The following is a 1,137,101-nucleotide window of genomic DNA, read 5'->3' as shown; positions in this document are numbered from 1 at the left end:
ATAGCTTAAAGAAGAAAGTCAAACACTGTTTTATCCTTGACAATTTTTTGTGTATAATTTTAATACATTAAATGTCAAATTTATTTTCTTGGACTTTAAGGGGCTTAATATTTAAAGAGTTAATTAGATTAGAAGAAGGCGTAAGGCCAGGCATGATGGCTTGCCCCTGTAATCTCAGCACTTTGGGAGGCTGAGGTGGGAAGATTGCTTGAGCCCAGGAATTTAAGACCAGCCTGGGCAACATGGGGAAACCTCGTCTCTATAAAAAAAAAAAAAAATTAGCCTAGTGTAGTTGTGCACATCTGTAGTCCCAGCTACCTGGGAGGCTGAGGTGGGAGGATCGCTTAAGCCTGGTACATGGAGGTTGTAGTGAGCCATAATTGTGTCACTGGACTCCAGCCTGGGCGACAGAGTGAGACACTGTCTCAAAAAAAAAGAAAAAAGAAAAAAGGCTTAATTTAAAATTTGACTTTGAAAAGTTTGTCAAGTATTCAAGGCTTAATACTTGGTATTATAAAATAAATAAAATTTTAGGTTATTGTAAGTTATTTAGTTCAAGTGATAAATAAAAAAAATTTAAGGCAAAAATCTCTACTCATTGATAGAGGGAGACTGTTTTTTAAATAGGATCCGATAAAAACAGTATGAGGCCAGCACGTCTCTTTTTTTTCTTCTTTATTTGTTGCTTATTTAAAGGGCAAATAAAAATATTTTATTTTTTTAATATTATATGAAAGTGTTGTTTAAAAGAGAAAGGTACATTTTACTTTTGTGTTAGTATTTTATTAATGTTAAACCCAATTTTTAATAAAACTTTCTATTTATTTCATTATAGTGACTATAAGGTAAATTTTAAATGAACTTTTTATAACTATAATTTTTTGTTAAAAAGTAGATTAATTTTTTGAGAAAACCCTGTTATTTAGACACATGGTCCTTGGATTAGTATATTTTTATTAGTATATTTTTATTTTAATGTTTAACCTATGGAGAAACTAAATAATTTCCTTTAAATTTTAGTCAACTTGTTTATGCTTATAGAACTTTCAAAATAAGATGAACTCTTTACAGATTTTTTATATTTGTTTAAATTTTTAATTTTGTTTTGTTAAGGTAATTTTTAAAACTCTTTGAATTAGACAAAATTATATTTTTTAACAAAAATCTTTTTTTTTTTTTTTTTTTTTTTTTTTTGAGACGGAGTTTTGCTCTTGCTGCCCAGGCTGGAATGCAATGGCATGATCTTGGCTCACTGCAATCTTCGGCTCCCAGGTTCAAGTGATTCTCCTGCCTCAGCCTCCTGAGTAGCTGGGATTACAGGCATCTACCACCACGCCCGGCTAATTTTGTATTTTTAGTAGAAACAGGATTTCTCCATGTTGGTCAGGCTGGTCTTGAACTCCCAACCTTAGGTGATTCACCCGCCTCAGCCTCCCAAAGTGCTGGGATTACAGGTGTGAACCACCACGCCTGGCCCAAAAATCGTATTTTTATACCATTTATAACTTTTTACTAAAAGCAGATTTTATTTTTTTTAATATATTTTTTGTATATTTTGTATGTAACTGTTTTTTAGTAGTTTTAGCTTTTTTTTTTGAGACAGAGTCTTACTCTGTCACCCAGACTGGAGTGCAGTGGCACCATCTCTGTTCACTGCAAACTTAGCCTCCCAGGTTCAAGCGATTCCCCTGCCTCAGCCTCCTGAGTAGCTGGGATTACAGGCATGTGCCACCATGCCTGGCTAATTTTTGTATTTTTAGTAGAGACGGGGTTTCACCATGTTGATCAGGCTGGTCTCGAGCTCCAGACCTCGCGATCTGCCCACCTCGGCCTCCCAAAGTACTGGCATTATAGGTGTGAGCCAACGTGCCCAGCCAACTTTTAGCGTTTTATAACCATTCTACAATTTTGGAATATGTTTTTCATGTAATAATTTTTTTAATTGGAAATAGCACAGACATTTAATAAGCATCTATGATGATTTTAAGATTTTTAATTATATACAAAGTTTACTTATAAGCATTTATCTCATATATACTCAATTTTTTTGTTTTAATTGTTTATTTAGATTACTTTTGAAAACATGTAGGGATGGTCATGATTTAAAGTTATTTTTTTCTTAACTGTTTTAAAGTTTATGAACATAAGGTGTTTAATTAAGAATTTAGAAGTTAAACACATGGACGTTTTGTTGATAATTTAGAAGATTTAGTTGTTGTTACTAAATAATATTAAGTGTTTTATTTATTAAAAATATAAGCAAAAATATTTTGGTTTTGGGTAGATTTATGCTTTTATAATTTTTATGCCAAATTTTGATGCCTAATAATATTTGGCAGAGATGAATATGAAACCATTTAATCAATAAACTCAAACAAAAATGTACATTAATAGATTTTTAAACATTTAAAATGTTATTAATAATTTTAAAGACCGGCTTATTTATCAAAGATGCATGTGAACTTGAAAAGCATTTGGGCTTAATTTTATTTTTTCGAGATAGGATCTCACTCTGTTACCCAGGCTGCAGTACAATGGTGTGATCATGACTCACTGCAGCCTCACCTCCCCAGGCTCAGGTGATCCTCTCACCTCAACCTCCAGAGCAGCTGGGGCTACAGGCATCATCACTATACTCAGCTAGTTTTTATATTTTTTTAAGAGACAGTGTTTCACCCCGTTGCCCAGACTGGTCTCAGACTCCTGGGTTCAAGCAATCTACCTGCCTCAGCCTCCCAAAGTGCTGAGATTACTGGCACGAGCCACTTCACCCAGCTGGGATTAATTTATGAGTATTCATTTACCTACATGTCAATTTGGTAGTATGTTAGACACAAGACAGAACGTAACTATTATTTGTATAATTATGTATCCATAGCTAAACATGTGCACATACATACACAAAGATTCAATAGCTTTTACCTTGGAGCTCTAGTCATGAGACAGCACCACCAACTCAACTGACATATAAAAGATAGCTGACTCTTGTTATTTTTTTTGACAAAATTGGAACCTGTTCACATGGCTAAACTTGCTTTGCCCTGCTAGGTAATCTAAGCAAGTCTGTGAACCAAAACTTGGGGTAAAGTAGTCTTTATGGCAGTTTGGTTTAACAAAACCCTTTAAAAATATATACTTCAAAGGAGTTTTAAAGTTTATATTGTAGTTAGGCCATAAATAATGAGTCTTCTCGCAGTGCTAGTAGTTTAGTAACAGTAGATTTGAAGCAGGCAGGAAAAAGAAAGGAAGATAGAGAGTTTTAGAAGACTCTTTTAACTGTATAGGTTAACTATTTGAGCTTTGAATTTGTTTTTTGTTGTAATTTGTCTATCAGTTTAAAATGTGCAGAGAAATGGGCCATAATATGTAACCACTTGGAGTTTCAAAGAGAACAACAAAATTAGAGGCCAGGATGCTGGAAACTGTTTTTCCCTTTCAAGGCTTGACCCCTAGATTGAACAGAACAAGGGAAAGAGAAAAGAAAGGAATGGAGAGGAAAGAGGTCAAGTTTTACAGGAGGGCTTGTGAGCCTTTCAGCTACTGTAGGTGTGAGGTCATTACTCCCCAAACCTCATTTATCTCCCATCAGGGAGAGCGTTAGCACCCCAGACCTACTTGGTGTGGGACAAATTTCTCCCACCTCCACAAGTCACCAGTCAAGGTGTGCCATTTCCAGACAGAGGGAGTTAAGGGTGCTTTGGGCCCAGAGGAGTAAGGCTGTGGGTAGCTTCCAAGATAATCAGGAGGATGAAGTTGGAAGAAGGGGAAAGAGAGAGAGATCAGGGCCCATACACACACAAATATCACAAAATGGCCCCTCAGGTGCCAGAGTTGGATGTGAGCAAAGCCCTGAGGGTGCCACAAATACAAACAAACACAAATGTATACAAATGGCTTGCTTCCAAACAAATCCCTATAAGGGGCTGGGTAGAGTTCCAAATTTCATGTCTTAATTTTAACTGGTCCTTCTAGATGATTGAGTCGATGTGAGCAAACCCCTGAGTGTGTCACAAATACAAATGCATAAAAATGCCCAAATGGTGATGCCAGCAGCTAAGTCTAAACAGTGCAGAGCCCCAGCAACACTCCAAAAGAGGCAGAAGAACGTTGGGTGCACACCAACTCACTCAGTTCCAAAGTTTGTCAATTTCTTCAAAATGTCACTTTCTTTTTATCAGCGAAGCATTGAAAGCAGCAGATGCCACGGCAGGAAAAGAAAGGGAGGTTCCCTGAAACAAAGATACCTAGGCAGCTGCTGGGAGCTCCCCTAATGTTCTGGCCACAGGGTCAGCTAGCCACGAGCAGCTGGCACTCATAAGAGGCTCCATGCCCTGTCTGACAGGGGATCGGTCTGGCAGGCCCAGGGCCTCCTGGGAACGCACAGTGCTCTCCGTCTTGGCCACCAAAAATTGTATCCGGCAAAAGGGGTCCACAGTTTGTTGTTTGTAAAAAGAAGTCAAAATATTGATGAGGTGTGATACAAAGACAGCAAGACTTTATTATCCATGTTAGCAAGGATAAGAGCAGGTGGGATTCTTTCCAAAAATGTCCACTTTCCCTTGATGGAGGGAGCACAGGAATTTTTTTTTTTTTTTTTTTTTTTTTTTAAGAGAGAGGGATTTGGAATGTGGGAGAAGGGGGCTAGGAATTGCCAGGTGATACAATCTGCTCCAATGGCTTATTTTTAATTATTGTTTTATTTGTTGAAGGGGCCAATGCCATTTTGGGCCCAAATAGGTTATAAATTACTCAATCTTTTGGTCAGTCTCTAGCTGGGAGTGAGTTTCCGCCTTCACTGGAGAGAGATTTCCAAAGGTGTCTGGTCCATATCAGGATTTGGCCCCTGAAGCTTTTAAGGAAATACATGACCAGATATGTGAGTGTGTCATGCACTTAAGAAGCATTTAAGTAAATAAATATGCAGAAGGCATGGGAGTATAGTATAGGAAGAGAAAGGGAGTGGAGGTTTACAGTACATTTTGAGGCTGTATTTTAAGGTGAAAGGAAGCACATATGTATTTTGTCTCAAAGTTATATCTTGAGATTGGGGAGAAGGGAGGAAAGAAAATATTTTGAGGGTATAAAACATATGTGTAGTTTATTTTAGAACTGTATCTTGAGACTGGGGAGGAAAGGAAAAAAGGTTTTAAAACCCGGTTTGAAGCTAAGCTGTTTGGTTTGTAGAGACAGGGGTTTCACCATGTTGCCCAGGCTGGTCTCAAACTCCTAAACTCAAGTGATCGACCCGCCTGAGCTTTCCAAAGTGTTGGGATTACAGGTGTGAGCCACCGCATCTGGCCTATTTGTTTCCATTGCCAAGCAATTTATTTGAAGAGCCATTGCACTAGTTTGATGTATAGTACAGTGGGCTTCTTTGATAAAATGAAATTTACATTTTTCGCTACCATTTCACTGTGTCTCCTACTTCAATCCTTGCCAAAAAAAAACCACATGCAGTAAAATAAAACAATAAAACGCACAAAAATCCTGAATTAGTGAGCTTTGAAAGAGAAGAAGTAGACTACACATCAGTTGAGAATCTTGCTTCTCTATTACTCAAGTTGTCTTGGATCCAGTCTGGAGTAGGGAGAATTTAATGGTTTAAGTCCTGAACCAAAGAAGTGATCTAGCCTAAAAGTTTAGAGAAAAGCATTGCTTCTGAGTCAATTTTTTGATTTTTAAAAAATTCACTAAAATTTAAATCTCCAATGGACAAATTCAAGATCTCGTTAGTGGCTATTATGGTTATTCTTTTTGTTTGTTTGTTGGTTTGGTTTGGTTTTGTTTTTTGAGATAGAGTCTTGCTCTGTCACCCAGGCTGGAGGGCAGTGGCGCGATCACAGTTCACTGCAAACTCCGCCTCCTGAGTTCAAGTGATTCTCCCAAGTAGCTGGGATTACGGGCGCACGCACCCATGCCCAGCTGATTTTTTTGTATTTTTAGTAGAGACAGTTTCACCGTGTTGCCCAGGCTGTTCTAGAACTCCTGAGCTCAGGCAATCCACCCGCCTCATCCTCCCCAAGTGCTGGCAGGCCTGAGCTACTGTGTCCAGCGTTAATGGTTATTCTTAAATGGTTTTTAAAAGTAAAATCTCTGCTTTATAATTAAATAAATTATTTTCTCAGTTAAAAAAAAAAAGGCTGATATGTTAATAGAGAGAAAAGGGCAGTTCTGATTTATGTTTCAGTGTAGACAGCTTCACACTGGAACAGACACAAAATGCTTCCTGTTATATATCATTTATCAACACTGAACTCAATTTAGATACAAAAGGAAGTAAATGCTACATAAGACTAATCTCGAGGAGATTTATTTCCAATTGATGGGAAACAACCAACAGCTAGAGTTGTTCCTGTGATCTCCTCTCTTCTAAACAACTGCTAGAAGGTCTTGGTTAATTTTTAGTGGCACTCTAAATCAAATGTAATTGTGATTCTGTGAAAGGATTTTTTTTTTTTTTTTTTTTTTTAGAGTTAGAAATACATTTGCAGCATATTAGAGAAAATAAGAAAGATTATTTATGTCACAGAGGTACTTCCTTTGGAATATCTACTAGTTTTATTCTCACCTTTGACTTTTAAGATAGTATTATATTATCCATCATCTGGCATTTAAAGATAATAACATTTTCTGATACAAATTGATAAGTGCACTGTCCAGGATTTTCAGACAACTAAAAATACAACTTTATAATGTAAAGCTGGTTATCAGTTTTGACAGAAGGATGCAGAAAAAAGTGCTAGAATTCAGCAAATGCTGCAGTTTGCTTTAAATATAGATGTTGTACTGATGATGACTTACCTATTGCTTTAAAAGGTATTCTGCTTACTGCCAAGTAAGAGTTTTGATTTAAAAAAAAAAAAAGATGTTAAAGAGAAGAGAGAAATTATGAACCCAAAGGATCAGGGACTGGAAAAAATTATGATAAAATGAAGCTGAATAAATAGGAATTTTAATGAAAATAAATGTAATGAAATAGTACTGAGATTTTTTAGCAATGGATATTTTATGCAATGATATTAGTCTATCATTACTACTTATACTGGTAAATGAAGTAGTAAACATATTCCATTCTAGAAAAAATTGTTTAAATAAATTGTGTTTTGCTAGACTAACATCTTTTTGGAAAATGTAAACTTTTCTATGTGACCTAAGAAGAGAAACTGAAGTAAAGTCTCTTTGTATTTAATAAAGAAAGCAATAAAAACTTTGCATCAATTCCTAACAAGTATCAGGGCTTTTGCTATAATGGATGTGGTTATTAACATTTAAGATATGTCACAATCTAGAATTGGTTTAGAGGAAAATGTTTATTGATTGTGTAAATGACTACTTTTAACAGTTAAACCATGTTTTAAAACAAGAGAAAATATTTGCAAAACATATATTTGACAAAAGACTTGTATTCAGAATATGTAATCAGTTCACACAACTCAATAAGAAGACAGAAATCCTGATTTCAAAACATGCAAAATATTTGACCAGGCATATCACCAAAGAAGCTATAGCATGACAAATAAACACATGAAAAGGTGCTCAAAATCATTATTATCAGAGAAAGACAAAGCTACAATGAGATACCACTAAATGTTTCTTAGAATCATTAAAATTTAAGGCCAATCATACTAAGTGTTGATAAAGATATGGGGCAACTGGATCTCCTATACATGGCTGCTAGAAACAGTTTGGTAATTTCTTAAAAAGTTAAACATACGTCTGCAGCCATTCCATTCCTAGGTATTTACCTAAGAGAAATGAAAGCATATGTCCATTCAAAGACAGAGAACATGAATATTCATAACATCTATTTGCCATAATCCCAAACGTTAACAAACTACATGTCTACCAACAGATGAATGGATAAACAAATTGTGATTACTTCAAAGCAATACAGAAGACTGAAGCATGTACACATGGATGCATTTCTTTTTTTCTTTTCTTTTCTTTTTTATTTTTTTTGACAGGGTCTTGCTCTGTCACCCAAGCTGGAGTGCAGTGGCACAATCTCGACTCACTGCAACCTCTGCCTCCTGTGTTCAAGCGAGTCGCCTGCCTTAGCCTCCCAAGTAGCTGAGACTAAAGGCATGCACCACCATGCCTGGCTAAGTTTTGTATTTTTTAGTGGAGATGGAGTTTCACCATGTTGCCCAGGCTGGTCTGGAACTCCTGGGCTCAAAGGATCTGCTCGCCTCAGCCTCCCAAAGTGCTGGGATTACAGGCATGAGCCATCATGCCCACCCAAACATGGATGAATTTCAAAGTCATTCTGAGTGAAAGAAGTCAGGCAAAAAAAGAATAAACAGTAAAAGATATGAGGCTATTTATAAATAATTCTAGGAACTGCAAACTAATCTGTAGAGACACAAAGCACATCGGTGGTCACCTGGGGATGAGGATGGAGAAAGAGGCTCCCAAATAGATTAGAGTGATGGAAATATTTGCTCTTTAATTGTGGTGATGATTTCACTTGTGCGTATGTATGTCAAAACTCATCAATATGTGACCTTTAACTGTGTGCTGCTTATTGGATGTCAATTATACCTCAATAAAGCTTTCAAAATAATAAAAATAGAAACCATTTTTAAATGGTTTAAATACAAATGAACTTATTTAGAACACAAGAGTCAAAGTAAGTTTAGTTTTTTTTTTTTTTTTTTTTTTTTTTTTTTAGTTTCCTCCTAAAATGAGTATTTGGTCTAAGATATAAAAAGAGTAACTCAGTATTGTCATCACTGATGAGCAAGAGATATTTATTATAAAGAAGGAACCAGGGATTGTATAAAATAGAGCATGTCTGTCCCATACAATAATTTTTAGCAACTAGTGATAAGATGTTTATGACACACAAAACTGTTTGTGCTAATGTTCCATTTAAAATTACTTAATAGATATATTTATCAACTATTAAGTACTTAAGCTTATAATTAATCATTTTGCCTGTGCTCTAGACCTATTTCCAACTGCTCTGGCATATTTCTGCTTGGATATTACACAGTCACCTTAAACTCAACATGAGTGGCTGTGGAGCAATTCAGAATGCCAGCTCTCACTCACATAGACCCGGGCTCAAATCCTAATTACACCACTTATGCTGTAATCTCTTAGGCAACTTCTGGGAAATAATATGAATAGTCCCTATTTCATAGGGTTGTATGAGGCTTAAATCAGATCAATATAAAATACTTGGCAGAAGGTAAGTGCTGTATAATATTTCCTGTATTATTAAAAACCGAAATTATTTTTCTCTAGAAAATAAGCCCTCCTTTTTATTGACACATTTTTTCCATAGGTCTACAAATATTTCAATATCCTAGGCTAGAAAATCTTGAGAAAGTATTTGAACATTGTATTTTCTTCATTATCTATATTCACTTAAACACCAACTCTTCATTAAAATATCACTTATATATTTTTTTCTTTCTAATAAATTCAAACTCCAATTGGTCTCTTCAGGCCATTTTCACTTCATTACTCATGTAGTAATTCAGTAAACTTAGCCAAACTGGATACTAGCTGGAAGTCTTAGGGAAGTTACTTAACCTCTCTAAGTCTCAGTTTTCTCCACCACAAATTGGGGATTATAATATCTATCTCACAGAGTTAGTGTGAAGATTAAACAATATGATGCACTAAAAATCCTTTTTACTGTGCATGATACAAGAGTAATTGCCTTATAAGAGTAATTACTTACAAATGAAAGTAAGCTTTTACTATTTCCTAATTTGCTTTTTTTTTTTTTTTTTTTTGAGACAGAGTCTCACTTTGTTGCCCAGGGTGGAGTGCAGTGGCAGTCACTGCAACCTCTGCCTCCTGGGCTCAAGCAATCCTCCTGCTTCAGCCTCCTAAGTAGCTGAGACTGTAGGCGCACACCACCATGCCCGATTAATTTTTGTACTTTTTGTAGAGATGGATTTTGCTATGTTGCCCAGACTTGTCTCAAATTCCTGAGCTCTAGTGATCCACCCGCCTTGGCCTCCCAAAGTGCTGGGATATTACAGGCATGAGCCACCACGCCCGACCTACTATTTCCTAATTTTCTATTTGGTATCTACAACTGAGGATAATTTTATCTTTTTCAGTTGCCACATCTCACAGGATCATTGGTTCATTGATCTTACAATCCCACAGAATCCTTTAAACATTTCTATACATGCATTGGGCTATAGTTATTCCACTTACCACCCTTTCCTCTACTTCCATAGTCAGTGTATTATAGGTGATTCTCCACACTCACTGAACTTGAAATCGTTTGGAATGTGTTTTTAAAATACTGATGCTCAGGTTGCACACCAGGTCAAATAAAAGTCTCCCCAGATAATTTTAATATGCAACTGGCATGAGAACCACAGTTGTGCTTTGTTTGGCTTTTGTTTTGTTGTTCTTGTTTTGCTTTGTTTTGTTTAAGATCTAATTGTATAGTTTTGTTTCAATTTCTGATGATCATTTTGGATCTTGATTTTACCATGAGGTGTTAGCTACTCCTTGCTACTACCGAGTTTCTGCAAATTTGGGCATCATGCCAACAATATCCTGAACCAAATCATTTGGTGAGAAGAAGAGAGAGAGCGAGAGAGAGAGTAACTTACATCTGGAGAATTTTCCATAACATGACATTAATTCATTAATCAGCACTTTGGGGAATATCATTAATAAAGTACTCTTAATTACAAATCAACATAATTGCACTTGATGATACTTCTTAATCTGCAACATTATTCCTTCTATATCTTCTACAAAGGAAGAGAACCTGTCAAAGGACTTCCTAACATCAAGATATATACTATAATTATATCTAAAAATACGAGCTTTTTCTGGCTTGATTAAAAAAAATAAACCTCCTCAGTTTCCTCCTCATCACAAGTTTCCATTCTTAGTGCTTAAAGACTCAATAATTCACCCTGGAGTCTTACTGGGAGTCATATCAAGTTATCAATTCCATAGTTTGCAGCATTCTTTTTAAAAAAAAAAAAAAATTGGAGGTTTGACTTTTCTAACTCTAAATTTTAAGCCCCTCTTCGGTTCTCTCCAAATTCTCAAAGATTATCAATAGCCACTTAGTAACAGTCAATGGCCTTTTGATAGACTGAGATGCCAATCTTTTTGTCATCTTGAGATATTGATCATTCAGGCCTTGAGATAAACTAGAGCAGATGGGTATTTCTTTACTATTTTATTCTCTTGGTCTCTCATTTCTTCGTACTATTATTTATTTTGCTCTTTCTACATAATGATATCTCCACAGAAAAGATAGAACATACTTAAGTCAGCTGAGTTGAAGAGAGTTAAGTAATTCAACTTAATTTCTTCTTTTTGGTAGCATTATGCCATTTACCCTATTCCGTAGCTTTTATGCCATTCTTGTTTCCTTAACTCACAAATAAAACTTTTTTCTTGCTACAAATAATTTTCACAAGCCTGAGAATCTTCTAGATTTTAGCTTCATTGAAATCATTTTTATGAATTCCTTGCTATTTCTCCAAATTATTTCTCATTAAAATTATTATTTATGAGCCTTTCTCTTACATTTCCTTTCAAACTTTCTCAAGACTCTTAAGATATTAACTCACTGGAGAATTCTCCATGCATTCATATTCATCACGTTATGTATCTCCCCTCTTCTCCCTCATGATTGTAGATCAGAGGTTGGCAAACTTTTTCTGTAAGTTGATACAGACAGTAAATATTTTAGGCTTTGTGGGCTATACAGTCTCTGTTGTAACTACTCAACTCTGCCATTGTCACAGAAAAGCAACCACGGAAAATACATAAACAAATGAGTGTAGCTGTGCTTCAACAAAACTATATTTATGGACACTTATTTTTGAGTTTCATATACATTTCACATATTGTAAATGTTATTTTTTAATTTGAGAAAACCATTTAGAAATGTAAAAACTGTTCTTAGTTGATGGGCCTTATAAAAACAGATAGCTGGATGGAATTCCCATGTGGGCTATAGTTCACTAACCTTACTGTAGAGAGGTCAAAGTGTACAACACACACTACACTTAATAAGGAAAAATTGTTTTTTTCTCTTTCTTAGAAAACCTTGAATTGACTTTAAATGATGGATACAACTTTTTCAGCCTCCAAAGAGTAGCTTTAGCTTTAGAAGTCTCTCTACAGGAAATTTAGAACAAGTTCTCAATAGCTACCCTGGAGTGCATTCCAGAAACTCCCTCTGGTTCTATTCTTAAAAGGGTCATTTTCTACCCAAGCTGGCCTCTGAATTCCAAACTCATCTTCCACAATGTGACTTTCTCCTGTCTCAGGAGGAATTTCCTGTCTTCCGAGGCCTCTTCTAATATCTTACAATCTCTTCCACCAGCAATCCCCAAAATCTGGACAGATGGATTTTCACAATTTCTTTTGGGATGCTTCAGTCAAATAGGATTTCTGGGGGCCTATTTGACATCCTAGAATTCTTGAGAAGGGTATGTAAATACTACTGTGCACCAGTGAATTTCCTCTGTAGAATTATTCTATATTTTAATGTGTATCATTAACCATCTACAGTGAATATGGAAAAGTCAAAGGATAACAAAAATTTAAAATATAATATAGATTGCAAAATGAGCATTTTCTCTCAGGTAATGAATTTATTTTCAGCCCAGCATGGTGGCTCATGCCTGTAGCCCAGCACTTTGGGAAGCCAAGATGGGACGATCGCATGAGGCCAGGAGTTAAGGACCAGACTGGCCAACATGGTAAAGCCTCATCTCTACTAAAAAATACAAAAATTAACCTGGCATGGTGCTGCGCACCTGTCGTCTCAGCTACTTGAGAGGCTGAGGAAGGAGAATCTATGGAACCCGGGAGGCAGAGGTTGCAGTGAGCCGAGATCACGCCACTGCACTCCAGACTGGGCAACAGAGTGAAACTGTAAAAAAATTATTTTCTTTTCAGTGGAATTTTCCAACTTAAATAGTATTATATTATCTTGCTTTATAATATTTTACTTCAGAATAACACATTATTATAGTCTACTGGTTTGCTTCCCATATTCCTTTCCTTAAAAAACACAAAAATATGTTTAAAGAACATAATGAATTTTAAGGGACAATAAAATGACCTATTAAATTTATATTAATATATATAATTTGAATATGTATATTCAAAGTAACTGTTTTTGCTTGATGATATGTGGTGTAGAAAGAAACCCACAAAGTAACTGTTTTGCATTTATCATTTCAAATTAACTAATATTTGTGATTACCCATTTTGTACACAGTGCTATGCTAGATGTCGTGACACTATTGATATTATCCCAACCTTTTGCAGATCCCTGTCTAGTTGTTATAACTTACAAAATGCAATATGGAAGAGGGATATTGACTTTGATGTCAGATAGAGTGGAGCTCTTCTTAGCTACCATTTACAAACTATGATCTTGGACAAAGTAGCTGTTATTATTACCAGACTGATGGCGGAAAGTGCCGCAATGTGCAGTATATAAACTACGGGTAAATGACTAGGTCTGACTGTGGTGAGGATAGACTTAAAATACTTGATAAATAAATGGAATTAGAGAGGGACTTTTAAAGATGGGTAGGAGAGCAGAAGGAGAAGCCCTGGCAGGGCCAGAATAAAAGATATTTCTTGATTTTAAAATAAAACACCCCCAATTTTTTCTTTTTTGAGACAGAGCCTCACTCTGTTGCCCAAGCTGGAGCGCAGTGGCACAAACACTGCTCACTGCAGCCTGGACCTCCTGGGCTCAAGTGATCCTCCCACCTCAGCCTCCTGAGTAGCTGGGTCCATAGGCATGTGCCACCATGCCCAGCTAATGTTTATTTTGTAGAGTTGAGCAACATCTCTTGCCCATGTTGCCCAGGCTGGTATACCCCTAATTTAAAAGCATCTATGACTGATTATTTGAGTTAAACATTTAATTAATATAAATGTTATTTTTATTGGTACATGTAAATGTGCCTTTTTTGTTTACATTTTATGAAATACTCAAGTGACTATGTTGTGGCAATGTTACACAATCTAATATATACCAAAATACATATATTTTAAACTCAGTTGCTCTATGGAGTTAATCAAAAATGATTTTTAAAGTAAATAATCAAGGAATTTTACACATAAGACCCACTTTATCCAATAAAAGTTTAAACTTTATATGAAACGTATTAAATTCTTGCAAATCCTTAAGTCTGTTTTGTTGACTCCTCTCAAACTGGGTTTAATTCTGTTTTAAGCATAATACTTCACAATGCAACAAATAGTTTAGATACCTTGGGAAAATTCTTGTTCACCATTGGACACAATCTCTCTAGAAATGTTATTCCTGAATAAACATAGTAATTTTTTCAAATATTCCTTTAACTTGTTTCTAGAAGTTAAATGCATTAAGATTGTTGCCAGTCAGGGGACTCATGTTTTTAAAAGTAAGGCCAGGCCAACTTGTACCAGTCGAGTCTAGACCAGTGGTGCATTCCATGTGTGTGTGTGTATGTTTGCGTGTGCGTGCACACGCACGTGCATATGTGTGTGTGCAAGTGCATGTGTGCATGTGTGTGTGGGGGTGAGAGAGAGAGAGAGACAGAGAGAAGGGGGACATGGAAGGTGTACTCCAGGGGTTGCTCAAGACTATCCACTGAGGTTTAGCAAGAAAATGTAAGAACTTTTGTTTATATTTATTTTAAAATTCTATTTTGTATGTGTACATACTTTGTTAGAATGATAATATATGTATACAATTTACAAATAAATTAAAAATCATATCTTGGGGAATGCACTCAATTATTTTTAACTGTTAGGGTATGCAAGCAATTAAAATATTTGAAAACATTGGTCTGAAAACAAAATCAAGAAATATCCTTTTTCGTCTGGCCCTGCCAGAGCTCCTTTTTCTGCAATTCTATCCATCTTTAAAGGTCCCTCTCTAATTCCATTTCTTTATCAAGTCTATTGAAGTCTATCCTCACCACAGTTAAATATTTTCAAAAGATATTGGAAAACATCAGTCCCACTTTTTCACACATCCCAGAGTGCCAGTATCAGTTCCAAGAGAACCTGAATTTTCTCATTCTGGGCCTTGAGTACCACCTAGTACCCTTGTCAAAAGGCTGCTACAACCCTACAATATTGCACAAGGAGATTCAGTACCCTTTGATTTTTGCACTCTGGGCACTATATCGGGGTTAGTTATAAAGCAGGAATAATCCAAATCCACAATGTCGTTTAGTGTATCTTCCATCACAGAATAGATGCAATTATAAGTCAGATTTGGATTTTATACTTGCTTCACAATTGAAGATTTTTTTTTTTTTAAAGAGCAAAAGTGTTCCATATCCTTTGGCTCCAGTATTATTTTGATTTATCAGCTTGAGATTGACCATAGCAAATAATTAATAGTGACTTCATAATGAAATTAAATGTCATCTATTGAATTATTTCGGATCTCACAGAAAACATAGTGAATAATGGCATAGAGTGCCTGTTATGGCTCTAGAAGATAAAGAACTTATTCTCAAATGTAGAAACTATTAACTTTCTTCATGTGAAGCTCCAGAACCCCCTTGGCCCCTCCGAAAAAAAGGGCTCAATGAGAGAACCTCTCAGTTAAAGGAATGAAGTAGGCTTTGGTTGATTATTTTTATGAGTAAATTTTGTTTAATTTAAAAAACGCTTTTTGTCAAACTTTTATATTAAAAATGACTTTGGATGCTATCGTGCACTTCATTACAGTAAAGATGATTAAATCCCATTTTTTTTCCAAATAAAGGATTTGTATGGACCCAGAGCTATCATTCTTCATACCAACTTTCAATTTCTAGAAGTGTGCAATAGAAGATTAAACAGTGTGTACTGACCTCAAGTAAACACTTGACATTTAGGAATTATCTTCACAAAATACTTAGGTTGGCATCATGTGCTTGCCATCTACCACTTTCTCTGAAAATAGGGCACTGTTAGGCCGTTTTGGTTAAATTGAAGACTCCGGTCAATTGGGGGTTGGGTCATCTATTAATTTTGGTTTTACTTTAAGCACTCCTTTGGGTGGCCAGTGCCTCAAAAATACATCTCAGGAGAATAAGTCATTTAGCCCAATAAAACAGGTAATACTCTTTCTGCTTCTGTTTTCTGACTTTTTCTTTGGAAATTTAGCACTAAAGATTCTGAGGCAATTTTCTCATATTCTTTTTTTTTTTTTTTTAAGTTATACTTTAAGTTCTAGGGTACATGTGCACGACGTACAGGTTTGTTACATATGTATACATGTGCCATGTTGGTGTGCTGCACCCATTAACTCGTCATTTACATTAGGTATATCTCCTAATGCTATCCCCCCCCCGCTCTACAATAGGACCCGGTGTGTGATGATCTCCTTCCTGTGTCCACGTGATCTCATTGTTCAGTTCCCACCTATGAGTGAGAACATGTGGTGGTTGGTTTTCTGTTCTTGCGACAGTTTGCTGAGAATGATGGTTTCCAGCTGCATCCATGTCCCTACAAAGGACACAAACTCATCATTTTTTATGGCTGCATAGTATTCCATGGTGTATATGTGCCACATTTTCTTAATCCAGTCTGTCACTGATGGACATTTGGGTTGATTCCAAGTCTTTGCTATTGTGAATAGTGCCACAATAAACATACGTGTGCATGTGTCTTTATAGCAGCATGACTTATAATCCTTTGGGTATATCCCTAGTAATGAGATGGCTGGGTCAAATGGTATTTCTAGTTCTAGATCCTTGAGGAATCGCCACACTGTTTTTCACAATGGTTGAACTAGTTTACAATCCCACGAACAGTGTAAAAGTGTTCCTATTTCTCCACATCCTCTCCAGCACCTGTTGTTTCCTGATTCATACTCTTTTAACTAGAAAAGATAGGAATTCTCTGATATAAAAAATACGGAATACGCCTACCATCATAAGTGTTTGGAAATTCTAGGGATAAAGGCAACTAATTTTCTTCTTGATTTCAAATTTCTACCAACACATGCTGTCAACTTTGTTTTACATAATAAGCCCACTGCTTGAGTACACATAATCTCAAAGATGAAAGTGTTTATCATCTACTCTTCATCGAGTGAGACACACAGTAATGGTTTACAGTTGGTCCTTAGTAGTGGTGGCCCATGACACTTGCCTCCTGTCTTTTTAGAAAGAAGCATTTGTTCTTTAAAAGGTAAACTTTAAGATTGTAATTTCAATATTGGTTATGGCACTGTTTGAGAGTTGGCTGTCACTAGTCTTTCCTAAAATTTTCTTGAAGAGTAAACCAAACCTCAGCCTGGATAAATCACCTAATAGTATTTTCTTAGAAGAGTGGCACTAGTATGACAACACGAGAATAGCAGTATAAGAATAGAGGTATTTAACAACAATTTTGAGCAATAATATAAAATATTACCCAGGCATAATGGCTCACGCCTGTAATCCCAGCTTGTTGGGAGATGGAGACAGAAAGATCACTTGAAGCCAGAAGTTCAACATCAGCCTGGGCAACATCAGTGAGACTCCATTTCTACCTAAAAACCCTTGTTTTAAATTAAAATATATACATTGCATGTATTTTGTACAGCCTATAAATAATAGCTCTCTGTATAAGATGGACTTCCAACAAAAACATAATTATATGTGACAATTTCATTATTTGGGGATGTAAATATCTTGCCTTTAAGTTAACTTGAAGTTTCTTGTTTTTTGGTAGCACAGAGCATCTTAGTAGTTAGAAGTAAAATGCTGTCAAACTGCAGTGTATGGCAGCGTTAAGGATTTTGAGTGGGATAGAAAGTCCTAAGTTAGAAAACAGGTTTTGGAGTTTCACAAGCCTTGTTTTATTTAAGGATAACAGTCTCTAGTACACAGGTTTGTTGTAAAGACAAAAGGGAAACATGTATGGAAAACTTTGCCCAGCACCTAGCACATCAGTAAGTCCTCTAATGGAAAGGGTAACTAGCGGTGAGGCTGTGCTAAACTGTCAGCAGTGTTAAAACAGGATTGTACTCTCTTCCCGAGAGTAAGAGAAAGATGGTGAGGAATTAGCAGTAGTGTTTGTATCTTGAAAAAAGTACTTAATCTGTCTTTCAAATGTTTACTGTCTTCTTAGTAGTTGTGTTCACCCCCATAGTTCAGAAAGGGAGCAAACCATTCTCAGGGGTTAAAATGTTTTATTATCACCAATGATCCTGTGGAAACTCTGAGGAAAATAAGTCATACCGATGAAGTGTATTTGATTATTTTAGAATCAGTCACAAAATTCAGCTCTTACTACTTTCCAATCTATGTTTGCCGTGTCCAGGATTCAACCAGGCTATTGCATGCTCTTGCATGACTCACTGTGCAATTAGAAAGAGACCTAGACTATTTGTCTTCACAAAGAAAATGTCTTTACTTCTATCTCTACCAAGTCATTTCACAAATCTTCATTCAAAATGTGCATCAATGCTTTTGCACTTGTAGTAAAATAATCAATTAATCAAACTTTTATTTGCATATAATCTGTCAGGGTAGACTTACCTCTGAATACTCCAGAGCCTGTTTGTTCTAATGATAAAAGTTTTTTTCATGTACCCCAAATAATTCAGTATCTAAATAAGGCCATTATGCCAAAAAGAGAAATATTCTGAATTGAGGTAGCTTTATAATCTCTTTCATATATGAAATGAAACTAACTCCTGTCCTATTAGAAACAAAGGTAAACAGAAAACACTGAAACAGAAGGAGTTGCAGTAAACAAGGAGAAATACTCAAACATGAAGCATGTTTTGTCATGAGGCAACTCAGTTGACAACCTCATGCTTTGTCATGAGGCAACTCAGTTGACATTTGTGACTGAAGGTCTATAACCTGATTGGTTCTAAGTCTTTGGTGGCAGCTAGGATGAGTTAGAGGATTAGTCTTCAGTGTGCATTGGCACTGATCAGGGACTCAGTCGTGCTTCACTTTGTTGCCTTTGGACCAGATTTAAAAAACGGTGCAGAATATTAACAGTTGTTTCTTGCTTTAGCTTAATGATGTAACAGAATTTGCTAGCACCTGCTGGTCAGCTGGCTGCCATTTGTTTCTGGGTCACTATCAAGATTCAGATTAATTAGGTCACATGTGATGATAAACCAGTTAACTACCCCAAAATTTCTCTTTGTTCAATCTTAATTATCACAAAAGTGAACACTTGTGTAGGCCTTTCACATAAATCTTATAGAATATAGAAGAAAACAGCACCAAATCAGGCATTTGCAGACTCATTTTTACCAGGTCCCACATTAAGAAAAACATTTTATAACAAAACTTGGTACATGCAAATTTATATATATATATATACACACACACACATACATATGTATGCATGCACACATAAATATGTAATGTGAAACAAATATTTCATGAAACAGTATTCACTCTTACTAGGGGCAATGCACTCCAGTGTTTTCTGATCTGTTTTATTTTTTTCTAAATGGTTGGGACCTACTAACAGATTATGACCTGTAGTTTGAAAAACAAAACCCCTTCTCATGAGAGTCCCTAGAGCTTGCACCCCTACCTGAGAATCTGCTGAGTTTGTCACGGTCAGTGCACAGGGTAAAACCTTTCTGTTCCGCTAGACTTTTGTATAATTTCTGTATGTTAGGAACCAGTAAGAAACACATTTTTATTACTATCACAATGGTAAACATGTTCAGGGAACTAGGCCTAAAGACTGTTTAATTGTATTGAAATAATTACATCAATATTTCTTGACTATTTTCTGATGAACTAGCTAAACATACTGTAAGCAATGGGAAAAAAGGGGGGAACTTCAAATACTTGAAAAATACAATTTTAATATTATTTCTGTTGCTTCCAGAATAACACCTGTGAATACTGTAGTGAGGGCGAAAGGACAGTGCTCGCTGCCTGAAGGAAGGGATGCTAGTTCCCTATCTGATGTCAGCTTAACACAGCAGTAAAAGGTGCGCCATTCCCAGTTTGCGCTATCATGGGCAGGCTCTGTAGTCAAGGCTTTTTTGTTTTTTAGCCTTCAAGTTGCCTTTTAGTCTTGCAAGCTATTTGCAGTCCATGGTTGGAAATAGGTTTTCTATTTAGCTGTGTGTGCAGTTCACGATCAGAATCAGGGGAAGTTCCTGTTTGCCACAGCAGAAACGTGGAAAGGCAGGTGTGGCATGCCTGATGGAGCTTGGACTAAGAAAACCAGTTTGCAGGTTCCACTCCTTGTATAACATGTTGCCTTGTGAAGAAAACCATTTAATATCTCTGATCCCCTGTTTACTATCAAACATATATGGTTCCTATTGAATACCAGGCATGGTGCCAGGTTTTGGAAGATAACAATGACTAAAAAATAGTTCATACCCCTAAAATGGAGATGATAATGCTGTAATATATGATTATGAGAACTGCAGTATTTTTATCAACATTAAAAGAGAAAACAAACAGGAAATACCCAGCACAATGTGTCACCTTCGTTAGAATTACTTCGCTATGTTAGAATTGTTTAATTTTTGGATTTGAAGCTGTTATGAAATATTACATACCTTTTGAAAAGTGCAAAAACATATATGTTCAGCTAAGTGAATTATTAAAAAGCATTCATGTAACTCTTACCTAGATATAGAAATGGAATACTGCCATCACCCCAGAAATCCCCAGATTCTCCACTGAATCACAACCTTTTCCTCCTTAAGGCATTCCCACATTCTTAACCTGCACAGTTTTCACTTTGTTGCTGTTCATATATATATATACACACACACACACACACACACACACTACAAAAGTATGCATCTGAAGCATTCTTGTTTCATTTAGCCTGGTTTTGAACTTCATGTTAATCTATTCTAGCTTGTTTCTTCTACTCATTCTATTTTTTTCAACTATCTACGTTGTAAATATGAGTTGTAGTTAATTACTTTCCATTGCTGTGTAATATTCAGTTAAATAAATATGTCAGAGTTTCTCTTTTTTTTTTTTTTTTTTTTTTTTGAGACGGAGTCTGGCTCTGTCGTCCGGGCTGGAGTGCAGTGGCCGGATCTCAGATCACTGCAAGCTCCGCCTCCCGGATTTACGCCATTCTCCTGCCTCAGCCTCCCGAGTAGCTGGGACTACAGGCGCCCGCCACCTCGCCCGGCTAGTTTTTTGTATTTTTTAGTAGAGACGGGGTTTCACCGTGTTAGCCAGGATGGTCTCGATCTCCTGACCTCGTGATCCGCCCGTCTCGGCCTCCCAAAGTGCTGGGATTACAGGCTTGAGCCACCGCGCCTGGCCGAGTTTCTCTTTTAAATCCACCCTATTATTGATAGACATTTGGCTACTACACAGAATGCTGCTTTGGAAATTCTTATGTATATCTTTTGATACAATTAAGTCTGCATTTCTATAGAGTAGATACTTAGGGAAACAAAATGACTGGGTATTCAACTGGGTCATACGACTTATGTATCTTCATTCCTTCTAGATCATGCCTATTTTCCAAAGTGGTTGTGCCAGTTTACACTCTAATTAGCAATGAATAACAGTTGCTTTTGCACCACTTTCAGCTATTGTCCGACTATTAATTTTAGCTACTCAAGTGGGTATTTAGTAACTCACGTTAGTGTAAATCACATATTCCCCAATTACTAATAAGGTTGAGCACTTTTATCAGCCATTTGCTTTTCCTCCTATGTGAAGGAAGATTTTCTTCTTATGTGTTTAAGATTTTGGACCTCTTATTATTTAGTTGTCTTTTTTATAATGCTCTGGATCTAATCTCTCTGTCAGTATATGTAATATAAATGTTATTCAAATAACTTCTACCCTCCGTATCTTGTCTTTTAGTCTCTTATTAATGTATTTTGATGTACATAAGTTCACAATTTTAATATTAGTACACTGTATTATTCATTTTCTTTACATTAGTGTTTTTCTTTACATTAGTGTTTTTCTTTGTTCCAACAACATTTACTGAAAAAAACATTTCCCTCATTAAACTCCAATGCTGTGTCTGTGATAAATCAAGTGTTCATATACATGTAGGTGTGTGAGTTCTCTTTATGGTTCCAGAGACCTATGTGTCTATCATTGCAACAAACCCACAAATCTTCTATATCCTTACTGATTTTTAGCTGCTAATTTAATAAGTTACTGGAAAATGTATGTTACCATATAATTATGGATTTGTCCATTTCACTTTGTAACTTTATCAATTTTTGCATCCATATATTTTGAAGCTAAGTTACTAGATATACACAATTTTTTTATTTGTTATACATTCTTTGGGAATTGAACTTATCAAAATGAAATGCCTATTTTTATTTCTAGTAATACTATGTCTGAGTATCTACTTTGTTTGATATTAGTGAGGTGAGGCCACCATTTATGAGATTCTTATTCAGTTTATCATTTTATATACATTTGTTTTCATATCTTCTATGTCTTTATTTCTTAGATGTACTTTTTTGTAAGTAGCATCTAGTTGTGATTTCATGAAAATCTTCATCTTTTAAGGGCATCACTTTGTTTATACTTAATGCAGTTACTGATTCATTAGTTTACACCAGTTATATCACCTCAGTTTTAGTGTATTTAGTGTTGCTATAGAGGAATACCTAAGGCTAGGTAGCTTATAAAGAAAAGAGATTTATTTTGCATATGATTCTGCTGGCTGGAAGGTTCAATATTGGGCATCTGGTGAGGGCCTCAGGCTATTTCTACTCGTGGTGGAAGGCAAAAGGGAGCCTGTATGTGCAGAGATCACACAGTGGGAGAGAAAGCAAGAGGAGTATGGGAGGTGCCAGGCTCTTCTTAACAAGCAGCTCTTACAGCAACTAATGGAGTGTGAACCCATCCCCCACTCCCAGGGAAGTCACTAATCTATTTATGAGGGATCTGCTCCCATGGCCCAAACACCACCCACAGGCCCTGTCTCTCAACACTACTACACTGGTGATCAAATTTTAACATGAGATTTGGGGGGACAAGTATCCAAAGCATAGCAGCCTCTCTGCCCTAAAGCCACCCTTCACTGCCATGCTTGTGACATTAGAACATTTTTTCTCTGACCACTGGCAGACAGAGTGCTATGCTTTATCAGTAAAGGCCACTGGAAAGACAAAGGAGGATGAAGAGGACAAAAACATGTAACATCTCTCCATGAATAGCTTTATCTAGGACTTAAGGGGAGGCTTCCCAGTAAGACCTGTCACTGGGGCACCTTACCAAACTGGTCTGCCATCCTGTGGGCCATGCCCACAACCTTTCCAATGAGACTGGATTTAAGCACTAGGGAAAAGGGAGAGTGTCCAGATATTTTTGTATTTTGAATGACCAGCCTCTAGTCCTAGAGGTAAAAGATATTCCCTTCATCTACTCTTCCGACTTTCTTTACGGTTCCCTTTACCCTTCAGTAGGTATTCTCTATTCAATAGTTAAATATTCTTTATAGTAAACCTACCCGGTTCGAAATACGGTGTGGTTCCTTTCTCCTAATTGGATACAGGATTTAATCTTCTATTTTGTTTTCTATTTGCCTATCTTGTTACATCAAATTTTTTGATATGCCATTTCAGCAACTTTATTAGTTTGGTAGTTATACATATTTTTGTTCCTCTTAATGGTGACCCTAATTATTATAACATGCTTCCTTGACTTATAAAACTTGATACTTTTTTCCTTTTCCTGGAAAATATAAGGTCTTTAGAAAAATTTAATTCCATTTATTTTCCTCCAAACTTTCATGTTGATTATTATGTATTTTAATTCTATATAATTTTTAATCATCATAAGATTTCATTATTATGGCCAGGCACAGTGGCTCACTTCTATAATCCCAGCGCTTTGGGAGGCTGAGGTGGGTGGATCACCTGAGGTCAAGAGTTCGAGACCAGCCTGGCCAATATGGTGAAATCCCATCTCTACAAAAAATACAAAAATTAGCCAGGTGTGTTGGCACTTGCCTGTAATCCCAGCTACTTGGGAGGCTAAGGCAGGAGAATCACTTGAACTCAGGAGGAGAGGTTGCAGTGAGCCAAGATCATGCCACTGCACTCCAGCCTGGGAGACAGAGTGAGACTTCGTCTCAGGAAAAAAAAAAAAAAAAAAAAAGGTCATTATTACTATTTTATACTCTCAATGTTCATTTAGATATACCTAGACATTTTCCTTTACATTGTTCTTATTTCTTTCTACACTTTAGAGCATCTGTGGTTATTTTACTCTGGCCTGAAGAACATTTTTGCATTTCTATGAGTGTGGATCTGTTGGTGACAGATGACTCATCCTTCATTTGTCTTAAGGTGATTTGATTTTACCTACATTGCTGAAAGGTATTTTCTTCTGGTAGAGAATTTTAGATTGTTAGTCTTTTTTTTTCTTTTTCTTTTTTAATCTCTTTGATGATACTATTTCATAGTCCTTTGGTTTTCATTGTTTCTCTTGAGTACCCAGCTGTAAGGCTTTTGAGTTGACTATATTTTTTTGCCCTATGACCATTTTAACATTTTTCTTCTTTGGTTCTATGGGGTTTCACCTCAATGTGGCAAAATATGAATTTATTTTAATTTATTTGACTTCAGAGTCATTAAACTTTGTAAATATTTGGCTTGATGTCTTTTGTAAGATGTGGAAACATTCACAGCTAATTTCTCTCCAGATATTGCTCTTGTTCTATTTTCTGTCTTTATTTCTTCTAGGACTCCAATTACATGTATATTAGATATTCTTACTATGTTCCCTGTTTTTCTTACCTTCTCTTTTGTAATTTCCATCCATGCACTTATTTGTGCTTCATTCTAAATATTTGCTCCTGACTGATCATCCAGTTTACTACTCTTTTCTTCAGATTCATCTTGTCTGAAGTTAAACCCATCTAATCTGTCCTTAATTTTAGTTATTATTATTATTTTTTTTTACTTTCTGTTGTAATTTTTCACTTCTCTAACAAAATTCTCAGTCTTGTCTTTTATCTCCTTGAGTATGTTAAGGATAGTTATTCTGAAGCTTATGTTGGATAATGCTATTAACTTCTTCTCCTGTGGTTATGTTTCTATTTTATGTTGTTTGTCTTGTTTTTATTTCTATTTTCTTGTCTCTTTGTGTGTTTGGCTATTTTTGCTTGTGTGCAGAACATTGTATACAAAAAAACTGTAAAAAATAATGTGGCATCTAGAAAAATAATATCTTCCCCCAGAATGGAGATTTGCTTCTGTAGGCAGCTAAAGACACTAGGAATATGGTATCACCTTAGTCCAATTTCAAAAATTTGGATAATTTTAACTTGAACCTTACTTCTATAAACTATCCCTGTGAGGTTGAACCTGAAGTTTCATAGGATAAAGAAACTGTGGTACTTACACACCATGGAATACTATGCAGCCATAAAAAAGAGCAAGATCATGTCTTTTGTGGGAACACAGTTGGAGCTGGAGGCCATTATCCTTAGCAACTACTCCAGGAACAGAAAACCAAATACTGTATATTCTCACGTGTAAGTCAGAGCTAAATGATGAGAACTTATGAACACAAAGAAGGAAACAGACACTGGGGTCTACTTAAGGGTAAAGGGTGAAAGGAGGGAGAGGAGCAGAAAAAATAACAGTTGGGTACTAGGCTTAGTACCTGGGTGACAAAATAATCTGCACAAAAAACCCCCATGACATGAGTTTACCCATATAACAAATCTGCACATGTACCCCTGAACCTAAAATAAAAGTTAAGACCAAAAAATAGAAAATGTCTTTAGTTTGCCAGTGAAAGCACTAGGGTAAGGCAAGCAAGTTGCCTAGTGTGTAAAATATAAAAAGGCACGCACTCACAGGCTTGTGCACTTGCAGGACTGGCTTCTGACAGTGATTTCCTTCTTCAGCTTTGCATGCTGAGTGTCTTGCTTGCCTCACCCGAGTTCTGACCCTATACTTTGCTTTCATTCTTGAGTTGTTATTGCTGGGTATGGAATTCTTACTCAGAAGTTTTGTTCTTTCTATTCATTGAAAGAATATTATTTTATTGTCTTCTGGTTTTTCTTATAGTTGTGAAAAGTATTAGAAACAATCCATATAATTGTTTTCATTGAAGGCAGTATTTCTTCTCTGGCTGCTGTAAGATTTTTCTCTTTGTCTTTGCCACTATATGCACCTTCATTGTTGTATTTCTACATGTGGGTCTAAAAAAATTATGCTGCTTATGGTGCTTTAGACTTGCTAAATCTATAAATCTCTGTTTTTCACCACCAATTTTGAATATTCTGTGCCATTATCTCTTCAAAGTTGCTTCTATCCAATTATCTTTTTTTTTTCTTTCTTTTCTTCTGGGAATTTAACTAAGTAGTCATATATGGCTTAACAACTAGAACACATTCTGAGAAATTCCCCATTAGGCTATTTCATTACTCTACAAATATTATAGAGTGTACTTACACAAACCTAGTTTATGTAAACCTACTACCCAGCTAGGCTATATGGTATAGCTTATTGCTTCTAAGCTATAAAACTGCAAAGCGTGTTACTTTACTGAATACTGTAGGCAATTTTAACACAATGATATTTGTGTATATAAGCATATCTAAACATAGAAAAGGTATAGTGAAAATACACATTATAACCTTATGAGACCACCATTGTATTGGTCCATCCTTAACCAACTGTTGTTATGCAGTTCATGATTATACGTTAGACAGTCTCTCTCCTTTATGTGTGTTGTCATCACTTCCTCTATTTTCCATGATTTTGTTCCCCATGCTTAATTTTGATATTTTTCTGTTCTATTTTCTAGTTCACTAATTTTATTATTTGTTATATCTAATCTGCTTTCTAATTCTTTCAAGTTCTTAATTTTTATTATTGCATGCTTAAATTCTATAATTTTTATTTAATTCTTTCTTAAATCTTTGATATAACTTCTTATAGTTTCTAGTTTTCCGCTGAAATCTTCAAACATGGTCGTTTATATTTGAAATAAACACAAAACGAGCACTGTAGAGATCATGGTTTTTCAGTCTTTATCTGACAATTCTAGCATTTGGAGTCCTCTTGGTTTTCTTTCTGCTGTCTCTTTCACTTATATGACTTGTGACATTACGTGGCTTATTGTCTTTAATGATGTACTAGTCATTCTATTTGAAAATGTGTCTAAAATAAAATTTTGAAGACTTGCATGATTCTATCTTCCTTCAGACAGTTTTTATTCTTTCTGTCACGTGTCTGAAGTCACTCACTATCAATAATACCCTTTATCTTTTTTAAGCCTCAGGATTTGGGAGAACACCTAGATGACCTAAAACCAGGCATTCTTCCATGCGAGGGCCTGTTTATTTTGGTTATATTCTTACACAAAGAGGAATCCCAGAATAAGGAAGGAGTGGTAACAGTCTCCACATCTACTGAGCTCTGGACTCTGAAAAATTGGCATCAAATCCCAGGCTCATAGTTCTGAATTTCTTCCACTACCTAGATATCAGCTTACTAGTTCATCATTATCTGATTAAATCTTCATTCAGTGCTTCCAAGAAGAATGTTTCAAAAATGTCCTCTGGCTTACTTTAGCTATATTCAGTAATAACTTCATCTGTCATTATCAGAAGTAGAATTAGGCTAGTTGGATGGTTGATTTACTTACTTATTTATTTTTAAATGACCTACATAACATACTTTGTTTCAGGCACTCTTACTCTTTGCAAATACTAACTCACTGAATTCTGATAACAACCCTAAAAGACAAGTATTATTATCATTGAAGTTTACAAATGAAGAAACAAGGCTCAGAGAGTTTAAATGAGCTCCCCCAAGGTCCACAGCAAACAACTTGTAACACTAAGATTCTAAGTGAGGCAATCTCTCTCTAGAGCCCACACTCCTAACCACTGTGTTTGGCTTCTTCTCCAGAAATTTATTATCGGTACCCCAAGAGTATCAATTTTATTCCCCAAGAGTTATTCCCCAAGAGTTACTTGAGTCTATGGTCAGCTTATTCCCCAAGAGTTACTTGAGTCTATAGTCAGCTTTTCAAAAGGATGTAGATGCAAAGTATCTTTAAGTACAGAACTCTGTCACTTCTTTTAGACACAACCTCAGCCCTAGAGTATCCCATCTCATTCTCCAACGCTGCTCAGTTTGCTGGTACAACAAGCAGAATTCTTCAGCATATGAGACTTTAATTACTAGAAAGAGGAGCTGTGAAGACAGACTTCACTTGATTTGCAATTTTGCTTGGGTGTATCCTATTTTAGGCTTGGAAAGATAGAAATTTTACAAATACCATGAATGTCTTAGCTGATAAACTCTCAGGAAGGTTCAATGCCTTCTCTATTTCCCAACACTACAGCTTTGTTTTTTTAGACTAAATTAGTATCAGTAGGAGACTTAAAATTTCAATGAAAGGTCATTTGAGTCCAGTGGCATATTTAGAAGTCAGGATACTTTGAAATGTGTATTTTTAGAGAATTATTTGTAAGAAACATTGAATTGAAAACAGTGGAAAAATAATTCCTTGGTTTATACTGAGGAGCTAAATATAACCACAGAGTTGGCAGGACATGCTTTTTGTACATTGTTAGTTCCTAGGACTAATTTCAATTTATGACACTTAATAGTATATGTACACAGTAATAGCTTTCATTTGGTATCAGAATTTTCCCTTCTGTGTTTTAAATGTTGAAAAATAAATATTAATCCCTCCTTATGGTAGCTTACATTAATATTCTTTCTAATTAAAAATTCATTCTTAAATACATCACAATCACTAATTGCTTCCCATTGTCTCTTTTTCACATTTAATGTCCACAGACCACTGAACAGAGAGTAAAGGGAGCTAAGATTTATTGTTTACTCTAAATTTGGCACAATACAGGTTTTGCACTACTGTCCCTAGGCTCTGTCATATTTTAAACACTCCTTTCTCTATGCTATTTCTAGTGCTGAATTTTTCACATTGCATTATAATTTAGCTAGGTATCTTACTGTCTCCACTACTAGGACAAGTTCCTTAAGAGTCGGATCCATGCATTTGGTATCTTGATTCCATAGTGTTGAGTACTAGTAAGTATCATGACCAAAATCTAAACATAGACGTGTCTCTTTCCTCTATTCCAAACTCATTACAGAATGGGTCACGCTAAGGGGGACTGTTATTTTGTTGTTCAGAGTAGAATCCTCTTTTGAACTTGATTTCAATAGCATGAAATAAGGAAGAGTCTTACATCACATGACTACGTGCCAACCACTTTGCATATATTCACTATGCTCATCTTCATAGGATGCACATTATTATGATCATGTTACAGAGAAAGACATTGAAACCCAGAGAGGTTAAGTACAATTTCTCAGGTTATGCAGCTTCTGAGTGGCAGAGACAGAATTCAAACCTCATTGGTCAGGTTCTTGAGTCTATATACTTGACCATTGTCATATTGACTGTTTACATCGTTTAAAAAGGTAAGAAAATACTATAACAGATACCTATAAACCTATCACTCAAAATAAGAAACAAGACATGACTACGTACAGATCACATTCTCCTCCATCCCCTTCCTCTCCCCAGAGGTCACCATTCTCCTGCATTTGGTAGTTATCATGCCTAGGCACAAGATTAGGAATATCCATATGTTTCTAAACAAAATACAAGACTGTTTTCCGTATTGTTGTACTTATATAAATGACATTCCTCAGCAAATATTTAAGTTTCTATTAATCTATAATACTATATGCCAACCACTCTTTTAAGTGCAGAGAAGACAGCAGTGACAAAATAAAACCTCTACTCTCATGAAATTTAGTTCTTTTCTTTTTTTTTTTTTTTTGAGACGGAGTCTCTCTCTGTCGCCTGGGCTGGAGTGCAGTGGCCGGATCTCAGCTCACTGCAAGCTCCCCCTCCCGGGTTTATGCCATTCTCCTGCCTCAGCCTCCGAGTAGCTGGGACTACAGGCGCCTGCCACCTCGCCCGGCTAGTTTTTTGTATTTTTTAGTAGAGACGGGGTTTCACCGTATTAGCCAGGATGGTCTCGATCTCCTGACCTCGTGATCCGCCCGTCTCGGCCTCCCAAAGTGCTGGGATTACAGGCTGAAATTTAGTTCTTGAGTGAGGAGACAGACAACAAAGCATAAATGGAATATATAAGATGATAATAAGTAAAACAAAATAATGTATAGTAGAGGATAAAGGGTGATGGGGTATGGAAGAAAATGAAGACCTCTTTTACCAGAGATCTTTAGGCAGGTATGTGAAAGGAGTGAGAGAACGATATCTTACTTAAACAAAACAAAACAAACAAACAAAAACACTCTTGCCTCTATGAAGAAGAGACAGCACTGGGCCAAGAGCAGAAACAGGGAGATCTGTTGCAAAAGGTTTAGACAAAAGACAATGGTGGCTTGGAATTTAAGGAGGAGGTGACAAGTAGTCGGATTCTGCTTGTATTTTTTGAAGGTAGCATTTATATATAAAATAAATGATCTGTAATTTTCTTTCCTTGTACTGTCCTTACGTTTTTGGAATCAAGATTTCACTGGATGCATAAAATGATCTAGGCAGCTTTTGTTGCACCCTTGGGACCATTTGTATCACATAGGTGCTAATCTTCCCTGATGTGTTAGTGGAATTCACTGTAGAGCTATTCAGGTCTGAGAGAGGTTGACAAGGGTTGACAGTTGGGGGCAAAATGGAGGTTTTTTGCTACCATTTCAATTTTTTAAATTCTTAGTGTTTTCTTCAGATTCTCAAATTTTAATTTCAGCATCTTATTTCTCTTTGAAATTTTTCATCTCATCTAAGTTTTCAAATTAGTCAGTACATACTTGTTTATAATATTATGCCTGCATTACTATTCCTTTTCTCATTCTGCATTTTATTTATTTTCATTTTCTTTTTTGTTTACTAAGTCTTATATGACTATCTTTTATTAAAGTTTTTGAAGAACAAGTTCTGGGGTTTAAAAAATCTTCACTAATTTTATTGTCATTGTCATTTTTTGTTTATTTCATAGTTTTCTGCATGTGGCATGAATAGTATTTTCTTAATTTTTATTTTTCTGGGTGTTCTCTAACACTTCTCCATTCCCCCATAGTTCTGTATTGGATACTTAGCTAATATATTCACATGGTTCAAAAGCCCAAAAGCATAAAACGTTTTACAGTGGAAACTTGTCCTCTCGTATTATTTCCCATATGTTCAGTTCCTACCCATAGATGAGTACTGTTTATGCTTTCATATGCATCATTCCAGAACTTTTTATGTATATACTAATGGATTCAAATGTGGTTTAATTTTCCTACTTTTCTTGTGGAAGGTTGCATATCATAAATGCTCATCTGTACCTTTGTTCTTCACTATTTTATAGATTTTCCATAACAGAACCGAAAATGCTCTGTAACTTTTTTTTACAATTGCATATAATTATGTGTATTTTATTCAATCGTTGTCCTTTTGGTAGTTCTTTGGTTTCTTTTTATCTTTTGTCAATATAAATGATGCTTGTAACAGACGCCACTTAAATCTTTTCAGCCTCACCAGGGCCCTTTTTTATTGCCCTGCCCCCATTCTACCACCACCACCTGCAGCTGTGATGACCAGCCCAGCAGGGTAAGGGCTAAGGTTCACTTCAACCAGACAGTACTTGTTCTTGCCCAAGACATGTGACATTCATTTCCTGCCTTAGGGTGCCTCTGTTGCTACTGAGGCTTGAGAAGTCTCATGCTTGATGCCCACACATTCAACCAGAATTGCAGGAAAGTGCATCTTAGAGAAACAGAGAGCAAATCTTAGAATGATGGGAGCCGGCAGAAAAATGATTCACCCTTTCTTTCTCCCTCCATCCCACAGACTGTCCTGAAATGCAATCGTTCATAGGCTCTTAGAATCCTGCCAGAACAAGCCATGAATTGTACTTGGTAGCAGGTTGTAGCCGTTTCAGTAATATACCTTGTGTTGGCTCCCCCTATTTTCCCGCCTCTTTCCCCTCATTCCTTCACTCCTGCTTTCCTGGGCTTGAACTCGCAGCTAAAGTAGCAAGACATAAATGTGTTTGCCTTAGGCTCTGTACTCTGGAGAACTCAGGCCAAGACAGTTGGAATTAGAGAAAACCTTTGAAAGCAGATGCCTCAGGATAAGATTTTGGAGTTGCGTTTCTCTCCAGCCTGGTGCTAATAAGGACCTTGTTACTAGCGGTAAGTGGGGGTAGTGATAACTCCTGATTGAAATAGTATCAGAATCACTAAGGATTTCATCAGGGGTTAATTGAGATGAGATGCAGGGGGAAACTGAGGCACTGGCATGTACTGTGGCTATAGCACATCTCATGCCTCAGAGGATATGGTGATAATTATAAGCATAGGATGATGGAGGAGACTGAACTGTTAATGACATTGGAAAACTCAAATAAGGTCATATTGAGCCAATTGCCTCTATGATCATCTGAGAGGCACCATGCTGGTTATTCAGCTGTTGTTTCTCTATGTCAACCTCATTTTTCTACTCTTTGCTATATGATGTTCTGCAAGCCTGTTTTGGCAGCTGGCTCCCTGTTATGTTTTCCCAAAAGGAAACACTAGAGGGAGACTGAAAGCCTGAAGGAGAAACAACCAGCTCCTTCCTGATGTATATTCTGCAACTGCCAACATCACCCCTTCAGAGATACCAGCTTCCAGTGCTCCTCCATAGGAGCCTGAGTTCCTGCTACATGGAGTCTCTCCAAGAGTCTAGGTTTCAACGAATTCAACCTCTTCTCTTTGTTTCCCAGCCCTTGGAATGGTAACTTCTTTCTGTCCTATTCTTTCTATGTTATCTTAATGTATTCCTTTTGCCTTTTTAGTCTTTTAATATCTGTTTAGCCAATTCTTTTAATACATTGTTTCTGTTATATGACTGGATTGAGTCTAATATATTGAAATGGACATCCATTCCAGAGATTACAGATGTAATGTGTTATCTTGCACATCTGCAAGTGGTTCCAAGTTTACTTGGTTGGTTGACAGAACTTGGGTTCCATCATGGCCCACATTCATTGAGATGGAGATGGATCTTTCCCCGTGTAAGGCAGAGGAAGAAATTCAAAGGTTTAGAATGGCATGTTGGAATTGATTTATCATAAGTGACTTGTACACTAACCCCATGGCCCATTCTTACTACATCATCCTAGGTACCTCAGAAAACACTTCCTTCACTAGGGCATTAAGAAATACATTAATAAGAGGGCATCAGAATCCTTATTGTCCTCTATAGGCCAGGAAGGTTGCTGCAAGATGCTGGCACTGCAATCAGTCCCCCGATTTCAATGGAGAAGCTAAGATCCTGGCATACCAGAGCCAAGTGGTAACACTTACCTGCCAAAGACAATGAGGACACATTTATAGTAAAGAGTATGAGGGATAAAGGGGTATTCAGAATGTTTGTCCATCAGCTAGGAAAATGAACTAGATAAACATTATAGTAAAATGTTACTTGATCCTTATAACAGGATTTAAAAGAAATCTAGGTCTCATGGCCAGAAAGTGGACTTAAGTCACCACAATGGAGAGTCAAAGCCTCTTGTCTAGCTTGAATATCTAAACCAGTTCACAAACTAAATCCCTTTGATTGAAGAGGAGGGTAGGCCCCTTGAGAAAAGGCCTTGCAATTCAGCCACAAGAATATACTATAAATCTTCTTCCAAGTTTTTACTTAAAGAGACTTTGCTTTCACTTACTATAATGACTGTGCTAAATAGAAAGGAAATACTCAGACCTTGGCTGATACAGCTTGTTGCTCTACTCCTGCAGCCACACGGCAGACTGTGCTGAAAACCAGGCCCTGGATCTGATTTTAAGGGTGGCAGTGCATCAAAGGAAAATGACTGTGCAAACTTGACAGATTTCCTATGTAAAGATAGGACCTTTATATAAAACAAAATAGGGCCCTGAGATCTGGAACTAGGGCATTTTGATAGATGAGCCTGAGAATCTTTAATGCCTAAATTCTTCTAAATCCTCTGGCAAGCAAAAGCAGACCCTTCCACTTGCTGGGGAGAGAGGCCTTCCTGTACTTGGAGACTACGTAATGATCTCAGCTGTAGCAAGTGTCTCATAAAATGATGCCTTTTACTAACATACTGATTCTACCTTTCATTAACCCAGGCTCACCTGGAGTATGACCCCTATAACTAGGGTCAGATTTTAGCCAAAGTTGAATAAGGAAATACCCTGCTCCAAAAAGAAATAGCTTACATGTCAAGGGAATTCAATTATGTGGATCATATGCACAGTCATGAGCCCTAGGAACATGAGAGGGACCACATCTGGAGAACACTGAACTGGGAAGAATGTGAAATATAAGGCTAGATAGGAGAGAATTTACTGATGGGGACACTCATCTATGACTCAGGATTCAGTATTTTGGCAAAGACACCTGGAACCAGTCTTCATAGTCTGCTGGGATGGCCTTTTGAAATTTGGATACAGCAGTAGCTTATAGTAAATGAAGTGAAGATGCCAGAATTTTTTTGGCATAAGACTGGGAAAGAGTTCAGAAGGCTCAAGGATATGGAAATGTTAGAAAGGATTTACTGAATAATACCTGAGGACCCGCCACCCAACTGGTCCCAAAGGATACTCCCTTTCTAAAGGCAACAAACAATGTACCTGTGAAGGTGTCATCAACATCTTCAAGAAGCTTCATGTTGGCTGTCTTGTAGAGGCTGGAGCTGATGGTGTGTGATGCTGCCATGGAGTTGTGATTTTGGGAATTCATGAGTACGAAGGGATTAAGAAGTGGCAGAAGCCAGGTGGCAGCACTGAATCATCAGAGGCAAGCTGAATCTAATTACCGTAACGAGTAAGGTCAACATATGTTATAGTTTGCATGGGACTGTTTTTGCCTATTGTCCCAGCATATTATTACTAGTGCCAGCTTTCACTCTCAAAAGTGTCCTGGTTTTGACAATCAATCTTTGGTTATCCTACTTATAAACAGAAAAAATGGAATGGCAATTAAGGTGCTTTGATCCGTAGGGATTTAGAGTGATGGCCATTAGATCATGGTGTTTCTAGGGTCAAAACAGAAGGACAATGGAGTAAGGTGTTACCTGATTTGTATAACAGTGAAAACAACAATACTTTTAAAAAATGAAAGCTAGTGAGGACTGGGCTAATGTCAACCATTATAATAGAAAATTGCAGTATCTCATTCGCTTTTCAGATCTAAGCCAGTTTATAGTCTGAGAGCCAACTGATTGAAGCACAGGCTGTGTACCCCTGAGGAAGTACCCTGTAATGTCATCATAGGTATATATTTGTTCATTCATTTCCCAAAGGAATCTGTGATTTTTTTTCCAGTATAACTGTCAACTGGAGAAAGGAAAATATACAGGCTTTTGGAGGGCCAGAGAAAAAGTAAAATTTATGCAAGTAGTTGATAAATGGAGTCCTGGCCCAAGCCCATCTTACAGTGGATCCAGTGGGTCCACCGATTCATCTTGTGGTGATTTTCCTGATCCTCAATATATAGCTGAAATAAAAATTCTTGACACAAACAGAACTTTAACATTTGACCTTATAAAGTCAAGTCCAATATGTTAGGAGTACCAAGTGTAAGTCCCTGAAACTGCTACCCATTCTTGGCCAAGATAATAAGTCAGAAGCAATACCAAGTGAGAAGAATTGCAGAGATTAGTGCCAGTGTAAAATATTTAAAGTATGTAGGGATGGTGGTCTCCATCACATCAAGGTTTAATTCTTGCTCCTGCAAAAACCATATAGATAATGAGGGGTAATGTTGGAATACCATAAATATGAACAGGTAGTAGCCCCAATTGCAGCTGCCATGCCAAATGTATCTTTATTGGAACAGATCAACATAGCGAACTATTAATTGGGTAAATGTGTTTTGCTCAATCTCAATCAGTAGAAAGAATCAAAAGCAGTTTCCTTTTGTCTTGACCCAGAGCTGTGTTACATTTCTTGCTCTCTGTCATAATGTGTCTGCATACTATTGATTTTCTTGTTATTTCGTGGAACATCACTGGCTTACTATATTGATAACATCATGTTATTTGGATCTTGTGAGCAAGAAGTGGTAAGTACCCTAGATGATTCCCTGTTACTAAATGATAGGAGATAAGCCCCATGAAGATTCAGAGGCCTGCCATATTATTTTCTGGAGTCACAGGAGTGGACAATACTGGGTTATCTTCCTCTAAGATGAAGAATATATTGTTGCACTTGACACCTCCTGCCACAAGAAAAGAAGCAGTATGCTTAGGAGACCTCTTTGGGCTTCAGAGGAAATATGTACTGCAATACAGAATACTGCTTTAACTCATCTATTTAGTCACTCAGAAGGCTTGCATTTTCGAAGAGACTCACAGCAACAGAGGACTGTGTAACAGGTCCAGGCTAAGATGCAAGCTTCTTTGCCACTCAGGCCATATGATTTAGTCATTTACAGTTTTCACTGTACAAGTCTTTTACATCCTTTGACAGACTTACCTGAAATATTTCAAATTTTTATGTTATTTTGAATGTTATTTTAATTTCAATTTCTAGTTGTACACAACAGATATACAGAAATACAATTTATTTTTACATATTATATGATACTCTGCAATCTTGCTAAATTAACTTTTTTAGTTGATCGGAGCGGAGGTCAGATATCAGAATTTTACCCCTTGTTAGGTGTATATTTTTGTATTGCTATGAATATTCTAGAGATTTATTCTGAGATCCAATTAACTTGCTTGAAAACAATTTGATTCTTTTATGATTTGTTTCACAGATCCAGAGTAGTGCTTAATTGTATTATTCTCAACTACTGAGGCAAGGCTTTCCCGAAGTTATTGCCCATTGCTCTGTGAATTATGTTTTATTCCAGTCTGCCTGGTGCAAACAAGCACTACTGCCAGCCCTCTGTGAGTGCGAGGCACTGTTCTCTAATGCTTTTACTTGGTTTTTACGCTAACCTTGGATAATTCTTCACTCTGATGCACTGATGAGTACTCTGCCAAATGCTTCAAGGGGATTTTGCAGGTGTCCTGTGTTCTGTCTTTGTGCAACTCTCTCATCTCTAGTACTCTGGTCTGCAAACCCTAGAGGTCTCGGTCTACTCAGACAGCTTCATCTCTTCAACTCACAGTATCTACCAACATGTGCCTTGGTTTCCCTCCTGGTGTTATAACATAGAAACTCTCTCAGGGCTGGAAGTTGGGGGCAATCCTAGAGCCACCTCATTTGTGTTCAGTCTTGGAAGTTTTCTGTATATGCTCTGAATAATTGTACTCATATATCTAGTTTGTCAAATTGTCAGAAACCTAAATCAAAACCTAGGAACAAAGCTTGCCAGAGAGAAAATGTTAAGGTAGGGGAAATTTGCTTGTGGTGATTAAGGTCTTGCCATTTGGTATCCTCCCTTTCCCACCATTTCATTTGCTCAGTGCCTTCACACATTTTATCTCCTCGTTATTAAAAATTGCTTTCAAGAAGAGATCCAAAACTCATTAACTAGGGTAATCTTCATGTTAACAAGGATGAGTGCTTTCATCTAAAGAAATAAAGCTCCAGTAGTGGTTTTAAACTTTTTTTTTTAAATCTGGGTTTTTTTAGGGCCCTGCTAAAATTCTATCTGAATAGGAGCCAACCTGCGTTCAAGTGGGAAAGATGGATTCAACTAATTGAGCAGATTTGTTTTTAGATAGATAATATGCAAATATATGGCTCATCAACTTGCCTCCATCTTGAATTTAGAACCATGGAGTAATATCTAGAGGAGATCCTAATGTTTACCTGTAATTTTCCTTCAAGCTCTTCTCTAAAACTGTTCTCTCTCTGTCTCTCTCTTTCTTTCATCTGTTTGGGAAGCTGATAATGTTGCAGTGAATAGATTTGGCTGACCAGAACTCCATGTCCAATTGATTCACTTCCATGTAACCAGTCGAGGTAGAGACACATGGATTATCTAACATGTCTCTCACTCACAAGCTCTTCAATTCCTTCATTTATCCAACTTCTCAATGTCACCTCTACATTTCATTTTAAACATAGTTCTCTGAGCATCTGAGCAAAAAATAATCTATGGAGTGTGGATGTTATTTTTATCAATTTTCTTCTTCTATAGTATTTGCAGCTCTAGCAGCAATTGCTTACTATATGGTAGAGATAAAGTACAGGGATGATAAAATAATCCCTTCCCCCTCCTTGGGGGATTCATATAAGACGATAATTTTGTGCAGTTGGCAGACTCTGTGAGAATTTCTTAGCCCTGAAGATATGTGTAATTCTTAGACCTAGTAAACAAAGTCATTCGTAACTCACATGTACACAATTTAATAGGACTGCCAAGGAGTGTTTGCCTGGTTATGAATTTATGTGTACAAATGACAGATACATAATACAATTTCTTAAAGGAAGAAAATGCACAAAGAATTTTGTATTCTTGCTTGGTAAATGGAGAAAAGCACCTTAAAGGGGAATATCAAAAAAGTTGTAGTGTAGATTGCAATATAAATAGTCATTCAAATATTGTTCACAATGTATATTATTCATTCATTCATTTGTAAAACATACATTCATCAAAGTTTTCAAGACCTTTGCACTTACTTTTCTTTCTCCCTAGCGTACTCCTCTTCAAGTTTTTTGTATAGCTAGTATTCCTTTATGGCAACGCAAGACAGACCAACAGACTGGTATTTTTTAAATACATTTTTAATTTTAAAATACTTCAATGTTTTGGTCTTCTTGTTTATGATTTCTTCCAATGATTTCAGGCTTAAAGGTCCTCTGCATTCAAAGGAGTCAATAAATATTTATTTATATCTTCTTTTCTTTTAAAACATTACATTATAAATACACACTTTATTCTGATATTCCTGGAATTTACTTTGGTATATAGTGGAGTAATATTCAGCTAAACCTTGATTTTCTTCCAAATAGCCAGCTAATTGTTCATGATATTTTTGTTGAATAATCTTTGCCTCCCTGACTAATTTGTGTTGCTTGTTGTATAATATGTTTGCATGCATACTTGTAACTGCTTTTACAAATTAGTAACAGTATAATGACAGAATTAATGGAACTTTGTAATATATATAACTTTGCTGTGGTATAATTTACATGCAATACAATGCACTCATTTAAATGTACAGATTTAAAAAGTTGACAAATGTATACACCCATGAAACCAATATCACAATCAAAATATACAACATTTCTGTCATCCTAAAAGATTCCCTTGTGCTCCTTCCAGTCAATCCCCAGCCTGCACTTCTAATCCTAGGCAATTACTGATTTGCTTTCTATCACTATAAATTAGATTTGCTATTTCTAGAATTTCAAGTAAATGGAATAATACATTGTGTGTATGCTTGCATGCACCTCAATTCAAGAGATTCTTCTATTTTATTGTGAATGTCAGTAATGAATTCCTGGTAATTGTTGAGAAGTTCTATATTGTGTTGATATATAACACATTGTATGAATACATGGTGAATGTTTATCCATTCACCAATCAAAGAAGATCTGGGTTTTTTCCAGCATGAAACTATGATCGATGCACAATCATGAGCACATTTTGTGAACATATATGTTTATTTTGGAAAAATATCTAAGAGTGGAATTGCTGGGTCATATGGTTAACTGTATCTTTAACTTTGGAAGAAACTGCAAAGTGTTTTTCCAATGGTTGTACCATTTTCTATTCCTACCACAAATATGTGAGAGTTCCAGCTTTTTTTCATCCTTGCAAACACTTGACATAGTCAATCTTTTTAATTATACTTACTGTATTGTCATTTTAATTTGTAGGAGTATCTCATTGCTATTTTAATGTGCAGTCCTTTGAAGACTAATGATGTTGAATAACTTTTCATGTGGTTTAGTATCTTTGGTGAAGTGTCAAAATTGTTTACCTTGCTTTCACTAGGTCCTTTGTCTTCTCATTATTATAATGTGTGAGTTATTTATATGCTCTGTTTACGAGCTCTCTATCAGATTCATGTATTGTGAATATTTTTCCCAGTGTATAGTTACCTTTTTGTTTTCTTAATGATGTCTCTTCAACACCAGAAGGTTTTAATTTTGATGAAGTCCAATTTATCAGTTTACTTTTTCTAAGAAGTATTTTTCTGCCATAATATCAAACAAGTTTTCTCTTATTTTCTCCTGTGATTCATTTTGAGTTTCCTTTTTACTATGATGTGATGAAGTACGGGCTACACTTAATTTATTTTTTCTGTATAGATATCTAACTATCCTAACGCTATTGCTTGGGGAAAAAAACCCTACCCTTTTTTCATTGAATTATCTGACATATTAGTTGAAAATCAATTGACGATACATGTAGGCCAATTTCTGGATTCTCACTTCATTTCCATAGATATATATGTTTGTTCTTATGCTTATAACACACTGTCCTGATTAATATGGTTTTACAGTAAGTCTTGAGAACATGTAAGCCCTTCTTAATTTTTTTTCAAAATTGTTTTGGTTCTTCCAGGTTCTTTGGATTTTCATATCAATTTTAACATGATCTCGTCGATTTCTATGTAAAAGTCTGCATGGATTTTGATTGAGTCTGCATTGATCAACAACATCGAATCTTCTGATTCAAGTAGATAGAGGAGTAACCCTACCTAAAATGCGTGTGACCAGCAGTGTTCTGGATTTCAGATATTTTCAGATTTTGGAATATTTGCGTACACATAATGAGATATTTAGGGAATGAGAACCAAGTTTAAACAAGAAATGTGTTTATATTTCATATATGCCTTATACACATAGCCTGATGGTAATTTTATTTAATATTTTAAATAATTGCGTGCATGAAACAACATTTGTTTACATTGGACGATAGAAGGCAAAAGTTTCACTATCTCAGCCACCCATGTAAAAAATCCATGGTTGTTTGACATCACCATCAGTCCTTACTCTGAATGTACATGCTACCAATAAGCAATCATTTTCTTACAATTATTTATACATAGGTACTTACAATAAAAATATGCCATAGCATCCTTACAGTGAAAAAATAATGTGTTCAGGATTACTAAGCAGCACAGAACATCCCCAGAATACCTGTGTTAGCTGGTAAGCAACAGCAGCAAACAACGGCAGCCTTTTCATTTCCACCTATAATGCTGTGTTTTGATTAAAAAGTTACTGTCCACTTTATTTTATTTTAGGGAGTGAGGAGAAATAGCAGAAGCTGTTGAGGGACCAGAAAGTGGGTCCTGTACGTATCAGGAGGCATTTTGCTAAATGACTTTTTAAGATGTTTCCTCCAGAGTTCCTCTGACTCATTAACAACAGGTTTTGACTTAGAAGTCTCCCTTTGATTTTATAAACTGACATGATTTATTGTTCTGTTATGAATACGCACTGCTCTAGTCTTTCAATAAACCCATCACACATTTTCACCATGCCACCTATAGGTACTTTTTTTCTGCAGTGTTAAAGTGTCATCTTCATTCTCTCTAATGTCACAATCATCGCAATCACCTTGACTCAGAACCATTTTGGCTGTTTCACCATCAATGAAATGGCACCAAACAGCCATTTTGGCTGTTTCAACTGAAGCCTCATTACAGACGTTAAAGACTTCTTCCCTCTCTACTTCTCCCAGCTTACTGCTTGACCCTGCAGGGTTTTTTTTGTTTTGTTTTGTTTTGTTTTGTTTTGTTTTGTTTTGTTTGGCATAGTGAAGAAGGTCAGACATCATTTTTTCTCACTTGACATACAGAATCTTTCAAAGTCATCATTTTTTTGGTCATCATTGCTTAATACAGTTGCAGGCCACAGGTTGTGCCTAGCATGCACAAACTGTGTCTTTAGTCATTGTGTTTCAAGTGTTGGCAACAGTATATACAGCATCTTTCATGCCAAACTCCTTTGCAAACCTTCCATACTTCTGCTTCTCTTCACTGCTGGTAGCATGCTGTCCAGGCAAGCTAAAATAAACTATGCATTGTGTGCCTGCGTTTGGACGATAATCCTATCACATGAGGTCAGGTGTAGACTTTTCCACTTGTGGCATCATCTCAGTGCTCAAAAAGTTTTGGATTTCAGAGCATTTTAGATTTTGAATTTTTGGATTAAGTATGCTCAACCTGTAGTATATCTCTCCAGTTGTTTTGTTCTATTTAAGTTTTCCTTGCAATGTTTTGTAGTTTTTAGTGTACACGTTTCTCACACACATTGTTACATTTATTCCCAACTATTTTGCTTTTTTGAGGATACTATAACTGATATTTTTTTCATTTTAATTTGTGTTGCTAGTGTAAAAATACAGTTGATTCTTGCACACTGACCTTGAATCTATGATTATGCTATTACTTCTAGTAGCTTTTCTGTCAATTCCATAGAATTTTCAACATTCACAGTCATTTCATCTGTGAATAAAGACAATTATGTTCTTTCCTTTTCAATCTGTATAGCTTGTTTTTTTCTCTTTCTTTCTCTTTCTTTTTTCTTTTTTTTTTTTTTTTTTTCTTTGTGGCACTGGCTGAGACCTCCAGTACAATGTTGAATAGAAGAGGTGAAAGTGAACATTCTTGCTTTGTTCCCAAGGGTACTACTGCAGCAATGGCTCATAATAATAAAAACAAGAACAACAATGATTATATTTTCAAAATTGTATCGAGGCTTTACACTGTGCCCAGTAGACATTCTTTTATGCACCTCTATATGTATCAGCTCATTAATCCTCACAACAACTCTTTATGTGTCATTATCATTCCCATTTCACAAATAAAGAAATCAGGCTGCAGAGAGGTTAACTAATTTGCTCAAGATTACACAGCCAGTAAGCAGAAGTATCATAATTTGGAAATTAAGGATTCTGAACTGACCCAACACCTGATGTCTACCACTGTATTTCATAGTCACAGGGTAACAGAGCAGAAGATAGAATGGACGTGGATGAATACTTGGCTTTGATTTCCGTCTCTGCATTACTTTGGTTTAGGACCCTCTCCTTTTAAAAAGGTAATACGATTTCTATCACAGGGATATTAGGAAAACAAAGTGAATTTCACATAAGAAAGTATGCTGTACATCATAGATGCTAAGATATTTTTTACTCTATTTTGTCTATTTTAAACTTAATGTTGCTTTTCTCTGGTAGAATTTAAAAACGCACAAGTTTTCTGATGCACGGTTTTGCAAATCTCCCTGACCACCACTGCCTTATTCTGTCTTCTACTTTTGGCCTCTTCCCCTCCCCCAAATAATATCACTTAACACCAATTTGAACAGAAAGCACACACAGCAGAAAGGAACACTGTGAGAAGGGCACAGTCATCAGTTTTGTTATGTCCATGAGAGTTGCAAATAGTGTAAGTGTTTTGTGCAAATTTTGTGCAGGGCACTTTCAAGTCACTTTTATTATTTTGGTAAAGGATTACTTCGATGCTTTTCAAGAATATTTTTAGTAATATTAGATATACTGAATGGAAGAGAGACCAAATGTCAAGCAATTAAAGTGGTGGGCTGTGGAGGCAGAATGTCTGTGTTCAATTCCTTCTGATGTCACATTTGCTAACTATGGAAATTTGGACAAGCTGTTCTGTTCAGTCTGGCTCTATTTTGGTTTCCTTTTCAATAACTGGAGACATTACTGGCTTTTAACTATTTATATTTTTATGAGGATTAATTGTCATACGTAAGTTCTCAGTAAGAGTTAGCTTTTGCAATTTAGGTCCATCTTTTAAAAGTTGTCCTATTACTTAATAGCATCATAATATTTCCAAGTAGACAAATAATATTACTCTGTTAATAGAGCGTTTCCTCCTTGTTTTTTTTTTCTAAGCATGCCTCAGTTTTGCTTGAGTTAATTCTACAGTTTTGTCTAAGACTTTATAATCTTCACGCTGTGAAACAGAAAATTTGCCTACATATTAGAAACAAAAGAAATATAAATCTTGTTATTGTTTACACATGTCTGCACTATAAAACAAGCTGACACCATTTGGGTTGCCAAAAAATTTAGTTCAGCAATGGAAAGAGAGAATCCTTGTTGACTTCACAAAGTTGCAAATCAAGACAATTTAATTGACTCTTTCCTTAAAACAAGTCCATTGACTAGTGTAGTAGGATTAGTATAGTGCACACTTTGCATTCCCATCCCAAAAAGTGTTATCATCTTAATCTTCATTTAAAAACATTTATTTCTTCCTGCAACTTTTCTACGTTAACTCCCTTTTTGCATTTTTCTTTACAATGTAAACGTTTGTTGGTCCAGGTACTGCTAAGTTTTTCTCGATGATTTGACTGTGTCACTACAGGATAAAGAAACAAACATCTTTCAGTTCTGTGAGAGCATGTCAAATTATTTTTAGAAAGCAGATTGAAAATTGGCAAGAGAAAAGAAATGGAATGACAGCAGTATTTTTAAGGCTCAAAACCTCTAGGTAATAGGAAAGCAGAAGGCTGATTCCACTGTATTAGCACCCACCTGGATGTTCTTGATAAATAATTCACAACTAATTTGCCTGTTCAAAAGATTAAAAATGGATTTGAAGGGCCATTTTCACTCAGTCTTCCTGGTGTTGATCTAAGCAATAAAGACAATAATGAAAAATCTCTCAAGAGATTATGCTCCATAGGAGGAATCTGGGGAGCCGGCATGAGGCCAGTATTTGTCCGTTACTATAAAAGCATTTCCAAAACTGAGCGATATAGAGTGTTGCAACTGTTCCCAATTTCCCCCTTGATGTGCTTGGTATAAAATTGCTCTCTGTACTTTCAGCCAAAAGTTGTGTGCATCTGGCTCTCAAAGATTAGACCGTGTCTGTTGACAAGAAATAGGCATTGGGGAAGCATATTGGATGTTAAAGGCATGTTTTCTTTTCATGAGGTGTTAAGGGAATGACATTAAATTAGCATTCTCCTGCTTTGTGTTAAGCCATAGAGTAAATTTTTGCTCTTCAACATCAATCTCAGGAGACAAGACGCCTTGATTAACAGAGGAGGGTGTAAGATCAAAAGAAAAACTGTTCTCCAGGCCCAGTTCCAACCTGGAGCCGTAATAGTCATAAAGCAATACTTGATCCAAAACCATATACTGACACCAAACAATCACGAACTTCCCACTATAGGTATATTCCTCAACAGAGATTTCCATATTTCTTTCCATTCCCAGTTAGCATTCCTATTTAATCTCAATCAAAGAAGACAATTAATGCAGAAGTTTATTAATAAGACATTTCAGTCAATAATTCCTCTTATATTAGGTGTGCTTTTAAATTATTCCAATGATGTAAACTTTTTAATTTGCCCTGACTTCTGATTTTCTTCTACTTTCTAATTATATATCACCTTGGTTTTTTTCTGTATTCTAATTACAGGGGAAAAGAGGAATACTGGGTAAACTATTGTGAATATTTTATTCATATTTCTAAATATAAGAATTGAGAAATAATTATTACATATAAGCATTAATAAAGACAATTTAATATTTAACAAAATCCTTATCTAACGTCCTCCCACTGGGTAAAAGAATGAACAAAATAAATATCAGGTGGTGTTTACAAATTAAAATAAAGCTACTTTTGGGCAAATTCACTGAAATTTTTTAATTACCTGTACGTCAGAATCATGCAGGTGAGAAAAACATTCCTATAATGTATTTATAATATACATAACTCAGTGGGATAATAGAGTATCATGAATGTATATTCTGAAGATAATGTGATCAGGTTGAAGTGTTTTTCAGGTAATACATTTTCTGCTTAATTTTATTAAAATGTATAGGCATTGTGTTAAGGAGCAAGTTTATATATTAATTATTATCGTTTAAAGTGTTATTATTCCTAAAATTATACTTAAAAGCTTAATACCAGTGGTCTAACAAATTAAATTGCATAATTAAATTTGAGATCACAGAGTGGATATGTGGAAGAATACATTTTGGAACATATTGTTCATCTTTTTGTGAATTTTTATTTTGACTAGTATCACATTTTTGACCCAATTAAATGTTCACCAAACTATTCTGTTTTAAAAAATTTATTGACAAATAATATTTATACATATTTATAGGGTACATGTGATATTCTGTAGCATGTACAGAATGTATAATGATTAAGTTAGGGTATTTAGAATATCTATCACCTCAATATTTGTGATTTCTGCATGTTGGGAACATTTCAAGTCCTCTTTTTAAGGTATTTTGAAATATTCAATACATTTCTGTTAGCTATAGTGACCCTACTCTACTATCAAACATTAGAATTTATTCCTTCTAACCATATGTTTGTACCCATTAGGCAATCTCTCTTAATCCCACATCACACTCACACACGTTCTTCCCAGCCTCACGTAACTATTATTTTCCTCTCTGCCTGCATGATATCAACTTTTTAAGCTCCCACATATGAGCAAAAACATGTGATATTTGTCCTTCTATGTCTGTCTTATTTCACTTAACATAATGACTTCTAGTTCCATCTATGTTGCTGCAAATGACAAGATTTTATTCTTTTTATGGCTAAATAATATTCCATTCTGTATATATATCACATTTCTTTATGCATTCATCTGTTGATGGACACTGAGTCGATTACAATCTTTGGTACTGTGAATAGATCTGCAATAAGCACAGGGGTGCAGGTATCTTTTTGATATATTGGTTTCCTTTCCTTTGGATAAATACCCAGTAGTGAAATTGCTGGGTAGTATGGTAGCTTTATTTTTAGGTTTTTGAAATGCCTTCATACTATTTTGCATAATGGATGTACTAATTTACATTCTCACCAACAGTATATAACAGTTCCCTTTTCTCCACATCCTCACCAGCATCTGTTATTTTTTGTCTTTTTAATAACAAGTTATTCTATTTTTATGATTTGAATATTGCTATATAAGGCTTTTTATGTTTCCATTCATCAAAACATACATTATTCGTTTTCATTCATTTTATCCATTTCTGGGTAATTTTGGGAACAGCACATAGATGGATTTATTTTTATCAACGCTGAGCAACTCTTTTAGAAAATAACTTTGATGATTTTTATGATTACTGGCATATTTGTTCTTGTGTTTGCCAAATTATTTTGTGTTTTTTATCTGTCATACTTCTTCTTTGCTTATTTTTTGTTGTTCTCTTTTCTTGTTTTCTCTTCAACGGGTCAAGATTTTGTTCCCTCCTCTGCTCTACTTGTTCAATATAAATTGTGTATTGTATTTCTCTTTTTTACTCTTCTTTTTTGGGGAGACAGGGTCTTACTCTGTTGCCTAGGCTGCAGTGTAGTGCTACGATCACAGCTCTCTGCAGCCTGCTTAAGCTAGTCTCCCACCTCAGCCTCCTGAGTAGCTGGGACCACAGGCACAAGCCACCACTCTCAGCTGATTTTTGCATTTTTGGTAGAGACTGGGTTTTGCCATGTTGCCCAGGCTGGTCTTGAACTCCTGGGCTCAAGCAATCCTCCCGCATTGGCCTCCCAAAGTGCTGGGATTACAGGCATGAGCCACTGCACCGGGCATTACTTTTTCACTCTTGACGCTTTATATTTTAATATTTATGCATATATTTGCATTTTAAAAACAAAGTTCTGGGTTAATCAGTCTCTCTCTTTCTGAAGAAGACAATCGTCTTTGCACACTTTAATATCTTCCAAACTTTCCCCCAACTCCCATATAACTTTTGCCTACAATTATAGACACATCTTGTACTAAATATAAAAATATTATTTTGTTTTTGTTTACAAACAACATCCATTTGCATTTTCCCATATGGTTTCCTGATTCCTTGCTCACTTTGATTCTTGTACATCACTACTTCTGTCTAAGTCTATAAATCTATTTATTTGACTGAAAAATAGATTTTTAAAATTCTTCCAGTTTCTAATTCTGTTCTTTATTTTAGATGTATGTGTGTGCCTACAAACATCTTCATAAATTATAACTTGTCTACGGAGTTATAGTACAGTTATTTATTCTTTTAAAATGTAAAGATACTGATCCATTTCCTAAGGCATTATTTTTGCTGATAAAAATCTACAATTAATCTGATTTCTGTTTTTGTTTTGTAGAATTTTCTCCTTATCCTAATGTTCTGCATTTTTACTACAATATGACTAGATAGGAATTTTTAAACTATATTTATTCCATGTGACACATAATAGAATTTATCAATCTGAAAACTCCTTTCCTTAATATTGAGAAATTCCAGGTATTAATTATCGTGCTTTTGCTTTGCACCCATTTTCCCTATTTCTCATTTTGGAGCTCCTATTAGATTATGCCAGGCCCATGGCTTCAGCTGCTTGCAGATATGTTTTTGTCAGGTTTTGCTTTGTTTTGCCATTTTTGGGATGATATCTTGGTTTTTGGACCATGTATTATTCCCCTTCTTGTTTTTGAATATGACCATGTGCTTTCCAACTTAGAGCATATATTTTACCTCTGATTTATGGGTGTATTTGAACAGAAGATGAGAGTTTAACATTGGCTCAATTTACTATCTTGACCTGGAAGTCATCAGAACTTACTGAAACAGGAAAGAGAAAAAGCAACAGCCTAAGTAGATACATGAAAATACAATATAGTAAACTCTTGTAAACATTTAACGCCAATCCACTTTCTTTCTCTTTTGCCTTAAAATGAGAAGCCAAATTTGAGTTAAGCTACTCTATTAGTTACCTTTGTGTTACGTGAAGGTGATTTCATAGGCTTCCATTTCCTAGCTCTAATTGGAGGAAAAGAGAACCTCCTTCTAATTCTCCCCAAGCATAATACTTTCCATGACTCAACCTCCATTTCCCCTGAGTTTAGAACCCTTCTTAGATCTGCCAAAGAAGAAAAAGAAAATTTTCCCATACCATTGGCCAGTGGAACCAGTGGCTCTGAACAAGACAAATACAGAGTTAAAAAAAAGATCTTTTTGATGCAGCGGAAAGGGGAAATTGGAAGAGTACACAGACCAGGGAAAGAAAATATTTACCACTTCATAAGCCATAGCCAGGTGAAAGACTTTTGAATTGTTTCCTTATTTTTGGACCCTTCCAGGTAGGCTGGTAATAGCAGTAGTTGTTGCCATGACAACCGACAGATTAATATTAGAGTTCTCCAAATCATGAGGCCCTTATATTGTCAATAACAAAGCTTGAAGGAAGTAACTTTTAGTCTTTTAATTATTTTTAAATTTGTTACGTTTTTCTGATATTGTCCCATTGGCATCCTGCTCCCAAATGATTTTTATCTCTATCTGTCACAGTTTACTGAGTCACGCTTAAATAATTAACTGTAAGATAGAAATAAAAATATTTAGATACAAAAAGATTGGGTGACTGGTCTGAATACCAGAGGGAGTTAGTGGTAGATCCCAGAATGAGGCTGATAGCATTTAGACCTTCTCCATTCCCAACATCAGCAGTTCCGCATGTAACATGAATGTGTCATTCTAGTTAAATTCATTTTTTAAAATGACCCCTGCAATCAGCAAAATCAGATTTCTAAAATAGGGTCTTTCTTGGCAGAAGAAAAACATATGATTTGTCACCTGATCTTTTGTTCAGATTATTTGAGCAATAACTAAGTAATGTCCTAGAGTGCACTGCATTAGTAGCTATACATTGAAAATCCTAGCACCATATTCCACGAAAACAATTCTTGTTCAGATGAGGGAAGCCTTAGCATGGAATCTAAAATTTAAGATCTTATTCTAGTCTGATGTCTACCTAGACAAGAAATTGAAGATTAGACATTGTAAATGACTTATTCAAGGTCACACAATTTGTGAGCACTGCCAAGAACAGAAAATCTGTTCTCCTAACTCCCAGTGCAGTGCTTGTTCAGTTGTATCACACTCAATATGATCATTTCTCCCCCTAATACAACTGCCAGAGCTTGACAGATTATTAGATAGGTGAGAGTGAGTAATTTACGGTGGTAGTCATCCTCTTCTTGTTATTGTCATATGTGAAACAGAAAGTATAACTTCTGCTATGCTAAAAGTAGCTTGTAAAATTGAACTTACAGTTAGCAACATTTTACATGGGCCTGGTTCCTTTGTGGCAAGTGATTTCACTATCTTAAAATTCAGATTGTTGAATAAATAGAGAATCAAATATTGGAGTGAATTTAAACATTGTGATAAGGTGAAGTGAAAATCCATGATCACAGCCAAATGATCACCTCTGTCTAAATGACCTTGAATAGCAACAGAATAATCAACCCTACTTGGTAATGGCTTGTTTGGCAGCAGAAGCCCAGGCTTGAAGTCTATGTAGTTGAAGTCTATGGTCTGACTCTGGACCTGGTGATCTTCTCTTACAGATAATATTTTGTTTCCTAAAGACCACCGAAAGGTGAAAGACAGCCACCAGCTATTCATCATTTTAGCAGCTATTGTTTTTTCCATTGCTCACTTTCAGTAAACATTATAAAACAAAAACAATTTGTGTTTTTCATTCCACTGTGATCACCTGATGAGTCATGGCACACTGAGAAAGGAAAGATGTCACGAATGTTTAATCAGCAGTGATTTAAACAAGGGACATGTTTGAGGGAATTAACAAAATCAGCATGCTCATTGCTCCAGGGTGATTTTTCTTGCTGGTAGGACTAAATGAAAATCAGAACTCAAAGCAGTAGAAGTCTTTCAGGTCCAATTCATGCTGCCAGAGTTAAATGGCTGCCAGGATGGAAGGCTGAATCACTCCCTATTCCAGTTACAGCTGTGTTTTTCATACGTATAATGAATTTCTTGATTCCAATGTTTAAAACATTCACTCATCTTCTGGAGCTTTATTCTTATCTCCTATCCTCCATCTCTTTTCTTTCCCCCATCCCTACTTCATCCCTAGGAACTGATTGCAAAGCATTTAAAGGCATTTGGAATCACATCATTTCAGAATGTCCTAATTTAGCCTGATGTAAACGTCCTGAGGTAAAATATTCTGAAGGAGGGCTGAATCAATGAGTGGCAATTCTTCTTAGTGAAGCCATCGAAGACAAGCGGGCCAGAAAAAGTGCTTAAAACTGTTAAGACAAAATGTATTTGGGAAAAACTAGAAAGTTAAAGCATAGGTTTAAAAAAAGTCAATAGTGAAAGTGCAGGCACAGGAGAGCTGAATTAACTACCATTCATGGAAGACAAGGTGTAGGATTTTAATGACTGAAAATTTGGTGTCAATTAAAGGTGTAGTGTTGCAAACTTGGGCTGTGTGATTAGAATGCATGATGCCCAAGACGAGGGTGGAAAAGGTTTGATTCCTCCCTGCAGTAATTATATAATATCTAGATATCATATGTAGTCCTGAGGGTCAAATTCTCATGTAATTAATGTTTCTGACTGGTGTTCTTGGTCCCTTCTATGCTACACTTAATTTTCATAAGGTGTGCCTCAACCCATCTCCCAACAACTGGTAGTACTAAATGCTCATGGAAAAAGTGTTGAATAACATATAAAGGAGAATCTAGTGGCAGAAGAGTAGGCTATGAAGATCCAATTCAAAATTACAGCTGAACAATTGCCTTGCAATTACGTGCCTTCTTCAAACAACACTAAGATTTTGGTGAAGTGAAGTTAATCTTTAGTATTTTGCCTAGGCCTTCAGACATGACTTCAGATCACATGGACACAAAATACGCAATATTCATTTGATTATTATGATGGAAACCAAATGGAACTAACAAAGAGATATGTCACAGTCTATTGACTGGAAGGCTGATTTCTTTTGATATGTGTGGGCAATCTTGACTGTGTATGTACTGCGTTAAATAATTTATGCTCAAATATTTGTCAGAACCACTACGCTGTTCAAGTAAAAGACACTAAGCTCTATGACATTTCTAGACCTGAATGTTTTGGCTTGGGAGAGAGAGGATGGGGTGTCCCCTGGAAGCTGTTGAGAGCTCTTTGCTTCATGTGTGCATACTGCCTGCTTTGTAAAATCCAGGTCCTCTAGGAAGAAAACAGGATTAGTTGAGGTGACTTGACAGCATCCGGATTTAGGTTTGTACCATCTTTTGAGTAGATTTAGAAGGATGGACAAGCTTGTTCACTAGTAGTAGTGAAGCAGTAGTAAAAGAAATCCCCCAACTCCTCAGTTCAGCCTGCTGAAGATTTTCTTCCTAAAGCTAAGGCAATTGTTCTAAAGCAATTTAGTGTAAAGATTAAAGAGCTAGACTTTGGCACCTAATTGGCTTGCATTGAAGCCTGCCTCTGTTACTAGTTAACTCTAGGGACAGTGACCCTTGATGTCTCAGTTTCCTTGTCTGTGAAATAGTCATGATAAATGACCACCCTATCTACTTCTTAGGGCTGTTTTGAAGACTAAAGAGTTAATGTGAGGTGAGCATGGTGCAGTGCACCCATAGTCCAAGCTATTAGGTAGGCTGAGGCAGAAAGATTGCTTCAGACTAGGCATTCGAGGCTGCATCGCACTATGATTGTGCCTGTGAATGGTTACTGCACTCCAGCCTGAGCAACCATAGTAAGACCCCATCCCTAAAAACTAAAACAAAACAAAAAACAAAACAAACAAACAAAAAAGGAATAATGGTAAGGTACATGGTGCATAGTAAATACTACTGAGGTATTTGTCACATAAATATAAATAGGTGGTATCTACATCCAGAACCAGTGATCTTAAAAAATGCAGTTTGTAGCTTTCTATAGAGTTACATTCTAGCAGCGTTAATATGAATACATCAGAAGGAAACCTAATTTATAGGCTCTTTTCTATTAAAGCTGACCTTTTCCAAGGTGAACTGTTAAACTTTGGAAGGGAAGGAGAAGTTGCTTGCAACTGCATAATTCTTAAATGATACTCTGTGTAACTTAGTTAAGGGTGGGAAGAGAGAAATTTCTTAAGGCAGAGTAAAGGCGTGGGGTGGTCACAGAGGCCAAACAGGCAAGAGAAAACATGACATTTGGAGAACTTCAAATCATTCAGATTACAGTAATGAGAAAGTAAGTGGCAAGCGATGAAGCTGGGTGGCAAAGGGGCAGTCTATGAAGAGCTTGTTGGCCTTGCTAAGAAAAATGGATTTATACATTCTGAGGTCTGTGAAAGCCATTTGTATGTTTTAAACAGGTGGACGACTTAAATCAGGTTTGCCTTTCCCTACAATATGGAGAATGGGGGCAGCACTGAGCAAGCAAGCATCATAGTAAAGAGACCAGGAGAGAACAGGAAGCTGTTCCAGTAATTCAGCAAAAATTTGGCAGATGTTGACCAAGTAGTAGCAGCGGTGATAAAAAGAAGTGGAGAGAATCTAGAGATGTTTAAGAGGTAGATCTCAGTTTGACTATTGGGTATGGGAGACACTGAATTAAGGATGACTCCCTAGCGTCTGTCTTGGGCAATGATGCAGGTGGAGATGCATTCAAGAGAGGAGAATATAAGAAGGGAAGGCCCATTTGGGGAGGGGTATAAAGATGTGTTGGGTTTTAGAAATGCTGATTTGAGGTATGGGATATGTAAGTGGAGATGTTTGGTAAAAATATACACCTGGAGGTCTGAGGCACTGGAACTCCAGATCTGGATAGTAATTGGATATATAGATGTTAGTTGGAGCCACTGGTGCAGATGAAGCAGTATACGGAGCATTTGTAGAATGAAAAGAGAAGAAACAATGGAGTAGATCCCCAAGGAACATCAACTTCTAAGAGGTTATCAGAAGAAAAATGGAATTTGGGAAGTACAGCTTGAGACAGGAAAGCTAGCTCTAGCTGAGTATAGAATCACAGAAACCAAGGACACTGTTGCAAGAAGTGGGAACCAGTGACAGACAGCCCCAAGAAGTCAAGCAAGATAAAGGCTAAAACGGGCACATTGTATATAGTGAACATTAAACGGCAGCAATGGCCTGACCCTCAAGTTTCTTACAATTCACATAGAAATGTCTGGGAGCCTGGCATAAAAAATACATGGAAAGACTTAACAGAAGCATATGAACATGTAAATTTTGCTGTAAGCATGTGTACACATTAGAATTAAAATAATCTGGCCAGGCACGGTGGCTCACGCCTGTAATCCCAGCACTTTAGGAGGCCGAGGCAGATGGATCACCTGAGTCAGGAGTTCGAGACCAGCCTGGCCAACATGGTGAAACCCCATCTCTACACAAAATACAAAAATTAGCTGAGCACAGTGGCAGGCACCTGTAATTCCAGCTACTCGGGAGGCTGAGGCAGGAAAATCACTTGAACCCAGGAGGCGGAGGTTGCAGTGAGCTGAGATTGCACCATTGCACTCCAGCCTGGGTGACAGAGCAAGACTCTGTCTCAAAAATAAATAAATAAATAATAAAATTTAAAATAATCTGAGTCATATTCTGTATAATTAGTATAGAAAGGCTTAGAAATAAATTTTTTTGCAGGGTTTTTTGTTCGTTTGATTGTTTTGAGACAGAGTCTCACTATGTTGCCCAGGCTGGCCCTGAACTCCTGGGCTCAAGCAAGCCTTGGCCTCCCAGAACAGCTAGGATTACAGATGCCCTCTACCACATCCCACAAAGTTTTATCAGAGGAAAAATTTGCCTGAGTAGGAGAAACTCCCAGAGGAGAAATGGAAAATCGATCCTGTTTCTATAAAGTTTTGTGGGGTTGCTCTGAATTCTCCTCTCATATTTCATGTATTCAAGGTAAGTTTCAAAACTGTAGCTATTTTATAGTAGCAATATATCATATCTGTGACATTTTATATTCATTGACATATAGTATGCAAGAGTTTTCTCACTATGGTCACTGTTGGTTTCATTTTGTGTATTGCATTTAGGCTTAAGGTTTTTTGTTTTGTGTTTTTTCCACATGGGAAGAATTGGAAAGTAAGATTTACTGAGCTGGGGTCTTAGTCCCACCACATCTTTGTAGAGTAGGCTTTATTATTTCCATTTTACAAGTGAAGAGGGTGAGCTTTATAGAGATAAGTAACTTGCATAAGATCATAATGAAGCCCAACTCTTCCTAACACAGGTTACTATGATGCCTCTTCTCTGTCATTCTTCATATTTGGAAAATTGTCACTAAAATATTAGTGATATTCCTATCGTTTGTTGTTAATAGGTTTCTGATAATATATGTTCATTCAAACGACATCCTATATGTGTAGATTCCAAATCTTTGCATACAATACTTCTCTGAAAGAAAATGAACTTCAAAGTCCTTTACCTGATGACACTCTAAGCAATTAGAATAACTATTATTATTTTCATCACCATCACCACTATCATACTGGCAAGTTTACTCAGATACTCATAAATCATAAAGAAAAGTCCGTTTTAAGTGGCTTAAAAATGAAAAAGGATGACCTTACAAGAAAAAGTACAGTCTTTGTGCTATAATCTCAGTAATCCAAGAAAGCATATTTATTCCTCAAATACTGCCCCCACCCTCATGTGTATTTACTGACATTTAAAATTCTATGAACAAGGAGTAAAGTCTTTCGTTTCACAAGAAAGGTGAGACTTAAAGGACACATACCATTTGAAAGAAGGAAATTTGACAAAATGAACTCCAAGATCAAAATCACTGGTCTAGTTAGATCTGGGTGGCAGAGAATAGATAGAGAACAGAAGTTCCTCTACGGCTTGAGTGTCAGGAGTTAAAGGACACCACAAAAGGGGAAACAATGAGAGGCCAAGGTGACCAAAATTTGCAGCTTCATACCTTTGCTTAAAAGCATCCCCCAGACCCAGCACTTTGGGAGGCCAAGATGGGTGGATCCTGAGGTCAGGAGTTCAAGACCAGCTGGCCAACATGGTGAAACCCCATCTCTACTAAAAATACAAAAACTAGCTGAGTGTGGTGGTGGGTGCCTGTAATCTCAGCTACTTGGCAGGCTAAGGCAGGAGAATTGCTTGAACCCGGGAGGCAGAGATTGCAGTGAGCCAAGATTGCACCAGCAATCTGATTGCACCAGCCTGGGCAACAGAGCAAGACTCTGTCAAAAAAAAAAAAATACCCTAGAAAAGCTAGTATGTTTGTAATTCCTTCTTCCCGCGCTTTCTAAAAAGTAAAGATGGCGTTTCTCTTTAATTCTAAAACTCTAGATACTGTTTTCTTCTTTAGAAACTTGTCTCTGGCTTCTGCTTCTATATTTATTATACAGTTTCTTGCTTGTTGGCATGTGCTTCAGTATGTTTATCTTTATTGATGGTCTTAAATTATAAGTGCTTTGAGGCCAGGATCTAACTACCTTGCTTACCATAGCAGAATACTATTGGTACATGTCTGCTAAAAAAAGAATAAATATCATGTGATGTGGGATGTAAAAATCAGGGGCATTTGTCTTTTAATTACCTCTTAATACGTTTCAAAGGTTGAGAATGTAATGCTACCACTTTAAGCTCCTTGGAGTAAGGGTGTTATCTAAATAAACCTAAGGAGAAAAGAAACACAAAAAAGTGCAGAGGCCAACGAAGAACTCAGATGGCTGGGACAAGTGTTGCTGCGACCCAAATTCCTTCTAAGTAGGAAACATAGAATGTTTTTTTTATTTTAATCTCTTGAACTGACAAGGTATGGGCTTTTTCTATTTAAAGATTTTTGTATTTCTAGAATCTTTGATGCTCACACTTCATGTATTCCCTTCTGAATATTGAACACTTTTATTTATCCTTTTGACATTGTCTTTCTAGTGATTAATTCAAAAAGTTTCATTTGAAAAGTCCCCGAATAAAAGTCATCTGAATATTGTAAGGGGTGATTTTTGATCAGAACATATCAGAACGTATTTTTACTTTTTTTTTTTTTTTTTTTTTGAGACGGAGTCTCGCTCTTTCGCCCAGGCTGGAGTGCAGTGGCGCAATCTCCTCGGCTCACTGCAAGCTCTGCCTTCCGGGTTCACGCCGTTCTCCTGCCTCGGCCTCCCGAGTAGCTGGGACTCCAGGACTACAGGCGCCCACCAACCCACCCGGCTAATTTTTTATTTTTATTTTTATTTTTTATTTTTTAGTAGAGACGGGGTTTCACTATGTTAGCCAGGATGGTCTCGATCTCCTGACCTCGTGATCCACCCGCGTCGGCCTCCCAAAGTGCTGGGGCTACAGGCGTGAGCCACCATGCCCGGCCATATTTTACATTTTTAAAGCCTAGAGACACCTTGGTAGGACATCCTTAGATTTCTGACAAAGTACTGGAGCTATCTTCTTTTATCTTGGTCAGATGAACTCAGTACTACGTTTGATCAGCCGAGAGAGAGAGAGAGAGAGAGAGAGATTTAAGAGAGCGATGAAACAAGATGTTATCTTGTTTAGGGATTGTTTTAATGCTATAAATTTGTCCAAGTAATTTTCTTGGGATAATAATCTCAAATAGGCTGCCAAGGAAACACAGAATACAATGAAGAGCACATAGTGGCCATGTTCTAAGCTTAATGTCAATCTTCCGCTTCCATTTCCCTCCCCTTCTCCACCCTTTCACTCCTTCTCCCATTTTTCCTGACAACACCTTCTCTCTAGTTGGTACAAAAGATCAATGTTGAAAGTGGTCAATAGTAGCACTTGATGGAAAATGATATGAGGGAACAGTTTAAGATCATGTAAGTGGAATGTGAGAGAAAGTCTTCAAAAATTCAAAGATTTAAGATCAATCCAATGTTGTTTGGTACATCTTGGAGGAGAGAGGTCTCTAACAAATTTTTTTTTTTTTTTTTTTGAGACGGAGTTTCCCTCTTGTTGCCCAGGCTGTAGTGCAACGGCTCGATCTTGGCTCACAGCAACCTCTGCCTTCCGGGTTCAAGCAGTTCTCCTGCATCAGCCTCCCGAGTAGCCAGCATGCGCCACGGTGCCTGGCTAATTTTGTATTTTTAATAGAGATGGGGTTTCTCCATGTTAGTCAGGCTGGTCTTGAACTCCTGACCTCAGGTGATCTGCCCACCTCGGTGTTCCAAAGTGCTGGGATGATAGGCATGAGCCAGTGACCCAGTCAACAACTTTTACATTTTTTTAAATTAAATTTTTATTATCAATGTGGCTTACTTTAAGTTAGTCAGGTATTGAACAAGGGTGCTAAAAGTTGTTCTTGTGCATTCAAATTAAATACTTGTTTCCTTCTTTCCCTGTTTTTAGCCATATATTTAATTAGAAATCATCTTGTTGCCTATTTCATGAACCCAGATTTGAACGTAACCTGCAAAACATCTAAGTTAAGACAAGATCATATACTTTAATAAAATTCCAATTAAATTCTCTGAGTTTAAAGGCTCCTGCAACAGTTATAATCTTTAGCACAGAAAAAAGAAATGAAATAGTGGATCTTAGACACAGGCATAGAAATAACTGATCTGACATAAGAAGTATAAATTTTCTAAGGCTAACAAATGTTTTTGATCAAAAATGAGAAAAAGGTTAGGCAAACAGTAGCTCATGCCTGTAATCCCAGCATTTTGGGAGGTCCAAGGGGGAGGATCGCTTGAGGTCAGGAGTTCACAACCAGCCTGGGCAACATACTGAGACCCCATCTCTACACAAATAGAATCAGGAAGAAATAAAAGATGAGAGAAAATAAAATACAGAAGGTCATTTGGGCCATGAAAAGAATAAAATTCCTTTTGAGAAAAACACTCTATTAAGACAGTGCAAAATAAATTCATGAATTGAACAGCTGTGCTTTACTTCTGAAAGATTCCATTGAGAATTTATTAGCATGCATCTCATCTAAAAGCCTGAAGTTTAATTACACAAAATTATTAAAAAGAGAAAACTTGTGTTTTTTCTCTTCTTTTTTAATGAGAGAGAAAAACAAGTGCTTAAGTGGATCTATTCCAAGTCTTCCACAAACTGAACTGGGAACATCATTTTTAAAAATAGTTTTGGGCTATATCTATAGTCTATGCTCAAGAGCCAATCCTTACCTTTGAGGAAAGAAAATATATGGCAGGAAAACATGTTAAAGTATGAGGGTAATCTATAACCCCGTACCTCTACACCACTCATAGTTAACAAAATATTGCCTTCACAGTGCTGAAGTTTCAGTCAGGCCAGAATCCATATTACCCACAGTGGATATAAAAGGTAGATGAAAATTATTCTTTATTACCCTCCCAAAATAAAAGAGCATAAAATAACAAGACCATGACATTGAAACTTCACAGCCTAATCAGAAGCGAAGCCTATGAATGAGATGGGCCATGCTTCCAAAAGCTGTCAATAAGAAAAGTCTCACAGTGGATCTGGATTAGTAGAGCTGTCCAGGGTCCTGACCCCATTCACCACCTTCTCTTGCCCTGCCTGTTTCCCTATTTTTCTGTTTTAAACAGTAATCATCTTGACCTTTAACATTCTTTCATAAATGATGACAACTCTTACCTACTATTTCAGAATGCTTCAAGACCTTCCAATACAACCTTACCTTAGAAAATCTTTGTAGGTGCAGGATGCTGTCTCTACGAACACCCAGAACAGGGAGCCTGGAACACTCTGGTTTAAGTGCATGCATTGTTAACCCTGGAAAGATTTAACATCATTCGTTTTTCCTAAGGACCAATTAATTTATTTACTTTTTTCTTTTGAGACATAGTCTCACTCTGTCGCTCAGGCGGAGTGCAGTGGTGCGATCTCGGCTCACTGCAACCTCTGCCTCCCGGGTTCAAGCAATTCTCCTGCCTCAGCCTCCCAAGAAGCTGGGATTGCAGGTCCACACCACCATGCCTGGCTAATTTTTTGTATTTTTCATAGAGATGGTGACCATGCTGGCCAGTCTGGTCTTGAACCCTGACCTCAAGTGATCCGCCAGCCTTGGCCTCCCAAAGTACTGGAATTACAGGTGTGAGCCACTGCACCCAGCCCAATTTATTTACATTTAAATTATACTTCTCAAATTGGACTTCTTGGTTATAAAAATATCCATGATTTGATAGCCCTATGCCCCTGTGGCTACCAGCACAATTAGTTATTAAAAAATGAGGCAATACAACATACAGAAACAAGACCAAGAGAAAAAGGCCAGTATAGCCATGACCTGGTCAATATTCATCACAAATGTGTTCACACTCTGGAGCACATACTGCTAAAAGGTGAAACTAGTTGGATATTAGTGTTGCACAGTCTGGTTACCAGGAAGTATTACTACAGTGTTCTCTGCTTTAAACAAAGACCTAAAAATATGCCCTGCAACTCTTTGTCAGGTAAAAATATCGATTGTCTGGTGTGATAATATCTATCATTTACAGATTTATTATGTCTTTCTCTTGAAGTCACAAATGCTCAAACACCCTCCTGTTCATGTAATTCATGTAAAATATGAAGGCTTCTGACTGGACACTTTGTTTTTACTCTGAGAAGTTAGATTATTATTGAAAATAATATAAACCCATATAGCTAATTTGCCAAAAGCTGTGTTTTAAATCCAGTAAATGTGTTTTTAAATAATGCAACTTCTGACCTGCTTAGTATTCAAAACCAAAAACTGAAATTCTGCCACCCTCTTTGCAGTCTATTGATTTGAGAACTACAGCTGCTGAAATTAAACTTTATTGTTAGCATAGAGCTTTCAGCTGAGGAAGCAATTTCAAATTGGTTTCTTTTCTAGCCCAGCTTAATATTAAGTAAATATGTGCCTATAAGTGTCTCTAGCTAGATTATTACCTAAAGTGGTGCATGCAACTTTGCAGGTGCAGCTCTGAGAAGCGAAAATATACTTTGGTGATGAATCTTCCTATCCAATGGGTAAACACATGTTTTGAAATTGAATGCATGGTTATCCCCAGAGCACAAGAATGTTTTCAAAGTTAGACCTTTTTTGTTTAACATACTTTTTAATTTAGTGCTCCAAGCTACAGAGATACAGAAATGAAATGGCCACAGTCCCTGTTCTTGAGGAACACCCTATTTAAAAAGAAGATAGAACCAGATATTAGAACATACCATGAAAATAAATAATAGAGATGTGCACAGTGTACAATGGTAAAGGCCTCTTGTTTACGAGTGTGGGGGGCAGTAATTTTAGGGACTAGGGAATGAAAATTACCCCAGAGGAAATCAAATAGGGACCGATGAGACAAATGCCTTTGCTTTATTTTTTTAAAATAGCAAGTTCAATTTCCTGGTTCAAGAAATAGCTTCTATTCTCTAAAAATAATAAAATAATGTTCTCCTGCTGGCATAAACACTAACAGAAGTAGCGGAAATAATAACCCATCATTTTATAGACATTCTGAAAGACAAGGGAAAATGATGAATAGAAGAATACTATGAAAAGCTATGCATTTTGAATAACGAGATCAGTAAAGATATTACCTATTTTGATTTCAAATCTATAGGCAGTGAAATTTTGGAAACTAGAGGAAAGGAACACAATATCTTTTCATGAATGTCTTATCTTTTAAAGAATACTGTGCCTTTCAAAGTTATGCCTTGCAATACGATGAAAAAAACACTTAGAAATTTGTCTCAGAAATCAATAAAACTTGACTTAGTTTGATACTGTGCCAATTTAAGCTTACAACTGAATAGAATCAGATTTCCCTTCCTAATAAAGAAAGCCATAGCTGCTACTCTATGTACAGATACATCTCTACCACAAAATCCCAACCCTCCACATCATGTCAGTTTGCCTACTCTGATGCATTTTTGTGTCATAAAGAGATGAGGCTGAGAGTTTTGAGTGAAACTGTTTGTAGAAACCACTTTTATCAATTGACTATGAAGAATAAGGAAAACCAGTCCAAAGTATATACCCTGTACCTATGTAACACAAACATGAGTGACAATTGGTCACTTTACCTTATGCTTAAACAAAGGAAAAGGAGTTATTTAGATAATTCAGTTCAAATGAATTTGGGAGGCTATGGTTTTGTTCCTGGAAACCAAATATAACACTCAAGAATACAGGATAAGAAAGGAAAACCACTATGCTGCCCACAAGCCAAGGAGACAAAACTGTAAATGGTGACCAAGCTCAGGAACACCTTCAACTCCTAAAAAAGAGTCCATCAGCCAAGACTTATACATATTCTTATATACACAGTGCAACCATCACCACCACCACCACCACCACCACCACGGTTAACACTTACTGGGCATTTACTATGTGCCAGGTATGATTCTAAATGATACATCTTCATTATTTTAGTACATGTCTGCAACAACCCCATATGAGGAATGTGTTTCCATATTTCATCCAATCTAATACACCATTGATGATGAGACATGACTTTTTTTGTATATTGCTAAGAAAGTAAAATCATAAACTATGATTGAATTTCCATTTTAAGGCACATTTAGATTTTAGAGCTAAACTATGAAATTATGTGCACTTAGGATTCAATGAAATTCAATAATATTGCCCTTATTTTACAAAGGAGCACACTAACGCTCAGAGGGGTTACGTTAACTTTCCCAAGGTCACTCACATTGAGGCAAGATAAAGAAAGTGGAGGAGACAGGGTATGAATCTGGGTCCAACAGACCCAGGTCCCTCACCAGTGCCACCCTCTATTTTTATGATCTAGAACAACCAACACTTGCTTTCTCATCTTTTGAAGCAGGAATTTTAGCTTCGAAGTAGATTATTTCTAAGATTCCTTTCAGCTTTCAGTGGTTGAATTCTCAGGTTTTTTATCTTCACAAACAGGCAGTGGTTTGGAATTTAATCAGAAAAAGACATGATAATTCACAGCATAATTTTGTGACTGTGGAAATGAGAACAGGCCCTGCAAAAGAAATCAGACTTGGGGCAGCATAGTGGAAGCAGCAGTGCTTTTTGAATCTGAAAGCCCTGATTTTTAGTACCAATACTAATGCACATTTTTTTTTTAAAGCTATGTGATACTGGGTGAGATGCTTACCATCTTTGAACTGGAGTTTCTTTATGAAAAATTAGAAATGTGCCTATTTCAAAGGGATGTTGTGAAGACGCGCTATTATAGTGAAAGTGAAACTCTTGTCATGGAACAGTTGTTCCATAAAGGCTAGTTGCCCATGTGCCCAAAACATTACTCTAAATTAAAAGTGTGGTCCAGCCGAGGCAGGCAGATCACAAGGTCAAGAGATACAGATCCAGACCATCCTGGCCAACATGGTGAAACCTTGTCTCTACTAAAATACAAAAATTAGCTGGGCATGGTGGAGCGTGTCTGTAATCCCATTTACTTGGGAGGCTGAGGCAGGAGAATCGCTTGAACTAGGGAGTCGGGGGTTGCAGTGTGCCGAGATCGCGCCACTGCACTCCATCCTGGCGACAGAGCAAGACTCTGTCTCAAAAATAAATAAATAAATAAAGTGTAGTCCACTTTTGGGCACTGTATATTTTTGGGCTCTGTGTATTTTCTTCTTACAAATGTCATAGGACAATGATACTGGAAAGTTGAAAAGAATGGGGGAAATTGTGCAAGGCATTATTAAGAGACAGGCATTTTTTATGTAACAGTTGTAGATATTTGTTATTCCCCACCTCACCCAGTATCCATTCCCCCTTCTGGGGAAGTGCCACGGAAAGCACTGTCTTTTCCACTTTGTCCAAAATTCATGGACAAAATCCATTGTCCGTGGATTTTTCAGTTGAGTTGACTGGACACCTAACTCCATAGAGGGGCATGAGATTAGGGCTTGGAAAATCAAATATTTCATCAGATCTCATGAGATTCAATTTGGGAATTTTTGCTGCAACTGTTGAGAGGAAGTATGTGCTCTTTCCCGCTGGACTTGGACCTTGAAATTTGAAGCTGTGGATGGCCATCTTGCTATGAGAGTATGAGAAATAACACAACATGGTTGAGAACAGAGTTGAGAGATGGGAAGAGACAGTGTCCTAATGACATCACCCCATAAGCTAGTAAGTTCCTTTTTTGTGTGTGTGAACTAAGTTCTCCCTTTCTTTCTCTTTCTTTCTTTCTCTTTCTTTCTTTCTTCTTTCTTTCGTTCTTTTTCTTCTTTCTTTTCTTTCTTCTTTCTTTTTCTCTTTCTCTTTCTTCTTTCTTTCTTTTCTTCTCTTTTTCTCTTTCTCTTCTTTCTTTCTTTCTTTCTTTCTTTCTTTCTTTCTTTCTTTCTTTCTTTCTTTCTTTCTTCTAATACTGTAAATTCCTCTCTTGTTTAAATCTATTTGGGTTAGGTCGTCTGTTACTTGCAACCCCAAAATATTCTAGATAACCCCAAATAAGATAATGTCATTTGCTTTCTTGAGGGAATTTGACTTGGGAAGAGAAACTACTACTAATTAGTAGAAGTAGAGTACTACTACTACTACTTACCTAATTCTCTTCCTGAAACTGGGCAGAGTCAAGTCGACTTGCAAAAGTCGCCATTTTGCGAGCTGCCTCATTTGCAAGACTGAGTGACAGAAAGTCGGGTATGACATAAAAGGGCCACCACATCTCTCCTAGTCCTCAAAGTGTGAACAATCCATACCTACATTGCTCCTAAAGTCACTACTTGTTTGCCTTCCTAGACACAATCATTTAATAATCAAAGGCCATATTCATTCTAGAAATTGATTTTAGATTTTTTTCTCTCTAAATCTTTTAGTAGAACCAGTAAAACCTAACTCATTAAATAGATTGGTGTAAGTTCCATTTCCTCTCTTCTTTGTAATTGCACTGATGAAGGGGTCAATGCAAATGAAAAGCAGGCTGCAAGAGAAGGAAGGGAAGCCATGAGGCCTGAGCCAGCTAACTGCAGATCAGAGAAAGAATTCCAGGGTGGAGAAAATTGGGTATGCAGAACACAAATTACTTAGACTTGGAGTTACTCCTTTTAAGTCAGGACATTCATTAAGTGCTGCTCTAAATCCTATATGCAATTTGGATAAAGTTCAAATGTATATCTAATTCATATTCCTTAGATGGCATTTATGGCTTTCCATCATCTGAAGCAAAACCAGTTTTCTAGCCTCCCTCTTCCCTTTTTTCCCATACAAATCAATGATTTCAGCTAGACCCATCCACTCCAATCTCTTGAACATATTCAGTAGTTTCCATTGCTATGGCTTTGATCTTGCCATTTCCTCTCCTAAGGAAACCTTTCATCTCCTTTCAACTTTCCTAAGTCCCACAGGAATCAAATCCATTTCCTCTTGTCTTACAAAGCTTTCCCTAACCTCTTTAGCCAAAAAGGATTTTTCCTTACTCTTAACACTGAGAGCATTTACTGTCTATCCCTCATTTGACCTGCATTTATATACTGCCTTGCACCATTAGCTGTCCTTTAATGTATATGCATTTCATTTCTCTAATTAGATTGAGGTTAAGCATGATTATCCTTATGTTTCATAGTAAACCCGTTAGTACCTGGTAAGTGATTTGTACAAAGTAAGTGTTCAAAAAATGACTTGTTTGTAGGTTGAGGATTGAGTCTAGGCAAAATGTTGCCCTGTGCATGTTTTTGCTCACAATTTCTCTTGAGAACAGTGTTAGTAACTGGGTGACAAATCTGAAAGAGGCAAAAATGTGGTGGTTTGGGAAGAAATGACAAATGGATAAATGTTAAATGGGAAGAGATGAAGAGACCAGATCAGTAGAGCTGAAATGAAACACATATGATAGAAGACATGGAGACTGTACAGAAGCTTCATTCCCAAGACTTCTACAAATGGTACCTACACAAACTTCCATCAACTTCAGCAAGATCAACCCCAATACATACATGTGGGAAGTTGTTTAGTTCAAGTTCCCTGTCTTTTTAATGATACTGAAGCATCTCTTTGCAGCTAGGCAGTGATAATAAAATTCCAAGAGAAGAATAATAATTCAGCATGCACAAAAGAAAGCATGAGATCAACACTACAGAAAGAAAGCCTAGAATTTCAGGCACAAGCAGTGTGCAGAGTGGTGAATAGAGCTGGATTTAAAACATAGCTGTGTGACTTGGGATCATTTACTTAGTACTTTTGAGGATAGTTCCCTTTGGTGCAAAATGGCAGTAAGCTTACTCTGACAGAGACTGCTAGCAGCCTAGCCAATGTACATTCTCGCCACTGCCCCTCTCCTTTCCTGCTAGCAGAATCACTGTATTGTTGGGAGCAACAACGCACTAAAAGGGCGTTTCCTATCCTTACCTACAGATAATGGTGAGATCACAGTTCAGAAGTCACTGTAGTGAGCTTTTTGGAAATCTCTTTAAAAGACAGCTGACCCAGCTAGGAGGTGTGACTTTCTGTATTTCACCTTCCTTTTTCCTCCTTCCACCTGGAACATGGATATGATGGCTGGAGCTATAGTGGCCATCCTGCCACCATAAGGCAATCATGAGGCTAGAAGCCATTCACTAAGTCTAATAAACAGAGAGATGAAAGAAACCTGGGTAACTGATGGCTGTGGATCAGTTACCCAGTCAATCAGATGGCTGGGATTGACTAACTTTGGATTTTTTCTAATGTGAGAGAAAAATAAATTTCTTTCTTGTTTAGTCTACTATTCTTCTGTTTCTTTTACCAATAACCAAATGCAATTCCTACTTCCTAGACTTGCTATGTACATTACATGAAACGATATTTATGAAGGGTCCATATATGTGCTATTATCCTTTCTTCATATCATTTATAAAAGACTTAATCATAGAGTAAATAAGTAATGTTTGGAATAGCAATTCAGATTAAAACACTGTCATTTTAGCTCATTTTTTTGCCTGCATATAAAGTGGATAAATATCTCAAGATATTATTATTCCATATGTGCATATCATGAATTATTGAAAACTCTCTTCTTGTTCTACTTGTCAGCTACCCACTCTCTTTGGATCAGGTGTGTATGGACTTACTGTTCTTCTACTCTGCACCTTTTATCCTGTTACTTTTCACACACAAAAAGTCCTCACTCTATTCTCTGTCTACCCAAAGCCTGTTCATTCTTCAAAGTTCATCTGATTTCCTCAGTCCATAGTAACCACTCCCCATAAATGCCGCTTACAGCGGTTCTTCCCCACTTGAACTCCCTTATCAATTATTTGTACTAAATTATTTGGCACTGAATAATTTCCTTCTTGTCTTCCTTTTAGTTGTCTGGTATGCGTAAGCCTTATCCTCTGTACAAAACTGTTACCTCCTTGAGATAACTAACATATTATTCAAGGAACATTCAGTAATATCAACAGACATGAGACAGATAAAGATATCCTTTTTGTTGGTTTAAACTCAGCATAACTGAGGATCCGTCTCCTGTCCTCCAACCTCCGATAGAATCTAGCACAGAACGGGGCACAGAGAAGATGCCTAATTAGTACACGCTTCACGTAATTGAAAACTCTTGCCATGTTTAGGTCATGATGCCAGCATAAAAAATATTCAACTGATATTTAATCAAGAATTTTCATCTGAAAATTTAAAGTGCATGCCCAATGAACCTAATGTTCTGGGACAAACCAGTACAACAGAAAAGAACACACAGCTAGCCAGAGACAAAATGGAAAAATACCAGGCTGGTCAAGAACCATTTCCAAGTTCTCTGTTTCCTTCCCTGACCAAAGAATTTATTCAATCTAATCAAAGCAGCACTTCAGCTGAATGCCAGTGAGTTTCTTTCCACCCGAGAGAGGAAAAAACTGAGTTTACCACCTTAGAAGAAGCCTATATTGACATGTTTTAAATTGCCCTTTAGAATATCTCGCACAGAACAATTATCATTTCCACCTGTCACTTCTTTGGAGGTGATATTTTCATGTTAAGTCGGAGGTTAAATATAACAATTAATTTAATTTATAATTTCCCATTTCTTTTAGAGCCTTGAAACACAAATTGCTTTTATTAAAGTATGAGTTGAAAATCATAGCAAAATCAAGTGGCAGAGGTTGAAACTCAAGTGTACAAAAGATAAAAAGAAAGGGTCAAAAGGTTAGAAACTCATTTCTACATTTGAGAATTAAAGCAAGTTGCCAGAAAACTAAAATACAACTGGTAATAATTTCATAAGTATTTTAAGGGAGTATAGCAACTGCCCATTAATAAAGGTGGAGCATCCAGAGAAGCATCTTTATTTTTTTAATTATACAATGAATGTGTGCTTACTGTAGAAAAACGAGAAAACATAGATGAGGAAAGAGAAAACAGGGAAGAAATATTTTTAAATCACCCAAGAGCCCAGCACCCTGGAAGAGGAAAGCAACTATTGACCTCTGGGAGAATAACCATTAAGAATGTGTATCTTGTTAACAGGATAATGAGTTTGATTCTTCTTTTTCTGCCACAGTTGAGGCAAAGGCCAGTTGAGGACAAAGTGGACTAATTACTTCACACTCTGACTTTCAGTCCCTGGGGCCAGACTTCTTCCTGCAGGCCTGCTGGGAAGTACCAGTACTGCAGTACTGCTGGGAAGTATCAGGCACTAATGCCACTTCCACCCCACCCATCAGTTTACATGGGATGAAGGGGAAAGGCAAAAGGATGTTGACTATTGTTGGGAATATACGGTTTCGGTTCTTCCTCCTCTTCTTCCTCTTCTTCCTCTTCTTCTTTCTTCTTCTTGGAGTAGAGCAGGAGGTTTCTTTCTCTTCCCCAAAGCAGAATGAGAGGACTTCAAAAAAATCCTCCCTAAATATTAGGATGCCTGTAAGGCAGGGTACCAGCATCTTTTTCTCCAGTTGGATGCTGGCTTGGGGCAGATTCTTGTACATGCATCCTATATAGTAGCAGAGCACAGCGAGAGAGTTCTTGGGAAGAGTGTTGCGGCTCTGAGAATCTGGGACTATGGGAGTGTAATTTTAAGCACTTCTTTATGTCTATGAGGGTAAGAACGTTTGCTCTTTCTTATGTCCCCCAAGGCTTGGGCATGTATAGCAGCAGGGCATGGTGAGAGAGTTCTTAGGAAGGGATGTGCGGCTCTGAGAATCTAGGGACATGGTAGTGTGATTTTAAGCACTTCTTTGTGTCTGTGGAGAAAAGAATGTTTGCCTCTTCTATGTGACCCCTGAGATTGGGGGACGTACTTGTTCTGGAGAGTTATAAAAGTAGGAGACCCTCTTTGGAAGGCCCTGTCAGCAACGCTTGAGTGTAAGGTACTTGGGAAGAATAGTGATCCAATTCCTACCCCATTCCTGTTTTCTAGATGCCTTGTAAGGCATAAAAGACCCTCACAATTTTCCTGACTCCGCATAAATGAGCATGGGAATTAAAAGATGGGAATCTTGAAACTGCCCAGATGTGTATATGTGTGTTCTGATAACATGTAGGTTATTCACACCAACTCTCCCGTTGAAAAAACACTAGGAATACTGGATAAAACATTTTTTAAAAAAACCTCAAGAGCACATAAAAGCCAATAAGATACAAATAGTTACCAGGTTAAAATTTAAGTACATGAAGCAACTGACTAGAAAGCCAAAAACAAAATATTTTGTCTTGAGGACATTTGCTTAAGCAGAAGAAAATGAGCTGCAGCTATCACTGCCTGAATGCCACAGGGAAGCAGTTGGGGCACCTAGAACCTATCCATCTCTCTACAAAACTGGAATCCCAAAGTGCTACACACTTATCATAAAGATAAATTAGAAAAGATTATCAAACAACTATGCCTACTATAGTTAAAGGAATTAAAAACAAACTTGAAAATACCGGCAAGAAACAGATAATTAAAGTGAACCAGCAGATTTGAAAAAAAAAAAAAATTGGTTTATTTAATAGGAGACCAGACACAGTTGAGGAGAGAATTACTAAACTAGAAGATGGGTCTTAGAAGTTATTCAAAATGCAGAGCAGAGACAGCAAAAGATGGAGAATATAGAGGAGAGGTAAAGAGTCATAGGAAATAAAGAGAGATGGCTAAATATGTATTTAATTGGAGTTCTGAAGGACAGAGAATGAGACAAAGGCAATTTGGATAGATAGCCTCTGAAATTTTTCTGGAGATGAAAGATACCAATCAATCCACTCTAGAAGTCCAGTGATTCCTAAGTGGACTAAATAAAAAGAAAATTATCTCTAAACACACAAGAGTAAAATTGCAGAAACCCAAGCAAGGTAAATCTTAAAACAGACAAATTTTAAAAAGCAAAATTACTGACGAACTTCTCAAGAATCAAAGTGAAAACCAGAAGACAGGAGAATGACCTATCCAATGTGCTACAAGAAAGTAACTATCAACAGATTTTACACACAGCAAAATGATCTTTCAAGAATGAAGGTAAAATAAAGACATTTTCGGTCCAACGAAAACTGAGAGAGTGTGTGACTAGTAGACCCTGTCAAAAGAAAATTCTGAAGGATAATTTAAGGCAGAAGGAAAATAATCCCAGAGAAAGAGTCTGTAATCCAAGAAGAAATGAAGAGCAAAGAAAGTGTTTAATATGGGATTGATCTAAATGACCACTGAATGTTATAAATGACAGTAATAATGTTATGAAGTATGAATAAAATGATATCATTAAAATACATGAAAACAATCAAATAAAATTATAGGAGGGCTAAATGTGATTAAAGTATTTTAAGATCATGACAAAAGTAAAGGTATTTATTAGCTTAATATTTGTATAATTAAAGTACACATGATACAGCAATCTAGAGTAACAAGTAAATGAATAGAAACAAAGTAAATAACATTACAAATTTGTAGAAGAAAAATCAAGTCCATATAAGGCAATACAGAAAGAAAAATAGACTAGGTGGGACAAATTGTTTAAAACAATGAAGTAGATATAAAACTAAATACATCAGTAAATGCTTTAAATAAAGGATAAAGATAGCCAAAAAAAAATTTTAATTATATGCTGTTTACTAGGTATAGAGCTAACACACAAAAGTATAGAAAGGTTAAAAGGATTGAAAAAAAAAAAAAATGTAGTTGGCCGGGCGCGGTGGCTCAAGCCTGTAATCCCAGCACTTTGGGAGGCCGAGACGGGCGGATCACGAGGTCAGGAGATCGAGACCATCCTGGCTAACACGGTGAAACCCCGTCTCTACTAAAATACAAAAAAAATTAGCCGGGCGAGGTGGCGGGCGCCTGTACTCCCAGCTACTCGGGAGGCTGAGGCAGGAGAATGGCGTGAACCCGGGAGGCGGGGCTTGCAGTGAGCTGAGATCCGGCCACTGCACTCCAGCCTGGGCAACAGAGCTAGACTCCGTCTCAAAAAAAAAAAAAAAAAAAAAAAAAAAAAAAAAGAAAAAAAAATGTAGTTAAATACTATAACTCCCCCATCAAAAGCTGCTATAACAAGATAATATTACACAAAATGGATTTCAAGACAAAAAATACTAGAGATTGAGATAATTATATAAAAATATAACTATTCCAAATTTGTATAAAATATATAATATTGTATCAAAAATCATGAATTAAAAATTGATAAACCTATAAGAAAAATAGATAAATTTATGACTGTAGTGGAAGTTTTCTAATGCTCTTTAAAATTTTCTTTTCAACAAAGAGACAAGAGTTCAGCATAGAAATAGAAAAGTTGAACAATACAATTTACACCCTTAACCTAATGGTTATATACAGGACACAGCATCAATATCTGCTGAATACACGTTCCTTTTAAAACACAGGATACTTTATGAAATTGATTCCTGAGCCATCAAGTTTCAAAGGATTGAAATCATATAGTATATATTCTCTGTCTATCTTGCAATTCAGTTAGAAGTAAAAATCAAGAAGATAACTATAAAATCCCCGTATGTTTGGAAATTTTAAAAAATATGTGTCTAAAACAACTATATTGTTTAAACAGGAAATCATAATGAAAATTAGAAAATATTTCAGACTAAGTGACAATAAAAATATTACATATCAAAAATTATAGAATATAACCAAAGCAGTACTAAGAGGAAATTTGTACTCTTACAAGCAAATATTAGAGAAGAAAAATTGGCGAACGCTGAGCTAAATATCCAGCGGAAGATGTTTAGAAAAGATCAAAATAAAACCGAAAGGGAGCAGAAAGCAGAAATAGAATGAAGAGCGGCAATTTATGAGATTGTAAATAAACGTACAGTACAGAGGAACAATGAAGCCAAAGATATTTTCTGAGAATAATAGATTATAAAACTGTGAAAATGATCAAGAAATTAATAGTGAAGGTACTGTTAATCATATCAGGAACAATCTCAGGAATGAAAAGGTGAGTATCACTACAGACGCCTTAGACATCTTTAAAAGATAGTAAATTGAATTCAACAGGCAACTCTGTGACAAAATTGATAAGTTCCCACACAAAAATAGAACTAGCCAAAACAGACTCAAGAAGACATAGAAATCTCAAATAGTTCTGTAACTATTAAACGAATTGAATCTGTAGTTAAATTTCCTACACAGACCAACAAAAATTTGTCAGGGCCAGATAGTTTCATTGGTGAGTTCTTTCAAATACTAAAAGAATAAATAGCCCATTTTTCTATAAACACTAACAGAGAACAGAAAAAGAAGGAACACCTTCCAACTCATTTTGTCAGGCCAGTAAAACCTTGATACTAGAATCTAAAAGAACAAGAAAAAATTACAGACCAATTTCACTCATGAACAATACGCAAAACTCCTAAGCAAAATACAGGTGTTAGCAAAACAAATCTGGCACTATGTAAAACAATATTATACCATCATACCAAGAAACAAGAAAATGATTTAATAATATTTAACATTATTTCATGATGAAAATTCTTAGCAATCTAAAAACACAAGGGGACTTTGTCAGTCGAATGAAGGTTATCTACAAAAATGCCTACTGAATATATCATACTTAAGAGCAACACATGAAAAGCTTTTCTTTGACATTAGAAATGAGACAGAGATGCACACTATCACTACTTCCATCCTACATTATAATAAAGGTCTTCAATATCACAGTAAAAATGAAAATTATGTAATAGTGAAAAGACTAGGAGAGATAATAAAAATGGTCATTTTCGCAGATGAAATTTCTGTGTACCTAGGAAATGTAAAGAATCTATAAGTAAACTCTTAGAATTCCTAATAGAATTTAACAAGGTTGCTGTATATACAATATGCAAAACTAAATTGTTGTAAGCAATAATACTTAAGATTGATATTAAGAACAAAAAGTAAAATTTTCCAAATTTTTGAGTACTCAGAAATAAGCTCAACTAAAAGACATCTAACTCCTCTAAAGCCTTAACCACTTAAGAGATAGGAGAATATCTTTATGTCTTTGGAAGAAGGGAGAACTTATTTAACTATATATAAATAGCAACAACTATAAAGGAAAATAATTTGAATACAACTATATTAAAAGAATTTATATCATCAAGATGCTATAAAAACAATGACAAGATGAGTGCAGCATAGGAAAATATGATTACAACACAGATCACTGACAAAGGTACAGGTAAAAGTGTAGTGTTCATATAAACAATTGATTCAAAAGTTTAATTTCTTTTTTAATAGAGATAGAGATATGGTTATGTTGCCCAGGCTGGTTTTGAAATCCTGGCTTCAAGTGATCCTCTTGTCTTGGCCTCACAAAGTGGTGGGATTACAGGTGGGACTCAAAATTTTTAATCAGGCATGTACTATGTGCCAAGCACTAGTGTAGGCAATGGGAAAATATTCCAGTAGGGACATGGACAATAAAGCAGATAAATGGCAGTAAAATATGTGTAGCATGTTAAAAAAGCACCTAGGAGAAAAACAACAAAGACATATCCTGCTAGCCATCAATCAGCTTGCATGCTGTTTATATCCCTTATAGCCACCCAATCCATCGACTGCTGTTTGTTATGGCATCCCAAACAGTCTGAGACATGCCACCATCCAGCAACAATTTCTTTCCCACCGCTCTTTTTCACGTCCTCCTTTCAGATCGTCTCAGAGTAAACTTGGACACCCTGCTTCAGCGTCAGGCTCAATCCCAGCCACAGCATGGACACCTCACATTTCCAGAAAGGATACACACATTTACTTGCTGAGTATCTACAACTTGTAAGAGAAGTGCATGAGAATTTGCCTTCCACAACCCCCCTAATTCAGCACCCTCCACTGCTGATGGCAACACCAAAAATCAGTTCTTATCTCTTTCCATATAATCTCAGGAATGAAGTCTAAGGTGAGGAATGGCATTATCTTTACATTTTATTTTCAGTCCACTGCAGAGGGGCTCTATGCAACCCATTCATGCATCATATCTAGGAGAACTCCAGACTTACCTTCTGCCATGAGCTCACAGATACCACTGTGATGACTTGGACCAGAGTCATAGCCTCAATAATGACGTTGCCATAATCCAGAGCAGGTCCAGCTGGGTTTGGGACTGGTGAGTCTCTGACATGAGACTGGGAATAACACCTTTATTTTCAACCTTTGTTCAATATTTTGAATACAATACTGCTTTCATAAGTAAAACAGACTTTTGTGTATGTGGATCCCTCCACTTTCTTGGTAAACCGGAACAAACAATTTGATAATAAAAAAAATGGGGTCAGGGTGGCAGGGAAGACCAAAGAATGAGCACAAATACTGCAGAAGCCTGAAAGGAGGGGCCAGATATTATTGAGGCAAGAAAATGTTCAGTAGAGAAAGCCTGGGGGCTTGAAGTTAAACTTTGCTTAATACACATCTCCCCTGGGTCCCGGCAATGTTCTCCATTTTTCTAGCTAGAAGTCGCTCTTTCCCCTCCACAATATTTTCCAAACAGCTTCAACTCAAACTTCAAAACGAAGGCAAATGAGAGAGGTGGGTAGCATGGAAAGTTGAAATAATTGGGAACATCTCGTGTTCCCTTTCATTGCTCCCAAATACAGATCTCATTCTACTTCATGGACAGTATCGAAGTCACTGCAGTAGACGCTGGCATCTTCCAGGCTGAATATTCTGGATTTCAATAATTTCTCATAACAATTCCAGTATTCCCTGAAGCAAGAAAAGTGAGAATAATTCTGATTCCTGTTTATTTACAAAACTCAAAAAGCTTTGAAACTTTGGTACCCCTCCCTCTTCCATTAATGTAAATACACGCATCAAGGTCATTGAAAGCCTAACACAGCATGTCTATATCTGTTCTTTGGTACCACTGAGCTGATTTTGATTTGTTTTCATCTGTCTGCAAGATCATTACTGTCCTGCTGTATAATTAAATTGCTGCAGATTAGCATCAGGCCTTCTCACAATGATTCACCAACAGGGAGTGGACATTCAGCAGTAACAATTATTGGCGTGCATTTCTCCTTAACTTCTGCGGAATGTTTTACTTATTTTGGAAAGTGTAGTCTCGTCTTGATAACTTTTATTAAATCCTCCTTTTAAATCTCTTTCTGCCCGTTTATCATAGGTACCAAAAATAAAAACCCAATTTTTGGAATGAATAAGCTAGCTTATGGCAATCTTTCTCTGTATAATTGTCCCAAATCTTTGATCTCTGCAGTCCTTTCATTTGGAGTTTTTATATAAAACTGTCATTGACCTTGGAAGTGCCAGCTGTCCTCTTGAAATATGAGGCTGGTAATGATGAAACACAGCATTGATAATAACAAATGGTAGTTCATATTTCAGCTGAGTTGGGTTTTTATGCTCTGCTATTAGACTCAAAGTATTCAGTATGGATAGAAAATATTAAAATGTGATTCAGCTGGCTGATCTCTCTTTTTTGCTACCAAGCAGGATATCTGGAATTGAAACCTATATCTAGTCTGCTCATGAATTAGGTCAGTTCTGGCATTGGAAGTAGGCAATACTTTTAAACTGAAGATTTGGAAGTTCTTATTTGGGGAGATTAGATTTCTATCTATGATGGAGATAATTTTATCATGACTCTCAGTTCTGTCATAGACTGTAGGGTAAATGCACAAAAACCTGGAGTTTTCATAGTTTGGGATGAAAATTAAGCCAAATCAGGGCCCTAGGAATAGCAAACCAGGTATTATACAGAATAATAGAAGACACTAGGACTTAAATTAAGTCAAATCATTTCACCTCTAAAAGGGAACAATTCTTCCTACAATTTTGAAATTCTGGTCTTTGGTCAATTTTTGCCTTTTTAAAGCACATCCTTATGTAAGCCTCTCCCCACCTCCCCGCCCCTAGTCATTAAGAGATCTTCATACTTCCTTGAAAAGAATTTTTATGGCATGGATATAAAGAGAAATTATAAATGTTTAATTTTTCTTTTTTAACTTTCTGAAAGAGAGTATTGAGAATCAAAGAAGTCCCTAAAAGCAGGACACAGCCTTTAAACCATAACCACTGTGGTGGACATGACAGCACCCCCACAGCTCCCTCCAGTGCAGACTTGTTGCCCCAGCAGACAGAGATGCTGTTGGCAGAGATTCATCGGCTGTCAGTTTCTTCAGAGACAGCCTAGCTGCAGAGAGCTAGCAGCCTCACCCAAGGTTGCGATATTTACAAGATGACCCACATCCAATGGCTGATAAAGGAGGGAGTGTAAAAACCTGGCCCCTTTGGCCCAACTCAGTACCACTACACAGGATCATTTTAGTTCCAGAGCTCCCTGTGTGGTCAGCCAAGCTGTGGTCAGGCTGCATCACAGTTAGACTTCTCTTTCTGCCCAAATCCTACCTCCTTCCCTTCTTGCCACGGGTATGGATCCCAAGGGAGCACCCCTAATAAACATTCTGCCCACTAACTCAGTTTTAAACCTCAACTGCAAAAGTAATAAAATTGAGAAGAGTAGATGATACTGGCCCTGGAAATTTCTGATGAGACTATCTTGGTCAGGAAAAGAGAGGAAAGCCTGGTGTGTGTGTGTGTGTGTGTGTGTGTGTGTGTGTAGGTGTGTGTGTTGGCAGGGGGGATGAAGGAATGCCGTGGTTAATTGTGTGTCAACTTGGCTGAGTCATGAGATATCTGAATATTTGGTAAAACATTCTGGGTGTTTTGAATGAGAAAACGTTAAATTGTTAGACCAACTTCAGCAGATTACCCTCTCTAACATGGGTGACCTCAAGCAATCAATTAGAGGCCTGAATAGAACAAAATGATTGATTCTCCTCCAAAAAAGAGAGAATTTATTCTGTTTGACTGCATTTATACTGACATTGGCTTTTTATTGCCTTTGAACTCAAACTGAAACATCAGTTCTTCCTGGGCCTCCAACCTGCAGGTCTTTAAAGAACTACATCATTGGCTCTTTCAGTTCTCCAGCCTTCAGGCTTGGACTAGGACTAAATCACTGGCTCTCCTGGCTCTCCAGCTTGCTGACTCACCCTGCAGAGCTTGAGACCAAGTTCTCAAGCCTTCAGACTTGGACTAGAACTAAATCATTGGCTCTTCTGGGTCTCCAGCTTGCTGACTCACCCTGCAGAGCTTGAGACCAAGTTCTCAAGCCTTCAGACTTGGACTAGAACTAAATCATTGGCTCTCCTGGGTCTCCAGCTTGCTGACTCACCCTGCAGAGCTTGAGACTTGAGACTTGCCAGTCTCAAATGAGCCAATTCCTTCCAATAAGTTGTAAAAATATATATATATGTGTGTGTATACACACACACACACACACACACACACACACACACAGACACACATCTTATTGGCTCTGTTCCTCTGGAGAACCCTAACTAATACAGGGAAAGATACTCTTAGATAACCTTGGAGGAGGTGAAATTACAAAGACCCAAAACTAGACAGCCAGATGGAAAAAGAAGTCAACATCCATAGATACTTGAGCACCTATGGGTCATCGGTGGGAAGTCCCATGATGCAGAGCCATGCCTATGAACCATTCCTTTTGCCTTTGAATGACCTCTCTTCTCTTTTGTGTACAGGAGCTTTGTGAATTATATTTCTCATTGCATTCAGGAGAGAGACCTTCATTGATACCTCCTTTGGAGCATCCTCTCTGTTCACCCACAGGTATCCCCTTTCCAATAGTCTAAGTCTTCAATACGTTCTCCCCATCAGAGAAGAGTTTTCAACAGTAGTAGTGTGGGAGTGACTTAAAAATGGGGAAACCCACCTCTTGTTAGGCTTCTGTCTCTGTCTCTTCCTTAAAAATAAATCGCCTCCTGCTTCAGTCTGCTTTGTGCTGCTATAGCAGAATGCCACAGATTGGGTAATTTATAAAGAAAAGAAATGAACTTCTCACAGTTCTGGAAGTTGGGAAGTCCAATATCAAGATGCTCATATTGATGAGGGCCTTTGTGCTGCACCATCCCATGGCAAAAGGAAGATAGGCAAGAGAGAGTTACAGTGAGAGAGCAAGAGGGAGCCAAATTTACTTTTATAACAAGACGCTGTTGCCTTATCTAGCCCACTTCTGCAATAATGACACTAATTCATTCATGAGGTCAGAACCCTCATGACCTAATCACCTCTTATTAGGCCCCACCTCCCAGCACTGCTGCTGGGGATTAAGTTTCCAACACATGAACCTCGGGGACACATTTAAACCATAGTGCCTCCTTACCACAGGATCAAATGACTCGCTTGCTCCAAAGACTAACACTAATGTGTTAGCATTAGACTAACACTAATGTTTAGTGCTTGCTCCAAATAAAACAGTAATGTTTTCCCCAGAGGTACTCTTATCCAGGGAAAAAAGCTACATAGCTTTGGTCTGAAATAGGCAATGAAATTATTATGCTGGTTTCTGATACCCAGAACAAGGAAAACAGAAAGAAAAATGTGTATTTCTCTTCCTTGTGTATTAGTATGCCTATTGACTTTGAGCCAGAATACCTAAACATTAATAAGACAGCTGTCTTAGAAATGGCTCAAGAAATAGGAACACTTTACAGAGTAACAGGGAGCAGGGAGGGAATGAACTTTTCTATCAGAAAGTCCTATTAAGTCCTGAAGTTTGCATTGAAGATATATTAGGTTACATTACACAATGTTCCCCCAAGAAGAAAATTGCTTCTGAAAGAAAGAAGCAGCGGAAAAGGAAAAATTTAGAGACAAATCCTTTTAATTTCAGCAAACAAATGAAACAGATGGAGAAAGACTTTGTAAAGAGAATTTCTCCTTACAAAAATTTTATTTAGACTTTTTGTTCTTGTTGTGAATCCCAAATCCAAGCTCAACCATACTTGCTGTTGAAACAACGAATAATCAGCTAATGTATTGATGCTCTCATTATGTTTTTGGTGGTGATGATAACAATGATAGCAAACTTTTTTTTAATGATAACTAATGTTTTTTATGTGTCAGGCATTATTCTAACTGAATAAGAAGCATGACATGCCTTCCTTACATTTGTTCATGAAGCAGAAGTAGAATGCAATTTTTTTTCAGCACTTAAGGTACAATGGTAGACAAATGAACAAACTGATTTTATATTTCATTAAGGTCACCTTAAATTTTACCAATTCCTCTGTGCTACATCTGCTATACCTATCTTTTATGGCACTTACTATAGAATAAAATTTAGTAATTGCTCAGAGAATCCAGTCCATTTATTAAATATGCCCATATTTTTCTTCTGGCAGCTTGCTAGTTGTTTAAATTCAATTCAACAGGCAATTATTTGTACCTGTGATAGACAGATGCTGTGAACAGAAAAAAAGGCACAGGAAAGGCAATCCTTCATCAAGAGATTTGTAGTCTATTTTAGAGGGACAGGACATGATCCTTTGGGTAGTGAGTGATCCAAGAGAGGATATTGTTAAATGTCACAGTGCCCTAGGAGTTCTGCTAAGGGGAAAGACCAACAAGGACTGAAGCCAAGAGAAGAGAATAGGGGATGAGACTTGATTAGCACCAAGAATGGGTACATGGAAGAAAGGTGACTGGATAGGCCATCAGGAGAAACCATTTGCAATGAGCCCTGTGTAGTTGGAGCACAGAATTTGCCCTTTCTGTGAGAATTAAGGAAACCTTTTTTGGGGAATTCCAACTTCAAAACTCAAGACTTCAGATCATTAAAAATAACAATTGACATAACAATTACTTATAATTCAAAACAACAAGAAAAAATACAGTGTGAATTATCCCCCATATTTAAGGGAAAACATATCAACTCAGATTAACCTTTTGTGTTGGAATAACCCACTAATAGTTTAATTAGTGAAGATGTAGAAATACATTTTTAAAAGTTATTTTTAGTTTCTGCTGTTGTTTAATCAAGGGTTGAAGAAACCTGGAATCATAGGCAGTTAATTGCTTCCTCCCTTCAGTTTTCATAGCATTTTGTACTTACATTTTTTTCATACTCATTACATTTTGCAATAGAAGTTTGTTTTTAACTGGCCTCCATTTAACCACATTGCCAAAATAGATGATGCTCTCCATTCCTTCTATAAAACATACTGACTGATGCTCACGGCACTTACTGCTTAAGGATTCTACTCTTCAATGTGCCCTCATACTACTCATACCAGTTAAGCTGTTTGCTGAGCAAGAGTCACTTGGGCTGGTCCCCAAACTCCTTGAATCCAACTGTACTTGTTATCATACTTATGTATTTGAAATATTATATTATCTAATAAAATAAAGATAAAAAGGAAACCATTTCTATGAAAAAAGATTGCATGATTTAGAAACTACTAATGAAACCAAGCCACTAAAAAACCGTGTTGAAATAGATATAAGTAACACAATTGTAAAAAACTGAGAAACAAAATCAAACAGGATTCTGCACTCAGATTGATGGCACATGCCTTACTCCTGTCTGCTTTAAAGAACTTGAAACTGAATGTGGTTTAAACACCAATTGATGGGTCTATACTTTTGTGACTCTCCATCAAAATATTGATGAATATACATTCATTTATATTAGGTGAGAAAAAATAATTATGGCTTTAAGATTCCCTGTTTTAGTCTATTTTGTTTCTATTCACTGAGCAATGAGTTCCAATTACAAATAAGAAGGAATTTATGATATGGTTTGATTGTATCCTCACCCAAATCACATCTTGAATTGTAGTTCCCATAATCCCCACGTGTCGTGGGAAAGACCAGATGGAGATAATTGAATCATGGGGGCTGTTTCCCCATCCTTTTCTCATGACAATGAGTGAATTCTCACGAGATCTGATGGCTTTATAAGGAGTTCCCCTGACTTCGCTGGGCACTCATTCTTCTCTTTGCTGTCTCCATGTGAAGAAGAGTGTATTTGTTTCCCCTTCCACCATGATTGTAAGTTTCCTGAGGCCTCCCCAGCCCTGCAGAACTGTGAGTCAATTACACCTCTTTCCTTTATAAATTACTCAGTCTCAGATATGTCCTCATAGCTGTGGGAGAATGAGCTAATACAATTTATTATCTTGTTATTATTGGTTTACAAGCTTCTGTGTGGCCCACAAGCACCTGAGGCTGCAAGTTCTGAAATGTCAGTGGTTTCAGTGCCAGAACACTAGTGACAAAAAGCTAGAGATTTCCTTCACTAGGACTATGATAGTCAGCAGCTTATAGTTTTGGAATGTCATGAAAAATTTTACAATAAAATTTTTGTCAAGTAAAAGCATTAAATAAGCCTACCATATGTTATCATTGACATTTTATAGGACAATGATAGCTCTCTAAAAAACTAGAATAGTTAGTTAATAGACATTCCTTTAAATGTAGTGTTATTTATTAGCATCAAAAACTCACTACATTGTCCTTATTTTGCCCATTTTGTCTTGAGTACATCAAGTCTTCATTAGCAGTCTGTGCTAATTCAAAGACTAGAACTTCTGAGTTCTTGAGAATGATAGCTGTTTCATGTAGTATTTCTACAGCTTGAGTAATGCATATTCTCATTTTAAAGTAAAGGCACTCTCACAGAGATTCCCGTCCCCCGGCCTGTGTTGTCTTACACCATTTTATTATAACATAAAATAAATATGCACATATTTTATTTGAATGTAAAAGAAGTGTATGCTTCTATTGAACTAAAAAGCAAATTTACAAATTAAATACTAACAATGTTGCAAAACCATTAAAATTCAAATTAACAGCATTAATTTAATGTGATACATGATGTTTACTGGAACTACATTACTGATGTCGGGTTTAATACATAAGGATGCAGCCTCAGATCAAAGTCTATAAATAGTTTTCATAGTTTCATTTTGATAACAGTAATGTAAGAAAAAAATGTGTTCCCTAAGTATGATTTTGTTTACTAGTTTAGAATAAATAGCTTTCCAATAGAATCAAAAGTCTTCCAGTGAATAATAATCCTAGAGATTTTCTTGAAGTGACAACTTTGTAAATTGTTTAAAAATAATTCACAAAATTGATACTGTGGCCTTTAAAATATGTGTATGGATATTTAATTTAATTATTAAAATAATGAATACTTCATAGTATGCTTATTGTTAATGAATTATTCCTACTTAGTAGCTGAACAGTAGGCTTACTTGCAAAATAAGGATGATACCAGATGCAACAGATAGATTGCCTTCTCCTTTTTTAAGTCTACACCATCATATTCCATGTGATGACCCAATTCTTCCACTACTTTTCTCTGTTCTTATAACTTTGAAACCTTTGGCCACTCAGCGCTCCACAATGTCATTTGATGCAAACACAATCATAAATACAAACACAAGCTCAAGCATTAGGATTACAATGCATAATCAATTATAAGGTAATAAATCTGATACACTGGAATATGTTTACATTAACTTTTAAGTTTATCAATGAAATAAAAACATAAAGTTAAAAAGCTTTTGCAAAATATTAAAATTCTGTAGAACACCCTTGTGCACTTCCAGACCCCCACACACTAGTTTTTGAAACTGTAGTCCAGGGCCTAGTGAAGGGAAGAAGAGTAATGAAATACAAAGGATTTGAGGTATTAATTTATTAAAAAAAAATTTCACACATTTGTAGCAGGATTTGAGGTGTTCAGAAACTTCCTAGAATAAAACATCAATTGTCAGTCACTTTTAATTTCTTTTAAAAATAAGAACAAAGTTGTGAGAGGGGTGTGGTATAAGCATGGAAAATAAATATAGGGAGAAAGAGAGTTTTCTATGGCAAAGACTTTAAATGAAGAGGAAGTCCAGAGTCAAAGATCAAACATATATTTCAAAAGAATGCACAAATAATGTATTTTAAAGACCCAACTGATGGGAGAAGTTAACAGGTATGCCCAGCAGGGTCTAGGTGCTTAGCAGTTCAGGTTGAAGGTTGTCAGACAGGAAAGAATTGCCATGGCTCACAGCTCTCTGTGAATATCTCTAGGTCAGTGTTTCCACTCCCAGGTATTAAGGTTAGTCATTGATGCCACATCTATTTTCCTCTTTGGGCCATTTCATCAATGGCTGGAATATGGCCTCAAATGGCCTCATTGCCTCATTCTTCTCTGTGACTCTACTACCGTGCACAGTTTCAGGTACAAAAGGGGACCAAGTAAAAGATACAGAATGAAGTAAGTATTTCTGAGGTGGAAAGATCTTAAGGACCTTCTAGGCCAGTGTTTTGCAACTTCCAAGCTATAGATAAGGAAGGTAAATTTTTACCTGTCTAACAAGAGCTTCTACTGTATTGCAGAGGGAAGAACATATTAATAACATCTATTGAGCGTCTACTTTTAAGGTCTTTCTTAATCATAAAGAACCAGGTCTTTATGATTCTTGAGACTGAATTGTTAACCATTTTGATATAATATCTTCAAACAGGTCTTAAAGTCATTAGTCAAGTTACTAACTCTTAAAAGTCTAACTTTTTTAAAAAAACCTACAAGATGGGCATTATGGCAGAGATTAATAGCTGTCCACCAAATTCTTACTCCCCTTTGCATAATATAGAGTTGTTGGAAAGTAGCAAAGGGCCTGCCTGACAACAAACTGCATTTCTCACCCCACCTTGTATTTAGGTGAGGCTATGTGAGAGAGGAATGTGCATGGAAGTCTGTGTGATACTTATGGACCAGGGCTTTAAAGAGCATTGAACCTTCTCCAGGCTCTCTTTCTCCTTTTCCCAACTAAATTCAAATGGTGATAATTAGATCCTAGGGCGGATGTCTCCAAACTTCTTCTGTAAAAGGCAAGTGGTAAATAGTTCAGGCTTTGCAGCTCATAATATCTCTATTGCAACTATTCAAATATACCATTGTAATGCAATAGCAGCATAGATCATACGTAAATTCATGGCCATTGCTATGTTCCCATAAGATTTTTTTTTTTTTCCACAAAAATAGGCCACAGGCCAGATTTGGCCACAAGCTATAATTTGCCAATCTATGCAGTAAAGGATGATGGAGCCACCATATTGAAGGAAGCAAAATCTCTGTATTACTGCATGGAAGAGAGGCTCCTGACAAACAGGAAATCCACTTTGGATAGCTACTTCCATAAGAAATACATTTCTATTTAGTTTGAGTTAATATATGTTTCTTAAAAGAAAAGCTATTTGTTGCAGCACCTAGTGTCATCCTATCTAACAAAAATTGGCAAGTTGAAGTGTGATGCCGCCATTATGTTGAAACTAAAATATATGGTACTGGCTTAGAGGGAGGATTGTAGGCACTAAGGAAATATATCTAATGCTAGAATAACAGATATTCAATGACAAAACATTTAGCAAAACCATCACCTGCAATCTCTTGGAAGGAAGATGAAATGCTTACGGGGTCTGTAGCACTTGGTGTGGGGGATCTGGGGAGAAAGAGGGTTGAAAAAAGTCAGAATCTTAGTGTGTGTTGGCAATTGCTTGGCTGCTGCATTTAGTAAGATATTGCAAGAAAGTGATGCGCTCAGGAAAAGATTGTCGATCAGAGAGCAAGAAGTAAAAGGGAATGGAACGAGTCCAGAAATGTAAAGCTTTCCAGTGTTGAAAACTGCTTCTGGACTTTAAATAACAGGAAATAACCTGGGCATTGTGGCTCATACATGTAATCCCAACACTAGGAGGCGGAAGCAGGAGGGTAGCTTGAGTCCAAGAGTTCAAGGCCAGCCTGGGCAACATAGTGAGACCCAATGTCTACAAAAAAATAAAAAAATTAGTTAGGCATGGTGGTGAGTGCTTTTAGTCCCAGCTACTCGAGAGGCTGAGATGGGAGGATCGTTTGAGCCCAGGAGGTCGAAGCTGCGGTGAGCCTTGATCGAGCCACTGCACTCCAACCTGGGTGGCAGAGTGAGACCTCATCAAAAAATATAATAAAAAAAAATTCAAAGAGACCTTTAATGACAAAAGTCCAGTCGTGAGACTGCTCAAATAAGGTGATTCAACCCTAGAGCAAAGGTACAATTGAGAGCGTTGCCCTTTCACCTTAACCTGTGGCTTTTGAGAGTCTCATTAAATTGGGAGATAAATGCCTATGGGAAAGAGAGCAAAGAAACAAAGTGGAATTGAGAGCTATCTATAGGAAAAAACTCAGGTGTGATTACACATGGAAATAATTGGAAGCAAATAAACTAAGGTCTAAGTTTTGGAGAGGCCTGTATTGTCAAAGGTAGATTGTATTATTATTCCCCTCCTTTTAAACCTCTATCTACTGCCTTAAGATTTGCAATGTTTCCTTGAGGGAGAATCTACTTCCCTGCTCCACTGATATCAGACTTTTGCCAATGGACTGCAAGAAGCAGCAATGAATGTCACCCTGTTCTTTCATACATCCTGGAAGCCATTACATGGCTCTGCTAAGTCCAACAGGAGTTGATCTTTCAGTCTTGACCCTAGAATGAAGAAGTCGCCTAGAACAAAATGCTGACAAGCTACAGCTATTTAGTGTGAGCAAGAAATTAAGCCTTTATTTTGTAAGCCACTGAGATTTCAGTGTTATTTATTAACACAGTAAAACTTAGAAAGAGCTAACTCGTATCTAAAGAGATGATACCCCGACCCGAAACTGATTGTTTGAGCTTAAAAAAAAGTCAAACCCCTAAATTGCATGGACAGGAAGAGGGCCATGAAAGCTGAACAACCCCCAAGGATGGCATATTCCCCAGCTGTTATTTCAAATGTGACCCCGGAAGGTAAGAGGCAGAGAAAGAGCCTGGAAGAGATCCAAAGGTGAACATGGGAGTTCTTCCTGGAGAGCAGAACTGGGGTCTAATTAAGGAACTTTCATCATTTCCAAGGTACATATTCTTGACAATGCCTTCCCAGCAGGATTTCATCCCTGCTGTTGTGCTGCGTCTGCTATGTGTTTCCCATTCCTTCTTCATCTGAATGAGATCTGTCCCTGCTCTGTCATTCCATATTTTCTTTTTCAGTTAATTTGTGGCCAGACCAAAAGAAGACCTTTTGGCCTGGGTGAAGACGACAATAATCATCAAGAGATCATAGAGGATGAGCTGGTTGCAGAAAGCACATGGTACTTATGCTTAATTCCCTTAAGGAGGAGTGAGTGTGTCTTTTGGGTGCAAAGAAGGGTGAACACATATGTAGTGCTAGAGGGGCAGGCTGTGCAGAGAGCTCGCTGAAGACAGAGTCTGTGCTCCCTTTTCCAGAGTACGGATATATCCCCAGGAAGGCACACGATTTTCTCAGCCCTTCGTACATCAAGGTGTGTTGAGCGCCTAGTTATCACCAAAGAAATGTTTGTGAAAATCATGTGTGTCATTTCTGGGCCAGGGTTGTAAGAAATAGATGTGTCTTGTTTTCCTCTTCTTTTCCTTCTATTGCCTAGATGCAGAGAATAATTATAAGGACTTGGAGGATGATGGGACTGAAGGATAGATGAGCTGTCTGCTAATCAGGAACTCTGCCTTACACTGATACATGGGAGAGAAATAAACTTCTATTGTATTTAAGCCAATTTTCATTTTAAGTCTATTTTTATAGTACCTGATGTTACTGTAACTAATACAGAGATTATAGTAGTTCTAAGCTTCTATATTAGCTGAAGGATTAAATGAGCTAAAGCACTTAGTTCAGTCAAGGCATATATGAATTATGCAATAAATATACATTCATTTGATCTCTCAGTGCAGTAATTGAATACTGTTTTATTTTCTGCTACCTTACTTCTGCTTGCTTTTATTTCTAGTATATGTGTCAGAAAGTATGTGCTCCATTTTGGCTGCCTTACAGGGATCCTCCCTGCCCAAGTAAGAATGCACTAAAAGCATATAAAAATTAGCCTTGGCTATTTGCTTTTGTCTCTGGCATTCATCCAGAATATACCCTAGTGTATTCATTTCCACGCACAAATCTTTATTGTCATCTTCCTTCACAACCCCCGCTGGGTACTCACAGCTCCACTCTTGATTTTTACTTCCAATTCTGATCTTTCATGCTGGATATGTATTACGGCTCTTGGACACAGTGATGATATTGGCTTTCTGGCACCATGCACCTCCACTCTGGCTCTGTCCAACACTATACCCTGCTTCCCATATCCATATTGAATCCCTTGGAAAAAGGAGATTTTTTTTTTTCAATTGATTTTAAACTAGCTCCCTCCTACCTTCAGGTAAAAACTGATAAATTCAGGGACATTATGTAGCTTCATGGATCATGCCCTTGTTCAGGCAACTTGGGTGCACACTTGCCCTAGTGCCACTACTGTACAAATGAATAACCACTCTCTGCTGGGCTTTATATTAGAAAGCCTGTCAAGATATCAAGAGACTAATGGAGTTCTTTATTCATTACCTTTATTCATTCTCCTCAGCTTTTTCCACTTAAAAATATTAGCCACTTGAGAGCAGAGACTTCGACTTGTTTTTACTTAGCTTCTAGAAAAGAGTCTGTCACATAAATATTTGTAAAATATGTCACTGAAGAGCCATGTATCCCATATTCTCTCTCCATGAAATTATGCCACCAGCCCTGCTTAGACTTTCTTCAAGTCTCCACTTTACCCCTCTCCTATTCCCTAAAAGCTATGTAAATTTGCAACAAAGAGGCAGGGGACTGCTTCTCTGTAGTGAAATGAAGTAGGCAGCTGAACTCACCTGATTTAGCACCTGGGTCTTAGCAGCAGACATAGTCGCATTTATTGCTCAGAACCAAGGCCTTCTGCAAGTTCAAAGGGACTACCACATTGTGTTGGTAGTTCCTCCAGCCCTCTACAATCTCCCACAGCACCTTAGGGTTCTGTGGAAATTACTGTGGTCTAACATGCTTACCATTCAAGGTAACTAGATACTCTTACTAATCCCTATTATGGACCAGTTCCGTAAAATTTAGGCTTGATGAAGTAAGACTTTCAGAAAATCTACAACTTTGGGCAAAACAAAAAGGGTAATAAGTAACAATGGCTTCAGAGAAACATCTCAACCAGTTCAAGTATTTAATGATAATTTTCAGCTTGTCCAATATCCCTGCCATCATTTAATGAGTCATAAACGGATGTTCCATGACTTGATAACTTTCTAGATGGGAACGTTTCTTTTTCTTTTTTTTCCTTTATTTATTATTATTTTTTTTTGAGACAGGGTCTCGCACTGTCACCCAGACTGGAGTGCAGTGGTGCAGCCACGGCTCACTGCAGTCTTTTGCTTCCAGTCTCAAGCGATCCTTGCACCACAGCCCCCTAAATAGCAGCTGGGACGACAGGTGCACGCCAGCGCATCTGGTTAACTTCTTGATTTTTGTAGAGACGGCAGGGGGTTGGCTCATGTTGCTCAGGCTGCTCTCAAACCCCTGGGCTTAGGCAATCCTCCTACCTTGGCCTCCCAAAATGCTAAGATTATAGGCATGAGCCACCGTGTGAGGCCGGAAAGGTTTCCTTATACATAATGACCTCCAATAAACTCTTGGTTCAAGGGCTGCTTATTGTAGTGCCACCTCCTGGCCAAATCTGAGAATGTGGAAGACAATCCAATGATGTCAAAGAAAGTGACTACAATTTTGTTTTGTTTTGTTTTGTTTTTTAGCAGCTTTATTGAGCTATAATCCCCAAACCAAACAATTCGTCCACTGACAGTGTTAAATTGAATGTTTTTTACTATATTCACAGAGTTGCACTACCATCACCAATTTTAGAACATTATTTAACTGTTTTAATATTTTACATGTGCAAAAGTTTTTTTCAGTTTTGTGCAATCAAATATCTCCATATTTATACTTTATGTAATATGCATATACCATCTTTCATCTCATCAATTTTATTTTTATTTTTTAATTTTTTTTGAGATGAAGTCTTACTCTGTTACCCAGGCCAGAGTGCAGTGGTGCCATCTCAGCTCACTGCAACCTCCGCCTCCCGGGTTCAGGCGATTCTTGCGCCTCAGCCTCCCGAGTATCTGGGATTACTGACTACAATTTTAATGGGAAAGTGCCCTACAAAATCAAGAACTCCAAATTATTCCAAAACTGTTCTAGTTACAGGTGGTTTCTGGAGTTTTCTGGTCATTTATCTTTCATTTCCCTAACCCAGTGATTCTCAAAGTGTATTCCACAGACCAGCATCATTATCTAGGAGCACGTTATAAAATCACATTTTGGGGCCCCACCACAAACCTACTGAATCAGAAATCCTGGTGGCAGGGGACAGTAATCTGAGCTTTTAAAGCCCTCCATGTGATTCTTATACATGATCAAGTTTCAGAACCAGTGTTATAACCAGACTATTCTTAAAATCTTTATGTGGGAAAAGGGTTTTCCTGGCACACAGACATCACAGTTTTTGAAAATCTCATTCATCTCAGCTCCAAACCCTACCTACTCAGACCCAACCTGGTTCTTCAGTAACGTTGATGATACCTCAAACATCATTGTAGGAAAGCATATTCTTTCAGAAGCAGACCCAAGTTTGGGTAGCCTTTGTGTTTTTATGATTTTTCTAGAAGGCAATCGCAGCCTAGGCCAATTACTCTGTATGAGAACAAGTGGCATTAAGCATCACAGCCACCTTTGAAACATGTGGTGATCTTCCTAAGTGACCCTGCATGGTGCTCCTAGGCAACCATGAATAGCCAAGGGAAACCTATACACTCAGTTCATGGCAGCTGAAATGGACCACTTAAGCTAATACGTGTATTACATGCTGGACAAAGACCTGCATGACCTTTCTCTGAAAACCAGAATGTCTCGGGACAGAAGAAACCTGAAACCCCAGGAAATCCTCTGACACCAGCGTAGCTTGGGAAGATGATATGCCGTAGCAGTAGTGCCCAGCAGAACTCCAGTTCTACAGAGGGATAGTCATTGAGTCACGGAGTGTTGATGAGCTCTACAGCCAGACCAAATAGGCCTAATGCATAAAAACCATTTCGGTGGCCACTCGTTTGATTTGAAATCCTCCAGCGCAGCCCTCTCTGCTATATCCGTTATGGATCATGGAACCACTGAACTTGCTCACCAATGCAAATGTGTCTGCAACATCATCGCCCTTCATTTTTAGCCTTAGTTTTTTTTTTCCCTAGCCACAACTGCCTCTCATAGGTGAGAACCCCTCTTTCAGCAATGACACATTTATTTTTCTGCCTTACCTCTGCCATTCCTGGTCCAACACAACACCAACCCTTGTTATTTTGTCCACATTCTATCTCTTGGTGCTTAATTACCTGAATCACATCTATGGACCTTTGTTCATAGTCTTAGTACTAATTTATTTTTCAAATATTGATTGGATACCTAGAATGTATCAGGCATTGAGAACACAGCAATACACAAAGGTAATCCTCCCTGCTTACTGCCCCATCCCAGTTTTGAGCCCACTTATTGAGCATTTACTATGTGCCAGGGAGAAAGGTGATAGATTTCTATATACATATATACATTTTCTCACTTAACATAAGAGATATATAAAAGTAATATTCCACTTTACAGGTAAAGCTATAAAGACTCGAATGCGCATTTTTTTCTAAGGTCACACAGCTGGTAATATGAGGATGTTGGATTTGAACCAAGGTCAGTGTTTATAAATGCCATAAAATATTTTGTTGGCTGTTCTAACAGAGCCATTCTACTCCTTGGTGATGAGAATGAAGTTGTGTTTCTTTCTCCAAAGTAGTTATTTCATCCTATCATGAGGCCTTTAAATGGGCTTAAGTTAGCTGTGTAACCAGACATTAGATGAACAAAAGCCCATTGGCTTATATGACTGAAATTTTTTAGGCTTAGTCTTATGTCATTCATTCTGATCAGCAACTCAGTTAATTTTGTTCTCTAGCTTCTGTTTAAATATATATCCTCCGACAACCCCTTTGAATAACATAATTTGTCTAGACCAGCATTTACTCTGAGATCTTGACATTTGTCCTTAGGCATCATGTACCTGATGGTGGCTAAGTCGCATTGTCAGACCCTCAGTATTGTGGGAATGACTAGCTTGACCAATTCTTTGAACAGCTTCCCCACCAAGGAAGGTGCCGATCAAATGAAAGATTTGTACAGTTTACCATTTCGAAAAAAAAAGTAGCTGTGTTGAAAAACTCTGAAGCAGTTCAACTTTGCTTGGATTTCTTCTATGACAGTCACATCAGATAGTCCTCTGAGACAGGCTTTCACATGACCAGTACGGAGATGTCAGTCATTCCATCTCCCAACCACTCTTCTTTATACAAATTCTACTAAATCATGCGTGTGTGTGTGTGTGTGTATGTGTGTTTTTTAACTCTTTGTGGTCACATAGAACAATTCTACTCCTTCTCGCATATCACCGTTACCAAAATAGTTTTGTCATCTGGTTCTTGCTGTGCAAAATTACCCCCTTCACCTCCAAGTCTTCTCTGGCTAAACCTCTGGAGAGATTCATTCGACTTTTTCTTTTATCAGGGTTTCCAGGCTCATAAGTATTTAGGTCTTTAACTTTTAAATACTCTCTAGTTTGTCTAAATATCTCCTCAAGTAAGTATGATGTCCGGAATAGCACACACTCTTATTGGACTTCAAAATGCTTCTTTCTTTTAAAAATGATTATGAAACACTCCAGACAAAATACATAAAGAATATTACAACAAACACCTATGTACCTATTAACAAGGTCAAACAGAATATTATCAAATAAATAAAGTTTTCTATATGCCCTCCCCTTTAGCCTCCTCTTCCGGTCCTCCAGAGGTAATCACTGTAGAATACTACTGTTATCATGAACAGAATGATAATCACTGTTTACCATTCCAATATATTTTTATGCCACCAAATACCAGTTTTAATTATCCTTTATGGTACCATGCTATCTGAAGCTGATAACTATTAATCTTGTTTTATAAACATTCCAGAAGGGAGTTAGTGTAAGTAGTAGATCTTAATCTTTGTTTTCCAGCTTTTCACTATCAATCGTCTAAATGATTTCTTAATGTTTAACTTAGGTTCTAACTAGTATCAACTAATTCAATTAAATCTAGGGGTGACATTTGTGGAAATAGAGAACACTTCATATCTGATGTGGCCCCTTCAATATAATTTGAAGACTTGTTAAAATCTGTGAGAATATCTCTTCACTAGTGTGGATAGGTATACGATTACTTTATATTTTCTTTGCAAAATGTTTGAGCCATAAGAACTGTAATCACTTCTTATATCAGAGGTGATATTTGTTTGGTAGTCTGAGCCTCTCTCAGGAAGATTAAATTTATTTCCTCATATCTCTGTGGTTCTGAAAGTCTATTAATAGATTAATCTCCAAGTGGGATCTCACTGATATTTATGTCAGTTTTCCTGAGGAACCTTAAGTGATTGCACATGTAACATATTGTTTGTTACAAAGCTAGTTGGCATTGACTAAATTTTCTCCATATTAGAGACTGTCAATCCTACTGAAATGTGAAATTCTTCAAAGAACTTGATCATCAAAATAGAATACCTGGGGAGGTGGTAAGTATCTCAACATCTGTCTTTAACACTGCAGCTTCAAGGACATTCTGAACACATGTTTTAGAAGCAAATATTCTCCATTTCTGCTGCTTAAAATAAATCCTTCGATGAAATAATGTTTAGTTTCAGTACTCTTGTAATTGAAATAAAAGTAATTCTAAAAGTGTTTTTTCTTCCATTCATTAAAGAAAAACGGTTTTACTCTCTGCTGCCAGGTGAATTCTATCTTCATTAGCCAGAAGGCAACAGGTAACTCACTTTTGGCAAATTACACAAAGAACAAAGAGTTAAATATAGATTATACCATCAAGAAAGATTATATCAGAACCTTTAATATTAAATATCCTGGAAAATGCTCAAATCTCTGTAGTCAGCAAAATGGGATGCTACTTAAATGAATTATATAGCTTCAGTATTAATAAAAAAAAAAAAAGTTGTGCTCTTTACTTGTCCAAAAGAGGAGACTATGAAACAGAATAAAATAGTTCTGGAAAAATTGGACTAAAATATCTGGAACCCAAAACTCAAATAATATAGTTGAATAACCATGATTTTTCCCTTTTTAAAGAAAATCATAAATATACAGAAAATTAACCATCTTCCATATACTCATCATCAAAACTCAACAAATGCTGTTGACATTTTAACATTTTTGCTTCCGTCTTTTAAATTTAATAAAAGAATAATTTTTTTTTTTTTTTTTTTGAGATGGAGTCTCCCTCTGTCGCCCAGGCTGGAGTGCAGTGGCACAGTCTCGGCTCACTGCAAGCTCCGCCTCCCAGGTTCATGCCATTCTCCTGCCTCAGCCTCCCAAGTAGCTGGGACTACAGGCGCCTGCCACCGCGGCTGGCTAATTTTTTGTATTTTTAGTAGAGACGAGGTTTCACCGTGTTAGCCAGGATGGTCTCGATCTCCTGACCTCGTGATTCGCCCACCTTGGCCTTCCAAAGTGCTGGGATTACAGCCGTGAGCCACCACGCCCGGCCATGGAAATAAAATACTTCAAATGAAGTTAAAACTTCCTTTTCTTCCTTCCCAGTCCCAATCTTCTCTCTTTCTTCCCAGAGGCAACTCCTACATCAATGAGCGTAAATGTGATGTGTCATTTACGTGCTCTTTTTGTTTGTTTTTGATTGACATAAATACTCTCATATGGTATCTCTCATTTCTGAATCATTTTTATTCACCATCATGTTATTAAGGACAACCATATTCTACGTCATTCACTTTAACTGCTATAAAATATTTCATTTCATAACACAATTTACATATTCACTGATGGGAAGTTAGGTCATTTCTAATAGTATGCTATTTTAAACACTGCTGCAGTTGGCATCTTTTACATATTTTCTTGTGCACATGTGTTGGAGTTTCTCTAGAAATACATACTGTAAGGTGGGAATGTTTTAAGTTGTACTAGATATTACCAAAATACTTTCCACATTAGCTGTATCAATTACTAAAAATAAAATCCTAAGTCCCCCCACCGAGCCATCAGAATAGACCCCCTCTTTGCCAAGGGAACCCCAGAGAAACCTTAAAAACTGAGTTCCCAGCCATGATGGGACAGGAGGTCCAACATGCCTCAATATCCCCTCCATTTTGCAATTTAGACACAACAGCTGACCAGCATTAATATTAAAATAGAGATTATAAAACTGATAGAACAGACTCTATGGCAATAAGATACCAAATTATACAACTCCTAAAGCCACATTGGGCAACCCAACCCCACACTTAAAGAATACACTGTGTTCTAATTGCCACAAGGTTTTTCTTTTTCTCTAGCAGCTAAACAAGCACTGGCCTTGAGATAAGCAATATTAAAACAATTGCATGGGTGGACATGATGACTCATGCCTGTAATCCCAGTACTTTGGAAGGCTTAGGTGGGAGGATTGCTTGAGGCCAGGAGTTTGAGGCTGTAGTGAGCTATGATCAAGTCCCTGCACTCCAGCCTGGTGACAGAGTTAAGATATTGTCTCTAAAAACAAGAAGAAAAAAAAAAAACCCAAAAAACAAACAAACAAAAAACCATTGCAGCTCATCCACTGCTGCCAGGCACTGACTAATGGACTTCCTGTTCCACAACGTATAGCTACAACTTTGATTGGATAAGAGACTGGTTTCAGTAACTTTCTCCTGATAGGAAGCCACTGACCATGGACTGGTTCTGGTTGGTTTACAGAGTCTGTTCACTTGAGTGCCATTGTGTCCCTGCTTCCCCTTTTGACATATAGGACCTAATCGTAATGCATTTTAATGTTCAGCCTCCACCCAAAAATGAACATAGGACTCATGTAACATGCATATTGGTTCAGTACATGTGTGTCAGGCTCCCCTTTGTGAATGTTCATTGCTCCTCCTATAATCTGTTGAATATGTATGTTTAGCCAACCTGCTTGGCATAAAGCTCCAGCAAATCCCTCCTCCTTTGAAGTGCCTTCTAACAATCTCTGTCAGAGGCTACACTTCCCAGACTGTCAGAATGGCTACCCTGCAGGCTGTAGCCCTTTATTAAAAAAAATTAAGTATTGGGCTGGGCTCAGCGGCTCTTGTCTGTAATCCCAGCACTTTTAAGGAACAAGGCAGGATGTCAGGAGTCCAAGACCAGCCTGGGCAACATAGCAAGACCTGTGTCCCTAAAAAATTTTTTTTTAAGTATCCAGGTGTGGTGGCCTATGCCTGTAGTCCCAGTGACTCAAGAGGCTGAGGTGGAAGGATCACTTGAGCCCAGGAGTTTGAGGCTGCAGTGAGCTAGGATGGTACCGCTGCACTCCAGCATGGGTGACAAAGTGAGATCTTGTCTTTTAAAACAAAAAAGAAAAAAAAAAGGAAGAAAGTCTCCTTTCTAAATTTATAAATTGTGTAATTTTTCAGTAGACAATTACATAACACAATTTACTTACTCACCAATGGGAAGTTAGGTCGCCTCTAATAGTATGCTATTTTAAACACTGCTGCAGTTGGCATCTTTTACATATCTTCTTATGCACATGTGCTGGAGTTTTTCTAGAAATACATACTGTGAGGCGGGTACATTTTAAGTTGTACTAGTTATCACCAAAATACTCTGTGCATCAGCTCTGCCACTTACAGCTCTACCACAGGGTTCTTTTCTTTCTGCCTCTTGTTCAGCATGTAGCATGGTCAGTGTAGTAAATATTTGTCATTTGTTTTGGCTACCCAGCACTCTGACCATGCTTTCCATATTTGGAGAATCTCTAATTATGAGCCCCCACCTTCCACTACAGACTTGAGATATTCTCTTTCCCACCCTCCCTAGGCCTCACCAATCAGATCCACCCAAATCAGATCATGAATGGAAAGCCAGTGACTTAACAGGAAGCAGGTGCTCCTTGGAAGCCACTCTTGGCAGTAGCTACATCCATTTTTCAGAGGCCTCAGAGATGAGAGATTCCAGAAGCAACATTCTGGTATTGGTGCTGGTACCGGTGACACAAATAGTGGTCGTTAGTCAGGATTTCTGACAGTTGTGGAGTTTCAGAGTTTCAGTGGTGTTGAATGATGTTAATTGGGGTGTGTTTCCTGGTCTTCCCATAGACTCTGTGAGTTTTCTAATAGAGAGTTGAGTGCAGCTCTAAAGAGGGAGAATTCTGGAAATGGGTTGCCTATGTTAAAGCCACTGTTTCTTGACAAATTAGCTCCATAACCTTGGGCAAATTAACCTCTCAGAAACTCTGCTTCCTCCTCTATTACAAGTGAGAAATAATTGCACCTGTCTTATATGCTTTTGTGAGGAGTAAATGAGGAAATACCTGTAAAGCACTTGAAACTGTGGCTGGCACATAGTCTAACTGTTAGCAGGTAGAATTTCATACATTCATTTTCTGTTTAAACTAACTGTGGTTGGTTTCTGTAGTTTGCAATGTCCAGTCCATTCAGATATTTTTATTTTTCCTGATTTGATGGATGAGAAGTGGTATCTTATGACTTTTATTGCATTTCTCTCAATACTAGTGAATCTAGTCACTTTTTCATAGGTCTACGGGTCATTTGAATTTTGTGTTCTGTGAATTGCTTGCTAACTGCCTTTGTGCATTTTCTTTTATTATACTTTAGGTTCTGGGATACATGTGCAGAAAGTGCCAGTTTGTTACATAGGCATACACGTGCCATGGTGGCTTGCTGCACCCATCGTCTACCTTAGCTATTTCTCCTAATGCTATATCTCTCCCCTAGCCCCCCACCCCTGACAGGCCCTGGTGTGTGATGTTCCCCCCCAATACTATGCAGCCATAAAAAAAGGATGAGTTTATGTACTTTGCAGGGACATGGATAAAGCTGGAAACCATCATTCTCAGCAAACTAACACAGGAACAGAAAACCAAACACGGCATGTCCTCACTCATAAGTGGGAGTTGAACAATGAGAACGCCTTTGTGCATTTTCTATTGGGTTCTTTCTCTTTTTCTTATTGAATTGTATGCTGTCTCTGCATATTCTGCATACTAAACCTTTGTATTATGTGTCACAAATATCTTCTCCCAACCTGTCACTTGCCTTTAACTTTGTTTATAGTGTCTTTTATCATGTTGAAGTTTTAAATTTTGATAGGATCTAATTTATTAGGCTTTTCCTTTATCAGACTTTTTGTGCCTCATTGAAATTCCTTTCGATTCTGAAGTCATAAATATATTATCTTATTTTTTTTCCTAAGAGGTTTAAAGTATTCTCTTACATATTTCAGTGTTTATACTATATAGGCCATGATTAAAAATAAATTAAGAAAAATATTACAGCAAATAGTAGCTTTCCATTATTTCCTGGCTGCTAGCTTACCAACAATGAATGTACCAGAGTTGTCTATTTAGAAATTGCAGAGCTGGCCAGGCGTGGTGGCTCATGACTGTAATCCTAGCACTTTGGGAAGCTGAGGAGGGCAGATCACCTGAGGTCAGGAATTCGAGACCAGCCTGGCCAATGTGGTGAAATCCTGTCTCTACTAAAAATACAAAAATTAGCCAGGCATGGTGGCACATGCCTATAAGCCCAGCTACTCAGGAGGCTGAGGCAGGAGAATCACTTGAACCTGGGAGGTGGAGGTTGCAGTGAGCTGAGATTGTGCCACTGCACTCCAGCCTGGGTGACAGAGCGAGACTCCATCTCAAACAAACAAAAAAAGAAATTGCAGAGCCACATCACCAAGACACCAGAAGCAAAGAGGCAGATTATCAAAAAAGACCAATAACACAAAGTAACTAGCCTAGATTTTTAGAGTCTGAAGAAAGTACCTACTAGACACATTATCTTGCCTTTATTAAAGCCTTTCCAATCACATGCAAACACTCCCCACATATATTTTGGACATATTTATTTAACTAGAGGTCGGCAGTGCAGGAGATAGCCCTTATGTTATGCTAAGATTAGTTTTAATTTCCCTTAAAAGAATTCTAGGCTCATGGCGTTAAACACAGAATGAAGGAGCAATGTAGAAAACTCTTTGGGAGCTCAAAGCTGACAAAAGCCTTGCTCCAGCCCTACTCATGCTCAGTGTGATGATGCTCTCCAGCCACTCCATCAGTGCTCTCAGCTGAGACTCGAAACGGATGTATCATTTTAAATTAATCACTTCCAAATTTCTTTCTCTATCTGTTTTGGACTAGAATAGAAGTCGGTCTTGCAGATCCTTTCTACCTCTCAAATATTAAGGACTATTTTCACTTTCTTCGACATCTGTCCCCATATACAGTTGAATTTTATGCATATATTAGATAAATATTCATTTACTTAAAACTAGGTTAGTTTTGCTTGATGTTGAAATTGGTGGTGGCACCGTAGTGTAGTCGGAGTGGCACAGCTGAAACTCTTAGAGACCTCTGCAATTACATTGTGCCCATCTGACCTTGGCTTGAAGTCCATAGATATTTGAGATTTATATTTATGAGTTAAAGCTTTGGTTTTCAAACTCTAAGGTCCATAAGAACTAACTGGGGAGAGCTTGTAAAAGCTTAGATTTGGAGCCTCATTTCAAGAGATTCTGATTCAGTAGATCTGGCATGAAGCCCAGACATGGGCATTTTTACATGCACTCCTTAAGAAAATGGTCCATGAATCTTTCCTTGAGAAAATATAGGTTATGGTATTTCATCTCTAGGAATCTTCTGTTGCATTCTAAACAGCCAGAGCAACATATACGTATTAATGTATAATGTGTAACACATTATATTAATACATTAGGTGAATCAATTACTAGTTTCGCTTGCCACCTAAGATCCTTGGGGGAGAGAGATCTGGGGAAAAAAAGTATCTTGTGTTGAAATGCAAGGCAGAGGTAGGGATATATTTAAGTTTAAAGCAAGCATCATCCAGAAACAAAAAGCCCTGGTGGATCAGAAAGGTGAATATACCAGGAAGTGCACAAGAAACATGGACTCTGCACATAACAGCAGGAATGTGTTGCTAATTCAGCCTTCCAAGATATGCCTGTGACTGTGGCTTGTTCCTAGACCCTTTTCTCAACCTATATTCTCCCACTAGCTGATTTAACTTCAAATGGGTGAATTTTATGGTATGTGAATTGTATCTCAATAAAGTTGTTTGTTGTGTTTTATTTTAATATAGAGTATATAGCAAATGACAAAATTAGTGAACTCACCAAGACAGGTTAATAGAAAATATTCAAAATAGAGCACAAGGGGATTTTTAAAAAAATAACACGGTATCAGAAGAGAGTACAAGAATTACATGAGAGTAAGCCAGAAACCCTAACATAAATGTAATTGGAGTCCCATAAGGAGGGAAGAGAGGGACTGTGGCAGTAGTAATATATAGAGAAATAACCATTGCACAATTTCTGGAACTGGTAAAAAGTATTAGTCCACAGATTTAAGAATCTCAGTAATGAATAAGACCTTGTATTTACTTGCACAACAGGGTGACAATGATAAAAAATAATTCAATTGCACATTTAAAAATAACTAAAAGAGTGTAACTGGATTGTTTGTAACACATAGGATAAGTGCTTGAGGTGATCGATACATCACATACCCTGATGTGATTGTTACGCATTGCATGCCTGTATCAAATATCTCATGGAATTCACAAATACATATACCTTCTACATACCCATACAATTTTTTTAATTAAGAAAAAGATGGAATCTCAGTGAATCCAAACCAATAAGAATACAAAGAAAACTACATCTTTGTATTCATCATTATGCATACATCATTATCCAACTGCTTGCCTGGATTTTGCACATTGGTTTGAGAAGCAATGGAAGGGAGAAGAAATAGTGTTGAGAGAGGCTAGACCAAGTGTTGGCATTGCTCTCAAGACTAGTGACAGACGTAGTATCCACTAAATTTAAATAGGGATTAGAGAAGTTAGAGCTGAATTGCAGAGCACTTGCAAAGCCAGATTGGCACCTGTCTACATGTCCTCTAGCACTGCCCAGCCTCAAAAACCTTGTGGATAGGTGTTCACCCTGATTGCATTTTAACAATGTTAGAATCTGTACTCATTGATTTGAATCAATCACGGAGGCTTCCAGTAATAGGATGATAAGTCAAGGTGGGGAAGAACGACCGCCTCAGGAATGTTACCTGACACAAAATAATGAAATAAAAAGCTTCCTTAGCACTGGAAGGCAATGTGATTTCGAACCACACACAGCGGGGTTTGGCTTCTAGCTCGATCACTGACTGGTGGTCATGTGACCCTGGGGCTTTCAAGCTTTAGTTGGTAATAATATAATCTTACAAAATCCTTAAGAAGATTTCAGAGTACATACATATATAGTAAATGAAAATATACATACTCCTGGCATATTGGGGTGGTTTACATTAGTTTGCCTTAAACTAGAAAGTGAGGAGATTCAAATTCCTAGGCCCTATTTTCTGCCACCATAGCATGATGCCAGAGGTCTTAATATACCATCCCAAAGTTAATTAAAATCATCATTATTTTAAAAGAGAAATTTATAGTTGCTTATTTGGCATTCATCTAACTCTCCAGAGATAGAACCTTTTTTTTCCAGTTAATTCAATATTGTTAACGCTATCACTATAGTCTTGCTTAATAGTGTTATTTCAAAGGAAAATTTTAGCTTTGGGCACACCCAGCAAAATAGAACAAATGCATGTTGAAAAATTATTTCCAAGGACCTTTTTTCAAAGGAGCAAAAAGAAATGCTGAAAACAGGTAATGTAGAATGGATTGACTCCTTCAGTTTTCATAAACACAATAGAACTTGATCATCACTTATTACCCCTTCAGTTTGTGGCATGAATTTGTTTCAGTTTGTTCCCCATGACTTTTGCTTCTAAAATCAGATTTAAGGAATAATGATTTTCCATATTCAGCAGAAATTCAAATATGCTGCTCATGATAGTTGAACCCTTTCATTATAAATAATTTTCAGGTGTTTCTTTCAGAGTTCTGAATATTTCGGCGTGTATTTTGCACTTCCTTACAAGGGAATTCAAATCTGAATAAATTTATTTTTAGTCTTGTTATAAAGATGACTCAAAGACAGCTTCAGGTGGAATTATTCTTGTGACATTTCCTGTTAGATGCAGTCACTCTCCTATGGATATACTGCTGTAGTTGAGAATGTGTTTCCCACAATGCAAATTTCCTTCTATATATTTCTGTTAATAAGGTTATCAACAATTTAAAAGATTGTTAGAGGTAAATATATATGTGTATCTAAATATGTATGTATCTCTAAATATATATCTATCTCTCTAAGAGGAGCTTTTTTGGCAAATATATATAAATATATGCATATCTTTGTTAAATATATAGAGAGAGGAGCTTTCATTTTTTCTAGATTTAGGAAAGCATTGAGTCCTTAAGCTCAATCAAACAATTATTTTCTCAAATCTCCTTGGTATTATTTGATTCAAAAATTCTCACTTTATTGACTTCATTGTGTATTATTACAACCGGTCGTATTATTTAATCTATGACAGTATTCTCTCTCTCTCTTTTTTTTTTCTTGATATGGGGACTTAACGGGAACTTAACATTGCTCTCTTGCGCAGGCTGAAGTACAGTGGTGCAATCGCAGCTTACTGCAGCCTTGACGTTCTGGGCTCAAGCGATTCTTTTGCCCCAGCCTCCCAAGTAGCTGTGACACAGCCTTCCAAATAGTTGGGATGAGCTAATTTTTTAATTTTTTTGCAGAGTCAGAGTTTCACCCTCTTGCCCAGGCTGGTCTTGAACTCCTGAGCTCAAGTCATCTACCCACCTCAGCATCCCAAAGTGCTAGAATTACAGGTGTGAGCCACTGCGCCTGGCCAGCAGTATTTTCTATAGTGAACAAACATTTAAAAATGCAGTTCTTATCTAGTTGGGTGACTTTTAAGATTCTTAATATTGAAAGAATAAGGATCACCTTTTTTCTTTGTGATCAACATGGAAGATTCCATTATAATGTGTGATTCAGCAAACATATTAACCATAATGATGCTTAATAGTCTCAGTACCTTCCTTCGGGGAAGATTCCAACCACTTTAGAAAGTTAAAAGAAGTGATAAACAAACCTCAGAGATCCCAGCCTTCACTCCTCAAGTGCCACTGCCCCTAGGGTGAAATTGCCATTGCTTAATAGTGCAGAGTGATGTTTCATGCATTTAGAGGAAGTAAGCAAGAAGGAAGAGGCCAAGTCACATTTCCAGCAACTGAATAAAAATTCCTTATATTTCAGAAGCGTACCCAAAATCTCTGGACTACCTCTTGCTATGACTCAGGACTCTGTCCTTTGTGTCCAATTAAAATGGCATGGATACTTGAGCTGGCAGAATTTTAAACCTTTATGTAAGCTAGACTTTATCTAGGACCGGAAGGCTGAAACCTGGACTTTGGGCCCATATCCACACTAGTGAAGCAAAATGGTGGGAATTTAATTCACAAGATGGAGGAAAAATAATTTGAATATTTCAGAATAAATTTCCTAAGTAAACAGCATTTTCCTCTTTGATTAGTTATGAAGAAAAAATGGGCTTTCAATATAAATTGAAATTACAATGCAATACCACAATATGCTCACTGTGGCAGACAGAATCCAAGATGACCCCAAATGAACCCTGCCTCCCATGCCTTTGCGTAATTGCCTCGCCTTGACTACAGGCAGGACTTGTGATGTGCCTCTAACTAATAGAATATGACAAAGATGATGGGATGTCACTCCTATTTAACGTAATCTTATATAAGACTCTGTATTAGCATACTGAAGCTAGAGACTCTTGTGAGCTTGATGAAGTGAGCAGCCATTTAAAAGGAGCCCATGTGGGAAGGAGTTGAATGTGGCATCTAGAAACTGTGGACAGCTTCTGGGAACTGAACTCAGCTTCTTGCCAATGGCCCGCCCCCACACACACAAAAAACCACTAGGGCCATCAGTCATACAGCAGGAAGGAAATAAATTCTCTCAGCAACCTGAATAAACCTGGAAGCAGATTCTGGCCCAGTCAAGCCTCCAGATGAGAACCCAGCCCAGCCAACATCTTTATGGTAGCCTTGGAAGACTGTGAGCAGAGGACCCAGTTAGATTGTACTCTTAATGCACAGAAGCTGTGGTATAATAAATGTGTATTGTTTTAAGCCTCTAAGTTTGTGGTAATTTATTATATAGCTATAGAAAAGTAATACACCCACTAAAATGGCAAAAAAGGAACAGACAATACCAAGTGTCAGGAAGGACGTAAAATAATTGGAATTTTCACACACTGTGAAAGAGGGTAGAAATTGGTTTAGCTACTTCAGAAAACTATTTGGCAACATCATCAAAAAATAATACACATGCATGCACGCACACACACACACACATAGTAAATGCTCACTTAACATCACTGATAGGTTCTTAGAAATTGACTTTAAGTGAAATGACACATAACAAAACCAATTTCACCACAGGCTACTTGATATAAGCAAGAGTTAAGTTCCTGCCACATATTTCTGGTCAGAAAAACATCATTAAATTTCTAAACAAAGACCCAAGACATTTTCAATATTAAACATTGAAATAAATGGGAGCTATACATACATTTAAGAAAGATTAATAGAAACAAGTAAGAGAATTATTTACCTAACTTTTGGTGAATCAGTGACTGATGCCAGTATTAGTGGTGGTGGGTCAAATCAAGCACCCATCACCTCTTTGCAAAGTAAAAATAGTAATTGCACATCCATGTAGTTCAAAAACAAACAATAACAAACATGGCAGGCTCACTGAGCATTTTTATACCACATCCTTTATTGCCATGCATTTGTATGATTACCATAAACTTGACAAATTTTTATTAGACAACAATTTGTATTCATTCAATTCACTCATTCATTTTCCAATCACTACTCCAGGTCAGGGTCATGGCTGGCTAGAGCCCATCCCTGCAACTCAGGGTGCAGGTGGGAGCCAACCCTGGACAGAACACCATTCCATAGCAGGGCACACACACACACACACACATGCTTACTTAGACTGGGATTGTGTAGAAACACTGGTTCACCAAATGTGCACATCTTTGGGATGTGGGAGGAAATCAGAGTACCTGGAGAACACCCAGACAGATATAAAGAGAACATGCAGACTTTACACAGACAGTCGCCCCAACCAGGAATCTACTTTTTTCCTCATCAACATTATAACAAAATGCCTGTAATCCCAACACTGGGAGGCTGAAGTGGGCGGAGCACTTGAGGTCAGGAATTCAAGACCAGCCTGGACAACATGGTGAAACCCCATCTCTACTAAAAATACAAAAATTAGTCGGGCATGATGGCATGCTGGTATGCGCCTGTAATCCCAGCTACGCAGGAGGTTGAGGCAGGAGAATCGCTTGAACCCGGGAGGTGGAGGTTGTAGTGAGCCAAGGTCATGCCACTGCACTCCAGCCTGGGTGACAGAGAGAGACTGCGTCAAAAAAAAAATTATAACAAAATGATGTAGAATGAAACAACATCATTCAAGAACCCACTCGTGTGTGTATGTGTTTGTGTGTATGTCCATCCTATGACTCAGCATTTTTTGCCTAGGTATAGGACTAAAATAAATGCCCATGTTTACCAAAAGACATGTCCAAAAATGTCTTTAGTTACACTATTTGCAATAGTCCCAGACTGGAAACAACCCAATATCCATCATCAGTGAAATGAAGAACAAATTGTAGTTTATGTATAAACACAATGCTGTGCAGCAAAGAAATAAATGAGCCACAAGTCACACAACGTGGAACTTACAAACATAATGTGGAGAGAAAGAAGTTGGTAGTTTATATAAAGTTCATAAATAGGCAATACTAACCTATCCTGTTAGAAGTGAGGATGGTAGTTATTCTTGTCGGGGCAGTGATTGGATGAGTGCACAAGAGGGGTTTCTGGGAAACCGGTGATGTTACCTACTATTTCTTGATGTGGATGCTGTGACACATGGGTGGTTTACTTTTTGATAATTAGTCAAGTTATACACTTATTGTGTGTGTACTTTTATGTATGAATATTATACTTTAAAGGTTTACCTAGGCCGAGCACTGTGGCTCACGCATGCAATCCCAGCACCTTGGGAAGCCAAGGTGGGTAGATCACCTGAGGTCGGGAGTTCGAGACCAGCCTGACCAACATGCAGAAACCTCATCTCTACTAAAAATACAAAATTAGCTGGGTGTGGTGGCACATGCCTGTAATCCCAGCTACCTGGGAGGCTGAGGCAGGAGAATCATATATATATATATATGCACATACATGTGAACTGATAGAGAGTAGGTTGTATAAACCATGCCTTTTAACCCTCAATGCTTCAGTGTTTTTCCTCAGAAAATATATTCTTACATAATCACAGTACAATTAACAAATTCCAGAAACTTAACATGAATGTAATAATTTAATCTGCAATTCATATTCTAATTTTGTCGATTTTCTCAATAATGGGCTTTATAGCATGTTTTCCTTCTTCCCCTTTATCTATGTATTATCATTATGAACGAATGGTTTTTCAATGGCTGATAGTACGTTATTTTCTTTAATTATTTTATTATTATTTTGATGATCAACTTCCCCAAATTTGGCTAGTGGAAGTCCCTTCAAGATACCTCTGTGTCCTTTTGACAAGGCTCATAATTACTTACTTACCTTCTCACATAAGATGTACCAGGCTTACATTTTATTTTCTCTGCCCTCGTCCTGAAATCAGCCATCTCTCCAAAGTACCCTGGTTCCTTTTAGTGGAAAATGATATTAGAAACTAAAAATGAGTATACTTTAGGTATACTCATTGTTCCTGGGGTATCTTGAGTCTAGACTTTTCAAAGAACAGAGTCTAGACTTTTCAAAGAATATATTCAAAAATATATAATATATATATTATATATATAAATATATATAAAAATATATATTATATTTTATATATATATATGCGCTATGGTTTGAATGTCCAAAATTCATGTTGAAGCTTAATCCCCAGTGCAACAGTATTAAGAGGGAGGGTCTTCACAAGATGATTAGGCCATGAGGGCACTACCCTAATGGATGATATTCATGCTCTTATAAAAAGGCTTGAGGGAGCAAGCTTGTACCTGTTGCCCTCTTTGCCCTTCTGCCATGTGAAGATACCCCATTCCTCGCTTCCTTCCGGTGAGGATGCAGCAAGAAGGCGCCATCTTGGAAAAGAGAGCAAGCCCTCACCAGACACCAGGTCTGCCGGAGACCTAATCTTGGACTTCCTAGCCTCCAGAACTGTGAGAAAGAAATTTCTATTATTCATAAATTGCCCAGTTTAAGATATTTCTGTTATAACAGCCCAAACAGACTAAGACATTTTACATATATATATATACATATAATTCTGAAAGAGCAGAATTAAACAAACACAGAGGGCTCCCTGTCAGTTATACTGAAAGTTGTCTGAATTCTTAACCTTACCCCGGTATACCCAGCCAGGTCTTTCTTTCATACCAAAATACATTTATATAGTAATTTGTAGTTTATGAAGCACCTTCATGGATGTTAGCCCCTTTGATACTTATAACAACCTTCTGAGAGAGCCAGAGCGTTATCATTATCATCAATATACTTAGAAGTTAAATGACTATTTCAGGCTGCCATTGCTAATAAGGATCTAAAATTCCATGCCTGGTGTTGTTGATGTTGCTTCTCACTTTCTTCTCAAAAAAGTGCGCTGGTGTCCTTGAATGCAGCTGGACATTTCTCTCAGTACTGACAATATAGAGTGAAGTAAGGGGTTCCCTCCACATCCATATGATGACCAAATTCCCAGCTTACCCCACACCTATACATGTACTGTTTGAGAGAACTAAGCTATCTATTTCCAAGCTTCTATTGAATAATATAACCTCTCCTCCTTAATTTCTGTCCAAAATACTGTGGTAAGCAAGTAACACTTTGAAATTTATCATTTTGAAGACAGTCGTCTCACTCTAGAGCTAATGAAAGTATGGCAAAAATGTAAATGCAGTCTCCATCTTTACAAAATAATATAAAAAAGATTCCATGTTTAATAATTTATGAACTTAAAAAAAAATCCTGCCAAAAATGCAAGTTATGAGATTGTTACTTCTTGAAGGTAGTTTGAGGTACTTGCAAACAGTAATTTTAGAGCATAGAGTTCTTACAGAGTACATATATCTATCTTATCTAATAGCATCCTCTCTACACAAGTCAAGTTGAATGAATTCAGTCCTATATCCATGTTTAGCTATAGTTTTATAACTCTGACATGCATATAAAAGACACAATTTTATGTGACGGTTGTGAAAAATCATGGCTTTTTCCATTTGCATCACATTTCTCCTAGGAGGAGATCATCCATGAGAATTGAAAATTGATTTGATTTACCTAAATAAATGGGCAACGACAAAAACCCTCAAAGCTTCTCACACAGGATAGCTTTGCTATAGGAGGCTTACAGCTCTCCTCCTCTGAAGAAAAATCCCATACCCTTTATAATTGTAATGCCTTTCTCCATTAGGGTTTCCTGATTTATGATATTATAAGCTGCTGGACATTCTTCCTCTCTTCTAGACTACAGTTAGTGTGTATCACCATTTCTTGATTCTGCGCTTGTGGCAGACATTGCTAATCATTTGTTTTTTTCTGACTTTCTTCTACCATCTGTCATCCTTTCCATCATTGTTAGTTGGTATGTAGTCTCTTAGTTTATAAAGGGAGTTTAGTTCAATAGAAAAAGCATGGTATTGGAAGTCCAGAAACCTGGATTATGTCTCAACTTCAGCTGAAAATATCTGTGTCAATTTGAACTACTGACTTCACTCCTCTGGGTTTCAGTTATTTATCATCATCATTATCATCACTGTCATCATCATCATCTTCATGATTCTTGAAGTTCTTCAAGCTCTGAAATTCTGGCTTCTATTTCAGGTACAAAGGTATGTACTAGTTAAATAGTAACTAGTTTAGCAAAAGGAGTCCCTTTACTCTGCCTGCTTCTTATATGTATGCACATAATATGGGGCTCAAATAAAGCCAACTATTACAATGCCAACTTAAAAAGGACAGATAGTCTAAGTAGCAACTTCATTCATTCATTTATTTAACAAATATTTATTGAGCTCTTCTCATGAGCCAGCTACTCTTCTAGGCACTGCAGATCCGGCAGTAAACACTATCAAAGGACCTTGTTCTTCTTATGTTTTTATTTTAGAATGTGTAGAGGGACAAGCAATAAATACATACATGAATTAAAAGAAAAATACTATCTCAAATGGCGAAAAATTCTATGAAAAAAGTCAAACAATAATGGAATGGAGAGTTGTCTGGAAGGTGGACAGGTACTTTAGGATGAATCATCAAGGAAGACTTCTTTGGGGAGGTGACAGCTAAGCTGAAACCTCTAGCCTGTCATCCAAAGACTTGGTGGCAGAGCTTTCAGACAAAGGAACCGCATGTATAGAGAAAGGTTTACCAGGACGGCTTTGTTGGAGGAAGAGAGCAAATGCCAGTGTCTTTGGAGCACAGTGAATGGTGGAAGGCTTATTGCAGATGAGGTCAGAGAGACCAGACAGGCAGATGAGGATCCGTCTGGATAGGAGAATGCCTTTTCATCAGGAGGAGGGAATGGAGCTCACAGGGCAGGGATCAAATGATGCTAATAGTCTGACAGACTGGGCCAATCATTGATTTAGTTTTCTTTCCCCAGAAATCCTCAATCCAGTTGAAAATTCCTGTTTCAGTCCGAGACAGTGACTATATTTTTCCTCGGAAAAGATCAATTGCATTCAGCAGAGGAAACTTCATCCTTTCCCAGAAGATTGGATCCTGAAAGACAGTAATCGAGAGAGAGAGAATACCAACATGATAGATGATAAAGAATTAAATCATGCAGCTAACTTACTGGGAGTGTGGGAAAGGCACTTTACCTCTCTTGACATCTGTTTTGACAACTGTAAAATGAAGGCTTTGAAGAGATAATCTTGGTAGTTTTTTACCCCCTCTAAAGTGGAGTTGTTTATTTATAGCTCTAAAATATATTTTTAAAATCACTTTTCCTGCTATTTAAATAATCTATGCCATATTAGACCTAACGTACATTTTTCTAAGCATTCTACACTTACCCTTCTATCCCCAGTCCTGTAAATAAGCAGTTTATATAATTTGGACAATTTATTTCCATTATTTCCATATGATTTTCATATGACTTATTTTCAGTTGAGCACATATGTTCTCATTAAATTTTATTGTGTTCGTTGCAAACTATATTATGAACAGGATAAACCGAGAGCCTATTCCTGTAGTACTCCACCAGACTCCAGTATTGGGGGTCACTTATCTAATCAGATGAGACTCTACATATCTCGTTTAGCACTGGTGTCTTAAATTATGCAAATTCTACTTTTTTTTATTTTATAAAACTCAAGGTAATAGTTACCAGTTTCCAAATATTTAGGAACTCTCATATTTTGCAAGATTCCTTAAAGATCAGCTATCTAATCCATAGTACTAGTACTTTTGAGAATTAATTCCATGAGTACCACAGGGTTAAACTTACTTGAAAGTAAGGTCTCTCTGATAACTCTTAATCTAGGTAGGATTTCAGTTCTTTCCAATCAATGTCTAATCTATATATCCAGTCTGGTTGTCAATATCCATCACAGAGAATATAAAGTAAAATCAATCTATTCTTATTCTTCTCCTTTAGCTAGCTTCAATGCGTGCCCTGTATTATTTTTTATAAGCCTCCATTATTTCTGGCCGTTTGCCTTTCTGGTAATGTAATTTGGTCTATGCTGTTCTTTTCTTTTTTTTCTGTTTTTCTTTTTTTTTGAGATGGAGTCTCACTCTGTCCCCAGGCTGGAGTACAGTGGCGCAATGTCAACTCACTGCAAGTTCCGCCTCCCGGGTTCATGCCAGTCTCCTGCCTCAGCCTCCTGAATAGCTGGGACTACAGGCACCTGCTACCAAATACGGCTAACGTTTTTGTATTTTTAGTAGAGATGGGGTTTCACCGTGTTAGCCAGGATGGTCTTGATCTCTTGACCTCGTGATCCGCCTGCCTCGGCCTCCCAAAGTGCTGGGATTACAGGCATGAGCCACTGTGCCCGGCTCTATGCTGTTCTTTAATGTGTCTTAAATAATGTGTTCTTCCTTTCGTATTTTGTTTGTTTGCATTACAATGCCATTGTATTTAGGAGGCAAAGAATATTGAATAAGCAACCCACAAAAGGAGAAATACAAATGTTGTTAAAACATAGGAACACATAGTTCACCTCATTGGTAGTCAATGTAGTAAAAAAATTGAAGCAATGAAAAGATACATTTTGCCTATCAAATTGGAAAAATTCAATAGCTAGTATAGGTAAGGGTGATATTATCCCAATCTGGTGGTGGGAAAGTAATCCTGTATAACCTTGCTATAGGGAAATACTTGATCTACACCTTTGATCCTGTTTTTCTTCTTTAAATAATTTATCTTAAGGAAACAATTAGTGATGTGCACACAGCTATGTCTAGAAGGATATTTATCATTCAGCTGTCAATAATTCATAGCAATTTAAGTGTTCAACATCAAGATTATAAGTTATGTTAAATGAATTATGATACATCTATTCAATAGAATGCTATAAACCTATTAAATTTAAACTGTTGGAACATATTTAGTGATGGAGGAAATATTTACAACATACTAAAAACGCAGATTTCAAACCTGTGTTTATACTATGATCCAATTTTCACAGAAATTTTTATATACATATAAGTAATTTAGTTATTTAGACCCTCATCACCCAGGACTGGACACTAAAGATAGATATAGACAACTATATAGAAGTCACGGCCTCAATAGCAGACAATGCTGTTTGCCTGCCTAATAGCCATTTTCCTCTTTTTCTTCTTGAGTTCCAATTTAGTTCAGTTGTCAATTCCTTCCCACTTGAATCTGGAGTAAATCCTAAATTTAAGCCAAATATAATGGTCCTGCAGTGCTGGCCACTGTGACTTAAGGGAAGGTCCACAGATATTTATGGGAGTTGCTTATGGGAAAAGATTTCTGCCCTTGAAGTAATATGCCAGAAAAGATGGACATCTTTACTTTGGCTAGACTTTTATCTTGTCTAAATGTGATATAAAGAGCTGTTCTAGCAATTTTTGTCCATGAGGATAATTAACAATTTTGAGCACTCTTCATTCCATTGTGTAAATCCGTGTTTCTGCACAGAATTATTTACCTTCTGGCCTGAAGTACTTTCTTTAACATTTCTTGTAGATAGGGACTGATGCGGATTAAAGCTTTTAATCTTATCTTCATTATTGACAGGTATGTTTGCTGAATAGAGGAGTCTAGATTGAAAGGTTTTCTTTCTACTTTAAAGATTTTTATCCTCTGTCCTCTCACATATGCTGTCTCTAACAAGAAATCTGCTGTCATCCTTATCTGTTTTCCTCTGTACATAATATGTCTCTTTCAGGTTGTTTTTAAACTTTTTCTTTTTACCACTGGTTTTGAGAAAATTAATTATAATGTGCCACATTTTCCTATGTAACAAACCTGCACATCCTGCGCATGTACCCCCAAACTTAAAACAAAATAAAATAAAAATAAAAATCAGATTATTATTATCATTTTTTTTTTGAGACGTAGTTTCGCTTTTGTTGCCCAGGCTAGAATGCAATGGCGCGCAATCTTGGCCCACCGCAACCTCTGCCTCCCAGGTTCAAGCGATTCTCCTGCCTCAGCCTCCCAAGTAGCTGGGATTACAGGCATGTGCCACCACACTCAGCTAATTTTGTATTTTTAGTAGAGATGGGGTTTCTCCATGTTGATCAGGTTGGTCTTGAACTCCTGACCTTAGGTGATCCACCCGCCTAGGCCTCCCAAAGTGCTGGGATTACAAGCATGAGCCACCACGCCCGGTCCAGATTATTATTTAAAAATAATAATTATTATAATGTGCCAGGGTATAGCTATCATTATGGCTCTTGTGTTTGTGGTTTACTTAGCTTTTGGATTTATGGGTTTACAGTTTTCATGAAATTTGGAAAGTTTCCTACCATTTTTTTCAAATATTTCTTCTTTCCTCCATCTGCTTAACTTTGGAGACTAGTGATACATATATTAAGTTGCTTAAAGTTGTCCCACAATACAATGACGCCATGTTCACTTTTTAAACTTCTTTCTGTGTTTTTCACTTCGAATAGTTTCCATTGTTTTATATTTTTAAATTCATTAAACTTTTCCTTTGCAGTGTCTGATCTACCATTAATTAATCCCATCCAGGGCATTTTTTATTTCAGACATTGTATTTTTATCTCTAGAAACTTGATTTGGGTCTTTTTTATACCTTGCCTGTGTCTACTTAATGTCTTGAACACAAGGGATACTGTTGCATTAACTTTTAATGTCCTCGTCTGCTAATTCTAACATCTGTGTCAGTACTGGTTCAGTTTCAGTTATTAATTTTCCTCCTCACTATGGGTTATATTTTCCCGCTTTTTCATGCCTAGTAATTTTTTTATTATTTATTTATGTATTTATTCATTGATTTATTTTTGAGACAGAGCCTTGCTGTGTCGCCCAGGCTAGAGTGCACTGGTGTGATCTCAGCTCACCGCAAGCTCCGCCTCCTGGGTTCAAGCAATTCTCCTGCCTCAGCCTCCTAAGTAGCTGGGACTATAGGCGCATGCCACCATGCCCACCTTATTTTTTGTATTTTTAGTACAGACAAAGTTTCACCATGTTAGCCAGGATGGTCTCAATCTCCTGACCTTGTGATCCACTCACCTCGGCCTCCCAAAGTGCTGGGATTACAGGTGTGAGCCACCGCACCCGGCCCATGCCTCATAATTATTTATTGACTGCCAGACATTAAGAATTTTATCTTGTTTTGTAGCTGGATATTTTTGTATACTTATAACTATTTCTTGAGCCTGATTCTGGGATGCAGCTAAGTTACTTGTAAAGAGTTTGATCCCTTGGGTCTGGTTTTTAAGATTTGTTAGACAGCACCAATATCTTTTAATCCAGAGCTGATTATTTCTCATTACAGAAGCAAACCTTCCTGAGTATTCTACTAACACCCTGTGAATTGTAAAGTTTTCCATTGTGGCTGATGGGAATAGGCACTATTCGCAGCCCAATGTTAGCACTGGGCAGTATTACCTCTAATCCTTTTGAATGGTTCTTTCCTCAGCCTCCAATAATGTCATCACAAATATGTGCTGATCAGTACTCTGCTGCGTGCTAGAGGGGGGCTCTCTGCAGACCTCTAGAGTTCAATCTCTGTGCAGATCTGTCTCATCTGGTATTGTGTCTTATGAACTCCAGGCATCTTCTGTCTCCCAGATCCTGCAATCTGTTTCCTCAGTTCAGAGTTGACCTGCTTTCCCCTTCCCTGCGCTGGAGACTGGAAACTTTCTCAAGGCAATAATCTGGAGCAATTATATGGCTTGGCTCATGTTTTACCTATCTCTCTTGAATTACTGTCATTAGCTGCCTGATGTCCAATTTCTCAAAAACAGCTTTTTCATTGATTTTGCCCATTCGTTGGGTTTTGTTAAAGGGATAGAGTAATTCCAGTCCCTGTACTCCATCCTTTCTCTCATACTTTAAAAATGTGCTTTTCACATTTTAGCTAATTAGAGGAATTTCTCCATAGTCACATTGGTCTTTTTTAGATGCCTCCCACTTGTCTTCCTCCTTTACAGTAAAACATTTGTGCAAATGCTCATTCTAACATTTACTCTAACTTCGTTGTAAATCTCAGTATTATACCCCTCAACCATCTTCCGTTTAGATTCACGGGCATTTTGGCAGTATTTACTGTCCTCTGAATTTTCATTTGCTTGACCACATATCGTTGTAGTCAGGCAGGGCCACATGACTAGCTCTAATGAATAGGCTATGAATGGAAGTGACATTGTTGCTTTTGGGTCAAAGAGTTTCAAAAAAAGAGTAAGTTCTCCATTCACTCCCTCTGCTGTTAAAGGGAAGGCTAAAATCACAAGTTCAGATAGCAGCATCAAGCGATTTTGGACGTTCCCTCAATCTGAGTCCTAGAGTAGAGCTTCCTACCAACCTGCCATTCAACATGTAGTGTAACTATGAATAAACATTTGTTGTGTGAAAACCACTGAGATTTGGGGATTAATGTGTTAACCTGCTTCATCTGATGAACACATTCCAAAATAACATACATATTTTCTACAAACAAATACATTTTCTTAATATTTAAGTTGTAGTAACAATATTTCAGACAAATGTCAACCACTTGGAAATAGCAATAATTTCTTAAAACCTCTCCAAAATAACTTTGGAGCAAAGAAAACAATGTTATTACTAACTATTTAGAAAATAGAGTAGTCCCCCACCCCACCTTATCCATAGTTGTACATGGTTTCAGCTACCCACAGTCAACCTAAGTCTGAAAATATTAAATGAAAAATCTCAGAAATAAACAATGAATGTTACAAATTGTGCTCCATTATGAGCAGTGTGATGAAATCCTGGACCATCTCACTAAGTCCTGCCCAGGATGTGAATCATCCTTTGTCTGGAACATCCACACTGTAGGCGCTACCTGCCCCTTAGTTACTTAGTAGCCCTCTCAGTTATTAGATTGACTTTCAGTATTGGAGTGTTGTGTTCAAGTAACCTTTATTTTACTTAATACTGGCTCCAAAGTACAAGAGTAGTGATGCTAACATATTGCTATAATGGTTCTGTTTTATTATTAGTTATTGTTGTTAATCTCTTATTGTGCCTAATTTATAAATTAAAGTTTATCCTAGGCATGTATACAAAAAAGAAACATAGTATATATATGTTCAGTATATATAAGGTGTAGCTATATATGGTTTGGTACTGTCTGCAGTTTTAGGCATCGCTAGGGGTTTTGGGACATATCCCCCGCAGATAAGGGAATGCGGCTGTAATGACAATTAGAACACTTCATATAATAAATATGGGATGCTGCAAGATCTGTATGCAAAAGATTAATGTGGCTGATTGAATCTAATACCAGAAAATGCACCAAGACCAAATAGAGCTTATTCCAAGTATGACTTAATGTTAGGACATCTACTAATATAAAACATTTACACCAAAAGCTTAAAGAAGAAAAATAATCTCCGCAGATGCTAAAAAGAAGGTTTGATCTGTTTTTCTTTCTAAAAAAAAGACTCTTAGCAAGTAAGGACTAGGAAGGTGCTTCTTTAAAATTATAATGAAAGTGTATCTCAAACGAACTACCAATATCGTGCTTTAATGGCTAAACACAGAGCTTTGTCGTTTGCAGTAATGAGAAGACAAACACTTCCTCTATCAGCACTCTTATTTACAATTTTTCCTGTGAATTTTGCTTTGGCCAATATAAGACAATAAAAAGTAAAAAAGCAAAACTGTCATCATTTGGATCATCTGTTACCTAGAAAACTCAAAAGAGTCATCTGAAAACATTTTACAAGCAATAAAAAGTTCAAGAATGTGACTATAAATAAATACAAATTAGATTTTTATATGGCAGAGAAGTCTGACTTTGAGCAACAAAGGCAAATTGCCAGATCACATACAAACAGACTTCTGGGACAGAATTTATTGAGGAGACTCATAGAGACTGAAGCGGTAGCATGACGGCTGAGTTTTATGTTGCACTATCACATTCTGAAAAAGCACATAGAGATTTAGCTTGGCCAGGAGTCAACACTAGGAGAGGTATCGTGGCCCTAGGGAAGACCCGTTGCTCACCAAGCATGATCAAGATTATGACAGAAAGACTATTCTTCATCCCTTTGCTATCACCTCAGTATTCATGGGTTGAGGAGCATCAGTCCTTCCGTTGATATTTTTGGGGACTATGACAGAGTCTATTTCCAAGAAACTGTTAACAGGAACATTTCTGATTCCATATGTTCTTCTAGAAACTTAACATACCTCATCAAGTGTAGAGTCTTGAACTACGCTGTACTTGTGACTTCTCCAACCAATAGAATACAGACGGAGTACTGCCATGTGATTTTCAAGGCGAGTTCATAAATAGAACACAGCTTCCATCTGGCTCTTCCTTTTTGGGAGGCTTGCATTGGGGAAACCAGCCATCAGGCTGTGAGGAAACCTAGACTAGCCCATGTGGAGAGACGACATGTAAAGGCCAATGTGGAGAAGAACTCAGGCCCCTTAGCTAACTGCAAATGTGAACCGCCACGCATGAAAGTTAATGAGGTTTCAGATGATTTCAGTTTCCAGCCTTTGAATCTTCCAGCTTAGCACCAGGCATCAAGGAGCAGACAGAAGCTATGTCCTACCGAAATTCCTGGTTCATGGGCATAATAAATGGTTGTTTTATGCCACTAAGTGTTGGGGTTAATTTGTTATGCAATCATAGAAACTGGAACCGAGACACAAGTTTAAGTCTTGCATTTGTAGCTTATATTACCAGTGGCCTGATCCGCCACCTCAATATTATGCCAGGATTGATTTTAATGCTTGGCTTTATCCAAGTTCCATGGAGTTCTGCAGAAGACCAATCCTCTTACAGTCAGACTGCAGGAGAACAGTCAAATTAACCTTTGCTTCTGAACCAAATAGAAAATATAATGGAAAAGATTACATTCACAAAAAGAGCCAACAAAATATCTGGGATTAACAAGAAATGTATAGGACCTAGATAAGGAAAGTGAATTTTTTTTTCCTGAAGAACATAAAAGAAGGCTGGTCTAGAAGGAAATGTTCAATATTGAAAATATGTCAATTTTCACATATTAATATATAGGATTAATGAGATTCTAATGAAAAATCTAAAAGATTTTTTAAAAATTATACTTTAAGTCATAGGATACATGTGCAGAACGTGCAGGTTTGTTACATAGGTATACATGTGCCATGGTGGTTTGCTGCACCCATCAACCCGTCATCTAGGTTTTAAGCCCCTCATGCATTAGGTATTTCTCCTAATGCTCTCCCTTCCCTTGCTCCCTACCCACCGACAGGCCCTGGTGCATGATGTTCCCCTCCCTGTGTCCATGTGTTCTCATTGTTCAACTCCCACTTATGAGTGGGAACATGAGGTGTTTGGTTTTCTGTTCCTGTGTTAGTTTGCTGAGAATGATGGTTTCCACTTACATATTAATTGTAAAATTCATCTGGAAAAATAAAAAGATTTTATAAAATTTTTGAAAAAGATTCAGAGTTCAATCAGGACACAGAAACAAAACAATAATTTAAACAACAAAAGTTTAATACTAAGAATTATTAGTCCAGGCACAGTGGTTTCTGCCTGTAATCTCAGTCAGTACTTTAGGAGGCTGAGGTGGAAGGACTGCTTGAGGCCAGGAGTTCCAGACCAACCTGGGGAACATAGTGAGACCTCATCTCTACAAAAAAAAAATGTTTTTTAATTATCTGGGTGTGGTGGCATGTGCCTGTGGTCGCAGCTACTCAGGAGGTTGAGGTGGGAGGATCACTTGAGCTCAGGAGGTTGAGGCTACAGTGAACTGTGATCATGCCTCTGCACTCCAGCCTTGACAAGAGTGAGAACCTGTCTCACAAAAGTTACAACAACAACAAAAAGAATTATTAACCATATAGGGGGATTGGAGTAATGAGGGGTTAGCTAGTAAGAAGTAAAGCAAGCTAGATAATATAAGAATAGTATACATAGGACGGGCGCTGTGGCTTACACTTGTAATCTCAGAATTTTGGGAGGCTGAGGTGGGTGGATCACCTGAGGTCAGGAGTTTGAGACCAGCTTGGCCAACATGGTGAAACCCTGTCTTTACTAAAATACACAAAAAATTACCCGGGCGTGGTGGCGCATGCCTGTAATCTCAGCTACTTGGGAGGCTGAGGCAGGAGAATCGCTTGGACCCAGGAGGGAGAGGCTGCAGTGAACTGAGATTGCGTTGCTGCACTCCAGCCTGGGTGACAGAGTGAGACTTCATCTCAACAACAACAAAAAGCAAGCACGTATAATAAGCAGCCATGGATTCTAAAGCTGCTAGAAGAAAGAGCTCCCTCCACTCCCCAATTTACCCCAGATTCAGACCTTGTGGATGGCACGATTGTGGCTAACTGAATGACAGAGAAATCACTGTGGTACTGCACGAGTGGACTTGCTTGAAATGTGCATTCCATAGTGCTGGGGGAAAGTGCTGGCCATTGGGTGCTGCTGACCACTGTGCACTGCAAGAGGCAGGCTGGAGAAGCCATGCAGAGACAGCCATGCTGGCACACCAGAACCAGGAAAGAAGGCACTTTCCTCTTGCAATTACTCTTTATTGTCTTTTATGGACAAAAATTAACATCATACCCAGCTGGTAAAGAAAAATATTTAAAGGACTCAGCTCAATTTTCCCAGAGCATTCAGTGAAGGGTAAATTTGAAGTTGAGGGACAATAAATTGATTACTTGTGCAGAAGATGATTTGAATCACTACTAATATTAAAATAAACTTTAAAACAATATTAAAAAAAACAACATGGGAGTAGCATAAGACTAAAGAAACTGATAAATAGAATGAGAGACTAAAAAGATATGTAAAATCTACAGAATGTGTACACACATATGTATACATATATATACCCATACACATACATAAATTTAATGTATGAAAGAAGTAGCACTTGTAATCCCAGCATTTTGGGAGGCTGAGTTGGGTGGATTATGAGGTCAGGAGCTCGAGACCATCCTGACCAACATGGTGAAACCCTGTCTCTACTAAAAATACAGAAATTAGCCAGGCATGGTGGCATACACCTGTAATCCCAGCTACTTGGGAGGCTGAGGCAGAAGAATTGTCTGAACCCGGGAGGTGGAGGTTGCAGTTAGCCAAGATCTTGCCACTGCACTCCAGCCTAGGCAACAGAGAAAGACTCCGTCTTGGCGGGGGGGGGGGGGGGGGAAAAGAAGCAGCACTTGAAATCACTGAGAAAGTAAATCATCACTTTTTAAGCAAATTAATATACAGTTAGACTCTCACTTCACATCAAACACCAAAACAAATTTCAGATTTATTAAAAAATTAAATTTCAGAAAGCATGATCTTCCAATTATTGTTGCATCAGTTTTCCTGGTCTCACTAGTTCAGCACAGACACCGGTACCATCCCACTTGTTGACATCTATGACAACAAGTAAAACTCTGATGGAGAAAAGAGTCCTCTTTCAATTCATTTGAAGGAACTTACTCTGAAAATCAAGGAGCTTAACCTGGAAATTAACAGCTCTTAGTCTGGAAATCAAGTCAGCTCTGGAAACTGGAAGAAAGTTCCAACAAGACACATCCAGGTTGATAGGGATACAAGAAAGATACAGAGAAGGGATATCATAGGATAACCGCGGTGCTGGGCTGTAATATCAGCAAACCACTGCAGAGAAGTAGGTGCTTTGTGGCTTATAATAATGCTAGATATATCATATATGAGAATATAGAATGGTAGCTGAAAGAAAGAAAAGATCATGCCAATAGAAACACCGTAATGTTTGTGAATAATAGGAATTATTTACTTCCTCTCAAGGCAATCCCAGTAGATAAAGCAAGAGATTTTGCAAGAGAAAATGGTCTGTCACTCATTGAGATAACCACTCTAAACTGCAGACGGTTAGGGCTGCTTCACAGGAAATCCTTTCGGGTTTGTATCATATTTTTTCTCAGAAACAAATGAAAGATGTTTAAATGACCGGTATCTAAACAATACTACCCTAATTATGTTTCACCATCCACTAGTAACATGTCAAATATGCAATAAGATCATAACATATAAAGCAATTTTCATCTAGCCCAGAATGCTGAGTATGGTCTGATTTGCAGATCGTATACTTAGATACGTGACGTACAAATCAGACGAGGTCTCGTATTTATGTGAGTTTCTTTAGTGAATTGAATTCATTTTTAAGCTATTCACATGGCTTTAAAAATCAATTCAGTTTACCTAAGAAACTCATTAAGAACTGCTCAAAAATAGGATTCAATATTTGTGCAAACTCAGAGAACACAAAGCCATCAAGTCTTCCTAAACGTAACAGCAAATAAAAAAAAATTAAAGATTGATCTATTACCAAAAAAATTTAAATCCTTATATGAAAAGACACCATAAATAGAATTTAAGGGCAAATTTTAGAAGAAAAATTTGCAAAATCATGATAAATTGTGACAACTATGAGTATATAAAGAATTCTTGGCTACGTGTGGTGGCTCACACCTGCAATCCCAGCACTTTGGGAGACCAAGACAGGCAGATCACTGGAGCCCGGGAGTTCAAGACCACCCTGAGCAACATGGTAAAACTCTGTCTCTATAAAAAATACAATAGTCAGTCAGGCATGGTGGTTCATGCCTGTGGCCCCAGCTCCTCAGGAGCATGAGGTGGGAGGATCACCTGAGCCCTTGGAGGTAAAGGCTGCAGTGAGTTGTGATTGCGCCACTGCACTCCAATCCGGGCAACAGAGTGAAACCCTGTCTCAAGAAATAAGAGAAATGAAAAAACAAAATATATTGGATAAAAGTATATCAGAGATTTCAAAAATAAATCTGAGTAGGCAATAAATATTTTGTTAATATATCATTAATACAATAATGATTAACACAAATCTAAAAAACTTTTTCTATCAAATTGGCTAATGTATTTTTAAGCAAATTGAATGTCTCAGAATTATGTATACCTTTTCAAGTAGCAATTTCACTTCTATAACTTTATCTTAAGGCAGTGACAATGGATATTCACAAAAGTGTATAGCCAAAATTGTTGAATTATGTTGTGTTAAGTAGAATTATTAACTACTATTAATATTATATTGTGCTAAGTGTTATAACATTATATTGTGTTATATTGTGTTAAGTAGAATTATGTTGTCCTAATTCTAATGACAGAATTATTTGTAATAGCTTATAAATGGAAACACCTTAGAAGTTCAACAATAGGGAATTGGTGAAGTAAATTTTTGCAAATTCCTACAAAAACAGAAATACTGTAAGGTAATAGTTGAAAACACAGACTCTAGTTTTAAATTATCTGGATTCAAATCTGAATATTTTAATTCTAACCTTTAGAGCCTTGGCCAAGTTATTTCCCCTAAATCTCCATACAAATGGGGATCCTAATAGTACTTAGCATGGAGATTGTCATGAACATTAAATGAGATAATCCAACCGTGCACTTATTATATAGTGTCTAGCACATAGTGCCAGTGAAAATTAGCTATCAGTATTTTTATTTAATAGAGTATCACATAAACACTAAAATAATGTCTTAGTAGACCATGTAATAAAATGTAAAAATGTTTATGATCTATGGTGAATGGGAGAAAGCAGAGTATAAAATTTTATGTAAAGTATAATATAAATTACATAATAAGAGAAACACAATACATGTATTTAAAAGCCAGGAAGATATACATCAAAATGTTAACATTGTTGTCTCTGGATTATTTTCTCCTTTGAAAGTTTCTCAGTTTTCTACTTTTCTAAACAAAGAACAGCTATTTTGTAATAAAAAGCAATTAGCACATAAAAAAGTAATCATGGCAGATTATGTCCAGTTTTCTCCTCCTTGGCTATCACAAAATATTGGACATCATTTTATTCTTCCAAAATTGTAGTGCTTGTACTTTTCAGCACATTTTTTTCTTATAGGCCGTGAGTAGATCCAAAGTAGCATTTTCCCTTCTCTGCTTTCCTTGCCTTTGGCAGATAGAATTATCAGGAAGGCTTGTCAAGAATGTATTTTTCTGGTGATAGCTGATTTAATGCCAGTATCACATTTAAAGTAATGTTTTAATTTTTTTCTTGGGTCACTGATAGGATTAAGGGTGCAGACATATTGGCCCTCTGTTGATTTACCAATATCCAGAAGAAACTTTTCTCCTCTGTTAGAAATGAGAAGTTGACATAGCGTTTATTGGTGTGTTATTGGTTAGAGTATTAACTATTGTAAGTTGCTTAGGCAATGAATACATAATAATAATAATTTGTTGTAGAGGAAATTTACAACTAAAAAACCAAAAAATATAATACTGATAATGATAAAATGGTAATATTTTAATTGCCAAACACATAAAAGATGATCAATAAATATTTGTCCAATAAAATGGAACTGAAAGAGGTACCAGGCACAATGTACAAAATTTTTGTATTGAACTTAAGTTGTTTTTAAATATCAGAAATATTTTTTATTTCTTTACTTCTGAAAGAAAGGTTTTAATAAGGTTTTTGCCTAGGGGATTTGGGAACCCATATTTTAACTGTCACTGGGGCTAGTGTTATGCAGGCCATCTTTTACAATAGTTGTTAGTGACAGGTTTTTTTTTTTTTGGAGACGGAATCTTGCTCTGTCGCCCAGGCTGGAGTGCAATGACGCGATCTCAGCTCACTGCAACCTCCGCCTCCCAGGTTCAAGCGATTCTCCTGCCTCAGCCTCCTGAGTAGCTGGGACTACAGGCGTGTGCCACCACTCCCAGCTAATTTTTGTATTTTTAGTAGAGACGGGATTTCACCATGTTGGCCAGGCTGGTCTCGAACTCCTGACTTCAGGTGATCCACCTGCCTTGGCCTCTGAAAGTGCTGGGATTACAAGCGAGAGCTATTGCACCTGGCCTTTTTCTTCTTTTTACAGTAAATACCCCTGCATCTGTTGCTCATCCTGCAAGAGACCCAGTCTCCACCATTCATTCTCATACAGCCTGATTCACACTCCCTTTCACTGGTAGAATCCCTGTTTCTTTCACTATCCACCTATATCAGTCAGGATTAGGTTTGCTTCAATATATCAAATGGCAAAAACCACAATGACTTTTGCACTGACCTAATACCAGAAAGCAATAACACTGGCCATTTCGGGGAAGTTTAGGTTAAGGAATCTGAAGGTAGACAGTCCATGACCCGTAAAGGAATCCCACATGGTCTTCAGAAAGATTAAGGTCCTTCTAACTCAAAACTCTGCCACCCCTAGAGGGTGTCCTTGACTTTGTGATCCAAGATGACTGTGATCCAAGCTCAACCAGCACAGCCATGTGCATAATGGCTCTGTTGTCTTCTTCCTCTCTGGAAACTTTCTGGAGGTGCCTCATAGCACTTCCTTTATATCTGTGTTAATTATCTATTGCTGTGTAACAAATTACACCCAAACTTAGCAGCTTAAAACAACAAATGCTCATTATCTCACTGTTTCTGTGGTCCAGGAATTCAGGCACAAGTTAGTTGGGTGCTCTTGGCTCAGGGTATCCCACACAGTTGCAATCAAAGTGTTGACAGGTTCTACAGTCATCTAAAAGCTCACCCGGGAAGGATATGTTTCTGAGATCACACACAAAGCTGTTGGCAGGCCTCCGATCCTCACTGGCTCTTGCGTGGAGACATCAATTTCTTGCCATGTAGGTTTCTCCATGGAGCAGATCACAACATGGCAGCTGGCTATCCTCGGAACAAGAATAAAAGAAAGTACCCAAGACGGAGCCAAAGTCTCTTTGTAACCTAATCTTGGAAATGACATCCCCTCACTTTAGTCCTATTCTATTCATTAGAAATGAGTCACTAGGTCCAGTCCATATTTCAAAAAGAGGATTTGCCCACACAGGTGAGTATCAGGAGAGAGAGGTCATTGGGGACCATTTCAGAAGCTGCCTGTAATGAAATCTCATTACACAAAACATAGCCGCATATACTGAAGGGAGCCTGAGAAATATAGTTTTCTGTTATGCAGTAATCTGCTTAGCTAAAACTCAGAATTCTTTTACTAAAAGAGAAAGAAGGAATAACTATTTGGTGGCAATTAGCATTTTAATGTCATCCTCACTGATGTTTTACTCTTCACCCCACCATCTCCCATTTTTCTCCTGCCCTTCTTTCTGTTCTTTGTACTAGAGTCTTCATCCTAAACCCTTTGTTCAACACACAGATCCATGTTTACCATTGTTATGTAAGAATATCGGATCAAAACCATCATTTTCATGACTCACAGTTAGCAGATGCTATGGAATTAGGAGTTTCACTCATTTTACTCACTAAGACTCTCTTCTTCTAAGTCTAACCTAATGTCAAAACAATAAGCTCTTTCTAAACTGGGCATGGTGTCTCACACCTGTAATCCCAGCACTTTGAGAGGTTGAAGCAGGTCTACCAAAAATACAAAACATTTAGCTGGATGTGGTGGTGTGTGCCTGTGATCTCTACTACTCAGAAAGCTGAGGTGGGAGGATTGCTTGGGCCTGGCTGGTGGAGGTTGCAGTGAGCTGAGATCACACCACTGCACTCCAACCTGGGTGACAGAGCAAGACCCAATCTCAAAAAAAGTTGCAGAAAGGCATATAAAGAAGTATTCTTGGGTAGGAATTGGGGAACTTGAACTCTAGTCAGCTTTGGTCCTTACAAACTACCATGGAACCTCACAAAAACCACACAGTCCCCTGAGACTCAATTTCTCAACTGTGAATTTTAAGGCCAAGTCATGACATGATCACAATGAAGTTCCTCAGTGGTGGAAGAGATGGAAGGAGCATGCCTGGCAGCTCTCTTAAGTGACAAGCACTGACAATTCAGTAGCTTGAATTCAGGTGAGAGACACTTCTAGCACAGTAGCTGATAAAGTTAAGGAGCAGCAAACTCCTGAATCTTATTGCCTAGGTTGGCTGCATCTCACTGCCATATGATTCTTTTAAACCATAGGCCTCACCAACTTAGTGGCCATTATTAAGTTGCCATTATTAGTGGCCTCGTCAACTTAGTGGCTTCCCATTATTCATTCATTCACTTATTTCACAAGTATGTACTGAGCACTTGCCATGTACCAGAGTCTTTGCTGGGAGCCTAGGGAGAGGAAGGTGAACAAGACTGACATAGTTCCTGCCTCACAGAATTTGAATTTAATGGGGAAATCACACAATTGAAGAAGCAATAACAACAATAAACATGATACATGTTTGATAAAGGATATCATGTGAGCACTTAATAGAATTGTCTAAGCTGCTCTGGGAGGATCAGAGGAAAATTACTAGAGGAAATAAAGTCCAAACTTCTTCTTTCCTTCCAAACCCTCCATGTTTTTAGCTCACCTACATTTTTTTTTTACTGTATATTTTCTCCTCCTCCTTAAATACCTTGCCCTCTGACCGAAATGCATTCCATTCTGTGCTGAATACACTCTACATGGTTATAAAAATCACTATCTTCCTTCAGATTAGGAAGACGCATACCCTGGAACCCTTCTCTCTTTCCTATTGCAGAGCCATAGATAAATATTTCCAAATATTTCAACACTGAGAACTTTTCACATTCCCTATCAATGAAATTTTGGGGCCAACTGGCTTGTCTCCTTTAAACCCATTTCAAGTTCTCTTGTTCAACCACCACTGCACAGCAGTCTATAATCTACGAAGTAACTTATTGGACTTGTTCAAAGGTACAACCATTTGCTCCAAGGAAGTTCATCAGTGGCCCCCTCAAGAATTCTGGAGATGTTTAAAATCCATTGAGATAGAAAAGTATGCTGGAGAGTTTGAAACATATTCTAATAATAGTATCTAGGTCTCTTGTAGTGTCAGGCATGGATGCATAAAATAGATTGAGTCCAACTGTGCCCATTATGCACTTGTGCTACACACCATTAATGACGGGAAAGAACTCAAACCAAGCATTTTCAGCACTACCTCAACAAGCCATTCCACCAGGAAATAATCTCCTTCAGTCACTGTGAAGTCATTTCAAGTATTTCCATCACTCCTATTTCAGCCAAATGTTTTATATTCTTCCAACAGTACAATCCTTTCTGACAAGAGCTTCAGATATAAATTGACATTTGGAGGATTAGACAGGACAGTGGTTGAACTCTGTTCCTAGATTGGATTCTGCAAGCTATTTGCTACATGACCTATCACAAGTCACCTGCCCATCCACACCTGCTTTCCCCATTATGAACTAGAAATTGATAACTCAAGGAATGTGTGTGGCCAAAAGAGTGTCTGTGAAATCCATGCAATGCCTTGAAGAGGTTGTTACATAATTCAAGTTCATTACTAATGATATTAATCAGTCCCTTTTCCTGTTACATTTTTCATGCCAACTAAATAATATAATTAGTAGTACTTAACAATTTTGTCTTTCAAAATGAGCACAGCATCTCTTCTGTCTTTATTCCTTTTTTTTCTTACTTGTATTTAGACTTTTACTTAGTGATAATCAGTCGCATATACTTAATTCATGGGAAAAGCAACACATTAATCATCACCAGTGGCCAGGTGCAGTGGCTCATGCCTGTAATCCCAGCACTTTGGGAGACCAAGGTGGGCAGATCACTCGAGGTCAGGAGTTCGAGACCAGCCTGGCCAACATGGTGAAACCCCGTCTCTACCAAAAATACAAAAATTAGCCTAGAGTGGTGATGCACAACTGTAATCTCAGCTACTCAGGAGGCTGAGGCATGAGAATTGCTTGAACCTGGAAGGCAGAGGTTGCAGTGAGCCAAGATTGCACTGCTGCACTCCAGCCTGGGCAACAGAGTTAGACTCCATCTCAAAAAAAAAAAAAAAAAAAAAATCATCACCAGTTATTAAATGAATTATTTATTTTGGGAAAAAAAAATCCTCCCCAAACAATCTGTACTCTCTGCCATGCCTTAATGTATTGGCTGTTGATAATTGTTGCTATTTTTGTTTATAAAAAGCTGAGCATTTGGAAGCCAACAACATTTGATCATCCTTTCCATGCCTTACGCTACAATTCATTCACCTTGAAATCATTAGGATTAGTCGCAGTGATGGACTGAAAATTCTCTAGTGCAAGACTGAGGCACAGACATAGCCTGAGGCAGTTTCAAAATCTGACATGAAATTTATATCAAACTGTGGCACTATCAGTTAGCTGGGAGTTAGAAAAATATTCAGCCAGCCTAAGATAAAAATCATATGGAAGGTAAAACCTACTTTGAATGCCACCCTTCTTGCTGCTGCTGCTTTTTTTTTTTTTTTTAAAGAGAGACGGGGTCTTGCATTGTCACCCAGGCTGGAGTACAGTGGTGTAATCATAACTCACTGCAGCCTCAAACTCCTGGGATTGAGGGATCTTCCTGCCTCAGCTCCCAAGTAGCGGGACTACATGTGTGCACCACTACACCCAGCTAATTTTTAAAACATTGTTTTTGTAGAGATGGAGTTTCACCATCTTGCCCAGGCTGCTCTCAAACTACTGGGCTCACGTAATCCTCCCTGTCTCGGCCTCCCAAAGTGCTAGGATTACAGGTGTGAGCCACCACACGCAGCCTTTTTTTTAAGAGGGCAATTTGTTTAAAATGTTATTCTATTATTTTTAGAGACAGAGTCTTTCTCTGTTACCTAGGCTGGAGTGCAATCCTAGCTCACTGGGAACTCAAACTCCTGGGCTCAAGCAATTTCAAGGCCTCACCTCCTCAGTAGTTGGGACTACAGGTCTGCACCACCACACCTGGTTTCTATCCTCTACTTTTATCATATCCCAGTATTCTCATGCTGTCCAAAGTTCCAAATTTCTCCCCAGCTCTATCCCTGAGTTGCCCTTTTCTCTTTCCCTGTGGAAGATATTATATTTCAATATTACCTAGAATCCTAGAATCTCAGAGTTGAAAGGGAACTCATGGGAGTTTTTCTCCAGTACATCAATTCTGCCTGCAACATTTGTCAGAGTATTTTCTAGCTTGAAATATTATAACATGAGAAATTCATGACCTTTGGAAGTAGTTCATTTCATTGTAAAAGATTTAATCAATTAAAATAATGTTTTATATTGAATCAATATCTTTTAACTATCAATTTCCACTTGTGGCATTTTATTCATTTGTGGGTCTATTGAGGAGGGAACAATTTGGAGGAATCTTTCATGGTAACTCTAAGGCTTTCCAGAAGAGAGGGTGGGGTGACCAACCCCATGTGAACAGAGAAAGCAGGAAGAGCAGTGCATGAAAACACACAGAAAGCCTAGTTGCAAGTAGTTCAGGGTAGATAGGTTTACCCCTCTGCTGTGGTATAAAAGTTTATGTCCTCCCAAGTTCATAAGTCAAAATTCTAACCCCCAGGGTAATGGTGCTGGAAAGTGGCGGCCTTTGGGAGATGATTAAATTCTTAGGGCAGAACCCTCATGAGGGTATTAGTGCCCTTATAAAAGAGGCCCAAGGGAGCTCATTTTCACCTTCCACCATGTGAGGACACACCAAGAAGGTGCCATCTACGAAGCAGAAAGTTAGCCTTCACCAGAAACAGAATCTGCCAGTACCTTGATCTTGGACTTCCCAGCCCCCAGAACCATAAGAAATGCATTTCTGTTGAGTATAAGCCACCCAGTCTACGTTATTTTGTTAAAACAGCCTGAATGGACTAAGACACTGCAATTGCCTGTCTTTGTTCTGTTCTGGGGAATCCTTCCTCCTTTACCAACCACCCTGTTCTCTGGGGTTTTGAGTTACCAGATATCAGCTCTTACGTCTTCTGTCTGTCATCCCTCCCATATCCTTTCAGTCATGCTTGAGTCTTCCCCAGTATAGATGCCTTCCATCAACTCTCCCTGGCCTCAAGTTGCCACCCTCCTTTTCCATCCTTTCATAAATAGTTCATGAAAGAATAGTGGCTCCTTAAGGTGTGGTTCATTAACAACTCACACTACAGTCCTCGTTCAAAATGCAGCCTTCTGAACTTCGACTCCAGCATTAATTAATCAAAATCTGTGTGGCAATCTGTACTTTTTTTCTTTTAAAACAACATTGCTTGAATGTTTGAGAAACACTGAGGCACCCAATATTCCCACTCTTGTCAGGTCACTTTAAATAAGCTCCTGCACCCTCTCTTTACTAAAACTAGTCTCAAAGGGCATCAATGAACTCCACAGTGATAAATCCCACAGCCCTTTATCTGCAGCAGTCTCCCCTTCTTAAAGTTCCACCCTCTTCTTTCCTGAAATCACCACCCTTTGGAGATTTCCCTCCTTACTTTTGTCTCTTCTTTCTCTGTCCTTTTCTCTGACACTCGTTTGTTCATGCTTTAAAATAAGTTGCTTCCCGGGCATTATCCATGACCCCTTTCCCAGCCTGTGTGTGCTTCCTGAGGAGTTCCTCCAAATCATGACTCCAACTACTATCTATATATCTGTGTTCCTCAAACACCCATATTCTGCACCACCTCTATTTCAAGTTTTCTACTTGTCATAACAAATAATCAAAGTTGACATTTTAGAAATAAATTATTTTCTGGATCCCTTTCCCAAATGGATTTTCCATTTTTTGGTTAATAACATAGTGAGGATGCTTTCCACCCTCACAGAAAACCCAGACTCAATTGGTTTGAACAATAAAGAAAATGTATTACTTCACATAACCAGCATTCTGGAAATAAGCCAGTGCCTTGATTATTTGATTCAGAGGATAAGTGACATCAGGCAAGATGCAGCAGCTTTTTCTTTTCACTTTCTGCCGTTTTCAGCCCATTGGTTTGCCCTCAGCCTAGCCTCTCATGAGACGGCTGCTGCAGTTCCAGGCATCACATCCAGACAAGGCAGTGTCCACTGGAAGAAGAGAGGGGCTATTTCTTTTCTTGTGTCTCTTCATATCAGCAAAGAAAACCTTCCCCAGGAACCCTCTAGAAGACTTCTCCTCTCATTCCATTGGCCACAATTGTGTTAAGTGCACTTTGCCAAACCATCTACTGTAAAATGGAAAAGCTTATTCACTGTGATAAGCCTGCCTCTCTTGCACCATATAGTTTCCCTGAGAAAGGAGGGTGTCTTAGTAGAATCAGGGTTCTGTTAGAAAAGAGAGAAGGTAGTTGAATCCATTATGATTAGATGTGGCTGATATTAACAAAGACCCAATTCAATCGTGGATTATATATACAAAGAAATTCTGAGGCAGACAATCTGGGACAATTGTCTTAGCTCCATGAATAAAGACAGGACCGTGCTCCTTATCAGTTTTCTGCTCTTCAATATGAGGCTTCCATGTCACAGTCCAGCCCATTACACCTGCTAGGCTGTGACATGAAAGTAGGATTAAGGAAATGAGAGAGAATGGCTCAAATTATTTATTTTAAGGAGGCTTCCTGGATGTCCCTGGCAAGATTTCTGCTTATATTGCAAAAGAGGCTGGTTTTTGCCATTTTTCGCTTGATACATTGTACAGGGCCTTATTCCCAAGGAACAAGGTCTGTTGGGAGATAACCAGCAAATCTGCTATGGGGTGAATGATTGTACAGGTAGCTAATAATGTCTGCTACTCTCACAATTCCCCCAAGCCATCCAAGCTGGAAACCAAATGCCTTTAATTGTTTCCTCATATCATTTGACATATTCAGTAGGAGACTGAGCCCCAATGATTTAGTCTGCAAAAGATTTAACAAGCCTTTTCTTTTATCTCAATTCCCACTGCTCCTGCCTTAGATCAGATCTTTTGATATCTGGACTCTTATAGCAGCATCTGACCAGTCTTCTGCCTCTAGACATTTATGATTTCACTCTATTCTTCACATTACCTTTGGGTTCTTTCTGAGACACAACCCTGATTTACTTAAATAACTGCAAAAACACTCTATTGTTCACGGAATAAAGTTAAACTGCTTTGTATGTCAATCAAAACTCTCAATACTCTGACCTCAACCAACCTCCCACTGTTCCCCACACTTTAGTCACACCAGGTGAAATCCTTTTAGACCCATCCATGTAACAATGATTTGTTTAGTGACTTTTGTTTTTATTATATATTACAGTATGCTGTTAATATATCATTTTCCTTTGCTGCAAATGCTGCCAAGTGCTTTCAGTCAATGAGATTTCAATGTACTTTCCCAAGTTGTGTCTATTCTGCAATGTGTATGGTTTATGCCATCATGGCCTCTCTTGTCATTTATTTTCATGATCTGGCAAAGAGTTTGGACCTGTGATGGCTAACTGAAGGTATACACATTAAATTCTTGGACTAAACTCAAAGGAACAAAGGGAAAAATGACAACCTGAACTTGAAATGAAGTTTCCAAGGAGGGTCAAGGCAACTTCAAGGAGATAATGGAAAAAAAAGAGTAGCAACCATCGGATAATTAGGGAGAATAGATGAAAGTCCCTTGACATTTGAAAAGCATTATAAATGTTACTGCAGATCAAAATAATTAACCAGCTAGTATTTAAGTTAGAAGATGTTTAGTCTGGACACACATCATAACTCCAGGGATTGAAGACAATTAAGAAGAACTAGCAAGAGCATGACACTGAAAACATAGTTCCCCAAATTTCTAATATCCCGTTCGTACTGATTTAGATAGTACTTTCATTTCCAGAAATACATCTCATCTTCATGTACTTACAGGCAGAAAAAGATTTGTCATGAAGCTAATCAAGCTTAAGGATAAGGACCCCTATCAGGACAGGTCCTCTCAGAGGTTCATGGAGGGGCTATAGCTATACTTCGATGTGGCTGTATAGATTTTTTTTTCTTTAGAAAAAATAATTTTAAAGTGACAGAAAATTATAAAAATAGATGCATTATTACTGTGTAATCCAGAGAACCAAACAGTTTTGACAATTATCCCAATAATGTGCTTATAGCAAGGTGATTCCATTTAGGGTCATGTGCTGCATTTATTTTTTGGTCTCTCTACATTCCTTCAATCTGGAACAGTGTTTTAGTCTCCCCTTGACTTTTATGACCGCAATGTTTTTGAAAATTACAGGCTGGTTATTTTTAAAATGTCCCTCAATTTGGGTTCATCTGCTGTTTCCTCAGGATTAGATTCAGCTTATGCATTTTTAGCAGGATCACAGAAGTAATGCTGTGGTCTCATTGCATTTTTCTCGGGTGGTACATAATTTTCATTTGTCCTGTTAATGGTTATATTAACTTTGACTGTGATTGAGGTGGTGTTTGTTGGGTTTCTGTAGTTTAAAGTTTTTCTTTCTCCCTTTGTAATTTATGTACTTTGTGAGGAGATTCTTTTGTTGTTTAAATATTTTGGGTTTGTTTGTTTGTTTTGAGACTGGGTCTCGCCCTGTCACCCAGGCTGGAATGCAGTGGCACCATCTCAGCTCATTGTAACCTTGAACTCCTGAGTAACTGGGACTAGAGGTGCATGTCACCATGCCCAGCTAATTTTTTTGCTTTTTAGAGATGGGGGTCTCACTATGTTGCCCAGGCTGGCCTTGAACTGTGAGGAGGTATCTCGAGATGAACTGAATATTCCAATCCCTATCAAACTTTTACCCACTAGTTTTAGCATTCACTAATGACTTGAATTATTACTGTAATGGTTGCCAAAAGATGATTTGCTAATTCCCTCATTCCATCTACATTTATTGTTTGATATTCTATTGTAAGTAAAAGATTTTCCTTCTCTGAATTTATTTATGCATTTATTAACATATCAGTGTGAATTCATGATTCTTATTCAATGAGTGATAATGTGCTATTGTCATTTTTTATTTTGATCTCAAATTGTCCCAGATTTGGCTAGCATGAACCTTTTCAAGTTGGCTTCTCTGAATTTTGTCGTGCCCCCATCTTCTTTGATCACATTTTGCTTTCCAAAATAACACAGTCTCCAGGCTTGTTTCCCTGCTTCAAAGCTGAAATGTCATTGAGAAACCAAGAGCTGGGCATAAAGTGTGCTCATTCCTCTGGCCCTCTTGTTGCTATTCTCAGGCCCTCTCATATATTCTCCAGAGAATATTTGCATCTATACATATGTATATCTGTATTTGTGTTCATACTTTTCTACATATGAATTCACACTGATCCCTCCAATTCCAATTCAATACTGCAAGGTTCATTTTAGTTGTCTCCTTAGCATATTATAACTCCACTCTCTGACAGCAAGAAACTCGCCTACCAAAACCTCAATTTATTTACCTGTTAGATCAATTCTCCCTTTATCTTGTCAATCTTCTCCCCCACCCTCACCCCAGCTACCTAGATGCCCACCTCGGCCCATGCCAAGACACACTTCACCCATGAATTGGCTTTCTTCTGACCTTACTTGGGCTCTGACACCCTACTCTGGGCAACCACTACCACCACCCCAGCCCATCCTACCCCGAGCACAAACTTCCTCTTTACCACTCTTGACTCCAACACTGTGCATTGGGCCTCATGGATAAACTTTTCATCCTTCTTGAGTTCAACATCCCACATCTAAGAATTTCCCCTCCCCCATTCTCCTTCCCCACAGATACCCTCTTCTTTCTCCCCATTTGGACTTGTTATCCCATGCTAGTCATCTGCTGCCACCACTACCCCCTAATAAACACACGCCTTGCTGGGTCCTGACTAATGGTTTTTGGACTAAATTATATAGGAAATAGGAGAGGGAGGGACAGAATTAGGGAAGGAAGGAAGGAAGGAAGGAAGGAAGGAAGGGATTTTTATGCTTTTATAAATAAGGGTATTGGTGGTGTCTTAAATTTGGAAAAGCAAGATATTTTTAACCGTAAGATTATTAAGGATACTGTTTCTTCCCACTTCCGCCTCCCCTCTGTCACATGAGCCCTTGTGTTGGGTGACATTGGAGTGACCATAAGCATTTTGGTGATGCAGATAAAAAGTTGGGTTAGAGTTATAGTTTGGATACAGTGGAATACATTTGTATGGAATACATATAATATTCATATTTATTTTGCTGAATGAAAAGCATTCATGTGTGATTTTAACAACATGAAACAAATCTATTCAACTGTAACCTGCACAACGCAACATTTTCCATGGAAGGTTGTGACAACGCAACTCTTAGAAAAGTGAAGACCAACATCTTATTAAGTTCGCAGACTGTGAGCCATGTACAGCTCATTCCTTAATCTTCCTGGAGATTAATCCTGCCCCATGGTTCCTGAGGTTGTGGATTACTCTGATATTTTGTGAGAGATGTATGTTTTCTGGCTCATCTCCCAAGTGGATTATTTAAACACATATACCAACCTGGATTTTTTTTTTCTAGATGTAACATTCTGATTGGCCCATATATAGAGCTATTCAAGGTTTGCAACAAAGATGCAAAGATGATGCAAAAAGTTTATTGAAAAGTTAATGAAGCTCAAAAATCATATTTAACCATAATTTCTCAGTCACTTATAAATATTTCAATAGAACAAATGATAATTTATAGACTCCTGATTTAGATGTGCATGAACATAATCCAGCATATAAACAGAACCAAAGACAAGAACCACATGATTATCTCAATAGATGCAGAAAAGGCTTTTGACAAAATTCACCTCCTTTTAGCATGTCTATTTATTAAAGAAGTATTAAAAAATTCAGATAATGAAAAAAGAAATCAGGAATGATTGCTTCAAAGAGAATAAAATACCTAGGAATCCAACTTACAAGGGATGTAAAGGACCTCTTCAAGGAGAAACTACAAACCACTGTGATTTAAAAAGAATGCCATTAAACCAACGAGTTTCTTCAAATTGGAAAAAAAAAACTGCTTTAAAGTTCAAAAAAGAGCCCGCATCTCCAAGACAATCCTAAGTCAAAAGAACAAAGCTGGAGGCATCACGTGATGTGATTTCTTTGAAAAGAGAAACAAGAAATGGGGAAAGGATTCCCTATTTAATAAAATATAGGAATTACTCTGACACTGACAAGTAATTCATTCATAAGAGATAAATTTTGAATAAAAGTAATAAAAAGGCTTGTGGATATTGTTTGATAACCCAATTAATGAAGAAGAGTAAAGCATGTGAATATAATGGAAAAATATTAAATTTCTTGCTGATTTGACACAAAATAACTGACATCAAGGTAGATACAATAAAACGCATGATATGCCACCATAATGAAAACATTAATGACAACAGGCTAATGATGTCATTAATTCAAAGAGAATTGAAATTAATCACTGCCAAAAGAAAAACCTGTAATGGCGTGAAATCTTATCGCTCATGTATAAAAGACACTTGATGGATGTTTCCCCAAATTAATAACACTCCTAAAAATTTACATGGCATTGCTAACAAAGAGTTTGAAATTGATATACATTTTTTCCAAACACGTAGTAATAAACATCAATTTTTACTAATCATAATAGAGAAATCAATGTTATCTTTCTTTTTAAATACATATTATATGGTAAAACTGTTGCCATATAAAGAGGCTAGGAAAGAGTAAAAGCCCCCGAAAACTGTTGGGAAAAAAATATTATAGAGTTTTGTTAGGTAGATAATTAATTCAATATTATTTTATTTTTCTGGATTTTGTGAAGTTTCTGATATTTGTCAGCTTTTACATTTGTAAATTGTTGTGTTCTTCTAAAACCTTCACTTTAATATTTAATGTTATATTTATATTTTTTATTGTTTTTATTAATGAAGTCCCCCCCAAAACAGAATCTCCAGGCCCTACATTGTCTGGATTTGCCCCTTATGCTATTTATAGTATTTAAACAGGTTTCCAAGCTTTAACTCATGCTGTTCCCTGTGTCAGGATCTGCTGCTACCCCCTTTTGTTACTTATTATTTAAGATGTAATTCACAGATAGCCTCCTCTGTGAAAATTTTCAGCCCCATTCCCACCCATCCTCTCGACAGGGCTTTCAGAGAGTTTTTCTTTTTCTTTCTTTCTCTCTCTCTCTTTCTTTCTTTCTCTCTCTCTCTCTTTCTTTCTTTCTTTCTCTTTCTTTCTTTTTCTTTCTTTCTTTCTTTCTCTCTCTCTCTCTTTCTTTCTTTGTTTCCCCTTCCTTCCCTCCTTCCTTCCTTCCTTCCTTCTTCCTTTCTTTCCTTCCTTCCTTCCTTCCTTCCTTCCTTCCTTCCTTCCTTCCTTCCTTCCTTCCTTCCTTCCTTCCTTCCTTCCTTCCTTCCTTCCTCTCTCTCTCTCTTTCTCTCTTTCTCTCTTTCTCTCTTTCTCTCTTTCTTTCTTTCTTTCTTTCTTTCTTGATGGAGTCTCGCTCTGTCTCTCAGGCTGGAGTACAGTGGCGCGATCTCCGCTCACTGCAACCTCCACCTCCCAAGTTCAAGCGATTCTCCTACCTCAGCCTACCAGGTAGCTGGGATTACAGGCACATGCCACCAGACCTGGCTAATTTTTATATTTTCAGTAGAGACGGGGTTTCACCATGTTGGCCAGGCTGGTTTCGAACTCCTGACCTCACGTGATCTGCCAGCCTCAGCCTCTCAAAGTCCGGGGATTACAGGTGTGAGCCACCATGCCCAGCCTATATATCTTATTTCTAATAGGATATGTAATTATATCCCTTTTATCCCCCAAAGAATGTGAACTCCTTGAAGGCAGGACAGTGCAACATCGTCCCCAGCTCCCGGTTTTTTGTCTGTTGGTAAGATTTGCTAAATACTGGTGACTGAATGAATTTGTAAATGAGTTGCAATGTTACAAAATAGGGTGAAATTTTATGACTCACAACTGTCAATTACCGGAGATAATATGGTCCTTTCTTTTTTATCGTGTTACTTAGATTTCTGGGTTTTTTTCCTGAGCTCTTTTGTGCATGTAATCAAACTCTTATGGCAGGTCTTCTGTTGGTGGAGAGACACTTGTGCCTTCTAAAGCTGTTGTTAGAGTGTCTTTTACAAAAAAGAAATTTACAGGTTGAGGGGGTGCAGAGAGAAAGCAGGGTCCACAATGCTCAGGAGAGCTTATCCTTGTGGACAGAGGAACAGAAGCTTCTGAAAAGAATTTATTTTTGTTTCCTGATCTGTACAACAATCTATTAACTTTTCTTCATATACAATGAGCTTTTTTTTCTGCTTACGTTTCCCAGTCTTTCCCAGTTTTGTGGTTAGAGAGACACCCATTTCCATGTGCAGAACTGCAAGCCTAATGTATTGAGTACTTTCCATATGCCAGATGCCTTCTACATGTATGTGTATATACACTGGGATATTTCATTTCCCATACTCTGGGATATTTCATTTCCTCTCTAATATTTAGCATGTTCCCTTTGCCTATTTCAGCTCACTTGCACTGTTTAATATCCATGTGGGTGTAACTGCAGAAGCCACTTGTCAGGCTGGCCTGCCACTGATATTCCTGTTTGTTCTCATCACAGGCTCATGTCCAAGCAGACTCAGGCAAAGACATACCTGTTTTTGCTCAGGCCTTTGATGCATATTGTGTCCTAGATTGGATGTGTCATCACACCCAGGGACTCACCTGTCCATCACCTTCTGCTGCACATTGCAAAATTAATTGGAGCCTCCATCATTCATAAACAACATGCTGTCTGCATCTGAACTTTGTTTGTCAAAATGGGGCAGCCCTATTATCATTGTGTAGTTTTATTAGTTCCTTGTGCTTGCACTCAGTATTCATTCATGCATTCATTTATTCATCAATTATAATTGGACACTTTGTATGTGTTAGCAACTATTAAGATATTAGGGATACAAAAATTCATAAGATTAGGTCTTTCTCCTCAAGAGCTTCATCTATGATTATAGAGGTATGGAAAGCAGAGGGGTTTTGGAGTCAGAAAATCTTGGGATTGTATCCTGACTGTGCCCTCAACTAGCTGTGAAAGAGTTTAATCTGTTTCATCTTAAGTTTTGTCATATGTACAATGGGGAAAATAATATCCACATTCCAGTGTTGTCGTTTGGATTAAATGATATAATTTTCAAAGCATGATTAAATGGTAGATTAGAGAATTAAATGGTAGATTAAGCCATGCAGACATTCCAGGGTTTTCTCTATTTCAGTTGGAAACACACATTTTTCCTTTCGAAAAAGTGTAAGGACTGGAGCTACCAAGAAGCACCAGAGACAAGAGAAGGTGTCAGAGTGCCAGACCCCAGCCCAGCACCAAGAGAGGCGAGCCCAGCACAGGGTGGAAGCACCTCCTTCTTTCTTCCTAACCCTGCCTGGCGTCAGTCCCCAGGCCCAGACTGGCAGCAGTAGTGGCCAGTACTCAATAGTAACCCTGACTGGGAGAAGCATCAAAGACAGAGAAGCAGTGACGGCAGCCCCCAGCCCCAGAGCAGCAGCAGTGTTGACAGCACCCAAGAAGGGACAATTCTGGAAGTAGAGGTTCCTCAGATTCCTGGCTTCCAGGCACTTAGCTCAGCAAAACTGACCTTGACATCAGCTCTTGACTGCAATGATCTATCCCTTGATTAAAAAAAAAAAAAAAGAGTCCAGGGTTGGAAAACAGGTGGGAACCTGGATTCCACAATGATTCTTCTGGGTCCAGCCAGGAACTTTGGGTTTCACTGAATTTTTATGTTTCCTGTAACCACACACCACTGTCTTTCCCAGTTTTGTGGTTAGAGAGACACCCATTTCCATGTGCAGAACTGCAAGCCTAATGTATTGAGTGCTTTCCATATGCCAGATGTCTTCTGCATGTATGTGTATATACACTGCATCCTCACAATTCTTTAGGTGAGTGTTATTATCCCCATTTTACGGATTAGAAACCCATGATCAGAGAAAATGTAAGAGCTTTCTTCATGACCACACAGGGGAAGACTTGGTTTTCAACCTGAATGCCTTACTTACCCAGCCAGGTTGCTTCCATTTCCCACTTTATAGGTGCTCAGCTCTTATGGAATGAATTTTGAATGTATTTTGGGTCTCTTTCCCTCTTCACAGTGCCCAGGAGATTCAAATATGGGCACTTAAGGTTTTCATGGCTATTACTTACTTTGTCATCTTGCAAGGAGGGCAGTAGAACTGTGGATTGTGCCCTGGGGAATTGTTGAAAGTGCTGTTCAATGACCTTGCTTCACTTCAGATAACTTTCTCTTTTATTGTGTGTGTGAACGTCTGTGCACACATCTATATGTGCATCTGACTTGCTGCCTGAAGTAACGTTTCACAGAGGGGACTGGGATTTCTTCATCACAAGTGGAAACAGTGAAACATTCCTCTCAATGTTTTCATCAAGAACCTTTCCTGAATGAACCCACTAAGTTGTTCATTGTAACACAATGGCTATATAGAATGCTTTATTTATTTATTTACTTATTGAGACAGGGTCTTGCTCTGTCACCCAGGCTGGGGTGCAGTGGCACAATCACTGCTCACTGCAGCCTCAACCTTCCAGGCTCAAGCAATCCTTCCACCTCAGCCTCCTGAGTAGCTAGGACTACAGGTGCACACCACCACACCCAACTAATTTTTGTAGAGACAAGGTTTAGGCGAGGTGCAGTGGCTCATGCCTGTAATCTCAGCACTTTGGGAGGCTGAGGTGGGTGGATTACCTGAGGTCAGGAGTTCGAGACCAGCCTGGCCAACCAACTTGGTGAAATCCCATCTCTACTAAAAATACAAAAATTAGCTACACGTGGTGGCATATGCCTGTAATCCCAGCTACTCGGGAGGCTGAGACAAGAGAATTGCCTGAACCCAGGAGGTGGAGGTTGCAGTGAGCACTCCAGCCTGGGCCACAAGAGCGAAACTCCATCTCCGAAAAAAAAAAAAAAGAAGGTTTCACCATGTTGCCCAGGCTGGTCTTGAACTCCTTGGGGTCAAGTGATCCACCCACCTTGGCCTCCCAAAGTGCTGGGATTACAGGCGTGAGCCATCATGCCTGGCCTAGAATACTTTATTTTAATGTGTATTTCATGTTTCATTCTGCTTTACATTTTTAAACATATGCTGTTTCCCTAACTAGATTAAATAGTTCTATAATAAGAACCATTCTTTCGGTGCTATTGGTACCCATACTGAATCCTGCAGGTGCTCATTAAATATTATTGCTTTTGAAGCACCACGTGTGTTGAAGTGGGGTGGGGGATGGAGGAGAGGAAGCAGTAAGAGGAGCTGGGCTTTTAAAATAAAAGTCACTTGGAAATCTAACCTGTAAATCCCAGGGCCACATCAGCCTTGGGGAGGCTAGGCAGGCAACGGACCAAGAGATTTTTCACAAGAATGTCTGATCCGGCTCCTCTTAGGAAGCTCCAGCCCCCTACCAGGCCTTTGGCAGTCACTGAGGAAATCCTCAGAAGGCTCCCAGAATTAATCCTCCTGGCTGTGACATGGGAGTCTTTCCCCTCCCCTCCTCCCACAGTACTTGTTCAGATATCAGGTGGTTGTGTAGATATCCAGCAACCAGGTGACCACAGTCTTACCTCTGTCACACATATCACACTGGCCAAGGGAATCCCAGGTGGCTGATCTCAATGACATTTCCAGTGTGTAACTATTGCAACATATACTGACTGCCTTCAAGCTGAACTGAGGAATTTACCCCACTCACCACTTGGGTTATGTTCCGTTATAGGCCACGGAGCCACCCTGCCTTACCTGTGTCTTACAATACTGATGATCAGCTTCTTATTGAACATGTTCCTCCCTGGGTAAGACCAGGCCCATTTGAAACCTGAGCATATAAACCTTGTTAGCCACAGAATTACTCCTCCCCTCTGACAATGACCCATTGTCCTTGGACCAAGCTTACACACTTCAACCTTCTTTGGGTCAATTCCCTCCCATAAAGTTCCACGATTCTTCTTGCAAATAACTCCTTAACAGGCAGGACTGCCCTGCTGATCCTCTAGACATGTTAGTGGAAGATTAGGATTTGCAGTGGCCTACTTGACCCTAGTCTCACTCTACAGTACTGCTATGCATTGCTTTACATCGGCTCCCTTTGGTCATTTTGAACAGTGTTCTAATGAATTTCTGTGTACCCCATCATCCCCACCCTGAACTCCCTTTAGCCACATCAGAGTTATAAGTGGGTTTGGAATCTTTTCAGGTTGTATCAAAGAGTTTGGAAAGCTAGTTCATTTCTAAGCTTTTATTTTCTAAAGTAGTCCTTAAGTTATTTATTTAAATAAAATAATTTCAAGTAGTCTGCACATTAAATTATTTAAGCCACTAATCCTTGATAGTAAATCCATTAAACTATTTTATCCTAAGTACAAGTGAAATTAGTTATTAGTAAGGGTTATCCCATTTAAGAAAAAGTTACTGAAGAGTTGGAGACTTGGCAGTCAGCCAGGATGAAGTAGTACTTTTTTTTTTTTTTTTTTTTTTTGGAGACAGAGTCTCACTCTGCTGCCCAGGCTGGAATGCAGTGGTGCGATCTTGGCTCACCACAACCTCCACCTCTTGGGTTCAAGTAATTCTTCTGCCTCAGCCTCCTGTGTAGCTGGGATTACAGGTGCCTGCCATCATGCCCGGCTAATTTTTGTATTTTTAGTAGAGATGGGGATTCACCATGTTGGCTAGGCTGGTCTCAAACTCCTGGCCTCAAGTGATCCGCCTGCCTCGGCCTCCCAAAGTGCTGGGATTACAGCATGAGCCACTGTGCCCGGCCCAAGCAGTACATTTTAAAACTCTTACACTTTTTTTCTTTTAGAATAGAGTCTAGGTTACCCTTTTCTAAAGTCTTCAGATTTCTCAAAGGTCCTCCTAAGGGATTGGTGATATTCTCATTGAGGCCAAAATGAAAATTTGAGGGACATAATTGCCTTTGAATATTTTGAAAATGTCTACATCAGGAACTCTACTGGGAGACAAACTAAATTTTTGTCGCTTTTTCTATACCTTTTATACCCTTACCCACCAAAGAAAGAAGAAAAAAAAAACCATAATTATGTTTAATTGATTCAAGCTTGTTTGTTAATTTGGGAAATTTGAGAAATTTGCTTCAATTTTTGACATTTAAATTATGAAACTGGAATCTTGAATGTATAATCTTAGTTGTTATAACACAGCTAATCTTGGTTAAGCTGGTAATGTGTTGCTTAGACAAAGACAACTTAATCTTCTTATTCTTTATCCCCAAGGAGATTATGCATATGTAATCAGAAAAAGCCTGTCTAAAAATTGAACTAGAAGTCTTCAAGCTTTATGATATTATGAACTTTCCCTAAACTCTGACACTGTCTGTAGCAGCTCTCTTAATTTGGATTTTGTCTATATGTAGTAAGTGTATAGAAGTGAATTGTGATATTCTTTGTAAGTTTTTCTTTAACTAATTTGACTTTTTATTTAACGAAATGAAACAAACCAAGAATACTCAGGTGACAGTCCTTGTTTCAGCAGCTTAGAAGAGATAACCCTATTGGACAGAAAATAAGAGTGATTGTCACATGGTCCTGAACTTGGGTGACTTTGTGAAGCTCCTAAACTTTGGTGACTGTTCATAGCAGTAGAAAGCAGGCAATTCGACCAGGCATGGTCGCTCACGCCTATAATCCCAGCACTTTGGGAGGCCAAGGCAGGCGGATCATCAGAGGTCAGGAGTTCGAGACCAGCCTGGGCAACATGGTGAAACCCTGTTTCCACTAAATATACAAAAATTAGCTGAGTGTGGTGGTGCATGCCTGTAATCCCAGCTACTTGGAAGGCTGAGGCACGAGAATCACGTGAACCTGGGAGGCAGCGGTTGCAGTGAGCTGAGATTGCACTACTGCCCTCCAGCCTGGGCGACAAAGTGAGACTCTATCTCAAAAAAAAAAAAAAAAAGAAAAAAAAGAAAGAAAACAAGCAAATGAAGGTCAGATGGTCACTCAGTGAGTCAGACAGAGGGAGATGGAGGCTCACTGACAGCACTAATAAACACAGAACTGAGGCTGCTTGGTAGAGGGTGTCATTGCATTAAATAATTATTTTAAATAATTCATGCAAATTAAACTATACCTGTTTTTTAGATAAACCAAGAGATGCTAAAATAGCACTCGCCTGCCATCCGCATCAATGATTATCCTCCCCAGACTGAGACAAGAGACGGGAATCTGCCATGACCCAAGTCTGTCTCAGATCCCTTGTGAGCACCTAGCCATATTTAAAAGTTCACTATGACTCCTGCAGTGCTAATAAGTTATTTTATCTGCTGCTCAACCAAAGAAAACCTGGGCAGTGTCGAGGTTTGTAAGAGATGGTTGGCTAATCTCCATCAGGTGCCTTCCTGGGGAATTTTCAAAGGTTATTTTGAACACCTCCATTTTGTCTTGAGTTGATTTTAGAATACCGTTCCTGAGTAATTTGCTATCCCAGTATACAATCATCACTACTATTTACATCTGTCCCTTTCATCTCTAAGAAAAAAAAATTCAGTGACATCACTTCTCTGTTCCATACATTCTTGTTTTAAAATGTTGGACTACAAGATGACTGCTTAGAAGCATTTCGAGCATGCTTCATTCACCTAGAACCAAAAGAGTTTATAGACAAACATACTTTGAATACATTATCCGAAAGGGAACACCAGAGTTCAACAGAAAAGTGAAAGGAAACTCTAAAACTGAGAAAAGAGAAGGAAACGTCAGCTTGTGTGGCCAGGACTGACCAGGAGCCAGAAGTAAGTCCCCAATATTTATGTGGTCCACTTTCCCACTGGAGAATCATACAATCCAGGCCACAGGTGTGTGCCTTGACCCTCTGTGGACTGGGAAGTAAGTGTGGCACGAGCTCCAGCCACCAGCGCTAGAACTTGGCACCACACTAGGATCTGAGCAGGATGAGAGTTGCCGTGGAGGCTTGGTCTTGAGCTGGGCATGGCCGCTTACACCCCAGGGCTGAGATATGGACTAGGCAGGAACTTCCTGGTCTGGTTGAATAGCTGAACAACTGGGATAGGGAAGGGATTCCCCATGGGACTAAAGCATAAGAGGAACATAAGTCCCCCACCTGTCAGCCGAAGCTGTGGCCACTGAGACGACCCCCACAATCCCTGAGGTAGGACTTCAGTGTGGCAGCAGTCACTTCTCAGCCAAGCACTCTTCAGTCAAACATTTATGCCTGACCTCTGGCCTCCTGGGTGACAGAGGTTAGGCATAAACCCCCTACCACCACCATCTCGTCTGGCTCCTGCCTACCAGCACCACCTACTGAGGCCAGCCCATACAGCTAATTGCAACCCCTGCCAATACAAGAACACAGCACTTGGAGACTAAAAGAGCATCTCACCACCACTGCTACTGCCATCACCCATGCAGGAGTTGGTGATGGTTGCCAGGAGCTCAAGAACCTGCTCACTCACCCAATATATCACTAGTACAACCAACATCCAAAAAAGCCATGCCAACGCTCAAGAATTGACCTGCCTAAAACTACCAGCACAGGTGCCAGCATATGCCAGGTCACAAAGATAGACATGCTTAATCCACCACCATTACCACTGAAACCTAAAGAAGGGTTCACTGACAGCACCACTTCCAGTCCCCAGCACAACTTCACCACAGTGTCCACCAGTAGCTTCACCCTAATACACAGAGGAAACCACAGATACCACTAACATTATTTATAGCCAAAGAAATCATACAGAGTCTCCAACATTTCACACACCCAGAAGCAAAACCAAAGGGCCCTACCCAACCATCATCATAATCATATCTTCAGGGAAAAAGTCCTCCCCAACCAACTAAATCCAAAAATAAGAAGAAGCGACTGTTACACCAGATGCTCAGAAATCAATATAAAGACACAGAAACATGAAAAACCAAAGTAAAATGATGCTTTCAAAGGAACACAATAATTCTTCAACAATAGCTCAAAACCAAAAATAAATCCTCAAAATCTCAGATAAAGAATTTGAAATATGGTTTTAAAGACACTCCATGAAATGCAAGAAAAATCTGAAAACCGGTACAAAGAACTCAGAAAACCAATACAGGATATGAATGAGAGAATTACCAAAGAGATAGGTGTCTTAAACAAACAAACAAGCAAACAAACAAAACAGAAATTCTGAAACTGAAAAATTCATTGTGGAAATACAAAATACATCTCAAAGTGTCAACAATACAATAGACCAAGCAGAAGAAATAATTCAGAACTTGAAGAAAGTTCTTTTGAAATAATCCAGTCAGACAACAATAAAAAAGAATGAACAAAGCCTTTAAGACATTTTGGACTGCATAAAGTAATTGACCTTATGAATTACCAGTATTCCCAAAGGCGAAGAGGGATTTAAAACAAAACAAAGAAAACTTAGAAAAGCTATTTAACAAAATGTAAGATACAAATTTCCAAAGTCTAGCATGTTATTTAGACATCCAGGTACAGAAGTTTAGCAATCCATAGGAAAATGCAATGCAAAAAGGACTTAGCCATGACATACTAAAAACAGACAGTCTAAAGTCAAAGTGAAAGGACAAATTCAGCAAAAGAAATAATCAACAGAGTGAACAGACCACCTATGAGATGAGATAAAATATCTGCAAACTGTGCATCTGATAGAGGGCTAATATCTAGAACATACAAATAACTCAAACAACTCAACAGCAACAACAAAACCTCCACAAATGATTCCATTAAAAAGTGGGTAAAGGACATGAATAGACATTTTTCAGAAGAACACATGCAAATCACCAACAGGTATATGAAAAAATGCTCAACATCACTAATCATCAGAGAATTGCAAATTGGAACCATAATGAGATATCATCTTACCCAAGTCAGAATTGCTGTTATTAAAAAGTCAAAAAATAACAGATGTTGGCAAGGATGTGGAGAAAAGAGAACTCGTATACACTGTTGGTGGGAATGTAAATTTGTACAACCTCTATGGCAAACAATATGAAGATTTATTAAATAACTAAAAGTAGAACCATCATATCTGCAGTGAAACTACTGCATATCCACAGTAGAACTATCAGATCCAGCAATCCCACTGCTAGGTATCTATCCAAAGGAAAATAAATCAATGTATCAAAAATATACCTGCACAGGTATGTTTATTACAGCACTATTCACAATAGGAAAGATATGGAATTAACCTAAGTGTCCATCAACAGATGATTGGATATATCATTCATCACTATATACACACAAAGGAATACTATTCAGCCATAAAAAGAACAAAATCACGTCCTTTGTAGCAACATGGCTGGAATTATAGGTTATTATCTTAAGTGGAACAAATGAGACGCAGAAATACAAATATTGAACATTCTCGCTCATAGGTAGGAGCTAAAAAATGTGTACACATGGATGCAGAGAGTAGAATGATGGACAATGGAGACTTGGAAGGGTGGGGGGGTTGATAATGAGAAATTACTTAACAGGCACAATGTGTATTATTTGGATAATGGATACCCTAAAAGCCTTGAGTTGACCACTATGCAATCTATGCATGTAACAAAATTGCACTTGTACCCCTTAGATTTATACAAATAAATATAAATAAGTAAAATAAAGTGTGGGGCTAAGTTGGAGGGAGGGAGAAAGTGGGACGTGTTTTTTCTTCAGAACTCTTTTTGCTGGACTTTGGCTCTATCACCCCATTGGTACCCAGACCCCTGTTTACATGCACTATACGTTTCATGGTCCCGCTCAATTTCATGTAGTTGAAAACTGAATTCCACTTTCTCTAGGCTGAGGCTCTGTTGTCACCTTCACAGTGACACCTGCCTTGACCATGCTATTTAAAATTGTACTGTCAGCCGGGCATGGTGGCTCATGCCTGTAATTCCAGCACCTTGGGAGGCCGAGGCAGGCAGAAGGTCAGGAGTTCGAGACCAGCCTGGCCAGCATGGTGAAACCCCATCTGTACTAAAAATACAAAAAAACTAGCTGGGCATGGTGGTGGGTGCCTGTAATTCCAGCTACATGAGAGGCTGAGGCAGGAGAATTAGTTGAACCCAGAGGCAGAGGTTGCAGTGAGCTGAGGTTGTGCCTTTGCACTAGAGCCTGGGTGACAGAGCAAGACTCTGTCTCAACACATACATACATGCATGCATATATACATATATACATACATAAAATAAAATAAAATGGTACTATCACCTGCCAATATTCCCAATGCCTCTAGCCTGGCTCTCCTTTTTTCTTTTTCTCATAGCACAACCACCTTCTCACTTTTTTGGACTGTTTTATTCTGACACATCTGACTTTTTAATTATGTTTATTGTTCATTGCCTATTACTTCCTTTTAGAAGGTAAACTCCACAATGCAGGCATCTTTATCAGTCTGTCTAGAGATGTGTCTTAATCACCTCAACAGTGCCTGGACCATGGTGTGTTTAATACATAATTGCTGAATGAACATGTGAGGCTTCTGCATCTGAATGCCCTGGGGAGAAACAGTTTGAGGAACAATTACTGGGTTAAAGCAGATCTTACATCTGTCTAAATTCCCTCACTTTATCATCATTAAAAACAGGCCATGGGTAATTAGTAGAATTTCCAAAAACTGCTCATCATTTACTAGACCTGCATGAAAAAAAGCACAATGTCCAAAACAATTGACCATTTGACAACAGATCAAAACCTGTTACTGCAAATAGATATGGAACAGAAATTTGTGTGACAGAAATGTCTAAATCTAGCCAATGGCCCATTTATTTTAAATTAGTTCCTTATCCACAAAATCCTATTACAGCAAAGTGATTTAAAGAGATTCTTCGTCTTCTCTTTAATGTGACTTAACCTGGGTATTAAGAAGATTTCAATTAAATAGTTTGATGAGGAATCTACATTTTCTAGACCACAAGAGTCATTTAAAACACATGACACTTAAAAAAAAACTCTACTATTATCAAAATCTCAATAACGTCTACCTTTTCCTAAAGTGTGTTTAGTATTGATGCAGACAAGGCTCGAATTTTTTGCTCCCTTAATTTTATCTGCAATTGCCCCCAAAGGGCAAAAATACACATTTTAAAAGTCTTAAAGAGTTATTTAAAACATCGACCCATGTTTTTCTTAACAACATTTGAAACTTACCACTGCCTACTCACTTCAGGTGTAACCGTGATGTACCTGAAGGAATTGAACATTAGCAAATCAATGAAGTGCCATTTCAGCACTGTGGGTCACATTTTTCTCTTTTTATTAAAATTCTGGTTTGTCCAGAGTCTCATTTTTTCATGTACAGCCATTGCAATTTCAGCCACAAAGGTACGAAGATTATGTTTTTCTGAGACAAAAAATGCACCACATGCCGTAACAGTTTTGGGAATCAGACATACATTGATTAAAATCCTGGATCCATCCCTCCCCAGCTGAGCTTGACTTTAGGTATGGTCTCTAACTATCCTGAGACTCAGTCTCTTCATCCATAAAATGAGCCTATTAACACCTACTTAGCATTATCGCCATGGCTAAACTTCCAATACAATGTCTGGCATGTAGAGGCTATATATCCACTTTCTTTATAGGTATTGATTCTTGCTTAAGATCCTGAAAGTAATCTTAACACTTCAGGAGGCCCAAAGATCACTATTGCGTCTTTGCTTAATCAAAGGGACATATATACCAGTTCCTAACTGTTATGAGTTGAAGTGTGTCCCTTAAAAAGATGTTGAAGTCTTAACTCGTAGTACCTGTGAACGTGATCTTTTTTGGATATAGGGTCTTTGCAGATGATCAAGTTAAGATGAGGTGATTAGGATGGCCCCTAATCCAATATGGTTATGTCCTAATACAAAGGAGCAATTAGATACATACACACTCCCAGGGAGGGCATGGTGTGAAGATGAAGGTAGAGATTAGGGTGATGCACCCACTCATCAAGGAATGCCAAAGACTGCCAGAAAACCACCAGAAGCTAAGACAGAGCATGAAACAGATTCTCCCTCACAGCACCTTGATCTTGGACTTCCAGCCTCAAAAACCATGAGACACTAAATTTCTGTTGTTTAAGCTACCCAGTTTGTGCTTTGTTATGGCAACCCTAGCAAACAAATCCAGAGATTCAGGTCATACATTGGATGTTTAGGGAGGAGGGAAACAGCTTGTATGTAGCTCTTGCATTGTTGCCACATCAGTGTGTCCAACTTCTAGGTCTGGGAAGGGAAAGCAGAATCTGGAATGTGTATTTCACTTGACAATCTAAACATACCTGGTTGCCTGGCCTCAGGGTGGAGAGAGGGAGAGGCAGCGAGATGCAGAGGGAGGGAGGGGTAGAGTGAAGAATAAGGAAAGGAGCAAGGAGGAGGACAGGGAGGGGGAGAAAGAAAAAGTAAGCTGAAGATCAGCAAACTTGTCAAAATGTTGCCAAGAAGAGGGTGGTGGCAAAGACGTTTTAAAGTTCTTTCCCCTCCTCAGCTTCAGGCAAATAAGTCTTGCCATCATCAGGGCAGGGTTTTTTTTTTATTTTTTTCTAATTTAATTTAATTTTTATTTTTCCTCTTTACTCAAAGAAAGCAAGCTTTAAGCATTCACCCTTCCCACTAGCTGTGTTAACTGAGCTGCACAAGCTGCAGCTGAGCAATTGTTACAGAGCTAGCTCCTCCTGGCCAGCCTTAGCCTGCAAAGCACCAAGGGTGGCTAGAAGGAGATTGATATGGTTTGGCTATGTCCCCACCCAAGTCTCATCTTGATTTGTAGCTCCTACAATTCCCATGTATCGTGGGAGGGACCCGATGGGAGATAACTGAATCATGGGGCGTTTTCCCCCATACTGTTCTCATAGTCGTAAATAAGTCTCACGAGATCTGACACTTTTGTAAGTGGTTTCCCCATTCACTTGGCTCTCATTCTGTCTTGCCTGCTGCCATGTAAGATGTGCCTTTTGCCTTCTGCCATGATTGTGAGGCCTCCCCAGCCATGTGAAACTGTGAGTCCATTAAACCTCTTTTTCTTTATAAATTACCCAGTCTCAGGTATGTCTTTATCAGCAGCGTGAAAACGGACTAATACGGAGATTGTCACTTCCCACCTCTCCACCCCAGAGCAGGCCCCACTCAAGCTTTTCTGTGTCCAATAGGGCAGTAGAACAATTAACTGTTAGTGCTTATTCTTGAATCAACCAAAGTAGTGCTGGAATGCTTCCATGTGCCACGTACACACACACACAAATTTGGGGTCTTTAAACAATGTAGTTACCAGTAGTCATCATTTATTGACTACCTAGTGTGTGCCAAGCACTGTGGAAAACATTTAGCACATGCATTATTTCACAGGCATTCATTCAACAATAAATAAAAGCCTACTGGCCAGACACAGTGGTTCACGCCTGTAATCCCAGCATTTTGGGGAGGCTGAAACAGGAGGATTACTTGAGCCTAGGAGTTTGAGATCAGTGTAGGCAGTATAGTGAGACCTCGTCTCTGCAAAAAATTAAAAAATTAGCTGGGCATGGTGACATGCAGCTATAATCCCAGCTACTGCTTGAGAAGCTGAGGTGAGAGGACTGCTTGAGCCCAGGAGGTGGAGGCTGCAGTGAGCCATCCACGTACCACTGCACTCCAGTCTGGGTGACAGAGTGAGACCTTGGTCTCAAAAAAGTAAAATAAAATAAAAGCCTATTTTGTAGAAGTCACTAAACTGGATGCTGGAAATGCAATGATGAACAAGACAGATACAATCCCTGCCTATGATAGACACTATTTTTTACTTACCAAATACCTTCCCTACCTTTTTTCCCCCAATTATATTGTGCAAAATCTCACTCTCCCAGCTTCCCCTGCAGCTTGAAATTCTAAGCAACACATTTATGTCCACAGATACATGAATGCTTTCCTGCTAAAATTAGAGAGATATGGTTATTTTAATCCCTTTCCCTTTCTTCCAGCTTGATTTAGATGTGATGGCTGGAGCTGCAGTAGCCATCTTGAACCCATGAAGTAAAGAAAGATCAAAAGAGTCAAAGAGACATCCTAATACGGTTGAGCTTCTGAGACATCGCCAGCAACCAAGACTTCTGAACTTTTTGTTTAGAGGGGGAAGGTGAATGTTTGTATGTTTAAGCCACTGTTAGCCAGGCTTTCTGTTGTATGTAGCTGAATGTACTTCAAAGTTGATACAACTGTCTTGATGAAGTTTATATCTATCTGGGGAGACAAACATGACCAATTTACTTCAGAATAATTATTTAATTAGGATTGTGACAAGTGATGCAAAGAAGTACAGGACAGTAGGAGCATGGACAACAAGTATGTCCAACTCCAAAGTCCATGCTGCCTAGAAACAGACTTGGATATAATCAAGATTCTGCCACTTACTTGTTATATGACTTTGGCCAAATAACTTTACTAAGCCTCAGTTACCCCTGTCTTCTGTGAAATAGGAACTATGATTATCTCTCATAGATTTGTCATGAGGATTAAATCATCACATGCAGATAAAATGGTTTGTGGGTTCCTACCACATAGTAAGCACTCATCATAAGTCATCATTGTTGCGCTATTATATTATGTATCACGTGTGTTAATATCACATATGTGTATTAACATATGATTGTGGTATCGGAATTCTAAAATGACCCCAGGAATCCCACTCCCTCATGTACAAGCCTTGTATAATCTTCTCCCCTGAGTGTTTGCAGAACTTGTGAATATGACAGTAGATCTCTCCTGTGATTATATTACCTAATATGGCAAGTGAAAGGTTATTCACAGAGGGCCTGACCTAATCAGGTGGGTCTAATAATATCTCCAGATATTTACAGAGAAAAAAAGCCAGAGATGTGCTCCTATTGGCTTGAAAGAAGTAGTACTATGTTGTGAATTACTTACGGTGGCCACTTGACAAAGAACTGAATACAGCCATCAGGAACCTAGAGTGGTCGCTGGCCTACAGCTAGCAAGAAAATAGGTAACTTATCTCACTCTGTAGCAGGAAGGACGTTATGTGCTAACAATATGAGAGCTTGTCAGAGGACCTGAACCTTAAATGACACAGTCGACACCTTAATTTCAGCCTGGAGAGACCCTGAGCAGAGAATCCACCTGAGTTTGATCTACAGAACACAGGAGATAACCAGTTTGTCTTGTTTTATGGCACTGTGTGTGGTAATTTGTGATACAGTTATATAAAATGAATGTGTGTATATATATATATATATATATTATTATAGTACGTGGACTGATACATAGTCATGTAGCACCTATTGACAGGGATACTTTCTGAGAAGTGCATCATTAGGCTACTTCATCATTGTGTGGACATCACAGAGTGTACTGGCACAGAACTAGATGGTATAGCCTGCTACACACCTAATCTATATTGCTTGGGCTGTGGCTCCTAGGCTATAAACCTGTGCAGCATATTACTGTACTGAATACTATAAGCAATCATAAAATAATGGTAAGTATTTGTATATTTAAACATATCTCTACATTAAAAAGGTACAGTAAAAATATGGTATAAGAGTTAAAAAAAAATAGTACTGTAGAGGCAAAGGAAAAGCTTTCTGCCCTCTGAAGTTTCACTGAAAATCAACTGACAAAAGGCGGATTCCTATGAGAAAAGGGCATACAAATGTATTCTAATGTGCATAGTACAGGGGAATTGCATGAGAATGATTATCCAATAACCCAAGAAGATTCAGATCTTTATATAAACTTCTTCATAAAGAAGGAGAGATGGGGGAAATGTAGTAATTGAGGGATTATAAATGATTTTTAGGGGGAAGTGAATAGACTTGGAGAACATACAATGGTCTGGGGCAAAGTCTGTCAGGCTTGGAGAGCAGATCATGGTTTGTGAAAAATGTCTGTCCAGATGTGTTGACAGACTTTAGTCTTTCTTCCTGCAGCATGAGCTAAGTTAATGAGAACTCAGGGAAGGAAACACAGTTAATTGTTTTCTTCTTTAGTGGAGCTGGACTTTAGGCAGATAAGGGAGTATCAGAGTAAAGCTTTTTCCAGTGCCTGCCAGTCTCCAGTGGCTTTTAATTTAAAATAATCAGCATACCAGGGTGCCATATTTTGAGGTGAAAATCTCTGGTCTTCAGTACACCTGAATAGGGCGCTGACTATGAATGAAGCTTGCCAGGCTGGAAGCCACTCTGGGTGAGTCAGCGAGTGAGTGAGTGGTAAGAGTTTATAAACACGGCACATTTAGGCTACAGTTAATTTATTTTTAATTTCTTTCTTCAATAATAACCGTAGCCTACTGTAACTTCATAGACTTTAATTTTATAAACTTTAATTTATTAATTTTTTTTACTTTTTTGTAATAACACTTAGCTGAAAACATGTATAGCTATATAAACATGTATAGCTATACAAAAATATTTTGTTCTTCGTATATGTTATTGTGTAAACTTTTTCTAGTTAACAATATTTTTTAACTTTTAAATTGTTGTTAAAAACAAAGACCACAAACACACATTATCTTAAGCTCACAAAGGGTCAGGATCATCAATCTCACTGTCTTCTCTCTCCCCATCTTATGCCACTGGAAGGTCTTCAGGGGCAGTAACATGCATGGAGATATCATCCCCTATAATATCAATGCCCTCTTCTGGAATACCTTCTGAAGGACCTGCCTGAGACTGTTTTACTGTTGACTTTTTAATGTAAGTAGAAAGAGTACACTCTAAAATAACAGTAAAAAGTATAGTAAATACATAAGCCAGTAACATTCATTTATTATTATCAAATATTATGCACTGCACATAATTTTATGTTATACCTTTTTTGTTTGTTTGTTTTTGAGATGGAGTCTTGCTCTGTCACCCAAGCTGGGGTGCAATGGTGCCATCTCGGCTCACTGCAACTCCCGCCTCCCAGGTTCAAGTGATTCATTCTCCTGCCTCAGCCTCCCGAGTAGCTGGGATTACAGATGCCACCACCATGCCTGGCTACTTTTTTTGTATTTTTTAGTAGAGATGGGGTTTCACCCTGTTGGCCAGGCTGGTCTCAAACTCCTGACCTCATGATTCACCCTTCTTGGCTTCCCAAAGTGCTGGGATTACAGGTGTGAGCCACCGTGCGCGGCCTGTGTTCTACCTTTATGTGACTGGCAGCACAGTAGGTTTGTTTACAAAGCATCACCATAAACCCATGAGCAATGTGTTGCACTACAACATTATGATGGTTACAGTGTCACTAGGCAATAGGAATTTTTCAGCTCCATTATAATGTTACAGGACTATCATAGTTTATGTGATCCATCACTGAGCAAAAAGTTGTTCTTCAGGGCATGACTGTATTACATAAAAATATATTGTATCAGGGTAAAGTCAAAGACGCTTTCTCAAAGAGGTTCAAAAATAGAGAGAATTAGAGAAAACTCAATGCATGAGAAATGTATTTCCCTCCTGAATTACAGTCCTTAAGTGAGCACGGCAGGTTCAGGGGTGGCTTGAATTTACACGGACATTCAAGCACTCTTGTTTCTCTTATTTTGTTACCCTGGCAACCCCCCAGAAGGAGCCTTGTCCTCATCTGTGTGGTCAAAAATGAATCCTGGATATATCAGGGTGGAAGAGAAACCAGATTCAGAGCATCAGTTTCATTTTAAGCAAAGGATACAGGAGTTGTACTGTATTCACATTTCATTTCTGAGAATATAGTCACTTGACTGTACCTAGTCTCAAAGGAATTAGGAAAATGCAATCTTAAGGTGGCATGTGGCATATGCCCAGAAGAAAAGCAGAGAAGATTTTGGTCGACAATTAGCAGTTTCCACCACAAGGATTATGAAAGAGTGGTAATCGCTATGATATCCTGTCAAATTATTCTCCAACCTTGCTTTCCTACTGGGGACTTTGTTTTCATTACTTCAGAGAAGGCCAAATTTAACTGCAGAGGAGACACTTCACTATTTTGTAATGCTGAGTCACTCATTCATGAGGCAATGTTGACCTCTGCCTAGAACAGAGGTAACATTAACAATGAGTGTAATGCTTGCTGCTAATTATTGCAATTCATGATCAAAATGTACTTTTCTTAATGCTTTGCAAACAGGTACAGATATGTTCCAATTAACAGATTTTTGTCCACCTACTCATCTTCACCTGTGACATGGTACTGGGGAGTTGAGGGATGATTAAAAAACATAATAAAGATCTCTTCCTACATACAGCCCAACATTTCCCTATCCATCATCTCTTCCCCTTTAGAGGATTGCAGGAGAAGGCAATATAGAAGGATATGGGCCACTTTTGCTGTGATTTAGTCATCAGGCCAAGAGGGATGTATGCTGCTAGACAGTGCCTTTCTTGTGGCAAGAAAGTACATGAGGGCAGCTTCAGATTTTCTCTGAGGATGAAGTTGAGGAAAATGCCCCTCTGCTGAGATTCCCCCAGAGACTGCAAGAGGATGAGTGTTTTATAGGGATACAGATAGGAGAGTACATTTATTTTGTTGACTAAGTGGTCACTCAATAAATGTTTACTGAAGTCAGCAATAGTATATACACACAAGGTCATCCATGTTAAGAGAAAAGGAAAATATTCTCACAACTCTTCAGAATTCCTTTCATAGAATCTTACTCATTGTTGGTTTCTTCTCTTAAGCCGGAGCTCAGCTTCAGGAGTACTTTTCAAAATATCATGTATTTTGCAAACTCTATATAACTCCATGTGTCATTTCATCCAGAAAACTTGTTTGTAATGCTTTTTTCTCTGGACTCTAAGCTGCTTGATGCCACCAGGCCTTGGGAAAAAGCTGGCCTTCTGGTAGGATTGCTATTGAGTAACAAAAATTCTTGGATTCTGATAACATCTTTCATGCAGAAACTCAAAGCATCTCCCAAATTATAAGCCCATTCTTTTACTCTGTTCTACACTCTCACAGTGAGTGGAATGTTTGGGGTTTTTTTTTTCCTTCCAAGAATATTTCTCAAGTAGCAGAATCCACTTCGTTTGAAATTAAACCACCCAAATTAATGGTCCAATTCCCCATATAATACTAGGTTTAATCTCTGCACAGGCAGAAAGCTGGTCTTTGTAACTCCTGACTAGGACAATCTAGGTTTTTAGTGCCAGTTCTATCATTTAGATTATGTAAGAACAGGCATCATAAATCTATGGAATGACTTAAAGTGTAGCTAATCAACTGGCCAGAGAACCTAAGAGGGGTAGGTTCTAAGGTAAAATAAGGAAGAAGTAAGGAATATGACTCTCTTACTCCTCTCTCCTTTCCAGCATTTCTCAGTTTCAAGGGTGAGGAATGGATCTGTGCTTTATTGAAATAATTGGCAATGATTCCGGCTAGGGGCATGGCTGCCAGCAGCATTAGGTTCACCTCACCAGACACATGCAAAGAAGAAATAACTTTTGGAAACACAAGTTGCAGGTACTACCAGGATTATAGAAGGCATATCTTTCTCAATACCGTTTGCAATTTCATCCAGATCTCCGGTGAGCTACCAAGGTAGGTCTACTGGAAAACTAAACAAACCAGCAACACCTTGAATTTGTGTGGCCATTTGTGTTCTTCACAGCATGTTCACATCTTTTATCTCAGGTGTTCTCACAGCAGATCATGGGAGTAATAATAAGAGCTCGATTATTGAGCATTTACTATGTGCCAAGTGTACACATATTCACTTACTGACTCTTCACAACAATCCTGAGAGTTAGGTTCTATTGCTAGCCCCATTTTACAGATGATGCTTAGAGAGGTTGAGCTTCCTGAGTTCACACAGTGGTAAATGATAGAACCAGCACTAGAAACCTAGATTATCCAGAGCCCAGATGCTAAATCACTATATTATATGGGCTCAATGGCTTTTAGAGAATTTAAGTGACTAGGATCCAGTAGCGCTGGAGTTAAGACTTATTTGTCCTGCTTTTTCCTTATTTCAGCATTCTACTGTTTGGGGGAGCTCTTAGGCTTTGTGTTTAGATGACATTCTTTGCCTGAGTCCACTGTGGCTGTGATTTTCCCTCCTGTACTTGCTCAGGAATCAACCTTTTCCAAGGTCAAGATTTGAAATGTTTAATTTTCTGCAAGTTGACATTTTACCATTTCATTTTACCATTCATAGTCCCAAAGCCTCCTGCAGCTTTTAAAGGAGTAATTTCAGATATCCACTCCCATAGCTCTAAGAACAACTCGTTTCAATCTTGGGACCTTGACCAGAATTCAGGGAAACTAGCATGATCCTTTCAGTCTGACGTTTCATTCCATCTACTATCCAAAGCTGTTTCTACAAGGCATCACCTACGAGGTAAGAGGTGGGGAAAATTTTAGTTTTCCAGATGAAACCCTTTACCTGATGTTTTGTACTGGGAAAACAAAATACCCAGATGACTAATGTTTCTTTTCTTTTCTTTTTTTTTTTTTTTTTGAGACGGAGTTTTGCTCTTGTCACCCAGTTGGAAGTACAATGGCATGAACCTCTGCCTCCTGGGTTCAGGCGATTCTCCTGGCCCAGCCTCCAAGTACTGGAATTACAGGCGCCCCCCCACCACTCCCAGCTAATTTTTGTATTTTTAGTAGAGACTGGGTTTTACCATGTTGGCCAGGCTGGTCTCAAACTCCTGACCTCAGGCGATCCACCCGTCTCAGTCTCCCACCCGTCTCGGCCTCATCTTGGAATTACAGGCATGAGCCACCATGCCCGACCAACTAATGTTTCTTTATTCATTGGGCTATTTGGGGATCATGCAATTAGTGGAAAAATATGTTGCATAAGGTTTTGTCACTAAGGAATAGTAGTGCAAACCCATCCAATCTAATCATAATACAAATTATTCAGTAGATCTGAAATAAATCCCATAAGCCCAGGAAAAAGAGAAGTCTTAATGGCTTTGGAAGATTAATGTTAGAGGAGGGCCTAATATGGGTTTTTGATAACACACAAGTATTTATGAAGTAAAAAACAACAGAGCGGGTGCAGTGGCTCATGCCCGTAATCCTAACACTTTGGGAGGCCAAGGTGGGCAGATCACTGAGGTCAGGAGTTTGAGACCAGCCTGGCCAACATGCTAAAATCCCATCTCTACTAAAACAAAACAAAACAATACAATACAAATAAACAAAAATTAGCCAGGTGTGGTGGTGTACACCTGTAATCCCAGCTACTTGGGAGGCTGGGGCAGAAGAATTGCTTTAACCCAGGAAGTGGAGTTTGCAGTGAGCCAGGATGACCCCACTGCACTCCAGCCTGGATAACAGAGTGAAAACTCTGTCTCCAACAAAAACAAAGAAACAAACAAACAAAACAAATACAGGAGAAATATTTTTAGCAACTTAACTTGAAAGTCAACAAAATCATAGCAAGCTTCTAGAGACTTGTTCTTCAAAAAAATTTTTTAATATTTGTGAGTACATAGGATGCATATGTATTTATGTGGTACATGAGATATTTTGGTACAGGCATGCAATGTGTAATAATCACATATGGAAAATGGGGTATCCATCCCCTCAAGCATTTATCCTTTGTGCTACAATTTTATTACACTCTTTTAGTTATTTTTAAATGTACAATTAAATTTTTATCGACTATAATTATCCTGTTGTGCTATTCAATACTAGATCTCATTTATTCTTTTTATTTTTTGGTACCCATTAACCAGTCCCACTTCCCCCATCCCCCCCTCCCAGCCTCTAGTAACCACCCTTGTATTCTCCATCTGCGTGAGTTCAATTGTTTTGATTTTTAGCTCCCACAAATAAATGAGAACATGTAATGTTTGTCTTTCTGTGCCTGGCTTATTTTGCTTAACATAATGACCTCCAGTTCTATGCATGTTGTTGCAAATGACAGGATCTCATTCTTGTTTATGGCAGAATAGTGCTCCATTGTGTATATGTACCACATTTTCTTCATCCATTCATCTGCTGATGAAGACTTAGGTTGTTTCCAAGTCTTGGCTATTGTGAACAATGCTGCAATAAACATGGGAGTGCAGATACTTCCTCTATATACTGATTTCTTTTCGTTTGGGTATATTATATACCCAGTACTGGGATTGCTGGATCATATGGTAGTTCTATTTTTAGTTTTATGAGGAACCTCCAAACTGTTAGAGACTTTTTCTTGGTGACTGTTGATTCAAGACCATCTTGAAAGGATGTTAAAGGGGTTACTGGGCTGAATATTTATTTTTCCTAGTTTCTTAAATTCTGTATCTTTACCTATTGGTGATTTAGTTTTGAACTGGCCAAAATCTAGAGTTTTCAAGAGCTAATCTAGTACAAGATATTTAAAATTAAATGTAATGATGTTGATCTATTCTGTTAAACACGAGTGCAGTGATTCCCCTTTAAAAAATATGCATAAAACCCATGAGTCAAGGCCAATAAGAAGTCTAGAGACTATTCTAGAGAAAAGTAAGGCTACTTTTTTTTTTATGGTGGCAAAGTGTAAAGCATTATTGGCACATTTAATTTTCTTTAGTTACTTCATAAAATTATCAGTAGTTAGCCATCTTCAATATACTCGATATAGAATGGGATGGAAAGAAGAAAAAAGTTAAGATTTAGTGAGCAATGTCTGTATATTGAGAAATCATATTAAGAAGCATAAAGAGCTTTATGATAGATGAGCAAAAGATTTTAAAATCTGTTGCCTTCCCCCATTGTCTACTGTTATCTCCAGATACTACAACTCACATAGAGCAGAACCATCCCTCAACCTGTACTGTTCACTTATGGACTACAGTGTATGAGAGAAATTAAACTCCTCACACATTACCCTATTCTCTAATCCTCTGTAATTTTTGATCTCTTTGAAAAAACACCTTAGACTTTCCTTGATGTAATGCTTCAGCTAATTGATTTAGATTGACATCCTTGCCCTAGCCCAAAGGAATCAGCTGTTTTGGTGTGCATCACTCAGGCAGCTTGCTTCTTGGAAGTCTGATGTCCAATCTATTGGTAGTATTGAAAATCATAGAATAAAAAAACAAATAAATCCTTTGGACAAGAAAGCATCAGCAGGAAACTCCTTTCCAGCTCCCTTACTCCTGTGATGATGGGATGGGGCTACTGCTGTGAAGAGACTGGACAATTTATAGTAATATTTTGAGTCAGAAGGTTTTCATGAAAACCACTCTTCCTTGGTCAAGTTTAGACAGGTTCAGCATCTGGGAGCGCCAAATACTATTAAAGTCTCCTAAGATTCTCCTGTCCCTTAGTCCTTGTTGCCATTTTTCCTAGGACCCCAAGTGGCCATAACAAGTTTATAAAGGAGGTGATATTCCTGTTTACTTTAATATTATGTTTCATAGCCCCTTTTACATTTACTTTTCCGACAATACTCCAAAATAGATAATTCTCTGCTTATTTTACAGACAATAAAACAAACCCTCTGAAAACAGGAAATCTGCCAGAAGCTGACAAGCTGGGAAGAAATAAAATCAGGATTTAAGCCAGGTGAGTTTGCCTCCGGAGTCCAAGACTTTCCCACTGGCTCTTACCTCTTCTTCCTTCTGTGTCATGTTGGCTCTCTTCTGCTGCTGCCTAAGCAAAGGATTAGCATTTAACAGGGGTTGGGAGGGATGCCAAGAAGAGAACACCACCAAGTGGAGAGAACAGAGCTGCTTGCTCAAGGACTCTCCCATATGCCAAGTCAGCTCAATGAGCTGGGAGGCAGAGTGTGCAATGGAAAAGCAACAGGTCTTCACCACTAAGCAGCATACAAATTCCATCTCCACCATTACTGAGTGGTATCTACTGCCAGGATCAGTGTGGTTGCATGTGACATCAGACTCCTAGAAGACCACATCATCCGTGGATCACAGCCTCTCCACTAAATCACTAACTTTCTCCAAAGTGTGTGTTCCTGACTCCTGGTCTACACTCTATCTTAGAGCTGAACCCTTTTCTGCAACCAAGGCTGGTTGTCAGATGGCCCTGACCCTCTTCTCCTAGTCCTGATGGGCCTGAGAAATCTTCATGGTAGCATCTTACCACCAATCTACTTCGTTTTCATTTTTGGTCAAGATTAGAACTGTACTTTCCATGTCTTGAACTTCCTGATTTAGACTGCAGATTATTCTTAGTTTCCTCTAACCTTGCTCCTATAGCAGTAGCTTACTCCAGTCCAGCAAGAAACTACCAGCCTATGATATGGCTGTGACTCCAAGGTCATTTCACAGGTAGCCCTAGGGCACTTGCTAGCTTCACTGGCTATTAAAAGGGGCTTGAACTCACCTGGGTGGATCACCACTTTCCTCTCTAGAGTGGTGAGGGCAAAGTGGGGATTCTCCAAAACAAATAGATAAACCACCACTCTCCTAGGAAACACCTTTCTTCCCAACCAGTGGTCATTCAATGCCTACATTTTAACAGGCAGTACCAGATTTTCTGAAGGTTTGGGGAGAAAAGGAGAAAAGCGGGTAGATTGAGAGTATCACTACAATCCCATAGAATAGATTCCACATCACAGGCTATGATTTCTGGAATCAGCTTCTCTCTTGACAGCAGAGTTCCTATTATATCTTCAAAGAAATATATTAGTTACTAAATCCTTTAAAACACTTTATTATGAAAAATTTTAAACATATACAAAAGTGGATAGAATAGTATAATGAAGCATCATGTAGCCATCACCAGCTTTGACAATTGAAAATTCATGGCTAATCTTCTTTTGTATATACCCCATTTGCTTCTCCCATGTCCTGGATTATTTTTATACAAATTCCAGAGTTTATATCACTTTATCCATGAATATTTGATATATATCTTTTAAATATAAGGATTCTTTTTTCAAAAAAAACCACAATGCCATTATCACACCCTCACATTAATAATAATTCAATATTATCAAATACTCAGTCTTCATATTTTCCTGTTTCCCAAGAGATCATTGTTTTTTACAATCGATTTCTTCAAATCAGAAACCAAAATGCACACATTACACATTAATATGTCATTAAAGTCCCATTGATATATATGCATCTTTTTCTTCTTTTTCTCGTAATTAGTTGAAAAAAGTAGATAATCTGTCCTGTAAAATTTCCCACATTCTGAATTTTTCTGATTGCCTTCCTGTGATATCCTGTCTCCTGTATTTCCTGTAAAATTGATAGAGGGCTCAATAAGAATCTTGCTCAATCCTCTTTTTTTTTTTTTTTTTTTTTAAGAGACTGGGTCACTCTGTGTTTCCTAGGATGGAGTACAGTGGCTATTTACAGGTGTGATCATTTATAGCTCACTGCGGCCTTGAACTCCTCCTGGCCTCAAGCAATCCTGCCTCAGCTTCCTGTGTAGCCAATTTTCTGTAAAAATATTTAATAGTTTGTGTTGTATATTTTCTTTTGCATTATATGATGAGGCATAGAGTGTATGATTGTTTCCCTACTTGTAATGTTAAATTTGATCAGTGTGTTCTGGTATTGTCAGCTTGATCCTTTCTTTATATAATTCCTCATTAAGTTTTTTATCTAATGGTTTAGAAGTCATTGAGGGTCTTTGCCCAAATTCTTTATTTCATTAGGGATTGCAAAATGGTGACATGTAAATTCTGTTATGCCTTCTGCATTTATTAGCTGCAACTTATTAAAACAAAAACAAGCCAAAAAGCCTTCCCTTATCAACTATTTGGTGATGCTGAGATATGGTTCTTATGGAAAAAGTATGATGAATGCTTGGTTCTGTCTCCCCCACACTCTTTTTTGTTACCAGTTTCCAAAAGGTGACTAGTGAGCATTTTTAAGTATCATTATAAACACATGTATTTTAAAACATATTTAATTTCTTTTATCATACTGAATGCTAATATTTCTGTATAGATAGCATTCTTTAAATTGTAGGTATGGATATGCAAATACAAGCAATGGAAGGCCAGCGCAGTGGCTCACGCCTTGTAATCCCAGCACTTTAGGGGGCCAAGGTGGGAGGATCACTTGAGCCCAGGAGTTCCAGGCTGCAGTGAGCTAGGATTGTGTCACTGCACTCCAGCCTGGGTGACAAAGCAAGACCCTACCTCTAAAAAAAATAAATAAAAAGCTAAACATTGAACAGAGCCAAAAGGACTGTTTAGAGCTGTCCAGGAAGAAGGAGACCCATTTAGGGAGCAGTGGAAGGTTAATGAGTAATGGACAGACTAAAGAGAATACAGAACCACGGAGCCAGCATTGGGCAACTGCAGTAAGAGTACTTTTAGTTGGAACTAAACAGGTAGCTCTGGGAGCTGGTGAGGAAGGCAGAGTGAACCCAGGATCAAAGGGAGAAATATGAGCCAGCAAACCCAGCAGGGAACTTGAGAGACAGCTTTTGAATCAGAGTAAGGAGTTAAACTAAACAGCAACCTAATTTAAGCAAAAACTGCTGTGCATCTGTACATTGGCAAACTACATTAGTATAAATGCAAAGATAGTCTCATCTCTATTGTTATGCAGTCCTGCTGGTCTTGTATTACACTTCAGAGATTCAGAAGAGCGAAGCAGCACAAAGATGGGGAAGAAGGAGGAGGAAGGGCCTTGGGTTCAAGAATGTAATCTCTGGAGAAGTCTTTCAGTGCTCCCTTTTTCTCAGGCAGCAACTCAAAGACACTAGAAAACTTCTTTGGAGACTGTCTGAGATCTGTACTATCCTTACAGAAAGCCATAGTTGATGTAAATATTTTTGTATTCTGTCTTAGGCTAATATAACAATGTATATTACTTAAGAATGATTGTTAAGATTTTTATCATTAATTTTAAGGGAAGGTATAGTAAAATCATCAGAGATTATAAAGTAAGAGAGGATCTTAAAGGTCATATAGTTGTAGTCTTAAATGAAAATATTAAGACAAAATCCTCATTCCATTTTTAAAAAGTTGACATTTAGATGAACAAATTCAACAGAATGCCAAGCTGTTTTGCCTCCTGGGCATAAAAGAAATACTAGCTTGGTGAAAGAGTTTTAGCAATAAAAAGTAACAAGAAAAACAAACATAACTCAGAACCATTATAAATTTTCCTTGAAAGGGGCATTCTTGTATTTTATGAAATTAGAGATTGCTTAAACTATTTCCATTTTTAGAATTGGTAGTTTCAAGTCAGTCTGTAAAATATTAGCACTGAGGCCAGGATTTAGCATGAATACAGAAGTATTTTTTAACTGAGATAGAAACTCAAATGTAAATTTGGGTAAGATCATATTTTCTTGATATTTTATTTTTCTTTATTAAACATAGCTTCACTTACCTATCCTCAAATAGAAGATAAAAATTTTGTGCTTTTAAAAACTGCTACTTTTTGGGCTTCTATTATTCTTTCTTTTATTGTAAAAGTAATACAAAGACCTCTAAAAAACAGAAAGATTACCAAACATAGTATATTTCCACTTAAAATGCTGTGACCATGTGTGGCCTGCATTATGACAAATGGTCATAGCCTTAATTTCAGCCTGTGTTTTCCACTTTCAGCTGCTAAAGAAAGCACGTTTTTCAAAATTGTCCCCCAAAAGTCACATTAATTGTTAAAAATATTACTTTTGAAAGTATTTTTCACTTTCTTAAGGTAAACTTCATCAGAAAGACTGAGTATTTTAGGGCAAGTTCATGCATGATGTTGGAGCTTACTCCTCATCAATGTTTCTTTCTGGATATGTGATCCATGTTCTTTAAGGAAAGGCTAGATAAGCATCAATAAATTCAAATGTAAATCTGAAAATGAACATTTAAACATAACACATTATTCAAAAGAATGTATATGGGACAACTATTTTAAGGAATATCTCTTAGGGAAATATCATCTACTTAAAATTTGTGTATATGTGTGTTCATCCCTAGATGATACCAGAATAACCATTAAAGTGTCATCTTTTTTTGTTTGTTTTCTTGAGATGGGATCTTGCTCTGTCACCCAGGCTGTAATGCAGTGGCATGATCACTGCAGCTTTGACCTCTTGGGCTTAAGCTATCCTTCTACCTCAGCCTCTCAAGTAGCTGGGACTATATGGGTACAACACCATGCCCAGCTAATTTTTTTAATTTTCTTTGCAGAGACGGGGTTTCTCTGTGTTGCCCAGGCTGGTGTTGAACTTCTGACCTCAAGTAATCTTTCCACCTCAGCTTCTCCAAAGTGCTGGAATTACAGGCATGAGCCACCATGCCTGATTGTGTGTCATCTTCTGAGGTATTATTTTGAGGACATAAATAAAGAATTCCACAATCAGTTTCTGTAAAAAATTTTGGATTTAAGATCCTCTTCTCCCCTACAATAATTTAAAAATATAATTATAATATGCTGTACAGATACTTATGGGTTAAAATGAACCAGATGCTATGTCCTTGCATTGTATGTCAGAACACTAAACCAATAATATAAAATGTTTATTCAAACAGCAGTAAGATACAAATTCTGAATGCATCATTGTTTTTATTTTAGCAGAAATAATATTTTAACTATTTCATTGGAACAGTGCACATCAATGACCAATAATTTTGAAGTCATTATCACATCAAATAAATATGACTTATCTACATACGAAATATCTTAAAGATATGACATATAAATAGAAGATCTCACTCCAAAAATAGTTACTGAAATTTCATCAGCTAGGCTTAAAAACATGTCTTATTATGTAGTCACGCTTCTGAAGACCTGAGTTATTCTGTAACCAACACCCACCTCCCTACACTGTCCTAACAGAAGGAGCCAGCAGTCGTTGGAAATTGTTTACTCTTGGAAAAGACTGTTACATTCTTTGTCAAAGTAAAAACACGTGGAAAAATTGACTAACCTGATTTACATAAGAATTATTGATTGTTTTAAATTACCCTCCCCTCTTTACTTTTGTGGAGTGAAGCAAAATATGTAGACAAAGATAGAGTAACAGGTGTGTGTGTGTGTGTGTGTGTGTGTGTGTGTGTTCCTAAAAGGTTACTTTAAACTGTAGATAAGGTTAACTTTCTAAAGAGAGTATCTCTGTGCTTCTCCATGGATCAGTGATGTGGTCATTTTTGACCTCTTGCAGCACAGCTCCAATAATAAAAAATTTCAAGTTAAGCTTGCCATTCATTCCAAAGCAAAACTCACTTTCAGATGATTATCAGAACAAAAGCTCAGTAAACAAACTTTTGAACCGTGAAACAAATAACTCCCAGGTGGTCAGGCAATTCCAGCATTCATTTTGGAAAAAGGAAAATGTTGCCATAGAAGTAAGCCTGTGTCAACATCCAGTTCTATTAGCTCGTTTCCCTCCTCACCTTAGAAGTCCTAGGATAACCAAGGGAGTTCCTAGATGCCAACAAACATTAGTTGTTGTTGTTTATAATGTAGTAATAATTACTTCCAAGTAGATGTTGAATATCATCATATAACTAAGTATGGCTTGAGGAATGTGACAGGAAGAGAAGCAGAGGAAATGTGTTTCTGTTGTCTACGTTGTAGGAGTGGAACATGGGGTTTTGTCTAGTTGCACATTTTAACTCCAATCAGCTGGCAGAATTGCCTTCTCCCAGTCTGGCCATGCTTGTGGGTTTCTGTCCAAGAGTGAGGATTTAGCTGACATAGAAAGCGTGGAAATGAGTTCATCCCTTCCAGCCTGGATTCACTGCATCACAGGGACAGCTCTTCAGTTACCCGTTACAGAGGTTCAGATGGTACTCCATCAGCTGGTGCAATGAAGAAAGTAAAATCAGGAAATGCAAAATGGAATGGGCTACCGCTTTACAAAATTTCTGACTTTGTTTTATAGGTTATTTTATTACCATCTTTACTTGTTTCGAGGCATTGGAAAACTAAGTACTGTGTTCATAACCATTTACATGTGATTTGATGATGAAGATGGAGCTGTTAAATAAATACTGCAGTGTTTTGTTTTTAATACCACCTGTGTATGCTAATGATTATATATTTATAAGTTAGTCTTTCAGGCCAGGCATGGTGGCTCATGCCTGTATTCCCAGCACTTTGAGAGGCCAAGGTGGATGGATAGCTTGAGCTCAGGAGTTTGAGATCAGCCTGGGCAACACGGTAAAACCCCATCTCTACCAAAAATACAAAAAATTTAGCTGGGCATGGTGGTGTGCGCCTGTGGTCCCAGCTACTCGGGAGGCTGAAGTGAGAGGATCACTTGAACTTGGGAGGTGGAGGTTGCAGTGAGCTGAGATCATGCCAGTGCGCTCCAGCCTGGGCTACAGAGCAAGATCCCATCTCAAAAAAAAAAAAAAAAGTCTTTTCTCCATAAAAGCTAGAATTTATAATTCTTTTGTATTCATAAAGCACCTGTTCCAACACTGGATAACTTATAATCCTACGGTTCCTTGATTACTTGATTACAATGTATTTGTTTAACATTTTGAATGGTAGCTATCTTTATAATTATATTATTAGAAAACTTGTATATCTCAGAAGTAGATTCTAGTAGAACAATATTTAATTTAAAAACTAATAACAGTTAATGTATGGCACACTTATTATGTTCCACAAAGTAATTACTATTATTATCCCCATTTTACAGACAAGAAAACTGAGGCTCAACAAGATTGCTTGAATTTGCACAGATGATAAGTGATGAAACTGGGGCTCCAGCACAGTTCTGTGTGATTCTATGCTGCTAACCACTACACTGTGTTGTCTCTCATATTTATACATTTGATGCGAGCCTTCCATACTTAAGTTTCTAATCCCCAACTTTAAGTTTTTCCAATTTAAAAAAGGGGGTGGCCGGGGGCGGTGGCTCAAGCCTGTAATCCCAGCACTTTGGGAGGCCGAGACGGGCGGATCACGAGGTCAGAAGATCGAGACCATCCTGGCTAACACGGTGAAACCCCGTCTCTACTAAAACAAACAAACACACAAACAAACAAAAACAAAACTAGCCGGGCGAGGTGGCGGGCGCCTGTAGTCCCAGCTACTCGGGAGGCTGAGGCAGGAGAATGGCGTAAACCCAGGAGGCAGAGCTTGCAGTGAGCTGAGATTGCGCCACTGCACTCCAGCCTGGGCGACAGAGCGAGACTCCGTCTCAAAAAAAAAAAAAAAAAAAAAAAAAAAAGGGGGTGATGTGTTGCAGGAAAGGATTTCGTATGGGAAAGAAATGAGGTTGTCCTTGATTCCTTGAATTTATTTGCTCGCCAATGAGGGCTGGAGTGTTTTCTGTCTTTGTTACTGTCTGCATTTTCAAGGAAAAGAAAGTCTTCTCATCAGTGATATCAGAGTGTACCAAGAAAGATCAGTTGCTGATTTTTGGAATAATACAGATCCCTGTAAATACCAATGATTTTTATCAGATTAAGAAGTCAGGCAGTCTCAGAATCAAATCCAATTCCAAGGTTGCAAATAGAGCTGTAAGAAAGAAAAAGAAAAATGTAATATTGTGGCTGGTAATTTTTGTCCTTTTTCACTGCGGACATGAATATTTTGTTTAAAGATTTAGTTGGGCAACAGCAGCTTCAGAGAATTCTGCGAGATGGAGTTTGTCTCTAGAGACCCCTTCAGTATTAGCTGGCTCCGTACTTGCTGGTTGGGCAGTGTCTTCCTGCTGCCTGTCCAGGGATCCTCCCATTCCCTCCTTTTGAGTCTGTCTTCTGAAAAACAACTGCATATCTGATTTCTACCATCTTTCTAGTCTCCTGGCAATTTTTACCTGCTGAGCTGGTTATTAGTTGGTTACAATGCAATGACCCAATCTCTGATTATGTCATGACCGATGCTAACATGTTAACATGTTACATACTCCAGGTATGGTTTAATGTGGATTTCATGGACACCATGTCTTGAATCAAAGATTCTCTTTCTAGGAGAGAGAAGTGTAATCATAATAGAAAGTGTATTTGATTATAAAATAGAATAAAAAACAATACCACAGTGGATTAATACCCTGGGATACTGGGGTATTTAATTTAGAGACAGGACAAAAATTATTGCTCAGAAAAGAACATGTCAAATAATTGGGATTATTAAAGAGATTACATGCAAAAACCATAATAACACTTAAGTCTCCTGACTCTAATCTGTACTTTAGTTAACAGATCCCCCCCGCCCCGTGTGAAGAATATATGCAGTTGGACGCAGTGGCTCACGCCTGGCTGAGCCCAGCACCCTGGGAGGCTGAGGCAGGTGGATCACGAGGTCAAGAGTTTGAGACCAGCCTGACCAACATGGTGAAACCCCATCTCTACTAAAAATATAAAAATTAGCCGAGGGTGGTGGCACATGCCTGTAATCCCAGTTACTCAGGAGTCTGAGGCAGGAGAATCGCTTGAATCCGGGAGGTGGCGGTTGCAGTGAGCCAAGATTGCTCCAGTGCACTCCAGCCTCAGTGACAAAGTGAGACTGAGTCTCAAAAAAAAAAAAAAAAAAAAAAAAAAAAAAAAAAAAAAATGCTGGCCAGGCACAGTGGCTCATACCTGTAATCCCAGCACTTTGGGAGGCTGAGGAGGATGAATATCTTGAGCTCAGGAGTTCAGGACCAGTCTGGGCAACGTGGCAAAACTTTGTCTCTAACAAAGATACAAAAAAAATTGCTGGGAGTGGTGGCACACGCCTGTGGTCCTAGCTACTCGGAGGATCTCTTGAGCCTGAGAGACGGAGGTTGCAGTGAGCTGAGATTGTGCCACTGCACTCCAGCCTGAGTGACAGAGTGAGACCCCATGTCAAAAAAAAAAATAAAATAAAATAAAAAATAAAAGAATATATGCTACAGTATAAAAGGTTATCCTCCCCCCTTTGTGTCTCAATAAATCTAGAGCTGTAGCATAATCATGAACAAGACATTTTTATTCTTGGTTTAGTAGATATAGCTTAATAAATTATATTCTTTTGAACAACTATTGGAGCAGTGAAAATTGCTAGTCATCTTCCATTTCAACTGAAAGCCTTCCTCTGAACAAGTTGTTAGGACATGTTCAGAGATGCCTATCATGAGAACTTATAATAGGATAAATTAACTGTGGGAGAAGAAGGCAGGGATTAGTCACTCACAGGTTGGCAGCATAAAGACAAGGTAAAGGGCTGCACACCAGGCTGACAACCATAAGATGAACTAGCATCCTGCCTTGGTTTGAGTGGGTGCTTATTTCTTAATGACTTTATGAATTTTCCAGACTTTGATAATAATGCTGCAAAAGCGAAGAAAGAGGTTAAGTACATAAGTTGTAAAAGAGATTTAAAGAGTTTCTCTATTTGTGGTATATTCCTTTAGGATTAGTTTCCCAATAGAGAGAACAATGGTTAATTGGATAAAATATAAAACTACAGGCAAGTAAATACAAACATGTCAAGTATCAAATGCTAACTCAATGAGCACACTCTTGTCTTGTTATGTAACTGCTTGAATATCTCAAAAATACCTGCTCTAGGGTAAATTCTTATTAGATAACTATCCTGAGTTTTAAAGTATCCAATGATAACCAATAAATCTGTTACCTATAGGGTTACATGATTTACTTAGTGCTTCTGAGACAAATCTCATACTAACAAGTATTTTATCACTAACAATCTCACCAGTCTCCCAGAATATCCCATGCTTGCATGGGCTACTGTGGGTATGACTTTGTAGGAAGTTGAGTGAATTAGAAGTGATGTTAGCTACACAAGAAAGGAAAGAGTCAGTCTGACGCTGAACGAGTTTGGAAGCAACAATGAATATTCAAAAAGGAAAATATCATTTTCTCTCTGGAATAGAGATAGTAGAAGTTGACAAATGCAGAAGTGGCTACTCTTAAAATCCCAATCCATTCAGGCTTTGCAAAATCTGAATAAGGTAAAATCCCCCCAGGATTACTGATGTGTATAATCAGAAGAGGGGATGGTCAGAGAGGACATATTCAGAGGACTAAGTAAAGATAAATTACATGATGATCTTTTCTGTTACAGTCCTTCTTTCTTTTTCTGTTCTTATCCTTGTTTAACATAACGGAGTGGGCTCCTAAGTCTCGCTGGTGGCACCAGCCAGTATCCAATTCATTGCCCATTATTTGCAGAAGGCATGATTATTTTTTCCATAATACATGTAAGCCCAATATATAGAATCCTTGAAGTATTTCTCGTTGCTCCTAACATGTTAGCCTAATTACAACTTTCTTGTTAAGGGTTGTTTCAAAATATACAGACCTATCTGAATATTCCTGATATTTTGTTTTGTTTTTTTTTTTTTTTAAATGGAGACGGGGTCTTGCTATATTACCCAGACCGGTCTTGAACCGGGCTCAAGTGATCTGCTCACCTCGGCCTCCCAAAGTACTGGGATTACAGGTGTGAGCCACCATGCCCAGACTATTTCTGGTATTTTATATTATGTCCTTAATACCTTTTCGAAATTAACAGAAAAGTTTCTAAAATGCAGTGGTTCATCTCTCAGACCTCATTATTCTGTCCCCATAATGTGTATCACAATAAAAATGACTGACAAAGGACTTTGAATACAAGTAAATATAGAAGCTCTATGCAAATATGCCTGTGGAATCAAGAGAAAGAAAGAAAAAGCTCTTGGAATTGTTTATGCTTTCTTTCATCTGAAGTGCGATTTTCTCTGTACATCAGATAACATATTGATTTTAGTGTACTTCAATTCTCAATTTTCCATAAACCATAAAAACCTTAATGACTTCTCCAAAGCTCAAGTGAGAAACAATCAATTAATTTTCCCAGCAGTTCAACTCTGTCAAAATTAAAGTGCTGTTTTAATGAATTTTTCAGACATTTAGGCTCTACACAGCAGCAGTTTAATGCCAAAAAGTCTTTCTTTGACCATTTCAGGAAAAGTTTAAATATATACCAATTAAACAGAAAGTTCAAATGTTTTAACCTTTATAATAGACATGAAAATGCAAGTCACTTTACATGGCATATTTCTAGAGCTTAACCTAATGCTAAGTCTACAGCAGCTCTGAATAGAACTGTTGCAGAAGCATCCATAATATAACAGTGAAATGCATCAGCTACTACACATGTGATGCCATTCCTCCATGTTGTGATTTGAGGGAACACACACACACACACACACACACACACACACACACACACACACACACGATTGTCCTACTTCCCTCCATAGGTCTGATATCTAAAAATTCCCACTGCCAATACTACCTCTTTGAAATGAGCCATTTTTTAAAAGGCCATAGTAAAATAGTAAAAATTCTCAGAAGGGAAAAGAGGATAGGAAATTAACATGCTTTCATTTGCACGATAATGACCAATAATACATTAGCACACATTAATTTATCGGATTACTTAACTTTCACTTAGAAAGCAGGGATTACAATTGGGACAGGTGCAGTTTGGAATGGTGGAAAGCAGGTGGCAACAGTGAAGTCTCCAGGGAGACAGAACAAATAGCAGTGATGGAAAAGAAGGTTCTGAGAAGGGTAAGGATTTGCAAAGGCTGGAAGTAGCTTCAAAGTAAGGTTTATTTCAGGCTGCTCTGAATATGACGAAGAAGAATAAAACACTGGAATATTAATTGAGCTGTGAAATGAGTTAAAAATAGAACTAAATTACAGACAGATAGGAAACTCTAAGTTTCATTTGTAGAAGAATATGGATTGCGCTTTCAATAAAAGTTGTGATGTTGCTTGCTTGATACAATCTGCTTCATCTGGGGCATAAGAGAATCCACAGTGATTCTAAGAGGAGACCTTCATGGCATTTCATTTAGGGCCTGTTCAGGTTTTTCTGGTCTGTTTTTGGTTTGTATTTGATTTTTCTGGTTTGTTTGTTTTTTTCACTTGGATTATAATGTAAAATTTACCTAATGACTTAGTGAATTTAGGGAAGATATCTCGAAGCTTCTTTATCTTGTTTATAATATTCTCTTTGCACAAGACTGGATCTGTTACAGTTCCTTTACGAGGAGGAGGCACTTTCACACACAACCATTAAACAGTCTAATTTGCCATTTGGCCTGTTTCCTGTTAGATTTCAAGGTGGTTGTAGACAGTCACATTTCTTAGTGCTCATCTAATCTACTCTTTCTTACAATTTTGAGTTAATTCCTTTGTCTGCCTGTTAATCATTTATAGGCATTTCCATAGGATAGGTCTTTTCGAATCTCCCACAGGACTGACTGCAAAGTGCAGTGCTAGAGGACCTTGTGAGTCAAGCCCTGGGACTTCTTCACCTACAGAAAGCAGGTTGGTATTATTTCCTGGAAGCTGACCTGCCTCACGGTTGCTGTAATAGAAGGAGAGGGCTATTATCGTTTGAACTGAGTGCAGTTATTCCTCCCCCACCATCATTTCCAGCCACACCTAAAGCTCAGGCAACTGTGTGGGTGGGCAAACAGAAGGAGCTTATTATCGTTCATGACATAAATAAAAACCAAGAGGCAACCCAGTCACCAAGTGCAGGAAAGAAAATCATATCATAAATCTCATAAATTATTTTCCATTTACATAACCAGTAGCAAATATCACTTGTAGTGCTTAAATAATGTAAATATAAACTAGGAGTGACTATTTTCATGGATCTTAATGAAACATCGTATATAATAAGTATGGAATAAAAAGGCTCATTGAACAGATTTTAAAAAGTCAAAGATAATATAAACAAATGCTCATACATGCATAATACATATGTGTCAGGCACTTTATGTTGATTGCCGAGACTGAAGTTTTGCAGGTTGTAAAAATAAATAAGCTTACAAATCCCTAAGGGGTATTAAGAAAAATCTTTTGGTACATCAGACAAACTGATCTCAGGTTGATGTTCCTGGGGATTTCAATAGATTGGCTGGTCTGACCCCACAACTAGTGTGGAGATGAATATTACTTAGTGATAAGTTAAAGGGAAAATAGATTTGTCTTTACAAAATGCTTTTGTTCATACTCTTTACTGAGAAGCCCTGTAATTATGATATAATCTATTTGCTTCATTCCAGATGTTTAGTCACTGTTACTTTGAAATAGGCTGGTGAACATTATTGTGTGTTTCTTACCCATGGACAAAGGAAAATTTTAGAAAACCACATCATTTGTAAATGGTTACATTGACAGAAGCAAGAATGAAACTCAAACTTCTCTACTTCAATTTCTTAGCCTATTTACTACAGAATCGCTGATAGATATACCAATTCCTAGAGTAGTCTAGAAAAATCTCAAGTTTGCATTTGTTTTCTCTATTGTTTTTAAAAACAATATTTACTAAAATTTTTGTATTAAAATGTAATATTGCTTTTTAAGAAAAATATTAGAATGTATTAAAACAGAAGAATAAAACTCACAGATACTGTTAATAGACAGGACACATTTTGATGCATCTCTTGCCTTCTAAGAAAAGTTTGATTCATACTATATATACATACTGGTTTTCATTAATCTAGGAGGTCACCTTTATTAACATCCGTCAATACTTTATGCACTATTACAAAATAAACAAAAAATTATGCCAGTACTATGATGCAATGCTTAACTACTAAGAATTATTATTTTATACCTGTTGAAAGAAATCCTTTAGACATAGGTTTTATCAAATATCTTTACTTACATAATAAAAAATAAGTGAAACTAATTGTCTAGGTATTACTAAAACTTTTTCACGTTCAAACTTCAGTTCTTATGATTCACTCTATGATTCAGACTTTTCAATGTTTGTGGTTTTCCACACAATATCTTCTGTTTCAGCTAGGGTATTGGCAAGACAGCATTTCCTGAAAGAGTGTTCTGTTATTGTTTCTAGAACTTGGCTTCAAGCTGACCTCACCCCACCTGCAAGTCTTAATACACTTGGACGTGCCATGAAATGACAAGAAATATTAAGATTTTAGATATGTAAAAATATTAAAATTTTGCCTCTTAAAATCTGTGAAGTATGGTATATGTAATCCATTTTTGTGGTAAATGTTATAACATGAGATTTACTACTATCTTTTAAATTATGATGGTTAAAGGCTCTACAATAGCCAATTTAACTTATTTAAGCAATCCTCTATTATTGAACATTTGGAATCTTTCCCACTTTTTGCTGTTATAAATAAAGGTATGATAGTCATCTGCAAGCATAAACCTTTGGTCACATCTTTTATTCTTTCTCTCTTTCCCCCTTCCTTCCTTCCTTCCTTCCTTCCTTCCTTCCTTCCTTCCTTCCTTCCTTTTTTGAGATGGAGTCTCAGTCTGTCACCAGGCTGGAGTGCAGTGGTGTGATCTCTGCTCACTGCAACCTCCGCCTCGGGTTCAAGCAATTCTTCTGCCTTAGCCTCCCAAGTGGCTGGGACTACAGGCGTGCACCACCACGCCCAGTCATTTTTTTGTATTTTTAGTAGAGACAGGGCTTCACCATGTTGGCCAGGATGATCTCAATCTCCTGACCTCGTGATCCGCCTGGTTCAGCCTAGGTAAAATGATATGTGGTTTGCAATTTCTATATATTGCCAGATTGCTAACTGAAATGTTTGAATCAACCAATGACTGGTAGACTATGTAGGCACACAATATTTTCTAACCAGTAGTTTTCACTACTCCTCAGCATATATACAAATTAAATCTTGCCTCTTGACCAGCTTACACTTTCCTTTCATTTCTTCCTTTATTTTTATCACCTCCAACATGATAAATAATTCCTTTCCCTGTTTGGTATTTACTTCTTTAATGATCCTATGAATTTCCACCAAGAAAGCTCTTAGTCATTGCTTCCTCAGTCTATACTAGATATAGCCAGCCACCTTAATTTTCCTCTGAAGTCAGTTTTCTTAATCACTTCATTGCTCTAATTTTTTTAGATACTCAAGGGACTAAACCTGAATTTATTATTAGCAGCTTTTTGTCATGAAGGTAGGCGCCTTCTATTTAATTTTCCTGATGAAATGCTTATTTATGTCTAGTCTTCTATTCAATTAGTCATTTTTGCTCTTGTTGAGGATAATGAAGTCATTGCTCTCCATTCTGACCTAAAACGTTTCTTTTAGAAATATTGTCAGGCCTTGGTGTAATAAGCAAGATTTCCATCTCTTGTATATTTATGGGCCAAGTCTTTCTGATCACAGGTTTATGTAGGAAATTAAAACTATTTTTAATATTCATCCTTTCAGCAAGCATGCACTGGGCACACACTATGTATAAGGTGCAATGCTTAATGCCTGTGATAATACCAAGGTACATAAGGCACATTCCTGGCCCTATAATAATATGTCAAATTTATTGGATTCTCTTTATGCATCAGACTTGGGTCTAAATGTTGGCATGCACTAACTCATCTAATCCACCCAAAATGATATGAGATTGGTCCTATTACTAGCCCCATTTTACAGATAAGGAGACAAAGGCAGGGAGAAGCCCAGGATCACTCAGATGGAGAATTTGAGATTTGAACCTAGGCTGTCTGAATCCAGAATCAGGTTACTTACTACATACTTTCCTATAGAGCTTAGAGAATAGTAAGATAGACCAGATTTATGCATAAGATTCGCTCAGATGCTATAAACAAGGACATGGTAGTGCAGGGGGTAGGGGAAACGGGTGAAATCAAGATGCAAAGAAGAGGTAGAATAAGTTTGTTGTGTAGAAATAAAAGTTTGTTGGGGAGAAATGCAAGTGAGTAGTTCAATGTGGGGTGGAAAGACAAACTTTAGAGTCCAACACCCTGGACTCAAATTCTGGCTCCAGCACGTATTAGTTGTAAGGCAATTTCTCTTAGCCTCAGGCACTCAACTTATTTTAGTCCTAATGAGCAAAGGTATAAAGTGTAGAAACACATGATATGTTTAGGGAATGGAAGTAATACTGGGTAGAGTATTTAAGGGGATATTAGGGACAGTTCAAGGAAGGAAGGAAGGACATGTGTGTGCTCGTCCACAATAATTGTGGCAGAAGACAGAATAGGTATGAGGAATTCTTGGAAGACTTGAAGACAGCAGAAAATGGATGGTCATTTTACCTAAAGGAAAACAAGTACAACAACAATAAGATTGACTGCAGTGCACTTTGGAGTAAGAATAGACTGAAGAAGTGAACCTGGAGGAGGCCATCAGGATTGTCCAAGAAAGATAAGGTCAATAATCAGGGCAATGCCTGGAAAAGAAGGAGAGAGATTCCAAAATTATTTTAAAAGTAGATTTGAAAGAATTGATAGCCAACTGGGGATGTGGGACTGAGTCAAAATGTTCCTCAGGTTTTTGCCCCAGGGACCTGCAATGATGACAATTCCTTTGCAGAGAGAAACTGCAGTTAGTTTAGGTGTGAATCAAGAGTTGAAAACTTGGATGTCAGGGGTATAGTTGACTTTCTGAAAAGTTTGAATGCAAAGGCAAAGAGACAGTGGAGAGTTTGAGTGTCAGTAATCCTAAGGTTCAATTAGGAATGTGAATTTCTTTAGGATTAATCCTTTTCTTTCTTTAGCAGAACCCAAAGTTAATTGTATATTATGGAGTCTTCCTCTCATGCTTACCAGAAACCTTCACTTTTTTTTTTTTCTGGATTAAGTATTTCTTTGAGAACTTGATGAAAGCTATGAATTTCTTTTATCCCCAAGTTTGTGTGTGTGTGTGTGTGTTCATATTGGGGGGATCATAAAAAGACACAGAAAATTTTGCATACAATTTTAGGGAGTTCTTGTATTTTTAGAAGCTCATGAATCCCAAGAATCTACTCTGCATAACTTTTTTAAAACAATGTGTTAATTTTTGTCTATCTATAATTAGCTGCACATCAGGTGCTGTGCTAAGTACCCCACTTATATTAGCTCATTTAATCCTTCCCACAGCATTTCCATGTAGGTATTACATTTCGAACACGGGTGACATGGAGTTAGACTTGCCCAGGGTCACAAAGCTAGTGTGTGGTATAACCAAGATTTGAACTTAGGTCTCCATATTATGGTTATCCAAAGAAACAGAACCCAAAGGATGCATATAAATATGGAAAGGAATTTATTATAAGGAATTGGCCCACATGATTAGGGAGGCTGACAAACCTCAAGCTCTGCAGGGTGAGTGGGCAAGCTAAAGACCCAGGAGAGCTGATACTGCATTTCCAGTCTGATCCCAAAGGACTGAGAACCAAGAGTGCCAATGGAGTAGCTCCAGTCCAAAGGCAACAGGTGTGAGATCCGGGAAAAACCGATGTGTCAGTTCATGTCTGAATGCATGATAAAGCATATGACCCTATCAGGCAGGAGGAATCCTCTTTTACTTGGAGGAGGGTCAGTCCTTTTGTTCTACTTAGGCCTTCAACTGATTGGATGAGGCCCACTGCCCATCCAACATTGGGTAGGGCCATCTATTTTACTCCGTCTACTGATGTGACTGATACGTTTACCCCAAACACCCACACAGACCCACGAAAAATAATGTTTGACCAAATCCCTGGGTGTCTGCTGGATCAGTGAAGTTGACATATGAAATCAACCATCACAATCTCTCTGGCCCCAGTTGCAGTGCCCTATATTGTCATTTTAAAAAATACACTCTAATATTTTTCCTAGGTGAACTTCCTGTTTGCTTTCAAACACACCTTACTTAAATTATCCATGTTAGAGCTGCTGCTTTTCCCATGTTTCGTCTCTCTCCCATTACGTTCTCCTAAGTGAAGATTTTAAAGTAAAAACAACTTGAATTCATTCTCTTTGTTTTATCCTCTCTGTATTTTTTCCCCAAGATGATAAACTATCCAAGGAAGTTTCTTTCATTTTGAATGTTGAAAGAGGATTTGTCAGGTAAAAGTGAATCCACAGATACCCACTAGGAGTGCATATCAGGTGTTAAAAGAGTTTTCAAATTCACTGTATGCAATGGAAAATAAGTGCTGTTTTTTGGTAGCACTATTGAAAATTTCAGGTGCCTGCTTAGTATGCAGTGTGTGTGTTCATAAAAAGTCAATGCACGATTTTAAAAAATATATTGTGGATGTTTTTAGGCCATGGAGCAAATCCAAAATAACAGCTGGGATTTTACTTCTGCTGTGGGACTCCTCAAACTCATGAAATTCAGTCCCAAGAAGTCATAACACTCTGTTAGTATGAAAGCCCTGTGAGCAGGAGATTGGAAGCTCAGTTGTCAGAGTACAAAGGAAATGAAAGGGAAGTTGCTCTTTCTCTCCATCACACACATTTTCAGCTCTTCAATAGACTGAACGTATCCATGCAAGCTTGAAAAAGATGATCAAACAATAAAATTAAAGCTTTTAGTTTACAGGGTTTTTTTTTTTTTCTTTTCTTTCCTACCAGGTGAGGGAGGTACTAGGAGTAAGAGATTATGTCTTCTTGCCCCTTTATTTTGAAAATTTTACATTGAAAAGGAGATCAAGTGAGGCCACATTTAAGAGTAGGTCTCTTGGCCTACACAATCAACTATGCACACTGGTTAAGGTAAAAGAAGTTAAACTAAATTTTGAATTCTATAAACCCAGGCCGCAAAACCTTTCGAGCTACACAAATAACTAGGAAGAATTTATGTTCAAATAAGGACCACAAATTCTTAATATAAGTGAGATGATGTCTATAAACAGTGGCTGTAGTTGTAGCTTCAGTCTTTAAAGGACATTGATTTTCAAATTTAGTAAAGGAGAAAAATAATATATCTTATGTCCTACTGGCTGGTAGATATCTTCCTCATAAAGCTCCAAATAGTGCTATAATTTCCTTGGAATAGATTTTTATAAATGGTGCTTTGAACATAAGATGATTTTAGACAATGAAACCAAGTATTTCAGACTAAGTTCTTTTTTCTTTTTTTATTATAAAGTTCTGGGGTACATGTGCAGAATGTGCAGTTTTGTCACATAGGTATACATGTGGCATGGTGGTTTGCTGCACCCATCAACCCATCACCTACATTAGGTATTTCTCCTAATGTTATCCATCCCCTAGGCCCCCATCCCCAACAGGCCCCAGTGTGTGGTGCTCCCCTCATGTCCATGTGTTCTCATTGTTCAACTCCCACTTACGAGTGAGAACATGAGGTGCTTGGTTTTCTGTTCTTGTGATAGTTTGCTGAGAATGATGGTTTCCAGCTTCATCCATTTCCCTGCAAAGGACATGAACTCATCCTTTTTTATGACTGCATAGTATTCCATGGGGTATATGTGCCACATTTCCTTTATCCAGTCTGTTATTGATGGACATTTGAGTTGGTTCCAAGTCTTTTCTATTGTGAATAGTGCCGTAATAAACATATGTGTGCATGTGTCTTTACAGTAGAATGAGTTATAATCCTTTGGGTACATACCCAGTAATGGGATTACTGGGTCAAATGGCATTTTTAGTTCAGTGATTTCATTCTTTTTTCTGGTCTGATATTATAAAGTGATCTCAACAGTATCATGAAAAGGATTCATTAAGGGGCTATTTCCCTGTGGTGATGTGCTATGTGTAGCTCAAGCGAGGTTAAATACCATCATCATCAACTAACAATGATTGCTTACTGTCCCTGGCTCTGGGGATGCAGAGGGGTAAGCCATGGTTCCCCTTGAGAGAGCTCAGGGCCTAGTTGATAACTTAGGCATATGTACAATGATGATACAAGACACTGGATGTTGGTGAACAAGTGTTTAGACAATAAGTATTTCGTGGTGGGAAGGATACGAATCTATCCTTAAGAGGTTCTTTAACTAATCTCACTTGTATAATCCATATAATAATATCTGACTCTTACACACAGAAGAATGCATTAACTTGATCTTCCCTATTAAACTATAATTTTTTTTTTTTTTTTTAAGAGAGGGTCCAGCTTTATTGCCCAGGCTGGAATGCAATAGTACAATCACAGCTCACCGGGCCCGAGTGATCCTCCCACCTCAGCCTCTTGAGTAGCTGGGATCACAGATGTGCATCACCATGCCTGGCTAATTAATTATTATTTTTTCTTTTTCTTTTGGTAGAGATAGGATCTCACCATGTTGCTCAGGCTGATCTCAAACTCCTGGATTTCAGTGATTGTCCTGCCTTGGCCCCCCAAAGTGTTGGGATTACAGGCATGAGCCACCACACTGGGCCTAATTTTCTTTTTGTATCCTTAGCTTTTAGCCCAGAGTCTATCACATCATAGGAATTTTGCCTATGTGACTTAAAATACTATTAACAGGTGTAAGCTGGAACTTCCTCTCCACTATAATCCATCACTCATCTTGGCAGGACAAGTGCTGATTGCACTGTAACTGTATGAGTATGATTTGGTCCACACAAGGCGTTTATTGCGTGGCTTTTCCAGAATGATGCTTGTTAGACCCACTACGGACATATAAATGTTATATAAGCTGCTGTAAAATGTTGTGGTCATTTCTTTGTTGTCAAAAGCTAGGTCTTTGCTTGTATACATACATCAAATGTCTTGGTTATGGGCTGATTGGCCTTGTCCCTTGGGGGAATCAATGGCAAATGCCTTTCTCTACATAAAATTGGCAGGACTAGACCTTGAAACGAGGTTAGGAGCAGACTAAAGCACCCAAGGAGTCTTGTTCATTTTAGGATGAAGGGTGGGCCATTTAAAGGCGACAGGTGTGATGTTCATATTGATTTTCTGGATTTTACTTTTCAAAGAGTCTGGAAAGAAGATTTGAACAGCTCAGACGGGATTTCTACTGATAACCCCCTGGGATGGTTTGACTCTGCCCTTCATTTAGCCCTTCAGTTCCTCTATCCTTGAAGCTTCTGGACCCGAGTCTCTCCATTGCTTAGGAGAGATAGCCATTTGCTTTGGCAGCTGGGCAGTTCTGTAATGACAGACAGCCACCCAGGCCAGCAGCAGAGGCAAACGTCCTCACCCGATAAGACCGCTTATGCAGTGGCAGAGGAAAAGAAGATTCTTTCAGCCTTTTCTAGTTAATGCATTTCTCTGGCAGTATTACTATGTTTCCAAGAGGAGAGGGAGAGAAGGCCAGTGTGAGCCAATGTCCTCAATTCGGGAGAGCAAACTGCAGTTCCTTCAGAGGCCAAAATAAACTGCAGGACACCGAGTCATTCATAGCAGTGCAGTGGTTGGGCCCCAACAACCACAAACCAGTAGTTCAGCCCCAGGGGCCCTAAATTCTTCGGTCCACATCAGATACTCTGGAGGGAGAGACAGGTATTTTCTAGCCAGCCCCCAGGCTTGAGGCAGAGGCAGATGTCATACTCCACAGGACAGTCACCGAGTGACACCTGGAACACTGTCAGGAACCCCTCCTAGCATTACCGTTTTGAAAGCACAAGCAAGAGCCCCATGTCTGGGCAGAATCTTCCAGGCTGTATCACAAAGCGGGCTCCCTCCCACCTGACTCATTTTTCCACCGATTTTCTATGAACCTATGACAAGGGGAAGAAACTAATCATAAAACCTGATCATAAAACCCTTCCTATGCTTGAAGACAGCGATTACATATTCACTCAGCCAAGGTCTCCCTGCATCATTTAAAACAAAAGAGAGTATCCATTCACGCTCTTCCCACCCTGCCAGGAAACGTATTCCTGGGACCAGCGCTGACCATCCCAAAAGTTGCTATTTCCCTCAGTTGAGGGCGAAGTTAGCAAATCCGTAGCTGCAAGTCTCAACTTGGGGGAGGGGGCGACAGCCAGGGCGTAGGGAGAGCGGCGCGGAGGAGGGACTAGAGGGAAGGACACTGCCCCTTACTCCATCGAGGTCGTCGCCTAAGCCAGAGGAGCCGCCAGTTTGGGCTCTGGGAGGAAGGCGGGGAGGGAGTGGCGGCCGCGGTGGAGCGGCGTGGGCTCCGCAACAGCGGCTCGGTGCCAGGCTCGGTACCTGGCAGGCCGGGCGCGCCTCGCAAGCCGCCTGGGGCGCGGAGGGTGTGAGCGCGCGCGCCCCCTCCGTGCCCGCTCAGCCTCGCGCGCGTCTCGGGGGAGGCTCCGCCGAGAGGCGCCCAGGGAGCCCGCAACCTCAGTCCTGCTGCCGGAGGAGCTTTGTGCGGCGGCGGCTCCGAGTCCCACCTGCTGGCGGCGGAGAGACAAGGAAGGGGAAGAAGGAGGAGGAGGGGAAAGAGGCGGCGGCGCCAGCCCACTCCTCTCGCCGGCGCCCACTCCCGGGGGCTCCGCAGCCCCCAGCTCTCGGCCTGCACCGGCCCTCCGCCCCCGGCCCGGCCCAACCTCCCGGCCACACAGCGGCAGCCGCCGCTGCAGCCCCCAGACCTGCCCGGCGGGGCCCGGCCAGGCCCGGCCGCCGCCGCCGCCGCCGCCCGGAGCCGCCGGCGAGTTTGAGGGGAGCGCTGGGCGCACGGCGCCGCCTCGATGTGCCCGGGAGCCGCCTCGGCGCCCCAGCTCCGCTGAACAGCCCCGGCGCAGCAACCCAAGAGGACGAGCGAGGAGGCGCGGCGAGCCCCGGAGAAAGGGAGCCAGCGAGAGAGAGCAAGCCCAAGAGCGAGCGCAGGGAGCGACACCATGCCCGGCTGGAAGAAGAATATCCCCATCTGCTTGCAGGCAGAGGAGCAGGAGAGAGGTGAGCTAGGCGGCGGGGCCGGGGAGGGAGGGAAGGGGTCCGGGCCGGGGCCGCCCGGTGCCTCCCTCTCCCCGGCTCCCTCCCGACCCGTCCACCCGCCAACGGGGGAGGGGCGCCGCTCCTTCAGGGCCCGCGGGCGAATCCAGGTGGCGTCTTGCGAACTCTGATTCTTTTTGTTTGTTTGTTTGTTTTTTGTTTTGGTGGGGGGGTGGGTTGGGGCGGGCTGGAGGGGCAGGGGGAGAGGGGTGGTGCTGCAGCAGGGAACTTTTCGCTTGGGGAAAGATTTTTTTCTGGCGAGGATGTAGGGGAAACTCCAGCTTCTGCAGGGCCCGCTCGCACGTGGAGCTCCGAGCCGCCGTCTGTGGGGTGGGTGCTTGGGGGTGATGGTGGACAGGGAGGGGGGTTCCTGCAGTGCTTTAAGTGACTTTTCAAACTTTCCTCCACCTCCTGCGGCCACCCTCGCGCTGTCCCCGACTCTGGCTGGGCTGCGACGGCATTGCCAACCCAAAGTTGCTGGAGATTCATAAAGAAGGAGGAGGAGGAGAAGGAAAAGCGTGGGGGAGGCAAGGGGGGCGCTGCCGCAGGTCTGTGGAGGGGGAGAGAAGAGGGAAAAGGTTGTCCCCTCGCTCAGGGTCTGGGGCTGGGAGTGACTGCTTGGAGATGAGTTATGCCCCAGCGCAGTCCCCTCTGTCAGTTTAATACCGCAGGACTGCGGGCTTTTCGTAATTACTGTCTATTTTCTTTGCAAAAGGCGGCTCTCTGTGCCTGGTGCCTTGCAGACCTTTTGTGCTTCAGCTTGACAAGTGTGCTGTACACTTTGCTTTTAAGTGACTTGCGGAGAGGAAAGTTGAAGAGCCTTTCGCACCTTAAAGGTTTGGTTCTGTTGAGGTCATTTCATGGTGTTTGGATTGTGCAGAGGTTGGCCAGGGAGTTCAGCTTGGTAACCTGGATATGATGTACTGAGTGCACCAGAATTTCCCATACAGGCCCCATGGGGCTAGAGGGGTGTGTGCACGGTGGCTCTGCTAGCATCCAGAGGAACGCTGGCTGGCAAGGTCCACCAGGGTTTATCCCTTTGCTTTTTCTACCCTGTCCTGTCCTGGCTTCGAGGAAGGTGCTTTAGAATTGGATAGGTTTCAGGATGCAGGGGCTGCATGAGCTGTGGCAAACAGCCAGTGCTGAGGTTAAGTGGCGCAGCGTGGGTAGGTGGGCGAGGAAAGCAGGAGGAGGCCAGTCTGGTGTGTGGAGAAGGCAGAGTTGTCAAGGGGGTTTAATCCAGCAGTTTGGTGAGCTGGTATGGACGGTGGCTTGGTTATTGGGCATACTAAAAGTTTCAAGCGTTTGAATAACACTTACTACTGAAGAACCAATGTACAATTTCCAGTTTTTCTCTAGGTGGCACAACCTGTCTTTGGTTTGTATCCTGTTTAATGACTCAGGGAATTCATCCCTTTTTAAGCACTTCCTTATTAGATATGTGCATTCATTTTCCAGCACACTTTCTGGCAGGTGACCTTACGTTTACCCATTCAAAAGGCACCCCTGCTTTGGGAATGCTTCTGCTTCTCCCTTTAGTAAATCATATCTTTAAACTTGCAAATAGCAGTACCAATAATTTATAACCAGGTAAAAGCACTCACTACATGAAAGCATTCTGCCAAGCATGGAGTGACTGTCCTATCAACTAAATGTCACAATGTACTTGGCATTAAATGTATCAGTTTGCTTAAAAAAAAATCACCATGCTTCCGACAAGTTTTATCAGAATGCCGAAGTGGGTAGATTTTCGGATTGTGACAAAATGTACTTGTATGTCTTTTGGAAATATATGGTAACATTGAAATATGATTGTCTAATCTGCTTGGTGGAGATAAGACTGAAATTCCTCAGAGCATAAAAATCTGAGTAAGAAATTGAGTGTTCTGCCTTATCTCCCCCAATAGGAGAAAACAGGAAATGTTTCTTACTTTTTGCTTTTTTCACTTTAAAGGTTTCTTCTTTCTCACTTTAGTTATGAGATGCTTTTCTAAATAATTAGTATTTATTTTTGTTTGTTTGGTTGTAGCATTTCTTTTTGAAGTCCTGCTTCTTTTGGAATGGACAAATATATGATTTTGTTTCTTTCACAATTTCCTGTCCAACTGGTGTTTTTGTTTCAATCGTGTGTGTGTGTGTGTATATATACACACACACACATATATATATATACATATATTAAATATATATTTAAATAAACTGAGCTGCCTATGTGACTTTTAATGCATATATCAGAGGACATTGTTTGAGCTTGGCTTATCCTTTTGGATGAATTTAGTGTAAAGAGATGAGGGATGTTTTCTATTTGTATTTCAGGTCAGATTGTGTTAAGCTTTTCCCTTGACCCTTGAAATTCTAAGTGATTCAAATAACGTTGAATTGGATTCTTCTAAATATACACAAAAAGATTAAACTGTCAGGTTGGTCAGGAAGATAATGAACATGGAACAAATACATTTTAAATTTTGTCTTGGGTTAACATTAACCAAAAGGTCAATTTCTAATATCTTACTATTAAATTCTAAGGTTGGTTGTGCTCATCTAAACCACTGCTCTTTCCACATTCCCCACAACCCCAATCTACATGTAAACATTCTAAAACCCATTATGGAGACTACTCTAGCGTAACATTTTTTTCATGTAGATTTTATTTAGTAAAATCTCTTCTTGAGGTGTAATGCAAATTAATACAAGATGCTAGCTTCTTTGAGGACCACATATTTGAAGGAGTATGTATCTTAACCTTATTCCCAAAAAAGAAAAAAAATACCAATCTCAATTCACATACAAAAAGAGGCTTGGCTGTTCTATATAATTTCATGCCATATCTACATAAACCATTCATAACTTGGGTTCATCTTGAAGGCCTGTGTCAAAATGATATTAAGTAAGTTATTGCTATGGCATGCAATGCTGAGCAGAGAAACTGTAACATATGGCTTGTTGCAGTAAATGCAGTCACTTCGAAAATGACATGTTAAGACTTACTGATGTACGCTGACATACTATTAAAATTCAGAACACATTTCTCCATCCTCCCCACTACCCCTGATTTTCTGCCTGATCTGCTAAACCCAATCCATTTAGAAGCCACTTAATACACTTTGGGGTAAATGTTTTAGGAGAAGAGAAATGTTTCTGAAAACTGTCCTGTTTAATATCTCTTCCAATCAAATTAAATTAAGTAACGTATTCGTCGTTTTACATCTGCTTATTAGCTGATCATGTGTAATAGGAATGCGGTTGTTGAGAAAATTCTTAGTATAAAGAGATAAATGCTTCTGTAATTAAGGATGCTTTTCTTTTGCCTGTACCATACCTTTCTTACTTGTGTGGCTTTGATTAGTAAACGTTTATTGTGTTTAATAATGTATAGTTAGGATAGAAAATCAAACATAATGCCTGGAAAGATTATTTATCTGTTTCTGCAAACATACTTCTTGATATTTTTATTATTGAGGAAAAGAGAAAAATATTAATTTGTATTTTCTCATTTCCTTTGCTTTTATATTTAGATTTAACACATATATATAAAAAACTTAATTATATAGATGTGTTAAGGGCATTTCACACTAGCATATACATTCACCAGGGGAAAACACATGCATTTTTTATAGCACTTCACCCCTTTGCCTTTTTGTTCTTCTTACAAGTTTTGGAGGTCTGCAGAGGAAACTGAGAACTTCTCTTTGGATTTCTCTTTTAGAAATTATTATTTCTTGTCAGGGTCTCGCTCTGTCACCCAGGCTGGAGTGCAGTGGTGCAATCACTGCACACCGTAGCCTGTACCTCCTGGGCTCAAGAGATCCTCCTGCCTCAGCCTCCCAAGTAGCTGGGACTACAGGCATGTACCACCATGGCTGGCTAGTTTTTTCTTATTTTATTTTTTGTGGATATTTGGATCACTTTAGATATAAATAAAGAGCTTTTATAAAATATCTATGAGAAAGCACAGGGAACTTAAGGAGTAGACCTTTACTACAACCTTGGCCTGGTTCATTTCCCATACCACCCATATCATGAGGAGATCTGGTGACCCTACCCACAACCTCCTTAACAAAAAGTCCAATTTGGAATTTGACTTTTGCGTAAGGAACAAAGTAGGGAAAAGACAAGAAAGCAAAGACATCTAGGGCCTGCTTTGTTTCAGGCACCGTGTTAGATGTTTCCCATGCATTATTTGGTGCAATCCTTATAACATGCCTGTAAGCTAAGTGTTATTATTCGTCACCCTGTCAGATGGGGAAACTGAGGTTCAGAGAGCTAATGAATTTGCCAGAACTTATAAAGCCAAGACTTAGGGCATTCATTTCTAAAGAGATATTTAAAAAGAAGTCAAGTTATATTTCCTGAGGTGAAGTTTGTAGAATTTTATTAACATTATAACATTTTTCCCTTTTGAGCAAAATTCTAATAAACTGCCATCAAATCTTTCATTAGGAATTCATTAGAGAGTTTTCTTAGTTATGTATACTGGGAAAACACTTCTACAGTATATTTTGGACTTTTGACAACGATTTTGCAAGGTAGGTGTGTTAATTAACAATAAGGATTGGAACCTCAACATATTTCTAAGTTGAATTATTTGACTACACTTGAAGTAACTCATTTAAGTGAATGGGTTTTTTCCACCAAAGACTTGCCATTATTGCATATTTTTCCTTTGTTTTTCAAAGCGTATTTGCCATGAAGGCAGGAATTAACAAGAATTAAGTGTTCTTCCTTACTGTGAAAAACTGGGAAATGATTGTATTCTTAATAGCCATTGCATATTTGTCCTTTGCCAACATTTTATTTAATTAAAGCCAAAATCTGAACTCTGGCTACCTAACAGATGGCCCAGTGGTCAAATAAAGAGGCATCAGATAGTGCTTTCTTCTACAGCAACCTGATTGCTTTCGTTCGTGAAGAAAAAGAAATTTCAACTGATATTAGTAAAAGAATTTGAGAATTGACTCTTATGGATTTCAAAACTGTTACATTAAATGCTGCAGATGGCTGACTATTAAAGGCATTTAGGATTTGATTCATTTATTTTCAATTAAATTATAATAGTAGCTAGTAATACAAAATACAAGAGTGATAGTAATACAAAGTAACATGTCTATCAGAGAGAACGATTCAAATGCAAAGCCAAACGCTGGATTTGAATCTCTTGTTTTATCTTTTATTGAAGTTTATTTCTTCTGAAATTGAAAAGATTCTTAAATATAAATATAAAAAATCTATTCATACAAATTTTCTTATTCAAGAAATAAGAATACCTACTTGTTTAGGTATGTCAGTGGCCAAAGGGTGCTATCAGCTTTATGGGAAAATTAGTGATCTTCAAGTATATCTGCATATTAAAAGCACCTGATTTAATTTCTTACCACCTTTCATTTCAACAGTGACTAAACTTTAAGCACCAAGTGAGGTCATGAATAGAATGCAGAGAAGATATGGCTTGTATCCTAGATAGATTCCTTAAGTGCCAGCACAGTGGTTGATTAGGTATTTGAGGTCCAAATGGCATTGGGTTTAAATTCAGTCTGGCACTTATTAACTCTAGGGGCTTTTTAACTTTTCAGAGCCCTTGTTTTCTCTACTTTAAGTTGAGGACAAGAAACATCTATGTTATGTGAGGATTAAATGAAATTAACAAATGTGGAGGAATGATAGTACCTTGCAGACGGTTTGGAGTTCAGTAATGGCAACTACTATTTTAATGGTATATTGATATAGGTCTGTTAACACCTTAGGAAATCCTGATGATGAAACAATCAATCAATAATTTTTATTCTTTAGAAACCTCATAAAGCATTTTTAAAAAGTCTAATGTTTTGTGAAAAGCTACACTGAAACACAGAACTTGATGCAGCCAAGGTCTTTGATGTATTCTAGCCCAGCTCTCATGAAAACAAAGCATCTAGTGTAGAGAGAGAAATGTACCCAAGACCACACTTCATACACCTAGCAAATGTTAGTATTGAGTACCAACTGCCAAAGTGCCATGATGGGATGAGAAAATAATGGTTTCCATTTTAAAGGAGATTGTTAAGTATAGTTATAGAGTCATGGGCTATGACAGATAACTCCAGGACAGCTTCTCTACTCTTGTACAGATTAATGCAGAGGAAACAGAGAAGAGGGGTTGATTGTGCTGGGGTGGGTGGGAAGAAAGAAGTTTCTGAAGACATCTGTCAGAGGAGGTGGCATAGAGAAAGTGTTAAAAGACTTGAAGGAAGGGGAGGAGATTAGAGAGTTGGGAGGGGATAGAAGGAAAGGTATTTCAGGCAAGGAGCATGGTGTGTTCCAAAGCATTGTGAAATGAGACATTCTGGGAACCATGACTGGTTTCTTAAAGGGGATGGAGTGTAGAGTATGAACATACTTATGAGCATAGAATATGAATATTCATTTCCCCCATGGGACGAGGAATGGAGCTGGATGGGAGCATTAGACTAGAAAGGGCCAGATTGGAAAGGGCTTCATATGCCAGATTAAAGAGTTTGATTGTATCTGGCAGGCGATAAAGAATTGATAGGCTTCCAACAGAGGAGTGTCGGGATCAGATTTTTGTTTTAGAAAGCTCATCTTGGCAGCATAGAGGAAACATCTGAAAAGGGAAGGACTTGTAAGGGAGGGAAGCAGGTGGGAGGCTACTGCCCTGTTTCAGGCCATGCAGAGATACTCAGGAGATGGACTTGGTGACCAGGTAAATGTAGGAAATATGAAGAGTGTAGATCTCTGGTTCAGGTACTGGTTAGAATCAGAATTGTATCTTGAGACCCAGTATCTTGATACAGAGCCTGGTATTTTTTTCTATCACATATTGCCTTTTTTATTGCCTCACTCCCCCCATCAATTTAGGGGAGAAAGTAAACATAATGTGGTAGAATAATATAAAAATAAAGAACCACCGAAGTGATGGACTACCAGACTGTGCCATGATGATAGCTTATTGTGCAATAGCTTTCTTCTTTTATTTATATACAATTTATATTACCTACTCCTAAAGGAAAAATAATTATCCTGTACATTTATCTCCTAAAACTAATTTAGAATTTTACCTGAGTTTTTAAGCTGAAAGAGAGGGAATGGTTGTACTGCATTTATTTTTTAGATTTATCTTCCCTGGTAATGCAATTGGGTAGGTTTTTAAATTTATTATTTTCTGAAAACAACTAAGTACTCTGTGAATAAAGTTTTAATATACTTCTTATACTATACTCAAAATCAGAAAGCTGGAGTTTTTTTAAGTACTCTCAGCCATTTCCTCTGGCTATTTGGCCTAGGTATAGACCGACCATCTTGACTTTGACTTTCTCATCTCTAAAGTAAGGATGATTCTTGGCATACTGACCTTCCGGGGTTATACTTGGAGGTAAAAGCTATTAATGTAACGTTATTATAGTTATTATATCACAAAGGTTAGAAGTTGGTGAAAGACAGAGGGTCTTCAGGTACATTTGTCTATTAGCAGGCCATCTCTGGATGGGGGCATTATTTGGGTAACTCCTGTTTCATAAATTAGAAATTTTTATTAAAAAATTTCAATCCCTAGTCTTCCAAAATGAAGTTCAAACATGAGGTTCCCCTTTGGACTCCCATTTATAACAAAATAACTCAAGTGATGCAACAAAGTTACAATGCATGCAATGTTGCAGTTACCCAAGGCAGCCTCATTTCTGGCTGCAGCTGGAAAAGTCCAGCTCAAATACCGAGTGGGCTCTGCCACTCCCTGGTGTTACTTATCTGCTTCTTTCAGTCCAGGCTTCTGACAACCCAGATTCCAAAAGATCATTATTCTCAATTAAAATGATGTTTGGAACCTTTTGAAGGGAGAAAAATATCTTGCAGATCTCCACTGCCAACATCATTTTTTTTTTGAGACGGAGTTTCGTTCTTGTTGCCCAGGCTGGAGTGCAATGGTGAGATTCCTAGCTCACTGCAACCTCCACCTCCTGGGTTCAAGAAGTTCTCCTGCCTCAGCCTCCTGTGTAGCTGGGATTACAGCTTTGTACCATCACACCTGACTAACTTTTTTGTATTTGTAGTAGAGACGGGGTTTCACCATGTTGGCCAGGCTGGTCTTGAACTCCTGACCTCAGGTGATCTGCCTACCTTGGCTTCCCAAAGTGCTAAGATTACAGATGTGAGCCACTACGCCTGGCTAACGTCATTTGTTTTTATTATACTACTGAAATATGTACTAACATATAACTACATGTAAACTCCTGATGCTTATAGCTCTCATACAACTATAAAGCCAAAACAGATTTTACAGAAGAAAAATAAACAAAGCTACCCCCCAAAATCAGTTATATGCAAATCAACAACATTGATTTCATATGACTTGATGTTATTTGCCTGAGACTAAATTCTCTCTTGCAGTGTGAATATGGTACTTGCTGCTGTGGAAAGTAATAACATCACTTTTTTCTAGTCAAACTCTGATGGAATCTTAGTTTAACAGTCTGATATCACTTTGTCTTTCCTAGGCATGAACACATCATTTACATGTGAAGTCTTCTATTCTCATTGGTTTATTACAAACCATTGTGATCCTAAATACAAAACCCAGTATTAGCACTGAAAGTGGTGGTGGTATTAGGCTACATGCAGATCTGCATTTGTTCTTCTTATACTCTTTGTAATGAAGGGCTGTTTTTTTCCTGTCACAGGCAGATACGGGGTCCCATAGCACCATGCACTTGGTGAAACTCACTACCTAAGTTTGACTGCTCCTGTTCTTATCCTCTTCAATGAGATGAACTCGCTAGTCACAGACTTGGATATGGCAATGTCAAATTGCTATAGTGTTTGTAAACACCCACCCTCATTTTCAGTACTTATGTAACCTTGGGCAGGTAATAAACAGTTTCTTGACTGGCATGGTCCATAGAGCACATTTCGAATAGTACTGGTTTAGAGTATACTTATGTAACTGAGGTTGTACATAATGGTTCAGAAGGGTGGGTATGTGTGTATGTGTGTCTACAAATTTACACACTACTTTTAAGATATACAAATGAAACAATGTTTCCCATAACTGCTTTTACCTTGCCTTCAAGTTTCCCTTCCCACTGAAAAGGAAAACATTTGATCTTGTCAATTAACACCTTAGTCTCTAGTTTAAAAACTCATTTTGGGTTCTCTAATTTCTCAAGGGTTTTCCCTTCCTTTGTTCCCAAGATGACATGTGAGTGAAGGGGAAAGGTTAGTATCCTCATTGCCCTTGGTGAAGGGCATTTCATTCATTGTGTGACCCTCACTGTGTCTACTGCTCTGGACTTGGCACATTTGGTGACTGGGTGTTGTGCCCTGGTATCCACTGAAATGAGACTGCTCCTATTTGATCTTTTGAATGTCATCTTGGCGGCTCATTTGGACTTCCTGAACCTCGCCATTGTGTCTAGTTGTGAGATCCTTGTGGTTTGCGATCTTCTACCCAGGCCTTTTCTAGGTACTTGTCCTATCAGTATTTCTGTATCTGTCCTGGTAGCCAGAGAGTACTTAACTGTTTTCTCTGAATCATGATGGAGTTTGTGGGATCTTGGGAGGTGTGCTCAACCCCACCTGTCTTAGTCACCTTCTGCAGATATTACCACTCTATGGTCCAATACCATGTTGACTGTGGCATGTGCCACATAGGGGACCTTCATGCTAGGTGATAAGGGTCATTGGCCACAGTGTTCTCTAAATCCCTCAAAGATACACAGATGTTAGTTTTTCTTTCCTTTTGTACTCATCAAGGAGTTTTGAATCCTTGAAGAGTATCAGACACTTACATCTGATCTTTTGCTCCTCCTTCCCTTTTTTCTCTTTCTCTGCTGTTCCATATCTGAAGTGGTTTAAGTTTCTTGAAAACTTAAAACTGTAAGGAGCAGGGATAAGGAGGATGAGTGTATGATAAAGCAGAAGAATCCTGTTCCTTTGCCAGGTGGACTCTTCTCCATATGATTTGAACATCAGCAAAGAAAGAAATAGAAATGGTCAAACAGCTTAGAGATGACATCGCTTGAGGCTGGCAAGTAGTTTTGAACAGCACCTTCTACTAGCCTTCCTTGCATATAAACTTTTCTCACTTAATAGTTTTACTAGAAATCTGCCCTTTGTATTTCATTGGCAAACGTATGAACACAAGAACCGACATATTTCTTCTCATAGTCAGTAGTGTAATTGCAGTGTGAATTTACTGTTAGGTGTTGATGTATTGATAAAGTGTACTCTGTATTTTGAATAAAAATGTTTAGAATAGATCACTACATATACTCAAGACTTCTTGTGTGAATTTATGTTAGAATTAATAATTCTCTTCCTTTTACTGTTGCAGTGTTTCTTTTTCACTTTCATTTATTTTCTGAATATAGACAATTGAAAATCTGATATACAGTTTGACATCACAAATGACTAGGATTTATGTCTTTTTAAGGCACAGTTCATCATTTGAGAAAGGTACTGATTGTAGTTTTCACCTGTTGGTACATTAAAAATGCAATGATGATAAAACAGTAGAAAATAACATAGGAAGGTGATAGGTATTTATTTGTTTATTCTGGTTATATAATCTGTGAGTTTTTTCCTTCCTTCATATCTTATGATGTCTAATATTTATATCTACTATTACTGTTACTCACAAATTCCGTTGCAAACCACTGAGGGGAATACGCTAATATCCTCATGAAATCAAACTTAGATAGTTATAGATAGTCATAAGGATTTTCACATTGTCCTCTTCGTGTCAGGATTGTTAACTAAAAAGAAAGTGCCTTTTAGAATTACATTTTACAGATGAAATCAAGTGTTTCTTTTTACATGTATAATTTTCTAGTATGTGCAGAGCACATTTTCATTAAACGAAAACCTTGAACAAGGCAATATAAATTTAGTTTCTTTGTTACCATTTCACATTTTCTCCCTATAATTTTAGTTATGAGAATGAAAATTTGCCAGGCTAGAATCAGACACCTGTAGTGCTGCATCTGCTGCGAAAGCACCTCATCTGGCTTTGTTAGTGAGCCTGAATGCTGATATACATATAAGATACCTGCCACCAAAGGGTAGCCCTGTTTTTTTTTGTTGTTGTTATTGCTCACAGTCATATAAAATGATGAGAGTAGCATTGGCTCTATACTCAGTAAATGCATTTACTCAGACCCCTACCTTCCCAGACCCTAATGATCATACTGAGAAAATAACGAAGGACTGTGTACTAGTCTTCCCAGGTTTCCACAGTAAAATACTATATGCTTAAACAACAGAAGTTTTTTTTTTTTTTTTTTTTTTTTTTTTTTTTTACATTCTTGGAGGCTAGAAATTCATTATCAAGGGGCCAGCTTCCTAGAGGGCTTTACCTTTGGGTTGCAGATGACCATCTTCCTGCTGTGTGCTCACACGGCCTTTTCTTGGTAGGTGTAGTGCAGAGAGAGTGGGGAGGGGAGTGAAAGCCCTCTGGTGTCTCTTCTTCTAAGGACACTAATCCTATCAGATCAGGGCGCAGCCTTATGACTTCATTTAGCCTTCATTACTTCCTTAGAGACGTTTAATCTTCAAATGCAACCACACAGGTGGTTAGGGATTCAATGTATGAATTTGGGGGCCACATAAACATTCAGTCCAGCCAGGCACAGTGGCTCACGCCTGTAATTCCAGCACTTTGGGAGGCCGAGGCGGGCATATCACTTGAGGTCAGGAGTTCGAAACCAGCCTGGCCAACATGGTGAAACCCCATCTCTACTAAACGTACAAACAATTTGCCAGGCATGATGGTGGGCACCTGTAATCCCAGCTATTCAGGAGATTAAGGCAGGAGAATCGCCTGAACCAGGGAGGTGGAGGTTGCAGTGAGCCGAGAACATGCCATTACATTCCAGCCTTGGTGACAGTGTGAGACTTCATCTCAAACAAGCAAACAAACAAACAAAGAAAACAGAACAAACCATTCAGTCCATAGCAGGCAGATTATTCAGTAGTGTATGTAATGCTCTTATAAATTTCATCTCTCATTGTTTAGAAATTGATCCTTTTGAACGGATGTTGATGGGCTGGTTTTAAAATATGGCTTTCAAAATTTTGGGGAGAGTTTTCCCCTTGAGTGTCTATGTCTCCTTCATTTGAACTGGGCAGGCTTGTGGCTGATTAACAGGTAGAAAATGCTGGAGGTGACACTGTATGACTTCTGAGGCTGGTATGCAAAAGTCAAAGCAGCTTCCCCCTTGCTAGCTGGAACACTTGTTCCTGGAATCCTGAGCTACCATGCGGCTCTGATACTTCCAACTACACTGAAGCCGCAGTGCTGTGAGGAAGCCAGTTCACATGGAGAGGACATGTGTGGGTGCTCTGGTTGACAGTCCTGGTCTTCCAGTTTTCCTAGCCCAGGCACCAGGCAAGTGGTTAAATGAGCCTTCAGATGATTTTAAGCCCTGGTTGTTGAACCACCCCAAGCTTTGAGTCTTCATAGCTAAGGCCCCAGACATCATGCAATAGATGCTAGATATGTTCACTGTGTCCTGTCTGAATTCATGACCATGGAATTTATATGCAAAATGAAATCATTCTTAAAAGGAAGCTATGTTTTGGGATAATTTGTTACACAGCAAGAGTAACTGGAATAGACATGGTATGGCTCCTTTTTGGATCCCTTATCCCCCTCTTCTACTATACTGTCAAGAACTCATTGTCTATTATCAGCAAAATCCCTTATATCCTCAGCCTCTTCCATTAACTTCCCCTTCACCTTCTTGCCGTAATTGAAACTTAGCTCCCCATTAGAGAGATCGTTCTTGGTGATTTCAATATTCATATGAATTTTCCTCCCAATTTCTTGGTTTCTCAGTTCTGTGTTGTCCTGTCATTCAGTTGTTATATCTGGCTGTACCTGGGGTCCTCACTCCTGTAGACACACGCTAGACCAACTGTCCTCTAAGTGTGGTCCAGTGGCTTCTGGGGGTCTCTAAATACTTTCAGAAGGTCTATGAGACCAAAACTATTCTCCTAATCATATAAAAACATTATTTGCCTTTTGGACTTTTATTCTGTTATGAGTGCACACTAGTTTTTCAGAGGCCACTAAAGGAATTTGTTCTTGTATATTCTTGCATTTTAAACTTTTCTGTTTTAATTTCTAATATGGTAAATATTGAGAGGCATGACCAAAAACTTTTGGGCATCCTCAGTAACTTTTAACAATGTAAAGCAGTCCTGAGACCCAAATGTCTGAGAGCTGCTGCCCTAGACTTTGCCATTACCAATAACTACAACCCTGTCTTGTGTCATTTTCAAGCATCCTGTTCTTATGTCATTTAGAAAGTAGAAGAAATTAGAAGACAACTTCTGCTTCACCTGTGGCCATATAGTCTGTCTTCACTGCTGTGAAGCCGAATGGTGTACCCTTACCCAAGGTTAACCCTCCACTTGTACACCACATCCCATTCCCTCCGGCCCACTCCAGGAGCAGCTCCAGCATATTTTCCCCTCTCTTCAGCATGACCAGGGTCTCCTTCTCTACTGGATTATTTCCAGCATACAAACATGAAGTTATTTCACCTACTTTAAAAAACAGGGGTCTCTTTATCCACAATTTTCCTAGTTACTGCTTCAGTTTTCTGCTTCCCTTAATAGCAAAATTCCATGAGAGATTTGCCTGTATTAACTCCATAGTAGTTCTTATTCTCTCTTGAACCTACTCCAATCAGGTTTTTGTGCCCTGTTCTGTTTCCTATGAAGAGAACCAATGACCTCTACATTGGTAAACCTAATAGCCAATTTCCAATCACGTATTACTTGACTAGTAGGCAGCATTTGAGATAATTAGTCTCCTACTGTCAGTACTTTATTCAGTTGGCCTCTGGTCTATCATACTATCCCGCTTTTCCTCCTTCTTACTGGCCACTCCCTCTTGGTCTCTGTTGGTGTTTTTTCCCTCATGCCCCTGATTTCTACATATTGGAGTACTACAGGGTTTGACTTTTTTTTTTTTTTATACGAAGTCTTGCTCTGTCACCCAGTCTGGAGTATGGTGGTGTGATCTTGGCTCACTGCAACCTCTGCCTCCTGGGTTCAAGCAATTGTCCTGTCTCAGCCTCCTGAGTACCTGGGATTACAGGTGCAGGTGTGTGCCACCATGGCTAATTTTTATATTTTTAGTACAAACGGGGTTTTGCCATGTTGGTCAGGCTGGTCTTGAACTGCTGGCCTCAATCTGCCCACTTCGGCCTCCTAAAGTGCTGGAATTACAGGTGTGAGCCACTGCGCCTGGCCCCCAGCTCTAGTGTTTTTTTTTTTTTTTAGCAGCACCTGACAAACTATTTACTCATTTATTTGTATACTGTATATGCCTGCTGTTTATTGTTAATGGAAGCCATTTGAAGGCAGGAATTTTTATCTGTTTTGTTACTGCTGTATCCCCAACACACAGAAGAGTGCTTGGCTCGTAGTAGGTGCTTAGTAAATATCTGTTAAATAAATTAAGTCTCTTAGGTTGTGTTACTAAGAGGGTGAGAGAAATGATTTGCAGATGATGATATAGTTGTGTTCACTTTTAAGATTTCCATTGCTTTTAAGGTTTACGTTTGAGCTTTAAGCATCTTGATTTCAGAGGAAGAAGAATCAGGAACAATTTATATTCCATATCTTGCCTGGTCTTCCCATTGTGGATGAAGAATTGGGGACCTAAATAAACTTTATCTCCTCTCCTGCCACAAATAGGTAGCTGGCTGGTAAGCAGTGAATTTCTCTTTCACCACTGGCAATCAATAGAGTGGTCCTTGAAGACTATCTTTTAATGTCTAAATTTTCAAATTATTTCTGCTAAAATATACCTCTGTTGAGGATACACATGATTTTTAAAATTTTTTTAATTTTAATTTTTTTAATTTATCTTTTTGAGATGGAGTCTCTGTCTGTCTCCTAGGCTGGAGTGCAGTGGCACGATCTCGGCTTACTGCAGCCTCTGCTTCCCAGGTTCAAGCGATTCTCCTGCCTCAGACTCCTGAGTAGCTGGGATTACAGGTGCACACCACCACACCTGGGTAGTTTTTTGTATTTTTTTTGTTAGTAGAGATGGGGTTTTGCCATGTTGGTCTTCAGCTACTGACCTCAGGTGATACACCCACATCGGCCTCCCAAAGTGCTGGGATTACAGGCATGAGCTACCACACCCGGCCCGAGGATACACATGATGTTTTAAAGTGGAAAAACAGTAGAGGAATGTTTTGCAGTGAAAATCTTTGTCTCAATATTTATTCTGACATACGATTTTTGTGTTAGCAATTGTGTCATAATCTTATTTGTGTCCACATTGCCTGCTATGGGGCAAGACATGGTGTAGATGTTTAATATTTGTTAAGTTAATGAATAAATGGGATAAAATGAGTTCACATTTTAAAAAATAAGGTAGGAAAGAAATATTCTATACTTCTATATTCCCAAGGTATCTGCTTGGTTTCTCTCCTTATCCCCCAGCTTTGGAATATCAGAATAACAATTTTATGACTCTACTATATTTTTAAAAATGCCTGGCACAGCATTCCTCAGGCATTCATTCAATACTTGTTGACTGAGTGATCTACCCTTCCTCCTGCAGACTATTTAACCTGAGGGAGACTCCTGAATGAATCAAAGGCCCCTCATGGATTCCTCATCATGGAACTAGTCAGTTAGATCTGGGATATATGCAGTGGATGAAGAATGAATATTCACTGTTATAATTTTTTCCTTCTGTTATGGGAAAACAATCTAGGAAACTTGATTTTAGGATAGAGATTTGGGCTTTAAGAATCTGAGTTGGATTCTAAGTCTCAACTCCTACACTAAGTGGTTCTGTAGATTTGAACATTCTATTTGACTTCTCAAGTTCTTCCTTTGTAAAATAACCATAGTAATACCTACTCTTCAGCGTTGTTGTAAAGATTCTTTTCTTTTCTGTTTCCTTCCTTCCTTCCTTCTTTTTTTTTTTTTTTTTTTTTTTTTGATAGAGTCTCGCTCTCTCGCCCAGGCTGGAGTGCAGTGGCATGATCTCTCGCTCTGTCCCCTGGGTTCATGCCATTCTCTTGCCTTAGCCTCCTGAGTAACTGGGACTCCAGGCACCCACCACCATGCCTGGCTAATTGTTTTGTATTTGTAGTAGAGATGGGGTTTCGCTGTGTTAGCCAGGATGGTCTCAATCTCCTGACCTTGTGATCTGTCTGCCTTTGCCTCCCAAGGTGCTGGGATTACAGGCGTGAGTCACTTCGCCCGGCCTGTTGTAAAGATTTTAAGACTATCTGTAAAAATACCTGTCAAGAGTGGGCCACCAGTAATGATAGCTAAATATAGAATAGTAAAATTTAGACAATAATGTAGTAATTACAAGATCCTATACAAAACAATGTCCAGGTTTTCATGTTATTACGGATGATGCAGTTACCTGAGGGTCATTTTACAAGGTGAGTTCCAGGATGTTTGGGGATCCCTGTGTCTCATGAAGATGGTTGGGGAGGGGGGGACGTTTGCTGGTTTCTCATGCTAAAACAAATATTTGGTAACACAATAACTTCTTGTTAAAAATATTTGAAAAAATGATTATGAATATAACCCAGAAATTTATCTAGGCTAAGCTGTGTCAGACTTAAGGCCTCCAAACATGTCATAGAATAATATGTACCTGGATAGAAGGATTGATTTTAAAGAATATGCCTCTATTTGTTTTGTTGCCGATATGTGATTCAGCCTGACATCAGACTCTTAGGTCACAATTTTCCAGTTCTCTTCCTGTCAGTGACGTCATTTGATGAATAGCTTTGTGCAATGTGAGGCTTTCAATATATGTTAAACCAAGACAATAGAGATACTAACTAAACTGTTTTCTTTCAGTATAGAGAACCTGCAAAGATGTGATGATTTGGATTTTGTTTCAACAGTTCAACTAATAGCTGATGAATAAAAACAAAACAAAACAAAAAACAGCAAAGCTTCTTTCTGATCTGAGGTTGTGGCAAACCTAACCTGGGATCTGAGGGGATGTGTTTTACCAGCTCAGATCTCCTCTGCTGCTGGAACCTTGCGTTATTTACAGCCATTAGGAGCTCTCTGGCTTCCACTCCACTCATGACTAGCTTTTCCTCTTTGACCCTGCTGTATTATTGTCTAGCCCAGTTCAGCTGAATATTTAAACACAAAGCGTAGAGGGAACCCCTTCCTGGGGAACTTGCTTTGTTACTGAGGTCTCTGCTGATGGTTCCTTCCATTTGATATTCAGTCTCAGTCACAGTAGGATTACAGAATCTGTTGGCAGAGTATCAATCTACATGGGTGCTACACATTGCTGAAAAAATCAGGAACATGGTGCTAGTTAATTCAAGTCTTCATGTAAAACTACTTCTACCATAGTGGACATAAAAAAAAAAATCCCTCTGCAAAGTGCATTGGCCCTGCTTCTGGTAGATGCATGTTGAACAAGTAGCCTATCTAGGAAGCAAGTTATTAGCATCCATGGACATCCCACAGGTTATAGTCCAGCCCCAATCTTGGTGGTTGGGACTGATGTTGCTGCCAAGTCCCTCTGTTTCATGTTCAGGCTCTGCCTATGTTCCTGGTGTCTGGTACATGATTTTTCAGGATGCTGACATTTACTTCTTGCCCACAATATCAGATAGGCTAAGTCTTGCCAAAATCTTTGAATGTCTTCTGCTGGTCTGTCTCTCCCCCATTGTTCTTTTACTATGTCCCAAGTGCATGCTTTGTCCAGTATCTGCCTAGGTCTCAGGATACTGATTTTAGCTTTTCACTAGGTCCTGACATTCCCCTAGTTTCCTCTTACGTTTCTGGACATGCCAGACAAACTCTGACCTTAGCTTCCGTGAAAACTGGTACCTGCAGAATTCCTCAGTGTGTGTTTATATGAAAGTTCATTGTGCCTCTGGATTGTGGGTGAGTTGAGGAAAAGGGGCAAAGCAGTGGGCAGAGGTTGCAGCATTTATTTGATTATAGGACACCTTTGCTATTGGAGCATCATGCAGGGTGATGTAGTTCGGAACACTCATGGAGAAATGCTGCCAAATAGAGTAGTAGTGATATTTGGGACTTGAAAGAAATCTTAAGAGCAGGTATAATTCCCTCAACAACAGAAGAACATCAGTGCTTTAGAATGTTTGATTTTGAACTTCCTTGATGTTTTCTCTGCTGTTCTGTAGTGTTATTCTAATTAAAACCTTTCCTCTCAACTCCACTCTTTTTTCTCCAGTTGAGCAAATTCAGCATTTATTGAGGCCCTACTACATGTCATATGCTGTTCTAGTTGCTGGAAACACAAATATGAATATGGTAGGCCTGCCCTTAAACAATGAATTACAGTATAAAATGAACCTTTTATAAAGCTGGTCCTATATCAACCCAATTATTTTGTTTTTTTTCATTTCAGGCCTAAGAGGGCTTTATTCTCTTTCCACTCCAAATAATAAAGTATCCCCTTAGGGTAAAGAAGGAATTTCTGAGCATGTTATAAAAAATAGAAAATAGGATAAGTTGTAAGTTACATGAAAATTTAATATTTCTATACATCAAAACCTACCATAAACAAAATTAAAAGGCAAATAGTAAGCTTGGAAGAACATTTGTAACATGAAAGACAAAAGTGTAATATCATAATAAAATAAGCACATAGTAGCTTTTAGTAAATCATTGATGAATGAATGAATACATATATGAATTCAAAGCAATGAAAAAATCACCTCAGGAAAAAAGTGTAAACATTTGACATAGGACAAGTCACCACCACCACCAATAACAACAACAAAAAAAAAAAAAAAAAAAAAGAAAAAAAAGAAAAAAAGAAATTCAAATGCACAAAAAAGCAAAGAAATGCCAATTAAAACAAAACAACTTTTTTAAAACCAATTATTTATTAATTTGACAAACACTAAGCATCCATTTTCACCATACTGTTGTTTTATAAATTATGTTATTTCACTTAGTTTAAGCAACAATTCATCTCAAATAGGTATTTTTATCCTCATTTTATCAATGAGCAAAGGGCTTAAAGAAGCTAAGTCTTTTTTTTTTTTTTTTTTTTAATTGTACTTTAAGTTCTGGGATACATGTGCAGAACATGCAGGTTTGTTACATAGGAATGCATGTGCCATGGTGGTTTGCTGCATCTATCAACCCATCATCTAGGTTTTAAGCCCCATTTGCATAAGGTATTTGTCCTAATGCTTTCCTTCCCCTTGCCCCCCAACCCCCAACAGGCCCTGGTATGTGATGTTCCCCTCCCTGTGTCCATGTGTTCTCATTGTTCAACTCCCACTTGTGAGTGAGAACATGCAGTGTTTGATTTTCTGTTCCTGTGTTAGTTTGCAGAGATGATGGCTTCCATCTTCATCCATGGCCCTGCAAAGGATATGAACTCATTCTTTTTTATGGCTGCATAGTATTCCATGGTGTATATGTGCCAAAATAAGCTAAGTCTTATAGTTAAGATGTTGGAGGCAAGATTTGGGCTTAGACCTGTCTTCAAACTCTATGGTTTTACCTCCTATGGTATTCTCTGAGCATGAAAAATATCATGAAGGATATTTGATGACATGGGAAATTGTTTATGAAACAGAATTAAGTAAAAACAATTACAAAACAGTATGCATATATGACCCCACATATGTTCTAAGAATGGTATATGGTTCTAAGTGCAATGGCTCATGTCTGTAAACCCAGCACTGTATAAGGCTGAGGTGGGAGGATTGCTTGAGGCCAGGAGTTGAGACCAGCCTGGGCAACATAGCGAGACCCTGTCTTCACAAAAAATGAAAAAAAGTTAGCTAGGTGTAAGGGTACATGCCTGTATTAGTCTATTTCATGCTGCTGATAAAGACATACCCAAGACTAAGAAGAAAAAAAGGTTTAATAGACTTACAGTTCCACATGGCTGGGGAGGCCTCACAATCATGGTGGAAGGCAAGGAGGAACCAGTCACGTCTTACATGGATGGTGGCAGGCAAAGAGAGAACTTGTGTGGGGAAACTTTCATTTTAAAGACTGTTAGGTATCATGAGATTTATTCACTGTCACGAGAACAGCACAGGAAAGACCCACCCCCGTGATTCAATTACCTCCCTCTGAAGTTCTCCCATGACACATGGGAATTGTGGGAGTTACAAGTCAGGATGAAATTTGGGTGGGGACACAGCCAAACCGTATCAGTGCCTTTAGTCCCAGCTATTCAGGAGCTGAGGTGGAAGGATTGCTTAAGTCTAGGAGGCCGAGGATGCAGTGAGCCATGATTGAGCAACTGCACTCTAGCCTTCATGGCAGAGCAGTATTTCATCTCTAAAAAAAAAAAAGAGAGAGTGTGTGTGTGTATATATATATATATTTTACATGTATATATTTACATATATAAAATTTTTTAAAAAGGCATATGCATAGAGCAAATTTGCAAAGATGTGTACTAAAGTGTGAATGATGCATATCTGTGACTTTTGAGAGTTTGGCTGACTTTTCTTTCTTCCTAATCTGTACTTCCTAATGTTTCTACAATGTATATGTTATTATAAGCAACAATATTTTTAAAATCTTTTCACGTGTGTGTGTGTGTGTGTGTGTGTGTGTGTGATCTGAGTGTATGTAAACATGACAGTATTTTGAAATCTATATGAAAGAGTTAACAAGAATAACTTTTTCCCCCCCCAAATGAGACTAGAGGAAGCGCATGCAGGGAATAGAACAGTGTATTCTGTGGGTCCAGGGAATACAGAGTGAATAAATAAATTGATAAATGATATGACCAGGTGACTAAGAACCACAAATATAAGTGTCTAATACATATTTGGGAAATAATATTAGCAATTAAAGACTTACAAATAAAGCCGTATGAGATAACTGTTTTTTACTTATGTGATTAGAAAAGCTTTGTAAAAAAAGAGACTGTCCAGTGCTTTCACAAGGTGTGCTGAAACAGGTAGTGCTTTGGAGGAAGCAATTTGATGATAGGTATAGGATGTCTTAAAATGGTTTATACAAACCATGACTCAGTAATTCAACTTCTGGAACTTGATCCCAAGTAAATAATCATAAATACTGAAAAAGCTTTTCCACAAAGATATAATATGGCATTGCCCATAACTGTGAAAAATTGAAAGCAACCTAAATGTGCAGTGCTTCGGTAATGGGGTAATGGCAATCAGTAATCAATTACAGAATTTATTAATTATTCAACAAATATTAATTGAGTGCCTAAACTGTGGAGGCATTGTTTGGATGCTGAGGAGACAGTAGTGAACAAAATAGACAAAATTTCTTCCCCAAATGATTTTTTAAAAGAAGACTTGCGTAACATGGGAAAAGCTGACTTTAAATTTTGGGTATAAGAAGTAGAATGTTAAATTGTATATATATTGACCTCAACTGTGTGAAATAGAAAAAAGCTTGAAAGGGAATACATGAAAATATTAAGTTATCTTGCAATTGGATTGTGGATAAATTTTTTAAAAAACATTTTTTTTTTTTTGCTGTGTCCCAAATTTTCTATAATAAGAATGTGTTTTTTAAGTTGGTAAAGTGAACATTAAACTTAATTGTCATTATTTATTATATGTTTGCAACATTCTCTTTAAATAGGAAAATTGGAACTTATATCCAAGCAACCATGACAATTTAATGTAATTAAAACTACCAGAATTTGTTATTTTATTGAGCTTCTAAAACATCTTTGGTTTTACTGATATGTTTAAAACTGTTAAGACGCTGCTTTCATTAAAACACTTCTTTAGTAAATGGTAATTGTGTATTGAACAGATAAAAACTTACACTCAACAGATCAAAAAGTCCAACACAATGTCAGTTTGATTAGGTAAATGCAAATTTAATAGCCTAGAAATCCTTTCGACTTATTTTACATGCCATAAAGAGTACAGTAGTATATAATTCAAGTTCTAAAAATGGCTATGTAGGATAATAGTGCTTTTTTCCCTTTTCCTCTTTTAAAGTAGGAGGAGGAAATTTAAATTTCCATTGAAGCACTGTTTTCTAGAGCGAAGGATTCCACTACTGTGATTCTAAGTCAACTTTAATTATGTTCCATACTTACGTGTAAATTTATTTTGTGTAATTGGCTTGTGTTTTGAAATGTTTTAGATAGATTCTTGTAAGTTTAGGGATTGTTTTTATATTTTGTGCTTGAAAATTGGTTTGAAGTAAAAATAAAGATATTTTAAATTTAATTTTAAATTAGAAAAGATTTCAGTAACAGCTTAAAATGTTGAACATAGGTCAGAAAGTTTTGTTTTGATTATATCAGAGATTATTATTATGTTCTATGTAAATATACTATAAGATTTAAAATCCAGGGCTCAAAATTATTCAAATTAACATGAAATTCAGTCATGTCAGAGTTACTAGTAGAGCAAAAAGCCCAACTAGAGAACTGAAGCAATGTCAGGAATCTTGTATGGAAGGGAATCGCTGTGAATTAGGTACTATCAGAATCCTTTTTTTTTCACATGAGATTTGATCATGGAGATCTTTGGAGTGTCTTAAGGTCACGTGGCAGGCAGAGAGGAGGGCTCCTCCTGCCTCTAGCAGCTGCTGCCCTTTGCTTCAGATGACCCAGGCTTCTGCCCGCTCCATAGGGGCAGAAGGTGAAGAATTATTGGCTTTGACTTTGAGGCTGAACTCAGTTGGGAAGTGGAGGTCAACTGAAGAGGGCTCAGGCTGTTTTCTTTCCAGTGTTATCAGAAAATAAAACGGCAGCTGTAGTCTCTGTGAGATGCTCTTCTCTTTAAGGTGCTTAGTAAAGCCAGTCTCATCTCACTATTTTGATGATGTGCTTCAGACATCAAACTTTGCACCCCTAAATTGTGAAGGTGTGTTCTATGTGTTTCAGGTGAATTTTCCCTTTCTAAGGAATCCGCCTCTTCAGGCCCAGCCAGTGCAGGTGCAGTCAGTCTCTTTAACTGTTGTGGGTCTGATCACCCTCATGGCATGTGGTCGAAGTGTTGACAGCCCCGGCCCTGTCACCAGCATTTGGCTGGTGTTGGTGATCATGGACAAAACACCTAAGTCAGTTTGAGGTTTACCGTGTGCTGGCCCAGCTTCCAGAGTGGTCTGGACTGCCCCACTGCCACTCCGAGCATCTTTTTGTTCAGTCTTTTTCTTAAGGTAGCTACAGCTGTGAGTTGAAACTTGAGACTAATTCCTCAGTGTGCTCATAATCCCATTAAGTCTCACACTGGCTTACTCAGGTATTTCCTCCTGGTGTATCATTTGCCTTTCTCAGGCCCAGACAGTATGCAAGTGACTTTCTTTCCCATCCATGAACTAAATGGAAAGACATGTCCTTTGTTATGGCCCTTACAGGAAAGTTGCCTCCTGTAACAGACATGCTATAGGGTTGGAGGAGCAACACAGCGCAGCTTTTCTTGAGTAATAAATACAGGATTTCCAGCTAATTTATTTGAGCTCTAAGTAGCAGCGTGATCAGGATTTTCCTGCTTTCTTAAAACTCACCAAAAGTTCATGTGGAATTTCTCTCTGTCTCTGTGTCTCCCTCCCTCCCTCTCCTTATCCCTATTTCTTTACCTGACACTGAATCAACGGGATTTTGCTAATTACTTCATTGAAAAAATCAGAGAATAAAGTTACCTACTCTTCTCAGTTTAAACACATCTTGATTTTCTTTTTCTAAACATGATTTTGAATCCCATCTCCAATGTGCTGTATTACATTTTATGCAGCTTAGCTCAAGTAGGGTTGTGCGCATACACTCTGGAGATGGTCTGCTTCCATTCAAATCTTGGCTCTGCCATTTATTAGCTGTGTGAACTTAAGTGCATCTATTACTGCCTCTGTGCCTCAGTTTGCTAATGCGTAAAATGGAGATTAGTGATCATACCTTCTTTGGGTTATTGTGAGGAATAAATAAACTAACATACATAAAGCATTCTGTGCATAGTTAAGTACTCGATAAGAATTACTACAGTGCTGGCCATTTCAGTCTCTCCTTCTGGATTAGTACATTGCAAAAGCATTCAAAAACATGTTCCCAGAGCATAGATTTTGTACAATTCTTTTATTTTTATTTTTTTGATGTAGAACAGTATATGACAGGACTCTGGATTAGAATGTGTTTAAATTCTAAAAGAGAAACATTATGACAGTCACTAGAGGAGAATTAGAAGTAGCTGGTGTCAGCTTGAGTGCAGCAGAATGAGATAAAAAGCAATTGTTATACATAATACTCCCTGGGAATCAACAGGAATTTTACAGTAATTATGATTATGACAACAGTTGTACTAGATTTTCACAGGAGCTTTTTCTTTCAAAGATTTTTAAGGGAAATGTACAGCCACTTAGAAAAATCTGTAAGAAAAACATTTTAGCACTTTTATTTTTTTATAGAAGGTGAGAGTGAGCAAGAAAATGTTTGAGTAGTTTCCCCAGGGAATAATACCAGATCAATAACTGGTAAATCCAAGCAGCTTAATTTCTGATTTGCTTCTTTAGTATCTACAAATCCTAGTTCTCTCAAGATGGGAGCAATTTGCATATTAAATTTAGGGGAAAAAGTTCTTGGGATTAAATCCCTTAGGTGAATGTAACATGATTTTCTTTTGCAAAGATATTTAACTGGAGGAAGAAATGCCCCTACTCCTCTCTATCCGCCCCAGGAATGAGCTGGCGGAAATAGCTCTTGGGAGAAACTGAAAGCATTATTAGCTTTTCTCTAAGCATTAGTGTGGTTTTCTAGTTCTTTTAGAACTGAATATTCAGAATTAATAGGCACATACCTTAAGATTAAAACTCATGGCTCTATTATAAAAGGTTCTCTCAGGGTCAGCTTTACCCATGGGTGGAATGGGCCCTAGATAAGTTATTTCAATTCAGCAGCTGAGAAATGCCTTTGGATTTCCTCCAAATAGCTTCTTTATCTATTCACTGTTTGAAATTCCACGTTAGAGATTCTCCTTTAAAAAAACAAAACAAAACAAAGAAAAACCTTCAAGTTTCAAATCTTCTGTACAAATGCAAATATCCCAGCATAACTAAGTAATAAATATATTGAGTAACATGTTAGTAATGTGCAGTAGCTTATAGTAATGTGTTAGTGAGTTTATAAACTTTTTTGTGTGGATTATGGGGTTTTTCTCTGGCCTTAAATAGTACTGATAAGGGAGAGAGCGACATGATTCTTGGTTATTGGGAGAAGGGCTGGGAGAATAAGAAGATGATGATGCCCCAACTGGGAGAATGGGGGGTGTAGAAGAAAAGCTGGGTGATGGAAGTCAAACGCCTCTTAATTATCTCTTTTGCTCTAGGCTAAGCCTTCTTTCTTGATCTTTGAGAAAATGGGGAAAAAGATCGTTGACTTTATGCCTGAAGACTTTTGGTTGTATCTTTAGGAGGGACTGATTGATATATTTTGCTTTTGGTTAAGAGCTGTAGATCACTTTTGCGGTCTCAGAAGAAAAATGATATTTGGGAGCTGGACGGTTATAGGTTTAATGAAACCGGGAAGACTTTCAGATCCTTCACAAGTCCTAATAACAGACTTTAGGACTTTTTCCAGAGTTTAGCGATTCCTCCTATCAGCAGGCTCCGTAAGAGAATTCTGTGTAATAAAGATGAATACTTAATTGATGGCTTTCAGGATGATGAAAACCAAAGGAAGAGTAGGTGCTACATCAATTTCAATGATGGCAATAGAACTGCAAGGGCTCCCCAGAGGACCTCACTCTCGCCTGCAGTCCCTCGCACCTGCAGAGCCAGCCTTGGCCTTTGTCAGTGAACAGCACACACCTGCCAGCCCTTATCTACTCACACTCTCCAGGCCATTTAGAGCCAGGGCTGCAGGCAGATGGCACCACCCTGGGATCCTTTGTCATTCCAAATTGTGCTGTCATGTGGACAAGTCCATTTGTCCCATGTGAAGCTCCTCTCTGCTTACTCGGTTGCAAGTTGCACGGAAGATGTATTATGCTCCTGTTCCTCTGGACACTCATACTTAAAGTCTAACCCTTGTGCTTAACTCCATCCTGGCTCCCACTGCTCTGGCTTTGCTCTTATCTTGATGACTCACAGTCATGATACACACCCATCCCTCAGAGCTGTCCCTTCAGTCTCTACTTGTAATCTGGTACTGTTCTAATTGTTCTCACCACTAAATTGTCCTCAGTCCTGGCCTCTTGATGACTGGCAACCTGGCCATCTCATGGAGCTTTGTTTCTGAAGATTAAAAATGTAGAGCTAATTTAAATTCAAATACCAGGTAAGAGACTGAAAATTTAGGACACATAAGCCATGTGACATGAACAAGTTAAGAAAAAAAATGCCTGGCAGAGAAATAAGGATATTTGTATCCTGTGAGTTGAAATAGAATGAAATTACAGGGATTTTGGATATCCTTTGACCTTCTGCTGAAGAAAATATGAAAAGTGATTGTGGAAAATTTCATACTTCAAAGGTATGAAGTTGCTTTATTACCTTATATAGAAAAAGGGGTTTCATTTTTTTTTTTTTTTTTGAGATGGAGTCTCGCTCTGTTGCCCAGTGTGGAGTGCAGTGGCACGATCTTGGCTCACTGCAAGCTCCGCCTCCCTGGTTCATGCCATTCTCCTGCCTCAGCCTCCTGAGTAGCTGGGACTACAGGCGCCCATCACCACGCCTGGCTAATTTTTTGTATTTTTAGTAGAGATTGGGTTTCACTGTGTTAGCCAGGATGGTCTCGATCTCCTGACCTCGTGATCCGCCTGCCTCGGCCTCCCATAGTGCTGGGATTACAGGCATGAGCCACTGCGCACGGCCCTACGGGTTTCATTTTATGATGGCTTCATGAGCAAAACCCGGTCTCATAAGCATATGCCTACAAAATCAGTAGGCAGTTGTCTCAGTTCGTTTTCTGTTGCTGTAACAGAATCCCCAACATGAGTAATTTATAAAGAAAAGAGATGTATTTGGCTCACAGTTCTGGAGACTGGGATGTTCAAGATGAAGAGGCTGCATCTGGTGAGAGTCATCTCATGGGAGAAGGCATCACGTGGCGACACTGCACTAGATGGGAGGGGGAAGGGGGCTGAACGCATCCTTTCTATCAGGAAGCCACCCCTGCAATAACTCAGTCCTGCTGTAACAGCATTAATTCATTCATGAGAGTGAGGCCCTCATGGGCTAATCTCCCCTTAAAGACTCCACCTCTTAATACTGTTACAATGGGGATTAAGTCTCTAACACATGAAATTTGGGGGAGACATTCCCAAATTCTCAAACCATAGCAGCAATAAATGAATAATTATGTGGTTAACATTACTATGGGTTTGTATATGCCATCAAGGAACTTACAGCCTATACAAATGCAGCATTAAAACATATGAAACAATTTCTAATTACAAGTTTTTTTTTTTCTGCTGTGGCTTTTCTTTCATAAAATTTCTTCTAAAAAAGAGCTCCCGCCTCCAAAAAAAAGTTGTCAGATTTATTTACAATACTTAGGAATGGGTCTAGAGTGACACCAAGACATACTTATCTGCTAGATGAACTACTTTGAGGCATTTACTGATGTCTGATTTTGCTGAGGATCACCCACTCCTTTTTTGATTAAAAAAGGAAATTTGAGGAAATTATGTCTTCCTTTCTGTCTCCTTTGTAGTTGAAATTAGAGGAAGTCAAGTGCATTGGATTTAATAGTGTAGTAATGATGATGATTATAAATAATAATAAAAGTAACTATAGTAGAGTTCTCTAGAGAAACAGAACCATCTCTCTCTTCTCTCTCTCCATATATATGTGTATATACACACATAAATATATATGTGTATATACACGCATAAATATATATGTGTATATACACGCATAAATATTTGTGCGTATATATGTGTGTGTATATACATATATATATGTATATATGTGTGTGTATATATATAGAGAGAGAAGGAGGGAGAGAGAGAGAGAGAGAGATTGATTTTAAGGAAGTAGTTTACAGGGTGGATTATGGAGATGAGTCCAAAAATCCAATAGGGCAGGCCTGCAGGGTGGACACTCAGGGAAGAGTTGAAATCTGAGTCCAAAGGCAGTCTGCTGGTGGAATTCTCCCTTGCTTTTCGGGGAGGTCAGTTTTTGTTCCATTAAGACCTTTAACTGATTGGGTGAGGCCCACCTACATCAGGGAGGATAATCTGCTTTACTCAGTGCACCAATTTAAATGCAAATCTGAGCCCCTGCCAAAAAACACCTTCATAAAAACATCCAGAAATGTGTTTGACTGAGTATCTGGGCACTGTGGTCCAGCCAAATTGACTCAGAGCTAACCATGACAGTAAACAACCTTTATTGAGCACATTCTGACTGCCAGGCCCTGTGCAACATTCTTTCCAAACATAATTTCATTCAATTGTTTTATTATCTCTGTCAGTTGGGTATCTCCATTCCCCAGCTGAGGAAACCTTAGGAATGAAGTGGATTTGTTACACGCTCAAGGTCACACAGGAAGGAAATGTGGGGCTGGGATTCGTGTTTCTTACCTCCCTGTCTAAACATGTAAACGACAAATTAGGTGTCCCATGAAGGGACACCTAAGTCGAGTCTCAAAGAACTCTCTGTGACTGCAAGTTGTTTATTTACTGAACTCGTGGCTTCTTTCCACTACACTGATTTTATGAGGGATTTACATCTTTGTGGGAAGAATTCTAGGACAAGGCTCAGAAAGGTCACTTGAAAATGTTATTGTTAGACTAAGAAACAGAAATTAAAACATATGCACCTGTGTCTGAGTTTGAGACAGATACTTTCTCTTATTGAGTGGAGGATTACTTCAGCAAGTTGCTGGAGTAGGACCTGCCCACACACTGCCAGAGCTCACCCATGACACTTTGCTGGGGGGGTGGGGGTGGGCAGTGCGAGGGATCTACAGGCACTATAATTATCTCTCAACTCTCTGAAACTCAGCTAATAACCAGAAAGTATGTGAAAAAGGCATAGAGGCCTTTGTGCTCTTACTTGAAACACTGGTTTCTAAGATGAGAGCAGTGTAGAGGCTATCAGTTAGAAAGTGGGGCTGGAGGAGAGATTTTTCAATTAGAAAGGGAGAGGAGAGTGAACAGCTTGAAAGTAGTTAGAGGTAATACCTGGTTGACTAGACTAGGTGGAAAAGAAGCTTAATAAAAGCAAACACAAACCTAAAATATGCCACAACTGAGGTCCATTTAGTATAAATTTAAAACATCTCTTCCTACCAAAGACCATTTCACACAATATGATAATTGTTATTTATAATGAGTCGCCAGGAGTACAAATCAGGTTTTGAGCACTCAAGAAGGCCTAGAACTGTGCAATGCAAGGATCCCTTGGAAAATCAGTAAGATGCTTTAGTGCTTAAAGGTTTTCATGTATCTAGAAAGAAGTCTCCTCATAATGTTTCAGGCAGCTGGGGTTCTGGACAGGCGTCTGTATGAAGCAGTCATTATTATTATGAGACTCTTTTGAATTACACCTGATGGTACAGAACCAATGTGGCAGTACTCTTTCTGGAAATGGAGCTTTTGGCCTTAATTGACTTTTGACTAGCACCCATACTGGGTATAGTTTAAATAGAGTTAGAGAGCCCAGCTATGCAGAATTCATTTCCAGTGTTAGAACCAAAATTCCTACTGACTGTGTGGCTAGTCTGACTGCCTTTTATCCTATCTGAAACAAATTTATTTTCATCTCATATACTTTTAATGGAAGAGTCACTATTTAGATTTTTTGTGTGTGTGTGTGTGCCCATTTCTGATAGTACGTGGAATGTGAAAAAGACTCAGGGCCTGTTTTCTTTTACCTAAACATGTTCCTCAGATGTCTGAGGATAAGCATGGTATTTAAACAGTAATTGAATTCAAACGGTGTGTTTGCCAGCTTTGCTTTGGTGAAATTCCCAAATAGTCAAAAATATAATATTCCCCCTGACCCCAAATATAAATCTGTCTCACTCCTGGTTTTCAGTATGTTTATTTATAACTTAGATTTTCAGGACCTCTGTTTTTTTTCATTTTAAAATTGTTTTGGGAATAAATGCTGTGTGTGTGTGTGTATTATTTGTGACTATTTGTTATTACATATAGGGATTTGGGAATGAGTTTGGTCCTATTGCTATGGTACATATTTAGGACTTGCCTAGTACTTTAGGGCATGTGTATAGTATTGATCTGCAGTGAGTACAGAGTCATGCTACACTAAGTTATTGATTGATCATATTTTTAAAAGTCAATTGTAGATCATCTAAGATAAAATGTGTATTTGTGGCTATTGAACTAATTATGAGGGGAAACATTCCCTTTTGATTTGTACAGAATCTGCCTTTGCTCGGATGGAATGGGCAGATGCCTGAGTGATAAAATTTCTGGAATTTCTTCCTCAAATCTTTTCTTTCACAATCATGTTTTGAGGTTAAATTGGAAATGTTTTAGTTGAGAAAGCACATGTTAAGCTTATACAAATGTAAACATCATTAGTTTTTAAAAGGCGCTCTGAGCACTAACTGAAAGGCAGTTAGTAGACATTAGGCAAACAAACAAACAAACAAAAAATAAGTCTCAAAACTCCTGTGGTGTATTAAGTCTCAAAACTCCTGTGGAAGTTCTCAGATGATTTTCTTTAATGTATATTGTGAAACTCTGAGGAGGGGGTGTACTTTTTTAGTAGTCGAGGGTTTTTATAGCAAGCCACAAACACCAGTTGGAATTCAGTTTAAAAGAGAGAATTTATTATAAAAATTCAGAGATACCTTGTGGAATGTGGCAGTGGGAATGGAGCTGGCTCACAAGAATGGATGGGCTGGAAAACTGTCAGGATCCTGCCCACGTCCTTATTGGGGCTTCTTCCAGTGTTTCTGCTCAATTTCTTCCTTTTCTCCACTGTCTGCCTTCTGTGGACTCTCCTTGGAAGTCCTTCTGCTTTTAGTAACAACATAGGAAGCTTTAAAAGTCATTGGTTAGTCCTTCACAAGCTGATTCAGTATTGGATAGTCAGACAACAGCTATAGACATCAGATAGCCGGTGTAGATCATATGGATAACTTATGTATGTCATCAGCTTGAATATTTGAAGTTGATAAGTAGTTTTCACCAATTTCAGTATGTTTAGGATAATGCATAGTTTAAAGTAGTTTTAGTCCTATTAATCACACCCCCCTCCCTGGGATTAAAAGTTTTTTAAAAGAAAATTCTGTGTTAAGTTGAAGCTGGTCTACTTTCAAGTAATCTAGACCAAACACACTGTAGTCTAGGTTAATGTCCCACTGACAGACTAAATATAATACAGAATAAAGTTTATAACCTTAACATTTTGCTTGAGAACAAATGATTGAATAAACTTTTCTGGTTATAACCCATGACAAATGGAATTATGCTTTTAATGATTTAGGATCTAGATTTAGTTCTTTTTTAATATAAAGAAATGATAAATACCTAATTTAACTGTTTTTGCTTGAAATACAGCTCATTTTCTTTATGTCTGCTTTTGCTTCAGTATGATGAATATCATAACTCCTCTTCGTCAAAATGCTATGAAGTTCTATTTATTCAAAATCTAAAAGCTTAAATAATGTATTTTTTTTTATAGCAATGTATGTAGAATTTGAAATGCTTTAGTTGAGAAAGCATTTTCAAACAATGCCCTCCAGGCACTTCAAGAATTGGCTTCTGAATCTCCAAAGGAAGATTACGTTATGTTAGTATAGCCTTAGTATTTGAGTATTATATTTTTATTCAGAAATCATTGGTGCAGTATTTAAATATACATGCGTATTCCCCAAACCATACTGACTTAGACACTTGTCAGAGACTCACACAGGGTGTTCATGCTTCAAGAAATATATGTAATGTTTCTTGGTATGTTTATATCTTTGAATTCATATTTTTATAATTTGGAAGAAATATAGCGGCAGGAGGTGGTTGAGAGGCAACTTGGAGATGTTGTGAAGTCAGGTCTTCAGTACTTGATGTGATAAATAGAAAGAGTCCTAGAAGCCCTGAATGGATAGGTTTAGTAATTTGAAGCTTTCAGGGGCCAGCAGTGTATTAAAGAGACTTAATTGTGAAGCCACAACAAGGAGGGCTATGAAGGTATAAAAGTGTTGACATCCTTATTCTGGCTGGGCGCAGTGGCTCACGCCTGTAATCCCAGCACTTTGGGAGGCGGAGGCAGGCGGATCACTTGAGGTCAGGAGTTCGAAGCCAGCCTGGCCAACATGATGAAATCCCGTCTCTACTAAAAATACAAAAAAAAAAAAAAAAAAAAAAAAAAAGGCCAGGCATAGTGGTGGGCACCTGTAATCCCAGCTACTTGGGAGGCTGAGGTAGGAGAATCTCTTGAGCTCAGGAGGCAGAGGTTGCAGTGAGCCGAGATCTCATTGCACTCCAGCCTGGAGATCACCATTGCACTCCAGCCTGGGTGACAGAGTGAGATTCTGTCTAAAAAAAAAAAAAAAGACATCCTTATTCTGTATTATTATTTATGATTATGCTCATGTAGAAGTAGTTAAGGTAAGTAAGAAAGAACTGTGATCTGTTCTCAGAATGGTTACCCTCATAGAAGTAAAAGTTATCATGAAATGCAACCCAAACCTCTGGTTGCAATGATGAAACAATGGTGATGAACCTGATGTCATCCCACTGTAAATATGAAACAATGTTAATGTAAATTTTAGATGAAGAGAAGTCATATTTACATCAGCCTTCCAGTGCATGTTGCAACTGATTTATTTATTCAGCGATACTTTTTTTAGAATTTATTCTTTGGTGGAACTGGGTGCTGCTCCTAGTGCTGAGGGTGTAGCATTGTTCCTCATTTTTTAGAGCTTACTCTGTTGGGAAGGAGGTACAACACTAAGAAGTTAAAAATGCATGTGTATAGATAATTTGTCAGGATGAGATAAATGATGTGTAGAATATAAAGGCTAGGTTAGGGAATAATAATGGAGGATAGGCTATTTTAGATATGGTGGTTAGAGAAGTTAGTTTCCAATTTCCAAGTGGAATCTAATTTATTCACTCTCTCTTTTGTTTTTATGTATTTTTGATGTCCCCTTGGCAGCCTCATATCATTGCTAACCTCTCCACTCCATGTGATCACATTTTCCTGCAAACGCATCATGGGCACGTATTTAAATGCCTAATCATTGGCAGAAATGCAGCTGTGTTCATCATTGTCAATTCTGATTTGTATGATGTTCCCATCCAAACATACCTCAGGGTATATTTGCACATCTAATTACAACATTAAAACTAATAATAGCCTGATAAAATACTACTCAGACAAATGTCTAAGTAAACAGCTGGCAGTTTCATTGTGTCCTGAAGGACAGGCAGATTCAGACTTTGTTCCCTAACTTGAAGGACTGAATTCCAAACAGCGAACTCTCCTCCATGCACACCCTGCTGAGGGGGGCTAAGGCATGGGGTGTCTAATTCAAAGGGATATCCTCAGATAAAAGATCTTCTGCGAAGTCTGAGCTTTATGGAACTGCATGGAGGAAACACATTTTTTTCCATTTTATCCAGCAGTAGACTGGGACTAAATTCAAATCAGACAAAAGTACAACAGAATACTTGTAGGAGGTGTTTTTAAATTCCAACTTTCCACATTACCCAGAAACTTAATACCTAAACTTTCCAAGGAAATCAGGCTGAGGAATAATTTAATGATGCTTTTCAGATATTTGAAGGGGTCATGTTGTTATCACATGGAAAGTAATGGCAAGCTGTATTTGCTGGAGTGAATGGATTTGTGCTTTTTTTGAGAAAGTTCAAATTTGGAAAAATTGTTTTTTTAATCTTATTGGCACATTAGGCCTTCCTATTACCCAAACCAGTAAAGGTGGAATGCAGTCATGTGCCGCATAATGAGGTTTTGGTCAATGACAGACCGTATAAACAATGGTGGTCCCACAGGTCATAATAGAGCTGAAAAATTACTGTCGTCTAGGGCTGTTGTAGCTGTCAGAGCATCATAGCACAGTGGATTACTCATGTGTTTGTTGTGATGCTGGTATAAACAAACCTACTGCTCTGCCAGTTGTGTGAAAAATGTACAGTCATGTTCTAGGCCTTCACATTCACTCATCATTTACTTACTGAGTCACCTGGCTTAAGGCCCAGTCCTGCAAGCTCCATTCATGGTAAGTGCCCTACACAGGTGTTCCATTTTTTCTTTTATATTCTATTTGTATTATACTTTTTCTATGTGTAGATACACAAATACTTAGCGTTATGTTATGGCTGCTTACAGTATTCTATACAGTAATAGGCTGTATGGGTTTGGAGCCTAGGTGTGTAGCAGGCCATACCATCTAGTTTTATGTAAATACACTCTATGATGTTTGCACAACAATGCATTTCTTAGAACATATTCCTGTCGTTAAGCCATGCAAACTATGATTAGGAAATAGAAGTCATTCATTCATCCCCTGGTGAGTTTCAGTGCAGGAAGCAGGCTATGACTCCAACCCAGTTCTAGGTAAAGGGAATTTTTCCTTTAAGATTGACATGTGCCCTCCAGCAGGTTCCTTTTGCCCAGGTGGTTTGAAGCTAATAATTAAGTTCTTTGTTGGTTCTTGAAACATTGACTGAAAAGTTTGACTTGACTGAAAACATATATTGAGAGGGGTCTTACAATCTTTTCTTTACAGCCTTTAAATAATGATTTGAATTTTTCATCAGCCTTGATAGATTAGGCTTAGAACTCCTAAGGGATAAGCACAGATTAAAATAAATCTCCACGTTGCTTTCTATCTTCTCCTGGTTCTATTATGTGTTAGTCTTTTCAGATTCAACAAACATTTAGGATGACAGGAACACTGCCTGATATTTTTTACATATATTAATTCAGTTAAGGTAATTCTCACAACATATGAAGCAGATATCATTGTTTCTGTTGTAGATATGAGACAACCAATGGTTCAAGAGGTGAAGTTACTCTTTGAAAGTTGCACAGCTAGGATGGGGTGGGTGAGAGAACTTGGTACCAGGACTTGGAGAACTTGGATTCTGTCTTAGAATTCCATTGATGAGCTCTAAATCTCAGGCCAGTTTTCAGTCTTGTTTTAGACTCCAGTTTCGTCATTTGTAGAGTGCAGGGGCTAGAATGAGAAGATTGGAATACACTTCTCTGCCACTTCTGTGATGTGTGACCCAGGGGAAACTTGAGAGAGGTCCATACTTAACATTACTTTGTTTTTGTGCACACTGTGAGAACTCCTTTTGTAGGTATATAGATGTATATTATTACTGGGGTGAGAATTTCGGGTGTCAACAGAAAGTAAAACCTGACATCTCTATATGACCTAATGATCAAATATGCAGAGCAAGTGGAGTAGAATTATGTTACAGCTATTTCTTAATTTGTCTTTTTAAAAAAAATATACATGTACCCTTTGATCCCAGATCTCCTACCACCCTTCCCATTGGAAATTTCTGGGTTTATGTCTCCTCCTGAATCTCACTAAGTTTGATTATAGCTAGGAATAATTAGGGGGCAAGAAAGAGGTTTCTTTATTTTTCTTGAAAAGTGAGTTCTCAGCCTAGGAAAAACTGTCTGGATCTGAGCTGTCCAACCCATACCCATAGCTACTAGCCACATTTTGCTATTAAGAAATTGAAATGTGACTAGTTTGAACTGACATGTGCTGTACACATAAAATGCACATTGGATTTCAAAGACTAGTAAAATAATGTAAATTATTTAAATAATCATTTTTATATCAGTTACCTGTTGAAATGATAATATTTTGGAAATGTTAAATAAAGTATTAAAACTAATCTGCTTCGTATCTTTTTAATGTAGCTCCTGAAATATTTAAAATTACACATGTTGCTTCCATTTGAACCTTTCATTTTATTTCTGTGTGACAGTTCTGGTTGAGATCTGTGCTTTTCAACCAGAGGCAATTCCCTGACATCCTGCACACCTCCAAGGTGTATTTGGTAATGTCTAGAGACATTTTTGGTTGTCGCAACTGAGCATGTGATTGCATTTAGTGGGTAGCAGCCAGAGATGTTGTTAAGTGTCCTATAATGCAAAGGAAAGTCCCTTTCCCCATCAACAAAGAATTATCTGGTCCAAAATGTCAGTAGTGTTGAGGTTGAGAATTCCTGGTATAGATGTTCAGAAAGAAGTAAGGGAAAAGATTAGGAATGAAAACTCCTTTTAGGTTAATTTGATTTGAAATATTAGAATGAATAAGTATTTAACAACATTAAGGAGGGTCTATTATTGTAGGTGAGAGTAAGGAAATTGGAGACAGTTAGCGTAGAAGCATAAAGGCCATAGATTTTCCTAGGCATTTTAACAAATATTTGTTGAGTGACTACACATCCTTTCTGGAACAAGATGAGGGGAGAATAAATGTATATATACAAACATACACAAATATTGAATTCTGTTCATGTGCAAAGTTCTACAGGGAAAAGAAAAATAAATAAATATGATTTTCTGTCTTCAAAAATCCTGCAGGATAGTAGGAGATGGCATGAGAAATATACTATCTTCTAAGACAACAAAAAGTCTATAGATTTCAAAGGAAAATATACCATGTCTGGTGGGGAAAATTAGGAAAGGCTTTATGGAGAGCATCCTATCTGAAGTGTATCCCTAAACGTGGACAGGACAGCAGTCCATGGAGATGTTGGAAGGGCATACAAAACAAAGGGAACAGCATGGCCCAAGGCATGGAGGAAGGAAGATACAGGGTATGTTTGGAGTCTTTAATAATCAAGTTGATGAAAGGGTAGAATCTCAATGGGAAGCAGTTGGAGATAGACTAAAAAATGAAAACCCCAAACAAAAGAAGACAAAAGCAAGTAAGATTGAGATAATTTATAATAGATGGGGAGATTAAAAAAAAAGGAGAGACGAGAGAGGCAAAGTGCACAGGAATAGACATTTGATTTGATGTAGGTAAATAAAAAGAGGGAGGAATAAAAGATAATCCCGAGGTTTTCAATATGGGTGTCTGAAGACCTTGATAGGGATAGAGAGAGGGGTCAGGTGAATGGAAAGATAATGGGTTCAGGATTGCCTTGTGGAGTGTGCGGTCATAGTACATTATCAAGGTAGTAAAGAGGCGGAGAAAGTCCCTGAGAATTGGATCTGGAGGTCAAGAGAGTGATAAGGATTAGAGATATTGGAGTCATCTGAAGAAGAGCGATTTCTGACTTTTTGAGAATGGGTAATAGTGGAAGATGGTGTCTTGTGAAGAAGGCCAGGATATACCCTTAGGTGTGACTGTCTTCGGGTGATAAAATAGAGGAAGATAAGTCCGTGAAAGTATGAGGATGTGGCAGAAGATACAGGAACAGGATTTTGTGTAGTTCAGCATCACAGAAGTTAAGAGAAGTTTGCTTTGAGAAGGCTTCTACAGTGTAGAGGATGAGTCTGAAACAGTGTTTAGTCTTTGGCTTTCACCATTAGAAGCTTGTAGTAACTGGGATGCAGTGCAGATCATAAGAAATGAGGGAGTGGACAAGCAGCTTCCTGTCAACGCAGACCGTCCCAGAAACCTCTGTTGGGAGACTAAGCACTGATTTTGTGACATTCTTTCTCTTGAATCATTCATTCCTTCAAGAAACGTTCCTTGAGCATGTGTCTATTACTTTACCTGTTGTGAGGTTGGTGGATATATATGTACAAAGAAATTGAGATTATAATCCCTGTCAGCTCCAGCTCTGGGCTTCAGAAAACAGCTAACCAAGCAGTTGCTTGAGAAAAATGACAGGAAGAAATTTTTAGTAATTAGACATCTACCTAACTTTGTTAGTTGTCCATATTTCTTCTCCTTCAAACCTCTGAGAATCTAAAAGCTGACACCCTAAGTACTTGCCCCACTTGCCCTTATGCAACTTGGGCTAAAGAGAATGTTTTTGGTAAAACAAATAAACTAGAAATGATAGGGGGTTAAAATTAAATAAACTCATCCTTGCACTTTTTCACGGTTAGAAGCAGGTAATTTAAATTTATTTTATCTGCTGTTTTCAGAAGGTTTGGTGAAACCTGAGGCTTAACTGCTTCATTTTAATATTTATTATTGAGGGAGTATGGGAAATAGTGGAACAGATTTTTATGAATCAGAGAGAGAAAATAATACTTTAAAAGTACAATTCCAAACTGGAAACTTTTTTCTATCTGATTATGAAAAGCTGTGTTAAATGGCTATTTTTGGTCTTTCTTGTACAGGCCTCATTGCGCGAGTTATGGTACCACAAAGAGATGGGTGCATCTCAATCTGTGCTGGACGGGGATGTATCTGTATTTTGCCTTAAAATTTACCTCCCTGTGCATGTCTCTATTGATAATAACTTATATTTCCCTATGGCAATTATCTTTTGATGTCTTAGAGAATGTTTATAGTAAGATCCTAGGTAGATTTTGATTTTTTCAATATTATTTTTATTGGAAATTAGTAGATAAAAACATCTAAGCAGTTCCTGTTTGAAGAATTTTAATGTCTTCAAATACAAAAATACTAAAATAGAAACACCATTGCTAGATATTGCCTGCAGTATCACTAGTTAAGGTTTCCATCAATATGACTAGCACATGTCCGTTATTGCTTTTGAGGGATTTTTATTCCAAAAATAGTTGGAAAAGTCATAGTAATGTTATATCATTGCCAAGATTTTGGTTTAATAATAAAAATATATCAGCTTTACTTCTGGATTTACCAAAAGTTCACTATTTGACTTTTTTTTTTTTTTTTTTGGAGTCAGGATCTTACTCTGTTGCCTAGGCTAGAAGGCAATAGCACAGTCATAGCTTACTGCAACCTCAAACTCCTGGGCTCAAACTCCCACCTCAGCCTCCAAAGTACCTGGGACTACAGGCATGCGCCACCATGCTTGACCAGTTTAAAAATTTTTTTTGGCCAGGCGCAATGGCTCATGCCTGTAATCCTGGCACTTTGGGAAACTGAGGCAGGTGGATCACTGAGCCCAGGAGTTCAAGACTAGCCTGGGCAACGAGGCAAAACCTCATCTCTGCCAAACAACAATAACAACAACAATAAAACTCCAAAAAATTAGCTGGGCATGCTAGCTACTCGGGAGGCTGAGGTGGGAAGGTTGCTTGAGCTTGAGAGGCGGAGGTTGCAGTGAGCTGAGATTATGCCTCTGCACTCCAGCCTGGGTGACAGAGCAAGACCCTATCTAAAAAAATTTTTAATTTTTTTTTTGTAGAGACAGTCTTACTATTTTGCCCAGGCTAGTCTCGAACCCCTGGCCTCAAGTGATTCTCCAGCCTTAGCTTCATCTCTATCAAACTTTATGTAAACCTATTAAGTATTAAAGCCCAGTATTTCATGTTTATAAAATTATAATACTGATGAATCTCATTGTTGACTTCAGGGTGGCAAAGTCTCTAGTGCTTAGATGCTGCAATAAATAACAACTATAAAAATTTGAGAAATTTTATAACCAATGTTCTCCACAAATGTTCTTGACTAATTAATTTAAAAATTGATTTGTAAAGTGCTGGTATGATAAAATGTAAAATAGTACATTTCCTAGGACTGTAGTATACAGTTACCATAGAGATTCCCCTGAGTGCTCCTTGCTGTCTGATTTTGAGATCTATTACTTCTTAAATCATTGCCACTAAAAACATAGAGAAAAAGGGAGAGGGAATCACAGCATTTAATCTTATTAGTAAAAGATATTGAAGAGGCAGAAGCTATTGAATATAAAGGATTCTTAAAACTATTCATAAACGTCTATAGGACATGCTAGCTATAATCTGCATTATACTAAATAATATGGGCACGGATGCTGTTTCCTTTTCCAGCAATCTTTTCACAATTTCTACTTATATGAATGCTGAAAATTGCTAATATAATTACAGGTATCCATTCAATCCAAAATATGCTCGTGAAGAAACTACTAAAAATACATCTATTTAAAAGTCCTTCTATTCAAACACTGTTCTTTAATTTTAATGTTCAGTTTTTAAAAAGCAATATTTGAAACCTCTGGGCTTGGTGGATGATGTGAGCACAAACCCCAGTTCTCCCCAAATTACCACTGGAATTACTAAAAGGATATAATAGGAGGGGAAATCAGTATTAATAAGAGAAACCAGGGATGGAGATAGTCCCTTCGAAAGCTGAAAGTGAGGGGAATTTTGGATAGGGGTTCCTCAGTGGATCCAGATTGAAGGACATCTGAGAATGCCTCCCCCTGGAAGATAACGTTGGGTCCAGAAAATATCCAGGTGACCAGAGAGACACAGTGGAGGTGAGGGTGGATTGAGGGTCAGCTGGTGAGTATGCTACCTACACATCTGGAGATTGAGTTGCCTCCTGGATCCACCCACATCCATCTGCCCTCTTCCAATTCCTTCTCCTCACTAGACTTCAATGATCTTTTCAAGAGGCATATCTGGTCATGTGATTCCTTTGCTTAAATGCTTCTAGGGGTTTCAACGGTTTTTTTTTTAAGGTCGAGGCAGATGTCCAGAACATGGACCCCTCTCTCTCTCCAGACTCTTGTCATGCCATGCCTTCTGGGTGGCCGCCACAGTGACCTTATGTGCACCACTGGCCCTGAACTGGTTCTATTGCCTTGACATTCTTCTTGCCCCTCTTTTCTAGTTAATTCCTAATTGTTATGAAGACTTTGACTCCTTCTTTATTTGCTTAGGGATCATCAAAGATCTATGCTTTCATGCACTCTGTACTTCTAATCATACAGTCAGTTTGATGCTGATTTATTTAGTATTTGTCTTGCCTGTTAGACTATGAACTCTACAGGGACAGGATGGTATCTGGTTTTGCACATCATTATAGCCTTAGTATTTTGCATGGCATTTTGTCCATGTTAGACACTCAGTAGGTAATATTTATGGAGTGAATGAATGGATGGATGGACTGGTAGGTGGCTGGCTGCATTTGGATTTCAACAGCTACATAAGGTGCCTCTGACATTTGCTTCCTGCACAGACAACTATCACAAGCTAAGGACCAGGTGTGATGATAGGAAAGCGCTGCAGGTTGCTCTCGGTGTGGGTGCCACATCAGGCAGAGGTTTTGGAAAACAGCATTTCCCAAGGAATAGTATCCACGTTGGAAGTTGAGGTGCTCACTGGTCCCTGCAAGCTGTTGGATGTCCTTACTGATATCTTCCCCTCCTCTCTGCTCTCCTTTCAGTCCAGACAAGAATGTTTGTTTAAGAAAGATCTGTTGCCTTTTGTGGTGGTGTGTGCCTATAGTCCCATCTACTCAGGTGGCTGAGGCGGGAGGATCACTTGAGCCCTGGAGGTCGAGGCTGTAGTGAGCTGTGATTGCGCCACTGCACTCCAGGCTGAATGATAGAGTGAGACCAAGTTTTAAACAACAACAACAACAAACTACAAACAAACAAACCAAGATCCGGATGGGAATTCACAGCACATTCTGCACAATTCTATTAGGGAATTATTTTGTCATAAAATAAGGGTCTCTCATGGGTACTTAAAGAGATTATGTTATTCAAAAGAAAGGGATCACCATCTTTCTGGGGCTTCTGAGGAGTTGTTTCCTCTGTAATAGATTGACCATGAGATATGAGATCATCTTCGAAAATATTTTTTTCTGCTTTCAACAGCACTTGAGGGCATGTTAACATGTGGGAGACTGCAGTCAGCTAAATAGGCCATCAGGATAATGAAGAAGAAGAAGGATTACAGACAGCCAAAAAGCTGGAAAGCTAGCTTCAATAGAAATAATGACAGGAGCTAATATTTATTGATTACTTACTAGGTAATAGGCATTGTTCTAAGGGCCTACATGTTTTAACTCACTTAATCCTTAGGACAACCTTATGAGGGAGGAGATACTGTTATTAACCTCATTTAGAAAACCTTTGTAGAGGAGTGAATAGAAAATGGGACACTGTGGAAGGTCAAAATAATGAAGTAGAAAACAAGCTTGAGAAAAAATTTTCCCAACAAAAGGATGAAAATATAGAACATGAGAACTATGGGGAAAATTATAGGAGCTTTTAATGGTGTTATCTTTGAAAAGTGAGATTAGGCATGGCATTTATTTTCTTCTTTATGTTTTTCAATGTTTTAAAATAAGAACTTTTTTAAAAAACGCTTTTTTTAAACAAAGAGCATAGTTGACAGAGAGCATCTAAGGTTTTCAATAAATAATCTTAAGTAATTCAATGAAAATTAAATTGCATTATAGGCAGTATTCAGGGAGTAGACAAGAGTGAAGCAGCCCCGGTAGAGAGTTAACCTCCTAATTGGGAAAATAGAGCAGAGAGATTCATGCTGCTGAAGAAGCACTGTGACTATGCACTTTCACTCCTCCAACTCGAAAAAAAGAAAAAAAAAAAACCCCGAGGAAAATGAACACCACTGGCTAGTTAGGAGTATTTTGAGAATTCACTTTAAAGTGCTGAGAAAGCACTGTTATACATGATAATTAAGAGTTTGTTAAAAATTTATGCTTTTAATTTTAATAAATTATTTATTTATTTTAAATATATTGTGCTTTGTTGCCTGGATCCTGTTATCTTCCATTTATCCACACTTGGGGTAAATCTAGCTGACGACCCTTGCCATCATGACCCAAGATACCACCTTGTGGCAGGTGTAGGAATTGTGAGTTAAACCCTGGGGAGATACAAACGTGTGACAATAGAAATTCAAGTCCTTAGAAATTCAAGTCCATGAGGTGATACTAAAAGTAGTGAATATACGAAAGGACTGACTCTGTAATGCATATTTATTTATTCTATCTCATATTTCTATGGAAACAGAAGGCCAAAGTGTAAACCTGCCTAGAAGACAAAATAATTATAAATTCAAACAGAGAATTTTAAGTTTCCTGTTATCTTAGTTTTTAATAATGTTCCTGTTTTCCACATTGCAGTTTTTTTCACAGGCTGTGTGATTGTTCTTTTTGCTTATTCTCTGTGTGTGTGTGTGGGTTTTTTTTTTTTTTTTTTTTTTTTTTTTTTTGAGACGGTGTCTCACTCTGTCACTCAGGCTGGAGTGCAGTGGTGGGATCTCAGCTTACTGCAACCTCCACCTCCCAGGTTCAAGCAATTCTTCTGCCTCAGCCTCACAAGTAGCTGGGATTACAGGCACCTGCCGCCACAGCTGACTAATTTTTTCGTATTTTTAGTAGAGATGAAGTTTCACCATGTTGGCCAGGCTGGTCTCCAACTCCTGACCTCAAGTGATCTGCCTGCCTCGGCCTCCCAAAGTGCTGGTATTACAGGCGTGAGCTACTGTGCCTGGCCCTTTTTGCTTATTCCTACAGAGAGGATTTTATGCTAATAGTTGAGTAGAGATGAACTCTTTCAAAAATTGGCATAAGTTTTCAGCCAAATCTTTTGAAGGGATCTCCTGGACTAAATGAAAGAAAAACAAATGGCAGTGAGAAAAATGTCATGATTTCTTTAAATTAAGTTTTTAAACATTATTAGTGGGGGAATTACTGACTAGGAATAATTATGACAAACATATTATTGTAAAGATCTTTTGACTAAAATACATGTGTATATATCATTTTTTGTCATTGTACCAGGAATTAAATAAAATTAAATGTGGAAGAGTAGCCATTTGTATTAATGATCTTTTGTAAGTTTCTAAGAGAGTTTAGAATTCCGTATGTGAAATGACTATGGTCATAATACTTCTCCTGTCTACAATTTATAATTTAGACTTTGCATTTGGAATGCAAATAAGATGGTAGGTTTCTTTTTTTTTTTTTTTTTTTTTTAAATAGTCATTTTATTACACAGGCAGGCCTTTAGGATCAGAAAACCAGCAAGTCCTATTTCAGACATGCTGCCTTTGCCCAGATTTCCACGCCCGCCCCGCCTCCCACCCCCTTTCTCCTTAATTTTCTTTCATAGGTCTGGTTTAAAACGCTCTCGCTCTTCTTACTCAATTGATTTTGTTGCGTTTCCCCCAGTGTCTATCGCTGCAGGTCTGTCCTCCCTCCTTAGATTCTTGCCTTTGTTCTTCCTAACATGGACCCAGCCAGAACTCCTTAGGGTCAGTTCCTCTTCAGAAATGCACACGAATCTGCAGTCCGTTGGGCATCATGATTATTTGTTTGTGTTTCATCTTTCTCAAGAGTCATAGAAGGTAAAGAAAAAGAGGGTGGTAAGTGATGGAAGGAAAACATTTTTATTTTTGCTAACTTGTAACTTCTTGTTAAAAAAGGATCCAAAGATCCCCAAGTGTGAACAGTCTCAAAAGGGCTTTTTGCTTGCTACAGGGACCTGAGAATTGAGAAACAGCTGTGAAACTTTGAACCTTGGCTGGAAGGTCCTGGTATTGACTGTGGCAAGAAAACAGGGGAGCTAATCTGTAATATTCTTAGATGGAACGAAGGAAAGAAAGAGAAAAGAGAAAAAAAAATCAAAGAAAAGCAAAGAAAAGGAAGAGAAAATGTAAAAGAGGGAACTAGCTTTGGATCCCCATGGAGACATATACTGGCAGGAGATACCGTGCCCCTGATTTGATCTTACCCTCTAGCTTCTGGTCCATTGGAGCCTGGGGTATTGGAATCTACCACTATTAGTGTGAAGGTGACAGGGAGGGAGGAAAGAGTGAGAGTAGAAGTTTTGGATTCTACTGCTTAATGTGTAGATTCAATGTAATCCCAATAAAATCCCAGCATACTTTTTTTTTAGTAGAAATTGACAAAATGATGATAAATTTCATATGGAAATGCAAACGACTTAGCAAAAACAACTGAAAAAAAATAAAGAACAGAGGTAACTGATTTAGCATGTATTATGAAGCTGCAATAATCAACACAGTGTGGTATCAAGAAGACAAATAAATTGAGGTAACAGAATGGAGAATCCGGAAATAAACCCACACATTTATGGGTAACTTCTTTTTGATAAAAGTGCAAAGGTAATTTAGTGGAGAAAGAATTATCTTTTTAACAAACAGTGTGGAAACAAATTAGAGATCCCTACGGAAAGTACGTGCTTCCATTTATCTTTTATATCATATTAAAAAGTTAACTCAAAGTGACTTAAATGTAAAACCTAAAACTGTAATTCTTCTGTAATAAAACTAGAGAACTCCTTTATGACTTTGGGTTAGGCAAAGATTTCTTAGTAAGTTACCCCAAAACATAATCTAAACATGCAGAAATAATAAATTACTTTCTCAACACGAAAAGTGTTGACTTTTTGAAAGATATGCCACCGCCTGAGAGGAAATAATTGTGAAACATATATCTGATCGTGTATCTAGATGTATAAAGAACTCTCAAAACTCAGTAATAATAAATCAACCAAAATTTTATTATTCATTTATTTATTTATTTATTTTTTGTAGTGAGATAGTTTATTTGGAGAAAGATTCCAGGGAGCTGAAGTGAGAGATTGTATTAGTCCATTTTCATGCTGCTGATAAAGACAACCTGAGATTGGGCACTTTACAAAAGAAAGAGGTTTAACGGACTTACAGTTCCATGTGGCTGGGGAGGCCTCACAATAATGGTGGAAGGCAAGAAAAAGCAAGTCACATCTTACATGGATGACAGCAGGAAAAGAGAGAGCTTGTGCAGGGAAACTCCTGTTTTTAAAACTATCAGATCTCATGAGACTTATTTACTATCATGAGAAAAGCATGGGAAATACCCACCCCCATGATTCAGTTATCTCCCATCAGGTCCCTCCCACAACACGTGGAAATTATGGGAGCTACAGGATGAGACTTGGGTGGGGACACAGCCAAACCATATCATTCCACTCTGGGCCCCTCCCAAATCTCATATCCTCACATTTCAAAACAAATCATGCCTTCCCAACAGTCCCCCAAAGTCTTAACTCATTGCAGCATTAACTCAAAAGTCCACAGTCCAAAGTCTCATCTGAGACAAGGCAAGTCCCTTCCACCTATGATTCTGTAAAATCAAAGTCAAGTTAGTTACTTCGTAGATACAATGGGGGCACAGGCATTGTGGAAACACAGCCATTCCGAATGGGAGAAATGACTTTTGGGCTATAGTCCCCATGCAAGTCCAAAATCCAGTGGGGCAGTCAAACCTTAAAGCTCCAAAATGATCTCCTTTGACTCCATGTCTCACATCCAGGTCACGCTGATACAAGAGGTGGGTTCCCATGGTCTCGGGCAGCTCTGCCCTGTGGTTTTGCAAAATCAACCAAAATTTTAAAAGTGGGCAAAAGATTTGAACAGACACTTAAGCAAAGAATATATATGGGTAACAAACATAAAAAAAGATGCTCAACACACATGAACATAAATATGGGAACAACAGACACTATAAACTACTAGAGGTGGGAGGGAGGGAGGGGAGCGTGGGTGGGAAAACTACCTATTGGGTACTGTGCTCACTACCTGGATGACAGGATCCATACCTCAGACCTCAGCACCATGTGGCATACCCATGTAACAAACCTGCACCTGTACCCCTTGTATCTAAAATAAATGTCGAAATAAAAAAAAGATACTCAACATTATTTGTCATTAGGGAAATGCAAGTTAAACTCAAAATGAGCTACCTATACACATCTATTCAAATTGTTAAAATTAAAATGATTGACCTCACTAGGGGTTTGCAAGGACAGGAAGGAACTAGAATTCCCAAACATTGTAGATGGGAATGTAAAATAGTACAAGCACTGTGTAAAACAATGTGGTAGTTTCTGGAATAGTGGAAATTTTACCTACTAAATCATCAAACCATTGCACTCATAGGTATATAAAAGGAAAATAAAAGCATGTGTACATAAAAATACATGTACATAAATATTAATATCAGCCTTATTTGTAGGAGTCAAAACTGCAAACAACCCACATGTCTAGCAATAAGTGAATGGATAAATAAACTGTGGTGTAACTGTTGATAGGATGTAAACTTGTACAGCCACTATAAAGAACGGTATGGAGGTTCCTCAGAAAATTGCAAAAACAACTACCATATGACCCAGCAACCCCACTATTGGATATATGTCCAAAGGAGAGGAAATCGGTATATGGAAGAGGAGATAGCTATAGAGTATAGAGAAGAGATCAGTATATGAGAGAACACTCCCATGTTGATTGCAGCATTATTCACAATAGCCAAGATAGGGAATCAATCTAAGTATGATGGATGAAGAAACTGTGGTACATATACACCATGGAATACTATTGAGCCATAAAACAAATAAAATGTTGTCTTTCACAGCAACATGGATGAGTCTGGAGGATATCATGTTGAGTGAAATAAGCCAGGACCAGAAAAATAAGTACAGCATGTTCTCACTCATATGCAGAAACTAAAAAAGTTGATCTCATAGAAGTAGATACTAGAATAGTTGTTATTAGAGGTTGGGAAGGAAAAGGGAATGGGGGGATAGGGAGAGATTGGTTAAAGGATATAAAATTACAGCTAGGAGAAGGTATAAATAGGAGGAATAAATTCTAGTGTTTTGTAGCGCATTAGGATGAATATAATTGACAATAGTTTATTATATATTTTTGGCTAACTAGAAGAGAGGATTTGGAATGTTTCCTGCACAAGAAAATAAGTGTTTGAGGTGATGGATATTAATTGCTCTGATTTGATCATTATACTTGTATGTATCAAGACATTACTATGTACCCCATATGTACAATTATGTGTCAATTAACTTAAAAAATAAATTGTAGTATATTCATACAACAAACACTACTCAGTAATTAAAAAATTAACTATTGATATATGATACCACAGAGATGAATCTGAAAATAATTATGCTGAATTAAACAAAGTTGACCTCCTCAAAAAGAATGTTTATTGCATGATCTCATTTGTATAAAATTTGAAGAAATGCAAACAGATCTTTTTGTTGATGTTGTTGGGGGACAGGAAGAAGGAGGGATGGAAGATGGAACGTGATAGGAGAAAAGAGACCAACAAAAAGTACAATGGGGAAATTTTTGAGAGTGATGAAGCACATTTTTTACATATGGATATCCAATTCCATCTTGATTGCGGTGATGGTTTCTTGGGTATATGTATGTCAAAGAGCTTATCAAATTTTATATTTTGTTTCATATTTTTTTGAGACACGGTCTTGTTCTGTCATCCAGACTGGAGTGCAGTGGTGCCATCATAGCTCACTGCAGCCTTGAACTCCTGTCTCGGCTCCCAGAGTATCTGGGACTACAAGTGCATACCACCATGCCCGGCTAAATTTTTAGTTTTTTGTAGAGATGGGGTTTCACCATGCTGCCCAGGCTGGTCTCGAACTCCTGGACTAAAGTGATCCTCCCACCTTGGTTTCCCAAAGTACTGGGATTATAGGTGTGAGCTACTGCACTGGGTCCAAATTATGTATTTTAAATATGTGGTGTTTATTTTATGTCACCAATACTTTATATAGTTGAAAAATAAAATACCTTATGTTATGTTTAAATCACTAGTATGGGCTTACTCTTACTGGTTTAAAATGTGCTTTTCTTGCCTATAATCCTAGCACTTTGGGAGGCCACGCTGGGAGGATCGCTTGAGACCAGGAGTTCAAGACCAGCCTGGGTAACTTAGAGAGATCCCATCTCTACAAAACATTTTTAAAAATTTGCCAGACCACCCGTACCTTTAGTCCCAGCTGCTCAGGAGGCTGAGGTGGGAGAATCACTTGAGCCCAGGAATCTAAGGCTGCAGTGAGCTATCATTGTACCACTGCACTCCAGCCAGGGCAAGAGAGCAAGACCTTGTCTCTGAATGAATGAATGAGTGCTTTTCTTAAGTGTCTGTTTTTCAGTTAACACTTTGTGACAGTTTAAGTTAACAGTTCCTTTAGTGTTAGTGATATTTAAATGTTTTTAGACATTAAATGTTTGTTATCCCAGCACTTTGGGAGGCCGAGACGGGCGGATTATGAGGTCAGGAGATCAAGACCATCCTGGCTAACACGGTGAAACCCCGTCTCTACTAAAAACTACAAAAAACTAGCTGGGCATCGTGGCGGGCTCCTGTAGGCCCAGCTACAGGAGGCTGAGGTAGGAGAATGGCATGAACCCGGGAGGCAGAGCTTGCAGTGAGCCGAGATCGCACTACTGCACTCCAGCCTGGGCGACAGAACTAGACTCCATCTCAAAAAAAAAAAGTTTGTTATATGGAGGCTTAAAAAATGATGCAAATGTTGAAGGACCAAAATTTCATGAGACAGACTGTGAAATAAAGCAAGATCAATGATTCATTAAATCAAAACTTTCTCTGCACAACATCATAAAAAGTGGAGTATGATGTTATGCTTTGTGGTAGTACTGAAAACTCTGTTTTCTACATTTATTCATTTGTTCCTCAAGTATATATTAAGTACCTCTTTTCACTTAATATTTAAAGTGCAAAAAAAGAAATTACTAAAAAAACAGACTTCTAGAGGGGTTCATATTTTGATTACAAAGCTGAGATTTATGTACATAATTAACAACTAAAGGAAGTCTTTAACTGAGTTCAAGAGTATGGTTGTTAATTTTTCTTTCTTACAAGTCTTAACTTTTGAGGTATTAATTGAGAGGTCCAAATTCCTTCTTCAGAAAATAATGATTTCTTTTATTTCGGGTTTTTATGTTAATCTTGTGTGTGTGTGTGTGTGTGTGCGCGTGCATGTGTGTGTGCGTGTGTGTGTATATTATAAATCCACTGTCTATTTTAGTAATTAATTATAGGGATTATAGGATAAATTCCACATCTATTCTCCTTTTTAACATGTTTATCTAAGACTTGATTTGAAAGTTGCTAATGCTGTTTCTGGCCTAGTCAACCTCATTTGAAATTATAGCAGTAACGTTCAGTAATATTAACAATTTTTCTAGATATTACCTCTCTGGCTGGGAAGGTTTTCCTTCAGTGATTCATGTAAAGCTTAGAAATGGAAGGTACTTTCTGAAGAAGCATTTACCTTTTCTACTCCTCTTATTTTGAGTGACTTTACAGTGACCATTTTTTACGATGTACATCTCTAACATACTTACCTTCTTTCCTTCATATTACATCCTTTTGTGTTACAGTTCTGTGTAGTCAGGGCCAGCCGTGGGGCTGAGCCTCTGTGCACCTACAACTCCCAGGCGAGCTGGTTGAGAAGGAAGCATCCGTATTTACATCTTGTCACCACGCAGGCCTCCTGAGGTCCTAACTATGGCTGTTTGCATTGTGCAGCTGCTAAGCAGATTCTTGGACTGCCTGTTTCTCCTGTAGAGACATATTCGTGCATGTGTATTGTGCCAGCTGTGGGTAAAATTGTGAAGTAGGAAGTTTGCCTTTTGCGCCTGAATGATCATTTTGGCAGTCATTTCTATCTCCAACTCAAGGCTTCTTTTTACTCCTTTCTCAATCCACAGTTTTTGTGTTCTGTTGTTCTTATTAAAACCTGCTTTGTGAAAAAACCTGTTATCAGCCCCATTTAATAATGTGAATTTAAGTCAACTTTCCCTTGAAGTATATGCATTTTAAACTTTATCCCTGAGTGTGGTGTGAAAAGCTTTTCTTTCCCAGCTGGATTTTAGGCTTTGGGAAACAAATAGAGAGGAAGAGGGTGGGGGAAGGGAGTACTTACTTGATGCATCTGAAATCATGCTGTGGGTCCGTGTTTTTCCCACTGTTTTTAGTCACATTTCCCGTTATGCTGAAGCTCAGTATCTAAAATTGGTTTTACAAAATGGAACTGACTGGCTGAGACAGAAATGGAGTGTTCAGAGGCCCATTTATTCACCCTCCCTTTTCCTGGGGGCTCCCCACCAGAGACCATCCAAGAGACCTCTGTGGACCACAGTTTAAAAGCCAACTCTGGACTTCTGGTTTCTGCCTGGCTTGTAGGAACCTGACACAAGAAGTAATATCCGACATTTTAACTTTTCTTGAACCCATCAGAGAGCTGATGTTTCAGGGAAACAAACTAGCCTAAAATCCAAGGAAAACCAGGCACCTCCAAAGAAAGACTGAATGCAGGCCTGGGCTCTCTGTTGCAGAACTCAAGAGGAAGGCAGAGCTGCCACAGACATAGGTAAATTGAATTCAGATAAAATTGTAACAGATTGCTAAAGGCCGCATGTGCGACAGGGTGAGTGTGTAGGACCAAAGGGAGTCTCAGACACAAGGGATATTAGTGCCCACTTGGAGGCTCTCCTCCGTGGGCTTCCCTGGGAGCTCACAAGAAAGGCTGGAGGATAGAGAGGGAGATCTGGGAAAGCCTCTCTTGCTGGTGTAGGCTTGGAGGAGGGGAGGAAACACTCTTGGGCCCAGACTTTTGGGGGTCTCCTACCACCACACAAGGGACAGAACCCACTGAGAAAGCCCCCCAGCCCTGAGATACAGGGAGCCAGGGCTTTTCTAAAGCTGAGGTGAGATCAGGACAGCAGAGGACACTAATCAACCACACCTCGGCCAAACTTAAATCCTCATGTTCAACTCACTCAGTATTTCAGGTATCTGTTGCAGTGTAACAAACCACCTCAGAATTTAGTAGCCTAACATATAAGCAATTATAACCTCTCAGAATTCTGCAACCGGAGCCATTCGGGATGTTCTGTGATTCTACGTGGTATCTGGGATGTTCTGTGATCCTACGTGGTATCTGCTGGTGCCAAAAAATCCCAATGGCTTCTCTGTTCATATAACGGGCACCCCAGTGGGGCTGGCTGGAGCAGCTGCAGGCTGTTTTGGGGATGCTTTTTCCCTGCCTCTGTCTTTGACTTTCTTGGTTGCTTCTTCCAAGAGCAAAAGCAGAAGCTCCCTAGCCTCTTAAGGGCCAGACCTGGAGCTGGCCACCACATTACTTCCAGTGCATTCTGTTGGTCAAGACAAATTACAGGGCCAGCCCAGATACAAGGGAAAGAGAGTCCACCTCTTGACTGGTAGAACAGCATGTACATATAGGAAAGGGGAAACTCATTTGTAACCACCTTTGTAGATTATCTACCATATTTAATTTGCCACACTTTATTTTTCCTGCCTCTGTCTTTGGCTATCTTGTTCTCCTCTATCTATTAATAGTCTCTTCCTAATTCCCCACCCATTAAAATACACGTAATTCTTCAGGGCCCAACCTAATGCCACTACCTTCACGAAAAGGCTGGTTATATAATTTATCATTTAAAAGGAGATGCTTTAAGAGTAAAAACGGCCACCAAAAGGACAACAGGCAATAAACTCGGATGGTTCCTGGCAAATGGGGACATATAATAACTATTCATGAGCCTCTCCCTGATTCTTCTATTCAGGAACAATCTTTCCCTTCTGCTGAATTTGTTCTTATCTCTGATGGTACACATTTTATTCTTCCTAGTATTTTGAGAGCAAATAACTGTCAAAGCTCTCCTAGAATGTAAATTCCTAGAAAGCAGATTCACTGTCTTATTTGCCTTTCCCAGAGCCCTTGGCATAGTGCAATTGACTAAGCGCTCAATTGTGAATTGGAGAAGAAAGTGGAAGACAGAAGCACCAGCACTGATGTTCTTAGGTTATTAAAAATGTCTTATAGAATTGAATAGCTCCATTGGATTTAAGTACTAGTAATTATGCATCTTTTACTAACCTTTGATTGAACATCTAGGCATTGTAGTTCCTTCATCTCAAACAGGAGGATGTCATACTTGTGTTACATATGTTATAGGGATATTGTAAATGGCAAAGGAAATGATGTATGCCCAAACATTTTGAAATATTATGTAAAAATACTTCTACAGATACAAGATGATATTATTTCAGTTTATTTATTTTTTTCTAAAATTGGCTCCAATTGAGCAGTCCAGATAATTTCTTCGTCCATTGTTTTTTTAGTGGAAGTTCAGACTTTAATTCTCCTTCTCCAAAATTCTTAACTCTAGTTAAGATAAGGTGGGGGGACAGTAGGTCGGAAGTAACTAGATACAAGTCTCAACCCAGCCATTTCCATCGACTGCTGAGCACGTGAGCACTGAGCTTCTTCGAGTCTGTTTTCATATCTTTAAAGTGAAATAACACCTACTCAGTCCAAGGGGTTAGTGTGAGACTCGAATACATATGAAAAATCCTTCTAAAATAAGAATAAAGGGTCTTATTTATTCTTATAAAGGTCATGATATTAATGATTATTTCAGAATTATCTGTTCTACGATTTTTTGCCTGATATTTGGTTGTCTGTCTATCTATCTGTCTGTCTATCTATCTATCTATCTATCTATCTATCTATCTATCTATCTATCTATCTATTGTTGTGTGTGTTTATATGAATTTAGAGCTGGAATTTTTGTGTCTCAGGGCTTTAAATTCTCAAGTGTTTGGAATTTCTGTCTTTTTTTAGAGAAAGGAACCATTTTATTTCTTACATTTTACACAAGCACGGGCTACGAAGCAGAGTGTTGTTTCTCCTTCTCTGTCAAAGAACAGTGTCAGTGCATCTTAAGCAAATATATAGACAGCTAAAACTACTGCAGTACAAATGACATGAAGGACTTTAGACATCCCCATAACCCAGAGTTACATGGTTTCAGATTAAGTAAATGCTATTGTGTTCTTAAATCCTTGCTTCAGCCACCTGAGAGGACTGCAGAAGCAGATGACAGTGATGGTGCTGGAGGCGGGGCCAAGAATAAACCACAGCTGGGCTCATGGTAGCCAGGACTTGTAATTCACCAACAGGGCCATTTCTACTTCACAGTCTATTCTAATGCTACTTTCTTGTTGCCTCTCATGTGGGGACAATATTTCTGAGGCCCAGCAGCATTTTCTGATTTTATGCCAACTGCTCTGTTGTCAGCTGCTGAGGATTCTCCTGAATGATGCATCATGTATCCCTCCTCCTGTAGAAATTCATTGGAAATTGCTCTCTCACCATCACAACACGGTTGAAGCCCTTAAGCTGGATTGTTTACACTCTGCCTCCATCCCAGGATTATTTGTTTCCTTCTTTGCGTGGCTTTGGGTATTTGATACTCTATTCGAATCATTCATTTTCCCTCCCTCCTCACTCTCTCCATTTCAGATGCTCAACATGGAATTCCTGTCAGAAGTCTTTTTAGAGTGCTTCTCCAAAGCTCTGAGGACTTCCTGAATTATAAGAGTTCACCAGGCCCAAGTTGTAGTGAAGATGCCAGTCTGTCTGCTATAGCAGGATTTATTTTAAGGCATCTCTGAAGCTTTTTGTTTTATTCCATTCAGAGTCAAGAGAACCCCTCTTGGGGACAGTGAAATATACCCTGGCACATTTCTCCTGAGCACATGTTTATATTTTAGTATGAAAGAGCCTGCTAAGCTTGCTAAGAATTTATATAGCAAAGATTGCAATTTCTCAAGCCCCTTGTAAAGTCATTATGGTTCATATGACCTCTGGGATAATGCACATCTTAATGCGCTGCAGAATATCAGCGTACACATTTCTTGATCAGAGTAGAACTCTACTTAGAATTTCTGGTGTGTATGTGTGCATGTCTTCCTAGCTTTTTTTCTTTCTTAGGTAATAGGACCTATACCCTTCAAAAAGTCATGGTGTCTTAGAAGGTGCTATTTTGGTTGTGTAGTAGAGATTCTTTCTGCTATTCACTAGGAAAAGTGAGTATTTGTTTTTCCATTTATTTATTTCTTCAATTATTTTACACTTAAAACATTTAACCTTTCTGGAAGGAAATCTTTCTAGAATAAATATTTTTCTACTTTTTAAATGGACTAAAAGTGGTTTGATTTTTTTGATGACTCAATTATTAATTTCTGACTGCAGCTTTTCTGAAATTGATGTCAGCAGAATAGTTGTATACTGCATATTAATAGGTATCTTTAGAAAAACAGTTTTCTGTGATCAAGTAAATTGGATAAATACTAGGTAAACAAGATTAGGCAGCTTTCTTTTTTTTCCAGATTGTTCTGAACCTTTACCGTGTGAATGTGTATTTTGAGTCTCTGCAGGGGGTTATGGAATGGAAGTTTTCTCAAATATAATGAACCACGGAACCCCCTTTGTGCTACATTTGTTATAGTTCCTAAAGAAAATCTTTAGAACTTTTTGGGAAAAAGTTGCTTTAGTGTGATAGCCTCTCAGGCTCTCAATATGTATGGGATTATTTGCCTCTATTTTGAATTACCCCAGACTGCTGCTGAATTTTTGTCTTCTTTTAAAATACATTCTCTACATATTCTTGTTTTCTACAGTTTTCATTTGTCATTGTGAGTGCTTTGGTTTTTCCTAACTGCCTGATACCATCCCCTTAGCCCACACGAGTTATGATACAGGTGCTCATATAATTTATCATTCAAACCAGAATACTTTTGGAAGTGAAAGAGAACTTTGTTAATAGTTATGCTGGAGTAGTAGCTGTAAACTGTGACTCTCCAGGGCAAACCGAAATTGTCATGGCTAATATAAAATCTAATTCAATACCGACTAACATAAATAGTAGAAGCATTTTATTGGTTCACGTACCAGAAAAGTTTAGAGGCTGACTGGGTGCTGTTGTGGCTTGATCAGGATTCATTTACCTGTCTCCATGTGTACGGATTATCTTGGGGCTGGTCTGCATCATGGTGCAAAATAATTGCAGTATTTTTAAGTTTTACATCTTGCCAGCCAGTTTGCATAGTTTGTCATCAGAAAAGAGAGCATCCTTGTCCCAGAATTCTTAGTAGAAATCTTGAGCTTGTGTTGGTTGGACAAACTCCTAAACCGATCGCCAAGTCCTGAAGAATTCCAAGTACTTATTGGTTTAAATATATTGCAGCAATTAGTGGGGAATGGAGATGGGATTACTCTGCTATTACCATGGTTGACAGAAAATATCCCTGGAGGTGGGACTCCATCCCATCCAGAAAAAATGGCTGCTACATGTTGGAGGCTGGATAGAATGGATATTGGGCAGACAACCACATTCTCTAATATACATACCTTCTTTATTTGTTTCCTCAGCTCTGTAGGAGACTTGGCAACCAGCTATCCAAGTTAATTAGAACTCCCTGTAAAGTAACAACAAGTGTTCAAAAGGCCCTCCTGTAATGAATGTGCATGAATACTGGATTTGTCACATCTATTTGGGATATTCAGAGGTTTTCTGCTTTCTTCCTAATTTTCAATTGTGTTCTAGATAGATGATGCCAAATGACTGAGCAGTAGATAGATGAAGTAATTAAGAAGGATTTGGCCAATAAATTACTGAGAAAATATTAAGAAATACATCTTCTAATCAGATTGTTTTTGAACATTTTATTACACAAGTTATATATGTTCATTGTTTAAAAAATAGAAAAGATAGATAACCTATTTGAAGATAGTGAAGAGCATTTGTAATCTTATAGCTCTAACTTAAAACCCAGATTAATTTTTAACTCCCTTCTGAAGTAAAAATTGCCTATTTTTATGTAAGTATTTCTGTATGGAAATGACAAGTCTGTTGTGTCTTTGAAAATTAGAAACAGCAATATTTTGCGCTGCACCTGATATTTTCTTTCCTCAACAAATGTTACCCAAATTATGTGATTTGGTAATTTATAATATTGCTTGACTGATACTTCAGCTACCTGTTTTTTCCTTTTATGAAATGCAGATTGAAGAATAATAGGTTTTTTCAAAAAAGGTGAAAATGTTTCTTTTAGACACAAATTATTTTCTATTTACGAAGCTGTTATATTTATTCAGCATATCTCAGAGGAAAATTGTTTTCAAAAATGACTGTTTTGAGAGACACATTTCTTCATCATTCCATCAGAACCTTATAATGAATTTGATGCAAATTGCTTTTGAGGGGTTTATCTCTCAGTCATAAATATATAGGGGCATGTTAGGAATTGCATGTCTGTAAATTTGGGGTTCTAGGTGTGATACCTGAAAAGGGACTGATATAGCTGAGCATGACTATGCAGTCTGTGATAAGAAAACAATTCAGAGTCCTTTCTGGCTTCTGCTTCTGGTTCTGTCTCTTTACCTTAGCAATTCTGAGTCTCACCTTGCTCATCTGCAAACTGAGGATAATACCATTTAAAGTTGAGGGTTTGTTTCAAGAATTAAATAAATCGTGGCATATGAAGCTCTTGTCACAAGATAGGGAGTTAATAAATATGCTGTTGCTCTTAATGGGCAAGTCCTAACTGATGGCTTAGAAACCTAAGATTGGAAGGCATCTTGGAGATCTTCTGGCTTAACCTCCTAACAATGCAAACGTTTGTCCTGGAACACTCCTGGAAGATGGATCTTAAGGGTCTCATTAGATATCCTAGGGATCCCACTGTCTCAGAAGGCAGTCTGTGCATATTTTTGGTCAGTTCTAATTATTAATGATAATAACACACATTTTATTTGTGGTTTACGAAATGCTTTTACAGTCATTATTTTAACTGATCTGTATCATAATTCTGTAGGGTTGGTAGAACTTTTGGAAGCTTTCCTTATGATGAATACAAGTCTTCTCTCCTATACTTTGTACTTATTGATTCACAGAGATACATGGAACAAATTTCACTGACAGTACTTCAGATTTTATCCATTCAACAACTATTTATTGTACGACTGCTATATGCCAGGCACTTTTTTAGGCAACAGACATAGAGTGGTGAGGGTAAAACAGTCTTGTCCCTGTCTTCTTGCAACTTATAGTCTAGTACGGAGATCTGTAAACTATAGCCTTCAGTTCAAATCCAGCTCACTGTCTGTTTTTGTAAATAAAGTTTTATTCGAACATAGCCAGGCCTCTTCTTTTGCTTTTGTACTACAACAGCAGAGTTGAGTAGTTGCAACAGAGACCTTAAAGCCTAAAATATTTGCTGTCTGGCCCTTTAAAGAAAAATGTTGCTGACCCCTTGCCTGGTGGATAAGGTAGATACTAAATTCTCAAATATGTGAATAAATATGTGATTTCACATTTCTGTAATGCAACATGCTATGAAAGAATGAGAAGGAGAACCTCATTTAGACTAGGCAGTAAATGAAACCTTCTTGAGAAAGTAGGATTTAAGTTGGGCCCTGAAGGACAAAAAAAAAAAAAAAAAAAAAGCTAGAGGATGTGGATGTGAGGATTAAATATGTAGAGGGACGACCTGTATGGAGGTCTGCAGAAGGAAAAAATCTTGGTGTATCTGAATAAATAAAGGAAGGCCAGTGGAACTGGAACCAATGGAGGAGTGAAGGTGAGTGGTTTGAGGTTCAGGTAGAGAGGTAGCAGGAGCCAGGTCAGGCATGGCTTTCTAAAAACAGTGTTTTCTTCTTAGGGTCACTAGGACAATACTGAAGTGTTTTAAGTAGATTCACGTTTTGAATCAATTATGTGGAGATAGGGAGGAGTGGTTGCATTAGCTATTTGTTAGACTGGTTGCTTCCATGTGTTGAGTCAAGAAGGCATGGAATCTGGGATGACTTCCAGTCATCTAGTTTAAGCAGTGGGGTGAATGGAGATGTCGTTTATGAGATGGAAACTCCGGAGGAGAAGCAGGATTCATAGGTGATGATGATGATTTCAGTTTTGGAGATGTGGAGTTTGAGGTGCCAATGAGATAGCTAAGTACAAATGTCAAGAAGACAGTTGGATGTGCAAATCTGGAGCTTGGAGGAAAGATATGGGTAGTAGGTATAATTTAAAAGTCATCAGCATTTACAGTTCTTTGAAGCCATGTTGGTAAGTGAGATTGCCTAGGGAGACGGGTACAGGGAGGAAGGTACAAGGCCCCAGTCCTGAGAACTCAAGCATTTATAGTTTGGGAGGAGGAGGAGTGGAAGCCTCCAAAGGAGACTGAGAAGGAGCAGCCAGAGGAGTAGGCAGAAACCTAGGAGAGTTGGGTGTTCCTGCGCTCGGGGGAGACAGTGTTTCAGGAAGGAGGGCTGGTTTTATATGCCCATGCTGCTGCTCAGGACTTGTGTGGGGCTCGGTGTCCCGGCTTTCTGCACTCAGATTTTGTTGACAGGTCTTGGGTTAGCTATGATTAGGAAGTGAACACAACCTCACCGGCCTATTCTTTCGAAGTTTTTTCTTCTGGCTAATCATCTTGATTTCTTTCTGTTCTTTCTCATATCTAGTTTTGAAAGTCCCTAACATTCTTGTTACTCTCCCCAAGTATATTCTAGCATGTCAGTGGCCTTCTTAGACATGGCACCTAAAACTGAACTCATTAATTCCTGGTATAGTCATAGTTGTACGTAATAGAAAACGACTAGTGTGTTTTCTTGCCATAGTCATTGTTATTTTTTTTAAATGTGAGTTCAGATTGCTTTGGCTTTTGGGAGAAGCTGTATATAATACTGTTAACTCAGATTTAGCTTGAAGGCAAGTAAAACACCTATGTCCTTTTTCTAAACACGAATTGCTATTAGGTCAGATCTCATACTTGTGCAGTCAGTTGTTTGAACACAGAAACAGAGAATTCAGTTTAATCCACTATGTGTTGGCTCATTCATTTAAATTTTTTTTTCTTTTATATTACCTATCCTCTTAGCTTTGTATTCCTCATGAACTTCATAAATATATATCCTTTTATCTTCATCTGAATCACTGATTAAAACCTATAGAAAATTAGAATTTGGAGACAGTCCCATGGTGTACCTACGGAAACCTTATCTAGATTGACACCAAATCATTAATAAACACCCTCTTAGGATAGTGGTTCAGCTGCCTAGAAATACGTCCTTGCATTCATTACACCTCTCTCTTTAGTAAAAGCTTAATGTGAAGATGTTATTTGAAAGTCAAAAGAGAAGTAATTGGGATGAGAACTGTTGAAATGAGGCTCTATATGATGGGCCCTGATATTTGTTATATTAGCTAGAATTTCTTCAGTATGGACTCCAAGTGCAGCTTATACTATCTTGAAGAGGGTAGCCATTGGTTTCCCACACTCATATATCTGTCCTTTTACTAGGTGCTATTTAAAAATGCACAGACTTTATTGAGTGGCCCTCATTGAGTCCTATGATTAGTCTTGGATGAGGATTAACAGGTTGTAGTCTATTTCAATAATATGTTCAGGAGCAATGAAGGACTTTCACAATGTTGAGCAGTCTATGGTCAGTCTTTGAATCCACAAACATAAACCATTTTGGGGTCAACTATAATTCAGCATGGACTGCAGGTGTTAATACTTCTTTGAAGTCTGCGTCATGCTAAATCACTCTGAGAATAATAGTGGGTAAAAATGTGCTCTTTGTAGATAAAATTTTATTCCTAAATAATAAAAGATAGTACTGCTTCCTAGCTGTTTTGCTTTTTAACAGCACCAAATAACTCTATACAGCCTTCAGATGAGCTGCATGCGTGGCCTCTGTCAAAGTTAATTGAAAGATAAGCATCTTCCTCCATATTGTTAGCAAAACAGGTGAAACCAGTGGCTGATTACCCTAAAAAAAAAAGCTAAATAATCCCCTTTTAAAATCTTCAGCAATTACATATACAATATCGAATACCTTACTTTTTTTGCTTGATTCCTAGGGGAAACAATTTATAGCTAATTCAGTCTGGGGACACAAGAAGATGCGGTTTTCTAAAATAAAAATCATGATTAAAATAGCCAGCTGGTCTTAATCCTGCACTTAAAATATTTCAGACAAAAGTCATTGCTATCCTATTTTGATATAAAACTCCAGTGTCTCAATTTCTTAGGCCCTTGAAACAAATATAAGATTAATTATTGAAACACATTTTATCTCACATTTGCAGGTTTTCTTATAGTGTACTTTTGTATCAAGGTGAAATGACTTTTTTTTTCCTGGAGAAGGGAAGGGATCAGGTACTTTAATTTTTATAACTATAATGGGCACATATTGTTAGTGAAAGCATATGGATTTTTAAAAAAATCATTACTAAGGATAATCTACATTTATAGATTCTTCTAGAATCTTTTACTGTTATTAGTTACAAAATTAATAGCACCTATAGTTTCTTTAGCACTTACTGTTTGAACACTGTGCTAGCACTTCCTTTGTATCACACAGTCCCTTAAAAAGAAGACATTATCATTTCAGTTTTCCAGTTGAGAAACCTGAGGGATAGGGATGTTAAGTAACTTGCTCAAGGTCACCTATCTAGTACATTGTATCGATGGAATTCAGATCCTATCCTCTCTACTTCCAGAGTCTGGGTTCATAACCACTGTGCCCGACTGCTATTTTATAATCTCTAATTTGATGTGTCTTGTTGTACATTAAATAACATTTTTTTGAGAGTAAGCAGAATGTAAATAATGATGTATTGAGTGGCCTTCTGTTAAAGTGAATGCATAGCCTTATTGTTGGAAGTCTTTAAGATAAACCTTTACATGCAATATGGTGGATGGAATTGAGACTTGCTTATCCAAACTCCACATTTTTCCCCCAAAGAATCAGCTATTTCTGCAGATTTTCTTTTAGTTTTTAATTCATTTTTCTGGGTATAAACTGTACTTTGAGCGTGAATGGGGCAGTACCCCCTTTTCCTCCTATCTCCTATGCACATATGAAAGTTGTTAGCATTTAGACTGGCACTAACTTTTCAATGAATAGAGTGGGATTTGATGGTATTCTGTCATTTGTCAAAAAGAAAAGTTTAACTACATGTATATTATCCTATGTCATAGAAGCTTTTATTATGATTGATTCCTTCTGAAGCAGTATACTGTGCAGATGTTTTATTCATGAGTTGTTATTTCTGCGAAAACTCTGTGGGTTCCTATTTCATTTTCCTCAGCTGAATATGCCATGATTGTTTTTTTGTTGTTATTGTTGTTAAACTTATCCTTATATAGGCAATATTATTTCAGAGATGTTGATGCACATTGTAGGCCTAGAACACAGCTGTTTGTAAAATTTAATGATTGTGGACTGCAGTTAAATTCCCACAAGTCGATAGTATAGATATCGAAGGCATTGATTGTGCAAGAAAATTATCTTTGATTTGTGTGGCAAGACTGCTGTCACACCATGACCATGATTTTCCTGTGGTGGCAGGGATGTTGGTGGGGATGGCATTGGAAATAAGTGACATATGACTGATAATAGTAACAAGAGGAACAACAGATGTGTAGTGAACTCATCTGTCTAACAAACTCTTAGACATTGTATATTTATTAAAACAACAATTACATGTGAGAGTCTCAATACCAACATCGTGTTTGCCCATCACTCTTCTTTTTTCTTCCTTTTTCTTTGATTTGTCTTTGTTTTTCTGGGGGGGATGAGGGGAGTTTTTTTTGCATTACCTTTCTGTCCGTATTAGAAATGCAATGGATTATTAAAAATTATTGAAGAGAAAGGCAGATTGTATCTATTCATAACACATATTGTGGATATTACTTTTCTGAATAAATGCTGAGTTAGAGTCCTTTATCCCCCCCATATGAATCTTGTTGCCCTGAATTTTGGGAGATATCATATTGAACACTGGTACAGAATGTTCTTTTGTACTTCTTGTGTATTTGAGTGGTTGTGTATGTGTGACAACAGGAAGAAAATCATAATGATGTAATGAGTTGTTTAAGGCATTTTTTATCCCTCTACCCCCTGCCCATCACCACTGTGCTCTCCTCTCTAGTGAAAGTTGTTAGCATTTAGACTGGCACCAACTTTTCAATGAATAGAGTGGGATTTGATGGTATTTTGTCTTTTGTCAAAAAGAAAAGTTTAAATACATGTATATTATCCTATGTTATAGAAGTTTTATTATGACTGATTTTGTTCTGTAGTTTTATATCGCATTCTTGACATTCAAGGGAAACTGAAGGTGAGCAGTGATTGGCCAAACTCTACTTAAGCTCTGAATTCATCAGAACTAGAGGAAACATTGCCCATGTATGTATTTGCTGTACAAACCAAGGCAACAGATTGTCTTTATGACTTTGTACATGGGTAAACGGGAAAGCCACACACACACCACGATCAAACAAAAGCCCTTTTTTGTTGCTTATCTCTGCCTTGGGCCAAATTATTTCCTCCGTCCCTCCCTTCGGAGCCTGGTCCCTTCTGTCCTTAGGTTTGTGCCAGCCAGTAGCCTCATAGATGCGCTTGAAATTACCCTCAGATGAAGGCTGTCAATGTGGCTTTTAAAATTTTTATTTTTTATTTTTTTGAGACAAGATCTCTCTTTGTTGCCCAGGCTGGAGTGCAGTGGCGTGATCACAGCTCACTGTAGCCTCGACTTCCCAGACTTAAGCGATCTCTCACTTCAACCCCTCTCCCCCACACCTTTATACCACTCTGGTAGCTGGGACTACAGATGTGCACCACCATACCCAGCTAATGTTTTTAATTTTTTGTAGAGACACGGTCTCACTGTGTTGCCCAGACTGGTCTTAAACTCCAGGGCTCAAGTGATCCTCCTGCCTCAGCCTCACAAAGTACTGATACTACAGGCTCCAGCCACCACACCTTGCCTGGCTTTTTTGTTTAATGTTAGTGCCTAGCAGCCTACTTGACTGAGACACAGGCAGCTGTTGGGAAAGTAGTTTTCACTTGCCTTTGGTGCTTGTATTTTTTTCTGACTTGTTTCTGGATGTCTCTTTCTATCCCTTTCCCTGTATATTTATTTACCCTTAGTGTGTCAGGTCCTTAAGAAAACTGGTACTGTCTGTCCCATTAAGATGTATTAAAAGCATTGATGCTGCCTAATCCAATCCTCACCTTTGAAAAGCCGAGGAGCTGGAATATGGATATTATGCTTGGAAGTCCAAGGCAATGGAGGTTTAAGGTTTAAGGTTTCACGGGCAGATTAGATGACTGGATTCCTTTTCTGTACTTGGTCAGTCTTATTTAAATGTGATGTAAGTCACTAGTCTTTACCATTGGTGTAGTTGTTAGCCATATTTTCAGGTCTTCCTTGTTCTGTTTTAATGCTGATCTACCATTTACTAACTCTGTGACTCTAGGCAAGGTGGATAATCTTTTTGTGTGGCAGTTTTCTTAGCTGGGTTTAATAATGATACCTACCTCCCAGGAAGGTTGTGAGGAATCTCTTCTTCCACGTGTGAGAATACCTAGCGCAGTGCCTGGCACTCAGTGAGCACTCACTAACAACAAGTGTGATCACACAGCAGTGGCAGTGGATGGTTTTCCACAGGCTGCCTGTGTTTGAATCTCGGCTCTGATACTTCTACTCCTGGTAGCTTGCCTTCATTTTTCTCTTACTATAAAATTTATATGCAAATAGTACCTTCCTCATAAGATTTTTGTGAGTTGTAAAGAGATCACCCAAGTTAAGTACTTAGCACAATGCCTGGCCAAGCATAAGCACACGATGAATGCCAGATGATATTATCATTGTAGTGGATTTCCTTACCATCTTTGTATTTCAGAACTTTGCTAGTGACATAGTTTTTGACATATCAACAACATATCTATGATGGATGGAAGATGTTATCACTATATTATTCCTTTTCTAAGCTCCAAATTTAGATTAGCTATGGAAGAAGGGATGGAAAATTAGTTTCTAAAATATTTGAGGTTGTTTTGAAAGGTATTTGAATTTTATGAAGGGGAGAGGGCAGCAAGTTGTACATTTTCCATGTGGTCTGAAGACTACTTTCTGTCTCCTACTTATGACTGCTTTGGTCAGATCCTTATAGAACGGTAAAAGTTCTTTCATATTTCCTGTCCACATTGACAAAAGTTGGTATTTTATTTTTGTCTTTTTTTTTAAGTTAATGCAGCAAAGTTCATCTTATGACTTTTGAAAAATGCTCTCATGGTTGCACTGGAAGATGGATTCCCCCGTTGCTTCTATTTCTTTTATAGTGTATTAAATTTTTTTCTTTTTCTGTTATGCATACATTTCAGTATTTGTTCATGATTGTGCCCTATCTTAGATAAGCTTGACCAAATAAGTCCAGTTTTCTCAAAATGAATTCCATTCCCAACTTTATAATACTTTTATTTCCCTTTAAACTTAAAGTAAAAGTTATTTGTAATGAGTTTTGCTGTCATGTGGTGCTCAACGTTTAACTCACGTTTTTTTTTTCTGTGTGGTGTCCCAATAAGGTAGCTTATTATAGTAGCATCAGGAAATTAATGCATGTCTATTTTCTTTCTTCTGATAATTTCATTTAAAAATGGATGGGAGAAAGAGGGAAAATGGTAGGAATAATTTTTTTTTTTTTTTTTGGGAGATGGAATCTCGCTCTGTCGCCCAGGTTGGAGTGCAATGGCATACTCTTGGCTCACTGCAACCTCCGCCTCCTGGGTTCAGGCAATTCTCCTGCCTCAGCTTCCCGAGTAGCTGGGACTACAGGTGCACACTGCCACGCCTGGCTAATTTTTTGTATTTTTAATAGAGATGGGATTTCACCGTGTTGCTCAGGCTGGTCTCGAACTCCTGAGCTCAGGCAATCTGCCTGCTTCAGCCTCCCAAAGTGCTGGAATTACAGGCATGAGCCACCACGCCTGGCCAGAATGATCATTTTTAAGATGTCAAAATGTATTACAGAATTAACAGTGTAGAATTACGTAATCAGGAAATTAATTGGAAAAGCATTAATACTATAAGTGACAAAACATAGTAGTCTAAGTACAATTTATCCATTCCTTTAGCAATAGTTGGACACTTTAAATGTAAAACTGTTCAAACAAATTGGTATATTGGAGTCTGGGTGGAAAGAAGGATGGTGGAAGAGGAGGAGAAGAGGGTGAGATGGTATATTAATATAAATTACTGAAAAGTGGTGTTCACATTTATAATTTTTTTTTAAGTTGTATGTTTAGGATTTTAGTGCTCAGGAGGAAAGAAGGCCGGTGTTGCCCTTCCAGACCATCGCTGCCATTTCCCTGTAATACGTCGTGTATAGAGGAACCTAATACCTGCCGTTACTCAGCCAGGGGAAACAGAAGGCATAAAGCAAGGAAAATCCAAGGTGCTGCTGGGCAGGGGAGAGGCATGAGTGGTGGTTGACTCTTCTCCAAATACCCTTCCCTTGTGGCAAAAAGCCAACTGTGATTCTCATTTCACCTGAAAAGTACAAAGGACTTCTTTACTTAGAGAAGTCTCTGAAGTTAAATATTAAAAGCAAAGGAAAGAAAGGAAAGAAAAAAAAAGTAGATAAAGAAAAGGAAATAAGAAAATCATGGTGTAATTCTACTGGATATATCTGGGTTCTCTTCGAAATGATTGCCTGACTCTCTAAAAATGAGAAAAGAAAATAGATGTCCTGAATCATGGACTCAATTAATCATATGTGGTTGTTATAAGAAAAGGAAATAATTGTTTTTGTTTCTTTAAATGGATTAGAGAATTTTAATGTGCTTTGTTGTGTGAATTGCCTTGTGGAAAAGGCCAGTATTATCTCCTATTTAGCATAACAGAACCTTTGTGAGAAGCTGGGGAAGTTTGCGGAATAAATGTGAGATAATGCACTACACCAACATTCTGTGTTCCAGTCTGTTCCATTACCAATGTGCAGTGTTTACCACCTATTCTATTGGTATAATTTGTGGCAGTGTGTCATTTACATCCTTTGATTTTTAGGTCAGTGAATTTCAACACAAGGATTTGCCAATTTAAATGTGTTGCTTCAGGTTGTCTTCAGTTTTTGACAGATTGTACAGTTCACAAACACTGTGTTTTGAGTGGGAAAAAATAGTTGTGTTACAATTCTTTTGAATAAGAATCAGTTGCATTTATCATTGCTCTAATAATAGCGTAAGTACTGCATTTGTTACAATTGAGTTTGAATCTAATATTGTTTATTCAATATACAGTACTTTCAGGACTCTAATCCTCACATTTTTCTCTGGTTTTACAACTGGGTGCATATTTTCTTCAGGATATATGTATTTTTCCTTTTTCCATGTGCAAAGCTCTCTATGTTGTGTTGTATTCAGCTTGGTTTTATATCTGGGTGAACATACCCTTCCTCTTCAGGATGGAACAATGTATAAATGACTGGCAAGTGCAATGGAAGGTTGGGACCTGTCAGGTGTGATATGCTAGACACGCTTATGAAATCTCTGCAGATAGAAAGGAGGAACTGGGCTGGCTGCTTGTGTGAACTTGTGGAAAGCCAAGAGTGTCTATGAGAGAGTCACAGACTCCAAGACTGCTATATGTTCAGTGGGATGCAGGTGAGACAAGAGTGAGTGGTGGGGTCTTGAGAGAACATGCACGTATCCCATTCTGTGACAGCTGCTGTTTAGCTCCAGTCTCTAGTTACCATGTAGGGATGCAGGCACAGAGTTGCTGGGTCTTCCTTTTCAAGGCAAAACACAGAGAGAGCCTTTAGGTAGTATCCTGATTATTATGTTTGGATAATTAATTGAAAACATTAAAAAAGACTACAGAGGATCACATGATGTGAGCCAAATAATGCATGTCTGGGTCTGTCAGCTTGTGACCTCTGGTCTACACTGGTTGAATGTACTGATAAATGTTCTCTAACACTGGGGTCTCACAGAAAATATTTATTGTCTTGCATCCGTTGCCTTCTTCTCAGTGATTGTGCATGGATCTTAATGCTTTTTCCCCCTCTTTCTTTTACTCCCGGAGCCTATGAACAGAATTTAGATACCCCACAAGCTCTCAGTATAATTTATGTGAGGAAACACTGGTGGAGGGTTGGCCCTTTTAAGGCAAAGAGCTGAGCTAGAGCAAATCTGGAGAGACAATCAGAACTCTTTTCAAAAATATCTGGTAGGACCAGAGCTAGTATAAGCAAGCATAGTAAGACAGGGTTAGGTTGAACTGGCCTGGAAGCATTTTACAAAATCACAGGTTCAGACAGTCTGACATAATTGCTAAGTGAAGATGGTTGCAGAAATATAGGTGATATCATTTCTACCCACTAGGGTAAGTTGCCAGATAAAATACAGGATACTCAGTTAAATTAGAATTTCAGATAAATAACAAATAATGTTTTAGGATAAGGATATCTTATGGAAGATGTTACCCAAATATTGCATGGGGCATCCTTATCCTGGAACATTATTGTTTATGTAAAATTCAAATTGAACCTGACATCTTATGTTTTCTTGTATTTGCTAAATCTGACAACCCTATATCATGAACTTGGGTAAAATTCAGAGTCAAGCCAGAATATCCAAAATCTATATGCCAGAAAACAGAGAAGAATTGTAACAGCTCCTTTCAACAGTGTTTGCACTGGTTGTCTGTTGATGTTGAAGTATCCTCATGAACTTGCTGAATTTTAAAATCCTCTTTACTAGAACTGCTGCAGGTGAGGAGACAGAACAACCTAAAGTAGAGTGCAAAGCTAACATGGAAGTTTATAGAGTACAGTTCAATTGCTTGTCCATAATTAATTGAAAGCTCTCCAAAGGAATGGCATTTGAAAGATGCTTTGGAGGCAGATAGACATTGTTGGTTAGACACATTAGCAGACACACAATAAGAGAAAATGATTAGGTAGTAGTAGTGGCTAATATTATTCCTGTTATTTTGCTAGAAATAAATGAAGATTTGGAGAAATATAGCTAATTTTTAACATGATCTGTTTCATAGAAACATGGTATTCTTTGATTTTTATGTGATATGGTCCTAGATATTATGTGATATGGTCCCATTAGATTGAACACATGTGGTATTCCTTTTGCCCTGTGATACTTACCTAATTTATTTATAAAATACTATGCTAGACCCTGAGAAGAGAAAGAGATGTACAAGACAGAGTTAGAGTTGCTTCCCTCGAGAGGTCCTTGCCTAGTTCAAGGTGACAGTAAACATGTGAAAAGAGTAATGCCTGATAGAAATTTGTGCTCTCATGTGATCTGTCACTCTGTGAGCTGTAGCAAAGATTTTGAAATCAAGAAAGAGAAATCTTTGAGCTCCTGAATGTGGAACAACTTAATGGGAGGGAAGAAGAAAAATTGGGGGCTTTGAAAGGAGAACAGCATGAGAAAAATTATGGGTGCAGGAAGGTGTAAGACAAATGAACAGGGGAATGAGTGTTCAGTGTAGCAGGTGTGATCATCTGTTACCAAAATATATCACACTATGACCAAGGATTAACAAAAATTATAAGTAGATGGAACCATGATATATAATTATATCTTCTTTCTCTGTTTTTCTTTTTGGTTATCTTTACTGTGAATCCTCTTTTGCATTTTTAGGCACTCCTTGTGCTCTCATATGTACATTAATTATTTAGATAGTCCTGTATTATACTTTTCCTTGGTGATGGTTAGTACCCTTTGCCATTATCTTTATGACTTCTAGTTGGTTTTAATATTCACTTCCTTAATCTTCTCTTTCTTGCGTTACAATTTTGCTTTGTTTCTTCATAACTTGGTCAAAATTTTCTTTCAGTTAACAAAAAGTGTGTTTGAATACCGTTTGTTATACAGAGACAGGAAAGTATAGTTGTTGAGTGCATGGGCTTTGGAGATTGTCTACTTGGGTTTCATCCTGGCTCTACCCCCACTAGTAAGGCCCTACCCCCAGGGTTTGCTAACCTTCAGACAGAAATTCCAACTTCCCTATGTTTGTGGCCTTGGGCAAGTTGCATAATTTCCCTGGGTCTTAGTTTTTTGGGCTATACAATAAGATATTAATCTTATGTTTCTCAATGCTGTGAAAACTGAATGAGATAACCCAGTTTGGACTACAGCACGTTAAAACTCTTATTATTTTTTATTATTGTTTGCTCCATTGAGATGTAGGTATGAACAAGACAGACGGGATCTCCTCAGTCTTGGAACTGTTTTTTCCTGATGTTATCATTGTTATGAAGAAAACATCTGAATGTGGTAGAGAATTGTGGGCATGTGAAGTGTGGGCAGCTTCGGATGGGGTGGTCAGCAAAGCGTACTTTGAGGAGGGGGGTCCTTTTGAGCTTAGACTCAAATGAGGGGAGAAGAAAAATGAGATCATTATAGTTTAAGGGCACTTAGGCCCAAATACTCCTTTTTAAAAGAAGGCATTGGAGCATGTTTCAATGCTAGTGGGCACAACTCAGTGAAGAGGAAGATATTAATGCAGCCAGGAAGGGAGGAAATAATGGCAGAAGTATTGTTTCTGAAATGGACAGAGGGCCAAGGCAGCTAAAAAGGTTGGTGTTTGTAGAAGCTGAGACTCTTCATTTGTAAGGAGAGAAGACAGAATATAGGCCTCATCTGAGGCAGATAGATTCCTGTCCTGTTTTATTTTCTCTTTGAAGAATGAGATGAGGTCTTTGGTGATTAGGAGTGGGATGATGGGCAAGTGTGTGTGTGGGGAGGCTAGTTTGAAAGTTTGGCAAGAAAAAAGAATATGTAAAATGAACTTATCAGGGATCTGCAGTGGGATTCCAGTCTATTCTTAGTGCCCGTTTGTGATTTGTGGTCATGAATTTAAAATGAGACTAGCCAGGAGGGTTGTATGTATAAACAAACTTTATTTATTATTATTTTTTTTAATCAGAAAAGTACCTGGGTAGTATACTTTCTATAGTTTGTACATAACTGAAAAGTATTTTTTCTAACTTTGAAACAGAAATTCCAACTTCCCTATGAAATTATTTAGTCAAGATCTTTTATTCAAAACTCTGTGGTCCAGCCTTTCTAATAGAACTTTCTGCAATGACATAAGTATCTTGCATCTCTCTAATACGGTCACCAGTAGCCACATGTGGCTTTTGAACCCTTGAAATATGACTAGTGTCACTGAGGAATCAAAATTTTTATTTTATTTTATTTTCATTGCTTAAATAGCCACATATGGATAGCAGCAACTATTTTGGATATCATTACAGTTATAGACATTACCCCACTGGCTTCTGGCATTTATTATTACAGGGGAAAATCCAAACTCAGTTTGTCTTGGTTTTAGAAATTTGAAATTTTGCAAATTATGGATATTGCTTTTAGATTTTTATTTAATGAAACTTTTTGAACACATGAAAATCAGCAGCCCTTTCCCAGGTTTTGCAAGTTTTCTTTTAGTGTATCTTTTGAAAGCTGTGTGATGTGATTAATAAAAACATACATTTAGAGGCCATAGAGACGTAGGTTTGTATCTCAGCTCTGCAAATTATAAGTTGTGTGACCTTTGGATACGTTTTTAACTTTTCTCAGAATTATTTTCCTGCTAGATTGTCATCAGGTCAAAATAGAGGATCCATTCATAGCCAGGACTTCTGATCAGACCTTCATATTGACTAGCTTTGGGCTTCTTATCCTTTTCCTCTCTTTATTTCTTCTTTAGGGTGTTTTCTCAGGTTTTTTCTTCATTCTTACTCATTTTCTGTTGTGTAAAGTCTATTTTATATTGTTGTTGGTGAGAACTTAATTTCTTTTAAAGCATTTTTTAATTTTACTATCCACTTTTCTTATTCTCTTGTTATTCTTCTTATTTTTTGAGATACAGCTTCATTGTGTTTGTTTCCCTGGCTGGTCTTTAACTCCTGGGCTCAAGTGATCCTCCCACCTCAGCCTTCCAAGCAGCCAGAATTACAGACACGTGCCACGGCCCAGCTTTCCTGTCCTTATTTAATGGAGACAATGTGTTCTTGAATCTTGGTGGGAGCAGCAAACGCATATGCTCTATGTATGACATGCCTCGTTGTAAAAATACTCAAGAGAAGGATTTTGTAATTTCGTATTAAATTCTTAGGGAAATGTCACTCTTATGCTGCAGATTTGGTCAGAGGTTTCATTTTTTTAAATTGTTCATTAAACGTAGAACTCACCAGGTCCGGTGTTGGAGAATAGCCGAAACTTAAGCATGACCCTTTTCTCTATCAGTCTTTCTGTCCAGTGGTTGCCAAATGCATCTTCTGAGATCGTCAGCTGGATGCTGTGTGGGGAACTCATGCCCCAGTTCCTGGGAAATGACAAGTCAGTGCTGGTTCTCCCTTCTTCCTTTTAAGTGAGCAGCCTCTAATAGATCTTTCTGGAAGTGTAGAAGGTTTTTCTCAGGTTTAGATTGAGATGTGGGGGTGGTAAGAACTTCTTTCAGTAGGTAGATTTTAATGTGAATAAGTGAAAGGATGAGGGGAATCCACCTAATTCCTAAATATTCAGGAAAGTGGAAACAATGGGGTATGGTTTTTGGTGAAATTCCTATCTCACGTCACTCTGTCTTCCAGGATGGGTCAATCTCTAGCTTCCTGGCACTAGTTGCTCTATTTTCTCTACCTGCCATTTTTACTCCTGTGGTCTGGGAGAGGGGATTCAATGGGTTTGGCCTGGGTTTCTCTATTCCCTTGTGTAGCAAAGGAGCAATTGATGAAGTGAAGATAATTTTGATGTAGATGAGGTGATTCTCTGGGGCTGCTCTTTAGACTCCAAGGCCATTAGGCAACAGAGACAGAGTGTCTCAGTTCTGCTGTGTCGGCTCAGATGGTGGCTGCCTCTAGAACTTCTTTGTGCAGTCAGGTACTTTGTCTTTTTCTTTTAATTGTGGAAGAGTTTCAAATTGTTAGTTCGCATTTTTAATAGCTTTGTTGAAGTATAATCTACATAACACACAATTCAGTCATTTAAAGTGTATAAGCCAATGACTTAATCATATTCACAGAATTGTGTAATCATTATCACATCAATTTTAGAACATTTTCATAATTCTAAAAAGAAAACTTTGTATCCATTAAGTAGTCACTCCTTATTCTTCCCTCCCTACTCTAAAAGTCTCTACCCCTAGACAACCACTGATCTACTTTCTGTCTTGGTAGATGTGCCTATTCTGGGCATGTCATATAAATGGAGTCATACAATATGTGGTCTTTTGTAAGTGGCTTCTTTCACTAGTATTATGTTTCATTTGTATTGCCAAAGAATATTCCATTGTATGTATATACCACATTTTATATTTTATTTATCCATTCATCAGTTGATGGACATTTGGGTTGTTCCTACATTTTTGCTATTAATAATTATGCAGGTATAGATATTCATGTATGAGATTTTATGTGGACATATGTTTTCATTTCTCTTGGGTTGTATACTTAGGAGTGAAATTGCAGTGTCATATGGTAGCTGTATTTAACCTCATGAAGAACAGCCAAACTGTTTTCCAAAGCAGCTGGACCCCTTTACATTCTTACCAGCAATGTATGAGTTTCTTCATGTCCAACACTTGTGTTATGTTTTTATCATCCACCATTCTAGTAGATGTGAACTGGTACTTCACTGTGGCTTTGATTTGCATTTCCTTGATAAATAATGATACTAAGCATCTTTTCATGTCCCCATTTGCCATTTATGAATTTTCTTTGGAGAAATGTCTGTTGAGATTATTTACCCATTTTTATTATTTGTCTTCTTGTTATTGAGTGTTAATAGTTCTTTGTACATTCTAGATATAAGTCCCATATCAGATACATGGTTTCAAATTTTTTCTCCTATTCTTTGAATGTTATTTTCACCTTACTGATGGTATCCTTTGAAAAATGAGTTTTAAATTTTGATGGAATTCATTTTATTTATTGTTTCTTTTGTCACTTGTATTTTTGGTGTCATATCTGATAAGGTTTTGCCTAACCCAGTGTCACAATGATTTATTGTTATAATTTCTACCATGAGTTATAGTTTTAGCTCTTACATCTAGATATAATCCATTTTGAGTCAATTTTTTTTTTTTTGTAGATGGCATGAAAAGGGGTAGGTCAAACTTTATTCTTGCATATGAATATCCAGCTGTACTAGAACCATTGGTGAAATTACTGTTTTTTCCCCAATGAGATGTCTTGGCATCCTTGTTGAAAATAAATTTATCATAAACCTAAGGGTTTATTTCTGGACTCGTAATTCTACTCCATTAATCTATATGTCTATCCTTATGTCAGCACTCCACTCTCTTAATTATTGTAGATTTGCAGTATGTTTTGAAATCAGGAAGACTAAATCCTCCAACTTTTTTCTTTGTTTTGAAGATTATTTTGGCTATTTTGAGTCCCTTGTAATTCCATATAAATTTTAAAATCAGCTTGTCATTTTCTACAAAATACAGAGATGAAATTTTGATAGCGATTGTTTTAAATCTGTAGATTAATTTTGAGACTACTATCATCTTAAGAATATTAAGTCTTCTGATTCATGAACAGAAGACTTTGTTTTTTAGATCTTTGTTCATTTCGTTCAACAACATTTTATAGTATTCAGAATGTAAATTTTGCACATTTTGTTAAATTTATTTCTAAGTAATTTATTCATTTAGAGGCTATAGTAAATGGAATTGTTTTCTTCATTCCATTTTCAGATTCCTTATTGCAACTATATAGTCTTCCATCATGTATGATGTTAGCCATGAGTTTTTCATAGATGTCCTCTATTAGGTTGAGAAATTCTTCTGTATTCCTGGTTTATTGAGTGTTTTTTATCGTGAAAGGTGTTTTATGTTGTCAGATACTTTTTCTGCATCTATTGACATTATCGTGGTTTTTGTCCTTTATTTTATTGATATCGTATATTACCTTAATTGATTTTCAGATATTGAATCAACTTTGCATTTCTATGATAAATTTCCCTTGGTCATGGTGTAATAATTTTTACGTGGTCTTAGAGTCTTTTTGCTAGTGTTTTGTTACAGAGTTTTGCATAAGGGATAATTGTCTGTAGCTTTTTTTTTTTTTCACTTGTCTAGTTTTGATATCAGGACAATACTGGCCTCATGAAATGTATTGTGAAGTGTTCCTTCCTTTTCTATTCTTTGTGAAAGTTAGTGAATAATTAGTATTAACTCCTCTTTAAATGTTTGGTAAAACTCACTGGTGAAGCCATTTAAGCTTGGGCTTTTCTTTGTGGGAGGTTTAAAAATTACTAATTTAATTGCTTTAGTTGTTATAGATGTATTCAGATTTTCTATTCCTTCTTGGATCAGTTTTGGTAGTTTGTATCTTTCTAAGAATTTGTCCATTTGATCTAAATTATCCAATTTGTTGGCATAGTATTTTTATAGTATTCCTTTATGGTCCTTTTTATTCTGTAAGGTTGGTAGAAATGTCTCCTTGTTCAGTCCTGATTTTTTTTTTTTTTTTTAGACAGTCTCACACTGTCGTCCAGGCTGGGGTGCAGTGGCATGATCTCAGCTGACTGCAACCTCTGCCTCCAGGGTTCAAGTGATTCTCCTGCCTCAGCCTCCCAAGTAGCTGGGATTACGGGCATGCACCACCATGCCTGGCTAATCTTTGTATTTTTAGTAGTGATGGGGTTACACCATGTTGGCCAGGCTGGTCTCAAACTCCTGACCTCAGGTGATCCACCTGCCTCAGCCTCTTAAAGTGCTGGGATTACATGCGTGAGCCACTGTGCCTGGCCTGTTCAGTCCTGATTTTAGAAATTTGAGTCTTTTTTTTTTTTTTCTTGGTCAGTGTAGCCTAAAATTCATAAATTTTGTTGGTGTTTTCAAAGCTCAGACTTTTAGCTTTTTGTTTTTTTCTCCTTTTAAAATTATTTTAATTTTATTAATTTATGTTCTAATTTTTATAATTTTCTTCCTTCTGATTATTGCAGGTTTAGTTTCCTTTTCTTTTTCCAGTGTCTTAAAGTAGAACAGTAGGTTATTGATTTGAAATAAAATCTCCTTTCTGATATAGGTGTTGTCAGCTATAAATTTCCCTCTAAGCCCTGGTTTTGCTATATCTCATAATTTTTGGTATGTTATATTTTAATTTTCATTAATTTCAAGGTATTTCCTAATTTTCCTTGTTTATTTTATTATTATTATTTTTTTGAGACAGGGTCTTGCTCTGTTGCCCAGGCTGAGTACAGTAACACCATCTCAGCTCACTGCAATGTCTGCCTCCTGGGCTTAAGAGATCCCCCCAACTCAGCCTTCAGAGTAGCTGGGACCACAGGCGCATGCCACCATACCCTACTAATTTTTTGTAGTTTTGGAGTACACAAGGTTTCACCATGTTGCCCAGTGCGGTCTGAAACCCCTGAGCTAAAGCAACCTGCCTACCTTGGCCTCCCGAAGTGCTGGGATTATAGGTGTGAGCCACTATACCTGGCCTTTTTTTTGACCCATTGGTTATTTGGAAGTATGTTTTTAAAATTTCCACATATTAGTGAATTCCCCAAATTTCTTTCTGTTATTGATTTCTAATTTAGTTCCTCTATGGTCAGAAAATATGCTTTGTATAATTTCAATTCTTCAAAATATATTTTTAGGATTGTTTTATGGCCTACCATATGGTCTAGCTTGGAGAATGCTCTGTGTACACTTCAGAAGAATGTAACTCTGTAATTGTTGGGCAGAGTATTCAATAGATATATGTTAGGTCTAATTAGTTTATAGCACATGTCTTATCTTTTTAAATAGATTTACCAAGCTTTGTAATCAGGACTTGTTGATATTTAAACACTTCTGAAAGAGCCACCTACCTATTTGGCTCTATACTTTCTTCCTGAATTGACGTTGTTCCAAACACACTGACATTGGAATTGTATTTAAAATATATATGTATATTTAAACCTTCACATTGTTTTTCTAGGGTACAGGTACTTAGCTTCCAGTGGGAGATGTGATTGCCAAATGCAGCCTGCTTCTTCATGTTCTGTTACTGAATTATCTTAAAATCAATATAATTACTGCTTCTCTAAGAATTGTGCTGCACATGGAGGATAAATTCACAGTTTCAGAGGAGATTCACAAATTTCGACGTTAATAAATTATGCTTTAATTTTTTGCAATTGTTTCTGGATATCTCCATTTGGAGGCTGTAGCCCTTCCTCTGAATGGGATTCGAGATTCGACAGAGTGCAATCTATGCCTATTAAGAAAACATACCCAGAAAATTCTTGGAAATGTGAAGATTGTAAAAGTATCTCAGCACTACCATGAAATGCCTGTCTATTTAAGTCATATTTTGAATGGTGTTTCAATGTGTCCTGTTCTGTGAAAGCATCTTCTCTTTTATGAAACTACTGAAATTGAAGCCATTAGTGTTATAAATCTGGAATCCAAGTTGCGATGGCATCTGTCTGAATTCACTCTAGAGGATTAAAAAATTGTTCAGTTTGACAAATGCCAGGGTTTTCACTCATATAGTTTACTATTGATTAAAATATACTTATTGCTAATTATATTTTTGGGTGGGCTAAAATTTTTTTTACACCGCTTTTATATCACCATTAAATATCCAGCTGTCTCTATTTCAACACTGTTATTAATAAATCATTTGGTTTTCATGATGTACATGTGTGAATATGTTGCACATTATTGAAAACTTGGCTGTGCCCAAGTTTTCTTTATGTTTTCTTGTATTCTTTTACTCAGAAATAATGGATGTTTGCAGAACTGAATAAAGTATTTTGATGATTCTATATTTTACTTTGACCACTGTCATACTTATGTATAACTACTTGATTTTTCCTTACTCAGCTATAGGGAAGAAATATTTCTTTCCTTTCCTGCCTGCTGTGGCAATGCCTTATTCCCCTGAATTTGCAAATGATGCCGTGTCTCTGATTATTACTAATTTGATTTTTTCCTATTTTAGGTTATTATGTTGAGGTTACATAAGAAAAGCTGATTATTCATTAAATAGTTTGTCCTTTTTTTTTTTTTTTTTTTTTTTTTTTTTGAGGCAGAGTTTCACTCTTGTTGCCCAGGCTGGAGCGCAATGACGTCATCTCGGCTCACCACAACCTCTGCCTCCTGGGTTCCAGACTCCCAAGTAGCTGGGATTACAGGCGTGTGCCAACATGCCCGGCTAATTTTGTATTTTTAGGAGAGACAGGGTTTCTCCATGTTGGTCAGACTGGTCTTGAATTCCTGACCTCAGGTGATCCACTCACCTCAGCCTCCCAAAGTGCTGGGATTATAGGCCTGAGCCACCGCACCCTGCCAAGTAGTTTGTCCTTTAAGCAGACCTCCCTCCTAGACTGTTGTATGTTACAGTTAGATACATTTGATTGCTTAGTGAGAAGAACGGGGATGTGTATGTAAAATGGGAATAAAGCTGCCTTCTCCAGGTTGTTATGAGCATTACATGAGCCTCACGGCTAGAAAGCGACAAATAATGTGCTTGGTACACAGAGTAGTCAACACTTGTTTGCTTCCTTCTTCCCTCTTTTCTCTCCTTTCCACTGATAGATGAGTGCCTTAATATCAGTAGCTTTATATTAATTACCTATGTATTTTTCAAATCAGCCAGAGCTGGAACCTAGTCAGTGTTAAATACATTAAATACAGTACTACTTAATTAAATGTCTCTTGAATAACTGGATAAATGAACAAACCGTACTATTTATCAGAATTTGAAACAAGAACCAAAAATTTCTAAAACATAGAACCAAACTCAAGCAGATACCGTTTAAAAATACAAGTTCTAGAACATCAGAGAAGTAGCAGAAGGCTATGCATATAGTGAGTGCCTAGTAACAACCTTTCTCTGATACTCAGAAAAAATCCCACCTCCCTAGTTGGAATTTGAGACAGTATTTTCTTCATCCTTCTTATGGACCATCCCTTTTAATGAATTGTATTTAATATGTTGCTAGTCAGGAATATCCACCTTATAGGAATCTTAGAACTAGCATTAACACTTCCATTTATTTTAATTCTGTGAAATCTTAAGCAACACTGAATTGTCTATTTGTAGTATTATCATTTTTCCTTGGAATTTATAATTCCTTTTAAATCATTTTACACTTTTCTTCCCTGCCTCCCACTTTGCATCAATCAATAGAACTGATTGTATTTATTTCTGCAGTTGTAACTCAAATTCCATTAAAGGTTTCAGTGCCGTCAGCCAGATCATGTTGGAGCCAGGGATTCCATTTCCCATAAACAAGTTAATATCTTCCATTATTTTTCTTCCTTGTGTAGTGACAGTGTTTATTGTTGTTCCAAAGCCAATTTGAAGCTTAACTTTAGAAACATTATATATTAATCTGACCATATTTGGCTTTTAAAAAGTCTCTAAGAGTGAGATAAAGATTTTCTGTTTAATGATGATTAATATCCTATTCGGATGGATTCATCTGAGGAACTGAAGATAATTTTGCCATCAGGCCACTTGTATAAAGGCACAAACAGATGGGTCTTACTCCAAACCCTGAAGGCACAGACCAGACACCCCCTTAATTGCTTAGGGAAGAAGAATTGTACAGCCATGGCTTCTTCCCAAGGACACAGTGATCTTCACTGTGATAACTCCCAAATTTGATGCTTTTCAACAAGGCAAGAAACCTCACCACATTCATTCAGTAAAAACTTCCTATGCTCTGCTACAACTGGCTACCCAGAGTAGCAACAAAGAAGAAGGTCTCCAGTGAATAAGCTTGGATTTTAATTGTGAAGCTGCAGCAAGTTTACACACAAGAGTATCAGATTAACACAGAAATTTGGAAATGTTAGAACTTTGGTTGGAAATTGCCTGTGACCCTTGGGAATGACTGCTTTAGAGCCAGGATTGTGTGATTCACAGTATAGTCTTCCACAATCTCCTGTCTCTTTTGTAAGGTGTCCTATGAGACTAATAATATCTTTCTTAGGGGACTGTTGAGAAGGTGGAATTTTGCTCTGGTACAAGTAAATGCTCAGCAAGTAGTAATTAAGAAGAAATTAAGTTTCTGGAAATATTTGTAGATGAAAGTTATGATCAGCATTTTGCTTGCCTATCTATTGTTTTGGTTCAAAGAGTTTTGCATGTTAGCTGATCTCAAAACTAAACATCTTCCATTATAAAGCCATCAAATCATTCTTTCTTTATTGAGAGTTTATCAATAAGCATTTAACTTAATTAACTGTCCCTTGAATAACTAGATAAATGAACGAACCATATTATATTTCAGAATTTGAAACAAGAACTGAAAACTCCTAAAACATGGAACCAAAGTCAACTAGGTATCATTTAAAAATATAGGTTCTTAGCCGGGTGCAGTGGCTCACACCTGTAATCCCAGTACTTTGGGAGGCTGAGGCGGGGATCACTTGAGTCCAGGAGTTCAAGGCCAGTCTATGCAACATGGGAAACCCCGTCTCTACAAAAAATTCAAAAATTACCCAGGTGTGGTGGTGCGTGCCTGTAGTCCTAGCTACTCTGGAGGCTGAAGTGAGAGAATCACTTGAGCCCGGGAGGCAGAGGTTGCAGTGAGCCAAGATTGTGCCACTGCACTCTAGCCTGGATGACAGAGTGAAACTCCCGTCTGAAAAAAAAAGAAAAAGAAAAAGAAAAAAGAATTTCTAGAACATCAGAGAAGTAGCACAAGGCTATGTGAGTGCCTAGTAAATATTTACATGTTTATCTGTTTATTTATTATTATTATTTTTGAGACAGGGTTTCACTCATATCACCCAGGCGGGATATTTGCATATGTATTGATCAAGGAATAAGTGGCACCATTAGATTAAAAGAAAGAATTAACTAGCACCATTATTTTACACTATCAAGAAAGATTATTGTTTGGAGTCCTTTCTTAATTACTTATTGATTTGAAGAATTTGCTACTAGAAGAAACTCTTAAGTTTATTTATTGTTTCTTTTGTCACTTGTTTCTTTTGTCCTGACATCTAATTTTATAAATGAGGAAACAGAGACCTTGGGGGCTAAACGACTTGACCTTAGGTAACTACCTATTGACTGAGGCAGACCTGGAAATCAGGCTACATTTACTGAGGGCACAAAGGAAGGGGAAGTGTTCATCCTGTGGCCTTCCCAGGCTTTTGCACATATTCTTGTGGTGCTGTTGACTTGGCATTCCTGAAAGCAGTGGTTGATAAAAGAGGCAGAGAAAAGAGGGGCTGAGAGGGGATGTTTTCTAACTTGCTAATTTTCACTGGGTTCAGGGAGAATCGGAGATGAGTGAGTACTACTCTTTGGTGACTCTGTGGCCTTATGACCCTCTTAATGAAAGGTCAGCTTAGCAAGCTGTTGAAAAAACCAGGCTCAAGTAATGTTCCTTTAGAGAAGATATCGATTGGGGTGGAATACTTGCAGCTGGACTCCAAAGATGACCTGTGGTGTTGATGTGGGTAGATTTCCTCTCTGGCAGACATATCTCTGTTCCTTTACATTTGTAAGGGGAGACACTACTCTGCACTCTCGCTCTCCAGACAGCAGAGAAGCTCAGCATTCTACTCTGGCTGAGACTTGTGTGGAAGGAGAGAGAATGAGTAGATTGATAAGAAGGCAAGGTCTAAAGGACAGTCTCTGGTGTCAGAAAAGTAAAAGCCTGGATTCCCATCTCTCATTGTACTTTATCTCAAGAATTATTACCATCTGTCAGTATCATTGGTTCTTTCAACAAGTACTGGTTGAGTATTCACTGCCAATCAGGCACTGTTTTAGGTGTTGGGGGTATCACAGTGAACAAACAAACAGTAACCCTTGTCTTCATAGAACTTACATTCTGGTAGCAAGAGACAATGAATTATATTTCACTCTCCCAACCTGCTCCCTTGATATCCTCTCTCTAGGTTCTTATTCCTCACCCTTTCCTAGAAACCTCCAGAAGTTCAACTCTATTCCCACGTATTCCACCTTCTTCTGACCCATTTAGGCTTTACTGTAAGCCAGAAGGCACACATACTCTTGCTGAATCCTTTATTTGTCCAACGGACCCTAAACAGGTGAAGCTCTTATGGACTGTCTCTTTAGATTTATATGATATCTCTGAGCTTCTTAGACTTTCTATTAGGAATTCCAAATGTCTCCAAATGATTTTTAGGTAAGAATTTTGCCACACAAGTGTATCACTTGCTTAATTGTGATGTGCATTCAGAATGAGTATAGGAATCAAGATTTGTGATTAAGTTAAGTAATGTATTAGATTTAGGTCCATTAAGGGCAGGGCATTCTAGGCTGGAGAACAGCATATCTCAAGGGCGAAAATCAGGATGAGAAAAAGTAAGCAGCACATTTTAAAAAAGATGATCCTGAATTATAGACACAATACTACTAAGTACTTTTAATCAGAATGAAATCAATAACTGTTACTGCCCGTTGACCAAAGGCACATGAATTACAGTGATGGAGTTGTTTTTCAGTGTCCTCAGTGAAGGATCTACAAATGACATGCCATCTTGATAAAACAAACCAAGATTTTGATTTACAGTGCTGTTTTAGGGCAGGATGAGATATCTCAGAGGTAGTAGGTGTTACTGAAAATGTCATTTTATCTTTGAAAACCTGAGTGGCAGTGCTCATTTTTCCACTTTAACATGATGAGAGAAAAATCTAATCTTTAATGATATCAGTCCTTATTTCTCTAACTGTTCCCAATAGAAAGGTGATTTAGCTTCAAATCTGGCACAAGGAAGTTGAAATTGAATCAGATACAATTAAATTGTAAATCAAAATGTCTTAGAGCTCTATGATAGAAGGAAATTTAAACAGTAAAAATTTTATTTTAAAAATAATTCCTGAGGTGGTTAATAATAGTAGGATATTGCCGATATCATTTATTTAATTTATTTATTTGTTGTGTAGGTTCATTATATTTAGGTTTTGAACAGCTTTAATTGCCTTCTTGTGACATATTTTCCAATGGTGGCTGCTACAATATATCTCATACTGCAAGCTCGTCTTACAATATAAATTCACATTTTTTTCATCGGTTGGTTGGGCCTATGCCTTTTCTCTTTGAACCTGGGCTGCCTTTCTGACTGCCTTGACCAATAGTTGGAAGTGATGCTATGTGACTTCTAAAGCTAAGTCATAAAAATGCCATGTACTTCTTCCCCCTTATTCTTTAGGCATGCTGCTTGGAAACCAGCCAGCATGCTGTGAGAAAATGTGTATGCATACTGGCTGATGTCCCAAACCGAGGTCCTACCTAGCAGCAAGCATCAACTCAAAGAGTGAGTAAGCTTTCAGATGATTCTAAGGCATAGAACCACCTCCTCCCCACTGTCTTTTAGCCACCCCAGCTGATAATATGTGAATCAGAGAGGAGCCTTGCCTAGATTGCAGATTTATGAGTAAAATAAAATGATTGCTGTAGTTTGAAACCAAGTTTGGGATAGTTTATTTCACAGCTGTAGGTAACCAGAATGCATGGCTAGCATACCCAGACATAAATAAGCCTTATTAATAACATCTCTATAAGAGGGGCTACTTACTTTGACTGAGCACACTAGGGAAGAATATCTTGACTCTAATAGCCAGACAAAGTTCATGGGATCTAGTCAATAGATAATACGATCTGGATGGGTTTTTAGTGTGGTCAAGAATTAGACTATCTACACAACTCTCTCACCTTCTAGTTCCTGGGCACCTTAGTTAGTTTTTTCATCTGTAAAATGGGGATAATCATAATTACCTCACAGAGTTTTTGTGAGGATTAAATGAGTTAGTACACGTAAAGCTCTTAGAAGAATACCTGGCACACAGTAAGCACTCAATAAATGTAAGATACTTCAGCATCATTATGCCTCTGATGTTTTATGAAGACAGTCTAAAGATTTGTTGAGAGCAATCAACCCACAACTGATTATGATTACCTCGTAGCTTTCTACATGTTCTTACATATGATAAATTGGACAGGCTGTACAGCATGGCTTTTGAGACTAGTTCCAGATTTATCTTCGTCAGATGCTCTGATGAGAGTCTTTAATCAGTGGGGTCAGGGAAATAATTATGGTCCAGACTGGATTTTCTCTGTGCTTTTGCAGTTTCTGGGATGTCTAGGTTTTGCTGTAGGCTCATTATTATGTCTTCCTCTTTGCTTATGCTCTTGAAATACAGTCTTTAAGTATAGACTAGAGGCTTAATTTGTCTGTGGATTTCTAAGTGTGACTTTGCTTCTCTCGGGTTTGTTCTGCAAATTGCTGGCTGTGATCATGAAATACTGTATCTCTAGCCTGAACATCCCCATCTTTGTTTTCTTTGGTATAATCGACAATTTCTGTGTGCTGCAAAGATAGGAATCGGGTTTTAAATCTCCCTTGGTGGGAAGAGGTGCTTCCTGCCTGGAGTCAGATTTGAAAATAGATATGCCATTGTGCAAAAACAGACACCAGGATACTTCCTGGGCAACACTATTAAGTATACCCTCAGTCTCAGCAGCCAAAGGCAATACTGTTTAATCACTTCATGCACAGTACCCTGTAGGTTACACAGATGATACTGGCTGATGAAGTGTATGCATAAAATTTAACTTATTGGGCTTTTATTTCAGGTGTTTTCTGAATTATTTCAAAAACATAGATACAACTATCAAATCTGTATAAAACACAGGGAAGATATTTGAAACTTTATATTGGTTTTATTATTAAGTTACAGTAACTAAAAAAGCTTTATCAAGATGCAGTTATTAAAATAATTACCTAAAGTACTTTATTTTAGTGAAGAAAACTTACTAGTAAATTGGATTTTAAAAAAAATATTGCTAAGAGTTAAAATTACTTAAACATGTCCATTCATTGTCAGTAAGATTACAACTGGTCTTGTCATTAAATGTTAATAATATTTTGATTTCTTAAAATAATAATAATACCTTATATTTACATGGCATTTTATAAGAACAGAGCACTTCAACACACCTGAGGAGGAAAATTGTAGTTTTTGTTATTAATCTATTAATTTATAGAGAAAACTGCTCCAGCCAAAGCTGGAAAAGGAGTAAATTAGTTAGAATTCCACTTGGCTGTAAATAACAGAACTCAAAGAAGGTTTCTTTTTCTTTTGTAACAAAATGTCAAGAGAAAGGGAGTCCTGTGTTGGGGTGGCACTGCCATGATGCCATAAGGACCCAAGTTCATATAGGTTTTGTGCTCATGGATATAAGATGATGGTTCCAACTTCAGGCATGACATCTACATTTCAGGAAGGAAAAAGGTGGAGGGAAAAGTGCCTGAAGCTAATGAAAACTGTTTTTGTCCCTTTTATCAAGAAAACAGCTTTTCTAGTAGCCCTATTCATTAAACTTCTGCTTACATCTTATAAGTTATATGGCCCCTACTAACTTCAAGGGAATTATGTTAGGAATTGTTGCATAACCTATTATCCTACCTTAGCAGCTTAAAACCACCAACATTTATTGTTTAAAAGTTCCTGTGAGTTGGAAATCCAGTAACAGCTTAGCTGGGTGCCTGTGTCTCAGGGTCTGTCACAAGACTACAGTCAGGCGTCAGTTGGGTCTGCAGTTTCATTTGAAGACTTGACAGGGGACGAACCCACTTCTAAGCTCGCTCATGTCGTTGTTGGAATAATTCAATTTCTAAAGCGTTGTTGGACTGAGAGCTTCAGTTTCTCACTTGCTGTTGGGTAATGTTCCCTATTTCTTGCCATGTGGGCGTCTTCCACAGGGCAGATCATAACATGGTAGATGACTTCCCTCCCAATGAGCAACAGAATGAGAGAGAGCAGACTAAATGGAAATCAGTTTATTTCAGCCTAAGTGCGGAAGTAACGTTACAACACTTTTGCCCTGTTCTATTTGTTATAGGTGTCAGTAGGTCCAGCCCACACTCAACCAGAGGGGAATATATAAGGACATGAATATCAGGAGGTAGGGAACATTAAGAGCCATTCTAGAAGTTGCCTACCACAGGAGTCTAGGAAAGTGAATGATTTTAATTTTTATGTTCCCATCACACACAAAATCAAGAAAGAGACATTGGATATTGAGTACGCAGTTAGCCTTTGCTATCTCAGAGCGTGAATAAAGAATACAGAGTTTGGAGACAGAAATAACTGGATTTCAGTGCTAGCTCTGCTACCTATTAAATGAGTTAATTAACATCTTTGACCTTCTGTTTTCTCAACAAAGTCACAGAGTTACTATCCAAATTAAATGAGATAAGTTAGTATAACAGTGTTCTTTGTAAGTTCTCAATGAAAGGTGGCTCTCCCATTACTATGCAGTGGAGCTGCAACTAGAATTCAGTTTCCCCAAAGATAACAGCAGTGATTTTTCTCAGAATAACACAATGTAGCCCAGACATATGAATTCTAAGATGGAGAGTATAGAAGCCTAACATCTAGGCATTTTACTTTCTCATTTAGAAACTGCTTTCTTTTCCAGTAGGCCGTCTCACCATGTAGGCAAATGTGAAGGACTCATGTACAGCAAAGCTGAGTCCTCCTGCAACAGTGCTGTTGGAATACCTACACCAATTGAATAGTGTGACTTCCTTTATTTTTGAAAAATTGTAGTTTTTGTTTATCCTTTTAAGTAGAGGCATTACCTTTTTAAACTGTCTTTGGGTTAGATAAAGGTATATCAGAACCTTGCTGTAAAGCTAACTTTTTTCTTTTCTACTTTTCAACCTTAAGTCTAAGTTACAGTTTTGGTAATACATAGGAACTTATTCTTTAGGTTAAATTCCTTTATGTCGCGTTGAGTACACTGAATAATCTATCTCTAGAATTCAGCATATTATTACAACAGGATCAGTTGTTTAATATTATAGTCATTTATATTTGTCCAGTTATTATTTCAAAAAATATATTTTGAGCACTTGCTTTATGCAAGGAACCAAGGAAGTTGCTCTGAGGGAGACAGACATAAAAACGTAGTTTTGAAATAAAGGAATTTACAATGTGAAAAGAGAAGTAACATGTGAACACAAATAATTATTAGATAGTTCTTTAAAAAGCCGTAATAAGCATTAAGTATTAAGGAGAATTCGAGAGAGGAAGGGATCACTTCCAGCTTGTGGATCATAGGGAAGATTGCTCTACTGCACGGCCAACTCCTGATTAGAGATTATGCACATTAAGCACTTGAAAGAGACTTGCTGACATTGTCACCTTCTCTGCTTAAGTGCTTGGTTGACATAAATAGGAGCTTTGATTACTATAATTCAATTGGAATAGAAGGCCTTTTAAATCAAAATACTTAACCTCTCTGCCCTAGGAAAAGTAGGAAAGAGCACATTTGCAGAAGGGATTCGGCTCTGTTATACATGGGTCCTTTATGTTATCTAGTGGTAATTTGGCCAGTGCTCAAAACATGGAAATGGAGAACAAGTCACAAGAGCAGAGGAAGATGAAAGACACTGAGTAGACACAGTAACATGGATAAACTGAATAATCAAAAGTTCATCCAGTGTGGATTTGTAATAGAGGCACTATGGCATGCTGGTGAAGAAGCTGGCTCTGGAGTCAGCCTGCCTGGGGTCATCAAACTGTGGTTCTGATGCTTTCTAATTATGTGACTTTGGCCAAGTTAGGTTCTTCTTGTCTCAATTTTCTAATTTATATAATAAGGATAATATTTTATTTCACATTAAGAATTTAATGAGGTAATACATATGAATCCTTTTTTTTTTTTTCTTTTTTTTTTTTTTTTGAGACAGAGTCTTGCTCTGTCGCCAGGCTGAAGTGCAGTGGCGTGATCTCGGCTCACTGCAACCTCCGCCTCCTGAGTTCAAGCGATTCTTCATCCTCAGCCTCCCAAGTAGCTGGGACTACAGGCATGCACTACCACACCTAGCTAATTTTTGTATTTTTAGTAGAGACGGAGTTTCACCATGTTGGCCAGGATGGTCTCGATCTCTTGACCTTGTGATTTGCCTACCTCAGCCTCTCAAAGTGCTGGGATTACAGGCGTGAACCACCGTGCCTGGCCACATGTGAATTCTTAAAAGAGCATCTGGTGAGTGGTGAGCTCTCAATATATGTAAGCTATCATTATTGTTTGAAGTGTAGTAAATTTCCAGAATGCTAGTCATTCACATACAAATAGAAGTACAAAATACTTTTTCAGAGGCAAAGAGATGAACTGTTTGTAGCATTTCATGTCCTCATAGATAACTGAGAATTGCACAGACTTAGTGCGTGGTACCAGATTGTGAGTCTTCTGATCTGGTGGTCTGAAGTCTTATGAAAGAGGAGTGCTGTAGAAGCCTTACTGGCATTCTTCTAACATAATCATCCTAGTGTGTATTTGCTTCCTAGGGCTATACAAAGTGGGTGGCCTAAAACAACAGACATTTATTCTCCTTCAGTTCTGGAGGCTAGAAGTCCAAAGTCAAGGTGACAGCAGGGCCAGGTTCCCTCTGAGACTCTGAGTAGAGTCATATCTTGCCGCTTCCTAGCTTCTAAGGTTAGCCATTCACCCCTCATGGTCCTTGGCTTGCAGCTGAATCGCTGCACTTTCTGCGTCTCATCACATGGCACTCTCTCTGTGTGTCTGTTTCCATATGTCATTTTCCTCTTTTAAAGACACCTGTCATGTTGGATTAGGGCTTATTAATGACTTCATCTTAACTTGATTACGTCTGCAAAGACTCTATTTCCAAATGAAGTTACATTCACATCATAGATACAGGTACGCATCTTTCTGGGGGATACAGCTTGACCCATAACATAGTGCCCTCAAAACTGAGGTTTGTTCAATATGGATTCATTGCCATAATATGAAAAACAATAGCAACAACAAAACACTGAGGTTTGGAGCCCTCGGAGGGATTGAGAGGTGTGTTGATGGGTTCATGAAGACAGCAGCTGTAGTGCTCTAACTTTTTCATGGTGGCTTATATGGGCTATTACCATATAAACTAGGGTAGCCAACTCATTTTCACTCCTGCATTCACTCATTGAGTTTTTTTTTTTCCACCTTGCCAAAATGTGTGAATTCATGTAAGAGCAAAAGTAATTTCAGAATTATCTAGTGGTAATGGTACCTGCAGGATGACAGGTGGCTTTTTTTTTTTTTTTTAAAGAAGAGAAGTTTTGTGGCTTGGGGATATTATATAAATCCTCAAGTGGGGTCATGGGGATCAAAATGTTTGGGATTTATTGCTATGCAGGAAGAAAAGTGTATTTTCTGTTTAATTCTTTGGAAAGGTCACACATGGGATCCCAGCGGGTTTAGTAAATCGTATATCCTGGGGGAGGAACCCAGATGGTGTAGAGCTACTGACCTAGCACGGAGACTGAGGCATGCTGCTGGAGGCGTAAAGCTTGGCTGGCCTCTGTGGGCTTGGGCTGTGGCTGTGTCACGGTCTACCACTTTGCCATTTGTCCCCGTGGATCCTGAAAGCTGCAGATAAAAATTTTAAAGGCTTAGCTGCCTGTAATTTAAGAAAGAACTTGGTTAGAAGTCAGATCAAGTGAAAGAAAATGAAATGTCAGTGCACAGAGGAAAATGACCAATCTGGTGGAAAGGGAGCATTTTGTAAAATAGTTTTTTTTATTTTTGGTTTTCCATTAGTTATTTTTATCTACTTCTTGTCTTAGCTTTTGAAGCCAATACTTCTTTTTTTTTTTTTTTAATTTTGGCTGAAATCTAGTAACTTTTAATGTTTGGGACAAAAAGAAGACAGCTAATCTGAGACCAATGAGAGAAAGGAATGCAGAAGCCTGATGCCTGGGCACTCTGAGCTATGCAGTAGCATTTCCTCCTTGGGAAAGATACGGGCAGTTTGAGGGAGACTTGAGATGTTAACATAATTACTTAAGACAGAGGCTGAGCAGGGAGAGAGTGGTCATTTCAGATCACATGGTCAAAAATAGTTAAATCAAAGTTACATGCTTTCAATTTGATGTATGTGCTTTTCATTTTGGTTTATGATTCAGACCACTTATGTTGATCTCTGCAGAAGTGCTTTTAAATCAAACTTTAAATAATGTTAGGGAATAGTGCTTTTTAATTATTTTTTAGTATAATAAAAAACCATTCCTTGCTTCTATGTGTGAATATGCACTTTACATATCAAAAAGTAATCTTAAACATTCCCAGAGTTGAGTCTATTTATTAACTCTTGTTGAGATAGTTTCTGGGTTTGGATTTAAAGTCTACAGTGTAAAACTTTATGAAAAGTAGAGCCCAGGGCCAGGTGTGGTGGTTCAGAACTGTAATCCAAGCACTTAGGAAGACCAAGGCGGGAGCTTTGCTTGAGCTCAAGAGTTTGAGACCACTCTGGGCAACATAGTGAGAATCCATCTCGACAAAAAATAAATATGAAAAAACAAATTAGCCAGTTATAGTAGTGTGCACGTGTATTCTTAGCCACTTGGGAGGCTGGGGTGGGAGGATCACTTGAGCCTAGGAGTTCAAGGCTGTAGTGAGCTATGATTGTGCCACTGTACCCCAGCCTGGGTGAAAGAGCAAGATCCTTAAAATAAAATAAAATAAAATAAAATAAAATAAAATAAAGGCTCAGCTCTAGAACTGACAATAGTAATAAAAAGAAGACATTCTTTAGTGACATAAAACTTGGGTGTTATGTCTCACATTGGCTATTATTCTTACATGTGACAACATAACAATGAGAAAAGCCAGATGCAAAAAAGCATGTATTGTATAATTCCCATTTATATAAACTTAAAAATGGGCAAAACTAATGTATGGTGTTAAAAGTCAGAATTGTGGTGTACCTCAGGGAGAGGTAAACAGTGAGAAGGGGCACCATGGGGTCTGCCAGCTTCTGGCAGTGTGCCAGTTCCTAATCTAGGGACTGATAACTTGAGTGTGTTCATCAAACTCTTCACCTAATCATTTGTACACTTTTCTGTGATGTTTACGTTACATTTTAAAAGAAGTTAAAGAAATATATTATAGAACTTAATGTACATTCTTTAGAACAATTTTATCCTAAAGAAATGTAAATTTATAGTCCGTTCTAGAGCTTATGATGTGTCTTTTTGAAAGTTTGACCTAATCTTAATCATGACAGATTTGGGAATGCTAATGTTTATATATATACTTCATAATTACACCAAAATTGATGAATCTTTCTCTGGGAGCTGTCCATTGATGTTCCTTGTAATTAGCAACCTGCTTCTGTTTCTGAAATTGTATTTTCAGTCATATAAATGTGTTCAAAGGCCTCAGTGGGGACCAGAATTAGCTACAATTTATATTCAGTTCAGAACATAGAATTTGTTTCTCAAATTTCTCATTAGCTTGGCAGTTTATAAACTTGGATGTGTGTATGTAAGTTTTAGGAATCCAAGGATTGGACAAAAGAGAGAGACAAAGAGAATATTAAGGCAGTGAAGAAGAGTTTGGAAGATTAGAGATAAGTAGAAATAATGGCATTAGAAGGCACAAGTCTTCAGATAGTCATTCAGAAGCAGGACGATGAAATATTCTTTTGGCCAGACACATCATACTTATTCACCCTTTGTATTTAACTTCAATTGTTGGTTGAATGGACTCAGCTGTTCACACTATAGAAGTAGTGGTAGTGATAGTAGCATGAGGAGTATAGATTTTGCTTTAAATATCACTCATTTAAAACACTTTTGTTCTTTGCTAGGTGACATGATATGATATACATGTCACATTTCTTGTTATGCATGAACCTACCCTTTAGTTGGAGAAACAAGACATTTAGAAGTGAAATGTTTAAATGAAAATACATGTGCAAGGTAAGTGGTGTAAATACACACACAGTAAACAGTAGCAATATTTGATACATTTTGCATTTGTTTGTATGCCAGTCAAATAATAAAGACCAGCTTTCTAATAGAAAAATGACAGAGGACTGGATTGGACAGTCTGTGAGGGGAGATACATAAATCACCAATACCTACATGAAAACATGTTTAGTATCACTGGTAATCGAAGGATCACAAATTAAAATGTCACCTATCAAATTGGCCAAATTGAGAAAAACTAATAATAGCCAATGCTAGTTAAGTTTTAAGGAAATCAGGAGTGGCAATGGGCATAATCTTTCCAACGGAAAATTAAGTGATGCATATCAAAATTTAAAATGTACATACTCTGTGACCAAAGGCAGATACAGGGTTTGTGGAGCCCAAGCCTATGCAACTGAGGAAGGGAGAGAGTTCTTTTAAAAACGGATTCCAAAGTTATAAATACAAAATTAGGTATAACATTAAATATTTATTTGAATGAGGAAAACATCACAACAAATTTTTATGAAATTGGTAAATACTATAAACATCACAAAATCCGTCTCTATGAGGCAAACTTGAATCAGTCTGGCTCCAGGGCATGGCTCTTAACAGCTGTGCTCTGACTGCCTCAGAATGCATCATTCATCTATGTCCGTTGACTACTAAAGACCAAAACACATTTGCAACTTCTTGCTACCTCTGCTGCTAGTGCCCTGGTCCAAACCTCCATCGTGTCTCTCTTGGATCATGGGAATACTCTCCTAACTGGTCTCTGTATTTTGCCCTTGAACAGAATACATGTATTATGTTTTTAACATTTTTAGTAATCAACTTTCTGACACTCCTCTATTTTATTTATTACATTATTTTCGTTACTCTTTGATTGCCTTTTCATGTGACAATGATTTTGTACTATTTTCTACAAAGAGACAGGAAAGATAAGTCCTCTAGCACGGTAGGTGGAAATTTGTTTTTTTATTGTTAATAGTTGCATAAAACCTGAAAATTCTCATGCACACAAATTTGCTATTTGTAGCACTGCCACAGGTCTGTTGCATTTGTAATTGCATATCCTGCATTATTGAATATGTTTCTGACAGGAGAGAGCTTTCATTTAGTCTAGCCACTGATGAAAACTGAATCCTTTGTTTACAATTTTAGATACGTGGTGATTGGAAGAATTCTCTACAGACTAGCTTGTGGCTCTATACATTTTACATTTTACGTCCTGTTTCTCCTTCACTACTCATATATTTCTGGTGCCAGGCTTGGCAAGAAGTGTTTTCATTGTGTTGTGACCTCTGGCCTTGGAGGGTGAGATGGAATGAGGGGTAGTAGGAATATTCCTGCCTTTTCTTCTAGTCTGGAACAGCTATCAATACCTATCCCTGGAAGTGACCCCAAATCTATATTAAAAAACCCACTAAACCAAAATAAAGTATAATTCCAAAGTCAGTTTGAACCACCAGATTCCAAAAATGTCCATGGCTCCTTCAGTGCAGTCAGTTCAAGGGGAAGTCTGATGAGAGGAAAATTGCAGTAGATGGCAACAGCCGTCATAACAGATCCAGTTAAAATATTTTATTTTCACAAATTTTACAAAAACAGGGCCATTGAACACATTTTGAGGATCCCTTTTATGTATCAGAAGAAGCTTTAGGAAATGAGGGACCCTGAAAATTAAACTTAATTAGGCACTTAATGTATGTGCCTCTGTCTATGACCAGGAAACTTCTAAGAATTTATCATAAGAAAAATATGCAGTAAAAATCAATAATAGCAAACATTTATTGAATGCTTACTGTACGCCAGACACCTTGCTAAGACTTCATTTTGAGTTTTTATAATGAGCATTTTATTTTTATATTAAAAAATTCCAGAGAACAATATCTATGTTTAAATGAGAATTTTAGTTTAGACAGTGTCAAAATTATGATCATTTTTACTTCATCTTTTCACTTCAACTTTTATATGGATTTATTCAGTTTATACAACAACTACATAGTGAATGCTAGGCAGTGTTCTAGATGTTGAAACTCCTGCCTTCATGAAGCTTACACTCTAGTTGGACAAGATACTCAGTAAATAAGTTAACAAGATAAATAAATGAAGTCTATTATCACATGTTGGATGGTTATAAGTACTAAGGAGAAACAAAACAGCAAGCAAGGAGGTAAGAAATATGTATGTGTATGGAGCGGAGGTTGAGATTTTAGATGGATCACTTCACCGAGAAGGTAATACTTAAGTAAAGACCAGGCCAGGCACGGTGGCTCATGCCTGTAATCCCAGCACTTTGGGAGGCCAAGATGGGATGATCACCTGAGGTCAGGGGTTCGAGGCCAGTCTGGCCAGCATGGTGAAACCTCATTTCTACTAAAAATACAAAAATTAGTTGGGGGTGGTGGCAGGTGCCTATAATCCCAGCTACTCGGGAGGCTGAGGCAAGGAGAATTGCTCGAATCTGGGAGGTGGAGGTTGCAGTGAGCCAAGATCACGCCATTGCACCACTCTAGCTGGGCGACAGAGTGAGACTCTGACTCAAAAAAAAAAAAAAAAAAAAAAAAAAAACAACCAAAAATCTTCTAACTGTGTAATCTAGGAAAACTCTAGAGTTCAATATTCAATATGCCAAAGGGTCTTCTTATATAATTTTAATGCCTGGATTACATTAGGGTGATAGTAAAGAGAAGCTACAACAATCACATAGCTGATGCACTTTTACTTGATATATGTACTCTTGGTAAAGGCAATATGGTACCTACAAAATTACTTCAGGGTCGTGTTATATGTGGTCTTTTACTGGATGGCATTGGAATGAATTACCATTTGAGGTAACAGAATTATCTTTCCTGGAGTTCTTTTAAAATAGGATAAACACTGGCAGAACTATGATGCTTTGATTTAGGCAAATAGAGGTCAGTTTTTTTTGGTATACCATAGGTCTTTTGATTTAGTAAGATGAATTTATTCAGAATTCAAAAATCTTTTCAAAAGACCTCTCCTATGTGGAGGCGGTAGGATCTGAACTGGGGAAATTACAAATGGCTTTAACAGACTGAAAGACGGGTTTTGAAGTACATTTTCCTTCCAAAAAAAAGAAAGAAAAAGGAAAAAAGGGAAAAAAATAACCATTGTCGTGTCAAAGGAGAAAAAAGGTAAAGAAAAAAAACCTACCCCAAACCCCTGAATAACCTACATAATGTGGGTATTTTTTTGTATTAAGGAATGTTTTTAATATTTTAAAAATACTTTTCAACCATGGTTCTACTGAAAAATAACAGTTTTACATGACATACAGATTTATAAAAATTACATGTTACTGTGTTTATAGAAAAAAATGGTAGCTGTGTTTTAAAAAGATACTGAAGCAACTCTTGTGTGAAAATACACAGGTGGTGTTGAAATAGAAACAAGCCTAGGCACTAGGGTTCCTAAGGTCTGCTTTCATCTCAGCCTCTCATTTGTTAGGTTACATTTCAGGGCTAGCATTAATAACTGCCATTGTATCCCGGTTTTCTTTCATCTTCTCTTCTCACCCCAGGCCCCATTTGGGGGCCAGGAATTCCTTTGAGAATCTGAAGGCAGCCATGAAAGCTCTCCTGTAAATAATGTGCATATACACAACAGATTTGCATGTAAGTTTAGGGGTTTCATGGTTTCTTGAAAGCATCTTTGAACCTTAGCTGAGTGTGCATGAATTAGAATACATCAGTAAGAACATGGGACTGCAAAATATACCATAGGAACAATGGTTAGTGCATCTCACTGTGATGAGCTAGAAAAAGAAAGACTTGAGGACAAGTCGTTAATGAACTGTCACACATATCTGAAGAGGTGTTATGTGGAAGGAAGAAGTTTATTTGGGGTTGTTTTAGAGTTAGGTGGTCCACCACTGTAGCCACTGGTCCCATGTGACTATTTAAATGAAAATTAAATAAAATAAAAAAATTTTCAGCTTTCCGTTCATAGTAGCCACATTTGAAGTGCTCGGTGGTCACATGGCTGCTGAATTGGGCTGTTTCATCTTTGTAGGGAGTTCTTTTGGACACAGCTGCTCTAAAGTTTTGAACTTTCAACAGAGTGAATTATGGCAAGGCAGATTTCAGCTCGTTTCTAACAAAACTGTCCTATTAATTTTAACTGTTCAGTGCCTGTGCTGTTGAATCGGCTGCCTCAAAGAATAGTAAGCTTTCTGTCATTTGAAGTACTCAGACGGAGACTGGATTCCTACTTTTTGGAGTGATGTAGAAGAATTTTCTACCCAGAACCTTAGGATGTTTAAGTGGGAAGAAGACTCAGCAATTCAACGTTTCTTTTACTACAGATGAAGACACAGACTCAGAGTCAGTTTTGCCCAAAGATCCACAACTGATTAATGGCAAATGCTAGGTGTCCTCATGAATCCTAGTTTAGTACTTTTCCACTTACTGTCTCCCACTCTTCTGCAGTGAAAACTACAGTGCAGCCAAACTGAATTTGTTATATTGAAACACGTTGTTCTCATTCCTGCCTCTGAGTCTTTGCTGTTTCTATGCCTTTTATCAAAGTGACATTTCTTCACAAACTTAATTCTACTTATTTTCTAACTTCTACTCAGGTCTCAGAATATTCAAACCCATACCATCTCTTCTCTTTGCTAAACTACCTTGTAACAATGTACTCAAGCGTTTATACTCTCTGTGATTATTATATCTTATCTTATCACTTTGATGAGCTTCTTAAAGACTGTGATTACTATTTTCATGCGTGTATCCTTTTTCTGTCTTCCTCACTAGAATATAAGTTCCTCGAGGGCAGGGACTATAGCTGTCTTTTTCACCATTCCTTACTATGCAGTTACTATCCAGCACATGTCTTAGCACCATAATAGGTACTCAACAAATATACTCAACAAATATTTGTTGAATGAGTGAATCAATTTTTCTCTTCTAAAACATGTGATATTATGCTAAGCTTTCCATGAATTCTCAATAAATACTTTTCTAAGCAAACATTTCTGTTTCTATAAAATAAGTATTAAAAATAGGAATATGAAAAAAACAAAGTAAGGCATTCCAGCATGTAAAGTGCTTGGGAGTCCTCACTCCCTTCCAAACCTGAGCAAACTAAAACTTGGTAAGTTTTCCTGGACCTATCAGCAGTCTCAGGGCAGATCGCTTGCCACCTGAAAATCTGAAGAAACAGGTACATTCAGACAGTCACAGCTAAAGTTTGCTTACCTACAGCAGAAGCAACTGGAACCATAGACTAGAAGGGCCATTTAAATAGTAGTTTTGATGAATTGCTGGAGGCTAAGTGTTGACTAGCTTGAGTGTGGAACTCCTAGGCACAGGAGTCTTAGAGAGGGTCTCACGCTTACATGGATTTTACCTCCCGGAACCCCATCAGGTTTTCACAACAAAGAGCCAAGATAGACCCTGTCCTGGCTCTGGCGAGGGGAAGGGGAAAGTAATGACTTTGAAGTGCGCTCAGAATGTTCTCTATGATAAAGACCTACTCTCCAAGGAAAAGGGCTTTACCAGAGTCTTATCCCATCTGGGGAGAAGATAGTTCTTTGACTCAGAGCCCCTCTAAATTCCTGTGCCAACTAAGGAAGGAGGAGAAAGGTTAAGAAACATTTGTAAAGGTCACAGTACAGCAACATAGACCCACCAAAAGATTGAGATGTAATCCTAAGAAAATGGAATGCTTCCTTTCCCCACTCTTTACCACCACAGCAACAGGGCTTCTTATAATAGCAGTGGATTACTGCTGGAAGAGCTGCAAGATGCAGACAGACACTGGCCAAGGAGAGGGGGTCTCAGGAAAGCCCAAAGACAACAGGAGAGATGAAAACCAAAAAAAGACACTAGAGGACTTTGAAACCTCTGACAACCACATTTATAGCAAACATTATATACAGCCCAATCTTACACAGATAAATCTCAAGCTGAAGTCATTTTTGCCTCATTTCCTGTTATCTGATACATCATGTCTAGCTTTCAAGAGAAAATTACACAGATGAGGCTGGGCATATGGCTCATGCCTGTAATTCTAGCACTTTGGGAAGCTGAGGCGGACAGATCGCTTGAGCCTAGGAGTTCAAGAGCAGCCTGGGCAACATGGTGAAACCCCATCTATACAAAAAATACAAAAATGAGCCTGGCATGGTGGTGCATGGCTGGGCTGTAGTCCCAGCTACTTAGGAGGCTGAGGTGGGAGGATCACTTGAGCCCAGGAGGTCAAGGCTGCAGTGGGCTGTGATCACATGATTACATTCCAGCTTGCGCAACAGTAAGTAAGACCCTGTCTCAGCAAAGCATGCTAACAGGCAAGGAAAAGTAGAGTCTGTAGATACAAAACAAGCATCAGGACCAGACTCAGATGTGACGCAGATTTTGGAATTATCACACAGGGAATTTCAGTAGCTATGATTCATATGTTAAGGGCTCTAATAGGAAAAAGTAGATAACATGAAGGAACAGAGGGGTGATGTAAGCAGAGCGATGAAAGAGCTAAGAAAAGATCAAAAGGAAAAGCTAGAAATTAGAAACACAGAAACAGAATGAAGAATGCCTCTGAAGGGTCACTCAGAAGACTTAACATGATTTTTAAAAGTCTCAGTGATCTTGAAGATACGTCAATAGAAACTTCCCAAACTCAAATACAAAAATAAAAGAGAATGGGGAAAAAAAAAGAGCCAGGCATGGTGGCTTATGCCTGTGATCCCAGCACTTTGACAGGCTGAGGCAGGAGGACTGTTGGAGTCCAAGAGTTCCAGACCAGCCTGGGCAACATAGTGACACGCCGTTTCTAAAAAAAAAAAAAAAAAAAAAAATTAGCCAGGCATGGTGGCATATGCCTGTGGTGCCAGCTACTTGACAGGCTAAAGGCTAAGGTGGGAGGATTGGGAGGATCACTTGAGCCCGGGAGGTGGAGGCTGCAGTTAGCTATTAATGTGCCACTGCACTCTGGCTTGCTTGATAGAGTGAGACTGTGTCTCAAAAAACAAACAAATGAACAAAAAACAGAAGATGCAAGAACTCAGAACTTTGGTACAATGTCAAAAGGTGAAACATACACGTACAGGTAATTAGAAGATCAGAAGGAGAAATAAGAGAGAATGGAACAAGAGAAAATATTTGAAGTACTAATGACTGATAATTTTCCAAAATTAATGACAGATATCTAATCTAAATTCAGATCCAGGAAGCTCAGAGAACACAAAGTAGAATAAATTCCACAAAAGTCAGCCGCGCACGGTGGCTCACGCCTGTAATCCCAGCACTTTGGGAGGCCGAGGTGGGTGGATCACGAGGTCAGGAGATCGAGACCATCCTGGCTAACAGAGTGAAACCCCGTCTCTACTAAAAGTACAAAAAATTAACTGGGCATGGTGGCGGGCGCCTTTAGTCCCAGCTACTTGGGAGGCTGAGGCAGGAGAATGGAGTGAACCCAGGAGGTGGAGTTTGCAGTGAGTGGAGATTGCACCACTGCACTCCAGCCTGGACAACAGTGCAAGACTCCTTCTCAAAAAAAAAAAAAAATTCACAGAGTCTATACTTAGATATATGATATTCAACTTTGGAATATGAAAAGACAATCTTGAAAGAAGCCCTGGGGTTGGGGGGATCACCTTACCTATAGAGAAATAAGAATAAGAATTACAGTGGACTTCCCATCATAAACTATGCAAGTGAAGGAAAATACTTAAAGAGTTTAAAGAAAAATAAACCCTCACCAACCTTGAATTCTAAATCCATAAAAATTATCCTTCACGTGTGAAGGAGAAATAAAGACTTTTTCACATAAGCAAAACTGCGGGGATTTATTACTAGCACAGCATACCTACTCCTTATAAAATGTTAAAAGAAATTCTTCAGAGAAAAGAATAATGATAGTTCAGCAACTTAGATCAACATTAAGGAAAGAAGAACATCAGAGAAGGAATAAATTAAGGTAAAGTAAAATCTTTTGCTTTTCTCAATAATTGAGCTAAAAGAAAAATTTGTTTAAACTGATAATTGTAACAATGTATTAGATAATTATAGCATATGGTTAAGTGAAATGAATGACAACAATGTCATAAGAGGTTGGAGGGAGGAATTGGAAATATACTGTTATAAGTTACCTGAACTACACATGAGATGGTATAGTATGAGTTGCAACTGAACTTCGATTAGTTTAAAATGCATATTGCAAACTCTAGAACCACCACTAAAAAAATTAAAAGAAGTATAATTGAGATGCTCAGAGAGTAGATAAAATGTTATATAAAATGCTCAATTAAAACAGGAGAAAGAAGAACAAGAGGGGAGAATTAAAGCAAGAGAAAGCAAAATAAGAAAAAGTATATAATTCATAGGAAACCTAGAGCCGTAGGCAAATCCTTATTGTCTACAAGAAGCCCCCTTTAAATATAAAGCATCAGGTTAAGAGAAAAGGGATGGAGAATTATACACTGTGTTAATACCAGTCAAAAGAAAGCTGGAATCACTATCTTAATTTTAGACAAGGCAGACTTCAGTACAAGGGAAATATCAGGGATAAATAGGGACATTAAGAATGATAAAAGTGTCAGTTCTCTAGGAAGATATAACAATCCTAAAAACATGTGCACCAAACAACAGAGAATCAGAATACATGAGGCAAAAACTGATGGACCTGCAAAGAGGCACAATTTCAGAAGGACAAATTCACAATTGTAGCTGCAGACTTCAACACCCCTCTTTCACTAGTTGATAGATCAAGCTAGCAGAAAATCAGTAAGGACATAGTTGAGTTGAATAGCATTATCAGTCAGCTTGATCTAATTGACATTTATAAAACACTGCATCCAACAATAGCAGAATCCATATTTTCAAGCTTGCATGGAAATTTACCAAGATAGATCACATCCTGGGCCATAAAACATACCTTAACAAATTTAAAAGAGTAGAAATTATACAAAGTATGTACTCAGGCTGCAATGAAATTAAACCATAAATCAATAACAGAAAGATATTTGGAAAATCCCCAAATATTTACAGATTAAACAGCACCCTTCGCAATAACACATGAATTGAAGAGGTCACAAGATAAATTTAACAGTATTTTGAATAGCCTGTAGTCTCAGCTACTTGGGAGGCTGAGGCAGGAGGCTTTCTTGAGCCCAGGAGTATGAGTCTAGCCTGAACAACATAGTGAGACCCAGTCACTTAAACATTTTTTTTGAATAAGATAAAATTTAGAATATGACTTATAAAAACTTGTGAGTTTAACTCCTGTCTCTCCATATACTAGCAGTAGCAGTGCAACTGTGAATAACATACTTAAATGGCTGTTCTTATTTTCTTAAAATAATTTTAGTATTTAAAACTTCACCTAAAATAAGTTCTAATGTTCTATAGCATAGTAGGGTGAGTAGAGTTAACAATAACATGTTGCATATATTTTGAAGTAGCTAGAAAAGAGGATTTTGAAAGTTCTCATCACAAAGAAATGATACATATTTGAGGTGATGGATATACTAATTGCCCTGGTTTTATTATTACACAATGTATACATGTATCAAAACATCACACTGTACCACATAAATATGTACAGTTACTATTTGTCAATCAAAAGCAAAATAAAACAAAAACACAAAAAATTGTGGGATGAAAAGAAAATAGCGCTTAGAGAACAATTTATAGCACTGAATACTTACGTTAGAAAAGAAGAAACAATGAAATAACAAAAATATCTTTCATTAGCTAAATGAATAAACAAATTGTGGTATATCTATAAAAAAAATAAATAGATGGAGGAGAAGAAACAGTCTCTCCTACAGAATTCCAAACAATTGATGTGGATACTTCACCCTCAAGAAAGTGGAACATAATTTTCCACTCTATAAGTGTAGGTGCTGTATAGTGACTTTGTTTCAGAGTATAGTGTGGAAAGGGTAAGGAAGCGACTTTATGGTAGTTACTCACAGCAGTTGCTTCTAGTAGTTATAAACACATTTCAGCCAGATGATCAAGATTGACATCATCAGTGATAAGTACTATTGCTGTTATGTATGATGTGATAAAAATAATACCTCAAATCTGTGATCTTCCTTCCCAAAATTCATAACTCCAGTCTCATCATGAGAAAAATATCAGACAAATCTTAATTGATGGCGTTTTACAAAAATGAATGCTCCTCAAAGCTGTTAAGGTCACCAAAACCAAGGGAAATCTCAGAAATTGTTAGAGCCAAGAAGACCCTAAGGAAACTTGACAGCTAATGAAATATGCTTTCTTGGATGGGGTCCTAGAACAGAAAATAATATTAGGTAAAATGAAGACAATTGAATAAAGTATGGACTTTAGTTAATAATGATGTATCAATATTGGTCCTTTAGTTGTAGCAAATGTGCACTTAGAACATGTAGTAATAGGGGAAACTCTCTGGGGTTATGGGAACTCACTGTACTATCTTTGTAATTTTTCTATAAATCTAAAACTATGCTAAAATACATTTTATTTTAGAAAAATCAGCGTAAGGATACCTACTCATGTGTTCATTTGTAGAATTCTTAGCCAAACCATTTCTTCCAGTTTCAATAATTTCTGCTGAATAAAACTTTTGGTATTGATGCTACTCACTTTATTTTTGGAATACAGCACTTTATTTCTGGAATATAGCAATTCTTTGATTTTTCCATATAAATATATGCAAGAACAAAAGTGTCCTTTAGTTGTTACAATCCTATATAGTCCATATATTCTTCAGCACCCACGTTATTCATTGTCACTTTACAACCTGCTATTTAAGGACAAAATACATAGAGTCACAAATGGAGAGTAAAGAAGAGCCATCTCTTTCATCTCCTCATTTTATCGTCACAGTATGAAGTGTCAGTATGGAAAAGGCATCACTTTGAAAGCAGACTGTCTGGCAGAAACTGCAAAACTGCATTTTGCAATGGTGTCATCCAAACTCTGGGGAATTCTGTTATTCAGAAGCCTCTGTGGTTCATTCATGCATTAAGAGGACGAGCCTTGCTGCTTTCTCATCTGACAGAGGAGAATGTTGCCATGACAGCTGTTAGGAGATGAGGAGATGTGTAAAGGGCATCCATAATGAAAAGAGAAAATAGCCTGGCTTCTTAGGTCTCACTGATGATGCATGGAGTGGCATGTGTGGATTCTCAAAATGAACCTTGAAAATCTGTTAGTCCCGTTTTAGTAATAATGTTACACACACACACACACACACACACACACACACACACAAACAATATGTTTCTTTTCCAGTAGTCTAAGAAGCATGTAGAAAAATTAAACCTCAACTAAAACCACTCACAGATACCTCTTTTTCCGTCTTTGGAGTGTAGACTGAAGATCTACCATATTGAAAATTTAAAACATTTGTTAGTGATTAATATAAGGGAAAATATTTTCCAAAAAGGCAGAATCTTTTTTGAAAAGGTCCTAAAACCAGAAAAGATGTTAGAGAGTAATCAGAGAGCTTAAGTAGATTTCATCTCTTTAGTCCCAGAGAGTAAAATATATTTTCTTTATCTAAAGATGTTGAAGGAATATTTACTGATTGAAGGATATAATATGTTACCTTTTCTTCAAAATAATATGGGAATGGGGAGTTGTTTAGGGCCATAGGCAATACAAGATTGGTAATGAGTCGATTATAGAATATTATTACGGACTGAATTGTACCCCCTGCCCCTGCTCCAAAAATTCATCTGTTAAAGCCCCCCCAGTACCTCAGAATGTGACTGTATTGGAAGACAGGATCTTTGAAGAGGTGCTTAAGTTAAAAATGAGGCCTTTAGAGTATTCTTTAATTTGGCCTGTTATCCTCATGAGAGGAGGAAATTTGGATACACAAAGAGACACCAGGAACATCCATGTAAAGAGGAAAGACCATATGAGGACATTTTGAGAAGACATTCATCTGCACACCAAGAAAAGAGACCTCGGAATAAACCACCCCCGCCTGCCAATCCCTTAATCTTAGGCTTATAGTCTCCAGAACTGTGAGAAAGTAATTTTCTGTGGTTTAAGCCATCAGTTTGTGGTAATTTATTATGGCAACCAGAACAAACTCATACAAATACCTATCACATAATCGGAGTATGTGTTATCTAATCTCTGGGGAAGGTTAAGTTGCTTTGGGAGCCTCATGATGGACAGCAAAATCAGAACTGGGGGGATCAGGGAAAACTGGCTGGAAGAGGGTGGACATTAGCCTGGTGAAAAGCCAGTGGGAAGAGAATTTTAAGTAGAAGAAGGAGCATATACAGAGGTCTGGATATAGGGGCATGGCATGTTTGGGAAAGTAAAAATAGCTCAACAGGGATGAATTCTAGGTTGTGCGTGAATGAGGGACTAGTACGATTAGGCATTAGGGCAGTAAGCTTTTATTCATCTCATACGCACACCCACACATCACACATCTACACACACGCATGTGTTTATACTCATTTTGTTTACTGTCGGTGTCTCTTCTCTAGAACATAAGTTCTTTGATGCCCTTTGTGTCTCTTTTGTTAACTGGTGTATTTCTCGCTACTTAGAATAGTACCTGGCACACAGAAGATATTCAACAAGATAATTGCTGAATAAATAAATGAGTAAATTGCATGATTTGTTCTTTAGAAAAGTTACTTTGGCAGCACTGTGGGAAACATTTAGAATGTGGCCTCAAGCAGGGCTGTTAGGAGACTGTTGTAATAGTCCTGCTGAAGTTGATAGTGGAGGTGTAGATGAGAAGACTCAGCTAACGGGTGAGTTACTCAGGAGGTAGAACTAAGAGAACTTGTAATGTGATTGTCTATAAGGCTTAAAGAAGAATGGTCCCTCCCAGGTTCCTGGTGTAGGCACTGAAAGAAAGATAGGTTTGTTTTCTGAGGTAAGAAACATACAAAGAAAAGTAGACTTTGGATGTGGGTTGGAGGTACTGAGTTCAGTGTTGGTCATGTTTAGCTTCAGGTAGCAGAATGACATCCAAATCAAGATGTCTACTTGGTGGTGACTGAGAGGGGGCTGTCTAGGCTGGATCCAGAGTGAGGAAACTTCAACTTAGAGGTGAACCTAAAGCCATAGAAATGGATGCCATTGTTCAAATAGAAGGTGTAGACGTGGAAGATGAGAACACAGAGTATTGAGAAGAAAATAGAAACAGGAAATCAAAATAAGCAGTGAGAAGTTTAGTGCACTTCCAAAAAACTCTTGAATTCCTTATTGTTATGTTTGTCATTACATTATAGAACTTTAAAACAAATACGTAGTTCAGATTCTAGCTCTGAAGCTGTAGTCTTGGTAACTTAACCTCCTTATTCCTTCTTTTCCTTCATCTCTAAGATGGGTCCAATTATAATACCTACCTTTATTATAGATTTGTTGTGAGGGCTAGATGAAATATATGTAAAGCCTCTAGAATTATAATGTGCATTCAATAATTGTTCACTCATTATTTTTACTTGTTAAGTTTAAACTTTCATTATTTTTATTTATTTATTTTTTTGAGACAGCGTCTCACTCTTGCTCAGGCTGGAGCGCAGTGATGCAATCATGGCTCACTGCAGCCTTGACTTCCTGGGCTCAGGTGATCCTTCCATCTCAGCCTCCCAAGTAGCTGGGACTACAGGTACATGCCACCACACCTGGCTAATGTTTTTTTTTTGTTTTGTTTTATAGATGAGGTCCCACCATGTTGCTCACACTGATCTCAAACTCTGGGCTCAAGCAGTTCGCCACCTTGACCTCCCAAGTGCTAGGATCACATGTGTGAGCTACTGCGCTTGGCCTAAATATTTATTATTAAGTTTGATTATAAACTTAGTAAGTTTCCAGTTACGAACATTTGTGCTTACAGCTTACTAGATCAACCATGGATCTCTAGGTGTGAATTGTTAAGTGTGACAGAGAACTTTTTAATGCTATGTTTGTGAATGTGTACGTATATAATTATTAAAATACACATTCAACTTTAATTAATATTAAGTTATTAATATACCTACATATTACTGATTACAAACTTAAGGCAACACTTAAAAACTTCAGAGTAAAATTAAGTGTGCTATTGACTGTTATTTATTGCTTAATCAGGATCTTGCCCCTTTCTTTTTTCTGTTTTCAGATGGATCTTTATTTAGCACCTTGAATATGTAAAAGTCCCGGACCCCTACACATTTACTGGCTCATTAAAGTGTGTTTGCACTTTTTTAATCTGTCGTCTTCTTTAACTGACGTCTTAATGCCATGGCTTCATAGGGGGTGCCCAGTTCTTTCTGCTTCCTGCCTGTTTTTTTTTTGTAGAGAGGCCACTTTCGCTTTTTAATATTATTTGGTCTAAGTGGCACCGTTTAACAGTAAGACAGGCACGTTGCAAAGGCCTCATGCTTGAGTCAGGATCTGTAAAATGCTCCCCACTTACTATCTTCTCCTAATCAGAAAGGTCCTCTCCACTTGACCCATTTTTCCTGTCTCAATTCCTTTCCCCTTTGAAGTTCAATGTGGAAGTTTCTTTGCATAAAATTGTTTACGATAATATATTAATCCTCTTAGTAGGTTTCCATCCATTTCAAAAACTTCCCTCTCCTGAAGATTTCCTCTTATTATTAAAGAAAATAGTCTGTTTTCTTTCTAAATTTTAAACTGTTATCTTGGGCTATGCTTGCATCACCACTACCACAGCTACAGCAAAGATAGAATTTAATATCCCAAAGGGAGGAAGAAATATAGAACTATAAATATATATATATGCTATTTGAGTAAGGCTGACTTCAAGGGTAGGCTCTCAGGCAAAACTGGCCTATTTATGGATGACCTTTCTGATTCAAAACATCATTCTCTACACTACTAGGCTACTTTCTGAAAAGTTTTTATGACAACTCTGCATAGAAATCCACCCTTTTGAAATACGTTAGAGTAAACAAACAACGTTTTTTAGCAATGCATTTGTTCATTTGATCAATATTCAGCTGTTAATCAGTGATTATTTTCCGGATGCCAGGCACTAATGGCAGTAGTGGTAGCATTCAGAAATGCACAGAGTAAACCCGCACTTGCCGTCATGGAGCTTAGAATTTAGTGGGGACACAGACACGAAACAAATACCTATGTAAGTATTCAATGAATATTTGATGAACAAATGAGCTTTAAAAAAATTGAGGCCAAGAGTATTCCCAAGAGAAAGAGAAAGGCAGCTGATTAAAACAAACAGACAAAAAATCCTTCTAAACTTCCTAAACTCGTGACCTTCTATAACTTGGTCTGTAACATCAACAGATACAGGTTTAACCTATTTTTGTAGTTTTTCCTTAAACTTAACTACTTCTCATATCATTGTTTCTGGAGCAAGCTGCTTATAAAATTCCAAATAACAAACTCTAAATGGTCATTTGGAAACATATTTGCAGGTGGGGCTTGCATTTTTCCATGTAAAGTCATTCATCCTTTTTTTTTCCTACCCAAATTCCCTGCCTCCTACTTCCCTAGCACTGTTTGTTGCTCATTTTTTCTTTGAAAACTCTGTTTTCTTGGTGTTGCTGACACCCATCTCCCCTGGTGTTCCTCCCTGTTCTGTGTTTGCTCCTCCTCCATCTCTGCTCTTCAGGAACATGAGCAACAAACAGTGCCAAATGCTGGTATTGCAAAAGGAAGTATTGTATATGCTGGTTCAGAGTTTAGTTTGTATGGAAAATACTTTTTATAAATTCTCCTAAAATATTCATAAACCTGTTATTTTTGAACAGATCACAAAATAGGTATATCTTGTGGACACACAGATGGAATTTTGTACCACTTCTCAGTTAACTCCAACCTTGATCACTTTTCTAGATTTCTCTTATTTCTCAGGCCCTTTCCTTACAGGGGAGGGAGCTGACTACTGATTAAGAGGGAGTCAGAGTAGCCAGGGAAGGAGGAGGGAGGAAGACTTCAGGTGAAGTTCCTAAAAGCTCACATTTCATTTGCAGTCTCTACTAGGGTTTCTCAGCCTTGGCACTGCTGACATCTTGGTCTGGGTAATCTTGGCTGTGGGGCTGGTCTGAGTATTATAGGATGTTTAGCAGCTTCCCTGGCCTTTCTTCACTAGATGCCCCCATTTGTGTCAACTAAAAATGTCTGAAGACATTGTCAGATATCCCCTGAGGGGCAAAATAACTCCCCAAGTTGTAGCTGAGGACCCTTGCTTCATACTCCTTCCCTAAGCAATCCCATCCACAATCTTTGAATTAATTATGACCTATATGTTAACATACTCATGACTCCAGTTTAGACCTAATTTCTGAGCACCAGCGGTATGTCTTCTTGGATATTTCAAAGAGATTGCAAAGCCAAAAAAAGTCCAAATGCTGATCTTCTTACCACACTGCTGCTCTCGATGTTTCCTATCTCTTGAGAAGGCACCTCCATCTACCCATCTCCCTCACTCCATGTTTCTAGTCAATTGCTAAGTGCTGTTGATTTTGCATTCCAACCCTACCCCAGATTCCTTCCCTTCTCTCCGTATTTACAGCTCCCACCACTTCAGGTCAGACCATCATCATCTAATGCCTGGACAACTGGTGAGCCCCACCCTAAACTTCAGGAACTTTTGCTTCTGTACAATTCATTCCCCACATGACTCAGAGAGTCTTGTCAAACAGTAAATGTCAACAAGCCACTTGCATGTGCTTCTATCTGTTTTCAGGTTAAGGACCCAAATCCTTAACAAGACTAGTAACCTGTGTGATGTGGCTGCTTACCTTTCTTCTGTTTCCTAAACATACCATGTATTTCTTGCTACCTCTATGTCTCTGCACATGACTAGAATATTCCCAGTTACCTCCTTCCGATCACCATCTGAGCTATTTTCCACACTTAAGGATGTATATATATATTTTTTCTCTCTCCTTATTTGAAATTTTACATTATAATGCTACTATAATGAAGATGGTGATATCAGCTTCATATTTTTGTGTATACATGCTTATATGAAGCTAATTAAACATGACATCATGAATATCTATGTACATACTTTTCTAAAAATGATCATGTATTTGTAAAAATATTAAACTAGCCTAAAATATTTTTAAAAATTAAAAATTAAACTAGCCTAAAAAATGAGAAAGTGGAGAGAGATACATATATATTTGAAGCTGCTTTTTAAAATGATATTTTCTATTTATCAATTTTTAATGCAGTTTTCTGGGTTTTGTTGTTGTTTTTCTTCACAGTGCATCAAGATATTTGAAAAAATACTCTGGCAAGAAAATGTACTGTATCATAAAGATTCAAATGGAGATAATTTGTGGCTACCGAGCCAGGAATGTGTATGAGTCATAAATTAAACCTGACAAACCTGTCATAAAATATAAGTTTTAATAGATGCATAATCTGTGCTTTCATGACTGTGTCAGAATCAATAATACATCATCTGCTTTTTTTTAGATTGGCTCACATAAAGCAAAACTGTGAAAGTAAACACATTTTTTTAGTTCATGAGCAAAATTGTAAAATGTGAATGTGGCTTAAGCAAAAAAACCAACCAAACTATATATTAAATTATAGAATATGGAATATGAAAGTGGTTGTTTAAAAAAGAAATAGCCCATAAAAAATTAGGAGATAAATGACACATTGGAGAAAGATGGTTAAATATATAACAGGCAAAGAGTTAATTTCTTTAATATACAGGCGCTCCTACATATAAATAGTTTTAAAAGCTTACCAATTTAAAACGGGAAAGAACATAGACCAACATTTTTAAAAGGGGATTCAAATGGTAAAGACCTATTGAAGACATTGTTCATCCATCTAGGAATAAATTGTAACTACAAATAAAGTTTTATGTATTACGTGGGAAATTATTTTAAAAAGTAACAATAACAATAGATACCTGATGCTGGAGAGTGTATGGGGTACTGGGCACTCATTCTCTGTGGATGGGACTCTGGAAGCCCCTTTCATAATATGCATCAAAAGCCCTAAACTCTATTTCCCATTCTAGCAATTTATCCTAAGGAAATAACCAGTTACCAGGATGATGATTTCGACACCAGAAAGTTTATCTCAGTATTGTTTATAATACCTAAATACATAGAAGCAATATGAGTATCCATTAATAGATATTATAGTTTATCCACACAGTAGAATATTATTCACTTCTAAAAATGATACCTTAAATTTATTCACATGAAGAAAGTATTTATGATAGATACTTTCTTCATAGTATCTATCATAATGTAGAATGTAGAATATACCTAGGTCAAAATTGTAGGTCAAAATGTAGAATATACCTAGGACCCAAATCTTGGTTCCTGATACCATTCTCCAATAATAGAAACCAGGGCTCCTTGGAGAAATAGCTGATTCTAGTACTGGCACAGGAAACATAAAGGATGAAGAGCATTTTTTGTATTCCCAGAAAGTATGAAAGTCTTCAAAATCGAAAAATGCTGGGTATGCTGGCCCACGCTTCTAATCTCAGCACTCAGGGAGGCCAAGATGGGAGGATTGCTTGGGTCAGGAGTTCAAGACCAGCCTGGGCCACATAGTGGTACTCCATCTCTATAAAAAAAATTAGCCAGGTGTGGTGGTGTTTGCCTGTATTCCTAGCTACTCAGGAGGCTGAGGTGGGAGGATCACTTGAGGCCAGAAGTTCCAGGCTGTAATGAGCCATGATTGTGGCCACTGCACTCTAGCATGGGTGACAGAGTGAGACGTGTCTGTAAGTAAATAAATAAATAAGCAAAATCCATATATTTCATTCAAAGAGACACAAGAACCAACTGAAGAGCTCCCAGTGACCAACGATGGGACAATCTGAGCAATGAAACAATTTTGTATTATAGTCATAATCCAAAATATATAATAAATATTTATGAGTGTGTACTAAAGTACATAATTGAATAAACAAATAAATGAGGACTAGAGACAAATCACCCAAGCAGAAAGGTTCCAGATAATTTATGCAGATACTGAACCCTCAAGGAGATGGAATATAAATCTCCACTTCTTAAGTGTGGTTTACACATAGTGACTTCCTTCCAAAGAATATAGTATGGAAAGAGGAGAAAAATAAGTTTACAGTGAAGAAATCTGACATATACTACCTCAGTCATGTGATTGAGGTCAATATCAACATAGATAATTAATGTTGATAGTAGGCGCTCTTAATATGATGTGATGAAAATGGCACTTTACCTCTGTGGTCTTACTCTTCAGAACCTATGACCACAGTCTGAACACGAGACAAACATCTGACAAGTCCCAACGGAGGGACATTTGCAAAATGCCTGACCTGTAACCCTCAAAACTGTCAAGGTCTTCAAGTCATCAAGAACAAGAGAGGTCTAAGAAACTGCCATAGCCAAGAGTCGCATAAGGAGACGTGATGACTAAGTACAGAGTGTAAAGCTGTAATATATATAATCTAATATATATATATTAGATTAAAACTAAGAAAATCTGAATAAAGTATGGCCTCTGGTTAACAATAATGTATCAATATTGATTATTTAATTATAATTGCGACAAGTCTGAGATCAAGGTATTTGGCAGGGTTGGTTCCTTCTGAGAACCACGAAGAAAGCCTATGTTCCAGGCCTGTCTCCTTGGCTTATAGGTGGCTGTCTTCTCCTTGTGTCTTCATGTATCTTCCCTCCACATGTGTCTGTATTGATATCCTCTTTTTAGGACACCAGTCATATTGGATTGGGGACTTTCCTAATGACTGTATTTTAATTGAATTACCTCTTTAAAGACCCTGTCTCAAATATGGTTATAGTCTGAGGTCCTGCGGACTAGGGTTTCAACATATGAATTTTGTAGGGGACACAGTTCAGCCCTTGGCACCAGGTTTCTTACTATCAGAGAAAGAAGTTAAAAATAAGCAAGAGAGGAGGGCTAGAGTGAACCCTGTGTTGATTGAGTCAGCGGTATTGGTGGGGACTCTTGTTTAGTTTGTGTGTGTGTATACACACACACACACACACACGCACACAGAGATAGATAATAGAAATAAATATAGATATGTTATGTCAGCTAATATATATACACATATTGCACAGCTCTGTATGCTGAGGGGACCTTGATGCAGTGACTCCCCAGTAGTAGTGACAAGCATGCCTGGTGCCCAGATCGTTTCTAAATACCATTCCCTAATAAAAGGAGAAATAGCTGCTTCTAGCACTGGGACAGGGAAAATAGGACATTATCCTGGGAGAAAATTTAAGGAGAAATGGTATATGTACATAGCCTCAATGTATCTTCTTCTCCTAAACATTTATGAATTGTGTGGTGGTTTTAACATCTGTCTACACTCATTTATATGCCTCTCTCCAAGAGGTGGAGCTCAATTCTCTGTCACTTAAGTGTGTACTTAGTGATTCACTATTCTAGAAAGAGAAACAGAGGAACGGTACAGTGGAGAAACCTGGGAGACACCACCTTAACCAACTGCTCTAGTTTAACATCTCCAGTGATAAATCCTGCTGATATCATCTACTCCTGTTATGTTGAAGTGAGAGGGTGATTTACCTCACCACTCTCCAAAGTCTATAACCCCAGCCTGTTAATGAAAATAGCAACAGCAAAAACCCCAAATGGAGGGACCTCCAATGGAATACCTGATCAGTTTGCTTCAAAAGTTTCAAGGTCATAACAAAAAAGGAAAGACCAGAAGACACTAAATTGGCTTGATGACTAATGCGACATGCTGTCCAGGAGTGGAAAAGGACATTAGTGGGAAAATTGGCAAAATCCAAAAAAAGCCTAATGTTTGGTTAATAGTATTATAGCAATGTTAATTTCTTAGCTTTGATAACTGTTACTTAAAATGGTAATATTAGAGGAAGGTGCTTGAAGGGCATATGGAAACTCTTTGTACTATTTGCACAACTAACTCTTTTGTAAATCCAAAATTATTGTGAAATAAATAGGTTTTAAAATATAGCATACATAATAGCATTAATTCACTCAAAAGCTCTTCCATGTGCTAAGAATACTCAATGAATAAAACAGGTAATTATGCTTGCTCTTGTAGAGCTTTCATTTTTATCACCAATCGATCCTTTTTTGTTAAAAAATGTAGTATAGGACGGGCGCAGTGGCTCACGCCTGTAATCCCAGCACTTTGGGAGGCCGAGGCAGGTGGATCACTTGAGGTCAGGAGTTCGAGACCAACCTGGCTAACATGGAGGAACCCCGTCTCTACTAAAAATACAAATTTAGCGAGGCATGGTGATTGCACGTCTGTAATCCCAGCTATTGGAGAAGCTGAGGCAGGAGAATCTCTTGAACCTGGGACGTGGAGGTTGCAGTGAGAGGAGATTGCGCCACTGCACTCCAGCCTGGGTGACGAGAGTGAGACTCTGACTCAAAAAAACAAAACAACAAAAAAAGTAATATATACTATCATATCTATTTTGTTTATAAGTTTCAGTTGGATGATAAATGGAAATATTTGGATGAAGGTGCTATTATTTGAAAGAGGAAGTATGTAATTTAGACCAGAATATGGAGTTTTAGAGATAGAAAGGTCTTGCAGAGATTATCTCTTTTAAATCAGTGGTTCTCCATGTGCGCTCCAGGGCCAAGCAGCAGCAGGGCCTACGAACTGGTTAGAGATGCAAATTCTCAGGCTGAAACCCAGTTTTAGCAAATTAAAAACTTTGGTGATCAGGCTCAGCAATCTGTATTTTAACAACCCCTCAAGGTGATTCCACTGCTCCAGTCCCAGTATCCTCATAGGTGAAACAATAATAATACCAACCTCTGATAGTTTATGTATAATGTGTGTAATGCAAACCGATTTAGCAATTTACATGACACATTGTAAGTTGTTCATGAAAAGATATCAGTTAAGACTAGATATCACCACCCCCTTAAATGTCTTCATGGCTAACTCCTTTACCTCCTCTGGGGCTTTGCTCGAGTGGCACTTTATCCATGAGGCCTTCTGTGGCCACCTTCTTTGCAAATGCCCCATGACTTTCTTCCTTTAGTCCTTCTTCCTGGAACTTGCAATCTCCTTTTCTCCTTCCCTCATCCCATGCCCCCCTGCCTCCCCCATAGCACGTATCTCCTTCTAATAAATTATATATATTTTACATATTCATTATGTGCTTTTTAAATGTCTGTCTTCCTCTGCCAGATTGTAACTTATCACGGGAAGGGAATCTCTGCATTCACTGATGCAGGTCAAGTGCTAAAATCAGTGCCTGGCACATAGTAGGCACTTAACAAATGTTTGTTCCACATTGAATGGTTGATGTTACTGTCTGATGAAAGTGGATTACAAATTATTCTTTAGGCACCTCTGGGGTTCTGCATATTTAATTTGACTTAGGATAAGTTTCTTTAATTAGGCTGTGTTTTTGGTACTGACTGATGGTCTCCCCACCCCAGAACCACCAGCTTACTGGTGTGGTTGAGGCAGGGATGGGGTGTCCCAGGATACTTGGCCACAACGAGACATTTATCTTTCTCCTAGGGATCTAGTCCTAAGTGGCTGGATTCTGGGAGAAATTTCACGCACAAAAGGACTGTGTAGCTAAAAGAGTTTGAAACTCATTTCTCTGTACCATTTAGTACAAATGAGTTTGTTTTCCCAAATATTGCTGAACTGGGCAGCAATTTTTTATTGGTGAGAGTGATAGTTAAGATTTACAAAGTTGTTCTTAGAAGATGGAACCTAATAGCGATGTCATGAGGAAAGAATTAGGAAAAGGGAAGAGATGAGACAGAAGGGATTTAGATGGACCAGGCAGATCCACTGATAGTGGAAAATAAAAGTAGGAGAGGTGATAAAGGCAAAGTCCACATGAAGAGACGGCCTTGAAACCCAGTATGAGAAACGCAAACTCTGTGCAGAGGAGTCCGTGGAGAATTCTCAGAGAAGTACTGTGACAGCTGCAAACAAGATGGGTTTTGGCAATACTTTTTAACAGTTTTGGGGTTCGGAAAGAACTGTTGAAATCTGCTAAACAAGAGACCAGATTTTGAGTGTGAAGTTTTACTAGAGGAGCGGAGAAAGACCATATCCTTATTATTTAGGTTATCGATGCTGTGTGTGTGTGTCTGACACACACTTTTTCTTTGACTTGTCATTTAGTGACTGATACAGAGTTACTCAGTGTTATTCAGTTTTGTCTACTTTTTTTTTTTTTTACATTTTTTCTAATCTTTTATAGTGCTGCCTCTTTAATCTGTCATCTTTGGTGAGAACAGGAGTCCTCATAAGAAACCACTAATACCCGTGAGCATCAGAGCAGTAACAGAATTATATCCATACTTTGGTGATAGCATTTCTAAAAGCCTGCCTTCTCTATTATTTTGCTGAGCAGAATTTAAATTTTCCAGATGTCTCAAGGATAATCATTGTGAGCATTGTGATTTACGCTAAAAACAAACAAAAAACAACATGTCTCTCTAAGCTTTAGTTTCCTTGTCTTAAAATGGAGATGATGACGTTGCCACCCAATTCACAGGTTGCTGCTAGGATCAAGTGAGATAATCCTTATGGGGTGCTTCCTCTGTGCCTGGCTAAGTAGTAAGTCCTGAATGAATGACAGCTGCTAGAGTCACCATTAACATCATCATCCTCTGGCCTCTCCAGCTCTTTACCTCTGCCTGCCTTGTCCTTTTCCTTCATAGCCTTTGCATAATCATAGTTTTTGTCTCACCTGGGTTATGTCTGTCCTTTTCACACTTGTAACAAATGGTACACACTCAATAAATGTTGATAAAATGAATCCTTGAACATATGACTTTTTTTTTTTTGGTTTTAAATGAAAAGGCATTCTCCATTTGTTGCTGGCTAAATGATTTCTTTGGAGATATGGTACAATTTCTATGTTTAAAAAATTTACTTCAGTATAACATTTCCCTTCTGATTTGGGTTGCAGCTATACACAACAAACTTTGGAATTTAAATATCTATGTGTGGCATAGTCAAGCTCTATAGCATATTTTTAAAAGTCCTCATGTAGCTCTAATCGTAAACTTGAATAATTTTGCAAGTGTGCACAATAAAAATGGACTAAAAACAGAATCTGTTTACTCATCAGAATCATGTTCCTTTCAGTATTCTAGGCCTGGATCATGTATGCAATTTGTGAAATCATTCATCCAGCAGCAAATAGAGAATGTTTTTAATGAGATGTCAAATCAGATTGAATTGTGGTCATGAAAGATGTTGAATATATTGAGTCATAGAAATTTGAACTCTATTGAGATGAAATATCATGTTTTGTGTTAAAAACAGTAAATGTTTTCTGCCATTCATATTTTGTTCTTAAGTCCTATTTTACCATAGCTAAGCGCAAGGTGATATAATCAATAAGGGGAAAAATGAGCAAATTCTGGTGGTGGTGTTTATACTTTTGTTATAAAAAGAGATTATTGTTTACACTTTAATTGGGTCTCAAGCCATTTGTAAACAATACTGCATGTGATTTTTATTTATGATCTCAAGTTTTGAAACTCTTGACAGTTATAACGGAGAAACTTAGTGCTTTAATGGCATAATCTATTTATATTTATTTATATTTTACCAGGATCTCTGATAACCTCACTATATAAGATCTGAAGAATACTTTTCAGTCTTCCTCTTGTTTAGTCTCTCACCAGGATTCCATCTGATGGCCACTCCCTTCTTGAAACTGTCTCTTGACTTCAGCACATGGTTTTCCCTCAAATGTTCTGGCTGCTCCTTCTCTGACTGCTCTGCTCAGCTGTTCATCTGGCAGTCCCTCAAGGCTCAATCCCGGTGCTTCTTTCTTTTCCCCATTCCTCCTCTGACCTTCCTTTCCTTCCCTGCTTCTTCCCTGTCCTCTCCTCTTCTCACTTTACACTCTTTTTCTAAAGCATCTTGTCTATGCCTCAGTCTATCATAAATTTCCTGTAGTATGCTATTAATTTCAAAATTAGGATCTTCAGCTCGGATATATTCTCTGAATACCAAACTTGACTATCCAAATGTCTTCCCTTTGCCTCTAGGGCACCTCCGTTGCCAATTTAAAACCCTCTTCCTCATCACCACTGTCCATCAGGTCTATAACCTAGAAACCTAGGAGATAACCTGATGTCACCTCTCTTTTACTTACCCTTCAAGTCTACCCAGTCACCAGTTTATGTTACTCCCTGATGGCTGTCAGATCTGTCCAAGTCTCTTCTTCACTCCTGTACCTCTCCATATACGCAAGGCTAAGCCAGCAGAGTCGTGCAAGTGGACTACAACAAGGATTGCTGTTAGGGACTAGAATAATCTCCAGACTAGTTTTTCACATCCTCACTTAACCATTGTCCACATTGCAGCCAGAGCAATCTTTTTAAAACAGACATTTGATTGTGTACTCTTCCCCTTTTTAAGTAAAACTCCTTAACAAGGCCACACGTTCCTGTAGGGTCTGGCTCCCACTGACCCCTCCAACCTCATGTCACAAGATGCTTCTCCCCATGGTCTCTGTTACAGCCACATGTTCATTCTTTCCGTTCTCGGAAATGTGTCCTGTTGCCTCCTGCCACAGAACCTTTATGTTGCTATTTCCTCTGCCTGTAATGTTCTTCTCATTCCCCAGCCCATACTTCACTCCACTTAGTTAACTGCTTCTCATCCTTAACTTCTCCGTTTAAATCCTCAAAGAAATTAATACCACTTAAATATTGTTAATATCAGTGAAATATTACTATATCACAAGATTTTATATTTTGTTATTAATATAGTTGAGTCTTCATTATGTTTTTATCACACTTCATAGCATTTAACACAGCTCAAATTCAGCCTTATTTATACGTTTATTTGACTAAGATTTGCTGAACTATAAGCTCTTTGACAGCAGGATCATGACTTTTTGTTCATCGTTTTCCTCCCATTGCCTAACGTGGTGCTTGTATAAAGTAGGTCTAGATAAATGAAGTCACATGACTAAATGAAAGGCAAAAATACTAAAATATTTGCAGATTTGTCTTCCAGATGGCAGATTTGAGCTGGTTGATCTTTCGTGGCAACACATCATAGCAATTTCTTCAGAAGCAGCTTTTATCCTATAGGATGAATGTAATGACCAACCTACACATTGGCCATTGTCTCAAATATATAGAAATGAATGACCATGTACTTTTTAATATTCAATAGTTTTTTCTTAATAAGTGTAAGAAAATTGAATGTTAATGTGTCAAAGTTTTGGCTATAACTTGGCTTAACTTGTGATCTAGTATTGACACACACAGACACACGCACACACACACAAACTTTAGGAATTAATATTTTCCATTGCTATGTGCGGTATATTCTACTGCTTTCTATTCTGTTGTCTTCTGATCTTTTCTATTTTATGCTATTCTATTTTATTTATTAATATTGGTTAGAACTCATTTAGTTTCACAGCGGTGAAAAATTTATTTTAGAAAGTATTTTAGAGCTATGACTTTTAATAGATATAAATGTTAAAACTGAGTAATAAATTGATTAAAAGTAGATATAGGTTTTGTAATTTAAGCATATTATTTTGACTACAAAAACTATGTTTTTGAGGGGCTAGAATACATTTTTATTTAGAATTTAGGAAAGTTAATACACTAAATTGTATTACAATTGTAAATTGTACATTAGTGTAAACTGTACACTAGCTAGCATTTTGAAATACTAATTCTGAGAACTATTAGCTGTTTTGGATTTCCCTTTATTTTTGCATCTAAAATCATGGAGTGCAACATGGTCTTTAAATTTGGCTTTCAGTCTATAAGTCAGAAAGATCACAAAGTTTTTGATAATGATTTGATGGAGTTTTGAATAGACAAAGACAAATATGAGAGTGGGAACATTGAAAGGAAGTAGTGGCCAGGCGCAGTGGCTCATGCCTGTAATCCCAGCACTATGGGAGGCTGAGATGGGAAGATCACGAGGTCAAGAGATTGAGACCATCCAGGCTAACATGGTGAAACCCTGTCTCTACTAAAAATACAAAAATTAGCCAGGCGTGGTGGTGGGCACCTGTAGTCCCAGCTAGTTGGGAGACTGAGGCAGGAGAATGGCATGAACCGAGGAGGCGGAGCTTACAGCCAGCCAAGATCATACCACTGCATTCCAGCCTGGGCGACTGAGCGAGCGAGACTCGGTCTCAAAAAAAAAAAAAAAAAAAAAAAAGGAAGGAAGGAAGTAAGTAGCGTGCAATGTTAAGTTCATAATCTTAGATTTGTAGCCAACTTTTGAGGGGTACTTTAAACACCAAATCAGTGATATGCCATGGCCCATCAGAAAGAAAAGGGTGATTAGCTTTAGTGCACTTTTATGTCTATTTTTAAAAATAAGACAATTTGTCATCAAGACAGTTTAATAAGACAAATCATTCTTTTAGAAAAAATTTTAAAAGAAAGAGAAAATAGATACATTTTTTATTCATCTTTAATTCATCCTTTATCTATTTCCTGTGACCATTAGTTGTTGGGCCTGCCAAGTCACATCTTAGCCACAGATTTGTATTCACATCATGCAGGCTATAGGAGCTAATTATACACAGACCTCTCATTTGACTTCTCAGCTTAGTTTTTCAGAGTAAAAGTGCAGAATAATGGCTTTCTCCCAATCAGAAGAATGAAACCTTTATAGAAAACTCTCAACATTTTTTCTCTAGGAATCAGGTACAACTAGGTTAATATACATACTCCCTCTGCCCAACAGCTTCTTTTTTTATATAGTGAATAATTGAAAATTATTATATAGGATTCCCCTATGTCTTCAAGTTATTTTCTTAAAGATCCAAAGCCTCATATACAAAACATTCTCAACGAAATTTAAGTGATTGCTTGCTTTTTGATTAGTTTAAATTAGTTTTATTAGGTAATTTGGTAGGAAAAATGGGAAATAATGGCAATTTGGAGGTAAGGTTCTTTTGCTCCTTAATTTCCTCTCCCTGTCAGCTCCACTATATGCTTTTAGTTAGACTTTTAGCTGTAGCACATCTTTAGTAATTTATAACCAAGATTCTCTAATAATTGGGTTAAAATGAGAGTGAAAGTAGGTGTAAAATGAAACTCTACAATTTATTAGACATACAACAAATTTCATAAAATAAAATTTTACAACTTCATTTTTCTGTGGTAAGAAGTTAGGAATTTGTTCCTAATGCAAATCGAAGAAAAGATAGAATCTCTATAGGGGTCTTTCTCTTTCTTTCTCTTCTTCCATTTATCTATGTATCCTTCAGAACCCAGTTCAAAGCCTCCATTTGAAGTTTTCTTCATTTTCCCAGGCAAAGTTAGTCCTTCCTTGCCTCATGTTTCCCATGTGCCATATTTATTCCTCTGTTCCTGAATCCTGCTTTACAGTAGCTCATCTTGCCATGTATCTGTCTCCCCTCCTTGGACTATGAGCTTCTTCAAGACAAAAGAAGCAGCTCATAATCTTTCTATGAGCCAGCCCATGAGCTTCTTCATCACTCATTCATCTTGAGTATCCTTTTGTATAACACAGTCCTTAAGATACAGTATCTTCCCGATAACATCTGATGACTGAATAATAAATTTCCATGTCAAGAATTCTGAAGCATATTCATGCCTCAGATCATTTAGCTAAGTGAAGTGGAGAAGAATGAACAGAAGAAAGAACAAAGGGATATCTAACAAACCCAGTGTCTGAGAAGATGGCTAAAACATTTTTAAGGACGGGCTCTAAAAGTCCATGCTCCTCCAGAAGGATATAAAATGGCAGTTTAAAGTATTAAAATATTTCTAGTAAATTAAAATAAAATCAGTTTTCTAAATCATTCTTTGAATATAAACTTTATTTAAACCCTGGCCTTGGGAATAAACACATCATCCAACTTTAGGTTTTCAGCTTTCTCTGCTACAGTGGGAACAGCTTGTATATCTTGATGTGATCTGACATGCTGAACAGATGAACCCACTTTATAAAGGAGTCTGATAAGCAGCGAGGTCCTGCATCCTCAAGGATGGCTCTGAAAATAACTAAATATGTGATGGAGGAGGCAGGAAAAAGATAGTGCAGGAGCAACTCCCCTTCGTGCACTGGAACATGAAGATAGTTCCTTCATTTCAGCTGCAAATGTTGCTTAAAGAGCCTGTCACTATCTGTGGTTTTGTGTCTTGGGTACTTGGTTATCGATCAGGTTGGTAAATCTAAGAAATCCTGCAGAAATAGCCTGTCGCAGGAGAATTTTTACTGTTGAAAAGATGCTGAACAGTGGCTAAAATTTTGGTTAGAATTCTTGTTCACAATGCCTTGTTGATGGTATTGCGGAAGCAGCCATCAAATCAGAGCATTAATCTTTTCTTTGCCAGAAGTCACCCATCTGCCACCTGCTCAGAAGAGTACAAAAATTATTGTCACATCCACAAGCTAAGCACATGAAGCAGCATGTACCGTATCAACTGTTTTCATCTCCTTCAAAGTTCTTACTCTTTTTACATATTCTCTCCCACCAGCACTCGGGATTAATCAGCAACAATCACAGTGATTAAGGAGAAACCAAGGGACTGGAAAATGAGCGTCATCTTCTAAATAGTTTCACATTTATAATGTAAGGCCTGAGCATATCCTTATGGCTACTATGATGACAGGGGTCTGGAAAGGATGATTAATATGCAGACCACACCAGTCCTCGTTCAGTAGATCTTACAGGAAGTAGAAGTAGAATCTCTGGGAACAGGATGATTCATCACCATATGTGGGCTGAAAGGGGACAGGTGAAAGTATTTGCTACCTACACTTTCAGCAGAAAACTCAAGCCATTATATGATGAAAGTGAGGAGATGAGCTTCCTGTCTGCCTCCCTCTAAAAGTGCGGAGATGAGCTTCCTGCCTCCCTCAGGTGATGGGGATACGGGGATGAGAACTTCTGCTAAGCATGTTTTTTTTTTTTTTTTTTGAGATGGAGTTTTGTTCTTGTTGCCCAGGCTGGAGTGCAGTGGTGCGATCTCAGCTTACTGCAACCTCTGCCTCCTGGTGTCAAGCAATTCTCCTGCCTCAGCCTCCCAAGTATCTGGGATTACAGGTGCCAACCACCATATCTGGCTATTTTTTTTTTTTTTTTTACTTTTAGTAGAGATGGCGTTTCATCATGTTGGCCAGCTGGTCTTGAACTCCTGACTTCAAGTGATCCACCCACCTCTGCCTGCCAAAGTACTGGGATCACAGGCGTAAACCACCACTACTGGCCCAAGCATTGGTTTTTAAAGGGACATACTGACAACACCTGGGATGTGTGTGCAGTGCAGCCTTCCAAACCTACTGACACAGAAGCTCTGGCAAGGGGGCCCTGCAATCTGTGTTTTAGCCAGTCTTCCATTCTGATGCTAGCTAAAATTTGAGACTAACTATATTAAAGTATATGAGGAATAATACACTCCTGGTACCACTGTTTGAAATTCATTGAAATATATTTAGCCTAAATCTTGTTTAAAATTGATGTTCATCATTTAGGGAATATATTTGAATATATTTGTAATAGAAAAATGTCAATATTTAGAACCACAACTGCTATCTAGGGATTGTTGATCATTTTGAAGGAAGTCTGTAATCTCAGGCCCTCTACTGGGTTTAGGTTATCTAAAGCCAGGCCTGGAATTGATTTGATAAGACAGGCCAGGAGAGAACTGAATTGCTCTAAATAAGAAAGTAAAATAATTTAGAATTTTCTTGCACATTGTGGGAAGTGGAAGGGGAGAGAAGAGCAAGCAAATAGTGAGGGACCCAGGTGGAATGGCCTTGTGAGAATTCTTGAAAAGGAAAGAAATAGAAAGGTCTTTTAAGAAAGCATTAAGTTGTTGACTGGGCAATGCTGGGCAGTAACCTCTCCTGCTCACCACCAAGCTTTGTGCTAAGGGCAAGAGCTATAAATAACTGTGTAGCAGGAAGAAGGAAGGGGAGGAATTGAGGAATTGTGCATCTGGGCCTTTGCTGAGGTTCATGAAAAGAATAGCTGCTCAGTGTTGAGCTATGGATGAGAATTTAGCAGAAGTGAGAAATAGAGGCCACAGCACCTAAAACTCCAACATTTGCTAAAATATTGAGGAGGATATTGGATTTTTTCATAGGATGCAGAATGGAGGTTTGAGCCAAACTTCTCTTTTAAAGGATTCCATGGTTGACGGGGACACCTGGGCTCAGAGATAGTCTAGATATTTGTCTTCCCAAATCTGATGTTGAAATGTAATCCCCAGTGTGAGAAGTGGGAACTGATGGGCGGTGTGTGGGTCACGGGGGCAGATACCTCATGGCTTGGCAGTCCTTGCAATAGTAAGTGAGTTCTCACAAGATGTGGTTTTTTCAAAGTATGTGGCACCTCCCACTCCTTCCACTCTCTTGCTCCCATTCTTGCCATGTGAGAAGACTTCTCCCCTTGCTATGATTGTAAGCTTCCTGAGGCCTCCCCAGAAGCTGAGCAGATGCCAGCACCATGCTTCCTGCACAACCTGCCAAATCGTGAGCCAGTTAAACACTCTTTTCTTTATAAATTACCCAACCTCAGATAATTCTTTATAGCAACACAAGAACAAGTTAGTGCAGGCTCCATGTTCATTACAGCAGTTACATAAATGTTTTATTAGTGAAACTAAAAAACTACCTATTGGGTACTGTGCTTATTAACGGAGTGACAAAATAATCTGTACACCAAACCGCCATGACACACAATTTACCTATATAACAAACCTGCACATGGACCCCTGAACCTAACATAAAATTTTTTTAAAAAAGTAAATAAAATATTGAAAAAGAAAATAAAAAAGAATGGCAATTCCATATTAAAAACCTGCATAATTGAGGCTGGGTGCGGTGGCTCACACCTGTAATCCCAGCACTTTGGGAGGCCAAGGCAGGTGGGTCACATGAGACTAGGAGTTCGAGACCAGCCTGGCCGATGAGACAAAACCCTGTCTCTACTAAAAATAAAAAAATTAACTGGGCATGGTGGCACATGCCTGTAATCCCAGCTACTTGGGAGGCTGAGGCACGAGAATTGCCTGAACCTGGGTGGCAGAAGTTGCAGTGAACCAAGACCGTGCCACTGTACTCTAGCCTGGGCAACAAAGTAAGACTCTTCTCAAAAAACACAACAAAACAAACAAACAAAACACCTGTATAATTTGCCTTTTAAACTTTTGATGAGGAAAGGGTGTGAAATGACCCAGTAGCAGTTCTCTGAGTGACTTCTTGGGCCCTGCATTACATCAGGCTGTTTCCTTTCCCTTTCAGACCTTATGTGTTACCTTCCTGTTATCACCCCTACCCCCTTTTCATCAGTTCCCCAGGCTGCAGGACTTACTTTCTCACACATCTCAGAGTTCCTTACGTGCTTTCTTTCCCTCAGAACTGCACCCCTCCCCCTCAACTTTTTCTTCACGGCTGCAGTGAATATACTGGCACTCTGTTCAGCAAAGTGCCCTGTCAAAAATGTAAAATGCTCTAACTAAGGTGGATCAGTATTCCATCAACTTGAATTTGAAGCCATATGTCACATTTACTTAAAAGGACATCGCCTTTTACACCGATAAGATAAACTTTTTGTAGCAGCCTCAGGGTCAGGCTATTAGTCACGCTCTAACTCTGTAAAGGAGGAAACCAAGTCATGCACAAGTCACAGAATCATAGCACATGAGAACTGGGAGGACCTATGAGATTACTGAGTCCTTTTATTAGCACATCAAAAGCCTGAAGGGTAAATGAGATGCCCCAGCTGAAATGAGTACTGTTTCACAACACAACAGCCTCTGAAAGTCCTTTCTGTCAGCAACATTAGAGAAAGGCATCAGATCCTGTACCCACTGAAGTTTTATTTGGAAAAGTCCATGCTAATGTAAGTAAGTCATTATAGTAAACTTTGCAAACCCTGGCAGTTACAATTATTGATTATTTCAGGACATCAGTGAAAGACTGGAGATGATAGATTTAAAGAATATTGGTTTTTTTCTTACCTGGGTCAATGTGAATCTTAAGAAAATACTTAACCTGCGAGAATGTTATATAGGACTTTGCTGCCTGCTTCTAACTGATACAGAGGGAACTTAGCAACTAAGAATATATTGAGTCAAATATTTTGAATCAAATGTTTAGTACATTTTTAGTTACATTGCATTTTTAGGGACCACAGGACATCCTTTTTAATTAAAAAACAAACACACCTGAAAACTTTCCAACTATTCTGTGGTCCAGAGATTTAAAAGATTATTGGAATACCTATCAAATGAAATTTCACAAGCAGAATGATCTGTAAATGTACTTACTGCAATGCTGCTTTCCTTGAAAAAATTGAATCAGAGGCATGCATACTACCTTTCTTTCCTTTTTTGTTTGTTATCAACTGAAGCAATTTCACAGAAAAGAGAAACATGAAACTGTATTTTTAATGCTGTCTTTTAAATAAAGATGTCTTTAATGCCTATATACATTTAAATAAAAAATAATTTTTAAATATCAGTTATATTGTTACATACACTGTTGTTGCTCACATCACTCAAATATCCTCTCAACAGAAATTTCTTCCTTGACAGTGCTCTCTCTCCTCACCCCAAGCAGGCATTTGTTCCTAGAATTTCCCAAGCTTTCCCATCTCTGGCTCTTTGGAGAAGTGCTAGGCCCTGTGCTGTCAAGGCCCTTACTACATGTAAGCTGCACCATTCTCTCTTTGGGTTAACCCCTTCAGATGAGAAGTTAACCAGAAAAATTCAAGATTAGTTCATTAGAAGATGAATATTAGAAGATGAATAGATTCTAGATAAGATTAGAAGACAAAATTGGCGACACAGGAATCTCCTAAATTTTTACATTTGTGCCTCTTTTAGTCCACTGGGGCTATTATAACAGAATACTGCACACTGGGTGGCTTAAACAACCAATATTTAATTCTCAACAGTTCTGGAGCCTGGAAAGTCCAAGATCAAGGTGGCAGCAGATCCAGTGTCTGGTGAGGACCCACCTTCTGGTTTGCAGATGGCTGTCTTCTCTTATCTTCACACAGTAGAGACTGGAGAGAGAAGCAGCAAGCTCTCTGTTGTTTCTTCTTATAAGGGCACAGTCCTGTTCATGAGGGTTCTACTCTCATGACCTGATCACCTCCCCAAAGCTCCACCTCCTAATAACCATCCCATTAGGGGTTAGGATTTCAACATAGGATTTTGGGGGGACACAAATATGCAGTCCATAATGCTGCCCCCTCTTTACCAAGTCACATGCTCACAATGCACCACTTACAATTGAAGTCTTCAGTATCATAACACACGTTGCTTATTCTGAAACACCCTTCCACCCAACTAACCAGTGCTACATGAAATGAAGGATGTCAGGTGTGATTAGTAACAGATGATCTGAGATATCACACCCACAGACTATTTAAAATATACCTTATTGTTCAGTTCGTGTGTCAAGTCAAAGTTAGGGTGCCCCTTTACTGACCTTGGTAATTTGTATATATGGGAGGGGAAATGGATCAAAGAAAGTGGAAAGAAGAACAGAAGTAGCAATGCTATGCTTGGCAGTCATCTACACACGAATGTAGTTTTGTGAATGAAGAAAACCTCACATTGCTTAGCATAAATAAAGGCACTGGGCAGCCAGGAAAAAAAAACAATAAGAACAGACAAATTGAAAAGGGATGGGAGAGGAAAGAAAAACCACTTAATTTGGAATTCATCCCTGATCCGCTAGTGGCAGCCACAACTAGCTTGGAGACCTTGCATAAATTCCTCAACCTTGATGGAATGCATTTATCTTATCAGAAAATAACACAACAGAACCTATCTATAGTCACTGTGAGGATTAAATGAATTAGTGCATGCAAAGCACCTAGAACTGTACCTGTAAGTGCTCTATGAAAGCTGGCAGGTATAATAACATTACCTGCGTTCAGAGTAGAAACTCTGTTTTACTGATTCCTCTATGGGTAGTGCCTGCAACAGGGCCTAGGTTAAGGCGTGGCATGTAGTTTATTTTCAATAAATGTTTGCTGTGCGATTGGATGAATGTCAAAGCTGAAGAGATCTGATAAATGTATAGATTTAGATTGTAAACAATCCTCCACTGAATAGTGCTAGATATTTCAGAACAATGAATAATTCAGGAGGATCATGATTATGTTACTGGCTGCCATTTAATTGTACATCCTTTTAATTGTCAGTATATTTATGATCCTGTTTTGGATATCTCGGGGGTGGTATGAAATGAAAATCAAAAGGTGGGAAGATGTAATGGGAAGGAAGAAATGAGCAAGGGTTTTCAAGCATCAAATGACACCTGTAGCAGTTCCTCATGGTAAAGCCACAGGAGTTGAAGGAAGGTGTAGCTTTGAAGGAGAGAAAGTTTTAGGGGACCAGCTCTTTTGTGGATTAGATTTATGCTGTGTAGCTCAGGACCAAAGCACAACACTAACTGGAGACAAGATATAGATTCATTGTAAAGAAGACATTTCAGAAATGGCAACAGTGACCTTATAAAAGGGGTGAATCATTGGAACTGTTAAACAGAGACTAAATAACCACATGTCATTCATGCTATTGATAAGATTCCAGTGTGGCCTAGAAGACTGAAACTATAACTTCCATGGGGTGTTTCAATACTGATTTTTAAGGTGGGGAAATGAATCTACAGATTTGGGTTCCAGTCTAGGCTCTGCCACTTAGGGAGTGTGACCCTGGGCAAGTCACTTACTTTCTCAGGGCCTCTTAAACCACCTGCCCTGAGTGGAGTTTTTTTAAATCACATGAATTAACGTACAGTCTCGTTGAACGTGTTGTTAAGGCCTACTTGCTTTTACTATTTTTCATTTCCTGCACATTCATCAAGTGCTCTATTCATTGGAGGTTGTGCTTAGCATTGTGATTTATTTTAGTAAAATGCATATTTTCTTTGGGAGCTTTTTTCGTGGAAATTCTACTTATTCAACGAAAAAAACCTGATATCAGAAATGGAAAATTTTACTAAATAAAATATATTAAATTTATAGCTCACTTTTTTTTCCACAAAGAATTTAAAGCAGGTTATTTTTCTGATGAAAACACACCCTGTATGGTTGTTAGAAGACATTCTCCTGTTGAATTTTAGATTGTTGGAATTTAGTGGGTGAAATTTATGAACCTTTACTCATGCTGATAAGGACAAGATTCTCATCAAAACTTTCTATAATTTGCTTTTTAACTTTGTAGAACATGAATCAATAGTCTGTGATGACCCTGATGATTTTCCAGCTTTCAAGGACCATTCAGGTAGCTTGGATTAATTTTGCTAGAAAATCCTCAAGCAGTTAATTTTTAATGGAAACTAATGAGAATTTTATCCTGAAAACCATGTTCTTTCATTTTAATACATAGTATAGGGTTGGCTGCCTTCACTGATACACCGCCACCTTTAGGAGAATAATATCAAGAAGCAGTCTACAAGGTGCTGATTGATATAATTTTGTCATTCTTTTGGGCATAGGTGGCCGTAACTAGGTTGGGAGTGCAGTGGGGTTTGGAGGAAAGGAAAGGGATCAGATCGTAACACTCACTGAGCACACCTACTAGATGCCAGAATTCTCATTTAATTTCACAGTGCATATTATCCCTATTATCTTGGTGATGGGACTGAAGTTCTAAGAAGTTGATTGACATGCCCAAGATCCCAAATTTAATAAGCGATAGGAGTGTGATGTGTATCTTCATTTCTGTTATTTTAATGACCAGTGCCTCTTGCTGGCATGGGCCTCCTCTCACCATGATGAACTCCAAACACACACATATACACAGGTTGTTATCATTGTTATCCTCACCTTTGTTGTGGTGCCACTGAAGAGATGATTTAAAAAAAAAAAAAACCCAAAAGGTATACATAGTCTGATTTTTTTTCTATTCATGAGATTTTGCTGTTTCATATTATACCTTTTAGAAATTAATTATACTAAATAAGTTATATTGTAGTTTTTGAAAGATATCAATAAAACAAAATAAATATTAGTCTCTTGTAACCATATGGCATCTTGTTTCACTTTATCATAGTGAAAGGAGGTAGTGTTATATGCACATTTTGTTTTATATAAAGGCATCTAAAAATAACATTGGAGAAGGTATACTGGTATTTTTGAAGTTTTTGAATGAAGTATAGTTACAGTTTTAAGGAGAGATAGTGGAATATATTTGTGAACTCTAAGTTATTTCCCTTGATACCTACAGAACTCCACATTTTCATGGGAAATACTTTTTTTTTTGTGCAGACAAAAGCTTTAATGTTTTTAAGTAAAAGATGGCATGACTCTTCTGTAGCTAGAATGAAAATTATGCTGAATGGACTATTTCTACAGCCCATGCCTCAGTTGGAATGATAGCATACAGGATGTAAAGTGTGTATGTCTCACTCTTGGCTCTGACCTCAGGGCCTAACTTTTACTGAGTTACTGTGTTTGCCAGGATATGTATTGGATTTATCTAGTTTTATATACTTACTTCTCCTGCTACTTTGAGAACAATTTGAGGGCAGGAACATACTCATTTTTAGATCCCTAGAGCCTAGGATGTACAGAGTCTCTAATAAACAGTTCATTAACTGTTTTTGTTTTTGAGATAGGGTCTTGCTCTGTCGCGCAGACTAGTGTGCTGTGATGTGATCGTAGCTCACTGCAGCCCTGAACTCCTGGTCTCGATTCTCCCAAAGTGCCAAGATTACAGGCACAAGCCACCATGCCCAGCCAATTAACTGTATCACACCTGATGACTTATTCATCCACCCCATTTTCCCAGATAAAGTTGGTCTTAGCTAAGGGAACTGCTCTCAGTTTTGGAACCAGCATAGGGCAGATGAATTTCAAAGTCTCTACGTCTCCTGTGGTTTGATCTACCAACTTGCCTCTGAAACTTCAACTATACTCCTTTTTTCCTTCAGCCATTTTACCTGCTCCCTGGTGTTGAAACTCTGCTTTCTCTCTCTCTCTCTCTTTTTTTTTCTTTTGAGACAGAGTCTTGCTCTGTTACCAGGCGGGAGTGCAATGGGGCCATCTTGGCTCACTGCAGCCTCCACCTCCTGGGTTCAAGCAATTCTCCTGCCTCAGCCTCCTGAGTAGCTGGGACTACAGGCGTGTGCCGCCATGCCTAGCTAATTTTTGTATTTTTAGTAGAAGTGGGGTTTCACCATGTTGGCCAGGCTGGTCTTGATCTCCTGACTTCGTGATCTGCCCGCCTTGGCTTCCCAAAGTGCTGGGATTACAGACATGAGCCACCACGCCTGACCTGAAAGTTTGCTTTCTCTTGAAGATAGTGCTTCTCTGGCAAACTTTACTAGTGGAGGCCCTGCCTTCTCTTATTTGTCTGGGTTCATGGGGGCTGATATCAAATCTGCAGAATCCCTTACATACCCTTTGAACCCTTCTAGGTCAGTGCTGCCAACAGAAATAAAATTCTGGCCTCCGTATGTTGCTTAAAATTTTCTATTGGCTGTATTAAAACATAAAAAGAAACAGGTGAAATTAATTTTAATTATGTGTTTTATTTAGCCTCACATCAAAAATTATTATTATTACTGAAATGGAGTCCTCACTCTGTCACCAGGCTGGATTGCAGTGGCATGATCTTGGCTCACTGCAATCCCCGCCTCCCGGGTTCAAGCGATTCTCCTGCCTCAGCCTCCCAAGTAGCTGGGATTACAGGTGTGTGCCACCATGCCCAGCTAATTTTTGTATTTTTAGTAGAGATGGGGTTTCACCATGTTGGCCAGGATGGTCTTGATCTCTTGACCTTGTAATCCACCCGCCTTGGCCTCCCAAAGTGCTGGGATTACAGGCATGAGCCACCATGCCCGGCCAAAAATTATTTTAACATGAAACGAATATAAAAATTATTTTAACATGAAACGAATATAAAAATTATTTTAACATGAAACGAATATAAAAATTATGAACAGGTTGTGTTTTATTCTTTTATTTGTACTAAATCTTTGAAATCTGGTATTTATTTTATACTTTAACAATATGTCTCAATTCATACTAGCTATAGTTCAAGTGCTCGATTGTCCCGTATGTCTAATTGTTACTGTATTGGACACCTGGTTTAGATCATGTTTCCTCTGCAGTTTCTCAATATTTCAGAGCCTTTTCTTTATACCACCTGTTTGTTGTAATCTTTGCTATGACCAATAAGATAATTTTTCACTTTTGTCAATTATTGTACCATCAACTGCCCCTTTCTCTGCTATCATCTTTGAAAACTCTAACATCTATTGAGAGATAGTGATCTCTCAATATCTTATCACATCTCCACTTTACCCATCACCATCATATCATCTCTACTCTAAAATCTCTTAAGCCCCATAATTCTTTCCTCTGATTTTGATTAATAGCATTCTGTTATTATCTATTCTCACACCCTTTCTCCAACTTTTTTTGAATTTGGGGAGAATCATTTTTACAGTTATTTTAGGTATGAGCTTGTGTATTACTTAATTAAATTGTTGTGCCTACCAGATCTCAGAAAAACTATCATTGATCCATATGTCAAATATTTATTAAACATCAGCTATTTATTTGTTATGCACTTTTCTAGGTGCTGAGGATAAAGCAGTGAACACACAGCACAGACCCTTGCTTTCATGGAGCTTACGTTCTCCTGGCAGAGCAGATGAGAAAAGCCATTGTCACATGTAGGATGTCAGTCAGTAATAAATGTCATGGAGTAAAAGAAAGCTGAGAAAGGTGGCCAAGTGTCAGGGGTAGAGTTTAAAATTAGATAACATGGCCAACAAGGATCAGTAGAGAAATGACATTTATGCACAGCACTGGAGGAAGTTAGGCAGTGAGCCACTCAGGCATCTCAGGGAGGTGTGTTTCAGGTAGAGGGAACAGCAAGTGCAAAGGCCTCAAACCTACGTTCAAGCTTTTGCTAATATGAGAAGCCAATAGAGAAAAATCGTCGAGAGAAAAATGTGATAATTGGTTTTTCCTCCAAATAGATGACTAATGGAAGCAGTAATAAAACAGGAAATGGCGGAAGCCACCAAGTCCAGCCCCACTCACTGATGAGAAAATTGACACTCAGAACAGTTTTGTGGCTTTCCCAGGATCAAGCTCTAAAATGGGAGGTTTGACCCTGGACCCAGGTATCCTGGCTCTAGGCCTGCCATTTTTTTGTTCATGCTGAATACGCATGCTAATTTTGTGGTTACCCTGGTGGCATGGTGTAATGGTTTAATGCAGTTCTAATGCTAAACTCCCCTAAGAGTTAGACAGATTTCCCAGGTTAAGTACAGAGTCCCCAGCAAGAACAACCTTACTACAGATACCAGTCACAAGTTTAGGGGTGCCCAGGCCAACTGCATTTCTGACCAGCTACAACTTTGGGTTTTCCCTCAGGTTTGATAATTCACTAGAATGACTGACAGAACTCGGGAAAGCACTGTGCTTAAGGCTACATTTTTATTATAAAGCATACAAATCAGAACCAATAAAATGAAGAGACATACAGGACCAGGTCTGGAAGAGTCTAGAACACAGAACTTTCATGTATTCTCCCCAATCTTTTTTTTTTTTTGGAGACAGGGTCTTACTCTTTTACCCAAGCCGGAACACAGTGGTATGATCAGGCTCACTGCAGCCTCTACCTCCTGGGCTCAAGTAATCCTCCTGCCTCAGCCTCCTGAATAGCTGGGACTACAGGTGAATGCCACCATGCTCGGCTGATTTTGTTTTTCTGTTTTTTGTAGAGACAAGGTCTCACTATGTTGTCCAGGCTGATCTCAAACTTCTGGGCTCAAGTGATCCTCTCACCCTGGCCTCCTGAAGTTCTGAGATTTCAGGCCTGAGCCAAGGGGCCCGGCTTATTCTCCCTTAAGGATCAGGACACACTGTCCCCTGGGCACATCAGTGTGTTCACCTACCTACCAGAGAGCTCACTGGAGTCGTGGTGTTCAGAGTTTTTGTTGTTGTTGTTGTTTGTTTGTTTCATTACATGGTGTTAAAGCAAACTAAATATGGCCTGAGAAGGCCTCCGTATTTCTATGTTTGAGTCCTTGTGGATGCATTGTAACCTATCTTAATAGTCAGACAAAATTGAAAACCTAAGTTAATAGTGTGCACCTTTAACAATAGCTGAGTGTTGGCCAATCCCAGCGGCCATACTTCAGCCACTCATAGACTGCTGAATGTTTAAACTGTGTTCAAATAAGGCAAACGCAGAGCTGTAACCAATCTCACTGTTTCTGTACCTCACTTCCAATTCCTGTACGTCACTTTACCTTTTTTGTCTATAAATTTGTTCTGACCACAAGGCACCCCTGGAGTCTCTGTGACTCTGCCGTGATTCTGAGGGCTGCCCAATTTGCGAATCGTTCATTGCTCAATTAAACTCCTTTAAATTTAATTTGGCTGAAATTCTTCTTTTATCAATGGGCATGATTGATTGAATCATTAGCTACACGATTGAATTCAATCATTAGACCTCTTCTTCTCCCCAGAAGTAGGGCTAATATCACCTGACTCAAAGCCCCAACCCTTTAATCACATAATTGGTCTTTCTAGCTTGGCAGCCCCCCTCCTGAAATTATCTAGGGGCCCACCATGAGTAGCTTCATTAGCTACTCATTTAGCTACTCATATTGTGGAACCTATGTGTGGTCTGAGAATCCACCAGAAATAATGGAGACTTCTATCAGTTTGGAAATTCCAAGGGCTTAAAAGCTTTCATCACAGGAACCTGGCACGAGGACCAGACACATTCTTTATTTATGCAACAAACAGAAATTTAAAAACTGTTTGGCTTATAAATTTTATTATAGCAAAGCTGGCCCAGAGATAGGAAAATAGAACTAATTGAGGCCAAAAATTCCTATGAAGAGAATTTTCATGGTCAAAACTCAAGTTCCTCTCTTTGTTAGAGAGGTAGCTACTAAGGATATAAGAGAACAATAAATGAAACGTGTTTAACTCATGTTTCTGATTCAAGCCTCTTCTGGAGGACATGGCATTGTAGACACATTTAAATCACTGAGGATAAAGTTGATGTCACCCATTCCTTGGCTTGAGGGCTTTGGCAATTCCCCTTTCATTACCTCATAGAAGAAGGAAGATCTTTGCTAATGAAGTTCTTTCTGGTGTCTCCTGGGCAGAGGGTAAATCTCACAACAGATATTTGTTCAGTTGCTTACTGTGTCTCCTCCATCATCGTCCATGATCCCTGTAGGATTTTTCAAGTTTAAACAAGCACTTACTTGTGTTTGATATCTAGTTTAAAAGCTAAATAAATAGCTTGGTTGGAAAAGAAGAAAAACATTGCACAGAGAGTTAAATATTCTGTGGTAGACAGAACTTGATCATTTCACAAGTATTTTTCACTTGCTATTTTTACTGTTAAAAATGTATTGAAGTATTTTAAAAATTCATTCAAGTGTTTGTTCAGCAAATCTGCTTTTTGCATATTTGGCATGTGAAGGACCCTGTGTGAAACCATGCTAACAAACAGGACTAGGACTGCATTGCCCCTTTCAGATCTGCAGCTAAATGATTGCAGTACAGTGTGGTAAGTTTAATTGATGTAGTTATTTCTCATGTGTTGTAGAAGCACAGAAGAGAGCTTAAACGAATCCCAGGGAGTAGAGATACTGGGTCAGGGAAAGCTTCTTGGAGGAGTTAATGTCTGAACTAAACTGTTTAAGGATGAATAGACGTTTTTCTGGGCAAGGGCATAATGAAAGATTTTTCTGGGCAGTCAGTAAGACGTGAGCAGAGACCTGGAGGTGAGACGTTGCATGACGTGCTTGAGAAACAAAAGTAGTTCTGTGGAATGTCAAGTGAGTTGTAAGAAACGACCTGAAAAAAAGAAGTGATCACATCATGTGCCATGTTAGTAGACCATGGAGGTCTTTTCAGAAAGATCAAGAACAACAAGAAAGTACCATTAAAACAAGGTGCTCTCATGTGAGAATATGAATTGTGAGAGAACATGTTTTGTACACCTTAGGAGAATGAGTAATGCTGCTGTGGGAGGATGGTAGAGTTAGGAAATAAAAGAAGAGATTCTGTTAGAGATAACAAGGTAAAGGTTATGCAAAAGACAACTTATTCTAGGAAAAAAGGGTTCACTGAGTACTATTATGTAAATCTGAATACTTGGATCTAGGCTATAGCTTAATATTGTGCAGAATAGAGGCTGCTTAGTGACATGTTTAGATCTCTATTCAAATATTTCCAAGTTTAGAAGGGAAGCAAATTCTAGCTTGGGATGAATAAATATTATTGTACTATATATGTAGGTGGTTTATTTATGGGTATGAATGTACATTTATATATCTATTCACTAAAATATAAGCTCCCTGAGGGCAGAAATGTGGCTTTTTTCATTTCATTTCATTGTTGTGTCCTTAGAGCCTAGAAAAATGACTGGTATATAGTAGCCCCTCAATTAAATTTTGTTGGATGAACTGAATGTGAATAAACTAAGATGTATACCCTGGTTAAACTGTAGGGAAGAAAGCTTAATAATAGATATTCAGCATTTAATATAGTAAATTCAAAATCAACAAAATGTTAAGCTAATATTACCCAAAGACTAGAGTTATGTTTGGGAAAAATGTCAGCAGTGGTTTCCATATAAGACAATTTATTTTTAGCTTAATTGTACAGAAGTGATCTCATCTTTATTGTAGATTTCTCTGGAGAATTGATGTGTTGATGATCCTGAACCTCTGTGCAGCTCCTTTGGGAAGAGGTACATACTTAGTCATGCCTTTATATTGGGATAAAACTTGGAAAAGTGGTGCCAGCCTCAGTTTGTGTTGACTGTATTCAAGAAAGAAGTTACATTACATCAGCAAGAGTTAGTTTGCTTTGGAAATTTCTGCTCAGCAAGTAAGTCCAGTATCCAGAAGAAGCATTAGGCTAAAGGCTGAAAGATGTTACACATATGAAAGGTTGTTAATAAAATGGAACTTGTTACCTGTAGGAATAATATCATTCCTTGCTAGTTTCATTGCCATTAAAATACACTGATATTGGGCCGGATGCGGTGGCTCATGCCTGCAATCCCAGCACTTTGGGAGGTCGAAGCGGGTGGATCACAAGGTCAGGAATTCAAGACTAGTCTGGCCAAGATGGTGAAACCCCATCTCTACTACAAATACAAAAATTAGCTGGATGCGGTGGCAGGCCTCTGTAATCCTAGCTGTTTGGGAGGCTGAGGCAGGAGAATTGCTTGAACCCGGATGGCAGAGGTTGCAGTGAGCCGAGATCACGCCACTACACTCAGCCTGGGCAACAGAGTGACACTCCATCTCAAAAAAACAACAAAAAAACCCCAGAAAACATTTTTCCCTCTGATTTTAGCTCCTTGGATAATTTTTATGTGTGTGTGTGTGTGTGTGTGTGTGTGTGTGTGTGTGTGTGTATACACATAAATAAAATATCCAATTAAGTGACCTATTTGCTTAAGTATCAGAGCCTGGCACAGAGGAGCCCTCAACAAATACTTCTTTCAGTGAATCCCTTGTGTAACGCTAAAATATTGAAGCAGTTGGCATATGATCATGATAATTCGTTTGCAGGTTAGGAATTAGTTCTTAGAGTGGTAGGATTTCTAATTTATTAACTTTCTCAAATGACTAATGGAGTAAAATCAGTTAGGTATTAATAAACAGGTTTATTATATATATTTTTTTACAGGTAAGAAGTCATTAAATATTTCCTTTCATATCTCCATCAAAGATCTATTCTTATTAACTACACCCAGCAAGATTAAATAAATATAAAGGCTCCTGGCCACAAACATAAAGGCTCCTGGCTACAAACAAATTGAAAAAGGTGCTAGGACCCACAAATTAAGTGTATCGTGTATCTCAGTTATGAGCTACAACCCCAAAGAAAGCCTCATGGTGTTCACCCTTCCAGGAGCAACAAAAATTGCAACTACAGACATCCATCCCATTAATACCTAAACTCAAAAAGGGCAATTATGCCTATTATTTTTGCTTAGAGATTTAAATAGTACATGCAGATTTTAACATCTCTCGTATTTATTAGATGACTCCAATCTATTTCTCCCTTGTTTTTTTCTGTCGATCTTCCTCAACAAGCATGCCCTAGTTTCCCTTTCTTCATTATTCTACTCATTGCTTAATCACCTGCCAGAGTGATATTCTTTGTTATTCTTCTTCTGATAATTCCAAAGATGTCAGGGGCCTCCTAATCACGCAGTGTTCATTCTTTTTTCCTTGATGAGATCATTGGCACTGATGGTCGTCCCTCTGCAGTATTTCAATGCTCCCTCTGCTTCAGGGCATCCCTGTGACAGGTTAGTCAGCATCATGCTCTCTGACTGCTTCTCCTTTCCCTCTCTTCCTCCAGTTCGCAATTTTAAGATTCAATTCTTAGCCTTTTGCTTTTCCCTTTTATTTTCTTTCTTGTGAAGAGGCTTTAATTCTGTCCTCTTGTCAGTCAATATCTATTTCAAGGCAGTAAGTTTGGAAAACAACTGGGCAAAACAAAGTGTAGAGAGAGCTGGGAAGTGCATTGCGTTTTAAAAAGTATTTTACTCTGTGATGAGTTAGGAGAGGATCCCACCTAACTATCTAAACTGCTCTATATTAGACTAGAGTCCTGGAGCCAGGATAGATCCGGCACACCTACCTTCCCTTTGCTTTAAGTCTGGGATTCAATCTGCTCCCTGGTAAACAGAGAGTGAGGCTAAGAGCTCTCTAAATCATGTGTTTGCTCAACACATGAGTCTGAAGAGAACTCTCCTCCCTCTAGGATGAAAACAGAGTGAATCCTAAATTCGGGGCTTATAAAATAACAGTGCAGGTTAAGGGAAAGAGTCATCAAACTTAAGGATTAGAAAAAGATCGTACTTCTGAACATACATATTCTTTTGCAGGAAATAACATGCTATTTTAGGTAAACTTCAGACATTCTAAATTGACTACTGAGGAGAGAGTCTCCATGAAAGATTGTAAATGTCAAAAGAAAGTATGCATTCAGGTAAAAAAACAAAAAAAAAGAGAGAGAGAGAGAACCTGGATAACTGGACATGAGCAAAAGATGGCAAGGGAAAAAAATAAGCCAACCAAAATGAAATGGCGAATTAAAATTTACATTGGAATGTTTAAGGAACAGAATTGGCATAATGAAAAATATAGTCAATCATAAGTAGGATTCTCATAAAACAGGCTTCTGGAACACAGAGAAAAAGGGCATTGAGGTGAGGAAGGCAGATGAGCAGGTGACAAAAGTGAAGGACTGAGCTCGAAGTCCACTTATGTCAGGATGTAGGAATACAAATGTGAATAAGACAAGTTTCTTGTTTTCAGTATCCTCGTAAGGTAGTCAGATACACGGATGTAGAGGAGGCTTCCTGGTAGACATAAGATTTCAGTTGTGCTTAGAATAGGTATTACTTGAGCAGGCAAATATGCAGGAGGAAAGGCATTCTAGGAGAGTGGCAGGTTGGATCAGGACAGAGAGATATGAGACTGTAGGGTATTCATTTATGATTCAAAAATATTTTGCATCATCTTCCATGTGTGAACCTCCAATTTTGGTTTGAACAGTGAGCAAGACAGAAATGATCTGTTCCTTCACTGAGCTTATATTCAAGAGGGAGGAAGCCAGACAATATACAGGGGAATGAATACATACATAAGGTAATTTTACATCATGATATGTCTTGTGAAGGAACCAAGTCAAATATGGTAGAGAGAAACTGGAGTTGGGGGATTCCCCAGTTAGGCAGGGTGGTCAGGGTGGCTTCCCTGAAATGATCTTTGAGGTGAGACATGAATGATAGGATGAAACTAGCCATGCAGAGTTAGAAGAGCCTTTAGAGAGAAACAAGCACAAAGGCACTGAGGTGCAGGGCATGTTCAGGAAGTGATTTGTAGCCTCACGTATGTGGTTAGAGCTGTAGCTAAACTTCTAATCTGGGTTCTTATTTTCACACAAAGACTGGAAGAAGCATTTGGAGAGGGTACTAGTCTTGGGAGTTAGAGTGAGACTTGGTTCTGTTCTCAGCTCTGCCAATAACTATCTTGAGAACTTTGGGGAAGTTATTTAACCTTTCTTGACTTCAGTTCTCTGGTTCATGACATGAGAGTAATGGTCTGGAGATGTACACTTGCACTTGGGTAAACATACTATCTTTCCCTGGGGATACACAGTGGTGTCCCAGTAGATGTCAACCCAGAGCCACAGTATAGATAGTGTGCAGCTTCCTGGACTATTAATTTCACTAAGGGTTTGGGAAAATGTATATGTAAATAATATTCCACACTAGAATACAAATTCCTCTTGCATTTTTTATATTAAAAAGTCAAATGCAAAGATATTTCATGCTTTTGACAAGCTACTTCAGACACTATTTCTACAGTCATAAAAACACTTCCTACATGAATTTCAGTGGAAAACTTTCAAAAGCATTAATGTAGACAATCTCTAAGGTATTTTTTAGCCATGGACTTGTGATCCATGATTCTCTTAAAGGCTCTTCATTCTTGAATTATTTATTGTTAACCTTTTTTTTTTTTTAAATGAATGACTGAATTATCCAAAGTGGATTATTTTATGTTGCTTTTAATTCAAGGAAACTCCTTGTCAATTCAAAGAAAGGACTTTAAAAGTAAAGTACTTTTAAGCGTTCTGGAGGGTATTAAACACAAAGGTTAGAGAGAGGGAAAAGAATCTTATAAATTACTTGTGATAAATATTGCTTTCCTTTCCCAACAATAATCACAGATGCTTGACTCTCTGACTGGGTCTTAGAGGAGATATGCTCTCCTTCTGATCAGAATTTACATTTTAATATATACCTATGTTTAAAGCACATTTTCTTTTCTGCTAATTTGGAGTTCAAGCAATATTTTCCGGAGGTTTACATGGGGATACTTTAACTGTAAGTAAGAGAAAACACCACTTAAAGCGGCATAAACAATCAACAGAGATGTGATTGTTAGAGATCACTGTAAGTAAGAAAGCAGCTCTGTAAGTAAGAAATCTGAGGTCAATTAATTCCTTCTCACTTGGAGGGTATGGACAAGTAATAAAGGATTTTTGATGTCAGAAAACAGAATTGAAGTCTGGTGCGCAGACAGTGCCTTGCTCCATTTCTTTGGGACCTCAGCTCTGCTGTGTTCTGTGTCTCCATTTTTCTTAAATTGGCTTCCACTCTGATCACAAGATAATTGCTACCAGCAGCAGCAATTGTCCCTAATTGCAGTGGGAGAAAGAACATCTTCTTCAATCAGAGACTAAAAATCTTTTCTTTCCTTCAGTCTGACTAACTTAGGTCATGTACTTACTTCTGAACCATTATCACCAAGGCTAATGAAATGATCATGATAAAAGTAGGCTATCTGGACTTAGCATTGGGTTTGGAAATAGGATTGTTCCCCCTGGGAATGATAGGCTGCGCTGGAGAGGGGAAGCCTGAACTAAATCATGTCTCCATTAGGAAAGAGGAAGAGGAAGGGTGGATACGAGGTGGGCAACCCCTCTTATAAGTAAAGTCTATAGAAACTACTAGAGATATTTTACTCATGAGTCCTAATTTGTTCCTTACTGGCTGCACCCAAGTTCTTTGGAGTGGCAGTTTCCTTCTTGTGGCTGGAAATAGAGAGGGACTGAAATTTTTCACTCAGAAAATATTGACGGTATTCCTACTGTGTTTCAAAGACTGAAACCCATAGGCTGGTCACAGAAATGAATGATAATGCAGGGATGACGAAGAACATAGGGACATGTCTTACTGATCTTATATATCTTCAATCAATATGTGTTCTATTATAAGCTCTAGAGGAATGAGGACATTTTTTGCTGCTTTGTTGGCTGTGTATCTCTAACATCTGACACATTGCCTGATACGTACTGAGCATACCACACGTATTTATTGAAGTAATATTTCTTGGAGCCAAAATCATTAATGATTCTTGAAAGGACAATGCAGTAATAAAGGGATGTATAACAGTAGCTCACAGGTTTGAATACTTGGATGGCTCTGTAGGGTAAGAAATCTGAGGAGGTCAATTAATTCCTTCTCACTTGGAGGGTATGGACAAGTAATAAAGGATTTTTGATGTCAGAAATGCTATGAAACCATGATATAAGGTAACAAGTTGGAGTGGTGTCTATGTCATAGAAGCCATTTCATTCACTAAGAATACTTAGCATAGCACCTAACGCATAGTACACATTTAATAAATCACTGATGGATGAATGGTGAGCTTTCTAATTAGATGTGGGAGAATATTGTGATTAGATTAAGTAGTTCATATCCTACTGTGCCTGCATGCTTTTATTTTTTTCTTTGCTCTTAGTGGTGTGATTTGTGGTATTATTAGTGCTTTGTTATTTTAATAGAGAGTTACATTTCTAGTGGAAAAGTGTGGCCTAGTGAAATGTGCTTTGTCTCACTATTCCATGCAGAATGGGAGTCAGCTTGTGTGTAGCACACGGCATAGACTGGGTGCCTCACAAAATTGCCTTCTTAGTGTCTGAAGGAAAATAACTTGAAGGCCTACCAACCAAATATGCAAATTGAAGACTAAAATCACATAGCACAACTTGACAGCACATTTAGAAAGGACTTGAAAGACCATCCAGCCTAACCCTTCTGTTCCGTAGCTGGGGAAACCTGCAGCCACACTTGTGCGGCGGTGGTCTGTCATTTGAGTGAAGGCAAATGATAGAGGCAGAACTCGAACTCAGGTTTCTCAGCTTTACTGCAGTACTTCCACCAGGCGAGGAATTAAGGATAATTGAGAACAGCAGGCTTATTTTAAAAGTTTGATTTTAGGCAGTCGCTAGCTTCGAGCTATGGGGGTATTGTAAGCCCTGAATTGGCCTTTATTTCGCTAATGGGCTATTTGGAATAGGGAGAAAAAATTTCAAGTAACAATGTCTCCTTAGGTGGTGGTGAACATTATTACATGTAAAAAACTGAAGTTATTGTCAGAGGAACTGGTAACATTGACTGTAGAACACTGAGAATTTTAAACAAAAGCCTCCTCAGTGACTGCTAACATTGCTGACATTGAGGAAAGAAGCACTCCTTACAGAATGTTTCAGTCGCCTGTGTTGAGGAAAGTCTGTACATTCACCTCTTAGTACATCTATTATCATTAGTCTTGCTTTACAATATCTAATAAACAGCTTGTTTATTAATTTATCAGAATCCATTCTTTCATACTGTTTCTTTTTATTTTTCAGAAATTTTCTTAAACAGGTATTACTGGCCAGGCGCAGTGGCTCATGCCTGTAATCCCAGCACTTTGGAAGGCCAGGGCAGGTGGATCACCTGAGGTCAGGAGTTTGAGACCAGCCTGACCAACGTGGAGAAACCCCGTCTCTACTAAAAATAGAAAAGTAGCTGGGTGTGGTGGTGCATGTCTGTAATCCCAGCTACTCAGGAGGCTGAGGTAGGAGAATCGTTTGAACCTGGGAGGCGGAGGTTGTGGTGAGCCGAGATCGCGCCATTGCACTCCAGCCTGGGCAACAAGAGCGAAACTCCGTCTAAAAAAACAAACAAATAAGCAAACAAACAAAAAAACAGGTATTACTATAATCTAGTATAGTATAATCTATATTCGTAGTATATTCTCCAGGTTTGGAAATTTGTTTTACTTTACTGATAGACAAGATATGGTAGAAATTCCTGACATTCTATATTCCTCTACATGACTTCAGACAAATGAGAACTACATTTGTGTTCATTCCCTCCAGTTGTATTGTACTTCTCATAGGTCATACATACTTGAGCATGTGTTTTTATGCCCTTTTGCCTTTTTCAGCATACTTGTCAATTGCCCAGCTTAACTCCTGGAAGAGTTGGGGAGTGCATGCTGCTTTGCAGTCTGCCTGAACCCCGTTTCATTGGTACTTCCACATTCTCTTTCACTTCTGGGCATGAGTATGGTGTATAGATCTTTATCTTCGCTGACTCTGTGTATGGGATGGTGATTTTAAAAATTCTTTTGGTGTTGTTTCTTGAACCTCATCTGCAGAGTCCTGTGGAATTACTTACTTACACTGTCTTCCTATGAATCTTATCTCAAGTGCCCCAACTCTGTTAGAAGAGCCAGAGTCTCCTCATTTCTTTTAAAAGTGATATGTCACTCATGTAATTTATTTATATTTTGAGTGAAGAAATTCTTGTCTTGCTCTATTAATTTTTATCTGGCTTCTTTTATGAGTGAGGCATCGTTTGTTTTGTGGTACTTCTCAATGTTCTCTTAATTAGCCAGTTCAGAACAGGATAACTCTTAAAATCAGCTAATCAGTGCATTTCCATACTAAGTTTTAAGGAATTATACTATAATATGTTGATATGCCCAGAGAAGACAACAGGAATTCAGAGAATGTGATTGCCTCTTTCGGCTAATGATGTGACTCTGAGGAAGTTGCACAGACACATCTCTGTCTCTACCTGCAGCATGGGCCCCACCATATGTATCAACAGTGTTTCCTAGCATTTCCCCTAGATTTTAAATGGAATTTGTTTAATGTATAGTGCATTCAGCAGATAGATGTCATGTGCCCACTGTGTGCCAGGCTCTTTGCATTGTGGTGATATTGACAGATATGATGATATAGACTTAAATATAGTATGATATGATGTAGACTTAAATAAATATTAGTGTGAATTAACATGGTTTCAGCGCTTTCTGTGTTCCAGGCATTGTGTTAAAATATGCTGAAAAATTGGCTGGGTGCGGTGGCTTATGCCTGTAATCCCAGCACTTTGGGAGGCCGAGGCGGGTGAATCACCTGTCATCAGGAGTTCGAGACCAGCCTGGCCAACATGGCGAAACCCCATCTCTACTAACAATGTAAAAATTAGCTGGGTGTGGTGGCACATGCCTGTAATCCCAGCTACTCGGGAGGCTGAGGCAGGAGAATCACTTGAACCTGGGAGGCAGAGAGCGGAGATCGCACCATTGCACTCCAGCCTGGGCAAGAATAACAAAACTCTGTCTCAAAAAAGAAAAACAAATGCTGAAAAATTATCTCATTTAATCCTTTTGAAAGCTCAGGGAGTATAAATACAACAGTTGCTCCCATTTTCTAGATGAGGAATTGAAACTTAGGGTAAAGGATCTTCCCAAGATTTCTCAGCAAGCAGATAGTAGAGCTGGGATTCCAACCAGGTCTTTCTGAATCTGGAACTAGGTTCTTACTCTGTACTGACTCAAAAGTACAAGTGCGTTTGAGAATCTGCTGGAGGGGGCTGTGGCAGCCTTTATCTGATGACTTCTTTCTTTTTTCTGAGATCTTCTGCTTAGAGTTGAGTGGGGGTATATAAAGGGGATAGAAGTTTGTGAAGAGTTGAGAACTCTTGTTGAGTAGGAGGGTAAGGTGATGGTGGAGAGTGAACAGGTGTGTTGAGCATTCCCAAGGAATCAGTTGATGCTGTGGACCATGACTTAGTGAGATATCTAACTGCCAAATAATGTGCAGTATGGCAAGACAAGTTTTTTGTCTGTTTGTTTTTGAGACAGGGTCTCACTCTGTTGCCCAGATGGAGTGCAGTGGTATGATCTCAGCTCACTGCAGCCTCGACTTTCCCAGCTCGAGTGATCCTCCCACTTTGGCTTCCTCAAATTCTGGGATTACAGGAATGTGCCACCGTGTCAGCCTAAGACAAGTTTTTTTAAAAGGAAGTCACACAACCTGATAACTATTGGTATCAATTGGAATTAGGTTCAGCTGCTTGTAAACCCAAGCTACTAGTCATTGAAGATAGAGGTGCATTTTTCTCTCATAGAAAATAAATTTTGAGGTAGGTAGCGAAGGGCTTGATATTCATGCAGTCATCAGTGGCTCAGCTTTACCTGCAGCATGGGTTTAATCATATGTATCAATATTTTTTTCTAGGGATTTTCCCTAGACCTTGAATGGAATTTGTTTAATATATAGTGCATTCAGCACATATGTATTATATGCCCCCTGTGTGCCAGGCTCAGAGGGAGATCCTGTCTTTTTGATCTACTCTTCTTAGGCCAGGCTTTCTATCCTCAAGGCCACCTCATATTCACAAGGTAACTGCTGGAGTTCTGGCCATCGTGCCCACATTCCAGATAGCCAGAGGGAGAAAAGGAGGAAGGGCAAAAGCTGTTAACTGAGTCAGTTCCCTTTGAAGTAGTTTTGCAGAAGCCTGTCAATGACTTTTGCTTAAATCTGTTTGGATACTCTTAAGCACAAAGGAATTCAGGAATTATAGGTTTGGTTTTTATTTTCTTAACTCAGGCACATTGCTGCCTATAACTACATAGGGGCCTGCTTTTTAAGAAAAAGAATGGATATTTTGTAAATACTTGCAGTCTGCAACACTTTCCTACTCAGAAATCTGTTGTACACCCAACATTTGGAAAGCTTAGCTGAAAATTTGACAATGTATGGGTACATTGTGAAACTTTCTTACAAGCTTAGACTGTAAATAGCTGCCACTGATTTCTCTTTAAGATGACAGAGAGCACAGAGTCCTGGTTTTATAGAAGGCGGGTGAAAGGCAATGATGCTTCCTCTCTACCTCCCCACCCCCACCCCAGGGCAAGCCTTGCACCATGTAAATTGCTTTGGGGGTTACTGATGGGTTCTAGAGCCAGGGAAGCTGGATATATTAAAAAAGTGTTTACTGCTGATTGTTTTGTGTATTTATTAATTGGTTTTCCTCATTCTTTCCCAAAGAGAATTTCACAGTTGTTGGCTCTTCTTATAAACCGTTGGTTTCTAAATGAAATGCAAACCAGCTACATCCTTTAAAAACAGATAAGGTAAAATAAACACTTTTGAAACAAGCATGATTTATTTCATATTAATAATTTTTCATGTCTCTGTTTATGGAAGCAGCGGTCCCCTTTTTCTAATCCTCTTTCCTTGCAGACAGCAGGCAGGTGGGAAAATGAGCAGTAGCCTCTGTAGCTACTTTTTAGTGACGATTGGGAGAAGTTAAAGATGGCCTGAATTCATAAGGTCATGTAAAAGAGGAACATTCAGAGTGGAGGGAAAAATAATGCCTTTAGATCTATAGAACTTATTCTTCAGTCACTTAAGTGCCTCCTATTGGAGATTCCAGTTTCTCTGGATGGTTTTAAGCAGGTTCAGATGGAACCATTCTTTCTGATTTGTGCATTCAGTCCTAGCTCTTTGCTAGTTCATGTTTAACTTAGTGTTATGTTCTACCCCCAGTGTACAAATGAGTGATTGGGTGCAGTCAGTGATGTCAGGCCACCTGTGGGTGCCCCATCCCTACTACGCTCTGAGTTCAAAAGCAGGAGCCTGCAGTACTAGGAGAAATCCATGCATGGGGCGCAGAAATGGGAAGGTGGATTCACCTGGGAATTATTTTAATAGAAGTAAAGAACAAGGCCAAGAAATTGCTCGGAAGCCTGGCTGGGAGGTAGCCCAGACACCTTTCAATGATCCAGATAAGGTTTTTGTTCTTGTGTACTGATCTTATATATTGACATGTCAGGAGCCATGAGCAGGCCCTTTCCTGTGTATTTTGTGTGGAATCTTGCATGGGGCTTTAGGCAGTTGACACACATTGGATTTATGGAAAATAGTTTTCTCTGCTATTTTGTGTCTGCCAGGACAACATATCAGGTCGGAGGCTGTCATAGCATTTTCTTTGCTGTTGTAAACAGTTCTCTGAGCCAAAGGGCTTCTGAAGTCATCTATTATGTCCCTCTAGGTGAGACGTGCTGTCTCATTACTGGTAACAATGGTTCACCTGCCTCTAATGGTAGCATCAGGACATCTCATTTCTCAGTAGTGACTTTAATTTCCTCTCACCATTTCCTAGATGGTTGTGTTCAGAGGCTAGGTTGTGCCATGGCACATGAAAGAGAATGACAGGATGCATCCTCATTTCATGTTACAATTTGCCGGGAGATCATTAGAGGAGTCCATTTATGCCTTACTGCAGATGAACGGATCACATGATTGCATTCCCATTATTTGGTACTGGGATTGAGGTATTAGGGAGGTGGGGAGTATTACACTCAAAATAAGTAGAAGTCTTAGTGGGGCAGCAGTGGTCCTCATGGACACTGATAAGAAGCTGAATAGAGATTCCCCCAGTATGATAAAGTTTTAAGGAAAGGCTTTTGGGGTATGGGCCTGATTTATGCCTGAGTTGCATAACTTTCTTTCCTAGACACATAAAAATATTAAAAGTAATCAGTGACCTGGTGGGGGAGAGGTTATTCTTCACCAGACATCAAAATGTCTCCTTAGTTCTTGGGTTCCTTCCATAACTTCCTTGATGGTCCTTTTCCCTCTAGTCACTGGACAGTGCTTAGTGCTCTTTGAGCTTTTGGGACATGAATGTGACATGTGCCTTGTCATCGTGTCTCTCACAACATCCAGCTGCTTGAAGGAGATAGAAGGCATGTGTGTGGGTATAATCAGGTGGTTGTTTTTTAATCAGGTTCATGGCAAGGACCAGGGGTGACTGCAAAGGAGCAATTATACCAGTGGGCCAGGAGACATTAAGCTGGGTAGGCGGGAGAGTAAAAGTACAAGGAGGTACAGAGAAAGTCACTGGCATACTCTGTTAATTAGGTGGAAGAGAACCTTGCTCAACAATGCTGGACAGCTGAGGTTTTATTATTTGATACAGGTTCATCAAAGTCTGGCATTTTTTGGGTAGTTTTTTTTTTTTACTCATTCTAATTCTTGATTATCTTTATGTGTTTTATTATTCAAATTGACTTATTGACAAAACTAAATTTATTAACAACCTATTCTTTACATACATTTTCTTGATATGCCTTTATTCTATTGGATTTATATTATTGATAATTATTTGTTTTTTTAATATTTCTAGTTAATCTGCTCTTCTCAGCCCTTCTTACATGAATTGATTATATATTATATTCAATGTACAAATAAGTACATCTAGAAATATTTTAACTTTACTAAGGTAAAAATTTGCTTCAGGCATTTTGTATATAAGACATTTAACAAAAATTTATAATATTGCCTTAACATATCTCCAGCTCTTTCATTTATTTGAGTGTCTACTTTATCCTACTTTAGTGAAGGTGCAAGTGAACATTTTACATTGTGACACATTTTTCTGGCTTACCTCACTTCCTTATCCCTCTCATTGGAATGGATAATTGAGGTAATTATCTGGGGTAAAAAAAGTCAAGCCCTAAACCAAATTCTTGCTTCATTTCACTAGTGTCATTGAGGTGCCTCCCTTTATGTCATTAGGAAGCAGACAACAGTCTGTTTATGTAAGCCAAAAATAAGGGAGAATGATGTAATGATGCATGCAAACAAGTCCCTGTGTAGTCTAGAAAAGGAAATGGAGTCGCAGAGAAAGAATTTGCAGTTTTTCCCCAGCACTGCTCAGAGGGCAGATGTTTTGATTATTAATGAATCACCTTGCTCTTTACCTAAAACATCACCAAGGTAGAGAAGGGCAGTTCCTTGGGGTATCTTGTTCAGATTCCCTAAGGAGTATAATAAATTTAGCTCTGTTCTGTTCTCACCAAGCAAGCTGCCAGTTGCTAACTCTGCTTTCAGGTGAACACCCTCCCCCTTCCCCAACCCTAAGGAAGGACACGTCCCATGCAGATGTGTCCCTAGTTCTTGCATCAAAAACTATCTTCCACTTAAAAAATTGATAATTTGGGATTTACATAGATTTCCTTCTTATTAGACCGTAGTAAATCCATTCTTTCATACCTGCTACAGCCTGGGGGAACCTAACAAAACTGCTTTTCTGAAACTGCAAAAAGTCATGGTGATTATAAAATGACAGCTCTTTGTGGGAATGAAGCTCAAATCACCTCTGGCCCCCGCTCGTTTCTGAACCATTCGTGATGAATGTTCAATACTTGTGCATTAATTTTTTCATATTCATTTTAAGGTTATTTCAAGGCATAAAGAAATCTTAAATGAAAATACAATTTTTTTCCTGTATTCTTAGTTTTCATTTTATATTTTCATAAAATGTTTTTAATGTTGTAGAATTAATGATATTCTCGGAGTTTTGGAGAAAGTTGCCAGATGAAGATTGGTGTTTGAACTTAGGCTTGACGTTTTCTTTTAGTTTATTTTGATGATATTACTCTTTCATGGGGGCAGCTAACATAAATAACAGGGAACCATTGTAAATGTGAGAAAGAAGGATAATTTTTCTTCTGGAGAAGAAAATTTCCTGTTTGTGTTTTTTTTTTTTTTTTTGAATACAGGTTGTTTGAAAATATTTTAATGTTCTAAAACTTTGGGATTTGGGAGACTTAGGGAAGTACAGAACAAAAGGGAGTACATTTGGGAATATCATTGGTTGGGGTGATTATTAGTTTTATATGTCAGCCTGCCTGGCCACAGCGTGCTGAGTTATCTGGTCACACATTATTCTAGTGTTCTCATGAGGGTGTTTTGGATGAGGTTAACATTTGAGTTGGCTGACTGAATAAATAAGATGGCCCTCCCTAATGTGATGGGCTTCATTTAATCAGTTGAGGGCCTCAGTAGAATAAAAAGGTTGAGTTTTCTAAAGTAAAAGAGAATACCCCTTGCCTAACTGCCTTCAAGCTAGAACATCACCTTCTTTTTTCTACCTTTGGACTCCATTGGCTCCTCTTGGGTCTCAAGCCTGCAGGCCTTTAAACTTGAACTATACCATTGGTTCTCCTGGATCTCAGGCTTTTGAACTCAAACTGTAATGAGTCATTGGCTCCTCTAGGTCTGCAGCTCACCAGCGTACCTTGCAGATCTTGGGACTTGTCAGCCTCTCTATAACTGTGTTAGCCAATTTCTTATAAGTCTCTCTTTCTCTCTCTTGCTCTCGCTGTCTCTGTGTGTGTGTGTGTGTGTGCACGCACGCAAGTGTGTGTGTTTGTACATCTCTTATTGGTTCTCTTTCTTGGGAAAACTCTGATAACTAGGACTCAGTAGTTTTGGTTCAGAGATATAAAGAGATAGATGGTGGAGTGTAATTATTTTGAAAATTATAAACGCTAGAGGGAACATTATATAAAATGGCTTAATTTGTCCAGTTTAATGTTCTCTAGAATATCTGATTTAAAAAGAATGATGCTGAGAAAACAGAGGAAATTAAAATAATGTTTTTAAAGTGTCTCAGAACATTCTTTAAATGTCTAGTGATTGAAATTAATGCAGTAAATTTCCCCTCTGGCATATTTTAGGTGTTGGATAAATAATCATGAAAATGAAGCACTACACTTGGCATATGATAAAAGGAAATTATTTCTTTACCTTCTGTTTATCAATTAATGTCATACACAAATTGTAACATCATGAAAAATATACAGTTTTAAACTCTGATTTATTCTTTATACACATTGCGCCATAGTTTTCCCATAAACAATTAAGAACAGATGCTCTTTGATGAGGCTTTTTCTCCCTGTCTCTGCTAATCAGCAGTTCACTCCTGGATTGAGGGAAGCACCCTCACAATGTGTGGAAAACAACTCTTTTCGTTGCTATGTAAGATGGACTGTATTTGAAATAAATGTATTAGGCAAGTGTAGAGATTATTGGCTACTGAGTTTTGTTGTTTTTGTTGATTAGAGTGGCAGCATGTGAACATATTCTAAATTAGGGCTATGCTGATAAAAGTATAGGAAGGTTAAAAACAAGCATAGATACAACATGCAGTGAAGAACTTAAAATACTCTTTAAATATATGGGATGCAATTTTAAGATTATGGTAGACTGAGGAAACCCTCTTTACATTAAATTTAGTAAATCTGAGAAATGTGTTGGAGATTACCAGAAAATAGATAATAAAATTTGGAACATTTGTAAGGAAACAAGTATTTTCTAGCTTAACCAGACAAACAAGAAAGTCTAATCTCATTTATTTTATAAAGATATATTCCTAGTGCTATGTGATGTTTATCTTATATGAACATAGTTAATTTTAATAAAGCAATGGAAATACAAGTGATTTTGTTTTAGAATATCAGGCCCCTAGGCAGGGTAAATGCCTTTCAATCCTAGGCAAAAGAGTACAAGAACTTTGTTTTGTATCAAGGTGTTTTTTTTTTTTTTTTTTTTTTTTTTTTTTTTTTTTTTTCCTATTGGCGGCTTCAGTTCCTGGACTTTCTTGGCTGTTTTTCTTTTTCTTACTGTGCCTCCTTTAACATTTTTGCAAAAAGTGGAGAAGAAAAAATATTTAAATAATCATTTTTTAAAACCCCCTGAGAAACCTGTTAGAATGTGAGATTTTGAAGTAATGGTATATACATTTTGCATTTTAAAAAACAATGCTTCTAATATTTTTTACTTGGAGGTTTTATTTGGGTTTTCTTTTTTTAAACATGAAAGGCACTTTACAGCACCCTAGAAGCTTCTGAAGGGGGTTGCTGGAAGGCGAAGTGCGAGACTGTTGTCTGTACAAAGTCAGGACTTCCCAGGAGAGCTGAGTTCTACGTGCCTAAACCTGATTAGGCATAAACTGTGTGGGCGGAAGGGAGCATGAACACCAGCTTATTCTCTCAAATCTCCAGATAGGAACATCTCAGCCCGTTAGGGCTTGGCATCCCTGCTGTACTCCAGCCTCAGAAAGTTGATGTACAGATACCTCTGTGTTATTTGCAGCGGCCACAACCTAAAATAGCATGTGAGACTTTTTGCCCATTAATTTTGAATTTTTTAAAAAATACCATTTTCCTTTTCATTAGGCTTTCCGATACAATCCTTTTATATTTACAGCAGAGGTGGGCATACTTAGGACCCATAGGCTCTACAATATCCACCATTCTGTGTGTGCCCACTCATGCATACATGCATGCACATGCTCAGAGTGCCACTAGCCCACCCGCCCTTGCCCCCAACAAAATCATTCTCCAGCCCCTCTCAAGGACCAGCCAGGTGCCTTCTGGCCTGATCAGTTTCTCACAAAGACCTCCTGTGAGAAGAATATTCTGAATGCACTTCCTCTCCCTTTGCTTCCAATTTTGGCTGAGTGTTAATAGGTGCTCAGCACCTATTTTCTTCCTCGTCTCATCCCCAGTGTCTAACTCAGTGTCTGGCTGTCACTCATTAGATTTGTTTAGGCAGCAGCAGGAAGTAATCCTGAAAGCAATTCTGAAAAGTCAGGCTTGAGGCCTCACAAGTTCATTACCCAGCATACAAGACCTAGGCCCCACCCTGTTTAATATCTTTCTTCTCAACAGATAGCCTCATGTGCAGAAGCTGCACAGTTGGTAGATCTGTGCCAAATCTGGAATTTGCAGTGGCTGATGACAGACAGCAGTGTCGATTCCGTCACTCTGCTTGATTCCCACCCACGTCTGATGCCTGCTGAGAACACACTCTGTATGTGATTCCACCCTGTTTCCGTCTCACTCGCCTTTGTCATGATACACTCTTCTTTTCTAAAGCTAGCTGGCTCTTTGTCTAGACAGCTCCCTCCCCCATCTCCAGATGGCTTTGTCTGGGAAGCCTACAGACTTTTCCACTACCACCCCAAGATGCGGAGGCAATTAAGTCAGGCTAACTCTCATGGTGTTATGCCAGTTAATAGGCATTTAGCAAACAGGTCAGCATTTTCTACAAAGAAAATGACAACATTTTCCTCACTTAGTGAATTCTCTGGGACATTTATTCCTTTCAGTAGTTAAAACTCATCACTTGGAACATGTCAGAAGGGGCATCTCAAAAGCAAGATTCCAGTCTGCTAAGTTTTCTTTTGGACTTTCTGTCCAATACATGGACTTCATTTGTCTGCAGAAGACTGGGATTTTAGGAAATGAATTCTCTCAAGATCAGGTACATTGGGAGACACAAAACTGGGCCATCCAGAGACATGATTTATGTCTCATAAAATAGAGAAGCTTGTTGCTTTCCAAGGTTTAATCTTTTTTGCAGGGGGAGATGGGGTTGCTCTGTGTTGCCCATGCTGGACTCAAACTCCTGGACTCAAGTGATCCTCTTGCTTCAGCCTCCTGAGGTAGCTGGGACTATAGGAATGCACCACCGTGCCTGGCTTAGTCTGATTTCATTCAGCTCCCTGATTAGACTCATCTACAGTGTCTTGATATTTGTTTTTCTCCTGCCAAGGTACATGCAGATTCTTTGGTTTTCAGGTTTTGGATTCTTGATCTTTAAAACTTTATGTACTCTGAACCACCAAACCCCTCACCAGAGAAACGCCGAACAGGGAAGGCCAAGAGCCAGTTTTTCCTTTTTTATGTAAAGTAGACTCAAATGTATCCTGTAATAATGCTTATTTCTTTCTGATATGCTTTCTTAAAACCTGAGAGAATGAGATAGAATTGAAACTAACATACTAGGAATGGCTAATCCACTGTAGTCATTACTGATGTGCTAGTCAAAGTTTTGGCAGTTTTTAATTATGGTAATATCTACATCACAGTTATGATTAGCAAAATGAAGCAGAAAAGATGATGCAAGTAAAATTTGCAATAACACAATTCATATCAATTACATGTTTTTTTCTAGACAACCTGAATGAATAAAAGATGTAAATGCCCAAATGAAGAGTATTTATAAACTTTACCTATATTGTTAACAACAACAAAATAGGTAGCAAACCTGGAAGAATTTCTCTTAGTCCTGGGGCTGGCATTATTGATTATGTGCCTACCCCCATATTTTGACTTAGATATCTTAGGTCAAATTAAAAACAATTACTTTCCTAGAATTTCCTATTTGCACATGAGAAAAGTGGTTAAAATTTAGAGATAAAGAAAATGTCTCCTTATTTCTCGTAGTATCCTTCTGTAGTCTATAGAGCGTTCCTCATTGGTTAAACAGGGATAGTGTAATTCTGATCTCATGGGATTGTTATAAGAATTTAATGACTTTAACAAGAATATACTATTACACATAGTACAGTAATTATTGGCTATTATCAAGTCCAGGCTTGTGATGATACTTCAAAATCAGTATTTAAATACTTCTTTGATGACAGGAATGAGAAGGAATTATCGACTAACAGACTATTTTCAACATTAAATGATATAAACAGTATAATATTTTGATGTCTTTCCATTTTCATTTATCTTAAGTTAGAAGTTTCAGATTTATGGCTTGATTGACCTCCTGATATAATTGAATAGAAAAACATTCCTCTTTAGACTGAAGACATTGAATTTCTATCTCCAGCTCCAGGAAGCAGCTGATTATGTTGTCACGTTATTATTTTAAAGAGCAGCTTAATATAAAGTATGCCAGAGCTGTTGTTATTTTAACAAAATAACAAAATAATTCTCCAACAATGACAAACAATGCCTTCCTGAAGCCCAGTTCATTTAGTTGTGTATGTGGGAGAATGTTTTAAGGTTAATTTCAGTTAGAAGATCTTTGATGCATTATTGCTGCTAAAAACCAGATGTTTTACTGGAACATCACTGAGAGTTTTTTTGTTGTTGTTTTGGTTTTTTCTGAGGTTGCTAAGATATTCAGGCTTATATCATCTCTGGTGGTATTTTCTAAACTATATTCCATAAGACATTAATCTTGCAAAATGCTGCAATAAACTGGGACCTTGTGATTAGGTAAGTTTACTGCACATTCTGTGCCCACTTTGGGAGGTCCACCTTGCATGTGAGCTAATTAAAAGCTTTGAGAAGTTTTGGAATGAAGAAATACATGGATAAAGGGTATTATTTGTTATGGTGTTTTGGAGTTTCAAGCACTTGTTTCGGGTACTAAAGCAGATCCAAAGCTGCTTTTTGAGGCCAATTTTTGCCCTAGATGCTGTGGCTGCCGACTTGTATGGCAACCTTTTACCCAGGTGAAGATTGTAGGCAGTTTTTCAGCTTCTATAATGAAGTGTTACTTTTGCACGTTCATGTTTGGTATTTGAAGTTCTTTCAGGCATGACATGGTACCTGCATTATGGGTTTTTTCATTAGATTTTAAACTTGAGGTAACTTCCATCTATATCCTGTAACAGCCACAGCTGAGTACAGAAAGAAAATAGTAGTCATGCCTTTTCTATTAATTTAGATTCCGCTCATAAATTAATGATCATGGTTTGTGAGAGAGAGATATTCCTTGACTTTTTCAGTTGTAGCCCCCACAAAAATACCCTCACTAAATGACATTAATGTTATTTTTAAAAATTTTATTGAGGATATAAATAATACATAACATTGTTAGGATTTTTTTTCAGTCTTCTGTTGCATATTTTTGTTGAAGACATTGCTAAATGTGCCTTATTTAAATTCCCCTTATTAATACTTCTTGATAAAATCTGTTTGAGACATAGTAATAAAATTTTGTTTTTCCCGTAAAAATTATTTTATCTTATCAGATATGAATGAAAAATAATTGAATATTTTTTCATGTTTCTTCTTTTTGCCTAGGCTGCCAGGAAAATCAAAGTCACATTTAATACACATCATACATCATAGTAATATCTACACATTTTTTTTTAGAAAACAAGCTTCTATATTTCTTCAATTCCTTTGGCACTTAAATTTTATAGTGAAAGTGAAATACTTCATATGCAAAGCCTGTATCCAGAAAATTAATCTTGAAACCATTTGAATGGATACATTTTTTCATAGATAAAACGTTATATGTGTGTTAGATTTCACACTGGCCTTCAGAGCTTCCTAATCCATTTATAGCTTTGTAATCTATACATGGAAATTATGGTTAAAAAAAGAAATACTCTTATGTTTTATAAAATTAAGTATGCCAACATGTTGGAATGTTATTTAAGCTGATCATTTTTTTAAAAGTTGTAATCATTACAAAGTAAAACTAAAATTTAATGAAACATAGATGCTCGCTATGAAATCTAGAGATGTAGGTAACATTATTTTATTTTTAAAATGTAGGTTGATTTTATTACTTTTTCTAGAGTAAGCTAAAGGTGGAGGTTTATTCAGTGAAAACCAGAGATGTAGTTATTGTAGGCAACATATCTCAGATGCTGGTGCCAGGAATTGATGGCAGCTGGTTGCACACTGTGTTCACGCTAATGTTGCTCAATGTGTTGAACTATGCATTGTTAATGAGGGATGACACATTGAACATGCCAACAATGTTACATCAGTAAAACATTTTTATATATTTTCTTGTATGTTTTTGGATACCCTCTATATTTTCATTAATTTTGCATGATAATAAATGAAGGAAAATGAGCTATAATGATCTGTGGTTACTTTTTATTATATCCAATTCCATCTACATACTATTTTCTTGATTCTAGGAGAGCACCAGGAACTGCTCTTACAATTATCCCAAATAAAGTTCTCACATAGTTGGAGTCATTTCTTTAAACCTTCTCTCTCCCAAAATATACCCCTTTTTTTCTTAGTTACACGAAGTCATAATATAATAATTATAAACAAAGGCTGTATGCCTAGAGAGTAGAGTGCCAGGGGAAGAGAATGATGACTGAACTCCAATCTTAAAAGGCATCTTGTGGAAAGGGTTAGTGGACTGCCTCTGTGTATACTTTGCAATAGAACTAGATCCAATGGGTTGAAGCCTTCAGAACACAGATTTCCGCCTTTAAAAATTTTTTCTGAGAGTATAAGTGTTAAAAGCATAATCAACCATTTTGTAGAATTTCCCACCAGTGGATGTATTTAAGTAGAGCTTCAAAGCCAATTTCCAGATGTTAAAACACCTGTTTTATGGGATCTCAAAGCTCCAGTTTCTCCCCCTGTTGTATCTCACCTGATAAATCACCATGCTCTGAGTTTTGCGTCATTTGCTTATCTACCCATCTCCAGGAAGAACCCCTTGAGGGTAACAATGAAAACGATATATTACTTATTTTTATATCCCCATCCGTTAGCACAATGCTTGGCACATAGTAGATGCTCAATAAATGTTTATTGAATAGATGAAGATATAAATGGCTGCAGTTGAAATAATGGTTGAAAAATGTTTTCTTCATGTTGTAGAACCTGTCCTTCAAATTGAAGTCTGACCTGGAGATCCAGTATGTAAAAGTGACAAAGATGGAGCTGTTCTGGTTAAGTGGAATTCTAGTGCCTGGGGACCTACCCTCTGAGTCCTTGAAGCACCTTTGAAGAACTTCTAGGGACATAGTTTCAGAATCACTGGTTTACAAAGTCAAGCTTAGAAAACGTTTTTGATTCGCTTTTTGATTTCTAATTTTTTGATTCTCAGTCTCTTCATTTCAAGTTTCCTGGGTTTCATTTTTCACACTCACTATTGCTTTTCCTTGTCCTCAAAATGTTTTTGAGGTTAAGAGAAGGTGTGCTAAATAGGAAGTGCCTGTGCTTACGTTCACTCCCAGACCCAACTTCATAGGTTCTTAAGCTGGAAAGGTTGTATGACTGACACATTCTGCGGCTCTTGCTTAAAGATTTCTGCTGTAGCCTTTTGGTTTTAATACAGTTTTGGTGGTCATACCATGGCTTCAGTGTCCTGGCTTCGGGTCCTGACTGTGGGTGAACTGGAAGTTTTGCAAGCCCATAGTCACTACTCAAAGGTGGAATTACATTTTATAGAATGCAGGAGAAGAAAGTAAAGGGAAGGCCCATCCCTGAAGATAGATATAGGCCCTCAGCCCTGCTTCATCTTTTGTACTTAGGCAGAGAGAGAATGGGAACTGGGGAGAAAGGCTAGTGATGAAGTAGTCATTAAACTGGCCAGGAAGGTAGAAGGAAGGAGAATAATGAATGCTAGGAAGAGATGTGTCCTAAGCCTAAGTCTTGCTTCCAAACAAGGGAAATTCATATTTCATGTGTTTCTATGTCTGAAATTGCATGTACTACCTATATTGTCGTCCTAGTGATAGTGCTCTTCAACCTTGAAAGTCCATTAAAAGAAGACTTTGATTAAATGCACTGACCAGAGACAGAAGAGTATTGTGATTGATTATAATCTGCTTAGATGAGATAAAAACTTAAGTTGCTTAAGTTGTGGGAATGAGATAGTTTGGATGCTATCCAAAATAGCATGAAAGGCCTTTGATCCAGTTTTCAGTAGATTTGACATTATTATGACAGTAACTTGGAACTATTTTATTGTGTTCAGCCAGTTAACTAAAGATAATATTTTAGACATATTAGAAGAGAAATAGCTAGGGTAAAGAGAAAGAGAAGGTAGGGGAGGGGCCAAAGAGAAAGGAAAGGAGCCAAAAGATGTTTTAGAAGATCATCTAAACCTTGTTCTCATACACCCTGTCTACACCTCCATTTCAGCGGCTTTCATATTACTTATATAACTCAATGAGGACATTCTTCAGGCACTTAGTAAATTCTAATTGGCTGTAAGTAGGAAAGAAGTAGAAGAGTAGAGGGTGAAGGCAGCAAGGTCAGGGAAGAAGCCTTAAACTGACCATGTGAGCTGATAATGCAAACATCTTTGTCGAAATGTTCTATATATAGGATTTAGGTTGAAACTAGTTTTGTATATGGAATGATTTTTCAAAACCCTTATCGGTCTTGTACAGCTAAATAACCTATTTGTTTGAGCCATCCTGAATTTAGCATTCACCTCAAGCTCTCTGCTCTATCTGCGTTGCTTGGTCTTTGGCATATGACCTTCTCTCATTATTCATAGAGAACGTTGGAAGGGTATGATGACTGGTGTGAGGCCATTTGAGATAGAGGTGAAGAAAGTATAGGAGCTCATGTCACTAGGATCTAATGCATCGTAATGTACTAACATGGCAAAATAGCACAACAAAGACATGAATGATAACAAGGATAGAAGAAATGAGATTTTTCAAAAAGATTAAAAACAGTGAATTAGCAAGAAAAAAATTTAAAATAAGTAATAAATGGTATTATCGCAAATGTAAAGAGAGCATAATAACAAAAATATTGAGGAATGTGCTGAAAAGCAGGAAAGAGGTGTTTGATGCTGGGTGCAGTGTGAAGTCTAAGCATCTCTATTGAGGGATAGAGTTACTATATCTGAGGCAGTCTTGGTGGCAGTGCAGGCTCCCTGTGGCTCCTCTTAAATCCAAGGGTTGTTTTCAGATCAGAAGTTCAAGGTAGTCATTCTCCAGGCAGACATCTTGCTTCCACTACTCCTAGACCTGCAATGAAGACATTTTTATGGCTAAAAATTATTGCAGCTACCATCATCAAAAGAGTATCTCTGAAGATATACAGACCTCTTCCAGCAAAAAGCTCCATATCATTCCTTCCCCCTTGTCTAGGAATATAACATCCTCCATTAAAATATCTCTTATATCCTGTATACCATACACTCCAATCTCACTCCTCATAGACAAACTCTCTGCAAGAGGGTGTTTAATATGCAACACTGTTTCTTCAGATCATATTTGTTCATCAGTTTATTTTAATACGGTGTCTACCCCATTACCATTCTGAAACCATTCTAACAAAGGTCACCCATGACAGCTAACCTGTTCAGGGCCAGATTTTACATGAATCATTTTCAGCACTTATCCTTTTTCACCTCTCTGTGGAAAGGGGTGCCTCCTTCTTGAAATCCTCTCCTTCCCTGATTTCTGTGATGGAGACTTTCCTGGACGTTTTGCTGTTCCCTGGTAGGCCTGCGTCAGATCGTCATTGGCTTTCAGCCTGCCACCTACACCTTGCCTGGTCTTCTGCCCTCCTGCCAAGCTGTGTTCTCCACTCCCTTATTCATCTCATCTTGTTGGTTTTGCAATGGAAACTCATCAACATCTGTATTTTCAGCCAAGACTAGGACATTTAGAAGCCATAAAAATGGAAATCATATCTTCCATTTGATGTAATTCAAAATAAAAACAATATGGAGCCATTAAAATGAATTTAAGAAAGTTTAACAAAGTTCTTAAAATTTCCATGATGCTGATGCTTCTTTGGAAAAATAATACCTTTACTAATTTTTTTTCACTTTGGGTAACCCAATTTTGCTAATGCCCTAATCTCTGTCATCTTGAAGGGCAATCCAACACTGTTCTTGTCACTTGGCATATCTTCTTCTTAGGTTGGCATGACCCTTTCTCCTTGTTCCAGCCACCCTCCCCTCAAATAATTCAGAAAAACGAATGGAATTTGTTGCTGTGCAATTGATGTAGGAATCTCCTTCTGTTTTACTTTTCTACCTGTTTTCTCCCCTTTCTTTGTTGTTATTTGAAGTTTCTCATCATATTTCCAACCTCATCTAGTCTTTCCTCACACTACCCCTTTCTATCATCATCTCAGTGGTACAGCATTTGAAATTACTGGAATATGACAAGTGCTGCTGACCCTGTGTCTTTGGAATGCTGACCCCCCACTTCCTGGAACACTCTTGCTCCTCCCTTTACCTGACTAACCCCTGGTCACCACACAGATCTCAGCTTGCCTCCATTTCCTCCTGGGAACCTTTTCTGGCCCTTTAGATAAGGTAAGATTCATTTGCTGAATGTTACCCAGTCCTTATCTCTTCCTTGTTATGCTTAATGTACCTGTTGTGGCTTATTTAATATTCATAAAATACATATGAGCAGAGGCCATTTATGTCTTGTTCAATGCTATATTTCCAATGTCTAATGTTTTATTACCACAAGTAATGTTGAGTTGAACAGATGAGATAAAAGTACTAAATTGGCAAAATCTTACTTTATTTTCCCCGACCCAGTTCAAACGTCATCTTTCCTTAAAGTTCTCCTCCCCACCAGCAAAAATGTGCTTCTCTCGTAGAACTTACACATTCCATCATGATTGTTTAAAAGTCAACTAGCAAAAACTGACAAGGTTTTGAAAGAGAAGGAAAGACTGAGGAACTGTCCCAGAATGGAGGCAATTAAAGAGACATGATGACAAAATGCAATGTGGGATCCCTGGAGTGAATCCTGGAACAGACAGACCATAGTAGAAAAACTAGTGAAACAAAGTTTGCAGTTTAGTTAATAGTATTGTACCAAGGTCAATTCCTTATTTGTGGTCATTGGCATGAAGGTTATGTGAGATACTGACATTAAGGCAAGCCGGGGGGAAAGTTCTACGGGAACCGTTTCTACAATTTTCAATTTTTTTCTCAAGATTTAAAATTACTTTAAAATAAAAAGTTAAAAAGAAAAGCCAACTAGGAACTTTCTATAGACAAAGTATATCTTAGGAATGTAGATTTCTAGCCCCTAACATTGTCCAGTCTAGTAGGTGCTCAATAAACACCAAAGTAATTTACCCTTGCTTGCTCCCATTTTGGTTATTTGCAGTCTGTGTTTGCGCCTTCCCGTTCTGGCCTTACCTAGCAACAGCTTGACTCCTTTAGGGATGACCTAGTCCCAGAGTCCGTATGCTTGAGAGGCCAGTATCCTGCCTTTCTGTGACAATGATGCTGTACTACATACATTCTATATATTGGTAACTTGCTTTCATCAGTACTGAGGCTAATAAGGAAGATATATAAAATAATAAGAGAAAATGGGAAATCTGGTCTCTTTTCTACCTTATTTTATTTTTTTGAGACAGGGTCTCACTAGTTTGCCCAGGTTGAGTGCAATCACAACTCACTGCAGCCTCAACTTCCTGGGCTCAGGTGATTCTCCCACCTCAGCCTCCCAAGTAGCTGGGACTACAAGTGTGCACCACCATGCCCAGCTAATTTTTTTTTTTTGTTTGTTTGTTTGTTTTTGTGGAGATGAGGTCTTGCCATGTTGCCCAGGCTGGTCTTGAATTCCTGGCCTCAAGCCTAGCCTCAAGTGATCTTCCCACCTCAGCCTCTGAAAGTGCTGGGATTACAGGTATGAGCCGTTGCACCAGCCCTACCTTGATTTTAAATGGTACAAGTTTTGCCTTTGAAGTTAAAATTTTTAATATTTGCATGCCTAGATAGTCCAGTCAGATTTTCAATTGAGCATCCTTTTTTATTATGATTTAATATATTCCTTTTTTTGTTTTACACATGGAGAACTGACCACCTTTTTACTAGTAGCATCTCTTCTCAAATTTTGTACAGGAAACGTTCCTCTAAAATGTCTCAAAGATATAAAAGGATATAGTTCTCCTATCACATTGTGGTAGAAATCAGAAACACTATGGTTTTTATTAAGACAACTTGCAAAAGTTGAAAAAATCATTTAAAAACCTGAGAAACTCTTGTAAAATCCTCACTGAGCATTGCCAAGAGCATTCTAAACTTAGTCTGTCACTTGAAAATGACTATATAATAACACATGTAATTAATAAGAGCTATAATAAGACCTTCTAATCAGCTGAAAATTCAAGAAAGGTTTTTTAAAGGTTGAATCCTTTATATAAATTTTGAGTCGACGTGTAGTTATTTTCCCCTTGCTCATAAAACCTTTGATTTGCAATTATTTCCTATTGAAAACACAGAATATTTCATTTCAGTCATACCTGAATTGTCATTTGCTCTCATAAACCATGTACTCCTAACAACAGAGTTAAGATTATCTTAGCAAAGAAAAGTCCCTCTTCTCTGTTTCTGGGGCTCTCTGCCCTGGCCAACTACTGACCTATGTAATTCCATGGCATCTATCATCTTTGTATCTAGGCACTAGGCACTCACAGCTCACAAACACAAACATCCACATATGGAAAGTGTGGAGCTTGGAGCAGAGATTTCCTACAGTGAACATTTTTACAAAGCAAGAACCAGGCAAATTGCCACATTCATGTTCCTTCAACTTATAGTAATGGGTAACTGGATGTGGCAATTTGAACTAGAATTTAAAGAAAAAAGGAAACACAAAGAGCCTCCATTTGTTTATATATTGCAATTTTGAAAATGTTTACTAAACACCCAAATGCTATCTACTTTGTGAGGTATCACAAATGTTTTTTCAGGATCAACACGCATAGAGACTTGGCAATATTTCTTGTATCTAAGGACTTGGGATGGTGAAATCTCCTTTGGTGAGGACACCACAGCACCACAGAAGTAGCCAATCTTTTAAACTCTCTTTTGCTTTACCAATAAAAAGACAAACAAAAAGCAGTGTTACTTGTTTTGGGGACGGAGTCTCGTTCCGTTGCCAGGCTGGAGTGCAGCGGTGCGATCTTGGTTCACTGCAACCTCTGCCTCCCAGGTTCAAGTGATTCTCCTGCCTCAGTCCCCTGAGTAGCTGGGATTACAGGCCTCCGCCACCATGCCCAGCTAATTTTTGTATTTTTAATAGACGATGGGGTTTCACCATGTTGGCCAGGATGGTCGCGATCACTTGACCTCTTGATCTGCCCGCCTGGGCCCAATCTTACATTTTAACAAGCTTTCTATTTAAAGGAATGGGGCTTTCATAAGCAAAGAACTAATATATGATGAACTCCCTAATTAGTCTTTTAGACACAGTCTCAGAATATAAATTCCCAGAATTTCATACACTTTTCTAACCTTTATTGTTTTAACTCATAATTGAACACACCACCAGCCAACTCTCAGATCAATTGATTTTCCATTGGTGATCCTTGCTCCTTATCATTGGGACTAATTAATACTTTCATTGCTTCCATTTTTCCATGCAGTTCTTGGCCAGTGGGATGGGCATCATCACCATGCAGGGGTTTGAAATATTTGTTCAATAACTGATGTGCAAAAGTCTGGGTTATAGAAAGGTTGAAAACGTCTCTGCTAAGATTATACTACAGTGCCCTCTAGCCTATATTGCAGGGAGAAAAATGTTTCCCCTTCTGCTGTTCATTTCTAGTGGCACATTACAGTATTTGTTATATAAAGGGTATGAACCGTCTATTAAATACCATACTGCCTAAAATGCAGACATAAAGTTGCTTTCTAATAGCAGACATAAAGTTGCTCTCTTAAAGAGTCAGTGCCTTCTTACGGAAGAAATATCCAGTATCCTAAAGTGTCAACAGGTGCAGAAACACTGCACTGCTCTGTCTAGGGACTATCTGTTGAAAACCTTTGCTTGGTTAAGTAAAAGTAGAGAAGAGTTTAACTTCCACCTCTCTTCCTCATCCCCCATCAGAAGGCAGCAATCCATAAACCCTATTCTTGAGTGTGGCAAGTGCAGATGCCTTTGGTGATACCTGATTATCCTTGATCTCTTAGTCTTTCTTGCCATATCATTTTGGGAAAGAACAATATCTATAGATTCAAGCCTTCCTGTGTCTATGTTGTTTTACATTCAACAAATAGACTTTAAAGAGAAAATTTAGTATTTCCTAAAATCTTTCTTCAATTACTTGATGTCTGTGGTTTTCTTTCCTACCTACCCTTCAAACAGAAGCCTTGAAATACTAAAAACTTAACCTCAAGAATTTCATTAAGCAAAGCCCACAATATTTTTTATGGAGATTTTCTTTAAAAAATAGTTTATCTTTCTTCAAAATCTTCAAATTGTAAAAGTAGGTGAAGAGTAGGACATAATTTATTCTACTGTATCACTAAATAACCTTGAAAGTTTTCTTAAAAGGCAGTATCTTTCCTGATTATACAAAGCATTTAATGGGAGGAAAAAAGTGCTCTTGAAGTATTGCAGTACACAGACTTTTAAACTTACAAAAAAAAAATACTGCAGCACGTTTACACTCTGCCATAAAGTACTATAGTGAATAATTAAAACAACTAGAATTGTCAAAATAAATAACTATGGATTGTGGTGCAGTGCTCTAAATTTTTTTAATGCTTTTTTGCATGTTGATTTGCATAGCATAGTAATAAGCAAAGGATTTCCCAGTCATTAAATGTGAATTAACAAGAAAGTATTTTAATGGGTATTTTGGTCTTATTTCAGAATTTGGCTGGTTATTTAATTCTATACCCTTCTCTTGCATTTACTCTAAAAAAACTTTATTTGTATAAATAATGTATTTAAAAGTAAACAAATCAGAACTCCATAGTCTGAAAAACAGAATTTAGCAATTAATTTGTTACATAGATGTGAAGCTTTCCCTAGTACCTCACTTCCAAGCATTGAAGAAATGAGCATTTCACACAGAACATGTATCTTTACTATTCAGTAATTCAAAAGCACTAACAACAATATACATTTAAGGGTCTTTATATTTCATTTTGAAATATAAACTCTTAAAACAACAACATCAGTATTTCTGTGTCTATATCCAAATATATTAAATGATTTCTAAGTGAATTTTTCCAGAAGATTGTCACTATTTCCCATATTAAGTCATTGATATGAAAAATTCCAGTTCATTTTCATCTCTCCATGTATCTCTTTTGCAATATTCCAAAGTGGCCTTACTTGGTAACTTCAACTTTGAGCTGATGGATGAAACTGGCAGTTATCATGAATTGTCTCCTAGTCCTGGAACAGAGGACTGAGTATAGGAGGAAGACTGCTGAATGACATCTGGGAGACTGCTCAACTGATCTGAGATTTGAAGCTGGTGGTGTTCACATACTTCTGCACCATCCCAGAATCTTTGCCTGAAATCATACCTCAGGCCACCTGTTTCTTGGAGTTCTATGACTAATGTCACACTGTGAAGGAGCAAAAGTTTATATCCATGTTTGTGATATGACTGGCATTCTCATTTAACCTCATAATATATTAATATGATCGAATTTTGCTAAATACATGAACCTAAATCCAAAACAGTGAATTGTTGAGAGTGGGAAAGAAGGCTGGGGAGGTGGGAGAGAGGGAGAGAGTCGATAACACTTGTTGAATACCTACTAAGTGCCAGGTGCTTGCTGTGTATCATCTCACTGAATCATTGCAACACCATTGTAAAGAACTAGTTCCCCAGTTTTGCATGTGAAAAATATTAATTGCTGTCCCAGTGTTACCCTTGCCCAGTGAATCATGGGTCTTAATTCCCAACCAAGTATTTCTGACTCCAAACCTCATGCTTTCTGCCCATATGCACATAATCTGAAGGATCATCTCAGCAAGAAATACTTAAAGTTTTTTGTTGCTGAATGCATTATAACTTTGAGAAGGCTTTCTGTATGCCATTCCTTCTCAAACATTACAATACACTTGTGGAACACTCGATGGAAGTTTAGTTCATTATGGCAGTGATAAGGTAACAAGGAAATAAGAACAGTTCTTTGCCCTTCTTATTGCTCCCTGTCTCTTGCCTGATGCCATGTTACCCTCAGACCAGATATAAGACTTGGACCTGTGGTGTAGGTGTCATTTGCAGAACAGTAAGTCTCAGGTATAATCTTAGTTCCTGATTGTAAAGGTCAATCCAAGTTTATTAAGGCTACTGTACATCCCAGCTTTCCTGACATAGCCTTGAATTGAAGGGCTTTTATTCTTCATCATAAAGACGATCTCTGAATGTGCCATCTTCCCTTATAAGACTATTTGATACCTTTGCAAAAAAGAAAGTCTCTTGTCAAAACATATAATGACTTTTCTATTTGGAGGGTCTCAGGAAGCATAAGCAGAACTGAGTGAAATATGGAGGGCCTCCCTTTCCACCAGATGTGTCCACACGGAGTGATTGAGTGGTATGCCCTGTGGCAGCAAGAGTGACAAGTCTTAGGCCTACTTCTGCTTTCACTTTTTCTTTTGTCCATTGCTTAAAATAACTGAGCTTTATATTTTGTTCCCCTTGTCATGTGAAATTGCAGATGTTTGCTGGTTTCATTCTTTTCTTTTGTTGAACTAACTCCCCCTCTAATGGATGGTTTTTGTTTTCAAAACAACGCTCTACATTTCAGTTTGAATAGCTCCCTCTGAAATAATAAAGTTGTTCTTTTACCCATGTAATCAAAATTTCCTTTCATTTTAAACTTAAAAATAATTTAGAAGATGTGAGTGATAAATTTCCATGCAGCCGATTTAAATATTCTGGTTCATTTTCATTCATGTATCTCTACTCCCATGGGAGAAATGTCGAATTAGGGAAATAGCAGTGCATTCCATTCCTACTTTCAGAAAAGTACATTCCCTTCCTACTTTGAAAAAACATGTGGGATTTAAGAGCCAAGATCAAAAGTATTTTATCCTAGCTTTTAGCATAGAACTGCTACTTGCCTACCCAATATCCATTCTCCATTTAGTCCTAGAAACCTGATTTTTTCCAGTTGGCAATGTACCCAGATACACACTCTTATTTCCTAGCTTCCCATGGGTGGTCAATGAGATTAGGTAGAAGTCCTTGGGTATGCTTTTGGGAAGGCTATGTGAAACAGGCTAACTTACTTGAGAGGGAAATCTTTTTGGCCCTTTCCTTCTTCCTCCTCTTTTTGCCTGGAATGTAATATCTGAAGCACTATAGCTACCTTAGGCTTTGCAGATAGAAACTATGTAGAAAGATAGGCTCCAGAGTTCCTGATGACTTTGGACCTGCTATAGCAGCATATGTATCTGTTTTAGTCAGTTCAGGCTAAGACTGGGTGGCTTAAGCAAAAGATACTTACTTTTCACAGTTCCAGAGGCTAGGAAGTCCAAGATCAAGATGCTGGCATATTTGGTGTCCAGTGAGGGCTATTTCCTGCTTCATAGATGTGATGGCAGTGTTTGCCCTGTGTCCTAACATAGTAGAAGGCGAGAGTGAGCTCTCTGGGGTCTCTTTTATAAGGGTGGGTGTTAGGATTTCAACTTTTGCATTTTGGAGGGGTACAGACATTCATAACAAATGCTTACATCTCTACTTCCTTTGTCTGAGGAGGAAACAAACCTGTCTTGTTTAAGCCACATATTGGGAGTTTCTATTATATACAGACAAGCCTAATCATACCTGATCTATTTTCTTTACCTTTCCCATGGCTGTAATACAAAAATATCTATTCCTCCTTCACCAATCTCTTTACTGCTCCCAACTCTAATTTCCTCCTTTTCCCCTTATTTGTAACATTCAGGAGGACATTTTCAGGCAGGAAGTGCCTGCCTAAAAATCACATATGCTATCCTGCCCAAGAATGGAGAATGTATTCACAGCTATTTCTGCTAGCGCTCAAGAGGACATTTTCAGGCAGGAAGTGCCTGCCTGAAAATCACATATATAGACTGGTCCTGCCCAAGAATGGAGAATGTATTCACAGCTATTTCTGCTGTCCCTTTCTTTGTTCTCCTATGAATATGGAGATTTTCAAAGAGGCCCAGAGACATTTCACAGCAGTACTCATTACAATAGTTGTGGGATAGAGAAGTATAGGACCGAGTAGTTCTTCTGCATGCATGAGCAATTGAAGTCTAGTATCTACCCCATAGCAAAAGATGAGTTGTATGAAGTTAGAATCTCACAAGGGTTGGATGCGTGGCTCATGCTTGTAATTCCAGTGCTTTGGGAGGTGAAGGTGGGAGGATTGCATTAGGCCAGGAGTTTTCAGCCAACCTGGACAATATAGCAAGACCTCATCTCTATAAAAAAAAAAATCAGATATGGTGGTATGAATTTGTAATCCTAGCTACTCAGGAGGCTGAGGTTGGAGGATCACTTCAGTTCAGGAGTTCGAGGATGTACTGAGCTACGACTGTGCCACTGCATTCCTATCTGGGTGACATAGCAGGACCCTGACTCAAAAAAAAAATTTTTTTTTTCACATGGGACAGGAACACAGTTTCTTTCCAATGATGTCTACAGGAAGTATGTTCTGTCCTGCCAGCAGCATTTCACTGAAAGAGTGTTTCACTGACTAGTGAATGAGAGAGCTCCCTTTAAGCCTTTATTGGACCTGGGTATTCTTACCTGCCTTCCTGCAACTTTCTATGAGATTGCTAATGTCAAAGAAGATAGAGATCAAGTTCAGTCTGGGGTAACTTAAAAGAGTGATCCAAGAAGCAGTGTGGACAAAAATTGAGAAATTAGAGTGAGTTACTCAGGCAGAAACACAAAGAGAAGTGCCAGGAATACAACATCAGTAAAACAAGATCTGATCCCTTTCTATGCTGCAAGCCCCTGCTGTAAGAAGATACTGATGCTGTCACATGCATGCTCTGTCATAATGCTCTGTTTCTCCTGGCTATTGCCAGGATCCTTGGTGTTGAGGCCTTACATAAACTTTCCTGTTCAACAACTCAATCCCTATCAGCACAGGCTGCTATCCCTCTAGGCATCAAAGCACTTGGCATGTTTTTAGAGAGTAATTTCAAGGTAGTTATAATTGTTGCTAATAAACACACTACATTGGGCACAAGCTGGACTAGGAAAGAGTATCATAAAAAGAAATCTGTAATGATAAGGGATTGTAAATTGCTAACAGATATCCTAACAAAATAGAGCTTTTATTAAAATTAAGAATCTCTTTCTCATATGAAAGAACTGGGAAGGATTATTTTAGCTTTACTTGGCATAGGTTCTTCATGATAAGAGGAGTGTATATATATGCATTTTGAGGGCAACATCCAGAGCTTGGAAAAGATCCAGAGAAGAGCAAATGCAATTATCAATAGGTTGGAAAATTGGCCCTTTAACAAAAGGTTGAAAGAGTTGGATGCATTTAGCCTGGAGTAGAAGCAATTTAATAACTGTTAAAGAGCTGTTATTAAGGAGGACACTGACCAATGTTCTCTCTCCCCATCGAGGACACAAATAAAAGGAATTGTTTAAACTGGAAGAGAAGAGAGGGATTTAGATTAAATATTAGGAAACATTTCTTAAGAGTGAGCATCATTAAAGAAAAAAATGCCATAAGCTATAACCAGTTCCTGAGGAAGGCGAAGGACTCTGTGTCTCGGGATATTAGTGTAGTGGGCACAACACAGGCTTTGAACCTAGACAGAACTGCTTTTGAATCTCAGTTCTTGCCTCAGCTAACATAAATAAAAGGATCTTAAAAATTCCTCCACTTTGTAGATTTTTTGGGGAATGTGGAACATAGTATTTGGACATGCATTTAGGTGATAAAGATCATAAATAAACATTATTTTTCCCTTTAACTACTCTACTGTTGTTGAGATTTTACAGTACACAGGTTAGGCAATGCATTCTTGTCAGTACTGATTATTTTTCTTTGCTTTGCAAGGATTTGGCTTCTGTTTTTTCTTGAAAAAATGGATCCTAGCAATTTGTGGCAGATTATTATTACTTGGTTTTACAAAGTCATTACTGGTGTGTATGCGTGTGTTTGGATTCACACTTACATCTTGAACAGGGAAACATTAGAAAGGTATTTCAAACTCAAAGTAAAAAGATACATATTAGAATTCACAAAAAGAAACCATTGGACTAAACATGGTATGCTGAAGCATAGCATTAATTTCCCCTCTTTTGCCATAATTGGATCTGTTACCTGGTATACTGTCATTTCATCCACTGTTTGTGAAAATCTCTATTTAGAGAAAACCTTGTCTGTTTAGCTCATCCGCCACTGTCATGACTGCCTCCCATGCATTCGTAGGTTGGTCTTTGAAGCACATGTTCTGAAGCGGCTGATTGCCTTCCTCGGCTGTAACCTCTGGGTCTTAATTAAGGGAACTGTGTATTTTTCTGACATAAGTGGTATTATAGCATGTGCAGTTGTTAAACTAGTGGAGTTTTCTCTATTTTCAGAAGCTAATAAGGAGGCAGAAACTCTGACAATTGCTCTGTCTTGATTCTCACCTTCATGGAAGACTCCAAAACTGTGACCTTAAGCTTTCTCCCTAAGTGGGGGAGTGTGATTCTTAGCTCTTGGGGCAGGGCTTTAGGGCACTTTCAGTGAGCACTTATAGCTCTTTCATGAAAAGAGTGTTGACACATACTGAGTGCCTCCTGGGTGCTGGGTGCCCATCTAAGTCCTTCCCATGCATTAATTCATGCCATCTTCCCAACAGCACTATGAATTTCTAACTGTTTATTATTGCTCGCATTTTATAGATAAGAAAATGGAATCACAGCAAATATAAGCAACATGCCCAGGAGCACGCAGCTGGCAAATAGCTGAGCTAGCACTTGGACTCAGGCAAACCGGCTCCTGAGCCTGCACGTGTAACCACTGTGCGACACTGCCTCTCAGAGCAGCTTCCTGTTGCCTTTGGAGCAGGTCTTCGGAAGAGTGTCTGGAAAATGCCTTGACACATTCTAATTATTTGTTCCTTTATCATGGGAATGTTTCTGAAATCTTGGAACCAGAAAACTGCCAAGCTATCTTCTTAATTCTAGTTTCGTGACTCTTAACTTCGAATACAGAATTTATTATGGCTGGTTAACTTAGAACTCTCTTGATTCTAAAAACAGCTTCCTGACTTATTCTTCAGTCTGCCAGAGCTGTTCTTTGCAGCAGTATGTTAACCCCTTCACATCTTTCTTTATGTCACCACGACATTAACTTATACCACAACCATGCCTCTGGAAGGGGTAGCCATTCACATGCAAAAGCATATCACAGATGACACCTTAGAAGCCCTTCTTGACTGGATTCACAAAACACTGACAAAAAACCTCTATTCTACATCTAATGGTGCATCCAGACCCACCAAAGATTTTTTTTTTTCCTCCAAATTCCTCAGAGGTAATATTCTCATAGTCACTCTGGCTTTGACTTTCAGTTCCCATTGAAGTGTTGATCTCCCTTGCCCTTTGCTTCCCTATGCTCCATAGTGACCCATTCCTGGCTTCCTTCTCCCCCTAGACTTCCCTGCGATTGCACACACACAAGGCGTTTTTAGGTATAACAGACTTTATTGAACGTTTGGGGCAACAGGGATCAGTTAGCAGTTACATCAACACAACACAACCTCAAACTGAATTTAGAATTTTCTGTTTCTAAATGTCCTCCAGCCATCCCATCACAGAATTCCCTTAGGTCACCCTTGTAGCAAGCTCCAGTCTCTTGCAGCTTCACCCTACTCCCTTTCTAACTATACTTTAAATACAGTTTTTCTTGCATTTTATGCACGGTTGTCTAGTTGACAACTCCTTATTTGGCTTCATGCCTGCCTTTGTCTAAAAATTGGTTAATATCTTGCTAAACAAAATGACCATTGGTTATTTACCAATATAGCAGAACAGGCAATGACTTTTTTCTCAATGACAGGAATTTTTACTTTCCCCTCTGATTATAAGAAGTGGCCATAGTCAGTTTGAGTTTTAAACACATTTATTCTTTAGGCTAAACTAGTAACAAAAATGTATTAGTGTTGTATTTTAAACTATGATAAGAAACACAGTGTGCTATACAGTGTATATAACTTCCTCATCTTCTGGTAAATGAACATTAATATGAAAGTAAACCAGTACCACTGGTTACATTAACTGCAGGAGGTAGTGTTAGCTCTGGGGCCGGCTTTACCTTTGGGGAGAAATTCTTGAATAAGGCAATGATTGCTAATCAAATCTCATTTCTGCTTATTAATGGTGCCCAGTAGAGAACTTTACCCATACCTCAGGGCTCAGGTAGAAACAAGGGGAGAGAATGGATCCAGACCAAGTGAGGCTGTGACTGTTGACTACTATAAGGGTGAATTAGTATGTTCTCACACTGCTATAAGAGATACCCGAGGCTGGGTAGTTGATAAAGAAAAAGAAGTTTGATGGACTGACAGTTTCACATGGCTGGGAGGCCTCGCAATCATGGTAGAAGGTGAAGGAGGAGCAAAGGTATATCTTACATGCCAGCAGGCAAGAGAGCATGTGCAGGGGAACCACCCTTTATGAAACCGTCAGCTCTTGTGAGACTTATTCACTGTCATGAGAACAGCATGGGAAAAACCCACCCCTATGATTCAATTACCTCCCACCAGGTCCTTTCCATGACACATGGGGACTATAGGAGCTACAATTCAAGATGAGATTTGGGTGGGGACACAGCCAAACCATATCAAAGGGCATCTGAGCAATCCACAGACCTATCGCAAGAATGGGTATGGTGAAGGCACTTCATGGTACCAGAGGCTGACAATCTGGCACATGGGGGTTCCAGGTGGGGCACAGAGTGCAAAGTCAGGCACAGCTAATCCATAGCAGAAGCACCTGCTTCTTCACAGCAGCATGGCAAACACTGACTGGAGGATGACAGCAAGACCCTGAGAGAGGGGCTTAGATGGGTCTGTGGCTAGGGTTCTAGTCCTACAAGGAGCCAAAGTTATTGGTCATCATATCTATGAAGGTTATGGGAAAAAAATTGTTTCAACACAGTAACTGGAAAAATTGCCATCAGAAGGCCTCAGGGACCTCTACTGCTTGTCCCTTGCAGGATCTGATTGACAACACAATTTAATTCCCACGTCTGTGTATGGGAGGCAGTTTGTGTCTTCTGATCTAATTCTTGCCATTTTCATGATTAGCTCAGGAGCCTTGGCAGTCCTGGGCATATGAGGACCTTGGAAGGCAAAGTCAGGGAAATGTGGCAGGGCCAGTGGTCATAGAACATCATTCAGCATACACTGGGATACAGAAGACCCTAGCTTTCCTCCTGGGGCATAGGCAGCAGAAAGAGCATTGTTTCTGTTCTTATAAGGCAAAAATTTAAAAGTGTGTCAAGCTACAATTTATGAATTGTCTGGAACTCATGGAGGACCTTGGTTGTAGGATAACCAACTGACTCAAAATCTAAGAAGAGAGTGGGGCCTCCTGAAAGAGACAAGACATACATGCTGGCTTGGTAGGGGGCAGACACTGGTTGGTAAATTGATGGAGGCTGAGAGTGAACTGTTAGGAAACTGAAGAACCTGAGGAGAGACAGAATTGTGGGAATGCATAGACTCTCTAGGGCTTTCCTCCATGAACCCCAGTGGGTACTTACAGGAGATATTGGAGCAAGACTTTTAAATGTGTCCTTTCTGGATAAAATAAAGCAGGAAAGGGAGGTACTTTAATTGAAAGGCTGGGCCTTATGGATGAGGAAGCAAGGACATGGACTTTTGAGGAGTGAACATTCCAGGCAGAAGGAGCAGCAAGTACACAGGCCTTGAGTTGGGAGTGGCCTGGCTGGTGAGAGGAGTAGCAAGGAGACCAGTGTGGCTGGAGCCGAATGATCAGGGAGGAGAGGAATAGGGATGAAGCTAGAGCGGAATCAGGGGCCAGGTTGTGTAGGGTCTTTGGGATGACTGAATGACAGACTTTGGCTTTTGATTTGAGTAAGATGCTGAAACCATTGGAGGGTTTTGAATAAGAGGTGATTTAACATGACCTTTGATTTAAAATGATCTTAAAACTATTTGGCAATTTCCAATGACGTTCAACGTACATTAACCTTTTGACTCTGCAGTCACATTGCTGGGTATTTATCCTAGAGAAATGAAATGTATGTTTGCACAAAATCTTATGTATTCATGTTCATAACAGCTTTATTTGCAATAGTCCAAAATCAGAAATAACCCCAAATGTCTTTCAGTGCTCAATGGGTAAATGGAAAAACAAACTTTGGTATATCAGTACGATGGAAAACTACTCAAGAATAAAAACAGCCGTGAGCAGTGGCTCATACCTGTATTCCCAGTGCTTTGGGAGGCCAATGCAGAAGGATTGCTCGAGCCTAGGAGTTCTAGATTAGCGTGGGCAACACATTGAGACCCCATCTCTACCAGGAAAAAAAAAAATTAGTCGGGTGTGGTGTTATATACCTGTAGTTCCAGCTACTTGGGAGGCTGAGGTGGGAGGATCTCTTGAGCCTGGGAGGCTGTGTGAGCCACAGTCGCACCACCGTACTCAGCCTGGGCAAAAGAGCAAGACTGTGTCTCAAACAGTAATAAAAATAAAGAAATATAAAATACATTTAACAGTTTGCATGGATCTCAAGGACATTATGCTAACCGGAAAAAAAAAAAAAAAAACAAACAGCCAACTCCAAAAGGTTTTATACTGTATGGTTCCACTTACATAATATGTTCAAAATGGAAAAATCATAGTGATGGAGAAGAGATCAGTGGTTGTTGGGGTTTAGAGTTGGGGAAGGGTATACCTATAAATGAGTGGCATAGGATGTTTCTTTGTGGTGATGGAACAGTTCTGCATCCATTTTGTTTTTTGTTTTTGTCTTTGTTTTGTTTTATTTATGAGGCAGCGTCTTGCTGTATCACCTAGGCTGGACTGCAGTGGTGCTATTTGGCTCCTGTAGCCTTGACCTCCCAGGCTCAAGCGATCCTCCTGACTCAGCCTCCCAAGTAGCTCAGACCACAGGTGTGCACCACCATGCCTGGCTTGTTTAAAAAAAAATAATTTTTGTAGAGATGGGGTCTCATTATGTTGCCTAGGCTTGCCTCAAACTCATGGGCTCAAGCAATCCTCCTGCCTTGGCCTCCCAAAATGGAGGGATTGCAGGTGTGAGCTACCACATCCATTCCAGTTTTGTGTCCTGATTGTAATAACGATTGCATAAATCTATATGTGTGATAACATTTCATAGCCAAAATGTGTATATATGTGTATTTATATAAGTGAGTACACGAAAAGAGTGGTAGAGTCTTAAAAAGGTCTCTCGTTTAGTTAAAGTATTGTACCAATGCCAGTTTCCTTGTTGTGTGATGTGCTATGATTATGTAACTTGCTCTCATTGGTGAGAACTGGGAGAAAGATACACACAATTTCTCTGTATTGTTTTTGCAGTTTTTTTGTGAGTCTAAAATTATTTCTAAATAAAACATTTTTTAAAAAAGGATCTCTCTGGAAGTTATGTTGAATCAACACTGAAGGGACAAAGGGGAAACAGGGAGACCAATGAGGAGGCTACTGTAGTCATCCAGGTAAGAGATGATGGTGGCTGGGACCAAGGTGGAATTGGTGGTGGAATTCCTACCTGTCCCTTCCAGGCTGTGCAATGGGACAACTTTAAGAAGAGCCAGACTCTCCAGCTGTCACTACCCCGTCACCATCTCTACTATCATCTCTGGACCCCATCTTTCACCTATGCTCACCCTGACACCACTTCTGCCCTTGTGACTCCTCACAGCAAGTGTGGGTGCTACTTCCCCTGAGATGCCATGAGTTTCTTTTTCCTTGTTGCCAGGATTGCCCTGAGCCATCACAGGCCCTTGATTTTTACTATCTAAGCTGTATTTCCTCTGCCCATCCATTAGGAAGAAGATTGCTGTCTGGTTTGAACTGGAATTTCTCGCTGTGTCCCACTGGAGGTATATCATAGTCTGCTCTTCTTACTCCTCTGTCTCAGGAAACATGGTGGCATTCTCTTAGGAGGCTTCAAATTCCTTTTCCTCCTTATAGGGGAAGAATTTGCCTCAGTCATATTTTCTATTGGTGTCTCCTCATCTCTCAGCTCTTTCCCAAGGTACTTTCCCATGTGAGAGAAGGAAGGAAATCTCCATGTCAAAGCATTTTTCTTCCTACTGATTCAGTTTTATGGTGTTTATCCTTGTCATCTTTAAGGAGCATGGCTACCTCAATGCTCTGTGGGGGAAACACCAAACAGAGGCTCAATCCTCCCAGTATTTAGCCCCTATGACAAAGAGGATGCTACTCCTCTTCTACTTTTGATGATCCACCCCTTCGGTCATCTTTCTAAAATCACCACACCAGCCCACATCCTTCTGGTGCAACCTTCAGATGGGAGAGAAATCCCTTCTTACTTCCTGACTGCAGCCAGGCCTTCCACTATCCCATCCTTCTGAAAGTATGTGCTTTGTGGCCACTCAGATGTGAACATTTTCCCAGGGGTAGCTGCTCTGCTAGGTTCTTGATACATAAAACTTGAGCCCTTGAGAGGTCCTGGACCATTGAGTCCCAACTGCAACCTACTTAATATTTCATAGTAAGGCTTTGCAAGGCCTTGTATGAATTTTAGTCATCCTTGACATTATCTCCAAAATGGTTGGGACTTTTGCTCTTGGTTTTCTAAATATGGACTAAATCTTCATGGTGGAAAAAAATATAAAAGCTTTACCTTGCTTTGAGATCTTTTCACTTTTACTTCATTAAAACAAATTCCTTATCGAAGTATACATGACTTCTAGTTACTTTATAACAATTATAAAATTGCTGTTTAAATGAACTATATAATTTTAGAACAACACTAAAGTATAGCAACACTTTACCACTTTCCCCATTTCCCTCTCAAATCCGTATGTTCTCTGTGATGTTAAGTTTCTGAGGAAGACCTCATAAAGTCATTGAGCATCCACTGGTGATCCTGCAAGATAAAAGATCCACAGCCTGTGTTTCAATTCTGGCACTGATGAAGTTCTTTCTAGACACAGCACACCTGTTACCCTGTCACATTCTCTGCCCTCTTGCTAAAATTTTTCCTTAGGCAGATAATTTCTTTTTCAGATCTACAGATGGTTAACCCATCAATATGTATAATAAACTCATTTGTATTCCAGTTATAATTATTTACATTTATTAAAATTTTATCTATTCTTTTTTCCCCAATTTTATATTCCCTAGTGCTAACTATCTGATACTGAGCAGAGAATAATACTTAGTTGCAGGTGTAGTACTTCCAAATGTTGTGTCATCTTTCTCTGATACGCAGACTAACAAGTAAGTTCTTTAACAGCATTATTCAGCATTATCCAGTTTTGACTTGTGTTCATCTCTGTTTATGTTAATAGCATCAGTGTTTTCACAGGCAATTGTTTTTTTTTTAACCTAAATTATAGTTAAAATATAGTTTTACCTAAAAGTTTTAATTTGAGTTGGGTTTGCATTCAATAAGATTAAACTTAGATTTCTAATCGTCATAAGGTAAAATATATTTGTGGATCAAGCGTTGCCTTTGGAGCAAAACTGACCTGGATTGGAAATTTACTTTGCCACCAAATGGTTATGTTCATGAGCATTTTAAGTTCTTTGAGCTGGCCGGGTGTGTGGCTCACAACTGTAATCCCAACATTTTGGAAGGCATAGGTGGGTACATTGCTTGAGCCCAGGAGTTCAAGACCAGACTGAGTAACATAGTAAGACCCTGTCTCTACTAAAAATGTAAATATCAGCCAGGCATGGTGGCACACACCTGTAGTCCCAGCTATTGGGAGGCTGTTGGGAGGACAGTTTGAGCCTAGGAGGTCAAGGCTACATTGAGCCGTGATTACACCACCGCACTCCATCCTGGGTGACAAAGTGAGACCCTGTAAGAAAAACAAACAAACAAACAAACAGAAAACAGTAGCTGAGCCTCCGTTTACCTCTCTATGAAATTTAATCTAAAGGCCATCTATGTAAAATAGTACAATGCATGGCATATATTAGGCACTCAATAAGTGGCAGTTATTATTACTATTAGAAATATAGCTCCAAATTCAATGATGCGAAATATAGCAGGTTAGTACAGTGTAACACATGATGACATTTGTGTTACACATTTAGGCCTTAAAATTATGCAAATAAAATAAACTACGAGCTTAAGAAAATTAATATTACTTAACTTTGATCAAAATTTGGTAGTCAATTAACTTTATCCTGATCAAAGAATGAATTTTACCTTACACCATTGATTATTTAGTATACTTTGACTTTTATAAACATGTCTTAAAATATTCAACATATATAACCTTAATAATGTGCAATGTTGGATCACAGTTCTCAAAAAGTCTTTGAAATTATTATTATTTTGTTGTTTTTGAGACAGAATTTCACTCTTGTTCCCCGGGCTGGAGTGCAATGGCATGATCTTGGCTCACTGCAACCTCTGCCTCCCAGGTTCAAGCAATTCTCCTGCCTCAGCCTCCCGAGTAGCTGGGATTACAGGCGTGTACCACCATGCCCGGCTAATTTTTTGTATTTTTGTAGAGATGGGGTTTCACTATGTTGGCCAGACTGGTCTCAAGCTCCTGACCTCAGGTGAGCCACCTGCCTCGGCCTCCCAAGGTGCTGGGATTACAGGCGTGAGCCACCGTACCTGGCCTGAAATTATTTTTAAAAAGGAATGTGTGTACCACATCCATGCACAGACAAACTAGACTTACAATAGAGAAAGGTGGCAGATAGGAAAAATAAGTTTGAGACTGGACTCTGGCACTGACTTTATTTCTTTGGACAAATCATGTAACTTCTTAGAGCTTCAGTTTTTTGTAGATCAACTCTGTCTTCTAGCATTGCTTCTTTATTAATGGCCCATTATGATTATAAAAGACCAAAATGTATGTTTAAATGTAGTCTTCAAATATTTTTTAGGGTACTCTTACTCAGATTTGAATTTATTTATTTTTATTTATTCAATGATATTTGATTTATTTAAATGTAGCTTTTCACATTTGATGATAGCAACTGTGTTCAGTAGAAAAACATAAACTCGCAATATTTTAGCTCCTATTAGCAAAAATAGGAACTTGGAATTCTTTAGATTTGTGGTTCCTAACCCTGAGTACACATTCCTATAACCTAAACAGGCTTCAAAAATGTCAGTTCTGGCAGGGTAAGGTGGCTCACGCCTGTAATTCCAGCACTTTTGGAGGCCGAGGCGGGCAGATCATCTGAGGTCAGGAGTTTGAGACCAGCCTGGCCAACATGGCAAAACCCCGTCTCTACTAAAAATAATATGAAAATTAGCTGGGCGTAGTGGCGCATGTCTGTAGTCCCAGCTACTCGGGAGCCTGAGGCAAAAGAATTGCTTGAACCCAGGAGGCGGAGGTTACAGGGAACAGAGATCGCTCCACTGCACTCCAGCCTGGGCAACAGAGAGACTCTGTCTTAATAAAAGTCTGTTATTGTCTAGGCCCTGTGGCTCATGCCTGTAATCCTAGCACTTTGGGAGGCCGAGGTAAGCCGATTGCTTAAGTCTAAGAGTTTGAGACCAGCTGGGGCAACATATTGAAACCCCATCTCTACAAAAAAAAAAAAAAAAAGAAAAAAAAGATTAGCTGGGTGTGGTGGTGTGCGCCTGTGGTTCCAGCTACTCAGGAGACTGAGGTGAGAGGATCACTTGAGCCCCAGGTTGAGGTTGCAGTAAGTGGTGATTGCACTACTGCACTCCAGCCTGGGCAACAGAGCGAGACCCTGTCTCAAAAAAAAAAAAAAAAAAAAAAAAAAGGTCATTTCTTAGGTTTGTGCCCCTGACCAGTTGAATCAGAATCAACAGGGGGTAGAACTTGATCTCTGTTTGTTAAAAGCTTTTTGAAGCCTAGATGATTTTGATGCACACCAAGGACAGACAGCTGCTGATCTGGGTCTTTTGTTATCTAAATTTATATTTAACTACAGTAGCATTTTTTTCTCTTTTGGTGGAGGGTGCATCTAGAAATAAATATCTTCTCTGGCTAAGGAAAAGCACGTTTAACATGGGATCCACCTCTCTGTTTCTTTTAGTATATTGAACTTCAAAGTTTTTAAAGAAAAGTATAAGCTTATAGTTATTTCTTAGAGGTTAGTTTCTTAACAGATTTTGTATTTTAGAATAGAAATACATAAGACATACTCTAAACACTGTCAAAACATGTATAGAATGTTCAAGTTACTTAAAAGGCAAATAAATATCTGATGTAAATATTCTTGACTTCTAGAAAAGAAAACACAATGATGGAGATACCTAGTTTATGATTATGTCATTAGAAATGATAACAGTACTAACTAACATTAATGGGCTCCTTATATGCCAGGCAATATTTTAAGTGCCTTAGGGCAGACACTCATTCAATCCTCATAACAATCTGTAAAGTGGGCACATTATTAATCCCATTTTACCCCTGAGGACATTGAGGCACGGGGAGAAATTTTGCATTTATAAATATTTGGTAAATATTATAATTAGGCATTATGATTTGAACATTAATCCTTCTTTTTCTAACATTTCTATGCTTCAGCAGTCTTTCTTATTTGCAAGTACTGCTATATTTTGAAATGCTAACTTTCATTAAAATATGTTTTACTCCTAAGGCAAAACCAGAAGGAGAAGTCTTCAAATGACTTTATCTCCTAAAGTGACAGTTAGCAAAGCCAGAAAAACAAAGCATAAGATCAAATGGTTCATGCACCACAGTTTTAATTGCTTTACTTTCTCGATTCCCCAGCTTTCCAGATTTGAAATTCATTTATCTAAAGAGTGATACTGGGAGATAGTGAGATAGAGTGAAAAGGGCACCTGGAGACATAGACCTCTAGTGTAGCTCTCACTTAGGTGTGTGATCTTGCAAAAATCCCCATACCCATTGAGACTTCATTTATATGCTATAAAATAGGGGTAGCAATAGTAATAACAGTAATTAACAACAGCAACATCAGTGTCTGCCATCGCTTCTTCATGGTATTGTTGTCATGGTCAAATAAGGTATTTGTTAGAGAGTGCTTTTTGTGGTGTGATGATATGTAAATATTAATCTTTAAAATTAATCTTATCTTGCTCTTATTGTTGCTGTTATTATCTTATTTTTGCTTAGTATTATCACCAACTAAAAGTGGTTCCACATGTCCAAGTAGGTAGAGGTTGGATGAATGGGTGCTGGATATGGGAGCCCAGCTCAGGTGTCTCCTCTTGTGGGTCGTTAGGAGATTTTACATTTGGGAATATGAGAGCAGTTTCAACAGGGAAACCTCTCAGATTTGCTTTTGAAAAAAAAAAGTTGACTGCAGAGAGAGAAGAGATGGGGCAGGTTGTAACTGGGCTTCGGGGATAAGCAGAAATTGAAATCTAGGAACATTCCAAGATATGAGATCATTGTTAATTTATCAATTATAATGCACAGTTTTTCACGTTTAAAATTAGTCATTCTATTTCTCATGAGCATTTTTACCTGAAAAAGCTTCTATTATATAGGATTTGGGGATAATCTTTTTGTTTGTTTTGTTTTTTGACATGGTATCACTCTGTCGCCCAGGCTGAAGTGCAGTGGCATGATCTCTGCTCACTGCAACCTCTGACTCCTGGGTTCAAATGATCCTGCCGCCCCAGCCTCCCAAGTAGCTGGGACTACAGGTGTACCCCACCATGCCCAGCTAATTTTTTTGTATTTTTAGTGGAGATGGGGTGTCACCATATTGGCCAGGCTGGTTTCGAACTCCTGACCTCAAGTGATAAACCCAACTTGGTTTCCTAAAGTGCTGAGATTACAGGCGTGAGCCACTGCGTCCATAAATTTTCCATAGCTTGGGTATACTGTATAATGCATTGGAGGATTTTTAACTTAGAGTCGCATATGATAACTAATTTTTATGTAACTGAATTCCAGGTAGCTCTTGAATCTCCATTTTCCCATTTCCTTGTAATTTGCCCATTCAAGGTAACAAGGTCAGTTTCAGGCTGACTCACTCTTCTTTCACAGAAAGATAGAGACTTTCAGAGTTCTTCTTCCTCCTAGGTGGCTAGGCGGCTTGGTGATTATGCAGCCTGAGGCTTTGGAGGAGAGACATTGGCAGGCTCACCAGCTGTATCTGGTTCTTCCGGCTTTTGCTGCGCTATCTCATCCCACCTGGTGTTCAGGCACGAGCCCCTGCCTTCAGGCACGAGGCCTTCACTGCATCTGCTACTTAAGTGTCCGTGATCTGTGATCTGATCTTAGTATAGGCTTGTCTCTGCTGACTTCACCGCCACGTTGGCTTTTTCCTGGTGCTGTTTTCTCTCTGAGAGTCAGGTATGCCCTCCATCTACTCCTGGCTTTGTTCTACTCACAGCCTTTGCTACAGATTTTTTGTCTTAGACCACCCTGAGAGAATAGCACATTGGCCGGCAGCCCTCAGCCCCTTTCCAGGCCTCTCTTAAGGGGCCATGGGACATTCCAGCTCCCCTCCCTGCTCTGCAGGTGCCAAGGGGAACTGGTGTGAAGCGCACTACGGGCAGCTTGTCTTCTCTGCTGAGGCTCGCCCGCTGGCATTTCTTCTCTGTGGCAGCCTTCTTTCGTGGGTGTGAGGCACCGTTGAGAGTTTCAGTTGAACAGGGATCATGAGTCTCCTCAGCTTATGGGTGCTGAGTCTCTCTGGAAAGTTTCTGCCTCCCCCTCTGGGGTTTTGATCTCAGTTTGTAAGATCCACAAGGCTAATTGGAGAAATGGATAGTCAATTCTTCAGGCTTGTTTTGCTATTTTAATAATTTCTTTGGAGTTCAGCAGAAAACCTCCTTCTAAGTACCCAGCTCTTACAAGGGAAAAATCAAGGTTTTCATAGTCTTTTAAAAAACAGTTCTACTTTGAAGTCCAAAGTGGGGAAAAGCATCTTTTTTTTCTTTCCTGGCCCTGTCCTCTCCTTTAAGAAATGGATGCCTCAGCTTCAGAGAGTGGAGAATTTTGAGACAGAATTGCCAGGAATTATGTATATTTTAGATGACATTTCAAAATGTTATTCTACACGAATATAAGTAATATTACTTTTTGTTCTTTTCTGTTTTATATCTTGTTTCTTTCTGCTTTGCCTTTCTACCCAAGAAATTGTATGTGGGTAATCATTGGGTAGGTGTTGTATCCAAGACTAAACTTTATGTGAAACTTGCAACTTCTCTGTTTATAATCCATTTACATTTTTTTCTGTTAAAGCTTTTGTTTCTTATAACTTCTATATTTCATTATTGTTCATTTCCAATTGGTGTCAGTTCTGCTGAAGAGTATCGTTTTCAGCTGTATCCCCCATTCAAGGAAGTTTCTTTCCTTTACATCCTGTTCCTGCGTATTACAATTCTCTTTCCTTTAAGATAAATGTATCATTTATCCTAAGACGATTCTAGAGAGTAATAGTCTCATTTTCCAGCATTAGCCTTTTGTATCAATTACAGGTTCTCAATGATACGCTTTACATAATTATCAGAGGCTGGAGAGAGGCAATTTCTCAAATAGCTCTCTATTCCCTTGTGGCTGGCAAGAGTTCTAACACAGCAGCGGGAGGTGCGGATCTCAGTTCCCTGTTAGCAAAAGCACTAAGTGGTCTCACTGAAATCATTAACAAAATATATAGGTTAAGCATGCAGCCTTTTGCACTGCATTTCCCCATTTCTGTGCTCTAAAACTGCTATTGTAATGTTACACAAAAGGCACTCACATATGACTTGAGTAAAAACCTGATCAATTTGTTGCCAGAATGCCTTGGAGAGCTAACATTCAGTAAGTGTAATTTTTTTTTTGCTCACACTTGCATGTGCACTGGCATGATCACCCTCTCTGATTCAGTGATAGTAATAGTAGCTAATATTTTTGAACAGTGTGTCAGGCATTTTGCTAATGACTTTGCATGCATTATCTCATTTGATCTTTATAATGATCTTTATATTGCTGTGAAGTAGATAGCCATTTTGCAGATGTAAAAACAGAAATTTAGAGAAGTTGAACAACTTGACCAAGGTCACATAGCTGGAAAGCAACAGAGCTGAAACCTGATCTGCCCTCTTCCCCACTATGTAGTATAGTGTCCAAACTGGATGTCTTTAAGAGTAAAATGGGACACTGTTGCTATTTACACCGGGATGACAGTTATAAATCAGGGCTTTTCTATGCAAACCAGGACGTGTGTTCACCCTAACTATGAACCCTCTCAATGGAGAGCTTTTGATCATCGAGACACTAAAGGAAGAACCTGGGGGTCCTTTTTAGGTCCTTTCCTCAAGTTTGGAAAGTCCTTAGTCTCTAATCAGATTGTTTTTACTCAGAAGAGGCAGCCTTCCATGAATGTGTCTACTGATGTAATACAGTGTAAACATGGTCAGGGCTGTACCCCAGTCCCTCTCTATTTATATTATAGAATTTTCATTTGTTTGTTCAATATGGATTTATTGAGCACCATGGGTTGGGTATTTTGATGGGTACTGTGAAAATAAAGATGAATAAACATGACACATGCCCTCAAATAATTTATAATCTAGTGTGAAGACTAAGACCAAAAATTAAGGAATGAGCAGTTCTAAGGGGAAAGGGGTGCACAGTTGCAATGGGATCACGACTGGAGAAGTGTGAAAGGGGAAGATGAGGGAACCCCCAAAGGAGAGTGGCATTATGGGTTTTCATGTGGGAAGAGAGCAGAGAGACATTAACTGGTAGTTGCAGTTGTCCTATGATAAGGGCTGTTGCTGTGAGGATGAAGTGAATAGAAATGAACAAAGCAGAGTGGGTAGTAGACTCATAACTTGGTGATGGATGGAATGTGAGGGGTGGGAGGGAAAGACCTTTCCTCCCAGTTTTGTTTCTTACTTTGCTTGTGTGGTTTTTCTTCCCCATTTCTGGAGCCAGAATCCACCAGAGGTGTCTCTTTGGTTATAAACCTTGCAAAGAATGGCAGAGTAGACCAAGTATTTAAAGCAGCCTTGGCTGACTTGTCTGTGAAGAGGAGATAATAATCCTTCTGGCCTACAGGGCTATTGTGAAGCTAAAAGGAGACTATGGGGAAGGCGCTTTTGGAACTGAAAGGCAAAATATGAAATAAGCAGAATGCTCTTGTGATTAATATTAATGCTTATAATATTTGGTTTGGACTTGTCTTGAAATAAAACAATGATGATGGCAGTGGTGGTAGTACTCAGAGATGATACTTTATTTGTATGACTGCATATCCCTTAATATGTTCCTATCACTGCTTCTGATGTACTGATTAATTTAATTCTCACAATAGTCTCATTTTACAGATAAGGAAACTGAGGCACAAAGAAATTAAGCAGTTACTCAAGATCACAGCTATTTAATTGGCTGAAATCAGCTTCAGTTCAGCTCTGCTGGCTCCTCTTACCTCTTTTTTCTCCTATTCCACACTTGTCAGATCTCAAGTACAAAATAAATATTAGTTTGCATGCAGTTTTTCTCTGGTGATCTTGAGGTCTTCTGTCTGTGTACACTGTTCCGTCTACCAGCTTTCTAGGCAAAGTCCCCTTTAAAAATTATCCCTAGCGTTGCATTGGCTCAGATGCTGTAACATCGTGTTGATGGAAGAGTGGTCTTTTTTTTGTGATAGCACACTATGTGTTTATATGGGGCACAGGCAATAGGGCTCAAGGGTTTAGTCTCTGTTGAATGTTCAATGACAGAGGAACTAAGTGGTTGCCTATTCATGTGATAGAAGACATAAGAAGAGGAAGATGGGGGTGGGAGGGAAGAGAAAGGAGCAAGTACATAGTAGAGAGGAACATACAGAACAGGGGACAGGAAAAAGTGAAATAATAAGAACTAGAAATAGGAATTAGATGCCACCTCTCTGAATGACTGAAAGGAAATTTTCAAGTACTTGGTTTGTACCAGGAATTCTATTAAACTCTTTAATATTAATTATCTCAGTTATTTTCACAACTACTCCATTCGTTGTGGAAGAAAATGCAGTCTGGCCATTTTTTTTTTTTTTCATTCTAGCAATAGCATGAATTTATTTTCCTTTCTCTGTGAGATGCTCTTATGTTACCATGGAAGTAATCCTTTTTTTTTTTTTTTTAAATAAGTTCTAGGGTACATGTGCACAATGTGCAGGTTTGTTACATATGTATACATGTGTCATGTTGGTGTGCTGCACCCATTAACTTGTCATTTACATTAGGTATATCTCCTAATGCTATCCCTCCCCACAATAGGACCCCTCCCCACAATAGGACCCGGTGTGTGATGTTCCCCTTCCTGTGTCCAAGTGATCTCATTGTTCAATTCCCACCTATGAGTGAGAACATGCAGTGTTTGGTTTTCTGTTCTTGTGATAGTTTGCTGAGAATTATGGTTTCCAACTGCATCCATGTCCCTACAAAGGACACGAACTCATCCTTTTTTATGGCTGCATAGTATTCCATGGTGTATATGTGCCATGTTTTCTTAATCCAGTCTGTCACTGATGGACATTTGGGTTGATTCCAAGTCTTTGCTGTTGTGAATAGTGCCACATGTGTCTTTATAGCAGCATGACTTATACTCCTTTGGGTATATCCTCAGTAATGGGATGGCTGGGTCAAATGATATTCTAGATCCTTGAGGAATCGCCATACTGTTTTCCATAATGGTTGAACTAGTTTACAGTCCCACCAACAGTGTAAAAGTGTTCCTATTTCTCCACATCCTCTCTAGCACCTGTTGTTTCCTGACTTTTTAATGATTGCCATTCTAACTGGTGTGAGATGGTATCTCATTGTGGTTTTGATTTGCGTTTCTCTGATGGCAAGTGATGATGAGCATTTTTTCATGTGTCTGTTGGCTGTATGAATGTCTTCTTTTGAGAAGTGTCTGTTCATATCCTTTGCCCACTTTTTGATGGGGTTGTTTGTTTTTTTATTGTAAATTTGTTTGAGTTCTTTGTAGATTCTGGATATTAGCCCTTTGTCAGATGAGTAGATTGCAAAAATTTTCTCCCATTCTGTAGGTTGCCTGTTCACTCTGATGGCAGTTTCTTTTGCTGTGCAAATGGGGTCTGGCCATTTTGTTATAGCTGAGCTCTTTTTATTCTTTTTATGTGTCTTTTTATTTCTGACAGCCCACAGCCACATATTGTGATTTCAGGTTTTTCTTCTTGCCTAGTCCAAGGGTCTTGGGTAGATAACTTTGCTTGGAATTTTCAAGCTGCTCAGCCTTCCACAGCCTTGAGCTTGACCCTTTCCCCCTCCTTTGTAATAATGTCTTTGGGTTTCATTTCTGCAATCCTTGGATTGTTTTAATAAGACCTTCAAAGGCTGTAAAACTCAATGTTGCATGTGATGGATGAAGCTGGAGCAGTAATAAAAAAAAAAAAAGTTATCCATTCCTAGCAGGTCTCAGGAAAGAAAGAATGTGAATAATGGGTTAAATAGAGCTCTTAAGTTATGAAAGTCATAATTATATATGCAGGTAATTTTTAGTACAGAGATTTATTAATTTGCATTCAGATCATTAGAGCCAATTAGCAGCTTCAGCTTCTCCAGCTATGCTTTAAGCCTTTTACCCTTTCCTTCCCTTGTGAACCTCACATCACATCTTTACAGACTAAGGCTTAAAACTGACCTCTGGTATTAGCGTCCAGAAAAAAAGGAAGCTCTACACTGCCATCCTCCAGTACCATACACAAAACCTTTTTCTGTTTTTCTGTAGTGTTTCTGTCCACTGGGCCTTTGTCTTTAAAGGAACTCTGTTTACCATTCATTAGATAGTTAATCTGGAGCAATATGTGCAGAAATTAATAAATGAAAGGAGAAAAGTGAAAACTCCCTTTAGTCCTCTTTTTATTACTTATCTGAGACACCTGGTATTTGAAAAGAGGAGAACAGAAGAGTAACAAATTCCACTTAAAACTTAAAAACCTGACTTCAAGTATTAAGCTGCTGACTGGTGAGAACTAGAGATATTTTCCTCACTCTCCTCACCACTTACTTGGAAATTGTGTTTGTAGGGAACACAGATTAAGTGAACCTTAGGAAACGTTAACAAAAGTATACTTGATATTTAAGGGTCTGCCTATATAAATGTATAGGTCAGTTAATCAGTTCAGCAGTCTTTGGGGATTCATTTGACTTGTCTTTGGTTAATATTGTTTGTACATATCCTGTCATGTTCCCACTATTTATTTTCCATGGCTGGTGTTTTCCTCCTGTGTCTTTGCTCTATTCCAATTATATTATAAAATCCAATTATAAGTTGGAAACAGTGTAGTCTGTGTTTCTTAGTACTAGCCATTGAATCCTTATAAATAATTTTAAAATAAAGAGTCCATCACTCTGTCTTTATCCTGTGGTTATGCCTGCAATCTCTCTGCTCCCATACCCACATGTTGAGAATGGACAGGGATCTCCCAATCATGATATTGACCAATGTGAGTGTTGACCAATGAACTCAACGTCAAGGTATTTTACTTCCACTGCATCCTCCATTTAGCATGGTGTATTTCTTTTGAATCCATGTTAATTTCCTGTCACTTTAATTAACATGGCTGTATCTGACATTATCCTAAAGTTTTCACCCACCCCCCCACCTCCCTTTTTTTAGCAGATGATCTTACCACCCACAATCCTAGTGAGGTTCTTGGGCTCCATCTGCTCCTTCCCTTATGCACTCATTTGTCTTAAACACATCAGTCCTTTGTGCCTTCCCTTCATTGCATGGCTGGTCATTCTACATCTGGCTGTCATGGGCTGACCTCTGCTGAACCTCAAGCTGTCTGGCCTTGTACACATTACCTAGTCTCTGTGCCTCATCATTAGCTACCCTCATTTCCTTCTCTCCCCTGCACAGTATTAACCACTTGCAATTCTCCAAGTAGGCCTTAGCACAAACACTATGAACACTGCCTACTGTGTTTAGACACCTCAACCTCTGCTTAATTGGGTTCACTCCTTCTTACACTGCAGTTGACTCTGGCATCTGGACCTTAGACATGCCTGCCATAGGCTCCTATACCCTCCATGCATACCTTTATTATAGTACTAGTTATACTGTATTTCAATTGCCCATAAGCTCTGCCTTATCTACTCTTACACTGTTGTACCTACAGCAGTGCCTGGCACATATGCTTTAAGAAATTTAAGAAATAGGCACTGAAAGTAATGAGGAGTGAAAGAATGAATCTTGTAACTAGTTGCCATTCAGTTCATTCTGCCTTGACAGTGCCTCTTAACTCTGTTACTATCTTGCCTTCTCTCCTTTGCTGTTCAGCTTTCTCCAGCTGAAGCTTTTGTTTATTTTTGGAGAGGCGATTTTGAGTGCTGTTTGGAGAGCAGTTTCACATATGGTCTTTGGAGTCTTGCTGCCTTGGTTTGTAGCCTGTGTGGCTTGGTTTGCTCACTGTGTGGCCTTGTGCAAATTATGTAGTCTCTGTGCCATATGTATTTATTTAACCTATAAATGAACGATAGAAATAATACCCCCTTTCACAGGGTTGTTGTGTGGATTCATTGAGGGAGTTCATGTGTGGCACTATGCACCTGGTATGTAGTAAATGATAATTATATATAAACTATTTAAACTATTTGTTGCCTCTACTTTATTTTTCCTTTTTGCAAACTACTTCAGACGTGCAAATAAAAATAGAGATTAACATAGCAAACACCTATGAGTGCAGCCCCAGTTTAAGAACGAAAATAACAAGATAGTAAAAGCCACCTGAGGGGACACTTCCCTATATTACCTTTTTCACTTTCCTTCCCTCCTTTCATGGTATTTATCATCCATATACATATTGTATACATTTCCTGTGTAGCTGGGAATCATAAACATTATATAGTACACAATGCATTATGCTGCTTCTTCATCTCCCTGCCCCTAGCTACCCATCCCTCAATGCCCCCCTCAAATCAGTGTCCATATCATCTCTGTTTCTGTAAGTTGTTCACCATCTGTTCCTGAATCCCTGTTACATAGATTCTCACCTCCTACAAGCTGTTGTTCAAATGTTACCTTCTCAGTAAGGCCTTCTCTGGACATTCTAAAATTGCATCACCTCTATTCCTCTTCCCTTCTTCATTTTTCTCCATGATACTTCTTCCTCTACAACATATTATATATTCTTTCTTGTTTATCTTATTCTGTAGTTTTCCCGCTAACAATATAAGCTCCGTGAAGTCAGGGATTTTTATCTGCATTGTTTTCTGCTGTTTCCCTGCTGCCTAAAATGGAGTCTGATACACAGTAGATGCTTTGTAGCATTGGCTTAATGAATATTGAATATGTAGAATATGTCCCAACTCCTCAGTGTGGCTTTCACATTGACCTTTATTTTCTCCCCTACCTGTCCCCTGCCTCTGCAGTCTCACTTCTCCACCCTAACATTATCACTCCAATTTGCCCTCCATTTTCTCCTCTCCCAGGCTTTAGTTCCAGTTATTTCTTCTTCCTGGAGCACCTCCCCTCTCACACTCATTTCTGTTTATCAAAGCTCTTCTTTTTCTTCAAGCTTAGCTCAAATCCTACCTCTTCCAAAAAGCCTTCTCGGTTCCTCTAGTTGAAATAAGTCTTCTTCCCTCTTCCAGATTTCTTTAGCACTTACTATCTCTCTTGTAACTTGTTTCATAGTCATCCTTATTTCAGGTTTATTTATGTGTGTGTGTGTCCTGCAGGAACATGGAGTGTAGGAATCTCACTTCCATCCCACGTTATAGTACCCAGCCCAGTCCTCAGCCCATCTATTCAGTGGGTGCTCAGTCTATCTTTGTTGAATGGGTTGAATCTGAATGTGAGAAGGGACTTCAGAACAGCCATTCATATCCCTTTGTGAAGAGTTCTGAACTCTTGCTTAATCATTGTTGAATGACTTCTCTACATGGCAAAGCTCCAAGGAAACCTTAAGTCTTTCTTGAGTTAAAAATTACCATACCTTGTTATAATTCTCTGAATATTTCTGTAATGTTGGCCCACAGTACAGAATGATCAAATTATTTTAATTCTGTATCACTTCTCTCATTTTCCATCCATTGTTTCTGTTGTGACTCCCTTCACTCATGTTTTAATTTTATTTTTAACTTAAAATGAATTTATAAGCCTAGTCCCATTCCATTTTCCAATCTGCCTTTCTGCCAGATATGTTTTATGTGTGGGTTAAGAGGAAAGAATGAATATGTGGGGTGTATGTGGAATGCTATTTTCTGCCTCACAGACTTGGAAAGACATTTCCCATTATAAAAATGTGCAAATTAGAGAATTTCCAGAAATATAAGTGTGTGTTCTGTGAGCAATAATGCTAAGTAAGAGGTAATGTGTAATTAACTTTTGATTTTTGGCTGCAATCACTTTTGTAGAGAAAGATCACTGATTGTGGCTGTGTTTAATAAGGTGAAATAGAATCTTAAAATTGTATGAGATATTAGATATTACCTATTCCAGAATTTCTTTATTGTTTGAGGACCATTATACCCTTTTCTGACAAAAATTTAATAACATTGCCTTTTAGTGGCTTAAAATACTTTTTACCAACAATATCAACATACATGGATTTTCAAAAATCAATAGTTTAACACCCTGATGGAAATACAAAAGATATATAAAAATATACATGTCAGTATCAATATATAAATGCTTAAAGCATGACTTCTTTGGAAGACCTAATAAAGTAGTCGGATGTGTGCACGTGTGTGTGGAATCTTCATGAATGGGGCAGCCTCAAATGCTGTCAGTTACAGGTGTGTTGTATTGGCCACTCAGATACCGTAATTGACCTTATGATCAGTGCTATGATTTTCCTAGATGGTAACCCATCATTGATAAAGTTCCAAATGAAGCCATCTCACTCATACACAGTTACACACACAGATGTGCATATTGAGGCTGCATTCCTGGAAAAAATCAATGTATATTAAAATAGCACAAAACAAAAAAATACTTGGAGTTTACATGTACAAAGGCTGTTAATATGTAGGCTGAGATAATTTTAGAAGGAGTTTAATACCTGAATGAATGGTAGAACATTTGGTAAATCATGCAGAACATGGAAAAGTTCTTTGATGGAATTGTCCTACTCATTTCCACCTCTGTGACTGCACTTTGCCTGCCAAATGCCCACAATAGTGGTCCACAGTCATTGTGATCCCGCCTCCTCATAAATGGCCACATTGCTCCCCAGTGGGGAGCTACCCCAGTTGGGAATCTCTGTCATAGTCCTACCACCTCCTTAAGGAATTTGAGAACCAGAAAAATTTTAGTTACTTGAAACTAGTCACTCAACTAGTTAAGATTCATGCAACTCATGAGCTGCATGACAGCTTTGCTATGTCTGCAGCTGCTATATTCATTAGATCTATTGTCAGAAAAATCTAGACAGATGATAATTATAAGGAAGTGTGGAATAAGACTGCCTGGGGTTTTAACCTATCTTTTAATAGGTTTAGGCCAGTAATGTGTGCTAGTTAACCTTTCTTAGCCTCAGTTTCTCCACTAACGAGTAGTAGTACCTAACTCATAGGGTTGTTTCGATGATTAAATTAGCAAATGTGTATAAAGTGGTTGGAATAGAATAAGCATTTGTTAAAGGACAGCTATGATAACAGTAATCATGACAACCATGAATGACAGTAAAGAATTATACTTGAGATAAAATTCAAGTTCCTTATTTTAAATTTTATTTTTAACTTAACTATAAATTTTTTTCCTTCAGGCTGCCAGATTTCCTAGTTTTCATTTCAGTTTGATCCTCATTATCACCCCTGCAGATTTTTTTTTGTTTTAAGTGCTCATACTTTTCCTGTTGTCTAATACTAAAATTTAAATTGCCTAACAGTTGAAATCTTTTCTTCACTCTGAAGATTTGCATATGTAGCTTTAAATGAAGTTATACTAATAAAATCCTTTTTACATTGGTAAAGGATAAATAACTAAATTTGATTGTACCACTAGTTTTGAATAAGACATTTCCTTTACTTTTGCAGAGGCTGTATTCCCAGAATTCAGCTGCTTTAATGATTTCTTTAGTAGCACACAAATTCTATATTAATCTCTCAGCAGTTTTCTGAGTTAAGTGCATTTTTATGCTTGGCAGGATTAGGGTAGTCTAGGAAAATTGGTTTTCTTTTCTTATTACTTTTTCTGTTTAATTTGTAACTAGTTAAAGCACCACAATATGCTGGATGATTGATCTTAGTAAAACTGCAAAGTGTTAAGGGATAATTGGCAGATATTGGTTAAGCACTGAAGTCTTCCACCACCTTTCAACAGCCTTGAAGACAATCTCATTATTAAAATGTACATATAAGCAAAATTCTGGATGTGCATGGAATTTAATTACTGACTGAGTAGCAGCGATACCAGGCTTTATTTTTATGGTGGATGTTTGTGAAGCAGCCTGTGGAATGATGGAGCCCTAGCAACCACAAAGGAACTTGTATGAAGATGGGATTTTGCAGCTGTATAATCTCATCCAGGTCACTTTCTCCTCACTTAACAGGGAACATCAGTGCAGAACATCCAGTTGTTCAATACAATACAATCAAGAGTCATTTCTGGAAACCTAGCTCAAATTTACATATTTTGATGGTGAAAGGGACTTTTTTTCTGATGATGGCAGTGCAGGATGTGAACCAGTTATTTCCTAAAGAAACTGAGGTCCCATTTTGTAACAATGTGTTTATTAGCAACTTTATTTTTAAGATAAGACTGTTAAAGTTCATGAGGTAATGAACGAATAAGACAAGGTGACCTAACAATGATATATTATCACTAATTGTATCATTTTACAAATACTTATTAAATGCCTACATTGTATGAGGCACTGCGCTAGGTAAGAAAATAATAAGACATGGTTCCTGTCTTTATGTGTCTTACTACCAATTCTGATGGGTTTAATTTTTATAGCACACATACAGGGTATGTATACATGAAATGTAAGATATCTTAGAATGTACAAAAACTGCTAATGTGTAAGCTCAGATAATTTTAGGAAGAGTTTAACACCTGAATGAATGGTGGAACATTTGGTAAATCATGCAGAGCATGGAACAGTTTTTCCCACTGGGAAACAGTAATCCCCAGGTTTGGAGGTGGGGCCTGGGTGGGAGGTGATTGGATCATGGGGGAAAAATTCTCATGAATGGTTTAGCACCATCTCAGTGCTATTCCATGATAGTGAGTGAGTGAATTATCACAAGATCTGGTTGTTTAAAAGTGTGTAGAACCTGCTGCCTTTCTCTCTCTTCCTTTTGCTCCTGCCATGTGAAGTGCTGGCTTCCCCTTTGCCTTCTTCCATGATTGTAAGTTTCCTGAGACCTCCTCAGAAGCAGAAGCTGCTATGCTTTCTGTACATCCTGTATAACCATAAGCCAGTTAAACCTCTTTTCTTTATAAATTACTCAGTCTCAGCAAGAATGAACTAATACACCATCTCATGAAACATAAACCTTCAGAAGTTAAAGAAAAGTCTAAAAACCTGCCAGATATAAAAGAATCCAGCACTGTGGTACATGAACTATATATAAATGGAAGCAATGCGTAATCATAAGATTCTCGTCAACAGACGTTTGTTGTGCAACAGTTATGTAAATGTACTGGGGCAGAATCTATGGATAAGTCCAAAGCCCTGGCCTGAGAAACAAATACACGTTCCATTTTAAAAGATGCTGGATATATTTTCTACTGGAAAGGATTGGTACTTTAATAGCTCTCAGGTCTTACTTTGCAGTCACACAGTAATAGCATTTAAATTTGCCAAATGAATAACTGATGAACCTGCATCTTAAAACAGCACGTATCTCCACCAGATCACATGCTGATGAAGACAGATGTCCTTCAAGAATCTTAAGAGATCCTTTGTAGCAGAACTTGTTTTTGCCAGAAGGGAGTTAGGAAAGATTTCAGTACATCTTTTGGCAGTGGTGATAAGATGTAGAGAAGTGTAATTGAATTTTTCAATGGAAAACTCAGCTGCAATGATCTGCTCAGTGGGAAAGATCAAAATTATGCCATTATCAACACCATCTTTCATCTATAAAACCATAGGAAATACATGAACATGATAAAAATCCCTTTACCAAAAGGATTTTATATTTATGACAGTGCTTTGAAAGTGAATGCAAGATTTTTCAAGAGATCCCTATTTTGCAGAGGAGTCATAGCACCAGGGACTTGTGGTAAGCTGGAGGAAAATACAAACTATATATTAACTTTGACTATAACTAAAAGACGTTAGTATTCAGAATATAAATAGTCACCAGATTTTTCTAGATGGGTATTCCATAGTCAAATTGTATACCGATGGGTGAAAAATAGAATGCAAATTGAGAAAGTCTGCATACCCTTTCGAGATCTATAGGAGATACACAGTATTATGATAGTATCAAGACTTAAACTACTCCAACTGTTTGAACTTCTGCAACTCCTAGACATCTTTAGGATGAATATTTGAATTCTAAGTCAATTTTACCAGCATCACTATGGCAGACTTTACCAAAGATGGATGGAACAGTATCTCTCACCTCACATGCTCTTCTACAGTGTGGTTTTGCCACTTCCCCATCAGGAGGTAGAATCTAATTCCTTTCCTTTTGAATCCCCTCCTGTTGTGACTGCCTTGACAAATAGAAGTATGCTGGAATTATTACTGCGTGGCTTCCTAGGTGGGTCAAAATGGTAATGTATCTTCCACTTTCTTTATTGGAATACTTACCCTAGGCCTTGAGCTACCAGGTAACAAATCTGATTGCCTTGCGGCCGCCATATTGTAAGGGAAACCAAGACAGGAGGAGAGGCCACCTGTAGGTACTCTATTGAGTGGGCCAAGTCTTTGAGTCCTATCAGCGCAGGCAACAGACATGATTTAGTGAGAAGGATTGCCACATAATTCCAACTCAGCCATAAGTCACCCTTCAATTCTTCCCTGATGAACTCTCGGATCTTGGAACAGAAAGAATACATCTCCTCTGTGCCCTGTCCAATTTCCTGATCCATTGTGTCTGTGTGCATAATAATGTTGTTATTAAATGTTGGGATAGTTTATTTCACAGCATAGTTAACTGGAAAAATTATTGATAAGGTAAACTTGACATTATAATGACAGAGCATTATTGTCAGCTGCAAAGGCCTGAACAAAGCCTTTCCTTTTCTGTAGAAGCAGTATTTATTGAAAAATTTAGAGAATAAATGTGCACATTTAGAGTAGGCATCATTATAGCAACTGCCATTTTGAAGCACCAGATGTTTTATATATATTTTACTGCTTGGTGCCTGTACCCCCTTTTGTAGTAGATACAAATCCCTGGCTTCCTGGAATATATCCAGATTTTTAGCTGGAAGAAACACAAACCTTGCCTGATTGGCCAGGAAGATATTCTATTATAAGATAAATTAATTCTGTAGCTCACAGAATTGTGGGGGAGGGTTAGAATTTAAATATATAGGAACAGTTGAGTATAAACTTACAGGAACAATCCTAGAACCATGCATTAGAACTGGTCTGATGAGGAAAACTGCAACCTGTGCTGTTGCCTGATGAACATAAAGGAAATCCCTGTACTGCCTGTCCCTGATTGTTGGATGCCTCTGCTGCCACCAACGCCAGCAAAATACTTAGGACTCCCCCTAAAGCTTGTCTTCTCAGATTTCTTGCTTCCAAACCAAAGATTCAGGAGCAAGTGACTAAATGGCAAAACCTCGTGCAAGTGCTTGTATTCTAGCTGGAAGGGAGTCTTGGAACTTGAGTTTTCTAGATTCTGCTCTTAGGAAGCCAGATCAAGAAGGCTGCAAATTTCCCAAATATAGCAAGGGTGGGAAAAAGTGCTGGGTACCTTGAAAACTTGACATTTATGTATGAGCTGGGATGTATTAAAAGAAGACAAACAGAAGTCTGGCTGGCCACAACAATGAAGATGGTGCCCTAAAGCAAAACTAGAGTCAGCTGATAGAGTATTCAGGTCTGCCTCCAGGCTGAGATGTTAAACTCTGTACCAATTTATATAGGTCAAGAAAAACCACTTGCCCCAGCACAACCTTACTCAATCTTATTTTAGTTTCAAGTCTCTCTCAACAAAATCCCTACCTGGTATAATATGGAGATCGGGGAACACATTATCAGAAGAGATTAAATACATCAGCTTAACTCTGCAGTCTTTACCCTTTAGACTGAGGGTGGGGTAGGCATTCCCTGCCCATCAGTTCCTGTCTCTTGGCCTAGTATGATCTGGAACTGATAATGATGAAGATGAAGAAGATGATGATGATACCAACATTTATTGAGTTTTTATTGTATGCCAGGTATTTCTTTAAGCACTTTATAGGTATTATTTTATAATCTTACACATCCCTATAAGGTAGGTAGTATTAATATCCTGTTTTACAGATGAGGAAACTGAGGCATAAACTGCCCATAAAACTAATAAATCACAGTACTGGAATGTGGATCTAGGTAGTCTGACACTAGATCTTCTTTCCTATGCACTGATAGAGATTTTAGTAGGTTTCTTGGTATTTGTGCTGTTCTCCTATGTCTGAGTAAATGCTAGAAATTTATAACTTGGAGAAAAATAGTGTTCTAAGACAATTATCACATATTTCCATCACGTGATTCTGTTTGAAAAAGGAGAAACAGGCAAGAAAATCACAACATTGCCTAATCCTTCAACAGTCTGCACTCAAGACCCTAATGCCTAAGCAAAGAGCCAGAAGACCCCTCTTCCAAACCTACAACAATTCCAATAGTAGGTTTCCAACCTCTAAGTTTGTTTAATCCTCGCATCAGTGCCGAGAGATTCATTATTAACACTTCCATTTACTCATGGAAAAAAATAAGTCTCTGAAGGGTCATACACTATGGTCAAGTATATAAATGGTAAAAATTAGGCTATAAATGGTAAAAATTAGGCTTTGAGTGCAAATCCCACATTCTCAACTACTGCGAGTGCTATAAAGTTTCCAGTGCAGTGCAGTAGTTCAGCACAGTGAGATAAGGCCATAAAGCAGCAGGAAGACCAAATTGGCACGTAGCCTTTGAAATGGAGTGGCCCTTTAATGAAGTAGTAACATACAAAGGCCATGACTCTAAATTCTAGCATTGATGAACAGTTTACATCCTGTTCATGTGCCAGTCTTTCCAGTAGGATAGTACTTGTTACCAATAATCCTGTCAGAAGCATGAACCCAGTCTCTACCTCCTTTTCATTTTCATGTCCATGCTCAAATTTGGCGAAGTTCACATAAGAAATAATTTCTGTATTTAGATAAGATGCATTCAGAATGAATAGAAATAACACTTCAAAACTAGAACTAAAGAATACAACTGACCTCAGTCTAACAGTTTAAACTTTTATACTACATTAGACTAGACTGATATTCTCTCTCTTTGCACCAAGGGATGTTCTGTGAAGAAACAGCATTGCTCTCTAAGAGATTACATTTAAAAAACTGGGGAGTCTGTCCACACATAACATTGCCAAACATTTCTTCAGCCTATTTTTTTAACCCTGATTTACATCTTGGGATAAAATTAAATTCACAAATTTTCATTCTGTATGGTAATAACTTTATCATTTTTCTCTTAAAAATGCTCCCTTCAACTATACCCATAGACCTGGAATTTGGCAAGTATATGCATATTTGCACCAGCTGTCTCATGGTATGCTTATTTCTGTCATATGCTTATTGATACCTTTTCCAGTTGCAGAGTCTGCTGATCATTTTAAAGTGATGGTTCTCAAACCAGATGCTTTTGTCACCCAGAGGACGTTTGACAATGTCTGGAGATATTTTTGGTTGTCACAATGGGGAAGGTGTTACTGGCATCTAATGGGTAGAGGTCAGGGATGATGCTGAATGTTCTGCAACACACCAGACAGTCCCCAACATCCAAGAATTATCTGGCCCATAATGTCAGACCATGGAGGTTGAGAACCCTGCCTTTAGATGTGTCTCTGCATCTTGTCTTACTGTGTGTGTCGTCATCAGCCACAGTTAAAGAACTTGGATTTGGTGCGAAGGGAAAATTATACCTTTTGTTTTTCTAAACACTGCCTCATGATACTTGGAGGTTTTTGTCTTGTATCTTTACAAGATACCTGAGTTTTAAGTGCCTTAGTCACTGCCCCAAATTGTTACTAATGGTGCACGGTCCATCATCCTATATGGTGCTTTTGTATTTTAATAATTTTTTGTTAAAATTATTTAATAATAATTTGTTTGTACTTGTCTTCAATGACACATATCTGTCACTTTTCATTTCACTCAACTCTTTGCCATTTTCTTTGCCTTTATGCTCATCAGCTTGACACCCATAGTCTGGAGTACTTTATGACTTCCTCAGCCAGATTATTTACATGTTAAAAATGTTAATTAAGGTCAGCTGCAACAGAGACCTGTTAACTCCTTTTCGTTTAGAAGAATTATACTTTTATCTTTGATTCTTGTTTGTTCTTTGATTTTCTTCCCTTGACAAAACATTTCACCAATCACCATGCAATTCACTTGGAAAGGTATGTCACAAGTTCCTCTTGGCCATAAACTGATTTCAGCCTCTTGAATTCTAGTAGACCATTGAAGCAGTATTTCCCCCAACAGAAGCCACAGTTGCCTTTCTACCCAGCAGTAGTGTTTACTTATGTGATCAGGGGTTGATTCAATTCAAGAAATGTTGAGTACCTATTAAGCACAGGTCAGTATACCAGGCTGTCAGAGAATACTAGATCAATAGAAATAGCCCTTGCTAAACATCTTAAAATCTACTTAGGGGTGATAAGATATGTACATACATAACTGCAATCCACTGTAGAAAGATTTACGAGAGATGCAGAGTTTCTATGATGTGTCTAGAGCACTATACTTGTAGAGCCTGTTTGCCTGCCATGCATGAAAGTTCAGGTTACTGACCTAGGCCTCTGCAGCCATATTCTGTATTAGAATTATTCTAAACATCTTCCAGACTCCTTGTGAAAGATAGCTTTGTAAATGACAAGTTGTACATTTTGGCCTCATGTTTTGCTGTGTTATCCTAAAGTTCTTCGAGACTCTCAAGTGTATTCCAACCACTCCTGGTGATTTATTTATGTCCAGTATGTCAATTAGACCCAGAACATCATGGATTCTTCACATTAGTTTGCCCTCTCTGCTTATTTTAGCCTTCAGATTTCCTTAATAACTGCCACAGTAAGGACTCAAATACAAATTTTAATCTTTGTATTCTGTAGTTTTACCATTTTGCGGGGCAGATGACTGCCTTCTCTTCCCTCCACCCCAACTATATTTTGTAGATTTTTCTATTCTTGGAATGACATGGTAGAAAAATTAGAGGCTTTGGAGTAAAAAATCTCTGGATTTGAATCTCTGCTATCATTTTGTGTCTCTGTGGGTAACATTCCTAAGTTCGTGGAGCTACAGTTTCCTCATCCGTCCATATAGGATAATAACATCTACATTTTGTAGTTTTGAGAGGATTCCTTGAGATGACGCATAAAATGCCTGCCAAAAGATGCCTCATTGAGTCTTCCCCCTACCTGTTTATCTTCCTCACTTAGATAATATTTCTAAGGGGACTGTTTTTCCTCTCTATCTCAGTGGTGGCTTCTGTTGCTCCCCTGTTTGCCAGTACAGATTTTCCCTGTCACTCTCTGTTTTATCTGGTCAACAGTATACATTTCCCCCTTGGTCTTCTGATAATGTATGTTTAATGTAAAATTTTAATTAGTGGTTCTGTATTTTACCAGCTCCTTTTGCTTAAATTTGAGTGAACTGTGTGTTGAATTTTTAAGCAGCTTTCCTTCTATAGCCCATAAGTGAGATTAAGTATGTGATACTTACTGTTATTCCATCTTTTATCAATGGTTACTTCCCAATTGCTATTCCCATATTTATGTCAGAATAAAGTATTGTATTTTTCCCTTATAGAATTGAAGATTTAGTGTTTAATACCAAACAAACACTTTTCTGCACATCTTCTATGGAAGATTTTTGTCCCTGCCTAACAATCTGTATTTGGCTGCAAGGACATTCACTGAGTACCTGTCGTATATGACTTGCTCATCACCCTACAGAAAGTTGTGAAGTATCTTTATCAGAAATAAAGTTCTTTCAAGCTACATGTAGTTTTCTGGTGCATTTATTTTTAGAAAATAAATGGCACCTTAGAAAAATGGGTGTTTTTTTAAATGCCATTTTCCAAAGAGATAACATTATCAATCACAATTATTTTTGAAGAATAGGATTTAATAATTTTGTTTTTATTATATATTAGATGTTGACAAGATAATTATAACATATGTAAGATTTAAAGAATAAAATAGCACTGTGTATCCATTAGTCAGTTAAGAAACAAACATAACAAGTATATTTGAAATATTTCGTAGGACCCTCACCCACACTTTGCCTGTCCTAACCCTGCCTAGTGACAACCCCTTATGCTGAAATTATAGATTTTTAAATTTTAAAGTGAAAACGATGCTAATTTAAAGTTTCATGCTTTTCTGGTATTAAGTCATTTCAGTCAAGAGTCACCAGTTTCTGTCCAGGAACACCAAATTTCGGTCATGGGCTTTTAATAAAATATGAGACTGGGCACTATGGCTCACGCCTATAATCCCAACACTTTGGGAGACCAAGATGGGTGGATCAACTGAGGTCAGGAGTTCGAGACCAGCCTGGCCAACATGGTTAAACACCGTCTCTACTAAAAATACAAAAATTAGCCGGGTGTGGTGGCTCGCACCTACAGTCCCGGCTACTCAAAGCTGAAGCAGGAGAATCGCTTGAACCTGGGAGGCGGAGGTTGCAGGGAGCTGAGATTGTGCCACTGCACTCCAGCCTGGGTGTCAGAGTGAGAGTCTGTCTCAATATAAAAAAATAAATAAAATGAAATATACAATGTGAAATAACTGCCCTATTCTCTTTAAAATTGACAGATAAAATTGTGTATTCTTACTGTGTATGCCGTGATATTTTGAAGTATATATACATTGTGGGATGACTAAATCTAGCTAATATATGTATTACATCACATTATTGTTTTTGTGGTGAGAACACTTTACATCTTACTCTTACTTATTTTTCAGGAGTCCAGTATATATATTTTTAAATTTTTGTGGCTACACGATAGGTATATATATTTATGTGGTACATGAGATGTCTTGATACAGGCATGCAATGCATAATAATCACATCATGGAGAACGGCATATTCATACCTTCAAGCATTTATCCTTTCAGTTCCAAACAACTCAGTTACACTCTAAGTTACTTGAAAATGTTCATTTAGGTTATTATTGACTGTAGTCACCCTGTTGTGATATCAATTAGTAGGTCTTATTCATTCTTTCTGACTATAAGAGTAGAATATATTATTAACTATAGTCACCATGTTGTACAGTTGACCTGACAGTTGACCCTGTCTGTCACCCACACTGGAGTGCAGTGGTGTGATCATAGCTCACTGCAGTCTTGAACTTCTGGGCTCAAGTGATTCTCTTGCCTTAGCCTCCCAAGTAAGTGGGAGTACAGGCATGCACCACTACACTTGGCTAATTTTTTATTTTTATTTTTTTATTTTTTTTAAGATAGAGTGTCACTATGCCACCGAGGCTGTTCATGAACACCTGGCTTCAAGCAATTCTCCCATCCTGACCTCTCAAAGTGCTTTGATTATAGGCATGAGCCACTGTGCCCAGCATGCCCTTAAAAAGTAAATCATTTAAGAATAGATGTTTTTCTAATTTGTTATAGACTTTTTTTAAATATGATGATATGTTTTTAAATCTGTGTTTCAAAGCCATCAAATTGGGGACATCAGTAAGGGTCGCAGTTGTGGGGTGGGTGGTCGAGAAAGACCAGGAAAAGTAAGGTTTTGGTTCTTTGTCTTCTTGCTTTACACAGACCCCTGGGTGAAAAGTATGAGGTTAATCTCAATTTTCTTCTGTAGGTTGACTGAAAGAAATGGAGAGTTACATATAGAAGGAAAAGATTAAATTTAGGAAAAGGAGAAAAGTGAGTTTGGAAAATAAGCAGAAATAGGAAAATTATGGGAGATAGATAATCTAAAAATATAGGAAGAAAAGCATACAGATTTGTATTTGTATGTTTTGCTTTAAAACATTAAATCATGGGGGGAAAAGATTATTTGTTTCACTCTGAAGATTACAGGAAGATAGAGATAGAAAAAGTTGAGGCGGAGATAATGAGAATTTGGGTAGATAGATGGTTGGATGACTGGCTGGATTGGATGGATGGAGTAATGAACAGAATGTGTTGTTGACCTTTTAAAACAGTACATGTCAAAATTTTGGAGGTCCCTTTGCAGCTGGAAAAGAACATATTTCTATCCATGCAAAAAAAAAACAAAAAAAAAACAAAAAACTACCACAAAGATCTGCTAGCTCTATTTAGACAGTCTGTCTTATTGTCTTCATACTCTTAAGGAAAGCATTTTCTTCTTTGTCTAAATAAAAAAGTTATAATCTTGAGAAAAAGAATAAGATTCTGTGATTAGTGACTATTCTTTTTTACATCAGGAATTTCATCACAGTAAATCTTGATTTAGTCCAAAGATACAAATACTTAAGAATGGACAGCCAGCTCTGTTTCTGCTAGTAAAAATAGAGGTAGAATCAACATGAACTTTTTCATATTGGATTTTGGAGCAATAATCTTCTTGCCATGCTTCCTTGAGCTAAAATATTGAAAGTCAGATTTTCAACTTGCTGCTGGGCTTTCATCTCATAGTTCCCTAATCCAGATGTTTAATTATTCTCTTACTCATTTAACACAGCAGATCGTTACCTCTAATTTAAAAATTAACTATAGGTCTGGGACATATACAAACAATGCTGCTTCTTGGTCACTGACTTTTTAAGGGAACATTTAAATTTTTCAGTTCTACAGTTCAAACTGCATCCTAACACATTTCATTAGAAGAGAGATCTGTATAGCACTAAGATGGTCAACAGTTCCAGCCAGTGGACTGTGTATTTCAAGAAATATGCCAGAAATAAGATACTTGAACTACAAAAGCCTTTGAGGCAGCAATAATTTTCTGGATTTGATCTGCAGAGTAACCGGGAGCTTGATAAAGGTCAGCATTTTGTAAAATGCTATAAACAGGTCTTATATTTTATGTTTTAGAGACAGGGTCTCTCTCAGTCACCCAGGCTGGAGTACAGTGGTGTGATCATAGCTCACTGCAACCTTGAGCTACTAAACTTAAGTGATCCTTCTGCCTCAGCCTCCCAAGTGGCTGGGACCACAGACCCACACCACCATACCTAGCTAATTTTTTTTTTTTTTTTTAATAGAAATGAGGTCTCACTGTGTTGCCCAGGCTGGTCTCAAACTTACAGGCTCAAGCAATCCTACTGCCTCAGCCTCCTGAAATGTTGGGATTACAGGTGTGAGCCACCACACCAAGCCCTAAACAGACCTTTAAAAATTATTTTATATGGTCTGATCATATTATTGATGACTGATCTTTGTGGACCTAGTGTAGAGCTCAATTCAAGAACATTTATGGAGTGTCAAGTTAATAACGATTTATAAAATAGTCTCTGATATTTGGAGTTTATAGACTGGGTGGATGGGACATGTACTCAAAAATCATGGTGTAGATAGAGGACGTAAAGAGTATTTTAAAGAAGAAAAAAGGAAAAAAAAATTGAGCGTCATTACTTTTGGCAGAGATAGAAGAGAAGCCATGAGATCTGCTTGGGATCCGTGCATGTGAAGTGCTTAGAGGGCTCCTGGTTGAAGATACTCTCTGTCAGTGGTGGAGATGGTTCATCTGATTAAACAAGATCTTGCCAAGTGTTGGAGACAGAAGGGCATGCCAGTCGAAAGGAACAGCAGTTTCTGCTCAACACCTTCTAGTGGTGGTACAGCTCCTTCACAATAAAATTCAGAGGACTTACCCTGGCTTACTGGGCTCCTCAGTACAATTCAGTGTGATCCTTGGATCTCTGCTACTCTGAGAACTGCTACGGGTCTGTGAGGAGACAGGTTCAGAAGCTTTTTGTAGCAGTAGTTATTGCACTGACATTTTAATTGCATTTTATAAAATTATCCATCTGCAGTGGATCCTGAAAAAACAGCCAGTTCTTTAACACAGAGCATATGAGGAAGACTGCCCTATATGATATTCCCACTGCATCTTCTGCTCTCCTTGCCATCCTTATTCCCACTCATGCACCACCTGGCCTCTTAGTTATTCTTTGAACACTCCAAGCATACACTTCTCAGAACATTTGCACCGACATTTTCCTTTGCTTCTCTGCTAGGAATGCACTTCCTCCATATAAATGCACCTTTCTCTCCCTTCCTCCAGATCTCTGTTTAAATGTCATCTTAGCAGAAATACTTTCTCTGATGACTATAAACGCACTTACCTCACCACTCCTCTTTGCTTTATCTTGCTTCTTACAAGTTATTAAGTAGTAATATATTTATAGATTTATTTATTTATTGCCTGTCTTACCCTATTAGAAATCAACTTCAAAAGAACAGGAACTTATTTATCTTCGATGTTCTATATTCTTAGCACCTAGAACAGTGTGTGACACATAGCTGGCTTTAATGGGTATTCGCTCTATGCCTGCATGCCTGCATGAATGAATAAATGGAAGGAACAATTCCAATGGGGCTCAAAAATGTCGGTACACTTTAGGGAATCATAAGTAAATTGACTTAGAAAAAGAGATAAGGAGTTTCCGTCAGCTTTAGTTTCAGTTAGTTTAAGTGGGCAAAGCCATATTTTGGTCCTAGACTTCAACGTATATGAGCCAAGAACATTCTTCCTTTTTTTGAACCTAATCACATGTTATATTACCATCACACTTTATATATACTTGTTTTGTCTCGGTGTTTCAATCGTAGTACAACATTTCATATTTTAAGTTTCATCGTTATATCATTTAAGAGTTTGCTCACAATACTGTGGTTCAATTCCCCTGAAACTGCAGCACATTGGAAATTCTCATGGATATGGGAAGAGAAGAGTAATGCTGCCTTAACCACCTAGAGAGATGGAATCCAGACTGCATTCTCTCTGCCAGTACAGCAGAGCCCTTAGGCATGGAAATTTATAGATGGGAATCATCCCTCCGAGGGTGATAAAGCTCTGTGGGGGAGGGACTGTGACAGCTGGACAGGTCGATTTTCCTAGACTACTGAGAGATCCTACAAAATGAGACAAGACAGCCAGAAGATAAATCTGTGTCTCCCCCCGGCACCCCCACCATGCTCTTTGCCCTTTGGGCACTGCGCTGTTTCCTTACTAGGGGCTTCCAGAGCACCTTGGTGTCACAAAGAAGAAAACAGTCCCATTCATGGGTAGCAAGGAAGCTATTTTCTCCTTTTGTAGTGGCCTAGTGTACAGAGAGCTTACATAATTAATGTGCCCCAGAAAGCTGTTTAAATTAATTATGAAACTGGCCCCCAAGAAATATTCCATGGGAGGAAGTACTTTAGGTGTTTTAAGCTAGGGGTTGGGAGTCCCGGGTTCTTTTTTTCCTCACCATTAGGATTTTGTGACCTAAGGCAATTCACTTAATGTTCCTCTAAAGTACCTATAAGATACTTTATTGATCCATATTTTATTCATACTTTCCACTTCAGAATCTTGGGAAAACCTCAGTAGAGCCACTCTAGGAGTCATTGAGTGAACACTAATAATGCCCTTTGTGATCCTCCATAGAAAATTACTTAACAGGACCTGGTTACATATATTTGTTCTAACATCCCAAGGTAGATATTTTGTAGCACTAATTGTTATTCTTTAATGTGTTCAGTTAAATCCACACATCTGCTTACTTTTTTTTAATTGAAGACTGCATGAGACCTAAATGATCAGTTCTTGTGACTAGACTGAGTACTAATTCAGGTAGGAAATTGTCAAATCATTTCCAAGTTACAGCATTACCATGGTAGAACAAGTTGTGTTTTCCATGAAAGATATCAATAAGGACTTACACAGGACTTGTATCTTTTCCACGTATTCTTTTCTTATTTGTGCTAAAGAATTTTGACCAACTTTAGGATTCAAGAGGAACCTGTTTTCAGAAGTGAACTAGATTAGGAAATTATAGTTTTTATTTTATTATTATCAATTTGTTGTGAGAGGTGCTGCAAAATAGTATGAACTATTATTTTATTGATGAAGACAATACTCATGTAAACTTCAGTGGTAGCCAGAAAACTAGATTTTTCTTTAGAAGAAACAGTCCTTTGTTCTTCATGACCATGTGGGATTTCTGTATTCAGCTTTTAGCCCCACATCAATAGGCACATCTCTATAAAACTGTTCAAAACTGTTCTACTTTTCTAAGCAAAAGAGCATAGGGGCTATACAATCTTCTTTCTGAACAAGGCAGTGCAGAACTGTGTAAGTTGCCTTCGTTTGTTTAAATCTCATTGAAAAGCTGCAGAAAATTTATTATTATTCCCGGACAGCATGTTGCATTTTTTTCCTGCACATCAGCAGCTGTCCAGCAGATGGCACTGTGTGGTAACCAGATGACAGTTGCCTTTGCAAATATGGCTGTTTGCATTTCTGGCATGTATATTTATAAATACTCATCCTGTTAACATTACAGCAGAGGGTATGACACTTTTTTGAAATACAAGGTATTAAATGCCAATGATTTATAAATTCGTATCATATACCAGAATATTATTATGTATCATTACCCTCTAGAAGAAGTATAGTAAAATTGTTAATGTTTCCTTAAGGACTTTTTTATTTTTCTGACTATAAATATTGGTGTTCACTTAATAGCTTGTCCTAATAAGGTAGAGATATATCAGCAAATAGTCTGCACACTGATATTATCCTGGGTAGCCCTCCCCTTTTTTTGTGTGTTGAGGAAGGGACATGGTTGAGCATAGTGTAATAGCCCTGAATGAAATGTCCACAAACTGCTTTCTGTTGCCACGATGTGGAATACTGTGGCAGTGAAAGGTAAAGAAAGAAAACTAGCACGTAGTTCACTCAAATTGTGGTTCTGGAAGCATGGGTCTATCTGGTGCTTATAAAAAATGGAGTATCTTGGGGCCCACTCTAGACATTATGTATCACAATATGCATTTTAATAAGATTCTCTGGTGATTCATATACACATTGAGTTTGAGATGCATTGACCATAAGTCCTCCACATCTTTAATGTAAAGCAGGCGTTGAGAGCCTAATCTGCACCAAGCAGTGGACTCGGGCTTGTGTTGCAGATATGGTCAAGTCAGGATACCCACCACCAGGGAGCTTACACTCTGGGAATGGGCAGCATGTTACAAAAAGTACACTTCAGCAAAAAAGTACAATCCAGCAAAAAGGATTTTCTTTTAAATGTGAAGAGAATAGAGGTGAGGTGATAGTAACTCTGAAAGAAGCTTATTATAAATTGTATCGGATTATTGTCTCAACACACTTTCAAAAAGGGGCTAAGAGACGAATGCTCCAAGTGCTCTTCTGTGTTTGGTACATATTATGCTGAGGTTCATATTTCATCTTTATAACAACTCTAAGAGATAGATACCCCACTGTCCTGAAAGGAAACTATGCAAAGCATTCACACAGCAAGCACATGATCACTTAAAGCTTCCGCCTAGTTGGGTCAGACTTGAAAGCCCAAGCTTCTTCAAGAAGCTGCCTCCTAGAAGCCCAGGCTTTTCTGATAAGTTATCTATCCTTATAGCCCCTGCTATAGATAACAAACGAAACAGTTGATTTCCAGACCAAGGATCTGAGCATCTTATGTTACAATGTAAATTTGGGAAAGTTTGTAAGTTAAGCACTTAAGGTGACTTCCTGCCTGAAGGTGGTGATCACTTATATCTTTCATGTGTGTCATCTGAGTTTCTACATATAGAGAATATATAGAGCCCTGCCATCTTAGGAAAGTAGAAACTGACTGCAGATATAGAGGACCTTCAGATGAAGAATTAGTAATAAGACAGGAACTATCTATTAATGCTGAGCTAAGGAGGACTAAGAAGCCAAGTATTTTCCCCTAAATGAAACTGGTGCTGCCTGCTGGTCAGCGTTCATCAGGAGGTTAAATAACACAGCCTTCCAGCATCCACCAAGCACTATTTTTAGGAATTGGCCAGATTGACAGTGATCTCTCTTCAAAACCATTTCCTGAGGTTAATATAGTTGTAATTACCTACACTTATATGATCCTGCTTGTTTTGTCTAAGTTCATTTGCTGCGTCTCCCACAGAGAATGGAATTAGACATTCCAGTAAGATAAGGGATTGCAACTACTTTTTGTTCCTGTAGATCAGGAGGATTGTTGCTCAGTCTGAGAAAATTATTTTATTCAGAGTCATTTTTTTTCTATTTGTATTATTTATTTATGTAGTGTAACTATCTGAAAGCATAAATTACTATTAGAGTTTGAATAATGATTTAGAAGCAGAATCATATGCAGTTGGCAAAAATGAAACTTGCTTCTTGTAAGGAACTTATGGACCATACACCAATGCTAAAGGAAGTAAATAGCTTCTATTTCTGTGATGGCTAATACTGGTATTTTCTTCAGAAAATGTGGAGAATATGCTAGTTTTTTAGGCCTCGTTTTGCTATTTCCTGACAATTTGTTGCGTTTAGTATTTTAGAGTCAAAAATGGTTTTACTGCTAGCTTATTTGGCTGATATCAATGGTGAATTCACATTCCTTCATATGGCTCATATTCCCAAATGTGCAAAGTGTGGTGTAGGGTATGGTAGGAATTGTTAGGAAAAAATACCTAGGCCGGGCGCAGTGGCTCAAGCCTGTAATCCCAGCACTTTGGGAGGCCGAGACGGGTGGATCACGAGGTCAGGAGATCGAGACCATCCTGGCTAACACAGTGAAACCCCGTCTCTACTAAAAAATACAAAAAAAACTAGCCGGGCGAGGTGGCGGGCGCCTGTAGTCCCAGCTACTCGGGAGGCTGAGGCAGGAGAATGGCCTGAACCCAGGAGGCGGAGCTTGCAGTGAGCTGAGATCCGGCCACTGCACTCCAGCAAGGGGGACAGAGTGAGACTCCGTCTCAAAAAAAAAAAAAAAAAAAAAAAAAAAAAAAAGGAAAAAATACCTGGACAGATTCACAGGGGTTATGTAATAGGAAAACTAAGCCAAAATGGTTAGTCATGATGGGTATAGTGACCATTTGTCTATGGGCAAATTTATCTCATTCTTGAACACAATAGCTCTGATACATCAAAGTTTTCCCATAACCAACAACCACAAAAAAAGACACCGAATTAATGCTAAAAATACTAGATCTTTTTTTCAAGGATGATCTTTTTCTCCACTTCAATTAGTATTTCCCTCTCCCCCCATACCACTAGCTTATCTTTAATTCTTAGTATTTCTTAATTTTGCTTCACTTCCATGTCTCCTTGGAGGAGAGGATTTTCTTTTAAATGTGAAGAGGATCGAGGTGAGGTCATAGCAACTCTGAAAGAAGCCTGTTATAAATTCTATTGGATTATTGTCTCAACACACTTTCAAAACTGGACTCTTGACCAGTTAGTTTTACCCTTATCTTTCTTTATAGGAAAATGCAATGTTTCCCAGAGAAACAGTAGACACTATTACCTAGTATTGCATCTGGGGGAGAGTTTTAGTAGCTAGAATCTGCAAAAAAAAAAAAAAAAAAAGTCAAAAAATACCAAGAAACACAAGTCAATTTGAGTGATTCTGAGTAATTTATATTTTTAAGAGTAGTTCCAGGATATATCGTACAGTAGATTAACTTTCGTCTTAATTTCTTAAGCATACAAACTCAGTTATGAAACTTATGGTGTTGAAAGTATATTCTTGCAAAGAAGCAGTAAGAGTGCCATATATTATATATATAATTTTCTATACTTTTATAGCTTTGTTTTAGTAAAGAGCATACAGACCATTTTGAAAATTAGAATAAAAATGATCTCTTGTATATACAGTAACTTTCTAACCATATTATTAAATTATGCAGAATATCTATTCCTTTACCATGCTGAATAACTTCATAGTACTGAAAGTGAAGACATACATTGACACCCCACCCCCAAAACAAAAAACACATGATGAACGTTGTTGAGAGACTTGCCCTGGAAAGCATGATCAAAGGAAAGATAGGCAGTGTTTCCTCTATAAACCTCACGCTCCTGAGAAACTGAGCTACCAAAAGCCTCCAAGGTGCTGCACCAGTTCACACTTCTGTGCTCGACATTAATATTGGCTTTACCTGTAGTTTCAGACACTCCATCACCTCTGCACACTTGATCAACTTGTACTTATCCTTCAAGACTCAGCTCAAGTGTCCTCCAGTCTTTGAAGCTCGCTGATCACACCTTTTTTCCTCTTTCTATTATAGCTTACTACTCTTATTCTTGTCTCCCTATTTTGAATTTATATGATGATATGCCTTACCTCCCAGCACCCCAAAATGAGCTCCTTGAAGTCAGGAACCACATTTTATTCATTTATATGTCCTCAGTGCTTAGAGCATAGGTGGAAAATACTCAGCACTTATGCCTCCACGCTTCAATTCTGTGTTTGGGGCAAACATTGCAAATTGTTCATTTTTTTTTTTTTCTGAGACTAGCCAGAGCCCCATAGTGTTTCTGAACTCCACACTTCAGACAGCTGCTTACTATAGATTCATTGTGAGTGACACACTAGTTTCAACTTCCTTGCTACCACTGGCCTAACAAAACACCTGGCTCACAATAGTTAATCATTACTATTTTTTAATGTGAAAATGATATTAAAATAATAAAATCCATGCTTTGATTTCCCTTTTGATTTGAGTATTCTGTTGGAGTTGAATCTAGAAATGCTATAAAATTTTCTGGGCTCACAATCCCTGAGATTCAACTACCCCTTTTTTTAACTTTTATTATTTAGAAAACTCTGATTTAAATAAGGTTAAACAGGTCTTTTGCATTACAAGATGTATCAAAACTTTTATATGTCAGAGAGGTTAGAAGTCTGCATGAAGAGAATAAAATATTTAGTGTTTCACAAACTTATAGGAACAGTAAAAGAATATCTTATGGGATTAGTGTTCCCCAGAACCCACTTTGGAGAACACTGTTGTAACAGAATCTTGGTAGTTCTGTTCATGTCTCCAGCATGCTGTGTTATTAATATGTTTATATTTAGTTATTAGCATTGGGGATAATGAGAACCACAGGCTTTTCTTTTCTGCTATCTTAGAAAGTTATAAGATCTACAATGTCCTTGTAAACACGTGGAAAAAATGGCTTCCTCTGTTTCCTTGTTGATTTGTAAATGCTTTGATCTTTGAGAATATACTCTAAATTATTGTTTTTATATTCCTAAAGCATAGAGAGAAAGGATTAAGTGATATGAACCAACAGGTTTGGATGCAAGGACCCCAAGTCTGAGATTCACACACTCCGTGAAAGTGTACTTGTCATTCCTCTTCATGACCCTAAGTTTTCTCATCTGTAAAGTGGGAATATTGAATCCCTGAAGTGGGGATACAGACACAAAACAAACAGTGCAAAGATGTATTCTTGCTCTGCATAGTTCCAGCTATAACACTCTGAAGACTATTTTTTTTTTCTAACCAACTTGCTTAGAGGGTAGTTTGATTTTCAGAAAATAGAGATGTCCTTCAAAGTGACTAATAGCATTTGATTGGTTATATAATGTGCCTCATGTGTACAATAGCAGCTGGTAAAGCCTAACACTTCCAACTTAGGCTTAATGACCTGGTAATGTAGTTTGAGACATTTGATTACCCGTGTGGTTTTTCCCCTAGACAGCTCCCCACTCCTCACACACACCAATAAATAAATAAATAGCAGACGGAAAAGGAAGAATAACCTGAAAACATCAGTTCAAATAGTAGTGATGTTGACAAAGATGGACACTGTAATTTAAAACTAGTTTCTCTTTACAAAGAGCCATGGGATATGAAGTCAATAGTGAAAGTATTTGGGGTTTCTCTATGTTATTTGCTGTGTTGGGTAGTGTGGATTGTAATGTTGGCCCCATTTTACATATTCCTCTCGAATCAACACTGACTTCTATCTTAATTTATGAGAGCATCCATGTATTAGTCATGAAGCACGGGTTGTACACATCCCAGTTTACGTTTCATTTTGGATTTTGTGCAACATGTTGATATAGTTGGAAAAATTGGGGTTTGCATACCAGTCAACATTTTAATTCCAGTCTTACTATTATACTTACCAACTGTGTAATCTTGCTAAATCACTTAATTACTCTTAGTCTCTATTCCTCAGCCATGAAATGGAGATAATGAAGTCTAAGATTATTGTGAGGATTTAATGAGATAATATAAGAACCTGGCATATAATAGCTGCTTATTAAATTCTAGTTCCTGCAAAGTCCCCCTCCACACCATTCCTAGAGTAACTAACTTAAAATATTTATCTAAATTATGCTGAAAATCCTTCAGAAGCTCTCATTTTCCTAGGATCAATCCAAAACTCCTTATGGAGGCATACAAGGCTCTCAGTGAGCTGGTTTAATTTAGTCCCTCACCACCATTCTCATCTCTACACTTTGTAGTCACCCTAAACTTAGCTCTCCTTTGACCTTTATGCCTTTGCTTGCTCTATCCTGCATCTCCTTTCCTCTCCAGGAGGCCTTCCCTGTCTCTTCCTCGCCCTTGCCTGCGTGTCCTCTGTCTTGTCGCACTTTTTCATTTTAATACAATCTGTTTATCTGTCTGTCCTCTCCCAAGATTGCACATTAAAGGTGCAAACTGTACCTTATTTATATTTATATTCCTAGTATTTAACAATTGGAATCTAGAAAGTGCTCCATAAATCTCTGGCTCACAAATTCTCCCTTACCTTATTTTTTTCCTTATGCCCATCAACCCAAAGAGAGTGAAAATATTCATTATTAACCTTAATAGAGTCAGACATATTTCAGTGATCTTGTGAATCAGAAAAATAACCTATTTTTAGTATCTATTCTTTAAAAAGATAATTGTGTATAGGTTTGAAAAATTCAACGATAGGAACCAATCATATTCATGAATTCTCAAATTATATCTTTATAAAATTGGTGTAACTGAACTTCAGATATTTATATCTTGCTACAGGCTCAATATAGTGTTTACTCATATTAATTTGCTAAGAGTTCTGTTATTAGAATGCATGCCAGTAATTGTTGGTACACACTTGATTTGGGATTTAACTTTGGCTCATGATTTATACATGTATAAGTGAGAAAAAGACATTTCAAACTTTTGTATCTTTATGAACGTGGTGTTCGAGCTGCTGGGGAGCAGGTTGGATTCTTTAGAATGGGGTTGACATATATAAAGACGCAGAACTCCTGTGCGGCAGCAGATTTAATTATTACTTAAGAGCAGAGTTGTTAAAATGGCTCCCTTGGATACTTGAGCTTTTGATTATGTAAGGAGAAAAAAAGATAAATTTTCAAAAATGAAGTTCAGTCAAACAGTTTGCCCTGCTAGTTTCTCTATAATTCATTTTGGGTATGTCTTTTACATTTGTTCTATAAATGAAGCCATATATCAAATGCATCAGTGGCTGCTGACAGATAATGATAAAGGCTTAGGGGAAAAAAACTTGCCCCACATGAGAAAGATTTGGGTGTATTTAAGTAACTGTTGGAGCATCCTGAAAATTCACAAGCTCCATGCAACTTAGGATTTAAAATCTCCCTTTTCTGGTGTTCATATAAAGAACCCTCTCCTGCTTGAGAATTATAGTCGGAAGAAAAAGCTCCTCACTTTTGGTTTATGAGACTTGCACTCCAAGCTTATAACATCTTGGTTGTCTGTTACTTTTCATGCTTATTAAGGGGAACTTAAACAAGGAGAATAATTGCCTGAGAGGGTTAAGATGGGTTCTGCTAGCTTGGCATGTTTTACTTATTCTTATGCTTGCAATAAATAGAAGCTGGTCTGTGTTAGAATGTGAATCTGTTCTCCAAGGCGTATATGCTGATAGCACTAATGATTTGCAATATTTAACAGTAAAATTGTTTTACTTGCCGTGACTCCAGGCTCTGAATTATAAATGGAATCATTTTATATCTTTTGGCATTAGGAGAAATACATGGGAATTGACCCAGATTTCCCATTAATAATGTAACAAGTAAATGTTTCAAAATCATTAGAGTTGACATCTCTATTTAATTGGCATTTGGAAAATACATTTTATTTATCAAAATATATATTTATAAAATATATGTAAGTTCATACTGAATTGAAAAAATCCAGATTTATTTTAATTGACAGAATATTATACATGTATACATATACATGTATACACATATATATGTCTATATATACACACTTAGTGTGTCTAATCATTTTTTTGTTTATTTTTTGGGGTGATTAAAAATCTTTCCTAACTAAACTCAGGTGGTACTAAGAGATTGTATTCTACTCAGATCTCATTCTAAATGACATTTTTAAAAAGTTTGACCTCAGATTGAACTTCTTGGGAGGGCTGCTAACTGAGCACATCGAGTAAATCTTGGCCTCTTTCCGAATTTAAAGCAAATCATGCAATTTTGGAAAGATATCAAATTTATCTGTGAAAAAAAATTCCCTGGCTCAGTTAATGTAAGATATAATTTTTATGATTAAAGTAGGTACAAAAAGATTTCCAGAAATGGAAGAATGAATTTGTATTTTTATAGACATCCTTCTTTACAGCCTCAACTCAGTTCCTCTTCTATAAAAGCTCTATTTATAGAAGACTATATACCCCTAAATTTCAATCGGATTTTTTAGTTGAGATTTTATCCCATTGATTTATAGATTACAACAATAATGGATGATGATGTGATGAGGAAAAGGAATATTAATTGTGCCAGAGTCTGAATTGTAAATAGTGTGAACTATCATGACAGGTTGGCTTTTGATAAAGTTTTGTGACCTATCAAAATGACAGAACTTAAAAAATTGCAGGTGATTTGGGATAAAAGAAAAGATGCTCAACCTTTTTAACACTTTGCTTATTTACTAATAAGAAGAAACACCTTTAAAACTCAGAGAATGAAGAAATGAGGATCCAAGATCCTGCTTAGCCATACACTATTAGAGGCTTGGTTAAGTTACCCAGTTTCCATGGCTAAGAAAATGGAATTGTGGGATTTCAGAGCTGACAGGACACTTAAATTAGCTAATTGGTAAAACGGAGAAACTGAGTTCAGAGAGGTAAAGTTGGCATGCCCAGGTCACTGAACTGATTAGTGACTATGCCTTCTGATTTCCATGGCATATTTGCTTCTAGAAAGGTCCAACTGGTAAAATCTTACAAATCAGCAGTGAAACCTGCATGATGAAGATTTGGTTAGCTCTTTGCAGTATAAAAAGGCTATATAAATTTCAAATGTAATCACAATAAAACTATATTTTGGCTTTGGGCTGCTGAGCTCTTGGATAGACAGCTGCTCTACCTGTGATAGCATTTTCCTGCCTCTAACTTCCTCTTTTATAGCAGAGCAATGCATTTGCCAATATTCGTACTTTTACTGTGCAGTCCCCTGTCTCCGCTTTCCAGATGTCCTGTGTAGGTGGTAATAGTCTTGTGAAGGATGCTGTCTTTCAGATAGTGAAGCTTTTAAAAAGGAACAACTAATGCTTACTAATATGTTACCTCCATGGCCTCTATTCCCAAATTTCCCTTGCCTTTCAGCTTATCTGTTCTTCTCAAGAAAAGTAGGGGTGATTTAAGTAAAGGAAGAAGGGGAAGAAAACTGACGTTTACTCAGTACCTACTATTTGCTGAGTATTTACCTCAAATCGCTTTTGGAATGAAGTCCATATAAATCAATCAATAAAAGATCCCAGATATCATACTAGATACCTTAGCTGCACTATTAATTATTGGGATAAGAAAGTCAAGGTTCAGAGATATTAAATGAGGGAGCGAAATTTAAAAGCCAAGAAACCCAAAAGAGGAGACATTACCAGGAGAGAGATCACATTCATATTAATAAAAACAAAGCTAATCTATCAGTTGATAGATATATTAGCTGTTTGTATATGTGGTTACATGCTGGCTGATACCTATCTGAAAATAGTAAATGAATATATTTACTTTTTTATCAGAAAGATATACTTTTGAGAAAATGTGCTCTGAATTTCTTTGTTGGTCAACTCTAGTGCCCCTTGCAGGAATGTATCTCGTGTCCTACACATCTAAGAGGCACCTCTTGATGTTCCTAAGAATATCCTATAGTTTCAATGAAAATGTTCAGTTACTTTCTATTACATGGCTTTCCCATTTAAGGCCAATATTGCATCAAGATCCGCGACTTCAAGATAGAAAATGTGAGGTCCATTCTTATAAAGTGTTAAAACCAAACAACATAAAAACTTTACAACCTGAAAACACAGTAAGTTGATGGTTTACTAAGTCTTACAATACGGTTTCATCATTCAACAGAGGAACATTTTAATCCAGAAGTATTTCAAGATCTTGAAAATGATGTACTCACCTCAAGAACCTACATCTGTATTCATAAGAAGCTCTGTATAAAAGAACTAAAGTTTAACTTGCGTCATGATTGCCCAAGGGTATAGGTAGCTTCTTAGAGGAATAATGTATTCAGTGGATAAGGTGTTACCTTACCCTTAAAATAGTTTTCTGAAATCTTTTTTGACTCTTAGATTTGTAATATAACTCATCTCCCCTTTTGTCTCATGTTGCCTTTCTCTTTAACCAGTTACACCTCTGTTTAGCTATGTGTGTCCTGGGTTATAAAGTGTAAGTATTTCCATAAGTCTAACATGGAAAAGGGACTTAAAAAATATTTTCTGAACCAATATCCTTCATTTCATAGATGAGGAAAGAGGAAACTGTGGCACAGAAAGACTGAGAACCTGGGTTGGAGCTCTCCAGCTGCAGACCGACAGAGCCAGAAATTGAACTGGGCTCCTAGTCAAGTGCTTTCTCCACTAGACTATGTTCACCAGCCAAAGGGTAGCTGGTCCTCAAAAGTTAAGAAGAGGGACAGATTGAAGATGTAGGAAATATTTTGTTTCTTTCAGGTCAGGTCTCTTTACTCTTGGGCTAGCCGACATGCTTTTTAGAAACCAGGTAAACATTTATGTATTTATTTCATTTGATTCAGCAAATAGTATGGGCTTCACATTGCTATTGAGGTGGGGGTGAGGAAGGAAGGTAAATAAAAGGATTTTTTGTTTTTGTTTTTTGAGACAGGGTCATGCTCTGTCACCCAGGCTGCAGTGTAGTGGCGTGAACACAGCTCACTGCAAGTCTTGATCTCCTGAATTCAGGTAATGCTTCTGCCTCAGCCTCTCGAGTAGGTTGGATTACAGGAATGAGCCACTGTACCCAACCAAAAGGATTTTTAAGATCTAACAGAATTTGCAATATCATTAGGTAATGAAAGATTGCAGTGTTAGATAATAAAAAGGACGTTTCAAAATAAGTGACGAAGTAGATGTTAGAAGGAAAGGAATTGAGCCAGCCTGTGTAGGCTTCATGGAGGAGGTTTGGATGTGAGATGAGCCTTGTAGGAGATGTAAGAAATGGCCACGGCCAGATGGGAGAAGAGGCCAAGGTCTCCTTAGCAGGAAGGAGCAGGTGTGAGTGAGTCCAGCACGGAGGTATGAATTATAGCTGTCCAAGGTAGAAAGCTTATGCCAGGGAGAAGAGATGCTGCAGAAAGAGTTCAGATTTTTGTCTTGCAGGCTGTTAATATGCTGGATACAAAGAAGTGACAGAACTGTGCTTTAGGAGGATGAACCTGGCAGCAATCAATGTGCAGGGTGGAGTGCAGTTGGGAGAACCTAGGTGGGCAAAATGCAAGAGGTAGTGAAGACTGGACCTAGAAAGTTTCAGAGACTTACAATGAGAATCCTATCCCTGAAAGCAGTCCATCAGTTGTCATCCTCTCATTTATAAATTTGGGACTGAGACCAAGGAAGTTGATGTGACTTCCTCAGTATGACACAGAGGTTGGTGAAGGAACTGGGTAGAGTCAGAATACCCATAATTTTACTCTCAATCAGTGTTTCCTATTTTTTCATTTAAAGAAATACAAAATTTTGAACCTAGGGGAAAAAGTGCCTTTGAAATGAATTTTAAAAGTTGGGTAGGAATTTGTAATTTGAGAATGCAGTGAATTCGGTTTTACTGTTTAAAGTTTTGACTAAATAAATAGAAATGTCCGTATAGCTCATTGTTTTATGCCATAGTTTAGAGGTTGTTTCTCCCAGGAAGCCTTCCGTGATCCATGGATTCAGGTTATTTTCCCCTCCTATGTGTTTTCAGAGCACCCTACACTTTCCCTACCATAGATTTTCCATGCTGGGTTGTAATTGTTGGGTGGTCAGTCACTCCTTTGGACTGTCAGCTCCCCACAGATAGGACTATTTTCTGTCTTATTCAGTGTTTTATTCCTAGGGCCCTGTATAGTGTCCATCATAGATGAAATGTGCAGTAACTTCTTGTTGAAGTACTGAATGGCTGACTCACTTTAACAATGCATTCATGTTAGGAGAAAGAAGAGACACAAGAGGAGTGGGAAGAGAGAGGGAGACAGAGAAAGAGCCAGGGAGAGAGAGAGAAAAAGAAAGGGGAGGAGGGAAGAAAGGAAAAATGATTACAGATTTATAAATGAAAGAACTGAGGATTATTACAAAAGAACTTTGTTTTCAACTTGGCTTTATGTGTTATTCCACAAAGCCCACTATTATTGATTTAATATGATAGCATTATGACATTTGAAAGTCAGATATGATGTAAATCATATTACTTAGGACTGGTCCTATCCCCTAGTAACATAAATCAAAATGTTCAAGTTAATGAGAGAAATTATGACAAATGCAAGAATGAAAATCACTTGCTACCTCTTAAATAAATGTTTTATCGAAAACAATGATAATGTGCCAACAAAAAGAAAATTAAAATACATACTCATATCCCATATCTGCAATTTAAATGCTGTGGGAAGAATTTCATCTTGAAACGAGTTTTTTAGCTACCATTTTATCAGGGGTCTTGAGGGTGTTTTTGAGTCTAATGTGTGTGTCAGGCACATTCTAAAGCAGAAATTGTGGCTATATTCACTAACAAAGTCCCTAGGAACAAGGGTTTTTTTGAACAGAAAATTTTTATTACAAGACTCAATAATCAAATTTAAGATAGCTACCTGAAACCTACTCTTCATATAATATTGGCCATTTTACCTTCAGAGTTCACATTAATGATATACATAAGTACTATATGTATAATGGATAGCAACATCTGATTAATATAAGTTAAATAACACTATTTAATTTGCCAAATAAAATTAAAGCATATAGTTGGAATTGATTAAAGATGTTCATCAAGCCCCTTGCAACTAATATCTTCTCAGCATGAAGTACCTTTTTGTGAAGCAAATAACAAATTGTGTACACGTGTAGACAAGACCTAAGGTCTGTGGCTAGAGGAAGCAAGGTGCCGCTGTGCCTGGGAAAGTAGGAAGGGGCCAGATCATTCAGGGGTTTGTAGCCATGTTAGAAAATGTTATCTTTAAGGAAACAGGAAATCCCTAAAGGATTTGAGGCAGGGTGAAGGAGTTGACAGTAGGAGAGAATGACAGCTGGGACAATTTTAAGAGGCTATCGAAGTCAACAGTGCAGGTTGAGATGGCTTGCAATACAGTTTTTAAAATGCTGTTTTGCCTTAGTTTTGAGGCAGTGACTAGAGGTCTGTGGTTTCCCCTTATGGAGTGGCTGATTAATTCCACACCTCCATCCTTCTCCCTTATCGGGCTTTCCTATCCTGGACTACTATCCACCTACCCTATTTATGCCAGGGCCAGATGCCAGACAACCAGGAAAGTGACTATGCCCCAGAGTCCACTGATGTTATTCAAACTAGCCAGGCCTAAGCCTCTTTAGCCTGCCTCCCTCATCCTTTCCCCGTGGAAACCACAGTAAAGGCTCCTGCCTACAGGTCTGCCCTCTTCCTGTGTCCCGTGGCTGACCCTGGTATTTCCCCACATGGTCCCCTGTGGTGTGACGTGTGCTCCTTTCTTGAGAATCATAAGTAGAAAAAATCGTCTTTTAAAAGCTACAACGTTATTGAGGTAGAATTGATAGACAAAGTCTGCACACGTTTAATGTATACTGTTGGATGAGTTTGGCCATGTGCACACACCCGTGATACTATCACTACAATCAAGGTAAGAAACATATTCATAGCCTCCAAAATAAACTATATTTTCAGTGTCGATCATCTCCTGATCTGTTGGCTTTGCCATACCTAAATAATCATAAAGTCTATCAAAACAATGCTGGACCAGGTTGGTGATGAAACAGCAAGAAACTGGTGAATGGAGAAATATTTTTTCCTTATTTATTCATTTATTATTATACTTTAAGTTCTAGGGTACATGTGTACAATGTGCAGGTTTGTTACATATGTGCACATGTGTCATGTTGGTGTGCTGTACCCATTAGCTCATCATTTACATTACGTATATCTCCTAATGCTATCCCTCCCTCTTCCCTCTCCCCCACCCCACGACAGGCCCCGGTGTGTGATGTTCCCCTTCCTGTGTCCAAGTGTTCTCATTGTTTGCTTCCCACCTATGAGTGAGAACATGCGGTGTCTGGTTTTCTGTTCTTGCGATAGTTTGCTGAGAGTGATGGTTTCCAGCTGGGATGCAGAAATATTTAGGAGATAAAATCAACAGAATTTCTATGACAGATATTGGGGATAAGAGAAATGTGGGGATGAAGATGACTCATATATTTCTGGCTTGTCTAATAGGGTCCATTCACCAAGACAGAAAACTGGAAGAGGCCCCGGATTATGGGATAATTTCAGTTCGGAGCATGTTGACATTAGGGTGACTTTGAGATGTTCGAGAGAAAATGTCAAGGAGACAGTCAAATGTACAATTTAGAACTGGTGACTAGATCTTGTTGAAGAAGGAGGGCATATAGTAGACTTTAAAAAATCTTAGCAAGTGAGAATTATAAATGGTAGTAATCACCAAAGATGGCAGTCTCCAAAGCCTCTTGATGAGGAATACCTTTTGCAGGGAGGGAGATGTGAGCATTGTTGGATTGAAGCAAGAGAATAGCAGGCCTGAGAAATAGTGTGAATCAAGATTCAGAAGCACAACGGGTGATGCAAATTTGGACAATGATGAATATTTTAGTTTAATGGAAGCCGACAGTTTTTCTGGGAGAGGTGTAGGAGTAGAGGTTTAGACTACCTAGATAACAAATTATTCCACCCTCGAAGGACTGGTAGGTAAGGAGTTTATTACATGCCAGTAGTCCTTTGCGCACTTCATTTAAGAGAATTAAATAGAGGCCGGGCGCGGTGGCTCAAGCCTGTAATCCCAGCACTTTGGGAGGCCGAGACGGGCGGATCACTAGGTCAGGAGATCGAGACCATCCTGGCTAACACGGTGAAACCCCGTCTCTACTAAAAAATACAAAAAACTAGCCGGGCGAGGTGGCGGGCGCCTGTAGTCCCAGCTACTCAGGAGGCTGAGACAGGAGAATGGCCCGAACCCGGGAGGCGGAGCTTGCAGTGAGCTGAGATCTGGCCACTGCACTCCAGCCTGGGCGACAGAGTGAGACTCCGTCTCAAAAAAAAAAAAAAAAAAAGAAAAAAAAAAGAATTAAATAGAGTCCTCTTGTTCAGGCTTTTCTGTCTTTCAGAATAGATGTTCCTGCAGGATAGAGATTCTCCTTGACCTACTGAGTATACTCAGCTAGTATAAAGACTATTAATGTTTGAGCTCAAAAGAAGATTAATCCAACATTATTATGTTAATTTTATTTCAGTTAGCTATCAAAGACACATTGTAAGTCTGCAGTGTACCCAGATCATAGGACCCAGTCCCTCATCCCACAAAAATTACAGTTTTTTGGGGAAGACAGAACTTTATTTAAATAAAAGTGGAATGCAAAAATTAATACCAGAAAGCATGAATTATCAAATGTTCCTATGTTTATCTTTTGTTTTGTTTTGTTTGAGACAGAGGAGTCTCACTCTGTCACCCAGGCTGTAGTACACTGGCCTGATCTCGGCTCACTGCAACCTCCGCCTCCCAGGTTCAAGTGATTCTCCTGCCTTAGCCTCCCGAGTAGTTGGGACTACAGGCATGCACCACCACGCCTGGCTAGTTGGGGTTTTACCATGTTGGCCAGGTAGGTCTCGAACTCCTGACCTCAAGTGGTCCACCCACCTTGACCTCTCAAAGTGCTGGGATTATATGTGTGAGCCACCACGCCCAGACCCTATATTTATCTTTAAACATTTTTATTGTGCATTTTTTCTTATTTTTAATTGTTGTAAAATACATAATATGAAATTTGCTATATCTTAACCATTTTTAAGTGTACAGTTCAATAGTGTTAAATATATTCACATTGTTGTACAACCAATCTCTAGAACACTTCATCTTTCAAAACTGAAAGTCGATGTCCATTAAGCACTAACTCATCATTCCCATCACTTCTTAGCCACTGGCAACTGCCATTCTATTTTCTGTCTCTATGAATTTGACTATTCTAGATACCTCATATAAGTGGAATCATGTGATATTTCTTTTTTGTGACTGGTTTATTTCACTTGGCATAATGTTCTCAGGGTTCACCCATGTTACAGCATCTGTCAGAGTTTTCTTCCTTCTTAAGGCTGAATAATATTTCATCATATCTAAGTACGTACACATTTTGTTTGGCAGTTCATCCATTGATGGACACTTGGGTTGCGTCCATCTTTTGGCCATTGTGAATAATGCTACTGTGAACATGGGAACAGATACCTCTTTAAGACTTTGCATTCAATTGTTTTGAGAATAGACCCAGAAGTGGAATTGTGGAGCACATAATAAGTTTACTTTTAAGTTTTCGAGGAGCAGTCCTATTGTTTTCCATAGCGGCTGTACCATTTTACACTACCACCAGCACTTCATAAAGCTTCCAATTTCTCCACATCGTCAGCAACACTTGTTATTTTCTGTCTCTTTGTTGTTGTTGTTGTTCTTGTTGACAGTAGCCATCCTAATGGGTCCAAGGTGGTATCTCATGGTTTTGATTTGCATATTTCTAATAAGTAGTGATGTTGAGCATGTTTTTGTGTGCTCATTGGCTATTGGTTTATCTTTGGAGGAATGTCTATTCAAGTCTTTTGCCCATTTAAAATCAGGTTGTTTGATTTTTTTGTTGTTGAGTTGTAGGATTCTTTATATATTCTGGGTAATAAGTAGTGATGTTGAGCATATTTTTGTGTGCTAATTGGCCATTTGTATATCTTTGGAGGAATGTCTATTCAAGTATTTCACCCGTTTAAAATCAGGTTGATTTTTGTTATTGTTGAATTGTAGGGTTCTTTATATATTCTGGATATTAACCCCTTATTAGATATATGATTTACAAATATTTTCTCCCATTCCATAGGCTGACTTTTCAATATGTTGAAGCTTTTAATTATGATGTAGTCAATGTTATCTATTTTTACTTTTATTGCTTATGTTTTTGGTGGCATATCCAAGAAGTCATTGTCAAATTTAATGTCATAAAACTTTTTCTCTAAGTTTTCTTGTAAGAGTTTTATAGTTTTTGCTGTTATGTTTAAATATTCTATGCATTTTGAGTTAATTTTTATATATGGTGTAAGGTAAGAGTTCAACTTCATTCCTTTACATGTAGATATTGTTTTCCCAATGTTATTTGTTTAAAAATGTTTTTCCTTTCCCCATGAAATGGTCTTGACACCCTTGTTGAAATCATTTGGTCATATATATGAGGGTTTATTTGGGGGTTCCTTATTCTATTTTATTGACCTCTATGTCTTTATGCCAGCACGGTTTTGATTACTGTAGCTTTGTAATACGTTTTGAAACCAGAAAGTGTGAGATCTTCAGATTTGTTAGTCTTTTCATGATTGATTGTATTTAATGCAATCCCTATTAAAATCTCAACAGTGCTTTCTGCAGAATTTGACCAAAAAATCCATGCTAAAATTCATGTGGAATATCAAAGAACCCAAAATAGTCAAAATGATCATGAATAAGGAGCCCCTAAATAAACCCTCACGTTCAATTTCATTCTCATATTCAATTCATGAATATGAGATATCTTGCCATTTGTTTGTGTCTTCTGTAATTTTTTCTAGCAATGTTTTTTAGTTTTCAGTGTACAAATGGTTACATTTATTTCTAAACATTTTATTCTTGATGCTATTATAAATAGAATTGTTTTCTTTATCCTTAAGCTTTTGTTGTTAATTGAGGAATGGTAGTATACTCTTCAGGAACTGGCTTAGGAGGTTTGAGCTCTAGTCTTTTTTGCTATTGTTTTCTCTACACTATTACTAGATACTTTCTCAGGTTCTTTTAAAGTGTTTTCTTGACAATTTTAGTTTAAAGCTCTTTTAAACAGGTGAGTTAATCTCTTTTCATATACACATGTATATGATATTTTGACAACTTTAACAACCTTCATTCTATTATATCAAGGGGTCCTACAGACTGTATCTTTTCTTTGATCCTAAAAACATAAGCAGCTGATGGCTTCCGGTATTTTATTGTTTCAGTTTCCAGAGACATACCTTACACATGGAAATAAATAAAAATGCATCTATGACCCTAAACTAAAAAACATCGGTTTATTGATTCATTAATTAATTCATTCAACAGCATCAATTTAGTATCCATTATATACTCAACACTGGAAACTTGTACAAACTGTTATTTCTTATAGTATCAGAGAAATCCCTATCAGTCCCATTGGACATTTTTGTTTTATCTTTTGTTTTTTAACTTTTGTTATGACTTTTTTAAACTTTTGTTATGACTTTTCTAGCTTCTTATCCCCAAAAGATATACAAAATAATGTTTTCATAATAGCAAAAATACTAATAGCAAACATTGAGCATTCATAATATGTCAGGCACTATATAAGTGTTAATACTTACTATTAACTCATTTAAAATTCATAACAACACCCAAAGGAAACTGAGGCAGGGAGTGCTAAAGGCCACACAACAGTGAGTGGAGATGCTGGGATCCAGCACAGACAGTCTGCTCCAGAAACAGATCTTACTAAAATGAACAAATTTGATTAACCAAATCATGAGATATCCTTCCAATATACAATTGTATGGGTAACATTTATTCTATATTGTATATATAAAATGTTATACGGGATATAAAATTATACATACAATAAGATCTTGATTATATAAGTTATGTATATAAGAGAACTAGTAGGAAATATGAAAATGTTAACAGCAGGTATTATAGATGTTTGCTTTTATTCAGGTTAATTTTATTCATTGAAAATGTTTTTCTATCCTGGGCATATACTTGTAGTTTTTAGAAAAAGAATTTATACAATATGTGTATCCTCAATAAGGGCACTGACATCGAAGTGCTGGAAATCTGTCTCTGTGATGGGAGGGACTAGGGGCAAGGGTAGAGACATCATTGCTGATCTTACTTTGGGAAGGGAAAATCGCCAGGATTATGAAGCTTATAGAACACTTTTGCCCTCTATATGTTTTTAAAATAAAACCTGTATTTTTATTATGCGTGTCTTTAAGTATTTTGCCTGCTTTGCCTTTGTAAATGTGATTTGCAGAATAGGCAAATATAAGCCTTGTGCTAGGCATTTGTGGAGGAGGATGTTTACCCCAAGATGCTCCCCCGAAGCGATAAAGGCTTCTTTAGGTTCTAACTATGTCTCCTCAATTTCTCTGGTGGTGTTGCTTTGTTTTGTCAGCTAACTGTGGCCACCTTTATGGTCACACCTTTATATTTCATGAAACCCCACTTGAGATTCGAGATTTGAGCCCAACTTTCAAAGGCAGGAGACTGAGCTAGTACCTATAGAAAATAACCTAGGGAATTGAAGAGCATGCCTCAAAAAGATGTATTGAAGAATGCCTTGAATAATCAAAAAGTGCTGTGCAGTGCCTTGCTTCATCTCACATCTTTGTGTTTTAGAATTACTTTAAAGAATGTTTACTTATTAGATAGTGATATATGTTTAATTATACTTAATCTCTCTCTCTCTTTATAGAAAATTACTCCTGGCCTCTTCTTCAATACTAGCACATATCATCTTTTATTACATGACTGTATTTGTTTTATTAATGGTATGCTCTCTGTGGAGAAGGACATACACTTCTTGGTATTCCTTTAAGGCCTAACAGAGGCACAAGAAAAGAGAGGAGGAGAAAGGGAAGAGGAAACAAACACATGGGAAGGGTCTGCATTACGCCAGTTGCTCAGAACTTCAGTTTTCATTCATTTTTGCTTCCCACTTCCACCCTGAGGATTTTCCTTGTATCTTTGTGAGCTCAGCTATACCAGATTTTGCAGATAAACCTATGGGGTGTTTAGTTAAATTTGAATTTCAGAAAACAACAAATAATTTTTAATGGAAGTATACCCTATTTAGTATTTGAAATAACCTTATACTAAAAAATTATTCCTTGTTACCTGAAATTCACATTTAAATGAGTGTCTTTTACTTGGCAACTCTTTCAGTTTCAAAAGGATTTTAAAAATATGTTAGCCAGTTAGAAAATAGTAGTTGAATGACCTGCCCTTTAAAAAAATAAAAATAAAAAGAGGCCCACTGGGCTGTCTGTGCATGTTTGACTTTGTCAGTCAGGCAATAGAGGACCAGAGGCTGATATAGCTCCTACCCTTTTCTGCCTCTCAGGCAGCCCAAATGACCAGAGAGTATGGGGACTTTTGTTCTATCAAGCTTGGCACATAGTAGGAGTTCAGTAGGTTTAAGTCTAAACATATTGCTCAGTAGTGTGAAAATCTTAGGTATTTCAGAGTTAATATTATGCCCTGATGTAAAATGAATTCACTTTACAAGGTGAATAATAACATCACTGGCAAGAAAAATGTCAACCAATCAGCTAGGAAAATTTTTACATATGCCTCATTAACAGTGCAGCCCTTACTGTCATTGTCTAATGATCTTGTTCCTTCCCTGCTCTTGTCTAGGACAAATATTTCTTCTTTAAAAGCTGCCTCTTACGTTGTTTTGTAGCCATTCCCCAGTAGATTAACATTAGAAATATGTTGAGTTTTCACAATTTTATTAGTGATTAAAAGCCACCACCCCAAACTGGTAGCTCATTATTGTTCCTTAATAAGAACAGCCTCCACTGCTTCATACTTGAGATAATAACTTTGGAGATGGAAATCCTCAAGTTTGCTTCAGTTGGCAATCAATACCAGATGCCTATTATGATTATTATTTTAAATCCCCAAGTAGTAGAGATTTTCCTTTAATTATATGTTGATGGGACATTTTATCTTCTGTGCTTGAGGTAGCTGTAGCTGCAGCTTGAGGCACTTATGGGCTTGAATGGGGAGAATTTATAAGCCTAAACCATGAAACAGCAGTGCAGGACCAAAGCCTGAGAATACAAATATCCAAGTTAAAATAATTTACCATTTGGATCGTGGATGAAATTATTGAATTTGCAACCTTATTGATTATAATGGCTACCCATGGTATCTATCGAACACACTTATCAAATATAAATGGTGACAATATGAAGATAAGAGAGATTGGTACAGAGGGGCAATGAATGGGAATCCATCTGGCTCTCTTAATCTGAAGCACTTAGCAGAGTGCCTTGCACAGAGTAAGTGCCATTAATATTTGTTGAGCTGCATGGCACAAGTATACATATGTAACAAACCTGCACGTTATGCACATGTACCCTACAACTTAAAGTATAATAATAATAAATAAATTAAAAAAAAATATTTGTTGAGCTGAACTCTTTGTCCCCCCTCCCAAACTGACCAGGTAGGATACCTGTTCTCATAAATAAGATGTCACTTAGCAGACTGTTACCTATGCTTTTCTGGATTCCACTGTGCTATGAATTCCTATTTTCTTTTTTGGCCTTTGAGGCCCAAGCTTATCCCTTTGGGGATATATCTCTTCATTGTTTTTCATGCTACACAGCTGCCAAAATTCAGTTGCCTGGGTGGAATTTTTCAGGTGTTTCTTAATACTATTGTGAGTCTTCATATCATACATATTAACATGTGCATACACTGAGGCAGTATTGTGTGTAGGCAAATATATATTTAAAATAAACTCACAGATGAATATTGCATGCAATTAACTTGCAGAATTAAATCATTTTGAAAATTCTCGTAATTCTCAAAGAATTATGTCTATTGCAGTTTGACCTCATAAATAGGTGAGATAGACATCATCTGCACCTGTATACTCATTTTCCCGTAATGGTCCCTAATAGATCATTAGGGACTCCAGAATCACAGGGCAATTTTGCTTGCTAAATTATTTCAAATGTCCATTTTTTTACTGACACCAAATGGCAGGATTTTTTTTCTGTTCAAGAAATGCGGGATTTTTTCATTTTTCTCTCTTTCCTTTTGCATTTTTATCTCAAATATGAATCTGTTGAGAATGAAATTCAAATTAGTCTTTTTTCATAGTTATAGTCATCATGATAATACTCGGTATTGCAGTGAGGAACCCTTAGTGTCTTGATTTCATTGCTGTTTGCTATAAAACATTCAAGTCTGTGGTAGAGATCTTGTAGTATTTGTGATCGAGGCAGCTCATTGTTTCTGCCCCTACTCTGACTTGCCCTTTAAAATATCTTTTTTGGTGCTAAGTTTAAAATTGGCTACATAGAAGTCTGCCTTTATCTACAACCCCAATATTTCACTCTGACAATTCTGTGATCCTTGTGCCTATTCTGTCATCCTTTCTTACTTGGTGGGCTTTTCTTGTTTTTAACCTCTTTCATTTTCAATCTTGCCCAGTCACCACTGCTACCAAACCAAAAAGAATTACCTGAATCACTCACCTATTTTTATCAGTCCAAATGAAAGTACATCGTGCCCCCTTATCGGGTGATGCTCTGTCCTTGTACTTTTTCTCTCCTATTATTTTAACCCAGTCACTGATCCCAAACATTCCTCATCAGATTCTTTGGCTTTATTATGTCTAAGTCGATTTGTTCACATGCATGAATGAGTGTGTTGTGCCTCTGCTGCTGGCAAGATTCTTGTCTGATCAGAGTTTGGCGTCTCCTGTGTTCACTCTAGGGAAGAGTGTCCTGTCTTATTAGTGTAATCTTGATGTTCCAACCTCATCTTGCTATTTGGTAACTCTTTTACCAATCACCTGCTAACTTTTTCGCTTTGAAACACTTGAAATATTTTTAAAGTTATTAGAATTGGTGCTCTAAAAAGCATAGAAACATAAATGGTGCCCAGTGATAGAGTAATGGAGACTATAACTCACCTACTGCCATTCTGGAAAGAATGAACTCATTACCCCAAAACTGGTTCTCCTGCTGGATTTTTTTTTTTTTTTTTTTTAAAGATGGAGTCTTGCTCTGTCGCCCGGGCTGGAGTGCAGTGCTGCGATCTCGGCTAACTGCAACCTCCGCCTCCCAGGTTCAAGAGATTCTCCTGCCTCAGCCTCCAGAGTAGCTGGGATTACAGGCATGCACCACCATGCCCAGCTCATTTGTGTGTGTGTGTGTGTGTGTGTGTGTGTGTGTGTGTGTGTGTGTGTGTGCGCGCATTTTTAGTAGAGACAGGGTTTCACCATGTTGGCCAGGCTGGTCTCAAACTCCTGATCTCAGGTGATCCGCCTGCCTCAGCCTCCCAAAGTTCTGAGATTATAGGCATGAGCCACCGCACCCGGTCTCCTGCTGGATTTTTTTAACCACCATTCTGAAATAGCCCAAGCAAAGTCTACAAACTTATCCCCGACACCTTCCTCTTTATTCTGTAACTAAGACTTAAACATTTGACCTTTCTCCTTTACCCTCCCACTACCGTATTTGCTCACATTCTCATTCAACTATGCCTGGACCATTGCAATAGGCTTCTAACTATCTCCCTACAACCTTTCTTCAGCCTATTCTCTATGCCACCAACAGAGTGATGTTCCTAAAGGTCATATAGATTTGTGTTATTTTTTTTTAGAAACTTTTCAATGGCCTTTCATTGCTTGCAAGGTAAAATATAAATTCCTTAATATGCCTTTTCATTACTTTGCCCTTGCCAACTTCCCCAGTCTCATTTCACTTTTGCTGCACACATACCACACTGAGCTAATTACAGTAGGCCTGTGGGCATTGTTGCATGTTGCTGTGTCTGGAGAAATGCCCTCCTTTTCTGAAAGTATACCAAGTGCACATCAATGATTTGCTGAGACACCTTCTCCCCTCTGAAGTCTTCTTTTTTTTTTTTTTTTGACACGGAGTCTCACGCTGTTGCCCAGGCTGGAGTGCAGTGGTGCGATCTCGGCTCACTGCAAGCTCCGCCTCCCGGGTTCCCGCCATTCTCCTGCCTCAGCCTCCTGAGTAGCTGGGACTACAGGCGCCCGCCACCGCGCCCGGCTAATTTTTTGTATTTTTAGTAGAGACGGGGTTTCACTGTGGTCTCGATCTCCTGACCTTGTGATCCGCCCGCCTCGGCCTCCCAAAGTGCTGGGATTACAGGCTTGAGCCACCGCGCCCGGCCGAAGTCTTCTTGACTTACCTAAACGAGTCAATCAGTTGCTTCGTTGTTCTGTCTCTGTATGTTTTAGATACTTTTGTTAATGCAACTCTTCTCTAAATCTGTCTCTCCTTTACTCTAATGTGAGGGCATTAAAGATTAGAAAGATTAGAACAGTGTCTTATTTATGTGTGCATCTCACAGGCCCGTTATGGCTCATAGTGGGTACTCAGTAAATTTGAGTTAAATTAATTTGAATGAGTAATAAAGACTTCTAACTTTTTCTTAGAAAGAGAAAAGTCATGAGCAGTAAGTTCAGGGGAAAAATAAAAATGACAGATCTCCTGTGATGACTCAGTGCATAATGAAAATGATTTCAGACTAGGTTGTTTGACAGCAATTATCATTTGGATTAAAAGCATGCATTCCCTTCTCTCCAACCTCCAGTTGAAAGACAAGCTTTGAAGAGGGGGAAAAAAACAACATGAATGTACCTTTCCTTTCTTTGAAAGAGAGGTGTGCTGCTTTGATGGTCCAGCTTTCTGTGAGCTCTAAACATCCTCCTCTTCAAATGAACTAATCATCACTTCTGCTTTTAGTGGGGCAACCTGCTGCCAGCCTGTAAATGAGGCCTTTTCTTGATAGTACTCATTTCAAGTTCATAAATGTGAAACTAGGGAAGGAGGACACCAAGTACTGCTGCTGGCCATTAATCCATGTTATTAATGGAAGCATTTTTTTTAATATCAATGCCAGTCTTTCATCCTTCTAGTGAAGGTATTCTCATTATTTTATTGTTTACAAGTTAAAAGATATGTGTAAGCCTAGAGAGTCACAAGCAGAAAAAATATATCACACTTGTGTATTTTCTCTCTAAATTTAGTGAAATCAATTTAAGGGAGAGTGGTCGGGGGAATTCTTTTAATGACCTTTCTACTCCAAGAGCTATGGCCTATTTTAAAAGATGTATAGAAGAGCATGCTAATGCAAATTGCCATTATGTCACTGCTTGAAAGCTCCCATGAACTAAGTAGCTGGCTTATGTAAAAGGGCTGTGGATAAAGGCCCAGGAAGTGTGGGAGCCATTTAAGGCCTCGGGGAAGCAGGCATCTTCTTGAGGGAGATGAGGTTGTGAGGTTCCTGGGCTTGGACTCTTCTCGGAGCATTTAGAGATGCCGAGTTTTGAGCAACATTATCCATAAAGAAGGCTTACTTATTATGTCATAGATGAGTTTTGTTTATGATTATATGGTCGATCCTGAAACCCAGCAGGAGGGTAAAACAATCATGTCATATTTGCTACTTTATTAGAGCCTTAACTTCTTACCAACAGTAGTCATAGACTGATGTAAAATAGCTGTTCTTTTAAAAATAGGATTTATTTTTAGACCAGTTTTAGGTTCATAGTAAAATCAAGTGGAAGGTATAGAGAGTTTTATATGTCCCCTCCCCCCATACACACACAGCCTCCCCCATTATAAACATCTCCCACCAGAGTGGCACATTTGTTACAATTGATGAACCTAAATTAATAGTTTACATCATGGTTCACCCTTGGTGTTGTACATTCTGTAGGTTTGGGTAGATATATGATGACATCTGTCCACCACTGGGGTATCACACAAAATGATTTCACTGCCTTAAAGGTCTTCTGTGTTCCACCTGTCCATTCCCCAACACCCAACAATCACTGTTCGTTTTACTGTCCCTAGTTTTGCTTTTTCCAAATGTCATGCAGTTTGAATCATATAGTATGCAGCCTTTTGGGATTGGCTTTTTTCACTTAGTAATATGCATTTAAGTTCCCTCCATTGTTTTCCATGGCTTAATACTTCATTTCTTGGTGCTGAATAATATTCTAGTATCTAGATGTATTACAGTTTATTAATCCAGTCACCTACTGAGGGGCGCCTTGGTTGCCTCTAAGTTTTGGCAATTGGCAATGATATAAACATTTCATTTATATAAACAATGATATAAACATTCCAAGTTTTGGCAATTGGCAATGATATAAACATATGGCAATGATACAAACATCCATGTGCAGGTTTTACTGTGAACATAAGTTTTCAACTTTTTTTTCATACTAATGACTGGGATTGCTATGTCAAATGGTAAGAGTATGTTTAGTTTTGTAAGAAATATCCAGACTTCTTCCAGAGTGGCTGTACTGTATTACATTCTCATCAGCAATGAATCGATAGTTCCTGTTACTCTGTATCTTCTTTGTTGAGGTATCTGTTTTTTTTTTTTTTTAATTTGGTTGTTTGTTTTCTTCTTGAGTTTTAAAAATTCTTTATGTATTTTAGATAATAATCCTTTATCAGATATGTCTTTTGGAATTATTTTTTCCCAGTCTGTGGCTTGTCCTTTCATTCTCAGTGCCTTTCTCAGAACAGAAATTTTTACTTTTAATAAAGTATAGCTCATCAATTCTTTCTCTCCCCTACTCCTGATCCCACCCCCCTTTTTTTAAGAGACGAGTCTTGTCATGCTGTGTTACCCAGGCTGGCGTACAGTTATGTGAGCATAGCTCACACAGCCTTGAACTCCAGAGCTCAAGCAATCCTCCTGCCTCAGCCTCCCAAGGCAATTCTATAGGCAATTCTTTCTTTTATGGACTATAGGCAATTCTTTTATGGATCATGCCTTTGGTATTGTATCTAAAAATCACCACAGAAGGGCTGTTTTTAACTGTCCACACACTCCAGCCAATTGCATGCCTCTACTACAATGATGTAAGTCATTGTCAAACATCAGACACTTTAAAGTACATTTGAAGCAGATGCAATGGAAATACATACAAAAATGGTAACATAATGGCTTTTAACTGTACTATTTATCAATCACTATTTAAGTAAAATTTGTATTTTCTTTGATCCTAAGGAAGATCCTTAATTTCATTTTCCCGTAGAGATTTTAAGCCTTTATGGTACTTTATTTTGTATCTGTATTAGTTGAGTCACTGTTTTCTCATGCACATACTAAGCTATCAGCGAGGACTGAAAGACCATTGCTTGATTGCTTGATTTTGTCACAGAGGCAGTACAATATAAAGCTTTGAGTCCTGGTTTTGCCACTCAGTAACTGTGTAACATGTGGGAAGGTAATGTCTCAAAGCTTCAGTGTAATCACTTGTTATAATACCTAACTCATTAGTCTGTATGGAGGATCAAATGACATAATCCTCCGACTTTTTTTTCTTTTTTTTTTTTTTTTTCCAAGATGAAGTCTTACTCTGTTGCACAGGTTGGAGTGCAGTGGCATGATCTGGGCTCACTGCAACTTCCATCTCCTGGGTTCAAACGATTCTCCTGCCTCAGCCTCCAGAGTAGCTGGGATTATAGGCGCGCACCACCATGCCCAGCTAATTTGTTTGTATTTTTAGTAGAGACAGGATTTCACCATGTTGGTCAGCCTGGTCTCGAACTCCTGACCTCAAGTGATCCATCTGCCTCAGCCTTCCTAAGTGCCAGGATTACAGGCATGAACCACAGTGCATGGCCAACATAATCCTTTTAATTTTTGTTTAATAGCTAGCACATTGTAAGCCTTTGATGTATTTTGTCCTGTCTATTAAAGCTTTTCCCTCTACTTTCAATTCTTACACTTTCTTTTTTAATGTAAGAGATAGATAAATAATGTTGTGACTTGTTTTAGTTGGCTACACACAGTACCCAAATTCATGCTGATTTTAAAATTCCAATATTAATGATGACAAGAATCAAAATAAGTCAGTTTGAAGTTGGTGATAAGGGTCCAGTGTTGCGTGAGGAAGGGGTACAAGTCTGAAGGTTATGAGTGAACTCAGGATGGTGAGGGGAGAAGGAGAAGAGAGTCACATTTCCCCTGGAGAAAGGCAGACCCCATGAGTGGCCATTGGTTTCCTCAGTCCAGGGCTAAATAAGAGAAATGAAGCAGAATGCCTGAGTAATGTGAGGAGACCTGGATCCTTATGCTGGGGAATGATGGGGACTTTCCCACTTGGAGCCCAGGGAAGAGTGGCTAAAAATATGGGAGCGCTTCTGAAGAAAAGTAAATTCAACCTCACTCTTATGCCAGAATAAACAGAGTGGCGGGAGCTGGATGTTCCAGAAGGGCCACTGTAGAGTACACACCCTGTTTCACAACCGTAGCCGGGGGCCCCTGTAAACTAGACAACCTATGCACCACTCCAGACTGAATCAAACACCTTTCTTGACACCATGTCTTGTGACAGCAGCCAGGGAAGTGGCTGCATCCTGCAGAGATGGGCTTCAGGTTTACAGGGGAAATTGATTTCATGAAATTGGGAATTCTAGGATTAGATTCTGCCCTAAGTTGGTAGGTTCCATCATCGAGTCTCTGTAAGCCAGTTGCTCATTCAAAGAGCCACCAGGAGGAACACATCTCAACGCAAACTCCATGCTGCCGGGCTGAAAAGAACTCAGAAAGTTTAGCTGTCTGTGTTCATGTTGCTAGGATCATGGGTCAGAGACTTTAACTTTGGTAGCATCAAAGATCGTCCCCTGGGAGCCACCTGTTACACAGTATTTTACAGTCACTGATGCACTTTACTTACCAAGATATCACTTGATTGTCATCATATGACTGTCCAATAAACAGGTTAGTTGTTAGCTTTCCATTTTTATAGATTTGCCTAAGGCCAGATAAACAGAAAATAAAGAAGTGTTTGTAGAATCTGTTTCTCTGTATTTATAGTTTGAATATTTTCTTAAATACCTCACTATAACCAGCTTAGTACCCCTCCTCCCGACTTACTGCATTACCGGGGATCACTTTGTAGTAAATCACTAAATCACTTCCTAAGTTGTGCAGTTCTAAAAGCAAAATAATTTTTTTTCTCATAAACAGATGATCCAGTTTTTAAGTTGAGATTTTCATTGGTTCCCAGGAAGGATGGAATGAACACAATATTAAGCATTGATTTAGAAGGATGAATGTCAGCTAAAATTTAAGAAACCCCTTTGTAAATAGCCCAGGTCTCTATAGGAGGGTCGTAGATAGCATTTTATATCTTTCTGAGCTCCAACCTGTAAGTGAAACATAAGGCATTGTGCTCATGACTTTTAATATCTCCAAGTCTGACATTCGAATCAGTTACCATAGGAAGCTATAAAATATTTTTCTCTAGAGGTATTTCAAACTAAGGTAAGAATTTCAGAAGGAAACCAGGCCACAACTTGAGGATGAACTTAATGACCTTTTGATATTTTCTAAGCATGAAACTAATTTAGTAGCAAGGTACAGGTCTTAGTGTACCTAGAGCAAGTCTCAGAAGTAACTTGTCTCAATTCACAACTTGTCTTGATCTTTTGCAGAACCTAAAATTTTTCCAAATGTGAGTCTGGATAGAACATGAGGTAGTGCAGAATGATTGAGGAAAGTCTAACTTGTAAGTCAAATCTATAATAAAAATGGTTAAAAACACATACTAAAATAAATACCTTACTTTATTCCAGAGATTTTGCCAAGCACTTTACATGTGTAACTCAATTAGTTTTTACTGCTTGATAAATAGTTTTCATAATTTTATAAAATTTTATAATAAACTCAATTAGTTTTTATTCTAGGTGGTAGATACTATTGTTATCCTGGTTTTATACATACAAGGCATCAGGAGGTTAAGTAACTTAGAAAGTAAGAGGAAAATCTGGGTTTTGTACCATGCTCATCCCAAAGGGAAACATCACTTCTTGGTGTGAAATCTAGAAAGAGCATATTATACATCTCAGTGATATATGATTCTGCCATTTCCATTTTCCAGCGGTGTGACCACAGCCAAGTTATTTAACCTCTCAGAGTTTCAGTTTTTAAATCTGTAAATGGAAGATGAAATACCTGCTTTGAAGTGCGGTTTGTGAGGACACACATAAAGCATATACTTATTAGCTGTTATAATTTTGAAATATGTCCAGGGAACTTGATTGGGCCAACACATGACATCTGTAGAAGAGCTTCATGACTCTTACCTTCAATCTTGGGCTGACAAGAGTCAAATCATTCATTCTTTTGTCATTCTTGAGAGAAGTTGCTAATGTAAGATATCTCTAAGTATATAAAAATATCAATGACATTAACATAATGCTAATGTGAATAAATCAGCATGAACTAATCAGCATTCCTGAAAAAACAGAGCCCAGTGTCACCTTGCAGAGTTAAAACAGCAGATTATTGTGCATTTCTACGTAGCCATGTAGTTGGTGGCAATGAAATTCAGATATTACTTTTTTGGAGCAATAGTTTCAGATGGTTCCTGAGGAAGCCGGGTGCAGTAGCTCACACCTATAATACCAGCACTTTGGGAGGCCGAGGCAAGAGGATTGCTTTAGCCCAAGAGTTCGAGACCAGTCTGGGTGTCATAGAACACAGTGAGACCCCATGTCTATAACAAATAAAAAATTACCCAAGTGTGGTGGCACATGCTTGTAGTCCCAGCAACTCGGGAGGCTGAGGTGGGAGGATTGCTTGAGCCCAGGAGGCCAAGGCTGCAGTGAGCCGTGATCACACCACTGTACTCCACTCTGGGGTGACAGAGTGAGACCCTGTCTCACAAAATAAAAACAAAACAGAAAAAAAAAAAAAGCAGGCATTGAAATACCAACACCAGGGTCTGGAGTTGGTTACCTGGATTTGAATCCTAGAGCTGCCATTTAGCTGCTGTGTGACCTTAGAGCAAGTTAACTTCTCTGTGCTTCTGTTTTCTCATTTGGAAAATGGGGATGATAATGATACTGGTTTCCTATTCCCATTGTAACAAATTGCCGCAAACTTAGTGACTTTATGAAAACAACACAAATTTATTATCTCACCATTCTAGAGGTCAGAAGTCTGAAAGCGGTTTCATCATACCAAAATCAAGGTATCAGCACAGCCTCACTCCCTCTGGAGGTGCCACAAGAGACCTTGCCTTTTTCAGCTTTTGCAGGCTGCCTGCCATGCCTCCTCCTTTGGCCCCTCATCTGTCTGCAGGCCAGCGTGTAAGATCTTCAAGGCTCACTCTGTCTCTGACCCTCTCCTTCCATGGTCACCTCTCTTAACTTTGACCTTCTTACCTCCCTCATGTAAACTTTTGTGATTACCTTGGGCCCATCTGGATAATCCAGGATATTCTCCCCTTCTCAAGATCCTTGATTTAAGGACATCCACAAGTCCCTTTTACCATGTAAGGTAACATATTCACAGGTTCTGGGCATCGCGGGGCAGTGGATCATTCAGTATACTACAATAACTAATAGTCCCACCTCATAGGTTGTTGCAGGGACTAATAAATTAATGGATATGACACATTTAACATGGTATCTGATGTGTTATAAGGGCCAAGCACATACTAGCTATGTGATTATTGTTCTAGTGTATTTTCATTATGGCAATAACCTGGTTGTATTCTAGCCTGCAGCATGGTATGTGGAAAGCTCATGGGCTTGGGAAATAGACCCAGGTACCCCTTTACTTACTGCCTGTTTTACTTTGGACAAGTAACTTGCCATCTCTGAGGCCCAGTTTCCACATCTGTAAAACAGTGAACTCTGCCTCACAATGTTGGGATGAGATTGTGGCTGCCTCAGAAGTCTTAGTTTCCTTTCCTAACCAGCTCTGTGAGCTTAGGGTGACTTATTCTCTCAGCAGGCTTTCCTAACCTGACACTGAGAGGTAACAGTACTTGCCCTGTTTACCTCACAATATGATTGAAGGATCAAATGGTTTAGGAAAGTGCTTGAGCTATAAAATGCCATGCAAATGGGAATCTACTACAAAGATTTTTTTTTCTTATTGGACAGAAACATTCATCCTGGAGACAAAATTTAACTAGATTTGGGGGCAAGTGGGGAGTGGAGGAAGAGACACAGTGTCTTTTACTGTTTTGGGAGAAAGGAAGGATCAAGGGTTAGGGGCTTGTATTAGTTTCCTGTGGCTGTTCTGTTATTACCACAAGCTTGGTGGCTTAAAATAACATAAATTTTATTGTTTTTCTTAGAGTCCTGGGATGTCAGAAATCCAAACTCAGTTTTATGGAGCTGACCTCAAAGTGTCAGCAGGGTCCCGTTCCCTGTGGGGCTCTAGGGAAGAATCTGTCCCTTGCCCTTCCCAGCTTTTGATGGCTGCTGGCATTCCCTGACTTGTGACCATGTCACTCCAATGTCTACCCTCATGTACAGATTTTCTCCTCCTCTTTTGTGTGTCTGTGCTTCAGAACTTCCTCTGCCACTTTCTCACAAGAATATGTGTGGTTGCATTTTAGGGTCTACTTGGATAGTTCAAGATAAGCTCCTTTTCTCAACATCATGTCCTTAGCCATAAGAGGTAATAGTCACTCGTTTGCCATAAAAAATAATATTTACGGGTTCTGGGGATTAAGAAGTGAATTCATCGTGGGGAGGTGGGCATTTTTTTGGTCTGCCACTGGGATATAAAGTAAGAGAAGTCTCTCAGAAATGATAAAGATCCTTCAATCAATGGCTAAATGTCAGACCATTGGTTGTCCTTGTTGAATGCTTCTATGAACAACAGCATTTATGAGGCATTACAGGAGCAATACCAAACAAAAATAGACATAAGTTAAATACCTTCTGTTAATGAGATTCTCATCAAGCAAATGAAAGGTAAGACACACTTGAAAAGAACTAAGTCTGCAGAGGGATATGGCAGACAGTATAGTGCCACTCTCAGGAGGCCTCCTCACCTGACCAGGGAGTTGGAGCTGAGTTTTTAAGGGAAGGTGTTAATATTAATATGTCTATTGCAAAAGAAAGACAAAACTTTCTTTATAAGAAAGACTGAAAAATGATGAGGGTAAATCATGCTTGATTTTATTTTTACTTACCTAAAACATCTATTGAAAAATGGGGGTTAATCATACTTGATTCTATTTTTACTTATCTAAAATGAGATAACAGTTGTAAATGTGTTTTGAAAATGTAAAAGTGATGGGGATGTGAGGTGTTATTAATACTACTAGTAATCTTCAAATCATATTATTTAAATACTGTATGGCAGTAGGGTAGAAAATAAATGGATGATGTGGCCTTAAATTTTGAAAGGTGAACTCAGTGTCAGCAATTCCAAGTATCATGCCTATTTATTAGTTTTATTTTTTTTAGTATAGCCTTTGGCAGTGTCTTGCTGTCTTTAACCTAATACTATCACATATGGCATCATCTATAATTATGATTATATCTACAATTCACAAGGCCTACAATTCTATAATTTATTAAAGCCTGTAGAAAAGGTAGTGTGTGAATGTTAAACTAAGATAAAATAATTGCCTCACCACAAAACTGGTAATTTATGTCATCTTGGGACTAAGATTTCATCCACTTTGGACCCTGAGGCATAGGAGTCCCAGAATTAGGGCAAGTCCAGGGTTTGACAGTGACGTATTTGCTTCCTGTGGGAGGCTGCAGTGAAAGAACCATGGAAAGACAGTGTCGTACCTTCTTCTCAGCAGCTTCTGACCACCAATGAAGCACTAAGAAAACTAGAACTTGACACACTTATTTGGTAGTGGCCCTATTAGCAAGATATGTTTTTATGAAAAGGAATTTAAGTTTGAATTATAGACACATGTTTATCTAATTTTCACAGTAATTTCAAAATGGTACCTCAAAAGAGCCAGTGCTTGTTTACTGAGGTGGGGAAAAAAGGCAGATGTGGAAGGGAGACTTTTTTTTCAGGTTTTTCAAATCTACATTGTCATTCTTCCGCTAAAGCTGAATCTTCTAAGCATTAAAATAGGTTAGTGTTGCATAGACTTTTAAGGTGGCCTGGAACCTGTCTCCTGGCATTCATGCTCTTGTGTGATCCCCTCCGCTTGAGTGTGGATAGCACCTGTGACTTGCTTCCAACCAATGGAACAGGACAAAGATGACAGGATATATGTGATTACATCTACCTACTTATGTGATTAGTATATAAGTTAAGTTTGTAGTGTCTGTCCTTTTGGCTCTCTCTCTCTCTCTCACACACACACAGAGCTGGTTTTGAGTAAGTGAGCAACCTCTACAAACTAAGGGCAAGCCCAAGCCGATAGCCAGTAGGAAACCGAAGCCCTGCAAACATCCTGAGTATGCTTAGAGGTAGACCCTTTCCCTAGTTGAGTTTCAGATGAGAACTCAGCCTGGGTGATCCCTTGATGGCAGCCTTGAGAGATCTGATGAACAGAACCTTGCTGAGCTTTGTCAAGACTCCAGACCCACAGAAACTGGGAGAAAATTCATGTGTATAGTTTTAAGCCACTAAATTTTAGTAATATTTTTATGTGACAAAAGATGCTAATACAATGATTTGAATTTTTCTTTCTACCTCCAAAAGTTGACTTCAAGGAAGAGAGAGAGAGAAATCCAGGCCTTAGGCATTAAGCAAGTTGCTAACTGCTTTTGAAAATATTAAATATTCTCATATTTAGGATGTATATTATTGATTTCCCTCTACCTATACTCTCTTTGATGCATTAAAAAAAACCACACACACAGAATATACCTAGTGAGTGTTTAGAAAAGAAGAGGAGTTGACCCTGTGATCTGTTTAGTATGTGGAAATTCTTCCTATCTTCACTGCAATTTTAATTCAGCTTAATGGCATTTAGAATTTTGTACTTCGGAGGAAAGTTACTCCTTTTTCACTGTTACTTTTTCATTAACTAGAATTTAATACATTGTTTATTTTCTTTTCCATGAGTTTATTTTCATCTAATTTATGCAGAATGGAGATTTCTGTAGATGATGTGTGAATCTCTAATTCCAGCAGCATTTGAAGTAGAAATAGAACTGAGGACTTAGATTCAATTACCATAAAATAACATTTTGCTGACTTTTCAATTCAATCTGCCTAATTCTTTGTAAGTACCTTGGGATCATAGAAACTCTGAATATTAGTTGAAGGTTTGGTTTCTTTCTTTCTTTCTTTTTTTTAATTATACTTAAATTCTGGGATACATGTGCAGAATGTGCAGGTTTGTTACATAGGTATACACGTGCCATGGTGGTTTGCTGCACCCATCAACCCGTCATCTACATTAGGTATTTCTTCTAATGCTATCCCTTCCCTATCCCTGCACCCCTCGACAGACCCCAGTGTGTGATATTCCCCTATGTGTCCGTGTGTTCTCATTGTTCAGCTCCCACTTATGAGTGACAACATGTGGTGTTCAGTTTTCTGTTCTTGCATTAGTTTGCTGAGAATGATGGTTTCCAGCTTCATTCATGTCCCTGCATGAACTCATCCTTTTTTATGGCTTGAACTCATCTTTTTTATGGCTGCATAGTATTCCATGGTGTATATGTGCCACATTTTCTTTGTCCTTTCTATCATTGATGGACATTTCAGTTGGTTCCAAGTCTTTGCTATTGGGAACAGTGCTGCAATAAACATATGTGTGCATCAGTCTTTATAGTAGAATGATTTATCCTTTGGGTATATATCCAGTAATGAGATTGCTGGGTCAAATGGTATTTCCGGTTCTAGATCCTTGAGGAATCACCACACTGTCTTCCACAATGGTTGAACCTAATTTACACTCCCAACAACAGTGTAAAAACATTCCAGTCCTTAATCAAAAATTGTATTCCATTGATATAGGGTGCATTCAGCATTTTAAAACGTAGTTTTATGCCCTGAAAAGGAAGAACTATTAGTCATTCAAAGGGTACTCTAATCATTCTATTACAATAAGAGCAGCAGCAGAAGAAAAGCTGACATTTGTTAGGTGCTGATTACTTGCCAGGCACTATACATTCATTTAATCCTGGAAGCAGCTGGTGATGAAGGTACTATATTATGCCCATTTTACAGATAAGGGAACTGTTGGATAAACAGGTTAAGTGCCTTGCCTGAAGTCGCAGATATAGTCATTGGGCAAAGTAGGATGGCAACCAAAGAGAACCTAAGATTTTATACTTACTAATCCTTAAGGATAAGGATAGAGGCATATCTATATCAAACTACTTTCCCTGGTGAAAAGGCAGCTAATGCCCTTTGTATGAAATAATGTGATCATGCGTGATATTGGCAGACTTTGTATTTAACCTCTCATGCTTTGTGTGTAAAGTCATACAGAGAAAGGTAATGATGATGTGGAAATCTCTATTAAATGAATAACAAAGCAAAAATTGTTATGGCATGAAAAAAATTGCTTATGAACTAACTACTTTAAAATTTGACCCTATGAATTGCTAGGAAAGGCCATAAATACATGCTGTTACTCATTACTCTTCTTGGCAATGAAGAATAGTGTAAATTGAAAATCTTGTAGAAAGGTTCAGTTTCATGAGATTGATAGATGTGGACAGACTGCTCAAATATAAAGATAGAATTGGACTAGTTAAAAGCTGAAGATGAAAAGTAGACAATAGTGGTAATATAAGCATGTCAAAAGAGAATGATTTATTTATCAAGGGATTAAGAGAGGCCTTTGGGGAAAAAAAGCTCTTGAAAACTTTAACCAAAATGGCCTCTTTTAGACTAAGCTAATGAAAGTCCAATATGAAGTAAAGGATGTTAAGTTTTGCTATTATATAATTTTGTGCTATCATATACATTTCCAGTAATTAAAAAAATATGCCCCCTCTTAAAAAAAGATAAAAGTCAATATTGTACTCATTTTTGTTCATTTTTCCAGCCTTCTTATTTCCGCTCTGAACTATGAAATTTAGCTTCTAAGTGAATTCACTTCGAGTGGCCTTTTCTTGGTTATAATTATCCTTGAATCATGAGTCTCCCTGTGCTTCCTCTATGTAAATCACAGTTATTTAAATGTGTGACCTTCTCATCAATAGACACATTGAAGGAGAAATGGACAACCACTTGTCCAGGTTATGCAAAGGGCATTCGGCTTGGTGGGGAGGGAAGTGATGTTTGGGCTTCATAATGGGTAGGCCACTTGCATTGCCAAAGCCCTTTACAATCCTCTGAGCTATGTCAAATCAAAAAGACCCAGTAAAATGCTTCAGGAATGCAGTAATTGTCCAGTGCCATTGCAAGGAATGACTCATCACATGAGGCAGTCCTAGTGTAGAGGCATGACCTGGGCCTAGAGCTTCAACAGCACAGGCTGTCTTTATTCACATATATCTGAAACCACCCACCTTTCAACCAGTAACTTGCTTCTTTGCACTCCACCTTGATGGGGAGGGTTGTTAGTATGTCTGATTTTTTTTGGTTAAATGATTAAAATGCCTTATCCCAAACCATTAGCTGTTTAGGGATTGTGCCCCACCCACCTTTTCAAAAATCCTGGCAGACTCAGGCTACCTCTGCCATGGTTACATCACGTCATTGCTAACGCTATTAAACTTGAAAACTTGTCAGGCTTGTACAAAGAATGAAACATTAGTGCCTTATGGCAGCTGCAGCCTGTTTCTGTGTACTCTCCTGGAAAGGATAGAGCTATTAGTAGAATTAGAACTGGTTACACTTCGGAATCATCAGGCTTTCTGTTTCAGAGTTTGAGGATGGCATTGGATTTTCTATTTTACATCTTGTTCAGTTGATAAGAATTTTAGCCCAAACATGACAGTAAAAAGCGTGTGGTTATCTGTTGGTATCATATTGTGGGAGAGAAAGGCAAAGAGGATGATGATCTCACCCCAAATCAGAACTCGTTCTTTCATTGAATTCTATGCCCCGTGAGTGTTGTAAGTGCTAGGATTCTCAGGCCTGGGAAATCATTTGTATAGAGAAATGATTTCTTGGTATTACAGGTGGTGTTTACTGAGTAAATTCTTGATTTCCAATATTGCTTCTATTAAGTGTCTGATTTTTTTGATCAAAGTACAAAATCTTAATTTTTCTGCTATAGAGAGAGATACATGTGGTGTATTAGGTGCCAGAGTATGTACTAAATACCGATGAAGGAGAAAGATGAATCTTAATTTTTTTTAATAAACCAAGGAAGCTGTAAATGATCATTGATCATTTTTATCATGAAAATGTTAATGTGCAAAACACTTTACTAGATAATATTGGGTAATTAACCAAATAGAAATATAGAAATTTCTATCCTCAAGGAATTTTAATCTCCCAAAACAAATACAAAGGCAGCAACTTGAGAACCATTACCAACATGTACCAAATAACACATAATTATAAAAAACAGTTCTTTACAGTGCTGTCTTAATTTCCTAGGAAATTTTGATATTCAAGATATTTACATGTCTGAGGATTATATAATCAGATAATTATAGAATTTTAGAGCTTCCAAACACATAAGCTATCATATTGTGCAGTTCCCTCATTTTACAGATGAGAAAACAAGTCTAGAGAGGTTAAGTTGCACAAGGTCATGCAGTTAGTAGGGTTTGCTGGAACTAATTACTAGGCCTGTTTTTTGTTGAAGACGTATTTCTGTGTTACTAGCTTTGGCTTTATTTTAATTAATTTATTTTTATAATTTTAACTTTTATTTTAGATTCAGGGGATGCATGTGCAAGCTTGTTACCTGGGCATATCGTGTGATGCTGAGGTTTGGGGTATGATTGATCCCATCAGCCAGGTATGAGGATAGTACACAAGTTTTTTGATCTTTGTTCCCTTCCCTTTCTCCTCCCTTGTTTCCATCCTTATGTCCACGTGTACCCAATGATCAGCTTCCACTTATAAGTGAGAACATAACAGTATTTGGTGTTCTGATCCTGTGTTATTTTGCTTAAGATAATGGCCTCCATCTGTATCCATGTTGCTGCAAAGGACATTGTTTTGGTTTTTTTATGACTGCATAGTATTCCATGGTGTATAGGTACCACATTTTCTTTATCCAGTCTATTGTTAATGGGTACCTAGGTTGATTCCTTGTCTTTGCTATTGTTAATAAGTGCTGTGACAAACATATGAGTGCATGTGTATTTTTGGTAGAAAAATTTATTTTCTTTTGGATATATACTAAGTAATGGGACTGCTGGGTCAAAAGGTAGTTTTGTTTTAAGTTCTTTGAGAAATCTCCAAACTGCTTCCAATGGTGGCTGAACTAATGTGCAATCCCACCAGCAGTGAATAAATGTTCCCTTTTCTCTGCAGCCTTGCCAGCATATGTTGTTTTTCTGACTTTTTAATAATCTGGTTTTGGCTTTATAAAAGGAATGGCATGCTGAGTTTTGGAATTTTTCACAAGTATACTGAGAAAGTATATGGTTCTGTTAGTCATAAAACATAGGTGAAAATAAGAAAACAAATTGGCGAAGCCACTTTCTACCAGGTATTCTGCTTCTAAGTGTGTTGCAATATAGCTTCGGGGCTTTTATAAGCTTCTCACTATCAGCTTTTTCCTTTCTTCCTAGCTCACCTGAATGTTTCAACTGCATGATGCTTTCTGAATACCAGATAATTGAAAAGAAAGAGAGGCACATTTATGGGATGTTATGCGCGCGCGCGCACACACACACACACACACACACACACACACACACACACACACAAAAACAAGATGGAAGTGTCTCCATCACTTGGCCCCTATTCTATTTCTGGTCCAAGGTATGCTCATCATTTAGGAGCTCTTCCTGGGAAAATGTAGTCAGCCAAGGATGTGACACTCAAAACCCCTATTAGATATGACTTGATTGCAGTAGGGCCTGTACTTTTTGTTGTGTGATGAAATGCATACAGATTTGCCACCCGTATTCTGATGAAGGTCCAAATCTTGTATTCAGTTCTACTCCTTTTCCTCCTAAGTCACTTCCTTCCACAAGACTACTTAAGAAAGGAGTTGCTGATGATCTCAATGGTTTGTTTCCAAAACCCAGAAGTGTGAGTATGTATAAGAGAGATTTATAATTACTATTGGCTCAATTTCTTTAGGGAGACTAGTTAATGCCACTAAAAATTAAAATATAAACTTTAACTAAATTGCATTGACAAGGATTTTTTTTATCTTTGCAGCCTGACATCTGTTTAACCTTTTGTCAACCTAAGCTAGAAATCTAAAGAAGTATTCTTTATTTCTTACGTCACAAAGCAAGATGTTAGGGGGAAACCACAACTATGCATGTCATGGTGTTTTGGACTTGAGTACTCATGGTAACATAAAGATATAACAGTTATGAAGATCTTTAGTCATCCATAGATTTCCACATTTTTGCTGAGATGCAAAATATTTAGCCCCATTTTCATAGCACTCATTATCTTAATGGTAAATCTACAAACCAATGTTAAATAAAATTTTCTAAATTTGCCAACTTGTCTCTAACAAGTTTATAATTTTACTATATGTACTAGAAGAGGGCTAGGTTTATTTTTTCTTTAGAGTTTATATTTTAGACTAGCTTTGGTTCATAATGACATTGATCAGAAAGCACAGAGTTCCCATATATCCCTAATCTCTCTATAGACATAAAACCTTCTCTATTATCAACATCCTCCACCAAAGTGGTACATTTGTTACAACTGAGAAACATATACTGACATACCATTATCTCCCAAAGTCCATTGTTTACATTAAGGTTCACTTTTGGTGTTGTATGTTCTATAGATTTTGAGAAATGTATAAGGACATGTAGGTATCTTTATGGTATCATAAAGAATAATCCCAGTGTCCTAAAATCCTTTGTGCTTCACTTATTTATCCACTCCTCCTTCTGATTACTGGCAACCACTGTTTTTTTTTTTAATAGTCTCCCTAGTTTTTCCTTTTCCCAAATGTCATACAGTTGGCATCATACCATGTAGTCTTTTTGGATTGGCTTCTTTTACTTAGCAATAGCATTGAATTTTCCTTCATTCCTTTTCATGGCTTGGTAGCTCATTTCTTTTTGGTGCTAAATAATATTCCAGTGTCTGAATGTACCATAGTTTAGTTATCTACTCACCTACTGAAAGACATCTTGGTTGCTTCCAAATTTTGGCAATTATGAATAAAGCTGACATAAATATCCATGTGCAGGTTTGTACGTGGACATAGTTGTAGAGGACTACGTGCTCACAAACAGGGTGTTCCCAATAAGTCCTGCTCTCGCAAACGAAGCAGGGTGTTCCCAATAAGTCCTGCTCTTGCAAACGAAGCAGGGTGTTCCCGATAAGTCCTGCCCTTGCAAACGAAGCTGGGCATTGGGGGCTTGTTTATGTGTAAACATCTTGAAAATCCAGAAAGTCAGGGAAAGGTCAGAAAAACAACAATGTGTCTTGTGACTTGGCAACATTCCACAAACGACTGTATAAAATAAAGCAGAGCGCGCCATTCGAGGCGGCCACCATGTTTGTCTTGTCATGTGTTGTCTTGTGTGTTCATTCCTTTGTTTAGGAAACATGCGGACCCCAACACATAGTTTTTAATACCTTTAGGTAAATACCAAGGAGCATAATTGCTGGATTGAATACTAAGAGAGAATATTTAGTTGTCTAAGAAACTGCCAAATTGTCTTCCCAAGTGGCTGTACCATTTTGCATTCCCATCAACAGTGAATGAGAGTTCCTGTTGCTCCACATCCTCACCAGTGTTTGGTATTGCCAGTGTTGTGGACACTAGACATTTTAATAGGTGTGTAGTACTTTCTCATTGCTGTTTTAATTTGCATTTCTCTAATCAGATATGATTTGGAGCATGTTTTCACATGCTTATTTACCATCAGTATATCTTGTTTGATGAGGTCATCTCTTCAGGGTTTTTGCCATTTTTAAAATTGAGTTGTTTTCTTGTTGAATTTTAAGAATTCCTTAGGTAACTAGGAATTCTTTGGGGCTTGTTTTTTGACCCATTCCGACAGTCTCTCTTTTGATTGTATTTAGACCATTGATGTTTAAAGTGATAACTGATCTAGATGGATTAAAATGTACCATATTTTTACTGTTCTCTATTTGTTACCCTGTTCTTTATTTGTGTTTGTTTGTGGTTTTAACCGAACATTTTACATAATTCTACTTTCTCTGCTCTCTTAGCATATCAATTATACTTCTTTTTGGTTTGCTTGCTATTTTTAGTGGTTGCCATAGAGTTTTCAATGTACATTTATAACTAATCCATGCCCACTTTCAAATAGCACTACATCAGTTTGCTAGTAGTGCAAGTACTTAGTAACATTTTACTAATTCTTTCCTCCTACCCCTTGTATCATTGCTATCATTCATTTCACTTATATGTAAGCACACATAACCATACATAGGCATCCATGATTGAATACATTGTTGCTGTTATTAGAACAAACTGTTATGTTAAATCAGTTAAGAAAAATACTATTTTATTTACCTTCACTTATTCCTTAACTAATGTTCTTTCTTTTTTTATGTTGACTGAATTTCTCACCTATGTCAATTTTCTTCTTTCTAAAGAACTTTTTAAACAATCCTTGCAAGGCAAGTCTAGTGGCAACAAATTTTCTCAATGTTTGCTTCTCTGAGAAAGTGATTCTCATTTACTTTTGAAGAATAATTTCACAGGAGACAGAATTCTAGGTTGGTGGTGGTTTTCTCTCAATCCTTTAAATATCCCACATCATTTTCTTCTTCCTTGCATGGCTTCTGAGAAGTCAGATGTAATTCTTATCTCTGCTCCTCTGAGGGTAGGGCATTTTTTCCCTTCTGATTTGTTTTAATAATTTTATTTACTTTAGGTTTTCTGAAGTGTGAATAGGTATGTCTTGGTATGGTTTTCACTGTATCATGATGGTATTCTCTGAGATTCCTGAATCTATGGTTTGGTGTCTGACTTTTATTTGGAGGAAATTCTGTCATTATTTCTTCAAATATTTCTTCTGTTTCTTTCTTTGTTTTCCTTGTGGTATTCCCATTATGTATATCTTATAGCTTTTGTAGTTTGTCTCAGTTCTTCCATATTCTAGTCTACTATTATTTTTTATTTTCTGCTTTTCTGTGTTCCTACTGATGTATCCTCAAGCTCAGAGATTCTTTCTTCAGCTATGTCTAGTCTACTAATGAGTCCATCAAAGGCATTCTTCATTTCTGTTACAGTGTTTTTGACCTCTAGTATTTTTTTCTTAGAATTTCCATCTCATTGCTTACATTGTCTTTTCTTACATGTTATCTACTTTTTTCATTAGAGCTTTTAGCATATTAGTAATAGTTGCTTTAAATTCAGCCTGATAAATCCAACATTCTTGCCATATCTGAGTCTAGTTCTGACGATTATTCTGTCTCAAACTGTATTTTTTGGTTTTTTTCTGTCTTATAATTTTTGTTGAAAGCTGGCTATGATGTACTGGGCAAGAGGAACTCTAGCAAATAGGCTTTTATTGACGTGGCAGTAAGTTTTGTGGGGAAATGATGCATTCTATAGTCATTTCTATGATTAGGTCTCCATCTTTTAGTGAGCCTGTACCTCTGGGTTGTGAACTTTACAAGTGCTTCTCAATTCCTCACCCTCCCTACTACCTCGTGTGGAACAGGATGTCTATAGAGGGCTAGTGTTACATATTTCACTTCTCCCATGTGGAAGGACAAAGCTGGCTGAAGTTGGGTATTTCCTTTACCCAGGTCTGTCAGGTTAAAATCTGCTAAGATAGTTAAGATAGTTTCTTCTGAGGGCAGGACTTGTTAAGAAGAACAGAATTCTGTGGCATATTTCTTTTTTTTTTTTTTTTTTTTTTTTGAGACGGAGTCTCGCTCTGTCGCCCAGGTTGGAGTGCAGTGGCGCGATCTCAGCTCACTGCAAGCTCCGCCTCCCGGGTTCACGCCATTCTCCTGCCTCAGCCTCCCGAGTAGCTGGGACTACAGGCGCCCACAACCGCCCCGGCTAATTTTTTGTATTTTTAGTAGAGACGGGGTTTCACCGTGGTCTCGATCTCCTGACCTTGTGATCCGCCCGCCTCGGCCTCCCAAAGTGCTGGGATTACAGGCATGAGCCACCGCGCCCGGCCCATATTTCTTTTCTTTTCTTTTTTTTTTTTTGAGACGGAGTCTGGCTCTGTTGCCCAGGCTGGAGTGCAGTGGTGCAATCTCAGCTCACTGCAAGCTCGGCCTCCTGGGTTCACGCCATTCTCCTGCCTCAGCCTCCCGAGTAGCTGGTAGGACAGGCGCCCGCCACCGTGCCCGGCTAATTTTTTTTTGTATTTTTAGTAGAGACGGGATTTCAGCGTGTTAGCCAGGATGATCTCGATCTCCTGACCTCGTGATCCACCCACATCGGCCTCCCAAAGTGCTGGGATAACAGGCGTGAGCCACGGCGCCCGGCCCAGCATATTTCAAAATGGTTATTTTTCCCTCTTCCTGCCAAAAGCAGGAGGAGATATTTCTTCAGTATTCACTGTGAGAACCTCATCAGGTTTCAGGAGGTAAAGCTCACTAAAGTAAGGTGCCTCCAGGTGACTGAGTCTTCCTGGAGTTCTTATCTTCCAGGCTTATTCACATTATAGAAATTCATCAGTTACAGCACAGGCTTTCCTAGCCCCGCACCAGTTCCCACAGAAGTTTATGCTTTGCTTTCCATTCTAGTAAGAGGAGTGATTCTCTGATTCACCTGTTTGTGTCTTCACTTTTGTGGGCAGTGGTTTTGCCCTATGACCATCACATCTCTGATGGGTTCATGAAGGGTCGTTGATTCAGTTTGTTAGCCTTTCACTTGTTACTAGGATAGAGTAGTGATGCTCATGCTCCTTAGATGCTGAACTGGAAACTGGAACTCTTAGTTTGAATGTTGGCAGTAAATATTCAAAATTATCCGTTTAGTTTGACCTTTTGACATGTAAAACTAAAAACCACCTTGTACTGGCATTATAAAAGTGGTTTCAATGTAGCAATGCATATTATTTAAAAATTTTACACTGTTTTGCTGTGCCTAGCCCAATTCCTGGTACATAATAGTAGTTCAATAAATATTTATTAACTTTAGGCAGATGGTGTAATTCATGTATTTGTATCATGATTTCCTGTAACACCAGTAACCTAAGAATAATATATTGTAATTACTTACAGAAAACAACATTGGAAAATTGATTAACATTTTAAAACATTAATATTGCTTATTACAGTTCAACGTAACTACCATCTCGTGTGATTATATTACTGTAGTTGATTTTCAAACTTTGTAAAAATTTCCATCTACTGAGCTTATTAGCTTAAAGGATTGAATTCATTATTCTAGCTTTAAAGTCAACAAAAGTAAAAGGTTTTGATATGTACATCAGTTTGGATATTACCTACCAAAAGTGTAATAGAGGCAGATCAGGTGACTGAGGTCACCAGGCAGAGGGCTTCTTTGCCAATCCATTTGGGAATAGTGGAAAACAAAATTGTTAAACTAAAATTTTTTTATTATTATTATTATACTTTAAGTTCTAAATTTTATCCTCCCAAATGCACTAAACTAAATACACATAAAAGACATTTAACTACGTTGCTAGTATGTGTACTTCTGAAATTATTAAAGTTTTAAATTGCATTAAGATTTTTTGGGACATCTTTTATTAGAATTTGCAGAAAATAACAGTAAACCAAGGCTTTTCTCTATTTTTACCCATTAGTGGTTCTGTACAGCAGTGGTTCTCAAAGTATAGTCTGTGGACCCCTGGGGGTCCATGTTATTTGAGGTTACACAATAGTGGGTAACACCTCTGGAGCTTTAGTACCCAAGCAGTGGCACCAAGGTTTACTAGTAGTAGTCAGTATATTATTTGCCACCACACACATGCAATTAAAAGTAAAAAACAGGTTTCACCTATGAATGCCTTTAAAGAAGTAATAAATATATTTTTAATATTCTGTGTTAACAAAATGGGAAGGACTTTTAAAGCACTCTATTGCATACCAAAGTACTATGGCTGTATCCAAAAAAACACTTAATGAAATGTTTGAGTTGTGAACGGAATTAGCTACTTTTTCCGTGGAATAATATTTTTGTTGAAAGAATGGACAGGCAAATTGTAGTTATTCAGACTTGGGTACTTGACAGACATTTTCTCAAAAATGAACAAGATGAATTCATTTGTTACTTCAAGGATAACATTTGTTGCCAATAATAAAATACAATTTTTTAAGTGAAAATTGGAACTTTGGAAAACTTGTATCTACCATTAGGAACTTGACAGCTTCCTAATATACTTACTGACTTTTTGGATGAGATTTGTGGTGATAATGAATGTGATGTTTTGATATTGTATAATGAAACATGAAATGTATTAACATTTGGAAGACCTGTATAACTCAGTGAAGCAATATTTTCCAACTAACACATGCATGATGCACAAAATTATGTGTAAAGATACATTCTAGATGTAAGAAAGAACAATTAATATTAATGTGATACAAACAGTTAATGTGAGTACAAACAGTTCATTGACATAGTTTCAGATTCCACATTGTAACTAATATTTAAGAAACTACCTCTTGTTGAATCCTGGTGTATTACCAAAGAATATCCAAAATTATCTCAAAAGGCTGTTAAAATACTCCTTCCTTTTCCAACTACATTTCTGTGTGAGGTGGGATTTTCTTTGTATACTCTGTTCAAATAACATATTGCAACAGATTGAATGTAGAATCTGACATTAAAATGTAGCGTCTTCCTATTAAGCTACATTTTGAACAGATTAAGTAAAAATATAAAAAAATGCCTGTCTTAGGTATTTTTTTATTTGAGAAATGTAGTTATTTTTCATACAATATTTTACTTATGTTAACACGTGATGGATTTATTGCTTAATAAATTAGTAATAAACATATTTTAAAATTCTCAGGCTGGGCGTGGTGGCTCATGCCTGTAATCCCAGCACTTTGGGAGGCCAAGGCATGTGGATCACCCAAGGTTGGGAGTTCAAGACCAGCCAGCCTGACCAACATGGTGAAACTCCATCTCTACTGAAAATACAAAATCAGCTAGGTGTGGTGGCAGGTGCCTGTAATCCCAGCTACTCAGGAGGCTGAGACAAAAGAACTGCTTGAACCTGGGAGGCAGAGGTTACAGTGAGCTGAGATCGTGTCACTGCACTCCAGCCTGGGTGACAAGAGAAAGACTCCATCCCAAAAAGTAAAAATTAAAATAAAATAGTCAGTTTTAATGTCAAATATGGTACATATCAGTAGATAAAATTCATATAAACAAAAGCTCTTTGATGTCCTCAGTAATTTTTAAAAGAGGTAGATGGGTCTTTGAGACTAAATAACTTAAAATTTACCACTTTAAAATGAAATAGTCTATGGGAAATATATATACACACACATATATACATATACATATATATGTATATATGTAGAAAATTATGTCTCTACTGTGATGAAACAAGTTTGCTGCCTGTCAGGAGTCAGACTGGCATAGGAGTGTCATAAAAGCACTTAGAAGTCTTACAGTTGAAAAACAGGCTTAATTTTGTTTGACTTGGTATTTCTCAGATTCTTGGATAAAATCTTACTTGTTTTCTGAGGAAAGGATGTTCATGAGGAATCATCTTTTGCAAATACTGCTTTACTTACACTTTGTTTTAAAGATCTAGTGTCTTGAGTAGGTTAAAATGTTATAAACCTCACAGTTCTCTAGTATAAAATATAGAGGGGGCAACCTTAATCATGAAGCAAATATATGAACGTATTTCATGAGCAAATGGGACTGAGGATGTAGTTTTGTTTTTTTCAAAATGCCTTTAAGATTCTGTAAGAAGGTCAAAGTCTGTACTATTAGAATTCTTGTTTCTTGTCATTCAGAAAATTTTCACTGCTTTAGGATAAGAAGGAGGCTATTAGTCATCTGAAAATTCTAACACTTCTTTAAGGTTTTGAGGCTATATTTTTAAATGGTAGTCTCAAGTTTTTGTGGTTTTTTTTTTTTTTAAATGCACCAGTGTGGTTTAATGGAAGAGTGAGGACTTCGAGGACTTACGTAAGGTTGGTTACAAATACTGTGTCCAAAATTTATTGAATCTTTAATGAATAAGTTTATAAACATCAGCACCTGTAAAATGAGATTATTATGACTACCTTACTAGGTTGTTGTAAGAAGAAAATTAAATTTTTATAGAGCCTTTAGTACAACCAATACACAGCAATTGAGTGCCTATCAGAGGCCAAGCTGTGCCAGGTACCAGGGAAACAAACATGAATAAAATACTGGCTCTTTCCTGAGCAAGCTTTGAGATCAGTTTCAGGGAAAGTCAATATGGTCTTAATCACAACAGACAATAATAGTGCTGCAATAAAGTAAGTGAGGGGAGACAGATAGTTGTCCTCCACATTTTCCTTCTTCCAATGCAGTAGGGTGGAGCCAAAAGACAATGACATCTACACAGAAGTGACAGATGCAACTTACTGATCCTGTTCTCAGATGAAAACTTTACTGTTTTTTCTCTTCCTTTGTGCTAGACCTTGGCCGTGACAATATTGAGTCACACTCATGAATATAAGGACAATATTTCGGGTTATAATGTTTCAGACAGAAGGAACCCAGATCCCTGGAAGACCTCATGTAATAGTTCAGCCTCCTCTCTCCCACCACTCAGACCTTAATATGAGAGAGAGAGAGAGAGAGAGAGAGAGAGAGAGAAAGAAATCTTTCATCTTGTTTAAGCCACTCCCACCCTTTTTTTTTTTTTTTTTTTTTTTTTGAGACGGGGACTTGTTCTGTTGCCCAGGCTGGAGTGCAGCAGCCTGATCTTGGCTTATTGCAGCCTCTACTTCCCGAGCTGAAGCAATCCTTCCACTTTAGCTTCCCAAGTAGCTAGAACCACAGACATGTGCCTCAAAGCCCGGCTAATTTTCCTTTTATTTTTTGTAGAGATGGGGTCTCACTATGTTGTGCAGGCTGGTCTTGAACTCCTGGGCTCAATCCACCAACCCCAGCCTCACAAATTGCTGGGATTACAGGCATGAGCCACTGTGCCCAGCCTAAGCCACTCTTACTAATTTGTTAAAGCACCTGAACTAGTATCCAAACTAACAGAGTAATCCTGGGATGCTCTAAGTCTCAGGCCTAGACCCCTTGGAAGGGATGGGGGAAGTGAGCATCAGGGAGAGCTTTCTGGAAAATGGAGTTCCTAAGCTAGGTTTTGGAGGATCATTGTGATTTGGAAAAAACTCTTCCCCAGGTGATTCTGACTCTATCCTCTTATAATACCACCCTCATCCATGAGAATCACTAATGTGCTGCCTCGTCATGAGATTTGACTTGTCCTTTGTTAGTAATATTCCAGTAGAAGAAGATCTAATTACATACTAATTGCTTTATTCCTAAAACAAAACACATTTGTATGGAATGTTTACTATATGCATATAAATAAAGGATATAAATATCCAATATGGATCTGCTGATATGGTTTGGCTATTCCCCACCCAAAATCTCATCTTGAATTGTAATCCCCATAATCTCTATTTGTCAATGGCAGGACCAGGTGGAGGTAATTGGATCGTGGGAGTGGTTTCCCCATGCTGTTCTTGTGACAGTGAATTTACATGAGATCTGATGGTTTTGTAAGTGACTGGCATTTCCCCTGCTTACACTCACTCCATCCTGCTGCCCTGTGAAGAAGGTCCCTGCTTCTCCATTGCTTTTTGCCATGATTGAAAATTTCCTGAGGCCTCCCCAGCAATGCAGAACCGAGTCAAACCTCTCTCTTTTTAAAAAAAATATAAACTATAGTCTTGGGTATTTCTTCATAGCAGTGTGACAGAGCTAATACATGTACCTTATTTATATATTTATTTAATTTTTCTATAAACTCATTCTCCCCCCAGAATATAAACTTCATTAAGACATGGTCATTGATTTTTTTTTTTAATGGTATCACTAGTACTTAGTGCAGCTGGACACATAATAAGTATTCAGTAAATTATTTGTTGAATTAATAAAGGGACAAATACATGTTAGACTATTGGAATGCAACCATAAAAAGGACAGTTCTACCTTGAACTCACAGTTAAATAAGCAGATAATTACAAGGTTGTATAAGAAGCAGCTATAATAAAGTGAATGAAAATGAAAAGAAGGCTCCTTTCAGTTAATTAACCTTTATTATCAACAACGATACATTTAAATTTTTCTTGCTATGTACCGGTCTCCAAGAGCTTCATGTACTCATTTAATACAGCAATCCTATGAACATGGTACTATTGTTTATCCTCATTTGTAGATGAGGAAATGGGGTACAGAGAGTTTAAGTAACTTGCTCCAGTTGCACAGCTGAGGGTGGCACATTTACTTCTAAAATAAAATTCATAGATTTATAACTATATATGAAGCATATAACTATATATAAAATTTATAACTATATATCACATAATATAGATAATATTTTAAGGCACAGCCCTCAAACATGTATCTCCACCATTATTCCTATCATAGTAATACTATCATGGTACTATCCTTCCAGTTACACCAAAATCAAAGAATCATCCTTGATTTCTTAGAACCCTATTTCCACTCTTGCCCATTTTCCATAAACAACCAGAATATTCATCTTAAAGGTAGATCATGTCACTTCCCTATTTAACACTGTGCAGTGAGTTCTATGTGCTCCTAATGCATGTAGAATAGAAGTCCACAATTTTTATCTGGGCCTGGAAAGCCTGAGGTGAGCTGGCCCCTCCCTGCCTCTTTAGTTTCCTCTCCTATTATTCTCCACAGTGGTCACCTTGCTGTGCCTGGCACAATGCCAACTCAGTGTTGTCATCCTTCCTGTTCATGCTGTATCAAAGGTACTGCCCCCACACCTTTGCTTGGATGGATCTTCTTGTATTTTTTAGGTCTTTGCTCAAGTTGTATCTCCTCCGGGTAAAGCTTTCTCAGCTCTCCCCATTCTAATATAGCCTTCAGAGTCACTTATATTGCATCACCTTGTCACTTCTCACTATTGGAAATTACTTTGTTTGATGATGTACTTGTACGTTATCTGTTTCCTCTGATATCCTCCAAACTTCATGTTGAAATGTGATCCCTGATGTTGGAGGTGGGGCCTAGTGTGAGGTCCGTGGATCTGTCTTGAACGGCTTAGTGTCGATGAGTGAGTTCTCGCTCTATGAGTTCACCTGAGAGCTGGTTATTTACAAGTAGCCTGGCACCTTTTTCTCTCTCTTGCTTCCTCTTTCTCTGTGTGATATACTTGCTTCCCCTTCACCTTCTGCCATAATCGTAAGCTCCCTGAGGCCTTCACCAGAAGCAGATGTCTTTACCACACTTCCTGTACAGCCTAGGGAACTGTGAACCGAAATAATCCTCTTTTCTTTATAAATTACCCAGTCTCAGGTATTCCTTTATAGTAACACAAGCAGACTAACACACCTCCTCATCTATATTATACCTTCATGAGAGGAGTGTTACCCTCATGTGCACTGTTCTATCTTTAGAGTGTGAATAGTGTCTGGCACTAGAGACACACAGGAAGCATTTGTCGAATAAATGAATCAGATTTAGTGTGAGACAAGCACATATTCTTCATGGTTCATGGAAACATGCTGTTTAAATTATTCAAGGGCCTTTAATGTTTTCCTCCTAAAAAGTATGTCAAACACCAAAAATCAACCAGCAAGAATGTGAAATAGGACCAGTTCTAAAAGTTGGTCAAGGCCGTCATGGATTAAACATCTAGCATGTGACTGGCACTAAATACATTTTATAGGGTGAAAAACTGAATCCTTAGAGCCATAGACATTCTAAAAGTGTAATTTAAGCTAATAGTTTTAAACTCTTTACTTGAACTTGCAACTAAAGCTACTGTCAAGGAGAATGATGACTTAGAATTTTCCCTTCAAATTCTGTTCCACACCCACTGCATAATAAATATTGAACATGTGTGTGAAGAACAATTGAGTAAATGAGCAAACAGACTAATGAACCAGACAAATGCTCAATAATAAAAGTAAAGAGGAGGCCAGGGACAGTGGCTCACACCTATAATCCCAGCACTTTGGGAGGCCGAGGCAGGTGGATCACTTGAGGTCAGGAGTTCAAGACCAGCTGGACCAACATGGTAAAACCCCATCTCTACTAAAAATACAAAAAATTAGCCAGGCGTGGTGGTGGGCACCTGTAATCCCAGCTACTCAGGAGGCTGAGGCTGGAGAATCGCTTGAACCTGGGAGGCAGAGGTTGCAGTGAGCCAAGACTGCACCACTGTTCTCCAGCCTGAGTGACAGAGTGATACTCCATCACAAAATGAATAAATAAATAAATAAATAAAAGTAAAGAGGAGAGGCAGGAATAATGGGTAATTCAAATTGGATAAATGGCTGTTAAAAAATCTAAAACTCACAAGTGCTTTAAAATATTTGCTATTAACCCGAACAAGTTTGCTTGTAAATCATAGCTAGGATTGGGAGCCAAAAAAATGGCTTTAAGAGAAAAAGGCCGAGAAGGCAGGAGAAATGAATCACATGGCAGTGCATTTAGAGGATGGAAAAAAAGAGAAATTTAAATTAGATTATTTATGACAACTTAGAAGTGAGACCACGAGAACAAATTTAAATACCAAGAAAATGTTCCTGTAGCCAAATGAATAAATAAAAAATCTCAGCTTTTAGAAATTCAGTACTTGGGTAAAACCAACCAACCAAGAAACAAATATAAATAAATAAATGTGCGTAACTTAAAATAAATAGACTTTTCTTGATCTCCAAGTAGCTTGAAAAGAACAAGTTGGTGAAGAGGAAAGGGAAGGAGGAAGAAAGGAGGAAGAGAGGAGAGAGAGAAAATGAAATGAATTCCAGGAAATAGAAGGCATTAGGTAATATATTCTTCAGAATCGTCAAATATGGAGCTTAAATAGATTCCATGAAGTCTCACAGTTACCTTAAAAGACACTATAATCAGCACTGTATTTTTCATCACTTCAAAGCATCTAGCTGCATAAAAATAATAACATCTTGTAGCTAGAAGAGATTTTCTAGTCCAAATCTTTCCTCCTAAGACACATATACCTTCAGGAAAAAATGAGTTCTGATACAATGAGCATTTTTGAAACCCTTATAATAGACAGCACACTTAGCATTTTACATTCAGAAATTATTTTTTATGCTTTTGCACTTTTATGCTCATTCTACACTTATTGAATGAACATATTCTATATGGTAGAAAAAACATTAGAAAAATCTTTGAAAACTCAGTAACTTCAGTTATCTGAGCCCTTTGAAGCCTAATATATTTGCAGTCTCAGAATGACTGCTTGACATTTCATTTTGCAAGAAGTCTAAACAACCACAATAAATTTACAAATGCAGACATGCCACAGTTAAATTTCATTTCACGCTCAGTGAGCAAACATTATCAAACTATAAGCACTGTCCTCCACTGTCTTTTTAACTCAAAATCTTGTAGCCAATGGAGAGTCGACCTTGAAATAGTTCACAGATGGATGAATTGGCTTAGTTTATTCACCAATTTGCAGATGAACAAACTTAGGGTATATTATTACTGTTTAGGCAGGTGGCTCTATGCTTTATTTAATAAACAACACAAATAAGTAGTAATTGGACAGAATCAAATTAGAGGCCCAATTGAGAATTATTTGTGGAAAAAGTGTTTTAAACACAATGATTTTTTTTTTTGTATATTTTGGGTTATCACAATGCTGTGGGTTGGGGATCGTTGCTAGCATTTCATGGATGGTGGCTGAAGGTGCTAGAAGTATTAAAATGAGGGAGACATGGTTACACATGGAAAATTTATTTTGCATACTGTACAACCCTCACATAACTACTATTAATAAAAACCTTTTTTCCCTTTGAGACAGAGTTTCACTCTTGTTGCCAAGGCTGGAGTGCAATGGCGCGATCTGTGCTCACGGTAACCACTGCCTCCCAGGTTCAAGCGATTATCCTGCCTAAGCCTCCCGAGTAGCTGGGATTACAGGCACGTACCACCACACCCAGCTAATTTTTGTATTTTTAGTAGAGATGGGATTTCACCATGTTGTCCAGGCTGGTCTCAAACTCCTGAACTCAGGTGACCCACCTGCCTTGGCCTCCCAAAGTGCTGACATTACAGGCGTGAGCCACCATGCCTGGCCAATAAAAACTCTTATAAATGAAAATCTATTTATAATTATTTGAGCATGGAAACAAATACTGTTATATAGACATAAAGTATTTTTCAGTTTTAGTGTACAGTGAATATACTGGTGTCTACCTGTCTACCTTTTTATTTTCTGTATGTTGTATGGAAGGGCTTCTGATCCCATCTCAAATTCAGAATTATTCATTACAAGTGGTTGCAAGGATTTAACTGTATTTTCTGTTGTAGCAATGCCCTCAGATCCACTTATTTGAAATATGTATTATTAAATATATGTCAGCATTAATACATTTTGTGTTTAGGCTAGGCGTGGTGGCTCATGCCTGTAATCCCAGCACTTTGGGAGGCTGAGGTGGGCATATTGCTGGAGCTCCGGAGTTCAAGATCAGCCAGATGGTGAAACCCTGTCTGTCTCAAAACAAAACAAAAATTAGCTGTATATGGTGGTACATGCCTGTAGTCCGAGCTACTCAGGAGGGTGAGGTAGGAGGACTGCTTGACCCTGAGAGGTGGAGGCTGTACTGAGCTGTGATTGCACCGCTGGACTCCAGCCTGGGCAACACACCAAGATCCTGTGTCAAAAAAAAGAGGCATTTTGTGTTTAAATTATGTGCTCATGAGTTACATGATCTATGAATTTCAGTTAGTAAAGAGGGATATTACCAATCATTTGCTACAATGAAATAGTAGTGGGTCTGATGAGAATACCGTTAGTGCCAGAGGACAGAGTGTTTTTTTTCTTTCCCATTCTCATCCTCAGTAGGTCAGGGTATCTCTCCCAAGGCCACGTGAAGGCGGCAGCAATTATTGGCATCGCATGCAGATGCTCTGACATCTAAAAGGGCCAGATTAATTTAATGTCTTAAAGATTTCTCTTATAGACTATATGTTTCATACTGTTACTAAAAAATAATACTGTAACCATTACTCAATCTAATTATGCATTGAAGGGAACTCTCTAATCACTGATCTAGGGAAGTTTGTAAATTGAAGATTTAATCTCAATAGTTGGTCCATTTCTTTTTTCCTAAAAGGGGATGAAGAATCTAATTCAGAAGAGTACGGAAATCATGTAAATGCTATATAGGCAATTGCCTACTTCCCCAAAATGAAAATAATTAGTACTTGAAAAATACGTATTTGTTAACATATATTTGCCATTGCTGGTTGAAATGCATTTTGTTGAATAATTCAACCTGCTTTATTGTCTCATGTGAACAAATTTTTCTAATAAATTTAATATTATGGTTTAGTGAACATTTAGCTCAACTGATAACCAATTTGTTATAATAGCCTGCTTTCTTTACATCAAAATATAGGGGTGCTGGAATTTCTTTTAAAGTAATTAGTGTTTTGAGACTGGCTAGTCAGGATAGTACTTCAACCATTGTTCACAAGCATTTATGCCTACAGGGACCAGGTGGTAACTGAATGATTGAATTGTGCCCAGGGGAGGGACTGTAGCTAAATGGAAAGCACATGTTTATTTATGGGTGGCAGGCAGCCACCACTCAGCTCTAATCAATAGTTGCCATATTGGAATCAGGCTCAAGGTTACCAGATCTTTTGCTATTTCAAGAAAAAAAAAAAAGTTTGATTTATTTATGAAATCTCTTGACTTTTAGATATTTGTCCAATTTAAAAAAAAAAAAAAGGCCAGGCACAGTGGCTCATGCTTATAATCCCAGCACTTTTGGAGGCTGAGGTGGGCAGATCACAAAGTCAGGAGTTTGAGATCAGCCTGGCCAACACAGTGAAAACCCATCTCTATTTAAAAAAAAAAAAAAAAAAAAAAAAAAGCCGGGTGTGGTGGCAGGCGCCTGTAATCCTAGCTGCTCGGGAGGCTGAGGCAGGAGACTCGCTGGAACCTGGGAGGCAGAGGTTGCAGTGAGCCGAGATCACGCTACTGCACTCCACCCTGGGTGACAGAGCTAGACTCCGTCTCCAAAAAAACAAAAAACCAAGAACAAAACTACAAACATTCATGTGAGCCAAACCAAACATGTTTGTGGCATTCTGTGAACTGCCATTTGCAACGTCTCAACTGACCCATCAGTTTAGACTGTAGAGCTCAATAACTGATAAATAGCACCTCTTACTGGAGGTTGTGCTATGGAGTGAAAGGGCCATTCTCTCTGCATAAAGAGTGGTAAACCTAATTGAATGGACTTGAACTACACTACTATTCTGTCAGCCCTTGGTTGTATTATAATAGCTAACTGTTAATCAATTGTTAAACAACAGTTAGCTATTATAATACAACCAAGAGCTGACAGAGATTTTAGGTTGGCCCTTTATTGCTAAACATGGATCATTTTAGTGTAGAAGATGGGAAAAAATTCAGAAGTGTATTAGTCCGTTCTCACATTGCTATAAAGAAGTAACAGACTGGGTAATGTATAAAAAAAAAAAAAAAGGTTTAATTGGCTCAGAGTTCTACAGGCTATAAAGGAAGCATAGCGGCATCTGTTTCTGGGGAGGCCTCGGGAAGCTTCCAGTCATGGTGGAAGGCAAAGGCAGAGTGAGCATCTCACTTGACCAGAGCAGGAGCAAGAGAGAGAGGGGGAAGGCGCCACACCTTTTTTTATTTTTATTTTTATTTTTATTTTTTTTGAGATGGAGTCTTGCTCTGTCGCCCAGGGGCTGGAGTGCAGTGACACAATCTCAGCTCACTGCAAGTTCTGCCTCCCTGTTTCACACCATTCTTCTGCCTCAGCCTCCCGAGTAGCTGGGACTACAGGTGCCCGCCACCACACCCAGCTAATTTTTTTGTATTTTTAGTAGAGACAGGGTTTCACCGTGTTAGCCAGGATGGTCTCAATCTCCTGACTTCATGATCCACCCGCCTCAGCCTCCCAGAGTGCTGAGATTACAGGCGTGAGCCACTGTGCCTGGACAGGTGCTACACATTTTTAACGGGCCACATCTCATGAGAACTCACTGCTGAGAGTGTAATACCAAGGGGATAGTACTAAACCATTCATGGAAAATCCACCTCCATGATCCAGTTACCTCTCACCAGACCCCACCTCCAATGCCGGGGGTTACAGTTTGACATGAGATTTGGTGGCGACACAGATACAAACCATATCAAGAAGGATGAGCCAGGAAAATTGAATAAAATGATCTCGTTTACCTCCGCCACCCCTCAGGCAGAGCACCAAGTGTCTAGCCTTCCATCTTTTAGATTGTGGCCCATATACTCATGCTTTCCCTCCTTTACATCATCTATTGCAACATCCTTTCGTTCTTTGTGACCCAAGTGGACCTCCTCTAAATAACAGCTTCCTTATCCTGGCTTCCCAAGCATGTCTGATTATTTTAGTAAGCTTTTATACCTTCTGCTGTATGCCTTCAAATATATGGCTAAACTCTTAAACTCCTCCCCAACACCACCAAACCACATCTCATATAAAAATTCTGTCATTACAGATACTGAAATGTTAACAAATGTAATCCTTCAGATGTAAACAAATAATAGGTGGTTATGTACAATTTCTGTTTATTTCTGAATACAGAGTTTGGTATATAGATAATTTTACTTTGTCTGCATTAGTTCTTGTGCAAAAATAGTTGCTTACCACTGCTTGATAAAATCAGTCCCTAAATACCAAAATTAAAAAATCAAACTCTAGTGAAATGTTTTAAGCTGTTCTATGCAAATGGGATCTTCTTTCTATTAAAGAGTAAAGCACCATCTTTTCTGTGAGTTAGTCCTTTTAGATTGAACTGGGAGCTTAAAACTACAAAACTTAATATGGACTCTACTAATTTAAGAGTTAAAATTCAAGTGTAGCGTAAAATTCATTGCCTGCATTATCTCTGGGAGACACATATACTTGAATTAATCACATAAACCAAGATATATGTTTGATCCATTAATAATGAAAGTTGACAATTATATTCAAATTCCACTTCAAGATAAAATATTCATAGAAAAGAATGAACTTTAATGCATGTAATTGTTAGGTAGACAAAATAATCTCTGAACCGGTGTGAAAAATACCTGCTATTACCTGCCGTGATAGTGTTAGCTTCGTGATCTTGGACAAACCACTGAAACACCTTTGAACCTGTTTTTGCTCATGCATAGAAGTATAATGACATTCACCTCATTATTAGGACTGTTAGGTTAAATTAAAAGATTGTGTATTATTATTGTCATATATTTAGTGACTACTCAGGTCTAAACTCCAGATCTTCAAATTTCTCATTCACTATTTGTTAATTGTTCTAGTTTGTTTCGGTTGAGGGAATCAGAATAATAAAGGATTTGAAACCCAAGGACAAGTGATTTTTTAATTTAAAGATGTTCATAAAACATTTTATAGCATCTTTTTGTCAGCATCATTAAATTAGTATTTCTTTTCACAGACTCACTCCTAAGGCATACAAAATGGAAACTTCTGGGAGTAAAGGAACTTCACAGAACCATTGAAAGTAACTACACATTTTAGACATGAAATGTTCTTGGCTGATGAATATTTGCCTTTCTAAGTAAATTTCTCCCTGCTCCATCATTATCAATTTATATCTGAAAATAGGGAACTGTGTAAATCTAGAAGACAGACAAATTGCTTGTGAATCTAACAGAGAGTGCAAAGTGCAGTCAGTTCCCTCTGGGATGATCCTACAAACTTGACATTACACAGATATTGAACAACCTTTATTCAGTAAGAAGCCTTTTAAAAAATTATATTTCTGGAAACATGGAGCTGCAGAATATCATTAGTTTCATTGGTAATATACTGACATGCTTGATTAATTATATTGTAAACAAATCAGATTTTTCCTGGTGTTAAAAATTATCTTTCACTTAAAGACCTGAAGAAAAAAGAAGCTATAGAGGAAAAAAAATTGTTCATGATTAACGCTGACTTCTCTAGACTTTAGAGTACCTCTCTTGTCTAGTATGAAGTGTTGCTGATTGTTGTACTTAAAAATAATTTTTTAAAGCTTGTGATTTTTAGAGATAAAGGATGAACAGCATGTGAGCATATTATGAAATTTCTCTCTTTCCACTGTCTTCACCAAGAAGAATTAAGTTTTGTTTGCTGTTTAGCCCATTTACTTTCATATTTTTTAAAAAATGTGACAATTGAGCTAGGTTTATATTTGAATTCAAGTGTAAGTTGAGTTGGATTATTTGTATTTCTTTTCCCTTAAACCAGGCAGTTTGCTTTATTTGCTGATTATGGTATGCTGTTACTAAGCCTATGAGAAGCTTCTCTGTGAAGTGCATTTTAATATTTAGATCAAACAGTGATTGGAATACATTAATGCCCAGTGGGTAAACGTGTCATTTGAAAGCAGCTGCTGAGCCTTCTCCCTGCTGCTCCAATTAACACATACTGCACACTCCTGTCAGCAAGAGGGCTGTGCATATGGATGAAACCACTTTGCTGCTTATTAATATGATATGCAATAGAGCACAAAGGGTTAATCAGTCCGCCCATTGCAAAACAATAGCTTTTCAAGAGGTTTCCCAAGCACATGTTTTGAGATAATGTGGGCTAGGATTAGGGTGTGGGATTAGCAGGTAGGAAAGTCAGTTCAGTCTCTAACTTTGGTTCAGTCCATTGACTAATATGTTTCCCCGCCCCTCTCTTCTCCTATACCCCCGCCCCGATGATGGGATGGTGGAGATATTGGATAGTGAAATTCTAGTGCTGGGACTCCTCTTGCCTCAGCTGAATCTCTTGAACTTTGTTTTGTTTTGTTTTGAAGCTATTTAAAGTCAAAAGCTTTGCCGTTTGTTTTTTCTCTTAGTCTTTTATTACCATTTCACTTTCTTTCTCTTCCCCCCCCCCTTTTTTTTAAATTACAGATTTGACAATTTATTGAGCTAAATGAGAAATATTGTCAAGGTAAAGCCATATCACTATTATTTTCTTTCCCCTCCTATGGCCAAAGTCACCGTGTTGATGGTAGCCCAGAAGCAGATAGAAGGGTAGCTGTCCTGGTCCAGGTTTGGTATTGGTCATTCATGCTCCACCGACTCGCAGAGCAGCTGGGCTGTTGCTGTGCTCTTGTGCTAGCTGTGCCGTGCTGCACGGTAAGTGAGAGATGGACCGCTTCCTGGGTTTTGTCAAGGCGATAAGAAGATCTAGGAGAAGAAAGGGGAAAAAGTACCGACCAGAAGAGGATTACCACGAGGGCTATGAGGATGTCTATTATTACGCTTCAGAGCATTTTCGAAGTAAGCGCTTCTCTCCATCCTCCGGTTCCTTCTCGCATGCTGGGGCTAACAATAAACCTTGTGTGGAGCCTTAATCTTAAATGCAAAAGGTTTCTCAGATGGTGTTCTCTGTGAGCAGTCTGTAAGTATTGAAGTGCTATGTTTTGCTAGATTTGTTGCAAGAACAGCCATTAGATAATAGCATCTAGACAGTATCACCAGCCAAGGTCTGTACACATTGTTAATATTTTAGGTGGAATTAATTATGTTATTTTAATAAGCCATTCAAAAAAGTTGCAAGCCAACATAGTAGGTGGCCAGAATATGCTCTGTTGTAGTTGTTGCTTTCCTTTTTCTTTCAGAATAGGGAAAGCTAGCTCATTTGGAAGAAATAATTGTTCATGTTCAAGTTGATGTTAATGCTTAATGCTCCTGATACAGACTTCTAGACAGTTATCTGTGATTAATCTGAGATGTTGTTTGTACAAGGAAGTTCAAGTACCTTTCTCTGATGCATGTTTACAATTTTGTTATTAAATAAGGTTCATTCTTATTTGCTGTCAGCTAGAAGCAGTGATACCTGTGGTATCTGTAATATGTCTATATTGAGACATTTGTAAATTAGCTTTTAAATAGAAGAGAACTAGCGTTTTTCTTTTATCTGTCAGTGCTTTAAGTTTCTGGTAAGGTTTAGACTTGTCCCACTAGATTTAAAAGGCCCAGAAATGCCTAAGGGTGCAGAGAGAAAGCAGCTATGCACAGAGATCACTGAGTTTATGATGTGCCCCAAATGGGGGAAGATGACAGTTACATATGATCTACATTTTTAAAAAGGTAAAAATTGTTTATTTGTCTTCTTGAATAAGGATCTTTATAAACTTGTATTTCAATCCTAATTAGTTCTGGTCTTTTGATGTCTGATCATGAATGCATCCCACTTATAACCTCTGAGCATTAACTAATAAATAATTTAAATCTTAATTTCTGTGGTATTGAAAGCCATGAGAATTCCTTCTAAATGCTAGCAGTTCTGTTGTGATTGATGAAGGCTGAGGGTTGAAAATTCATGTGGTGGCGATAATACAAGAATGTAAAATTGTAATTATTTGATATTTGCTTGAGTAATGTGGCTGTATTGCTTTTACCTGAGTAACCTCTGAGTTTTAGAGATGTTTCTCTTTTAAATGTGTGTACATGAATAATGTGTTCTAACAGAGTGACACTCTGTTTCCTAAATTTTGTTTCCATAATATATCCTAGAATTTAACTAAAATTTATGTCACATCAAAAAATATTGTCAGATTGCATGTGTAATTCTGAAAACTTGGAAACTGAAAAAAAAAGCAGCTTATGAACTTTTAATTAGACTGGTAGTCATTGTACAAATTTTTTGCAGTCAATATATACTGAGTCAAATTCATACCGTCTCAGGTTTGTACTGTGATATATGTTTGTAGAAATAGAACTGAACAATATTTCTCAAATGTCTGCATACTGCTAGCTTTGGTAAGAATTTAAAAACAATAGAATTACTCTGTAAGTTTATAAAATGTCCTGACAAGAAGAACTATTTATGGAGGTATCTAAGAAATATTCCCAAACTAGAGTTAGGACAATGATATAATGAAGATAGTAAGTAGTCTTTATACATTAAATGAAATAACTCAAAGAGAATCACGTTTTATCTCATTTGTCAAGGCCATGCTATGGATAAGATGTTAAATAGCAAAAGTCATTTCCTTTAGCTACAAAACTGACATGTTTTTCCTGTGATTTATCAAAAGACACCCATTATGTAATATATAAATTGTGGAGTTAGTTGCAAATTGAGTCCCCAACTTGAAACTACTACATAATAAACAGAATGTGTCAGAGTGGACTCAGGCACTTGGGATTTGGCATTTCATCAAATGTCAAATAGCCAGGGGTTTTAAAGAAGATAAGTCATATAACACAATGACTTCTCAGTGCATCTTTTGGCTTCGGTTTCAGGGCTTCTCTGAATTGGGTAGGGGAGACATTCACTTACATCTTAGTGCTGTAGAAAAGCATTAAAGAGCGGAGACTGACCTTAAAACCAGTCCTCTCAAATGGGTAATATGGTTGAATTCAATTACATCTACAACATATCTGTTTTAATTAGTTTTTGTCATAATTTAAAAGTTTATACTCTATGTGTTTCTCTAGATGGCTTAGAAAAACTATTTACATTAAGGCTGAAAACGTGGTGGAATTTGCTGATGATGTTCACATCTTAGTTAATGGTGCTATCGATGAACCAGAAGTGTCATTCTTATTTTTCTTCTTAGAGTGTTTCTTGAAAGAAACTTAACTCTCTGTCTTGTCAGTTTTTCCTTTGGAGCAGATTGCCACAAGAACTTTATATGTGTAACAATGAAATATTGAGCTATAAAGAACCTCCCAGAAAATTCTCCAAGTTTGCCCTCCCTGTAGTACATTTTCCAGTTCTGATATTTAATTTTATCCTAATTAATGTCTATTCTACTGTGGGTTCTGATACAGAGTTTCACCACCCTTTCCTTCATCTTAAATACAGCATCAGTTATAATCTCATTAAATGCCAGAGTCTGAATTAAAATGTCCATAGGGTCAGATGCTATGAAAGAGAAGTTATTTTAATAATGGATGACTTTTCTGAAATTCCATCAAAACTCAGTTTTAGCAGTGACAATGGTGATAAAATGATTTTAAATCTCCTCTGACTTTATATTGACTTGATGTATGTCAATGTACATGAGATGGTCATGTTTGATTTTTTAAAAAACTGCTTTCATCACTCATCTGTCCTTCATAATTCTAGAGTTAGAGTTGAAATAAACAAGACAGATGCATGCTTTGGGTAAGTCACCAAACATTTCTGGGCTTTTAAAATGTAATACAAGGTGGCTTTGTCTCTAAAGATTTTCCCAGTTATAGAGCTATATTATATACATTTTGAACTTTGCTAGATTTCCAAAACAATTCAGGTAAAGGTATTGACTAGAGAATTTTCATTGGTATTTAAGGCAAAAAGAAATCATCTAAATATCCTGAGGGAATTGTCTTTCTGGCAGGAATGCTCAGTAGGAAGAATTCCTGTTACTTTAGGGTCATAATCTATCACTTAATATTAAGTAGTGTTGGAGAATTTTGATAAACCTTTGAAATTATGAAGATGTTTGTAAATTTGAGACTGCATTTTTTATTTAATCATATCCACCAAGAAGCATCATTTACTTTCTGAAATTCTCACATAGATGATTCATTTGGTATTTTTCCTTGAGAAAAACTTGCTTTGATTACAAAACTGTCATAAACTTGAATGTAGTCAACAGCTAGAAAAGGACCCTAACATTCCATTTCATTATGTTTGGTGTTTTTGTTTTTCACAAAATACTGTGTTATGGTAATGTCTTTTTATAGACTCTGGCAGGTCATATGTTAATTCATCTGTCATAGAAAAATAAAAGGTCTGATTCTATTGTCATGTGTATTTAACCACACTGGATAATATTCAAGCTGTAAGACAGATAATGTATACTATACAAGCAATCTCTTAACACTGTTCTTATACATAACAATCCTGACCTCTTGCTGTCCATGCAGCTGAATTACTTGAGAAGGAAAAATTTGTCTCTTATGAACAGAGGTATGTGAGTCACTCTCATGTACAGTGCTAGTATCTTATACACACGTGTAATGGTATGGAATTAGGTGTAGGGCTCCTCCATAACTGCTGTTCTTGATCTTCTTCCTGACTCACCTAGATTGAAGAAAAGCTGTGTGGTAAAGCTCTCAAGGCAGTCATTAGTGACCAATTAACTTTTCTTACTGAGGTCATTTCAGGGAAACTGGAGAAAGGGAGGAACATGAATATGGTTTAGACCTTCTGAGTAAAAGGGTCATTTGTATGTACAAATTATTTCATTTGTTGTTTTGTTGTTGTTGTTTGCCTATTTTAATAGATATTCAGCAGTAATTGTGATGTGTGTGTATGAAATCATTGTTAGCTAAGTTGTTTTATGATGCATTGTATGCATTTACAATTCCTAGTTAGGCAATTCAGGCTTTAAAGTGTCTTAGATATTCAAATTGCATTTTAAAAGGGTGCTTCACTTTCTTTCATGTCATTGAAAAACACTATGCATTGTTCTTCTTAGAAAAAAAAACAATATTGGTGGGTGTTTGTAGAATGATAATTTTTAGGCTGTGGTGTGGGTGATTAGGTAAGTAATTTATTCTTTAGAGTTTTCCCCCTTTGGTAAATTCATGTAACCACACCCTCTCTGCTTCAGGAAACTGACATCTAATTAGGACTTTCTTTCTTGATAAGTGTACCACAAGGCTAGAGTGAGAACTCTGACATATACTTTGGAAAGATGCCTGATTTGTGCAGAAATATGTGCAAGAGCTGAACATATAATCAAAGGGATTGTTGCCTTCCTCAGCCTGTGGGGGATGACAGGGAAGAGGAAGGAAATGGGGAGGGGAAAAGGAAGGAGAGAGGGAAGCACATTTCATAGACTGTCCTTACTTTTCTAGTGCTTACAAGCATAGAAGCCATTTATTTCTATGTTAAAAATAGTGGGATCATCAAACTGACAGGTCTTGGATGTGAAATCCCGGATGATTCAAGCCTTAGCTGTATTTAGTTTAACTCAAGAAATCCCAGATGAATTAGAAGAAACATCAATTATAAAGAAATAGGGCAAACTTGCTTGTTTTATGACTATACTGCTTATTTTTCTTCCCTAAGAATTGCTTTCCATCTATAGTATATTTGTCTTGTTGAAAATTGATTGGCTAGCATGTTCCATTTGTTGGTTATTTTGTATTACCAACTTTCTTGTCTCAAGCTATATTTTTTTCTACATGGAATAAAGAAATATTAAAGTTGAAAGGGACCTTAGAATCTACTTTGTCAACTTGAGTATTTTTTTAGACAAAATAACTAATATATAAACAAGTTAATCGACTTACGGAGTCCCCACTGATCATCGTGGAACTGGGAATAGCAGCCAGACTCCCTTATTGGGTCTGGTCCTTCACCTCTTATCCCCACTCTGTTTTAGCTCACTGATGAGCCTTCTGGTGATATTTAAGCTCCAGGATCATCTACATATAAATATAACTGCTTAGTTCCCTGATATGTGGCTTTATTTTTTTTTGAACAGTAGGCTATCTTATCTTAAACTCTTGAACAAAAACGAACTCCTAATTAAATATTGCAAGTCAAATTAACATGCTATTATATTTACAGATGATGTTAATTTACGTGATTGTCAGTGGCTCAAAAACCAGAGGTGATTTTCTGTATCACTTCTTATTTGCTCTATGGTTCGCAAATATAACTACCTTCATCCATGAATATTCTTTCAAGGGACTTAATTTGGCATAATTATTTCAGACAGTATTAGGGTTAGGAGGGACTTTGGAGTCCAGTTGGTAAAGGCATACTATCTGAAATAGAAAGTCCTTCTTCGATATCCCAGCTATATGGACATCTAGCTTTCATTTAAATCCTTCCAATGTGAACACGTTCATTTCCAGACAAGGCAAGTTACTGAATAAACCTATGCCTCCTTTAAATAAATTGTAAGTTATATGTTAAGTTGCTGGCTTATTCTAAGAAATACAATATGTGTTCAAAATCTATATCTTGACCCAAATAAACATAGACTATTTAATGTGCAATAAAATTTCATGCTTGCTTTTTATTCACATTACTCTTTCACGGATGTAACATATGGCATGTGGAGGTGAGTAATTCCTTCAATGCTATTTCTGTTTTAACTATACAAACTCAGAAGAGCTCTGTATTGGGCCCACATCCATGTGGTAATTTTTATTTCTTGTTTTCTTCTTTTTTGTTGATTTCCACAAGATCACCAAAGCTTCTATTTATTTAATAAAAAGCATATTCTAGTGCTTTCTGTTTGCATGATGTAGTGGTCATCTATTTGTCTGCCTTAAAACTCTTTTCATTCCCCTTGGAAGAGCAGTGTTCATGTTTAAAATACTCCTGTTTCTCCGTCAGTTCTGTCATTATTGATTGATCAAAACTGTGATCATTTGGGTTACAATTATAGAAAATTACCACGTTTTAGTCTTTAGTGATTTGTCTGTTAATGAGCTCATAAACTGAGCTGAGTCAATCAGTATGCTCCTGTGGGACTTTGCAAATTCAACCCAGTGCACTGTGCTCATGGAGAAACCATTCTGGAGTGGGAGGGAATCGAGCACACATCCAAAGGAGATGGACATGAAGGATCAAGAGGCTCCCCTCAGGACTGTAGTCACTAATTCCAGTCCTTAAAGTCTCTAGTTTAGAGAATTAGAAAGGACCAGAACCCGGATTGGAACTCAGATCAGCTAGTTTCAAGTTTGATAGTCTTGGTAAGCTCTTATTTGGAAAATATGATTCTTTAGTTATTTTCATTTGATCGAAATAAATACTACAGATGGATACTGTATTCCTTCCATAAAAGTTCCCATTCTCCCAAAATATAATTCTCTTAATGGGACTAAAAACTATGTGACTTTGGATGAATCATGTGGGTCAGTATGCTTCTTCAGTTTTCTGTTTGTAAAATGGGATACTAAATCCCAGTGGAGAGTGCTGAAGACCCAAGAGAGAGGAATCACTGGCAGGTCTAGTCAGTAGAGCTGTGCCTCCCCAGAGCAGCATACATCCCAAACAGCTGGAAGAAGGGGATAGCTAGTAGGCAAATTTAAACAGACGACGTTCCACTTAGCAGCATAACTGCAGTGCATTTAACATTCTTTGCCCTTACTTTTCATTTAGAGAGTTAAGTCTTGTTTTAGAGGGGAACACACAACTTCCCCATGTACCTTTCACCAGATCATTCACCATGATGCCAGATGGAAACATGCCTAGTGGTATATTAGAATATAATAGAACTTCTAATCTGCTTTTTAAAATTTGAAGTGTTGGAATTCTACCCACTATCTCACTAACTATTAAATAAGCTTAAACAACCAAAAAACTTTTCTGAAACATCCATCTGTGGAACTGAATTATTTGGATCTGTAGATATAAACTAAACATCAGCAACTAGGTTTATAGATATGTAGAAACTGAGTTGAATTTCAATTGATATACCAAACCTTTGAAGATCTCTGTTTTAGAAATTATTTGAACTGGCTCCAAAATAGTATGAGATTGTGATTAAATAAGTTATTCATAATTAATAATATTGTAAATAAGATATAATGCTTTAATTTTCTTCTTACCATCTTTATTTCAAGAAGATTGTATTTGTGGTAAGCATCCCACCATTTTTATTCATTCAGCAATTACTTGATGATGCACATGTCAAGTGTCATTCTCCATGCTGGAGATACCGTGGTACAGAAGACAGAGGAGGCCCTTGCCCTACTGGAGTTAGCAAGCTAAAAAGAAAACAGAAAAACTAGTGGCAAGTGCAATGAAGAAAACCAGATTGAAGTTTTGGGATGGAGTGCTGGAGGTGGTGAGAAGGGTGAGCGTTTGAGATAGAGTGTTCGTTCTTGGAGAACAGGATGTTGGGATGCCCCTGATTGAAGAGACAGAGTCATTGTGTAATCTGAGTAGGAGGCTGGGGCATAAAGCCTCCAGAGATAAAAGTGTATTCATTCTAATACAGTACTTCCCTTCCATCTTCTGGTTGGCTTGTTTCCTTGACGTTCATTTGTTAAACCAGTTTTTGTTTTTGTTTTTGTTTTAAATTCAGAATCCATTTTTTCCTAGGAAAAATGTAGATTTAAAACCAGGCCTAATCATGAAGTCTTTTTGCAATATTTCATTAACAGGTAAAGGATGACTGTGGCCAAAGGGGGCATAGTTGCTGGAGAAAACCTATTTTGCTGAGAAAGACAGGGCTGCTGTTGCTATTTACATAGAGGAGTCTTCTGTTAATATACTGTTGCAAAGTTAGGCATTGTGTAAAGTGGGGGTGGTGATTTGGGGATATGAGAAGATGGTTTGCTCTGTCTGTAGAATAGTTGTCAATAATCTTCTCTGTATTTGGATCCTAAACATCCACTGAGCATGATTCTTAAGCTAAAAGTATACTTACCATGTCATCAGAGGATACTAAAATGTATGACTGCTTTATAGTTTGTTGTTTTTTGTAGAACAAAATTATTTTATGCTTCTCCCTGGTCTTTCAAGTACACTCCATTATAAAGATTCTCAATGGCTTTTGTACGCCCAAGGAAAGATTATATGTCAAAGAAATTATTTCCAGAAAGTGCACAAAGTTGTACAGGGTCTTTCAGGTTACAGCCCACAGCATCACCATCTTCTGTGCTTTGTGGAGAATTAGACCCTTTATATTACTATTGTAGATTATGTTACTATCAGTAGATAAATAGGGAATTGTATATTGCTTGTTGGAATAAGTTATTTTCTACATAACTTACTATTTGTTAAATATGATTTAGAGGATTGGTCTTTTATGTTTAAAAATTTAATGTAAGATGAAATACCTGTTTTCTGATAATTAATCTGAACTGCTTTTCAGGATGCAGTCTAGCCAACAAACTTAAAATTTATGTGTAGTTTCAGAACAGTGGCAAACATTTTGTGAAAACAGGTGCTTTTGATTACTGCTGAGCTGGTCTTATGTTTTCACATTGTGCTTCTGCTGTCAGTGGTATGTGGTTCATGAATTTTCAGGTGCAGAAAATAACATTTGATTTGTGAAGCCCCATTTTTGAGATAAAACTAGGCACATGTCAAATGTAAGCAATATGGAATGTGAAGCCAACAATGGCATCCTTGCTGATTCTAAAAATTGGATATAGGTTAACAAATAGCTGTAGTGGAAAGTTTTACAAATGATTACAGCTCTGGTTAATACTTGTTTTTGTAAACTGTAATCTGCATGCAAAAAAATTAAGTTCTGCAAGTATTTTGAAGACATGAATATGAACTTATTATACCTTGAAAAATTTTGCTGAGTACATTTCACCCTGCTTATAATCGTGATCACTTTTAGGGGAACAGCTGTTAAAATTTAGGGTGAGATGTACGGGTACTCAGCAGTTGGTTGCAAATTTCCACTTTATGGATTTACAGTGGTCTTCCATTGGGGAATCCCCAACACCTTAAAACTGTTATTTACGGCTGGTTTCATCTGCCAATGCCAAGTTTTCATGATTTATAGGAACAAACACCTCTCTCTTTTATTCTTAAAAATTGCAAATCTTTTGCGTTATGGTGTTTTTAGCACTATTTGGAAGATGATCAGGCATAAAAGGAATTGTAAAGCTAAGAACTGTTGGGATCTTCCAATCCAGCCCTCTGATTTTGCATAAGTTTAGTATCTCTAACAACAGAGTAATTTGCTCAGTAATTGTTTAAGGCTTAAAGAGAGAAAATATCTAACTCAAGATTACACAGCTCAGAATAGAAGTAACGTAAGTATTTAAGTCTCTGAACTTGGTGTATTTTTAATCGTATCCTCCCGCATACCTCCCATTGCTTCAAACACTGCCTTCATGTGTGAAGTTTCCCACAGCCCTGCTCACTCTCCCAAGGGTTAGCCCTGGAGCCTCTGTGTATGTGACTGGCACCCCACTTACTCCATTGTGTTGTGATTACTTACATACCGTGTCCTTTTGTGAGTGCCATATCCTCATCTTTGTATTCCAGCATCTAGGACAGTGCCTGGGCCATCTATAGATGTTTCTGTCTTAAAAACCTGTGAGGAAGACTGATTCCCATAAGTCACCCACAGAAACCTATCTCATTACTTTGTACTCACTATTCATGTGTTTGAAATGATTAGGAAGTTTAGAAAACCATACTGTGGCTGTAAGAATCTTAGTTTGCCATATCCATGATTCTGATACTATTCCTCTCCATCTACTATTCTGTGTAGCATAGGAAAACACAGCTCTTGCAGCAAATGTTTTGAAAATCCAAATGCAAGGAAAATAGAAGGGAAAGCAGTGGTTATACTTTATAAGATTCTTATAGACCTACCTTTTCCTTTTCAACACACACTTGCTACGAAGTTTATTATGCTTGATCTCCTGAGATCAGTGCATGCTAGGCCCTGTGCTTACTAATTTATGTGCATTAGCTCATTTAATCCATACAACTCCATGAGATTAATACTATTATCTTTATTTTCCAGACAAAACTTGAGCCAAATGAGCTTAATTAATTTTCCAAATGTTACACAATTGTCGGTATGTTAGCTATTATCAGCAAATATGCATTAAGCAGTACTATGTGCTGAGAGCCATGGCAGGAGTGTCCCAGCTCCCAACTGCAGTGCTGAGTGCCATCCTTCCCCATGTTGCTGGTCAACTGTGCCTTCGTGATGGCAGCCTCAATCCTCATGATGGATTGATAAACTCATGAGTCAGCCTGGATATAATTCTATGTCTCCAAAAGGAGAAAAAGCAGCAAATGCAACATGCTGTTGTGACTAACCATTTTTGTAACTTCTCAGTACGTTCATTCAATTATTTTGTATTCAGTTGTACTTTGAATAGGAGAATTTACCTTACACTCTAGTGTGACTTTGTTGTTATTGTTTTTTTCCCACTGAATCTGAAATTAGCGACTGATGTATGTGATTCACAGCATACTTGGACTGGAAGAAAACTTATCACCAAGGTAAGCAAACAGATCTACTTCGGAGTTGGGACCTTGACTCAGGTTTGTGTATAATCCCTCAGCGACGTAGAACAAGAGCAGGAGGGCTGTGACATTGTCCTGTGTCACATCCAGCCATCAGAATATTTGAATATGAATGCATTTTGTGTCTGTAATACCTAGAACTCAAATTATGAAAAGCTAAACAGTCCAAAAGCAATGCATCTATATAAACAAAAATATGAATGTGGGTATAAAACTTTCATAAGAGCAGAGAGTTCTCTGAGGGATTCCAAATAAATCCTAGAATTCATGAGAATTGGAAGGCTATATCGGAACTAGTTTTATTTATTTATATTTTTATTACTAAGTCACACATGAATCATATTCTCCTCTTCCATGAATAAAGTAAATACCCACATATCAAATTTACTGATAGGAAATATTTTTCAAATAGAGTGAAATTATTCACTATAAAACACATGCGTTTTTAGTGAATATTATTTGGATTATTGGCAGCAATGGTCAGGGAACTCTTAGTGTCAGGTTGTGTAATTTATGTTATCTAGTTTGAACTTGGCTTTGTTAAAGTGTTCTACTTGGAGTGTTGTAATTGTCTCAGACAATTAGCTATGTGTTCTTTTCATTTGAAAGGTTTGGTTTTTTATTTTTTAGTTTTTACTTCATAAAATTGAGTGTTCCTCAATCAGAACTTGCAATATTTCATTTCAATGAGACAGAGATCTCTTGGTTTGAGTTGTAATAGCAAACCTCAGAGATAGTCCCATATAGCTTGGGCAACATAAGGAGACCCTGTCTCTATAAAAAATTGACTTTTTAAATTATTTTATTTTGTCGATATGGGGTTTTGTCATATTGCCCAGGCTGTTCTTGAACTCCTGAGCTCAAGCTCGCCCCTTGGCCTCTCAAAGTGCTGGGTTACAGGTCTGAGCCACCATGCCCAGCTTCTCAAAAAAATTTAACATCAGCCAGTCACAGTGGTGCGTGCCTGTAATCCCAGCTACTTGGGAGAAGGGGGTAGGGACACTGAGGCAGAGGGATCACTTGGGCCCAGTAGGTCAAGGCTATAGTGAGCCATGATCATGCTACTGCACTGCAAAAAAGAAAAAAGAAAGAAATGGTCTGATATGATTTGGAGCTATTTGATGTTATGTACAAGTGCAAATATTAAGCTTTGTAGAGAAAAGTCATAGTACAGTGTATCATTTCTAAGAGTTTCAAATCAGTTCTTTTGCTTTGTTAAGGTATTTGGTAGCTCTTACATTTATCAGGTTCTTCTCTACTTTTGTATCTATTTTTTTCCTCAAAAGTTTCATAAAATCTCATTTTCCCACCTCTTTCTCATGAGGAAACTGGAATGTTAAACTTTCCAGGCACTTCAATCCCCTACCAGTCATCCCCACATGTGAGAATGTTGTTGACTTCTCTAACTCAGGAATGGAAAATCAAATGCTGCGTGTTCACATTTTTAAGTGGAAGCTAAGCAAAGACATACAGAGTGGTATTAATGGACACTGGAGGCTCAGAAGAGGGGAGGGTAAGGGGGATGAGGGTTAAAAAGCTACATATTGGGTACAATGTACACTATTCGGGTGACAGGTGCAGTAAAATCTCAGCACCAGTATACAACTCATCTGTGTAACTAAAAACCACTTGTACCCCTAAAGCTACTGAAATTATACATATCTAATATTATGAATATCAAAAAGGAGTATTGTTGAGTTATTCTTCGATTAGGTATTCAGTTCCCTGATAAATCACCAGGCCCCTCAAGTATTTGTTTCTTCTCGAGATTTCATCCTAACAGCCCTGCCAATGCTGAACCTTAGCTCCATCAAACCATCTGTGGTCTTCACTCCTGCTACTGACATTACTGGAAGAAAAAAACTGTATAACCATAGTGGTTGGCTACATTACAGATTTATGAGTTCCAGCCTCAGCTGGGTTCTCAACACTAGTCATCAATCTTTTGTCTTTATCTCCAGCCACTCTCTTTCCCTTTCCCTTTCCCTAAGCAATCATTCCCAAATCGCATCTCTCTTCTGAAGTCCCAGCCTGCTCCTCCCATCCTGAAACATACTGTCAACTAAAGATAGGGGCTACTTCTTAGTTTACTTGACTCTGCTTCTTCCACCTTCTAAATATCTTTTACGAAAACTTCCACTATGCAGCATGCACTTTCCTGTCCCCAAAACACAAAGCAGATGCCTGGTTCACTTAGAGTGATTGAGTGATGCCTTGTGGCCCTCTGGATTCTGCACCTGCCATTCTACTGAAAAGGATTCATCAGAGATCACCAGTGATCTCCTTATTCCAAATTTGGTGGTCTTTGAGACTTTCTTAATTTCGTTGAGCTTCCTGTAGCAACTGTACCAGTCATCATTTTGGTCTTTGAGTCTTTCCTGTCTTGGCTTCTATGACCCATCTTCTTTCCAGTCCTCCAGCCTCTCTTTGATATCTTCTCCTTCCTCCCGCTCTTTCCCCTTGACTGTGGGGTACAGCACTGGCCCTTCTCCCTTCTCACTCTTTGAATTCTTCCTGGGCAATCTCTGCCTCCCTCTTTTTGTAATTTAGATGTCACAAATGAGCTCTGGATTTATGTTGCCAACTGTCATCTGGGTGGTCCATTACCAGAGATTTCAACTTTTCCTAAACTGAACTCAATACCTTAGCTCTCCTACCCAAAATGTTCCCTCTACCTTTCTTCTCTCTTTTAGCTATAAAGGCACTGTCCTCTAAAAACTAGGAACCTTGAGTTCATTTCTCATTCCTTACATTATCTAAATTTTCTATTATATTTTATCTACTTCATCTACTTTATACTTCATCTTTGTATTCCCTCTACACCCGGGGTAGTCCATAGTTAGAGCTTAATAAATGTTTAATTTTATTTTATTTCACACCAAACTGTAGATAACTAGAATAGTGGATTTCAAGGGACAGATCTATCTCCAACTTTAAAGTATATATTAATATTTAGGCCTACTGGAAAGATACTTGGCAGTTTACAATGCCTCAAGGCTAAAATTTTTTGAGATAAAGTATTCCGTTCATGTCACAGTACTTAAATTCATGATTCTGACCTTGTTTATTAAAAGCAAAGTGGGCAACTTGAGTCCGAAGGACCTATGTAGCTGGAAATATTAGCTTGGAGTCCAGAATTCAATAACCATTGATTGTGCAGTCCAAAGCAGTTTATTGTTGATATCTTTTCCCTAAAATGAAATCAATTATTCTTGCCTGTGCATTTTTATTAAGGGATCTGCTGTTTGGACTAGAATGATGAATTTAAGTCCAGTGGCATATTGAAAATAAAGTGTTTTTCAGTGACCTCAAAATGTTGATCTAATGAATCACAAATTATATTAAAGAAAGTTTAGTGGAGAAGGCAATAGAAGTAATGAGAACGTTTAATGGATTCTAAATGGTAGCTCTAAACACTTTACATTTAACATCAAATAACATTTTTTCTCTTTTTTGTAAGATAGGAACTTTTCTGCTTATAAAAGTTATTAATTGGTCTAATCAAAATGATTAGAATTTGCATGTTCCTTGTATTTTTCACTCAGTTTTTCTGTAAACAATCACTGTAACTATCTTTTCACAGAGAATAAATTAAGATGAAAGTATGAGTTTTATATTCAAGGGAGAAGTAATTCAGATTGCATGGTTTTGAAAAGAGTGATCAAAACAACTATGTTTAGAATACAAATTTCAAATTTAAGGACATGTTTAAATAGTTAATGGAAAAAATTTTTGCATGCCGGTAAACAGCAAATTAATTATGGACCATTCTTATCTATTTCTATAGTAAAGCTTGTGTATTATAGTTTTGGTAATAACCATTGCAATAATTATGATTTTATATTATTTAAAAATTTTACAATGCTATAACATACATTGTCCTTTTTGGTCTTTCTAGCCATCTTATAAGTTCATAAATCAGCTATTGTTACTGTTATTCCTCATTTTATAGATGAGAAAGCAAAAGCACTGAAAATTTAAATCGCTTATCCAGTGTCACACAACTAGTGAGTAGTGGCACTCCTCCTGATTCACTTATTTCCAAATCTTATGGGATTTTCTCCTCTCCTAAATGGACTTAGAGCTCTTTGAAACAAGCTGCCCATCCGACTTAATTCTCCTGTGCCTGGAACATAGCAGGTTCTCAGTGTGTATTTGTAAAACAGATTCATGTAAACTAGAATGGAATTTCAAGTGTGAGCCTTTTTGTAAAGAATTTTACTACTCAAATACCATATTTTGTCAACATAATAGAATTATGCGGTACCTTGAATATATTGAAATTGCATTTTAAAGTTCTAAAAATAGAGTAATTGAGAGTTGTCTTGGAAAACGTAACAAAAAGGCAAAGGATGAGTATTTTATTGTTAATCTATTTAATTCCTTTCTATCAGTTATCTATTATCTATTGCTGCATGACAAATTGCCCCCAAATTTGGCAGCTTAAAAAAACAAACATTTCTTCTCTCATAGTTTCTGTGGATCGGGAATATTGGTGCAGCTTAGCTGGATCCTCAGGTTCATGGTCTCTCAGAAAGCTGTGACCAAAGTAGGCTGGGGTACAATCATCTCTCGGCTGGAATGGGGTGGGATCCCGTCTAAGTACACCAACATAGCTGCAGGCAGGTCTCAAGTTCTAGATGGCTATTGTATGGAGATACCAGTTTTGTGGGGGGTTTTTTCTCCCCACAAATACCCCTCTCCATTGAGCAGCTCAAACAAGACAACTGGTCACTATTAGAGCAGGTGTGCCAGAGAGAGCAAGAAAGGGTGTGCAAGACAAAAACCACAGTTTTTTTTTTTTTTTTTAATCTCAGAAGTGACATCTCATCACTGTAGCCTTCTGTTTATTAGAAGAGAGTCACTAGATCCAGCCTATACTCAAGAGGAAGGGATTACATCTCCCTAGTATGCAATACTAGGAGGATACTAGGAGGTCTCAATCATTTGGGCCATCTGAATACTACCTATCTTATTCATGTTAATATTATTTTTCAACCATTGTAAACTGAAAAATAAAATTCCAGCAGACTGAGCTCTACCGTGTCCAGACTTTTTAAGGGAAAGCTACAGAAGTTCAGCTCAAACTGGCTTTAGCTAAAAAAAAGTAATTTATTTTTGTATGTTTTGTATTTAAGAAAAAAGTCTCAGTGTTGTCCTGACAGTAGGTGCAGCAGAGTTCTGTTCTGTTCTGCATTGGCACTCAACTTTGCTTTCTAAATAGTTTTGAATGGATTCTATCAATCTGTCTTGTGCTCCCTGACTACCCCTATGGCAGGGGTGTGTGAAATACTCCAGTTGACCAATCCTGGGTCACTTGCCCACCCCTGGAACCCGGGGAAAGTGACAGAAGCCGACATGTAAATCATATGAACTCAGAGTGGAGGAAAGAAACCTTGAGGTGCTGTGACCTCAATAAGGCCCCTTGGCTGATGGTAGGCAGATCCCTTCGGCCCACAGCACCCGTCGGTCACGCTTTAAGTCCCTACCTGTTCTAACTCATGCAGTTTACTTTTGGGGGTATCTTAGTTCATTCAGGCTGCTGTAACAAAATACTGTAGACTGGGTACCTTATAGACAACAGAAATGTATTTCTCATAGTTCTGGAACTTGGAAATTCCAAGATCAAGGCACAGGTAGATTCAGTGTTGGGTAAGGGTCAGTTGCTCATAGATGATGCCTTCTAGCTGTGTCCTTACATGGCAGAAGGAACAAGGCAACTCTCTGGGATCTCTTTTATAAGGGCAGTGATTCCATCTGTGAAGCTCTGCCCTGCCCTCATGATCTAATCACCTCTCCGAGGCTTCACTTCTTAATACCATCAACACCTCAGGGTTTAGGATTTCAGCATATGAATTTGCAGGGGAGGGGACATGGTGGAAGACACAGACAATTCAGATCATAGCACTGGTGGACTTAAAGATGTACAGGATAACATATCTTTTTTTGGTGGCAGAAATGGGAAGAGAATTATTCTTCTCAATAAAAGAATGTGTGCTAAATAATGTTTAAAATCAATAGCAAAAGCTAAGCCACAGTTTTGCAATATGAATGTGTCTTCTGGAAACAAAATGTCCTAAACTTTCTGTGTAACCTTTAATTGTTAGTAGAGCACATCCCCAGCACTGAATTCAGTTCATCTGTCTGGAGCTTTAGAATGAAAACAAAGCCTTATTACTGTGTTGACTTACAGAAAACACAGGTGTGTGTGCACAGATAGTAATTGGGCTCAGCTGGGGCCATTTAGGGGTCAAATACTAGGTATCCAAGGTTGCTCGTGTGTAAAATTAAACCTCATAAGCTGTAGTCACAGCTTTATAGCAGCTGGCTTATTGTTTTGCTTTAGATTTCTTCTTCCTCTTTAGAGCCCACTCTGCACCCCCACTTTCAGGTATCGAAAGGATTAGATCTGAGGGTCAGCTGCGGCTCTTTTTCAGAGACAAAATAGAATTGTTACATAGTTCTTAAGACTAAATTATACTGTATTAGGTCAATGGCAAAAGCAAAGATCATTTGTTAAGCCTTAGTGCTGTTTTCTACTCTGCGGTTCCATATAAACGGGGTGTTGCTCAAGGCTCCTTCTCTCAATAATGACTGTTGGCTTCTCTGCTTCCTAGTCCTGTGAGAACCCTTGGGAGTCAGTATGTCTGGACAGCCAATAGACCAAGGAGGCTCTCATCCTCCTTCCAGCTGCAGCACCTCCCAGGCAGAGTATTTGGTGTTCCACCAACATTCACCCTTGAGTGCTCACCAGTAGATATTGGGTAAAGCACTGGGGGCTGCTGGGAAAAGCAGAACATAGTCAGTGTCTGAGGATGAAACCAGAGATAAATGATTTGGGTTGGGGAGGAAGAGAAAGCAACAGCCTAACTAGTCTCAGGTTGAATGGACATGAAGGTGAAGTTGCCTCCTGAAGCTGTCCCCAGCCCTGCTGCTGTCTTGCAGGTTGCCGTAAGACACAGTGCTATTCCCTCCAGGTCTGTCCACCAACAAAGTTCTATGGCCTCCATACATCTCATGTGTGTGGCCGCTATGCCAATCCAAATTCCTCTTTCCTCTATCCGACCATGTGTATTGATTTTTATTTTGCAAAATGTGGTTGTCATATCCATCTACCAGAATGGGTTTTGGTTTTCTACCCCCCAACTCCAAATTCCTAGTCGTCTTCTCCTCCTCCTTAACCCTTATTCCATTCAAAAAGCTATAATTTCAATACAAAAACTTAGTGTCATTTGTTAAACCAAATTGCTTTATTTTTATTTTTTTGTGTGACAGGGTCTTGCTTTGTCACCCAGGCTAGAGTGCAGTGGTGCAGTCATATCTCACTGTAACCTCCATCTCCTGGGCTTGAGCAATCCTCCCACCTCAGCCTCCTGAGTAGCTGGGACTATTGGTGCATACCTCCATGCCCGGCTAATTTTTAAATTTTTTTGTAGAGTTAAAGTCTTTCTGTTTTGCCCAGGCTGGTCTCAAACTCCTGGCCTCAAGCAATCCTCCTACCTCAGCCTCCCAAAGTGCTGAGATTATAGGTGTGAGCCACCATGCCCAGTCCTGCTTTTGTTTTACAAGTCAGTTAAGTATGTGATTATCTGATAATCCAGGTTAGTATTAACGAAGTTTTTGTTTTGTTTGGCTTTTGTTTTTGTTTTTGCTTATTAACCCAAATGAATCTCTAAATGATGGAATTTCAGGCAGAGTAAGAGAGAATTTTGGGTTGGGTCACTTTAGTACATTTGACTAAGTATATTCCACTTAAATAAAAGGTCACATTTTGATATGGGGAACTTGCAGCCTCTCCCACCAGAAATATTTCCATCTCCTCAACCTTTTTCTTTTTGAGGCAGGGTCTTGCTGTGTTGCCAAGGCTGGAGTGCAGTGGCACAATCACAGCTCACCACAGCCTCCACCCTCCAGGCTGAAGTCATCCTCCCCCGTCAGCCTCGTGAGCAACTGGGACTATAGGAACGTGCCACCATGCCCAGCTAACTTTTTTTTTTTTTTTTTAAATTCTTGGAAGAGTCAGGGTTTCACCATGTTTTGCCCAGGCCAGTCTTGAACTCCTGAGCTCAAGCAATCTGCCCACCTCGGCCTCCCAAAGTGCTGGGATTACAGGCATGAGCCACCGTGCCTGGCCCTCAACCTTTTTTCTTCAACTAGCTCTTGACTTTTTCCTACTTTCCTCTTCTTATATCCACCTTTTTTATTTGGAGTTCAAGGCCTATGCTGATCTAGTAAAATATTATTCAGTACAAGTCAGTAGAGTATGAAACTCATTTTAAAATAAGCTTTCAGATGTGATAAGAAAGACAGCCAGAACATGGAAGGTAGTGGTAGTCCTACTATACTCTGGGCTGCTCAGACCTCATGGGCAATGTGTTATTTGCTTCAGGGAGATGTGGACAAACTGAAGCACTGCCAGAGAAGAATGACTAGACATATGAAAGGTGCATATGGCTTGACTGAAAGAACAGAAGGTGCCTATTCTGGTCAAGACAAGACTTCACAGAAAAATAACAGAGAGGAGGTTGGAGGTACAATAGTGCTAACTTGCATAACCCATGAATATGCTCTGTGTGACTCTTAAAAACAAAGCTAAGACCAGGGAGTAGTTTTTCAGAAAGATTTTATTTTCCTGAAAACAGTAACATCTTTCCTATGACCATGGTTAGTGATGCTATAGAAGGAATGTATACATAAGAATTAGGATAGCAAATAGATTATGTGCTAACTGCAGTCAACTGGTGGAAGCTGGCTGTAGAGGATAGTCATTATGAGCATGGACATTGGATTAAAATGAGTCTGGCTTTCAGTGCCAGCTCAGCCCCTGCCAACTGTTAAGCTAACCCCTGATTCTCAGTGTCCACATCTCTAAAAGACAATATAATATTACGTACCTCATTAGGATATCGTGACGTTATAAAAATGAAATGATGCATGTGAAGAGGTTAGTACAGTGCTGTGCAAATAATAGATAATCAATGTTACTATTGGGAAAGATAGTGAAGGTCAGAGGAATCTGTGTTTGGTGGGAAAGCAGGCCCTATCAATTAGTGATGTCTGCTGTGAGTGAAAGTAGGCCACATATTTATCATCCTTGGGGTAGAGCTGGATAAAGTGATCATTTATGCTCAATCCTCCTATTTTACTTTTCATGTAACATAGTTATCTACTTACAACTTAAAAAAATTAGACAAAATATTGGCTTAAATTAGAGGCCTTCTCTTTCCATTTTCCCTGCTGTCCCTGTGTTCTTAATTATATAAGTTTGAAATTATGACAATTATATGGAAAGTAAATACCATTTTTGTTCTTCTGTTAACCTTGGTAGTCTTACAACATAAATGAGTCGAAAGGAAATGTACTTTGCAATGCATAATGAATGAGCCTGCACTTCTTAAATATCTCAGTTCTACTACAGGTTAGATATTTAGAAAGAATGTGAGGAAAATCAAATCTTAATGCAAACTATCTTTTGCCAAATATAATTTCTTATCTGAATTTTAAAAAATATTTGTATTGATCTCAAACCTGAGTTCAATACTTTAAATAGTATTGAAAAAATACTAGCAGTTTTTTTTTTTTTTTTAGCACTTTAAGGTATAAGTGGTTACCTAGACTCTATTTAGAATTCCTTATCTTAAATATCCATGGATACTTAAGAAAACTGTAAAATTGATGTGTTGGCCATGAATTTTTAACCCTGCTTATTGAATGTTGTTAAGAACATTGCCCAGAAAATAAAGATGTATCATTAAAGCATGTCATGTTTGCAAGGTCATCGCTCTGAGTGTTAATTAACTCCTAGACCTCTAAGCACAGCCACCTCACTTATAAGTTGCTGCCAAGAGGAAAACGCGGGTGCCACTGGTTGGCCATCGTCCAATGGATGTATTTTTCTCAGATGTGAATAAATGAGAACTGGACTAAAACAGAAACAAGCTATGCACTTTTTATTTTTCCGTGACAATAATCAAGAAACAATGTGGCCAGGCATGGTGGCTCACGCCTGCAATCCAAACACTTGGGAGGCTGAGGTGGGCCAATCACATGAGGCCAGGAGTTCAAGACTAGCCTGGCCAACGTGGCAAAACATGTGTCTCTACTAAATCAGTACAAAAAGTAGCCAAGTGTGGTAATCATGCCTGTAATCCTAGCTACTCAGGTAGCTGAGGCGTAAGAATTGGTTGAACCGGGGAGGCAGAGGTTGCAGCGGGCCAAGATTGTGCCACTGCACTCCAGCCTGGGTGACAGAGTATCTGCCCCCCACCCCCAAAAAGGTACCTTTACTCATTTGTCCTTCAACTGAGAAATATAGCAATGTACCATTATTTCAAAGAAGCAGTATTGCCCCTTGGTTAAAATCTCAGACTCCACAGTGAGAAGGGATCAGAATCCTGGCATCTCTACTTAACTGATTTTTAACTTTGTCAAAGTATATTAACTTCTCGAAGCATCTACAGTTTTCCCCTCTGTAAAATGGGGATAAGTGTTATACCTATCTATCATCTCTTGTGGAGATGAGAGCAATAGGAAAACTTATGGCAGAGATTGTTACATAGCAAGCAGTAAGACTAATTACCATTATAAATAGGAAAAGTCGTTCATGAGTCAAGAGTACTGGGTTCTGATCCCAGCTTTGTCACTAACTAGCTATGCAATTTGGGGCTATCATATCCGTTCTCTGAATCTTAGTTTCCATAACTAGAAGTGAAAGAAATTGATTGCATGATCTTGAAAATTGCTTCCAACTCTAAAATACTATTCTGGTTAGCAGAAACATTTAAAAACGCTAACTAAAACAAAAAGCCTCCTCCATTTCTAATTGGTAGTTAATTATTTCAGTCTTTACTTAAACATTCCTTTATGTCAGGGAAAGACCTTTTGTTTTTCACCACTTCTGTTTCCCCAGGAACTTCATTGCCTCCAGTTCCAGAGAAAGGTGTTAAGAAGAAAATTAACAACCACTTGCTACTGTGTGAACACTAACTGCTCTTAATTGCTTTCTTTAAGATAGCTTTCTGTTAATGGGGAGGGCTTGAAAATCCCTCAATCCAAATTCCTAATATCTCTTTATCAAACACAAACCTGTTCATTTCTATGTAGGATTTTTATTGAAGTCTAACATTCATATAAAAAGTACACAGATTCTAAGTGTACAACTTAATTTTTAGGAAGTGAACATAACCATGCACCAGCATCCAGATCAAGAAGTAGAACATTAGCCAGCACCTCAAAATTCCCCTTATGCCTCTCCTTCTAGTCACTAATTCCTATCCAAGGTTAACCACCATCCTGATCTGGAATGTAATGTTATAGATTACTTTTGTGTGTTTTTGAAGTTTATATAAATGAAATCATCATATGGTTAGTAGTCATTTCCATTGGTATATTTTGGAGTGGAATTGCTGGGTCGTATAGTACATGCATATGTTCAGCTTTAATAGGTATTGCCAAATAGTTTTCAAAAATGGCTATACCAATTTATACACCTTTCCCCTACCCTAAGAAGGAAATGGAGTTTCATTTCTGATTATCTGTTTTAAAACCTTCTTCATGCAGCCTCCTGTTTTGAATTAAGTTATACAGCTTTCTCTCCAATACCTGTGTCTTCTACCTCAGTGATGCTTTGCTTTAGTTTGCCTTGGACAGACTCTGGATATACCAAATTCATACCTGTTGTTCTTGCATAATTATGATTAGTGCTCCTTTCATTTTCAATTTGTCCTAGGGTAGAGGGAGATGAAAAAACTTCTAAAATTAGATTGTGGAGATGTTTGCAGAACTCTATGAGTGTAATAAGAAAACATTGTGTACACTTTCCTTGGGTAAATTTTTTGATATATGAACTATATCTCAATAAAGCTGTTTTAATGATTTTTTCCAGTTTGGATGATAAGTTATGTGGTCATTCTACGTAATCAGTTTCTGCCAACTGCAAATAAGTTATTTTTAAAAGGACAGACACCTAAATAGCTTTGGCTGCTTCATTTGGATAAACAAAAAACAGACTTCCCCTGGCATAGTTTTTGAAGCATTTGCTAGCAAGAGATGCCATTCAAAGCCAAGGAAAATTGATTGTGCTACCCCAATCAATTAAGCTACTCTTTTGAAAGGGGAACTCTTCCACTGGCATTGAGTTTGTTTTATAATTTACCAAAAATTAAGACAACTTTTAAAGTAAATATACCTTATAAATGTTACCACGAGACAGAATATTTTAATTAAAACTATGGTATCGCTGGGTAACAAACTTCCCTAGAACTCAGTGGTGAACAATAATCATTTTATCGTGCTCTTGGCTTTTATGGGTTAGGGATTCAGATGGAGCACAGCAGACAGTTTGCCAGCTCCACACTGTATTCTAGTTGAGCTAGAATACCTATATGTGGCTTCTCTGCATGGACTAGTTTGGGCTTTCTCACAGTATGACAGCTGGGTTCCAAGACAGAGCATTCCAAAAGAGCAAAGTGGCAGTGCATGGCATTTCATGATCTGGCCTTGAAAGTCACATAAAGACACTTTTGCCATCCTCTGTTGATCAAGTCCCAAAATTCGGCCCAGATTCAAAGGAAGAGGATATAGACCTCATCACTCAATGGGAGGGGTTTCAAGATGACACTGTAAACAGTACATGGGAGACATTGTGGGATGCTGCTTTGGAAAGTATGCCTTTCCTTTCATCTGGATTTTCTCTTTCCTCCATTGCTGCTGTTCCTGTCCTGATTAATTTTGATTCCACTCCAAGCAGTTTCTTCTCAGTATGGGGTCCTGTCCTGAAAGGGAGCCCGCCTGGTCAGATTCAAGAATTCACAAGGGCAAGACTGCTACAGACATGGCCCCTTGGGCCTTGCTGTGAGCCCATGGCCTTCACTGGCTTTGACTTGGGTATTTTCAACCACTGTTACCAAACTGGCATGTGGCACTCTCTAGTGAACACCTGCTGACTATTTGGAGGTTCTCCTGTTCTCACATCCATCAGATGCCTGTTGGCTTCTCTCTGCTTTCTCTTGCACAAACACTGATATTGCTCTTCTTGATAGCTTGTCCTCACTTGCTTATAGTTTGGAGTTTGTGAGATACATCATCTCCTGGTTTGATGTATGTGTTGTCCTTAGGGTTCTGACCACCTAGTTGCTCTGTTTTTATGTGGGGACTTGGGAAAACCTCAAATTATGCTGCCACCACCACCACCACCACCACCATCTTACCCAAGTATACCCGGAATAAAGTCCCACTCCACATCTCCTGCTCCTTCCCTGCCTCCTGACGCATTCACCACACTAATTTTTGTGTTCTTTAACTTTGCTTTAGGGCCTTTCAACTAGAATGTACTTCTTGAATATAGTCATATGGCTGACTGCTTCTTAGTATGCAAATATCATTTTAAATGCCATGTCCTCAGACTTGACCTTCCTGTCTACAGTAGCTTTCCCGTCATTCTCTACCACATTGTTCCATTTTATTTTCACTACTGCACGTATTTATGTGATATTACTTATTTACTGGGTCCCCCCAAAACACTATTATGTATGGAATGTTGTCTGTCTCGTTCAACACTGTATTCTCAGTACCTGTTACATAGATGTTCAATAAATGTTAGTAGGTTGAATGAAGGAATGAAAAGTGAATTGACTAATCAAGGTTTCCTGATTGTATAACTATCATTATGATCTCTAAGTTGCTTTGTCTTGTGAACCTCAGCTTACTAAGAAATGTTTCCATATTTAATATGCTTTGATATGGTAAACTTGTGACATTCATGAGGAATATGCCCAGAAGGTCTTCTTGTATCCACAAATTCACCAGTATTATAACAAAATCTCCCATATAAAATGCAGTAAAGTGTAGCTGAAACATATAAGTGACTCTTAATGTTTTTTGTTAATACAGAACTAAAATCATTTCTAAAGCCATTAAAATAAATTCAGCCACTAAAATAAATGCTACACTACATTACACATGATTTTTATTTTCAAGAGGTTCTTATTATTCTCTTTGATGTCCTATGCTTTGGCAGATAGTAAAGTCCAGCTTAATTTGAAAACCTACCATATTGACCTGGAATAGGAAAGACAGACTGTCCTTGGGCAACTTAAATCTGATTTCACTTTTTCTCCTTGAAATTATATGTTAACAAAGACATTTTCCTGACATATAGCACTTCATCTTTATTGAACAGGTTTTCTGGTTTCTCCATCTTTTCTTTGAATTTCTCTTTTTGGGGAAAAATGCTCCCAAAGCTATGTGGCCAGCTAATGTGTTCTCCTCTTAATCTCACATTAACGGGATAGAGTTGTTCCTCACATTTTCAAATTGACTTTGGCTAGAGGTGAGGTCAGTTCAGGCTTCTCCTTCATATCTTGATCACCTGTCACATCTGGACCTTGTTGGTACAAGCTCCACAGCTTTCCATTGATTTCCCCCTTTCCCTTTCCTATCTCTACTAAAATTTTCACTACTGAGCAATTTTGCACCTATTGAATATATTGGACTGTTTACATATAGAGATATGGTGTCTTAGTTGGAACACCCCCAGCACTGCACTGAAAATTAAATTATTCATTTCTTCATTTGACTCCAGTTTGTGTTTTTCTGTGCAAAGTTTGTTTCTTTATAGGATGTTTTTACTTTTTTTTTTTTTGTCATAGGTAGCACAGGCTGCACAAACATGCAGAAAAACTACACTGTCTTACTGCTTGCTTGGTGGTAGGGCTCATGGTTTAATAGTAGCTTTATACACTATTTCCTCTGGAAACAAATCCAGCACTGTACCATTATATGGTATACGTTTATGTACGAAGTATCTTATATGCATTTATCTCCTTTAATTTCCACTATAATCTCATAGGGGATCATATCCCCGTTTACTGGCAAAGGAAACTAAGACTCAGAGAAGTTAAGTAAAAGCAAAGCTGGTTTTTAGTTCATGACTGCCTGTCTATCTAACTTCAGAGTCTTTTTGACACTTTTAATATTATGTCTATGTGTGTATGTAAACTTTATTTTTGGAGAGATAGTGTTATTGTCCAATAGAAATATGATACAAATCACAAATTCAAGCTGCATATATGATTTTATATTCTACTGTAGCCGCATTTTAAAAAGCCAAAAGAAACAGGTGAAATTAACATTAATTATGTATTTTGTTATACCAGTATATTGCAATTAGTACAATTTTACTATGCAATCAACATAAAAATTATTAGGTGTTTTGCTTTCTTTATACTATTCTTCAAAATTTGGTGTATATTTTACATTTACAGTTCATTTTGATGTGGACTAGCATGTTTCAAGTGCTCATTAGCTATGAGTAGCTAGTGGCTACTATAATGGATTACACTGAGAGAGGGCGGGAAGGAGGGAGAAAGAAAGCAGTAACATACAATAGGGTAAACACTGGCAAATAAGACTTCCTGTATGTCTGTATGCTTCTGATCTTCCCTTCCTTAGTCTTTCTTCTCAAAGTCAAACACAATTTTTTACATACGTTTTGGAGTTATTCTATACGCAGGTAAAGTGTGTGTTCATGTTTGTGTGTATGTACGCATACATGTGCATCTGCATGTATGTGTACGTGTATGTGTGGTCCATTCAATTCAACAAATGCTATTGACAACCTACTATGTGCCACACACTTTTCTTGGGACTTGGTTGCATCAGTAAACGGAACTGTTCAACACCCCTGCCTTCAAAGACTATATTTTAGAGGCAAGAGATAGATGATAAACATCTAAGTAAGTAAATTATAGCAAGTGTATTAGAAAGTCATAGGTACTGTGAATAAAAAGAAAAAGAAAAATTATGTGTTGGGGGGGGCAGTGTCCATCGCAAGTAGGGTGCTCAGAGTAGACCTCATTAAGAAGATGAGATTTGCTCAATGTCTTGAAGGAGGCAAGGGGGTTAGTTACAGTTAAATCTCAGGGGGAAGGGTGTTCCAAGCAGGAGGAGGGCAGTGCCAAGGCCAAGTTGGGAGGGTACCTGGCACATTTGAGGAGCAGAAGACCAGTGTGGCTGGAGTAAGGCAAGAGAGGGGAACACAGCGTGAGTGAGGTCAGGGTGGGGAGTGCGGCAGATCCTGTGTAGCTTTGTCACTTTGTTGCACTTTCAAGGCTCCTCCCACGGCTGAGGCTTTTATTCTGAGTGTAAGAAGGTCTGCTTTGTTCTGATTAGCAGCCACAAAGCATCCTGTGGTACCGAGGATGTATTTACCAGTCTTCTCTTGAGATGGATACTTACGTTGTTTCTGACCTGTTTTTATCAGAACTACAAGACCGTGTATATATCCTGGAATCAGCATATCTTGGCACAAGTGTGTGATCTTATGTGCAGGATAAATTCCTAGTAATGACAGCTAGGATGTCTGTTTTTAATTTTTCTAGATAATGCCAAGTTGCCTCTGAAAAAGCTGTACAAATGTATGTGATCCACAGTGTTTGAGAGCGATTGTTTTCCTGTTATCACTATGGCATTTGGTCAACAATTTTACTTTTGCCAATCTAATAAGTAAAAGTATTCTCCTATTGGCATACTTTGAGCAATCTCTCTGCACTCTAAATTATAAATAATGTGGATTCTACCCCACTCTTCCTTTTCTCTGGGATGTCAAATGGATTTGCACTTTACGGCAGTTATAGCAAATATTGCTCTGTATTTACTTGTGCATGTCCTTGTGTTCCACTCTTTATTATAAGCTTCTCGAGAGCAAGGCTAACCTCTTATTTTTTTACACCCTCCCCCTTTGACTAGAACTTTGCTTAATTCTGTTTGAATTATGCTATATAATCCTATGTCATGACTTTACTAATTAAAGTTATTGTTTTTCAGTGGTTATTCAACTGTCAGCGAAAGTCTTTGATTTATTGTATTACCCACTCTTGACTGCTAGCTGAGAACAAGTACGTATTCTATCTTTAGTGTTCAGGATAGAAATAGTCAATTTGTTCTCTTATTTCTAATCCCTAAAGTAAGCATTTCTTTAAATATACAAAAACCTGAGTAGGACTGAATTGGATACCTATGTAGGTGACAGTAAATACAGTTAAACCAGGATCCTGTCGCTTTATTTGCTTCTATTTGTTTTGTCATCTTGAAACTGAGCAGCAGTTTTTGGCCTGTAGCCTTGGGCATCTGGCTGCTGAGGCCATTAGGCCATTGACTATACCATCACTTAGTTTTCAGAATCTTTGAAATGTGATTTGAAAATGGATTTGGACAGAGGAGTGTGTGCTGGGTCAGAAGGCTGAGCAGCCTTTCCTAGGCTGTGTTTCCCAGAACATGTGGGTCCCTGGAGATAGTGACAAATGTTCCATTTTGGAAATGCTATACTGCATCTCCCTCCTCCTTGCACATAAGCATATTAAGGGTTTTGAGAAGCCCTGCGGGAAAGAAAACTCTTTATTCCAGTGTTTCTCAAATTGATTTGACCACAGAAAACCTTTTTTCCCCCCTAGTAACACCTATCAGTATATCACAGAATATCAATTTTCTGTACAGTAGAGTTGGAGAAAAGAGCAGTTGTTTTTTCTCTGCTTTTTATACCAATAGAGGTAAATTATATAACTTTATCAATATTATTAAATATATTTAAAATTTTTACCTTCATCAAATGAAAGGTCGCTGTCCAGTTACAGGCTAGTTTATAGCTGATTGACCGCAGAAATAGGTCACAGATGAAGTGAACATTTTTGTTTAGGGATCTATTTTGTAATAGATTCCATCCTAGAACTAGTTAGGTTAAAGCTAACATGAGAGTTTAGGAACAAGTTTAAGCCTGAAAATTGACAAATGAAGATAATTTTAAAAAACCAGACCCAGCTATTAATTTCCTCTAGCTATATAACATTTTCAGATACCTGAAACATGGCCAGGGGAGTATGTCTACAACTTCTATCTGTGTTGTCAAAGATGCCAACTGATGACTTTTCTTACGTGTAAAATTATGGAGATGTACTTAACAGACACTGTCAACTTTAATCTGCACATAGAAATTCTTAATTGTCCCAACCCCTTTTTTCAGCTTGTTTTTCAGGCTTTCTAATGCATTCACCTTCTTCCTCTTCTCTCTCTTCCCTCTCTGTGCTCCTTAAAAACATCCACTAGGCTGGCAATTAGGGGCTGAGCACAGATGCATCCTTTAATTTAATTTCACATTCCATCATCTGAAACATGACCAAGTGTGTCTGCTTATGGCCTTCAGAGTGCTGGGAAATCAATATGTTAATTTACCTCCATCTTTCCAAATCATCTTTGCGAGAGAGCAAGCACCTGTGAAATGAGAGGCTTGCACTGGGGAGGGGGTGATTCTGTGTAAGAGACATAGCCCCAAGTATTCTCACCCTCCCCCTCTTTGTTAATAAGCTGTATTCTAAAGTATATTATCCAATTGACTATTCAGAACTTTGAATACTTTGTTTTCCTGATGAAAACTTGTTTATGGTCATTAGTATTCTAAGCCAGCCCTTAAAACCCCATGGACTTCAGTGTATCGAAAGCATTCTCCAAACAGTACACTGAGGCTGCAGTAGTACAAGTGTATCTCCAGTCCCACTCTATCTTACTGGAATGATATTTCCATTAGTGCAGCCTATGGTTGCATTTCTTTTTATCATCCAGGTCATATTGTTGACTCATAGTTCGCTTGTGGTAAAATGAAATCTCCAAAGTTTTTTCTATATCAAAGGCTCCAAAGTTAGGGCTACACCTCCCCACTTTCTTAGGCCTGTGCTTATTAATAATGTTTTACATTATTAATACAAGTGTGTCCCTGTTACATTCCATTCTTTTGGATTTTGTCTTACTGTTCATGCAAGTTGAGTGCTTTATTAATCTTCATTAAGTCACTGTGTAACACATTAACTTTAATTCAGTTATGTCACATTCATATTGGGTTGAGTTTATTTCTGTCTTTATATAAACTGTAGATAGAACTATTGGGCGTGACAACTTTAAGAGCTTTGGTTTTCAGAGCATTTTCATAAGAAAACATGGTCTTGGTTGAGCCTCCCTCAGACCTTGGGAGGTAGAGTGAGCCTGTTAATGATGTTAATGAATTCCATTTCTATGTGTGGCAAACTAGAGGCAGTAAGATTGTTCTCTAGTCACATACTGAGTATATGGTGGCCCTGAAAGCCACTTTTCAAGCATTTGGCTTTGTCCTTTTTCTACTACAGGTCAATATCTCATTGAATTTATTCTCAAATATACTGTTCCCATTTTTGAACTTTGATACATTTTTTTTAACTCCCATCTTCTAGCACCATTCAGGTTTACCATGACTGTGCAGAGATTAACCACAGCAGTTCTTGGATCTTCATCATTTGTATCTTTTGATGTAAACCATTGGGTCTGAAGTCTTGAGTCCACTTAAACTAAAGCACTAAGAGCTGCCTCATAGTATAGTTTTGCGTATTATGCTTTCTTTGATAAAGAAAAGACATGCCAAAAAGTTTAGTACTTCTGTTTGCTTTTGATATTTTCTTAACATTACAGCAGTTAACCCCCATCCCCACAAAACAAAAGCAGTGATTTGGTTATTTTCTTTTCTTTTTGTTTTTATTATTGTACTTTAAGTTCTGAGATACATGTGCAGAATGTGCAGGTTTGTTACATAGGTATACATGCACCATGGTGGTTTGCTGCACCGATCAACCTGTCGTCTACATTAGGTATTTCTCCTAATGCTGTCACTCCCCTAGCCCCCTACCCCTGACAGGCTCTGGTGTGTGATGATCCCCTCCCTGTGTCCATGTTTCTCATTGTTCAACTTCCACTTATGAGTAAGAACATGTGGTGTTTGGTTTTCTGTTCCTGTGTTAGTTTGCTAAGAATGATGGTTTCCAGCTTCACACAGTGTGGCAATTCCTCAAGGACCTAGAACCAGAAATACCATCTGACCCATCAATCCCATTACTGGGTATATACCCACCCAAAGGATTATAAATCATTCTACTGTAAAGACACATGCGCAGGTATGTTTATTGCAGCACTGTTCACAATAGCAAAGACTTGGAACCAACCCAAGTGCCCATCAATGATTTGGTTGTTTTCTTTGTTCTTGCAAAGACCAGACATAACATCATTAACCTCAACTTCCAGAGTTCCCACTGACCTGAAGGTAAACGGGGACCTCAGCAACTACCAAAATGTCATTTCTCAGGTCTGCCTCCCGTTACCCATTCCATTTTGTGGACCCCTACCCACCACTGACAGAATTGCAGAATTCTTCCTCCTCTTGAATTTCCTTAACAGACAAGCACTCCAGCTTGTTTTGGAAGTCCTTTGTCCACTTGGTGTAGGAAGTTTCATTTTCCCAGCTGCCACATTTGGGGGAAGGTTTCCTCTCTTATATCTTGCCACTCTTGATTGTCTGAGGCATGGCTACCAACTTGTGCTCAGGCCTAATTTGGGCCTCCAGTGGGTTTCAATAATCAGTCTAAATGATAAAAGCTCTTTCCCTCCCATTTGTGCTACACTTTGCCTATAGTGCTATACTTTGCCTATATTGTGCTATACTTTGCCTATACTTTGTGCTCACCAAAGCCTAAGGGGCTTTAAAGAAGGAATGCTTTTCTATCTCCAATCCCCAGAATTATGCACAAGCCTGGATGGTGGGGGTAACACATACCAGTGAACCCAAAATTAGGTGCCCCTCTAACCTGAGGCCTTTACCTTTTCAAGTCTTTTAGTGATAGCAGGTTTTTCCCTCAGCATGTGTTATTTTGGTGGTGGTTTCTCACCCCTCTGTTAAAGACATACCCCAAAAACCCTTCAAAATGCCCAGCTGTGGCTGAAGCTTGGCACCAACAGGATTGATGCTCTCAATCATGGACCCCACCAATAAAATGTGTTGCTTTCAGGAATTTTCCAAAGAATATGGGTTATTTGGGGTTTTAGCTCCCTGCACTGTCCTTTGGGATTACATTTTAGTATTTTTTCTTGATTATATGACAATTCCTCTGTGTTTTATAACTTCTCATTTAAGATCTAAACACACCCAGGAGTCCCTTCCTTAATTACTGTCTATTGAAAGTCAGATGAGGATGGGATGGAGAGCTCTAGCTCTGGACATCACAGGACCACGTTTACATTCTGGCACTGCCATCTATGAGCACATGACCATGGACAAATAACTGAAATCACTAAGCCTTAATTCCCTAAACTATAAAATGGGGATATCTTACCTATCTCATGGGGCTGTTAGAGGACCAAATGAGATAACCATGTAGAATACCTGCACAGCATCTAGAATACAAGTTCTCCATAAGTCTTGGCTATTTGCTTATCGCCATTATTATCACCATATTTATAATAATTTTCCTGTGGCCACTCGGTCCTTTTTATGAACCATTTGTATGTGCAGATCCTATTTTAATACGTTGAAAGCTTTTCCAGAGACCATGGCACTTGCAGTGAGCCTCCACAGATGTAGCCTCATTTAGATCTGAGACTTTTGGCTCTATGTGGCCCAAACCCTAAGGACTTAGACGCTTGTCAGAGTTAGTAAAATAACATTTCTTATTCACTACAGGCTTAAAGAACTTTCTTTCTTTCTAAACCAACAGCAGGAGACTCTCTGGCCTTGGGGTGGTAGGCTCTGAAAAGCCAGGTCATTTGTGTAACTCTGCGGATTTGAGTGAGCCTAAGAAGTGATTCGTTCCTGGGGACCTCTCTATGCTGGGATTGACCAAAAGTAAATTATCTCCAAGTCTCTTTGGACTGAAATGAACCCCAAATTTAATTCAGCCTTAATATATACCCTGTGGATCTATAGCAATAAACAATATATGGGCATTACTTTATGATGTACTCAGTGATTTGATTTTAATTTTATCATTGGCTTTATAAGAGTTGCTACATTTGTGTGTGTTATGTCTGTGTGCAAGGTCTTGTATGATTATGGCTCAAGATATACATTTAAATATAGTTGAGACTTAATGGTGCATTGTATTACTGTATTACAATTGAGTATTAGGTTGGAAAAATATAATAATGAGAATAAGAGTATCATCATTAAAAACGAATTTCCTTTAAGAATTTTCTGAATTTAAGTGGGAGATTAAGCCTCCAAAAGGTAAAATGTGCTGTCTGAGTCTTTGACATGTCTCTGAATAATAAACTACAACACACAGGCCAACTGCTGAGGGTTTTTTTTCTTTTTTCTTTTCTTTTCTTTTCTTTTTTTGTTTTTTTTGAGGCAGAATCTTACCCTGTAGCCCAGGTTGGAATGCAATGGCATGATCTCGGCTCACTGCAACCTCCGCCTCCTGGGTTCAAGGGATTCTCCTACCTCAGCCTCTCGAGTAGCTGGGGTTACAGGCACACCACCACACCTGGCTAACATGTTGTATCTTTAGTAGAGATGGAGTTTCATTATGTTGGCCAGGCTGGTCTCGAACTCCTGACCTCATGATCCACCTGCCTCGGCCTCCCAAAGTGCTGGGATTACAGGTATGAGCCACTGCGCCCAGCCAGCTGCTAAGTTTTTACTTTGGGCTTGTCTGATAAAATAAGTGGAGGTTGCTGGTAGCATGAAATGGGGAGTATGCCTTATTTTATTTATAAATAAAAATGGGAGAAAATCCCCATGACAGTAAAGTTAAACAGATCCCTGACCCATTTGGCTTACCTGTTCAAGCTTCATTGCCCGTGTGGTCTTCAGTCCCCTGCTTGTGTCTGGCCACTTTACGGGCCTCTAATATTGGCCTGCCCCAGCTTCCCCAGGTGCTGACCCAGTGGTGACCATCAATCTGCTATTTCCCATAGTCATTTTTGAAAAGATAAAGTCTGTCCCATGATGTGCAAGACCTGAATCCTTCTTTTCTTTTTATTGACAGAAATAACCCTCACAGAATAATCTTGGTCTTGATCAATCTACAAAAAATAAATTATTTGGGAGCACTTTTGTTGGTGAACTTCATACTGAATTATACTCTCTGTCCATGCACTCTTGAATTTTAGGTTCCCTGAACAGTAACTTAGTCTGAATTTGAAGTTTGACAGTCCTAAAGGACTGCTTTTGATATTGTTCATTTGGCTAGTTTTTTTTTTATTTATTTCATTCTTTATTCGGCATTTGCTGTGTCCACTATGTAATAATGAAAACAAAAACTCACATTTATCAAACGCTTGCTATATGCTAGGCACTGTGCCAATTGCTTTATATGTTTTAGTTCATTTCAATAATCCTTGAGGTAGGCTTTATTACTCCCATTTTATAGATGAGGAAATGGGGGTACAGGTGGTTAAATAATTTCCCCCAAAGCCACAACCTGGTGAGTGGCAGATCTGGGATAAAATGACATATTTGAATAGCTCCGACGCTTGTCCTTCAAACAAGTTACTAATTTTTAAATTATAAACTCATAAAATATTGTTCAGTTCCCTTATTATCTAGTTCTTATTAAACCTGAGAGTGTCAGCAAGGTGGGATGGGAAAGGAAACATCATCCTTTTCTAAAACTCTGTTATTTTTCGTGAGTTCAAGAGGTGTAGAGGTAGAAGTAGGTACAGCCAAAAAGACATTAAAAATATTGCAAAAAGACCATTGGTTGTTATAGTGAACTTGCTGGAAAGGGAGATTTTTTTCCCTCCTATATTCAGAACATTTGCAGCAATAAGAGAGATAACGAAGGGTGTGTTCTCAAAATACAGAGACTTTTCTCCATGACTGAGTTAATTTCTCAGACATGTGTTCTGAAAATGGTACCTGTGCCCTTGTCCCCTGGCCCACAGAATAATGCAGTGAAGATGCTTCACCACAGGGAATTCACTGTTTCTCACTTCTCATGTTGGGATCTGGTGGCCTTTTAATGCTTGAGTCATTTTGGTTATTAGGGGAGAATTGTTTCATAAGCATGCAGAAAGAGGAGGGAAAGCAGTGGTTCTCAAACTTCAGGGAGCATAATCACAGGGGGAGGAGGGTGGTGACATGAAGTTTAAAAGGCCTCACGTGGAGTGGGCCTCAGAGTCTCCATTTTCTCCAGGGGATGCCAATGGCAGTTGTCCAAGAAACACACTTTCAGAAAGGCTAAAGTTAAAAAAAAATTTCAGTTGGAGAAAGATTCATACAGTGAATACCTTTGATGGAGGCAGTGATCCTCAAATATGGTCCCTCCACAGCATCCGTGTCACCTGGGAACTTGTTAGAAACACCAATCCAAACCTACTGCATCAGAAACTCTGGGGGTGGAGCCCACCCAGCTGCTCTTTAACAGAGCATGCAAGCTCATGCACAAGACCTGCTGGATTAGGGGAAGGCGAAGTGCTGTTGTAGAATCCCATACCATTGGTTCTCAAGAGTGGCTGCATATTGGAATTACCTGGGGAGGTTTAAACACTGGGTCACATGCTCAGAGATTCTGATGGAGTTGATCTGGGGTGTAGGCTGAGTACAGGAATTCTTTTAGAGGTCTCCCAGTTACTCTAATGTGCAGCAGTGTCCTCTGGGTCAGGTTACCTGAGTTTTTTTCACTCTGTTAGGTGAAAAATTATTTAAGCATTGCTTTTGTCCTCAGTCACCATTAATAAAATGCTACTGTATCAAGAAAAGGATAGATGTTATTGTGTATAACCAGTGTCTAGCTGACATGTTTATTTTACATGGTATATCCTTACCCTATGACCTGTGCATGGAAAAGGTAAATAATTTCCTCCATGCCATTGGGAAAATCAGAAAGGAAGTTGTAATAAGGACACATTGTCCCTGCCTTCACTCCTTCAGCCCGCTGGTGAGCCCATTGGGTCACACGCACTCTCACACGTTAACTTCCTCAATTCACTGAGGTGAATCATCTGTATTGGTAATTCTAGTCTTTATTGCCACGGAAGCAATTCGCAAGGTTGCAAGTTCCAGACAACAAGATCTGTAGCATCTCCAGCTGCATGTGTTTGTATGTGAGCCTGCATTTGTAGGCAGATACTTCAGTGATCTACAATTATATAACTTGGGAAAGTGGTTGCCTGCTACACTGAGATTATATAAAATATTAATTTCAGTGAAGTTCATCAGAAAGTACCAGTAATTCTCCAATGGCATATGCTGGTGGGAGACATGCCTACTCATTTTCCCAGTGTTCCTCCTCTAAGCAGGAGCAAACAATATTAATCTGCTGCCCCGCCTCCATCTTCAATAAAATATAGACCAAGTAGAGCATTTAATCAGTGTCACTGAATGTATAGTTCTGTGACTCTAGCATTTCTCAAAGTGCTTCTTCAAGGACATAGAAGTTTTTACTCATTGCTGGAGTGAATTGATTCTCCCTTTTATAAGCCTGCAGAATATACACATTTGACAGGAATTGCTTTGATTCTTAACCCTCCCCTCTTCCTATGAGGACTGTGGTTGTTTTAACAAGGCACCTTACAAATGAGTTGTTGTACCTTGATGTTGTTCAAAAGGGGAAGAACTAGAGACTATTATCTTGTTATAAGATACTGCCTTATTATGGCACCAAAACATGTATGTTATGTCCCTGGTGGACAAAGCTAAGGAGAGGCACACCAGCATCCTGGCAGGGCCCTACATCTCAATTGAGTCATGTGTAAATAATTTGCTTGTCTTCTGCTTCAGTGATTATGTAATTTTATCTCGTGTTGGTTGCAGTTTTTCAGCCTACTGTGAGAAATTAGCCTGGTAGCCTATTAATACCGTCAAAAGTCAGTTATACTAATAAAAGCCTTTTTTTTTTTAAAACACAGAGACAACCACTTGCTGGGAAGGCAAAATGATATGACTAACATTCTTCTTCAGCTTTTATTGGTTAGTTAGATCTATCAGAGAACACTAGTGCCTTTAATCCTATCTCAGACCTTTCAGTTGAAATAACTCTTTAAACATCCCAGCAAAGAGGGTATTGGTAATGAAAGTGGTTTTCTTTGTGGCTTTGTTTTTTCCCAAGCCTCTTGTCCTCCTTAGATGCTTCTTTTGAGAACTCCCTGCTTTCTCCCCTCCTCCCCTCCTCCTCACTCTTCATCCCTCAGAGGAGACATCTTGTTAAAGTACCTTTATTGAAAAACAATCTGAAATTTAAAGGTGCTTCTCTGTGGCAAAAAAAAAAAAAAAAAATAGTATTTTAAACTGAGTTTCCAAAGTAAATAAAATAAAAGCATTTATATTCAAAAGCTATCCAGTGGCTTTCTGAGATTTAAAGCTGATTAGATTGGTAGCAAGATTAAGGAAATTAATCCAGAAAATGACAAAAAATTCATTTCAGCTTTTATATAAATGCATTAAAACATTGTAGTATAGAGTTTTGAGTCTCCTGTTACTTAAAGACAAACCTAATTTATTTGTAATGGGTAGAAAATTCCAGTGGAAAAGGGGAAGTAGCAGTGAATCCCTTATCCATTTGTTCATTCTCTTATCCATAGGGAATGTTTGCTTAATGATGAATGGATTCTTCAGTAGGTATTACTGAAAACTTCACTTGCTGGGAATGTGTTTGTATCAACACTGAAGTGGAAAAAGCACGTTGGAATTCCAGTAAATAAAATCCGCAAATACGTTACTAACAAATTTATAATTTAATGAAAAGATTAGCTAGCCTTGGCCCTGACTGTTGATCTTTAAGTCAAGGTCTTGCTCGTAATGTGAGAACCTCCTGTACTGTTACTGAATGTCCCTACATGGAGGGCCACCCATGCAGAGCTCTTGCGAGTGTGTTTGGTTCCTCACAGGGCAGCCATGTGGAAGGAATCGGGGACCATGTAGGCCTGATACGAAGTGCTGAGAACATAAAGATCACCAAGGGCCAGTGTCTGCTCCCCAAGAGCTCACAGTCTGGTGGGGACATAGTCATGTGACTTCAAAGTACGGTATGACAAATGCTTTAATGAAGGTGTGTGTGCCGTGTGCTGGCAAAGAGCAAGGAAGGGAATGCCAGCTGTCCCTGGAATACCAGCCACCTTCTAGAACAGTGATCACATGCACAGATCTGGAAGACCTGGGTGTGCGTTTATAGCAAGGCCAGGGGAGCCCCTGGAATGGAGGCCAGTCCTGGAAGGGACTTGTGACTCCCCAGATATCTCTCTGCCATTCCTGGTCAATATACGAAATTCAAGACCTGGAGCTTCAGCCCTTTGATTTGATATTTCAATTCTTGTTAAAAATATACTTTTCATGGGGCTAGTGTTTCAAGTTGTCAACAGTCACTTATATCACAGTGTGGATGAGCTTCAGATGTTTCCTCTGACCTTAATTTCATAGTGTAAGGAAAAAAACAAGAGCCACAGTGTAGTGAGTCCTAGAGGAGGATGGATTATAGGTGTAGAAAGTTAGATGGTGGTACCAGAATAGTCTTGAGCGGTCTACAAGTTCTGAAGATCAGCTGTGCCCACACACTGTTTACTAAGGACATCCTATGTCTGCAGTCATTTCCACCTGGTTCATTCTCCTCCCAACTTCTTCCTACCTCCCCACCTTTTCTATTTCTGCCTCTTCCTCCAAATCCAGTCTATATTTCTTTCACTGAAATAGAGCAAGGATGGTGAGTTTTCACATCATTTATAAAAGAAAAATACTCCTTCAGCTTTACTTCTCAAGAGCTTCCTGCTCAACATCAATTCTACAAATTATTTGTTTCTAGTGGTTTTCCCTAAGGCAACATGAGAAAAAGTCAGCATGTTCCACAGTGGAGAAGCCATGTGAAGCTACCATGGAGTGTGAAGCAAGGAGCGGATGACCACTAGGAATGAGGATTAGCTGTCCCAACCCACAGATGAGAATTAGTCCCTCTTCATTCCCTTATGTGGAAGTCCACCATATCACACCCTTGGTTTTAAGTAAGATCTAATTTAAAAAAATAAAAACTGTGACAATTCCCCTGTTTCACTTGCATAGAGTAATACTTCAAAGGAAGAAGATCTTTTCTTCTAAAGAGGAGTCATTTCAAAGATTGTCATGAGTGTGAAGGATGATGAGAGCTTTGGCATCCAGAGCTCTCCATCCACAAGAGAGGCTGGAGGTGTTCAAATGAAGGCTAGAAACTCATTCAAAAAATATGCTTCCTGCAGTGGGTGCAGCATTGCCCTAAATGACTCCAAGGTTGTCTTCAACTTTGAGAGTTTCAGAATCTAGGAAATATCATCACCAGGCAGATGAACAGGCTGTGACTAAGGGCCTGTCCCATCATTGAGGAAGACCAAATGTGATTTCAATGAAGGGTACATATTTGGTGAGATAAGGAAATCTATCTCCTTTCTAGTTCTGCATTCTGTTGAAGCTGCAAGTAAATAAACTTATGAGAAAAAATATATATATATCTCTAAACTTTCTCATCTATCTAGTAAGGGTAATAATAGAGCCTACTTCATAAAGTTTTATAAGGATTCAATGAGCTAATTCACAAAAAGCGCTTAGAACAATGTCTGAAACATAGGAAGCACAAAATAAGAATTAGCTGTGATTAGTAATATTGTTGTTATTCTTATATTTTTTTTACAGACTGCTTAAGCTGCCCTCCTTATCTGTAGGAAAACACAGCAGTAGCCTTGCAAAACACACAAGAGATAGGGGGCTTTGCTCAAATGCAGGTGACATTCTTTATGCCTGGTTACACTTTATCCCAACAGGAAAAAATATAAGAAAAAGAAAAAACACAAACTCCCTTTCCACCTCTTGTCCTTACAAATAACTGAATTTTAATAGGTCTTAATAAATATAAAACCTTCTAGAATGTAGCCATGATTTACAAATCATAGATGGGGGTTTCAGTAATTGTAACCCATTAATTTGCTGTCAACTATTGGTGAACATCTTGCTATGAAGTAAACACCTTCCTGAAAAGTTGAGCGTAAATTTTGGTCAAAGGTCTTAGTATAAGTAAAATAATAACTTTTCCTCAGTAATGCTTTTCCTCATGGAAAGCTTCGTAAATGAAAAAGCAGTTTTCTGGCAGTTCAGTTGCCCTGAGGTTGCACTTGGCTGATATGAAACATGACGATCCAGTAGCTAAACCACATTAAGACTATTAATTAATAGACGGCTGTGGCCTAGAGCCAAGGTAAAATAATGCTAGTTTCCTCTGTCTCTGGTATTCAAACTGGAGTTTACATTCTTTATGTTGATCAGCTATTGGCCTCAGATTCTTTCTCATTGTTTTTCACTCTCTGGGCAGTTTTCTGTGACCAGGAACACAAATGGAACCTATTTTTCCAAATGATTGTTTATATCTAGTTTTGATTTGGACAGCCAAATGGCCCCTCTGCATGGTCCACATCACTCTTGCTACTCTCGTTCACAGCTGTACAGCTTTCTTGTTCACAGCTCGCTCTTGGCACTTGGACTATGGACACAATGTCCCATGGCTGTCCATGGCAGGCTGCATTTGCCTTGTTAGGCAATGTCAGTGCTTGCTGTACCACTTTGTAATTTGTGTCACTTGAATACAAGTGGGAAGACTTCAGGAGAATTTTGAGAGAAAAATACAAAACAAACTCTTTGAAAATGTGTGAGCATAATACATGCTTAGCAGATAGCATTGTCGTTGGTGATTTGTATATAATTACTACCCGGTTTTAGGTGGTACTTAAGTTCTTTGTCCAGGATGAGAAGATTCATTTGTATACATCATCATTATCCCTCCTGACATGTGCTTTGGTGACATTAATCTGTGTTTTATTTCCTGCAGCTGTAATGATGGGGTTGTCTTCCGTGGCTTTATTATGTTGTCACGTTTTTTTTCAGTGATCATCCTCACAGTACAAAAGAAATATCTCATATGGGGATAAACTCCAAAATAGCTGACATTTAACAGTCATACTGGCAAGCATCTAGTTTTCTTTCCCTTCATTCTTTGTCCCTGTCAAGCTGAGTCCTGGGGAATTATCATTGACTGTGGTCAGACCGGTAGTTGTTTGTAATTTTACATGGAAAACATGTCTGAGGTGGAGCTTATTTCTTAAGACTAGATAACATGTACAGGGGTAGGCTAGATGGAACATCAATTCAAACTGGCAAATGACTAGCTGATTTTGAGGGAAGCTTGGGAGAAAGAATGGATTGCCAGGGTATCTGATTTCTAGTTGGAGTTGCAGCCAGTGGCCTTTGTAGTTTAGAGGGTCAGAATCTGAATCTGATAGTGGAAGTTCAAAGGAAAACAAATGCACCTGGTCCTTGCTTTAAGGACAGCAAGGATTAGCTTAGCAGTAGAGCTCTAATAATTCAATTTTAAATTAGAAAATTTTTTTAAAAATTTATAACTTTTAAAATTTATAATTGTATCACTTTCATTTGCATTTTTCAGTAACAGAACAAATTATGTGGGCATGGTTTCTGTAAACAGAATATCAAGACTGTGATGATCAATGACTTCTCTGTACTTCAGCTCAACAACCCCTGCTAACAGCCTCATATGCAAAACACATTAAGCACAGAGAATGATGAAATGAAATCAACCAGTATTGTTTATTAATTTGTTAGATGTTTTAATAAAGCCAATCCCCAGGGCAGAATCAATCTGCGTAACCACTGCACATTGTATATGCTCCGATTAAAGCATTTAATACATTGCCTTGCAGTTGTGTGTGTTCATGTCTGTCTCCTTTAAATAAACATGAGTTTCCTGGAGGGCAGGGACCTTGGCTCATTTCTTTTTGATTTCCCAGCATAAGCACAGTGCCTTGTGCAGAATGGTGCTAGTGGTGTTTGTAGAATTGAATTGAACCAACTATTGCATCTATGCACCGAAGAATTTAAGCAGATGTTTAGCCACATATTTTAAGTTTTATAGCATATATTAAGTTGTACAGCATATATGAAGTTGTACAGCATGTATTATTGAAATTAACAATAAAGAGAAAATAAGAAAAGTATTAACAGTGGTGACAGGAAAATGAGAGAGGGAAAGGAAGACTAACAAGAAGACTAAGAAGCTCCATCCCCTTGTTTTTCATTGTAGGCTCCTCTGATCAGGGATTGGGGTCCTCCTAGCCTCCTCTGACCAGGAGCAAATGAAACTGTTAATGCAGTTGTGGAGTAGGAATCTTCCTTGGGGCCAGGTAAATTGTCTTCAGTCTAGGATCTCCTTGTTGACAGTTATGCCTTGACACTTACTATTGAGGAAAGTTCATACTGAGCAAGTATAAATCACCAGAAAGTGTCTCCAAGTTCAAAATGCCTGTATCTCAAAATTGAATATCATAATCATGGGAAGAGCAAAACCATGGAGACCTACTTTTCGTATTATTTTAGTTTATTATGTGCCAGGCTCTGAGTTAAGTGCTATACAAATATTAAGTGATTTTTCTTAACAACTCTGAAGGATAGGAAATGGTAACTCTCCTCATTTTACAGGTGAAGAAACCAAGGCTGAGAGAAATAAGTAACCTGCCCACGTTCACATCATAGCTGGCATGGGGTAGAGCCAGGACTTACCCCAGGCTACATGGCTGCAGAACCCATGCTTTTCCTTGCTCCACCACATTTGTTGCTTCTGTCTTGTTTAGTTGCTTGATGAAACACAGAGACTTGAGAAAGCTGGGGTTTGATTCCTCTAGATCTAGGATTCCCTCAGCACTCAGCTTATTAACACCATAAGTCCTCGAGACTGCTGTCTTGAAGCTTCTACTTCCTTTAAAAGTATATTTAATGGGTCCTTCTGTGAGCTAGACTCCAAAGGAAAGGCACAGTTCGATATGAAATATCTGTCCTTGAGAAGCTTTCAGTTGAGTAGGGAGATGATGCATGGCAGAGTTAACTGGGTGCCATAGGAGAGGCACAATTCCAATGTGGTGGGGAACAAGGAAAAGAAGAGATTACATTTAATGGAGGAAGGAAATGAGACTTTGTGGGAACATTAGAGAAGGGCTCTGAAGGATTGGAAAGGCTGGGGATGAGGCAGTACAGGCTTCCTTTTAGGTAAGGAAACAATAAGCAAATATGTAGAAATAAGCTGGAGCAAAAAGCATCATGGAAGACTTGCATCCAGCTCTGGCTGGAGGACATGGCAGATGTGTGAGCTTGGATGACAGACGAAGATGCATATATTTAATTTGGAAGACACAAGGGAGAATCCATGGAAATTTTTGAGTGGAGAAAAGACTTGTACTTGAGAAAGGTTTGTCTGTAGTGATGCTTGGGATAGAGGAAAGGCAAGAGTTAGCTAAGAATCTGTTACATTGGAGTCAAGCAGGAAGGGGTAGGGAGATCTGAAAAGGAAAGAATGGGATAGAAGTAAATGTCTGATTGTGCTCATTATGTACAAAGGCAAGAAGGCAGAGACCATTTTGCAAAGTCAGTTGAAGGGCATGGACTAATTTGAATAAATCGTAATATACTATGCTATCTTACACTGCGTGGTAATTTGGGGGTTCTGTAGAGCTCAAAGCTTTCACTGCATTCTAGTACCTATCTGACACACTGGGTCATTTTAACGGACAAAGGTGCCCCAGGCTACTTTTGGGGAATTAAAAAAAAATGCTCATTAATAGGATTTGAAGTTTGATCTGAGAAAAGTTCCAGATCAAATTGAGATGTGTGGAATATTCATATTGTATAATCTTCATTGTGCAGGCATTTTTATCTCTAGTTAAATTCATAATACTTTTTTGTTTTCAGAAGTATTTCTCGTGATATGGTTTGGCTATGTCCCCACCCAAATCTCAGCTTGAATTGTATCTCCCAGAATTCCCACACATTGTGGGAGGAACCCACAGGAAGGTAATTGAATCATGGGGTTTGGTATTTCTTGTGTTGTTCTCATGATAGTGAATAAGTCTCATGAGATCTGATGGGTTTATCAAGGGCTTCTGCTTTTGCTTCTTCTTCATTGTTCTCTTGCCACCACCATGTAAGAAGTGCTTTTTGCCTCCCACCATGATTCTGAGGCCTCCCTAGCTATGTGGAACTGTAAGTCCAATTAAACCTCCTTCCCCCACAAAGGGTATGCATTGGGTAGGTTTTTATCAGCAGTGCGAAAGCAAACTAATATGGTAAATTGGTACCAGGAGTAGGGCATTGCTGAAAAGGTACTTGAAAATATGGAAGCAACTTTGGGACTGGGTAACAGGCAGAGTTTGGAACAGTTTAGAGGGCTCAGAAGAAGACAGGAAAATGTGGGAAAGTTGGGAACCTCCTAGAGACTTGTTGAATGGCTTTAATAAAAATGCTGATAGTGTGCTGGGCAAGGTGGCTCACACCTGTAATCCCAGCACTTTGGGAGACCAAGGTGGACAGATCACGAGGTGAGGAGATCGAGACTATCCTGGCTAACACGGTGAAACCCCATCTCTACTAAAAACACAAAAACTTAGCCGGTCGTGGTGGCGGGTGCCTTTAGTCCCAGCTACTCTGGAGGCTGAGACAGGAGAATGGTGTGAACTGGGAGGGGGAGCTTGCAGTGAGCTGAGATTGCACCACTGCACTCCAGCCTGGGTGACAGAGTGAGACTCCATCTCAAAAAAAAAAAGAAAAAAATGCTGATAGTGTTATGAACAATAAGGTCCAAGCTTAGGTGGTCTCAGATGGAGATGAGGTATTTGTTGGGAACTGGAGCAAAGGTGATTATTGTTATGTTTTAGCAAAGAGACTGGCGGCATTTTGCCCCTGCCCTAGAGATTTGTGGAACTTTGAACTTAAGAGAGATGATTTAGGGTATCTGGTGGAAGAAACTTCAAAGCAGCAAAGCATTCAAAAGTGACTTGGGTGCTGTTTAAAGCATTTCATTTTAAAAGGGAAACAGCATAATAGTTCAGAAAATTTGCAGCCTGATGCAGTAGAAAAGAGAAACCCATTTTTTTTTTTAGGAGAAATTCAAGCTGGATGCAGAAATTTGCATAAGTAGCATGGAGCCTAATGTTAATCCCCAAGACCATGGGGAGGATGCCTCCAGGCCATGTCAGAGACCTTCATGGCAGCTTCTCCCATCACAGGCCCAGAGGTCCAGGAGGAAAAAGTGGTTTTGTGGGCTGGGCCCAGGGTTGCTGTGCTGTGTGCAGCCTGGGGACTTGGTGCCCTGCAGCTCCAGCCATGGCTGAAAGGGGCCAATGTAGAGCTCAGGCTGTGGCTTCAGAGGATGGAAGCCCCAAGCCTTGGCAGCTTCCACATGGTGTTGAGCCTGTGGGTGCACAGAAGTAAAAAATTAAGGTTTGGGAACCTCTGCCTAGGTTTCAGAAGATGTATGCTCCTGGATGCCCAGGCAAAAGTTTGCTGCAGGGGCGGGGCCCTCATGGAGAACTTCTACTAGGGCAGTGCAGAAGGGAAATGTGGGGTGGGAGCACCCATACAGAGTCCCTACTGGGGGTGGAGCTGTGGGAAGAGGGCCACTGTTCTCCAGACCCCAGAATGGTAGATCCACTGACAACTTGAACCGTGTGCCTGGAAAAGCTGCAGATACTCAATGCCAACCCATGAAAGCAGCCAGGAGGGAGGCTGTACCCTGAAAAGCCACAGGAGCCGAGCTGCCCAAGACCATGGGAACCTGCCTCTTGTATTAACATGACCTGGATGTGAGACCTGGAGTCAAAGGAGATCATTTTGTAGCTTTAAAATTCGACTGCCGTTCTGGATTTTGGACTTGCATGGGCCCTGTATCCCCTTTGTTTAGGCCAATTTCTCCCATTTGGAATGGCTGTGTTTACCCAATACCTGTACCTCCATTGTATCTTGGAAGTAACTAGCTTGCTTTTGATTTTGCAGGCTCATGGGCAGAAGGGACTTGCCTTGTCTCGGATGAGACTTTGGACTGTGGACTTTTGGGTTAATGCTGAGATGAGTTAAGACTTTGGGGGACTGTTGGGAAAGCATGATTGGTTTTGAAATGTGAGGACATGAGATTTAGAGGGGCTAGGGACAGAATGATCTGATTTGGTTTTGTCCCTACCCAAATCTCAACTTGAATTGTGTCTCCCAGAATTCCCATGTATTGTAGGAGGAACCCGGGGGTGGGGATAATTGAATCATGGGGGCCAGTCTTTCCTGTGCTATTCTTGTGATAGTGAGTAAGTCTCACAAGATCTGATGGGTTTATCAGGGGTTTCTGCTTTTGCTTGTTCCTCATTTTACTCTTGCTGCCACCATGTAAGAAATGCCTTTCACCTCCCACCATGATTCTGAGGCCTCCCCAGCCATGTGGAACTGTAAGTCCAATTAAACCTCTTTTTATTCCCAGTTTCGGATATATCTTTATCACCAGCATGAAAACAAACTAATACATCTTGCTTTTTAAAAATATTTCTAAACCAGCTACATTTTATAAATATATGCTGTTTTTCACAGATTTTGTAATTTTTTCTGTTTTTTTTTTTTTTTTTTTTTTTTTTTTTTGAGACGGAGTCTCGCTCTGCCGCCCAGGCTGGAGTGCAGTGGCCAGATCTCGGCTCACTGCAAGCTCCACATCCCGGGTTCACGCCATTCTCCTGCCTCAGCCTCCCGAGTATCTGGGACTACAGGCGCCCGCCACCTCGCCCGGCTAGTTTTTTGTATTTTTTAGTAGAGACGGGGTTTCACCGTGTCAGCCAGGATGGTCTCGATCTCCTGACCTCATGATCCGCCCGTCTCGGCCTCCCAAAGTGCTGGGATTACAGGCTTGAGCCACCGCGCCCGGCCTTCTGTTTTATTTTTATAGTAAAATATATGGGAGCTTTATTTTCTTCCTAGATTTATTTGGGTAAAAATAATAAGACTTTTTATGCATCAGTGAGGCTTTTTCATTTCATAGAATTGTGTTGGGGATTTGACAACAACCAAAAAGATGAATGTAAAGCAATGAGCAAAGTTCCTGAAAGGTGCTCCCCATCATTGATCATCAGAGAAATGCAAATCAAAACTACAGTGAGATATCATCTTACTCCAGTTAAAATGACTTTTATCCAAAAGACAGGCAATAGCAAATGTTGATGAGGATGCAGAGAAAAGGGAACCCTTGTACACTGTTGTGGGAATACAAATTAGTACAACCACTATGGAGAACAATTTGGAGGTCCCTTAAAAATCTGAAAATGGAGCTACCATATGGTCCTGCAATCTGACTGCTAGGTATATACCCAAAAGAAAGGAAAGTAGTATATCGAGGAAGTATTTGCAATACTCCTATACATACTGAAGCACTATTCACAGTAGCCAAGATTTGGAAGCAACCTAATTGTTAATCAGCAGATGAATGAATAAAGGAAATGTGGTACTTATACAGAATTGACTATTATATGCCCAAAAAATGAGATCTTATCATTTGCAATAACATGGATGGAACTAAAGGTCATTATGTTAAGTGAAATAGGCCAAACACAGAAAGACAAACTTCACATATTCTCACTTATTTGTGGGTGCTAAAAATGAAAACAATTCAACTCACGTGAGGTGGTTACCAGAGGCTGGGAAGGGTAGTGTGGGAGGGAAGAGAGGAGGGATGGCTAATGGGTAAAAAAATATAGTTAAACAGATGAATAAGGTCTAGTATTTGATAGCACAACAGGGTGATGACAGTCAACAATAATTTATTGTACATTTAAAATTAAAAGAATAATTAGATCATTTATAACATAAAGAAATGATAAGTACCAGAAGTGATGGATACCTCATTTACCCTCATGTGATAATGATGTCCCTATATGCCTTTATATATACACCTACTGTGTACTCACAAAAATTAAAAATTAAGTTTCTGGCACATAGGGTTTAGATGGATTTGACTGAGATAGAGGCAGTTATCTGTAGCATCACATAGTTAATGGCAGTCTCTGAGGGCAGAAGAGCTTAGATTCAAACCCCAGTTTTGCCATTCATTGACTTTGTGGTCTCAGACAAGTTCTTGATTAACCTTGATATTCTCAGTTGTCAACTGGTAATGATGGTATGTATCATATGGCAATAATGAAATTTACCTCATTGCAGGCAGGATTAAATGAGATAATACATGGTGCCTGGCTCAAAGAGCTTAATGCTAGTTAACTGCCTCTTCTACCACCCACTGCCACCACCACCTTCATTAGCACTCCTTCATTCCCACCATTATTGAGGCTCTATGAAATGAGAACCAGGTGTTCATCAGAAAAAGGGTTCTTATGAAATGGAACATTATTATATGATACAAGTTTTAGACTAGTTTTGATATCCAAGTCAAGGATCTATTTTCATGAGACAGGTTCACTGCTCCAATGAGTTAATGCTCAGTTATACAGAACATGGCGTCCCAGTCAGAATTTTCTAGAGACTACCCTGAAGCAAGGATCGAAATACTAATGCTTCATTCGGGATATACAAATTCAGGCCGGTGAGATGAGGGAAAAGGGAAGGGAGTCACCAAAAGACAAATACGATATGATTGAACTCTTGTGAGGTGTCTAAAGTAGTCAAACTCATAGAAACAGAAAGTAGACTGGTGGCTGCCAGGGTCTGGGGCAGGGGAAACGGGGAGTCGGTGCTCAGTGGGTGTGGGGTTTCAGTTTTGCAAGATGAAAGAGTTCTAGAGATTTGTTGCCCAACAATTTAAATATACTTAACACTCCTGGACTGTACACTTAAATAAGGTTAAGATGGTAACATTTATGTGCTTTTTACCATAACTTTTAAAGGGGAGGGAGGCCAGGGAGGAAGTAAAGCAACAGAAAGCAGTGGTTCCAGGGCTGGTTACTGCTTCTCAAGGCCACCAAGGGACACAGCCATTGGCCATGCAACTGCACCCACTTGGCACGTGGAACTCTACTGGATAGGCTGGAGAAAAGAACTATGCTTCACAACAGTGAAAAAGAGAGATGAGGACATTTATCTGCCCTGCTGTCTCCCCATTCTCATTGGGCAGAGTTCACCCCTCGGGGAGTGAATTCCTTCACATTTCCAGGTTGCATTGGCCTCTCCAGCTGTAGTGTGGGCTGCCAGCTCCCACATCTGTGAGTGGCCAGAGAATCCAGAAACTTCAGCTGGGTAACTGAGAGGTCCCACTGCCCAGCCACAGCCACAAGAGAACATTCAACACTCCTAGAGCAGGTGATGCTGGTGGTGGAAACGTAGCTCCCCAGGTGGGAGGAAGCATAACCAAGGGAATATGAAGTTGTGCATGAGATTTGTGTTTGATACACACTGCTGTCCTTTTTTGTGCTAATGAATTAATTGCTACTATATCTTTCTTTCATTCTTTCTTTTTTAACAATGTAAAAGGCTTTAATGTTAGGGTGCCTCATATTAGAAACCACTGGTGGTGACCACCTGGCCAGATGTAGAGCATGAGTGTAAAATTGTTTGCCACATTCTTTGCCCTCTTTGCCTTTGGAAGGAAAAATAAAGTGAGTCCTAGTTAGTTATCACAAAATGCAATGAAAGAGAGCAGTTTTAAGAGATTTCACATTTCTAAAAAATATTAAAGTCTTGTTTTTTCATTGCCTTTTTAATGTTTTAAATATTAGCAGGCATCGCTGTCAAAATGTGTTCTCAATTCCTACTCTGGAATTTTTTTAATAGGAAAATTTTCCGATAAAGATCACAGGTTTCCTGATGTTTTCTTTTGGCCCACTTTCTTTTGTTTTACCAGAATAATTATTATGTTTGGGAAGTTATATCCATCAGTATTTCCTAGCAAAAAAGATATAATGGCATTTTAGAAAATGTGAAAATCATACTTGTTTGCTTCTTCCTAAAGGGTGGCATAGTTTTGTGTGTAGTAAGATGAATTTTTGATCATTGCTTTCAGACCAAATTCATATGACAGCCAACTAGATGAAAGGGTATCAGAATGAAGCAGGCAGACTCAGGGAAATGGGCTTCCCAAAATGCTGACATGCAGTTATTTTTAGAGGCATCTGGGCTTTCTACCCTCTTATTACTTTCTATCCTCCAGTTTTCATTTCTCCTACATGAAAATTGGGCCTTCCTCAGGCTGATTTTGGCTTGAGAATCAAGAGAACTCCATGTTAGTTTACTTCTTCTGGAATAGTGATATCAGCCCTGAGTTTTGTTAAAGGGCAGTGGTTTAGAAAAAATTGTGCTTTTAGATCCTGTGAGATCCTACCTTGAGCAGACAGTGTAGCGACGGCTCTCTGCCCTTGCTAGGAGTCACAATGGCTCATAGGAGCTGCAGGAGATAGAATATGTTGTCTCTGTTGTTATTTAAGCCCATGACTTAATCTAATTTTATCCTGTGTGTGCATGTGTGTGGGTGTGCACGTGTGCTTGCTTTGTTCCACCTATAATCCCCAAGAAACCCTGTGCTGTGTGATGCAGCTTTGGGAGGGAAGTAGGTACATAAGACTTACAAACGCCTTGGAAAGGTATGGGTTTTGTTTCAATTCTTGGTAACATAGACTATAAACCTTTGCAAATTTTCAGTTTTATGTTAACATTTGTTCAGCAGACCTTTTTTCAATTACTTGTGGCTAGATTATTATTGAATGAATACCATATGTATACATCTATCATCTATTTTCCTTTGTCAAAAGGAAAAATAAAACCATTCTGGAAAATCACAACAGATCATAATTATTTACCAGCAGGTTGTCACTTAACCCCTAAGGGGCAACTAAGAGGAGATGCGTTTATTGTGGCTGGATTTGATGATTCACATTGCTAAGTAGTAAAAGGGGAGGAAAAAAATAAGCCATGTTTATCCAAGGAAATGCTGTTTAAGCATGACATTCAAGTGTGAATTGAATACATTGCTGGATCTAGCAGTGACGTTTTCTCACCAACCATGAAAAATCTTTTTTTTAAAATTTCTGTTGTGTTCTAAGTCAAACTCATATATAAGCTTTCTGTTAGATTAATGCAGTTTTCTCAGATACTATCAATCATTTAACCACTTTCAGTAAACATTCATTGAGTGTCTACTATGGGTTAGGTGTTAAGAATTCAAAGTTAAATAAAATAGTATCTGCTTTCAAGGATCTCACAAGCTGATTCAGACAGCAATAAATAATAAATATACATAATAAATGCTCTGGGAACAAAATGCAGAGGGTGATTAATTCTGCAGAGGGAAAGACTTTGAGTGGAGGAAACTTTGATCTATGATGAAAAGATAAATGAATATATTGGTTAAGGTGGATAATGCTAGCTGCTACAACAGAGAAACTCCTGCATCTCAGTGGCATAACATCATAGGTGATTTATTTTTCACTCAGGTCACAGGCCAACAGCTCAAAGCGGGTCAGCAGTGGTGGAAGGTGGCTGCGTGCCACAGAATGATTTGGGGACATTGGATTCTTCCTACTGTTGCTTTACCATCTCCCAGCTCCTTAGAATAAGTGGTCTACAGATGGAAGTCAAAAAGTGGCCCCTTTCCTTCTATTCACATTTTACTTTCTGTGATTCATATATGTATTCACATTTTACTTTCTGTGATTCATATATGTAGCCACATCTAAGTACAAGAAGGGTTGGAAAATATATTTTAGCCATATGCCCAAATAGAAGAGGGGAACGCAGATATTAGTAAATACTAGTAATTTTGCCATAGTTAGATTATTTTACATTGAGAAATGGGGTCGGATAGCCGTATAAATAGGATATAAGAGCGTTAAAGAGTTTGGGAAGAGAGGAAGGTTCTATTTTGGCTAGAATATACAGCATTGGTGGGTAGGGGCTAGGAAGTCGAAGAGAAATACCACTACAAAGGTAGTTCAGGGCTGGATTATAAAAGATCCTAAATGCCCTACTGAGAAGTTTCCACTAGTGTTTGAGCTATAGTTCTCCATTGTTGTCTTATTTCCTTGGCTAAAATTTATTTTTGAAATAGATGTTATATTTATTCTATTATTTGAGGCATTATGTTTTGGTAATGTAATTTTTAAAAACTGAAGCCTTATTTTTTCAGTAAGATTATAATTTTGAAGGCAAGGGTCACATTAATGCTTTATATATTTCCCTACAGTTTAGATCATGAAGCACAAAGGTATCCAGTGTTTAACCAGGTGATAATTTACTAACAGCTTCATAGAAATGGCTTTTATTTAAATAGGTATAGGTAAGCAATGCCTCTAGCCCATGGTACTATAGCTAAATAATTCAGTTCGTACTGACCAGCAACTAAGGGGTCTCTGTATTATGCCATCAAATCACATGTATCAATTGCCTATATGTACAAGACTCTGAGATGGATATAATAGTGAGAAGAAGTCCTTATTCTCTAGGTATTTAAGACCTCAAATAAACAAAATGTATGACCGTCCTTGGAAAATATGATATTTTGAGGAGTACTCTATTCAGTTCTGTATCAGAATGTGCTTGATTTACTATAAAACTAAATGTTATTTTATGCTTCAAACTAGAAAACACTTTAAATATACATGTGAATTTAGTATCTTTGAAAACAGAAGGTTAATGAAACTCTCAGCTGGAGGACTACGTAGGTATTTGATAAAAATGCTTGACACTCCAACCAGTGCACTTCATTCATTCCAAGCTATGATCCTAACCAGAGCCTCCATTGTGTCTTAAATGGAAGCTTATTACCATAATAAATTGTTATGTTATACTTTGTTATGACTGTTGTTATAAATATATCCTTTTATAATATGGACAAATATTTTCTCTCTACAATAAGCATTTTCATGAGTGATTTGTGGAACCATTGAGGGTCCTGCCAGTGAGAATGCTAATCTAGTATTCTCCCTCTCCATGCCTGTTACATTGGTCCCTTAGATTTGTGGCATGCTCATCTTATTGACAGTGACTCATTATGGCTTTGTGCTTTGCTTTTATTAGAAATTGCAGCAAGGTGATATAAGTCACTTTAGATTTCGCTTCCCACCATTGGATCATAATGTAGACATTAGCTTGTGACACATGTTGTCAGCACTTTCAGATTATATGTGAAACTTAAAAGCAGATTTGCCAAGTTTATAAGTGAGATAAATTTGATACAAAACCTAAATCTATTTATTTTAGCTAAACAAACCATGAAATGTTTCTCATTGAGGGTAATGAAAGCACCACCCTAAATCTATATTCTTATTTAATTCAGTGCCCATTTATGGAGCATCTGCCTAAGAGCCAGTCATGAATACCAAGAAGACCTAACTTCTGCCTTGAGATGTTCACACCAGTGGAGACAGAAGCCTTCATGGAGAAGGTGGCTTTTTAGCCAGGTTAGAAATGAAATAAACTAAGCATTCAGTAGTTGCACCCTGGACTCCACCCTACCCTTCTGTCAGAAACCTGAATATTTTTACCTCTAATTTCTGAAGTGTGTGCAAGAGGTTTGGGGTTTGGGTGGGTACAGAATGCAGAATATGAGAAGAGAGAATAGCTGGTTACCCCTTTTCTGCCTGTACTTTGAGCAGTCCGTTAAGAGCCACATCCCTCTTAGCTTCTCTACTCACTGAACTCCTCTATACACCTTAGTTTTCCTAGTATTTTATTCTTTTGTTCTCCTTTTCCTTTTCGTTACATTTAGAGTTGGAGATACAATTGTTCAATGATGGAATGTAAAGTACTTTTGGGGGCTTTCACTCCGATGTTCTTACCTTAGGGTCTAAAATAAGAACCCTGGAGAGTTCCACAAGCTGCATTTACAATTCTTTCTCAGTTTCTCACTTGGACACTAATTTTATTTTATTATTATTTTTTTTATTTTTTATTTTTTTTTTTTTTGAGACGGAGTCTCGCTCTGTCACCCAGGCTGGAGTGCAGTGGCCGGATCTCAGCTCACTGCAAGCTCCGCCTCCCGGGTTCACGCCATTCTCCTGCCTCAGCCTCCCGAGTAGCTGGGACTACAGGCGCCCGCCACCTCGCCCGGCTAGTTTTTTGTATTTTTTTAGTAGAGACGGGGGTTTCACCGTGTTAACCAGGATGGTCTCGATCTCCTGACCTCGTGATCCGCCCGTCTCGGCCTCCCAAAGTGCTGGGTAATTTTATTTTAACTTAAAACTTTTCCTTTTAAAAAAATGAATGTTATCCTCCCAAAAGCAGTCTATTATAATAAATATATGAACATGAAAAAAGAATAAAGTTGAGCAACCTTAGAATATTTTAGTCTTTATTGGTTTAAAGCAATCTTCCTATTACTTTAGGAGATGAATTACTGTTCATTGCCTATGCTGTTTTAATGATCACATGTAAATAATTTATTTTAAATTCTCTTTGATATCTGTCATTTGGTGACTTAACCCCTATTTTCACAGGTCTTTTGCTTATTTTGGGAAACTCTATTGCTGTTAGAATGTATCATTTAAATCTGATTTTATGGTGGTATTCTCTTTGTGATCTGTACAGACTTTGGCACTCTTCTGATGTAACAGACGTATTTAAAATTGTTATTCAAAAGCAGCTCTCTGTCCTTAAAACTGCACGTGTCAAACCTGGATTGACCCTGTTGCCTCTGGGATTAAACTGGTGGGACAAGGTGAGGGAGAATGGGTTGCCTCCTTCATCCAGTGTGTGAGTTTGTACGTATGCTCAGTTTCCCACAGGACCTGTGACCTCCTCCCCTTGGCAGGTAGATTAAAATAGCCAGGGGCTTGTCTTTCTCTGACAGTTCATAAAAACAGCTGGCACACTATATTGAGGCTCTCAGGTACCAAGCACTGACAACTGCTTCGCCTGCTTTACCTATAAAAAGGGGACACATGAAAGAGCAGGATTTCTTCACTGAGACTCAGACTTAAACTGTGGCAACAGCAGCACCCTGCCACAGCATGCTTCTCTTTGGGATGATGAAAGGATCAAGGGACTCTTGGCATGCATAAATTTCCTAATAAAGCCTGATTTTAAAACTCATGCCATGGATATCTTAGAATTCTCCCCAAACCCAAGTGCTTGACAGGTGGAATTTGCCTGTTATGACAGTATTGGGTAAAGGAAAGTAAGCTAATATAATCTCTGCTCATTAGAGAGAAGAAAAATGTGTGAACACATCCTGTGGTGCACACCGTAGGTATACACACATTGGAATGCCCTGTCTGCAGTTTGTTGGAGTTGACTTTGGGGAGGTAGCAGAATCAGTGTAGATTACCTCAAGCAGTACTTCGTTTTCAACCTGAGAAATGAGAAGACTATGGTATGAAATAATCTGCTTTTATATTAGGCAAGGCATTAATTAAGAGAAATTTATTTCTCTCTCTGTATCCATGTGGACATAAGCAGTCCACCATAACAGAGAGCCAGGCTCCTTCTATGCTGCTGCTCTGACACCTCCGGGGAATTTTCTTCATCCAAGATGCCTCACCACCATTATATCTGCATTTCAGTCAGCAGGATGGGTAAAAGGGTTGGTGGTGGCAGTAGGGAGGGGGGCATCTGGAAGATGCACACATGAATTCTGCTCACATGCAGTTGCTGCAGAGGATACTGGGAAATGAAGTCGTCCCCACTTATTCCCAAGTGGCAAAACTGCCATATTACCTCCACAGGAAGTCTAACTACTGCATACCGGTTAGAAAAAAGGATTACAGTTTTACAAAATCAGCATTTAAGAAGAGTCAGTATAACACTGCAGAAAATATACAAATTACTTACAGAAAATTCATTTAGAGAACAGAAATAGCCACATCAGTTTGCTCATAGCCATTGTTTGCTTATGAGCCATTGCCTGGTACACAGCTGAGAAAAGTCAAGTTAACTGGGGTGAATAAAGTAGGGGCCATTGAGAATTGAGTTGGTGTCTTTCCCAAATTACACTGAGTAAACAATACAGAAAAACAGGTGGATCAAGAAGTGGTGTCATCCATTCAACATTTCTTTTATGCCTAGTTGGTGTCAGATGTTGTGCTCGGAATTATGAAAATGAGATTGGATTAGACAGTTTTTGTTCTTGAGTAGTTCACATTCTAATGAAGAAGCTATAGATGTACTAATTAAAACATTTTAATAAAAACACCTAGCTAAAATCAGGGGTTCTATAAAAGAAGAGTAGAATAGGAAGAATGGATGCTTGTGGGCAACTAGCAGTCTCTGATACAGTTTGCATGTTAATGCATGCACTCAACAAATGTTTATTAAGTGTCTGCTGTGCATTATCCCTGCCTAGGTAGTGATCTGGCTGTCTGTCTATTGTGTATATAGAGAAGTCTGGGATTTAAACATGTAAAGTCTATAAGAATGGTTACCTCTAGGTATGGATACACTTAGGTATAGTACAAATATTTTATAGAATGCATGTTTTATCCCTGTTATTTAAACAATTGCTTTAAAAATGGTAGCAGCAAACAGAATAGAATCTGAAAAGATAAACTCAATCTTTTCAGACTCAATGAAATAGAAAAAAAAGACCATATAGAAAGTCCACACAGCCAAGAAATCATAGACCATGTGTAGATTCAGGGCTGGCCACTCACCATTGTGAAGGAAAGAAGCTTTAATTGTTTGCACAACAAACATAGAATTGGACCTTGCAGTCTCTCTAGATCCTTAAACCACATGATCCTAAGACTGCTAGACACTACAGCGTTCTCAGTACAGCTTGGGGTTAGTTGGAACTTATGATAGATACATGCCACTAACACTGGTACTGAAAGTTAAAAGGCAACCTGGCAAGAACAAGTACCATGGGAACCATGTGAGATTAGGGATTACTATTACCCTTATTTTAAAATTGAGGAATCTGAGCTAAAGAGAGTTAAATATGACTTCTAAGATTATACAACTATGTATGGTGATGCCAGGATTTGCACCCAGACGCTAAAATTCTTATATAAGTAACTGAGGCCAGGCATGGTGGCTCACGCATGCAATCCCAGCATTTTGGGAGGCCGAGGTGGGTGGATCACTTGAGGTCAGGAGTTTGAGACCAGTCTGGTGACCATGGTGAAACCCCGTCTCTACTAAAAATACAGAAATTAGTCAGACATGGTGGTGTGCCCTGTAGTCCCAGATACTTGGGAGGCTGAGGCAGGAGAATCGCTTAAACCCAGAAGGTAGAAATTGCAGTGAGCCAAGATTGTGCCACTACACTCCAGCCTGGACAACAGAGCGAGACTTCATCTCAAAAAAAATATATACACACACACATACACTGCCAATAAATAAATATATATTTATATCCACATTTGTAATATATATGCATAAATGATGTATTCTCTCCTTATAATCTCTGAGTTCATATTATGTGAATTATAGTTTATTGTATTCAATGTATTATGTAACTCATCTTTTATTCCATTTGGAGTTAAATAAAAGATCAAATATTTATTTTTATTTTTATTGAGCCAGACACTCTACTTTTCACAGAGTTCACAAGACAACCCTGGGGGAAAAATAATATTGGTATTGTTAAACCCATTTTGTAGATTAAGAGGTTGAGTTTCAGAAAGGTCAAATACTTTAGCTCTTGCTGGGTATATGCTTTTGCTCAAATCTGGATACAGACTTATCCCTCATCCCCAAATAAGCTTTTCTTATTTTGTGTGCTATTATGCCCATTTTCCATTCCCTATTGGCCTGAAATAAAATTACTTTTTAACCCATTTTATTTTTCTCTTAAGCGTTATCTATGTGTTTAATCACAATCAGAAGGCACAGAAAGAAATGCTTCTTTTGCTTCATGTTTAACAGAGGTAACTTAAATTTTGAGTCTCTGTCAAGAATGTGTAGCTTGCTTGATTTTCAGAAGCTTCTGCTGGAAGATATTCTTTTCATGTACACAATTGCTTCTTGGATTTTGTAGGCAGCAGTGCTATGGTTAATAGTCAAGTTATTTAATATCCTCTTTGTTAGCTTAGTTTTCAATTTTTAAGTAGTTTATACAGCCAAGGAATCTAGATATAACTTTTATTTACTCAGTTTTTTAAATCCCTTATATTCTTTCTAGAAATCTAGTTTTACTTCAGAGTATATATGTTCATTTCCTTCTCAGTTCACTTTTTTTCTACATCCAACTAGACTCTTTCAGTGTTTCTAATCCTAAATCCAAAACTGTCCCTATTTATGCTCTATTTTTATTATAATATGTAACTTAATCTTAGCTAATCAGCTCAACCTCTCATCACCATTATTGCCATAACTCAAATGAATGTGGCTTAATTTATTTTAATGCTATTTTGCCATAAATGGATTCTAACAATTTATTGTTCTGCTCGAAGTGGCCTGCAGTGGGCAGGGACAATAGATACCTGGAAGCCTTCCCAGCTGAAGAATAACTCTTTCCTGTAAACTGTCAATTAGAAATCCATTTGGATTAGCAAATTCCCTTAAAATGTCAGTGCTTGCTGGGAATGTTAATCCAATCAACCTTTCACACCTTAGTGCCTGAGATCTTATTTTAATGAGATAATCATATTCTTTTCCTCTTAGTACCTAATTAAGCTCAGTCATAGGGAGGTAGCTACCCTGTGGGTAATGTAGGTATTCTAAGGCATTCCAGGGGGCATCTGGTAGACCAGCATGATTTCAATTGAGAGAGCAACAAGAGGGTACCAAAGGTGGAGAAGGACATGTTCCTACTTAGTGTCTTAACAACAGCTTTCTTGCTCTTTTTGTAGCACGCACAATTTCCGCGATTCTATAAAAAGGTGCCTCTCAAACGTCAATGTGCATGTGATTTATATAGGGCTCTTAATGAACTGCAGATTCTGAATGAACGGGTCTGAAGCGCCACCTAAGATTCTGCATTTCTAACAAACTTCCAGAGATGCCAGTGCTGCTGGGCTGAGAACCACATTTTCAGGCTTCAAGCCTATGAAATAGCCAATGTGTCCATGAAGAAGTTATGGAAATAAGTGGCTCACTGGATGTTCTTTCATTTCTAAATTTTCTTTTATCCCTTCTTATAGACATTCATTTCTCTTCTAAGTTCTCCCAGTCAGTTCAGCAGCTTTGTTTTATTTTTCAACCAACAAGATTTCTGATCGGTTTCCTTCCCTTTTCACGATTTGTATATTCAATCAATGTGGCAGCCAGCAAATCCTGCCAATGCAGAATTTGTCTTTTTTTCTGCCTGGACTGGTCCTTCCTATGGTGTTTATTTTGTGAAATATCCTAAGCTAATATATTTGAGAACTAACTTGAAGCACACCAACTTATCCTTTTCAAATTTGAAGCTTTCAGTATCCTCCACAGCAGCCAAAGTACCACCCATCTCAGATTGGGTGTTGCTGAACAGCAGGGCCCTTGCACTTCAGTGACCTGGCTTCACCGCTTCCGACCTTGCAGACTACACTCTGATCACTGAACATCTCTCCTCTCATGGCTTCTGGGACACCTCTGTGCCCTGCTTCTAAAAGGTCTTTTTCAGTACACCGTGTTATCTTTACCTCTTTCCTTTGGTGTTTCTGACCTATTCTTACATTTTGAAATATCCCTAGCCCTCTCCCTCTGCATGCCAAGTCTTATCCTTTTTATGATATTCCTCTAAGTTTACTTCTACTTGCTCTATGAAATTGGTCGTTTCTCTCTGCTCTGTGAAGTGCTTTGCATAATTCTACAGCATTTATCTTCTATTGCAGTCTTTTATGCATGTATTTGCTTTATCCACTAGAAGGTAAGCTGCTCAAGAACAAAAGCATTGTCTTGCTTATCTTTATGTTTAGAACTCCAAGTGCAATATTTGGGACCTAGTAGGCATAGAATAAATGTTGAATGAATGACTACATTTATTAATCAGCCTGTTTCTCCTTATTATTTACTCTATGTGAGTTCTAATTTGCTCTATGTACCTTGTCTTTCTTCAGCTTTGATTCATCTAGTCTTGACCAAACATAAGAAGTCTTTCTGTTCTCTACATGAATAATCTATAAGTCATTTGTGTATTTTCTTCAGGGTTTTACTGACCATTCCTAAATGCTGATTCTGTAAAGCTGCAGTCCTTTTTACTGACTAGTTTATATATGATGGAGTCTGACTTCCTATTGAGGTAATTTGGCAGCTTTACCACCAAGGAGCCATAGAAATATCCACGTTGCTTGTTATCTATGGACCTTATCTGATGAAGCAGTCCTTTCAGTTATGGCCATCAGGTGATATGTAAAATGTTTGTCCCTGAAATTCAAGTGACCCCTGCAAAGCAATACTCCTCAGTTTGCCTTTTATAGGACCAGAATGATTGTTAAAACCAGAAGCCAAATTCATTAATTTCTTGCTGTGATATATAACAGCCATACAATACTACGCATTTGGTAAATGTCAGCAGTATTAATAGAATTGTCTGTAATATAGTTGGGTAAGATTTCTGCGTATAAAACTAAATTATGATGGATGAGTTACTTAAAGGATGAAGGAAAATAACCTTTAAGTAGTGTTAAAAGCTGGGTGGCACTGGGTGGTATACAGAGAATGAGGTCCTGAGACTGAAGCAGTAGTGGCTGGGCTAATGCACAAAGACAGGAGATATGTGGGCTGATGGGCCAGGCCTCTAGGGGAACCAGGCAATGAAAGGTTAACATGAGGTCTGCAATGAGTTTAGCAGTCCAGAGCAGATTGCTTCACAATCAGGAACTATTATTCAAACAAATCTTAGTGGTCAGAATGCACTGTAGGACCCAAACCCAGGAAGACAGACCCAGCAGCAGTAATCTAGCTGAGGATTCATGGAGAAAGAGGAACCAGAAGCTCATCAGAAATATCTGTGTAGGAGAGATAGGGCATTACGTTTATTATCTCCCAGGCACCAATACCCTAAAAAGAGCAGGCTAATAATTGCAGGAAAAAAATTTAATGACTAGAGAAAGTGTGAAAGGGAAGAGAAAGCCTATCCTTGTAGGAATGAACCTTTTTTTTCAGGAATAGAAGACCATCTTGATAAATGTACTGGTGTGGCATGATGGGGAAACAGTATTATAAATTAAATTAGATTTAGGCAATGTTTCGTTACTTTCATTTTCATGTATTTATGTATGTACTCATTTGCTTGTTTATTAACTTACTCTCCTACTTGCTTTGGTAACTTTCCACTGGTGCACCTGGAAGAACGAGAGCTAGGTAGCTCTCTAGAGAGCATGCTCATACTATGAAGATAATATTTTAATTAAGACACAGGAAGCAATGGAAAAGCACTGAAGGAACCTGAAAAAGAAATCACTATTATCAGAGGTAGGAACAAGGAATTCTGTACAACTGTAGGGTCTGTATTTTTGAGTGGAAGGTAGAGAAGCTACTGTCAATGAAAACTGCCTCCTTTCACTTAAATATGTAATGGAGGAAAGGTCCTCTACAAAGATTTCAGTCTTTCCATAGCTGTGGCCCTTGTGGCAATCCACTGGTAACTGATGATTTTGAATAGAAGATTGATTAATTTACCCTCATACCAATTTTAACACTATTAACTTTGGCTTTATTGGATAATGCTGGCTTTCCTCCTCCTCCTTGTTATCTTATACTCTGGGGACTTGCACAGTATCCTAGACACTCCAGGACAGGATCTTGGTAAATATCGAGTGCATGGCCACACACACACAAAGTCTATTTACATTATGGACATCATTGATTCAACTTGCCTCTTGGAAAGTATGATCACTATTCTATTCTGGCTGGTATATTGACTTCTTCCAGGTCCCTGGCTCCTGATCTGTGGATCTAATTGGATCTGCCATACCTTGGCTTCTGAAAGCGTTCCTCCTCATGACCCCTACTCTCTTTAGGATTCATAATAAAGTTTCCCTGGTTACTCCACCAGCTTAGATAATAGCAAGACTCCTGCTACCACCCAGACTTAATCTTTCCACTTTGGGGGAGGTTGCCACTAGCCCAGTGGTTCTCAACATTGTTTCTACCCCAACATATTTGGGAATAGAAATATACCTACTAGTAACCTACAGCTAGAACCATTCCCCAAAAAATATTTTCGGCAAATATTTAATGAGTACCTGCTACATGCCATCTAAGCCCTGGGGTAGATGCTAGGTGAGTAAATGCAGTCCTTGCATTCTAGCTAGCTGGAGAATGGTTCTCTTATATTTATTTTTCGTGTGTATTATTGTTACCATGGGTTTTTGAGGGCTACTTGTTTGTCTTAGGAAGGTAGACATCTCTTCCAATCAGGAAAGGCTGCTGTTTCTGTGGTACATTAAAAAGTTTCATTTTCTAAATGCTACCTGTTCTTATGACAGAGAGGTATGTACTGTTCTTTTTTTCAATATGAATTTAATTCTTACATTGACTATTTTACCTCCTACTGTTGCTAGTCATTAACTGCCTCCAATTAACTATTGGTTTTAATTGTCAAAATATAGATAATAAATTTGACTGACATTCTCTATTTTTTATTACCTCATAATGTTTCATTTGCCCTTTCTTCTCTCAGCTTGCCATTTCATATGATCATCTGGGGAAGGAGCAACCACTTCCTCAAATGTTGTTTTCTATTTCCTGTTCTATCTCTCACTTGAAACAACTTTGCAATGCACTTTTTTTTTAAACATTTTCTGAGTAAATGAGTGTAATGTCATATACCAGAAATAGCCATAGATCCTTCTTATCCAAATAGTGTAAATCTGTTTATCACTTCATTTCTAATTAACCTTTCTTCAAGTTGATGCTGGAAGTGCTGTTGTTGTTTTTCCTTGAGTTTCTAATCACCTTCCTGTAGTGATGCATTCTCCTTCTTGAGATGCTGGTAGTCTTGTCAGGATGGCCTTGTGGGTGGCCTAACTCCGTGTGGAAATTTATACTGGTTCCTTGAAGATTATAAGCAAATATTTCTGTCTGAGATCAGTTTCTCTCTTTCTGTTTTCCTAAGGAAACCATTTTATTACTAGTTCATTTGTAACAAAATATCCCAACTTATTTGAAAGAAAAGATGAGTTGAGGTGACTTCCAGTAAAAATGCAAATATAACAGCACAGTTAATGTCAGAAAGAAACACCAGACCTCTCCGAGAGAAAACTCTTTATGGAGTTTTCAGTACTAAACCTCAGAGAAGCTGGCAGCCCCTATAAATCAAAGGCAAGAGGTATGAAAATAAAATAATACCAGAGCAGGGATATAACCTAGATACTGTATAAAGCAGAGAAGAAAAAGGTACAGTGGTGTATAATTCTACATTTCAGTATTATGAGCTGTTGACAGAAAATTGTTTCCTCTCGTATGAGTTGAGTAAAGAATTGGTAGAGAGGTTGGGAAACAATGAAAAGAAACGGTGCTAGGCAAAAAAAAAAGCATAAGGAAAGAGCTGGCTATTTTCTAAAGATAGGAAGCCATTATGTTTAGAAACTTGAAGAATATTCACAGATCAGTGATGGTCTAGTCTGTCCTATCTGATAATGCCATAGCCACTAGCTGCATGTGGCTGGCTATGGGGCATTTGAAATGTAGCTAGTCCAAACTGAGATGTGCTGTAAGTACAGAATATATACCAGATTTCGAATCTTAGCACCCCCGCAATATGAAACCTTAATAACTTTTAGATTGATTACATGTTGAAATGGGAACTTTTTCCCATTAAATAAATATTAAAATTAATTTCACATTTTTTTATATTTGCTTACATGTAACTACAGAAAATTTAAAATTACATATGTGGCACACATTATATTTCTACTGGATAGTGCTGGCCTAGCCCCATACCCTGCTGGTGGGACTGTCTTTTATCTCTATGGCAAGTTAACTTTCTAAATGTCGATCTTACTTTATCCCCACATTTTCCCTCTGAGTTGGTTAATTTCTTTTTAGGTAGTTTTATCTATTTTGGAAAGTTTATTTTTAATGTAGGAGGTGGATATGAGTAAAGAAAATGTATAGCATAATTGGAGAATTATTTTCATGGACAAGCCCTAGAGATAATCCCTTTGAAGTAAAGGGTTTTAAAGTACTTTTTTAAAAAGTAAGAACTGCTATCAAATGTTGATTATGGATAGATACCCTATACAAAAAGCACCTAGGAGAAGAAATCGCTTCAGAACAATTCTCTTTTATTTGTATTAGTAGGAGTAGATGTTGCATCTTCTTTGAAAAAGAGAGCTGGGAACAATTGTTAGAGAAAGGGGAGCTGTTTTTCTGAACCTCATTCTCCACAACCAAGCCCCTTTCCAGGAGGCTTAGTCAAATTGGACATTTTTTTCTTTAATTGCATTTCTAGCATTGAAAATTAAATGTGCATACATTGAAAGCATATGTGCTCATATCACCTATGCATCTGGCTATGCTGAGAGAGAATATGAACATCTCCACCCAGAGTTGAGAAAGAGGACTTTGGTTGGCTCCTGCTTCCAGCATGTCCTAGCTCTTTAATCTTAGTTCTTTCATCTCTCCAAACCTAATTTTCTCAAATATAACATTTAAATAATCTTAATGTATATTCATGAGTCGTTGTGAGGATTGCGTGAGATAATTATCCAAGGCATCTAGCACAGTGTCTGGCACATTGGTGCTCCATAAATATTAACTGGACTTATAGATATAAGTTTGATTCTAAAAACAGTCTTCATTTACCTCCCTATAGTTTGGCTTGTATTCTTCTAATGGGATGAATCAACAGAAGGCTAAGTGGTTTTTCCAACATCTTTAATGATTTAAAAGCACTTTTGGCATTAGAACTCAAGTTTCAAACCATCTATGCCCTGGGCCAGGAGCCAGAAATTATTTCTGGCCACAGTTCAGATTCTAGGAGAAAAACAGGACTGACTGCAGTCTTAACATCCTTTGTTGAAGTCAAGAGCTATACACTGATGCTGATGCAGACATTTGTATCACTTATGCCTCATAGTCACGGACAGGGGTGAGGATGGTTCAGTTAAATTCGGATGGCCAGATCCAGCTGAGGGAGGCATGACCTGAAATTAGATCTTTTCCATCTAGGGTAGAAGTGGGGATAGGAAGGCCAGACAGAATGAAAAATCGGTGATTTTTGGCCACAAAAAGATGTATATTCATCATCAGCGATCTAACAGACGTGGCATAGCAACAAGGACATCTGATTGCCAGATCACACCCAGTCACCAGGTTTCCTGGCACAGCTCTATCTGAGGCTCTCCTTAGTTCACATTAAGAGCATCTGTCAGAAGAACTTGGATAAAAATGACAGGGGAGAGCTGCAAGGGGAGGATCTCAGTCTTGAGGCTGCTGGGCTGCAGATTTGGGGAGAGACTCAGCTTCCTAATCCATTTCCTATAATTCATGTGTGAGGAAGATGGGTAGAGCCTAGTATTGAGGACTGAGCTTCAACAGAGTTATAGCAAGATTGGCATGATGCTGATTTTTCCTTATTCAGTATACCTTATTTTCAGAACATGAAAGGAAGCTGGGTTTCAGGTTAGAAAGAGGGGGCTGGGTGGAGGACGGTTTTTTGTTTTTTTTTTTTAATTTTAGGTTCTGGGATGTACGTGCAGGATGTGCAGGTTTGTTTCATAGGTAAACGTGAGCCATGGTGGTTTGCTGCACCTGTCAACCCATCACCAAGGTATTATGCCCAGCATACATTAGCTGTTTATCCTGATGCTCTCTTTCTCCCGTCACTTTCCTGCCCCCACACCATGGAGGACTATTAAATGCTCCCCTCCCTAAGGGAATCATAATCTCAATAATAAGTTTGACAAATATGGCTATCACTGAGACTGTAAGATATCTCAGCAATGCCTTTAACTGGTGCATGGGGCCTGGAGCCAAAGATTCTTTCAGAGAAGATAAAGCTTCTGCTTGTGAGATGTGTATTACCTTATCAGATAAGTCAGTCAGTTGCAGAGTAAGACTGCCAGCTCCACCATACACTCTTTGTGCAAATTACTTTGGCTTTCTAAGCCTCAGTCTTTTCTTCTATAAAATGGAGATAAATTATAGGATGTAAGAGTTCTGTGAGGTTTACATTCATCATCAAACTAGAAAACCTGGTATATTCATAAGTACTCAGTAGATGTTAATCATAATGATTATCTCCTCTCTTAGTTGTCCTGTTGGTATGAATTACAGTAGACAAGGTACTTCTTTGATGACTTTTTAGCCCAGAATTTTATCGTGACCAGAGCACATTATAGACCCGGTGTTTGTGGTCACTGGAGAATGTACTGACTTATTAATCATGTTAATCTATGAACAAATATATAAGGCTCTCCAAGTCAAGGATCAAAGTTCCTGGGGAACCTCTGAACAAAGTGAAGGACAGAAGAGCCCTGAGTATGTAAAGGAGGAATTGGGTAGAATGGCTTCTGGCCTGAGTGGAGAGGCAATGTAGAAAAGTCAGCTTCCATCCTGGAAACAGATATACACCTTCATGTCATTGCACTAGGAGAATATCAAGGGCATTTATGAGTCACCTTTATTCTCCATATTTAACTCTCTTACGCCCACCCATTTCCATTCCTTCTCACAGCTGGCATGCTAATGTAAGCCCCCATCAGCTCTTCCCTGGACTATCATTGGGGCCTTGAGCTCATCTCCCTGTGTCCCCTTTTGCTCCTTCTGACCCATCTTCTTCACGTCACAGGGACAATCTTTCTCAAAACTGGCAATGGGCCTTACCTCTTTTTCTTGAAATCCTCTGATGGTTTCATATGGTTCTTGCAATAAAAAAAAGAAATATGTGGCTGGGTGTGGTGGTTCACGCCTGTGATCCCAGCCCTTCGGGAGGCCAAGGTGGGCAGATCACAAGGTCAGGAGATTGAGACCATCCTAGCTAACACAGTGAAACCCTGTCTCTACTAAAAAAAAAATACAAAAAATTAGCCAGGCATGGTGGCGGGCGCCTGTGGTCCCAGCTACTCGGGAGGCTGAGGCAGGAGAATGGCGTGAACCCGGGAAGCGGAGCTTGCAGTGAGACTAGATGGCACCACTGCACTCCAGCCTGGGTGACAGAGTGAGACTCCATCTCAAAAAAAAAAAAAAAAAAAAAGAAAGAAATATATAACATCACTTGCCAGGCTCCCACGTTCTGACCTCTGCCTGCCTTGCCAGCTCTCCTCCTGCTCTGCCTTCTCTCAGCTCATCTCTGAACTTCTTCCCAGTCCTTCAGCACCTGTGCCCCCAGGCCTCTCTCTCTGCCCCCAGGCCTTCCAGCCAGGGGGTCCCAGGCACCAGAAGTGAATGTCCCTCAACCCCCTCCTGTCTGCCCTTCTTCCCATGTGAAACCTTCCTTGATTCCTTTCATCTGGCCAACTCCCTTAGTATGCTCTCTTTGCAGCCTGCCCTTCCTCTTTTCTCAGTGCATGATCACAACTGTATTAGGCAATCACCTGTCTAATGTCTGCCTTATTAATTACAACTTCAAATTCACGTGGGCATAACATCGGTCCGCCTTTTTCCTTGTGGTATCCTGGATGTTGAACATGACACCTGGCACCTGTTGGGCAATGATTAAATATTTGTGGAAAGAATGGGCAAAAGAAAAGAGTAAAAAAAAAAAAATGGGTGCAAGATACAGCAGTGATGTGGCAGTATTGTTAACTTTTAAAAATATTATCAAAGAGATACTGAGTTCAAGGCAGAGGAGGAGGAAGATAGAAGTTATGCTGGAAATGCTGGAGAGAGAAGGAGTAATGAGATGCCTTTCTGAGGTGAGCTCACGCCTGTAATCCCAGCACTTTGGGAGGCCGAGGCATGCGGATCATGAGGTCAGGATTTCAAGATCAGCCTGACCAACATGGTGGAACTCCTTCTCTACTAAAAATACAAAAATTATCTGGGCATGGTGGCACACTCCTGTAATCCCAGCTACTCAGGAGGCTGAGGCAGGAGAATTTCTTGAACCCGAGAGGCGGAGGTTGCAGTGAGCTGAGATTGCGCCACTGCACTCCAGCCTGGGTGACAGAGTGAGACTCCATCTCAAATTAAAAATAAAAAGAGAGAGTAGCCTGGAAATCACTAGAGGTGAAACAGAGGACGATTTGCAGAACATAGAAAGAAAAAAGCAGTCAGTCACAGTGAACTGCAACCTAAGCAAACAAGCATCTTGTGCAGCTGAAGGGAATAACATAGTAACCCCCATATCCAAGGGAAGGAAACTGACCCTTGTTTAGCCCCATAATTTATTCAACCTACCCAGATGCACACATGATCATGGCCAACTCTTCTAACGTTAGTATTTTTTGCCACTTTGCAGCTGTACCTGAAAATCCCTGATGAATAGTTGTCAGTCTGCTGAGCCCACGGAATGTTAGGATGTAAGGGCTTTAACACAATTTCAAAAAAAAAAAAAATGACTTGCAAACTGTATTCCAAAGCAAACACTGATGTATATTCAATTTGCAGACTACTTTTCTAGAAAATGTCATAGTGGATCTTGTTTAGTTCCAATGTATCTTTATGGTATCAATTTATCTACCTAGTGGAATTCTTTCCAAATAGCTTTTTAAATTTTTCATGTAACTTTTTTCTTTTTTTTCAGGGACTTTTAGTAGCAGATGAATATCAATTCAAATATTTAAAATATAGATGACCCTTGAATTGCATGGGTCCACTTGTGTGCAGATTTTCTTCCACCTCTGCCACCCCTGAGACAGCAAGACCAACCCCTTCTTTTCCTCCTGCTCCTCAGCCTACTGAACATAAAGACAAGGAGGATGAAAACCCTTATGATGACACACTTGTACTCAATGAACAGTAAATGTATTTTCTCTTCCTTATGATTTTCTTAATATTTTCTTTCTAGCTTTAAGAATACAGTATATAATACACATACAAAAATATGTTAATTGAAGAGTTTGAGACCAACCTAGAAAACATAGCAAGACACTATATCTTTAAAAAAAAAAAAAAAAATTAGCCAGGCATGGTCGTGCACACCTGTAATCCTAACAATTTGGGAGGCTGAGGTAAGAGGATTGCTGGAGCCCAGGATTTGGAGGTTACAGTGAGCTATGATTGGTGTGCTATGATCGTGCCACTATACTCCAGCCCAGGCAACAGAACAAGACCCTGTCTCTGAAGAAAAATATAATACTTGACTATTTATGTTACCAGAAAGGCTTCTGGTCAACAGTAGGCTCTTAGTGAAGTTTGGGGGGAATCAAAAGTTATACACAGATTTTCGACTGCAGGAGTCCACCCCCCAACCCCTTGGCATTGTTTAAGGGTGAACTGTTTATGTTCACCTTCTCTGTTCTTCTCCTGGGTGCCACATCTCATATGTGTCTCAAGATCTCTCTTCTTATTCAGCTGCATGATATCCTAAGGGCCATCTTTGCCTACTAGTCAGGGGGGAGTGGAGGGAGTGCCTGTAGCTACAGTTTAATGTTGAGGCATACTGCCTTTGGGATAGAGTCATGCTGAAAATGATAAGACCCAGGATTATGGAGAGATTTGTCTTAGTAATGGCAGCTTTTGTATCTGGAAGTCCCTCCACTTATGATCGATTGCCCTGCTTATTTGGCCTATTTTCTCAGACTACTTCTTGATGGTCTCTTTCCCCTGACACCTTACTCTCCCCTTCCTGCCACCTTTGTTCTCAGGTTTTCTCCTCTCTTGTCACCTCCATTTCTTTTTTTTTTTTTTTCTCCTGCTGCCACTTAAACTTTTTATCTTCCTACCAAGTTTGATCAGATTTTCCCTTTTGTCATAAAGCCATCTTAGAATGACTCCAGGCAGTATGAAGTGAGTCAGAAATTTATGTCCAGACTGTAGGCTTGTTATCCTGTTGGATTCCCCTGCCACCACTGTCACTGGGCTAGGGAGCATGTTTATTATTGACTCCACAGTCTCTTTTATTGACTTTGTTCGTATAACTTTTCTTTACTCCAGAATTACTCTTTCTCTTTTGCAGTCTTTTTCCTATGCCTAAGAAAATTCTTCTTCTTATTTATTTCAACATTATAAGCATATTTTTGCTTTCTCTAGGAGTATCTTAAAACTCAGCCTTTCATAGAACCGTGGAAGTCTGTTACAATAAAACTTACTATTCCATAGATTTGCACACAATCCAGAATAATCACACTCTTTTAAACCATATTGAGAAGAACAACAGGGACTCCACTTTTTACTTCCCATCACTGCTGTGAGGACAAGCATTTGAGCATTTCTTTGTCCCAGTTTCTACTGGAGAAACTGTGCAAGGACATCATAGAAGTACCCACCTCACGGGATTGTCATTCATGTTAAATGAATTCATACATGTAAAAATATTATCAAAAGACCTGTCCACACTTAATGCTCAATAAATTTTAGTTATTATATTACTTAGACTTAATATTATTACCATAATTGAGGCTTGACATGGTTTGCAGGCTTTAATATAAAATCACTCTTATAAGAGATTCCACTCTTCTTTAAGCCTTAATTAGTCTAGTGATGTTTCTTTTTAAGAATGAATCTCCTAACGTTGCCTTTTTTGCTGCATTTTTATAATACTCTTCCTATCATTCACAAAACAAATGTTTATTCCTGTTCATCTATGGAGGGAAGTTATCTTTTTCTGAAGTTATCTTCTTCTCACACTAATCTAATTCTTTCCCTTTTTTTTTTTTTTTTTTTTTTTTTGAGACGGAGTCTCGCTCTGTCGCCCAGGCTGGAGTGCAGTGGCCGGATCTCAGCTCACTGCAAGCTCCGCCTCCTGGGTTCACGATTCTTTCCCTTTTTAAAATATCTTGTTTATTTTGTTCTTCACAAATCATTCCATCATAGATCTGTATACCAAGAAAATGAATACCTCTATATTTTGACTCTTATTTCCTTCTTTAAAGTACAGTTCAGAGAGGTGATTTTAATTTTTAAGCACTAATCAATCTGAGCTGTTGTTACCGTAGAAACCACATTTTTCATCCTGAAACATGACAGCGGTGATCGCCCCTGACAGTTCACAGACCTGAATTTCAGACAATCAAAGGTAAAGCAATTTGGAGGTCTGATCATTTAGAATTTTCTCTTTCACAGTTTCAAGGAAGCACAGTACAGGTTCTCTTCCGATTTGTCAGAAACAAGGAAAAGCGTGTAGATGGAGAGCTGAGTGCCAACTTTCAGCCCTAGGTATCAGTGCCAAACACATCTTTATTATTCTCTGGAAAATAAGGTTGTAAAAAAGTAATTGCTGACACAACCTTAATGATAGCACTTTAAGAATGCTGCTGTAATTAAAATAGGAATTTTATTATACTGGACCTCTGAGAGCCTAACATACATTCCATTCCGATCTCAGGATTTACAAAGCAAGCAACTTTGATTCCTGCTGCTTTTGCTATGTGGGCCCCACGTTTCCTTTGTGCCTCTCCTAGTGGCAGCATACATAGAAAACCACCTCTCTCCTGACAAAAAGCAATAAGCATCCGTGTTTAGAATAATGCCCTATGGTGATGGTACCACGGCTTTAGCACACTTACCTCTGAAATGTCATGAAAGGAGCTCCTCCTTTGATTTCCCTTGAAATAAAACTGTTATGTATTATGCAGTGAGGTTAAAATCCTACAAGATGTTTTGGTTAAAATTTGAAGAAGGCTGTCTTACTTCAGTGGGATGTCATATCCATTTTATTCCTATTTTACTGATGGATGGGTTAGATATTGTACACAACTGCTAGTTATAAAGACCCAAAGATAGTGGCTTTAAAAAGTTGGTTGATTATTTTTCATCTGTGATGAGAATTTTAGAGATTGGTGGCCCACGTGTAGTGATGCTACAGTCACCAGTGGGACCCAGGAGCCTTCCATTTTTCCTACTTGGATATCCTTAACACGTGGTTGTTGCCTCAGGCCCCAAGATGGCTGCCTGAGCTGTAGCCATCTCATCCAAGTTCCAGGGAGGAAGAAGGGCAAGTGAAAGAGTCACATCCCAGCTACCTCAGCCCTCTGCTTTAAGGCACTTTCCTCAGAAGTCCCATTCAGAAACATCCACTCACGTCTTATTAGCCATAACTTAGTCATGTAGAAAATGTATAGTTTATCAGCTGAGTGTATTGCCATCACTCTGAAAAATCAGTGTTCCATATTAGAAAAAAAGAAAAGGGATATTAGCTCACCAATTAGCAGTCTTTACCACAACTGACAACATATAAAAACAAGTATAAGCAACAGAACCCCCTCTCTCCACCTCATTATTTTCCTACAGTAAATATTTATTCAGCATATAATTAGAGTCTGGCATGGTGGCTACATGGATGCTTCTCAGGAGGCTACGGTGGGAGGATCACTTTAGCCCAGTAGTTTGAGTCCAACCTGGACAACATAGCAAGACCCCATCTCTTCTTAAAAAACATAGAAAGTCATCCTAAAGCTGCGATTGTTTTCCTGTTGATAGCAAAATTACTCTGTATCATGATAAAATTTGGGCCAGCACAATCCTTAATGACTTTTCTGAATCGTCAAATCTTCTGTTAAGTATCCTTCTCATGTTACTTTAGTGTTTTACATTGCAAATGATCATTGAACAAAGCAGGGGTTAGGGGCACTGACCTCTTGCCTAGTCAGAAAATCTGCATATAACTTGACTCCCTAAAAACTTAACTACTAATAGCCTAATGTTGCCCAGAAGCCTTACTGATAACATCAATAGTCAGTTGACACTGACTATTTTGTTATTTTATGTTATGTATATTATATATTATATTCTTATAATAAAGTAAGCTAGAGAAAAAATGTTAAGAAAATTATAAGCAAGAGAAAATATATTTCCTTTTCATTAAGTGGAAGAGCATCATCAAAAAGGTCTTCATTCTTTTTTTTTTTTTTTTTTTTTTTTTTTTTGAGACAGGGTGTCTGTTGCCCAGTCTGGAGTGCGGTAATAAAATCACAGCTCACTGCAGCCTCAACTTTCCAGGCTCAAATGATCCTCCCACCTCTGCCTCCCAGGTTCTTGGGACTACAGGTGTGCACCACCATGCTCAGCTAATTTTGTAATTGTTTTATAGAGACAGGGTCTCACTATGTTGCTCTGGCTGGTCTTGAACTCCTGGCCTTAAGTGATACTTTGGCCTCGGCCCCCTCGAAGTACTGAGATTACAGGCATGAGCCACCATACCTAACCTAACCTAGAAAGGTCTTTATTCTTATCATCTTTATCTTGAGTAGGCTGAGTAGGAGAAGGAACAAGAGGGATTGGTGTTGCTGTCTCAGGAATTGCAGAGACAGAAGAGGTAGAGAAGGTGTAAGGGGAGGCAGGAGGAGCAGGTATAACTTTTAGTGAAAAAAGTGGACCCACACAGTTCAAACCCATGTTATTCAAGGGTCAATTGTATTTCATATAGAGGCATTTGGATACAAGGCTTTGGGTACCAACTTAGAAGAATGAATTTCATCAACATTATATTTCTCAATTTTTTGAATTAATGCAAGTTTCTTATAAATCTAAAATCTACTACAAATATACTTGAAAATTTAAAAGTCATGTCCTCAACATATTTTATGTATCAATACAAATAGGCCCTGCCTCTATTGTTAGCCTGCCATAGTCCATTGAAGAATGGGCTACCATGAAGAATTCTCTCAAGATTTTTTAAAATTGTGATTAAATATACATAACATAAAATTTACCATTTTAAGTACTTTTAGTATACAGTTCAGTGGTGTTAAGTACCTTCACATTGTTGCACATCTCCCATAGTTTTAAAATTTCTTTATTATGACCTAATTCTTTTCTTGTCTACCATAGTATTTGACACCAACTAGTACTCTAGCAATGTTTGTGCAGTCAGATAGATTTTCAGGTAACAAGTAGTCATTTTCCCACCATGTTTATTTATAGTTTCAATGATTAAATAAGGCAGATACTGTATAAAAGGTTTTAAACCGGTCTCATTGGACAACTAGGTAACATCTTACTTAACAGTAAATGCTCTTATCCAAAACATTGCACAGTGATCTTGTGTGGTTATAGCACCTTCATCCCATAGTCCCTAAAACTAAATGTAAGACATGTAAAAAGTCAAATGTCAAAGATCATTTTATGACATAAATAATTTAATATCTCTTCTCAGCCCAATGTGTTATAATACCAGCTTAATGATAGTCCAAAAGTGGTTTTCATCTTTAATCTCTTTTAATGGTGCTTATAACAAAGACTTATTTTCTTTTTATATTTTATTTCATTCTGCTTTGTTTGAATCCATGAAACCTATTTTTTTCTTCTTTAGTAATCCAATGATTCTCCTTAAAATAATAAAATCCACTGGCAGAGAAAATATCTAATGAGATCTCTCTAAGAATAAATATGTGTGTCTAGAAAACTTGATGGGCTCTATTATTGCGGGATCCAGCCAGCAGCCCACAATGCAACAGGGCTCTCTCTTTGTTCCCAGGTGGATCAGCAGGTCGAGAAATAATAGACACACACAAGATAGTGAAAGCTGGGTCCAGGGGGTCACTGCCTTCTGGTCCCGCAGTGCCAACAATGCACTAGATATACCAGCATTTATTATTGAGTTTAGTGAGGACGGGGGTAGGTTAGTGAGGGATTTAGGGTCATTTGATTATGAGGTGAGATGGTCACATGGGGATGAAATAATTCTTTAACATAACATCTGTATGCAGAAGTACAGTATACAGAGATAAGAATTCACAATATCGTGTGTGCATCAGTAATTTCTAACAGAGCCTTAAAACAGAAACACAGTCTTTCCATAACCTATGATTAGCCAGATATTAATCAGCAGTAACAGTTGCAGCAAAACCTGGTTACAGGCAATCCATATAAACAGGACATGAAGCTAGACAACCGGTTAGACCAGAAATTCTCAGAAGGGAGTATGCCTTAACCCTAAAAAGGCCTAGAAGAGCCGTGGCAAGATGAGGGCATTTATAGCCCTATCTTATCCATATGGACAGGCACCGCCCCCCCCACCATGTATCCATTTATGGGCTCTCCACAAGGGTCACATTCCATTCCCAGAGCTATGAACATCTGCTTTTCTGGGATAGGAATCTTCGTGATGTGAAACCTCCCTGACTGCATGTCCATTCATAGGCTCTCTGCAGGGGGAAGCACGTCACGCGCTGTTGGCTCATTCTGGCAGTCCAACCTGGCATTGTCTTTACACAGTCCTGCATGCAATTTTGTATTGAAAATAATCGGGAGCATTTCATCTTTTATTCTGTAGCAATAGTTTCAGGGGGCCTCCCTACACTCTATGACTCCAAAGCCAGAAGAGTAGGCATAGTCTCCCTTTGTTATTTAACCAACAGTGATAAGAACAGCTTTAATTTTAAGATTAATAACTATGCTTTACACACTTGCTTAGTGTCTTTTCTTCCCAAGAATACAGAATATTCTATTGATAGAATGCCATTAAAGTTTCAGTGATAGGGCAGCCAAAGGCACATAAAAAGAGGGAGAGGTAATATACATTTTTTTTTCAAATTTGAAATAAGTATTTTCCCTGCATAACAGCTCAGTCCTGTACTCCGACACCTTCTTCCTAGCACACTGGGCGTGGGAAATATCATGTATGAGTGTTTTGTTTTTGTTTTGTTTTGTTTTGTTTTGTAGATGACCCTCCTGCTATCTTATTTTTGGACTAGTATCCAGTTAGGCTTTTGGCTTGTACTTAAGAGCAAGTGTATTTTAGGTTAACAATTTGTATCTTATGTGGATGACTTACCTTTAAGAAAAGGATGTATATTTCACATATATTTTTGAAATCTGAGCTTTTTTGGACAGATAATTGTAACTGTTATAAACTAGAGATTGCTATGGATCTTTAGTAACAGAAATTGTAAATATAAACTTAAGCAATAAACGATGCATTTTTCAACCATTGTTCCTGCTCCTAGAGTGTTTAAGTAAGCTACATACACACAATTCAGATATTAAGACATTTGCAATTATAGCTATTTATGAAACAATTTGCAGTATTCTAGAACCAGTACTAGTCATTAGTGATAGATACTATTTTATAGTAGAAATTCAGAGTGGTGGAACTGTTTATGATGCTAGGAAATGTTTGTGCTTTTTAAATGTTATGGTAAAATAAAAACCATTAGTCTGGCATAAATTTGGAAAGTAGATTAAAATAGAACTAATAGGTGTCATAATTTCATAGTTTATTCAGTCATTTTACAGCTATCAAGTGGCTACTATGTATGAGTCAGTCTGCTGTACACTGGTTTTGTGAAGCATTGGAGATAGAGTTTTCTGAATATTCACTTAAATAGAAGATGATAAGACAAGGAAGAATTATAAAAATAAAGACAAATATGTAATTTTCTACTTATCGCTATGATTCATACAATTTTCTTTAAGATATGTGCTACAATAAAGCAGTGGTTAAGCTTGACTCTTACAGTCAGAGAGGCTTAAATATGTATCCTGGTGTTACCTTCCATCATTGAGTAGCATGTGACCATGAACAAATTACTTACCCATTCAAGTCTCTATTCTGTAAATCGGAAGATCTAATAGTCCTTCCTTCTACATTTACTTTTGAAAAAGGAGTTAAGTGAAATATGTAATATTAAGTGCATAACATGATGCCTGGCACATATGTATTATGCTCACTATTTGCCTTTATATTTTCATTACAAATAAGTCAATATTTTTATTTGGAATAAAACTGAATATATTAATGTCAATATGATTTTTCTTAATACTAGCCAAAAACCTAAAATTAAATACCAGAAAGCAACAGATAATGTGTGCCTTTTTCATGAAATTTAGGCCTTTAATGCCAGCAGTCAAGATTAGCATGTTTTAGTTGGGCTCAGTGGTGCATGTCTATAGTCCCAGCTACCCTGGAGGCCAAAGTCTAGGAGTTTAAGTCCAGCCGGGGCAACATAGCGAGAACCCATCTCTCTCTCTCTTTTTTTTTTTTTTTTTTTGAGAACCCATCTCTTTAAAAAAAAAAAAAAAAGAGTGAACATATTTTGTCTAAAGAAAGTATCCTTAACTTAGTTAAGCCACAACTCCTTTTTTATTTGACTGATAGGATGTTTTAGATCATTTTAGTCACTACTAGACTTTCTATTTTAACCAATACCAATAAAGGAAGGAAGGGAGGGAGGGAGGGGAGGTGGAGATTTATAGACATCACCTTAGTTTTATGTATGCTGTGATTCTATGGGCTTAGTGTTGTTAGAATTTTATTTAGATCTCAAAACGAAATGCTATTTTTCTATTTCTGTAAAGTTCTTGTCTTGGTGTACCACAGTGAATTAGAGCAGGCTGTGAGACTATAGCCTATGGTCTTACTGCTTGCCTATAGGTTACACTCTCAACACAGTAAGAATTGTGTCAGAGGCTATTGGTGCCCTATATCCATTCATTCCTTCTTAGTTAATAAAATAATTATAAGTTTCTTTTCTAGGTATAATGGTTTAAAAGTACCTATGAACCTAAGTTCTGGCCAATATGGCATAAACCAAAATATCACATGAGATGTCTGGGAAGTGCCCTTCCACAGAAAGGACATGACCTTCTTTATCTTTTCCTCTATTCTGTCCCTGAATATGGATGTGATGGCTGGATGTCAGGAGGCCATCTTAGAGTTTGACTGCAGGGGTGACTGTGCGGAGAATTGTGGAGCAACAACATGGAAAATCCTGGGCCTGTGGCATCGTCATGAGCCATTGCAGCCCTGCATTTATGGCCTCTAAATTTTGAGATCCGAACTCATATTTTGTAAGAGATAAGAAATCCTACTGTGTTTAAACCATCATTAATTTGGATAATCTGTCACTTATAGCCAAATCTAATCCTAAAAAGTAACATAAGGAAATTTTTATAGATTGTAGAATATGAGCTACATTAAAATCTGAATTATCTTTCTCCATTTCATTTTTGTAACATGTCAGTTCCCAAGGTGGCTCTTTTATCTTTGGTAATGTGTCTGTTGTGGGGCTTTTCTCTTTTGAGCATCTGGTCTTTTTTATAAAATTCTATCAACACTTATAAATTTTAATTAACATTTTTGAATTCAAGGACTTAGGTCAAGATGAACATCATCAAGGATAGCACTGTAAAAATATTGAAATTCTTTCTTGCTCATGTTCTTGGGCAAATTAAAACCTTTCTCAATGTAGAATTTTTCCAACAGAAGGCTGGAATAGCAGCAGCTCCTCTGATCTTATATGCATATTTCTATACCCATTTCATCTATTTTAACTCCTACAGTTTATCTTATGTTAATAGATCCTCATAGGTCTACCTTCCTTAATTTCCATGGCGTTTCTAGTCTTTTTCTACCTTCTTTCAAAAGGCTATGTGTTCAAAGAATGGAGAATTTGCAGTGGCATTGAAAGTAAGTAAGAAGATTCTATTTCTGCATTTTTCCCTTTTGTGTCAGTTAGATTTGTTCCATTAATGCAGCACAACAGACAACCACAAAATCTTAGTACTTACGCAGCCTCCGTTTGTTGTTCTCATTCCTGGGTCTGTGGGATGGCTGGGGCAGCTTTGCTTCAGATGCAGGTTGGGTTCCACTCTGCTCCACAGGTCTCTCTTTCTGCAACCAGCAGCTACCCAGTTCCTATTCCTCCACTGGCTGATGGCACAAGAGCAAGAGGACTGAGCAGAAGCATGTGATACGTTTTAAGACCTCACCTCAGAACTGTCTTTCTGTCACTTATACCAGAATCCACTGGCCAAAGTCAACAAGGCAGGGATATTTGCCCCCACCTATTCCACTGAGAGGCATTGCACAGTTACACGGTATGGGTACAGAGCTGTTATCCTATTACAGGAAACTGAAAAATGTGCAGCAGTAGTGAGTTCTACCATACCATTATGCATAAATATATGCTTTCTTTTAATACCATACACACATGTGCACATACATATGACACACATAGAATCATCTAATGGTGACTTTAAACTCCAGATGGAGTATATGTTCTTTGAGAAATTTGAGCTGTATTTTAGAGAAATTTTTATTTTCATAGTATTTAGAAGAAGAGATTTTGTATTTTGTACTACTACAATATAAATGATTTGGTCAGTTAACTGAACTACATACTGCATGTGTTTAACTAATTCTAAATGCCAAGGCTACCAGCTAATATCCTGAAGGGCACATTGGTCTCTTGAGGAAATTTGCTTTGCCTCTGATAACTGGTGTCACTTCATTTTAGGATCCAGCTGATCTTACTTAATGGGCAGAATGAAGATAGTGTCTAACTTTACTGCCTCAAATTCTTCCAGCTCAGTGATGCTTTGAGAACTGTGCTAAAAATACCCTGCTCAACCGAGTGTAGTTTCTATGTATGATTGCAGTATACTTTGGGGTCTCTGTGGACATAAAATATTGCAACTGCATGACAGGCAGCTTCATTGGTTCATAGAGGTCAGATCAATTATAAACAGGTGCTTAAGCTTTTAAAAAGGTATTGTTCATGCTCCCAGATCACAATCTGAAAAACAGAAACACTAATTATGCTGATATATTGGATGCTACAGCTTTACTAGAGAAGCTGAGAAATGTGCACTAATATAGTTCATTACAGTTAGTTCATTTCTAATAATTTTGGCACCATTTGCTATGGGAGAGACATTTATTGCTCATGACATTTCCTGAGGGTACCCCACGTTTTCTGGTTCCTTGAAATTGGGTAGGGCTAGTTACTAGATCTGGACAATGAGCTGTGAATAGGCATTTTTGTGATGCTGCCTGGCCAAGGCATTTAAGTGCCAACATGCCACCCTCCAGCTCTCTTTCTCTCCTGCTGTGTTGACCTGGAAGCCACATAAGAGATGGTGGTACCATGAGGTTGAAGCAGCCTGGGACATGGAGTCACCACATGGAGTGCCGCCAACCTGGATTCCCACACAGCCTCTACTGGAATGGGCGAAAAAAGAATTAAAGTTGTTTGGGGTTTTGTTGTTGTTGTTGTTGTTGTTGTTTTTCTTTTGTGGTTGGTTTTTATTTTTATTTTTTGGAGTTATGCCCTATATTCTTTCTGGCATCTAGGGCAGTCATTTCCATTTTATAGATAAGGAAAGCAATTGAAGGTCATAAATTCAATGTATTTATCCAACTCATAGAGTGATAATTTTACATGTTCTACAGTTTTGTAATACAAAGTTATTCAAACTAGTGACTTGTGTCTTTAATAGTTTGATCTTTATTCATTTGAAGAAATTGCTGGACCTGTTGCCTTACAATATTGTAAAGCAGTGTGAGAAAATTAACTCCTGGATCATAAAACAGCTATTAATTTATTTTTCTCATGGAAAATGTTGAGCATTTTTCTTTATATTTGGGGATGCTATATATTTTGAGGTGCCATTACCACCACCACCATACACACACACACACACACACACACACACCTCTCTACCAATAATTAGTGATTCATTGAGGCTAGGGGATACAGAGATGGCATGGGCTGAGAACAAGTAGATTTGTTCCTGGTTTTGACAATGCTATTTATTCACTTCGTGATCATGAGAAATCACTTAATGTCTCTGAGCATGTTTTCTTTTTAAAAGAAGGGGTTTAATTGAATTTGTTTTTCAAAAACTATGGATCACAACTCAGTAGTGAGTTATGAATTTGTGGAAGAGCTTTACCGACATTAAAGAAATCAAAGTAAAATGGAAATTATTAAAATATTTCTTACATGGTAAGAGTAAGTATTGTTACATGAAACTGTGTGTGTGTGTATGATTAATATAAATGTGTGTACTAGAGTGCAATGTAAAATTTATTTTTTAGTGTAGGTGTAGTCAAAAGTTTAGAAACACTGGAATAGATGATTGCTTACATCTTTTCTAGCTCTAATATTTGATTCTGTGAATTTTCACACATACACACACACATGATTTAATGATTTTAAAAGATATTCTTAATATACCAAGTGAAAAAAATCTCATTTTGTAAAAGCAATATATATACCTACTTATTTTATGTATATGTATACATATGGTCTAAAATATGTATATTTATATATAAAACAACAAAAAAACTCTAAAGTTAATACCAACATTAGCTCTAGATGATGTATTCTTAAAATTTTGTTAGTTTTTATATTATGTAATGTTCATCTATTACTTTTATTTTTGTTTGTTTTTGATTTTTGAGTTTTTTCGAGATAGGCTCTCACTCTGTCACCTAGACTGGAGTACAGTGGTGTGATCATGGCTCACTGCAACCTTGACCTCCCTGAGCTCAAGTGATCCTCCTACCTCAGCCCCCTGAGTAGCTAGGACTGCAGGAATACACCACCATGTCCAGCTGTTTTTGTTTTTGTTTTTGTTTTTAATTTGTTGTAGAGCCAAGGTTTCATCATGTTGCCCAGGCTAGTCTTGAACTCCTGAGCTTAAGTAACCCATCTGCCTTTGCCTCCAAAAGCTCTGGGATTACAGGCATGGGCCATTATGCCTGGCCTACTTCTATTTTTTTAAATGTATTTTTTAAAGGCTCTCTTGTTTTAAAAAGAATCCCTAATGGATGGGCTTTTTGTGTGGGTGTCCAAGTGGAGAGAGATCCCGTGGGCAGGCTGAGAGAAGTCGCCTGCAGTCAGGATAGACAAGCCTGCTCCTCGAGCTAGCATGTCTGACATGGGGTTAGCGCTCAGGCAGATTGTCCCTTCCACTTCTGCAGGCAAAGGTTCTCTGAACTCCCTGGGTTTTTTCACGGAGCGGCGAATGGTGATGTGGTCAACTGTTAGCGGGAGTTGCTTTATTAATGTGCCCAAGACAAAAGGGCACAGAAACAGGGAGTAATTTCTAAAGGAGGGGTTGTATGGTACAGCATACTGCATGGTCATCAGATGAAGGCCATAAGATGACCTGTTGTTAGCACTGTCTCTGCAGTCTGTTTTGTACATCACATAAGCAAAGCCCCCTAACTGAAGCAAAAGGAGGTCCGTTTTTAAGGTAAACACAGCTGAAGCTGACTGACTTTTCACCAAAATATTGTATGCTTCTATGATGTATTTGGTGAAATAAGGAGCTGTGATACAGTGAAATTTTCTGTGCCTCAGTTAGCCGAAACATGCAGCATGATGCTCATTGCAGCTCAGCACCGCTGAGCCCTTCTGCCCTGGCTTTAACCAAGAAGTCACACTAGTGGTCTGCCCCTATTGGTATCAGTGGCACCCCATCTGCTTCTCTCTTATGAAAGTACCTCAGAGGCAATTTGCTGAAAAGCATGCTGATATGTGTAAAGAAATGACTGCCAGCCCTGTTCAAATATGCCAGGAACTTCTCACTCTGGGACACCAGAACAGGCTTTCCAAAAAGCTATTTCTAACTTAGCAGACCTATATACAAACCATCTTCTCTCATTACTCAAGTGTGAATTCCCAAAGTCTCCTAAATGTAATTGGGTACTTAATTCAACTCTCAAACTATTATTTTGGACTAGAGTCATGTCAAGATGTTATGGCACAAGGGCATGATGCTTTCCTAACCTATCATTTCTACAGAGCACCATTTCTGTGTTTTATTCTGTTATTATTTCCTAACTCATCTTTCCCACTACCACTGACCTAATCAAAGAAATACCCGTTTCATTGAAACACCATGCTCCGTTCGTCAGGCGTGTGTTCACAAAATGATCCCCTAATCTGGTAGTTGTGCTTGAATTCCTCGTATAGAATCTCCCTCAGACAATTTTTAATTCTGTATTCGTCCCACTTTTTCTTGGCATGAAGCATCTCATATTGTTTTACGTGTAGATACCTTGCTATTGTGTTGCTTTACAGTGTCTCAGAGAGCTCCATGGTGAAGCCATGTGTGGGTGCAGAACTCCTTGTTTGCATTCTCAAGCCAAAAAGAAAATGAGGCCGGGCGTGGTGGCTCATGCCTGTGATCCTAGCACTCTGGGAGGCCGAGGTGGGCGGATCACCTGAGGTCAGGAGTTTGAGACCAACCTGGCCAACATAGTGAAACCCCATCTCTACTAAAAATACAAAAGTTAGCTGGGCATGGTGGTGCACGCCTGTAGTCCCAGCTACTCGGGAGGCTGAGGCAGGAGAATTGCTTGAACTCGGGAGGTGGAGGTTGTAGTGAGCTGCTATCGCACCACTGCACTCCAGCCCGGGCGACAGAGCAAGACTCCGTCTCAAAAAACAAAGGAAAAAAAAGAAAATGAAAAACTCTAGATGGAAGATTACTATGTGTATAAATGTAACCGATTTTTTTCTTTCATTTGTTCTTTTTTTTTTTTTTTTTCCAAAAATTATTTGGTGAATGCTGCCCAGAGGCTGGGCGTTGAGCCAGTTGCTCTGGTGGATTGGTATAGGGTGAATAAAGGCCTGAGGACAAACGGATCCACTGATGTAGAGTTTTCTGTTTTGTTTTACTTTATTGATTTGATGAAAAGGTTTCAATACTATGAAATATCAAAAATAGCTTTGGCAAAATAAAATTATAGGAGACAGGCAAGCATAATAGAAATACTACTGTACTTTCAAGTAACTTGACTGGGGTCAGAATTCTAGTTCTACCATTTTAGTTTATTATCTTCATATCATTTACCTTCTCATCTGTAAAATGGGAAATTCATTAACAAAGAACATTAAAGCTAAAAAGATTAATTAATTCTGTATTATCTGTATTTTGAGTTGTCTTTTCCAGGAGCTGTAAGGATTAGAGATTTATTCCAGAAACTACATACAGGCATCCCTCATCTTATTGGCCTCACTTTATTGTGCTTCACAGATAATGTGTTTTTTATCAATTGATGGTTGAGCTCATTTGTCAACACCATTTTTCCAACAGCATGTGTTCACTTCATGTCTCTCTGTCACATTTTGGCAATCCTCACGATATTTTACACTTTATTATTATTATATCTGTTACAGTGATCTGTGGTTAGTTATCTTTGATCTACTATTTTAATTGTTTTGGGGCACCATGACTTGCACCCATAGAAGACAGCAAAATTAATCAATGTTGTGTGTGTTCTGATTATGCCACCGGCCAACTGTTTCCCTGTCTGTCTTCCTCTCCTGGGGCCTTCCTATCCCTGAGACACAACAATATTGAAATTAGGTCAATTAATAATCCTACAATGACCTCTAAGTGTTCAACTGAATGCAGGATTTACATGTCTCTCACTTTACATCAAAAACTGAAAATGATTCAGCTTAGGGAGGAAGGCATGTTGTAAGCCAAGATAGGCTGAAAGCTAGGTCTCTTACGCCAAATAGTTAGCCAAGTTGTGAATGCAAAGGAAAACTCCTTGAAAGAAATTAGAAGTGCTACACCAATGAACACACTAATTATAAGAAAGCAAAACAGGCTTACTGCAATACGGAGAAAGTTTTAATGGTTTGGAGAGAACAAATCAGCCACAACATTCCCTTAAATCAAAGCCTAATCCAGAGCAATACCCTAACCCTCTTCAATTCTGTGAAAGCTGAGAGAGGTAAAAAAGCTACAGAAGGAAAGTTTGAAGCTAGAAGAGGTTGGTTCATGAGATTTAAGGAAAAGAGGTGTCTCCATAACACAAAAGTACAAGGGGAAGCAGCAAGTGCTGATGTGGAAACTGCAAGTTATCTAGAAGATCTAGCTCAGAAAATTGATGAAAGTGGCCACTATAAACAACAGACTTTAATTGTAGGCTAAGCAGCCTTATATCAGAAGACGACGACATTTGGGACTTTCATAGCTAGAGAGAAGTCGATGGTTGACTTCAAAGTTTTACAGATTGGGTTGATTCTCTTGTTAGGGGATAATGCACTTGTGATTTTAAGTTGAAGCCAATGCTTATTTACCATTCCAAAAAATCATAGAGTCCTTAAGAATTATGCTAAATCCCAGCACTTTGGAAGGCTGAGGTGGACGGATCACCTGAGTGCAGGAGTTTGAGACCAGCCTTGCCAACAAAACGCTTCTCTACTGAAAATACAAAAATTAGCCAGGTGTGGTGGCACATGCCTGTAATCCCAGATACTCAGGAGGCTGAGGCACAAGAATTGCTTGAACCTGGGTGGTGGAGGTTGCAGTGACCGGAGATCCCACCACTGCACTCCAGCAGTGACAGAGTGAGACTCTGTCTCAATTAAAAAAAAAAGAAAGAAAGAATTATGCTAACTCGGCTCTTCCTACTAAATGCTAAATCTACTCTGAATATCTTAAGATTATTGTCGAGATCTGCTCAGAAAAAAATTACTGTTCATTGACAATGCACTGTGATGCAAGAGCTCTGATTGGAAATATACAAGGAGATTAATGTTGTTTTCATGCCTGCTAACACAGCATACATTCTGTAGCCCATGGATCAAGGAGTAATTTTGACTTTCAGGTCTTATTATTTAAGAAATATATTTTGTAAGGTTATAGCTGTCATCAATAGTAATTCCTCTGATGGATCTGGGCAAAGTAAATTGAAAACCTTCTGAAAAGGAGTCAGCATTCTAGATGGCAGTCAGAACATTTGTGATTCATATGAGGTGGTCAAAATATCAACATTAACAGGAATTTGGAAGAAGTTGATTTTTACTCTCATGAATGACTTCGAGGGGTTCAAGACTTCAGTGGAGGAGGTAATTGCAGATGTGGTGGAAATAACAAGAGAATAAGATTCAGAAGTGAAGCCTAAAGATGTGACCTAATTGTTGCAATCTCATGATAAAACTTGAACAGATAATGACTTGCTTCTTATGGATGAACAAAGAAAGTGGTTTCTTGAGATGGAATCTACTCCTAGTGAAGATGCTGTGAACATTGTTGAAATGACAACAAAAGATATATAATATAATGTTACTTAAACTTTATGGGCAGTGCAAGGTTTGAGAGAATTTACTCTAATTTTGAAAGAAGTTCTACTGTGGGTAAAATACTATCATTGCATGCTACAGAGAAACCTTTCCTGAAAGGAAGAATCAATTGATGCAGCAAACTTTATTACTGTCTTATTTCAAGCAATTGCCACAACCATCCCAACCTTCATCAGCCACCACCCTAATTATTAACATCAAGGCAAGACCCTATACCAGCAAAAAGATTATAACTTGCTGAAGGCTCAGATGATGGTTAGCATTTTTTGTTTAGCAATGAAATATTTTTTAATTAGGGTATGTACATTGCTTTTTAGATATAATGTTATTGCACACTTAATAGACTACAGTGTTGTGTAAGCATAACTTTTATATGCACTGGGAAACCCCAAAATTCTTGAGACTTGGTTTATTCCAAAATTTGCAGTAAGTAGGGGTCTAGAGCCAAATCTGCAATATCTCCAAGGTATGCCTGTATCTACCTATTCTGATAAAATTAGATAAATCAGCATTTATAATGCCTGAAATTAATCTTAATTTGTTTATAGGTGCTATTTTTGTATATGAGAATAGGCAAAATAATTTCAACGTTCTCTATGTGTCCCACTCAGATTAATACCTGCTCCAAACTCATTGTGTGATATTGGGGAGAATACTTTATATCCGTTGGCCTGTGTCTGTTGAAAAATGAACAAACTTAATTAGAATGACCCCAAGGTTTCCTCCACTGTTTAACCTTTGTCCAAATATAAAGTGTACGTAAGCCTGAACTTTCCAATTGTTTAATTCTTGCATCACTGCCCCTGTGCATTTTCAGAGCACTAATTTTTACATAAATCTAATGGCCTCCTTAGAGACCAAGGCCTCATGGCCAAAAGTGTTCAGTATTATTTCACTTATGTGAAGCTCAGTTACTCAAATTTAATGAGTTTCATTTGTTTGGTAGTGCGTTTTTCATGCAGTTTTTCATCAAATGGTAAATTGGATGAAGATGAGTTATAAGATACTTTTGAGTCCTCCCCTGAAACAATCTTGTTATTTGGATTGAAATCTGGTAACATCTCAGGGATTTACAATAAGTTCCTATTAGTCAAGTGATACAATCGTTAGAAATCAGTTGGTTCTTAGAAGTCATTTACTCCTAGCTCATAAACCATCACTCATTGGTTAACGTCGATCCCTGAGGAGGGATGGAAGATCTCTCATCTCCTCAGCAGAACCCATTCCCTTTTCAGACAAATGTAATTGCTAAAAAGTTCTTTTCACATTGTGCAAAATTCTTCCTCCATGTTAATTTTCTCCCATTGTTATTATTATTGCCTTCTAGAGCAAAATAGAATAGTACCCGTCATTCTTGTATATTATAGCCTTCAAGTTGAGGATCAGAATTATGACTGCTCTTCTATTATCTTTAGCTTTCAAAATGTTTTCTTTTGTATTGTTTTTTGCCACACACCCCATCCAGGACAGTCCCAGCTTCTGCCTGTTTCCCAGTCATAGGTATTAATGGTACTTCCTTTCATTCTAAAAAATTTCTTAGTTGGGCAATAGGTGATATAGTCACTTTTGTTCTGCGGGTGTCTAGATCTCAAAGTTGCTCTATGAGAAAAAAACAAAAATATGTAGGAAACATTTATATGTACCACAACTCTTCCCATAAGTTTACAAAGAATATTTTGTTTATATTTTATTTTATTTTTTGGGATGGAGTTTCACTCTTTTTGCCCAGGCTAGAGTGCAATGGTGTAATCTTGGCTCACTGGAACCTCCACCCCCTGACTTCAAGCGATTCTCCTGCCCCAACCTCCAGAGTAGCTGGGATTACAGGCGCCTGCTACTATACGCAGCTAATTTTTTGTATTTTTAGTAGAGGTAGGGTTTCACCATGTTGGTCAGGCTGGTCTCAAACTCCTGACCTCAGATGATCCACCCACCTCAGCCTCCCAAAGTGCTGGGATTACAGGCGTGAGCCACTGCACCCAGCCTACAAAGAACATGTAGAGAACATTTCTGCAAGAAGGAAATCTGCTTACCTTTGGCTATCCAACTGCTTCTCAAACTTAATTGATCATGGAAATACCTATTGTTCTGAGAACTACAGCTTGGATTTCTCTTTTTTAGAAAACTAGCTTAGAATAATTTTAATTTTATTTCTAATTGTTAATATTTTTGAAATTGTTAGAAACATTACCCTGAATGTTAATCAAACTGGCTGTCTCGTTTTCTGTCTGTAAAATAAGGGAGTTAGAGGAGGTTTTTAGGCTCAACAAGTGGAGCATACCTTGGCTATCATTGTAGCAGAAGCTCCCTCAACTTATGTGTCCAGTGGTGACATAGAGTCAGCAGGACATTAGTGGTGGCAGGAATCCCTGAGCATTAATGAATGACATCATTGCTGCCTGGGAGGACTGACCAGCTGTTATGTGAATGTAGTGGGAAGAGGCTACAGATGAAGACTAGTTAGGGGATTTGAAGGAAGTTGAAGGACAATCTCCAGAGTATAATACCGGAGATAGATCTCCATGGAAACTGTGTTGTGATGACCCTGCACAGCACTGATTTGATCAGTGTTCCTATGTCCAGGAACACGTCTTTCCTGGCACACCCAGGAAACAAGATGTGCCATCTACCCATTGTCTCCTGCAGAGGAAAACTACTGATTTCTTATCTTCTAGTACTAGAGTAGTTGCATTAACCAAAACACAGAAATGAGAAAAAGACTTCCTCTAGAACACCAGATAAGATTTAAATCAATTTTTTTAAACACCACTAATTTAATTTTGTTTATCAATTGGGTACATTGAATTGAAGTGCAATCTCATTTATAATTAAAGAAAAGACCAACACAATTACTGTTCAATATGCATCACCATTTTAAGGCCTAAGCAGCCAGAGAGAGTCAATCTTACAATGATATGCTGAAGATTACATTTTTAATTCTCTTTTCAACTGCACTAATAGAAATCACTTTGGCAATAGATTTCTTGGATTTCCATAATGACAGAGCATGACAAGATTAGTTATCATTTTTAACTACTGAGTTTTCTGGCATGATGCTTGTCATTGCATCTGTTTATACACCCTTTGCAAAGCCATGGTGACATCAGATGCATACATTTTCTAAACCAAAGAAATAAACACCTTCCTGGGCCATGTGGTGACTTTTTTTTTTTTTTTTAAAGTGAGCAAAAATTCAAGCCCATTATAAATGACTAAACAATATTTTGATATGTAAAAGGGCCATTACACAAAGATGTCTTAAAGCAAGCATTTGCTTTAAAATTGGCATATAGGTTTTTACTTATACAGTTGGCATGTACATACTGCCCTCTGTCTACAAAATTCAAGAAAAATAATTTTCTACCATAAGTTGTTGTTCTTCTGTGATAAGAACAGGCTGTTATAAATATGTATGTTCTATAACGTATTGGACTTTTCTTTCTAGGGTAACAGAAGAGAGAGTTTTCCATCTAAGAATAAGTTTTGTTTCTAAAGATCACTCCTGCCTAGGGTTTTTGGCACTCGGAACATATTCTGTTATAAAAGCAGAGTTATATAAATAGTAATCAGGTTCTCAGCAATTTTATTGATTTCTTGCCTGGGCTATGTGTTTGGTTGTGAGAAGGATGAAGAGGGGAGACCATTTAAATAGCAGAACTAGAATACTCAGGACAAACCTGAGTTTCCTGTCTTAAGAGTTGGGGACCATGAAGTTGATGAGGGTGTCAAAAAATTAAAGCGTTTCAAAACATGGGATTTAAGCCTCCCACCTGCCACCTCAATTTTCTTCCCTAGTGCCTCCCACCTGTGGTGACACACCTGGTTGTGACTGTCACTACAGTCATGGTGAGTGGGAGGGGGATGTTAACCATCTAGATCTTAATTCAGTCTATTGGGGCCCAAACGTCTGTATTCTTAACCCATGCCTCCACTTTAAGGAAATCCTTAAAGGATACGAAACCTAAAGTAATAGTTTTCAACCTAGCTAATTATCATGGACTCTTGGGGAACTTTTAACACAGAAATCCCCAGGGCTTCTCTCCTGGAGGTCTTAATTTCCCTGGGCTGCAGTGGGGCCTTGACATTTGTCTGTCCCCAGGAGCCTCTAATAAATGGTCAGGTGAAGAAAGCAATCATCAAAACAGTTGAATCTCTTTACTGCTAATTAAAAATTCTGTTTGCTCAAATCAGTTAAACTTGACTAAGGAAAAAATGCAAATTAAATGTGTTCACATACGTTGGGAATAAAAGTAATAAATCTTTTTTTAATGCTTCTCAAAGTAGTTACACTTTATCACATTTGATCTTCCTCACAGAGGAAAGTTAGGTGGGGGTATTATAATCTTTTTAAGGGAAACTGACCTCAGAAAACGAAGAATACTTCATTTTTCATAAGAGAATACCTGTTATCCTAAATATATCACCAACAGCAAATCTTCCTTAGCAGAAATGGGTATAAATAAATCTCCAAAGAATCATCTGTGAGAAGAATCATAGATAGGTGAGTGAAATATTTATGCTGGGTGAGTGATGCTGCTTTTGGTCAAAGGGGTACCTACAGACTAGCTGGCCTGATGAATGTTCCTCTGAGGGAAAACCCTCTTAAATGGTTTCAAATAGTCACCATTTCTTCCCTTCTTAAACTTCTAAATCTAAAATGTCTTTATCAAAGCTCCCACTGTAAAATCAGGGAGGATAGGAGACAAGGAGAAAGAGTGGAATGAGGGCAACAGCAGTAAATCCTGTATTTTAATTAAGCTGCTTATAACTAAGCCTATATTCCCAATTACTATATATTTTAATGTTTTTATTGTTTCTGGAACAGGTCTGAGCAGGACCAGTCTTAGGCATAGGCGAAGTGGACAACCACTGATTTATTCAGTCGGTATTTACTGGCTATCTTCCTTATGCCAGGCTCTCCTTTTGGTACAGGGACGACAAAGATGAAAAGCAATGCTCCTGCCCACAGTGTTTAATCTAGAGGGGAGACAGACAGTTTCTCTCTCTCTCTCTCTCTCTCTCTATTTCTCTGACACACACACACACAGACACACACAGACACACACACAGACACACACACATCAAGCTACAATTAATTGCTGTGGCAAAATTATCCTTAACCTCAGATCTGGTGGCTAAAATAGGAATTTGTTCATCCAGTAAGTGAGGAACTTCTCCTCATAAGGTTCTAGGGACAGGGCAGCATGAGCACTTTCTGGGGAGAGCAGGACCATGTGACAGGCTCCAGAAAGCACAAGTAGTGTATCAAATACTATCCGAGGGGCCAGGGCCAAATATAAAGTTAACCTGGGAAGCAGGTCATGAAACACCCTGTAGACCTTGCTGAAGAGTTTAAATGTTTATGCCCTTGGCAACAGAAAATAGTTGAAGATTTTTCAGCTGAGAAGTTAGAGGGATCCATGGCCGTCACTGAAGAAGGAAGAGAAAAAGCAGACATGAAAGCCTATGCTAGAGCAATGGAAGTGGGCATAGGAAGGAGAAGGGAGTTGTAAGAGATCATTATGGAGTACAATTTATAGAACCTTGATTTGACTGATGGGTTGGATGGATGTATAAATGGAATGGATTGGATTGGATTGGATTGGATGGATGGATGGATGGATGGATGAGTTGGCAGCGGGGTGGATTGGATGGATGGATTGGATAGATAGTGAGGATGAATCAAGGCTGACTCCCCATTTTCTAGCTTGACTACCTGGAACATTTGAACACCATTCACCAAATATACAGAATGGATAATGCTTTTGAAGAGGTCATCATAATAAATACTCATCAAATAAGACAATGACATATCATTTTCTTGTAGCATACTGAAGAAGGTAATGTTCATTGTAAACTGTGCATGAAAATGCCATGATTATTTAATGATTATGTTTTGATATCCAAAAGCTATAAAAGGAGTAAACATTTTGTGCTGATCTCCTTAAAGAGGCCATTTAGTATAATTACGAACAAATTGAGATTATGCAATGTATTTATTTTGAATAGATTCTGACACAAACTTTTACAGAAGCAGAATAGAAAGTGAAAGACTTAAAAGACATATCTGGCAACCAAATTGATCATTATGCCAGTTTATATTTTTCACTGATCTTTTCTGCATTTCCATTAATTCTTACAGTCTTTTGTGCTTAGAGTGTTTCAAAAGTTAAATCATCATTTTCAATGAAATAAAAAATGTGAATAGAAAATTTTTACTTCAAATATATGCTAAATACACCACTCCTTAAGTTGTAAATTGGATTGTAGTTTCATTTTCTAAAAAAAGTCCTCAGTAGGTTTAAATCAGACCAAACTGAAATCATGGGTGGATTTAAAAAGTAAAACAGAGATAATATTTCACATTGGTTTAGAATACCAAGTTGTGGACTTAGAAATTACAAATTAAGACATCTGGTAAGAAATTTTAAAATAATAATGAATTGATATGTCTTGTTAAAACAATCCTTCAGTGTAGGGAATTTGACTATGTTAGGTCACAGAGTAAGCAATAGGGTGAATTTAAATGAATTTTTTTGCCCTTGCCTATCTCTAAGGAAATTCCCAACTTTGTCTATCAAGGAGCTTTTAAAATGTTTCCATTTATAATTTAGTAAATGTTTGCTGACCATCCACTGCATGCAGGCTGTGTGCTAGGTATTAGATACTGAGGTGAAAAGGACCTAGTTTCTGTTTACAGAGCTGCTAGGCCAGTAAGGGAAGCAGATGTATAAGTCAATAGATTATACAACAACATGGTAAGTTTCTGATCAACAAAAACAGGTATAAAGTAAACAGTCTAAGAAGGAAGGAATTAACTCTATGAGAGAGAAGGAATGGTTGGTAAAGGTTCCTAGAAGAGGTAGCACTGGAGTTGAGTAACGAAGGATGCGTCTGGAGGGTGATGGACAGTGGAGGATATTTCAGATAAGCTGCACAGAATGGGAAGCAGCACCAAGAGTAGGGGTTCAAGAGATAAATATCTTGACTTTTGGTCCCTACTGCTGCAGATTCTGCTGCTACTGTTCTGAGGGGGACCACAAGAATCTGCATTTTTGACAAGCACCCTGGGTGGCTTTCAGGCAGAGCTTAGTCTAGCTGAGTGCAGTCATTCTTAAATTTTAAATTCCTTGAGTAGAGACTGTTGTGCTTATCACTATTCTTAATACCTTGCACACTACCTGGGCACATGGTAGTTGATCAATAAATGAATGTTGAGGAAGAAAATCACCGGCTAGACATTTGAATCATAAGAGATGCTCTATTTCTTAAGTACTTTCTGCTTTGGCTCTCAGTAAACAAGTTTACTGTCTCCCTAGTCTTCTATTTTGAGAAAGCAGAAGAATTGACTGTCATAAAGACAAAAAATTAAGAAATAACATTTTTGATGGAAGGATACTAGGTTATTTTAGTGGAAGAAAAATAGTCAGCTGGTCTATTTCTATCTTTTCTGGCTCAAAAGTTTATAACAAGGATAAGAGAAGTGATAATGAAAGTAATTTCAATTTTTTGAGTATGTAATGTTCACTCATTATGCTGTAGACATCATTTGTTCTAGACTTAATAATCTGTTGATATAGTCCTAGGAATATAGAGATGAAAAAGATGTAGCCCCTGCCCTCAGTGAGTTCACCACCTAGAAGTGAAGACACGCAAGCAAAACTCATTATTCTACATGGTGATAAGTACTCAGAATTCAGAATAAGTGCTGAACCTTGGGCGAAGCCCTTTCCAAATGTTATTGTCTCATTTAATTCTAACAGCTTATAAGACAAATATTTTACAGATAATGAAGCGTGATTTAGGAAGAAAGTGATTTACCCCAGGTCACGTAGTAGCAAAGGATGAGCCTATAATTTGACCTCAATTCTATAAAGTTCCAGCCACGAACACTGTTATTACTCACTGCATTTCATCCGCATGTTCTCCATTTGCTTATGTTTGGCTTCATTTAATGTTTATGCCAAAAATTATGAAATTTAATTTATATATATGTTTATATATATAGTATAAATATATATTTATATTTAAAACCATTTTTATATAAATATATATATTTATAACTACATATAAATATATATTTAGTTATAAATATAAATATATATAATATTTATAAAATTTATATTTATATTTATATAAAATTTTTATATTTATATATAATTTATATTTATAAAATATAAAATATATATATAATATATAAATATATATAAAACTATTTATATATATATATAGTGTGTGTGTGTGTGTGTGAGATTCACTAAGATCTATACGAAGATGCACTAACGTCTTCAATTCCCTGAAAATGAAGCTCAAAATTGAAAGATATTTCAGAGGAAGCAGAAAACTTGTGCCATGTGAACATGCTATCTGGCTGCACAAGCCATTTAACATTCCTATATATACATCCTAACTTGTTTCATGCTGAAAATCAGGGTTTTCCATTTTCCCAATTCTTATGAGTCTTGAGAATATTATGTTTTATGCATAAATTATATCTATTACTTTTGACCAAAAGTACCATACTTTTGTATAATGATTTACTAATATAAAATATTTTCCAGCTGGTACATACCAAGCTTAACTTAAAATCTGGAAGTATAAATTGTGATAGGAATTCAAACTTCTTGGAAACAATGCATTTCATTGAATGTTAAGAAATGTATATGATTATATTAAATTTTAAGATTTGATGGCACCCATGTTTTTTAAAAATGTCACTTTTTTACAACTTGTCACTACATAAAAAGTAAACTGTAGTTCTTGGGTAGCTAAATTCAGTTCATTTTTCACGTGTGGTAGTTTTGCATGAATATATATTTTTTAATGAGAGTCCTAAATCATTTGAGATTCTTTTCCTACCAACTAAATGATCTAGATTTGATTTACTCATTTAGGATCTATGACCCATAGTGTTCACGCAGCTTGGCAAGTAATTGTTTGGGTGTTCTCAAACTCAGTCTAGTGGTATTATTAATCCTACTTTCTCATGTAGATGTAATTGTGGCAGACCCAGATAGGCCAATTTTGAGTTCCAAAAGAATATTGTTGGTAGGTAGATTTTTACTCATTTAGGATCTATGACCCATAGTGTTCACGCAGCTTGGCAAGTAATTGTTTGGGTGTTCTCAAACTCAGTCTAGTGGTATTATTAATCCTACTTTCTCATGTAGATCTAATTGTGGCAGACCCAGATAGGCCAATTTTGAGTTCCAAAAGAATATTGTTGGTAGGTAGATTTTTAGTTTATCCATTACTTGTGCACTCATGCCCTTGGATTTACAGTTATTTCCTTTGTAAGACACATAAATTTATCAAGGATTGGATCAGTGTGCACTCAATTATTCTACCAAGAAAAATCCCAAAGTTGAGTATAAATATATGTTATACCTGTCATATTTTAGTCTTTTTAATATCTAAGAGCACAGTGAATTTTGCTTTATTGATATATGTCATGGCTTAGGCAAAATTTAATTTTCTTATGTCAAAACCTTTTGTTGATCTATGGTGAGATAAAATTGACCATGTTCAGAAAACTTTCTCGATGATTTAATTATGCTCATAAATTTTTAAAAAATCTTTAATTTTTGGTATAAATTTACAAAATTATATTTCCCAGAGACATGTATTTACTAATGACAACTGACATGCGTCAATTATGAATTCGTTTTTAAGAAGTTTTTCCTTTTTAAATGGGTGCTTTTAGGGATACCCTTTGTTAAAATCCCACAGTCTCATTATTTTGGTATTAAGTAGATTTTTTAACCAAACATTTTGAAAAGTCTTTTCTAATAGCAAGAATCTGAGCAAGCAAGCTCTAAATCAGGTTATCCATCTGAGCTCTAAATCAATACCAAAAGCTATATCTATATTGCTGTAGTAAATTATATCACCATATATGAAAAATGAAGGAAAAGATACCCTCTATAAAGTCACAACAGATTGCCTGAAGACAAATCTACCATATCTGAGCCAACACACCATATTATCTAGTATTTTTAAAAACACTATGCTTTGTGCTACTATCATATACTATGTGAAGTGATCCAGAAAGGCAGAAGCCTGTGGAAGATTCCTCTCTAAAAGCATTTCAGAGATATTCAAACTCATTCATATATTGTATCTCTTCCCCCTGAGAGGCCTTAGCCTGAATTGCAATATGTGGTTGCATTTTTTTAAAGAATTGCATGAATATTTTAAATGCAATTTGGCTTACTATGTTATCGATCTTGCATTATTTATGTTAAGATTCTCCTTAATCATAAAGGTCTTGCAAAGTGCATGATGGGCAGGGGAGTTGAATTTCTTCTTTGCATTTAGGGTCATTAACTCAGGGGTTATAGCAACAGTAAATTCTCAAGAAAAGTGCATTGGTTTCCTGTATTTTGTTTATGGATGTGAGAAAGTTAATACAAATATTTGAAGTGAATCAATCGAGTTTGTAAATACTAGATTCAAATATTTTAGCAAATAAATATTACCTCAAGAATAAGACATTTTCAAGATGTGAAAGAAGCACAATGGCTGACCTGCTTGTTTCCAATAAAAGGGATAACCATAGAGTACTTCTCAGTTGAAAATGGTTTAAACAATGGAGCTCCACTTACTTTTTTTAAGAGACTATTTATTATTGTAAGAGTTCCCACAGGTAGTTCATAATCTCCCAAAGGGCAGGGTACATTTTGTTTATTTTATTGAACCATTTCTCTTCTTTCAAGATGTAATTCAGCCCTCTTCTACTTTTAAAAACACTCTGGAGAGGTAGAACATAAATCCTCACTTCTTATGTGTGGGTTACACGTAGTAGCTCCTCTCCAGTGACTACAGTATGAAAGCAGAAAGGAAGAGGAACTTTACTGCAGAGGAACCTGGCAAACATTGCCTCAGCCAGATGATCACTCGCAGTGAAAGGTCAGGTTTATAGTATGCATCCTTGATATGATGTGATGAGAATGGCGTTTCCTTAGTTTCCTTCCTAATAACATATAATTCCGGTCTAATCATGAGTAAAACATCAGACGAATCCCAGTTAAGGGATATTCTACAAAATACCTGACTAGCAAAGGTCGGGGTAAATAGTAAGTGTTCAAAAAATAACAGCTTCCTATAAACTTCCTATAAACGAATCCCCTTTTATTAAATATTCTGTTCATCTAAGTCTTTTGCTCCTGCACTTGTGCTGCTAAATTGTTAGGTGAGTACTGACATTTACTTTTTTAGTTTCATGTTTTTATATGTTCACAATCTCTTATCAGAAATCCTTAAAGCACATGTGTTGTCTTGGACTATGAGCCTTTGAAAGGCAACACAGTGCCCTTTCCCCGGTGTTCCCTGTATGTTACATACATGGGCTCCCCCCGCCCAACCCTATCATCAAACTTAACATGAATGCAGTGAAACAGATAAATATTCACACTAAGTAGGACAAATAAAGACTTCACAACCTCTTGTCAGCTCAGATCAGGTTTTGCCACGAAAAGGATGAAAAACAACTTTGAGCTTTTGGTGCTTTGGGTTTAGAACCCATGGATAAGAGATTCTCTTTAGTCCATCCATATGCCACTCTGTTGAGATCATTTTGAATTCTGAGTCTGTTAACCCAACGGTACATGAGTGTTCCCTTTTCATAAGTGTGCTTTTGAAGTGTTCTTTGAAGTTACTGATAAAAACACACTGAGCAAAAACATTTTCCTTCTCATAGATCTCGGACCACATCCTAAGATGTTGTTTTTCATTCATTTAAAAAGTTATTTGTCCCTGAATAGGATGAACAACCACTTGGATGAGCACTAAAATTTGTTTCAAAATGCCTTATTTTGAATATTTCTTTTTCTATGCTGTATAGTAAATGCTCTGGGAACTTTTATCTTTTCATTGTTTTTTCTAATTCATGATGGTCTACTGTCTTTTATATTAATTTCCTCTGGTTATAAAAATCATGTCACATGGTAATATTCATCAGAGATAATATATCTGATAGCTTACAAATTATGTGTCAACATCTTGACCAAATTTTTTTTTCAAAAAATATCATTTTTTGCCAGTAGAGGGAGTCAACCACAACTAAATGTACTTTAGGGCATTCAAAGAAAAAGTAAATGTAAACTTTAGTTTGTGGATTTTAAAATGTAGGTAATGGGTTGATGGGTGCATGTGTATACACCATGGCACATGTATACCTATGTAACAAAACTGCATTCTGCACATGTACCCCAGAACTTAAAGTACGATAAAAAAAGTATATGCATATAATTTTTAAGTATATACATATAATTTAAACACAAATATAACCTGATTTCATATATTTTCATCATAGATGACCACAAAATTAGTCTGGTTGCATAAACATATTCATCATATTCTTCTCTTTTTCTACCTGACATACTGTTAATTTTCTACCTAGGCCTGAACTAAGAAAATAAGATATAAATTAAAATTTCCTAATAGATCTTAAAAGTGAACTAACGAAATATAATTCTAGCATGGTAAACTTTACCATCACCTTGAATTAACAACCTTAAAGACACTCTTCATTAGATAGCTCAAGTTTAAACAAATAAAATTTTAGACAGGGGTTAGGATTTTTTTTTTCTTTCAGTTTTTATTACCTGTAATTTGCTACATCTGATTCCTTGGGGAGCTGTGTCTACTTCTGTTTATCAATTATTGATGTAAAAAAGCATTATGAGCAACCTCATTTCCTTCTCCCTACTGTGTGCATATACTGTGCAACCCATGTGTCCCAGGAGACATTCCAGTTATGTTGGAGACCATTGAGATTTTATGGTCTCCAGTTCACTGAGAATATTCAAAAGATGTTAATAGGGGATTCTGAAAAGATGTCCTTTTAGACTATTAACAGCATTATTAGAATAGAGACTATTATGCAAACGCCTATTTCTTCTGTTTCTTTTAAACAATTGTTAATAACCTCTCCCACGCAAGATGGACCCTTGACTAACTTTCACTACCATTCATAATTAGAATAGTCCTGCCTTTCTTATATTTTTTAACATCCAGATCGTATATCATGTCAAATATACTTTTAATGACACTAATAATTTCTTTTTTATTCAGGAAAGCAGTAATATGTAACATTTTAAAACTGATGGAAGGTTCTAGCAAAACATGGGTTTTCAGTACACAGCATTACAGGGCATTGAAAATAATTCTAGGAATGGTTTAATTATGAAGACTTTAACCAATATCCAACTTTGTAAAAGAGGAATATGCAGGAAGGATGTGGAGCGAAGGGGTTGCTACCATCTTTTCCCCCACTTGCAAAAATTCTTACCTCTTTTAAAAAGAAGTGTTACTTGAAGTGCTGGGAGAGACTGAGGACATTAAGTGTCTCTAAATAGCCCAGCACAGGTTTTCCACATTTTTTTTTTTCCCAATGATTGGCGCAGACAGTTAAATCACAAGGTCTATCACTGCTACTCAGAGAAGAAGGATTGTGTTTATAATTTTAAATCATACTTTAGAGACTGAATGTAAGCAAGGTTTTATTCTGTTGCTTACTTACATGGTATGTTTTAACCTGTCAAAATAAGTGTGTAAATCAGCAGTAATAATAAATAATTCCTTAGATCTTACTATCTAAGGGCCAATTATGGGAAGTGCTCAGAGAAACAACTACAGGTTAGAAGACTTGAAGTTTCTAATTTTGGAAATCTCTAAGAGCATGTGGACTTTGGGGACAGAGTAGAAGGTTACAGAGTAGAAGGATGAACATAACTTGGACAGCTTTATGCATGGGGAGCCAGCTTGCAAGTTGAAAGGTGGCTAAGTTTGTTTTTATTTTTCCCCGACTAAAGAACATTTTTAAAAAATCTTAAATAGATTTTTGTTTGTTCAAACTTAGGTGGTAGTAATTATTTTCTTTTTATTTCTTTATGTCTTCTAAAAAAAAAAGATACATGGGCAGAACGTGCAGGTTTGTTAAATAGATATCCATGTGCCATGGTGGTTTGCTGCACCTATTGACCTATCTTCTAAGTTCCCTCCCCTCAGACCCCACCCATCAATAGGTCCAAGTGTGTGTTCTTCCCCTCTCTGTGTCCATGTGTTCTCAATGTTCAACTCCTACTTTTGAGTGAGAGCATGTGGTGTTTGGTTTTCTGTTCTTGTGTTAGTTTGCTGAGGATGATGATTCCAGCTTCATCCATGTCCCTGCAAAGGGCATGATCCCCTTCCTTTTTTATGGCTGCATAGTATTCCATGGTGTATATGTACCACATTTTCTTTATCCAGTCTATTATTGATTGGCATTTGGGTTGGTCTCATGTCTTTGGTATTGTAAATAGTGCTGCAATAAGCATACGTGTGCATGTGTCTTTATAGTAGAATGATTTATATTCCTTTGGGTGTATACTCAGTAATGGGATTGCTGGGTCAAATGGTATTTCTGATTCTAGATCCTTAAGGAATCGCCATACTGTCTTCCACAATGGTTGAACTAATTTACATTCCCACCAACAGTGTAAAAGTGTTTCTATTTCTCCACAGCCTCACCAGCATCTATTGTTTCCTGACTTCGTATCTTATTGCGGTTTTGATTTGCATTTCTCTGATTATCAGTGATATTGAGCATTTTTAATATGTTTCTTGGTCACGTAAATGTCTTCTTTTGAGAAGTGTCTGTTCATATTCTTTGCCCAATTTTTGATGGGGTTGTCTTTTTCTTGTAAATATGTTTAAGTTCCTTGTAAATTCTGGATATTAGCCCTTTGTCAGATGGGTAGATTGCAAGAATTTTCTCCCATTCTGTAGGTTGCCTGTTCTCTCTGATGCTAGCTTCTTTTGCTGTGCAGGAGCTCTTTGGTTTAATTAGATCCCACTTGCCAATTTTGGCTTTTGTTGCAGTTGCTTTTAGTGTTTTTGTCATGAAGTCTTTGCCTATGCCTGTGTCCTCAGTGGTATTGCCTAGGTTTTCTTGTAGAGTTTTTATGGTTTTGGGTTTTACATTTAAGTCTTTTATTCACCTTGAGTTAATTTTTATGTAAGGTGTAGGAAACGGGTCCAGTTTCAGTTTTCTGCATATGGCTAGCCAGTTTTCCCAGCACCATTTACTGAAGAGGAGATCCTTTCCCCTTTGCTTGTTTTTGTCAGATTTGTAGAAGATCAGATGACTGTAGATGTTTGGTGTTATTTCTGAGGTATCTGTTCTGCTCCATTGGTCTATATGTCTGTTTTGGTACCAGTACCATGCTGTTTTGGTTACTGCAGCCTTGTAGTATAGTTTGAAATCAGGTAATGTGATGCCTCCAGCTTTGTTCTTTTTGCTTAAGATTGTCTTGGCTATACAGGGTCTTCTTTGATTTCATATAAAATTTAAAACAGTTTTTTCTAATTCTGTGAATAATGTCAATGGTAGTTTGATGGGAATAGCATTGAATCTATAAATTAATTTGGGCAGTATGGCCATTTTCATGATATTGATTCTTCCTGTCCATGAGGATGGAATGTTTTTCCATTTGTTTGTGTCCTCTCTTATATCCTTGAGCAGTGGTTTGTAGTTGTTTTTGAAGAGGTCCCTCATATCCTTGTTAGATGTATTCCTAGGTATTTTATTCTCTTTGTAGCATTAAATAGTTTTATTAGTTTTACCTACGTAGTAACTATTTCATAGTTGAGAGTGTTGACTTTTAGTTCAGTGGGTGAACTGTATGAAAGGATGCTGTTTTGAATGGCTTCCATTGCTGTTATTCTTAATAGAAAAGTCCCATAAAATTGTCATGGAATCTTAGGGAAAAAAGAAAAGTAAAAATGATTGCAGTCTTACTTCTTACTAATCATTAATGCATTCCTTCATTCAACAAGTACTTTGTAGTAAGAATTCTGTTAATTGATGGTTATATTATAATAGAGCAGAAGACCTTCATGGAGCTTACTGCCTAGGTAAGACATCTAGACAAGAGAAAGACAAACTATTGTCAGAACAAGCATAATGAGATGTATGAAGGGGACTGCAGGATGCTATGGCAGCGTACAAGACAGATAGCAATGCCATCAAGGTTCAAAGACAGGCTAAGAGTTGAATGAAATGGAGGAATTACCTAGGGGAATAATGGGAGGAAGGGATCAACAAGTGCTTTTATTTTTAAGCAAGAAGAAAAATGCTATGGAAAAATCTTGGCTATATTTCTTTAGGATAAATCATTCCAATGTAATTAATGGGTGAGAGAAAAGAAACATTTTTTAAGGTTCTTAAACTCTCTGGAAAAGTGGTACTCTGTTGACCTCTCTCCTGCCACCTGTAGGTGTACACATTTTGCAGAGGGCTTGGGAACACTTAATAGATGAAAACCACATCTCAGTGTTCTGTTTCACAATTCTGTGATTACTTGTGATGCTCAAGAGTTTTTCATATATGTATTTGTTATTTGTGTTGATTCTTTACCCCACTGTTTCTTCACATCTTTTGTCCATTTTTTCCATTTGCATCTTAGTGATCTTTTTACTGACCCACATGTGTTCTTTATAGAATAATATTAACCTTTTTCTTATTTATATAAAATTCTTTACAATTTGATTACATTTTAATTTTTAACGTTAGCTCTTTTAATTACAAAAATCTGCTTTTTCATAATTTCTTCCATTGCTTTAATACTTTGAAAATGTTTCTCATCTAAAGATGGTATGTTCACCTAAATGTTTTTCTAGATATTTTGTTCTTTTTGTTTACATGTTATGCTTATCAAACTAAAATTTATTTTGATGTTTGTGTGATGTATGTAAATTGATATTTTGGAGGAGTTAGTCAATTTTACCATCTATGTCTGTGATATAAATATATTCTTTTATTGTCATCTACTATGTTCTTTTGTATTCTGGGATCTGCTTTAGGTCTATCTATTCTTTTTTATTGACACATGGGTACCTTCTTATACCTTTGTCACTTGTGTTTTTTTCTTTCCCTTTTTCTTATTTTTACCATTTGAACCATTTTAAGTGTATAATTCAGTGACATCTATTACATTCACAGTGATGTGCAATCATCAATACTAACTCCTCATTTCCCTTTACCCACCCCACACACATGGTTTTCATTACTATGGATTTGTAATATATTTTAATGTCTAGTGGGCATAATATCACCCAACCCATGGCTCTTCTTTAAAGTTGACACTCTTAATTTTACATATCTGTGGTGTAGTTTTAGCCACTTCTGCTTGCTTATCTCTCGTTCTGTGCATGAGTGTTCCACCCTTCACCAGTCACCCAAGCATCAAGTTTGGGCATCATCCTAAACTCTTTTTCTTCCTCTCCTCACACCCATCAGTGTCAGTTGCCCTGTTGATCCTCTGTCATTCATATTCTTTGGATCTCCACTTTCTTTCCACCCATGATGAGCCCTGCCCCTTTTCAGGTCCTCATCACCTACAGCAGGAATGATTGCCTCCACCTCCTAGCTGATCTTCCCTCCTCTCCTTTTGCCCTCTCCCATGCATCCTCCACACTTGCTACCTGATTGTCTTTTTAATCATCATGCCTCTTCTTTGGCTTAAAATCTTTCTAAAGTTCATGGCTTTTGGGATGAAGTTCAGATTCTTTGGCAAGGTCTTAGAAATCCACTACTCTTTCACCTTAATTCCACTCTCCCCGCTGCATGTGCACACGTGCGTGCCTGCACACACAGACACACATACAGACACTGCAAGCAAACTTAAGCCTTGCTAGATCACATTCATACTCCAGGAGGGTCAGTCCCTTTCAAGGCACCATATCTTTGCTGATGCCTAGAAACCTCATCTGCTGTACTCCTTTTCTCCAGGCTATTAGATCTCCTCTCTGTGCTTCAAGCAATGTTGCAAACTCTATCCTGGAAGTCACAACACTGCAGTGACTTACATGTCCATCCTCCAAAGGTCCCGTAAAGGTAGGAGCTCAGTCTATCATCAGCACAGTGAAGATTGCACAATACATCTGCTTGCTTTTAGCTCATGGTGTTTCTTTAAAACTATTTAAAATTACCAAGTATTGCCTAAAATAATTTTTCACAAGGTTACTGTATTGTTTTCTTTCTTGAATTCTAACTGCTCCTTTCTGTTCATTACAGAAAAGACCCTTACCATTTTCTAGACCTCCTCTTGTTAAGTAAAATGATTCATTAACTTGTACCAAAGAGACGTTTCCTTTTTCTGTCACCCACTCTGTGTTTAGGTATTGAGTAAGCCATTAATGTGCATTGCATTGTGTCTCTTTTTTGCTTTGTTAGGGAGACTTTTAATTGAGGTTGTCTTTTTTACACTGCTTCTATGGCCACTTTGTTGTAACTCATTTCCTAGTAATTGGATATGTACCTTCTCTGAAGTGTAATTTTCTTTGGGCTTATAAAATACACAGAGCAAGCCATATACATGAACTCTTTCCTAGAACTTTTGCTTTCATTAAAAATAAAGATCAAAAAGCTATTACCCTGAAAGCAGAACTCTAAGTATTTAAACTGACTGAAAACTGTCAAGAGAACAAAAGCAGAGAATTTAGCATAAGAGATCCCAAATTAGGGGAGGAAAATGTAATTCTAGAGCACTATTAAATGGAAACATCATTGCATCACAGTGAAAAGAAGCATTTGGTCCTTCTCTGACAGATTATCTGAGATTCATACCCCTGAAGAGTAAATTAAATGCATCTGGTGCTTGCCTTTTAATGGAATATCATGAATATGATAAAGCCAATATTTAAAATTTAGCCCAAGAGGTTATATAGCCTAGTGTAAACAGATTAAAATGGCAGAAATAATACTATTCTTCGGGTAATACAGGAAGGATTTTTACTCCCTTTTTCTCATCATTTATGACGAGACTTCTCAGAGTGGCATTGGAATTTGTGTTGCATGACCAGCTCTATGATACTTGAATGTGTTAGATTTCTGAATGACTGTATTCACTATAACATCAGCATCCATAAAAAAAAATCACTCTTTCAACTGCTTGTACAGTTGGAGTTCTAAAAAGAGACTGATGACCAATTAAGTATACAGCTACTGCAAAAGTAACCATTGTCAAGTCTGTGTGAATGGGTTCAGCTAAAAGTTTTCATGAAATATGCCATTTAAGCAAGCGTAGGGTTAACTCAAGGAGGCTTAATTAATCAGCAGGTATTTATTGAACACTTACTGTGTGTCTAATGCTCAGATTAGTAAGTAAGAGCCATTGCTGTTAAGGAGACATGGCTTATATTTATGAAACAACTTGAGGTTAATTGTGTGCTGGATTCTGGGGCACTGCACTATGGATAATAGGAGGAATCCAGAGGAGGAAAAAAGCAGTGAAGTTAGAAGTTGGAGAAGTCTTTCTATGGGCAGCTGAAAGAGCTTGCAGTTATTTATTCTGATATGTTTCTTGTACATCTTTCCAGATATGTTTCATAAACTGATAACAGTAGTTGCTTCTGGAGAAAGGATCTGGGAGAGGACTTACTTTTCTTTTACTATATTTCCAGTTACATTATTTATATCTTGTACCTTGTACATATATTTCCTATTGACAAAAAATGCATTTTTGGGTTATTGAAGTAATTCTACTAAAGTAGTTGATCTAAAGTACTTGTGCAGCTTGGAGCTACTCAAAGGAAAAGCACCAGTGTAAGCAATGGCTAAAAGGCAGCTATGAAGAAGAGGAAGGAGTAACGTGAGGCAGAGGAGTCCTGGAGGAACACTTTGGAACTCAAGTTATGGGGGAAAGTAGTAGAGGAGTAGGACTATATGGATGTGTGTAGAAAAGGGAGGGTTTGTGTTTATTAGTTGCACAGGTTTTGGAGTCAGACTACCTAGATACGAATTCAAACCCAATCACCTACTCACTAGGTCTTCTTAGATTTCCCTTTTCTGAACCTGTTTCCTCCTCTGCCAGACAAGAGTTATTAATGAGGTTAGCCCACCTGATAAGGTTAGTCTGAGGATGAACATGAAGGTCAAGCACATAGCATAGTGGCTGACCCATGGCAGGACCTTAGGCAGGCTGTGGGGGATTCAGAATGGGTTGGAAAGAGAACACCTTGGAGCCAGAAAGCCTCAGACAGCAATAAAGTATTTCCTGATTTCTGTCAGTCATACCTCCAAAGTATTTCTCAAATCCCTCCTGTCTCGTTGCTCCCTGACACCAGCATCATGGTTCAGGCCCCTGTCATCTCTTGCAAGCAGTACTAGAATATCCTCCAAGCTAACTTGATATTCTCTCCCCAGCCTATCCTTAGCAGCCACCAGAGCAATGTATCTAAAATACAGTCTCTGGGTAAAAACTTTCACTGAGTTGGGCACAGTGGCATGCACCTGTCATCCTAGCTACTCAGGAGCCTGAGATGGGAGGATCACTTGAGCCAAGGAGTTTGAGGCTCCAGTGAACTATGATCACGCCCATGACTAGCTACTGCACTCCAACTTGGGCAATGTGGTGAAACCCCAAATCTTAATAATAATTAAAAAAAAAGGCTGGCACTGGCACTGGTTCCCATCACCTGTGATAAAGCCCAGACTCTCTAACATGCCACTCTCTATGTGCTCCGCAGCCCATCCTTTTCCTGCCTACCTCTCCAGCCTCATACTTTGCAACTCCCAGGCTGAACATAAAACCCCAGAAATGTCAAAGCACCCATTGCTCCAGCTTACACCACACCATGCCTCAGATCCATTCTTTGACTGATGCTTTTCCCTCTGCCTGGAACATCTTTCCCCTTTTCTCTAACTTTATTTTCCTAACGTCTGCTTATCCTTTGAGACTCCCCCAGGAGTTCCTTCTCTGGTTTGCCCCAGCCCCCACCACAATATGGGTTGTATACTCACTTCTGCTGCTACAATACTCTGAATCTCTAATGATTGGGCAGAAGGAGAGAAGCTCTCCTTGCCTTGCTGCATGATGCTAGTCCCTGACTTGCCCCTCCCAGGAGGTGGACTCAGGTGTCTAATACGTTCCTTTGTGATGCTCAGCTCCTCCCTCTCTCCTCCCTTTGGGAGCTGGTACTCCTTAACTCCTTCCCGCCCTGCATTCTACAGGGCGGGCCTCAGGCAGGTTGCTGTGGTTGTTCAGCACTGCTAGCGACATTAGTAGTTTAAGTCCCTGTGAGTAAAGATGTGCCAGTCAGCCCTTTGAACTCTCATACTAAGCCACTTTCTTCAATATCAGCTTTATTAGTAACAAAGGAGGTATTTTGCTTGCCATCTGCCTGATTCCATTATATACCTCTCTGTATTAGTCTCTTCTCATACTGACAATAAAGACATTCCCAAGACTGAAAGAGGCTTAATGAACTCACAGTTCCACACAGCTGAGGAGGCTTCACAATCATGGTGGAAGGTGCATGAGAAGCAAAGTCACGTCTTATATGGTGGCAGGCAAGAGCAAATGGAAGAGTAAAAGGGGAAACCCCTTATAAATCCATCAGATCTCCTGAGACTTATTCACTACCATGAGAACAGTATGAGGGAAACCGCCCCCATGATTCAATTATCTCCCACCAGCTCCCTCCCACAACACATGGGAATTATGGGAGCTACAATTCAAGATGAGATTTGGGTGGGGACACAGCCAAGCCATGGCACTCTCTGTTGTTTCTGACCTTTGATAAGAAAGAAGAAATGTTAGTTATTGAATCACAGAAACCTCACCAGGTACTAACTTACTGCATTTTTGCTTTTAATCATCTATGTATGTCTGTCTGGGACACTAGACTTACCCTCCTTAAGAGTAAAGGCTGTTCCTTATCTTTGTGTATCTAGTATCCAGTACTCCAATGGAAAGATGGTGTTTAGTCATGAGTATCTGCTTGTGGGACACATGTGGTAACCTAGTGTGAAGTGGGCGTGGATGAGGGCTGGATGAGGTGAGAAGAGAATAGACAGGCGATGATGGTAATGGTAGCAACAGCTGGCATTTACTGAGCCTGCTGCATGTCTGAGAACTTAAGCCTCCCAACAACACTGCAAGAGTAGAGGCTGCTGTTTTCCCCACTTATGAAAATCTGAGTTTGCCCACAATCACAGTAGGAACCGTTTTTCTTACTCTAGAAACTGTGCTTTAAAAAGTCAAAGAAGGAAATAACCAAGTTTGTTATGGTAACATTGGTAGAGGACTTGAGTGGTGCCTCCACCTACTGGGCTTCCTGAGCAGCTAGATAAGTTAGGTAGATTCATATTAACTTCTGGAGGGGATGGGGTGGGAGGACCACCCTAGAGCCAACAAAGGAGGTGGGGCCAGGCTATTATTATCTTCACCAAACAAACAAGAAACAGGGAAGGAGGAAAGCAAGAAGAGAGAAAATAACTCTGCTAAGATTTCTAGCCTAGGAGACGTGCAGGTTGGTGGCCAAACTGACAAATAGGAAATAGTTGAAAGAGAGCTGACAAATAGGAAATAGTTGAAATTTTTGGATTACTGTCAACACAAGCTTTGTTATAGTCATCTAAGAACTTAGAGGGATTCCATGATCCTTCCTGTCTTTAGATGCATATTGATTGAAGAGAAGAATTTTGAGACAAATCTCATGAACCTGCGTATCTGGTGGCACAAGTCCCATTTAGCAATGTGCTCCATTCTTTTTCAAGCTCCTAATATCTGATTGTTTTAAATATTGTAGAAAGCGTATTGCTTTCAATATTCTTTTCTGTATTGAATTCTGCATACTGAAGATTTTTTCTAGTTCTAGAATACAGATAAATCTAGATATATGGTCTAGATCGATAACAAAAGGATCAATAAACTTTTATTCTTGTTGCATTTCACTTTGTTGAGGGGGTCTTGATTTGCATTTGTCTTCCTACAAAGAGAGTAACCCACTTAAAATACTTTCGAATCTGTTGCTTTTCACTTCCTTTCACCTTCTCTCCTGGAATTTAGTTCAGATTTGGAGCTCTCTATGGACAGAGAAAGAGACATCAGTTTCATCCCCATGCCTGACTCAGCTCAGTGTAGCCAGTTAGCACGCTTCTCCGCCCTTCACCACAAAACCAAAAGTAGCTTAAAAAGTAGTCTTAAATGTGTGACTGCCCCAAACTGAGCCCCAGGTGAGTCTGGAGCTGAGGGCCAGGTACATTTATGTTGCCAGCCATTTCCCTATGGTTACCTAGCCCATTCCGCCTTCTGTTTGAAGATAACTGAAATATTATCAAAATATGGTTTGTTTAAAGGTGTAACAGCTGTGTTTTTGCAAGAAGCTTATAATAATTAAATTAATACCTGTAGTGGCTCTCTCTAAGGAAGTCTGGAAGCTTTGCACATATTAACATATTTATTCTTCCTACCTCTCTCTGATGTGAGGGAAAGGTCATTGTCATTTTATATTTTTCTTGATTCAAAAGGAAATAAGTTACAACAAGGATGGAGTTTGAGATAGGTCAGGAGAGAAAGAAAATTGGTCTTTTTTCCCTTTAGATTTTAGTCCTTTTGTTCATGGTTGTTAAAGTTCAAACGATTCCATTCCTCTATCCATTAATACATTTGCTTGTTCCTTCATTCATTCTCTACCAAATGTTGATAAAGCACCTGCTATATGTGAGACACTGGGATCACACTTGTCTTCATAGTAGTTTGAAACTTCATTGTTGTACAGAAATTACTTTGCGCTTTACAGAACCCAGAACCACCTCTGGGAAGCACAGTTTATAAACCACTGAAGTAGAACATTCAGTCATTTATTCAACAAGCAACGTTTTAGCATTTACCAAATTCTATTAGGTGTAGGCTGCCTAACATCCCTCTTGGATCACAAATTCTGTAACAGTAATTTTTTTCTTTTTTTTTTTTTTTGAGACAGAGTCTCACTCTGTCACCCAGGCTGGAGTGCAGTGGCAGGATCTTGGCTTACTTCAAGCTCCTCCTCCCGGGTTCATGCCATTCTCCTCCTGCCTCAGCCTCCTGAGTAGCTGGGACTACAGGCGCCCGCCACCATGCCTGGCTAATTTTTTTTTTTTTTTTTAAATAGAGACAGGATTTCACCATGTTGGCCAGGATGGTCTCAATCTCCTGACCTCATGATCCACCCGCCTTGGCCTCCCAAAGTGCTGGGATTACAGGCGTGAGCCACTGCACCTGGCCTAACCATAATTCTTTTTAAAATTTCTTTTTCATGCTGAGTATGTTCCATCTTTCTCTAACTCGTGTTCTTTGTCGCCTTTTTATGACTATCAGGATTAAAGAATTTGTAGAATGTCTTCTTGGTTACACTGTCCTTAATAATGTTTAGATTGGTATTTTTCTTTAGGCTGGCAACTTACTCATCAGGAAACAAATTCTTCAAATGACAAGGAGCATGCAGACCTAGACTTTTCTGTAGATTGAGATAAATGAATAGGTTGACTTGTATTTCTGTATGTCTACTGGGTTGAAGGACCATTCTTGAGATGTGAAAGTACCCTAAAGAGTAGCACAGCTGGGAAGTTGTCCTTTAAAAAAAAATGGAGTTTTGAGATAATAGTAACTTTGCTAATCATTAGCTTATTCTCTCTTCCCCCCTTCATTTAGTTCTTTCACTTTCTTTCACTTTCTTTCAAGCTTCATTCCCATTTGCCCATGCTGCCTGCTCTTTCTTCTCCTGGAATATTTGCCTGCTTCACCATGGGCAGACTCTTAGTTATTCTTCACAATCCACCTCCAGTCCTACCTCCGCTGTGAACCTTTCCCACTGCCTCATTTATCCATTCTTCTCACTAATGTGTTCTCTCCCTTTTGCATCCATACATCCTAGTGACAGTATCAATAAAGCTGATATTCCACTGAATTATTGTTACCTGTTTAAAGATACCATGCATATGTAAATCACATTGCAGAAAAGATATTCATTAAATGATATTTTTATTCCATTCTGTCACCTTCACCAATGCCCTCCCCATGAAGCTCCTTAAAAATGAAGATCATCAAGCTCAATTTTGTACCTCTAGTTCCCTCCCCAGTGCTTGAAACATTTGCTTTCAGCTAGCAGCAACACTGTAGCAGTTTTGGATAAGATAACCTCCTACATGCCTAGCAAGGGCTTTCAGATTTATTCCCATGGATCAATCCTGTCAGTGGTAGACATGGACTAGAGCCAAGAGGAGGAGTGGAGCCAACCACCAACAAGACACAGGATCTCCTCCTCGCGTGCGGCCCCTAGCTCGTGCTGTGTATCCCAACCTTGAGCTAATCAGTCCACTTCTGGAACAGGTGTTCCAGCATACTGTGGCTGAGAGGAGAGGGGAAGAATTTGCCACCTGGTCAGAATTTGTGTAAATTTGTGTAAACAGATGCCATAAAAAAAAAACCCAAAAAACAAAACAAAACAAAAAACAACAAAAAAAAACAGCTTAGATTGCATGCTGGGTCAGCAGTTGAAGAGTGCTTTGAGAAAAGTGTCTTCCCACTATGAGCAAGGCTCCTCCTCACACATGGCCAGCCCCACTTCTCCACCCAGAGGAATTACAGCCTGTTCTAGGAACTCCTGCTGAATATCTAACACATTGTACTGCACTGGCAACCTGATGGTCTTTGTGACGTGGTCAGAGACAGATGATTTGGAAGTGGGAATAAAAAGCTTTCTTCCTTATTTTAAAAAGATTTGCCTTTGTTTTGTGAAAGTATAACAACAACAACAACAACAACAACAACAACAGTTATCAGTAAGACTTTAGTGCTTCAGAGAGATGTCAGCCCTCAGATAAGACACAAAAGGAGATCTCATTTAGCCATACCCTCAGACTGGAACTAGCTCTGCCCTTAGGCTCTGGGTATTTCCTGGTCTTTGGGATGTCTACTGTGGTCATCTGGGAACTGGTTACCAGCATCTGTCCCATGGGATATGGAAGCATCTCGGGAGTAGTAATCACTTACGATTTTATACTTAGAAAACCAGGATGTCAGTGTACTAGGTGACTGTGGGTTGGGGAAGAATATTAGACATCAGAAATAATAAGTTAATATCACCACCAATATCAATAATAGTATTACTGTTTATCAAGAACTATGTTAAATACTTTGCTAATAATTTAATATAATCCTCACACTAGGTATTTTTATTACTTCATTTATAGTTAAGAAAAGTGATGCTAGTAGATGATAACGACATATAATAACACGTACTGAGCAGTTACTATGAGCTGGCACTGTGCCCATCTGCCAAGATCCTGTCAGAATCATGATTCAAACCCTCATTTTTATGATTATAGGATGAAATCTCCTTGGGGAAGAGGTGAAGGATATGTGGAAACTCTCTGTTTCTACAGTTTTTTGCAACTTTTCATTAAGTCTAAAAGCAATGCAAAATAAAAAAGTTTTTTAAAAACTCAAAGCTGCAAAGCTCGTAATGGCCACTTTCAGCTGCCACCTCTGGATAATGGCCTCAAATAGAAATGCTTAGCCCATGTCAGGGATGCTCACGACTCAAACCATGCTGGAAACTGTTCTGCAGGTGTGCACTTCTCAAGGACCCCGGTCTAGTGTGTGGCATTCTCATCATAGACATGATGAATCTATGTAGTTAGTATGACACATTTTCCCCAGCAGATGGCAGTAAAATGTCTTGAGGAAGAGATGCTTTTTCTGATGCTCATAATAGTACCATCTGGGCTGGCAGTGGCCCTGACAGTGCTAAGAGATCTGGAGAAGAGGTAGCAGAATTGAGAAGTGTTTAGGAGGTGAAATTAGATAGCAAGTCGGTGTGGTGTTTTGTTATAAAGATACCAAATTTGAGTGCAATCAAATCAACCACTAAATTTATCATCAGTTCAAATGATTTACTCTTCCTGAGCATAGTCCTTCATTTTATGTATATGTATAATTTGTATTTTTAAAATCATGGGATTCCCCTTGTAACAATGTGAGATACAATAGTGATCTAATAAAGAATGAAGATTAATGGAATTTTCTTGTCCATGAATAAACCCTTAAAACAGGAAGTTTTTTCATGAGTGGGCTTTAGGGAGTCCGTGGTCCACTTGAAATTGTCATGTGAGCATATAACTTCGTGTGCATTTTACTGGGGAGAGCTCCAGTAAAATCATATTCTCAGATGGGCCCAGAATGTGTTAAAAAAATTCTGAGAACATATCACCCCAGGAGGCCTGAAATAGATTCAAGGGAGAAGGACAGCAAACTCAGGTGCCTACAAGGGCCAGGCAGATAATAGTGAATGAAGGAACCCTAGTGGGGACTGGGGTGACCTGGAGAATGTATGCTCCAAATATCCAAAGAGGCCGCCACTGTCCAGCCCCAGCTGAGAGTCGCATGCAGGAGTGCAGACCCAGTGTGAAATGAGCTCTTGATTTTTAAAGAGAAGCCACAAACCAGTAACTTTAAATAAACTATAGACATTTCTAAAGTGTGCAAATAACTTAAAACATTTCTAAACATAGCTCAGGCAAAACGAGTGTACTTACAGGTCATGTGTGGCCCTGGAGCTGCCAGTTTGATAACCTGAGCTTAGACATCAGCCTGTCATTCATAAGCTCATGACCTGGCTCTCTTGGGACATGCTATGGTAAGGAACTCTAGTACTACTAATTATTGGTTACTATTATAACAACATTCATAATAACAATGACTAACCCCCTAGCACTTTTTATGTATCAAACACTATCCTAAACACTTGATTCATAACTCCTGTAACATTCTCAACATCCTGTGAAGTCAGGTTACTAGTGGTTTCCAGCATTTGTTATATGTTAGATACTGTTCTAGGTCAGGACTCCTCAGCACAAGTCATGACTCATGAAATCTGTAACAATCCTATAAGTAGCTAGAGAAACTGAGGCACAGGAATATTTAGTAATTTGTTGTAGCTCATTTCCTAGATTCCAACCCAGGCAGGCTGGTCCCAGAGCCCACACTCTTATCAGTATGCTGTACTGACTGCCTCTGGGATACTCTGGGTACTGGTTGCTTTCAAATAACTATCAGCTGTGGTGTTTAGTGGTCCCAGACAGATCCCCCCTTCTCTGGCATGGCAGTGTGGCACTTCTGAGCAAATGCAGTCAGCCCCAGGTCTTCCGTAAAATCCATCTCATTTTCATGTATCGCCAGACACACTTTATTCAATCTTTGTTTTTTTTAATCTCCTCCAAAATGAACAGATCATAAATCCTTTGCTAGATGAGATTTCCAAATAATGGTGATAGATGGCCTTGTCTTTTGTTTCCCAACTAGTTTGGCCCTGCCTGTCATCACAGCAATCAAAGAGTTGTATTATAGTAAGATGCCATGTAGATGCAGTGCCAAAAAAGGAAGGGACAGCTTAATTCTCCACTCAAATTTCTGTTTCATTTGAACTCCCTCAAATGAGTGAGACTTCCTACAGGGTTACACAATAGAAACTCCTGAAATATGTGAGAAATTATGGTTGTAATGTTAGAGAATTGACTTTAATCTGCAGCTGCAACCTAGAATCTGTGTCTGAGGAATGAGTGAGATTACGATATGGGAGCATGCAGTGATTTGCAGAATTCACTTGTTTCCACTTCTGTCTATTGGTGCCAATGCTGAAATCCAAACCCTGCTGAGAGATTGATAATGGAAAACTGAGGGAGGGAGAAAAAAAGCAGGGTATAAATCTACTGCAAAGCTGTCATATGCCATGAATTATATCAAATGGTTCTCTAATTTTCTACTTGGAAGATACTTTGTATTTTTTTTAAAAAAAAGATAAATTTGGCTGTTATTTTATAGCTTTGCACTTCCATCAGCTCACCAGTTTTATGATGCTTCCTGTGAGCAGTGGGTCTTAGCGGTTGGTGCATTTCCATTAGCATATGCTTCTGCAAAATAGTTCATCCTTCTGTGAGTCCCTTGTGATCAATTAAGTGCCCATATTTCCCTCCCCAAACAGGTTAAGAGAGAGAATCTATGGAAGGACTCTCTTCCTAGGGACTATTTTTAATGTCATTTCTAAAAATAAAGTATTATATGTAAAGGCAAAAGAAAGGTAGCTTTAGAATAAAAAATGTTTGTAAAGAGGACGCTTTCATTCACCACTGGGACTTACAACCAAAATTTCGGGAGAATGAGTGGGCAAGGGCATGCCGGGAGCGTTGTCGAATTCCAGGCTTGATAACATACGCAGCCATTAAGAACCATTCAGAGATCTGTATAACAAGAAAGGTAAAAGTTGAAAAGTATATGTATTTTTTAATTCTTTGTAAAAACTTGAAAGTAAATTTCTCCCTGTTGTATTTTTCATGACATATTTAGACTTTTCCCCTTGCTTTGTGGAAGAAACCTCTAGTGTATTCATTTGATAGTTTTCCTTATTCGGCCTAAGCACTTGAGCAAACCTAATATTTCTAATAGTTTGTGCTTTTGCTCTCAGCCAGGACCACAGATATAAATGACTGACGGCGTGTTGCTTAAAGAAAACCTTGACTATGAGAAGTGACAAATAAGGTTTGGTTTAGAAGGTCATTGAATTTAGTAGTGGTTGCACTGGAGTTGAGTTGTGGAGATTAGTTTTAAAGTTAAAGCGTGAGGCAAAAATCTCATAAAACGAAAATTACCTTTGACTAATTCTTGTATTTCTTGGGTTGAGCAAATAGCACAGCTGGCTGGCGTGGAGAAAAGGGAACCTATTTACACTGTTGGTGGAAATGTAAATTAGTGCAACCATTATGGAGGTTCTTTTTAAAAAAAGTGTTTTTGTTTTGTTTTGTTTTGTTTTTGACACTGGGTCTTGCTCTGTTGCCCAGGCTGGACTGCAGTGGCAGGATCATAGTTCACTGCAGCTTCAAACTCCTGAGCTCAAGCAATCCTCCTGCCTTAGCCTCCCAAATACCTGGGACTACAGGCACACACTACAATGCCTGGCTAATTTTTTCAAAAAATTTTTTAAATTTTTATTCGAGGCAAGGTCTCACTCTGTTGCTTAGGCTGGTCATAAACTCCTGAGCTCAACTGGTTCTCCTGACTTGGCCTCCCCGAGTATTGGGGTTATAGACATGAGCCATCATGCTTGGTCTAAAAAATTAAAATAATACTATACAATCCAGTAATCCCACTTCTGGGTATATATCCAAAAGAAATGAAATCAGTATCTTGAAAAGATACCTGTACCCTCCATGTTCATTGCACAGTAGCCAACATGTGGAAACAATCTAAGTTTCCATCCGAAATGAGTGAAGAAAATATGGTGTACGGGGTGTGTGTATGTGTGTAATATTATTGAGCAATGAAAAGAAGGAAATCCTGCCATTTACTACAGTATAGATGAGCCTGGAGGATATTATGTTAAGTGAAATAAGCCAGACACAGAAAGACCAATATTATATAATCTCACTTGTATGTGGAATCTAAAAAAGTCAAATTTGGCTGAATGTGGTGGTTCATGCCTGTAATCCTAGCACTTTAGGAGACCAAGGCAGGAGAATCACTTGAGCCCAGGAGTTCGAAACCAGCCTGGACAACATAGGGAGAGCCCTTCTCTACAGAAAATAGAAGAAATTAGCCATGCCTAGTGGCATGTGCTTGTGGTCCCAGCTACTCGGGAGGCTGAGGCAGGAGAGTCATCTGAACCCTGGAGGTTGAAGCTACAGCAAACCATGATCACATCCCTGCACTCTAGCCTGGGTAAGAAAGCAAAGCCCTGTCTCAAAAAAATAAATTATTAATAATAAATAATTTTAAAATTAAAATACATTAAAATGTCCAATTCATAAAAGAGTAAAATGGTGGCTGCCAGGGGTCTGGGAGGGGGGGAAATGGGGAGATGCTGATCAAAGGGTACAAACTTTCAATTATGAAAGAATAAGTTCTGGAGATCTAAGGTACAGCATGGTGACTGTAGTTAATAATACTGTATTGTTTACTTGGCATTTGGTAAGAGAGTAGATCTTAAGTACCCTCATGGCCCCCACCACACCCACATCAATGCTGAGTGGTGATGAATGTGTTAATTGGTTGTGGTCATTTCAATATATATACATATATACACACACACATATATATATATAAAATCATCATGTTGTATACCTTGAATATATACAATTTTTATTTTATGCCAAATATACCTCAGTAAAGCAAGGTAAAAATATTTCTCCTGCATATGCCTTTTGAAATGTATATATAGACTTAATCCATGGCTAGCACACAGAGAAGTGAGTGCTAGCCATGTTGGTGATGATCGTGATGACAATGACAATGAGTGACCAGAATTCTGATCAGAAGCCAGGTTCCCCTAACCCTCCTCCTGCTTTTCCTGAACTTCGGCTCCCCCTTGGCTTTCCCATGTGCTTCTGGTTTCTTGACAACTCAGCCTCGTCTCCTGTCACTGGATACTGTGCTAAATTTTTGGATTACTGTCAACACAAGCTTTGTTATAGTCATCTAAGAACTTAGAGGGATTCCATGATCCTTCCTGTCTTTTAATGGGAAACTGGATCAAGGTTGTCTTCAAGTATCTGGCCTCAATTTGGTCGTCTGGTCAGTTCCCAGCCAGCATGCCTGAGCCCTGCACTCCCATTTCTGATCCTTTGCTGCCCTCTAGTAGCTGCTGGCCTGACTGTGTAGCTGTGCAGACCTGAAAGGGAAGGTGTACTTGCTAGATTGCAGGGGGCTTGTGCACCTGAATGTTAAGGAGGTGTCTGATGAGAGGAAGAGACCCAGTGAAGAATGTTCCTCAGTGCTGACTTCTTTTATTTTTTTCCCTGGTTTTTCACTCCGTCCATTTTTATGGAGCTCCTTTTCCCCTTTAGACATTATTAGAGGGTTGTTTCCACCTTTGAAGGAAAACAAAATGCCTTGCCTTTTTTTTTTTTTTTTTTTTTTTTTTTTTTTTTGAGTCAGTGGTCGGTGATTGAAAGTGTTTGCAAAACATCCCCAAGGAGCACTTTAATGTCATTTTTATGGAAATAAAGTGGAAAATAATAGGCACTATTTTTTTAAGTGAAAGAAAAAGGCCCTTCTGGGTTTTGGTAATGACTTAGGAAGACAAGATATGGTGAGCAGAAACCTTTGAGATTTAGTAAAATGTGAATTTCCTAAGAGAGAAGCACAAGAGTGAGACCTTTTTCTTTCATGTTTTCTGAGTCTATGCTTCTTATATAACTGTATGACAAATGGAATGGATTCTGGATCCTCCTAATTTTTCAGTGTACACATAAATACACATATATTTGAATATTATTTTCATAACCATTCCTACTCTTTGTAAGCACTTGAAAATCGACAAAGTGCTTTCTTATTTATTATCTAGTTTGATCATTGCAGCAACCCAGTAAAATTGGTAAATTCAGTATTGTAATAGAATGGTAGAACTGTAAGGAATTTAAGAGACACAACTGCCTTATTTTACAGATCAAGAATCTAAAGCTTAAAAAAAAATTATTAGACAAGACTCTTTGATCCCAAGTGACAGAAATCCAACTCAAACTAAATTAGCAAAATGGAGACCATCCTGACCCAAGTAACTAAGTCCAGTGTATTAGTGATTTAGAAATGGATGAATCCGGATGTTTCAACGACATCTCCAGGAATCTGTCACTCTCCATCCCTTGACTCTATTTTCCTCTGTCTTGATATGATTCAAAGTCCGCTTTTCCCACGTGGTGATATGATAGCAACTCCAAGTACATAGCCTACCATTCCCAGTGGAATGAAGACTGTCTTCTTTGCAGTAGTTCTAACAAAAGTCCTGGGATTACATCTCATTAACATGGCTTGTGTGACTGCCTATTTCTGGACCAGTCCCTGCGACTAAGTGATCGTATGTTCCACTTAGTCAACCTTGATACCCATTCCTGGAGGGGTAGAGGTAGGGGAATGACAGCCCCATGCACACCACATGGACCGAGTGTGGGTCTGCAAGAGAAAATCAAGGTGTTATTATTCCCTGAAGAGGAAGGAGCTCTTGATGCTGTTTAAGCATAAACAATTCATGTGGATTAACTGACCTTTTGTATACATGGGTTCTGTAGCTTGTAAGTTAGAATTCAGAACTACATGTTTAGTATTGTGAGTTAGAAATTTGCCTGTGAATATACTTTTCTAGCAAAGGAATTGTACTTTTTTCACCTTTTTACATCCAGGGCCCATCATGGTGGCTGGCATAAGGGATGTGCCCAGTCACTTTTACCCAAGATGAAACAGCCAATAGGTAACTGCATTAGAATTTTAACCTGAGGCTTCTGACTCCTTAGACATCTTTCAACTCCGCCGCCCTATTTCCCATGTTTAATTTCCCTTTTCCTTACTTTCCACCATTATTACAGTTAGTGATAGTTGATTAAAATATTCTAGGTGTTAGTATTTGTCACCTACTTGCATGTGTTTTGGTGACTCATAGTACACATTGCTTGAAGGAGTGATAGAATTTTTCCACTTCATTGTATCAGAAAAGATAATTATGTCAATATATACTCGATAGGCTACCTTCACATATTGTCAGTACAGTTTTATTTGAAGGAGTAGCATGTCTTATAATTGAGGAGGCTTTACTGTAGTGTTTTTGTTTTTGTTTGTTTGTTTGTTTGTTTGTTTGTTTTGAGATAGGGTCTTGCTGTCTCACCCAGGCTGGAGTGCAGTGACGCAATCATGGTTCACTACAGTTCAACCTCCTGGGCTCAAACAATCCTCCCACCTCAGCCTCCTGAGTAGCCGGGACCACAGGTGTGTACCATCACATGAGCCTGCTGAGTTTTAAAATATTTTTGTAGAGACGAAGTCTCACTATATTGCCCATGTTGATTTCAAACTCCTGGGCTCAAGTGATCCTCCTGCCTCAGCTTCCCAGAGTGCTGAGATTACAGGTGTGAGTCACTGTGCCTGGCCTTATAGTTTGTTTTTAATACATGCATTCTTACTATGGAAAACTTAACTCCTTCCTATACTACAAAAAGAAAGTCATCAAAATAGCAGCTGGAACAGCAAGAAGGTTTGGAGGTTGTTACAGTACAAAGCCTTGTTGAAGATGGAATTACAGAGTTTTTAGCAATGTATTACTAGAGCTTCCAAAAACAGACACATGAATTACTTTAGAGATATGTCCTTGATAGGCTATAATTATGCATGTTAGACCAGAATCTACTATCACGATGAATGTGTATTTTGTACTTCCTTCATACACAGAACCAAGACACGTTTTTAATTTTAGCATCTTTTACTTTGCCTTTTTCTTTGTTGCTCTTGCTGCGTCTGACTTCAGTGAAAAACTAGCTGGGCTGTATGTTTCTTCATATCTGGAGAACAACAGGGTCCTCATGATCTTGTCAGAAGCACCAGGAATGAATCTGAGGTGTGCTCTGGAAAGGCGGACACAGAACACATCCCTTTTCCTTTTTCTTCTCTGCAAACAGTTAACATTCAAGAATCATGTTATTTGGAAGAATTTTCTCTTAAAGTGGCAGAGCTATTGTTGTTTTTTTAAAGTAATTTATGAGCAGCCTCTTTTCCATAAGCGTTTCATAAACAGTATTGCATATAAAATAAATCCACTAGAAGGGAAATCCTTTCACATTTATTTATTCGACAAAAGTTTATTGAACATTGGCTATGTACTAGGTACTGTTCTAACCAATGAACAAAATAGACCAAAAAATCCTGCCCTCATTTTTTAAAAAAAAGCCATGGGCAGGGAGCAGCAGACAATAAACAGAAAAATAATTAAAACAGGTAGTGTGTTAGATGGTGATTCGTGATATGGGAATAAAATAAAACAAGAAAGGGTAATAAGCTGGGTATGGAGGGAGTACTGTCAACAAACCACTTCATCCAACCTGTTTTAAAAATCTCATTTCTTCCCTTGATCTAACCTAGCTGCTGTGCACACATCACTACTCCTTATGGTTGGGGTTGGATTTTTGAAGTAGCTGTGTTTCTTTCCTTCCTGGTAGCACGTAAGCCCACCACCGCTATATCCTGGGAGTGTAGAAAATGAATGTTCTTTTAAGACAGCTTTAGTCTATGTATTGAAAATTCATCTTTTTAATTTGAATATAGAACCTCTCCCTATTGAGTTTTCCACTTTTCTTTATTATTCAAATAATGTGCTTATCTTCCAGGTTATCTGCAAATTGTTGGTCAGAGTATCTGACATAACTTAGCTGTATGATATCCTAAATCCATGAGATTATTTATATTAAAGTATTTATTAATTTAGCCCTAAAAAAAGAACAAAATTTGACTAGCACTACAAAATTTGAAGAGTAATAGCTCCCCCTGCCCCAAAAGAACTACCCAGACATTCATAAAAATAAAAGCAAGCGTTGGTCACTGATTCTGGGATGAGTTAGGAGGAAGAACCCCTGTGTGGGGCACAGAACCTCAGTACCTAGAACAAGGTAATCAGTAAATGTCTGTAGGAGAAAACGCCTGTGCACAGTAACCGTGAAGGTCTGGACTAGGATGCTGAAAATCAGGTGTCAGGAGGACTAGGATGCTGGCAGGAGGGTGTTAAGAGGCATTTTAAAGGTGAACTTGAGAAAGAGGGTGATGATGCAGCGAGCTTATGGAAGAGAAACGTGTGTCTTGCTGGGGAGAAAATGGAGCTTGATTCAGTTCAAATCTAGTTGGAGATAGTCATGAAGGCTGCCCACAGATGTTGGACTCAAGGATGAGGGAAGGTTGTTTTGCTTTGTTTTGTTTTATTGTTAAATGGGTTCTGTAGCTTGTAAGTTTTTGACAGACTCTTGCTCTGTCATGTAGGCTAGAGTGCAGTGGTGGGATCTCGGCTCACTGAAACTTCTGCCTCTTGGGTTCAAGTGATTCTCCTGCCTCAGCGTCCTGAGTAGCTGGGATTACAAGTGCACACCACTGTGCCTAGCTAATTTTTGTGTTTTTAGTAGACACAGGGTTTCACCATGTTGGCCAGGCTGGTCTTGAACTCCTGACTTCAAGTGATCTGCCCACCTCGGCCTCCCAACGTGCTGGCATTACACGTGTGAGCCACCATCCACCACCAGGGGAAGGGAGTGTTAAATGAGGGAGCAAATTTGGGCTGACAGTGGAGATATGGGAGTCAAAGCAGAGAGGCCATTGCTGGAGCCCTGGGAGAGGATAAAATGCTGAAGAAGGTGACCAACATGCTGTGACAGAGCTTGGGCGAATTCCAACATTTAGGGGCAGAGAAAGAAGAGGCATGAAAGAAGGAAGAGGTTGCAGGAGTTAAAGGAGAGAAACCACTTTGTGCCGTTGTAATCACAGAAAATTTTGTGGAAAAGGGTGTGTTTTAGTTGTTAATCCCAACTCCACCTGCTTATGATTTCTCTGACCAAACCAATCCATACTAATCACATGGAGCTAGTTTAAGGAAGAGTCTGGACTCTGTAAGCAAGTGTCAAATTGTAAAATTGTATTTCCTACCAAATACACAGTGGCTAACGAAAGCTTTTACTGCTCTCTGTCCTAGGCACGTTACACAGATAAACTCAGTTTACCATTCAAACAAGCCTAGAAATGATTTTTACCGTTTTGAAAATGAAGAACAGAAAGGTTAAGAAACTTACTCAAGGTCACACAGCCATTTAGTGGCAAAAGCAAGATTCAAAGTCAGGCAATTTGATTCTAAACTGTGCTTTTGGCCATTACACCATTCTCTCCTACATAATGCCTCCGTAAACAGTTGGACATACCTAGGCCGTTAGGAGGATTATTTCTGGTAGTTTTTTTCCTCTTGTACAAGCATTCCTCAATTTCTATATATTCTATCTTTAACATTTTCCACCAGATGCTTTTAGCTGATGGATTTCTAAGGCTGTTACCTTCACAGGAGCTTTTCTGGCTTCCTCATGTTCAGTGGAGGCAACCTTCTTTCCTTGGCACTGTGATGGCCATCAGAGCCCTGCCTAGATAAGCAAATAACACGTGAAGTGTGCATTATACCCGCCCTTTTATATCACAACACACCAGAGGCTCTGAGCTACTAAGTGCTTTTTAATCACCCCAGATTTGCAAGAGCATGTCCTAATGACACTTCCTAAATGGCATCATTACTTCTCCAAAAATGTTTTCTCATAAAATATTTGCTTTAAAAAATGCCTGATAAATTCTGTCTTGGGCAATTATACCAACTTTTCACACCCTTAGAACCTGTGTCAGCACACTGGGTCTTGCTTTTTTAATAGTCCTCCATGACAGCTCATCACTGGCAAGTTCTGTTCAGTGTACATCTCCCTTGTCTGATCCTAATGTTTGGTCTCATGTTGACACACTGGTTGAACTAAGTAGCAGACAGTGGTCACAAGAATTATAACATGTGTGAGCTCATGGTTGTTTTTGGCGTCTTTGAAAAGAGAAATAAAAATGGCCGATTATAATAAGCTAAGAATGAGTCAATGCGGTTGTCTGTAGGGAGCTGAAAAAGTGGGTAAGAGTCACGTTTTAAGATCTCTGAGAACACTGTGTTTTAAAATACCCAGAAGATTTGGAAAATGCACAACATTTAATAACTGTATATGTGTTGCAGGGTAGGGGGTGTGGGGATCAGTATATTCAATGCTAGCCAAGTCAGGATGTTCCATGCTGTTTAAATAATGAGCTAAGCATGTTAAGCATTTTAAAGCAATTGCATGCAAAGAAAAAGAAATGTAATAGTTAAATAAGCAAATAAATGGGATCTATCAGGTGTATTTTGTATCAGAAAGATTTATGAAGTTGAAATGAAGAAGAAAGTGCAAATTATTTTAGTACTTTAATCAAATTGACTCTAATGATATAAAATGTTGAGTATTTGTGGGATTAACCTCATTGTTTTAGTTTTTTGCAAAACGAATTTCCAGGTTTAGGTATATGGCAGAACATTTTTGGTTTATGATGATTCTTTGTTGTTAAGAATCAGAAGAACCTCCAAACAGCACTGTTTATTTTTGGGATAGAGATGTTATATAAAAGAATGAATACAATGGCAGAGAATCAAGGAAATGAGAAAATTGGAATAAGATTATGGGGCTATGTGTGCCACCCGCTGATGAAGCTCTGAAATGCTTTGGTTTTGAGAATATATTGGAACTTTTGAGCCAATCTTAAGGTTTTGTTTGTCCATACACCACGACCCACCCCCTTCTTATGATAAAATTAGTACCATATTGTTAGTGGAGGTGATATTCCAAATATTTCAAAACCAGCATGACACAGGCCAGTCAGAATGGGCAAACCACGCAGCGAGAAGGGATTCCTGGTAAACACTTGATACATAATGGTCTTTCACTAGACGGTACCTGTCTTAACTGTCACCTGTTTCTGGTTCCTTCTGGTCAGGGTGGTCCTAGAACGATCATCTGTGCTTCAGAGGGGAGAAGGTGATAGGCACTAGTTTTGCCCTCTGTCGAAATATAACTGCACTTAAAGATTCTTTGTTAATTGACTTTGTCCCCCTGTAAACTAGATGACATTTTATATCCGTGGCACAGAAACCGTGAGAAAGAAGAGGAGAAAGAATGATTAGCCAGGGGTGAGAAGCTCTGGTTCTTTCCTGTTCTTTACCACTTACTAGCTGAATGACTTTGATGAAAAACACTTTCTCTGAAACCACTTTTCCTTTTCTGGATCAAAAACCTACAATAGAGTTGCTCCATGAGACATTATGTGTGACAGTGCTTTCTAATTCATTAAATTCTATATAAACATGGTACACTTGTATTACACCTTAACAAAACTAATGTTTTAAAGAAACCCTGAAATAAGAATTATCTTAAGGGATTAGTCTGCCCTGAATCCAGCAAACCCATATTTTCATATATTGAGGTGTTTGTGTTTTTAAGAGGGGTAAACCTCTTGAACTAGCTCACTCACTCTTCTTCAGATCATATCGGAGCTTAATCAATCTATATTTTATACAATTTTACTGCCTTCTTTTTCCATAGCCCCTACTTGGTAACCCTCACAGAGCATGTTGTAAAATTTGAACTGTCTAGACAGCTGAACCACCATAATTAACATGTTTGTGACAGGTCCCAAAGACACATGCTTACATTGATCTGGTAGCCAAGAAATGTAGGTCACTCTCTCTAGTGGTAGCTCATGTTAGGAGCCTGTGGTCCAGATTCCACTGGTTGCCTTGGCCACTTGAGACCTTCATCCTACAAGTCGATACATTTTGAATAGAAAGTTTGCGTTGTTGGAAGGCATTTTACCAGTGCTAGAGTTTAGGATGGGAGGCTAACCTTGCATTAGGCAAAGGGAGGACAAAGGGCTTAGAGCAAAAAGGTTGACCTAGGAGTGGCTCCCTGGGAAATCTCTGAGCATTAGTGAGGCCAGAAATGGAAGAAGATGGGAATACTTGGTGGATTCCTTCATTTTTTGGAAAAGAGTTACTCCAGGAGGCTCCATTTCTATAAGATTTCTGGGGCTGCGCCTGGGCAGGCTAATAGGATAGATATGGATTGGCAGCCACAGTATTCAAATAGAGAAAAAAAAAATCCCCTAGTTTGGGCTCTCAGAAACCTTTCAAAGAGCTCCACGATGGGTTATTTCCCCTGCCAAAGAAATAAGACATTTTAGTAGTTCTGAAGACCTTTCTTGGGACCAGAGGACAGAGCTTTAAAAAAAAAAAATAAACGTGTTAGGAAAAGGGGAAAATATTTGATCATTTTAGTCATAAGGAAAAGGCAAATTGGATCTGAGTCTGCACAATAGCAGAGGTGCAAGAGATTCCTGTATGGTTTTGAGTTTTATTTGAATAGACTGGGCTGGGGTGGTGGTGTTCCACAGGCAAGATTCTACTAATAGTAATTGGCAGCTGCGTATTCTGAGTGCCTGAATTTTAGGAAATATGTTAGATTTGGAGAAGAATCTTGGAAAGAGCTAACTGTAAATATTTATCTCACTTTAGCTAATAACTCAGTTCTCTATTACTAAGGTATATTTCTATTTAAAGCAAAAAATATATATATCAAGGAGGCTAAACTATTTCTAGGGATAGCCTAATAGAGAAGAACATAATATGGGTTGAAATTCAAAGAAAGATTTATGCTAATCAGAACAATTATAAAAATTTGATTTTGTACTACAGTCCATTTAATATAGTATTTTCTATTGATTAGTGGTTGCTTTAGCTAGACCATCCTTGGTAAAAGAATTCTGTTCTTTTCAAAAACCTTTAAAGCAGATGCTTACGATATTCAGATGTTTTTCACACACAAATTATTCTTCTGTTGGACTCAAAATACAAACCATATGCATTTCAGTGGTAATGGATTGAAATTGTTTTGAGTTCATATTGAATTTATGAATGAAGAAGAGAAAGTTTTACCACTAAATTTGGAATACTGAAAGTTATTTTAGAAACCAGCTTGAAAGGTTTTTCACAGCCTGAAGCGTAGAGAATAAAACTGTATGAATCATTCATAAAGTCCTAGAAATATTAATCAGGTAGTTTAGAGAGTGATATATCTTTTCATTTTGACTAATTGATTTTTTTTTTTACTTAAACTTCCTGGCCAACTGTCTAATTTTTTTGTCCTGAATGTTTATGTTAACTCCTGTGGGAGAATTCTGGATTTTGATTAAAATTCCCTACCAAATGTTAGTTTGTATTGACTATATAGTGAGCAAGCTCCTGCTGGCAGATGAGGAGGTGTGCTCCGCCTTCTTGTCACTTTGTGAATGGATTGTGAAGGGTTTGTTAATTTGCTCTTCACTCCATTGGAGCAGATACTCACAAATATCTGCTATGTCGCAAGACTGTTTTATTTGCATAATGAGAAGAATGGTTTGGGGGACGGTTGTTTGGGAAATAGTATAATAAAGTATATTAAAAATAGAAATACTTGGCCTTGTTTGCTTTTATTTCTGGTATCTTTAGAAACAGTCTTGACTGTGTTGCTTTCCAGCCAAGTCCTTTTTTTGGAAGGGTGATTAAAGGGGCTGGGACTCCATCTGCCTGATTGTCTGCCTAGCCCAAACCCTTTCTTGTATTCACTTTATGAACATACACCGCCTTAACTCTCATAGGTTCAGAAAGTACCAAAGAGGTCTCTGTCCTAGAGCTGCTTCCCTGCTATAGGCAAAACTATGATTCTTTCCTCAATCCCAAATATAAACGGCCCTCCCTCTTTTTCTTTCCTTTTTTTTTCTTTTTGTTGTTGTTTAAAGAACATAGTATATGATCCATGCATTTCTTCCTAAAGTAAGAGTGCAAGCATTTCACTTGCATTTCCCATTAAATGAGACATATAAAGGACACTGACTTGATGCTGAGAAGGAAAGGGGCTGATGGTGGCTGAACTGACTGGATACATAGCCTTTTGCCTTAAACAGAATGCACTGCTCAGTGCTTAGTGTTAGATTTATGGAATGGCTCCTCTCCCAGCATCGTCCCTGCTTTATACAATTTGGTGCTTTGTTGCTATCGAAACAGCATTACTTTCTAAGCCATTGTGATTGTGAAGGGGGAGGAGGCTGTGGCGGGCAGGGGTGGTGGTAGTAGTGAATGACACAGATTTACCAGATGACATGTAGCGGACCTCTGCATCAGCCAAGAGGAATTAAGCTTTGTCACTCCCCACTGGGACTACCTTTCTCCTGGTATGTGCGCAAGGAATTCATATGCTGCTGCTGCTGCAGCCACCAGAGCAGAGCCCTGAGTACACTTTGCCACAGAAGGCAGTGAGCAAGAATGATAGCTGTCTCTTTTAAATGCCGTTGTCAGATTCTAAGGCGACTTACTAAAGGTATCGTGCTTTCCTTGTTATTCCCTCAGTGAGTCTGTTGCAGTATTCTATAAACACAGTTTAATGGTTTTTACTTTCAAATATGACTGCCTTTACAATTTATTGTCAGGCAACAAAGAACTCAGTGAAATATGTATAGATACATATGTAGACGTAGACTCGGCTTTGCTTTCTGTCCTTACATCCTGGTTGTGTTTGTGCTGAAATCATGAAAGCAGCTTGCGTGATTTTTTTTTTTTTTTTTTTTTTAATGACTTCATTCTTTGCTGAAAAGAGAATGTGTTTGGGTCCGGTGCTGAAGTTATTGTGGGAAACCGTCATTTTGCATGCTGATTAACTGGTCAAGAGAAGTCAAGTGTGTGTTACTGTCCTTTCTGTGATACATATACTAAATGCAGCTGGCAGATTCAGGACTCGCACAGCTGGTGGATCCACAGAATAATTGTTTGTTCTATTAATTTCCAACATCTTTTTCCCTGGACAGCTTTAATTTCTTTATGTGTTAGAATTGCATGTCCAGAAAAGTATGTCATTCCAAATACTTTGGTCCTATGTAATATTAGAAGTTTATTTGCAAGTAAAAATCATTGCTTGGAATCTTATCAAGAATTAATAGCTTCAGATTGTCACTCTTAGAACTCTAAAATAGTAATTAAATTTCTCTGTAATATTTAAGGCATTATTGTATTTGAACCATTCTGGATGTGCCGTCTCATTTACTTTGTGAGCATTCTATTGAAAAGTTAGTAAATGGATGCCTTAAAATCTTGTCTTGTGTCCATATAGATATGTGAGCTCTCTTGCCTTATTTCCTTTAGATAGAACCTTCCTTAGAGAAAATTTATTATTTAAAAAAACTTCATTCTGAGTAAATGTATTTCATTGCAAATGCCTTTCTTTTTCAGCCTGTAATATAGAGTACTGTTGAGTAATTAATTAATGGATATAATTATGTTCTAGAAGCTCCGAACCTATAAATATGTTAATGGATGCTATTTCTATCAGTTTAGCTTGACATATCAGAGTTCTTTGATCACCAGCAGTGCAGCTAAAAATGCAATTAATATTTTATTTGGCAGAAGAATGAACACAAAGCAAATAGTGAGAAATAGATATTGAGTCAATAACAGGAAAGAGAATAAATACTATAGACCAACTTCCCGAATGCATTTGCAAGTTGTTTGGATAGCAGAGTGAGTCCTTTAAAAGGTACTTTGGGGGAAATATGGGGAAGATTATCCATTTTAAATTAGGCTGTTAGCCCGAGGCTGTAAATTCTGTTTTGACTTTATCCTCTACAATTGGTACAAAGGCACAATTTCTGTTTGTAAATCATGACTAAGAGACTATCCTTTCTGTTACGGTTTTAGCTAAGACTTTTAAAGACAGGCCTCTTATTCTGAAAAGTTCTTTTCAGACCTAATTTTGGCATTTACTTATCTTGATGTTGAGAATTTAATGCTCTTCTTACATCATAAACATGAAACAATCATTATTTTCTATTTATCTATATCAGTTCTTTTATAAGTCCTACATACTAGGAAGAGAGTGAACCCAAGCAATTTATGCTTCTTACAAATATTTTTTACTTTCCCAGTTTTCTGAATTTTATGGAATCATTGATCTCCTGCATTGAAAGGAGATTTAAGTGTTTGTTAATATAGTTGCTAAAAATCTAGATAATTGAGGAAAGTATCGGTACCTGCTTTAGAGTTGCTACCTGACACTTTTTTCCAAAATCTTTATATCTGCTCTATTTGGTATTTAACTTAAGACTGCCAGTTGATCATTAAAATAAAATCTCTATGCAGAATCAATTTTGCCATAATTGGGCTCTTCTTTGTGTTTGACTGGCTGTCCAAATACTTACAATAATGCGCCTGAGTAACACGGTACCTTGCCTTGCCACCTGCTCCAGTCTTGTCCAACAAAGTTCAAGTTCCACCATGCTTCTTGTTCCAAAGTGGATTCATTGAGTTCTAGCACCCTACCCATGCTTGTGGTGCTGTTTTCTTAAGCTGTAATAATAAAACTAGGAAACATATGTAATTACAATATTAAAATGACCTTTCTTTTAGGGTCAGGAGTGTTCTTGGGGACAGGGGTGGATGTACACTTGAAGTTTCTTGTCCCCTTCTCCCTATTCACACAACTCCCACACCCTCACCCTCAATTCCCAAGCATACATATTTCTTTATACCTATTGAGGGCCCCATCTAACACTCACTCTTCCAGACATTTAGCACAAGGCCTTACACTTAGTAGGCACTTCGAAACTGTTTGTTAAAATGAATTGGATTTGTCTAGTTGAAAGTAATAGGGCCTTTGAATCTTCTGTGAGCTCCTAGGAAGTGCTTTGAGAGCTTTATTAGACCTCTTTTGGCTAAAACCTTACCCAGATCTTAGCAGGGGGAAGTTTGCTTCATGACTCCAAAACTACCTTGCTATTTGTGGTTGATATCACCCACAAGAAAAAGCAATATGACAATTGCGATTTCTTCTTAGTTTTCTTAAGGAGAAAATGATGGAATAAAAGGGAAACAATTTTCTACAAACACTCACATTATTGATATTTTTACTTGATTCTTACATTCTACATATATCTAATATATATTTAACAAATATCGATTAAGTACCTACCGTGTGCCTGACACTGACCTTTTTGCACTTAGAATTCTGGGCTGGTGTAAGAAGCATTTTTAAAATCAATATGTTATTGAACAATAAATATTTTTTCTTTAGGTCAGATGTAATTTTAAAAGATGTATAAACCATATATTTCTAGACAAGTCCTTGGATCACGCCACATAGACACTGACCCACAGTATTATAGTAGAATATATTTCAGGTGAACTTAGCACTTCTCTGACTTGGGAATTGAGTCATTTTCTTATTAACGTTTCAAGCTGCTATTTCAATCATTTTGCCTTATCAGGTACCTACCAATGTAGAACAAGAGCAAGAAAATAACCTTTACCCAAAAGGCCCATGCCTGCCATTATGAGAGGACCTTTGGTTCACAGAAACACCAAGCACCACCAAAAGCATTCCCTTTCCCGTCTACTATTGAAATCTAAAGAAGCAATGCTGTTCTTCTTTTCTTCCTCCAGAATGAGAGTCTACTGATTACCTAACCTTAGAGCCAAATCCCAAAATAACATTTTCTGAGGTTTCCAGAGACATCTGACAATAGGATTTTCTGGAGCAGGTAAATCTAGGCTTCTTGGCACCTGCCTTCACAGCTGTTTACCTGGGACAGCCCTGGTTTCTCAGCTAGGGGCTACCATACCTCAAGAGAAGGGAGTATGTTCTCAGAGAAGTGGAGATATTTTCATAGCTCCTGTAGACTTTGTTCTTTTTCTCTTGTCATGATTGTGTGATTACTCTTCCTTGAGACAGGTTGGCCTCATATGCAGAGAATCACTTTCTGTGGTGATACTGGGTGTGACTCTGCTGCTTGCTCAGGTGCTGCCGTTTCCAGCTCAGAGATCTGAACTTTGGTGCTCCACTGGCAATGGCATTTTTCTTTCACAAGCTTCACTCTGCCTACCAACGCCAACATCAGCCAATTAATATTTACTGACATTCCACAGGGAGCACGGCTCTGGGCACCTTTCATTGTGTTGCTGCCACCCACCCTCTCTCTCTGTCTTCTCTCTACTGGCTCAAAGCTCACGTCGGAAATCTCTGCCTTCACTTTAGTATAGACTTCAACATTGTTTATCATAGCTGGCCTAAGTGTCATTTTATTTTCTACTTATCTTCACTTTCTCTCTCTTCCCAAATACACATATGGCCTAAAATAGAATTAACTCTCCCTGTCCCTTTCCCACTAACAAACTATAAGCAGCCCCGTTGACCTTCATCCCAATGGGGTGTCTGAGTGAGACATCTGTGGCTGGCAGGGAACTTCTCCCTGCTGTGCATTCTATTTTCTTTCACCCTCCCTCTCTTCTTCCGGGTTTCTCCTCCCAACCTCAATATCTTTTCTCCTTTTCTGCTGCCTGGACGTGGATGGGTATTGCTCTCCACTGGCACTGAGCAAGATTAAGAGGCTGGGTTGTGATCACACTCACACTCATTTTTTTCAGTCATTGTTCCCTACATTTGCCCCAGTCATGGAATCATTACGCTTGAAAGGGAAGGTCAGACATTCGTCTAGGACTTGTTTCCAGAGAGAACTGAAACTCGACCATCCCAGACAACCAGCAAACTTATTCTCAATTCTCTCCAACAAGAACAGTCTTAAAGTTTGTCTGATAAACTTTTAATGGATTATTCAGGTGACATATAAATCCCTTTAAACTCTGACACTCATCCTGTGTTTAAAAGTTCTTCTATTTAAGAAACTAATTTCCTAAGTGTAATCTTAATTAAAGAAACACATTTAAATGTTTTGTCTTAATGGAAGAGGAAAAATATTTCCCATCTTTTCTCATCTGCAGAATCTTTTAATCCAAGGAATTCTGAATCCACCACAGAGCTCAGTATCAGTGTTCTGAACATGATGGCTCCTTTGCTGATGGCCTTGGATTTTCAGTTCTGGTTGCTCTGCTCTTTCCCATCTGTCTGTGTCTAGCCTTGTGGCTCCTTCAGCAGTCTTCTCTAATGGTTCCTCATCCACTCTGTGATATGATTCAGAATTGATAATCATCTGGGTTGAGAATGCTCTCTCTGCTAGATCTCATTTCTCCTGTCTCCCCATCCTCATCCCTTCTGCTAACCCTCACTGGCCTCCTCTGTCAGATCCTGCCATCTGGAACAACTTAACTGTATCCTCCACCTCATTAACTTTCCACCCTTTTCCAAATCTTACCTGCAAACATGTTCTTTCTCCTTTGCCTCCACCCCTTCATTTCATATCATCACAGCTAGTGCATTTAACATATTTATCTTTCTAGCCTATCTATCAACTTTTAAAAATAATATGCACTTACTAGATATTTCACAAAGTTAAGTCTGCCTTGTTTTATTGGAGTGTCATTTGTTGCTAGGGCATGGGGCATATTTCTCTCACAAATAGAGAGATACCACTTAAACAGGAGAGTGCTGCATCTGGGTCCCAGGCAGGTCTTGTTCTCGCACAAGTTCTGCTCATGGTCAGGATTGTGATGGATTTCTTGCTGTGCTTCTAGTCCACTGCTTTGAGGGGGTTTACCACTTTACTCTCCAGTGGACTGAAGCTTTTCTTTTATGTAACTGGTTAGACTTATCATAACAGCACATTTATTTCTCCCCTGTCTTCCGAATGGGAATTGGTTGCTAGAGTACTTTACCTCCTTCCAGGAGGTACCCATCCTCCAGAGGGAATGTTTGGCTATGCTTCATATGACTCCCTATGAACAAGAAGGAGTCTATACCCTTCTTATAAGATTATGGCAGGTTAGGAATAAATATCTGGTTCGTTACTAGGAAAAGGAAGGCCAATGTAGGATAGGCATTCTAATCTATTAACTTATATACTTTTGGGAAATGTTTAGGAGGAAGAATGGAAATAAGGATAGCTAATGTTTATTGAGCACTTACTTTCTGCCAGGTACTTTTCTAAACATTTTACATGTGCTAACTCATTTAAATCTTGCAATACTATCATCATTATCCTTGCCATACAGATGAAAAAGAAGAGGTTCAGAGAAGTTAAGGATCATTCCTAAGATCACAAAGTTTGGAGGACAGGAGGAACCCCAATGTTTCATTTTTGCCATTGTTTTTTCTATTCTAGAAAGGGATAGAAACCACAGACCTGCCCATCTAGAATAATAAAGAGAAATCAACCAACTCAACACCTCACTAATCTCTCAGCATTCCTTATGGTAGGGGAAATAGAATAGACTTAGAAATCAGAAGATGTGTCAGCCTTTCCTAGCTTTCCTGTTTTTACTTGTGTGGCAAAAACAAACAAAAAAACTCAATTTCCCGCACTAAATCTCAGTTTCTTAATCTGTAAATTAAAAATTACTTGTGAAAACTATTTTATACTCATGTTAGCTATAACAAAATGATTTAATTTTCTACTACAGTTGATTTATTTGAAATTCTTATCTTAGTAAATTCACGTTATTCTGGCAAAAAATATAATCTGATAACTTCCCACTATTTGAGAGGAGGCAAAATACTATTTTCTAGGAATAGACAAGCAGTCAGTGTTTGGATCCCAACTTTTTCTCTCTTTTAGTTTCTTACCATTATTTTGCCCATATACATGAGAATTATGTTAAATTTAAAATTAGTAACTGCTGCTTTATTAAATATACAGAAGAAAATATTATTTACAGATTTTTAAAACAATTATTTAAGTTTCAGTATCGCATATATCCAAAAGAAAAATGCACCCAGATATTTATTACATGTAGCTCCTTAAAGAATGTTACTACACCCTTCAAACCAAGGAAACTTTGACCTTGCCATTACAAAAAGCAATAAAAACAGTGGTCTTGGATGTCTCAGTCAGTGATGACTACCTAAATTCAGACAAAGCTTGGGGTATTAGAAAATGAAAAAGAACTTCTTACTAATAATTCCAACTAGATTATTAAATAGCTGAATATATGAAGAATACAATAAGTTACATTTGTACTAAGGAAATTTCTATTCATTTTCAAAACAGATGTATTAGGAGAAAAGGTAAAACTAAATATCACTAAGGATATGTTGTCATCATAATAATGGAAACCAATGGAAGGAAACAAATTGGTTTACAAATTATTATTATGCTTTTTTAATAAGTTGAAGTTATACTATATGTGTAATACATAGTTTGTCTTACATCTTCTTGCTAATATTCTGCCCATTTGTGCACATTAGCACACACTTGTCGTAGGAAACTGTTACTGTCTCTGTAGTATTTCCTTATGTGGATTATATATCTCTAGTTTGTTTCCCAGTTTTCAGTCTAATATGTGATACTGTATTGTCTTTAAAGAATTTATTTTGTGCTTTACATTGTTGCTTTCATGTATCTTCACTTTCAAGTCTTCTGATACATATTTTCTGAGAAATGTGTTTAGGATACACATCCCACACATTTTTCCCAAGGCTTTCTTAAGCTAATAGATGTGGCAGAGAGAAAAACAGTGAGAGAAACAGCATTTGGATACCATAATATCCAAAAACCAAAGCAAAGATGAGAGAAGGAAAGGCGAGAAGCAGCCTTTCTGTTTTGTAAGTGGGTCATTGCTGACCTTTGAGAGAACAGTTTTCACAGAGTATTGATGTCCAAACCAGATTATAAGGATTCTCTGCATTAAAGGCAACAAGGGCAGACCACTCTTCTAAGAAGGTCTGAAGGTGAAGGTTAGGCTATAGATGGGCAGCAGCCCGTGGGGGTGGAGGGTGGGGCCAAAGGGGATAAGGAAGCCTATTATAGGATGGGAGAAATCTGAGCATTTTTTTAAAGGATAGAACCAGTAGGGAGGCAAAATTTCAAGATGCAAACTGGAAGAGGGATGAACTCTAGAACCAGGCAAGACAGGGTGAGTGTGAGACCAGGATACAGATGGTAGCCAGCTAGGGTGAGCAAGAGGGACAGTCCTGTCACAGAGACAAGAAAGCGTAGGAAGAAAGACTTTGAGGTGGGCATTAAGGAAATTAATCAAACTTGGCTTTCTTAGTAAATCAGAAGATGACTCTAAAATCTCCTATTTTTATGAGCACCCAGTCCAGGGGTTTCTAAATTTTTCTCTGCATTGGAATTACCTTGTGACCTTAAGAAAATAGTGTTGCCTGAATTCAACCCCAGAGATTGTGATTTAATTGCCTGGAAGTGTGGCCTGTTCTTTGGAATTTTAACACATTCCCCAGGTGACTTTACTGTGTTAACTGAGTTTGGGAGCCATGGACCTCATCTATTGGCAGCTTCATAGAGATGCCACAATTAGACATGTTTCAACCAGAGACAGCCCAGGAATTTTACTCAGCTGCTGGAAGGGAGAAGCTGAGCAGATATAAGGGCTATGTAACTGCTATAGCCTTCCTGTGACTTTGAGGGCAGAGCCTATCTGAAAATGGTAGTGGATCCAAAAGATAAAGAGACATCATATCTGAGTGTCATCACTTCAGCCTCTGGTCAAGAACTACCTTAAGGGAGCTCTCCCCTAGACTTCTTCAATTAAGTTACCCATTAAATGTCTTTAACACCTAAGCCCATTAAAGCCAGGTCTTTCTGTTATTTGCAATCAAAAGAGGCCTGATACAGGATATAGCGTATTTGTGTGTAGACATTTTGGTGAGAGTTTTGAAGACATGGTTTAAAAATGACAGTTGACTCAACCATTTGCTGAGTCCACTCCTGAGTTGCTCGCATTCCACAGAACTGTTTGAACACCCCTGCAGATCTGAGCCTGCAGCCCTGTGTGAAGTTATGAGTGCCACTGCTAACGTAGGATTTCCAGTGGATCATTTTGTTAAGTCCTCGACTCTGCCCTCCTTGGCAGTCCACATCAGCATAGACTGGAAGGAATGTTCCATGGGGATGGAAATTAATATTATAATTTTCATGTGATTTTTCTGTCCTTACTATTTAGGGAGCTAAGGGCTAACTGATTTTTCCCTTCCTTCTCCCTTTATGCAGAAGGTTTTTGTGTGGAGAGAATAGTTGAAAGGCAGGGTTTTAAAGTTTTCTGCTGATATAAGGTGCAATGTTCTGAGCATCTCCAGTCTTCTCATTGCTCTCTCTTCTCTTCTGTTACTTTTCTTCTTCCAATGCTAATGGACATAGATCTACTTATGCAAAGGATGAGTAAGGTGCAGAAAGTCTGTTGCCCTAGCCCACAATGAAGAGTAGACTTCATTGGTTGAAGTCTTCTATGGAGCCAGTTGTTGAATGTTGAAGAATTTTTTGAACTAGCTTTTAAACACAATTATTTAAAATTATATAAATTTTCATTGATATTGATATTAAAAACAGAGGTAATGAATACTAACAGTTCATCACTTTCTAATCATTACTATATTTTATGTTCTATGCTCTCGAAGTCTACTGTGTCTATGTGGGAGAGCTACTCTATAATGGTGTGCCACACATCTCTTAGCAACTCCACATTCAATGACATCAAGTTGGTAGATTGAAATTGGCCATACTGGGAGTATTTACACCAGAGAAATTGGTGAATGCTATAAATCAGGGCGTGCCCTTACCCCTGACAAAGCAGCTTGTTAAACATTTACCAGCACACCACTGAATAGGTACTCCTGCTCTGTGTATTCATAAACCTGTGTAGATGGCTTTCATTATGCTTTCTAAATTTGATGATAATTCTATGTTTATCTGTATACAACCATCAGACTATGAATTCCTTGAAAATTAGTATCCATGCTTTACTTATCATTATGTCACTGGCAAGTACGAAGTATTTGGTGCAAAGAAAATACCCAATAAGTATCTGTTGAATGGATAATGTTAATATTTATTTATTTATTTATTTGTTGAGACAGAGTCTCAGCACCGGCTAATTTTTTTGTATTTTGGCCAGGCTGGTCTCAAACTCCTGATCTCAAGTGATCTGCCCGCCTTGACCTTCCAAAGTGCTGGGATTACAGGCATGAGCCACCATGCCCAGCCGAATGATGTTAATTTTTAAAGATCTCCTCGCTTAACCAATCCCACACATTTGTTTTGGGCTTGGAGTGTTTCAGATAATGACTTTCCTTTTCATCAGAGTTCTTGATTTTTCACATCACACGAGGAAAGAAAGTTCCAGGAATATTCTGAGGATCTTTTTATTGTTTGCTTATTTGTTTATTTTGAGACAGGGTCTCTCTGTTGCCCAGGCTGGAGTGCAGTGGTGCAATCTTGGCTTACAGAAGCCTCAGCCTCCCAGGCCCAAGCAATCCTCCCGTCTTGGCAGCCTCCCCACCACTGCCCCCACTCCCAAGTAGCTAGGACCCCACCACACTGGTATTCTTCTTCTTCTTCTTCTTTTTTCAATTTTTATTTTTATTTTTTTGGTAGTGATGAGGTCTCCCTGTGTCCCTATGTTTGCCCAGGCTGATCTTGAACTCCTGGACTCAGGCTATCCTCCCACCTTGGCCTCCCAAGGTGCTAAGATTACATGCATGAGCTACTCGTGCACTCGGCCTTTTCTGAGGATCTTTAGTATCCTCTAACATCTGCTGATTTCCCAATTTCCCTTTTAACTAGAGGGGTGTTCCGTACCTTCCTCCTTTCCCTCCTCCTCCCAAAGCCTGCTCAAGGCTGTCTGGAGGAAAATACTGGCAGGGGACCAGAAACAGCACCAGGCAGCTGGAGGCTGAAGGACAAACTATTGTTAAATTCTGCATGACAGAATTCCCAATTGAATTCAATCTGGGGAATATCTAGGACCCCACAGAGTTTCTGATTGAATTGAGTCTTTCCTAATCTATAAAGCTAGGTGACTTCATACAGATCAAAAATGAATTTCATTTATTGCCTTTGTTTTTCTAAATGGTTTCTTGATAAATTTGGTTTACAAGCTATGAAGACTTAGAAAGTATCAGACTAAAGATAGTTTCCAAGACTGATTAATTCCTTGTGATATTTTATATAGATGATATTTATTTATTTTAAATGTATGCCTTCCAAATGTTAAAATCTATATCAGGATTAGTGAGTGACTCAAGGCACACTGACAACAAACTTTTGCCTCAGCTACATCCCAAATATCAGCATAAGTAAAAAGTATAGTTCTAAAAATAGGAGAAAAGGGTATCAAGAAACATGAGATTTTCAGAAATGTCTGGAAGATGGAAAGTGGATAAACCAAGCAGACATTACAATCCAGAGCAAATACAAAAAAAGTAGAGGGAGGAGCCACACTTCCTGGCCATGGAACCACAGACGGGCTTCAAACTTGGGTTGTTTTTGCAAAGCAGGCAGAGGAAGGAGACAGAGAACAAGATGATTTTTTGAAGGATGGAACAGCTGAGAAAATTGAACACCTCCTTCACCTTCATCACCTTCCCTATCGTTCCCTAATCTAAAATTAGAAAGCCAATCTCTTAAGAAATTCATGGATCTGTAGTGATGACCCCCCAAGAAAGCCCTCCCCATTTTGGTGTGGAGTTGAGGAGTAGCCTAGTGTACCGCCTGCTCGCCCTGCTGCCTGTCCCCCACCCGAGGCCTTGGGTGAAGTCTGCCAGTGATGCTGCCCTGTTATCCTGGGGAAAAAGTGGTTAAGAAAACATAGTGCTATAACTCACACCAGCTACTTGTCTTAGGCAACCTAGTTCTTTATTAATAAATGTAAACTGATAACTTTTAGGGGTCATTGACATTTTTTGGACTAACAACTGACCTGAAGAAAGAAAAGGTGATTCAAGAACAAAAGAGAGATTTTTAAAAATTCTAATGAGTGTCCTCAGAAGCATTCAAGTAAATATTGCATTCAAGAAGGTATCACACAAAACATGACCAGCTATATGACAAGGGAGCAAAAGAGAAATATACAGAATTCACAGAATATGAAAAACTGTGACTGCTAAAGTTAATATTCACTAAAAGAAACAGTTGACAAAGTTAAGGCAAATAGTTGAAAAACATAGGTACATAGAAGATCAATTGGATAGATACAACATCAACCTAAAAATAATTTGGAGAACAGAGGAGAAAAAGGGAAAGAAATTATAATGGAAATGATTGGTGTAAATTCTCCAAATTCAAACATGTTTTCAGATTGAAAGGGCCCTTTGAGCTCTAAGCAAAATTACTAAACAAAGACATAAGCGAATCCTCTTCCAGGACATCATGGAAAGAGAGACGATCCTAAGAACTTCTCAAGAGAAATAAAAATAGGTTTCCTATAAAGGAATTAGAATCAACTTTGTGTCAGATTTTTATCAATACCAGATTTTTTAAAAAGCTTTCAATATTTGGGAATAAATGCTTCAAACCTAAAAATGTCTATCAAGGGTGAGCATAAAATAAATACATTTTTAGGTATGCAATGATTCAGAAAATTTAAATCTAACACATGCTTTCAGAAAAAAAATGACTGGAGATTATACTTAAGCAAAAATGTAAATAGAAGTAATCTAGGAAAGAGGAAAGCGTTAAAGTCTAGAAGCTGTGGATCTAATTTAAGAGTGCAGTGGAATGATATCCCAGAATGGCAGTTATATAGTAGAGTACAGTCAATGCAAATGAGAACCAATCGTCAGAGTCAAGGCGGAAGGCCTGATGAAGAATGTGGATTTCTTAATAATGACTAATTAATCATAATATGATAGAATTTTAATAACATATACAATTAATGATAAAGTGAAGATATAATGTTTTCTTTTGTCAACAAGAAAAAGAAAGGCAAATAGAAATCCTAAGGGGGACAAAAGTTGGACAAGAAGGTAAAAATCCAAATATGAAGCAATGCAAAATGTGTCATGTTTTTGAAAAACTTTTGGCAAATGAACTTGACCTTTATACTTGGAAGATTCTCCATTGAGTAGCACAGATTTAGGAACATAGAATGCATCTCCTGCTTTAGGGATTTCATCACATTATTTGATTCTCCAATGAAAAATATGTACATAATCATCATTTTATAATTGTTATTCATATTTAAAATTTTACATTATATCTGTACAGAGAAAGCACAAAACTCAGTTATAACTAGGAAAGGGACATAAATGTTATTAACATAAATTTTTATAATATAAAGATAGTTACATACCTGACTAGCTTTATGTTTGTGGAGGAAAGACAAGTGCAGGGAAGTATAGGGCTAACTGCATTAACGTACATAGAATATGTTGTAAAATACCATGTGAAGTTGACATGGTAAGAAAAAAAGACTACAATTAAAAAGACTGACAGTATGAAAAGTTGGCCTAGATATAAGTAATTGGAGCTTTCATATACCGCTCATAGAAGTATAATTTGATACTACTACTTTTGGAAAACTGGTAGTATCTGCAACAGAACGTATGCATATCATATGGTCCAGCATTCCCACTCCTAGTTTTATACCTAACAGAAATACGTGCTACATGACTCAAAAGACTTGTACAAGAATGGTCCTAGCAGCACTGTTTGTAATAGCACAAAACTGGAAACAACCCAAATATCGCTTAACAGTAGAATGGACAAATACACGTGGTAATTATTGGCATACTGTGCACCACTCTGCCATGCAATAAAATGGATGATTGTCACAAACATAATGTTGAGTCAAAGAAGCTAAACAGGAAAAATGTATATGATGTCATTTATGACAGGGCTCAAAACGATTCCAAATCTCTCTATCAGGGTAGAAGTCAGGATAGTGGTTGACTTCAGGGAGGACATGCACACTTACGGGGATACCAGAGCTGTGCTTTTTCGTATTCTAAGTTGTGATTATATGGGTATGTTCACTTTCGGAAAACTCATCTAGTTGTTCGTCTTTGAATTGTGTGCTTTTCTTTGTGTATGCTATATTGTAATAAAAAGTTTATTTTGGCTGGGTGTGTTAGCTCACGCTTACAATCTCAGCATTTTGGGAGGCTGCAATGGGGCGATTGCTTGAGAACAGGAGTTCAGGACGAGCCCAGGCAACATGGCAAGACCTTGTCTCTACACAAAATTACAAAATTAGCCAGATGTAATGGTGCATGCCAGCTACCTGGGAGACTGAGGTGGGAGGTTCTCTTCACCCAGGGAGGTCAAGACTACACTGGTGAGCAGTGATCACTGTAGCCTGGGTGACACAGCAAGACCCTGTCTAAAAAGAAAAAGGAAAAAAGAAAAGAAAAGAAAAGAAAACCTAGTAAGCCAAGAAATTGCAACATTTATTTTGGCATTTTCAGAAGTTTGGAAACTGAAGCAGTAAAAAGAAAAAAAAAAATCCTATTGAGGAAGGGGAATGAGGGAGAGAAAGAATGGAGGAAGAAAACTTTTACTTTTTATCATTTACTCTCCTATACCATTAACATTAAAAAGAAAACAAAACAATTTAAAGTAATATTAACATTACTAATAACAATAGCTACCATTTATTTCATGCTTATCATAACTGAGATACTGAACTGGGTATATTATGTAAGTATGTCAATTAAATTTTCATACCTTACATTCTTCACCACAATTATTAAGGTGAAATTTATTAACCCAGCTTAATGATAAGGAAGCTAAACATCAAGATACCCAATTATAATATAAAAGACACAAAATATTATTTAGGAAGAAAATTTTTCAGCAACCCAAAATATGTTTCTTGTTATATTAAGGCACATTTTAGTTCTTTAGCGTTTGAGGGTTAGGCAGGGGAAGCTCTTACTGTGTTTGTAAATCTCATTGCCCATTAGTGAACCTGGAGAGATAATCATACCTGGCAACAAATTCTAGAAGGAATATATACTATGAATGTTTATCTAATGTATGTTAGAGACTATAACTATGGTATGGCAAAAAGATGAAGTTATTTTTAAAACTCTTTCTCTGTTGACTCACTACAAAAGCCAAGGACACAATATGACGTCATAATGCAGGGAAGTAATTTCTTCAGGAAATGCAGGTAGTAGAGTCTGAGCATATTGATTTTTGGAGCTCTAGCTCAGCATTTCCCAACCTTTGTTCTTCATAAAACTAACTGCTAGATGTTAATAGTTACTCCATCAGAAATGGATTCGAGTTAAATTATCTTGGAAATGCAAAAAAAATATGTAATCTCCCTTTTGTAGATTCAAAACCGTATTAGCATATTAAAGACCCTTAGAAGTTTGATAGAAAATAAATCCCATTAATTTTGTTTAACTCAGTATTTTCCCAATTTATTTGGTGATAGGACCTTTCTTCAAGTAGCACTAACACTGCAGAAACCAGACTTTGGAAAGCATTCATTTATCTCAACACAGGTTGGAGCATAGATGCACCAGCCATTCTTAGATCCTTAGACAGTGGCTTTCAAATGCAAGTTGTTTCAAGTGCACACTTGGCAGGTGCAAAGGGAAAATGTCTCAATGAATTTTGAGAATTGCCTCCTGTGCCAGTATTCTCTGGTATTGTTTACCAAATTAGACACACATACTTTAAAGTTCAGATGTGTGGAAGGCAAAGTTTTCACTTTGTTACAAAAATTTAGGAGCCTAACAAGTTCTTTCCTAAACAGAGTCTCCCCACTCACTTCTGCAAAGAAATAAACTACAGACATGTTTGTAGTTGAATCGGACTCCTTCACCCACCCCACACATACCTCCAAAGTGCAGAGATGTCTGCATTTTAAATCTATCAAATCATTTCAAGTCAATTCTATCAAACCATTAAGCTCTATGTCGTGAAGCAAAAAGAGATGATTTGAACTCATAACATTTAAAAGGCAGCTATTACTGATTGGCCCCCCAGATGGTGAAAGAGGCAGATGACCTTCATACACTCTACTTTTGAATACAGCTTCTTCCTGGGAAGCCTGAAGCCTGGCAAGTTAAATTCTCTACACAATGTACCTTCCACCCCTATAGATGAATAAGTAAACTTTTGGGAAGAGGTTCAGTTTTTCATTTATACATTAGAGAATGTTCACAAAATATAAGCATTTTATCATTATTGTATCTATGCTAAGCTCTTTATGACAATAATCAATACAACTTCATAACAAAACAATGACATAAAGGATGATAGTCATCTTTCAATTTGGTAGAGCTTGTGGGCATAATTCCAATTGATCTCAGAACATTATCAAGTTGCTGTGATAAAGGTTAATGAGAAAGGGGATGCTATACCATTTAGAATTAGAATTTGATCTGTCAAACAAGCATTCTTATCCAAACTGATTCTGACAGTAGTATTATGGCACACCCTTTGAAAAAGCATTGATAGCCTGGGCTTTAATCCAAGATTGTACAGCTTGACTCATAGATGGTTCCTGTTTATGGAATCAAAGGCAGAAAAGATCAATGAACACGACAAAATGTCTAACCTCTTCTCAGTGAGATAAGGAAGGGTAGAGCAGTAATCAACAGTGGAAAACTAGCTCCTTAATGCAAGAGATTAGATTGAGTGGTTCAAGCTTACCAATGCTTTGTTTTTATGAAGAGAAACAGGATAGAATATCAAGTATTCTAGTAGGAAGAGGTTATTTTCATGAGATCTTTTTCAACATTTAGGTGAGCAATAGAAATTTTTTAAAACGGTTCTTATCGAATCCTAGGAAGGGACAGGCTTGTATACCACAAAATATGGAAAATGCATCATGAAATAATTCACCCAGTCATCCAAAGGAAGGTGTGCTTCTATGCTTCCCTTTGGAGAAATTGTATAATATGAACAAGAATCTTGACTCATCAGCTGCTAGCAGAAATGTATTAAAGTCCCCTTTTTTTGCCCTCAAGGGAATATGATACTATGAAAAGATGTGAAGTTAAACAGTTTAGGCGTGATTTCCACCATACTGTGTTTAACTTGTATAGACTTTTGAGGGCCAGGGGTGTAGAATGGGGAAGTGGAGAGAGAAACTTGAGAGGAAGGAGAGGAAAGAAGCAGAATTTTTAACTACAGCAGGCAATGAACTGGGAAAATAACAAGGGGGCAGTCAGGATTTGTAGATATTAGCCACAGTTAGAGGGAAAACCTCTCTAGAAGGGCATTTTGAAGGGAGTAAATATCAGTCTTTCTCAATCTGGGTTCCTCATCTGAACCGCAGAACACTGAAAATGCTTTGATTGAATATTTTCTTAATTCTTCCAAGGTTAGTACACAGTTAATATCATTCTACCTGCACAAGAATATGGATACTTTAGAATAATAGGGCTCCATTCTCTCACTGATCCCAGGGTGCTAATGGCTACAGTGTTACATGTGAGAAGGAAAAGACCTTTGTTCTATATAAATCATTTCTGGCCAAAACTTTACCTTTCCAAATGGCATACAGTGAAATCTTGAAATGATTATATTAAGTGCCAAAGACTTTTCTGGATGAATTAATCATTTGGCTTAAAATGTCTTAAGGATAGAGATGGAAAGAAGAATGGGTTGATAACTATAAAGATAGAATACTGGCCATTGTACAGGCTTGAGATGATACTACAGTAATGCTAAATGTAAAACTAGACAAAAACTCAGAAAAATATTTGCTTGAGGAAAAGAAAAATGTATAATTTATCTGATCTTTCCTATAACTCCAGGGAAATTTTAGACAATACCAAGGGTAAAGTATGTGTTATATGGTGTTTAATATTCATATGGAAGCCCTCTGAGGTTTTGAAAAAGATTATGCTAAATTCTCTAGACAGGACTTCCCCCACATCAAATTGAAAATAGTAGTAAGTATGGTGGGGTTTTTTTTTTTTCCCCTATCTCCCCCCACCCCCAATTTTTTTTTTTTTTTTTTTGGCAAACTCTAACCAAGCTTTCATTTTCATACAATCTTGCTTTCAGAACCAGCTTTCTGTTGTTTGATGGAAGTAGTCCCTTTCTTGAGAAATTAACTCCTAGGGATTTTGATTGTTTCGGTCCTCCAAAGACTTGGCCTTTTTCACTGGAAACTTCAGATGGCTTAAACCTCCCAAGGAAGAACTGTACACTCTTCGGCCAGTCGATATTCAGCATAGGAAGCTCTTCCTGGAATTTCTCAAATTGGCAATGGAAGTTGCTTCTTAATCTGAAGGACAGTTCTACTTTCAGATTACTGTACAGGAGCCATTTTTTTCAAGTACTTCTCAATTTCTAGGTGCATCACAGCTGGAAACTTAAGCATGTTTCTGTCGTTTCCAGGAAAGCCATTATTTATCTGTATATTATGCTTTTATCTTCCTAAAATGATAACATTCATTCCAACTTCAATATTTATGTGTTCAGAGTATAACTATATCCTAGAGAGATAAGATGATATATTTGTATAATATATATTTGTATACGTGTAATACATATGTATACATATATACAGAAATATATACACACATATAAACATGCACACAAATTTCTTGGATGCTCTGCATAAACAGCCACTACTCTAATGGGCATAGCCCATGTCCTATTCCTCTCAGTATCCTCAATACCTAGCACATAGCAGGCAATCAATAATATAAATATAAATATCTAAATAAAAGCAAATTGACAAACTAATAACTTAGCCTTCTTTTCAAACATCACTTCATACAGCAGAAATATGTTATGTGCTGCCATATGAAACAGTGGGCTGAAAATGGTTTATGAGAAATGTGTATGTGAAATTTGCTTTGTAAAATTTTGTACAATTATTAGGTAGTCTTATGGTTTCATGAAATATAAATGTTTAAAATGTTGTAATTATACAATACGAATCTTGTTTAACAGACCTTGATTAATAATAACTAATTGATACTTTGTTATTAGCTGATGGATAAGTTCTTGATTTAAATATCAATTAGAGAATAATTCATTAATTTAATCATTTTTCCTCAGTGCCTCAAACAGCATTGGATGTTTACCCATGACATAAGAAAAATCTGATAAGTATTCTAGTACAAAGATACAGTCATTCATTTGAACATGTAGATGCATTATTACAATAAGAGATATGATATTGATTTTGATATTTAATATTTACCTATTCTTTTAGGGTATGAATTTTATAGACCATTTTAATAGCCAAATTAAGGTTTGAAGATAGTCAAAAATTCTGGCGTGAACACAATATTGATTATTACTTCAGAGACAGCTAACAGTTCACCAGAGAATAGTTGGGCTGAGGCCGTCACATTTTATGCATTTAGGCATCAACATGAGAATCATAGAAAACAATAGATACTTTAGTTTTTCTCTCTAAAGAAGCATGAACATTGATTTATTTTGATGCTGTCTTGGTACAGCAAATAGAATCATTTTAATAGAAAAACAACCCTTTGTTTATTTTGTGTGTTGAACCTGTGTGTTAACTCTATGCGTTTTGGGAGTTTATACTATATAAGACCATTTTTGTGGTCTAAAAGCAAGGTAGAACTCCTTTTTCTTTTCCACTAGAGAGAGTTTACAAGAGAATTGCATGGCAGCAACTCACCAAGAGTTAATAGTTATTGAGTCATCAGTGAGTATATGGTACAAAACTGGGCCCTTCAAGAAATATATCTTCAAAATGTCCATGTTTAGAAAACATACAAAATGCACTGTCAGAATGAACAGCAATTTTAAATGTAAAAGAATTGTTCTGTTAGATTGTGTACATATAGAGGTTATATTAAATTGGAATCAATACAGAGACTGGTGCATATGTTGTTTTTTAGGAGCTTATAAAATGGAAACACATTAATATTCACATCCTGAAGGATTATGTGACACTGTATTAATGCATGTGGAAATGTAACTTTTAAGTATTTTATTATGAAACAAATAGAGCAAAGTTGTTTGCAAAAAGGAATGCATAACGAGAGCTTCATTTTTGCATTCACAAATATTTATTGAGCACCTATGTATGAAGTAAAACTCTGGGTGGTGGGGGTTTACACAGCAGCAAATAAAATGGGCCTTGTCTCTGCATCCCTGGAGCTTCACTTCTGATGGCAGAGTAAAACAATAAATATTCAAATAAATGCACACTCAGTGTTACGCAGAAAGTTAACATGGGGTATGGGGTTACAGAGTGAGGGGGAAAGTGCTATTTGAAATGAAGTAGTCAGGAACAGCCTCTGATTAGATGATACTTGAGCCAAGACATGAAAGCCACATGACTATCTGGGGTAGAGTATTCTACTCAGAGAGAAGAGCAAGTACAAAAGCCATGCAGCAGGAATGAGCTTGGCATGTAAGGATCATCACGGGGGACAGTATTGCTAGAGCAGGGTAAGCAAGGCAAGGAGTTCAGGAGCTGCTTTTTATTTTTATCCTTTTATGTTTTTCTTTTTGTTGTTGTTGCTGTTTTTGAGACAAGATCTCACTGTGTTGCTCACACTGGAGTGCAGTGGCATGATCACGGCTCACTGAAGCCTCGACTTCCCAGGCTCAAGCAATCCTCCCCACTCAGCCTCCCAGGTAGTTGGGACCGCAGGTGCATGCCACCACACCTGGCTATTTTATTTTATTTTATCTTATTTTTAGAGACAGGATCTCCCTGTGTTGCCCAGGTCTCAAATTCCTGGGCTGAAACAGTCCTCCTGCCTTGGCCTCCCAAAATGCTGGGATTACAGGCATGAGGCACCATGCCTGGCCAGGAGCTGCTTTTTAGCCGAAGGATTTTTCTTTTTTTCTTTTTTTATTTTTTGAGATGGAGTCTCGCTCTGTCACCCACGCTGAAGTGCAGTGTAGTGATCTTGGCTCACTACAAGCTCCGCCTCCCACGTTCACACCATTCTCCTGCCTCAGCTAGATGAAGGATTTTAAGTTGGTTGCTTATCATATCCACATGCAGTCATGCCCCCAAAAGGATGCTCCCAAAAGGAATGGATTAAAAGAATACAAGACTACAATTTTAATTACTACCATACTTTACTTACTAGGCATTTCTTCACATTTACAAGGATTTTTTCTAGCTGCAAAGAGAGTCCTCATCCCAGACCTATGGTTAGCATAGGTTGCATTAAGTTCTCAAAGTAATTTTCTAATCAATAGTGGCAAGAATCTTGTGTATTATTTGTATCATTCTTATTGATTTCTTTTGTCTTTATTTTTCAGAGGTTTTTTTGCATTAACAAGTCAGTTGTATAAATATTCTTATATGTTTGTGTTTATTAACTTTTGAAATGATTTCGTACCATTACTTTCACTAATAAGTACAGTTTCAACGTAGAGAATTTCCCTTTAAGGGTTTATCAGGAAGAACTTACCCTCTTAGGGTATGAGAAAACTGTAAACTACTGACTAATAAAGTTTAAAATACCTTTTATGTTTCTGTAAGAACCCAAATTTAAGTTAAATTCTTAAACCATGACTTTTTCAGACATTTAAGAGCAAACTTTAAAATCCCCTAAAATAGAATCCCTCCTGTCTCCTTGGAGACATTACGGCCATCGTGCTTTGTCTGTTGTTTCTATCTTATCCATCTAGGAAGAGTCATACATTTTCATGGCCATTAGGTTCATGCTAGATGTAGGGGAATAGCTTTAAAATGCAGTGGAAAGGAAACCCATCGAGGCTGGGAATTAAGTGTCTGAATTCATACAAACATGGGATAAGGGATGATGTGGCTTTTAGAGTCTGCTTCTCCAGCAAGGGTCCAGATGTCCCCTATTTTTAATTCTAATAACATTACTTTCTAACAGAAGACCATGTTTTCAATAAAAATAAACTTCTGTTAATGTGACAGACCTGAAAGATCTATTTCATCTAAGCTGATGATTGGACTAAAGTTTGAATAGAGGCTCATTTTCGGACAGAAGGACACCCTACTTGAGACATAAAGCCAGCCAGTCCTCGCCACCTTTTTTGACACTCTATTCTGTCCAGTTATGAGGACTGGGTGCTAAAGCCACTGCCTTCCCATCCCAAAGTCAGAAGTGGTTCAACCTCACTTGGGCAGTGGCACGGCGGCGAGTGGGGTGGGACGGGGAGGTGCAGGGGTCCTCCTTCAGTACAGGCTAACAGCTACTTCTCATCATCATCTTCCTTTCAGGACCCTTGCTGATGATTATCCTTGATTGAGAAATTGTCATTTAGAGAGCTGTCTTACATCATTTAAAGATGACAATTTGGTGAGGCAAATCTAACCTTTTGATTAATTTCCTGTAACTGGCAATCCTAGAGTTACAATTAAAATGAATTGCTCCCATTTTTTTTCTTATTTACATCAAAATCAAACTGATTTCAATTTTTAGAAATATTTGCTGATAGTGAGTTACACCAGAATCATGGCTGGTTCTACTGGATCAATGTAGTAGAGAAAATTGAGATTAGCAAGGTTTCCAGGTTATTAGAGAGAATTTTCTATTGGGATAAAAACCAAGTGAGACTACATACTAAAAAGCCAAAGAGAAAGTTCATTTTCTTTAAAGTTCATGTAAATACTGCATTCCTTAAAAGTATCTGAGAAGAGGAGGTTGGCTTGCAAACAGAAATACCTACAAGAGCCAGGCATTTAATATTTATTTAATTAATAAATAAGTGCCATTCCCCATGACCTAGATACATTGTTTGCATATTAAACACCAAAGAATCCAGACTTTACTTTTGCAAAGAAATACGTTCTTTCCAGTTTTGCATGAAGCACTGGGACCTTTCAGTCCATTTTAATTTTTTCCCTCTTTCTTAGAAGCTAGGATACAGTGAAATATGCCCTACCTTAAGAAAAACAACAGTGCAAGCAATAATCCGTGGTAAGAGACCATTGGTCTTGGTGTCAGAGAGGCACTGGGAAGTTGTAGTGTCATGCTGGAAACTTACAGTCTGTTTAAGGAGGGCTGCAGCTACTCACCTTGATTATTGCCAGGCTGAAGTACAAGCCAGGTATTGTCAGATATTTAGATTTTGCAATAAAGCACAGGATCTGATTTTTTTTTTTTAATGGGAAATCTCCCAATCTTAAAAGGTTTATTCTATTTTAAAAAATACGCTGTTGCCAAACAAAATTCACTTATAGTTCAAATTTTGCCTGTGGCTGCCAGTTTCCAAGCTGTGTTGCATATTCTACAGAAGGAGAAAAAGTTGTTCATTTATTCATTTGACAATCATTTATTGAGTATCACACCATGACTGGCACAATGCAGCTTTCACAGATAAATGAGACAGGCTCAATGCTCTCAAAAACCTGAGTCTATTGGATGCCTGGAGAACAAATTTATACTCAGAGTTCAATTATTCCCTGTATGTTTATAGGCATCAAATCAATACTTACAGTTCCAGTTCTTCACCTGACCTTCAGTGTATCTAATTTCCCTTAAATATGATATATCAATACACTAGCTCTCCTTGTATTAACATGTATACATGTTCAAAGCATAAAAGTACAAAAAAACTGCAAAAAATGTTAGTGCAACGTGGATACATATCATTATATATTTGTCCAAACTCCTAGAATGAAAGGTAGTTAAGAGTGAGCCCTGGCCGGGCGCGGTGGCTCAAGCCTGTAATCCCAGCACTTTGGGAGGCCGAGACGGGCGGATCACGAGGTCAGGAGATCGAGACCATCCTGGCTAACACAATGAAACCCCGTCTCCACTAAAAAATACAAAAAAATTAGCCGGGCGTGGTGGCGGCGCCTGTAGTCCCAGCTACTCGGGAGGCTGAGGCAGGAGAATGGCGGGAACCCGGGAGGCGGAGCTTGCAGTGAGCCGAGATCGCGCCACTGCACTCCAGCCTGGGCGACAGAGCGAGACTCCGCCTCAAAAAAAAAAAAAAAAAAAAAAAAAAAAAAAAGAGTGAGCCCTAACGTAAACTGTGGACTTTGGGTGATAATGGGGCATCAGTGTAGATTCAGCTGTGACAAATGTACCACACTGGTGTGGGATGTTGATAGTGGGGGAGGCTGTGCATGTGGGAGGGCAGGAGGCATGTGGGAAATCTTGGTACCCTCCTCTCAATTTTGCTGAGAACCTAAAGCCACCATCAAAAAGTCTTTAAAACAAAACAGAAAGATGTGCAGCATGATTTTATATGAATTGTTAAAGCACACAAAGCAATACTATATATTATAAGAACATCCAAATGTGAGAAAAGCATAAAAGTACACAGCAGGAGGATAACAGTCCCCATTTGGGGATAGTGGTTGCCTCTTGGGCGAACGGGGAGGGATATGAGTTGGAGAAGTTGATCCAGAGTAGTATCTGCATCATTTTGTTTCTTTAAAAATATCTGATACAATTTTAACAAAAGATACACATTTGTGAAATCTTGATGAGTATTTAGGCATCTCATGTCTTCTTCATGTTCCTGCTTACAATATGTTAAAGAGGTAATGAAAATAAAATAAGAATGTAAAAAACAGCATGACTAAGTTAGGTTTTTTTTCTTTATTCCTAGGGGAATGCCTTTTCTAATTTTCACCATTGCTTTAGTGGCACCAGCCTCCCAGACTTAAACTGTTTAAATTTTCCCTCTTGTTTATCCCCAGTGGCTAACGCAATCTGTTCCTTATGAATTCTACCTTCAAAACATCTCTTTCCATCTTCATTGTACATAATGGCACAGACATCCTCATGTCATATCTTAACCACTCTCATCACCTCCCCAAATGTCTGAGGACCCCACAGTCCTCCTCTCCTCCTTCCAGTAAATGCTACCACCTTGCTTATCACATCTTTGTCCTGCTGCCGTTATTTAGAAATCAAGTTCAACTTCTCTTCCTGGTATTTACATACCAGCATAGCTTGGTCCCATGTCAATTTATAAAGCACATTTTGCTCTCCCACTACTCCTAACTCCTCTTTTCTTAGTGCGCTGATACTTAACCAGGGACCAAGAAACATTCCACGTTCAACTTCCACGATTTTGCATACGGTGTTTCGTTTTCACAAAATTTTCCTTCCTTTTTTACCTTTCCCAAAATCCTTTCTACAAGCCTCTACTGTAGGACTTGACCTATATTTGTTTTCCTTATCATATTTTTGGCACAGATTGTATTCACTTAGATACTTTATTTTACCTTTTATTTGCAAGTTCATCTTGAATAGTTTTGGTTTGGTTTGACTTTTTTTTTTTTTAGTCGTTTTGTGATTTTTTTCTTTAAGATCACTTCTTGTCCAAATTTTTTGTAGTTGTCTCCTTCTGGTTTCTAGGGGTCAACCATTGAGAAGCAGGCTTTCTTGTCACTGCTAGGGATTCTATTCCTATGCTGGAAAAGTTTCAGTCTATCACCTGTGTTCGATGCCTGGTAGCTTTGTTCTTTCCCTCTACCCCAATCAATCAGTGGTTACAGTGCTGAGTGCTGACCACAGCATTTTCAACCTCTGTAGCAAGGATGTCCTGCCTCAGCCACTGGTTCCTGCAGTGATCTTGAGTCCATTGACTTTTGCATGTGAAAAGCTTTTAGTCTCTGTTCTGTATCGATGTGAACATCAGGTCATTACAGACTCTGTCCAGTCCTGACACAGTGGGACTGGACACCTCTGGTCTCCCCGCAGTTGTGTATATTTCAGTTCAAAGTTTGGTCCACAGAGGTATAAATCTTGTTTTTGAGTATAGATATGCCCCCTACATTTTGTTTTAAATTTCAGTGCTATGAGTTTAGTGTAAGCAGCAGGAGTTCCATGTGCCCTCAAGCTGTAGTCTTTACTGGAGGTATCCACTGACTTGTGTTGATATTTCAGGCAGTTGATTCTCTTAGGTGGGGTTTACAGTGCATCTGCCAAATGCTTATAGCAAATAGTTTCTTCCTAGTCTAGTGTGCCTCAACAGTTTCTTGTGTTCAATATCCTTCCACAGTGACATAAATGCTAAACTGCCAAATTTAAGTATGTAAAGAAAGTAAAGATAAGGCAATACTGGGCTAAAGCTTCTATTCTATTACATCAGATTAGGAAGCGGAAGAATGGCTAATACAGAGGTGTGAGATTGTTCACTGATTCTGTTTACCAAATCGTTCTCACTTTAGGTGATACTTCCAGGGGATAAGTTGGCAAGTACAAAATGCCTGAATATTCTGCAAACATGTGAGTTGTTCAGCTTACAGGGCACCTGACATTTATAAAAGCCCTGGTTTCAACCATTTGGTATTTTACATAAAAAGAGATATTTGGAAAGTTATAATGGGGTAATTATACTGATTATATATTAATACTTGTAGGAAAGAGATCTTTTTTTTTCTTTTAAATTTAGAAATTCAGTGAAAATTGTAGAAACAGAGAGCCTGAGATCTAGAAATCAATACCAAGAAATCCAAGAATTCAACTCTTACCAAGAGCAACAAAGCCATCACACCTGGAACAACCATGACTTTTCTGACAAAATCTAGTTGAAGCAAATAGAATTTATCCCAGAACAACCAATTTAAAACTCTTTACTCTTGTACTCTTTTAAGATAGTCTTCTCTACCTCTGGAATCTTTCAAGTACAGCAACTGGCATTCTTACTTTACAGATCAAACAAGGTAGGGATGGAAAGCTGTAGTCTGTTTCATAACCCTCATCTGGCTCTCCACCATATGCAAGGCATACACAGGCCCTAATGGAAGCCCAAGAGTGTCTGGAGTGGAAACTTTTTATTGAATTCTAAAAGGCCAGACCAGACTTCTTGTTACTGAAATCAGCTTTGGTCACAGAGGGGGAAAAGCACCTGGAGTGTGGGGACATGGCCACTGAGATCAGCAGGGAGATGCTTTCTAGTACCTGCTGTGCAGAGCCTCTACCTATTGACTTGTCGGCTCTAGTCATTAGCAGACTAATATGACCTGTTGATTTGTAACTTTCAAACACATTTTTTTTTTCTCTCCCACAGCATTAGAATCTCCATGAAGGCAAAGCACTATCTCCTGTATTTCCTTGTTTTCTCCCTGTGTTAGTCCATTTTCACACTGCTATAAAGAAATACTCAAGACTGGGTAATTTATAAAGGAAAGAGGTTTAATTGACTCACAGTTCCATGTGGCTGGAGAGGCCTCAGGAAACTTACAATCATGGGGAAGCAGGCAAATCTTACATGGCAGCAGGTGAGAAAGAAAAGCCTAGGGGAAACTACCATGTATAAAATCATCAGATCTCATGAGAACTCACTCACTATCATGAGAATAGCATGGGGGAAACCACCCCCATGATCCAATCACTTCCTAAGAGGTCCCTCCCTCGACATGTGGGGATTATAGGGATTACAATTTGAGATGAGATTTGGGTAGGGACACAGCCAACCCATTTCACTCCCATAGCTTCTACTATAGGACTTTGCCTAGAGATGTAGTGAAATAAGAATTTGTTTCAAGTCATTTGATTTTTCATTAAGAAAAATCACCCTTCCCAAAAGGCAGAATACTTTTCTTCCGTTAAATTTCAACATACTCTTCAGAACCCCTTTGCTTCATAGTATTTAAATTTTTCTTACAAGTATTTCCAGATGCCACTACCTCCACTGAGAAAACTCTCAAAATACGGTGTACATTACGGTAGGAAATGGATCTGGGCAGCCTGTGTGGTCCCTTCTTCATTCTAGTATTTTTTTCCTTAATTAAAAAAACATATTTAGAAGTGATGGATGATATTATTTAGTTTAGAAAAAAATGAATAAATGCTCCCCTCCCTCCTCCTCAAAATTAGGTCCATAGAGATTTTCACCAAGCAAATGATTTTTTTTTCCTCATTACCCAGTATTGTAAAATTCTACTTAACGTGTTGCCAGTGTGCTGGTAAACAGTTATAGGCCTACAGATATAATCCTAATGTGCTTGTTTGCTCTTTTCCCCAATTAGTCATGGTGTTTTAAAGTGAATAAAATCTTTTAAAGTCTTTCAGCAGCTATTTTTGCGGAAGTGCACATATCCACGTTAAAAGAACAACAATCGTTGAGTATTCTCTGATTTGGAAATAAAGAGGAATTGAGAATGCTGGAGGGAAAGCTAAATGACATCAGGAGAAAAGCAGTCCCTACAGTAGAATACAATATCTCTCAAAGCTTAAGATTTGGGAAATAGTTTAAATTTTGCTGATGCCTCTCCTCCAGCCTCAGGCTTTCCTGAGCTTTACAGATGATTCCAGCATGTGAAATAAACCAAGTATCGATCCTGCTTGAAGGGTAATCCCTTCAACTATGGAATGTAAATTTAAGGAGATAAATGGATATAGGGAATGAAATTCTAACTTTCTTTTCTTGGCGTTTAATATTCCAGGGTTGCTATACCACCTGTTGACTAGGCAGGCTGGAATCCCCTAAAACTAAAAACTATATGCATCATGATAGGAAACAAATGTTCTACTGGGAGGAGCTAGCACATCATTTGGGTCATAGCAGGCAATAATAATTACTGTGTACATTAGTACTATGTACATATTGTCTTAAATGTTTTACTCATATTAACCCTTTTAGTCCTTACAGCAGTGCTATAAATTGGGTATTTTTACTACGCTCATTTTGGAGATGAAACAATTTAGGGAGAGAGAAGTTAAGTAGTTTGCCCAAGGTTATGCTGCTAGATTTGAAGCTGGTCAGTGTGGTGGCAGAGCCAGACTCCTAACCTCTGCTGTGTATTACCTTTCTACATTGACAATAGAGATTTCTTGAATAAACAAGAGGTAGTAGTTTGAGGGAAGAGTTGAACCCTCAAGATTATAGGGGTTTGCCCGTCCTATGCTCTATGTGTTTCAAACACTGGTTTCTTCTATATTCCTCATTCGTGACCATTAAGATCAGCTAATGGTCTAAATGCTGATAGTTAATCATAGTGACCAGCATGTGTAAGTTATCTCTCAAAGAAGGTATTATTGATCACAGTGTCTGGTGATGGAGAGAATGTGTGACATATTTCCGTTAGTTCTATTCTACTGAGAAAACTTATGCAACTCATCTTACTACATTCTACTAAACTTCAAATTCCACAACACAGGGTACTCACAGCTTAATTTTTGAGGGCTTATAATTTCTTGAGTCAGACTGAGAATATTTAAGATAGTATCTATTTCATAAAACATGCTTTATTTGCTTACCAAGTTCTTTGGAAAAAGTTCACAAGATTAACAAATAAATCTGTCATGGTGCTTCTTGTCTCCCCCAAGCAGCCTGAGATACAGGTGGCATAGATAGACTTGGGCCCATGAGAACTTTTAAGAATACTTTTAAAAGTATTCTTCTATCAGTGGCTTAAACTGAGGTAGAGATTTCTAAGAACTGCACAGGTGGGGTGGGATGCCCTCACTTGGATGTGGAGCTACCCACTGTTGGGCACTTGGAAGGAAATGGTCAGTGGAGGCGGTGCTGGCTTCCTTCACCTGCCGTTGGGAAAGACAGGCAAAGTGGACACTGTGGTGTAGTGGAAATAATATGAACTCTATAACTCACTAGACACATTCTCCCAGAGCCTTTAAAAACTTTCTGAGGCTTGGTTTACCCTTTCTGTAAAATAGGTAAAATACCTAGCCCTAAAACGCACCACTTTGGTTCATAACATAGAATTTCCAGCCCCCTCTTCCACAGAAGGAAAGGAACCCAAGGAAATCTGATATATTCCTACATCTGTATGTTTGTGATTTTACTCCTTAATGTCTTTGACTATGTTTCTTCTTCCTGACATATCGATTTTCCTCATTTCCATGTATCTGAAACCTACGTCTTTTTCGTGTCCTGGTTTAACTACCCTGTCTAAAATGAAACTTTCCCAATTTCCATCAAAAAGAAGTAATTTCTCTCTTCTCTGTGTTTCAGCCACTCTTGGGATGCTTGATGGCATTTAGCATGCCTTTCCTTGGGTTGCATTCATTTATGTGCTGCTTTTATCTTTCCTACTGGGCTACAAGCTCCTTGTGAGGGAAATAATGCCTGGCCCATCATTGTATCCCTATACGGTGCTTAGCATGGTTCCTTGCACATTGTCAGTCAATAATTGTGTGTTTAATTGAATTGAATGAGAGAGAGAAACTGAACTTAGTACAAATTTCTGGACCTTTTTCTCTGCCCAGACTTGAGGAACTCAGCTTACTTGACTGAGTTTGACTTAGCCTAATGTGATAAGGAATACAGAGCTAATGGCTTTCTTTAGTCCCTCTACTTGAAATATTGTATATTCTTCAGGAATTGGGTTGCCTTCTTGTAGATGCATGTACCCTGAGGATTTCATAGGATGAATACATTTTTAAAAATACTATCAAAGAGAATCGAGCCAGACCAACTTCAAACATGAAATTGCTAGGGAAAATATCCAAACAATCTGCGATTTTACTTGATATACAGTTAAGAAATATATGGATTCTTTTTTTAAGCTATTGCATATGGTTCTCTTGCTTTTTAAACTACAAGAATGTTCACTTTCTTCTTTGCTTAGCCCACTGTGAGCCTATATAGTGAAAAACCAAGAGAATGAATTTGCACTTTCCCACATATATGATACAATGAAAGTCACAAAATAAACTTGTTTATAAGTAGTGTTCAATTATCAGGATCACTAGCATATCTTACACATTGATTTTCTAGATTGTTATAGAAATATTTATCAACTTTCCTTTACAATGTTATTCATGCAACTAAGTGGACATAGAAAACGTCTTTAAATCTCCAATTAAAATTGGACTTTGAGCTGTGGAAGCATACTGGACAGTCTGGTGTTAAAGATTTGCCATAAGTGAACCTCAAAAATATTACTAACATGTATGATAATTTCTGACTCTCTCAACAACTTCTTGCTTACTGTGCATTCAGCCATTGTCTGATTAAATTGGTGACTTGAATACATTACTCTATTTGCCTGTTTTGTTGTTTCTCAGCAGCTACCAATAAACCCAGCAGACTCCATCTTTCAGAACATATTTACCCGCTGCACCAGTCACACTGGCATGCTTTATGGTGAATGGAGTATTTTGGCTGAAGTTCAATTCAGCAAACATTTATTGAGCAACTGCTGTAAGTTGGAAACTACAAATACCCATCCATTCCTTATTTTTTTGGAACTTAGAGAAGGAAGAAGCCATATTCTCAGTGATCACTTGGTCAAATCATGATACATATGCAGAACAGAGAAAGGCAAAGCACTAAAGGATGAGGAAGGGAAAAACACTAACACGTACTGCATACCACGGCCCCTCCGGGGTGATATTCAAAACATTTAACAATCTGTATGGCCAGGCACCAACCAGACAGAATGGACCTGAGCCATAGCCAGGAGCAGGATCTGTGGAGCCAGATGGTGCCCCTTAAGTTGCTGGGTCATGAGCAGGTCTGAAGGCTTCTAGGTGAAGTGGGCCAGGGCCTGGGTAGCAAGAAGGCACTGGTGGCGGGAAAGGGGAGGAGTGGGTGGAGGGAAACGGCTTTTAGCAACTATTTTCAAAGTATTTCAACATCTTACCCCTGAAATGGCTATGCTAGTGCAAAGCAGCTGGAAATCAAACACAGGCAGCTACTCTACAAGGTCTAAAGATTATTAAGCAGAATTTAAAATAAAGGAATCACATGTTAGGGAGGGGATTAAGACACACAGCTGGTAAAGATAAACTGAATTTAACCCAGGTCTCTTTAGTTCCAAAGCCCATCATCTTTGATCTGTAATAGTAATTAATTCATACTGACAAATCCAGAGAAGGAGGAGGAAGAAGACGATCATGATTTACAAAGTACCTTTTGAGTAGGGCCTCTAAAGTCAAAAGATTTTTTACCATCATATCTCTAAGAATATGTGATGTTGGATTTGTTTGTTCCATCCCTAATAAGGATCTTATTTTTCTTTTCCTGGTTAGCCTTCTTTCTCTTCCTTTCTCTTCACTTCTACCAATTTTTTTAGACAAAAGTTCTTAATCTAGAATTCAGATGCAGGGGGACCATGAGCAAGCCTCAGGAATCCTGGAACCCATTGTCTCTGTGTCTGCTAAAGTGCCTTTTTGTGGGAAGGTGATTCATAGTTTTCTTCTGATTCTCAAAAGCCTCTGTGTACGTTAGAGGAAACTAAAATATATTCCACAGATGCAAAATTTAGGTATTATGATGTCGTATAATGTAACATTCTGAAAGTACAACATGTCCACCTAAATTTCAAAGGACTGAAAAAGTAAGTATTTAATCTTTGGTACTGATGTGTATATTATTGTCACATGAATGGCATTTCACCCCCCACATACCAGTGAATAAGCATATTGGAAAAATTAGAGACCACAGAACCTTGGCACCCAATTTTGGCAGACATTGATGCATGTAACTTGTGGTGAACATTTAGAGGGTCACAGGTCATCTGGGCAGTTCCTGCACACATAAGGTGGGAATCTAGCACAATGGTTAAGTTCAGACTCGGAATCCACAGCTGGAGTTCAGCCTGGCTGTTGCTTCCCTAGTCTACAGCTTTGGACAAGTTACTTAATCTCTGTGTACCACCGTTTTCTCATCTGGATAATGAGGGTACTAATTGTACCAACCTTTTGTAGTTTTTGCAAAGAGTAAGTGATTGACGTAAGGTAAGAATAAAGAGGTCTACAGCTGCTGAACTCCTGTACCAAAGCCAGAGTAGCACATCAGAGGACACCCACTCCCCTGAATTCTACTCCTTTCAGCACTCATCTCTTGTTGCTACCTGGTTTCTACTTGCCGTCACTATTATGCCAGGGCCCTCTGTTGCTTTCATCTTGAACTTATATGTGACTTTCCTTATCCCATCAATGGGATGGGGACAGGTGAAGGGAATGAAAACTAGAATATGATACTGGAGGATTGCCCTCTTTTAATGTAGCAAATAAAAATATCTCAAGATTCCAAAACACTTATTTAATCAAGTGAAACTGAAAACAAAGGAAAGCAGTACCTCTCTTATATGGTCACCTAGCAAAGCTTATGTTCCAGGTTCTAGCAGTTCTCCTGCTTCAGCCTCCCAAGTCACTGGGACTGCAGGTGCGTGCCACCACGCCTAGCTTATTTTTGTATTTTTCATAGAGATGGAGTTTTGCCATGTTGGCCAGGCCAGTCTTGAACTCTATACCTCAAATTTTCCACCCGCCTTGGCCTCTCCAAGTGCTAGAATTATAGCCATGAGCCACCGTGCCTGCCCTTCCCCGAAATATATTTCTGAAACATGGTTTATATTTGCAGTCATGCCGATGAAAGTAATCATCTATCAATCAATGAACATTGCTTGAAAGTTAAGTAAACACAAAGGGAGATAAAGAGTAATTTCTTTTTTAATAAGTAATTACACATGAAAGATTAGCAAGGATTCCATGAGTAGTAGTATCCATTCCTACTTAACTGAAAACTTAACGTACCTTTTTTTGTGTTTAGAATTTCTTGAAAGACGAATGGACATTGTGGCCCATTGTGAGAAAGCCATGGCAGAGTCAGTTAAGAAACATCAGTTTAGCACTTCTGAATCTTATCTTCCAGCAACTTTAATACTGAACAGCATATCCTTTAATACTGATGGCTCCATACAGTATAAAGAAAACCTGTATCTGTCTGCCTCCGAAGCCCTAGATGCTTACATTGATGATTTTCACTTAAACTATGAGCCTCCTGATATTAATGATACAAAGGTTAACCTGGATCAGAGTCCTCTTGAATTTCTTGCTAAGTCAAATAGTGGTAAGCTTTCATTATTCTCTGAGTTCGATTTTTAATTATCTATAGAAAGCTGATGCTTTGAGAAGATACATACTCTAAAAGATTTTTTTCTTGGAAAATAATTATCTTGAAATTTATGAATCTTTTTATAAGATTATTATATAATTTTACACTTCCAAAACTTTTCCAGCAATGAATTGCTTTTAATGGGAGTTAATTACAGAAAACACATCCCAGCATTGATTTGAGTGGCAAAGCTCTGGCTTTGGAATCTAAAGCATTGGACTTCATGACTGAAAGTGTTACAAAGTCACTTAAACTCTCCAAGCCAAAGTTAATCCCTTTGTAAAATGAGAATAATAATAGTAATAGTAACATGGTTATCATGGGAGCTCAATGAATGAGAGAACATTCTGTAAATTGTTGCATGTATAAGGTCCTCAGACTTTCTGTAGCACAGTGACGAAAACACTATAATAGAGGACAGGCAACCTAAGGTCTGTTTTCCAATCTGTTAATGACTGTTGAGATATGAGAAGAACTGCTTACTTTCTCTGGGCTTTAGTTTCCTTGTCAATAAGATGAGGAGATTGAACTATATGAGCTCCATAATTTAAAAACTCTATACAATGCAGATGGCAGAAAAATTCAATTAGCCCACTCCAGTATTTCAGTATTTCTCATTTAAAAATTGTTATCTGTAGAAGTTGAAAAAATACCATTATAAAACTAAAACTGGGTGTGAATCTGAATTTGTGGCTGATTGACCATAAAGCCATTGGGGAAATAAATTCCTCTAATAATAACTCATTTGTATTAGTGGAAGTACTATTATCACCAGTAAAAATGCCTGTTCTTCCACTAAACATGGTCTTTTAAAGACTGTATGCTAATGTAAACAAGAGTATTCAAAAATTATACATTACAAAACTAAGGTGGCATTTATTGCTACTGATTTTAGACTATTATGAAAACATTTACCATAGTATTGTATGCTGTACTTGATATGCAAAATTAAAATAGATGAAACAGCTTTTTATTCTTTCATAATTACAAAAATAGAATTAAATGAGTAAATGAGAATTCTTGTAAGTCAAACGGAGTCCTACATAAGATAAAACCATGTTTCTTTATGCTAAGTTATCTGGTTATAATATTTGACATGGTTTGATAAATGCAGAGATGTGATATGGGGATTGAGAGTGAAAGTGGTGTATAAGTGTCTACATTACCTGTGCAACTGAAGTGCAAAATATTTTGTAATTTATTCAATAATACTGCTGGTTTTCCTGATAAGGATTTTCAATCCTCTTTTGAGGTTTGGTGGTAGAAAGTTTTTCTGTGTCGGTTTTTCTTTTGAATCCACAGAGAAGAGGCTGTGGAGCAGGCACTTGTTAATGACTTGAAATGTGATACAGGCAATTGCTCTTTCCCTGGTTTCTCTCGAGTTGTTAACTCCACCATCAATGTTATTCTTGGCACTTCTTCACAAAAAAGAAAAATGAACACTATATGTTTTTTCTGATCATAAGAGTGATATGTACTCATGGTGATATGGTTTGGCCTTGTGTCCCCACCCAGATCTCATCTTGAATTGTACTCCCATAATTACCACGTGTTGTGGTAGAGAATAAGTCTCACAAGATCTGATGGGTTTATCAGGGGTTTCTGCGTTTCCATCTTCCTCATTTTCTCTTGCCGCTGCCGTGTAAGAAGTACCTTTCTCCTCCCACCATGATTCTGAGGCCTCCCCAGCCATGTGGGACTGTAAGTCAAATTAAAGCTCTTTTTCTTCCCGGTCTCTGGTATGTCTTTATCAACAGTGTGAAAATGGACTAATACATATGGCAAGAAAATTTCAGAAAATACGTAAGGATAAAGCAGAAACCAGGCCAGGCATAGTGGCTCATGCCTGTAATCCCAGCACTTTGGAAGGATGAGGCAGGAAGATTGCTTGAGCCCAGGAGTTCGAGACCAGCCTGGGCAATATAGTGAGGCCCTATTTCTACAAAACATTTAAAAATTAACTGGGCATGGTGGTGCACACTTGTAATCCCAGCTACTGGGTAGGCTGAGGTGGGAGGATCGCTTGAGCCAGGGAGGTGGAGGCTGCAGTAAACTAAGAGCCTGGGTGACAAAGCAAGAGTCTGCTTCAAAATAATAATAATAATAATAATACCAAAACAAATCATAATTCTAACACTAAACTATTATTAATAATTCTATCTAAATTTCCATTTTTTCTAGGCAAATATGTATTTCAGAATTGTACTATCCCCACCATGCTATAACCTCGTTTATTCATGTACTGATACTTGTGACTATCATTTCATGTCATTAAAATAGTTCTGTATCTTTACATTAAGTGGTTCTATAATATTTCATTGTTTCTGTCAAGACATTTTGGTTGTCCCTAATATATTTATTATTCAGAATGTTACTATTGCTACATACATGTTTGGGTGGCTGTCTAGTTATTTCCTTAGGATGCATTTCTAGGAATAGAGTTTCTGGGTGAAACAGAATGCACATTTTAAAAGTTTTGGTTCATTTTGTTAAACTGTCTTCCAGAAAGGATGTGCCTATTTAAACACTCCTACCAATGTAGGGAAGGGTCCTTGTTTCCCCATAATCTCAGTGCCCCTGGATTATGAACTGGGTTATGAACTTCTTTAATCCTTGCCAATCTGCTGGGTAATAATTGGTATCTGTGTTTATTTTTCATCTGCTTGTCTTCTTTTATGAACTGCCTTTACTTTGTTTTGTGTATTTGAATCTTTGTCTAGAATATATTTTGTTACTACATATGGTCAAAGCCTAATTTATTTTAAAAAACAATTCCACTTGCCTCCCTTATAATAACCTGAGTTCTCATATATACTTAGGTTTACTTCTTGACTTTTTGTTCCATTGATTCATCTGCATTATTTCTGTACTATTATCACTGCATTTTAATTACATTAGTCTTAAAATAAGTTTAATATCTTAGATGGGATGGGGTAGAGGGTTAGGAAGGAGGTAGGCCTATTCTTACTCATTTATCCTTCCAAATGGATTTTAGAATCATTGTTCACAATTTGCAAACGTTAGTCTTTGGATTACTTAGATCAGATTCTTAACTGCCCTTCTGGGCCCTCCCTGATCCCTTTCAACCCATTCTCCACCCTGCATCCATAGGGTTCTTCCTAAAGCAGGAATCTGCTTCTGTCATTTGTGTGCTGAAGACACTATGATGGCTCCCCATCATCCTGGGGATAAGGCTCTGACTCTTTAATATAGTCTTATTGGTGACCTGGCTCTTACTTAACAGTCAGCTTCAATTTCTCATCTCTGCCCTACCACACACACACACACACACCCTCTTTCCCCTTCCACTGTACTCCTTTCTAGCAGTCCTGACCTGCTGCTAGCCCATGGAATTCACCAGGCACATGGTGCCTCCCTGCCTTTCACATGCTGTTCCCTCTAGCTGGAGTGCTCTCCTCTACATCCCCCTTTTCTTCTGTAAACCCTTCTTTGCAGCCTTGATTTAGATGTCACTTTCCCAGCACCACCCTCCTCCCTGCAAAGTCTGGTTTAGTTGTTCCTGTTGTGTTTTCTTGGCACCTGTAACATCCCCTAGGATGGCATGTAACACTATATTGTAAGAACCTGTCCACTGGCTTCTCTCCCCCACGAGATTGATAAGGTCATCCAAGCTCTGTGTCTTGTTTAGCGTTGTAATTCATGTTGTAACTTGGCACTGAGGGCACACAGTCAATTCTGTTGAAGAATAAAGCATCTACAACACTATGATCTTTACTTTTTCCATTCAAGATACCCTTTCTATTGGCAGTATGGCTGTTATAAAAACTGTTACTCCGTCCTTCACTTTTAAGGTGATGCTTATTTCTACTTTGCACATGTTCAGTAGGAATATGATCTGAACAATGCTAGGTGATGGTAGCACTGCGATCCTTATAAGGCATGGTGAAGGTAAGAGAGGTGACCCACAGAATTAATGCCCTTGGGAATCCCTCCAGGTCTTTACAAGATTCTCAGGGTTATTTTGAATTAACTTATATTAATTCAAAGAAATAACGTTTCCTCAGAGTTTGTCTCAGCTTCCATTTTAGTTTTACTAGTGTAACTGTGCTTGCACTAAATTCATCCAGTTGCTCATGTGTCATGAAAGAATAGCTTTTGCTCATTTTCATGTGTGATAATTTTGAATAGAAAAATGGCAAAGAGGATATTTGAAGCAGGTGTGTTTTACAACTTTTATCTCTGAAATTTTAGACTTTTATACTAGAAAATTCAAAAATTTAAAAACTAAATAAGAATATGATCAGGGATCCAGGCCCACCACTCCCCAAGGATCCCCCCCTCCCAGGCTGACTTATTTAGGCTCATCCCTTAAAGCTCCCCTTGGATGTCCTACATGGTTTTGTCAAATCCCCCACTGGCTGACTTAGCTTCTCTTGCCCCTGGGTAGTGGTAGCACCTGTGCAGATCTTTGTGCTCACCACATTTGACTGCAGACATCTGTTTCTGTGAGTTCTGTGAGTCATCAACAGTGTCTGGGTTATTTCCACAGAGCCTGGCATACTTAAGTGAATGGAACTAAATTGACAAATTATCCTAAAGGATTACTACCTCAGCATGTCAGATAAAGCCATGTTTGTCTAAAATGAGGAAAAATATGACTATACTATGTGTACTTAATATTCAGCCTACTCTAGCATAGAATTTTGCACAGAAATTTGGGCGATCCTCTGGGGAGAAAAAGTTATTGGCACTCTTGCATTGGATTTTGTCATTGTCTAATTCACTGTAGTGTTGTTCTATTCTTGTTGTATAAGAAATTTTCCCCCAATGGGGTTTACGAACTATTTCCAGACACATATTTTGTCTGTTTTTGCTTTAAAAGTCAAGTGATTTTTCTTTGTACAGTCAGTGTGCTTTGGGAGAACTAGAGAGAAAATTCCCTTGAAAGATTATGACAAAACCCAGAATGGCTTTTGCTTGAAACATTAATTCTTAGAATATTTCTCTTTTAGTTTTTTTATGCTTGTGTGTGGAGAAAATGACCCAGTAATGCTATAATGGCCTATTTTGTGGATGTGAGAGTTGTTCTTCTTTCTCAATAATGAAAAATCACAACTATTGATTTGAAGGTGGACTGTTCTGGAAACCAAAGGAGTTTTAATGGACATAAGAAGGAAAACATCCTCACCACTCTCAAAATCAACTTTGAGAGATGTTGTTTGAGTCTTTTCTTCTAGCTTGAGTATCTCTGGGATATTTTGCCATATAATCCATTTGTAGTTTTGAGATGGAAAAATCAGGAATCTGTTTAAAAGGCATCTTGTTATTCTAGGGATGACCAATTTATTTTTCAGTCTATGTTTGTCTGATGTTGAACCGACAAATTGCATATTTTTATTCAACGACTAATATGTGCTAAGTAATGTGCTTGGAATTAGAGGGATAGAGTCAGGCCTGGTATCTATTCTGAATAACTGTGATCTCTGTCTTCAAAAACTTCATAGTTTAGTAGTAATTCAAATAAGCATAACAGCAATAATTAAACTACAGTGTAGAAAGTGCTGAGATGGAAGTATGCATGAGGTGCTTTGAGACCAAGAGAATAAGCACCTGAAGCTGGTTGGAAGGTTAGTGGAGGGTTTCGGAGAAGTGACCCTTCAGCTGAATTTTGAAGGCCAAGTAGAAAATATCAGGTCAAAAAGAAAGGAGTGAAGGACATTCTAGAGAGAGGTGTGGGTATGTGGAAAGGCACAGCATATGTTCAAGGGGTTGCTGGTCATTCAGGATGGATAGAGAATGATGTTTAATTCTGCTTCCTCAGAGCTTGTCTCAGTTTCTATTTTAACTCTACTAGTATAACTGTGCTTGTACTAAGTTCATCCAGTTGCTCACATGTGTCATGAAAGAATAGTTTTTGCTCATTTTCATGTGTGGTAAGTTTTAATGGAAAAATGGCAATGAGGATATTTGAAGCAGTTGTTTTTTACAACTTTTATCTCTGAAATTTTAGACTTTTATACTAGAAAATTCAAAAATTTGAAAACTAAGAATGCGATGATAGTTCAAATGGACATTTTATGCTGGATTATTTATCATTCTTTTCTGTGGTTCTTTCTAACTCCTGGAATAACTGTTTAATCTCTTCACAACCCACGTACCTGAATGAGTCATTTTCCACTAGCTATCCAGTCCTTAATGGATCCACCTAAATTTGATCTCTGCTCCTCCCACTGTGCTGTAATTGGTCCCTGATTTTCTCCCTCACACATCCAACCTGTTCATTGTGCTGTTCTATGCTGTGTGCTTTCACAAATGCCATTCCCTCTTTCCTGGAATGCCCTCCCCCGATACACACATCTTCTTCCTTTGGCTAACTTCTGCTCACCCTTTGAAACATAACTCAAGCTTAGTCTCTTCCAGAAGATCTCCCTAATCCTTTTCTGCCTCAGTGCTCACCTCTCCCCACCCTACATGGCACCTCAGTTCACTAGTAGTAGCATACTCTGTGATTAGTAATACTATTAGTACCCTACTAACAGTCGTATACTAATAGTAATAGGAATACCTAACATTTATTAGGCATATATTACAAAATATATAATATTTACACATGTATATATGTATATCTGCTACTAATAGTAATGCCAAACATTTATTAACCTCTTGTTATATGCCAGGATTGACTACATGCTTTAGCTGTTAAACCACAATTAGGTTTGCACCAACCTAATACATTCTATTGTTTAATCCTCATAGCCAAGCCAATCCCCATTTCACAAAGAAACTGAAACACAAGGAGGTTGTGTAAAATGCCCAAAGCACCAGAGCTGTTGAGTATTGTCCCTGGGTTTTTACCCAGGCACTGTCACCTCACAACTCTGGCTGTAGGCCAGCACTATATCATATGCACTTTGTGTGTGTTACAAGTAAAGCTACGGGATGTAAAGCTGAGACCAAAACAAAAAGAAAAAGAGAGAGAGAGAGAGAGAGATCCCAAGACTCACCTTAGACGTGATGATCTGACCTCTAAAGAAGGACCTAAATTGACAAAATTGATTTCGTATTTCTTGGTTTACTTACTAAAAACTAATGAGTAGGAGGAATATAGCCAAAAAGGTAAGAGAAGCCCTTAAACTAGGGAGAGAATCAAGGAGCCTGGCTGATTAGCTCTTGACTTGTTAACTATTTTGTCTGTCATTATAAAAACTATTTTGTGGGGCAGTAAGAAACAGTACAGTGGCCAAAGTACTGGAGTTTGATTAAGAAGAACTAGGTTTGAATTTTAACACTCACTTGCTCACACTGTAACCCTGGGCAGGTTATTTAACCTCTTTCTCTTTTTTTAATGTACAAAATGGGAGAAGTAATACCTATTAAGGGTATATATTGTAGATTAAATAAAGTGATAAATGTGAGTACACCTAAAATAGTTATATGTAACATCGTCAGAACCCTCAAAATAATTTGTGGAATAAAATGCAAAATATGGTATTTCTTAGGGGTTTCAACATTCATAACCTTTTACTCTCACTCTTTCTAACAACTCGCCATCGCTCTCACCCCAAGCCGTAACAAAAATAACTGTTTTCGTAAGAATGACTATATTCTCATTCTGAGAGGGGAAAGTTATTCTTGATCATTGTGTATAGAAGCCTGTGGCATATATCTAAATGGCCCTCAGACTTTACATACACCATGTGGAGTCTTGGCTGACAGCATACAAAAGAGTTTTTAGTGTTCACAGTGCATTTGGTAGCCAGCATAGATTTTGTAGCACTTCTGGTAAAATTGTGATTTATGTAGCTGACTCTTTCAGGCAGTTCAAGTAATTTATTAGGTCAGAATTTTGCTTGCTTAGTTATCTGTCCCAGTTATGCCCTGAAACTTGAAGTTTTACACTGTTTATTTATGATCTTCCATTTCTCTCTCTCCTGCATTATCATATGATAGACACATGTGCTGAAAAATTGTGTAACAGAGCTGAGCAAGACTAGGAGAACTTGGGAGATCAGTAGAGGATTCTACAGTCTTTAAGGAAAATTGGCTCCAAGGGGACTCAGATTTTGAATGAATAAAATAAGAAGTTGAAATTTTAAAGTTGAGCTTACTTACTTTAACTGTTTATCTTCTGTAATTTTTTTTAAAATCATATGAAAATAAGAGAGATATGAAATTATTAACAAAAAATTCTGGACCAAGATTAACAAAATTAAGCCATATACTTTGGGTTTTGCATATTTTTATTCGTTTAGTTTAATTGTTAATATGTATACTAGATGTGTGAAATAAGAGTATGTAGATGGACATACATGTTTAAAAAAGAAGACAAAAGAAGACATTCACATGCCCATCACACAGCTTAAAATACAGAATATTGGTAACCATGTTAAGCCCCTCTATACCCCTCAAAGATTTCATCATCCTTTATCTTCCTAAATGCAAGGTTGTCCTGTGTTTTTTAAAGTTATTATTTACCTTTTTTTTTTTTTTTTTTTTTTTTTACAGTTTCTACTCTCCTGTCAGTGTACATTTTGGTGGTTCCTAGATTTTGCCAATACAAATGATGCCCCAGTTAACTTCCCTGTACTTGTCTCATGTTACACACACGCTAAGTTCCCTAGAATGCACACCATGTAGCGGCCTGACTGGGCTATGGGCCTGCACCAGTGCAGCTGTGCTAGATCAGGCCAGGCTGTTCTGTGTCCCCTGCCATCAGCAGCATGTGACACCCATTGCTCCACTGTTGTTTAGTTTGCTCAGGCTGTCATAACAATAGGTCATAGACTGCGCAGCTTAGACAGCAGAAATTTATTTTCTCACAGTTCTGGAGGCTGGAAAGTCTGAGATCAAGGTTCCAGCAAGATTTGATTTTCTGGTGAGGGCTCTTTTCCTGGCTTGCAGATGGCCACCTTCTCTTCATGTCCTCACATGGCACAGAGAGACAGAGAGAGATAAGAGAGAGAGAATGAGACACACACACACAGAGAGAGAGAGAGAGAGAGAGATCTAATGTCTCTCCTTGTTTTATAAAGACACCAGCTCTGTTGGATCAGGGCTTCATGATTATGACCTCATTTTAACCTTAATCAGCTCCTTAAAGGCCCTATCTTCAATACAGTCATATTGTGAAATGGTCAAGGTGGAGGGAGGTTAGGGTTCAACATATGAATTTAGGGTGGATAGGAGACACAATTCAGTCCACAGCAATTAACAGATGCTCGCTATTGTTGGAAGTTAGATTTTTGGTTTTTTGGTTTTCAATCTAGTGGATATAAAATGATATCTCATTGTGGTTGTTGGTAAACATTCACAACAAACTTTACAATTTTAACCATATTTAAGTGCATAGTTCAGAGGCATTAAGTACATTCATATGGTTGTGCAACCGTTAACACAATCTATTTCCAGACCTTTTTTTCATCATCTCAAGCTGAAACTCTACATATTAAAAAATAATTCCCCATTCCCTCTCCTGTCAGCCCCTGGTAATCACCTGTTCTTTTTCAGTCTCTATGAATTTGACTACTCTGGATGCCTCATAGAAATGGACCCATACAGTATTTGTCCCTTTGTGCCTGGCTTATTTCACTTAGCATAATGTCATCAAAGTTCAGCTATGTTATAGAATGTGACAAGACTTTCTTCCTTTTTTAAGGCCAATATTCCATTGTAAGTTATTTGTAAACAGAATATTTTGTTTATCCGTTCATCCATCTCTCGGCAGTAGGATTGCTTCCGCCATCGAGCTGTTGTGAAGAATGCTTCTATGAACACGGGTGTACAAATGTCTCTTTCAGTTCCTGCTTTAAATTAGACTGTATATATGATGGTGGCTTTTAGTTTGCATTTCCCTGATTACCAAAGAGGTGAAATAGTTGATCTTACTTTTATTGGTCATTAATGGCCATTAGTGATTTGTGTTTTCTCTTCTTTAAAATAGATGTTTATATCTTTTACCCTTTTTAATGGGTAACTGGTATTTATTTTCCTTACTGATTTTTAGAAGTTATTTATGTATTTTGGATACTAATCCTTTGTTTCTTCTATGTGTTGCAATTTTCTTCTCTTGATTTCTGGTATTTACAATCTCTTTATGGTGGCTTTCTGTTGCGTAGAAGCCCTTGATGTAATGGAATTTACCATGTTTTTGTTTGATGATTCCTTATCTTGTTGAATAATTATTCTTCCCTGAAGACATTCAGACATTAATTATTTAAAATTCCAGTCAAAGCAAACATGGTTATTTTAGGAAGTAAAATGTAATGTATAAATTTTATTTCTTTTTTCTTTTTTTCTTTTTTTTTAGAGACAGGGTCTCACTCTGTCATCCATGCTAGAGTGCAGTGGTATGATCACAGTTTGCTCTAACCTTGAACTCCTGGGCTCAAGTGATCCTCTTGCTTCAGCCACCCCCTGCAAGTAGCTAGGACTACAAGCATATATCACCATGCCCAGCTAATTTTTAATTTTTTTTAATAAAGATGGGGTCTCGCTATGTTGCCCAGGCTGGTCTTGAACCCCTGGCCTCAACCATCTTCCCACCTCAGCCTCCCAAAGTGCTGGAATTACAGGCATGAGCCACTGCACCTGGCCCAGACTATATATTTTAAACAAGAATGTTTAAGGTTAAATTTGAAATTCCATTTAACAAGTTATTTATTGAGTCCTACTATGTGCCAGACACCATTAAAAGTCACAGATTATTTGTCTTCATGGAGTTTATATTCTTTGAAGGAGAAAAACAATAGCCAAATGAACAAATAATATGATGCCAGGTTGTCTAGATGTTATAAAGAAAGACTAAAAGAAATTCCTGTTATTGGAGCCAGAGATCTCTCCCACCCATGTGGGTTATGTAGAAAGCACAAGAAGGGTTCAACATTGGAAGCAGAGTGTGGCTTAAATGGTACAAATGATGCCCCATAGGCAGGGGTTCTAGTCCTGGCTCTATCACTAGTTCTGTAAATTGGGTGAAACTCACATTCAGTTAAATGTGTAGATTGAATTAGGTAATCTATATGACTTCTTTTGCCTTGAAACATTTTCTTAAGTACCTGAAAATCAAAGAGATTTTACTGTGTTAAACCTCTTTGGGATAAACTGTTTAGAAGGGAAGAATATGATCAATTTAAATTTTTTTCTAAATCTAAAAGAACTTAGTTCATTTCCAATTCTGATTCTTAACTCTGTGTCTCAGGAAGAGTAATTTTTTATCATTTCCAATAAAACCAACTTTAGATTCTAGCTGAAGCACTGTAAATGGAAAGCCATTTGTAAAGGGATTTCCCTATAATTAAGATGACTCTGCAGAGAAAGCTATAAAAGCAAGTCTTCCATGATTGGCTGCAAAAAGTAAAGCACTAAAATTGCCAAGTAATACTATAGATTTCAAAATTTATATGTATCTTTAGAGCTAGTCTCATAAAAGGAATGATTATTTAACAGTCTAAATTCCTGAAAATGGTTTTCATAGTGAAAAAAAAGTAACACATACTGCTATACTTCTTTATCTATGGACATTAACATTTAAATTTCACATTGGAAATGTATGGAAAATCTTTTCATGGAATGAATGCTAAGTTAAATGTGACAAGTGATTGTGATAAATCACTACTTATTACCTGGAGGGGAAGAAAAGAAGCCTTCCTTGTCTAATGAAATATAACACAACACACAAAGAAAATACAAAGATAGACCATTCTTGAAGTCGAACATAAACCATTTTATGTCTCTGAAAAACTGAAGGAAAGGATATGAATCATATGCCTCTCATCCACCTGAGGGTTATCCTGGACTCTGACTCTTTTGAACTTGAAGTTTTAGTGTTTTTGCACAATCACACTCTCAAGTCTGCTTAAAGAATGTTATTTGACTGCCTTTGGCAACTTCAGTTAAGACCTTGCCAATAGAGATGAGTGAAGTGAGAAATTGCTTAGGCTGTGGCCAGAGGTCACATAGCAGAGGGGGTAAGAGCACAGCTTATGAAATACAACTTCTTAGTTTCCTACTTCAAATTCTAGTTCTGTCACTTAAAGAAATCTGGGCAAGTTATTTAACCTTGGGAAATTTCTATTCTTCTGTAAAATGCAGATAGTGGCAAGTTAATCCATGTCTTTACTGACTAAAAGAAAAAAAATGTGGCCATCTTCAGGGACTCAAAAGTCACAAATGCCATTTCCCTTTCTCTCTACTTTCTCTTTCTGGATTTTTTGAATTTGTGATGAAATTTTTATTTTTAAAGAGTGATCTTAAAAGTTACAGACATTTGGCTGGGCACATTAGCCCATGCCTGTAATCCCAGCACTTTGGGAGGCCGAGGTGGGAGGATTGCTAGAGCGCAGGAGTTCAAGACCAGCCTGGGCAACGTGGTAAAACCCCATCTCTACTGTATGTGTGTGTGTGTGTGTGTGTATACATATATGTAGTAGATATATATATATATGTAGTAGATACATATATATATGCACACACACATATATATTACTCTAATATATATTATATATAATACTCATAATACTTTAATATATATAATATATATAAAATATATATATACACACACACACATATATATACATACACACACAAAAATTAGCCGGGCATGGCGGCACACACATGTAGTTCCAGCCACTTGGGAGGCTGAAGTGGGAGGATCACGTGAGCCCTGGAGGTCAAGGCTTCAGTGAGCCAAGATTGTGTCACTGCACTCTAGCCTGAACAACAGTGCGAGATGCTGCTCAAAAAAAGAAAAAAGTTACAGATATCCTTATATCTTCTATAGAGACTGATATATTCTGTATTCTGCCCTCACTGGGCCTTAAGCAAGTCACTTATACCCTGAGCTTCAATTTTCTTCTTTGTAAAATAGAATCAATCCCAGTTCATAAGGATTATAGGTCCCTCATAGATGCTGATACACCTTATCACTACATTAATGGATAAGAGCAGGAATATGCACAGTTACCTTAAGCAATGGTCTTAAAACTTGGATTCCAGTATGAGTTTCTAAGAATCTTGAAATCCCTCAAAATTATATGTATTTGAATTTATATATGTCTTTGTATTTCAATACATTCTTAAAAGAGTTTATGACCCCAAAGAGATTAAGAACCATTTCCTCAACATGAGACTGAAGAACTTTAAAAAGCAAGACCTGACTGTAACCTGACCAGATGTGTCTATACAAATCGATAAGGAAAGTGCTCATTAGAATGGAATTTGGTTCTCACTGGAAAAATGGAAGAACCTTTCCTTTTTGGGGAAGGAAGCATGGGAAAAAGGAGGATCACAGAAGGAAACATTGGCACCATCCAGAGAAGAGGGGGTACCTTAGTTAGTGGTCTTCAAGTGTTCCAAGCCCAATAGCTAGATCATCCCTGATGTAAAGGTAGAGAGGGGTTGTTGCTGAGGGCTCCAAGGGCTCCAATTACAATGGCTTTGCCGTCTCTTTGGATAAAGCTTATTTTGTTTCCATTCCCTACTTGCCTTGTGACCTTCTGGTTTTATTGAGTCTCCCATGCAGTTCTGTTTATAGCAAGTGTTCTATACTTGTGACAACAAATGTCTTATTACACATCCACCAGTCTCATACTCCAGTCCCCTCAGTTTGGTGATGCATTTCTCACCACTGAGAAATGGGGCCATTCTTGACTTGCTGACAATGCAAGTTTCTACACCTACAAGGGAGAGGCCCAAAGATGAGAACCATGGTAAAATAACCAAGGAGCTGAACACCACCTTGGGAAGCCCTGGTAGGAGACAGGCTCCTGAGACTCTCAGTATTCTCACCTCCCCTTCACAATCCCACATATGTTATTTTCCATTATGAGCTTGTGTAGGAAGGAATACCTACCCCATAGGGATATACGAGACTTAAATAAAATAATGCATATAAAATATGCAGCCAGTCCTTGGCACATATTCAGTGTTACATGTTCTGCTCTAGTTCTGTCACATTAAAATACTCACCTTGTGACAATCCTCCGCTTAAATAGAAATTTCTATATCAACTGACTCACATGGTAGGACCACTATGCTGTAATTTGTCATCAGTCTCCCATAATAATAAGCATAGTATCACTTGTCTTTTTCCCTTTGTTACACAGAAAGTCAGATGATGACAGTAGACGGGCATTATATTGAGAGAGAGAGAAAGAAATCTCGCCTCTTCTTAATGCTTGCTACATGGAGGAAAATGGCAGCAATGAAAACAGGGGTACACTCTATATCTATATGACTTTAGTAGTGCTATTAAACTCATTGAAACAGTTAGGTATAGATAGTATTGTTGTATTAGTAGGTTTTCATGTTCTATTTGAATACCACCTTTAAGATCTCTTTTATCAGAGCAGTAAGCAGAGCCAATGAACAAGTATTTATCAAGTGCCTATAATGTACAAGATGCTAAGTGGGAAACAAAAATGAATAAGAAATAACCCCAGCTTCAATGATTTTTTTCAATCAAGCCCATGCCCAAGAAAATATTAGCTTTCCTGATTTGCTTACTGTCATTAGAGTAATAGAAAGTTTTAGCCAGCTGTGATGGCTCATACCTGTAATCCTAGCACTTTGGGAGGCCAAGGCAGGTGGCTCACTTGACGTCAGGAGTTCAAGACCAACCTGGCCAACATGGTGAAACCCCTTCTCTACTAAAAATACAAAAATTAGTCAGGCATGGTGGCTGACACCTGTAATCCCAGCTACTCTCAGTTGGCTGAGGCAGGAGAATCGTTTGAACCTGGGAGGCGGAGGTTGCAGTGAGCGTAGATTGTGTCACTGCACTCCAGCCTGGGGGACAAGAGCAAAACTCCGTCTCAAAAAAAAAAGTGTTATTTTTCTCATCTATTATTGCTAAAATTATCCCAATGAATATAACCAATAAACATGGAGATTTGGTTTTGCAGAAATGCTTTCTGACCATTTCTTCTCTACAGTATAATCTCAGTAAAATCCTAAGAATAGACAGTTCTTCAATAGAGCATCTTTTATTGCACTGAAAATGCAATGAGATGCAGAATCAGGCTATTGCTTTGATTCATAGGAGAGTAACTGAACCACTCTGAGTCTCTGCTCACTGCCCTCATGTCCAAGCCCTCAAGCACCTTAAGGCACCCAGGAAGATAGCCTCCATTTTAAACTGTTTTCAACTAACTTCTCCAAGCCTTACTCTTCTCACCTGTCAAATGCAATTCATTCTTTCACTCAAAAAAAATTTTTATACAAATCAAGCTCTAAAGTCCATGGTTTTTGCCCCATAAGAACTTAAGCTCCTTGAGGGAAGAGACCAGAGGAAAAAGTCCAAATTCAGGGAGACTGATAGTTGGGATTTGAGGACAGGGATTCTGATTTTTTTTTCCCCTTGACACAGAGTCTTACTCTGTTGCCCAGGCTGGAGTGTGGTGGCACGATCTTGGCTCAACCTCTGACTCCCAGGTTCAAGGAGTCTCGTGCCTCAGCCTCCTAAGTACCTAGGATTACAGGCATGCACCCAGATAATTTTTGTGTTTTTAGTAGAGACAGGGTTTCACCATGTTGCGCAGGCTGGCCTTGAACTCCTGGCCTCATGTGATCCGCCTGCCTCAGCCTCCCAAAGTGCTGAGATTACAGGCGTGAGCCACCACACCCAGCTCTGAATTTTATATATTCTCTTCAATACCTAGTAGAAAGAGCCTTGGATATTGTAGCTGCAAAATTTAAAAAAAAAAAAAAAAAAAAAAAAAAAAAAAAAAGTGTCTAAAGGCCCCCAAGGCCTGGCCTATACTTAGTAGAGTGAAAACCAGAGATTCAAAGACTTTCAAGAAAAACAACAAGAATCAAAACTGGCTTGTGGGTCTTTTTAAGGTAAAATTAAGCTGTATGAAACTAAAATCTTGATGTATTTTCTCACACAAAATTTCAACATAGGAATTTAATAGACGAATGGGTTGGTATTCTTTCAAATGAAGGTTCTATGTATATTTAAAGAATTCACTCCCTCATGGAGAAAGCAAACATTTCTGGATGAAAGTAGGTCCAGTGTGGTTTGTAACATGCTTTTAATGTTACTTTAGTACATTGTTTCAGATTTGGTTTAATAATTAACCATATTCTTTTGCCTGTGTTTTTACATTGTATCTCTTCCAGAAATTGACTTCTATGGAAAAATTACATTTGAATGTTCATTTGAGTTAAAGCTTTCAAGCAAATATTATGACTCAAGATTATAATTAGAGGCTTTAGAACTACCAGTCTTCAAAGACATGGCTCAGTAGAATCCAAGCTTATTGTTGTTATTAGGGAGCAGAGATGAAGTATAGGAACTTGTATCACCTTTTGCTTCGGGAATGTAATGATGCCATTCTGATAACTCTATGAAATGCTGGTCATCACATGTGTTAGGCTTCATGCCATTTATGTCGTTAAGGCTTGTCAGCACGACGTGCTGCAAAGTGTGAGTGACTGCTTCATTCAGGCTCATTCATTTTAATATGTCTTGTCAACTTCCCAAGAATGTCCTAATGTACTAAAACAAATATTTTCTTATGGAATAGAGCCTCCTCAATTAAACCAAAATCCAGCCATGCAATTCAAAACTTTTGTTTCTAGAATATGATAAATGAAACCAGAGAATTAAATTTTGCATGCTTTATATGCATACTTGCAATAAAGAAGGAAAAATTACCTGAATGGTGTATTCTGTTTCAGAGAATAGATTTAACATTCCTTTAATGATAGCATTTAAAAATAATTGTTGAGTACCTACTACTTATGAGTCTTTGGGAATACAATGATGCAAAACAGTCTTAGTCCCTGCCCTTTTGGAATTCATAGTTTAGTGGAGTAAAAAATAGATGCGTAACTCTAAACTGTGATGATTTATATAAGGGGTGCTTAACTTCAGCCCTATTGACATTTTGGGCCAGATCATTCTTTGTTGTGGGAGCTGTCTTGGGCATTGCAGGGTGCTTAGCAGCATCCCTGGCCTCTAACCACTAGATGCCAACAGCAACCTCTTCCCCAGTTGTGACAATCAAAAATATCTCTAGATGTTGTCACATAATCTCAGGAAAGGAGCAAATTCACCCCTGGTTGAGAGGTGCCCTCATTTATATGAAGGGAAATTACAAGGCATTTTGAGAATACACAACAAGGAAAACTAGGCCTAAATTGGCAAAGCTTTCTGATAAGTGGCATGGTGATGTTTGCATTAAACTCTGATGAGGGGTTAACAAGACTAAAAGGGCTGGGGGCAGCAGGAGAGGAGGAGGGAAAATGAGAAAAGGAACAAATTATTTTAGATTTCCTGCTGAAGGCTGGTTCCTTGTACATGTTAGTTATGGGGAATCCCTTGAAAGCAGGGCAGCGTTAGGGTCCTGTTCAGACCCCTGCTTTCACCGGAGGCCTAGGTACACAGGGGCACTCAAGGAATTTTTATTGGAGGCATAAGGTATATTCCCTCTAACAGGCACAGTGATGAGCACTAGGAGATATAATATTACCAAGCCGTGTTCTCTGGTATCTGTGAGCTCACTGTCTATTTAGGACAAATAAGGGATCTAGAGAAAGCCTGCTCTGAAGAGATGACATTTGAAGAATAGTGAAGGATGGGCAGGTGCCAGGTGGCTACGGCTTTCCCCAGCTGCTCCAAGCAGAGTTGGGGGATTTCTCCTCGATGCTCATTTTGTGGTTTGTTAGTGCTTCTGTCATTGTCCTTACAGCTGTGGGCACAACTAGATCTAAATGATCAAGTATTGGAATTCACAAACAAATCTCTCTTTCCTTTCTACCTCCCTCCCCTAGCCTCCTCCCCACACTCCTGCTTTCCAGCCCTTTCAGACTCTCCCTTTCTCTCACCCTCATTCCCAGGCAGGCAGGCTTCTTCCCATGGAGTCCTTACAGGCTCCCAGCTCCAAGACTAGCAGAAGGAGATTTTCTTCCTTTGTAAAATTTTAACAAAGGGCCTCAAAGTGAGTCCTGCTGTGTCTGAGGGAATGACTCCCCAACTCTGAACCAGTCACTACACCCAGGGGATCCAGTGCTCTGATTGGCTAGAACTAGGTCTCTGCAACCCCTTCTTCAAATCTGCAGGGAAAATCAGCTCCACTCAAATGGCATGATGTCAGACTTGGGGAAAGACATATCCTCAGATAAATCCAGATACTATTAGGAGAAAAGGGAGAAATGGCTGCTAATTAGACAAGAATATTACTCATCCACTGCAGTAACTTACTTACACCCTCCCCAACTACACTGTGAGAACTGCTGCAGTCAGCTTTGACACTTGTCAGACATATACTTGACACATGGAAAATATTCAATACATTCTGTGGATATTTGCTGAATTAATGAGTGAATGAGAAAATGAACTGATATTTTCACTTTGTTTTGCTTACTGAGATCTGATGAAATGAAGAAGAATCAGGAAAATCAACTAGGAGTCTGTTTGGTAGTCCTGCCAGAGATTTGGTAGACTTGGTTGTTGTGTTGAATTTCAGGATTGTAGTCTCCTTAGCAGTGCAGAAACATCTTAAGGATAGGCACCAGAATCTACCACAAAGAAATCACCTGATGAAGGGCCAATAGTAATATAATCTTTGTAAAGTGAGTGTGAGCTACCTTGACTGATGAGAAAGAACATCTAAGTATTCTTCATCGAAGGAAGGAGTACAGCTGTCATAATGCTCTGTGGGACAGATGATGGCCCAGCAGCCAGTGGCAGCTTAAGCAAGAGCCTAATCTGTAAGCACCTGTGGTTAGAAAATGGGAAGGCACGGTTTACAGTGACATTTGGAGCTTAATGTCCATGCAAATGAATTACTTGGACCATGCAGGGATGGTCAGAGAGCACGAGAGCATGAATCTTGGCAAAATAGCATCAGTGTCAAGTTCTCATTTGTCCTGGCTCAGTGCCCTTCCTTCTTGACACCTGCAGAGTCATTTCTGCAGAAAGAAGCAGAACTCTTTCTCATCAGGATTCTATGCGTGTATCCAGAACTGTGAAGTGTGGAGTGGTGACGCTGACTATACCTCTTTTTAATTGAGACAGTAAGGCTTTCTCACCTTCTCCAGCTGACTGGGGATGGGAACAGAACATGAGACACTGGCAGAAAGAAAGGCCAAGAGAATATAAGGACAGAGCACATTTATCAGGGCAAACTGTAAGCAAATGCTTTCAGAATATAGGATATCCAGATACTCCTAGCTATGGCTGGTTTATATTCAAAACATTTAAGAAATATTTCCTCAGTTTTCTCTAGAGAAATACTATACTATTTGTTGTGCACACATATTTAGTATTTATATTCAGAAGATAATATATACTTTATAAATATATTGATTTTTAATTGAACTTTTGTTTGACTCTTTTAGCATTTGGTTTTAAAAAATAAATATACTTTTTTTTTGGCGATGGGATCTTAATCTGTCTCCTAGGCTGGAGTGCAGTGGTGCGATCTCAGCTCACTGCAACCTCTGCCTCCTATGCTCAAGCAATTCACCCACCTCAGCCTCCCGAGTAGCTGGGAGCACAAGTGCACACCACCATAGGCAGCTAATTTTTTTTTTTTTTTTTTTTTTTTGTATTTTTGGTACACATGGGGTTTCACCATGTTGCCCAGACTGGTCTCGAACTCCTGAGCTCAGGTGATCTGCCCACATCAGCCTCCCAAAGTGAAAAATAAATATACTTTTAATGTGTTTTTGAGACTGATAAACTTGTTCTTCCCTCTGCCTGGAACATCTCCTCTCCAGAGGTGGGCTGGTTCCTTCTTCTCCTTTGAGTGTCAGCCCATGTCATGTCCACAGAGAGGCATTCTCTTTCTGATGCTGCTTCCTCTCTCCCACTCCGGAACTCTCAGTCCCCGAAATTCTTAGTAGGTATACAATAAATATTTTATTAAATGCTATTTGGGAGACACTTACAAATGTCTCTATATACTCTTTATTCTATTTATGTTTTTATCAAACTTCTCATCTAAGGAATCCCAACCCCTTACATTTGCAAGACTATCTTAAAATTATTCCTTTTTGGAAGCTCCATTTAAAATTTATATTTGCATAATTTTTCCACCTCAGTGACATTTCTCATTAAACTCTTAACACTTTAAAACTGCTTATATTGGTTCAAATTTCAAGGTTAATTCCATCATTTTGAATTTCTTCATTTTATACCTACTGTCAGAAGGTAATTACAATAAAAAATCACTTATACTCATTATAGTTTTTATATAATATAAATGACTGTATTTCAATGTAAATGTGTAAATATTTTATTACTTTATTGAGTCCCTTTAAAAATTGACGTAACTTAAAGCACCATAAATTCTCAGAAAAATGTGTTATAAGATCTACTGGTCATCTATTTATATGGGCAAGTACATATGTGAAAATGTGTCTGTATGCAAGTAGGATGCATAAACAAGATCAAGGAGTCAGTTCACTTTGGGGAAAACATAATGTACACCATCCATAATGGAAGCAAGACAATAATGTAAATGATAAGATGTGAGTTACATTGGTTAAGAAATAAATGAAGCTATTATAATATATGCAACTTAAATAACATGGCAGTCCATCTGGTCACTTGAAGACCTGTCTCCAAATCGGTCCCCAGATTCATAAGTATAAGGTCATGACAGATAATAACATATGTCTCTTCCTTCCTGAGACCTTTCTGCCTTGTGTTTTATAGAAAGAATGACATTACAAGCTTACCACCTACACCAAACCTATTTAAAAAAAAAAAAAAAAGGAACTGAAATACATGATCCAAAAGTAAAAGATAGTCTTGCCTTGGTTTTCATTTGCATTTGGCATTTTAAAACATGACAAAAACCAGTAATGGATTTTTACTTTGAGCCATTTCTAAATGTTTTGCTGGAAATTAGCTGTAAATATTACAATCTCTGGAGCAAGTTAAATTGGAAATGTTGCTCATGCTAAATGAAATAATTAACTATGAATGAAAATCCTGATAGAAAAATGTACTTTTCACACATCTTTTACAGATGTGCTATACTGCACGGGAAATTTCACATGGAGAAAGCAAAATAACCACTGTCTTTCCTCAGAGATACTTTTAAAAGGGGTAAGAGATATGAAAATGAATGTATATGCTATTATCCATCAGCCTAGTACTTGCTGCAGAGAATAATTTTGATTCTTTGCTGTATGTACTTAGCCTAAATGATTGTTTTACATGCTTTATTTCTCTAATGCATTCAGAGAGAATCAATAAATTATATTTATTATTCAGAGGCAGGAGACATTTTGTAATCTATCCAATGATGAATTTCTAATATATCTATTTTACTTTAAAATGTTACTTTACTTCTAATTTTTTTCTCTCTTTAAGGATTAATCACAATCATAGCAACCTATTACACATTTTGACATGAAATTGTAAATCATCTTGTTACATATTTTTGTACTTTCCAAAATGAGACATTTTGTTTATTTATTCAAACCAAAATAATGGTGCTGATCTCTGTGCAACATAATCTAGACCTTTGAGAAGGCAAACATGCATATGGAAACAGAGGAACCAATTGAAATAATGTATGTTCTTACAAAGTTTTTAAATATTCAAAATCAGAGGAATGTTTAACTTCTATGTTATTGTAGAAATCTGTTTAGGTGGGAAAGACACTGACTCCGAGAGGATAAAATTGTATTCCCATCATCTATCACAGTGCCTTGCACCCTACATTACTGAATAAATATATGAACAAATGAATGAATGAATTATAAAGGAGCTGTGTTTCAAAAAATGCTTCCCTGCAATAATAATAATAGTGTAGCTGAAGATTGGTTTTATTGAAGGAAACCAAAAGATAATAAATTTAAAAGGAAAAATTCATATATTCCTATAAAATGTTATGTGGAGCTACTACCAGCTAAAATGTCCTATGGTTATTTTAAGTAGTTGTTTGAGTGCATCGATCAAATTGAAACCAAAGAGACATCAAAAACCAAATAGGAAATGTCTTTAATCCTAAAAATAAATATGGTCCAATTGCACTTGAAATGCCCAGTGCTTCCAGCAGCTGAGCCTACAGAAGGAATGAGGAAGTGGCTCAGGTTCTGAGAAGAAACAGAAAGAGGGAAGGGATGACTGGTATGTGAGCCCCAGTTAGGAAACTTGGGGCTTCCAGGAGGAAAATTAGACAAGAAATCTGAGGGTGATGTGAGCCAAGTTTAGAAAAATTATAAATTCCATGAACTTGACCATCCTTGTAAGGCTGAAATGTTCAAGTACATATTGTTTCCCATTTAGTTGGAACTCATACCAAGAGATGATACAGGCTGACCAGCTTTAAGTAGGCCCAGTCCCAGTGAGCAGCTGTGTGACAATGGGCAAGCTACTTAATGTCTCTGTGCTTCTGTTTCATTTCCTGAATATTGCAGATAAGAATGCCTCATCAAGCTGTTGTAAAGTTTAAATGAATTAATACTTTTAAAGTGCTTATGACACTACTTTGATTAAAGGTTTGTGAAATAAACTTCGTCGAAGATAAATTATTAAGAAAAGCAGAGAGATTTAGGCTATATCTCTAAATGTTATGCCTCTCCATGAAAATATTTCTTGTAACTACTTCTAGAAACCGAAAACTGTTTTGGCAAGGCTATTAGTCTGGTTCATTCATTCATTCGGCAGTTACCTACTGAGCATCTACTGTTTGTCAGGAAGTATTCTAGATACTGAGGATACAGTAATAAAAATAAACTAAAATCATGTTCAGTGTCCTAATGGAATTCATAATATACAGGGGGAGACAGCTAAATAAACAGTAATTCTGTATAGTAAATCTTGTAGTAAACAACATATGGGGTGCCACAGGAGCTCAAGCTATCACATCAACCCTTTCACTGCATGAATAGTAGGTGGAAATAGGGACATATCATGTGAAACATCCTGAAAGAAGGGATGACTGGGTTGAGACTTGAAGGATGAGTGTGGGTAAGGCAGGTATAGGGAAAATGAAGGGTACTTTAGAGCACAGAGAATTCAAGATCATTGAAGTTAGATGGCAAGGGGGAAATGAAACTTAAAAAGTAGGCAGGGACCAGGTAACAGAGAAAACCATGTGCCATGTTTTCTGGACCTTAAGACCAATTGGAAACAGTGTTCAGTTGCCCAGCATGCTTGCTCTTTAGTCTCTCATATTGTACATATATATTTTTGTTTTGATGTGTACATAGTATGTATTCATGGGGTATATGAGATATTTTAATACCAGTATATAATGTATAATAATTGCATTAGGGTAAATGGGGTATCCATCACCTCAATCATTTATCTTTTTTTTTGTGTTGCAAACAAACCAAATACATTTCTTTATTTTTAAATGCACAATAAATGATTTTTGACTGTAGTCACCCTGTTGTGCTATCAAATACTAGATCTTATTAGATCTTATTCATTCTATCTATATTTTTGTACCCATTACCCATCCCCACTTCCCCTCCCTCCTCCATCACATTGTATTTGTTTGGAATTTATTTGGGGCAAAAGTGACTTGTAGCATAACTCAAGGGTCCTGCTTAGAAATTAATTGTATTATAGGTTAATCAAAGTGGAATCAGTACAGTGATTTCTTGGATATGACACCAAAAGCACAGCCAACAGAAGAAAAAAAATGGATAAACTGGACTTCTCCAAATTAAAACCTTTTGACATCAAAGTACATTATAGACAGAATGAAAAGGCGACCCATGGAATGGGAGAAAATATTTGCAGATCATATATCTGACAGAGAATATCCAAAATACATAAGGCAGTTTACAACTCAACAGCATAAACAAACAACCCCACTCAAAGATGGGCAAAGGACTAGAAAAGACGTTTCTCGAAAGAAGATATACAAATGGGCCCTAAGCACAAGATCAGACACTCAGCAATACTAGACATTAAGGAGATGCAAATCAAAACCATGATAAGATAGCACTTTATATCCATTGGGATGGCTATTAAAAAACAGAAAATAGCAAGTATTAGCAGGAATGTGGTGGAATTGTAACCTTTTGCATTACTAGAGGGAATATAAAATAGTGTAGCTGCTGTGGAAAATAGTTTGGGGGTTCCTCAAAAACTTAAACATAGAATTACCATATGATCCACAATTCCATGCCTACATATATACCCCAAAGAATTGAAAGCAGGGACTCAAACAGATACTTGTACTTCACTGTTCAGAGCAGCATTATTCACAATAGCCAAAAGGTGGATGCGAGCTAAAAGTCCATCGACAGATTGAGTGAATAAACAAAATGTAGTATATACACCAAGGAATATTATTCAGCAATGAAAGGTAATGCAGTTTGATACATCTTGTAATGTGGATACACTTGGAAGACATTATGCCAAGTGAAAAAGCCAGACACAAAAGGACACACATTATGTCACTGCCCTATGTGAGGTGCCTAGAATAGGCAAATTCATAGAGACAGAAAGTAGAATAGAGGTTACCAGAAGCTGTGGGGGGACAATGGGAGGTTATGGTTTAATCAATACAAGGTTTCAGTTTGGGATGATTTAAAAAAAAGTTCTGAAGATGGGGGCACAACACTGTGAATGTACTTAAAGTTGTTTAACTGTATACTTAAAAATTGTTAAAATGAACAATTTGTGTTATGCCTATTTCACCACAACATAAAAAAAGTAAATGAAATCGCTCTGCTTTGCAATTTATAAAATGCTTTTGCAAAAATATGTTAAAACTTTTCTAAATACAGTAATTTCTGAAAACTTAATTTATTCATTATCTTTTGCATCTGGGATTTGGGAGAGTATAAACCTGAGTGAATTAGAGAAGTTTGGGCAGGAAACAGCGTGAATCATCACACTGCAGCCTCCAGACTTCAAAAAAATTTCTACAACCAGCCCTTAATTTATGATGAGGAAGAAGCAACTTATGCACCACTCTTTCCCCCACTCCACTGGCCATTAAAAGTCGGGGGTAGGGGGCGCGGGAGGGTGGGAAGAGTGTCATAAGAAGAGAAAAGAGCGCGTGCGTGAGAGAGAGAAAGGGTAGGGAAGGAGGAAGGAAGGAGAAAGAAAGAGAAAAGATAGAAAGAAAGGAAAGAAAAGAAAAAGAAAGAATGAGAAAGAACGTACTCATCAGCAGCTTTGTCAAGGCACAGTGTCCTCGGAGAGCTATTACCTGGAGTATAAGATCAATCCCACCAGCTTCTTAGCCATGTTTATTGTTCTTTGAACATCTCTTATTGTTAACATCGGCCTGATAATGAAGTAGAATGTCCAGAAGGTGAGAGTGGAAGCTTTCCCATGGTTCTAAAGCAGCCTACTCAGGAATGTGAATCAGAGGAAAATCAATTCATTGCTCCACTCATGGCAGAAAATTATATTGTCCTTTTGGGTGCAGGGAGTCGAAGGTCCTGGATGGTGGCAATGCATCCATGTGTCTTCATAAATAACACTGAACCTAATTTTGAGAGCTCCCTCAGCAGATCATTGGCAGAAATCATCAAAATACCTTTAGGCCCTAGCCAGTCACTCTTGAGAGGAACTGAATGACTCGTTTTAATTTAAGACCACCAAGGTACCATTACTTGCACATATTCATATTCTTCAGGATGTGTGGAGCACACAATCTGTGAAGTCACGAACTGAGTTTGAATCTCTGCTCCACTACTTTCTACCTATGTAAACTTGAGTGGTAGCTTAATGCCTCTGAGCTTTAATCTCTGTATATTATTTGTATTATATGGATGATAGCAACTCATCAAATGAAGTAATGGATGTAAAGTCTCACTGAAATTACAAAATGTTTTCTAAAGAAGAGTTGTTCTTACTAGAGGTTTTTAAGAGGCAGTAAGTTCAACCCCCAATGATCAATTACTTTTACTTCCCTTTTAACAATTAAAAACAATATAATAGTAACTGGTATTTTAAAACAGCATAGTAGTAACTGGTATTTTAAAATCTTACCCTTTTTAACCCTCTGTACATGCAGAATTTCCTTGACTGTTTCACTGGAGAACAAAATTAGATGAATAATATATAGTCATCTGTTTTTTGTAACCACTTTTAGAAGGTCTTCGCTTCATAATTGCCCTCAAATTTTTTATTTCCTCCTTTTGGTTTTCTTGCACAAGGCAGATAGAAATTTAAAAGTTTGATAAATTGGCCATTGTGTAACCTTCATTGATTTTATTTCCGTGTTCATGTATGGCTCTTTTTCTTTTACTTCTGGTACATGACAACGCTGGAAGCTTACTGTGCTAGTTTTTGAAGTGGGCCTCGAGTGCAAATTTTGTGGGCTGCTATTTTTGTCAAAGATGCCACTAAGAAGAAAGAAAATAGTCCGTAAGTGTGGCTGATTTGTGGAGGACAAGGAAATCTACCCACAATGGCTCTCTTTCCTTATGTCCATTTTTTTCTACTCTAGAATACTCATTAGGCCCTATGATCTAGTACCTAGTTCTTATGTGTCATTTTAAAATTATAAATTATGAACATAATGTGCCCATCCAAAAGTACCTTTTATAGGCTTTGTACTCCATTTTAAAAGAGAAATAGCACTCTTATATTTTAGTGCTGCTTGCCCTATGGATCCTGAACTATTTCTCTATTCCCAGGGTTTACTTTGACTTTAATCTGTATGTTCTAGTTTATCTTATTTTGTCTTATCTTGATCTTCATTCCTTGGGTTCTTTTTTTCATTTTTAATTACACAAAGAAGACCTCAAACAACTGTAACAACAACAAAAAAACCTGAAGGAAATGTTGTTTATACTTTTATCTGAGTATTTTCAATGCTTTGCTTCATATCTGCCTCAACATCCTTTTTAACAGAAACAGAGTAATATGAGTTGGAATTTCTCAGTATTCAAAACCTGCGATAAATAAATAAACATATTCTTTATTTATCCTACCAAGATGACGTGATAGCTACTGAACATCTCATTTTTTGTTTTTTACTATAGATGATGTTGGTACTTGCCTTTTTTCAGCAGTCTCCATCCAATAAGCTTTAATTCCTAATTGTTTTACAAGTATGAAGTGAAGGAAAGTTCATTCACAACATGCATCAGTGGATATTGATAAATATTTCATTATGTGCATGTATTAATAAAATGTCTTTCAATGTTAATCTTTTTATATTTACTAGACTTTCTTGACAAAGAAAGTTGCAAAAGATATTTTAAGTATATTCAGTAATATATATGCAATATGTTTTTAGAAAATTCGGAAATTATGACATCCTAATCAATCATGCTTTATTTTTACTTATTTTTTTAATAAGTAGATTCAAAGCAGGTAGTTTCTAGTACAGCCTTATGATTCAAAGCTCAAAACATATAAGAAGATATATGGTGAAAAGATTCACTCTCCTCTATATTCCTCAGCCAGCCAGTTTCTACTTCATACACAAAATGAAAAACACTTTTACTGGTTTCTTAGAATTCTTCCAGATGTTCTTTATGCAAATAGAAGCATCTATAAATTTATATTCATAATTTTCTGTTTTTAAAACAAATATAGCATATGCACACTGTTCTGCACTTTGCTGCTTTCACTGAAAATATATCTTGGAGATCTCTGCATGTTGGCACAACAGGTGCCTGTCACTATACCTACTGATTTTTTGTTGTTGTAATACTCTGTTATTCTTTATTTAGAAATATTTGAGTTGTTTCCAGTCTTTATGAAGTTTTGAGCTATTTCAAATAGTGTGTTATTATTAAATTGCTATAATGAATATATTATGTACATGGGAAGACATATCTGTAAGATAAATCACAGTTGTAGAATTCTGGGTCAAATGGTATAGGCATGTATAATGTTGATAAATACTGCCAAAGTGCCTTCTTTAAAGGTTATATCAGATCATATTCCCACATGAAACGTGTGACAGTAAGTTTCCCCACAGCCTGAAAAGCATGTGTGTTGATAAACTTGCAAGTTTTTGCTAGTCTGAGAAGTGAAAAAGATTATAATTCATGTGGCTTTAATTTGCATTTCTTATGAGTGAAGTTGAACATCTTTTCTTTCATGAGCCAGTAGTATTTCTTTTTCTGTGAATTTCTGTTAATATCACAAGCCCATTTCATAATGTTTTTTGGTTATGTGCTAAAATCAAGAATAAGTAAATATCCCAGATTTGGAATATCTTAAAAACTGACCTCTAATCAAAGCCAGTCTCTCTGTGGCCAGACTCTTGGAATATGTCCACTGTGGGTAGTAAAGTGGGATATGCAGACCATCCCTGGAACTTCCACTTTCTTTGGAAAATGGTTCTAATTAATATTGAGAGAAATAAAGAGATAATGTGATGAAGCATTCATATTGCTAAATTAATTCATGTGGTGATTCAAGTTTGCTGATATCATTAGCTTCGATTAAACATCATTCTTGTAAAAACAATTAAGAACTAAAGCCTGTTAGATGGATAATGTCACTAAAGAAGACTAATAAGACCACCACTGCAGTGACTTACAAGCATCTTTTTTTTTTTTTTTTTCTTGTTGGCTGTGTGGAGGAAACAGGCAGACCTGAGATGGATTCTTTCTGGATAATTAAAGCAAAGTTGTCTCGTGGCCTCAATACAGAGGTTATTTTCTGAAATGGAAAGGGACCTGCGGCTATACCTCTCTTCACCTCCCCCAGCTACACACATGCAGACACACACATACAGACACACACACACACACACACACACACACACACACACACACACACACACGCGCGCGCCTGTTGCTTATCAAGTCGTTCCCTAACTCTTGGGGGAACAACCTTTGTTTCCTTTCTCCTGTGCCTTCCCTCTCAGGAACAGATAGACCTTTCAGAGCATGCATCTGCACACCCGAGGCCCTGTGATTTATGCTAGTAGATGGGTATTTTGATTTGGTTTCCATTCACATCTGGAAGATGCATGTCAGGATTTGGCTGTGGTCACAGCAGGTGGTCCTTGTTCTGGGTTAAGCCACAGTCACTGTGAATCTCAAACAGCCCCTTGGTTTTCCCTGAGGAACAGAGAGGCAGTGCTCAGAGAAGATGAAGGAGGTCCCATCAGTTATCAGTTGGTTTTGCTTAGGTTGGTTTTAAAGTTCTGAGACTGGGAAGGTTCTGTCCCTCCCTCACCTTTTGTATACTTAGTTTTTGTTGGCTTTTTGAGGCTAAGATCTTCCCATCCTCCACCAACCTCTCCCCACACTGCTTGCTTGCAGCTGGATGGAGGTAAAAAACAAAAACAAACAGATACAGAAGGCCTGTCATGAGTACTGAGGACCACTTGACCAGGTCTCTTCTTCAAAAGTCTCAAACTTAGACTGTTGCCATTATTTGCATGCACATGTCACAGAGACTCACAGAGGTATGAGGAGTAGGTGTTCCTCTTAAATCGTACAATGTGTTCCTGCAGTAGATCACAGAGGCTCTAGTGCACTAAGAATAAGCAGTTTTAAAACAGCCTATAATTATAAAATACTGTTTTGGGGGTTAACATGTTAATTTGTTAAATACATATATTTTAGATATTTTGTGATTTTGGTAACACCATTTCAGTATTTTTTCATTTAAAAAAAAGAATACCAAGAATCCCACAAATTTATTGTGGCCCAGGCCTCTCTTGATTTTCAGGAATGCCCTAGGTACTCAAGGGGGCTGCATTATATACATCATTATGTCACTTAGTTAAAGCCACCCAAATAATAAGACACAGCTATACAGATTTTAGGGGTGTTTATGAAGAGAAACTGTAAGCATCAGTTAAAATTTTCCTGATTATATTTTTAAGAGATATGTATCATTTAATTGTCCACAAAAAGGCCTTCTATGTTTGAATGCAGGTATAGTGGTTAATTCAAAGTTTGCCATTTAAGGCCGGATGCAGTGGCTCATGCCTGTAATCCCAGCACTTTGAGAGGCTGAGGCAGGTGGATCACCTGAGGTCAGGAATTCGAAACCAGCCTGGCCAACATGGTGAAACCCTGTCTCTACCCAAAATACAAAAGTTAGCTAGGCGTGATGGTGGATACCTGTAATCCCAGGTACTCGGGAGACTGAGGCAGGGGAATTGCTTGAACCCAGGAGGTGGAGGTTGCGGTGAACCAAGATCATACCACTGCACACTTCAGTCTGGGTGACAAGAGTGAAACTCCGTCTCAAAAATTAAAAATAAAATTAGTTTTAAAGTTTGCCATTTTTTAGGAACACCAGTGAATTCATTTAATATAGATGAAATTTATGATTCAAAGTCCTATTTTTACTTGCTATGTAGAGTGGATATACACTTTGGTGCTGAAATGGAGTTACTCTGTGCTGTATAATCAGTGAGTTCTAACAGTCACCCAGTGTAATATACGATAAGGAGCAGCCAGCTCTACTTGAAGCTGCAGTGGGGATCTGGTCAGCCTGATTCCACCTCTTTCTTGCTTTGTGAACTGCTAGCGGCTCCCCTCCTGTGAGCATCAGAGCATTGTAAAAAAGGGGGTTACACTATAACTTCTAAGACCCTTCCCAGTGCTTGAACTCTATGACCAGAAACATGATTTTTTTATTTTAAATTACTATAAAGGATCTTATTTGTCATGTTTGGCTTATTTTATAGGATTTCTGTACATCATTATATGTGTATGCAGGTTAGGAATGCATTCAAAATATTCAGCCAATATTTACTGAATATCAACTCTGTGCAAGACACATAGACAATATACAAGACTCCTGCTCTCGTGGAGTTTATACTCTAGTAAGGAAGACAGACATTAAACAGATAAATACATAGACATTTCAGATAGTTCTAAGTGTTGAGAAGAAAGTAAGTTAATGGATAGAGAGGAACTTGGGAGAAGAGAAGCAGCTTGGAAAAGGATGATCAAAGGTTAAGAGATAACATTTAAGTAAGATTAGAATAATTGAGAAGAGGCTGGTCATGCCAAGGCCTAAGGGAATAATATTCCAGGCAGAAGGAGTAGCAAGGTTTAGTCAAAGTTCTAAGGTGAGAATGAATTTGACACGTTGAAGGAGTGGGAGGAAGGCCGGTGTAGCTGCAAGGCAGTGAATGAAGAGGAGAAAGATACAAGACGAGGTCAAGATGATGGGTTGGGGCCAGATTACAGGCAGCCTTGTAGACCATGGTCAGGTGTCTGGATATTATTCTAAGTATAATGGGAAGCCCCTGGGGAACTTTAAACTGGGAAGTACTGTGATTTTTTTTTTTTAGTTTTTAAAAGATAACTTCAGCAGTCATGCACACATAGTAGATAGACAAGTTTCAGGGGTTGTCTCAAATGGTGCAGGCAAGAGGTGATGGTGGCATCGACCAGGGTGGTAACAGTATAGGTGGTGAGAAGGAATGGATCTGCGATACGTTCTAAGGAAGAGCCTACGGAACTTACATATGGGCTTAGGGCAGAATGTAAGGGCAAGAGAGGATCCAGATGTTTTTGGTGTGATTATCTGATGAGATGAGGATGCCATAGTGTGGGGGAGGGCTGTTAGGGAATCAATAGTTCTGTTTGGGACATGTTAAGATTAAAATACCTTTTAGATGTTCAAGCAGAGATGCCAGATAAACAGCTGTATGTCCTGAGTCTGGAAGTTCATTGGGGAGGTCATGGCTGCAGATACAAACACGAGCGCACTTAGCATTTAAAGGCATGGAAATAAGATGTGATAGAAAGGAAAGAAGGGGCATGGATAAAAGAAGGGGGCTGAATCCTAGGGCATATCCTTCTTTATAGGTCTGAAAAAGGAAGAGGAGAAGGGGAAGGAGGCACCAACAGAGGTTGAGAAGGTGTGGTCAGTGAGGCAGGTGGGAAGCCAGAACCACATGGTGTATTCAAAGTCAGGTGGAATATTGCTGTAATGCTGCTGAAATGTCAAGAATGAAAAGATCCGTGAATGCTTTAAAATAGCATTAATGCTGATGTGTCTTCAAACATGATTTCTAAGAGTACCTTCTCACCAGAAGTAGATGCTACCTAATACTGTGTTTTAAGTGTTTTAAACTCCAGGATGCAAAAGCATTTTATTTCATCCTTGCACAGAAGAAACCTAAGTCCAATAAAAAGTGACTGCACCCTAATAGTCATTCAGAGAAAGAGAACAAATTGGTGTGCCCTGGGCAGCTCTCCAAGTAGAACTCTCTTCCTAGCTGGGAGATGATTTATAATACCCAAGAGTACTCGTCTTTTGCCATATTTCATTTTTTAAATAAAATTTTACAGAAAGAAATTGGAAAGTTCTTTTTTTTTTTCATCGTTGTTGCCAAACTGGATAATGATACTACCCTGTCCTTTGTCATCATTTATTATGTAGAGCAAGGAGACCAGTGCATACTCATTATGCAAAGATTGTAGATGCCTTGTTTTTCAATTGTTTCTCATTTTATTTAATTAAAATTCTGAACTGAACTGTAACATACAGGAAACTTTCTGTGCCTAGACAGAAAGTACATCTCAGAGTTGGGCTGCAGACAAAGTGACATCATTGGAGGTACTTAATGGAATAAATACAAGCCAGATTTGCATAGTTAGTGGTAATTATGCATAAAGGATCAGGTGAGCAAATCTTCCCCCTGATTCTAACTTAAACCTTTACAAGGAGCATTAGTTCTAGGGCCACCAGGGCCCTATTAAAGTAGTAATTTAATAAATGATATCCTCATGCTATGAAAGAATTGGCATTTGCCCACCTGATGTGTCTGGTTTAGGGGACTAAGTTATGCCTCTGGGAGGATTTACCATATTATATTTTAAAGGTAAGTTTTATACTTAATAGGTTTCTTGTGTATTTAGGGGATTATTTAACTATGCTTTTAAGGAGCCATTTTTAGCCCTGCAGAACTCAGCTCTAATTAATTCAAATCATTGCATGTGAACAGCAGTGTTCTGATTCTCTGTTGTTTGGATTCTGTCTTTCCCCGATAATAAAATAGAAACATACGAAGAAGAAAATTCTTTTAAAAGTCTTCATTTGCATACGTTTTTTCTACCAAACTTTATGTGATCATTTAATGTTTATCAGATTCCCTAGGGGTCCATGGAACCACACCAGGCCAAAGTGGCATGGCGAAGATCATATAGTAGTATGCTGCATAACAAGGTTTCTGTAAGCAGCAAGTTGTTTATATGATGGTGGCTCCATAAGATTATAATGTCATATTTGTACCTTTTCTATATTTAGACATTTGATAATTTTTTATTTTTGTTTTGTGCTTTGTTTGTTTTGAGACAGGGTCTTACTCTGTCACCGAGGCTGGAGGGCAGTGGCAGTCACAGCTCACTGCAGCCTCAACCTCCCAGGCTCAAGCGAGCCTCCCACCACAGCTTCCCAAGTAACTGAGACTACAGGCACTTCAAAAACATTTTAAACTTGGGGTCCCCCTATGTTACCCAGGCTTGTCTGGAACTCCTGCGCTTAAGCATCTAGGCCTCCCAAAGTGTTGGAATTACACCCGGAACCACTGAACCCAGCCTAGATATGAGATATACAGATACTATTGTGTTACAGTTGCCTACAGTATTCAGCACAGTCACACCCTGTACAGGTTTACAGCCTAGGAGCAATAGGCTCTACTATGTAGCCTAGGTGTGTAGTAGACTATACCATCTGGGACTATGTAAGTACACTCTGATGTTTGCACAAGGAAGAAATCACCTAATGATACACTTCTCAGAAAGTGTCTTCATCACTAAGCAACACATGGCTGTATTTATTCAGCCTATGCTATAGACCAAGGTCATTATATGCATTATATTAGTTAATTTCCACAAGTTTGAAAAATAAATATTGGTATTACTATTTGAGAGATGAAAAAATTGAAACTTAGAGGATTTATGTAAGTTGCCCAAAATAAATGGAGAAACTAGGTTTTAAATATTTTATGATATAAAGCCTGTCTGCTTCCACTTGCCATGTTCTTTCTCTACAAAAAAAAAAAAAAAAATCTCCCATTCTTATGTTCAAACTGTTTGCAGAAAGACTAGCTTGAGATAAGCCTGGAAACATTAGGCATTCCGTGAATGTTGTGTAATACATATATGCACTCTGTTGGTATAAACTGTAGAAGAAAAATAAAGAACTGCCTTCTCTCACATTTCCAACCAGCTTATCTTTGCTGATGGCGGAAAAAATAAATGTGATAAATATATGCTTTCTTTATATTTATAAAATTTATAATAGGTTTACATAATTCACAGTCTAAATAAGAAGAGATCATTTAGTGGCTATACATCAATCTTTAATTTTTATAGATATTAGTCATAGAACAGCTATTCCTCAAATGTTTCTGAGGGCTTACAGAATGAGAATTCAGCCTTTGCATGATATTTCATCTTTTTTTGATATTTCATCTTAATTATGCACAAGTATGAAATGCAAAAAGGAAATTCTAGGGTCAAAATAAAAAAGGTAAAGGCAATGGGAAAAGATGGTCTAATTATGCAAATTGCTTAAGGCTTTCTGGTCTTTCTCCACTAAATTTAACATCTTTTTTCAGTTAAGTCTGTAGATATTTAACAACGAAGGCAAAGCTTTCTATTTAGTCTAACAAAAAGAATTTTTTGACCTAGTAGATTTTTAGCTAATGTCTCTCATAATTGGAAAGAAAAAATGTCATTTGAAATCATCTCCTAGAGGGAAGATGCTGACAGGAGTGGCATCGGTGGCACTTACATATTTCAGTTTTATGATCTCTGTTTACATAAATATGATATTCAAGTAATGCACAAATGCTTTTACTTATTTTGAGCAATGCATCCCTAATTGTTAAAGAAGTAAACATCTGACCCTTATTGTACTCATGATAGCCATTGTGTTATTTACTCTATCACGATAAATGTCAAATGTTTTGTTAAGCTTGTCTTAAGCAAAAGAGAAGCCAATAAAGGCTATAGTTATACAGTGGAGAAATGTGAAGGCAGGCTGGGCTTAAAATCCGTACCCAAATTACTCAGTAGATCTGCACACAAATGCATAACCTTTCTAAGCTACTTCTCTATGCAGTGGATGTATGAATAGTACACATTATAAATGGTATTCATTCCCACCTCTGCAATGTCTGTTGGGCTGAGCTTGAGTTATCACTTGTGACTACTGAGATAAACTAATTTTTCACATAGCTATTCTTCTGTTCTTTTACAAGCTGTGAACCTGGCATTGCATATGTTTCCTTTTTTTTTTTTTTTTTTTTGAGACGGAGTCTCGCTCTGTTGCCCAGGCTGGAGTTCAGTAGCCGGATCTCAGCTCACTGCAAACTCCGCCTCCTGGGTTTATGCCATTCTCCTGCCTCAGCCTCCCGAGTAGCTGGGACTACAGGCGCCCGCCACCTCGTCCGGCTAGTTTTTTGTATTTTTTTTGGTAGAGACGGGGTTTCACCGTGTTAGCCAGGATGCGATCTCCTGACCTCGTGATCCGCCCGTCTTGGCCTCTGAAAGTGCTGGGATTACAGGCTTGAGCCACCGCGCCCGGCCTGCATATGTTTCATATTTGTAGACTGTCTCTAAGCTGAATTACAATTTCTCTGAAAGCATCTCTGGATGTCATATGGCAATCTCAAATGTAGAAATCCAAAGTCTATGAATTATATAAAGGACAAATTTGGCATACATTTTCTGAAATTTCAAAGTCCCTAGAATAGTACAGAAGCTCTGTACTATCTTGGTTCTTACCATTGGCTCTAAGTTCCTGGTCATTCTACCACAGGGCTCCATAGGTCACTGAGATAGAGATGGTGGTTTCCGACTTTTGCCAATTGTATTTTGCCCTGCAGGATAGGAGACGAGGGGTGTCTTAGGACTGAGGAGTCCTTTTGGATCTACTGTTTATATGTATATTTGTTCTTGGCAGTGCTTATAAATAGATACATATGTAGATGTCTACATCTGTTAAATATATATGAATATATGTGTATGTGTGTATCTATGTATCTATATATGTATTTATATATATACATATATATGGATGTGTGTATATATGTATATATTCCTTCCTGCTTTTCTCATAAGGCATTGGTATTCAACTGATATAGAAACTTTAAACAATATTAACATGGAAAAATTCTGACTGATTTGCCTATCAATATATTTCATAAAAATTCTCTGTTTCAAAATATACTGTGGTTCAGCTAAGGCCTTAGGAGTATACTTCTAAAACTTTGACTTTGTGATTTTCAAAATACCTTAAGGCAAAATACATGGCTGATGAGACTGAGTCAGAGAAAATTTCAGTTATCATAAATGAACCTCCTCTAAGGTATTATTGCTAATAGAATGCAATATAGTTTTACATGGTTACTTTCATGATTGAAGTGTCCCAAAGCAGATTCAATAACGAAATTGACAATGATGGAAGGAATGTTTTCTTTTATTCTAGATGTTTGTAAATGTCAGTAACTCGTTTACCTCAAAATTGGAAGAGTCCTGAGTATAATGCTACAAAATCAGTTCCAAATTAAACAATCACATTTTGTGGAATTGAATTGTGTTTTCCTTGTTTATCCAAATTAACTATAAAAGCTGAATATTTGTTCAGGGAAGATTTATGGAAGGAAGTAGTGAAATTGATGAGGTAGACATAACCCAAGGAGAGTTAGACAAACAAGTAATTTGTGAGGAAATTATATGTCTGAATAATTTGTCTTAGAAGCAAATGAAGATGATTTGGTCATCTTTGGACTATTAAATCTAAGCATCTGGGTTTTAATTTTTGTTTTCCATTGACGAATCATAATAGACCATTTAATGTCAATGAATTTCTCCATAAAAACTCAGGTATGATAGCCCATAGCTTAAATAAAAAACCAAAAATATATCAAGTATCTGCATCCTTATTGTGGTAGAAAGTTAGGTATAGGTTTTGGCTGCATGAAGATTAGTTTGTAATGATCAGGTCCCAGTTTTCTCTCCTTTCCACTAATGATTGTGTGTTGTGCAAACCCCCTCTATTGAAGCAGTGCTGAGACATTGGGAAAGGATGGTCTTTTGTGTCAGCCAGACCTTAGTTAGAATCCTGTCTCTGATTTTTATTAGCTTTTGATAGCCTTAGACAGATTTGTAACTGAGATTCAGTTTTACTATCTGTAAAAATTGGGGTAATAATACCCATGATTGTAAAAGTAAATCCCCCACTCAAAGGCGTACACAGCGTAGCAATAAGCAGGTTGATGATTTTAAGGTAGTATGGTAAGTGCTGTTAAAAAAAAAAAAAAACAAACCATACTGTGGGATTCCTACTGGTTCTTGTCTATCACTCAGCTGCCTTATCTATTACAAATAAAGGAACAGAGCCAGACTTCCTGAACTCAGACCACTCTGGGTGCTTTATTTACACTGTTTTGTTCAATCCTCACAGCAATCCTATGTGATCATTACTATTTCCATTTTATAGGTGATGAAACTGAACCCGTCCAAGGTCACATGGCTAGAAAGTGGTAGATGGTATGAACTATGCAGTACAGTAAAATTCTAGCGAATTGAAAATGGTGTTGGTGTTGTCCATACGAAAACTATGGGCTGGGCGTGGTGGCTTATGCCTGAAATCCCAGCACTTTGGGAGGGTGAGGCTGGCTGATCACTGAGGTCAGGAGTTTGAGACCAGCCTGGCCAACATGGTGAAACCCCATCTCTACTAAAAATACAAAAATTAGCCAGGCATGGTGGTGTGCACCTGTAGTCCCAGCTACTCAGGAGGCTGAGGCAGCAGAATCTCTTGAACCCCAGGAGGTGGAGTTGCAGTGAGCCGAGCCAAGATCACACCACTGCACTCCAGCCTGGGTGACAGAGCAAGACTCTGTCAAAAAAAATTTTTTAAAAACCACATCTCTCTGGTCTAACACTTTTGTGGGGTTTCGTGTGTATAATCACTGTCTCACTGTAAAACCAGAAAGTATCCAAACAACTACGGCTTTAAATAACAAACAGCACAGACTCCCTGGATTCTGACAGCCATGATAAATCCTACTTTAATCGTGCATTAAAAACACATATCATGTGTTTGATAAGCAGTCATCTGCTATTGCTTGACCCAGCAATGAATTAATAAAGCAAAATATGTGATAATTCAAGGCATGTGTGTGAAATATGTTATTCCCAGGACTTCCAAATGTGATATCTGCCCCTGCCTCCCTCCCCACCTGCTGCCTACACTAGATAAGAAGGTGTTGGTTCTAAGACGCTATATAATGACAGTGGCCTGCTCTTAGGACTTGAGCTTAAATTTGGGAATTTTCAAAACTAAAGTCTACAAAAAAAGTGTGTTCTGAGATAGGTCCTGAAATGATCCAAGGCCAGGAGAGATGACAGTCTTGGAAATAATGGCTAGTGGGTTACTTACCTTGGTTTCAAAAGCTCCTCAGAAAATTCTGAAGTCTAGCAAAAAATTATTGCCTGTCTGCCCAGTGACTCTGCTGCATGAGCCACTCCTGAGTCTGAGAATTGAGGTGGCAGCACATCTGCCCTGGAGCTTGGCTCTTTGTAGAGATGAGCCTGGAGAGCCAGAGGGTAAGGAAAGGCAGACTCAGCGATCTCCTTGCCAGCTACACAAGTCATACCACCATTTTCTTCATTGTGTTGCTAGATATGGTCTGGTCCAAGATTTATTCCCCACTCTGGCTACATGAACACTCATAAAAGGTTTGAAATATTGTAAGCAGCAGGCCATGAACTTGTCTAGAATACTAAAGGAGAAAAGAGAGTGTCCCAGTATTTATTCATTTTAAAATGATAAACCATTTATAGGAACCAGTTCATAAATGCTCTATCTGTAGAGAATGGTTGGCTCAGAGTGGGAGTTAGAGAGATAAATTCAGCCAGATTTCATCTTCTAAAATGCTTGGAGCTTCTTGGCTAAAATGCATTCATTCAAGTGATTTGTTTATGTGCTGGAAAGAATCTTGAATCTTGTATCATAAATTAAACCAAGAATTCATGATGAAGAAGTGATGTCTAAAAATTGGGTGAGGTGATATATTCTTTTCTAAACTGCAATTTCAGAAGATCTTCAAATGCAGCCCCAAGTCCCTATATCAGTGACATTTAGTCATGCAAGATATACACAGTAGTGGCTACTATGTGAAGGAGTGCCTTTACACACACACACACACACACACACACACACACACGCTGTCTCTCTTGCTCTCTCTCGCGCTCTCTCTCGCGCTCTCTCTCTCTCTCTCTCTCTCTCCAAGTAAGGATGTGAATCAAAATTTGGTAAACAGTGTATCATGGTGGCTAACAGCAGACTCTCTAAAGATATGTATGTTAAAGCTTCATTTTTGCATGTTGCTTTCAGGGTAAAATTAGGCACATAATTTCATCTCTATAAGCCTCTGTATCCCCATACTTCAAATCATGTAACTGTTCCTGTGAAATTACATTGATGTGAGTACTGATAATGTATGTGAGGTACCAAGCAGAGTGCTGGGCATGTAATATGCTACCCTGCCCTAGGCTTTAATATAATAGCAGCTCCATTTCAGATTTGCCATACAACCTATTTAGATGAAGACAAATTCTTTCTTGAAACCAGTACTCCTTTTGTAAAATGAAATTATCTGTTTTGTTATTTTACATTTTATTGAGTTATTGTGAGAAGAGATAAGATTATAGCTATAAAGGATTTAGACTCATGTTGGCATCTTATGAATGCTCTATAAGTATTAACTCTATTTATAAAGTTATTGGTATCATTTACATTAAAAAGGCTTCTGGTTGACTGAAGTATACTCAAACTGAACTCAGAATGAATAACAGATCTCTAAGAAATTATTTAGATTACTTATAGAGGAAACCAGTGGCATTGCTGTTTAATGAAAGAGGCATCTAAAAGTACATGATTATAATTAAACTCTCATTTTTCTTCATGTAACTTATACCCCTTACATACAACCCGGGACTTCAACATGAGGTTTACTTTTCCTGCCATCAACTTTGCACTCTGATAAGTTCTGACTTAATGCATTTTCCCCATTCCCACAGAGTCCCATCACCTATTTCACTGTTTTGAAAATTAATGAAAATTGATGCCTGGAAAAAGTCTTGGTTTCCCTTGGCTTATTGGGAACATCCTTTGGACCATTGTTGCTAAGACCACTACACACTTAAGACATGAGAGAGGGAGTTGAGAATCACACAGTGATTTTTGCACATATAGGCAGTCACATGTAACCCTTGTTCCTTAAATCAGTGACCCTGGGAAGAATCATCTGTGCTCTTAGCTCCAAAATGTTACCCAAGGTTATAAATATATACTACACATTGTCCCCTTATTATTCCAGAATGCTAGATATAGAGGCATTTTCATTTTGTGTATTGGAAACTGAGCTAAACAGTGGTGATAATACTTTTATTTCCATTTTATGTAGAAATTTCTCAGCAGTGGTGACTATCTGATCACTTATTTAGATAATTTGCCTGCAGTTGACGTGTATCAATTTATACTACACTTGATTAACAGAAAAGAAGAAGGAAAGATCATAGTGAGCCACTGAACCAGGTTTTAAAGTTACCAAAGTTATAAAATTTTATCGTGTCACTGATTGTCAGAGCAACAGGTGAGAACATTAAAGGCTAATTTCTCAATAATCAAACCTACACGGGAATGCTCCACCCCACAGATATATGTGGCTCATTTTCCTAGACATCAGTGTTCATTCACACACTGGCACAAGATTTAGACCACTTCAAATGAAGTCATCCTGATTGCATTTTGCTGCTGCTTGTTTTCCCATCAGTCTTGACTTCATTCTAGCAGCTATCATACTGAAAATTTCTAAATATGGAAACCTTCGCAGTAATGTCACGTAAAAGAAGGACTCTTGGAGAACCCTGATTTGACAGAAAGCTCCCTCTTTTTCTCCGCAGTTTACATTAGAAATCCAAAAACATTCCAAACAAGGGGCAAAAAAAGAAGCAGTTTAAATAGTAAAGCGATATAATCATTTAAATGATTCAGTTTTGAAACTATGATCGTTCTTATTTGAGTGTTTAAAAATCACTTCCAGTCTTTTCCATGAGAACATTTTAAACATTTTGTGTCTTGAATTATCTAAGGAAAACCTATGTACTGTTTTACATTTTTCCCTAAATTTAATCCAGTCCAAATTGTATATATATATGAAAGTGACTTAGAATTTCATATTCGTTAGTTAAAAAAATGGAGAAACCTTAATTACTCCAAATGTATTATTTATTTCTATTAATCCTACCACTCAATTGCCATTACACTAAATCAAACACTGGTTCTTTGGCCCTCCAGGAATACTTGGATGTGGTCTAGCCAGTTTATACCTGTTAATGCATACTTTTTCCCTGAAGAATGGTGTGCTTTTTAAATAAGAATTTAAAATGTGGTTTTAAATAGCCAGTACTCATTACTGTGAAGTAATCCAAATTTTGCACCAAATTGTCATTCTAAAGTTAGTCATTTATTGAACCTATGAGAGACTGAAAATGTCAGCTGAGGTAGTTCAAATTTTGCACCAAATTGTCATTCTGAGGCTAAGCCTTTATTGAACCTATGAGAGACTGAAAATGTCAGCTGGCATAATCTAATGGCTAAACCAAAGCTTTAAAGCACATAGCCCTCTCCACAAAGAGAAAATGTGAAAGATATAATGAATTTAAGATGTTAATGTTTTTAATTGGGATCTGATATGGTCATGAAAATGAACTTTATGGCATGGATTCCAGCCCTTGACAAATTTTGATTCTTCGGTGATGAGGCGGGTCTGTGACTGCCATTAACAGACTGGTTCAGCTGTCCTTGCTGGAAACAATATTAGGAAGAAGCATAGGAGTTATCATCTGTGATTCAGACACATTAGCAATAGGAATGCCAGAGGCAGAAAAGGTGCAATTTCATGCTCATTAATTTCAGAGAGGATTACAAATTAACCTGACTAAAGATACTACTTTCCCAAAAGGCCTGCAGGCATCACTGAGCAGCCCAGCTAGCACAGACCACTTCCACAAGGTTGTCCAGATGCTCCGGGGCCACCGCAGTTCTGTTTGTCCCTGCATGCAGATCAGAGGCCAGGTTCTGTGCTGGAGACCTTCCTGGTTGCAGGAGAACTGTGCAGATGTAAGGAAGCAAATGTGTATCTGAGGAGAAAGAATTTAAGGAGACAGCGTCATGGAAGATTCTTCCCTCATGTCCCTGCCGTGAGGCAGAACATAACTTTTTATTTTCATTTGACCTTTACTAGCTAGGGGATAGTAATTCAATACCATTTCCTCTCTCCACCTTCAAATGTAAATTGACTAATAGATTATTATTACAATCAGTCACTTGCTCCACTGAATCTGACCTTAGATAGCTCTAGTTACTCCTATAATTCAGCCATTTCAGGATTTGTTGAGAGGTTTAAAATGGATCAAGGGAAGATTGAATTCACTCAAAACCATACCATTACAACAGTTTCCTTTACATTTGAAGAAACCAGTCCATGAGCAATTTGATGATTGCAGGCCTGGGGATACTCTTGGAGTTTGCTGATATGACTGGCATTCTGCCACCTACTTTGTAGGCTGCCCCTGATGCAACCAGGTGAGACATTGGAACAGGTATATCCTCACTACCCGTGCAGTTGCTGTTGGTCATATCAATTGGAGCAGGGCTTTCCAAACATTAATGTGCATACAAATCACCTGGAGATTTTGTTAAATGCAGACTCTGATTCCATGGGTTGGGGTGGAGGCTGAGATTCCACATTTTTTGACAATTCCCAGGTATGCTCCTGCTGCTCATCCATGGTCCACATTTTGAGAAGCAAGAATTAGATAATAGAGCAGTAAGGGAGAGAAATGATCTTATAACACAGGCCTACGATAATGTGAGCTATATTGTTGCCATTCTTTTTAGCTGCGATATTTAATCCCTGAAATGGTTATCAGATTATGGTTAGTTACAAGATATTCTATCACTGTGAGGAAACCAAAAAACCACTGTATATTTGTTCTTAAAATGAAATTGTGCTCTGTTTGGGTGTTTTGTTTTTTTTCCCCAAAGTTCAAAAGTAAAAGAAAGCCAGGTGTGGCGGTTCATGCCTGTAATCCAGCATTATGGAAGACTGAGGTGGGAGGATCACTTGATGCCAGGAGTTTGAGACCAGTCTGGGCAACATAGCAAAACCTAGCCTCTATAAAAAATAATTTAAAAAGTCAGGCTTGGTGGCATGCACCTGCAATCCCAGCTGCTCAGAGGCTGAGGTGGGAGGAGCACTTGAGCTCAGGATTTTGAGGCTGCAGTGAGCCATGATCATACCACTGCATTCTAGGCAGGGTGACACAGTGAGACCCTATCTCAAAAAAAAAAGAAAAAAAAAAAAAAGGCAAAAGATCTGGTCCCTTTAGGAATATAGAGCACATCTGTGTCTGAATTATGACACTATAAGGAAACCTGCAGAGTCAAGGATAGACATTAATGCCATGCAGATGCAAAACAAATAACAAAAGGGAGGAGGGAAAGTAGATGGGGGAAATCATCTTTTCATAGGAAAGAGACTATCACAGGGCAGCACACTGCCTCTGCTTCTTGTCATCAAGCTCAGATCATTCCCCAATCTTCTGGTGTAAACTTAGCTGTATGGACCCCTCTATCAGATTAGGGAAGGAAATGAAATTGATGCATTCTCGGTAAGTTGTAAGCAACTCTCCATGTTACAGCCTCCACATACCAAAGCTGTAGAGCCGAAGCCTGTGTAGGACTTGGCAGCCTTCTGACTCTAGGAGAGATCATGAGTGCACTTTTTGCTTGACCGTAGAAAAATAGGGTTATTTGAATCAGGAATTATGAACAATTTAATTTCTTTAAATTATGTGGGGCCCTGTGATTGTAGTTATGCATCATTTTAACAAGAAGAGAAAGATATAATTAAGCTCTGTTGTCAAAAAGCCTTAACAGTTATCCTTCAGGAAATCTTGCTTAAATTTCAAAGTGTGCCATCAAACCACCAGGGAAGCAAATGGGACTGGAAGGCTAGTGTCTATGGGAGAGAAGCAACCATGTTATGTTCATGCTAACTGGGATAAAATGTTCACAGGACCCAATTACTGAAACGATTATGGCTCCCCACCACACAAAACTACCATGTTATCGGAAAGCCTAAAATGACTTGTTTCTTGATTTTTCTGATTGAAAAATTACGGATAAATTCCTAGTGGTGGATCTCCCTTTCTCATCCTGTGCTTCACCTCCACCTAACCTTAAGCCCATTCTCATTCTCCCCGTCAGGTAATCCAGTACCATGTTCTAGTCTCAAATGTAGGGAGTAGTGATTCTGCCATCACCACTCCACTGAAAGTGTCATTATCTTTTGTGTACTTTGAGTCTTAGTTTGCTCATAGTAGGTACTAAATTGTGTGACATTTAATTGAATTCAAGGGACAGACTGTTTCATCCACAGTGGATTTTATTTTGTTCATTCATGGAAACCAGGCTTTTACTTCAAGTTTGTAAGGACATGCATGAGCACTGTGGCATGCCCTGCCTGTCTCCTCGCTACTGGGAAATGGTCATAATATTTAACTGCACCAAATGCCTTCTTTTTTCCTAATCAAGATGTTAAGGGGGTCTGCTGGCTTAGCAGGTGCCTCAGTTGTGCATAATTAGTTGCTAAGAATTGTTTAGCATACGCTGATTAGTCTCAGCCAAAGGAAATTAAATTTCCTTTCTTCAGCAAAGCTTTGAACACAGCTAGAGATTCCTGAAACCATATTCATATCGGGTTCCTCTGCATAGCCCAGAGTGAGAAATGAGAGTCTCAGGAAATGGAGAAACAGGAACCAGCCTGGTGACACAAGGATGCTGTTTGATACCAAGCAAACGTTGGAGGATTTGAGAGCATGAGGGGACCTGAGTCCCTTCCTCATGATGTGACTCTCCCAGCTCCAGCACAGGCGGTTTGTGATGCATAGTGAAGCATTGCTCCTTAGGTGCCCGCTGGTGGCTTTCCAAGTTTATAAACACCAGCTTCATGTGATCAAAACAAATGATCTGTGTTTGCCCCTCCTGTGTTTGGCACATGAGGAAACTGGCCAAACTGGGGGGAATGAGAGGGACAGATGGTCCCCCTTTTTGTTCTTCTTCTGCTTTAAGTATATGCTTGACTAACGCTTTTGGTGCCTTTGTCACCATGCCAATTCTCCCTGTTAATGGAGTGCATTTTTCCCTAGCCTCATGAGATGTCACTCTAAAGGGACCCATGTTCTTTATTGTGACCAACAGGTAAGCCCCTGTGAAGGGCCATCATGTGTGACGGTGATTACCTAGCTGCTAAGATGTTGTTAGGAAAGGCTGGCAGTGTTGATACCCTGAGATGCCCTTAATGATTGCTTGAAACATTCATTTCAGTGAGCAAGTAGCTCACTAACTGAATGTCTGCTTTCCCCTGTAGTGACTTTTAGTGAGAATCCCTGGTTAATATGATCATCCAAGTCTGGGCTGAGAGTCTGCTATGAAAATCATAATTCTTTTGTTTAAAGACATTATTTTAAAGGTTGATCAATCATTCTACAGTCTGAATGAAAATGAAAGGAAATATATGTTGATAACCTTTTTATAAAGGGTCAGATTTTTCACATTACGTCAATATTTAATAGCTGTTGGATGATAATGTGACTTTAAAAGGAATAGGCTATCAACCTAGAAAAAGAAAAGCAGAAGTAGGAGGGAATATAGCTTATAACAAATGTTTGACTTTCTTCATGTTCTTTGTTTACAACAAATGCTCTTGTTTGAAAAAGTGAATATAATTAATTCACATATTCTATCAGCAAACATTTAGTGAAAGCCTACGATGTGCTAGGTACTATTCTGATTGATTTCTTTCCTTGTCATTTGACCTTTTTTTCTTTATTGATATATCTGGATTTAACTTGAAAGCCTATTTAGTATCTCTTCAATGAAACAAAGAAAAGTATTAACATAAATCTTATAATTCAGTGACTCTTTTAAGGCTCATCCTGGGGAACAATGAGCTATATTGATGTTGCTTTTAAATTTAATCTTCAAAGAAATGAACTGAAAAGCATAAATTAGTTCGGTAGTACCATTTGTAACTGTTGTTTGCTTTAGGCAACAAATATGTGGAGGAGGGAAGAATGGGATGTATATATACACAAAAATAATTGGCTATGTGGCTCAGGTTCATTTTCAAAGGCTTCACTGTAGCAATTAACTTACACCATACAAGGTCTCTGCTGGTACAGTGTGCCCAATCACTCACTCCTGTGACACAGCAACATGTGGACCCAATGGCCTATGAAATCTTATCGTCTATCTAAAAGGAAATGAAGAAAGAACATGGGACTAAGAATATAAGAAATTCCATCTAGACTCAATTTAGATGTGTGTCCTCCTGTAAATTTATCTTTCTGGGCCTCAGTTCTATTTACAATGAAAGAATGGTCTAGATTATCCCTTATAACCGGGCGTGGTGGCTCAAGCCTGTAATCCCAGCACTTTGGGAGGCCGAGATGGGCGGATCATGAGGTCAGGAGATCGAGACCATCCTGGCTAACCCAGTGAAACCCCGTCTCTACTAAAAAATACAAAAAATTATCCGGGCGAGGTGGCGGGCGCCTATAGTCCCAGCTACTCGGGAGGCTGAGGCAGGAGAATGGCATGAACCCGGGAGGCGGAGCTTGCAGTGAGCTGAGATCCGGCCACTGCACTCCAGCCTGGGCGACGCAGCGAGACTCCGTCTCAAAAAAAAAAAAAAAAAAAAAAAAAAATAGATTATCCCTTATAAGCATGAAATTCTAGGGATATATCTATAAAGCTGCATTTAGGGACACAAGAGAAGATAGAAGCCTCCGTAGTTCTCCATGACTTTATGCTCAAGGATTAGAAATGCACTCTGGACACTCTGGTCCTTTAATATCCTACTGTGGAGCCATCAGCCACAGATTCATTCAGTGTGTTTTATCCATTTCTATTTTCAAACAAGTTTAAATCTAGAGCTGACTTTCAGTAAATCACGTCAAGAGAGCTGGTGTTCATTCTGTGATAGGCAGCTTTTTATAAAAGGCCATGGTGCCTCTAAGGTATTTAAAATAAAAAGACACTCTTCAGGAAAGTCTTCTAAAAACCAAGTTATATTGTGCCATGCTGCTCTGCTGCTATGCCCTCCTTAGCTCTGATGATCAATGTTGCCAAGCCTCTGCCTCCCTTCCATTAGGAATTATTGCTTTCACACTGATAGGCTTTGGCGTGATTGGCTTTGGCAATCAGGGTGAAAGCAATAATGCCGCTTAGACAACATTAGATAGCACTGAACTTTTTCATTCTGGTCCTTTAACCAATACAAGATTTCGCTTCTAGATAATTATTTACTTTCGCCTGTGCTCAGTAAGGTCACTCTCTTGATATTGGGAGCAGTTGGGGGTGGTGATGGAGAGGCTGGCCAGGTGGTCATCTATAATTCAGTTTCAACCTTTTAAGGATGTGCTCAACTAGACTATCTCAGTTCTAAATCAAGGAAGTTGTTTTCAAATATAAATGAGAAAACCATTTTACCAGGGTTGACTACTTCTGAAATGCAAACTGGGTACATTTCTAAAGAAATAGCTCCTTAAAATAGAGCATCAAGTGCAGATAACCCCAGAGTCTCCTGGGTAAATCTCTTATTGCCCTTTATAAAAAGCCAACACTGGATTCAACTCAAGACTTTAATTGGCTGGAATCTTGACAAATAGAACACTGAGGAAAGCTTTTAGGCTTCCAAGATGCCGTACCTAAGCCTGGTTGTTGTGATTATTTCCTGGCTTAGTGCTCTATGCTCATAAATACACCGTTTCAAGGTTTTGGACAATGAAAGGAAATACATTTTTAAAGCAGTCTTATAAAGAATCCCCGGCTTTAATACATAGTACATTTGTTTTAAAAGGTACTAAATGAAGCATATTGCCTTCTTATTAACACTGTGAGAAAAACACTCAAATATTCAAGTGACAATGGTGGGGCAAAGGGAGACTTTTATAGTGTGATGTTTACATTTTGTATTTTTTTTTGTGGGTTTTAATTATACTCAAAATGGTGTTTGCAAAGAGAAGAGTCGAAGACCTAAGATACCACTTCTAAAGCAAAAATGGTGTTGATTGAATTGTTATCTGAAAGTTGGTAGTTTATCTTTATGGTTGGAAGAATATAAAAAATTGTGTGACAAATTAAATATAAACGTGAAACAGCATGACTTCTATTTTTTAAGTTAATTGCCACTTACAGCAGTGTTAATCTTTTCCTTTTGTCATTGCGTATAAAGACCTTGTTAGTTTTATGAAGAAATCATGAATCATTTCAAACCAGAAGTTCATCCTAGAGAGGAAATGAGTTCCTCAATTTTGAAACACAAGCCATTCAGTTGGGAGAATTAATGTTCTCAGATGATAAAGCCTTGTTCTGAATAAATCCTTGTTATGTGTAATAGTTTGTCATGTACAATATGGCTTCTTTAAGTTCTTTAATGATTTCCTGCTATTATAAAATGGTTACAACAACAATAATACATCTTACAGTGTGGCCAGCAGTGACATTTAGGTTATCTAGCTGGACTGAATATGCTAGATAATTATTTTACATTCTATTTACTCAAGCCATGTACATCTTATTCTTGAAATTTTTAAGGTTGTTATTCACATTTCTTTTACTTTTTATAAATGCTCCCATCCCAATTAGGAAGAATTGTCCTTTATTTTAGCCTTAGTATTTGCCATCCTAGATCACTGCTCCTTTATTCCTAGTCAGGTAAAATCATTTTCAAAGTTAAAAAAAAAATCACCTTACTTAGAACTGGATGGACCCATTGTCTCCATGATCTTGTCACCTACTGTTTTAATCATTCACCTTCTTGCCTAACTCTCACAGATCCATTAAGCTTTAGACCTTCTGTCTTCTCAGTTGCTCTTTTAATAATTCTGCAAGTTATTTTCATCTCTTTCTAAAAGAGCACAAACAAGCTCATTGCAATATATGTCTTCTTTTGCCAAACCATCATTCCTTCCCTATTCTCAACCTAGCTCCTCTGGTCTTCCCTCTGAACATCTCTATCCCTCTGCTTTGCACTGGCTGCCAGTTCACACTCCCAGGAGGAACCTACTAACTCTGAGTAGCTTTATTTCCCTTGCAATACTAACTCTGTCATCTGCTTATCTGAAATATTGCCTTTCTTTTTACTTTCTTTGTTCTTCTACCTGATTATTCTTAGTGCCCATTGAGCCATTTTATTTCTTCTTTGTCTTTGTTACACCTATTCACTGGTACTTACTTATCAATGAATGTAGGTGACAAATTATTTGTATACTCTATTTGCATACTTCTTACCATTTCATAAACATCTTCATGAGCACTATAGCTTTTGATCCTGACAACCCTAAGAAGTAGATGAGAATTTTCTCTCTCTTTTATAAGGGAAGAAACATATTCACAACATTTTCAAAGATTGATCACACAGCTAACCCAAGTATAGGACCCAGGCCTACCAACACTTTCCACTGTACTGTACCACTTCTCTCTCGCAGAAGGATTGCAATCCGTTAAAAATCTTCACTGCATTAGAAACTGGATGGAAATTAACCAAACGCTTCATTGTACCTTTGCAGATGAGAGTCCCTACACTAAATCCGCCAGCCAGACAAAGCCGCCTGATGGAGCGTTGGCTGTGAGGAGACAGAGCATCCCAGGTTAGACCAGACTGTTGGATTTTTCAGCTGTTTTACTTTTGAATCCTGTTATTTGGTGATTCTAAACAATTCCAACTTGGTAAAAATAATAATAATAATAAATCATGTTATTTCACAGAGCATAGAATGAATTCTACACCACTTGTTCAAACAATATTCATAAAAGCTAGACTTTAGAAAACCTTGCCAACCTGTGAGAATTCATCTTGTAATCCATCAATGTAAAATCCTTTGCAAAATGACTTGAATTTGTATCAACTCTACTCATTTACTTACTCTCATCTCTGTTTTCAGGGGATGACTTTCACAATAGCATCCATTTCTTTACTGAGCTATAGCTGGCAGAAATAAGGAATTCACAGTTGCCGCAACAGATCATATATGCTGAATGCAAAATCACTCTTTTCTTCTCATCTCTTTGAACCTGAATTTGCTTCCATTGGACAGCTCTTGTGAAATTTGTGATTTTGTTTCCTTAGGAAAGTGTGAATTGTATTGTAATACAATGAGTGATATCTATGTTTTTCCAACAAAACATTTTGAAGAAATATCTTTAAATGTCTTTACCCCAAAACTTCAATATTTTGAAGCTTTGATTTGTGAATGACACAAAAACATGTAAGTTCTGAAATTAAAGAGGAAAGGAAATTCAAAATGCTATTCAAACAATCTGAACTAGATAATTCACGGAAAAATTCCTTGTGGAAGCAATTGTACTTAGAAGGGTTAAAAGCATTAATACATTTAAATGTTGATTTAAAATGATGTATTGTATATTTTATACAAGCAAATTGAGTACAGCTAAACCTCAGCTACAGGATTTTAGAGTACAATAGTTTTAGCAATTCAGAAGAAACAAAGTGGTGTTTCCTACATTAAATGGAATGGTTTGGCAAACGTGTCAGTGAAAGGAAGAATTTTCCACTTGAATAAAGAGCAAGATGAATCCCATTTGTGAGTAACCCTCTTCATGATTATTCTTTATTTTTATAAAAATTTCAGGTGGTTATTTTTACTCTTATTCCAAAGGCTTAGATTCATTTTGAAAGTACAGGACTTATGAAGACACATATTATGAATATGTTTTACATCCTTGTTTTGGTGCTTCAAAGATTCTAAAGCAATTTGAACTCTGCAATTAGATGGCATCACCCAGTGCCAAGATGTCTTCTATTTTATCCTATAGAACATCATTCTTCATGCTGGTTGCATTTAGAAAAACTACTACAGTCAGTTCTGGACTGTGTTATCTGTTTTCTCCTTGTCAGCATTAAAGAAATATTCCGTTTGAAGTTCAAGAATATCAGTTACCCATCAATTCTTTCTTGGCTGCTCTACATTCACCGGTACTGAGTATTCTACTGCTGGGAAGAAGGAGACTTCCCAGTGTCCTCATAACTCTATGGGATACTAAGCAAATATGCTATTATCAATGTTTTCTTTTCATGGGTTCTCTAGTGCCACATTCTAATGACAACACGTTTGAAGGCCTTCCTTTTTCTTAAAGTCATTAAGTAGTTTTTTAAGTTACACGTTAAATACACAGAATTGGTTCATCATAATCCCTAGTTTGTGGCACATATTATTCTTCATCATGAATTTTGTCTTTTCCTTGTCTTTATGTTAGATATAAAAGTCACTGGAATCATTAACTGTTGGTAAGCTTTATGAGATGTTTTCCTGGAGCTTGACCATTGATAGACCCCTTTTTGTTCATCTCAAGGTAGGGGCCGGAGGTTATTAGGAGTGTTCAGAATCTTCTTAGTTATTTAGAACAGTTCAAGAAAAAAGATTGCACCAGCCAGAGGGCTAAGAAATCAAAGTGGTTAACAGCAGACTATTACTTAATAGTATTTTAAGGAGAGAATTAAAAAACTTCTTGGAAACTGCCTCCTGACTGACTAATGACTCATGGAGTTCTAATCCCTTACTGTCTTACTTAAAAGTACCCATGAACTCTTGTTCTGGCAAAAAGAAGAGAGTATTCTCAGATGTTTGGCCAAGAAATAACTCAAACAGAAGTGAAACCCAACATCCAGAAGTCTTGAGCAATCACCTACTGTGTCCACTTTTGCCCCCACTAAGTCCATGAGAGAGAGAAAAACGCACAGAGGAAAAGGCCAAGTAAGTGTATCCTCTTTATTATTTACCAGAGCTTCAACTGAAAAATCCTGAAGTGTTCTCCTGATGGACTAAGTTGGACCATACAGAGCTATAAGAGCCAGAATTCAGGAGAGTCCAATCTTTTGGCTTCCCTGGACCACATTGGAAGAAGAATAATTGTCTTGGGCCACACATAAAATACACTAATGATAGCTGATGAACTAAAGCAAGTAATAATAAAAATAAAAAAGAATCACACAAAAAAAATCTCAAAATGTTTTTAAAACATTTACGAATTTGTGTTGGGTCACATTCAAAGCCATCCTGGGCTGTATTACAGCCTGTGGGCTGTGGGTTGGACAAGGCTTGAGCTAGATGGACATTTACAGCCTTAGTCTCCTTTTCCTATGCTCACTCCCAATCCTATTTCCCTCAAGATATTTTTAACACCCCGGCAGCATGGAAAGATGCCTCTAGAGAAAAGCGCACCAATGAAAAGAAGCCCTAAAGGAGAGTTTGGCTAATGTACTAGTTTCTGACCTTCTCAATGCAGAGGCCCCTCCCAAGTAAGATGCAGCTCCAGGGCCATTGATCTGCCCCAGCTGCTGGGGAGTAAGTAAACACAAGGAGGCTAAAATCTTAACAGAGCTATGGCTTTTGCCTACATCTCCCCGTAAAGCTCCACTCCCAGTGGTCCAAAGATGGTGACGGGATTTGACCATTCATATTAGCACTTTCTCTGATGAATGGGGTGGAATATAGTGGAAAAAGAGTATAAAGTAGCAGAAGGCACCTTAAGTTTCTCTAAGTTTTATGATATTTTAAGCTGTTCTTTGAAACTTATTCTATAAATGTAGATCTGGTGCTTCCTGAAGTAAACATTTATATACATACACAGAAATAAGGTTTCTTAATACGGACTCTACTATTTCCATGACTAAAACAGAGTAACTTTAAACAATTCTGTCCCAAAGAGGTAAATATGAATGTTAACAGAATCATAATTTGCTTTTATTAATGTCAAAATCTATGACTCCTGTCTAAACTCAGAATAACTACAGCAGTTATTTTACAATCACAAGCCAAATATGTGCCTTTCATTAAATACCCGTTCTAACCATAAATCCTTTTATCGCCCTCCTTTCCTCTTCCTGAAAAAGAAAATGGATTAAACACTCTTAGGAGCAAAATGCACTTGCTTTGGATAAAGGGGAAATACATTATTCATGTTATTTGGGAACTTGTCATTTTAATCGTGTCTCATATGGCATAAAATGTAAAACTAAAAGGATCTTTTAGTCTTCCATAAGGTTTAATGAAATTTTTAATACTGATGATAGTAAAGAATGACATGAGTGTCCTATGATACCAAACTTTAAGTTTGTATTAGAGACTTAATATTCAATTAAAAATATTAGGGAGATGTATTTTCAATCTCATTTCTCCCCATTAGTTTTCAAAAATAAGATAAATTCCAAGGACAAAGGTATTTAGAACTAACAGATTTTACCATATATCAATGTCTATTAAAAAGAATCTGTTGATTCTCCTTTATTTGACAGATTGCTGGTGAAATGAAGTTCGACCACTTGAAGGGTTTGTCGAAATCGTTAGAGAAAATCTGTACAGACTTTGAGTTTGGCATATTTTGCAATAATCTGTGACCTTGCCCACTTAGAGATGAGGCATTTAATCATGTCTGTCTCATATTTGTGAAGGAAAGACAGGATACTACACTTGACCTCAAAACCTAGAGTTAGTATATTACTTATTTGACTTGCCTCCTCTTTCTATATAGGACATCTTTCTTTGCTTATATGAGTCTTGACTAATTGCCCAAAGAATTCTGGACAATTGACAAATGCAGGAAGATGTCAAATATTCATATCTATTACATTTCTAAACTTTGGTGCACCCAGGAAAATTTTCTTCAATCTGTACCCAGAATAATGCCATAAACGTTTGTGTGGGATTTTTTTTCCCAGCCTAAAATGTAAGAAAATATACTTATCAATTAGGTCTTAAGGGAGTAAAGTATACATCAGTCTTTCTTGCTGCTCACATTTAGGTACTTGGGAGTGGGTAGTAAAAAATGAAGCTGAGAATCTGAAATGTCCAGTAGCCCAAGATGTGTACAGTCAAGCTGATTAGAATACATCCAGGAAAAGTCAGTATCTATTGAACAATCAAAGTCTGGAAGATAATCCCCATAATACCATACCCTTGACACCAGGGAGGAGCTGGTAACCTTAAATTAAGAGGCTACAATAGGAATTTGAAGGTTCTGCCCTCTCTGATCCAAATTTTTCCTGTCTTTGTTATTCATATCATTAGATGCTTCATTTATGTAAATTTGTATTATTACAGAAGATATATAGTGTGACTTTTACACTAGGACTTTACAGCTATACCACTGTTCAAGTGTGTAAATGCCTGGTTCTGCTTCATCTGGTTAGTTCTACTATTGAGCCCCTGCAAAAAAATGAGTGAGGCTGGACACAGTGGCTCATACCTATAATCCCAGAACTTTGGGAGGTCAAGGCAGCCGGATCTCTTAAGCCTGAGAGTTCCAGCCTGGGCAACATGGTGAAACACTGTCTCTACAAAAAATACAAAAATCAGCTGGGCATGGCGGCATGCACCTGTGGTCCCAGCTACTCAGGACATTGAGGTGAGAGGATTGCCTGAGCCCAGGAAATCAAGGCTGCAGTGAGTCATGATGGCACCACTGTTCTCCAGAGTGAGACCCTCTCTCAAAAAGTAAAAAATAAAAAAAAAAAATTTAAAAAGAATGTATCTCAGGGATGAGAAACCAAAGTCAGTTGAATCAAGCAAGTGTGAAATGTCCTAAAAGTACACAGTTGCTGTCCAAAGAAACTAAGGCAGAATCTACTATTAATGAGGACATGACCAACATGGGAAAAAAATACCAAGAGATAAGTACCTTTGCTTCTCAGTCCAGCTGTCCCTGCATCCTCGCAAGTGTCCCAGTGGGCCAAAGTGAGGACAATGAGAACTAAGGGCCAGGGTGTACTCTGCCAAATCCATCCAGTGTCAGCCTTAAGAAAGAACCTAAAATTATGTGTACAAGTGTTAAAATTACTGAATATTTAAGAAAGTAGCTAAATTACATTACTTCTTTAGAGAGAAGTTTCTACGATTATAAAGTCAAGACTGTTAGCACTGCAAATATACCTGAGATTCTGGCTTCTCCCATGTCTTGTTTTGTTTTCCATAGTAGTTATCGCTATAGGAAATTAACTTACAAATTTATTATTTTTTTGTTTCTCAGTCCCTAGCTAAAATGTAAGCTACACGAGGGCAGATCCTCTATATGTCTAGTTCACCTGTTATCTCCAGTGCATGCAACAGTCCTTAGCAAATGTTAGGTATTTGATCAATACTTGTGGAATCAATGAATAAGCAAAAGTCAGCAGGTAGATTTTCTGTGTGAGGAATCTGTGACCCTAAGACCAGCATACTTTCCTACAGAAAAAGTGCAACAAGTTCTCTGTTGACCATGTGTCTCATTGTATGCTGCAGCAAATACTCACATTTGGCCTTGAAGTTCCACCCAACATGACATTTCCAAGAAAGTGCCTGCTGCCCAAGACTAATGAATGAAATATAGGTCAGCCAGAAGCTAGAGACTTTGAAAGGCCAGAGGTTCCCCCCAGCCTCATTTGTTTCTATTTGACCAGAAAATGTCTGTGCGGTCCTAAAACACCCGAGGAAAAAGTTGAGCACCATTTAATAATAAAAGTGAGAAGATAAGAGTGATTCATTCATGTGTTCTGCTTGTAGAAAAGTACTAAAAAATATGAGGAAGAAACGCTGGTCTATAAATAGAGCAATGCAGAGCCAAACATATTACTTATTATGGCAGGTACACATTAAGTATCTCCTCCAGAGAACTGATCCAGTTTGCTATGTGGCTGTGAGTACATACTGAGTGCTCCTCAAGTAGCACAAGGCAAAACCAGCACCTTGATTTGTGTGTTCAGAACCATAGCTTTCATTAGTGATTTGGAGAAACGACAGTCTATTATGTTTGAACTTCTCTCATGCCTTAGTAAACATTGGCTGAAATACAATAAAGTGGTGCATATGCAGCAAGTGATTTTGAAACAATAATTCTTCCAGCATGCAATTTAGGGGAAATTTTTTTTGTGGTAACTGTGCTTTGGTATTTCCTGAACCCCCTGTTTGGGAATTCCTGTGTTATAGGAGAGATGGCACTTGGTCAATGTTGTGCTCCAGGTACATGTAGGAGTGACTCTGATGTCAGCTAGCAACAGCCTCCAGTGTCAGAAAAATTTTACAGGCTGACTGAGGATATAGCCATAAGAGCTATAAGGAAAAAGTCTTTTCCCTCTATTACTTTTGCCCTGAAAAAAATTAATTCTCCCATTCCTGGGTTTGGTAGACCATTGACCCTAGGGTTTTAGGTGACTTTAGAAAATTAGGCTAGGTAGAAGTTGTATGGCTTGATTGGCATTGAAGAAAGTGAAGAAACATCTTACATAGTTTACTTTTGAATAGAGTAGTTGGGCCTATTAATATTTTCTTATCTATTGACCTTATATGACTCAGAACAGCTTCCCAAATTTCAGTTACTCATATGTCATCTTCATTACTTTTGTTATATATTTGTGTTCCACCTCTACTATAATTAATATGATTTTAAGTAAGTTTAAATTGGTATACTTTTTTACTTAGGTTTATCATAGGCTTTACTATCTGTAATTTTATATGCTAATAATATTTTTCTAATATAAATTTTTTCTAACTCTGAAAATTAAAAACAAAGGTTTCTGTGTCATCTTAAATCATCTCGCATCCAGCAATATCTATACACACCTACTTTGGGAAACACTGACTTGGAATGAGATTCTTCTCAGAAGACATGACTTTGACAACCACAAAACTTCACTTTGTTGGTAGTCAGTAAGTAGTTGTTGATTTGTAGTGCAGAAACATCATTTGAATGACAGTGAAAGGCTTTGGGGGCTTCTGTTAACAAATGAAAAGAAACAAGAAAAGAGAAAGAGGAGGTTGAACAATATTACGCCAAAGCTTGGGGAATAACGAGAATGAAATGATCATTGGAGTAACCTAACCCAGAGCGAGAGTAAGAGAGAGACAGAGAGAGAGAGAGAGAGAGAAGGTGGGGAAAGGGGAATGATTATACAAGTACTAGTTACCATTTATTTCATGCCAGTGCCAAGTATTGGACTGGTCATCTTCATGAATATCATCTCATTTCTTCCTCAGAAACATCACCAGGGGGAAAATAAGTTTTATTCCCCTCTTACACATGAGCAAACTGAAGTTCTTTTATTTATTTATTTATTTATTTTATTATTATTATTATTATTATTATTATTATTATTTATTGGTGGTGGTGGGGGACACAGTCTTGCTCTGTCACCCAGGCTGGAATACAGTGGCATGATCTCAGCTCACTGCAACCTCCACCTCCCAGGTTCAAGCGATTCTCCTGCCTCAGCTTCCTGAGTAGCGCCACCATGACGTGCACCACTATGCCCAGCTAATTTTTGTATTTTTAGTAGAGATGGGGGTTTCATTATGTTGGCCAGGCTGGTCTTGAACTCCTGACCTCATGATCTGCCTGCCTCAGCCTGCCAACGTGCTGGGATTACAAGTGTGAGCCACTGCACCCCGCCAGCAAACTGAAGTTCTGAGAGCTGAAGTCGCTTGTCTAAAATCACAGGGCTAGAAAACAGTGGACCTTGGATAAACCCTAGTTAAATATAAATTTTGACCAGATTCCTGAGTAGTGAGGGAAGGGAGAAGGTGGTGGAGAGAATCCTCACTTAGAACAAAATGTGAAGACTGACTTCTCGAGCCAGTTGAGCCTCTGGTCGGAAGTATCCAGAAGGTGTGAGTTGAGCAGAAGCCTCTGAATATGGGTGATCTCTGTCCATCCAAGTCACAGACTCCATCTCAGTCCTCATTGACTAGAGCCCTAAATTAGAGGGGGTTAATGAGTAATGGCTTGGGGTCATAGGGCTCATGCCATTATCTCTCTTAAGTAACGGAGTACTAGGAGAAACTGAGGAGGCGAACTACTAGGGCTTCGGGTCGTGTTATTCCATGCACTTATACCTTTCAGAGCTTTCCAGTCAAGGAAAAAAATTAAAATTGGTCAAGCAGGCTTTTAACTACTTACTCTGAAACTGGTAACATCATAACTATGCTTTATGTTTCCCCTTTAAAACCACGGAAGAATAGAAAGCGGTAAGATAACACTGAGAAAATGAAACGAGTCACTGTGTTCTGTAGCATCATAGTCAGTCTTGACTCACTGACTCTGATCATATCTATATATAAATATATAAAATATATAAGAGATACACAAATTCTTTTAAAATCAAATATTCTTATACATTTCTAAAACCTATGACTGGGCTACACATTAAACAGATGTTATGAACATTTCCCCTTCAAAATGTGGGTGGAAATACTTTACAGCACCTGGCAAAGCTCTTTGATCTCTTCAGGAGTTTGACTGCACCTCTGGAACCCCCCTGCCTTCTGCATGGAATGTAAACCACTGACACATTGATCCCTTGCCCTTCACCTGTGCACACTCACTTCATTCTCCTTTTTTCCTCTGGCCCATCCTTTACTTCCTCGCTACATCCATTATAACTAAAATGATCTCTCACTTTTTGATTCTGAGTGTTCCTCTAAACTGACCCTTATACATTCATTCAACACATAATTATCCAACAGTAACTCGTTGAGCAGTCACTGTGTGCCAGGTACTGTTCCAGGTGCTAGGAATATAGATGTGAACCCAGCCTATTAGCCTCTGTCCTCATGGAGCTGACAGGCTAGCAGGGGAAACAGGCATTCAGCAAACATTGAATACCTGGTCTAAGGTCAGGCTATGCTGTGTACAAAAAAGGGAAATGAACTAGTGTAAGTAGTAGAGTAGTGGGGGCAGAAAGTTATGGGGTCCATGCTCAGACAGAAAATCTGAGGCCTCCATGGCCTCCAAAGGCCAAGGTTGGCCCCCATGAGCTGGTGACTTTGGAGTAGCCTGAAATGAGTGGTGAACCATGTAATGATCTGGAGGAAGAGGATTCTAGGCCAAAAGAAGAGCAAATGCAAAGTTCCGAAGTCAGAACAAGCTTGGCTTTTAAAGAAACTGAGAGAAAGAAACTTCTGCTAACAACTAAAAAGAAACAAGGAAAGAGAAAGAGGTGGTTGAACAATACTACGCCAAATTGAATGGCTAAGCATGGCCAGAAAGGGGGAAGCAAGGCTGGGGGTGTAAGGGATGAGTCTGGAGAAGAGACAAGACTGTGTCCTGTAGAGCTTTTAGGCCATGGTAAGAGTTTGGATATTATTCTGAGCAGTACAGGAAGCCATTGTAGGGGTTAAGGTATTGATGTAATTTCTTTTTTGTTTATTTTAATTTCTCTAGCTGCTATATGGAAAATAGGCTTTTAAGGAGGCAAAAGTGGAAAAAGAAGACCAGTTAGCAGGCTGCTATGGTATTTCAGGCAAGAAATGATGGTGGCTTGGACTAGGAGGTGGAGGTGGGGGTAGTAAAAAATGGTCAAATTTTGAAGAAAGAACCTAAAGGACCTACTGACAAATTGGATGTGGGATGAGAGAGGAAGAGAGAAGTCTGGGATAATTTCAGGGTTTTTGCTCTTAACAATTGGGTAAATACTGATGCCATTTACTGAAACAGAAAATAACCCAGGAAGAAATGGATCAGTGGAACAGGAGAGTGGGGAACTCAGAGAAGAGCTTAGGTGGAGATAGAAATTTTGAAGCTCTCAGTTTGTCAGCGGTATTTATACCCATGGGGGTGGGTGACAGGTCTTCTAGGTAGCACAGACAGAGGAAGATTCAGCAGAAGATATGAAGAAACAAAAGCAGTGGTCATGAGGATCAGGAGAATGTAGTACCCTGGAATCCAAGTTATGAGCCATGTGACTAAAGAGTGAGAGAAAAACTAGGTCAAAGATTGATGATGAGATGAATGAGAATTGGCCATAAGATTCTATAAGAAGGGAGGTTTGGTGACCCTGACAAAAATAGATTCAGTGAAAAGGCAGGAGTAAAAGCCTGATTTGAATGGCTTGAGGTGAGAATAGGACTTGAGTAACAGGCAGAGAATGTGGACAACTCTAATCAGAGTTTCTCTATCAAAGTGAGCAGAGAAATGGGAGAGTGGCCACAGGGAGCATGTGGTCTACGGAGGACTTTAAAATATATACGTAAGAGAGGATGCAGCGTGTTTGTGTGCTGATGTGACTGATCTAGTGGAATGAGAGAAAATCGTGCAGGAGGGAGAGGGGATAAAAGCAAAACCAGTCTTTGAAGAGGCAGGGGTGCCTCCAGTGTGCACCACCGGTTCAGCGGGAGGAAAGGCAGCGTGCAGGGGCACAGAGGCAGGAGGGTGCTACAGTCCCTGCTGAGAAGATCTGTGAGTCATCTTCTGATTGCTCTATTTCCTTAGTGACATAAGAGGTGAGGTCATCCACAGAGGGTATGGAGGGGAAGGAGATGTTCAAGGCTTAGAGAGAGAGAGGAGGTATCATTTCAAAGACTGGGACAGTGGATTACCTAGGACACTGTCCGAGGATTACCCTGCAGTGCAGTATAGCCCTAACTAATAGACCCCTCTTCCTTCTTAAAAACCCTGCCTCCTCAAATTAAAAAAGGACAAATTAAACTAACCCTTCTGCCGGGCGCGGTGGCTCAAGCCTGTAATCCCAGCACTTTGGGAGGCCCAGACGGGCGGATCACGAGGTCAGGAGATCCAGACCATGCTGGCTAACACGGTGAAATCCCGTCTCTACTAAAAAATACAAAAAACTAGCCGGGCGAGGTGGTGGGCGCCTGTAGTCCCAGCTACTCGGGAGGCTGAGGCAGGAGAATGGCGTGAACCCGGGAGGCGGAGCTTGCAGTGAGCTGAGATCCGGCCACTGCACTCCAGCCTGGGCGACAGAGCGAGACTCCGTCTCCAAAAAAAAAAAAAAAAAAAAAAAAAAAAACCCTAACCCTTCTAATGCTGATGCCTGTGACATTCCCATATAGCGTATTCCATTCCTCTGGGTTCTCTCCTCTTACTTCTCCCTTCCATAATCATTTTTTGTAACACCCAGAGTATTTTATTTTATTTGTTTCCCCAGCTGGAGTGCAATGGCGTGACCTCGGCTCATTGCAACCTCTGCCTCCTGGGTTCAAATGATTCTCCTGCCCCAGCCTCCCTAGTGGCTGGGATTACAGAGATGTGCCACCATGCCTGGCTAATTTTGTATTTTTACAAAATGTGTTTAAGAAAGAAAAGAAAAACGGGATTTCACCTTATTGGTGAGTCTGGTCTTGAAATCCTGACTTCAGTTGATCCACCTACCTCGGCTTCCCAAAATGCTGGGATTACAGGCATGAGCCACTGTGCCCGGCCCAGAATATTTTATATTTTTATTGAAGCTTTCAGCAGTTTCACTCATCCTGTTTCAAGTTGCTCTGCAATTGTTTTCCTGGATTGTAGACTTACATTTAATTTAAGGTTATAGTCCCTTAAATTCAAGAAAATGTTTGTTTATTTTGTTGATTGGTTGATTGGTTTTGAAGCAGGGTCTTGCTCTGTCAGCCAGGTTGGAGTGCAGAGGCACGATCATGGCTCACTACAGTCTTGACCTCCTGGGCTCGAGTCATCCTCTCACTTCAGCACCTGAGTAGCAGATACCACAGGCACATGCCACTATGCCCAGCTAATTTTTTAAAAATGTTTTGTAGATACAGGGTCTTGCCATGTTGCCCAGGATGGTCTTGAATTCCTGGGCTCAAGCAATCCTCCCATCTCAGTGTCCCAAAGTACTGGAATTACAGGCGTGAGCCACTGCACCCAGCTGAAAATGTATCCTTATTAAAAATTCTCCCACAAAGTTTTGCCCAGTAGGGTTCATAGCAGGGTGCAGCCCATGTTTATCAAATTAAAGAGTCTCCTTTCATCACCTGCCTTAGGATCTCATCAATATTATAAATCAACCTTTACACAATGATGAAATAGAATGATAGAGTGGAACTCGCAGTGCTCTTACTGATCTTTCTCTAATAAACACCTAAAAAAATATGTGCATGCATCACATACACATATTTTCCCCTTTGTGTTCTACTTTCACTATTGGAAACTCCACATCTACTTTCTTCTGCTTCAACATTTTTAGGCATAGGAAACTTACTATCTTACAAAGTAACCCCTGCTTTTTTACATCTCTCTTAAACATTCCTTATCCTGATGGACTGAAGTTTCTTATCGTGAACCCACTGGCTCTTCTAATCTTTCTGAACTTCCCCAAAGTCAGTCATTCAGATACTTGAATATATCTATCATCTCTTCCTTGAGTTGCTGTTGTTGTTTAAACCAGATAAAATATGCTCCTTCCTTGGTTCTGTCCTATGTGACATGTTTTCCATATCCTGCTAGTCTTTCTTTAGTTTGTCAATGGTCTTTAGCATGGAGCAGTCAAAACTAGACACTTCGCCACGCTGTTGGTCTGAAAAGAACAGTTCAAGAAAACCATTAGCTCCCCTGATCTGGATGTAATACTCAATGCAGATTATTATTGTATTTTTAAATGAAATAATGATGTTTGTTTATATTGAACTTGCCATCAACTAAAATATATAGGTCTTATTCTTATGAATTGCCCTTAAGAGCTAGGTTTCCTCCCTTGAGGGGTAGGACTCTGTGTAATTCTGTGCAACTCTGTACCCTTCATTCAGTTGTCTGCACATTTATTTCTCTTCTATTCAGCCAGTAATGTTTGAGAAGAGGAGAGGAGGAAGAGTGCTTACTAGTGAGCATCTGTTATGTACCAAAAGTCATGTTGGTCTTATATATTTAAAAAACAGAGGTGTTATCCCTCTTTTGTGGATGAAGAAGTTAAGGCTCACAGAGGCTAAGGTAACTTGTCCAAGTCTACCCAACAACGGCGCTGATATTTGAGTTTAGAATCACCTTAATTCGAAGGCTGTCTTCTTTCAGCTATGTACACAGCTCTCGAGTGAGTCAGCCTCTCTTTCCAACTTGGTGAAATAGTCTCTATTCCTGATCATCACATATATCTACTACTCTTCTTAGCAATGAATTAGCTGCAAATTTGATAAGTATCAAATAGTGTTAAGAATATTGAGCATAGCAATGCCAAGGACAGAGCTCTGCAGCATCCCTGGCAGAGATCTTGCCTTTTACCCATGCATGCTGATTTACGGGCTTTGGGTATCATTTTCACTCAGTTCATGATAGTCCATCCATCTGCAGGTTATTATGAGAGATCTTTCTAAAAGTCCCACTGAAATACTAAAATATCATACCTAGTATATATTATCTTTCTATATGGTGGTGGTTTACCTCCCTTATTCTTCAGTGGTATAATAATCCTTTCTAAAATGTTACCAGGACATATCTCAGAGGTCTAAGATTTCTAGCATCCTTCAATATAGAAATTGAGATGCTTGCTCATTCCAGCCTTTCAGCTATCTTTGATTTTTTATCTTCATTTCATAGTCATGTTTATACGTTATTTTAATTTTCTGGCTTAACTTTATCTGACTCTAGAAAGTTGAATATATTCTAAACATCTAGGGCATTCTTTTAATACATTTTGCCTACCTTTGGCATACATTTTCTTTTAACCTTAAAGTCAATTCTTTTTACTTTAAGATTTTTCTCCTTTGAAGCTACTGGAGATACAACTTTGGAGTTGAGTAGCTCAGTATTTCAGCTAAATGCTAAAAGTAACTTTATACCAACTTCTACAAGCAGAGACTTCTTGCCTATGTTCTTCTCGTTTGAGACTATAGAACTTGGAAAAATTTTCTAGTTGTCCTGAATACCTTTTAGCTACCATTCTTGCAGGATAACATTGCCTATAAACCAATAAAGCCTATCCAGGATCTTTTCTTTCTAGGAGGCCAAATGAAGGTGGTTGTCATTTTGGTGGCAAGAACTCTTCTTCTCCTCTTCAGACACAAGGAATGAAGGAAAGAGAGTTTATAATAAATAAAGTGGCAAATCTTTAAAATGCTGATTATTTCAAGTGTTATCTAGGATACCAAAAAATAAACACTTCTGATTGTTCATAGGAATATAAACTTTTTGGAAGACACAGTGGTATCATCAATAAAAATGTTTAAAAATGTATGTTTTTCTGAACATTTCTGGGAATATATCCTATAATAATACTCACACCTGTGCATGAAGATGTAACTGTACTTGCTACTCATAAAATCTGATGATTTTTAGAATCATCCCAATCTGATAAAGGAGTGCTTCAAAAAAATATATAAGTAGACTTGACAACCACTGTTATCATCAGTCACTGCCTCTGAGGGAGAATGTCAGTTAGTTTGGAAGAGGGTGGCACCAGGAATAGGAAGGGACCTCTCCCAACTCTGATTCACTGTTGAAAAGTGGGAATGGAGGCCGGGCACAGTGGCTAATGCCTGTAATCCCAACACTTTTGGAGGCTAAGGCGGGCAGATCACCTGAGGTCAGAAGTTCGGGATGATCCTGGCCAACATGGTGAAATCCCATCTCTACTAAAAACAGAAAAAGAAAATAGCTGGGCATGGTGGCTGGTGCCTGTAATCCCAGCTATTCAGGAGGATGAGGCACAAGAATCGCTTGAATCCAGAAGGCGGAGATTGCTGTGAGCCAAAATCACACCACTGCACTCCAGCCTGGGTGGCGACAGAGCGAGATTCCATCTAAAAAAAATAAAAAAAGGAAAGAAAAAAAAGGAAAAGAAAAGTGGGAACAGAGAGTTCCTTCAGTCAGCTGCAAGAGGACAAGTAGAGTGGAGCTGACCATGAAAGTGGGCAGGACTGGGTATAAAATATAACAGCAAGTCAGTCTGTACAGAGATGTTGAAGTATGTTAATAAAATATTGTAAGCAACTGAAAATATCTATCAATAGAGGAATGGTCAAACAAATTAGGATGTCATTATTCTAGGAATGTTTACAAGACTGTTAAAAGTATGAGGTAGACCTATAGGCCATGTCATGAAAAGATCTCCAAGACATATTGGTATAAAATATAACAGCAAGTCATTTCATGTTGTTCAATCCAATTTAGGTGAAATGTTAGTGTTTTAAAAGAGAGAGTGAAAGGTTGGCACAAATTTTGACAGTGGCTTCCTCTGAGATGGGAGGAGTAGAAGGAGAGTGCAGAGGAGTGCCCTCAGGCTTTGCCCAAATCCTTCTGCCTCATTGGAATCTTATACTAAAACACATTTGTTTATTACCTGGATAATTTTTTTAAACTGCTATGACAGGAAAGAATATCGGTGAATTGAAGCTGCCTATCAGAACCATATCTTGGGTGGGTGGAGGGCATCCCTGACCTTGCCCTGCTGATGAGGAAGAAGATGAGGCATCTCTGCCAGCTGAAAGCACACAGAGCCAACAACCATATAAATATTTCTGCATGTGTCAAGAAGGCCATTTGCAAAAGAGAACACCAAAAACAACTCACTATTTATGTGAGTAAGAGAAAATAGAGCATTTGGGGGGGGGGGAAGATCAATAGTTTGGAATATTTCAACTCATATGGAAAAAGGATTATCACGTCTTTCATGATCTTAGAGGCAGAACTAGAACTCATAGGCCAGAGGGCACCAAACAGCATGACACCCTCTCAGCAGTCACCATCTAAACACAGATGCATCTCGTCTGGCTGGTGAATACTGGGAGGCAACACTTGTTGCTCTTCACCCTATTTCGCATCCGTAGCCTGTACATGTGTGTCCTGCACAGCTTGCTTCTTTCAGTTTCTCTGACTAGCACCTGTGTTTGGATGTTTGACTCGTGCTATGAGGGCAAGCTATAGGGAATCAGATTTGGAAGCAGCTTAAGGTAGAACTTTCTAAGCACAGGAAGGCAGCACACCTGCCTAGTTAGGAACGCAGGCTCTGGAGCTAGCCTGCCTCATTTGAATGCTGGCCCTGCCGCCTACTACTGTGTGGAATTAAGCTGGTTGCTTCAGTTTCATGCTTCAGTTTTCCCATTGTGTGAAATGAGAGTGTAATGAGAATTATACGAGTTAATACACATAAAGCATTAACATTAGTTATCTCTCACCATGTAACAATATTAATACAAATTTAGCAGCTTAAAACAATACACATTTATTATCTGATGGTTTCTGTGGGTCAGGATTCTAGGCACGGCTTATCTGGTCCTTTTTAGGGTCCCACAAAGCTACAATCAAGATGTCAAATAGAATAGCAGTCTCCACTGAGTCTTGACTCAGGGAGGATCTACTCCCAGGCTCGCCCAGGTTGTTGGCAGAATTCAGTTCAGGGCTTTGGTTTCTTGCTGGCTGTCAGCCCCAGAGGCCACCTTCAGCCCCAGCCTCAGAGCCCACAAGGGAGACAAGACTGTGAGCATGATGGGTGCTACCGTCTTATGTGCATATTCAGCATATATGTAACAACATGCATCTGGAAGCTTCGCCATATCTGCTGGTTAGAGGTAAGCCACAGGTCATGCTCACACTCAAAGGAAGAGGACATCTAAAGGTGGTGAACATCAGGAGTTAGGGATCATAGAGAACTGCCATAGACACCGTCCTCCATGCATACCAAGTCAGGCCTACTACATATAAAGTTCTTAATAAATGTGAGGTATTATTCATGGAAGCTATCTGAAGAAGGCATAGGTGACTTTCTGAGAGGATTAGTTTCTCACACTGGGGGTATCCAGACCGTTACTGGGTGGAGACTGTAGACACATAGCAAAGAAAACCAAATGGAAATAGGCGTTGAGCCAGATAGCTCCTGAAGGTCACCTGAGATTATTCTGTCACCAGACAAGGTGAACCAACTGCCCCCTCCTCCTTCAGCACTGTCCTGAGTTCATTGCTACTTTCTTTTTGCATGCTGTCTTTTTTCACTTTTGTCTGATTTCACCTGTGTAAAAATGGAAACTAGAACATCCCATGATATGATTTTCTCTGAGAATTCCTGAGAGTTGCCCTGTTCCCTCATAGAACAGTCATGCTTGGGGGTGGGGTGGGAGGAAGGAAATACGCTTTACCTTTACTACAATCTATGGGTTTGTTTCTTCCTAAGGAAAAGGGACCCAGGCCCTGTTTACTTTTACAGTGTCTCTCAAAATTCTAACCAGATAGGTGTGCCTAGACTGTACTCAATAAACACCATCTAACATCTCCTGGAAAAGGGAGAGATAATGAATTGGACTGCTGGGCTCTTTCTAGATCTTGCTGCTGATATATGAGGGTTTTTACCTGTTTGATTCACTCCCCAGTTTGTTCATGTGCCTCCGCTGTCTCTGTGGAAGGCCTGGTAAATATAAACTCTCTGTTGAGTACCCCAGCCCTGAAAGAGGACTGATAAGGCAGTTCCATGGGAGGCAGCACAGAATCCAGAAGTGTGGGGTTTTTTATGCCTGAAAAGTTGATTTAAAACATATGTATCCTTACATATTGATTTCATAAGTGCATACGCCAGCCCTGCTTCTGCATTCAGCCTCTGAAACATGTGACTGAAGAACCATATGTGCCTAATATGCAAACACCCAAATACACCCTCCGCCATGCCCATGCCTAACTCCGAGCCCTGTTGTGCTGGGGAAAGTAAATGGAAATGACTGAGGACAGTTATGTTAGTAACTAAACATTAGAAATACAATAACCATGCAGCATCTCTGTTATTTCTTTAATTCAGGCAATTTCCCAGTAGAGTATTAAGGTGTTAATTGCTTCTGCACTTTTCTATTTGACAGATATGTCCTTTTTCACCTAGGTAAGGAAAGCAATTATTGTAATGCTCTCATGGGCTTTGTGAGATATTCTTTAATGACTTTTAAAGGCATCAATAGGGCATTGTGCTTTTAAAGGGAAACTGTCCTCTTTTCTGTTTGTGCTTGATAACAAGAGTGGGTATTATATTCAGACTACATGATGAATCTGTGAAAGGAAAATATGCAATGAAAAAAAATAAAGGAGTAGTAATACATTTTCAGGAAATATGTATCCAGATTTCAGATATGAGAAAAATATGTTCTTATATGTGCATGTATCACTGAGCTTAACAAAGATTAAACACAATAAAAAGATACTCAGCAGGCATATTTCTCTGGAATTTTAACACAAAGTTGTTATTCTCTGGAACTGGTGTGGCCTCCCAAGTGAGGGTTTGGCAGGTCGTTTACTCAATACAAATCAGTAAATATTCTTTTACACATTGTGTGAAAGTGACTTTCACAGGCTACTTGAGCTACAATTGATTTTACAGTTTCATGTTTGCATTCAAAATAAAAGAAAAATAGTCTTAGAACTTTTAATTAGAATTCAGAACTCTTTTTTGATAAGAGTCACTTTGGCAACCTGGTCAAGCCAACACAACCCATGTTAACTAAAGTGATAGTGTAGAAAGAAGACTGAATGTGGAGTGAGAACTGAAGTTAGAGTTTTAAGTCCTCACAAAAGGATTTGTTTGATACCTGTCCTCAGGCAAGTTGTCTAACCTTGAAAGCTTCAGATTTTTCATTTGTAGGATCCTGGGTTTCTGTGAGAATCAAATGTATGTGACTCTTCTGGCCAACTTAAGTGCTCTCTGGATATACAATTGTATGATCAAAGAAAGATCTAGGTTTTGTGCCACCTCAAGTTTATACAATTTGAGGGGAGGGGGTTCTTTAAGAAAAAAAATACAAAAATATAATTTTTCGAATTTGACAAAACCGTATGATGCTGTGAATACATTGCTAGGATGCCTCCCAAGACTTTGGAATAAACCTGTGCCAGTTAAGGTCCCAGAAATTAAAGACTCAGTCACTTAGCCTGTGCAGCATTATTAGAGATGTACAGAATGCTAAAGCTGGAAATGGCCATACCTCCCACCTGACAGGGGTTCACACTTGTTTTTTTAGCAGTAGAAACCTCTTTTCAAAATCTTATGTGGAGGAATAAGAGGGAAAAACTGACTAGTGTAGCTGAAGATGGGACCTAGGACTTAGAGATATGCCCGTTTGGTCTTTTATCTTCCCTGGAAGAATTTCAGTTGAGGCCCGGTGTGGTGGCTCATGCCTCTAATCCTAGCACTTTCAGAGGCTGAGTCAGGAGGATCACTTGAGGCCAGGAGTTTGAGACTGGCCTGAGCAAATAACAAGACTCTATCTGTACAAAAAATTTAAAAATTAGCCAGGGGTAGTGGCATGCACCTGCAATCCCAGCTACTCAGGAGGCTGAGGTTGGAGGATCACTTGAGTCCAGGAATTCAAGGTTGCAGTGAGCTAGATCATACCAGTGCACTCCAGGCTGGGTGACAGAGTAAGACCCTGTCTCTAATACATACATACATACATACATACATACATACATACATGCATACATGCATACATTGCCTACAAACTACCCCCCAACATACACATTTTAACAACCGTGAAACTGGGATGCATTTTATAGTTGCTCTTAGACAAGTGATAATCATAATATTATTATTATTGCTTGTGCATGCACTTACTTGGTTGCAGTTCCTGGTGATATCATTGGATAAATATAACTCCTTGAAGTTTCAGGAAATAAACCTGAAAACGAATAAAACCTGAAAACGAATAAAACCTGAAATAAACCTGAGGAGGGAATATATACTGTTGTCTAAAATGTTCTCTTGACACTTTTCCATAAGTTCAAGAAGCAAAAGTATCAAAACTTGCCAAATGAGGATTCAATCAAGTGGGGAAGGAAAAGGGGTGCTCAGAAGCACCCCTCTCCTGGAGGCACAGAGTGTGGGGGTCTTGCAAATGACTTTCTTGCTCGACATTTGTGGGGTGAGTATAACCTGAGGGTCTGGGAGAGGGCCAACCTCCGCCCCTGAGTCTCACAGTCCCTGGTGCCCGCCCAAGGCCAGGTTATGGGCTCAGATGTCACGCTTTCCTTGCCTCCTTCCTGTCACCTCCAGAGATTTGGATTCAGGATTTGTTCCTAGTGTCCAAAACTTTGACAGGAAACTTACTTTTTTTTTTTTTTTTCATATGGAGTCTCACTTTGTTACCCAGGCTGGAGTGCAGTGGTGCAATCTCAGCTCACTGCAACCTCCATCCCCTGGGTTCAAGCAATTCTCCTGCCTCAGCCTCCCCAGTAGCTGGGATTACAGGTGCCTGCCACCACATCCAGCTAATTTTTGTATTTTTAGTAGAGACAGGGTTTCACCACCTTGGCCAGGCTGGTCTTGAACTCCTGACCTCGTGATCCAACCACCTCGGACTCCCAAAGTGCTGGGATTACAGGCATGAACCACCGCGCCAGAGGCTGATGCTTACCTACAAATCTTGATAGAACAATTAAAGTTTTTTGATCACAAGCTTCAAAACTGCAAAGATAATAAACAGAGAAAGAAAATTGAAACTCTTAAAGAGAAGCAAATAGCATGGTAGAATCACTTAAACACTGCACTGTGTTGATGCAGATTGCTAAAGACCAGAATAATGCTGAGAAGCACACAGGTAGAATTATAAGTACTATTAATCTTGTAGATGCAATGTATCAACCTAGTCCCTTGGAACCCATGATCAGCACAATGCCTTCTCAGACTGTCTCACCTCCGGAACCTACTCAGCTGCATAAGACAGAGCAGAGTTCATCTTCCTGACCAGTTGGACCTGTACTAGTTACCTTGGGACACCATTAGAGTCCAACACCAAATAGTAGAGGCAGTGACCATTCACCACCTAGTAGCAGTCAACTTCTCCAAGCCATGTCAATGGCTTCTCTAAATACAGTCCCAGAGTTCTCTTATTCCAGCAGTGAAGACGAATTCTACAATGCTGATGAATGTCATCAACATGGCTCAATTCCAAAGCACTTAATAGATTCTTCTGAATCTGCCTCAGTCTTGACACATGGCAGTGCAGAAAACAGACTAAAGTGCCCAGATAGCACAGAATCACTTAATTCTTTCACATCCAATGGAACAAGTGATACTGACTCATTTGATTCACCTCATGAGAGAGCTGACGAGGAGGAGGCAGGGTCCGTGGAGGAGCATAAGAGCATTATCACATACCTCTAGTCATAGGTTAGGGTTAGTATGGATCTTTCTAAAGTAGTTCTTCCAACATTTTTTTTTCTTGAAAGAGGATCTCTTTTAGAAGCATATGTAGACGTTTTTTGCATATCCAACCTTTTTGCGAGCATTGGTGACCAGGGATTGAATGGTTCAGAACATGAAATGGTACCTCTCAGCCTTTCATGCAAGGAGGAAAGAATCGATTACCAAAAAGCCATTTTAGCAAGATCTTTCAGTGTCACTGGACATTACCAAATGATACCAAAGAGAACAAAGGGCTAGTTTTAGAAGGACCAGTTCCCTGGGTTTCCAAAAACAATGTAAAATTTGTGGCTGAACAGATTTCCCATCATCTACCTACTTCAGCCTTTTATGCTGAGTGTTTATCAAAAAGATTCAATTCATTGCTGATATCTGGACCTAATCAAAATTCCTTAGGATGTCAATTGGGATAAACAACATAGGGTGGGGCCACAAGCCCTGTGTCTTGTGTTTAAATTGTGAGAAACATTACATCCTCACATTCCCCAGTGTTTAAGGATGGTCTATCCTCACAGTGCTCTGAATGGAACTAGGAGGAGAAGCAATATTAATTATTCCAAAAGTGGTGATAATGCAAATATCATCTTCCACACTGAACCTTTCTCTGGGGACAGGAAGCACAGAATTACCACTGTGATTTTTTTTCTCCAAATGATGAGAAGCCTTTTGCTCAATTCAAGGGGAATGGAATGGTGTAATGTATGCAAAATATGCAACAGGGGAAAATGCAGTCTTTTTAGATACCAAGAAGATGTCTATAATCAAGAAGATAGGAAGTTGAAAGATCAGAAAAAATATGAATCCCACTGCCTTTAGAAGGATGTCACTTTCAACTTAAGAATCAGAGACATTCAGTTGCCATGTAGTTGTGCAGTTTTGAGTGAGTTTCTTAATCCTGGGTTCTAATTTGATTGGACTGTGGTCTGAGAGACAGTTTGTTATAATTTCTGTTCTTTTATATTTGCTGAAGAGTGCTTTACTTTCAACTATGTGGTCAATTTTGGATGACTATGGGGTAAATAATGAAGGCAGAAATAAAGATGTTCTTTGAAATCAGTGAGAACAAAGACACAACATACCAGAATCTCTGGGACACATTTAAAGCAGTGTGTAGAGGGAAATTTATCGCATTAAATGCCCACAAGAGAAAGCAGGAAATATCTAAAATTGACACCCTAACATCACAATTAAAAGAACCAGAGAGGCAAGAGCAAGCACATTCAAAAGCTAGCAAACGGCAAGAAATAACCAAGATCAGAGCAGAAATGAAGGAGATAGAGACACAAAAAAACCCTTCAAAAAATCAATGAATCCAGGAGCTGGTTTTAATTGATAGACAGCTAGCAAGACTAATAAAGAAAAGAAAGAAGAATCAAATAGATGCAATAAAAAATGATAAAGGGGATATCACCACCGATCCCACAGAAATACAAACTACCATCAGAGAATACTATAAGCATCTCTACACAAATAAACTAGAAAATCTAGAAGAAATGAATAAATTCCTGGACACATACACCCTCCCAACACTAAACTAGGAGGAAGTTGAATCCCTGAATAAACCAATAACAGGCTCTGAAACTGAGGCAATAATTAATAGCCTACCAACCAAAAAAAGTCAAGGACCAGATGGATTCCCAGCCAAATTCTACCAGAGGTACAAAAAGGAGCTAGTACCATTCCTTCTGAAACTATTCCATCAATAGAAAAAGAGGAAATCCTCCCTAACTCATTTTATGAGGTCAGCATCATCCTGATACCAAAGCCTGGCAGAGAACACAACAAACAAAGAGAATTTTAGACCAATATCCCTGATGAACATCGATGCAAAGATCCTCAATAAAATACTGGCAAACCGAATCCAGCAGCACATCAAAAAGCTTATCCACCATAATCAAGTCGGTTTCATCCCTGGGATGCAAGGCTGGTTCAACATATGCAAATCAATAAACACAGTCCATCATATAAACAGAACTAAAGACAAAAACACATGATTCTCTCAATAGATGCAGAAAAGGCCTTTGACAAATTCAACAGCCCTTCATGCTAAAAACTCTCAAGAAACTAGATATTGATGGGACATATCTCAAAATAATAAGAGCTATTTATGACAAACCCATGGCCAGTATCATACTGAATGAGCAAAAACTGGAAGCATTCCCTTTGAAAACTGGCACAAGAGAGGGATGCCCTCTCTCACCACTCCTATTCAACATAGTGTTGGAAGTTCTGGTCAGGGCAATCAGGCAGGAGAAAGAAATAAAGGGTATCAGTTAGGAAAAGAGGAAGTCAGATTGTCCCTGTATGCAGATGATATAACTGTATATTTAGAAAACCCCACTGTCTCAGCCCAAAATCTCCTTAAGCTGATAAGCAACTTCAGCAAAGTCTCAGCATACAAAATCAATGTGCAAAAGTTACAAGCATTCCTCTACACCAATAACAGACAGAGAGCCAAATCATGAGTGAACTCCCATTCACAATTCTTCAAAGAGAATAAAATACCTAGGAATCCAACTTACAAGGGATGTGAAGGACCTCTTCAAGGATAACTACAAGCCACTGCTCAACGAACTAAAAGAGGATACAAACAAATGGAAGAACATTCCATGCTCATGGATAGGAAGAATCAATATCATGAAAATGGCCATACTGCCCAAGGTAATTTATATTCAATGCCATCCCCATCAAGCTACCAATGACTTTCTTCACAGAATTGGAAAAAACTACTTTAAAGTTCATATGGAACCAAAAAAGAGTCCACATTATTTGCCAAGACAATCCTAAGCCAAAAGAACAAAGCTGGAGGCATCATGCTACCTGACTTGAAACTATACTACAAGGCTACAGTAACCAAAACAGCATGGTACTGGTACCAAAACAGAGATATAGACCAATGGAACAGAACAGAGCCCTCAGAAATAATACCACACATCTACAACCATCTGATCTTTGACAAACCTGACAAAAACAAGAAATGGGGAAAGGATTCCTATTTAATAAATGGTGCTGGGAAAACTGGCTAGCCATAAGTAGAAAGCTGAAACTGGATCCCTTCCTTACACCTTGTACAAAAATTAATTCAAGATGGATTAAAGACTTAAATGTTAGACCTAAAACCATAAAAACCCTAGAAGAAAACCTAGGCAATACCATTCAGGACATAGGCATGGGCAAGGACTTCATGACTAAAACACCAAAAGCAACGACAATAAAAACCAAAATAGACAAATAGGATCTAATTAAACTAAAAAGCTTCTGCACAGCAAAAGAAACTACCATTAGAGTGAACAGGCAACCTACAGAATGGGAGAAAATTTTTGCAATCTACCCATCTGACAAAGGGCGAATATCCAGAATCTACAAAGAACTTAAACAAATTTACAAGAAAAAATCAAACAATCCCATCAAAAAGTGGGTGAAGGATATGAACAGACACTTCTCAAAAGAAGACATTTATGCAACCAACAGGCACATGAAAAAATTCTCATCATCACTGGTAATCAGAGAAATGCAAATCAAAACCACAATGAGATACCATCTCACACCAGTTAGAATGGCGATCATTAAAAAGTCAGGAAACAACAGGTGCTGGAGAGGATGTGGAGAAATAGGAACACTTTTACACTGTTGATGGGACTGTAAACTAGTTTAACCATTGTGGAAGACAGTGTGGCGATTTCTCAAGGATCTAGAACTAGAAATACCATTTGACCCAGCCATCCCATTACTGGGTATGTACCCAAAGGGTTATAAATCATGCTGCTATAAAGACACATGCACACGTATGTTTATGGCACCACTATTCACAATAGCAAAGACTTGGAACCAACCCAAATATCCATCAATAATAGACTGGATTAAGAAAATGTGGCACATATACACCATGGAATACTATGCAACCATAAAAAAGGATGAGTACATGTCCTTTGTAGGGACATGGATGAAGCTGGAAACCATCATTCTGAGCAAACTATCGCAAGGACTGAAAACCAAACACTGCATGTTCTCACTCATAGGTGGGAATTGAAGAATAAGAACACTTGGACACAGGGTGGGGAACATCACACACCAGGGCCTGTTGTGGGGTGGAGGGGGGAGGAATATCGTTAGGAGAAATGCCTAATGTAAATGATGAGTTAATGGGTGCAGCGCACAAACATGGCACATGTACACATATGTAACAAAACTGCACGTTGTGCACGTGTACCCTAGAACTTGAAGTATTTAAAAAAAAAAAAAAATCAGAGACATTGATGCGGCAACTGAAGCAAAAACACAAACTTGGAAAAGACAAAGAGAAGAAACCCAAGAAAGGAAGGATAAGGAAATTCAATTGGAGACAAGCTTATTTCATGAAGATGGAAGATGTTGGGTTTATGATGAACCATTACTGAATTATGTTGGTGCTGCCAAGCATTGGGCTAGGAAATGCGAAGTTTACACCTGATAGCCAGGGCAGTAAGCATAATAAGCAACAAACATTCTCCCTTTGGGAGAACCTGTTCATTCCCTTCTTATTGCAATGGTTCCTGTCTCAGGGATATGAGACTTTTTTTTTTTTTTACAATTAAAAATCAATAGTATTTAATTCTATACAATGAAGAATTAGAAATTTAAAAAGCAGTACCATTTGCAGTAACATAAAAAAATCAAATAAATAGAAATTCCTAAACCAATGCTTGGCAGCACCAAGATAATTCAGTAATGGTTCATCATAAATGCAACATCTTCCATCTTCATGAAATAAACTTGTCTCCCATTGGATTTCCTTCTCCATCCTTTCTTCGGTTTCTTTTTCAAGTTTCTGTTTTGCTTCAGTTGCAGCATCAATGTCTCTCTTTGCCATAAATCTAGCAAAATATTTACAAGATCTACACAGAATATGGGACTTTCTGACACAGATGAACAATTACAGTGGGAAAAGCTTCCCTTTTTTCCTCTGTGGCAGTTATGGCCATAAGTCCTGAGAAAAACTTCAGGTTTTGAAAACAAGATGTTTGCTCCTTTTCCAAACCCTACATATTGAAAAGCATTTCTAAATCCAAGCCTCAAACTCTACACTCTAATACTGATGTTAAGGAACACAATTTCTGTTTTCTAGTTCTTATGATGTTGGATTATGTGTGTGTGTGTGTGTGTATGTATACAGCTCATATGTTGGATTATATGTGTGTGTGTGTGTATATATATATATATATATATACACAAACACATACACACAGTATATGCAGTTGACCCTTGAACAACACAGGTTTGAACTGCACAGGTCTACATAAACACATTTTCTACCACCTGTGCCACCCCTGAGATAGCAAGTCCAACCCCCTCTTCCTCCTTCTCAGCCTACCTAACGTGAGGAAGACAAGAATGAAGACCTTTATGATGATCCTCTTCCACTTAATAAATAGTAAATATGTTTTCTTCCTTGTGATCTTCTTAACATTCTTTTTGTTATAAGAATATAGTATATCATACATATAACATACACGATATGTGTTTATGTTGTCAGTAAAGCTTCCAGTCAACAGTAGGCTATTAATAGTTAAGTTTTGGGGTAGTGAAAAGTTACATGTGGATTTTTCAACTATACACCAGGGGGTGGGGGGCGATGGTGCATCTAACGTTGTATTATACGTACATATATATACAATCATGCAACAAAGATACCTAATGCCAGATTTTTCATAAAAACTCCTTCTACTGTAAATATGGGTTCCTCAGAGTTATTTTGAGAAATCAGCACAGTGTCTTAAAATCGTGTTGGGAAATGTTATGGTCTCACCTGCAATAACTTTTCTTTTGGAATTGAACTATTATTAAGTTGTATCTAACCCTAGATTATGGTTTAATTATACTCAATATTTCTTCAGGCTTCATAAAGTAATTTTTCAAAAAAATTGAAACTTGCCAAATAAGCCTCAGCAGCTTGAAAGAAAATCCAAGGGACAGTAACAGAGCACTGTAAAAAATGCAGCATCACAGTGCTCTTGGTGGCCCAAAGGACTAGTGATGAGGACAATATCATATAGAAAATATGGACATCAATGACACTGGTTCAGAGGGTGAATGTGGAAAAGTTGTAGGAGTACCTTGACTGATTTATTTCACTGATATTTTTCTTTTCATGCATGCCCTTTGCATTATTTAATAAGTATAATACTTAACAATCTTAGTGATAAGCATTATGTTGTAGTTTGCTTGACAGCATTTTGTTTTGCAGTTTTGTTTTGTTTTGTTTTGTTTTGTTTGAGACAGGGTTTTGCTCTGACCCAGGCTGGAATGCTGTAGTGCAATCATGGCTCACTGCAGCCTCAACCTCCCAGGCTCAAGCAATCCTCTCACCTCAGCTCCCCGCCATCTCCCACCAGGTAACTGGGACTACAGGAGCACACCACCATGCCTGGGTAATTTTTAAATGTTTTTGTAGAGACAGAGTTTCGCCAAGTTGCCCAGAGTGGTCTCAAACTCTGAGCTCAAGCAGTCCTCCTACCTCAGCCTCCCAAAGTACTAGGATTATAGGCGTGAGCCACACACCCAGCCATATTCTTTCTTAGCAGCAAATAAAGTAACAGTGTGCCTTACAATTGCTGGCACCTTAAAATCAATAAAATATGGTAATTTTTTTAAGCCAAATACTCAGTTCTCTCATTTTGCAGTTCAGAGATTAGGTCACACAAGGATTTAGTGACTTGCCAGAGGCGAGGCAAATAGGGCTGGTTTGTTAGGGCATAATGAACCATTTGCAAATATTTTTCAAGTGACTGTCCCAACTTAGCCCCAGATTAACCCTTTGTTTTTCTAAATAATCATAACTAACCATATTGTTATAATTTTCTATTTCTTTAAGTTGGTATTTCTTTTTTTTAGTTTTTAATTTTTGTGGGTATATAGTAGGTATATATATTTATGGGGTATGTGAGATGTTTTGATACAGCCATGCAATGCATAATAATCACATCATGGTAAATGGGGTATCCATCACCTTAAGCACTTATCCTTTGTTACTACAAACAATCCAATTATACTCTTTTAGTTATTTTAAGATGTACAATTAAGTTATTATTGACTGTAGTCACTTGCTGTGTTATCAAATACCGCATCTTATTCATTCTTTCTAATGTTTTTGTACCCATTAGCCATCCCCACTTTCCTTCCACTCCCCCGCTACCTTCTGAGCTTCTGGTAACCATTATTTTACTCTCTAGCTCCATGAGTTCAATTGTTTTAATTTTTAGCTCCCACAGTCAAGTGACAACATGTGTTTGTCTTTCTGTGCCTGACTTATTTCACTTAACATAATGATCTTCATTTCTATCCGTGTTGTTGCAAAAGACAGGATCTCATTCTTTTTTATGGCTGAATAGTACTTCATTGTGTATATGTATCACATTTTCTTTATCCATTCATCTGTTGATGAACACAGGTTGCTTACAAATCCTGGTTGTTGTACATAGTGCTGCAATAAATATGGGAGTACAGATATTTTTTGATATATCAATTTCCTTTCTTTAGGGCATATACCTAGCAGTATATGGGTATATGCTGCTAGGGAGTGCTGGATCATATGGTAGCTCTCTTTTTAGTTTTGTGAGGAACCACCAAACTGCTCTGCATTGTGATTGTACTAATTTATATTCCCACCAATGGTGTACAAGACTTCCCTTTTCTCCATGTCCTCACCAGCATTTGTTATTCCCTTTCTTTTAACTGGGGTGAGATGTTATTATATTTCATTGTAGTTTTGATTTGGATTTCTCTGCTGATCAATGATGTCAAGCACCATTTCATATACCTGTTTGCCATTTGTCTGTCTTTTTTTGAGAAATGTCTATTCAAATATTTTGCCCATTTTTAAATTGAATTATTATATTAAAATTTTTACTATAGAGTTGTTTGAGCTCCTTATATATTCGGCTTACTAATCCCTTGTCAGATGTATAGTTTACAAATATTTTCTCCCATTCTGTGGGTTGTGTCTTCACTTTGTTGATTGTTTCCTTTGCTGTGCAGAACTTTTTAACTTGATGTGATCCCATTTATCCGTTTTTACTTTGGTTGCCTGTGCTTGTGGAGTATTACTCAAGAAATTTTTGCCCAAATCAATGTCCTGGAGAGTGCCCTTGATGTTTCCTTGTAGTAGTTTCATAATTTGAGGTCTGGGATTTAATTATTTAATCCACTTTGATTTTTGTATATGACAAGTGATGGAGTCTAGTTTCATTCTTCTGCACATGGATATCTAGTTTTCCCAGCATGAGTTATTATTGAAGAAACTGTCTTTTCCCCAGTGTATGTTCTTGGCACCTTTGTTGAAAATGAGTTCTTTGTAGGTGTATGGATTTGTTTCTGGGTTCTCTGTTGTTCCGTTGGTCTGTGTGTCTGTTTTTATGCCAGTACCATGCTGTTTTGGCTACTGTAGCACTGTAGTATATTTTGAAGTCAGGTAATGTGATCCCTCCAGTTTTATTTTTCCTCAGGATACTTTTGGCTATTTTGGGTCTTTTGTGGGTCCATATAAATTTTAGAATTGTTTTTTCTATTTCGGTGAAGAATGTCATTGATATTTCAATGGAGATTGCGTTGAATTGGTAGATTACTTTCAGTAGTATGGACATTGTAACAATATTGATTCTTCCAATTTATGAACATGGAATATTTCTATTTTTTGTGTGTCCTCTTCAATTTCTTTCATCAAGGTTTTAAAGTTTTCATTGTAAAGACCATTTACTTCTTTTAATTCCTAGCTATTTAATTTTCTTTTTAGCTGTTGTAAATGGGATTACTTTTTAAATTTCTTTTTCAGATTGTTCACTGTTGGCATATAGATATGCCACTGATTTTTTATATCGATTTTGTATTCTGCAACTTCACTGAATTTGTCAGTTCTAATACGTTTTTGGTGGAGTCTTAAGGGTTTTCCAAATATAAGATCATGTCATTTGTAAACAAGGATAATTTGACTTCTTCCTTTCCAATTTGGATGCCCTTTGCTTCTTTCTTTTATCCGATTGCTCTAGCTAGGACTTCCAGTACTACGTTAAATAACAGAGTGACACTGAGAATCTTTGTAATGTTACAGATCTTAGAGAAACCACTTTCAGTTTTTCCCCATTCAGCATGATACTAACTGTGGGTCTGCCACATATGGCTTTTGTTATGTTGAGGTATATTCTTGCTATAATCTGTTTCTTGAGGGATTTTTTATGAAGGGATATTGAATTTTATCAAATGCTTTTTCAGCATCCATTGAAAGGATCATGTGGTTTTTGTCCTTCATTCTGTGGATATAATATATCACATTGATTGATCTGTGTAGGTTAAACCATCCTTGCACCCCTGGGATAAGTTTCACTTGGTCATGATGAATGATGTTTTTAATGTGGTCTTGAATTTGGTTTGCTGGTATTTTGTTGAGGATTTAGGAATATTGGCTTGTAGTCTTCTTTTTTCCTGTGTCTTTGTCTGGTTTTGGTATCACGGTAATACTGGCCTTGTGGAGTGAGTTCTGAAGTATTCCCTCCTTCTTTGTTTTTTGGAATAGTTTGAGCAGGATTGGCATTAGTTCTTCTTTAAATGTTTGGTAAAAATCAGCAGTGAAGGCATCAGGTCTTGGACTTTTCTTTGCTGGGAGATTTTATTACAGCTTTAATCTCATTAGCTGTTATTGGTGAGTTCAGGTTTTGGATTTCCGCATGGTTCAATCTTGGTACATTTTATTTATATAGGAATTTATACGTTTCTTCTAGGTTTTCCAATTTACTGGCATATACTTGCCCATAGTAGTCTCTAGTGATCATCATATGTTTTGGATGTTTTCCCACCCAAATCTCATCTTGAATTGTAGCTCCCATAATTCACACATGTTGTGTGAGGGACCCAGTAGGAGATAATTAAATCACAGGGGTGTTTTCCCCATACTTTTCTCGTGGTAATGAGTAAGTCTTACAAGATCTGATGATTTTATAAGAGGTTTCCCTTTTTGCTTGGCTGTCTCATTCTCCCTTGCCTGCTACCATGTAAGAGATGCCTATCGCCTTCTGCCATGATTGTGAGTCTCTCCAGCCACGTGTAACTGTGAGTGCATTAAACCTCTTTTCCTTTATAAATTACCCAGTCTTGTTATGTCTTTATCAGCAGCATGAAAACAGACAAATACAGATCCTTTGAGTTTCTGTAGTATCAGCTGTAATGTCTTCATTTTCATCTTTGATTTTATTTATTTAGGTCTTCTCTCTTTTTCCATAGTCTGGCTAAAGGTTTGTCAATTTTGTTTATTCAAAAAACTAACTTTAAAGAAAAGAAACAACTTTTAATTGATCATTTGTATTGTCTTCATTTCAGTTTCATTTATTTCTGCTCTTTCATGCTACTAATTTTGGGTTTGGTTTGCTCTCACTTTTCTAGTTCTTTAAGATGCATTCTTAGGTTATTTATTTGAAGGTTGTCTTTTTTATTTTTTTTTTTTTTGACGTAGTGTTTATAGCTATAAATTCCCTCTTAGTGCTGCTTTTGCTATATCCCATAGGATTTGGTATGTTTTGTTTCTGATATGATTTGTTTCAAGAAATTTTTTAATTTTCTTAATTTCTTCATTGACCCATTGGTCATTCAGGAGCATACTGTTTAATTTCCATGTGTTTGTTGAATTTCCAAAATTCCTCTTGTTACTGATTTCTAGTTTTATTCCATTCTGGTCAGAGAATTACTTGATACCATTTCAATTTTTTGGAATTTTTAAAAATTTGTTTTGTGCTAACATATGATCTATTCTCAAGGATGATCCACGTGCTAAGGAGAATGTATATGCTGCAACTGTTGAATAAAATGTTCTGTAGATATCAATTAGGTCCATTTGGCCTGTAGTCCAGATTAAGTCCATTGTTTCTTTGTTGATTTTATGTCTGGATGATTTGTCCAATCCTGAAAGTAGGGTCACCAGCTATTACTGTATTGAGTTCTATCTCTCTCTTAAGCTCTAATAATATTTTCTTTGTATCTCTGCATGCGCCGGTGTTGGGTGTACATATATTTACAAAGGTTATATCCTCTTGCTGAATTTACCCTTTTATAATTATATAATGAGCCCTCTTTGTCTCTTCTTACAGTTTTTGTCTTGAAATTTATTTTGTCTGGTAGAAATATAGCTACTCCTGCCCTTTTTTGGTTTCCATTAGCATAGAATGTCTTTTTCCATCCCTTGTTTTCAGTCTATATGAGTCATTATAGGTGAAGTGTGTTTCTTGTAGACAAGAGATAGTTGAGTCTTATTGTTTATCCATTCAGCCGCTCTGTGTCTCTTGATTGGAGAATTTAGACCATTTGCATTCAATGTTATTATTGATAAGTAAGGATTTACTCCTGCCATTTTGTTATTAGTTTTGTGGTTGTTTTGTGGTCTTCTTTTTTTTTCTGTCATTCCTTCCTGTCTTCCTTTTAGTGATAATTTTTCTCTGGTGGTATGTTTTAATCTCTTCCTTTTTATACTTTATGTATCTGTTGTATGTTTTCAATTTGAGGTTACCATAAGGCTTGCAAATACTGTCTTATACCCCATTATTTTAAACTGATGACAACCTAACACTGATTGCATAAACAAATATGCAAAAAGAAAACTAACAAAAACTCTACACTTCAACTTGCCCCCTGCTTTTTAACTTTTTGTTGTTTTTTTAATGTTTTATCATACTGGCTATTTCTTGAAAAGTTGTCATAGTTATTATTTTTGATTGGTTCATCATTTAGTCTTTCTACTTAAGTTTGCATACCACCATGACAGTGTTATACTGTGTTTTTCTCGGCGCTTACTATTACCAGTAATTTTTGAAACTTCAGATGATTTCTTATTGCTCACTAACATCCTTTTCTTTCAGATTGAAGAATTCCCCTTAGCATTTCTTGTAGGACAGGTCTGGTGTTAAAGGAATCCCTCAGCTTTTGTTTGTCTGGGAAGGTCTTTATTTCTCCTTTGTGCTTAAAGCAATTTTTGCCAGATATACTATTCAAGGATAAAAGTTTTTTTTCTTTCAGTACTTTAAATATGTAATGCCACTCTCTCCTGGCCTATAAGATTTCCATTGAAAAGTCAGCTGCTAGATTTACTGGAGCTCCATTCTATGTTATTTGTTTATTTTCTCTTGCTGCCTTTAGGATTCTTTCTTTTTCCTTTACCTTTGAGAGTTTGATTGTTAAATGTCTTGAGGCAGTCTTCTTTGGATTCAGTCTGTTTGGTGTTCTATAACCTTGTGGTACTTAAATATGGATATATTTGTCTAGGTTAGGGAAGTTCTCTGTTATTACCACTTTGAATAAACTTTCCATCCCTATCTGTCTCTACATCCTCATTAAGGCTAATAACTCTTAGGTTTGCCCCTTTGAGGCTATTTTCTGGATCTTACAGGCATGCTTTATTCCTTTTTCATTCTTTTTTCTTTTGTCTCCTCTATTTTCTTTTTTTTTTTTTTTTTTTTTTTTTGGAGACAGAGTCTAGCTCTGTTGCCCAGGCTGGAGTGCAGTGGCCAGATCTCAGCTCACTGCAAGCTCCGCCTCCCAGGGTTTACGCCATTCTCCTGGCTCAGCCTCCCGAGTAGCTGGGACTACAGGCGCCTGCCACCTCGCCCGGCTAGTTTTTTGAATTTTTTAGTAGAGACGGGGTTTCACCGTGTTAACCAGGATGGTCTCGATCTCCTGACCTTGTGATCCGCCCGTCTCGGCCTCCCAAAGTGCTGGGATTACAGGCTTGAGCCACCGCGCCCGGCCGTGTCTCCTCTATTTTCAAATACACTGTCTTCAAGTTCATTAATTCTTCATTCTGCTTGATCACTTCTCCTATTAAGAGACTGTGGTGCATTCTTTAGTATGTCAATTGCATGTTTTCATCTCCAGGATTTCTGCTTAATTCTTTTTAATTATTTGAATCTCTTTATTAAATTTATCCGACAGGATTCTGAATTTCTTCACTGTATTATCTTGAATTTCGAGTTTCCCCCAATCACCTATTTTGCATTTTCTCTCTGAAAGGTTATATAACTCTATTTCTCTGGGTTTGGTCCCTGGTTCCTTATGTTATTCATTTGATGAGGTCATGTTTTTAGATGGTCTTGATGTTTATAGATGTTCATCAGTGTCTGCAGAGCATTGATGAGTTAAGTATTTATTGTAGTCATTGCAGTCTGGGTTTGTTTGTACCCATCCTTCTTGGGAGAGCTCTGCAGGTATTTGAAGGGACTTGGATGTTGGGATCTAATTTTTTGGTCACTGCAGCCATATCTGCATTAGGGGGCACCCCAAGCCCAGTAATGCTATGGCTCTTATAGACTCATAGAGGCACCACCTTGGTGATTTTGGATAAGACCCAGAACAATTATCTGGATTACTAGGTAGAGACTCTTACTCTCTTGCCGTACTTTCTCCCACACACAGTCTCTCTGTGCTGAGCCACCTGGAGATGGGGAAGGAGTGACACATGCACCCCTGTGGTCACTACCACCGGAACTGCACTGGGTCAGACCTGAAGCCAGCACAGCACTAGGTCTCACCCAAGGCCTGCTATAACCACTACTTGGCTACTACCTATGTTTTCTCAAGGCCCTAGAACTCTATAATCAGCAAGTGGCAGAACCAGCCACCCTTCAGGGTAAAGAGTTCCCTTCAGGGTGGAGAGTTCCTCTGGGCCCTGGATGGGTTCAGAGATGGCATTCAGGAGCCAGGTTCTGGAGTCAGGAACCTTAGAAAGCTACCTGGTACTCTATTCTGCTGCATCTGAGCTGGTACCCAAAGCACAATAAAAAGTCCTTCCCGCTCTACCCTCTGCTTTCCACAGGCAGAGTAGCCTCTCCTCATGGCTACCACCTCCAAGGGGCCATGGGGAATACTGCCAAAGTACCACCAGTGCTCACTTAAGGTCCATGGACTCTTCAGTCAGCTTGTAATGAATGCTTCCAGCCCCAGGATTCTCCCTTCAGAGCAGTGGGCCCCCCTCTAGCCCAGATCAGGTCCATAAATGCCATTCATGAGCCAAGACCTGGAATGGGAACCCCAAGGGCCCACTTGGTGCTCTAGCCCCTGTGGCCAAACTGGTACCTAAGATGCAAGACAAAGTCCCCTTTACTCTTCCTCTGTTTTTCTCAAGCAGAAAGAATCTTTCTTCATGACCACCACAGTTGGGAATATGCTAGGTCACACTTGGAGCCAGCATGTCTCAGATTCTCACCCAAGGCCCATAGCATGTACCACCTGGCTGCCACTGCTGATTATTCAGGGCCAAGAGCTCTTAAGCCAGCAGCTGATGAATCCTGCCAGAATTGGGTTCTTCCCTTCAAGGCAGCGAGTTTTGGCCCAGGTTTTATCTAGAAATCTTGTTCAAGAGCCACAGCCTGCAATGGGGTCCTTCCAACTTTGTGTGGTGCCCTATCTGACTGTAGCTGAGTTGGTATCCAAGTTGCAAGACAAAGTCCTCTTTACTCTTCCATCTTCTCTCCTCAAGCAGATGGAAGGGGTCACTTTTGGAACTGCAAACTGTGCTGCCTGGGCTTGGGGGAGGAATGGTGCAAGCACTCCCTTAGCCACCCCAGCTGGTATCTTACTAGGTCACATGCCCACCAAGTGAATGGGCTCTTAGCCCAGCACAGCACTAGGACTTGCCTAGGAGTTGCAGTTCTTGCAGCTTAGACTGCTAAGTTGATTGAAGGCCCCAAACCACTTTAGTCCACCGTGGTGGGGCTTGTCGGAGCTCACATGCCAACTGCTGGGATAGATGATTCCCATCTAGCTAGGGCTGGTCCAAGTGCTTCCTCCCTGGGTGTTGGCTGACTGCTGCCTGGTATTGTTTTCCACTGTGATAGGGAAGCACCAAGTTCCAATGCAAAGTCCCAAAGTCACAGCACTTTTCCTCCCCCAAGCTCACAGATTCTTCATGCCATGAGATATGCGGGATGGGGAATGGGTGGCAAGACTGTTTTTCCTACCCTTGTCAGTGGCTCTTTCAGTGATATGAAGTGAAAACCAGGTACTGTGATCACTCGCCTGACTTTTGGTTCCTACGAAGGTGCTTTTCCTGTGTAGATAGTTGTTAAATTTGGTGTTCCTGCAGGGAGGATGATCTGTGGAGGTTTCTATTCAGCCATCTTGCTCTGCCTCCCAAGGTCTGTATTTTTTAATAGAATATAAATTCCTTGAGATCAGGGACTAAGTCTACATCATTTACCACTAGATAGCAAAGTGCCTAGAATTTAGGCAATTATCAATAGATATTCAATGGAAGGTAGGGAGGGAAGCAAGGGAGGGGAAGGGAAGGAATGAGGGAAGGAGGGAGGAAATGAGGAAGAGAGGGAAGGACTAAAGCATTTCAAACTCAGGGTGAGGCTAGAAGATAGTTATACTTGGGTAAGATAGTGTTACATAAGGTGATTGAGGTACTAATACAAAGGATGGATGGCATCAAAGAGGAAACAGTAGCGACTGCTTTTATCTACTCATTCTCTTTCTGCTTACTCCAAAGGGGAACATTTCCGTGACAAGAAAATGGTTTCCCATGCAGAACAGAAGAAACAAAAGGGACCAGGGGAGGGGCCAGGAGAGAATGGTACCCTCCCTGTTAGGACAGAGGAAGCCAAATACAGGTAGGCAGCACAGCCTCCTCCAGTTCTGAATTCCAGTAGGTCTGCATGGGGCTCTCATGAAGTTCTGACTCACTGCAGCAGGACCATGGCTTCTCCGTGGAAAGTCCACAGGGATCCCCAGATGCTTTGCCTCTTGGTGATCTGCAGTGACTGCACTATTAGTTTTCCATCTGTTCCTTTATTTGAAATGGATCAAGTCCCATGAAACAAGGGAAAGTCAAATAAGTGCCCCTGACATACAGGCATCCATAACAAAACGAGAAGGATTGATTTACTAGTGCCCTTGTGGCTTGGAGTCTGCTTGAGGCTAGCTTTATTTTTCTTCCCTTTTCTCAAAAGTATTTCATCTATACATTCTTTTGGTCCATTGTTTAACAATTACTATATGATGAGTCTGAAACTTTGTAGCATTTAGTTACACGAGGGGGAAATTTCATGTACATAAAACAGACATGAAGTTTGGCCTAATGAAAGGACCCTAATTTTTAAGTCTCAGTGTCCCTCATCTATAAAATGGTAGTATGCCCTTCTTTACAGAGTTTTTCTGAAGGCTAAGTTAGTGAATGGATGTAAGAAGACTTGGAAAAGTATAAACTGCTTTAAAAGAATGGATAATCTTTAAAAGTATCGGGCTGGGCGCGGTGGCTCAAGCCAGTAATCCCAGCACTTTGGGAGGCCCAGACGGGCGGATCACGAGGTCAGGAGATGGAGAACATCCTGGCTAACACGGTAAAACCCCGTCTCTACTACAAATACAAAAAAACTAGCCAGGCGAGGTGGCGGGCGCCTGTAGTCCCAGCTACTCGGGAGGCTGAGGCAGGAGAATGGCGTAAACCCGGAGGCGGAGCTTGCAGTGAGCTGAGATCCAGCCACTGCATTCCAGCCTGGGCGACAGAGCGAGACTCCGCCTCAAAAAAACCAAAAAACAAAAAACAAACAAACAAAAAAAGTATCATGAATTTCTTCATTTTAATCTCTCTATTCAGGCAGGTTCCTAGGTCATGTTAGATTCATGGGTACTTAGACATTCGTGGAAGAAAGAGGCCAAGTGAGTGTAGCTCTTAGTTCTACTTTTCCCTGATTATTTAAGAAGTCTGATTTCTTGTGGAAGTTTATCCTTTCTTCACTTCCCTTTCAGGCACAATGGAACTCAAGCCTTGTCCTCTTAGCTGTCTTTGAAGATGCAACATTTGGCCCCTTATGTTGAACACTAAGCGACCTAACTCAGCGATGACTAGTTCTCACTAGCTGTAGTGCAGCCTTACCTGGTATCTTTCTCAGGGTCGTCTTTCACTTCCATAGTGTTCTTTCCTTTTGCCCACCCAGCTGCCCCATCCCTTGTTGTTCAGCTGGACTCCCAGATCAGAACATCTGATCATTCTAATCCTAGTACAGTAATTCTGGATTTTCATATTTAAATAGTTATTCAACATAAGATACTGCCCTGCCTGGCACCATGGCTCATGCCTGTAGTCCTAGCACTTTGGGAGGCTGAGGCAGGACCATCACTTGAGCCCAGAAGTTCAAGACCAGCCGAGGCAACATAGTGAGACCCCCATCTCTACAACAACAACAACAACAACAACAACAAAAACTGTTTCAAAAAATTAGCTGGGCATTGAGTGACACACACTACTCAGGGGGCTGAGGCAGGAGGATCACTTGAGCCCAAGAAGTTAAGACTATAGTAAGTAAAAAATTGCACCACTGAAGTACAGCCTGGGCAATAGAGTGAGACCTTGTCTCAGAAAACAAGGATTCTAGCCAAAAGGATACCCAAAAATACATGCAAAAATAAAATACTTCCTCCCAAAAATAGCTCATTAATTTGCTAAGCAATACTTGGTATCTTCACTTCTCTATTAAGTGGAAACAATACTGCAAGTAAATATCCTACTTTCATCTAAAGAAGAACTTAAACCTCTAACTAGCCATCTATAGCCTACAGAGGACTTTCTTAGCAGCACAAGTTGAGCTGTTATTCCCTTTCAGGCTCCCAGCCCATGCTATGGACTGATGACATTTCATTGAAATTATTAGATGTTTGTCTCTTAGACATTTAGAATGTGAATTGCAGAAAGGTAGAGGCAGTGATTATTGGTCTTCAAAATACTAGCCTCTACCACATAGTCTGGCAATTATAAATGCTTAAAAATATTTTTAGAACAAAACAGTCCATAAGTAGTTGTAAGAATGTAGTTAACTTATCTAAGAGAACATTGAAAATCAGAGTAATTAAATTCAAAGATAGCCATGCCAATTGCTTCAGTTTTACTTGTAAACGCCAGTTTTCAATCATGTCAACAATGTGATTATAACAGCTTAGAAGTGAAAATTACAGATGGAGAGTTTTCCCAAAGGAAAGTTGCCTGAGGCTTTTGAGGCAAGTGCAATTGCGAGATATCCTGCCCAGTGCTTTTTGCTGGTCCTTATCACCTCTTACTTTTAAATGTCTACCACTCAGGCCATCATGCTTAGGAAGAAAGGCGGTTTCACTGAAGTAAGCCATTTCCTGTTTCTGATATCTTGCATCATGGTTTTATTTAGACTATCAGATGACTGTGTAGGAATACATGACTGATAGATGTGGGTGCTGTTTGCTATTCTACAATCCCCTACCCAACAAACACACAAATTATAAAATGTCACTCCCACGTAAATTGTTCTTTGATTGTCACATTGCTCAAACCTGATCTTCTAGGTCAGAGTTTCTAAAGTAGGATACATGGATAAACCCCAGTGGGGAATTAATGAATTCCCCTGAAATCATGCACACAATTTTTCTGGGACAAGGGTTCACTGCTTTCATTAGATTCTCAAAGTAGTCTGTGATTTCACCAGCAGTTAAATACCACTATTAATTGTTTTGTCTTATATTCATAACAATCAAAATATAGTAGAAAACTGGAAGTTTGCATATCTGGAAATTTCCAATATCCAAATAACAATAATAATGACAACAAGACAACAATAAGACTATGGCTAACATATATTGAACACTTACTGTGTGGCAGTTATTACCATAAGTTCCTTGTAAGAATTGTATTACTTAATTTCACCAAATTCTGTGAGTAGATACCATTGTTATCCCTAAATTAGATGTGAGGAAACTAAGACCCATGAAAGCTAAATAACTTGTTAATAAGTTTGACATTGGAAAGCTTAAGGGCAAATTTTGACAATTAAATAGAACTGATTTTGGGAGAAATAGAAATTGGAACAATTCTAGTATTGCCATATTTTAAAAGCAGGAATTTTTTTTAACTTAATGCTCTAGAAGACATTTGATACCTGAATCAGTTATACCAGAAAAACAGTCAACGTCTCTGTTCAGTCTATTTTTAAAGGAATCCTGACCTATGTATCACATATCTTCAGGGGTCACATATTTTTGTATTTGACAATGCATATTTGTATATAACCTTTCTTTGGAGGTGCTCCAGGAAGCATACAGATATTAATCCAGCCCTCTCATCACTGCATGAGATAAATCCCAATCATAATTTTGTTTCACATGAATATTTGTGCCAGGTAATATTTATGTGCTGTACATCCCTGCCACTGATCAAATTTATGTTCAGACTCCCAAGGGATGAGAAAAATTCTAGTATATCCCTCATGTCACTACACAGAGGTGGAAAATGCCCAATAACCTTTCTCTGCTAGTCTGGGTGGCAAGAACTGAGACTGAAAATGCAGCAGTTCATCACAGAAACCTAGCTTTGATCCCCACAGCTTTGCTGAACCAGGGGATGTTAGGAAGAGCTTGAAATGAGTATTGGAAAAAGCGTCTGTTTATTTCCTGAGGGGAATAAACTTCCTAGTGGCACCACTAAAAGTAATATACAGATAAAACTGTAGTATGAGCAATAATGTTTTTTTCAATAGTAGTACACGGATATAGCTATAGTATTCTGGTGTGTGACCCAATTCCCCTTACCTAGGCATTGGTACAATTAATCAACCAAGTAAGCGTGGGGAAATAACTCTGTCTGCTCCATTCAGATTCTGCTCCTTTATCATTTTGCTTCTGCACCGTCCAGCAATATTTCTGTTTACCACAAGCTGATGCTCACCACCCCATTATAATTCCCGGATTTGGGACTGATGTGCTCGTTCCTCCAGTAGTTATCAGGGAGGACCTGTGAATGTTCCAGGTACTATTCTATATGCTGGAGATACAGCAGGGAACAAAACGCTGTTGTTGACACTAGCATTTCAAAATTTGTGACTTACTTTACAGAGTTTTCGCCAATAGTATTTCTATTGAACTGTTGATGGTATTTTTTAAAATCTCTGCAGTTAATAGAACTTCAAGAAGTAAAGAACTTAACCTGTTTTGCTGAATATGCCTCTAGTGGTTGCTTTTAAATTGTACTTTCTCTTTTTATGCTACAGCCATGGGGTGAGGGTTTTATAGATCATTTTGAGGTGTGACGAAAACTATTTTAAGACCAAATTTTTGTGTGGTATTTCAATGTTAAATTTCTTTTATATGACATTATATAGTGTGCCTGCCCCGCTCCAATCACTCGCAGCAACACAAACTTCCTGTTTTCTGGATTCCCCTTCTCAGCAACAGATGTCAACATCCACCAGTCAGACAAGTTGGAAACCTTGGGGCCTTTTTGATCCTCCCTCACTTCCATGCTTCCATGCTTCCCACATCCTCATTGGTCTCTAACTCAGGAAAACTCCTCTTCATTAATATGTCTGATGTCCATGCCATCCACATAGCCACGGATGTATTTTAGTCTATCATGTGTTGCCTCTGTATGGCATAGTCAGTACCTGTCTCTCCATATCCACCTTACCCTCATTGCGTGGGTCTCTATTTAGACTCTAGTTCTCTGCCTCCTTTGAATTTATGTGTGTACATGGATGGAATAAGTTCTTGCCCTTGGGATGTGAACATAAACAGGCCGGTAATGGCTTTTAAGAGAGCTGTCTTTCCCCTTCCACCAGCTGAATGAAAACAAGATTAAGTCCTAGGGCAGAAGTTTCTAAACTTTCTCAGTCCACAGAGCCCTTAGTGTCTCAGTAATTTTTTACAGCACCTCCAGGCCAAATAAAATACCACTAGTTCAATTTACTAAGTAGTCAGGTTCAAACAACACAGTTCATATTTTATCCTAACAACTTATTAGCCATGTGAAAAAAAGATATTTATAAACTAAAAGAACAACACATGTTCATTTCACTCTTAAGTAACCACAAGTAGTTAATAATGAATGGTATGTGTGTACCTGTTGAACATTGTACAGTTTCTCAAATCCTTAAATTAATGTTGATAATCTCAATTCCTGTTTCACACTGGTTTTCACATGGGAATTGCTTTTTACCACAGTAACTGGAAAAAAAAAAAAAAAACTCAGCTTTGGAAAGCTGTGACATAAACAAAGCACTATAGTGTAAGCTAATGTTTAACTAAACTTCCTAAAGCTAGCAGGTGATGTTGTGTCCAGCAGATATCAAATGTGGCTGTGTGTTTTCTTGAAAATTTAAAACATCCAATGGTAGTCCTGTGAATTCACCATGGATTCATGTGCCTCAATGCACAGTTTGGCAACCAGAGCATTAAGGGATGACAAAGTCACAAAACGGAAAAGAGCATAGCTCCCTAAATCTCTGTGTGAGAGGGAGCTGACTAATGATCAGGAACACCCACCATAAACTTGTATGTGAGCAGAATAAACTCCTGTTGTATTTGAATTCATTTTTTTATTTGTTGACACAACATAGCCTAACTTAATCCATACATTATATGACAGCAGTGGCCTTCTAATGGTTCTCCTTGACCAAAGATTAAGGTCTTTCTCCTCAAGACTTTACACTACCATTACCAAAACCATTGCTAACCTTTTCTAAAACCCAAATCTGAGCACTTTCTTAGGATCCTTCATGGTATAATGTCTGTTGGTATCCCAGTCTCTTCTACCAATCTCTCCTCATGCACCAAACCCTAAGTCTGTCTCTCAATCTTAGCTATATGTTAGAACACCCTGAGGAGCTTTAAAAACTATGCCTAGTTCCCCACTTGCAAAGATTCTGATCTCACTGACATGGACCAATTCTTTGAAAAACACAAACTGAATCAACTCACCCAATATGAAATAGAAAATTTGAATAGCCCTACAACTATTAATAAAATTGAATTTGTAATTTAAAAACTTCCAAAGCCAAAATCTCTAGACCCAAATGGCTTCACTGGAAAATTTCTCCAAATGCTTAAAGGGAATTAAGAACAACTCTGAACAACCTCTTCCAGAAAACAGAAGAGGAAGAAATGTATTTTCCAACTGATTTTATGAAGCTAGTATTATTATCCTGTTACCAAACCAAAGACAATACAAAAAAGAACACAACAGATTAGTATCACTCATGAATGTAGATGAAAAAATTATTAATAAAATATTAGTAAGTAGAATTCAGCAAGATAGTTTTTAAATTATATACCATGACCAAATGGGGTGTATTTCAGAGGTGCAAGGTTGGTTCAATATTACAAAATCAAACAGGGTAATCTACCATATTATCAAGCTAAAGAAGAAAAAATCGCATGATCATGTCAGTCAATGCAAAATAAATTGACAAAATTCAAACCTATTCATTATTAAAACTCTCAGAACAGTGGGAATAGAGAGGAACTTTCTCAACTTGGTAAAAAGTATCTATAAAGGAAACCCACAGCTCACATAGTACTGAGTGATGAAAGACTGAATGGTTTTCCTCTAAGACCATTACAGTAAGGTCTCACCACTCTAAATTAACGTAGTGCTGGAAGTTCAGCCAGTGCTTGAGGCAAGAAAGGGTAATAAATATGTATAGATTAGAAATGAAGAAGTAAAATTGTCCCTATTTGCAGATGACAATTGTCTATATAGAAAACGCTAAGGAATTTACATAAAAACCCACAAAACTTCCAGAACTAATAAGTTCAGCAAGGCCACAGGATACAGGCTAAATATACTACAATCAATTGTATAACTATATGCTAGCAATGAACATATGTACATTAAAAATAATAATAAAATATAATTTAGGCCAGGCATGGTGGCTCACGCCTGTAATCCCAGCACCTTGGGGGGCCAAGTCAGGAGAATTCCTTGAGCCCAGGAGTTTGAGATCAGCCTGAATAACACAGTGAGATTCCCCTCTATAAAAAAAATTTAAAAATATTTATGATTGTTCCAAAAAATGAAATTCTTAGGAACAATTTATAATTGTTTTAAAACAAATTCTTAGTACAAAACATACAGTACTTACATGCTGAAAACTGGAAAGTGCTGATGAAAGAAATTAAAAGTCTAAATAATTGGAGAGTCAAACTATGTGCGTGGATTGGGAGACTCAGCTTAGTAAAGGTGTTAATTCTTTCTAAATTGACATACAGGCTTAATATAAATCCTATCAAAATCTCAGCAAAATATTTTGCAACTATAGACAAGATTATTCTAAAATATAAACTTAACAATATTTAAAATGCCAATAGGATTATTTTTGGCACAAGATGTATTTTATATTATTGCAAAACTAGAACATGTATACTTGTAAAGATTCTGTGAGAAATTATGTTTCAAAGGTATGCTGGCTTGTTGTTTAACTTTTCTGTGAAAGATCAGAGACCCTGCCCATGAAGCCTTCCTGAATGAGGTATGTCATACCACCAATCACATCTCCTTTGAAAGAGATTGTACAAACAACAGACACCCAAAAGCAGGGGGATAGGTGAGGAGGCTGGTAAAGCCCTCAGTGTCAGTCTCTCAAAATTGGTCAGTCGGGATCTGCTTGAACATACAAAAACAAAACAAAACAAAACAAAACAGAAAAGTATCATGGGTATAAGGCATTCAGAACCTGTATCCAACCATCTCATTGTTTTGTAAACTGTTTTGTACAGGATGGAAATCCAGCATAATAATCTTTTGTTCTGTGACACTCTTGTTTCTGGAAATTCTTGTCTCATTGCTTATTTAAAAAATAAAATAGGCTTACACAGAAAAAAGGAGTTACCGGTAAATTTTGGCAAGTCCCTAAAATTCAGGAGCTATATGAACAGGAAATTACAACATGGACAATTGTCACAAGAGTTGCTGAAAGAGGAAAGAAAGCCATATGTGATGATTAAACAACAAGTGGTACAGGCTCTGACAAGAGTAAATAAAGGGTGATCATGGCACAGCGTGGGAGGGCCCCTAATCCATGTGGGCAAACGATGTTCTCAATGGTTCCTCAGAGGAGTCATCCCAGAGCTGCCTTGAAGACATCCTCAGCTAGGGACATGGATGAAGGGGAGGTGTTAAAGGCAGAGAAATAACAAATGGTAGGAGATTACATGAGGTCTGGGGAGAGCATGTCCTGTAGTTCAGTTTGCAGTTTTCCTCAATTCTAGCTGCATGTTAGAATCCCCTGGAGGAAATTTTCAAATACTGAGCACACCCCAGACCAATTGAATCATATACCCACTGATGGGACATTTTAAAAAATTAAACTGCTAATTTTGAGATAATTGTAGATTCATATGCAGTTATAGAAAATAATATAGAGATTCCTTATATCCTTTACCTTGTTTTCCCCAATAGAAACATCTGCAGAACTATAATGTAATATCACAACCAGGATATTGACATGGATGGAGTCAAAATACGGAACATGTCCATTACTACAAGGATCAATCATTTACTCTTTTATGGCTGCATTCACTTCCCTCCTGCCCTTAACCCTGGCAACCTCTAACCCATCCTCTAGTGCTATAATTTTGTCATTTCAAGAATGTTAAATAAATGGAATCATACAATGTGAAATCTTTGGGGTTGACTTTTTGCCTTAGCATAATTCTCTGGTAATTGATCTGGGTTGTTACTTGTAGCACTAGTTTGACCCTTTTGATTGCTGAGAAGTATTCCATGGTATAGACATACCACATTTGTTTAACCATTTACCTGTTGCAGGACATCTTGGTTGTTTCTGTTTCCTGCTATTATGAATAAAGCTGTGATAAGTATTCATTTACAGGTTTTGGTGTGAATGAAGGCATTCATTTCTCTAGGATTAATGCCCAGGAGTATAATTTCTGGCTCATAGGGTGGTTGCATATTTAGTTTTCTAATAAACTGGTAAACTGTTTTCCAGAGTAGTTGTCCTACTTTACATTCCCATCAGTAGCATCAGAGTAATCTAATTTCTGTGCATCCTCACCAGCATTTGGTGTTGTCACTAATTTTTATTTTAGCTTTTCTGATAAGTATGTAATGATATCAATTGTAGTTTTGATTTGTAAGTAATTTGAGCCATTTCCCTAATGGAAAATGTTGAGTATTTTTTCGTGTGTACTTACCTGCCATCTGTATATCCTCTTTAATAAAATATTTCATGTCTTTTTCCTGTTTTCTAAGTATTTGCTTTTTTACTGTTGAGTTTTGAAAGTTGCTTATACATTTGAAATACTATTCTTTTGTCTTTGTCGGATATGTGGTTTGCAGATATTTTTTCCTGGTCTGTAGATGTTCTTTTCATCTTAAGCAGGTCTCGCAGAGAACATTCATTTTTAATCTTGATGAAGTCCAATTTGCTGGATTTTTTTCCTTTTATGGATCATGCTTATGTCAAATCTAGAAACCCTTCGCTAAACCTAGATCTTAAAATTTTATCCTATGTTTTCCTACAGTTTATAAGTATGTCATACAATTTCTATAATATTATGGGGTTTTTTTGACGGTGATTCATTTTGAGTTAAATTTTATACAAGGTGTGAAACTGTGGGCAAGTTGTGGCATTTATTTATTTATTTATTTTGCCTGTGGATGTCAAATTACTGCAGCATCATTTGTTGAATAGGCTACCTTTCCTCTATTGAATTGCATTTGCATCTTGTCAAAAACCAGTATGTCATATTTGTGTGAGTCTATTCCTGGGTCCTCTGTTTTGTTCCAGTGATCTATATGTCTATCTCTCCATCAGTACCACACAGTGGTTTTGCTTATGTTTTTTGATACAGAGTCTCACTCTATCGCCCAGACTGGAGTGCAATGGCATGATCATGGCTTACTGCAGCCTTGACCTCCCAGGTTCAAGTGATCCTACGGCCTCAGCCTCCTGAGTAGCTGGGACTACAGGGGCACACTACCATGCCCAGCTATTTAAAAAAAAATATATGTAGAGATGAGGTCTCACTCTGTTGCTGCTCTTGAATTCCTGGTCTCAAATGACTCTCCCCTCCCAGCCTCTCAAAGTACTGGGATTATAGGCATGAGCCACTGCACCTGGCCTACCACACAGCCTTTATTACTCTAGCTATGAAAGTTTTGAAATTGATACACTAAATTCTCCCATTTTCTTCTTTTTAAAAATTGTTCCTTTCCCTTTCAGATAAATTTTAGAATAATCTTGTCTACAATTACAAAATATTTTGCTGGGATTTTGATAAGGTTTGCATTAAACCTATATATCAGTTTGGAAAGAATTAATGTCTTTGTTATGCTGAGTCTCCCAGTCTATGCGCATGTTTGTCTCTCCAATTATTTAGGCCTTCTTTAATTTCTTTCATTGGCATTTTTTAGTTTTCACCATGTAAGTACTGTATATGTTTTGTTACTTGTACACCTAAGAATTTCATTTTTGGAACAATTATATATGATATTAATTTTAATGTACATATGTTCATTGCTACTATATAGATATAAAATTGATTAAAGAAAATCAACACTTTTTATGTTGACTTATTCTATCCACTGGAATATTAGTTCTTAGATGGCAGGAATAGTATCCATTTTGTTCAGTGTTGTATCTCCAATGCCTCAAACACTATCTGGCACATAGTAAGTGCTCAGTTCTTATTGAATGAGTGAATGGGATGCCTTTTCATTTATTCTAATCTTACATCCTTCAGAAGCACTTTAAAGTTGTCTTCATATAGTTTTTGTGCAGTTTTGTTAAGTTTTTTCCTAGGGATTTTACCTTTTGGCTATTGTAAATGGGGCCTTCTCTTCTATAATAACCTTTTACTGGCTGCTGTTCGTCTACATAAATGATATAGTTTTCTGCATATTAATTGTATAACCATCTATGTTTTTAAATAACCTTATTTGTTTGTAAGAACTTTTCATAATTCTCTTATGTTTGCCAAGCATCACTGTTACTTTTCTTAAAAATTTCTGGAGTTCAGTAATGAAAATGATTGAATTACAAACACAAAGAAAAACAGCAAACAACTAAATTTCATTCTATCAGTGGGATTCTGTTCAGTTATGTTGAGTAAGTAATGGTATAGATGTAAACCTATACCTTTTATTTTCTAAGATAATTAGATATGGTGAGTAAGGAAAAAGTCAAATTGAGAACCATTTCTTTCCTCACTAGTTAGACATCATCTGTTGCCTGTGCTGCTTGCTAATTGAAAGAGATTACAGTGCTCACTACAAGGTCCTCTTAATTGGGGGAGTGATATTTGCAATTTAAATCACAAAAGAAAGAAATCATCTGTACATATTGACTTGCCCAAGTTCCACTGTTTTACAGCAGTGTTTGTTCAGTAAACCTTGATACATAAGTGAACTCATGCAAATGAATGCATCTGTCTTCATTTCTTCTGTCTTCATTAGATCATTATGCAGACATTAAACACCAAAAGGGGTATTAAATGATTAATTAGCCAACTGGAGACTTCAGGTGAGCCAAAAGCAAACTCCAAAAGCAAGTACCTTTCTCTCCAGACCACTTCTTCTCTCCCACCCCCTACAGAAACATCCATAAAGGATTTAGTCAATTATTCTGGGACCACAGATACTTATTGGCAGTTACCATTCTTGCAATTCAGCAAATTTTCTTGCAAGAATGTTCTATCTTTACTCCTGAGTTTTGCCTAATTTATATTCCTTATTTGGTCTGCTCTGCTCAGCTAATCCTGGTCAATAAGTACAGCAGATTGGATAGAAGACAAAATTGTAAAATAGATGGTGCATTTTGAACCTCAGGCCCTTCGCTGTATATTGTTGCCTGGACCATCTTCTCTGTGGCTGCTTCCCTACAACTCACATTGTATGGCACAGTGGTCTGTGATGTTGCCTCTTTGACTAGGCTGTGGCCATCTTGAGGATAATGGCCTTTGCTTTTTCCATCTTCGAGTTTTATTGTCTGGCTCAGGGTAGGCATTCAATATGTGCTTGAATCAATGAATGCACAAATTACTCAATTAACTGGTACAGGAATATTTTCTCAATTTCACATTATTAAAATAAGCTCTTAGGAAGACATTTGAAATGTTTTTAAATGACAAGGTAATTGACTAGTATCAGTTTTAAAAGTAGCCAGATCGATGCATTTATATTTTAATAATGATGAAATTAAACTAAAATAGTTGAGCTTTTCTAGATTTTCAGGATTCAGCCAGAAGCCTGGGAAGCACCTGGGTTCCTTCTGGAGAAAATGACATTGTCCACCTCCCATAAGGCTGTACCCGTGCATCCTATTTTATGCAGGAAGCATGTCCTTGAAAACTTGGAGTAGAAAGAAAATTTTTATGAATAGAAACTTACTTCTCACATGCCTGGTGTTAGTATTTTAGAGTTGCTTCTTCATGAAAATTGGATAGACCTTTAAGATAGGCACTTAAAAAAACTATGCTTCCAACTCTACATGTAAAGTTCTATAATCAAATGTTTAAATATATAGGATCACTGCATATTTAAAGAAGATGCAAAGAATCTTTCTGGTGGCAAAATTGTTGGGCACATTATATCTCTATAATATGAATGGTCATCATCTACTATGTCATTTTGTTTACTTTAATTATTAACTTTATTTAAAAAATTTGTAACTAGCCTTCTGCCAACAAGGGTTTAGAGGGATTGTTTATTAAGGTGATGTCTTCAATATCAGTTGAACCTATGTATGTTTCCATGAGATTTCTGGGGATTTCTTTGTTTTGTTTTAAGGAGTGCAGGGGAAATGCACATAGTGGTAGAATTTTGTTACAGATGCTTCTGGTAAATGATGTAAAAGATCCTGTACTTTCATGCACTTGACAAGAATTTTCATTCTTGAATTTCAAATTTTATTTGGTCTTTCATACCAAATGTAGTAGATGAAGCTGACATCATACACACTCAGACTCCTCCTTGTCTTCTACTTTAAAAGACAATAATGACTTATGTATACAGTGTCATGAGACTGCCATGAAAAGGCAGAATTCCAATGATGGTATGCTGGGATGTTAAAGTCACAGGAGCTGGCAAACTTGAAAGCCCTGCCTTGAAGGACATTCTCTAGGCTGCTGAGGAAATAAGTAGCCTGCTGTCTGCAGCCTTCTTCCCCAAAGTACTCTGTTCTCCTCACTAGATCAGATGAGATACTGTTTCTTTACCTAATGTAATTTCATTTTTTCATTGCCTAGTGGGATAATATACTAGCAGCAGCAATTTAAAAACCTTTATGATACACATTCATAGATATTTTCAATGTTATAATTAACTGTTATTAGGGAAAGGGTTAAGATGTGCAAATAATTTTTTTTTAATTTCACTTTGAAAGAGCGAGTTTGTTTTTGCATTTTAATATGCATCTTTGATGTTCTAGAAGTTCATTACCCCTGAAATGTGTAACTTAATTTAGGAGAAATTGGAAAATTGGACAATTTCCCCATCCCTACCAAGAAAATATATTTGCAGATAGGGGAATAACATCACAGGGAATTTTAAAACAGCATTTATCCTAATTAGCCTCTGGAAGGTAAATATTGACTCTACTTATTTTTATTTTTGAAAGGGAGGATATTCTTACAGTTTTCTTACCTTCTGTTCTGACTAAAATCAAAAGATTTGAGTTCTGTCTTGCTGTATATACATTATCTCCACAAGATCTATGAAATTTTAAAATTTTGTAAGTAGAGAATGAAAGATTTATGGCAGTTACCTGGAAATTCTGAGGATCAATCCTGCCTTGCCATACTGTGACATATTCTGCAAGAATGATATGAGTGTTACATAAGCCATCATACTTCGTTTTTGAAAGACAAAGAAGCTAAAGTCAATATTTTTCTAGAACCTGTAGAAAGCTCTCTTCTCCTTTCAGTTGACTTCCTAACCTGAAACATACCATGAACTTTGAGTCTGCCACTGTGCTATATATGTTCATATTATCATCGAAAATTCTGTTCTAATTCCTTACTTTACAACTTTTAATTGTTCCCACTGGAGTTACAAGGAGAGAAACCAGAGAAAGTCACCCGAGAATGGCAGAAATCAAAGGGTGAATATTATTTGTACATAAGACAATTTGTACTATTTATTGTCAGCCTGGAGTGAATACCCCACCAGTGCCCATTTTCATAGCCTCTAATAGGATATCTGCCTCAGCATTATCTGCATGTGCATCTTTATGAAATATTCTGTAAATTACAATGGAAGGAGGCCATACATATCTTTTCTCATAAAAGAAAAAGTGGAAAGAACTTCTGGGGAGGAGTCACTTAAACATACACAGAATGACATTGGCAATTCTACTCTCATTTTAATACGGCAAATGCTTTTCTTTTAACAGAGGAATTCAAGGGCTCCACAGTCGTCGAGTTGATGAAGAAGGAAGGCACTACCCTGGGTCTGACGGTATCGGGAGGAATTGATAAGGATGGCAAGCCAAGAGTATCTAATCTGCGGCAAGGAGGAATTGCTGCTAGGTAACTGCCTCTTGGGGAAATCTACTGAAAGGAACACAGGGTGTAATTAATTCAAAAATTAAAGCTCCATCAAAAGTGGTCACTAATAAATAAATGACAGCTGCCATCTGCCAGGCAGCACAGGCCAGCAGAAGCACAGTGGGGCACGTTTCAGAAGCTGCTCCCCAGGTCTGCCCGCGTGGCTGTTCTAGCCTAGGCTACAGTCACCAGGGAGGTTCTTGTGTCATCTCAGGAGCTGCCAGGCCCTCATAAGATTTTAATTTCAAAATGACCATGTGCAGCTAGTCTGCAAATGTGCCACTGAACAGCAGACAGGCTGCAGTAGGAAGGAGATGCTCCAGTCATCTAAATGTGAAACAGATGACCCATATAATGTGTATGGGGAAAGTGCCAGAGAGGGACATGGCTACCCTTGAAAGAGTGGGAGACCCAACTCTGAGTTTTCAGTGAAAATTTTATTTATCCCACATCCTCTCTCCTTTTCTACCTGTGTGATTTTCAAGAGTTGGTTTCTGAAAGGACAGAAGGCTTAGAGGAGGAGGTCTCACCTGTCTTTCTTTCCATAACTGCAAATTCCACTCGTTATTGCCAAAGGCAGAATGTCCTGGATACTGGATAGGGGTGGACTTCCTTGAGACACATTCTAAATCTGCCTCAGAAAAAGGGGGTGGAATCAGGTTTCATTAAAAGTGAGGCCAAGCTGGGCAGTGGCTCATGCCTGTAATCCCAGCACTTTGGGAGGCCAAGGCAGGTGGATCACGTGAGGTCAGGAGTTCGAGACCAGCTTGACCAACATGGCGAAACCCATCTCTAGTAAAAATAAAAATAAAAAAATAGCCAGCCGTAGTGGCACATGCCTGTAATCCCAGCTACTTGGGAGGCTGAAGAAGAAGAATCACTTGAACCCAGGAGGCGGAGGTTACAGTGAAAGAAGACTGTGCCATTGCACTCCAGCCTGGACAACAGGAGCGAAACTCCGTCTTAAATAAATACATACATACATACATACATACATATATACATACATACATACATAAAATAAAAGTGAAGCTAAAGTACCTTAAATTCGGGCCACCAATATTCATATCCACATAATTCCAGGTTAAATCTTAGAGTTCTTGCCTCATAAAATGTCATCTGAAGTGGTGATTTCTGTGATTACTTTTAATGATCAACCTGTTTGTACAATTTACAAACTTAATCCAGTGGATTGCTCCATGATCAGAAGGTATTGTTTGTAAGGGAGACTGGTGTGGACACAAGCACCTCAATCTGCTTTCTTTAGGCTTTTAAGAAGCATCCTTCCACACCCAAAACCTCCTTTATTTTATAACAATCATGGCCAGTTCATGATGCTAGGGGTTCATAAGTCTCCAGAGCTTCTTTATATCTCTCCTTTAAGGCAAGTGTGATGGGGGAGAGGGGTAGCATTTTCAGTTGTATTAATGCTGTAATTAAAAGTGTTACTGTGCCAGTTATATTGAGTATTAAAAATCACCAAATAGTCACTATTTAAGGCACTACCATTTTGTAGGTAGTAAATCAAAATAATTAAAGATGAGATCCCTGCCCTAAAGGGGTTCACAATCTATCAGTGCAGATAAGACATAAAAATCATGAAACATTTGGGAGCAAAAATGGCATTGCATGATAGCAAAAAGCAACAGCACAGAAGTTATTACAGAGCACTAGGCGGTTCAGTTGACATAAGTGTCAGGAAAGTGAGGTAAGGGCCATGCACAGACTGCAGATCGGGGCAGATTAGGAGGCTCTTTGAAGGAGGAATGATTGGAGCTGGATTTATATATAAAATAAATGCGTTAGCTATTTCTATTTTGGGAGAAAAATGTTATTGAAGGTCCTTATCAGTGACATGAATTTTAACTCCTATTATTGATCTTGCTACCTTCTCTTGGTTTAGAAACAGAGTTTGACTAAAGTCCAAGAGCAGCCAATATTCTGTTATGGTGGTACAGAGAGACAAGAATGTTACTGAAAGCCAATATTTGCATTGTGATTTCTCCTTCACCAATACTCTTATCAATCCTGCTCTAAGCAATAAATAACAAAATAAGCTGACCCTTTCCTTAGTCCTGGACAAACTCCCAGTGAAGTTATTGAAAGCTGTGAAATGTATAAAAGGCAGGCAGCAAAAATGAGCGGGATTGAGAATAAAAAGATGTGTGTTGTATCTAGGATCTGGATCCCATCCCAGAGAACCAACTGGTTTAGGGCAAAGAACTTAAAAAAAAAAAAAAGGCTTCTCTTGATTTTGTTTTATGGTGCTTTTAAAAATAAAAGAGGCGAAAAGGAAAAAATCAGAGATAGTGGCAGACTCAGAGCAGGACTTCCAAGGTATCACAGGCTGCATGAGTAAAAGCGATCCCTGGTTCTCCTCCGACTTCAGCCCACCATCTCCTAGGAGGCAGGGACTTCTGCTGTCAGCCTTCTAGGCTTGCTTCTACACTGCATGCTTACTCATGAAGGGAAAGTGGAAATATAGTCAGACTGGCCTGCGGAGAGGGTGAGTCTGCTGAAACAACATTGTCTATTTTGCAGAAGTGACCAGCTGGATGTGGGTGACTACATCAAAGCAGTGAATGGAATCAACCTGGCCAAATTCCGCCATGACGAGATCATCAGCTTGCTGAAGAATGTGGGAGAAAGAGTGGTTCTTGAAGTAGAGTATGAGCTTCCGCCGGTCTGTAAGTACAGTAGCCCCCCTTATCCACAGGGGATACATTCCAAGACCCCCAGTGGGTGCCTAAAACTTCTCATAATACCAAACCCTATATACATCGGGGTGTTTTTTTTTTTCTATACATACATACTTAAGATAAAGTTTAATTGATAAATTAGGCACACTAAGACATTAACAACAATAACAACTGGCTGGGAGCAGTGGCTCACGTCTATAATTCCAGCACTTTGGGAGGCCGAGGCAGGAGGATTGCTTGAGTCCGGCAGTTCAAGACCAGCCTAGGCAACATGGCAAAGCCCCACCTCTACAAAAAATAGAAAAATTAGCTGGGCTAATTACTACTACTACTACACACCTGCAGTACCAGTTACTCAAGGCTACTTGAGCATTAGGCGGAGCATCACTTGAGCCCAAGATGTTGAGGCTACAGTGAGACATGATCACGCCACTGCCATCCAGCCTGGGGGACATAGCAAGGCCTTGTCTCAAAAAACACACACACACACAACATTAATAAAGTGAAACAATTATATCAATATGCCAATCTCACTACTCTTGTGCTTTCAGCCATTATTAAGTAAAATAAGGGTTCCTTGAACACACATACTGCAAAGGCTAAGTGCAGTGGCATATGCCTGTAATCCCAGCACTTTGGAAAGCTGAGGCAGGAGGATCACTTGAAGTCAGGAGTTCAAGACCAGCCTGGGCAACAAAATGAGACCTTGTTTCTACCAAAAAAAAAAGATTAGTCGGGCATGGTGGCATATGCCTGTAGTCCCAGCTACTTGAGAGGCTGAGGCAGAAGGATCCCTTGAGCCCAGAAGGTCGAGACTGCAGTGAGCTATGATTGTGTCATGGTACTCCAGCCTAGGTGACAGAGCAAGACCCTGTCTCGGAAAAAAAAAAAAAAAAAAAAAAGTACAACAAGAACACAACAGCCAATCTGATACCAAAGACGGCTGTGGCTGCAAAGTGACTAAGGCAGGTAGTGTAAACAGCGTGAATGTGCCAGACACATCCAGATGGATAGAGCAGACAGTGTGAGATTATCATCACGCTACTCCTAACAGCACACAATTTAAAACTTAGGAATGATTTATTTCTGGAATTGTCTACTTAATATTTTCAGACTGCAGTTAATTGGGGGTAACTGAAACCACAGAAAATAAAACTGCAGATAAGGAGGAATTGCTATAATCATAACCCAGAGGAAGAACAGCTGCACCACAGTTTTTGCTAGGCAAAATCAGCTTCTTAATTTTTTCCCTTTGCCATCAATATCTCATTACAGGAATGGCAAAGCCAACTTTCTTAATATTTAAAAATTATTTGAATTGGAAAACTTACAACCTACCCAGGAAGAATTAACAAAGTCTTCACTAGCAATGAAATTATGAAGGGCCCGTGTTCTGTTTGCCACTTAAGCCATTTTAATTCAACATGTGTGTAAGTTCTGTGCAATAAGTACCATCCAGGCTTTGTACTTAGTGACTAGGTTTAGGAAAAGTATATTTAGTATGTTTTATATTGGTTCTTTATGGATACATTCATTTCTTTTTTAATTTTTAATTTTTGTGGGTACACAGTAGGTATATATATATATATGATATATCCATTTCTGAAGCATGAAAATAGCTTCAGAACACATATTGTCAAGTAGTAATAATAGTAATTATAACAGCAATAGCCAACAGATTTTGATTGTACCAAATGTCTGGCATTATAAAGAACTTGACTTACATTGAATTATTTAATGCTTTCCACAAGGAGTGTCTGCATAGCAGAGATGAACTTTACTATCAAATAGACAACACATTTTACTAGCTACATGCCTTTGAGAAAGTTACTTATGCTTTCTATGTCTTAGTTTCCACATCTGTAAAATGGGAATATTATTAGTTCCTACTCATAGATTTGTTATGAGGATTAACTGAGTTAGTGTTTGGAAAACATTTAGAATAGTGCCTGGCACTATCAAAGTTTTCAATAAAAAGGCAATCAACACTACAAGATAGGCATTTTTTCTCATTTTACAAAGCCTGGCTTCAATATCTGAATCCGGGCTGCCTGACTCCAAAGTCCATATGCATATTAATTGTGAGGTATACTGATGTATGATTGCTGCCCTGCGTTTATGCTGTTCTAGCACCACCTTTCCTATTATTAGCTATGAACATGGATGCTACCCTGAGATAGCTTTTTGCTCTTCCATACTAATGAGAACTCAGGTTGATTATGAAGAGTTGGTAGAATTCATTTGTTCAGCAATGACTTACTGAGCATTTACTATGTTCCAGCCACCACTACGTACTAGGAGCCTGGGGGACATGAGTAGAGTTTATATTATAGCAAAAGACAGGTAACAAAATAAAACCATAATAAATAAATAAATTATATAGTATGAATACTATGAATCCTATGGGAAAAAGCAGTGCAAGGAGAGGGATTGGGAGCGCTGGGATCAGGGTGGGAATGCAATTGCAAATAGGGTGGTTAGGACAGCATCATTGAGAATGTGAGATTAGTCAATGACTTGTGAAGGAGGTGAGGGAGTTAGTTGTACGGATTTCTGGGGGAGAGAGTTCCAGGAAGAATGAAGAGTCATTGCTAAGACCAAAAGGTGGGAATATACTTAGGGTTGTTATAGAAACATTAAGGAGGACAGTGTGGCTATAGCAGAATGAGCAGTAAGAGAATTAGGAAGTGAGGTCAGAAATGTAAGGGGCTGGGGCATCCTTGTAGGTCATTGGGAGGACGTTAAGTTTTTCTCTGAATGATACAGGAAGTCACTATATGGTTTGGGGCAGAGGAGTGACATGATGTGATTTATGTTTTCAGAGGCTCTCTGGATACTGTGTTGACAATAGACTATAAGAGACCAGGGTAGAAGCTGGGAGATGAGCTAGAGGGCAGTTACAGTGATCCATGTAAGAGGTGGCGATGGAGACAGTGAAAAGCAGTCAGATTCCAGATCTATTTTGGAGGGAGAGCCTACAGGATTGCCTAATGGATTTGATGTGAGTTGTGCAGAAAAAGGGAAGTCAAAGTTAACCCCAAGGTTTTGAGCATGAGCAGCTGGAAGGACGGAGTATCCATTAACAGGAGTGGATAAGAATGTGGGTAGAGCTGATTTGTGAGGGAAGGATCAGCAGTTCATTGCTTGAAATACTACATTCGAGGTGCCTATTTGACATGCAAGAGGAAATGTCGAGACCCGAAGATATGATTTGGAGTTTGAGAGAAAGATCTGGACTGTAAATATACATTTGAGAGTAATGAGAATATAGACGGTGTTCGAAGCTTGGGGACCAGATTAGAGGACTCAGGAAGCATGTGCATAATCAGTCACAAGTTCGTATTCTTCACATAAAATCTAACACCAAAGATTTAGTAGTCATTTTGCAACAAAATCAATTTAAGACTATGTTCACAAACCTTGCTACAACATTTTTTCATTTCCAGCAAGGCTAGGCAATAAAATAGAGTGTAAAGGCTTGGACTGTGTCAGTAGTTAAATGGCAGCTTTGCTCATTTCTGTCTTTGTGACCTTGGGCATGTTATTTAAATTCTGTCAGCCTTCGGTTTCTAATCTATAAAATAGCTATAGTAGTTGCAGGATTTTTGTAATGATTCAATGTTATAATCACATAATCATTGTTGAGACCATTTCAAACACTTTGTAAGTAACTAATAATATTAGCCATTATTACCATTATTATACTGAAATGGTATATAATTATACCATTATTATACTGTGTTTTTTTGAACTTTACATGAGTCAGTTTGCTTTGAAATCTCTCTCTCAAACCGTTGCCAAAGACATAAGAGAAACCAGATGTCTAGCTCTAATGCTCTTTGATTATACGTTTATATTCCTCTGGGCCTATCAATAAAAGGCAACCCCTTCCTAAAACAAACTCTAAGTGTAGTTTTTAGGCAAAGGCCAATAGAAGATTTGTCCAGTGTTATGGGTGATTCAGAACTAGGAGTTTCTAGGAAGACTTGAAGAAGGTCGTGCCAGCCAGGTGGAGAGAGGAATATTTCAGACAAAGGGTGCAGCAAGAAGGGAAGATGACAGCCCAGTGCACAGGTTAAACTACAGATAGGGAAAGACAGACAGGGGGCTGGATGTGGTCGCTGACACCTGTAATCCTAGCATTTTGGGAGGCCAAGGCGGGTGGATCACTTGAGGTCAGGAGTTCGAGACCAGCTTGGCCAACATGGAGAAACCCCATCTCTACTAAAAATACAAAAATTAGCCAGGCATGGTGGTGGCTGCCAGTAATCCCAGCTATTTGAGAGGCTGAGGTAGGAGAATTGCTTGAATCTGGGAGGTGGAGGTTGCGGTGAGCCAAGATTGTGCCACTGTACTCTAGCCTGGGCAACAGAGCAAGACTCCATCTCAAAAAAAAAAAAATAAAAGAAGGAAAGAAAGAAAGAGAGGGCTTGGAGATAGATGAGGCCAATGAGGCACACAAGGACCAAACGAGGGCCTTATAAGCCATATTGATGGAGTTTGGCATCCAGTGGGCCATGAGGAGCTCTTAAAGAGGAATGGCATCATAAGATCTGAGTGTTTAGATTTATCATTGTAGGAGGCCAAATAGAGAAAAGACCAGAGGCTACAAGCCCAAAGGCTGTTACAATTTTCCAAAAGAGAAGTGAGATCCTAAATAAACATAGCATTAGTAGAGTTAGAGAAGAAGATGGATATCAGAAATGTTTAGGAGTTAAAACCTGTCGTGACTTGGTGATTACGCAGTACCATCTTTTTCTCCCTGACACAATAAAGTTGATGGAAAAGGGGGGAAATATGTTTAAACACAAAAGTGTGCATTGTTTTGATGGAAATCAAAAGGGGTCTACTCTCCCAGATTAATCTGTCTCTTTCTATTATGTTTGAAGAAAGTAATAAGATACTTGAGTTCAGAGTGGTTGAAGGGATTAATTAGTTCCCCTTTCACTTAGCTGGGACTGCTAGAGCAGAAACAGGCCATCCACAGCTGAAAGTCCGTAAGGAGAACTGACTGCTAAAAGACAAGCCACCCAAGGCCAAGACTGGTAGCTCTGTCAGGATCACAGCAGTTTGAGGCTCAGCCAATCACAGAGTTCAGAAAGAACCAGGAGAGACAGAGAGAGAGAGAGAGTGTGTGTGAGAGAGAGAGAAAGAGTGTGTGTGTGTGTGTGTGTGTGTGTGTGTGTGTGTGTGTGTGTGTGTGTGTGTAATCTGATAGAAGAAAACTGGTTTGACCTTGGCCCTTTCTGAGATTCAGTTTCTTTATGAAAATAAAATGATTGGTTTACATAAGCTCTAAAGCTCTTTCTGACTTTAAAATTATGTGATCCTTCGAGACTGTAGAGAGACTATTACCAACCTGTATCTTAGATATATATGTATTAAAAGTTGGTCTAGGCTGGGTGTGGTGGCTTACACCTGTAATCCTACCTAGCACTTTGGGAGGCGGATGCAGGAGGATCCCTTGAGCCTAGGAGTTCAAGACCACCCTGGGCAACACAGAAAGACCCTGTCTCAATTAAAAATAAATAAATAATAAAAATAAAAAGTTGGTCTAGAGCGGTGCCTTCAAATTTTTTGGTCACTTAACTCTTAAAGAATTTTGAAATGTTACATAATTCTCATCCATTTTTAGTTAACACCTAAAATTATCATAAGCATAAATAGTTAGAAAGGATGCAATTCCTAGCATATTACTTGTTTTATATGTCTTTAAATTCTGTTTTCATGTAAACCTTGGAGCTACAGATTTACCTCATGGGCATTTAATGGAAAACAGTCTGCCTTATAATCTGATTGGCAAAGGCAGTCTTCACTGTTAATTCATTAGCTAACTCAGATGAGCTTTCTATCATAAGGAGTCATTTTAAACTCAAATAAATGTGTAAAACCATGCCCCTGTGACAGTCCTCTGACTTCTCAGTTCTGAAATAGACAGATGGTGGTGGTGGTGGTGGTGGTGGTGGTGAGGAGGAGGAGGAGAGAGGGAGAAAGATAATCTCAGGTCTTCTCCATGTGATTTACTCTGGGATTCAGTCTGAGGGAACAGCAACTACCTGGAGGAAGCTCTTCCTGGGGCAATAGCAGAGGGAAAACAGGGCAAGCGCAGCCATGTAAGTGCAATTCCAGCCTCTGCTTGTGTCTCTTAACAGCCTAGTGGCAAAAGTAAGTCACATGGGCAAGTGCAGCATAATGAGGTAGGAACGTTCACAACTCCTATTCTCCTATTGAGACAGGGAATAGGGAGGCAGGGAAGGAGTTTGTAATTTCAAAAACCTCATCTACCATAGGAAAATAACTGTATAGAAGTAGATGTATATCCACATATAGAAAGAAGGGACAACAGCACAACTGACAGGCCGAGGTGAATGTTTACATTGTGAACTTGGTTTCTACCTACACTTTGATCCACTGGGTAAGCCCCTTAATTGGAACTTTGTGTACACATACATATGTATGAGTCATTAGTAAAATTTACATGGCAATGCAGGATGTCTGGTACTGCACATGAAAACCCAATCACGAAGAGCCAGCCATGCAAATAAAAATGATAAAGACCAAATCTATTTCATTAATTGTATTAAAATGCAGTCAACATTCAAATTTATCTTTGTAAATGATGGAGAACAATAGTGTAGATAATCTAAACCTGTAGAAAATACAGAGCCTTTATACTGACTTTAAATTTGATTGTAAGATTTTGTAGTCAGCAAGATTTAGCTAAAGCAATATCAAAATTGCAGTACTTTGCATTCCCATAACAGATATGCAGCCAACAAGGACAGGTGGCCCAGAATTAGAATTCAGTTGTATATCATTGAAAGCTGATTTACTGAGTAAATGAAATAATATGTGTAAACCATTTTTGCAGAGTTCTGAGCACACAGTAAATTCTTATTAATTATTTCTTTCCATATCCTTTCCTTTCCTCACTTACCTAGAGAACAAAAAAAAATTATGTTCTTAACCAATTTCTTCAAGTGGCTTGTTGAGCCATGGAAATAAGAAAACATTTGGAATGAACTCAATTTTTTTTGTTTAATTAAAACTGTACCTCAACACTTTCATCTGTTTGTGAGTACTGTTCCTAGTTGATTAGTCTAAGCTGAAATTCCCCTGATAGCAAGAATATGACATTTAATTAAATCAGCAGTATACCAAAACATTTTTCAACTGTAGGTTTATGTTGTTTTTCAGCCGATCCAAATTTTTATTGTACTTTATGTCCCAGCCAGATAATGGACAGTTTTATGAATTTAAATGTGTACTTTTCTTAATCATGTTTGTTCCCTTGAGGGTTCAGAATTTCTGATAATTAAAAATAATTGTAATTAAAGCCTAAAACTACTTGCTATTTCTGTAGGAAAAGTTGTTTTAAACAATGCCTTTGGATTCTGCCTGTGTGTGTGTATATATATGTGTGTGTGTGTGTGTGTGTGTGTGTATATATATATATATATATTTTTTTTTTTTTTTTTGAGACAGTCTCACTCTGTCACCCAGGCTGGAGTGCAGTGGCGCGATCTCGGCTCACCGCAGTCTCCGCCTCCGCAGGTTCAAGTGATTCTCCTGCCTCGGCCTCCAAAGTAGCTGGGATTACAGGTGTCTGCCACCACGCCCGGCTGATTTTTGTATTTTTAGTAGAGACGCGGTTTCACCATCTTAGTCAGGCTGGCCTTGAATTCCTGACCTTGTGACCTCCCCGCCTTGGCCTCCCAAAGTGCTGTGATTACAGGCGTGAGCCACCGTGCCTGGCCTGCCTGTATATTTCTTGCTGATAGTTTTATCTAATAAACCCTTCAGGATCTAGTAGGAATGTAAAAACAATGTGTTACTTGATAATGAACATGGCATTAACTAGATACAAATTCAAAATAAAGATCTAAAATTCTCCTACACATTACAAGTCTCTATGAATAAAAACATCCCTCTGTCATAATGATAAAATACCAATTTGTAGAAGTTTTATGGGTTTTTTTAATGCAGAAATAGTGTATAGTACAATCAGCATGACTCAACAGGTTCTCAAAAGCAATCTTACAGAATATTTTCGTAACTATACCTTCATATACCTTATACTGTCATACATGTATGTAATGTGACTAGAGATTGCAGCTTGACAATACAATTCCATTTTGTTAAATGAAAGCGATAATCACGCAAACACAACATAAGCATAGTGTATCAAGTAAAATTAAGTCAATCTGTAGTTTCTTAGATAGTAGTAGTAGTATTCTGAATGTATTTAGAATTTCTTTTGCCCTCCAAGTTTCATCTGGGTTGCTGTGTCTTAGTTTAATAGCTATGTATGTGTCAGAACATCTATTAGCATCAGCCTAATTATTGATAGCAATCTGAGAATGGTAATTTTTCTTCCTCTGCCAGCTGCAAAATTTAAATAAATACAGAAGTTATTTTACAGGTGTTACAAAATATTGTTTTTGCATTTTACAAAAGGAAAACAATTCTACTTGTATAAATACTGTCTCTCTTGTTAGGTAGAGTTTAAACAATGTAAATATCACCCTGTTATCTAGAAACTAACTATATAGAAGGAAATGAACTAGCTATGATTTTGGTTACACTTGTATCTATGAGTCACTTATACAAAAGACTGTTTTATGATATTTTTACATCATTACAGTTTGTAAAACATTTTCTTTGAAAAGGGACTGTTGCTTATTACTCAAAACTTATTTGCAACAGGGATCTGTAATATTTTATGCCACATTGAATGATTTAGAAATGTTATGATGACTTACAAGTTATATTTCCTTCTCTCTTTCCTTTATTCAGCTGTGCAAGGATCAAGTGTTATTTTCCGAACCGTGGAGGTCACATTACATAAAGAAGGCAATACCTTTGGTTTTGTAATACGAGGTAGGTGTTGGTTAGAAAAATCTACTTAAAAAATTATTTCCATAGGTTTTCAGGGAACAGGTGGTATTTGGGTATTTGGTTACATGCGTAAGTTCTTTAGTGGTGATTTGTGAGATTTTGGTGCACCCACCACTCGAGCAGCATACATTGAACCCAATTTGTAGTCTTTTATTCCTCACCTCCTTCCCACTTTTCCCCAAGTCCTAAAAGTCCCTTGTATCATTCTTATGCCTTTGCATCCTCATAGCTTAACTCCTACTTATGAATGAGAACATACAATGTTTGGTTTTCCATTCCTGAGTTACTTCACTTGAAATAATGGTCTCCAGTTCCATCCAGGTTGCTGCAAATTCCATCAATTCATTCCTTTTTATGGCTGAATAGTATTCTATTGTATATGTATACCACAGTTTCTTTATCCACTAGTTGATTGATGGGTATTTGGGCTGGTTCTATATTTTTGCAATTGCAAATCGTGCTGCAATAAATATGCATGTGCAAGTATCTCTTTTATGTAATGACTTCTTTTCCTCTGGGTAAATATCCAGTCGTAGAATTGCTGGATCAAATGATAGTTCTACTTTTTGTTCTTTAAGGATCCCCACACTGTTTTCCATAGTGGTCATACTAGTTTACATTCCCTCCAGCAGTATAGAAGTGTTCCCGTTTCACTGCATCCATGTCAACATCTATTTTCTTATGTGTTTTTGTTTGTTTGTTTGTTTGTTTGTTTAATTATGGCCACTCTTGTGGGAATAAGATGGCACCACATTGTGGTTTTGATTTGCATTTCCCTGATCATTAGTGATGCTGAGCATTTTTTTCATATGTTTGTTGGCCATTTGTATATCTTCTTTTGAGAATTGTCTATTCATGTCCTTAGTGCACTTTTTGATGGAATTGTTTGGTTTTTTTCTTGCTAATTTCTTTGAGTTCCCTGTAGATTCTGGATATTAGTCCTTTGTTGGATGTGTAAGTTGTAAAGATTTTCTCTCACTCTGTGGGTTAGAAAGATCTTCTCTTCTTTAAATAAACACAACAATGAATGGCCATAAAAATGGAAACCAAATGTAGCTCTATTTTTGGTTCATTAATACAGAGCAAGAAGCCACTGTTTATAAACCTTGTCAATTCAGTCATCCTATACTTTTCAACATATCTTTTGTCTTTCCTTTTATATTTTTCTGTATCACTGAATCAAAAATGTTGATTAGTATGCCTTGATTTGATTTAATACACCAGAATTAAGGGACTTTATTTAAATAAATTTCTCCAGAAACACATTTGGTTATTGTAGCTTTCTAAAAATGGTTCAAAGATTCTAATCTCTTGGGTATCTATGTGCTTCAGCTCAAGTCATCATATTATAATATGGCATTGATCATAACAATTTCAGGTGACTCCAACTTGTCATTAAACTACTAATTCTAAAGTATAATTCTATCTTGCATTATGTTTTCTTATTAGTAATTTTATTGCATAAAGACTATGCCTACATTAACAACTCTCAATCTGTAGTGTGACAATGAGGTTCAATAGGGAGCTATATAAACATCAGGGGTTTTTTTTCTTTCCAACTTTTATCTTGGGTTCAAGGGGTACATGTGCAGATTTGTTACATGGGGGAATTGCATGTCATGGGGGCTTGGGGTACAGATAATTTTGTCATGCAAGTAATCATCATCATACTCAATCAGTAGTTTTTCAATCCTCATCCTCCTCCCACCTGCCACCCTCAAATAGGCCCCAGTGTCTGTTGTTCCCTTCTTTGTGTCCACGTGTACTCAATGCTTAGCACCCACTTTATAAGCAAGAACATGCAGTATTTGGTTTTCCACTATCAGGAATATTTTAACAGTTCACATTTCTTGATTGTTTTTGTCTTCACCTATAACATTTTGTACTTCAACAGAGTAAAAATTCTATCAAAATTGTTAAAACATTAATTAAAATTAAACATATTAATAAATATGCATGAAAGAATAAAAGAGATGTGGATACTTGTACAGATTTGTCTTAAGTGATTGAGTTTTAAATAGTAGCTTTCATTTTATCCCAGTCACTCAGCAAATCAATCAGTCAAATGTTTATTAAGCACATGTCAACATGTCAGCATGGAGGGAAGTACTATAGAGTCATAAGACAAGACCCCACTCTACAGGGAATTACAGTCCAGTGAATTTAAGACATAAGTTGATAGAGTGCTCAAGTGAGTAGTAGAGAGAATGAGGAACTAGGAACTCATTGAGAGGTTTAGACTTGTAGTTATCACATTTTTCTGACCAAGGACTATTTTCAGGTGGAGGAACAGAGCCCAAGATCATTTACCCTAACCATTCCTAAATTTCTGTTTAAAATAACCAGATGAATATAGTGAAAAGTCACTGTACAAGTAATTTTTGGCTAAAGGGTGATATATACAAATCTGTTTTGCAATACAGATATGAATGAGAAGGTTCTTCAATCACATGCATACAAGCCTAATTATTGAAACACTATGCCAAAAAATACTGCTGTTGCAGATATTCATTGATAGTGACTGTATGGTTAGTCAATAATGAATCAAATTACTAATAAAGGAGCTAAACCAAGAGTAATGTATTATTAAGAAATAAACAGAATAGAAGCACTTGAAATGTGCAACCACCTCAAGACAACTGATGATATGATGTTAGTAAAACACCCTTCCCACAGTTTGCAGGAATTTCAACTATCTGTGTGTATGCCCAGGAGTTTTATAATATGAGCTTAGAACACTGCCTGGTATGTGGAGGCACTTAATAAGTGAATGATTGAATGTTGCCTAGATTTGTGTGGACATCAGACTTCGTAGTATTATACTGATTTTTAAAAACTTAGTTACAATAAGCCAGTATTGGTTTATGAGTACCACATTTTGATAGGCCTTAATAACTCCCTTAATATGTTGGTTGAACATAAACGTTTTTGGAGTTTTGCATAATTTCTCAATGAGAATCAAATAAAGAATTTCTATTTTTAGATTAGTTTGAGGTCCATCTGGAGGATTTTCCCTGTTCAAAAGGTGGTCACTACCCATCACTTAAGAATCACTGGTTAATCAGAATGAGTAAGTGCTGTGAGTAAATATTAGTATGGCAGATAAGATGTTTTGGCATAGATGGGAGTTGAGCTAAACTTAGATCAGTAGAAAATACCAGGACAGCCAGGAAAGAGAAGTTACTGCAGGTAGAGCATATCTATTTAGTATGGGTGAAGTTCTTCTTAACCTATTAGAATGGAACTTGCAACATTAAGGTTTTAGCTGATGAACGGAATTATATTTCTAATGCTCTAAGTCACAAGTTCTAAAACCTTTATTCCCTAAACAATAGAACCTTGCATCCATAGAGTAAAAATGATGTTCTGGCCTAAACTTTGGAGTGTTAAATTTCAGTTAATGCAAGCAAGCCAGAGGAGATGAGTTGGGCTGATAGGAAAGGCACTCTGCCATGAAGTTGCTTTACACTTTAGACAAGGAAACCTTCTCTAGTCATTGTCAAATGTAAAATTGTAGGTGGGCCTAGTCATTTAACATGTGCTGCTTGATATTCAGATTTGGTCTGCACTGTGTCTCTGGCATTGATATTTTCAAAAAGCATCCCAGTTGATACTAATGTACACCAGGATTGAGAATATCACTGGTCTCTGAGTGGTTCCTGTTTTGCCTTGCTGCTGCAAACTTCTAGAACCTAAGTGAGTCACACAGGAAACTTCGTTCATTACAAATCACAGTAAAATGCCACATATCAAGAAATATACAACTATCTCACACTTTAACAGGCATTCAATGTTACATTTTGAAATTTGTAAATACAAGCCAAAATTATGGAATGATTTCTTGCTATCTTTGGCCCTCATCCTTTTCTCAATCGATTTTCCTTTAGGGAAAAGCAAACCTATTCTTTATGGTCACCTTGCAAAAGAGAAATTATGTAACAGTATTTACATAAATATGGGTAAGCATTTGTAGTAACATTTAAAATTTTCATTTTAAAATTTTTTTCTGAGAAAGTGGTGAATTTCTTATTTCAAAGAGGAATTTCTAAAGAAGCTAAACACAATGAAAGAATAAAATACTGATAAAATGCTGAACGAGAGCTTTTACCAATCAATCACACTAAACAAATCACTTGTCATAGAAGTGAGCACAAAAGAAGCATTTGCCTTCCTAAGGAACTGCAAATGCCTTTTAATTTTTCTCTTAGGCTATTTTCTGTAAGGCGACCTTTTGGCCTATACCAGGTTTGGGAAATGTCCATCTGTTCTAGCACGCAAACATTAAGGGAGAAATAGTTGACAATAGCTTCATATTTATCAGATATTGGCAAACTAGAAAACTCACAGATGGACAGACAGGATGGTGATATGCAAAGAAACCAGGTCACATAAAGAATAGATAAGGAAACTGGCATTGTTCAACATTAAGAAGGTGGGATTTAGCTGGCATATAATCTCTGTTTTCAACTTTCAGAAACATTTTTGTAGAAGAGAGCATACATTTTTATTTTACTGCTCAGGATCATAGAACAAAGACCAGTGAATGAAAGTTGAAGGAGGAGAGATGTCAGTTAAATATTAGGAAGAACTTTGTAACACTCCTTGGTGTCCAAATGTGGAGTGAGCAGCCTCACATCTAGTAAGTAGGCCAGCACCCGTGCATTTCATGCAGATGCTGGGGGAGCACAGATTAAGGAAATTGTACAAAAGGATTATGGATTAAAAAGAGAATTTACAATAAATTACCTTCCATCTTGAAACATCTATGTTTCCATGAATTCTTGTGGAGAATTTTTTCTAACAGAAAATTAAAATTCCCATTCAAGGATTGCAGCTGGTTTGACACAGTCTGAAAAATTTGCCCCAAATTTTTGAACACCTCACTTTTAATGAAAGTCATTTGGTCACTTGAATTTTTTTTTTTGTGCTTTCTTTTTTAATACTAGGATTTTTATTTTACTTTGATTTTTGTTTCCTTTATGTTAGGTTGTAGACCTACTGACCAGTATTTTAGATCAGTTTGATTGGCACAGATATACACATCTGTACTGTATAACTGACAGCTGTTCAAATTGGGCCAGTACTTGATATAATCAGTTGATCCTCTTGCCATACCAGTTGTTAAATACTTTATATATTACCCGGTTACAGCCATGTATTTATTGAAAGATGATGAAATGGTGACTTCAAAAATACATTCTTTATAAAATGAGCAAGACCTTTAAGCCTTTTGTATGCCTCAAGGATAATTTTACATATTTTCCTCCGTACATGAAGTAGGACATTTCTCAGCTGAAATCTTGCAGGTGATTTTTTTAAATGTCAACAATGAAAGCATTTTTAAGCTCTATTCCTTTTCTTTGCTAGGGGGAGCACATGATGATAGAAATAAATCTCGTCCAGTTGTGATAACATGTGTTCGTCCTGGAGGACCTGCTGACAGGTAAACTTTATCTTTCTGTGTCACTATCCAAAACAAAATAAATAAAGCTGGGGACTTTGACATAGAAGTTGATGTATTAGAAATTTTACAGTAAAATGTAGATATTAAGCAAACATGTTACAATGTGAAAACTGAGAGTCTGAGCTATGGAATCAGAAAAAATAAGGTTTGCCTCTAGAGTCTATACTTACTATACTATAGGTTTATCAAGTGACTTAATACTGAGGTCAATTTCCACCACCGTTGGAAATGTGGATACTAATATCTACCTTTCAGAGCTGTTCAGTTTTATCAAAGGTTGGAGATATATAATGCCTTGCAGGGGACTGGCACAGGGGAGGCACTTACAGACTCAGCTGGCTCTTTTAGGCAGGTGCTGGAAATGCATCTTCTCCTCTTGCTAATCTCCCAGGCTGGACAGATAGGTGGTGGTGGTGAGATTCTTACCATTCTCAACATTCTTACTATTAATGTTATCTTTTGATAGTGACTCTGTAGGTCAGAATGGAAGTGACTTTTAGTAAAATGGAAGACATTTCATTGGTCTCTAGAGTTTTCTTTGCATTTCTCTTCCTTGCTAATTTGAACATGTGAAGGGCAAATGCCTTCAACTTTCCTATTGTAAGCCTTGTAGGGCCCCAAATAGGCTCACAACTTAAGTGTCTCTGGAGATACTCACCTCTGTATTAGTTTCCCACAGTAAAAGTTGACTCTATAATGATGGGGGAACACAACTGCTGCCATTAGAGACTGTTGAAGGGGAGGAGGAAAATGTACTGATTCCTCCTGTCTCTCTGTTTGAGAGCAGGATAAACTTAAAAACCTTTGTTAAGAGATAAAGATAACAATATTATTTATTATTAATAAATATTAACCATTAATAACCATTAATTAATTAACCATTTATAACCATTTATTAAGCACTGTCTATGTGCTAGGGACTGTTTTGAGGGCTTGGTGGACATTATCTTATTTTATCCTTACAACCCACCCTCTAAATGAGGTCTTTGTATCCACATTCACAGATGACAAAACTGCCCAGTATGGCAGTAAGTAAGTGAAAGAACTGTGGGAGGAATTCAGGTTTCTTTTCCTTTGAAGCTCATATGATTAGCTCACTTTTAAGAAAGATGATATTTCATATAAAATTAGAAAATAGGAAAACACTGGTGTCTTACTTGTGCTGACGTGTATTTGCATTTGCAGCAGGTAACAAAATGTCCAAGAGTTTCCCCTTTTCCCTTTCCATGTGTCTCTAGTGAATCACTCTTCCTGAAGCGAATTAGAATATTTTCATTTCTTATTAACATTTAGAGTTGGAGTTGACAGAAATGTCAAAACATAGGCTACGAGCTTGTGAGTGGTGTACTTGTATTACCAAATTAATTTAGAACTCAAAAAAATCTGAGAATTTAAGAAAAAAAAATGGAGCCAAAGGACTTAGAAAGTGAACTAGGTGAAAGATGTTTATTTCAAAGGTCATTATTATTCTTTCCAAATCCTCAACATATAATCCCACCATTTGATTTTCTCATTTTTGTGCCCCTCTCTGAGGCAGGGTTATCTGGGGGCCACCCTGGCTGTACTTTCGTGGTGTCACTGAGTCATCTCTCAATGCCTTGAGTGTCTGTGGTCACAGCAGGGAGAATAGCATTTGCCTTCCTCTTCCAGGGAATGTGAGGTTGAATCAATTTCATGATTGCCAAATGGCCTTATAAATCAGTAGGGAAATTTATAGACAAGGGAAATTTCTCACCAGCAATTCCTATCCTGCTTGGATTCACTGGTAATAATTTGAATGAAATTCCCTGGCTTTTCTGTTTACCTGACTTTGGGAAAATAGGTGAATAGTATTTTCTGGCCTCCAATGAATCCATTTTAGACATTCAGGCAAAAACGCAGAAAAGGGAAAATATGCCCTTCTTACTTTTGTACTTCAAGAATTACCTGTGGGTAACTAGGTTTTTTGCTAATGTGTAGTTATTTTCTCATTACTGATTTTCATATTACAGCAATTTTCTGTTCAGAGTTACTTCTTTATACTCTTACTGTCACACTTGATGCTTTAAAAGATTGCAGATGGGATGGATGGCAGAATATGTGTAACAAAATGAATTTGGCTAAGTGACTATTAATACCAAGCCCCTTTGTGGTAAATTAATAAAGACTATTCCTTTATTCTCCCTTCAGAGAGGGCACGATCAAACCTGGTGACAGGTTGCTCAGTGTGGATGGAATTCGGCTTCTTGGAACCACGCATGCTGAAGCCATGAGTATTCTTAAACAATGTGGACAAGAAGCAACACTGCTGATAGAATATGATGTCTCAGTAATGGGTATGTTGGAGTCCTGAGGGTGTGATCTCTAAGCACCAGAACGTCACTATCTGTCCCTGATTTTGGATTAAGTACGTGTTGTTATGCCCTCCTGGAATAGACAGAATTCATAAATACTATATAATGTTACTCTGTTTGAGTTCAGGAAGATGTGAGTGGCTGTACTTTGTAGTGATGTAGAGTTCTCATGTCAATAGGTTCCATAATAAAGTCTCATTCTGTCAGTGTGTCACCCAGCAATCAGCTCTTCTATGTGGATTGCCCTTTGGCAGCAAAGTGTTTTTTCCCCTCCAAATCACAAAAATAGTATTATTAACGTAAGGACTAGTACTCTTTTTTTTTTATTACATAGAGACTGACAGCAGTAGGTGATTCCTTTCCTTCTTGTAACTTCGCAATGTGAAGTCAGCTAATCAAAATAATAGAAATGACCATTTATTTCACCATCAGATTTAGGGATAAGAAAAATAAAGGAGATGTAGGATCATTGATTAAAATAAAAACTTGAGTGCAGTTTTCTTTTTTTAAATTATGATTCTACTAGAAAGAAACTATTTTTACACTCATACCTATAGTAAAACTGGCAAGATATTCTCATGTGGCTTTTAAATGGTAAGAGAGCCAACATCTTGTGTAATGTTGACTAAGGCAGAAAAAATATGAGAGAATGAATTGGAACTTGAAATTGAAACTTAAATCATGCTGTGAGTAAACCTTACAATTATCAGACTCCATTAGGTGACCTGGCTTTACCATCTAGTTTTATGTTGTGAAATGTAGCTGAGAAAAAGAGACTTATTCTATAACTGCATACTCCTTTATTTCTCACTCTGTATGACTCCTCTATAACAATGTTGTATGAGAGTATTCTTAATCTGTTTGCTGGCCTGAAATGTCTGCAGAGTATGAGGTTTCCTAATGGGAAAGTATGAAACTTAAGGAGTTTTTAGAAGGATAAATGATGTGGTATACCCTTGATGTGGAAAGTTCATAAATGAATATTCCCTCCCTTACTTTCCACCTTCCTTTTTCCCTCTCTCCTTTTTTCTTTCCATCCTTCATTCCCTCCTTTCTTTCTGTCTTATTTTTGTTATAGTTTTTTAAATCAGGTGTTGAGTTAGATGATTTGGGTTCCATTTTCAACTCTACTAATTTTTTTTGGAGCATATGATTTGATTTCCCTGTGCCTTATTTGTCAAATGGGGACTAGCATACCTATTTTAAAGGCAATTATGAAGATAAAATCAGATTGCATAAGTAAGGTATATTTTAAATTATGAGACAAGTGGATTGTTAACATTAAAAGTTGAAGCAGATATTTGACATCTAACTCCTTTGTTCAGTCTACAAACATTTATTGAACTAAATGGCAGGGACCAGGAAAAAGATGAACAAAATCGACCTGGTCCCTGACCTTATGAAACTTGCAATGGATAAGAAGAACAGACAGTAAAAAAGGATATTACCAAACAAATAAACTCATAAAATGTGATCATTGCTGTAAAGGACAAGAACAGTCTTCTGTAATAGGGAATAAGGGCAGGCACAGGTGAGGGTTGGCAGGTGATTTAAATAGGGCAGTCAGTGAAGAGTTAAGAATTAAAACCCAAAGGCTTAGAAGGAACCAGCTCCCAGACTGAAGACAATAGTCCCTGTAAGGCTGCAGCATTCCACATCAGAGAGACAAGGTCTCCTCCACTGGGATAGATACTATTTAAGGGAAAAGCCCTCCAAGTTTCACCATTGCCAGGGTCAGGAGGGAATGGGGTGACCCTAGCTGTTTGCCTTCTTTCCAACTCACTCTCACATTCTGAATGAAACCTGATAGTTTTCACACCTAGAATTCCCAGTCAGCTCCTTAATGTAGGAGAAAGTGGACTATCAGGAAGGAAACTCATTTTAAGAGTTCCTCAAGGTTGCTGAATATAAGCTGATTATACAAAAATCAGTTGCCTTTCTGTATATCAGCCAAAACAGAAAGTTAAAATTTTAAGGTGTCCTTTATAATAGCAAAACAATTACAAGGTTCCTGTAAGGAATTAACCTTATAAAAGTTGTATGAACCCATTATAGATATAGATATGCATATGCATATACAGATGCATAAAAGAATACTTAAATACATAAAGACCTATATTATGATCTTGGAGGGGAAACTTTAATAGCTAAAAGATGTCATTTCTCTCAAATGTATCCACAAATTTGATTCTATTTAAAATCTCAAAAAAAGCATCTTTGAGGTTACCTGAATAAGCTGTTTTTTAAATGTACATGAAGTTAGAAAAGGGAGCAAGGAAAAATTGTCAAAATATTTTTGAAACAATCTGAACACAGAGAAGATTGTTCTACCCAATATCAAGACTCATTCTAAAACTGTGGCCTTAAGTCTGTCTAATATTAACATGCGATGATAAAGAGACCAGTAGAAGAGGATAAAATGCCTGAAACAGACCACTGTCCATATGGAACCAGAGGTGTAGTCAAACATCAGTGAAGAAATGTTCAACTGATCAGTAAGTGATGCTGGAACAATTAGCCACTTGGGGAAAATTAAATTCCTACTTCATATTATACCCAAAAATAAATTTTATATTTACTTAACCATTTCCCAGTAGACTGCTATTATAAATAACTAAAAATAATATCTTTCTACCTAAATGTTTGTCTGTATTTCTCATTTCATTGAGACAATGTGTTAAATATATTTGAAACATAATTCCAATTGTCTTCCAGAAAAGTTGCACTATTTTATATTACTACCAGCAATGCCTTAAGTGTACATCTCATCAGAGTTTGTCAATATTGAATATTATTTTTAATATATCTTATTTGTTAGGTAAACATTGCATTACATTTTAATTCAACTCAAAAAATTTCTAGTGCAGGTAAGTATTTTTTCATATGGTCATCTTCATTTTCTATTGTCATTTATGTCCTTTATTCATTTTTCTATTGGAGATGCTTTTAGTTTTTTGTTTATTGGCTTGTACTATTTATATATTAAAGGCATTAGTCATCTGTTTTTCATAAAAACTTTTCTCAGTAGCTTATTTCCCTTCAAAGTTATTTATGGACTTCTATTGTGATAGCTTTCTGTCACTCTTAGATAAAGCTAAATAGATACAACAATTTCAGTTACAAACTTAGATAAGGAACAATAGTTCAGTAGTATATGTACATATCAATATCAGCATTTTGTTCAAAACCATTCAACAAGTCTCTAGGAAGTTCCAAACTTTCCCACATCTTCTATCTTCTTCTGAGCCCTCCAAACTGTTCCAATCTCTGCCCATTATCCAGTTCCAAAGTCACTTCCATATTTTCAAGTATCTTTATAGCAGTGCCCTATTTCCCTCAATACCAATTTTCTATATTAGTCTGTTTTCACTCTGCTCTAAAGAACTACCTGAGACTGGGTAATTTATAAAGAAAAAAAGGTTTAATTGACCCACAGTTCTGCATGGCTGGGGAGGCCTCAGGAAACTTGCAATCATGGAGAAGCAAGGCACATCTTACATGGTGGCGAGAGAGAGATGAACCACCACACACTTTTAAACCATCAGATCTTGTGAGAACTCACTATCATGAGAACAGCATGGGGGAAAACTGTCCCCATGATCCAATCACCTCCCACCAGGTCCCGCCATCAACATGTGGGATTACAATTCAAGATGAGATTTGGGTGGGAACACAGAGCCAAACTATATCAACTAGCCTAAGGAGGGAATTTATTAGCCTACAAAAGTAAAAAGCCCAAGATATATCCTGGCTTTAGAAACAAGTTTAATAATGTCATAGGAGTTTTGTCTCTCAGTTCTCCTTGCCTGAGAAGGGCTCTCCTCTGTCACAGCAAGATGGCCCTACCACCCAAAAGTCTACATTATTTTGAGAGTTTGTGATGCCAGAAAAAGAAACAAGACTGATCTCCTCTAAAAGATTCTTAATGACTTAGCTTGGGGCAAATGCTGATCACTACACTAAGCACTGTGTCTAGGGATATAGTGCACTCTACAACTGTGGTATGGAAGGCAAGAACATATGTTGAATGGCCCAAACAGAATGAGCCAGAGAAATGGCAATTCCCCAAAGTAGATGATGTGGGATTGACAAAGAAAATAATAGGTGCCATTTTAAGATGCAATTAAATGTTAAATATTATATTCCCACTAATAGTATATGAGAGTTTCCTTTGCTTCACATCCTGACTAGTGCTTGGTATTTGTATTAGTCCATTTTCATGCTGCTGATAAAGACATACTCAAGACTAGGCAATTTACAAAAGAAAGAGGTTTAACGGACTCACAGTTCCACATGGCTGGGGAGGCCTCACAATCATGGCAGAAGGTGAAAGGAACGTTTCACATGGTGGCAGACAGGAGAAGAGAACTGTGCAGGGAAACTCCCCTTTATAAAACCATCAGATCTCATGAGACTTATTCGCTATCATGAGAATAGCATGGGAAAGACCTGCCACCATGATTCAATTACCTCCTACCATGCCCCTCCCACAACACATGGGAATTATGAGAGCTACAATTCAAGATGAGATTTGGATGGGGGTACAGCCAAACCATATCAGTAGTCTCTGCCTGTTTCATTCTAACCGTTCTGATCAGCGTGTGGTGGTATCTCATTTTAAGTTTGATATACATTTCCTGGATGAATAACAATGTGGAGCACCTTTCATTGCCAGGAAGACATGCTTATGGCTTTGGTTTTACTTTCATGAATAATACTTTGATTTATTTACATACTACTACAAGTACACACATTATTTCTTAGAAAGTGTGTGTGTGTGGTGTGTGTACAATATAGATATCAATACCTCAACCCTGGAATCAGATATATTTTTTCAGTAAATCTCAAATGATAAATATTAGTAAATTCAGTGCTCTGTTTAGGAAAGCTATTGAAACTGTCAATTTTATTAACTAAAGTTTAATTTAGTCTGTGTCAATTTAGTCTGTGACATTTTAAGGACAATTTTTTGAAATAAGGAAGACAGAAAAATAAGTTTGAAGAAAAATTAAGAGTTCAATTTTAGATATGCTAAGTTTGAGATGTCTGTCCATCATGTAAGTGGAGGTATGAGTTGAAAGTTGAGTATTTTAGGTGGAGTTCAGTAACAGGTCAGAGCAGAAGATATAAATTTTTAAGTCATCATCACTTATATTGCAAGGCTGGATGAGACACGTAGGGGAGAGAGTTTAGGCAGAGAAGAGAGAGGCCCAGAGAATGAGCTCTGAGACCATCCCGTAGTTACATCAGGAATGTATAGAGGACCCTGTAAAATAAATTGAGGAGGCCAATGCACTGATGGAGACAGTGATCCAAGGCCAAGCGTGGAGTCATGGAGGCCAGATTTTTCCTGTGTAAAATGGTGGCAATTACACTACCACACTCACAAGTTGCTATGAGGAGCAAAAGGATTAATGCATATGTGGTGCTTGGCACATCATATATGCTCAATAAATTGTGAACAAATTATTTAAAATGCATATGGGGAAAACCTACACTTCAATATTGTTGAACTATATTACCAAATGATTGGGTCTGAGAGCCCTGTGGTTGGAAAAGTAACATAAAAGTATAAGTATAAGGAAAGCATGAGCATCTTTTTTTTTTCTTCTTCAACTTTTAAGTTCAGGGGTAAATGTGCAGGATGTGCAGGTTTGTTACATAGGTAAACGTGTGCCATGGTGGTTTGCTGCACGGATCAACCCATCACCTAGATATTAAGCCCAGCATCCATTAGCTATTCTTCCTGATGCTCGCCCTTCCCCTGCTCCCCCGACAGGTCCCGGTGTGTGTTGTTCCCCTCCATGTGTCCACATGTTCTCATCATTCAGTTCTCCCTTATAAGTGAGAACATGCAGTGTTTGATTTTCTGTTCCTGCATTAGTTTGCTGAGGAGAATGGCTTCCAGCTCCATCCATGTTCCGTCAAAGGACATGATCTCATTCCTTTTTATGGCTGCATAGTATTCCATAGTGTATATGTATCACATTTTCTTTATCCAGTCTGTCATTGATGGGCAGTTGGGTTGATTCCATGTCTTTGGAAAGCATGAACTTTTAAGGAAATAAGTTCTGAAAGTAATGACTGTAGTAAAATACAGTGCCTTTTAAAGTAAGACAAACTTGGTTTTGGATTTTGGCTCTCTGTTGACCTTGGGCAATATTTAACCTCTCCAAGCTCTAACTTTTCCATCTCTAAAGTAGGGATGATGGTAGTATTTCTTCATAGGGCTGATGAAAAGATGAAGGGAGTGAATACATGTAAAGTGCTCGCCTTAACCAAACTGTTAGTGAATACCAAGAAATTAAATTGGCTGTTTTCATGCTCCACTTCTCTAAAATGAACCTCAAGTCTCCCATTACACTGGATTAAGATGAAACTGATGGTTCACTCTGTGACAACATTGAATTGTTGTTAGAAAGCATATTTGGAAATGACATGTTCTGGATCATTTTATGTTCTAAAAGTTCATCAGAATACTTATTTTGCTTAGACCTTTGCTAAAATATTTCTAAAATATGTTCCTGAGAATATATATTAAGTTAGGTACTTGAGTCTTTGGTAGAGGAGCACACAACTATCCCAAGAACATCGTTCTGAACACCAATCCTTGGGCAGGTGTTATAGAGTCAAGAGGTGTAGAAGATTGTGCCAAATCTGTACTGACTTGTAACTTGCTCTGGATTTTTAAAATTACATGATTCTCTAATATTTGTCTATTTTATAACTTCCTTCCCTGGAAAGAACTACAGATGACAGTCAGTGAACATGAAATTCTTGCTGGCTGAATAAAACAAGGCTCACTGTAGTGTAATTATAACGAGAGACAGTTAATGTCTACAGTGATCTTAGTAGCTTTCCAATGTAACCAACAAACTATTGCAGTTGATAATAAAGATGGAACAATAACTAAAATATTTTTCCCAAATGCCCTGAGCTTTCCCACTGTTGTGCCCAATATCTAGTATTCCTATGCACAAACTTTGCAAAACTATAGTACTGGCCCAGGTCAAATCCGTCTCCCTCATTCATCCTGTTCTTATTTGGATTATTCAATCTCTTATTTTTCCTTTTGAGAGAGGAAGGAGCACTCTCTGTAATACTTTCCTGGTGACTCTTGAAAGTATTTACATTTTAATTTACCTTAATAATCTATGTATTTTTCTATTGTGCCACTAGTTTCTACAGACTCTGTGGGGACACTAACCAATCATCTTTATCTGAGTATTTCCATAACATCTAATGTGGAGCCCTCACACATACATAGAAGGCACTTAAAGACAACTGTGAATTGAACAATGTGTTCACCCATAGATTAGCTGTTCTTATGAATCATCATCATTAAGTGGTATGTGTAGAATGTAGCAGAACATCAGTGTTTATGCTGTAGGTTTAAAATGAAGTTACTACATGATTTTATCTTACATTGCACAATGACATCATGGATCTTTCAATCACAACACCTCCTAATCTACCTATGATATTTTTCTGAATTCCTGTAAATCTCTGTCTTTCCCTTTAGCTGTAACTGTCTTTGGTCAGCTTCAAACCTTTCTTTTTGATCACCTAGATTATGCTAGCATGCAAAACCAAGGATACTGAGAAAAGTTTTATCATTTCCTTAGAAATGCCCAACAGTGTTAGCTAGGCATGGTAGCACCACCTGTAGTCTTAGACACTGAGGATGCAGAGGCTGGAGGATTGCTTCAGCTCAGGAGTTTGAGGCTGCCATGAGTTATGATCACACCACTGCACTCCAGAATGGGTGAGAGAGCAAGATCCCTCTTTTAAAAAAAAAAAAGATAAGAAAGGAAGGAATGCCCTATGGTATTATATCTTTGCCCAGCAGCTACATGGGCAGTCCTTACTTATATGCATTTAATCTCGAGCAAACATAAAATAGCAATTTTTAAAAAATTCCTTTTTATCAAGACTGCTATGAGTCTTCAGAAGAGATTATTAACTCCCTTGCAGTAAAAAACTACAGGTTTATTGGCATTATCACAACTGTATCTTGGCTATATTTTGTATTTTATTTTGGGGAGATATCAAGATATAAAACTTACAACAGTCGCAAGAGTAAGTTAGTCACTATTCATACTTTATAGATTTCTTTTGTTTGTTTCTTTTGTTTTCTTTTTTTGAGACAGAGTCTCGCTCTGTAGCCCAGCCTGGAGTGCAGTGGCGTGATCTTGGCTCACTGCAAGCTCCACCTCCTGGGTTCACGCCATTCTCCTGCCTCAGCCTCCTGAGTAGCTGGGACCACAGGCGCCCGCCACCACGCCCAGCTAATTTTTTGTATTTTTAGTAGAGACGGGGTTTCACCGTGTTGGCCAGGATGGTCTCCATCTCCTGACCTTGTGATCGGCCTGCCTTGGCCTCCCAAAGAGCTGGGATTACAGGCATGAGCCACTGCGCCGGCCCATACTTTATCAGTTTCTTACAGGTGATCTCAGTGAACTGGAAACAGTTTTCCAAGGGCTGCTAAAGTATTTGTAACACGAACACAAGCTTCCTTGTGGGTTACCAGCTTAACTTTCTTTTCATGGAAAATGTCATTAAAGGGACATTCATAGGGTTTCCTACATAAAAGAAGTCTATAAGTTTTAAATGACAGTGGTATTTTAAGATAAAAATTGGATTTTCTTATATGTTCTCTGTTTTCTAGAGAGAAAAAGGTTAATTTTTGCAGAATATTCTGGCTCCCACCTTCCTCATTCCCTTTTACATATTCAAACTCAGAGCTACTTACTATGTTTCTGGAGATAAAACTAGTGGGTGAGAAAAGAGTTACCCTAGTTTAGGAAAGGGTATGAATTTTTAGTTACTTTTATATTACTAAATTAGAATAGAGTATGCTTTAAAATTTACTTTTGTGTTAGTACAACACACAAAGAGGAAAGCACTGAAATCTTAGTTGTACAACTTATTAAATTTTCATTTATGTGTTTTCCATTGAGGTCAAGAAATGAAACATAATTATCATCACCAAAAGCCCCATTGTGCTTTCTCTCATCCCTTCTCCATATGTAACCCCTGTCTTGATTTCCTAGACCAGAAATTCATTTTGCTGGACTTTAAACTTTATATAAATGAAATCATACAGTGTATTTATTTGGTAGCCGAGTTCTTTTGCCCAAATTATGTTTGTGAGATTGCATCATATTGTTGCCTATAGCAATAGTTAGTTCTTTTTAATTGTTGTATAGTATTCCATTGTGTGAATAGATCACAATTTGAATACTTCCTTATTGATTATCATTTGGGTATTTTTCAGCTTGCCACTCCTGTAAATAATACCATTGTGAACATTCTAATATTTGTCTTTTCGAACATATGTATGCATTTCCATCAGATTATACCTAGTAGTGGAATTGCTAGGCCTTAAGTTACATGTCAGTTACATGCTTTGGTAGATACTGCCAACGAGTGTTTCCTAAGTGGCTGCACCAATTACACTCCCACTAACAGTTTCACATCCTTCACATCCTCACCAGTACTTAGTATTGTCAGTCTTTTTCATTTTAACCATTCTGAAAAGAATATAATAATATATCATTGTGGTTTTAATGTCTATATCCCAGATGAATAAGAATGTTGAGTACCTTTCAATATTGGCCATATGGATATTTTTGTGAAATGTCTGCTCAAGTGTTTTGATCCATTTTCTTTCTATTGGATAATTCTGTTCTTCTTATTGGTTTATATGATTTCCTTATATATTGTGTATACAAGCCCTTTTTCAGTTATGTGTTACAAACTAATTCTGGCTACTGAATGCAAAATAAATGCCAAAATTAGTAGATACAAGCTATACATTCCAACAAAATTTTGGGTTACTTTTTGGAATTTTTTTAAAGAATTAGACACAGAAGCTTGAAAGAAGATAAAAAATCATTCTCTAATATTTAGATAGATGTTGCTCTTGGGTTCCCTACACCAACCCCTCCCACCATTACTGTATTATTTTTCTATTACATTGTAGCAAAATGCCACAAAGGTAGTGATTTACAGTTTTATAAGTTAGAAATCCAGGCAGGCGTGGATGAGTTTTTTGCTTAGGATCTCACAAGGCCTAGGTCAAGATGTCAGCAGGCTAAGGTCTTATCTGTAAGGTCTGGGAAATAATCCCTTCCAAGCTAACACAGGTTGTTGGCAGAGTCAATTCCTCGGAGTCAGTCCAAGGTCCTCATTTCCTTGCCAGCTGCTCTCTGGAACCATTTGCTGTTCCTAGAAACCACCCACATTTCTTCTCACATGGCCCCTCCATCTTCAAGCCAGCAATGGTGCATTGAGTCCTCATATTTCATATATCTCTGACTTTCTCCAGTGCCTTCCTCTCATACTACTAGTTGGAGAAAGTCCTCTACTTTTAAGGACTCATTTGATGACCTTGGGACCACCCAGATAATCTCCCCTTTTAAGGTTCACTATGTCAAATGACATAACACAGTAATTGAAGTTATATATTGTATCATGATACTAACAGAATCTGGGGCTTAGGGCATGGAATCTTTGGGGGATAAATCCAGAAATTCTGCCTATCATGGGACTGTACACCAAAATCAAGATGAAGAGGCAGGAACAGACTAGAAAAGAAATGCCAGTAGTTGGAAGTCTAACCAATTGTTTAGAGGTTATCAGCTAGAGCAACTCCAGTGCCTAGCAATGTGCCTGGCATAAAGGACACTCTCAATAATATTTTTCAAACAAATGAATAATTAGCTTTTGAGATTTTTTCTAATCTCCATATTTGACTACAGCATGTTTTATCATCTTTCTCTGGATATTCTTGAACAAATAAATGATAAAGTATCGCAAAACTATATACATTATATATGAGGCTCATCTAGGCCAGGGGGAGCCAATAATCTTCTATTTTTTATGTCATCTCTGATTAACTGATGGTGGCCATCTGAAACACTGCATTGAGAAGGATTTTGCAGTTTGAAGATTGTTGAGGCTTGAAGGATTTTGAAGTTTAAAGGAAAAGAGCACTGTGATTACCTACACCATCTACCTGAGCACTACAGGTACATGTGATTACAAATGCATCTTATTACCATCCCACACCCACTTAGAGACCTAAGTGAGATTCAAGCCACTAGACCAAAGAACGAGTCCATATCTAATTCAGCTTTAGAGGCTTTCTATCTGATAAATCTGAATAATAGAACAGTTTGTTGTCATCTTTTGCTTCTTCCTACAACTGGAAGCTTATGCTTCTTCCTACAACTTCCACACACATTAATCCCCATTTTTTACACCCTCTACAAGAGGCAACAAACTGGAGGGCATGGCTGTGGAACATGTATTTTTCAACCTTCACAATGTTTTTGGGAAGTTGGAATTTGTTTTCAACACCTAAAAAGAGAGACTTTGTATTTAGAATAAATCTAAATATTGGGTTACTCTTAGTAATTTGACATCACCGGGTCAACATTCCTACATGTAACCCTTAGCTTGAGTTGACTCTCAGACTGCCCCTCTTGATGGGGATGTTCTTGCCAGTTTGTCCAAATCATGTCCCTGACAGTACAGCCTTATAGCAAGTCACCATCATGCCTGTCCCTCAGGCACTTGGGTTTGTGATTCCCGCTCTACACAATGACCTTTTTGTTTCAGCCAACCTAGCTCCAAGACAGCCTAACTTGTATAGACTCTCAAAAAGAAGATCCCTATGAGAAGTTCCTGTCCCAAGTGGTCAACAGTCTTCTCTTTCTAACCTCACATTTCCCGGAACAGGTATTTGGGAGGAATGGGAAGTTTCTGGCAGAGTCCCAGTCTCTCTCTTCACAGCCACTGTAGGCTCCCCCAGGCTTTTCTCTCCTGGGCCTGCAGCCTCCTGTTCACCACACTCTGATTGTTTCTTTCAGCTCAGGGGGCACATGTGTATCCTGACAACTCATTCTGTTAGGGGTAGAAGGTATCCGAGTTACCAGTGGCGAATCCGTATGGGTCTGCAGCAACCTTGATTCTTGCCTCCTCAGAAGAAAGAATTCAACTGAGGGGCATAAGGCAGAAAAAGAGACCAAGGCAAGCTTTCAGAGCAGGAGTGGAAGTTTATTTTAAAAAGCTTTAGAACAGGAAAGAAAGGAAAGTACACTTGGAAGAGACCCAAGCAGGCATTTAACCTTGACCCTGGGGCTTGATATGCTGGTCCACCTCCAGCATCTTGCACCCCTTTCCCACGATTTCTCCCTTACGGTGGGCTGCCTGCATGTGCCCTCCTTATGCTTGGGAAGTGAGCATGTGCAGTGTGTTTAGGAAGTTGTACTCATGCCCATCTGAAGGTTTCTTCCCTTTTCTGGTGGAATGCCCCCAAAAGTCATACTCCACCATTTTGTCTCTTAATACACATGCCCGGTTCACTCGCCCAATTCCTGAGACCCTGTTGAAAGCCAATTACCAATTTCAAGTATTTTTATCTGTTTGGGAAGTTGCCTCTCGCTGGTGTCTGCATTCAGTTAACACTTCATTGTGACAGCTGTGGACCGTCAGGAGATTGTCTCTCCCTGGTGCACTGGCTGCTGAATTATTGTTTTTAGAGCAGCAGTGTGATAACTGCCAAACCATCACCTGATAATCACCTGACATTCCTGGTGGGTGGGGAGCAGAGTCGTCTCCTGCTCCGCTCATGCCTGTCTAACTTCATGTAGCAATTCCTAATATGTTAATTGTTCATTTCTGGGCCTCTGAAGTAATTTGGATAGTCTGATTTTAGTGTAGAATATGTTAGGCCATTCTTGCATTGCTATAAAGAAATACCTGAGACTGGGTAATTTATAAAGAAGAGAGGTTTAATTGCCCCACAGTTCTGCAGGCTGTACAAGCATGGTGTCAGCATATACTTGGCTTCTTGGAAGGCCGCAGTGAACTTTTACTCATGGCAGAAGGTGAAGTGGAAGCAGGCACATCACAGGACAAGAGCATAAGCGAGAGAGAGAGAAGGAGAGGATACCACATAATTTTAAACAGCCAAATCTTATGAGAACACACTATAGTGAGGACAGCACCAAGCCATGAGGAATCTGCCCCCATGACCCAAACACCTCCCACCAGGCCCCACCTCCAGCACTGGGAATTACATTTCAACATGAGATTTGGAAGTGACATCCAAACTATATTAGAGGTATTCATAACCACTTTCAAATTCCCGAATAACACAAATGTAAGAATACAAAATACTGTAAAATGTAATTCAGGAGCTCCTTCTAGAAGCTTAGTGTTGTATTAGGTACCATGGTGATGAGCAGTTGATTCCAAGTAGGAGTAACATGGACAAATAATTTAATATATACATTTTCTTTAAGGGCCAAATTGATGATATTTTAGGTAATATACATTGTGATAGAATCAGAAGGGTTTTTTAAAACATCTTTGGGCCACTACTCCTAATTCGTAGCATGAGGAGAACAGACTATATCATCTTAGAGGTTCTTCCAGCTCTACTATTCTATCCCTGGACCTGGCAAATTCTCTTAAAAGATTTCAGAATTTATCATCACTGCTTTTTTCATCTATGTAACCATAAATACAAAACAAAAATGATATAAATAAAAATAGTTTAACCAATTTAAAGTGGTTACAGCTAAAATCACTATCTGAAAAGGAAAGTTGATCATTTCCGTTGTTAATCACATCAAACCCAGTAGTCCCGTTGACAATTACAAATTTTCCAAAGATTACTCCCCAGTATTCTCATAGTAGGCATAAAGCCAGCATGCTGCTGTGAAGCCATTATCTGTGAAGATTTTGATCTTAGCATTCTGGGATATTTACTAAATTAATGGGAAGTTGGTTAAAATTCCCTCCTTTTCGGATTCTATATGATACTTCTAAAATGAAGCATGTCCTTTAGGGAGAAAATTATCCCTTTAATTTTAGCATATTTTAAAAATAGGGAAAACTGACCAAACTCTGTCAGGGGAGGTGATCTCCCTTTGTGTGATGAGTTTCTCTGAGGTCATGTACATGTATTAGTTAGACAAGAATGGCTTTTCCTTTTGAGAAGAGTAGCAGGAAAGCACTTCTATTGATCACAAGGTCAGTCTGAGGCCATCTTTTATAGAGTGCTATTAAGTACTAATTAAGATTACTTTTCTCTGTGATTGTATACTAATTTTATATTCCTCTTAATAAAATGAGCTCCAGTTATTCACTGGGGAAAAAAATTACTCTTCTTTTTTACCTTCCATTAGCCATTATATAATAGTATATAGCTTCAAAAGAAACAGAAGACTACAATATTTCTCGTCAGGCATGATGTAATTTTCTCCATATTTTAGCTATCTTTGTCCAACAGCATTAACTACAGTGCTTGGTATGTAATAAAAAAAATTTTTTAAGAATTATTTCTGGTATACCAATGGGTGTTAAAATACCAGGTTAACTCTGACAGTCATACTGTTAAGGGGATAAACTATTTTACTACTTGTTTCTATGACTTTGACACTGAAAATGACTCCTAGATGCCCCTGTCAGATCACCTAGGAGGGTACAGTTGCTCAATACAGTAATACCCACTGAGTCCCCTGCCTCCTGGCTCTTCTGTATGACACAGGCTTCACAACCATGACAGAAACTGCCCTGAATCTGTCTTGAGGTCAGGAGCTCAGAGAATTTTGGTAAGGACCCTCTGGTTTACTTTTAAGATTAAAGAAGAGTTTCTCTACTGTGAATTCTCAGAAGCAGGTTGAGATCATACTTTTAATGTGAATTTCTTTGAGAGCACACCAATATACAATGTCTTCTTTCTGTATCACCTGAAGTTCTTACCACCTGAAGAAATTGTATTGGTAGCAGTAAAACAGGAAATGGAAGAGCCAGCAAGCTTTCACCTGATCTCTATGGGGGCATCACAGATTAGACTTGTCCTCACTGAAAATCACTGTAGCATCTAATGGACTCATTCATATGGAATATTGAATGATTGACTGTTACACAGATCACCTCTCCTACTGAATTATTTTACTTAAAAACAAGTAGAATGCAAGAGACTCACTGTGAAATTTTTCCCGGAACCTCTTTACCTTTCCTGTCTCTGAAGACTCTCTCTCGTAACATCAACATCTGTTCTCACCATTCCCATTGTCTCTATTTAGACATCTCCTGGTTAGTTATAAAATAAAGGCCACAATTTTTAGTCTAACACTAAGACTCTACCCAGCCTTTCCCTGACCTACCTCTCCTAGATTTGTTTTTTGTTGTGCTTCAGCCACACTGAACACCTCATGATTTGTCACCAAGGATTTACTATGTTTTTCTGTTTCTTCATGACTTTCATCCTATCTGGAGACAATAGAGTATTGTGATTAAAAGGACCCAGATTTGTTTCCTGGCTCTGTAACTTACTGGATGTGTGACCTTTCTAAGTCTTTACAATGGGGATTGGTCATAGCAGCTCCTTCCTGTGGTTATTGTGATGATCAAAGTTGTTAATACATTTAGAGCACTTGACACATTTTTGGCACATATAGAAAATTTTTAAATCTGCTTTATTGTTGTTTTATTATTATTGTTGTTATTAGATGAATTTTCTTACTCTGCTATTACAGTCTTTCAAATTTGTTCCTATTTCTTGGTTTTTGTTTGTTTGTTTGTTTTGTTTTGTTTTGTTTTTGAGATAAGATCTTGGCTCTGTCGCCCAGGCTGTAGTGAAGTGGCAGGATCACAGCAGTCCCGACCCCCTGGGCTCAAGCCATCCTCCCACGTCAGCCTCCTGAGTAGCTGGGACTACAGGCGTGCACAACCATGCCTGGATAATTTTGTATTTTTATTTTTTTGTAGAAACAGGGTCTCCTTGTGTTGCCCAGGCTGGTCTTGAACTCCTGGGCTCAGGAGATCTTCCCGCCTTGACCTCCCAAAAGTGCTGGTATTGCAGGCATGAGCCACTGTACCCGGCCTGTTCTTAGAGTTATCCTGGTAAACCCACCTAAAGAAAATACCTCTATTCTATTAACTCTCATACCATCTTATCTTTTTTTAGATGCTTCCTATATCTCTGCCCCATTCAGTGTAGTTCTATAGTTATCTGTGTGTGTGACTGTCTCTCTTCCCTAACATTATAAACTCCTTGACGACAGGAGCTATTTCTACCCATATCGTATCCTTTCTTGTGCCCTGTACATAAAATATATTATTTGTTTATTGGTCGATGAAACAAACAAATGAACAAATAAATGAAGAATATTTGATTTTGAGCCTTTCTGCCAAACGTAATAATATCCAGAATAATTTCTTATATTTAGAGCACTTTTTACAATCTTCATCATATTTTATCCTCATAATAACCTATTTAAGGAAAACAGGCTACCTCTTGTTTTTTGAGAAAAAGACTGAAAGGGCTGTGTTGACATGGGAGTCTGTCACTTTTTGATTAATGGAAGAATCCACATGACTTCTACAGTAATAGGTCAGTTCACACAAGGCTAGTGAATTCATTTGCAACTTAAATGAACAACAAATCCCATTTTCTAAACAAAAGATACAGAGCTTAATAGGCTTCATGGTCACCATACACTTAATGTTGAAGGCTACATTTCAAAAATATTATGTAGGAACTTTGTAGTTGACATTTGGATGTCCCAGGGAACTTTTTGCTCCTTCTCAGTGATCATGAGACTGATCTTAAATAATACCTTTCCCCCAGTGCACTATTCTCTTTACAACGCTGTTTTTCCCAGAGCTCCTGTGGTCACAGGCTATAAATATTTATAATCTTCTCTTCCTTGTAGCACAAAGACTATTTCACTTCAAGGCCCCTTATCACTTACCAATGGTATAGGTTCAAGACTAAATAAAAAATGTTGGAGTTGTAACTATCATTTTTATATTCTTCATGATGTAGGAAAAGAGGGTAATTTGGCTGGTTTTAAAGATAAGAAATCTCAACTACATTTTTCTTTTTTTGCCTGTATGACACAGTTTCTAAATGTCAAAGTCAAAACTGAGTCTTTTCTCTAACATAATACGTTGCCATTAGCAGATTATAGTAATAGTAATTTTTATTTACTAAGTTCCTATGATGTTTAAGGCATTTTGTAAACATTATCATAGTGCATTTTAACCGTAAGAGATAGACTTAAGAATCCCTATTTGAGAAATCAGAGGAAATAAAATAAGTTGCCTGGGTAGAAAATAACAGAGCCAGAATTCAAACTGTTATGCCTGATTTCAGAACCCTTGCTTAAAAGCAGTTTAACCAGAGAAGCTTTAACACAACGTTTATATGATAATTCTTAAAATTAACTGTTTAGAACTTCTCCCCCTTAGCCTGTTCCTCTCCCATCTTCCCCATCTCAGGGACTAGTGCCTCCGCTTGAGCAATTCTCCTGAACCATCTCTTATTTGTCCCGCCCCACTGACACCAACCCTTACACAGCTCCCTGACTCTCTCCAGTCAGCCTGCTCCTCTCCATTGTTGCTGTCCACACACTTGTCCATACCTCTCACTCACAGATGCTGCCATCTCTCTCCCAAGGAACTGCAGTCACCTCCCAGCTCATGTCTACCTCTGCTCTTCACATTACTTCCATTCAATGCCATTCCACTAAATCTGTGTCATGCCTCTGAATCCTACATGCCCTTTACCCAGAACTGCCACTCCTATCTCAGTGTTGAACTTTCCCAATTGCTTTCTTCCTTTTGATTCCCAATGCTCTTGTTTTAAGCTCTTGTTTTAAGTTCCTCCCCGATGCCAGCTTCATGTCCTCAGGGACTTTCCAAGTTCTGTTTCCTCTGCCTAAGAAGTGATTCTCCAATCCCTCCACACATTCTTTACCAGCTATTTTGCAATGTTCCTTAAAGACTCAGCCTAAATGTCTCTTACCCAGAGAAAACAAACTTCCATAGCATCCTATCTAGATTAGGTCTCCCTGTTTTACTCCCGCAGGGAGCCCTTACTTTTCCTTCATAGTAATTATCACAGTTATAATAGTAATTTGTTGCTAAGCTAAGCTGTTGGTCTCTTTCATTAGACAGTAAGCACCAGAAGGGCAGGGACGGGGGGACAAGGACATTATATATGCATTTTTACCACTATATGCATAGTATGTACCAGACACACCAAAAAAGTGTTAAATATTTGTTATCTGAATGAAATGCAGACAGCTTAAAAGCAGTGTTTCATCTAAATTGACAGTGCACGTTTAGTCTTCCCTGAAGAACTCCAAAGGTAGTAGTAAAAGATGCAGTAACAGCTTAAGTAAGCAATTTGTATTCTTATTCATCCTCTCTTTTCTTCCTTTTTTCTTTTGTTCCTTCTCCTTTCCTCTCTTCCTCTCCTATTCTCTCTCCTTCTTTTCTTTTCCCTTCTCCTCCCTCCCCTTATTGCCCTTCTGTCCCTTTTCTTCCCTTTCCTTACAGAAGCATTTCCTGCAGCTGTAGATAAAAGCATCAGGATGCCTGAATCTCAGAGCACCACATGGAAGGGTTTCAGGCCATTCATTGGCCCACACCAAGAGTTGACTTCCTACCTGAATTTTCATTAGCAATTTCCAGTGATTCAGGAGAACTGTTGCTCCAGAATCTAACAGTAAATCTTAGTCTGGAGATTTAGACTTTGAAGGGCTATAAGAGACATCCCCCCAGAGAAGGTACAGTAGTACATAGTGAACAATCATTTCTCTCCAATTTTTCAAATTTTGGGAAGCACTGGGGTCAGTCTACAGTGGCCTTTATCACCTTGTGTTCATCCCTCCTATTTTAGATAACCCTTGTTGGAGCAAAATAGCAAATATGAGTCTTCATGATAGAAGTCCCTAGTTATATAGCTTTTGAAAGGTGCCCCGCAGTGGTATTTTGGCTGATTGAAAGCTGGGTTTTCTGTAGGTCTTTTAAGGAACGGAAATCTTGGTATCCATATTCGTGGTCCAGCCCCTGCCATATCCCCTATCTTCCACAGAGCCTGAGCCTTGTAGGTACTGGTAAAAGGAGATGCTTTTAGACTACCTTCAGATGTGGCTTCAGATAAACATCATATATTTGAACAAGCTAAGTATCGAGACTACATTTCCAGCTCACTGGAGACTTTCCTTCTGGCACATTTACGTTTGTGGCTCTCAAGAGGTTAGAAAAAGAAACGTACTGAGCCACACACACTCTTTCAGAGAGTGGAAAGGAGTGGTTATCATTAACTCACAAGAATTGGTTCAAGTACTGAAGTCATATTTCAGCTACATTCATGTGAAATCCCGCCGGCCTTCGGCTGGCGCGCTTCGGTTCATCACCATTGCTTGCCCGCCGCCGAGGACTCCTTCGGTTTCACTGCACGGCATCTGAGATGTTTCAGCTGCCTGGAACTGCTTTGTGTGACTCTCGGACCTATGACTTCACAGAGGGGATTTCCTTAACTTCAACTCATCTGTTTAGTTCCTTAAAAGTCGATTTTGTGCTGAGTGGTACATTCGCCTTGTGGAATCTGCTTCCCTTACATTTAACTCTCCAAACAAAATTAGAGCAGGAGCTTGGCAGCCTTTCCTGCAGAATTCTCACACTTGGGAGGGGATGGAGGGGTGAGGCCTCAAGTAGATTTTAGTTTGGTCAGTCACGCTGAAGGTACTATTTGGCAGGAATATTCACTATGCCAGCTGTGAAAAAAAATAAAAATTTCATTTTTGTAATTTGTACAGTCCACATGCTCCACATGTAGATGTTTTTTTAATACCTTGCCCAAGATAGGAATTCATTAGTTATAGATTATAAAACTCAATCCATAACAGTGTAGATAATCTAAAATTGCAGATAGGGTAATAGTGAAATAATTCACAACACTTAAAGCTAAGTAAGTGGAACGGCACATGCAGATGTAACTGATGACACACCGGAAGCTGTCTGGCTCGCTCCTGCTCTCCCTTCTGCTTCTCTCATAACTTTCTTTTAGGAACAACTTCACTGCATCGTACATGGCAGCAACACTAACTTAAAAGTTCTGGGGACATATAAATAAGTAATTTAATTTTTTGGCTTAAGAGCCTTTTCTCCAGCTTTCTCTGGCCAAGTAAAGAAAGTGATTTTTCACATCAACTGGAAAACTAATTAAGCATCATAGATGGCATCGTTATTTATTCCCTAGGATTAACCCAGAAAGAAGTAGAGAAGAAAACTAACATTAATGTATACAGTTCATCTCAAGAAGCATCGTACAGGGACTTTACACATTGTATTAACTCTAATAGTTATAGCAACCCTAGGACACATATATTAAAATTCTTTTTATTTGTTTTTTTTTTTTTTTTTTTGAGATGCTCTGTCTCAAAAGAGCTTCTCTCTTTCTTACTCTTTCTTTCTTTCTGAGATGCTTCTTTCTTGCTTGCTCTGTCACCCTGACTGGAGTGCAGTGGTGCAATCATAGCTCATTGCAGCCTCAAACTCTTGGGCTCAAGCCATCCTCCTATTTCAACCTCCCAAGTAGCTGGGAATACAGGCGTGTGCCACCACACCAGGCTACCTTTTTTTAATTTGTTTTTTTAGAGAAAGACTCTCACTTTGTTACCCAGGCTGGTCTCAAACTCCTGGCTTCAAGCAACCCTCCCACGTCAGCCTCCCAAAGTGCTGGGATTATAGGCATGAGCCACTGCGCTTGACCTAATATCCTTATTTTTAACAGATGAAGTAAACCGTGTCTTCAAGAAGTTAATTTATTCAAATTCACACAGACCATGTAGCGTTAAACCTAGGATTAAACCCAGATGAACCTCACAAATCTGACATTATACTCACAGAAGATTGAAAGAAACTATAGCAGATATACGAAACAATGTTTTAAGTATAGGTAAAAGTTTTGAAGGCAGAACAAATACTGGAATGTGACTTTATGTATTCTAAATTTAAGATTTGAGTTCAAAGTGTAAGACTCAGTTAATATTCTTACAAAAACAAAAGTATTAACAGAGTGTTTAAAAATAAAAGTAGAACCTTATTATTTAAAATATAATAGTTTTAGGTTTAAGTACATTTAAGTACATTTTTGAGCCTTACCCAAAGGAAAATCCCAGAACATCAAATATTTAACATTAAGCACCTAAGAGAGTTCTGAGTAAGAAGGAAGAAAGTGAGACAATGAATTAATTATCTACTGTTGTTTAATCATTCAGGTATTTTTATTGATTCAAGTTATGGTAAAGCTACTCAGCCTAAGGGAGTGAGGCATACTTTTCCTGGAATCCTCCTACCTCTTTTTTTACATATACCCAGAGGCATCTTCACAGATTCCCGGGCACTACACCTGCAGCCCAGATTTTCATAATGAAGTGTTAGAATTCAGCTTTCCTCAGAAGAGGGGAGAGGAATAAGCAGCCGAGGAAAAGGAGCACAGGTTTACTCCCAATTTGGAGTATGTGTTCACTTCTTAACATAATAAAGGTATCACAAGTGATCCTGCAGTGCCATCATTAAAATCAAGTTTCCATAATTAAAGTTTTAAAATGAAACGATCTGTTAACTCTTGCCCTTTAGCTAAGTCTCTCACCTTCCTTAATTCCATGGACATGGGCAAAATGTGCTCTACATGTAATTGGATTCCATAGATCAAGTTCTCCAGGGAACTACTTGGCTCTTCTTTCTGTGTACCACTTTAGGAAAGTTTTCTACCTTGGTCTTTTAAAGCATTTTAGGAGTTCCCTCAATTTCTGTTAGTGGTAGTATATCTTCCAGGGCATAAAGTGCCACTTATCACTTTCAAATACCCTTGCTGTCCAAAACGTAGTCAAAAAAACAGATGTCTATAGAAGACCTATCTCACTGCACAGTTGAAAATATGATGTTCAAAACATGCTTCTGAAGACATATACAGTTCCATGGACATGGTGATCTGCAAAGTTGTTAGCATACCACGATAATTGAATATTAGCACCATTTACTTGGACCACTCTATAATGCTAGGAGGCTTTCAGGATCTCCTTACCAAACTCGATTTGAGACCCCTAATAACAGATGACTCACTGCCGAGCAATCCTGCAGCCTAAAGTAATAATTCTCACCTCTTACTGAACATCAGAATCACCTACAGAACACTTAAAATGCCCAGGTCCATCCCAGAGGGGTTTTGTGAGCAAGAGAATGGAATGATGTATGTGTAAGCACTTTGTAAACTCACTATGAAAATGTAAGGCATATTAAATAGTAATTTGAAAGTAAGTATTCACCCATCATTCCAGCCCATCTAATTTTTTTGTTTTCTTTTTTTTTTTTTTTTTTTTTTTTTTGAGACAGTCTCTGTCACCCAGGCTGTGGCACAGTCTTGGCTCACTGCAACCTCTGCCTTCTGAGTTCAGGCGATTCTCCTGCCTCACTCTCCTGAGTAGCTAGGATTACAGGCGCCTGCCACCATACCCGGCTAATTTTTGTATTTTTAGTAGAGATGGGATTTCACCATATTGGCCAGGCTGGTCTTGAACTCCTGACCTCAAGTGATCCATTCGCGCTGGCCTCCCAAAGTGCTGGGATTACAAGCGTGAGCCACCATGCCTGGCCTAGCCAGTCTAAATTCTTTGATTCTGACATCCAACTTATTTGCTATCCCTTCTAGCTATGTCAAATTCTAGCTATGTCAAATTCTTCTAATTGGAAATTTTATGTATTTTATGATTAATAAATGTGCATTTATTGAGGACTCAATTCAAGATCCTGGACTGTGTACTTATTACTTCTACACAGCGGTCACACTGGTCCCAGCTGGTGCCTCTCAGTGCCTTGGCTCTCTTGATTCCCTGGTCAGGCTTCCCGGTTGACAGGACATTGGTTATTTTCATACGTAATCATCAAATTGTTATTCATTTTTTAAAAAAAAAAAATCTAGTTCTGTCTTAAGGCCGGTATTTTTGTCTAGTAGTGTTTGGTTTTTAATTTTATGTTTACCTCCTATAAAAACCAAGGAGGTTGGTTAGAAATATAGATGCCTTAAATATTTCAAAGTATATTTTTGGCAACTTCCAAGTAAATTGGCTTTTAGGAAATCTGAGTGGTTGGTATTCATTTGTCTCATTTCAGATCTGATCTGGTTCTGAAAGAACTAGGATACTTTTTTTTTTTTTTTTTTTTTTTACGTAAAGCCAACTGTAGCACAAGATGCCAGAGCATTTGCATCTTGCTGTTGAGCCATTAACTCTTCCTTATTGACTGTTCCTTCCCAGTCTTGGGAAGTTAAGAATCTGGGTAGTAGGAATTCTTTTTCAGGCTGGCACACACTTGCTGCTACTTTAACAGTTTCTCCGCCTCAGAGAGCCTGATGGAGATTCATTCCATTTTTCCTGTGAATCACTTATCCAGCCCAGAAAAACCTGACAGTGACTATTTTTAGATTGAGGAGCAATCTGACTTTCTATAGAATGATGATAGAGAATGTGATGATTGGCCGGGCGCGGTGGCTCAAGCCTGTAATCCCAGCACTTTGGGAGGCCGAGACGGGCGGATCACGAGGTCAGGAGATCGAGACCATCCTGGGTAACACAGTGAAACCCCGTCTCTACTAAAAATACAAAAACTTAGCCGGGCGAGGTGGCAGGCGCCTGTAGTCCCAGCTACTCGGGAGGCTGAGGCAGGAGAATGGCGTGAACCCGGGAGGCGGAGCTTGCAGTGAGCTGAGATCCGGCCACTGCACTCCAGCCTGGGTGACAGAGCAAGACTCCGTCTCAAAAAAAAAAAAAAAAAAAAAGAGAATGTGATGATTGTGCAGCCACCACGTGTAATATACTGAATCATTTTAACAGGTAGGGCAAAGAATTTTTTGCCTTGGTGGCAAGTATTTTCATCTTTCCATTGGTAATTGTCACTTTAAATGCTGGATTGGTTTGACTATTTACACCTTTTAAAGTAAATGAGGAACGTAAACTTTGAGTTTCCTGAAAGATTGGTCCTCAAAGAATTATGCCCCCTTTTTTCTTTGTTTTTGTTTTTATTTTTTTCTTCAGCTCTTAAGTTCAGGGGTGCATGTACAGGATGTGTAGTTTTGTTTCATAGGTAAATGTGTGCCATGGTGGTTTGCTGCACAGGTCAACCCATCACCTAGGTATTAAGCCCAGCATCCATAAGCTATTCTTTCTGATGCTCTCCCTTTTCCCCAAGTCCCACCAGTCTGACAGGCCCCAGTATGTGTTGTTCCTCCTTATATGTCCATGTGTAATCATCATTCAGTTCCCACTTATAAATGAGGACATGCAGTATTTGGTTTTCTGTTCCTGTGTTGTTGTGCTGAGGATAATGGCTTCCAACTCCAACCATGTCCCTGCAAAGGACATGATCTTGTTTTTTATGTGGTTGCATAGTATTCTATGGTGTGTGTGGACCACATTTTCTTTATCCATTCTATCATTGATGAGCATTTGGGTTGATTCCATGTCTCTGCTATTGTGAATAGTGCTGCAATGAACATACACATGCATGTATTTTAAAATAGAATAATTCATATTCCTTTGGGTATATACACAGTAACGGGATTGCTGGGTCAAATGGTAATTCTGCCTCTAGGTCTTTGAGGAATTGCCACACTGTCTTCCACAATAGTTGAACTAATTTACACTCCCACCAACAGTGTAAAAGCATTCCTTTTTCTTCGCAACCTTGCCAGCATCTGTTGTTTCTTGACTTTTTAATAATCGCCATTCTGACTGGTGTGAGATGGTATCTCATTGTTGTTTTGATTTGCATTTCTCTAATGATCAGTGATGCGGAGCTTTTTTTCATATGTTTGTTAGCTGCATGAATGTCTTCTTTTATAAATGTCTGTTCATGTCCTTTGCCCACTCTTTAATGGGGCTTTTTTTTTCTTGTGTATTTGTTTTAGCTCCTTGTAGATTTTGGATATTAGACATTTGTCAGATGTATAAATTGCAAAATTTCTCTCCCATTTTGTAGGTTGTCTGTTCACTCTGATGATAGCTTCTTTTGCTGTGGAGAAGGTCTTTAGTTTAATTAGATCACATCTGTCAATTTTTGCTTTTGTTGCCATTGCTTTTGACATTTTCATCATGAAATCTTTGCCCATGCCTATGTCCTGAATGATATTGCCTAGATGTTCTCCTAGGGTTTTTATAGTTTTGGGTCTTACATTTAAGTCTTTAATCCATCTTAAGTTAATTTTTGTATAAGGTGTAAGGAAGGAGTCCAGTTTCAATTTTCTGCCTATGGCTAGCCAGTTCTCCAAGCACCATTTATTAAATAAGGAATCCTTTCCCCATTGCTTATTTTTGTCAGGTTTGTTGAAAATCAGATAGTTATATGTGTGCAGTGTTATTTCTAAGTTCTCTACTATGTTCCATTGGTCTATGTGTCTGTTTTTGTACCAGTACCATGCTGTTTTGGTTACTGTAGCCTTGTAGTATAGTTTGAAGTTGAGTGGTATGATGCCTCCAGCTTTGTTCTTTCAGCTTAGGATTGTTTTGGCAATACAGGCTCTTCTTGGGTCCCATATGGATTTAAAACATTTTTTTCTAATTCTGTGAAGAATGTCAATGGTAGTTTAATGGGAATAACATTGAATATATACCATACCGTGGGCAGTATGGCCATTTTCACAATGTTGATTCTTCCTATCCATGGACATGGAATGTTTTTTCATTTGTTTATGTCCTCTCTGATTTGCTTGTACAGTGGTTTGTAACACTCCTTAAAGAGATCCTTCACTTCCCTTATTAGCTATATTCCTAGGTATTTTATTTTCTTTGTAGCAATTGTGAATGGGAGTTCATTTATGATTTGGCTCTCTACTTGCCAAATCAGAGAGATTTGTTGTTGTTGTATAGGATTGTTAGTAATTTTTGCACATTGATTTTGTATCCTGAGACTTTGCTGAAGTTGCTTATCAGGCTTAAGAAGCTTTTGGGCTGAGGCAATGGAGTATTCTCAATGCAGCATCATATCATCTGCAAACAAAGATAATTTGACTTCTCTCTTCCTATTTGAATACCCTTTATTTCTTTCTCTTTTCTGATTGCCGTGGCCAGAACTTCCAATACTATGTTGATTAGGAGTGGTGAGAGAGGGCATCCTTGTCTTGTGCCAGTTTTTAAGGTGAATGCTTCCAACTTTTGCCCATTCAGTATGATATTGGCCATGGGTTTGTCATATATGGCTCTTATTATTTTGATGTATGTTCTTTCAATACCTAGTTTATTGAGAATTTTTAGCATGAAGAGATGTTGAAGGCCTTTTCTGCATCTGTTGAGAAAATTATGTGGTTTTTGTCTTTAGTGCTATTTATGTGATGAATCACATTTATTGATTTTCATATGTTAAACCAACCTTGCATCCCAGGGATGAAGCCAACATGATCATGGTGGATAAGCCTTTTGGTGTGCTCCTGGATTTGGTTTGCCAGGACTTATTTTATTGAGGATTTTTACATTGATGTTCATCAAGGATATTGGCCTGAAATTTTCTTTTCTTCTTGTATCCCTGCCAGGTTTTGGCATCAGAATGATGCTGGTCTCATAGAATGAGTTAGGAAGGAGACCTTCCTTTTCAATTTTTTGGAATACTTTCAGTAAAAATGGTACCAGCTCTTCTTTGTACCTCTGGTGGAATTCAGCTGTAAATTTGTCTGGTCCTGGGTATTTTTTGGTTGGTAGGCTATTTATTACAGCCCGAATTTCCAAACTTGTTATTGGTCTATTCAGGGAATTAATTTCTTCCTTGTTCAGTCTTAGTAGGGTGTATGCATCCAGGAATTTATATATTTCTTCTAGATTTTCTAGATTGTGTGCATAGAGGTGTTTATTGTATTCTCTGATAGTTATTTGTATTTTTGTGGGGATCAGTGTTGATATCACCCTTATCACTTCTGATTGTGTTTACTTGATTCTTCTCTCTTTTCTTCTTTACTAATCTAGCTAGTGGTCTATCTATTTTATTAATTTTTTTTCAAAAAGCAGCTCCTGGATTCGTTGATTTTTTTGAAGGGCTTTTCACATCTCTATCTCCTTCGGTTCAGCTCTGATCTTGGTTATTTCTTGTCCTCTGCTAGCTTTGGGGTTTGTTTGTTCTTAGTTCTCTAGTTCTTTAGTTATGATGTTAGGTTGTTAACTTGAGATCTTGCTAGGTTTTAGATGTGAGTATTTAGTGCTATAAACTTTCTTCTTAACATTAGCTGCATCCCAAAAATTTTGGTACATTGTCTCTTTGTTCTCACTAGTTTCAAAGAACTTCTTTGTTTCTGCCTCAATTTCATTATATACTCAAGGGTCACTCAGGAGTAGGTTGTTAAATTTTCAGGTAGTTGTGTGATTTTGAGTGAATATCTTAATATTGAGTTCTAATTTGATTGTGCTATGGTCTGAGAGACTGTTATGATTTCAGTTATTTTCCATTTGCTGAGGAGTGTTTTACTTCCAATTATGTGATCAGTTTTAGAGTAAGTATTGTGTGGCAATGAGAAGAATGTATATTCTGTTGTTTTTGTGTGGAGAGTTCTGTAGATATCTATCAGGTCCTCTTGATCCAGAGCTGAGTTCAAATCCTGAATATATGCACTAATTTTCTGTCTCAATGATCTGTCTAATATTGCCTGTCCGGTTTTAAAATCTCCCACTATTACTATGTGGGAGTGTAAGTCTCTCTGTAGGTCTCTAAGAACTTGCTTTATGAATCTGGGTGCTCCTGTATTAGGTGCATATATATTTAAGATAGTTAGCTCTTCTTGTTGAATTGAACCCTTTACCATTATGTCATCCCCTTGTCTTTTTTTATCTTTGTTGGTTTAAAGTCTGTTTTGTCAAAAGCTAGGGTTGCAAACCCTGCTTTTTTCTGTTTTCTATTTGCTTGGTAAATTTTCCTCCATCCCTTTGAGTCTATATGTGTCTTTGCACATGAGATGGGTCTCTTGAAGAGAGCATACCAATGGATTTTGGCTCTTTATTCAGCTTGCCATTCTGTGTCTTTTAACTGGGGCATTATCCTGTTTACATTTAAAGTTAGTATTATTATTTGTTAATCTGATCCTGTCATCATCATGCTAGCTGGTCCTAAAGTTTTTCAAACTTGTTTATGTGGTTGCTTCATAGTATCACTAGTCTGTGTATTTCAGTGTGTTTTTGTAGTGGCTGGTAATAGTTTCTCCTTTCCATATTTAGTGCTTCCATATTTAGGAGCTCTTGCAAGGCAGGCCTGGTGGTGATGAATTCCCTCAGCATTTGCTTGTCTGAAAAAGACCTTATTTCTCCTTTACTTGTGAAGCCTAGTTTGACCAGATATGAAATTCTGGGTTGGAAATTATTTTCTTTAAGAATATTAAATATTGGCCCCCAATCTCTTCTGGCTTGTAGGGTTTCTGCTGAGAGTTTCGCTGATGGGCGTTTCTTTGCAGATGACCTGTATATCCCTTTTTAAAAAGTCTTCACATTAGTACTGACAATGGAGGGAGAGGCTTCCAGAGCTTGTGCAATGAGAGCCATGAAGGTATGTACAAAGTGTGCCCCCAGTCACTATGTCTGAGCTCAGAAAGACCTTTGCGAAATTTTGTGCCAGGCACAGTGACTCACACCTGTAATCCCAGCACTTTGGGAGGCTGAAGTGGGAGGATCACTTGAGATCTGGAGTTTGAGACCAGCCTGGGCAACATAGTGAGACCGTGTTTCTATAAAACAATTAAAAATTAGTTGGGTGTCGTGGCGCACACCTGTGCTGCCAGCTACTTGGTAGGCTGAGGTGGGAGGATCACCTGAGCCCAGGAGTTCAAGGATGCAGTGAGCTAGGATCGCACTACTGCACTATAGCCTGGGTGACAGAATGAAACTCTCACTCAAAAAAAGAAAAAATTGAGACCTGCTTTTTCTTATTGTCTGCTGAATTAGTTTGTTTTCACACTGCTGATGAAGACATACCCAAGACTGGGCAATTTACAAAAGAAAGAGGTTTAACTGGACTTATAGTTCCATGTGGCTGGGTAAGCCTCACAATCATGGTGGAAGGCAAGAAGGAGCAAGTCCAGTCTTACATGGATGGCAACAGGCAAAGAGAGAATGAGTAAGACACAAAAGTGGAAACCCATGATAAAACCCTCAGATCTCATGACACTTATTCACAACCCCGAGAATAGTATGGGGGAAACTGCCCCCATGATTCAATTATCTCCCACCAGGTTCCTCCCACAACATGTGGGAATTATGGGAGTACAATTCAAGATGAGATTTGGGTGGGGACACAGACCCAAACCATATCACCTGCTTTAAAAATTTGAAAACTCTTTGGCTACATGGAACAGCATTGAGACCCTAGAAATTTAAGTTGGAAGACTCTTATTAGTATTCTACAGAGTATATTTAAATATATATATATAAACCATGTTTATATACTGAAACCTGTCACATGAATTCTAACATGATTGTTTCATATATTATTATCCCCGTGGCAAGGGCATAAACTCTCTCACTTATTAGTTACTGAGCTTTACTTTTCCCTGAATTGAATACACAGTAAAACCACACTACGAGGGGTCAAGAAGGTCAGGGCAGTCTTAAAGAACAACAAAAAACTGGAGAACCTATACTGCTAGATATTAAGATCTATTAAAAAGCTGAAGTAATTAAGACATTATGGTACTGACACACGAAGAAAAGACAAACAGGACACAATGTCCAGAAAACACACACACATATATACATATGTATCTATTCATAAATATATGAGTGATACATATGAATATATATATTAATCTGTGTGCAGATTTATATTCACCTGATTTGTGACACAGGTGACATTGTAATGCAATGAGAAAAAAAGTAGTCCTTTCAAAAAATGATGATGGATCAGTTATATCCATGTGGAGAAAATATATTTTGACTTTACCTGACACAACACACAGGAATCAATTTCAGAGGGTTACTGATCTAAATATAAAATTAATAATGAAACCTGTAGAAAAAGCATAGGAGAACATCACCATGACTTTATAGTAAGCAAAGATTTCTTAAACAAAACATATAAAGTTTAACTATAATATAAATAATGTAGAACCTCTCTTCATCAAAAAACACCTTCAAGCATTGAAATGGTAAGTCATAGAGGGAGGAAAGTATATTTGCAAATCACATATCCAATAGTGACTCATACCAGAATATATATTTTTAAATTTTGTTTTAATCTTTAAAACTATTTTAATTATTTTTAAAATTTTATATATATATATATATATATAAATTTTCAAAAAGCAATAAGCCAAACAACCTAATAAAAAATCAGGGAAAAGATCTGAACAGACCCTTCATGAAAGAGATTATTCAAATGGCCAACAAGTGTATGAAAAATTGCCCTACTACATTAGTCATCAGGGAAATGCAAATTGAAAACACAATGTGATACCACTACACACTCAACTGAATGGCTACAGTGGAAAAGACTGACCACAATAAGAGGTGGTAAACATATAGAGCAACTGGAACTCTCATTCCCTTCTGGTGGGACAGCAAATTCATACAACTCTTTAGAAAACCTCTTTGACAGTATCTGCTGAAGCTGAGCATATGCACACCCTGTGACCCAACAATTCCAATCTTAGTTATGGTTCCCACAGAAATGCATATCCATGCTCACCAAAGACAACTAGAATGTTCAAAGCAGCAATATTTTTACTGATAATAATTGTACATAGTTATAGGGTACATGTGATATTTTGATACATGCATAGAGTGTATAATGATCAACTCAGGGTAATAGGTATATCTATCCATCACCTCAAACATTTATAATTTATTTGTGTTGAGAACATTCTAAATCTTCTCTTCTGGCTGTTTTGAAATAGACAATAAAGTGTTGATAACTATAGTCACCCTATTGTGCTATCAAACACTAGAACTTATTCCCTTTATCTAAATGTACTTCGTACCCACTAAGCAACCTCTTTTCACACCCCCTCCCCTTCTCCTCTCCAGTCTCTGGCAACCACCATTCTTCTTTCTCCCTTCACAAGATCAACTTTTTTAGCTCCCACATATAAATGAGAACATCCAATATTTGTCTTTCTGGTGGAAGGCAAGAAGGAACAAGTCCAGTCTTACATGAATGGCAACAGGCAAAGAGAATGAGTAAGACACAAAAGTGGAAACCCCTGATAAAACCCTCAACTGAATGGCTACAGTGGAAAATGGATAGCAGTTACCTTTTGGATGGAGAGCAATGTAAAGGAGTAGGGGGATTATTTGATGCTGGTTATGTTCTATTTCTGGGTCTTGGTGTGGCTACACAGATACATTCAGTTTATGAAAATGTATCAAGTTGTAAACTTGTGATTTATGCATTATCTGCATGTTGATACACTTCCATAAAAAGTTGTTAAAATACTATAACCTAATAAGCAGGGTACCAAAAATATCTGTCATGTAAAATAAGGGATCAAGTTATTCCAAAATTAATACAATTACCAGGGTGAGCCTGCTGCAGAGAGTGAGAGCCAATAATCAAACATGCTTTATCCAAACTCAAGTTAGCATGGGGTGTATTATTGAGTTTCACTTGCTTTGTACTCTTCTTGCAATGCAATAAATATTCATGCTGTGTCTCCTTTAACTCCCTGGGGAAAAGTTAGGATTTAAGATGAAGCTTATTTGAACATTGGAAGGTGCACTTTTGGGCGAGTCTCTCCCAAGCACTCTATTTCAATAGAAAAAAATAAATCAGCAATTTAAAAAATACTTTAAAAAATTTATTGGGGTTTAGTTTATCTGTAAAGGGTTGAAATTATTAGTAGCATTATATGAATAGGTACCATTAATAAAAATACCATTAACTAATGAGTAAGTTGAAAGGCTCCCAAAAGGTACTTTCTTATCTGAAGGGATGTAAGGCAGGCAAAGCTGATATTACCATTCACAGCCTTTCTTACCACCCCTCTCCCCCCTCCCCTCGCCCCGGAGGTTCTAATCAAGCCTTGCACTGTGATTGAAATGCAGAACTCAGAAGTGGGAAAACTGATTAACAAAATAAAAATCCAGAGTGTTTCCCATGCAAACAGTCATCAGCATATCTTCTGTAATTATGTAACCCATAAATCAACCCAGCATGCACTGGCTGCTTCACTCATGGTGTAAATATCTTAATGACTGAGATGTCTTTAACCATGAATAATTTACATCTGTATCATCCATTTTTCTCAACCATGCTTCATTTCAGCAGGATAAACTAATCTTCTGTCTAGGGATGGGCTCTTGATTATTTCTTCCTGATTTTTCCTCTATTTTTCTCATTTTGGCATACTCCAATTTTTCTCTTGCACTTTCTTAAATAAGAGTGCCCCATTTGTCCAGCCTGTCTGCCTGCCTTTACTTTTCCTATGCATCTTGTTAGACATCTTGGAATAAAGCCAGGGCTTTTGGAATCCTACTTTTCATAAATCCCTCTGTGAATGGAATTGGGTGGCAGCTAGGGAAACAGGCTTAATACCACAAGGCAGTATGAGCTGCTTTAATGTTGTTGTGGGGAAACATTTATTATGGAAAGCAATTGCCAGAAAAGGCTAATGATCAATTAAACGTTAACATTTGTAGATCCCCTTCTGTGATGCAGAAAGTAACTGCCACATGGGTAATGCTGGAAAACAGTACTTGCTAAAATAGTTTTGTTGTTCTCCTAGAGCCCACTAAAATAAAGTCAGAGGAGAAACATTCCAATCAAATTCTATCTCATCTATTAAGCTCATCCCAGCCGTGTCAGCTCATCAGGCTCAGCCTCCTCAGATGCCCAGAAGTCTCACTGACACTGCCATTCCCTTGACACTTACTGCTGTAGTTATTTGGTAATAATAATTGTTTTCTATAGCCCTTATGGACAGGGAGCATCAGTCACCTTCTGTGGATCTTTTCACATGCTTGAGTAATTTTTCTAGAAACCTGGAAATCATATCAGATAAATCAATATTTGTTATTATTATTATACTTTAAGTTCTGGGATACATGTACAGAACATACAGGTTTGTTACATAGGTATGCACATACCATGGTGGTTTGCTGCACCTATCAACCTGTCATCTACATTAGGTATTTCTCCTAATGCTATCCCTCCCCTAGCCTCCCACCCACCGACAGGCCCAGGTGTGTGATGTTCCCCTCCCTGTGTCCATGTGTTCTCATTGTTCAATTCCCACCTATGCGTGAGAACATGCGGTGTTTGGTTTTCTGTTCCTGTGTTAGTTTGATGAGAGTTAAGGTTTCCGGCTTCATCCATGTTCCTGCAAAGTACATGAACTCATCCTTTTTTATGGCTACATAGTATTCCATGGTATATATTCACCACATTTTCTTTATCCAGTCTATCACTGATAGATATTTGGGTTGGTTTCAAGTCTTTGCTGTTGTGAACAGTGCTGCAGTAAACATACGTGTGCATGTGTCTCTATAGTAGAATTATTTATAATCCTTTGGGTATGTGCACAGTAATGGGATTGCTGGGTAAAATGGTATTTCTGGTTCAAGATCCTTGAGGAATTGCCACACTGTCTTCCATAATGGTTGAACTAATTTACACTCCCACCAACAGTGTAAAAGCATCCCTATTTCTCCACATACTCTCCAACATCTGTTGTTTCCTAACCTTTTAATGATAGCCATTCTAATTGGCGTGAAATGGTATCTCATTGTGGTTTTGATTTGCATTTCTCTAATGGCCAGTTATGATGAGCTTTTTTTCATATGTTTTTTGGCCAAATAAATGTCTTCTTTTGAGAAGTGTCTGTTCATATCCTTAGCCCACTTTTTGATGGGGTTGCTTTTTTTTTCTTGTGAATTTAAGTTCTTTGTAGATTCTGGATATTAGCCCTTTGTCAGATGGATAGATTGCAAAAATTTTCTCCCATTCTGTAGGTTGCCTCTTCACTCTGATGATCGTTTCTTTTGCTGTGCAGAAGCTCTTTAGTTTAACTACATCCCATTTGTTAATTTTGGCTTTTGTTGCCACTGCTTTTGGTGTTTTAGTCATGAAGTCTTTGCCCATATCTGTGTCCTGAATAATATTGCCTATGTTTTCTTCTAGGTTTTTTATAATTTTAGGTCTTACATTTAAGTCTTTAATCCATCTTGAGTTAATTTTTGTGTAAGGTGTAAGAAAGGGGTCCAGTTTCAGTTTTCTGTGTATGGCTAGCCAGTTTTCCCAATACTGTTTATTAAATAGGGAATCCTTCCTCCATTGCTTGTTTTTGTCAGGTTTGTTAAAGATCAGATGGTTGTAGATGTGTGGTATTATTTCTGAGGCCTCTGTTCTGTTCCATTGTTCTATATATCTGTTTTGGTACTAGTACCATGCTGTTTTGGTTACTGTAGCCTTGTAGTACAGTTTGAAGTCAGGTAGTGTGATGCCTCCAGCTTTGTTCTTTTTGCTTAGGATTGTCTTGGCTATATGGGCTCTTTTTTTGGTTCCATATGAAATTTGAACTAGTTTTTTTCTAATTCTGTGAAGAAAGTCAATGGTAGCTTGATGAGGATAGCACTGAACCTATAAATAACTTTGGGCAGTATGGCCATTTTCAAATATTGAATCTTCCTATCCATGAGAATGGAATGTTTTTCCACTTGTTTGTGTACTCTCTTGTTTTCTTGAGCAGTGGTTTGTAGTTCCTCTTAAAGAGGTCCTTCTCATCCGTTGTAAGTTGCATTCCTAGGTATTTTATTCACTTTGTAGCAATTGTGAATGAGAGTTCACTCATGATTTGGCTCTCTGTCTATTATTAGTGTATAGGAATGCTTGTGATTTTTACACATTGATTTTGTATCCTAAGACTTTGCTGAAGCTGCTTATCAGCTTAAAAAGATTTGGGGCTGAGTCAATGGGGTTTTCTAAATATACAATCATGTCATCTGCAAACAGAGACAATTTGACTTCCTCACTTCCTATTTGAATACCTGTTATTTCTTTCTCTTGCCTGATTGCCCTGGCAAGAACTTCCAATACTATGTTGAACAGGAGTGGTGAGAAAGGGCATCCTTGTCTTGTGCTGGTTTTCAGAGGTAATGCTTCCAGTTTTTGCCCATTGAGTATAATATTGACTGTGGGTTTGAAATAAATAGCTCTTATTATTTTGAGATACGTTCCATCAATACCTAGTTTATTGAGAGTTTTTAGCATGAAGGGATGTTTAATTTTTTTGAAGGCCTTTTCTGCATCTTTTGAGATAATCACGTAGTTTTCATCATTGGTTCTGTTTATGTGATGGATTACATTTATTGATTTGCATATGTTGAACCAGACTTGCATTCCAGGGATGAAGCCGACTTGATCATGGTGGATAAGCTTTTTGATGTGCTGCTGTATTCAGTTTGCCAGAATTTTATTGAGGATTTTTGTCTCAATGTTCATCAGGGATATTGGCCTGAAATTTTCTTTTTTTGTTGTATCTCTGCCAGGTTTTGGTATCAGGATGATGCTGGCCTCATAAAATGAGTTAGGGAGGATTCCCTCTTTTTCTACTGTTTGGAATAGTTTCAGAAGGAGTGGTACCAACTCCTCTTTGTACCTCTAATAGAATTCGGCTGTGAATCCATCTGGTCCTGGGCTTTTTTGGGTTGGTAGGGCTATTAATTATTGCCTCAATTTCAGAACTTGTTATTGGTCTGTTCAGGGACTCGACTTCTTCCTGGTTTAGTCTTGAGAGGATATATATGTCCAGGAAATTATCCATACCTTCTAGATTTTCTAGTTTATTTGTGTAGAGGTGTTTATAGTATTCTCTGATGGTATTTTGTGTTTCTATGGGATCAGTGGTGATATCCCCTTTATCATTTTTTATTGTGTCTATTTGATTCTTCTCTCTTTTCTTCTTTATTAGTCTGGCTAGTGGTCTATCTATTTTGTTAATCTTTTCAAAAAATCAGCTCCTGGATTCATTGATTTTTCAAAGGGTTTTTTGTATCTCTATCTCCTTCAGTTCTGCTCTGATCTTAGTTATTTCTTGTCTTCTGCTAGCTTTTGAATTTGTTTGCTCTTGCTTTTCTAGTTCTTTTAATTGTGATGTTAGGGTGTCAATTTTAGATCTTGCCTGTTTTCTCCTGTGGGCATTTAGTGCTGTAAATCTCCCTCTAAACACTGCTTTAGCTGTGTCCCAGAGATTCTGGTATGTTGTGTCTTTGTTCTTATTGGTTTCAAATAACTTATTTATTTCTGCCTTAATTTCATTATTTATCCACTAGTTATTCAGGAGCAGGTTGTTCAGTTTCCATGTAGTTGTGGTGGTTTTGAGTAAGTTTCTTAATCCTGAGTTCTAATTTGATTGCACTGTTGTCTGAGAGACTGTTTGTTATGATTTCCATTCTTTTGCATTTATTGAGGAGTGCTTTGCTTCCAATTATGTGGTCAATTTTAGAATAAGTGCGATGTGGTGCAGAGAAGAATGTATATTCTGTTGATTTGGGGTGGAGAGTTCTGTAGATATCTATTAGGTCTACTTGGTCCAGAGCTGAGTTCAAGTCCTGAATATCCTTGTTAATTTTCTGTCTCATTGATCTGTCTAATATTGACAGTGGGATGTTAAAGTCTCCTACACTTATTGTGTGGGAGTCTAAATCTCTTTGTAGGTCTCTAAGAACTTGCTTTATGAATCTTGTATTGGGTGCATATATATTTAAGATGGTTAGCTCTTCTTGTTATGTTGATCTTTTTACTATTATGTAATGCCCTTCTTGTCTTTTTTGATCTTTGTTGGTTTAAAGACTGTTTTATCAGAGACTAGGATTGCAACCCCTGCTTTTTTGTTTTCCATTTGCTTGGTAAATCTTCCTTCATTCCTTTATTTGGAGCCTATGTGTGTCTTTGCACATGAGATGGGTCTGCTGAATACAGCACACCAATGGGTCTTAACTCTTTATCCAATTTGCCAGTCTGTGTCTTTTAACTGGGGCATTTAGCCCATTTACATTTAAGGTTAATATTCTTATGTGTGAATTTGATCCTGTCATTATGATGCTAGCTCAATATTTTGTCTGTTAGTTGGTGCATTTTCTTCATAGTGTCAATGGTCTTTACAATTTGGTATGTTTTTGCAGTGATTTGTACTGGTTTTTCCTTTCCATATTTAGTGCTTCCTTCAGGAGCTGGCAGTCCTGGTGATGACAAAAAATCTCTCAGCATTTGCTTGTCTGTACAGATTTTATTTCTTTTTCGCTTATGAAGTTATTTTGGCTGGATATGAAATTCTGGGTTGAAAATTCTTTTCTTTAAGAATATTGAATATTGGCCCCCACTCTCTTCTGGCTTGTAGGGTTTCTGCAGAGAGATCTGCTGTTAGTCTGATGGGCTTCCCTTTGTGGGTAACCCGACCTTTCTCTCTGGCTGGCCTTAACATTTTTTCCTTCATTTCAACCTTGGTGAATCTGACAATTATGTGTCTTGGGGTTGCTCTTCTCGAGGAGTATCTTTACGGTGTTCTCTGTGTTTCCTGAATTTGAATGTTGGCCTGCCTTGCTAGGCTGGGGAAGTTCTACTGGATAATATCCTGAAGAGTGTTTTCCAGCTCAGTTCCGTTCTCTCTGTCACTTTCAGGTACACCAATCAAATGTAGATTTGGTCTTTTCACGTCGTCCCATATTTCTTGGAAGCTTTGTTCATTCCTTTTTATTATTTTTCCTCTAATCTTGTCTTCACACTTTATTTCAGTAAGTTGATCTTCAATCTCTGATATCCTTTCTTCTACTTGATCAATTCAGCTATTGATACTTGTATATGCTTCTCAAAGTTCTCAAGCTGTTTTTCAGCTGCATCAGGTCATTTGTATTCTTCTCTAAACTGGTTATTCTAGTTAGTAATTCGTCTAACCTTTTTTTAATGTTCTTAGCTTCCTTGCATTGGGTTAGAACATGCTCCTTTAGCTCGGAGGAGTTTGTTATTACCCATCTTCTGAAGCCTCCTTCTGTCAATTCATCAAACTCATTCTCCATCCAGTTTTGTTCCCTTGCTGGCAAGGAATTGTGATCCTTTGGAAGAGACATTCTGGTTTTTTGAATTTTTAGCCTTTTTGCACTGGTTTTTCTTAATTTTCATGGATTTATCTACCTTTGATCTTTGATGTTGGTGACCTACGGGTGGGGTTTCTTTGTGGACGTCCTTTTGTTGATGTTGATGCTATTCCTTTCTGTTTGTTAGTTTTCATTCTAACAGTCAGGCCCCTCTGCTGCAGTTCTGCTGGAGTTTCCTGGAGGTCCACTCCAGACCCTGTTTGCCTGGATATCACCAGTAGAAGTTGCAGAACAGCAAAGATTGCTGCCTGTTCCTTCCTCTGGAAGCTTCATCCCAGAGGGGCATCCACCAGATGCCAGCTGGAGCTCTCCTGTAAGAGGTGTCTGTCAACCCCTGCTGCGAGTTGTCTCCCAGTCAGGAGGCACTGTCCCTTCAAGAGCCCACTTGAGGAGACAGTCTGACCCTTAGCAGAGCTCAAGTGCTGTGCTGGGAGATCTGCTGCTCTCTTCAGAGCCAGCAGGCAAGAATGTTTAAGTCTGCTGAAGCTGCACCCATAGCTGACCCTTCCCCCAGGTGCTCTGTCCTAGGGAGATGGGAGTTTTATCTCTCAGCTCCTGACTGGGGCTGCTGCCTTTCTTTAAGAGATGCCCTGCCCAGAGAGGAGGAATATAGAGAGGCAGTCTGGCCACAGCAGCTTTGCCGAGCTGCAGTGGCCTCCACCGAGTTCGAACTTCCCAGTCGCTTTGTTTAGGCTTTGAGGGGAAAACCACCTACTCAAGCCCCAGTATTGGGGGACGCCCCTCCCCCAACCAGCTCAAGCATCCCAGGTAGACTCCAGACTGCTATGCTGGCAGCGAGAATGTCAAGCCAGTGGACATTAGCTTGCTGGGCTCCATGGGGGTGGGGTTTGCTGAGCTCCCTGGCTTCAGCCCCCTTTCCAGGGGAGTAAATGATTCTCTCTCACTGGCATTCCAGGCACCACTGGGGTATGAAAAAAACACTCCTGCAGCTAGCTCAGTGTCTGCCCAAGTGGCCGCCCAGTTTTGTGCTTGAAACCCACAGCCCTGGTGGCCTAGGCACTGGAGAGCATCTCCTTGTCTGCTGGTTGTGAAGGCCACGGGAAAAGCGCAGTATCTGGGCCAGTGTGCACCATTCCTCACAGCACAGTCCCTCACAGCTTCCCTTGGCTAGGGAGGGAGTTCCCCAACCCCTTGTGCTTCCCAGGTGAGGCAATGCCCCACCCTGCTTCAGCTTGCCCTTCATGGGCTGCACCCACTGTCTAATCAGTCCCAATGAGATGAGCCATGTATCTCAGTTAGAAATGCAGAAATCACCTGCCTTCTGTGTTGATCTTGCTGGGAGCTGCAGACCAGAGCTGTTCCTGTTTGACCATCTTGCCAGCCACCAGATAACTCAATATTTTCGTAAGCATTTTGGCCATATTATATTAAAGATTTCATTGGGCAGGAAGAGAGGAATTGCAAACAGTACGTTAAAAAGAAAAAAAGTAACTAGAAACTTAATGAGATTCAACAGAATATATTTCTGTAGTGGAATCCAGCAGTTCAACATTACTCCCCACCTTCTTGGCATGGGATCCCAAGGGGTTACTTGAAGGAAAGAAGGAATAGTGAATGTTCATCTTTGCATCCCCACTACTTTTCAATGTACATGGCATATAGTTGGCAGTCAGTAAATATAGTTTTTAAATTCATGTTGTTGGATGGATGATGACTTAGAAAGTCCACTTCCGTGGAACTATGAGGTGGACAGCCTTCTATCCTAGCAAGAATATAATTAGGCTTCCCCAGCCTCCTGAGAGTACATTAATGCTGCTGCTGATTCATCTGATGCCCAAAGCATATGGATCTGGTCCTAGTCACCTACGTAAAATGCCACCATACAAGTGCCTCATCACAGGGGACTTCCTTGAATTGTCTAGTATCCAGCTTCTTTTCAAAACCTAAGTGAGAGAAAAGATTGACATCTAACAAAGATCCCAAGAGACATTCAGTCTGTTTACCCTGGGATCCACCTTTACATCATGTTGACCAATACATTATCTCGTCCCATTCTAGAGACACCATCATTGATTTGCTTTTTAATCTTATATCTCAACCTTGATCAAGGAACAGCTGTTGGAAACTACCTCTGCATCCTATCATAAAATGTGTTGAGGGCGTTATCCATTATATCATTTGCCACCATCTATATATAAAAGCCCATGAGAGAGATATCTTAAGCGCTTCCTGCTAGAATCATCTTTATTTCCACCACAGGGACTAGTAGACTTCCTCCTTTCCAATAGTGAGAACTGCATAATTGATTATGTTTTCTTTATTATTCAGGTTTCTGGGAAATTGAGTCATTCTTTTTATTGGAGCAAAAGTCACATAACATACAAATAATCATTTTAAAGATACAATTCAGTGGCACTTAGTACATTTACAGAGTTGTGCAAATATCCCCTCTGTCTAACTCCAGCACATTTTTATCATCCCAAAAGGAAACCTTATATCCATTAAGCAGTCATTTTTCCCTCCCCAGCAACCCTGGCAACTACTAATTGTACTTCTACTTTCTGTACCTATGGATTTACTTATAGTTCAGTGTCATGCTTGCAGTGCAGTCAAACTCTATTAACCCTTGTGGTATGGCATTTGTAGACTCTTTCTTCCTGGTTGTTTCCTTATATTACTTATTTTGTTTCAAGCAAACAGCCTCAAGATTTTTGTGTAAAGATGAGTAGAAATATACACAAATAAGAATATCCTCCTTTTTACCTCCAGAGCCACTTGCCACCCTTCTTGCTGCTCTGCCATGACCTATATGGTCTACACTATGGGCTCTCAAGCCCTCTGGCTTCCAGTTGAGTTTGGCTAATAGGGAATGATGGCAGTCGATCAGGGGAAGGGAGGACAATGATGAAAAGTATTACTCTCTCAACTTCTTCCTTGTGGGTTCACTGAAATTGGTCCCTTGACTGAAGGTCCCAGCTCATGTCAAGGAGCCCTCATCACTTAGGTCCTTCCGAATCCTGGTTCTACTAGCAATTCTATTCTTTGCCTTTTCAGGCTTAGTAGGGTACGATCCCTATTATTTCTGGCCCCAGAGTACTGTATCATCCCTTGTAGTTTCCCTATAAGCTTCTCCCACTTTTCTAAGTTGTTCCTTTATTAAACTCTTCTCAAGTTATCCTAATTTGAGTGTGTCATGTGTTTCTTGCTGGGACCTGACTTAAACAGCATACTCTACCCCATGGTTCTGTTCAGCTGTCAGTCAACATAATTTGCTCAGAGTCCTCTGCAGATGAGCAGGTCTGGTAGATTCTCCTAGAGCCAAACAGTGTCCTCTTCCTCATGTCCACTGCATTCACATAGGGTTCTATTAAGGTGTATAACAGGCAGGTTGACATGGTTTGCAGGTCAGGGCCATAATCCCTGAGGATGTGACATTTGAGCAGAGCAGTTTTTTTTTTTTTTTAAAAAAAAAAAAAAGGAGCTGAAGGAAGGGACAGGAAGAGGTGGGGCATTCTGGGTAGAGAGAACAACCTAAATGAAGGCACTGTAGCAGGGATTGACAGCATTTTGAATAACTAAAATAGGAGTTCAGAACTGGAACAGAGAGAAGCAGGGCAGAATGGTGGAAGATAAAACTGGTGAAGGAAGCAGAAGCCAGATCGTACAGGTCCTTGTAGACCATGTTAAGAACCTGTACTCCGTTACCAGAACAGCTGTTTTAAGGTTTTAAGCTTGGGATTAATGCAATGAGATATTCAATTTAAAGGATCACTCTGGATTGGGGAAGGTGAAGGGCATGAGAGGATGTGGGGAAATCAGATGGTGGTAACTTGGGCTAAAATGGTGATCGTGAAGATGGAAAGAAAGGATGAAATTGAGAGCTATTTAGGGGGTAAAATCAAGAGAAATTTATAAGGATCTGGGAGAAGATGGGACCAGGGATGGCTCCTGGGTTTCTGGTTTGTGTGATGGAGTGCAGCATGAACCCACCACTGGAGAAGGAAACATGCAGAAGCAATGGAGTAGGGTGGTCTCACTCTTCAGTTTGGGACATGTGTCGATGTTCCTAGGAGACGTCCAAAAATTGTTCTCAGTGACAAATATGAGCTTGGGGGAATGATGTGTGCTGGATTTAAGAGTGACTGAGGTAAGTGAAACTGTGGGCTACTGAGGTGAGATAATATAAGACTGAGCTTCTGTTAACTATTATCAATAAGCCCTGATTGTCTTTCATGAGATAAGCACGCTTTTTTCTTCATCATTTTTTTCTGGTTAGATTAGGACCTTACTATGATAGAATCTTGCTAGAAAGTTGTAGTTGTGCCCTGGAAACTTCTTAATGTGGAAGCTTCATATTATGTGATGTCTCTTTGAAGGTGGAAGATATCCCTCTAAACTCAGTCTTTAAAGGATGTTATTATTGTCATCCAAATATTTAAAGATCTGAGGATTTTCATCCCACCTTTATAAACATCAGTTATCAGGAATCACTTTTCTATCTAGCAGCTCACCTCTTCTGTTGATTTGTAGTATATTGGGATTTAGATTCTAGCTAGTGTATATTTTCATAAAGTTGGTTAACCTGCCTTAACTTTCTCTGGAGAGCTACTTAACTGGCATCATTATTTCTCTGTAGATTCACAGATTGTCATGACTAGGGAAGTTTTATTCAAATCTCTTCATTTTACAAGTGAAGAAAATTAGGTGTAAGGGAGATGATGGCTCGGGCCACATGCTGAGTTGATGATATAGCAAGAACCACCCTCTAGCTGGTCCTCAGCTCCAGCCTTGAGTACCGTATAATACACACTGCCTCTTCCCTTAACCATGACTTTGAATTAGTCTTATCTCAGAACTGTAAAGCTTTCTACTTTAAGTTTTAAAAGAGATTCATTAATTGCATATTTGCATCTCCCAAATGGAAATATTGCACTTGTTGTTTTTTCAAGCCTTAATGGGGCAAGTTGTACTTGAAGAGAGACTTATTCTAGTTTCCAGTCACAGAAGCTACTGTAGAAGCTGTGGATGCTCTCTCTCTCTCGCCCTCTAATTTAATGATGGCAGAGGATCTGGCATCCTTTTCCTAAGCTTCTTAATATTCCTACTCCTGTCATTTCTTTCTACCAGAACAATTTCATGTTAATTCTTCATGATCATTGGAACATTAAAACCACAAAAAAATATAAGTTTTAATACTTTGACAAATATACAGGCCAGCAGGAAAAAAAAAAAAAAAAAAACTGAAGGGTTTATATTTAAATACCTTTTGAATATCCTGATGACCTCTTTAAAAACTCTCATGTTTAATCATGATTTAGTACTTTTTAGAAAAGTGAATACTTTGTGTGAGTATTGAGTAATGATTGGTTGTAGTTTTATAAAATTTACACGTGCAAATACCTACTTTAAATAGCCACTTCTTATAATAATAGTCCAAGACAGATACATTGGTGCAGTCCTCTCAAATGAAAAGGCCTATTAGAATACCAATTCAGTCATTGTATCAAAGACTCAAACTCACAATGCTCACATAAAGATGATAGAAGTTTCTTTCTCAATCTCTTGAGAAATCTGAAGATTTTAGGAACCTAGGCTTCATCTATCTCATGGCTTGATGCTCTTGTCTGCATGATTGAAGATGGCTTACCAGTTCTGAGCCCACATTTCACCAGCAAGGGGGAAATGAGGGAGAGGGGGGCACAGCCATTCTTTTTAAGAGCACATCCTGAAACATGTCACATCTCACTTCCCATTGGCTGGAACCTGGTCCTATGGCTACACCTTGCTGCAAGGGAGGCTGGGAAATGTGGTTCTTAACTGGGCAGCCATTTGCTCAGCTAAAACTTAGAAACCCTATTACTGACAAAAGAAGAGAAGATGAGATATCAGGGAACACCTAGCAGTTTCTGTCATTTCTAAAAGAGATTAAGTAGTAAGTAATCTAGAAACTTTATCATTTTCACCTGTTAAGCAAAATAAATTTATCTTTAGACATGACAAAACCATGAGGAAGAAAATAAGTGATTGTCACCCCACAAACATACCTGTTAAAATCCAACAAGACCATGGAGAGTGGGTTTGAGAAATCAAAATTAGTCATTCTAAAGTTCTAGAAAGGTAATGTGAGAAAAGGCCCTGGTAGGCCAGAGCTCATGTGGGGTTTGGCTGAGCAGAAAAAGGTTGCTTTGCAGCATGCTTAAGGAACAGAAGGAGGAAGGCCAACTGCTGGGGGTGGAGCCAGAGGCATCACATTGTGTGCACTGAGCTCAACCACAGATCTTCTTTAAAATTGAGAGGTGGGCAAATTAACCACCTTAGTGACAGAAGGACAACTAAAACAGAGGCTGCAGGGACTGACAAGTATTCTTTACTAGGGTCTCCTGACTGAGACGCATGAGGTGCAAACTACCATTGCACATAGGCACGGGGCCCACTCACTGAAAACTCCCAGGTGAGAGTAAGGCAGGACGCACGATGACCAGGTGAGACTCTGGAGAGAAACAAAGCAGCAAATGAGGGAGAAGGAGAGAGAGAAGCCAGGACATTGTCATTGGTCCTAGTCTGATGTCAGGAGATCAGGGAAATTAATACAGCAAGGTGAGTGAGAGCAGAGAGTAGCATCCACCATAGTTAGGTTCATGGGCAAATCAACCGTAGGATCTGGGGTAGTTGTAATACCCCAGAGCCAAAAACTCTTAGTAGATTAAGACCTTTGGCTTCTTGCAGATATTATTAATGAAACTGCTTGCTCTGGAATTGACAGGAAGAGGTATAGGCCCTAATGATCTCTTAACCTTTTTAAGGACTAACATTTCAATCTTACGAGTCAGGAAACATGGTGTTAATACATGCAAGAATCCTTAGCACTGGATATGCATGTTGTTGACCTGGATATTGTCATCTTTACTTTAAGAAATAATTTATCTCAAACTGAAGATGGCTCTCTCCCATGGACCTTTCAGCTTCATGACTCAATGCATATTACCTGAGCTTCAGCAATCGGAATACAGATTTCCTATTTCACTATATCTGAGTGGGGCCTTGATGATAAAGATGTTCTTACAGAAAGGCAAAATTGTATTAATGGAGTGTCAAACATCAGAACAGTCGAAAATTAGAAATGGATTACAGACCCAATATGCAGTCTTGAAAAATGAGATGACTCAAAGGCTTAAGGTCATAATATAGCAATAATGAAAATGTCCTATATGTGTAACAAAGTGCTTTGTTCATTGGTTTGGTTTTAATAAACATTGTGGAAAAGATATCATTTTATAGGTAAGCAAGCAGGCTTAGAAAGTTTTAGTATTGTTAATTGTCAATTTTGTCAAAATACAATAAAAAGACAGTTTTAGTAACTGGTCTTGTCTTAGATACCATGACACAAATATTGTGAAAATGGGAATTGAATCCAGATGTTTTAATTCTATGTCCCAGACTCTTTCCCTTGTGTCGTGTGGCTCTTCTGAGCTTTAAGCAACATCATGAACTTTCTCATTTGTTCATGCATTCATTCTACAACTATTAGTGGCATACCTCCGATGTGCTAATCATTATACCAGGCACTGAGAATGGTGTGATTGACAAGACATAGTATCTGCCTTCAAGCATGCTTACAATCTGGCAAGGAACACAGGCACATCATCCATACTGGCCACTATGAACCGGTGAAATGTATGCTACAACAGCAGGAATACAGCAGACTGTAGAAGCACATGTGAAAGTCATCTCACCAAATTACGACTTAGGCTTCCCAAGGAATTGATGTTGGCATTGAGTCCACGAATGTTAGAAGGAGATGAAGGAACAAATAATGTTCCAAGTCAAAAATAAAGCATATATGAAGTTATGCTTGAGAGGGAGGTGATCCTAAGTGAGTTCCAGAGGAGGGAAAGACCCAAAACCTTTACAAATTCAACTTAGTGGACCATTCCTACTACTTGGCTAGAGACATCATCCATCCATCCATTCTTCCAATCATCTATCTACCCATCCATTCATCCTTCCATCCATCTTGTCATTCTTTTATTTATCCACCCACTCATCCTTCTTTCCTTTCTCCCTCCTTTCCTCCCTCCCTTTCTTTCTTCTTTCCTTCCTTTCTTTTTTATATCCATCCTTTCATCCATTCATTCATCTATCCATCTATTTATTCCTGGTAGGTGCTAAGATATTGATTGAATTAAGTAATTAATTTAAAAAACTTTTACTGAAAAACCTAGTATATGCTAGGCATTGTGCCAAGCACTGTGGAGGGGATAAAGATACAAGAGATATTATACCAAGTGACATGAACCTTAAAATCTCATTGAAGGGATGAACATTACACATACATTAATACAGTACAAGCTGAATGGAACAGGTGTGTTAAGAGGTGCCCTATGAATTTATCATTGGCTGTGGGGATATTATATGGAGGGAAATCTAAGTATCAGTGATAAAACTAACAAGCTAACATCAAACTGAATATTCTTCATCTTTTTCTTTTATGTCTTTGCTTATTTGTTTTATTTTGTTTTGCTTTCTGAAATTTGTTCTTTGACAGATTCTGTGGCAACAGCATCCGGGCCACTACTAGTCGAAGTTGCCAAAACTCCTGGTGCCAGCCTTGGGGTTGCCCTAACTACCTCGATGTGCTGTAACAAACAAGTCATTGTCATAGACAAAATCAAATCTGCAAGTATTGCAGACAGGTAAGTATTGTAGAAAGTGCCTACTTTTCCGCCAGGCGTGGTGGCTCATGCCTGTAATCCCAACACATTGGGAGGCTGAGGCGGGCGGATCACCTGAGGTCAGGAGTTCGAGACCAGCTTGGCCAACAAAGTGAAACCCCATCTACTGAAAATACAAGAAATTAGCCAGTCGTGGTGGCAGACATCTGTAATCCCAGCTGCTCAGGAGGCTGAGGCACGAGAATCACTTAAACTCAAGAGGCAGAGGTTGCAGTGAGCTGAACCATTGCACTCCAGCCTGGGCAACAAGAGCGAAACTCCATCTCAAAAACAAACAAACAAAAAAAAAGTGCCTCTTTTTCAAAAGTGCATGTGTGCAATTTTAAGTATATATAAACACATATGTACACACACTTGTGATACACATATACACATGCATAGACACATATACACAAACACACACACAGTTCTCTTGCCAGTTTATACAGGTTTCACACAGAGAAGCAAGTTACTGTTGTAGGGCTTAAAAATTCACCTATGTGTCAGCCACCCCATAATGTCACTTCACCTCATCCAGATGTTTGGTGGTTTGGTGTGGCCTTTAGCCACCAAAAAAAAAAAAAAAACAAGCAACTAAGCAAGTTTTCTTGCTGTGTCGTAGGGCACTAGCCTGTTCTTGATGTAGGGTAACGGAGTAGATCTTTATTAAACCCCGTGCAGAGCAGTGATGGGTTTTCCTGAATTGTTGACAATTAAATCCTGCTACCATAAAATCTGATTTCTTTGTTTCTTAAATAAATAAAACAATACTTTTTAAAATATTTTTTACAATACTTGAAAAAAGTCCTATACTCTCATAGCATGTAAATCTTAGGATTTTACAACCTTCGAGGGTCTCTTAAAATATTATTCGCTTCAATGTCACAATAAAAATGAAACTTCATGTTTCTAATTAATGTTTTATACTTGCAAGGTAAAAGGGGAAGGAAAAAAAGACTACCTTTCCATCTAATAAATTATTTTACAGCTCCTGGTAAGAAAAACCTCATCTCCCATAGCTAAAGCACTCCAAGTGCAAAAAATGTGGAATTACGTTTTTAGTTGGAAGAGATGACTTGAAATGCTTTTGTCTTGAGAAATAGACTATTCACACTGGGAATTTATAGATATACTGCACCTGAATGACCAGTCTCCCCTGTATGTTTCCAGCCCTCTTCTCTATGTGCCCCTCAACCTGCCTGGAAAACCTCCAGCCATGGTGCAGTGAACTGCAGCAACCCCCAGTAGTGTGGTCAGTCTATAGCTCCACTGTGGTCTTACCTGACATTCAGTCCTTATCAGTGACAGCCATTGATCCAGGGGTGTTCTCCAGTTCAGTGGCGCAGGGTGCTTTAATTTTCTCCCTCTGTTTTTTCGCATTCTGCAGGGGGTAACCAGTTTAAGGAGCTGTTCACTTGACTGGTATGTGGAGATGCTGATGGCTGTGCCAACTTTTCTCAACTCATCCAGTAGCCAGCTCTTGAGCTCAGCAAGATGTAGCAGCCAGCCCCTTCCCTGCCCCCATCTTTCCCCTTGACTCACCATGCAGGCCTGGTTTTATTACTCACTTGACTCCTGCATAATTTCTACCATTATCAAGAGCTTTTACACTAATACATGTTCAACTCCAGAATAATGTAATAATAAAGAACTGGTGATCTTGGAGCTTGTGTGAGGATTCCAAGGAAGTATTACTGAAATCTCCCCAAGTTATTCTTCTTCACACATAAAAGAGACCCTATTCCAATTCTGAGAGTCATGTTTGAGATTCCGAAGATTTACCAACTCATGTTTACAGATAGAAATGCCTAGAACAAACAAACACAGACAAAAGTCCAGGAGAAACATTTTCCTGTTTTTCCCTTTCCTCTTGCTCACTTTCCCTCAATTTTCCACACAAGCACTCCAAAATATGATTTTTTTTTTTTTCAGAGAAGGACAAGAGAAAACATTTCCTTGAATTTTTCTGTATTTTCCACAAGGTTTTACCTCCTTATTCATATTCAAGGTACTTAAAATTTGACAGATGGTGTTTCCTATAACACTCAAACTTTTCTTTCTTTTTTTTTTTTAAGTAATTGAAAACTGTGTGAAAGTTTAACTATGAGATACATGAAAGTCAGATTCCAAAGAGGTAGGCACCACCTCTTACCGAGTATTTCTCCTTTCCGTAGATGTGGCGCATTGCACGTGGGAGATCACATCCTCTCCATCGACGGGACCAGCATGGAGTACTGTACACTTGCAGAAGCAACCCAGTTCCTGGCCAACACCACTGACCAGGTCAAGCTTGAGATCCTTCCCCATCATCAGACACGGCTGGCCCTAAAGGGGCCCGACCATGGTGAGATATCTACCTGGATCAAGCTCTTTGTCTGGCCCTCACAGTGTTGCTCCCTCTAGCAGAGTTAGACTGGGTCTCATTCTGCCTTTTTTTTTTTTTGAGACGGATTCTCACTCTGTCCCCCAGGCTGGAGTGCAGTAGCATGAGCTCAGCTCACTCCAACCTCCGCCTCCTGGGTTCAAGCCATTCTCCTACCTCAGCCTTCCGAGTAGCTGGGATTACAGGCATCCACCACCATGCCCAGCTAATTTTTGTATTTTCAGTAGAGACAGGGTTTCACCATGTTGATCAGACTCATCATTTCTTTTTAAAACAAGGTTGTGTTTGTTTACTCAAATTCATCTTCCAAAGTCTTTTTTCCAAGCCACACATAATTTACTTGAAACCATAACATCAAGGAAAAAATTTTCAGGCTAGTGCTATTTAGTATTTTTTTCTTTACAAAGTCTTTGGTGCAAATTGAATGTGCAGAGAAGGCAAATAATTTGACTTCCTGGTATTCATTTTGAATTTCCAGTCTAGATGAAGGCCAACGAAGGCAAATAGTAAAACTCTCACTTAAAAATAAATAAGCAAAGTGGATTTTGATGGCAGAACCTTCAAATATTTGGCAGGAATCAGAGGGAACCAGTTATGTGAAGCATTAGTTTTCAATATATTTTGTCTTTTGCCAGTGTAGTTTTTTTCTTAGGATAGAGAACAACCTGCGTGACCAAAAATCTTGTCTGGGAGAATCAGAATATTTGACTCCATTTATTCAATAAAAAGTGTCAGCTGAAGGTATCTGCATTTTCACTCCCTTGAAATTCACAGATACATTTGCCGAGTGTTTACACCATCTACCTAGGCATCTTTAGGCAAAACCTGGTACGAGAAAGGGGTCTTTGAGCCCCAAATCAAATGAAGTCAAGTTCTCCAGTAGGATCTTTGTTCCTACTCCTTCTCCTGCCCTGTTCCTTAAACCAAACAGCAATCCTTTGTACTCCTTGAAATTAGAGGCCTCACTAGTATTGTCAGGGTGGCCTGAAGGAGGATAATGCATTTCTGTATGTTTAGACACCGTGCAGTTTTCTCTGAAATTGAAATTTTGCTTATAAGGGGGTCATTTGTATTGTGTCTCCCACCTTCTAAAATGCACTGTACTTCTCCACAGTCTGGAGTGGGGGGAAAGAGGGACCAGATAATTTTCATACTAAATCAGTCAGCTGGATGTAACCTTTTTAATTAAATGGCACTTAGACGGCCCTGAAGCTAATGAAAATCTCTAGTACAACATTACCCTTATCAGATTTTAATTTTACACATTGGAGTAGAGAAATGATGCAGCATAGGCAGGTTATGAAAAGAAAATCAGCATCACAGTATTGGAATAGAAATGCAAACAGCTGTGGGAAGGTGTTGTTCACAAGGATGCACACCATTCCTATCAGGAGGCCCCGTGGGCCCTTCCTGCACTCTGGCAGAGAGGAGAGATTTCTGAAGCTGTTTAAGTTTCTTTAAATTAACTGGCAGTCATCACTGGATTTGAAGCACAGTAGCCATAAGAATGCACACTGTAGTGCTCTCTCAGCATGGGGTTTTGCTTGCTAAATTCTGGTATCAGCGAATCGGAAATGCATACCACACCCTTTTAAAATGTTAGCGTCTTTAACAACTTCTTTTATTTTTCTTTAGTTGGCCCTATATATAATTCATAAATAATTCAAATGTTTTCAACTCATGGAATATTAAACTTTTTAACCTGCCAAGGCAACTTAAGATTAATTTATGTACTAAAATATATGGACTAAGAATGAATTTTGCCTTTATTGTGGAAGACCTGATGTTGTTTGTGTTGCAGGGATAGGAAGCTGATAGAAGTTTAAGTAATTCCAGCTTCCACTTCTGACTCCATCATCTACATTTACTGAAAGTTGTTCCCTGTCTTTCTTATCAAGCAGGCATTTCCTCTGTATTACACATTAAAATCAGACTTGCATTTCCAAGAGGAAATACATTTTGGCTCCTAAACATAATTAAATCATAGTAAAGAAGAAAAACAAACACAAAATTATTATTATGTTTACAATTCTCAAACTTACATTTTTGACTAATGGAGTTTTACATAGTTTTACCCTTTCTCCACAAGAAAGTTCTGATTGTTTTTTTCAAGATCTCTGATGCCTGAACAGTGTGTCTCTCAACACACTTCCCAAATTTCCAGATTTTGTTAGCAGCAAAGCATACACCAAAGAGTTTTCAGGGCAATGTAGAAATGAATATCTCAACTTGGAATAAGAGATTAGCTATGCCTTTCACTAATATATAGCAGCATTAAAGAAGCTGACAAAAAAATGAGTTTTCAGTGACATTAGAAATTGTTCCCACTGAGGGTTTTCAGGAGACATAATTGGATTGAAGGAAACTGACATTTTGGAAAGGAAAATGTGACCAGAGTCACTAGACTCAACACATTTAGTACCAGGAGGACCTTCCATTTGAGAGCTCTAGGGCTACCACTGGAGCCGCTGTGGTCTGCTCTCTGGGACATCCTGAACAGAGCAAGAGGCTGCAATTAGAGAAGAAAGAAAAGTAACTTCTGTGGTCATATATCTCTTGAGACTACAGTAGTGATGTCACCATGAAATGATACACAAACCGTAATATTTTAAATGTGTTGTTTTCTTATCCATAAAAAGGGACTTAGACATACCCATAGGAAGAGGTGGTATGTCTGGTGGCTGAAGTGGGGACTTCAGGATCACATGTCCAGAGCTTCACCTCTGACTCCACCACGTGGGGCCTTAAGCAAGTTACCCAACTTTTCTATACCTCAGTTGCTTCATCTGTAAAATGGGGGTCATAATAATACCTGCCTCAAAGGAATATTCTGAACATTATCTGAGCTAATCGATCAAATAGCACCTAGCACAGTACCCAGTATATAAGTACTCAGTGAAAGTAGGCTATGATTATCGGCAGTATTAAATGAGAGCGTGTCTATAAGTGCTTTTTGCAAGATGATAGGACATGCTAAAAATGTAACATCTTATTATTAAACTCTGGAAATACTTGCCTATCAAGTATACCACTGCAAAACAGAAAACATTTGGAGTGTACATTCAAAATAGGCAGCAGCTGTCTTCTCTGTCCTACATTATTTGTTCAACACCTTTTGCATTCATCATCCATAGCATATAGTTTTGTGCACTATCTTATTTTTGTCTCTTAATTATTTTATACGTGTGAAAATTTAATCCCCAGTAATAATTCAAGATCAAGGTAAAGGGTATGACCTTTAACCTGCCTGCAGCAATTGGCACAGTCTGGGGAAGCAATAGGTGGTAAATAATATCTTCCTTATTGACTTACTAATTGTGCTTGGCAGTCTTAACAAATGCCCAGTAATTTTCAAAGCTCTCAGTGAAGAAGTGGGTCAAAAGGTGGGTGTAGAATCCCAAAGTGCATTCACTGTACCCTGGCTTCATTTGAAACAGATGGTACTTTGTGAAAAGTACGCTAAAGTGTCTGTGGTTGTAAATTGGCCAGACCCAGTAATAACTGCATCTTGCTAAAATGTCTTCCTGTATACCCAAAGTAGAATGAGGATGGTGAGACAAAATCCGTTAGGGACATCCTCTGCAATAAATACTCTTTTATCTCAAGGAAAATGCTGCTGCAGTGTTCACATGGACACTCTGGCTGATATTCCTGTTCATTTATGCATTTGTTCATTCATTCATATATTAATCATTATATACTAGGCACTGTTCTAGTTGCTAGAATATATTTAATGAGCAAGACAGACAAAGTATATCCCTACTCTTATAGAATTCACATTCTAGTATAGACAGACAAACATTAAAAATATATTAAATAAATAAAGCTGTTTGAGACAGCAATAAGTACCATGAAGAATGTAAAACAATAATGAGATAGCACGGGGAGGGCAGCTCCTTCAGCCAGGGAGATCAGCAACAACTTCTCCGAGGAGGTGGCACCTTGGGTGAGACCTGAATGATGAGAAGGAGGCAGTCATACAAACAACTGGGAAAAGAATAGCAAGTGCGAAGGCCTTGAGGCAGGAAGGAACCTGACTTGTTCTAAGAGTAGATATAAGATCAGTATGGCTAAAATATACAAATGTTGGGGAGAGTGATATGGATGAAACTAGCAAGATAGGCAGGGGCTGCATTTGATTCTCTTTGTAATAGTTAGCTATTCAGGCTGGGCGCAGTGGCTCACGCCTGTAATCCCAGCACTTTGGGAGGCCAAGGCGGGCAGATCACCGGAGGTCAGGAGTTCGAGACCAACCTGGTTAACATGGCAAAACCCCATCTCTACTAAAAAATACAAAAATTAGCTGGGTGTGGTGGTGGGTACCTATAATCCCAGCTACTGGGGAGGGTGAGATGGGAGAATCGCTTGAATCTGAGAGGCAGAGTTTGCAGTGAGCTGAGATTGCACCATTGCATTCCAGCCTAGAGTGAAATTCTGTCTCAAAAAAAAAAAAAAAAAAAAAAAAAAAAGTAAGCTATTCAAACAGGAGTAGCATGATCTGACGTACGTATTTAGAAGGCCACCCTAACTGTGTTGTGAAAGGTGGGTATGCAGGAGATGAGTTGCGGAGCCACGTCTGAAGGTGTTACAGTGGTCTAGATGAAGGAGGTGGCAGCTTGAATTAGGAAAGTGGAGAGACGGGGGAATCCAAACCACAAACAAAGCAGTTGAGTAGAAGGAGCAGGCCAGATGGTTTAGGGCAACAAAATTATAGTGGCTATGAAAGTTTCTGCTGCAGATTTCTGAGAAATTCTCTAAACTTAAATGTCCAGTGAGTGAAATTTGTTGAGTGAAAGATAAATTTATTTCCTTTAAAAGATACTTTATTGTTAGCACATAGATGGAAAAGTAGACAAATCAATATACTCTGAATTCATTTGTTTTTCTTCTGTGTACCAGCACCATGCTAAGCACCGTATTTGCCTAATTCTCAGTATCCCTGTGAGGTAGATGATTCCATGATCTCCATTTGACGTTTGAGGAGATCCAGGTTTCGAGTGGCTGAGTAGCTGGCCAAAGTCATACAGAGAGGAAGGGCTGGAGGCAGAGCTGAAACCCAGGTCTGCTTCACCCCACAGTGATCTGTCCATGCTAGTGCTTTTTTTTCATGTACTGTTTCATTCTAGAAAGGATGCGAATTGACCAATTCAACTGGCATCACAGTTGATATAACTTAAGTTCTTTTCTAAATGACCCCTCTTTTCAATGCATAGAGTATTTCACCTCTCTACATATTCACGTGTAAGACACCTAACACCAGAATCATCAAAGTAGAAGGAGATATAAATGCATATGTTAAGCCAGGCCTGGTGGCTCATGCCTGTAATCCCAACAACTCAGAGCTGAGGCGAGAGGATCACTTGAGACCAGCTTGGGCAACATAGGCAGACCCCCATTTCTACACAAATAAAAAATGATAATAAATTAGCTGGGCATGGTGGCATGGGCCTGTAGTGCCAGCTACTCAGGAGGCTGAGGCGGGAGGATTGCCTGAACCCAGGAGTTCAAGATTACAGTGGGCTATGATCACACCACGGCACTCCAGCCTGGGTGACACAGGAAGACCCCACCTCTAGAAAAATAAAATAAGTTCATATGTTATTTTGAGTTCTTTAAGATTATTAAATGAAAAACTTCATATCCGACATAAAAACAAACATTATGTTGCTCATATTTCAGAACACTGGGTGGAATATCAAATCTTAACGTTGAAACTGGAATGGAAACGTGATAAAGATTTTCTAAAACATAAAAGGGATGCCAATTTGAAATTTTAATAAAGTTTATTTCAAACTTATTTAATAAAGTTTGAAATAAACTTTATTAAAATTTTGTGACATCAAGGAAATATAAAAACATGTGAAATATTTTAATAATTATTTCTAATATAAATATGCTTTTTCAAAAAATCATAAAATATAGAGACTTTCATCTTCTCCTTATTAGATGGGATGCAGATAAGATTCTGATACTGATAGATGATTAGAGTGGTTTATTGTTGAGGAAAATGAAGTCCAAGTGATGGATTGTAGTGCGATTAAAATGTCAGAGCAGTAAATTCTGATGTGTGACTAGTAAACCACTTGAATCATGCACTGATGTGATTTATTGCTCCTTCTTTTCTTTTTCTCAAAACAAGTGCTACTAACTGACCAAGATTTGCAAATCTTTAATTACTAATTGTGTGCCATAGATCTTTGAGGGGCTGACTTTTAAGTTAAAAAAAAAAAGTTTTTAATCTCTGCTGCAAAGCAGCGGGGGAGATTAGAAATTGATTCAGTAGTCATCTTAAAAGAAGAAGAAACGAGCTGAGGAAAGATATGCATTATTCTTGGGAAGATGAAAAGTTTACATCCTTTATGTTAATCATCTATTTTGCTGACCACTGAGAAAAGGGCAAAGCCAAATAGATTTGTTTTTATTTGCAAGCAGCTTTGTTTTTTGTTATACTTTTAATTTGGGCAATTCAGTTACTTTTCCTCTTTTTTGGTTCTTTGTTTTTGTTTGTTTGTTTTTATTTCTCATCATCACTTCATATGGGCAGTGAAAATTCAGAGGAGCGACAGGCAACTTACCTGGGATTCCTGGGCCAGCAACCACAGCAGCCTCCACACCAACCATCACTATAACACGCACCACCCTGACCATTGCAGAGCACCAGCCCTGACACTCCCGAAAGCACCTCCTCCAAACAGCCCTCGTAATGTTCCCTGCTTTCTCCTCCTGGTCTTTTATTTCAATTATGTTTTTCTCACTCTTTCCTTTTGGCTTCATGGGTGTTGTTTTTTTCTGTTTCTTATAGCAGCAATGTATCATTTCTGACATCTCCTAGGTTTTTTTCTTTTCCATCAGAAAGCATTTGTTGTTAGCAAAGGATATAAATGTTCAGAATGCTTTATATGTGGCTGAGGAAGTAACAATTCAGAATATTATACAGAGACAATGTTCTCAGGTCTTCTTTGTGTATGTGGAATCACTTATGAAATTCATGTCAGAAAATATCCATGAAAATGAGATTATGTATTTGATGCATTGAGTTGTTCACAGACAAAGTTGTTCTTTTGTTTAAAGCAATTCTCATAGAGTCTCTTTGTGTTCCCATGAGCTTATAAAGATCGTGCTGCCCCTTAGCATTTGTAGGCTCTTCTAAAGCATTGTCTCATGCTCCTGAGGGCTGTCCTCTGTCTGGCTAGAGTCCTTTCTAGCCATTGCCATGCATCATATGTGTCTTTCTGGATCGTTACTGGTTGGCAAGTGTGGCGAGCTCACACTCCACCTGAGAGTGCTCTGTGCAACATCTTCGCTCTCTTGCAGCAGCTTTGGTGTCTTCATCCTTCTCTCCTACCTCCATGAGTGCATACAGCCTGAGTTCCCTGAACATGGGGACTCTACCTCGAAGCCTCTACTCCACCAGCCCACGTGGAACCATGATGAGGAGGAGACTGAAAAAGAAAGACTTCAAAAGCTCATGTAAGTGAAATAACAGCCAATGGCATTTGACCTGGAAAAAACCTGTGGGCATTGGAACCTTGGAAATATTGAAATTGTGGGAAGAGTGTTTCACAGTTGCCTAAGTGATCAGGTAGATGCTGAGCAGCTAACAGCTCTGTGCCAAAGACCATTGGCATGATACCCAGTATCTGTTTGGCAATGACTGCACCCCATTATAACTTCAGACTGAATTCATTCATACTACCTTTGCCCACAACTTTTTATTTGAGATTTGAGATTTTTCTTGCTCTTTTGATGTCATAACATACCCAAAGGTATGATTTTTCCTTTAAGACTCCTTGTGTTATATTCTGGGTAACTTTGGACATGAAACCTTTGTTCTTAGTTTCTTACTCACTCTAAATAAATTTTGTGAAAATGATGCTCCCCTTTTGATAAATATAAGATTCTCATGCATTCATTTAATGTTATCATAAATGTCATACTAAATTATATTTTGTTACCCTCCTCCCCAAAACAATGATAAATATGAACATCCCTTTTTAAACTGTATCTCATTCCCCAAGACTCCAATACATTTTCCAGAAACCTACCCCACTGGTTGTCACTGATCTAACATATATTTCCTTTTTTTTTTTTTTTGAGACGGTGTCTCGCTGTGTCTCCCAGGCTGGAGTGCAGTTGCTCGATCTCGGCTCACTGCAAGATCCGCCTCCCGGGTTCACACCATTCTCCTGCCTCAGCCTCCCGAGTAGCTGGGACTACAGGCGCCTGCCACCACGCCCAGCTAATTTTTTGTATTTTTAGTAGAGACAGGGTTTCACTGTGTTAGCCAGGATGGTCTTGATCTCCTGACCTCGTGATCCACCCGCCTCAGCCTTTTAAAGTGCTAGGATTACAGGCGTGAGCCACCACGCCCGGCCTAACATATATTTCTTATTGCCCACTCCAGTCTGAGGAAGTTTGGAAGGATGCTCAGTTTTACAATAAGCATCCTAAAGTCATGGAATTTCAACCATGAGTCTTGTAAAAATGATCTGGACAGCCAAACACGATATACACTAAGCAAGACTAGGAAGATGTGGTTGGCTACTTGCTTTCGATAGTGGTTGTCTGAACAGAGGGGGAAAAAGGTGATTGAATGCCTTAAAAAGAAATACAAATCACTCCTACATTTATCATTTCTGTTAGAGAAGATCATTCTCTCTCATCATGATCACATAACTTGTGGAAGAAGAAAACACTAACCTTTCTAACTAGACCTAACCATAGTCTAGAGAGTCTGTTTCTTGTCCTGTATCCCTTTTGATGGCCATGATTATGATTCCTACAAAGAAATTTAAAGAAGATGGGATCTCTTCCTGTGCTCACCATGGGAATAAAAATAAGGAACATCCTTAAGTTACCTAAATAAAACCAAAGCCAGTTACTTCACAGCTGGTATGGACTTAACTGGCTTTTCAGCTTGTTTGCAAGAGATTCATCTCCCCAGGAGGATCTCTCTCCAGTCTCACCAGGGCCACCCTAAGTGCCCAAGACCAGCCATCACCCACACTGGGAACTCGTTTCTTCATGACACAGGAACCTGAAGGTTTCCCTACAGTGAACTCCATTCCAAAAGACAGGGTCACCACTGTGGTTTGTACATGATTTAGACTTGCATATATACTTTACATATAAGGACATTTGTCAACTTTGGTATATGAAAATGATAGTAAAATTGAAATGGAAAATGGAAGATTGAATTTAGTCAAAATGAGAACAAAGTGCTCTTAGAGTCCCATATGTTTTTTACTTGACACTAGAGTAAATTATTTACTCTTGGAAGAAACTAGTTGAATGCAATATAGTGAACTGGTTATAAGCCTAGACTCTGGAACCAGGCTACCTGGGTTCCATCCCAGCATCATTACCTTCTAGCTGTAGGACCCTGAGCAAGTTCTATAAACTCTATGCCTCAACTGAAAATAGGGAAAATCACTTCATTGGGTAATTGTGAAGATTGCATGAGGTATGCCTTGACTGAAAATATGAAGAATTACTTCATTGGGCAATTGAGATTACATGAGATTGCATATGTATATGTGTTTTAGAACAACACCTGGTAAATAGTAAGCACAATTTAATTGTTAGCTATTTTGAATAGTTTGTGTTAACTATCATCTGCCTAAATCTGAATTATCACGTAAGAACATCTCTTGACATTGCTCTCAGAGTTTAGTGTTTTTCACGAGAGGTACATTTTGGCCTAATACATAGGTCTTGAGTCTTCCATATAATGCCTTCAGGGTTCATGGTGGTTATTAGTATATGAATTTTTTTTTACAGATAATGACTTTGTGTGTAGTACTCCTCAGTGACAAAAATAGGCTAACAGCCCTCAGCAGGGAAGAGCAATTAAAATGAATTCATTAGTGTTCCTACTTCTGCTTCAAAGACTAGTATTTGTGTTAGGGAAGACTTGCTATGTTGATTAGGGACATTACCGAATACAAACGAATAATGTTTGGCTATCTCAGGTTAATATTTACATATCTTAAATTTTGTAGTAGGAAACAAAGCTGAGGCAGCGCTGTCACTGATATGCATAACCAACTCATAAATTCTTACTTGAATCAGGACATTATTCTTCAACATGTTAGAAATATAAACAGAAACGTGTTTCAATACATTACTAGTTGTTTGTGTTTGCTGTAGACATTAGCCACTAGAGCACCACTCACAATATACATACCAGAATGTTTATAAATGTGTCTCAGGAGATCATACATTTTACATTTTATTCAAACAATAAATTCCAAATGCTATCAACTTTTATTCACACTTCAAAAAGATCTGAAAAAATGATAGCATTGCAAAGGTTTTTGGTTTTTTTTGTTTTGTTTTGTTTTTTGTTTTTTAATGAGGATTTTTTTCTTTTATTGCACAGGTTTGGTATGGTCACATTAGATGTAAAGGTCTTCCCAAATAACTGATAATAAAAGTTTTATTGCCACTCTTACTATACCATGGTTTATTTCCACCACTTTATTTATGTCTTTATCCTTTGCCACCATTTGCTGCCCCCTTTGTAATACTTATGTTTCTATAGCAACCAGGCCAATTGTGTAGATGGTGAATCATGGCAAAAGTCACAAATACAATAAAAAGTCCCTTTGCTGTATTGGTGATGACTTGAGGCCAGAGCTTGCAAAACAGAAAATTCTAATATGTGTTTCCAATGCCAAGGAAGGAGATGCCCAGAAAAAAAATGAAACCTTCTCACGTGAAAATTAAAACATTCTATATCACTGATCAAAGAGGAAATACACGAAGTCTGTATATAGCAATGTGTTATAAGTATTAAAACAGGAAGGTGTCATGTTTGTTTCATAGGGAAAATAATGAATACAGCACACATTAGGCTTTGACGAGTGTCACAAAGCCCTGGAGGCATGGCCAAGCCAAGTCATAGAGGGAGCCCTCTCATCTCCTCTGCTGGAATCTTACTGCCCTTTCCCTGGCTGCCTGTGCTGCCTCTTTTTCTGCCAAAGAGGCCAAGTCTCCTTCCAGAACCTCATCATCTCCCTGTAACAACAGCGTGGCTGAGCAACAGATCTAGCTAGTTTGCCGTGCTTTCTGTTCCCCGCCACTGTACCCTGGGCCAGCGTAGAGACTGTCTCTTCCCAGTCTGCCTGAATTTCAGCAAAGAGTAGAAGTTAGAACACATTTCCAGAATGGTCTTTGCTGCTTTTGTCATCAGCAGTAACTAGAGAGAGTGCCATTGAAAAGAGCTGAAGGAAAGAAAATGAAAAAACCTAACAACTTTTCTGGTCCCTTCCATCGACCTGGGAACAAAGAATGGAAGATAAAGGCAGCTACTGGTAAGCTTTTATAAGTGACCATTCAGGGAGCCCTGGAAGGGGACACCCTAAGAACTGTCCTTACACCCTCATTTGGACAAAGGAGCTGTTGGCCACCTCTACTGCGTTCCTGAACTGGATCACATGATACACATGTGTTGGGTCTATGGCAGGTTGACTATAGTGTGGAACACTTTAGTGAGACAGAAGTCTTAGATTACAGGATCACTAATAAAAACACATTATTCTTTGGGAGGCTGAGGCAGGTGGATCACTTGAGCCCAGGAGTTTGAGACCAGTCTGGACAACATGTTGAAACCCTGTCTCTACAGAAAAAGAAAAAAATACAAAAATCAACCAGGTGTGGTGGCATACACCTATAGTCCCAGGTACCTGGGGGGCTGAGGCGGGAGGATTGCTTGAGCCCAGGAGATGGAGGTTGTCGTGAGCCAAGATTCTGCCACTACACTCCAGCCTGGACAACAGAGTGAGAGCCTATCTCAAAAAAAGAAAAAAAGAAGAAAAAAACAGATTATAGTAATAAATGTTTGGGGTCCTTAGTTCTCTATATTTTTTAAATGCTTCTCATAGCTGATAGAAAATCTTGCAGCCTTCTAAATTAAATAAACATTGGGTAAATTTTTAAACTTTTGGAGGTGTTATTGGCTGCCCCTTCCCTTTACTAGGAAGAATAAGAATTGACAAAAATACAGTCATTCCCTGCAAATCTGAAGAGTTGTGAACAGAACCCTCCATGTGAGAATGGGAATAGGACAGAGCAGGCACGAATCTTGAACACAGCCTCAGCATACACCCGTTAGCAGGATTCAAACATAGGATGTCAGCAATTTAGTCATTTCCATCTTCACCTTGAGGAGTAGACAAGCCTCGGCCAAAGCTGGTAGCTAGTAGCAATGATGACTGAATACCTTGCAGAAGCATCTGCTCCTGGAGAGAGAATTCACCATCCACATTTTCAAATGACAGGGGAATATTCACCTTCATCTTCTTTTGCTGGTTGACCACATTAATGAAGCAGGATAATCAAGCTCATTTTTTTCTCCTCTAAGTTAATATTGATTTTTTTTCCTTTTGGTTCCTTATCTTTAAATCTACAATATATCTTTTTCATATCTGGTAATAATTTTCAAAACTTTTATATATGTAACTAATCAATACATATAATTTCAAATGAAATTTTGCTCTGTCAAATAAAAGATTCCAATATGTCAGAGGACTTTCAGAGTTAATTATAAAATCATAAATTATTTGCTATAATGCTATATGTATAATATAAATTGTAACTATATAATTATAAAACCAATACATAATATGTAAATTTATTTTAAATCCTAAATTCAATTTTCTAATAATTTGTATCATCTCAAATTGCCTCCAGATAGAGCTTATAAATTTAATAATATTCATATTAAATTAGTACTTATTTTCAAAACCTTCTAGAGAATAAAATTATTCAACTATCTTCACTGCTTCAAAAAATATAGCAAGTCTTTCTTTTGAGAAGGCTTCACTATATCTAATATAATCTCACCTGTTACTATTAAACTGACCTCTTTTTTTCTTGGCTCTTTCTTAGTGAAGATGGTAAACAGCTGCCTTAAAGTTTCTTAAATAGCTTTTAACACCAATTAAGTAGTCTGATAATCTATATCAAATTGTGATCTCAAATGAAAAAAAAATTAATGTGAACTTACAAAAGAGTCACAGAAAGTAAAGGATTCCTGATTAAGTCCAAAAAGCTTCACCTAGAAGATAAGTAGAAGTTACCTGCCAAACATGTGATGCTGTAACATGATACTCCCATTTTCTATGAGAAATAACTGGAATGCAACGTACTCTCCAGATCCTTATTGACAGGAAATGGTGTCTCCCAGTGATTTGGTGCCACTGATAGCAAAAATTATGATCTGGAGAGTAATCACGGTACACTCTACATCAGTAAAACCACACCAGAACATGTGATCTAAATTAGTACATGGCAGTCCATGTGTCAGACCTGGCAATTGCAAGCTTCCACCTGTAAGAAGCATAGGGTTGGAGGCTACCTTCACCCCCCACTGCAGGCTATGTTAACCTTAATCCAGCTGCAACAGAATAAGGATGGTGCTTCTTAAGGAAAAGTCAATTTTTTTTTCTTACTCCTGCTAGACAAATGATCTACTTCACCCTCCCTTGCCCCATCAGCTGCAATTACCTGGGTCCTGAAGAATGACTTGTAGTTCCTTACGGTAACTCAGCATCATCTATGAGAAGTATTGTTTCCTAAAAGGAATGTGCAGATGACATCCCAAAACTTGATTCATTCCCCATTTATTCAGCATTGATTGAATGTTCCAGGCACTAAGATTTCAGAGATTAAAAGAGCTGGTTCCAACCTTTCAAGGACTCAGGGTCAGGTGGAGAGAAACAGGCAAATAGAGACCTGATAAATGCTGAAACAGGACCATGTATTAGAAATGTGGAAATATAGAAAAGTAAGTACCTAATTCTGCCTGGATAAAACAGAGAAAGGGACCCAGAGCAAGAGCTGAGTGGCAGAGGGCACAGTATATATGAAGACACAAAAGTGTGTCAAGAGAGCTGAGGCACATGGCACATGAAGGGACCAAGAGAAACAGGAGAGTGGGTTGGCAGGAGAAAGGAACTGATGAAGGGTCCTGTGTACTCTGCTAGAATTGAAAAGTGTGTTCTATAGGAAACAGGGAACTATTGAAAATTCAAAACGGGGCAGGGATTACCTTTGCATGTTAGGAAGGCTACTCTAGCAGCAGTTGGAGGCTGTTATCATAAAACAAGAGGCAGGGTCACTAGTTAGAAGTCTATCCAGTAATGTACACTGGTGATGATGAGGCCTTGCTCTGTAGTAGTGACAATAAGAAAGGGAAGAAGATTCACTCAGTTTTGAAAACATTGAGGAGCCAACGAGACAGTTTGTAGATGGGATACCCATTGAATAGGGAAATCCATCACTGGTGCTTGACAGAAACTAAGGGGAAAGTTGAGAAGATACATGCAGAGTAGATAAGTTGGGGCCTCATTGTATCAGCAAAGTTTATCTGACGGGAGGTTCAGCTGGAAATAATATGTAGGGAATATTGTGCATGTAAGGACCCAGAAATAAGTACATTAGAATAATTCAAATGAAAAATAATGAAAGCCCAAATTGAGGTACTGAAATTAATAAGGGAAAAGAGGATTTTTGTAAGATATATTTCAGTGGCCATCCCGAAAGGATTTAGCAGTGGATAGAATTTGAGACAATGGGGAGTTGTGAGTTAAGGCTACTTTGAGATTTCAAGCCTAGAGAGCCTGTTCACAGAAATAGTAGTGGCAATGAGAGAGGGAAGAGGATTCGCTCAATTTTGAAAACATTGAGTTTGAGGAGCCAATGAGAGAGTGTGTGGATGGGATACCCATCAAGGAGGGAGATCCATTACTGGAGCTTGACAAAAACAAGAGAAAGAGTTGAGAAGATACATGAGGAAGACATATAGGCATGCTGGGAATGAATGAGGGAAAGAATGAGGGTAGAAAAGACTTGGAGGATGGAACTGTGCACTGGAATGCAGAGGGCGGCAAAGCAACTGGCTGGGACTGAAAAAGTAAGACACTCGAAACAAATCTTCATCAAAACCAAGCAAACAATTTTAGAACGCAACGGATGGTCCTAAAGCCAGTCACCAGGTAGAGCAGATGAGGCCACTGATTTTAGCAGTCAGGAAGTCATCGGTGAGAGCAGTTTCGGTAAATGGTGAAGGCAGAAACAAAGTTTTTAGCAGCTTCAGAATCAGTACACATCTATAGACAGAGGTCAGAAAGCTGGGGGAGTGAGTAGAAAAGTTCGGAAAAGAAGCAAGAGAGAAATTTTTTCATGGCACAAAATCATGGGGGGTGGAAAGGGATAGTATTAAAAACACTAACAGGGGGAATTAGCCTTGAAATGGAAGGAAGAATACAACCTCCTGTAGTGGGGAAAAAAGGAAGAGGGAACAAATAATGATAAAGAGAAATTGAGGCTAAACAGAATGTTGTTTAAGGAACTCTGGTCAAAGGGTTGCATCTTTTCAGTCTTATAGGAAATGAGGAGTAACGTTTGACCATGATTTAGGGTAGAAACATATGAGACAGATCCTTTGTGGAATGAAATAAGGTGTCAAAATATCACACAACAACTAATTTAAGGGCCTAATAGGATTGTGAATTTGTAGTGACTTTTCCTTAGTAACAGCAGTGGAGTTGACTGGGCATTACCGAAGAGTATAAAATATTAGAGTATAGAAAAAATCCCAAGAGGTTAAAGAATCTTTGAGCCTAGGAGATGCATTATTAAAATGCTCACTAGAAGTCCATGTGGAGTGTGGCGAAAATGATGCCAGCAAAGCCAGTGGGCAAAGACAATGGCTTTCCACCTGCACTTGCCAGATCCCCACATGAGGCCAGGGAAAAGCCTCAGGGGTCTCCCATTCCCACATCAACTACAGTAGCTGTTTTTATCTGGAATACAAAGGCGGCCCTTATATGTTTTCATTTTAAGGGGGAAAAATCTGTTGCTAAAATATTGTTGGAAAACCAGTAGACTCAGGAGACAAGTGAGAGGGAATGGGACTGGAAGTCATAAAGAGGAGACAGATTGCAGGAAGTGGGAAAGATGGCTAATAAAGGCTATGTGATCAACAAGGGGGATTTGGATATCAGGATCTTGAAGATCTATTCATTTTGAAGGAAGATGGGGACCACCATAGGGTTCTACTGGCAGAGAGTGGAAGTAGGGTGGCATTACTAGAACTGACAGGGAGAGAGTTGAAGAAGCATAAAGCCAGCTTGCTAGAAGGTTATCACCATAATGTCAAAGAGGCAGAGGACAAGGAAAAGCTACAGGTTAGAGGCAGACTAAGAGGTAAGTCCTGAAGTTATGAAGAAAAGGGGGAGAATTTTGAAAAAGTAGATTATGGGCTTGAAAATGAGACAGAGCAGAAATAAGTACAGAATATGGAATTTTAAATAGGAGTAGTTGAATCAATGTACCATATGTGGAGAGCAAGAATTATGAACCTGTCTTCCTGCCATTTGTAGAGAGAGTAAAAAAAAATGGCTTTTGGAGAGGGTTATGAGGTATATGGTGTCATCAGGTTTTAATTAAAGGGGGCCAGACTCTTTCTGGAGGAAGAGGCAGTGCAGCATAGGACCTGCAGGCAGAGACTGCTCACAGAGAGCACAGGTGGCCCAGCTCCAGTGGGCAGGGCTGAGAGAAAGGCATGGAGGAGTGGAGCAGCCCTTTCATGAGTTGGGAATGGAAACAAGATGGAGACATCTGCTGGAAGGTGTAGATGAATATCAGAGAGATAAATGAAATAGGATAAATAATAGGAAATAAATGAAATACAACAACGTAGACTAGAGACCCAGTAGGAAAGAGCAAGGCTGAAGAGAACAAACTCTGAGGGGACAGGAGGAATGTACAGAGTTTAAACAACATCATCGTGCCAATTCAACACTAGATTAAGGAAAAGTACAGCCTCACCACTCCAAGGGTCAAATTTAGATTAATTATTTCTTCAAAGCTGAAGGTAGGATTGTTTAAAAGTCACAAAGCCCAGATGCAAATGGCTAAAGTGGAAAAAAACATGAGACCAGCTAGCTCAACTCCCTTTTTCTTAGGATGTAGACACACAGAGACACAAAATGGCCTACCCCAATGTTCCCCAGCTGGTGTTCAGTGATAGAGCCAGTACTAAAACCCACGTACCCTGACCCTAAGGCCATCCTCTTAAAGCCCCCACAATGATCCCTGGTTTGAGGAGTGGGGAGCCAGGGTACAGGGATACACTGATATTATTATTGAAATGTGATGAATATTGAGAGATTCACTTATCTTTTTCAACTTTTGCTAAACCAGAGGCCATAATTGAACCTCCCACCATTGCCATTAAGTTTTTATGCAGAGACACGATCTATTTTGGAAATGCTGGTATTCCTGGTGCTTGCTCCAACCTAAAGTCAGTATTTTCTGTTTGTTCCTCTAGTGTCCTTAGCCTCTAGCACAGTGGGATTGGCTGGGCAGGTTGTTCACACAGAAACCACAGAGGTTGTGCTGACGGCAGATCCTGTCACAGGATTTGGGATCCAACTGCAGGGCAGTGTGTTTGCCACAGAAACTCTCTCTTCTCCACCTCTGATTTCCTATATCGAAGCTGACAGCCCAGCAGAGAGGTGAGACTCTTTTACAGCATCATTTTCTGCTCTGCATTTCTGGTACCTGCTATCTTTGAATGGCTAGTGAATTATGAAACATTGCTCAATGTAGGAAATGCAAGATGTGATGAACCCTCTTCTGACAATAAAATTCTATGTTCTTGATCAGGTTTGAAAAGAGTAATGAGCATGGATGCCTTTAACTAGTAGATTTTGTCCATCAAGGGACTAGAAGCTATATTAATTAAAAAGGAGAAAAATTCATAAATAAAACATATCCTGAAGTTCAACTTCAGTAGTTTCTGCCATTGGGGAATATACATTCATCATTACTAAATATTGGTTTGGATCAGATTCTAACAATACTATGGTTATGAATTATTAATTACTTCTCTGGGATACTTCAGGATTCCCCTGCTCACAATTATAACCATGAAATGCAACAACATAAGATGTTGAAGTTGACCTATATGATGCCCACAGCATTGAATAAGCAAGACCAAATTATGATGCTATTTTGCAAGGATCAAGCAAGGTAGATTTGACAAGCTCAACTTGGTAATTATTTACTCCATCTACAACCTCTCACATGTGGTTCTAAATTAGATGTGGGGTGCTACAGATTGGAGACAGAGTGATGGCCATCAATGGAATTCCAACAGAAGACAGCACCTTCGAAGAAGCCAATCAGCTCCTCCGAGACTCTTCAATCACGAGCAAGGTCACACTGGAAATCGAGTTTGATGTTGCAGGTATAATCATATCATCGCAAGTCAGTGACAGAGTCAGGAGTGGACTGCATGTGAATTATATTGGTTATGTGGCAGAGAGGAAACTATTGTTTTATATGCTGAACATGCTTTTGTTTAGGAGGTTTGGGGTGTCGTGTCGTTTTGAATTGAGCATTGTTTTCGATTATTCCTTAAAATGTCACCGCATGAACAACTGAAAATAAATGTGACAAATTGAATAATAGCCACAACTACAGAGGCGACAAAAACAAATCATGTGGCCTTCATTCTTTCATTCTTCTGTATACTAGAGAAACCATATTCTTTAGTCAGAGACAAGTAAAGCCTCTCTTTGACCCTTCACACTGCAAAGAACACATGAAACTTCTTTTGAGAGCAATGAAAATTCCCTAAGTGTTTTTAAACAAGCCCAGTTGGCAAATAGTTTTTAATGTTAAAGAGAAATGACAGCAGATACTTGTTAAAAATGACAAGGAAGACTTTATTGGAGACTACTGCAGTAGGGGTCTAGAATATTGCAGTAGGCCAGGAATGGTGGCTCACACCTTTAATCCTAGCACTTTGGGAGGCCGAGGCAAGTGGGTCACCTGAGGTCAGGAGTTTGAGACCAGCCTGGCCAACTTGATGAAACCCTGTCTGTACTAAAAATACAAAAAATTAGCCAGGCATGATGGCAGACACCTGTAGTCCCAGCTACTTGGGAGGCTGAGGCCGGAGAATTGCGTGAACCCGGGAGGCAGAGGTTGCAGTGAGCCAAGATCGCGCCACTGCACTCCAGCCTGGGCAATCTGGGCAATGAAAGCAAAACTCCATCTCAAAAAAAAAAAAAAAAAAGAATATTGTGGTAGGGGAGAGAGATGGAACCCAACTCCAAATATAGCCAGGGCAGTTGGGAGTTTATAGCCAGTAGACAAAGTGAAGATGGGGGAGTCATTGAATGGAAAATTACTAAAAGGAACTTGATTAAATATCAAAGGTGGAGGGCCAAGGGGATTCTCCCTAAACTGACTCAGCAGATTCTTGCTAAAATTGGGCTCCCAGCCCCAAAACAAGGCATAGTCAAGAAGAGGGCTCCAGGGAACCAAACTAAAGTTTGGTTATAGTCAGTCCTGACAGGTGTGTGGATTTTAGAGATTGGTGCTAGTTCCCATTTAAGAAAATTGTCTTCACACAGTGAAAGACTACCTCACAGACCCAATAACCCTTACCAGTTAGTAAAGATATGCTTGTGGACACAGGGATCACATTATTCCAACAAATATTTACTATTTACCATGGGCCAGTTATGCCCCTACACAATGTAGATGTAATAGTAGACAGGAAAGTAAAAAAAAGCTTATATATTTTTAAAAAACTTATATGAAGCTTATATTATAGCAGCATATAGAAAGTTAATTTAAAAATTAACAAATATTGCCAGTGTGGTGGCTTACACCTATAACCCCAGCACTTTCGAGGCCAAGGTGGGAGGATCACTTGAGCCCAGAAGTTCAAAACCAGCCTGGGAAATATAGTAAGACCTCATCTCTTAAAAAAAGAAAAGAAAAAAAAGTTGTTTAAGTTAGCCTGGCATAGTGGTGCATGCCTGTAATCCCAGCTGCTCAGGAGGCTGAGTTGAAAGGATAACTTGAGCCCTGGAGGTCAAGGCTGCAGTGAGCAGTGATTGTACCATTGAACTCCAGCCTGGGTGACAGAGTGAGACCCTGTCTCAAAAAAAATTAAGTAATCAAAATTAACAAATACAAATTTAGAGAATAAGTGCTCTAAGGAAAATACCACAGGATAGAGGGTTAGAGAATGACTTTAGGGGAGCTAATTTTGTAGGCTGATGCTCTAAGGAAGTGACATTTGGGCAGGGATAAGAAGGCTGAGAAGGGTAAGCCTTGTTTTTCTCAGAAGAGGCATTCTAGGGAGAGGGAGTAGGCAGTATAAAGACCCTAAGCCAGAACAATTAGCTTGCTGGAGAAACAACAAAAAGAGCTGTTCCTGGAACAATTAAGGGAGTTGGGTTTGGATTGGGTTTGGATTTGGTGATGGAGTTGGAGAGGTTAGAGAGACCGAGTAATGCAGTGCCTGGTAAGGAATTTAGATCACATTCCAAGTGTAATGAAGCCATGGAGTATTTTATGTGGACGAGCTAATCTGAGGAATGTTTTAGAAAGAGCCTTCTGACATGGGAGGGGAAAATAGCAGAAGCAGGCAAAACCAGTTTGGAGATTGTGGCAGTTGGACAGGTAAGACATGATAGTGGCCTGACACAGTGGTAGTGCTGGAAGTGGTAACAAATAGTGGAATTTAGGACATGGCTTGACACAGAGCTAATAGCACTTGCTTATGGGTTAGATATGGAAGGTGAGAGAGAAGGAAGAGCATGGATGGCTCTTGAGGTGTGAGGGTGAGCAGTCGGGTAGACAGTGATGTCTTTAGCTGAGAAGACTGGAAGAGAGGAAATTTGGAAATAGGAAAAATAATTCTATTTTAGAGATGAGTTGGCAAATCCACTGCCAATACTAGAGAAAAAAGACAAGCATGTCTGTTCCTTAATTCAAATGACAGTTATTGAGCACCCGTTACTAGGTGCTAAGCACTGTGCTGTTTTCAGATCATTGAAAGAGAAAATAGAAAGGATCCATATCCTCAAAGAGTTCAAAGCTAAATAGGAGAGAAAGAGCTGCTGAATGGTAAGAATAGACTTGCCAAATTTGTGTTGCCACTGGAATGCAGAAAGAAGGGCCCAGGAGAGAGTCACGCAGGCATTACCTTTTGGAGCCTAGGATTCGGGGTCTGGGCTGGATAGCAAGACTGAGGAGTAACCAACATGGCAGTGATTGTTAAAGTCATCGGAAAAAAGGAGACCACTAAGGAAAGAGTGGCAGTAAGAAAGGGACTGAGGAGGGGACTCTGCCTGAGGAATACTGAGATTTAAAGGGAAAAAAAATGTGAGTAAAGGTGATGAAGGTGCACCTTGAGAAATGGAAGGAGAACTAAAAGAAGGTGGCATTTTGGAAGCCAAAGAAAGAATTTCAAAGCAGAAGTCACTATTGATAGCTTAAAGGTACTATGGAGAATTCAAGTAACATAAGGTAGGAAATGTCCTTTGGATTTGGCCATTAAGAAGAAAGACATTGCCATAGTATAAAAAGATCTGAGAAGTAGGGGCAGAAGTCACATTGCAGTGAGCTAAGGAATGAGTGGAGAGTGATAAGTACAGAGATGCTCTGCTTGCTGTCTGCTTTAGGAACTGGATTTTGGAAGAGAGTTTGGCTGAAAAAATGCACTGAATGGATGAAAGAGACTGGAGACCACTCTGGGCTCCTCTTTTGAGAACTTCTGCATTTACTTATACACTTGTTGCTCTATTTTATGTTGTATTATAACCTTTATTCGGTAGTTCTCAACTGGGGTCAATTTTGCCCCAGGGGACATTTGGTGAGGTCAAGAAATTTAGCTGTAGAGAAAGAAGAGACAACAGATAGTGGGAGACTCAAAGTTCAGAGGGGTGTTATTTTGTATTGCGACTTTGTTTTGTTAAGATTGGAGAGATTGAGCATGTTTGGGGACTGACATGAATGAGGGAGAGAAGAGATAATAATGGAATCAGATCCACAAAGGAATGAGAAAGAGCAGTCCAGGACAGAAGGTAGAAGACCTCTTCTTATGAGTTTGTAGAAAAGGTTGGGAGACACAGAAAGACAAACATTACCTGTTCTCACTTAACTGTGGGAGCTAAAAATTAAAACAATTGAACTCCCGGAGATAGAGAGTAGAAGGATGGTTACCAGAGGCTGGGAAGAGTAGTGATGATAGTGGGGAGTGGGGATGGTTAATGGGTCCAAAAAAAATTTGGAAAGAATGAATAAGACCTGGTGTTTGCTAGCACCACATGGTGACTGCAGTAAAAAAATAATTTAATCATACATTTAAAAATAGCCAGAAGAGTATAATTGGATTGTTTGAAACTCAAACTATGGGTACTAGAGGGGATGGATACCCCATTTGCCCTGATGTGGTTATTGTGCATTGCATGCTTATATCAAAGTATCCCATGTAACCCATACATATATATGCCTAATATGTACCCACAAAAATTAAAATAACTTTTAAAAAGAAAAGAAAAGGATGTGAGAATGTAAGTACATTTTTAGCTGGCTTTTAGATGGTTCATGTAAGAACTGTCAAGCAAGGGTGAAAAGATCAGCAGCTTGGAGGGTTGAAAAGAATGAAGATTTAGAATAGCAAATGGGAGGAATGCATGAAGAAACCATCCAGAAGCCTGTAAAAGGATATTCAAGCAGAGTCTGGAAGCTTGAAGTTTATAGCAGCATCAACCTACACAGTGGAGTATGTTGTTGTTGTTGTTTATTTTCAGGAGACCTCAGCTGCCAAGTAATAAGAGCAGAGAAAATGAATGATTAGATTGAGCCAGAGATTGAGGTTTCAAGAGAAGGTTCAACAGAAGAACTAGTCAGGGAGGTTTAATATGTTTCTGGGAGAGCAGATGAATAATTATGATAGTAACATCATAATTATTATGGTAATATTTATCAAATGCTTGTTCTGTGGCCTGTCACTTTCTAAACGTGATGTGTGCATCAAATTGCTTAATTCTTATAACAGCAATGGAAGAGATTACTATGATTACATCCTCAGAAAATTGAGGCACACATAGTTGATGGTAGGCTGGAATTTTAACCCAGGCAGTCTGGCTTCAAAGGCCACACTGGCAGCACTACACTACACTACTGTGTTTGAAAGAATCTAAGTGGGAGAGATGGGAATCAGTAATAGATCAGCCCGATAGACTGAGAGAAAAGGGAAGACTTAAGGAACTAGAGATCTTCAGGAAGAAAACGGGATAGTGAGAGAAAGGAATGAGAGAGCTGATGTCTAGGAGATTGAGGCCCAAGTGCTGTATTACAGTTTAGGATTTCAGAGACAGTCAAGCAAGACTTATGGTGGTGATTTGCAAAAGCAGAGTGGAGGTAAAGATCCTCAACCAGGAGAGATCTGAGAACTGGGAACAGTGTAATGGAAGGACCAGTCATGCAGTGAAATCTCACGGAAGGATGGCAGGACTTAGAATTACGAGGGGAATATGAAGTAGCTGCATTGCACATGCCAAGCACAATACCACAGAAGGAGCTTTGCAGTAGCTGCTTTCTGTCATGTTTGGGTGGTTTGACTCACTTCATTCAGGGCTTTGCTCAAATGTCACTTGCTCAGAGAAGCCTTCCTGACCATCTATCACTCTCTATTCTCTTGCCCAGATTTATGGTTCTGCTTAGCCCTTCTCACACTCTGACGTTATATTGTATATTTGTTTATTTTCACTCTCCTCCAGTGGAAAAACCTATGAAATCAGGGACTTTGTGGGTTTTGTTTATGAATGTACACCTAGCACCCAATGTATTGCTTGGAATACAAGAAGCTCTCATTTAGTCAATACTTGGTGAATGAGGCCAGATGTGGTAGCTCACGTCTGTAATCCCACCACTTTGGGAGGCTGAGGTGGGTGAATTATTTGAGGTCAGGAGTTCCTAACCAGCCTGCCCAACATAGTGAAACCCTGTCTCTACTAAAAATATAAAATTTAGCTTGGCGTGGTGGTGTGCGCCTGTGATCCTAGCTACTGGGGAGGCTGAGGCAGGAGAATCGCTTGAACCTGGGAGGCAGAGGTTGCAGTGAGCCAAGATCATGCCACTGTACTCCAGCCTGGGCAACAGAGCAAGACTCCATCTCAAAAAAAAAAAAAAAAAATACTCAGTGAATGAATGGATGGCAAGCAGTTGGCTTTCCTGAGGAACTGGGATCAGGAACTTCAGATTGCATCAGGAGCTGAGATCATCCCCACTGTTTCTCTGGGATTCCTGTTCTCAGTGCTGCTTGTTTCTGCATATCTCCTCCATTTGTCCCTGTAGACAAGTTTTCTCTGACTTTTTATTGTATGTAATTGTCCCATCTTGGCTAAAGTGCCCAGCCAGTTCTAATTTCTCATTCCCAGGAGAAAGAATCTAATTGGCCCAGCTTAGGTTTGGTATCCTACCCTTCTAGTCAGCTGTGACCAAGCAAGAATCAGGTAGGACTTTTTAAGGATGGGTCAGATGGTGGTAATGATACGGTTTTCAAAGAAGGCTGTCCAGCAACCCCAGAATGTACAATAACTACAATAATACAACATTAATTGTTAATTATTGTTGACTACAATAACAGAACATTAGTAGTGAAATGCCTCTTATAATCCAATACCTTTATTCATTATAAATGGGGAAACTGAGGCTCAGTTGGGGAAACCCAAGGTCATACAGCGGGGTGAATGGTAGACCTAGGTCTGTTGACTTGTAGTCTCTCTTCCCCATATCACATTGCACTGACTCTTCCAAGAGATGTTACCAGGATGAAGCAATTAGAGCAGGAGTTCTAAACCTCTGCCCCACTGACATTCTTTGTTGCAGGGAGGTGGTTTGTTGAATATTGTGTGCACTGTAGTACGTTCAGCGGCACCCACTCACTACATTCCAGTTGTGAAATTACCAGCACAATTTACTCTTCTTCATAAGCAGTATCTAAGTATTTACTTATGAATATATATGTGTATATTTTAATATTTGTTGATTGAATACTTTAATGTCTTAAATTTAAGCTCCTAAAAAATTAGGAACTCTGTCTATTAAACCCAGTTTGTTCAGTACCCAGCTTACTTGATAAGGGACAGGAAAAGGAAATGTAAGTTCATCTCCCACTGCCCTTAATTGTTCCGGAAAGTAACCCACTTATAGATGGAAATAATATAGAATAGGGCAAGAAAAGCTATGTTCCCATCTTGTTGTTCCTTCCTCATGACAGACATCACTAGTTGACACTAGTATTCTCCCGCTGAGCCCAGATACAGCATCATGGTCCTCAATAGAACACTCTAGTTAGTCATTACTAACCTACTAGTATCTACTGGAAACTATTGGATTCGGAAGAATCCTTTCTAACCATTCAAGAACTTGGGACATTGGTGGGGAATCTTTATGTGAGTTGTTTCAAGACTGCTCAGTACTTCTGAATCCACTCCCAGTTGTCTGGATATAAGCCATCCATTTCTAAAATTCTGCCTCAGAAATATTTTACAACCAGATATTAATTCCCAAACCTTTGGACCTCAGAGACAAATTATCTCTATTTTATAAATATTTTAAGTGACATAGAGTGGTTAAAAAAGCTTGACTCATTTTTGCCCAAATCTGTCTCCCTTTTCCCCCCCTTTTTTTTTTTTTTTTTTTTTGAGACAGAGTCTTGCTCTCTTACCCAGGCTGAAGTGCAGTGGTGCTATCTTAGTTCACTGCAACCTCCGTCTCCTGGGTTCAAGCGATTCTTGTGCCTCAGTGTCCCAAGTAGCTGGGATTATAGGCATGTGCCACCAAGCCTGGCTAAGTATTTTTGTATTTTTGGTAGAGACAGGGTTTCACCATGTTGGCCAGGCTGGTCTCAAACTCCTGAGTTCAGGCAATCCACCTACCTCAGCCTCCCAAAGTGCTAGAGTTACAGGTGTGAGCCACTGCGCCTGGCCCCAAATCTGTCTCTTTAAATATAGGTACTGTACTGCACAAACAGCAATAGTAACTTTGATGACATGGTTTTAAGTTAAAGGTGCTTATAACCCCATCATGCTAATAAATATGTTTAAATTTTTTATATTTCTTACCAAAATCCTTACCATACATATAATTTTATAAAGCTGTAATCATAATACATGCACAATTTACATTTTGCCTTTTTTGTTACTGTCTTTTAAATACCAATCTCCAACTAATGTCATGAATAATACCTGAAGTTTCTACTTTAAGTCTGAAGTTATTTTGTTGGAAAATATATATATATCTTTGTTCTGGAAAAAAGTCTCAGTGAGAATCCTATCAAAGAATGTTTGCCATTATTATGGAGCCCCCAGTGCCTTTCTCTGCATTGGTGGGAGTTAAACATTCACGTTCCTCACAAAGGGTGTCTGCATTGATAAATAATGATGTAGTTGTTATCTTACTGTGCCAACAATGAATGCTTCAGGCAGAAGAGCCGACCACTTGGAAAGAAGGAGACCTTTGTTTACCCAAATGTGTTTTTAATTATAGTATTAACAAAGATAAAGCAAAATCAGGGAAGTACAAAATAATTACATGTGAGTCTAACAAAATAAATATCATTTGTTCTTAGATTCTATGTACTTCCTCTAAACCTGCTGTTTTTCCAAACATTGGATCTTTCCCTCTTTACTAGTGTTTCTTTAAGAAACCCCAAATTAAATATGCCTTTGCTTTAGCAGCCAAATAATTATATAAAGAAAAAATAACAAATATAAAATAAATCATGTTGGCATTTAAAGATTAAAATGAAGCTGCAGCTTGATCAAAGAGATTCATTAGTTGATATTTGCTCATCATTATGAATATTTCAAATCTCATGTAGTCAGAAGTGATTCATTACTGTTTTCCAGGAAGTGATAATATCTCCTGCAGTGTCATTAACAATGTTAATCTTGGTCAAGGTTCCCTGGATTAAAAATTTATAAAAGCAAAATGTTGCTATAGTAACTATTCTAGAACAGCATTTTCTGGCCCTTGTGTTTCCAAGAACTCACTTACACAAGCTTAGCATCATGGGCAAGATGCTGTATACATATACAGATATACAGACATACATGTACAAATATGTGTATGCTCCCCTCGCCTTTCACAGAGAACTGTTTCTTAAAACAGAAAATATTAAATGGGTAGGACAGGTGCAGTGGCTCCACCTGTAATCACAGCCTTTTAGGAGGCTGAGGTGGACAGATACTTGAGCCCAGGAGTTTGAGACCAGCCTCGGCAACATGGCGGAAACCCCGTCTCTACAAAAAATACAAAAATTATCTGGGCATGGTGGTGGGCACTTGTAGTCCTAGCTACTTGGGAGGCTGAGGCAGGAGGATCACCTGAGCCTGCAGAGGTCAAGGCTGCAGTGAACTGTGATTGTGCCACAGTACGCCGGCCTGGGTGTCAGAGTGAGACCCTGTCTCCTAAAAAAAAAAAAACAAGGAAAGAGAAGAAGGAAAATATTAAATGATCACACGTTTGTGAAATGAGTTCTACAAATAGTGATGCTTCATGTGCATTTACTTATGGGCCATTTGTGTGCTTTATCCAAGTAATCAAATCATTTATTTCTGCTATGCCCGTAAACACTTGTGTGGAGGCTTTCTGCATGCCCTCATCCCATTTCCTCTACCGAATCAATGTGTTCATCAGGGATCTTTCAGTTGCCAGCAAGAAACATGCACTCCATCTAGTTTAATCAAAGAAGAGGCATTCACTGGAAGTGCAATCTGTGTTTCACAGCCAGGAAGGGCTGGAACCTGACTTCAATGGCTGTCAAGGCCAGGCACAGGCTCTCTCCTCATATACACTTGCTTCTTTCTTCCTTCTCTCTGCTGACTGGCTGCTGGTGCATATGGGCAAAACCTGGTCACTTCCAAAGACCCGCTCTGCCCCCAGTCTGCATGCTAATTCCAAATTCTTAAACTGTCACTTTGAGAGTGGAAGGAAGGTGGCAATTAGCCTTTTGTTGTTAAAGCATGGTATGGGGAGGACTCAGGAAAGGCATGGGTTGAAAAAATATTCTGTAAGAAAACTTTTATGATATTTGCAGCTCCTGAAGTCAGGAAGTAAAGCACACCTAAGTGTTTTTTACCTATTTCATTCTCTTTTTCAGATTAGCCAGTCTTTTTCAAATGTCCTGTGGGAAATAATTTTCTCTATCTCAAGTCCTGTTGAGAAATTGAAAGGGTACAAATTCTTAGTGAACGAATAAACAAATAAATATATGTGGATTCATTTCCTGGCCCAAGAGAGTGTTAGCTGAAGACAACCCCGAAGTCGAAGATGTTAACTCAGTCCGTGACACTCACTTGGTCGAGGGAGGAAGTGGGAAAGGCAGTTGATGCCTTCGCTCCCCTCTGAAGTAAATAAAAACCAGAGCGAAGGAGGGAGGCCAGAGAAGGAAGACCCCATAGCACCACTGATGCTGAGAGGGCCAGTTTGGGGATCCTTTTTTTTTTTTTTTTTTGAGACAGAGTCTCGCTCTGCCGCCCAGGCTGGAGTGCAGTGGCGTGATCTAGGCTCACTGCAAGCTCCGCCTCCCGGGTTCACGCCATTCTCCTGCCTCAGCCTCCCGAGTAGCTGGGACTACAGGCGCCCGCCACCTCGCCCGGCTAGTTTTTTTGTATTTTTTAGTAGAGACGGGGTTTCACCGTGTCAGCCAGGATTGTCTCGATCTCCTGACCTCGTGATCCGCCCGTCTCGGCCTCCCAAAGTGCTGGGATTACAGGCTTGAGCCACCGCGCCCGGCCTGGGGATCCTTTTTTATAGGTGGCTTTCTAAAAGCCAAGCGGGCCCAGGGAAATCAAATTTCTGTTGTGTGCTCCAGTTTAACACTGTATAGCGAACCTTCTGAGTTGAAAAATCAGATTCTGCTCTTATGAGACGTTTAATACCTGAATTTCTCCTAGGGAAGGATGAGAGGTCAAGAAGAGCAATTCAAGGCCGAACAAAGAAGGGAGTCCTCTCTGTTTCCATGAATCCAATACTAACCATCACCCCACTTTGCACTGACTCAAATGTGTTAAATATGTGATTAGTAAATTGAGCTAAGGGCCTGAGGGCCTAATAGTTCTGCTGTGGTTAATTGCTTGTGTGCCAGATGGGCACCTGTCTTGAGTCAAGCTGATCAAGCGGGCCGAGTGGATAGCTCACCCGTCCCACAGTCCTCTCCTTATGCTGAAGTTTCCACTGTTCCTGAAGCCTCTCCCCACTTCTTTCCAAAACCATCAGAAAGGATTATAGTCATTAGCAACTTAGCATGAGTAGATGCTATCTCTTCAATGGATATTTCCATTTTAAGCTTATCATTAATTAAAGGTCTTTCTGACTGTTAAAGGAATTTTAAGAAGAGTATATTTAAGAACCTGTAGCAGTTTCCTGCTTTCTCAGACATTAATTAGGTCTGGATAAAATCAGCTTAGCTCTGTCCTGAGTTGAGATTCAGCCAGTGCACACTGGTTCTCTCTCTGTTGCTTTGATATTAGCTTACTTCTGTACCAACTGGTCAGTATCTGAGCCCACTTTCACTCTCTTCCAGTGCCCTGTGATCCTCTCTGGAATCTCTAAAAGCTCCCCATTATACAGAACTGAAGGATCGTTTAATATAGTTGGAATCTCCTGGGTCCCTGTGTTCCAACTCTGTGGTCAGCGTCTAGTCTGATTGGTTATTTTTGTCTTTTTGATTGATAACCAGTACTGTTCTGGTTGTAAAATATTTTGAATGTCACTCCTGATTCTACCTCTTTAATTGTACTTTCACTTTTTACATTAGAAATTAAGGCACCTCTCCACTCACTCTTAATACCCAATCAACAACCATCATACCAAACTGACATCTCTCCTGAAATCTATTTTCCTAGATATCTTCAAACAATAAATAGGGGTGGAACGGGGTTGGGGGAGGAATTACTGAATAGCACACTCTTGGAAAATATGGTTGGGGGTGGAAGGAATATAATAGGACCTAAGGTTCTTAACCCTTTACTACACCTGAGAATCACCTAGAGATCTCTGGGCCTCATCTTTAGAGATTCTGATTCGTAGATTGGAAGTATTCAGGAATCATTATGTGTAACTCCCATTCCAGGTAAATTTGATGTAGATGGTGCGTGCATCACACTTGAGAAATACTGAACTCAACTGTTGCTGTGAATTATGCACAGTTGCCTATGAATAAGAAGTGTATTAATCACCAGGAGCTTAATTTACCAGGATTTTAAAGGCATTCATCTTACTTCAGTTCGTATAGTTTTAGCTACAGTTGATTATGATGCAAGTATTCCTAAAGCATTTTTATTGATGGGTGCTCCAGTCCTCAGTGTTCTATTAACACAGTTTTTTTCGTTTTGATATTAGAGTCTGTGATCCCAAGTAGTGGAACGTTTCATGTAAAGCTCCCTAAGAAGCACAATGTGGAACTTGGAATAACCATAAGTTGTAAGTAGAAGTTATTTCTTCTAAATAATTTTTAAAGACATTAGAAAACTGTGTTGTCAAATGGTTTGCAGGTGTGACAAATGTTTTATATGTCTTTGCCAAGTTTTTGTGTCATGGTACAAAAATGTGGAGTTGGTTACACCTCCAGCACTTACTGGCTGTATGAATGGGTCAGGTTACTCAAACTCTCTCCAATCTTGTGTTTCTTCATCTGCAAAATGAAAATAAAGATAGCTAGAAAATATAGGATTGTTTTAATTATTGAATAAAATTACGTATTTATATGCCTAGTAAAGTGCCTGGCAAGTGATGAGTCAGTGCAAAACGTGTATCTCACACAACTATATAAATAGTTAGATGAGAGATAGATGCATATAGATTATATTTTATATTGTGGATTATTAGTGTATTATATAATACATATTATTAGTATATTATATATTAATTCACATAGTATATTGTGAATTAAGTTTTTATAATAATCTATTTAACAAAAATTACATTTATTTACTTTTAAGGCTATCTTCCCATCTGTCCACTATGCATCTATAATCCTTTTCACAAGACTAAAACAATGTCTCTTACTTTAAGTAAATCTTTGAATTCGTCCATGGTGCACAGTGTCTGGAAAACTGAATCAGAAAGAAAAGTGGAGCATATAAATGTACTCAATTCCCTCCTTTCCTCGGGCTTTAGTTTTATAACTGCCTTGGTAAAAACAACTTTGAAAATGTTAGCTCCAATGGACTTTTATAGAATGGAAATTGAGGGTTTTGGGGGGCTTTTAATATCCATAGACTAAATGCATCCATAAATGTACCAAGAAAATGAAGCAAATGTTAAATGCTTAAAGACCAAAGGAGACATAGAGGTAATGACTGTGACCAAGAGCTGGTTTCTTCAAGAAAGACTGATGAGCCACATAAAAGTGCCTCACTGCACTCTGTCAGATAGCATTTCTGTCAGTGGTTCAGGCCAAAAATAAATAAAAGTTCTCAATTGGGCAGTATGAAATGGTGCTGTCTGATTCAACATGAACGATATAAATTTAATACTGAAAAATGAAATTTTATTTATAACCAATAATCCACACATATCTACTGCAACAGTAAAAAGAATGGTACTGCAATTCAGAATAAATATTAAGAGCAAGAAGCCACATGTATGGAAGAGAGCCTAGATCCCCCCAAACCCTAATGTGACCTAGTGGGAGAAAAGTAGAAAGATGGAATGGAATTTTAGGGACTCCAGCACTATCCTAAGTGCTCCTAAAGTTGTTTTTTCCCTTAATTGGGTCACTTAGCCTCTCAGTTTGTTCACTATGCAGCAAAAATGGTATGTCACTATAGTGTCAACAAATAGGGCTACTGAAATTAAGAAAGCATATCAGAATTTACTGTTCCAAACATATTTAGGGCTCAAGATGGCTTCTGCATGCAAACCCTCATGAAACTTTAAGGTTAGTCTTTTATTTCGTTTATTCCAATCTATTCATTTATTCTGACAGAACTAGCTGTGGGAATGGTGCATCTTGGAGTTGTGCAGTATATAACCTGCCTCTGTACACAGAAACCCTGCCCCCGCTTCCATTCTTTCATTCTTCTGCGTTCCCTCAACAACTGCATTCTGAGTGTCCACCATGCTCTAAGCCCTATGCTAAGTTTTAAGAATATAAACCCTGTCCTTCTAGATGCTTCCTGCTGGTTGGTATTGTGAAGTCATCTATTCCTCAGAAGCTTCTTTCGCCACTGCCACACAGTTATTTTACTCTCAAATTTTAAGTAGGAATATTGTCTTTAAATTTGTTTTATACAGTAGATATATTCTTAATTACAAATTGATATAAATAAAAAATATAATTTAGTCAGAAAGTATCCATCTAAAAATAGCCTATGGTGTATTTCTTATTAAAAAGTAGACATTTGTATGCTAATTTGTTTGAGATGTAGTCTTATACACAAACTACAAAATATTTGTTTTATTCACATGAAGAATCATTTAATATTATGCTTTATGATGGTGTTTTGTTTTGCATGAGTGTTTTACTTCTAAAATGGGTTTTAGTAGCAATAATGGCAACAATGTAAAAACCTCCATAAAGATGGCTTGAATTTTAGCTAGCCACAAGCAAATGCATTCATGGAAGCTGAAAGTGTTATGCTGTTCCGGAACAGAGAAATGATACATGAGCTTGTCAAACATGCCTGTCAGTTATTCTAGAGCTTCAGCTCCATTTACACAAGTAATCATCACCACCATGCTGACTTTTGTGTCTCCTCATGGAAAATACTCGTATTTTGCCAGATGAGAAAGCAGACTTTGCTCTTTAAAAAAAGAAAAATAAATCTCAGAATCCATTTTCATTGTTATGAGTTAGTAAAATCCTGAGGCCTAGCACAGTTCCTGACATACAAGGTGCTTATATAATACTTCTGTTTGCTGAGTGAATAAATAAGGGGCTTTACCTGCAAATGTTTTACTAAGCACTATGTTCTCCAAGAAATGAGCCTCCAAGGGAGATGATGAATGAATATAAATGTTTGTGCAAAGGCTGATGCATGGACGGAAGAAAGATTGACTTGGAAAATGATTAAGAGCAAAGACTCAGAGCCTAGACTGTCTCATGCCCTCATTCCCTCAACCTCTCTGTGCCAAGTTTCTTCATCTAGAAAATGGTGTACATATTACCTTCTTTATAGCATTGTTGACAAGATTAAATGAATTACTACATGTAAAATGCCTTAAACACATTGCGAACCCTAGCAAATATTAGTGATGATGATCTTCATCATTATTTGCTTTACACACAGAGCCTTTTGAAATATTTTATTATTTATTTATGTTTTATTTTTTGAGACAGGATCTCACTCTGTCTCCCAGGCTGGAGTGCAGCAGCACTATTATGGCTCACTGCAGCCTCAACCTCCTAGGCTCAAGCGATCCTCCCACTTTAACCTCCCAAGTATCTGGGACTACAGGCATTAGCCACCATGCCTGGCTCACTTTTAAATTTTTGTAAAGATGAAGTCTCACTATGTTGCCCAGGCTGGTCTTGAACTTCTAAACTCAAGCAATTTTCCTGCCTCAGCCTCTTAAAGTGTTGGGATTACAGGTGTGAGCCACCACGCCTGTTAAAATATTTTAAACACAGCTCCAGCCCACAAAATCTAGTGCCAATATAAGGAGGAAATCTGGGAAGCCTCTTCTCAGACACACACAGGTACTGTTAGTGAAACCAAGGTGCTGCAAAGACTTGATTCTTCTCGCTATCTCTATACCAAGTCCCCTTTCTGTCGTCTTCACCTCGTGCAAGCTCTGAGTATTAAGAAACAGCCCCTCATCTCTGGAAGCATACCAGCAGAGCCTTTACGGCTCACAATTCATACCTAATTGACTGAGAAATGAGTCTGTCTGATTTTAGACACAGTGAGTGAGCATTTTCAGACTAATTTTCTTAAGTTCTGATGACACATTTGCAGCATATTAGCACTAGGCATTTCCTTTATTGATATTATTGCTATAATATAGAGTGATTTATTGTAGCAAATAAAGTGGAACAGCCTAGCAGAAGGATGCAGTTCGGGACTGGAAGTCACATCCTGATGCCTCAACACCTTAGCCAGTCAGAAACCTCAGAGCTCATACCTTCCTGCACAGCCCACCTCTCTTTCAAGTCAGCGAGTCCTGATTGTCTCTGTCACGTCCCATTATCAGTAAAGTCCTTTTTACATGGGTGTTTTCCCTTGAGGTTTTAGTACAGGGGTTTGTGTCTACTTTGTACCAGGCATGGCACTCTGCAATTGTATGTGTTTTCTTAATCCTCAAAGTAGCTCTGTGACATCTATCTCCATTTTACAAAGAGGAAACAACAATTCAGCTGGGTAACCTGCCCAAAGACCAGGGGCTAATAAAAAGTGAAGCAGGGATCCAAACCCATTGTCTCTGACTTAGCACTGGCTTTATTTTCACCACACCACTCATCCCTATCACCATCTGATTGATGAAACTCCCTATATCCTATATCAGAAAAGCAAAAGGCAGTATTTTGCGAGTACAGTGAATTCATTGGCTTTCCTTTTTAGTTCTGACTGAAATGTTTGTAGGAACGAAGCCTTGCTTTATTTTCTTATAAAATCATAAAGCAGCCTTTGTGATGACAAGCACAGCAAATCTGTCATTTTTCCCCTAAGTCTTAAAGTGTATTTAGAAGAGATTGGTTCCTGTTATTTTGCCAACTTTGCAGTAAAAACCTCTACTCACTGCTCCATTTCAAATCAAATAACTTGTTTTACTTACCATATATGATGTATACGGTTGCAATTAAAGTACAGCTGAATGATTAAGAGTTTGTATGTGTGTGTGTATGTATATGTGTGTGTGTGTGTGTGTGATGATGAGTGGTTTTTAAATTTCTGAGGTCAAAATGTCATCAAACCAAACTTGGGTCCACTTGCCCAGCATATAGAAAATGCCAAACACTGACACTAGGATTTTCAGCAAGAGAAAGTGAAGCATTTGTTGCAAGGCACCAAGCAAGGAGAATTAGGCAGCTAATCCTTAAGACTTGAACTCCCTGATGGCCTAGATGGTTTTTAAAGGTAGAAGGTGGAGGTTATAGGCAAAGTTATAAATCAATACATGGAGACTTTACATTGGTTTGGCCCCAAAAGGCGGGTATCTTAAAGTGGGGGTTACAGGTCATAGGTGGATTCAGAGAGATTTTTTTCTTTTTTTTTTTTTTGCAGTTGGTTAAAGAAGCAGGGCTTTGTGTAAAACCTTAGGGTCAGCAAAAAGGAAGGTTAAGGTGTGGCCTTTAGGCGTGACTCTCTCCAGGCCCCTCAGGAAGAAATTTAGAACAAAAAACGGTAGAGTTCAATTCTCACTTCTCCCTTATCTCCATGAGATCTCTGAGGTCTATGTAATGGTGGTCAACATTTTCCATCTGGTGTGGGTCCAGGTTTCTGAAAACCAACTTAAGAACATATGTTAAGATATTATCTTTTAGTTTCTATGGGGAACCAAAATGCTGTGTGATTCTGACTTGTTTGGGAAGCTATTGTTTAAGTTCTCAGTATTGTATCTTCTTGCTTATAGGGTTGTTCATTTACTTTTCAAGCCTACCTAGGTGCCTGGAATTTCCCTTGAAAGGACTGTTTTTTTTTATTTCTATGTTTGGGAGGAGGGTGCCCAGCAGGACCCTAAAAGGGGTCCCTGCTCTGTTTCAAAAAGACAGTAGCTTAAACACAAGCCTTTACTTCTTCTCCCAACCTACACTCCACTTTAAATGACAATATAAGATTTTTCAAAAGGCAAAACCCCATAAGGACAAAAAGAAAAGGAAACTAGACAACAGCAACCAAATTTGGCAAAGAAGATAAAGAAAGGTGAATTTAACTAAAGAAGCAGAGGGGAAGCTGATAATGAGCCTGATTTCTATCCTATACTCCAAAGAGGCTTAGGGACCAGAAACTTCAGGAAGTACATTTGATGGAAAATTCTAAGGCAGAGGATTGGTTGAAAGACTGCTAAGAATGACCTTAGTCTTTAGATGCCTTCCCCAGCTCCCAAGTACCCTTCCCCTACCCTTCCCCTAGAGTTTTATTCTCTGGAAAGCATGCAATAGAGAGTTCTTTGGCCTGAGAGCACACAGCTGAATGCAGCAGTACTGCTTTAAAAATGGAAATTAGGTGAAGGTTTACATACTGCATGTTGAGACTGAGAGCCTTCTTCCCTCAGGAAGCTTAAAGAAACCAGGTAGCCAGGCTTAATAGCCTTCAAGTGGGAAGAAAAATCAGGACCATCTGACCCAAAGAAAAAGCCCAGCCTGAACTTACAGTTAAGACCATAGTCCACAAGCCCCACTTGGGTACACCAAGCTTTTGAACAGCTGTTTAGGGCCACACTCTTTAATATAAACAGACAGCTAAGAGAAAAATGGACACTTAAGGAAGAATCTAATATGTGAGGCTGTCACCAGAAACAAAGAGGGAAATCAGAGTAATAGCTAATGCGGGAAGAAGAAAGCAAACCAAACAAAGAGAAACCTGTCATTGACATCATTAGCAACAAATATATTGCATTCATGAGGTGAGCAGGAAGTGGATGCTTTTACAAAATGACATTCAGAAGGGAAAAAAGAGACCTTGAAAAAATACAAATATTGGAAAATAAAGTTAAGGAAAATGTCCAGAAATTAGAACAAGCAACAAATAAATGAAGAATCTGGAATAGACGAGAAAATTATACAGGTTGAGTCCGAATGACACAACATCCAAGTAATAGGTGTTACAGAAGGACAGAGGAAAGAAACACATCAAAGAAATAATTGTATAAATGTCTTAGAAATTATGGATTTATTTTCAGAATGATAGGTCCATACCTATGGATGGAAATAGCCACAGAAAAGCTTGCCATCAAGAGATCTGAGAACACTGGACAAAGAAGTAATCTTAGAGGGTTGCAGTGCTGGGGCAGCAGGGCATGGTGGGGTGTCATACAATGTGTTAGAATAATACAAACAATAATCAAATAATCAGAATAGCCTCAGGCTTTTTAACCACTACTCTGGAAGCTAGAAAGCAATGGAAAAGTGCCTTCAAATTTCTAAAGGAAGGATTGCCAGCCTAGAATTCTTTACTCAGCGAAGTAGTCAATCAAATATGAAGGTAGAAAATGACATTTTAAGCTATACAAGGTCTCAGTAAACTCTTCTCCCTTGCAGTCTTCCTCGGGAAGCTACTGGAGAATGTGCACCACCAAGAGTGAGAGAAAGTAAAGCCAGAAACAGGGAGAGTTGGGTTTAGGATACAAGGGCTCTAAGGATGCAAGAGAGAAGAGAATCTCTGGGTTCCCAGGGTTTGTGGGAAGGAAGTCCCCAAGATCTGTGTGGCAAACCTAGAAAGCAACCAGTCTAGACAGGTTAGCAAACTCTGATAGAATTCCTAATAAGATTTAACACATTGAGAGAAGATTTATATATCCTGGGAAATATAAGGAGTTGAATTAATAATAAACACGAGAAAACAAAGCAAATAAAAACATCAAGACAACAAATAATTAAAGGAAATACATATTCTGCAGAAAAGGAAATAAATCATGGAATGCTATATGACTTATCTCTGGATGCTGTTGACATAGTCATGCTAAAATAAATATCAAATGTTGATTAATAAATACCAAAAATTATGACAAAATGGTATTGGGAAAATGGAAGGACAAGAAGGGTATATGAGTATGTTAGTGGTCTAGAGGTTGGAGAAACTAACTCTTCATCTTTCATAATATAAAGTAAGTAGAAATGACTAACACCAAAAAATAATTTGGTAGTAATAGTCATATGTTATATAGCAATACGGAAACAGCCAAAAGAATTGAAAGCGGTTGCACCTGGAGAAGCAAGAAATTGAGAATGGCTCTTTCAGAATTCTTGACTCTTTAAATTGTATGTGTGTATATTTTTGGTACAAAGAAAATAAATTTTAAAAAGTAATATAGTAAGTTGTTTCCTTGTGAGTATCAAGAATGTATATCTTAGGCAGAATGAAAAATCTCAATATTGCAATGTTACTAAAATGAATTCTTGTGATCTGGGATAAAATTTCCAATGACATTGTCTTGCTGGATTGCAGAAGAGCTGTAGACACAGATGACAATGATGATTTCTGAACAAGCTTGTAAATGACTCAACGCAAATCTAGTAACAACAGAAACACCTGCATTGGAGATACAAGTGACGAATTTGAATTAAAATCATTTCATAAAATAGGAATGAGAAAGAGGCAGTACTAATATATATTGTATAACAAAGGATTTAGCATCATTGCTCTTTTTTGTCAGATTTTTAGTTGTGTGTTTGACCAGTTAAGTAGAAATTTCAAGGAGTTTGAAATTTCAAAGAGATGTGATTGTTTTTTCTGTTTCAGAACTTAATAAGCTTTTGTTGCCCTTTTCTTCTTAATCACACTCTTGGAAGTATTCAATGTCCTTCCCCATCCCCATATGATGCATTTGTATGGATTTCCCACTTGGAATCACTTCACAGAAGAGAGAAAACTATTTCATGCCCAGTAAGCTCAGGAGATTTAACCAGCTCTGCCTCTCCTTTTTATTCAACTTCTCTGGGGTTTCATAACCAGTGCCCAGAGCAGAGGTGCTTGTCTCGTAGTTGGTGTTCAATAAATATGTACTAAATAAATGAATGGTTCTGTGGAGAACTCCAATCAAATTCCAGGAACTGAGTGAATGCTAGTATATTCTCATTCAAAGGATCACAAACTCAGAAGCCTTCATGGGTGAGGCAACTCAGGGAGTGAGCTCAGCCCAATGAGGATAGAGGCAAATGGGAAATCTAAGGCTCCGTCTAAAGGAGGTAGTGGAAAACTTAGTCCACTGTTGTTAAACAATAATAGCAGCAATAAACATTTATGTAATTCATTATGTGTGCACTCGTCCAGTCTCTTTACATATAATAGCTCACATAATCGTCCCAACAGAAACTACGGTAAGCACTGTTATTCATCAACACCATTTTGCAGATGAGGAAACTAAGGCACTTAAGGACTGTGTGCTCAAGCACATATAGCTAATAAGTGGTAGAGCCAGGATTTTAGATCCGACCATTCTGGCTACCAAGTCCTGTCTCTTAATCATGACACCATATTGCCCATCTATTTTTTTAAAAAGAAGCCATGTATCTATATAAAATCTACTAATTTGTAAGTGTTGGCAACTAAATATTTTTAAAGCACTACTAGCCAAGCAAAGCATGCTTGGTTTGTGACTCCTTCTTAGGTAGTAAAAAATTAAAACATGGGGCTAGGATACACAAACCATGACTGGTCCCCCAAACCATGCATAGCCACATTTAACATGCATGGTGGTGATGGGCAGGTTCTCATACAGATCTGGATGACATACTTCTGGGTTCAACCTCATTATCCCAATGGGCATCCACCCTATTGACTCCATTAAAGGAGAAAGAGAAGAATCTAGTAAATGTGAAAATGGCCACCATACATGTCTGTAGACCATGAGAAGTTTCAGACTCCTCTGCAAAACCGTGTAGGTTTGACCAAGAGCTCATAGTGCTATATTCCTCTTTCAAGGATGACAGATAGGTCTGATGTATTTTGTTGCCTCTACTATTGTTTGGTTTTACAGACCATTTCAGTGGAACATGGATTTTTTAAAAAGCCAAAGGAAACATTGAGTGCTATGTGATGGTTACTACAGCTTGGCAAAATATTGTGTCAATTCATTGGCAGATGCTAGAAAAGCTATTCTTGCTGGTACTAACAAAGTTTTTATTTCTGTGCCCTATGACCAGAACAATTTGCAGTTTTGAAATATGATGTAACTAGAAATCCTAGATGCTTATATGCCTCTAGAGGCATTCTATCAAATCATTGAATGGAGTTTTAAATTATGACTTAATTAAAGTGAAGAGAATGTTTTGCATTCTTTGCTAACAGCTAAGAATAATGATTGAATGAAGCCCCATTAGCATTTACTCTGGACTAATTTAGACAGTGGGTAAGGTATCGGTATATGTGTTTTCTTTTTCTTGAAATGTTGTGTTAAGGTATTAAGCCATCTGTTCTTGTGCATAAACATTTTCCTGGGATTCAGATGGGATTATGGGATATGATATGGCTCTATGATTATTATGGGGTGATCAGACTGTTTATAATAAAATCTTACTTTAGGGGCCTGTTAATGATCTCTAGAAGGAAACCTCTCCAGCCTTCAGGTTGGCAAAATGTCTCCTTTCAGAGGCAAATGGTTTTTCACAAATGTTGGTATGGCTAATTTTAAGGATCAGATTCCTGCATTAAATGTAAACCTCTAAGTCAAGATGATTTTTTGTATTTATATGGACTATAATTAGTTTCTAGGGTTAATTCTAAGTAGGCTCATTTCTAATTTTTTTTTGTTCCCATAAATGGAAATATTCCTAAGAAAATTAGTAAAGCCCAAAACTGATCATTGTGCAGTATAATAGTTTTATCTATAAATGTAATAAAAGTTACATGTACATGTTTAGAATATCAGCATATATAAAAATTTAGTTAACTAGTAACAAAATATTTACTAAAAAAAAAAGAGAGAGAGTCACATTCCAGGAGCTTTCTAAGTATGAATTTGTGAGCAGAATTTAAAGATTTAGAGTCCATCTAGCAAAAGATTTCCTTGTGGAGAAAAAAAAAGAACTTTATTTATTTATTGAGACAGAGTCTTGCTCTGTTGCCCAGGCTAGAGTGAGTGGTGTGATCTCGGCTCACTGCAACCTCTGCCTCCTGGGTAAAAGCAATTCTCCTGCCTCAGCCTCCCATGTAGCTGGGACTATAGGCATGCACCACCACGCCTTTCTAATTTTTGTGTTTTTAGTAGAGATGGGGTTTCACCATGTTGGTCAGGCTGATGTCGAACTTCTGACCCCAGGTGATCCTCCTGCCTCAACCTCTCAAAGTGCTAGGATTACAGGCATGAGCCACTGTGCCTAGCCAAAAAAAAAAAGGAACTTTAAATCAGTGATTCTTATCCACTTTCCCACTCTACACTGGAGTAATATGGCATATTCCCATCAACAGTGGTGTCTCCTCACTGGAAAGGAATAGAAGAAGGGGTAACTAAGGGGAGCCCCCAATTGATTTTAATACTCTCCAACTGAGGTACCCACCCTTCAGGTCCTCTCTTGGGAATTGCTTATTAAAATAGATTTAAATCTAATGGGTACTTATCCAATTGCTTTCTCTAATTACAAATTTAAAGTGGCATTGCTTTAGTTTTTGTTTGTAAATATTTCAACCCAAACATTTGTATAGATATAATGTGCATACTTGCTAATTCATTTGCTGACTATCTTTGTTTTGTATACAAACATTACTTGCATTAAGTTATTATAAAACAGGGGAAATGTACAGTAAAGGGTGAATAATGGATATGAAGATGTGATTATTCTATCTCCATTATTACAGCACCATCTAGTAGAAAACCAGGAGACCCCCTCGTCATTTCGGATATCAAGAAAGGAAGTGTGGCACACAGGTAAGCAAAATAGGTTTTCTGATTCATTTTAAGCCCTCTCTTAATTTAAGTATACATGATACCTTCCACACCCAAAGCAAACCTTTCTAATGGGTCACTGTATTTTCAAAAACTTCCAAGCAGCCACTGTTAATTGATCATATTTGACATCCCTAGTTGCAGTGGCTCCATAGATCTTCTCCTGGTTATCAATTTATTTATACACAGCTGAAAACGTTTCTTAGGGTCTCTCATGAGTCTAGCATAGGCTCTCCTTCACTGATCATCTTCCGTTCATTTTCTGACCAAAAACAAAAACCTGAAAGTAGCCGCACTTATTAGAGGTACCCAAACAGAGGTGATAACTTGTGCAAGAGTTTTGCTGTTACCAGAATATCCCCACTGGGCAAGCAAGATTCTTGAGCGTTAAAATGTTCATGTCACCTATTTGGCCCATATACCATCAAAATCAGGACGTCTCAAATTTTTAATTTCATAAATAAAAATATTTTTAAATGATTGAGGATACTCATATAAGACCATTAACTTTCTTTTTGTTTTCCAATTCAGGACTTAAAAAAATTTCAACCTATTATCACAATTATTTTATTAAATAAATACTTTATTTTATTTTTGAGACAGAGTGTCTCCTCTGTCACCCATGCTGGAGTGCAGCAGTATGATCTCGGCTTACTGAAACCTCTGCCTCCTGGGTTCATGTGATTCTCCTGCCTCAGCCTCCCAAGTAGCTGGGATTACAGGTGTGCACCACCATGCCTGGCTAATGTTTGTATTTTTTTACTAGAGACGGGTTTTCGCCATGTTGGCCAGGCTGGTCTCAAACTCCTGACCTCAGGTGATCCACCCACCTCAGCCTCCCAAAGTGCTGGGATTACAAGTGTGAGCCACCACATCCAGCCCAAGAAATACTTTAACATTAGAAAAGTAGGAAGGACATTGTATGAGTTTAGAAATGTATGTACAGGCTCCACTGCTATGACAAAGAGACATCTAAAGACAGTGGATCAAACAAGACAGAAGTTTCTCTCTTAAAACAGTTGGGAGATAGGCAGGCAATCCAGGGCTGAGGGAGCCATCCCAGCAGCTTGTCAGTTATTACAATTTTTTTTAATTTTTAATTTTTGTGGGTATATAGTTGGTATATATATTTATGGGATACAAGAGATATTTTGATAAGGCATGCAATGCATAGTAATTACATCATGGAGAATAGGGTACCCATCCCCTCAAGCTTTTATCCTTTGTGTTACAAGCAATCCAATTATACTCTTTTAGTTATTTTTAAGTGTGCAGTTAAATTACTACTGACCATAGTCACCCTGTTGTGCCATCAAATACTAGGTCTTATTCATTCTATTTTTTTTGTACCCATTAACCATCCCTACTTTCCCCACCCTGACCCCCCCAGTACCCTTCCTAGCCTCTGGTAACAATCCTTCTACTCTCTATCTCCATGAGTTCAATTATTTTGATTTTTAAATACCATAAATAAGTGAGAACATGTGATGTTTGTATTTCTGTGCCTAGTTTATTCCACTGAACATAATGACCACCAGTTCCATCTAATGCGTTGCAAGTGACAGGATCTTGTTCTTTTTTATGCCTGAATGGAACTCTGTTGTATATATGTATCACATTTCTTTTATCCATTTCTCTCTCAATGGACACTTATGTTGCTTCCAAATCTTGGCTGTTGTGAACAGTGCTGCAGCAAACATAGGAGTTCAGATATCTCTTCAATATTCTGATTTCCTTTCTTTTGGGTATATACCCAGCAGTGGGATTGCTGCATCATATGGTAGCTCTCTTTTTAGTTTTTTGAGGAACCTCCAGCTATTTTTATGGTGGTTGTACTAATTTACATTCCCATCAACAGAGTATACAGGGTTCCCTTTCCTCCACATTCTCTCCAGCATTTGTTATTGCCTGTCTTTTGGATAAAAACCACTTTAACTGGGGTCAGATGATATCTCATTGTAGTTTTGATTTGCATTTCTCTGATGACCACTGATGTTGAGCATCTTTTCATATGCCTGTTAGCCATGTGTATGTCTTCTTTTTAGAAATGACTATTCAAATATTTTGGTCATTTTTTAATAGGATTACTAGATTTTTTTTCCTATAGACTTGTTTGAGCTCCATGTATATTCTGGTGATTAATCCCTTGTCAGATGGATAGTTTGCAAATATTTTATCCTGTTATGTGAGCTGTCTCTTCACTTTGTTGATTTTTTTTCTTTGCTATGAAAAAGCTTTTTCACTTGTTGTGATCCCATTTGTCCATTTTGCTTAGGTTGCCCACGCTTGTGAGGTATTAAGACATATTTGCCCAGACCAATGTCCTGGAGAGTTTCCCCAATGTTTTCTTGTGGTAGTGTCATAGTTTGAAGTCTTAGATTTAAGTTGTTAATCCACTTTGATTTGACTTTTGTATATGACAAGAAATAGCTGTCTAGTTTTATTCTTCTGCATGTTAATATTCCGTTTTCCCAGCACCATTTATTGAAGAGATTATCTTTTCCCCAGTGTATGTTCTAGGCACCTTTGTCAAAAATGAGTTCACTGTAGGTATGTGGATTTGTTTCTGGGTTCTCTGTTCTGTTCCATTGGTCTATGTGTATATTTTTATGTCAGTACCATGGTGTTTGGGTTACTATATGTCTGTAGTATAATTTGAAGTCAGATAATGGGATTCTTCCAATTTTGTTCTTTTTGCTCAGGATGGCATTGGGTATTCTAGGTCTTTTGTGGCTCAGTATAAATTTTAGGATACTTTTATCTATTTCTGTGAAGACTGTCATTGGTATTTTGATACAGATAGCATTGAATATGTAGATTGCTCTGGGTAGTATGGACATTTTAACAATATTGAGTCTTCTGGTTTATAAACATGTATTTTTTTTTTTCTATTCCTTTGCGTGCTCTTCAATTTCTTTCATCAGCGTTTTACAGTTTTCATTGTAGAGCTCTTTCACTTCTTTCATTAAGTTAATTTCTACGTATTTGATTTTATTTGTGGCTCTTGTAAATGGGATTGTGTCTTTAATTTCTCTTTCAGGTTGTTCACTGTTGGCATATAGAAATGCTACTGATTTTTGTATTATTGATTTTGAAGCCTGCAACTTTACTGAATTTTTTTAATCAGCTCTAATAGTTTTTTTTCATGGAGTCTTCAGGTTTTTCCAAATGTAAGATCATGTCATCTGCAAACAAGGATAATTTGACTTCTTCCTTTCCAATGTTGATATGCTTTTTTCTTTCCCTTGTGGGATTGCTCTAGCTAGGACTTCCAGTACCATGTTGAATAACAGTGGTGACAGTGAGCATCCTTGATGTGTACCAGATCTTAGAGGAATGGAATGGCTTTCAGCTTTTCCTCATTCAGTATGATACTAGCAGCAGCTGTGTTGTATATGGCTTTTATTATGTCGAGGTATATTTCTTCTATACCCCAGTTTTTTGAGGATTTTTATCCTGAGGGATGTTAAATTTTTTTCAAATGCTTTTTCAGCATCAATAGAAATGATCATGTGATTTCTGTCCTTTATTCTATTGACATGATGTGTCTCACTGATTGATTTGCATAGCTTGCACCATCTTTGAATCTCGGGGTTGTGATCCAACTTGGTTGTGAATCATCTTTTTAATGTATTTGTGACTTCACTTTGCTAGTATTTTGTTAAGGTTTTTGCATTAATGTTCATTAGAGGTTTTTGGCCCATAGTTTTCATTTTGTTTTTCTTTCTTTTGTGTGTGTGTGTGTGTGTGTGTGTGTGTGTGTGTGTGTGTGTGTGTGTGTGTGTATCTTTGTCTGATTTTGTTATCATGGTAATACTGGCCTCATAGAATGAGTTTGGAAGGATTTCCTCCTCCTCTGTTTTTCAGAATAGTTTCAGCAGGATTGATATTAGTTCTTTAAATGTTTGATAGAATTAGGCAGTGAAGCCATTGGGTCCCAGGTTTTCCTTACTTGGAAGCTTTTTATTATGACTTCAATCTTGTTACTTATTACTGGTCTGTTCAGGTTTTGAATTGCATCATAGTTCAATCTTGGTACATTGTATGAGTCTAGAAATTTATTCATTTCCTCTAGCTTTTCTAATTTATTGGCATATAGTTGCTCATAGTAGCCACTAATGATTCTTTGAATTTCTGTGATATCAGTTCTAATGTCTCCTTTTTCATCTCTGACTTTATTTAGTTGGGTTTTCTCCTTTTTTTTATTTTTGTTATTAGTCTGGCTAAAGCTTTGTCCATTTTGTTCACCTTTTTAAAAACATTTTGTTTCATTGATCTTGGCATTGTTTTCTTCTTTTCAAATTCATTTATTTTTGCTCTGATCTTTGTTATTTATTTTCTACCACTAATTTTGGGTGCAGTTTGCTCTTGTTTTTCTGATTCTTTAAGATGCATTGTTAGTTTATTTATTTGATGTCTTTGTTCTTTTTTGATGTAGGCACTTACAGTTAAACATTTCCTGCTTAGTGCTGCTTTTGCTGTATCCCATTGGCTTTAGTATGTTGTGTTTCCATTATCATTTGTTTCAATACATTTTTTAACTTTCTTACTAATTTCTTCATTGGCCCACAGGTCACTCAGAAGCATGTTGTTTCATTTCCATGTGTTTGTATAGTTTAAAAAATTCCTCGTGGTTTTTTGTTTTCTTCAAATTTTATTTTAAGTTCCAGGGTACATGTGCAGGATGTGCAGGTTTGTTACATTGGTAAACATGTGCCATGGTTTGCTGCACAGATCAACCTATCTTCTAGGTATTAAGCCCAGTACCCATTAACTATTCTTCCCGATGGTCTCCCTCCCATCATCTCACCCATGAGAGGCCCCACTGTGTGTTGTTGCTTCCAGTGTGTCCATGTGTTCCCGTTGTTCAGCTCCCACTTATAAGTGACAACAAGCAGTGTTTGGTTTTCTGTTTCTGTGTTAGTTTGCTGAGAATAAAAGCTTCCAGCTCTATCCATGTACCTGCAAAGGACATGATCTCATTCCTTTTTATGGCTGCATAGTATTCCATAGTGTATATGTATCACATTTGCTTTATCCACTCTATCATTAATGGGCATTTGGGTTGATTCCATGTATTTGCTATTGTGAATAGTGCTGCAATGGACATACACATGCATGTATCTTTATAATAGAATAATTTACATTCCTTTGGATATATACCCAGTAATGGGATTGCTGGGTCAAATGGTATTTCTGCTTCTAGATTTTTGAGGAATTGCCACACTGTCTTTCACAATAGTTGAACTAATTTACGTTCCCACCAACCGTGTAAAAGCATTCCTTTTTCTCTGCAGTCTCACCGACATCTGTTGTTTCTTTACTTCTTCATAATTGCCATTCTGACTGGCATCAGATGATATCTCATTGTGATTTCAATTTGTGTTTCTCTAATGATCAGTGATGATGAGCTTTTTCTCATATATTTGCTGACTGCATGAATATCTTCTTTTGAGAAGCGAAGTTCTTTATAGACTCTGGATATTAGCCCTTTGTCAGATGGATAGATTGGGAAAATTTCCTCCCATTCTGTAGGTTGTCTGTTCACTCTGATGATAGTTTCTTTTGCTGTGCAGAAGCTCTTTAGTTTAATTAGATCCCATTTATCAATGTTTGCTTTTGTGCCATTGCCTTTGGCATTTTTGTCATGAAATCTTTGCCTGTGCCTATGTCCTAAATGGTATTGTCTAGATTTTCTTCTAGGGTTTTTATAGTTTTGGGATTTAGATTTAAGTCTTTAATCCATCTTATTTTATTTTATTTTATTTATTTTATTTTATTTTGTATAAAGTGTAAGGAAGGGGTCCAGTTTCAGTTTTCTTTGTATGGTTAGCCAGTTCTCACAGTGCCATTTATTAAATAGGGAATCCTTTTCCCATTGCTTGTTTCTGTCAGATTTGTTGATGATCAGATAGTTATGGGTGTTTGGTCTTATTTGTGAGTTCTGTATTCTGTTCCTTCGGTCTATATGTCTATTTTTGTGCCAGTACCATGCTGTTTTGGTTACTGTAGCCTTGTACTATAGTTTGAAGTTGGGTAGTATGATGCCTCCAGCTTTGTTCTTTTAGCTTAGGATTGGTTTGGCTATACGAGCTCTTTATTGATTCCACATGAATTTTAAAACAGTTTTTTTTCTAATTCTGTCAAGAATGTCAAAGGTAGTTTAACAAGCATGGCATTAAATCTATAAATTACTTTGGGCAGTGTGGTCATTTTCACGATGTTGATTTTTTCTGTCCATGAACATGGAATGTGTTTCTATTTGTCTGTGTCCTCTCTGATTTCTTTGAACAGTGGTTTGTAGTTCTCCCTGAAGAGGTCCTTCACTTCCCTTATTAGCTGTATTCCTAGGTATTTTATTCTCTTTGTAGCAATTGTGAATGGGAGTTCTTTGATTATTTGGCTCTCTGCTTGCCTGTTGTTGGTGTATAAGAATGCTAGTGATTTTTGCATGGTGATTTTGTATGTTGAGACTTTACTGAAGTTGCTTATCACAGCTTGGGAAGCTTTTGGGCTGAGATGATGGGGTTTTTTAGATATAAGATCATGTCATCTGCAAAGACAATTTGACTTCCTCTCTTCTGATTTGAATACCCTTTATTTTTTTCTCTTGCCTGATTGCCCTGGTCAGAACTTCCAATATACTATGTTGAATAGGAGTGGTGAGAGGGCATCCTTGTCTTGTGCTGGTTTTCAAGGTGAATGCTTCCAGATTTTGCCCATTCAGTATGATATTGGCTGTGGGTTTGTCCTATATGGCTTTTACTATTTTGAAGTATGCTCCTTCAATACCTAGATTATTGAGAGTTTTTAAATGAAGGGATGTTGAATATTATTGAAGGCCATTTCTGCGTCTATTGAGATAATTATGTGGTTTTTGTCTTTAGTTCTGTTTATATGTTGAATCACATTTATTGTTTTGTGTATGTTGAACCAACCTTGCATCCCAGGGATGAAGTCAACTTGATCATGGTGGATAAACTTTTTAACGTGCTGCTGGATTCAGTTTGCCAGCATTTTATTGAGGATTTTTGCATCCATGTTTATCAAGGGCATTAGCCCAAAGTTTTTTCTCATTGTTGAATATCTCTCCCAGGTTTTGGTATCAGCATGATACTGGCCTCATAAAATGGAGTTAGGGACAAATTCCTTATTTTCAATTGTTTGGAATAGTTTCAGAAGAAATAATACCAGCTCATCTTTGTACCTCCGTTAGAATTCAGCTGTAAATCCATGTGGTCCTGTGATTTTTTTGGTTGGTAGACACTATTTATTACTGTCTCAATTTCAGAACTCATTATTGGTCTGTTTGTTCTCATTAGTTTCAAATAATTTCTTGATTTCTGCCTTAATTTTATTATTCACCCGAGGGTCACCTGGGGACAGGCTGTTCAATTTCCAAAGTAGTAGTGTGGTTTAGAGCAAATTTCTTAATCTTGAGTTTAATTTGATTGTGCTGTGATTTGAGAGACTGTTATGATTTCAGTTATTTTGCATGTGCTGAGGAATGTTTTACTTCCAATTATGTGATCGATTTTAGAGTAAGTGTCATGTGTCAATGAGAAGAATATATATTCTGTTGTTTTGGAGTGGAAAGTTCTGTAGCTATCTATCAGGTCCACTTGATCCAGAGCTGAGTTCAAGTCCTGAATATCTTTGTTAATTTTCTGTCTCAATGATCTGTCTAATATTGTCAGTGGGGTGTTACAATCTCCCACTATCACTGTGTAGGAGTATAAGTTTCTCTGTAGGTCTCTAAGAACTCTCTTTATGAATCTGGGTGCTCCTGTATTGGGTACATATGCATTTAGGATACTTAGCTCTTCTTGTTGAATTGAACCTTTTCTTCTGTCTTTGTTGGTTTAAAATCTCTTTTCTCACAAACTAGGAGTGCAGGCTCTTCTTTTTTCAGTTTTTCATTGCTTGGTAAATTTTCCTCCATCACTTTATTTTGAGCCTATGTGTGTCACTGCATATGAGAAAGGTCTCTTGAAGACAGCATACCAATAGGTCTTGGCGCTCTCTTTATCCAGTTTGCCATTCTGTGTCTTTTAACTGGGGCATTTAGCCTGTTTACATTTAAGTTTAGTGTTGATATGTGTTAATTTGATCCTGTCGTCATGATGCTAGCTGGTTATTTTGTAAACTTGTTTATGTGGTTGCTTCTTAGTGTCACTGGTCTGTGTATTTCAGTGTGTTTTTGTAGTGGCTAGTAATGGTTTTTCCTTTCCATATTTAGCACTTCCTTCAAGAGCTCTGGCAAGGTAGGCCTGGTGGTGATGAATTCCCTCAGCATTTAGTTGTCAGAAAAGGATCTTATTTCTCCTTTACTTATGAAGTTTAGTTTGGCCAGATATGAAATTCTGGATTGGAAATTATTTTCTTTTAGAATGTTGAATATTGGCCCCCAAACTCTTCTGGCTTGTAGGTTTCTGTAGAGGTCTGATGTTGGTCTGATGGGCTTCCCTTTGTAGGCATCCTAGCTTTTCTTTCTGGCTCCCCTTAACATTTTTTTCGTTCATTTTGACCTTGGAGAATCCAATGAGTTTGTGTCTTGGGGTTGATCTTCTCATGTAGTATCTTACTGAGGTTCTCTGGATTTCCTATATTTGAATGTTGGCCTATCTTGCTAGGCTTGGGAAGTTCTCCTGGATTATATCCTGAAGTATGTTTTCCAACTTGGTTCTGTTCTCCCCATCTCTTTCAGGTACCCCAATCAGTCATAGATTTGGTCTTTTTACATAATCCCATACTTCTTGGAGGTTTTGTTTATTCCTTTTTATTATTTTTTCTCTATTCTTGTCTGCCTGTCTTATTTCAGAAAGATAGTCTTCAACTCTGAGATTCTTTGTTCCACTTAGTCTGTTTGGCTATGGACACTTGTGATTGCATTGTGAAGTTATCATGTTGTGTTTTTCAGCTCCGTAAGGTCATTTATGTTTCTCACTAAACTGGCTATTCTAGTCATCAGCTTCTGTAATGTTTTATTATGATTCTTAGCTTATTTGCATTGTGTTAGAGTATGCTCCTTTAGTTCAGTGAAGTTCATTATTACCCACCTTTTGAAGCCTACTTCTGCCAATTCAGCCATCTCCGCTTCAGCCCAGTTCTGTGCCCTTGCTGAAGAAGTATTGCAGTTATTTGGAAGAGAAGAGGCACCCTGGCATTTTGAGTTTTCTGCAATTTTATGTTGATTCTTTCTCATCTTTGTGGGCTTATCTGCCTTCAATCTTTGAGGTTGCTGACCTGTGAATGGAGTTTTTGTGGGGTCTTTTTATTGATGATGTTACTGTTGTTGCTTTCTGTTCATTTGTTTTTCTTTTAACAGTCAGGCCCCCCTTCTGTAGTGCTGTTGTGGTTTGCTGGGGGTCCATTCCAGACCCCAAGCCTGGGTCCCTCCTGCACCTGGATGTATCACCAGTGAAGGCTACAAAACAGCAAAGACGGGAGCCTGCTCCTTCCTCTGAGAGCTCTGTTCCAGAGGGGCACTGACCTGATGCCTATCTGGTGACCTGGAGACCCCTGTTGGGAGGTCGCACCCAGTCAGGAGGAACGGTATCAGGAACCTGCTTAAAGAAGCAGTCTGCCTGCTCCTTGACAGAGCAGGTGCTCTGTCCTTTGGGGAACCACCCTCATCCAGACCGCCCAGACTCTTCAGAGCCAGCAGGCAGGAAAGGTTAAGTCAACTGAACCAGAGAGACCATGGCTCCCCCTCCTGCAAGGGGCTCCATCCCAAGAAGATCATAATTCTGTCCATAAAACCTTGGCTTAGAGTGAATTTCTTAACCTTGAGTTTAATTTGATTGTGCTGTGGTCTGAGAGACTGTTATGATTTCAGTTATTTTGCATCTGTAGTTGCTGAAATTCCCATAGGTGGTCTATAAGGTTCTTGTACTTGAATATAGATACCTTTCTCTATGTTTGGGAAGTTCTCTGTTATTATCCCTTTGAATAAAGTTTCTACCCCTATCTGTCTCTCTACTTCATCTTTAAGGCCTGTAATTCTTAGATTTGGCCTTTTGAGGCTATTTTTTAGATCCTGTAGGTGTGCGCCATTGTTTGTTTGTTTGTTTGTTTGTTTTGAGACGGAGTCTCACTTTGATGCCCAGGCTGGAGTGCAGTGGCGCAATCTTGGCCCACTGCAACCTCTGCCTCCTGGGTTCAAGCAATTCTCCTGCCTCAGCCTCCCAAGTAGCTGGGATTACAGCCACACACCACCATGACCAGCTTTGTGTGTGTGTGTGTGTGTGTTTGTACTTTTAGTAGAGACGGGGTTTCGCCATGTTGCCCAGGCTTGTCTCAAACTACTGACCTCAAGTTATCTGCCTACCTCGGCCTCCCAAAGTGCTGGGATTATGGGTGTGAGCCACCATGCCTGACCCAGTTTTTTGTGTTTTTTTGTTGTTGTTGTTTTTTCTTTTTTCTTTTGTCTTCTCTGGCTATGTATTTTTAAATATCCTGTCTTCAAGCTTACTAATTCTTTCTTCTGCTTGATCAATTATGTTGTTAAGAGACTCTGATGCAATTTTTTAATGTGTCAATTGCATTTTTCAACTCCAGAATTTCTGCTGGATTTTTTTTTAATTATTTCAATCTTTTTGTTGAATTTATCTAATAGGATTCTGAATTTGTTATCTGTATTATCACAGACTCAAAACTTCATTGTTTCCTCAAAACAGTAATTTTGAATTCTCTGTATGAAAGACCACATATCTCTATTTCTCTGTGATTGGTTTTTTGTGCCTTATTTAGTTCACTTGGTGAGGTCATGTTTTCCTGGATGGTCTTGATGCTCCTGAATGTTCATTGGTGTCTGAGAACTGAAGAGTTAAGTATTTATTATAGTCTTTGCAGTCTGGGCTTGTTTGTACCTGTCCTTCTTGGGAAGGCTTTCCAAGTATTTGAAGGGACTTGCGTGTTGTGATCTAAGTTTTTGGTCACTTCACCTGTATCTCCATTAGGGGGCGCCCCAGGTCCAGTAACACTATGGCTCTTGCAGACTCAAAAATACTGCATTGGTGGTCTTGGGTAAGATCCAGAAGAATCTGGATTACTAGGCAGAGACTCTTGTTCTCTTCCCTTTCTTCCAAACAGATACAGTCTCTCTCTCTCTGTGCTGAGCTACCTGAAGCTGAGGGGTGAGGGGGTGACACAAGCACCCCTGTGGTCACCACCACTGGGACAATGCTGGTTCAGACCTGAAGCCAATATGATACTGGGTCTCAAATAAGGCTGCCAGTAAACCCTTATCTGGCTACTGCTAGTCCATGTTCACTCAAGGACCAAAGGCTCTATAACCAGCAGGTGGCAAAGCCAGGCAGGATAGTATCCTTCTTTTCAGGGCAGTGAGCTCCCCCCTGGCCCCTTGCAGGTCTAGAGATGCCATCCAGGAGCCTGGTCCTGGAGACCAAAACCTTAGGAATCTACCTGGTGCTCTATTCTACTATAGCTGAGCTGGCACCCAAGCCACAAGACGAAGTCTTTCCCATCCTTTCTACGAGGAAAGAAGTCCCTCCCCATGGCCACCACTGCTCCAGGCCCATGGCAAGTACTGCCTGACTATTGCCGATGTTCACTCAAGGCCCAAAGGCTCTTTAGTCAGCTTGTGGCAAATGCTGCCAGGGCTGGGACTCTTCTTTCAAGGCAGTGGGCTCCCTTCTATCCCAGAGTAGGTCCACAAACATCCAAGAGCTAAGGCCTAGAATCAGGGACCCCAAGAGCCCACTTGGTACTCTACCCCACTGTTGCAGAGCTGGTACCTAAGCTGCAAGTCCTTTTTACTGTTTCCTTTGCTTTTCTCAAGCAGAAACAGCCTCCCCATAGCCACCACAGCTGGGAATGTGCTGGGTCACACCTAAAGCCAGCACAACTCAGTCTCACCTAAGGCCCACAGCAAGTACTACCTGGCTACTGCTGCTGATTTTATTTTTTTATAATATTTGATTTTATTTATTTTTTGAGACAGAGTTTCATTCTGTTGCCTAGGCTGGAGTGCAGTGGTGTGATCTCAGCTCACTGCAACCTCCACCTCCCAGGCTCAAGTGATTCCCCTACCTCAGCCTCCCGAATAGCTGGGGTTACAGGTGTGTGCCACCACGCCTGGCTAATTTTTGTATTTTTTGTAGAGATGGGGTTTCACCATGTTGGCCAGGCTGGTCTTGAACTTCTGGTGTCAAGTGATCCACCCACCTTGGCCTCCCAAAGTGCTGGGATTGCAGGCATGAGCCACTGCACCCAGCCATGCTGCTGATTATTCAGGGCCCAAGGGATATTTAGTCAGGAGGTGATAAATGTTGCCAGGACTGGGTCCTTCCCTTCAAGGCAGCAGGTTCCCTTCTGGCCCTGGGTGTGTCTAGAAATGTTGTCTGGGAGCTAAGGCCTGGAAAAGGGGCCTTAGGACTCTGCCCGGTGCCCTGTCATACTATGGCTGAGCTGATATCAAAGTTGCAAGACAAAGTCTTCTTTAGTCTCTCCTCTCCTCTACTCAGGTAGAGTGAAGATTTCTCCAGGAGTTGTGAGCTATACTGTGTAGGGCTAGGGGAGGGGTGTTGCAAGCACTCACTTAGCCACCCCAGCTAGTTTCTCATTAGGTCACATGCCCCCCAAGTCTACTGGCTCTGAGCTCAGCACAGCATCAGGACTTGTCCAGGAATTGCAGTCCTTGTGGCTTTAAACTGTCTTTTGAGTTTATTTAGTACCCGAGAACACTTTAGCGTGCAGCAGTGAGGCGTGCTGGAACTCAAGTTCTGACCACTGGAATAGGTGATTCCCCTGTGCCTAGGGCTGATCTAAATGTTCCCTCTGTGGATATCAGCTGACTTCTGCCCAGTGTTGCTTTCCGCTGTGACAGGGTAGCACTGAGTTTCAATGCAGTCTCTCCCTCACTGTGTTCTCCCTCCCACAAGTGCACAGTTTTTCTCTCTATGCCATGTGGCTGCTGCAGAAGGGGTGGGGAAGGGGCTGGCATCATCAATTCAAGACCTTCTTTCCTACCCTCTTCAGTGCCTCTTTCAATGATATGAAGTTAAAACCAGGTACTGTGATTGCTCACCTGATTTTTGGTTCTTATAAAGGTGCTTTTCGATATGGATAGTTGTTAAATTTGGTGTTCCTGCAAGGAGGACAGTCAGTGGAGGCTTCTATTCAGCCACCTTGCTCCACCTCCCTCCTGCTACCATTTTCTAGCTATAGGCAGGAGGTGGGGAGAGTCCCCAGAGAGTCTGGGGCATGCATTTTTAGAGGGTAACTTAAAAGAAGGGAAAAGAGAATGGGTGCTGGGAAACAATCAGCAGTCTCTGGCACAGACATAATGCATAAAAGGCTATTCTTACAAATCTGTGTATATATACATATATGCACGTAGAAACATGTACATACTACATTCACATTATTTTTTTCGTTTCATTATGGACCTTAAAAATTTTCAACAGACCTACCCTGGTCCACAGCCAGTTTTAGAGTCCCAGTGGCCACTTTCCAAATAAGCTATGGATTCATCTGTAAATTTTCTTGCTACTTCGGCCATAGTAAGTTTCCAGATGCAAGTGGAAATAGCAGAGGTTCAAGCCTTAGGCTTCCACTAACTCTATTACACCTTGCCTTCTCTCATTCTCTCAGCGCTCTCCTAATAACTGGACTACCAAGGATCAAAAGTAATACAACAATATGGAGAAACACAAGGATACCCGGGTCTATGCAGACCCTCGCCCATTACCTCCCTTCCTAGGAATTGTATGCTTCCTGAGTGACACTTATATATGTTCTTGTTTAATTGAAAAAAGTATAAGAAAAAATGGTTTTAATACTCTGCAATTTAATGTCATGGCAGGCAACCCAAATAAGACTAGAAGAAGGGAGGGAGTTGTCAATAAAGTACAATTTAAAAACAGTTGAACCTCTTTTCCTCTAAAGACTACCACAGTGCTACATTATGCTTAATGCCTCTTTAAATGGCCTAGTTAAGTGCTCATCATTAGTCGTGTGTTACTATGCATTCACTAACAGAACTGGGACCCTGGAACTTGGGGATAAATTGCTCGCAATAGATAATATCCGGCTGGACAACTGTTCCATGGAAGATGCAGTTCAGATCCTCCAGCAATGTGAAGACCTGGTGAAGCTCAAAATCCGCAAAGATGAAGATAATTCAGGTATTGAGAGCATCCTTAGTTAAAACTGATTTTTCGAAATGCCCATCTGTCACCAAAGATATTAGATCTTGATATTTTACATACAACAGCTGGCTAGTGATGTGGCAGCAGTGTTTCACAGCTAGAAGAGTCTTTAAATTTTGTGTTGAGAGTGTAGTACGAATTTTAAATAATGATGCTTGTAAATGATATCATTAAGATAATTTCATTATACAAAACATTATAATTGCATGAAATAATTTTTAAAGATGATATCTAAATCATCGTCTAATCCCACACTAATACAGTGAAACTGGTGGTTTTCTAGTTTTTGTTGATATTCCTATGGCATAACTATAAACAAGTGGATGTTGCATTTTTTACCTAATTTTACATTATAAACATTTGATCATTTTATAAACTCTGAATATCTATCATTTTTATTGACTGCCTGTGATTTACCTTTCTTCTCTTCTTAAATCACTATATTGCTTCCAACTGTTTCATTATTGTAAATAGTACTCTTATAGACATCTTTATACATAGATATCTTTATTCAGCTTTTCAACTTTTTTTTTCTTTTGAATTAGTTCCTGAGAAAATATTCCTAGAAGCAGGATGGCTGAGTAAGAATACAAAGGAAATGTCTATGATTCCTGAGGAGCCAGTCATGCCTTATGTTGCTTTTCAAAAGGGCTATATACATTTTTTAGGCCCTCCAATGAAACTTAGGAGGGCATAGAATCATCTGAAGCGTTTGTTAAAACACAGATCCTGGGCACCACCCCAGGTGGGACCTGAGATTCTGGATTCCTAATAAACATCCAGATGCTGCCACAGCTGTGGTGCAAGGAGCACACTTCGGGTTGCCCTGAAATACGAGACATCCTATCTGATTATGATAAGAATATAGAGCCAATTGAAAAGTGGCCATTCATCAAAAGAGTCAGATAATGTGGGGAATTACAGAATGTGATATGGATCCATAAAGTAAACATTTCATTTACAATTTTGCCAATCTTGTGGGTAAAGTCAAGGCCTTTCCTATGAACATGGTTCTGCTGATTATAGTCACAAGTCTAAATGTTTGCCTAAACCATATCCACAATATGGGTAAAGTCAAGGCCTTTCCTATGAACATGGTTCTGCTGATTATAGTCACAAGTCTTTTTGTTTGTTTGCCTAAACCATATCCACAATATATATTTTATGACTTCCAGTTTTATTTTGGTTTGGTTTGGTTTTTAATGCAGTGAGACTTTAAAGAATTTATAGCAATCTGAATGCCTCCTCCACCTAGATTTTGGTCTTCCCCAGTGTTTTAGAGTTTTTCTGCTAGGTAATTAACAGTAGATTTTATGTTTGTTTGTTTGTCTGTTTTGTGTTTGTTTTGTGTGGCACACCCAGGCTGGAGTGTGCCATGGAGTGCAGTGGTGCCAACTCTGCTCACTGCAACCTCCACCTCCCAGGTTCAAGCAATCCTTGTGCCTCAGCCTCCTGAGTAGCTGGAATTACTGGCATGCATCATCTTTCCTGGCTAATTGTTATATTTTTAGTAGAGATGGAGTTTTGCCATGTTGACCAGGCTGGTCTCAAACTCCTGACCTCAATTGATCTGCCCACCTCGGCCTCCCAAAGTGCTGGGATTTCACGTGTGAGCCACTGCGCCTGGCCATAGATTTTTGCCTAACGAACCCTTATTGAATCTTTCCCAACCGTTGGATTTTATTTTCATAGAACAAGTACATTCATATTTCATAGGTTATATAAGATTAATTAAATTACATAGTTAAAATAACAAGTACAGCTGGCATAAACAGGTTTAGGAATAAACATAATTGCCTCTAAATTTTGAAGTTTACAACTCAAGCAGGAGCAGGAGCAGAAGTGCAGAGGGGCTAGATAAAGAAACATATTGCTCTGGAGCATGCCATGGCATTGATCTGTACATTTTATGATAGAGGATGAACAGCCACAATTAATTCAGTAAATTGGTTAAGTGGAGATTGGTTGAGAGAGCATCTACTGTATATAATTTCATTGCAACCAGTAATGAAGTTGTGGCAATGTTCTGGGATTTCCTTAATCAGGTCATCTAGAACTAGAGTTCATGGTTATGTCAGGCTATGTGTTTATGATTCCTATTCAAAGTAAAAAAAAAAAAAAAAAAAAAAAAAAAAAAAAACTATAGTTGCATCCATCAGTACAATTGATGATGATGATATCCAAATATATTTTATAACCAATGTTTAAAAATATGCACAGGTTTGCACTAATTATTTCCTAAGCAACTGATTTTCTGTGCCAACATTTGCATTTCTCTCCTTACAAGCCTGCTTCAGTTGCACTTTCTTTTGGGGATTTATTTCAAAACAGGGAGTAAGCCTTTAGCATCAGCCTGGGTTCTGTCCTAGTCAAGAGGCAAAGCCCTGTGGAGAAACCTGTTTTGCATGATTTGCCCTGCTCAGCAGATGTCAGCTACCTTCCTTGCAAAGTGAAAAAGCCAAGCCAGAGATGAATGTGTGTAGTGGGCACAGTTGGCAATGCATCCAATTTCAAAGCCAGGCTGTGTCTGCCGGTTGGCAGGAGTTTCCCAAACAACTGAGCACTTGGAGAGCTAGACCTTACTTTCAGTTACTGATTTCCTTTGCCTCATTTTCCCCCTTTATACGCTTCCCCTACAATCCCTATTTTTTAATTTTAAGAGGTTCTGGTTTTAAAATCCTAAACCTTCCATAGAAAAACATACAACCACCCAAAATAAGACTATAGATATTGGCATGAGAGACATACTTACCCAAACCAGATTTTCTCATACTGATATACAGAAATATATACTCATTCAGACATGGTTTTACAAAAGATCACTATTTGCAAATTATTCAGCTATTGATTTTGAAGAATTTATGTGATCCTAGTATTCTCTTCCCTTACAACATTATAATTTGAATACCTGAATTCATTTTTATTCAGAGCAAAGTAAGGGAGGAAAAAAAAACATTATTCAAAATGTAAAGCCTGACCACAGATTATTTAAAGGCAAACTAAATCTTCACAAAGAGCAAATGTTTTAAAATCAGACATGATATGAAGAATGGAAACTCAGAAGAAGAGACGGTAGGAGGGGGATGAGGGACCAAAAAAAACTACTTATTGAGTACAATGTGCAGCACTTGGGTGATGGGTGCACCACAATCTCAGGCTTCACCACTACACAATTCATCCAGGTAATGAAAAACCACTTGTACCCTTAAAGCTATTGAAATAAATTCTTTTAAAAATATCAGACCTCAGTTTAAAGTTCAGCTCTACCACATTTGAGCTGTGAGAGTTTGGGCAACTTGCTAAACTTGTCTGAGATTTGGTCCCATTTTCAGTACCATCTACATAATGATACCCATCTCAGGGAGCTGTTGTAACTTACTGAAAGAAATACTGGCACAGTCCATACTCCACTCAGTAAGTGGGGACTATTTGTATTCTAATTACCTCCTGAAATCCCTTTCTCTGCATTCGTTCTGATCCTTTATCAAGATATGACTGAGTGGAAAATAAGCATTGATCCTTCGGACAGTCACTGATTTTGAAAGTTTGATATTATGCTTAATCTGAAATTATGCTGGTGATCAGAACGATCCCATTAAATAGTTGCCATGCTTTGTCTCAATATTTTTGAATGGTAATATTCAGTGTATATTCTCCACCCCCAGAAATGTTGCTCATACTAATGTAGGCCCTCTGCACTTCAGGAGTTTTCCAGTCCTTTAACGGCTGGCTGCTCTCCTTCCTTCAATGATGATTCTCTCTCCGGTCACAGGAAGTTTATAACTATACTTGATGTAACTTGGTTTCCTAAGCTAGCTTGTACTGCAAATGGGATTTAACAGATACTGCTTCAAAATGTAAGCATTTCTTCCAGCTTCGCACGTCTCACTACCCTGCTGTGTACCTTACCCAAGGAGATGGTAGAACTATTCCCAAATGCTGCTGAAGCCCTCGATTTTCAGTCATGCCATCAGCATTCATTTATTGTCTATGAAGTATCAGGCAATGACTACCGGTTCTTAGATAAAAAGGACACAATCCTGCCCTTAAATCAGTTACCACCAAATAGGAGAAACAAAAGAAAATCAATAATTAACAATATAGTGAATGTCGTAAGGATATGCACAAAATATTCCACAATGGTAAGAGAATGTGAAGGCATCCATTTGAGCCTGAGGACCTCAAGGAAAAGATTCTAACCACCTGGGTCCTGAAGAGGTTTGTGAAGTGGTGCAGAAAGTTAGGGACAGCGTGGCACACTCCAGTAGGCAGATATGGCTCAAGCAGAACATATGTGCAAGGACTTGGTAGTAGGTAAGCTAGAAAGGTATACTGGAGCCAAGTCATTATGGGCCTTGTAAATCATGTTAGTAAATTTGAATTTTATCCCAGAAACCAGTGGGGAGCCATTAAAGGAATTAAAACAGGAATGAGGCCCACTGGACTTGGTTAGTGACCACTGGTTTTAATCACTTTACGAAAGCGCTGAATGAGCCATTCAAGAGAGTCTGAATTAACTCTGCTTCTAGCCCAAGCTGGGGGAAACAGTGGAATGAAAGACGAAGAACGCCAGACTGGCTTCATAACTGACAAGTGGGAAACTTAGGCAAATTAACTTCTCTGAGCATGAGTTTCCTCATCTGTAAATGTCCATTTAATGCTTCCTTTAATTGGCTGTTTTAAGGATTAAAGGAGGAGATACATACATATATATATACACACACACATATATATATTTAAATTAAAGGAGGAGATATGTGTGTGTGTGTGTGTATATATATATATGTTTTTGTTTTGTTTTGTTTTGTTTTGTTTTGTTTTTGAGATGGAGTTTTGCTCCTGTCACCCAGGCTGGAGTGTAATGGCAGGATCTCGGCTCACTGCAACCTCCACCTTCCAGGTTCAACCGATTCTCCTGCCTCAGCCTCCCAAGTAGCTGGGATTACAGGTGCCTGCCACAACCATGCCCAGCTAATTTTTTGTATTTTTAGTAGAGATGGAGTTTTGCCATGTTGGGCAGGCTAGTCTCGAACTCCTGACCTCAGGTGATCCGCCCACCTTGGCCTCCCAAAGTGCTAAGATTATAGGCGTGAGCCACCGCGCCTGGCCTAAAGGAGGTAATATATTTAAGAACTCACCAATAAGTTTGCACTTAGTAAGGCCTAATGAATGCTGACTATCAGTAGTCATTACTGTATTTGGATATTTTAAAAGTGAATTTAAGCTCTATTTAACAATGGCCAAATCTTTTGGAACACTTGGAGTTGTAGGTGTTTTTCTCTCTCATTCTGGATTCAGCCTGGACCATCCTGCCTTCAGGAGCTTCTGCGTTTGTCGTCTTCCATTACTGCAGGAATGTAACTCAGGTAGTGTCCAGTGGTTCTTGTGTGGGTCCAAGGCTCTGGGATTCCTGAGGCTGTGACCCAATCCCCAGGTCCTCAGCAATGCAAATAATCCCCTTGAAAAAAATCTATTGTTTGTCTTGATTGCTTCTGAGTCCAAAGTGAATGAAGAGAGTTGGAAGACCTGGCTAAGGCCTGAGAGGAAACCCTGAAACAAAGCAACAGAGACTTTTGGGGATTTGCAGGAAGAGATAGAGGTTTGCAAATCTATCACATATAGTTTTCAAAACTCGGCTTTGTATTACCACCCTTTTGTCAATCAAATATACAGCTATTAATGATTTCTCACTTGGTTTGGGGAATCTTATTCTAATATATAGCATATTTTTGGAGACCATAAATCAATACTTGACCTTCCTGGGCTCTAATCTGTGTAAAAAAATCATTTTCAGGCTGCAGCTTGTCCTATTCAAAGCAAATTACCTTTATCCAGCCTTATTAGTGATTAAATTAGTCCTTTGAAGACAGATTCATATTTTGGGCTTCAAATATATATAGTTCACCAGTGTTAAGCCAAGCTAAGTAATTTGTGGTAGCTTTTCCCCCTAAACCCAGATTGGAGTATTGGAGTAGCAGAGATGCCCCTTTCCAAGCTCCCAAGAATGATCTCGGCTGTGCTTGGAGCACTGGAAGGAGGTGTGTTGAAAAGAAGCTGGCTGCAAGAAGGACCTATGATAAAAAGTACTTTTCTCTTTTCTTCAGGCTTGATTTCATAAAGGGATGGCTCTCCAGCTTGAGTGTGCATCAGAATCACCGAGAAGATGTTAATCCACAGATGACTAGGCCCCTCTCCCAGAGTTCCCATTCCTATTGGTCTGTGGGGTAGGGATTCTCAGTCAAATGCAAACTTGAGAATTTGTATTTGTAACAAGTTCACAGATGATGCCAAAACTGCTGGTCCTAGAACTACACTTTGAGAAATGCTGTCACAAACAAACCTAGTTTTGAGACTTAAAATTATCACTTACACAAAGAAATTTGAATTCTACTCTGAAAACACTTAGCAATTGCTTGGACGTCTCCTGATATATCATTGTGACATGCCTATATAAAATGACTGTGTAGCAATAAGGGAGCTGTAGACAGTGTTGTTCAAATGGTTTACTTTCTCAGGCCTGTCCAACTCCAAGAAATTTAGCTGTACTCTAAAATTAATTCCATCACTTTTAGTTGAAGTGAACTTTGATTGACCTGCACATGTATGCCTTCCAAAGGCTCTCTCCCAAATCCAAGCCTCCTATTTGGCCACAGAAGCAGCTACCATTATGGATTCAAGCCAGATAGTGTTCATTTTGTTAAACAAGCGGCACTCAAGAAGCCCGAAAATAACATTGCACATAAGTAATGCAGCAATTTTGCATCTGTTCTGTGCTTCCATTAATTTTCTTAACTAGAGCTGAGCAGAACAAACAAGTAGGCTTGCCCCGTTTCCTGTCTTTCACTAATCGTTGTAAACCTTCTGTTGTGATATAAAAGCTGTTTATAATATCATTAACATCTGCTTAGGCTCACTTTGAAACTTACTGGTGATTCTACTTTTTTCTTTCTCAGAAGTTTCTCTTCTAGTTAAACACCGTAGTTGCTCCTTTCTAAGACTTCTACCTGAAGCAACCTCAAGGAGAGTATATTTAGGAACGCTTCAATCTCCAAAATAGTCTGAGTATTCCTTCCTAAATGGCAGTTATTATCCTCCTCCTAAGCTGCTGGGCCTCGCAGATGCCAATTGAGTTAAAGCCCGAGAAGGCAGGTGGAATTGGCAGTTGAACCTGAAGCTGACTCAACACTCCTGGCACAGTGGAGGGAGGAAGTTCTAGGTTTGCTCATCCCCATAATGGCAGCTGAGGTTGTATTCTCAAACTTTGAATGAGATTAGGTTTGCATCACATGTCTTGGAAAAGGAAACTAGACCTTGGCATAGCAGGGAAGCTGACTCGTAAAACTCTCCTGGAGATCTCAGCCTGGGAACCAATGACTACATGCTAATATGCATTCATCCTTCTGCTCACTTGTTCAAGCATTTACTGAGTTCCCTTTGGTACCAGACATAGTTCTAGGCTATGGGGATATGAAGATAAAAATCTCTGTTTTCAAGGTAATCTTATTCTAATGAAGAGCCAAGTAGTGAGATCCTTAAAACATAGAGTGAAAGGTATACGCTAGAACATACATTTCCAAGGGGGGCAAAAATTGGTTCTTAAAATTGGTTCTTGTGGTATCTTGGATATTACATTATGAAAGTTTGTGGCCCTCCAAATCTCAATCATACCTGATTGAATTCCAGTTCTTAATATTTAATTTCTCTCATTAAGGATAATTTAAAAATAATTTCACTCTTCTCGTTATTTGAGAGCAAGAGTGAAAATAAAAGTTTAGAAACATCAGAAGAATGCACAGGAGCTGTGGGTCTCATAGGAAAGCCTCTAGCCCCTCCAGCTAAGCCACCAGGAAGCCTTTCTGAAGGATGAGACTCTGAGCCAAGCTTTAAAGTAAAAGTAGAAATTCTACAGGATAACAAATGAGAGAAAGGTGTTTGTGCATAGGGAGTAACAGGTGCATGGGCTAAAGATGTTAGAAAAGTGCTATTTAAGGAATTGCAGTGGTTCTATGAAGAGAGAATTTAGCAGATTGGATTGGGGTGGGGGAGGATGGTGTGACCCTCTGGGGGCCAGCTCAGCTCTTGCAAAGGGGTTATATTTTATTCTTAAAGAACTGAGGAACCAATAAAAAGCTTTAAGTAAGAGAGTAACATTTCAGATTTATGTTTTGAAAATATTCGGGGGAGGAAAAAGAAGAAATTTATGTTGGCAGCAGTGGTGAAAATAGAAGTGGGGAGGAGGGGCAAAGGCTGGATCCCAAGCAGGAAAACTGTTTAGGAGGAAGCCATTGCTATGAAAAACTGGGCAGAGCCAAGATGGGGTCCTTCTCAAGAGCTGGAGAGCTTGCCTTGTGGGCAGACAGGCCATATGGTCTGGAAAAGACTCTGTGCGGGCAGCCATCACCACCCTCTATGAAAGGAAAGCCAGAGTAATTAAATACCTGTTTACACAAGGCATCCACATAGGGCTTTCTAAGGGAAATGATATTATTTTATTTTTCAAAAGCTTGTTATTAAATTCAAAATACATACAAAAATAAAAATAGCATAATGAATCACCATGCATCACCCAGTGTTAATGGTGATTTGCTTACAACCAGCCTTGCTTCATCTCCCCTCTTAGTCTGGTTTCCCCACCTCACCAGTGGAGTTATGAAGAAATTCCCGGCATCATCTCATCTTTTTACTATTACTAACATATGCCTAAAAAATACTTTTTTAAAACATATAACTAAATAACATCATTAGCAATATTTTTAATATAAAATAGTCGCTCAATGTTCACATTTCCCTGATATATATAAAATCCTAATTAAAACCAACTGTTTTTTTTAAAGCAATCTATCCGAGGAAAAAATAGACAAATAGACAGCTTTTTTTTTTTTTTTTTTTTTTTTTTAAAGGGAGCCTTGCTGTGTCGCTCAGCCTGGAGTGCAGTGGCACAGTCTCAGCTCACTGCAACCTCCACTTCCCAGGCTTAAGCGATTCTCCTGCCTCAGCCTCCTGAGTAGGTGGGACTACAGCACGTGCCACCACACCCAGCTAATTTTTGTATTTTTAGTAGAGACGGGGTTTTGACATGTTGGACAGGCTGGTCTCAAACTCCTGACCTAAGGTCATCCGCCTACTTTGGCCTCCCAAAGTGCTGGGATTACAGCCATGAGCCACTGTGCCCGGCCAATAGATACCTTTTTATAACAGTTGGTTTTAATTAGAATTCCAAATGATCTACTCATTGCTTTTGGTTGTAATATCTCTTAAATCTCCCTTTTCTTTCTTTCTTTCTCTTTCTTTAATTTTCTTTTCTTTCTTTTTTTGAGACAGAGTCTCGCTTCATCACCCAGGCTGGAGAGCAGTGACATGATCTCAGCTCACTGCAACTTCCACTTCCTGGGTCAAGCAATTCTCCTGCTTCAGCCTCCCAAGTAGCTGGGACTACAGGCGCAAGGCACCACGACTGGCTAATTTTTGTACTTTCAGTAAAGACGGGGATTCATCATGTTGGCCAGGCTGGTCTTGAACTCCTGACCTCAGGTGGTCCACCGCCTTGGCCTCCCAAAGCGCTGGGATCACAGGTGTGAGCCACGAAGCCCAACTAAATCTCCTTTCTCTTTTGTGTTTCTCGCAATATTTGTTAAAGAAAACATAAATCAGCTTCCATTTCTGTCATAATTTAAATAGAGCATCACGTCATCCTGTTTCCACCCCAATGTAATCACAGGAATGTGTCCTTCTTGTTAAGATGTACCATTTCCTAGATTCGCATCTCCATCACTATCTAAACTCATTGGGTGCCCTAATAATTGCCTTCTAGTCAGTGAGGACTCAGATGCCAATAAAAAAATGTCCCCAAATAAGGCAACCTGAAACAGACTATCTTAAAGCCATTTACTTCATCTCTGGTATTATTTTGTCATCTTTGTGTCACAAGTTACACTGTCGAAAAATAACATGGAATACTCACTCTGGGTTGCCTGCAGAATGAGCTGAATGGAACCAGGTACCCCCCTTCTCCCAATGAATGGCACTACCCCCAAATCCCCTTCCCATGGACCACTTTTTGTTTTCATCTGAAGTATGGTTTCCATGGATACTCCCACTAGTTATTGGGTCTCCAGGTCCTGGGCAAGCATCCTTCTCCCCAAAACCCATAAAGAGCGGATGCTCCAACCCAAAATGCTTGGCACCCATTGACAAGTTTGTGCTCATGCTTGCCTTATACAGAGAGCAATAAGGGGTCAAGGTCTTTGCTATGGCATACACACCTCCACTGAATGGCCCACACAGAGTGTCCAGCAGTAACTAATGTTTAACTTTGCCAGGGATTACTAATCAAATGACTCATTCAGAATTTCATCCAGAATATAGTTGACGATGAGGGCTGCAAAATACATGCAATCTATCCAATAGTGCTCTGTTCATTTAGGTCAAAGCCAGCTCTGAAATGTGACAAAACATCGTACTGTAGGAAAATTTAGACTTTTGACTTCTGCCCGTTATTCAGTTACCCTCTATCTTGATGCTTCTCTCCAGAGCCCTTAGCAGATAATCACCAACTTACTGGCCACAACTTCAGCATCAGCCCAGAAGAAACTTGTGAACCAGCAAACAGAGCTGTTTTAGGTTTGATATGGGAACTTCTCAGCTGCTAATGTAAATTTGATCCCAATGTTGAAGATTTTGTGCCCTAAAATGTTGACTTAAGCATTGCAGTGTGTGGTGGATGGTCTTTAGTTCTGAATATGTGGAGCAAATACGTTGAGTAGAGTGCTCAGAAAGTGGAGATGGTGGCTGCATTCAAAACTCCCAATCTATGGCCAGAAGTGAAGTAAGTGCTGGCAAGAGAGGACACATTGCTTCCCACATGACTCGATAGACCCTTCATTTTATATTCATCCTAATTCTTCACTGAAAACACAATTAATTGAATTGTTAACTCAAGCCTTGCTTTTCCTCCTTATTTTAGGGTTTCATATAGTAAATGAACAGCTGCTCACTGCAAAAATGTGGCCATGTTAATACTTCACTAGGATGTAGTCTGATTGTAAAAGCTGACTGTTTTGTTAAAGTAGCCACTGAACCATTTCATTGTATCCTCAGGTGCAGAAATGAAACAGTTCCTTAACCATTCACAGCTCCCAGGCCCAAGGAATAAAACAAGAAACGCCCAAGAACTTTAAGCATGTCAGAAGCAAATAAAACCTTTGAATTCTGAGACTTCTTATTTGCAACCCTGACACCATCACAATATCCACCATGTTGAAGGCAGCCCATGATATCTTTCTGGCCAGTGCTTTAGGCAGAGCACATTCACAAGTGTCTTCCACTATAATAATGTTGAATAGCCAAAATTAGTTTATGACAGCGTGGCAGCCTGGTCTATGCTGTTGAAACATAGTTTACAACAGCTTTTACTCCATTGAAAGAGGAGAGATGATCATTCAAACTTCCACTTTAATATCTGTAATTCACTGATAGGACTCACATTAGAAGATAGTAAGTGGAATGATATGTAAGAGATTCTAGATTTCTTGCTGTTGTCTTCAAGTTTACTTATCTAAGTTCCACTTAACCATATATATGTTATCATTTGTTCCAACCCTTAGCAAAATCCACGTTTCTATATCAAAAGTTAGCTTGCATGTAAAGCTTAAAATGGAAACAGCATGACCCGATGTCTTCTTTGTTACTGGGTGACTCTCTCCTCTCAAATTATAATACCTCCTCAGCCATATGTTTATTTCACAGGTATTTACTGCACACTTACCAAATGCTAGATAAGCACTGTCCTAGACATGGACACAGTTGAAAGGTCCTGCAGCCCCAGTTGGGCAGATCTCACACATTTAAAACATAAGTCATTAGGCAGTGTTCCTCTCCCCTGGCACTGACAATGACTATATCTCTGTATTTGAATGTAAGATCCTACTAAGGAAATGCTGTTCCCAAAAATCATTATTTTCTGAGACATGATACTTCGACGAGGATGTTTTGAATTCCTACTTTATGTGTGAATCTATGTGTCTTACTCCTTTGCCTTTTCCAAAGAAATCAATTATGATTCCTTGGCATTTATTGCAGATGAGCAAGAAAGTTCCGGAGCAATTATTTACACCGTGGAGCTGAAACGCTATGGGGGGCCCCTTGGCATCACAATTTCAGGAACTGAAGAGCCGTTTGATCCTATAATCATTTCAAGCCTCACTAAAGGGGGATTAGCTGAAAGGTAAAATTTGAAGTAACTGTTATAATTACCTGTGTCTGAGATGGGCTTCCTTCCTCACAACCACATAAAAACATGCTCCTCTCTCTGTGGTTATCTGTTGGCTTTTAAAAATCTGCACAAAGGATTGATCTTAGAGCTTGAGAACTCTCAGGCAGAGCTCCGACTTGACTCTGAGGGGCATCTTACAGGCGGTAAAAGATATCATGGGCTTAGCATTGATATGACTCTCTGAAATGTATAAAATGACCACAATTGACTGAAGATGGATTTGTATTGTGTCCATTTTGAGAGGAGGAAACTAAAGTTCAGGGAGGTTGAATGGCTTGTCCAATTTCATTCAGCAAACACTTGCTGAGCCTCTGTTACCTGACAGGTGCTGCACTTAGCTGCTGTGTGTTCAGAAGCGGGTGATACAGGCATCATCTTATGGGAACAAAGTGTAGTGACCCATTTTAATAATGTCTTAAAATCTGGAATGTCCATTTTTTACTTTGGCAATGATGTATACACACACACCCACTCCCCACCCTCTGCTAAACTGCATTTCTTTCTGAGATGTGTTGTCAGACATATGACAAACCCTACAGGCAAGTCTGTCCTCCAGATCTGTCCTTCCAACCTAGCTCAGGAATACACAAATGCATTGTTCCTGCTAACAACTGGAAACAGTGGTTAGCAAAATAGAGACACAGCATTGCAGAATGTTGGAGCTGCAGTGTACCTTAGAAATTAGCTCAGACAGGCTGGGTGTGGTGGCTCACACCTGTAATCCCAGCACTTTGGGAGGCCAAGGCAGACGGATCACGAGGTCAGGAGTTCAAGACCAGCCTGGCCATCATGGTGAAACCTCACCTCTACTAAAAATACAAAAATTAGCTGGGCATGGTGGTGCATGCCTGTAATCCCAGCTACTTGGGAGGCTGAGGCTGGAGAATTGCTTGAACCCAGGAGGCGGAGGTTGCAGTGAGACAAGATCGCGCCACTGGACTCCAGCCTGAGTGACAGAGCGAGACTCCATCTCAAAAAAAAAAAAAAAAAAAAAAAAATCTGCAGAAAGAAAGGATGCTGCATGCTATCCACTACATTTGTATTTGGATTTTTAGGGGACTTACCCCATGACTCAGGTTTCTTGGAATTGAAAAAGCACACAAGTTCATTTTAATAACTAATTAAAACAATTTTTAAAATGTTTTTGGAAACTAAAAAGTAATCCACAACATATGCAGTGATCTTACAACATTTCCCAGAAGAAAGCAAGAGGGACTTCTGGAGATCCTTGCCAAGTCTTTATTATGATGAATGTATAAGGTATGTCAGGGAATTTATATTCACTACCACACAGGGATTATTTCTACCTCTCCTATTACTATTTGGTGTTTCAGAACTGGCGCAATCCACATAGGAGACCGAATCCTAGCCATCAATAGCAGCAGCTTGAAAGGGAAGCCTCTGAGTGAAGCCATCCATTTGTTACAGATGGCAGGAGAGACTGTCACCTTGAAAATTAAGAAACAGACAGATGGTGAGTAGTGAGTTGAAAGCCACAATTAAGGATTTCCAGTGCATTTTCTTCCTTGAAAGAATGTGCTAGTGTCTGTGTGATTCTAGGGAAACGAATCTCCAGCAAGAGTATTTTGGTATATTTTTATTTAAATTTACTCTGATACTTAAACTCCTTTCCTGTCTATAAAGCCCAGTCAGCATCGAGCCCCAAGAAGTTCCCCATTTCTAGCCATTTGAGTGACCTGGGGGATGTGGAGGAGGACTCCTCGCCAGCACAGAAGCCAGGCAAGCTGTCCGACATGTACCCTTCCACAGTGCCCAGTGTGGACAGTGCTGTGGATTCATGGGATGGGTCTGCAATAGACACCAGCTATGGAAATCAAGGTACGTCTTTACTTTGTCCCCAGAGGACTTCTCATTGTTGAAGCCCATGCTTCTTCAAGATTCATCCTCTGCTCCATGAGGAGAATATCTTTATTTAACTTGTATCTGCTTTGGTGTAGCCGAACACACTGAATGCTTACACTGAGCTGGCCATGCATTTCCTTCTAGTGCTTATAAGGCATGAACCTTTACCAAACACTAACAGGCCTCCATTAGGTCTACTGATGGCCAAGTATCCCATCCAGAGCTTATCCTTCAAGCTTAGATTAATGTGAGGCAAACCATACAATAAAGTGGCTTGTTCAATACAGGCCCCATTGTCTTATTTTTCAGCAAGCTTTCCACAAAGATGGATTGGGGAGTTCAGAAGAGTTACATAAGAGATTAGCCAATGATTTGTGACTCTATTTATTCCTGCCCACTCCTGACTTTTTTTTTTTCTTTTAGAGACTGGGTCTCACTCTGTCACCCCAGGTAGAATACCCTGGCACCATCACAGTTTATTACAGCCTCAAACTCCTGGACTCAAGAGATCTTGCTGCCTCAGTCTCATCTGCTCAGTAGCTGAGACTATATGCAGACACCACCACACCCAGCTGATTTTTAAATTTTTGTAGATATGGGGTCTTGCCATGTTATCCAGGCTGATATCAAACTTCTGGCCTCCAGCAATCCTCCTATCTTGGCCTCCCAAAGTGCTGCAATTACAGGCATGAGCCACCATGTCCTTTCCCTGAATGTTTATAATTAGAGCGTTATAATCACAATATAGGAAAGTATAGAGTAGATTTTTCTTCATAGGGGTCATTGTCATGTGAAGAAATACTATCTACATTAAAAAGCCTCACTCATGGAATATAAACACATAAAAGGTGTCAGACTGAAAACAGAGCAGAAACTAATAGCTTCTTTTAAAAAATATTTTCTTCCCAGTGATCCATGGCATCAAAAAGAAAAGTATGTCAAAACTTCTTGGTATTTCTCCTCATCTGAGCCTTACCTTCTCCCGTGTTCTATGTAAATTCCAGCCTCTGAATCCCTTGTTTGCTCTGGGTTTCAGTCAGTCAAATAATAAAACACATAAACAGTTTAGAGCACACATTGGCATGAGGGCTGCTTTGTCACGGAGTTAACTGTACTTTTAGGAGAGTCTGTATCCAGTTTGCTCTCTCCTGGTTTTCCTAGTTTCCTTCTCTCAGCCTGCCTATGTTGTGTCACTCTCTGTTAAGTCCTCTGGTGAACAAAAAAAAATATGGAAGGGAGAAAAAACTGGAAAAAAAATGAAAGGAGATGATATTTCAAAGTTGTCAAGTTGTTACTTTCATTAGAGATGATACTGGAGTTGGGTGCGGAAAATACTTTGAACACCTAAATGGAATTGGGGCTTTTATTTATCTGGCAATTAATTTTTGCAAGTCATAATACCTTGTGACAAGTTTGCCTATGCCACCAAATAACAGACCTTCTGATTGCCTGAGAATTGATTGGCCACCAGAAGACACTGAGTAAAGGACAGAAGTCACATTCTATCAGAGTAGACTCAGGTTTATTTATCAATGTATTGTGTATTGGTTATTTATTCATGTATTATTTGTGTGTTGCTTATTAATGTAGAGATATTTTTGTTACACAGATTTTTGTGAGGGTGCTATTGATATTAATGACTTCTTCCCCATAAGGTGATCCGGAAGACCTTAGCTACTCCATTCCTTGAAACTATAGAAAAAGGACCATGAGAAGCAAACTGAATATAGGACCTGCCCCTCATTAGTAAAAGATGAAAAACCATTTGTTATTTGTGAAACATTTTGAAATTTTGAATCATAGTCATAATATTACATTTTGCATCTATAATTTAGACATTTTATGAGGTTGAAGGGAACTAAGGGATAAGTAGAGACAATGGCAATCAGGATAGAATCGAAGTACTCCAAGGTAATGAAAAAGTAGTAATAACCCTTTATATATGTAGAACACTCTAGAGTTTACAAAGCACTTTCGTATAACTAATCCCCATTAATTCTCGTAATGAATATGGAAGCTGAAGGCAGGATTTCAGCTTTAGAAAGGGTTTAGGAGTCAGCTAGTCTGGTGTCCGGTGCAGCCCTTGGTGCCAGGTCCTGCCTCACTGCACGCCAAGACACGCTGCATGGACTTGAGCGCCCAAGTTGACAGGTTGTTCCTTGTGCTGAGGCATCCCCCCATCTCCACATAGCTCTGATGACTCTAAAGCTCTCACTTGTATTGAGCTGCAGTATGCCTATTAGTCCTAGCTATACCCTCAAGGTCATTCTGAACTAGACTAAAGCCTCTTCTCTTGACAGCCCCTTAGATACTCAGAGACAGCTATTGGGTCTCTGTTGAGGCTTTCCTTCTCCAAGCCAAATAGCCCCAGTTCCTTTAACTGTGCCTTCTATAATTTACTGGCAAGTATCTGTATCGTCCTGTGGGCCTCTGTTCTGAATGCGCTTCAGTTTACCTGTATACCTGTTAAATGTAGCATTCAAAAGGAAAATCACACAACAGCCCGACAGCCTGGAGCAAAGCAAGCTTGTCATTGGCATCACTGAAGACAGGAGAACTGATCAATGACGCCTACCACAACATAAGAATTTTAGTGGTCATGGCACATCTGTCACTCATTTTGAGCTTACAGTTTACCAAGATCTCAAAGTCTTGTGAATGTTTTTTTTGTTGTTGTTTAGTTTTTTTTTTTTTTTTTTCCTTTACCTGTGATATTCAGTTAAACTGCATCTCTCCAGATTGTGCTTGTGAGATTGACTTTTTAAAAGCAAGGCACAGCTGGGTACAGTGACTCAGGCCTGTATTCCCAGTACTTTGGGAGGCTGAGGTGGGCAAATCACCTGAGGTTAGGAGTTCAAGACCAGCCTGAGCAGCATGGCAAAACCCCGTCTCTACTAAAAATCCAAAAATTAGCCAGGCATGGTGGCACACACCTAAAATCCCAGCTACTCGGGAGGCTGAGGCAGGAGAATCCCTTGAACCAGGAGGCAGAGATTGCAGTGAACCGAGATCATGCCACTGCACTCCAGTCTGGGCAATAGAACAAGACTACATCTCAAAAAAAAATTAAAACAAAAATAAAAGCAAGACAGAGAACCGCACTTTTACTTTTCCTATTCAATATTATGTTGTGAGATACAGCTTATCTCTCCAACCTGTCCCTCCAGCCCCTCAGCAGGCTCTCTGCCTTGTCCCAGGAAGCCCCTGCACATTCTCTCTGTTCCCTTTAAGGCTGGAATAGTTGCCTCATTCCCAGGAGGCTGTTGCACCTCCATAATGCACATCTTCCTCCTGGGGCTGGAAATCGATGTCTTTGCAGCAACATTCCTTACTGTTCTCTGCTGCTTCTCTAAAATATCAAGCTTGCTCCATTCATTCTTTCAACCAGTATGTAATGACTGGCTCAATATCAGGCCCATAGACCATGTGGATACACTGTTGGACAAAGGAAACATGATCTCTGCTCCCGTGGAAGAGGTTGCGCAGCTGAAGGGACAGTCAGTTAACAAATAAATAAATAGTGGCCCTATCACTTCGTTAGTGGAAAGGGAAATAGAATGGAATGATGAAAACTTGTGGGGAAAGAAGGGATGTGTTTAAGGAAGTCCCACAAGGGGCTGATCCTCAGTTCCACTGTGTGGCTGACTTCTTCCAGTCGGCCTCCGGGTCAGCTTCTTTCACTCCCCATTGTCTTGCCCATTAGATGCCTCATGCCCTTCTGCCTTATCAAAATCTTAGGCATTTGGCCTCCTTGCATCTTCTTAATTCTTCCTTCTAACTCTGAGAAAACCCTATGACTGCTTTACTTGGATTTAGCAAAGGTCAGTACAAGAGGGACTGGCAAATTGGTGGTGGTACATAGACTGCCATTCTCATGTGCTGAATAGCTCTTGTGCTCTCTGTAACTTTTGACTCTCAACTCAGATAGTTACATTTCTATCTTATTTTTCTCTCTTTTGAAGTCATTTTGATCATTTGTATTCTCTCAGAAAATGAAATTATTTCATCCAGATGTCAAATGTATTTTTATATAATCTCTTTTTAAATTTTTTTATTTTCTCAGTTTCTATAATTATATCCACAATATTGTTTCTTAATTGGTATATTTGTGGTTTTATTATTTTCCCCATGATTTGATTAGTAACAGTTTATTTGATTTCTTTGTTGGGTTTTTATTTTTTCCCAGAGAACTGACTCTTGCATTTATTTATTAGTTCTACTCTAGTTTTTTTTTTTACATAAAATTTTACTTTTAATTTGATTAACTCTTTCATTCAGTTCCTTTTGAATTTTATTCCTTTTATGACTTAAGTTGGATGCACAATTTATTTTCATTGTTTTATAAGGATATATTCCTTCTTTGTGTTTTCATAAGGATGATAACTGATCAAGGACACCAACATGTGCAGTCAGAGTCCAACTTTATTTAATGTCATTAAAGAATACAAATACTCCATACAGAGGATAGCACAGAGTAGAAACCCAATGGTATCCTCCTCTACTCATTGGCAGGGTTTTATTTTTCTCTTTCTTTTCTGATCTCTACAAGCTCATGTTTCATCATCATCTTGTCTTGCCCAATTTCTCTTGAGTTCTTATATTTCTGCTTTGATCCCTTGTTTTATAGAGGTGATGACTTTGCTGTGTATTTTTTGAATTTTGTGATTATTTCTGACTGGTCATGTTTATCATTTGCTCTGAACCAGGCTTCTTCTCATGAGTATTCTTCATCTGCTATCACTTTGTTTTTTATGCCTTTGCTCTCATTTGTTTGATATGTACTTGGTATACATGTTATGCCAATTCCTTTTTAATTACTGCTCACCACTGAATGAGATGAGTTCTTCCTGAACTGCAAGCTGCTAGAGGTTCTGAGAAGAGCCCAGGTTGTTTCCAGGCTACCAAACGTACCCTAGTTCCAGCATGGTATATGTGAGTAAACTCTTCCCCAGCTACCAGAGAGCAGCAACAGCAGGCTGCTCACAAGACAGAATTCCTCTCTGCTACCCTGCTTCACTGAGCAATTGCTCCCTTCAGTCTGTGACATGTGTTCTCTTTCCTTGACTTACCTTGATGCCAGATGGGACCACAGGTACTTTCTGCCGCCAGCCATGCAGTGCATACTGGTGTTCCAAACAAAGCATTGGAGTTTTGCCTCACGCCACTGCCCCTGCTTTGGTAGACTGAGTTGTCTACCAAAGAGTAGTTTGGTAGTCCTGGCCATAGGTGCCTTCTCACCACTTCTTACCACCACCACCCCCTTCCCATTTGACTTCCACTGAATTTATGTATTTTTCTTATGTATTATGGTTTGAGATTATACAAACACTCTAGTTTTGATTAAGATGGAGTTGCTTCTGTTATTTATCATTACTTTTTGTCTTGAGGTGATTTCTGAGAGAAGAGAGAACTATCTTTGCATTGACATTTTAAGACCATAGCCTCATCTGAATATATAGAGTATTTCTTGGCAAGATCAATTACAAACAGTTATACAAACATATGATTTGATTTTCTCATCCTTCACAACACTGGGTCTTTAGGAAACAAATTTGGCAGGAAATTAACTGGCTCACTTTCCTGTACTAAACTTGATTTCCAAGAATGAAAGTAATGGCAAGAGCTATAGTCCCAAAATTGTAGAATTCTATTTTTTTCTTTTTTTTTTTTTTTTTTTTTTTTTTTTTTTTTTTTGAGACAGAGGCTCACTCTGTCACCCACGCTGGAGTGCAGTGGTGCAATCTCGGCTCACTGCAAGCTCTGCCTCCTGGGTTCACGCCATTCTCCTGCCTCAGCCTCCCGAGTAGCTGGAACTACAGGCGCCTACCACCACACCTAGCTAATTTTTTGTATTTCTAGTAGATACGGAGTTTCACCGTGTAAGCCAGAATGGTCTCGATCTCCTGACCTTGTGATCCGTCCGCCTCGGTCTCCTAAAGTGCTGGGATTACAGGCATGAGCCACAGTGCCCGGCCCGAAAATTGAATTCTAAACTTTATGATTAAGAACCAACACTGATTAGTTCACTTTTCTAAATTAATGCTGGGTATGAATTAAAAGCTACAAATATTAATCTGCATTAGTACAGAAAACCAAATATTACAAGGTTGGAATGTCAGAATTTTACAAATATCTAAGGCATAGTTACCTAAAAATAAAAATCATCCTATCAAGATTCCATCTACTTTCAGAAATACCTACTTTCCTATTTTCCACTTGTGCAAATAAAGGCCTATTTTTTGTAAAGACCTGTTTTCCATTATGCAAATAAATAAAACTAAACATTAATATCAGTGAAAGGAATCTGGACTAAATTTTATACCTCACATTAGGATACAAAGTGTTAGATCAGATATGGAAACCCAGATGTAAAATAATTAAAGAGAGAAAGAAGAAAAAGAAAAACGTGCCAATTCTAAACCAAAGGAGGCCTGGAACACAGGCCCACATCTGTAATCCCAGCATTTTGGGAGGCCAAGGCAGGCAATCACTTGAAGTCAGGAGTTTGAAACCTGCCTGGCCAACATTGTGAAACCCTGTCTCTACTAAAAATTCAAAAATTAGCTGGGCGTGGTGGCGGGTGCCTGTAATCCCAACTACTCGGGAAGCTGAGGCAGGAGAATCGCTTGAACCCACTAGGCGGAGGTTACACTGAGCCAAGGTCGTGCTGGTGCACTCCAGCCTGGGTGATAGAGTAAGATTCTGTCTCTAAATAAAGAAATAAATAATCCAAAGGAGAAATGACTTAGGACCATACATTTTATTTATTTTTTTATTATTTTATTTTTTGAGACCAAGTGTTGCTTTTATCGCCCAGGCTGGAGTGCAATGGTGTGATCTCGGCTCACTGCAACCTCTGCCTCCCAGGTTCAAGAGGCTCTCCTGCCTCAGCCTCCCAAGTAGCTGGGACTACAGGTGCCCGCCACCGCACCCAGCTAATTTTTGTGTTTTTGGTAGAGATGGTGTTTCACCATGTTGTCCAGGCTGGTCTTGAATTCCTAACCTCAGGTGATCTGCCTGCCTCGGCCTCCCAAAGTGCTGGGATTGCAGGCATGAGCCACTGTGCCCCGCCAGTACATTTAAAAAAATTATTTCTTTTTTCAACTTATTTATTTTATCAATTTTTAATTTAAAATGTAGTTTCCAATATCATATGTATATTTCATGTGCTTACACCATCATTCAACAACAACAAAAAGTTTCATTATCTATCTGGCAGTTGATTTTTTCTTATACCTGGGCTGCCTCATTTATTCTCTGGCTTTTAAGCTTGACTCCTGGTATAAAGGAATAACCCTCAGGGCCTGTTAACTTCTTCTCAGTAATGGGCAACAGGTTTGCCTTTTACCTAAACATAATTTTCCTCAGATATTCCCTCTTTTAAATCATGGTATCACCAGCCAGCTGTATCAGTTAAAGGTCAAGTTTAGTTGACTTAAAGATTTTCTTCTACATACAAAACAAAATTTAAATGATGGCATTTAAGCAACATCAGGATTTATTTTTCCCATGGTGTCATCAGGACCCAGGTATCTCACTCCCTCTACTCAGCATCTCTGATGTCCCTCCATTGCCACTGCCTTTGTTTCAGGCCTGACGAAATACGGTAACTCCTTCCTCATTTATCTTCTTACTTTGAGCATCTTATCCCACATTTGTATCAATAATCTTTAGAAAAACCAAATCTAGTCATGCCACTCCTTTAAACCAAAAAAACCCTCTTTTGTTGGTTATCTGTTGTTATAGGATAAACTCAAATGTCTTCAATTTAAAACACAGGGTTGTTTGTAATCTAGTCCCTGAATACTTTATCAGTCCACCTTCTGACACTTCTTTGCAGTACCTTTTAGTACACATACCCAGAATATCTCACTATTCTCTAAGCAAGTTTTGCATTGTGGTACCTTGATAACACTAAGTATTTTGATATGTTAATTAACCTCTTAATCGGTTTCAAATCCATTGAGAAATAGAAATGAGAGTCAGCTATGGATTAAAATATCAGCATTTCATTTTATTTTATTTTTTGGTAGAAAAAGCTGGATTGGTCCTGCAGCCAGAATCAGGATAATTATTTTCCTACCCTCAACCCAAGTCTAGACATTGAAATTTGAATGAGACGCAAGTCAGATCTACACAGCAAACCATAAGTGAACCGATTACCAGTCAATGAGATTAGGTTCAGCTGAAGAGAACTGCAAACTCTAACAATACATTGACTTACATTATAAAGAAGCAGGCACTTCAAGCTGGTATGTAACTCCACAGTGTCATCAGAGGCCCATGCTTCTAAATATTTCCACTGTGTTATGCTTAGCACCTGACTTTCATCCTTGGGGTCACCTCATAGTCCAAGACAGTTACTGGGGCTCCAGCAATTTCATTTGCATTCCAGACAGCAGTAGCAAAGGTGTAAGGAGCCTTCTCAGAAGTCCCCTTAGCTATATCATGGACCAGAACATTTCACTAAGTTGCACTTAGCTTTGAGAGAAGCTAAGAAGTATAGTTTTAGTCTGAGCAATAATTTGCTCACCCCAAAACGGGTACTCTGGTACTAAGGATAAAGAAGAGAATGAATGTTCTGTTGAGCAACTGGTAGTCTGCCACGGTTATCTAACTGCCCAGTCATGCCTTTTCTTGCCTCTGTCAAGCTCAGAGAGCCCCAAGATTGTGACCCAGGCTTGCTTACCACACAGCACAGCAGCAGTGGGAGAGAAAGGGTCCAGAGAAAGCCAGGAATGGGCTGAGTGACATGCCCAGTGTTCTTTTCCAAAACTCAACAGTTGGGTAAATCACATTCCTTCTATGGGGAGGAATAAGTACACATGGTAAGAGGGCCCAGAATATTCCTGGAATACTTTTCCCTTCTTAGGAGTAGAACAGAGATCCACTGATAGAATCGAGGCCCTGTTTACCCTGACTGCACCTTTACCCGGCTCTCTTCTACTTGGCCAACACTGTCTGTTGTTGTTGTTGTTGTTGTTGTTGTTGTTGTTGTTATTGTTGTTTTTGAGACAGAGTCTCACTCTGTTGCCCAGGCTGGAGTATAATGGTGTGCCCTCGGCTCGCTGCAACCTCCGCCTCTTGGGTTCAAGAGATTCTCTTGCCTCAGCCTCCAGAGTAGCTGGGACAACAGGCATGCATCACAACACCCAGCTAATTTTTGTATTTTTAGTAGAGACGGGTTTTCGCCATGTTGGCCAGGCTGGTCTCGAACTCCTGGCCTCAGGTGGACCACTTGCCTCAGGTTCCCAAAATGCTGGGATTACAGGCATGAGCCACCGTGCCCACCATGCACTGTCTTACTCAACAGTTCCAACTAGTAAATGCTGACCTGCTATCTAACTCTAAGCTTATATGTCATTTTTCCTTTGGCACCCTTCGTGATCCACCTACCAATCCCCAAACTGGTCTCTGTCCTTCCATATTAGTGTATTAAGACTAAAAGTATGACACTTTCACATGCTACTAGAACTCACTTTCTATGCTTCTTTCTTCTCCTTCTCCTATACATATACCAAACAATGCAGTTTTTGAGGACAGGAATCAGTTTTATTTCCCTTTGCATTTTAGTTCCTGATATATAGTATCTGATACTTAAGAGACACCCGAATGTTTACTGCATTAATAATGCTGAGACTTATCTCTTTTCCTTGTCTCCCTACCTTAAAGATAAAGAAACCGAGATCTTGAGAGGTTGAAGGGCTTAGTATATAGTAACAATGGGCATCTGTGTTCATTAAAACCTCCTTGTGTTCTAGGCACTTTCATAAGGTGTGTTTTCATTCTTCTTCATTCTCTTACCAACCTAGTAAAGTACCTATTGTTATCCCCATTGTACCCTGAGGTTAGTTGGCCAGGCTGTGATGTGAGGAAGTGGCTGAGCTAGGATTTCAACCTTGGTCTTTTCTGACTTTGCTTTTATTAAGTTTTATTTATTTATTTATTTTTGAGACAGGGTCTTGCTATGTTGCTCAGACTGGTTGTGAACTCCTGGGCTCAAGGGATCCTCTTATCTCAGCCTCTCAAGTAGCTGGTATTACAGGTATGCATAACCATGCCCAGTTACTTTTCTATTTTTGAAATAGGGTCTCGCTTTGTCACCCAGGCTAGAGTGCAGTGGTGCAAACTTGGCTCACTGCAGCCTCAACGACCAGACTTAAGCGATCTTCCTGCCTCAGCGCCCCAAGTAACTGGCATGTGCCACCATGCCTAGCTAATTTTGGAGGTTTGGGTTTTTGTTTGTTTGTTTTCTTTGTAGAGATGGCTGATTGCCCAGGCTGGTCTTGAACTCCTAAGCTCAAGCCATCTGCCTGTCTTGGCCTCCCAAAGTGCTAGACGTGAGCCACCGCACCTGGTCAACTTCTCTTACTTTAATCTCTGGGTCAGCATAGCACGGACTAGGGAAGAGCTGGGATCAGGTTTTCTGACTTTACATTTCACCCAAAGAGATTTGAATCTTATCCCCTTTTCTTTCTCTGCTTTGTTGTAATGCAATAATCATTTAATAGTGCTTATTAAGACAAGGCATCCTTATTAGAGATACATATGCCTTTCAAGATTAGCAGTTTCCTACTGATGGTGGTGCACATCTGCTCAAGCCCATTCTTGCACTCTTGCCTAAGTCTCCAAGAACTACTTATTATACAAACAACAGTTGGAAAGAAAATCAGTCTAATGTTGAAATTTCACCAGGGAACTCAGTGGTCATTCGGGTTAATGCTTGTCAGAAAAGGATACTCCAGGAAGACACCACCAATTAGCATTGGCTCTTTGAAACGTTGAGGGTTGAAACCAGTTAAAGAAAGTGAGGTACAGGCTTCCCCAAACTCTTCGTATTATAAAAGCTGAGACTTCAGGTATTTGGGGTTGGTTCGGTTGGTTCAGAAGGAGAAAATGGTTAGTCCATCAGAGGGAGCCAGGATGAAATTCACAGCTACTTAGTTCCCCTTCAAGAGAAGACACATCTGTATTTCCTTAAGTCAACACTTTTGACAGAAAACTGCATTCATCACACAAGACTTCTTCCCAGATGGCTAACCATGCTTCTGCAGTTATCTAGGAAAAAGAGAGAGAATGAGATATTGAACTGTAAATATTTCCTCTGCTCCAAGGTCTTCTAATCCTTGGTGTCCTAAAATATAAGGTTCTTAGAGTATTTCCATCATGTGGTGGTAGGCATTGCCCTGGGTTCTTGAGATCAAATCCTTTTGATCAGAGAGTATTATCCTTCAGATACCCTGCTGTCCTTGGGCTTTAAACTAGTAGCAAAAACGGCACTAGAGGCTTCGACAACAGGTAGAGAGAAAGTGAACGGGGAAGAGGAAACAAGATATCATGGAGATAGAATCATCTTACGCGATCAGACCATTTAACTGTACCTGAAAATGCGGGTCCAGGTCTGTTTGCTGTATTAAATGATTTAAGCACAGTAAAAAACACATATCATATTCCAAGCCAATGCATCCATGTAAATACACATGCACACACACGTCACAACCTGAGGTAGTGGATGAAGGAGTATGTGATGATTACAGCACAACCTATGGAGTCAGACCTACAATCGAGCCCCACTTAAACCCCCAAAATAATTTTGAAGAACTATATACCCCATCACCTACTTAAAGTTGTTGTCTAAATGTTTTCCTCACAAAATGTAAATACTTGCAAAGACTGTAATTTCCAGTTTGTTGTAAAAATGCTTTAAAAATATTTCTATCAAAATCTTGGAACTACAGCTTCAGCTCAAATTTGTGGAAAGTGTCCATTATGTAACCTAATAGCCAAAGCCATTCCTCACTGTCTCACCCATCAAGCTAATCAGATATAACTCCTTGGTGGAAAAAAGTCAGCATTTTGCAATTCAAATAAACAATAAATGCAGCAGGCTCCTTATCCCTGACATCCGTTGCCCTTCTGAATTCTCTGAGGCAGCATGAGAGATGGACGAGAGAGAGGGGTGAAAGCCTTGCCGTGAGTTTGTGCCTGGTTGAAATAAGGCCTTGTTCCCAACAGACTTCATCACAGGAACAAGGCTTTCCCAAATTATCCCTTGATTTGGCAGCTGGGAGTCTATATCCCCGGGCCCAGGCGCTTTCAAATACTTGAAATGTGGCCAGCACGATGGCTCACGCCTCTAATCACAGCACTCTCAGAGGCCGAGGTGGGTGGATCACCTGAGGTCAGGAGTTCGAGACCATCCTGGCCAACATGGTAAAACCCTGTCTCTACTAAAAATAAAAAAGATTAACTGGGTGTGGTGGTGCACTTCTGTAATCCTAGCTACTTGGGAGGCTGAGGAAGGAGAATTGTTTGAACACGGGAGGAGGAGGTTGCAGTGAGGCAAGATCGCACCACTGTACTCCATCCTGGACGACAGAGCAAGACTCCATCTCAAAAAAAAAAAAAAAAGATTTGAAATGGATGAGAAATATGTCTTTTGTTTGTAAAGTGGCAGGAGTACAGTTGTGAAGGAGGAAATGAGAAGGGAGAACTAACTGGCAGATCTCAGCTAAGCCAGTTTTGGGGAGAAGTGCATCTAGAACTTGAGGATCTGAAAACTGATTCTCCTAATTGTGACTTGAACTCCCAAGAAAGTTTGCAAGTAGCCTTGGGTACTTGAAACCACTGTTCTAAGCCGTCAGTGTCCTCATCTGTAAAATGCAAATAATGAGTATCTACCTCCAAAGATGGCTCTAAAGAAAAAAGATGGCTCAAAATGAAGTACTTGAAGTCCTTGGTGCACAATAAGCACACACAATGTGTTCACTATTGTCATTGTCATTGCTGTTATTATTCAACTCCTCTACTGGTTAACAATGTAATTTCTCAATGTATTAAGTAATCCTTGGGCCCAGTGCTAACACCTTGTTTATATTTTAGGCACCAGTTTTCAGGCCTCAGGATACAATTTCAACACCTATGACTGGAGGAGTCCAAAACAGAGAGGCAGCTTGTCCCCAGTCACTAAGCCTCGAAGCCAGACTTACCCAGATGTGGGGCTGAGTAATGAAGACTGGGACCGGTCCACAGCCAGTGGGTAAGGTTTTCAACCAATGCTGCCTCATCCAAGATGACTGCATGGTCATGTGGGCAAGATTTGAACTTCTGTACTGCCAGTGGCACATATTGTTAGTATGGGCTTCTTAAAGCCACCATAATCATCCATGCTGGCCACATGGCAGGATTCTAAAAGCTGCCTGACCAGTGGCAGCCTGAGCACCACACAACAGGGCAAGAGCTGGGTTTCCCCTAATGAAAACAGTAGTAGCACCTGGGGAGAAGCTACTTCTGTAAACTTTGCACCCCCTTCCTTATGACAAGTAGGTTCCTCTCCTTTATTTTATTTTATTATTTTTTTGAGACAGAGTCTCACTTTGCTGCCCAGGTTGCAGTGCAATGGCAAGATCTCGGCTCAATGCAACCTCTACCTTCCAGGTTCTAGTGATTCCCATGCCTCAGCCTCCTGAGTAACTGGGATTATAGGCATGTGCCACCACATCTGCCTAATTTTTGTTTTTTAATTTTGTCTTGTATTATTTTTATTTTTTATTTTATTTTATTTTTTGAGATGGAGTATCACTCTATTGCCTAGGCTGGAGTGCAGTGGCGCCATCTCGGCTCACTGCAACCTCCACCTCCTGGGTTCAAGTGATTCTCCTGTCTCAGCCTCCCAAATAGCTGGGATTATTGGCATGCACCACCACGCCTGGCTAATTTTTGTATTTTTACTAGAGACAGGGTTTCATCGTGTTGACCAGGCTGGCATCGAACTCCTGACCCTCATGATCCGCCTGCCTCAGCCTCCCAAAGTGCTGGGATTACACGTGTGAGCCACCATTCCCAGCCTATTTTTTATTTTTGAGACAAGGTCTCACTCTGTCACCCAGGCTGGAGTGCAGTGGCATGATCTCAGCTCACTGCAACCTCTACCTCCCAGGGTCAAGCAATTCTCCTGCCTTAGGCCCCCAATTAGCTGGGACTACAGGCGCCTGCCACCACGCCAGATAATTTTTATGTTTTTAGTTATTTTTAGTAGAGACGAGGTTTCCCCATGTTGGCCAGGCTGGTCTCCTGACCTCAAGTAATCTGCCCACCTAGGCTTCCCAAAGTGCTGGGATTACAGGCGTGAGCCACTGCACTGTGCCCCTCTCCTTTCTTTTAAAAGTTAGTTTCACATTAAGTTACATTTTTTTTTAAGATACCTCATGGATCCATCTTTTCAGCAAAGTATATTTTACCATTTTGTTCCTTACCAAAACATTTTAAGGAAATTTATAAAAAGTGATAGCATTTGGTTTACTTATAGTGATCTTTAAATAAGTGGGAAAAACACATGTTTCTCTCTTAGAGAAAATTTTGATTTCTCTTTCCTTGTAGATAAGCAGCTGAAATACATTTCCAGCATTCCATCCCATTCCAATAGGGTCATCATGTGGCTGCAGCCCATTTAGCAGCAGCCACAAATAGTCTGAAATCTGATAGTAAGACCATGGACCATACTTTCCATCTTCACAACACTGCATTTCCTAAAGCGTTCCTCTGCTGAAGCTCATATACTTGGAAGGCACAGGTGAAAGAAAGCCTCATCCAAAATGTCTGTCTGTCTGTATTTTGTGTGAGATGAAGGAGAGATATTTTGGATACAAAAAAAAAAAGCCGGGTGCGGTGGCTCATGCCTGTAATCCTAGCACTTTGGGAGGCCGAGACAGGCGGATCACGAGGTCAGGAGATCAAGACCATCCTGTCTAAAATGGTGAAACCCCATCTCTACTAAAAATAAAAAATAAAAAAAAAAAAAGGCTGGGCGTGGTGGCAGGCACCTGTAGTCCCAGCTACTCGGGAGGCTGAGGCAGGAGAATGGTGTGAACCCGGGAGGTGGAGCTTTTAGTGAGCTGAGATTGTGCCACTGCACTCCAGCCTGGGCTATAGAGCAAGACTCTGTCTCAAAAAAAAAAAAAAAAAAAAAAAAAAATGTCTGGCAAGGTCCTAACCCAGCCTGTGTTTCTTGACAACAGTTTTGCAGGGGCTGCCGATAGTGCAGAGACAGAACAAGAGGAGAACTTCTGGTCTCAAGCGCTGGAGGATTTGGAGACCTGCGGACAGTCAGGAATTCTGAGAGAACTGGAGGTAGCCTCAGTCCTGCTACTTACTTTTATTGTTTCTACATTCATTTTTTTTGGTCCTTTTAAGTTTGCATTTCTCACACCAGTTCATTTAAAAGCTTTAACCCTTTCCACAGGAGAAAGCTGACAGGCGTGTGTCTTTGAGAAACATGACTCTCTTGGTAGCTACCCTTTATGTTTATATTTTTGCTTGTGAAGCTGCCTTCCCTACCCCCTTGCCCTCTGGACAGCAATTTGATTTTATACAATGCAGTCAAAAGTATTTATTTCCCCATCTCCACCCCTCAAGCTTACTGACTTGTGGCTTCTGCCATTGCTCCCTGCTAACCCTGACTGTATCTGTTTCCCACCAAATCGCTAAAAAGCGAGCTAAGTCTCCCAGCAGCGGCGCATCCCATTCTCTTAGTTGCTTTAGAAAGGTTTCTTTGGCATGTTTTCATTTGTACCTGGTATAGAAATTAATTTGATTGCTAAGAGGAACATAAGAGGAAATTTTATTTTACTTTGTTTTGTCCTTAAAGTAGATGACAATGCAGCTGGTGAAAAAGGCCAGTCTATTTGATAAGCAGCAAAAATATTACATAGTACGTTGCTGTTAATTGCAAATCCTGATTCCATCTGTATTAACTTAGTGTGAATTCAAGGAAGAATGAGATGGAATGTAATGGCTGAACTCCTGGTGAGTTCTTTAATCAAAGCCATGAATTCGCTGATGGTATTCACACTTTAGTCTGGGAAGTCCTGGACTGTTTCCTTTTATGTTCTTTTAAATTTTCTGAGCTGTAAAAAATAAAGTGGCAAAAGTCTCATTTTTATTTTGATGTCTTATGAGGTCCCCAAGTCACCATAAGGAATGTGAATGGCATAATGGGGTGAAACTCTTGCAATTCTAAAATGATTACTCATCTTTATATTATTTTGCTTCTCAATTGCATGTGTGGATATTTTATGTGATTCTAATGTCTGTGAATCTGCAAAGAGAATTATGAAGAAAAATACTAGTTTGAACTTGTAAACGTCATGGTATTACCTGGCATGAACTGCAGCTTCAGAGCACAGTTAAAGGTTCTGGACATGGATAATCCTGTAAAGTCTAAATGAAGTAAGATGTTAGCAGTGATTCCTTTTTACACAACTTTCAAAAAGAACAGAATGCTTAAGTATTGGCCGGCTTATTTAAACCTGTACCACCTTCTGCATGTAGAATGATGAAGAAAAGTAGTCCAAACTGAATAATGAGCACAATTCACAATTCTTGAACATAGCCCTGCTTTTGAAAGCACGTTTTGGCTCATGCTGCTTTTTCCTTGTGCATTTTGATACTTCCCTTTTGAAGAAAAAAGTTGTTTTTCTAACAGCTTGTTTTACATTAGGCAAAAATAAAATGATGTAAAAAGTAATACAATGAGGTTCTGTTTTCACCCAGAAATTGAGTTATCTGATGAAAACAACATCCATCAGCAAGAGTAGACTTTATGTTGCCACAGCCTATGACTTTGCTGTAACATAGCTCCAGACAGGTGTGGCCCTTGACATTATTAATGCAGAAAGCAAATGAGTTGAATTTATAAGCCAAAGGGAAATTAAATCCTCAACTAGGATGAATGATTGGCAAAGTCATAAATTAGTTATATTTAGACTATTATCACAAAGCATATTTATTTATTGGTTTAAATGAACCCCATTCCCTTGATTGGAAATGCAAAAAATATTAGAGCTAGATTCTTGCATATTAAATTCACATCCAGCATTAAAAGTTAAAGCACACTATAATACTAATAAATGTAGAAGGTTAGCTAAGATGAAAGATGATTACAATTGAAATGGAAATGAAAATTAGTTTACTAATCATTTTCCCTATAGCTAGCAATAATTTAGGTTCAACTTTAGCATTGAAAAATGTATAGCTTTAACAAAGGAGAGAAATTTGAATGAGTCTTTGGACAAGTTTTTAACCTCTCTTATCAGATATTTCTTCTATAAAAGATGGAAATTATAATGAGCTAATAATTATGTGGCACTAAACAAGTATTCAACAAAGTATTCAGTAAAAATTAACTATTAGTATTTTTGCCCTTTCTTGATTAATGAACACTGCTTTAACTATTTTGTGTTTAGCATAATATAGGAAGAAGATTTAACTAAATGTCAGATAGAGAACTCTAGGTTGCCTTAGGGATAATATGCAATTATGAATTACGGCAAATGAAAACAGGTAATACATACTCTTGAGACCAAAGCAAATCCTAGGTAATTAAAAATAATTGTTTTTTTAGCTTTTTATTTTAGTTTTTATATTTGTTTTACCTTTTATGTTCCTTCTTAGATGCTACCTAACATTCATTTTAAACAAAGTAATCAAATTTTGATTACTATACAGACTCACATACTTACTTGGAAATGCGAACCAAAGAATTAGTGATAGTATCTTATTTCTTCCATCAGAACCTTTTCTAAATCAATTTGTAATTTCTTCTATGGCAGCTAAGATTCATCAAAGCAAAACTGTGGTCTCCCAGATGTAGTGATTAAGTGTTTTACTTCCAACACATGTCCTGTCATTCTCATGAAAAATGAATATTTAAAAACAGATGTTAACAAAGCAAACAACTAGTCTAAGTAGGTAAAAATAATAAATGGAGGGTCAGCATGGCAAGAAAATAACCACTGAGCACTGTCAGATATACTAGATTAAACACAGAAATGGGGCGGGCACGGTGCCTCAGGCCGGTAATCCCAGCACTTTGGGAGGTTGAGGCAGGCGGATCACCTGAGGTCAGGAGTTTGAGATCAGCCTGGCCAATGTGGAGAAACCTCATATCTACTAAAAATACAAAAATTAGCCAGGCTTGGTGACAAGTACATGTGATCCCAGCTACTTGGGAGGCTGAGGCAAGAGAATCGCTTGAACCCGGGAGGCAGAGGTTGCAGTGAGCTGGGATCGCACCACTGAACTTCAGCCTGGCGACAGAGTGAGACTCTGTTTAAAAATAAATAAATAAATAAATAATAAAATAAAATAAAATATACATGAGTAAGTGCCATAAAATAAAGAATATCCCATGACACCAATGAAGCCAGTAAAGAAAGGTTTCAATCAACTTAAAAAGGGTATTTGTCTGAAATAAACTGTTATATAAACAGCCCACACTTGTTTTTAAATGCTAGGCATCTTTCTACTTACTAAAAAGGAAGTTTTATATGGTTCAACCTAACATTTCACCGAGAAGCACCGAACAGTCAAGAACGAGAGTTCTGGAGTCAGAATGCTAGAGCTCCATGCCCTGGCTCTTGGGCAAGTTGCTTAACTTGTCCATGCATCTCTTTCCTTTACTGAAATGAGGATGTATGGTAATTTTAATATCTATTGTGTAGGGTTACTTATGTATTACATGATATTCTACATACAATCTGTATGGGACTTAGCACATGTTAATGTTCAGTGATCAGCAAGTGTTTTTACAGTTATAATTTTCTTTTTCAAAATTATCAGTATGATAACTGATCTAGCCAAGATGTGAATGGTCTACTTGTTTCATTTCTTTTTCAACAAAGTTGTTAGATATATGCACATGTGTGCCAACACTTGGCTGTTGTTCAAAGATCTTGTTAATAGTGTGTGTATAGCTGAACACCAGGTGAATTTGAGAATCATGAAATCTTAGAGACGTGACAGATGAAAACTCGACTCACTTTGCAGTATTCCCTTATGATCAATAGTTTTATAAAGTGCCCTCGGCTCATTTACTACCAATGTGAGCTTGGGTGAGTCAGCCTCTTTGTGCCTCAGTTGCTTACCTATAAGTTGGGAGGAATGGCCAGGTGTGGTGACTCACACCTGTAATCCCAGCACTTTGGGAGGCTAAGTTGGGTAGGTCACTTGAGACCAGCAGTTCCAGACCAGCCTGGCCAACATGGTGAAATCCATCTCTACTAAAAATACAAAAATTAGCCGAGCATGGTGGTCCTTGCCTGTAGTACCAGCTACTTGGGAGGCTGTGGCACAAGAATTGCTTGAACAAAGAAGGCAGAGGCTACAGTGAGCCAGGATCACACCACTGCACCCCAGCCTGGGTGACAGAGTGAGAGTCTGTCTCAAAAAAGAAAATAAATAAATAAATAAATTGAGAGAAGTAATAGTACCTACCCCATAGAGTTGTTGTGAGGCTTAAATGAGTGACTACATTCAAAAGACTCAACGAGTTAAGCTTCTGTTACTTTTAGCATCAGTATTAACATAAACAACTAAATCACGTGGCAAATGGAACTTGTTTTCTGTCCGCGTGGTTTCAGGCAGATTTATCAATGCTAGTTTACCTTTATACCATTACACCCAGGAGTACAGAGCTGGCTACGGGCATGTTTTCAGAATTTTAGCATTCTCCGACCATGAGAAATGAATATCCACTACTTGATATTGGTTTCAAATCCTTTTTTTTTTTTTTTTCCCCCAGTTCTGAGCCTTGTTCATCTTTGGTATCTAATCTTGTCATTGCTTGTGAAGTATTCAGGGAAGAACATATTTGAAACCAAACAAACTTCCCAATTCACTGGTAACATCCAATTCAAGTCCTACTGCTTGTGAGCAAAAAGTTGAATATAAGAACATAATAAATGATAAAAAATGAAAAGATTCTCTGAGGATCTTATACAAAGGGTATTTCTAAGAAACATTTAATCTGTACCAAATAATATGGAGACTTAGCTGGTCTACAAACTTTGGGGACAGGCCACTTGGCCACAGGAAAGACAATATTCAGTGCTAGACAGACGCCTGGGAAGAACCCCTTGCCTTTATATCAGTCATCCCATTCCAACCCATTGTTAGCTGCCGTTGGAGATAGAGGCAGCATTGCAAGTACAGGCAGCCTGGTGTCCATTGAGAAGTTCTTGGTTCATTTCTGTAAGATATATTCAAGGTGGCCTCATGAATCCCATCTGTTAGAACCCACTCAGTGGAAAGTTAATGCTTAAAATGTAGTTTACAGTAAGCAAATGTTAGAGCATTTCAATTTGCCTCAAAACTGCCAGGGGTGGTATTTGATTAAATAAACTCAACGGCTTAAGTACTTAAATTGGATTTGAGACGTGCATTATAAATGTCACTTGCAAAGCATTTTCCAGACTTTCATAGTTCCATTAGTACATCCATTCTCCAGCCTTTGGTTTTGCCCTGAAGAGACTGTATTTTTACCTCGCAGAAGGATAAATGTGCTTACTGTTGGGCACCAAACCCTTTCCTTAGTCCATGGCTTAACTGTTTCTAAAAATTGTCAATGCCACAGGCAACAATCATGTCGGGGAGCACGATGAGTTTGAATCATGAGGCTCCAACACCTCGCAGTCAGCTGGGGCGACAGGCCAGCTTCCAGGAGCGCAGCAGCTCGCGGCCACACTACAGCCAAACAACTCGGAGCAACACCCTGCCTTCAGATGTGGGTAGGAAGTCAGTAACCCTGAGAAAAATGAAACAAGAAATAAAGGAGATCATGTCTCCAACTCCTGTGGAGCTGCACAAGGTCAGTAAGCTTTCTCTTCTTTCCCTTAGGGTCATATTTGGCAGCCATTCTCCATAGCATGTATGCCTGGATGTAAGCATGGCAATGGTATCCTCCTGTCGGCTCAGCCAAGCAAAGAAGCTTAATGACAGATATTCAGAGACTTTGTTCTCAAAATACAATCCCTGGGAGGTTATCCTGAAAAGCAGGGAAAATTGGCTTTCAAAAAATGTATTTATCAAAAATGTATTTATGATGTCTGGGTGTGGTGGCACACACCTATAATCCCAGCACTTTGGGAGGCCGAGGCAGGCAGATCACTTGAGGTCAGGAGTTCAACACCAGCTTGGCCAACATGGTGAAACCCCGTCTCTACTAAAAATACAAAAATTAGCCAGGCGTGATGGCAGGCACCTGTAATCCCAGCTACTTGGAAGGCTGAGGCAGGAGAATCACTTGAACCCGGGAGGCGGAGGTTGCAGGGAGCCAAGATTGTGCCACTGCACTGCAGCCTCGGTGACAGAGCAACACTCTGTTCCCCCCCCCCCCCCAAAAAAAAATTATTTATGGCCAGAATCTTCTTACAAAAATTTGAGGCTCCAGTGTCACACGGAGCTTGCATAATTAGTCTATTGTTCCAGTCTCATTGGAAGGGGAGAGAATTTTCTAAATGTCATACACTCATAGCTTCACAGAAAAGGGGGTTCAGGTTCAATGTAAGGAGGTTTAATCTTTCATTACAGACTTACAGTAGATAGTTATATTGTTCAGGAGACATGGAGATCTCTCCAAGATGTGTTAGATGGTCTTGGTCCAGGATAAGGCAAGCCCTAGTTATGTTCTGTCTCTGACTGTGATAGTTGCCTCACTTTGCTACATGGAAGAAAACCCACTCTTGCACACAAAGTTGAATTCAAGATTTGCTGGCAAGGTTAACCAAGGTATATGTAAGTAACAGTGTTTGTGGAACCCTGGGCCAAGGAGAGCAGTGGAGATCTAGTGTTCTTTTCTAGAGTGAGTGCTTTATTTTTTGTTAATATATAAGGATGTATAAAATGGTAACAATCTCATGCCATCTTTCTTGAGAACCAAGACATATTTTGTGGTTAATAATCTATTAGCTAGATATTCGTTATCTTATCCAGAAGAGCAAATAAATGTGATTCAGAGGAGGCAATAGGCTAGCTACTCGCTTTTTTCCTCTAAAGACCTCAATTTCCCTAGCCACCTTATTAAACCTAGCTATTTGTTTTGCAATTGACAAGGATATTGTGAGAGAACGGGTAGTATGGGAAGTTGGGTTCTGAACTTTGTGTTCCAATCCTGGGTTCATTCTTTCACCACTCACTCTTCCATTCATTTAATACCCATCCTGTGCATTCATTCACTCAAAGAATGTATTACAAATCCCCAGGGAGTACAGAGTCTAGTGAGGAGACTGCTTGGGAAACAGAGGGATGATAATGGCATCAGTCCAATGACAGAGGCAAGCCTGGGCAGCCTTGAGGGTGGGCCCTAACCCACTATCAATGGACAGAAAAGACTTCCTAGAAGTAGGTGTTGACTATGCAGAGGAAGGTAAAGGATGGGTGGGCATTCCAAGTACAGAGAAAAGCAGGTGCAAAGGGGTGTCAAAGACTGTGGTTCATTGAGAGAGGGGATGCAAATAGTCTAACACGACCAGAGCCTAGAATTGGAAGCTTGTGTGTTAGGAGGAATTACAGACTAAGAGAAAAAACAAAGACATTTCTGACATGTTAGGATGATGACCCAGGTTTAGGCCTCAGCCACAAGTTAGCTTGTTTATCCAGTTACCCTAAATTGATGTGTCTGATTGGTAAGTTACATATCCTAATATACTAATTGACATACACCATTAGGCTGTAGGAAGTCCAATGGTGATTAAATTGCAGAAGCCACATATTCAGTCCTAAGTCTGCTGTACCAAGAAGAGGGCTGGTACCTGCGGGTTCCCTCAGGTACCTGTGAACACTGCCTTCCCCTCTTCTGTACAGTTCTGTTCCCCAGAGAAACAGGAGCCTGCTTGATAACCCACCTTCCTTCACCCCAAAGAGAATCCATATCAACATGTACTGAGTGCCTAGCAAGTGCTATATACTTCACATTTTCAGTCCTCACTTATACAGGATAGACAAATAGCAAGTATAAAATAGAGTCATTTTTTTCCTTTGGAGTGAAACATTCACCTCCAAGGAAGAAGATTATTGATAGCCCAGGAATACAAAAGACCTGTTTTCTCATCCCTCCTTCACTGAAAGCATTTAGCAAAGATAATGACAATGAATTGGATGTGCAAGTGTTGTTATAGCCGAGGTTTAAAATGGCTCTGCTAAAAAATATATAAAAAATAAAAAAAAGTATCATCCACTTACTGGCATAATGAGTGGCTGTGGATGGACTGGTTGGAACATTTGTGTGGCAGTGTGTGAACTGTGAGACCCTGAGATCACAGACACGCATGAGCCAAATTGACCTTATAAGTAGGATGCTTCTTTTTTCCTTCACTTCTGTCATTTTCTCTAAATGGTGACAATGTGTACATATCCCATGAAGCTTCACTTTTTTTTCTGAATTGATCCCCAACAAAATAAGACTCTAAAAAATAAGTGGTGTCCTAGACACTGCAAGCCCCCTAAAATGACCTAGTTAAGTGAAGATGTAGCTGAGATGCCTGTGGCCAGATACTATGGAATTATTGGAGTGATTTATGCTCACATCTTGGGTTTCTATTCTTTTTTAAGGACTTCACTTACTCTGATAGGCCATCCAGGATGTTTGTTAGTAGGCACACCCTCCAGTTTTGAAGGGCTGGAGCGGAGATATGGTCATTACAAAAGCTACTTAGAGCAAAGAGTGGTGATTGCATGTGTGTTGAATGTGGGTGTCTTTTGAACACCGAAAGACTACCTGATGTCATGAAAAGGCACAGTGACTTGTTAAAGGAATGGAGCTCTCTTCCCCTGGGGTACTGCTAGCCTATATTAAACCTTTGTGAACATTAGGAAAAGGTACTCTTTTGTGGTGGTGGCATGGAGAAGGGAGCTAGGGAATGAGAAAAACAGCTTCCTCAAATTGAAGATAACCCAAGCCACAGTGCACAGCTGGTTTTCAGTCCCCTGAGCGTCCTTGGTACTCTTTTCCAAATGGACCTAGTGGAGGAATTCCCAAGGGGCTGGAAAGACCAGAGTGGAGAAGCTGGGAGAGATGAATAGCACACCGGGCTAAACATGCTTGGCATTATTTTCCTGGTGCTGTCTTTCTGGTGGCTCTTTCTCACATGGTTAGGCTGTATGCAGGAGAACAAGTGGTGAGCCTGTTCATATCTAGACCAGCACCTGTGAAACCTTATTATTTTCACTATAAGTTGGATCAAGATAATATGAATGAATGGAAAAGGATCTGTGCCATTGCTGGGAGGAAAAATAGCTAAAAACACTCCAGCTCCTGCAGGTGGGTTACTAACATCATCTCCATACGGAAAGAATAATGCATTGGCTCACCTTCCAGCTTCTGAGGTCTCAAGCTACTCTCCAGAGTTTGCCCCTCATTTTCTACCCTTTCCTTCCTGCCACTTCTCTTCCTCCAGACTTTTGGAAGATCCCCAGGTCGGAATCTAAATGGTTTTCACTCACTTCTCATCATCTGCTACATCTGAGGCTCCACTGGGGTCTTGGCAAGCCTTCCTTCAAGTTGTCCATATTCATTCCTGAAGCCGAAAAGCCGGTTGTCATGCCTGACACTGGAGAACAAAGAAACACAGTCTTATGTCCTTTTTGTAGACATGGGAGGGAAGTGGAGCTGGAGTGATTTGGAACTCAGTGTGGGGATAGAGAAAATGATAAATGGGTCACAGGGAAGTGATCTTCATGTCCTTTTAGGCCACTGTTTCTCCAACTTTCTCAGCTGGGATGCACAGTCTGAAATATATTGTACCTCACAATTCACTGCACATGTATACCCACATTCATATATGTGAATGAATCTAAAAATTGCACAGTATACACTGACATTTTTCTGTTTTTTCTTCTGTTTCTTTTCAAATGCTAATCTCACTAAGCTGACTTCAAGACTTATTAGTAGGTCTTAACCAATAGTCTGAGGATTAAAGCCTTAGACAGTAGTTTGGAGTGTGAACCCCGATGACCTTTTCCATGGGATGCCTGTTAAAATAAGGGTTCCTAAGCCCAGCACAGACTTAACGCATCAGCATTTTCGGGGAGTGTGGGCCAAGAATCTATATTTTAGCAACCTTTTCAGTGGATTCTTTTGCAGAATAGAAATTGAGAATCACTCCCTTAGATTTTGCTAACTGGAGGTGATAACTGTTTCAGTGAAATCATAGGCAACAGCTGGGTGGCAGGGTACAAAGGAAATGAGGCTGCATCTAAGGCCCTGGAGCTTCTGCATTTTATCTTTCAAATGAATTCTGGTTTGTACTGCAGCTTACCACAGATTCTCTCTCTTCGCAGGTAAGGGGCCTGTGATCTCAGCTACTGTTCATTGATAACCTTTCTTTCCCTTCTGAAGCTTAAATATTCTTTGGTGTCCACTTAATCTGTTTCTGAAATGAGTTCTAGCCTCACTTCTTTGCACACCTTAAGGCAGAACGATTTTTTGTAGATGGAAAGTTCTCCACATGCAGAGCATTTGGACTTTTATAAAATTCATATTGAGGCTGGGCATAGTGGCTCACACCTATAATCCCCATACTTTGGAAGGTCAATGCAAGAGGATCGCTTGAGCCCACAAGTTAGAGGCCAGCCTGGGCAACGTAGCAAGACCCTATGTCTACAAAAAATGAAAAAATTAGCCGGGCATGGTGGCTTGCACCTGTAATCTAAACTACTCGAGACGCTGAGGCGAGAGAATCACTTGAGCCTGGAAGGTCGAGGCTTCATTGAGCTGTGATTGAGCCAGTGCACTCAAGCCTGGGTAACAGAGCAATACTCCCTATCATATTGACATTTCCTTTTGCTTTGCCATTCATGCTTTTCAATAAAATTATACTTCTTAATTGTATGCAGCCATTTTACTCTTTTTATAGAAACGCTTTTTAAAAAGGTTGCAGCATCTGCTTTTATTTGTGGCTGCTGGTGGCATGACACTTCGACATTTCAGTCATTCACAAGTAACCTCTTTATTTTTGACAGCTGCTTTTGCTACCATCACCTTTTCCCCCCTCCAAATCCAGTTTGCATTTTGATCATTTTTTAGTTTTCCAAGAGGGGAGCTTTGCTCTGATTGATATGATAAAGTTGTTTTGCTCCTTAGAAGGAGTGTCATTTCCAATGTGTATAATACCAGCTTCTTTTGCAATATCTCTCTGAGTCAGGAATAGGCTCAGCCCTTGGAGGAAATATGGATGGAAATATGTATCTTATTCTTGCACATGCTTCTTCACAAAATATTTGGAGTCAGCTCTCAAAATCAAAGGAATTCTCATGCCAGGCTTCAACTTTCTCCAAATAGCTAGAGTAGAATTGTGTACTGTGGAAATCACTAGAAGCTAAAAGCAACACACTGAATATATGAACTTTTTTTTTTTTTTTTTTTTTTTTTTTTTTTGTCTACCACACTTTGCTAGATCTGCTTCTCTTTCTTCAGGCAAGGAATGATAAATTAGAGAGAACATAGGCTTCCTAGTCAGGCAGACCTCGCTTGCCATGCATTAGCCATGCCACTTCCATGAGCCACAGTTTCCTCACTTACCAAAGAGGGAGCAGGGTCACTTGTTATCAGAAGAGGGAGACTTCACAATATAGCATTCTTTTCTGGCCAAGTCACCATCATTCCATCTTGCTTCAACCTTACAGGGTCAGAAACTCAGACGATGAGATTTCTTCAGCATCCCAGACTTCAGCAAGATCTAGATGACTGCCATAAAGCCATCCTAGACATTCTGTATCCTCATTCTGTATACCAGAAGAAGTGGATATGTGTCTAGTAACCAGTCACTTATCAGTTTGACCAGCAAATTCTCTCCCTGTAGAACCAGGGACAGCAAACAGAACATTATCAGGGGAACACAGAACTGTGGGACAAGGATTGGAGTTGGGCTTGTATGCTTTAAATAAATAATGGCATCCAGTCCTGACCTTCCTCAAAATGTATCATTTCCATTAGCTTCCCTTCTCTATGATTCTGTTAAGACACACATTTTAAATGTATAAAATGTAATCTTTTTTGGGAGGAAGGTGAGGGATGGAGTCTGGCTCTGTTGCCCAGGCTGGAGTGCAGTGGCACAATCTTGGCTCACTGCAACCTCTGCCTCCCAGGTTCAAGCAATTCTCCTGCCTCAGCCTCCTGAGTAGCTGGGATTACAGGTAGGCACCACCATGCCCAGCTAATTTTTTGTATTTTTAGTAGAGACGGGGTTTCATCATGTTGGCCAGACTGGCCTCGAACTCCCAACCTCAGATGATCTGCCTGCCTTGGCCTCCCAAAGTGCTGGGATTACAGGCATGAGCCACCATGCCCTCCCAAAAACCATAATCATTGAAGTTTTATTTTATTTTAAATAGACGCATAAGAATTATATACATTTATGGAGTACAAAGGGATATCTTGATACATGTGTACACTGTAGAATCTATACATGAGTTATTGGCATATTCATGACCTCTGGAAGTCAGACAAAATGACTGAGGCAAGTCTCAGTCATTTTTAATTTCCTTTGCCAAAGTTAAGGACACACCCTGGGGAAAAAGCGACACATACCACAGGACAAATCTGCGATGTGTGCTTTTTCCAGAGAGGGTCTGTGGGCTTCAATACTTAATGGAAAAAGAGTAAAGAAAAAAAGAGAGGGAGAGGGTAGATAAAAGAGGGAAGCAGTTACATTCTGTTGAGCCTTTTGATTAGCTTCACTGAATAAATAATGCCATCCAACCCTGATCATCCTCATTTCATTTTTCATGTGAAAGGAGTGGTTCATTATGCATTTATCTGGAGCTCAGCGAATCTGCATTTTTACATAAATAAAATAATTATAGAGTATAGGTAGGGAGGAGTCAGATATGCATTTTTCTCAGGTGAGCAGAGGGATGACTTTGAGTTCCATCTTTTGTCCCATATTTGTGAAGATAAGCTGTCAATTTACTTTGTCGGGGTGAAATTCAACTGAACTGCTTTAAAGATCTCAGGGCCCACCAGGAATTTCCTTGTGGGCAAAATATGAGAAAGGTATGTAGCTATCTATGTAGGAACAAGATGGGAAGGAGGTTTGTGGGACGCAGTGCCCAGCTTCACTGTTTCCTTTGGCTTAGTGAGTTTGAGGTCCTAAGATTTGAATTTTATTTTCCTTTCACACCTCAACTATTTATCATTTCTTTTTTTTTTTTTCTTTTTTTTTTTTTTAAAGACAGAGTCTTGCTGTGTCACCCAGGCTGGAGTGCAGTGGTGCGATCTTGGCTCACAGCAACCTCCACCTCCTGGGTTCAAGCGATTCTCCTGCCTCAGCCTCCCAAGCAGCTAGGATTACAGGTGCGTGCCACCATGCCCAGCTAATTTTTGTATTTTTAGTGGAGATGAGGTTCCACCATGTTGGCCAGCCTGGTCTCAGACTGGTTGGTCTCAAATTCCTGACCTCATGATCCACCTGCCTTGGCTTCCCAAAGTGCTGGGATTATAGGGGTGAGCCACCACGCCCATCACATTTAAAATTTTCTCTTTTAGTGATTTTGAAATATACATTATTATTAACTGTAGTCAACTTGCAGTTTAGTGGATCACTGGAACTTATTCCTGCCAACTAACCAACTTTGTACCCATTGACCAATGTCTCCTCTTTACCCCAGCCTCTGGTAACCACCATTCTACTTTCTGCTTCTGTGAGTTCAACTTTTTCAGATTCCACACATAGGCGAGATCATACAGTATTTGTCTTTCTGTGCCTGGCTTATTTCATTTAACATTTAACATTTTCATTTAACATAATGTCCTCTAGGTTCATCTACATTGTCACAAATGACAGAATTTCCCAAAAAACACAATTCTTATGTAAATAACTGGCTCATATCAAAAAATGTTTATTTAACTCATTAGCGAGGAATGGTAACAGGATGGCAAAGCTTGTTTAAAGAGGCATAAGGAAGGCCAGGTACAGTGGCTCACACCTGTAATCTCAGTACTTTGGGAGGCTGAGGCAGGAGGATCACTTGAGCCCACAAGTTAAACACCAGCATGGGCAATATAGTGAGACCCTCTGTCTACAAAAAATAATTAAAAAAAGAAAAAGCCAGGTGTGGTGGCACGCACCTGTGGTCCCAGCTAAGGAGGCTGAGGTGGGAGGATCACTTGAGCCTGAAAGGTCAAGCCTGCAGTGAGCCACGACCTCACCACTGCACTCCAGCCTGGGCGACACAGCAAGACCCTGTCTCAAAAAAAAAAAAAAAGAGGGATAAAGAAACTTTATGTATATATATTATATACATATATATATGTATATATATTATATACATATATATGTATATATATTATGTACATATATGTATATATATTATGTACATATATGTATATATATTATGTACATATATGTATATATATTATGTACATTATATATGTATATATATTATGTACATATATATGTATATATGTGTGTGTATATATATATAAGTTAGTGGGACATATGTATATATGATATATGGTGTATCAGTCAGTGGGGAAAAGAAATGTTGGAATAAGGTTTCTAAGTTGGAATCAAAGCTGCCCAATAACTTGTCGGGAAATAAAATCAAAGCCTTTGAGGTTATCTTTTCTGAGGGGAGAAATGTTTTGCATCTCTACCAGACAGAACTCAATTTGTATCTTATCACTTTTCTACAAGTTGCCATCCACTTTTGCAGAGTCTGAGTTCTGAGCAAGAGAAACAATGAGAATTGCCATCCCCTAGACTCAGACACCCCTGTGGCAGGCTCACTAGTGTCTAGTGTGCCCTATTTCTCAGGGCTTGATCATACATCTTATTGCTTCTGTCCTGGACCCACACCACCTCTCTTCAGAAATCTTAATAGCTTCTCTTCAGTCTGATTCTGGCCTGGGACCATTCATCCCACCCTGATATCCTTATCCATCTCTGTTGTGATCAAACATGTTTATTTCTAGCTTGTAAGTTTGTGTATAATCTGTAGGATGTTCACTTATAGACGGTGTACTTTCTGAAGGTCACTCCATTTCCCTCATGCCCAGATTCTTGGAGAACAGTCCTATCGTCCTCCTCCTGCACTGTTGTTCTGCCCTATGACTTGTCAGGCAGGGCTATATAGTAAAGATTAAATTGAAGGCTGGGTGCGGTGACTCACGCCTGTAATCCCAGCATTTTGGTAGGCTGAGGCGGGTGGATCACTTGAGGTCAGGAGTTGGAGACCAACCTGACCAACATGGAGAAACCCCGTCTCTACTAAAAATACAAAATTAGCCAGGCATGGTGGTGCAGGCCCATAATCCCAGCTACTCAGGAAGCAGAGGCAGTCAGGAAGCGGAGGCAGGAGAATTGCTTGAACCCGGGAGGCGGAGGTTGTGGTAAGCTGAGATCACACCACTGGACTCCAGTCTGGGCAAAAAGATTAAATTGGTAACACTCTAGCCCAGGGCATGTATCTTTGTCTCTCTCAGATGGGGTACTTCCTTGTCCCAGGCTCTTCATAATGTCAGGCATCAGCAGTCTCTACAGTGGGGAAAGAAAATCAAGACAGTTAGCATTCAGTGCAGTGGGAGTTTGGTTAGTTGCAACTTGTCATCCTTCCTGAATGACAGTGTGCCTGGCCCTCAGCCCCACAGGCCCCAAGGGCGGGTGGAGGGTGTGCCACCCACCCAGAGCTGCAGGAGGGTCCTGAGCCGAGGAGGCCCACATGGGCCTGAGAGGAACGGAGGTCAATCTGTTGCAGAGGGAATTGGAAAAAGGGTAAAAGCTGGAGACGGGCCAAGCCAGAGCCAAGCTGGGAGCTAGAACACAGAGGCTGAGTCAAGAGGGGTGCTGTTAGCAGGCAGCAGGCAGGCCTGAGCAAACACACCCACAACACAGACTCCGCCGCAGCCGGCCAGCTTGATGGTGGCTGGGGCAAGTGCAAAGGACCAGCAGTGGAGCTGGCAATAACTAGGGGACCAGCTGCTTACTTGCGGCTTGGTTTATCTCCTGGAGAATTTGGAGAATGATCTAGGTCTTTTGTTTTTGTTACTATGTGAACCAATAGATGTGTGAAGGTGCTCTGGGATGAATGAGAAAGGCAGCACCTAAATCTGCCACAGATCTTAAAAACTGTGCGACTTTTTTGGTTGGGACTCAGCTCCTCAAGGGCCAGGGTAGCCCCTGGCTTGCTTACACTTACAGCCAAAATCCCAGCTACTGATTCTCTCCTTGTTGAGCCCTCATTTTTTCCAGCTCTTGGTGCCACATTGTTGCCAGAATGCAGCAGGAGGTGGCATTTGGAGCAGCTGTTCCTTTCTCTCCTCAGCTAAGGAGACTCCCCAGACAGGAGGGCAGCAGCTGCTTTCTGACCCAATTCCTCTCCAAACCCCTGAGTTTCTAATGGTATAAACTGAGATTGTTCTTCTTGGGCTGCAAGCTTCCAGTTTGGAAGACTGTATTCTATTTCGTTTTCTTCCAGCGCCATAGATAGTGTAGGATTGTCCTCAAAACTGACATTACTTAAATTGTCAGAGTTAAAGGAATGGGGCTACCCCAGTGGTATCTGTCACAAGTAAACCAAAATGCCTGGTGATTTACAGGAAAACTATCTCTGAGAAGTAGGTGTCAGTTTGGTCCTTAAGGCCATTGGGACAAGGGAGTGAGCCATAGGGAGCTGTCAGAGCTTGAGGACTCCTTCTGGGATGGCTGTCACTTGCCATGACTTGCTCCAGAGAGCAGATGCAATTGCCCTTCAAAGCCAAGTGGGGCGAGTTGGCTCTGCAGCTAAAGCCTTTCACATGTGTCAAAATCGAAAACGTAAGTATCGGGTTTCTGATCTTGGCCTTCAGGATGTTGTTCAAACATGTCGGTAGACTTGCTTAGAAATATAAAACAAGGCTGAATATGAATCACGGTGAACCCACCCGGCCTCCTGTGAAAGCTTCTGTTCTCAGGAGGGTTCGAAGCAATTGCAGCACATGCTGACAAATAGTTAAAATTGAACTGAGCTTTGTAGAACTATATCCTAGCCCTGAGTGTTATGTTCTAAGAAACTCATTGGCTCTTTTAGAACAGAAAAACCTTGCAACTGTGTTCATAGTCCAGGTTCCCCAGAGGCATCCTATAGTCAGCACAAAAGACAGACCCTACGAGAAAAATTTTGCTTCACATGAGCTAGGGTAGAATGCAAAGCCAACTGACAGGATGGTGAGCCGTAGGAGCATGGAGCAGGACTTTATGCAGATGTTGTTGGAAAGCCACAAAGAGCTCTGATGAGAAGAAACCCAGCGGATATGATTAATTATTCATCTTTAGTTGGTTGGGCCTGACTAGCTAGGAGATTACATGTCCAAAAAAAAAAAAAAAATCATGATTTGGTGGAAAGAACACAGCAATTGAGGTCAGATATTCTAGTCTTGAATCCTGGTGCTTCTGCATTCTAGCTGGACAAGTCAGTCCATCAACTTTTTCAAGGTTCAGTATCCTCATTCGTGGAAAGGCAATGATTTTGCTGCACAGAGGTGTTGGAAGATCAAAAGCAATCATATGTAACAAAGTAACTGGATAAGAGATTCATTTTCAGGGGTAGGGAGAAGTATGAACTTACACCTCAGAATCCTTAGAATTATTTTTGCACAGGAAATAAATCCAAGGTAACCACTATCAAACTCCAGGTAAACAGGGCTGTATGGCACAATTCATTGTTACTGGTGTCAGAACAGCCCCCCGTGCTCCCTATTTTTGTTAATTATTGATTTCTAGAATCTTTTATGTAGTTTTAAAATAATTTTATTTTTGTTAATTTGCCATTACTAGGCTATTTCCAGGAGAACCATAGAGCTGGCTATTAAAATTCAGTATCCTTTAACCTTGGGAGATATCCCTGGAGAAACAGATTACTTTTAGATTTAAACTATTTATTAGCCTCTTATCCTGAAGAGTTTTCCATCAACTCTTCAACTCTGAGGCTCAGAAAAACCAAGGCTCTTTGCCAATAACTGTGACCTTGAAGTTAATGAGCTACTCTGCTAACTGTGGTTGGCACTCATCTCTAATGCTTTGGTTAGTGTACTACCATTGGTTGGTGTTGGTAGTTTTGGGTGCCACTCTTCCTCGTGCCCCTTGTGGGTTCTGGCCTGTGGTGCAAACACCCAGAATCACAGGCCAATAGAGTCATGACGAACTTCACTATTATTCCAGTCTCACACCAAGTGTTTCCTCAAATGCAAGGATTCTGGTTTACTATGTTGGAAAACATGCCTCAGATCTAAGACCACAGTGAGTTTCCTCGCTCCCATTTAAAGCTTAAGATTTAGCACCCTCACATGTGGGTGCATCTCAAGGATATGGCTAGGCCTGCAGAACAGAAGCTGATGCACTTTACCAACCAGCCATAGGCACAGAGTCTGCAGGACTGCACCCCTGAACCTAGTTGCAAGTGGAATGGAGATAGCAAGGAGGATGCCCCACCCTCTAGGAATGGTGGTGACGGTCCCTGCCCCAGGTGTGTTGCTTGCCATGTGGAGAAAACATGGCTAAGAACAAAGACAGAAAAGGGGCAAAAGGGCAAGAGATCCCGCAGATAAAGTCAGAGTGGGACATAAGCAGGAACCTCGGGCAAAGAGATTTCACCCAGTAGTAAACAGGGTCCGAAGAATGTCAGTCTATTACCAATCCTAATAACTACTAGCCTCCTTCTCATGTTTTCCCTTCCCCCACTATTCCTCCTCTTCATCCCTTTGAGAAAGCAGCGTGGAGATAGAAGGAAAAGGACTAGAATAGGCCAGGTGCGGTGGCTCACGCCTGTACTCCCAGCAATTTAGGAGGTCCTGGCAGGAGGTCAGGAGGTCATTTGAGGACAGGAGTTCAAGACCAGCCTGGCTAACATGGCAAAACCCTGTCTCTGCTAAAACTATAAAAATTAGCCAGGCAGGAGTGGCATGCGCCTGTAATCCCAGCTACTCGGGAGACTGAATCAGGAGACATCGCTTGAGCCTGGGAGGTGGAGGTTGTAGTGAGCCGAGATCGCGCCACTGCATTCCAGTCTGGGTGACAGAGTAAGACCCTGTCTCAAAAAAAGAAAAAGAAAAAAAAAAGGACTAGAATAGAATATAAATCAACAATATTTCCTCCAGTGAAGGCTCCTTGGAGGAATGGCTGATTCCAGATCGGAGATAGGAACTATTCATGGTGAGTCATATTTTGTGCCGGAAAGTAAAGAAGTGACCAAAACCAATGGATCCTATCAAAAGGACACAGGAGTCAACATGAAAGACTTCCTGTGGCCAAAGATGAGAACATTTGAGCATCCAAAAGAATAATGATGCAACTCATTGAAATGCATTGAATAGGCCAGGCACAGTGGCTCACACCTATAATTCCAGCACTTTTGGAAGGCCAAGGTGTGCAGATCACTTGAGATCAGGAGTTCAAGACCAGTCTGGCCAACATGGCGAAACCCCATCTCTACTAAAAATATAAAAATTAGCCGGGCGTCGGGGCAGGCGCCTGTAATCCCAGCTACTCAGGAGGCCGAGGCACGAGAATTGCTTGAACCTGGGAGATGGAGGTTTCAGTGAACCAAGATCATGCCACTGCACTCCAGCCTGGCCGACAGAGTGAGACTCAGTATCAAAACAAAAACAAACAAAAAATGCATTGAATATATCAAAATTTATAGGTTCATATTGATCCCATCCCCCGCTTCCCCACACACAAATTCTCGTTGGGCCACCATTCAAAGTATTTAGTGAACAAATTCCCTGTTCTGAAATTGAAAGAAAAGAATTAGCATTCATTCATTCTGCCCTTCTTGTAAAAGATGTATTTCAGAGTAACAAGGCAGCACTAATTGATGAAAGAGAATTCTCCTTTACAAAATCATTTTAGCTAATAAACAGAGAAGATACTAATAGGATTAGAAAAAGATTATCGCTTTACAACCCCTAATAGAATTTTGATTCAGATAGTGATCAATAAATAAAATCATTAGATTAAAGATTGATGAGAACCCTTACAATAGCGGAATGAGGCTGTCATCACCTGAACCCACCCAAAGTAGGACAACTAGACATGATGTGATAGGAAGCACTGTGCCACCTGTGAATTGTTCCTGCCCCCACCCCTACTACAAAGCTAATCTTGACTGAAATCAAGCATCTAGCATTAACTTCCATTCAGAGAAATGTAGGGAGACAGAGGAACATGCTACAGAGCAAATGACACAGTGTCAGCAATAGATCAGCAGCACAAGGGGAAGGACAAGAACCCGCCACAGGTAAGAGGAGATTTAACAGACTTAACACAGATGTAGTGTATGAACTTTGTTGGGATTCTGACTTAAGCAAGCCAACTTAAAAAAATTTTTTTGAGGCCAGGCACAGTGGCTCACACCTGTAACCCTAGCACTTTGGGAGGCCAAAGCAGGCAGATCACTTGAGCTCAGGAGTTCAAGACTAGCCTGGTCAACATGGCGAAACCCTGTCTCTACTAAAAACAGAAAAATTAGCTAGGTGTGGTGGCGCATGCCTGTAACCCCAGATACTCAGGAGGCTGAGACAGGAGAAGTGCTTGAACCCGGGAGGCAGTGAGCCAAGTTGCAGTAAGCCGAGGTCACGCCACTGCACTCCCGCCTGGGTGACAAAGTGAGACCCTGTCTCAAAAAAGTAAAAATAAAATAAAATGAAAAAATCATTTTTGAGACAATTGGGGAAATTATAGTGGCTATCAGGTAAGAAGAGTTGCTGCTGCCAGTAAATTGATGATGTGGAGGTTATGAAAGAAAGTGATCATATTTTTTGGAGGTGTATACTGAAGTATGTAGGAGTGAAATGACATGCAGACTGGTGTTTGCTTGAAAACACTCCCCCGAAGAAGAGAAGGATAGCTGAAGGAAACATGGCAAACTCTTGATGGTTGTTGGATCTGAGTGGTGAATAGATGGGTGTTCCAACCTCTCTACTCTAGAATATGTATGAAATTTTCACCAAGAATATTTTCAGAAATCTCCTATCTGGCCTAAGGCAAAAACATAATTGTGGAGCAGCCTAAATATTCCTCTCTGCAATGAGTATTTATTAAGCAACTGTGTGCTAGGCAAGGAGAGACTGTGCCATGGCAAGATCTAAGCTTTGCCGTCAGAAGCCTTGATTTGAGCCAATTCACTGTTGCCATCAGTTTGATCCTGGGCAAGTTGCTATTTCTCTTTGAACTTTCATTTCCCTGTCTGTGTATGATCTGCTCCACAAACTGGTGGAGACAGTAATATCTCTTCGCTTTCTAAACTGCTTACTCAACTCCCACAGGCCTTACTAGCAAGAAGTCTAGCATCCCCTGTTGGAGGACCTTCCCCCTATCTTCTTCACTGTCTGGGAATCTGGGTCTCCTCAGCCCACAGGTAGGCAGGCCTGGCCGTGGTACCAGAAGTGCCCTCCCTCTCATGGCCACACAGTGTCAACTTTGGAGCTTTGTCCTGCCTAGCTACTCTGTCACGGGACAGCTTTGCTGATTCCCAGCATGGCCTTGGGTGAGGGGTGAGGGGATGGCTGGAACCCCAGAATTAAATCTCTCTTAGTTCACACTCTCTTTCTCTGCAATGACTCATAAAGGGACAGGACATCATGACTGATCCTCAGCCTCATAAATTGCAGGACAAGCCCTTTCTATCCGACAAAATACTAACCCCATTATGTGGCAGGTGCTGCCTTAGGGGCTTGAGATACATCCATGGGCAAAAAGGACCCCTACTCCCCTCAAGGAGCTGGGGAGTGGGGATCTGCCCCAAACCCGAGCCCAGGCCACCAGCAAAGTCTTCCCCTCTCCCCTTGGTGAGTATTGCTTTGGAAGGTAGGGGTGCTCTCAACCACATGGTGTGAACCTAACCTACTTCTCCCCAAGCATCACCAGTGAGCATGTTAGATGAGCGATGGGTGGTGGGGCCAGTGCGGGGGTGCTGGGTGTTACTAGGCTACACACACACACACAACCCCACACACCCTTTATGTAGTAAAATAGGGCTTACTACTCTATCCTTGTATAACTTAGTGCAGACTGAGAAACCTTTATATCTGTCACCTCTTAAAATGAAGACTCTTACCCATCTTACAGAATCATTATGAGGATTAAATCAGATTTCTTCACTGGGCTGTGCTCATAAAGGTTGTGTTTTGCTCACTGCTCTACTTTTTTTTTTCACTCTATCCTGTGAAATATATTCTCAGTCCCTAAAACAGTCCCTGAGGCATAGTGTCCAGTATGTGCGCGCGCGCACACACACACACACTCACATGCACACACAGTGATGGAATGAGCCTGCGAAGAGGGTCGTCTCAGGAAACATCAGCTCTGCAGATTCTCAGTCGGTCTAGGGCGGGTCTGAGACTGCATTTTCACTGGCTCCTGAGGGTGGCTCCTGTCCAGGAGGATGCTGAAAGTGATGAGGCTGAGAGGTGCATGTTGAGTGGCAGGAGAGTGGAACCATTAGGCACTTGGTGTCTGGAGTCTGTCAGATACGTCCCCACCATTCTTACCTTTGTGGCCTTGGGTGGGTTACATAACCCCAGTGAAACTTAATTTCCTCACCTCTAATATGGTAATAACCACTAGGACTGCCTGGTGAATAGTATTGACCCAATCAGCTTGATATTTTAGCTCTCTGTCCAGTAAAATAAAAACCCACACACTGGCCACTTTTGTATTGCCTTCAGAATGCCATAGCCCTCTGAAGTAAAATCACTGGATAGAAACAAAGATCCTTGCTTTAAGAGTTTTAACCTTCACATTTGCCCTGTATAGCTCTGATTTTGTTTTTTTGTTTTTTACTATTTTACAATAATGTTTTCATGCTTTAGTTGGATAAAAAGAAATATATATATTATATATATGTGTATATATATAATATATATATATGTGTGTGTGTGTATATATATATATAATTACAGTAGAAAATTAAGCCTGACCATTGCTTGAAGTCTTTGTGGAGGGCATCTGGCACAACTCGATAAAGCCCGTGGCCCCCTCAAAGCGTTAACTGAGCATCAAGTGCTGAGTGTGCTGCTGGGCGCAATGCCCAGCACAGTGAGAGCTTGGGGACTGCTGCATATTCATGTGTGTGCCTCTTCCTCTTGTTCACTGCTGTTTCTGGCACCCCATGCTGTGCTTACAATATGGTAGGAGCTTAATAAATATTTGATGAATATACAAATGATTAGTTATTTTAGCCTCAGACGAACACTCACAGGTGGTCAGGTGGAGGAGTGAGGGCTGGTGGAGGAGTGAGGCTTTGACCAGCTGTAGTTAGCCTCAGGAGCAGAGAGACCCAGGGCGGCGGGGGGCCCGCAGCACTCAGAGTAGATGCCTTCAGTTACCAAATCAAACCCTAGACAAATGCTGAGGGAGTGAGTTAAGCCAAGGCACAGAGCAAGGGTGTTGTCATAGAAACACATTCAGGTCTTTTACATAGTGTTCTGTGATGGTGCTCATTGGGGGTTCCAGAGCAAATAAAAGGATGAACTTCATGGTACTTGCCCAAAGAGAGGATACGCCGAGCACTGTGCTTAGCAGAGCACTAGGCAGGAGTGGGGAGGAAGGAAAGGCCTTTGGCTTATTCCCTGACATCTCAGCAGTTGTAAAGGGCTGCTGCGGGCAGCTCCTCTGACCAGGGTTTGCCCCAGGAAAATAGTAGAAGTCAACATGCCCTGGGGAAGTTCTCTCCTGTATCCGCCTGATGACGACTGCAAAGGAGGGAGGGAGGACCCCGACATTCCATTTCTCCTCGTTTTTCAGTTCTGGTTGGGACTTCATAAAGTCCAAGGATATTCCTGGAGTGGGAAAAAGAGCTGCAGGATTGGTGCGGGGAGCTGACTGATGCTGATATTACAAATCCATGATGTGACTAAAAGTCGTGTGAAAAGATCGATCATCAAGAAGTTGCAGAAGGAAAAGTCTCCAGCCCAGCTAAATATTCCCATCCCACTTTCTCTCTCTTCAGGTGACCTTGTACAAGGACTCTGACATGGAGGACTTTGGGTTCAGTGTAGCAGATGGCTTGCTGGAGAAAGGAGTGTATGTCAAAAATATTCGCCCAGCTGGGCCAGGAGATCTTGGTGGCTTAAAGCCATATGACAGGCTCTTACAGGTAAGACCTCACGTGGAATTTTAATTCCTTGCAAGTAATTTGTCACTAGGAGCTTCCTCTACATCCTCCTGCATATTTGGGGCCCTTTGCTCTTTTCCCTTTCAGCCTTTGTCATCAAGATTATGGAATCAGTAGAAGCAAACAGCTGAATAAAGAATTTTCAGCACTGGTAAATTCTAACCCAGCCCCCAAAGTTCTGTGGTTTCTTATCAGGTTTTTCAGCACTGAGCTCAGAGCCATCTTTCCCAGTCTCACGCTCATTTCTCAGACTCCACCCAACCACTGGTCACCTCCCACCATCGCACAGTAGTCCCATAAATATGACATAGTTATCCGACTCCAGGCACCCAGTCTAGTCCTTCCTACCACTCGTCTTCTACGTGACCTACAAGGCCTCAGGGATTTGGCCTCTCCTTACCTTGCCAGCATCTTGTCTTACCTCTTCATTCATTCATTCATTCATTCATTCATTCATTCATTCATTTATGAGACAGAGTCTCGCTCTGTCACTGGAGTGGAGTGGCGTGATCTCAGTTCACTGCAACCGCCACCTCCCAGGTTCAAGACATCCTCCTGCCTCAGCCTCGCAAGTAGCTGGGATTACAGGTGCCTTCCACCACACCCAGCAAGAATGCAATTTGCTAACTAATTGGAGGGTTGATGACAGACCTTTCGAAGTTGATGGAAAGTTACAATCTTTTTTCCTTTTTTTTTTTGAGACACAGAGTCTCACTCTGTCTCTCAGGCTGGAGTGCAGTGGCACGATCTCAACTCACTGCAACCTCCACCTCCTGCATTCAAGTGATTCTCCTGCCTCAGCCTCCCAAGTAGCTAGGATTACAGGTGCATGCCACCATGTATGGCTAATTTTTGTATTTTTAGTAGAGACCGTGTTTCACTAGGTTGGCCAGGCTGGTCTCGCACTCCTGACCTCAAGTGATCCACCCCCCTCGGCCTCCCAAAGTGCTGGGATTATAGATGTGAGCCACTGTGCCCAACCTCTTCATTTACTCTCTAGCTTCAGCTGGATTTGTTTCAGGAATGGTATATGCTGCCACCTCCTGGCCTTTGCACCTGCTGTGCCCTGAGCTTGTGGCACTTCTCTGCTAAACATGCACAGGTTCTTTCCCTGCTCCTTCCTTGACTTCAGGTCCCTGCTCACATGCTGCCACTTAAACCTCTCTGTTTAAAAGGGCCCTTCCTGCCTCTCCATTCTTCACAGTGCTTCATTGGTTCGCAGTACAGCCAGAGATGATGCTAGTTATTTGCTTATTCTGTGTTGCCCACTAGAATGTAACTCCATGAAGGTGGCGATTTTACTCTCCACTCTATTCTTAGTTCCAAGAACAATGCTGTCACATAAAAGTGCTCAGTACTGTGCAGCAGAATAGAAGTGCATTGGCTCTGAGCCTTATATATGCTTCCCTTTCTCTGAATGCTCTTCTAATCCCTAGGCCTTACCTACCTCACTCTGACTCAACTTTTTGGTCTCACATAGATCAGTGATTCCCATCCTTGATTGAAAAAATGGAATCACCTAGAGAATGTATCCCAATGTTCAGATCAAATGGCAGACCAATTAAACCAGTGACTCTAGGAGAGAGATACAGCATCGGTGTGTTTTTACACCTCCCCCAGTGATTCCAACGAGCAGCCAAATTGACAATCACTCGTTTAGAGGACTTCCCTTCAAAGCCCAACTTCACCAGACACCACCCAACCTCCTTTACCTCACGTCTGGACTAGGGGCCCCTCCTATACAGAATAGCAGCTTTTTCTTTTGGTAGAATTTACATTATTAAAACTGCCTGTTTGGAGGTTGCAGTGAGCTGAGATCATGCCACTGCACTCCAGCCTGGGCGCAGAGCGAGTCTCAAAAAAAAAACAAAAACAAACAAACAAATGAAAACACCTTCCTGTTTCCTTGCATATACTCCCCAGCAGATTGTAAACTTTTTGAGAACAGGGATAATACCTTATTCTCTCATTTACCGTTATATAGTGTTTGATATCTCAGTATCTCTCACAATATCTGAAACCAAAAAGCTGAACCTTGCTTACTTAATATAGTAACATTGTGGTCAGGTAGAGTTTTATTTAGGAAAGCAGATTTCTGAGCTTATGTGCAGTTTTTGGGAAGGGCATTTTGCAGGAAAATGGAGCAGCTTGAAGTCAGTCTTAGCAGTGTACTCACCTGGAAACAGTCTGTCACCAAACAGCTAACTTTCAAAGCAGGAGGCTGCCACGGATTGGTTAGCTTTCAGAGATGTGTTCACTGAAGCATGTTGTCACTGATCAATTTGATAGTTCTGGACAATTCTGGTGATGATTTTTACTATGGCAACAGAACAATTAGTCTTATCCTAGGAGTTTGGGGACACTTTGTTTTCCATAGACATGCTAATATTTGCTGAATGAATAACTATGGATAAGTTACTTACCCTCTATATGAGTGTCTTCCTAATCCATAAATTAGAGCTAGGCGTACTCTCATGGAAGCTGAGTAAAAGTAGACTACATTCAGATTATAAAGGACCTTGAATGTGATGCTAAAGCTCTTGAACTTTATGCTGAAGGCATATTAATTTCTTAAGCAGGATAATGATATAATTGGTAACATAGAAAGGCAAGACAATATTATTGTGGGTGTATCGGGGATGGGTTAGGGAAGGGAAGATCACAGGCAAGGAGACCAGGTAGGGGTAGGTAAGATAACACACCTGTTTCAGAACTAATGAGTCTTTAATATTTTCAGCACATCGTGATAGAGCAGTCTGGGAAGCATTTGGTGGTTTGGATCTGTTGGTGAGGAGAGATGATAGAGCCAGAGTTAAAGATTTAGGATACTGAAGTGTGGGGTTTAGGACAAGTTGCCCTTGGTGGCTTTATAACAAAGAAGAGAAGAGAACCCAGGATGTATTCTAACAATAACAAAATGTATGTATGTATGTATTTATTTGAGACAGAGATTCTCTCTCGTCACCTAGGCTGGAGTGCAATGGCGTGATCTTGGCTCACTGCAACCTGTGCCTTCCAGGTTCAAGCAATTCTCCTTCCTCAGCCAGCTCCCGAGTAGCTGGGATTACAGGCACCCACCACAATGCCTGGCTAATTTTGTATTTTTAGTAGAGATGGAGTTTCACCATTTTGGGCAGGCTGGTCTCAAACTCCTGACCTCAGGGGATCTGCCCGCCTCAGCCTCCCAAAGTACTGGGATTATAGGCGTGAGCCACCGTGCCTGGCCACAATAACCAAATGTAAAGGACAGGAAGAAATAAAGGCAGGAAAGGACTGAAAGCAAGCAGTTAAAATGGTAAAAGGATCAAAACAAAGTGGGGTTGTAGAATCAAGGAAGGAGAGTTTTAAGGGTGAGGAGCTGTCAGGAGTGGCAAATGCTAAACACCAAGGAGGATGCGAACTCCAGAACATTCCTGGATTTGACAAGTGGGGTCATTTGCCAGAATGACCATGTGTCAGGGGGGACCTGAAAAAACTGAGGAGAGAATGGGAGGTCAAGGAGTAGAACCGGCATGTGGGTGATTGTAAAAACTTTTGTTGGTGAAGAAGGAGAAATGGAAGATGGGTGCATGTATAAGCTGAAGAGGGAATAAGCTCATTTTTTTAAAAAAAAAATTCTTATTCTTAGTAGAGACAGGGTCTCACTATGTTGCCCAGGCTGGTCTCAAACTCCTGGCATCAAGCGATCCTCCCATCTTGGTCTCCTCAAGTGCTGCGATGACAGGTGTGAGCCACTGCACCTAGTGGAGCTCACTTGTAAGAGAGGTAGTTCAGCATCGTGATTCAGAGCACAGGCTTTGAGATCAGCCAGTTGGCCTGGGATTACATCCTATAACCCTTAACAACTACTGATCTAAAGCAAAGCTCTTAACCTCTCTGTGCCTTGCTTTTCTCATCTGTAAATTAGGGATAATATTCAGGACTTGGAGCACCCCCACTGTGGGTGGGGCCACCTGCTTGGCATGAGGATAGGTAGGATGTGTATGTCTTCCTTGCCCTTGAGAGTCTTACGATTTACTGGTAGACAATGACAAGTGAGCCAGTAGCCATGTCACAGCATAGTCAGAGCAAGGATAGACCTCATGGTGCTCATTTTAGCACCTTCATGACTTCAAACAACTTGTTGCACCTGAAATGTTCCTCTGGGTTTTGGGAATTATGGTTACAATGATAATTCAAAATGGCTCTTCTTGACCTTTCAGGTGAACCATGTCCGAACCAGAGACTTTGACTGCTGCCTTGTTGTGCCCCTCATAGCAGAATCCGGGAATAAGCTGGACCTGGTTATTAGTAGAAACCCACTGGCTTCACAGAAGTCTGTAGAACAACAGAGTCTACCAGGAGATTGGAGTGAACAGAACAGTGCTTTTTTCCAGCAGCCTAGCCACGGTGGTAATTTGGAGACACGAGAACCCACTAATACATTATAGCAACGCTTTTTATAAAGCAGGACAAAAGACAATATCTACATGGTGCTAAAAATCCCTTTAAGATTTCTGTGACATTTGAAGCACAGATAATCACGTGGCATTAACTGCAAGCACAGGGGTCTTTTAAATCTCTCTCATGGCTCATGTTCACTTCCCTTTTCAAGTTGAAGAGGTTTCTTTTTTGGTGACCACTATGGTACATGGTGGGCAATGCCCTGCCAGGCCCAATGGTAGAGAAAAATAGGCCGTCCCCCCAACTCTACAATTAACATCAGAGGAAATTTTTTACAAGTTCATCTTACTATCACTTTTTAAAAAGAGAAACATCTGTTTGAAAATATTCTCTATGATGATTTCCTTAATTCACTTTGAAATCAGTTTCTTACTATGAAGTCATTAATGTAAGAACTTGACCAACAAGGCTTTTCTTCTCATAGGCTGGCTCTACTAGGGGAACTAGTGTTTGGTAAACTGCTGGGACTGCCACAATGGGAGGGGTACAGGTATAAAATTAAGTTATCTTAAAATGTTTCAGCAATGATGCACGTAGGAGACCATAATAGGTGGTGGTAAATGTTTTGCCCAAGTATAGGAATGATTTTAACTAAGATGTATGCTATTCCCTATGCAACAAATTATCAAACAGGATATGTCTTGTGACCTGTTTTTTTTTTTAAGGACACATTTTTAATAGCTGAAAATCTCTGATAATGAATTAGAGGGTGTAGTAAACACGAGAATTAGTTATATAATCTTATTTTTAAAATTCAAGACTAAGAACTTAAGAAAGAATGAAGAGTCTATTAAAATGAGGTTCATCTTAATGATAGGCAAACCAAACTCATACTGCTTGACATGTTTTGAAAACTGGTAATATTGAGGGTGTACAGCACATGTACTTAAAAATGACACTGGGCTATCTTTTGTTCTGAGCCATGCCACTTACCGAAATTGTAAATACATTTTTCACAAATGCATTGCCAATTATTACCATCCCTCAAAGCAATAAATTGTGACAGTTGCTTTAAATGTTTGTCAGCAACTGTTTTCATTTGTTCAGATATTTTGAATAGCTACGCTAATAACTGTTATTTGGTGAATATAAAAAACTAGATCTGTATATTGATGGTAGACTCTCCATATTGAAATAATTATTTTCCAAACGTTTTCATTTTGGTCAATAATTCAAACTACCACTTAGGCAAAGCATTCGAACACTGTGTCCTTTGTTTAAGGAAATAAAAATCACCTTTCTTTTTGTGCAAAAAAAAATATTATTTCAATCACATTTCAGAACCGCCAGGGCAAGAAAGTATAAAGCAGAATCATGTTAAGAAAAAAGAAAAAAAGATCATGAGTCACTTAAATATGTATTTTTATTTGTAACAAACAAGTATTAAACTGTAAAGTATTTTTGTACAAATTTAATACTTTAATAGCATGGTATTTATCGTCTATGTATGGTTTTGGGGAATTCAAAATTGTTCAAATATTTGTATGGAAAAAATAAAACCCTCTACCAAATGGAATAAACCGTGATTTTAAAAAGCCAAATAAAGAGGACATGCATTATTGGTGTTTTGAATATATTTCAGTGTTCTAGCCTGAGTCCTACACAATTTGTTTTGTTTGTTTTGAGATGGATTTTCACTCTGTTGCCCAGGCTGGAGTGCAGTGGCACAATCTCAGCTCACTGCAACCCCTGCCTCCTGGGCTCAAGTGATTCTCCTACCTCAGCTTCCCAAGTAGCTGGGATTACAGGTGCCCACCACCACACCTGGCTAGTTTTTGTATTTTTAGTAGACATGGGGTTTCACCACATTGGCCAGGATGGTCTCAAACTCCTGACCTCAAGTGATCCACCTGCCTTGGCCTCCCAAAGTGTTGGGATTACAGGCGTGAGCCACCGCATCTGGCCACAATGTTTATTTTTGTATAATTTTCTAAAGGTGAAAGGTTTTCCTATCAACCCGAGAAGCACCACTAAAGAGTAGGAACCTGGGCATTGAAATTCAGTCCAGGTTTCATTTCAGGCTCCAGGCTCTTGTATGACATTTACTCACCATGAATCAGTGTCTCTACCTGAAACTGAAGGTCATGTCTGTACCACAGGATCATTCGGAAGATGAGGAGTGAAATATATGAGAATGGGCTAAAAACACACACAGAAATACCTCCAAAACCAATGGTACATTTACTGTAGGTGACAAGTATTGATCAAGTATCACAACATCCACCTCAGAGAAAATTACATGTATTCTATGAGATATATTTACATAAACTGTTAAAATGTACAAACTTTAATTATGCTACCTTTAAAAATTCACATTCATTTTTATACAGTTGCATTCAGTGTGCCCAGGTTACATTCTGAAAGGCAGAGTATTTTCTAGCACGAGAGTCTTATGACCCAACTGACAATCTATGATTGCAAAAATCTAAGCAACTGTTCAAATTTTTATTGCACTCGCCTCACTTCTGCATCAAGCGTGATGCTGAAGCCAATGAAATGTGTAGTTAGAAGAGGCTTTGTGAATAAATGCAAATGAGAAGCTATATTTCATGTGAAAGATATTTCAGTTGTAACCAAAACTAAAATGAATCAACAATAGAAAATAGCTGTTAAAAACAAAAAAGCTCTCATGATTTCAGGTAGCACTTTTCAAATATAGTGACCAGGCCAAAGGAAGAGCTAGGGTCAGCCAGTAAGTTCTGAGCACCCTGAGTCCTCTTAAAAAGGGCAGTGACAAACTATGAAATGAAAGGGTTTGGGGCTATGCCACCGGAAGACTGGCAGAAGAAACTGGAGATAAGTAGCCAGATGGGGCAGAAGAGACAAGGTCTGAAATATATGAGACTCAGGACTTACGAGCAGAGGTTCCAATGAGGTAGATTTCAGCTTAATATAAGGAAGTAATTTCCAACACTAGTGTTGCAAAGTGGTTTTCACCAAGCAGTAAAGACCTTTAGCATTGGAAATGTGTGTTCTACTGGTGACTGATGGGTGTTCAGCAAATAGTAAGCTGGGGTAGATGACCCTTGCAATTTTAACATGCTGGGATGAAACATTATTTGCTTCCAATTTACATTTTAAAAAGGATACTAGAAGTATCCTCTTTCACTCAAATATTTTTTTTTCATGACCGGTAATGTGCCGGCACCATAACAAGGTTTGAGGGAGGCACATCTCACACGTGTGTGTGAACACCAATGCATCAGGCTTAGGAACTACAAAAGGATCTTAATGAAATCTGAGAGAATTTTGAATCAGGTCAGTTATTTGTATTTTAGCCAATAGTACATTTATAATATAAGAACTACTGCTTTGGAATATTCAGTTACATAGTATTAGTTTCATTGTGTTTTTATGGAAAAAAGGTATTTTCAAGTTCTTCTTGACAATGTGAAGCTTTACCTGAGTCCTATACCCTGAAATATAGCCAGAGTTAAAGAAATTTTATTTCTATAAGGTTGTAGTAACGCCCCTGCCCATCGCCTGCATGTTCCAGGAACTGGCTTATTATAAAGAACCATCCTTCCCCAGGTGACTTAGATAAGACTCACAGGTGTTCATCTCCCTTCCCCCGTTTACTTATAACAAAATCAGACACAGACTGCCCTGAAAATTACCATTCTTTGCTTCTTAAATGATTAGCTGAATTGCTTGTACTCACTGATCTGGAGAAGATACTAAGCTTCCTTCCCCCAGGCTTTTGAACTTTGACCAACCCTCAATTTAGGCCAGCATACAACACCTCCTTAAGAGGCCCTCCTAAAAGTAATAGGACAAGAGTTAAAATTAATGAAATAGGCAGGGCGCGGTGGCTCAAGCCTGTAATCCCAGCACTTTGGGAGGTCGAGACAGGCGGATCACGAGGTCAGGAGATCGAGACCATCCTGGCTAACGCGGTGAAACCCCGTCTCTACTAAAAAAATACAAAAAACTACCGGGCGAGGTGGCGGGCGCCTGTAGTCCCAGCTACTCAAGAGGCTGAGCCAGGAGAATGGCGTAAACCCGGGAGGCGGAGCTTGCAGTGAGCTGAGATCCGGCCACTGCACTCCAGCCTGGGCGACAGAGCGAGATTCCATCTCAAAAAAAAAAAAAAATTAATGAAATAGAGACTAGAAAGACAGTAAAGAAAATCAATGAAACCAAAAGTTGGTCCTTTAACAAGATTAAAATTCATAAACTTTTAGTTAACCAAGAGAAAAAGAGACTCAAATGACTAAAATCAGGAGTGAAACAGAGGCTTTACTATCAGCCTTACAGAAATTTAAAAAACCATAAAGGAATACTATGATAAACTGTATGTCAGAAAATTAAAAAACATAGATTAAATGAGCAAATTTCTAGAGAAAAACTGTCAAAACTGACTCAAGAAGAAACAGAAAAGCTAAATACACCTATAACAAGTAAAGAGATTCAATCAGTAGCTTTAAAACTTCACATACCAGGCTCAGTGGCTCACGCCTGTAATCCCAGCATTTTGGGAGGCCGAAGCAGCTGGATCACCTGAGGCTGGGATTCGAGACCAGCCTGACCAACACGAAGAAACCCTGTCTCTATTAAAATTAGCTGGGCGTGGTAGTGCATGCATGTAATCCCAGCTACTTGGGATACTGAGGCAGAAGAATCGCTTGAACCTGGGAGGTGGAGGTTGTGGTGAGCCGAGATCGTGCCATTGCACTCCAGCCTGGACAACAAGAGCGAAACTCTGTCTCAAAAAACAAAAACAAAACAAAACAAAACAAAAACTTCGCACAAAGAAAAGTCCAGGGCCAGATTAATTTAAAGAAGAGTTAATACCAATTCTTCACAAACTCTTCCAAAATAGAAGACAAGGGGACACTTCACAACTCATTCTATGTGGTCACTATTACTCTGATACCAAAACCAAACAAAGTCATCACAAGAAAAATAAACTGTAGACTAATATCTGTCATGAATTTCGATGCAAAAGTCCCCAACAAAAAACCAGCAAGCCAAATCCAGCAGCACATAAAAGGATTGTACACTATGACCAAGTGAGATTTACTCCAGGGATGCGTGATTGATTTAACATCCAAAAATTACCACACTGCATCAATAAAGGACAAAACTACATGATTGTCTCAATACATAGAGAAAGGACTTGAGGAAATTCAATGTCCCTTCACAACAACAACCTAGGAATAAAGGAGAATTTCTTCATCTCAATAAAGGACTTAAAAGAAAGATCCACAGCAAACACAGTTAATGGTGGAAGATTTAATGCTTTCTCCCTAATATGATGAACAAGACAAGGATATTCATTCTTGCCACTTCTATTCAACAATATACTAGGGGCTCTAACCAGGGTATTTAGCAAAAAAATGAAATTAAAGGCCTACAGATTAAAAAGGAAGAACTAAAAGCATCTCTATTTGCAGATGATATGATCTCTTATACAGAAAATCCTAAGGAATCCACTAAAAACCTACTGTAACTAATAGTTCAGCAAGGTTGGAAGATACAAGATCAATATATAAAAATCAATTGCATTTCTATGTAGTAGCCGTAATGAACCAAAATAAATTAAAAAAATAGTTCCATTTACAACAGGAAAAAAAAATTAAATATTTTGAAATAAATTTAACAAAAAGCATTGTAAATTTAATAAAAAAATACAAAACTTATACTCTGAAAACTACAAAGAATTAAAGAAGAACCAAGCATGGTGGCTCACACCTGTAATCCCAGCACTTTGGGAGGTCGAGGTGGGCAGATTGCCTGAGTCCAGTTCAAGACCAGCCTGGGCACCATGGTGAACCCCTATCTCTGCAAAAAATACAAAAATTAGCCAAGTGCAGTGGTGCAAGCCTGTAGTCCCAGCTACAAGAGTGACTGAGGTGGGGTGGTTGAGGAGGTTGGACTGCTTGAGCCTAAGAGGTAGAGGCTGCAGTGAGCAATGATTGCACCACTGCACTCCAATCCAGCCTGTCTTTCCCAAGCAAATGGAAAGACATCTGTGTTCATGAATCACAAGACTTAATACTGTTAAAATGGCAATAGTTCCCGAATCTGTAGGTTTAACACACTCCTCAACAAAATTCCAGTTTGCTTCTTTGCAGAAACTGACAAGCAGACCCTAAAATTCCTACAGAAATGTAGGGACCCATAACAGCCAAAACAAACTTGAAAAAGAAAACAAAGTTGAAGGACTCACACTTCTTAATTTCAAAACTTTCTACAAAGCTACAGTAATAAAGACAATATGGTGCTGGCATTAGAACAGACACATGGGCCAGGCGCAGTGGCTCCCGCCTGTAATCCCAGCACTTTGGCAGGCCAAGGTAGGTGGATCATCTGAGGTCAGGAGTTTGAGACCAGCCTGGCCAACGTGGTGAAACCCCATCTCTACTAAAAATACAAACAATTAGCCTGGTGTGGTGGAAGGTGCCTGTAATCCCTGCTACTCGGGAGGCTGAGGCATGAGAATTGCTTGAAACCAGGAGGTGGAGGTTGCAATGAGCTGAGATGGCACCATTGCACTCCAGCCTGGGTGACACAGTGAGACTCCATCTCAAAAAAAAAAGAAAAGAAAAAGAAAAAAGATGCATAAATTGGGTCTGGCATGGTGGCTCACGCCTGTAATCCCAGCACTTTGGGAATCTGAGGCAAGTGGATCATGAGGTCAGGAGATCAAGACCATCCTGGCTAACACGGTGAAACCCCATCTCTACTAAAAATAAAAAAAATTAGTCGGGCATGGTGGTGTGCGCCTGTAGTCCCAGCTACTCGAGAGGCTGAGGCAGGAGAATGGCGTGGAGCTTGCAGTGAGCCGAGATCGCGCCACTGCACTCCAGCCTGGGCGACAGAGTGAGACTCCGTCTCAAAAAAAAAAAAAAAAAAAGAATAATCTCTTCAATAAATGGAGCTGAACAATTGAATTGTCACATGCAAAAGAATAAAGTGGGATCCCTACCTCACACCATATACAAAAATTAACTAAAAGTGAATCGAAGATCTAAGTGTAAGAGCCAAAACTTGTAAGTTATTAGAAGAAAAAATTGTAGTAAATCATCATGACTTTGGATAGGCAATAGTTTCTTGGATATAACACCAAAAGCACAAGCAGCAGCAACAACAAAAATAGATACACTGGTCATCATCAGAATTTAAAACTTGCACCTCAAAGGACACTTATTAGTCCGTTTTTACACTGCTATAAAGAACTACCTGAGACTGAGTAATTTATAAAGAAAAGAGGTTTAATTGACTCACAGTTCCACATGGCTGGGGAGGCCTCAGAAACCACAATCATGGCAAAAGGTAAAGAAGAAGCAAGCACCTTCTTTACAAGGTGGCAGGAGAAGAGGGGTGGGGGGCGGGGAGTGCCATACTTTAAAACCATCAGCTATCATGAGAACTCACTCACCATCACCAGAACAGCATGGGAGAAACCCCCATGATCCAATCACCTCCCACCAGGACCCTTCCTCGACACATGGGGATTACAATTTGAGATGAGATTTGGGTGGCGACAGAGAGCCAAACCATATCAGATACCATCCAGATAATTAAAATAAAATTCACAGAATGGGAGGAAATTTTTGCTAATTATGTTTCTGATAATGGACTTAAATGTTGAAAATATAAAGAATTCTTACATTTTGTGATGGTTAATATTAGGCGTCAACTAGATTGAGAGACACCTGGATGGCTGATGAAGCATTGTTCCCGGGTGTGTCTGTGACGGTGTTGCTGAGGGAGACTGACACTGGAGTCAATGGACTGGGAGAGGAAGACCCACCCTCAGTGTGGCTGGACACTATCCAGTTGGCTGCCAGTGATGCCAGAACACAGCAGGTGGATGAAGGGAGATAAGCAGCGTGCTTGCTGAGTCTGCTCCCTCTCTTCCTGTGCTGTGCAGAATGCTTGACTTCCTCTCCTCCTGCCCTTGGACACCAGACTCCAGGTTTTTCCACCTTTGGACTTTGGGACTTGCACCAATTGCTTCCCAGAGTCTCCTGGGCCTTTGGTCTCAGACTGCAGGCTGCACTGTCAGTGTCCCTGGTTTTGAGGCTTTCAGACTTGGGCTGAGCCATGCTATTAGCTTCTCTCCTTCCCCAGCTTGCAGATGGCCTATCGTGGGACTTTGCTTTATAATCGTGTGAGCCAGTTCTCTCTAATTGTGATGGTTAATACTGAGTGTCAACTTGATTGGATTGAAGGATGCAAAGTGTTGATCCTGGGTGTGTCTGTGAGGGTGCTGCCAAAGGAGATTAACATTTGAGTCAGTGGGCTGGGGAAGGCAGACCCACCCTTAATCTGGTGGGCACAATTTAACCAGCTGCCAGCAAATATAAAGCAGACAGAAAAACATGAAAAGGTGAGACTGGCCTAGCCTCCCAACCTACATCTTTCTCCTGTTCTGGATGCTTCCTGCCCTCAAATATCAAACTCCAAGTTCTTCAGTTTTGAGACTCCAACTGGCTCTCCTTGCTCCTCAGGCTTGCAGACAACCTATTGTGGGACCTTGTGATCATGTAAGTTAATACTTAATAAACCCCCCTGCCTCCACACACACATATATATATATCCTATTAGTTGTGGCCCTCTAGGGTACCCTACCTAATACACTAATAAAGTCCCTTTTATATCCACATATATCCTATTGGTTCCATAACTCTGGAGAACCCTCACTAATACAATTTCAGTGATAAAAAGAAAAAATATCCAATTTAAAAGTGTGCAAAAGATCTGAATATACGTTTCTCTAGGGGACATACAAATGGTCAATACTCACATGAAAGCTGTTCAACATCATTAGCCATAAGAAAAATGCAAATCAAAACCACAATGAAATACTACTTCATATCCACTAGGATGGCTATAATCAAGAAGTCAGATGATAATAAACATTGGAGAGAATAGGGAGAAACTGGAACTCTCATACACTGCTGGTGAGAAGATAATTTGGTGCAGCTGGTTTGGAAAAAGTCTGGCAGCACCTCAAAATGTTAAACATAGAATTAACATATGACCCATCAATTCTACTCCCAGTTATATACCCAAAAGTGAAAGCAGATGTCCACATAAAAATTTACATACAGATGTTCATAGCAGCATTTCATAATAGCCAAAAAGTAGGAAATAACCCAAATAAATGTCCATCAACCGATGAATGTACAAATTCAATGTCCTTTATCCATATACTGGGATATTATTTGGCAATAAAAGAGACGAAGCACTGACATATTACTGGTACAACACGGATGGAGTCTGAAAACATCATGCTAGTCAAATAAGTCAGGAACAAAGAACCACATGTCCGCAATAGGCAAGTCTATTGGGACTAAGAAAACCAGGTTACCTAGGGATGGGGGAAGTCAGGGGAATTATTGCTAAGGAGTGTGAGGTTTCTTTTTTTTTTTTTTTTTTTTTTTTTTTTGAGACAGAGTTTTGCTCTTATTGTCCAGGCTGGAGTGCAAAGGCATGATCTCAGCTCACTGCAACCTCCGTCTCCTGGGTTCAAGCGATTCTCCCGCCTCAGCCTCCCAAGTAGCTGGGATTACAGGCATGTGCCACCATGCCTGGCTAATTTTGTATTTTTAGTAGAGACAGAGTTTCTCCATGTTGGTCAGGTCAGTCTCAAACTCCTGACCTCAGGTGATCTGCTCGCCTTGGCCTCCCAAAGTGCTGGGATTACAGGCATGAACCACCACGCCCAGCCAGAGTGTGAGGTTCTTTGTGGGGTATGAAAATGTTCCAGGTTGGGCACGCTGGCTCACACTTGTAATCCTAACACTTTGGGAGGCCAAGGTGGGAGGATCATTTGAGCTCAGGAGTTCGAGACCAACCTGGGAAACATAGTGAGACCTCGTCTCTATTATTTAAAAAAAAAAAAAAAGTTCTAAAATTGATTACAATGGTAATTGTCCAATTTGATGAATATACTAAAAGTCATTGAATTGTATACTTAAACTGGGGAAATGTATATGAATTATATCTCAATAAAACTATTAACCATTTATGCCTGAGGTTGCAACTTTCTGAATTTTTGCGATCGGACATTGGCGATGACCTTGAGCAGTGGGATATAAATAGCTCTCACATGTTTAGTGTCCCAATAATGGACACTACGCATAAATGGGTTAACAGATACATTTTTCCTCTTGACTTTTTCTTTTACCATTTAACATAGGTAAAAATTTAAAAATCAAATCATTCTGAGAGAGAAAAAAATTCCTAAGTGGAACATATTCAAAATAATGTGCTCCCAACTCAGAAAGCATTTCCAAGGAAAAGTCCCAGGTAGGCTGGGCCCCAGGCGGCAGTGATGGAGTGAGCAGCAGTCTTGTAAAATGACCACAATCCAACATCCTAAGAGGCATGTCAATAATATCTACAGATGCAGTTACAGCTTTTCTTTGCCACTGCTTCAACCCATTGGCAAAGATAACACATGACGATCATCAAAGTTACGAAGGCATTATCCTAAAAATACGACATGTTTTAATGCACATAATTTTTTTTTTTTTTTTTTTTGAGATGAAGTCTCGCTCTGTCATCCAGGCTGGAGTGCAGTGGTGCGATCTCAGCTCACTACAACCTCCGCCTCCCAGGTTCAAGCGATTATCCTGCCTCAACCTCCCGAGTAGCTGGGACTACAGGCGTGTGCTACCATACCCAGATAATTTTTGCATTTTTAGTAGTGATGGGGTTTCACCATGTTGGTCAGGCTGGTCTCAAACTCTTGGCCGCTGGTGATCTGCCTGCCTCAGCCTCCCAAAGTGCTGGGATTACAGGCGTGAGCCACTGCACCCGGCTTGATGTACACAATTGTATAAAAATATATATGTATATAAAATATCTAATCTCTTCACTTATGTCCAGTGCTACCAGTTCTCACAATGACATATGTTGAAATCATTAATATTTTCTTTGATTAAATGGATTTAAAACATTTGCTAACACACAAATACCTTAAAACTCCAGTTATGGGCAACTTTTTTTATCTTGGTACTTTGATGTTACGATGTTCATTTTGTCTCCAAAAGAAAAAATAGTTACTCTGAGCAATTTGAAATAAAACTAAGTTTCTTGATTATCTGTGGGCTTGAAAAGTTGCCTGGGAATTAAATTATTCAGTCTCAAATTCTGAAGTCTGGAAGACACTTGTGGAGATTCTCCCACCTGTTAGAACAATTAAAAGAACAAAGTTAACTTTGTAAAAATGTAGTTAGACTACCCTATGTACTTGTATTCCCTCTGCTTCAGAAAAAGAAATAATGCACCTTCCCCAACCCTTGAAAGGCTTGAGCAACCAAAGCAATTGGCTATCAGCTCCTTGTAGGATCACATCTGCTTTGCTCACTGTGGTATCTCCAGGACCCAGCTCTGGGGCTGGCATTTAGAAGTAACTATGTACTGAATTAGTACATGTGTCTAACTTCTAAAGGTGTAGACAGGGCTCACTACATAATTTGGCAGCCCAGTCCAAAATTAAAATGATGGCCCCTTGTTCAAAATTAAGAATTTCAAGATGGTGATTACAGAACATTTTAAATTTTTTTAAGTGTGGGGCCTGAGTCCTGGAGGACTGCCCATGTTGCCTGCCCATGAAGTCAGTTCTGGATATGTAAGATAAAACATTGCAATGCTACAGTCATATTCTTTGTGCTACTGATGATTCCAAAGTGGGCCAGTATCGTCATGAAGTTTCACCACCATAAAGAAATGAAAAGAGTAAGCACAATTCAATTTTAGGAAAAGGGTCTTTCTTTGGAATTGCCTCTCTTTTCTGCTCATGTCAAAAGCCTTATTTCAGGACTTCTGTAAGAGAAGACAAGTTTAATTTCAGAAAAAAGATGTTTTCCTGAGATGGAAATTCCATCAAAGAGTTGATCTGGGATACAGAATGGAACTTAGCAGGGATTCTACTGTCCAAGAGGGGAAAAAGAAGAAACTTCCCCCTCCACCCTCAACTATGTCCATTTGAATCACTTTTCCCAAAAGATCTGACCCTCTTTTCCCAATCTGGTTAATGGTGCTGGATCTACCTGTATGCCTGAGCCAGAAGCCTTGGAGTTATCCTTAGACCCAACCCCACCTGAATCCAACTGATCATTACGTCCCATCAGCTATATCCTTAGCATCTCTTCTCCATCCCCATTGCTACGTCCTAATGTTAGAGTCTCCTCATTTTACTCAGGTTACTGAAATAATCTTTCGGCTGGGAACTCATTCCCTACTCTCTCCCTAACCATCATCATCCACTAAACCTCAGTCAACATCACCTTCATAAATTTCAATTCACAGAGCACTTAAAATGCTTCTACTGTTCTCCATTGCAATCAGAAGAATGTACGACCTCTTCAGAAGACCCTGTGTCCATCCTCCCTGCCAGTTCCTGTGTCTGCGGCCCATCCTCTCACCGTGCCCTGTGCTCCAGCCACACTGTTTTACACCTGTAGTCTCCTAATGTGCCAGGACTTCACATGCTGTGCCCTGTGTCAGACTGACTCTTAGAGAACCTTTTCCCTGTGCCATATCCATTTGGGGACAAAGGATATAAGTATTTCCCATTTACAGCTCAGCCCGGTTCTGGCAGGTTACATCAGCACTTTTTCCACTGGGTTCCCCCTTCTTACCTTTATTAAGGCCTTGGAAGCTTAAAGACTCACCTGAACAAGTCTACTGCCAGCACTTAAAGCAATTCTTATGCTTCTATTGGAACTACATTTGGAAATTACTTATAATCTCACCTTTTTTTAAAAAAAAACACAAAATCCATTACCCAAATTGGATCCTCTAACTCATAAAACCAGAAAACAAATGCCTTTGGATTATTTCCTAAACTCAGAATAGGTCTCAGTAGAAGTTTGCTCCCCTTATAAACATTCAAAAGGATCTTTTACTGCCTCAAAAGTGATTCCAAAAGGAATTGTCAAAGTAAAGGGGGGCACTACAAGAATAAAAGTATGACTTTCAGTATAACCTGAAAGAACAATATTCTGAAGGTCTGATTTTTTTTTTTAAAGTTTCATTGCCATATATTCATGACTCATATTTTGATCACTAAGTATTTCCGAGGTATTACCATGTGATCAGCAATTGTACCAAATGTTCTAGCAGATCAAAAATGATATACTGTCCTCAAGAAGCTTCATTTACAGAGTCAAGGTTATTGCAAGTGCAGTACAGAAGGGGGGGTGTGTGCCCTCCTACGGGAATTCAGAGAAAGAGAAGCCTTCAGGAACAACACAGAAACTGAGCTGGATGACAACAATGAGAGAGAGAGGATGGTGTGAGGTGATCATCTTCGAACTACTTTATCTTTCTTCTGCTATATATACCCAACGTACTACACCCACTCCTTCTGGTTGCCATGGAAGAAGGGTCCTCTGTCCCTAATCCTGTCTCAGGGCAACCCCTCTACTTATTCTCTTGATTTTTCCCATCTTACCCACATCAGGACTCCAATTCTGCAATTATCCTCTCTCTCTGAATCATGAATTTCTGGTTCTCCATTGGACCATTCTCGCAGCACACTAAGATGCCTTAATGTACTCATCCAAAGTAAACAAACCAATAAGGTTTTCCTTGACCACAAGTCCTCTATTCAGATACAACCACCTTTGCTTTTTTCAGCAGCCCTCTTCAAAACCTGTCTCCACTGCTTCCTCCACCCTTTCGGCTCCCATTCTCTCATCAGCCCCCTCAGTCCAGGCTTTTTTTCCCTCCCCACAACCCTGGTTTTCCTTCTATCTCACTTCCACTCCTTTTTAGTTCCTCCTCCTCTGCTAGATCTCTAAAAGCTGGGAATACCCCAGAATTCTGTCGTCAGGCCCCCTCCTCTATCTGTAGTCTCTTCTGAAATTAACCCACCTAGTCCTTTCAATATCACTACATGCCAATGATTCCCAAGTGGACCTTTCCTACCCTACTCCCTGCTGAGGCTCTAAACTCCTCTACCAACCACTGACTTACTCAACAAGTCCATGTACATTTCCGATTAGTACCTTAAACAACAGCACGCCACAAGAGAACGCTTCATTTCCCCAAATGAGTTCTCCTCACATCTTTCTCATCTCAGGAAATGGCACTGCTATTCCCCAAATTGCTTTAGCCAAAAATCCAGGAATCATCCTGGATTACTTTCTCTTTTACCCCATCAAATCTAATCAGAAAGTCATACAGACTCCATCTCCAAAATGCATCCAGACTCCAACCACAAATTACCAGCCCCGCTCTTTCATTAGGCTCTCCCCACGATGCTCTCCTACTGGTCTCCTCACTCCCCCTTCACTTTCCACAGTTCCCTCTCCACAGAAGCCAGAGGGATTGTTTATTTTTTATGTATGTATGTATGTATTTTTGAGACAGGGTCTCATTCTGTCATCCAGGCTGGAATGCAGTGGCACCATCACAGCTCACCACAGCCTCAACCTCCTGGGGTCAGGTGATCCTCCCACCTCAGTCTCCTAGGCAGCTAAGACAACAGGCACCCAGCACCACCCCCAGCTAATTTTTGTTTGCATTTTTGGTTGAGATGGGTTTCGCCATGTTGCCCAGGCTGGTCTTAAACTTCTGGGCTCAAATGATCTGCCCACCTCAGCCTCCCAAAGTGCTAAGATTACAGGTGTGAGCCACCATGCCCAGCTTTTTTTTTTTTTTTTTTTTTGAGACAGGGTCTTGGTCTGTCACCCAGGCTGCTGGAATGGGATGTCACAATCACAGTTCACCACAGCCTGGAACTCCTGGGATGAAGCAATCCTCCTACCTTAGCTTCCTGGGTAGCTGGGACTACAGATATGCACTACCACGTTCAGCTAATTTTTTACTATTTTTGTAGAGATGGAGTCTCGTTATGTTGCCCAGGCTGGTCTCAAACTCCTGGGCTCAAGCGATCCTCCTGCCTGGCTCCTGAAACTGTTTGAATTACAAGTGTGAGCCACCACACCCAGCAGGGATTGCGGTTTTGTTTTTGAGACAGGCTTTTGCTCTGTCACCCAGGCTGGAGTACCACGATGCAATCACAGCTCAATGCAGCCTCAACCTCTCAGTCTCAAGTGATCCTCCTGCCTCAGCCTCCTGAGTAGCTGGGACTGTAGGTGCATGCCACCATGCCCAGTTAATTTTTGTATTTTTAGTAGAGATGGGGGTTCATCATATTACCCAGGCTGGTCTCAAACTCCTGGGCTCAGGCAATTCTCTCACCTCCGCCTGCCAAAGTGCTGGGATTATAGGTATGAGCCACCATGCTGGGACTATGTTTAAGCAGGTATCAGATGATATCACACCAATGCTTCCAGCCATCCAATGAATTCCCACTGCAAGCAGAATAAAATCCCAACTCATTCCCGTGGCCCTGCCCACTCTCCAACACTAGCACCTGCACCCTCTTCTTCACTCACTAGCCACCTTAGCCTGCCTTCCTCTTTGTCTTTTGTTTTGTTTTGTTTTGTTTTTGAGACGGAGTTTTGCTCTTGTTGTCCAGGCTGGAGTGCAGTGGTGTGATCTCGGCTCACTGCAACCTCTGCCTCCCGGGTTCAAATGACTCTCCTCCCTCAGCCTCTCGAGTAGCTGGGATTACAGGTGCCAGCTACCATGTCTGGCTAATTTTTTGTATTTTTAGTGGAGAAAAGGTTTCCCCATGTTGGCCAGGCTGGTCTCGAACTCCTGATCTCAGGTGATCCACCCTCCTCGGCCTCCCAAAGTGCTGGGATTACAGGTGTGAGCCACTGCACTAGGCCAACCAGCCTTCCTCTTTGAATAAAATCATTCCCTTTCCAGGCTTTGCATTATTTACATCCTCAGAGGCCCCCATGCTGGCTCCTTGGTAACATTCAGTGCTCAGCTCACATGTCACCTTTTTAGGGAGGCATGACCTGGTCAAAATAGCACCTCCTGCCCACCACACCCCCTGCCATTCCCTATGTCCTTGCCTTGGTTTTCATTTTCATAGACTCTTAATCTGAAATGTGACTTTCTCTTGTATTTCTTGCCTATGCTGGAATGTAATATCCACGAAGCCAGTATTGGTGTGCTTTCCTCCCTTAATGTTTAGATCAGTGACTGGCAGGTTTTTATTTTTATTTTTTCAATTTTTTCCTAAATGTATTTTTCCAAATGCTAAATGAGAGGAGACAGAAAAAGGCATTCAAGATGAGGGACACCGCAAGAGTCAAAAGGAGGATGAAAAAGTTTGATTCATTTTAGTGAGCTGAAGACACTAGCTTGACAAAAGCAGAAAAAGCATAGTGGGAAATGAAACGATGTGGAGATACCTGGAATCAAACTGAGAAACGTCTCAAATTCCAAAGCTAAATAGTCTATAATTTATGTTGTAGGCACCTGGGAGACACTGAAGCTTTTGAACAAAGAAGTGAATCTTAATGGACACCTGAAGCCTTGAACACTACCAGACCCAAATGTATTGGTTTTTCCTATACATACATACCTATAAAAAAGGTTAATGTATAAATCAGGAACAGTAAAAGATTAGCAACAATAACATAAAAAATAAAGCAATTCAGTAAAATAAGGATCACTTGACACAGGCACTACAATACTGAGACTTACTCCGATAACTAAGATGGTGGCAAGTGACTAACGGGCGGGGAGTGTCCACAGTGTGGACACACTGGACAAAGGGAGAATTCACATAATGAGATGGTGTGAGATTTCATCACACTGCCCAGAATGGCATACAACTTAAAACTGACGAATTGTTTATTTCTGGAATTTTCCATTTAATATTTTTGGACCACGGTTGACCATAGGTAACTGAAACCATGGAAAGCAAAATCATGGAAAAAGGGGAATGCTACATTATGAGAATGGGAACAAGAAAGGGGAGGGCAGCCAGGTCACCAACCATCCAAGAAGATGGTAGAGAGTGAAAGGAAGGCGAGTCCATGGTGATTCTAAGATTTTAAGCCATGTAACTAGGAAGATGGTGATTGAAACAGAGAAACTGGAAGAGAGAGTAAGATTCTGGGCTGTGGTTCCAGAAAGTCAATCTCTGGGAACAAAGACACAGATTAGGCAGCTGGTTCATTAACCCCTCTTCAGTGCCAGAGCACTCAGCAAATCACCACATTACCGACATAGCCGGCTGTCTCCACCATGACATCAGTGTGAGAGTGCAAACTGTCACTTATCTCTAATTCCTGGTGCCTGAAATGTTACTATAGTCAAAACTTTGTTGGCCAAATCACTGGTGCTAAGGAGAGGGCTGAAACTGTGAGAATGAGGCAGTTCTCAAAGGAAAAAAAAACTGAGCTTTGGGGAGCTGTCTTCAGTTAGAGGCTGTGAAGCAGAAAAGGAGTGAGGAAACGAAGTGGAGATCAGACAGTGAGGTAAAGGAAATTTGACAGAAATGAGAAAAACAAGTGTTTTTAAGTCCAACAGCACAATGCAACACTAATAAAAGCACAGTCATTTATAAGCACACTGAAGTCAGCAATATTTAAATAAAACTTGGGAACATGCAAACATCACTCCTACCATAAGAATTTTGCTTGGACTTTCATCATCATTCACACCACAGGTTCTTTTGGATGCTCGCGATTTTGGTAAATCATCATCTGTATCCACTCCATCAGGTGAAGATAATTGCCATCTTTCAGCAAAGGTGAGTGTCCTCTCATCAGGCGAAGAGGCCTCGCTCCAGGTGACATCATTTGTCATGGCGTGGTCTGTGACTACAGGGAGTGGAGATGCTGACGGTGTGCTGGGTCCTCCACTGTCTCCAGAGCTCTTCCGTGGGGTCTGAAAATCTGCTGGAGGTGCACCGCTAGAGGACAGCTTACTTTGCAAGAAATGTTTCAAACGAGTTTTTCTAGGAAAACTGTTTTTCATAATGGCATTCCGGAGCTGAGACTCCTCTGCAATCACGTACACTCGGCAGCGGCCCCTGGTCACGGCGGTGTAGACATGCTGCCAGTGCTGGCGGCCCGCCTTCCCCACCACATAGACAACCGTTTGCTCCTCGGACCCCTGGGAGGAAAAATATGGTGTGAAGACTAAATGCTATAAAACAGGTTCAGACAGTTTACAGACAAGGAAAGGAGACAACTCCTCAATGCTCTCAAGCACTTCTACCTGGCCAGACTATTATTATGTGTCCATCTTACGGGTTCCATTTTTATTCATCCTCCAGGAACTCTAAACACACTGCTAAACGTGCTGCTAAGTTCAGGTCTCACAGGTCCACAGCTGGCTTGTAGAAACCCAGCAGCAAACTTTAAAGACTGCATGCAGTACTAAATCTTTCCTAATAAAAGACTGAAATGATGGTACAGGCTTCATGTGTAAATGTGTTGACCCATTACTACATATAATGGAAAAATATAAAAACTTCAGTAATAGTAAAACTATAGATATATATATATAAATATATGTATATAAAATGTTACATATAATGATAAAATATGGAAATTTTAAGTAGCAAGTAATAGGTGAATATATATTATATACTTATAAAATATATACACAGTGGCATACTATTTTGTGAATATCAAAGATACTTTAAAACAACATTTTGAAAACCGTATATATATATCTCTCTATATATACATAGATATATAGACACACACACATATAGAATGGTCACAACTGTATAGCAATATAGTTACTCTGATCCAAAACAAGTATATAAAAAAAAGAACATAGCTATATACAATGAAACAAAACAAATCACAAAAACGGAGATAAATTCTACCAAATTTTTTATTAATGTCTCCAAACGGAGGGCCTATGGGTGATTTTTTTTCCTCCTACTTGTCTGTATTTTTCCATTGTTGGGCAACTTATTTCTTTTATCAAGATAAACAAAAAAGAAAACAATGAACCTTTGTCTTTTAACAAAAAATTGGATAGGCAAGAAAAATACTCAATGTCATCCTGTAACTGTAAGAAAACAATTTCAAGTTTGAGGGCTATTCTTAGTCCTATATTCTGAGATCAGTGGATCCAGTGCCAACAGAGACAAAGAAATGGTTTGTAGCATTATCTCCCCCATTGCTCCGACATTGCTCCTGCCAAAGGAAAAATTGTGGGAAGACAACTGACAAGATGGGGCAAGTAAAAAATACACATCCACTGCAAATAAACTCTTGCTCAGCAAGCTCTTCTACCTCCGTAGACAGAGAGTTTGAAGTAGCTTCTTAGATTGTAAAAGTTTGATAACCACATCTTTCCAATGTTGCTGGGTCTCAGAAATTGACATAAATGGTACTTGATTACATACATTTCCACAGATATATGGCACCACTCTTCACCTTAGACTTATATTGTGTATTCTCAAATATGAAAATGTCTACCTAAACTCAACTAACCTAGTTCTTAATTATCAAGCGACACTGAGAAAAATATAGTTATAATAGTAGATATACTATTATTAATACTTAATGCTCTCATTATCAGTCTCCCTGTACCTTCTCTTGCCCAATCCATCATCCTCATGGCAGGCACAGCGATATTTGTAAAATGCAAATCCAATCATATTAGATGCTGCTTAAAACCTCTAATGGCTCGCAGGGACTCCAAATAAAGTCCTAACCCCTTAATGTGTTTGTAAAGCCCTTCGAGAGCCAGCTTGGCCCTGCTCCTCTCCCTCCTTTTTTCCCTTTCTTTTCCATGAACCATGCTCCACCCAGCACAAGGGACTTCCAGGTGGTCCTGTCAGCATTCCTCAGTCCATGGCCTTGATCTGGCCCGTGTCTGGAGTAGCCGCCCCATCTATTACTCTCCAGCACCTGTACTTCCTCTATCACAGGCTGTACCGACCCTAAGCTCCTAAGCTCTGTGAAGGCAGAGCTTCACCTTTACCCCACTCACTGTTCTTTCTCCAGTACCTCACTGAGTGGACGATGATTAAAAATTAAAATGTCGGCCTGGCACAGTGGCTCACGCCTGTAATCCCAATACTTTGGGAGGCCGAGGAGGGTAGATCACGAGGTCAGGAGATCGAGACCATCCTGGCTAACACGGTGAAACCCCGTCTCTACTAAAAATACAAAAAGTTAGCTGGGCGTGGTGGCGGGCGCCTGTAGTCCCAGCCACTCGGGAGACTGAGGCAGGAGAATGGTGTGAACCCGGGAGGCGGAGCTTGCAGTGAGCCGAGATCGCGCCACTGCACTCCAGCCTGGGTGACGGAGCGAGACTGCATCTCAAAAAAAAAAAAAATTAAAACGTCATGCTACAGGAGCCGAAGGACTGCCATCCCTGAAATTCTGTACTCTAGGATGGTACTTAAGTCTACCTCAGAAAGACATAGACACCTAACTTCACCTTGATAACCTGCTATAAATAATTTACCCATTGCTTTAAATCTCCTTGAATCATCAGAACTGTCAAACTTCTTAAGGAGGTAAGTTTCCTATATTTACTTTTAATTATGTATATGTCTATTCTATAAATTGGTTCTACAACTCAACAACTTGTATGAAGAGCCACAAAACCTTCAACAGCTCCCCATTTCACTCAGAGTAAAAGCCAAAGTCCTTAAAATAGTCTAGAATAGCACTGTCTAATACAAATATAAACAAGTCATATATGTAGCTTAAAATTTTCTAGTAGTCTCATTAAAAAAGAAATGGATAGAATTAATGTTAATAATATACCTGTATTTTACTTAAGCTAACATATCCAAAATATTATCATTTTAAAATATAATCAATATTAAATTATTAATAAAAGACTACATCTTTGAAATTCTATATTTTATATACCCAGAACAGTACAATTTGGATACTAAATTTTCATCAGAAATACTTAATCTATTTCTAGAGTTCATAAAATTTGTAGTTGAAAAAGAAGATTCACATACCCAAGTTGTTCCAAACATAGTTTTTCCAACATACAGAAGTTTTCCAATGACTGTATCTAGTAATTTTTGTTTTGTTTATTTGTTTTTGTTTTTGAGACAGGGTCTCACTCTGTCACCTGGGCTGCAATGCAGTGGCGCAATCTCGGCTTATTGCAGCCTCCAGCTCCCAGGCTCTAGTGATCCTCCCACCTCAGCTCCCTGAGTAGCTAGGACTATGGGTTCATGCCACCATGTCTGGCTAATGTTTTGTATTTTTTGTAGAGATGGGGTTTCACTATGTTGCCCGGGCTGGTCTTGAACTCCTGGGCTCAAATGACTCGCCCCCTCAGCACCCCAAAATACTGGGATTACAGGTGTGAGCCACTGTGCCCAGCCTAGTATCCAGTTTTTAAATTAAAATTCAGTTTTTCAGTCACTCTAGCCACATTTCCAGTGCTCAATAGCTATGCGCGGCTAGTGGCTAACATACTAGATAGTGCAGGCCTTCAAATGCTCTAGGAGGTGACCTGGCCCCACCATCCTCCTACCCTCTTTACCTCATATTAATTTTCCTGTCTCATTTCGTGTCAGTCTCCTACAGTGGCTGCCTTGCTATTCCTGCTCCTCAACTATACCAGACAGACTCTCACCTTAGAACCCTGCCCTTGGCTATTCCTCAACCTAGAATGCTCCTGTCCCAGATACTCACATGGCTAACTTCTTTTCCTTCTTTAAGTCTTTGGATAAAATGCTATCTTCTCAATGAGGCTTACACCGACATTCTATTTAAAATCACAATTGCACACACTCCCACCTCTTTTCCACAGGATTTGCTACCTTCTAACATAACAAAGAGTTTTTGTTCTTGTTTTTGTTTTTATTTTCTGTATTTTTATGATCGTGTCTGTCTCTATCTCCTTCCCCACCAAATTTAAGCTTCACAATGGCAAGAATCTTTGTCTGTTGTATTCACTGACCTATACTAAACACCAAGAACAGAGCCTGACTCAGTAAGGGTTTGTTGAACTGAATTGAACTTGGAAGAAACAGTGTGTTGATATAAGATAACAATCATGGGCCAGGCACGGTGGCTCACCCCTGTAATCCCAGCACTTTGGGAGGCCAAGGCGGGTGGATCACGAGGTCAGGAGATCGAGACCATCCTGGCTGACATGGTGAAACCCCGTCTCTACTAAAAATATAAAAAATTAGCCAGGCGTGGTGGTGGGCACCTGTAGTCCCAGCTACTCGGGAGGCTGAGGCAGGAGAATGGTGTGAACCCGGGAGGCGGAGCTTGCAGTGAGCGGAGATTGCCACTGCACTCCAGCCTGGGCGACAGAGCGAGACTCCGTCTCAAAAAAAAAAAAAAGAAAGATAACAATCATGAATCATGAATGCTCTTAGAGCTAAGAGATGCTACTTCAACCATGAAATAAGAACCAGAATATCTACTCCAACCTCAACCCAGTAATAATAAAGACACCTTTACTCTTCATTCGTTCTTACAGAAAAACTGGATTGTAAATTTAAGGAAATCTCTCAGAAAATAGAGCAAAGTTAATGAGAAGGAAAATAGGACAGTTTGATAAGAAATTTAGGTAACAAATTCTGGAAGTCTAATATGCACATATTAGGAATTCTAGAGAGACAGAATGGAAGAAACTGAGAACAAGAAAATTTCCTAAAGGTGAAGGATGGCATCATAGAATCCATGGAAGAAATTTCTTCAGGACCCGAGCCAGGAATATTACTCTGTCTTTACCTGGGGAACTTTGGTCTTAAGGAAACTTAAAGCCAAATCTGCAATCGACATTAGCAAACAGGGAAGCGGGCATGGCTGCATTCCAACCACCCCTGGCAAGAACTGTTTTATCATCCTTAACTTTATTTTTCACTTGACATCCTTTCTATACATACATATATATACGTGTGTGTGTGTGTGTGTGTGTGTGTATATATATATATATATTTTTTTTTTTTTTTTTTGAGATGGAGTCTCCCTCTGTTGCCCAGGCTGGAGTGCAGTGGCACAATATTAGCTTGCTGCAACCTCTGCCTCCCAGGTTCAAGTGATTCTCATGCCTCAGCCTCTCGAGTAGCTGGGTTTAGAGGTGCCCACCACCATGCCCAGTTACTTTTTTTGTATTTTTTAGTAGAGATGGGGTTTTGCCATGTTGGCCAGGGTTGGTCTTGAACTCCCGACCACAGATGATCCACCCACTTTGGCCTCCCAAAGTGCTGGGATTACAAGCATGAGCCACCATACCCCACCCTTTTTTACCTTTAAAAAAAAAAATCAGGTGAATTGTGGGCATTTTTAATAAGCCATTTCAAATTCTTTTTGGAACCCAGATGGGATAAGTTAATAAATAAAGCCCCACCCACTTAAAAAAAAAACTCTATGCTAATTAATGTTTGTTTACTAGTAGAAAATTTGGGCTGACCTAAATTTTTCTGCACAAAAATGAGGGTTGGGCCAGGTGCAGTGCCTCATGCCTGTAATCCCAGCACTTTGGGAGACCGAGACGGGCGGATCACAAGGTCAGGAGTTTGAGACCAGCCTGACCAACATGGTGAAACCTTGTCTCTACTAAGAATACAGAAATTAGCCAGTCGTGGTGGCATGCGCCTATAATTCCAGCTACTCGGGAAGCTGAGGCAGGAGAATCACTTGAACCTGGGAAGTGGAACTTACAGTGAGCCAAGATCACACCACAGTTCTCCAGCCTGGGCGACACAGCTAGACTGTCTCAAAAAAAAGAAAAATGAGGGTTGATGCAACCTTTACATTAAAGCAACATACCAACAGCAGAGAAGGAAGCTCAAAACAGAGATACACAACAGAGTCACTAATAACAGACGAGAATTCAAGCGTTTTAAAATAAAGCATAAAGGCAAGTTGCACTGAACTCAATATGCCGTCCTAGAACAGCAAAAGGACATTAATGGAAAAACTGGTGCAATTTGAATATGCATAGTTTAGTCAGCAGTCTTACAGCAATAGTAATTTCTTAGTTTTGATGAATATGCCATAGTCATAAAATGTTAAACACCAGGGAAAGCTGGGTGAAGGGTGTATGAAAACTCTCTGCCGTATCATTCAACTCTTCTGTAAACCTAACAATATTCCCACGTAAGTTAGGGGGAAAAAAAAGAAGAAAGATTGCCTCACAAAGATGGAGGGAGAGGATACATTTGTCAAAACTCATCCAACTTTATAATAAAACCGTATGTAAATTATACCCCACAAAGCTGATAAGGCCAAAAATAAAAAATAAAAGCTAGTTGCAAAAGTATAGAAACAAGATGATACCATTTACATAAACCTCAGTAACACAGAAAACAATCATATATATTACTCCTATATGAATAGGAGTGATATATACCAAATTCAGGGCAGAAGTCACTTCGGAGGAAGGCGGGAGGCAGGCCCAGGACTAGGGCAAGGCAAGTGAGGAACTCACCTCCAGTACAAAATTTAAGGGGTTGCCAAGAAACTCGGCAATCAAGATAAATCAAGATATTTTAATGTAACAGTTTTGTAAATCAAAATTAAGGCACAAAAGGATTCATGATGAACAAAATATCAGAACTTAACCAAAGATAAGATGAATACAGTGCCATGCCAAGCCATACTGGAGACTCAGGCAAGGAGGGGAAGACCTGCAGGAGGAGACTTTACCTATAATGCCTTCATTTCTAAAAATAAAGAGAGCTCTGGAGCAAAAAAGAGCAAAAGCCTGGTGTCTCTATATTATGTTCTGTACTTTCGTGTATTTTGTTTCCTAATTTTTGTTTGCTAATAAGTGCAACAAAAAATTACGAAAACAATGCAAGGTGCCGTAAGGTTGATAAATTATTTAAAGGGTTTTATAAAAGTCCCCTCTTACCTGAAAAGTGTGAATAGTTCTTGCCCATGCATGTTTTATGCGACAATATTTCATCAGCTTCTTAAAATCCACAGTTACTTCCAGGCCAGCCATATTATTAATGGTCAAAGATCTTCTCATTCCAAAAGTTACATCAGTTACATCCTGTCACCAAGACAAAGAACTATTTTTCATACCTTCAAATATGTTCTACGTTCAAATATGTTCAAAGATATTCTATCTTTGGGTCAAACATAAAATGTAAGAATTACAATTACAATTAAGAATTTCAAAAGGCTTAAAATTTGCATTTCAGCACAAACTGAATATATCTATACCCAAATATTTTAATAAACACAAATATAAGTTTTCAGTCTTTGAAACTTATCTTCAATTTGACTCTGAAGAACAGTCTGTTATTTCTTATTTTGAAATCTATACATTTCATTTCTTATATTGACTACATAAGTCTGAGTAGATTCTTTGCAAAGTTTACTTTTCCTCACAGCTTTCAAGGAGGGTATCTACACTGTGAAAATAAATACAAGGCAACCACTTCTATAGTTTGTACATTTAAGCAGCAACAAAGGAAATGATGCTTTTTAAAATATATGTCTCGTTTATGCCTTGTTTTTTGTTACTCAAGTACTTTAACTTTATTAAAAATGTTTCTTCATAAAATCTTCTAGAAAATATAAGAAGCAGCACTTCCCAACTCACTTTATGAGGCCAGCATTATTCTGATACTAAAGCCAGACGGGACATTACTAGATAACTACCCATATCCTTCATAAAAATGGATGCCCAAAATCCTTAACAAAAAATCATGAAACAAGAATGTCAACTCTGATATCATTAGATTCTGAATCAATCCTAGGACAATAAAATAACCAAATATATCTCTAATTAGTTAAAAGACATTATCTTCTGTTTTCACTTACATTAGTTATGAAAAATATTTCTCCATTGCACAGTCGAACATTACTTTCAAAGTCATGCTTATTTTTAGCAAAATCATGAAGAGTACCAGAAAAGTCTTCACCACTGGTGTCTAGATCATTATTTTGCTGACTTCCAGAGATATTTTCAGGGAGTAAGTCTGAGAGGTATGCATTCCTAGTACAACAAATTTTATCACCAACTCCAAACACAAGTCTGTTCTGATGGTCTCTGGGATAGAAAATGATAATATATAATCAAAGTTTAGAAAGTCTCCATTTCATTTGTTCAAGCATTAACTCCTACTCAGACTCGATTCAATTATCAGAATAATTCCCATATTTTCTTTACAACACTTTCATTCTCCAATGGGCAACAAGAAATCAGGCTCCCATAGCTGTCGTCTGATTATTTATACATACTCTCTGCAGTGCCTCAAACTCAACGACTTCTCCCAGTCAAATTTTTTCAAATTAGAAATTTTGGCTTAAATGCTGATGCCTCTCCTCCCCCTTATATTCTAAAGGTTACCACAAATCTTGATTTTTTTCCTTTAAAATTAATCCTCTGCTCTCCAATCTCTCTTATCATTACGCTATTTGAGGTCTTTTTGAGGTCTTACAGCACTTATACATATTATTATAATAATTATGACACTATATCAGTACAACAGCAGCAAATTGAGGAAGTGGTGGTGATAGGCCAGCTATTGCACTAACTGCTTTAGGTACATTATTTCATTTCATTCTTACTACAACTCTGTAAGGGAAATTCTGTGTCCATACCCGCTTTTATAGACGTGGGAGAGGGAAACGACCTGGCCCATCATCGCAGTTCCTGGGACCCTGGGTATATGGCCTCAAGTCCATGCTTTCTGGCCTCTTGTTGGGCTACCTGACAGATTTTTTGTGTATCTTCCCTCAGAAGACAGGCACTCCACCTGCATCTTATACATATCTAGAATGTCTATACTTAGTGCAAAGCAGGTATTTGTCAATTCAAGAGAAATGAATTAATTTTTCCTATGTATGACCACAGTGGCTTGTCTACACTCATGTTTCTCTGATAGACAGACATTCACTAAGTTGCTCTCTGCAGGCACCCTGTTGCTAAGGTTCTCAGAAACACTACACACATAATTTTTAAAATTCCCCTGAGCTCCCCATGCTTATCTTGGAGAAGCTTAAGGCTGCTAACGTTGAAACCAAAAAAATTTCACTCCTAATTTTTCTTTTTATTCCACTCATTACTAAAATATCAATTCCCAAGGATGTATTCATATATTGTATTTAATTGAAGAGATCATTATATTTCACAAATGGGAAAAAAGCTATTTTTAAATATATGGAAATAGGTGACAAACATCAAAGCGAAGAAAAAAACAGCAAATCAAAGGACTCTCCTTAAAAGTTTTAGTTCTCAAAGACACTCACTTGTTGAGGTGGCCTGTGTAGTGTTTGCAGCAGCAGTCGTTAATTAGATCACAGTCTTGCCTGAAACACACAAAAATGCAGGGGTCACCTTAATGGTACCTGCTACAGGTTTACTTTTGTTATCAGCAATTATGACATACTAGATTGTACAAAAAGTTTCCAAGACTTTCTCCAGGAAATAGTATTTTTGTAGTTTTGTGTTTTGGTTTTTGTTTTTGTTTTTGTTTTGAGACACAGTCTTGCACTGTCACCCAGGCTGCAGTGCAGTGGCACCATCTCGGCTCACTGCAACCTCCAACTCACAGGTTCAAGTGATTCTCCTGCCTCACCCTCTCAAGTAGCTGGGATTACAGGTGTGCACCACGACGTCTAGCTAATTTTTGTATGTTTAGTAGGCAGAGGTTGCTCACCATGTTGGCCAGGCTGGTCTCAAACTCCTGACCTCAAGTGATCCGCCCACCTTGGCCTCTCAAAGTGCTGGGATTACAGGTGTGAGCCACCAAGGCCAGCCTGTAGTTTTTATCTAAATATAAGCTTTTGTTCCATTCAAAGTCCCTATGAACTTCTAAATATAATACTTGGTGGAAAGAGCTCTGTTTAGAAAGTGCCCTCTGCCATGTCTAACAAAGACATACCCCAAAATAAGAAAGAGAATTAACAGTGATGAAATATTGGAATCTCCCATCCAAATAGGATCTATATTAATAAGTTATAAGATTTAAAAGCTAGATTAAAAATATTAAAATATTTTAAATGCTTTACCTTCTAAATGCAATAAATTGTGATGTTTTTGCATTTTGTAAGTCATTTTCTTGCAGTAAAGTTTTAACTGTAGAATATAAACCTAATAATTCAAGAGAAAAAAGTTAACACAGAAAATCACCAAATTATAATACAATTTCTATGAAGAAACTAATTTGGAATTCCTGGTAAGGGGCCCTGGGAAAATATCTCACCAAATGGAATACAAGTTCATCATGGGAATGTCAACCTCATTCCCCACATCAGCCAGGGCAGTAGGAAAGAGAATGAAAAGAAGGGTTCTGAGACAACCCACCCTCAACAGAGAGGTCAACCCCTGGCCAGGACAGTTCCCCATTTGTAATAGACTCACTGTGTATTTGCTGATGGTTTATGAACACTGAATTTAAAAAATAAACAGGAGTACAAAGTGTGTAACAGCATGACTAATGTAAAACATCCTGTTTTAAGTCCTTGTGATCATATTAGTAATGAGTTACAACTTGACAATATACAGGCCTTATATGTTATATCATTTAATATGCAGGACACCCACATGTGGTAGGTGCTATTATATTCAGAGCTGATATTCAACTGGCACGTACTTGTCTAAAACATAGCAATACTTTCGTATTAGCTGGAAAACAGCCACTCCCCTAAAACACAATGCTCTACTCCCCACCCCAACCATCTCTTTCCTTCTCCCCAGACCTCCCCATGATCTAGCAACTAAAAGGTTAACCCTGGCATAGTGGGCGCATCCATTCCAATGATGCTCATGCCCTACAGCCGTTGGGGAGTCTCACTTCTGATGACATCCATATTGTGAATGTGAAAACTCAGGCTCGTGGAAATACAAGCATTTTCCCATGTGTGTTTCCCGAGTAGCAGAAGAATCACAAGGGAATAAAAAAGCCCAGGCCTTGTGATGCCCTGCTCTGGGAAGACAAATTTAGCTGCCTGCTGAGCCCTTCATTGTTCAGATGAAGGAAGGATTACCGCTAGAAAACGGCCAAGACTCAGCTCACCCTCAGCCAACCCCTGGCTTCTGGAGCAGGAATTTCAAAAGGTCACCCAGCATACTGTTATTTTTTACATGTACAGGATGGTGCTGTTCCATACCTTGCTTTTTTCACTTTCTCCAAATCTTACAGATCGATATGTACAATGTATTTTATTAATTCTGAGATATACATTTTTCTCACATTTTAGCATCTCTGAAATTCTAGCCCAAATATGAATCCTGTCTTAGGTCTTAGTACTTTGTAATCATGGGCATAATCTACTTAATAACTTAATTATTAGTGAAAAAGTACTATATGCTTCTCTGAGGAATATTTACTCAATTTCCTTGAAGAAGAGACTAATTTTCCAGCAGAAGTTTTTAATTTAGAAAAGCAGCATCAGTTAAGCTCTGCTACCAGTCTAAATGGACTTTTTAAAAAAGTATATTCTCATTAATGCAAAGAATGGGTAGCAGAAATAAAACCAACAATATTTTAGGTAGAATTAAGTGAAGTGGCAAAGAAAGAGATCTGTTTAACTAAGTCTCATTTTCCTCATCTGTAAATAGGACCTACTATTAAGTAAGCTGTGAGAATAAACATTAGCTATTAATTATTTAACATACATTTATAAGTCACAAAACAATATGCAGCTTACAAACCAATTTATGTAAAACTGAAATAAATATGTTTGTATATGGATATAATAAGGTTAAAAGGATAAACACCAAGCTTTTACTGTGTGTGTGATCTTAATGGGATTGTCCTGGGGGAAGAAGAGAAAGGAAAATTACCAGGGAACATTAATTCTTACTTCAAACATTCCTGTATCATTGACTTTTTTTTTAAGGAGTATTGTTTCTCAAACCATTGGCCCCCACAATTTAAAGCAATCTTGCAACAAATTTCATCAGTCACTAGTAAGTATTCAGTTAGGTCTACTTGATTCTTTGTACTCTGATGTTTGAAAATATATTTATACTTGTTTACTTTTTAATTATCTGTTTCCCACACTAGAATGAAAGCACAATAACCTCAGGGACAATTTTTAAAATCTTTTCCTCTGCTTTATCTATTCTATCTAGTATATAACAGGAGCTCAATAAGTATTTGCTGAATGAAAAATAGAAAGAAAAAAATAGTTTCTACAATAAATTTTTAAAAAGCACATTATAGAACACTATGTATGATCCCATTTATTTAAATACATTGTTGTAACATGTGAATGATCATTAACCCAAGGGAAATGAGACTGGGGACACGCACACACTAAGGGGAAAAGGCTAACAGATAAAGTTGTATGTCATCACTTTCACATACACAGTGAAAGTGGTTAAGTGGGAAGGATATACCTTTGAGAACAGTGGCAACTACAAAAAGTCCTCAATAATAATCATTTAAACCTTTACTAAGTCAATTTTGAGAAAACCATTACACCATTTTTAAAAGGTTTGCTAGGTGAGTTTATAATGAAAATAAAGATCAATAGATAGGTTCAATCTATTTAAATAAATTCACTTGCAATAGCTAATTTAATAACATCTGTTAGTCACATCAAACTGATATTTATAGAGTGTCTCATAACTGATGAATGCCCTCAACCCTCATAATAGCTCCACAGGGAGTTCCACTATGGTTCCCATTTTACAAATGGTTAAGTAACATGACACAGGTCATATACATAAAGGAGAAGACTTCCTGTCCCACATTCGTTCTCAACCCTGTCCTGCTGTCGTCCTAACATCCATAATTAGAAGCCATGCTTCTACTCATTTTATAAAACAGAACTATTAGGAATTAAACTTGACAACAGTTTGAGTCACAATTTTTGTTTCAGAAACAAAATAAAAGTGCTTGCTTTTATTAGCATTGAGTATTTGTATTCAAAATGAATGTATTTCCTTTTCAAATTGCAAGGAAGGAAAAACTTCATTAATTAAGACTTACTTTCTCCTAAATGAACCTGAATTATTGGGGCTTTGCTTTATTTTAAACGAAATCACCTACATCCATTTATTCACTCAACAAAATTTACAGAGCATTTATGTGTCAAGAGCTTACTTCTTTATAAAACTCTAAAGTATTCTGCTTTTGATGATTACTAAGTTAGTTCATTTATTTTCAATGTCTCATTTTTTTGCTAGCAATATTTCTCTTTACCATCAAAGAAAATTATAACTAGTCATTTAATAACTATGTTACAAAACTTAAATACTTATACTTAACCCTACATCTCATAGAAGTTTATACTTACAAGAGTGATGATTAGTTTTAGATGACTGAGAACTGGCATCCTCCTCTGGGAGTCTGACAAAAATAAATGTCTTATCTTGAATTGAGATGGGTAATGTTGGATTATCAGAGATATTTAGTTCTGCATCAAATTTTGGAAACTGGCGTCTTGAGATTCTTGAATAAAGATAACACACACGCACAAAGAACATTATCATCCAAAAATGTCTTCATATATGATCAGAGCTAATGTCCTATAATAATTAGTATCTATTAATAGATAACAGAGAGAAAGGGTCATCCAGGTATGCATTGTAAACAGTACATGAGTTGTATAATAGAAGACAATAAAGTTATAGTACTACATGTTAGCAATCAGTCCTTAGCAAACTAATAGGATCAGGAAAAAAAAAATTATCAGAGGGTTTACTAGGCACCATTCTGAAAACCTGGTCTATTTATCTCCAGACCACAAAAGAACCATGCAAGGAAGGTATTATCCTTATTTCACAGGTAAACAATGTGAGGTTTAGTCAAGTATAGTGGGTTGCCCAAGGCCACAAAAATAGAAAACAGGAGAATTGGGAGGCAAATAGGTCCATTTTACTCCATATCCCTTCCTATTTAAATTAATTTGAACTGGTTCAGGCCTTTTCCACATGTTTACACTATATTCTCCTCTCTTCTCTGTATATTCCACATATAATCCCAGTTTCCCAACTGAACCAAGTATCCACATCTAGTTGCTTCTATTCCTTCCTCATCCTTCTTTCATTCTTATATTTTCCAAGACTAGCAAATCATATCAGAAACCAGAGTAAGGTATGGTTATTTCGAAGAAGACTGACTCCTTGACCAGACCTAACAGCAGCCTGGTCATCAGAGGTGGTGGTACTCTACTGTGCCTTCTTCACCCTTTCCCAAACAAAAGTGGAAAGGAACAGAGAGGGAATGAGGCTATTCTTGCTGGCGATAGCCCAGATTTAATTGGGACCTTAAGAATCATCACAGATTTCCTGTTTTACTTCTGACCCAAGGCATGTAGCACCTTCTATCTCCAGGAGCTTTCCCCTGGTATATAGCAGGGATCCTTCACAGTCAATAAATATTTGAGCATTATGATTAAGACAAAATGATGAAAGGAGCACAGCTAGAACCAAATGATATTGAAAGAGTTACTAAAAAGAACTCCTGAGTTTCAGATAAAATTGAGTTCTGAGACATCTAATATGCTTTAGATTCCTCCAAGTTTCTTGGACTTTAAAATGACTCATCATCTACCAAAAATGGGGTGGCCTTTAGGTAGAAGCAGAAAGATTACAGGAAAAGAATATTCTACATCCAACTCCATTAGTTTTCTTAATGTCTTAATATGAACCCACACTGTCTACCCTATTCCTGTCAATTCCTCCTCTACTCCCACAGTTTTATCCACCAAGGTAGACAGAGGCTTAGAGAAAGTAGGTTTTGAATATTTTAGTTCAAGCTTGTCTGGCCCAGGAGCCACATGAGGCCAAGTATGGCTTTAAATGCAGCCCAACACAAATTCATAAACTTTCTTAAAACATTATGAGATTTTTTTTACGGTTTTTTGAGACGGAGTCACGCTCTATCACCCAGGCTGGAGTGCAATGGCGCGATCTCGGCTCACTGCAACTTCTGCCTCCAGGGTTCAAGTCATTCTCCTGCCTCAACCTCCTGAGTAGCTGGGATCACAGGCGCCCACCACCATGCCCAGCTAATTTTTGTTGTTGTTGTTGTTGTCGTTGAGACGGAGTCTCGCTCTGTTGCCCAGGCTGGAGTGCAGTGGCACGATCTCAGCTCTCTGCAAGCTCTGCCTCCCAGGTTCACACCATTCTCCTGCCTCAACCTCCCAAGTAGCTGGGACTACAGGTGCCGGCCACCACACCCAGCTAATTTAACTTTTTGTATTTTTAATAGAGATGGGGTTTCACTGGGTTGGCCAGGCTGGTCTCAAACTCCTGACCTCAAGGGATCCGCCTGCCTCATCCTCCCAAAGTGCTGGGATTACAGGCATAAGCCACTGTGCCCGGCTTAGGATTTTTTTTTTTTTTTTTTTTTTTTTTTTAGCTTATTAGCTATCATTAGTGTTAGTGTATTTTACGTGGAGCCTAAGACAATTCTTCTCCCAGTGTGGCCCAGGGAAGCCAAAAGACTGGACACCCTTCTTCTAGTTTCTGCTACATCCTACTTAGGAAATGTTCAAGCAACAAAACATTTTGTAAAAAAGAGTAAAAACCAGAGATACATTTTGGCACAATGACTAACATAGACTCAGTATTCAAAGGTCCCATTGTATCTAGAGATTTTAATACAGTCACACCGATTAATGATAGGGATATGTTTTGAGAAATGCATCATTTGGCAATGTTCATCGTTGTGTGAATAGCATAGAGTGTACTTACACAAACCTAGATGGTATAGCCTAGGCTACACATCTAGGCTATATGGTACAGCCTATTGCTCCTAGGGTACAAACCTGCACAGCATGTTACTATACTGAATGTTGTACCCAATTGTAACACAGTGGTAAGTATTCGTGTATGTAAACATATTTAAACACAGAAAAGGTACAGTAAGAGTATAGTTTCATAATCTTATGGCACCACTGTCATAGATACAATCTGTTGTTGATCGAACACTATGTGGCGCATGACTGTATTAAAATAAATGTCATGAAATAATAATGACTGTGATTTTCCTATGTATGGATTATGGAGAAACCAAATGTCTGAGCTGACAGAGGATAACTCCAAAGGCTTATGCAAAGATGAAAGGAAGAGAAGGGTTCTTTTCTATTTAAGGGAAGTAAGATGCCATGGGTGCCTCTAGGATTCATCTAGGAGTGAAATACCACATTCAATTCTTTTGCTTTCAGCTTTCTCCCACAAAAATTAGGGGATATTTCTTCCCCAATTCTCCCTTGCATGTATTTCCAAATCTCCATTCCTCTTGGGCTTATTCTAGTCCTTAAGCTTAATACAATTTTAATTCATATACATACTTTTAAAATCAGGAAACCTCATCCATTTTTAAATTTCAATAATAACTTATGCTGGACCAGTAATGAAAAACATTAACTTTGCTTTTCTAACTGTAGGGCAAAAGGTTTAGAGTTGAAGGATGGAAGAGTTTTGCTAAAAGGTATAGTAAATGTATTGTACTAAATCATTCAAATTCAAATGCCATTTTTTTTTATTTCTAATACAACAGACAGAAAATGCAAACTCTTAGTAATATTATACCTTGTAGCATTGTCCACAATTAGCTGAGATTCTGCTCTATGGTTTGTCTTTAGCTCAATAGCACAATTTCTTGATTTTAGAGTCTCAAAAAGATCTTTCAGCAAGTTACCAGGTTCAATACTGGGTAACTGTCTAATGTCACCTAAAAGAAAAAAAAAAAGATATAGTAGGAAGACTTACTCTGAGAAAAAATACCCCCAAGATTGTTTAAAATTATTTAAGAGTTTAAAGTTAAATATTTTACAAAAAACAACATTTAAACAGTATAATATATAAAAATAGTAATAACACAATAAGGTGACAAAATCTAAATTGAACATCTTTCATACCTATAACCACAGGGAAACTGGGTAGAGGCATATGTTTTAGTCAACATATTAGGGGGAAAAAAAAAACGAGCCTTAGACATTGTAGTTAGTCCCTTTTTCAATCATGTTCAATGTCTTACTGAATGTGGAAGAATCTATAGCCTCAAATAGATAAAATAAGTGTACAAAATATACAACAAATACATGCATTTGATAACAGATACATTCCAGTAATCTTATAGTGATGTTCTGCTCTATCAAAAATATTTTTTGCTTGCAACAAATAAGCCGTAAATATAAGAAAAACATGTACTGGGGGAAGCAGAGAGAAGGCTTAAGCCATTAATAGAATCAACTGCTTAAAATACATCCTCAAGTACCTAAAAAAAAAAATAGTTTTTATATACAACTTGATTCTCCAATTGTGATTTTATTTTTTTCTCCATTAAATCATATGTTCTACAAAGCATGACAACCCAAGAGAATCTAACTGAATCTTATCAGAACTGGAAGAACTTAAGAGGCTGGTGAGGTCTAATTTATTAGCTTAGAATCATAAAATTACTTTTAAGTGGTCTATAATTCAAACTTTTTATTATTTCCAAATGATCCACATTCTGATTTACTCTGAATCTGTGGCACTTCTACTATATTAATAGCCATCATTTATGTGATTAGCAGTAACCCTTCACAACCCTATTTCATTCACATCCCAGCCTGCTAATATCCTGGCCAAAACAGAACAACCCAAGCTGATTAGGAAAGTGGTCAGATTTAACTCAGTGTAGCTTTAGTATCAGTTCTGGTGTAAACAACCAACTAAGTGGTGTACACAACCAACTAACCACAATACTTTGAAATAGACATCAGAATTCCAACAATATTTTAACTTACCAAGGATAATAAGCTTAGAAAGTTTGGAGTGCTCACACAATAAATTTAAGACCGATTTGAAGATTCCTACAGACACCAAACTCCCTTCATCCACAACCAGAACTCTAACCGAAGAAAATTTCCATGGTTTGTTTGTGGTCATCATTGTTTGATTCCATGAATAGAAGCTATAATTGACCTACAAGCAAAGTATGGCATTCCTAAAGTCAGGTTATAAAATCTACAAAACCAATAATTAATAGCAAGTTATTTTAAGGCAAAACTCTTAAATTGGCAGGGGTGGGTGGGAAGTAGAGAAACACAAAAGTTATAGGGTTGAATATGCAGAACAGACAGACCAAATAAACCTAAAAACGAAAAAAAGGTCAGATTGTTCCAAAATCTCAACACTTCTCTCATCGTTCTTAAACACAGAAAGCTCCCTATTCTTTTCCATTCCCAAATAAACCTTGTGGCCATCTGAGACACGCCACTGAAGCCCTCCCCTTCTCCCAACCATAGTACTCCATTCTGAAATAAAAGCAGCGCTTTCTCAATCTAATTATGAAAATACTACTTTTTCTTTTAAGTATTCCAAATTTCCACACCTCAACTTTTTAAAAACTACCACCACACCATCCCCAACAACAAATAAAAAACAACATTCTTCACTACAAATGTAATACTATTTATTATTTTTTAAATATAGATGAGGAAAAAAATGGTTGTAAAATTACAACCAGAGGACATTCAATATTTTAGTGTATGTCATTCCAAAAATGTTTCTATGTCATCAGTATGAACATTTATAGGTTGAGTATCCCTAATCTACAAACTCAAAATTCAAAATCCTTAACTGTTTGAGCACTGACGTAACACTCAAAGAAAACGCTCACTGGAGCATTTCAAATTTTCAATCTGTATTAAGTACAGATTTTCTAAATGGTATCATATCACATCTTCATCTAATTTTTCCACTAAAACTAGATTCAACATGTCTATTAAGTAAAGCCTTCACATTTCCTATCCAAGTGCATCAATTCCCTTCACCAAAACCCCCTGTGCTTGCAGTAGCCATGTCTCACAACATTTGGAATTAGCCATTTCTTTTCTGTTATATAACATATTCAATTTATTATCTTAAAAATGCTGACACTTTTCACTGTATTTCCAGTGTTATCAGCTCAATACAGGCTCCATCTATCAGCACCTTGATGACTCCAATAGCTTTGCAGCCAGGTTCCCCCACACACAATCCCAGGATGGGATTGCCCCATAAAATACAAGGCATTCAGTTAAATTTGAACTTCAAATACACAATAAATGACTTTTTAGTATAAGCAAGTCAATGAATTATTTAATACATACTTATACTAAAAAATTATTCATATTTTTATCTGCTAAATCTGGCAACCCTAGTCCAAGGATGATAAATGGCACTCCAGTGCTCTTTCTGTGCTCTTACACTCTCTCCTGAGCCTAAACATAGCTTCAGAAATATTCTCTCAGCACCCCAAGCAGATACTAAGATACTACCAACTAATCAGAATTGACACATCGGATCAAACTTGGTAATAATCCCTTTCGGGTGTCCCCTTCTAATTCAATCCTTCAGACTAATCAGACATGAAGGCATAGTACAAAAAAAAAAAAAAAAATCATAAACTGATCAGAAAACTCTCCTACCGATAAGCTACACTGAACATCTCTAGGTCTCCATTCATTCATGTGATAAATGGAGGTAATAGGCAAGATATGTAAGTGGCTCATGGCTCTACGACTCTGTAAGATCTTCCTCATTTCACTTTCTTGCTTAGGAACCTAAATGGCTCCCTAGGAGACCAAGTTCAAGTTTCATTGTTATTGTGCAGCATCTGTAATAAATGAGGAAATAATGATGCCATGGAAAGAACAACAAGCTGGAAGGCCATTTCAAGTCCTAGTTCTACACCTAACTGAGATCCTGGGCAAGATGTTTAACATCCCCAAACTTCAACTGGCTCTTCTGTAAATGTGGAGATAACATCACTTTATCAAGCATGTAATGAGATAAGTCAAAATACTTTACAAACTTTAAAGCTCGAATTAACTGTCTAATCCAAGTTTAATTTCCACTATTCTGTCAGACACGGGCTTCATTCCAGTCAATGAAGTCACCCCAAAACCCTCTATGCACACTATGATCATATTCCTCGATGCCTTTGCAAAGGCCTTTCCTGTAAGTCCAATGTCCTTCCCCTCACCTGAGTCTCCATGGTCCTTGGAGTCCAATTCAATGATTACCTTCTTTAGAAATCTTCGAACTACCAAGTTTCTTTATAAAATGGCAGGTCAGGGCTAGGGCTAGAGGAACCTCTCCAACTCTTTACAAGCTTAAACTCCATGATGCTTAATTATAGCCAATACTATTTTTTTTCTCAAGAATGTTAATTTATTTGAAATTTTTATTGTGTGACTACTATTTGTCAGGCACTGTTCTAGGTGGAAGAGATAAAGATTCATACCAGATGAGCAAAGTCCTCACTTTCATCCTACAAAATATAAGCCTTTTACTTCCATTTCCAGTGCTACTCAAAATGTGGTCTATGGACTGTGACATGTTTGTAACCAGCCCCCATGAGAAACAGATATTGTACCAGGATCTAAACTAACTATATCATTACGCCTACCCTCTAGTGGGACTGATTTTTTTGTTGTTGTTTTTAGACAAGGTCTTACCTTGTCACCCAGGCTGGACTGCAGTGGTGTAAACACGGCTCACTGTAGCCTTGACCTCACAGCCTCAAACAATCCTCTCACTTCAGCCTCCTGAGTAGCTGGAACTACAGGTGCATGCCACCATGCCCACCTAATTTTTTAATTTTTTGTAGAGATGGGGATCTCACTATGTTGCCCAAGCAAGTCTCAAACTCCTGAGCTCAAGTGATCCTCCCAGCTTGGCCTCCCAAAGTGCTGGGATTACAGGCAGGAACCGCAGCACTGGACCCGATAGGTTTTTTTGGTTTGTTTTTTTTTTCCATAAGACTTTCTCAAGGAAGGAAGCAGTGCACTGATTTACTTCTACCATTAGCTCCTTTCTCGTGTAAACTGGTAACAATTTACAGACTGGCTGTTTTGAAAAGCATTGATCTAAATGATTAGTTACCGCAAGACAGGGACCCAGGAGACATTCAATAAATACCTACCGATTGATTTAAGAAATAAGTTTGTCTTTAAGGTAAATTTTGTTTGTTTGTTTTTTGAGACGGAGTCTCGCTCTGTTGTCCAGGCTGGAGTGCAGTGGCGCAATCTCGGCTCACTGCAACCTCCACCTGCTGGGTTCAAACAATTCTCCTGACTCAGCCTCCCAAATTGCTGGGACTACAGGTGCGTGCCACCATGCCTGGCTAATTTTTTGTATTTTTAGTAGAGATGGGGTTCCACCGTGTTAGCCAGGATGGTCTCCATCTCCTGACCTTGTGATCTGCCCGCCTCAGCCTCCCAAAGTGCTGGGATTACAGGCGTGAGCCACTGTGCCCAGCCAACAAATGTTTTATCTACAGATGAAATGTCAAAGGTTTTACCTGACACAGTGTGTAGGCATGAAGACCAGTTTTCTGTCTTAGTAAGCCAGCTGCTTTCCCTGTAGGTGCTGTGAGCAAAACTTCTATAGCCTTGCCCGCTTCTAGTTGACTTTGCTCAGTAAAAGTATTCCATTCTTCTGAAGCATTCTGGTCTTGTTCGAAATCTTCACAGGCATTTTTTACTTCTCTTTCTTCCAACTGCTCTATATGCTTAAAAAGACGGCTAACGATTGTGGTCTTCCCACATCCACCTTTCCCACTTATGACTGTCACAGGATTGGAGCAAATCATCTCCAAAGCAGCCACCTGATCCCGATCCAGTGGAACTTCAACCTGATCCTGATCCAGCTGAGCTTCACTTATTTCTGCATTAATTTCATTTTCACCATTAGTCCAAATATGGTCACCACTGTCCTGTGTGTCCACAACATCCACAGGATTTTCTAATCTTGCTTCATCAGGTTTGCTCTCATTCAATGCATCATCACTTGAATTCTCAGGTTTTGTGGTGTGAATAGAAGCAAGCACCTTTTTGACATCGACACATAAACGCCAAGGAGGCCTCTGCATCAGGTCACAAATTGAAAAGGCGATGGCTCTTTCAGCCTGGTAAAGGTCGTAAGGGAAGACACAGGCCTTCTCATACGTCACCACACCAATATCCTTCAAAAACTTCAGAGACTCCGAAGCAGCATGAAATGACATATGATCTGACAATGTCAAAGTTAAGTCATTCACTTCAACATATGTGTGTCCATGTTCTCTACATATCTGCTTCAGTTTGGAATACATTATTAATGCATTCTTCTCCAAATCAGTCATCAGCTGGAGAAGAGACTCGCACTGATAAAATGCTATCCAACTTGCCTCACATCGCAACAGTTTCCACTTTCTGTAGGTTATCTTTAAGAAATAAAGTTCAGGTTGGTTTATAAACATCATAAGTGTTTATGAATACATTCTTTATTAATAATTTTTTAAATCCCAGAAGACATGAACTTCAATGAAATTTGCAGAAAATACCATAGATCACTATTTTTTAACTGGCTGCACTGTAATTAGAGATCTATAAAATTTTTAAATAAAACTTATATTTTATCACACTAACACACAGTTTTAAAAGTGAAATAATACTATAAGGCTTATCACAAAAAATATGAATCCTTTCCTTATCTCTTCACATGCCTTCTAAAGGCAACATCTCCAACACTTTAGTTACTTCTTCCAGAATTTACCTCCATATTTCTAAGTACTGTAGATATTTTTCCTTGATTTTTAAAAGATTTTTAGATATGTATTATTAACTCCTTAATATGGAAAGTCTATCTCTATGGAAGGTCATTCTATTTTATACCATTACCTCCACAGGTGTTTCTTTGGTTCCTATATTTGAAAAATGTCGTAGTATGCATTTTGTTCAATTTTGGTTAAATAGGTATTTATTATGCTTATGCAAATAGGATTCACAGCTGAGTGACAGGATGTACTCTGCTACATTAAGTTTTGTGTTGAACTCAGTGTGTATCATGAAGTTAACATCTGCCTCATTTTCTTGGCTTGTTTAGTTTTCTACATGTCTATCAACAATTCTGCCTAAACTCTACAGAAGAGACAGAACTCCCTTCACTATAATCTACTGAGCATATCATCTATCGGCTCCATTTTTCCTTGATGGAGACATCACTCCTGAGCCCTCCATACCTTTTATGGGCTGAACTGTGTCCCCTGCAAAATTCATATGTTGATGTCCTGTCCTAACCCCCAATATCCTCAGAATGTGACTATATTTGGAGACAGGGTTTTAAAGAGGTAATTAAGGTTAAAGGGGACCATTCACCTCATTGATGAGGTCCTCTGAATGGGCCCTACTCTAATATGACTGGTATTCTTATAAGAAGAAGAGATTAGGACATAGACTAGCAACAAAGGAAGGCCATGTGAAGACATAATGAGAGATAATAACCATCTACAAGCCAAGGAGAGAAGCCTTGGAAGAAATCAACCCAGACTTGTAGCCTCCAGAACTGTAAGACAAAAAGTTTCTGTTGTTTAAGCCATCCAGTCAGCAGTACTTGTTCTGGCAGCCCCAGCAAACTAACACAATACTTGGATAGTGGTTTACATGCTGAATGGTGGGACCTCAGGCCTCCTTTTTTTCTCATGAGTCCCAGAATGCTGCAACTAGGCTTAAACTCTCCATGTACAATTCTTCTCTGAGAAGAGTGACTGGACAGGAGAAAACACTTCCAGATCCTGACATGGGGAGAGGGAAGGGACTGTTCCCTAATGAAAAACCTGAGTCACCACCAGATAATCTCTGCCTTATCCTCACCTGGTATGTCCAAGCCTGGATGCTCTCAGCTGAATGGCATCAGGCAAGAGAAATCTTTATCCTCTTGCTAGGGTGGGAAGCAGTAATCACTTAACGCCCACAATGGGGAGAGAATCTGGGACTTCAACAGCTCCTTAAACAGGTGTTCACTTAATCCAGAAGGCAGAAAATACAGTAGCTGATATGTAATGCTTTAATTTTTTTTTTTTTTTTTTTTTTTTTTTAAGAGGAGGTAGAAGGCCAGGTGCGGTAGCTCACGCCTGTAATCCAGCACTTTGGGAGGCCAAGGTGGGCAGATCACTTGAGGACAGGAGTTCAAGACCAGCCTGGCCAACATGGCGAAACCCTGTGCCTACTAAAAATACAAAAATTATTTGTGTTTTTACAAATACAGGGTGTGGTGGCACACGCCTGTAATCCCAGCTATTCAGGAGCTGAGGCAGGAGAATCACTTGAACCAGGCGGAGACTCAAGTGAGCAGAGATCACACCATGGCACTCCAGCCTGGGTGGGAAAAAAAAAAACAAAAAGAAGAGGTAGAGAGAAAGGGATAGTGGCAGGGAGGGAAGAAGGCTGGCCTTAGGATCTTGATAGATATAGCCTCAAACTCATTTGACCACAAAGAAAAACGTAAAGTCTGTGCTTCACCAGGAAGGCAGTGAGCCTAGCAAGAGTGAGAGTAAGGGCCTGATGGCATCTCCATTCTACACTGGTAAGGTCTCAATAAATGTTTACTCTATTATATTAGCCTAACACAAAGTGTATTGTTAACAAAATGTTATATAATTTATTATTGAAATGCGAACAGGCTCCAAAGACCTCTAAAGAGCTAAAAAACGATTTTCCCTTCTTAATATCTCTATAAAGAACATTGGATTTTACAGGGTCTTTTTAAACAAAAAGGTAAACTATTATTATCTGCCTTTTTCATATCATTGCTCTTCCATTCTTCTCCACTGAATAAATACATATAATAATCTCATGTTCCAGAATCTCATCTTTAAAAGCATACTGAATTTATAGAAATTTTATGTAAGGGAAAAATTCCTTATTCCAGTATTTCTCAAACTCAGCATCTGCAAACATTCTTGAGGTTCCAAGAATTTTCTCAGAGTTTCTCAATTGTATTTTTCTTTGGAAAACCACCTTATAACCAAGAACTACCAAGATTAAGTATCACATTTGGTTTCCAAGACCACTGGAGCCTCAGTGTGTCCCTTTACTACTCATAGTCTCTAATAATAAGAACAGAAGTGGATTCATTTATAAATGATGTTATTGTACAAAATAAAAATCAAATGGCATCATGATATATCACATGAATAATGAAAATTGTCAACAGTTCAAACTGGAAGTGGGACATTGAGTTGCACAGCAGAATGGACTTGCCAAATTTGTAAGAGCTTTTGACCTCAATGAGATCTATACTCAAGTTGCAAATGACAATTTAATTACAGGACATTGGTCACATTCAATTATACAACTAAATTAACACCGATAATTTGAATGTCATCAATTTTTTTTCAATTACAAATGTATGCAACTCTATAAGTTGCATAACTACTTATAAAATGTTCTTATGCTATAGCCATAAGAAGTTTATGTACAGTTGCAACATTTGAATAAAAATAAATCAGTACTGGGGTCCACACAAATTTTTTTCCTTTGAAAGAGAAAGGAAAAACTGCCAACTTTGAAACCAGGCCTTACACAAGATTACTATATGCTGAGCAAACGTTTCACTTACTTTACTAAATCCAAGTTTCCACGGATGTGTACCTAAAATCTCTTCTATCTCTTTCAACATCTCTTTAGAACCTGACTCTATGAGCCATTTAAAGTGTCGAGGCAGAAGAACTGGAAGGAATTCCATTATTTTCGGAAACTGCAAAGCTGTCATTACATTTCTATATGGAACTACAAAATATCAGAAAAGAACAAAGTAAAACATAAATGAATCCAAAGAATGACTGATTTGAAGTACTTTCTCATTTTGCACAACCAATTCAAGAAATCCAAGTCAAAGACAGATTAGTACATTTGCCTTAACCAGTAAGACAATTTTGATCATATTATGACAATTGCTTTTGTACTGAGATGGTTTTCATTGTGTTTAACACCAAAATTTATGTTCTTTAAATGCTTAAATAATGATTTCTTAGCCTTTTGTTTCCTACTGTCTGCACTACAACAGAACAAAAATTCTGACTCAATTATATAAATTTAAAGCTAAGGATATAAAATAAGTAATTTACGTAGTAACCTTTATAATCATTTTCTATAATCATAATCTTTTGTCACTGAAGTCATTCATTGATGTACCATCAAATTTATTTGATACAATTAGGAAATGAAATATTCCATATATATGAATGCCCATATAACAAATCATATTAAAAATTATTTGAAACCATTTTGGACTGAAGTATTTCCTAAATATATTATTCATATCCTTGTTGTTCTTCTCTATCTCTTTAAACAGAATAATTTACAACTGATTTTTTTTTTTTTTTTAACTAAGACAGTGTCTCACTGTCACCTAAGGCTGGAGTATAGTGGTACAATCATGGCTAACTGCAGCCTCCATTTTCTGGGCTCAAGTGATCCTCCTGCCTCAGCCTCCCAAGTAGCTGGGACTACAAGTATGTGTCACCACACCTGGCTAATTTTAAAAAATTTTTTTGTAGAGACAAGGTCTTACTATATTGCTCAGGCTAGTCTCGATCTCCTGCGCTCAAGTGATCCTCCTGCCTCAGTCTCCCAAAGTGCTGGGATTACAGGCATGAGCAGCCACCACATCTGGCCAGCAACTGATTTTGTTTTTTTTTTTATTAATGATTCAAGGTAATCTCTATGAGTACAAAAGTTAGAGAAAGCGATAAAATCACAATTTTAGAGGTGGCAAGGAACTGGAAGGATTTTAAAGATCAGCTCATATAATCCCTTCATGTTACAGATGAGAAACCTGAAATATCAATGGCATACTCCAAAAGCAACATAAACACATTTTTCAACAAATGGATTTTTAAAAGGAATACTATGCTAGTGGTAATATTTTAAACACTGTAGTCATTAAGTATGTCAATTTCACTGAAACTTGATGATAACAATCACACTTACTTTTGTTTTCCAGAGGAAGGCTCATCTCATTGTCTGGGAACAACTCTTCCTGACCATTCTGTGCAGGCTGCTTTTGATCTTTCCTTCCAGTTTCCTTGTGGAAAGTTATTAGTGTTTCCCTAAGATTTTCAAAGTTTAGGTTTTTGTAGTTTGATACCTCATTTACCCATGCTAAAAATTTATTAATAACATCACTGGAGACCTCACACTCTTTAAGAAAGAGAGCACAGATATGTTTTTGATTTGGTGGTGACATATCAGACTGCAAAAAGTAAGACGGAAATCCTTGAACTTGATATTGATAGCTCCTTGATCCCACCACAGGCTTTACTTGTACCTTCACTCTCCACCAAGCACCTGTTATCGGAAAACGTCCCAACACTTTACATGTCTCTTGTGTGTTTTCATCAGGAATTAAAACTAAAAAAAAAACAAACAAAAACCCACAAAAGTTAACTCTGGAGATTATTTAGAAACCATTTCCTCAAAGTTTTACCAAACTTACCACTATCTTTTATCTCCCTACAGCACTCTCTAAAGATGTCTGTTAGGGTGCCTGTAACACTGCATTCTGCCTACCTCTTTTTCTGTCTCCCTCTACTACACTGTAAATACTAAAACAGGACACTGTTTCGTTTGTCTTTGTATTCCAAAAGGCAAGCACAGTACACAGCACGTGTCTGCTGTTCCTCTTCTAAAACCAGTCCCCTCTCTGCTACTCTGACTTCAGCCAATACTGGCCTTCATGCAGTTTCTTGAAAATGCCATGGCCCTTCACTCAAGTTATTCCATCTGCCTTAACTGATCTCCCCCTTACTGTTGAATACATTTACTACAGACCTCAGCTTAATTGTCACTGACTCAGAAAAGTCTTCCCTGAATCTCATGTATAAAACCTGTCAAAGCACTATTTAGCATTCCTTCTAAGCATTTAGTAACATTATAGTTACTTCTGTGATTGAAGAATGTTTGTTTAATACACTAGAAGGTAAGCTTCATTAAGACTGCAACCTTGTTATTATATTTTTCTAGGTTTTCCCAGCACCAAACATGCTAGCCAGTCGATGATACTTTAGAATGAATGACTAAGCCCTCCACAAATACTTGAAACTTTTCTGCCTAAATCTGTACTGTCCACCTACATGTGGCTATTTAAATTAAAATGTAATAAAACTAAAAATTTGTCTCCTCAGTTACACTAGCTGTATTTCAAGTTCTCAACAGTTACATATGGCTAGTGGCTATTATACCAAACAGTGCAGATATAAAACATTGCCATCATCATGGAAAGTGCTACTGAACAGCACTGATCTGCACATTAAGATATTTTAAGTCTCAGTCACAAAGTACACATAACGGGTATAACTTACAGCACAGAAAACTATCTTATAGCACAGGAAACTACTTACACAAGGTTTACCCGAACCACAAGGTTACTAACACTAGTTAATAATCATCTGTGCACTGAGGTGTTCCTTGTGTTTTGTTTTGTTTTTCTTTTCTTTCTTTATTATTACTATTATTATTTTTTTGAGATGGAGTTTCGTTCTTGTTGCACAGGCTGAAGTGCAAAGGCGCAATCTCAGCTCACTGCAACCTCCACCTGCTGGGTTCAGGCAATTTTCCTGCCTCAGCCTCCGAAGTAGCTGGGATTACAGGTGTGCGACATCACGCCCGGCTAATTTTGTAGTTTTGTTGTTGTTGTTGTTTTTCTTTTTTACTAGAGACAGGTTTCATCATTTTGGTCAGGCTGGTCTCGAACTCCTGACCTCAAGTGATCCATCTGCCTCGGCCTTCCAAAGTGCGTGAGCCACTGCACCCCGCCTGTTTTGTTTTTCCAAGAAGCTGCGGAAGAACCACGTATTTGACTCCAGGCAATATAGGATTAATAGTTACAAGTTCTCATTCTATAGAACTTGAGGATAAGCGGTCAGAAAGAAAAATAAAAGTTCAGATTCTGGGTGGAAATAGAGACTCAACATACACTGTTTCCTCGAGGTAGTGTAAAACTACCTCAAAGGACGAATAAGAGAATGAGAATAATTAATACAGCAAGCTTAACACATAGCATGTGCTCAGTTAAAGTCACTGCTACTATTATAGTTAAAACTTTACCCTAAGTAGGATGAAGCAGCTAGACCATTGAGAAGCTAAATCTGTTAGCAGCGACTAGGTGCCTTGCTCAGGGCAAAGCCAGAATGGGACGCGCTACGTTGGACCCTCCAACCCCATCCCCGGGGCAGGGGGCTTCCTCACCGCGGATGCACCCGGGGAGGCTGCCAGCCTTTACGCCCCCACTGCAGAGCTCTTCGGCGTCGACGAACACGGAGTCTTCATCCTCCTGCACGTCGTCGTTTAGGTAGTCTTCGTCCTCCTCCACCAGATCCTTGGGTGGAAGCAGAGGTCCCTGAAGTTGGCGTAGGTACCGACTCGACCTGGCCATGCTTCTCCTGAACTCAACCCAAACAACTCGGAAAAACCTTGGCTAACTGCACGGTCATGATCAGCCAATCAGTTCCACGACTGTAAGGCCATCAACTTCCGGGAACGGCCTGGCGGCCGCCCCCTACGCAAAAACCGGGCGGTAGCGAAGCTCCGCCCCAAGTTTCCAGGAATTGCCGTGAGGAGGGCGTGTGAAAGGGGCGGGGCCAGGAGGATTAGGGGCGGGGAAGGGAGAGCGCGGGGCGGGTAGATGGACCGGGCTTCTGCTCGTTTCGGAGCACTGTGCAGGGAGGTGAAGATCAGGAAGATGCCGGGACGAGATCAGCACTGGGGAGTGACAGGCGTCGCACCTGCAGAACCGCCAGTGCACGGCATCTCCTGCGGAGAAAGAACGCGGAGAAAGTCCGCTTCTGAGCCTGAAGAACCCGGAAAAGCAAACCCCACCCCAACCTCCCCAAAACGAAAGTATAGCAGATGCCCTTCTGGAATCGGATCTAGGGCAAGAACCCAGAATTGTCTTTTTAATGTACATTCCGGGCTGTCCATTTTGACGTTCAGCTAGATTTGGACACCACTGGATTAGATGACATTCAAAGTTCTTTTCATCCTTTCCTCTGTGAGTACGCCCTGGTCTCCCATACTTGTTTAAGTTAGGCTTAAATTTAAGCTGGGCTACCTGTTGACAGTGGGGCAAAAGCATCTCTTTGCAGCCCAGAGTATAGACAGGAAAAGGGGAAGGGAAACAGAAGAGAAAGGAACGTGGTTTTAAAAACTATTCTGGGGCTATGATTCTCTTACTTGATGGGGATAGTACTTGAAAGTCTTGATACTCTTTAAGAAATACCATAAATATATTACTACATTACTGTATTGATACTGTTTATTTTGGGATTATTCTCTTAATAATAATCCTGAAATAACTAAACATACACTATTTACTAAATCCAAAAGCATCTTATGCTATATTTAAATATACATAAACGACAACCAGCACCAAATATTTAAGAAAAATGAATAGGAGAAAATACAAAAAATGATTTTTTTCCCTTTGTGTACCAATTGAAAAATGCCCACTTTTGTTGCTTTTAAAAGAAATACTGTTGCAGCTGACAAAACACCAGTGTTTCCAAGGATTGGCTATATGAGGTTGAATTCCTTTGACGTTCACATGACTACTGTTTCCACCACATTGAATCTCCTCTGACAAATGTCACACTTACTGTCCTCTTCGTTTCAAAAACCAGTGGATACTTTTCAGCCTTTGTTTTACCTGACCTCTCAGCAGTATTTGATACTGATGAGTATTTTCTTCTTGTAGCATTCTGCTGCCTGGGTTTTTGCAGCTTGCCATCTCAGATTTTTCTTCTTCCTCTCTGGCTATTTACAGTCTTGGACCCCTCTTCTTGCCTTGTAAGTACTGGTATTCCCCCAAGGCTCCATCCTAAGCATCTTCTTGCTCTATAATCCTTTCCTCAATCATCCTTCACCTACATGCTAATAACTCAGCCTAATCTGATCTCCAAACCATACAAACAACTGCCTAAACACTGTCAGTCACTACTGGATGCCCCTTGGCTACTTCAGACTCAGCATATCTAAACTGCAACTTATCATTGGCTTCCCAAATCTGGGTCACTTATGTGTATATACATGGGATATTGTTGTTACCAACATGATGCCTTGGGCACAAGAATCGACTCTAGATCTCTAGATGTTAAACTTCTTTTTTCTCTCTTTTTGTTTTTTTTTTGGAGATGAGGTCTCACTGTGTTGCTCAAACTGGTCTTGAACTCCTAAAGTCAAGTGATCCTCTTGCCTCGGCCTACCAAAGTGCTAGAATTACAGATGTGAGACACTACACATAGCACAGGTGTTCAACTCCCCCTCCCCTTTTTTTTTTTTTTTTTCCGAGACAGGTCTATATTGGCACCGTCTCAGTTCGCTGAGGCCTCAACCTCCCAGCAGGCTTAAGTGATGTTCCCATATCAGCCTCTCAAGTAGCTGGGACCACAGGCTCACACCACTAAGCCCGGCTAATTTTTTGTAATTTTTTGTAGAGACGGGGTTTTGCCATGGTGTCCAGGCTGGTCTCGAACTCCTGAACTCAAGTGATCTGCTGGCCTTGGCCTCCCAAAGTGCTGGGATTATAGGCGTGAGCCATTGCACCCAGCCACTATATGTTCAGTTTCTATTCATATAGTTCAATTGCATTTTATTGGATAGCGTAGATAGGAATTTAGAATGATAAGAATCTTCTTTACCTATTGTTTTCTCATTATTTTTTTAAAAAGTTAACAATTCTGGCTTTCTGGATACCATTTTTATCATACATAGTAAGCAGTGGTACTCAAATCTGACTGTGCATCAAAATCACTTGGGATGTCTTCTAAAATTGAGATCCCTGGATCTACCCTGAACCTACACTTCCCAAAACACAAAACAACATAGAGGTAGGTTATCTATTGTGTGATTTTTGTAATAGCAAATTATTGGAAATAGCAGAAATGTTCAACAGCAAGAGACTAATGAAATAAACTGTAGTACATCCATACAATGGCATATTCTTCAGCTATTTTTTTATAAAAAGAAAGAAAAATTGCCACAAATTGGTAGGGAGTAGTTTCCCAAAATACTGTTTTAAATAAGAGAAAGCAAGATGTAAAACAATGCATATCATTTTATTTGTATGTGTCAGTGTTGGGAAAAAAAAAAAGCACACGAAAGTTAAACCAGAAGTTAATGAATGAAAAATGAAAATAGCCAGGAATGGTGGCTCGTGCCTCTAATTCCAGCACTTTGAGAGGCCAGAGTAGGAGGATTGCTTGAGCTCAGGAGTTTCAGACCAGGTTGGGCAACATAGCAAGACCTTGTCTCAAAATAAATAAATAAATAAATTAGCCAGGCACAGTGGTGTGTGCCTGTAGTCCAGCTACCCTGGAGGCTGATGTGAGAGGATTGCATGAGCCCAGGAGGTTGACGCTGTAGTAAGCCAGAAGGTGAAGGAGAAGGAGGAGGAGGAGGAGAAGGGGGAGAAGAGGGGGGAAAAATAGTTACCCACAGAGGGGATGGAAACATGATAGGACAGAAAGGGGATAGGGACAAAATCTCTGAGATTAATTTATTATATAGTTTGACTTCTGAATCATGTAAATGTTTTACACATTCAAAAAATAAATAAAAGAAACAAAAGTAAAACAGAAAATTGAACACAAACAGAAACAAACAAATCTATCAAGTGAATTGCATAATCACTACGAGAAAATAATTATTTCAAGTTATGTTTCAATACTTTGGATAAATATTTTAAGTTACTCTGACTGTACAACCCTAGTAGGTTATACTCTGCAGACAAAAGATCTACAAAATGATCTTAAACTTCACTCATTATGGTTAATGTTTGTTGTAATATTGTTAGTGTAATTTTGAAATTATATATTGTAGGATAAAGAAAATAAGTAAATGTATTCATATTTTATTAAAAGTTTTAAATGTACGTGGAAAGAAATACAAATGTAAAATAAAATAGGTTGAAAAAAAAGGTCCTACAACATTAAACTGGAATTGAAAATATCAATATGGGCTTGTGATTTCTTAAAATGTATTATCTAGTTCTGTGTACTGAAAGGACCTGAAAGCAATGTAACCCCGGTAACTCTGATCACACCCACCATCTCAATTTTGTTTGTTTGTTAGACAGGGTTGTACTAGAATTCAGTCTCACAATCATAGCTCACTGTGACCTTGAACTCCTGGCCTCAAGTGATCTTTCTGCCTCCCCCTGCCCAAAGTGCTGGGACACAGGCCACGGCACCCAGCCTAATCTTGGTTTTTTAATCTGGGTGACTTTTTGTTTTTGAAAGCAAGGACCAGCTGGGCGTGGTGGCTCACGCCTGTAATCCCAGCACTTTGGGAGGCCGAGGTGGGCAGATCATTTGAGGTCAGGAGTTCGAAACGAGTGTGGCTAACATGGTGAAACCCCATCTGTACTAAAAATATAAAAATTAATTGGGCATGGTATTGTGCACCTGTAATCCCAGCTACTTGGGAGGCTAAGGCAGGAGAATTGCTTGAACCGGCGATGTGGAGGTTGCAGTGAGGCAAGGTGGTGCTGCTGCAGCAAAAAAAAAAAAAAAAGGAAAATTATAGTATCAAAAGGAATAATGATTGCACTTGATTATAACATACTGAGTAAATAAAAATTCACATGTTAATTGTGATCGTTTAAAAAAGAGGAAGAGAAATGCCGGTTAATAAGAATTTTTTGAGAAGAAATTATAAAAATAGAAACCAGCATTTTGCAACCCCCGCAATATGATAACTGATTCAAGCAAGTATCACCAAAGGATATGAACATCATTAGGGAACTGATAGTCTCCTGGCAGCAATAGATTACGAATTGTAAAGGGAGAAATGTACCTAAACTGTGAAGATACTTATCACTCACCCTTTAATCAAGTTATCAAACACAGTGTCAATTATGGGACACAACTGATATGTATTTCATGCTATGATGCAATAAGATATACATAAAGTTAGCTATTAGGTATTCTTACTAAAAGTATTTAACCTGATTTTAATCAAGGCTCTAGACCAGTACTGTTCAATAGAAATATCATATGAACCACATATGTAATTTAAAAGTTTCTAAAGGCCACATTGAAAAAAGAAACAGGTGACATTTTAATGATACATTTTATTTAACATATCCAAAATATTATTTCAACATGGTAATCAATATAAAAATTATTAACAAAATATTTTACTTTTTTTTTTATCCTAAGTCTTTAAAATCTGGTCTGTATTTTACCCTTACCACACACTTCGATTTGAACTAGTCACATTTCAAGGGCTTGAAATCCATGTGTCTAGTGACTACTACCATATTAGACAGCACAGTTGTAGACCTAATTTCCAATGTGCCCCAAATCCAAGGAAGTAAGGTACCAACTAAATGACATCATAAGGAAACAGAAAGATCTAGAACAGAGGTGAGAAAACTTTCTTTTGCAAAGGGACAGATAGTAAATATTTCAGGCTTTGCACGCTATATATGGTCTCCATCACATAATACTCCTCCATCTCCTCCTTCCTTCTCTTATTCCTCTTCTTTTTCTATAACCCTTCAAATATGTAAAGACTATTCTTAGCTCTACAGCTGTACAAAAACAGGCTGTAGTTTGCCCACACCTGATCTAGAATATGGGACATTCTACAAGACAACTGACTCGGATATTCCAAAAAGTCAATGTCATAGAGAAAAAAGTTGGGAAAAAGAATTAGAGAGATTCTGGGATTGCTGCTGGCCAGTCAGTGAAGTTGAAGGTATAAGGAATGGGTATGAGAGGAGGCTGGTAGGAAGTGGGTGGCAGCCAGAACTTGCAGTGTTTCAGGAGGCCATGGCAAGGTCAGCAAGATGCCACTAGAGGTTTTAAACAGAAGCTTAACCATTCTCTTCTGAAAACATGACTATTCATCTCCCATAAACTTTCATTGCAATGTCCCCTTGAAAGTTATCCTAGGAAATGGTTATTAAATGAATCAATTAATCTGAATCATGAAGCAATACCTTTCAGTATCTCATACATAATGCTTCTCATTTGGAATATTTTTCTCCTGTGTTCCATGTGTTTTCTAGTCATGTCCGAAATACATTTGTTTTAATGTGCCTGACTGGCATCAAGGCAAGTAACACACTGTGAAGTGATCATTAGTAAAACCTAAACATCGTACTGGGGGAATGGGGAGGGAAAAAGATTTAGTAATCTGTTTAATTACTGTGATGAGGCAAAGGATGTAATTAAGGTGCAGTCGTGATAATGACAGTTTCACAGTTATATTGAAAGTGCTACATATTAATTTATCCTGGTAAATGTTTAAACTAGTATTTTGTCTGTTTTGTTTGTAAAAGTGGGATCCGAAGTGGTATGATAGAGTTAAGACAACAAATGAGTCAATAATACAGTACCTTAGAGACACAATTATATACGGAGTAGAAATTATAATAAAGATATGTTAGATTTCATTCAGTCAACAGACCTACATACAAACAGCATGTAGTGCTAGTATCCACTGATACTGAATTCCCCCTCTTTCTAGACACACAGTATGATTGTACTTCCCCATCTATTTGAAATTCATCATGACCATCTGACTTGCTTTGGCCAATGAAATGAGAGTAACATGTCACTTCAGGATGGGAGCATTTAATTGAGGGTGCCCAATTCTCCACCCTTGATTATTTCCTGCTTTGTGAGGTTCAACAGTGAGTCATTATATAACGAACAACTGCCCTGGAGAGTTATGTGAACCACAGTAGATTTCAAACAAATGAGAATAAATCTTTGTTGTATTAATGCACTGAGGTTGTTTTTTATGTCATCAGAATTGTTTCTTATATCATCAGAACCTAGCCTATCCTTCCTGACACAATAGTGATCACGTAACAGTTACGTTTGGTGGATACAGTTGAAAGACATAGGAAATAGTAATGGCCCTTGCCAAAACGTTTCTATAATTTAATTGAGAAGATATGTATATTGAAAGTTAATGAAACTAGGGACTGGATAACTGCATTGATTCAGAGGAACTTTGAATGCTAACACACTGTGATAGCATTGTACAGTACTCAAAGGGATGTAAGAAGGCAGAAAGCCCTAGCCACAAAAAGCTGATACTACAGAGTCATGTGTGGCTGGGTGTGGTGGCTCATATCTATAATCCCAGCACTTCGGGAGGCTGAAGAGGAAGGATTGCTTGAGCCCAGGAGTTCGAGACCAGCCTGGGCAGCATAGCAAAACCTGTCTCTACAAAAATTAGCCAGGCATGGTGGTGCACACCTATGGTCCCAGTTACTGGGAGGTAAGAGGTGGGAAGTCAAAGGATTGCTTGAGCCCAGGAGGCAGAGATTGCAGTAAGCCAAGATCACACGACTGCACTCCAGCCTGGGTGCCAGAATGAGAACCTGTCTCAACAAAACAAAACAATACAGTCATATGTCACTTAACGATAGGGGTACATTCTCAGAAATGTATCCTTAGGTGATTTCATCATTGTGCAAACACCATACAGTGTACAAACCTAGCTCTATAACCTACTGCATACCTAGGTCATATGGTATAGCCTATCATTCCTGGGCTATAAACCTGTACTGCATGTTACTGTACTGAATCCTGTAGGCAACTGTAGGTCAATTGTATTTGTGTATCCAGATATGAGAAAGCTATGTAAAAATATGTTGTTATAATCTTATGAGACCACCACTATTAATGCAGTCCATCATTGACCAAAACATTGTTATATCTGGTGAATAACTGTTCCATAATTCTCTTACCAGGAATACAGATTCCTAGCAGTAAGTGGTGATATACCAGAAGGAACAAAAGACTCAAGATAAACGCATTCTGGTGTCCAGTTGACTCATATTATATTACTCAACACATTGTTGGTTTTTTATGAGATGGAGTTTCGCTCTTGTCACCCAGACTGGAGTGCAATGGTGCAATCTCGGCTCACTGCAACCTCCATCTCCCAGGTTCAAGCAATTCTCTGCCCTAAGCCTCCTGAGTAGCTGGGATTGCAGGTGCCCACCACCACACCCGGCTAATTATTTTATTTTATTTTATTTTAGTAGAGATGGGGTTTCCCCATGTTGGCCAGGCTGGTCTTGAAGAACTCTTGACCTCAGGTGATCCACCCACCTTGGCCTCCCAGTGTGCTGGGATTACAGGTGTGAGCCACAGCACCCAGCCACTACACTATTTTTATATTAAAACAAGTAAGGATATATTATGTAAAATGAAAAATTGACATGAATAAGGTAAAGAATAAAACTTAAAAGTAAGTCCACCTTTGAGGGGACAGGTTGATTGGGCAATACTTCAAGATTCCATAGGGCATTCATGCCTTCTTCTTGGACATATGTGTGTTTCAGTGGAAATGTTGATATAATTAATTGACACTGTGTTAAGCCTTTGACTTTAAATGTTACAAAGTAATGACCCCAATCACCTCAATTACAATTCAATTTACTTTACATTATTATGCGTGTTTTTATCCATGCTAAAACATTTGTAGGGCTAAATGCATGTCTTTATATTTCTGTTTGAGCATATGAGTTTGTAAGTTGTAGGAAAGTATGTTCATTAAAAATTACTACCTTGGCCAGGTGCAGTGGTTCATGCCTGTAATCCCAGCTACTAGGGAGGCTATGGCAGGAGAATCGCTTGGAGGTAGAGGTTGCAGTGAACTGAGATCGTGCCACTGCATTTCAGTCTGGGCGACAGAGTGACACTCCATCTCAAAAAATAAAAATAAAAATAAAATTAATGCCTCCCAATGAGCATGGTGGCTCACACTAGAAATTCCAGAGCTGTGGGAGGCCAAGGTGGATTGCTTGAGGCCAGGAGTTTGAGACCAGCCTGAGCAACAAAGTGAGACCCCATCACCACACACACACACACACACACACACAAACACACACCCCCCCCCCACACACACACACACAATTAATAATAAGCTGGGCACGGTGGTGCAAACCTATAGTCCCAGCTACTTTGGAGGCTGAGGCAGCAGGATCGCTTGAGGCCAGAAGTTCAAGGCTTCAGTGACCTATGATTGTGCCATTGCACTCCAGCCTGGGTGACATAGTGAGAGCCTAACTCAAAAAATAAATGAAAGAAAGAAAGCAAAGAAAAGAAAAGAAAAAGAAAAAGAACTGCCTTCCTAAATACATTTTCTGGAAGCTCCTTTCGTGCAAACATGCCATGGTTGAAGTGAGCACTAAGACAAAAATGCATCAACTCTGCTACCATAGAGAGATGGAACTGGGGATCAATTTCTGGTTGATCATGTTGGTCTTTGTTAGGCATGTTATGAAAACTCTTTCATCCTATATGATAAGCATAACTTTTTAAAAAGCAAACACTTGCAAAGTATTACTAAGAAGTAGATGACTACAATTCATTTATTCAGTCAATACATATTTTGGGATAGTTACTGTTCTGGGTACTGGAGAATAACAGTAAACAAAACAGACGAAGTCCTTGTACATCCTAAGAAGGAGCAAGGCTCCATCCTAAGAAGGAGCCAGGGAGCAAGTAAAAGTAATATCAAGTGATGATGAGGACTAGAAGCAAAGATCAAAGAGAGAAAGGGAATAGAGAGTGCTATGGTTTGAATATTTGTCTCCTTTTCTGCAAAATTCATGTCGAGGGCGAGGTGGTGTGGCTCACGCTAGTAATCCCAGCACTTTGAGAGGCTGAGACGGGCAGATCACTTGAGGTCAGGAGTTCCAAATCAGCCTGCCCAGCATGATGAAACCCCATCTCTACTAAAAATACAAAAAGTTAGCCAGGTGTGGTGGCACGCACCTATAATCCCAGCTATGGAGAGGCTGAAGCACGAGAATTGCTTGAACCCAGGAGGCGGAGGTTGCAGTGAGCTGAGATGGTGCCACTGAACTCTAGCATGGGTGACAGAGTGAGACTCTATCTCAAGGAGAAAAAAAAAAAAATTCTTGTTGAAATTTAATCCCCAATGTGGCAGCATTGAGAGGTGAGGAGGGTCATGAGGTATATTCATTTCATATCATTGAAGAGGTGATTGGGTCATGAGGTATCTTCCCTGGCGAATAGGTTAATCCATTCATGGATTAATGGATCAATGGATTAATGGGTTGTCATGGGAGTGGGACTGGTGGACCTTGAGAGCTTGTTTGGAGGTTCTAGCAGGGGAGCGCAGCTACCCGTATACCCTTGACCGAAGACCAGTCCTCCTCTCTCGGGGATGGTAATCCTCTTCCATCGAGCACAGCTTTGGGAGGGACACACATGGAATTGTGAGGGAGGAAGAGAACACCCGCCTAGCCAGCCAGATTAGCCGAATCAACTCGGGCAACCAATGGGGTGACAGATGTCACAGACAGATCACCCTCACATCCAGGACTGGTAGCTTTATAAGAAGAGGAGGAGAGATCTGAACTAACATGTTCAGTCCCCTCACCGTGTGATGCCCCCTCTTGCTCCACTAGCAAGGAGGATTTCACCAGATGTGGTCTCTCCACCTCAGACTTTCCAGCCTCCATAACTCTAAATTATAAACAAATTCCTTTTCTTTATAAATTCTCCAGTTTTAAGTATTCTGCTACAAGCAGCAGAAAATGAACTAACACAGAGCATGACTGTAGTGAGGTTTTGCCAATTTCAGATAGAATGATGGATGGAAACCAAGGCAGAGATATTAAAAATTGACAATGAGATATTGTGTTGTATTGGCTATGGAATGAATTATTGAATAGAAGGAATGCAAATCAGGGAACATGTGAAAAGCGCTATGCTTGTGCAATCTATAATCATCAATAGATGAAGACTGACTTTCTGGAATAGAAATATATTTGAGCATTCCACAGAATCACTCTTGTTGCAAAAGATAAACTACATTCAGATCAGCAGGTCTGTTTTCCTGGATTTATTTTAAATGGCTGAAAATTTCCTCCACTTGTGACAAGATTTCATATACAACATCCACTTCTGGCCAAGAAGGGAGAAAATCCTCTGGCATTGGAGAAAAGTGAGATATGAAGAACCAGGTTGGAATAATGATGAGCAAAAAGGGAAAGAATGACTGAAACAGAGACAGGAAGGAGAATGTGGAAAGATAGTGTGATGAAGATATGGAAAGCAGATGCAAGGGAGTTACAAAAGAGTTGGAAAATTCTCCTTTAAAAAACAAAGTCATAATGCAGTTATAACTCATTTTACACAATGCAGAATTCATTGAAGAATACAAAATATCTGAAATTTTATTTTTGATGAAAGAAAACATAGGCCGAGCATGGTGGCTCATGCCTGTAATCCCAGCAATTTGGGAGGCCGAGGCGGGCGGATCACCTGAGATTAGGAGCTTGAGACCAGCCTGGCCAGCATGGTGAAACCCCGTCTCTAACAAAATTACAAAAAATTAGCCGGGCGTGGTGGCAGGCACCTGTAATCCCAGCTGCTCGGGAGGCTGAGGCAGGAGAATCGTTTGAACCTGGGAGGCTGAGGTTGCAGTTAGCAGAGAAGGTGCCACTGCACTCCAGCCTAGGTGACAGAGCAAGACTCTGTTTTTGTTTCTGTTTTTGTTTTTGTTTTTTTAAAGAAAACACAGAGAATTTGGAGAGTACAAAGACAATGCTTTCACACTCAGAAAGCAGAACAATTTTATATATTTAACTTCCTCCCTTAATTATAAACAAAAATTATAATGGTTAAGACTGAGTGTTTACATTGCGCTTTCCACACATCACGAAGTCCTCTCCTTCAATTAACTCATTTACTCTTCACAAAAGCCTCATGAAGTAGTTAACATTAAAGCATCTATCTTACTTATGAGGAAACTTCTACTGAGACATTAGATAACTTGCTTAAAGTTAGGAGTGGCTGAACCATGATTTGAACCTGAGAAGTCAGGCTCCAGTGACCATGCTCTTTGCTGCTACATGTTCAGGCACAGCTCTGTGTTCTAAATATCTCTACATGCACCCAGGAACCAACCTGGAGCTGTGAGGAGGCATACACTGTAGCATAGTATCAGTCTCCTTGATTTGTTGCCTCTCTTTTGTTTGAGATTTGTAAAACAGATAAACACTTCTCTGAGACCTTAGGGCAAATCCACAACAGTTGCAAAGATACCACAACCTCTTGTCATCTCTAAGTGACAAATAACTCTAATTGCAAGAAGGTTACTTGTTTTTTACACCTCTGCTGGATGAACCTGTAAGAACTCTGTACACAGGGGTCTAAGATAAATCGTACATTGATATGGTTTGACTGTGTCCCCACCCAAATCTCATCTTGAATTGTAGCACCTGTAATTCCCACATGTATTGGGAGGAACCCAGTGGGAGGCAACTATATCACGGGGGTGGGTCTTTCCGCACCACTCTCGTGATAGTGAATAAGTCTCGTGAGATCTGATGGTTTTACAAAGGGGAGTTCCCCTACACAAGCTCTCTTGCCTGCCGCCACGTAAGACATCCTTTGCTCTTCCTTTGTCTTCTGCCATGATTGTGAGGCCTCGCTAGCAACGTGGAACTGTGAGTCCGTTAAACCTCTTTCCTTTTAAATTACCTGGTCTCAGGTATGTCTTTATTCATGGCATGAGAACAGACTAATATATGCTACATACAGGATAAATAAATGTTCTTTACCTCTTTCCTGGGTGGCTCTGTTTTGGAGAGATTATTGTTGGCTGACATCTTTCCCATAATATTTAGCCATAAGTTTTTATTTTGAGAGAAACTATTTTTGTGCAACTCTTCAAAAAGCTCCACCTATGGTCTTTGTGCTAAATGATATCATTGTTGAAGTATGGCAGTAAGCACAGGATTTAAGCATTTCTGATTGAAGCACTGCTCCCTGAATTGTGTTTATTTTTCCTGTTTTATCTGAAATATCTATTTGAGGGCCGGGCGTGCTTGCTCACGCCTGTAATCCCAGCACTTTGTGAGGCAAAGGCGGGTGGATCACTTGAGGTCAAGAGTTCGAGACCAGACTTGCCAACATGGTGAAACCCCATCTCTACTAAAAATACAAAACATACAAACATCAGGCAGGCATGGATGGTGGCAGGTGCCTGTAATCCCAGCTACTCAGGAGGCTGAGGCAGAAGAATTGCTTAAACCCAGGAGGTAGAGGTTGCAGTGAGCTGAGATCACACCCCAGCACTATAACCCAGGTGACAGAGCAAGGCTCTGTCTCAAAAAAAAAAAAAAAAGAAAAAGTAAAAGAAATATCTCATATCTCTCTTTGAGTGCCCTTCATTACCATGTCACATTGAGGGCCATCCCTGGAGATATTTTGCAGGTGCTCTGCCATATAAACAGCTTAAGCCACTGCAAATCTATCTGTCGATACCATTTCAGTAGCTCAATTGCACAGAAGCCTTAAAATAAATAAATAAATACAAACATACATACATACATACTGTATTACCTGGTGAGAGTGACTGGCTTGCCAGGTCCCAAAACCTGGGCCTGGCCAGAGAATACCAGAATGACAGTATAGGCAGGAGTCATGGAACTCCTCAGGGTATCTGGTTGACCTCATCCATGGGACAGAGTTAGAGAGCATCCAAAACAGAAGAACAGGGATGGGGGCCCACACGGGGTTCCAATCCAAGTTTGCAACACCCCATCCAGATGGTGCTGCCAATCTCAGCCAGTCGCAAGTACCACAAGAAGTCTTAGAAGATTTGAGGAAAGCACTTCAAAGAATCGAGTCCCCTGAGGCCAGGTTAAGAACCCTGCTTACTCCAGTGTAAGAGTCATACCAACACCCGACTCTATACCTTTCTCCCCTAACTTATTATGATTTTCTCCTGATTGGCTGCACAACTTCTACATTCTTTCTTTTTGTATCAATCCACCTCATAGTATAAATGTATTATTAATATTATTAATATGTTACTATCTTACATTGCACCATGTTCCTTCTTATTGATTTTATCAAACATAACCTCCTCTGTTGTAGTCCTCAATTAGATATGGTCTAGACCCTGTCCCCTCTCATCTACTCAAGGACATCACTTCAGCAATTCTCCCTTCTTTCTTATATCATTTACTTTTCTCTTTTTTGAATTATTTCCATCAGCATACAAAAATACAGTTGCCTTCACCATCTCAAAAAATCCTTGCTTTGGGAGGCCAAGACAGGCGGATCACTTGAAGTCAGGAGTTCAAGACCAGCTGGTCAACATGGTAAAACCCCATTTCTACTAAAAACACAAAAATTAGGCCAGGTGCAGTGGCTCATGCCTGTAATCCCAGCACTTTGAGAGGCCGAGGCAGGCCGATCACCTGAGGTCAGGAGTTTGAGATCAGCCTGGCCAACATGATGAAACCCCATCTCTACCAAAAATACAAAAAATTAGCCAGGCATGGTGGCGTGGGCCTATAGTCCCAGCTACTCTGGAGGCTGAGGCAGGAGAATCGCTTGAACCCAGGAAAGAGAGGTTGCAGTGAACTGAGATTGCACCACTGCACTCCAGCCTGGGTGATAGGGTGAGACTCTCTCAAAAAAATCAATCAATATAAATAAATGAATAAATACAAAAATACACAAAAATTAGCCAGGCATGGTGGTGCACACCTGTAGTCCCAGCTACTTGGGAGGCTAAGGCTGGAAAATCACTTGAACTCAGGAGTGGAGGTTGCAGTGAGCTGAGATCGTGCCACTGCTCTCCAGCCTGAGTGACAAAGCGAGATTCTATTTCAAAAAAAGACATAGAAAAAAAGTTTTCTTTGTCCTCCCCTCCCCATCAGCTACCTTCTCATTTCCTTGCTCCTGTAGCAAAACCACTTGAAAGGGCTATCTGTACATATTGTCTGCTCTCCTCTCCTTCAGCACTGACTCAGCTTGAGTTCTGGTTGTACTCTGCACAGAGGTATTTGGTAGAGAAGGAGGGAACAGATGGAGACTAATATCTACTCCATTCTCTGCTTGCCAGGCAGAAAGCTTGACATAGGACTTTGTCATAGTTGGAGAAGAAACATTTGGAAATTGGTCTATCCAGTAGCACCACCTTTTGCAATTGGCCAGGCTGAAGCAGGCCCCTCTTCTAATTCTAGAAAAGGTCCTGCATGTGTTTAGGATAGACTTGTTCTCCTGCTCTTTGTTAGCCCACTTCAGTGAGGTTTCCAACCCACCACATCCCTGAAATTCCTCTGGTGCAAGGTCACCAGTGACTTCCACATGGCTAAATGCAATGGTTAATACATTAGTTTCCTATTGCTGCTATAACAAATTACCCCAAACCCAGTGGTTTAAAACAACACAAATTTATTATCACACAGTTCTTAGGATCAGAAGTTTAAAATGGGGCAGCAGGGCTGCTTTCCTTCTGGAGGCTCCAGGGGACAATCATTCATTGCCACATCCCTCAGACCTCTGTGTCCACGGTCACATTGCCTTCTCTGACTTCGGCTCTGAATCTTTTGCCTCCCTCTTATAAGGACCTTTGTGATTACATCCGGCCCATATGGACAATCCAGGATAATCTCCCCATCTCCAGATCCTTAACATTAACCACATCTCCAAAGTTCTTCTTGCCGTGTAAGACAATATAGTCACAGGTTCTGGGTATCAGGATGTGGATATCCTTGTGGGGGTGGGAGGACATTACTCAGCCTACCACAGTTAGTTCACAGTTGTTCTCTTATTGACCTGTCAGCATTATTTGATGTCCCTGATCTGTCCTTCTGCCTGAACACATTTTCATCTCTTGGTTTCTGGCATGCCCCGATCTTTTGGTTGTCTCCCTCCCTCGTGGCTTCTCTATCTGAGTAGCCTCCTTGGCCTTCCTTACTTTCTGTGACCACTCGGTCCTTGGTCTTCTCTTCTCTGTCCAGACTCCATTCATCCTTATGGCCTTGAGTATCACCTATATGCTGTGGTTCTTAAATTTGTATCACTGTCTATACATCACTTTTTTCCTTCCTCTATTTATTTATTTATTTTTAGACAGAGTCCCACTTTGTCACTCAGGCTGGAGTGCAATGGCACCATCCCAGCTCACCCCAACCTCTGCCTCAAGGGTTCAAGCGATTCGCCTGCCTCAGCCTCCCGAGTAGCTGGGATTACAGGCGCGTGCCACTGTGCCCAGCTAATTTTTGTATTTTTAGTAGAGACAGGGTTCCACTGTGTTGTCCAGGCTGGTCCTGAACTTCTGACGTCAAGTGATCCACCTGCCTTGGCCTCCCAAAGTGCTGGGATTACAGGCGTGAGCCACTGCACCCGGCCTTATACATCACTTTTAAACTACAGACGTGTACTTCCAACTGCCCGCTTAACATCACCAGTTAGATCTCTTTTAAAACCTGACATGGCCAAACAGAAATTCCTGACCATTCTCCCTCCCCATATCTGTTCTACCTACAGTCTTTCCCATCTCAGTTAATGATAACTTCATCCTTTGGTTGCTCCAGCCAAACTCTTTGGAGTTAATCCTGACTCTTCTCTGTTTCCCACATCCCATGCACAATCCATCACCAAATCCCATTGGCTCTACCTTCGAAACATACCCAGAATCCAACCACTTCTCACCACCTCCGCTGCTCCCACCCTGGTCTCAGCTGCCTCCCTCTCTGTGCTGGCTTATTCCAATAATCTCCTAACTGATCTCCTGCTTCCAATTTTGCTTCCTACAACAATTTTTTTTCCAGTGGAGCTGCTATAATGATTCTTTTGAAACAGGTCAGATTATATTAACTCCTTTGCCCAAAACCCTGCAAGAGCTCCATATCACACTCGCGCTGAAAGCGAACCCTGTTAGGCCCTACATGCTCTGCCCTTCCATCAGTCTCTCTGGCCTTCTTCACTTCCTGCTCTCCCTTTGCCCATTTTGCTTCAGCTACACGGGCCCAGCCCCCTTGTTGTTCCTTGAACACATCAGATGTGCTTCTGCCAGAGAGTCCTTTTGCACTGTCTGTTCTCTTTGTCTAGAATAGTTTTCCCAGGGAAGTGGGTGGCTAACTCCCTCACCATCTTTGTATCTTTGCTTAAGATAAAAGATTATCAGAAGGAATGGTACCAACTCCTCCTTGTACCTCTGGTAGAATTCAGCTGTGAATCCATCTGGTCCTGGACTTTTTTTGGTTGGTAGGCTATTAATTGTTGCCTCAATTTCAGAGCCTGCTATTGGTCTATTCAGGGATTCAACTTCTTCCTGGTTTAGTCTTGGAAGAGTGTAAGTGTCCAGGAAATTATCCATTTCTTCTAGATTTTCCAGTTTATTTGCGTAGAGGTGTTTATAGTATTCTCTGATGGTAGTTTGTATTTCTGTGGGGTCAGTGGTGATATCCCCTTTATCATTTTTAATTGCGTCGATTTGATTCTTCTCTCTTTTCTTCTTTATTAGTCTGGCTAGTGGTCTATCAATCATTCTTAGCAAACTATCACAAGAACAGAAAACCAAACACCGCATGTTCTCACTCATAGGTGGGAACTGAACAATGAGATCACTCGGACTCAGGAAGGGGAACATCACACACCGGGGCCTATCATGGGGAGGGGGGAGGGGGGAGGGGGGGGGGGGGAGGGATTGCATTGGGAGTTATACCTGATGTAAATGAGGGGTTGATGGGTGCAGCACAGCAACATGGCACAAGTATACATATGTAACAAAACTGCACGTTATGCACATGTACCCTACAACTTAAAGTATAATAATAATAAATATTTAAAAAAAAAAAAAAAAAAAAAAAAAAAAGATAAAAGATTATCATCGTCTCAATGGGGCTTACTCTGTCCACAGACCAAAGGCCCTTTGTGGCAATGTGAATTGCTAGAAACTTTTGAAATTAATTGTATAATGTCTTTTTGTTTCTTTGAGACAGACTCTCGCTGTTGGCCAGGCTGGAGTGCAGTGATGCAATCTCGGCTCATTGCAACCTCTGCCTCTCAGGTTCAAGTGATTCTCCTGCCATGGCCTCCCACGTAGCTGGGACTACAGGCACGTGCACCACGCCCAGCTAATTTTTTGTATTTTTTTTATTAGAGACGGGGTTTCACCGTGTTAGCCAAGGATAGTCTCGATTTCCTGACCTTGTGATCCATCCACCTCGGCCTCCCAAAGTGCTGGGATTACAGGCGTGAGCCACCGTGCCCAGCCAATTGTATAATGTCTTTTAAAATCTATCAACACATCCTTTAATATAGCACTTCCATGTTGGAGAATCTCTCCTACAGAAATGAGAGCACCACTGTGCAAGAATATTCATTATACCATTTCTCATAGGCCAAAACTAACTAGAAACAATCTGATTGCTCATCAATAGAAAAATTATTGGGGGCGGAGCAAGATGGCCGAATAGGAGCAGCTCCAGTCTCCAACTCCCAGCGCGAGCGACACAGAAGACCGGTGATTTCTGCATTTTCAACTGAGGTACTGGGTTCATCTCACTGGGGAGTGCCGGACGATCGGAGCTGGTCAGCTGCTGCAGCCCGACCAGCGAGAGCTGAAGCAGGGCGAGGCATTGCCTCACCTGGGAAGCGCAAGGGGGAAGGGAGTCCCTTTTCCTAGCCAGGGGAACTGAGACACACAACACCTGGAAAATCGGGTAACTCCCACCCCAATACTGCGCTTTAGGAAACAGGCACACCAGGAGATCATATCCCACACCTGGCCGGGAGGGTCCCACACCCACGGAGCCTCCCTCGTTGCTAGCGCAGCAGTCTGTGATCTACCGGCAAGGCAGCAGCGAGGCTGGGGGAGGGGCGCCCGCCATTGCTGAGGCTTAAGTAGGTAAACAAAGCTGCTGGGAAGCTCGAACTGGGTGGAGCTCACAGCAGCTCAAGGAAACCTGCCTGTCTCTGTAGACTCCACCTCTGGGGACACGGCACAGTAAACTAAGACACACAGACACCTCTGCACAGACGCAAACGACTCTGTCTGACAGCTTTGAAGAGAGCAGTGGATCTCCCAACACGGAGGCTGAGATCTGAGAAGGGACAGACTCCCTGCTCAAGCGGGTCCCTGACCCCTGAGTAGCCTAACTGGGAGACATCCCCCACTAGGGGTAGTCTGACACCCCACACCTCACAGGGAGGAGTATACCCCTGAGAGGAAGCTTCCAAAGCAAGAATCAGACAGGTACACTTGCTGTTCAGAAATATTCTATCTTCTGCAGCCTCTGCTGCTGATACCCAGGCAAACAGGGTCTGGAGTGGACCTCAAGCAATCTCCAACAGACCTACAGCTGAGGGTCCTGACTGTTAGAAGGAAAACTATCAAACAGGAAGGACACCTACACCAAAACCCCATCAGTACATCACCATCATCAAAGACCAGAGGCAGATAAAACCACAAAGATGGGGAAAAAGCAGGGCAGAAAAGCTGGAAATTCAAAAAATAAGAGCGCATCTCCCCCGGCAAAGGAGCGCAGCTCGTCGCCAGCAACGGATCAAAGCTGGACAGAGAATGACTTTGACGAGATGAGAGAAGAAGGCTTCAGTCCATCAAATTTCTCAGAGCTAAAGGAGGAATTACGTACCCAGCGCAAAGAAACTAAAAATCTTGAAAAAAAAGTGGAAGAATTGATGGCTAGAGTAATTAATGCAGAGAAGGTCCTAAACGAAATGAAAGAGATGAAAACCATGACACGAGAAATACGTGACAAATGCACAAGCTTCAGTAACCGACTCGATCAACTGGAAGAAAGAGTATCAGCGATTGAGGATCAAATGAATGAAATGAAGCGAGAAGAGAAACCAAAAGAAAAAAGAAGACAAAGAAACGAACAAAGCCTGCAAGAAGTATGGGATTATGTAAAAAGACCAAATCTACGTCTGATTGGGGTGCCTGAAAGTGAGGGGGAAAATGGAACCAAGTTGGAAAACACTCTTCAGGATATCATCCAGGAGAACTTCCCCAACCTAGTAGGGCAGGCCAACATTCAAATCCAGGAAATACAGAGAACGCCACAAAGATACTCCTCGAGAAGAGCAACTCCAAGACACATAATTGCCAGATTCACCAAAGTTGAAATGAAGGAAAAAATCTTAAGGGCAGCCAGAGAGAAAGGTCGGGTTACCCACAAAGGGAAGCCCATCAGACTAACAGCAGATCTCTCCGCAGAAACTCTACAAGCCAGAAGAGAGTGGGGGCCAATATTCAACATTCTTAAAGAAAAGAATTTTAAACCCAGAATTTCATATCCAGCCAAACTAAGTTTCATAAGTGAAGGAGAAATAAAATCCTTTACAGATAAGCAAATGCTTAGAGATTTTGTCACCACTAGGCCTGCCTTACAAGAGATCCTGAAGGAAGCACTAAACATGGAAAGGAACAACCGGTACCAGCCATTGCAAAAACATGCCAAAATGTAAAGACCATTGAGGCTAGGAAGAAACTGCATCAACTAATGAGCAAAATAACCAGTTAATATCATAATGGCAGGATCAAGTTCACACATAACAATCTTAACCTTAAATGTAAATGGACTAAATGCTCCAATTAAAAGACACAGACTGGCAAACTGGATAAAGAGTCAAGACCCATCAGTCTGCTGTATTCAGGAGACCCATCTCACACGCAGAGACATACATAGGCTCAAAATAAAGGGATGGAGGAAGATTTACCAAGCAAATGGAGAACAAAAAAAAGCAGGGGTTGCAATACTAGTCTCTGATAAAACAGACTTTAAACCATCAAAGATCAAAAGAGACAAAGAAGGCCATTACATAATGGTAAAGGGATCAATTCAACAGGAAGAGCTAACTATCCTAAATATATATGCACCCAATACAGGAGCACCCAGATTCATAAAGCAAGTCCTTAGAGACTTACAAAGAGACTTAGACTCCCATACAATAATAATGGGAGACTTCAACACTCCACTGTCAACATTAGACAGATCAACGAGACAGAAAGTTAACAAGGATATCCAGGAATTGAACTCATCTCTGCAACAAGCAGACCTAATAGACATCTATAGAACTCTCCACCCCAAATCAACAGAATATACATTCTTCTCAGCACCACATCATACTTACTCCAAAATTGACCACGTAATTGGAAGTAAAGCACTCCTCAGCAAATGTACAAGAACAGAAATTATAACAAACTGTCTCTCAGACCACAGTGCAATCAAACTAGAACTCAGGACTAAGAAACTCACTCAAAACCGCTCAACTACATGGAAACTGAACAACCTGCTCCTGAATGACTACTGGGTACATAACGAAATGAAGGCAGAAATAAAGATGTTCTTTGAAACCAATGAGAACAAAGATACAACATACCAGAATCTCTGGGACACATTTAAAGCAGTGTGTAGAGGGAAATTTATAGCACTAAATGCCCACAAGAGAAAGCAGGAAAGATGTAAAATTGACACTCTAACATCGCAATTAAAAGAACTAGAGAAGCAAGAGCAAACACACTCGAAAGCTAGCAGAAGGCAAGAAATAACTAAGATCAGAGCAGAACTGAAGGAGATAGAGACACAAAAAACCCTCCAAAAAATCAATGAATCCAGGAGTTGGTTTTTTGAAAAGATCAACAAAATTGACAGACCACTAGCCAGACTAATAAAGAAGAAAAGAGAGAAGAATCAAATCGACGCAATTAAAAATGATCAAGGGGATATCACCACCGACCCCACAGAAATACAAACTACCATCAGAGAATACTATAAACACCTCTACACAAATAAACTGGAAAATCTAGAAGAAATGGATAATTTCCTAGACACTTACACTCTTCCAAGACTAAACCAGGAAGAAGTTGAATCCCTGAATAGACCAATAGCAGGCTCTGAAATTGAGGCAACAATTAATAGCCTACCAACCAAAAAAAAGTCCAGGACCAGATGGATTCACAGCTGAATTCTACCAGAGGTACAAAGAGGAGTTGGTACCATTCCTTCTGAAACTATTCCAATCAATAGAAAAAGAGGGAATCCTCCCTAACTCATTTTATGAGGCCAACATCATCCTGATACCAAAGCCTGGCAGAGACACAACAAAAAAAGAGAATTTTAGACCAATATCCCTGATGAACATCGATGCAAAAATCCTCAATAAAATACTGGCAAACCGGATTCAGCAACACATCAAAAAGCTTATCCACCATGATCAAGTGGGCTTCATCCCTGGGATGCAAGGCTGGTTCAACATTCGCAAATCAATAAACATAATCCAGCATATAAACAGAACCAAAGACAAGAACCACATGATTATCTCAATTGATGCAGAAAAGGCTTTTGACAAAATTCAACAGCCCTTCATGCTAAAAACGCTCAATAAATTCGGTATTGATGGAACGTACCTCAAAATCATAAGAGCTATTTATGACAAACCCACAGCCAATATCATACTGAATGGGCAAAAACTGGAAAAATTCCCTTTGAAAACTGGTACAAGACAGGGATGCCCTCTCTCACCACTCCTATTCAACATAGTGTTGGAAGTTCTGGCTAGGGCAATCAGGCAAGAGAAAGAAATCAAGGGTATTCAGTTAGGAAAAGAAGAAGTCAAATTGTCCCTGTTTGCAGATGACATGATTGTATATTTAGAAAACCCCATTGTCTCAGCCCAAAATCTCCTTAAGCTGATAAGCAACTTCAGCAAAGTCTCAGGATACAAAATTAATGTGCAAAAATCACAAGCATTCTTATACACCAGTAATAGACAAACAGAGAGCCAAATCAGGAATAAACTTCCATTCACAATTGCTTCAAAGAGAATAAAATACCTAGGAATCCAACTTACAAGGGATGTAAAGGACCTCTTCAAGGAGAACTACAAACCACTGCTCAGTGAAATCAAAGAGGACACAAACAAATGGAAGAACATACCATGCTCATGGATAGGAAGAATCAATATTGTGAAAATGGCCATACTGCCCAAGGTAATTTATAGATTCAATGCCATCCCCATCAAGCTACCAATGAGTTTCTTCACAGAATTGGAAAAAAAAAACTGCTTTAAAGTTCATATGGAACCAAAAAAGAGCCCGCATCTCCAAGACAATCCTAAGTCAAAAGAACAAAGCTGGAGGCATCACGCTACCTGACTTCAAACTATACTACAAGGCTACAGTAACCAAAACAGCATGGTACTGGTACCAAAACAGAGATATAGACCAATGGAACAGAACAGAGTCCTCAGAAATAATACCACACATCTACAGCCATCTGATCTTTGACAAACCTGAGAGAAACAAGAAATGGGGAAAGGATTCCCTATTTAATAAATGGTGCTGGGAAAATTGGCTAGCCATAAGTAGAAAGCTGAAACTGGATCCTTTCCTTACTCCTTATACGAAAATTAATTCAAGATGGATTAGAGACTTAAATGTTAGACCTAATACCATAAAAATCCTAGAGGAAAACCTAGGTAGTACCATTCAGGACATAGGCATGGGCAAAGATTTCATGTCTAAAACACCAAAAGCAACAGCAGCAAAAGCCAAAATTGACAAATGGGATCTCATTAAACTAAAGAGCTTCTGCACAGCAAAAGACACTACCATCAGAGTGAACAGGCAACCTACAGAATGGGAGAAAATTTTTGCAATCTACTCATCTGACAAAGGGCTAATATCCAGAACCTACAAAGAACTCAAACAAATCTACAAGAAAAAAACAAACAACCCCATCAAAAAGTGGGCAAAGGACATGAACAGACATTTCTCAAAAGAAGACATTCATACAGCCAACAGACACATGAAAAAATGCTCATCATCACTGGCCATCAGAGAAATGCAAATCAAAACCACAATGAGATACCATCTCACACCAGTTAGAATGGCAATCATTAAAAAGTCAGGAAACAACAGGTGCTGGAGAGGATGTGGAGAAATAGGAACACTTTTACACTGTTGGTGGGATTGTAAACTAGTTCAACCATTATGGAAAACAGTATGGCGATTCCTCAAGGATCTAGAACTAGATGTACCGTATGACCCAGCCATCCCATTACTGGGTATATACCCAAAGGATTATAAATTATGCTGCTATAAAGACACATGCACACGTATGTTTATTGCAGCACTATTCACAATAGCAAAGACTTGGAATCAACCCAAATGTCCATCAGTGACAGATTGGATTAAGAAAATGTGGCACATATACACCATGGAATACTATGCAGCCATAAAAAAGGATGAGTTTGAGTCCTTTGTAGGGACTTGGATGCAGCTGGAATCCATCATTCTTAGCAAACTATCACAAGAACAGAAAACCAAACACCGCATGTTCTCACTCATAGGTGGGAACTGAACAATGAGATCACTCGGACTCAGGAAGGGGAACATCACACACCGGGGCCTATCATGGGGAGGGGGGAGGGGGGAGGGGGATTGCATTGGGAGTTATACCTGATGTAAATGACGAGTTGATGGGTGCAGCACAGCAACATGGCACAAGTATACATATGTAACAAACCTGCACGTTATGCACATGTACCCTACAACTTAAAGTATAATAATAATAATAAATAAATTTAAAAAAAAAAAAAAAAGAAAAATTATTGAATTTATTGTGGCAAATCATATTTAAACACATTATATAGCAATTAAAAGGAATTAAGTTAGAAGCTTAAGGATGTCAGTGCTGTCTAATTAAGTAAAATGGCACATTGCAGAGTAACGTGTAAAGTATTATTAGCTTTTTGGAAAACAACGGCAAAACAAAAGTCTGCATAACTCTTTTAAGACCATGGAAGAAGTATAACTGGATACACACTAAGCTGTCAATATCAGTCACCAACACGATATGAGAATAGAATAGAATAAAGTAGGAAATAATTAACTTTTTCGTAAAATAATTTTATTGTTTTCTTCATTAACGTGCACATAATTCAGTAATTATAATTAATTATTTAGTTTAAATAATGATTTTAACATATTTTAATAATATATCAGACCTTTTTTTTTTTGTCTTCTCACCAGTGGTTGCTGAGAAGAATCCTACCTGATAAATGAGAGTCAGGCTACTCTTCTATTTGCCTTTATTTTACACTAAACTCTGGTTGTATCTACAGATTTTTGTACCTTGGTGCTCACCTACTATAGGAATCAACTCTCTCGGAAATTCAAGGAAACATTCCTCTTCAGCTTATATTGAAGATAATCATCTAATCTTCCTTCCTTATCCCTGCTGTCTCCATCCTTTACCCCTCACCCCCATTCCTCAGCTCTAGCCAGAACTGTTTCTGTTGTAAAGGTAATATTTTATAGGCTTGCACACACTCAGTGTGCAAAAATATGATTTTCTTTACTTTGTAAGGCTGAACTTGAGTTTTGTATCAAGCTCCTATTCTTCCTGATTAAAAGAACAAATCTAGACAATTCAAATAACTCAGTAAGTTTAAAGTGGGGTTTTTTTTCCATGTCAGGTTTAATATCTATCAGGATTTTCTTATTCCTGCTCGTTCATTCTGGGGTAGCATCCATGTTCTAGGGATTCATGGCCCTGTAGGAAATATCTGCAATTGTCCTTTTCCCTGTGCCAGCATTTGCTGAGGTGTACAAGTCTTATCCAACCCTGAGCATGGTTGCCTCTCCTCTGTTACCCACTGAGGGCTCCATGGCCCTATCTGGTCCAGGGCTGCAGGGTCCCCACCATTTTTCACTATGGTGCTTCCATGTCACAACAGCATGCCAATTTCAGGGCCCATGTCCTTGTCTCGAACAAACATTGTGTCTTTTCTTGGGTACTCAGGGAAATTTGCACATTCTCAAGGCTGCAGGAAAAGTGATAGGGCTACCTCAAGGCATCTTGCCATTGGCACATCATCCAGCCATCCACAGCCTGAGTTCTCTTGCACCACGGTGCTACAGAGAACTCTCCTGAGGCTGTTGCCTTCCAGCATCCCAGACAGAAAACAGGCTACAAGTCCTCCCTTCTCAAATCCTCAGACTTTTCTGAGGGCCACCCTCCCACCCTGTCTTAGAGCTAAGATCATGGGGGTGAGCCCTGCCTTCCTTCTAGGAAGTTCCGCCAATGCCTAACTCAATTGCTTGCTTTCTTTCTCGTCTTCTACCCCTCTCTCCCACTAAAAAGACTATTTTCTAGTGTTGGAACATTGTGTAAGGGGCACTGCAGAGTGGTGGGGGAGCTTGGTCAGCAGGCTTTCTCATATCTTTCTACACTGATTTTTTTTTTTTCAAACAAAAGCTAAGAATTTGATATTTAACATCAGCTGCCTGGTCTGTCGAAGGGGAGTAGGTCTCAGGGCACTGACTGAGTGAAGAAAGTCAAAGAATTGGAAAGCACAGAAAGTTCACTGGTTAAAACTTCCCATATTATCATGCCCTATGTCTATACTCATTTAGCCTTTCTGACCTTGGCATCTAGCTTGCTTCCTATGACTTTATCAGTCCACTTTTATTCATTTGAGTATTTGTTGATCACATGCTATGTCTCAGGCACTGTGCTAGATGTAGAGCTACAGATGGATAAAGCATGGTCCTTGCCCTCAAGAAGGAGCTCATAGTCTAATGGGGGAACAGCCTTGTAAACTAGTGCAAGGAAGTGTTAGAGGCACTAGGTTAGGTTACAGATACACAATGCTTTCTATTAGCTGAATCTGTAGAAACTAAGTCAGCTGACAAGGTAGAGGAAAGAGCTTTCCAAATAGAGGGAATAGCAGATACAGAGAAAGAAGAAGCAAGTATGATTTTAGCAGCTACAAGTAGTTGGGAAGAGGAAGTTGGAGAGTCAGGTAGCACCTGGATTATGGAGGCTCTCAAATGTCATATTAAGGGGTATTAACTTTGTACTATAGACCAGTGGATTTTAAACTCAGGATCCATGGACCTTTGAGACCATGGAAGAGCTTCATGTGGGTTTATGATTCCCCCAGAAACTGCATATAAAATTTACAAGAATTAGGTATGGATTTTTCTGAGGTCTGCAGTATTTATTAGGGGATAGAGGCTCTACAAAAGATTAAAAACCACTGGATTAGAAAATGGGAGGTCATAGGAAAGGAACAGAGTCGAAAACAGTCATTAAGAGCATAGGCTCTGGAGTTGGAATATCAGCAGGGCTTAACCAATTTCCTACCCTGCAAAATGGCGATCATGATAGTATCTCATGGGGCTCTTTGAAGGATTAAATGAGATAAATATGTCATGGTAACTGACACATAGTGAGTTCTCAAACCATGATTATAATGATCAACATCATTATGTCATTACGTCTGTAGGATGATTACTCTGCCAATAGAGTGGAGTGAGGAAGACTACTTAGGAAACACTTGCAATAGTCCATGCAAGAGAAAATGAGAACCTACACAGAAACTGCAAACTGGCAGCCCAAGGACAGAACCTAGCCCACACTCATTATGTATGTGTGTTGGAGGTAGGGACAGGGTATGTTTGTTTCCTGTTCTATATATAAGTTATTTAAAAATTTGAACTACTTACCCCATCTACAAATCAGAAGATTTCACATTAAAAACATAGGATTCTTTTAAATTTAAAATATCTGGCAATACTTGGCCTTTATTCTCTCAGGAGAGAGTCTGTTTAAACTAAGTACTCTGTGCTCCCTTTAAATAAGGTCTATTGTCTTTTAATTGGTCCTAGTCATAACTGCTCCCTGTTAATGACACATGTCCTGTCTTACTTGTTTTCCATGAATCTATGACTACAGGCCTAAACTAAAGCAGAGGTTGTGGCATGGTGAGGAGGTGATGGGTTCAAGGAATGTTGAAGGACAGAGTTGAGAGGGTTTGATGGCCAACTGCATAATGGGGATAGGGTCAAGGTAATTTGAATGGATCATGATGTCACTACTAATACATAAAATACAAGCAGGGAAACTAGTTTGGAGGAAAGATGGGCAAGATCATAGCTCAGGTGCAGACAGCTTAAGGTAGCTGTGGAACATCTGGAAAGAGACATCTAGATAACAGTTGAATATGTAGATCTTAGAAAAATGATCAGAACTAAAGACAAAGATTTTGAAGTCAAAGATGTAGTTTTTATGGTAACTAAAACAATAATAATTAATGAGATTGTGCAGGGAGAGTGAGAAAGAGTGTGAACTTTAAGGAACATTCCTTTTTAAGGGTAGAATAGGGGAAGACACTAGCAAAGAAGACAGAAGGAACATTCAGGAGGAGCAGGGTATAGCTGGAGGGGAAAAGGTCATAGAAGTCAAGGACCTAAAGAGTTTTCCAGGACAAAATGGTCACTAGCTGATATGGTTTGTCTGTGTCCCCACCCAAATCTCATCTTGAATTGTAACTTCCATAATCCCCATGTGTCATGGGAGGAACCCCGTGGGAGGTAACTGAATAATGGGGGTGAGTTTTTCCCATGCTGTTCTCATGATAGTGAATAAGTCTCATGAGATCTGATGGTTTTATAAAGGGCAGTTCCTCTGCACATGCTCTCTTGCCTGCTGCCATGTAAGACATGCCTTTGCTCCTTCTTCATTTTCCACCATGATTGTGAGGCCTTCCCAACTATTTGGTACTGTGAGTCCATTGAACCTCTTTTTCTTTATAAATCACCCAGTCTCAGATATTTCTTCATAGCAGTATGAAAATTGACTAATACACTAGCCAAATGTCACAGAGGATTATATTTAGTCCTTCAGAATCTAATCTGAGACATATATTAAAAAGTCTCAGATTCACATCCCAGTCCTATCACAAGCTTAGTGTGAGACTTTACGCAAGTCCTTTTAATTCTCGGCTCATACACCACATCCATAAATGAGGAGGTTGGACCAGGTGATTGGTAAACTAAGGTCTTTCAAGTGTTAACATTTTAGGATTCTTAGAAACCTGCCCTCCTCACCAGTTATGACCATTCATTCTTCCTGCAGCCATGCTGCTGCAAGTGGGTCTGTGTGTTTCTTTTTTCTTTCTTTCTTTCTTTCTTCTTTTTTTTTTTTTTTTTTTCTGACAAGGTCTCATCCTGTTGCCCAGGCTGGAGTGCAGGACTGCAGTGGCATGATTACAGCTCACTGCAGCCTTGACTTTCCAGGCTCCTCTATGTCAGCCTCCCAACTAGCTGGGACTACAGGTGTGCACGGCCCTGCCCAGCTAATTTTTTGTAATTTTTTATATATGTTTTTCACCATGTTGCCCAGGATGGTCTCGAACTCCTGACCTCAAGTGATCCACCCACCTTGGCCTCCCAAGTGCTGGAATTACAGGTGAAATCCACCATGCCTGGCTTCTGTTTGTGTTTCTGTGGCTTCTACACACAGCATGTGACTGAGGCTAGACTGAGTCAGCTCAGTTTGCATCCAAAAAGGAAGCAGCCAAGTGTGCTCTGAAAGAGGAAGGAATTTTAAAAATGCCCCAGAGGTAACTTTCCCAATTTCATAGACCAATTGCAACACATTCATGACTTTTCTCACCCTGAGGTGACTTCTGAAGGAATTCATAGGAATTCCCATGATTTATGAAGGGACCAGTTGTTTTCTGGCAACCTGGATTAATGTGCTTCTAAGACAGAGGATCTTCCCTCTGGTTTCTAATAATTTATTAACCAGATTATGAGTTACTTAATGGTGAAGCCTTTCTTTGACACAGTAGGTACTCAGTAAATGGGCATTCAAATAAATTTATGTCTCACATTATTCAATGTTCATGTTTATCCATTGGATTAAGAATGGAGGCCTCCAATTAATTAAAGTCAATTTAAGATGTAGAATTGCAGAAGGTCTGTTAACAAGAACCTTAAGGGAGAGAAAATGTTATTGAAAATTATGTGGAAATGGTAGATTCTGGAATGGAAGAGAATTGTTATGTAAGTTGAAAGACCCCAAGATCAAGGAAAGGAAGTTGGGTTGGGCAAAGTGGCTCATGTCTGTGATCCCAGCTTTTTGGGAGGTTGAGAAGGGAGGATCACTTGAAGTTAGGAGTACAGGACCATGCTGGGCAACATAGGGAAACCTATCTCAACAAAAATAAATTTAAAAAATAAGCCAGGCATGGTAGCATGTGCCTATAGTCCCAGCTGGTTGCACCACTGCACTCCAGCCTGGGGGACAGAGTGAGATCCTGTTTTGTTGTTGTTGTTGTTTTGTTTTGTTTTGTTTTGTTTTGTTTTAAAAAAAGGAAGAAAGATTGATCCAAGTTATCACTGAAGTTATAACAGTCAGGGTGTGGAGTTAAACAATTATTACTCAATCTATGATCACGTGTTGAGATTTTGCCCAGCCTCTTTCATCTGTTTTCATCTGTTGCATTGTTTGCATGAAGGACCACATCTTATATAGGAAATAAGAGAGGAAGGAGATGTCATCCTGATCACTCCAGGTTCCACTGCAAAGTCTTTTTCCCCAGGGCAGCCTTTGATATTGGCTGAACTTAAGTCAGCCAGTTTCCTGTGTGATAAACACTCACATTTGATTTTTGTAAGCTTGCCACGCACCTTCCTTATCAATTTCCTTCCAATATGTTTCTGATAAGGACCATTGCCACTTCTTGAGTATCAGGTTCAGGCGCAGTAGTACTTGTCAGAGTTGCAGGTAAAATATAAGACACTCAGATGATTTGAATTTCAAATAACAATGAATAATTTTTAATATAAGTCTGTCCCAGAGCATCCTGCATTTTTATTTGCTAAATCTAGTACCCTATGTTTTGTATTCTATGTCTCTATTTTTGATGTTTCCTTCTTTGGCTTGGTTCCAACACTTCATCTAGCCCCTCCAGAGCCAGTGCTTTTGCACCTCTGCTGTCCTCTGCTGGTCATGGTTGGTCACTGGCGCTGGAGAGAAAAGCCCAACAGCTTGGGCTTAAAATAATGTTGAGGGAATACGGATAAAGTATGCCCATCCAGCAAACATTCATGGGGCATAGTCCATATTCCGGGTTATGTGATGAGCTAGCGAACATTCCATGTTCTCAAGAAGCTCCCAGGCTAGAAGACAAGAGAGACTTGTACAGAACGTATACTGGACTAGAAGTCAGAAGTCCCAGAAAAAACATTCTGGTCTAAAATCTTTCACAAACAAGCTATGCAACGTTGAAGTCACTTAAGTTTTGGGGATTTCTAGCCTCTCATCAAAATAAAGGATAGATGTCAGGAAGAAAAAAATACTATTGGAAAAATGCAGCAGAATTTATCTTGGAGAGGTAGCTTTTGGGAAGAGTGAAATAGCCCAGAGAGAGCTCCCGAAGTTATGAAAGTATTCCCAAAGTCATGGAGAAGCAAGGAGGTAATGGGCAGAGGGTTAAGTAACAGGAGTGCTGGTGGTTTATAGGTGACAACTGGCTGTGAAAACATCCTCCTTGCAACACTCAAAAATAGCTGGGACTTGATTGTATTTCCTGTAATTACACACTGTATGTTCCTGAGATATTTTGTTTAGGGGGACCACAGAAGGCTGGAGAATTTCATGACTCTTGAAGATCCTATGAAGTGAAGTTGTTGCTAATCTTTGAGATCCCATGCAACTCCAACAGTCCACGGCCCTACTATGTATTATGACAGAAATATAAATGACATACTAATTGAGACCAGAGAAAGGCATGATCCATGTCAACTGCTGGAGTCATGAAGAAACCTTATGACCTATGTGTGGCACCAGTCCCTCCAACAGAGTTCATTAGCCCCTTGAATCATACTCTCCTCCACCTGATTGCTCAGGCTAGAAACTTAGAGGCAACCTCAATTCCTACCTCTCTCTTCCCCACCTGCCCCTTCGATTCCTTTACAGGATTTATACTTCTACAAATTCTACGTATGAAAAATATGCTTGTTGTGTGCACTTCCCTCCATCTCCTGGACTATCCCAGTTTAGGCTGCCATGGCTACTTCCCGAACAGCCTCCTAAAAGGTCTTGCCGATTCCCTTCTTGTGCTTTTCCGACCCATTCTTCACAGTGCAGCCAAGAGTCATCCTAAAAATTAATCCCATCAATGGTTTCTCATGGCCCGTAGCAGAAAACATTATGAAAAGGTCCTTTCTGAGCTGGCTTGTGCCTAACTCCTGAGTTTTTCTTCTCTCTGGCCACTGCCCTCTTTCACATCATGCTAAGCTCCAGCTCTACTGACCTGGTGTGGTTTACCTCATATGTTGGGTTCCTTCTTGCCTTCGGGTCTTTTACAGGTACAAATTTCTCTAAGGACCCTTCCCTAATCCTTTGAGAGGAAAAGTTTTACATTCTGTAGAGAAACTTCTCTTAATAAGAATAATGATGATAAAAATTATAGTGCCCACTGCAAGCCAGGCACTACTCTGAGCTCTTCACATGTAATAACAGATAAATGCTCCTATATAGTTTTTCTATCAAAGTTCTCATAACATTTCATTTAAATTGCTCTCTTGATTATCTAATGCCATTATTATAGTGTAGAGAAGACAGGGACTCTCTGTCTTGCGCACCCTCATAGCCACAACACCTAGCACAGATGAATATTATTTAAGCTCTTTTTAAAAGAGCTTAATATTTATACTAGAAAGCATTGAATTGTAAACTTTAGTGAATTGTCTAGTGTATGAATTGTATCTCAATAAAGCTGCTAAAAATTGAGTTTTTTCTTTTTTAAAAAAGAAATTGGTTATAATAAGAGTCATGTAATGTTTTCCTTTGGGGTGAATCTGGAGATTTTGATTAGAAAGGGACTTGTGGGACTTCTCAGATGTTAACAACATGTTATTTTGGGATCTGAATGGTAGTTACATGGGTGGTTTTTTGTATGTGATAATTTAAGCTGTACCTTCATGCTTAATGCAGCTTCTGTATATATGTTTATTTCACAAGAAAAAATTTATAAAAGTATACCAAAAATACTGACTTTAAAAAAATTTAAATTTAAAACAAATCTAAAGGAATGGGTTAATGATTTTATTTTGTCATTACGTGTCTGCCATTTACCGGTGGCGTGAACTGGGCAAGGCAACCAACCTCTGAAAGCCTCAGTTTCTTCTCCCATTAAACAGGGACCCTATTATGTCTGTGTAATAGGCTGAACCTATAATTGTTAGAAACCAACTTCCTTTTTGCCCAGAACATTATAGGCTTTTGACATGATCTAAAAATGTAAAAAGTTATCTCAGAAAATGTCCATTTTCTGGGCACGAGGTGAACCTCCCCGGTCAGGGTGGCACAAAGAAAGGCTCAGTAACATGGAGGAATGTTAGAAAAATCAAGTTCAGGTAAGCTTGGACACTGTCAGGAAGGCAGCAAAATGGGGACAAGGAAGAACTGTCTCTGGTGGGTATAGGTGTAGAGCCTTTTCAGCTGAGACCAAAGAGAGACCAGATTAGGGCCGGCAGTCAAGCACCAATGGGCATGCATCTACCTCTGAGACAACAGGAGAAATAGGTGTTCCCAAATCCTTGGGCCTTCGGGGATTGACCTATCTGGTAAGATCCAAATAAAATAACTCAGTCCTCCCTCTCGTACAATTGCAGAAAGTCCAGTATCTCTACAATGTTTATCAGGGTACAGGGAGAGGGGGAAGCTTTGTCTTTAGTGCTCATCACCTCCTACTGTGCTCAATTCTCCATCCCCGCAGCTGTCTTGCTTCTTGTCTGCTACTGTCCTTTCTCTTGACCGTAAGCTAAGGCACAGCTCACCCTCTTTCTCAAAGCACTGATAATGTAAACCTGCTCCATCTGGTGGTACCTAAGGCTTTATCAAAGACTTGGGGATAATGGGTCAAAGAAGCTCAAAACAAGAAACTATTTAAATTACCATCAGGGAACACTACCATTAAAATGCCTTTTCCTTCCTCAATGCAGGATAGCATATGAGTAGCCCCTTACTGGATGTGCCTCCTTGAGTGAGTTACTTGACTGATTAGTCTTGGTTTCCTCTTCTGTAAAATGGTGATAATCCTAAATGTGCTTCCTGGGTTTCCTCTGAGGATCACATAAATAGTGTATTTGAACACAGAATGCCTGTTGATGTAGTAAATGATGCCAGTAGTAGTAGAAGAAGGAAAATGAGTAATAGCATTAGATCTCTCACTTGGTGATATATTCTAGAGGCCCATTCCTTCCCACGGAGTCCATTTTCTCATCTATTCTCTTCCCTGCATCTAGAATTCCAAATCACAAGTTTCTTGGCCTGCAAAGGAAAATAGCTAACATTCCTGTTTCTTTATTATGCAGAACATTTTGGCTACCCTTTGCTCAATCCCATCAATCCAGCATAATCCAGGACCTTCTCTTACCGTTCAAAACTTTCCTAAATACAGAACCCTGGGCCAAGCACAGTGACTCACACCTGTAATCCCAGAACCTTGGGAGTCCAAGGCAGGTGGATCACTTGAGCTCAGGAGTTCCAGACCAGCCTGGGCAACATGGAAAAACCCTGTCTCTACTAAAAATACAGAAAATTAGCCAGGCATGGTGGCATGTACCTGTAATCCCACCTACTTGGGAGGCTGAGGTAGGAGGATCACCTGAGCCTGGGAGGTCAAGGCTGCAGTGAGCCAAAATCATGCCACTGCACTCCAGCCTTTGCAATAGGAGTGAGACTCTGTCTAAAAAAACAAACAAAAAACCCTAGACTCTAGACCCTAGAGCTCTGCCTTGAAAGATTTAATAGAAACTGGCTGAGCACAGTGGCTCGTGCCTGTAATCCCAGCACTTTGGGAGGCCAAGGCAGGCGGATCATCTGAGTTCAGGAGTTCAAGACCAGCCTGGCCAACATGGTGAAACCCTTCCTCTACTAAAAATACACAAAAAATTAGCTGGGTCTGGTGATGCACACATGTAATCCCAGCTACTCAGGAGGCTGAGGCAGGAGAATCGCTTGAACCCAGGAGGCAGAGGTTGCAGTGAGCTGAGATCATGTCATTGCACTCTAGCCTGGGCAATAAGAGCAAAACTCCACTTCAAAAAAAAAAAAAAAAGATTTAATAGAAACTGAAGATAGAGTTTTTTCTCAAAGCAGAACTCAAAGTCAGCGGAGCTCTGCTCACCTTCGCCATAAGTCTCATTGGGAAGAAAGGCTGGCATACGTTTGTTCTCTCTTTTGCCATAACAACCCATTGGTGTGGCAGCTCAAATAATTATTTATTCATCCTTTAGGACATTCATATCATATCTGCATTTATTTATTCAACAAATCTTTATTGAATGCTTATTTCATGCCTGACACTCTGCTAGGTACAGGTGAGTAGAGACACACCTGGAGCTCTCTTGGAGCTTTTTATTCAATGATAACCAGAAACGCAATGCAAAGTCCAACAGTGATAAACGCTACAAAGGGGAAGTGTCTAGAGCTAAAAGAGCACCTAAAACAGAGCTTTAACCTAATCTGGGAGGTCAAAGAAAGTTTTCTCGGAGGAAAGGCTAGAGCCCAAACCTGTAGTCACCCTTCTGTTAATGTCCAGAAAAGAGGAAGAGTTCGGTGCATTGTGGGCAGGTAGAGCATTCCAGATAGAGGACACAGAAATGGCTTCCAACTACGTGAGAAAATCCATGCTTTAGGGATTCATCATACAACTCATGCAGACCATGATTGTTCCAAGAATTCTTTCCAGAATTGGCACAGATATGGGCAGAAAACCAAGGTAAAGGCTGAGCGTGGTGGCTCACACCTGTAATCCCAGCACTCCGGGAGGCCAAGGTGGGCAGATCACCTGAGGTCAGGAGTTCGAGACCAGCCTGGCCAACATGGTGAAACCTCCTCTCTGCTAAAAATGCAAAACTTAGCTGGGTGTGGTGGTAGGCGCCTGTAATCCCAGCTACTTGAGAGGCTGAGGCAGGAGAATCGCTTGAACTTGGGAGGCGGAGGTTGCAGTGAGTGGAGATCAAGCCACTGCATTCCAGCCTGGGTGACAGAGTGAAACTCCATCTCAGGAAAAATAATAAAATAAAATAAAACCAAGGTTAAGAAGGAAGGCCCTCCTCCAGTTTAGTGAATGTTGAGGTTGTGCCAAAGTAGTAAGAGTATCTCTAATACCAGAATCTCTATGCAGTATGCTCACACACATTGGGTTCACTTAATGTAGATGGAGTTTCCCTGACATACTCTGGAGAAATGGCCCATGCCTATACACAGTCATTAGAAACGGAGGCTTCTGTTATGTTTCCCAAAGTTTATAGGAAATATCCCTTGCAGCCCATTCTGCCAGGAAACCATCCTTACGTAATTCCTCCCTGTGCTCCAACGGCACCTGTTGCATGTTCTGTCCATACACTTATCTCATGGTAGTTCATCATTTGTTGATATCTCTGTGTGTCTTAAAAGTTTGACAGGAAATATAGCTTAGTGTTTAACCATTTACTATGTTCAATGTTGCTAAGAACAATGTTTTTCCTTAAAAACAGAAACTTAATACCTTGGCTGCTTTGGAGGCCAGTCAAGAAGAATCTTGCATTTAAGGAAGTAACCAAAATATCAGAGCATTATGTCTGTGCTAAATGTCTTTGTATTGCATTTTACTGGCTATTAATTACCAGTAAAATCACTTTCCCTCTCTTCAGCTCCCCTTATTAAAATCTCTGTGATAAAAGGCAGATCAAGATGATCAGTAAGAATACATCATTAATTTTGCAACTGAAATTAAATGAGAATAAGTAGAGAAGAAATAAAAGTTTAGAACAGATATTTGGGATAATTTAGAACCATGTTTGAAATGAACTAATTAAATATTAACCTTATCTAAAGCTATTAAGCTAAAAATAGAAAAGTACCTTTCATATAAATTCAGTGATCTGAATTATTAATATGCAAAATTAAATGCCATGTTCAATTTCAGTTTTTTACACCAACATGAATATTGACATTATCCATAAAACCAGAAAGACCTTGCAATCATATGGTGCTTCGAGGCTTGTACAACATGGAGAATTTCAGTTTCCATTAAATAAACAACAAATTACTTTAAAAATTAAACAAAGCTGAATTTTTCAGAGCGTTGATTTGCTAAGTGCCTGTGCTATTTCTTCCTGGAATGTAGAGAAAGTGACCCCTAGTGGAATTCTGATGAAGCATTTCTCCAGCATTGTTCACTTATTTAGCCAATCGAGAGATGCTGCCTGACTGGGCTCTGGGGACAAAGATATGATTGAAAGTGAAGTTTAGGGTGGTAGTTGAGAAGCAAGCATTTGTAGAAAAGATTGATCAGAGCTGCGAGTTAGAGAGTGGAAGTAGTTAACTTGGCAATGGGCTGAAGGAGAGGTAGTTAGGGCAGCTGGACAGAGGAGGCTAGAAGTGAGAAAGGCCATTCACACAGAGAACTCGAGCAGCTTGGTGCCTCCTGGAAACTGCCAGTGGTTTCATTTGGTGAGGAATGAGCACTTCCAGGAGAATGGATAGGGTTAGAAAAGTAGGCAAGGACCAAGCCATGACACGCGACAGGGTCTGGCCTTTAATCTATTGGATATTGTCCCCCAAACACTGTTCCTTGGATATTAATGGAGGTAACAAATACTGCCCAAACCACATTCAGAATGCTAGTATGAACCAGGCCTCACATAGATCCAAAAGACTGTTTAAAAATGGACTTCTTTAACTATTTGCAGTCCTCTGAAAGACCACGTCAGATAGACTAGAAGATTTTTTAAGTCAGGGAACAAAGATAGAACTGGGAAGTGGCTTAGACATGAGAGGAACTAGAGAATAAGCAACAGTTTAAAATGTTGTGATTATGGATAGAAAGAAGAGCCAGTGGGCCCAAACATCTTTACAGCAAATACTCCCAGCTGATGGGACGCAGCATGTGTGGTGAGATCTTACGAATACCCAGCAGGGCTGGAGTGGCAGTTACCTTTAAATAGCACCTCTGTTGGCAGCAGCGGCAGCATCCCTGCCATTTATTGAGTCATCTGTATGTGCCAGGAGTGTGCTTTCTCTGTACTATTTTCATCTTCCCCCAAAGCCCATCAATATTAGTCCCACTAGACAGGAGAGGAAACTGAGACTTACGAGGTTTCACTGAGTTTCCAAAGTTCACTCTGTTGGCAGGTGGTGTGGCTGATCCACGCTGAACCCACCCTGTGACTCCAGTTCAGTGGGCCAGGAGCCCAGCCTTTTGGGAGTCATAAGAAAACAGAGGGTGGTTAAAGGCACCAGAGTGAGTGAGTTCATCAAGATAGGCTGTGAAGATGAGAAGAGGAGGGAGCGGAGCTATTCGGTTGGTGTAAAAGTAATTGCGGTTTTTGTTATCACCTTATCTTTTAGGTAATGTGGTAAAACCCATTACCTTAACGGCAAAAAATCACAATTACTTCTGCAACAACCTAATAGAAGCCCAGAGAACGGCAGCCTCTGACAAAACAGAGGAGGAAGAAATGAAGAAGGTAGAGGGGGAAGGGACAAAGTGGTAGAAATAGAACCAAGGGAGAGCCACCTCCTGGAAGGAGAGGGAGAGAGAGAGAGACTTTCCAGAAAGTATTCAACAATATCAGATGCCACAGAGAAATCAGGTGAGGCGAAGCCTAAATTTTGATCATTATGATTGGCAGCCAGGAGGCCATGGATTTTCTGAGAGAGAGAAATGGTAATGGGGTGGAGGGCAAACCCTTTATGTAGGAACTGAGGAACAAACAGGAAGTGAAAGAAGGAGCAAGCCAGCGCTTGCTTTATCAAAGAGCCTGGCTAAGAAGAAGCAGAAGTTAGATGAAGATGTATGATGAAAGAAGGGGGTTTCCTCCTAAATATTGAAAAAGCTATGTTTATGTGTTCAGGAGAAGCAGACATGAAAAATAAGTGGCTGAAAATTAAGTAGGAAAGATGATTGATTGAATAAAGGACAGAAAAGGGATCAAGAGCATAGAAGAAAACATTTGGATTAGGCAAGAAGATAAGGACGGGAGGCAGGAGGGAGGAATGCATGTTCTGTTGATCTGTCTATAAGCAAAAGCAGGAGTGAAGAGTTAAGCCCAATACTTGCTATTTTGTTTCTCTGCAGTTGAAAGCAGAGGCAGTGTCTGAGAGCCAGAGGGATAGAAAAGGCAAGGAGGATTGAAGAGAAGCCTTCTAACAACTGCTGTGGAGTAAGGGGTGATGGATGGCCTGGGACAAGCAAAAAGACCCCTAAGCAGCAGAAAGAAACTAACCCAAGGGGAACCCATGAATATGTAGTGGCATGCATCTGCTGAGTGCTGCAGTGACTTTAACAGCGCTCAGGCACAGAAACACAAAAAGCAGATCCCAGGGCCAGCATTTTGCAGATCAGATAAGGCAGAAAAGAAATACGATGCTGCTAAAATTAAAAAATAAACTAAAAATTTAGGGACATAAAGCCTGAGGGTGGAGGTGAGGATGGTGTAATGATAAACTAACAGAAAATGGAGACATGAAAGGGCTGGGGGTCTTGGTGTTGGAGGTCACTTCCGATGAGGGCAAGAGACTGAGAGCCCAGAGACAGGAGTTTGTGATTGAAGAGGAAAGCACTAGCCATCTGTTGAGAACATCTTATGTGCCTGGCACATGCTAAGCACATCATCCATAGAATTTTATTTAATCCTTACAGAAAACCTATGAAGTTAGTATTATTCTCCTTACTTTACAGATGAAGAAACTGAAGCTCCAATACAGCAGCTAACTTGTGTGGTATCACACAGCTGGTTGATTTTCCCAAAACCTTCACATTTCCTTCCAGCGCTAAGGGTGAGAGGTGGAGCTGTTGGGTAATGAAAAGGATAAGGGTGGCTTACGAGAGAGAATTGTTCTTCCAGAGTAGATTTCAAGGTCAGTGAAACAGAGAGCTAGTTTGTTTGTTTGTTTGCTTGTTTTTTGTTTGTTTGTTTGTTGTTTTTTGGTGTTTTTTTTTGCTTGTTTTGCTTTGTTTTGTTTTTAGAGAACTAGTTTTGTACATGTGCTGGCACGCTGATAATGGATGAGTAAACTATGGCAGCTGTGAGTGGGTATAAAGACACTAGCCAAGAGAGTAGATTGTATGTCCAGAAGCAAGGGTACTGAGCAGAGATACAGAGGGTGAAATCGCCAAATTGTATGAGCCCTAAAAGTGGTGACCGTTTTGTATGGGGCTGGGCAGGACTGCCTATGTCATTTGATGGGCACAGTGCAAAACGAAAATGGGGGGTCTAAATATAGTGTCATTAAAGGTACTGAAATATGAAAATGTTTCTGCAGTCTTTCTCTCTCTTGACCTGTCATGGTGTTTTTATTTGATATTTCATTTCTTGTTCGCTCAGACATGGGGATACTTGCAGAGGGAGTGCAGACCCCCTAGAGACACCCAGTGGGGGCTCTGTCCCCCAACTCAGTGCATGGCCCACTGGCTTCTGAGTTCTACTTCCCCTGAAGGGCTGCACCGTGGCTGGAGACAGGGAGATCCACCTCCCCATTCCCACAGTCCACCACAGCAGAAGGGGAAGAACCAAGGAATGGCAACCTCCACATCAGGATGCCCTTAGGACCTGGATCAGGGATGGCAAGAGTCTGTCTGTTTTGAATGAAGTGTTTTTGAGTTTTTCTAGCAACTTGGTTGGTAGATACTGTTTTTAGCAGCCATCAGCGGACCAGACAGCAGCACATCAGTAGGGGATCCACCTGCATGTATCTCCTCGGGCTCACCATCAAGGGTTGCAGGCAAGTTTCAATGACACAACCACCACATGAAAGGTTAAGAGTTTTTAGTGCATACAGACCCTGGGGCGTACACAGCATGCCTGGAGGACGCACACAGACACAAACACACACACACACACACACACACACACACACACACACACGCGGTCAGCAAGCTCAGGCAGAGAGAGAAGGGACCCAGGGGCCAACACCTTTACTGGGTCCAGGGTGTTATCCAAACAGATTTCCTGCAGGGAGTTTTAATTGGTGGGTTTAAAGCAAGCAGGTACCAGTTCCAGGAAGTCACACTGTGATTGAAAGGTGATCACTTTGAGTTTGAGGGCCAATGTCTGAATGGTCTGTCATTTGCAGGAACATGAATAGAACTGGAAATCATTACGTTAAGCGAAATAAGCCAGGCACAGAATGACAAATATTGCATGTTCTCACTTATATGTGGGAGCTAAAATAGTTGATCTCATGGAGGTAGAGAGTAGAATGATGGTTCCCAGAGTCTGGGAAGGGGGTGCATGTGGGGAACAGAGTAGAGGAATAAAGAAAAATTGGTTAATGGGTACAAACATAGAGTTAGATGGAAGGAATGAGTTCTGGTGTTCAATATCACAGTAGGGTAACAACAATATATTGTATATTTCAAAATAGCAAGAAAATAGAGAATGTGGAATATTTGAAATATTCAATAGAGAATATTTGAAATACATGTATACAATGTGTGAATATTTGAACTATATATATACAATGAATCATCACACATTGTATACATGTATTAAAATATTACATGTATTCCATAAAATGTAAAATATTATGTATCAACAAAAAACAGAATGAATGTTTTGTTTAAAGAAAGCAGTGGGAAAGCTAGGAGCCTAGCTTGCTGGGTGAGAGATTCTTCCAAGTTCTTATCTCTGGCCACCAGCTGGAGCCATTTGGGTGAGAAATAGTATTGGAAACTGTGTCAAGCATGACTGAGCCCTACTTCTGGAATGAAAAAGTTAAACTTGTATTTAATAATGGATGCTGAGGCAACATAAAGTTACAAGCACTCACTACACTTAGCCCTGACAAGTAGCCCACAAACGCACTGTGGTACTGCCATCCTGGAGGGGAGATGGTGCTGCCATGCCCCACCCGAAGATACCACCAAAGATGCTCACTTAACCTCTGCTCCACCAGGAGCAGAGGGCAATGGTGGAACACAGAGGGCAATGGTGGAACACAGAGGGCAATGGTGGAACACCGACATGACCTGGTCACTGCCTGAGGATCTGACAGAAAGAGGCAGGCTGGACAGGACCCAGGGGACAGGGAACAGGAGGCCAAGAACCTGACCTGGAGAGGTGGGGAGGCAGCAAGGGGCAGAATGCCACATGAGCCAAGGCTTCGAGCCCCTGGTGAATGCTCCAGAGTCCCATCAGACTTCACTGATAAAACACAAAATAAAAGGTAAAATTGTTGTATTCATATTCTAGGGCCATCATAACAAAGTACCACAGGCTGGGTGACTTAAACAGCAGAAATCTATTTCCGGAAGCTAGACGTCCGAGATCAAGGTTTTGTTTCTCCTGAGGCCTCTATCCTTGGTTTGTAAATGGCCATCACCATCTGTCTTTACATGGTCTTAACTGTGTTTGTCTGTGTCTTAATCTTTTCTTATAAGGATATCAATCCTATTGGATCAGGACCCACCCCAATGACCTTATTTAACCTTAATTGCCTCTCTAAAGGCCCACTCTTCAAGTTAAGTCACTGTATTCTGAGGTACTGAGGGTTAGGACCTTATAAGAATTTTGAAGGAGACATGAATCAGCCTATAACAATTGTTAAGAGTTTCAAGATGGCAACTGCAAAGTATGAAACCCCAAGCATGGGGCATCTGTGCATGAGGCCCTGTGTAACTGCACTGGACGCATGCCCATGAGGCCGGCACTGTGAGATCAGTGATGCAGGAGAAACAGTGTGGAACTAGGAGGATCTGGCCCACTCCTCCCAGACCTAGAGGTGTTGGGCTCATGGAAGAATGAGCACCCTTTGCTGGTCAGGGTGGTAAAGGAAGCCAGGCGGTATCCTTGGATGAAAGTCAGGTTTTGTTAAGACAACAGAAAGTGTAAATGCTGTTGTTCTTTTTGTTTGTTTGTTTGTTTGTTTTGAAATGGAGTCTGGCTCTATTGCCAAGGGTGGAGTACAGTGGTGTGATCTCTGCTTACTGCAACCTCGGCCTCTCAGGTTCAAGTGATTCTCCTGCCTCATTCTCCCAAGTAGCTGGGATTACAGGCAGGCACCAACATGAACTGGTCAATTTTTATATTTTTACTAGAGATGGAGTTTAGCCATGTTGGCCAGGCTGGTCTCGAACTCCTGACCTCAGGTGATCTGCCTGCCTCGGCCTCCCAAAGTGCTGGGATTACAGGCATGAGTCATTGTGCTCGGCCATAAAATTGCCTTTAAACAGCTTGAGAATGATGTGGAGTTTCTTTACAAGCAAGAGAACATTCCACTGAACAGAGTAAAAGGGTCTGGGAGGGAGGTCAGCAGTGAATGAATGAACTCCAAAGGGAAGAGATGTACATGAGGATAAGAATAGGAGATCATACACAGAACCAGTGAACTTTATATTTCATTACTTTTAATCACAGTGGCTTTAAATTCCTTGAACTTAGAAATTAAATTAACAATTAATTGAACTTTAATTAAATGTTAACATTCCTTGATCTAACTGTTCCTGCACTTCACATACAAGCACAGGGTTACTGATTGACCAGGAGAAGGACATTTCATGTTAATCTACCCTTGTTCTCCTGTGGTCTCTGTTCCAATCAATGCAACATTAGGAGAGGATGGACTATGAAGAGGTAGCTTCTGTAGCTTTAGCACACTGCCTGTTCTTCCACATGGGAAACAAAATTATAATTGATATCACATTACAGTAGTACAAATTAAGCTTGGTCCCTTGAATATTTGCATGGCGGTCATTATCTTCAATATCTTGTAATCATCTCTCCCAAAAAACAACAACAAAAGGCTTGTCTGCCTTTATATGAATAGAAATACAGGTGATTTATAAGTTTAAAGAACTCCTGCAGTAGAATATTACTACAGGAAATTGATAACATGTAAAGTAGAGATAAAACAACTTTCTTATACAGAGCTACATAATGAAAATACTGATATATTGTTGCATATAGTTTTTGTTTCCTATTAAAATACCATTAAATAAGATTACAAACTTAATTTTTCATCATACTAATAATAGTAACCATTAAACGATTAAATAAATACATGTTCATTGCAGAAACTTCAGAAAAAAAAAAAAATAGCCTGGCATGGCGGTGCATGCCTGTAGTCCCAGCTACTTGAGAGGCTGAGGTGAGAGGATCCCTTTAGTCCAGCATGTCGTGGCTGCAGTGAGCCATGATCACATTACTGCACTCCAGCCTGGGTGACAGAGAAAGACCTAGTCTCAAGAAAGAAAGAAAGAAAGAGAGAAAGAGAGAAAGAGAGAGAGAGAGAGAGAGAGAGAAAGAAAGAAAGAAAGAAAGAAAGAAAGAAAGAAAGAAAGAAAGAAAGAAAGAAAGAAAGAAAGAAAGAAAGAAAGAAAGAAAGAAAGGAAGGAAGGAAGAAAGAAAGAAGAAAAAAGGAAGGAAGGAAGGAAGAAAGGAAGGAAGGAAGGAAAGAAAGAAAGAAAAGAAAGAAAGAGAAAGAAAGAAGAAAAAGAAAAAAAAGGAAGACATCTCTATAATCCTAACACCACTTTCTTTTAGATATTTTTATTTTTTTCTAGTCTTTTTTCTGTGATTATGTACCCATAAACTTTCTGTCTGCAAAAAGTAGAATCCTATTTTACAGTGTTGATTAATCTGCCTTTTACCACTTAACAATGTATGATAAACAATGTTGTGTAACATCATGTCAGTGACTGATTTTAGTTATAATTTATTTAACAAGTTTCCTGTTGTTAGACCTTTAGGTTTAAAAAAAAAAAAACTATTTACTATCATAATGCAGCAATGGACATCTATCTAGCTATAAACTTTTATACCTCTATGATAACTTTCACAGGATAGATTCATAGAAATGTCATTAGGGTATCAAAGTTTTTAAGCCTTTTGAAAAAAATAATTTTAAACAGATAGAAAAAGTGAAGAACTAGTTTGAATAATTATTAAGCATTTCCATGTAGAACAGTGTAATGGACATAAGACCAGGACAAGTTGATTAGTCACTCAGCCCCTTTCAGCCTTGTCATTAATTAAGGTTGACAATGAGGTGTAAATGTAATTGTTCTTGGAGTTAAATTAGTCAAATTCTTACACAATAAATGTGACTAGAAACAAACCAGGAGAGTGTCCATGAATATATGAATGGGAATAATGGGAATTTAAATATGAATATAACAATCACTAGATATTTAGTGACATTTCTTTGGATCCTGGTTGGGCAGAGAGATGTTGGTTGACCACAACTGCACAGGAAATGGAGTGTGAGCAACCAAGTTGAAGGTGATCCTCTAGGACCTGTCCACGGAATGGTAGTCTTGGCTAAGCAACCTCAAACATTATGGTTTCCTTGGAGGGCTTATTTCTCTAATGCAGGAGGTGGTCTCATGCTCCCTTTATTGAGAAATACTTAAGATCAAGTAATTCTTCTGTCTCATAGCATATCACTTGATATAATAGCTTGCCTACAGGGAAATAATGCACTAGTAGATTGACTTGAGAATTTCAGTTGTCTGAATAGTTATATTTATCATTGGAAAGCAGAAGTGTTAGTCCATTTGTGCTGCTATAACAAAATACCACAGACTGGGTAATATATAAATAATAAAAATTAATTTCTCACAGTTCTAGAGCCTGCAAAGTCCACAGCCAAGGCACCAGCAGATTCAGTGTCTGGTGCAGACTACTCTCTGCTTCCAAGATGGCATCTTGTTGCTCTGTCCTCACATGGTGAAAGGTGGAAGAGCGAAAAGGCTAGCTAGCTTCCTGGAGCCCTTTGATAAGGGCACCTCATCCCATTCATGAGGTTGGAGCCATCATACTTAATCACATCCTAAAGACCCCACCTCTTAATACTATTGTAGTAGGGTTTCAATGTGAATTTTAGGGGCGACACAAACATTCAAACCATAGCAGTAGACAACAGGTATTCTGGTTTTTACCCATTTACGTGAATCTGGTCAATGCAAATCTACCATTGAGAGGTGATCTCATTCCAGTGAAACAGGAATTCTGGCTTCTGAGATAGCAAGTGTAAGATGGACCCCACGAAACTCATCTAGGTGAATGCCACCTTGATAGAAGCCAGTCTGGGATGTCAGTCAGTACCATTGGGTGTGGCCTGCTTTCATGAAACTATAGCAAACAATGAACAAAATATTTCATCATGTTTTCCACTTTATTCAATGGATATTAATGGGTATCTAAGTCCATAGCCTGGAAGAGATAAAACTTTTATCCCTGGAAAGAGACCCATAAATAATATGGTAGCAATAATGAAACTACAGGCTAAATACTGAAGAATCATCAAAATTACTGAGCGAGAACAAGAGAGGGCATGATTAATCACTTGGGGAAGTTTGGGAAGGATTCATGGCGGAAGTGGCATTTTTGCTACATCAAGGATAGATCCATCTGTCTGGAGGTGAGGGTGGGGAGAGGAGGCATTCTAGGTAACTGGAACAGGTATGCTAAGGCAGTGGTCCCCAAACTTTTTCACACCAGGAAACAGTTTCGTGGAAGACAATCCTTCCACAGACCAAGAAGTGAGTGGTATGGTTTCGGGATGAAACTGTTCCACCTCAGGTCATCAGGCATTAGATTCTCATGAGCACACAGCCTAGGTTCCTCGTGTGTGCAGCTCACAATAGGGTTTGCACTCCTATGAGAATCTAATGAAGCAACTGATCTGATAGGAGGCAGAGCTTAGGCGGTCATGCTCGCTCACTAGCTGCTTACTTCCTGCTGTAACAAAATGACACAGACTGGGTAATAAATACAGCCCAGTTCCTACAGGCCATGGACTGGTACTGGTCCACAGCCCAGGTGCTGCTGGCGGCTCCTATATAAGGCATGGAGATGAGGACCATGGCATGCTTTAAGAATCATAACACATTTAGTGAGACTAGAACAAAAGACACGAAGTCTGTGGGAAGGAAGTAGAAAGGAGGTAGTGATGAAATATAAATGTTGGAAAGATTGTTTGGGACCAGTTTTTGAAGGTCTTTATGTGATTTAAAGGAATTTTGATCATGTTTTATATTAAGGATAGAGAAATATATGTTGGAAAATGAGATGAAATCAGAGTTGCTTGAATTTATTTCCAAAGATTTTCTAATAATTGAAAAGATGTAAACCTAATAGAGACTATTTGGTAGAGGACCATGTGGTTCTGAAATTACCTTTATCCTGTACAACACTTTTTAATCAGCAATTTTGTGGATGGTGAAAGCAGCTTTTCCCAAGTGGTCAATGATACAATCTGGAAGAAGGAGCCAAAAAAAAGTTTGGCTGATCAAATTAAGAATTTAAATGACTATTTAATTCATGTACTCAAACAATGATTATTAAGCATCTATTATGTTTCAGGAAACTTTCCAAGTTCTGGAGATCCAGTGGTGAAAAGTTAAAGTCCTTGACTTCACAGGTTTTATATTCTAAGGAAGAAGGCTGATGAAAAATAAGCAAATAAATATCTAATATAATGTCATGTCGTGACAAAAGAAGTGAAGGAAATCGCCATAATGAAAAAGACAATAGAGAGTAATAGCAGAGGGAGACATTCTGTGGGAAGAGAATTCCAGGCAGGGGACCAGCAAGCACAAACGTCCTGAGATGGGAACAAGCTTGGCCTGCGAGAAGGTGAGTGTGGATGGAGCTGACTGGTCAAGAGGAAAGTGGTAGGAAATGGAGAGTTATCCAACTCGAGTTGGATCAATGAGTGAAAACAAACAAGATAGAACTGAACTATGATGCAGATAAAATCGCTTAAAAATAATTGAGTAGTATTAAAACAATAAAAACTTACGAGCTCTGTTTTAGTGTATAAAAATCAATTGCACAAGGAATGGTTGAAGGAGATGTTTTCACATAAACTCGCAGTTTATGTGAAAAGGACCCCAAGGCCTTGGTAGATCCACAAGGTCAGAACTAGTATGGAATGATGACTTCAACACACATATACACACATGTGCATGCGTGCATGCATCTACACTTACACAACCTTAGACTAAATTAACAGAGCCCTACCCAAATTAAATAACATAATAAATGAGGATTTTTTTCATCTGGCATATTTAAGGTTTTACATTGGATTTAGGATGACAAATGTTAAGAGGGTTACTGATGAATTAAAATTAAAAATTTTCCCGCTATTTTCTCAGGATAGAGAAAAATAGAAATAACAACCTTTTAAAATCATTGTAGGAATACACACAGGAGTAAAATTAGGCTTATTCTGAATGCCTAGGAGTGGAAGCAGATTAAGTCCAGTCTGAGAGAACTCTCAGCCAGGTAGAAATAGCTGTTAATGCAGTGGGCTGACTGGGAAAGGTAATCACATCTCATCCACCTGCTTAGATTTCAAAGCAAAAGATAATTGGGAGAGCCAGGAAGAAAGTCTACCACACTGCTGATAAAGGAGAGCAATGAGCTCAGCAGGGACCCATACCTAGACAGGAGGGGAGCTTCCAACAACCTCCCCTCCTGTCCAGGCTGCGCTTTCTACGCTTTCTACGCAGGCAAGGAGGCAGCAGGAAGTGAGGGGCAAGTGATCCCCTGGAGAGAGTCTCAGAGCCTACCTGTGCCCTGGCCCTGCCTCATCAGTATCCTGGTACTAACCCAGTCCCTGAAATGGCAGGTCTTCACCTTCTCACCATGAGGTCACGCCACCCCTCCTTATAAAAGTAGGAAAGAAACTGCAGGAAAGCGGAAAAATGATTTCTTCCTCTCTTCTCAAAATAATGCTCTCCCTGGGATTTTTTACAGCACACCCTGGATGAGAATTCATCAAAAGGCCTTCTAGAGAGGATATCTGCTTTCATCAAAAGGTGTGCAAGGTTACTTTTATGTGCCTATCAATTCCTAATATTTTATTTAATTGATTAAAATGCTTAAGGCCTTCCTCTCAGATAAAGTGCAAATTATTCAACCTGTTATTCAAAGGGCTCTGTGAAATACCAGATTTTACTTCTTCAAATTATTCTGTACTATTTTCTAACTGCTCTCCATCAGTTCAGGCTCATTTACATGCTCGTCTGTGGTTTCTATGCTGTTCCATTCTGCCACAGTCTACTTGGAATTTCCCTTGCCTTTCTTTCCATCCTTTATGCCAGCAATGTAATACCTATTGATTGCTTTGTGTTCATAGACCCCTCCCAAGAGCCGTAAGAAATACGAAGGCGTACAAGACAATATTTTTCAAAACAACTTGGTTCCAGATTCAGTGCCAGAAGCATTAAGTCTGGTGTAGGGGGTATTATGTGGCCATGGCAACAGGAATGAAAGTTATGTGTGGGTTTCTCTGCATTGAAGCTGATGTGGTTATCACTGCAGCCAAGTGCCTGAACTGCCAACAGCAGAAGTCAATGCTGAGCTTTAACTTGGCATCATTCCTTAGGGGAACTGGCCTACTAGTTATCTGGTGACAGGTTGACTGCAGTGGGCCCTTCTAGCATGGAAGGAGCAGTGATTTGTCCTCACCAGATTTGATGCTTAGTCTGGATATGGATTTGCCTTTCCTGCCCACAGGGCCTCTGTCAGGACCTTGGTTGGTAGGTTTATAGTATCTCTTTAAACACAGCTCTGATGCAGAACTCATTTTATAGTAAAATAAGTGAGGCAGCTGGGCTTGGTGGCTCACCCTTGTAATCCCAGCATTTTGAGAGGCCAAAGCAGGTGAATTGCTTGAGCCCAGGAGTTTGAGACCAGCCTGGGCAAGAGTGAGACTCCTGTCTCTGCAAAAAAGTAAAAAATGAAAAAATGAAAAATTAGCTGGGCATGGTGGCATGTGCCTGTAGTCCCAGCTACCCAGGAGGCTAAGGTGGGAGGATCACGTGAACCAAGGAGGCAGAGGTTGCAGTGAGCTGAGATCACATCACTGCACTCTAGCCTGGGTGACAGAGTGAGACCCTGTCTCAGAAAAAAATAAAAAATTAAATTATAAAGTAAAATAATAAGGCAATGGGGCTTGCACTCGTGGAATTCTGCTGGTCTTACTGTGTACTTCATAAAGCAGTTGGCTTTATAGAACTTTGAAATGGCCTACTGAGAGCTCAGCTATGCTGTCAGCTGGAGGACAACACTCTGTGAGGCTGGATGACCACAGGCTTTAAATCAAAGACTGATCCATGGTGCTATTTCATTCACAGCCAGAATACAGAGGTCTGGCAACCAAAGGGTGAAGTCGAAATGGCTCTTCTCACTTTTACTTCTAGGTACCCACTCATGTTTTGTTTTTGTTTTCTGTTTTTGGCTTTCTATCTCTTCAACTCTGAGTTCTGCTAATTGAAAGGTCTTGGAGCTCAAGTGAGAAATGATTCCATGTGGACACAACAGGGCTTACGCACCAGGGAGTGGAGACACTGTCATTTTGTGTTCTTCATGCCACTGAACCAAGAAAGAAAGACGTCATTCTATGGCCCTGGGTATTGATTGCAGTTATCAAGAGGAAATCAGATTCATGAACACAATGAGAGCAGGGAGGCTTAAGTCTGGAATCCAGGGACTTCTGGGTGCTAATGGTTCCGCATCCAGGAGTGAATGTTGATGTAAAATCATAATACTCCAAAAAAGGCAGGATCACTAAGGACTTAGACCCTTCAGGAATGGAGGTGTGGTGCCTGCCATCAGGGAAGGAAGCCTAAACAACTGTGATGGTTAATTTTATATATCAACTTGACTTGGGTAGTAGGTAAACCATCATTTCTGGGTGTTTCCATGAGGGCACCCCTGGAAGAGATTAGCATTTGAATTGGTGCACTGAGTAAAGAAGCCCTCATCATGCAGGTGGCCGTCACCCCAGCTCTTGAGGGCCCAGATAGAACAAAAAGACAGAGGAAGGGATAATTCACTTTCTATCTTAAGCTGGAGCATCCATCTTCTCCTGCCCTTGGACATCAGAGATCTTGATCTCAGGCCTCTGGACTCTGAAACCAGTGCCCCAATACCCCCTTCTCAGACCTTTGGACTTGGACAGAATTACCCCACTGACTTTCCTGGCTCTTCAGTGTGCAGATGGCAGATTATGAAACTTCTTAGCCTCTATAATCATGGGAGCCAATTCCCATAATAAGTCTCCTCTTACCCATCTACATATATCCTATTGACTCTGTTTCTTTGGAGAACACTGACAGATCAGATAATAGGATCTTCATGAGGTCACAAAACATAACATTTTTGTTTATGGAAAAATATTATGATTCCTGATATGTAGCAGTTGCAGGTGGTGATAGGGTCTAGAGTGTGTCCTTGGAAATAGAGACTAAAGTGAAATGAAGGTGTAGTTTCACTGTAATTGATGAGACCTTTTAAACAGGAGGCGGTGATGCTACTTGGTTTGTTCAGCTGCTTTTGAAATTAGGAATGATAATGCTAGGATATGAGATAGAAAGAAAGATGGGGACATGTCAGAATATTTCTTGTAAAATACAGTGATCATTTTTTTATTAGGGAAATACATTTTAATGACCAAGATAGGCTATTCATAATCACATGAATTATTTCCCCTCTTCAAGCTGCTAGACAAATGCATAATGAAAATGTCAGAGATTGCTCTGCCTGCTGTCTCAAGTAATAGCCTTAGAGCTGCCAGCAGTGAGTTAATATAAACATGCATTTTTGACTATGTAAGCATGCTAGAATCTTAAATTTTCCTCTAAGACATACAAAATAAAAACAATAAAAAGTCATATATTCATATTTACTCTTGGCTGAAGTCATTGTAGGTCTTTTATAAAATCCTGGGTTATAATCAAAAGAAAAAGTAATATCATAAGACCGAGTGTTTAATGGTCCAGCAACTGCACTGTAATTAGCCTATACACATTTAGAACGACATGAAATTATAATTAGTGAATAATGTTATTAAGAACATTAAGAAGATCACTAGAGTAACCTCACTCTAATGTGCTATTTAGAAATGATCCCATTTTATACTATGTGTATTAGATTTCCTAAATTCTCTTTTGCTGAACTCTTTGCAGTGAGGGTACAGTTGTATCAGTTGGCATTTTCCTTCTAGAAAACACAAAGTAGCATGGAAACATTAATTTGGTATCATAAAAAAAATTGTGCCTCTTTTATGCTCTTAAAAACCAGCACTCATTTATCTTTTAGATGGATCTGCCTAGGAAGTATGTTTTTAAATCATACTTACACACTTTTGTAACTTAGTTATGTGCACAAAACAGTCCTCCCAGCTAGAACTCATTAGAGTTGCTATTTTACCCTGGAGTATCCTTTGCTATTTCCCTTTATAATTAATGCATTGTGAATCCCATTAGCATCGTTATATAGGTTCCATCTCTACCTGCTATAGAAAAACACCGTATTCAGTCACATTTCCTCTGCAGTGCTGCAAGTTTTATTTCCAACTAAAACTACAGCAAGGTAAAAATTTTATGTAAACTAAAAATGGACAGTGGAGTACAAGTCTAGAGAACGCATACTTCGTGGTGGAAAATTTATCTCCACGAAGATCTTCTCATTTAACTGTAGATAACTCCTTGAAGTAGGAATTTGTAAGTATAAATCTTACGGGTAATTTTTAAAAGATTTTAGCAAAATCAACTAATATGTAATTACAAAAGACTCTCAGTTGTGTCCTGTGATCTGTACTCTGCTTTTCTGTATTTCAGCTTATCTGGTTTTTGCTTCTTGCATTGCTTTGTCACATGCCCTCTCAAAACTCGTTACTCAAAGGATACCAGATAAATCTATTTCGTAGCTTCGGTTACTAAGGTAGGAAGATAAAAATAATAAAGAGCAGTGGAATAGAAGCATTATTACTAGTTGCTAGTGGCCACCAAGGGCACAACCAAGCAAAGAGCCAAGTAAATGTAGAAATGTAGAAAATGACTGTTTTTTTAACAAAAACTTTATTCTTTTCTAATAAAAATGATATATGTTCATTATAAAAGTTTCAAATACATAAGAGTCTGAAGAACGTAAAGATCACCCAAATACCACCACCCGGAAAAAAACCATCGTTAACATTTGGTGAAAGATTTCTCTATGAAACATGTATTATCTTAAAACATTCAATGTTATAAATGAGCTCATATTAAATGTATATTCTGTACTCTGCTTTTTGATTCAATAATATTTTGGGAACATATATCCATAGCAATAAACATACATCTAAATATTTTTAAATGACAACTGCATGGAATTTATTTAATCCATCTTCTACTGAAGGATATTTCAGTTGTTTCCAATGTTTTAATATCATAAACATCATGAAGTATATGTTCAGGCTCATGTTTAAAGACTTGGACAACTTTTATTTGTTAGGATAAATTCCTAAACAAACTGCTTGGTAAAAGTGTATCAACATTTAGGTTTTTGATATATGTTGCCAAATTGCCTTCTACAAAGGTTCTACCAATTTTCACTCCTGCCAGTAGTGAACAACAATGTCATTTCTTTCAATTGCTTCAATCTTTGCCAATATGGGAGGACAAGATAAATAATAATAAAATAAAAACACACGTATCTTTATTAACTGTTTTCATATTCAAATTGGGGATACTTTGAATTTTTAAGTTACCCTTTTTCAAGGCAGATATTTCCTGGACTTGAATAAAGTGTTTTTGGTTTGTATTCTCATTCCATCAGTAGTGTGACTTATGGCAAGAGCCAACTCCTTTAAGCCTCATTTTCTTTGATCTAATAGATCAAGGAAGTGGGAACCGGCTCAATAGGTTGTTTAAAGCTTAAGAGATGTGTGAATGCACCTAGCACCTGCTAGACACAACAATGAGCCTGCATTTCCGCAAGTAAGCAATTCCTACCACCTTACCTCCATTCCAATTAATGTTTGTCTATGAGAATATTGTAATATTCAAGAGCCAATGTAAACCTCTGTAAATATTATCTTGCTATTTAAAGAGATGACCAGAAACAGTTTGCAATGATGCAGATGACATCCATAATGAGTTTCTTAAATGAAGGTTTTGCAGGCAATACAGGTCTTTGGAATAAAAATGCCTCCCAGGAAAATACTTGCAAGTCAATTCCATAGACCATCAAGTATATATAAATGATTTGGAACAGGAAGACAGATACAAAACACAACAAACATCAGTTTTTTCCCTGCCAGAACACTGGTTTATCATTGCTTAGACATGGTTTTGGAATATTTTCCACAATAGAGAAAATTTACAAGCAACATATACAATGACTAATCTTCTTTTCAAAGATATCTCAGATATTAGTATTTAAAATTAATAGCTTTTATTCAAGAATGGTAAAATGGAATAATTTAAGCAAGGATTTGCTTATATTCTGAATACTAGAAAGATAAACTTCAGGTGCAATCCAGATTTATTAATGCTTTTGAAGATGCTTTGAAGGACTATTTGATTCATTCATTTTACAAATATTTGTTGAACCATATTATGCACCAGGTACTGTGCCAACTATTAGGGATCCAAAAATGAGCAGGATGTAGACCTTGCTGCAGTTTTGTGGAAGAAGAAATATAATTTAACAGGCAACTCCAGTATCACGTGATAGTGACCTGAGGTTTGTGTAGGTGCCTCAGACTCCCTAGAAGATGCCATCAATATCCAAACAAATGCCCCAAAGAAACCACATACCAATAGAAGAATAGAATCTGTCACAGTTGCCAATCACAAAGCACACTATAAACTACTTAGTGCATATGAATAGCAAAGTGAGGGCCACCATGGGATTATCAGTCACACAACAGGACAAGGAGAAAACCTCTCTGAACCTATTTGGAAGAGCTGGCAGAGGAGCCAGAACTTATGACAGGAGAACTCTGTGAGATTTATTCACTCACATGTAAGCTCCATGAGGGCAGCGAGATTTGCTGGTTTCCATCTGCACTGTAGCCCCAGCTCCTAGAATAGTGCCTGATACAAAGGAAGCCATTGATAAGTACTTATTCAGTGAAAGGACATTTGGATGGATGGATTCATTTAACTTATATCAAGTAACTGCAGAGTGGGTGCCTGTAGCAGAGAAGTTGTAGCAGAGGAGTAGGATAGTGAAAAAGGCAGGAGACATGGTACCTACTAAAAGTCTGTGGAATCAGCAAATGACTTTTCACATCCATCCCTCTTCGTAGGAGCTTGAACTGGCAGTGGCTCCATTGTGCAATGTGGAACACAAGAAAAAGCATGGATTTTGAAGTCAGACAAATGTGAATTCAAACCCTGGCTCCTCCAGATCTGGGAGGACCTGATGGGAGGACTGGGAGGACTTGATTTCAGCAAGTTAGTTTCCTGACTCAGTGTCCTCACCTATAAGATGGGATTCACATCTTCATGGTGACTCTGAGGGTTAACCAGAAAAAAACATGCAAAGCTCTAGACCCAGTTCCTTTTATCCTTACCCCATTTTTATGGTGTCAGGGATGGTTGTGCACAGCTGCTGTGGACCCCCAATTCCCTGAATAACCATCCTGAATGCTTCATCAGTGCTCTTTTCTATTTCTCTTAATTCCTTATCTCTTTTTAGACACCTTCCCCAAGAAGCCTTCTTCACCTTCTCAAAAATGCATAGTAATCTATTCCTTCTTCTCACCCTTTCAGCAATTACTTTCAGTTCCATTGATGTGTGGTTCAAATAACAGATGTCACTGAACTGTTGACTTGGGTAGATGCCCTATCTTCCTTACTAAACTGTTTGTGTCTTATTTGGTACCCTAGTAGCAAATGCAGTGCTTTGATTCTAGCAGATGCTTAATAAATGCTACTCATGATAAACCTCACTTCCTGTACTCATCAGTCCTCAGGTCATAAAAGTTGTTTTACACAGGGTGATGTGCCACCCTATAAAACTACAATATTATGCAGAGAGTCACAGATCATTATAACTCTCAAGAAGTCAATAAAATTGATTATGTCAGAAATCCCATACCTATTTTCAAAAACAACAGAATGTTTTCTCCATGTGTTTGGGCATTATAAAATGGGACAAAAGCCTGAAGAAGCTTAGTAAATAGGATCTGCCTGGAGGATTGCTCACAGTGCATTACAAAAATGAGAGTAAGTGAAATTATGAATTCATGTTTACTGATCAGAGGGAACACCTGGAGGCTCACTCTTGCTTTCTTATGTATCTTGGTCTCCACACCATGAAACCATAAAGGTATCCTCTTACTACCCATAGAAAGGTGCAACATTTAATTCATATCAACTAACGCTTATTAGTAAGCCCACTAGAAGGCAAATCTAGTCAGGAAGACTGAATCACTCAACAGAAGATTTGGCACTTCCCAGCCACAGTGGCATCTGCTTACCACAACATTAATCAGGTCACTTCCAGCTTATCTGACTTCATCTTTGAGGTGTCCAAAATAGTCATACTCTAGAAAGATGATCTAGTCAATAAGATCATTGGTCAACAATCTTTCTAGAGCTCCCACTCTGTGCTAACCAACATTCTAGGTAATAGGATGAATGTAATGGAATGAAAAGAAAGGATCCTTTTCTCAAAAAAGATACCAGTGATGGAAAGGTAAGATCTACCAATCTATAACAATTTAAGAGCACTTTAAGGCAGTGGTTTTCACTGATGCGAAGAGTGGGCTTCACATCATTGGCATCTGTATCACCTGGGAACTTATTAGAAAGCAAAATTTCTAACCTCAGAACTATTGCATCAGAAGCTGGGTAGACCCAGCAATCCGTGTTTTTAACCAACTTTCTAAGTCATTCTGATGCATACTACAGTTTGAGAAACCCTGCTTTAAGTCGGCTAAGCAAGTTCAAATCAACATAATACCAACAGATTATATGTGCTGAGTAATTGTATGGGCCTGGTGTTAATCAGACCTTCCTTAACGACCCTTCATTGAATGTACTGGTGGGAGTCTATATTCTAAGTGAAAAACAGTTTAACACAGAGTCAATTCTTGATGATCTTTTTTTGTGAATTATTAGTGGCAACTTCAAATGATTCCAGGCTAATTTTCCCAATTCAGCCAATATAATCTCAGATTACATCTCTAAAATAAGCTAAATGGGCCTCAGAATGGTTTGCAATATGTAAACCAAATGTCAAAGACTTTTGCTGCTTCCTTTCATTAACATGTGTAATCAAGAGTTGCCAAACTAGGACAGGTCACAGGAATAAAAGTCATATGAAGTTTAGTCCAACCCTTTCATATGTGTGGTGATCAGATGGAGCAGAGAGCTCTGGGCAGCCAGGTACCCCACAGAGCAGTGGTGGGCATGGGCTCTTCCAACTGCTTACCCAGGGCCTGCATAAAGCCTGTCAATCAGACTAAGACTCACTGTGTTTTTAATCTCACTTTGTGCCTTTTTGGAGAATTGTAACTCCATGTTTCTGACCTTGGTCTGTTAATCTCACCCTGATTCCTGATGATTTTCTTCTTTGATTAGTTGTTCTTCAACATGGAATCTAATGTGAGTACGATTAACCCAACTATACTGACTCACCAAAAAAATTAAATAAAATAAAACAAAAGACATGCGCCTATTCCTCTGCTGGACAAGAAACTAGAGGTTTACCCTTCTGTTACAAGCTTCTTGGAGAGGAAGATTCAGTAAATCCTCTGAAAATGGTTTTCTTCAGTGTGTCTACCCATCATCATAAAGAGTCATTATTTACTCAGCAATGTTTCTTATAGCTGAATTATCGACTATGTGGGTTCATCGGGGTAATTTAATTCAACTTAATTTATAAGGAAACACCTGCTCTGTGTAGGATGACACGTTAGGTTCTGAAGAGATGGCCCTTACATACTCAGGGAGTATGACAGACAGAGTAATGGTCCCCCAAAGCTGTCCATGTCCCAATTCCAGAAACCTGTGAATATGTTACTTTACATGAGAAAACGGACTTTGCAGGTGTAATTAAATTAAGGATCTGAGACACAGAGATTTTCCTGGCTTATGAGTGGGCCCAGTGAAATCACAAAGGTCTTTACAAAAGACAGGCAGAAGGGCCAGAATGAGAGGAAGAGGTTAGTGAAGATGCAGTGAGACAGAGAGAGAGGGAGATCTGAAATGTTACATTGCTGGCTTTGAAGATGGAGGAAAAGACCATGAGCCAAAGAAGGCAGGTGGCCTCTAGAAGCTGGAAAAGGAAAGGCAGTGAGTTCTCTCCGACAGCCTCCAGAAGGAATGCTAAGGAATTCTGACCTCCAGAACTGCAAAATAATTAATTTATGTTACTTTAGATCACTAAATTTGTGGTAATGTGTTACAAAAACAATAGAAAACTAATATAGGGAGTTTACAACCTAGTAAAAGAGATGAGACAAGCAGCTTTGATATAATTCAAAAAGTGATAAGTATAAAATAGAAATACAAAGAAATTGCTATGGCAATACTGATAAAGGGAGTACTTCTGGTTGTAGAGATTAGGGAAGCTTTCAGGAGGATGGCAGTTTTGTAGAGCTCTGATGATTGGTAGGATTTCAAAAGAGGGAGATCCAAGAAACAGCAGGAGTGAAGGCCCAGAGTTGGAAGGTGTAGATTAAACCAAAAGCTGACCTAGGCCCTTGATCAGCCATTTTCTCAGGAATAAAAATTACCTGATGGACATTTCATATAGTCTCCTTAGGATACAATAGGTCACTAAGTATGTTTTTAAAAAGCTGTAATATTAGTCAATACAGGATAAATTGTCCTAAGAGTTTAGGATAGATCTTGGGAAGAAATCCCCTTTCAACACAGAGCATGCCATAGCCAAGGGTGAACCTGGCTCATTTTCAGACAAGCAGGCTAGTCAGGGATTAACCGCAAAACAAGAGGGGTCAATCAGAATAACCAGGTGATTCTTTCCAAAGGTATCTATTAACATTTACAAATCAGACATTTCCTACAACCCTTGCAAGCAAGCTAAACCAAACGATGGAATCCAACTGAATGTTCTCGGCAGATGGAGGCTCTGGGGACTCACACTGAGGATAATAGAGAATCCAGTCCCTTTTTGGTAAGTTTTTATTGTTTTGTTTGTCTGAAGTCAGAACCCATGATCTTAAGGAATCTTGAATGGCTCTAATTGAGCGTGGATTTGGTCATGAGACAATTATCCTGATAAAACGATTTTTTAAGTCACTCTGAGGGTTTGGGAAAAAAGGAATGGAATTGTCCAGATTGTTTATCTGCATCACCCAAACTCACTATTGATCATTATCTTGGCATTGCTTATGGAGCCAATGTCTTCCCAAGGTCATACCTATACTCAGGTGCCTAGGCAATACTTGCTCTTTTCTTTATCTTCTGGAGGAATTTATTCTTTTTTGTGTTGTTCATATTCGTCCCAGGAAAATTTGGAGGAACAGCTGCTCTCCACTGGCCTGCTCCTGCAAGAATGGCCTGGAGCTTCTGAAGAAGGATCCATATTTACCTTAAAGGGCCTTAAGTCCTGGGATGGAACTATATACTTTGGGAACCAACTTTCTTCACGAGAAGAACTGGGCATGTTGCAAGCTTCCTCATTTCTCTTGCTCTCTGGCTTTTTGTCCAAGCTCAGAAACATAACCTCAGACTGGCTGCATTCAAAAGGAGTTTTCTGAGTCATTCTGTCTATCCTCAAGCCTTCATCAGAAGGCAGTAAATGGTTATTCTGGCTTTCATCATCTTCCACTGGAATACTTGGTACATTCTCCAGGAATAGAGGAGAAGGACACCTGAAGGACTTTAGTGACGTGGGAGGATCTTCAGCAAAATACAAGCTGGCTTGAGTACTTTCAAGAGTATTTAGAACCTAATTAACAAAGAAGCAAATAGACATTAAACTAAGTTTGAATAATCTTTCCTTTTACCCTTTATCTCTCTACCTATAAAGAATATTGTTTCATTTTCATGAAATTAGTTCAACTATAGAGTTTTGAATTAGAAGGGATCTTAAAAATTAGCTAAACCCCTTTATTTTGTGGAGTAAATTAAGTGACTTAAAACAAGGTATAAAAGAAACCACACTAAAGTAAATACCAAGAGACCTGACTTAAGCCTCAGATTTGCCACCAACTAGATTTGTGAACTTGGGCAAGTCTCTACATTTTTTACTTCAACCATAATATGTGGAGGATTGGAAGGGAAGGAGGAAATAAACCTGTAATTCTTAAATGCCAGTTTGTTTTGTTGTTGTTGTTGGGTTTTTGTTTTGTTTTGTTTTGTTTGAGACGGAGTCTCACTCTGTTGCCCAGGCTGCAGTGCAGTGGCATAATCTCGGCTCACTGCAACCCCGACCTCCCAGGTTCAGGCAATCCTCCTGCCTTAGCCTCCCAAGTAGCTGGTATTACAGGCACGTGCCACCATGCCCAGCTAATTTTTGTGTTTTTAGTAGAGATGGTGGTTTCCCCATGTTGGTGAAACAAATAAACAATTATTTGTTTATTTGTGCAAATAAATAAGTGAATGGGTGATTAAGCCTATGGATAGATTAATAACTTTTTAAAAATGGATAAGGAAAATATATGCTGCATTTATAATGAGCCAGATCTCTTAATGAAGATTAAACACTTTAGGAGGCCGAGGAGGGTGGATCACTTGAGATCAGGAGTTCGAGACCAGCCTGGCCAACATGTGAAACCCTGGCTCTACTAAAAATACAAAAATTAGCCAGGCGTGGTGGCTTGTGCCTATAATCCCAGCTAGTTGAGAGGCTGAGGCAGTAGAATCATGGAGGTGGAGGTTGCAGTGGGCCGAGACAGTGCCACTGCACTCCAGCCTGGGCAACAGAGTGAGACTCTGTCTCAAAAAAAAAAAAAAAAAAAAAAATTGAATAAAATATTCCCTGAAAACTGCTCATTTATGTCTTTACATTAAATTTTTTGTGGGGTCTTGGTTCCACCTAGAAATGACCTCTACCAGAGTACCAAATGATGTGGCTTTTTGACCTGGAAACACTAACTACTATGCTGGAATTCTCTGTTGGAGGCTCGATTTGTCTCATTAACAAATAATTCACTTAGATACACAATTTATCTAGTTTAGATTTTCCATGGTTCTGTGGACTCAGTTTTGAATAAAACCATGTATATACTCACTTCATCCATTGATGGTCTTAACTTTGCCCGCGTTGCAGCACACTGGCCTGCCAAACAGAAGAGCTTGATGGAGAAATTCCGAGGGCAGGGAGGCACCTTCTTATCTAGAAATGAGAGACATGAATCCAGGCCTCTCTTCTCCATCAATTCTATAAGGAGATCCCGCTTGGAAGAGAGGGAGACAATTTTATCACAGAGAACTTGATCGGAAAATGACCAAGAGATAGGTGCCAGGATGAAAACAATTCTTACCAGCTGGATATGTTTTGGATCATCTAACACTACTGTACATCCTGTCAGAACTTCCATTATGACCTACAAGGGATATATAGAAAGTCAGCTATCTTAAACATATACATTTGTTGCAACTATTAACCATGACTATGAATACAGTTCATTCTAATTAATGACTTTATATTTTATTAATTGCTTGATTACAAAAAATTAATATATAAGACGGGCTAACAGAAAATCAATGAGTCAAACGTTAAAACTCTTTGAAAAATTCTTAGAATCTAGAACATTCTTGGCAATAAACTCTCCTCCTTTGTTAACTGGCAGTTGGTACTCACAATTCCAAAGCTGTAGATGTCTGTTTTAATGGAAAGTTTCCCCTGTCTGATGTACTCTTCTGGCATGTACCACAGATGTTTACTGCTGCTGCTGGTCATATTTATGGTACAACTCTGATGTTCTACGTGGGACCGGAAGTGTGCCATGGCAAAATCAGTTAGTTTGGGTTGAAACTGATCATCCAAAAGGATGTTTGCACTAAAATTGCAATCAGGGACAAACAAGACAAAATATCATAAGGGCACTTCAGTGTAAACAAACATACTAAACTCACCTTCTTCACATCTGGTTAATTCACAACACTGTAAAATAAAGCCAAACAAATTTTCATGAACTAGAGAACATTCTTTCATTTTTCTTAATGTGTAAATCCAAGTGTTATCTGCAACCTAGAACAAAAAGCTGACCGAGGAACAGTGGGCATTTCAAACTTAAAGATACATATGTAAAGTTGCTGTATAAAGCTGATGCTTTCTCAGAGAAACTGAAGTTAACCAAAACAGCTTTCCTTGTGCTTCTCTTACACTTACAGAGAATGTGAACTGAGTTTTAATCAGCTGGTTATGTGTCTGTTATGTGCAAGAGCTGTGCTGTGAAATGCTTGGCTTACGAGCACAGAGCCACTAACTTGGAATGATTTGAGGACTCTTTGGTAGTCCCTGCCCTCATGGCAGCCCTATCCCATGGTTTCATCTCTGTGGTTTTACGGTCTTCGAGTTTTATTTAAACTACAAATGTTTACAGAGACAAAGGCAAAGTGCTTATAGTCAAGTTAAGCAGTTGTCACATTAAAACCTTAAGAATCATCTGACATTTTGGCTGAGGGTAGGCATTGGCTTACTTTTACCTTCAAAGGGCTGTCAAAGCAGGAACGGGAAAGCAAAGCCAAGAGACAGATCCATTTCCCACTGCATACAGCCAGGAGTTCTGCCTTTCCCTGGCTCCGTGACCACCCACAGTTTCCTTCACCATGTAAGCCTCAGTGCCCTCTCTCCTCTCATATGAAATGAGGAGAACAGAACTCTGGCAGGGGGAAAACGAAATGCATAGCGTCCTCCGCAGCACTTGGTAATGCTCAAAAAATGGCAGCTAGGAGGAAGATTAGCAATCAATTCTAAGAGAACAGATGGATATTGAGAAGGAGGTGGGGCAGCCAACAGAAAGTCATGCACTTCCCGGCTTTACTTAGGGCTCTTCAGAGCTTGCTCTTTATCCCCTGAAACCAAAGCATCTAATAGTAGACCTGCCCATCCAAAATGCCCAGAGGTATATTTGTAGTACGACAGGCTGTTACTAAAGGTGCTATAGCAACAGCCATGGGATATCAAGAAGTTCTTAATTCTGAACAAATTTTGAATCTTACAAAAGCTCCAGAAGTCTTTGGTATCCTTATACAGGTAGGTTAATGGGCAGACCCCAGTTCCATAGGTCTGAACTGCAGGTGTTCTTACTGTTCAGATGACTGAGAGTCCTACTTCTATTTAGACAGTTTGGGGGAAACAGTTCAATGTATGAAGCTAAGGCCTCAAAGATTCTAGTCCAGACTTTGTTTAGGGCTGAGTTGACAATAGAAAAAACAAAGGGACTTCCAGTGGTCTTTTTTTTTTTTTTGAGACAAAGTTTGGCTCTTGTCCCCCAGGCTGGAGCGCATTGGTGCGATCACAGCTCACTGCAATCTCTGCCTCCCAGGTTCAAGTGATTCTCCTGCCTCAGCCTCCCGAGTAGCTGGGATTAGAGGCGCCTGCCACTATACCCGGGTAATTTAGTAGAGACGGAATTTCACCATGTTGACCAGGCTGGTCTTGAATTTCTGACTTCAGGTGATCCACCCGCCTCGGCCTCCCAAAGTGCTCGGATTACAGGCGTGAGCCACCGCGCCCAGACCCCGTGGTCTTTTAAGGATAAAGAGACACATTTTAAACTTTATTTCACTCCTCCTTCTGCTAAGGGTGGCAAGGGAATTGTAAAATCCAAAGCGCTCACCTTCTGAGCTCTAGGGCCTCTTATCAGCTGTGTGCTCTCAGCAGTTATGGAAGGAAAGTCAGAGAGGCCTGGTTCCCAAGGCTCATATCAATGAGCACAGTTGTCATTTCTCTCCTTGCCTTCTCCCTTCTCCCTAGAGAACCCAGTAGCTGCTAAAGCCAGCCTGGGCCTCACACACCCCCATCTGTCACTCCTCACCCACTCTTTTACTTTCTCACTTGGAGAACTGTTGACTAGCCTGACATACCTCAGATGAGGAACAGACTACAATCAGATCTGACTTCTGTCCAGCTCTAGATAAGGAGACTGTCAGTTCATAATCACTTCTTCCCTAGGTTGACTCTTCAACGGATCAGATCAAGTCTGAGGCTCCTGGAGATGCCCTGAGGGTTTCAGAGTGCTGGGGACATTTGAATGCAGGAGTTTGCCGGTGGGCCAGGAGGCAAGGTGGGAATAAAAGGTTCTCCAGCCTTCATTGCCAGGACCCCTCCTTCTGCCCTTCAACTTTGGAGTCACTTCTGCATGCTCCATTTCATTTCAGCACAGGGGGAGGGCAGGAATGTTCTGAATGGCAGATATGCAGTGTCAAACACCTAAACATCTTCCTCTACCACAGTTCTAAAAAAGGCATAGAATTATAATTGGCAATGCCAGAATCATGAGAATGCAAAAGCTGAATTTTTGAAACACCAAAAAAAAAAAAAAAAACAAACAAAAAAACCCTGAATCTTTTTTTAAGTACAAAAAGGGAGAAAAAAGACACAATAATAACAACAAAACCTTCAATCTAATTCACTTATTTGACCAATAGCAAAGCTGGTGGGATGCTTTCAGCAAATGGTAAGTCAGCTTCTATGAAAGTTGGGCAGAAGGGAGTTGAGTAACCACAAACAATGCTTACATCATAAAACCCAGAGAGGACTTTGGGTCAGTGAAAGGCCATCAACAAGATGTGAAATTATTCTAGTGTACTGAATTTACAGTTTGAATAATGACAATCCGTGAAAAGATAAGTCGTTTTCCAGCTGACTTTAGTGTATAACATAAATTTTTAGTCCAGTGATTTATTCTGTTCTAAATAAAGGTTAGCAGTAGCTGAGGAAGAAGGATGTTCTGTTTTAGGAAAGCGGAAATTGCAAAAGGCCCTTCAACAATCAATTTCTACCTTAATTCTTTTCCCCTGCTTCAACCTTAAATAGAATGTTCAAACACAAAGTGCCTTCGGCTTCCATGCAGATCAGCTGAATAAGTTTATCCTGTGGGTGAAAATAAACTAACAAAATTAAGAACCTAAAATAACTAGAATCATGGCAATATCATGCAAAAGGGCAGCCTGCAAGCAACTGTGGCCACGAAAGAGATAGATAAAAGATACCTTTGACCCATATCCATGGTCCATATGCTCAATTTCATGTTTCTACAATCTTATTTTTTCTACTCTTTATCACAAGGCTGTTTACCTTAACAGAGATGCCATCCCATCTCCAGATAATTCCTTTAGCAGAATGATCATTGGTTGTACACTGAGGAAGTATGGAGAATCCTATACAGATGATGAGTTTGTAACCTGACTCTAGGATGTTACTTAATTTCTCTATTAGTAGGGGTCTCTAGGACAAGTTTTGGGGGACCTGAATTCCCCAAACAAATGCTACTTTGTAATGGGAATTGCTTTCTTTGCTCACTAGTTTATCTCCTAATTAAGTTCAATCCCTTGGACCTTAAACATAAGACAAGATGCTCCACCTAAATTATAAGGCAGGATTTGAATTCAAGTGCAAATATCATATTTGGCATGAAAGAGCATGATTGGTTTTTAAAGATATATATATATATATATACACACACACCCACATATATATAATATATATACCGATATAATATATATACATATACAGAGTATATAGTGTGTGTGTGTATATATATGTATGGGCCCAGCAGTCCAGCTCCTGGGTGCCTGGAAACTCTCAGGAAAGACCAGGACTCCAAAGAAGGATCTAGGGAAGAGGGGGCAGGGAGCCACAGATTGGCTCCAGATATAAAGAGGACCCAACGGCCCCTCTGGGACAGCCTGAGGCAATAGCACACATGTGCTGTCTGTATTATGGCTGTTGCAACACCGAGACACCCCTCACCAAATGCCCTGCCTCCCCTAACTAGATGAGGCAAGACTCAGTTTCTCCTAGAACCTGCAGGCTACTAAAAAGTTGTGCACCCCACCCCAACTTAAGTGTACACTGCATCTTGCCTGGAATGCTACAATCTGAAACCCTTTATTCCTGTGGGACTGCGGAGCTTTCTCTTTCATCCCCATTGAACCTAGGCAGGTCTGAGAGACACAGTATTCAAGCTTGTTTTTGCTTTGTTGGTGCCTTCTGAGTCTAGGTACTCGGTGCAAAGGCCCAGGAAGGGGTGTTCCTCCTTTAATTGTGAAATTCTGACTCTACCCACAACTAGAACAACCCCCCTCAGCCTGTTTCCTTGTTGGTATAAAGATCTTACTTCACGGGGTTCTTACCAGTATTAAATGAGAAAACGTAAGGACAGTGACACTCACAGAGGGCTCAAAGTATGCTTTAAAGGATATAGGCTGGCCATTGTCCATCCTACGTCCATTACCTTACCTTAAAATCTCAAAAGGCTTGGTTGCATGTCTCTAGAAGAAGTCCAAAGACAGCAACTCAAGGAACAAAAATACAGGGGGTTGTAGGATGTCCCTGGAGATCTGAGGACCCTTCAGTTAATGTCAATAAACTGGCTGAGTTTCAAATAGTTCCAGAGAAGTTCTGGGCCAACATAACTAAAGTCATATTTCCAGACATTTTAAGACAATGGAGAGACAGAAAAAACTGGCAAGTACTGTGCATACGTGTATGTATCTATGTGTATAAGTAAATGAATGTTGGGGCTTAGAGTGGTGGCAAATAGAATTAATAGGGGAAATTTTAATTTATGTCATACTTAATTGTTTTGCCATCCCTTAGAAAAAATCAAATTTGGATATTTTAGAAGAAGGGAGGCACTAGGGGAAAATAGGAAAATCTGAGGAAAAAGAATTGTATATATCTAAAATTTTTCTGAAGATAAAAATAGGCTTTTTGAGGGGGTTAAGAGGGAGAGGGAGGAGACTGATTAAAGAATCTATCAGTCAAACAAAGAAAGAGACTTTGGATTCCCTGTAGGCTTTGACATGCCTGTTAAACAATGAGCTAGGCTCCAACTTTCCCGTCTGGGGATAAAGGCAGGAGGAGCCTGGGTCTTCAGGAAAGGGTGTCCTGGTCGCAGGGAAGGGCCAACCTGTGGCCCCCTATGCCCTCTTCCCAACCACTCAGTTTTTCTAGTCTTTCTGAAAGGAAATTATCCATGCACTCACTCACTCTGACCTTACATCTCTGATCAATTTCCATTAAAAAAAAAAAAAAGTCCATTTAGAGGCAAATAGCTTCTTCCTTCCTTTCTTTCCTAGACCACTTCCCTTGTATGAAAGACTGTTTCACTTGGCAAGAGACAAATGGCAATACTGATTAAAGAACATGATTTTATAGGAAACATTAGAAATGTTCACCAATATTATCTCTTTGCTTTGGAAACATTAGCAGGAATGAAATGTCTGGGATGGAAAATGCTGAGGACAAAATGCATTTCCATTTAAAATAGTTCATAAATGTGAAAACAATTAAGCTCACTAAGGGATAGGAGGGAAATAACAAGGAAGTTTACTGCTTTCAGATGCTTTTAAGTGATCCTGTAAGTCAAAAACATCTTCGTTTCTCCAATAAAAATGTGAGGGTCTTTGCCAAGAATACAGGCTGCAACTTTTCAAGATTCTTTTCTTTAAATCCTTTCCTTCTCAAATTCTACCACCTGGAAGCAGATTTTGTTTTTATAACATTCTCTTTGAAGAGTTCAAATTACTGAGACATTTTTTAGCTAAATAAAACCCCAGACTTGTTGAAAGCACCTTGGAAACATGGGCATTGCTTCTCCTGTGGGTGTTTCTGAGCTGTGTCTTTGACAGCTTCTTCCTTAGAAAGCTATCTACTCTCACTGCTTTCCAGGCCCGATGTCCCCTTCAATGCCTGTTGCTACTGCCAATTTCCCCAGGAGTCCAATGTCAGCATTTCCAAATTTCTGCACACTAATTATGCTCTCCTCTCCTTCCCAATTGCCCTGTCTCTGCCGATGACACCAGCATGTTTCCAGTAATCCCAGACCTTTAATTCCTTAAAAAGTGTATGATGATTGGACTCACACAAACATGGAATGCAACCTCCCTTTTTCCTTCCACAGCCATGAGACAGAGGCCAGTCACTAATCTCTGTAAGCCTCAGCTTTCTCCTCTATCAAATGGAGATAATAACTATAACACTTGAACTCAGGCTTGCTGGGAGGATTGCTAACAAGTTATTCAGCAGGTGCTGATGTCAGGTGAAAAGTCTCTGGTCTCATTGAGCTCCCTCATCTGATGGCAGTCTATCCGCTACCCGTAAGGTATTAGTACTTACTATGCAGTCAGGACAAATTGTGCTTTCTGCTGTCTTGGCCTCTCTCCATTCTGTTCCCCTCATCTTGAAAACACTCTCCCCTGCTTTATTTTTATCCGAATCCTCTCCACAGTCATAAGATTCACTTCCTCCATGAACTTTTCACTTGACCGCTCTGAATTCCAGTGCTCCTCCTTTCTCCAAAATTCCTACTGTACAGCCCCAACGACATCATTTGACACTTACAGGGAGACCACCTGATGTTGTTTACTTAAGCATAATGTTGAGTCTATAACAGGGTCACATTCTCCTGTAACAGTCCTAGACTCGTGAGTATAAAGCCCAGGACAAAAATAGGCAGGTGTAATGTCAAAGAATTGACAGCAACAAGAGGTCACCTTAAGACTGTCTTGGTTGGCTCCGAATGTGCAAGTGTGAAAACTTTTGGCCGCTCTCTGGCACAGAAAGACAGACAAGCCCTGGGTCTGAACTCTGATTTCTTTTTCTTCTTTTTGTTTTTGATTTTGTTTGTTTGTTTGTTTGTTTTAGACGGAGTCTCGCTCTGTCACCCAGGCTGTAGTGCAGTGATGCAATTTCAGCTCACTGCAACCTCCACCTCCTGGGTTCAAGCAATTCTCCTGCCTCAGCCTCCAGAGTAGCTGGGACTACAAGCGCACGCCACCATGCCTGGTTAATTTTTATTTATTTATTTGTGTGTGTGTGTGTGTATTTTTAGTAGAGATGGAGTTTTAGCATGTTGGCCAGGCTGGTCTCAAACTCCTGACCTCAAGTGATCTGCCTACCTCAGTCTCCCAAAGTGCTGGGATTATAGGTGTGAGCCACCGCACCTGGCCTGAACACAGATTTCTGGTGATCTTCCCACATCCACATCTTCATCCTCCCTCCTCCCTGCTGAAGACATGAGTACCATTTCACTTTGCTTTAGACAAAAGATGTTATTCACACTTTGGGCACCAGGCTGCTGAATAATGACTTTCCAGCTTTCATTTTAAAAACTATTTTAAAACCATAAAAATGACAGATTATCCAGCTTCTTTACTGATAAAATTAATTACACAGAATGATTGAACTGATAACTTAAGGATTTCATTTAGTAACTTGAGACTGTCTTTTGGAACTTTTTCCAATTATTTGGCTTGAGATAGTAAGGTCTGATGCCAAGTTATTTTTGTCTAATAAATTTTATGTTATTGTTAGACTAGAACATACTTCTTTAAATACAATCTAAAGAACATAAAGAAGTAAAAAAATAAACTATTGAAAAATAAGCTATAGTTTCTCCAACCAAATAAAATGTTGTTGATATTTTGGTATGTTTTACTTTTAATATTTTTTTTAATGCATGAATTTGTAGTTATATGAAGTTATAATTATATACTATATGTTACTTAAATTTGGTCTTTTCCACTTAATTGCACCATATATACATTGTTCCATGTTATTTCATACCGTTAAAAACGTAATGATATCAAAGATTTAGGATAAAGTGTTCTGTGACTCATCACTCTGAAGCCCAAAGACAGAAAAGAAAATAAAGGTAACAGCATCTTCCATTGTTCACTCCTCCAATAAAAACAGAGCCCCGAATTACTCAGGGAAAAGGCCACTGTTTAACACAGATTTTGAGATGTCCTTTTCTGAGCCAATCATTGGAGCTGTACAATAAAACTGCATCCCTCCTAGAAGCTGTTTCCCTTACACAGATTTAGAAAATTAATACGACAAAGGCAGAAGAGGCAGGGATTTCAGACAGCTCAGTCCTAAAAGCACTGACCTACACACAGAGGGATCAAGACTCAGAGAGGCCCAGGTTTAGAGCACAGCAGAGGATTCATTTAAAAGAGATTCAGGAGGGTAATCTAGGTCAGCCAATCACATCTGGCCGAGGCTGCTGGGGTCTGACTGTCATTACCATCTGACAGGTGTTCAGTGTCCCAAATGAACTGAGTTGGTCTCATTCCAGCTTCTAGAGAACAGGTGTGCACACCACCAAACACTAGGGGAAAATCCACTGTTACAGTTGGCACTAATTAACATCTTTGCTGGCAGGCTCAGCAGAAAGGCCAAGAGTTCAATGACTGTGGAAGGGACTGATTTGCTTTGGAACAGGCAGGGATACACTGATGAGCCCTTGTGAAACCACAGTTCTCTAACAAATGCCCACAGCCATGGATCTCCATACCCTGACACGTGCCTGGGTGTGCCCATTTTATGAATGGGTTACATTGAAATCCTTGAACTCTTTGGAACACTCAGAAAGGCAACAATTGTCAGCAGCCCCACCACCAAGCAAAATATAAAATACATTGCTAGATGCATTTCAAGCCCTGTCTCTTCCATAATATTCTTGTTTCTGATCAGATCTCTCTGGGTACTCTGTATCTTTGTTACCTGTTGGGCATTCTGTCTAGCAGTGTTGCTTAAATGATTTTTAGAGTTCTGTACATCCAGACGAGTTCCTGGGATAGTGACCTGGAAGAACTGGCCTCCTTTTAAGTTGTGAGAACCTTTTGGTTTTCACCTATATCCTAGACGAGCTGCAGACTCTCACTAGAGCCCAGCTTGTCAAACCTAGTTCCTCAGCCTAGTCAGCATCTAAAGCCTCATTCCATCCCCTGCTCACCACAGTCCTTATCCTTCTCTAGTCTCACTTTACCTTATTCTCCAACCTTGTCCTTTCTTTTCCAACCAACTGATTTCTCTTGCTTTTACCATGTACGTGACAATTCTTTACTCTGTTCCTTTGAACAAATTATTGCCTCCACCAGGAATATTCTCTCCCCTTCTTTCAACCAATCCCACTTTTTCCAAGACCTGGCTTGGAACTCTCTAACGAGAGGAAGCCTTGTCAGACCAGCCACTCAGCGGGCATAGTTACCGTTGCACTACACATTTTGTGTTTATGTTATCTTTCTGATTACCAGGTTGAACCTTCAAGGACAAGACTATCATCAGCAATGTCTCTCCCACTGTGGTCTAACACAATGATCTGTACACAACAGATGTTCTATAAACATTTGTGAAATAAGATGAATGGGATTCTCAAGATATTTAATAAATACTTTTTTTTTAAGTGGAGAATGGGGTTTTACCATGTTGGCCAGGCTGGTCTCAAACTCCTGGCCTCACGTAATTGACCCACTTTGGCCTCCCAAAGTGCTGGGACTACGAGCGTAAGCCACCACACCTGGTCAGTAAACATATTAACAGAGAAGTAATTTTTCTTAAACTAGAGCTTAGTCGGTGGGTCCACTTTTCAAACACTATAAACTGACGATAGAGGGAAGAGTGTTAAGTAAAAAGACTGATTGGCCACCACAGTACTTGGTCTCTGCCATTGTGCCACTCCCACCACTTCTAGACCAGTTAGGACAGGAGTTACCACTGAAGATGTGTATGCTCTGTGCCAAGGACCTTATGTCATTTAACCCTAGGAGATAGAAGCTATTATTCTACCACTAGCATTTTGCAGAGGGGAAGATTGAGGCTTGCAGACATTAAGCAATTTGCTCAGAATCGCATTTTAAGTGGAAAGTCTCTCTGATTTAAACATTATGGGGACAATGAGCTAAGAGAAAAGGATGGGAGGAGGGTGGGGAGCAAAGTACGTGAAAAACAAAAATCTTTGGGTCACATTTTTCAGAACTCTGTCCTGTCAAATCTTCCTTTATAACTATGGTGGCTGCCATCTCCCAACATGACTCCACGCACCCCCAGCCCCACCCTTTCCCACCCCGTCCTTTACCACCCCACTTGGCTCCCTCCTTGGGTCCCAGGGAGGCTCTGGTTCCCCAGCAGGAAGAATTGGCTAAAGATGGCTCACAGCTGAGCCACAGTCTGGGAACTGTCTTGGTAGAAGCGAGTTGCCTCACGCAGCCACATTACTGCTCCACAAGAGGGCTGGTCAGATGCAGGGCTGCAAAGTCCAGAGTGTCCTACCTGCCTCTGGGATGTCTTTGAAGGACCATCCCAGCTTCAGTGCTTCCCCATAGCATGGACTGAGGCCTCTAGGACAACAATATCCCAACTCAACCTCTCCAGCTGCCCAATCCTGCCTTTTTCCTTTCCTCACTTCATTTGCTGTGCCTGAGAGCCCTCTCTTAAAAATCTCCTGCAGGTAAATCTGTGCTTCTGAGCCCACTTCCTGGGAACCTGCCTGAAGACACGGACCAACAGCGAGAAAGTGGAAATGAGGGCCCAAAGCCTGTGCTCTCACCAAATACCAGGAGAGAGACGCTGTCACATCCAAATCACCTTGCCCAATTTCAGCTGTGAAAAATAACTGGACATGGGCAGAGCTTGCCTCTGCCTCCCTCCCTGCCCTGATGCTCCCTTTGCTTCAGTTAGTGACTCTCTGTCCCCGTCTCCCATCAAGAGCCAAAACCCCAACACCTTCTCTTTTCTTTCTCCTTCAAACTCTGCATTCAGGAAAGGATTTGATGAACTCAGCCACACAAAAGGAAACTTAATAAAATTAATCTATTACTTCTTGGGGATTTAAAATAAGCTAATACTTACTTTAAGTTTAGACCAAAGGAAGAATATGTTTAGCAACATTCCAGATATGTATTTACTCAGTGAAACATATACTTGAGCACTTAGTGTGCTCAGTGTTGGTTGCAAGCTGACTGGAGAAGGGATTGTTTTAGGTTGTGGGCGGCCACCTCAGCCCTTTGAAAGCAATTCAATAGATAACTCCACTGACTCAAGACCCTCACGGTCCCTCTATATTCAGGTCCCTTGAGTGTGCATGAATTTTATGCGGTTTCTACAAAGCCACTAGCATTTGCTGGATTGCCACACTGCAACAAGCACAGACATCTATCAGTAGGTCATCCCACCCCTCTAGAACTAAGTAAAACCTAGAGTCTTTTCCTATGGAGTTCATTTCATCCAAAAAACAAGTAAGTAATCAGCTCCTCTTCTGCCCAAGTCAAAAGCATCCTACAAATTTTTTTTCAAGATACTGGGAAATGGTTCAGAAGCAGCAGCAGTCTTTTAAATTCAGTCTTCCTTGATACACAAAGGTGAATACACAAAGGTGTATTCATGTACTTTTGGACAGGTTCAAGATAAAGGGCAAATAGAAAAAAATTCACAGGCAGGGATTATCTAGTCTGTGCGAATGATTCTTTATGCCTAGAAGAAGAAATGTGGGAGATGTTGCTTCTAATTTTCTCATGTCTCAAAAAATGAACACTGGGGTTGCTGCTCAGCTTGTCGTAGGTTAATACATAAAGTTACGAGACAGCAGGCTCAGTAGGATGAGCAAGACACTGGAGACTCAAGGACAAACAATTTTTATCGCTATTTACTACTGCCAGCTTGCTAGGAATCCCCATTTAAGTTGCTTAATTTTTCTTTAAGCTTCAGTTTTTAAAAAAAGTAGATAAAGACAGGTTCATTTCATAAAGTGCCATTAATAATTACTAAAATACAGATGCTTCTCAACTTATGAGGTTACATCCTGACAAACTCATGGTACGTCGAAAATGCATTTAATACACCTAACCTACCGAACATCCTAGCTTAGCCTAGTCTATGTTAAATGTGCTCAGAACAATTATATTAGCCTACAGTTGGGCAAAATCATCTAGTGCAAAGGCTAGTTTATAATAAAGTGTTAACTACCTCATAGAATAAATTGAATACTGTACTGAAACTGAAAAACAGAATGACTGTATGGGGATACTCAAAGTATGATTTCTACTTAACACGTATCACTTTTGTGCCATTGTAAAGTCCAAAAAAATCATTTCATTGAATCATCATAAATTGGGACCATCTGTACACAGAATTGTCTATCCTACATTGTTCATTAATAATTCCCAAAGATAATGCAAACCCTCTTTTTGGCAACATACATATAGCTTTTTAAATTTGGTAGACACATTTTCATTAATAAAAATATAGGATTTTTAAATACCTAGATGACAGTTCTTCACACACACACACACACACACACACACACACACACACACACACACATACCAGGAGAACTACAGCAGAGAATAGTGTGAAGTATGACTCACGTGTGAGGATAAAAGAAGCTTTCAGGAATAACCAAAAGCTCTGGAATCATTTACCTTGATATACTGCCACAGATGACCGAGCATGGTTGAACGTTGTGCAGGTAGTGAATGGCTTTAGATATTCCTATTAATATACTGATTCGAACGTGCCAAGGGAGTGGGGCCGTGTCACCCTAAAACGACAACAGCAATTGGTTTGGTTGCACTTTCTGAGTAAAAACTACCTATGTATTCCTTATGCAGACATACACCAGAATAGAAGCAGATAGCAAGGTGGGGTGAGGTGGGTGAATCAACGTTTTGGTTTTCCAGAACTTATTTTTAATTCCAGATGGGTTTCCTTCTGCTACTGATGACAGTTCTAGGCCTCTTTATAGACAGTGAAAATACTCCATACTTCTTAATATTAGCTTAATCAAAACATAGCTAGTAAGGTAACACTACTTAAAAGTTCATTAAATAAGATTTTTAAGTTACTTGTGGTATAATAGTATGAGTAATTGAGACAATCTGCTTTTATTTTCATCCTCACTGAAACTTAACCTATTTGGAATCAATTCTTAAACTTAACCTCCAAAAACATCTAATGAGGGATCATGGCATTTATTCAACCTCCTTCTCTCTCTGTCTCTCTCTCTCTTTTCTTTCTTTTTTTTTTGAGACAAGGTCTCACTCCATGTCACCCAGGCTGGAGTACAGTGGCACAATCATAGCTCACTACAGTCTCCATGTCCCTGGGCTCAAGCAATTGTCCTGCCTCTGCCTCTCAAGTAGATGGGACAGGCATGTGCCACCATGGCCAGCAATTTATTTACTTACTTATTTGAGGCAGAGTCTTGCTTTGTCGCCCAGGCTGGAGTGCTATGGTACAATCTCCAGGCTGGAGTGCAATGGCACAATCTCGGCTCGCTGCAACCTCTGCCTCCTGGGTTCAAGTGATTCTCCTGCCTCAGCCTCCTGAGTAGCTGGGATTACAGGTGCGCACTACCACGCCCAGCTAATTTCTGTATTTTTAATGGAGATGGGGTTTCACCATGTTGGTCAGGCTAGTCCCGAATTCCTGACCTCATGATCCACCCACCTTGCCCTCCCAAAGTGCTGGTATTACAGGCATGAGCCACCGTGCCCAGCCTATTCATTTTTTTAGTAGAGGCGAGATCTGGCTATGTTGTTGTCCAGGCTGCCTCTTTCTCTTTAGAGTCTGTGTCACTGTTATGGCAATCCTTTGTATTGAAGGATACTTTATATAAAGTTATACAAATTAAAATTATCTAAGGAATAAGAGTAGTTGATGGCAACTCACTGGAGGTACAGAATCAAATATAATATAACATGGTTGCCAAAAGATTTGCTGGGTTCTTACTATATAATGAGTAAGAACCCAATATGGTTGCCAAAATGTTGCACAAAACACATTAACTCAGGTATTTGCTCAGCCTCCTAAAAGTAAGAAATTAATCCAAGAAGTACTGCTTCCTTGGGAAACCCATCCTTCGCTTTCCCCTCATGCAAACACATCTTGCCTCCCAGCTCTCCCAGATGGTTTCAGCAGCTCTCCCAGGACTTCAGGGGGTCAGAGGATCAGACAGAATAATAGAAAGAACTTACTACACACTGCAATCTGTCAAAAAGTGTTCCATTTCTCATGTATGGATAAACCAGACAGAACTTCTCAGTCTCTGTAAAATATGCAGTCAACTCGAGTATGTTTGGATGGTGAAACCTTGAAACAAAAGATGTTTTAAAGCCATCAAATTGCGTATTCAGACAGGAAATGAACAACACTCCGGTGTGGGAGTAGTAAGGTGGGATGGAGAATAGGCTTAAAGCAGAATATAAATTTGGCTGGACACATTGGGCACAGGACACAGATTTGCTTTCCAAACTGCTCTAAAGAGTTCTAACGGCAGGGCGCGGTGGCTCACACCTGTAATCCCAGCAATTTGGGAGGCCGAGGTGGGCAGATCACTTGAGGTCAGGAGTTTGAGACCTGCCTGGCCAACATGGTGAAATCCTATTTCTACTAAAAACACAAAAATTAGCCGGGCCTGGTGGTGAGCACCTGGTTATTCCAGCTACTCAGAAGGCTGAGGCAGGAGAATTGCTTGAACTGGGAGGCAGAGGTTGCAGTGAACCTAGATCATGTCACTGCACTCCAGCCTGGGTGACAAGAGTGAGACTCCACCTCAAAAAAAAAAAAAAAAAAAAAAAAAAATTCTAGCAAATACTAGTTACTGTTTTTGATTGACTGTAATCATGTAAATATAAATAAAACATCCAAATATAAGGCACAAATTTTCAAAAAATAAAGAGTTTTAAAGATTTGTAATATTGGAAACTTTACAAAAGATAGCACTATTCAATATTAACTTATTTTTATCAATATGAAAGACAACATGACTTATTACGTAAAAACAGTACAACTAAAATTGTTAGTTTGATTTATTTAAGTATGTAAGTTTAAGCCACCAAAACGTAAGAATAAATACCATTTTCATTCATCCACTTATTGAGCACTACTATGTCAGGGACTGTGCTAGATACCAGTTACACAGCTGAAAAGAGATGTCAGTGTCTTCACAAAGCTTGCATTATTGTCTAATCCATATGACTAGTAATGTTTGATGTTGAGAGTATATCACTGATTTTAAATCACAGATTTCTATGTCAGTGTAGCATACATTTCTCAGGCTTTTCTTCCCCTAATAATCATTTATTAGCTTATTAACAAAAACTATATTCCTCAATAGTGTGTGCTATCACTATGAGCCCAGGTAACAACTATGAAACATAAAATGTGAAATTCACACATACTGTGAGCTCAGTTTAATTCAAAAATTACTTATGGGATACCTACTATGTTCTGGGCAGGCTTGGGGATATTAAAATAAATCTGTAAAAAATATTCTATTTATAAAAGCCTATTATTCATTTCTGCAGTAGCAAAATTTTCCTATAAACACACACATTCCTATATATATTGTGCATATGTGGTGGGGGAGGGGGGTTCTGATTCCTTTTCTTCTTCTTACTTCAAGGAAGGAAGCGTGTGTGTGTATGTGTGTGTGTGTGTGTGTGTATGTGTGTGTATACATATACACACACAGAGAAGTTTTTATTTTTAAATATATCAAAGTCTTCTGTGATACAAGATCCCCACACCTATTATGATTCCAACTATACCTATAAAATGAAAAGCAATGGATTGAAAGGAAATTGAGGTAGTGTATTTAACAGTCCGTGTATACCTGGTTGGTTCTTCTGCAACTTAAAATAATTCAGAGAGACGAATCTTCTGGAAGGCAGTAGATAGTGGACATCAGATAGACACGGCCATGGCCTGGTGCTCTACTCTCTTGCTCAGAGAGGAGAAAAGACCATGTCCTTATTTTTAAGTATTACTGATCAAACAGAAAAACGGATATTTTAGAGGTTACCAAGGTATGGAACGTGGAGATACCTTGGAGAAAGTTTGCTGGTTTTGTACCTGTGGACCCATGCCACCCAACTTTTTGCTACAAATTTTTAAATCAGTAGGGTTTTAGATTATATACATCAGAAGGTTAGCAGATCTGATACCTTCTAAAATCACTTCAGCAAACATTCTGAGTGCCTTGTTCAGACAAAATTATGCAAGCCCCATGGTGTGGTAAACAGACTTGAACGACTAACCTGGGATTGAATCTCCGGTCTTTTTAACGACTGTGTTAACTTGGGCAAGTTATTTAATTGCTCTGAGCCTGTTCCTTTAACTGTAATCAGTAATTAAAACATCTATTTCCAAGGTTCTTATGAAAATTAAATAAAAGGTTAAGCCAAAAGCCAGGTCCTCAAAAATTATTAGCTTTTTCCCCTTCCCTTGAGAAAGGAGGGAAAAAAGGAATCAGAAGTCACATTCTATGGCGTTTACAATTCTGTTTAAGGTAATTCCCTTAATATTAAACTAAAGAAACCTCATCCTTCAGGTCTCAGCTTAGATATTATTTCTATCAAGAAACCCATTCTGCTGCTCATCCCCCAAGTTATCATTCCCTCCTCTGTGCTCGTATTTCCTCATCTTACCACTTAGTTTATTGAAATTGTCTGTTTACTTAGGAATTTCTCTCCCAATCCCATTTTTGATAGTACATTCTAAGAGGAGAAAGCTGCATCTGCCTTAGTCACATCTGAGAAGATGATTTAGGAAATAACTTGGATCTTATAGAAAAGGTAGGATGTACCTCAGTTTCCTCATCTGCAAAATGGGGATAACAGGAGAATTTATCTCATTGGATGGTCATGAGGATTAATGAATTAACACACGTAAAGCACTTGAAATAGGGCCTAACACAAAATAAATATTAGCAAAATAAAAATGGTACCCCAGGAATAGTCAACCTTATAAAATTGTAAATGTCTCCAGATTAATCTATAAAGTTATTAAAATTCCATTAAAAATGCCAACAGAATTTTTGAAGCCTAGACAAGCTGTTGTTGTAGTTCACAGAAAATATCTCACCAGATAACCAAATGGATCAGGTAAATAAATGTAAAAAATGAAGCCATGAAAGTACTGGAAAAAATAGGAGAACTATTTTATTAGGTTGGTGCAAAAATTATTGCGGTTTTTGCCCAGCTACTAGGGAGGCTGAGGCAGAAGAATGGTGTGAACCCAGGAGGCAGAGCTTGCAGTGAGCTGAAATGGAACCACTGCACTCCAGCCTGGGTGACAGAGCAAGACTCCGTCTCAAAAAAAAAAAAAAAAAAAAAAAGTAATGTTTACTTTTAATGGCAAAAAAACGTGATAACTTTTAATGGCAAAACTGCAATAACTTTTACACCAACCTAAATATAACTTCTTAATGGAAAAGGCCTTTTAAACTATAACATAAAATCTAGAATCCCTAAAAGAAAACCTTGATAAATTTAACTGTATTAAAACTATTTCTACATGTCAACACTATAATAAGCAAAGATGAAATGACAGTACAGTAAAAAATTATTTGCATCTCATAACATAAAAATAGGCTGATTTTCTAATAGGAATTATAAAATATTCCTTCAAATCATTAAGAAAAGACCAACAGTCTAATCTATAATAATAGGTAAGGAATATTATAAGCTACTTCATAGAAAATAAAATATATCTCTTAATAAAAAAGGATTATTAATATCACTCAGAAAAATTTATACTATGAGACTTCTTTTTCTGAGAGGCCTCAAATAAATAAAATATAAATGAAAGAGGAGACATTACAACTGATGCCACAGAAACACAAAGGATCGTAAGAGACTATTATGAACTATCGTATGCCAACAATCTGGAAAACGTAAAAGAAATAGATGGATTCCTAGAAACATACCATCCACCAAGACTGTATCATGAAGAAATAGAAAACCTAAACAGACCAATAACAACTAAGGAGATTGATTCAATAATCAAAAACCTCCAACAAAGAAAAGTCCAGGACCATAGAGCTTCTGGCAAAATTTTAACAAGCATTTAAAAAAGAATTAATACTAATCCCTGTCAAACTCTTTTAAAAAATTAAAGAGGAGGGAACACTGTAAATCTTATTTTATTAGGACAGCATTACCCTCATATCAAAGCCAGATAAGAACAAAATGAGAAAAAGTTGTAGGCCAATATCCCTGATGGCCATAGATACAAAAATCTTCAACAAAATACTAGCAAGCTAAATTCAACAGAACATTGTTTGTTTGTTTGTTTGTTTGTTTGTTTGTTTTTGGATATCGAGTCTTGCTTTGTTGCCCAGGCTAGAGTGTAGTGGCATGATCTCAGCTCACTGCAACCTCTGCCTCCCAGGTTCAAGCGAATCTTGTGCCTCAGCCTCCTGTGTAGCTGGGATTGCAAGCGTGCGCCACTACACCTGGCTAATTTTTATATTTTTAGTACAGATGGGGTTTCATCATGTTGGCCAGGCTAGTCTTGAACTCCTGACCTCAGGTGACCCACCTTCCCTGGCCTCCCAAAGTGCTGAGATTACAGGTGTGAACCATTGTTCCCAGTCTTCAACAGAACATTAATAGGATGAAATACCATAGTCAAACAGGACTTATCCCCGAGAAGCAAGAATGGTTTAACATGTGCAGATCTATAAATTATACACCATATTAACACACTGCAAAAATCACAAAACCATCTCAACAAATGCAAAGGCATTTGATAAAATTCAACATCCTTTCATGATGGAACCTCTCAACAAATTAGGTGTAGAAGGAATGTATCTCAACATAATAAATGCCATATATGACAAACCCACAGTTAACATCATACCTAACAGTGAAAAGCTGAATGCTTTTCCTCTAAGTTCAGGAAAAAGATAAGGGTGCTCATACTTTCCATTTCTATTCAACATAAAGCTGGAAGTCCTAGCCAGAGCAATTAGGTAAGAAAAAGAAATAAAAGGCATCCTAATTGGAAAGGTGGAAGTTAATGGGCTCTGTCTGCAGATGACATGATGAAAACCCAAAAGACTCCACCAAAAAAACTGTTAAAACTAATAAACAAATTCAGAAAAGTTGCAGAATACAAAATCAATGTATAAAAACTAACTATGTGTGTATATGCTAACAATGAACAATCTGAAAAGGAAATTAAAGAAATTGATCCTATTTACAACAGCATTAAAAAGAATAAAACTCTTAGGAATAAATTTAACCAAGGAGGTGAAAATTCTGTGCATTAACAACTATAAGACACTGATGAAAGAAACTGAAGAAGACACAAATAAATGGAAAGATGCATTACATACATGAATTGAAATAATTAATATTGTTAAAATGTCCATAAAAGTAAGCTACACATTCAATGCAATTTCTATCAAAATTCCAATGACATTTTTCAAAAAATAGAAGAATGCTAAAATTTATATAGAACCACAAAAGACCCCAAACAGTATAAGTGAGTTTAAGAAAGAAGAACAAAGCCAGAGGCATTCACTTCCTGATTTTAAACTATATTACAGAGCTATAGTAATAAAAACAATATAGCACTGGCATAAAAACAGACTCATTGACCAATGGAATAGAATTTAAAAAAAAACAAAACAGAAATAAACCTACATATACATCATCAACTAATCTTTGAAAAGGGCACCAAGTATATACAACAGAACAAGAAAATTATCTTCAATAAATGGTGTTGGGAAAACTGAATACCCACATACAAAATAATAAAACTAGAACTTTGTCTTATACACCATATACAAAAATTATCTCAAAATGGATTAAATATTTAAATGTAAGATCTGAAACCATACAAATCTGGAAGAAAACATAGAGAAAATTTTCCTTAAGATTGGTCTTGGCAATGATTTTTTGGCTATGACACCAAAAGCGTAGGTGACAAAAGCAAAAATAAGCAAGTAGAACTATATCAAACTAAAAAACTTCTGCACAGCAAAGGAAACAATCAACAAAATGAAAAGGAAACCTATGGAATGGCAGCAAATATTTGCAAACCATATATCTAATAAGGTGTTAAGATACAAAATAGTGAGGAATTCATACAACTCAATAGCAAAAAAACAAATAACCTGATAAAAATGGGTAAATGACCCAAAGAGATGGTTTTTCAAAGAAGACATACCAATGACTAACAGGTATATGAAAAGATGCTCAACATCACTAATCATCAGAAAAATGCAAATCAAAACCACAATGAGATATCACCTCACACTTGTTAGGATGGCTATTATCAAAAAGTTGCCAAGGGTATGGAGAAAAAGATACAAGAGTTGCTGAGGGTATGGAGAAAAAGAAGTCCTTGTATGCTGTTGGTTGGAATATAAAGTGGTACAGCCATAATGGAGGTTCCTTAAAAAACTAAAAATACAACTGCCATGAGATCCAACAATCTCACTTCTGCGTATGTATTAGTCCGTTTTCATGCTGCTGATAAAGACATACCCGAGACCTGGCAATTTACAAAAGAAAGAGGCTGAATGGGCTTACAGTTCCATATGGTTGAGGATGCCCCACAATCATGGTGGAAGGTAAAAAGCACATCTCACACGGCGGCAGACAAAAGAACAGAGCATGTGCAGGGAAACTCCCCTTTTTAAGACCATCAGGTCTTGTGAGACTTATTCACTATCACAAAAACAGTATGGGAGAAACTGCCCCCCTGACTCAATTATCTCCCACTAGGTCCCTCCCACAACACATGGGAATTATGGGAGAATATTCACGATGAGATTTGGGTGGTGACACAGAGCCAAACCATATCATGGTATGTATGTAAAAGAAATAAAATCAGTATCTCAAAGAGATATCTGTGCTCTCATGTTTAATGCAGCATTATTTACAGTAACCAAGACATAGACACAACTTAAATGTCCATTGACAGATGAATGGATAAACAATAAAGAAAGTGTGAAACACACAACACACATACACACACACAAAAATGGAATATTATTCAGCCATAAAAAGAAGAAAATCCTGCCATTTTCAACAACATAGATGAACCTGGAAGACATTATGCTAAGTGAAATAAGCCAGACACAGAAGACAAATACTGCATGATCTCACTTACATGTGGAAGCTAAAAAAGTCAAACATAGAGAAGCACAGAGCAGAAAAATAGTTACCAAGGGCTGGGGGTTGGGAAAAATAGAGAGATGTTGGTCAAAGCAGACAACCTTTCCATTGTACAATGAATACATTCTGGGGATCTAAAGTACAGCATGGGTGGTGATAGATGTATTAATTAATTTGATTGTGGTAATCATTAGACAGTGTGTACATACTGTATATAAAATCATCACACTGTACACATTAATATATACAATTTTTATTTGTCAATAAATATTTTTTCAAAAGCTACACTGATAAACTATTTTCACCTAACAGATTGGCAAAAATTAAGAGGTAAGAATAAATACCAGGTTGGCAACAATGGAAAACCAGGCACTCATATATGACTTCTTTGAAAGTAAATTGTTATAACTTATATTGGAGGACAATTTGTTATGATAAAATGCACATAACCATTTAATACCACCATTTGATGAGAATTTATTTTACAGATATACTCAAATAAGTATGAAATAACATAAATACAAGGTTTTCTTGTTGCAGCATTATTTTCCTATAATAAAATATTAGAACAAATCTAAGAAACCATCAACAGGGGAATGGTTACGTAAACTACAGTACAGAATATAATAGAATATGAAAATAAGCAATGTGAACAATGTGTTCATGTCACCGCTTGTGTTAAAGGAGAAAAATAAGAAAACAAAATACATATTTGCCTACACACAAAATATCTCTGGAAAGATATACAAGGAACTGGTAATACTGTTGCCTTGGAAAGATCAGCTGGGTGACTGGATGATAATGGTGGGAGAAAATCTTTTCTTGGTCTATCCTTTTGCACTTTTGAAATTTTGCAATGTTTGAACCTTACTTTCATAAGCAAATAAATAAAACAATCACATGTAAAAACTTTTTACTATTACAATTTTGGATTTCATTTTTTATTGACTAAGTGATATGTAAGCTTTGATGATTAGCCTCTACTATTCTGATTTCTGGTCTTCAGTCTAAAAGAAAATGGATTCAGTATAATGCCTTCTCTCTTCACCTTCCTCTCTGCCTCCCGACTTCACATCTTGGTTAAAAAAATATCGAAAAGAAAGTTTCCTATTTGTAAAGAGTGACAAGTGAACTCTACAGGGTTAGAGGCTTTCAGTGAGGAGGGCTGCACAGCTGCAGATATGAATATATATATGAAAATGAAGTCATTTCAATTTGTCTCCAAGGACTCTCAGACTCAGGAGTGAATTCCCGAAAAATAATATGTACATCAAAATCGCTTGATTTCTTTGTCTAAAACTCTCTTCCTGAATAGAGTTATACTGATGAAACAGCTTATAGACTGGAATGTCTCTAAGGAAGAGAGGAAATGGTGAAATATAGACCTAATGTTCTAAGAGTTACTATTCAGCCATGTTAGTCACATATGATTTAACCCACTTCCTTGTGACAGTTTCCTGTTAAAACATGTTCAAGGGAATTATGTAAATGATCTATTTTAAAATGTACTTTAAGGAATATACTAAAGCACATGTCAAAATTTATCCAAAGTTCTAACATCCAAATCAAATGTATTACATATCACGCCAAGCTCTGTGCTGTAAAATAAAAAATGAACAGAGATGAAACCCAGGCACAAAGAGGAGGAAATTCCAGAGAAAACATACTCACAGTAGTAAGACTTCAAGCTCAGATAAAAAACTCTTCCAATGCTTCTTACATTGCATTTTTTTCTCCTACATATACAGAAAGACAAGAACAAAATTAAGAAAAGAATTTGTTTCTAGGATTCTTAACCCAGGGTCTATAGTCTCCTTAAATTAGATGAACTTTTTGGTGTAAATGCATATGAACACTTTTCTGGGGAAATAATCTTTAGCTTTTACCAGATTTTCAAAAATCCATTAGCCCCAAAAGAGATCTGGAATGAGTGTTCTTAAATGAAAAGTTTTTCATGCAATGTATTGCCTTGATAAACTCTTTCATCATATTTTGTACACATTTACATAAATTCAAAAACATTCTATGTATTCAAAGACAATCCCATGACAGCTAGAACCTCCCCCACTTGATCTTACAAAGAATCCAGTTTGTGTTATTTCCATTCTGCTGCAAAATTTCACTAATTTGGTATTTATGACTTGGGTTATTTGGATATGTCAGTTTAAGTTTACCTTTGCATTTTGAAAAGATGGGCTTACCAAGCAAATAAAAATATAACTCTTTACTTCCAAGAAGCTTTAGAAGATAGCACAGAGGCTGACACATGAATATTTTAATGAGTTTAATAATGTACTGAGCACCTACTCTGTCCCTGGCACTGTTCTTGATGCTTCATACATCTTAGGTCATTGCATGTCTCTGGATCTCAGGTTTCCAACTTCTACCAAAAAAAGAGTTAAATTAAGTCTGCTCCTAGGTCTCACCAGTTGTAACGTTCTATCATTTGCAAATTGCTAGAGAAGGTGGAGTTTTGGAGCTCTGCCTTCAGGAATAAAGGGAGAGAAATTCAACAGGAATTTTGGAAACTATTTTCCAAGTTGAACTAGGAAGTCAGAAACAATAAATCAGACTAAAAAATCATTTTCAAGGACCATTTTATCAGAATTTACATTTTACGAGACCATTGTCCTGGGAGCCAGATGGGTTGGATTTTCCGCCTATCTCTAACACTTGCTATTTGTGACTCTTTGTCAGTCACTCAACCTCCCTAAGGTCATAGTTTTCTAGTTTGAAAATGAAGAAGTTGGTTTTTTTGTTTATGCTAATGTAGCACTCTAACACCCTGTTGCTTGAAATGTGGTCTATGACCAAAAAAACCTCAGCTTCACTAGGAGCTGCTGAGAAATGGCAAATCCAGGGCTCCTGTCAGATCTGCTGAATCAGAATCTGCATTGTAAGATGATTCCCAGGTAATTAAAGTTAGAGAAGCACAGATCTAACACACCTAGCACAATTTCCCACCTCAGTCCCTCTAAGAAAAGTAATTGGTAATAAACAATGTTACAAAACTGCATTTCTTTAACAAAGTTCTGTGGCTAAGGCTTCATTAAATGTTCTTATTTTTTCCTGATAAGTGTGTGTGTGTGTGTGTGTGTGTGTGTGTGCGCGCGCGTGCGTGTGTTGGATTAAAATAGGGGGCAGAGATAAAAGCAGAAGGGTGAAGTCTGGCCATACTTCCACGTACCACCTTAAGAGAAAGTTAAAATGTATGTAGAGACAGTAAGACTTTGTATACACCTTGGTAATCTCAGGTATTTTTACTCCTAACAACTAGCAGCTAAATTCTTGGAAAAGGTATGTATGCTTCATTCAATTTATCCAGCAAACATTTACTGAGCAACTGCTACGGGCCAGGCCCTGTAATAAGGCACTAAGATACAAAGACAAATAAGAGCTCTTCAAAGAAAACTGCCTAGTCCTTTGAGAGAGGTGGGTGAATAATGTAATGCTTTGATGCTGTTGCTAAACATAGGAGTGTCACCCGAACCACACTGGAGGGGTCAGAGACAATCCAGGAAATAACACCTGTCTTTAAGAAAGAAAGGGAAGGGGTTCTAGAGGCAATGATGTCCCATTCAGACTCATGGAAAGAAAACTCCCAAAAGGGAGTGTGATTTGGTGGCAGCTGCAGAAAGAACAGGAAAGTAGACTGGACAGACCCTTTGGGGATAGGGTCCTGAGGCTCAACTATAAGAGAGTGTATGAATTGGGGCCAGGGACACATTGGCACTAAGAAACAGGCTTTAGCTTGGCCACCTCTAGAGCGACCACATTCTATTTGTTGAATGGTTGTGCCAGTTGGTTGTTTCTTTAGCATCTTCTCAGGAATTCTGAGATGTCTATGTACAATTAAGTAGTACTAACTGCAATTTGGAGAAATGGAGAAATTAGGGAAATAATTTTTTAAAAGGTTCTGTAATGCACGTTGCAAACTAGGAATCACTGTGGAACCCTCCTTCTTCCCACTTCCCCAGTCCTATAACAGATAATCAGATGTGGTCCACTTCACCTCATCTCTTAGACATACTTTCTCCTCTGCATCCTCACTGACTTTGCCCAGACTAACAGCATTAGCTCTCAACAGTGGCAACACATGTGAACCACCTTGGGATCTTTTAAAAAACACTGGTGCCTACCATTTTTTTAAAAGCTCATTTTTTAAAGGCTCATTTTCTTAAAAGCCCATTTTTTTAAAGGCTCATTTTTAAAAAAAGCTCCCTAGATATTTCTAATATATAGTCAGGGTTGGGAACACTGGTTTACACCCTGTCCATTTCTTGGTTTGCACATCTGAAATATCCCTCCACCAGGTCTTTCTGCCTCCAGTCTGTGGGTTTTGTTTTGTTTTTTGTTTTGTTTTCTTTTTGACAAAGTCTTATTCTGTTGCCCAGACTGAAATGCAGTGGTGTGATCTCGGCTCACTGCAACCTCCGTCTTCTGCGTTCAAGCAATCCTCTTACCTCAGCCTTCCAAGTAGCTGGAACTACAGGCAGGCACCACCACACCCAGCTATTTTTTTTTTTTTTTTTTTTTTTTATTTCTTGGTAGAGACAGGGTTTCACCATGTTGGCCAGTCTGGTCTCGAACTCCTGACCTCAAGTGATCTACCCACCTCAGCCTCCCAAAGTGCTGGGATTACAGGCGTGAGTCACCATGCCCGGCCTGCCTCCAGTCTAGCTCTTGCCATCTTTCCCCCAATTCTTCTGACAACTTCCAATCTACTATCTAACCTAGAAACAAAGTCATATTTTAACAACACAAATCTAAGTCTTTCACTCTCCTACTTAAAAATCAGATCTTGTGAGACTTATTCACTGTCACAAGAACAGCACTGGAAAGACCCACCCCCAAGATTCAATTACCTCCCACTGAGCCCCTCCCACAATATGTGGGAATTGTGGGAGCTACAATTCAAGATGAATTTGGGTGGGGACACAGACCCCACAGACTTAATATCTTTCCAGCATCCTCTTCTCATTATCTTCCCTACGGCCAGTCCACTGCGCTGAATGAATTCATGAGTAAGACCTACGTTTTCATACATACGTCTCCAGGCCTCTGCAACTGCTATTTGTTCCACTCAGAATGTACTTCCCCTCCTTCACTGCCTGCCAAAATTCTACTCATCCTTCAAAATCTAGCTGGAAGGTTTTTCCATTTGTTTTTGAGAACTGTTTATTGAGTGGTTACTTTGGCCAGATACTCTTCTGGGTGCCAGATACATCCCCTCTCTGGGTAGAAAGAGTTGTTGCTATCTTTTTTTTTTTTTTTTTAATTAGTAGACTTTATTTTTTAGAGCAGATTTAGATTTAGAAAAAATTGAGAGGAAAGTAAGGCGTTCCTACACACACGCACACAGCTTCCCAATTATTAACATCTCACACCAGTGAGGTACATTTGTTAAAATTAATGAACCTATGTTGACATATTATCACCATAGTTTACACTAGGGTTCACTCTTAGTGTGGTATATTCTATGGGTTTTGACAAATACATGATAATATGTATCCACCATTATAGTATCAGAGTATAGTATCAGTTTCACTGCCCTAAAATCAGAGTATAGTATCAGTTTCACTGCCCTAAAAATCATCTGTGCTCTGCCTATTCATCTACCCCTTACCAAACACCCAGAAATCATTTTTGTACTGTCTCAATTGTTCTTACTTTTCCAAAGTGTCATATATTTGGAATCATATGGTATGTAACTTTTTCAGATAGACTTCTGATATGGTTTTGCTGTGTCCCCACCCAAATTCATCTTGAATTGTAGCTCCCACAATTCTCACATGTTGTGGGAGGGGCTCAGTGGGAGTTAAATGAATCATGGGGGTGGGCCTTCCCAGTGCTGTTCTCGTGACAGTGAATAAGTCTCACGAGATCTGATGGTTTTTAAAACAGGAGCTTCCCTGCACAAGTTCTCTCTTGTCTGCCATCGTAAGACATGACTTTCACCTTCTGCCATGATACTGAGGCCTCCCCAGCCATGTGAAACTATGAGTCCATTAAACCTCTTCTCCTTTTTTTTTTTCTTTTTTAATTTTACTTTAAGTTCTGGATACATGTGCTGAACATGCAGGTTTGTGACATACGTATACATGTGCCATGGTGGTTTGCTGCACCCATCAACCCATCATCTCAGTTTTAAGCCCTGCATGCATTAGGTATCTGTCCTAATGCTCTTTCTCCCATTTTCCCCAACCCCCCGGGTGTGTGATGTTCCTCTCCCCTCTGTGTTCATGTGTTCTTATTGTTCAACTCCCACTTATAAGTGAGAACATGCAGCGTTTGGTTTTCTGTTCTTGTGTTAGTTTGCTAAGGATGATGGTTTCCAGCTTCATCTGTGTCCCTGCAAAGGACATGAACTCATTTTTTTTTTTTTTTATGGCAGCAAGAGTTGCTATCTTTTATGTGTTCCTGTGATCTTTTGTACAATTCTCTGCTAAAGTACTTCTTTCACAACAGTTTAATGTTTTGTTTACCTGGCTATTTCCCCAGAGAGACTGTGAGCTCCTTGAGGACAGAACTATGCCTTATTCATCTCTACAAGCTCAGCACCCAGTCCATATAAGAGTTTAGTAAATGTTTACTTATTGTTGACCAACTATGAAGAAAATGAAGAGCAGCTCTTCTGTGTTTGTGTGTGGACCTGTCTCTGACTGACTCCTGAGCTTGATCCTGGAATTCTCTTTCTGCTTCACTGGCTGCAGTCACTCAATTGTCTTCTGACCTCCTATCCTGTTATGTTGGTTTGTTGCTCCTACTTGAAAGCCTCCTCCTTCCACCCTTCTGAGTTGTGATAGAAGACAACTTATAAAGCAGTACCAAATGCCAAACTGTGGCTTAGCCTGTGAAGCTGCCTGGAGAGGACCCAGCTCATCCAAAAAATTCAGGAAAATCGTGGCAGGCTAGCACAATCTGATCCTCTTTAGTAAAGTCCCAGGACACTTTTCAGAATTCCTTTTTTTTTTTTTTTGAGGTGGTGTCTCATTTTATCACTCAGGCAGGAGCGCAGTGGCGTGATCTTGGCTCACTGCAGCCTCTTCTTTTTGGGCTCAAGGAATTCTCCTGCCTCAGCCTCCCGAGTAGCTGGGACTACAGGAGCATACAACCATGTCCAGCTAAGTTGTGTGTTTTTAGTAGAGATGGGGTTTCACCCTGTTGATCAGGCTGGTCTCAAACTCCTGACCTCAAGTGATCCACCCACCTTGGGCTCCCAAAGTGCTGGGGTTACAGGCGTGAACCACCACGCCCAGCCCGGAAAAGTCTTTCATGCTATACATCTGGGGATGGAAAGCATTTAACTTCCACATTCTTGCAAGACAGGTCTTTATTTCTTCAGGCACCTGAAATCATATCTCTTATTTCCACTTATAAAATTTTATGTTCAAATACCCCTTTCACCATCGATGAAAAATGACTTTTTTAAATATGAAAGATGAGCAAATAAATGGAATTGATGTCCTGTGACAATAATTCTTTCCATACCTGTTTAAATAATTTGACAGCATATGTTAGGTTTTGAATCTCCACTCTGTATACCTCAAAAATCTCTCCTTCTCCAATTAGGAAGTCTTTGTGGAAATTTCTAGTTCCTTCTATGATGTTTTGAAAGCTGATTGAAGATTTAGGCAGTATTCCTTAGGAAGGAAAGTAGGGGGAAGATAAGTTATCTAAGAATGAACATCACCATTATAACCAAAACTTCTATATTAGAAACAATTCAGAGTCCAGTGGAAGGTCAGTAGAGAAAGGTCCAGGAACCAAAGCCAAAGCCCATCATGTGCTCTCTGCACATTGACTTGGATCTAGTTCCCACCATTCCACAGAGCAAAGGGTTAGAACAGCAGCATTGTGATTTTACCTCCTCTCAAAAGAGATCAGCCAAAGAGCTTAGCGGAAGAAATTCTTCCAAGATTCAATTTCCTGGTCATTAGGCCAATGTGTTGCTGTTGACCCACTGTGAACCTAAAACTACTAAAAAATTATGGAAGTGGAAATATTGACATGAGTAAGCAATATTCTCCAAGCATGACTGATAGAAACACTTTTCATGTGCCAAACCCTCTAACTGCCTAATTTACTTCCTCAGAGTAAATTAGAAAGATGATTCAGCCTTTTAAAAACTCACCCAAAGTGGAGATTGGGAGAAAACATGCAAAGAGTAATCAAATACAAATTGAAAAGGAAAAGTTTGGCTATGTCCTTCAGAACCCAATTTTGGCTATATTTCCATAGCTAATACAAAATCCTCTCTGAAGACACTTAATGTTTGATTTAGACCTTATTGCTAAAGAACCAAAGCCTTATCTAACTTTTCTAATTCTTTTTTCAATGAAAGAAGTATCAGATCTAGTGGCAAAGACTAGTCAACACAGCCTTAAATAGTCTTTAAAATTTATCAGAATGACTCCAGGCGGAACTAAATTATTCTTCCTACTAATGAACTAGGAAAGTTGATATGGAAAATAACCAGATTTTCATACTGACCTTCAGCATTGCTCTACAATCATCTTGAAAGATTTCTGTAATTGCTGTGAGCATTTCTAAAACTATATAATCTCAACATAATTTTAAAAATGTTTTCCCATGACACACAAACATAGCAAATTTTACTAACAAAAAACGAAAACATACCCCTGTGTGAAGAGACCACAATTGCATTCTTCATTTGCCAATGGAGCCTTAACATAATAATGTGTCATCTATTAGAACTATAAGTGTCAATCAAATTGAAATTATTTTAGTATCTATGACATTTTATACTGAATCTGAATTTATATGGTTATTGTGTTTATTGGGTATTTCTCCTTCTTAATTCACTTAAATGAAAGTATGATTTTAAAAAAATTGTTGGAAAAAGTTGTTTTTTCTTACCTTTTCCATTATGTTCAGGAATAAGAACATTATCCACTGTGACACTGGCTGTTTCCTAAGAGAAGAAAATACATACTAAAGTAATTCCATTTCATAAGTCTAGAAAGAACAGAACTTCAACAGAAATCTAAAGCTCCCTGGGGACTCTGCAGTGCAACAGAGTGCAACCTAATTTAAAATAAAGTTAGCAGAAATCAAAGTTATTTCACTTTATTTAATAGCATTCATTGCCATATTTAAGGCTTTCATACCAACGGTAAAAACTCAAGTTTCAATGCCACAGTCAGTTAAAGTCAATTTTAAATTACTTCTAATGCTATAAAAATGATCACTGCTAGTTTGCTGTAATAAAAACTAACAGTGATATGCAAAGCACCAACTAAAAAAGGAAAATTAAAAGCTGAGTTAAGACAAATATATAAATCACAGCATCCTTAGTAGTTCTCAGTCTCATCTCTGACAGATCACTGAGAAGAGAAAGCTCTTAATTTCTCAAATATTTATAAATCTCTACTTTCCTGAATCCTCAACTAAATAGAGAATAATGAGAGAACCAGAGCATTTCTGATTTTTTAAAAGTGCTGGCAAATCCAGCATTTTTCTGCCTGCTAATTTCATTCCTTCTGCTCAATTATACATACAACAAAGTTCAAGGCTCATTTTCCATGCACACATACTCTACCTTGAGTAATATGTTTGGAAATCCACCTTCCTGATAACTCTTCTCTGAAGGACTCAAGACTGCTCCTGAAAGAGAAATACGGGAAGGTAGATACAAAACAATTCTATGTCCCTAATGATTTTTTTCTTTCTGAGACTCTGAAAATAAATGTCTTGCTAGTCATTGTTGATTTCTAAAGTTTCATTCCCATCGAACACTTACAATAAATTTGTGGAAGTATTATTTGTGAAGTTGTGAAACAGTTTTCTAATTAACAAATGTTATACAAACATACTTTTGTTCACTTAAAACATAAGTAGCTGCCTTAATCTATTATTAATATAACTTTAAATAATTTAAATAATTAAATAATAAATAAGTAATAAGATAAATTATTGTTAGACATTAAAAATATTAAAGTACACAGAAGAAAATTTTTTTAAAAAATTGTTATCAGGTTTTGTTTTTGTTTTTGTTTTTTTGAGATGGAGTCTCACTCTTGCCCAGGCTGGTGGGCAGTGGCATGATCTCGGCTCATTGCAATCTCTGCCTCCTAGGTTCAAGCGATTCTTCTGCCTCAGCCTCCCAAATAGCCGGGATTACAGGCACCCGTCAGCATGCCTGGCTAATTTTTTTTTTGTATTTTTAATAGAGATGGGGCTTCACCATGTTGGCCAGGCTAGTCTCGAACTCCTGGCCTCAAGAGATCCACCTGCCTCGACCTCCCAAAATGCTGGGATTACAGGTATGAGCCAACCACCACACCGGGCCTTTTTTTTTGAGACAGAGTCTTGCTCTGTCACCCAGGCTGGAGTGCAGTGGTACAATCTTGGCTCACTGCAACCTCCGCCTCCTGGGTTCAAGTGATTCTCCTGCCTCAGCATCCTGAGTAGCTGGGATTACAGGCATGAGCCACAGTGCCCAGCTGTGTCATCAGCATTTTTGCACATATATTTTTAAATGTTACAATTATGATATTATATCTTCCTGGGTTCGTTTATTTTTTTTATATCATCTTGTGCCATAAAGTATTGGAAGTGGCGTGTGCGTGTGTGCGTGTGTGTGTGTGTGTATCAATCACAAATACTTACCACCCCAAATGTCGACTATAACTTCTCTTTGGTAGAGTGCTGTCTGGACTGAGGTAATTTATGTAGCTTCCTACAACAGATTAAAACCCTGCCATATTTTGCTGTCATTTCTAACATCTTGTCTCAGACTAGAAAACTTTCATTTTATATTCTAGCTTTCTTCTTTCTAGATTATCTTCTAGTGTTTCTTAAATTATTTTGCTTAGAAAACTAGCAAGAAAGCATAACCAATTAATAACAAATTTCCTTGATAACACTATAAACCAGACTTAAGAGACATCTATAGAACATTCCATCCAAAACCAAAATATACACATATTTCTCAAGTGTACATTGAACATTTTCCAGAACAGACCTGACCTTAGGCAATTAAATGAACTTCAAATACATGTGTAAGGATTAAAATCATACAAAGTCTATTTTCTGATCACATTGAAATGCAAGCAGAAATCAGCAGCAGAAGGAAATTTGGGAAATTCACAAGTATCTGGAAATTAAACAACAAAATCGTAAATAACCAATGAGTTACAAAAGAAGTCATGACAGAAATTAGAAAATACCTTGAGATAAATGAAAATGAAAACACAACATATCAAAAGTTATGAGATGCAGCAAAAGCCATGCTTAGAGGGAAATTTATAGCTGCAAGTGCCTACCTTAAAAAAAGAAGAAATGCATCAAATCAGTAAACTAAACTTTCACATTAAGGAACTAGAAAAAGAAGCACAACCTAAACTGAAGCAAGCAAAAGAAAGGAAATACTTTAGATTAGAAATACATGAAACAGATGATTTGTTTGTTTGTTTGTTTGTTTGAGATGGAGTCTCACTCTGTCAACCAGGCTGGAGTGAGGAGTGAAGTGGCGCGATCTTGGCTCACTGCAATCTCCACCTCCCGGGTTCAAGCAATTCTCCTGCCTCAGCCTCCTGAATAGCTGGGACTACAGGTGCACGCTGCCATGCCGGCTAATTTTTTTATATTTTAGTAGAGACGGGGTTTCATTGTTTTGCCCAAGCTGGTCTCGAACTCCTCAGCTCAGGCAATCTGCCTGCCTCAGCCTCCCAAAGTGCTAGGATTACAGGCGGGAGCTACCTCGCCTGGCCAAAATAGAGGATTTTTTAAAAAGAAAAATCAATAGAACCAAAATCATTTCTTCGAAAAGATCAATAAAATTGACAATCTTTTAGCTTAACTGACCAAGAAAGACACTCAAATTACTAAAATCAAGAAAAAAAAGAGGGGACGTCAACACTGACCTCACAGAAATAAATAGAATTATAAAGGAATATTATGAACAATGATATGCCAAAAATTAGATAACTTAGATCACATGGACAGATTTCTAGGAAGACACAACTATTGAAACTAACTCAAGTAAAAATAAACAATATACATGGACTCATAACAAGAGTTTGAGCTGGTACTTTAAAACTTCCCACAAAGAAAAGCCGAGGCTTAGATAGCTTCGCAGGTGAATTCTACCAAACATTTAAAGAAGATTAACACCAGTCCTTCACAAATTCTTCCAGAATAGAAAAGGATAGAACAATTCTCAAATAATTCTATGAGATCAGTATTATTCTGATACCAATGCCAAATAAAGACATTACAAGAAAACAACAGACCAATACCTATTACAAACATAGATGCAAAAATCCTCAACAAAATACTGGCAAACTGAATCCAGAAGCATGTAAGGATTAGATACAATGACCAAATGGGATGTATCCCAGGAATCCAATATTTGTTTAATGTCTGAAAATCAATCAATGTAATACACCACATTAGCAGAATGAAGGACAAAAAACACATGTTCATTTCAATAGATGACAAAAAAGCAGCTGACAAAATCCAACACCCTATCATGATAAAAGCCCTACCAACAGAAGAAAATGTCCTCAATATGGTAAGGGCCATCTATAAAAAACTGACAGTTATCATCACTAACCGTGAAAGACTGAATGTTTTCCCCTTAAGATCAGGAACAAGGTAAGGATGTCCGGTCTTGCCGCTTCTACTCAACATGCTAAAGGTTCTAGCCAGGGCAACTAGGCAAGAAGAAAAAATAACAAACATACTGAATTTGTGTAGAAAAAAAATGTGAAATCTGGGGGCTGTAGGGGCACTAAAAGTCATTATTCTTTTGCTGTTTGTGAAAAGAGAGATAATACTTCATTGGCATATAAAATGGAAAATTGAAAATGGCTCTCTTAAGAAGCCAGTAGAAAGCTGTGAATTTTGTGTCAAAACTGGAAAACAACTGCTGATCATTGAAATATAAATGCAAAAAGTGATATATAAGGACATGCATGTCAGAAATATAATAACAAAAAATAGAGATTCTAGTTTCTTGAGCAATTTTGGTATGTCCTGAGATCTGACAGAATGCTTTACTGATGTGAAGAAACCACCGAGCAGCAGCAACTTGAATTGTAGGCACAGTACCTGGGAGGAAATCAAAGGCCCATTTTTATAAGACTGGGAAAATCCAAATCTACAAAGTGATGCCTGGAAGTTGGAATATAAAAGGCCCAAATTCCTCTAAAATAAAATCAGTTCCACAAAACAGAAGAAAATTGCAAGGAAAGGTGGGCAATAGCTGACTATTTAGATAACTGATAAATCTGTCCATGGTAGCAACACAGAAAGACTAAATCGTTTTATCCATCTTCAGTTAGGAGCTCCAACTCCTAATTTAGTGAGTAGCCATGATAGGAAACCCCTGTTGAGCAAGATACACTTATGCTTCCAACAAATCATCACATCTCACTTATAACAACTACATAATTAACTTTTTCAAAATTGTTACTTAATTTGAAACACCAACTCAATCAATTACAATTAAATAATGCTGTTTTCTTTAGTAAAGAAGTAAGGTGCTATCCTCCTCTTCACTTCAGATTTGCCTATCTCTTTGTACTAGGGTAGTAAAGTCTTTTTACCAATCAGCTAATCTCACATCCAAAAAAGAAAAATAAATGTTGTATGTGCAACAGACTAAGAGTCAACCAAGAATGTGGAATTTTTGTCTACTTACAGTCCAACTTATTCTCTGTTGCATAAATAAACAACATAGAGAGTGAAAATATACTCTAAAATTTATTCCAGAACACTGAACGCTGCCGTATAAAACATACCTGGGTGTCCTATAAAAGTGGCATAAGTTTGTATTATGAACAGCAAGCCATGTGGGTGGTTTCAGTGGCTGAGAAAGGCTCAGATAATGGAAAAGGCATTGCATTTACAGTTCCCAGGGACTCACTGAATTTCACTTGCTCAGTCAACTTGACAGTGAAATATTCTGCTGCACTAAACTAAGTGAAGAAACAATGTGCAAAAGACAAAGGGAATTGGCCAAGTTATATGAATAATACCATGGTGGAAGTCTATTAGGAACTAATACCCCATTAATAGGAAAGATCAAGATAAAAGTCAATGTGAAGCTACAGTTTTCTTGTACAAACCTCTCAGGATTCCTTGTGTGTGTGTGTGGAAGGGCTCATGTGCACTAAATATATTACCAAAGAACATGTGTGCAAATACACAAAACTAAAAATGTGATCTATGAAAAGAGCCAAAGAACAAAGATGTTGATTCAAAAGAGTTTCCAATCTAAGAGCCTTGGGTCTATAACATAAGCCCCAAGATCATTATTGTTGAAATGAATACATCTGAGTGGAACAAACAGAACAGGTAACGTTAGATTATTTCACTGACAAAGAATACATGGAGAAAACTTCACGAGCTTTATTGATCAGGTTGTTCTAAATATAAGGCATGACACAGCATCAGAAATAGAGAAGATAAACAAAGGGAAGAATTAGGCTACTGTGGAATGGGTAGTAACAAGTAAGGCAGGGTTAAACGCTGTGGCGTAAAAATAGCAGTGAAGATAAAAGAAACATCCCAAGATTATTCTGGAGGTAGGTGCAATATAAAATACTAAATATAGGGGGAAAATACAATTATGTTTTCAACTTGTAATATATAGTAAAACAAAGAATAGCATGATCTGTTTCTCAAATACTATGATTCCAATTACGTTTATGACTCAAAGAGTTTCGGAGTTTTTGATAGCAAGATCATTCTATTAACTGCGAAAAATGAAACATTTTAAAAAGTGTAGTTTGTAAGTAAAAGTAAATTAAAAAAACAAAACAAAACTATAAAGTGGTAGAAAGAAATATGTTGTATAAGTTAGGTGATAAGGGAAGAAAGTGTCACAAGAAAATGTGAAGCTGGAAAGTCCCTTCCAGATAAAAGCCACAGGTAAGGAAACACTGACACACAGCATGAGTCAATGTCTTGGATAAAATGCAATATTCGAATTTACAAACTACAGTTCCTATTACAGATTAAGAGCCACATTATAAGAATCAGCATTTACCATGGTTTGTAATTAAATGAATAGCTCGACGATGCCCCATCTCCTGGAGGACCTGTAAAAGGTCACCGATGGTCTTGTTTTTCTGTGCCCAGGACCAAAGTAATTCTCTTGTTCCACTTTTACCTTGGTCTACATACTTTTCAATATGACGAACATCCAGCCAGCTGCTTGAAAGTCTCTCTGCTGTGGAAATTGCAATATAAACAAAGAATTGTTTACTGTACTTTCATTGAAATACTTGTTTTTGTGTACCTTATGTTTATTTCCTCTTATTTATAACTTTAACTTTCCTCTTATTTATAACTTTTATTTTGAACTAATTTGGCATATACTCACCTGCCTTCTGCTAATGTTGACATCTTACTAACCACAATACAAAGATCAGAATCAGTGATAACTGCAAACCTTATTCTAATTTCACTAGCTTTTCCACTAATGCCCATTATCTGTTCTAAGATCCTATCCAGTTTTCCATATTATGTTTAATTGTTCCTTCTCCTTAATCTCCTCCAATCTATGATGGTCCCTCAATCTTTCCTGTCTTTCAGGACAGTGAAATGATATTGTCCTTCTCAGTGCATCATATCAAGAGGTTTAAGATAGTGATGTCTTATCAATAATAATGTTTATTCTGATCACTTAGTGAAGGGAGTGTCTGCAGAGTTTCTCTACTATAAAATTATCTTTCCCTTTGTAATTAATAAATATTTAGGGGGAGATACTTTGAGATTATGAAAATACTCTGCTTCTCCTCAGATTTGGGCCACTAATATTTTGCATCCACCAGTGGATCTTATTTATCACAATTATTACTACAGTATTCGCTTAATGGTGATTTTTCTATTTTCCCTTTTTCCTTCATGAACTCTTTGGTAAGAAACAGCTGTCCTTTCTCCTATGTTTATTTATTTATTTATCCAGTTGTTTATTTATATCTATGGGCTCATGGATATTTATTTTATCCCACGGGTTAAAATCCAGTACTATCATTAATAATTTTGTTGCTAAAATTATTCTAGCTTTGTCCATGTAGGTTGACTCTTGTGTTCTTTTTTTTCTGGTTTTTAAAATTTTATTATTATTATTATTATTTTTGAGACAAGATCTCACTCTGTCACCCAGGTTGGAGTGCAGTGGGGCAATCTCAGCTCACTGCAGCCTCCATCTCCCAGGCTCAAGCCATCCTCCCACCTCAACCTCTCAAGTAGCTGCAACTTCAGGTGTGCACCGCACCACCATGCCCAGCAAATTTTTGTATTTGGGTGGGTTGTTTTTTCCTTTTTGGTAGAGATGGGGTTTTGACACATTGCCCCAGGTGGTCTCAAACTCCTAGGATCAAGCTCAAGCAATCTGCCCGCCTTGGCCTTCCAAAGTGCTGGGATTACATGTATGAACTACCACAGCAGGCCTCCTATGTTCTTTTGACAAGTCCTATCTTTTTGTGAGTATCTCCTTATTTTATGGCTCTACAAGATGATCCAGGCTTATTTTGTATTTCCCCCTTTCCTGGACTGCAATTATTTGTCTAATGATCTCTGGTCTCTTTATTGGACAATGGTGTATAGAAGCTCAATCCCGGTGCTAGAATTGTTCATTGTGGCCAAGGTTCCATTGCTTCTAGGCCCTCTAAGAACACAGAGCAAGGAAATATAGGTATGAACACTCATCTGTGGATCTCTATTCCTCTACCTGTATGCGCATATATTAAATACCAAGAATTTATTCTGATGCTTCGGATTTTAATCCAGCATCACAGGGTATATTTCAGTCCTTCCTCATTTGTAACTTTATTCTTGAACAATAATATTATTGATAATATATTTACTTGTTTGTTTAATTCTACAATGCACATAAAGTACTTTCAGAATTGCCAACCTATAACCTTGTGAGAAACACATTAGCAAAATCAGAATACATAATTCTTTCTGTCCTTAGCATAAGCACATCCAGTTAAGATGTTGTGTTCCAAACTTACTTAGATTAATTCTTTTCTTCCTCACCCCTTCAGTGTGGTTATTATTCATTTGTAATACAGTTAGATTCAATTGTTGAAGGTTTGAGAAATGGTGTTTTGTTCCCCCTGTCTTCCCCTTGAACACTTTTGAGCAATTTTAAAAGCTAGTATCTGGGTAAAATCAGGGAAATGTTTTACTAGGATACTAGGCTTTAAATAATTCAATTAAAGTTTGGCATAAACATCTTAAAACTGTGCAGAAAGCATATGAGTTTTTGTGGTGCCCTGATTTAACAGGTTTCTTCAAGTGAAAATTTATGTTGCCTTTCTGCACAACTTCCAAATTTTAAAGTGTACTTTGAGGCAAAGTGGAGAGAAAGAAAGCAAATGACAGAAAAGGTGGTCTCGTTCCTATGATAATATTTACAACCTGGAATATTGAGCACTAAAATTAACAGTGTTTTTGGGTTATTGGTGGTGATGGCAGCATCCTTTCATAACTTTACCTTCCAGAGAAGCTAAAAAATTTAGGATCCTGGATGCAAGTCTGTGGATCAAATCCTACTGTTATCTGAGGGTGGTCATGGGGGACCCCTGACATGCCACCATAACTGGCTTTAGGAGCTCAGCACCCTTTCATCCTGCCACATACCAATATGTGGAAGCTGCCCTCCAGCAGGAACCAATGTGATCTCATAGGAGACAGGACTCCCCTTTCCACCAAGGAGATACTTCAAAGGCAGATGTGCTTTTAAAAGGCAATGGTTGTTCAGATATCAGAAGAATGATAAGTCTTGTGAAACTTTCTTCTGTTAAAAGTCTGTTTTGGGACCAGGCGTGGTGGCTCACACCTGTAATTCCAGCACTTTGGGAGGCTGAGGCAGGAGGATCACTTGAGGTCAGGAGTTTGAGACCAGCCTGGCCAACATGGTGAAACCCCATCTTGACTAAAAAAATACAAAAATTAGCCAGGTGTGATGGTGTGCACCTGTAGTCCCAGCTACACAGGAGGGTGAGGTGGGAGAATCACTTGAATCCAGGAGGTGGAGGTTGCAGTGAGCTGAGCTGAGACCATTGCACTCCAGCCTAGGCAACAGAGTGAGACTCCATTTACACACACACACACACACACACACACACACACACAAAAGTCTGTTTTAGAGTCCAAAGGTCATTCATTTCTTAGGGAGTTGCTACACCAGTTATATTTGAAATCAAGCCAGCAGAAAGGCAGATATCTTCTGCCTTTATATCGCATTCCCCCCCTGCCCAATTTTTGGTTCTACAAGCCTTTGCTGGAATATTCAATTTACCTCAACTTTATGCTCCCACTGAGGCGATGAGTAAATCCTGAAAGTTGAAAGTTTCCACAATATGAAACCATTACTGGCCCTCTTTTTATGAGCTAAAAATTGACATGGTAGACATTACTAGTGCCGCTAATAACTTCCAACCCTCTATCCCATCATAGAGGATTCCATTTCCCTGCCCTTTCAGATTAGGCACGCCTTTATGTCTCTTCCAGCCAGAAACACTGAAGAACCACGGTACAATTCACCACGTGTTGACAGGGGGCTGCCTCAAGACCAAAGCAGCCTGAAATGCTGAGCCACCACATGGAGGAGAGTTTGCTGGACTCTCAGAGCTCTTCCTGGGAGCAAAAAGTAAACCTCTGCTATGTTAAACCACTGAGATTTTGGTGCTGCTTGTTACTGCAGCATAACTTGGCCTATCCTGACTGATATACACAAGGTCATATCTTGAATTTTGTTACTCTGTTACAACCTGTACCAGAACAGAGTTAAACAGAGTGGCAGCCTTTGCAAATTACATATTAAACAAGGGAAGATAAAGTTGAGACATTCTATTTGAATGCATGTTTAGGCTGTAAGGAAAGAAAAATAGCTAGAATAAAATGTCTGACATAATTGAGTTAGAATGTCTTTGCCCTTCCTCCATATTTCAAGTTCTGGGAAGAATATATTCATTCCTCATCTCCTTGAAGAGATGACGTTTCACAAAGAGGCAAAGACTATCCACATGCCAATATATGTTTTAGATAGCTTATCATTTTTAAAAGGAAGCCTTAAAAAGCAAAAATATTAGCCAAATGTTGTAATGTTATTTTAATGTATTTCTTTCTGATGAGGTAATCTGCCTATTTCATTGAGGCACATTTTTAATAAACACTTTATTTAGCTATTTCTAAAAGCTCTTAAGAGAAATACTGCAAATCAGTGTAGTTCAAACACTTGTTGAGTATCTGTTATGTGTCAGCAATACAGTAATTGCATGCACCAAGCGTGGGTTGACTATGAAGACAGGCCTCTACCTAAAGATGAGAACAGCAGGGAAGCCTTTCTGGAGGGGTGGTTTCTGAAGCCTGAGCCATGCCATGTCTAAAACTGAGTACTTCTAAAGAGAGGCCAATTCTTGAAGTATTGGATAGGGTACACTATCCTGGGGAGGAAAAAAATAATCACTAGAGTTTCAGATTGAAAACAAGACAAATGAATGAGTCTGAGCCCCACAGACTATCCTGCTTTCCAAGAAAAAAGGTTCTTAGTCAAAACAAAGCATTCCCGTGGGCCTCTGGGAGAGTACAGGAACGTATGTATTTAGTGGTGGCACTGCCATCGACCTATGACACAACTCCAGGCAAAACATAGCCTCACTGAACAATCTCAAACTTCTTCACAAATGTCCTTGTAGTCCCACCTAAAACATATAATAAATCTTCTTGCTCTTCCCTGGCCTGTTAATTAATTATAGCACCTCTAATCTGTAAAACACTTCCCACTCTCAAAATGAACATTCCAACAAGAGAACTCTAAATATCAAATTTCAGCAAAGGGAAAGTTTAGGTTTCTATGTTTTCTATTAGAAAATTAATCAAGGCTGGGTGCAGTGGCTCACGCCTGTAAACCCAGCACTTTGGGAGGCCAAGGCAAGAGAATCGCTTGAGCCCAGGAGTTTAAGACAGGACTGGGCAACATGGCAAAACCCCATCTCTACAAAAAATTTAAAAATTAGCCAGGCTTGGTGGTGTGCATGCATCTGTAATCCTAACTACTCAGGTGGCTGAGGTGGGAGGATAGCTTGAGCCCAGGAGGTTGAAGCTACCTTCAATTGCTCACAACAATTGCTACAGAAGGAAAGGCACAGTTGATAGCTGTAAAGGAAATCCACAGTTAACATTTCAAGTCCCAGGGAATGTCAGCTTTTCATTCCATACTTTCCATAAATTCCATTCTTTGTTTTTTGTTTTGTTTTGTTTTGTTTTTAATTCCTTGATTACCCTTTTAAAAGTGCAGCAGGCCATGACTCTGTGCTGTCCTGTCCTGTGACTTGGCTGAGAAACTGCTAATATCAGATGCTCTCCCTTAAGCACATTTCTGAGATTCAGCTGGAATATGAATGAACAGATGTCAAATGAGCTGGGGTTTTAAGTTCTCTAAATTGACCAGGGGCTTATAGTTCTGAGTTTGCACCAAATCTAAGGAAAGCTAGATTAGTCAAAGGCATTTTTTTCTAATAGCAGAAGTTCATGGTGAAAAACTGATCCAGACTGCCTGCATGTATGGATTGCTTCTGGACTGGAAGTGAAATATGTTTTCTCTTTTTCCAACTGGTGATTCACACTGCAACCTTAATAGCTTTTCTCTAACGATGATGCATTCTGAATAGAAACATCGCTAAAGAGTATTATTAGCATCCATAAAATGCATACTTCATTTAGATCCAATTCTATAAAATAGTTTCAATCTGATACAACAGGAATGCAAACTATCAACATGTTAATTACATTCTTCAATATTCATCATTTTCTCCAACTCTCCCTTACTTGTCCCCTTTCAGAATATAGGACTTTGTTTACTCACAGTACATATCAAATAAAAATATAGAGAAAAGTTCTCAATGATTAATTGTGTTGATAAAGTTAAAAGCATTCTAAACTGAAAATACAAATTAAGAAAAACATGCTGTTAGTTAAGCATTGTTGAAAACCATTTTTCGGAACACAAATCTTTTGTTGAAAGTCATATTGGAGTCACATAAGCCAAAGAGTCAACCTAAGAAGTTCAGAAATCACATGCTCAAAGGTCCTTGAAGGCTGTTTTAAGAGTGCAGGACTGTCTAAGTAGTGTTAACCTTTGGGGTTTTCAGTTGCAGAAATCACGTCTCCATATGCAAATATGTCTCTGAAGGGGTTTTTTCAAATAACGCAACACATCCGTATTTGGAATCTTTGTATTTGCATACAACCACATGCCAAAACCCCTGTAAAATTAAGACTCCATTCTCACAGAGCTTGTTTTTAGATACTGTAATGGAAAAAGGAAAGATGTTTCTTTCTTTCTACAAAGCATGCAAAAAATTAGACAATTTTTTAAAAGAACTATTAAGGTTAAAGATATTTTAATTCCAAAAAAGTAAAACAAAAGTCAAAATTATAAGTTAGATCTGTTCTTCATACCAGACTGTGAGCATTAACACTCACTAGTTAATATATTTTAGAAGAAATAGTTCTTATTCATACTTAAGCTCATGTGTATGTTTTACCCCATGCCTGAGTAGGGCTCATAACTGGGGAGGGCTGTGTGCGATTTCTCAGATGCCCCTCTGTCTGTCCTGCTCTCTTAATCCTAGACACAGGTAGGAACCTAACATTAACTACCTCTGGGAGAGAATTCACCCTCAACACCAAGGTTTCAGTCAGAAGCTATGTAATTTCATTCCCAGGTGAATATCAATACTATTTCCCCACACATTCTTCCATTGTTAAACTTTTATAGGTCTGTTGCCTACACTAAATTGGAAAATTCTTACAAGCAGGGACTAGGACATTGTATTTACAGTGCTTTGCCAAAGATTCTGCTCAACAAGGTTTTGGATGTTTAATAGACATTTGTTGATTCATTAATTTATTCAAAACACATATATTTAGTGAGTGCCTGCTCTGTGCCAAGTACAATTTTCAATGCTAAGAGAGTCAGCAGGAAACAAAGGAAGGAAATATCCCTGCCCCCTTGAAGCTTATTTCTAGATGAAGAATAAACAAATAAACATATATATGTTTACATATGTATATAGTTTATTTTATATATACATAGAGATACATACATGACGTATGTAAGAGGTGATAAATAATATAGAGAAAAATAAACTGGAGAAGAGGCATAAGGGAGTGTTAGAGGGGGTAATCAATTTTAAAAAAGTGGTCACGGCCAGGCATGGTGACTCACACCTGTAATCCCAGCACCACCTAAGGCCAGAAGTTTGAGACCAGCCTGGCCCATATGGTTAAACCTGTCTCTGCTAAAAATACAAAAAATTAGCCAGGTGTGGTGGTAGGCACCTGTAATCCCGCTTGAGAGGCTGAGGCAGGAGAATCGCTTGAACCCGGGAGGTGGAGGTTGCAGTGAGCCAAGATTGCACCATTGCACTCCAGGCTGTGCAACAAAAGCAAAACTCCATCTCAAAAAACAAAACAAAACAAAAAAGTGGTCAGAGTAGGTAATAGTTAAACAAAAACATGAAGGAAGTGAAGAAGCAAGCCTACAAGGTTACTGGCAGGAAGAATGTTCATTGCGTGTTCAAGGAACAAGAAAGCTAATGTGGTTGGAGTCAAGCAAACAAGAGGGAGAAGAAAGTGAGAAAAGCCATGCAGAACTTCGGGGTTTGCTCTGAGTGGCCTGGGAAGCCACTGGAGGGTTCTGAATAGGCCAATGATAGCATATGCTTTACATGCATCACAGGCTCGCTGACTGCTGGGCTGCAAAGACACTCGAGGAAGTCAAGGGCAGTAGCAGGGAGTCCGAGCCCAGTCAGCCAACTGCGAAAATAGTAGAGGTGGGAACTGATGGTGGTTGGTGCCAAGATGGCTGTGGTGGCAGTGGTAAGAAGCGGTCAGATTATTAGATAGATCCTGAAGGCACAGTCAGCAGCATCATTTACTGAGAGATAGGATGTGGTTTGTGAGAGAAAGTGACAAGTCACAAAAGCCTAATATTTCTGGCCTGAACAAATGAAGAATGGAGCAGCCATTACTGAAATGGGAAAACTTTGGGAGGGCTAGGGGGAGCATTTCTGAGCTGTTAAGTTGGAGATGTCTGTCAAATAGGTAAATAGATAAGTGAAGATGACATTCTACAGGGAGACTTGGGCCAGCTAGAAATTTGGGAGTTAATATATAGATGGAATTTATGTAAATTTAGCAGATAAACAGAAGAGACGAGGTCCATGGACTAAGCCCAGGGGCACTCTAAGACATCAAGATAAATCTATAAGAAGAGAAGAAATTAAGGAGCATAAAATTTTTATTATTATTATTTTTTTTTCTGACAGGAGTCTCGCTCTGTCACCTAGGCTGGAGTATGGTGGTGTGATCCCGGCTCACTGAAACCTTGGCCTCCCAGGTTCAAGGATTCTCCTGCCTCAGCCTCCCAAGTAGCTGGGATTACAGGCGCCTGCCACCATGCCTGGCTAATTTTTTGAATTTTTAGTAGAGACAGGGTTTCACCATGCTGTCCAGGCTGGTCTTGAACTCCTGACCTCAAGCAATCCTCCCGCCTTGGCCTCCCAAAGTGCTGGGATTACAGGTGTGAACCACTGCACCCAGCAGGGGCATGATTACAGGCGTGAACCACCACACTCAGCCTGGGCAACAAGAGCAAAACTCCATCTCAAAAAATAATAACATAAAAAAACACATCTATTTAAAATTTAGAAAGAAAAGGAAAAAAGTGCTTCAAGAAGAAAGGAGAAAGGAGTGACCAACTATATCAAATGAGATCAAAACTTTGAACCAACCATTGAATTTAGCTATGGTGACTTGGGATGAGAGGAATTTCAATGGAGCAGTGGGAGGTGAAGCCCTGATTGGAGGAGTTCAAGGAAGAATGGAGGACCTGGAGTATAAATAGCCCTTTTGAGGAATTTTACCATAAAGAGGAACAGAGCAGTGAGGTGTTAGCTTAGAGGAGAAGTGAGAGCTAGACATAGCATTGTCTAGCTAACATGTGAGAGAAATAACACAGTGGTCAAAAGACCAGGCTTACCCGGGAGCGGTGGCTCACATCGGTAATCCCAGCACTCTGGGAGGCTGAAGCAGGAGGATTGCTAGAGCCTAGGAGTTTGAGACCAGCCTGACCCCATCTGTACAAAAAGATTTGCCAGGTGTGGTGGCACATGCCTGCAGTCCCAGCTATTTGGGAGTCTGAGGTGGGAAGGATCACTTGAGCCTGGGAGGTCGAGGCTGCAGTGAGTTGTGACTGTGCCACTGCACTTCACCCTGGATGACAGAGTGAGATCCCGTTTCCAAAACAACAACAGCAACACAAAAAAAGCAGGCTCTACTGCATATGGTGACTTCCTTCCAAAAAGTAAGAAACAGAAAGAGAAGGAAGTGAAGTAATTTTACAGGGCAGATATCTGACAGACGCCACCTCAGCCATGGTTAACATAAGCAGTGATAACTCCTGTAAATAGTACTGACCCTGGATACAGGTTGGTACTCTATGGTTTTCCTCCCCCAAATCCAAAACCTCAGTCTGATCATGAGAAAAACATCAGACAAATCGCAATTGACAAACAGTCTACAAAATAGTGGATAAGTTCCAACCAATATTCCTCAAAACTGTCAAAGTCATCAAAAACAAGGAAAGTCTGAGAAACCATCACAGCCAAGAGGAGCCAGAAGATACAACTAAATGTAATATGGTATCCTGAATGGGATCCTGGAACAGAGAAAGGACATCAAGTAAAAGCGAAGGAAGTCTGAATAAAGCATGGACTTTAGTTAATAATAATGTGTCAATATTGTATTGTAATGAATGCAGCACACTCATGCAAGATGTTAATAACGGGAAATTGGGTGCGGAGTATGCGAAGGATGCAGAGTATCCGGGAACTCTTCCTACTATCTTCTAAACTTTTCCATAAATTTAAAACTGTTCATAAAAAAACACATCTAGGCCAGGCGCAGTGGCTCACGCCTGTAATCCCAGCACTTTAGGAGGCCGAGGCAGGCGGATCATCTAAGGTCGGGAGTTCTAGACCAGCCTGACCAACATGAAGAAACCCTGTCTCTACTAAAAATACAAAAAAAATTTTTTTTAAATTAAGCCAGGCATGATGGTGCATGTCTTTAATCCCAGCTACTCGGGAGGCTGAGATAGGAGAATCATTTGAACCCGGGAGGTGGAGGTTGTGGTAAGCTGAGACTGCGCCATTGTACTCCAGCCTGGGCAACAAGAGCGAAACTCCATCTCAAAAAATAATAATAATAGCATTAAAAAACCACATCTATTTAAAATTTCGAAAGAAAAGGAAAAAAAAAACATAGACTATGATGTCTGATCATCTGGTTAGAATCTTAGTGTGCCATTTAGAAGACTGTGACTCAAGGCAAGTTACTTAAATTCTCTGAGAATCAGTTCCCCTATCTATAAAATGGAAATAGGAAGAGTATCTACCTCATAGAATTGTTGTGATAAGCAAATGAGATAATCCATGTAAAATGCTTATCACACTGGCCAATAGTAAGCCTTGATAGGAGGTAGCTTTATTATTATTACTACTATTATTTTGAATCTTTATTGAATATACAAACACACACTTAGTGTGATTTTACATTTAATTTTTAAAGTAATTATTAATAATTTATATAATAATTTCCCTTTCCTTTCTTGAGAGGAAAAAAATTGAATACAGCCTATTATAAATCATCTGCAAAAAGCATTTCTCAGTGCATCATAATTGTTGAGAGGTCTTATGGTGTCAGCTGCTGCAAACAATTTAATTTAAATACCAATCTATGGTAATGTAATCAGATGAGTTGTCTCCAGAGGTTCTATATGTACTACGTTATCATGTCTGTAATGTAAACAACATTTTTCATTTGGGCTTTTGGGCTCTTGCTTTCACTAAAAGCCATAAAGTCATCAATGATAACCAGAGAATATATTATCTTGTTATTACATTATTTGTAATAATAATACTTGACAAAAGTGATTTGAAGAGTAATATGTAGAATGTTTAAAAATAAAAGTAATTAAATGAAGTAATGAAAGAATGTAGTAAAATATCTGTTATATGAAGACACTATTAAAGAAGAGAATTTGGCCTAAGCAATGGCTTCCCAATCAGGTTGTGCATCAGACTCACTCTTGGGGTTTGACAAAAAATGAAAGAAGCTGGACCCTCAACCCAGACTTACTGAATCAGCAGCTCTAGGAGTGAGACCTGCATCTGTGTATTTAAAAGACTGCATAGATGATTTTGGTTTGTGAATGATTGGCTTACCTTATCCTGCACACATTGATCATATCATATAGGCTGCTATATGAGCTGCCTTGGTAAACATAGACTGATACTCACCGTCATCAAGAATCATGATCAGCTTGAGAGAGCTTTACTTAGTATATTACGGTTGTTTTCTATATTTAAGCTTGGGCTGTCAGCTGTCCTGAGCATACAAGGGACTGCCTCTTTGATTCAGTCCTCCATCACTCTCCTTCCCCTCTCGAAGGTTAAGTTTTCCCTCCCTGCACCTCTTCCCCTCTTTCTCCCTTCACTGTGCCCACAGGACAACCCAGCATGTTTAGTACAGGCAGTTGCCTCAACACCCTGAACTGAGCTGGCCTTGCCTTCTTGCTGAGCCAACAGCTTGTGCAGCACCTGGTCAGGGCCAGCTCAGTAGTCCAGGCAGTCAGTAGGCATGACCACCTGCACAATGAATTACGGCTGAAGTATCATGGAGTAAACATTTTAGACCCTTGCCCTATGAGAGAATGAATACACAAACGGACAATGGCCAGCTTATATATAAAAACAGAATTCTGCAGACAATGTGCATCAACCAGTCCAAGAAACCAACCTACCATCTACAGTATCTAACAAGTTAAACTATCAGCAACTGGGTTAAACTGTAGCAACCAGCCCAGGCAGCCAAACAAGAAACCCTGTAGCAACCTGCCCCAAATGGCCAGGACTTGAATAATTACTGACAGCTTCCTCAATTTTTGCTCCTACTTCCAACTTAGGGCCAATCAGAGAAAGTCAATTATATACCCCTAAACAAACACACAGCATACCCCCCTTTTAGGTAGCTCAGCTACAGCTTCCCTGTATCAATAGCCTCCAATCAGGACATAACTGCAGCCTTCTCCCACCCTCCTCTGTCCTCTGCCTGCTTTTGAGTTTCTGCCAAACACAAGTAATGGTGGCTGGCTCCCTTGCTTTGAAAAATTAGCTTTTGTTTGTTCTCATTTGGGTGGTCCTCATTTATTTTCACCACTAGGGAAATGGGGCTGCATGCTTGAAATGGATCACTGAATTGTTCTTTGATGCCAGAAATGTCTGTACTTTAGGGAGGCTGTTAGATGTGGCCAAAAAGAGCACAGCAGTAAGGGAAGAAGTGTAGAGTGGCTGGGGTTAAGGACATAAGCCTTGGATCCAGACTGCCATGGTTCAGATCCTGGCTCTTCCACTACCAGCTGGTGAACCTGAACAAGTTACTTAACCAATTTGTACCACAGTTTCCTGACCTGTTAAAAAACACTGGCAATGATAATGGCTCACAGAGTAACTGGAGGGGTTATATGAGACAAGCCATGTAAAGCATGAATATCTGGATTTCAGTGCTATCAACAGAGAGAATAATCTGCCTCACTAATTTATGATACCCACCTGGCCCCATTCACCAACATTAAACTGGACTAAAAACACTTTTCTTTCACAGTCAGTAACTCTAGGAAATCCAGGGGTATAAATACTGCCGACGCCAAAATCCATCTCAAAAAGATCTGATGGGGAAGTGACCTTATTCCTCAAAATCCCTCATATGCACACTGGTAGTCTCTGTTTTCTAGAAATCAGACTTTTTTTTGTGGGGGGGGGGCATAACTTAAAATTACAGAGCTTAAAATATATAAACATTTTTTGTATAACTAGAAGCCCATTGCTACAATTCAAAGACTGTGACCATACTGTTCATCAGTAACAAAGAAAACTCTCCATTTAGGTCTTCTGCTAGTCCTGGTAAGAAAAATCCTACTTCAGACCATTAAAGCTAAGTTATTTTGACATAATCATGATTCTTTTCAATAAACATTAAACATGACATTGTGGAATATCAAATCTAACCAAAAATGCCTATACTTAACAAAACAAAGATTTTTGTCTGAATTATCTCTGGCTACACTCAACACTTCCAACAGGCAGTTGCTCAACTTTCCAATGTCTGCATAAAATACAGTTCTGAAGCCAATTTTTTTAGACTAAAATAAAAAGCCACTCGAGCATAAACCTTCATTCAACGAAATTGGTTAAATAAGATTTAATTAAGAAAACTAGGAGCCACGTTCATTGCAAATCGTATTTTACTTTAGCATTTCACTTGGAATTAAGTTAGGGGCTTAGGCATGCATTGAAAACACCAAAGGATAAATATCTCAAAGTTCTAAAAATGTCCTAATACGAAAATGATATTCTGGGATGATTTCACAAGGGCCAGAAGACATCACACATTGCGAACCCAGTGAGGGTGGCATTGCGGACGAACAGAAGATGCTTTCACGCGGGTTATCCGTCTTTCCCAGGCCTCGGCTCCCTTGACATTGCTGCGATACCCAAAATTCTTTGAAACAGAGAAGGCAGGGCTGGCTTCTGGGTCCCAAGGAGTCTCTGCGTCCTCCCCGGGAAAGGAAGGGGCCGGTTCCCCGGCGGGAACTTCCCGGAGGCCGCGCCAGCCCCGCGAGCGACCCCAGCCGTGCAGGGCGACGCGGAGCCTACGCCGAGCTGGCCCCGCGGCGCGCTCCGCTCCCCCGCCGCCCCCGGCCGGTCCTGGCCGACTCACCCAGGCCGCGCCAGCCCAGCGCGCCGTCGCAGCTGTCCAGCACCGCGCACAGCTCCCCCAGCAGCGCGGGCGGCAGGTCGAACAGCAGGGTGTGCGCCGACAGCGCGCCGCGGGCCCCGCAGTTCCCCGCCATGGCTCGGTGGCCCGAGCCCCGGGAACGAGGCGGAGCCCAGGCCCCTGCAGGCCCGCGACAGGCCGTTACACAACCGCGGAAATCCTGCTTCCACGACGGCGGCAGAGCCCTAGGAACACGCAGTTCCCCGGCCCCGGCAGGGGCGGTGCCCACGTGACGCAAGGCGCGCCTAGCCCGAGATGCCCGTGCGGCCGCTTGGCCTGGCCTGGGGGGTTACCCAACCCGGGTTCTCCCTTCGCTGGCTTTGCGCCCCTTCACACCTCTGCGGTGGGGATGGAGCTGCTGAAACAAGCAGAGTGAGAACTGGAGAAAGCCCAGAGCTCAGAGCTACCAGGGGCCCACCGTGCCCCATGGCTAGGCGGTCTCCTGGTGTGGATAGCTAGAGATGTCATTACTTCTTTAAAAAGTTTGTTTCTGAAAGTTTCTCCCTTCCTTCTTTCCTTCCTTTCTTTTCTTCCTTTTTTTCTTTGTTTTGAGTCAGGTTCTCGCTGTGTCGCCCAGGCTGGAGGGCAGTGGCTGTATCTCAGCTCGCCGGAGCCTCCACCTCCTGGGCTTAAGGGATCCTCCCACCTCAGCCTCCTGAGTAGCTGGAACCACAGGCGCGCGCCACCACCCCCAGTTAATTATTATTTTTTCTTTCTTCGTAGAGAGGGAGTCTCGCTATGTTGCCCAGACTGGCTTCAAACTCCTGGCCTCAAGCGATCCTCCCACTTCCGACTTTCCAAAGTGCTGGGACTGGGGGTATTAGCCACTGTCCCCGGACTATTTATTTTTTATCCTGTCAGAATAGCTATCCATGTTCATCGAGGAACACTTGGAAAACCCACAAAAAAAAAAAAAAACTGAAAAAAGAAGATAATCACAACCCCACTCAGCCCATTTACCCTCTAAAAGTTTTGACACATTTTCCTCCCAACTTTTACTGAATTTAAACAGATAAAAATGTGCATATATGGGATTATTACTGGAAAAGATGAATGTAGATATCAACAACAGAAAAACAGAAGACACACCAAATGAGAGTAAAATTATGCTCGTTTTCTTCACGAGGCGGCCCCTCCTCCATACACCTACTTGGTTTTAAGAAATTCTCTTCCTCATGGGCTTCCCTGATGAAATATCGTTCCATCATTTTTTCCTTCCTCAAAGTGCTTCACATAATCTTCCTTTTTGCCTTCAACATGGAGTTTAAGTAAAATTATTGTTTTGAAATCTTCACGGAGTTTAAGTAAAATTGTTGTTTCGAAATCCTCTAGGTCACACAAGGCATGTTACCAGTGACAAAAAGTTGTTTTCAAAGTGGTGAGAAAAAGCTTAGCCTTAATGACTGGAAGAGTGGGCAGTGACCATCAAGTGAAAACACCAGAGGTGTTTTTAAACCTCTCAGATTGTAGTCTTAGAAATATCTTCCCCTAGAGATCAGGAGTTATGAAACACTAGCATTTCATGGCCCTACCTGAATGGTCCTTGTCAGCGAAAATACTCCATAACAATATACCTAAAAACTGGCAAAGCCCATACTGTGTGGGCAGGAATTTCGATATGCCGTTGTTCAAGGTTTTATTGTCAATCTGTACACGCTGTACACCCCTTCCTTCCTTCCTTTCTTTCTTTCTTTCTTCTTCCTTCCTTCCTTCCTTCCTTCCTTCCTTCCTTCCTTCCTTCCTTCCTTCCTTCCTTCCTTCCTTTCTTTCTTTCTTTCTTTCTTTCTTTCTTTCTTTCTTTCTTTCTTTCTTTCTTTCTTTCTTTCTTTCTTTCTTTCTCTCTCTCTCTCTCTCTCTCTCTTTCTTTCTATTTTGTTTTAGTCGCTCTGTCGCCCAGGTTGGGATGCAGTGGTGTGATCTTGGCTCACTGCAACCTCCAACCCCTGGGCTCAAGTGATCCTGCCACTTCATCCTCCAGCACAGCTGGGACTACAGGTGCATGCCACTATGCCCAGCTAACCTTTGTATTTTTTGTAGAGATGGGGTTTTGTCATGTTGCTCAATCTGGTCTCAAACTCCTGGGCTCAAGTGTTCCACCCACCTCGGCCTCCCAAGGTGCTGGGATTACAGGCATGAGCCACCGCACCCAGCCCACTCTACACCTCTTAAAGGGACTACCTGAACACTCTGAGCAACAGAGGCAAGAGGTCATTAATTATTTGGTAGCTCTTGAGTTGCTACTACAGGGGAGGCAAACTCACTCAGAGGAACCAGGAAATCACTGCAGATGAGGGAAGCAATCAGAACAGCCTGCTTTGCCAGATCTTGTAATTTACCAAGAAGCAAGGATCCTATGTGAAAGCTAAAGTATGTGAAATTTCCTGTATTTTCAGGGTTGGCAGTTGTTCTCAGACCATGTTCCCTCCCTATTCCTAAAACTGTCTTTGAGTTTTGATTTTTATATCATCAGGTTATATCATCATGGTTGCTGTCAACTGCTGATCTCCCCGACTCCAATTCCTTCTCCTCATTTTTAGACTCTCTAGCTCCTGGCCCATTGTTGCTCTCTCCAGTACTAATCCTGTCTTAGTTCTCAGTGATTTAAAATATATGTAGAATAACTATTCACAATAGCAAAGATATGGAATCAAGCCAAATGCCCATCAACGACAGACTGGATAAAGAAAACGTGGTACATATACACCGTGGAATACTATGCAATCATAAAAAGGAATGAGATCATGTCCTTTCCAGGGACATGAATGGAGCTGGAGGCCATTATCCTCAGCAAACTAACACAGGAACAGAAAATCAAACACTGCATGTTCTCACTTATAAGTGGGAGCTGAACCATGAGAACACATGGACACATGGAGGGGGAACAATGCACACTGGGGCCTGTCAGGCGAAGGGGTAGGGGAGGCAGTGAATCAGAAGGAATAGCTGATAGATGCTGGGCTTAATACCTAGGTGGTGGGATCATCTGTGGAGCAAACCACAATGGCACATGTTTACCTATGTAACAAACTGTACATCCTGCACATGTACCCCGGAACTTAAAAGCTGATGAAACAAAATTATGCACACACACACACACACACACACACACACAGATATATATGTAGAATAGATGGTGATCTTTCCAATGCCTGGCCTCTCATTTCCTTGACTCCTCTCCTCCAGTGACATTGTACTCCACCCAATGCTCCATTTCAGCCACTCAATCCCATGAGCTACCCTAGAATTTGTCATTATCAATAGCTGCATCCCATCTATACTTTCTTTCATGAATCCACTCTCTGATCATACCTCCTGTCCTTCTAGCGCATTCCCTCTAGTACTCTGACCCCAACAATCCTTTCCCTTCACCAGATATCCAATCCAAAATCTTGCTGCCTCTTTTCTGGCTCCACCCTCTTGACGTCCTCACTTTTCTGCTTCTCCATTAGGTCTGTGGTCAATTAATATATTCACTCCTTTGCATATGCTCTACATTCCCTTGTTCCTCTCCCACTTTGTTGAGCTCTCTTGGCAAGTCTAAAATCCTGATTAAATCCAATTTTCTAAGTTGGCTCTGCACCCATGCACCTGAGTGTAGCTGGGGAACAGGGTGGAAAACCAAAATCCTGTTAATTGAACTCAATTTAAAATCAAGGCCAAGACTCTCAAGTGGGTCCTTTATGTCACTGGGCAAGCATACTATGCACCTTTAGCCAATGCAGTCTTCTGGTCTCCTTGAAAGCTATGCTATGCTTTCTTTTTTCTCAACTCCCATCATCCTGTCCTCCACAAATGATCTTGAGAATATTTATTGAGAATACCGATGCATCAGGAAAAAAAACTTCCATGGAATCTCACCACAACATCGAACTATCTACTAGCATCTGTGCCAACATACTCTTTCTTCTTGTTTTCCATGGATGAATTATCTAGGCGCCTATGTAAATCATTAGACTTCATTTGTGCACTGGATCTTATCTCTAGTACCAATTCAAAGGCATCAAGGGCACCTGCTTTCCCTGGTCCCTGTTACATTGTGAGTTTTTCACTCTTTACCACCTCAATTCCATCAGCATACAAATATGATGTTGTTTCTATCAACTTAAACCAAAATTTTTGATGCCACTTCCCCCTTCTGTCTTTGGTCCCAATTCTTTGCTCCCCTTTGCAGTGTAGAGCCGAATATTCTCATTGTGTCCGATGTCCTCTTCCTATCTTCTCTTAAACCAACTCTAATTAGAGGCACCCCTCCCACCTTACTCCACTAAAACTACTGCCTTCAGGGTCACACATGTCCACATCATTGCTAAGTAAAATAATTAATTTTCAGTCCTCACTTACTTGACCCATCGGTATTTTTGATACAGTTGATCACCCCCTCCTTCTTGGACACTTTCTTCATTTGATTTTTAGGATACCACATTCTCTTATATTTTTCACTTACCTCATTGGTCACCCCTCAGCTTCCTTTGCTGTTCCTCCTCTTCTCCCTAAATTCTAAATGTTGGAGCAACCCATGACTCAATCCATGGCTCTTCTCTATCTACACCCACTGCCTTGCTGATCTTAATCAGTTTCAAGGCTTTAGGTACCATCTATATACCACAGACTACCAAATTTATTTTTAGTCCAGACCTCTCTCTTAAATTCTAGAGTCATGTCCAAAATTGAATTCTTGATCATGCCTCTTAAACCTACTCTTCCTGCATTCCTCCATGTTTAGATTAACAGCAACTCCACCAGCTGGGCACAATGGCTCAGGCCTGTAATACCAGCACTTTGGGAGACTGAGGCAGGCAAGCTGCTTGAGCCCAGGGGCTCAAGACCAGCCTGGGTAACATGGCAAAACCCTGTCTCTACAAAATAATAATAATAATAAAAAATTATTAGTAGTTGGGTGTGGTGGTGCACACCCGTAGTCCCAGCTACCTGAGAAGCTGAGGTGGGAGGATCACTTGATCCCAGGAAGCCAAAGCTGCAGTGAACCATGATTATGCTGCTGCACTCCAGCCTAAGTGACAGAGTAAGACCCTGTCTCAAAACACACACACACACACACACACACACACACACACACACACACACACACACACCCCAAACAACGCTCCCCCGGCAACTCCATCCTTACAGTTGCTTAAACTAAAATCTATAGAGTCATCCTTGACTCCTCTACCAGTTCCCAGCTACCAGTGTAATCCCATGTTCAATCTACCAGCAAATCCTGTCAAGGCTATTCAAAATCTAGAATCTAATCAATTTTCCTCACCTCCACTGCTGCCATTCTGGTTTGAGCCACCATCACATATTGTCTGGATTGTTATAGTAGCCTCTGAACTAAGGATAGCTTCCACTCTTGCTTCCAACACTGCAGTGAGATTGATTCTTTTAAATCCTATCTAACTGTGTCTCCCCTTTGTTCAGAAGCCAGCAATGGCTCCTAATTTCAGTCAATAAAAGTCAAACTCTTTATATAATCTGCATTCTTTCTCCCCTTCCCATTCTGCTGCTTTGCCCTCTGATTTTGTTTCCTTGTTCATTGTTCATTCTGCTTTAGCCACAATATCTCGTTGCTGGTCTTTGAACACAAAAGGGAGAGCCCCACATTGGAGGCTTTGCACTTGCCACTCCCTTGCCTGGTATGCTCTTCCCACATGGCTAAGGTCTACTCAGACCCCCATAATTAAAATTGCCATGGTTCGTGCACTCAGATTGGGGCTGAGATATGACTGAAATTGGTCCAATAATGTATGACTTGGGGAATCATATTTCATTCAGCTATATCTCTTCTGGATCAGAATAAGAACATGTAGCAACTCTGGTCATGGATGGGAACCATCTTGCAACCACATAGACATCAATATTAGAATGAAACAAGTCCTGGGAATAATGAGAGGAAAAACCTAGTGAGAGGAAAAACCAAGTCCTTGCTAATGTCATTGAACAGTTCATTCATTCTAGGCCTGGAGCGTGTCCTACTTGTGGTCTTATAACTATATGAGATAAATTTCCTTTTTAAGCCAGGAATCTTGTTATTTGAAGCCAAACGCATCCTAGCTGACGCACTAAGCAGGCACTTGGTAATACTCTCTGGTTTGTTGAGCACCTATAAAACCTATGGGAAGAAAACTAATCCCTGTCTAAACCTGGAGTTCAAATGTGTACACTGTATTTGGTGGGATGTGAGATGTGTATGAAAACCAGATTGCAGAGAGAGGCAGCTGAGACCCTGAGACAAAATAAACGTTGGGAAAGAATGATTCTGGCAGCATGGGCAGAAGCAGTCTGAAGTTCTAGAAGTGCATGAAACTGGACTAGAACCCATGTAGACCCAGACACTTCAACCCCATCCTACCTTCCCACTGCCAGTATACGTATTATCTGGAAAAAAGAGGACTACGGTTAAGTCACAAAACTGTGTGACATAGCTCTTTGCTGTGGGATCCTCTCCAACATCCCCCTGCCCCCAAGTTTTGGATACCAGAAGAATAAAGTATTTTTATCCCAGCTGGAAAGAAGATAACAGTGAACTGCAAAGACGAACAAATGGAGATGCCAAGGAAACCCTGAAGGCCATGGTGACCATGGCACAGATACAGAGTAATATCAGTGACCAAGCCCCAGCTAAGCACAGGCACAAATCCTCAGAAATCTAGAAACAGGTGAGGGAGAAAAGAGGTGAGGCAGACAACAGCTCTTAATATATATGAGACAAGTATCTTGGTAGTAGCTATTTATACAGCCACCCCTAGAGATGGATGTTCAAAAGACTCTCAAGTTTGTGGGACCGATGATATTTTGTGGTTTGGGAAGTAATTTCAAAACAAAGATCAAGAACCTATCCCATATTTGAGCTTCATCCCTTACCTATAACCTACGACCTTACCCTAGAGAGTTATATATACGTTGGGGTTCAGGGATAGAGTAAAGATCAGGAACGGGGTGAAGACATTTGTGGTACATTGCTTGGTTATTTTATTTTATTTAAAAAATTGTTTTGGTAGAGATGGGAGTCTTGCTATGTTGCTCAAGCTGGTCTCAAACTCCTGGGCTCAAGCGATCCTTCTACCTTAGCCTCACAAAGTGCTGGGATTATAGGCATAAACCACTGCACCTGGCTACTTAGTAATTAAAAAAAAATGAAGATTGAATGTTTCTTAGGCTTTCATCAAAATGACCTCATGAAAATAACATGTAGCCAGGAGCCATGGCTCACATCTCTAATCCCAGCAATTTGGGAGGCTGAGGTGGGAGGATCGCTTGAACACAGGAGTTCGTGACCAGCCTGGGCCACATGGCAAAACTCCGCCTCTCCAAAAAAAATACAAAAATTGGCCAGGCATGATGATGTGTGCCTGCAGTCCCAACTACCTCAGAGGTTAAGGTGGGAGGATTGCTTGAGCCCAGGACTTTGAGGCTGCAGTGAGCCGTGATCAAGCCACTGCACTCCAGCTTGGGTAACAGAGAGAGACCTTGTTTAAAAAAAAAGGAAGAAAAGAAAAGAACATGTGCTTGTTATTCCTCCAGTTCTATATGCGTGTGTGTATATATGTATTTACATAGTATATCACAGAAAATATATAATATTTTAAAATAACATTAGGTTTGTGTTCGCTTATAACTCAATTTTTTCCCATTTAATAAGTAAAAAACATTTTTTCTAAAAATCAATTATGTCACAACATGATATATACCAAGATTTTAACAATTATCCTCTTAGGATTGATGGTGGAAAGGAGTATTCAGTACTTCATTTTCTTACTTGAGATTTTTGTGTTTTCAAAACTTTCTACAATTATTATGTATCATCTCTGTGATTAGAAAATCCTCAACTATAAAAAATAATTTCTTCCAACACTTTGTGATTAATCCCATTTGACTGTTTTCTTTCTAAACCATTTTCATGGCATTTTTCAGTTTAGGTATGTTGCTGTGATAACTTTTGCCTAGTCACCACTGACTTTTAAAAGTCTGATTTTCATGTTTGAATAACTTTCAGCCAAGGGCTTTTTATGATAATTTCAATATCAGCTAAAGTTTTGTTTTTGAAGCAAACATTTATTTACCCCTAGAAGAACCCCAGACATGTGGGAAAAAAAAAATCTGAGATTATGGCTAAACATTTTCTCTTTCATTAAGATATTTACTCGGATTGCTTACAATTTGAGACTGGAAAAGGGCTTAGAGGTCCTTGTCCAACTCCTACAGTTTACAAATGACACAACTGCTGCTGGCCATAAGAACTCTGGGTGCAATATTTATTGGAAAAAGACTTACAAAAATGTTTACACAATAAAAATATTGTTTAAGATATCCAAAATTTCTTTGGCATATAATGAACATAAATCTTGTGTATTTTTCCTCTGAAGGATCCAACTTTCTGTCCAGGCATGGTGGCTCACACCTGTAATCCCAGCACTTTGGGAGGTTGAGGCAGGTGGATCACCTGAGGTCAGGAGTTTGAGACCCGCCTGACCAATATGGTGAAACCCTGTCTCTACTAAAAATACAAACATTGGCCAGGCATGATGGCGTGCACCTGTAATCCCAGCTACTTGGGAGGCTGAGACAGGAGAATCACTTGAACCCGGGAGGTGGAGGTTGCAGTGAGCCAAGTTTGTGCCACTGCACTCCAGCCTGGGGAACAGAGCCAGAGTCCCTCTGAAAAAACAAAAACAAAAACAAACAAACAACAGCAACAACAACAACAACAAAAAAAAAACAGTATTTGACTTTCTTTTCCTTGTCACTGAATAAATCCGCCAAATAAACCCTATCTTAGTCTCAGGCTGCCATAACAAAATCCCACAGACTGCATGGCCTAAAAAATACAAATTTATTTTCTCATGGTTCTGGAGACTGAAAGTCTAAAATCAAGGTGTTGGCAGGGTCCAATTTCTGGGGAGGGCTCTCCTTCTGACTTGTAGATGGCCCCCTTCTTGCTACACCCTCACAAGGTCTTTCCTTGATGCATGCATGTGGCAAGTGTGAACTAACTCTGATGTCTCTTCTTATGAAGACATTTCATATAAAGACACTAATCCTATAGGATCAGGGCCCTATCCTTATGACCTTATTTAACCTTAATTACTTCCATAGGTGTCCCATCTCCAAACACAGCCACTCCAGGGGTTTGGGCTTCCACATAAGAATTTGGGTTAGGTGATAGGGCTTGCAGGGTGTCAGAAACATTCAGCTGGTAACAAACTGTACGTAATTTCAAGAAATAATGTTACATCATCAAGTTTCAGAGTATACATCCTAACAACACTTGGTCATACATTATCCACATCTTCTGGTCTTTCACAGAAGTTATGGTTCCTCTTTCTGTTCTTGTACAGAATTTATTACATTGTTCTGAAATTTTATAGCAGAGTAAAGCTTGGATGTAATCTGGTGCCTTTATAAAGAAGACAGTAACAAAGGTCTGTATGTGCAAATACTCGGCATATTTAGGTTTAAAAATCTTAGTAATTGTTCAGATCAAATGTCCTCAAGACTCATTTTGACAATTCCATAGCATTTACCCTCTCATTACATACCATCTTTCTTGAAATTTTGCCTTTTTTGTCCTCCATGATTACACTCAATATATTTTTTTCCTACACACTGTTTCTTCTGTTTCCTTAACTAGCTCTTCTTCTGACCTGTATAATGTACCCACAGGCTGAATTTATTGATCCTCTTATTCGGGGTCTTACAGGTTTCATATAATCTCTCTCATTCTTCATCTATCAATCTGTAAGTCGACTACTTTGATATTTGTGTCATCAGCCCTAACCTGCCCTGAAGATTCTCGTCTCACCTCCTGTATTTATTGAACAATTCCATTTGGATTTCTTGCCTCCATCAAATCAGCATGTCCCAAACTGATTATTTCCTAGAAAATAAACTTCCTTGTTTCTGATCACATGGGCCAAGGTAACTCTGAGTAATTTTGACTGACTGATTTACACTATATTCAGAAAGATTTACTGGGCACCTTGTGCTAGATACCTATATCTAATAAGTCAACAAATCTTGTTCTTCAAATAGTATTTTTGATATGTGTCTGGGTCTTTTCTAATTTGTCTATTACTTCATGTTTGAGATTTTGCAATATCTCTTACTTGGTGAACCCCTACTTATTCTTTAATACTCAATTGAAAAGTCACCATTTCTGTGTTGCAGGTTGAATTGTGTACCCCCAAAATGTATCTTTAAGTCCTAACCCTGACTACCTCTGACTGTAACCTTAATTGGAAATAGGGATGTTGCAAATGCAATCAAGTTAAGACAAGCTCATATTGGATTAGGGTAGCCCCTAATTCAATGACTAGTGACTTTATAAGAAGAGAGAAATTTGGACTTGGAGACACAGAGGAGGAAAAGGCCATGTAACAACTGAGGCAGAGATGGCAATGATGCAGCCACAGCCAAGGAACTCCAAAGATTGCTGGCAACCACCAGAAGCTGGGAGAGGTGTGGAATAGATTCTTCCTCAGAGCCTTTAGAAGGAACAAACTATACACAGACATCTTGATTTCAAAATCTGGCTTCCAGAACTGTGAGAGAAGAAACGTCTGTTGTTTCAAGTCACTCTTTGTGGTAACTGGTTACAGCAACCCTAGGAAACTGAAACACTTTATAATCTCCATGAAACCATTTATAATCTCCCCAGAGTTAACCATTTCTTTCTAGGTTCTGTAACATTCAGTACTCCTTTCCATCGGAACTCATTTTTGGGTATTGTTTTCCCGTGGGCTTGTGAAGGATTGGTGTGTAGCAAAGGAGTCAGTCATCTTTGTGTACCTGGTATGCTGCTTGGCAGAGAGTAACTTCCCAATAAATGTCTAATCAATGAAAGAAGTGATGACCTTGCCTTCAGACAATAATAATTACAACTACCATTTAGCGAGCACTCACCGTTTGCTAGGCACAGTGTTATTACTTTACATGCTATGTTCTGACAACAATTCTCCAACACCAACTGAGTGTCCTGCAATTCATCCCAATTCTAACACTAACTACTGACTTAGTACAGATTCCACAAGTTAAGGACAAGGTCCATAATTTCTAACACTAACTACCCAGAGTTAATGCAGTCCCCACAAGGTCTCAGTCCCATGAAACAGCCCCCACTTCAGACGCCAGCTGCCAGACTCAGGTACCTCCAAGCTATCTGCATCTCTGCCTAGCTAAATACAAATTTGAGAGTCCCCATGATTCCCTCCAAGTTGGATAACTCACCAGAACAACTCACGGGATTCCGGAAAGTGCTATGCTTATTATTACCATTTTATTATAAAGGACACCAATGAACAGCAAGGTAAAGAGATACATAGGGCGGCAAGGTCTGAAAGGGCACCCAGGACACAGCTTCCATTCCCTCTCCAGATGCTCCACCCTCCCAGAATATCAATGTGTTCAACAACCACGAAGCTCCCAGAGCCTCATTATTTCAGTTTTTATCTGGGGTTTCATTACATAAGCATGATTGAATAAATTATTGACCATTGTGATTAAACTCAATCTCCAGGATGGGGTGGCTGTTACTCCAGTCCCCTGGTCATGTGCTTGGTCTTTCTGATATGGCCATCCCCTTCCTTGAAATTATGTAAGGGCCCACCATGGGTCACCTCCTGAGTTAGCATAGATTCAAATATGAAAGGGGCTCATTATGAATAATAGAAGACATTCTTGTGGCTCTAGAAATTCCAAAGGTTTTTGAAGTTCTGTGCCAGGAAATGTATTTGGTCTTTGTGCCTGAACAATGGCCAGATAGATTTTTTATTATACCACCCACACACCACACACACCCCAGCTGGAAGTAGGTATCAATGCTATCTGCATTTTACAGATAAGAAAACTGAGGCCTACCTAACCACAAAATAATGCTATCTCACTAGCCCAGCTTTCTCTCAATTCATTTTATCTTCAAATTCGTCTACATTAAACAGAGTTTTCAACATACTACTTCCTCAAAAAAATCTTTGGTGGCTCTCCATTACACAATCGAGTCCTATCATTGAAGGCTCTCTAAAGTCCAGGTCAAGGTGGTTGTGTTCATTCCTACCTCTGGCCATTCCCATTCCATTATTTTCCTCCCTTCTAAGGGCGGAACATATTTATTTCATTCTTATAAGCACTGTGGGAGGCTGGGCATGGTGGCTCATGCCTGTAATCCCAGCACACTCTGGGAGGCTGAGACAGGAGGATTGCCTGAGCCCAGGAGTTTGAGACCAGCCTGGGCAATATAGACAGATCCTATCTCAAAAAAAAAAAAAAAAAAAAAAAAAAGAAAAGAAAAGAAAGAAAAAAAAAGAAAAGAAAAAGGGAAAAGTCACGCAAAACTAAATCATTCCTCATTCCTTAATAGCTGTCAAATCTTGCCTATCCTTTAAGGTTCAGTGAAAGAGAAAAGTAAACTTTATTGAGCACTTACTATCAGTATGTGCTTTACATACTGACTCATTTAATATTCCAACAACCCTGCAGTTTAGGTATTCCAATTTTAAGTTTATAGTAGAGAAAACCTAGGCCTAGAGATATTACTTAGATGCCCGAAAATGGGTGAGTGAGCTAAGATTCAGATTCTAGTTTATTTGGCTGTAAAAGCCCTTGCTCTTTTTAAGTAACCTATGAGCCTTATAAATCTCCACTATTCTGGCCACTAAAGTTGAGCTGTAAATACAATTTTAAAGATAAAACAATTTTAAAGATAATTGCAACTTATATCTCCACGACCTTTAATGTTGAATGTAGGTTATTATCCAAAAGCCAAAAACAAAAATGTTTTGTGTTTTCTAGGCAATCCAGAAATAAGGACAGAATTGTAGTTTGAGAATAGTCCAGAAGATGTTTTAGCTTGGGGTTTGTAGAGCAAACACAGGTGAAAAGGAGGTGAGAATGATGAAGAGATGGTTAGAGGGAAGAGGAAGCATGCAGATAGGTCTTTAAAAATCAATAAAATTTCCTTTAGATTAGTGATTTTATTTACAAAGCACTTTCCTTGAAATTGTAGCTTTAAAATAAATAGAGAAGCATTAGATTACTGAGTTATTGGATTTCATGTCTATAAGTAAATGCTTTATTGTCATAAGATAGCTTTCTTATCTAAACTGAGAGGGAGCAAATAATTTTTCACTTTTCTATGACAATTTTTAAAATTTAAGTATAATATACAAATTTAAGTATAAAATACACACAAATCCTAAGTATAAATAGCTTGCCTCATTATCAATAAGTGAACATATGTAATCAGCCAGGAAACAGAACATTACTGGAATCCTGGAATTCCTTCTAAGTTCCTTCTCCCTATGATTATCCCTTCCTCCTCCCCAAAGATAAACAATTTCCTGATGTGTAAGACCACAGATTACTTTTGTTTGCTTTTCAGCTTTACATTATTCTTTATGTTATTCTATATATTCTTTACATTTGATTTCTTTTGCTTAGCACTATGTTTGTAAGCTACATCCCATGAACATGTCAATTTGTTCATTTTAATTATATAGGGTATGTGATTATATGAATATACTATAATTTATTCATTTTTTCCAATAGTGGACAATTTGAGTTGTTTCTAGTTTTTGGCTATTAAGAATAACTTGGCTATGTATATTCTTGGTTATGTCTTTTGTAAACATGTGCATGCATTTCTGTTGAACATATACTTTATTTAGGAGTAGAACTGCCAAGTCATAGAACTTGCAGTGTATGTTCAACTTTGGTAGATACTGCCAATTTTCCAAAGGAATTGCTTCATCTGCATAATTTGTCGGGCTCAGCAAGAAGTAAAAATGTTGGACCTCTTGTTTAAAAAGCAGGAAAAAGCCCTATTAAAGATACTTAAATATAAAGCTTTTTCATTTCTTTTGCAATCTCTTGACTTGCCATGATGCTTTTTACTTTCTATTTAATGTAGTAAATAAAAAATCATTTAAAATTATTAGCACAAATTTTGCCATTGATCTTTATATTTTGCAATGCTAGTTTTAAATACAAATTTAAAAGGGGGGTTAATGCATATGTGGAATCACCAAAATGACACAATTTGTGTTTCATGGCTTGTACGTATTTATTTCATTCTTATAAGAACTGTGGAAAAGTCACACAAAACTAAATCAATTATTTTTATTTCACTTCCTGATACATGCAAACTATAGCAACACTCTCTAACTTTAGCTTATTGCAAAGGATAGCCTGAAAAGAAAAGGAACTATGATTGCCATATTTTTCCTTTTCCTTCTGTGTCTTCATTTTGAGTGTAAGCGGTTGACATTTACAGGGAAAGCACACAAGTAAAAAGTGATGTGGGCCGGGTGCGGTGGCTCACGCCTGTAATCCCAGCACTTTGGGAGCCGAGGCGGGTGGATAACGAGGTCAGGAGATCGAGACCATCCTGGCCAATATGGTGAAACCCCGTCTCTACTAAAATACAAAAAAATTAGCCGGGCATGGTAGCGGGTGCCTGTAGTCCCAGCTATTCGGGAGGCTGAGGCAGAGGAATCGCTTGAACCCAGGAGGCGGAGGTTGCAGTGAGCTGAGATCGCGCCACTGCACTCCAGCCTGGCAACAGAGTAAGATTCTGTCTCAAAAAAAAAAAAAAAAAGATAAAAAAAGAATGTGACAGCCTGTAATCCCAGCGCTTTGGGAGGCCAAGGCTGGAGGATTGCTTGAGGCCAGGAGCTCAAGACCAGCCTGGGAAACACAGAAAGACACTGTCTCAAAAAATTTAAAAAATTAGGGCACGGTCGCTCACGTCTATAATCCCAGCATTTGGGAGGCCGAGGTGGGCGGATCACCTGTGGTCAGGAACTTGAGACCGCCTGGCCAACATGGTGAAACCCCATCTCTACAAAAAATACAAAAAAGTTAGCTGGGCGTAGTGGTTGATGCCTGTAATCCCAGCTACTTGGGAGGCAGAGGCAGTAGAATCACTTGAACCCAGGAGGCAGAGGTCGCAGTGAGCTGAGACCTGCGCCATTCCACTCCAGTCTGGGCAACAAGAGGGAAACTCCGTTTCAAAAAAAAAAAAAAAAAAAATGAGTTGGGCATGGTGGCATGCATCTGTAGTAGGAGGCTAAGATGGGGGGAGCCATTGAGCCCAGGAGTTTGAGGCTGCAGTGAGCTATGATTGCACCACTGCCCTCCAACTTGGGTGACAGAACAAGACCGTATTACAGAAAAAAAAAGAAAAAGAAAAAAAAAGATGTGCAAAGATTCCTTGGTCATTCATGTTTCTTAAAACGTCATTGCTGGCCGGGCGCGGTGGCTCAAGCCTATAATCCCAGCACTTTGGGAGGCCGAGATGGGTGGATCACGAGGCCAGGAGATCGAGACCATCCTGGCTAACGCGGTGAAACCCCATCTCTACTAACAAAATACAAAAAACTAGCCAGGGGAGGTGGTGGGCTCCTGTAGTCCCAGCTACTGGGGAGGCTGAGGCAGGAGAATGGCAACCCGGGAGGCGGAGCTTGCAGTGAGCTGAGATCTGGCCACTGCACTCCGGCCTTGGTGACAGAGCAGGACTCCGTCTCAAAAAAAAAAAAAAAAAAAAAAAAAAAAAAAAAAGGCATTGCTTTCCTTCTGCATTCAAAGTAAGTTCTTGTCAGTAAGGAAAGCTAGGCCTCTTGGGGCTGTCAGTGCCTTCTCTTCTCTTCCCTTTACTAAGTTGCAGGTGTGACATGCTTATCTTTTACTAGCTTTGAGTCTAGCTTAACTCCCATGCATTGCAGGTCTAACAGAATTCTGTGCTCATGGGGCATGATAAATGATTAAATGCAAATGATTGGCAGGAAACAGTGGACATCCACATTGTGCATACCTCTTCTATTCATGTTCATATTCCATTGTACTTTCAGACTTCACTTACAAAACACATGTTCGAAGGCAAAATTATTAAGTATTTCAAAATGGTGACAGCTGAGCATTAAACCAAGTGCAGGGTCCTTCTGAGTCCAGGGCTCTGTGCAATAGCATAGGTTGCACACCTTTTAAGTCAGCTCTTATTTGAGTTCTAGATAATCCAGTCTTGCCAACGCTTGATATTATCAACCTCTTAATTTTAATCATTTGGTGGGTGCTTAGAGATATCTCATTTTGGCATTTATTTACATTTCTCTGATCAACCTTTCATATATTTATTAGCCACTTGGCTATGTGTGTGTGTGCGTGTGTGTGTGTGTTAGGTTCCTGTTCCAATCTTTTGTCTATTTTTCTATTGACTCTTTTTTTGGTCTGGATTTGTAACAATTGTTTTCATATTCTGAAAAGAAGCCTTATGTAGGTTATATGTATAGCAGATATCTTCTACTACTCTATGGCTTCCTTTTCACTCTCTTATGGTATATTTTGATTACTAGAAATTCCTAATTTTAATATAATTTAATTTGTCAATCTTTTCCTTTGAAGTTAAGTGCTATTTTGTATCTGGTTTCAGAAACCTTTGCCTTCCTCCAAATCATATTCTCCTGTATCATTTTCTTTAAGTTTTATTGTTTTGCCTTTCACATTTAGATCCACAATCTATCTGGAATTTATTTTTTTTGTAATTGGTAAGAGGTAGAGGATCAAACTTTGCTGATGCTGTTTTTAGTCAATACAAAGGTGAGTTCCCAATGTAGCTCCAGTTTGTCTTCTATAAAAAAATTCCATTATTATGGCAGGGCAGAGAAAGAGGGGATGGCTTCAGGTTAGGATGGGAGAGAAAACGGATTACATTCCCAGTGTCATCTGAAGTGAAACTTATCTCAGATTTTTCTCAACAAGCGTTTTAAGTCCTCTCACCTGGAGAGTGACTAAAGTGATAGAGGCCATATCCCACTCACCTATCCATTCAATAAACTAAAATGAGGGGCTGGACACAGTGGCTCATATCTATAATCTCAGCACTTTGGGAGGCCGAGGTGGGGGGATCACCTGAGCCCAAGTTCGAGACCAGTATGGGCAACATGGCGAAATTCCGTCACTACAAAAAACACAAAAAATTACTCGGGTGTGGTCACCTGACCTCAGGAGGTCCAGGCTGCTGTGAGCCTAGATAGCGCCACTGCACTCCAGCCTGGGTGACAGACTGAGACTCTATCTCAAAACAAACCAACAAAAACAAATTAAAATGATGTGCTTGTAAAATGTAAAATCATAAAAGATAAAGTTTTATTTTTGTTTTGTTTTTCTTGTCATTATGGAAGTGAGGTTAGTTATTTTGGCAAAGCCTTCTGAGGACTTCAAGTTTAAGGATTTAGTTTCAGAATACACTGTTCCACAACTGTTCTGAATTCCACTTGCTAAGTGTTCGGGTGTTGTGGTTAAGGTGAGGACTGGGCAATTTGGGTAGCTCAAAGTAAACTCACCAAAACAATTCCAAGGGACCCTAGGATGACACTACTCTGGGTATGTCTACACCTATTTATATTGGAATGACAACAATATCATGAATACTCACTCTAATTCATTGTATTTGCCACCATCATCTCTCTCTTAAGAGTAATAAAACTTTATCCCCTTTTCTCTGCCTTTGGTCACGGCCCTCTTCAATGTATTCTACTTCTGGCATAGGATGATCTGGCCTTTGCTTATCTCTATCTCTCCAGCCTCATTCTTTGCCACTTGTCCCCTACACCAGCTGAGCTTCACCATCTCCCTCTTTGCAGAGGTTGGTCGCTTGAGGACCAGCCTACATTACTGCTCTTTCTCTGGTTGGCCCCTACTTGCCTTTCAGGATTAAATATTACTTCATTCAGAAAGCCTAGTTTATAGAAAGTGCCCAATAAATATATATTATTATTTTAAAATAATGGTAAAAACGCATCCTCGGTGTGATTATTGAAAGAGTGGATGAATGAGATGGGTATTTGTTGAGTGGATGGGTGACTGGGACATGGGTTCTATCACTAGCAACTCTCCAGGTGAGAGGACTTAAAAAGTTTGTTGAGAACAATCTGAGAAAAGTTTCACTTCAGATGACGCCGGGAATGTAAACCATTTTCTCTTCCATCCTAACTCGGAGCCATCCCCGCTTTCTCCGCCCAGCTGGAATTTTTGAGGCGAGAAAATCGACTCGCTCGGGATTCGCCCGCCGACGCCGCTCGACTTGTTGGGGCTGGGCTCTTCTTCGCGGAAGAGGATAGGAGGCGGTTGCGGTTGCTCGGCCAGGGCGGGTAGGGGTGCTGTTGCCGTCATGGCTGACCCCGACTCCCGGTACCCTTGCTCCTCGATCGAGGACGACTTCAACTATGGCAGCAGCGTGGCCTCCGCCAGCGTGCACATCCGAATGGGTACGTTGTCCCCTCTCCAGTGCCTCCCAGCCGCTTGTCCGCAATGCTCGGTCTTTAGAAGCCGACTTCCGGCTTCAGAGGGACAGCGGCCGTCTCCTGGGACTCAGGAGAAAGAGGGCTGAGCTCCCTGCCCTCTTTCTCCGGGAACCGGAGGACTGGCGCCCTCCTCCGGGAGTCGGGAGAGGCCCTCCCTCCCCTCCTAGCGGGTGTAGGAGGGCCCAGGCCCAGAAGACTTGCAGCTCCCCTCTGTGCGCCTCGGATCCCCAGCGGGCGCCGCGGTGTAGGAAGGGACGGATGGAAACCGCCGCAGCCTTAATTTGGCATCTTGAAGTGAAAAGAAACGTGATGGAAATGAGTCAGTTGATCACTGTGACGTACACACGAGTGGAATCAGCGGCCTAATGCTTTTGTTCTGTGGGGTGCCGCGTTACATGTTTATATTTACCGTCCTATGCTAGGCTGTAAGCTCCCTGACGGCACTATTTCCTGTCCGCAGGGCCCAGAATGCAACAGGTCTTTCTGAGTATTATTGAGGAAGTTGCTGAACACAGAAGCTTCCTAAGTCAGTATCAATGTTTTAAGTTATTACGTAGTAGCCAATGGGCAGAAATTTTTGAATTTAAAATCCTTAGCTTCATCTACGTGGAAGCCATTGTCTGCTCTAGTTTGGCCATTTGATCACCGAAACTGCCCCAGACTTTCAGCCTGTCTAGGCAGCTGGAACTTGTTCTGGAAAAGGAAAGATGAAGATAGTTCTGATGTGCTAAGAATCTTGGTGCCTAGAACTTGTTCTGGAAAAGGAAGGATGAAGATAGTTCTGATGCACCAAGAATCTTGGTGCCTAGCATTTATATTTTTGGAATTGAATTTTGAAATTATTTTTGCAAGTGAATTCAGCTTTTTTAAAAAAAATTGTGGTAAAATACAGGTAACATAAAATTTACCATCTTAACTATTTTTAAGTGTACAGTTCAGTAGTGTTAAGTTATTCACATGGTTGTGCACTGTTAAAAGCTTTAGACACATTAAATCTAACGGAGTTTAAGCACAGAATGATTTGTGAATTGGGCAGGTCCCGGAACCAGAATAGGTTCAGAGTGACCAGTGCTGCCCCTTGGTGGGAGAAAATTTATGGAGAGAGAAAGTAAAGTGATGTACAGAAAATGGAAGTGAGGTACAGAAACAGTTGATTGGTTACAGCCTGGCTTTTGCCCTATTTGAACATGGTTTGAACACTTGGCCGTCTTTGGTTGGCTGAAACTCAGTGATTGGTTCAAGCGTAGGTTACAGCTTGTTTACACATTCAGTTAGGTTATAGTTCACTATATACCGAGAACCCCTAGGCCGAACTTAAAGGGATAACTTTAGACTAAACTTATACACCATCGAATATCCAGAACTTTTTAATCTTGCAAAACTGAAACTCTGTACCTATTAACTCTCCATTGCTTCCTTCCCCTAGTCCCTGGAACCACCATTTCACTTTCTCCCTTTGTAAATTTGGCTTCTCTGATACGATCAGTATTTGTTTTTTTGTGATTGGCTTATTTCAATTATCATAATGTCTTCAAATACATCCATGTTGTGGCATATGTTAGAATTTCCTTTTTTTTTTTTGAGACAGGGTCTCACTTTGCCACCCAGGCTGGAGTGCAGTGGCGAGATCACTGCTCACTGCAGCCTCTACCTTCTGGGCTCAGGTGATCCTCCCACTTCAGTCTCTTAAGTAGTTGGCATTACTAACGCAGGTCACCATGCCTGGCTAATTGTTTTGTATTTTTGGTAGAGGCGGGTTTCTCCATGTTGCCCAGGCCAATCTTGAATTCCTGGACTCAAGCGATCCTCCCACCTCAGCCTCACAAAGTGCTGGGATTACAGGCATGAGCCACTGCACCTGGCTGCACAATTTTCTTTTTAAGACAATAATATTACTTTGTATGTATATACCAAAGTTTGTTTATTCATCCATTGATGGATATTTGTGTTGCTTCTACCTCTTGACTGTTTTGAATAGTGTTGTCGTGAATATAGGTGTGCACATACCTCTTCAAGACTCTGCTTTAATTCTTTGGAATATATACCCAGAAGTGGAATCGCTGGATTGTGTGGTAGTTCTATTTTTAATTATTTAAGGAACTGCCATACTGTTTTTGATGGGGGCTACATCATTTTACATTCTCAGCAACAGTGCACAAGGGTTCACCTTTTTCTACATCTTTGCCAACACATTCTGTTCTTTTCTTTCTTTTTTAAAATGAAAGTAGCCATCAGATGAGTGTGAGGTGATATGTCCCTTTGGTTTTGATTTGCATTTCTCTAATGATTTAATGATGTTGCACATTTTAAAAATATGCTTGTGGGGCATTTATGCATTTTCCTTAGAGAAATGTTATTCAAGTCCTTTGCCCAATAAATTTTTTTAAAGCAATTTTAGGTTCATAGCAAAATTTAGCAGAAGGAACAGAGTTCTTATGTACCCTTTCTGCTTTTCCCCAAGCCTCCTGCACTAATAACATTCTGTACCAGAGTGGTACGTTTGAAATTTAAGACTTCTGTTTATCAAAGAACACAACAGAGTGAAAAGGCCTATAAAATGGGTGAAAATATTTGCAAATCATATATCCTATAAGGGGCCAATATCCAGAATACATAAGGAAATCCTACCATTCAATAACAAAAAACAACCTGATTTTAAAGTGAAGAAAGTCAAGAGAATAAGATAGACTACATACTGGGAGAAAATATTTGCAAAAGAAATATCTAATAAAGGACTGTTACCCAAAATATACAAAATAACTCTTAAAACTCAACAATAAGAAGACAAATAGCCTGATTAAAATACAGGCAAAAGACTTGAACACATACCCTACTAAAGAAGATTCACAAGGTTGGGTGCAGTGGCTCACACCTGTAATCCTAACACCTTGGGAGGCCAAGATGGGAGAATCACCTGAGCGTGGGAGGTTGAGGCTGCAGCAAGCTGTGATTGTGCCACTGCACTCCAGCCTAGGCAACAGAGTGAGACCGTGTCTCCAAAAAAAAAAAAAAAAAAAAAAAGGATCATATATACCAGGATTTATTCTTGGAGCTGTGTTGTATTCCATTGGTCTATATGTCTCTGTCTTTATGCTATTACCACACTGTTTTGATTACTGTGGCTTATGTAATAATAAGTTTTGAAATCAGGAATGTGAGATCTCCAGCTTTGTTGTTCTTTTTAAATATTGTTTTGGCAATTTGGGACATTCCATATAAATTTTAGAATGGACTTTCTATTTCTGTGAAAGATGCCATTGGGATTTTGATAAGGATTGCATTAAATCTACCCAAAGTAGGTTACTTCAGGGTAGGACAGGGATAGAATATGGCAGCCACTGCAGCAAATTAAATGACTAGAGGTGGTATCAGGTGTGTGAATAGAAGGCATTCATTAGAGAGGCCTTGGTGACTCAAGGGACTGCCATTAAGGAAACATTTGAACCATTAACATAACATTTAATACATAAAAATATTTTTTGGACAACTCCTTTCTAATGTATGTAAAGACAGTGAGGTAAATAAAAGTTTTGGAAGTCACAGTTACTGTTCTTAAGGCATTAGTTAGGTTGGCCACTAGCCAAACTAATCTATGCTAGCAGCTTAATTAAATTCTAAAGTACCAAGTTTGGAGGGTGTTTGGGGAAGGAATCAAGAGTGTGTTGTTGAAGACAAAATAAAATAAAGAGATAAATTAAACACTTTGTTTGGGAATAACAAAATTGCCACTTGGGGTATACATACAGATCGGGGTGGTCTGAGGAACAAAGAGAAGGTTGGGGATTTTATTAGAAAGAACAATATTACGTATTGCTTTGCAAGAACCTTCATTGGCACTAGAGAAGCATTTGGGAACTGGCAAACAACTATTTTGATAGTCACAGCAGGTTGTTTCAGCAGCTGCTAGGTAAAACTGTGCTATTCACCCTGAATGAGTTTTCCCTCAGCTCCTCAGCTCTGATTTAGTTGGGTATGACATATAATCACTTTTACAGTGTGAACTGGAATAATCTAGGAGAGCTATAAGAGGAAGTGAAATCCCAGTGGAGGACTGAGTTTGCATACAGTAGTCCCTCTTTATGTGTGGCAGATACATTCCATATTGTGTTAATACAATAGCTATTAATAAGATAGAACAAATATAACAATATACTATAATAAAAGTTATATGAAGTGGTGTCTCTCTCTCTCTCAAGATATCTTATTGTAGGTGATATTTCCAGACTGTAGTTGACCATGGGTAACTGAAACCTTGAAAAGCAGAACTGCAGATGAGAGAGATCTACTGTTTGTGAAGGGAATTCACGGGGTGGAGATGGGGGAGACAGAATTTGTGATGAGGCATGGAAAGGTGAGAATGACATGCCATACGGTATAGTGAGAAGAATGGCCTTTTTTTAGTGATGTTGGGGAATAGTACAGTGTGGTAGAAAGAGCCCTGGATTTAAGGGTCTGAAAATTAAACACAGTCCTGGTTGACAGCAATGTAGAGAGGCAGGTTACTTTGCCTTTCTGATTCTTAGATTCCTTATCTGTAAAAGAGGCATAATTGCTGCTCTTCCAACTATACCAAGTGGTTTTAAGGGTCAGGCAATTATTTCATTTTAAATACTCCTCCAGTGTTGGCCTCCCAAAGTGCTGTGATTACAGGCATGAGCTAATGCACTTGGCCTATAGACTGTTTTAAGGAAAGAATTAATTTTATTCTTGATTTGCTTCTACATCCCTCACGTCACTATAACAGAGCTGATTGCAATACCAGATACTCAGCATTTGTTCACCATAAATATTTAAATTATGCAGGAGCATTTTATTTAGGAGTTCTTATCACTAGGTTGGTAACTTAAGCTGACTACACCGGTACTAAATAAGTGGTTCTCATTTGTCTTTGGTGCGTTACTACTTAAAAGGTTAAAAATGCTCTGCCAAAATAAATAAATAAATAAAGTGGCTCGGTGCAGTGGCTCACGCCTATAATTCTAGCACTTTGGGAGGCTAAGGCTAGCAGATTGCCTGAGCTCAGGAGTTCGAGACTAGCCTACGCAACACAGTGAAACCCTGTCTCTACTAAAATACAAAAAATTAGCCAAGTGTGGTGGCGTGTGCCTGTCATCCCAGCTACTCAGAAGGCTGAGACAGGAGAATCACTTGAACCTGGGAGGCGGAGGTTGCAGTGAGCCCAGATCACACCACTGCACTCCACCCTGGGCGACAGAGCGAGTCCCTGACTCAAAAAAACAAAAAAGAAACAAACAAAAACTAGCTGCTTGTAATGTGTATATTTTCTTTTTTTTTTTTTTTTAATTTATTTATTATTATTATACTTTAAGTTGTAGGGTACATGTGCATAACGTGCAGGTTTGTTACATATGTATACTTGTGCCATGTTGCTGTGCTGCACCCATAATAATGTGTATATTTTCTGAAAGATACTTTTTGAATAATATACATCTAAAATGTCAAGGTTCACTGGTGGAAAACAACAAATTATGAGGCTACAAAAAAATTTTGTGAGAAGACCCCTCTGGGAAGTGAGGAGGCCTCTGCCTGGCCGCCGACCTCTCTGGGAAGTGCGGCGCCCATCTGCCTGGCTGCTGCCCTGTCTGGGAAGTGAAGAGTTCCTCTGCCTGGCCGCCCAACTGACTGGGATGTGAGGAGCGCCTCTGCCCGGTCGCCGGCCTGTCTGGGAAGTGAGCGCCTTTGCCCAGCCCCGGCATCATCTGGGAAGTGATGAGCGCCTCTGCCCGGCCGCCGCCTTGTCTGGGAAGTGAGGAGTCCCTCCCTCCGGCGGCGGCCCTGTCTGGGAAGTGAGGAGTTCCTCTGCCTGGCCGCCCAGCTGACTGGGATGTGAGGAGCGCCTCTGCCCGGTCGCCGGCCTGTCTGGGAAGTGAGCGCCTTTGCCCAGCCCCGGCATCATCTGGGAAGTGATGAGCGCCTCTGCCCGGCCACCGCCCTGTCTGGGAAGCGAGGAGCGCCTCTACCCGGCTGCCACCGGTATGGGAAGTGATGAGCGCCTCTGCCCGGCCACTGCCCCGTCTGGGAAGTGATGAGCGCCTCTGCCCGGCTGCCACCGGTCTGGGAAGTGATGAGCGCCTCTACCCGGCTGCCACCGGTCTGGGAAGTGATGAGCGCCTCTGCCCCAGCCACCGCCCCGTCTGGAAAGTGATGAGTGCCTCTGCCCGGCCACCGCCTTGTCTGGGAAGTGAGGAGCGCCTCTGCCCCAGCCACTGCCCCGTCTGGGAAGTGATGAGCGCCTCTGCCCGGCTGCCACCGGTCTGGGAAGTGATGAGCGCCTCTACCCGGCTGCCACCGGTCTGGGAAGTGATGAGCGCCTCTGCCCCAGCCACCGCCCCGTCTGGAAAGTGATGAGTGCCTCTGCCCGGCCACCGCCTTGTCTGGGAAGTGATGAGCGCCTCTGCCGGGCCACCGCCCGTCTGGGAAGTGAGGTGCTGCCTCTGCTTGGCTGCCGCCCCGTCTGGCAAGTGATGAGCGCCTCTGCCCGGCCACCGCCCGTCTGGGAAGTGAGGAGTTCCTCTGCCTGGCCACCCAATTGACTGGGATGTGAGGTGGGCCTCTGCCCGGCTGTCACCCTGTCTGGGAAGTGATGAGCACCTCTGCCCGGCTGCTGTGCAACCCAAGTGTGAGGTGACAGCCTTGTGTGTGATCTTTCTGCCTCCCCAAGTTTGCATTTTCGACATTAAAGTTTACTTTTTAATTAAAAAAAAAATGATGTGAGAATGAATTTCTGAGTATAGTCTCGAGCACTTTTACAGTGCTGATTAAACTAGTATATATAGTGTATTGTAATATATATATGATATAGTCTGTTAAGCTAGTTTATTCTGCAGTAGTCTTTCATAGTTTCATAGTATGTATATACCATAATTTATGTAACCATCCCCACTTGATGGTTGTTACCCTTTTTTTTATTCCTTCAAATAGTGCCTCAGGGAACATCCTTCTATATCTTTGTAAATTTCTCCATTATGACTTTACTATAAATTTTTGGAAGTGAAATGAGGCAAAAGAGTATGTGCATTTTAAATTTGATTGATCAGTTCTCTAGAGAGATTGTACCTTCAGCAAACAATATATGGGGATACCTTCTGCACCCTCACCCACACTGAATATCATCAGACTTTTTCATCTCTGGCAATCTCGTAGATCAAGGATGGTGAACATTGTCTACAAAGGGCCAAATAAGAAATATATTCAGCTTTCTGGGCCATAAGATCTCTGTTCCAGCTCAACTCTGCCATTGTGCAAAAGCAGTTGTAGAGGATACATAAGTGAGTGAGTGCGATTGTGTCCCAGTAAAACTTCAGTTACAAACCCAGGTAATGGGCTGGCTTTGGCCCATGGGCCGTACTTTGCTGACTCTTCTGGTAGGTAAAAATGTAATCATGTGTTAATTTCCATTTCTTTTAGCTATGTGAGTGAAGGTGAGCATTTTCCTTTATTTACAAAACTTGACTAGGCTTTGTCTTAGATGTTAGGGATCTAGTGGTGACCAGACAGACAGTGTCTCAGACCTCCAGAGTTGTCATTTGGATGAGGCAGTAGGAAAGACAGACCCTAAAGAGGTAAGCAAATAACCCCCTAGCGCTGAAGAAAAGAAACAGGTGTGAGTAGAAACTAGCGTTTAGGGTGGCAGCTATTTTAGTTAAGGAATGGCCAGAGGAAGAACTCTTAAGGGAGATGGCAGGTGGATTATATGAGAAGGAGCTAGCCAGGCAGATTAGCTATCTATTGCTTTGTAACAAATTGCCCCCAAATTTAGTAGCTTAACATAGCAAGTATTTATTACACAATTTCTGAGTGTCAAGAATTTGGGAGGGTCTTACCCAGGTAGTTCTGACTAAGGGTCTCTCATGAGGCTCCAGTCAAGATGATTGGCCAGGACTGCAGTCACATGAAGGCTTGACTGGGCTAGAGGATCTGCTTTTGGGAAATTTCATTCCCATAGCTATTGACTGGAGGCGTCAGTTCCTTGCCACATGAACCTCTCCTACAGGGCTGCTTGAGTGTTCTCATGACATGGCAGCTGACTTCCTCCGGAGCAAGCAATCCAGGGGAGAGCAAGGAGGAAGCCTCAGTGACTTTTATGACCTAGTCATGGAATCATACAAATCATTACATCTTCCTTATTCTATTAATCAGAAGCAAGTCACTAAGTCCAGTCCATTCTCAAGGGGAGGGGATTTAGGTTCCACCTTTTGAAGCTAGTGCCAAATAATCTGTAGCCATATTTTAAACTACCACAGTCTTCCCTCTGGTCACAAATTACTTATCTGTCTTCCATATGCAAATTAAGATCCTGCATAATACCCCAGTATAGCATCATCTCAAAGTCCAGAATCTCATCATCTAAATTAACCCCAGTTGTTGATGAAGCTCACTAGGTGTAGCTCCCTAGGTGTAGTTCCTTAAGTACAGCTCCCCTCAAATATTTTTAAACTAAAAAGACAAATGATCTGTACTGCCATACTCAACATCCAGTGGTGGATAATATGAGGTGGTATTTTTGCCAATGTAATTCTTCAGAAAACTTTGTAGGTGTCTTGTGATTCTTAACTGGGTTTCATTCCATTCAATAATAAAAGCCACACCCAAAAATGTCTTAGCATGAACTTTGGCTGAGACTGCTCAGTGAAAACTTCCTTAAGTTTCTCAAAAGCCCTATTGTCCTATTGTTTGAAGGTGTTTTTGTTTTGTTTTGTTTTGTTTTGTTTTTTTGAGACAGTCTTGCTGTGTCACCAGGCTGCAGTGCAGTGGTGTGATCTCGGCTCACTGCAACCTCCGACTCCTTCCGTCTCCCTGGTTCAAGCGATTCTCCTGCCTTAGCCTCCTGAGTAGCTGGGATTACAGGCACATGCCACCACGCCCAGCTAATTTTTGTATTTTTAGTAGAGACAGGGTTCCACCATGTTGACCAGGATGGTCTTGTACTCCTGACCTTGTGATCCACCTGCCTTGGCCTCCCAAAGTGCTGGGATTACAGGTGTGAGCCACCGCACCTGGCCTGAATGTTTTTTTTTGTTGTTGTTGTTTTTTTTTTTTTTTTTTTTTTGAGGCACAGTTTTGGATATTTGTGAGGTCTTAACTAAGGATTTTACAATTATGCTCTTTATGTATTTTTTTGATGTCCCTGAGTCAGAAGGCTTTCATCTTTTTTTTGAGACGGAGTCTTGCTCTGTTGCCCAGGCTGGAGTGCAGAGTGCAGTGGTGCAATCTCTTTGGCTCACTGCAAGCTCCGCCTCCCAGGTTGATGCCATTTTCCTGCCTCAGCCTCCTGAGTAGCTGGGACTACAGGCGCCCGCCACCACGCTCGGCTAATTTTTGTATTTTTAGTAGAGATGGGGTTTCACTGTGTTAGCCAGGATGGTCTTGATCTCCTGACCTCATGTTGCGCCTGCCTCGGCCTCCCAAAGTGCTGGGATTAGAGGCGTGAGCCACGGCGCCTGGCCCATCTTTTTGTTTTAACAGTTCTTCCTTTAGCCGTGTATCTCTTCTCTTACATTTTAGTATAAGCAACAAGAAGCCAGCAGGTACCTTCAACACTCTAGAAGTCTCCTTAGTTTGATCACCCACTTGATTAAGCACATTTTCTACTTTTGATGTTAACATAGCTAACACTGTTGCTCAACTTTTCCTGAATATATAATAAGCATTCTCTTTCCTCCAGTTTGCACAAAATTTTACCCACTTGCCTTTAAGCCGTCACCTGCAGCAGCCTCAAACGCATTAACTTTCTACAAACAGTTTCTTCAAGGCTCTTTTAGCCTTCATCTCACCGATCTGCCAGCTTCCATCTATTACCTGATTCCAAAGGCTGTCTCCCATATTTTAGGTGTTTGGTATGGCAGCACCCCACTTCCAAGTACCAAGATATATATTAATTCTGTTTGTGTCACAAATTACCCTAAACCTTAGTGCTTTAAAATAATAAACATCATCTTAGTTTCTGAGAGTTAATAATCTGGGTGGTTTTAGTTTAGAGTTTGTCCTAGGTTGTGGTCAAGATACTGGCTAGTGCTGGTCGTCTGGAGGCTTGACTGGGGATGAAGGATGTGCTTCCAGACAGGCTACTCACAGGGCTATTTATAGGAGTCCCTGATTTCTCACTGGCTGTTGGCAGGAGACCTTACTTTCCTCTCACATGTGTTTTTCCATAGGGCTCCATGAGTTTGCTCACAACATAGCTGGCCTTCCCTGAGTATGGATTCTTAATGGGGTGCTATTGACCCCATTAGGTGAGAGTTGGTTCTTTAGAGGGATCTGAAGATCTAAAAAAACTTAAGATTTTATAATGGCATATATCCTTCCAAAGGGTGATGGTACAACAGATATATAATAAATTTGTGGCATTAAAATTTTATTGAGGGGGCTATTAGGAAAAAATACCTGGAAGGCTACTTACGTGGGGAATAATGAAAACAAGGTTGAGAAACACTGTCCCAGAGGTAATGATCTAAGAAACAGCAGGAGGAAGCCGTAATGCCTTTTATGACTCGGTCTTAGAAGTAGCACCCTGCCACTTTCGCATCATTCTTTTTGTTAGGACTCACTTGAAGGGAGTGTCAGAGAACTGTGACTTATCTTAAACCACCACTTCATGTAAAGAAGGATAAGGGCATTCTGAGTAGAGGAAACAGCAAGTGCAAAGGCCCCAAAGCAGGAAGGTAACTAATGTGGGTAAAGCATGGTGAGGAAGAGGGAGAGTGCTGAGATGAGATTGGAAAGGTTCTACATCATGTAGGATCTTGTAGGTCCTATAAAATCTTTTGTATTTTATTTTAAGTGAAACGATTATTTAAGTATTTAAGCAGAGTCACATGATATGGTTTACTTTACGAAGATATCAGTTTGACAGAGTATGTGGAGAAATAGGGGGACAAGAGTGAAAGCATGGGGACCAATTAGAAGGTTCCTCCAGTGGTCCAGGTGAGAGATTAGGCACACTTTGACTAGGGAGGTAACAGAGGAGACCAAAAGAGGCAGATACATGGCACTTTCAAAGGTAGAACTGCGGTAGTTGATGATAGATTGGGAACAGGGAGGGGGTAATCAAAGATGACTTCTATGTTTTTGGCTTTGAGGATGTTGGTGCTGGTTGTTGATGAGAAGACTGGGTGAACAGCAAATATGGATAAATGAAGAGCTCCAATTTTGGCCATGTTAAGTTTGAGATGTCAAATAGAAGGGAAGAAATGAGGACTCAACAAAAATTGGAAAATTTGAGTAATATTCTTTTCATGTTGAATCTTTTATATTTTCCTGAAAGCTGTATATGCATGTCCTTTGCTGCTACTTATATTATTCACAATGGGTGTCAATACTGCTTTTGCCTGGGATTTGGCTTATGATACTAGAGTATAGAAAAAGTTGTGGTCTGCAATATCTGCTTAAGGATAATTTTTTAGTATGAACTTAAAGGCTTAGCACAAGTTTCTTTAAAATGTTTTGAATTGCAATAGTAATACATATTGCTAGTATCTAAAAAACACAGATTAGTAAAGAACTGAATATGCAAATTATCCTTAGTAATACTGCGCAGGGTATACGAGCACTTGGATGTATATTATTCTAGTCTTTTATTATGTATGCACTTGAGTACATACACAGATATACAAATAAACATTAGATCTTAATGTGCACATTGTTTTGAACTGTAAAACAGTTTTACAAAATGGTAAGAAATAACACTGATTTTCAGTGCTTGAGAATACATATCATATGGATTGGCTTTGAGTTACATGAGGTACCTAATAGGGTATGAGAAGTAAAGAATACATTCCAGGGCCAGTCATGGTGGCTCATGCCTATAATCCCAACACTTTGGGAGGCCAAAGTGGGTGGATCACTTGAGCCCAGGGGTTCAAGACCACCCTGGGAACGTGGTGAAACCCCATCTCTACAAAAAATACAAAAAAATTAGCTGGGCGTAGTGGCATGCGCCTGTAGTACTAGCTACTGGGCAGGCTGAGTTTAGGAGAATTGCTTGAGCCCTGGAGACTGGAGCTGCAGCGAATCATCACACCACTGCACTTAAGCCTAGGCGACAGAGTGAGACCCTGTCTCTCTCTCTCTCTCTACAGTGAGACCCTGTCTCTCTCTCTCTCTCTCTCTCTCTCTCACACACACACACACACACACACACACCCCATCCTGGTGTGGTGGTGTGGGCCTGTATTCCCAGCTACTTGGGAGGCTGAGGCTAGAGGATGGTTTGAGTCCAGGACATGGAGGCTATAGTGTAAAGAATACAATTTTTTTTTTTTCTCATAGTCCAGAAAAATCCCTTGCAGGTGTAATGGCTTGACCTTTGGTTTAATAATTAAATTTGAAGAAAGATAGCCCAAATAATATTGTCCATGCCAGTAGAATATTCTTTACCCTGCTTTTATGAAAAAGATAGAAATGACTTCCCAAAGCATTCAGACATGAGGGCCTTTTTAAGAAAGTAAGTCGTAGATCTGTTGTGGAGTTGAGAACTGTTTATCTCTAAGCCAAAATACAATGGACACTCAGTGTTCTTATGAATCATTGGTTAAATTATATGCCCAGTAAAATTTGTTTTAAGACGTTAGGAAAACTCATTCTAGATTTTGGAAAGAGTGCCAGAGGGAAAAATTAAGATTTAATATTTGGGCATTTTGATGATTAAATACTTAGTATTCATGAAAATTCCCTTATTCTTGTGAAAGATCCATTTTTATTTATTTTTTTTTAACTTGATATTTGGCTGACATGCCATCAAAGGACTTCACCCTTCCTTGGAAAGCCAGGTCTTTAGTAGGAATGTATTTCAAAAGGAACATCCACCATCTAATGCTCATCTACCCAGCATTGCCATGATAGGCAAGAGACAACATCACATTTTCTTTTGTTGGGTAAAAGTCATTCAACATGATTTTTATTGCCTGCCTAATCATAGTTCTCTAAGTAGTGGTACCATTATTCTGTTTCATTTCAGAATAATACTTTTTCTCTTCTCTGACTAGTAAAATTCACCCTTCATTAATTTAGTAAAAATTTATTTAAAAGCAAATAAAATGTAATGACTGTTTATTCAGTGCCATCCACTAGGCTGAGTGGTGGGAGTAAGGAAATGAATTAGGCTTGTTCCCGGTTATTAGGGAGCTTTCGGTCTTTACAGTGTAAGGGGGGTGAAGGACAAGTAGATTTATCAATTATAAAGTGATTAGTGGTATGTTTAGGGTTCCCCAGGAACATGAAGGAGAAACATCTAATTCAGAATGGGGAACTGAGAAAGGCTGGATCTTGAAAGACGATTTGTAGTTAGCCGGAAGTGTGAAGAGAGAAGGTGGGAACTGTTATTAATGTTTTATTTCTGAAGATACTAGTGAGTTCTTGGAAGTTCATTGTATTATTTGTTTCACTGTGTATCAGAAGACTTTAATAATAAGCATTTAATCATTAAGCCTTAGAGGTGATTTCTGGGTATTGATAACAAAATATTATGAAAGTAAGGATTTTCTATTGTATAGAAATTAGAGGCAGGGGTGCTATAAATGAGAAATAATAATAGATGAGTGAAAGTAAGTTTATATATTACTTGCCTTTTCAGGATAAGTTTCATTTGGGGGAAACATTTTTACTATTTTTGAAATTAAGACATAAAATAACTTAGGTTTATATGCTTTCTATTTCTCCTTTTTAGATTCAAAATATAATCATTCTTTTAAAATGTTCTGCTTTTAGTCTTTTGCTATGTTGTATCCTGCTGTGTACAACTAGGCATTTAATACATTTTTCATTTTGATGAAATCATTTACATTCTGGCCCACTAATTTTTTTAGGCTCATGCTTTTTGTAGGGAGCTTTAGATATCTCATACAATTTTAAAATTATTTTGGAAGCTTTGTATTCTTGTCTAGTTTTAGTTATATATTACATTATTAGGATGAAAATTAGGAAAGAATACATGTAAGAAACAATTTTTTAAAGAGGAAATTTGATTTTACCGTTCTATGATAAATGCTTAAGAAAATAGTAATGTATTTTGTTTTCTCTTTTAGCCTTTCTAAGAAAAGTCTACAGCATTCTTTCTCTGCAAGTTCTCTTAACTACAGTGACTTCAACAGTTTTTTTATACTTTGAGTCTATACGGACATTTGTACATGAGAGGTAATGTAATGAGATGATAATGAATCATTTTCAGACATTGCATATGATCAAAAAGGCATATTATAAACAAAATCCACTTTTTTTTGTATTAACTTTTGAGGTTAAAATGTAAAAAAGGTTCATTAACTCTTATAAGCCTGATTAGTTTTTTTTTGATGAAGAAAAATATTCCACAACATGGTATTTACCTCTGAACTTTTTAGCTTCAGTTTCTTAGGGTTAAACCCTCATCCCCTGGAATAGTATTAAGAATTTTTTCTGCATGCCATTTTTAAAAATCTTAATTTTAAAAAACTTTATTAGACTATATTCCCTGTGCTCAAAGCCTAAGACAGTATTTGAAAAATAAATGTGCATTCATTTTGCTTTTGGCTCAAGACTAGGATAATTTCACCAAGAAGTTTTCAAAAGAGCTCCGCATGATTCATCCCTAATCTTTAATCAGGGATGAATCATAATTATTTCCATGATACAGTTTCGTTATATTAAAGGAAAGGGGAACTAATGAATATTTTCATAGAAGTAGAGAATTTCTGTCGTCCCTTCTCCCCACCAAAGGGGGATCTTGAACTATTAGTTTACTATTTGAGGTATAATTCTTAAATTTAAATTACAGCCATATGGCAAATACCCTAAAAAAGTAGTTATTATTTAATTTCTTTATTGTATAATATTAGTGTACTAATTGCAAACATTATTCAAATATTATAGAAGTTTATACGGTAAAAAGGAAAAGTTTCCCTCATTCATTTTGGGCTCTTTTCTTTGTCCTGAGGCTCCTTTCTACCTTGTACTCCTCAAATTTTCCAGATATAAAATAATTTGATAGTTTGGTGTGGATCATTCCAGATTTTTTTTACCTGTACTTTCATAAACATATACAATAGATAAATTTTATTAAATTGGATAATACTGCTCATGCTATTTTTTTTAAGTTGAAACACTTAATATTATGTCTTTCAGTCCTGCCTTAATTTTGCTGTTTGCCCTCGGATCTCTGGGTTTGATTTTTGCATTGACTTTAAACAGACATAAGTATCCCCTTAACCTGTACCTACTTTTTGGATTTGTGAGTACTTTGACTTTCTCTATTCCCTTAACAATTATTCCTGAGTTTTAAATAAATGCATTTATAATACATATATAACAATGGCAGAACAAAATTAATGAGTTTTTTTAGAGTACTTTAGGAAATTACTTGTAATTGTATAGTCTTTTAAAACCTTTAACAGTTTATTAGTTTCAAAAGTTTTTCTATTAATATTACTATGTAGTGGAAAAAATGCTGAATTGGAATCAGATGACCTGGCTTTGCTGCTATCTGATTATGTGACACTTGGCAAGGCATTTAGCCTTTCTGTGCCTAACTTTTTTCATATGTAAAATGAGAATATTAAAGTAGATAAATCCCTGTGATACCTTCTACCGCTAATATTCTGTTATTTTCTTGGAAAAAAATTATGTTGTGGTTTTAATTTAATAAAATTTAAGTTCTTTATTATTAACTCTTCTGTGTTATTATCTTACCACTCTGGTCTTTTAAGGAACCATTTTGCTCAAATGATGTGCTTTAGTAACTTCTTTCAAAATTATAGTTGGGAGAACCCAACTTTAAGTCATGTGTGTTGAGATATTTGTGAAAATTAAAACCCAAACTACCACTTATGAAAATTCAGTTTAGAATATGACCAGAATAAGGGGCTAAGCCTCAAGTTATGTGTTTAAAAAATTATTTTGCCTCTTCTCATCCAGTATGACTAGATTCTAACCTTAAAAATTTACTTCAAAGCATTCCAAACTAATACTAAGAATACTTGGGTGGGCGCAGTGGCTCATGCCTGTAATCCCAGCACTCTGGAAGGCTGAGGTGGGCAGATTGCTGGAGTCCAGGAGTCTGAGACCAGCCTGGACAATGTAGTGAGACCCCATGTCTACAAAAAAATACAAAAATTAGCTGGGCATGATGGTGTACACCTGTAGTCCCAGCTACTCAGGAGGCTGAGGTGGGAGGATCACTTGAACGGGGTGGGGGAGGTGGAGGCTGCAGTGAGCTGAGATCATGTGACTGAACTCCAGCCTGGGTGACAGAGTGAGACCCCATCTCAAACAAACAAAGAATACTTGTAGTCAGATAGGAGTGGGAAAAGCTATTGATTAGATTAAAATGCTTTAAACTAAAACGTTTGTGAATTCTGGTGAGTTTGTGTTAAAATGATAAAGAAAAGCTGATGACTTTGAAAGTTTCAGTAATAGGAAAGATTATTCTTTTAAATCTTAAGCTCTTTTGTTTGCAAGATTGTCAGTCCTAACTCAAGTTATCGCAAGTAACAAGGAGTTTAAGGATGTAAGAACTTGAGAACCCACCAACCCAAATCCTCTTCAAGAAGATTAACTGGAGAACTGGAGGAAGGTTCCAGAAATGATGATATCATAGGAAATTCAGTGACAAGAGTTTGTGTTCTCCTCTCCCTCGTTTTATTACATCTCTTCTCTACCTCAGTTGTCCTTATACATTGTTTTCCCTTTTTCTGTCTTTAATTTTTATATGACCCATCGTTTGCCCCCATAGAGTCATTTAACTTTAGCTCCCACTGCCATTGCTTTAATCTCTGAGTTCAGATTCCTGGGTCAGAAAGAATCTGGTCCAGGCGTGGTGGCTCACGCCTGTGTGATCCCCACACTTTGGGAGGCCGGGGCGGGCGTATTGCTTGAGTCCAGTAGTTCGAGACCAGCCCAGGCAACATAGTGAGACCTTGTCTCTGCAAAAAATAGAAAAATAAGCCAGATGTTATGGCACATGCTTGTAGTCCCACTACTCTGGAGGCTGAGGCAGGAGGATCACTTAAACCAGGAGGTGGAGGTTGCAGCGTGTTGAGATTGCACCACTGCCCTCCAACCTCAGTGACAGAGTGAGACCCTGTCTTAAAAAGAAAGAAGGGGGGCAGGAGGGAGGGAGGAAGAAAGGAAAAGGAAGAAAGGAGAGAGAAAGAATCTGACTGGTACACTTGGTTGTTGGCACAGGTCACATTGTAGGCTGTTAGTCAGTATATGGGTTGCCAGGCCTTGGGTCAGAGCCAACTCCTGGCCTAGTCAGCTATGTCTCAAGAGAGAGGAAGTATAAAAAAAAAAAAAAGGCCATGTAGAATTCCTCTTCACATCTACATGTAGCCTCCTCTCAGAAAGACTGATTTCTATGTGGGAAGATGGTATGGGTCAACTTTTGCCCAGCAGGGAGAGGTCCCACTAGAAAAGCATCAACCAAATGCTTATAGGCAAGATAGTCACTGATTATTAAATCTGTTCATCATGCCCATAGCTAAAAATGGTTTAACAAATAAGTGTGTAAAATACATTTCCTCAAATTACTCAGGGACCTTTAACATTAGGGGTTTTTTTGGTCCTGATCCACCGAGGTAAGAAAGGAGGTGAAGCTTATCTTGCCCTAGTAGGAGTGCGTGTGTGTGTATGCATGCACATAGATAGATAGACAGGCAGACAGATAGATAGTCCTTGACTTAGAATCATTCAACTTAAGATTTTTCAGTTTTATGATGGTGTCAAAGCAATATGCAACCACGAGGTTTCAGACTTTAAGCATTTGTGATTCTTTAACCAAAAACACTCTGAGCTACATTTTTGACTTAACGATATTTTCAACTCACAGTGGGGTGTATTGGCATGTAACCCCATTGTAACTTGAGGAGCACGTGTGTATATGTTTTAAAGGGGCATTATCATGTTTTCCTAGGTCTTATCTTTACTCCTATTTATACCATCCTGTTTCCTTCAGATACTTGAATGTGTATGGGATGATTTCTTTCCTAAAATCTTGTCACAAATAGTAAGAATATAGTATAATCATGTTGCCCCCCCCCCCAAAATTTCTTTTCTTTTCTTTTCTTTTTTTTTGAGACAAGGTCTCTCTCTGTCACCCAGGCTGGAGTGCAGTGACGCAAACTTGGCTCACTGCAACCTCAGCTTCCTGGGGTTAAGCGATCCTCCCACCTCCCAGCCTCCTAAGTAGCTGGGACTACAGGCACATGTCACCATCCTTGGCTAATTTTTTTTGTACTTTTAGTAGAGACGGGGTTTTGCTGTGTCACCTAGGCTGGTCTCAAACTCCTGGACTCAAGCAATCCACCTGCCTCGGCCTCCCACAGTACTGGGATTACAGGTGTGAGCCAGCACGCCCAGCCCAGAAAAAAATTTCTATCATCTTGATACCATTTTGCTGGCACTACTAAAAGCATTAAAATGTAACAGCAGTTCCATTGCCTCCACGTCTATGTACAATTTCTAATACCATTTTTGCTCGGGTGCTGATGGTTTCTTGATATCAGGTAGGGTGGATGCTTCTACCAGGAGTATGATTATATAGCCAGCCACTGCCTTTATTTCTAGCTTTGCCTTTGTAATATGGTCTATCAGATGGTTGATAAGATCTATCTAGAGTAAGGATATAAGACAAAATAAAGATACTGTAATTAAGGGAAAACAGAGGCTAGAGGACAAGGCTTGGAATCCCCAGGTCTTATATTTAGGATATTAGTTCAGCTACTTCTGACATGGCTTAAACAGTGACAAAATAACAATGGCTTAAACAAGATAGTTTATTTCTCTTCATGTAAAAATTTGAATGACAATTTAGTGAAGGTGACAAGGGCCCACGCTTCTGCTACGGTCCAGGCATTCCTAGAGTGGTATAAGACAGATCACATGGTATAAGATAGATCACTCCTATAGCCACAAAGCATCCAGTTATTAATACAAGCAAATGAGAAGAGGAAGGGGAGAGCAAGTCTTTCTTTATTTTTAGAGCACAATCCAGAAGTTGTATACCTATCTTAGTCACATTAAATTGGCTAGAGTATCCTTATGTAGTCAGACCTAACTGCAAAGGAGACTGGAAAAATGCAGTTTAATCTGAACTGCCATGTGTCCAGGTAAAAATTCTGTTATTAGGGAAGAAAGAATGAATATTGGGACACACTTTCAAGACTCCCACACCAAAGTACTACCTAAATATTTTATTCTTCCTATGTTTGTGTGAGGTATTGAGGTTTTATAAATGTGCACATAATTTGCAATTGTATTTTTATTTATATTACACAGTAAGAAAAATAGAATGTTCTATATTTACAGTCTTCCTGTTACAAATATGCGATTAGAACTTAAAGAGTCATAGTATCACAATTAGAATGTAAATGTTCTCATTCAATATATTGAGGTCTCATTTTCATTATGGTGGGTTTACTAACTGTCCCATATACTTCACAGGGCTGCTTTGAAGCTAAAATGAGATCATTCATAAGGGAACACATTAAGCTGCTAGAAATTAGAAAATGTACATGAGATAGTATACCTTTTACTGTCATTAATTTAAGTTTCTTTTCATTAGACGCTGTTGGAAGCTCTGACTGTGGCAGTTGTTGGTAAGCTGTAATTGCATTTCTATATGTTATAATAACTTTTCAGTGTAGATAAATCTTTCAGGTAAAAAGTTATTTGGGGCTAAAGTTTAACATGGAATATCATATTTCAGAAATATAGCATAGGATGAAGAATTCCTAAAGTATAAGCAAAAGTCAGATATTTATCCTTTACATATTTCAGCTGAGCTTAGAAGAAGTGGAAAAGAAAAATAAAAGGAATGGAGAGCAGTATTTCATTTGTTTACCCATTTAGAAAAATAAGACAACTATAGCTAATTTTTTCCATAATTTAAACGTATCCTCAAGTAACTGAGAACATGTGTTTTGAGCCACATACTTTCATCATATGTATGAGCTTAACTCCTTTAACTGGCCTGTGCCGAACTGTGCTTTAATATTATATCCTCATATTTTATCAAGTGGCACTACAAGAAACAGTGGTAATTTCTGCTCTGTATTTCATTTTAAATATGTGTTTGAAGGCCGTGTCTGTTATAATTACTTGATGTACCCTATATAATGCCTCAAGGAAAAAATTTCAGTAAATTAAGAATAGAAATTCTCAGTGTCTCAAAATGGTTAACCTTGAGTACCAAAAAGGTCAGAGTTAATTATTACTCTCCATAACAGCAAGTTGTTTATCCTTATAGTTAATGTATTTAACTCTTCCTATTTTGTCATTAGTTTTTTAACCTTTCTATGCCAGTTTTGTTTAAGCTATATGTTTCTGTAATCTCTTGTTAAAAGAATCTATATAAATAGTAATAAATAATAAATAGGATTGAGCTTCTTAACATAGAAAGTAAGTATTCAAATCCATCTCTCCCTTCTCCAGGCCCTATTATGTATAAAGAATGTAGGAGAGAGATTCATTTCAGGATTATTGGAACTGGGGGTAGAAAAACATAGATGAGGTAATCTGAGAACATTATTTTCCTCAGTAATTGCAATGTCTTTTCAACCTAATCGTATACTTAAGTTACTGACAAGAAGCAAAATGGATTTCATGTCTTATCTTTTCCATGTTCACCTTCCTAATCCTGTAACGGCATAAACAGAGAAATTCCAATTGTGTAGCATTTAAAGATGGAAAGAACATGAATAATCACTCTCCGAAAATTAAAAATTACTTAAATGGCTTTGGGTTCAAAGCAGTTAACCTCCAATAGGTTATAACTGCAATTTATTAAAATGTTAAGGAGCTTTATTACAATAGCCATAATCGACTGGATGGTTATTCTAAAATTACAGAAAGGAATTTGGCATATATTCAGTAAACCCCAAAATAACATACTCCAAGATAATACACATTTGGATATGCAGTTAGTGGTTGGTTTCTGTCCTCTACAGGGTAAGTGAATGGTAGGCAACCCCAGCCAGCCCTAGTATTTTTCTTTCCCAGTTTCCTTGATTTGGGCTGATAAACCAAGTATAACTAACCAGATGATTGCTGGAACTGCTGCTACTGTCCAGGAATTCCCAGCCAGGCAGGAGACCCAGAATCATCCCTATTGATATTTAAACTATAATGGACAATTACCACAGATGGTGGTAAACTGTGACTGAGACAGAGATGGGTGAGAATCACTCTGCCATACCCCTAAAACTCCAAACTGGCTACAGGCGTAATAGCTCTCCAGTAATTTCATTAACTTGATAACAGTGTGACTTCCAATTTTGTGTGAATGAATTTTTTAGAGACTGTTAATTGCATTATGGGTGTGGTTTCACTGTACCTTGTAGTCAAGGATGGATAAGAAATCTTTTCTAATTGTTTTTATTGGCATAAAGTACAGGAGAAAACGAAGCATTTCTGTAAAATGCTAGAAAAAGCTGTTTTGTATTGAGCATTTTTATATGCATGTTAATCAGTGTTTTAATTTTACAGTTACTTTCTATGATGTATATATTATTCTGCAAGCTTTCATACTGACTACTACAGTATTTTTTGGTTTGACTGTGTATACTCTACAATCTAAGAGGGATTTCAGCAAATTTGGCGCTGGGTAAGTTGTATATATTCTTGGATATAATAGATAAATGTCTTTAATTATTATAGGTGGTTTTGAGGAATGTGCTACACTGTTATCTTTGGGTACTGTCTTTTAAAATGGAGGGTAATAAGAGATCATCTCTTTGAGTACTAGGGCCAGGCCCTACTCCCAGAACATACAAAGAAATGGAAAGTTGCTTTGACTTATTTGTTTCTCTCCTATAGTGAAAGGGAAGTGAATTAAAAAAAAAAAAATCAGCTTTCCAGAGAGTTTAAGCTTGTTTGCTTTATTAACATTATGGAATTTACTGAAATTATTTCGGTCTTTGTCTTAGCATAAATGTTACCACCATCCACGTCTTTGTGGAAAAAGCACTGTAATTAGTACAGGTATTGAAAGGGTCTGCATGAACTTTAAAACCTTTTGATCCATCTAGATTAACCTGTATCCTTCCTCAAACAAATATACGGAATGATCCTTTTTATATGAGGATTATGGTACTGCATTGCCCTCACCTGGTAGGAATGCATACTCTTTTCTAAGCTCACAGTGGCTTCCTGTTGGCACATAGTCACCCAACCATTTTCTTTTTCCTGTTACAACACTATTTACAAAAGTCTGCTCTTGCTAAACTTTCTTTCCTCCCCCACCCCTTTTATTCTGGTAATCCAGAACACCAGAAGTCTCTATTGAGATAAAATATAGTTGGTCAGCCAACACTGACAATTGCGCAAACTGCTTAAATAGTTTTATTGGAATGGAGTTTGATTTAGGGAGAGGTAACATTTTTTATTTTCTTTTCCTTCTTTGAAAGGATGTTTCATATGTATTTGTGTGGCATATATCATGAAAGACTTGTTCTACTTCCTCTTCCCAACCCAGTCTCTAACGGTTCCCTCCCTTTCATTCATTCCAGTATCATCTCTCTAAATCCTTTTCTGGTAAACCTGCCTTATATTTCAGCCTCTTCATAATAAATTTACATTGATTGATAAAAATGATATTACAATGATCATATATAGATCTGAGACCAGATATTTCTGAAGTGCATCTGTCTGTGTCTGCTGTTTCTGATAATTCTTATATTTTCTTTCTTTGTGTGTTCAGTTATTTTTGACTATGTAATTGTCCTTGAAAAATTGTTTGTTGAATTTCTTTGAAGCCTTGGTTGAAGGTGCATTTTTCCATACAGTATTTGGGTTTTCCCCTGGCATCTGGGAAAACTATTGGATTGGGTCCACTTGAAACTAAATTCATGGCTTACGATGTTTTCCCAACCACACAGGTGTTATTCAGTTAGACTAAAAATCAGCAAAGGGATAGCTTGTGGTGACAATTTTCCAGGGATGGTTCCTCTGCCCCCACCCCCCAATTTACTCCTGCTTAGTGCATTGATGACTTTTCTTGTCGTTGGGTAAATTCAGCTACAGTACTATGATTACTTCTTTGGGTTTCCACTTTTACCTAGATTTTGACTTGATAATTCCATTCTACCTTGACAGTTATTTGATGTTTTTAAGAAGGTATTCTTTGTTTTCTCTTTTATGCATCATTTCAGTAGTTTTTTGGGGTGGGACAGGGGCAGTAATTAGTCTGAAATAGTTCTTGTTTGCTGTAATATTGGAAACAGAACCCTTTCAAAATTGCCTCCTACCTATATTACTACAACCAGCTTCTCTATTCTCTAGTCTTACCAGTTTCCAGCCTCTTTTCCACCAAGCAGCTGGGTGGTAGGAAAATGGAAACTTGATCACAGTATACCTATTTAAAACTTTAACACTTCACTACTGCTCTTGGTATACAGCCCTGTTCTCCATTGAATCACATCTACTGCTATCAGTTACTGGATACTGCCATGTAATGACTCTCTAGCAAAATCCTAATAATAATTATACTTTGGTCAGTATACCATAGGTTCAGCTACTTAAGAGTAGCACTTTATTGCATTTTAAATAAAACTTAATGGCACTACTTACTGTGACGCCTCAAAGCCAAAGTGGTTGTGGAAGTTAAGTGCCAAAATGGCCATAAAGACTTAGGGAAAAGATTTTCTGAGAAAATATGTTCTTCAAAAAGTTCATAGGCTGTTCCTTCTGACTTGTTTATGGGACACTGTAGGAACTGAAGAAATGTGTTAAATGTATGGAGGTATGGTAGTATCAGGCAATGGTGGCAGTACTTCATAGATTGACTTAAAGCAGTGATGTTTTTACACCATCATTTTCCTGTGGTAATTCTGCCACAAAAGGAATTAAATCTCAGAACTATACGTGATAACTACGGCAACTGGTTATTGGTGTGCTAGACTTGCCTTGTGCCAGCTTGTAAGAGGCATCTTGCAAGTCAGTTGTTAAACTGCTGGAAGCTTAAAATAGGCCATGAAGGATGTATGTACACCACAGAAATTAAGAAGCACTACAAATCAGGGCCCATTTTCTTTCTTAGAAAGTAAGTTTACTGGCACATCACTGTTTGTAAGTTATTTTTTATTCTGTGCTTCTTGTTGAGAGAGAAGAGGGTAGGATTCGTCAGTCCTCTAGATGGAGTTGTTAGAATAGCAACATCAGTACTATATCCATGGCATATCTTATCTATATTCTCAGAAAATTTGTTCTCTCTGATGTTTAAATATTTAATGAGATGTGAGTCAAAAGTAGAGTGAAGTAACAACTTAGGCAGAATATTTGTAGGATATGACTTTCAAATCTTTACCTGTTACAGTATCTACAGAGAATGCTGTCATAAACTGACAAGTCTTAGGCTGAATCTCTTACCAGAAACTTAATAGAGCCTGTGACCCTAAATAACCCTTTTAGTGTGTGTACATTTAGGTCGCTGGGTGGGGCATGCTGCTTAACCAGGGAGCCTAAGTGTGTCAGATTTCAACTTGAATGTTGCAGTGGAGAAAATATATCTGTTTTAATATGCATTGTCAGTAGTGTCTGATCAGGCTTAAATGCAGGATCTTGTCCAGCTAGTGAATAAGAGTAAATTAATGTCCAAAGACCTCTGGCAGCCCTATCCTAATGTCTTATTAGAAGCCTACAAGAATGGGAGAGGATTTTTCATGGGTCTCTTGTGTTTCTGAATGTCTTGGGAATGATGTGCTGACTGCCCTTTGTTCCAGACAAGGGTTTTTTTGTTCCAATAGTGAACAGCCTAGGAAGATGGTGCTCGCTAGAGCAGAGGGCAAGCATGTTTACTTTCCATTATAAAAAAGACTTGCTTCCCTAAATTCAAGGCTCCTGTCTTGTAACACAACCCACTGTGTGTGTAGGTGTCACGTGGCCCTCTTAGTATCACCTGGGCCCTGTCATAAAAATGATGATACTACTGTTATTACTGTAAACTGTTCTTTATCTCAGACCTAGGAGCTTGATACATCCATGAAACTGTGCCAGGCTAACTTGTTAGCCTGCAAGTAGGGTAATACCTTGGATGCTTCAAGTTCTTAATATCACCTTCTCCATGCCCCATGGTACAGGAGCTTTGGAGTTTCCCTAGGGTTTAAGAATGAAAAAGCAAATCCTAAGTCCCTTTCAGTCCTGAAGGATCTATATTGTGAGGTAGCATGATACCTCATTCTCACTTAGGTATGCCACATGTATCTTGAGAAATTTTAGGGCCATTTCAGAGAGACAGCTGAGGACTAGATTCTCATCATGCCTTCAGTTCACCAAATAGCATTACAATAAATAACTGTTATTGTGAGAGAACTTATTTTGTATGAGTTCAGTCCTTTTGCATTTATTATTATTATTATTTTTTAATGGTATCTTGGTAAATGTTCTTTGTGCACTAGACAAGAATGTGTATTTTGCTGCTGCTGCTGTTGGATGACTTGATAAATGTCAATTAGGTAAAGTTGGTTAATAATGTTGTCTTCTATTTGCTTACTAATTTTCTGCCTACTTGTTTTATCAATTAATGAGAGGGATACTGAAATTTCCAGTGACAAGTAAGGATTGGTCTTTTTCTCACGTAAATTCTATAATTTTGCATCATATTATTTACATTTAGGATTGTTACATACTGTAGGTGAACTGACCCCTTTATCATTATGAAGTGACATTCTTTAGCTCTAGTAATATCATTGCCCTAAAGTCTACTTTGTTATTAATATAGCAACCCCAGCTTTCTTCTTAATTTGTGTTAGCATGTTAGCATCATATATCTTTTTCTATCCTGTTATTTTTAATGTATTTGTGTCTTTATATTTAAAAGGTTTTTTTTTAGAAGTCATAGTTGGATCTTGGTTTTTAAAAATCCAATCTGACCATCTCTACTTTTAGTTAGTGTATTTAGTCCATATACATTTATTGTGATTATTAAGGTGGTTGTGTTTATCTTGTTTATTGGCTTATTAGCTATAGTTCTTTTAATTAGAGGTTGCTCTAGGTTTTATAATATATGACCTTAAATTACTAGTCTATCCTCAAATAATATACCATTTCATGTATACTTGTATCTCCTTTTCCCTACCTTTGTGCCGTTGTTGCCATAACTTTTAGTTCTACATGTTATAAACTCCATAATATATTATTTTTGCACTAAAAATTATATTATCTTTTAAAGGGATTTTAAAAATAGAAGTCCTTTTATGTTCACCAATGTATTTGCCATTTCTACTCTTCTTCATCTCTTCATGTATCTAAATTTTCACCTAATATCATTTGACTGAGGGACTTCTTTTTAAAATTTCTTAGCATCTGTTGGTCATCTTTTGTGTCTGAAAGAAACCTTTGTCTTTATTTTTGAAAGTTATTTTTGCTGGGTATAAGATTCTAGGTTTTGGGTTTTTTGTTTTTCTTCCTTTCAGTATTTTAAAGATGTCATTCCACTGTCCTCTGACTTATGTAGTTTCTGACAAGAAGTCTACCATCTTTCTTATATTTATTCCTCTGTATATGTTTCCCCCACACATACATAGCTACTTTTATCATTTTTTCTTTATCACTGGTTTGCAGTAATTTGATTACAATATTCCTTGGTGTGGTTCCCTCCCCCTCCACTTTTATTCTGTTTCTTGGATCTGACAATGTAAAGTTTTCATTAAATTTGGAAAAACAAAATTGTTTAAGAGATGGGGTCTTGCTGTTGCCTAGGCTGGACTTGAACTCCTGGGCTCAAGTGATCCCTCCACCTCCTGAGTAGCTGGGATTACAGGCACACACCACTGTGCCCAGCTCAAATCTGGGAAATTTTTGGCAGTTATTTCTTCAAACATTTATCTGTCTCCCCTTCCTTCTCCTTTGCTTGAGATTCCAGTTACATCTATGTTAGACTTCTTGATGTTGTCCCCTAATTCACTGTTTTCCTGGTTTTTTTTTTTTTGTTTTCTTTTTCTCTCTGTGATTCATTTTGGTTAGTTTCTATTGCTGTTTTCAAATTTAGTAATCTTCTTCAGTGTCTAATCCATGAATTCCAATCAGAGTATTTTTATTTCATATATTGTATTTTTAATCAGTTAAAGTTCAGTTCAATTTATGTCTTTTGAAAAATATAGTATCTTCCATTTCTCTCCTCCTCATGATCATTCTTTCCTCGATCTCCTTGAACGAGCAAGTATATTTTTAATATCATTCATTGTCTACTCATTCTATCATTGTGTCATTTCTGGATTTGTTTCTATTGATTGTTTCTTCTCCATGTTATGGGTCATATTTCCTTCACTCTTTTACATGCCTTTATAATTTTTTATTGGATGTTGGTCACTGTAAATTTTACATGGTTGGGTGCTGAATTTTGTTGTATTAACTTTAAATATATTTGGCTTTGTTTTCCTAGGACTAGGATGCCGTTAAGTTCCTTGGAAAGTAAACCTTTTGAGGCTCTGTTAGGGAGCTCCAGAACAGCTTTTAGCTTAGGGGCTCATTTGGCCCTAAGGGTACTGCCGAGACAGTATCCTTCAGCATACTACTCAGTGCATGTCTTAAGAGGTCTTTCTACTCCAGCTGGTGTGAATGCAAACTGTTCCCAGTCCTGTGTGAACTATGAGGATTGTTCTCCCTGCTTCTCTATGGTGGTTTTTTCTCCAGCCTTGGTTACTCACATGCATGTATTAATCAGAACGTAGCTACAGACTCTAGGGAAACCCTGTGCATACACCAGAGTGCTCACTTTTGGTGGATAGTTCTCTTCTTTCTGGTATTCTGCCCTGCAAATTCTAGCTACCTTGGATTCCCTGACCTCTGAATTCTTGTCTACTCAACTCAAGGAGACCACAAGTGTCTGTATGGGTTCTTATCCCTACACGGTGGCCTCGAAACCCTCTGTAGCTGGGGCAAATATAGACTTCACTTTCTTTGTATCCTTTATCTCAGGAATCCCTGTCCTGTGCTGTTTGCTGTCCAGTGTCCAGGAACTGTTGTTTCATATATTTTGTCTGGTTTTATTTAAGGAACGAGGATAAATTTGGCCTCTGTAATTCCCTGTGACCTGAAGCAGCTGATATGTCCCATATTTTATAACAAATGACTGACTTTTTAGATGTCCTTTCTCATATATTTTATACTCTCTATATATAACAATTGAATTGTAACTCATAAAATTATAGCAGTGTCAGATGTGTCCATCAATTAAGTTCTATAATACATAAGAATAAAATGGAAAGTACATTGTGAACTTCAATAGATAGACATGTTCACAGAATAAGTTATTACTTGGTTTAAAAGTGCAATCATATTTTATTTGTTTATATATTTTCTAAAACTTTTTGTAGATCTCTGAATTAAAATACTTGTAATATTTCTGCTTTTATCTATATTTTATGTTCCAAAACTTCACAAAGTATACTGTTAACTAGGTTTGTATACCATAAAGACAAATGTTGAGTAAGTAGCTGTTCTTTCAATTTCTTTTAAAAAAAGATCCAAAATGGGCATTATATTCATTGTATGTTTACAAATTCTTACATTTTAGTTATTCTTCGGCAAAAAATCCAGATAGATACTTTTTTTTTCAGAAAGTGTTGAATGGGTTTACAAAGTTTTTTTGTAAGGAACAATATTGTAAATTACTAAAATTGTATTTTTATAGGCTCTTTGCTCTTTTGTGGATATTGTGCCTGTCAGGATTCTTGAAGGTAAGTTATGTTATAATGGTTAACTTGAAATATAATTCTGGCTATGTCAATATAAATAACCTCAAAAAGCTATAAGAGATACTCTTATGATAGGACACTTAGTTATAATTATCCAGAACATTTGTATAGAGAATGATTATAGAATTATCCCTTTAGAAAATCAGGGTCTTGTGTTGGTCCTTATTATTGACAGAAAGAAAGATGAATGAATAAATGAATTAAATTACATAGAAAGAGGCCCTTGCTTACAACTGCCAAGTTCCAGTGGCACATTTAATTGTGAAAAAAGAAATATATTTTTAAATAATTTATATTTGGAATGCTATTTTTCAAAGTGGGTAATTTAGTTTAATGGAATATATCCCCTCATTCATCCTTCCATCCAACAGAGGCAACTTTGGACCTGCCTTGCCTTTTTCTGCTTTTAACATTTGTATTCAAAGTTGTACACCTTTGTCAAATGTGTAAGGTAGCAGTAAATCATTAGAGGAAGTAAGTTAAGTCCTGTTAATACTGTTCTCAAATATCAACATATTTCTTTAATCTCTTCCCTATAGTTATTTTTTTATAGTGAGACAATGGAGTTGGTCTTAGCTGCTGCAGGAGCCCTTCTTTTCTGTGGATTCATCATCTATGACACACACTCACTGATGCATAAACTGTCACCTGAAGAGTACGTATTAGCTGCCATCAGCCTCTACTTGGATATCATCAATCTATTCCTGCACCTGTTACGGTTTCTGGAAGCAGTTAATAAAAAGTAATTAAAAGTATCTCAGCTCAACTGAAGAACAACAACAAAAAAAAAATTAATGAGAAAAAAAGGATTAAAAAAGTAATCGGAAGCAGTATATAGAAACTGTTTCATTAAGTAATAAAGTTTGAAACAATGTTTAAATACTGTTACAATCTTTATTTGTATCATATGTAATTTTGAGAGTTTTAAAATCTTACTGTTCTTTATGATACCTCATTTCTAAATCCTTGATTTAGGATCTCAGTTAAGAGCTATCAAAAATTCTATTAAAAATGCTTTTCTGGCTGTGCACAGTGGTTCACGCCTTTAATCCCACCACTTTGTGAGACGAAGGCAGGTGGATCACGAGGTCAAGAGGTTGAGACCATCCTGGCCAACATGGTGAAACCCCATCTCTACTAAAAATACAAAAATTAGCTGGGTGTGGTGGCACGTGCCTGTAGTCCCAGCTACTCAAGACGCTGAGGCCAGAGAATCGCTTGAACCTCGGAGATGGAGATGGAGGTTGCGTTGAGCCAAGATCACGCCACTGCACTCCAGCCTGGCGACAAAGTGAGACTCAGTCTCAAAAAAAAAAAAAGTTTTTCTTCCTAAATTAGCCATGCATAGCTGTTTGTTTGCAATTCAAAAGTAATTTTATGAGTATATAAGAATATCAGTTTACCTTTGTCTAGTGCTTTTATCTAAATTTTCCCTGAATTATTAAGTAATATTGATTTGTCTGATTCTAGAGTAGTAGAGTCTTTACCATTATAAACTGTAAATCTCTCTTTGCTTGGCAATTTTCATCTAATTTAAAAGGAAAAAAAAATAAAAGATAAATTCCACAGAGAATTATTCAGTATTATATTAAAATTGTATTAAAATGTTAATGACTTTTTATTTTAAATTGTACTAAAATTAAAAGTCTGCCTGAAAGTCAGATATTATGACAAAATTTGACATTAATTGTTTTTTAAAGTATAGATTTCATTTGAAATTATACAATGCTAATGTGGTTAGAGGACACCAAAGTTACTGGGTCATCAGCCATTAAGTATATCTATTTCAAAATAAAAATACTTGGGAAATACTGTCTCATGGTTTCATTTGTGTTGGTCCACACAGTGTGTCAGGTCCGTGTACCAGTAACCAATGAAACTTTGTCAAATTCCGTCACTGTACTATTTTGTTAGGCTGCCATAACAAAGTACTACAGCTTGGATGGCTTCAACAAGAAATTTATTTTCCCACAGTTCTGGAGGCTAAAAGTCCAAGATCAAGGTGTTAGAAGGCTTGGTTTCCTTTGAGGCCTTTCTCTTTGATTTGTAGATGGCCATCTTCTCCCTGTCTTTAAATGGCCTTCCCTCTGTACTTGTCTGTGCCCAAATTTCTCCTTCTTAGGAGGATACCAGTCATACTGGATTAGGACCCACACTGAGGACCACATTTTTCCTTAATTATCTCTTTAAAAACCTATCTCCAAATACAGTCACATTCTGAAGTGCTGGGATTAGGATTTCTTCATGTGAATTTTGGGGGGACTACAACTCAGCCCATAACACCCCCTAAGTATTTCCCAGCTATTAAGGTTGAAATAAACTTGGAGTATCAATTTAACCTTGCATGATTTGTAGATGTAAATTTGACTTTATTATCATTAATTGTTGAATTATCAAGTGCATGATGCAGTGCAATCAAGTTTAACATAGCGTGGTGGGTAAAAGCATCTACATTAGAATCTTTGCAATCCAACCAGATGCTTAAGTGACACTTGGCAAATTATTTATCCTTCCTTAGGTCTTTTGCCTCATCTTCATAATGGGAATAATAATAATGGCTAGCTTATTGGGCTATTACAAGGATTAAATGAGATAGATATATAAACTAAACTAAGTGCTTAATGTCAGCTGATCGTATTAATACTATTTTCAGTTCAAAGGTGGAATGGACTGATTTGTGACTAAAGATTCTGTATAAGCAAAAGTAGATGTGATATTTTAAAAATGTAAAACAATGCCATTATTTTCACTAAATTATTTTTATTTAGAAAATATTGTTTCCATAAAAATGTTAACATAATAAATTTATCTTTCTAAATTACTTAAATTTTCAAAAAAAATTGTTTTAATTTCTGATATGATCAATATAATAAGCGTGTAAAGGAATCTCAAGACCAAGAAGTTTAAAATCCTTTGGTATAAAAATACTACATTGTATAAATGAACCATTGGTTTATTCCTGTGTTCTGTCAATGAATTTTATGTGGTATGTAAGTCTGTGTATATGTCCCACTGTGTATAGGTATGAGTTCTTCTAGGTAGGGAATATACCTAGACCATTTTAAAGCATTGCATTAAGTAAAGGTGAAAATACGCAGACTCCAGAAATATTAATAGTAAGAAAGTGGAATTAGGGCTGGGCATGGTGGCTTACACTTGTAATCCCAGCACTTTGGGAGACCGAGGCGGGCAGATCACCTGAGGTTGGGAGTTCAAGATCAGCCTGGCTAACATGGTGAAACCCCATCTCTACTAAATATACAAAATTAGCTGGGCCTAGTGGCGCACGCCTGTAATCCCAGCTACTCAGGAGGCTGAGCCAGAAGAATCGCTTGAACCCGGGAGGCAGAGGTTGCAGTGAGCCGAGATTGCACCACTGCACTCCAGCCTGGTGACAGAGTGAGACTCTGTCTCAAAAAAAATAAAAAAATAAAAAGAAATGAAGTGGAATTAGCAGGACTTGGACAGAGCAACAGGTAACTCAAGTGTGCAAGGGCCAAAGGAAGAACAGATAAGAGGAGAAAAATGAGGAAACAGCAGTATCTGAGAACTTTTGTATTTCTTGAATGTAATTTGGGAAAAGAGATGCAGTAGGCCGTATACACCTGCCTTGATTTCTTCTCAGACCTAGCTTCAGTCTACTTGATGTGTTTCTAGGGATTAGTGGTCAACAGCCAGCTGCAGGCCTTTTTTTTGGAGCAGCTAGGAACTTAGATACTTTTTCCTTTTTCCTTTCATCTTTCTAGAGCTTTGTCTTGAAATCCCCATCATCTAGGGAATGGGCAACATGGGGTCACTCTCTGAATCCCAGAAGTCTTCCTGTTCCTTACTAAGTGATTGTGCAGATCAGAGATTCCATGGGAGAGGCCTGACTGCAGGGGCCCCACTGACTGTTCTGCATCATGTAGCATGCCTGTTGGATGAGAAAATCAGTCTGCTTCCTGTAAGGTATTCAGGGCCACCCACCGTGCCTCTAGTTCTATATATAGGCTTCTTCTAGCTCTGTGATGAGCCATTGTAACGTTTAGTTGGACCCTTAAGCCTTATTTGTCCATTAAGGGATAAAGTTTCCTAAAAACAGTAGTTTCCTTCATCTTTGCAAATTCAGCATAGTGCCTGTCGAGTGCATATTCAAAGGCAGGAATGAAGGAATGAATTAGACTTTTAAATATACTAAGGCCACTTAAAACTCTTCTAGAATGGTTTTATATAACTGGTGAGGGGACATAAGTAAAAAGGAGTAAAAGGGTGTTTTACTTAGCTGTTTAAAGCACTTGTAATGCTAAATCATGGCATGGTATTTTAACAACATGACATTTTCATAATAGGTAAATTATTTTTTCTGGTGCCAAGTGCCTATTCAAAAGTCTTGTCCTGGTATGTTAAACAAGATACAGTAAATATGGACTATCAGAATGTGAGCTTTCTTTAAAATGCAATGTGCACATATATTTTTGGGTGAGGTAGCTAACTTCTCATTTGAAAGATGAGGTACAGTATATGGTTAACTTGTAAAACAGAAATTCACTTGCTTTATAAGAACGAAATCTCATTTAAAGAAACCAGGTTTCTTAGGCATGCTTCCTTTTTTTTGTATCAAATGTTCTAAGTTTTTTTCAGCCTCTTTAACCTTGCTATATTCTGAATTCAGTAATTTCCATACTATGCATGGTTTCACAAAGGACACAAAATTAAAGAAAAAAGGTACCCATAGATTGCCTCAGAACCCTTTTTTCTAGCAACCAATAGGAATTTACCAGGCCATCATCAAAGACATGTTTTTTGGGTATATGTCGTAAATCTCTAGAAACATTGCTTACAAATAGTACTGTGCTGCTATACGTTTGAAACTGTAATGTAAAAAGGGTACCATCTGTTGAACTCTTACAGTATCAATTAGGTTGTATTATGTTCACTTTAGGGACAAGGAAATTCAGGCCCTTATGACATTAGTTACTCACCCATATCGTTCACAAGTATTGGAAGCAAGAATACAACACAGACCTATATAGTTCCAAAGCCTATGCCATTAGAAATAGTTGTAAAGTAAGTGTTCTTCGTGAGCTAAGACAATCGTCCTAGGTTTAGCATTCTGTCTTGATACGTAAGTGATCAGACAGGTAAACATTGGTAGAACTGAAATCCTTTGATCATTTTACCCTTTAAATTCTTCTCTGGGGTGGGAAAAGGTTGTTTTCTGTTTTTGGTAACAGCTTTGAGTATGACTGACATGCAATAAGTTGCACATATTTAAAGTGTGCAGTTTGATACGGTTTGACATATGTGTACATCTGTGAGGCCATCACCCGAGATGAGAAAATTCACAGGCTGCAAATAAAAATGATCTCAATACGGCCTCTGGAAGAACACCTGCTCTAGGCTGAGTTGATCTAAGGAAATATATGAGTATCCTGTAAACGGTGAGGTCAGATCTAAAGGTCGGCTCGGAGCTCGCTATCTGACCAGCAGGGTCCCCTGGTCAGGTTCACTTCATGGGTTAGTTTCGGGGCTCCCCTGCCCACGTCCGGAAAGCGGACCTACCTGGAGCCTAACCTTGACTGGCACACGCTTCCGCATTCTCCAAATCCGACTTCTACATACACCTGTATGGGACGGACCGAGTTTCTAGGTCCGCGATCACACCAAAGAAGGAAGCTCGTCAGCGCCAGGATTCCAAAATCCCGCCTCTCAAGGCTTCCTGAGATATTTTGTCTCCCGGCATGCACTGCGTCCGGCCCGGGTGTCCTCTGCCCGGAAGACGGAAGTGCAAAGACTTCCGGTCGGCGTGATCTTGAGGCGTGTGTGTTGGTTTTTCAGGTGAGTTCGGTGCGTCACCGGTCCAGTGAGACAGGGGACTTGGGACTTGATTCCGCCACCCCTGGAGAATTTCGTTTCTTGATACTTCGTGGGCTATACTTCAGCTCCGGTCCGGCGATGCAGGCCTTGGTTGAGGGCGAAGGTTCCCCGTGCTCTTCTTGGTGGGGGCCCTCCGGCTTCCGAGTGCACTGGGTAAAGTGGAGCCCTCTCCCCTGTTGTTTGCTACCGCTCAAGTTAACTTCGGCCCTCAAGGTTGTTTACCGCCCCCTTTCCTAGCCCCTCGCAAGGGTTGAGTTATGTAGACAAGGGAGCGGAATGAGTTGGTGATTGCCGGCGTTCAAAAAATGTTAGTCATTCGTTCAACAAGTATGCAAAATTCTGTGCACTGGGAAAAAGACCTTTCCCTCTACCTTCCTGGAGTCTGCAGTCTGGGGAGAGGGCGGGGGGTGTGACAGAAAACAGTAGTTTCAGGTTGTAACACCTATTAAGCAGGGAAGGGAGCTTACGGAGGTCAGAGGAGTCCTTTCTGAGGTATCGAATGAAGGAGCAAGCCTTGAGAAGAGCAGTTGCCAGACATAGGGACAGCAAACGTGAAGGCACTGACTTAGAGATAGTTTGGACTCTTTTCAGACGTAGTTGGAGCCTGCGGGGATGGGGATGGAGAATGAAATGAAATAGAGTTGAAGGAGGCAGGGGACAGATAACAAATAACCTTGTAGATCTTGAATATATATGAGGGAGGTCTTTAAAGAACTCGAAGAAAGGCAGTGAATGCTCTTTTAAAAGATCACACTGAGCACCTTGTGGAGGATTTAGGGCCCAACTGAGTGGAAAGAAAACAAGAGTAGGAATAGGTAAGTTTAGAGTCGTTAAGTTGGCTTGAGAGGATGGATAATGAAGATGAGGTGAAGTGTTAAAAAAATCGTTTTGTAGTTTGTAAGCTGTTGCGTAAATGTAAGGTGATGACGCTCTTGCATTCTGGGGAAATTAAATTTCTGTATTTTGTAAAGAAATTCAAGGTGCTTTCAGAATTGGTTTGATTTGTAGTTTGCTTATGACTACAAGTTTGATATCTTAATTGTTATTTAGTAACTGTATGTACCATGTTGATCTTCATATAAGTTGCATGTTGTCATAAAAAGTGAACAGATTGAAGAGTTTTACTTTTCACTTGTTTTGTAAAGATACCTGTTGGCCTGGTTTTCTAAGGATTTGCCTTTTTTCTTTTTTATATTAAAGATTTGCTTTTGAATGTATATTTTTGTTAACTTCAGGTAAAACATGGCTAAAAGCTTACGGAGTAAGTGGAAAAGAAAGATGCGTGCTGAAAAGAGAAAAAAGAATGCCCCAAAGGAGCTCAGCAGGCTTAAAAGTATTCTCAAACTAGAAGGTGATGTTTTAATGAAAGATGTTCAAGAGATAGCAACTGTGGTGGTACCCAAACGCAAACATTGCCAAGAGAAAATGCAATGTGAGGTAAAAGATGAAAAAGGTGAGTGTGCTGCTTCTTTTTCTTTCTTTCTCTATTTTTTTTTTTTTTTTTTTTTTTTGAGGCAGGGTCTCCTCCCTCTGTCACCTAGGCTAGAGTGCAGTGGTGTGATTATAGCTTCCTGCAGCCTTGAATTCCTGAGCTGAAGCAGATTCTTCCCACCTCAGCCTTCCAAAGCACTGGGTTACAGGCATGAGCCACAGTGCCCAGCCCCTCTGCTTCATTTAAAAAAAAAAAAAAAAATCTATCAAGTCCGTTCGTGTATATAGGTATGTTTTGGATTATTTAGAGTGGGTCTTTGGTGCTTATACAGTAGCCTCCATGTCTCAGGAATAAATAGTTCTACAGGAGTAGACAAATCTAGACACACTCTGGTTGGAAGGGTACACAGTTCACTCAGGGCCTAGGCAGCATAGGTCTTCATTTTATTCTTTGTAAGATCTAATTCCCATTCTATGAGTCCTATGCCCTTATACTATTTTCCTGAAAATCACTGGGTTTCAGTATTTCATTTTGACAGATTTTAGGAAACTTTGTGTCTTAATCATGAAGTGATTAAGACTTAATGCTGCTTTTTGCACATTTAATGCACCAATTTGGCAGCAAACTAAATTAAGCATTTGCAATACCTAGACTTTAAAATAGAAATACATTTATTTGATGTCTTATGCCCAAGGAAGAGAGCAGTATTCTCAATCTCGCAAACTTAGGGATTTTTTTTCCCTTTAAAAATCACTGTTTTTAACTTTTTCTTCTTCCCATTTCATCCTTCTCCCACTCCATATGAATAAAAATTACAAAAAGCATTTAACTTCAACTTCTGTGAGAAAAAGGGGCCAACCAACAGAAATATCCTCATCTTTCCACTACCCAAGTCTATAAGAATTCAGATGTATAGGCTGTTTTCCCTTTTTTATTAATGTTCTCTCCAAAGCCAGTTTCTCCACTTGTGTTCTGAATCCTCTCCCCCATTACATTCTCAGGGGTTGTACTCATGGCATCTGCCTTATCAGTCTCCTCCACTGGGTCATTGCCAACAGGATAGATGTGTTCTGGGATGTTCAATGTCAAAAGAAAGAAAGAAAAATTTCTCCCTTGACCTCAAGTTCTCTCAATCTGCTGCTTTATTTCATCTGTCCTTGAAACTTTTTGAAACACTTGCCATAACTTGCTGTTTTCATTTCCTCACACACACGTCACCCCTCCCTATTGGTTCTTTTTGGTTGTTAAGACAAAATCCACATAACATAAAATTATGCATTTTAAAGTGTACAGTTCAGTGGTATTTAGTACATTCATGTGGTTGTGCAGCCATCACCTCTAGTTCCAAAACACGTTCCTCACCCCAAAATAAAACTTAACACCCATTAAGGAGTCTGTCTCTCCTCATTCTACCCCCAGCCTCTGGCAACCACTAATGTGCTCTTTTCGTGTGTGGATTTACCTGTTTTGAATATTTCTTACAAATGGAATCATATAATACCTTTGTGCCTGGCTTATTTTCCTGAGTGTGGTGCTTTTGAAGGTCACCCACATTGTAGCATATATCACTACTTCCTTTCTTTTTAAGGCTAGATAATAGTCTATTGCATGTACCATGTTTCATATCTGTTCAGCAGTTGCTGGATATTTAGATTTATTTCCCTTTATGGGTGTTGTGAATATGCTGCTGTGAACATTCAGGTGCACAAGGTTTTGTTTGATAAGTGGAATTGCTGGGTCAAATGGTAATTCTTTTTGATATTTTCCACATCAGCCACACTATATTACATTCCCACCTGCAGTGTTTGAGTATTTGAGTTTCTTCACATCCTCACTAATAACTTGTTTTCCATTTTTGGATTATAGTCATCTTAGTGGGTATGAAATAGATTCTCATTGTGATTTTGATTTGAAGTTCCCTAATGACTAATGACGTTGAATGAACTGGTTTTTTTGTTGTTGTTTTGTTTTGTTTTGTTTTTGTTTTGTTTTGTTTTGTTTTGTTTTTTGAGATGGAGTCTCACTGTTGCCTAGGCTGGAGTGCAGTGGCATGATCTCAGCTCACCACAACCTCTGCCTCCCGGGTTCAAGCAATTCTCCTGCCTCAGACTCCCAAGTAGCTGGGATTATAGGCATGTGCCACCATGCCCAGCTGAATTTTGCATTTTTAGTAGAGATGGGATTTCACCGTATTGGCCAGGCTGGTCTTGAACTCCTGACCTCAAGTGATCCACCTGCCTCAGCCTCCCAAAGTGCTGGGATTACAGGTGTGAGCTACTGTGTCCGGCTGAACATTTTTTCATATGCTTTTTGACCATTTGTGTATCTTTTTGAAGAAAGGTCTACTCAAGTCTTTTGCCTCGTTTTTCAGTTACGTTGTTTGTCTTTTTTTATCGGGTTGTTAAGAGTTCTTCATATGTTCTAGATACCAGATGCCCATCCACTCTTGATTCTTTTGGATTGATCCTGTTTTCTTTTCTCTCCTGTTCTCCTATTTTCTGTTTCTTTTGTTATACCCTCTAATTTCCTTGACCTTGTATTCTGGTTCTTATTATTTGGTTTACTCTTATATTTTTAATTTCTATAAGTTTTTCTTTTTTTTTTTTTTTACTGTTCCTTTTTCTTTTTTTTCCTTTTTTTCTTTTTTTTTTTTTTTTTTTTTTTTTGAGACAGAGTCTCGCTCTGTCTCCCAGGCTGGAGTGCAGCAGCGCAATCTCAGCTCACTGCAAGCTCCACCTCCCGGGTTCACACCATTCTTCTGCCTCAGCTTCCCAAGTAGCTGGGACTACAAGCGCCCGCCACCTCGCCTGGCTAACTTTTTGTATTTTTAGTAGAGGCAGGGTTTCACCGTGTTAGCCAGGATGGTCTCGATCTCCTGACCTCATGATCCGCCCACCTTGACCTCCCAAAGTGCTGGGATTATAGGCATGAGCCACCACGCCTGGCCTACTGTTCCTTTTTCATAGCTTTGTGTTCTTTGTGTTTTGTAAATGCCCCTTGAGTCATGAATTCTGTGTTCTAAATGGGCTTATATCTTCTCTGATTTTCCTAAGGGTATTAATTACAGTTTGCTTTTGAAATTTTTATCTATGGTATGTATTGTGTGTCTTTCCTCTTGGAATTCCCTCCCAAGCCATTCCATTCCTTTACTTTTGTCTCTTTCTTTCATATTAGAAGCTTTTCTCAAATGTCTGGTGATCAGTGGTCGTTGTTTGTATTTAAAAGTGCGGCACTACAATGATAATTGGAAGCTGGAGGGAGACAAGGTGTGGGAGAGGTTATATCAACTACTAGATGTATAGAAGAATTGGAACGGCTCCAGGAGGTTTTATTCGGAGACCTCTTATATCAGAATCTGTTAAGTCTTTTTTTTTTTTTTTTTTTATCATCATCCCCAGAGAGAAAATCTTTTATGTCCTGCCTGGGGAATGTCTGGATGCCCCTATTCTTAGATATTTTAGGAGCTAAAGGTTGGTGGGACTGAGACTGAGGGAGTCTCCACATTTAGTAATCTATGTGTTATCAATTTGGTTCTCATCTCTACCCTCAAGTTCATGTTTTTCCTTATTTCTACTCTTTCAACTGCCTGCCTAATTTCTTTTTTTTTTTTTTTTTTGAGACGGAGTCTCGCTCTGTCGCCCGGGCTGGAGTGCAGTGGCCGGATCTCAGCTCACTGCAAGCTCCGCCTCCCGGGTTTACGCCATTCTCCTGCCTCAGCCTCCCGAATAGCTGGGACTACAGGTGCCCGCCACCTCGCCCGGCTAGTTTTTTGTATTTTTTTTAGTAGAGACGGGGTTTCACCGTGTTAGCCAGGATGGTCTCGATCTCCTGACCTCGTGATCCGCCCGCCTCGGCCTCCCAGAGTTCTGGGATTACAGGCTTGAGCCACCGCGCCCGGCCTGCCTGCCTAATTTCTTAAGCCATAAACCTAGTAGTCATCCTTGATTCCTCTTTCCTTTATTCCCCACATCTAAACCATTAGCAAGTCTTACTGATTATCCTAAAAATACGTTAGAAATCCGTATCCATTTTTCTCCTGCTTTCACCTTGATTCAGATGGCTGTCATCTCTTGCCTGTACTATTATTGGAGCCTTTTTACTTCTCACTTCCGCTCTTGTTCCCTTCTCATTTATCTTCTACATATCCACCAGTGTGATCTTTTCAGAAGGTAAATCAGATTATATCACTGTCATGCCTAAAAACCTCATTATCTTAATGTGTTCGTACCAGCGCCTACCAGTTCTTTTTTTTTTTTTTGGGAGACAGGATCTCATTTTGTTGCCCAGGTTGGAGTATAGTGGCTGTTCACAGGCGTGACCAAGCCCACAACAGCCTTGAACTCCTGGCCTCAAATGATCCTCCCACCCCAGTCTCCTGAATAGCTGAGACTACAGATGCCTATAGATACTATACCTGGCTGAGGTTTTCTTTCTGTTTTCTTATTCTCCCCTCAACAGAACATCGTAAACTCTGTCAGAGCTAGGAGCTCATATGGACCACTATATCCCCATAAACTAGAACAGCACCTAAAATAATCATTCAACACCTAGTTATTGATTGGCTGTTATATACCAGACACTATTCTAGATACTGTGGAAACAATGATGAATATCTAATACAATGCCAGGTAGTCAAGATAATAGAAGACCTTGTGTATCCTGGTAAAGAGGTACCAGTGAAGGACTCTGGACGTGTCCTTCACAGTGGAGAAGGTTCTAGGTGTACCACAGCATGCTTGCACTGAGCTTCCCGCCAAGTCTCCTATCAGTAGAGCTGGATCTCTGAGTGTTACCTAGCTAGGAAAAGTATGCCAGCCCCAGGATGTGTCCAGGTCTTTCTTCTCTGTTGAGTGCCTGTCTCTCCCATTACAACCCTGCTGCTGACTACTCCATCGAGTTCATTAGAAGTTCGTTCTCAGTTCATTTTAATTTAGTTCAGGTTCATAAGAAATGGCCAGACATTCCTAATCAGTTCATTACATCTAAGGTCTATCCCTTAGAAGTGTAGGTGGGCTTACTGGCTTAACTCAAGGAATCACTTAATATGAGAAATGTTCTTGTAACTCACATGTGCTCAGAACCATATATCTACTAATGTACTAACTCAGAAGCATGCATCCTAAATGTTTCCTATTTAACATTATTACTCTAAGGAAGATCATGCCAACATTCTTTAGAAAGTTTTTTCTTCTCTATTTTCGGTCTACCTTCAGTTCTAGTGTTCTGATGTTCTCAGTGCATTAATATGCTCAGTGCATTAATATGTATGCTAATACACAGGGTGGTTTTTTTTCATACATGATGTTAACAGTTTTTCCATCTTTTTATGCAGATGACATGAAAATGGAGACTGATATTAAGAGAAACAAAAAGACTCTTCTAGACCAGCATGGACAGTACCCAATATGGATGAACCAAAGGCAAAGAAAAAGGCTGAAGGCAAAGCGAGAGAAAGGAAAGGGGAAAAGCAAAGCAAAAGCAGTGAAAGTGGCAAAGGGTTTGGCCTGGTAGACTCTTAAAACCTTGGAAAATGCCACACGGGATAGATGATGGATTAGAATGTATACACATGTATACTTTGATTTCAGCTGCCACCAAATGAAAACTATTTGTTTTCCTATTTTAACTTGGCCTTTTTTCTGCAGTTCAAACCCAGCATAACTCCTCAAGTTTGTTTTGGGAACTTAAATAAAATATTTTCTTTGATACATCCAAGCTCTACTGATACTTTAATTGGATGCTACCCAATATCCAGTTACAATCAGGCCTCAAAGTTCTGTCAGGTATTAATGTGGTTAGACGTTCTTACAAGTGGTAATTATAGTCAGTAGAGATAAAACAGATGATGTACTGACAAATTTTTGTGAACTTAGATTTAAAGAAAGCTGTTGTATAATCATACCATTTAAAAATACAACATTAGGCCCGGGCACGGTGGCTCACACCTGTAATCCCAGCACTTTGGGAGGCCGAGGCAGGTGGATCACCAGGTCAGTTCAAGACCAGCCTGGCTAATATGGTGAAACCCCCATCTCTACTAAAAATACAAAATCAGTTGAGCATGGTGGCGCGCACCTGTAGTCCCAGCTACTCAGGAGGCTGAGGCAGGAGAATCGCTTGAACCCAGGAGGTGGAGGTTGCAGTGAGCCGAGATTGCCCCACTGCACTCCACCCTGGGCAACGGAGCAGGACTCTGTCTCAAAAAAAAAAAAAAAATACATTAATGGATCTTATAAAGTACTTGTGTGGAGCTTTGATTCCACAGAATAAAAGATATTTTGTGTGTAGATCTTCAAGTTTGATTTTTTTTTCTTTCATATATGCTTAAGGTTTTTTAGCCCTAGAGAAGACCAGATTCTTCAATTAAATGTTTTCTTGTCTTAATTTTAGGTAGAATATTAACATATACAAGTCAGTATGATTTTTAGGAAATTAGAACATTTCAGGTTTTTCATGGAAACTGATTTAATGTTCTTTAGTGTTCATGTGTAGCCTAATATAGTATCATGCAGCATTTCCCAGAGTGTGTTCTTCGGAATCAGTTTCTCTGGATGCTTGGTTAAAAAATAAATTGTGTTCATATCAATTTGGGAAATGCTACATACTTGATGATTTACAAAAGATTTTAATTTAGGATTAGAATAATCCTACAGGGTTCCAGCGGTAAAGAAACCTGTTTAACTTCTACTGTTTGAAACTAGTTTTCTGAGAAATGATTTTTAGTTAAATCTGTCTAAGTTTGCTAAATTCACTTTTATTTAAATTTACTTTTAGTTAAGCAATCTAAACTTAGCATTCCCTCTGAATTTCACTATAATCAGATTAACCATCTCATATGTTAACTGGAACAACCAAATACTGAGTGCCTAGTATGTGCCAGGGACTTTCCAGATGCTTGGGACAGATTGAATAAGATAAGATTTCTGCTCTCATAGGGCTGGGAGCTGTGTATCTGTTTAGAAGAGGATGTTAACTTCCCAGGAGAACTCAAGTAAAATGTGCAATATATTAGAATAAGGCCACTTGGTCATGAGTTCACAAACTTTTGTGTCAGGCACACTGCTAAATTGGGCACAATACAGAGATAAAGAGGACATGACCCAAATATTTCAGAAAATTTAAACTTCTAAAATTTGATGCCAGTAAACTCTTGGAATTATTTAAATATAGTAGGCTTTTCTCATTTTTCTCAATAGTTGACTGAAAAGTTGGTAGATAACTTTAAATGCTTAAAATTTCTTAACAGCTAAGATATGAATTGAAAGACAGATGTCATTCATGACTTTTGTTGCCTTTTGGTGTAGGTATGAATTACAATAGCATTTGTGAGGGAAAAGTGGATATGTACATTTTTATTCATAAAATAAAAAAATTGCAAACATCCAGTTAAGCCACTGACAATATCAGCCTATAAATACACTAGCTGAATTATTTACGTTTTTTTTTTTTTTTTGAGTTGGGGTCTCACTCTGTCACCCAGGCTGGAGTGATTGGCACAAGCGTGGCTCCGCTGCAACCTCCACCTCCCAGGCTGAAGTGATTTTCCCACCTCAGCCTCACCAGTAGCTGGGACTACAGGTGGGTGCCACCACGCCCAGCTAATTTTTGTATTTTTGTAGACACAGGGTTTCACCATGTCGCCCAGGCTGGTCTCAAACTCTTGGACTCAAGTAATCCACCGGACCCAGCCTCCCAAAGTGCTGGAATTACACGCATGAGCCACCACACCCAGCCTAATGTAGACATTTTTTATGATTTTTAAAAAAGGGGGCCGGCACCAAATTCCAGCACTTTGGGAGGCCGAGGCAGGTGGATCACCTGAGGTCAGGAGTTTGAGACCAGAGGTGAAACCCTGTCTCTACTAAAAATACAAAGTTAGCTGGGCATGGTGGCAGGTGCCTATAATCCCAGCTACTTGGGAGGCTGAGGCAGGAGAATCACTTGAATCTGGGAGGCGGGGGTTGCAGTGAGTCAAGACCACACCATTGCTCTCCAGCCTGGGCAAGAGAGCGAAACTCCATCTCAAAAATAAAGTCTACATCAGTGATATTACACACTTGGCACTTATTTACATTTTGGCAGCATTGTCAGAGACCAGTGCTAGGGTTATGTTCATGGTTTCTGTGACTGATAATCTCTAACTTGATTCTACTGATAGTAGCTTTGAGCTTTCATTCAGAGCCTCTCTGATGTTAGGATTTTCACTTCAGTGTGTCCAGTCATGAAGTTTGTCCATTCAGAATTTAACTTAAAAGTTAACAAAATGAAAAATCAAAGTACCATTACCAAAAAACATGCTTGGGAATCATGTTCTCAAGTGTCATATGGCCTCTGGAAAGGTGACTGCTGAAGAGAAGTTTACTGACACAGTGTTGTGAGTAGCCTCTTAAGGCACTGAGTTCCTGAAGATTGCCAGCAAGATTCTCCCCACCTCCAAATATTGGCAGGAAATTTAGACTAGCATTTCAAAATTAGTGCAGGGGTATGGTCACATCTTTGTCACTTTATTTTTAAAGATTACAAATCGAGAAGTATAGCATAGTCCTTTTATCTTTTAAATAATTAGCTTATCTTTTTGAAATTTGTCATCTTTTTGCCTGACATTTTCCAGAGAATTGCTGTAAAGCCACAAGATGGAGCTCAAGGTAAGCACCAAATCATTTTGGAATTAGATTGAGTGAGCTAAATCACATTAGGAATTGAATGTAACACTTTTTGTGTTTTAAGAAATTAAGTCTGAAATCAAAATATTATTTAAAGATGATCAAACCTGCTTCAAGTATTAACTCATTTAATCTGCCCAGCAATCTCATGAGTTTGGTACTAATGTAATCTCTGTTTACACATGGGGAAACTGAGGCACACAGGCCATATAACTAAAACTGAAATCTGGGATTCAAATTTAGGCAGTGTGGCTCTAGAGCCTATACTCTTACAATGCCATTCTGCCTCTCAAGGATGTGCAAATTCTTGCTAAGAGAGAAAGGTGATTTTAGGATAGAATACCTATTTTTGGGTCAACCTATGATAGACTGGGTTCATGTGGGCTCAGGATCAGATAAAGAGCACGTTTAAGTAGAATAATGATGTACAGAACCTCCTCAAGTCTCTAGACCTAAGGCAGACTGGATATCCCCAGGTGACGCTTCATTAGGAATGGGCTGACCAGTCCAAAAGGGGAAGGTGTAGGCCATGATCATTAGTTGCCTAAGGTACTAATCAGAGAAGAAACGCAAACTGCAGCTGAACCTCTAAGGTAGAATCAAGTAATGGTTTTGACCACATCCTGTCTTCTACGTCACATTAGTGTAGATATCTCTTCCCACTATGTAATTCATATGCTACATCAAATAAGGATTCTGCAGTATATATTTGCTTATTAGGAAATTTGGATATTTTCAAAATTTGGATCCATGTTTCTGGGATATGGCTTAAGAGCTGGAGAAGAAAAATAGCTATAAATGACTTGAATCAAGTATCTGAAATGGACTGGTGGTGATGGTGAGGGCAGCAATGTGTAGTTTAGGGAAGTGCTGACCACAACATAAAATTGGGAGGAATCTAAGGTATTGCCACATTTATAAATACTACAATAGAAATGCAGATGCTAAGCTGTTGGCTAACCTTACTAGTTAAGTGACTAACTTCTGATGCCATCTGGCCGAGTGATTCAAGTTTGTGCTAGACACAAAATATATGTCTTTTTCCCTCTATTTGCCTGCATATATTAATAGAAACACTGCTGCAGTAGACACATAACAATTTTACAAGGAAATGTTTAGGGGTGAGGTGGGACTGTTAAGTACTTACATCAGGTCAAAGGTCACTCTGCTGTCCCTGGAGGACTGTCAGGTAGCCAGGAGGCCCAGGGCCACTCTTGGGCCTGCTTACAAAAAGAACCCTAAATTTTCCACAGTTGAATGCCAAGGTTCTTTTGCAGTTATTTTAGAGCAGGGGAAAAAATATAATGTGTTGCCAAATAAGGTTAATTTGGTAGGCAAGCAGTAAAAATAACCCAACAGCCAACATTTAGAGAATGCGTACTCTCTTAAATGCTTTACGTATATTATTTAATCCTTAAAACACTGTGGGATCAATACTCTAATTACCCCTATTTTCAGATAAGAAAACAGTTTGAAAGGTTAACAAATTTACCAAAAGTCATGCAACTGTTAAGTAGTGAGCAAGGCCGCTTGTCCCAGAGTATAGAATGAATACCTATGATGGGAAGCTACAGAGAGACAGACTTTTATTTGATTTAAGGAAGCACCTTCTAACCAAGATTTTGGGAACTGAAATGGGCACCTTGGGAGCCTTGGGGTGTCAGGCTAAGGTGGACAGGCATTTGGTTGGAATGTAGCAAGATGGATTCAAACATCGTTCAGTTATCCCTCAGAATCTATTGGGGATTGGTGCCAGGACCTTTGCAGATACCAAAATCCACAGATGCTTGAATCGCTTACATAATCTGGTGAAATATTTGCATATAACCCATGCCCATCCTCCCATATACAGTCATACGTCACTTAATGACTGGGATGTGTTCTGAGAAGTGTGTCATTAGGTAATATCGTTAATCATTGTGTGAACATCATAGACTGTACTTACACAAATCTAAATGGTATAGCCTACTACACTTAGGCTATGTGATATTGCCTATTGCTCCTAGGCTACAAATCTGTCAGTTACTACAATGAGTACTGTTGGCAGTTGTATCACAATGGGAAGTATTTATATATCTAAACATAGAAAAGGTACAGTAAAGTACAGTGTAAAAGATAAAAAATGGTACACCTATATAGGGCACTTAGGAATAGTGCTTGCAGGACTGGTGCTTGGGATGAGTCAGTGAGTGAGCCATGAGTGAATGTGAAGGCCTCAGACATGACTGTATACTGCTGTAGACTTTTTTTTTTTTTGAGACGGAGTTTCGCTCTTGTTGCCTAGGCTGGAGTACAATGGTGCGATCTCAGCTCACCTCAACCTCCACCTCCTGGATTCAAGTGATTCTCCTGCCTCAACCTCCCGAGTAGCTGGAATTACAGGCATGTACCACCACGCCCAGCTAATTTTGTATTTTTAGTAGAGATGAGGTTTCTCCATGTTGATCAGGCTAGACTCGAACTCCTGACCTCAGGTGATCCACCTGCCTCAGCCTCCCAAAGTGCTGGGATTACAGTGTGAGCCACTGCACTTGGCCTGCTGTAGACTTTATACACACTGTGCGCTTAGGCTACACTAAACTTACAAAAAATTTTCTTCAATAATAAATTAGCTTCCTGTAACTTTTTTACTTTATAAACGTTTTAATTTTTTAAACTGTATAACCCTTTTGTCATAACACTTAGCTTAAAGCATAAATACATTGTACAGCTGCACACAAATATTTTATATTTTTATAAGCTTTTTTCTATTTCCACAGTTTTTAAGTTTTTAAACTTCTTTTCTTTGTTTTTAAGCTTTTTTGTTAAAAACTAAGACACAAACACATTAGCCTCCATCTACACTGTCTCCCACCTCCACAGCTTGTCCCACTGCAAGGTCTTCACGGGCAATAACAGGCATGGAGCTGCCATCTCCTATGAGATCAACACCTTCTTGTGCAATACCTCCTGAAGGACCTGCCTGAGGCTGTTTACAGTCAACTTTTTCTTTAAGTAGAAGGAGTACACTCTAAAATAAAAAGTATAGTAAAGCCATAAACCATAGTCATTATTATCAAGTATTATGAACTATACATAATTGTATGTGCTATACCTTTATATGACTGACAGCACAGTAGGTTTGTTTACACCAGCATCACCACAGACATGTGAGTAATGCGTTGCACTGTGATGTTAAGATGGCTACAGTGTCACTGGGCCATAGGAATTTTTCAGCTACACTGTAATCTTAATGGGGCCACTGTCTATATTGACTGAAATGTCATCATGCAATGCATGACTACTTTAAATCATCTCTAGATTACTTATAGTAATACAATGAAAATGCTATGTAAATAGTTGTTATACTGTATTATTTAGGGAATAATGATAAGAAAAAAATCTGTACATGTTCAGTATAGATGCAGCTGTAGTTTTCTTTTGAATATTTTTTATCTCAGGACAAAGCCACAAATGCAGAATTCACAGATACAGAGGGCCAACTATTCTTGGAATTTGGGTTGAAAGCTGTTAAAGTTCTTTTCAGCCAAAAAAAAAATGCCTCGTAATAAATTGTCATCTTTGAAATGTACCATGCTTGTTTTGCTCTACATAGTTTTTTGGCACTACATAACTATAGACTTAAGTATCTTTTGGTGGAAATAAAATATGAAATCTCTTTAATTTTGTTAATGTTAGGTCTGGTATTCATTCCATTAAGTTCCACTTTAAAGTATGGAAAAATGTTATAAACATCTGCTTTAAACAATGAATGGTACTGCAATAGTCCTGTAAAAAAAATGAATGGAGTAAAGTCCTTCGAATTTTCATTTAAAGAATGGCATAGCTTTATAATACATTGAGTTTTTAATATGCAGAATGTATTTAATATCCTAAAATGATGAATTGTCTTGGCATTATGCTATCTTATGAAACACTTTCTTACTCTCACATTGTGTCTTTATAGTTTTCAATATCAGCAAAACCTTTAAATAGTCTTAGTTGGGTGTTGTGTATCATTGTACAGTAACTGCTAGTACATATGGTATTTCTGATCCATGTAATAAAGTACATTTGTCATGTATCTTGTGATCTGCATACCTTTCAGCTGTTACTTCATAAATCTGTTCCATCAGAGAACTGCTTTGTATAGCAATGGTTGAAGCTGCTTTTAATAAACTAGTATTTTGTGTCTTTTATATGTAATCAACAGGGAGTATTACAGACTTGTGCCTCTGTGGAGAAACATTCCACTAAACTAGTTTTCTCTTGACAATAATGGAAAAAAAATTGCATGGGAAAAGCACAGATGTTCAAGAACATATGTTGTTTGCTCCTAAAAGTCAGCTGAAGATCTTTTGTATTATTCCGGATATATATTTTTAATGCTTTAGAGAAGAAACGGTTTGAGATATGTAATCGGGAGAAGACAGTTACAAACTTTATTGAGAGACCAACATTGGGTGCTATTTGTTAAAATTCTAAGATGCCTCTCCTAGCTCACACAAAGAGATGTTCTTGAGCAGAGTTGTAGGCAGTTGGCCAAGGATTGGTCATTCCCACATGCTTCCTTCCTCAGACATACACACTCTGCTTCAGTTTCAGTCTTTGTTCTGTCCCAAACTTCAAGTTAGCAGTGTCTTCACAAAAGCAGGTATTTAATAATTCAAGTAAAAAGTGATTGCCTTTACGCCCCTTTGCCCCTTGAGTTACTGGATGTTGTCTTCCTTGAGCTGTAGAAATTTGCTCAATGAGTCAGATCTCCACAGACTAGGCAATTGATTATTGATTAATGCATAGGAAAGTATTACTGGAAAATGCTTAAGGGAGCTGTATGCCTTAGGTGGGGTTGGTATGAACATCCTTTATAAGCCTATGAATCTTTAAGAAGAGTTGCCATACAGAGAATGGGAACCAGCTGTTCCAAATCTCCACTGAGGAAACGGGTTTTAACTTAGCAGAAAGGATTTGGGTTAAATGTAAAGAAGAACTTCTGAATGTGAGTGTTATTTAAAGCCAGGTATGAATTGAAAAGAGGTCATTTGAGTTGTCTCTGGAGGACAAATGGAGCACAAGAGAAAGAAATGAAAGGGGCAGGGAGAGAGATTAATGCCCATTTAATTGAGATGGCTTAAATGTAATTCTGCCCAATGGCTCCGAGGCCTTTATTCTTTCTCATACCCACACCTCATATGATGTTTGCAAGGTCAGAACTGAAGAGTCTGCTTTAGTCATTAGAACCAAAGTGCTACAGGACCCCTGGGTCTGGAGTTCCTTTCCATGTAATTCTTACTTGAAATGCTGAGGTGTGGCCAATGGATGAGGAAATGGATCTATGCTTAATTTTCCACCCTTGTCAGTGTACACACTCACAGTGCCAGGGAGGGATTTGACATTCAGCCATTTCTGGAAAGGAAAGTGGCTGGTAGGCTGAGACCACTTGGGCTTGGGATGAGCGAAGGGCTGAGGAGGGATGGCTGCCAAGCCATTGCTGGACGTGTGTCAACTGGCCATTTTGAACAGGAAATTTCTAGAGGTTGAAGATCAGACTTGGCACTTGGAATTCCAGGAAGTAGAGACTGAGAGGACAGGAAAAATAGACCCTTTGCTTTTCCTTTTCTCCTACCTGTCACTGTGTCCTGCCCTTCTCCCATTTGGTGCTCTCCTTTCAGGAATTGTCATAAATTCTTTTCTTTGGATCCCTTTTAGCCTTTCTTCTTTACTCTGTTTTTCTTACGGGTTTTTGAAACTTTTTTAAAAAATAAAGATTGATTGATTTTTTTGAGACAGGGGCTCACTCCATCACCCAGACTGGAGTACAGTGGCACAATCACAACCCTCTACAGTCTTGACCTCCCAGGCTCAAGTGATCCTCTCGCCTCAGCCTCCTGAGTAGCTGGGACCACAGGGGCATGACATCATACCTGGCTAATTTTTTTCATTTCTCATAGCAAGAGACAGATTCTTGCTATGTTGCCCAAGGTGCTTGGGCTCAAGTGATCCTCCTGCTATGGCCTCCCAAAGCACTGGAATTACAGACAGAAGCCACTGCAAAATAAAAGATTTAAGGCTGCAAGTCAAACATAAACCCCCCCAAATTTAGTTATAAGTGCTTTTTGTTTATAAATGACTCCTAGCATTTTTCTTTGTGACCCAATGACAATAATAAAAACAGGTTTCATGCTTGTGTGCTGTTTCTCTTTATCACTTTTTCTCTTCTTCATTTCCCTCTTTTTTTTTTCTTTCTGCATTGGCCTCTTCCGTGTGAGTATTAACTTTAATTTCCTCCTTGGGCTCAAGTCACTACCCTTCTTGCATTTTCTCTCTATCTCCCTCCCACTCATTCCTCCCATCTACCTCAGTCTTTCCACTCATTATGTTTTTCTTACTCTTCCTTTTCACCCTTATCTCCTAATAACTGGATGCAATGTGAATAGAAAAAATACTTTACAACAGGAGTAGGTGCTATGGTTTGAGTGAGTCCCTTAGAATTCATGTGTTGGAAATTTTGTCCCCATTGTGCAAGTGTTGGGATGTAGGGCATTGAAAAGGTGATTAGGTCATTAGTGGGATTAATGCTGTTCTCAAGGGGCTGAGTTAATTCTCGAGTGAGTGAGTTCTCCTCCTGAGACTGGATTAGTTACTGCAAAAGCAGGTTGTTATAAAGCTAGCCCGCCTCTGTGTACATAGGCTTGCTTGCCCATCCTCTTTTCTGCCATGCTATGGAGCAGCATGAGGCCCTCACCAGATGCATTAACCTGATCTTGGACTTTGCAGTCTCCAGAACTGTGAACTAAGTAAACCCCTTTCCTTTATAAATTATCTAGTCTCAGGTATTCTGTTATAGCAACAGAAAATAGACTAAGATAGTACGCAAATGAACTGGCCCTTTGTTTTTGTAAAAAAGTTTTATTGGCACAAAGCCATGTCCACTTGTTCATGAATTGTCTATGAATAATTTGTGCTACAAAGGCAGAACTGAATAGTTGGGACAGAGATTCTTCTATAATCAGCAAAGCCTAAATTAAAGTTTGTTCTTTTAAGAAAAAGTTTGTAGACTCCTGCTTTAAAATATTTTCTATAGCAAGAAGTACCACTACTGAAAAGAAAAATAAAAAGTAAAAAAATAAAATATTTTCTGTTTATTAAATGAAGGCTTTTGTTCTCTATTTGAAAATTCAGGTGAGTTGGATCTGGTTTTATGTTTCCACCCTGTTGCATTTTATATTTGGAGGATCCTTCCAAATTTCTTATTGGAAGGCAGTTGTATTTAAAAAAAAAAAAAAAAAAAAAAGTCAAGCTTACCCTCACTCTGTATGAAAGCAAGGCAGGTGGTACCAAAAGGTTGTCTGTGTGTTTAGGTGTGTTGCCCATCTGCCACCTCAACTGGGCTTCTTTTAGTCTTTGGACAAAAAAAAAAAAAAAAAAAAAAAAAAAAAAAAAGATGTCCCATTGTAGAGCTTTTTTTCACAAATCTCATAACTCACTTTTCCTTTAAGTCTACAAACAATTTTTGAAAATGTTAAATGCCGGAGAAAGAACTCTGCTTTAATTTAATATGGCACCTAGAATACTGGCACGTGTGAAGGCATTCCAATAGTTTGATTTGGTGGGTGGTCTAGCTGAAAATATTTTACACAAATACACTTACAGGTTGGTTTCATTAATATGAAATTAATATGGACTAAAATAGTCATAGCATTTAAGGCTGGAAAACGTTTTAGAGATCATCTATTTTAACTTGTGCTTCTTAACTGATGAGGAAACTGAGGCCAATTTCCCCAAGAGGTTAGTAGTTCATGGCAGAGACCAGGAGCCCAGGAGTCTTTGTATTCACAGACCAATGTTTTTCAGAACCATAAATAGGTGACAACTAACCACACAAATAATAACATTTGGACGAATGTCAAAATTAATTGTATTCTTTTCTATAAAAAGAGGGGCTGCTAAATAAAGCTATGGTGTGTGACTAGTGATCTTTTCTGTAGGTCTATTTCTGCTGTAGCTAATAACCAATCTTTTCCCATTGGTGACTGTGCCTCTTTTTTCCACAAGTAGTATAACATCTTTTAATTGAAACAAAACAAAACAACAATAACAAACTTCCCCTCTCCCCCTATGCCCTCCATCAAAGGCCAGATTTTTTTTTGTTTTTGCCTCTACTCTTTCCCTTCTAATTCATCTTGTGTGGTTGTCAACTTCTTTTTCTTTCCATAACTTTTATTATTTTTTTCTCATAAAAGTAACACATGTATGTTGTAGAAAATTTTAAAACCCAAGAAAGTATGAATAAATCATTCATAATCCAACCACCCAGAGAACGTGTAGCTGTGTGTATATTTTCATAATTGTCTTAACCCTGTATAATTTTATATTCTGATTTCTTAACTTTATATCATGGAGATTTTTTCCCATGCCACTGGAAATTTTTTAAGAATGTTGTTTGAAAAGTTCCCTCATTCTGTCTTGCAATAAACTATACATTATTTTATTTGTCTACTTTTGGACATTTAATTTTTTTCTGAAAAAACTTTTTTTTTTTGCTATTAAAATACTTCTCTGTAATATTAATGACCTTACGTGTAAGTCTAATCCTTATCTGATTATATTCTTGAGGAAGGGTTCTAGAAGAGTATGAACTTTCCTTTAAAAGACTCCTTATCTGTGTTGCCAAACTGCTCTCCTGAAAGGCTGAAACAATTCGTAATCCTTCCAGGTCTGTGTGAGTGCTTGTCTGGGGCACCCTTGAAGGGTTGTGAAAAATAAGCCTTTTAAAACTTCCCTTTCAGTAGGTCATTCTCCTGCTAGGAAACTTCCCATGGCTGCAAGACCAAATCGAAGCTGCTTAGCATATTCTCTTCCATTTCTTCACTTCCAGTTGATTTCACAACCACTGCAACCTGGCATCTGTCCCCAACTGTCTGCCTGGAGGCATCAAGCAAACAGCCCCAGACTGGACAAAGTGTCAGGAAATGAGGGTTCAAATCCCAGCCCTACCACTTACTAGTATGTGACCTTGGGCAAGTAACTTAATTTCTTTGAGCTTGTATCCTCAGCTTTACAATGGAAATAATCAGATCTTCATTTGTGAGGCTCCTGTGAGACAATATAGATAAGAAATGTGTTTAATCTGTGGAGCACTTTAGAAAGGTTATGGGGGGATGTTGTTATTGAGACTCCTCTTGGGGGTTATATGATAGTTATTAGTGTTGTCCAACAAGTATTTCTTTCTTTTTTGAGTCAGGGTCTCATTCCATCACCCAGGCTGGAGTGCAGTGGTGTGATCATGGCCCACTGCAGCCTCAACCTCCTGAGCTCGAGCGCTCCTCCCACCTCAGTCTCCTGAGTAGTTGGGACCACAAGCACATGCCACTGTGCCCAGCTAATTTATTTGTTTTTTGTAGAGATGCAGTCTTGCTTTATTGCCCAGACTCGTCTCGAACTCCTGGCTCAAGAGATCTGCCTCTCTTGGTCTCCGAAAGTGCTGGGATTACAGGTTATTTCTGATTCCTTTTAGGCCCATGGTAGAATTCCACTTCCCCGACCCCTTCATTTGAGTGTGGCTAAGTGACAGACTTTGGCTTCATGCACTATGAGTGGTAGTGGCGTGTGCACTTAAGATGTCGAAGCTTATGGGTGCTGAGCCTTCCTTAGCTGCTCTTTTGTCCTGTCTCCCGTAAGGGAGAACAATGCTGCAGATGGTCATTGCTCCATGAGCCTGGGTCCAGGAGGAGCATCAGGGTACAGGGGAACCCCCCAGTCAACCAGTGATGGAAATGTATCTCGAGCAAGAGTTAGAGCTTGTTTATGTAAAGCCCAAATTACGGAGTTGTTTCTTATTGCATTCTAACCTAGTAGTAGGAGCCTCGCCTCCGTTCTTTTTTCTCTGTAGCATTTGATATTACTGAAATTCTTGAAACCCTCTTTTCCTTTGACTTGGTGTCATCAGCACTCTTGGTGTTCTCCTCCATCCCTAATGACTCCTCTGTCTCCATTGTGCTCTCTTCCTTCATTTTCCACTTCCATATGGATGTGAGACGAGCTTCTGGCCTCATCATCTCCTTTTGCTACACGCTTAACTTTGCCAACTTGGTTTACTCTCACAGCTTTAAATATCATGTTTCTTTAACCCTGTATGTTTGAAAAAAGTGTCTCGTTTGAGGATCACTGGTCCACCCTTCTTTTATGCCTTGAGGACAGGGACTCTAGACTCAAGTCTAGAGTGATCTCTAGCTAGACAGTGGGCTGGCTTCTTCACTTACCCAGCTGTGAGAGACTTGTGCACTTTGCCTCTGTTTCTGCATCTGTAACATGGGATAATGAATGGGTAGTGGTTGTAAGGAATAAATAAGAAAATGCGGCCGGGCACAGTGGCTCACACCTGTAATCCCAACACTTTGGGAGGCCGAGGCGGGTGGATCACGAGGTCAGGAGATCGAGACCATCCTGGCTAACACGGTGAAACCCTGTCTCTACTAAAAATATAAACAAATTATCTGGGCGTGGTGGTGGGCACCTGTAGTCCCAGCTACTTGGGAGGCTGAGGCAGGAGAAGGGCGTGAACCCAGGAGGTGGAGGTTGCAGTAAGCCGAGATCATGCCACTGCACTCCAGCTTGGGCAACAGTGCGAGACTCTGTCTCAAAACAACAACAACAACAAAACAACAAAAACAAGCAAACAAACAAAAAACAAGAAAACGCACATAGAATACTTCCAGGGCCTTGCACACAGTAATCTTACTGTAAATAATGGTAGTGGTTGTGCTATTGGTTTCTTTTTATCTCCTTCCTTCTCTCCCCACATTCTACCTCCATCTTCTGGTAAGACAGGCTTAGAAATAGAAAGCCCATAATAAATATCTGCTGTAGGTCTAACGTTATATTGATGTCTAATATCAGGAGTGACAAATTGGTACCGTTGCCCTGGAGAGACTTTGTACAGTGTTCTGCTTTGATTTTTTGATTAGATTATTGCCTTTAGATGAGTCAGACACTTCTAAATTCTCAGTAATCTTCAATCCCTTTTGTTTGACACATACTGACTGGCCCTGGGAGGAAACGGCCTTAGGTAAACCTGTGCCACCCATGCTCTGTGTAATCTCTTTTCCTCACACACTTCATGGCTGTCACTGCCAGGGCATCTTGGCTTCTACTGCTTTTTCCTGAGAGAAAACAGTAGATATTTTATTGTGGTAAAATATACAAACATAAAAATTTATCTTTTTAATGATTTCTAAGTGTGCAATTCAGTGGCATTAAGTACTTTCACAGCGTGGTGCAGTCATCACCACTGTCACTACTGTTTTCAGAATTTTTTATCATTTCAAACAGAAACTGTGCCCATTAAACAATAACCCCCCATTCTCCCCTCCCTCCACCCCTAGTCTCCATTATTCTGCTTGCTGTCTCTGAATTTGACTACTCTAAATACCTCACATAAAGGGAATCATGGAATATTTGTCCTTGTGTGTCTGACTTCTTTCACTCAGCATCATGTTTTCAAGGTTCTCTATTATCTATGTTGTAGCATGCATCAGTACTTCATTCCTTTTTAAGGTCAAGGAATATCTCATTGTATGTATATATCACATTTTGTGTATCAGATTGTCTGTCAACGGGCACTTGGATTATTCCTCTGAGATGATATTGAGACCCACAGTGCCAGCTCACTCAGATTTCCCATTCTGAGAACTCTTTTTCTGTTGGTCTACCTCAATGTCATATAGCAAGTCACAAAAATATAAAGGGCTGGAAGCAGGAAGGAGCAAAGGGAGATTCACAGGCTATATGAATGTGATAATGATAAATTTTTACTTCTTTTGTAAAAAAAAAGAATGATTAAAAAAATGCTCTTGGTAAACAATTATAATCATGACATAGCATTCACATTTTTGGTAGCAGATTTCAGGTGTTTTCAATACTTTTCAACTGACACAAATAGCATTTTTCATTTGGAGAGTTGGTGGTGGGAGATGCGCAGAGACCCTCAAAGCTTTACTTATGCTGACTTGTGACATCTATTATTATTACTACTATTATTACTATTATTTTGAGATGGAGTCTTGCTCTGTCGCCCAAGCTGGGGTGCAGTGGTGCGATCTTGGTTCGCTGCAACCTCCGGATCCTGGGTTCAAGCAATTCTCCTGCCTCAGCCTCCTGAGTAGCTGGGACCACTGGCATGTGGCACAAAGCCCGGCTATTTTTTTTTTTTTTTGTATTTTTAGTAGAGATGGGGTTTTCCTCTGTTGCTCAGGCTGATCTCAAACTCCTGACTTAAGGTGATCTGCCCACCTCGGCCTTCCAAAGTGCTGGGATTACAGGCGTAAGCCACCGCGCCCAGTCATGACATCTATTATTTTGTTTGATGATTTAACTTCTGAATTTTGGGGGGTTGTATATTTCATAACTTTGGCACTATATTTTAAGTTTCTCCAGGGAGGAGACCATTCTGTGGTTTGATACGTCCTACATTAAAATCAGATAAAGAACATACATTTCTTAAAGGACCTGATACATATTTGGAAGTCCTTAAAATCTTTCCTTTTACTTTCTGTTTCTTCCAGCATTACCCAACACAACATCATGCAGATAGCAGTCATCCCATAGTTTACTACTTAACAAATTGGTTAGTCTATTGATTCCAGCTTTCCAAAGGGCCTATTCTTTTAAAATATTTGACACTAGAATATTTGAAATATTTATCTTCCCTATAACCACTGACATTCTAATTATGATATATTCGGTCCTGATCTTGAGCTATCACACAAAGTTATCAATTTCTAACTACCCTGCATTATGAAAAGATTTCAGGGGCAGAAGATGAAATTTTTTCCTGCCAAATTTTATCTTTCTCTGTAGCCTGTGGTAATTTGCATTGCTGGTTTACATAGTACAATATTTTAGTGTGTGCTTATTATAGTATCTTAACTCCCTGAGATTTACCAAGGACAAATGTGATTTTAATATTATATTGTATTTCATTTCACAGGTTTGTTTCATAACCTCAATAGTTATTTCTAGTTGTGATTCTGTTTCCTTTCTAAATGTGTTAATAAAATGCTTGCATTAAGATTGGCCTGACTCCAGAATCTGATATGGTCATGCTTCAAGTAAGTGATAAAACTCGTGACAATGTAGCACTTGGAGATGTTTGAATGCATCCTAACTATACAAGTGGGGAAATTCTTAGGTCCTTACAGAGTTAAATTAAGGTCAGACCTGGTTTCCGACACGAAGTTCAGATGTATTGGCAGATCCCCATGCTTGCATTTATTATACTGTAATTTGGGGCTTAAAGAGTTATATCCAGTCCATCCCCAACATCTGGATAGTGTTTATAACGATCACATTTGATCCTAATGTAATTTTGTTGGGGAATTCACTAGAATTCCTCTGTTGGCTACATTACAACTGAACATGAGATCTGCTAAAATATTACTAAAAAACTAGTGAATATCCATAGAGAATACAAAAATAGATAGATTTCGTCTCCCCTCCCCTTCCCTTCCCCGGCCACTAGCCACTAGCCCATCATACTCACCTATCGGGGCTTCCTTGTTTCCATTGATAGAATCGGGGTGATGCTTTAACAGCAGCTAACATTTGTCAAGGGTTTTGAATCCTGAAAAGCATCATCTTTCAAGGACGATTACTGCACATGTGCAACCACAATGGCAGTGTCATAGACTCAACTGATGTAGATGACATGGGCTTGATGGCAATTTTTCCTTTCATTTTCACTTTCATTTAGATGCTATTCCATAGAGTTAGGAAAACATTATTTGGGAAAGTAGAGCCAAAGTATTGGTTTTAACCACCCTTCCCCCATCAATGGAAGCCCCAAATGAATCAAACTGAACCTTTGAAGGCTGTAAAGGGAGCCTTTAATTATGTGAGATTGACAAGGGAGACATTTGGGAAGTTTGGCAATGCAGTTTGAGGGCCTCCCAGCCCTGCCAGCGGGAAGATTATTAACATATTTCATGTAATTTGTGCATTGCTATGTACCCTTCCCATGAAATAATTTTAACATTCAAAAAGAGACAGCTGGGAAGAGGAAAAGACAGATAGGGAAGGACAGAGACTGTAAGAGTCTTTAGAGAGGGAAAATTATTTCATTAAATCTAAAGAGCATATGCTTTTCTGATGTATACCATATGCAAGTCTATGCAAATTATTTAATAGCAGTGCACGCAGAGTAATTTCCATTTCCTCCCAAGCTTGTGACGGGACTATTCCTTTTAATCAGATTAGATGACATTCTCTGCAAACTTTTGGGGGTTTCAACTTAATTTGCCATGCTAAGCAGTTAGGGTAATTTGAAATAAAGCAATCAGTGGGCAGAAAAGAATGAAGCCAAACCTCATTTCTGTCTTTGAGATGAGGGGCTGGCCGGCTGTGTGAGCCCCACAGGACTTCTTTCTCCTCTTCTCTCTTGCTCCTCAGCACCTAAGACCTCAGCAGACTTTCCAATGGCCAGTTGTGTTGTTTTGATGGCTCCTAATCAGGTCTGTTTCCCATCCATGGGGCTCGCGTGCGATGCTGCATGCCATTGGGCCTCCACTGACTGTCACAATTTATGGTGCTGCCTCAAGTAATGATGGAAAAATGAATTCACACTCCTTAAAAACTTTTTCACCTTGGAGGTCATGGACACCTAAAGAGGTCTTTGAAATGGTCTGAAGGGGCCCTGGGGAAAGGGAGCAATAGTCATCTAGTACCATGGATGGGCAAGAGTTATCAAGGAAAGTCCTGGCAGGAAAGAATTCACATGGGACGCATGCCTGAAGGGACAGCAACAGATCAAGCGCGGCTGTGCTGCAGTAGTGCCAGCCCTTGGCAAAACTGTTAAGCTTGTTTTGGGGCATTGCTCACAGTTCTGCAGGCTCTGTTTGTTGCACAATCCCAGAGGGTCCATTGTCTTGTAGTCACAGGCAATCTATGTGTTAATACCAAAGTTTTCCAGCAGATGGCAGTAAAGGGTCTTCAGGAAGGAGTGACTTCTAAAATCTCATCAGGTTACAGTTTGGACTAGACTAGAGGCTGGTTGGCCTTCCCTTTCATGGTTCTCTGTTTTATGGGTGGCGGTGTTTGAGGAAAGGGAAGATTTTAATTGCTTAAACTAATTCCCTGCAAAGTGTTAGCAGATGAGGTTTAAATATCATCTATATTAGGGCTGCTAGGGATTTACTAGCCACCAAGATATAAAAGAGAGAACTTTAATGGTGAAATTTCATGCACTGAGACAAAGAGAAAAATTTGCTTTTTCCTTTCTTTCCTTTTTTTCTTCACACCCACCTTCCTTCCAAGGCAATGCCTCAGCCGGGATCTTGGTTTTGAGGCACCGAGGTCGGCTCCCAGGATCTGTCCCTGTAGTACAAGGAGGCACTTCTTATCAAAGATTTGCTTATCAACTTTGAATGTAAACAGGCTACAATCAATTAACTCTTTAAAAATTACTAAAGACAGGCTGGGCGCCCAGCACTTTGAGAGGCCAAGGTGGGCGAATCACCTGAGGTCAGGAGTTCGAGGCCAGGCTGACCAATATGAAGAAATACCATCTTTACTAAAAATACAAAAAATTAGCCAGGCACGGTGGCATGCGCCTGTAATCCCAGCTACTGTCTAAGAGGCTGAGACAGGAGAATCGCTTGAACCTGGGGGGCAGAGGTTGCAGTGAGCCGAGATGGCGCCATTGCACTCCAGTCTGGGCAACAAGAGTGAAATTCCGTCTCCAAGAAAAAAAAATTACTAAGGACATCACATAACCAAACCAGGACCCTTCCTACATGCAGGGAGGAAACAGTACTAAAGTTTTCTGAGTGCCTACTGGGTCTTTCCTTTCAATTATTTTTCTTAATCCTGGAGGCAATCCTTTTAGGTGGTTATCATTTTCCTCATTTTACAAAGAAGTAAATGGGTAGTCAGAGAAGGTAAGGCACCTCCAGGAAGTCTCCCAGTTAACATGTGGATTCAAATCTTTTATTTATTTATTTTTATTTATTTTATTTCATTTTTTAAAATAGAAATAGAGATGGATATCCCACTCTGTTGCCCAGGCTGGTCTTAAACTCCTGAGCTCAAGGGATCCTCCCCTCTTACCTCCCAAAGTGCTAGGATTACAGGCGTGAGCCACCGAGCCCATCCTGGGTCCAAATCTTCACCTGTCTGATCCCAAAGCCCAGCCTCATGTTAGTAGAGTGCTCTAACACATAACTACTAAAGATGGGACTAAAGGTGACTTCTTTTTTATTATTTTGAGTTTTTTGTTGTTGAATAGGCAAAATATATACATGTACAACAAATTCAAATACACAGTCGCAAATACATTTCTCTGGTTTCATGCCTTGTTTGGGGCCACCCTCCCACAGGCAACCGCAGTATAGTTTCCTGTGTAGTCTTTCAGAAACGTTTTGGGCTTTTATAATATAAGCATATACATATATATCCTTTTTCTCCTTACATAAATGGTAGCTCATGAAACACATTGTTGTGTCTGTCTTTTTTCACTTAACAGCATATCTTGGAGGTGGGCTAAATAATTCTTTTTAAGAGCTTCAGAGTTGGAAATACTTTCCATCGTCTGTATGTACCATAATTTTATTTAACTGAAATTGATCTATTTAACTGATATATTTATTTAAATGAGATTGATGAACCTTACAAAGATTACATTGTTAAATGACCATATTCCACTCAGTGTAGCCAGCCTTCAAAACCTTGCTGATGAATGAATGCCTCAAAATTGCAATAAGCATATGGCTTTCCAGAGTGACTTATTATCGGGTATACTTTTGAAAAGTTTGTTTTGTGCTTTAAAATGTATTCTCATTTCTAACATATGCATTTGCATGTGCACACACATACATTCTCACCACCTGAACAAGAATTAAAGGTTACCAGTGAAAGAGACTAGAGTCTCAATATGTTCTAGAAAAGTGAGCAGTGCTTATGGGATCTTTATCACTCTTTTATAGTAGTGAGACAATAAAACAGAGTCTGTGGTCTGTCTAAACCTCAATTCAGCTTCTTTGGAGTAGGATGATTTGGATCAGTAAGAGTAAAGTAGGAGTAGATCAGCCTTCCAGGAGAGACAGAGAAGGAAATCACAAAAGAAGCAATTCTATAATCTCTATAGATAAAGAAATTCCTTTTTAATCCAGTAAACTTTAAGCTCTTTAGATAGAAAGAGTTTTTTCATGGCTAATGTGAATGCAAGTCTGCTTTCTATGTTGACACCTTATGAATTGTAATTCTAAAAGTGCTCAGGGATGAGTTTCTCTACAAAATTTTTTAAAAAATTAGCCAGGTATGGTTGTGCACACCTTTACTACTAGCTACTCAAGAGGCTGAGATTGGAGGATCACTTGAATCAAGGAGTTCGAGGTTGCAGTGAGCTATGATCATATCACTGCACTCCAGCCTGGGAGACAGAGAGAGACTCTCCCTAAATTTTTTCTTAAAAGGACTCAGGAGTTCCTTAAAAGATGGAATTTATATTCTATTAACTTTGTATGCTACCCAGAAGTTATGGGAAGCTTGTGTGTGTGTCTGTGTGTGTGTGCGTGCACGTGTGTGTGAGAAACAGTGAGAGAGAGAGAGAGAGAGACAGAGACAGAGACAGAAAGAGAGAGCACACAGCAATTATTCTCCCAATATCCACCTGTATTTAAGGACAGGCCCTATCTAGGAATTTCCAAGATGTCAGTGGGATATCCATGATGATGAGACTTTGCAATATTTCACGTAGTTACGTTTCTTCCTTTGTTGTATACTCTCTCTTCAAATGGCAAATTTATTTGCCCTATTTCCAGGAGCTGACTTAATCTGTTGCAAGCAGCAATTTGATTTGGAAGGCTAGGATCAAGGTTGGTATCCTCCAGGAACAACTGTTCCTACCGCTCCTCCCGATACCGTGGGGTTACCCACACCACATGAACTCCATCTGTGTACTCATCCCTTGCCTTCTTATCTTAAGGCTGTGATACAAACCTCTGGGTGGGTGGAGGCCTCTTGCATTTTCTGGTTGCAAAGGATCTCAGAAATAATGACACTAAAGCAGGGGGAGCAGACAATGCTCTCCACTTATCTTGAAACAGAAACTGCCAGAATGGAGGAGATACAGGTGAAGCAGTGAACAAATGGCATGAGCTGGATGATACAGAATCGTGAAATTTTACATTTGGGAGAAACCTTAGAGGTCATCTAATCTAGTGGTTCTAAAGCATGACCATGAGCATGGACTGAGAAATATTCACTCACACACTCACACACACACACACACACACACGTATACATCAGCAGGAACAAATTTTTGCCACATATCATGCAGGTGCAAGAAATGGTACATCTATTTAAATCAAATGAAGTCAGTTCTGATCAAGGTAGGGAGACTCTCCTTTTCTTAGGGTGGTATAAGTGTTTCTGGGGACTTGTGTAACTGGGGACAGTTAGCTATTACTGAAATGATGTTGCATGAGGAGCTCAGTGGCTTATAATAATAAGCCAGCAAGCTTATTATTGTTATAGCAATCAGCTCAAACTCAGTGGCTTGTAAAAATAAGCATTGCTTTCTTATGCTCACAGGTCTGCTGGTTAGAGGAGGGCAGATAGATAGGTTTCAGGTGTGCCCCATGAGTCTTTCATTCTCCCTCAGTCATTGGCTATCCAGGACACATCCTTTTCAAGGAAAATGCCAGGAATGCAAGAGATAAAAGAAACTAGGCAAGTCCACTTCAAGCCTCTGTTTCATTCCCATCTTCCAACGCAAGCCACATGCCCAAGCCCAGTGTGGGGTGGGAAAGTACCTTCACCCACAATGGGAGGGCGCTGTGAAGCTGAATGACAAGTGGCATTGATGTATAGCATTCTTACAGGTTAATGAATGTCTTAGCCCATTTGTGCTGCTGTAACAAAATACCTAGGTGATTTATAGAGACTGGGTGATTTATAAATCCTAGAAATTTATTTCTTACACTTCTGGAGGCTGGGAAGCCAAAATCAAGGCACTGGCATCTGGTATCTGGCGAGGGCTGCATTATCTAGAGGGGAAGAGTGCTGTGTCCTCACACTGCAGAAGGTGGAAGTGCAAGAAGGAATGAACTCCCTCTGTCAGGCCTCTTTATAAGGGCACCTAATCCCACTGGAAGGGACACATTTAAACTATGCCAGTGGAGAGTTGGACTTATAATGCCACTCTTCATCTGGATTCCAAGACACTTCACTCATGGTTTTCTGCCTGCCTCACTGGAGCTTCCCTCTCAATTTCCTTTGTGGCTCCTTCTTCTCTCCATAAGCACTCACCATTGAAGAGTCCCAGGGCTCATTCCTTTGCATTCCTCTCCATTGACTACTCTCATAGCTGTAAATAGTGAGGACACCCACGGTTCCATCTCCGGCCAGCTCTCCTGAGCTCCAGATGCACAGTCCTCTTGAATGTCTAACAGATGTCTCAAACTCAAGTGTGTCCCTTCCAAAACTGCTCTACCTACAGCCTTCTCTCAGTTAAAGTGGAAAATCCATCTTCCAATCATTTAGGCCAACATCCTTGGAGTCATCATTGAATCTTGTCTTTCTCTTTATTCAATTTCTAGACAAATGTGATTGGTTCTACTTTCAGAATTGAATCAGCATATTACCACTTCTTAGCATCCTCACTAATTACGAGCTTTGTCTATGCCATGGTTATCTCTCATCTGGACCACTAAGATAGCCTCCAAATAGGTCTCCTTGCTCTTACTTTGCCGACCTATAGTCTACTCAGAGTGATCCTTTTGGAATGTAATTCACATCCAGTTATTCTTCTGCTCAAAACCTCATTCCACCTAAACTAAAAGCTCAAATCCTTTCAATGCCTAGCATTTTTCTACACTTTATTTCTCTGGTAACCATCTCCTGCTTTCTCTTCTTCACTTACTCTGCTCCAGCCATTCTGGACTCCTTGCTGTTCCTTGAACACATCAGCCATACTCTTGCTTTAGTGACATAGCTTTCTCTTTCTCAAGTGCTTGTCCTCTAGGTATCTGCTGCTCTCAGATATTTGCCCCAGATATCTCTCTCGCCTGCTAATAGTCTTTGCTCAAATGTTGCCTTCCTAATGGGACCAACTCTGGCCAATATATTTAATATTGCAATCTGATGTCCCTCCCCAATCCTGATCTAGTACTCCTTATTCTCCTTAACTATTCTGCCTTCTCTCTTTTCATAACACTTATCACCTTTAAGCAACATATAACTTACTACTTTATTATGTTTATTGTTTATAGCAAGACAGTTTGTTTGAAAGGCAGAGGTAAGGCATATCTTTTTTGTAGTCATGCAAAGATTCCGTATTTGTTAGCAGTGGCCTTCACTTGGTGCAAATGCACAATTACTTATAGAGTCTACTTCTTTTTCTCATTCACCCATGATAATAAAAGTAGAACTATTTGGTTTTTAGGCAATTGTAAATGTGGGCGCTGAACATTTCAGAAACTTTACACATATGGACAGTGAAATCACTCAATTAAATCTGATCATGCTAATAAGAGTATATTAATTTTATTATAGTTTAAATGAAAACACACAAAGATAACTCCAAAGAGCTCTCTGGACCTCCAAGAATACATCTATGGACCCTGATTTTGGAAAACACTGCCCTATGAAATAATTCCTAAGCAGATTAAAAGTTCACCCAAGATAAAGCCCTGAGCGTGAAATTTCTGGAATGTTTCTAACACTGACACTTGTTCACTTTGTGAAATAAAACATGTCATGCTATTCCTCCTGACACCCACAGATCAAGTTCAGAGTATTAGATAAGCAGGTTGAAAAGAAAAAGGAAACTAGTATTTATTAATCATCTAATAAATGCTAAGTGTTTTTATACATACCGTCTCATTTTCATCATTTCAACAAAACTACTGAATTATTTTCCTATTCTCACAAAACAAAACAAACTCAAAGAAGTTCAATGACTTGCCAAAGGTCACAAAGAAAGTGGTTGGATTTACAAAAAAAGAAAAAGAAAAAGAAAAAAATTTAAACAATTTTGTAAGTTCTAAATTTAACAAGAAGTTGCAAGAATGGTACAAATAACTATATATATATATATTTGCTCAGATAACTCATTCAAACTTTTATCGTAGGGACACAAGTTGCACTCAATTGGGTCTCCACATCCTTTATACTGAAACAGATCCTCAATCTTTTAATGACTTTGACATTTTTGAAGATTATACATCTGTCATTTTGTAGAATGTCTCTCGATTTGAACTTTTCTGATGTTTTCTCATGATGAGACCCTGGTACACATTTTTGGACAAGATATCATGAATGCTGTGTTTTCAATGTATCTTACTGACAGGCATGTGATTTTTTTGCTCTTGCTGGTGGTGGTAACTTTTACCTCTTAATTAAGATTGGGGTGTCTTTCTGGCCTCTCTACTGTAAAGTTACTTTCCCCCTTGTTATTAATAAATATTTTGTAGGGAGATGCTTTAAGGTTATACAAAATCTAATTCTTCAGTTTTCATTCACCAACTAGTTTTGCATTCATGGATGTTTTCTGCCACAATTGATTATAACTTAGTGGTTGCCAAATGGTAGCTTTCTAATTTAATCATTCTTTCTGTATTTTTTTTTGGCATGGTTTCTACTTTAAGGAAGAGCTTTCTCTTTTGCTTTATTCACTCATTTGTTCATCCACCTATTCATTCATATCAGTGTGGCTTCATGAATTCCTGTTTACCAAATAGGTTGTAATTTACTACTATCATTACTTATTTTGATGTTCAAATTGTCCCATATTTGGACAGCAGGATCCCCTCTAAATCGGTTTTGAATCAGTGTCTTCTAGAGCTGGATATTCTTTCATTATACCATTTAGATTCTTATAAATAAAGAAAAAATAAATGCAAAATTAGAAAAGCAATGAAGTAAGTATAGTGTCTGGCATAGGTTGCTCAGGCTTTGAAATTACCAGTTCTTAATTCAAATCCTGGCTCTGTCTTGTCTTAGTTGAATGATACTGGGCAAGTTTTCTGGCTTGTTCTGCTCTCATTACTTATTTGTAAAGTGAAGAGGATAAGATTTATCCTAGTAGGTTGTAAGAATTACAAAAGATTATGTGCTACGTTTAAAAGACATGACACAGTGCCTGGCACACAATTAATATGCAATAAATGGTAGCTATTGCAAGCTCTTAATAATTATGAGCCACACTTTCCTCATCTCTAAAATAGGGACACAAATCTACCACACAGAATTGTTAAAAAGATTGAATGAAGTAGCTTTGGTTTCATCATCTATAAAAGGGCAACAATATGCATGTCACTGACTTGTTGTGAAGATTAAATGAAATTACACGTGTAATGTTCCCAGCCCAGTCCCTGGCCTTTAGAAAGTACACCATAAATAGGAATTAATGTTATTGAAAAGCAGACTTAAGACATCTGGAGAAGTTTTACAGAGGCAAAATAGCGCTTCAACTAAAGAAAATCACTCTTGCACTTACATGTGTGTGTACACGTGTGCATGCATATGAAAAGCCGGTGCCTATTGCTTATCTCTCTGAGTTTGAATCTCTTTTTTTCCTGTATCACTACATGCTGCTCTGGCTTGAAGAGAAGGCACACTTAAAAGTCATTTGTTTGGTCAAGTGCAGTGATTTAGAGATGCACTCACATTCCCTAATCTCATTTTTATCCACTTGCCTCTAACGGGGATTCTAATCAGCCTCCCCACTGATTTACTTCACTTCCTGTAATAAAAGAGCACTCAGAAGTGACATGAAAGCCAGGGGAGCAGTCACCGAGGGATCAGCACCTCAGCTGAAATGGATAGAAGGCTATTTTATTAGTAAAAGCAACAGATCAACATGAATGTTTGTAAGTTAATAAGTCCTACATTTGTTTAAACTTTCTGTTTTCATTTCAAACAAATAGCATTCAGTGGGTCTGGAGCCAAGCAGGTCCAACACCAAAATAACTTTCTCCTTCATAACTAGGGCTGGTAACTGGTCTCAAAAATAGGGAAATAGTCCTGGGAAAACCCCACTAACTGGTTGTCTCAGAGAGAGGTTCAAATGACTTGATGCCAGACTGGTAACTACCCCATCTTACTCATTCATAGCAAGTGTCAAAGACATTTCATAACCAAACATTTTACAAAAATGACATAGTAAATTCAATGCTTTAAACACATCCTGGGAGGTGCTGAGGCTCAAAGAACTCAACAAGGAATCAGAAACTTTTTTTTTTTTTCCTGACGACATGGCACATGTTGACTATTATTTCTCCTTCTGTGTTTTGTTTTTTAATTTTTTCTCATCTTTCTAAATATTTATTTATTTATTTATTTTTGAGACAAAGTCTCCTTCTGTCATTCAGGCTAGACTGCACTGGTATGACCTTGGCTCACTGCAACTTCCATCTCCTGGTTTCAAGCGATTCTCATGCCTCAGCCTCCTGAGTAGCTGGGACTACAGGCATGTGCCACCATGCCTGGCTAATTTTTGTATTTTTAGTAGAGACCATGTTGGCCAGGCTGGTCTTGAACTCCTGACCTCAAATGATCTGCCCGCCTTGGCCTCCCAAAATGCTGGATGACAGGCATGAGCCACCACCCTAGCCTTGTTTTGTTTTGGTTTTTTAATTTCTTTTTTTTTTTTGACAGGGTCTCACTCTGTCACCAAGGCTGGAGTGCAGTGGCACTCTACCTCCTGGGGTCAAGCAGTCGTTCTGCCTAATTTTTTTTCTTTTTTTTTTTGTACAGATGAGGTCTTACTATGTTGTCCAGGCTGGTCACGAACTCCTGGCCTCAACTGGTCCTCTTGCCTTGGCCTCCCAAAGTGCTTTGATTATAGGTGTGAGCCACCATGCCCAGCCACAAGAATCAGGAACTATTTGTGTTTGGAGAGCCAGGCACTGTGCTTAACACACTACATGGGAGCCAAATGATAAGAACTTGGCCTGGCGATCTCAAAAAAAAAAAAAAAAAAAAAAAAATGAAAAAAAGAACCCCTGAACACATTTATGTAACAAACCTAGAGTCACAGAGGTGAGTACCCCCAAATGTAAAATAAAAACTATAAAAAAATACCTGGGTGATGAACACACTGACAAACCCCTGTGACACGATTTTATTTAATTCTCACAACAATATTGGGTGCCAAATACCACTACGTTGGTGCAAAAGTAATTGCGGTTTTTGCCATTAAAAGTAATGTAAAACCGCAATTGCTTTTGCACCAGCCTAATATTAAAACCTCAATTGCTTTTGCACCAACCTATTATTATACAGTAAAGAGGCCAGAAATTCTCAATTTATGGACTAGGAAACTGAGGTAAAGAAAATGCTTTTGCAAGATCACCCAGATAGTGATTCAGGGAGGTTTCACACCGAGGCAGCCTGATCCTGGAGTTCAAGCTCTTACTCTCTTCTAAATACCAGATGGGTTCGATTTTTGTTATTACTGTTCTTTTGTGCTTGTACTTCTATTTGATTATGGAGCTGTCGGTTGCACTGAGAATTGACTTCGAGCCAAGTAATGACACAGACAATGCTGAATAACAATTGCTTCTGAATTCTTTTTGGATATGGACCACTTCCTGATGCCCTGTGTCCATTCCCAGCTCTCAGACTAACATGCAACATCAGTGCAAGGTGTGGAGGTGCAGGTCAGGTATTCAATTTTCAAAAAAGCTGCCTTTAAGACACGTATTTCTTTTGTTATTATGAATATATTTCAAAAACAGTATTCATCTATGTGGCTTCCATTTTGTTATTTAACCTCCCTGGGCCTCTATTTATGAATCTATACTCAGAAGGGTTGCACAAGATGTCTTATAATATTCTTTCCAGCTCTGACCTGATGAGTTTCTAAATGACTGGATGACGATTTTATTATTTTGGTTCTTCATCCTCTCCAGGAATCTTCCTCTCCCAACCTGCCCTTTGGCATTTTCATTTTTTTCCCTCTTGAAATTGCATCCCTTTCCCTCTTTCTCTATCTTTCCTCTCTTGATTTTTTTTCCCTTATGTTTCTTGTAGTAAAAACAGTACTTTCAAGTTATTAGCTTTATTTGGAAAACTTTTCCTGGATGTGCCATGTTTTTCGTGTTCTTCTAGAATCATCTGGGCTCTTTCTTGTAGTAAAAACAGTACTTTCAAGTTATTAGCTTTATTTGGAAAACTTTAAAGACAATCTTTAAAAGCCTCAGGCTAAAACTCGCACCTCTATTATGTTACTTCTTTCCTCAATGAAGAGTTGCAAATGATATGAGCTGGATTTGGATCCTGAATGCACACAACATAAGATGTCAATATCTTATCCTGTATTCTTTCTCTGAGCTTCACAAATCTGTTTTGTATCCCTTCATTTTTGGTTACATTATTGAAGACATATCATTTTCTGAAAGTCTTCTTAGTCCAGATTTTTTAGATAGAAAAACCACCATTTTGTTTTGGATAATGAATCCTCCATCTACCTACTGACACGTGAGGCATTAGTTGGTTTGTAGCAGTGTCTTCATCATCATCAAACCATTTGGGACACATCCATTTTTTTGTAGGTCTCTTTTCTGTGCCAATTGAAGTGAGACTGGCTCTTTAAGACAAAACAATGTTAGTGAACAACCTTTATTTTTTAAATCACTTATGCTTGTAGAATGTGTTGTTTAAAATTCCCTTTGGGGTCCGGGACTTTATGCTCTATGCTCTTGGAAACACCAAGGTCTTTTCCAAGTTTCTATTCTTATTTCCCAGGGAGAGAGACTAACTGTTAAAATGATCAGTATGCTTCTGATATTGTTGCATAAGTCATGTGAATAGGTACCCTGCTATGTTGCCCAATCTGCCCTTGAAATCCTGGACTCAAGTGATCCTCCAGCCTCAGCCTCCCAAGTATCTGGGAATACAGGCACATGCCACTGTGCTGGGCTCATATGAATATTTTTAAGGACGTACAAATAAACTTGGTTTGATGTAAAGGGTGAAGACATTATTTTGATTCCCAATTTCTA

At 38.7% G+C, this 1,137,101-nt stretch overlaps 5 protein-coding genes, 2 long non-coding RNA genes, 1 other non-coding gene and 1 pseudogene across 29 annotated transcripts; 6 read left to right on the top strand and 3 right to left on the bottom strand.

Annotated features, from left to right (window-relative positions):
• Window positions 1-105,884: 105,884 nt before the first annotated feature.
• LOC126930108 (uncharacterized) lies at window positions 105,885-108,591 on the top strand. The gene is made up of 3 exons (XR_007717452.1): window positions 105,885-105,929; window positions 107,497-107,597; window positions 108,368-108,591. It is a non-coding gene; the product is annotated as an uncharacterized LOC126930108 (long non-coding RNA).
• Window positions 108,592-156,156: 47,565 nt separating this feature from the next.
• On the top strand, window positions 156,157-168,153 carry LOC126930810 (uncharacterized). The gene is made up of 3 exons (XR_007717686.1): window positions 156,157-156,335; window positions 159,406-159,487; window positions 168,011-168,153. It is a non-coding gene; the product is annotated as an uncharacterized LOC126930810 (long non-coding RNA).
• A 13,607-nt stretch (window positions 168,154-181,760) lies between these two features.
• Window positions 181,761-892,164, top strand: GRIP1 (glutamate receptor interacting protein 1). Of its 19 annotated transcripts, none has more exons than XM_050748299.1 (26): window positions 605,308-606,500; window positions 607,718-608,017; window positions 657,560-657,640; window positions 709,032-709,167; window positions 711,727-711,872; window positions 720,681-720,764; window positions 726,150-726,225; window positions 728,416-728,561; window positions 775,008-775,155; window positions 777,348-777,517; window positions 784,101-784,256; window positions 784,874-785,026; window positions 794,895-795,081; window positions 795,670-795,815; window positions 807,788-807,868; window positions 818,845-818,914; window positions 832,937-833,082; window positions 845,185-845,329; window positions 846,712-846,851; window positions 847,022-847,216; window positions 860,123-860,279; window positions 862,258-862,369; window positions 862,482-862,526; window positions 867,651-867,884; window positions 885,998-886,144; window positions 890,365-892,164. In XM_050748299.1, exons 2-26 carry the CDS (start codon window positions 607,735-607,737, stop codon window positions 890,590-890,592), a joined length of 3,612 nt encoding a protein of 1,203 aa, XP_050604256.1. In that variant the 5' UTR covers window positions 605,308-606,500; window positions 607,718-607,734; the 3' UTR covers window positions 890,593-892,164. The 19 variants fall into 19 exon arrangements, with proteins under 19 accessions (XP_050604263.1, XP_050604270.1, XP_050604274.1 ...); XM_050748297.1 differs by having other exon boundaries at window positions 784,871-785,026; XM_050748306.1 differs by lacking the exons at window positions 605,308-606,500; window positions 607,718-608,017 and adding an exon at window positions 181,761-182,341 and having other exon boundaries at window positions 784,871-785,026.
• LLPH (LLP homolog, long-term synaptic facilitation factor) lies at window positions 460,715-1,108,746 on the top strand. Its single transcript, XM_050748324.1, has 4 exons — window positions 460,715-460,725; window positions 1,100,899-1,100,988; window positions 1,102,263-1,102,480; window positions 1,107,792-1,108,746. The coding sequence occupies exons 3-4, from the start codon at window positions 1,102,270-1,102,272 to the stop codon at window positions 1,107,968-1,107,970; spliced, it is 390 nt and encodes a 129-aa protein (XP_050604281.1). The 5' UTR covers window positions 460,715-460,725; window positions 1,100,899-1,100,988; window positions 1,102,263-1,102,269; the 3' UTR covers window positions 1,107,971-1,108,746.
• On the top strand, window positions 566,196-1,096,044 carry TMBIM4 (transmembrane BAX inhibitor motif containing 4). The gene is made up of 8 exons (XM_050748323.1): window positions 566,196-566,199; window positions 1,066,334-1,066,456; window positions 1,080,535-1,080,643; window positions 1,081,607-1,081,712; window positions 1,086,042-1,086,075; window positions 1,087,964-1,088,081; window positions 1,095,108-1,095,153; window positions 1,095,711-1,096,044. Exons 2-8 carry the CDS (start codon window positions 1,066,360-1,066,362, stop codon window positions 1,095,915-1,095,917), a joined length of 717 nt encoding a protein of 238 aa, XP_050604280.1. The 5' UTR covers window positions 566,196-566,199; window positions 1,066,334-1,066,359; the 3' UTR covers window positions 1,095,918-1,096,044.
• LOC126930809 (oxysterol-binding protein-related protein 9-like) lies at window positions 678,062-683,989 on the top strand (annotated as a pseudogene).
• Window positions 891,951-937,606, bottom strand: HELB (DNA helicase B). 2 transcript variants are annotated; one of them, XR_007717685.1, is made up of 14 exons: window positions 937,309-937,596; window positions 935,053-935,472; window positions 933,680-933,849; window positions 929,601-930,503; window positions 926,059-926,236; window positions 924,857-924,998; window positions 921,613-921,767; window positions 918,376-918,457; window positions 917,614-917,673; window positions 916,183-916,411; window positions 915,263-915,406; window positions 908,069-908,560; window positions 898,972-901,750; window positions 891,951-898,823 (listed from the first exon to the last, which is right to left on the bottom strand). XR_007717685.1 is itself a non-coding variant. In XM_050748318.1 (13 exons), exons 1-13 carry the CDS (start codon window positions 937,493-937,495, stop codon window positions 901,649-901,651), a joined length of 3,264 nt encoding a protein of 1,087 aa, XP_050604275.1. In that variant the 5' UTR covers window positions 937,496-937,606; the 3' UTR covers window positions 891,951-901,648. The 2 variants fall into 2 exon arrangements, 1 of the variants encoding a protein (XP_050604275.1); XM_050748318.1 differs by having other exon boundaries at window positions 891,951-901,750; window positions 937,309-937,606.
• LOC126931921 (small nucleolar RNA U13) lies at window positions 893,728-893,832 on the bottom strand. The gene has a single exon (XR_007718028.1). It is a non-coding gene; the product is annotated as a small nucleolar RNA U13 (small nucleolar RNA).
• Window positions 989,548-1,048,413, bottom strand: IRAK3 (interleukin 1 receptor associated kinase 3). 3 transcript variants are annotated; one of them, XM_050748320.1, is made up of 12 exons: window positions 1,048,143-1,048,413; window positions 1,034,329-1,034,511; window positions 1,028,872-1,028,936; window positions 1,028,190-1,028,244; window positions 1,026,801-1,026,952; window positions 1,020,981-1,021,045; window positions 1,012,374-1,012,488; window positions 1,010,820-1,010,938; window positions 998,245-998,443; window positions 997,925-997,987; window positions 997,673-997,837; window positions 989,548-996,387 (listed from the first exon to the last, which is right to left on the bottom strand). In XM_050748320.1, exons 1-12 carry the CDS (start codon window positions 1,048,273-1,048,275, stop codon window positions 995,911-995,913), a joined length of 1,791 nt encoding a protein of 596 aa, XP_050604277.1. In that variant the 5' UTR covers window positions 1,048,276-1,048,413; the 3' UTR covers window positions 989,548-995,910. The 3 variants fall into 3 exon arrangements, with proteins under 3 accessions (XP_050604277.1, XP_050604278.1, XP_050604279.1); XM_050748321.1 differs by having other exon boundaries at window positions 1,034,329-1,034,508; XM_050748322.1 differs by lacking the exon at window positions 1,034,329-1,034,511.
• Window positions 1,108,747-1,137,101: the final 28,355 nt, after the last annotated feature.

The sequence above is a fragment of the Macaca thibetana genome, chromosome 11, assembly GCF_024542745.1.
Source record: "Macaca thibetana thibetana isolate TM-01 chromosome 11, ASM2454274v1, whole genome shotgun sequence".
Taxonomy (NCBI): Eukaryota; Metazoa; Chordata; class Mammalia; order Primates; family Cercopithecidae; genus Macaca; species Macaca thibetana.
Note: the sequence above shows the minus strand (reverse complement) of the source record. Positions and strands in the feature narration are given on the sequence as shown.

Coding starts and splice junctions, on each gene's coding strand:
- GRIP1 (XM_050748297.1), top strand. CDS start 607,735: ATGGACATTGTGGCCCATTGTGAGAAAGCCATGGCAGAGTCAGTTAAG. Junction 608,018..657,559: donor TCTTGCTAAGTCAAATAGTG/GTAAGCTTTCAT, acceptor GTACCTTTGCAG/ATGAGAGTCCCTACACTAAA. Junction 720,765..726,149: donor CTTTGGTTTTGTAATACGAG/GTAGGTGTTGGT, acceptor TTTCTTTGCTAG/GGGGAGCACATGATGATAGA.
- HELB (XM_050748318.1), bottom strand. CDS start 937,495: ATGGCCAGGTCGAGTCGGTACCTACGCCAACTTCAGGGACCTCTGCTT. Junction 924,999..926,058: donor TTCTAAGCTTATTATCCTTG/GTAAGTTAAAAT, acceptor TTTTTCTTTTAG/GTGACATTAGACAGTTACCC. Junction 917,674..918,375: donor CAATTTATTGCATTTAGAAG/GTAAAGCATTTA, acceptor TGTGTGTTTCAG/GCAAGACTGTGATCTAATTA.
- IRAK3 (XM_050748320.1), bottom strand. CDS start 1,048,275: ATGGCGGGGAACTGCGGGGCCCGCGGCGCGCTGTCGGCGCACACCCTG. Junction 1,026,953..1,028,189: donor TCCTGAACATAATGGAAAAG/GTAAGAAAAAAC, acceptor TTCCTTCCTAAG/GAATACTGCCTAAATCTTCA. Junction 997,988..998,244: donor ACATCTACAGCTTTGGAATT/GTGAGTACCAAC, acceptor TATCCCTTGTAG/GTCATAATGGAAGTTCTGAC.
- TMBIM4 (XM_050748323.1), top strand. CDS start 1,066,360: ATGGCTGACCCCGACTCCCGGTACCCTTGCTCCTCGATCGAGGACGAC. Junction 1,086,076..1,087,963: donor TCTGACTGTGGCAGTTGTTG/GTAAGCTGTAAT, acceptor TTAATTTTACAG/TTACTTTCTATGATGTATAT. Junction 1,088,082..1,095,107: donor TTCAGCAAATTTGGCGCTGG/GTAAGTTGTATA, acceptor GTATTTTTATAG/GCTCTTTGCTCTTTTGTGGA.
- LLPH (XM_050748324.1), top strand. CDS start 1,102,270: ATGGCTAAAAGCTTACGGAGTAAGTGGAAAAGAAAGATGCGTGCTGAA. Junction 1,102,481..1,107,791: donor TGAGGTAAAAGATGAAAAAG/GTGAGTGTGCTG, acceptor CTTTTTATGCAG/ATGACATGAAAATGGAGACT.